The 1,058,388-nt window shown below is 46.5% G+C and overlaps 3 protein-coding genes, 1 long non-coding RNA gene and 27 other non-coding genes across 32 annotated transcripts in view; 15 read left to right on the forward strand and 16 right to left on the reverse strand.

The window, feature by feature from the left end:
- Window positions 1-98,412: 98,412 nt before the first annotated feature.
- TRNAR-CCU (transfer RNA arginine (anticodon CCU)) lies at window positions 98,413-98,485 on the reverse strand. Its single transcript has one exon. It is a non-coding gene; the product is annotated as a tRNA-Arg (tRNA).
- Window positions 98,486-102,693: 4,208 nt separating this feature from the next.
- TRNAF-GAA (transfer RNA phenylalanine (anticodon GAA)) lies at window positions 102,694-102,766 on the forward strand. The gene has a single exon. It is a non-coding gene; the product is annotated as a tRNA-Phe (tRNA).
- A 597-nt stretch (window positions 102,767-103,363) lies between these two features.
- TRNAL-CAG (transfer RNA leucine (anticodon CAG)) lies at window positions 103,364-103,446 on the reverse strand. Its single transcript has one exon. It is a non-coding gene; the product is annotated as a tRNA-Leu (tRNA).
- A 32,742-nt stretch (window positions 103,447-136,188) lies between these two features.
- Window positions 136,189-136,261, reverse strand: TRNAR-CCU (transfer RNA arginine (anticodon CCU)). Its single transcript has one exon. It is a non-coding gene; the product is annotated as a tRNA-Arg (tRNA).
- A 1,529-nt stretch (window positions 136,262-137,790) lies between these two features.
- On the forward strand, window positions 137,791-137,873 carry TRNAL-CAG (transfer RNA leucine (anticodon CAG)). Its single transcript has one exon. It is a non-coding gene; the product is annotated as a tRNA-Leu (tRNA).
- Window positions 137,874-145,853: 7,980 nt separating this feature from the next.
- On the forward strand, window positions 145,854-145,936 carry TRNAL-CAG (transfer RNA leucine (anticodon CAG)). Its single transcript has one exon. It is a non-coding gene; the product is annotated as a tRNA-Leu (tRNA).
- A 595-nt stretch (window positions 145,937-146,531) lies between these two features.
- Window positions 146,532-146,604, reverse strand: TRNAF-GAA (transfer RNA phenylalanine (anticodon GAA)). The gene has a single exon. It is a non-coding gene; the product is annotated as a tRNA-Phe (tRNA).
- A 19,707-nt stretch (window positions 146,605-166,311) lies between these two features.
- On the forward strand, window positions 166,312-234,991 carry LOC134965547 (uncharacterized). Its single transcript, XR_010188428.1, has 3 exons — window positions 166,312-166,455; window positions 177,157-177,219; window positions 234,736-234,991. It is a non-coding gene; the product is annotated as an uncharacterized LOC134965547 (long non-coding RNA).
- TRNAF-GAA (transfer RNA phenylalanine (anticodon GAA)) lies at window positions 178,721-178,793 on the forward strand. Its single transcript has one exon. It is a non-coding gene; the product is annotated as a tRNA-Phe (tRNA).
- Window positions 231,371-231,453, reverse strand: TRNAL-CAA (transfer RNA leucine (anticodon CAA)). Its single transcript has one exon. It is a non-coding gene; the product is annotated as a tRNA-Leu (tRNA).
- Window positions 234,992-235,400: 409 nt separating the features above from the next.
- Window positions 235,401-235,483, reverse strand: TRNAL-CAG (transfer RNA leucine (anticodon CAG)). Its single transcript has one exon. It is a non-coding gene; the product is annotated as a tRNA-Leu (tRNA).
- A 9,910-nt stretch (window positions 235,484-245,393) lies between these two features.
- Window positions 245,394-245,466, forward strand: TRNAF-GAA (transfer RNA phenylalanine (anticodon GAA)). Its single transcript has one exon. It is a non-coding gene; the product is annotated as a tRNA-Phe (tRNA).
- A 599-nt stretch (window positions 245,467-246,065) lies between these two features.
- On the reverse strand, window positions 246,066-246,148 carry TRNAL-UAG (transfer RNA leucine (anticodon UAG)). The gene has a single exon. It is a non-coding gene; the product is annotated as a tRNA-Leu (tRNA).
- Window positions 246,149-256,059: 9,911 nt separating this feature from the next.
- TRNAF-GAA (transfer RNA phenylalanine (anticodon GAA)) lies at window positions 256,060-256,132 on the forward strand. The gene has a single exon. It is a non-coding gene; the product is annotated as a tRNA-Phe (tRNA).
- A 599-nt stretch (window positions 256,133-256,731) lies between these two features.
- Window positions 256,732-256,814, reverse strand: TRNAL-UAG (transfer RNA leucine (anticodon UAG)). The gene has a single exon. It is a non-coding gene; the product is annotated as a tRNA-Leu (tRNA).
- A 9,912-nt stretch (window positions 256,815-266,726) lies between these two features.
- Window positions 266,727-266,799, forward strand: TRNAF-GAA (transfer RNA phenylalanine (anticodon GAA)). Its single transcript has one exon. It is a non-coding gene; the product is annotated as a tRNA-Phe (tRNA).
- Window positions 266,800-267,398: 599 nt separating this feature from the next.
- TRNAL-CAG (transfer RNA leucine (anticodon CAG)) lies at window positions 267,399-267,481 on the reverse strand. The gene has a single exon. It is a non-coding gene; the product is annotated as a tRNA-Leu (tRNA).
- Window positions 267,482-290,301: 22,820 nt separating this feature from the next.
- Window positions 290,302-290,374, forward strand: TRNAF-GAA (transfer RNA phenylalanine (anticodon GAA)). The gene has a single exon. It is a non-coding gene; the product is annotated as a tRNA-Phe (tRNA).
- A 217-nt stretch (window positions 290,375-290,591) lies between these two features.
- TRNAL-CAG (transfer RNA leucine (anticodon CAG)) lies at window positions 290,592-290,674 on the reverse strand. The gene has a single exon. It is a non-coding gene; the product is annotated as a tRNA-Leu (tRNA).
- Window positions 290,675-294,775: 4,101 nt separating this feature from the next.
- TRNAF-GAA (transfer RNA phenylalanine (anticodon GAA)) lies at window positions 294,776-294,848 on the forward strand. Its single transcript has one exon. It is a non-coding gene; the product is annotated as a tRNA-Phe (tRNA).
- Window positions 294,849-295,058: 210 nt separating this feature from the next.
- Window positions 295,059-295,141, reverse strand: TRNAL-CAG (transfer RNA leucine (anticodon CAG)). Its single transcript has one exon. It is a non-coding gene; the product is annotated as a tRNA-Leu (tRNA).
- A 9,666-nt stretch (window positions 295,142-304,807) lies between these two features.
- TRNAF-GAA (transfer RNA phenylalanine (anticodon GAA)) lies at window positions 304,808-304,880 on the forward strand. The gene has a single exon. It is a non-coding gene; the product is annotated as a tRNA-Phe (tRNA).
- Window positions 304,881-308,736: 3,856 nt separating this feature from the next.
- Window positions 308,737-308,809, forward strand: TRNAF-GAA (transfer RNA phenylalanine (anticodon GAA)). The gene has a single exon. It is a non-coding gene; the product is annotated as a tRNA-Phe (tRNA).
- A 940-nt stretch (window positions 308,810-309,749) lies between these two features.
- TRNAL-CAG (transfer RNA leucine (anticodon CAG)) lies at window positions 309,750-309,832 on the reverse strand. Its single transcript has one exon. It is a non-coding gene; the product is annotated as a tRNA-Leu (tRNA).
- Window positions 309,833-313,779: 3,947 nt separating this feature from the next.
- On the forward strand, window positions 313,780-313,852 carry TRNAF-GAA (transfer RNA phenylalanine (anticodon GAA)). The gene has a single exon. It is a non-coding gene; the product is annotated as a tRNA-Phe (tRNA).
- A 213-nt stretch (window positions 313,853-314,065) lies between these two features.
- Window positions 314,066-314,148, reverse strand: TRNAL-CAG (transfer RNA leucine (anticodon CAG)). Its single transcript has one exon. It is a non-coding gene; the product is annotated as a tRNA-Leu (tRNA).
- A 13,232-nt stretch (window positions 314,149-327,380) lies between these two features.
- Window positions 327,381-327,453, forward strand: TRNAF-GAA (transfer RNA phenylalanine (anticodon GAA)). The gene has a single exon. It is a non-coding gene; the product is annotated as a tRNA-Phe (tRNA).
- A 1,704-nt stretch (window positions 327,454-329,157) lies between these two features.
- On the reverse strand, window positions 329,158-329,240 carry TRNAL-CAG (transfer RNA leucine (anticodon CAG)). Its single transcript has one exon. It is a non-coding gene; the product is annotated as a tRNA-Leu (tRNA).
- Window positions 329,241-329,500: 260 nt separating this feature from the next.
- PRXL2B (peroxiredoxin like 2B) lies at window positions 329,501-350,178 on the forward strand. The gene is made up of 7 exons (XM_063941927.1): window positions 329,501-329,669; window positions 335,050-335,254; window positions 338,226-338,277; window positions 339,176-339,239; window positions 347,843-347,918; window positions 349,512-349,630; window positions 349,827-350,178. The coding sequence occupies exons 1-7, from the start codon at window positions 329,607-329,609 to the stop codon at window positions 349,851-349,853; spliced, it is 606 nt and encodes a 201-aa protein (XP_063797997.1). The 5' UTR covers window positions 329,501-329,606; the 3' UTR covers window positions 349,854-350,178.
- Window positions 350,179-438,168: 87,990 nt separating this feature from the next.
- On the reverse strand, window positions 438,169-974,895 carry MMEL1 (membrane metalloendopeptidase like 1). Of its 2 annotated transcripts, none has more exons than XM_063943337.1 (23): window positions 974,707-974,895; window positions 765,015-765,178; window positions 587,380-587,415; window positions 586,465-586,626; window positions 573,305-573,385; window positions 566,535-566,630; window positions 566,031-566,149; window positions 560,689-560,754; window positions 550,032-550,166; window positions 543,310-543,399; window positions 531,198-531,334; window positions 501,888-501,981; window positions 498,494-498,622; window positions 489,845-489,943; window positions 487,305-487,388; window positions 477,811-477,914; window positions 476,904-476,962; window positions 475,621-475,740; window positions 472,399-472,532; window positions 471,410-471,475; window positions 470,650-470,745; window positions 445,781-445,857; window positions 438,169-440,349 (listed from the first exon to the last, which is right to left on the reverse strand). In XM_063943337.1, the coding sequence occupies exons 2-23, from the start codon at window positions 765,166-765,168 to the stop codon at window positions 440,250-440,252; spliced, it is 2,238 nt and encodes a 745-aa protein (XP_063799407.1). In that variant the 5' UTR covers window positions 765,169-765,178; window positions 974,707-974,895; the 3' UTR covers window positions 438,169-440,249. The 2 variants fall into 2 exon arrangements, with proteins under 2 accessions (XP_063799407.1, XP_063799406.1); XM_063943336.1 differs by lacking the exon at window positions 974,707-974,895 and adding an exon at window positions 765,529-766,031 and having other exon boundaries at window positions 438,170-440,349.
- Window positions 974,896-1,007,305: 32,410 nt separating this feature from the next.
- TTC34 (tetratricopeptide repeat domain 34) overlaps window positions 1,007,306-1,058,388 on the reverse strand; it is a 183,494-nt gene continuing 132,411 nt past the window's right edge. The window contains exons 8-10 of the mRNA XM_063941789.1: window positions 1,032,946-1,032,997; window positions 1,026,559-1,026,997; window positions 1,007,306-1,008,575 (exon numbers count right to left, since the gene is read on the reverse strand). Coding sequence (XP_063797859.1) covers window positions 1,008,054-1,008,575; window positions 1,026,559-1,026,997; window positions 1,032,946-1,032,997 — 1,013 coding nt within the window. The 3' untranslated portion in view covers window positions 1,007,306-1,008,053. The remainder of the gene's footprint in view (window positions 1,008,576-1,026,558; window positions 1,026,998-1,032,945; window positions 1,032,998-1,058,388) is intronic.

The following is a 1,058,388-nucleotide window of genomic DNA, read 5'->3' on the forward strand; positions in this document are numbered from 1 at the left end:
CCAGACGGTCACGGAGGGTGCAGGGCGCTGCTGGGGGCGCCCTGGGCAGCAATATATAATACCTTTTATGGCAAAAGAATAAATCACATATAGCCATTAAGGCTATATGTATGTATTTAACCCATGCCAAATGTCTAAAACTCCGGGAGAAAAGCCCGCCGGAATAGGGGGCGGGGCTTATTCTCCTCAGCACACAGCGCCATTTTCCTGCTCAGCTCCGCTGTGAGGAAGGCTCCCAGGACTCTCCCCTGCACTGCACTACAGAAACAGGGTAAAACAGAGAGGGGGGGCATATTTTGGCGATATTTTTATATATTTAAGCGGCTATAAGGAACAACACTTATATAGGGTTGTTCCCATATATATTATAGCGCTTGGGTGTGTGCTGGCAAACTCTCCCTCTGTCTCCCCAAAGGGCTAGTGGGGTCCTGTCTTCGATAAGAGCATTCCCTGTGTGTCTGCTGTGTGTCGGTACGTGTGTGTCGACATGTATGAGGACGATGTTGGCGTGGAGGCAGAGCAATTGCCGATAATGGTGATGTCACCCCCCAGGGAGTCGACACCGGAATGGATGGCTTTGTTTATGGAATTACGTGATAATGTCAGCACATTACAAAAATCAGTTGACGACATGAGACGGCCGGCAAACCAGTTAGTACCTGCCCAGGCGTCTCAGACACCGTCAGGGGCTGTAAAGCGCCCTTTACCTCAGTCGGTCGACACAGACCCAGACACAGACACTGAATCTAGTGTCGACGGTGATGAAACAAACGTATTTTCAAGTAGGGCCACACGTTATATGATCACGGCAATGAAGGAGGCTTTGCATATCTCTGATACTACAAGTACCACAAAAAGGGGTATTATGTGGGGGGTGAAAAACTACCTGTAGTTTTTCCTGAATCAGAGGAATTAAATGATGTATGTGATGAAGCGTGGGTTAACCCAGATAGAAAAATGCTAATTTCAAAAAAGTTATTAGCATTATACCCTTTCCCGCCAGAGGTTAGGGCGCGCTGGGAAACACCCCCTAGGGTGGATAAGGCGCTCACACGCTTATCGAAACAAGTGGCGTTACCGTCTCCTGATACGGCCGCCCTCAAGGATCCAGCTGATAGGAGGCTGGAAACTACCCTGAAAAGTATATACACTCATACTGGTGTTATACTGCGACCAGCCATCGCCTCAGCCTGGATGTGCAGTGCTGGGGTCGTCTGGTTGGATTCCCTGACTGAAAATATTGATACCCTGGATAGGGACAGTATTTTATTGACTATAGAGCAATTAAAGGATGCTTTCCTTTATATGCGAGATGCGCAGAGAGATATTTGCACTCTGGCATCGAGAGTAAATGCGATGTCCATATCTGCAAGAAGGAGTTTATGGACGCGACAGTGGTCAGGTGATGCGGATTCCAAACGACATATGGAAGTATTGCCGTATAAAGGGGAGGAATTATTTGGCGTCGGTCTATCGGATCTGGTGGCTACGGCAACTGCCGGAAAATCCACTTTTTTTCCTCAGACCCCCTCCCAACAGAAAAAGACACCGTCTTTTCAGCCGCAGTCCTTTCGTTCCTATAAGAACAAGCGGACAAAAGGACAGTCATATCTGCCTCGGGGCAGAGGAAGGGGTAAGAGAGGGCAGCAAGCAGCCCCTGCCCAGGAACAGAAGCCCTCCCAGGGTTCTGCAAAGCCCTCAGCATGACGCTGGGGCCTTACAAGCGGACTCAGGAACGGTGGGGGGTCGACTCAAGAATTTCAGCGCACAGTGGGCTTGCTCACAGGTGGACCCCTGGATTCTACAGGTAGTATCTCAGGGTTACAGGTTGGAATTCGAGAAGTCTCCCCCTCGCCGGTTCCTAAAGTCTGCTTTGCCAACGTCTCCCTCGGACAGGGCGACGGTATTGGAAGCCATTCACAAGCTGTTTGCTCAGCAGGTGATAGTCAAGGTACCCCTCCTACAACAGGGAAAGGGTGTCACAACTGAGGGCCTGAGCTGACGGGAGGCAGCCTCAGTTGTAGGGGCTGAGATGTACCGGAACCTGGGAGGTTGTATCAGACCCCTGGACATGTAAGTAACATGAATAATAACTGCCCGAAGACGTGACCACGACAACTTGGATAAAAGTCAATGATGTTTATTATGACAACTCCGCAACACAGCAGCAGTAAAAGAAAACGTAAAAGTCAGCAAATAATAAATACAGTTCCTGGGTACTACAGGATGGCAGGAGCCACAGGGCACTGGTAGTGTGAGATAGTTCTTATGATCTTCTAGATGGAAAGTCCTTACCAGGCCCGACTGTAGCAATGGAGATAACCCAGGATTGTGCCAGCTGGTGTTCCAGGAAAAGCTGGGTTGCTGAAGGTAAAACAGCTGCTGTGGATACTGGCTGGAACCAGACTGTTGTTAGCACGGAGTGGATACTGGCTGGAACCAGTTAAATAATAAATGAACTTGGGAGCGATGAAATATGAACTGAAATGTAGAACTTGAGAGCGGAGAAATAATAATACCGGTGGAGAGTGGTAAAGTGTAGAAAGGACACCGGCCCTTTAAGAGAAGCTGTACTCTGCTGGAAGCTGAGGCTGGAAGCAGGTAATGTTGTAGCTGGAAACAGATGAATCCACAATGGATTGGAGAGTCAGGCTACACCGCAGGTGGAATGCTGGTGCGGGTCTCTATGGTGGAAGTCTTGAGACAGGAGCTGGAACCTGGAAGACAATCACAGGAGAGAGACAAACAGGAACTAGGTTTGACAACCAAAGCACTGACGCCTTCCTTGCTCAGGCACAGTGTATTTATACCTGCAGCAAGGAAGGGATTGGCTAGGCAATTATGCAGATTAACAATACTGACAACAGATTGGAGGAAATGATCAGCTGACAGAATCCAAGATGGCTGCGCCCATGCAGACACTTGGAGGGAAGTTTGGTTTGTAATCCATGTGGTAATGAAAACAGTAATGGCGGCGCCGGCCACTGGAGACAGGAGACGCCAGGCTGACAAGTGCACATCCAACCACGCGGACACAGCGGAGGCCGCGGCTGACGTAATCGCCACTCTGACACTCTGCATGCAGAGGCTCAGGGACGGCGGCGGAGGCCGCGGGAGACGCCACGCCAGATGTAATATGGCGTTACTGTGACAGCGTCTCAGAGAGACAGGAGAGGATACAGGAATGTACACATCAGGATAACAGATGGGATCCGGTCCTGGAGCGCTGAGCCAGCCTTAGGAGGCATCTGATGGGTAAGAAATGGCGTCCAGATACCCGGATCGTGACAGCACCCCCCCCCTTTAGGAGTGGCCCCAGGACACTTCTTTGGCTTTTGAGGAAACTTGGAATGGAATCTCCGGACCAAGGCAGGAGCATGGACATCAGAAGCATTGGTCCACGACCGTTCCTCAGGACCATAACCCTTCCAGTCAATAAGATATTGTAGTTGACCGTAACGGTGACGTGAGTCCAGGATCTTGGCCACTTCATACTCAACGCCTCGTTGAGTTTGGACTTTCGGAGTTGGAGGAAGTGAGGAATGAAACCGATTCAAGATCAGCGGTTTCAACAGGGAAACATGGAATGTCCTGGGTATTTTTAAGAAGGGAGGCAACTGGAGTCTGTAAGCAACAGGATTGATTACTTGTTCAATCTTGAAAGGACCGATATAGCGAGGTGCAAACTTCATACTGGGAACTCTTAACCTCAAATTCTTCGTGGATAACCATACCCGATCACCCACCTTGAGAGCAGGAACTGCTCGACGCTTCTTATCCGCAAACTTCTTGTACCTGAACGATGCCTTGAGCAGAGCTGATCGTACGCTCTTCCAGATATTGGCAAACTGATGCAAGGTGATATCCACTGCGGGAACCGAAGTTGCTGGAAGCGGTTGGAACTCAGGGACTTTAGGGTGGAATCCAAAGTTAGTGAAGAATGGTGTTGAAGCAGATGAAGAATGATACTGGTTGTTATGACAGAACTCGGCCCAGGGAAGTAATTGAACCCAGTCATCTTGAGAGGAGGACACATAGATGCGGAGGAAGGCCTCCAAGTCCTGATTCACCCTCTCGGTTTGACCATTGGTCTGAGGATGGTAAGCCGTGGAAAACTTTAGCTTGACTTGGAGGACTTGACATAAACTTCGCCAGAATTTGGCTGTGAATTGAACTCCTCGATCTGAGATAATTTCTTCAGGAAGACCGTGGAGTCGGAAGATCTCTTGTATGAATACTTGAGCCAACTTGGAAGCTGACGGAAGACCGGTGAGAGGAATGAAGTGTGCCATCTTGGTGAACCGGTCAACTACCACCCAGATGGTATTGAACTTGTTGCACATGGGTAAGTCTGTAATGAAATCCATCGACAAGTGGGTCCATGGTCGACGGGGAACGGATAGTGGAACCAGTTGCCCCGCAGGCGACTGGCGGGATACTTTATGTTGGGCACACTTTGGGCAAGATGCAATAAACTCCAGGACGTCTTTTTTCAGAGTTGGCCACCAATAGGACCTAGAGATAAACTCCAGGGTTTTTTGGATACCTGTATGTCCGGCAAAACGGGAAGCATGGGCCCAATGCATGAGCTTCTTCCTTAGCATCGGCTTCACAAAACTTTTCCCTGATGGGGCGTAGAGTCCATCCCTACCGTGGAGAATGCCAACGGATTTATAATAGGATGCTTGTCTGAAGACTCTGACTCATTTTCTTGCTCCCATGAGCGGGAAAGGGCATCGGCCTTGCGATTCTGAGAGCCCGGACAGAACTGGAGTTTAGAGTCGAACCTGGAAAAGAAAAGTGCCCATCTGGCCTGACGAGGGTTGAGACATTGTGCGCCCTTCAGGTATAAAAGGTTCTTGTGGTCTGTAAGTATGGTGATTAAATGAGAAGCTCCCTCCAACAGATACCTCCACTCTTCTAGAGCGAGCTTGATGGCTAGCAACTCCTGGTCGCCAATGGCATAGTTGCGCTCAGCTGGGAAGAACTTCCGGGAGAAGAAACTGCAAGGATGTAAATGGCCATCTTTAGCCCTCTGAGATAACACCGCTCCTACTCCAACGGAGGAGGCATCCACCTCTAGGATGAAAGGAGAGTCGATGTCAGGCTGTTTCAGGACAGGCGCAGAGATGAACCTCTGTTTTAAAAGATGAAAAGCTTGCATGGCTTCTTCAGACCACTTGGACGGGTTAGCACCCTTCTTGGTGAAAGCAGTAATAGGCGCCACAATGGTGGAAAAGTCTTGTATAAACTTTCGGTAATAATTGGCGAACCCTAAGAACCTCTGGACCCCTTTGAGGGTTAAGGGTACCGGCCAATTCTGAATTGCTTGTAGTTTCTCAGGATCCATCTCTAGTCCGGAACCGGACACAATGTACCCTAGAAACGGAATGGACTTGACTTCAAAGACGCATTTTTCTAATTTGCAATAGAGATGATTGACACGGAGACGGGACAGAACCTCTTTAACCCAAAAACGATGTTCCTCTAAATCGTTGGCAAAAATGAGGATATCGTCTAGATAGACCACGACATGACGGTATAGAATGTCTCTGAAGATCTCATTGACAAAATGCTGGAAGACAGCTGGAGCATTGCTCAATCCGAAGGGCATGACGAGGTACTCATAATGTCCGTCACGGGTGTTAAAGGCGGTCTTCCACTCGTCACCCTCACGGATCCGGATGAGATTGTATGCACCTCGCAAGTCGAGCTTTGTAAAGATGGTAGCTCCGCTAACTCTGTCAAAGAGCTCAGTAATCAGGGGTAAAGGATAACGGTTCTTGATGGTAATGTCGTTCAAACCTCTGTAGTCGATGCACGGCCGCAGACCACCATCTTTCTTTTTTACAAAAAAGAAGCCTGCGCCGGCTGGGGAAGAAGAAGGTCGAATGAACCCCTTTGCTAGGTTCTCTTTAATGTATTCCTCCATAGAATGCGTCTCAGGCAGAGACAACGGATAAGTTCGGCCTCGAGGTGGAACCTTCCCTGGAACGAGATCAATCGGGCAGTCCCATTCTCTATGAGGAGGAAGGATATCAGCAGAAGCTTTACTGAACACATCTGTGAAATCTTGATATGGAGGAGGTGGAACATCAGACGACCTGGGGGAGGAAGAACAGACAGGCAATACTTTAAACAAACATGTCTCTGCACAGGAGGAACCCCATTCCAGGATTTGCGTAGTCGTCCAATCAATTGTAGGATTGTGAAGACGGAGCCATGGAAGGCCCAGGACCACAGGATGTGTGGCTCTTGGAATCACTAAAAGTGAAATAAGTTCGGAATGAAGAACTCCCACTCTCAGACGAACTGGTAGAGTCCTTAGAGCAATAACAGTATCAAAAATTTTACTGCCATCCACGGCAGTTAAGGAAAAGGAGGAAGGAAGTCTCTCGGTGGGTAGGGACCACCGTTTAACATAGGCTTCAGTAATAAAGTTCCCAGCTGCTCCGGAATCAAGGAGAGCAATGACGTTCCGATAACGTTGAGCAACTTGAAGCGAGACTGGGAGATTACAATCATGAGGAGATGGAGAGGAGATCATTACTCCTAGCCGGCCCTCTCCTGGGCGAGCTAGGGTTTGGAGTTTTCCCGGACGTTCGGGACAGGCATTGATGGTGTGAGACGGAGCTGCACAGTAAAGACAAAGAGACTCAGAGAGACGTCTTCGGCGCTCAGCAGGAGTTAAACGGGAACGGCCAATTTGGATGGGCTCATCTTTAGATGGTGACAGTTGACGAGGAGGAGGAGCAGAAGATTTTGGAGCAGATGATCTTCCACGCTCAGTTGCTCTCTCTCTGAAACGTAAATCAACTTTCGTGCAGAGTGAGATGAGCTCATCTAACTTAGAAGGTAAGTCTCTGGTAGCTAACTCATCTTTAATAAGCTCAGATAAGCCATGCCAGAATGCAGCATACAGGGCCTCGTCGTTCCATGCCAGTTCGGATGCCAGTATCTGGAACTGTATCAGATATTGTCCTACAGTACGTGACCCCTGGCGTAAACGGAGAATCTCGGATGAAGCTGAGGTTACCCGGCCTGGCTCGTCGAAGATGCGCCTGAATGTTGACACGAATGCAGTGTAAGAAGATAGCAGGGTGTCGGACCTCTCCCATAACGGTGATGCCCAGTCAAGGGCAGAGCCACTGAGAAGAGAGATGATGTAGGCAATTTTTGTACGGTCACTGGGAAAATTGCCAGGTTGTAGCTCAAACTGAATCTCACACTGGTTGAGAAATCCCCTGCAGAATCTTGGAGATCCGTCAAATTTTGCTGGCGTTGGAAGATGAAGACGTGGAGCAGAAATGGGTAAGGTGGGTGGGGTTATAGTTGGAGTCACTGTGGTTGACGCCCCAGATGCGCCTGATCCACGGAGAGTTGTCTGAATCCCATCCAGCCGAATAGAGAGATCCTGGAGACAGCGGATGATGTGGCCCTGTGCAGCCTCCTGATGTTCTAGTCGGGCTGCCAGTTCTTGCATCGGCCTGGCCGCTTGATCCTGGTCTCCGGCTGGATTCATTAGGTCAGTGCTTACTGTCACAACTGAGGGCCTGAGCTGACGGGAGGCAGCCTCAGTTGTAGGGGCTGAGATGTACCGGAACCTGGGAGGTTGTATCAGACCCCTGGACATGTAAGTAACATGAATAATAACTGCCCGAAGGCGTGACCACGACAACTTGGATAAAAGTCAATGATGTTTATTATGACAACTCCGCAACACAGCAGCAGTAAAAGAAAACGTAAAAGTCAGCAAATAATAAATACAGTTCCTGGGTACTACAGGATGGCAGGAGCCACAGGGCACTGGTAGTGTGAGATAGTTCTTATGATCTTCTAGATGGAAAGTCCTTACCAGGCCCGACTGTAGCAATGGAGATAACCCAGGATTGTGCCAGCTGGTGTTCCAGGAAAAGCTGGGTTGCTGAAGGTAAAACAGCTGCTGTGGATACTGGCTGGAACCAGACTGTTGTTAGCACGGAGTGGATACTGGCTGGAACCAGTTAAATAATAAATGAACTTGGGAGCGATGAAATATGAACTGAAATGTAGAACTTGAGAGCGGAGAAATAATAATACCGGTGGAGAGTGGTAAAGTGTAGAAAGGACACCGGCCCTTTAAGAGAAGCTGTACTCTGCTGGAAGCTGAGGCTGGAAGCAGGTAATGTTGTAGCTGGAAACAGATGAATCCACAATGGATTGGAGAGTCAGGCTACACCGCAGGTGGAATGCTGGTGCGGGTCTCTATGGTGGAAGTCTTGAGACAGGAGCTGGAACCTGGAAGACAATCACAGGAGAGAGACAAACAGGAACTAGGTTTGACAACCAAAGCACTGACGCCTTCCTTGCTCAGGCACAGTGTATTTATACCTGCAGCAAGGAAGGGATTGGCTAGGCAATTATGCAGATTAACAATACTGACAACAGATTGGAGGAAATGATCAGCTGACAGAATCCAAGATGGCTGCGCCCATGCAGACACTTGGAGGGAAGTTTGGTTTGTAATCCATGTGGTAATGAAAACAGTAATGGCGGCGCCGGCCACTGGAGACAGGAGACGCCAGGCTGACAAGTGCACATCCAACCACGCGGACACAGCGGAGGCCGCGGCTGACGTAATCGCCACTCTGACACTCTGCATGCAGAGGCTCAGGGACGGCGGCGGAGGCCGCGGGAGACGCCACGCCAGATGTAATATGGCGTTACTGTGACAGCGTCTCAGAGAGACAGGAGAGGATACAGGAATGTACACATCAGGATAACAGATGGGATCCGGTCCTGGAGCGCTGAGCCAGCCTTAGGAGGCATCTGATGGGTAAGAAATGGCGTCCAGATACCCGGATCGTGACAAAGGGGTATTACTCCACGCTATTTGTGGTACCGAAGCCGGACGGCTCGGTAAGACCTATTCTAAATCTCAAATCTTTGAACCTGTACATACAAAAATTCAAGTTCAAGATGGAGTCACTCAGAGCAGTGATAGCGAATCTGGAAGTAGGGGACTTTATGGTGTCCCTGGACATAAAGGACGCTTACCTGCATGTCCCAATTTGCCCTTCACATCAAGGGTACCTCAGGTTCGTGGTGCAAAACTGTCATTATCAGTTTCAGATGCTGCCGTTTGGATTGTCCACGGCACCTCGGGTCTTTACCAAGGTAATGGCCGAAATGATGATCCTTCTACGAAGAAGAGGCGTATTAATTATCCCTTACTTGGACGATCTCCTGATAAGGGCAAGATCCAGAGAACAGCTGGAAGACGGAGTAGCACTAACCCAACTAGTGCTGCAACAACACGGGTGGATTCTGAATTTTCCAAAATCTCAGTTGACCCCGACGACACGTCTGCTGTTCCTGGGAATGATTCTGGACACGGTTCAGAAAAAGGTGTTTCTTCCGGAGGAGAAAGCCAGGGAGTTATCCGAACTTGTCAGGAACCTCCTAAAACCAGGGACAGTGTCTGTGCATCAATGCACAAGAGTCCTGGGAAAGATGGTGGCTTCTTACGAAGCGATTCCATTCGGCAGATTCCACGCACGAACTTTTCAGTGGGATCTGCTGGACAAATGGTCCGGATCGCATCTGCAGATGCATCAGCGGATAACCTTATCGCCACGGACAAGGGTGTCTCTTCTGTGGTGGTTGCAGAGTGCTCATCTGCTAGAGGGCCGCAGATTCGGCATACAGGACTGGGTCCTGGTGACCACGGATGCCAGTCTGAGAGGCTGGGGAGCGGTCACACAAGGAAGAAACTTCCAGGGAGTATGGTCAAGCCTGGAGATGTCTCTTCACATAAATATACTGGAGCTAAGAGCGATTTACAATGCTCTAAGTCTGGCAAAACTCCTGCTTCAGGGTCAGCCGGTGTTGATCCAGTCGGACAACATCACGGCAGTCGCCCACGTAAACAGACAGGGCGGCACAAGAAGCAGGACAGCAATGGCAGAAGCTGCAAGGATTCTTCGCTGGGCGGAAGATCATGTGATAGCACTGTCAGCAGTATTCATTCCGGGAGTGGACAACTGGGAAGCAGACTTCCTCAGCAGACACGATCTACACCCGGGAGAGTGGGGACTTCATCCAGAAGTCTTCCACATGATTGTGAACCGTTGGGAAAAACCAATGGTGGATATGATGGCGTCCCGCCTCAACAAAAAACTGGACAGGTATTGCGCCAGGTCAAGAGATCCTCAGGCAATAGCTGTGGACGCTCTGGTAACACCGTGGGTGTTCCAGTCAGTGTATGTGTTCCCTCCTCTGCCTCTCATACCAAAAGTACTGAGAATTATACGGCAAAAGGGAGTAAGAACGATACTAGTGGCTCCGGATTGGCCAAGAAGAACTTGGTACCCGGAACTTCAAGAGATGCTCACGGAGGATCCGTGGCCTCTACCTCTAAGATGGGACCTGCTTCAGCAGGGACCGTGTCTATTCCAAGACTTACCGCGGCTGCGTTTGACGGCATGGCGGTTGAACGCCGAATTCTAAAGGAAAAAGGCATTCCGGAAGAGGTCATTCCTACACTGGTAAAGGCCAGGAAGGAGGTGACTGCACAACATTATCACCGCATTTGGAGGAAATATGTTGCGTGGTGTGAGGCCAGGAAGGCCCCCACGGAGGAATTTCAACTGGGTCGATTCCTACATTTCCTGCAAACAGGATTGTCTATGGGCCTCAAATTGGGGTCCATTAAGGTTCAAATTTCGGCCCTGTCGATTTTCTTCCAGAAAGAATTGGCTTCAGTTCCTGAAGTCCAGACTTTTGTAAAAGGAGTACTACATATACAGCCCCCGGTTGTGCCCCCAGTGGCACCGTGGGATCTTAATGTAGTCTTGGATTTTCTAAAATCCCATTGGTTTGAGCCGCTCAAATCGGTGGAGATGAAGTATCTTACATGGAAAGTAACCATGCTACTGGCCCTGGCTTCAGCCAGGAGAGTATCAGAATTGGCGGCTTTATCATATAAGAGCCCATATCTGATTTTCCATACGGACAGGGCAGAACTGCGGACGCGTCCTCATTTTCTGCCTAAGGTGGTGTCAGCGTTTCACCTGAACCAGCCTATTGTGGTGCCTGCGGCTACTAACGAGTTGGAGGATTCCAAGTTGTTGGACGTGGTCCGGGCATTGAAAATATATATTTCAAGAACGGCTGGAGTCAGAAAGTCTGACTCACTGCTTATATTGTATGCACCCAACAAGATGGGTGCTCCTGCTTCTAAGCAGACGATTGCTCGTTGGATTTGTAGCACAATTCAACTTGCACATTCTGTGGCAGGCTTGCCACAACCTAAATCTGTCAAGGCCCATTCCACAAGGAAAGTGGGCTCATCCTGGGCGGCTGCCCGGGGAGTCTCGGCATTACAACTCTGCCGAGCTGCTACTTGGTCAGGGGCAAACACGTTTGCAAAATTCTACAAATTTGATACCCTGGCTGAGGAGGACCTTGAGTTCTCTCATTCGGTGCTGCAGAGTCATCCGCACTCTCCCGCCCGTTTGGGAGCTTTGGTATAATCCTCATGGTCCTGACGAGTCCCCAGCATCCACTTAGGACGTTAGAGAAAATAAGAATTTACTTACCGATAATTCTATTTCTCGTAGTCCGTAGTGGATGCTGGGCGCCCATCCCAAGTGCGGATTGTCTGCAATACTTGTACATAGTTATTGTTACAAAAAAATCGGGTTGTTATTTGTTGTGAGCCGTCTGTTCAGAGGCTCCTACGTTTGTCATACTGTTAACTGGGTTCAGATCACAAGTTATACGGTGTGATTGGTGTGGCTGGTATGAGTCTTACCCGGGGTTCAATATCCTTCCTTATTGTGTACGCTCGTCTGGGCACAGTACCTAACTGAGGCTTGGAGGAGGGTCATAGGGGGAGGAGCCAGTGCACACCATGTGATCCTAAAAGCTTACTTTTTGTGCCCTGTCTCCTGCGGAGCCGCTATTCCCCATGGTCCTGACGGAGTCCCCAGCATCCACTACGGACTACGAGAAATAGAATTATCGGTAAGTAAATTCTTATTATATGTCCATTTCCACTGGAGAAATGAGGGGATCCTTGGGAAGGGGAAGAGAGATCCTCCCATTGGATAATTATTACGTCACCATCTCCCCCGCGAAATTTGAAAGCGGAAGTGGGAGTATGTGTACTTGAACACAGCTGATGGACATTATGAGAATAAATTAGATGGGTATAAATGTTTGATAATGTTGTCTAGCCACAAACGCTTCTGAGGAAGAACCCAGTGGGGTTCGAAATGCATTAAGCGGTGTGGCTTCTTCTTACCTGGTGGACTGAGGTATAGGACTGATCCTGAACTTGTTCCTAGGAGTATCCGGAACTCTGTGGGCCTTTTTGGATTGATGAGTATACAGCCATCTCTAGCACCAGTGTTATTACATGCTTTTAAATTTCTTTTGTTTGTGAGTGCATTTGTTATTAAAAAAATCCTTTTCCTATAAATGGGAGTCTGCACTATTGCTTCGCCTTACTCTGTTTCAGCCTAAAGCCCAGGTGGATATCAGAAGAATTCAATAGAAACATTTTCCTTCAAGTTAAAGACTCATTATATGCCTTCAACCCATTGACACATTGTGAGTGTGGTGTATATATAAAAAACCTTTTGGTGTTTTTGAATTGGATGTCTGCACTATTGTGTTATTATTTTTTACAGTTCAGACAATTCAATATATGGTGATACCCAAGAAGTTATTGTCCTTCCCATAAAGAAACAAAAGGGAAGTAACGCTCTTTTAGTTTATGTAATCATTTAGGACAGAATTTGCGCAATCTGTACACCAATTTATTTGTAAACAGAGACATAAATGGGCACAATTTAGTAATAAGACTCTTGAAAAATACCTTTGAATAAGAATTTGGGGCATAAACAGTACATAAAACATATTTGGTGTTATGAAGTAAAATCTCAAGAATAAGGAATCTACCAGCAGGATCACACAAAGAGGTGAGAACCTCTATATGCAGGTTGCGGTTAGCAAGGATAAGTACACCCCTCGCCTTAGAGCAGGGCCGTTTCTAGCCAATTTGGCTCCCAGTGCGAGATTTAAAAATGTGCCCCCCCCCCCCCATTCACATAAGAAAAAATGCGCCCCTCCCCCCCATAGATATAAAGAGGAAAACTATGCGCGCGCTCCCGGCAAGGGGGCGTGGCTTTAAGATGGGCATGGCCTCATCTGATCTATCACGGCCACCACAGGATAAAAAAAAAAAGTCCTCATTTTACACATTACAGCAGGCACGCGACCCCATTTTACACAGCACGGTAGGCAAGTGTCCCCATTTTACACAGCACGGTAGGCGTGTCCCCATTTTACACATTGCGGCAGGAAAGTGTCCCCATTTTACACATTGCGGCAGGCACGTGCCCCCATTTTACACAGTATGGCAGGCAAGTGTCCCCATTTCTCTGACGTCCTAAGTGGATGCTGGGGACTCCGTCAGGACCATGGGGATTAGCGGCTCCGCAGGAGACAGGGCACAAAACTAAAGCTTTAGGATCAGGTGGTGTGTACTGGCTCCACCCCCTATGACCCTCCTCCAAGCCTCAGTTAGGTTTTTGTGCCCGTCCGAGCAGGGTGCAATCTAGGTGGCTCTCTTAAGGAGCTGCTTAGAAAAAGTTTTTAGGTTTCTTATTTTCAGTGAGTCCTGCTGGCAACAGGCTCACTGCATCGAGGGACTTAGGGGAGAGAAGTTCAACTCACCTGCGTGCAGGATGGATTGGCTTCTTAGGCTACTGGACACCATTAGCTCCAGAGGGAGTCGGAACACAGGTCTCACCCTGGGGTTCGTCCCGGAGCCGCGCCGCCGACCCCCCTTGCAGATGCTGAAGATTGAAGGCCCAGAAACCGGCGGCAGAAGGCTTTTCAGTCTTCATGAAGGTAGCGCACAGCACTGCAGCTGTGCGCCATTGTTGTCACACACTTCACACCAACGGTCACGGAGGGTGCAGGGCGTTGCTGGGGGCGCCCTGGGCAGCAATGTATAATACCTTATTCTGGCTAAAAATACATCACATATAGCCCCTGGAGGCTATATGGATGTATTTAACCCCTGCCAGGTCTCAGAAAAACGGGAGAAGAAGCCCGCCGAAAAGGGGGCGGGGCCTATTCTCCTCAGCACACAGCGCCATTTTCCCTCACAGAAAGGCTGGTGGGAAGGCTCCCAGGCTCTCCCCTGCACTGCACTACAGAAACAGGGTTAAAACAGAGAGGGGGGGCACTTATTTGGCGATATGTATATATATATTAAAATGCTATAAGGGAAAAACACTTATATAAAGATTGTCCCTGTATAATATAGCGTTTTTGGTGTGTGCTGGCAAACTCTCCCTCTGTCTCCCCAAAGGGCTAGTGGGGTCCTGTCCTCTATCAGAGCATTCCCTGTGTGTGTGCTGTGTGTCGGTACTTGTGTGTCGACATGTATGAGGACGATGTTGGTGAGGAGGCGGAGCAATTGCCGGTAATGGTGATGTCACTCTCTAGGGAGTCGACACCGGAATGGATGGCTTATTTAAGGAATTACGTGATAATGTCAACACGCTGCAAGGTCGGTTGACGACATGAGACGGCCGGCAAACCAATTAGTACCTGTCCAGGCGTCTAAAACACCGTCAGGGGCGTTAAAACGTCCTTTTACCTCAGTCGGTCGACACAGACACAGACACGGACACTGACTCCAGTGTCGACGGTGAAGAAACAAACGTATTTTCCTTTAGGGCCACACGTTACTTGTTAAGGGCAATGAAGGAGATGTTACATATTTCTGATACTACAAGTACCACAAAAAAGGGTATTATGTGGAGTGTGAAAAAACTACATGTGGTTTTTCCTGAATCAGATAAATTAAATGAAGTGTGTGATGATGCGTGGGTTTCCCCCGATAGAAAATTATTGGCGGTATACCCTTTCCCGCCAGAAGTTATGGCGCGTTGGGAAACACACCTTAGGGTGGATAAGGCGCTCACACGCTTATAAAAACAAGTGGCGTTACCGTCTCCAGATACGGACGCCCTCAAGGAGCCAACTGATAGGAGGTTGGAAAATATCCAAAAAAGTATATACACACATACTGGTGTTATACTGCGACCAGCGATCGCCTCAGCCTGGATGGGCAGCGCTGGGGTGGCTTGGTCGGATTCCCTGACTGGAAATATTGATACCCTTGACAGGGACAGTATTTTATTGACTATAGAGCATTTAAAAGATGCATTTCTATATATGCGAAACTCTGTCATCAAGAGTAAGTGCGATGTCCATATCTGCCAGACGATGTTTCTGGACACGACAGTGGTCAGGTGATGCAGATTCCAAACGGCACATGGAAGTATTGCCGTATAAAGGGGAGGAGTTATTTGGGGTCGGTCCATCGGACCTGGTGGCCACGGCAACAGCTAGAAAATCCACCTTTTTTACCCCAAGTCACATCTCAGCAGAAAAAGACATAGTCTTTTCAGCCTCAGTCCTTTCGTCCCCATAATATCTGCCCAGGGATAGAGGTAAGGGAAGAAGACTGCAGCAGGCAGCCCATTCCCAGGAACAGAAGCCTTCCACCGCTTCTGCCAAGTCCTCAGCATGACGCTGGGGCCGTACAAACAGGTGCGGTGGGGGGTCGTCTCATGAGTTTCAGCACGCAGTGGGCTCACTCGCAAGTGGACCCCTGGATCCTACAAGTAGTATCCCAGGGGTACAGATTGGAAATTCGAGACGTCTCCCCCTCGCAGGTTCCTGAAGTTTGCTTTACCAACGTCTACCTCCGACAGGGAGGCAGTATTGGAAACAATTCACAAGCTGTATTCCCAGCAGGTGATAATCAAAGTACACCTCCTACAACAAGTAAAGGGGTATTATTCCACACTATATTGTGGTACTGAAGCCAGACGGCTCGGTGAGACCTATTCTAAATGGAGTCACTCAGAGCAGTGATAGCGAACCAGGAAGAAGGGGACTATATGGTGTCCCTGGACATCAAGGATGCTTACCTCCATGTCCAAATTTGCCCTTCTCACAAAGGGTACCTCAGGTTCGTGGTACAAAACTGTCACTATCAGTTTCAGACGCTGCCGTTTGGATTGTCCACGGCACCCCGGGTCTTTACCAAGGTAATGGCCGAAATGATGATTCTTCTTCAAAGAAAAGGCGTCTTAATTATCCCTTACTTGGACGATCTCCTGTTAAGGGCAAGGTTCAGAGAACAGTTGGAGGTCTGAGTAGCACTATCTCAAGTAGTTCTACGACAGCACGGGTGGATTCTAAATATTCCAAAATCGCAGCTGTCTCCGACGACACGTCTGCTGTCCCTAGGGATGATTCTGGACACAGTCCAGAAAAAGGTGTTTCTCCCGGAGGAGAAAGCCAGGGAGTTATCCGAGCTAGTCAGGAACCTCCAAGAAACCAGGAAAAGTGTCAGTGCATCATTGCACAAGGGTCCTGGGAAAAATGGTGGCTTCTTACGAAGCGATTCCATTCGGCAGATTTCACGCAAGAACTTTTCAGTGGGATCTGCTGGACAAATGGTCCGGATCGCATCTTCAGATGCATCAGCGGATAACCCTGTCTCCAAGGACAAGGGTGTCTCTTCTGTGGTGGCTGCAGAGTGCTCATCTACTAAAGTGCCACAGTTATGCATTCAGGACTGGGTCCTGGTCAGGGCCGGTGCAAGGTTTCTCGGCACCCTAGGCAAATCTTAAACCTACCCCCCCCCCCTCAATTCAGGTTGTGTCACACAGTAGTGCCCCTTATTCACAGTAGAGACCACTAACGCTAAACCACACAGTAGAGCCCATTCACATTCTGGCAGAGCCCATTCATGTCTTGGCACACAGTAGGACTGCCCCTTATAACATTATATATCGTACAGTAATGCCCTTATAACATTTTGCCACACAATAGTAATGCCCTTACACATTGGGGTCGATTCTATTCGGCAACTTAAGAATAGCGCCGGGAATTAGCTCCCGACGCTATTCAATTCAGCTCCAGTTAAGTCGGCGATGTCCCGTTCTCGCCGACTTAACAGGTAGTTTTGTCGGGAGAACGGGCATTCTCCGACTTAACTACCCGCGGCGATGCTGATTCCCGACAGAATCAGCCTCGCGCCGGCCGCGAGGCAGCACTTTTGTCGGGTTTCTTCTCTCATCCCCCGGGGATGAGAGAAGAATTCCCGACAATTGCGGGTCACTAGCAGCTGAATTGAATAGCGTCGGGAGCTAATTCCCGGCGCTATTCTGAAGTTGCCGAATAGAATCGACCCCATTATGCCACATCAAAATTGGCTGGCGGTCTGTGAACTCCGATTGGCCCGCGGATGGCTCCAGATTCAAAATTAAGAAGTCACTGTCTATCACATGGCTGAGAGGACGTGTGCCAGCTGTAATCATCTCTACAGAAGTCCGCAATGGACAAACAGCAGTAGATCAGCACACCACCTCTTAGAGAAGTAGAAAAACAGAGCATTCTTTAATTTGCAACGGTGCAATAACTGAAACGGGCTGTAGGGATAGCCATCTGCCAATATGCTGACTGCATCCATGATATTCAGATGAGTATAAATGCTGCTATGTTTTGTTGAAGGCCTGAAGCTATTAACAAATTAAAGAATGCTATTTTTTTTCTACTTTTCTAATGGGTCCTACACACTGCGTGATCCACCACCGAGCTGCCCGACAGTGGATACGGCCGACAGGCGACCCGGCGGCGGGGGGGCAGTGATGGGGGGAGTGAAGTTTCTTCACTCCCCGCGTCACCCGGCTCCATAGCAGTGCAGGCAAATATGGACGAGATCCTCCATATTGGCCTGCATGCACAAGCGACGGGGCACCAGCGATGAACGAGCGCGGGGCCGCGCACCGTTCATCGCTGGTGCCTCCACGCTGAAAGATATGAACGGTATCTCGTTCTTTAATGAACGAGATCGTTCATATCTTTCAGTAATATCGCCCAGTGTGTAGGGTCCATAAGAGGTGGTGTGCTGGTCTACTGCTGTTTGTCCATTGCGGACTTCTGTAGATTACTGGATGTATTTGACTGAGCACCCAGGATTCATTCACCCTAAGTGGGTGCGAACTTGTACTATATATAAATACACCATCATTTCACATATTTTCAAGTCTCCAGAGTGCTGCCTTATTACAAAATGGATATATACATTGGTCGAAGTGGAAATTTTGAAGTGGGGGGTATGCAAACGTCAAGGACGGCGCGCGCGCTCCAGAAAAGGGGGCGTGGTCACCCAAAAAGGGGGTGTGGACACCCAAAATGGGGCATGTCCAGTGTAGTAGAACCCCTTATACTATCTAGTACTGGTGCCCCTTTCACCCTATAGCACACAGTACGAGCTGAAATTCACCTTATAGCACACGGTATGAGCCAAAATTCACATTATAGCACACTGAATGAGCCGAAATTCACATTGTAGCACATTGAATGAGCCGAAATTCACATTGTAGCACACTGAATGAGCCGAAATTCACATTGTAGCACATTGAATGAGCCGAAATTCACATTGTAGCACACTGAATGAGCAGAAATTCACCTTGTAGCACACTGAATGAGCCGTAATTCACATTGTAACACACTGAATGAGCCGAAATTCACATTGTAGCACACTGAATGAGCCGAAATTCACATTCTAGCACACAGAATGAGCCGAAATTCACATTATAGCACACAGAATGAGCCGAAATTCACCTTGTAGCACACTGAATGAGCCGAAATTCACCTTGTAGCACACTGAATGAGCCGAAATTCACCTTGTAGCACACTGAATGAGCCGAAATTCACATTGTAGCACACTGAATGAGCCGAAATTCACATTGTAGCACACTGACTGAGCCGAAATTCACATTATAGCACACTGAATGAGCCCAAATTCACATTATAGCACACTGAATGAGCAGAAATTCACCTTGTAGCACACTGAATGAGCCCAAATTCACATTATAGCACACTGAATGAGCCCTAATTCACATTGTAGCACACTGAATGAGCCGAAATTCACCTTGTAACACACTGAATTAGCCGAAATTCACATTGTAAGACACTGAATGAGCCGAAATTCACATTGTAGCACACTGAATGAGCCGAAATTGTGACAACAGGGACAGCCAGAGTGACGACAGGGAGAGAGAGAGTGACGACAGGGAGAGAGAGTGACGACGCGGAGAGAGTGACGACAGTGACGACGGAGAGAGAGTGACAACAGTGATGACGGAGAGAGAGTGACAACAGTGATGACGGAGAGAGTGACATAGTGGCGACAGTGAGAGAGAGTGGCGACAGGGAAGACAGGGAGAGAGAGTGACGACAGGGAGAGAGAGTGACGACAGTGACGACAGGGAGAGAGAGTGACGACGGGGAGAGAGAGTGACGACGGGGAGAGAGAGTGACGACAGGGACAGAGAGTGACGACAGGGATGACAGGGAGAGAGAGTGACGACAGGGAGAGTGACAACAGTGACGACGGCGAGAGAGTGACGACGGAGAGAGAGAGAGTGACGACAGGGAGAGAGAGTGACGACAGGGGAACATTACCTAATTTGTTGCTGGTAGCTGGCAGCGGTGAGCGGTGGGCTGCTGGCGGCGGCGGGCGACTGGTGGCTGCGGTGAGCGGCTGGCGGTGTCGGGCGGCTGGCGGTGAGTGGCTGTGAGCTAATACAGCGCTCTACACAGCCGCCGGCCGCCGCGCAGGGACGGGGAGCACAATGTGCAGCAGGATGGCCACTTCCCTCGCCTCCTGCTGCACTTTCAGTTCTGCATTTCTGGGTCAGTGGAAGAAGTGGCGGTATACCATACCGCCGTATACCACCCCACTTCGACCACTGGATAGAGAGATATATATATATATATATATATATGTATGTGTCTGCCAGTGTATAAGATAGAAAGCAAGAAAGTGCTATTTTAGGTCAAGAGGTCATGTTGCTTCCGGGAAAATTGTGTCCCAAAAGAGACTCCCCCCACAGTGCAGGGCAGCTTTTAAGGGTTAAAGTAGCTGGCATGTAAGGCTGTAAATCTCTTGGTGCAGCGCCTCATACCTTCCAATGTGATTACTGTTCTTTTCAGCAGTCTCCTATCACCAGTGTGCAGGCTCCCTCCTCCTTCGTATTGTGCTGGCATTCCGGAGGCCCGTCAGCTGTCCTGTGGTGATGAAATACACTCCCTCACGGCAGCCTGCCTGGCTGAGATAATGCCCGTGTAGCTGCACTAGGGTCGCTTATCTTTCTCACACAGTCAGCTACCTCATTGCGCCTCTTTTTTTCTTTGCGTCATGTGCTGTTTGGGGAGGGTTTTTTGGAAGGGACATCCTGCGTGACACTGCAGTGCCACTCCTAGATGGGCCAGGTGTTTGTGTCGGCCACTAGGGTCGCTTAGCTTAGTCATCCAGCGACCTCGGTGCAAATTTTAGGACTAAAAATAATATTGTGAGGTGTGAGGTATTCAGAATAGACTGAAAATGAGTGTAAATTATGGTTTTTGAGGTTAATAATACTTTGGGATCAAAATGACCCCCAAATTCTATGATTTAAGCTGTTTTTTAGTGTTTTTTGAAAAAAACACCCGAATCCAAAACACACCCGAATCCGACAAAAAAAATTCGGTGAGGTTTTGCCAAAACGCGGTCGAACCCAAAACACGGCCGCGGAACCGAACCCAAAACCAAAACACAAAACCCGAAAAATTTCAGGCGCTCATCTCTACTGAGTAGTAGGGAGCATCAGAAAGCACCTGCCAACCGAGGACACCCAGCTTTTGGGCCTCCGGGGAAAGAAGGTGCGTTTCCTGCAAAAACATTAGATCCATATGCATTTTATTTAAATAAAGCAGTATTTTCTTCCGTTTGATGGGAGAGTGAATACCCCCCACGTTCCACGTACCCACTTTAATGGCAGACATAAGATATATGACTGGGGGCAATCACAAATGCAAACATCCTACAATCCAACAGGTAACGGAGGGGAGAGAGAGACACAGGAGGGAGGGAGGGAAGGGGAAGACAAAAAGGCAGTATAGACATAGAAACGAGAAAAAGAAACAAGACCCACCTGGGGGTCCCGCAATAACAATGAGAAAGTAACTTCACGGTAAGTTAGGTGAGGCAATAACCGTATACAGCGAGGAGGACATTGCTCCTAGCCAATACCACTAAATCGAGCAGCATAGGGGAGGGGAGGGCCAAGATAATATCAAACGGGTGGAGGCTGAGCACAAAACAGGTAGCATGGATATATAACTTCACAAGAACAAACATGTATACATGGGAACGCATAACAGAGAATGCACTTATGTTACTTCAGAGGTACATATACATCACCCATAGGACCAGCGTGGATGCGGTGAACAAGTCCAAATAGACCGACAGAGGATCACATAGTCCACAAGGTTAGGGAGAGAAAAAATAAGAATTTACTTACCGATAATTCTATTTCTCATAGTCCGTAGTGGATGCTGGGAACTCCGTAAGGACCATGGGGAATAGCGGCTCCGCAGGAGACTGGGCACAAAAGTAAAGCTTTAGGACTACCTGGTGTGCACTGGCTCCTCCCCCTATGACCCTCCTCCAAGCCTCAGTTAGGATACTGAGCCCGGACGAGCGTACACAATAAGGAAGGATTTATGAATCCCGGGTAAGACTCATACCAGCCACACCAATCACACCGTACAACCTGTGATCCGAATCCAGTTAACAGCATGATAACAGAGGAGCCTCTGGAAAGATGGCTCACAACCACAATAACCCGATTTTTGTAACAATAACTATGTACAAGTATTGCAGACAATCCGCACTTGGGATGGGCGCCCAGCATCCACTACGGACTATGAGAAATAGAATTATCGGTAAGTAAATTCTTATTTTCTCTGACGTCCTAGTGGATGCTGGGAACTCCGTAAGGACCATGGGGATTATACCAAAGCTCCCAAACGGGCGGGAGAGTGCGGATGACTCTGCAGCACCGAATGAGAGAACTCCAGGTCCTCCTCAGCCAGGGTATCAAATTTGTAGAATTTAGCAAACGTGTTTGCCCCTGACCAAGTAGCTGCTCGGCAAAGTTGTAAAGCCGAGACCCCTCGGGCAGCCGCCCAAGATGAGCCCACTTTCCGTGTGGAATGGGCTTTTACAGATTTTGGCTGTGGCAGGCCTGCCACAGAATGTGAAAGCTGAATTGTACTACAAATCCAACGAGCAATAGTCTGCTTAGAAGCAGGAGCACCCAGCTTGTTGGGTGCATACAGGATAAACAGCGAGTCAGATTTTCTGACTCCAGCCGTCCTAGAAACATATATTTTCAGAGCCCTGACTACGTCCAGCAACTTGGAGTCCTCCAAGTCCCTAGTAGCCGCAGATACCACAATAGGCTGGTTCAAGTGAAACGCTGAAACCACCTTAGGGAGAAATTGAGGACGAGTCCTCAATTCTGCCCTGTCCGTATGAAAAATTAGGTAAGGGCTTTTATATGACAAAGCCGCCAATTCTGAGACACGCCTGGCTGAAGCCAGGGCCAACAGCATTACCACTTTCCATGTGAGATATTTTAAGTCCACAGTGGTGAGTGGTACAAACCAATGTGATTTTAGGAACCCCAAAACTACATTGAGATCCCAAGGTGCCACTGGAGGCACAAAAGGAGGCTGTATATGCAGTAGCCCTTTGACAAACGTCTGAACCTCAGGAACTGAAGCCAGTTCTTTCTGGAAGAAAATCGACAGGGCCGAAATTTGAACCTTAATGGACCCTAATTTTAGGCCCATAGACAGTCCTGTTTGCAGGAAATGCAGGAAACGACCCAGTTGAAATTCCTCTGTAGGGGCCTTCCTGGCCTCGCACCACGCAACATATTTACGCCAAATGCGGTGATAATGTTTTGCGGTTACATCCTTCCTGTCTTTGATCAGGATAGGGATGACTTCATCCGGAATGCCTTTTTCCTTCAGGATCCGGCGTTCAACCACCATGCCGTCAAACGCAGCCGCGGTAAGTCTTAGAACAGACAGGGTCCTTGTTGGAGCAGGTCCCTTCTTAGAGGTAGAGGCCACGGATCCTCCGTGAGCATCTTTTGAAGTTCCGGGTACCAAGTCCTTCTTGGCCAATCCGGAGCCACGAATATAGTGCTTACTCCTCTCCATCTTATATTTCTCAGTACCTTGGGTATGAGAGGCAGAGGAGGGAACACATACACTGACTGGTACACCCACGGTGTTACCAGAGCGTCTACAGCTATTGCCTGAGGGTCCCTTGACCTGGCGCAATACCTGTCGAGTGTTTTGTTGAGGCAGGACGCCATCATGTCCACCTTTGGTTTTTCCCAACGGTTTATAATCATGTGGAAGACTTCTGGGTGAAGTCCCACTCTCCCGGGTGGAGGTCGTGTCTGCTGAGGAAGTCTGCTTCCCAGTTGTCCACTCCCGGAATGAATACTGCTGACAGTGCTATCACATGATTTTCCGCCCAGCGAAGAATCCTTGCAGCTTCTGCCATTGACTGCTTCTTGTGCCACCCTGTCTGTTTACGTGGGTGACTGCCGTGATGTTGTCCGACTAGATCAACACCGGCTGACCTTGAAGCAGAGGTCTTGCTAAGCTTAGAGCATTGTAAATGGCCCTTAGCTCCAGGATATTTATGTGAAGTGATGTCTCCAGGCTTGACCATAAGCCCTGGAAATTTCTTCCCTGTGTGACTCCTCCCCAGCCTCACAGGCTGGCCTCCTTGGTCACCAGGACCCAGTCCTGAATGCCGAATCTGCGACCCTCTAGAAGATGAGCACTCTGCAACCACCACAGGAGGGACACCCTTGTCCTTGGTGACCGGGTTATCCGCTGATGCATCTTAAGATGCGACCCGGACCATTTGTCCAGCAGGTCCCACTGGAAAGTTCTTGCGTAGAATCTGCCGAATGGCTTTGCTTCGTAGGAAGCCACCATTTTTCCCAGGACCCTTGTGCATTGATGCACTGAGACTTGGCTCGGTTTTAGGAGGTTCCTGACTAGCTCGGATAACTCCCTGGCTTCCTCCTCCGGGAGAAACACCTGTTTCTGAACTGTGTCCAGAATCATCCCTAGGAACAGAAGACGAGTCGTCGGAACCAGCTGCGATTTTGGAATATTGAGAATCCAACCGTGCTGTCGCAACACTACCTGAGATAGTGCTACACCGACCTCCAACTGTTCCCTGGATCTAACCCTTATCAGGAGATCGTCCAAGTAAGGGATAACGAAAACTCCCTTCCTTCGAAGGAGTATCATCATTTCGGCCATTACCTTGGTAAAGACCCGGGGTGCCGCGGACCATCCAAACGGCAGCGTCTGAAACTGATAGTGACAGTTCTGTACCACAAACCTGAGGTACCCTTGGTGAGAAGGGTAAATTGGGACATGAAGGTAAGCATCCTTGATGTCCAGAGACACCATGTAGTCCCCTTCTCTTGAATTTGAACCTCTGTATGTAAGTGTTCAAAGATTTTTGATTTAAAATCGGTCTCACCGAGCCGTCCGGCTTCGGTACCACAACAGTGTGGAATAATACCCCTTTCCTTGTTGCAGGAGGGGTACCTTGATTATCACCTGCTGGGAATACAGCTTGTGAATGGCATCCAAAACTGCCCCCCTGTCTGCTTGTAAAGCCCCAGCGTCATGCTGAGGGCTTGGCAGAGGCGGGAGAGGGCTTCTGTTCCTGGGAACTGGCAGATTTCTGCAGCCTTTTTCCTCTCCCTCTGTCACGGGGCAGAAATGAGGAACCTTTTGCCCACTTGCCCTTATGGGAACGAAAGGACTGCGCCTGATAATACGGCGTCTTCTTATGTTGAGAGGCGACCTGGGGTAAAAACGTGGATTTCCCAGCTGTTGCCGTGGCCACCAGGTCTGAAAGACTGACCCCAAATAACTCCTCCCCTTTATAAGGCAATACTTCCATATGCCATTTGGAATCCGCATCACCTGACCACTGTCGTGTCCATAACCCTCTTCTGGCAGAAATGGACAGCGCACTTACTCTTGATGCCAGTCGGCAAATATCCCGCTGTGCATCACACATATATAGAAATGCATCTTTTAAATGCTCTATAGGCAATAATATACTGTCCCTATCTAGGGTATCAATATTTTCAGTCAGAGAATCCGACCACGCCAACCCAGCACTGCACATCCAGGCTGAGGCGATTGCTGGTCGCAGTATAACACCAGTATGTGTGTAAATACCTTTTAGGATACCCTCCTGCTTTCTATCAGCAGGATCCTTAAGGGCGGCCATCTCAGGAGAGGGTAGAGCCCTTGTTTTGACAAGCGTGTGAGCGCTTTATCCACTCTAGGGGGTGTTTCCCAACGCACCCTAACCTCTGGCGGGAAAGGATATAATGCCAATAACTTTTTAGAAATTATCAGTTTTTTTTTTTTTTATCGGGGGAAACCCACGCTTCATCACACACCTCATTTAATTTCTCAGATTCAGGAAAACTACAGGTAGTTTTTCCTCACCGAACATAATACCCCTATTGGTGGTACTCGTATTATCAGAAATGTGTAAAACATTTTTCATTGCCTCAATCATGTAACGTGTGGCCCTACTGGAAGTCATATTTGTCTCTTCACCGTCGACACTGGAGTCAGTATCCGTGTCGGCATCTGTATCTGCCATCTGAGGTAACGGGCGCTTTAGAGCCCCTGACGGCCTATGAGACGTCTGGACAGGCACAAGCTGAGTAGCCGGCTGTGTCAATCATTGTCTTTTGTAAAGAGCTGACACTGTCACGTAATTCCTTCCAACAGTTCATCCACTCAGGTGTCGACCCCCTAGGGGGTGACATCCCTATTACAGGCAATTTGCTCCGCCTCCACATCATTTTCCTCCTCATACATGTCGAGACAAACGTACCGACACACAGCACACACACAGGGAATGCTCTGATAGAGGACAGGACCCCACTAGCCCTTTGGGGAGACAGAGGGAGAGTTTGCCAGCACACACCAGAGCGCTATATATATATACAGGGATAACCTTATATAAGTGTTTTTCCCCTTATAGCTGCTGTATTGTTAATACTGCGCCTAATTAGTGCCCCCCTCTCTTTTTTAACCCTTTCTGTAGTGTAGTGACTGCAGGGGAGAGCCAGGGAGCTTCCCTCCAACGGAGCTGTGAGGGAAAATGGCGCCAGTGTGCTGAGGAGATAGGCTCCGCCCCTTTCTCGGCGGCCTTTTCTCCCGTTTTTCAGTGTAATCTGGCAGGGGTTAAAATTCATCCATATAGCCCTGGGGGCTATATGTGATGTATTTTCGCCAGCCAAGGTGTTTTTATTGCTGCTCAGGGCGCCCCCCCCTAGCGCCCTGCACCCTCAGTGACCGAAGTGTAAAGTGTGCTGAGGAGCAATGGCGCACAGCTGCAGTGCTGTGCGCTACCTTGGTGAAGACAGGATGTCTTCTGCCGCCGATTTTCCGGACCTCTTCTTGCTTCTGGCTCTGTAAGGGGGCCGGCGGCGCGGCTCTGGGACCGGACTCCATGGCTGGGCCTGTGTTCGATCCCTCTGGAGCTAATGGTGTCCAGTAGCCTAAGAAGCCCAATCCACTCTGCACGCAGGTGAGTTCGCTTCTTCTCCCCTTAGTCCCTCGATGCAGTGAGCCTGTTGCCAGCAGGTCTCACTGAAAATAAAAAACCTAAAACTAAACTTTTCACTAAGCAGCTCAGGAGAGCCCCTAGTGTGCACCCTTCTCGTTCGGGCACAAAAATCTAACTGAGGCTTGCAGGAGGGTCATAGGGGGAGGAGCCAGTGCACACCAGGTAGTCCTAAAGCTTTACTTTTGTGCCCAGTCTCCTGCGGAGCCGCTATTCCCCATGGTCCTTACGGAGTTCCCAGCATCCACTAGGACGTCAGAGAAATATGCAGCAACAGAGCAACAAGGGGTGAGGAGAGTTCCAGATCAGATTCAGGAGAGCACGGCTATTTCAGCGACGGGTCAGAGGTGGCGGCTTCCGAAAGATAAGCAGCAGCATCCTCCGGGGTATGAAATCCTTAAAGGACGTGCCGTCAAAGATCCTCAGGCGCGCAGGGTAGAGCACTGCGAATTTTCGGCCCTCCTGGACCAATTTAGAGCATATAGGTGAGAATGCCTTACAGAGTCTGGTGAGCTCCGGAGAAAAATCCTGAAAGAGTAACAATTTGGCATCTTCCCAGACAAGATCCCGTACACGACGGGAAGCTGACCAGAGAGCCTCTTTATGGAGAAAGTTGAGACACCGGAACAGCACAGCACGCTGTCGTGATGAAGTGGAGGAGGGGCGGGTGGTGCCCGTTCTATGTGCACGTTCCACCACTAGGTCCGAGCAGACATCATGTATTCCAAGAAGATCAGGAAGAGTATGTCGGAGGAAATTATAAAGAGCCTGTCCCTTAACCGATTCTGGAAGCCTGATAAGCCGAAGGTTATTACGGCACAAACGATTTTCCAGGTCGTCGATCTTTGACCATACCAGGTTTTCAGATTTCTGCAGTTTAGCAGAGATGTCAGAAAGTTCGGCGATTTGTTGGAAATTCTCACCAGCAGTATGTTCCACTTGTAAAACACGTTTAGACAGCTGTTTGTATTGACTTTTGATATCCAAGACAGCCTGCTGTAGTGCAGCAGCATGCAACTGTGTTTGATCCTGGAATAAAGGCTGAACAGTTTCTTTTACTGCCCTGACAATGTCAGCATAAGATAATGGGTGGTATATCTAAGGGCAATGGAGTCCCCGCAGCAGTGGCGCCCCCCAGGGCAGGAGAGCTGGAGGGGACAAGGGCTGCAGGAGCAGCTGGTGCAGCCGCTGGGCGAGCTCCGGCGTCTAAGGAGGCCGCGGCGGCCATTTTAGAAGCCGAGCCGCGGACCTCAGACCTGGCGCAGGAGTTCTTTCCCTGCATCGCGGGGGCCAGGAACCGGTTCATACAGGGTGGCCGGAGCTGCAGGCGGTGAGCGGGTATGAAAGGCCGCTCAATGGACGCCCAGAACGGGCGATATGGGGCTGTTAGTGGCAGCAGGCACCTGGGCTACACAAGCAGCGTGTCACTCCATGCAACGCCGGAACCGGAAGTCCCTAAATTGCAGTGTTAAAATAAAGCAGACAGTATTTACCCTGCACAGAAACAATATAACTCATCCAAATCTAACTCTCTCTGCACATGCTGTATTTGCACCCCCTGCATTGCACATGGTTTTGCCCATTTGAGAACAAATTTGTTGCTGCAAGCAGGTCTGAATTAGGCCCATAATCCACTGATACAAAAAAGAATTGTTGGCAACTCTGAGTAGAGGTGACATCATACCTCCCAACTGTGCTGATTTTCGCGGGACAGTCCCATTTATTGGGGACTGTGCAGCTGTCCCACATAGCAGGCCGCAGTGTCCCGCGGTGGGGGGCCTGTTGGGAGGCTCCTGCACTCGCTGCTCTGCTTAGCACAGCGTCTATTCAGTGGAGACATGATAAGTGGGGGCATGCCAGCAGCTCACAGAGTGCTGGTCATGCCCCCTCAGTGATGAAAACAGGGGCGTGACTCGCGATCGCGGGCCCTCCCGCTAAGCCATGCCCCCTTTCCATAGGCCATGCCCCTTTTTCGAACAGGCATGCGCAGATGTCCCTACTTTCAAAGGACCAAAGTTGGGAGGTTTGGTGACATGAGACATTAAGGAACGGTGAAATAAAACAGATATGGGGCAGAAGTGGATGGAGACGGGAGGTAGGTTGAACAGGTTGGATAATTTTATATGATATGGTTTCTTTTATACTAGACTTGTTCTCATACAGGAGGCACTTGATATCCCGGCTGTCGGGAACCCGGCGCTCTGCATACTGGAGCTGGGACATCGACCGCCGGGATACCGACAACTAGTTTCCCTCTAGGGGTGTCCATGACACCCCTGGAGGGAGAATAAATAGCGTGGGGCTCTTTTGCGCTCGCCCCATTGCTGGGATCACGACCACCGGTATATCGTGGTACACCCTTCTCATACAGTGTACTGTTCGTATCATAGAGGGCCGTACACTATGCGTATGTCCCACTATGCCATCCACTTCAACGGGAGCCGTGTGCACATGCTCCTGCCTCCCACTGAGTGTAATGGGTATCGGCAGCGATACGAATGGAAGTGGGATGCAGCGCTGCGTTCACATTGTGGTCCTGCTACAGCACGCTGCTATACACATCAAGGCTGCAGTGGGACACATCTGTATATAGTGTTAAAAAGTATCTAAAATTGATTTGACATTATCAAAATTCCTAAAGCTTCTGGGGTTCTATGTGTATCCCAGATCCACGGCATTCTATTACATTTTCCATAACCCATACACCTCCCAACTGTCCCGATTTTCGCAGGACAGTCCCGTTTTTTTGGCCGCAGTGTCCCACGGTGGGGGTGGCAGTTAGAAGGCTCTATCACTCGCCGTTCTGCAGTGGTGAATAGATGCTGTGCGCACGTCTATTCACGGGGAGACAGAGGAAGAGGGGGCATGCCAGCAGCTCACAGAGCGCTAGGTATGCCCCCTCAGAGAGAAAAATCGGGGGCATGGCTCGCGATCCTCTCACAAAGCCATGACCCCTTTCCAGAGGACACACCCCCTTCTCCCAAAGGGGTGCAGCTGCGCCGCGCTGAAGTCCCTCTTCCTCCGGCTAGAAAGTTAAGAGGTATGATAACCCCACTTCTAAATTGCAACTTCGACCACTGACTATTACTATAAATAACATTATTACTGTAAATATCACTATTACCATAAATATCACTATTACCATAAATATTAGGACTTACACATATGGGTATTGGAAAACTTTAGTTAAAACAAACCTCATGAGCTGCTTTGTTATAAGCAGAGTCATTATCTGGGCAGTGGTGTATCATGAACTGGAACTCCACTGTATTTTATTTTATTTCTATATGTAACACCCTCTAGGTGATTATGGGCCTCATTCAGCTTGGATCACTATTGAGACAGAAATAGCGATTTTCTCAAGGAGACCCACCGCGATCGGAAAGATGGTGGTGGGTCTCCTGTGACGTCATGCAGCTGCAGCAATCACGCTCCCATCACACCGGCACGACCCCGTTTCCAAGCCACACCCACGCAACGCTCCGTCCCTGCCTAGGAAACAGAGCGTTACACCCCCTGCCACGCGAATTCCTCTGGAAAGGTGCTGCGCATTCGCCCGCGGGGCGAACGCAATAAATCCGATTGGATCGCAATTTGTGACCAAACCTGAATTAGCCCCATTATTCACTAAATTGCAATCGCGTATGTATGTGCAATGCATTCACAGCGCATGCGCAGTTGGGTGATAATCACCCAATTTGCGATTTTAGAAGTGTAGCTGAATAAGGACCTATAACAATATGTGGTTAATATACCGCCTGTTGGGATCCCACCATTCAGGATCTCACCGCCGGAATCCCGACAGGTAGCTAAAAGTCGGCGGTCACAATCCTGACCACAGCCCCGTATTTCCACTGGGATGGTGTGTCCACACTACCACCTGAGTGGGAATATAACCTGCGGCGAGCTGCTGGGATGTCGCTGTCTTGATACTGACAGCCAGCATCCCGACAGCTGGTACATCATATGCAGGCCCGGACTGGCCCATAGGGGTACAGCAGAAACCACCAATGGGCCCCACTGCCTGGGGGCCCACCCTCTCACTTATACATTATGAATATGTTACATTATACTGCACAGGACTATGGTGTATTTTCTACAGTGCATTGCTGTTATTATTCTGGAACATTATCATGCATGCACTAGCAGTATTTAATATATATATATTATTTATCAAGGGGCCCAGACCATGCACTAATGGTTTGCCAAGCCTCTAAGAATGGGCCCCTACCACTGCATTTCCCTGGTGGGCCCTTCATGCCCCAGTCCGACACTGATCATATGTATTCCCCATCACAGGTAAATGAGTAAAGGGGGGTACACACGGAGCGATAATCTAAGCAATCTGACTAGATTGCTTAGATTTTCAGCAAGATCGCTCCGTGTGTAGCCCTAACAGCGATAGCGATGCGCGGGGCTATCGCTGGTGCTAAATTGCCCTGCATGCAGGCCAATCTAGCGGGTCGCTCACTTCACCCGCTGGATGAAGTGAGCGCCCCCCCCCCCCCGTCTCCCCCCGCACGCTTAGCACAGATCGCGCTGTGCTGAGCGGCGGGAGAGATGTGTGCTGAGTGGTTCGCTCAGCACACATCTCTCCTGCATCGGCCCGTCTATATGGGCCTTTACAGCCCTGCAATCCAAATGCAGATAAAGGGCACACACTTTGCTCTGAAAGATCTGTGAATAAATAAAACCAATAACAGAGGCGTCACCAGGTGTGGTGACACCCGGTGCGCGCCCCTGATGTACTGCCGCGATCGCGGCAAAAAGGGGCGTGGCCGTACATCTAGGGGGCGTGGCTTCACGGGGATACTGGTATCGTCACTCTGGGGGCGTGCCCAGCATCTCCGGAGATGCTGGGCTTCCCCCAGAGACGGTCTCAGTGTGCTGTCGGCTCCTCTGCTATGACAGGAGCCGGGTGCTGTAGCGGAATTTCACACTGCAGCACCTGGCTCCTGTCACTACGGAGGAGCTGACATTTGGTGTCACCCCCTCCAGGTGTCACACCCGGGTGCGGGCCGCACCCCCCGCACCCGCCTTGTGACGCCACTGACCAATAACCATCTTACTTCCATCTGCACATATGTAGGTGAAGTTTGTTCTGAAACAGCTAAAGTGCTGCAAGCTTCTCGCATGCTTTGAAATGGGTTGCAGTTAAAATGCCGGCTGTTGGGCTCCCGGTGTTCAGGATACAAACGCCAAAATCCCGACAGCCGACAATGCCAACAGCCGGAATCCCAACGCACCAGCGCTACTCCCAATCATGGGTGTCCACGACACCCACAAAGCCCGCAGCGCGGTGAACCTGCCCGGTTGTTAGCATCCCGTCCGCTGGTAGAACCAGGGCCGGCGCTACCATTAGGCAGCTTTAGGCAGCTGCCTAGAGCGCCAGCCACTGGAGGGCGGCACTGATCCTCTTAACAAAAAACACAGAAGGATGTCTCTTGTCTGAGAGACATCCTTCCATTTAGATAAAGCTGGTAGCAGCCGCAGGCCGCTAGACTTATCAACCCCTCACCCCTTCCCCACAGGCTAGCATATTTATTTTCTTGCCTCGCCCGCTCACACCCGCCATTTAAGCTCCGCCCCCAATCGACATTTGGCTCCGCCCCCTTTTTACAGACCAGAACACACTACAAGGGGGCGGGGCCTGATTGAGTTAGGCACCCGGCCGGCTCCTGTTCCAGTTGCAGTCAGTGACCTACTGTATACGCTGTGCTGCTCCTGCTGCTGATCTCAGTCAGTGGTAAGTTAAGAACGGGGTGTATGTACAGCCTAGATATATATTGTGTTTGACTTGTAATTATTGATGCCAGTGTACTTATGGGGGGTATTTTTTATATATATATATATATATATATATATATATATATATATATATATATATATAAGATGGAGAGAGACGGCGGCACTCAGAGACTTTCACTTCCAAGTTAATCAGAGCAAAAAGTGCATTTATTCGTCAACGTTTCGGGGGACGAACCCCCTTCTTCAGGACACTGCAAACTGAGTTTGCAGTGTCCTGAAGAAGGGGGTTCGTCCCCCGAAACGTTGACGAATAAATGCACTTTTTGCTCTGATTAACTTGGAAGTGAAAGTCTCTGAGTGCCGCCGTCTCTCTCCATCTTGCATATTGGGGCTGCCATACCCTTAGGAGGGCACCGGAGCAAATACCCCTACGGGGACCACGGAGTGCCGGGCTGCTTCCATGGACTATATATATATATATATATATATATATATATATAATTCATACAGTACATACACAAACACTAACACACCCCACATATAGAGGGTCACCTCAGTCTCTGCCTCCCCCCATGTTTGGGGCTCCAGCCAATCTTTGGAAACACCCCTGCATAAATCCTGCGTTTGCCTATGCACATAGGGCCGGCTGGCCAATTACGCTGGGTACGCAGCCGCATATGGTGTCAAGCTTCAAGGGCAGGCTGCACTGACAACTTAAGCCGCAGCTGCCTGCCCGTCAGTGCTTACTGGCTCTCAGTCACCGCTGATGTATCCGGTCTTCTTCCTCGCAGCTCTCACACGAAGCAGCCGCATTTGCGCATGAGGAGCTCCAGGCACAGGGACTCCGGCAGGGTCAGCCACAGTACGCCGACGTCCCTGCACAGGGTCATAGTGGAGAATGAGGAGCAGCGGTGCCACCAGCTGCCATGTGTCTGCTCTAGGACCCAGGGGAAAAACAGACTATGGAGGATGAGGTGAGGGGCCTGGGCACACTGCACCGCGGCACCTACCTCTCACGCTGAGCATGAGAGGCATTACTGGCGCCTCGGGACAACAAGAAGGGCCGCGCAGCTTAACCTCTCATCTGTCAGTCACAGCACCCCCCACACCGCAGTGAGATGGTACTTGATCTGCGCTGCTACCACTGTACACTGCTGCGGTATAGTCGTGTGCAGTCAGGTTTTATATGAATGACACAGTGACACACGTCTCTGTGTAGCTGGGCAGAGGGAAGCAGAGGAGTGGGTAACATTAGCACAATATCCCCCCCCCCCCCTCCCTCCCTTTGTGTACATGGCATGACTAAAGGTGCATACACACTGAGCTCTTTTCCCCCCTGCACAGCGATGTCAGCGGGGGTGAGCGGCTTTCCATAGCAGGACGCTATGGAAAGCCGCTCACCCCGCCGTTCATCTGCTGGTAATACCAGTAGATGAATGGCGGTCGCCAGCGATGAAGCGGGAGCGCGCGTCAGCGTTCACCACTCATCGCTTGTCCATACACACTGGGCGGCTTTGAGCTGAAAGCTGCTCAACACACCAAAAGTGACCTGCTCTCAGCTCAGAATCGCCCAGTGTGTATGGGCCTTAAGGCTCTGATGGGAGAGTTATGCAGAATCAGAGATCTTAGGGGGTGATTCAGACATGATCACTGGGCTGCTATCTTTGCTGTCCTACGTTCAGATAGTCTCCGCCTTCAGGGGGAGTGTATTTTCGCTGTGCAAGTGTGAGATCCCATGTGTACGCCGAGCTGTAAAAATCAACTGTGTGCAGTGTGTGTGCAGCCCAGGACTTACTCATGCAGTGCGATGAGAACAGGCTGATCGGGTCCGGAGCTGACGTCACACACCCTCCCTGAAAACACTTGGACACACCTGCGTTTTTGTGGACACTCCCAATAAACGGTCAGTTACCACCCACAAACGCCTTCCTCCTGTCAATCACCTTGCGTTCGTTTTTTTCGCACCATCCTGTCGCTGACCAATGATGCCCTGGTCGAGCGCATTGCGGTGGATGCGCAGTTATGCCCTGATCGCCCGCTGTGCGAAAACGCACAGCAGCGATCAGGTATGAATCACCCCCTTAGTAACATGGTCACTAATAGGGATGGGACATGAGTTGTGTGCACCTTGTTATTCAGTCAGGGTTGGCCGCCCAGTTATGCCAGGTACTCAGGGGGACATTTACTAAGCAGTGATAATAGTTGAGAAGTGAGCCGGTGGAGAAGTTGCCCATGGCAACCAATCAGCACAGAAGTAACATCTATAATTTGCATGCTATAAAATGAGACAGAGCTGCTGATTGGTTGATGGGGCAACTTCTCCACTGGCTCACTTCTCCTCTCTTATCACTGCTTAGTAAATCTCCCCCTCAGTCACGTGCAGCACAAATCTGCAAGGGTGCCATCTTCCACTTGCTGCACTGACAACGACCACCGGCGCTGTTAGCTTCACCTGTAGCTGCCTGCCCGTTGGTGCCTCCCAGCTCCTGGTCCCCACTGACTGATCTAGTCTTCCTCCCTTCATTGCTTGTGCATCCATCACCCCATCGTGGCTGCCCGCCCGTCTGCGCCTACCAGTACCTTGCCCACACACGGTTTTGTCAAAGTATGTAGAAAGTTTGGTGTGTAATTTTCTTGTTAGCAAATATGTGGATCAAGTGGCAGCTGTGAATAGAGTATATATAGCTACAGACTGAAGCTGGATTCATTTGTTAATGAGGAATAACATGGGCAGGCATTTCTGCTTTTTGTTCCAAACAAATTGACTAAAGGTGTGTACACACGGTAAGATTTTTTCATTCGATTCTGACTATATAGTCAGAATCGGATGAAAAGATAGTGCAGATCGCAAGGTGACAGTCACCTTGCGATCCCGATCCGATGCCGATGCGCGGCCCCGCGCGGTCGGCATCGGCAGAAAAAATAGGCTGTGCAGGCAAGTCAATCCTGACTATCTCTATAGAAGAGATAGTCAGGATTGACACTTAGCCAAAATCGCACATAGCCAGCATCGCAAGCACACTCATTATGTGCTTGCGATACTGGCTAAGTGCCGACCCGGCCCCCTGTCGCACGGTGAGAATCGGATAAGTCCGAATCTCACCGTGTGTATGCACCTTAACATTTACCAAAGGTTCTTACTGAATTATTCGAAGTAGAATTAATAAAAAAATAATTTAGTTGAACTTGGTTTACATGTGCATCATTGTCTATCTACGGGACATTGTAAAATACTGTAGGTCTGGATTTATATACTATACAAATGCAGTTTGTGTTTGGTATGTACAGTATTGAGTATACTCCAGTGCGTTTCATTATTTTCATGTGGAGGCTAATGTCCAGTATGTGGTTTTTTTAATGTGGGGTATAGGTGTATGTTTTTTTTTTATCGTGGAGGCTAGTGTGTGTTTTTTTTCACACATCAAGCAAATGACAGTTACAGACAGCTACGTTCACATGAATGGGTGCACCTATACACGCCGAGAGTGCTCGTTAAGCGCAGATGTAGCCATGATGACCATGGCTACATCTGTATGTAAAAATAAGGATTTATTCCACCGAGGGGTGCTAAAATCTATATCCGCTTACCAAAAAAATTAGGCTAGTGTAGCGCCCTAATGAAAAGATGGCTACGGGGGTATGATATATAGTAACCTGGTGTAAAGTGTAACACTGTAAAATATAATGTGTACATATTGTTTTATTTAGCAATTAATGATAATGTTTTGTAAGGGAGCCCTGAGCGTGGTAAATGGAGGGCACTTGAGATGCCCTTCTAGAAGCCCCTCACGCCGGGAAGGTGTGATCGCGCGGGTAGAGGAAGAGAGAGGCAGTGCGAGCAGAGATGACCGGTGAGGAGAGCGCGGTGCAGGTGACGCAGGACGGGGGTAGAGGTCTGGAGTCCCGGGGTCGCTGAGTGAGCTGTGTCCGCGGTTGTAGAGGGAGCGGCCGGCCTGAAGTGTCGAGTGGCAGCGAAAGCGGAGGAACGGAAGCTGTAGATAAGCTTGGTAGCTAGCTGTGTTGACCTGGGAGCCACAGCCGGGGGAGAAAGAGCCGGACCCGAGTGGTAGTGTCTAGTTTCTCTTCGTGCTAAGGACCTTTCCCATAATCCCCTGGGTCCATGTCACAATCTATTTGGAATAGTAAAGTGTCGCGAGCGAAGCGAGACACCGAGCCCGATGCGTGGCGAGCGAAGCGAGCCCGCGAGGGTCCAATACTGCATAGAAAAACAAACAAACCCCCAAACGGAGAACGAAGCAGACATTTAGGAGCTGTAAGCGCTGAAGTTCTCTCCTGCCCTCTCGTTTTGTCACGTCCAGGTCCTTAGCACGAAGAGAACATAGACACAACCGGCACTGCACAGCAAGTGAGAAGTGAAGTCGAGCCACAGCGGGGGTGAGCTTCTATAGATGAGCAGCAGAGGTGAGGGCGGCTTCATATTCAATAGGACGTCTGCTACATATCAGCTGAGAGCCTGCATGCCCCAGATCGAGGACGAGTAGCAAGTCAGCTGTGAGAGGAGGAGTCGGGGGAGTGCTGAGTAATCACTCTGCATCGCTTTGGAAGCAGTGAGGGGAATATAAAGCAGCCTCAGGTAGCCGCACCATCATTGATAATGGTACTAGCTCCCACTTATCGGTAGCATCGAGAGTAGACACTGGGCCAAATACGCATACCTCTATAAAGTGACATAACCCTGAATCTGCTGTAGTCGAAAATAGGGGTGCATGTTCCACCAAGGAGCTGGAAAGACGGCATAAGAGCACAGATAGTAAAAGGTCCGTGGGACGGCTAGCCGCAGCCTGCGATGTTGGTGTCTAGAGGAAATATACGCTCAGTTAAAGCACCCAGGAGAGAGGCATATTAACTAGAGATGAGCGCCTGAAATTTTTCGGGTTTTGTGTTTTGGTTTTGGGTTCGGTTCCGCGGCCGTGTTTTGGGTTCGACCGCGTTTTGGCAAAACCTCACCGAATTTTTTTTGTCGGATTCGGGTGTGTTTTGGATTCGGGTGTTTTTTTCAAAAAACCCTAAAAAACAGCTTAAATCATAGAATTTGGGGGTCATTTTGATCCCATATTATTATTAACCTCAAAAACCATAATTTCCACTCATTTTCAGTCTATTCTGAATACCTCACACCTCACAATATTATTTTTAGTCCTAAAATTTGCACCGAGGTCGCTGGATGACTAAGCTAAGCGACCCTAGTGGCCGACACAAACACCTGGCCCATCTAGGAGTGGCACTGCAGTGTCACGCAGGATGGCCCTTCCAAAAAACACTCCCCAAACAGCACATGACGCAAAGAAAAAAAGAGGTGCAATGAGGTAGCTGTGTGACTAAGCTCAGCGACCCAAGTGCCCGACACAAACACCTGGCCCATCTAGGAGTGGCACTGCAGTGTCACGCAGGATGTCCCTTCCAAAAAACCCTCCCCAAACAGCACATGACGCAAAGAAAAAAAGAGGCGCAATGAGGTAGCTGTGTGAGTAAGATTAGCGACCCTAGTGGCCGACACAAACACCGGGCCCATCTAGGAGTGGCACTGCAGTGTCACGCAGGATGTCCCTTCCAAAAAACCCTCCCCAAACAGCACATGACGCAAAGAAAAATAAAAGAAAAAAGAGGTGCAAGATGGAATTGTCCTTGGGCCCTCCCACCCACCCTTATGTTGTATAAACAGGACATGCACACTTTAACCAACCCATCATTTCAGTGACAGGGTCTGCCACACGACTGTGACTGATATGACGGGTTGGTTTGGACCCCCACCAAAAAAGAAGCAATTAATCTCTCCTTGCACAAACTGGCTCTACAGAGGCAAGATGTCCACCTCATCATCATCCTCCGATATATCACCGTGTACATCCCCCTCCTCACAGATTATCAATTCGTCCCCACTGGAATCCACCATCTCAGCTCCCTGTGTACTTTGTGGAGGCAATTGCTGCTGGTCAATGTCTCCGCGGAGGAATTGATTATAATTCATTTTAATGAACATCATCTTCTCCACATTTTCTGGATGTAACCTCGTACGCCGATTGCTGACAAGGTGAGCGGCGGCACTAAACACTCTTTCGGAGTACACACTTGTGGGAGGGCAACTTAGGTAGAATAAAGCCAGTTTGTGCAAGGGCCTCCAAATTGCCTCTTTTTCCTGCCAGTATAAGTACGGACTGTGTGACGTGCCTACTTGGATGCGGTCACTCATATAATCCTCCACCATTCTTTCAATGTTGAGAGAATCATATGCAGTGACAGTAGACGACATGTCCGTAATCGTTGTCAGGTCCTTCAGTCCGGACCAGATGTCAGCATCAGCAGTCGCTCCAGACTGCCCTGCATCACCGCCAGCGGGTGGGCTCGGAATTCTGAGCCTTTTCCTCGCACCCCCAGTTGCGGGAGAATGTGAAGGAGGAGATGTTGACAGGTCGCGTTCCGCTTGACTTGACAATTTTGTCACCAGCAGGTCTTTGCACCCCAGCAGACTTGTGTCTGCCGGAAAGAGAGATCCAAGGTAGGTTTTAAATCTAGGATCGAGCACGGTGGCCAAAATGTAGTGCTCTGATTTCAACAGATTGACCACCCGTGAATCCTTGTTAAGCGAATTAAGGGCTGCATCCACAAGTCCCACATGCCTAGCGGAATCGCTCCCTTTTAGCTCCTTCTTCAATGCCTCCAGCTTCTTCTGCAAAAGCCTGATGAGGGGAATGACCTGACTCAGGCTGGCAGTGTCTGAACTGACTTCACGTGTGGCAAGTTCAAAGGGCATCAGAACCTTGCACAACGTTGAAATCATTCTCCACTGCACTTGAGACAGGTGCATTCCACCTCCTATATCGTGCTCAATTGTATAGGCTTGAATGGCCTTTTGCTGCTCCTCCAACCTCTGAAGCATATAGAGGGTTGAATTCCACCTCGTTACTGTCACGATCCGGGTATCTGGACGCCATTTCTTACCCATCAGATGCCTCCTAAGGCTGGCTCAGCGCTCCAGGACCGGATTCCATCTGTTATCCTGATGTGTACATTCCTGTATCCTCTCCTGTCACTCTGGGACGCTGTCACAGTAAACGCCATATTACACCTAGCATGGCGTCTCCCGCGGCCTCCGCCGCCGTCCCTGAACTTCTGCATGCAGAGTGTCTGAGTGGCGATTACGTCAGCCGCGGCCTCCGCTGTGTCCGCATGGTTGGATGTGCATCTGTCAGCCTGGCGCCTCCTGTCTCCGGTGGCCGGCGCCGCCATTACTGTTTTCATTACCACATGGATTACAAACCAAACTTCCCTCCAAGTGTCTGCATGGGCGCAGCCATCTTGGATTCTGTCAGCTGATCATTTCCACCAATCTGTTCTCAGTATTGATAATCTGCATAATTGCCTAGCCAATCCCTTCCTTGCTGCAGGTATAAATACACTGTGCCTGAGCAAGGAAGGCGTCAGTGCTTTGGTTGTCAAACCTAGTTCCTGTTTGTCTCTCTCCTGTGATTGTCTTCCAGGTTCCAGCTCCTGTCTCAAGACTTCCACCATAGAGACCCGCACCAGCATTCCACCTGCGGTGTAGCCTGACTCTCCAATCCATTGTGGATTCATCTGTTTCCAGCTACAACATTACCTGCTTCCAGCTCAGCTTCCAGCAGAGTACAGCTTCCCTTAAAGGGCCGGTGTCCTTTCTACACTTTACCACTCTCCACCGGTATTATTATTTCTCCGCTCTCAAGTTCTACATTTCAGTTCATATTTCATCGCTCCCAAGTTCATTTATTATTTGACTGGTTCCAGCCAGTATCCACTCCGTGCTAACAACAGTCTGGTTCCAGCCAGTATCCACAGCAGCTGTTTTATCTTCAGCAACCCAGCTTTTCCTGGAACACCAGCTGGCACAATCCTGGGTTATCTCCATTGCTACAGTCGGGCCTGGTAAGGACTTTCCATCTAGAAGATCATAAGAACTATCTCACACTACCAGTGCCCTGTGGCTCCTGCCATCCTGTAGTACCCAGGAACTGTATTTATTCTTTGCTGACTTTTACGTTTTCTTTTACTGCTGCTGTGTTGCGGAGTTGTCATAATAAACATCATTGACTTTTATCCAAGTTGTCGTGGTCACGCCTTCGGGCAGTTATTATTCATGTTACTTACATGTCCAGGGGTCTGATACAACCTCCCAGGTTCCGGTACATCTCAGCCCCTACAACTGAGGCTGCCTCCCGTCAGCTCAGGCCCTCAGTTGTGACAGTAAGCACTGACCTAATGAATCCAGCCGGAGACCAGGATCAAGCGGCCAGGCCGATGCAAGAACTGGCAGCCCGACTAGAACATCAGGAGGCTGCACAGGGCCACATCATCCGCTGTCTCCAGGATCTCTCTACTCGGCTGGATGGGATTCAGACAACTCTCCGTGGATCAGGCGCGTCTGGTGCGTCAACCACAGTGACTCCAGCTATAACCCCACCCACCTTACCCATTTCTGCTCCACGTCTTCATCTTCCAACACCAGCAAAATTTGACGGATCTCCAAGATTCTGCAGGGGATTTCTCAACCAGTGTGAGATTCAGTTTGAGCTACAACCTGGCAATTTTCCCAGTGACCGTACAAAAATTGCCTACATTATTTCTCTTCTCAGTGGCTCAGCCCTTGATTGGGCATCACCGTTATGGGAGAGGTCCGACACCCTGCTATCTTCCTACACTGCCTTCGTGTCAACATTCAGGCGCATCTTCGACGAGCCAGGCCGGGTAACCTCAGCTTCATCCGAGATTCTCCGTTTACGCCAGGGGTCACGTACTGTAGGACAATATCTGATACAGTTCCAGATCCTGGCATCCGAACTGGCATGGAACGACGAGGCCCTGTATGCTGCATTCTGGCATGGCTTATCTGAGCGTATTAAAGATGAGTTAGCTACCAGAGACTTACCTTCTAAGTTAGATGAGCTAATCTCACTCTGCACGAAAGTTGATTTACGTTTCAGAGAGAGAGCAACTGGAGCGTGGAAGATCATCTGCTCCAAAATCTTCTGCTCCTCCTCCTCGTCAACTGTCACCATCTAAAGATGAGCCCATGCAACTTGGCCGTTCCCGTTTAACTCCTGCTGAGCGCCGAAGACGTCTCTCCGAGTTTCTCTGTCTCTATTGTGCAGCTCCGTCTCACACCATTAATGCCTGTCCCAAACGTCCGGGAAACTCCAAATCCTAGCTCGCCAAGGAGAGGGCCGGCTAGGAGTAATGATCTCCTCTCCATCTCCTCAAGATTGTAATCTCCCAGTCTCGCTTCAAGTTGCTCAACGTTATCGGAACGTCATTGCCCTCCTTGATTCCGGAGCAGCTGGGAACTTTATTACCGAAGCCTATGTTAAACGGTGGTCCCTACCCACCGAGAGACTTCCTTCGTCCATTTCTTTAACTGCCGTGGATGGCAGCAAAATTTTTGATGCAGTTATTTCTTTAAGGACTCTACCAGTTCGTCTGAGAGTGGGAGTTCTTCATTCCGAACTTATTTCTTTTTTAGTGATTCCAAGAGCCACACATCCTGTGGTCCTGGGCCTTCCATGGCTCCGTCTTCACAATCCTACAATTGATTGGACGACTACGCAAATCCTGGCATGGGGTTCCTCCTGTGCTGAGACATGTTTGTTTAAAGTATTGCCTGTCTGTTCTTCCTCCCCCAGGTCGTCTGATGTTCCACCTCCTCCATATCAAGATTTCACGGATGTGTTCAGTAAAGCTTCTGCTGATATCCTTCCTCCTCATAGAGAATGGGACTGTCCGATTGATCTCGTTCCAGGGAAGGTTCCACCTCGAGGCCGAACTTATCCGTTGTCTCTGCCCCTGATTACTGAGCTCTTTGACAGAGTTAGCGGAGCTACCATCTTTACAAAGCTGGACTTGCGAGGTGCATACAATCTCATCCGGATCCGTGAGGGTGACGAGTGGAAGACCGCCTTTAACACCCGTGACGGACATTATGAGTACCTCGTCATGCCCTTCGGATTGAGCAATGCTCCAGCTGTCTTCCAGCATTTTGTCAATGAGATCTTCAGAGACATTCTGTACCGTCATGTCGTGGTCTATCTAGACGATATCCTCATTTTTGCCAACGATTTAGAGGAACATCGTTTTTGGGTTAAAGAGGTTCTGTCCCGTCTCCGTGTCAATCATCTCTATTGCAAATTAGAGAAATGCGTCTTTGAAGTCAAGTCCATTCCGTTTCTAGGGTACATTGTGTCCGGTTCCGGACTAGAGATGGATCCTGAGAAACTACAAGCAATCCAAAATTGGCCGGTACCCTTAACCCTCAAAGGGGTCCAGAGGTTCTTAGGGTTCGCCAACTATTACCGAAAGTTTATACGAGACTTTTCCACCATTGTGGCGCCTATTACTGCTTTCACTAAGAAGGGTGCTAACCCGTCCAAGTGGTCTGAAGAAGCCATGCAAGCATTTCATCTTTTAAAACAAAGGTTCTTCTCTGCGCCTGTTCTGAAACAGCCTGACATCGACTCTCCTTTCATCTTAGAGGTGGATGCCTCCTCCGTTGGAGTAGGAGCGGTGTTATCTCAGAGGGCTAAAGATGGCCATTTACACCCTTGCAGTTTCTTCTCCCGGAAGTTCTCCCCAGCTGAGCGCAACTATGCCATTGGCGACCAGGAGTTGCTAGCCATCAAGCTCGCTCTAGAAGAGTGGAGGTATCTGTTGGAGGGAGCTTCTCATTTAATCACCATACTTACAGACCACAAGAACCTTTTATACCTGAAGGGCGCACAATGTCTCAACCCTCGTCAGGCCAGATGGGCACTTTTCTTTTCCAGGTTCGACTTTAAACTCCAGTTCTGTCCGGGCTCTCAGAATCGCAAGGCCGATGCCCTTTCCCGCTCATGGGAGCAAGAAAATGAGTCAGAGTCTTCAGACAAGCATCCTATTATAAATCCGTTGGCATTCTCCACGGTGGGGATGGACTCTACGCCCCCATCAGGGAAAAGTTTTGTGAAGCCGATGCTAAGGAAGAAGCTCATGCATTGGGCCCATGCTTCCCGTTTTGCCGGACATACAGGTATCCAAAAAACCCTGGAGTTTATCTCTAGGTCCTATTGGTGGCCAACTCTGAAAAAGGATGTCTTGGAGTTTATTGCATCTTGCCCAAAGTGTGCCCAACATAAAGTATCCCGCCAGTCGCCTGCGGGGCAACTGGTTCCACTATCCGTTCCCCGTCGACCATGGACCCACTTGTCGATGGATTTCATTACAGACTTACCCATGTGCAACAAGTTCAATACCATCTGGGTGGTAGTTGACCGGTTCACCAAGATGGCACACTTCATTCCTCTCACCGGTCTTCCGTCAGCTTCCAAGTTGGCTCAAGTATTCATACAAGAGATCTTCCGACTCCACGGTCTTCCTGAAGAAATTATCTCAGATCGAGGAGTTCAATTCACAGCCAAATTCTGGCGAAGTTTATGTCAAGTCCTCCAAGTCAAGCTAAAGTTTTCCACGGCTTACCATCCTCAGACCAATGGTCAAACCGAGAGGGTGAATCAGGACTTGGAGGCCTTCCTCCGCATCTATGTGTCCTCCTCTCAAGATGACTGGGTTCAATTACTTCCCTGGGCCGAGTTCTGTCATAACAACCAGTATCATTCTTCATCTGCTTCAACACCATTCTTCACTAACTTTGGATTCCACCCTAAAGTCCCTGAGTTCCAACCGCTTCCAGCAACTTCTGTTCCCGCAGTGGATATCACCTTGCATCAGTTTGCCAATATCTGGAAGAGCGTACGATCAGCTCTGCTCAAGGCATCGTTCAGGTACAAGAAGTTTGCGGATAAGAAGCGTCGAGCAGTTCCTGCTCTCAAGGTGGGTGATCGGGTATGGTTATCCACGAAGAATTTGAGGTTAAGAGTTCCCAGTATGAAGTTTGCACCTCGCTATATCGGTCCTTTCAAGATTGAACAAGTCATCAATCCTGTTGCTTACAGACTCCAGTTGCCTCCCTTCTTAAAAATACCCAGGACATTCCATGTTTCCCTGTTGAAACCGCTGATCTTGAATCGGTTTCATTCCTCACTTCCTCCAACTCCGAAAGTCCAAACTCAACGAGGCGTTGAGTATGAAGTGGCCAAGATCCTGGACTCACGTCACCGTTACGGTCAACTACAATATCTTATTGACTGGAAAGGTTATGGTCCTGAGGAACGTTCATGGACCAATGCTTCTGATGTCCATGCTCCTGCCTTGGTCCGGAGATTCCATTCCAAGTTTCCTCAAAAGCCAAAGAAGTGTCCTGGGGCCACTCCTAAAGGGGGGGTGCTATCACGATCCGGGTATCTGGACGCCATTTCTTACCCATCAGATGCCTCCTAAGGCTGGCTCAGCGCTCCAGGACCGGATTCCATCTGTTATCCTGATGTGTACATTCCTGTATCCTCTCCTGTCACTCTGGGACGCTGTCACAGTAAACGCCATATTACACCTAGCATGGCGTCTCCCGCGGCCTCCGCCGCCGTCCCTGAACTTCTGCATGCAGAGTGTCTGAGTGGCGATTACGTCAGCCGCGGCCTCCGCTGTGTCCGCATGGTTGGATGTGCATCTGTCAGCCTGGCGCCTCCTGTCTCCGGTGGCCGGCGCCGCCATTACTGTTTTCATTACCACATGGATTACAAACCAAACTTCCCTCCAAGTGTCTGCATGGGCGCAGCCATCTTGGATTCTGTCAGCTGATCATTTCCACCAATCTGTTCTCAGTATTGATAATCTGCATAATTGCCTAGCCAATCCCTTCCTTGCTGCAGGTATAAATACACTGTGCCTGAGCAAGGAAGGCGTCAGTGCTTTGGTTGTCAAACCTAGTTCCTGTTTGTCTCTCTCCTGTGATTGTCTTCCAGGTTCCAGCTCCTGTCTCAAGACTTCCACCATAGAGACCCGCACCAGCATTCCACCTGCGGTGTAGCCTGACTCTCCAATCCATTGTGGATTCATCTGTTTCCAGCTACAACATTACCTGCTTCCAGCTCAGCTTCCAGCAGAGTACAGCTTCCCTTAAAGGGCCGGTGTCCTTTCTACACTTTACCACTCTCCACCGGTATTATTATTTCTCCGCTCTCAAGTTCTACATTTCAGTTCATATTTCATCGCTCCCAAGTTCATTTATTATTTGACTGGTTCCAGCCAGTATCCACTCCGTGCTAACAACAGTCTGGTTCCAGCCAGTATCCACAGCAGCTGTTTTATCTTCAGCAACCCAGCTTTTCCTGGAACACCAGCTGGCACAATCCTGGGTTATCTCCATTGCTACAGTCGGGCCTGGTAAGGACTTTCCATCTAGAAGATCATAAGAACTATCTCACACTACCAGTGCCCTGTGGCTCCTGCCATCCTGTAGTACCCAGGAACTGTATTTATTCTTTGCTGACTTTTACGTTTTCTTTTACTGCTGCTGTGTTGCGGAGTTGTCATAATAAACATCATTGACTTTTATCCAAGTTGTCGTGGTCACGCCTTCGGGCAGTTATTATTCATGTTACTTACATGTCCAGGGGTCTGATACAACCTCCCAGGTTCCGGTACATCTCAGCCCCTACAACTGAGGCTGCCTCCCGTCAGCTCAGGCCCTCAGTTGTGACAGTTACCACTTCTTGCTTCAGATGATGGCAGGGCAGGTTCAGTAGTTTTTGGTGGTGCTCCAGTCTTCTGTACGTGGTGCCTGTACGCCGAAAGTGTCCCGCAATTCTTCTGGCCACCGACAGCATCTCTTGCACGCCCCTGTCGTTTTTTAAAAAATTCTGCACCACCAAATTCAAGGTATGTGCAAAACATGGGACGTGCTGGAATTTGCCCATATTTAATGCACACACAATATTGCTGGCGTTGTCCGATGCCACAAATCCACAGGAGAGTCCAATTGGGGTAAGCCATTCTGCGATGATCTTCCTCAGTTGCCGTAAGAGGTTTTCAGCTGTGTGCGTATTCTGGAAAGCGGTGATACAAAGCGTAGCCTGCCTAGGAAAGAGTTGGCGTTTGCGAGATGCTGCTACTGGTGCCGCCGCTGCTGTTCTTGCGGCGGGAGTCCATACATCTACCCAGTGGGCTGTCACAGTCATATAGTCCTGACCCTGCCCTGCTCCACTTGTCCACATGTCCGTGGTTAAGTGGACATTGGGTACAACTGCATTTTTTAGGACACTGGTGAGTCTTTTTCTGACGTCCGTGTACATTCTCGGTATCGCCTGCCTACAGAAGTGGAACCTAGATGGTATTTGGTAACGGGGGCACACTGCCTCAATAAATTGTCTAGTTCCCTGTGAACTAACGGCGGATACCGGACGCACGTCTAACACCAACATAGTTGTCAAGGACTCAGTTATCCGCTTTGCAACAGGATGACTGCTGTGATATTTCATCTTCCTCGCAAAGGACTGTTGGACAGTCAATTGCTTACTGGAAGTAGTACAAGTGGGCTTACGACTTCCCCTCTGGGATGACCATCGACTCCCAGCAGCAACAACAGCAGCGCCAGCAGCAGTAGGCGTTACACGCAAGGAAGCATCGGAGGAATCCCAGGCAGGAGAGGACTCGTCAGAATTGCCAGTGACATGGCCTGCAGGACTATTGGCATTCCTGGGGAAGGAGGAAATTGACACTGAGGGAGTTGGTGGGGTGGTTTGCATGAGCTTGGTTACAAGAGGAAGGGATTTACTGGTCAGTGGACTGCTTCCGCTGTCGGCCCAAGTTTTTGAACTTGTCACTGACTTATTATGAATGCGCTGCAGGTGACGTGTAAGGGAGGATGTTCCGAGGTGGTTAACGTCCTTACCCCTACTTATTACAGCTTGACAAAGGGAACACACGGCTTGACACCTGTTGTCCGCATTTCTGGTGAAATACTTCCACACCGAAGAGCTGATTTTTTTGGTATTTTCACCAGGCATGTCAACGGCCCTATTCCTCCCACGGACAACAGGTGTCTCCCCGGGTGCCTGACTTAAACAAACCACCTCACCATCAGAATCCTCCTGGTCAATTTCCTCCCCAGCGCCAGCAACACCCATATCCTCCTCATCCTGGTGTACTTCAACACTGACATCTTCAATCTGACTATCAGGAACTGGACTGCGGGTGCTCCTTCCAGCACTTGCAGGGGGCGTGCAAATGGTGGAAGGCGCATGCTCTTCACGTCCAGTGTTGGGAAGGTCAGGCATCGCAACCGACACAATTGGACTCTCCTTGTGGATTTGGGATTTCGAAGAACGCACAGTTCTTTGCGGTGCTACTGCTTTTGCCAGCTTGAGTCTTTTCATTTTTCTAGCGAGAGGCTGAGTGCCTCCATCCTCATGTGAAGCTGAACCACTAGCCATGAACATAGGCCAGGGCCTCAGCCGTTCCTTGCCACTCCGTGTGGTAAATGGCATATTGGCAAGTTTACGCTTCTCCTCCGACAATTTTATTTTAGGTTTTGGAGTCCTTTTTTTACTGATATTTGGTGTTTTGGATTTGACATGCTCTGTACTATGACATTGGGCATCGGCCTTGGCAGACGACGTTGCTGGCATTTCATCGTCTCGGCCATGACTAGTGGCAGCAGCTTCAGCACGAGGTGGAAGTGGATCTTGATCTTTCCCTAATTTTGGAACCTCAACATTTTTGTTCTCCATATTTTAATAGGCACAACTAAAAGGCACCTCAGGTAAACAATGGAGATGGATGGATACTAGTATACAATTATGGATGGACTGCCGAGTGCCGACACAGAGGTAGCTACAGCCGTGGACTACCGTACTGTACTGTGTCTGCTGCTAATATAGACTGGTTGATAAAGAGATGTAGTAGTAGTATGTATGTATAAAGAAGAAAGAAAAAAAACCCACGGGTAGGTGGTATACAATTATGGACGGACTGCCCAGTGCCGACACAGAGGTAGCTACAGCCGTGGACTACCGTACTGTACTGTGTCTGCTGCTAATATAGACTGGTTGATAAAGAGATGTAGTAGTAGTAGTATGTATGTATAAAGAAGAAAGAAAAAAAAACCACGGGTAGGTGGTATACAATTATGGACGGACTGCCGAGTGCCGACACAGAGGTAGCTACAGCCGTGGACTACCGTACTGTACTGTGTCTGCTGCTAATATAGACTGGTTGATAAAGAGATGTAGTAGTAGTATGTATGTATAAAGAAGAAAGAAAAAAAAACCACGGGTAGGTGGTATACAATTATGGACGGACTGCCGAGTGCCGACACAGAGGTAGCTACAGCCGTGAACTACCGTACTGTGTCTGCTGCGACTGGATGATAAATAATGATATAAAAAATATATATATATATATCACTACTGCAGCCGGACAGGTATATATTATATAATGACGGACCTGCTGGACACTGTCTGTCAGCAGAATGAGTTTTTTATAGAATAAAAAAAAAAACACCACACAAGTGAAGTCACACGACGAGTGTTTAACTTTTTCAGGCAATCACAATATAGTATACTATACTACTAACTATACTGGTGGTCAGTGTGGTCAGGTCACTGGTCAGTCACACTGGCAGTGGCACTCCTGCAGCAAAAGTGTGCACTGTTTAATTTTAATAATAATATGTACTCTTGGCTCCTGCTATAACCTATAACTGGCACTGCAGTGCTCCCCAGTCTCCCCCACAATTATAAGCTGTGTGAGCTGAGCACAGTCAGATATATATACATAGATGATGCAGCACACTGGGCTGAGCAGTGCACACAGATATGGTATGTGACTAAGTCACTGTGTATCGTTTTTTTCAGGCAGAGAACGGATATATTAAATAAAACTGCACTGTCTGGTGGTCACTGTGGTCAGTCACTAGTAAACTCTGCACTCTCTACAGTTCTACAGTACTCCTAAGCTCCAGTAAATCAGGTCAATCTCTCTCTCTCTCTCTTCTAATCTAAATGGAGAGGACGCCAGCCACGTCCTCTCCCTATCAATCTCAATGCACGTGTGAAAATGGCGGCGACGCGCGGCTCCTTATATAGAATCCGAGTCTCGCGAGAATCCGACAGCGTCATGATGACGTTCGGGCGCGCTCGGGTTAACCGAGCAAGGCGGGAAGATCCGAGTCGCTCGGACCCGTGAAAAAAAACATGAAGTTCGTGCGGGTTCGGATTCAGAGAAACCGAACCCGCTCATCTCTAATATTAACAAGTAGACGGAGGAGTATTGCTGAGTTACGGTGTAATTAGGTACCTGAACTGGGGGGGTATATATAGACTAAAAATAGCAAGAGACTAAACTGCACCGTAGCACACGAGACTAAAGACTAATTTCGTAGGGCTTTCTAGAGATAGAGCCCATTCAGGAGATATATTCCAGAGAGCTGCTCCCATTAGCAAGAGCCCAGTTACTACAGACTGCTGCGGGGAGCTCTAGACTGTATACAGGATAAATTGGGCTGACAGTGGTATTCAGAGGGTAAGCTGGCGTCAACCGGTCACAAGCTGTTATCCAAGGAGCGTCCCTGTGCCCCAGCGCTCTGAGATTGACAGTAGACACCTTACAGCTTGTTCACCCCTTATGAGGTGGTACTGTCTGAGCCAAGGGAACTGAACTCCTGCTATAAGGTCAGAGCTCTAGGTATCGCCATACTGGACTGTAACACCCTAAAGTATCAGGATTATCTACTCAGCCAGAGGAACATATATTTGTAAGGGGCCCAACGAGTGCACTCACTGATTAAGGGTATCCGGGTCTAAGACCCCTTGGGAAAGGTGAAAGAGTTTTCTCTGACGTCCTAGTGGATGCTGGGAACTCCGTAAGGACCATGGGGAATAGCGGCTCCGCAGGAGACTGGGCACAAAAAGTAAAAGCTTTAGACTAGCTGGTGTGCACTGGCTCCTCCCCCTATGACCCTCCTCCAAGCCTCAGTTAGATTTTTGTGCCCGAACGAGAAGGGTGCAAGCTAGGTGGCTCTCCTGAGCTGCTTAGAAGTAAAAGTTTAAATAGGTTTTTTATTTTCAGTGAGTCCTGCTGGCAACAGGCTCACTGCATCGTGGGACTAAGGGGAGAAGAAGCGAACTCACCTGCGTGCAGAGTGGATTGGGCTTCTTGGCTACTGGACATTAGCTCCAGAGGGACGATCACAGGTTCAGCCTGGATGGGTCCCGGAGCCGCGCCGCCGGCCCCCTTACAGAGCCAGAAGAGCGAAGAGGTCCGGAGAAAGCGGCGGCAGAAGACGTTCCTGTCTTCAAATAAGGTAGCGCACAGCACTGCAGCTGTGCGCCATTGCTCTCAGCGCACTTCACACTCCGGTCACTGAGGGTGCAGGGCGCTGGGGGGGAGCGCCCCGAGACGCAATAAAAACGATATGTAAACCTTATATGGCTAAAAAAAATGCATCACATATAGCTCCTGGGCTATATGGATGCATTTATCCCCTGCCAGTTTCCTGAAAAAAGCGGGAGAAAAGGCCGCCATGAAGGGGGCGGAGCCTTTATCCTCAGCACACAAGCGCCATTTTCTTTCACAGCTCCGCTGGAAGGACGGCTCCCTGACTCTCCCCTGCAGTCCTGCACTACAGAAACAGGGTAAAACAGAGAGGGGGGCACTATTGGCAGCTAATATATAAATACAGCAGCTATAACAGGGAGTAACACTTATATAAGGTTATCCCTGTATATATATAGCGCTCTGGTGTGTGCTGGCAAACTCTCCCTCTGTCTCCCCAAAGGGCTAGTGGGGTCCTGTCCTCTATCAGAGCATTCCCTGTGTGTGTGCTGGGTGTCGGTACGATTGTGTCGACATGTATGAGGAGGAAAATGATGTGGAAGCAGAGCAATTGCCTGTGTTAGTGATGTCACCCCCTAGGGAGTCGACACCTGACTGGATGGTGGTAATTAAAGAATTACGTGACAATGTCAGCACTTTGCAAAAAACTGTTGACGACATGAGACAGCCGACAAATCAATTAGTGCCTGTTCAGGCGTCTCAGACACCGTCAGGGGCGCTAAAACGCCCGTTACCTCAGATGGTCGACACAGACCCTGACACGGATACTGAATCCAGTGTCGACGGTGACGAGACAAACGTAATGTCCAGTAGGGCCACACGTTACATGATCACGGCAATGAAGGAGGCATTGAACATTTCTGACACTACAAGTACCACAAAAAAGGGTATTATGTGGGGTGTGAAAAAACTACCAGTGGTTTTTCCTGAGTCAGATGAATTAAATGAGGTGTGTGATAAAGCGTGGGTTTCCCCCGATAAAAAACTGCTGATTTCTAATAAATTATTGGCACTATACCCTTTCCCGCCAGAGGTTAGGGCACGTTGGGAAACACCCCCTAGGGTAGATAAGGCGCTCACACGCTTATCAAAACAAGTGGCGTTACCGTCTCCTGATACGGCCGCTCTCAAGGAACCAGCTGATAGAAGGCTGGAAAATATCTTAAAAGGTATATACACACATACCGGTGTTATACTGCGACCAGCGATCGCCTCAGCCTGGATGTGCAGCGCTGGAGTGGCTTGGTCGGATTCCCTGACTGAAAATATTGATACCCTGGATAGGGACAGTATATTATTAACTATAGAGCATTTGAAGGATGCATTACTATATATGCGAGATGCACAGAGGGATATTTGCACCCTGGCATCTAGCGTATGTGCGATGTCCATTTCTGCCAGAAGAACGTTATGGACGCGACAGTGGTCAGGTGATGCGGATTCCAAACGACATATGGAAGTATTGCCGTATAAAGGGGAGGAGTTATTTGGGGTCGGTCTATCGGACCTGGTGGCCACAGCAACGGCTGGAAAATCCACCGTTTTACCCCAGGTCACCTCTCAGCAGAAAAAGACACCGTCTTTTCAAACCCAGTCCTTTCGTCCCTATAAGGGCAAGAGGGAAAAAGGCCGCTCGTTCCTGCCCCGGGGCAGAGGAAGGGGAAAAAGACTGCACCATGCAGCCTCTTCCCAGGAGCAGAAGCCCTCCCCCGCTTCTGCCAAGTCCTCAGCATGACGCTGGGGCTCTGCAAGCAGACTCGGGCACGGTGGGGGGCCGTCTCAAGAATTTCAGCGCGCAGTGGGCTCACTCGCAAGTGGACCCCTGGATCCTGCAGGTAGTATCACAGGGGTACAAATTGGAATTCGAGACGTCTCCCCCTCGCCGGTTCCTGAAGTCTGCTCTACCAACGTCTCCCTCCGACAGGGAGGCAGTATTGGAAGCTATTCACAAGCTGTATTCCCAGCAGGTGATAATCAAGGTACCCCTCCTACAACAGGGAAAGGGGTATTATTCCACGCTGTTTGTGGTACCGAAGCCGGACGGCTCGGTGAGACCAATTTTAAATCTAAAATCTTTGAACACTTACATAAAAAGGTTCAAATTCAAGATGGAGTCACTCAGAGCAGTGATAGCGAACCTGGAAGAAGGGGACTATATGGTATCTCTAGACATCAAGGATGCTTATCTCCATGTCCCAATCTACCCTTCTCACCAAGGGTACCTCAGGTTTGTGATACAAAACTGTCATTATCAGTTTCAGACGCTGCCGTTTGGATTGTCCACGGCACCACGGGTCTTTACCAAGGTAATGGCCGAAATGATGATTCTTCTTCGAAGAAAAGGCGTATTAATTATCCCTTACTTGGACGATCTCCTGATAAGGGCAAGGTCCAGGGAACAGTTAGAGGTCGGAGTAGCACTATCTCAGGTAGTGCTACGTCAGCACGGGTGGATTCTAAATATCCCAAAATCACAGCTGATTCCAACAACACGTCTACTGTTCCTAGGGATGATTCTGGACACAGTCCAGAAAAAGGTCTTTCTCCCGGAGGAGAAGGCCAGGGAGTTATCCGAGCTAGTCAGGAACCTCCTAAAACCAGGACAAGTGTCAGTGCATCAGTGCACGAGAGTCCTGGGAAAAATGGTGGCTTCTTACGAAGCGATTCCATTCGGAAGATTCCATGCAAGAACTTTTCAGTGGGATCTGATGGACAAATGGTCCGGATCGCATCTTCAGATGCATCAGCGGATAACCCTATCTCCAAGGACAAGGGTATCTCTCCTGTGGTGGTTACAGAAGGCTCATCTTCTAGAGGGCCGCAGATTCGGCATTCAGGATTGGATGCTGGTAACCACGGATGCCAGCCTGAGAGGCTGGGGAGCAGTCACACAGGGAAGAAATTTCCAGGGCTTGTGGTCAAGCATGGAAACGTCTCTTCACATAAATATCCTAGAGCTAAGGGCCATTTACAATGCCCTAAGTCAAGCAAGGCCTCTGCTTCAGGGTCAACCGGTATTGATCCAGTCGGACAACATCACGGCGGTCGCCCACGTAAACAGACAGGGCGGCACAAGAAGCAGGAGGGCAATGGCAGAAGCTGCAAGGATTCTCCGCTGGGCGGAAAATCATGTGATAGCACTGTCAGCAGTGTTCATTCCGGGAGTGGACAACTGGGAAGCAGACTTCCTCAGCAGACACGACCTCCACCCGGGGGAGTGGGGACTTCATCCAGAAGTCTTCCAAGTGATTGTAAACCGTTGGGAAAAACCAAAGGTGGACATGATGGCGTCCCGTCTCAACAAGAAACTGGACAGATATTGCGCCAGGTCAAGGGACCCTCAGGCAATAGCGGTGGACGCTCTGGTAACTCCGTGGGTGTTCCAGTCGGTATATGTGTTCCCTCCTCTTCCTCTCATACCAAAAGTACTGAGAATCATAAGAAGGAGAGGAGTAAGAACGATACTCGTGGCTCCAGATTGGCCAAGAAGAACTTGGTACCCGGAGCTGCAAGAGATGCTCACGGAGGACCCGTGGCCTCTACCTCTAAGGAAGGACCTGCTCCAGCAGGGACCTTGTCTGTTCCAAGACTTACCGCGGCTGCGTTTGACGGCATGGCGGTTGAACGCCGGATCCTGAAGGAAAAAGGCATTCCAGATGAAGTCATCCCTACCCTGATCAAGGCCAGGAAGGATGTAACTGCAAAACATTATCATCGCATTTGGCGAAAATATGTTGCGTGGTGTGAGGCCAAGAAGGCCTCTACGGAGGAATTTCAACTGGGTCGTTTCCTACATTTCCTGCAAGCAGGATTGTCTATGGGCCTAAAATTAGGATCCATTAAGGTTCAAATTTCGGCCCTGTCGATCTTCTTCCAGAAAGAACTGGCTTCAGTGCCTGAAGTTCAGACGTTTGTCAAAGGGGTACTGCATATACAGCCTCCTTTTGTGCCTCCAGTGGCACCTTGGGATCTCAATGTAGTTTTAGGGTTCCTAAAATCACATTGGTTTGAACCACTTGCCACAGTGGATTTGAAATATCTCACATGGAAAGTGGTAATGCTGTTGGCCCTGGCTTCAGCCAGGCGCGTATCAGAATAGGCGGCTTTATCCTATAAAAGCCCTTACCTGATATTTCATTCGGATAGGGCAGAATTGAGGACTCGTCCTCAATTTCTCCCTAAGGTGGTTTCAGCGTTTCACATGAATCAACCTATTGTGGTACCTGTGGCTACTAGGGACTTGGAGGACTCCAAGTTGCTGGACGTAGTCAGGGCCCTGAAAATATATGTTTCCAGGACGGCTGGAGTCAGAAAATCTGACTCGCTGTTTATCCTGTATGCACCCAACAAACTGGGTGCTCCTGCTTCTAAGCAGACGATTGCTCGTTGGATTTGTAGTACAATTCAACTTGCACATTCTGTGGCAGGCCTGCCACAGCCAAAATCTGTAAAAGCCCATTCCACAAGGAAGGTGGGCTCATCTTGGGCGGCTGCCCGAGGGGTCTCGGCTTTACAACTTTGCCGAGCAGCTACTTGGTCAGGGGCAAACACGTTTGCTAAATTCTACAAATTTGATACCCTGGCTGAGGAGGACCTGGAGTTCTCTCATTCGGTGCTGCAGAGTCATCCGCACTCTCCCGCCCGTTTGGGAGCTTTGGTATAATCCCCATGGTCCTTACGGAGTTCCCAGCATCCACTAGGACGTCAGAGAAAATAAGAATTTACTTACCGATAATTCTATTTCTCATAGTCCGTAGTGGATGCTGGGCGCCCATCCCAAGTGCGGATTGTCTGCAATACTTGTATATAGTTATTGTTACAAACAAATCGGGTTGTTTATTGTTGGAAGCCATCTTTTCAGAGGCTCCTACGGTTATCATACTGTTAACTGGGTTCAGATCACGAGTTGTACGGTGTGATTGGTGTGGCTGGTATGAGTCTTACCCGGGATTCAAGATCCTTCCTTATTATGTATGCTCGTCCGGGCACAGTATCTTAACTGAGGCTTGGAGGAGGGTCATAGGGGGAGGAGCCAGTGCACACCAGCTAGTCTAAAGCTTTTACTTTTTGTGCCCAGTCTCCTGCGAAGCCGGTATTCCCCATGGTCCTTACTGAGTTCCCAGCATCCACTACGGACTATGAGAAATAGAATTATCGGTAAGTAAATTCTTATTTTTTTTGTAATGCATGCAACCTTTTGTTGTATAGCCAAAGGGAGAGGGAGTAGAAGTATATTTATATTCACATGTGTGTACCATTGTTATTGAAGGTTTATTGTATGGACCCCACTATCTGTTAAAGTTGATATTTACCGTAATACTTGTATTCGGGGAGGTGGGTCAGAGGAGACCTGGAAAGAGGAAGAAGAACAGGTAGAAGTACCCCAGTATAATAGTATATCAGGGTAGAACCCACCTAGTGGGACAGGCTTACCCAAGCAAGTCATTTTACCCTACACTCTTGGTGTAGCTTGGGTGGAGGCACATTCTAGTATTGTAACCGAGTTAGTACAGATTAGGAAGGGTTACACTCGGGCAGTGCCTGCCTGCACATATGATTAAACTGCCAGCCTGGCTCTAAAGGTCCATACACACTAGACGACAATGCTCTATGAGCGATGTTGTCTAGTGTTTCCCCTCCCGGGCTGAGCGGTCGGCGATCGACCATACACACTGAGCTATATGACTGTTCATATTGCTCAGTGACGTCACGCAGCCGCCGGCCGTGCATGCACTGCCGACAGTCCAGATAGAGCATGCATGCACTGCCGACAGCGACGATCGTTGCTGACCTGCAGGGCCGTGCATCGGTCGTCGCTGGTGGCATACACACTTGCAGAGAAAATGAGTGATGTCGCTCAGGAAGGGGGAAAATGAGCGACGTCGCTCAGGAAGGGGGAAAATGAGCGACGTCGCTCATTTTCTCGGAAAGTGTGTATGGGCCTTAAGTGCTGGTCTCAGTGTGGCTACAACATCAGCACTGACAGTCACATGACTGTCATGTGCTGTGATGTCGCCTGCCTGTGCAGCACCTGCTCTTGGATGGCTCCTCCCTGGCTGTAGTCTCTCCATTCCCTCCTGGTCAGCAATTAATTATCCCACCCCTATTGTTCTGGTGCATGTCACCACATTTGGCAACTGCAGCTATGGATCATGGGAGTTTTGTGAGTCTTGTATTAATCCATGTAACTGACTGACATGATTATGCCCAGCTAGCAGAGGGGCCACAAGTATCCAGCAATAGAGGTACTACAAGCACCCAGCACACCCTGTACTCAGTGTACTGTATTGCAATCCCAAAGGTGTTGTCTGTATGGTATGGTGGTCACTGTTACCGTGTGCTGTCTGTGCAATACGGCAGATGATAGGATGCTCTCTGTGCGGTGTGGCACTTACTGGCATGCTGTCTGTGGTGTGGTAGTCATTGGGATAGTGAATGTGCAGCATTGCGGTAACTGCAGTGTTGTCAGTATTGTATGTTCTGTCACTGCATTGTTCCTATAATCATGGGTGTAACTATTGTGGGTGCAAGGAGTGCCATTGTTATGGGGCCTAGGGGCTTAGGGGGGCCTGGACTCAAGTTTATAAAGTTGCATAGCAATTTCCCTAGTTTTGGCTGCTAAGCAATTGGGTCTGATCCATTCCCAGCCTGTGCTGTGTGACATTACATTGTCCGTGAGAGGAGTGTGTAGTGGATGTTATAATGGTAGAGGGCACTGTAATGTGGCATAATGTGATCTACTCATTGTAATGAGCAAAGGGGATTGGTATGGGATCCCGGCAGTGGCGATCCCTGCGGTTAGGAGAGTGACACTGGGATCCTGACAGGCGGAATCCCGGCAGCGAGCGCAGCGTGTACCCATGCAGGCTTGCTGCGCTCGCCACACATCGGCCCCAGTGGCGACCTTTGGTCGCCACACTAATATATTCCCCCCTCGGACCACCGTGGACCACCACACAAGGGAGAATTCCGGGCTTGTGTCAGTATTCCGACTGCCGCCATTTCGCAGAGTGTCGGGATTCCGGCGTCGGTATCCTGACCGCCGGGATCCCGACAGCCGGGATGTTAACCGCATACCGAGCAAAGAACCCTCCCTCGCAACTATAGTACACTTCATATGCTGTGTATCTATTTATATCTCTTGCCTGTGTTGTCCCTCTTCCCTACACTACAGCCTACCTGGGGTCCCTGCAAAAGTCGTGCTTAGCATTTTTTTTTTGTAGGTGGCATTCTCTATTTAGCAATATCGGCTGTTGAACTTCTAAGACGCCACCTCCACATTTTCACCTGAGGGGGAGAGTGCGCAGAAGTTTTGCCTAGGGTGTCGAGAAACCTTGCACCGGCCCTGGGTAGAACGTATGTAATCCTTTTCAATGACACTTAAGGCCCATACACACTAGGAGATTTTCATTTCAAAAGACTTTGACAACATCTCTGAAAGATATATCTTTCACCCAAAGTAGCGCATACACACTGAGCTATTTTCCCAAAGAGCAAGAGATTTTCAGGAGGCAAAAGACTTTGCTGAAAATCTTTCATTGGAAAGGCTATTTACATAATGGGCTGGGCCAGCAATGTACACGTTACCAGCTTATACATATACATTGGTGGCCAGTGGCGCCAGTAACGTATACATTGATGGACTGTGCCAGCAATGTATATATTTGAGCGGGTTCGGTTTCTCTGAATCCGAACCCGCCAGAACTTCATGTTTTTTTTCACGGGTCCGAGCGACTCGGATCTTCCCGCCTTGCTCGGTTAACCCGAGCGCGCCCGAACGTCATCATGACGCTGTCGGATTCTCGCGAGGCTCGGATTCTATCGCGAGACTCGGATTCTATATAAGGAGCCGCGCGTCGCCGCCATTTTCACACGTGCATTGAGATTGATAGGGAGAGGACGTGGCTGGCGTCCTCTCCGTTTAGAATTAGAATAGATTAGAGAGACACTTGATTTACTAATTTTGGGGAGCATTAGGAGTACTCAGTAGTGTACAGTGCAGAGTTTTGCTGATAGTGACCAGTGACCACCACTTTTATTTATAATCCGTTCTCTGCCTGAAAAAAGCGATACACAGCACACAGTGACTCAGTCACATACCATATCTGTGTGCACTGCTCAGGCTCAGGCCAGTGTGCTGCATCATCTATTATCTATCTATATATAATATTATATATATCTGTCTGACTGCTCAGCTCACACAGCTTATAATTGTGGGGGAGACTGGGGAGCACTACTGCAGTGCCAGTTATAGGTTATAGCAGGAGCCAGGAGTACATAATATATTATATAGTGAGTGACCACCAGACACACAGTGCAGTTTATTTAATATATCCGTTCTCTGCCTGAAAAAAGCGATACACACAGTGACTCAGTCAGTCACATACCATATCTGTGTGCACTGCTCAGGCTCAGGCCAGTGTGCTGCATCATCTATATATATTATATATCTGTCTGACTGCTCAGCTCACACAGCTTATAATTGTGGGGGAGACTGGGGAGCACTACTGCAGTGCCAGTTATAGGTTATAGCAGGAGCCAGGAGTACATAATATTATATTAAAATTAAACAGTGCACACTTTTGCTGCAGGAGTGCCACTGCCAGTGTGACTAGTGACCAGTGACCTGACCACCAGTATATAATATTAGTAGTATACTATCTCTTTATCAACCAGTCTATATTAGCAGCAGACACAGTACAGTGCGGTAGTTCACGGCTGTGGCTACCTCTGTGTCGGCACTCGGCAGCCCGTCCATAATTGTATATACCACCTAACCGTGGTTTTTTTTTCTTTCTTTATACATACATACTAGTTACGAGTATACTATCTCTTTATCAACCAGTCTATATATTAGCAGCAGACACAGTACAGTGCGGTAGTTCACGGCTGTGGCTACCTCTGTGTCGGCACTCGGCAGCCCGTCCATAATTGTATATACCACCTAACCGTGGTTTTTTTTTCTTTCTTTATACATACATACTAGTTACGAGTATACTATCTCTTTATCAACCAGTCTATATATTAGCAGCAGACACAGTACAGTGCGGTAGTTCACGGCTGTGGCTACCTCTGTGTCGGCACTCGGCAGCCCGTCCATAATTGTATATACCACCTAACCGTGGTTTTTTTTTCTTTCTTTATACATACATACTAGTTACGAGTATACTATCTCTTTATCAACCAGTCTATATTAGCAGCAGACACAGTACAGTGCGGTAGTTCACGGCTGTGGCTACCTCTGTGTCGGCACTCGGCAGCCCGTCCATAATTGTATATACCACCTAACCGTGGTTTTTTTTTCTTTCTTTATACATACATACTAGTTACGAGTATACTATCTCTTTATCAACCAGTCTATATATTAGCAGCAGACACAGTACAGTGCGGTAGTTCACGGCTGTGGCTACCTCTGTGTCGGCACTCGGCAGCCCGTCCATAATTGTATATACCACCTAACCGTGGTTTTTTTTTCTTTCTTTATACATACATACTAGTTACGAGTATACTATCTCTTTATCAACCAGTCTATATATTAGCAGCAGACACAGTACAGTGCGGTAGTTCACGGCTGTGGCTACCTCTGTGTCGGCACTCGGCAGCCCGTCCATAATTGTATATACCACCTAACCGTGGTTTTTTTTTCTTTCTTTATACATACATACTAGTTACGAGTATACTATCTCTTTATCAACCAGTCTATATATTAGCAGCAGACACAGTACAGTGCGGTAGTTCACGGCTGTGGCTACCTCTGTGTCGGCACTCGGCAGCCCGTCCATAATTGTATATACCACCTAACCGTGGTTTTTTTTTCTTTCTTTATACATACATACTAGTTACGAGTATACTATCTCTTTATCAACCAGTCTATATATTAGCAGCAGACACAGTACAGTGCGGTAGTTCACGGCTGTGGCTACCTCTGTGTCGGCACTCGGCAGCCCGTCCATAATTGTATATACCACCTAACCGTGGTTTTTTTTTCTTTCTTTATACATACATACTAGTTACGAGTATACTATCTCTTTATCAACCAGTCTATATATTAGCAGCAGACACAGTACAGTGCGGTAGTTCACGGCTGTGGCTACCTCTGTGTCGGCACTCGGCAGCCCGTCCATAATTGTATATACCACCTAACCGTGGTTTTTTTTTCTTTCTTTATACATACATACTAGTTACGAGTATACTATCTCTTTATCAACCAGTCTATATTAGCAGCAGACACAGTACAGTGCGGTAGTTCACGGCTGTGGCTACCTCTGTGTCGGCACTCGGCAGCCCGTCCATAATTGTATATACCACCTAACCGTGGTTTTTTTTTCTTTCTTTATACATACATACTAGTTACGAGTATACTATCTCTTTATCAACCAGTCTATATATTAGCAGCAGACACAGTACAGTGCGGTAGTTCACGGCTGTGGCTACCTCTGTGTCGGCACTCGGCAGCCCGTCCATAATTGTATATACCACCTAACCGTGGTTTTTTTTTCTTTCTTTATACATACATACTAGTTACGAGTATACTATCTCTTTATAAACCAGTCTATATATTAGCAGCAGACACAGTACAGTGCGGTAGTTCACGGCTGTGGCTACCTCTGTGTCGGCACTCGGCAGCCCGTCCATAATTGTATACTAGTATCCAATCCATCCATCTCCATTGTTTACCTGAGGTGCCTTTTAGTTGTGCCTATTAAAATATGGAGAACAAAAATGTTGAGGTTCCAAAATTAGGGAAAGATCAAGATCCACTTCCACCTCATGCTGAAGCTGCTGCCACTAGTCATGGCCGAGACGATGAAATGCCAGCAACGTCGTCTGCCAAGGCCGATGCCCAATGGCATAGTACAGAGCATGTCAAAACCAAAACACCAAATATCAGTAAAAAAAGGACTCCAAAACCTAAAATAAAATTGTCGGAGGAGAAGCGTAAACTTGCCAATATGCCATTTACCACACGGAGTGGCAAGGAACGGCTGAGGCCCTGGCCTATGTTCATGGCTAGTGGTTCAGCTTCACATGAGGATGGAAGCACTCAGCCTCTCGCTAGAAAACTGAAAAGACTCAAGCTGGCAAAAGCACCGCAAAGAACTGTGCGTTCTTTGAAATCCCAAATCCACAAGGAGAGTCCAATTGTGTCGGTTGCGATGCCTGACCTTCCCAACACTGGACGTGAAGAGCATGCGCCTTCCACCATTTGCACGCCCCCTGCAAGTGCTGGAAGGAGCACCCGCAGTCCAGTTCCTGATAGTCAGATTGAAGATGTCAGTGTTGAAGTACACCAGGATGAGGAGGATATGGGTGTTGCTGGCGCTGGGGAGGAAATTGACCAGGAGGATTCTGATGGTGAGGTGGTTTGTTTAAGTCAGGCACCCGGGGAGACACCTGTTGTCCGTGGGAGGAATATGGCCGTTGACATGCCAGGTGAAAATACCAAAAAAATCAGCTCTTCGGTGTGGAGGTATTTCACCAGAAATGCGGACAACAGGTGTCAAGCCGTGTGTTCCCTTTGTCAAGCTGTAATAAGTAGGGGTAAGGACGTTAACCACCTCGGAACATCCTCCCTTATACGTCACCTGCAGCGCATTCATAATAAGTCAGTGACAAGTTCAAAAACTTTGGGTGACAGCGGAAGCAGTCCACTGACCAGTAAATCCCTTCCTCTTGTAACCAAGCTCACGCAAACCACCCCACCAACTCCCTCAGTGTCAATTTCCTCCTTCCCCAGGAATGCCAATAGTCCTGCAGGCCATGTCACTGGCAAGTCTGACGAGTCCTCTCCTGCCTGGGATTCCTCCGATGCATCCTTGCGTGTAACGCCTACTGCTGCTGGCGCTGCTGTTGTTGCCGCTGGGAGTCGATGGTCATCCCAGAGGGGAAGTCGTAAGCCCACTTGTACTACTTCCAGTAAGCAATTGACTGTTCAACAGTCCTTTGCGAGGAAGATGAAATATCACAGCAGTCATCCTACTGCAAAGCGGATAACTGAGTCCTTGACAACTATGTTGGTGTTAGACGTGCGTCCGGTATCCGCCGTTAGTTCACAGGGAACTAGACAATTTATTGAGGCAGTGTGCCCCCGTTACCAAATACCATCTAGGTTCCACTTATCTAGGCAGGCGATACCGAGAATGTACACGGACGTCAGAAAAAGACTCACCAGTGTCCTAAAAAATGCAGTTGTACCCAATGTCCACTTAACCACGGACATGTGGACAAGTGGAGCAGGGCAGGGTCAGGACTATATGACTGTGACAGCCCACTGGGTAGATGTATGGACTCCCGCCGCAAGAACAGCAGCGGCGGCACCAGTAGCAGCATCTCGCAAACGCCAACTCTTTCCTAGGCAGGCTACGCTTTGTATCACCGCTTTCCAGAATACGCACACAGCTGAAAACCTCTTACGGCAACTGAGGAAGATCATCGCGGAATGGCTTACCCCAATTGGACTATCCTGTGGATTTGTGGCATCGGACAACGCCAGCAATATTGTGTGTGCATTAAATATGGGCAAATTCCAGCACGTCCCATGTTTTGCACATACCTTGAATTTGGTGGTGCAGAATTTTTTAAAAAACGACAGGGGCGTGCAAGAGATGCTGTCGGTGGCCAGAAAAATTGCGGGACACTTTCGGCGTACAGGCACCACGTACAGAAGACTGGAGCACCACCAAAAACTACTGAACCTGCCCTGCCATCATCTGAAGCAAGAAGTGGTAACGAGGTGGAATTCAACCCTCTATATGCTTCAGAGGTTGGAGGAGCAGCAAAAGGCCATTCAAGCCTATACAATTGAGCACGATATAGGAGGTGGAATGCACCTGTCTCAAGTGCAGTGGAGAATGATTTCAACGTTGTGCAAGGTTCTGATGCCCTTTATCACTGACCTGGTTTGGGAGTGTTGTGGACTCGGGGCTTCTTCCGATGACCGGGAAGAGGAACCGCCACTGGGTCGTAGTAGAGATGGCCGGATGTAGGTCTTCCTCATGCAGAACTAAGACGGCAGGCGGGAGGCCCAGAGGAATTCTTGTAGGTCTCCTGTAAGACAAGACTTGTAGAAATAATGAAGGCTGGGGTACTGAGATATTGGAGACACTGTGGTATTGAAGGCACTGAGGTACTGGGAGTACAGGGAGTGCTGGGAGACCCTTGGAGGCACGGAGGTGTTTGGAGGCACGGAGGTGCTTGGAGGCACGGAGGTGTTTGGAGACACCGAGGTGTTTGGAGGGACGAGGTGCTTGGAGGCACGAGGTGCTTGGAGACACGGAGGTAACTGGAGGCACGGAGGTGCTTTGAGGCGCGGAGGTGCTTGGAGGCACGGGGTGCTTGGAGGCACGAGGTGCTTGGAGGCACGGAGGTGCTTGGAGGCACGGAGGTAACTGGAGGCACGGAGGTAACTGGAGGCACGGAGGTAACTGGAGGCACGGAGGTGCTTGAGGCGCGGAGGTGCTTGGAGGCACGAGGTGCTTGGAGGCACGAGGTGCTTGGAGGCACGGAGGTGCTTGGAGGCACGGAGGTGCTTGGAGGCACGAGGTGCTTGGAGACACGGAGGTAACTGGAGGCACGGAGGTGCTTGTAGGCACAGGATGCTTGGAAGCACAGGTTGCTTGTAGGCACAGGATGCTTGCAGGGACAGGATGCTTGGAAGCACAGGATGCTTGCAGGGACAGGATGCTTGGAAGCACAGGATGCTTGCAGGGACGAGGGAGCTCTGGATCATAGCTTCCACAGGAGAAACGAAGATACTCAGGCATCGGATCTCTGCCTGGTATCTGATTTTAAATTCCCCGCCCTAGCCTGATTGGCGGAGCAGGCAGGTGACGTCAGACCTGCTCCGCCTCCTTGCCCTTGCTTGTGATGGCGGCGCCCTTGCTTCCGGGAAGCCGCCGGAGAGCAGCGCCGACCCGCCGCTGAAGCCGGAGACTGACAGGGGAAGAGAGGCGCCGGGCAGACCAGGCCACCCGCAGGGACAAGCGCGGTCGCCGCTGCCCGAGGTTCGTGACAGTACCCCCTCCTCCAGGAGTGGCCCCTGGACACTTCCCGGGCTTAGTCGGATGTCTGGAGTGGAAGATCCGAATCAGACGAGGAGCCGTTACTTCAGTAGCCCCAATCCAACTTCTCTCCTCAGGTCCATAACCCTTCCAGTCCACCAAGTACTGTAATTTTTTATGAAGATAACGAGAGTCCAGAATAGCTTTGATTTCAAACTCCGCTCCAGCTTCTGCCACTACGGACGTTGGCCTTGGGAGTGCTGAGTGGAATCGATTCAGTATGAGGGGACGGAGTAGAGAAACATGGAAGGCGTTAGGTATGCGAAGATGGGCAGGCAAACCCAGTTTACAGACCACAGGATTTAAGACTTGTAGCACAGGGTAAGGACCGATGAACCTTGGAGCGAATTTCATGGTGGGCACCTTCAACCGGAGATTCCGTGTGGACAGCCATACCCTGTCCCCAACTTTATATTGAGGTGCGGCTTGCCGTTTCTTATCTGCAAAGAACTTGTACCGAACAGAAACCTGCTTAAGATTAGCATGAACCTTTCTCCAAATTTGTCCAAAGTGTCGTAGAGTGGACGCTACAGCAGGAACCTCTATTATCGGAAGGCTTGGAAATTCCGGAACACGGGGATGGAACCCGTAGTTGACGAAAAATGGTGATTCCCCAGTGGAAGAATGAAACAAATGGTTATGGGCAAACTCCGCCCAAGGCAACAACTCCACCCAGTTGTCCTGTGAAGGAGAGAGATACAACCGAAGAAAAGTCTCTAGATCTTGATTGACTCGTTCCGTTTGTCCATTTGTTTGGGGATGATAAGCCGACGAAAACTTAAGTTTAATGTGTAGAGTTGAACAAAGGGCTTTCCAAAACCTGGCGGTGAACTGTACTCCACGGTCAGAAACAATCTCTTGTGGCAACCCATGCAAACGAAAATGTTCTCGGATAAACAATAGAGCCAGTTTCGGTGCTGTCGGAAGACCAGTCAAGGGCACAAAGTGTGCCATCTTCGAAAAACGGTCAACGATAACCCAAACGGTGTTGCAACCCTTGGAACAGGGCAAGTCAGTGATGAAGTCCATGGAAATGTGAGTCCAGGGTCTCACAGGGATAGGCAGAGGACGAAGTAACCCTGCAGGAGGCAGACGAGGAGATTTATGTTGTGTACATTGGGGACATGAATTAACGCAATCTTGTACATCCTTCCTCATGGTGTTCCACCAGTAAGACCTTTGCAGAAACTTGTACATCTTCTGAGCGCCGGGATGACCGGAAAACTTGGAGTTATGGACCCACCGTAGTATTCCTGGGCGGAATCTAGCTGGTACGGACATTCTTCCAGGAGGAGGAGCTGGAGTAGTTAAAGCAGCAGAGACAGAAACTGGATTCAGAATTAAACCCCGCTCCGGAGGTTCATCCTCGTCTGTGGGAACCTGTGAACGGGAAAGCGCATCTGCTTTAATATTGAGAGTCCCGGCACGGTACTTGATAATGAACGAGAATCGGGAAAAGAAAAGTGCCCATCTCGCCTGGCGAGGATTCAAACATTGTGCGGATTTGATGTACAGTAAATTCTTGTGATCCGTGTAGATGGTAAACACATGTTTAGCCCCTTCTAGAAGATATCTCCATTCTTCCAAGGCAGATTTGATTGCCAAGAGTTCCTGGTCTCCAATAGAGTAATTTCGTTCGGCTGGAGAGAATTTACGAGAGTGGAAGCCACACGGATGTAATTTCTTATCAGAGGAATGCTGGGAGAGGACAGCCCCCACCCCGACTGAAGATGCATCAACTTCTAAGAAGAAGGGTTCCTCGAAATTTGGTTGTTGGAGAACTGGAGCCGTCGTGAAAGCTAACTTTAAGCGAGAAAAAGCTACAATGGCTTCCGGAGGCCACAAACTAGGATTAGAACCCTTTCTCGTCAGGGCAGTAATGGGTGCAACAATGGTGGAGAAACCTTTAATGAATTTCCTGTAGTAGTTCGCAAAGCCCAGGAACCTTTGTATTGCTTTCAGGGAAAGAGGCTGAGTCCAATCACGAATGGCCGACAACTTTTCCGGATCCATGCGAAGCTCCGTCCCCGAGATGACATAACCGAGGAACGGAATAGATGTTACTTCAAAGGTACATTTGGAAAGCTTGGCGTAGAGATGATTCTCTTGTAAACGGTGTAGCACCTCTTTGACTTGAGTCCTGTGTTCGACAAGATTCTTGGAAAAAATCAGTATGTCGTCCAGATATACCACAACGCTCTGATACAGCATATCACGAAAGATTTCGTTGACGAATCCCTGGAAAACCGCGGGAGCATTACTAAGACCAAACGGCATCACCAAGTATTCGTAATGCCCATCTCGGGTATTAAAGGCAGTCTTCCATTCATCCCCCTCTCGGATGCGTATAAGATTATAAGCTCCTCTCAAGTCGAGTTTTGAAAAAATGCGGGCACCACGAACCCTATCAAATAACTCTGTGATTAGTGGCAAGGGGTATTTATTCTTAATAGTAATGTCGTTTAGGCCGCGGTAGTCGATGCATGGTCTCAACCCCCCGTCCTTTTTCTTCACGAAAAAGAAGCCTGCACCAGCAGGGGAGGAAGAGGGGCGAATGAATCCCTTGAGCATATTGGACTTAATATACTCCGACATGGCTTGAGTCTCGGGAAGAGACAGAGGATATGTGCGACCACGAGGTGGCGTCTTCCCTGGGACAAGGTCAATAGGGCAGTCCCAAGGCCTGTGAGGTGGTAACAGGTCAGCAGCTTGTTCCGAAAATACGTCCTTGTACCCTTGATATGCCTCCGGAATGTGCTCTTCATCCGTTTTGGAGGTAACACGGAGCGGACAAACAGGAGTAAGACAATTAGTGTGACAAAAGGAACTCCAGGACAGAATTTGTGACGACTTCCAATCGATGTGGGGGTTATGACTTTTCAGCCAAGGCATTCCAAGAACCAGATCATGGGGCATTTCTGGGATTACCAAGAGTTCCAAATCTTCCTGATGTAGAGCCCCGACCCGCAGCTTAACTGGCCCCGTGCGCCACATTATGAGACCTTTGGAAATTCTAGTCCCGTTGATAGCCGTCAGTGAAATTGGCCGCTCGATAGGCCGTAACTTTAAACCCAAACTTTGGGCACAGAAGGAAGAAACGAAGTTCCCTGCAGCTCCGGAATCCAATAGGGCTTCACAAGACCTGGAGACTGAATTGGAGACTAGAGTTACTGGAAGCAAGCAGTCCGAAGTTGGAGAAGCTTTTGTCGTAACTCCCAGCTTGACTCCTCCGGAACAAGCTAGGTCTGCCCGTTTCCCGGACGGACTTTACAAGATTTAAGAAAATGATCTGCGGCTCCACAGTAAAGGCAGAGTTTACCCTCACGACGACGCTGTCGTTCTTCCGGAGACAGTCGGGAGCGGTTAATTTGCATGGGCTCATCTGAGCTAGGTGAGGCCACCGGCCTAGGAGTAGGATTCCGGAACCTGGAACGATCCGAACGGTTACGTTCTCTTCCACGCTCCTGCATCCGAAGATCCACCTTGACGCAAAGGGAAATCAAATCTTCTAATGGATCCGGCAGATCTCTAGTAACCAGCTCGTCTTTCAGCCGGTCGGAAAGACCGTTCCAGAAGGCAGCTCTCAGGGCATCATTATTCCAGCGTAGTTCGGAAGCAATGGTCTGGAAATGAACCACGTACTGGCCCACGGAACGGGCGCCCTGCCGAACACGGAGCAAATCGGAAGAAGCAGTGGTCATTCTGCCGGGCTCGTCGAAAATCCTTCGAAAGGACGAGATGAAGTTGGTGTAGTTGGAAACCATGGGATCAGATCGTTCCCATAATGGAGACACCCAATCCAAAGCAGAACCTTCCAACAGAGAAATAATATATGCTACCTTGGACCGGTCTGTAGGAAAGTTGTGTGCAAGTAGCTCGAAATGTACCTCGCACTGGTTCAAGAAACCACGACAATTTTTGGGATTCCCATTATAGCGGGACGGAGTAGGCAACTGAAGGCGTGGAGTGACACCGGCCGATGGTTGAACATTGCTGGCAACGGCAACTGGTGCGACTGCTGGAACAGGAGCCGGAATTACTGAGGCCAGAGACGCCTGAATCTGATCCAGACGCCCGGACAACTGCTGGAGGTACTGCATCACCTGACCTTGTGCTGCTTCCTGACTTTGCACTCGAGAAGCCAGGTTCTGGATGGCACTAGAGTCCGTGTTCCGATCCCCCGAGTCCATGTGGCCTGAGTATACTATCACTGACCTGGTTTGGGAGTGTTGTGGACTCGGGGCTTCTTCCGATGACCGGGAAGAGGAACCGCCACTGGGTCGTAGTAGAGATGGCCGGATGTAGGTCTTCCTCATGCAGAACTAAGACGGCAGGCGGGAGGCCCAGAGGAATTCTTGTAGGTCTCCTGTAAGACAAGACTTGTAGAAATAATGAAGGCTGGGGTACTGAGATATTGGAGACACTGTGGTATTGAAGGCACTGAGGTACTGGGAGTACAGGGAGTGCTGGGAGACCCTTGGAGGCACGGAGGTGTTTGGAGGCACGGAGGTGCTTGGAGGCACGGAGGTGTTTGGAGACACCGAGGTGTTTGGAGGGACGAGGTGCTTGGAGGCACGAGGTGCTTGGAGACACGGAGGTAACTGGAGGCACGGAGGTGCTTTGAGGCGCGGAGGTGCTTGGAGGCACGGGGTGCTTGGAGGCACGAGGTGCTTGGAGGCACGGAGGTGCTTGGAGGCACGGAGGTAACTGGAGGCACGGAGGTAACTGGAGGCACGGAGGTAACTGGAGGCACGGAGGTGCTTGAGGCGCGGAGGTGCTTGGAGGCACGAGGTGCTTGGAGGCACGAGGTGCTTGGAGGCACGGAGGTGCTTGGAGGCACGGAGGTGCTTGGAGGCACGAGGTGCTTGGAGACACGGAGGTAACTGGAGGCACGGAGGTGCTTGTAGGCACAGGATGCTTGGAAGCACAGGTTGCTTGTAGGCACAGGATGCTTGCAGGGACAGGATGCTTGGAAGCACAGGATGCTTGCAGGGACAGGATGCTTGGAAGCACAGGATGCTTGCAGGGACGAGGGAGCTCTGGATCATAGCTTCCACAGGAGAAACGAAGATACTCAGGCATCGGATCTCTGCCTGGTATCTGATTTTAAATTCCCCGCCCTAGCCTGATTGGCGGAGCAGGCAGGTGACGTCAGACCTGCTCCGCCTCCTTGCCCTTGCTTGTGATGGCGGCGCCCTTGCTTCCGGGAAGCCGCCGGAGAGCAGCGCCGACCCGCCGCTGAAGCCGGAGACTGACAGGGGAAGAGAGGCGCCGGGCAGACCAGGCCACCCGCAGGGACAAGCGCGGTCGCCGCTGCCCGAGGTTCGTGACACCCTTTGAACTTGCCACACGTGAAGTCAGTTCAGACACTGCCAGCCTGAGTCAGGTCATTCCCCTCATCAGGCTTTTGCAGAAGAAGCTGGAGGCATTGAAGAAGGAGCTAAAAGGGAGCGATTCCGCTAGGCATGTGGGACTTGTGGATGCAGCCCTTAATTCGCTTAACAAGGATTCACGGGTGGTCAATCTGTTGAAATCAGAGCACTACATTTTGGCCACCGTGCTCGATCCTAGATTTAAAGCCTACCTTGGATCTCTCTTTCCGGCAGACACAGGTCTGCTGGGGTTGAAAGACCTGCTGGTGACAAAATTGTCAAGTCAAGCGGAACGCGACCTGTCAACATCTCCTCCTTCACATTCTCCCGCAACTGGGGGTGCGAGGAAAAGGCTCAGAATTCCGAGCCCACCCGCTGGCGGTGATGCAGGGCAGTCTGGAGCGACTGCTGATGCTGACATCTGGTCCGGACTGAAGGACCTGACAACGATTACGGACATGTCGTCTACTGTCACTGCATATGATTCTCTCAACATTGATAGAATGGTGGAGGATTATATGAGTGACCGCATCCAAGTAGGCACGTCACACAGTCCGTACTTATACTGGCAGGAAAAAGAGGCAATTTGGAGGCCCTTGCACAAACTGGCTTTATTCTACCTAAGTTGCCCTCCCACAAGTGTGTACTCCGAAAGAGTGTTTAGTGCCGCCGCTCACCTTGTCAGCAATCGGCGTACGAGGTTACATCCAGAAAATGTGGAGAAGATGATGTTCATTAAAATGAATTATAATCAATTCCTCCGCGGAGACATTGACCAGCAGCAATTGCCTCCACAAAGTACACAGGGAGCTGAGATGGTGGATTCCAGTGGGGACGAATTGATAATCTGTGAGGAGGGGGATGTACACGGTGATATATCGGAGGGTGAAGATGAGGTGGACATCTTGCCTCTGTAGAGCCAGTTTGTGCAAGGAGAGATTAATTGCTTCTTTTTTGGGGGGGGTCCAAACCAACCCGTCATATCAGTCACAGTCGTGTGGCAGACCCTGTCACTGAAATGATGGGTTGGTTAAAGTGTGCATGTCCTGTTTTGTTTATACAACATAAGGGTGGGTGGGAGGGCCCAAGGACAATTCCATCTTGCACCTCTTTTTTCTTTTCTTTTTCTTTGCATCATGTGCTGATTGGGGAGGGTTTTTTTGGAAGGGACATCCTGCGTGACACTGCAGTGCCACTCCTAGATGGGCCCGGTGTTTGTGTCGGCCACTAGGGTCGCTAATCTTACTCACACAGTCAGCTACCTCATTGCGCCTCTTTTTTTCTTTGCGTCATGTGCTGTTTGGGGAGGGTTTTTTGGAAGGGACATCCTGCGTGACACTGCAGTGCCACTCCTAGATGGGCCCGGTGTTTGTGTCGGCCACTAGGGTCGCTAATCTTACTCACACAGCTACCTCATTGCGCCTCTTTTTTTCTTTGCGTCATGTGCTGTTTGGGGAGGGTTTTTTGGAAGGGACATCCTGCGTGACACTGCAGTGCCACTCCTAGATGGGCCCGGTGTTTGTGTCGGCCACTAGGGTCGCTAATCTTACTCACACAGCTACCTCATTGCGCCTCTTTTTTTCTTTGCGTCATGTGCTGTTTGGGGAGGGTTTTTTGGAAGGGACATCCTGCGTGACACTGCAGTGCCACTCCTAGATGGGCCCGGTGTTTGTGTCGGCCACTAGGGTCGCTAATCTTACTCACACAGTCAGCTACCTCATTGCGCCTCTTTTTTTCTTTGCGTCATGTGCTGTTTGGGGAGGGTTTTTTGGAAGGGACATCCTGCGTGACACTGCAGTGCCACTCCTAGATGGGCCCGGTGTTTGTGTCGGCCACTAGGGTCGCTAATCTTACTCACACAGCTACCTCATTGCGCCTCTTTTTTTCTTTGCGTCATGTGCTGTTTGGGGAGGGTTTTTTGGAAGGGACATCCTGCGTGACACTGCAGTGCCACTCCTAGATGGGCCCGGTGTTTGTGTCGGCCACTAGGGTCGCTAATCTTACTCACACAGTCAGCTACCTCATTGCGCCTCTTTTTTTCTTTGCGTCATGTGCTGTTTGGGGAGGGTTTTTTGGAAGGGACATCCTGCGTGACACTGCAGTGCCACTCCTAGATGGGCCCGGTGTTTGTGTCGGCCACTAGGGTCGCTAATCTTACTCACACAGCTACCTCATTGCGCCTCTTTTTTTCTTTGCGTCATGTGCTGTTTGGGGAGGGTTTTTTGGAAGGGACATCCTGCGTGACACTGCAGTGCCACTCCTAGATGGGCCCGGTGTTTGTGTCGGCCACTAGGGTCGCTAATCTTACTCACACAGCTACCTCATTGCGCCTCTTTTTTTCTTTGCGTCATGTGCTGTTTGGGGAGGGTTTTTTGGAAGGGACATCCTGCGTGACACTGCAGTGCCACTCCTAGATGGGCCCGGTGTTTGTGTCGGCCACTAGGGTCGCTAATCTTACTCACACAGCTACCTCATTGCGCCTCTTTTTTTCTTTGCGTCATGTGCTGTTTGGGGAGGGTTTTTTGGAAGGGACATCCTGCGTGACACTGCAGTGCCACTCCTAGACGGGCCCGGTGTTTGTGTCAGCCACTAGGGTCGCTAATCTTACTCACACAGCTACCTCATTGCGCCTCTTTTTTTCTTTGCGTCATGTGCTGTTTGGGGAGGGTTTTTTGGAAGGGACATCCTGCGTGACACTGCAGTGCCACTCCTAGATGGGCCCGGTGTTTGTGTCGGCCACTAGGGTCGCTTATCTTACTCACACAGCGACCTCGGTGCAAATTTTAGGACTAAAAATAATATTGTGAGGTGTGAGGTATTCAGAATAGACTGAAAATGAGTGTAAATTATGGTTTTTGAGGTTAATAATACTTTGGGATCAAAATGACCCCCAAATTCTATGATTTAAGCTGTTTTTTAGTGTTTTTTGAAAAAAACACCCGAATCCAAAACACACCCGAATCCGACAAAAAAAATTCGGTGAGGTTTTGCCAAAACGCGTTCGAACCCAAAACACGGCCGCGGAACCGAACCCAAAACCAAAACACAAAACCCGAAAAATTTCAGGCGCTCATCTATTACTGCCTTAAAATAAATAATCATTAGTGGGCAGGGGTATATACATTGCTGGCCTGTGCCAGAAATGTATATAACCCAGGGACACAAACTTGTTGGCAGCGACTCACTTCACAATGTGCCGCTGCCGCTGCAAGATGCTCCTCAAACGTGCGTCTCCGAGTGAGCTGGAGGGAGCAGGGCGAGGCTGCAGCGCAGAAGCCGGAGGGGCTTGGGGAGGGAGCATTTTACGACTCTGCTGTCATAATCTTTAAAAAGGGGGACTCTGCCCGCAATTTATATATTATGTACAGTATATATCAGAGGTTCCCAAACGCGGTCCTCAAGGCACCCCAACGGCCCTTGTTTTAAATGTATCCATGCTTGTCCACAGGTGACTTAATTAGCACCTTAGTCAATTTGATTTAACCATCTGTGCTGAGCCATGGATATACCTAAAACCTGGACTGTTGGGGTGCCTTGAGGGCCGCGTTTGGGAACCTCTGGTATATATTATACATAAACATTGGTGGCCAGTGGTGCTAAAACATACATTTCTGGCCACTTGCAGCAATGTATATATTACTGGCATAGATATTGTAATCATTGGTGGCTAGTGGATACCTGGTCACTGCAGCGCTCCTGCTCCTGAATATCGTGCTGCTCTGCTGCTGCTCAGTGAGTTGGGGCTTGGGGAGGGAGCGGGGCAGGACTCTGGAGTGCCGGGGACAGTTCATCCATCATCGCTCGGCGCCGTACACACTGAGCTATGATGGATGAACAAGCAGCGAGGTGGGCAAAACATTGTGGGCAAAACAGACGATTGCTCTCCTCGCTGGCGATGATGTGGGAGCGCGCATCAGCGCTCATCGCCCGCGCGTACACACCAATCGATTTTGAGCTCAAAGCAGCTCAAAAAAATGCCAAAAGTGAGCTGCTTTGAGCTCCAAATCTTCTAGTGTGTATGGGCCCTTCCATTCCAATTCTTACTCGCATATACAGGTACCTTTAGTGGATAAAATGCAAAATCTTCAGAATCCCATTTTCCTGCCCATCAGATTGACACTTACATATTAGTTCTGTCCCGCATGCAGGGCCGGCAACAGAAATTTTGGGGCCCAGTACACTCATATTTTGGGGGCCCCCTATCCCTACAGGCTAGTCGACCATTGGCTTATTCACCCCCTCCACACACACACCTCTCTCCAGCCTCACTCCTCACGTATCGCCCCAGTCCTCCAGCCTCATCCTCACCTCCTCCACACCATCCTTCCCACCCCCTTGTGTCTCTCAGCCCCCCATTCTACTGCCTCTCTCAGCCTTCCACTGTCTAGCAGACTCACCATTCCCATACCTCTTAGCTTCCCTCTCCATCCATCTATTAAAGCTCCCCATCACCCTGTGTCTCTCAGCCCAGGGGCAATGCAGAATTTGGGGGAACGAGGCTTTCCTTCTATGCACGCATGTGTGGAGTCCACCCTAAGGGAAGAGGACACTGCAACAGGCACTTAGCAGCTCAGCACTCGATAGATCCAGACTGAGGCAGCCAGCATAATCAATCTAAGATCTTTGATCCCAGCAAAGTACTGCTTTGACAGGATCAAAGATCTTTGGTTGATTATGCTGGCTGCCTCCTGTCTGGATCAGCAGCATACCGACTGGTCTCCCGAGTTTCCTGAGGGTCCGTGGCCCCTCAGAATCATGTTGCCCATCACAAGTGTCCCCTTTGACGCTGCCTGTTGCCGAGCCTGCCTACATGCACATAGAGGTATCTTTAGTCTGTATAGAACCCTTCATTGATGAATGGAGGCAGCAGGTTTAGAGATACATGTGTCCACAAAAAGGTATTTTCATCAGTCTTTAAAAAACACTTCAAGATAAGACATAAAACTTTGATGCTACAGCACCCGGTTAACAGAGAACAGACAGAGGTGGATGAAATGCCAGCTGTAGCAAAGTCCCGGCTGCAGACAGGGAAATGTAGATGGTCTAAAACACAGCGTCTCCTTGCGTTGGGGATGGGATCCAGGAGGCAAGAATACCAACTCCGGCCGCCAGAATCCCGACAGTAGGGCGAGAGCTAGAAAGCCCCTTGTGGGCTTGCTGCGCTCGCCACAGGTTCTATTCCCACTCTATGGGTGTCATGGACACTGGCGCCGCTGTCGGCAGTCGGGATTCTGAGGTCGGTATTCTGCCCGCCGGAATCCCGACTGCTGGGATATTGACTACATCCCGCCTCCTATTAGGCACATGTGTCCTTTCATTTGCAAGTTGTGAATGGCTTCAATGCGTTTCTGGAAGCCATCTCCCCTTTGTCAAGAAGTGCCATTCCAGTACAGACCCGGAGATTTATCCCTAGATCGTCCTGGTCATATGACCGGTTACTACCAATAAGACAACTACTATATAAAAAACATGTAGTCACAAATAAAATAATACAAAATCTGTTAAAATTCATTCCATATCCGTTTAATTATCTGTTAAGATAATGATATAATTCCAGGTCTGTTACTTCTTGCAATAAAAGGTCTGCAATGGGAAATAAATTGTGCGTGCCGCTATTTAACCAAAACATCCTGCAAATTAAAATCTTGTTTTTAAAGATTAATTTAAAAATGCTGGCTATGTTAAATAGATCTTATTATATATATATCTTAGTATAATAAAAGAGAAAGCCTCGTTAAAGCCTCTGTTCTGCTTCCCACTCATAAAGTGGTCTCACATAGAGCCGCACCATGTGACTCGTATTAACCAATGAACAGACTTGAAAATCGGCTTCATAAAATGTAGTAGTATTGTAAGCATACCAATTATTATATAAAGTATCACTGGCCTAGTTTTAACCAATAGCAGAGCTTAAAAAAATCAGCTTCACAAAATAATGTAACATTCATACAAATTTAACAATGTTCGGCAGAGTATCACAAATATATAACATCCTATTTATACTTATTTTCCAAAGTGTCACTAATATGAAGCATTCTTAGGACATATTTATTCACATAGACACCCTATAGGGGATGATAATGGAATAACACCCCTATCAGTTTTAAATGCATCTAGCTATTGCATATACTGCATGTCTGAGCCCCTAAGTAGATTTTGCAGGAAAATTGGTGAGGCCAAGTAGTGGGACCTGAAAAGGGGCATTGTCACATGGGAAACATCATCTAGAGCAGAGTGGAACCACTACAGGTCTATTCATGCTAGTGATGGGCAAAGCGAATCATTTTGCCGCGAGCCAAGACACACGAGTCAACTCAGTGGAGTGGCTCGACTCAGTGGGGTCTATTCATGAAGTGGTGAAAAGTGTGGAGAAGTGAGCCAGTGGAGAAGTTGCCCGTGGCAACCAATCAGCATTGAAGTAACATTTATAATTTGCATACTACACAATTGTATGGAGCAGCTGATTGGTTGCCATGGGCAACTTCTCCACAGGCTCACTTCTCCACTTTTTTCACTGCTTCATGAATAGACCCCAGTGTCTTTGCACACAGCTCATTCTGCGAATGCACTGTGGGGGTCATTCCGACCCGATCGCACACTGCACTTCTTCGGAGCAGTGCGATTGGGTTGGAACTGCGCATGCGCTGGCGCCGCAGTGCGCCGGCGCATAGCAGTCATCGTTGCCTAGCGATCGCTAGGCGGGAGGAGGCTGAACGGCGGCGTTTAGCCGCCGTTTAGGGGGAGCAGTCCGGCCAACGCAGGCGTGGCCAGGCTGTTGGGGGGACGTGTCACACAGCCGCTGCGGCCAATGGGAGCAACTGTTATGTACACCAGTGCCTGCAGGAAAGTACTGGTGTCAGAACTGTTATGTACACCAGTGCCTGCAGGAAAGTACTGGTGTCAGAACTGTTATGCACAACAAATGGACTCACAGACAGACTGGGGAATATGACATAACGTACACAGAAGGTGATAGGGTAACAAAATACACACAAAGTGAACAGTGAACCCCAGAGGCTAAGGAACTGGGTATCTCCCTTGTATTAGAAATGCTCAGATGGGAAAAGCAAGATGTTGTGTTTTAATACATAGAGAACCCGAAATGCTGTTGCTAAGGGCAACAGCAAAACCCTAAAGGGTTACCAACGGGTGTGGCAGTAAACTCCTTGGTCAGAGATGGAATGATAGACACAAGGAGAGTCTCCACAATCCTAATTCTCACTTGCAGTGCACAGGTTCAGTTTACTGCCACTAAACTGACCCCTGACACCTAGCACAGTGAGACAGGATTAGACAGGCAAGTCTTAGAATACAGCCGCAAACTTGCTAAGTTCACAGAGTAGTAACAGAACCCCAGCAAGCTAAACGACTGACTCCAGTTTTACTGCTAGGTCTGGATTGGCAGAGTGTAATACCAAATCCCCAGGCCTATTTGCAGTAAGCAACAAACAAATACAAAGCTACACAGTACTGGCTAACTTTCAGGAACTGACTAACCAACAAAGATTCAGCAGCATCTGCTTAACCTGGAAAGAGGCCTTATAAAGCAGGTGCTGTCCACGCCCCACTCAGACCTCACAGACTGTGAGTACAAAAACCAGCACCGGATCCCCTGCCGTGCACAGAGCCTATAACCACTGCACAGCAAAAGACCCGAACCGGAGTATCAGCTGCGCTCAGGTTACTCCGCTAGTACTTGTCTCCCGGTTGCCATGACGACGTGGCAGCACAGGGCAGGAGACCCTAACAGCAACGAGTAACTCCGGGCCAGCCGCAGGAGCTGCGCTGCGCTGGCCGGGAGTTACTCCTCAAATACAAAGGCATCGACTCTGTGCGATGCTTTTGTATTTGTGCGGGGGGGCCGGCACTGACATGCGGGGTGGACTAGCCCTGTGCTGGGCGTCCCCCCGCATGTCGGAGTTAACGATCGTAGCTGTGCTAAACTTAGCACAGCTACGATCAACTCGGAATGACCCCCTGTGTGTAGACTGCAGAGAGTAACTGCCGGGACTCCAGGAATGCGTATGTGCACCATGCAGGTCGTGACTCACTCACAGCAGTAACTAGGTGTGTGCTAGTGGTGCCTGGCACACAGCGCAGAGGCGCAGGACCACTAGCAACATCTGGCCTCTCCGCCGTCACCGGCCGGCGCGTGTTGGAGGTAGACCTCCTTTAGCCTCAGCCTTCTCTGAGAGGACTCCAACAACAGCCTGTCTTTTGTATTCAGAATCACCTGTGGACAAAATATAGTGCCATGCAGCTAGCTGGAGAAATCAAATGATCACACACGGAACCTGGTGTAGTCAGTCTGAGTTCTGCTTTATTGTTCTTACATTCATATATTTATACTTGTTTTAAAAGGTTAAATGGAGTTTACAGTTTAACCTCAGGGTTGTCCTCTTCCTGATAACGGTCTTGTTCTTTTTTTTTTTTGCTCTATCTCTCGGACATGGCTTACCCACAAGTTCCTCTTTCTTGCTCTATCTCTTAGACATGGCTTACCCACAAGTTCCTCTTTTTGCCAACTGAACATTTCATTATTCTATACTTTTTCCTTCTCCCCAGCATATTTAAGCATATCATATATTAATGCTAAAGTAAGCTTATAATCTATTGAATATAACAAAATGGAGTAACATTGGCTTTATTGCAGAATCACACTAATGCTTGCCCATCTACCTTCCTCATTTTTCCCTCCTTTTGATTCTCAAAAAGATATCACACTATACCTTGCTACCCTACTTCGCCGAGCAGGCCAGGCGATGACCTGGTCAAGTACGTCTGTCTCCCTGGGCCTATTGCCAAGGGAGGGTAATAACCATCCCGTACAGACAAAATAGTCACAAGGCATAGGTGCATAAGAGTCCTTTTTACAGTCTATTTTGATTGCTTTCATTTTTGTAGACGGGTGGTCTGTCATTACGTGATTCAAGATCATCATATTCCTCCATTTCTCGAGCGTCACTTTCTGCTGTGGGAGCTGGTTTGGCTTTTTGTTTTTTTCTTTTTCTTTGCAGCTTGTGCTTAAGTTTTTTCGATGAACATGAAATACAACATAAAAGCAGCTTGATCAGTGCATAGCATAATAAGCATATCCCAGCTACTTTGGTTATTAGTACCACAATTCCCATCAGCCATCCCCCTATACCTTTAAACCAGTTTGCTGGGTTTAACCAACCGAAATCCCACTTTCCCCACGTCCATGATGATTCCTCTACCTTTTTTACAAACTGCTGTTTTATATCTTCTATCTCCTGCATTTTCCCTTCTATTACTGTCAGGGGGTTTGTACTATTTGTTAAATCCATGCAACATGTTTCTCCTGACACTGTCTGTAGAGTTGTACAATAGCCCCCAGTCTGAGCTGTAAGGTAGTCAAGAACCATCCTATGTTGCATTACCTCCTTCTGGATCTCTTGCATCTGTTTTCCTACATACAGGAAAGAAGATTCTACCTCAGCTGTGATATTGTCCACTAATTCACAGAGCTGGTTTATCGCCCAATAGTTTCTTCCTGATAGGCCCCCCCAGCTGAAAAGAAGTTTGCTACTAGTAATCCGCCGAATTCTGCATCACTTAGCTGCAGGGTGCCACCTACTTTTAAAATGGTAAGCTTTTCTTTGGTTTCTTTCCTTTTGTATCTAACTAGACCCTTTGCTTTGTGCTTGTGGGGATGTTGGAGTTCATTTCTTAATTCCTGGAGTGTTAATACACGTATACTAGGAAACATTCGTCCAATAGAGCAGCTTCCCACTCCCCCCATGGTAGCCATTTGTAAGCATACTTTCCACAATACCAGTACTAGTTTTCCCCTAACATTTCTGGTATTCCTATCCACTGTTTGCGTAGTTCAGACATAATTCTAGTACAAGTTACATTTTTACATGTTAAGGTTTGATTATTGGGCTGATCCTGTATTACTGGCCATGAGGGTGTGGACCCATTTCTTACCCATGCCCCCAGATGTATGAATTGGAGGGTCCCCTTATGGTTATATACTCTGACAGGGGGTACTGCTTCTCCTTCCTTCAGGTCTATAGTTCTAACATATTTTCCTTCTACTGATCGCTCTCCAAACCGCACATCCACATGTTGGCATTGTAAGTCACCTAACAGCATGTGGGTGGGATAAACCATTCCTCCCTTACCTATGTCCTGATACATCACTCTCCCTCTCCCTTTTTCCTTAATGGTTTGATTAACCGGAGAATCATATCCCACAGTGTACACATGGCGGCTTTCCCTTAATTGTACACAGAAATCAACCTTTCCCCACACCCTGGATATCAAAAATTGGGGAGGTCGTAAGATAAATTGTTCTTTCTTATCCTTTGTTGAATTCCACCCAACCTTTATTAATTCTTCCATGGTGGCTGGGACAAACGTAAAGCCCATCCCCTTCCCCGTTTTCGGGGCATGGGAACAGACCCAACAGTCCTCCTTCCCAGCAACTGTGTTTGCTACCCTTGAGTGTAATTTCAATATTAAATTATCATTCTCTGTTTCAGGGCTTTTACACCACTCCTCACATCTTTCCTTGGGGGGTGCCCACAGTACTCACAGAACTCACAGTACTCACAGATACATTTTAGTACCCAAGGTAACTGAGTACAATCTTCATTACTTTTTACTACCTTTACTGCCCTCCTGCCTCTCTTATGCCTGGCTTCTAACAGCCATGCCCATTCATTACTCTTATGCAGGGAGGGCTTTGTCCAACATCCAGTCATACATGACCATTTCAAACTGTTTTCTGGGCAACACTTCCAACATGTCTGCACCCTTGCAAAGTATTTTCCCCATGTACTATAATCGAATTTACATTGTTTCTGACATTCCATTATTTTTCTCAATGGTTCCTGCCCACACTCACACAAACATTTATCCCTGCCTTCCATTTTTGCACACGGTGGTATTGGCCACACTGCATGCCTTTTTCTGACAAATCGGGGGTATTTATTAATGGTTACATGGTATTCCTCTGAATTTATCTCAGGGGCCGGGGCGGAAGTGGGGCCTTGACTTACAGATGTGTTTACCAAATGTACAGTAAATACAATTGTAACCACCAATATTGCGGATCCCAAAATAACCCCCCACAGGGACCTATCAGGCTTAGGTCCAAGTAAATTCATGGTTATTACTTTCCTGGGGGTTTAATAGTGATCTTGGTCTTTTTGCAATGCGATGCGTGTACCCATGAGTCTCGACCCTCGAGTTTCACCGAGGTGGGGGTCACTAGCAACACTTGGAAAGGACCATCATATCTGGGCTCAAGTGCTCCTCTCACGTGTCTTTTTAGGTAGACCCAATCGCCAATCAAGATGCTGTGTGGTTCAAGATCAGCTCTTTCAGGTCCTGAGGATAAAACTTGAGAATGTGTTTCAGTTAAATGTTCATTCAGCTGTTTTATATATCTTGTCATATTTCCATGTTTATGCTGCAGTTCCTGGGGCAAATAACATCCTGTCTTAGGTTTTGTCCCAAACAATATCTCATAAGGTGAGTACCCTGTCTCCTTGCCTGGTGTAGTTCTAACTGCAAACAATGCTAAAGATAAACATTCTACCCACGCTTTCCCTGTTTCTTGCATGGCTTTCTGTATTTTAAGTTTTAGGGTCTCATTAAGGCGTTCAATTCGGCCACTGGCCTGAGGATTATAAGGAGTGTGAAAGGCTTGTTGTACCCCTACATCTTCCATTATATGCCTCATAACTTCTCCTGTAAAGTGTGAAACCCTATCTGACTCTATTACTTCTGGAACCCCAAATCTGCATACTATTTCTGCTATTATTTTCTTTGCAGTAGAGATGGCATTTGCTTTGGCCACTGGCCACGCCTCAGGCCATCTGCTAATAATGTCAGTACATGTTAGAGCATATTCATATGTTCCATGCTTTGGCATGTGTATATAATCAATTTGAAGTCTCTGAAAAGGGAAATAAGCTTGTGGTGTCTGTCCAAGGCTTGTCCTTGTTCTTCTTCCTGGATTGTTTTCTGCACATATCCAGCATTGGTCTGTAAAGTTCTTTGCTGCCACATAAAATCCTGGTGCTACCCAATGGTCCTGTACCAGCCTAGTCATTTGTTCTTTTCCCTTGTGATCTGATCCATGGGATACATGTAGCATAGGTGGGTATAGTGCTCTTGGTAAGCACCATTTGTCTTCTTTCTTCCATAACCCTAAACAGGTTGCCTTGGCTCCCATCTTTTCCCATGCCTTGTGTTCTATTTTAGCTTGTTCTTGCAGCGTGCTGAGAGTCTTTATGTTTACTTCATCTGCTTCTTCTTGGACATAGATTGCTGGTTCATGCTTGCTCTTCAGGGCTGCTTTCCTTGCTTCTGCATCTGCATATGCATTACCCTTGCTTTCTTCTGTTTCTTCCTTAGTATGTGCTTTGGTCTTTATAACAGCCATCTGTCTAGGCAGCTTCAATGCTCTTGTCAGTCTTTGTATTAGATACCCATTCTTGATAGGCTTACCTGCTGCTGTAAGGAAGTTTCTGTTCTTCCAGATGGACGCATAATCATGCGCCACTCCCCAAGCATAGCGTGAATCTGTGTATATATTGACAGTTTCATCTTCTGCTAGTTCCAATGCTCTGATAACTGCCATTAATTCTGCTTGCTGTGCAGACGTCCCAGGTGTCAGAGGTTCAGCTTCTATAACTTCATGGGGGGAAACAATTGCATACCCCGCCACCCTGTATCCTTGAACATAATAACTAGAACCATCAGTGAAAAATAAAAATTTTGGATTATGTATTGGTTTGTCATCAATCTTCCAATCTGGCTGTATTTCTTCCTCCATGAGGGCTATACAGTCATGTTCTTGTTCCGGGTATGGTTCTGTTCTTTCCTCTGGCTGTACTTCTTCATCTTTCCCTCCTTTTGAACCGTCAGGTTCATCTTTAAGAGGTAGTAAAGTTGCAGGGTTGAGAGTGGTACATCTCTTAATAGTAAGGTTGCTTGCTGATAGAAGGGCTACTTCATATTTTGTCAGCCTTGCTGTGCTGAGATGTCTTGTAGATGCCTGTTGCAGTATTTCTGTGACTGCATGTGGAACTTGTATGGTAAGTGGATGATCTAACACAACATCTGCACATTTGTCCTTTAGGATGGCTGCAGCTGCTACTGACCTTATGCAGGTTGGTGATCCTTGCATCACTCCATCCAGTGCTGCTGAGTAGTAAGCCACAGGACGCTGCTTGTGTCCATGCTCCTGCGTCAGGACTCCTGTAGCATGTCCTCTGTGTTCATGGCAGAACAAGGTAAAGGTCTTTGTATAGTCTGGTAGTCCCAGGGCTGGAGCTGAACATATGGCTTCCTTGATCTGTTTAACAGCCACCCACTGTGCTTCTTGTTCTTCTTGAGAATCTGTAGCAGTCTTCTTGGTGGCATTATATAGTGGTTGCATAAGGGCTGAGGCTCCTGGTATCCAGTCCCTGACATATCACACTAGCCCCAGGAAAGCCCTTTTCTGTGTTAAAGTCTGTGGATTTGGGGCGTCCCGTATGACTTTTATTCTTTCTGTTGTAAGATGGTGCATTCCCTGGGAGATGCAGTGACCTAGGAATATTACCTTCTTTTGGGCAAGCTGTAACTTGGCTTGTGTCACTCTACAGTCTTCATCTGCGAGAAACTTCAACAATGATATTGTTTCTTCTTCACACTGCTGTTTAGTGGCAGTTGCTAGCAGCAGGTCATCTACATATTGCAGTAGTTGAGTGTCTGGATACCTGGGTCCCCATTTCTTCAAAACTGTTGCCATGGCTTCAGTAAATTCAGATGGGCTGGTTGCCCCTCCTTGAGGTAGTCTTGTCCAGCAGTATTGTTGACCATCATGTGAAAAGGCCAATAACAGCTGTGAGTCTTCTGTAATGGGAACTGAGAAAAATGCGTTTGCTAAATCCAGTACCGAGAACCATCGGGCTTCTGGACTTATTGTGTTCAATTAAGTGTGTGGATTAGGTACCATTGGGGTTGGAATGATCAGTCTCTTGTTAATCTCTCTTAAATCATGTACCATCCTGTAGTTTGCTATTCCTTTATCTTCCGGAGTGGCCTTCTTTTTCACAGGGAACAGAGGTGTGCTATAGGGAGACTTGCACTTCTTTATGATACCTAATTCCAGCATATCTTTAATCTGTACCCCTATGGCTGCTGTCTGTTCCTTGTTTAAGGGGTACTGTTTTATAGTTACTGGTACAGTTCCTGGTTTGATTGATAGCTTCACAGGTTGGACCTTCATGGTTCCCACATCTTTTTCCTTTTGCCCATACCTTGTCTGGAACTCCCCATCCTCGCCAGGTTTTAATTTGTTCTGGGGTTTCTTCTTCATCCTCTTTTGCAGTGGTTGCTAGAAATATCTGTATAGCGGCTTGCACTTGATCATAGTCTGTGGGTGATAGTGCTGTCTCGAATATCACCTTGTTTCCTCTGTACAGAATACTTGCTTGTAGTTTCTGCAGCAAATCTGCTCCCAGCAAGTTGACTGGGCAGGTGGGAGATACTAGGAACTCTACTGGGATTTCATGTGGATGTCCTTGTACTTGTATATTGAGGATCCTAGTTTTCCTCAGCTGGATCTTTTCTCCACTTAATCCCTTTGCTGTCACTGGTTTTCCTGTAATGAGGTGTGCTGGTACTTCTTCCTGTCTTATAACTGATTGGCTTGCCCCAGTATCAAGCAGGCAGGAAACATTTTCTCCCATTGGCAGTTTGACTTTAATAAACCCATCTTCCATTCTGTCGGGGGGGTTCATCGGGAGTATCATTGGTACTGGGGTGCCGGGACTTCAGTCTGACTTATCCTTGGGGGCTTGATTGCCCCTTTTCTCTATCCAACTCTTATATGTGCGACAGTCTCTTTTGAAGTGTCCTGGTTTCTTGCACCAGAAGCATTTTCCCGATTCGGGCTTGATCATGGCTCTTCCTTCCCCTTCTAATTTTTTCTTTGAGCCTTCTTCTGTGACCACGTAGACAGTTTTGGGTTTGGCTACCTTTTTCTCCTTTTCTTCCTTTTCCAGACCTTCTAAGGCCTCTACCGTATCCAGAATTTGATCCATAGGCGAAGACCTATATGCAGGAGTACTAGTAATTAATTTCTGTTTTAGACTTGGTCTTAAACCTTCTAATACTTGGTATCTGACCATCCTTTCTCCTGCTTCTGGGTCCAAACCTTCATTTCGGACCATATCCTTAATTTTACAGAGGTAACTTCTAAACGGTTGTTCTCCTTGTGGTCCAATGGCTTTTGGATACCTTTGATTTCTTAAATAACACCATCTCCTTAGGCGTGCCACAAATTGTGGTCCACTGGCTATAGTTTTCCTTTGTGCTTCTAGTACATCTTCTATCTGTTCATGATAATCAGTGGCTTGATGAGGTGCCATATCCTTAATCTGTCTTAGATCACCCTCTGCTAATTTATTTTTACATATTTGTTCCACATCTACCCATGCTGCAGAATGTAAATTGCACATAGTCTCCATATATAACCCAAACCGTCCTGGCTGTTTGTAGGGATCTGGGCTATCTTTTATTATGGCTGTAACTTCCATTACTGAAAAAAGGGTATGCTGTTCTCTTGTAAGAAACTGTGGTCTAAAATTATTCTGTCCTCCTTGAACATATCCCTCCTCATTCACCAATATAGGCTGTCCTCCTCTTGGATTGACATAGGCATAGGTACGTACTGGGTAACAAGCAGGAACATCTAAGTTTTCTGATTCATCTTCTTCCTCAATTTCATGCATCTGTAGAGTTCCATTTTCTGCTTTAGTGTAAAATACATTTCTTGTTCCCAGTCTCCTCTTCCTCAGTTTTCTTTTGTCTTTATGAGACAATGGGGATCCTGACTGCATTTCCCCTTGATCGGGTAGGTTATACGGTTTCAGTCTATTTATCATTAATGGAGTTCTGTGGCCTGTTCCTATCTGGGGTGTACAGTTGGGACAGGTCATCCTCTCTGGTTCCAACAAAGATGCACATTGGGGACATTTAGTTAAATCAGGGTACTGGTTCCATACTATAGGAGGTTGCCCTGGGGTTCCCAGATTTGCGGGGTAAGGGGGTGGATCTGTGACTAGTGTAGGTACTGGGACTGGTATTACAGGTGGAGGAGGGGGCAGATTGGGAATAACTGGCACATTATGGACCTGGTTCATTCCTGTAGTTGCTAAACAGACCGTCATATGCTGGTCATCTTCCCTCTCTTTCTTCTTCCTTTCCTCCTCCTGCTCCCATTTCTCACTTGCTGTTAGCCAAATATAAACCTGATCCCCTTTCTTGCGTTTTTCTATCCATTCCCTATTACATATTCTAAACTTTCTCCATTTGTCAGTGTTAAATTCCCCATCTGGAGGAAATCCTCCCCTTTTAAATACCTTGGCAATATCTTTAACTGCATGTGGTCCAACCTCCTGTTTAACTATTTCCACAGGGGTTAATTCACCCTTGCTATTAGAGGTTCCCATCCTGCCTTCTGCCAACTTATCAACACTGTCCTTCCGATATGAGTTACTTAATTCAAGTACTCTGTGTTGATTATTGGAAAGATGGGTTTCCTGAACACTACAGGTTTACCTCTGTCCTACTGATTACATACACCTGTAATCATTCAGTTTCCTTATGGGTGGACTCACAATCTTCCGTTATCAAGGTATATCTCAAACTGGTGGGTCTGATAGAATAGGGACAAAAGAATCTTTCAGGTTCTGGTTCTTTCAGTATCTGGCGCAAGTCCTTAACAAAACCATGACATCCTGTTGTTAATATACCTTTCATATAACCCACAGTTTTACCATAAACCCCTTCTTGATGTCCCCTACACCTTTTAAAACCTGATATATCTTTTTCAGTGCGTGCAATAAATGTAATATTTACTGACCCATGAGGACCTTGCACAAACCACTTTAAACTAACAGTACAACACCCACAACCATATGAGCTTTCAAAATCAATACATTCTTCAATTTCAGACATATATTTACATTGCTTGTTCTGATACAAAAGAGGCTTTTACTAGGAAGCGCTTGAGTTGAACAGAGAAAACTGACACTTCTGACACAGATGTTAAAACACGTAAAGCAACAATTGGCGAAAAATCGCAATCAATTTGTTACTTACCGCGGTTTAAACGGTTCCAACGTCTAGAGTCAGGTGACTTGTTGCTCCTCTATTCAACTTCTTGGCTTCCCGGGTTTCGGCACCATGAAAATGTTGGAGGTAGACCTCCTTTAGCATCAGCTTTCTCTGAGAGGACTCCAACAACAGCCTGTCTTTTGTATTCAGAATCACCTGTGGACAAAATATAGTGCCATGCAGCTAGCTGGAGAAATCAAATGATCACACACGGAACCTGGTGTAGTCAGTCTGAGTTCTGCTTTATTGTTCTTACATACATATATTTATACTTGTTTTAAAAGGTTAAATGGAGTTTACAGTTTAACCTCAGGGTTGTGTCCTCTTCCTGATAACGGTCTTGTTCTTTTTGTTTCTCTATCTCTCAGACATGGCTTACCCCCAAGTTTCTCTTTCTTGCTCTATCTCTCAGACATGGCTTACCCACAAGTTCCTCTTTTTGCCAACTGAACATTTCATCATTCTATACTTTTTCCTTCTCCCCAGCATATTTAAGCATATCATATATTAATGCTAAAGTAAGCTTATAATCTATTGAATACAACAAAATGGAGTAACATTGGCTTTATTGCAGAATCACACTAATGCTTGCCCATCTACCTTCCTCACGCGCCACTCGGGAATGCACATCTCTACCATGCCGGCTCGTCACAGGTGAGTCTCTCTCTCCTCTCTGTCTCTCTCTCTCCCCCCCGTCTGCCTTAATGTGTAAGAAAGGGGGACTGCCTGCCTTAATGTGTAAAAAAGGGATCTGCCTGTCATACTGTGTAAAAAAGGGGGACTGCCTGTCACACTGTGTAAAAAAGGGGGACTGCCTGTCACACTGTGTAAAAAAAGCGGGACTGCCTGCCTTAATGTGTAAAAAAGGGGGACTGCCTGTCATACTGGGTCAAAAAAGTGGGACTGCCTGTCATACAGTGTAAAAAAAGCGGGGCTGCCTAAAATATTGTGTAAAAAAAGGGGGACTGCCTGTCATACTGTGTAAAAAAGGGGGACTGCCTGTCATACTGTGTAAATAAGGGGGACTGCCTGTCGCAATGTGTAAAAAGGAGGACTGCCTGTCATATTGTGTAAAAAAGGGGGACTGCCTGTCATACTGTGTAAAAAGGGGGACTGCCTGCCATAATGTTTAAAAAAAGGGAACTGCCTGCCATAATGTGTAAAAAAGGGGGACTCTGCCTGCCGTAATGTGTAAAAAGGAGGACTCTGCTGCCTAATGTGTAAAAAGGGGGACTCTGCTGCCGTAATGTGTAAAAAGGGGGACTCTGCCTGCCGTAATGTGTAAAAGGGAGGACTCTGCTGCCGTAATGTGTAAAAAGGGGAACTATGCCTGCCGTAATGTGTAAAAAGGGGGACTCTGCCTGCCGTAATGTGTAAAAAGGAGGATTCTGCTGCCTAATGTGTAAAAAGGGGTACTCTGCCTGCCGTAATGTGTAAAAAAGGGGAACTTTGGTGCCGTAATGTGTAAAAAGGGGGACTCTGCCTGCCGTAATGTGTAAAAGGGAGGACTCTGCTGCCGTAATGTGTAAAAAGGGGACTATGCCTGCCTAATGTGTAAAAAGGGGGACTCTGCCTGCCGTAATGTGTAAAAAGGGTGACTCTGCCTGCTGTAATGTGTAAAAGCGAGGACTCTGCTGCCGTAATGTGTAAAAAGGGGAACTATGCCTGCTGTAATGAGTAAAAAGGGGGACTCTGCCTGCCGTAATGTGTAAAAAGGAGGATTCTGCTGACTAATGTGTAAAAAGGGGTACTCTGCCTGCCGTAATGTGTAAAAAAGGGGAACTCTGGTGCTGTAATGTGTAAAAAGGGGGATTCTGCCCGCCGTAATGTCTAAAAATGGGGACTCTGCCTGCCGTAATGTGTAAAAGGGAGCTATGCCTGCCGTAATGTGTAAAAGGGAGGTTTGTGGCCACGCCTCTTCCCCGTGAAGATATGCTCCTATATTTCTGGCGCGAGCCTACGGCGCGCACTGGCCCTGATTTGTATATGGGGGAGGGGTGATGCTGTTTCTTGCACACAGCGCTAAAATGTCTAGTTTCGGCACTGGACTCACTCACCATCCATGATGCATGTTTGCACTGTCTGACTGCAGCTGAGCACTCAGCACGAGTCCCGGCACGTAATCTAGGACTGGGAGTGGGTCAGCCAGGCCACAATGTGCTGTGCATCTAGGAGGGGTGTGGCTGCGGTGTCAGCTCACCTATGCAGACTCAGGAGGACATAGAGCCAACACACTGAACCCACGAACGGCCCGGAGGATGGAGTGAGAGAGTCGAGAGAGAGGGCTGCACTCAGTGTGTGCTGCTCATTGCTGCAGTCACAGTGTGCAACAAAGAACCTCCCCTTTCAGCCCCTACTGAGTATCATGTCTCAACACATAAACTTTATGTGACTCGAATCATTCGAACACCAAGAAGATTCAAGTCAATGTGTTGAGACACTCACTCAGTAGCCATCTCTAATTCATGCAGTAGTGAAAAGAGTGGAGAAGTGATCCAGTCTCAACCAATCAGCAGCTATGTATAATTTTATAGAATGTGCTTGATAAATGTTACTTCAAAGCTGATTGGTTGTTATGGGCAACTTCTCTACTGGCTCACTTCACTCACTTTCATGAATAGACCTGCTTCATGAATAGACCCCGAGAGGTTTCCCACTTTAGTGAAGAGTCATCTTGGAGCGGAGACGCCAGGAGCTAGCTCCTAATGCTTCTCTGGCAGGGCAGAAGGGCTGGGCCATGGCATCTGCCACAATGCTCATCTAAAGACCAAGTCATAGAGAGGTCTGGAGAGAAACCGGGAGAAAGTGTTTGGTAAGGAGAGAATCTGCAGCCAGAAGTCTGCAGCATAGTTGGCAATTTTCTGGCTGCTCTTTCCGGGAGAGAGCAGCCTGATCGGCACAGAAGGGGAGCAGTGCATGTATATGTCAAATCACTGGGGATGGGGCAAGGGTGGAGCTATGCAAATGAGGCTGCACGGGGCTATGGTAGCCGCGACCTGCAGCTGGATCTTGGGGGGCTGCGGAATACTTGCCTATTCTTCCACCTGATTTTTGGGAGCCTCCCTGCCATTTCGGGAGAGTAGACATATATAGTGGCAGATGCTCAATTAGCTTAGTGATATCATTCAGGTGCTTGAAAGGGAAGGGTATTTCTAAGCAAGAAAAAAACGCATTTTGTTTCCCCCAGCACCCTGAATGATAACAGTAACCAGATTTAAATCCCACACAATATTGGAATTCAGAGATCTCAGTTACATATATTTGTGCAAATGTATGAATAAGCCCCAAAGCTGCGTCAAGGCCTCTCTGTATATTTGGGGTACCTAGCACTATATCTAGGTGCGGGAGGTGGCACCCCAAAAAATCAGCATAATCCAGAAAGCCCAGTTCAGCATACCAGTGAAAAAACTATAGTGTAAATAAATTAGTATTTAGGAAGCCAAAGCTATAAAGGAAGTGATACAAAAATGAGATGTAATTTAAATGGAGAAATAGTGTTAAAGAAATTAGTAAGTGATGTGTTAATAGAATGTAAAGGTATGCCACACTAAAGCCATCCAACTAGGCCAGTCCAGAGGCACCCCACCCCACACCTCCATTACCCCCAATCTGGGTCTATGATTAACCAGCAAGGAGCCACATGATAATGGCTCCTTACTTATATCTAAGCTAACAGCTACCTACCTTGGAGCAACCCTATAATGCTCCATATGGCATGTCAGGGCCTGCACCTCCTCCTAATGTAGGAACCTCTCTGCCTCTCATAACAGACATATATAGTGGCAGATGCTCAATTAGCTTAGTGATATCATTCAGGTGCTTGAAAGAGAGGGGTATTTCTAAGCAAGAAAAAAAGGCATTTTGTTTCCTTCCAGAACCCTGAATGATATCAGTAACTAGATTTAGCAGAGCAGGGAGTGCAGGAACCTCCCAACTGCCCCCTGCCAACCTCCCCCCCCCCCCCCCCCCACCGTGGGACACTGCGGCCTGTGGTTGGGACAGCAGGACAGTCCCGCAAAAATTGGGACAATTGGGGGATATGCTAAAGGCACTTGCATGGGGTGTGGCCTCTATTAAAGCAGTGACAGAGGTGTGTGCAGCTGTGGAACTAGAAGCACCAGCCAGCAAAGGACCAGGTGGGTCTCGGTATGTGTAAAGTGCAAACTAGAGATGAGCGGGTTCGGTTCCTCGGAATCCGAACCCGCCCGAACTTCAGGTTTTTTTACACGGGGCCGAGCGACTCGGATTTTCCCGCCTTGCTCGGTTAACCCGAGCGCGCCCGAACGTCATCATCCCGCTGTCGGATTCTCGCAAGGCTCGGATTCTATCGCGAGACTTGGATTCTATATAAGGAGCCGCGCGTCGCCGCCATTTTCACACGTGCATTGAGATTGATAGGGAGAGGACGTGGCTGGCGTCCTCTCCATTTAGACTAGAGTACTAGAGAGAGACACAAATTTTGGGGAGCATATTATTAGGAGGAGTACTACTTGCTGCTGATAGTGTGACCAGTGACCAGTGACCACCAGTTTAATTAATCCGTTCTCTGCCTGAAAAAAAACGATACACAGTGTGACACAGTCACATACCATATCTGTGCTCAGCCCAGTGTGCTGCATCATATGTAATACTGTATATCATTATCTGACTGTGCTGAGTGCTCACTGCTCACACAGCTTAATTGTGGGGGAGACTGGGGAGCAGTTATAGCAGGAGTACATATTTTAAGTACAGTGCACACTTTTTGCTGCCAGAGTGCCACTGCCAGTGTGACTGACCAGTGACCACTGACCACCAGTATTGTGATTGTCTGCTGACCACCAGTATATTGTGATTGTCTGCCTGAAAAAGTTAAACACTCGTCGTGTGGTGTTTTTATAAACGCATTCTGCAGACAGTGTCCAGCAGGTCCGTCATTACATAATATATACCTGTCCGGCTGCAGTACTAGTGTGATATATATATATTTTAATTTTATCTCATTATCATCCAGTCTATATTAGCAGCAGACACAGTACGGTAGTCCACGGCTGTAGCTACCTCTGTGTCGGCAGTCGCTCGTCCATCCATAATTGTATACCACCTACCCGTGGTTTTTTTTTTTTTCTATCTTCTTGATACTAGTAGCTTACTTTAGGAGTCTGCAGTGCTGAGTCTGACAGACAGTGTCCAGCAGGTCCGTCATTACATAATATATACCTGTCCGGCTGCAGTACTAGTGTGATATATATATATATATTTTAATTTTATCTCATTATCATCCAGTCTATATTAGCAGCAGACACAGTACGGTAGTCCACGGCTGTAGCTACCTCTGTGTCGGCAGTCGCTCGTCCATCCATAATTGTATACCACCTACCCGTGGTTTTTTTTTTTCTATCTTCTTGATACTAGTAGCTTACTTTAGGAGTCTGCAGTGCTGACAGACAGTGTCCAGCAGGTCCGTCATTACATAATATATACCTGTCCGGCTGCAGTACTAGTGTTATATATATATATATTTTAATTTTATCTCATTATCATCCAGTCTATATTAGCAGCAGACACAGTACGGTAGTCCACGGCTGTAGCTACCTCTGTGTCGGCAGTCGCTCGTCATCCATAAGTATACTAGTATCCATCCATCTCCATTGTTTACCTGAGGTGCCTTTTAGTTGTGCCTATTAAAATATGGAGAACAAAAATGTTGAGGTTCCAAAAATAGGGAAAGATCAAGATCGACTTCCACCTCGTGCTGAAGCTGCTGCCACTAGTCATGGCCGAGACGATGAAATGCCAGCAACGTCGTCTGCCAAGGCCGATGCCCAATGTCATAGTACAGAGCATGTAAAATCCAAAACACCAAATATCAGTAAAAAAAGGACTCAAAAATCTAAAATAAAATTGTCGGAGGAGAAGCGTAAACTTGCCAATATGCCATTTACCACACGGAGTGGCAAGGAACGGCTGAGGCCCTGGCCTATGTTCATGGCTAGTGGTTCAGCTTCACATGAGGATGGAAGCACTCAGCCTCTCGCTAGAAAACTGAAAAGACTCAAGCTGGCAAAAGCACCGCAAAGAACTGTGCGTTCTTCGAAATCCCAAATCCACAAGGAGAGTCCAATTGTGTCGGTTGCGATGCCTGACCTTCCCAACACTGGACGTGAAGAGCATGCGCCTTCCACCATTTGCACGCCCCCTGCAAGTGCTGGAAGGAGCACCCGCAGTCCAGTTCCTGATAGTCAGATTGAAGATGTCAGTGTTGAAGTACACCAGGATGAGGAGGATATGGGTGTTGCTGGCGCTGGGGAGGAAATTGACAAGGAGGATTCTGATGGTGAGGTGGTTTGTTTAAGTCAGGCACCCGGGGAGACACCTGTTGTCCGTGGGAGGAATATGGCCATTGACATGCCTGGTGAAAATACCCAAAAAATCAGCTCTTCGGTGTGGAAGTATTTCAACAGAAATGCGGACAACATTTGTCAAGCCGTGTGTTGCCTTTGTCAAGCTGTAATAAGTAGGGGTAAGGACGTTAACCACCTCGGAACATCCTCCCTTATACGTCACCTGCAGCGCATCCATAATAAGTCAGTGACAAGTTCAAAAACTTTGGGCGACAGCGGAAGCAGTCCACTGACCAGTAAGTCCCTTCCTCTTGTAACCAAGCTCACGCAAACCACCCCACCAACTCCCTCTGTGTCAATTTCCTCCTTCCCCAGGAATGCCAATAGTCCTGCAGGCCATGTCACTGGCAATTCTGACGAGTCCTCTCCTGCCTGGGATTCCTCCGATGCATCCTTGCGTGTAACGCCTACTGCTGCTGGCGCTGCTGTTGTTGCTGCTGGGAGTCGATGGTCATCCCAGAGGGGAAGTCGTAAGCCCACTTTTACTACTTCCACCAAGCAATTGACTGTCCAACAGTCCTTTGCGAGGAAGATGAAATATCACAGCAGTCATCCTGTTGCAAGCGGATAACTGAGGCCTTGACAACTATGTTGGTGTTAGACGTGCGTCCGGTATCCGCCGTTAGTTCACAGGGAACTAGACAATTTCTTGAGGTAGTGTGCCCCCGTTACCAAATACCATCTAGGTTCCACTTCTCTAGGCAGGCGATACCGAGAATGTACACGGACGTCAGAAAAAGACTCACCAGTGTCCTAAAAAATGCAGTTGTACCCAATGTCCACTTAACCACGGACATGTGGACAAGTGGAGCAGGGCAGGGTCAGGACTATATGACTGTGACAGCCCACTGGGTAGATGTATGGACTCCCGCCGCAAGAACAGCAGCGGCGGCACCAGTAGCAGCATCTCGCAAACGCCAACTCTTTCCTAGGCAGGCTACGCTTTGTATCACCGGTTTCCAGAATACGCACACAGCTGAAAACCTCTTACGGCAACTGAGGAAGATCATCGCGGAATGGCTTACCCCAATTGGACTCTCCTGTGGATTTGTGGTATCGGACAATGCCAGCAATATTGTGTGTGCATTAAATATGGGCAAATTCCAGCATGTCCCATGTTTTGCACATACCTTGAATTTGGTGGTGCAGAATTATTTAAAAAACGAGAGGGGCGTGCAAGAGATGCTGTCGGTGGCCAGAAGAATTGCGGGACACTTTCGGCGTACAGGCACCACGTACAGAAGACTGGAGCACCACCAAAAACGCCTGAACCTGCCCTGCCATCATCTGAAGCAAGAAGTGGTAACGAGGTGGAATTCAACCCTATATATGCTTCAGAGGTTGGAGGAGCAGCAAAAGGCCATTCAAGCCTATACAATTGAGCACGATATAGGAGGTGGAATGCACCTGTCTCAAGCGCAGTGGAGAATGATTTCAACATTGTGCAAGGTTCTGCTGCCCTTTGAACTTGCCACACGTGAAGTCAGTTCAGACACTGCCAGCCTGAGTCAGGTCATTCCCCTCATCAGGCTTTTGCAGAAGAAGCTGGAGACATTGAAGGAGGAGCTAACACAGAGCGATTCCGCTAGGCATGTGGGACTTGTGGATGGAGCCCTTAATTCGCTTAACAAGGATTCACGGGTGGTCAATCTGTTGAAATCAGAGCACTACATTTTGGCCACCGTGCTCGATCCTAGATTTAAAACCTACCTTGGATCTCTCTTTCCGGCACACACAAGTCTGCTGGGGTTCAAAGACCTGCTGGTGAGAAAATTGTCAAGTCAAGCGGAACGCGACCTGTCAACATCTCCTCCTTCACATTCTCCCGCAACTGGGGGTGCGAGGAAAAGGCTCAGAATTCCGAGCCCACCCGCTGGCGGTGATGCAGGGCAGTCTGGAGCGACTGCTGATGCTGACATCTGGTCCGGACTGAAGGACCTGCCAACGATTACGGACATGTCGTCTACTGGCACTGCATATGATTCTCTCCCCATTGAAAGAATGGTGGAGGATTATATGAGTGACCGCATCCAAGTAGGCACGTCAGACAGTCCGTACTTATACTGGCAGGAAAAAGAGGCAATTTGGAGGCCCTTGCACAAACTGGCTTTATTCTACCTAAGTTGCCCTCCCACAAGTGTGTACTCCGAAAGAGTGTTTAGTGCCGCCGCTCACCTTGTCAGCAATCGGCGTACGAGGTTACTTCCAGAAAATGTGGAGAAGATGATGTTCATTAAAATGAATTATAATCAATTCCTCCGTGGAGACATTGACCAGCAGCAATTGCCTCCACAAAGTACACAGGGAGCTGAGATGGTGGATTCCAGTGGGGACGAATTGATAATCTGTGAGGAGGGGGATGTACACGGTGATATATCGGAGGATGATGATGAGGTGGACATCTTGCCTCTGTAGAGCCAGTTTGTGCAAGGAGAGATTAATTGCTTCTTTTTTGGTGGGGGTCCAAACCAACCCGTCATTTCAGTCACAGTCGTGTGGCAGACCCTGTCACTGAAATGATGGGTTGGTTAAAGTGTGCATGTCCTGTTTATACAACATAAGGGTGGGTGGGAGGGCCCAAGGACAATTCCATCTTGCACCTCTTTTTTCTTTCATTTTTCTTTGCGTCATGTGCTGTTTGGGGAGTATTTTTTTGAAGGTCCATCCTGCGTGACACTGCAGTGCCACTCCTAGATGGGCCAGGTGTTTGTGTCGGCCACTAGGGTCGCTTATCTTACTCACACAGCTACCTCATTGCGCCTCTTTTTTTCTTTGCGTCATGTGCTGTTTCGGGAGTGTTTTTTGGAAGGGCCATCCTGCGTGACACTGCAGTGCCACTCCTAGATGGGCCAGGTGTTTGTGTCGGCCACTAGGGTCGCTTATCTTACTCACACAGCTACCTCATTGCGCCTCTTTTTTTCTTTGCGTCATGTGCTGTTTGGGGAGTGTTTTTTGGAAGGGCCATCCTGCGTGACACTGCAGTGCCACTCCTAGATGGGCCAGGTGTTTGTGTCGGCCACTAGGGTCGCTTAGCTTACTCACACAGCTACCTCATTGCGCCTCTTTTTTTCTTTGCGTCATGTGCTGTTTGGGGAGTGTTTTTTGGAAGGGCCATCCTGCGTGACACTGCAGTGCCACTCCTAGATGGGCCAGGTGTTTGTGTCGGCCACTGGGGTCGCTTAGCTTAGTCATCCAGCGACCTCGGTGCAAATTTTAGGACTAAAAATAATATTGTGAGGTGTGAGGTGTTCAGAATAGACTGAAAATTAGTGGAAATTATGGTTTTTGAGGTTAATAATACTTTGGGATCAAAATGACCCCCAAATTCTATGATTTAAGCTGTTTTTTAGTGTTTTTTGAAAAAAACACCCGAATCCAAAACACACCCGAATCCGACAAAAAAAATTCGGTGAGGTTTTGCCAAAACGCGGTCGAACCCAAAACACGGCCGCGGAACCGAACCCAAAACCAAAACACAAAACCCGAAAAATTTCAAGTGCACATCTCTATGCAAACTGTGCTTTTGTTACTGTTCTCTAAGACTGTGCTGGTGGAGAAGATGGAGTGTAATTTAACCATAAGGTCTGGCACCCAAATTATTCATCAAGATCTGTTAATGCATCACTGTGTATACCTGTACAGATACATCATACATCTAGCCTCAATATGCCACACAGCGGGAGATGACTGGCGTGAGTGAGCTGACAGGTCCCGTGCAACTCCGTTAGCATGGGGTATCTTTTCTTGCCGAAACTAAACCTTATTCGCATCATTTTGTTAATAAGATACATAAGCAGACTCTGATGATTAAAATGATATGTGGCAGGCCTATATTCTGTGTGCGGCTGCGCCTGTATTTATTTATTATATTCTGTGTGCGGCTGCACCTGTATTTATTTATTATATTCTGTGTGTGGCTGCGCCTGTATTTATTTATTATATTCTGTGTGCGGCTGCGCCTGTATTTATTTATTATATTCTGTGTGCGGCTGCGCCTGTATTTATTTATTATATTCTGTGTGCGGCTGCGCCTATATTTATTTATTATTATTTGTTAACAGTGCACACATATTCCACAGCGCTTTACAGAGAATATTTGGCCATTCACATCAGTCCCTGCCCCAGTGGAGCTTACAATCTATATTCCCTATCTACTATACACACAGTCATATTCACACTAGGGTTAATTTTCTTGGAAGCCAATTAACCTACTAGTATATTTTTTGGATTGTGGGAGGAAACCCACACAAGTACGGGGAGAATATACAAACTCCACACAGTTAGGGCCATGGTGGGAATCGAACCCATGATCTCAGTGCTGTGAGGCAGTAATGCAAACCATGATTACACCGTTCATACTGTATTTGCATACATAGGATTTTGCCTGCAGATACAGCTGCACACAGAATATAGGCATGCCGCATATCAGTTTAATCAGCATAAGCTAATTGTGCATCCTATTTGCATCATTTTGCGCATTTTAATGGAAAAAGTTGCACATAAAGACACTCGTGCTACCGAGTCATGCCACGGCATGGTGTGACTAGAAGGGCTGTTTAAAGTGCAGGAAGGCTGAACTTAAGTGGTCACATCTGTATCTATATGTGTGACTGTTAAGAACCCTGCATTGGCAATCCCTTCTCAGGTATTGCCCAGACCCTGGAGAGCTAGCCTGGTGCATTGGGAGGTGTATCTCTGTAAAATACACCTTGCATCACAACGCACAATGAAAGGGGAGTTAAATGTAAACTCTGTAAATTTGCATATAAATAGTACATTATGGATCCATAATTTTTTAACAGAAAGCAAAGTAAAAAGTATTCACCCCAGATGGGACTATTCACCCCAGATGGGACTCGAACCCACAATCCCTGGCTTAGGAGGCCAGTGCCTTATCCATTAGGCCACTGGGGCTACATAATACACACACTGCATGTATGGGTAATGTGCCCATGTTATCAAATTTATTCATCTATGTTTTAAATACTTGTCAAGTAGTTTGTGCAAGACAGGCTGAGAATTTTGGCGATCATAGTGTAAATTTTGAATTAATGTCAAAGGTGTAGGCACCACCTAATGTCTGGCACCCCGATATCACATGCCTGATGCAGCGATCGCCGAGCAGGCTGATTACTGTCCCCTCTGCGCTGCACCCTGTCAGGACTGCATTACTGATTGGACGCATGGGTTAATCAAGGGTGCCACTGACACCGGCTTTCAAATTCCCAGCTCCACCTCCATGTACAGAAACAGTGTGATGTGACGTGATTACGTCAAGCTGCTCGCGTGCCCACCCGCCACATACACACCTCTCTCCTTCTATGCTATGCCAACGCCAGCCACTGATGAGGAGCAGCATGTCCTCTTAGGAAGACAAATTCAATACTGGCAGGCGGTCTGCGGCAGCATTGACACATCACTTGTTTTTCCAGCAGCAGCAGTACTAGTCTGCGACTGTCAGTGAGTGACTGACTTGTAAGTAAGCTGCTGCAGCTTGCAGGGGAAAGAGAGGGGCAGCCAGACCAGGCTGAGGAGGAGCAGTGTAATTGCAGTGAGTGCCATCAGGGGTGTTTGTTTGGTGCTCACCACAACATCTGACAATGCATCTGCTTTATTAGGATTGGTACAAAGGTGGATATTTTATATGCGTTGACCATCAATAGATGGTGCTAGACACGCCCAAAAGTCGGTGCTAGACACACCCCTCCGACGGTGCACCCCCTAATAAAATGTGCTGCGCACGCCAGTGATTAATGTATGTCAGTAAAAGGTTCCAGCCAATTCAGGAATGAGAGCAGATCAGTCTTGAATACTGGACATCACAAGTGGGTAGTTTCTTTAGAGAAAGGTCATTGTCACACTGTTTCTGAATGACAATATCATAAATTAAAACTAGTGTATTTCCCAATCAGTCATGCAGCAGCAGCGGCTCCTTTCCTATCACAGCCAGTCCAAGTGCGGAAGAGCAGTGAGGAGATGACATAAAGTAGATTCATTTAATATATAGGGAATCTCCTAGAATAAAACATAGCCCTGCATCCATCTATAACACTGACACATCTTCAATCTTTGTTTTTCTTAAAAGAAAAGTATACACATGTCAGAAGTGGGTTTAGAACCCACACTTCCAGAGGAGGTTGCAACATGAATGCAGCGCCTTAGACCGCTCGGCCATCCGGACAAGAAGAAAGGTTTTGAACGTAACTCCTTGCAGACAGTGAATAGGGCAAATGTACGAAGCCTTGAAAAGTGGTAAAGTGGAGAGTGATAAAGTGCCAACCAATTAGCTCCTAACTGCCATGTTACAGGGGGATGTCGTTAACATCGAGGCATACGGGATCCCAACAACTTTCAGAATTAAGGATGGCCATTGGTGGATTATCCATTGATAGTCACCATCGATGGTACAATCGGAGGATCGATGGTGGGAAACCATCTGTAAGAGAACCATCAATGTTTTTGACCATCGATGGTCACCATTAGTTTAGTATTGAGCTAGCCGTGGGCCAATCAGGGCCCGGGCGTGGCTTCATGGGTGTCAGGGGGCGGAGCTATGCTCTGTGTCCCTGACACCCTAGAGCAGTGGTTTCCAAACTTTTTTGAATCACGGTGACCTAGAATATCAGAATTTTTTTCACGGCACCCCTAGGCCAAAAATTTCTTATTGAGAAATGTAGAAATAAATATTACATTAAGTAGATCGCGTTTATATGTCATCCTTAGGGTCAGTTGTGTGGTGAGGGACAAGATTTGCTTCTGTTTGGCCACATATTTTATGACTGGCAGCCAACAACACTGGTTTTACCTATTATCTTGACCATGAACAGAGGCGTAACTAAGGTAGGGCGAGTGGGGCATGTGCCCTGGGCGCCTTGGCAGGCCCAGCCGAGGGTGGCGCCGCTGGGGGCCAGGGCATCATGCCCACCCGCCCCCGTCCCGCTGCAACGTGGGGGGAGGAGAGCGCAGCATGTACCGCTGATATAGTCAATGTTGGCCCTGCCTGCATGTTCTATTTTTTCTTGTGATGCCTATCCCGCATCGGCATCACAAGGTGTTTCCTCATGGGGGGGGGGGGGGTTTAGGATTCGGGTTGTTTTGCTCCAGCGCCCTGTCAGGATTTCAGGCTGTCAGGATGCTGGTGTCAGTATTCTGACACCAGCATCCTGACTACAGGGATCCCATACACAACCCGTTACAGGCTGGGTTTGTAAAATGACAGGAGCTGGTTGGTTGGTAGTTTATCACTTTCAACTTTATCACTTTTCAAGACTTAGTACATCTGGCCCACAAACTGTGACATGGCATTTAGGAGCTGATTGGCTGCTACTTTAGTGCTCTCCACTTTATCATTTTTTAAGGCTTGGTACATTTCCCCCTATATCTGAAGGATGTGAAAATGTTTTGAACTGAGCAGTATTATGATCTGCAAAGAATGTGACATGTACATAGGGCTCTGTTTGGTGTTGACTTCTATCCTGAAATACCATAATAATGAATATTCACACTACGTGATCTTATTTTAACAAGGTTATTATAATACAACTAGATGATTCATCGCGACCTACGGGCACTCTTGACCCCGTCGTAAGGGGCTATGCCCCTGTGGGCTGAGGGATGGTGGAGGGGGCAGGAGGTGTTGGGCTTGTTGGAGTTGTGGGTGTGTGTGGCAGGGGGATTGGGGAGGGTGTGTCCGAGGCTGCCATGGGTGGTGGAGTTCCACATGGGGTGTGTGGGTGGATGGTGAAGGGTATAGGGGGCTTTGTAGTGTTCATGGGAGGGGTGGAGAGTAGGGTAGGGGGAGGTTGATGGTTTTGTTGAGGTTTCGTGTGAGCTGCAGGGGTGGTGTATTTGCATAAGCTGTGTGTCAAGTATGGGGCTACAGTGTTTGGTGGATGTTATTGTGAGGTGTTGTGGGTGTTGGGCAGGTGTCTGTTGTGTGGATGTGGGGTAAAAGTGTACATGGTGTGTAGTTTGTATGTGAAAGGGGGTGGGTGTAGTGAGGTGGAGGTGTGTGTGTTGGCGTTGCCCTGTGATTGAGTCATTGACTGTTTGTGGGGAGGGTTGTTGTAGGTGGTGCGTGTGGTGGATGTTTGATTGTAAAATGGCCTTGTGGATGGGGATGTTGGTGCGGGTGACGGGGCTGGTTAAGTGCAGAGGGAGCTGGCGTTGTCGTGAGGGAGGCTGGCGGGTCAGTGTCGGGCGGCTCCTGCAGACAGTGTGTGTAGCGGTAGTGGGGAGGGGGGGAGCGGTGTGTGCGGGTGGGGTGTGGAGGGCGTTTAGCCGTGAGTGTGTGGCCGCGGCGCGGCTGCAATCTTACAGATGGTAGGGGGGGTTATCGGCTGCCTCGGTTGTGGCTGTGTGTCCCGCCGTGCTGGGGAAGGTGGGTGTGTTAGGTGGTGGTGGGTGTTTGCAGGGGAGGGGTGGTGTGAGGCTGTCTGGGTGTCCATGCTTACCTGGCAGTGTGGGGCGTCAGTGCACTGCTGGCTTGTGACAGGGAATGGTGTGTGGAATCTCTGGCTGGCGGTCCCTTCTGCTAGTGGTGTGTGGTGTGCTGACACTGGGACAGGCCAGGAGCTGCTAAGTCTGCCCAGGTCTGTGACTCCACCCAGCGTTAGAAATGCAGGCAGAGTCACAGGGCAAATATATAGGAGATGTTGGACTACTACCATAATAACTTTGGTGTTGAGTATCTTCTAACCGTAATACTTAGCATTCTCACATTGTGATTCTATACATTAACAATTATGTATAAACCTGTTTTTTGCATTTTTGCTGCTTAGCCCCAGGTTTTTTATAACAAGTACTTTTCAGCACTATATTTGTGTGCGTTTTGTATGTACTCTCCTTGTAATTGAATTTTATATTTTTTTATTATTAAAAGTTACATTTTATACAGAGGACCTGTACATTAAGGTGAGTGTCCCAACCAAGAGAGTATTTTTACTTTGTTTTCCATATTGCTCTAGTGTGACTTGTTAGCATTAATATGCAGAGGTAAAGTGTCCTCTCATTACCTCACTTTATTCTCTTGCTGAAATATATTGTGTGAATGATTTATAATCTGTTTACAGGAAGTTGGTTTGTCTCACATCACTCTGATGTGTTTGGTATCATGACTCACAGCCGAAATAGCTCAGTTGGGAGAGCGTTAGACTGAAGATCTAAAGGTCCCTGGTTCGATCCCGGGTTTCGGCAGATCCTTTTAGTGCTTTCAAAGCACACCTCTATTTCACCAATTATTAATTTCACTATCATTGCTCTGAAAAACAAATAATCCACTGAAAATGAAATAAAACATTTACTGACAACTCTTTGATCATCGATGTATCAAAAATGTGTCCATTAGTTAGTGACAGAAAAGCTGAGAATTGTGGTGATCAGAGTGTAAATACTGAATTAATGGATGTCAGCAACAGAAAAGCCAATTCAGGAATGAGAGCAGATAAATCTTGAATTTTGGACTTTACAAGTGGGTATTTAATTAACAGAAATGGACATTGCACCGCAGTGCAGGACAGAGCACTTCTGAGTGTCACTGGCACATTGTTTTTGAATGAAAAGTATCGTAGATTGAAGCTATTGCTGATTCCTTTTCCCAATCAGTCATGCAGCAGCAGATCCTTAACTATCATATCCAGTCCAAGTGAGGGAGAACAGTGAGGCGATGACATAAAGCAGCTTCATTTAATATATATAGAATCTCCTAGAATAAAGCATAGCCATCCATTCATCTATAACATAGACACATCTTCAATCTTTAATTCTTCATTAATGAACTTTAAAAAAAAAACATGTCAGAAGTGGGATTCGAACCCACGCCTCCAGAGGAGACTGCGACCTGAACGCAGCGCCTTAGACCGCTCGGCCATCCTGACAAGATGCACAACAAAAATTTTAACTCCTTGTGGACAGTGATATTTTATCTGAAGATTGTGAAAATGTCTTGAACTGAGCAGTATCATGGTGTGCAAAACTGCTGACCCAAAGACACACGACATTCCTTTTTTCCTTATCCCTTGCATTACTGACTCCAAGCTTTCCTTAGTCATGTGATATCGTCATACGGTTCTGCAGACCCTCTAACACAGTGGTCAGGGAACAGGGGTAAATAACCCAAATGGGGTAAAAATGAAATTCCTGGGGGTAATGGACGGTCACGCTGCCGAGACACAGCCCCGTCCAGCACCAGCCGGCTTGCGATGTGACGTGCTGACGTCACACTGCGCTCCCTCCTGCCCACCCTGCGCTGTGCTCCTGGCCGTGGTGTGACGTGCTGACGTCACACAGCGCTCCCTCATGCCCGCCCTGTGCTTTCCTGTCCTCCCACCTGTGACCCGCCAACCCACACACAGAACTGGAAGTGTTCTGTGGCTGACCGCTGACAGAGTTCCGCAGGATCAGACAGTGGCCCACATAACAGAGGGAAATTCCCACTGACATTACTGAGGTGAGGATGTGACCATCTGTCTCCTAAAAGTCGTGCCCCCCCTTCCCCCCTCATCCATCTTTCTTACATTCATTCTAGTGTTTTGGGGAGAAAGTGTTAATTAACTACCATTCATTGGCAAAAAATAATTGGTGAAAATAATAAAAAATAATTTAAAAAAATTACTACATATATATATATATATATATACACATACACACAGTATCTCAGAAATGCCAAATAAACAGTGATAACCAGTATATATGCACAATAATATATGGTTTCCTTCCTTTCAAATCAAGGGGGAAACGTCGGCAATAGCAATGGACCTCAATGGTTTAACTAAATCTTGAGTGACCTGACCCTAATGCCCAGGCACTTATAGAAGTTCAGGCCTCGTGCATGCCTAACTATGGGATGCGGTCAGGATGCCGCCGGACGGAAACCCGGCGGTCGAAATACCGACGCCGGAATCCCGACCGCCACAATCCCGACATATTCTCCCTCCGTGGGTGTCCACGACACCCATAGAGGGAGAATATAATAGTGTGCCGAGCGTAGCGAGGCACCGTGCCCGCAGCGTGGCGAGCGAAGCGAGCCCGCAAGGGGCTTCGTTCCGCTCACCACCCCTGTCGGGATTGTGTGGTCGGGATTCCGGCGTCGGTATTTCGACCGCCGGGATTCCGACCGGCGGCAATTAGTACTGATCCCCTAACTATAGCCACACGCAGGGGCGGATTGGGATGGAAAACCAGCTCGGGGAAATTCTGGAAGCAGCCTTTATGGAGATGGGGTCTTAAAAGGGGGTGGGTTCTGTCAAGGCGGTGGGGTCTGTTCAGGTGGGACTGGTGGAGTCTTCTTTGCATCTTTTTGTGGCAGTTGGGTCTGCCAATACAAAGCTGTCACCATCGGTTGCACCTTCTTCTAGGTGCAGATCATCCATCTGAGTATGGCCTCCAATGCTAGCGATTCAGCGTCTCTGCACCAAGCCACATTCAGCAACAAGCCCGCAAAATTCCCATACTGCGCTACACCTGCATCTGATTAGCCAACACCCTGTTACACAACAGGAATGAACAACACATTTTCTATGCACGTCTTTGTGTGTGTTAATCTGTACTACACCTCTGTACGAACACCATCAGGATTTATCTGTCGTGCAACTCCGACAGAAAACATCTCTCTACTGCATGCAACATCGCCACTGGTCAGATACAGTCAGGCCCATAATGCTGTATACCATCCCATAGTGGTGCTTGCTATATAAATACTACAACGGGGACATGAATATTTATATACTGTATATGTACAAGAAGTCTGATGTGACGAAACGCGTTGGTTCCCTGCACTGACCCCCTGCCTATTTTTAAGTTAAGTCGAATCTCCTACCTTTTATTGAGATTTTATATGCTTTTATTTGTGCTATAGATATTATACCTCACTTTTATATACTATTAAAACTTGTTTATATTCTTATATATATTTTTTGGCAAATAAATTTTACCTTTTAACAACACAGGTCGCCGGTACCCCCATTCCCCCCTTTTCCGTACCTTTTAGCATTACTGTACCAGCATTGCATTTTTAGGGGTTGGCAGACACCTTTAACAAGGTTATGTGTGTTTTTAACAGCATCTTTTATTGACTTTTATACTTTTATACTTTCTACTGAGATCCCATCCCACAAGTGGCGCTGTATATATTTCTCTGACGTCCTAGTGGATGCTGGGGACTCCGTAAGGACCATGGGGAATAGCGGCTCCGCAGGAGACTGGGCACAGCTAAGAAAGATTTAGGACTACCTGGTGTGCACTGGCTCCTCCCACTATGACCCTCCTCCAGACTTCAGTTAGAATCCTGTGCCCGGCTGAGCTGGATGCACACTAGGGGCTCTCCTGAGCTCCTAGAGAGAAAGTATATTTTAGGTTTTTTATTTTACAGTGAGATCTGCTGGCAACAGACTCACTGCAGCGAGGGACTAAGGGGAGAAGAAGCGAACCTACCTAACTGGTGGTAGCTAGGGCTTCTTAGGCTACTGGACACCATTAGCTCCAGAGGGATCGACCGCATGGAACCGGCCATTGGTGTTCGGTCCCGGAGCCGCGCCGCCGGCCCCCTTACAGAGCCAGAAGCAAGAAGAATCCGGAAAATCGGCGGCAGAAGACATCAGTCTTCACCAAGGTAGCGCACAGCACTGCAGCTGTGCGCCATTGCTCCTCATACACACTTCACACTCCGGTCACTGAGGGTGCAGGGCGCTGGGGGGGGGGGCGCCCTGAGAAGCAATAAATACACCTTGGCTGGCAAATATATCACAATATATAGCCCCAGAGGCTATATATGTGATAAATACCCCTGCCAGAATCCATAAAAAAGCGGGAGAAAAGTCCGCCGAAAAAGGGGCGGAGCTATCTCCCTCAGCACACTGGCGCCATTTCTCCCTCACAGCTCCGCTGGAAGGAAGCTCCCTGGCTCTCCCCTGCAGTCTACACTACAGAAAAGGGTAAAAAAGAGAGGGGGGGCACTAAATTTAGGCGCAATATACATATAGCAGCTATAAGGGGATATAATTTAGTTAATCCCTGATTTATATAGCGCTCTGGTGTGTGCTGGCATACACTCTCTCTGTCTCCCCAAAGGGCTTTGTGGGGTCCTGTCTTCTGTCAGAGCATTCCCTGTGTGTGTGCGGTGTGTCGGTATGGCTGTGTCGACATGTTTGATGAGGAGACTTATGTGGAGGAGGAGCAGGTGCCTATAAATGTGTTGTCACCCCCTGCGGGGCAGACACCGGAGTGGATGGACTTGTGGAAGGAATTACGCGAAAGTGTCGACTCCTTACATAAAAAATTTGACGACATGCCAAATGCGGGGCAGCCGGCTTCTCAGCCCGTGCCTGCCCAGACGTCTCAAAAGTCATCAGGGGCTCTAAAACGCCCGCTACCTCAGAAGGCAGACACAGATGTCGACACGGATACTGATACCAGTGTCGACGACGAAGAGACTAATGTAATGTCCAATAGGGCCACTCGTTATATGATTGAGGCAATGAAAAATGTTTTACACATTTCTGAGGTGACCCCAGGTACCACAAAAAAGGGTATTATGTTTGGGGAGAAAAAACTACCAGTAGTTTTTCCCCCTTCTGAAGAATTGAATGAAGTGTGTGAACTAGCGTGGGCTTCCCCCGATAAAAAATTGGTAATTTCAAAAAAATTACTAATGGCGTACCCTTTCCCGCCAGAGGATAGGTCACGTTGGGAAACACCCCCTAGGGTGGATAAAGCACTTACGCGCTTATCAAAAAAGGTGGCACTGCCATCCCAGGATACGGCCGCCCTAAAGGAACCTGCTGACAGAAAGCAGGAGGCTCTCCAGAAAGCTTTATATACACACACTGGTATTATACTGAGACCAGCTATTGCCTCAGCATGGATGTGCAGTGCTGCAGCTGCATGGTCAGATTCCCTGTCAGAAAACATTGACACCCTAGACAGGGACACTATATTGCTAAACGTAGAGCATATTAAAGACGCTGTCTTTTACATTAGAGATGCACAGAGGGATATTTGCCGGCTGTCCATTTGTGCCAGGAGAGGGTTATGGACCCGGCAGTGGACAGGTGATGCAGATTCTAAAAGGCACATGGAAGTTTTGCCTTATAAGGGTGAGGAGTTGTTCGGGGATGGTCTTTCAGACTTAGTGTCCACAGCAACAGCTGGGAAGTCAGCATTTTTGCCACATGTCCCCTCACAACCAAAGAGAGCACCGTATTATCAGGTGCAGTCCTTTCGCCCCCAAAAGAGCAGACGGGGTAGAGGCGCGTCCTTTCTGCCCAGAGGCAGAGGTAGGGGAAAAAAGCTGCAGCATACAGCCACTTCCCAGGAACAAAAGTCCTCCCCCGCTTCTTCTGCTAAGTCCGCCGCATGACGCTGGGGCACAGCAGGCGGAGCCAGGTACGGTGGGGGGCCGTCTCAAAAACTTCAGCAATCAGTGGGCTCGCTCACAGGTAGATCCCTGGATCCTTCAAGTGGTATCTCAGGGGTACAGGCTGGAATTCGAGACATCCCTCCCCCCGCCGTTTCCTCAAATCTGCCTTACCAACGACTCCTTCAGAAAGGGAGGCTGTGTTAGAGGCAATTCACAAGCTGTATTCCCAGCAGGTGATAGTCAAGGTGCCCCTACTTCAACAAGGACGGGGTTACTATTCCACAATGTTTGTGGTACCGAAACCGGACGGTTCGGTGAGACCCATTTTAAATTTGAAATCCTTGAACACATATTTAAGAAAATTCAAGTTCAAGATGGAATCGCTCAGGGCGGTTATTGCAAGCCTGGAAGAGGGAGATTACATGGTATCTCTGGACATCAAGGATGCTTATTTGTGGTACAGGATTGTCATTACCAATTCCAGATGTTGCCGTTCGGCCTGTCCACGGCACCAAGGGTATTTACCAAGGTAATGGCCGAAATGATGATACTCCTTCGGAAAAAGGGAGTTTTAATTATCCCATACTTGGACGATCTCCTGATAAGGGCGAGGTCCAGAGAGCAGCTGTTGGTCGGCGTAGCATTATCTCAGGAGGTGCTACACCAGCACGGTTGGATTCTGAATATTTCAAAGTCTCAGCTGGTTCCGGCGACACGTCTACTGTTCCTGGGGATGATTCTGGACACAGTCCAGAAAAAAGTGTTTCTCCCAGAGGAGAAAGCCAAGGAGCTGTCATCTCTAGTGAGAGGCCTCCTGAAACCAAAACAGGTATCGGTGCATCATTGCACGCGAGTCCTGGGAAAGATGGTAGCTTCCTACGAAGCGATTCCATTCGGCAGGTTCCATGCCAGAACCTTTCAGTGGGACCTGTTGGACCAATGGTCCGGATCGCATCTTCAAATGCATCGGTTGATAACCCTGTCTCCAAGGACCAGGGTGTCTCTGCTGTGGTGGCTGCAGAGTGCTCAACTCAGAGAGGGCCGCAGATTCGGCATACAGGACTGGGTCCTGGTGACCACGGATGCCAGCCTTCGGGGCTGGGGTGCAGTCACGCGGGGAAGAAACTTCCAAGGACTTTGGTCAAGTCAGGAGACTTCCCTACACATAAATGTTCTGGAACTGAGGGCCATTTACAATGCCCTAAGTCAAGCAAAGCCCCTGCTTCAAAACCAGCCGGTTCTGATCCAGTCAGACAACATCACGGCAGTCGCCCATGTAAATCGACAGGGCGGCACAAGAAGCAGGACGGCGATGGCAGAAGCCACAAGGATTCTCCGATTGGCGGAAAATCACGTGTTAGCACTGTCAGCAGTGTTCATTCCGGGAGTGGACAACTGGGAAGCAGACTTCCTCAGCAGGCACGACCTCCACCCGGGAGAGTGGGGACTTCATCCAGAAGTCTTCCAACTGATTGTAAACCGTTGGGAAAAGCCACAGGTGGACATGATGGCGTCCCGCTTAAACAAAAAGCTAGAAAAATATTGCGCCAGGTCAAGAGACCCTCAGGCAATAGCTGTGGACGCTCTAGTGACACTGTGGGTGTACCGGTCGGTTTATGTGTTCCCTCCTCTTCCTCTCATACCCAAGGTACTGAGGATAATAAAGAAAAGAGGAGTAAGAACTATTCTCATTGTTCCAGATTGGCCAAGAAGGTCTTGGTACCCGGAACTTCAAGAATTAATCTCAGAGGACCCATGGCCTCTGCCGCTCAGACAGGACCTGCTGCTGCAGGGGCCCTGTCTGTTCCAAGACTTACCGCGGCTGCGTTTAACGGCATGGCGGTTGAACACCGGATCCTAAAAGAAAAGGGTATTCCGGAGGAAGTCATTCCTACGCTTATTAAAGCTAGAAAAGATGTAACCGTACAACATTATCACCGCATGTGGCGAAAATATGTTGCGTGGTGTGAGGCCAGGAAGGCCCCAACGGAGGAATTCCAGCTAGGTCGATTTCTGCACTTCCTACAGTCAGGGGCCTAAAACTGGGTTCCATTAAGGTCCAGATTTCAGCTCTGTCGATTTTCTTCCAAAAAGAACTGGCTTCACTGTCTGAAGTTCAGACATTTGTCAAGGGAGTGCTGCATATTCAGCCTCCTTTTGTGCCTCCAGTGGCACCGTGGGACCTCAACGTGGTGTTGGGTTTCCTAAAGTCACATTGGTTTGAGCCACTCAAAACCGTGGATTTAAAATATCTCACGTGGAAAGTGGTCATGCTTTTGGCCTTGGCTTCAGCAAGGCGTGTGTCAGAATTGGCGGCTTTGTCATGTAAAAGCCCCTATTTGATTTTCCATATGGATAGGGGAGAATTGAGGACTCGTCCCCAGTTTCTTCCTAAGGTGGTATCAGCTTTTCACTTGAACCAACCTATCGTGGTGCCTGCGGCTACTAGGGACTTGGAGGACTCCAAGTTACTGGACGTAGTCAGGGCCTTGAAAATTTATGTTTCCAGGACGGCTGGAGTCAGGAAGACTGACTCGCTATTTATCCTGTATGCACCAAACAAGATGGGTGCTCCTGCTTCAAAGCAGACTATTGCTCGCTGGATTTGTAGCACAATTCAGCTTGCGCATTTGTGGCTGGCCTGCCGCAGCCTAAATCTGTAAAAGCCCATTCCACGAGGAAAGTGGGCTCTTCTTGGGCGGCTGCCCGAGGGGTCTCGGCTTTACAACTTTGCCGAGCTGCTACTTGGTCAGGGGCAAAATTCTACAAATTTGATACCCTGGCTGAGGAGGACCTTGAGTTCTCTCATTCGGTGCTGCAGAGTCATCCGCACTCTCCCGCCCGTTTGGGAGCTTTGGTATAATCCCCATGGTCCTTACGGAGTCCCCAGCATCCACTAGGACGTCAGAGAAAATAAGATTTTACTCACCGGTAAATCTATTTCTCGTAGTCCGTAGTGGATGCTGGGCGCCCGTCCCAAGTGCGGACTGTCTGCAATACTTGTATATAGTTATTGTTAACTACAAGGGTTATTGTTGAGCCATCTTTTGAGAGGCTCTGTTGTGTTCATACTGTTAACTGGGTATATTATCACGAGTTATACGGTGTGATTGGTGTGGCTGGTATGAGTCTTACCCGGGATTCAAAATCCTTCCTTATTGTGTCAGCTCTTCCGGGCACAGTCTCCTTACTGAAGTCTGGAGGAGGGTCATAGTGGGAGGAGCCAGTGCACACCAGGTAGTCCTAAATCTTTCTTAGCTGTGCCCAGTCTCCTGCGGAGCCGCTATTCCCCATGGTCCTTACGGAGTCCCCAGCATCCACTACGGACTACGAGAAATAGATTTACCGGTGAGTAAAATCTTATTTTTTCTCTCTCTCTCTCTCTCTCTATATATATATATATTGTGAATGCCAAATTGCTTTCTCACAAATATTTAAAATGCCCGCTCTAATATATATTGTAAACGCCTGCACCTCTTATTACCATATCCCATGAATGTGCGCTATACATCGCAAAACACTGCATCCCATAAGAGAAAACAATACACCCACACATTATCTGAGTTCCAAAGCTCATTGATGTATATATTTGTTATTAAAAGGATATGGATTCAATATATTACAAAGTACAGTATACCTATAGTTACATGGTTACACTCACACAGTAAGCAGTTAAAACATACAGTTACATAAAGTTACATACAGTTACATGCCAGCATACAATACCATTATCCTTAAGTTATATAAATTCGTCTTTCCATATCACTGTCTCTCTCTCTCTCTGTTAAGTAATGCTGGGACTCAATCTTCCTCTGAGACCAAAACAGGAACTGATCTGCCAGCAAGTCCATCATCCTCTGAGACCAAAAAGCCACTGAGCTCCTGTGTGATCAATGTGTTATTTAGTTTCTGGGGGAGGGGTTCACGATGAGTCACCAGTCCCTTTGTATATGGTTATCAGGTTCAGCCTTGAAGACATCCAAAGGGCTGGCCTGAGTTTCCTGTCCACTGTCCTAATAAGAGTGATTTTAGCTTTTATACATTTAATCATAATTATCCGCTGCAATGTCCCACAACTACACAACAAGCATCAAATTAATCTACACATCAATCTGGTCGTTTTAACAGTAAACACGACAGGTCTATCATGTTTCGTTCAAATAATACACATTCATGACATTACTTCATTAGATAATTTTAAATCATCATGATGTCTGGCGCTTGATATTATTATAATTATGTACTGTATGAAATAAGTGTCGAATCCATCTCTGTGGCATGTCCGTGTAAATGCGTGTGTTACCATACATTGCTGTGCTCACTGCGCGCATTTGCAAGTACAGCGACTTATATGTGTGTAGTTTGTATATTCTCTTTATGTAATATTTTTTTGACTTCGACAGTCCACCCTTTGGCAGCAAACAATAACTGCCATCAATTATTAACATAAGAAAAAAATATTTCATACCATAATCGGTGACCTAGACACAAGTATGTATGCTATTCGCAAATCAGACGCTTGACTATATTTGGGGAAGACAGGGAGAAGGACGAGACATCCTCTATATGCACTCGGCGGTCACGGGACCACTGGTTGGGTGTGGGACAACATTCAACCTATAGAGTATGCTGGGACAGTGCTTTGGCCTATAATGTCTGATTTGCGACGAACATTTCACACATACATGTACCTACATCTTTGTACACTGATGTTTGGATTCAACTGAGGTTCTGCTGGGTAGGTGAAGAAGACACAAACAAATCGTGACAGTGACATATAAAATTTTCATGATCTACATATTCCTATCATTTTCTGAACATTGTTTCCATTTCTGGAACGTATGCTAGGTCTGTTTAATCACTGAACAAGGGTTATAAGTAGTGTCTTTCCTAAATAACATAGACCTTCGGAGTTCGGGGAGAGCCACTCATAAACCTTTCTTCCACATATATTAATGAGCTCTTTATCTGCAATGTGTGAATAGCCATTGTCTGATTGTTCCTGATTACCTCTGAACTCCATAACTACTAGAACTTTGATTGTTCTCTGACTTTAACAAACTGATCGGCTAATCCTGGGATCCTATAAGGAGATCACTCCTTCCTACAGAACCAGTTCCAGTCCCACACTCGACTCCTCATAAAAAAACCTCGCAAAAATAGAATATCCTGAAAGAAAATGTTTGTCAGCGGGAAAGAGAGAAAAGAGAAATAGAACAAAACAACTCTTGTTCATAACAAATCAATTACAATGACTGGTCTTTCTGCAGTCCTTTAGTACGCTCAGGTAGTGTTCAACAGTGCCGCCTCTCAGTCTTCACGGAACAGAGTCTCTGGTGATACTTTTGCGATCTCTTTGCCTTGCTCTTTGAACACACAGTTCACTTGGAACACACAGTTCACTTTGCTCTCCACCTTGCTCTTTGAATACACAGTTCACTTGGAACACACAGTTCACTTGGAACACACAGTTCACAAACTCGATGAATGAGAGCAATAAACTACTTTGTCACGAGTTCTCTCCGGGTCAGCGACCTTCTTGCAGTGGGACGAGTGGACCCAAATCTCTCTTTCGGCGACCTTTAGTGCTGTCAACAAAACTTGGTATGGTCTTTCCCACCTGTCTATTAGGCAACCTGAGCGTAAGAACAATCACACAGTCTCTTGGTTCACAATCAAGACAGTTAGCATTTGGCATACCAGCAATCAACAGTTTCAAGTTCTTTTGTCAAGTTCTCAAATGCTGGCTCATCTCAACAAGGTACTGTACTGTCACCTCATTGGTGTATTTCTGATCATTGTGCAGATCAATTATGACATGAGGTTGTCCTCCAAAAACAACCAAAAAACACAAATACCAAAACAAAAACAAAAAGAAATTTCGAAGAGGGTGATTCGTTAAGTGAAGATCTGGGAGTGGTTCCAAAGCTACATAATACTAGTGGCAGTATCTATGATCACAATAGTACAATTTCAAGCTTTGCTCCTACTTCTAGGGGTACCACTATCTACACACAAATTTCTGCGCAATTTTCCTTTGCGGTAAACACAGCAGCATCTGTGGCGGCAGGAAATGCCTCTACCCAGTTTGAGAAAACATCAGTGCACACCAATACATAACAATAATTCCTAAAGGGTGTTAACTGTACGAAGTCGATTTGTATTTCCTGAAAAGATCCGTCTGCAGGAGGGATATGGGATGGCTCTGTTGGTATTGCTTTACCAATATTCTTCCTCAAGCAAGTAAGACAGGTCATTGCTCTCTTACCTGCATGAGAATAGAATCCTGGCGCACACCAGTAGGCTCTCATCAGCCTGCACCTACCCTCTTTACCTAGATGAGTCAGACCGTGTGCCACCTCTGCTAGACTTGGAAGGTATGCTCTGGGGGCTACTGGCTTACCGTGTCCACCTGCCCACAGTCCTGAGGACTCCTGGCCATACCCCTTTGTCCTCCAGACTGCCTTTTCCTGTAGGGAACACAATTTTTTTTGTATCTTAATTTAACTATCGTGTGTTTGCAATGTAGAGTACCATGAGCATAACTCAAAAAAAAAAAAAAAAAATCTCTAGAGGAGAGAAAGAAGAAAATGAAAAAGAAAATGTCAGGTTTGCCATTCACCAACAGGCATATCAGTGTCTATACAAAATTTCCCTTCACCAGTATTCCCATTCTCCACCGTTTGTGCATGACAAGGCACACTGCAGTAATACTGGTGTCATCGTGCTGTTGAGATATACTGGGTTCGGGCAGAACTCTGAAGGACCTAGGCATGTGGAGTTTGAACTGTACTTGGGTCCATGTATTGTACCACCCTGTGTGAACGCAAAAGATGAAGAGGAAACTGTAGAGAAACAGAATAGAGGTTGGTGACAGATGAGTTTGTAGAGGTGAAGAAGATTTTATAAAAATTTGACAACTGGATTGGGCACTACGGGGAAGTGATTCTCTACCAGGGACGTGCAGTCAGGGGAGGCAGTGACTCCCCTGTCATAAATTATTAATATAATAGAAAGAAGATACTTATGACACATATAATGTGTCATAAGTATGTGCTTAGCCTTTATATTATTTTAATCATCTTTTTATGTAAAAAAACTGTTTTACTTGTGAATAGGAGGCACCGCTCTCGGTGCCTCACGATAGCTATGTGAAAGGGCCGGAAGCGGGGGGCGGGGCCAGGCATTGGGCAGTAAAAGCCCATTACAAAAAGCCCTGCAAGCGGCACCTCTAGAGGTGCCGCTGTGACAAGGGGCGTGCTCTGAGATATGAGAACACGCCCCTGTCACTGAATTATTGTTGGGCAGTGGCAGCAGGGGTGGATTGAACTGTCAAAACACCAACCCACCCCCCTTCCTGGGCTGACTGCCGCAAGCAATGCCCCCCCCCCCCCCCCCCCCCCCCCCTTCATCACACCAGTGGCTGCCGATTGTAAACCCCAAACCCCAGCCTACCCCCCCCGACCCTCGATGTTTACCGGAGACGGAGGATTTCAGGGCAGCAGGACAGGCTCTGTCTGTAATGCACAGCTGCAGCACAGCCTCATTATCCTTATGTGGAGGCTGGGCTGGCTGTACGTAGGGGGAGCTGCAGAGTCACTTCCTCACCCGGCCAGTTCCTCTCAGGCAGTTCCCATGGGCCTTTGAGAGTTCAGAGGTCGGGTGAGGAAGTGACTCTGCAGCAGGTTCGTGACTGGCATGCTGGAGGAGGCTGGCTGGCTGATCAGGTAAGTAGTCACTGTCTTCTCTCCCCATGCCTGTCTCTCTATCTCTCTGCTCCTCTCTGTGAGTCCCTTCCCATACCAGTCTCCCTCTCCCCTCCCCATATCACTCTCTTTATGTCTGTCTCTCTCTCTCTGCATGTCTGTCTCTCCCTGTGTCTGTCTCTCCATGTCTCTCTCCCTCCATATGTCAGTCTCTGTCTCTATCTCTCTCCCCTACCAAAAAATACATGATGAAAGAGCACTCCATAGAATAACATATAATGATATAATAATATAAAAGTTGGCATGGTTAATATATTAAAACACTTTAATATGGCAAATATCCCATGTATATTACAGAAATAGTAAAGTGACAACCAGCTTGCAATTAGCATTAAAATCACATGTTTAAAAAGTGCATGAAGTAATATGTAACAGTTTATGCCCCTGTTCCAATAATACAGAATACATGTCAGTATACCTGTTCCTAGTATAGTCCCTGGGGGTGATAGGCAGTCTATTGGGGTGTAGTAGGGTATGCCGGCGGCCAGGCTCCCGGCAACCAGCATACTGGTGCCGGAATCCCGACCGCTGGCATAACGATAGCGTGGTGCACGCAAATGAGCCCCTTGCGGGGTCGCTGCGCTCACCGCGCTGCGGGCATGGTGGCGTGATACGCGCGCCATGCTATCTATTCTCCCTCCAGGGCGGTCGTGGACCCCTAAGTGGGAGAAAAAGTGTCGGTATGCCGGCTGTCAGGATTCTGGCGCCGGTATACTGTGCGCCGGGATCCCGACAGCCGGCAAACCGAAGACCATCCAGTCTATTGATGAGCACAAAATCAGCAGCACTGAATAGTTACCGCAGCTGATGGTAGGTTCACAGTCCTACACCAGGTACAAGTAGTCATTCAGATGCATTGGGTATTGGCGGCCGGGATCCTGGTAGTCAGCATACCGACGTTGTGATCCCGACCACTAGAATGCGACCTTGTTCCTTTGTGACGCTACCGTCAACTGCGGTAACTATTCAATGCTGCTGATTTTGTGCTCATCAAGAGACTGCCTATCACCCCCCAGGGACTATACTAGGAACAGGTATACTGAAATGTATTCTATATTATTGGAACAGGGGGGGGCATAAACTGTTACATATTACTTTATGCACTTTTTAAACATAGGTGATTTTAATGCTAATTGCAAGCTGATTGTCACTTTATTATTTCTGTGATCTACATAGGATATTTGCCATATGAAAGTGTTTTAATATATTAACCATGCCATCTCTTTTATATTATATTATTCTGTTTAGCGCTGTTTCATCATGTATTTTGTTTCAGGACGTAACTAACCTCTACGTATTAACAGCTGCTATGGAAACGCTGCCCTTGTAGCACCTGGAATAGGGGCACAGGTTCTCATACTCGGTCCTCAGGACCCCACACGGTTCATGTTTTCCAGGTCACCTGTAGATTTTTAAAATGTGACAGTTGGTGACACACAGTGCAGCTGCTGGGTGACATGGAAAACGTGAACCGTGTGGGGTCCTGAGGACCCGAGTTTGAGAACCACTGGGTTAACATATCATTTTTCTCAGTCTCTCTCTCCCTCCCTGTGTCTGTCTCTCCCTGTCTCTTTCTCCCCATGTCTGTCTGTCTCTCTCTCCTTGTGTCTGTATCTCTTTCCATGTCTCCTCCTACCTCCCAATGTCTGTGTGTGTGTGTGTGTGTGTGTGTGTGTGTGTGTGTGTGTGTGTGTGTGTGTGTGTGTGTGTGTCTCTCTTTCTGTATCTCTACCTCCCCATGTCTGTCTCTGTTGGTCACTGTGTCTGTCTCTCCATATCTCCTCCCTCCCCATGTCACTCCTCTCTTTTTTTTTCTCTCTCTCTCTCTGTCCGTCTCTCTCTCCGTCTGTCTGTCTTTCTCTCCCTGTGTCTGCCTCCACGTCTCTGTATCTCTCTCCCTGTGTCTTTTGGTCTCTCTCTCCATGTCTGCTCCCTCCCCATGTCTGTGTGTCTCACTCTCTCTCCCCGTATCTCTGCCTCCCCATGTCTGTCTCTTTCTCCATGTCTTATCCCTCCCTGTGTCTGTCTGTCTCCCCATATCTGTCTCTCGTTCCCTGTGTCTGTTTCTTTTCATGTGTGTCTCTATCCCTCCTCATGTCTGTCTCTCTCCCCATGTCCATTTCTCTTTCCATGTTTGTGTCTCTTTGTCCCTGTCCTTTCTCCCACCCAAGTTACTCTTTCATGAACTGTCTCTCAGTATGTATGTCTCTCTCTCTCTCTCAATATGTCTGTGTCTCACTCCCTCTTTCTCCCTCCCCCCCATGTCCCCCTATCTCCCCATGTCTGTCTGTCTCTCCCTCCCCATGACTCCTTGGCTCTGTGTTTATATATCTAACACACACGCACACACACACACACACACACACACACACACACACACACACACACACACACACGTGCGCACAGTGGGTTGGAGGTTTCCATATATGTGCACTCTCTTCTATTTCTATCATATCTGGAACCCCCCCCTAAAAATCCTGCATTTGCCCCTAGTCATGAAGAGAACTGGGACAGACAGCTCCAGTGATGAGGAGGGCACTGCTGCGGGCAGCCAGAAAACGAAGAGCCTTATGTACACCTGGTGCGGAGGTGCGTCCCTGCCCCACCCCCAACCCTATCGTAGGCCATGCCCATGCTCCCCTGGACTACGCAGAGAACACCAGAGGAGCGGAACCCATAACTTCTACTGAGGCTGTCTGTCCGTCCTGTGTGAGCTGCATAGAAGGAGCAACGGTGGCTGGGACCCGGGAGCTGCATAAGAGGAGGTGAGATCCCATACTGCCCACTTTCTCCCACCACTACTCCCATCCTGCCCCCCCTTCTATTACTCCATGCCTGTCCCCCTATTCTGCACTAACATTACTCCAATCCTGCCCCCTGCCCTCCACCACTACTACTCCCAGTCTGCCCGCCTGCTCCTCCTCCCTGTCTCTCTAGTCGCTCCCTATTCCTCCTCTCTCTCTCTGCCATCTCCCTCTATTTCTCTCTCCTATTTCCTCGCTACTCCTCTTTCTCGTATACCCCTATTTCTCTACTCTCTTTGCCATCTCCTCTATTCCTCCTCTACCATCTCCCTCTATTCCTCCTCTCCCATCTCCCTCTATTCCTTCTCTATCTTCCTTCTGCTCCCTATTCCATCTCTCTTCCTTCTCACCCTATTCCTCTATCTCTCTCTGTCATCTCACCCTATTCCTACACTCTTGTCTATCCGTATTCCTCCTGTCTCCATATTTCAACTCTCTCTCCCATCTCCCCATATTCCACCTCTCTGTCTCCCATAAATTTATAAAAATTGACAATGTATTATCCGCCTGCTCATCACAAGTTTGATGAGCAGGAAGGCTGCAGGCACTGGCAGCATCAGACTGAGATGCAGGTTAGCGGCTGGGGTTCAGGCAGTTGATGGCGGCGATTTTGTAGGCCATTGGCAGGGTTGGCACCCATTAGTGGCGGCAGTAGTGGGCATTGACACGGTGGTGGTAGATGACATCAGCAAGACTCCACAGAGATTATGGCTGCAGTGCCTCACCAGCCACTGACCTCACTGCACGCCACTGTTCTCTACTTGGTCTATACCCCTAAAAAAAAAAATTCTGTGTGTCTACTGGGACTATCCCAGCCATCAATCCAGTGTCCTGTCCATCCTAAGTTCATAGGGAACCCGGTATCTGTGAGATAATTTCCTCTACCTGTGATGGACATGCACCTAGAACAGTGAAATGTAACATTAGTCTTCAAGTTTTGTCAAAGGGTAATGTTGCATTTATTTTGTTCTTCCCATTAGCCGAATCTGTGTTTTCTATATGGCTTATGATTCCTTACTATATGTCCCTTGGTCCCATCTATGTGTTTAATTATGTGGCTTGTGTTTTCTGTCTAGGGGATCTATATTAACTATGTGTCCTATTACTCCTACAATCTCTGGCAAAATGCCCTTCCTTCCTACAAGTGTAACATATTATTGACCATTAGGGATCTGAGGTTTGGACTGATGGGTTTTTCCTGTATGTGCCAGTATACTTACCTTCCTCAACCTCTCCACCTGTTGTTCTCTGCGCCTAGCACTATTCTTGTGATGTTCAATAGCACACTATCTAAGATTAGCTACTGTGACCCCTTTCCAATTTTGCAAAGAAGTCTGCACCCTGACACTCAATGCCTTATTGAGCCCGTCCATTTGCACAGAGACAGCCACCTCCCATTTGCCGAATTAGTGTTTACCAGTGATCTTATCCAGATGGAGAGTTTTCTATTACTGCAAAAGACAAAAACAAAAAAAGTTTAACAAGCTTCTAGGTCATGCGAAGTATTTCATTCAATCCTTCTCATCCCGTATTAAGGGTCTGTACATGGTCCAACAAACATTTCCAAGCTCATCTTTACTAGGGGCATTACTAGGAATGAATACTTCTTATATGGTAACTGAAAGAAATACCCGGGGGTTACCTTGTCTCTGTCCGCTTTCCTACTGGCAAATACTAATGTGCGGACAGGGTTTTCTCCATTTCTGACGTTACTTTCTTGATTTATTTTATTTTTATTTTTTGGGGTTTTACTATATATGTACACGAATGATACCATACTTACCTGTTCCACTGGTCTCAGCTACTTCCCCCACAGGCTACTGCTCTTCTTTTACCGGTTGGATACTCCTTTGGGTGCATGAGAAATGGCTGAAAACGATCAGGTCACCTTCTCCTCCTAAATAAAACTTCAACATTCATTAGTACATATATAGGTTAGTCACATTTTTCATATTTTTATTATTTCCTATAGTTTGTATGTTGGCCGTAACTGCTTCAACATCTACATATGGCGGTGTACTTGCATTCTCTTTTTTTTTTTCCTTCCTACTTATTTATTTATTTATTGTTGCTACAAGTTCAAACAGTACTTATATTTCCATTCTTGTCTTATATGACTTTGGTTAAACATACCACCTGCAATACCTTAGGATGAAACTCACCAACCCCTCTTGCTGCCACAGGTTTAAACACTTTGTATGTCTGACCCTTTGTTTTCGGGATTTTATCAGACATATTCTTATCCTTAAGTTCTGCTATACCTCTGGTTCAAAGCTGCTCACCTTAGGGAATGGTACCCTATCTTTGTCAGTCATACATTCCCCTTCAGACAAAAAGTCTTCAGCGTGTGGACCATATTTCCCACACATAATACTTTTTCCTTTTTAAGTCTGACCTTCTCGATCCCAACTCTTCTGCCTGAACCCTGGCTACCATATGTCCCTTAGTTGAGCAACTGGCTCCCATAATTTGTGGGACTTGCTTTCTCGGCTATTCCCACAAATTCCCAAAATACTCAATATAAGGCGACGGTGAAAGTTCTCTGAGCGCTTCCATCCACTCTCGCCCACGTTGGCCCGTACTACCATACACTGTTGATAGCGAAGGCAGTGTACCCAACTTAGGGCTCCTATCAGACCTTACAACACCGTAATTTCTTTCGGTGGAAGTTCTGTTTGGAATATTTTCCTGAGAGAGGCAGCGAAAAATTCCTTTTCGGTATCTTTCAACTGGAATTGTTTGCAGGGTGAAAAACAGAGAAATTAGATAACTATCCTTCACCCTTTCCAGTGAAGCCCACCAGGGAGATTTCCCGATGTTGTCAAAGAAAAACCCCTTTTGTCTATGCAATCACATCTGCGTATGCTCTCCCACAGCGCATATGACACAATGGTATCACGTTGTGCTGTGCAGAACACACGGACATGCGATGCAATAGCACAGCCTATAGGTACTAGTTATCTATATGCCCTTCAATTGCTGTAGACCACTTAGCCTAGACCACTTCAGCACTTAGTTGTATGGGATCACTAAGACCACTTCAGACCACATCAGTCCTAATCACGCAAGGTAGCGAACCCTACGCCGCCGGGCCTCTACTAACCCGGTGTTACCACTTCAGACCACTTCAGTTTCTGGGTTCAGTTCCACTCTGTACGCTTTTACTCACTCAAATACACTTTGGTTTTTCTGTACAGAAAATTATTTTCATTCAGATAGGCAGCTTTACCCCTGAGGCAATGCAGTTTTTTTAAACTAAATTTAGAGTAACCTGCTTGTGAAATCTGAGTTATGTGCTATTGTATTAAATATCTACTATCCCACCTTTGAACTAAACGACACTATTGTGTAATTTGTACTTAGCGCCCAACTCTTACGCACTTTGCGTACACACGCGACCGTGCGTGTCTCTTACGCTGCATGTGCAGTCCTGTACTTTGTCCGAGACACGTGTACAAAACCCTGCGTCCGCAATAAAACAAATCACACAGCTTCTATAAATGTGAGCAATACTAATTATAATCGCTCACTTAACACAACACACAGTTTTTTTTCTGTATAAACCTTTACAACCAGGCCAGACTGCGTTTGTGCTTTACACTTACTTCCTTAAACATTTATTTTAGTTTTAAGTATATAGCAACAAATGTATCCTATTTCACACAGATCTAAAATGACTCTAGCAATAATCAATAATTTAAATGATATGATGCAGATTGGATAGCTATCTTGCAGAACATACACTGATATAAATATACACATAATAATAATAATATTATATATATGTACCATTCACTGGTCTCCTATGAGACTCATTTACGCATTCAGTGCTTCTTATTTACATATCAAAGCTATGTGCTATTGCCCTGCCTGTAAAAGTGGTTTTCCACTGCTAAGAAAAAGCAGTTACAAAGGTTAATTAACATTTCAATGGCTAACCTAAACTAGCAAGCAGATTTATCTAAATCCTGGAGGAAAAAGAAAAAAACTTTGTTTATATCTATGTGTAATTCTTACATCAAGTATTCATCTATTAACTCTCACTAGGCCCAGCTGAAACTATTTATAATTGACTATGACACGGGTTAAATAAATGCATTGGTAACTCAGAAATGGTGTTTGATGTGACCAAGGAAAGCTGATTATTCTGAGCAGACTGAAAATCAGCCATTTAGAAAATGACCTTCCCAAAATGGCCGCTGCTCCTCCCCCTTCCACATCTATGAGGGTTACACAAAATGGTGGACAGGCCATGTGGTTAGTCCAAAATGGAGGACAGACCATGCGGCTTCTTTTGTCACCAAGAAATCACACACCATACAAGCACCAGAAGTTATTTTAGGCCTGAGTAAAAAAAAAAAAAAACTATATTAAGGCTATGCAGCCACTTTTAAACCTACTTAACAGATAAACAATCCAATCTGAATCAAACACAATATGACTTATTTGAACCTTGTTTTGCAACTATAAAAATACATTAGCATCTTAAATATTATGAGAAACGCATTGTCCCTTGAAATTTCATATCATTGGCTTACTGATAACACAACAATACATCAACGTGGATGTTATTTTCATCAGCTTTGCAATGCGTCCATCGGAGCCGGTCAATTACAGCCGCGTTTGTAATGTACAGTGCATCATTAAGACCCTGATATCCCATAAGAGCCCTCATCTGTGAATGCCAAATTGCTTTCTCACAAATATTGAAAATGCCCGCTATAAATATATTGTAAACGCCTGCACCTCTTATTACCATATCCCATGAATGTGTGCTATACATCGCAAAACACTGCATCCCATAAGAGAAAACAATACACACACACATTATCTGAGTTCCAAAGCTCATTGATGTATATATTTGTTATTAAAAGGATATGGATTCAATATATTACAAAGTACAGTATACCTATAGTTACATGGTTACACTCACACAGTAAGCAGATAAAACATACAGTTACATGCCAGCATACAATACCATTATCCTTAAGTTATATAAATTCATCTTTCCATATCACTCTCTCTCTCTGTAAAGTAATGCTGGGACTCCATCTTCCTCTGAGACCAAAACTGGAACTGATCTGCCAGCAAGTCCATCATCCTCTGAGACCAAAAAGCCACTGAGCTCCTGTGTGATCAATGTGTTATCTAGTTTCTGGGGGAGGGGTTCAAGATGATTCACCAGTCCCTTTGTATATGGTAATCAGGTTCAGCCTTGAAGACATCCAAAGGGTTGGCCTGAGTTTCCTGTCCACTGTCCTAATAAGAGTGATTTTAGCTTTTATACATTTAATCATAATTATCCGCTGCAATGTCCCACAACTTCACAACAAGCATCAAATGAATCTACACATCAATCTGGTCGTTTTAACAGTAAACACGACAGGTCTATCTTTTTTCGTTCAAATAATACACATTCATGACATTACTTCATTAGATAATTTTAAATTATCATCATGTCTGGCGCTTGATAATAAGATTTTACTTACCGATAAATCTATTTCTCATAGTCCGTAGTGGATGCTGGGGACTCCGTCAGGACCATGGGGAATAGCGGCTCCGCAGGAGACTGGGCACAAAAGCAAGCTTTTAGGATCACATGGTGTGTACTGGCTTCTCCCCCTATGACCCTCCTCCAAGCCTCAGTTAGGTACTGTGCCCGGACGAGCGTACACAATAAGGAAGGATCTTGAATCCCGGGTAAGACTCATACCAGCCACACCAATCACACCGTACAACTTGTGATTTGAACCCAGTTAACAGTATGATAACAATGAAGTAGCCTCTAAAAAAGATGGCTCACAACAATAATAACCCGATTTTTTGTAACAATAACTATGTACAAGTAATGCAGACAATCCGCACTTGGGATGGGCGCCCAGCATCCACTACGGACTATGAGAAATAGATTTATCGGTAAGTAAAATCTTATTTTCTCTAACGTCCTAGTGGATGCTGGAGACTCCGTCAGGACCATGGGGATTATACCAAAGCTCCCAAACGGGCGGGAGAGTGCGGATGACTCTGCAGCACCGAATGAGAGAACTCCAGGTCCTCCTCAGCCAGGGTATCAAATTTGTAGAATTTAGCAAACGTGTTTGCCCCTGACCAAGTAGCTGCTTGGCAAAGTTGTAAAGCCGAGACCCCTCGGGCAGCCGCCCAAGATGAGCCCACCTTCCTTGTGGAATGGGCATTTACAGATTTTGGCTGTGGCAGGCCTGCCACAGAATGTGCAAGCTGAATTGTACTACAAATCCAACGAGCAATAGTCTGCTTAGAAGCAGGAGCACCCAGCTTTTTGGGTGCCTACAATATAAACAGCAAGTCAGACTTTCTGACTCCAGCCGTCCTGGAATTATATATATATATATTTTCAGGGCCCTGACAACGTCTAGCAACTTGGAGTCCTCCAAGTCCCTAGTAGCCGCAGGCACCACAATAGGTTGTTTCAGGCGAAACGCTGACACCACCTTAGGAAGAAACTGGGGACGGGTCCGCAGTTCTGCCCTGTCCGAATGGAAAATCAAATATGGGCTTTTGTAAGACAAAGCCGCCAATTTTAACAATCGCCTGGCCCAGGCCAGGGCCAACAGCATGGTCACTTTCCATGTGAGATATTTCAAATCCACAGATTTGAATGGTTCAAACCAATATGATTTGAGGAATCCCAACACTACGTTGAGATCCCACGGTGCCACTGGAGGCACACAAGGGCTGTATATGCAATACTCCCTTGACAAACGTCTGGACTTCAGGAAATGAAGCCAATTATTTCTGGAAGAAAATCTATAGGGCCGAAACTTGAACCTTAATGGACCCCAATTTCGAGGCTCATAGACACTCCTGTTTGCAGGAAGTGCAGAAAACGACCTAGTTGAAATTTTTTCGTGGGGCCTTCCTGGCCTCACCCACGCAACATATTTTCACCACATGTGGTGATAACGTTGTGCGGTCACCTCCTTCCTGGCTTTGACCAGGGTAGGTATGACCTCTTCCGGAATGCCTTTTCCCTTAGGATCCGGCGTTCAAACCGCCATGCCGTCAAACGCAGTCGCGGTAAGTCTTGGAACAGACAAGGTCCCTGCTGGAGCAGGTCCTTTCTTAAAGGCCGATGCCACGGTTCCTCTTGGAACAGACATGGTACTTGCTGAAAGCAAATCCCTTCTTAGCTCCCGAGGCCATTAGTCCTCTGTGAGCATCTCTTGAAGTTCCGGTTACCAAGTCCCTCTTGGCCAATCCGGAGCCACGAGTATAGTTCTTACTCCTCTATGTCTTATAATTCTCAATACCTTGGTTATGAGAAGCAGAGGAGGGAACACATACACCGACTGTTACACCCACGGTGTTACCAGGACGTCCACAGCTATCGCCTGAAGGTCTCGTGACCTGGCGCAATACCTGTCCCATTTTTTGTTCGGGCGGGACGCCATCATGTCCACCTTTGGTCTTTCCCAACGGTTCACAATCATGCGGAAAACTTCCCGATGAAGTTCCCACTCTCCCGGGTGGAGGTCGTGCCTGCTGAGGAAGTCTGCTTCCCAGTCGTCCACTCCCGGAGTGAACACTGCTGACAGTGCTATCACATGATTTTCCGCCTAGCGAAAAATCCTTGCAGTTTTGCCACTGCCCTCCTGCTTCTTGTGCCGCCCTTTCTGTTTACGTGGGCGACTGCCGTGATGTTATCCCACTGGATCAATACCAGCTGACCTTGAAGCAGAGGTCTTGCTAAGCTTAGAGCATTATAAATTTGCTCTTAGCTCCAGTATATTTATGTGGAGAGAATTCTCCAGACTTGATCACACTCCTTGTGTGACTGCTCCCCAGCCTCTCAGGCTGGCCTCCGTGGTCACCAGCATCCAATCCTGAATGCCGAATCTGCGGCCCTCTAGAAGATGAGCACTCTGTAATCACCACAGGAGAGACACCCTTGTCCTTGGATATAGGGTTATCCGCTGATGCATCTGAAGATGCGATCCGGACCATTTGTCCAGCAGATCCCACTGAAGAGTTCTTGCGTGAAATCTGCCGAATGGAAGCGCTTCGTAATAAGCCACCATTTTTACCAGGACTCTTGTGCAATGATGCACTGACACTTTTCCTGGTTTTAGGAGGATCCCGATTAGCTCGGATAACTCCCTGGCTTTCTCCTCTGGGAGAAACACCTTTTCCTGGACTGTGTCCAGAATCATCCCTAGGACCAGCAGACGTGTCGTCGGAACAACTGCGGTTTTGGAATATTTAGAATCCACCCGTGCTGTCGTAGAACTACTTGAGATAGTGCTACTCCGACCTCCAACTGTTCTCTGGACCTTGTTCTTATCAGGAGGTCGTCCATTTTCTTTGAAGACGAATCCTCCTTTCGGTCATTACCTTGGTAAGGACCCGGGGTGCCTTGGACAATCCAACGGCATCGTCTTGAAACTGATAGTGACAGTTCTGTACCACGAACCTGAGGTACCCTTGGTGAGAAAAGGCAAATTTTGGGACATGGAGGTAAGCATCCCTGATGTCCCGGGACACCATATAGTCCCCTTGTTCTTTGCTATCACTGCTCTGAGTGACTCCATCTGGATTTGAACCCTTGTAAGTGTTCAAATTTTCCAGATTTAGAATAGGTCTCACCTAGCCTTCAGTACCACCATATAGTGTGGAGTAATACCCCTTTCCTTGTTGTCGGAGGGGTAATTTTATTATCACCTGCTGGGAATACAGCTTGTGAATTGTTTTCAATACTGCCTCCCTGTCGGAGGGAGACATTGGTACAGCAGACTACAGGAACCTGCGAGGGGGGAAACCTCTCGACATTCCAATCTGTACCCCTTGGATACTACTTGTAGGATCCAGGGGTCCTGTACGGTCCCAGCGTCATGCTGAGAACTTGGTAGAAGCGGTGGAGGGCTTCTGTTCCTGGGAATGGGCTGCCTGCTGCAGTCTTCTTCCCTTTCCTCTATCCCTGGGCAGATATGACTCTTATAGGGACGAAAGGACTGAGGCTGAAAAGACGGTGTCTTTTTCTGCAGAGATGTGACTTAGGGTAAAAAACGGTGGATTTTCCAGCAGTTGCCCTGGCCACCAGGTCCCATGGACCGACCCCAAATAACTCCTCCCCTTTATACGGCAATACATCTTTGTGCCGTTTGGAATCTGCATCACCTGACCACTGTCGTGTCCATAAACATCTTCTTGCAGATATGGACATCGCATTTACTCTTGATGCCAGAGTGCAAATATCCCTCTGCGCATCTCGCATATATAGAAATGCATCCTTTAAATGCTCTATAGTCAATAAAATACTGTCCCTGTCAAAGGTATCAATATTTTTAGTCAGGGAATCCGACCAAGCCACCTCAGCTCTGCACATCCAGGCTGAGGCGATCGCTGGTCGCAGTATAACACCAGCATGTGTGTGTATACTTTTTAGGATATTTTTCAGCCTCCTATCAGCTGGCTCCTTAAGTACGGCCCTATCCGTAGATGGTACCGCCACTTGTTCTGATAAGCGTGTGAGCGCCTTATCCACCCTGAGGGGTGTTTCCCACCGCGCCTTAACTTCTGGCGGGAAAGGGTATACCGCCAATAATTTTCTATCGGGGGAAACCCACGCATCATCACACACTTCATTTAATTTATCTGATTCAGGAAAAACTACAGGTAGTTTTTTCACCTCACACATAATACCCTTTTTTGCGGTACTTGGAGTATCAGAAATATGTAACACCTCCTTCATTGCCCTTAACGTGTGGCCCTAAAAGAAAATACGTTTGTTTCTTCACCGTCGACACTGAAATCAGTGTCCGTGTCTGGGTCTGTGTCGACCGACTGAGGTAAATGGGCATTTTACAGCCCCTGACGGTGTTTGAGACGCCTGGACAGATACTAATTTGTTCGCCGGCCCTCTCATGTCGTCAACCGGCTTGCAGCGTGTTGACATTGTCACGTAATTCCATAAATAAGCCATCCATTCCGGTGTCGACTCCCTAGAGAGTGACATCACCATTACAGGCAATTTGCTCCGCCTCCTCACCAATATTTTCCTCATACATGTCGACACACACGTACCGACATACAGCACACACATAGGGAATGCTCTGATAGAGGACAGGACCCACTAGCCCTTTGGGGAGACAGAGGGAGAGTTTGCCAGCACACACCAAAACGCTATAATTATCCAGGGACAACCTTTATATAAGTGTTCCTCCCTTATAGCATTTTAATATATATACATATCGCCAAATCAGTGCCCCCCCTCTCTGTTGTAACCCTGTTTCTGTAGTGCAGTGCAGGGGAGAGCATGGGAGCCTTCCCACCAGCCTTTCTGTGAGGGAAAATGGCGCTGTGTGCTGAGGAGAATAGGCCCCGCCCCCTTTTCGGCGGGCTTCTTCTCCGGAGTTTTAGATATCTGGCAGGGGTTAAATACATCCATATAGCCTCAAGGGCTATATGTGATGTATTTTTCGCCATACAGGTATTATACATTGCTGCCCAGGGCGCCCCCCCCCAGCGCCCTGCACCCTCCGTGACCGCTGTGTGAAGTGTGCTGACAACAATGGCGCACAGCTGCAGTGCTGTGCGCTACCTGATGAAGACTGAGAGTCTTCTGCCGCCTGGTTCCGGACCTCTTCATCTTCAGCATCTGCAAGGGGGGTCGGCGGCGCGGCTCCGGGACGAACCCCAGGGCGAGCCCTGTGTTCCGACTCCCTCTGGAGCTATGTCCAGTAGCCTAAGAATCCAATCCATCCTGCACGCAGGTGAGTTGAAAATCTCTCCCCTAAGTCCCTCGATGCAGTGAGCCTGTTGCCAGCAGGACTCACTGAAAATAAAGAACCTAAAAACTTTTTCTAAGCAACTCTTTAAGAGAGCCACCTAGATTGCACCCTTCTCGGCCGGGCACAAAAACCTAACAGAGGCTTGGAGGAGGGTCATAGGGGGAGGAGCCAGTACACACCATGTGATCCTAAAAGCTTGCTTTTGTGCCCTGTCTCCTGCGGAGCCGCTATTCCCCATGGTCCTGACGGAGTCCCCAGCATCCACTAGGACGTTAGAGAAATTATTATAATTATGTACTGTATGAAATAAGTGTTGAAACCATCTCTGTGGAATGTCCGTGTAAATGCGTGTGTTACCATACATTGCTGTGCTCGCTGCGCGCATTTGCAAGTATAGCGACTTATATGTGTGTAGTTTGTATGTTCTCTTTATGTATTTTTTTTACTTAGAATATATATATTTATATATATATATATACAAAACCGAAAATCCGGCACTCCACGGGGTCACAACAACTCAGCTTTACCAGTGGCCTTCCATGACGGATGTCCTGCACGGACGCGTCCAAATCACAGCTATACACAAGGTGGCACTCCGGTCAAAGAAAAGTCAGTCACACAGGCTTGTATGCAACGTTTCAGCGCTTTTATTAGCTCTTTTGTCAAGCAGTATACATAATAAACACTTAGTACTCACCACCATATATACCCGACACCAACACCATGCCTCACGTCTGTTCCCGACTTCCGGCCACTGCAGCCACCTCCCAGGAAATGACGTCTCGGCCCGATCACCATGGTAACCTTCACCAAATAACATACACCGTTCGTGATAACTGACTAGTCTATACAAACTAAACAGCAGGGCTGTCATCCCACAGTTAACATGTGTCCCAGAGCGAATTACATTCAATAATAATATACAACAAAGGTATGCATGAAAAATACCATAACATCAGAATACTATTTGTTAACATCAAACATCACTATATAATATAATAATACTATATATGTATATACACACACACACACTGCTCAAAAAAATAAAGGGAACACTTGAACAACACAATATCAATCACACTTCTGTGAAATCAAACTGTCCACTTAGGAAACAACACTGATTGACAATCAAATTCACATGCTGTTGTGCAAATGGAATAGACAACAGGTGAAAATTATAGGCAATTAGCAAGACACACCCAATAAAGGAGTTGTTCTGCAGGTGTTGACCACAAACCACTTCTCAGCTCCTATGCTTTCTGGCTGATGTTTTGGTCACTTTTGAAAGCTGCCGGTGCTTTCACTCTAGTGATAGCATGAGACGGAGTCTACAACCCACACAAGTGGCTCAGGTAGTGCAGCTCATCCAGGATGGCACATCAATGCGAGCTGTTGCAAGAAGGTTTGCGGTGTCTGTCAGCGTAGTGTCCAGAGCATGGAGGCGCTACAAGGGGACAGGCCAGTACATCAGGAGACGTGGAGGAGGCCGTAGGAGGACAACAACCCAGCAGCAGGACCGCTACCTCCGCCTTTGTGCTAGGAGGAACAGGAGGAGCACTGACAGAGCCCTGCAAAATGACCTCCAGAAAGCCACAAATGTGCATGTGTCTACTCAAATGATCAGAAACAGACTCCATGAGGGCCCGACGTCCACAGGTGGGGGTTGTGCTTACAGCCCAACACCGTGCAGGACATTTGGCATTTGCCCACCAAGATTGGCAAATTTGCCACTGGCGCCCTGTCCTCTTCACAGATGAAAGCAGGTTCTCACTGAGCACATGTGACATACGTGACAGAGTCTGGAGACACCAAGGAGAACGTTCTGCTTCCTGCAATATCCTCCAGCATGACCGGTTTGGTAGTGGGTCAGTAATCGTGTGGGGTAGCATTTCTTTGGGGGGCCGCACAGCCCTCCATGTGCTCGCCAGAGGTAGCCTGACTGCCATTAGGTACCGACATAAGATCCTCAGACCCCTTGTGAGACCATATGCTGGTGCAATTGTATGCAAGACAATGCTAGACCTCATGTGGCATTGATGCTATGGACTGGGCCGCCTGTTCCCCAGACCTGAATTCAATTGAGCACATCTAGGACATCATGTCTCGCTCCATCCACCAACAGACTGGTGACCACAGACTGTCCAGGAGTTGGCGGATGCTTTAGTCCAGGTCTGGGAGGAGATCCCTCAGGAGACCATCTGCCACCTCATCAGGAGCATGCCCAGGCATTGTAGGGAGGTCATACAGGCACGTGGAGGCCACACACACTACTGAGCCTCATTTTGACTTGTTTTAAGGACATTACATCAAAGTTGGATCAGCCTGTAGTGTGTTTTCCTACTTTAATTTTGAGTGTGACTCCAAATCCAGACCTCCATGGGTTAATAAATTAGATTTCCATTGATAATTTCTGTGTGATTTTGTTGTCAGCACATTCAACTATGTAAAGAACAAAGTATTTAATAAGAATATTTCATTCATTCAGATCTAGGATGTGTTATTTTAATGTTCCCTTTATTTTTTGGAGCAGTGTGTGCGTGTGTATATATATATATATATATATATATATATATATATATATATATATATATATATATATATATATATGGGATGTGGTTACTTTGCCGGTGGTTGGGATCCCGACAGTCATGATACCTATGCCAAAATCCCAATCGCTGACAATGCCGGTTAAAAGGGGCTATTCCATTCCGCTCGTGGGTGTCCACGACACCCATAGAGTAGACATAGAACCTGTGGTGAGCGCAGTGAGCCACTGAGCCCGCAAGGGACTCTTTGCGCTCGGCACGCTGCCGACATACTAGCGCATGAGATGCCGCTGACAGTATACTGATGGCCGGCATGCCAGCCGCTGGTATATCATACCCAACCCATAGATATAGAGAATAAATCGCACACAGTTTCTTATAAATAATTGGGTGCAGGGAATGAGTGAACACACAGGTACTTCCTCAGCTCCAAGAATGGCCAATGAGCAAGCAGATTCTGCATCCAAGTGTATTTCAAGTGATATTGACCTAGGTAGCCTCCTGATGCGTTTTCGCTGCAGGCACTGCAGCGAAATGCGTCAGAAGGCTACCTGGGTCAATATTTATTCAAATTCTACTGCCGAACTGTATCCAGACCAATACTGGACTTTGATATCTGCAGAAAAAGTGAGGTGACTAATCATATCTGGAGCATCACCAACTCTTCACATATAAGGAGGACACTGCGGTTTAATGATGATCCCAAACCTGGCTGGTTTTGAGTAAATCCAAGAGACACTCTAAAGGGACTACACCTCTAGCGGCTTTGGTAAAGTTTTATTGGTGAGACTGCGCCGTCAGTCTGTCTCCATTTGTCCTACCCATCTGCAACCCAGTTTATTTTTAATAGGAATGGATCATACTGATACAGGCAGCTACAGTTTTGACCCTCATTTTTTACTTTGTATTTTTATTTGTTATGAATTTTTACATGTGGTTTTAATGTGGTTTAATTTTATACCCTATTAAATGTGAAGAATTTTATCACTCAATCCTTCTTATGATAATTTACTACTCAATACTACGTTAGCACTGCTATTGTTGTTGTTCCTGCCCCAGTGGAGCTTACAATCTATGGGGCTAATTCTGAGTTGATTGCAGCATAAGTTTGTTAGCAATTGGGCAAAACCATGGCCCTCATTCCGAGTTGTTCGCTCGCAAGCTGCTTTTAGCAGCATTGCACACGCTAAGCCGCCGCCTACTGGGAGTGAATCTTAGCTTCTTATAATTGCGAACGAAAGATTCTCAAAATTGCGATTACACACCTCTTAGCAGTTTCTGAGTAGCTCCAGACTTACTCGGCATCTGCGATTAGTTCAGTGCTTGTCGTTCCTGGTTTGACGTCATAAACACACCCAGCGTTCGCCCAGACACTCCTCCGTTTCTCCAGCCACTCCCGCGTTTTTCCCAGAAACGGTAGCGTTTTTTCACACACTCCCATAAAACGGCCAGTTTCCGCCCAGAAACACCCACTTCCTGTCAATCACATTACGATCACCAGAACGAAGAAAAAGCCGTGAGTAATATTCCTAACTGCATAGCAAATTTACTTGGCGCAGTCGCAGTGTGAACATTGCGCATGCGCACTAAGCGGAAAATCGCTGCGATGCGAAAAAATTTACCGATCGAACAACTCGGAATGACCACCCATGTGCACTGCAGAGGAGGCAGATGTGACATGTGCAGAGAGAGTTAGATTTGGGTGGGGTGTATTCAAACTGAAATCTAAATTGCAGTGTAAAAATAAAGCAGCCAGTATTTACCCTGCACAGAAACGAAATAACCCACCCAAATCTAACTCTCTCTGCAAATGTTATATCTGCCCCCCCTGCAGTGCACATGGTTTTGCCCAATTGCTAACAAACTTGCTGCTGCGATCAACTCAGAATTACCCCCTATATTCCCTATCTAATATACACAGTCACATTCACACTAGGATTTATTTTCTTGGAAGCCAATTAACCTACCAGTATATTTTTTTGGATTGTGGGAAGAAACCCATATGCAAGTGCGGGGAGAATATAGAAACTCTACACAGTTAGGGCCATGGTGGGAATCGAACCCATGATCTCAGTGCGGTGAGGCAGTAATGCTAACCATGATTAAACCGTTCGTACTGTATTTGCATACATAGGATTTTGCCTGCAGATACAGCTGCACACAGAATATAGGCATGCTGCATGTCAGTTTAATCAGCATAAGCTAATTGTGCATCCTATTTGCATCATTTTGCGCATTTTAATTGAAAAAGTTGCACAAATAGACACTTGTGTTACCGAGTCATGCCACGGCATGGTGTGACTAGAAGGGCTGTTTAAAGTGCAGGAAGGCTGAACTTAAGTGGTCACATCTGTATCTATATATGTGACTGTTAAGAAGCCTGCATTGGCAATCCCTTCTCAGGTATTGCCCAGACCAGTGCCGTTTCTTGCGGGGCGCCCGCCGCGGCACTTCCTGAGCACTTTCAAACCCCCCCCCCCCTCTCCTCCTGAGTGTCATTCTGCGAAACCCCGCCCCCCCGAGCTGGGCACTCGGGTGGAGGGAGAAGGGGGAGCCAAGCTGGCCAGCACTGCGCAGACGAGGGAGAGGCGGCTGAAGAGCGGGAAGAACCGCTTCAAATGTAAGTCAGCCCCTCTCCCTCCCCCCCACCACCACCTGCCGTACTATGTAAAATGGGGACAACTGTCTGCCAGAATGTGTAAAGTGGGGACACTTGTCTGCCGAAATGTGTAAAGTGGGGACACTTGTCTGCCGGAATGTGTAAAGTGGGGACACTTGTCTGCCGGAATGTGTAAAATGGGGACACTTGCCTGCCGGAATGTGTAAAATGGGGACACTTGCCTGCCGTAATATGTAAAATGGGGACACTTGCCTGCTGTACTGTGTAAAATGGGGACACTTTCCTGCCGCAATGTGTAAAATGGGGACACTTTCCTGCCGCAATGTGTAAAATGGGGACACTTGTCTGCCGTACTGTGTAAAATGGGGACACTTGTCTGCCGTACTGTGTAAAATGGGGGCACGTGCCTGCCGCAATGTGTAAAATGGAGACACTTGTCTGCCGTACTGTGTAAAATGGGGACACTTGTCTGCCGTACTGTGTAAAATGGGGGCACGTGCCTGCCGCAATGTGTAAAATGGGGACACTTGCCTGCCGTAATATGTAAAATGGGGACACTTGCCTGCTGTACTGTGTAAAATGGGGACACTTTCCTGCCGCAATGTGTAAAATGGGGACACTTTCCTGCCGCAATGTGTAAAATGGGGACACTTGTCTGCCGTACTGTGTAAAATGGGGACACTTGTCTGCCGTACTGTGTAAAATGGGGGCACGTGCCTGCCGCAATGTGTAAAATGGGGACACTTGTCTGCCGTACTGTGTAAAATGGGGACACTTGTCTGCCGTACTGTGTAAAATGGGGGCACGTGCCTGCCGCAATGTGTAAAATGGGGACACTTGTCTGCCGTACTGTGTAAAATGGGGACACTTGTCTGCCGTACTGTGTAAAATGGGGGCACGTGCCTGCCGCAATGTGTAAAATGGAGACACTTGCCTGTTGTACTGTGTAAAATGGGGGCACGTGCCTGCCGCAATGTGTAAAATGGGGACGCTTGCCTGCCGGAATGTGTTAAATGGGGACTCTTGTCTGCCGGAATGTGTAAAATGGGGTCACTTGCCTGCCGGAATGTGTAAAATGGGGACACCTGTCTGCCGGAATGTGTAAAATGGGGACACTTGCCTGTTGTACTGTGTAAAATGGGTACACGTGCCTGCCGCAATGTGTAAAATGGGGACACTCTCCTGCCGCAATGTGTAAAATGGGGGCACGTGCCTGCCGCAATGTGTAAAATGGGGACACTTGCCTACTGTGCTGTGTAAAATGGGGGCACGTGCCTGCCGCAATGTGTAAAATGGGGACACTTGCCTACTGTGCTGTGTAAAATGGGGACACTTGCCTGCCGGAATGTGTAAACTGAGGACATTTTTTTTTATCCTGTGGTGGCCGTGATGATGAGATCAGATGAGGCCACGCCCATCTTAACAAAGCCACGCCCATTTTGACGAGGTCACGGCCCCTTGCCGGGAGCGCGCGCACACTTTTCCTCTTTATATCTATGGGGGGTGCATTTTTTCTTATGTGAATGGGGGGGGGGGGGCGCGCATTTTTAAATCTCGCACTGGGAGCCAAATTGGCTAGAAACGGCCCTGGCCCAGACCCTGGAGAGCTAGCCTGGTGCATTGGGAGGTGTATATCTGTAAAATACACCTTGCATCACAATGCACACTGAAAGGGGAGTTAAATGTAAACTTTGTCAATTTGCATATAAATAGTACATTATGGATCCATCATTTTTTAATAGAAAGCAAATTAAAAAGTATTCACCCCAGATGGGACTTGAACCCACAATCCCTGGCTTAGGAGGCCAGTGCCTTATCCATTAGGCCACTGGGGCTACATAATACACATACTGCATGTATGGGTAATGTGCCCATGTTATCAAATTTATTCATCTATGTTTTAAATACTTGTCAAGTAGTTTGTGCAGGCTGAGAATTCTGGCGATCATAGTGTAGATTTTGAATTAATGTATGTCAGTAAAAGGTTCCAGCCAATTCAGGAATGAGAGCCGATCAGTCTTGAATACCATACCTCCCAACATGACCCTCTCCAGGAGGGACAGAATGCTCTGCTCCTGGACTTCCCTAATAATGTATGATTTCCAGCACCTGTGCTGAAACACCTTTCTTATCCATTTACCTGTTCAACACAGGTGCCGGCAATCATAGAGAAAGAGAAAGTCCAGAAGCAGAGCATTGTGTCCCTCCTGGAGAGGGTCATGTTGGGAGGTATGGAATACTGGACAGCACAAGTGGGTAGTTTCTTTAGAGCAGAGGTTCTCAAACTCGGTCCTCGGGGTCACACACAGTGCATGTTTTGCAGGTAACCCAGCAGGTGCACAGGTGTATTAATTACTCACTGACCCATTTTAAAAGGTCCACAGGTGGAGTTAATTATTTCACTTGCGATTCTGTGAGGAGACCTGCAAAACATGCACTGTGTGTGCCCCCGAGGACCGAGTTTGAGAACCTCTGCTTTAGAGAAAGGTCATTGTCATATCGTTTCTCAATGACAATATCATAAATTAAAACTAGTGTATTTCCCAATCAGTCATGCAGCAGCTCCTTTCCTATCACAGCCAGTCCAAGTGCGGAAGAGCAGTGAGGAGATGACAAAGTAGATTCATTTAATATATAGAGAATCTCCTAGAATAAAACATAGCCCTGCATCCATCTATAACACTGACACATCTTCAATCTTTGTTTTTCTTAAAAACAAAGTATACACATGTCAGAAGTGGGATTAGAACCCACACTCCCAGAGGAGGTTGCGACATGAACACTGCACCTTAGACCGCTCGGCCATCCGGACAAAAAGAAAGATTTTGAATGTGACTCTTTCCAGACAGTGAATAGGGCAGATGTACGAATCCTTGAAAAGTGGTAAAGTGGAGAGTGATAAAGTGCCAACCAATTAGCTCCTAATTGGCAAGTTACAGGGGGATCTCGTTAACATCCCAGCACAACTGTCAGAATTAAGGATGGCCATTGGTGGGTTATTGATTGATAGTCACCATCGGAGGATAACATCGATGGTGGAAAACCATCTGTAAGAGAACCATCAATGTTTTGCCCATCGATGGTCACCATTTGTTTAGTATTGAGCTAGCCGTGGGCCAATCAGGGCCCGGGCGTGGCTTCATGGGTGTCAGTGGGCGGAGCTATGCCTAGAGAAAAAATAAAGAAAAATTTGATAGCTCTTTATCATCGATGGTGAGAAACCATCTGGTTCTCCCCATTGATGGTAAAAGTAGTTACCATCGGTCATAGATTATCGATGATTTTGCTCAGTTCAAGACATTTTCACAATCTTCAGATATAATATCACTGTCCACAGGGAGTTAAAATTTTTGTTGTGCATCTTGTCAGGATGGCCGAGCGGTCTAAGGCGCTGCGTTCAGGTCGCAGTCTCCTCTGGAGGCGTGGGTTCGAATCCCACTTCTGACATGTGTTTTTTATTTTTTTAAGTTCATTAATGAAGAATTAAAGATTGAAGATGTGTCAATGTTATAGATGAATGGATGCAGGGCTATGCTTTATTCTAGGAGATTCTATATATATTAAATGAAGTATGTCATCGCCTCACTGTTCTTCCTCACTTGGACTGGATGTGATAGTTAAGGATCTGCTGCTGCATGACTGATTGGGAAAAGGAATCAGCAATAGCTTCAATCTACGATACTTTTCATTCAAAAACAATATGACAGTGACACTCAGAAGTGCTCTGTCCTGCACTGCGGTGCAACGTCCATTTCTGTTAATTAAATACCCACTTGTAAAGTCCAAAATTAGAGATTTATCTGCTCTCATTCCTGAATTGGGTGTTCAGTAATGGTGTGGGGTGGCATTTCTTTGGGGCCTGCACAGCCCTCCATGTGCTCGCCAGAGGTAGCCTGACTGCCATTAGGTACCGACATAAGATCCTTAGACCCCTTGTGAGACCATATGCGGGTGCGGTTGGCCCTGGGTTCCTCCTAATGCAAGACAATGCTAGACCTCATGTAGCTGGAGTGTGTCAGCAGTTCCTGCAAGACGAAGGCATTGATGCTATGGACTGGCCCGCCCGTTCCCCAGACCTGAATCCAATTGAGCACATCAGGGACATCATGTCTCGCTCCATCCACCAACGCCACATTGCACCACAGACTGTCCAGGAGTTGGCGGATGCTTTAGTCCAGGTCTGGGAGGAGATCCCTCAGGGGACCATCCGCCACCTCATCAGGAGCATGCCCAGGCATTGTAGGGAGGTCATACAGGCACGTGGAGGCCACACACACAACTGAGCCTCATTTTGACATGTTTTAAGGACATTAGATCAAAGTTGGATCAGCCTGTAGTGTGTTTTTCCACTTTAATTTTGAGTGTGACTCCAAATCCAGACCTCCATGGGTTAATAAATTTGATTTTCATTGATAATTTTTGTGATTTTGTTGTCAGCACATTCAACTATGTAAAGAACAAAGTATTTACAGGTTGAGTATCCCACATCCAAATATTCCGAAATACGGAATATTACGAAATACAGACTTTTTTGATGGCTCAATGTACACAAACTTTGTTTAACACACAAAGTTATTAAAAATATTGTATTAAATGACCTTCAGGCTCTGTGTACAAGGTGTATATGGAACATAAATAAATTGTGTGAATGTAGACACACTTTGTTTAATGCACAAAGTTATAAAAAATGTTGGCTAAAATTACCTTCAGGCTGTGTGTATAAGGTGTATATGTAACATAAATGCATTCTGTGCTTAGATTTAGGTCCCATCACCATGATATCTCATTATGGTATGCAATTATTCCAAAATACGGAAAAATCCAATATCCAAAATACCTCTGGTCCCAAGCATTTTGGATAAGGGATACTCAACCTGTAATAATAAGAATTTACTTACCGATAATTCTATTTCTCGTAGTCCGTAGTGGATGCTGGGAACTCCGTAAGGACCATGGGGAATAGCGGCTCCGCAGGAGACTGGGCACAAAAGAAAAGCTTTAGGACTACCTGGTGTGCACTGGCTCCTCCCCCTATGACCCTCCTCCAAGCCTCAGTTAGGATACTGTGCCCGGACGAGCGTACACAATAAGGAAGGATTTTGAATCCCGGGTAAGACTCATACCAGCCACACCAATCACACCATACAACTTGTGATATGAACCCAGTTAACAGCATGATAACAGAGGAGCCTCTGGATAGATGGCTCACAACAACAATAACCCGAATTGTTAACAATAACTATGTACAAGTATTGCAGATAATCCGCACTTGGGATGGGCGCCCAGCATCCACTACGGACTATGAGAAATAGAATTATCGGTAAGTAAATTCTTATTTTCTCTGACGTCCTAGTGGATGCTGGGAACTCCGTAAGGACCATGGGGATTATACCAAAGCTCCCAAACGGGCGGGAGAGTGCGGATGACTCTGCAGATGGAGTCACCGAATGAGAGAACTCAAGGTCCTCCTCAGCCAGAGTGTCAAATTTGTAAAATTTTACAAAGGTATTTGACCCTGACCAAGTAGCAGCTCGGCAAAGTTGTAACGCCGAGACCCCTCGGGCAGCCGCCCAGGATGAGCCCACCTTCCTTGTGGAGTGGGCATTTACAGATTTTGGCTGTGGCAGGCCTGCCACAGAATGCGCAAGCTGAATTGTACTACAGATCCAGCGCGCAATGGTCTGCTTAGAAGCAGGAGCACCCAGCTTGTTGGGTGCGTACAGGATAAACAGCGAGTCAGATTTTCTGACTCCAGCCGTCCTGGAAACATATATTTTCAGGGCCCTGACAACGTCTAGCAACTTGGAGTCCTCCAAGTCCCTAGTAGCCGCAGGCACCACAATAGGCTGGTTCAGGTGAAACGCTGACACCACCTTAGGGAGAAACTGAGGACGAGTCCTCAATTCCGCCCTGTCCGAATGGAAAATCAGATAAGGGCTTTTACAGGATAAAGCCGCCAATTCTGACACGCGCCTGGCCGAAGCCAGGGCCAACAGCATGACCACTTTCCATGTGAGATATTTTAAATCCACAGATTTAAGCGGTTCAAACCAATGTGATTTGAGGAACCCCAAAACTACATTGAGATCCCAAGGTGCCACTGGAGGCACAAAAGGAGGCTGTATATGCAGCACCCCCTTGACAAACGTCTGAACTTCAGGAACTGAAGCCAGTTCTTTCTGGAAGAAAATCGACAGGGCCGAAATCTGAACCTTAATGGATCCCAATTTGAGGCCCATAGACACTCCTGTTTGCAGGAAATGCAGGAATCGACCCAGTTGAAATTCCTCCGTTGGGGCCTTCCTGGCCTCGCACCACGCAACATATTTTCGCCAAATGCGGTGATAATGCTTTGCGGTTACATCCTTCCTGGCTTTGATCAGGGTAGGGATGACTTCCTCCGGAATGCCTTTTTCCTTCAGGATCCGGCGTTCAACCGCCATGCCGTCAAACGCAGCCGCGGTAAGTCTTGGAACAGACAGGGTCCTTGCTGGAGCAGGTCCCTTCTTAGAGGTAGAGGCCACGGGTCCTCTGTGAGCATCTCTTGAAATTCCGGGTACCAAGTCCTTCTTGGCCAATCCGGAGCCACGAGTATAGTTCTTACTCCTCTCCGTCTTATAATTCTCAGTACCTTGGGTATGAGAGGCAGAGGAGGGAACACATACACTGACTGGTACACCCACGGTGTTACCAGAGCGTCCACAGCTAGTGCCTAAGGGTCCCTTGACCTGGCACAATACCTGTCCAGTTTTTTGTTGAGGCGGGACGCCATCATGTCCACCTTTGGTTTTTCCCAACGGTTTACAATCATGTGGAAGACTTCTGGGTGAAGTCCCCACTCTCCCGGGTGGAGGTCGTGCCTGCTGAGGAAGTCTGCTTCCCAGTTGTCCACTCCCGGAATGAACACTGCTGACAGTGCTATCACATGATTTTCCGCCCAGCGAAGAATCCTTGCAGCTTCTGCCATTGCCCTCCTGCTTCTTGTGCCGCCCTGTCTGTTTACGTGGGCGACTGCCGTGATGTTGTCCGACTGGATCAGCACCGGCTGACCCTGAAGCAGAGGTCTTGCTTGGCTCAGAGCATTGTAAATGGCCCTTAACTCCAGGATATTTATGTGAAGTGATGTCTCCAGGCTTGACCACAAGCCCTGGAAATTTCTTCCCTGTGTGACTGCTCCCCAGCCTCGCAGGCTGGCATCTGTGGTCACCAGGACCCAGTCCTGAATGCCGAATCTGCGGCCCTCTAGAAGATGAGCACTCTGCAACCACCACAGGAGAGACACCCTTGTCCTTGGTGACAGGGTTATCCGCCGATGCATCTGAAGATGCGATCCGGACCATTTGTCCAGCAGGTCCCACTGGAATGTTCTTGCGTGGAATCTGCCGAATGGGATTGCTTCGTAAGAAGCCACCATTTTTCCCAGGACCCTTGTGCATTGATGCACTGAGACTTGGCCTGGTTTTAGGAGGTTTCTGACTAGCTCGGATAACTCCCTGGCTTTCTCCTCCGGGAGAAACACCTTTTTCTGGACTGTGTCCAGGATCATCCCTAGGAATAGAAGACGTGTCGTCGGGATCAGCTGCGATTTTGGGATATTGAGAATCCAACCGTGCTGCCGCAACACTACTTGAGATAGTGCTACCCCGACTACCAACTGTTCCCTGGATCTTGCCCTTATCAGGAGATCGTCCAAGTAAGGGATAATTAAAACTCCTTTCCTTCGGAGGAGTATCATCATTTCGGCCATTACTTTGGTAAAGACCCGGGGTGCCGTGGACGATCCAAACGGCAGCGTCTGAAACTGATAGTGGCAGTTCTGTACCACAAACCTGAGGTACCCTTGGTGAGAAGGGTAAATTGGGACTTGGAGGTAAGCATCCTTGATGTCCAGAGACACCATATAATCCCCTTCTTCCAGGTTCGCAATCACCGCTCTGAGTGACTCCATCTTGAATTTGAACCTCTGTATGTAAGTGTTCAAGGATTTCAGATTTAAAATAGGTCTCACCGAGCCGTCCGGCTTCGGTACCACAAACAGCGTGGAATAATACCCCTTTCCCTGTTGCAGGAGGGGTACCTTGATTATCACCTGCTGAGAATACAGCTTGTGAATTGCTTCCAATACCGCCTCCCTGTCGGAGGGAGACGTCGGTAAAGCAGACTTTAGGAAACGGCGAGGGGGAGACGTCTCGAATTCCAATTTGTACCCCTGAGATACCACCTGAAGGATCCAGGGGTCCACTTGTGAGTGAGCCCACTGCGCGTTGAAATTCTTGAGACGGGCCCCCACCGTGCCTGAGTCCGCTTGTAAAGCCCCAGCGTCATGCTGAGGACTTGGCAGAAGCGGGAGAGGGCTTCTGTTCCTGGGAACTGGCTATTTGCTGCAGCCTTTTTCCTCTCCCTCTGCCACGGGGCAGAAATGAGGAGCCTTTTGCCCGCTTGCCCTTATGGGGCCGAAAGGACTGCGCCTGATAATACGGCGTCTTCTTATGTTGAGAGGCTACCTGGGGTAAAAATGTGGATTTCCCAGCAGTTGCCGTGGCCACTAGGTCTGATAGACCTACCCCAAATAACTCCTCCCCTTTATAAGGCAATACTTCCATATGCCTTTTGGAATCCGCATCACCTGACCACTGCCGCGTCCATAACCCTCTTCTGGCAGAAATGGACAGCGCACTTACTCTTGATGCCAGTCGGCAAATATCCCTCTGTGCATCACGCATATATAAAAATGCATCTTTTAAATGCTCTATAGTCAGTAATATACTGTCCCTATCTAGGGTATCAATATTTTCAGTCAGGGAATCCGACCAAGCCACCCCAGCACTGCACATCCAGGCTGAGGCGATAGCTGGTCGCAGTATAACACCTGTGTGAGTGTATATACATTTTAGGATATTCTCCTGCTTTCTGTCAGCAGGTTCCTTTAGGGCGGCCGTATCAGGAGACGGTAGTGCCACCTGTTTAGACAAGCGTGTGAGCGCTTTATCCACCCTAGGGGGTGTTTCCCAACGTGCCCTATCCTCTGGCGGGAAGGGGTATGATGCCAATAACCTTTTAGGAATTATCAGTTTTTTATCGGGGGAAACCCACGCTTCATCACACACTTCATTTAATTCTTCAGATGCAGGAAAAACTACAGGTAGTTTTTTCTCACCAAACATAATACCCTTTTTAGTGGTACTTGTACTATCAGAAATGTGTAAAACATTTTTCATTGCCTCAATCATGTAACGTGTGGCCCTACTGGAAGTCACATTCGTCTCTTCATCGTCGACACTGGAGTCAGTATCCGTGTCGGCGTCTGTATCTGCCATCTGAGGTAACGGGCGTTTTAGAGCCCCTGATGGTCTTTGAGACGCCTGGACAGGCACAAGCTGAGTAGCCGGCTGTCTCATGTCATCAACCGTCTTTTGTAAAGAGCTGACACTGTCACGTAATTCCTTCCATAAGCCCATCCACTCAGGTGTCGACTCCCTAGGGGGTGACATCTCCATTACAGGCAATTGCTCCGCCTCCACATCATTTTCCTCCTCATACATGTCGACACAATCGTACCGACACACAGCACACACACAGGGAATGCTCTGATAGAGGACAGGACCCCACTAGCCCTTTGGGGAGACAGAGGGAGAGTATGCCAGCACACACCAGAGCGCTATATATATATATATATATACTGGGATAACACTATACAGAGTGTTTTTCCCCTTATAGCTGCTGTTTATATTATTACTGCGCCTAATTAGTGCCCCCCCCCCCTCTTGTTTTACCCTTTTCTGTAGTGCAGGACTGCAGGGGAGAGTCAGGGAGACGTCCTTCCAGCGGAGCTGTGAGGGAAAATGGCGCCCGTGTGCTGAGGAGATAGGCTCCGCCCCCTTCTCGGCAGACTTTTCTCCCGCTTTTTTCTGGAATCTGGCAGGGGTTAATATACATCCATATAGCCCTGGGGGTTATATGTGATGTATTTTTGCCAGCCAAGGTGTTTTTATTGCTGCTCAGGGCGCCCCCCCCCAGCGCCCTGCACCGATCAGTGACCGCAGTGTGAGGGGTGCATGAGGAGCAATGGCGCACAGCTGCAGTGCTGTGCAGTGCTGTGCGCTACCTTGTTGAAGACTGATGTCTTCTGCCGCCGATTTTCCGGACCTCTTCTTGCTTCTGGCTCTGTAAGGGGGCCGGCGGCGCGGCTCTGGGACCGGACTCCGAGGCTGGGCCTGTGTTCGGTCCCTCTGGAGCTAATGGTGTCCAGTAGCCTAAGAAGCCCAAGCTGGCTGCAAGCAGGCAGGTTCGCTTCTTCTCCCCTTAGTCCCTCGATGCAGTGAGCCTGTTGCCAGCAGGTCTCACTGAAAATAAAAAACCTAAAACTATCTTTTTTCTAAAGAGCTCAGGAGAGCCCCCTAGATTGCACCCTGCTCGGTCGGGCACAAAAATCTAACTGAGGCTTGGAGGAGGGTCATAGGGGGAGGAGCCAGTGCACACCAGGTAGTCCTAAAGCTTTTCTTTTGTGCCCAGTCTCCTGCGGAGCCGCTATTCCCCATGGTCCTTACGGAGTTCCCAGCATCCACTAGGACGTCAGAGAAAAGAATATTTAATTCATTCAGATCTAGGATGTGTTGTTTAAGTGTTCCCTTTATTTTTTTGAGCAGTGTGTGTGTGTGTGTGTGTATATATATATATATATATATATATATATATATATATATATATATAAATGTTTTATTATTTTTGCCAATTATATTTTCGCAATGAATGGGTTAATTAACACTTTCTCCCCAAAACACCAGAATGAATGTAAGAAAGATGGATGAGGGGGGAAGGGGGAGGGCACGACTTTTAGGAGGCAGATGGTCACATCCCCACCTCAGTAATGTCAGTGGGAATTTCCCACTGTTATGTGGTCCACTGTCTGATCCTACGGAACTCCATTACCGGTCAGCCACAGAACAATTCCAGTTCTGTGTGTGGGTTGGCGTGTCGCAGGCGGGAGGACAGGACAGCACAGGGCGGGCGTGAGGGAGCGCGGTGTGACGTCAGTATGTCACACCATGGCCAGGAGCACAGCGCAGGGGGAGCAGGAGGTAGCGCAGGGTGACATCGCAAGCCATCCGGTGCTGTACGGGGCTGTGTCTCGGCAGTGTGACTATCCATTACCCCCAGGAATTTCATTTTTACCCCATTTGGGTTATTTACCCCTGTTCCCTGAGCACTGTGTTAGAGGGTCTGCAGAACCGTATGACGATATCACATGACTAAGGAAAGCTTGGATTTTCTGAGTCAGTAAAGCGAGGGATAAGGAAAAAAGGAATGTCGTGTGTCTTTGGATCAGCAGTTTTGCACACCATGATACTGCTCAGTTCAAGACATTTTCACAATCTTCAGATAAAATATCACTGTCCACAAGGAGTTAAAATTTTTGTTGTGCATCTTGTCAGGATGGCCGAGCGGTCTAAGGCGCTGCGTTCAGGTCGCAGTCTCCTCTGGAGGCGTGGGTTCGAATCCCACTTCTGACATGTGTTTTTTATTTTTTTAAGTTCATTAATGAAGAATTAAAGATTGAAGATGTGTCTATGTTATAGATGAATGGATGGCTATGCTTTATTCTAGGAGATTCTATATATATTAAATGAAGTATGTCATCGCCTCACTGTTCTCCCTCACTTGGACTGGATGTGATAGTTAAGGATCTGCTGCTGCATGACTGATTGGGAAAAGGAATCAGCAATAGCTTCAATCTACGATACTTTTCATTCAAAAACAATGTGCCAGTGACACTCAGAAGTGCTCTGTCCTGCACTGCGGTGCAACGTCCATTTCTGTTAATTAAATACCCACTTGTAAAGTCCAAAATTCAAGATTTATCTGATCTCATTCCTAAATTGGGTTTTCTGTTGCTGACATCCATTAATTCAGTATTTACACTCTGATCACCACAATTCTCAGCTTTTCTGTCACTAACTAATGGACACATTTTTGATACATCGATGATCAGAGAGTTGTCAGTAAATGTTTTATTTCATTTTCAGTGGATTCTGTGTTTTTCAGAGCTGTGATACTGAATGAATAATTGGTGAAATAGAAGTGAGCTTTGAAAGCACTAAAAGGCTCTGCCGAAACCCGGGATCGAACCAGGGACCTTTAGATCTTCAGTCTAACGCTCTCCCAACTGAGCTATTTCGGCTGTGAGTCATGATACCAAACACATCAGAGTGAAGTGAGAGAAACCAATTCCTGTTAACAGATTATAAATCATTCACACAATATATTTCAGCAAGAGAATAAAGTGAGGTAATGAGAGGACACTTTACCTCTGCATATTAATGCTAACAAGTCACACTAGAGCCATATGGAAAACAAAGGAAAAGTACACTGGGTGGAACACAAGCTTGCCTTAATGTACAGATCCTCTGTATCAGTGACGTGCGGTGAGGTCAATGGCTGGGGAGGCACCAAGTGAAGCCCCATCCTCAGGGCCAGAATATAGGATGGGGGTGAATGGAGTGGGCTCCCAGAGGCCCTCACATATTGGAGCCCGGCCTGCAATCTAAATGGGAAAAAATGCTGTATCGTCTGAGGGGGAATGCAGTTAATTTCCCGAACGATGGGAACCCGGCGGTTGAAATACCGACGCTGGAATCCCGACAGCTGGGGAAATGCTGTCGAAATCCCGACCAAAGGCCTGTATTCTTACTCGGGTGGTGGTCCACGCCACCACCTGAGGGGGAATATAACAGTGTGGCGAGCAAAGCAAAGCTCGCCTCCGGGCCCAAAGCACAGCGAGCCGATGAGGGGATCACCGCGCACGGCTGCACCTGGCTCTGCCCCCGGCGGGAGGATGGGGGACCAGGGGCAAATGCAGGATTTTAAAAGGGCGGTTTCCAGATATATGATTTTACATATATGATTATTATTATTTACATATAGATCAAGTTAACGTTTCAGTTGTATTTAACTTACGGGGTTCTGACCAAAGTTAAATAACTGAAACGTTAACTTGATCTAAGGGCTTAGTTTCTTCATTTTCCGCTGCTGTTCCAGTCCCTATTGAGTGCCGCCTTTCTACCAACATATATATATATGGAGGAGGGGCGCCCAAGATGGCTGCCTCACCTTTTGTATGCTCCTGATCATCTCCATAAAACAGCTTAAATTCACCACAACTGACCTATGAATCATCATAAATATCCAAGGACTTACCTTTAACTTGTACTACTCTACGCGGGCATCTCATCAAAACCAACGGATTGCATTCCTGCGCTGAGATACACACTGGATTGAATCCTGGACTGAATCCTCTGCAAACCTCCACTGAGAAATCCTTCAGTTTAGCAGCTGCTGCACTCTGCATTGGACATTGCCCAGATAAGGTACTGTGGATTACAACCTATCTTTGGCTACATCTAGCCCCTCACTTAGACATCATCCACCTCTGTTCTCTGAGCAACTAATAACTGACTTATTGCATTAATCTACTAATATCAGTATATTCAGGCTCTGAATTGCTGAAGGCTCACTGTTTCAACTCAGGATCCATTTCCCAGGACATGTTATCACTTCCCCCCACACACAAGAAACCTACTTCAAAGGCCTCTCACACTGAGACTTTTCACACCTACACAGTAGGAATTGGCTTCTAACACCTTCCCAAAAGTCTGCCTATGCTAGGATAATTGATTAAATCAGCAGCTATTTTATTTATCACTTGCTTCAAATATACCCAATAGGTTATAGCAATAACTTTGTTCATAAACCCATTAGAATTTTGGATCAAATACCGATTGGGGGAAAACAAAACACAAAAAGGAAGAAAAAAAAACAAAAACAAAAAAACACTGCTTTCTCTCCCTCTCTCATCATCATATGCAGCTCAAACTCATAGTAATCTGTCATTGATGACCAAATGTATACATATTGCTCCAGCTTCATTCTTTCACTCCGCCCACCACGTTCTGCAGTTCCTATCACACCATCACAGGCTTCTATTCTCCAATCCCTTGGCATTTTAAAAAGAAAACACAGGCGCATTCGTGGGAAGCGAGCAGGCAGGAAACTTATTTCCCCCGGTAACCATCTACGTCCTTTGCCCACCTGCTCACCCCCATACACAAAGAACAATCAAATAGAAGTAATACCCAAAAGACGGCCCTATGTTTGGAAGGACAGAACTGTCAACTCTCGCTTTGTGACCCCCATACCCAGAGCTCCTGCACTTAACATAAAGAAAACTGAAGGCCCTCTGGTATGCCCAATCAGGTCAGTCCTTTGTAATGCCAGATCTATAAGAAACAAGACTGCAACAATTGCTGACCTTATTGAATCTGCAGATCTAGCCTGTATTACAGAGACCTGGCTAGACGAAAATGCAGCACCTATATTGGAGGCTGCGGTACCAACAAACTACTCTGTCATCCACAACCCAAGACTGGACCGCAGGGGTGGCGGGGTGGCTATCTGCTTCAAAAAAGAACTTAAACTTAGGGTCCACCCTATTGAAATTACTCGCTCATTTGAGTGCATTGCTGCCCAGAGTTCGACAGGATTAGGTTTCAGAGTACTTCTCATCTACCGGCCACCTGGAGATGGAAAGATATTTCTACAAGAAATTGCAGACACTGTTGCTGGCCTGGTTCTGGAACATCAAAGATGGCTCATCCTCGGGGATTTCAATGCATGGGTGGATGATGAGCTCTCACGCCTTGGCCAAGACCTCCTGTGCACAATGAATGGTCTGGGCTTCACACAGATAATTCCCTCTGCCACACATAAAAGTGGTCACACTCTTGATCTTGTCTTTCAGATTGGATTAGAAGTCACTGACCTAAAAATAAACCCAGTCATCTGGTCAGACCACTACTCCCTCTGGTTCTCAGTTGCAACCCCTCAAATAAGATCTCTGCCCGTGGAGTTGACCAGGTACCGTCCAAGGAGGGGTATGACTCCCCAGGCTCTTGCAGCAAATATGGATCTCTCTGCTATACTGGGTGCCTGTGAAGATCCCTGTTCCCTAGTCCGTAATTATAATAGGGATGTTAAGGCTGCAATTGATATTATCGCCCCTGTGCGTATAAGACCTCGTAAACCACATCGTCAAGCTCCATGGTACGACAACAGTGTTAGTGAGCTCAAGAAAAGGGGGCGTAGACTGGAAAGACGATGGAGGAAGACTAACCTAGTGGATGACAAAATAAAACTAATAAAGCATAACGAAGAATATCAATCGACAATCACTCGCAAGAAATCACAGTTCCTGTCAAATGAGATCACAGCAGCAAACAATAGGCCAGCTCAACTTTTCCGCACAGTGGAGATGCTTTGCAAGCCAGCATGCCTGCAGACTGATGAGACCCTTTCCCAAGCAAGATGCAACGAGTTTGCAAACTTCTTTGCAGATAAAATATCCACCATCCGGGCTGGAATATCCACAGTGCCATCAAAGGAGAGCCAAACTACAAAGCCTGCCAATATAAGCTACCTGCCTTCATGGACCAGCTTTGACCCAGTGGATGTAAAGGACACTGCTGAAATTGCTCGGATTTTGCGTCCCACCACCTGTGGCCTGGACCCAGCCTCAACCAAGCTTCTAATAGGTTGTACGGATATAATCGGTCCTGTCTTTGCAAAAATTGTTCAATGCTCTTTGCAGACAGGCATTTTTCCTGGACCCCTAAAGGAAGCAATTGTTAGACCACTTCTTAAAAAACCTAATTTAGATCCCGACTGCATGTCCAACTACAGACCGGTATCAAACCTTCCTTTCCTAGGAAAGGTTATTGAGAAAGTGGTTGCAAATCAACTGGAAACTCGCCTGACAACCCATGATATTTATGATCCATTTCAATCAGGATTCAGGAGAAGACATAGCACTGAAACAGCCCTGGTGTGTGTGTTAAATGATCTTCTGATGGCAAAAGACAGAGGTGACTGTTCAATATTAATCCTTCTGGATCTCTCGGCAGCATTTGATACCGTGGACCACGGGCTTCTGATTGAGCGACTGATACACTTCTGTGGTCTGGATGGCACAGTCCTAAACTGGTTCAAATCATTTCTCACAGGCAGGTCACAGAGAGTATCATCTGGATTATACTCATCACCACCAGTGCCATTGCCATGTGGTGTCCCACAAGGTTCTATACTATCCCCCATGCTTTTTGCAGTATACATGCTCCCATTGGGCGAAATAATCAGGCGCCATGGCCTGGTCTACCACTGCTATGCAGATGATACACAACTGTACTTGTCCTTTGCTCCAGGCACTGATAACCCAGTAGCAACCCTGAATGGCTGTCTAGCTGAACTACAGGAGTGGATGAGCGCCAGTTGGCTGCGACTGAACCCGGATAAAACAGAGGTCCTTATAATACGACCGCAACATCAAAGGACAAGACTGCAGCATAGCCAACCAACTGGACTTACACTCGGGGATTCAGAATTACAGACCAGTGATCATGTGCGGAATCTTGGCGTTGTCCTGGATGATGGCTTGACACTTAAACATCAGATATCAGCCACAATCAAATCCTCATTCTTTCACCTGAGGAACATAGCCAGAATCAAGCACCTAATTCCCTCAGATGATATGCCAAAAGTCATACATGCATTTGTATCATCTCGATTAGACTACTGTAATGCCCTCTACCTTGGTCTACCAGCAAAAGAATTGCAACGCTTACAGCTGGTGCAAAACACAGCTGCCAGGCTGTTAACCAACCAGCCCCGTTCCAGCCACATAACACCCATCCTCTACTCCCTTCACTGGCTGCCTGTAAGATGGCGAATCCTCTTCAAGATTGGCTTACTGAGTTTCAAAGCATTACATGACCAAGGCCCAAGGTACCTGAAACAGCTTCTGATCCCATACTGCCCCACTCGATTACTGCGATCTGTAGATGAAGGACTTTTAGCAGTACCTAGAATCTACCGTAATTCATCTGGGGGTCGAGCTTTTAGTCATGCGGCTCCGACTCTATGGAACTCACTTCCCAGCACAGTGCGAGAGGCCCCAACTATAGAATCCTTCAAAAGTAGACTCAAGACTTTCCTGTTTACTCAAGCATTTCCATAGTGTCTCTTTTAGTATCTTCATGCTTCTGTATTTTATGAAAAATGTACTTCATTATTTTTCTGTACTATATTATGCTGTGTATCTGTTAAGCGCCTTGAGTCCTATTGGAGAAAGAGCGCTATATAAATAAAATTATTATTATTATTATTATTATTACACATATACACATCCGGCACTCTGTGCAGCAATGGAAATGCCTGGGTGCCCTCCTAAAGATAATGCAGTATCTGTACCTTCCCCACCTGTGGCTCAGGTGTATCTGGCAAAGGACAAGAGGCGGCACTCCAAGGTCTTGAAAAAACTTTTATATGCAAAGCATAGTGCAAAACAGGGCAATAAAGTGCAAAAAATAGAGAGACATGGTGGTCTTACGACGTTTCAAGGCATCAAGCCTTTTCCTCAGGTAAGGATACCCATGTAGCGTGTAGAGTGCAGAAGGAAAGAACCAAACCCATAGAATGAATCACTCACCTTTTTAAGCTGTGCAGGAGCGGGTGTTCCCGGCGTCTGTGTCCGGGACTTCCAGGTACGTCACACGGGCGGCGCATAGCTGACGTGTCCGTTGCCAAGCAACGGTTGCGCACACAGGCGCCGGGGAGACCCGTCAGAGCTGTGAGGGAAATGTAAACAGTGATCGTCAAATGTGTGCAAGACGTCACATCATGGAACAACCTACGTTCCTTAAAGATACCACACAACCCCTTAATAAATTAAACTGCATTAAAACAGTACCGACCAATATGCTGTTATGCACTTTGGATGTCAAAAACCTTTACACGGTGATCCCTCACGACAGTGGCCTAGCAGCTATGGAATTGTTTTTGTTTCGACATCATTTTGATGCCATCCCTATCCCTTTGTTTCTTTCATTGTTGTCCAAAACCCTAAAACAAAATTATTTTATGCACAATGGACAGTACTTCATCCAAACCACTGGGTGTGCGATGGGGTCCTCAGTGGCCCCATCGTTCGCCAATGTATATATGTTTCAGCAAGAAGATGAATTTTTCTTTTCATCCATGGAGACAGCAAACAAAATAGTGCTATACACACGGTATATAGACGACCTGCTAATCCTCTGGTCTGGCACCGAACAGGAATTAATCACCCTCATCGAACATATCAACACAGCTAACTCACCTATCAAATTCACGTATCAGATCAGCTCTACAAGTATCAATTACTTGGACGTCACCATCGAGATCAAGGATAAGTGCATTCACACCAAATTATTCTCAAAACCCACGGATCGCAACACGCTTCTACATCACAGTAGCTGTCATTCCCCTGCACTTATACGCGGTTTACCCAGATCACAAATGCTTCGGGCAGCACGCATTTCCAGTGATCGCACCACTCTAGTTACAACGCTGGATCACATGATCCAAAAATTTGCTCATAGAGGCTATAAGCTACGGGATCTTATGCGTTCTAGAAACGAAGTACTCAATATTCCCAGAGAACAACTGCTTTATAAGGTTCCACAACAACCACTACAATCACGGATTCCATTTGTTACTCGGTTTTCAACTGCCACTAAAGTCCTTCCACGTGCCACCAAAGGTTTATGGCCTATTGTGACGGGTGACAAAGAATTACCCTGTTTCAAAGGCACCTCTTTGATGCCTAGCTACAAGAGGGGACCCAATCTCAGGGACTTTTTAGTGAAAACCAATATATCTCCAACTCTGAATGCCTCTACACAAGTTAAAAAACCAAGGTGCTATCGTTGTGCATCCTGCACCACATGCAAATATTTGGAAACCGGTCACAGTTTCAATAACCCACATACGGGCAAGCAATACAAAATTAAACACGTGGTCACGTGTACGACATCATTCATTGTATATACCATAATCTGCCCATGTGGCTTATTATATGTCGGACAGACCATTAGAAACCTTAGGGATAGGATGGCGTTACATCGATCTGCCATCAAAGCATCACTCGATGGCAAACCTGTGGACCAACCGGTTGCACGCCACTTTAAATTAAAGGGCCATCCACTATCTAGCCTGCGATACAAGATCATCGACCACATTCCGAGCCCTGTGAGAGGGGGCGACCGACATACAGCATTATCCAAATGTGAATCCAAATGGATTTTCTTATTGGATACATTATCACCAAATGGACTAAATTAAAAATTTACTTGGAATGTATTTCTTTAATATGAACCTATATACCAGTCGGTTCCGGCCCATTTGTCCTCCCCCCCCCCCCCCCTTTTTCCCCCTTCCTTTTCCCCCCTCCCCCCCTCCCTTCCCCTGTCCTTCTTTCCCGTCATTGCCTGATCTCCCTTCCTCTCCCTTTTCCCGTTTCCCCCCCTCCCCCTTCCCCTTCCCCTTCCCATCCTTTCACTTCCCTTGTTTCCTTGCGTAGATGTGTAGTAACATAGTAGGGATCCTATCCAATGGCCTATTTATCGCATGTTAGCCCACCTATCTGATTATGCTCATTATGCTATCAATTGTAATTTGTGTATTTTAATCTCTTAGTATCATATGCTGCTATAACCACGATCTAGGGCTTTTTCTTTATTCCTCAGCTAATTACAAGTAACTTTTATCTTCTTATATGGTTTTAATGCTATTCACTTACACTCTTTATTCACCCTGCTTGGATGTCATAAGTTACGTCTTGCACACATTTGATGATCACTGTTTACATTTCCCTCACAGCTCTGACGGGTCTCCCCGGCGCCTGTGTGCGCAACCGTTGCTTGGCAACGGACACGTCAGCTATGCGCCGCCCGTGTGACGTACCCGGAAGTCCCGGACACAGACGCCGGGAACACCCGCTCCTGCACAGCTTAAAAAGGTGAGTGATTCATTCTATGGGTTTGGTTCTTTCCTTCTGCACTCTACACGCTACATGGGTATCCTTACCTGAGGAAAAGGCTTGATGCCTTGAAACGTCGTAAGACCACCATGTCTCTCTATTTTTTGCACTTTATTGCCCTGTTTTGCACTATGCTTTGCATATAAAAGTTTTTTCAAGACCTTGGAGTGCCGCCTCTTGTCCTTTGCCAGATACACCTGAGCCACAGGTGGGGAAGGTACAGATAGATATATATATATATATATATATATATATATATATATATATCTATCTATCAAGATGGCCGCACTCAGCGACTTGCTAAAGTGCAAAAAGGTTATGTTTATTGTAATAAACAGCACATTTTTGCACTTTATCAAGTCTACGAGAGCCGCCATCACGGTTATTTTATTTTACAACAGACGCCTGTCCTCTTCACTGTTATTTTATTTTACAACAGCTGCCTGTCCCTCCTCATTTGCTTCGTACAGGGGGAATAAAAATGAGGAGGAGTGGCGTCTGTTATAAAATAAAATGTTAACTGGTGGTGGCTAACACAACATCCCCCCCCCCTCCCCCCTGTAAAGGAGCATCATTTAATATTGAAAACCGGCACAGGCACCACCAAACCCCCCCACCTCCCTGCACTCACGCAGGTCAAGGAGCACAATATTATTATATTGAATACCGTCACCCGCTCGCCCCCGGGCATTTTCTGCTGCACAGGAGGTCAGGGCTGCGGAGAGTGAACACAGTTGCCGCTACCATCCCCATTTCACCCCTCACGCCGCGGCCGCACCACGCGAGAGCTAACTGAGAGGAGCTGCTCACCTTACATGACAGCAGCAAGCTTCTCGCTTTCAGTGGTGTGTAGTGTAACGGAGGCGGCTGCTGCGGCGTTCATCAGTCAGCAGCGATGCGCATATGGGGGAGATCACCGCGTGGCTGCAGCTACTGTCAGGCTCCCGGCCACCACCAGCAGCGAGGCATCAGGGGAATTAGAAGAGGTAATTATTTACACTTCTGTCTTGTCCCGCCGCTGCGTGTGGGTGATTGGACCAGCGGATCCAGCGCTGGATCCGCTGTCCAATCACATCTGCCTCGCTGACAGGGGCATGGTGTCCCTGTCAGCGAGGCACTTATACTAGTGCCGCTTTCACTGCTGTTTTCAATGGGCTTTTACAGCCCAAGAGTTTATCCCGGCCTCCCGCTCTATCCCCGTTCCCAGTATCGACGGGAGGCACGGCTATCGGTGCCTCCCAAACTGATTAAATATATTAAAATAATTAGAATAATTTAAAGAAGATACTTATGACACAGAATATGTGTCATAAGTATCTTCTGTGTATTATTTTAATTATTAATAGCAGGGGAGGCACTGCCTCCCCTGCCTCCCCTGACTGCACGTCCCTGCTCTGTATAAAATGTAACTTTTAATAATAATAAATATAAAATTCAATTACAAGGAGAGTACATACAAAACGCACACAAATAGTGCTGAAAAGTACTTGTTATAAAAAAGCTGGGGCTAAGCAGCAAAAAATGCAAAAAACAGGTTTATACATAATTGTTAATGTATAGAATCACAATGTGAGAATGCTAAGTATTACGGTTAGAAGATACTCAGCACCAAAGTTATAGTAGTAGTCCAACATTGCATTATAATAACCTTGTTAAAATAAGATCACGTAGTGTGAATATTAAGTTATTATGGTATTTCAGGAAAGAAGTCAACACCAAACAGAGCCCTATGCACATATCACATTCTTTGCAGATCATAATACTGCTCAGTTCAAAACGTTTCACATCCTTCAGATATAGGGGGAAATGTACCAAGCCTTGAAAAGTGATAAAGTGGAGAGCGCTAAAGTAGCAGCCAATCAGCTCCTAAATGCCATGTCACAGTTTGTGGGCCAGATGTACTAAGCCTTGAAAAGTGATAAAGTTGAAAGTGATAAACTACCAACCAACCAGCTCCTGTCATTTTACAAACCCAGCCTGTAACGGGTTGTGTATGGGATCCCTGTAGTCAGGATACTGGTGTCAGAATACTGACACCATTACTGAACACCCAATTCAGGAATGAGAGCACTGACCCACTGCCAAACCGGTCATGCTGGAGGATGTTGCAGGCAGCAGAACGTTCTCCTTGGCGTCGCCAGACTCTGTCACGTCTGTCACATGTGCTCAGTGAGAACCTGCTTTCATCTGTGAAGAGCACAGGGCGCCAGTGGCAAATTTGCCAATCTTGGTGTTCTCTGGCAAATGCCAAACGTCCTGCACGGTGTTGGGCTGTAAGCACAACCCCCACCTGTGGATGTCGGGCCCTCATACCACCCTCATGGAGTCTGTTTCTGATCGTTTGAGTAGACACATGCACATTTGTGGCTTGCTGGAGGTCATTTTGCAGGGCTCTGGCAGTGCTCCTCCTGTTCCTCCTTGCAGAAAGGCGGAGGTAGCGGTCCTGCTGCTGGGTTGTTGCCCTCCTACGGCCTCCTCCACGTCTCCTGATGTACTGGCCTGTCTCCTGGTAGTGCCTCCATGCTCTGGACACTACGCTGACAGACACAGCAACCCTTCTTGCCACAGCTCGCATTGATGTGCCATCCTGGATGAGCTGCACTACCTGAGCCACTTGTGTGGGTTGTAGACTCCGTCTCATGCTACCACTAGAGTGAAAGCACCGCCAGCTTTCAAAAGTGACCAAAACATCAGCCAGAAAGCATAGGAGCTGAGAAGTGGTCTGTGGTCACCACCTGCAGAACAACTCCTTTATTGGGGGTGTCTTGCTAATTGCCCATAATTTCCACCTGTTGTCTATTCCATTTGTACATCAGCATGTGAAATTGATTGTCAATCAGTGTTGCTTCCTAAGTGGACAGTTTGATTTCACAGAAGTGTGATTGACTTGGAGTTACATTGTGTTGTTTAAGTGTTCCTTTTATTTTTTTGAGCAGTGTGTGTATATATATATATATATATATATATATATATACACATATATATACATACACACACACACACACACACACACACACAGTATCTCAGAAATGCCATATAAACAGTGATAACCAGTATATGTGCACAATAATATATGGTTTCCTTCCTTTCAAATCAAGGGGTAACGTCGGCGTATCTAAATATATATTGGGGTAAAAGGTAAAAAAGTTCCCTGACCCCTGCTCTAACATCATCCTTTCCCACCAATAGACAATACTCTGCTCCTGCACACTCACCTTACTATTGTACTTACAACAATAGCATTGGCCCTCAATGGTTTAACTAAATCTTGAGTGACCTGTGCCTAATGCCCAGTCACTTATAGAAGTTCAGGCTTTGTGCATTCCTAACTATAGCCACACGCAGGGGCGGATTGGGATGGAAAATCAGCCCGGGGAAATTCTGGAAGCAGCCTTTATGGAGATGGGGTCTTAAAAGGGGGTGGGGTCTGTCAAGGCGGTGGGGTCTGTTCAGGTGGGACTGGTGGAGTCTTCTTTGCATCTTTTTGCGGCAGTTGGGTCTGCCAATACAAAGCTGTCACCATCGGTTGCACCTTCTTCTAGGTGCAGATCATCCATCCGAGTATGGCCTCCAGTGCTAGCGATTCAGCGTCTCTGCACCAAGCCACTTTCAGCAACAAGCCCGCAAAATTCCCATACTGCGCTACACCTGCATCTGATTAGCCAACACCCTGTTACACAACAGGAATGACCAACACATTTTCTATGCACGTCTTTGTGTGAGTTAATCTGTACTACACCTCTACGAACACCATCAGGATTTATCTGTCGTGGAACTCCGACAGAAAACATCTCTCTTCTGCATGCAACATCACCACTGGTCAGATACAGATTTAGGCCCATAATGCTGTATACCATGCCATAATTGGGTGCAGGGTCATGAGTGAACAGACAGGTACTTCCTCAGCTCCAAGAATGGCCAATGAGCAAGCAGAGACCAGCGCTCCAGATTCTGCATCCAAGTGTATTCACAATATTTACTTGTGGGCAAGCAAAGACATCAAATCAAGTCATTCTCAATGTATACTTATCAGCAAAACAAATTGAGAATCAATATAAAGGCATAGGCTATGGCAGACGCACACAGCCAGATCCCCTCCCAACAGCTGTTTCGGTGTGCTACCACCTTCATCAAGGGGCTGCCATACTATGCCCTTTCAAAACATAGTTTAAATAGCCCCAAAATTAAAAGAAGTGTGCTCACTTGCACCTGAACAACCTCATAAACATGCTGGATTGTTGCGATTCCACTTCCGGGTGGCAGAACCAACAAACCTTTCCCCATGGGGGGACAGAATGTTCATCCTGCCATCCCGGAAGTGACACCATGGGACCACTGAAGAAATAACAACAAAGTACAAAAACATATATTAAAGTGCAAAAAAGCTTCTTTTAAAGTATAAAAAAGCCTGAACTGGCATTGTAGCAGGCACATCATTTGGTGAACAATCTCATAATAAGAATTTACTTACCGATAATTCTATTTCTCGTAGTCCGTAGTGGATGCTGGGGACTCCGTAAGGACCATGGGGAATAGCGGCTCCGCAGGAGTCTGGGCACAAAAGTAAAGCTTTAGGACTACCTGGTGTGCACTGGCTCCTCCCCCTCTGACCCTCCTCCAAGCCTCAGTTAGGATACTGTGCCCGGACGAGCGTACACAATAACGAAGGATTTTGTATCCCGGGTAAGACTCATACCAGCCACACCAATCACACCGTATAACTTGTGATCTAAACCCAGTTAACAGCATGATAACAGAGGAGCCTCTAGAAAAGATGGCTCACTACAGCAATAACCCGATTTTTGGTAACAATAACTATGTACCAGTATTGCAGACAATCCGCACTTGGGATGGGCGCCCAGCATCCACTACGGACTACGAGAAATAGAATTATCGGTAAGTAAATTCTTATTTTCTCTGACGTCCTAGTGGATGCTGGGGACTCCGTAAGGACCATGGGGATTATACCAAAGCTCCCAAACGGGCGGGAGAGTGCGGATGACTCTGCAGCACCAAATGAGAGAACTCCAGGTCCTCCTCAGCCAGGGTATCAAATTTGTAGAATTTTACAAACGTATTTGCTCCTGACCAAGTAGCTGCTCGGCAAAGTTGTAAAGCCGAGACCCCTCAGGCAGCCGCCCAAGATGAGCCCACCTCCCTTGTGGAGTGGGCATTTACAGATTTTTGGCTGTGGCAGGCCTGCCACAGAATGTGCAAGCTGAATTGTACTACAAATCCAACGAGCAATAGTCTGCTTAGAAGCAGGAGCACCCAGCTTGTTGGGTGCATACAGGATAAACAGCGAGTCAGATTTTCTGACTCCAACCGTCCTGGAAACATATATTTTCAGGGCCCTGACAACGTCTAGCAACTTGGAGTCCTCCAAGTCCCTAGTAGCCGCAGGCACCACCATAGGTTGGTTCAGGTGAAACGCTGAAACCACCTTAGGGAGAAACTGAGGACGAGTCCTCAATTCCGCCCTGTCCGAATGGAAAATCAGATAAGGGCTTTTACAGGATAAAGCCGCCAATTCTGACACGCGCCTGGCCCAGGCCAGGGCCAACAGCATGACCACCTTCCATGTGAGATATTTTAACTCCACAGATTTAAGTGGTTCAAACCAATGTGACTTTTGGAACCCAAAAACTACATTGAGATCCCAAGGTGCCACTGGAGGCACAAAAGGAGGCTGTATATACAGTACCCCTTTTACAAACGTCTGAACTTCAGGGACTGAAGCTAGTTCTTTTTGGAAGAAAATTGACAGGGCCGAAATTTGAACTTTAATGGACCCCAATTTCAGGCCCATAGACACTCCTGTTTGCAGGAAATGTAGGAATCGACCCAGTTGAAATTCCTCCGTCGGGCCTTACTGGCCTCGCACCACGCAACATATTTTCGCCAAATGCGGTGATAATGTTTTGCGGTTACATCCTTCCTGGCTTTGACCAGGATAGGGATGACTTCATCCGGAATGCCTTTTTCCTTCAGGATCCGGCGTGCAACCGCCATGCCGTCAAACGCAGCCGCGGTAAGTCTTGGAACAGACAGGGTCCTTGCTGGAGCAGGTCCCTTCTTAGAGGTAGAGGCCACGGATCCTCCGTGAGCATCTCTTGAAGTTCCGGTTACCAAGTCCTTCTTGGCCAATCCGGAGCCACGAATATAGTGCTTAGTCCTCTCCATCTTATAATTCTCAGTACCTTGTGTATGAGAGGCAGAGGATGGAACACATACACTGACCGGTACACCCACGGTGTTACCAGAGCGTCTGCTGAGGAAGTCTGCTTACCAGTTGTCCATTCCCGGAATGAACACTGCTGACAGTGCTATCACATGATTTTCCGCCCAGCGAAGAATCCTTGCAGCTTCTGCCATTGCCCTCCTGCTTCTTGTGCCACCCTGTCTGTTTACGTGGGTGACTGCCGTGATGTTGTCCGACTGGATCAACACCGGCTGACCTTGAAGCAGAGGTCTTGCTAAGCTTAGAGCATTGTAAATGGCCCTTAGCTTCAGGATATTTATGTGAAGTGAAGTCTCCAGGCTTGACCATAAGCCCTGGAAATTCCTTCCCTGTGTGACTGCTCCCCAGCCTCGCAGGCTGGCATCCGTGGTCACCAGGACCCAGTCCTGAATGCCGAATCTGCGGCCCTCTAGAAGATGAGCACTCTGCAACCACCACAGGAGGGACATCCTTGTCCTTGGTGACAGGGTTATCCGCTGATGCATCTGAAGATGCGACCCGGACCATTTGTCCAGCAGGTCCCACTGGAAAGTTCTTGCGTGGAATCTGCCGAATGGGATTGCTTCGTAGGAAGCCACCATTTTTCCCAGAACCCTTGTGCATTGATGCACTGAGACTTGGCTCGGTTTTAGGAGGTTCCTGACTAGCTCGGATAACTCCCTGGCTTTCTCCTCCGGGAGAAACACCTTTTTCTGGACTGTGTCCAGGATCATCCCTAGGAACAGAAGACGAGTCGTCGGAACCAGCTGCGATTTTGGAATATTGAGAATCCAACCGTGCTGCCGCAACACTACCTGAGATAGTGCTACACCGACCTTCAACTGTTCTCTGGATCTTACCCTTATCAGGAGATCGTCCAAGTAAGGGATAACTAAAACTCCCTTCCTTCGAAGGAGTATCATCATTTCGGCCGTTACCTTGGTAAAGACCCGGGGTGCCGTGGACCATCCAAACGGCAGCGTCTGAAACTGATAGTGACAGTTCTGTACCACAAACCTGAGGTACCCTTGGTGAGAAGGGTAAATTGGGACATGAAGGTAAGCATCCTTGATGTCCCGAGACATCATGTAGTCCCCTTCTTCCAGGTTCGCAATCACTGCTCTGAGTGACTCCATCTTGAATTTGAACCTCCGTATGTAAGTGTTCAAAGATTTTAGATTTAGAATCGGTCTCACCGAGCCGTCCGGCTTCGGTACCACAACAGTGTGGAATAATACCCCGTTCCCTGTTGCAGGAGGGGTACCTTGATTATCACCTGCTGGGAATACAGCTTGTGAATGGCTTCCAAAACTGCCTCCCTGTCAGAGGGAGACGTCGGTAAAGCCGACTTTAGGAAAACGGCGAGGGGGAGACGTCTCGAATTCCAATTTGTACCCCTGAGATATCACCTGAAGGATCCAGCGGTCTACTTGCGAGTGAGCCCACTGCGCGCTGAAATTCATTGAGACGGGCCCCCACCGTGCCTGAGTCTGCTTGTAAAGCCCCAGCGTCATGCTGAGGGCTTGGCAGAGGCGGGAGAAGGCTTCTGTTCCTGGGAACTGGCTGATTTCTGCAGCCTTTTTCCTCTCCCTCTGTCACGGGGCAGAAATGAGGAACCTTTTGCCCGCTTGCCCTTCTGGGAACGAAAGGACTGCGCCTGATAATACGGCGTCTTCTTATGTTGAGAGGCGACCTGGGGTACAAACGTGGATTTCCCAGCTGTTGCCGTGGCCACCTCCGCCTCACCTGACCACTGTCGTGTCCATAACCCTCTACTGGCAGAAATGGACAACGCACTTAGACTTGATGCCAGTCGGCAAATATTCCGCTGTGCATCACGCATATCTAGAAATGCATCATTTAAATGCTCTATAGACAATAATATACTGTCCCTATCTAGGGTATCAATATTTTCAGACAGGGAATCCGACCACGCCAACCCAGCACTGCACATCCAGGCTGAGGCGATTGCTGGTCGCAGTATAACACCAGTATGTGTGTAAATACATTTTAGGATACTCTCCTGCTTTCTATCAGCAGGATCCTTAAGGGCGGCCATCTCAGGAGAGGGTAGAGCCCTTGTTCTTACAAGCGTGTGAGCGCTTTATCCACCCTAGGGGGTGTTTCCCAACGCACCCTAACCTCTGGCGGGAAAGGATATAATGCCAATAACATTTTAGAAATTATCAGTTGTTATCGGAGGAAACCCACGCATCATCACACACCTCATTTAATTTCTCAGATTCAGGAAAACTACAGGTAGTTTTTCCTCACCGAACATAATACCCCTTTTTGGTGGTACTCGTATTATCAGAAATGTGTAAAACATTTTTCATTGCCTCAACCATGTAACGTGTGGCCCTACTGGAAGTCACATTTGTCTCTTCACCGTCGACACTGGAGTCAGTATCCGTGTCGGCGTCTATATCTGCCATCTGAGGTAATGGGCGCTTTAGAGCCCCTGACGGCCTATGAGACGTCTGGACAGGCACAAGCTGAGTAGCCGGCTGTCTCATGTCAACCACTGTTCTCGTGCGGGCACAAAAATCTAACTGAGGCTTGGAGGAGGGTCATAGGGGGAGGAGCCAGTGCACACCAGGTAGTCCTAAAGCTTTACTTTTGTGCCCAGACTCCTGCGGAGCCGCTATTCCCCATGGTCCTTACGGAGTCCCCAGCATCCACTAGGACGTCAGAGAAAATAGTATTTACCACAATTATAATCATGTAATACCACCTATGAAGACACAAAATCCAAAGTGTATAGTATAATATGATTCACAGAGACATTGGTGGTCATTCCGAGTTGTTCGCTCGCTAGCTGCTTTTAGCAGCATTGCAAACGCTAGGCCGCCGCCCTCTGGGAGTGTATCTTAGCTTAGCAGAATAGCGAACGAAAGATTAGCAGAACTGCTATTAAATATTTACTTGCAGTTTCTGAGTAGCTCCAGACCTACTCCTAGATTGCGATCAGCGCAGTCCGTTTAGTTCCTGGTTTGATGTCACAAACACGCCCTGCGTTCGGCCAGCCACTCCCCCGTTTCTCCAGCCACTCCTGCATTTTTCCCTGGCACACCGGCGTTTTTTAGCACACTCCCGGAAAACGCTCAGTTACCACCTAGAAACGCCCCTTTCCTGTCAATCATTCACCGATCAGCAGTGCGACTGAAAAGCGCCACACGAACAACAACAAAACTGCTAAGTTTTTAGTTTTTAGTTAAAATAACTAAGCGCATGCGCCCTGCGTACCATGTGCATTTAGCAACAAATCGCAGCATAGCGAAAATCGGCAATGAGCGAACAACTCGGAATGACCACCATTACCTCCTCACTGACAGCAGCACATCCCCACATCACTGCAGCACATCCCCGCCTCACTGACAGCAGCACATCCCCGCCTCACCGACAGCAGCACATCCCCACATCACTGCAGCACATCCCCGCCTCACTGACAGCAGCTCATCCCGCTTCTTAACTTTTCATCCTTTACTGTCTCCACTTCTCTCTTTATTTTTTGCTTCTTCAAGTCCTATATTTTTTCTTTCCACTCTCTCATACTGTATATTCATAGTATATCCCTCTATATTATATCGCACACAGGAAGCCGTCCCTCTATATCACACCGCATGCAGGTCCCCATCCCTCAATATCACACTGTGCACGGGTCCCCATCCCTCAATATCACACTGTGCACGGGTCCCCATCCCTCAATATCACACTGTGCACGGGTCCCCATCCCTCAATATCACACTGTGCACGGGTCCCCATCCCTCAATATCACACTGTGCACGGGTCCCCATCCCTCAATATCACACTGTGCGCGGGTCCCCGTCCTTCAATATCACACTGTGCACGGGTCCCCATCCCTCAATATCACACTGTGCACGGGTCCCCATCCCTCAATATCACACTGTGCGCGGGTCCCCGTCCTTCAATATCAGACTGCACGTGGGTCCCCGTCCATATATATCATATCGCACGCAGGTAGCCGTCCCTCTATATAACAGCGTGTGTGGGTCCCATCCCTCAATATCACACTGTGCACGGGTCCCTGTCCCTCAATATCAGACTGCACGTGGGTCCCCGTCCATATATATCATATCACAAGCAGGTAGCCGTCCCTCTATATCACAGCGTGTGCGGGTCCCCGTCCCTCAATATCACACTGCATGCAGGTCCCCATCCCTCAATATCACACTGTGCATGGGTCCCTGTCCCTCAATATCAGACTGCACGTGGGTCCCTGTCCCTCTATATCATATTGCACGCAGGTCGTCGCCCCTCAATATAACAGCGTGTGCGGGTCCCCGGCCCTCAATATCACACCACACGCAGGACCCCATCCCTCAATATCACACTGTGCACGGGTCCCCGTCCTTCAATATCAGACTGCACATGGGTCCCCGTCCATATATATCATATCACAAGCAGGTAGCCGTCCCTCTATATCACAGCGTGTGCGGGTCCCCGTCCCTCAATATCACACCGCATGCAGGTCCACATCCTTCAATATCACACTGTGCACGGGTCCCCGTCCCTCAATATCAGACTGCACGTGGGTCCCTGTCCCTCTATATCATATTGCACGCAGGTCGTCGCCCCTCAATATAACAGCGTGTGCGGGTCCCCGGCCCTCAATATCACACCACACGCAGGACCCCATCCCTCAATATCACACTGTGCACGGGTCCCCATCCCTCAATATCAGACTGCACGTGGGTCCTCGTCCCTCTATATCATATTGCACGCAGGTCGTCGCCCCTCAATATCACATTGTGTGCAGGTCCCCATCCTGCTATATCATATCGCAAGAAGGTAGCCGTCCCTCTATATCATACTGCACGTACCCACTATATCATATCACAAGCAGGTCCCTGTCCCTCTATATCACACCGTCACAGGTCTCCGTCCCTCTATATCATATTGCACGCAGATCGCCATCCCTATATGCCACACTGTGTGCAGGTCCCCGTCCTCTATATCACACCACACGTGGGTCCCCCATCCCTCTTTATCATAACGCACACAGGTCCCTGTGCCCCCCTTTTCTTTACTATCTTTGCTCTCTGAGGCCTCTCCTTACCCATTAGTTTTTATACTTTATTCTCATTTCTTTCATCTTTCTTTCTTTTCTCTACTGTATCTCACCTTCATTTCTATTCTCTCACACAGAATGAGTATTTCTTTTATCTCTAACATACAGTACCTTGATCACCCTATTACTGTCTAATGTGAGATAAATCTGTGAGATTTTGACTATATAGTCAAAATCTTATGAAAAGTTAGTGCATACCTCATGGTGCTAGGCAGCTTGCGATACAGATTCGATCCCGATGCGCGCTCCCGTGGGGTTGGTATCGTAAGGCTAGACAGACTGTGCAGGTAAGTCAATCTTGATTATCTAGTGTACAATCTAGTACAAAGTACAGTCAAAATTGTCACTTAGTCAAAATCGTACATAGACAAAATCTCAAGCACAGATAGTCAAAATCTGTACAATCTGGGCTCTGGGGGAGTTCAAGGGAAATCGCATAGTCAAAATTGAACATAGCAGGGATCTCACTGTGTGTACACACCCTTACTCTTTTCATCCCCTCATTCCTTGCCCACATTCCTTATTTACTCTCTCTCTCATACCTTCCTTTACTGCATCTCTCTTCTCTCTCTTACTTGGGCTCTTCCTGCCTCTCTCACATCATGGCAGCACCGCAGCAGCAGTGCCGAGTGCTGGCCCCGCCCCCTCTGTGATGTCATGCAGAGGACAGGGCTAGCAGTAGGAGGAAGTGCTGCACACAGCCCAGCCAGCCACAGAGCAGCTGCATCAGGGTGCCGTTTCTAAACTCTGCCTGATCGGAGCTCAGCCAGCCAGTGGAGGGGTGAGTGCCAGCCAATGTGGGGACAGCCAACCAGTAAGTAGACCGGAGTCCCGGCGTCCAATCTGCCCCTGACCACACGCCAGTGGCCTGACGATGTCCATGGCCCTAGTGCCCAACAAACCAGGTTTTATATGGGGTTGCACAGCTGGTATACACTTTATGGTGCCCATACACTTGTGCGATGCCCCGCGACATCGCGGGGCATCGCACCGGCAGTTCAGGTGCGATAAAATCGCACCTTAACTGCCAAAGTGATTACCATGCGATAGATTGCATGGTAATCATGTGATGGGCACGTCACCGCTGAGTGGGAGCGGCCTCTGGCTGCTCCCAGCGGGTGCCCATCGCACATCGCAGTGCGATATATAGAATGTGTTTTTAAAAACACATGCCATCGCACAGCGATTCGATAAATATTAAGTGCAGCACATACTATCTTGAGACGTGAGATTCGACCGGCGTGCCCGCGCATCAAGTCGAAAGGTACCTAAAATGTGTATACAATCCTTTGATTTCTCTCACAGATGCGGTCGAAATCGATGGTTAGCACCGATTATCTCACAAGTGTATGGGCACCAATGCAATTATCTGGCAGATAATCTACCAGATATGGCTGTTTGGAATGAAAATCTGGTAATGGATGAGAGCAAATGACAATCTACCATTTGCTCCCAAACACTAGAAAACTAACAAAACCTGTCATTCATACAAATTGGTTAAACACAAATTTAATGCTCTCATCCATTACCAAATTTTCATTCCAACCAGCTGGATCTGGCAGATTATCTGCCAGACAATCGTATACTGTGTACCTAGGCTAAGGTCTCATCTTCAAGACACTACTCATTTCCTTAATCTTATACAAGAAGTTATTTGGAATGAAAGTTATGCCTTTCTCACACTTGGTGCTAAAAGTACTAGCCTCCATGTTTCTGGAGGAGCTGTAGTTTGTGCGAGTCTGCCTGTTTTTTTGTCAAAGCAGCAATCATTGGCTCACAAAGGTCTACTCACAGCGCTTTATGTTACACAGTGGGGGTAATTCAGATCTGATCATAGATGTGCTAACTTTAGCACCTCTACGATCAATTACTCTGACATGCGGGGGGGACGCCCAGCACAGGGCTAGTCCGCCCCACATGTCAGGCCCTATCCCCCCGCAAGGGTGCAAAAGCATCGTATGGCGGCAATGCTTTTGCACCCGGCGAGTAGCTCCCTGCCTGTGCAGCTCCTGCGTGCTGGCAGGGGGTTACCCGCCATGTCCCGGGTCACATCGGCTGCTTGTTGCGTCACGCAGCCGCCACGGACCAACCCCGCAATGGTCCAGACACACTTGCATTGTCAGGACCGTGCTTCACCAATGGCGTTCTAACGCCGTTGGCACACACCTTCCCACAACCGCAGCCCAGAGATGCTGTTAGCATCTCACTGAGCTCCCGACGTGCGCCCGCTGCATGAGCGCACTCCACAAAGGGATTCAGACTGCGATCGCTGCCGCTGCAGCGATCCAGTCTGAATTACCCCCGAGTCTCCAAGCACTTTGCTGAATACCATCTACAACCAGAAGCGGTGACAGATTTAGAATGCTGCGCAGCCAAGAATTATGCTAGATCTAATATGAACTGTTTATTTCCAGATGAACAAACAGAAATATCTCATGATGTCTCATATAATTAGGCTTACCATACTATGGGGGGTATTCAATGCTTGTCGGAAACTGCCGTCTTGTTGGAAAGACGGCAGTTTCCGACATTTTTTGGTCGGAAAGTGTTCAGACCTATTCAATCCTCCCTCCATTTTTCCGACAAGTCAGGAATTCCGATTTGTCGGAAAACACGTGGATCGGCAGATTAGCCACGGATACACATGTTTTGCCGGATTCCGCGGCCATATCGGATTGTCATTGACGGAAACGGCCAAATCCTGTCGGATTTGCCTACTAATTGAACACTGTATTGTTGGATCCTTTCCGTCGGAAAGGATCCGACAAGCATTGAATACCCCCCATGTCTTTAAACTGGGACATTCATGGATTACGCAGGTTCTGTGTCCGGCTGATGTCAATCCTGAATTTCACCTGTTTTTTTTTTTTTTTTTTATCATCAATAGTTTTTATTGAATTTTTTGCATTGCAAACAGGGATACAGAAGGAAGAGAGAGAGAGAGGGGGGGGGAGTAGGTACATAAACACAGAAGTGAACGTTACAATAGACATGTGCAAATAAGTGCAAACAGTTCAAAGTCGATCACACAGGTACATCGTAAGGAAAAAAAAAAGAAAGGCATTTATAGAGATGGAAGGACGGCAATGGGCTCACTATAAATACAACCCAAATAGGGGTTCATTGTGGTCTTAGAAGGGGGGGGAGGAGGCCCCATCAGCCGATGGGGCTGGGAGGTGGCTGTCCAGGGGGGAGGGGGTGTAACATCAATGCAGCACCTTCACCTTCCGTGGTAAACAGATGCCAAGGCATCCAGCGCACAAAAGGAGATTTAGCAGTGAAGGAGTATGGGATGTGTTCAGTCTCCATCAAAAAGTGCAGCTGTATTTTGTGTATTACCTTCAGCAATGGAGGCAGCGTGGTTTGTTTCCAGTTTTGGGCTAAAGCCGCCCGCGCGGCCAGACAGATGTGGCCCAAGACATAGTGTAGATGTACATCCACGCCTCGTGGGTATGTATTCAGTAAAGCTATAAGGGGGGAGGGGGACAGGTCAAGATTCAAAACTTTATTGATAAGGCCAAATATTTCTGACCAGTACGCCTGGACCGGGGGGCATGACCAAAAAATATGGAAGAGATGGCCTACCTCTCCGCATAGACGCCAACAAAACTTTGAACATGCAGGCCAGATCGTATGTAGCCTTTCCGGTGTAAGGTATAATCTATGGAGTAGCTTAACATGCATTTCGGAGTGATTCAGGCATTTAGACATGGTAAAAGATGACATAAAAATACGGTGCCATTGAGAATCCTGGAGAACACATCCCACATCTGCCTCCCACCTGATTTGGGCTTTAGATTTAGGAGCAGGGAGTAATGAGAGCAATGTTTTATACCAGAAGGAGCTCTCCCCTCTAGAAGTGGCACAGGAGAATCGGCCTATAGCTTGCTGAATACCAGGTGGCGGTGGGGAGGGGGAGAGGTGGAGGCTAGTCCACCAGTGCTGTATTTGGTAATATCGAAGCCTCTCAGAGTCAGGCAGAGAGAAGCGTCCCTGTATATCAGAAAAGGAGGCGAGCACAGATCCATTAAACAAGTCTCCCAGGACCTCCATCCCCCTGGACCTCCAGCCCGCCAGGTTAAGATTAGGGACCAGGGCGGCCACCGTACGTAGCGATATCAGCGAGAAATTATGATATGAAGGGGATATGGCCGCAGTCAATTTGTCCCAAACTTGGAGCGTGGCTCGGGTAGAGGGGAGGAGGTTTAAGCTCCGTGGGCGAAGGGTTCTAGGGATCAAAAAAAGATCTTTCAGGGGAAAACGGGGGCAGGTCGCCTCCTCTAAACACATCCACCCCGGAGGTACGTTTTTGTGGAATTCTTTAATCTGGGCCAGAAGGGAGGCCTCCAGGTACATTGATAGATTGGGCATATCCAGGCCACCAACTCTCCTTGGTAGGGACATCCTCGCGCGGGCAAGTTTAGGCGGTCGTGAAGACCATATATAATTAGTGAGGATCGTGGTGGCTTTATCTAGATACTTCTTGGGGAAGATAAAAGGAATAGTGCGAAACAAGATCATTAATTTGGGGAGCAGCGACATCTTGAAGGCGGCCAAACGGCCCATCCAAGAAACCTCATAGTTGAGCCATGATTTGGTAAACAACTGCAGGGAGGACAGCAGAGGAGGAAGATTGACCTCAAACACAGAAGAGGAAGATGGAGGGATATATATACCCAGATATCGTATCGAGGATGTTTGCCAATTATATGGATACTTAGCGCGTAGTAGGGGCAAAGAGTTAGAGAGATTGATGGGCAAAGCATCTGTCTTGGAGGCATTTAATTTATAATACGATGCTGCAGAATACCTATCTAAAACATTGTGTAAGTGGGGGAGTGTTGTGGTTGGATCTGTTACAAATAAAAGAACATCATCTGCGAACAAACATAGTTTGTGCGACGTGACGCCCAACCTCAGTCCAGGGAATTGCGGGTCCGCACGAAGCCTAGCCGCCAGTGGTTCTATGGCCAGAACGAATATGAGAGGGGAGAGAGGGCAGCCCTGGCGGGTACCGTTATAGATTGGAAAAGAACTAGATAAAAAACCATTACTGAATACCCGGGCGTCGGGGAGCTATATAGAGCTAATATTGACGAGAGGATATGGTCACGTAGGCCAAATTTTAGTAGGACTTCTCGCATATAAGACCAGTTTAAACGATCAAAGGCCTTCTCTGCGTCCAAAGATAGCAGTAGGAGACCTTGCTTGGGGGTTAGAGAATCGACAAGGTTGAATACCCTGCGTGTATTGTCGGACACCTGTCTTCCCGGGATAAAGCCAACCTGGTCCGGATGTATCAGGGAGGGGAGGAGGGTGTTCAATCGAGAGGCGATTAATTTAGCATATATTTTAATATCCCCATTCAGTAACGCAATGGGGCGATAATTTTGGCAAAAGGTCGCATCTTTACCCGGTTTAGGGATCGTGACAATACGTGCCTCTAGCATCTCCTGAGGGAGAGTGCCCTGAGAGGTAATATCGGTGTAGACTGCCACCAAAGAGGGAGCTAGAAGGTCTTGAAATGAAACATAGAAGTCATTAATAAAGCCATCGGGGCCAGGCGCCTTACCCCGGGGGAGGGACTTGATCACCTGAAGGGTTTCTGATAAAGACCATGGGGCATTCAGCAATGCTAGCTGATCATCTGAGATATGTGGAAGGTTTAAATCCGCTAAGAAGGAGTTGATAGAGGAAGGGGTGGGTTGTGGGGTGTCAGGGTCTGATGCGAGATTATAAAGTTGGGAGTAAAATTTGGCAAATTGGTTCGCTATCTCTCTTGGGTTAGATATTTTGGTGCCTGTGGGGGATATAATGAGCTTGATTCTATTCCGCGCCTGTTGAGCCCTAAGCTTCCGGGCTAGCATTTTCCCCGGCCTGTTCCCCGTTAGATAAAACTTCTGGCGTATCCTATTCAAGGAAGCCTGGGTGCGCGCCATTAGTAATGTCTGGAGTTGAGATCTAATATCGACTAACTGCTTCTGTAAAGATTTCGTAGGTCTAGATTGGTTTTTGTCCTCTAATTCCTTCAGTTTGAGCTCCAGATCAACCTGGCGTTGTAGGTTGAGTTTCTTGAGCTGTGCTCCCGCCTGAATCGCTGCTCCCCGTATAACAGCCTTAAGTGCGCACCAGAAGTTCAGGGTGGACGTGTCTGAGGGGGAATTAAATTCCATATAGGACGAAATACTGTCAACTATAATTTTTTTTGAGACTGGGTTGGACAGCAAATGAGGAGAGAGTCTCCACGGGCGGGGGGGAGAGTGTTGGCAAGCCACACTCCATTCAAGAATCAGCGGGGCGTGGTCAGACCAAGTTATAGGGAGAATGTCTAAGGATCTGGCGAACTGGAGAGTCCATTTGTCCGAAAATATAAAATCAATACGGGAGTAAGAGTTGTGGACGGGGGAATAGTAGGTGTACTCCCGCCCTGTGGGGTTTTGTACTCGCCATATGTCATAGAGATCAAATTCAGCCAAGAGGTTACGAAAGGCTAAAGGGCCCTACACACTCGGCGATGCGCCGCCGAGGTGCCCGACGGCCGATACGGCCGACGAGCAACCCGGCGGCGGGGGGGCAGTGACGGGGGGAGTGAAGTTTCTTCACTCCCCCCGTCACCTGGCTGCATTGAAGTGCAGGCAAATATGGACGAGATCGTCCATATTGGCCTGCATGCACAGCCGACGGGAGATCAGCGATGAACGAGCGCGGGGCCGCGCATCGTTCATCGCTGGAGTCTCCACACTGAAAGATATGAACGAGTTCTCGTTCATTTTTGAACGAGATCGTTCATATCTTTCAGAATATCGGCATGTGTGTAGGGCCTATAAGGAGTTGGCATTGGGGGAGGCGGAGGCGGGGGGAGAGGTCCTAGGAGACCTGTCCAATTTAGGGTCAAGGACTAAATTAAAATCTCCCGTGAGCAAAAGAGAGCCCGTACGAATCCTCTGAATAGCCACACATAGCTTTCTGATAAAAGCTACTTGGTTTGAGTTTGGGGCATATGCCGAGACCAGAGTGACCGGCTTGTCGTATAAAAGGCCGCTCAGTATAAGGTACCGGCCATTCTTATCAGCCAACTGAGAGTGCAAAACGAAGGAGACGGAGTCCCTAAATAATATAGCCACACCGTTCCTCTTAAAAGGCCCATTAGCAAAATAACCTAGAGGAAACCTCCGATCTTTAAAAATAGGGGGTGCTACAGATGAAAAATGTGTCTCCTGTAGGGTAACTATATCAGCTTTATTCTTAGTAAAATAACCCAAAGCCAGCCTACGCTTATTAGGGGAATTCAGCCCCTTGACATTCATAGATAATATCTGGACCATCGGGGCAGGTTAAAGTACATTGTTAGAGGTGAAGGACCTTGACATAAACAAAAATAGAATTGTCTCGAGTAGCGAGTACCTACATCATAAAACAGAGGGTGGGGGGGGGGGGGAAGGAAGGGAACATGGGGGCGAGGGGGGAGGGAAAAACCAAAACGACCCAGTGTATCGGGTCGGCATAACTACTGCAAGGAAGGTAAAAAAATGCAGTAGTATATTACCAGGGGGGAACATGTGGCCTAGCGCCACCACCCATGGAGCTATACAGAAAAAGTAAACGTAAGCAGAAACAAATATGCTTACCCACAATATACATGCGAACACATGAAAATAATACAAAAAGATATAGATATAAGTAAAAAATCAAATAAACTCAAATATAACATGAGAGGCTAGTGGACCGCCATCACAACAGGGCGCAGGGCAACTCACGTGACCCCAACAGGGACAATGATCAAGTCCGTTCTGCGATGACGGTGCCAGAGACAGTTCAATTAGAAATCCTAGGCTGGTTGTATCAGCGTCAGGCGGTGACCCATTCCGAGCGGATGGTGGGCTGTTTCTTGGATCCAGGAGGAAGTGTAACAGAGATATCCCTCTCCGCTAGTAATTTGACTCCAGTCTCCAATGAAGTCACCGTGTAAGACTTATTTCCATACAAGATGACGAGCTTCACCGGAAAACCCCATCTGTATGTGATGTCTTGGTCGCGAAGTGCCAAAGTAACGGGGAGAAATGCTCGTCGTTTGGCCAAGGTGAGAGCGGAGAAGTCCGGGAATAATTGTAAACCTCCAAGAACATCTGAGTCGGAGTCGCCTGCTTCTCTGTCCGCTTTCAGGATGCGTTCCTTGACTGTAAATAAATGTACCCTCAGGAGTGTATCTCTCGGAAGCGAGGGGGCAACTGAGCGCGGTTTAGGCAGTCTGTGAATTCTGTCGATAAGTAACTCTCTAGCGTCAGACCTAGGCAGAAGCTTCTGGAACAAGACAGTAGCATAATTTTCCAACTCGGAATTCTGCACGGAGTCGGGGATGCCACGGATCTTAATATTATTCCGCCGGGATCTGTCCTCTATATCTGCAATTTTGAGTTTAAACGCCTCCAGGTCACTTTGCTGCTGGTCGTGGGCCGTTATGAGGTCATTATGGGACGAGACCAATTCCTCTACTTTCCTCTCTAGATGGTCCGTACGGTCGCCGATAGCGTGCAGCTCCGTCTTAACCTCCCGAAGGCCGCTGTGAGGTCTTGAGTCAGCTCCGATTTAAATGCTGAGAGGGCTTGATACAGAGTTTTGACCGTGAGAGGTGCATCAGATTCAGGGTCAAACCCCGGCAGGGAGGCAGGGCTGCTAGGGGAATTTTGCGGAGAAGCGGCGGCCGGAGACTTCCACAGAGAAGAGGCGGCCGATGACGTTTTCTGAGGCGGAAAAGATACTCTAGGGGGCAGAACCCCTTTGACCTTTTTAGAAGGCATTCCAACGGAGTGAGGTTCTGTAGGCAGAATGAGGATAATAATAAAGAAGCTCAGGATCTCGCAGAATAAATGACGTAGATTTAGGTAAGCATAAAAAGACACGGGTGGTGGCTGGCAGGTAATCTGCGCTACATCAGAAGATCGATATCACACATGACCTGGCAGAGGGTCATCTCCATTCTGCGGGGTCCAGATGAGAAGCTCCCAGCCGGGAGAGAGGGGTGAGTGGACCGATACACACCTCGGGTCCAGCAGCGCTGTGCTTTAAATGCTGCAAAACAGAGCTGTGGTGTGCTTCCCACCATATACCTCTCAATGATGGAATCCAGATGGCAGCAGGCAGGAGAGGGGTGAAGGCTCAGTATCTTCCATCCAGGGGAGCAGGGCGTTTAAGCATGACGTCTGGGCAAGACAATTATAGTGGATCTAGCAGCAGGAGTATAAATCAAGATGGCCGCCGCACCTTCCTGGGAGCCTGTGTCCCCACTTTCTCCACCTGCCAGGGGTCCCCCACGGCTAATTGCCCCACCTGGTGACCTCTATGGGGGTCAGAGGAGCTTATTGGGTGGCTGCAGAGGCTCCGGCGGGGTCCGCGACTCTTTCCGGCTCCGCCGTGGAGCTCAAAACGCGGGCGCCGGGAGTACGCGAGTCCCCGGCTTCTGGATGTGCCTAGGCCGCAACCTGCGGGAGCCGTAAAAACAGCTCCGCGGCGGGCACTGCTGAGTACAGGGGGGTTTTAGGTGAAGAGGGGAGCCCTCAGATAAAGGTTGTAGCAGGCCAGGGGGGACAATGAAGGCAAATAGTACTGCTGGATAGGGGAGTGCAGCAGAAGCAGGTCTGCTCTCTTCTCCAGCTAGGCCACGCCCCCAACTTCACCTGGTTTTAATCAGCCACAGGACCTGTGTAATTCATGTATTTCCCAGTTTAAAGGGATAGTATTGTAAACCTACATATAATACTGTCCTTTAACTTTATAGTTATCTGTAATATTTCATTTTAAATATTGCCCACTATATATAAAAAAAAAAATCTTTCTCCATCTCTTTCATATGTTTCCATCATGTTTATTGAATAAGTGACTATTTTCATTTGAATTTATTTTACTATTGCAACCTGGTACTGTTTAATTGTAAAAACATCAATTTATGTGTGATTATACCTGTTTATACAGATTACCAGGGGTGGGGGACCTTTGGCCCTCCAGCTGTTGCTGAACTACACATACCAGCATGCCCTGCTACAGTTTTGCTATTTGGCCATGCTAAAACTATTGCAGGGCATGCTGGGATTTGTAGTTCAACAACAGCTGGAGGGCCACAGGTTCCCCGCCTCTGGATTATACTAATATGTGCATTGCCACTTGTTTAGATACTCCCATGCTTTCTCACTACAGGATTATTAACTAACTGATATCACTATGTGAAACCTTGATTGAATACAGGTGATGTGTGTAAATACCTCAGCAATGTTACTGAATAAATACACATCCTGGTGTAAACTTCAAACTATACTACATCTTGAAAAAGACACCAGACCTGAAAAATTAGGTGGCATCTCCGTGCTTCTGCTACACTCCCAAGCTGGGTTGGGCATGAGATGCTGGCCGCTTTGCACTGTCCGTTCCAGGGCTACACTATTTGTGACTGGGCCACACTGCTGATCTCTGGTGAAATGAGCGGTTATACCAGCCACTGACTGACACATTAGTGGCTTCTCATCTCACAGAGAATCCCACCATCCACAGGGAGGGCATTCTAGTGTGTGACTGTGTCTCACAATTGCAGCAGGCATAGTGGAGCACACAGTCATTTCATCTATTCAGGAACATGTCCATACCTCCCAACATAACCTTCTCCAGGAGGAACAGTAAAGCTCTGCTTCTGGATACTCTCATAATTTATGATTGCTATCACCTGTGCTGAAACACCTTTCTTATCCATTACCCTGTTCAACACAGGTGCCGGCAAACACAAATTAAGAGAAAAGTCCAGGAGCAGAGCAATTTTTTCGTCCTGGAGAAGGTCATGTTGTGAGGTATGCATTCTAATGCTATATCACGCCTAATCTCCTTTCTAAAATGGTCCCTGTTATCATGCATATTGTGCCCATAGTAATCAGATATAACTGCGTAAAAGGTTAGGGTATCCTCGCCGCCCATCCCCCCCCCCCCCGGGCGTAGCGACCTGAAATGACACTACCAAGATCGTCAGTAGAAACAGAAAGGGTGTGGAAGGGGGTGAAAATAATTGAATACCACCCTATATGTTTAAGAACATACTTTTTTCCAACAAGGTAAAATCTGGGTCTCATGCATAGTTATAGGGAGAGAGCGGCTAAGTCGGCTCAGCAGGGGTACACGGCAGAGGTAGGACGTGTTGAAGGTGGTGGGGTGTAGGCAGAGCTTTATAAAGGAGGTGGAATGGGGGACGTGGTGACCGCAATTGTGTCACTGTAGCCACACCACCCACTCTGCAATGATGAGATTATTGGCATTATACAGCAGGGGGCATGGCTATGATGGCACGATTCTGTGAGAATCGCTTAATCGACTGCCTGGACTACCCACTTTACCCACCAAGTGAGTGGCCAGGCAAGGAGATATGCCTGTTCTTTCGGGGCTTCGGGAGGGCCATCCAGTTTTCAGGAGGCTTCGAGCCATTCTGGGAGAGTAGGCAAGTATAGTCTTATGCTGACTACCAACTGTGTTTGTATTTCAGAGATTCTATTGCTGCTATTCAGGAACATTCCATCTATTCAGGAACATACCCTTTTCCAACAAGGTAAAATCTGTGTCTCCTGCTGACCACATCTGTTTTTATTTGAGTATATAAATTTACTATCTGCATTTAAACTACTGTATAATGCAGCTATTAATTCTAGAGGTCTGCAATAATATACCATACGTTGCCTGACTTGTTTGTTGCTTAATGAGAATACAATGTATATTTTAAGGTGGTGTTCACCAGTTACATGGTTTAATAAATTGTTATACATTTTATCAAGTGAGTGAGGAGGTGACACATTTTGTTCTTTCTATATCCATTTGCTGCTGTTATTTCTTGTACGCACTTTTTATATTTGTCAGACTGACTACCTCACTCAGCGGTATAGGATCTGAGAGAATTACACTCATTAGCATCATAGTTTCTGTTTATTCTTTGTCTGGGACAGGGGTGGGGAACCTTTAGCCCTCCAGTTGTTGGTGAACTACACATCCCAGCATGCCCGGCAACAGTTTTAGCATGGCCAAACAGCAAAACTGTAGCAGGGCATGCTGGTATGTGTAGTTCAACAACAGCTGGACGGCCAAAGGTTCCCCACCCTTGGTGTAGGGGGTTATAAATAAGTAGTATTGGCCCCTACCAGTACTGGTGGAATAAGCTGCAGTGGGGAGCTTTGTATAGCACTTTTACTACCCACCATGCATGCCTCTCTGGTCCTCAGCTTCTGCCTTGACTCTCACAATCTGCAGCCATCCTCAAGGCTTTGCTCCCACTTCTGGGTCTTCAATGGCCTTGCTTGCAGTCTACTTCCTAAATCATGATGTCTTCTACTCTCTTCTGTATCAGCCGGTCTTCATTCTGCGCTCCCTCGGCACTAGCTGTCCGAGTGAGTTAATCCTTCATGAGTGAGTAGAGCGATGATGAAGGGAGCCATGATTTAGGCTGACCATATAATCCCTTTAACCTGGGACACTCGTGAATTACACAGGTTCTGTGGCTGCTTAAAACCAAGTTAAATGCAGGCTTGTAGTCAGCCAGCCACAGAACCTGTGTAATTCATGAGTGTCCCAGGTTAAAGGGATAATATAGTCAGCCTACATGATTGGCTTACCGTGACCAACCCTGGTTAGCTGCCAGTCTGCGAGCAGCTTGTGGCTGGTGCCAAATTCAAAACTCCTCCACCGCTGCCTGACTGGCACTGGGATCAGACTGATTCAGAGCTGGCTGCCAATATGTCCTTAGCAGGACACACCATTATATTTATACTATTTTCTTTTTTTTTGCTTTTATTGCTGAAATTTCTATTTCTGGAACATCAAAACAGGCACAGTTTCCATACACGGGTTTTAAGGGATTCAGTGCTTTATCTGTGTCCATAACTTATCTTTAGTATAACTTGATAGCATTACTATGCAGGGGTTAAGTGTCCTCTCATTACCTCACTATATTCTCCTTCCTCATGCTGACATATATTATGTAAATGATTCATAATTGGTTAACAGGAAGCTGGTCTGTCTCATGTCTTTCTGATATGTTCCACCTTGTACTGTACCTCACAGCCGAAATAGCTCAGTTGGGAGAGCGTTAGACTGAAGATCTAAAGGTCCCTGGTTCGATCCCGGGTTTCGGCAGATACTTTTAGTTCTTTCAAAGCACACCTCTATTTCACCAATTATTAATTTCTGTGTCACAGCTCTGAAAAACACATAATCCACTGAAAATGAAATAAAACATTTTCTGACAACTCTTTGTTCATCAACATATCAAAAACGTTTGTCAAGTATTTGGTGACAGAGGCTGAGACTTGTGGTGATCAGAGTGTAAATTCTGAATTAATGGATGTCAGTAACAGAACACCCAATTTAGAAATGAGATCAGATAAGTCTTGAATATTGAACTTTACAAATGGGTAATTTAATTAACAGAAATGGACGTTGCACCGCAGTGCAGGACAGAGCACTTCTGAGTGTCACTGGCACATTGTTTTTGAATGAGACGTATCGTAGAGTAAAGCTATTGCTGATTCATATTACCAATCAGTCATGCAGCAGCAGATCCTTAACTATCACATCCAAGTGAGGGAGAACAGTGAGGAGATGACATGAAGCAGCTTCATTTACTATATATATATATTTCTCTGACGTACTAGTGGATGCTGGGGACTCCGTAAGGACCATGGGGAATAGCGGGCTCCGCAGGAGACTGGGCACTCTAAAGAAAGATTTAGTACTATCTGGTGTGCACTGGCTCCTCCCTCTATGCCCCTCCTCCAGACCTCCGTTAGAATCTGTGCCCGGACAGAGCTGGGTGCTTTTAGTGGGCTCTCCTGAGCTTGCTAATAAGAAAGTATTTTAGTTAGGTTTTTTATTTTCAGAAAGCTTCTGCTGGCAACAGACTCTCTGCTACGAGGGACTGAGGGGAGAGAAGCAAACCTACTAACTGCGGCTAGGTTGCGCTTCTTAGGCTATTGGACACCATTAGCTCCAGAGGGATCGAACACAGGACCTGACCTTGTCGTCCGTTCCCGGAGCCGCGCCGCCGTCCCCCTTGCAGAGCCAGAAGCTGGCAGAAGCGGAGAAGACATCGAAATCGGCGGCAGAAGACTCCTGTCTTCACATGAGGTAGCGCACAGCACTGCAGCTGTGCGCCATTGCGCCAACACTAACCCACACACTCTGGTCACTGTAGGGCGCAGGGGGGGGGGGGGGGCGCCCTGGGCAGCAATTAGATACCTCCTGGCGAATGCTGCATATAAACAGTGGCACACTGTTATATGTATGAGCCCCCGCCATTAATTTTACTAAAAATAACGGGACAGAAGCCCACCGCTGAGGGGGCGGGGCCTTCTTCCTCAGCACTCACTAGCGCCATTTTCCTTCCACAGCTCCGCTGAGAGGAAGCTCCCCAGCCTCTCCCCTGCAGAATCACGGTAGAAGGGTAAAAAAGAGAGGGGGGGCACATAAATTTAGGCGCATAAATCATAATACAGCAGCTACTGGGTAAACACTAAATTACTGTGTAATCCCTGGGTTATATAGCGCTGGGGTGTGTGCTGGCAGACTCTCTCTCTCTGTCTCTCCAAAAGGCCTTGTGGGGGTCCTGTCCTCATTAGGAGCTTCCCCTGTGTGTGTGGTGTGTCGGTACGCGTGTGTCGACATGTTTGACGAAGAGGGCTATGTGGAGGCAGAGCAAGTGCAGTTGACGGACGTGTCGCCGCCGACGGTGCCGACACCTGATTGGTTGGATATGTGGAAGGTGTTAAATGATAATGTAAACTCCTTACATAAAAGGTTGGATAAAGCTGATACCTCGGGCCAGTCAGGGTCTCAACCCATGCCTGATCCTACAGCGCAGAGGCCCTCAGGGTCTCAAAAGCGCCCACTATCCAAAATGGTTGACACTGATGTCGACACGGATTCTGACTCCAGTGTCGACGACGATGATGCAAAATTGCAACCAAAAATGACAAAAGCTATACGTTACATGATTATAGCGATGAAGGATATTTTACACATATCAGAGGTAAACCCTGTCCCTGACGAGGGTTTATATGTATGGGGAGAAAAAGCAAGAGGTGACTTTTCCCCCTTCACATGAGTTAAATGAGTTATGTGAAAGAGCGTGGGATTCCCCAGATAAGAAAGTCCTGATTTCCAAAAGGTTACTTATGGCGTACCCTTTCCCGCCAGAGGACAGGGTGCGCTGGGAATCCTCCCCTAGGGTAGATAAAGCTCTGACACGCTTATCTAAGAAGGTGGCCCTGCCGTCGCAGGATACGGCCACCCTAAAGGATCCTGCAGATAGAAAGCAGGAAAGTATCCTGAAATCTGTTTATACACATTCAGGGACTCTACTGAGGCCGGCAATTGCGTCGGCGTGGATGTGTAGTGCTGTAGCAGCGTGGACAGATAATCTGTCTGAGGAAATGGATACCTTAGACGGGGATACCATTATGCTGACCCTGGGGCATATAAAAGACACTGTCCTATATATGAGGGATGCCCAGAGGGACATTTGCCTACTGGGTTCTAGAATTAATGCAATGTCAATTTCTGCCAGGAGGGTCCTGTGGACTCGGCAGTGGACAGGTGATGCCGACTCCAAAAAAACACATGGAGGTGTTACCTTACAAGGGTGAGGAATTGTTTGGGGACGGTCTCTCGGACCTGGTTTCCACAGCTACTGCTGGGAAGTCAAACTTTTTGCCATATATTCCCTCACAACCGAAGAAAGCACCGTATTACCAAATGCAGTCCTTTCGCGCACAAAGAAGCAAAAAGGTCAGAGGTGCTTCCTTTCTTGCTAGAGGCAGGGGCAGAGGAAAAAAGCTGCACCTTACAGCTAGTTCCCAGGGACAGAAGTCCTCCCCGGCTTGCACTAAATCCACCGCATGACGCTGGGGCTCCACGGGTGGAGCCAGGAGCGGTGGGGGCGCGTCTCCGACATTTCAGCCACCAGTGGGTTCGCTCACAGGTGGATCCCTGGGCTATACAGATTGTGTCTCAGGGATACAAGCTGGAATTCGAGGTGATGCCCCCTCAACGTTACCTAAAATTGGCCCTGCCAGCTTCCCCCATAGAAAGGGAAGTAGTGGTAGCGGCAATTCACAAGCTATTTCTCCAGCAGGTGGTGGTAAAGGTTCCCCTTCCTCAACAGGGGAAGGGATACTATTCCACAATGTTTGTGGTACCGAAACCGGACGGTTCGGTCCGACCTATATTAAATTTAAAGTCCCTGAACATTTATCTGAAAAGATTCAAGTTCAAAATGGAATCGCTCAGAGCGGTCATTGCAAGCCTGGAAGAGGGGGATTTTATGGGGTCTCTGGACATCAAGGATGCTTACTTGCATGTCCCCATTTATCCGCCTCATCAGGAGTACCTCAGATTTGTGGTACAGGACTGTCATTACCAATTCCAGACGTTGCCGTTTGGTCTGTCCACGGCACCGAGAATATTTACCAAGGTAATGGCAGAAATGATGGTGATCCTGAAAAAGCAAGGAGTCACAGTTATCCCATACTTGGACGATCTCCTCATAAAGGCGAGATCGAGGGAGCAGTTGCAGATCAGCGTAGCGCACGCACAGGAAGTGTTGCAACAGCATGGCTGGATTCTGAATATCCCAAAGTCGCAGCTGATTCCTACGACGCGTCTGCCCTTTCTGGGCATGATTCTAGACACAGACCAGAAGAAGGTGTTTCTCCCGACGGAGAAGGCTCAAGAGCTTGTGACTCTAGTCAGAGACCTCTTAAAAACTAAACAGGTGTCGGTGCATCACTGCACGCGAGTCCTGGGAAAGATGGTGGCATCGTACGAAGCCATTCCCTTTGGCAGGTTCCATGCGAGGATCTTTCAATGGGATCTGTTGGACAAATGGTCCGGATCGCATCTTCAGATGCATCGGCTGATCACCCTGTCCCCCAGGGCCAGGGTGTCTCTACTGTGGTGGCTACAGAGTGCTCACCTTCTCGAGGGCCGCAGATTCGGCATACAGGACTGGGTCCTGGTGACCACGAATGCGAGCCTCTGAGGGTGGGGGGCAGTCACTCAGGGAAGAAACTTCCAAGGGTTGTGGTCAAGTCAGGAAACTTGTCTGCACATAAATATCCTGGAACTAAGGGCCATATTCAACGCCCTGAGTCAAGCGGAGCCCCTGCTTCGCAACCAACCGGTGCTGGTTCAGTCAGACAACATCACCGCGGTGGCTCATGTAAACCTATAGGGCGGCACAAGAAGCAGAGTCGCGATGGCGGAAGCCACCAGGATTCTTCGGTGGGCGGAGAATCACGTACAAGCACTGTCAGCAGTGTTCATTCCGGGATTGGACAACTGGGAAGCAGACTTCCTCAGCAGACACGACCTCCACCCGGGAGAGTGGGGACTTCATCAAGAAGTCTTCATTCAGATTACAAATCGATGGGAACTGCCACAGGTAGACATGATGGCGTCCCGTCTCAACAAAAAGCTGCAACGGTATTGCGCCAGGTCAAGAGACCCTCAGGCGATAGCTGTGGACGCCCTGGTAACACCGTGGGTGTTCCAGTCGGTCTATGTGTTCCCTCCTCTTCCTCTCATACCCAAGGTACTGAGAATCGTAAGAAGAAGAGGAGTGAGAACAATACTCATTGTTCCGGATTGGCCAAGAAGACCTTGGTACCCGGAATTGCAAGAAATGCTCACAGAGGACCCATGGCCTCTGCCTTTCAGACAGGACCTGTTGCAACAGGGGCCCTGCCTGTTCCAAGACTTACCGAGGCTGCGTTTGACGGCATGGCGGTTGAACGCCGGATCCTAGCGGAAAAAGGCATTCCGGAGGAAGTTATTCCTACGCTGATAAAGGCTAGGAAGGACGTGACAGCAAAGCATCACCGCATATGGCGAAAATATGTTGCTTGGTGTGAGGCCAGGAAGGCCCCTACAGAGGAATTCCAACTGGGCAGATTTCTGCACTTTCTACAGTCTGGAGTGACTATGGGCTTGAAGTTGGAATCCATAAAGGTCCAGATTTCGGCCCTATCCATTTTCTTTCAAAAGGAACTGGCGTCTCTTCCTGAAGTTCAGACGTTTGTTAACGGAGTGCTGCATATTCAGCCCCCTTTTGTGCCACCAGTGGCACCTTGGGATCTCAACGTGGTGTTGGGTTTCCTAAAATCCCACTGGTTTGAACCACTTAAGACCGTGGAGCTAAAGTATCTCACGTGGAAGGTGGTCATGCTATTGGCATTAGCTTCGGCTAGGCGTGTGTCAGAATTGGCGGCTTTGTCATGTAAAAGCCCCTATCTGGTTTTTCATATGGACAGGGCAGAATTGCGGACTCGTCCCCAATTTCTGCCAAAGGTGGTGTCATCTTTTCATTTGAACCAACCTATTGTAGTGCCTGCGGCTACTCGTGACTTGGAGGATTCCAGGTTACTAGATGTAGTCAGGGCTTTGAAGATTTATGTAGCCCGAACGGCTGGAGTCCGGTAAACTGACTCGCTGTTTATCCTATATGCCCCCAACAAGTTGGGTGCTCCTGCTTCAAAGCAAACCGTTGCCCGCTGGATCTGTAACACAATTCAGCAGGCTCATTCTGCGGCTGGATTGCCGCATCCAAACTCAGTAAAAGCCCATTCCACTAGGAAGGTGGGCTCTTCTTGGGCGGCTGCCCGAGGGGTCTCGGCATTACAGCTTTGCCGAGCTGCTACTTGGTCGGGTTCAAACACATTTGCAAAATTCTACAAGTTTGATACCCTGGCTGAGGAGGACCTTGAGTTTGCCCATTCGGTGCTGCAGAGTCATCCGCACTCTCCCGCCCGTTTGGGAGCTTTGGTATAATCCCCATGGTCCTTACGGAGTCCCCAGCATCCACTAGGACGTCAGAGAAAATAAGATTTTACTTACCGGTAAATCTATTTCTCGTAGTCCGTAGTGGATGCTGGGCGCCCGTCCCAAGTGCGGACTACTTCTGCAATTCGTGTATATAGTTCTTGCTTAATAATGGGTTATGTTATGTTGGCATCCATTGTTGATGCCCTGTTGTTGTTCATACTGTTGACTGGATAAGTGTATCACAAGTTATACGGTGTGATTGGGGTGGCTGGTATGAGTCTTACCCGAGATTCCAAAATCCTTTCCTTATAATGTCTGCTCTTCCGGGCACAGTTTCCTTAACGGAGGTCTGGAGGAGGGGCATAGAGGGAGGAGCCAGTGCACACCAGATAGTACTAAATCTTTCTTTAGAGTGCCCAGTCTCCTGCGGAGCCTGCTATTCCCCATGGTCCTTACAGAGTCCCCAGCATCCACTACGGACTACGAGAAATAGATTTACCGGTAAGTAAAACCTTATTATATCACACACACACACACACACACCTCAAAAAAATAAAGGGAACACTAAAATAACACATCCTAGATCTGAATGAATGAATGAAATATTATTATTAAATACTTTGTTCTTTACATAGATGAATGTGCTGACAACATAATCACACAAGAATTATCAATGGAAATCAAATTTATTAACCCATGGAGGTCTGGATTTGGAGTCACACTCAAAATTAAAAGTGGAAAAACCCACTACAGGCTGATCCAACTTTGATGCAATGTCCTTAAAACAAGTCAAAATGAGGCTCAGTAGTGTGTGTGGCCTCCACTTGCCTGTATGACCTCCCTACAATGCCTGGGCATGCTCCTGATGAGGCGGCGGATGGTCTTCTGAGAGATCTCCTCCCAGACCTGGACTAAAGCATCCGCCAACTCCTGGACAGTCAGTGGTGTAACGTGGCGTTGGTGGATGAAGCGAGACATGATGTCCCAGATGTGCTCAATTGGATTCAGGTCTGGGGTACGGGCGGGCCAGTCCATAGCATCAATGCCTTTGTCTTGCAGGAACATTAGGAGGAACCCAGGGCCAACCGCACCAGCATATGGTCTCACAAGGGGTCTGAGGATCTCATACCTCTGGCAAGCACATGAAGGGCTGTGCGGCCCCCCAAAGAAATGCCACCCTACACCATTACTGACCCACTGCTAAACCGGTCATGCTGGAGGATGTTGCAGGCAGCAGAACGTTCTCCTTGGCATCTCCAGACTCTGTCACGTGCTCAGTGAGAACCTGCTTTCATCTGTGAAGAGCACAGGGCGCCCCGTGGCGAATTTGCCAATCTTGGTGTTCTCTGGCAAATGCCAAACGTCCTGCACGGTGTTGGGCTGTAATCACAACCCCCACCTGTGGACGTCGGGACCTCGTACCACCCTCATGGAGTCTGTTTCTGATCGTTTGAGTAGACACATGCACATTTGTGACTTGCTGGAGGTCATTTTGCAGGGCTCTGGCAGTGCTCCTCCTGTTCCTCCTTGCACAAAGGCGGAGGTAGCGGTCCTGCTGCTGGGTTGTTGCCCTCCTATGGCCTCCTCCACGTCTCCTGATGTACTGGCCTGTCTCCTGGTAGCGCCTCCATGCTCTGGACACTACGCTGACAGACACAGCAAACCTTCTTGACACAGCTCACATTGATGTGCCATCCTGGATGAGCTGCACTACCTGAGCCACTTGTGTGGGTTGTAGACTCCGTCTCATGCTACCACTAGAGTGAAAGCACCGCCAGCTTCCAAAAGTGACCAAAACATCAGCCAGAAAGCATAGGAGCTGAGAAGTGGTCTGTGGTCACCACCTGCAGAACAACTCCTTTATTGGGGGTGTCTTGCTAATTGTCTATAATTTCCACCTGTTGTCTATTCCATTTGCACAACAGCATGTGAAATTGATTGTCAATCAGTGTTGCTTCCTAAGTGGACAGTTTGATTTCACAGAAGCGTGATTGACTTGGAGTTACATTGTGTTGTTTAAGTGTTCCCTTTATTTTTTTGAGCAGTGTGTGTGTGTGTGTGTATGTATGTATGTATGTATGTATGTATGTATGTATGTATGTATGTATATATATATATATTTCTCATACGTCCTAGAGAATGCTGGGGATGCTTCAAGAACCATGGGGTATAGACGGGATCCGCAGGAGACATGGGCACACTATAAGACTTTGAATGGGTGTGAACTGGCTCCTCCCTCTATGCCCCTCCCCCAGACTCCAGTTAGATTCTGTGCCCAGTGAGACTGGATGCACACTGAGGAGCTCTCCTGAGTTTCTCAGAAAAAGACTTTATTTCGTTTTGTTATTTTCAGGGAGACCTGCTGGCTACAGGCTCCCTGCATCGTGGGAGTGAGGGGAGAGAAGCAGACCTACTTCTTAAGAGTTCAAGGGCTCTGCTTCTTAGGCTACTGGACACCATTAGCTCCAGAGGGTTCGATCACTACGGTACGCCTAGCTGCTTGTTCCCAGAGCCGCGCCGTCGCCCCCCCACAAAAGCCGGAAGATAGAAGCCGGGTGAGTATGAGAAGGCAGAAGACTTAAGTGACGGCAAAAGAGGTACCACGCAGCGGCCGCGCTGCGCGCTATGCTCCCACGCTTATCACGGCACTGCAGGGAATATGGGGGGCGCCCTGGGCAGCATGAGACCTCAGATCAGACTGGCATGTATAGTAACAGTGCTCCGGGCACTAGTTCAGGGACCCCCACTAGTATAATCAGTATTTTAAGCTGGACCATGTAGGGAGCGTGACTTAGCCGCACAGCTCTGACCAGCGCCATCTTCTCTCTCCTCATAAGCTGCAGAGACGCTGACCCTGTCCTCCGCACTGCTGTACAAGTAACAGGGTGAAAAATGGGGGGGGCACAGGCAATTTGGTGCTGATTGATTATATTAAAAGCGCTAACAGGGCTGGGCAGTCACCTTACTGGCCTCAGTACCAGGATAGGCGCTGGGTGTGAGCTGGCAGATCTCTCTCTGTGTCTCTCTTGCAGGCTTTATTGTGGGTCTGTCTCCTATAGCCCCAGTGTGCTTGTGGCTGTCGGTACGTGTGTGTCGACATGTCTGAGGCGGAATGCCCTTCCCAGGAGGAGGCTGTAGTGGGGACAGAAAATACTGTGAGAGTGGCTGTGTCGGCACCACGACAGATGATTGGGTGAATATGTTGAGTGTTTTAAATGAAAATGTGTCAAAATTAACTAAGAGATTTGATAAATCTGAGTTTAAGAACCAAACATGGAGAAAATCCATGGAAGATGCTTTGTCACAGACCCAGACCCTTCGGGGTCACAGAAGCGTGCATTTGCCCAGATAGTAGATACAGATACCGACACGGACTCTGATTCCAGTGTCGACTATAGTGATGCCAGATTACATCCAAAACTGGCCACGAGTATTCGGTACATGATTGTGGTGATAAAGACGTACTACATATTACTGAGGACCCTGCTGTCCCTGATACAAGGGTCTGTATGTTTAAAGGAAAGAAACATGAGGTAACGTTTCCTCCATTTCATGAACTGAACGCACTTTTTGAAAAGGCTTGGGAAAATCCTGACAAAAAGATACATGTTCCCAAAAGAATTCCAGTGACATATCCGTTCCCCTCTGGGGACAGGGAAAGGTGGGAGTCAATCCCCACGGCAGACAAAGCTTTATCCAAAAAGGTGGCACTTCCGTCCCCTGACACTGCAGCCCTAAAGGATCCTGCGGATCGTAAGCAGGAAAATACACTAAAATCCATTTATGTCACTACAGGGTCGCTACTCAGGCCTGCCGTTGCTGCGGCATGGGTGAGTAGCGCTATGGAAAAGTGGGCAGATAACTTGTCATCTGAGGTAGATTCCCTAAACAGGGATAGTGTACTTTTGACTCTGGGTCACATCAGGGACGCTGCAGCATATTTAAAAGAAGTTGTAAGGGATATTGGCCTTTTGGGTTCAAGGGCTAATGCCATGGCGGTCTCTGCAAGGAGAGGGTTGTGGTTACATCAATGGAATGCTGATGCTGACTCTAAGAAGGCGATGGAGGCTCTACCGTTTAACGGTAGGGTTTTGTTTGGCGACGGCCTCACTGACCTGGTGTCTACGGCTACCGCGTGTAAGTCTTCCTTTTTACCTTTATGTCCCTGCGCAGCAGAAGAAATCGCCTCACTATCAGATGCAGTCCTTTTGGCCCAATAGATTCAAAAAAGGACGTGGGTCCTCCTTCCTTGCTGCAAGGGGGAGAGATTGGGGAAAAAGGTCACAGGCTGTGGAAAGTTCCCAGGAGTAGAAGTCCTCTCCGGCTTCTACCAAATCCACCGCATAACGCTGGGGCTCGTCTGCGGGAGTCCGCACCAGTGGGGGCATGTCTCAAGCTCTTCAGCCACGTCTGGCTACACTCGGACCTGGATAGTAGACATTGTAACCCAGGGGTACAAGTTAGTTTCAAGACGTGCCCCCTCACCGATTTTTCAAATCGGCCTTGCCAGCTTCTCTTCCAGAAAGAGAGATAGTAAGCGCTGCGATACTAAAGTTTCAAAATCAAGTGATTGTCACGGTACCCCCGTCTCAACAGGGGGAAGGTTTTTATTCGAGCCTGTTTGTGGTCCCGAAGCCAGATGGCTCAGTCAGACCGATTCTAAGCCTAATATCCCTCAATTTCTTTCTGAAAAGATTCAAGTTCAAGATGGAGTCTCTACGAGCAGTGATCTCCAGTCTGGAGGAGGGGGATTTTATGGTGTCGGTCGACATAAAAGATGCCTACTTACATGTCCCCATATATCCTCCACATCAGGCTTACCTGAGATTTGTTGTGCAGGATTGTCATTACCAATTTCAGACGTTGCCGTTTGGTCTGTCCACGGCTCCGAGGATTTTCACCAAAGTAATGGAGGTAATGATGGTTCTCCTGCGCAAGCAGGGTATCACAATTATCCCGTACTTTGACGATCTCCTGATAAAAGAGAGGTCCAAGGACCAATTGTTGAAGAATGTTGTCATTTCACTGACGATTCTGCAACAACACGGTTGGCTCCTAAATTTGCTAAAATCACAGTTTGATCCGACAACATGGCTGTCGTTCCTGGGTATGATTCTGGATACAGAATTGCAGAGTTTTTTTCTTCCAGTGGAAAAAGCTCTGGAAATACAGTACATGGTAAAACAGATTCTGAAACCGGCAAAGGTGTCAGTTCTTCACTGCACTCGGTTGCTGGGGAACATGGTGGCGGCCTACGAGGCCATTCCTTATGGCAGGTTCCATGCCAGGGTGTTTCAGTGGAAACTGCTGGACCAGTGGTCCGGGTCTCACCTGGACATGCACCGGAAAATAATTCTATCTCCCAGGAGCAGAATTTCCCTTCTGTGATGGCTGCACAGTTCTCACCTTCTGGAAGGACGCAGGTTCGGGATTCAGGATTGGATCCTGGTGACCACAGATGCAAGCCTCCGAGGCTGGGGAGCAGTCACACAGGGAAGAAATTTTCAGGGAAAGTGATCAGGCCAGGAAGCATAAACATAAACACATACACATAAACATTCTGGAATTAAGAGCCATCTACCACGGCATACTGAAAGCAGAACATCTTCTTCGGGGTCTGCCAGTCTTGATTCAGTCAGACAACGTGACAGCAGTGGCATACATAAACCGCCAAGGCGGTACAAAGAGCAGAGCGGCGATGGCCGAGGCCACGAAGATTCTTCACTGGGCGGAAAGACATACCAGCGCTCTGTCAGTGGTCTTCATTCCAGGAGTGGACAACTGGGAAGCAGACTTCCTCAGCAGACACAATCTCCATCCAGGAGAGTGGGGTCTTCATCAAGAGGCCTTTGCAGAAGTGACAAGTCGTTGGGGAGTTCCTCAAGTGGACATGATGGCGTCCCACCTCAACAAGAAACTTCAGAAATATTGTTCCAGGTCAAGGGACCCTCAAGCGATAGCGGTGGATGCCCTAGTGACACTGTGGGTGTTTCAGTCGGTCTCTCTGTTCCCTCCACTTCCACTCATTCCAAAGGTGATAAAAATTATAAGAAGAACAAGGGTTCAGGCGATCCTCATTGTTCCGGATTGGCCAAAAAGGGCCTGGTATCCAGATCTTCAGGAGTTGCTCATAGAAGATCCCTGACCTCTTCCTCTTTGGGAGGACCTGTTACAACAGGGGCCGTGCGTGTATCAGGACTAACGGCGGCTGGGTTTGACAGCGTGGCGATTGAACGCCAAATCCTAGCCCGAAAGGGTATTCCCAGTGAAGTCATTCCTACACTTCCTCAGGCTAGAAAAGAAGTAACGGCAAAGCATTACCACCGTATTTGGAAAAAATATGTGTCTTGGTGTGAATCCAAGAAGGCTCTTACGGAAGAATTTCACCTGGGGCGTTTGCCCCATTTCCCACAAGCAGGTGTGGATGCGGGCCTAAAGTTAGGCTCTATTAAAGTACAGATTTTCGGCCTTGTCTATCTTTTTTCAAAAAGAATTGGCCTCCCTTCCAGAAGTTCAGACCTTCGTAAAAGGGGTGCTGCACATCCAACCTCCCTTTGTGCCCCCAGTGTCACCGTGGGACCTTAATGTGGTGTTGCAGTTCTTGCAATCACATTGGTTTGAACCTTTGCGCAAGGTTGAGTTAAAATTCCTTAAAAGTGGTCATGTTGTTGGCCTTGGCATCTGCAAGGCGAGTGTCTGAGTTGGCGGCTTTGTCTCACAAAAGCCCAAATTTGATTTTCCATGCTGATAGAGCGGAGTTGAGAACTCGTCAGCAATTTCTGTCAAAAGTGGTTTAATCATTTCATGTTAACCAGCCAATTGTGGTGCCAGTGGCTACTGACGCCTTGGCGGAGTCAAAATCTCTTGATGTGGTCAGAGCTTTGAAGATCTATGTCGCCAGAACGGCGCTGATTAGGAAAACAGAGGCTCTGTTTGTCCTGTGGGCTCCCAACAAGATTGTGGCTCCTGCTTCTAAGCAGACTATTGCGCGCTGGATTTGTAATACGATTCAGCAGGCTCATTCTACGGCAGGATTGCTGTTACCGAAGTCGGTGAAAGCCCATTCTACCAGAATGGTGGGCTCCTCCTGGGCAGCTGCCCGGGGAGTCTCGGCGTTACAACTTTGCCGAGCTGCTACTTGGTCGGGTTCAAACACCTTTGCAAAGTTTTACAAGTTTGAAAACCTTGGCAAGAGGAGGACCTCTTGTTTGGTCAATTGGTGCTGCAGAGTCATCTGCACTCTCCCGCCTGTACTAGAGCTTTGGTATAAACCCCATGGTTCTTGAAGCTTCCCCAGCATCCTCTAGGATGTATGAGAAAATAGGATTTTAATACCTACCGGTAAATCCTTTTCTCTTAGTCCGTAGAGGATGCTGGGCGCCCGTCCCAGTGCGGGCTGTATCTGCAGTTTGGTTATAGTTACGCTCCTGTTGCGTTAAGTTCAGTCAGTCTGTGACTGTTGTTGGTCATGCCGTAGCATGCGTTGTTGTTGAATGCCATGTTGTACGGCGTGTTTGAGGTGTGAGCTGGTCTGTATCTCACCTTAGTTTAAAATAATTTAAATTAAATCCTTTTCCTCGAAATGTCCATCTCCCTGGGCACAGTTCCTATAACTGGAGTGAGTCTGGGGGAGGGGCATAGAGGGAGGAGCCAGTTCACACCCATTCAAAGTCTTATAGTGTGCCCATGTCTCCTGCGGATCCCGTCCATACCCCATGGTTCTTGAAGCATCCCCTACGGACTAAGAGAAAAGGATTTACCGGTAGGTATTAAAATCCTATATTATATAATATATATATATATATATATATATATATATATATATATATATATATATATATATAATTATAATATAATTTCAAGGATGGCTGGCACTCCGTAAAGCTTGTCCAATATTTGCCCAGGTGCCTTCCTTACCACTCAAAGTGGAAATAAATATATGGAAGATGCTGGCGGCACTCATAGGACTTATACATGCAGTAATAATCAAAGGCTAGCACGCCTATGTAGATCAACGTTTCAGTTTTATTATAAAAACTTTCGTCAGGATACATAACAAAGGGAAAACACATACCTTTATAGAAAGAGACCTCACAGTGTTAACTCGTGGTTCCAGAGCCGCGGTCGGCGGCTGTTGATGTCACATGCAATGCGACGGGTGCCTGGTCTGCACCACCTGACCGCCAGCCGTTGCCTGGAGACTGGTATAAACAAAAGTGTATAAAGAAAAAAAACCAAACATGCAAACGATAATCAAAAGAAAGTATTTGTTAATCAAACTATGACAAAGTTAAATAGCAAAGAATCCAGGACATTCCACATATGAACACTTATATCAATGAATTAATTAGTAAGCTTAGGTATAAAGATACGTGGAAAGCATTAAGAAATGGGATCCTAAAGCGCTATGCAGGCATACGGACTATACTACAAGCAAATAGACAATTTACTTATTCATGTCACATAAGGGAACAATGAAAAAACAGCAATATGAGATCAAATTCAGTCCACATGTATTATATGTAAATGGACGCTGTAAAGGCGTCACAGGTATAGGTAGCGCCATTTCATGTCACAGTCTAGTGCAACCTGTCCGTGAATAAACACCATCAGAACGCTGGGATGAAAGGGTGGCAAAATGATCTGATGGGTGTAAAGGACATCACAAATAACAGTTCCAAGAGTTATATTCATTAAGTCCCGCTGGAGACACCGTGTTAAGTTTGTGTATCCAGCGTGTTTCCAAGCGTAGCAGTTGTTTGGCTCTGTCTCCCCCTCCTGATGCTGATCGGAACATGGTCAATGATCTTGTATTTGAGTGTGGATAAGTTGTGCTGGAAGGTCTTAAAATGTCTAGCGACTGGCTGATCCTGGTTGCCTCCTTCGAGGGCTTGTCTGATGGCCATTCTGTGTGTGGCCATTCTCTCCTTAAACATGCAGGTGGTCTTACCTACATAGAGCAGACCACAAGGGCATCTGATATAGTAGATCACAAATCTAGTACTACAGGTCAAGACATGTTTGATGGAGATGCGTCTGCCAGTATGTGGATGACAAAAGTCCCTTCCAGTTTCCATATAGCTGCAAGTTATGCAGCCAGTGCATTTGTAACAACCCGGCTTGCGGGTAAGGAAATGTGTCGGTCCAGCATTGGAAGCACCAGTTATATCATTTCTTACCAATAAATCTTTAAGATTTTTGTTTCTGGTGAAGCTGGGGAGAATTTTGGTCTTTCTAGCAAATTTCAGGTCAGGATATAGGGCTACAACTGGCCAGAGCTCTTTGGCTGTTTTGTTGATAGTGCGACTGAATGGATGGTATTCCTGCACAAATAGTTGTTTATTGAGAAGTGCGGACTTGGGGACTGTTGGTGCTAGTAGCTGTGTTCTGGGAATGGCTAATGCTTTAGTCTTAGCCTTAAGTAATTCTTCATAATTGTAGCCTCGTTGTAAGAATTGTACAATCAAGGAATCAATGTCAGTGATGGTATTTTCGTATGTGTCAGAAATTCTGCAAACACGGAGAAACTGTGAATAAGGCAGACCTCTGATACACGCCGGAGGATGCTGACTTTGTGCGTGTAGATAGGTGTTTCTGTCTGTTGCCTTTTTGTAAAGGCTGGTATGTAGTACACCGTTAGTTAAGGAGATATTGACATCGAGGTAATGTACCTGTGTGTCACTGATGTCCCATGTGAACTTGATGGTGGGGTCAAGGGTATTGATCCTTTGTAATTGTAACTCTAGCTGTTGCTCGGAGCCAGTCCAGATCAGCAACAGATCGTCTATATATCTGGTAATCCAAAGTAAGTCCCCAGATATACAGCTATTGGAAAGTAATAATTCCTGTTCTACTTTGAACATGTATATATTTGCGAACGACGGAGCTACGCAAGAACCCATTGCGCAGCCCCGTCGCTGGCGGTACCATTTACCATTGAAAAGAAAGTAATTGCGCGTCAAGGTAAGAGTCAGAAGTTCTAAAAAGAAGTCAAGATCTGGTCCCTCATAAGCAGCATTATTGGTCAAAAACATTTTAACAGCATGAATGCCAGCATCATGTGGAATGTTGGTGTATAGAGATATGACATCTAAAAGTACACAGTTTACTATTGTCTGGGACTGGTGTGATCGATATCAGTTTATTGATTAAGGTGGTGGTATCTTTTAGAAACGTGGTGTTTTTGTATCAATGGCTGTAAATAGAAATCCAGGTATTGTGAGATTTTATAGTATATAGAATCTCTTGCCGCAATGATGGGGCGACCTGGAGGGCGTGTGGGATTTTTATGAAGTTTGGGTATGGTGTAGAGCAGCGGTGGCCAACCTGTGGCTCTTGAGCCACATGTGGCTCTTTCTTTCTTCAAATGTGGCTCCTAACACACAAAGTCACGTGACCACAACAGATCCGGTAACCACTGCTCTCCAGAAAAACACGTAGCAGCACTACGGGGACTTAGAACTGAGGGAGCCAAATACTAGAGATGAGACACCCACCTGCTAACAGAGGACACATAAGGGGTTGCTGCAGTGGCATGAATTGGGGGAAGCTGAAGTGACACATGAGGGTGCTGGCTGAAGTGACAGCAGGGTGCTGGCTGAAGTGACAGCAGGGTGCTGGCTGAAGTGACAAGAGGGTGCTGGTTGGAGTGACACATGGGGGAGCTGAAGTGTATTATGTGAATCTGGATCTTTTATATATATATATATTATGTGGATCTGGCTTTTACAATTATTTTATGTGGAAGTGGCTTTTGTTCAATGTATTTTATGTTGTATCTGGCTTTTTCAATGTATTTTATACCAGGGGCATGGCCTAGAAGGCACAAGGCCACACCCCATTTCTCTATCGTCCTAAGTGGATGCTGGGGTTCCTGAAAGGACCATGGGGAATAGCGGCTCCGCAGGAGACAGGGCACAAAAGTAAAGCTTTTACAGGTCAGGTGGTGTGTACTGGCTCCTCCCCCTATGACCCTCCTCCAGACTCCAGTTAGATTTTTGTGCCCGGCCGAGAAGGGTGCAATTCTAGGTGGCTCTCATAAAGAGCTGCTTAGAGAGTTTAGCTTAGGTTTTTTTATTTTACAGTGATTCCTGCTGGCAACAGGATCACTGCAACGAGGGACAGAGGGGAGAAGAAGTGAACTCACCTGCGTGCAGGATGGATTGGCTTCTTGGCTACTGGACATGAAGCTCCAGAGGGACGATCACAGGTACAGCCTGGATGGTCACCGGAGCCACGCCGCCGGCCCCCTCACAGATGCTGAAGCAAGAAGAGGTCCAGAATCGGCGGCTGAAGACTCCTGCAGTCTTCTTAAGGTAGCGCACAGCACTGCAGCTGTGCGCCATTTTCCTCTCAGCACACTTCACACGGCAGTCACTGAGGGTGCAGGGCGCTGGGAGGGGGGCGCCCTGGGAGGCAAATGAAAACCTTTAAAAAGGCTAAAAATACCTCACATATAGCCCCAGAGGCTATATGGAGATATTTACCCCTGCCTAAATGTACTAAATAGCGGGAGACGAGCCCGCCGGAAAAGGGGCGGGGCCTATCTCCTCAGCACACGGCGACATTTTCTGTCACAGATCCGCTGGTCAGGAAGGCTCCCAGGTCTCTCCCCTGCACTGCACTACAGAAACAGGGTATAACAGAGAGGGGGGGCAAAATAAATGGCAATATATCAATATAAAAGCAGCTATAAGGGAGCACTTAATCATAAGGCTATCCCTGTCATATATAGCGCTTTTTGGTGTGTGCTGGCAGACTCTCCCTCTGTCTCCCCAAAGGGCTAGTGGGTCCTGTCTTCGTATAGAGCATTCCCTGTGTGTCTGCTGTGTGTCGGTACGTGTGTGTCGACATGTATGAGGACGTTATTGGTGTGGAGGCGGAGCAATTGCCAAATATGAGGATGTCACCTCCTAGGGGGTCGACACCAGAATGGATGCCTTTATTTGTGGAATTACGGGATAGCGTCAACTCGCTTAAGCAGTCGTTTGCCGACATGAGGCGGCCGGACACTCAATTAGTGCCTGTCCAGGCGCCTCAAACACCGTCAGGGGCTGTAAAACGCCCCTTGCCTCAGTCGGTCGACACAGACCCAGACACAGGCACTGATTCCGGTGGTGAAGGTGACGAATCAACCGTATTTTCCAGTAGGGCCACACGTTATATGATTTTGGCAATAAAGGAGATGTTACATTTAGCTGATACTACAGGTACCACTAAACAGGGTATTATGTGGGGTGTGAAAAAACTACCAGTAGTTTTTACCGAATCAGAAGAATTAAATGACGTGTGTGATGAAGCGTGGGGTGCCCCGATAAAAAACTGCTAATTTCAAAGAAGTTATTGGCTTTATACCCTTTCCCGCCAGAGGTTAGGGAGCGCTGGGAAACACCTCCTAGGGTGGACAAAGCGCTAACACGCTTATCAAAACAAGTGGCGTTACCCTCTCCTGAGACGGCCGCACTTAAAGATCCATCAGATAGGAGGATGGAAAATATCCAAAAAGGTATATACACACATGCAGGTGTTATACTACGACCAGCTATTGCGACTGCCTGGATGTGCAGTGCTGGGGTAGTTTGGTCAGAGTCCCTGATCGAAAATATTGATACCCTGGACGGGGACAATATTTTACTGTCGTTAGAACAAATAAAGGATGCATTTCTTTATATGCGTGATGCACAGAGAGATATCTGCACACTGGCATCACGGGTAAGTGCTATGTCCATTTCGGCCAGAAGAGCTTTATGGACACGACAGTGGACAGGCGATGCGTAGAGGAGTTATTTGGGGTCGGTCTATCGGATTTGGTGGCCACGGCTACGGCCGGGAAATCCACCTTTCTACCTCAAGTCACTCCCCAACAGAAAAAGGCACCGACTTTTCAACCGCAGCCTTTTCGTTCCTTTAAAAATAAGAGAGCAAAGGGCTATTCATATCTGCCACGAGGCAGAGGACGAGGGAAGAGACAGCAACAGGCAGCTCCTTCCCAGGAACAGAAGCCCTCCCCGGCTTCTACAAAAGCCTCAGCATGACGCTGGGGCTTCGCAAGCGGACTTGGGGGCGGTAGGCGGTCGTCTCAAAAATTACAGCGCGCAGTGGGCTCACTCGCAGGTAAATCCCTGGATCCTGCAGATAATATCTCAGGGGTACAGGTTGAAATTAGAGACAGAGCCACCTCGCCGTTTCCTGAAGTCGGCTTTACCAACGTCCCCCTCAGAAAGGGAGACGGTTTTGGAAGCCATTCACAAGCTGTATTCTCAGCAGGTGATAGTCAAGGTACCTCTTCTACAACAAGGGAAGGGGTATTATTCCACTCTTTTTGTGGTACCGAAGCCGGATGGCTCGGTACGGCCTATTCTAAATCTGAAGTCCTTGAACCTGTACATAAAGAAGTTCAAGTTCAAGATGGAGTCACTCAGAGCAGTGATAGCGAACCTGGAAGAAGGGGACTTTATGGTATCCTTGGACATCAAGGATGCGTATCTCCACGTTCCAATTACCCCTCACACCAGGGGTACCTCAGGTTCGTTGTACAAAACTGTCACTATCAGTTTCAGACGCTGCCGTTTGGTTTGTCCACAGCACCTCGGGTCTTTACAAAGGTAATGGCCGAGATAATATTTCTTCTTCGAAGAAAAGGCGTATTAATTATCCCATACTTGGACGATCTCCTAATAAGGACAAGGTCCAGAGAACAGCTAGAGATGGGTTTAGCACTATCTCAAGAGGTGCTAAAGCAGCACGGATGGATTCTGAATATTCCAAAATCCCAATTAATGCCGACAACTCGTCTGATGTTCCTGGGGATGATTCTGGACACAGTTCAGAAAAAGGTTTTTCTTCCCGAAGAAAAAGCCAAGGAGTTATCTGACCTGGTCAGGAACCTCCTAAAACCAGGAAAGGTGTCTGTACATCAATGCACAAGAGTCCTGGGAAAAAATGGTAGCTTCTTACGAAGCAATCCCTTTCGGCAGATTCCATGCAAAGGGATCTGTTGGACAAATGGTCAGGGTCGCATCTTCAGATGCACCTGCGGATAACCCTGTCGCCGAGGACAAGGGTATCCCTTCTGTGGTGGTTGCAGGAGGCTCATCTATTGGAGGGCCGCAGATTCGGCATGCAGGATTGGATCCTGGTGACCACGGATGCCAGCCTGAGAGGCTGGGGAGCAGTCACACAGGGAAGAAATTTCCAGGGAGTGTGGTCGAGCCTGAAAAAGTCTCTTCACATAAGCATTCTGGAACTAAGAGCAATCTACAATGCTCTAAGCCAGGCGGAACCTCTGCTTCAAGGAAGACCGGTGTTGATCCAGTCGGACAACATCACGGCAGTCGCCCATGTAAACAGACAGGGCGGCACAAGAAACAGAATGGCAGAGGCTGCCAGGATCCTTCGCTGGGCGGAGAATCACGTGATAGCACTGTCAGCAGTATTCATCCCGGGCGTGGACAACTGGGAAGCAGACTTCCTCAGCAGACACGACCTTCACCCGGGAGAGTGGGTACTTCATCCAGAAGTTTTCCACATGCTATTAAACCGTTGGGTAAAACCAATGGTGGACATGATGGCGTCTTGCCTCAACAAGACACTGGACAGTTATTGCGCCAGGTCAAGAGATCCGCAGGCAATAGCTGTGGACGCGTTGGTAACACTTTGGGTGTACCAGTCCGTATATGTGTTTCCTCCTCTGCCTCTCATACCAAAGGTATTGAGGATTATACGGCAAAGAGGAGTAAGACTAGTGGCTCCGGATTGGCCAAGAAGGACTTGGTACCCGGAACTTCAAGAGATGGTCACGGACGATCCGTGGCCTCTACTTCTGAGAAGGGACCTGCTTCAGCAGGGTCCTTGTCTTTTTCAAGACTTACCGCGGCTGCGTTTGACGGCATGGCGTTTGAATGCCAGATCCTAAAAGGAAAAGGCATTCCAGAAGAAGTCATTCCTACCTTGATAAAGGCAAGGAAGGAAGTCACCGCGAAGCATTATCGCCGTATTTGGCGAAAATATGTTGCGTGGTGCGAGCAGCGGAGTGCTCCGATGGAGGAATTTCAACTGGGTCGTTTTCCTACATTTCCTGCAATCAGGATTGTCTATGGGTCTCAAATTGGGATCTATTAAGGTTCAAATTTCGGCCCTATCAATATTCTTCCAAAAAGAATTGGCCTCAGTCCCTGAGGTCCAGATTTTTATCAAAGGAGTACTGCATATACAGCCTCCTGTGGTGCCTAAGGTGGCACCGTGGGATCTAAATGTAGTTTTAGATTTCCTCAAATCCAATTGGTTTGAACCACTAAAGAATGTGGATTTGAAATATCTCACATGGAAAGTGACTATGTTACTGGCCCTGGCTTCGGCCGGGAGAGTATCTGAACTGGCGGCTTTGTTTTATAAAAGCCCTTATTTAATTTTCCATTCGACATAGGGCAGAGCTGCGGACGCGTCCGCATTTTCTCCCTAAGGTGGTATCAGCGTTTCACCTGAACCAGCCTATTGTAGTGCCTGCGGCTACAGACGACTTGAAGGACTCCAAGTTGTTGGACGTTGTCAGAGCCTTAAAAATATACATTTAAAGGACGGCTGGAGTCAGAAAATCTGACTCGCTGTTTATACTGTATGCACCCAACAAGTTGGGTGCACCTGCTTCTAAGCAGTCGATTGCTCGTTGGATTTGTAACAAAATTCAACTTGTACATTCTGTGGCAGGCCTGCCACAGCCTAAATCTGTTAAGGCCCATTCCGCAAGGAAGGTGGGCTCATCTTGGGCGGCTGCCCGAGGGGTCTCGGCATTACAACTCTGCCGAGCAGCTACGTGGTCAGGGGAGAACACGTTTGTAAATTTTTACAAATTTGATACCCTGGCAAAGGAGGACCTGGAGTTCTCTCATTCGGTGCTGCAGAGTCATCCGCACTCTCCCGCCCGTTTGGGAGCTTTGGTATAATCCCCATGGTCCTTTCAGGAACCCCAGCATCCACTTAGGACGATAGAGAAAATAAGAATTTACTTACCGATAATTCTATTTCTCGGAGTCCGTAGTGGATGCTGGGCGCCCATCCCAAGTGCGGATTATCTGCAATACTTGTACATAGTTATTGTTAACTAATTCGGGTTATTGTTTAGGAAGCCATCTTTCAGAGGCTCCTCTGTTATCATACTGTTAACTGGGTTTAGATCACAAGTTGTACGGTGTGATTGGTGTGGCTGGTATGAGTCTTACCCGGGATTCAAAATCCTCCCTTATTGTGTACGCTCGTCCGGGCACAGTACCTAACTGGAGTCTGGAGGAGGGTCATAGGGGGAGGAGCCAGTACACACCACCTGACCTGTAAAAGCTTTACTTTTGTGCCCTGTCTCCTGCGGAGCCGCTATTCCCCATGGTCCTTTCAGGAACCCCAGCATCCACTACGGACTCCGAGAAATAGAATTATCGGTAAGTAAATTCTTATTTTTTGCATGTGCGCTTTCGGCTCGAAGTCGGCTCTTTGACGCACCTAACACATTTTTTGGGGCTCTTTGTCTCTGACTGGTTGGCCACCCCTGGTGTAGAGTATGGGTGACACAGGACTTTCTTGAGTCAGGTTGTGACTTACTTGTTCCGAGATGATGCCGTTGGAAACTGCTTGCGTCAAGTTGGTAGTTAGTTCACTTTTATAACTCTGAGTGGGGTCATCAGGCAATTCCTCATATACTTGCACATCCTGTAGTTGAGAATAAATCTCTTGTTTGTAATCCAACAGATTTTGTAGCACAATGCCACCTCCTTTGTCTGCAGTCCGTATAATTAAGTCTTTATCAGCTCTCAGATCATGCAGTGCCTGTCGTTCTGCAGATGTTAAATTGTTGGAAATGGAGCGTGTTTTTAGTGTCTGAGAGACTACTGCTCTATCCAGAGTTTTAGAAAAGCTCTTGATGGACGCATTGTTAGAGATGGGGTCAAATCTGGATTTAGTTTAAATACACACTGGAACAGGGGCACTGTTGGATGGCACTGGGGGGGGAGATTTTTCAAAATATTCTTTGATCCTTAGGGAACGTGCGAATTTGTAAGAATCAATTTTCCATTGAACGTCATTAAATGATGTAGAAGGAACAAAGGAAAGACCTTTGCTCAAAACCGACATTTCGGCTGTACTTAAAGTCCTGTTGGACAAATTGAAGACAGCTGTCACTTGCGACTCTTTGGCGTTTTTGACTTGGTCCCTCTGCCTCTGCCCGCCGCGCCTCGTGTGGATCCTCCGGTGTCCTCTCGTTGTGCTCGTGTACGAACCCCTAAAGTGGATTTACCTGATGCGGTGGATCTATTCCCTTCTACTTCGCTTTGGGAGCTGTATTCCGCACTTGATGAGTCCGTGTCTCTGGAACGGAACCTTCTTTGTGGTGGCCGGAATCGTGTTCTTGAACTGCCACCTGGATTTTGTGCCCACGTGTATACGTTATTTTCTTGGTAATCGCGTTGTACCTTAGTCAATTTATCTCTCTTGTATTTAACAAGATTCCGTTTATACGAATCAACTTGCTCACTCAGTTTGGTAAGCCAATCAGTCTCAGAGTCCTGTGTAAAGGAATCCTTATGCAAGGATTCAAATGAGTTGATTTTGATTTTAATAGAATTCAATTCCCTGGCGGATTCTTCAATAACCAATAAAATCAGGTCGTAGCTGCACTTGTTAAGCACAGCTACCCATCTCCTACAAAATTCAAGATTATGTTTACCTATCGTGGGGATGTTTTTGACCCGGAATCCTCTGGGTATTTGCTTGGTCCGGTGATAGTCCGTTAAAGTTATGCCGTGCAAGAGGTAATCTACCTCTTTTTTCTTTAGGCGCAATAATTCATGGTACAGCTGTTCAGTAGAAATATCCCCTCCTGTGGTTTGGAAATTCTCTTTGAAGTAGATGGAGTTGGCTTCTGCGTCCGAGAAGCTGAGAGTTTCTCCTGGCGGTAAAAATATGTTTCTGAAGCCACTCACTTGTGGATTAATACTTTCTTCTGACATTACACCCGAAGTGCAGAATAAAAAAGTGTCAGATTCTTCAGACAAAAATTGTCAGAGGAACAAAAGTCTTGACTGTGGTAGTATAGAGATGAAGGGTGCCTTGCCGTGTAGCTGGAATCAGAACTGGTCCATACCAATCCGGATACAGGAACAAATGTAAATTTCAAGGATGGCTGGCACTCCGTAAAGCTTGTCCAATATTTGCCCAGGTGCCTTCCTTACCACTCAAAGTGGAAATAAATATATGGAAGATGCTGGCGGCACTCATAGGACTTATACATGCAGTAATAATCAAAGGCTAGCACGCCTATGTAGATCAACGTTTCAGTTTTATTATAAAAACTTTCGTCAGGATACATAACAAAGGGAAAACACATACCTTTATAGAAAGAGACCTCACAGTGTTAACTCGTGGTTCCAGAGCCGCGGTCGGCGGCTGTTGACGTCACATGCAATGCGACGGGTGCCTGGTCTGCACCACCTGACCGCCAGCCGTTGCCTGGAGACTGGTATAAACAAAAGTGTATAAAGAAAAAAACCCAAACATGCAAACGATAATCAAAAGAAAGTATTTGTTAATCAAACTATGACAAAGTTAAATAGCAAAGAATCCAGGACATTCCACATATGAACACTTATATCAATGAATTAATTAGTAAGCTTAGGTATAAAGATACGTGGAAAGCATTAAGAAATGGTATCCTAAAGCGCTATGCAGGCATACGGACTATACTACAAGCAAATAGACAATTTACTTATTCATGTCACATAAGGGAACAATGAAAAAACAGCAATATGAGATCAAATTCAGTCCACATGTATTATATGTAAATGGACGCTGTAAAGGCGTCACAGGTATAGGTAGCGCCATTTCATGTCACAGTCTAGTGCAACCTGTCAGTGAATAAACACCATCAGAACGCTGGGATGAAAGGGTGGCAAAATGATCTGATGGGTGTAAAGGACATCACAAATAACAGTTCCAAGAGTTATATTCATTAAGTCCCGCTGGAGACACCGTGTTAAGTTTGTGTATCCAGCGTGTTTCCAAGCGTAGCAGTTGTTTGGCTCTGTCTCCCCCCCTGATGCTGATCGGAACATGGTCAATGATCTTGTATTTGAGTGTGGATAAGTTGTGCTGGAAGGTCTTAAAATGTCTAGCGACTGGCTGATCCTGGTTGCCTCCTTCGAGGGCTTGTCTGATGGCCATTCTGTGTGTGGCCATTCTCTCCTTAAACATGCAGGTGCTCTTACCTACATAGAGCAGACCACAAGGGCATCTGATATAGTAGATCACAAATCTAGTACTACAGGTCAAGACATGTTTGATGGAGATGCGTCTGCCAGTATGTGTACTACATACCAGCCTTTACAAAAAGGCAACAGACAGAAACACCTATCTACACGCACAAAGTCAGCATCCTCCAGCGTGTATCAGAGGTCTGCCTTATTCACAGTTTCTCCGTGTTTGCAGAATTTCTGACACATACGAAAATACCATCACTGACATTGATTCCTTGATTGTACAATTCTTACAACGAGGCTACAATTATGAAGAATTACTTAAGGCTAAGACTAAAGCATTAGCCATTCCCAGAACACAGCTACTAGCACCAACAGTCCCCAAGTCCGCACTTCTCAATAAACAAGTATTTGTGCAGGAATACCATCCATTCAGTCGCACTATCAACAAAACAGCCAAAGAGCTCTGGCCAGTTGTAGCCCTAGATCCTGACCTGAAATTTGCTAGAAAGACCAAAATTCTCCCCAGCTTCACCAGAAACAAAAATCTTAAAGATTTATTGGTAAGAAATGATATAACTGGTGCTTCCAATGCTGGACCGACACATTTCCTTACCCGCAAGCCGGGTTGTTACAAATGCACTGGCTGCATAACTTGCAGCTATATGGAAACTGGAAGGGACTTTTGTCATCCACATACTGGCAGACGCATCTCCATCAAACATGTCTTGACCTGTAGTACTAGATTTGTGATCTACTATATCAGATGCCCTTGTGGTCTGCTCTATGTAGGTAAGACCACCTGCATGTTTAAGGAGAGAATGGCCACACACAGAATGGCCATCAGACAAGCCCTCGAAGGAGGCAACCAGGATCAGCCAGTCGCTAGACATTTTAAGACCTTCCAGCACAACTTATCCACACTCAAATACAAGATCATTGACCATGTTCCGATCAGCATCAGGGGGGGAGACAGAGCCAAACAACTGCTACGCTTGGAAACACGCTGGATACACAAACTTAACACGGTGTCTCCAGCGGGACTTAATGAATATAACTCTTGGAACTGTTATTTGTGATGTCCTTTACACCCATCAGATCATTTTGCCACCCTTTCATCCCAGCGTTCTGATGGTGTTTATTCACGGACAGGTTGCACTAGACTGTGACATGAAATGGCGCTACCTATACTTGTGACGCCTTTACAGCGTCCATTTACCTATAATACATGTGGACTGAATTTGATCTCATATTGCTGTTTTCTCTAACGTCCTAAGTGGATGCTGGGGACTCCGTACGGACCATGGGGAATAGCGGCTCCGCAGGAGACTGGGCACATCTAAAGAAAGCTTTAGGACTATCTGGTGTGCACTGGCTCCTCCCCCTATGACCCTCCTCCAAGCCTCAGTTAGATCTTTGTGCCCGAACGAGAAGGGTGCACACTAGGGGCTCTCCTGAGCTTCTTAGTGAAAGTTTTAGTTTAGGTTTTTTATTTTCAGTGAGACCTGCTGGCAACAGGCTCACTGCATCGAGGGACTAAGGGGAGAAGAAGCGAACTCACCTGCGTGCAGAGTGGATTGGGCTTCTTAGGCTACTGGACATTAGCTCCAGAGGGACGATCACAGGCCCAGCCTGGATGGGTCCCAGAGCCGCGCCGCCGGCCCCCTTACAGAGCCAGAAGGCAGAAGAGGTCCGGAAAATCGGCGGCAGAAGACGTCCTGTCTTCAACAAGGTAGCGCACAGCACTGCAGCTGTGCGCCATTGCTCTCAGCACACTTCACACTCCGGTCACTGAGGGTGCAGGGCGCTGGGGGGGGGGCGCCCTGAGACGCAATAAAAAACACCTTGGATGGCAAAAAATGCATCACATATAGCTCCTGGGCTATATGGATGCATTTAACCCCTGCCAGAATACATAGAAAAACGGGAGATAAGGCCGCCGATAAGGGGGCGGAGCCTATCTCCTCAGCACACTGGCGCCATTTTCCCTCACAGCTCCGTTGGAGGGAAGCTCCCTGTCTCTCCCCTGCAGTCACTACACTACAGAAAGGGTTAAAAAAAGAGAGGGGGGGCACTAATTAGGCGCAGTGTTAAAGATACAGCTGCTATAAGGGGAAAAACACTTATATAAGGTTATCCCTGTATATATATAGCGCTCTGGTGTGTGCTGGCAAACTCTCCCTCTGTCTCCCCAAAGGGCTAGTGGGGTCCTGTCCTCTATCAGAGCATTCCCTGTGTGTGTGCTGTATGTCGGTACGTTTGTGTCGACATGTATGAGGAGAAAAATGATGTGGAGACGGAGCAGATTGCCTGTAATAGTGATGTCACCCCCTAGGGGGTCGACACCTGAGTGGATGAACTGTTGGAAGGAATTACGTGACAGTGTCAGCTCTGTATAAAAGACAGTGGTTGACGTGAGACAGCCGGCTACTCAGCTTGGGCCTGTCCAGACGTCTCATAGGCCGTCAGGGGCTCTAAAGCGCCCGTTACCTCAGATGGCAGATATAGACGCCGACACGGATACTGACTCCAGTGTCGACGGTGAAGAGACAAATGTGACTTCCAGTAGGGCCACACATGATTGAGGCAATGAAAAAATGTTTTACACATTTCTGATAATAAGAGTACCACCAAAAAGGGGTATTATGTTCGGTGAGGAAAAACTACCTGTAGTTTTCCTGAATCTGAGAAATTAAATGAGGTGTGTGATGATGCGTGGTTTTCCCCCGATAACAACTGATAATTTCTAAAATGTTATTGGCATTATATCCTTAGGTTAGGGTGCGTTGGGAAACACCCCCTAGGGTGGATAAAGCGCTCACACGCTTGTAAGGGCTCTACCCTCTCCTGAGATGGCCGCCCTTAAGGATCCTGCTGATAGAAAGCAGGAGGGTATCCTAAAATGTATTTACACACATACTGGTGTTATACTGCGACCAGCAATCGCCTCAGCCTGGATGTGCAGTGCTGGGTTGGCGTGGTCGGATTCCCTGACTAAAAATATTGATACCCTAGATAGGGACAGTATATTTTTGCCTATAGAGCATTTAAAAGATGCATTTCTATATATGCGTGATGCACAGCGGAATATTTGCCGACTGGCATCAAGTCTAAGTGCGTTGTCCATTTCTACCAGTAGAAGGTTATGGACACGTCAGTGGTCAGGTGATGCGTATTCCAAACGGCATTTGGAAGTATTGCCTTATTAAAGGGAGGAGTTATTTGGGGTCGGTCTTTCAGACCTGGTGGCCACGGCAACAGCTGGGAAATCCACGTTTGTACCCCAGGTCGCCTCTCAACATGAGAAGACGCCGTATTATCAGGCGCAGTCTTTTCGTGGACAAGCGGGCAAAAGGTTCCTCATTTCTGCCCCGTGACAGAGGGAGAGGAAAAAGGCTGCAGAAATCAGCCAGTTCCCAGGAACAGAAACCCTCTCCCGCCTCTGCCAAGCCCTCAGTATGACGCTGGGGCTTTACAAGCAGAATCAGGCACGGTGGGGGGCCCGTCTCAATGAATTTCAGCGCGCAGTGGGCTCACTCGCAAGTAGACCCCTGGATCCTTCAGGTGATATCTCAGGGGTACAAATTAGAATTCGAGACGTCTCCCCCTCGCCGTTTCCTAAAGTCGGCTTTACCGATGTCTCCTTCTGACAGGGAGACAGTTTTGGAAGCCATTCACAAGCTGTATTCCCAGCAGGTGATAATCAAGGTACCCCTCCTACAACAGGGAACGGGGTATTATTCCACACTGTTGTGGTACCGAAGCCGGACGGCTCGGTGAGACCGATTCTAAATCTAAAATCTTTGAACACTTACATACAGAGGTTCAAATTCAAGATTGAGTCACTCAGACCAGTGATTGCGAACCTGGAAGAAGGGGACTACATGATGTCTCGGGACATCAAGGATGCTTACCTTCATGTCAAAATTTACCCTTCTCATCAAGGGTACCTCAGGTTTATGGTACAGAACTGTCACTATCGGTTCAGACGCTGCCGTATGGATGGTCCACGGCACCCCGGGTCTTTACCAAGGTAATGGCCGAAATGATGATATTCCTTCGAAGGAAGGGAATTTTAGTTATCCCTTACTTGGACGATTCCCTGATAAGGGTAAGATCCAGGGAACAGTTGGAGGTCGGTGTAGCACTATCTCAGGTAGTGTTGCGGCAGCACGATTGGATTCTCAATATTCCAAAATCGCAGCTGGTTCCGACGACTTGTCTTCTGTTCCTAGGGATGATCCTGGACACAGTCCAGAAAAAGGTGTTTCTCCCGGAGGAGAAAGCCAGGGAGTTATCCGAGCTAGTCAGGAACCTCCTAAAACCGAGCTAAGTCTCAGTGCATCAATGCACAAGGGTTCTGGGTAAAATGGTGGCTTCCTACGAAGCAATCCCATTCGGCAGATTCCACGCAAGAACTTTCCAGTGGGACCTGCTGGACAAATGGTCCGGGTCGCATCTTCAGATGCATCAGCGGATAACCCTGTCACCAAGGACAAGGGTGTCCCTCCTGTGGTGGTTGCAGAGTGCTCATCTTCTAGAGGGCCGCAGATTCGGCATTCAGGACTGGGTCCTGGTGACCACGGATGCCAGCCTGCGAGGCTGGGGAGCAGTCACACAGGGAAGGAATATCCAGGGCTTATGCTCAAGCCTGGAGACATCACTTCACATAAATATCCTGAAGCTAAGGGCCATTTACAATGCTCTAAGCTTAGCAAGACCTCTGCTTCAAGGTCAGCCGGTGTTGATCCAGTCGGACAACATCACGGCAGTCACCCACGTAAACAGACAGGGTGGCACAAGAAGCAGGAGGGCAATGGCAGAAGCTGCAAGGATTCTTCGCTGGGCGGAAAATCATGTGATAGCACTGTCAGCAGTATTCATTCCGGGAGTGGACAACTGGGAAGCAGACTTCCTCAGCACGACCTCCACCCGGGAGAGTGGGGACTTCACCCAGAAGTCTTCCACATGATTATAAACCGTTGGGAAAAACTCGACAGGTATTGCGCCAGGTCAAGGGACCCTCAGGCAATAGCTGTAGACGCTCTGGTAACACCGTGGGTGTACCAGTCAGTGTATGTGTTCCCTCCTCTGCCTCTCATACCCAAGGTAAGGAGATTGATAAGATGGAGAGGAGTAAGCACTATATTCGTGGCTCCGGATTGGCCAAAAAGGACTTGGTAACCGGAACTTCAAGAGATGCTCACGGAGGATCCGTGGCCTCTACCTCTAAGAAGGGACCTGCTCCAGCAAGGACCCTGTCTGTTCCAAGACTTACCGCGGCTGCGTTTGACGGCATGGCGGTTGAACGCCGGATCCTGAAGGAAAAAAGGCATTCCGGATGAAGTCATCCCTATCCTGATCAAAGCCAGGAAGGATGTAACCGCAAAACATTATCACCGCATTTGGCGAAAATATGTTGCGTGGTGCGAGGCCAGTAAGGCCCGACGGAGGAAATTCAACTGGGTCGATTCCTACATTTCCTGCAAACAGGAGTGTCTATGGGCCTGAAATTGGGGTCCATTAAGGTTCAAATTTTCGGCCCTGTCAATTTTCTTCCAAAAAGAACTAGCTTCAGTCCATGAAGTTCAGACGTTTGTAAAAGGGGTACTGCATATACAGCCTCCTTTTGTGCCTCCAGTGGCACTTTGGGATCTCAATGTAGTTTTTGGGTTCCAAAAGTCACATTGGTTTGAACCACTTAAATCTGTGGAGTTAAAATATCTCACATGGAAAGTGGTCATGCTGTTGGCCCTGGCCTGGGCCAGGCGCGTGTCAGAATTGGCGGCTTTATCCTGTAAAAGCCCTTATCTGATTTTCCATTCGGACAGGGCAGAATTGAGGACTCGTCCTCAGTTTTCTCCCTAAGGTGGTTTCAGCGTTTCACCTGAACCAACCTATTGTGGTGCCTGCGGCTACTAGGGACTTGGAGGACTCCAAGTTGCTAGACGTTGTCAGGGCCCTGAAAATATGTTTCCAGGACGGCTGGAGTCAGGAAAACTGACTCGCTGTTTATCCTGTATGCACCCAACAAGCTGGGTGCTCCTGCTTCTAAGCAGACTATTGCTCGTTGGATTTGTAGTACAATTCAGCTTGCACATTCTGTGGCAGGCCTGCCACAGCCAAAAATCTGTAAATGCCCACTCCACAAGGAAGGTGGGCTCATCTTGGGCGGCTGCCCGAGGGGTCTCGGCTTTACAACTTTGCCGAGCAGCTACTTGGTCAGGAGCAAATACGTTTGTAAAATTCTACAAAATTGATACCCTGGCTGAGGAGGACCTGGAGTTCTCTCATTTGGTGCTGCAGAGTCATCCGCACTCTCCCGCCCGTTTGGGAGCTTTGGTATAATCCCCATGGTCCTTACGGAGTCCCCAGCATCCACTTAGGACGTTAGAGAAAATAAGAATTTACTTACCGATAATTCTATTTCTCGTAGTCCGTAGTGGATGCTGGGCGCCCATCCCAAGTGCGGATTGTCTGCAATACTGGTACATAGTTATTGTTACCAAAAAATCGGGTTATTGCTGTAGTGAGCCATCTTTTCTAGAGGCTCCTCTGTTATCATGCTGTTAACTGGGTTCAGATCACAAGTTGTACGGTGTGATTGGTGTGGCTGGTATGAGTCTTACCCGGGATTCAAGATCCTTCCTTATTGTGTACGCTCGTCCGGGCACAGTATCCTAACTGAGGCTTGGAGGAGGGTCATAGGGGGAGGAGCCAGTGCACACCAGATAGTCCTAAAGCTTTCTTTAGATGTGCCCAGTCTCCTGCGGAGCCGCTATTCCCCATGGTCCTTACGGAGTCCCCAGCATCCACTACGGACTACGAGAAATAGAATTATCGGTAAGTAAATTCTTATTTTTTCATTGTTCCCTTATGTGACATGAATAAGTAAATTGTCTATTTGCTTGTAGTATAGTCCGTATGCCTGCATAGCGCTTTAGGATCCCATTTCTTAATGCTTTCCACGTATCTTTATACCTAAGCTTACTAATTAATTCATTGATATAAGTGTTCATATGTGGAATGTCCTGGATTCTTTGCTATTTAACTTTGTCATAGTTTGATTAACAAATACTTTCTTTTGATTATCGTTTGCATGTTTGGGTTTTTTTCTTTATACACTTTTGTTTATACCAGTCTCCAGGCAACGGCTGGCGGTCAGGTGGTGCAGACCAGGCACCCGTCGCATTGCATGTGACGTCAACAGCCGCCGACCGCGGCTCTGGAACCACGAGTTAACACTGTGAGGTCTCTTTCTATAAAGGTATGTGTTTTCCCTTTGTTATGTATCCTGACGAAAGTTTTTATAATAAAACTGAAACGTTGATCTACATAGGCGTGCTAGCCTTTGATTATTACTGCATGTATAAGTCCTATGAGTGCCGCCAGCATCTTCCATATATTTATTTCCACTTTGAGTGGTAAGGAAGGCACCGTCCTGGGCAAATATTGGACAAGCTTTACGGAGTGCCAGCCATCCTTGAAATTTACATTTGTTCCTGTATCCGGATTGGTATGGACCAGTTCTGATTCCAGCTACACGGCAAGGCACCCTTCATCTCTATACTACCACAGTCAAGACTTTTGTTCCTCTGACAATTTTTGTCTGAAGAATCTGACACTTTTTTATTCTGCACTTCGGGTGTAATGTCAGAAGAAAGTATTAATCCACAAGTGAGTGGCTTCAGAAACATATTTTTACCGCCAGGAGAAACTCTCAGCTTCTCGGACGCAGAAGCCAACTCCATCTACTTCAAAGAGAATTTCCAAACCACAGGAGGGGATATTTCTACTGAACAGCTGTACCATGAATTATTGCGCCTAAAGAAAAAAGAGGTAGATTACCTCTTGCACGGCATAACTTTAACGGACTATCACCGGACCAAGCAAATACCCAGAGGATTCCGGGTCAAAAACATCCCCACGATAGGTAAACATAATCCTGAATTTTGTAGGAGATGGGTAGCTGTGCTTAACAAGTGCAGCTACGACCTGATTTTATTGGTTATTGAAGAATCCGCCAGGGAATTGAATTCTATTAAAATCAAAATCAACTCATTTGAATCCTTGCATAAGGATTCCTTTACACAGGACTCTGAGACTGATTGGCTTACCAAACTGAGTGAGCAAGTTGATTCGTATAAACGGAATCTTGTTAAATACAAGAGAGATAAATTGACTAAGGTACAACGCGATTACCAAGAAAATAACGTATACACGTGGGCACAAAATCCAGGTGGCAGTTCAAGAACACGATTCCGGCCACCACAAAGAAGGTTCCGTTCCAGAGACACGGACTCATCAAGTGCGGAATACAGCTCCCAAAGCGAAGTAGAAGGGAATAGATCCACCGCATCAGGTAAATCCCCTTTAGGGGTTCGTACACGAGCACAACGAGAGGACTTCGGAGGATCCGCACGAGGCGCGGCGGGCAGAGGCAGAGGGACCAAGTCAAAAACGCCAAAGAGTCGCAAGTGACAGCTGTCTTCAATTTGTCCAACAGGACTTTAAGTACAGCCGAAATGTCGGTTTTGAGCAAAGGTCTTTCCTTTGTTCCTTCTACATCATTTAATGACGTTCAATGGAAAATTGATTCTTACAAATTCGCACGTTCCCTAAGGATCAAAGAATATTTTGAAAAATCTCCCCCCCCAGTGCCATCCAACAGTGCCCCTGTTCCAGTGTGTATTAAAACTAAATCCAGATTTGACCCCATCTCTAACAATGCGTCCATCAAGAGCTTTTCTAAAACTCTGGATAGAGCAGTAGTCTCTCAGACACTAAAAACACGCTCCATTTCCAACAATTTAACATCTGCAGAACGACAGGCACTGCATGATCTGAGAGCTGATAAAGACTTAATTATACGGACTGCAGACAAAGGAGGTGGCATTGTGCTACAAAATCTGTTGGATTACAAACAAGAGATTTATTCTCAACTACAGGATGTGCAAGTATATGAGGAATTGCCTGATGACCCCACTCAGAGTTATAAAAGTGAACTAACTACCATCTTGACGCAAGCAGTTTCCAACGGCATCATCTCGGAACAAGTAAGTCACAACCTGACTCAAGAAAGTCCTGTGTCACCCATACTCTACACCATACCCAAACTTCATAAAAATCCCACACGCCCTCCAGGTCGCCCCATCATTGCGGCAAGAGATTCTATATACTATAAAATCTCACAATACCTGGATTTCTATTTACAGCCATTGATACAAAAACACCACATGTTTCTAAAAGATACCACCACCTTAATCAATAAACTGATATCGATCACACCAGTCCCAGACAATAGTAAACTGTGTACTTTTAGATGTCATATCTCTATACACCAACATTCCACATGATGCTGGCATTCATGCTGTTAAAATGTTTTTGACCAATAATGCTGCTTATGAGGGACCAGATCTTGACTTCTTTTTAGAACTTCTGACTCTTACCTTGACACGCAATTACTTTCTTTTCAATGGTAAATGGTACCGCCAGCGACGGGGCTGCGCAATGGGTTCTTGCGTAGCTCCGTCGTTCGCAAATATATACATGTTCAAAGTAGAACAGGAATTATTACTTTCCAATAGCTGTATATCTGGGGACTTACTTTGGATTACCAGATATATAGACGATCTGTTGCTGATCTGGACTGGCTCCGAGCAACAGCTAGAGTTACAATTACAAAGGATCAATACCCTTGACCCCACCATCAAGTTCACATGGGACATCAGTGACACACAGGTACATTACCTCGATGTCAATATCTCCTTAACTAACGGTGTACTACATACCAGCCTTTACAAAAAGGCAACAGACAGAAACACCTATCTACACGCACAAAGTCAGCATCCTCCGGCGTGTATCAGAGGTCTGCCTTATTCACAGTTTCTCCGTGTTTGCAGAATTTCTGACACATACGAAAATACCATCACTGACATTGATTCCTTGATTGTACAATTCTTACAACGTGGCTACAATTATGAAGAACTACTTAAGGCTAAGACTAAAGCATTAGCCATTCCTAGAACACAGCTACTAGCACCAACAGTCCCCAAGTCCGCACTTCTCAATAAACAAGTATTTGTGCAGGAATACCATCCATTCAGTCGCACTATCAACAAAACAGCCAAAGAGCTCTGGCCAGTTGTAGCCCTAGATCCTGACCTGAAATTTGCTAGAAAGACCAAAATTCTCCCCAGCTTCACCAGAAACAAAAATCTTAAAGATTAATTGGTAAGAAATGATATAACTGGTGCTTCCAATGCTGGACCGACACATTTCCTTACCCGCAAGCCGGGTTGTTACAAATGCACTGGCTGCATAACTTGCAGCTATATGGAAACTGGAAGGGACTTTTGTCATTCACATACTGGCAGACGCATCTCCATCAAACATGTCTTGACCCGTAGTACTAGATTTGTGATCTACTATATCAGATGCCCTTGTGGTCTGCTCTATGTAGGTAAGACCACCTGCATGTTTAAGGAGAGAATGGCCACACACAGAATGGCCATCAGACAAGCCCTCGAAGGAGGCAACCAGGATCAGCCAGTCGCTAGACATTTTAAGACCTTCCAGCACAACTTATCCACACTCAAATACAAGATCATTGACCATGTTCCGATCAGCATCAGGGGGGGAGACAGAGCCAAACAACTGTTACGCTTGGAAACACGCTGGATACACAAACTTAACACTGTGTCTCCAGCGGGACTTAATGAATATAACTCTTGGAACTGTTATTTGTGATGTCCTTTACACCCATCAGATCATTTTGCCACCCTTTCATCCCAGCGTTCTGATGGTGTTTATTCACGGACAGGTTGCACTAGACTGTGACATGAAATGGCGCTACCTATACCTGTGACGCCTTTACAGCGTCCATTTACCTATAATACATGTGGACTGAATTTGATCTCATATTGCTGTTTTTTCATTGTTCCCTTATGTGACATGAATAAGTAAATTGTCTATTTGCTTGTAGTATAGTCCATATGCCTGCATAGCGCTTTAGGATCCCATTTCTTAATGCTTTCCACGTATCTTTATACCTAAGCTTACTAATTAATTCATTGATATAAGTGTTCATATGTGGAATGTCCTGGATTCTTTGCTATTTAACTTTGTCATAGTTTGATTAACAAATACTTTCTTTTGATTATCGTTTGCATGTTTGGGTTTTTTTCTTTATACACTTTTGTTTATACCAGTCTTCAGGCAACGGCTGGCGGTCAGGTGGTGCAGACCAGGCACCCGTCGCATTGCATGTGACGTCAACAGCCGCCGACCGCGGCTCTGGAACCATGAGTTAACACTGTGAGGTCTCTTTCTATAAAGGTATGTGTTTTCCCTTTGTTATGTATCCTGACGAAAGTTTTTATAATAAAACTGAAACGTTGATCTACATAGGCGTGCTAGCCTTTGATTATTACTGCATGTATAAGTCCTATGAGTGCCGCCAGCGTCTTCCATATATATATATATATATATATATATATATATAATTTCTCTAACGTCCTAGTGGATGCTGGGAACTCCGTAAGGACCATGGGGAATAGCGGGCTCCGAAGGAGGCTGGGCACTCTAGAAAGATTTAGGACTACCTGGTGTGCACTGGCTCCTCCCACTATGACCCTCCTCCAAGCCTCAGTTAGATTTCGTGCCCGGCCGAGGTTGGATGCACACTAGGGGCTCTCCTGAGCCCTTAGAAAGAAAGTATAATTTTAGGTTTTTTATTTTCAGTGAGACCTGCTGGCAACAGGCTCACTGCAGCGAGGGACTAAGGGGAGAAGAAGCGAACTCGCCTGCTTGCAGCCGGATTGGGCTTCTTAGGCTACTGGACACCATTAGCTCCAGAGGGATCGACCGCAGGCCCAGTCCTTGGTGTTCGGTCCCGGAGCCGCGCCGCCGTCCCCCTTACAGAGCCAGAAGCAAGAAGAGGTCCGGAAAATCGGCGGCAGAAGACATCAGTCTTCACCAAGGTAGCGCACAGCACTGCAGCTGTGCGCCATTGCTCCTCATGCACACTTCACACTTCGGTCACTGAGGGTGCAGGGCGCTTGGGGGGGGGGCGCCCTGAGCTGCAATAAAAACACCTTGGCTGGCAAAAATACCACAATATATAGCCCTAGAGGCTATATATGTGGTAAATTCCCCTGCCAGAATCCAGAAAAAAGCGGGAGAATAGGCTGCGGAAAAGGGGCGGAGCTATCTCCCTCAGACACACTGGTGCCATTTCTCCTTCACAGATCCGCTGGAAGGAAGCTCCCTGGCTCTCCCCTGCAGTCTACACTTCAGAACAGGGTAAAAACAGAGAGGGGGGGCACTAAATTTGGGCGCAATACATATATAATATAAAAAGCAGCTATAGGGGACATAACTTAGTTAGTCCCTGCATTATATAGCGCTCTGGTGTGTGCTGGCATACTCTCACTCTGTCCTCCCAAAGGGCTTTTGTTGGTCCTGTCCTCATTCGGAGCATTCCTTGTGTGTGTGCGGTGTGTCGGTACGGCTGTGTCGACATGTTTGATGAGGATAATGATGTGGAGGCGGAGCAGATGCCTTTAGAAGGGATGTCACCCCCTGCGGGGCAGACACCTGAGTGGATGGGCTTATGGAAAGTAATGAGTGCACGTATAGACTCCTTATATAAGAAAATCGACGACATGCCAAATGTGGGACAGCCGACTTCTCAGCTCGTGCCTGCCCAGGCGTCGCATGGGTCGTCAGGGGCTCTAAAACGCCCGCTACCTCAAGCAGACCCAGATGTCGACACGGATACTGACACCAGTGTCGACGACGATGAGTCAAACCTGATGCCCACTAAGGCCATTCACTGTATGATTGAGGCAATGAAAGAGGTGTTAAACATTTCTGCTATAACTACTGGTACCACTAAAAAGGGTATTATGTTTGGAGAGAAAAAACTACCCGTAGTTTTTCCCCCATCAGATGAATTAAATGAAGTGTGTGAAGAAGCGTGGGCTTTCCCTGATAAAAAATTGGTAATTCCTAAGAAGGTACTGACAATGTCTATAATATTTGTCCTATTAAAAACACGTTAAAGGTTAAAGAACACAGTACGCAATTGGCGCAAAAAGTACCGCAAGGGTACTCCCTTAACTATACCTTAAGGAATGTACTTATACTGTAACCATTTGTGCAGTAACAATGTGTAGATGTAATGCAGTGTAACCTTATTAACTTAAAAGCTGTTTGAGCGTCACCGACGCTCTGAGAATACTTAACACTATAAGAAATACACAGATACCTGGGCTTAGGGTCTAACGCCTTATATATATATTATGGATGGTATGCTTGCAAAAGAATAATACAATACAATTATACACTACCAATATAACGTAGACTAACTAACCAGATAACTACACAGGAAATACAATACAATACAATTTACGTTTAAGGGAAAATGAGGGAGAAAGAGGAGAAGAGAGAGAGAGAGAGAGATATGGCTCACAATAACAATAAGAACAATATGATTGCAGATAAAACTACACATGTGAGAGACAATCGCTGCGCAGTTAGTCAATGCTGAGAATCTTTGTGGAGAAAATACTTGACCTTACCCATACTGGCTGTCCCTATATACACAACCCTACAATACCGCATGGGACAGAAGCTAGACTCCATTTTGGGAAAACTCCCATGATTCCAAAGACTGCACCACATGGTTGAAAGGGGGAGGGGAAAATACCCGGCAGCAGCCATTTTAGATTTGCAGGTCCAAACACATGGCACTCTCTGCTACACCACAATCACATAGCAGAAGACACAAGACTCCATTTTATTCCAAAATGTCCAAGCCTCAAAACAATGCATATGTTCTGATTTTACAATTCCAAACCATCTAAATCACCTTTCACAATTATAATCCAACTTCCTAGAACCATCTTATTCAATTTCACATTCCAAACAACTTCAGTATCTCAATAACCAGAGCATATTCATCACAAGACCAGATCACAATGTAACCACACATATCAGCCTGCCATTGCTACCAGCACATATTCCCAGATCTATCACACAAACAAGTTACAATATCCTATTTAAACCAGCACCATTGACCTTAAAGCAATCTGTCTATATTTCCTTATCTAGCCATGTGAATTCAATACTTAGCCTTTAGTTTGGAGGTCAGTCCTGGGGATGTAGCCGCCATGCTGCTGGGTGCCAGGTAGCTGTGTGAGTAGCTACAGTATATCTGTCCTCAGAGGCCCCAAGCAAACTGAAACTGACTTCTTTTCTAGCCATGCCTGTTTTCCTAGTTCCTGGGGGAGGGGTCTCTCTTGCTTTGTATATGCTAATCCGGTTCAGCCCTGAAATCTTAGTAAAGGGTTGGCTTGATCATTCATTGTTCTAACAAAATGATCTTAGCTTTTATACATATAATCATATCTATCCGCTGCAATGTCCCACAACTTCACAACAAGCCTCAAACTAACCCACACATCAATCTGCTTGCTTCAATACCAAACATGACGGGCGCATCTGGTTCTGTTCAAATAATACACATTCATGACATCAATTCATCAGCCAATTCTAAATCTCCATGATGTCTGGTGCCCGACATTATCATAACCATGTACTGTATGAAACAAGCGCCGAATCCATCTCCGTGCCATGTCTGAGCAAATGCGTGTGTTACCATATATTGCTGTGCTCGCTGCGCATATTTGCAAGTATAGCGACTTAAATGTGTGTAGTTTGTATGTTCTCTCTATGTAATATTTTTGACTTTGACAGTCCATCCTTTGGCAGTCACCAATAACTGCCACTTCCTAAAACATTTTCAAAAAGAGAAAAATATATGTCATATGTAAATACATTTCTATGATTGGGTAAGGGAGGAGAGAAGAAGGTGGGAAAAGGTATGACCTAGTGAGATAGCAGAAGCATGTGTGTATGAATCCATGTTTGGGGGGTCATGTATCATCGTGCCGTACGTGTTTTAAATCAAGCTTCGAGGTATTGCGAAGTATACATTTGAATTCCTTCTTATCCCGTATTAAGGGTCTGTGGATGGGCTGTCAAACTTTACCGAGCTCTTTTCGGCTGTGGTTGCAACAAAATGGGGGAGCACATTTTAGTTGATGATACATGAATGGGGGAGGTATGTGATTGCTGATATCTGTGCCTGTATTCCCTATCGACTATGTGTGTCATTACCTGAGGGTCGTAGAAATGAAGAAAAGACATAATTACGGTGAATGCAGTGGTATTCTATGTCAGGTTAATGAACATTTGTCGGTTGAAGTCTTGTTCGGTGTCTGTTGAATGCAGTCTTCTTTGTGCTTTTGCCAAAAGGCGTGTGGGCAAAAAGCTTTGTCAATGTCCATAGGCTTACAAAAGTGTTGGGCTAGCGTAATTTTAAAATTTCTAGGGAAACTGGGGGTCTATGGCATTGTTCATCAAATATCTGTGTATAAGGTTGTCAAAACTTCTTCTTTAATCCATCAGTTGTCTGTATACCGGATCATCAAATTCCTCGTCAAAAGTTGGTCTTTTTACCTTGGAAAAACCAGAAAAACAGGTGAAAGAAACGGACCGTAGAAATCGCATTTTCATCACATCATTGTTTCTACATTTGGGTCATAAATCAAATCCATTGGAATTACAGTTTCCTCACTCCTCAAACTCATTACCCTGGTACGACGTTTGCACTTCATTAAAGCCTGACCGCATCTAAATATCAAGCCAATTGATGTGACAACACCCAAGATACATAGAAGAAACTTCCCAACATCCATTATGACTCCTTGAGCCCATTCTCCTAAACCAGAGAACCAATTTCGCGGGTTCAACCATGACACCCAACCAGTCAGCTTATTACCTACAGCAGCAAGAGTGAGATTGTGTCTCCTGCGAAATTCCCACTTTAGTTGGAGAATATCGTCCATCTTTTGGTCTATGACCTAGATCGGATCCTCGGTGCTATTTGTAATATATGTGCAACACTTCACGCCGTACTGCGTTGCCAGTGTGACACAATATCCGCCTGTCACTGCTGTGAGATAATTAAGAACCATTCTATGCTGGACCAGTTCTGTTTTATAAGCTTGAAGTTCTCTTCCAGTATACCTAAACGTGTCATCATACATTTCAGTGATATTATCTAACAAATTTGCAAGCGCAGATATGTATCTATAATTCATCACTCCTCGAGCGGTGCGAGTGAAATCTAGCGCAAGTAGAACCTGAATCCCAGTGGATTCATGGATCATATCAGAGGCCAAATGCTCTGTCCTTTCTGTCAGTTGCCTTTTAACTACGTGCTCGTAATGGGTGTGAGTATAAGGAGCTTGGGCACCACGGTGTATATCTTTCATTTTGGCATGTGATACAGTCATTACTTCAGGCAGTACTTTTCCAATATAACACAATCCTTCAGAGTTTGGGGCAAGCCACTTATACGCCTTCCTCCCGCATATGAAATATGCATCATCGGGGAGAACATATGGGACAGAGTATGACATAACCATATTACACATCTTCCATGTGAAATCTCCTAACCCTAATTCTCCCATCTGTTTAGTACACCTATCAGTTTGTACGATCTGTGCACTGTATCCTAGAGATACCTCTCCAACTCTCGTGATCCTATTTCCTAGGGTATACCTATATCGGAAAGATTTTTCCTTACCGGCTATGTGGCGTATAAGCTCTGTATCTGTTGGCATTCTATCTGCTCTATATGAAAAGGTCATGGTTTGGTTACTCCATGACACTTCCCAATTTCCCTGCTTTCGGGGATTGGAAATGTTAAAACATATTAGGGACTTATCCACATGATATTGGTGGAGCTTCAAACTAGGAGGGCTGGAGATATTAAACCTCCTGTCCACCGGTCTCCCACCCTTTAGCTCAAGTACCTCCCCTACCGTTAAAGGAAATGGTACTAGCCCTGATTTGCTATGACCTTGAGGTACTTGAGAGCATACCCAACAATCTGTCTTATTTAACACACTACCCACTAAGGAGTGATAGTCACTCAATGGATGCCGGTCCATGTGGATATTAAAACTGGATTGGCATTTCTTAATGCACCCATCCTCAACTACATTGTCACAGAGCCTACAGATACAGTTTTCTTCAGCTAACAATCCTTCACAATGTTTACAAATAACATGGCTGCTAGATCGTTTCCGGTACTCGCCTTTGCTTGGTGGTTGTGTTGCTATTGGAAATTTACACCTCCGTCTCAGTCATCAGAAACCCATTCTGGATCCTTTCTCGACCTCACTGGTACTCTCACCGAAACAGACTGCTCTGGTCAACATCAGGGTCAACATGAAAACACGGATCACAGTCTCTTGAGGCGATTACATCTTACAGGAGGAGAAAAGGAGAAATTTGTAATGGGGGTACAGGAAAACAGTTTGAGGGGGAGAGAAACTTGTTACGATAATTAGTTCTCTAGTCTTGTTGTTCTTCTTGTTCTGCTGTCATCTCAAAGGTGTTGTCTCTCAGTCTTCCAAACGAACATTCTGCTGATACAATATTCCTTCCCAACCAGCGATCTTTCTGTAAGGAGCAAAAATCTGGCATTACCATTTGTCTAACTACTGTGTGACATACCATCTGTAACGTTATGAGAACATGAGAAAGAAGAAAGAGAGAAAAAAACAACGAGAGAGAGAACTGTTCATATATATATATATATATATATATATATATATATATATATGCATCGCATAAATCAACAATAAACAACAACAGAAAAAAGCATTTTTCAAACATTCTTTTTTTCTTCAGGAAAGAAAAAAAAACATTGTCAGATCTTCCGTTCACCATCAGGCTGTCACATCTACATGTCCAATGGTATCCTTGCATAGTCTCTCCCACCAGCATTTCCATACCTACACTGTATCTGGCCAGGATACATCGATGCTGGCAGGTCATACTGGGGTGTGGTAGACTTCTGCAAGGACCAAATAGCTATGTGATATTTGAGTCCTGCCGATGAACGTCAGAGATGGGGAAAAGAACATTTACAGATAAATTACAACGTCTACCCGGCCGTCCTTGTGCCTGCAAGGAACTGACCTCCCATTTCATTAACTGTAACCTCAGGCTTACTATCAGTCCTAGTGATCCCCTTTCCTGACTATATATTATGGGTGTGGCCCAAAATTCTTCCTATATGATCCCTGATTATAATTTGGTGTGTCATATTCATGTCTAGGGGGTCTGACTTTATGTGGGCTGTTGCAGTTACTGGCATAATGCCCTTCTCTTTTGCAAAGATCACAAACCCTGGGCTTCCTCCAAGTGTCAGTGAAATGGGGTCTTGGTTGATTTGATGACTCCTCTAATGCTTGGATGCTCATCACCATCAATCGCTTTCCCTGTACCTACCTGATTCCTTGGATACCATGATTATGTCGTTGTCTAGGGAGTTGATATACCTTCTGTGAATCTTTGATCATACACTTAGATCTTTCCTAGGATCTGGGAAATCAGACATGATTGATCTCAATTCTGTCCGGGACCAGGGATGGCGCATTGCACTGTCCTTGACGGGAATGGTTCCCTGATCGTCAGTCTTCCCATTGGGGACTGTGATCACCCTGACAGGACTAAATTCAATTACATCACCTTGTGTTGGTCTTACAATATAGGGTACATTTGTTTGCGCGTGATATATAACACCGTACGTACCTGTGGACACGACCTCACCTGACCCTCCGTTAGGGGGTTTGATTATTGCCTTTACCGATTCGGTCGCGTCCACCTGGATGTCTTGTGTGATGGCTGCTGGAAGAGGTGCCGACATCATGCTGAGCTCACTTTCTTGCTTGTATTCCTGAGGGAAGTTTAACATGGGGTGCAACTTGCATAGGTTAATAGTTGTACATTTAACAGTATTACAATTATCATTGTTATGTTTATTACAATTATTCTTATCATCTATAATACAGTTGCTAAGTGCATTTTTATTGTACAACATTGTGCCTTTCTCCGCAACCATAATCCTCTCCATTGCCATGTCTCTCCTCCCAAGATGAGGGTCAGATATGTCAGTTAACTCTCTTTGCATTTCACTTTCCTGTTGCCACAATTTTAAACAATCATAATGTTTGATCCGTCTCTTTACTGATTTAATGAGACCTATCCTTCTCCTTAGGTTCTGTAACACTTCTGGGCTAAAGCTGCCTACTCTTGGGGATTTCTCCCCGTCATGTACAGTCATTCTCTCCCATTCATCACATAAAACTTCTGTGTGTGACCCGTATTTTTCACACATTACGTACTTTGCCGACCCGACTGGTCGGTTCACTGAATCAACCCGAACCGAGGTTGATCGCCCCCTTCCTGAACAACTGGCCCCCATAATTTGCAGGTGTTGCTTGCTCTACCTCTGACCTTTATATCAGGGTCTTCAGCGAACCCGTACAAAAAACCAAAATATTCAAAGATAGGTTGACGGTAAGGTTTACCGAGCACCTTACTCACTCTGCCCACGCCGACCAATACGACCTGTTCACACTGATATAGTGCTGGCGTACTCGACCCAGGGCCCCTATTAACCTTAGTTTACTGGAACATGTGAGTGTGATCCGAAGAGCACTAACCCTTTCCAGTAAAGGTGGGGTTGTCGGATAATTCCTGAGTGACCAAAAAATAAAAATAAAAAATTACACAAATCACGTTAGAATGTACAAATAGCGTTTGTGACCGGGTTCGTACACAAATGGTACTGGTCAGGTTACTAACTAATGCACAGAATTACGTGCGGTACAATCGTTCAGTACATAAGCAACTAATCTTATGTACGGAGCGACCAGTGGAATCGACATTCGGCAGCTGCGAATTCCTTCAGCCTGAGCTTTATTGGCCTATATGGGTGTTGCACCAACCCTTCTTGGTGTTGTGCCTTGTCTCTATAGCGGACTTCTTTGTACCTAGACCTCCTGGTCTGTTATACGACCTCCTGGTCTGACCTCCTGGTCTGCTATACCTCCTGGTCCGCTACACTCTAATGCTCAAATTTTATGTTTAACCAGAGATGCCTCCCTAGCCACCACGTATGTCACTTATACGTATGTACCTTCACGAGAACTCGATGATTTCTTTGGTTCAATCCCCAATATTGTAAAAAAACTTATATGCAAACACTCACTCAACACATGTACACTTTTGTTTCTATTTCTATTTCTGCGCAGAAATTTCCTTTACACCAGATGTGTTGTAAATTTGGAGAAGGATCTGTTCATTTAAATTTTGGACACTAAAATCGACTTGCGCTATTTATCGCGTTGCCACCTCTTCGCCTGCTAAAATAACACTATCGTGTGACTTGAGTTACTTGGGCGTACCCAGACGCTCCGTTGCGTAATTTACGCTGCGTGCGTCGGCCTTTGCGCACGCGAGTCTCACCCTTTGTTAGAGACACGTGTACACCAGTCTTTTAACCATCGTAACACAACTAACACGTTTATCAATGTAGATGATCCTCGATCGTCTACCGAGCACCACACCAATCTCTCCTTGTACCTTTAGGTAGAGCTGCGTGTGTGCTTTTTACAATTATACCCTTAAATATTACTTTTTATCTTTTTAACTACTAATAGCAACAAATCTTTCTTAGCACGTTATCAATGCAAATGGCAAACAGGAAGGTGAGATGTGAAACTTACACAAATGAACATGCAATTCTAAATTTAATCTAATAACATACATTGATGTAAGCACACGCATATAGATTTTACATATAAGTACCAATCACTATTACTTATGATTGACTATGATATAGATTAAATAAAAGCATAAAAAAAAACTCATTAAATGATGATTTCTTTTTGACAGTGGATGGCTGATTATTTCCTGAGTCAACTGAAAATCAGCCGCTTAGGGGAGAGAAAAAAAAAATTTTTTTTGACCTTCCCAAAATGGCCGCTGCTCCTCCCCCTTTCACCTCCATGAGGGTCACACAAAATGGTGGACAGACCATGCTGCTTCTTGTCACAAAGAAAGTCATCATTCAAACTCCTAAAGTTATTCTAGGCCTGAGTTTTAAAAAAAAAAAAACTATATCAAGGCTATGCAGAGCGATTAAAAATAATTTTAAACCTATTTAAACAGACAAACCATCCAATCTGCGTGTGTAGTTGGCACCAAATAGAAATAAAAAAAAAAACCAGATTTTCAAAGACAATAACGTACTGTTCCTACCTTCCAGTTCCCGAATTCCCTCAGCACTCCTTACCAAGTGAAGCAGACAATTAACTGGTCAGCACTGCAGTATCCCCGACCTCCAAACGGTTTAACGAGGGATACTACCTTCCACTCTTTGCTGACCGATAATGTCTGCTGAAGTTACCTAGTGCAGATATGTGAAGACCGGAGGAGCCGCCAATTGACAATGTCTATAATATTTGTCCTATTAAAAACACGTTAAAGGTTAAAGAACACAGTACGCAATTGGCGCAAAAAGTACCGCAAGGGTACTCCCTTAACTATACCTTAAGGAATGTACTTATACTGTAACCATTTGTGCAGTGACAATGTGTAGATGTAATGCAGTGTAACCTTATTAACTTAAAAGCTGTTTGAGCGTCACCGACGCTCTGAGAATACTTAACACTATAAGAAATACACAGATACCTGGGCTTAGGGTCTAACGCCTTATATATATATATATTATGGATGGTATGCTTGCAAAAGAATAATACAATACAATTATACACTACCAATATAACATAGACTAACTAACCAGATAACTACACAGGAAATACAATACAATACAATTTACGTTTAAGGGAAAATGAGGGAGAAAGAGGAGAAGAGAGAGAGAGAGAGAGATATGGCTCACAATAACAATAAGAACAATATGATTGCAGATAAAACTACACATGTGAGAGACAATCGCTGCGCAGTTAGTCAATGCTGAGAATCTTTGTGGAGAAAATACTTGACCTTACCCATACTGGCTGTCCCTATATGCACAACCCTACAATACCGCATGGGACAGAAGCTAGACTCCATTTTGGGAAAACTCCCATGATTCCAAAGACTGCACCACATGGTTGAAAGGGGGAGGGGAAAATACCCGGCAGCAGCCATTTTAGATTTGCAGGTCCAAACACATGGCACTCTCTGCTACACCACAATCACATAGCAGAAGACACAAGACTCCATTTTATTCCAAAATGTCCAAGCCTCAAAACAATGCATATGTTCTGATTTTACAATTCCAAACCATCTAAATCACCTTTCACAATTACAATCCAACTTCCTAGAACCATCTTATTCAATTTCACATTCCAAACAACTTCAGTATCTCAATAACCAGAGCATATTCATCACAAGACCAGATCACAATGTAACCACACATATCAGCCTGCCATTGCTACCAGCACATATTCCCAGATCTATCACACAAACAAGTTACAATATCCTATTTAAACCAGCACCATTGACCTTAAAGCAATCTGTCTATATTTCCTTATCTAGCCATGTGAATTCAATACTTAGCCTTTAGTTTGGAGGTCAGTCCTGGGGATGTAGCCGCCATGCTGCTGGGTGCCAGGTAGCTGTGTGAGTAGCTACAGTATATCTGTCCTCAGAGGCCCCAAGCAAACTGAAACTGACTTCTTTTCTAGCCATGCCTGTTTTCCTAGTTCCTGGGGGAGGGGTCTCTCTTGCTTTGTATATGCTAATCAGGTTCAGCCCTGAAATCTTAGTAAAGGGTTGGCTTGATCATTCATTGTTCTAACAAAATGATCTTAGCTTTTATACATATAATCATATCTATCCTCTACAATGTCCCACAACTTCACAACAAGCCTCAAACTAACCCACACATCAATCTGCTTGCTTCAATACCAAACATGACGGGCGCATCTGGTTCTGTTCAAATAATACACATTCATGACATCAATTCATCAGCCAATTCTAAATCTCCATGATGTCTGGTGCCCGACATTATCATAACCATGTACTGTATGAAACAAGCGCCGAATCCATCTCCGTGCCATGTCTGAGCAAATGCGTGTGTTACCATATATTGCTGTGCTCGCTGCGCATATTTGCAAGTATAGCGACTTAAATGTGTGTAGTTTGTATGTTCTCTCTATGTAATATTTTTGACTTTGACAGTACTAATGGCGTTCCCTTTCCCGCCAGAGGATAGGTCACGTTGGGAAACACCCCCTAGAGTGGATAAAGCGCTCACACGTTTGTCTAAAAAGGTGGCACTACCGTCTCCGGATACGGCCGCCCTCAAGGAACCTGCTGATAGAAAGCAGGAGGCGATCCTGAAGTCTGTATATACACACACAGGCATTATACTTAGGCCAGCTATTGCGTCAGCTTGGATGTGCAGTGCTGCCGCTGCGTGGTCAGATAAACTGTCAGAAAATATTGACACATTAGACAGAGACACGATCCTGTTAACCATAGACCATATAAAAGACTCAGTCTTATATATGAGAGATGCACAAAGGGAAATCTGCCGATTGGCATCTAAAGTAAGTGCATTGTCCATTTCTGCTAGGAGAGGCTTATGGACTCGCCAGTGGACAGGAGATGCAGATTCAAAAAAGCACATGGAAGTGTTACCATATAAGGGTGAGGAATTATTTGGGGATGGTCTCTCGGTCCTAGTTTCCACAGCAACGTCTGGGAAGTCAGCATTTTTACCCCATGTCCCCTCACAGCCTAAGAAGGCGCCGTTTTATCAGGTTCAGTCCTTTCGGACCCAGAAAAACAGGCGTGGAAAAGGCGGGTCCTTTCTGTCCAGAGGCAGAGGTAGGGGAAAAAGACTGCAACAAACAGCAGGTTCCCAGGAGCAAAAGTCCTCCCCCGCTTCTTCTTCCAAGTCCGCCGCATGACGGTGGGGCTCCACAGGCGGAGCCAGGTACGGTGGGGGGCCGCCTCAAGAATTTCAGCGATCAGTGGGCTCGCTCACAGGTGGATCCCTGGATCCTTCAAATAGTATCTCAGGGGTACAAACTGGAATTCGAGGCGTCTCCACCCCACCGGTTCCTAAAATCTGCCTTGCCGATTGCTCCCTCAGACAGGGAGGCTGTGCTAGCGGCAATTCACAAGCTGTATTCCCAGCAGGTGATAATCAAGGTACCCCTACTTCAACAAGGCTGGGGTTACTATTCCACACTATTTGTGGTACCGAAACCGGACGGTTCGGTGAGACCCATTTTAAATTTGAAATCCTTGAACACATACATAAAAAAATTCAAGTTCAAGATGGAATCGCTCAGGGCGGTTATTGCGAGCCTGGACGAGGGGGATTACATGGTATCCCTGGACATCAAGGATGCTTACTTGCATGTCCCCATTTACCATCCTCACCAGGAGTACCTCAGATTTGTGGTACAGGATTGCCATTACCAATTCCAGACGCTGCCGTTTGGACTGTCCACGGCACCGAGGGTATTTACCAAGGTGATGGCGGAAATGATGATACTCCTTCGAAAAAAGGGAGTTTTAATTATCCCGTACTTGGACGATCTCCTAATAAAAGCGAGGTCCAAGGAACAGTTGTTGGTGGGAGTAGCACTATCTCAGGAGGTGCTGCACCAGCACGGCTGGATTCTGAGTATCCCAAAGTCACAGCTGGTTCCAACGACACGACTGCTGTTCCTGGGTATGATTCTGGATACAGTCCAGAAAAAAGTGTTTCTCCCGGAGGAGAAAGCCAGGGAGGTGTCATCTCTAGTCAGAGACCTCCTGAAACCAAAACAGGTATCAGTGCATCGCTGCACGCGGGTCCTGGGAAAGATGGTGGCTTCTTACGAAGCAATTCCCTTTGGCAGGTTCCATGCCAGAATCTTTCAGTGGGACCTGTTGGACCAGTGGTCCGGATCGCATCTTCAGATGCATCGCTTGATAACCCTGTCTCCAAGAACCAGGGTGTCGCTACTGTGGTGGCTGCAGAGTGCCCGTCTTCTAGAGGGCCGCAGGTTCGGCATACAGGACTGGGTCCTGGTGACCACGGATGCCAGCCTTCGAGGCTGGGGGGCAGTCACACAGGGAAGAAACTTCCAAGGACTATGGTCGAGTCAGGAGACTTCCCTTCACATAAATATTCTGGAACTAAGGGCCATCTACAATGCCCTAAGTCAAGCAAAATCCCTGCTCCTACAACAGCCAGTGCTGATTCAGTCAGACAACATCACGGCAGTCGCCCATGTAAATCGACAGGGCGGCACAAGAAGCAGGATGGCGATGGCGGAAGCCACAAGAATTCTCCGATGGGCGGAGAATCATGTACTAGCACTGTCAGCAGTGTTCATTCCGGGAGTGGACAACTGGGAAGCAGACTTCCTCAGCAGACACGACCTCCACCCGGGAGAGTGGGGACTTCATCCAGAAGTCTTCCAGATGCTGGTAAACCGTTTGGGAAAAACCACAGGTGGACATGATGGCGTCCCGCCTCAACAAAAAGTTAAAAAGATATTGCGCCAGGTCAAGGGACCCTCAGGCGATAGCTGTGGACGCTCTAGTGACACCGTGGGTGTACCAGTCGGTTTATGTGTTCCCTCCTCTGCCTCTCATACCAAAGGTATTGAGAATAATAAGAAAGCGAGGAGAAAACACCATTCTCGTGGTTCCGGATTGGCCAAGACGAGCGTGGTACCCGGAACTTCAAGAGATGCTCTCAGAGGACCCGTGGCCTCTACCGCTCAGACAGGACCTGCTACAACAGGGGCCCTGTCTGTTCCAAGACTTACCGCGGCTGCGTTTGACGGCATGGCGGTTGAACACCGGATCCTAAAGGAAAAGGGTATTCCGGAGGAAGTCATTCCTACGCTTATTAAGGCTAGAAAAGATGTTACGGCAAAGCATTATCACCGCATATGGCGGAAATATGTTGCATGGTGCGAGGCCAAAAAGGCCCCAACAGAGGAATTTCAACTAGGTCGATTTCTGCATTTCCTGCAAGCAGGAGTGAATATGGGCCTAAAACTAGGCTCCATTAAAGTACAGATCTCGGCTCTGTCGATTTTCTTTCAAAAAGAACTAGCTTCAGTACCTGAAGTTCAGACATTTATGAAAGGAGTGCTGCATATTCAGCCCCCATTTGTGCCTCCTGTGGCACCTTGGGATCTCAACGTGATGTTGAGTTTCTTAAAATCACATTGGTTTGAGCCACTAAAAACCGTGGATCTGAAATATCTCACGTGGAAAGTGGTCATGTTATTGGCCTTGGCTTCAGCCAGGCGAGTGTCAGAATTGGCGGCTTTATCATGTAAAAGCCCTTATCTGATTTTCCATATGGATAGGGCAGAATTGAGGACTCGTCCCCAGTTTCTCCCTAAGGTGGTGTCAGCGTTTCACCTGAACCAGCCTATTGTGGTGCCTGCGGCTACTAAGGATTTGGAGGACTCCAAGTTGCTAGACGTTGTCAGGGCCCTGAAAATATATGTTTCCAGGACGGCTGGAGTCAGAAAATCTGACTCGCTGTTTATCCTGTATGCACCCAACAAGCTGGGTGCTCCTGCTTCTAAGCAGTCTATTGCTCGCTGGATTTGTAGTACAATTCAGCTTGCACATTCTGTGGCAGGCATGCCACAGCCAAAATCTGTAAATGCCCATTCCACAAGGAAGGTGGGCTCATCTTGGGCGGCTGCCCGAGGCGTCTCGGCTTTACAACTTTGCCGAGCAGCTACTTGGTCAGGGGCAAACACATTTGCAAAATTCTACAAATTTGATACCCTGGCTGAGGAGGACCTGGAGTTCTCTCATTCGGTGCTACAGAGTCATCCGCACTCTCCCGCCCGTTTGGGAGCTTTGGTATAATCCCCATGGTCCTTACGGAGTTCCCAGCATCCACTAGGACGTTAGAGAAAATAAGAATTTACTCACCGGTAATTCTATTTCTCGTAGTCCGTAGTGGATGCTGGGCGCCCATCCCAAGTGCGGATTGTCTGCAATACTTGTAAATAGTTATTGTTAACTAAAGGGTTATTGTTGAGCCATCTGTTGAGAGGCTCAGTTGTTTTTCATACTGTCAAACTGGATATAGTATCACGAGTTGTACGGTGTGATTGGTGTGGCTGGTAAGAGTCTTACCCGGGATTCTAAATCCTTCCTTATTATGTCTGCTCGTCCGGGCACGGTGTCCTAACTGAGGCTTGGAGGAGGGTCATAGTGGGAGGAGCCAGTGCACACCAGGTAGTCCTAAATCTTTCTAGAGTGCCCAGCCTCCTTCGGACCCGCTATTCCCCATGGTCCTTACGGAGTTCCCAGCATCCACTACGGACTACGAGAAATAGAATTACCGGTGAGTAAATTCTTATATTATATATATATATATATATATATATATATATAATACAGAGAGAGAGAGATCAATAAGCAGGTGGCACTCACGGGTCTTTTCCATAATCAATGGTCATGTCATCAACGTTTCGGTTTTATTCCAAAATCGTCATCAGGATCATACACTGATGACGATTTTGGAATAAAACCGAAACGATCTCTATTTGTGGTTTGCTTGCCTGGGGGAGCTCCAGGGACATATTTCTTTGACTGGTAGTGCCGACCAAAAAGTATAGGAGATATATATATCTCCTAGAGTAAAACATAGCCCTGCATCCATCTTTAACACTGAAACTTCTTCAATCTTTACTTTTTCATTACTGAACTTAAAAAAAATCCCCAAAACTAAATCACACATGTCAGAAGTGGGATTCGAACCCACGCCTCCAGAGGAGACTGCGACTTGAACGCAGCGCCTTAGACCGCTCGGCCATCTGGACAAGATACACAACAAAAATTTTTACCTCCTTGTCGACAGTGATATTTTATCTGAAGATTGCGAAAATGTCTTGAACTGAGCAGTATCATGATGTGCAAAACTGCTGATCTGAAGAAACACAGCATTCCTTTTCTCCTTATCCATCGCTTTACTGTCTCAGAAAATCCAAGCCTTCCTTAGTCATGTGATATCGTCATAGGGTTCCATACCCTCCAACATTTTACACATAAAAATTGGTACAAATTCAAAAAAGGGGCATGGCCACTGGTAAAGGGGGCATGACCACACCCCTTTTCCTATACTTTCAATGGAAGTTTGGAGAGCCAAAAATCGGTACAGACCATAAAAAAAAAAAAGTACTGTACATGCCAAAAAGGTACACTTGGCGGGTATGGGGTTCTGCAAACCCTCTAACATCATCCTTTCCCAACAACAGACAATACTCTGCTCTTGCACATGCACCTTACTATTGCGCTTACAATAATAGCAATGGCCCTCAATGGTTTAACTGAAACTTGAGTGACCTGAGCCTAATGCCAAGTCAATTATAGAAGCTCAGGCTTTGTGCATGCCTAACTATAGCCACACGCCAGTGGCCTGACTATGTCCCTGAACCTAGTGCCCAACAAACCTGGTTTTATAAGGGGTTGCACGGCTAAGGTCTCTTCTTCAAGACACGACTCCCTTCCTTAATCTTATACAAGAAGTTATTTGGAAAGAATGTTATGCCTTTCTTACACTTGGTGCTAAATGTAATAAGCCTCCAAGTTTATGGAGGAGCTGGACTTTGTGAGAGTCTGCCTGTTTTGTTAAAGCAGCAAATATTGGCTCACAAAGGTCTACTCACAGCGCTTTATGTTACATAGTGTCTCCAAGCACTTTGCTAAGTACCATCTACAGTCGGAACCGGTGACAGATTCAGAATGCTGTGCAGGCAAGAATTATGCTGGACCTCTTATACCCCTTTTCCACTAGAAGTCTCGGGTCTGACCCGGGATTTGGAACACGGTTCCAAGCCAGGTCAGACCCGAGATGGACCCCTTTTCCCCAATGGCGTTGACCCGGAAATATCCCAGGTTGGTGCTGTTTAGACTGTACCCGGGTGCAATGTCTTCTGCCCGGCGTTTGGAGATGATGTCATCTCCATGCACCGGGAAAACTGGCAGATCTTGACCCTTGGGGCATGGCCTTGGTCCCGTTCGGTCACGTTAGGTGATGCTGCCCACTGTCATGCTGGGGGCAAGCCCAGCACTCTGGAAGCTGCTGGACTGCCCCCAGCCTCTGCACAGTGCTGTGGAACAGCTATGGGGACTATTTTTGTGCCTAGCTTTGCAAACTTGTTTATGGGGTGCTGGGAGCAGGCTCTAATCTAAAACTCCCACAGATTTAAAGAACATATCGTTCTTTATAAACGGTATATCGATGATATTTTAATTATATGGGATGGCAACGTGTACCTCTTTTATTCATTTTTAGAATATTTATCCAGCAATGATATAACCCTTTTTTTTACTTCCAATGTCAACGCCAACTCTATCAAATTCCTTGACTTGATACTAGCAGGAGTGGAAGGTAAAGTAATCACGAAGAACTACATCAAAAAAGTAGACAGAAACAGCTACCTACATTACAAAAGCAATCACCTGAAAAAATGAAGAACATCCCATATTCCCAATTCCACAGAATTAAGAGAAATTGCAGCACAGTAGAAGATTGCGAGGCACAGTTTGAGGTGTATGGGAGTAGATTTGAGGAGAAGAATTATCCAACGGGAATTATTTATGAAGCCATTATGAAAACAAGGGACACTGACAGAGAAAAACTACTGGAATATAAGGACAAAGGGGAGAAGAAGGAACAGGTGGCCTTCATCACCACATACAGTCGCCATGAGTGAGTTATAAGAAACTCAGTTTGAAACCACTGGGACATCTTACTCATGAACCCCATTTTAAAAGAAATACTCCCGCCAAAACCTCCAGATTATCTTTAGGAAATCAAAGAGCCTCAAGGACTTGATGGCACCCAGTATGCTACCAGGAAAGTTAGCTAGTACCCAAATCATGCCAAAATGTACAGGATCACACAAATGCGGACGTTGCAACATCTGCAAGTATCTTCACCCAAATAGGAAAACTTTCAGCGATTCGGATAAAAAAAAAGGAATACAAAATAAAAGAATTTATGAACTGCAATAGCACTTCTGTCCTCTATCTTTTGGAATGCAAATGTGGGAAAAATTGTCAGGAAAACAAAGATGCCATCCAAGATTCGCATTCAGGAGCATATTCGCAACATAAAAAACCAAAGTAGACACTCAAATGCAATATCCAGGCACTTCAACACACATATCTCCAATCCAGCAGATTTGACCTATAAAGCTATTGAATTGGTGAAGCTTGGAGAAAGAGGTGGCGATCTGGCAAATAAACTTTCCAGACGTGAGAGGTTTTGGATCTTCCAGCTCCAAACGATACACCCTTCTGGGTTCAACGACAACTACGAGATAGCTCCATTCCTGTAGAGGTTCTGTCTTCTTGAAGGATATCCTGTACTACAGCCCATTCCCACTTTTAAGTATTCACCCTTAGTCACCCCTTTCCTCTATTTGTTTCACCTATTTATTTCACTTGTTTCTATAAATTAAAAACACATTATTGCACTTTATTTAGTCACTGATAAAGAATAGTATGAATCTTGATGATATACGAGTTATACAAATGTACGACCAACCTCCACTGGAAATGCCCAATCTCATCTGATCTTGGAAGCTAAGTAGTGTGGGGCCCGTCCAGTACTGGGATGGGGGACCACCTGGGAAGATTGGGTTCCATAAACAAACCATAAAGAATAAACCAATACACATGTGATTCTAGAGAACACATAAACACAGATATCTTATTTTCAGTCACTAATTATTATACATGTTTAATAATGTAAATATTCACATTAAAACTCTGTAAGGCAATAATTACTCCAGAACTCTAACTATATTCACATATATGTTATTAATTACATTTAAAAAAAATTAAAATAATCACTACTGTAACATGTCACCAAATAATTTATCATTTATTTATTAAATTATTCAATATTCTGTATTGTTTATATACTATGCAGAACACATCCACTCAGTTTGTCACTTATAGGATATCAAATGTGATCTATGAACACTTAAATATATAAAAGAAATATGCTGAAGAAACCTCCTTAGAAATATGATTAGTTTATTTAATCCCATTTTTCATTATTCTTTTCTGCTCACAAACGAAACCCTATGCAGAGAATACACTGCATTGTCCTCAGTTAATGGTCTCCTTAAAGATGGCTACCGGGACTGAAAGAATACCGCTAACAGAATGGAAGTGAGGTGGACCACATCACTGGAAGCAATGTGCGTTCCACGGCATCACCGTCCTCTGGACATGTGCAGAGAGGAGCCGGAAGTGGTACTGAAGTGCCACATACCCAGTACAAATGAACATACACAGGCAGTGTGGCGGAAATGCCACCTTCAATAAAGAACTGTTAAAATCTTAGTTTTTAAGCAGAGAAAACGTACATTTTTTATGTTTAAGACTTAATTATGCTGTTCTGTGTCAGCTAATATATATAGAATGCCATAATGCCCTAGTATCATCATTAATTACTAAGTGCAGGAAGTGATGTCACAACTGTATACCTAATTGTTAGGGGTATAAGTAAGAGCCATGTCACAGCAAACAGAACCCCTTGATGAAGTTTTAGGACGAAACGCATTGGGTTTCCCTCACTGTGACCTCCAGCACCTTAAAGATGATATACCTCCTTTTTATACTTGTATAAAAAAAAATTTTTTTAAGATAGTCATTTTTTTTATATAACCGAACATAGTGTATTTTATGCTATAACACTGAAACATCTTCAATCTCTACTTTTTCATTAATGAACTTAAAAAAATAAAACAAATGTCAGAAGTGGGATTCGAACCCACGCCTCCAGAGGAGACTGCGACCTGAACGCAGCGCCTTAGACCGCTCGGCCATCCTGACAAGATGCACAACAAAAATTTTAACTCCTTGTGGACAGTGATATTTTATCTGAAGATTGCGAAAATGTCTTGAACTGAGCAGTATCATGATGTGCAAAACTGCTGATCTGAAGAAACACAACATTCCTTTTCTCCTTATCCATCGCTTTACTGTCTCAGAAAATCCAAGCCTTCCTTAGTCATGTGATATCGTCATAGGGTTCCATACCCTCCAACATTTTACACATAAAAATTGGTACAAATTCAAAAAAGGGGCATGGCCACTGGTAAAGGGGGCATGACCACACCCCTTTTCCTATACTTTCAATGGAAGTTTGGAGAGCCAAAAATCGGTACAGACCATAAAAAAAAAAAAGTACTGTACATGCCAAAAAGGTACACTTGGCGGGTATGGGGTTCTGCAAACCCTCTAACATCATCCTTTCCCAACAACAGACAATACTCTGCTCTTGCACATGCACCTTACTATTGCGCTTACAATAATAGCAATGGCCCTCAATGGTTTAACTGAAACTTGAGTGACCTGAGCCTAATGCCAAGTCAATTATAGAAGCTCAGGCTTTGTGCATGCCTAACTATAGCCACACGCCAGTGGCCTGACTATGTCCCTGAACCTAGTGCCCAACAAACCTGGTTTTATAAGGGGTTGCACGGCTAAGGTCTCTTCTTCAAGACACGACTCCCTTCCTTAATCTTATACAAGAAGTTATTTGGAAAGAATGTTATGCCTTTCTTACACTTGGTGCTAAATGTAATAAGCCTCCAAGTTTATGGAGGAGCTGGACTTTGTGAGAGTCTGCCTGTTTTGTTAAAGCAGCAAACATTGGCTCACAAAGGTCTACTCACAGCGCTTTATGTTACATAGTGTCTCCAAGCACTTTGCTAAGTACCATCTACAGTCGGAACCGGTGATAGATTCAGAATGCTGTGCAGGCAAGAATTATGCTGGATCTCTTATACCCCTTTTACACTAGAAGTCTCGGGTCTGACCTGGGATTTGGAACACGGTTCCAAGCCAGGTCAGACCCGAGATGGACCCCTTTTCCCCAATGGCTTTGACCCGGAAATATCCCAGGTTGGCGCTGTTTAGACTGTACCCGGGTGCAATGTCTTCTGCCCGGCGTTTGGAGATGATGTCATCTCCATGCACCGGGAAAACTGGCAGATCTTGACCCTTGGGGCATGGCCTTGGTCCCGTTCGGTCACGTTATGTGATGCTGCCCACCGTCATGCTGGGGGCAAGCCCAGCACTCTGGAAGCTGCTGGACTGCCCCCAGCCTCTGCACAGTGCTGTGGAACAGCTATGGGGACTATTTTTGTGCCTAGCTTTGCAAACTTGTTTATGGGGTGCTGGGAGCAGGCTCTAATCTAAAACTCCCACAGATTAATAGAACATATCGTTCTTTATAAACGGTATAGCGATGATATTTTAATTATATGGGATGGCAACGTGTACCTCTTTTATTCATTTTTAGAATATTTATCCAGCAATGACATAACCCTTTTTCTCTAACGTCCTAAGTGGATGCTGGGGACTCCGTAAGGACCATGGGGAATAGCGGCTCCGCAGGAGACTGGGCACAAAAGTAAAGCTTTAGAACTACCTGGTGTGCACTGGCTCCTCCCCCTATGACCCTCCTCCAAGCCTCAGTTAGATTTCTGTGCCCGAACGAGAAGGGTGCACACTAGGTGGCTCTCCTGAGCTGCTTAGTGAAAAGTTTAATTTTTGCCTATAGAGCATTTAAAAGATGCATTTCTATATATGCGTGATGCACAGCGGAATTTTGCCGACTGGCATCAAGTCTAAGTGCGTTGTCCATTTCTACCAGTAGAGGGTTATGGACACGACAGTGGTCAGGTGATGCGGATTTCAAACGGCATTTGGAAGTATTGCCTTATTAAGGGGAGGAGTTATTTGGGGTCGGTCTTTCAGACCTGGTGGCCACGGCAACAGCTGGGAAATCCAAGTTTGTACCCCAGGTCGCCTCTCAACATGAGAAGACGCCGTATTATCAGGCGCAGTCTTTTCGTGGACAAGCGGGCAAAAGGTTCCTCATTTCTGCCCCGTGACAGAGGGAGAGGAAAAAGGCTGCAGAAATCAGCCAGTTCCCAGGAACAGAAACCCTCTCCCGCCTCTGCCAAGCCCTCAGTATGACGCTGGGGCTTTACAAGCAGAATCAGGCACGGTGGGGGGCCCGTCTCAATGAATTTCAGCGCGCAGTGGGCTCACTCGCAAGTAGACCCCTGGATCCTTCAGGTGATATCTCAGGGGTACAAATTGGAATTCGAGACGTCTCCCCCTCGCCGTTTCCTAAAGTCGGCTTTACCGATGTCTCCTTCTGACAGGGAGACAGTTTTGGAAGCCATTCACAAGCTGTATTCCCAGCAGGTGATAATCAAGGTACCCCTCCTGCAACAGGGAACGGGGTATTATTCCACACTGTTGTGGTACCGAAGCCGGACGGCTCGGTGAGACCGATTCTAAATCTAAAATCTTTGAACACTTACATACAGAGGTTCAAATTCAAGATTGAGTCACTCAGAGCGGTGATTGCGAACCTGGAAGAAGGGGACTACATGATGTCTCGGGACATCAAGGATGCTTACCTTCATGTCCAAATTTACCCTTCTCACCAAGGGTACCTCAGGTTTATGGTACAGAACTGTCACTATCAGTTCAGACGCTGCCGTATGGATGGTCCACGGCACCCCGGGTCTTTACCAAGGTAATGGCCGAAATGATGATATTCCTTCGAAGGAAGGGAATTTTAGTTATCCCTTACTTGGACGATTCCCTGATAAGGGTAAGATCCAGGGAACAGTTGGAGGTCGGTGTAGCACTATCTCAGGTAGTGTTGCGGCAGCACGATTGGATTCTCAATATTCCAAAATCGCAGCTGGTTCCGACGACTCGTATTCGTTTCCTAGGGATGATCCTGGACACAGTCCAGAAAAAGGTGTTTCTCCCGGAGGAGAAAGCCAGGGAGTTATCCGAGCTAGTCAGGAACCTCCTAAAACCGAGCCAAGTCTCAGTGCATCAATGCACAAGGGTTCTGGGTAAAATGGTGGCTTCCTACGAAGCAATCCCATTCGGCAGATTCCACGCAAGAACTTTCCAGTGGGACCTGCTGGACAAATGGTCCGGGTCGCATCTTCAGATGCATCAGCGGATAACCCTGTCACCAAGAACAAGGGTGTCCCTCCTGTGTTGGTTGCAGAGTGATCATCTTCTAGAGGGCCGCAGATTCGGCATTCAGGACTGGGTCCTGGTGACCACGGATGCCAGCCTGCGAGGCTGGGGAGCAGTCACACAGGGAAGGAATTTCCAGGGCTTATGGTCAAGCCTGGAGACATCACTTCACATAAATATCCTGAAGCTAAGGGCCATTTACAATGCTCTAAGCTTAGCAAGACCTCTGCTTCAAGGTCAGCCGGTGTTGATCCAGTCGGACAACATCACGGCAGTCACCCACGTAAACAGACAGGGTGGCACAAGAAGCAGGAGGGCAATGGCAGAAGCTGCAAGGATTCTTCGCTGGGCGGAAAATCATGTGATAGCACTGTCAGCAATTCCGGGAGTGGACAACTGGGAAGCAGACTTCCTCAGCAGACACGACCTCCACCCGGGAGAGTGGGGACTTCACCCAGAAGTCTTCCACATGATTATAAACCGTTGGGAAAAACTCGACAGGTATTGCGCCAGGTCAAGGGACCCTCAGGCAATAGCTGTAGACGCTCTGGTAACACCGTGGGTGTACCAGTCAGTGTATGTGTTCCCTCATCTGCCTCTCATACCCAAGGTACTGAGATTGATAAGATGGAGAGGAGTAAGCACTATATTCGTGGCTCCGGATTGGCCAAGAAGGACTTGGTAACCGGAACTTCAAGAGATGCTCACGGAGGATCCGTGGCCTCTACCTCTAAGAAGGGACCTGCTCCAGCAAGGACCCTGTCTGTTCCAAGACTTACCGCGGCTGCGTTTGACGGCATGGCGGTTGAACGCCGGATCCTGAAGGAAAAAAGGCATTCCGGATGAAGTCATCCCTATCCTGATCAAAGCCAGGAAGGATGTAACCGCAAAACATTATCACCGCATTTGGCGAAAATATGTTGCGTGGTGCGAGGCCAGTAAGGCCCGACGGAGGAAATTCAACTGGGTCGATTCCTACATTTCCTGCAAACAGGAGTGTCTATGGGCCTGAAATTGGGGTCCATTAAGGTTCAAATTTCGGCCCTGTCAATTTTCTTCCAAAAAGAACTAGCTTCAGTCCCTGAAGTTCAGACGTTGTAAAAGGGGTACTGCATATACAGCCTCCTTTTGTGCCTCCAGGGGCACCTTGGGATCTCAATGTAGTTTTTGGGTTCCAAAAGTCACATTGGTTTGAACCACTTAAATCTGTGGAGTTAAAGTATCTCACATGGAAAGTGGTCATGCTGTTGGCCCTGGCCTGGGCCAGGCGCGTGTCAGAATTGGCGGCTTTATCCTGTAAAAGCCCTTATCTGATTTTCCATTCGGACAGGGCGGAATTGAGGACTCGTCCTCAGTTTCTCCCTAAGGGGTTTCAGCGTTTCACCTGAACCAACCTATTGTGGTGCCTGCGGCTACTAGGGACTTGGAGGACTCCAAGTTGCTAGACGTTGTCAGGGCCCTGAAAATATATGTTTCCAGGACGGCTGGAGTCAGAAAATCTGACTCGCTGTTTATCCTGTATGCACCCAACAAGCTGGGTGCTCCTGCTTCTAAGCAGACTATTGCTCGTTGGATTTGTAGTACAATTCAGCTTGCACATTCTGTGGCAGGCCTGCCACAGCCAAAAATCTGTAAATGCCCACTCCACAAGGAAGATGGGCTCATCTTGGGCGGCTGCCCGAGGGGTCTCGGCTTTACAACTTTGCCGAGCAGCTACTTGGTCAGGAGCAAATACGTTTGTAAAATTCTACAAAATTGATACCCTGGCTGAGGAGGACTTGGAGTTCTCTCATTTGGTGCTGCAGAGTCATCCGCACTCTCCCGCCCGTTTGGGAGCTTTGGTATAATCCCCATGGTCCTTACGGAGTCCCCAGCATCCACTTAGGACGTTAGAGAAAATAAGAATTTACTTACCGATAATTCTATTTCTCGTAGTCCGTAGTGGATGCTGGGCGCCCATCCCAAGTGCGGATTGTCTGCAATACTGGTACATAGTTATTGATACCAAAAAATCGGGTTATTGCTGTAGTGAGCCATCTTTTCTAGAGGCTCCTCTGTTATCATGCTGTTAAATGGGTTTAGATCACGAGTTGTACGGTGTGATTGGTGTGGCTGGTATGAGTCTTACCCGGGATTCAAAATCCTTCCTTATTGTGTACGCTCGTCTGGGCACAGTATCCTAACTGAGGCTTGGAGGAGGGTCATAGGGGGAGGAGCCAGTGCACACCAGGTAGTTCTAAAGCTTTACTTTTGTGCCCTGTCTCCTGCGGAGCCGCTATTCCCCATGGTCCTTTCGGAGTCCCCAGCATCCACTACGGACTACGAGAAATAGAATTATCGGTAAGTAAATTCTTATTTTTTTACTTCCAATGTCAACGCCAACTCTATCAAATTCCTTGACTTGATACTAGCAGGAGTGGAAGGTAAAGTAATCACGAAGAACTACATCAAAACAGTAGACAGAAACAGCTACCTACATTACAAAAGCAATCACCTGAAAAAATGAAGAACATCCCATATTCCCAATTCCACAGAACTAAGAGAAATTGCAGCACAGTAGAAGATTGCGAGGCACAGTTTGAGGTGTATGGGAGTAGATTTGAGGAGAAGAATTATCCAACGGGAATTATTTATGAAGCCATTATGAAAACAAGGGACACTGACAGAGAAAAACTACTGGAATATAAGGACAAAGGGGAGAAGAAGGAACAGGTGGCCTTCATCACCACATACAGTCGCCATGAGTGAGTTATAAGAAACTCAGTTTGAAACCACTGGGACATCTTACTCATGAACCCCATTTTAAAAGAAATGCTCCCGCCAAAACCTCCAGATTATCTTTAGGAAATCAAAGAGCCTCAAGGACTTGATGGCACCCAGTATGCTACCAGGAAAGTTAGCTAGTACCCAAATCATGCCAAAATGTACAGGATCACACAAATGCGGACGTTGCAACATCTGCAAGTATCTTCACCCAAATAGGAAAACTTTCAGCGATTCGGATAAAAAAAAAGGAATACAAAATAAAAGAATTTATGAACTGCAATAGCACTTCTGTCCTCTATCTTTTGGAATGCAAGTGTGGGAAAAATTGTCAGGAAAACAAAGATGCCATCCAAGATTCGCATTCAGGAGCATATTCGCAACATAAAAAACCAAAGTAGACACTCAAATGCAATATCCAGGCACTTCAACACACATATCTCCAATCCAGCAGATTTGACCTATAAAGCTATTGAATTGGTGAAGCTTGGAGAAAGAGGTGGCGATCTGGCAAATAAACTTTCCAGACGTGAGAGGTTTTGGATCTTCCAGCTCCAAACGATACACCCTTCTGGGTTCAACGACAACTACGAGATAGCTCCATTCCTGTAGAGGTTCTGTCTTCTTGAAGGATATCCTGTACTACAGCCCATTCCCACTTTTAAGTATTCACCCTTAGTCACCCCTTCCCTCTATTTGTTTCACCTATTTATTTCACTTGTTTCTATAAATTAAAAACACATTATTGCACTTTATTTAGTCACTGATAAAGAATAGTATGAATCTTGATGATATACGAGTTATACAAATGTACGACCAACCTCCACTGGAAATGCCCAATCTCATCTGATCTTGGAAGCTAAGTAGTGTGGGGCCCGTCCAGTACTGGGATGGGGGACCACCTGGGAAGATTGGGTTCCATAAACAAACCATAAAGAATAAACCAATACACATGTGATTCTAGAGAACACATAAACACAGATATCTTATTTTCAGTCACTAATTATTATACATGTTTAATAATGTAAATATTCACATTAAAACTCTGTAAGGCAATAATTACTCCAGAACTCTAACTATATTCACATATATGTTATTAATTACATTTAAAAAAAATTAAAATAATCACTACTGTAACATGTCACCAAATAATTTATCATTTATTTATTAAATTATTCAATATTCTGTATTGTTTATATACTATGCAGAACACATCCACTCAGTTTGTCACTTATAGGATATCAAATGTGATCTATGAACACTTAAATATATAAAAGAAATATGCTGAAGAAACCTCCTTAGAAATATGATTAGTTTATTTAATCCCATTTTTCATTATTCTTTTCTGCTCACAAACGAAACCCTATGCAGAGAATACACTGCATTGTCCTCAGTTAATGGTCTCCTTAAAGATGGCTACCGGGACTGAAAGAATACCGCTAACAGAATGGAAGTGAGGTGGACCACATCACTGGAAGCAATGTGCGTTCCACTGCATCACCGTCCTCTGGACATGTGCAGAGAGGAGCCGGAAGTGGTACTGAAGTGCCACATACCCAGTACAAATGAACATACACAGGCAGTGTGGCGGAAATGCCACCTTCAATAAAGAACTGTTAAAATCTTAGTTTTTAAGCAGAGAAAACGTACATTTTTTATGTTTAAGACTTAATTATGCTGTTCTGTGTCAGCTAATATATATAGAATGCCATAATGCCCTAGTATCATCATTAATTACTAAGTGCAGGAAGTGATGTCACAACTGTATACCTAATTGTTAGGGGTATAAGTAAGAGCCATGTCACAGCAAACAGAACCCCTTGATGAAGTTTTAGGACGAAACGCATTGGGTTTCCCTCACTGTGACCTCCAGCACCTTAAAGATGATATACCTCCTTTTTATACTTGTATAAAAAAAATGTTTTTAAGAAATAGTCATTTTTTTTTATATAACCGAACATAGTGTATTTTATGCTCTGTTCATCTTTCAAGCCTTTTTTATATATAAATTTTTTTATGTCTGTAATAAAATATATTTGTTAAACTTTTAAATTTAATATGCTTATAATTTAACTTATTGACATATTAGCACCAGTGGTCGCTAGGTACCCTCATTCTATCTTCTCAAGTGACTATTTTCATTTGAATTTATTTTACTATTCCAACCTGATACCGTTTTAATTTTAATACAACAATTTATGTGTGATTATCTGTTTATACAGATTATACTAATATGTCCATTGCCACTTGTTTAAATACTCCCATGCTTTCTCCCTATAGGAATATTAACTCACTGATATCACTATGTGAAACCTTGATTGAATACAGGTGATTTGTGTAAATACATCAGCAATGCTACTGAATAAATACACATCCTGGTGTAAACTTCAAACTATACTACATCTTGAAAAAGACACCAGCAGGACATTGAAATGATCTTCTTGTCTTGGCACTACGGCAAGAACAGCGACATTAAAACAAAGCAATCTGAATTTCAAATTTCTACAATTATCCTGACTCATTTGGGGTACTCCCAAAGTTCCAGTAAATTGCCTGTCCTATACTTCACTACCATCCCATGGCACAGCAATCAAATGACCAGCCAGTTACTGAAAAACGAGGTGGCATCTCCGTAGCTTCCGCTACACTTCCAGGCTGGGTTGGTCATGAGATGCTGGCCGTTTTGCAATGTCAGTTCAGGACTACACTATTTGCGGCTGGGCCACACTGCTGATCTCTGGGGACATGAGCGGTTACAGCTGCCACCGACTGACACATTAGTGGCTTCTCTTCTCACAGAGAAGCCCACCATCCACAGGGAGGACATTCTAGTGTGTGACTGTGTCTCACAATTGCAGGAGGCATAGTGGAGCACACAGTCATTTCATCTATTCGGGAACATTCCCATACCTCCCAACATGACCTTCTCCAGGAGGGACAGAAAGCTCTGCTTCTGGATTCCCTCATAATTTATGATTGCCATCAGAGGCGTCACCGGGTGTGGTGACACCCGGTGCGCGCCCCTGATCTCCTGCCGTGATCGCGGCAAAATGGGGCGTGGTCTTGTACTTAGGGGGCGTGGCTTTGTGGGGATCCCGGAATCATCACTCTGGGGGGCGTGCCCAGCATCTCCGGAGATGCTGGGCTTCCCCCAGAGCGAGTCTCCGTCTGCTGTCGGCTCCTCTTCTGTGACAGGAGCCGGGTGCTGTAGGAGACTTTCTCACTGCAGCACCTGGTTCCTGTCAGTGCGGAGGAGCTGACATTTGGTGTCACCCTCCTCCAGGCGTCACACCCGGGTGCGGGCCGCACCCGCCTTGTGATGCCACTGATTGCCATCACCTGTGCTGAAACGCCTTTCTTATCCAATGATTAACCTGTTCAATACAGGTGTCGGCCATCATAAATGAAGAAAAAAGTCCAGAAACAGGGCAATGTGTCCCTCATGGAGAGGGTTATATTGGAAGGTATGCATTCTATCTATTTAAAAACATACTTTTTTTTCCCAACAAGGTAAAATCTGGGTTTCATGCATAGCTACAGACATCCGGGCTGCTCTTTCCGGGAAAGAGCAGCCAGGTCGGCTCAGTCGGGAGGTGGGGCAGAGGTAGGATGCGTCAAAGGTGGTGGGGTGGAGGCAGAGCACTATAAAGGAGGCGGAATGGGGTATTTGGTGACCGTAATTGCGTCATTGTAGCCACACCACCCGCTCTGCAATGAGGCGATTACTGGCAATATACAGCAGAGAGGGTGGCTACGATGGCACAATTCAGTGAGAATCGCTTAATCAACTGGCCAGTCACCAACTTGTTAGCATTAATATGCAGAGGTAAAGTGTCCTCTCATTACCTCATTTTATTCTCTTCCTCTTGCTGACATATTTTGTAAATGATTCATAATCTGTTAACAGAAAGATGGTTTGTGTCACTTCACTCTGATGTGTTCCACATTGTACCTCACAGCCGAAATAGCTCAGTTGGGAGAGCGTTAGACTGAAGATCTAAAGGTCCCTGGTTCGATCCCGGGTTTCGGCAGATCCTTTTAGTGCTTTCAAAGCTCACCTCTATTTCACCAATTATTAATTTCTGTGTCACATCTCTGAAAAACACATAACCCACTGAAAATGAAATAAAACATTTTCTGACAACTCTTTGTTCATCAACGTATCAAAAAATTTGTCAGGTAGTTGGGGACAGAGGCTGAGACTTGTGGTGATCATAGTGTAAATTCTGAATTAATGGATGTCAGTAACAGAACACCCAATTTAGGAATGAGAGCAGATAAGTCTTGAATATTGGACTTTACAAGTGGGTAATTTAATTAACAGAAATGGACATTGCACCGCAGTGCAGGACAGAGCACTTCTGAGTGTCACTGGCACATTGTATTTGAATGATAAGTATCGTAGATTAAAGCTATTGCTGATTCATTTCCCAATCAGTTATGCAGCAGCAGATCCTTAACCATCACATCCAGTCCAAGTGAGGGAGAACAGTGAGGAGATGACATAAAGCAGCTTCATTTAATATATATAGAATCTACTAGAATGAAACATAGCCCTGCATCCATCTATAACACTGAAACATCTTCAATCTCTACTTTTTCATTAATGAACTTAAAAAAATAAAACAAATGTCAGAAGTGGGATTCGAACCCACGCCTCCAGAGGAGACTGCGACCTAAACGCAGCGCCTTAGACCGCTCGGCCATCCTGACAAGATGCACAACAAAAATTTTAACTCCTTGTGGACAGTGATATTTTATCTGAAGATTGCGAAAATGTCTTGAACTGAGCAGTATCATGATGTGCAAAACTGCTGATCTGAAGAAACACAACATTCCTTTTCTCCTTATCCATCGCTTTACTGTCTCAGAAAATCCAAGCCTTCCTTAGTCATGTGATATCGTCATAGGGTTCCATACCCTCCAACATTTTACACATAAAAATTGGTACAAATTCAAAAAAGGGGCATGGCCACTGGTAAAGGGGGCATGACCACACCCCTTTTCCTATACTTTCAATGGAAGTTTGGAGAGCCAAAAATCGGTACAGACCATAAAAAAAAAAAAGTACTGTACATGCCAAAAAGGTACACTTGGCGGGTATGGGGTTCTGCAAACCCTCTAACATCATCCTTTCCCAACAACAGACAATACTCTGCTCTTGCACATGCACCTTACTATTGCGCTTACAATAATAGCAATGGCCCTCAATGGTTTAACTGAAACTTGAGTGACCCGAGCCTAATGCCAAGTCAATTATAGAAGCTCAGGCTTTGTGCATGCCTAACTATAGCCACACGCCAGTGGCCTGACTATGTCCCTGAACCTAGTGCCCAACAAACCTGGTTTTATAAGGGGTTGCACGGCTAAGGTCTCTTCTTCAAGACACGACTCCCTTCCTTAATCTTATACAAGAAGTTATTTGGAAAGAATGTTATGCCTTTCTTACACTTGGTGCTAAATGTAATAAGCCTCCAAGTTTATGGAGGAGCTGGACTTTGTGAGAGTCTGCCTGTTTTGTTAAAGCAGCAAACATTGGCTCACAAAGGTCTACTCACAGCGCTTTATGTTACATAGTGTCTCCAAGCACTTTGCTAAGTACCATCTACAGTCGGAACCGGTGATAGATTCAGAATGCTGTGCAGGCAAGAATTATGCTGGATCTCTTATACCCCTTTTACACTAGAAGTCTCGGGTCTGACCTGGGATTTGGAACACGGTTCCAAGCCAGGTCAGACCCGAGATGGACCCCTTTTCCCCAATGGCTTTGACCCGGAAATATCCCAGGTTGGCGCTGTTTAGACTGTACCCGGGTGCAATGTCTTCTGCCCGGCGTTTGGAGATGATGTCATCTCCATGCACCGGGAAAACTGACAGATCTTGACCCTTGGGGCATGGCCTTGGTCCCGTTCGGTCACGTTATGTGATGCTGCCCACCGTCATGCTGGGGGCAAGCCCAGCACTCTGGAAGCTGCTGGACTGCCCCCAGCCTCTGCACAGTGCTGTGGAACAGCTATGGGGACTATTTTTGTGCCTAGCTTTGCAAACTTGTTTATGGGGTGCTGGGAGCAGGCTCTAATCTAAAACTCCCACAGATTAATAGAACATATCGTTCTTTATAAACGGTATAGCGATGATATTTTAATTATATGGGATGGCAACGTGTACCTCTTTTATTCATTTTTAGAATATTTATCCAGCAATGACATAACCCTTTTTCTCTAACGTCCTAAGTGGATGCTGGGGACTCCGTAAGGACCATGGGGAATAGCGGCTCCGCAGGAGACTGGGCACAAAAGTAAAGCTTTAGAACTACCTGGTGTGCACTGGCTCCTCCCCCTATGACCCTCCTCCAAGCCTCAGTTAGATTTCTGTGCCCGAACGAGAAGGGTGCACACTAGGTGGCTCTCCTGAGCTGCTTAGTGAAAAGTTTAATTTTTGCCTATAGAGCATTTAAAAGATGCATTTCTATATATGCGTGATGCACAGCGGAATATTTGCCGACTGGCATCAAGTCTAAGTGCGTTGTCCATTTCTACCAGTAGAGGGTTATGGACACGACAGTGGTCAGGTGATGCGGATTTCAAACGGCATTTGGAAGTATTGCCTTATTAAGGGGAGGAGTTATTTGGGGTCGGTCTTTCAGACCTGGTGGCCACGGCAACAGCTGGGAAATCCACGTTTGTACCCCAGGTCGCCTCTCAACATGAGAAGACGCCGTATTATCAGGCGCAGTCTTTTCGTGGACAAGCGGGCAAAAGGTTCCTCATTTCTGCCCCGTGACAGAGGGAGAGGAAAAAGGCTGCAGAAATCAGCCAGTTCCCAGGAACAGAAACCCTCTCCCGCCTCTGCCAAGCCCTCAGTATGACGCTGGGGCTTTACAAGCAGAATCAGGCACGGTGGGGGGCCCGTCTCAATGAATTTCAGCGCGCAGTGGGCTCACTCGCAAGTAGACCCCTGGATCCTTCAGGTGATATCTCAGGGGTACAAATTGGAATTCGAGACGTCTCCCCCTCGCCGTTTCCTAAAGTCGGCTTTACCGATGTCTCCTTCTGACAGGGAGACAGTTTTGGAAGCCATTCACAAGCTGTATTCCCAGCAGGTGATAATCAAGGTACCCCTCCTGCAACAGGGAACGGGGTATTATTCCACACTGTTGTGGTACCGAAGCCGGACGGCTCGGTGAGACCGATTCTAAATCTAAAATCTTTGAACACTTACATACAGAGGTTCAAATTCAAGATTGAGTCACTCAGAGCGGTGATTGCGAACCTGGAAGAAGGGGACTACATGATGTCTCGGGACATCAAGGATGCTTACCTTCATGTCCAAATTTACCCTTCTCACCAAGGGTACCTCAGGTTTATGGTACAGAACTGTCACTATCAGTTCAGACGCTGCCGTATGGATGGTCCACGGCACCCCGGGTCTTTACCAAGGTAATGGCCGAAATGATGATATTCCTTCGAAGGAAGGGAATTTTAGTTATCCCTTACTTGGATCTTACCCTTATCAGGGAATCGTCCAGGGAACAGTTGGAGGTCGGTGTAGCACTATCTCAGGTAGTGTTGCGGCAGCACGATTGGATTCTCAATATTCCAAAATCGCAGCTGGTTCCGACGACTCGTCTTCGTTTCCTAGGGATGATCCTGGACACAGTCCAGAAAAAGGTGTTTCTCCCGGAGGAGAAAGCCAGGGAGTTATCCGAGCTAGTCAGGAACCTCCTAAAACCGAGCCAAGTCTCAGTGCATCAATCCACAAGGGTTCTGGGTAAAATGGTGGCTTCCTACGAAGCAATCCCATTCGGCAGATTCCACGCAAGAACTTTCCAGTGGGACCTGCTGGACAAATGGTCCGGGTCGCATCTTCAGATGCATCAGCGGATAACCCTGTCACCAAGAACAAGGGTGTCCCTCCTGTGTTGGTTGCAGAGTGATCATCTACTAGAGGGCCGCAGATTCGGCATTCAGGACTGGGTCCTGGTGACCACGGATGCCAGCCTGCGAGGCTGGGGAGCAGTCACACAGGGAAGGAATTTCCAGGGCTTATGGTCAAGCCTGGAGACATCACTTCACATAAATATCCTGAAGCTAAGGGCCATTTACAATGCTCTAAGCTTAGCAAGACCTCTGCTTCAAGGTCAGCCGGTGTTGATCCAGTCGGACAACATCACGGCAGTCACCCACGTAAACAGACAGGGTGGCACAAGAAGCAGGAGGGCAATGGCAGAAGCTGCAAGGATTCTTCGCTGGGCGGAAAATCATGTGATAGCACTGTCAGCAATTCCGGGAGTGGACAACTGGGAAGCAGACTTCCTCAGCAGACACGACCTCCACCCGGGAGAGTGGGGACTTCACCCAGAAGTCTTCCACATGATTATAAACCGTTGGGAAAAACTCGACAGGTATTGCGCCAGGTCAAGGGACCCTCAGGCAATAGCTGTAGACGCTCTGGTAACACCGTGGGTGTACCAGTCAGTGTATGTGTTCCCTCATCTGCCTCTCATACCCACGGTACTGAGATTGATAAGATGGAGAGGAGTAAGCACTATATTCGTGGCTCCGGATTGGCCAAGAAGGACTTGGTAACCGGAACTTCAAGAGATGCTCACGGAGGATCCGTGGCCTCTACCTCTAAGAAGGGACCTGCTCCAGCAAGGACCCTGTCTGTTCCAAGACTTACCGCGGCTGCGTTTGACGGCATGGCGGTTGAACGCCGGATCCTGAAGGAAAAAAGGCATTCCGGATGAAGTCATCCCTATCCTGATCAAAGCCAGGAAGGATGTAACCGCAAAACATTATCACCGCATTTGGCGAAAATATGTTGCGTGGTGCGAGGCCAGTAAGGCCCGACGGAGGAAATTCAACTGGGTCGATTCCTACATTTCCTGCAAACAGGAGTGTCTATGGGCCTGAAATTGGGGTCCATTAAGGTTCAAATTTCGGCCCTGTCAATTTTCTTCCAAAAAGAACTAGCTTCAGTCCCTGAAGTTCAGACGTTGTAAAAGGGGTACTGCATATACAGCCTCCTTTTGTGCCTCCAGGGGCACCTTGGGATCTCAATGTAGTTTTTGGGTTCCAAAAGTCACATTGGTTTGAACCACTTAAATCTGTGGAGTTAAAGTATCTCACATGGAAAGTGGTCATGCTGTTGGCCCTGGCCTGGGCCAGGCGCGTGTCAGAATTGGCGGCTTTATCCTGTAAAAGCCCTTATCTGATTTTCCATTCGGACAGGGCGGAATTGAGGACTCGTCCTCAGTTTCTCCCTAAGGGGTTTCAGCGTTTCACCTGAACCAACCTATTGTGGTGCCTGCGGCTACTAGGGACTTGGAGGACTCCAAGTTGCTAGACGTTGTCAGGGCCCTGAAAATATATGTTTCCAGGACGGCTGGAGTCAGAAAATCTGACTCGCTGTTTATCCTGTATGCACCCAACAAGCTGGGTGCTCCTGCTTCTAAGCAGACTATTGCTCGTTGGATTTGTAGTACAATTCAGCTTGCACATTCTGTGGCAGGCCTGCCACAGCCAAAAATCTGTAAATGCCCACTCCACAAGGAAGATGGGCTCATCTTGGGCGGCTGCCCGAGGGGTCTCGGCTTTACAACTTTGCCGAGCAGCTACTTGGTCAGGAGCAAATACGTTTGTAAAATTCTACAAAATTGATACCCTGGCTGAGGAGGACTTGGAGTTCTCTCATTTGGTGCTGCAGAGTCATCCGCACTCTCCCGCCCGTTTGGGAGCTTTGGTATAATCCCCATGGTCCTTACGGAGTCCCCAGCATCCACTTAGGACGTTAGAGAAAATAAGAATTTACTTACCGATAATTCAATTTCTCGTAGTCCGTAGTGGATGCTGGGCGCCCATCCCAAGTGCGGATTGTCTGCAATACTGGTACATAGTTATTGTTACCAAAAAATCGGGTTATTGCTGTAGTGAGCCATCTTTTCTAGAGGCTCCTCTGTTATCATGCTGTTAAATGGGTTTAGATCACGAGTTGTACGGTGTGATTGGTGTGGCTGGTATGAGTCTTACCCGGGATTCAAAATCCTTCCTTATTGTGTACGCTCGTCTGGGCACAGTATCCTAACTGAGGCTTGGAGGAGGGTCATAGGGGGAGGAGCCAGTGCACACCAGGTAGTTCTAAAGCTTTACTTTTGTGCCCAGTCTCCTGCGGAGCCGCTATTCCCCATGGTCCTTTCGGAGTCCCCAGCATCCACTACGGACTACGAGAAATAGAATTATCGGTAAGTAAATTCTTATTTTTTTACTTCCAATGTCAACGCCAACTCTATCAAATTCCTTGACTTGATACTAGCAGGAGTGGAAGGTAAAGTAATCACGAAGAACTACATCAAAACAGTAGACAGAAACAGCTACCTACATTACAAAAGCAATCACCTGAAAAAATGAAGAACATCCCATATTCCCAATTCCACAGAATTAAGAGAAATTGCAGCACAGTAGAAGATTGCGAGGCACAGTTTGAGGTGTATGGGAGTAGATTTGAGGAGAAGAATTATCCAACGGGAATTATTTATGAAGCCATTATGAAAACAAGGGACACTGACAGAGAAAAACTACTGGAATATAAGGACAAAGGGGAGAAGAAGGAACAGGTGGCCTTCATCACCACATACAGTCGCCATGAGTGAGTTATAAGAAACTCAGTTTGAAACCACTGGGACATCTTACTCATGAACCCCATTTTAAAAGAAATGCTCCCGCCAAAACCTCCAGATTATCTTTAGGAAATCAAAGAGCCTCAAGGACTTGATGGCACCCAGTATGCTACCAGGAAAGTTAGCTAGTACCCAAATCATGCCAAAATGTACAGGATCACACAAATGCGGACGTTGCAACATCTGCAAGTATCTTCACCCAAATAGGAAAACTTTCAGCGATTCGGATAAAAAAAAAGGAATACAAAATAAAAGAATTTATGAACTGCAATAGCACTTCTGTCCTCTATCTTTTGGAATGCAAGTGTGGGAAAAATTGTCAGGAAAACAAAGATGCCATCCAAGATTCGCATTCAGGAGCATATTCGCAACATAAAAAACCAAAGTAGACACTCAAATGCAATATCCAGGCACTTCAACACACATATCTCCAATCCAGCAGATTTGACCTATAAAGCTATTGAATTGGTGAAGCTTGGAGAAAGAGGTGGCGATCTGGCAAATAAACTTTCCAGACGTGAGAGGTTTTGGATCTTCCAGCTCCAAACGATACACCCTTCTGGGTTCAACGACAACTACGAGATAGCTCCATTCCTGTAGAGGTTCTGTCTTCTTGAAGGATATCCTGTACTACAGCCCATTCCCACTTTTAAGTATTCACCCTTAGTCACCCCTTCCCTCTATTTGTTTCACCTATTTATTTCACTTGTTTCTATAAATTAAAAACACATTATTGCACTTTATTTAGTCACTGATAAAGAATAGTATGAATCTTGATGATATACGAGTTATACAAATGTACGACCAACCTCCACTGGAAATGCCCAATCTCATCTGATCTTGGAAGCTAAGTAGTGTGGGGCCCGTCCAGTACTGGGATGGGGGACCACCTGGGAAGATTGGGTTCCATAAACAAACCATAAAGAATAAACTAATACACATGTGATTCTAGAGAACACATAAACACAGATATCTTATTTTCAGTCACTAATTATTATACATGTTTAATAATGTAAATATTCACATTAAAACTCTGTAAGGCAATAATTACTCCAGAACTCTAACTATATTCACATATATGTTATTAATTACATTTAAAAAAAATTAAAATAATCACTACTGTAACATGTCACCAAATAATTTATCATTTATTTATTAAATTATTCAATATTCTGTATTGTTTATATACTATGCAGAACACATCCACTCAGTTTGTCACTTATAGGATATCAAATGTGATCTATGAACACTTAAATATATAAAAGAAATATGCTGAAGAAACCTCCTTAGAAATATGATTAGTTTATTTAATCCCATTTTTCATTATTCTTTTCTGCTCACAAACGAAACCCTATGCAGAGAATACACTGCATTGTCCTCAGTTAATGGTCTCCTTAAAGATGGCTACCGGGACTGAAAGAATACCGCTAACAGAATGGAAGTGAGGTGGACCACATCACTGGAAGCAATGTGCGTTCCACGGCATCACCGTCCTCTGGACATGTGCAGAGAGGAGCCGGAAGTGGTACTGAAGTGCCACATACCCAGTACAAATGAACATACACAGGCAGTGTGGCGGAAATGCCACCTTCAATAAAGAACTGTTAAAATCTTAGTTTTTAAGCAGAGAAAACGTACATTTTTTATGTTTAAGACTTAATTATGCTGTTCTGTGTCGGCTAATATATATAGAATGCCATAATGCCCTAGTATCATCATTAATTACTAAGTGCAGGAAGTGATGTCACAACTGTATACCTAATTGTTAGGGGTATAAGTAAGAGCCATGTCACAGCAAACAGAACCCCTTGATGAAGTTTTAGGACGAAACGCATTGGGTTTCCCTCACTGTGACCTCCAGCACCTTAAAGATGATATACCTCCTTTTTATACTTGTATAAAAAAAATGTTTTTAAGAAATAGTCATTTTTTTTTATATAACCGAACATAGTGTATTTTATGCTCTGTTCATCTTTCAAGCCTTTTTTATATATAAATTTTTTTATGTCTGTAATAAAATATATTTGTTAAACTTTTAAATTTAATATGCTTATAATTTAACTTATTGACATATTAGCACCAGTGGTCGCTAGGTACCCTCATTCTATCTTCTCAAGTGACTATTTTCATTTGAATTTATTTTACTATTCCAACCTGATACCGTTTTAATTTTAATACAACAATTTATGTGTGATTATCTGTTTATACAGATTATACTAATATGTCCATTGCCACTTGTTTAAATACTCCCATGCTTTCTCCCTATAGGAATATTAACTCACTGATATCACTATGTGAAACCTTGATTGAATACAGGTGATTTGTGTAAATACATCAGCAATGCTACTGAATAAATACACATCCTGGTGTAAACTTCAAACTATACTACATCTTGAAAAAAACACCAGCAGGACATTGAAATGATCTTCTTGTCTTGGCACTACGGCAAGAACAGCGACATTAAAACAAAGCAATCTGAATTTCAAATTTCTACAATTATCCTGACTCATTTGGGGTACTCCCAAAGTTCCAGTAAATTGCCTGTCCTATACTTCACTACCATCCCATGGCACAGCAATCAAATGACCAGCCAGTTACTGAAAAACGAGGTGGCATCTCCGTAGCTTCCGCTACACTTCCAGGCTGGGTTGGTCATGAGATGCTGGCCGTTTTGCAATGTCAGTTCAGGACTACACTATTTGCGGCTGGGCCACACTGCTGATCTCTGGGGACATGAGCGGTTACAGCTGCCACCGACTGACACATTAGTGGCTTCTCTTCTCACAGAGAAGCCCACCATCCACAGGGAGGACATTCTAGTGTGTGACTGTGTCTCACAATTGCAGGAGGCATAGTGGAGCACACAGTCATTTCATCTATTCGGGAACATTCCCATACCTCCCAACATGACCTTCTCCAGGAGGGACAGAAAGCTCTGCTTCTGGATTCCCTCATAATTTATGATTGCCATCAGAGGCGTCACCGGGTGTGGTGACACCCGGTGCGCGCCCCTGATCTCCTGCCGTGATCGCGGCAAAATGGGGCGTGGTCTTGTACTTAGGGGGCGTGGCTTTGTGGGGATCCCGGAATCATCACTCTGGGGGGCGTGCCCAGCATCTCCGGAGATGCTGGGCTTCCCCCAGAGCGAGTCTCCGTCTGCTGTCGGCTCCTCTTCTGTGACAGGAGCCGGGTGCTGTAGGAGACTTTCTCACTGCAGCACCTGGTTCCTGTCAGTGCGGAGGAGCTGACATTTGGTGTCACCCTCCTCCAGGCGTCACACCCGGGTGCGGGCCGCACCCGCCTTGTGATGCCACTGATTGCCATCACCTGTGCTGAAACGCCTTTCTTATCCAATGATTAACCTGTTCAATACAGGTGTCGGCCATCATAAATGAAGAAAAAAGTCCAGAAACAGGGCAATGTGTCCCTCATGGAGAGGGTTATATTGGAAGGTATGCATTCTATCTATTTAAAAACATACTTTTTTTTCCCAACAAGGTAAAATCTGGGTTTCATGCATAGCTACAGACATCCGGGCTGCTCTTTCCGGGAAAGAGCAGCCAGGTCGGCTCAGTCGGGAGGTGGGGCAGAGGTAGGATGCGTCAAAGGTGGTGGGGTGGAGGCAGAGCACTATAAAGGAGGCGGAATGGGGTATTTGGTGACCGTAATTGCGTCATTGTAGCCACACCACCCGCTCTGCAATGAGGCGATTACTGGCAATATACAGCAGAGAGGGTGGCTACGATGGCACAATTCAGTGAGAATCGCTTAATCAACTGGCCAGTCACCAACTTGTTAGCATTAATATGCAGAGGTAAAGTGTCCTCTCATTACCTCATTTTATTCTCTTCCTCTTGCTGACATATTTTGTAAATGATTCATAATCTGTTAACAGAAAGATGGTTTGTGTCACTTCACTCTGATGTGTTCCACATTGTACCTCACAGCCGAAATAGCTCAGTTGGGAGAGCGTTAGACTGAAGATCTAAAGGTCCCTGGTTCGATCCCGGGTTTCGGCAGATCCTTTTAGTGCTTTCAAAGCTCACCTCTATTTCACCAATTATTAATTTCTGTGTCACATCTCTGAAAAACACATAACCCACTGAAAATGAAATAAAACATTTTCTGACAACTCTTTGTTCATCAACGTATCAAAAAATTTGTCAGGTAGTTGGGGACAGAGGCTGAGACTTGTGGTGATCATAGTGTAAATTCTGAATTAATGGATGTCAGTAACAGAACACCCAATTTAGGAATGAGAGCAGATAAGTCTTGAATATTGGACTTTACAAGTGGGTAATTTAATTAACAGAAATGGACATTGCACCGCAGTGCAGGACAGAGCACTTCTGAGTGTCACTGGCACATTGTATTTGAATGATAAGTATCGTAGATTAAAGCTATTGCTGATTCATTTCCCAATCAGTTATGCAGCAGCAGATCCTTAACCATCACATCCAGTCCAAGTGAGGGAGAACAGTGAGGAGATGACATAAAGCAGCTTCATTTAATATATATAGAATCTACTAGAATGAAACATAGCCCTGCATCCATCTATAACACTGAAACATCTTCAATCTCTACTTTTTCATTAATGAACTTAAAAAAATAAAACAAATGTCAGAAGTGGGATTCGAACCCACGCCTCCAGAGGAGACTGCGACCTAAACGCAGCGCCTTAGACCGCTCGGCCATCCTGACAAGATGCACAACAAAAATTTTAACTCCTTGTGGACAGTGATATTTTATCTGAAGATTGCGAAAATGTCTTGAACTGAGCAGTATCATGATGTGCAAAACTGCTGATCTGAAGAAACACAACATTCCTTTTCTCCTTATCCATCGCTTTACTGTCTCAGAAAATCCAAGCCTTCCTTAGTCATGTGATATCGTCATAGGGTTCCATACCCTCCAACATTTTACACATAAAAATTGGTACAAATTCAAAAAAGGGGCATGGCCACTGGTAAAGGGGGCATGACCACACCCCTTTTCCTATACTTTCAATGGAAGTTTGGAGAGCCAAAAATCGGTACAGACCATAAAAAAAAAAAAGTACTGTACATGCCAAAAAGGTACACTTGGCGGGTATGGGGTTCTGCAAACCCTCTAACATCATCCTTTCCCAACAACAGACAATACTCTGCTCTTGCACATGCACCTTACTATTGCGCTTACAATAATAGCAATGGCCCTCAATGGTTTAACTGAAACTTGAGTGACCCGAGCCTAATGCCAAGTCAATTATAGAAGCTCAGGCTTTGTGCATGCCTAACTATAGCCACACGCCAGTGGCCTGACTATGTCCCTGAACCTAGTGCCCAACAAACCTGGTTTTATAAGGGGTTGCACGGCTAAGGTCTCTTCTTCAAGACACGACTCCCTTCCTTAATCTTATACAAGAAGTTATTTGGAAAGAATGTTATGCCTTTCTTACACTTGGTGCTAAATGTAATAAGCCTCCAAGTTTATGGAGGAGCTGGACTTTGTGAGAGTCTGCCTGTTTTGTTAAAGCAGCAAACATTGGCTCACAAAGGTCTACTCACAGCGCTTTATGTTACATAGTGTCTCCAAGCACTTTGCTAAGTACCATCTACAGTCGGAACCGGTGATAGATTCAGAATGCTGTGCAGGCAAGAATTATGCTGGATCTCTTATACCCCTTTTACACTAGAAGTCTCGGGTCTGACCTGGGATTTGGAACACGGTTCCAAGCCAGGTCAGACCCGAGATGGACCCCTTTTCCCCAATGGCTTTGACCCGGAAATATCCCAGGTTGGCGCTGTTTAGACTGTACCCGGGTGCAATGTCTTCTGCCCGGCGTTTGGAGATGATGTCATCTCCATGCACCGGGAAAACTGACAGATCTTGACCCTTGGGGCATGGCCTTGGTCCCGTTCGGTCACGTTATGTGATGCTGCCCACCGTCATGCTGGGGGCAAGCCCAGCACTCTGGAAGCTGCTGGACTGCCCCCAGCCTCTGCACAGTGCTGTGGAACAGCTATGGGGACTATTTTTGTGCCTAGCTTTGCAAACTTGTTTATGGGGTGCTGGGAGCAGGCTCTAATCTAAAACTCCCACAGATTAATAGAACATATCGTTCTTTATAAACGGTATAGCGATGATATTTTAATTATATGGGATGGCAACGTGTACCTCTTTTATTCATTTTTAGAATATTTATCCAGCAATGACATAACCCTTTTTCTCTAACGTCCTAAGTGGATGCTGGGGACTCCGTAAGGACCATGGGGAATAGCGGCTCCGCAGGAGACTGGGCACAAAAGTAAAGCTTTAGAACTACCTGGTGTGCACTGGCTCCTCCCCCTATGACCCTCCTCCAAGCCTCAGTTAGATTTCTGTGCCCGAACGAGAAGGGTGCACACTAGGTGGCTCTCCTGAGCTGCTTAGTGAAAAGTTTAATTTTTGCCTATAGAGCATTTAAAAGATGCATTTCTATATATGCGTGATGCACAGCGGAATATTTGCCGACTGGCATCAAGTCTTAAGTGCGTTGTCCATTTCTACCAGTAGAGGGTTATGGACACGACAGTGGTCAGGTGATGCGGATTTCAAACGGCATTTGGAAGTATTGCCTTATTAAGGGGAGGAGTTATTTGGGGTCGGTCTTTCAGACCTGGTGGCCACGGCAACAGCTGGGAAATCCACGTTTGTACCCCAGGTCGCCTCTCAACATGAGAAGACGCCGTATTATCAGGCGCAGTCTTTTCGTGGACAAGCGGGCAAAAGGTTCCTCATTTCTGCCCCGTGACAGAGGGAGAGGAAAAAGGCTGCAGAAATCAGCCAGTTCCCAGGAACAGAAACCCTCTCCCGCCTCTGCCAAGCCCTCAGTATGACGCTGGGGCTTTACAAGCAGAATCAGGCACGGTGGGGGGCCCGTCTCAATGAATTTCAGCGCGCAGTGGGCTCACTCGCAAGTAGACCCCTGGATCCTTCAGGTGATATCTCAGGGGTACAAATTGGAATTCGAGACGTCTCCCCCTCGCCGTTTCCTAAAGTCGGCTTTACCGATGTCTCCTTCTGACAGGGAGACAGTTTTGGAAGCCATTCACAAGCTGTATTCCCAGCAGGTGATAATCAAGGTACCCCTCCTGCAACAGGGAACGGGGTATTATTCCACACTGTTGTGGTACCGAAGCCGGACGGCTCGGTGAGACCGATTCTAAATCTAAAATCTTTGAACACTTACATACAGAGGTTCAAATTCAAGATTGAGTCACTCAGAGCGGTGATTGCGAACCTGGAAGAAGGGGACTACATGATGTCTCGGGACATCAAGGATGCTTACCTTCATGTCCAAATTTACCCTTCTCACCAAGGGTACCTCAGGTTTATGGTACAGAACTGTCACTATCAGTTCAGACGCTGCCGTATGGATGGTCCACGGCACCCCGGGTCTTTACCAAGGTAATGGCCGAAATGATGATATTCCTTCGAAGGAAGGGAATTTTAGTTATCCCTTACTTGGACGATTCCCTGATAAGGGTAAGATCCAGGGAACAGTTGGAGGTCGGTGTAGCACTATCTCAGGTAGTGTTGCGGCAGCACGATTGGATTCTCAATATTCCAAAATCGCAGCTGGTTCCGACGACTCGTCTTCGTTTCCTAGGGATGATCCTGGACACAGTCCAGAAAAAGGTGTTTCTCCCGGAGGAGAAAGCCAGGGAGTTATCCGAGCTAGTCAGGAACCTCCTAAAACCGAGCCAAGTCTCAGTGCATCAATCCACAAGGGTTCTGGGTAAAATGGTGGCTTCCTACGAAGCAATCCCATTCGGCAGATTCCACGCAAGAACTTTCCAGTGGGACCTGCTGGACAAATGGTCCGGGTCGCATCTTCAGATGCATCAGCGGATAACCCTGTCACCAAGAACAAGGGTGTCCCTCCTGTGTTGGTTGCAGAGTGATCATCTTCTAGAGGGCCGCAGATTCGGCATTCAGGACTGGGTCCTGGTGACCACGGATGCCAGCCTGCGAGGCTGGGGAGCAGTCACACAGGGAAGGAATTTCCAGGGCTTATGGTCAAGCCTGGAGACATCACTTCACATAAATATCCTGAAGCTAAGGGCCATTTACAATGCTCTAAGCTTAGCAAGACCTCTGCTTCAAGGTCAGCCGGTGTTGATCCAGTCGGACAACATCACGGCAGTCACCCACGTAAACAGACAGGGTGGCACAAGAAGCAGGAGGGCAATGGCAGAAGCTGCAAGGATTCTTCGCTGGGCGGAAAATCATGTGATAGCACTGTCAGCAATTCCGGGAGTGGACAACTGGGAAGCAGACTTCCTCAGCAGACACGACCTCCACCCGGGAGAGTGGGGACTTCACCCAGAAGTCTTCCACATGATTATAAACCGTTGGGAAAAACTCGACAGGTATTGCGCCAGGTCAAGGGACCCTCAGGCAATAGCTGTAGACGCTCTGGTAACACCGTGGGTGTACCAGTCAGTGTATGTGTTCCCTCATCTGCCTCTCATACCCACGGTACTGAGATTGATAAGATGGAGAGGAGTAAGCACTATATTCGTGGCTCCGGATTGGCCAAGAAGGACTTGGTAACCGGAACTTCAAGAGATGCTCACGGAGGATCCGTGGCCTCTACCTCTAAGAAGGGACCTGCTCCAGCAAGGACCCTGTCTGTTCCAAGACTTACCGCGGCTGCGTTTGACGGCATGGCGGTTGAACGCCGGATCCTGAAGGAAAAAAGGCATTCCGGATGAAGTCATCCCTATCCTGATCAAAGCCAGGAAGGATGTAACCGCAAAACATTATCACCGCATTTGGCGAAAATATGTTGCGTGGTGCGAGGCCAGTAAGGCCCGACGGAGGAAATTCAACTGGGTCGATTCCTACATTTCCTGCAAACAGGAGTGTCTATGGGCCTGAAATTGGGGTCCATTAAGGTTCAAATTTCGGCCCTGTCAATTTTCTTCCAAAAAGAACTAGCTTCAGTCCCTGAAGTTCAGACGTTGTAAAAGGGGTACTGCATATACAGCCTCCTTTTGTGCCTCCAGGGGCACCTTGGGATCTCAATGTAGTTTTTGGGTTCCAAAAGTCACATTGGTTTGAACCACTTAAATCTGTGGAGTTAAAGTATCTCACATGGAAAGTGGTCATGCTGTTGGCCCTGGCCTGGGCCAGGCGCGTGTCAGAATTGGCGGCTTTATCCTGTAAAAGCCCTTATCTGATTTTCCATTCGGACAGGGCGGAATTGAGGACTCGTCCTCAGTTTCTCCCTAAGGGGTTTCAGCGTTTCACCTGAACCAACCTATTGTGGTGCCTGCGGCTACTAGGGACTTGGAGGACTCCAAGTTGCTAGACGTTGTCAGGGCCCTGAAAATATATGTTTCCAGGACGGCTGGAGTCAGAAAATCTGACTCGCTGTTTATCCTGTATGCACCCAACAAGCTGGGTGCTCCTGCTTCTAAGCAGACTATTGCTCGTTGGATTTGTAGTACAATTCAGCTTGCACATTCTGTGGCAGGCCTGCCACAGCCAAAAATCTGTAAATGCCCACTCCACAAGGAAGATGGGCTCATCTTGGGCGGCTGCCCGAGGGGTCTCGGCTTTACAACTTTGCCGAGCAGCTACTTGGTCAGGAGCAAATACGTTTGTAAAATTCTACAAAATTGATACCCTGGCTGAGGAGGACTTGGAGTTCTCTCATTTGGTGCTGCAGAGTCATCCGCACTCTCCCGCCCGTTTGGGAGCTTTGGTATAATCCCCATGGTCCTTACGGAGTCCCCAGCATCCACTTAGGACGTTAGAGAAAATAAGAATTTACTTACCGATAATTCAATTTCTCGTAGTCCGTAGTGGATGCTGGGCGCCCATCCCAAGTGCGGATTGTCTGCAATACTGGTACATAGTTATTGTTACCAAAAAATCGGGTTATTGCTGTAGTGAGCCATCTTTTCTAGAGGCTCCTCTGTTATCATGCTGTTAAATGGGTTTAGATCACGAGTTGTACGGTGTGATTGGTGTGGCTGGTATGAGTCTTACCCGGGATTCAAAATCCTTCCTTATTGTGTACGCTCGTCTGGGCACAGTATCCTAACTGAGGCTTGGAGGAGGGTCATAGGGGGAGGAGCCAGTGCACACCAGGTAGTTCTAAAGCTTTACTTTTGTGCCCAGTCTCCTGCGGAGCCGCTATTCCCCATGGTCCTTTCGGAGTCCCCAGCATCCACTACGGACTACGAGAAATAGAATTATCGGTAAGTAAATTCTTATTTTTTTACTTCCAATGTCAACGCCAACTCTATCAAATTCCTTGACTTGATACTAGCAGGAGTGGAAGGTAAAGTAATCACGAAGAACTACATCAAAACAGTAGACAGAAACAGCTACCTACATTACAAAAGCAATCACCTGAAAAAATGAAGAACATCCCATATTCCCAATTCCACAGAATTAAGAGAAATTGCAGCACAGTAGAAGATTGCGAGGCACAGTTTGAGGTGTATGGGAGTAGATTTGAGGAGAAGAATTATCCAACGGGAATTATTTATGAAGCCATTATGAAAACAAGGGACACTGACAGAGAAAAACTACTGGAATATAAGGACAAAGGGGAGAAGAAGGAACAGGTGGCCTTCATCACCACATACAGTCGCCATGAGTGAGTTATAAGAAACTCAGTTTGAAACCACTGGGACATCTTACTCATGAACCCCATTTTAAAAGAAATGCTCCCGCCAAAACCTCCAGATTATCTTTAGGAAATCAAAGAGCCTCAAGGACTTGATGGCACCCAGTATGCTACCAGGAAAGTTAGCTAGTACCCAAATCATGCCAAAATGTACAGGATCACACAAATGCGGACGTTGCAACATCTGCAAGTATCTTCACCCAAATAGGAAAACTTTCAGCGATTCGGATAAAAAAAAAGGAATACAAAATAAAAGAATTTATGAACTGCAATAGCACTTCTGTCCTGTATCTTTTGGAATGCAAGTGTGGGAAAAATTGTCAGGAAAACAAAGATGCCATCCAAGATTCGCATTCAGGAGCATATTCGCAACATAAAAAACCAAAGTAGACACTCAAATGCAATATCCAGGCACTTCAACACACATATCTCCAATCCAGCAGATTTGACCTATAAAGCTATTGAATTGGTGAAGCTTGGAGAAAGAGGTGGCGATCTGGCAAATAAACTTTCCAGACGTGAGAGGTTTTGGATCTTCCAGCTCCAAACGATACACCCTTCTGGGTTCAACGACAACTACGAGATAGCTCCATTCCTGTAGAGGTTCTGTCTTCTTGAAGGATATCCTGTACTACAGCCCATTCCCACTTTTAAGTATTCACCCTTAGTCACCCCTTCCCTCTATTTGTTTCACCTATTTATTTCACTTGTTTCTATAAATTAAAAACACATTATTGCACTTTATTTAGTCACTGATAAAGAATAGTATGAATCTTGATGATATACGAGTTATACAAATGTACGACCAACCTCCACTGGAAATGCCCAATCTCATCTGATCTTGGAAGCTAAGTAGTGTGGGGCCCGTCCAGTACTGGGATGGGGAACCACCTGGGAATATTGGGTTCCATAAACAAACCATAAAGAATAAACTAATACACATGTGATTCTAGAGAACACATAAACACAGATATCTTATTTTCAGTCACTAATTATTATACATGTTTAATAATGTAAATATTCACATTAAAACTCTGTAAGGCAATAATTACTCCAGAACTCTAACTATATTCACATATATGTTATTAATTACATTTAAAAAAAATTAAAATAATCACTACTGTAACATGTCACCAAATAATTTATCATTTATTTATTAAATTATTCAATATTCTGTATTGTTTATATACTATGCAGAACACATCCACTCAGTTTGTCACTTATAGGATATCAAATGTGATCTATGAACACTTAAATATATAAAAGAAATATGCTGAAGAAACCTCCTTAGAAATATGATTAGTTTATTTAATCCCATTTTTCATTATTCTTTTCTGCTCACAAACGAAACCCTATGCAGAGAATACACTGCATTGTCCTCAGTTAATGGTCTCCTTAAAGATGGCTACCGGGACTGAAAGAATACCGCTAACAGAATGGAAGTGAGGTGGACCACATCACTGGAAGCAATGTGCGTTCCACGGCATCACCGTCCTCTGGACATGTGCAGAGAGGAGCCGGAAGTGGTACTGAAGTGCCACATACCCAGTACAAATGAACATACACAGGCAGTGTGGCGGAAATGCCACCTTCAATAAAGAACTGTTAAAATCTTAGTTTTTAAGCAGAGAAAACGTACATTTTTTATGTTTAAGACTTAATTATGCTGTTCTGTGTCAGCTAATATATATAGAATGCCATAATGCCCTAGTATCATCATTAATTACTAAGTGCAGGAAGTGATGTCACAACTGTATACCTAATTGTTAGGGGTATAAGTAAGAGCCATGTCACAGCAAACAGAACCCCTTGATGAAGTTTTAGGACGAAACGCATTGGGTTTCCCTCACTGTGACCTCCAGCACCTTAAAGATGATATACCTCCTTTTTATACTTGTATAAAAAAAATGTTTTTAAGAAATAGTCATTTTTTTTTATATAACCGAACATAGTGTATTTTATGCTCTGTTCATCTTTCAAGCCTTTTTTATATATAAATTTTTTTATGTCTGTAATAAAATATATTTGTTAAACTTTTAAATTTAATATGCTTATAATTTAACTTATTGACATATTAGCACCAGTGGTCGCTAGGTACCCTCATTCTATCTTCTCAAGTGACTATTTTCATTTGAATTTATTTTACTATTCCAACCTGATACCGTTTTAATTTTAATACAACAATTTATGTGTGATTATCTGTTTATACAGATTATACTAATATGTCCATTGCCACTTGTTTAAATACTCCCATGCTTTCTCCCTATAGGAATATTAACTCACTGATATCACTATGTGAAACCTTGATTGAATACAGGTGATTTGTGTAAATACATCAGCAATGCTACTGAATAAATACACATCCTGGTGTAAACTTCAAACTATACTACATCTTGAAAAAGACACCAGCAGGACATTGAAATGATCTTCTTGTCTTGGCACTACGGCAAGAACAGCGACATTAAAACAAAGCAATCTGAATTTCAAATTTCTACAATTATCCTGACTCATTTGGGGTACTCCCAAAGTTCCAGTAAATTGCCTGTCCTATACTTCACTACCATCCCATGGCACAGCAATCAAATGACCAGCCAGTTACTGAAAAACAAGGTGGCATCTCCGTAGCTTCCGCTACACTTCCAGGCTGGGTTGGTCATGAGATGCTGGCCGTTTTGCAATGTCTGTTCAGGACTACACTATTTGCGGCTGGGCCACACTGCTGATCTCTGGGGACATGAGCGGTTACAGCTGCCACCGACTGACACATTAGTGGCTTCTCTTCTCACAGAGAAGCCCACCATCCACAGGGAGGGCATTCTAGTGTGTGACTGTGTCTCACAATTGCAGGAGGCATAGTGGAGCACACAGTCATTTCATCTATTCGGGAACATTCCCATACCTCCCAACATGACCTTCTCCAGGAGGGACAGAAAGCTCTGCTTCTGGATTCCCTCATAATTTATGATTGCCATCAGAGGCGTCACCGGGTGTGGTGACACCCGGTGCGCGCCCCTGATCTCCTGCCGTGATCGCGGCAAAATGGGGCGTGGTCTTGTACTTAGCGGGCGTGGCTTTGTGGGGATCCCGGAATCATCACTCTGGGGGGCGTGCCCAGCATCTCCGGAGATGCTGGGCTTCCCCCAGAGCGAGTCTCCGTCTGCTGTCGGCTCCTCTTCTGTGACAGGAGCCGGGTGCTGTAGGAGACTTTCTCACTGCAGCACCTGGTTCCTGTCAGTGCGGAGGAGCTGACATTTGGTGTCACCCTCCTCCAGGCGTCACACCCGGGTGCGGGCCGCACCCGCCTTGTGATGCCACTGATTTCAGCACAGGTGATGGCAACGCCTTTCTTATCCAATGATTAACCTGTTCAATACAGGTGTCGGCCATCATAAATGAAGAAAAAAGTCCAGAAACAGGGCAATGTGTCCCTCATGGAGAGGGTTATATTGGAAGGTATGCATTCTATCTATTTAAAAACATACTTTTTTTTCCCAACAAGGTAAAATCTGGGTTTCATGCATAGCTACAGACATCCGGGCTGCTCTTTCCGGGAAAGAGCAGCCAGGTCGGCTCAGTCGGGAGGTGGGGCAGAGGTAGGATGCGTCAAAGGTGGTGGGGTGGAGGCAGAGCACTATAAAGGAGGCGGAATGGGGTATTTGGTGACCGTAATTGCGTCATTGTAGCCACACCACCCGCTCTGCAATGAGGCGATTACTGGCAATATACAGCAGAGAGGGTGGCTACGATGGCACAATTCAGTGAGAATCGCTTAATCAACTGGCCAGTCACCAACTTGTTAGCATTAATATGCAGAGGTAAAGTGTCCTCTCATTACCTCATTTTATTCTCTTCCTCTTGCTGACATATTTTGTAAATGATTCATAATCTGTTAACAGAAAGATGGTTTGTGTCACTTCACTCTGATGTGTTCCACATTGTACCTCACAGCCGAAATAGCTCAGTTGGGAGAGCGTTAGACTGAAGATCTAAAGGTCCCTGGTTCGATCCCGGGTTTTGGCAGATCCTTTTAGTGCTTTCAAAGCTCACCTCTATTTCACCAATTATTAATTTCTGTGTCACATCTCTGAAAAACACATAACCCACTGAAAATGAAATAAAACATTTTCTGACAACTCTTTGTTCATCATCGTATCAAAAAATTTGTCAGGTAGTTGGGGACAGAGGCTGAGACTTGTGGTGATCATAGTGTAAATTCTGAATTAATGGATGTCAGTAACAGAACACCCAATTTAGGAATGAGAGCAGATAAGTCTTGAATATTGGACTTTACAAGTGGGTAATTTAATTAACAGAAATGGACATTGCACCGCAGTGCAGGACAGAGCACTTCTGAGTGTCACTGGCACATTGTATTTGAATGAGAAGTATCGTAGATTAAAGCTATTGCTGATTCATTTCCCAATCAGTTATGCAGCAGCAGATCCTTAACCATCACATCCAGTCCAAGTGAGGGAGAACAGTGAGGAGATGACATAAAGCAGCTTCATTTAATATATATAGAATCTACTAGAATGAAACATAGCCCTGCATCCATCTATAACACTGAAACATCTTCAATCTCTACTTTTTCATTAATGAACTTAAAAAAATAAAACAAATGTCAGAAGTGGGATTCGAACCCACGCCTCCAGAGGAGACTGCGACCTGAACGCAGCGCCTTAGACCGCTCGGCCATCCTGACAAGATGCACAACAAAAATTTTAACTCCTTGTGGACAGTGATATTTTATCTGAAGATTGCGAAAATGTCTTGAACTGAGCAGTATCATGGTGTGCAAAACTGCTTATCCAAAGACACACGACATTCCTTTTTTCCTTATCCCTCGCTTTACTGACTCAGAAAATCCAAGCTTTCCTTAGTCATGTGATATCTTCATATGGTTCTGCAGACCCTCTAACATCATCCTTTCCCACCAATAGACAATACTCTGCTCCTGTACACTCGCCTTTCTATTGCACTTACAACAATAGCAATGGCCCTCAATGGTTTAACTGAAACTTGAGTCACCTGAGCCTAATGCCCAGTCAATTATAGAAGCTCAGGCTTTGTGCATGCTTAACTATAGCCACACGCCAGTGGACTGATGATATCCATGAACCTAGTGCCCAACAAACCTGGTTTTATAAGGGGTTGCACAGCTAAGGTCTCATCTTCAAGACACAACTCACTTCCTTAATCTTATACAAGAAGTTATTTGGAAAGAAAGTTATGCCTTTCTCACACTTGGTGCTAAATGTAATAAGCCTCCAAGTTTATGGAGGAGCTGGAATTTGTGAGAGTCTGTCTGTTTTGTCAGAGCAGCAATCATTGGCTCACAAAGGTCTACTCACAGCGCTTTGTTACACAGCGTCTCCAAGTACTTTTCTAAATACAAGCTACAATCAGAACCGGTGACCGATTCAGAATGCTGTGCAGGCAAGAATTATGCTGGATCTCTTATACCCCTTTTCCACTAGAAGTCTCTGGTCTGACCCGGGATTTGGAACACGGTTCCAAGCCAGGTCAGACCCGAGATGGACCCCTTTTCCACAACGGCGCTGACCCGGGAATATCCCAGGTCGCCTCCGTTTACACTGTACCCAGGTGCAGTGTCTCCTGCCCGGCATTTGGAGATGACATCATCTCCAAGCACTGGGAAAACTGGCAGATCGGGACCCTTGGGGCATGGCCTTGGTCCCGTTAGGTCACGTCCCCAAAGTGATGCTGCCCACGTCACGCTGGGGGCAAGCTTAGGACTCTGGAATCTGCTGGGCTGCCCCCAGCCTCCTCACAGTGCTGTGGAACAGCTAAGGGGACTATTTTTGCGACCAACTTTGCAAACTTGTTTATGGAGTGCTAGGAGCAGGCTTTTATCTGCAACTCCCACAGATTTAAAGAACATATCGTTCTTTATAAATGGTATATCGATGATATTTTAATAATATGGGATGGCAACTTGGACCTCTTTTATTCATTTTTAGAATATTTATCCAACACCAACTCTATCAAATTCCTTGACTTGATACTAGCAGGAGTGGAAGGTAAAGTAATCACGAAGAACTACATCAAAAAAAGTAGACACAAACAGCTACCTACTTTACAAAAGCAATCACCTGAAAAAATGGAAGAACATCCCATATTCCCAATTCCACAGAATTAAGAGAAATTGCAGCACAGTAGAAGATTGCGAGACACAGTTTGAGGTGTACAGGAGTAGATTTGAGGAGAAGAATTATCCAACGGGAATTATTTATGAAGCCATTATGAAAACAAGGGACACTGACAGAGAAAAACTACTGGAATATAAGGACAAAGGGCAGAAGAAGGAACAGGTAGCCTTCATCACCACTTACAGTCGCCATGAGAAAGTTATAAGAAACTCAGTTTGAAAATCACTGGGACATCTTACTCATGAACCCCATTTTAAAATAAATACTCCTGCCAAAACCTCAGATTATCTTTAGGAAATCAAAGAACCTCATGGACTTGCTGGCACCCAGTATGCTACCAGGAAAGTTAACTTGTACCCAAATCATGCCAAAGTGTACAGGATCACACAAACGCGGACGCTGCATCATCTGCAAGTAACTTCACCCAAACAGGAAAACTTTCAGCGATGCTAATGAGAAAAAGGAATACAAAATAAAAGAATTTATGAACTGCAATACCACTTCTGTCCTCTATCTTTTGGAATGCAAATGTGGAAAAAAATATGTCGGGAAAACAGAGACCATTCAAGATTCGCATTCAGGAGCATATTCGCTACATAAAAAAACAAAGTGGACACTCAAATGCAATATCCAGGCACTTCAACACACAACTCCAATCCAGAAGATTTGACCTATAAAGGTGATCAAATTGGTGAAGCTTGGAGAAAGAGGAGGCGATCTGGTGAATAAACTTTCCAGATGTGAGATGTTTTGGATCTTCCAGCTCCAAACCATGCACCCTCCTGGATTCAACGACAACTACAAGATAGCTCCATTCCTGTAGAGGTGCTGTCTTCTTGAAGAATATCCTGTACTATCCCCCATTCCCAATTTTAAATATTTACCTTTAGTCACCCCTTCTCTCTATTTGTTTCACCTATTTATTTCACTTGTTTCTATAAATAAAATAAAAAAATACATATGTACGGCCAACCCCCCCTGGAAATGCCCAATCTCTTCTGATCTTGGAAGCTAAGCAGTGTTGGGCCCGACTAGTACACATCACAGGAAGAGATGCATGTTCCACGGCCTCACCGTCCTCTGGACATGCGCAGAGAGGAGCCGGAAGTGGGGCAGAAGTGCATGCATGCCCAGTACAAAGGCACAGACACAGGCAGTGTGGCGGAAATGCCACCTTCAATAAAGAACTGTTAAAAAATTATGCTGTCCTGTGTCGGCTAGTATATATAGAATGCCATAATGCTCTAGTATCATAATTTAATTACTAAGTACAGGAAGTGAAGTCGCAACTGTATACCTAATTGTTAGGGGTATAAGCAGAGCCGGCCATAGGCATAGGCAAACTAGGCATTTGCCTAGGGCATTTGATATGCCCAGGGGCATCAGCAGCTTCTGCTGATTAAAATGGTATGCGGCATGCCTATGTTCTACAGCCACAGTCTCACACAGTATATAGGCATGCTGCATATCATTGTAATCAGTAGAAGCTGCTTGTGCATCCTAGCCACATAACAATGCAAATAAGATGCATTTTCATAAAAAAGGTGTGCCCGGCGTTAGCATTGAGGTAAGATTTATGAGGACATATCTGTATCCAGGCAGAGGCAGAGGTCACAGTGTTAGTGGAAGTGTGAGTGCTGTGTGCATGTGAGTGGGTTAGTTGTGCAGTAGTGTTCGGAATATGTGTAAGGAGCATTATGTGTGTCATGTAAAAATGCATTAATAATGTGCAACATATGTGTAAGGGCCACTATGTGCGTCATTATGTGTATAAGGGCATTAATAATGTGCGGCATATGTGTAACAGGGTACTACTGTATGTGTCATTATGTGTATAAGGGCATTAATAATGTGTGGCATATGTGTAACAGGGTACTACTGTATGTGTGTCATTATGTGTATAGGGGCACTAATAATGTGCAGCAAATGTGTAGGGGGCACTATGTGTGTCATGATATGTATAAGGGCATTAATAATGTGTGGCATATGTGTAAGGAACATTATGTGTAAAAGGGCATTAATAAAGGTTGTCATAATGTGTAAGGTGCATTATGTTTATAAGGACATTAATAAGGTGTCTCATATGTGTAAGGGGCATTACTGTGTGGAATTAGGTGTATAAATGCATTACTAATGTGTGGCATTATGTGAATAAGGTGCTCTACTATGTGGCTTTGCGTATAGAAAGGGCACTACTGTGTCGTCTAATGTGAATAAAGAGCAATAGGGTGTGGTGTAATGTGAATAAGGAGCAATTCAGTGTGATTTAATGTGAATAAGTAGCTCTACTGTGAGAAGTAACGTTTATAAGGTTGATACTACTGTGGGATGTAAAATGAATTATGGACACTATCGCATGATCAAATGTGAATGAAGTTGCAGTACTGTGTGGCGTAATTGGAATTGGGGTTACTATTGTGTGGCCATGCCCCTTGCCAGCAAAAACACACCCCTTTTTGGGCTGTGCACCAAATGTGTGACCTGTTCCTATTTAAAATATAGGGGTACAAACCCCAAAATAAGGACTGCTATGGGTAAAGGGTGATGGTGCTGGGAAAGAGGTGTATGGTCAGAGGCGGAACCAGCGGTGGTGCTAGGGGGCGCCAGACAAAATCTTGCCTAGGGCATCATATTGGTTAGGGCCGGCTCTGGGTATAAGTAAGAGCCATGTCACAGCAAACAGAACCCCTTGATAAAGTTTTAGGACGAAACGCATTGGGTTTCCCTCACTGTGACCTCCAGCACCTTAAAGATGAGATATACCTCCTCTTTATACTTGTATAAAAAAAATTTTTTTTAAGAAATAGTAATTTTTTTTTATATAACCGAACATAGTGTATTTTATGTTCTGATCATCTTTCAAGCCTTTTTTATATATATACATTTTTTATGTATTTTGTCTGTAATAAAATATATTTGTTAAACTTTTAAATTTAATATGCTTATAATTTAACTTATTGATATATTAACACCAGTGGTCGCTAAGTACCCTCATTCTATCTTCTCAAGGGATTATTTTCATTTGAATTTATTTCACTATTCCAACCTGGTACCGTTTAATTTTAATACAACAATTTATGTGTGATTATCTGTTCATACAGATTATACTAATATGTGCATTGCCACTTGTTTAGATACTCCCATGCTTTCTCCCTATAGGAATATTATAATATAGGAATATTAACTCACTGATATCACTATGTGAATTCTTGATTGAATACAGGTGATGTGTGTAAATACATCAGCAATGCTACTGAATAAATACACATCCTGGTGTAAACTTCAAACTATACTACATCTTGAAAAAGACACCAGCAGGACATTGAAATGATCTTCTTGTCTTGGCACTACGGCAAGAACAGCGACATTAAATCAAAGCAATCTGAATTTCAAATTTCTACAATTATCCTGACTCATTTGGGGTGCTTCCAAAGTTCCAGTAAATTGCCTGTCCTATACTTCACTACCATCCCATGGCACAGCAATCAAGTAACCAGCCAGCTACTGAAAAACTAGGTGGCATCTCCGTAGCTTCCACTACACTCCCAAGCTGGGTTGGGCATGAGATGCTGGCTGCTTTGCACTGACAGTCCCGGGACTACACTATTTGCGGCTGGGCCACACTGCTGATCTCTGGGGACATGAGCGGTTACAGCTGCCACCGACTGACACATTAGTGGCTTCTCTTCTCACAGAGAATCCCACCATCCACAGGGAGGGCATTCTAGTGTGTGACTGTGTCTCTCTCACAATTGCAGGAGGCCTAGTGGAGCACACAGTCATTTCATCTATTCAGGAACATTCCCATACCTCCCAACATAACCTTCTCCAGGAGGAACAGTAAAGCTCTGCTTCTGGATTCCCTCTTAATTTATCATTGCCATCACCTGTGCTGAAACACCTTTCTTATCCATTAACCTGTTCAATACAGATTACATACGTATTCCCGCCAGGCGGGATGCCGACTGTCAGCACAGCTCGCAATGCTGCGAGATTGGTGGTGAACTGCACTCACCACAGGTTCTATTACCACTCTATGGGTGTCATAGACACCCACGAGTGGAAATAGTCCCTGTGTGCCGGTATTCCGGCTGACGGCATTGCTGGCTGTTGGGATTTCCGGCGTCGGCCTCCTGACCGCCAGAATCCCGACATCTGGCAATTTAAACGGATCCTGTTCAATACATCAATCATAAATTGAGAAAAGTCCAGAAGCAGAGCATTGTGTCCCTCCTGGAGAGGGTCATGTTGGGAGGTATGTATTTATACTTTTAGGTATGCATTCCATCTATTTAAGAACATACTTTTTTCCAAGGTAAAATCTGGGTCTCATGCATAGTTACAGACATCCTGGCTGCTCTCTCATGCTGACTACCAACTGTATTTGTAGTTCAGAGATTCTATTGCTGCTATTCAGGAACATTTCATTTATTCAGGAACATACCTTTTTCCAACAAGGTAAAATATGTGTCTCCTGCTGACCACATCTGTGTTTTTATTTGAGGTATATAAATTTACTATCTGCATTTAAATTACTGTATAATGCAGCTATTAATTCTAGAGGTCTGCAATAATATACCATAAGTTGCCTGACTTGTTTGTTGCTTAATGAGAATACAATGTATATTTCAATTGGTGTGAACTGGCTCCACCCTCTATGCCCCTCCTCCAGACCTCAGTTTTAGTATTGTGCCCAGGCAGACTGGATGCACTCCAGGGGAGCTCTACTGAGTTTCTCTGAAAAGACTTATGTTAGGTTTTTTATTTTCAGGGAGAACTGCTGGCAACGGTCTCCCTGTTTCGTGGGACTGAGGGGGCAGACGTAGGAACCAACTTCCTGAAGAGTTTCATGGCTCTGCTTCTGGCTGACAGGACACCATTAGCTCCTGAAGGGTACTGAACGCTAGCCGTGTCTAGATGCTCACTCCCACAGCACGCCGTCACCCCCTCACAGAGCCAGAAGTCAGAAGACAGGTGAGTGTAAGAAGATAGATCTTCAATCAAGTAAAGTGACGGCTGAGGTACCGTGCGGCTGGCGGGAGCGCAGCGCGCCATTGCTGCCCACACACACAGGCACTGCAGGGGGAGGGGGGGGGGGCACCCTGGGCAGCAAAATACCTAAAAAAAACTGTCAAGAAGGGGGCATAAGATGCCCAGGCACAGCCCTACCCCCGCCAGTATAAATATTATGTAAAATCTCTGATGTAAAAACACGCCATTGCGGGGGCAGAGCTTCTTCCTCAGGCAGCCAGCACACTGCTCAGCGCCATTTTCTCTCTCTCCTCAGGCTGCAGAGACATCGCTGGTCCTCCTCCACTTCTGACTACAAGTATCAGGGTGCAAAACAGGGCGGGGGCACAAGCGAATTTGGTGCTATACAAGTGTGTATACTGTGTAAAACAGCGCTGCATGTCAGTGGGCATTTTGTGTTCATAGGTATTAGATACTGGCGCTGGGGTTGTGAACTGGCTGCTCCTAAATTGTGTCCCTCTGGCAGATTTTACTGTGTGTCTGTCCCCTATAGGCAGGGCCGGCGCTTCCATTAGGCAGCTTTAGGCAGCTGCCTATGGGCGCCAGGACCTGAAGGGCAGCCCGCTGAGGCTGCCTGGGGGAAAATGAAGGTCTTCTTCCAGACACCCGGTGATGGCAGACTGCACTCAGTCTGACGAGTGTGCGCCCGCCCATGTCTTTTCCTATTTGCCAGAGGTGGTCAGCGTGTGTAGGTCAGGTGGTCGTGTCACCCCCTCCCCAAGTACCTGGCGCTCCTCCACTTCCGAGGGCAGGCTGCATGATGACCGCGCTGATGGGTCCCTGCAGCTCTTCGGCCAGCACAGCAGCAGAGGCACCGACAGGAGACCCGTGGATACATGGCGAGTCAGAGTGTGATTATGGCAGCGCCGGCGTTTCTTCCCTGGAGCCTGGCCTGGCTCTGTAGTGCCAGCTTGCTGTGTATGTATGCAGGGCCAGATTATAGGAAAGATGGGGCAGAGCGGTCATCTAGGCGACCCCACAATGTGGCAGCAGGGGGAATGCATTGCCGCGATTCGCGGGTGGAAAGGGGGCGGGGCCTAATTCCGTGACTTGCCCGCTCCCATTGGAGACATCCCCTGATGCCTAGCAAGGCTGGAACAGGTAGTGTGTCTTTCCTCATCCCTCTCTCTCTTCCCCCCCCTCTCCCTCCCTCTATCCATCTCCCTATCGCTCCCCCTCTCTATCTCCCCCCTCTCCCTCTCCGCTCTCTCTCCCACTATCTCTCCCTTCTCTCTCTCCCTCTATCTCTCCCTCCATCTCCATCTATCTCTCCCTTCTCTCTCCCTCTATCACTCCCCTCTCTCACCCTCTATCGATCCCCTCTCTCTCTCCCTCTATCGATCCCCTCTATCGCTCCCCCTCTCCCTTTTCTCTCTCTCTCCCTCTATCGATCCCCCCTCTCTCTCCCTCTATCACTCCCCTCTCTCTCCCTCTCTCACTCCCCTCTATCTCACTCTCTCTCCCTCTATCGCTCCCCTCTCTCTCCCTCTATCGCTCCCCTTTCTCTCTCCCTCTATCGCTCCCCTCTCTCTCCCTCTGTCGCTCCCCTCTCTCTCCCTCTGTCGCTCCCCTCTCTCTCCCTCTATCGCTCCCTTCTCTCTCCCTCTATCGCTCCCTTCTCTCTCCCTCTATCGCTCCCCTCTCTCACCCTCTATCACTCACTCTCTCTCCCTCTGTCGCTCCCCTCTCTCTCCCTCTATCCATCTCCCTATCTCTCCCCACTCTCCCTCTCCTTCTCTGGCTCCCCTCTATCTCCCATCTCTCTCTCCCTCTATCGCTCCCATCTCTCTCCCCCTCCCCCACTCTCTCTCCCCCTCTCTCTCCCTCCCCCACTCTCTCTCCCCCTCCATCTCCCTCTTTCCCCCCCTCCCCCACTCTCTCTCCCCCTCTCTCCCTCCCCCACTCTCTCTCCCCCTCCATCTCCCTCTCTCCATCTCTCTTTCTCTCTCTCCCATCCCGTTCTCTCTCTCCCTGATGCGCGCTCTCTCCCACTCACTACCCCACCCATCTCTTTTGCTCCCCCGTCTCCCTCCTTTCCTGACACCCTCTCTCTCCCACTTGCTCCCCTCCCTCTTTGTCTCTCTCTCCCTCTTTCTCTCGCTGACACCCTCTGTCTCTCACTCTAGCGCACTTGCCCCTCCCTCTCACTGGCTCTCCCCTCTCTCCCTGACACACGCTCTCTCTTGCTCTCCTCTCTCTCTCCCTGACACCCTCTGTCTCTCTCCCACTCACTCCCCCTCCCTTTCCCTCTCTCCCTGACACGGTCTCTCTCCCTCCTTTCTCTCCCCCTCACTCTCTTCCCTCTTATCCCTCTTTCTCCATCACTCTTTCCCCCCTTTCTTTCCTTCTCCCTTCTCTAACACCCTCTCTCTCTCCACTCTTTCTCTCATTCCCTCTTTCCCTCTCTCTCTCGACAGAAAAAAAAAAAAAAAAAAAACAGAAAGAAACTCTTGTTGGGCACTCTTGTCTATGAAAAAATGGATTTAGTTAACACGTAACTTTTATTAGTTCTAATTAGAATAGATATATGGTAGCTTCTGAGATACATTTTCCATGGGGCATAACTCTAGAAAGACATTTCTAGTGTTGGTGAAAAGCAGCGGCTCTCCAGATCCTCACCGGAACTTTGTTCTACCCCTCTCCAGCTCTATTCCTCTTCTCTGCCCACACCTCATCTCATCTCTCTATCTCTCCAATCCAAAGTGCTGTCATTGGATCATGTGTCAGCAGTGTCCCTGCACTGAATTGAATTAAATTTATCAGGGACAATCTGACAAATTTTTTCTAATAGCAGACACTATATATACCCCCGTCTCCTCTCTAGAGTGCCGGCTCAGCGGACATGGTCACTCTGTCATCACTGCGGCCCTTTGCATGTGACAGAGCCGCAGCTGCCATACAGAGCTCATACACCGTGAGACCTTCTTTTCTATCACCCCTGAGTGTACCCATGCAGGGTTTTATTGTAGTAGATACTGTACATCACTGAATCTAAACTAATCAGTAATATTTTCACTGCACAACTTATACATTGTACCCATCTATGCGGCAGACTTATTTTGAACTGTACTTTAATGATTCTGATTTGTTTCTTTCATCACCCTTACACAGCAGTATTGTATCACATTAAGTTTTACATTGACACATTGTTAGCCAGTTCAGCAACACACTATTGTTTGTTACCATACAGAGGGAATCTGTTAACCATTAAAACCCAGGTTGTTGAGATGGACTGCATATGCCACTCATGTATTTTGTGACTGCATGTGTTACTAATTTATTGTGTGTGTGTGTGTGTGTGTGTGTGTGTGTGTGTGTGTGTGTGTGTGTGTGTGTATAAATAGCTTCGGCCTAATATAGTGTCAGTCTGACCTTTAATTGATTAATCTCCTTATATCGAAGCATCCGGCTTTTTATTATGTATATTTCAGGTTCTGGACAATTTTATAACAGTATCAGACTGTCATTATATTTATATAGGACTGCCTATATGTTTTGAATTGAGTCATTGAACTCCAATTTCTTAATATTATTCCGGATATTTTCGCCAACCGTAGAAATTTCTTTCTTGTGTTATGCCCGATGTGAAATTTATCTGAGAGCTATCATATATCTATTCTAATTCTAACTAATAAAAGTTAAGTTTTAACTAATTCCATTTTTTCATAGACAAGAGTGCACAACAAAAGAGTTTCTTTCTGTCTTTTTTCTGTTAATACTATATTTATTCTCTGGGCATACCTCCACCTGCTATATGAAATATACGCTAGTTATTTGATGTCTTTTTGATGTGGACTGTTCTTTGACCCCTCTCTAACTACTTTGACTTAAATTGCTGTGCTCGCTGACTGTTTCCCAAAACCTCCCCTCTCCTTGGTTGACACCCTCTTTCTCCCTGATACCCACCCTCCCTCTCTCTGTTTCTTTCTCTCTCTCTCTCCCTGACACCCTTTCTCTCTCTCTATCTCTGACACCCTCTTTTACTATCTCACTGTTCTTTCTCCCTGATACAGTCTCGCTCACTCATCCCCCCCTCTCTCTCTCCCTTGCTCCCCCCTCTTTTTCTCTCTCCCTGAAACCCTCTTTTTCTCTCTCTCCTCCCCGTTCTGTCTTACAACCAACCCTTACACACCGTGACTCACCCCTCTCACCTTTCCTAGATGGAAAGAGGGTATTGGGAGGGGATGGGAGGGGAGGGAGGGGGGGGGGGGGGGGGGCAGTAGGCAGAAGTTTTTCCTAGCGTGTTGAGAAACCTTGCACCGGCTCTGCCTATAGGTCCCAGTGTGTCTGTGTGGGTGCTGTGCACGAGTGTGACATGTCTGAGGCAGGGAGTTCTTCCCTGGAGGAAGTCATTTTAGGAACGCAGAGTTGTAATGTGGTGGCATTGCCGACACACCAAGAGCCTGCATGGGTGAAAGAAATACGTGATAGTATGCATCATATTAATAGAAGATTAGATAAGGCTGAATCTCATGCAGAATGCTGGAAAAAGTCTGTGGAAGATGTGATTTTTCATGGTTCTGTTCTTCCATCCGCAGGCGACCCCTCTGGGTCACATAAGAGACCATTTGCAAATATTGTAAATACTGATACCGACACGGACACTGATTCCTGTGTCGACGATAGTGACTCTAGGGAAATAGATCATAAATTGGCAAAAAATATACAATATATGATTGTGGCTATAAGGGAGGTTTTGGAAGTTACAGAAGCCACTCCTGTAAGTCAGGGGAAGGCATATTTATATAAAGAAAAGAAATCTAAAGTTACTTACCCTCCTTCCCACAAGCTAAATACTCTCTTTGAAGGAGTGTGGGTGAATCCCGAAAAGAAATTTCGTATTCCCAAGAGGATTCAGATGGCTTATCCTTTCCCTGCAGAGGACAGGAAAAAATGGGAGTCACCCCCGGTGTTAGACAGTGTACTGTCCAGGTTGACAAAAAAGGTAATTCTCCCTGCACCTGGGACGGCTTCACTGAAGGAGCCGGCAGACCGCAAAATGGAGACTACATTAAAATCCATTTATGTTGCCAATGGTACGCTGCTCAGGCCCACAATTGCTTGCACGTGGGTGAGTCGCGCTATTGAAAAATGGTCAGAAAGCTTGTCATCAGAAATTGACGATTGATAAAGATGAGATACTCCTTACGTTAGGGAATATCAAAGACGCTGCCGCATACATGCTAGAAGCAATGAAAGATATTGGACAGTTGAGTTCAACAGCCGCTACCAGTATTGGCTCAGCGGCCGTTGTGGATTCGCCAGTAAAACGCGGATGCAGATTCCAAAAAGAATATGGAAGCTCTCCCATATAAAGGTAAGGCCTTATTTGGCGATGGACTGGATGCGTTAGTCTCGGCGGACACCGCAGGTAAGTCGGCTTTTTTGCCTTCTGCTCCTGCATCGGCAAAAAAGACATATAATTCTCACATGCAGTCCTTTCAGCCCAATAAATACAAAAAGGCCAAAGGTTCTCCCTTCTTTGCAGGTAGGGGAAGGGGAAAGGGAAAGAAGTCCACAGCGGCTTCAGGATCCCAGGAGCAGAAGTCAACCCCTACTTCTGCCAAATCTACAGCATGATGCTGGGGCTCCGTTGTGGGAAGCCGCTCGGGTGGGGGCACGTCTCAAACTGTTCAGTCAGGGTTGGATTCAATCTGGCCTGGATCCCTGGGTTTTAAAAATAGTGTCCCAGGGGTACAAACTGGAGTTTCAAGACGTTCCCCCATGCCGATATTTCAAATCGACCTTGCCAGCTTCTCTTCCAAAGGGAAGCAGTAACAGCGGCAATCCAAAAATTATGTCAGGATCAGGTCATAGTCCTGGTACCTGTCACAACAAGGGGCAGGTGTTTTATTCAAGCCTCTTTGTAGTTCGGTCAGCCCGATCCTAAACCCAAAAAATCTGAATCTCTACTTGAAGCCGTTCAAGTTCAAGATGGAATCACTCAGGGCAGTGATTTCTAGTCTGGAGGAGGGGGATTACATGGTGTCAGTAGACATAAAGGATGCTTACCTGCATGTTCCCATTTATCCTCTTCACCAGGCTTATCTGAGATTCGCGGTTCAGGATTGCCATTACCAGTTCCAGACGTTGCCTTTCGGTCTCTCCACGGCGCAGAGGGTATTCACCAAGGTGATGGCGGAGATGATGGTCCTCCTTCGTCAAAAAGAGTCAATATAATTCCTTATCTGGACGATCTCCTGATAAAAGGTGAGATCCAGGGAGCAGTTGCTACAGAACATCACACTCTCCCTGTCCATACTCCAACAACACGGTTGGATCATAAATTTCCCAAAGTCACAGTTGGAACCGACGAAAAGATTGTCTTTTCTCGGGATGATTCTGGACACAGAAGTTCAGAGAGTATTTCTTTCGGTGGAAAAGGCTCTGGAAATCCAGAAAATGGTAAAACAGATATTGAAACCATCAAGTGTGTCGATCCATCAGTGCATTCGGTTGTTGGGGAAAATGGTGGTGGCCTACGAGGCCATACAGTTTGGCAGGTTCTATGCCAGAGTATTCCAGTGGGACCTGTTGGACAAGTGGTCGGGATCCCACCTTCACATGCACCGGAGGAAAGTCCTGTCATTAAAAGCCAGGATTTCACTCCTGTGGTGGCTACACAGTTCGCACCTACTAGAGGGACGCAGGTTCGGGATTCATGACTGGGCCCTGGTAACCACGGATACAAGTCTCCGAGGCTAGGTAGCCGTCACTCAGGGGGAAAGCTTCCAAGGAAAATGGTCAAGTCAGGAAGCCTGCCTTCACATAAACGTGCTGGAATTGAGAGCCATTTACAACGGCCTTCAACAAGCGGTACATCTTCTTCAAGATCATCCCGTGCAGATCCAGTCAGACAATGTAACAGCGGTCACATACATAAACAGGCATGGCAGAATGAAAAGCAGAGCGGCAATGGCAGAGGTGACGAAGATCCTCCTCTGGGTAGAAAGACATGTAAAGGCTCTGTTGGCAATTTTCATTTCCGGGAGTAGACAACTGGGAAGCAGACTTCCTCAGCAGACACTATCTCCATCCAGGAGAGTGGGGCCTCCACCAAGAAGTCTTTGCAGAGGTGACAAGTCTTTGGGGAGTTCCTCCAGTAGACATGATGGCATCTCGTCTCAACAAGAAGCATCAGAAATATTGTTCCAGGTCGAGGGACCCTCAAGCAATAGCAGTGGATGCGCTGGTGGCCCAGTGGGTATTCCGGTCAGTGTATGTCTTCCCTCCACTTCCGCTGATCCCAAAAGTTCTCAGGATCATAAGGAGAACAAGAGTTTGAGCAATCTTCATTGCCCCAGACTGGCCAAGGAGGGCTTGGTACCTTAATGTGGTGTTGCAGTTCCTTCAATCGGATTGGTTTGAGCCTCTATAAGAGATAGGGTTGAAGTTTCTTACTTGGAAAGTGGTGATGCTTTTGGCATTGGCATCTGCAAGGCGGGTGACTGAATTGGGGGCCTTGTCTCACAAGAGCCCTTACCTGATCTTCCATGAAGATAGGGCAGAGTTGAGAACTCGCCAACATTTTCTTCCAAAGGTGGTTTCATCTTTCCACATAAACCAACCTATTGTGGTGCCAGTGACTACTGACACGTTCACTGAGTCAAAGTCTCTAGATGTGGTTAGGGCTTTGAAGATTTATGCCGCTAGAACAGCTAGGATACGGAAAACAGAGGCTCTGTTTGTCCTGTATGCTCCCAAAAGAGAGTTTATTTTGTTTATTCGAGTTACACATGTTGTGTTATAATAGTTTTCAGCATGTTGCTCTATTGGGTGTCCTGCTCCAAGCAGACTATTGCGTGCTGGATCAGAGGCACGATTCAGCATGCTCATTCTACGGCTGGATTGCCGTTACCTAAATCGGTGAAGGCCCATTCTACTAGGAAGGTGAGCTCATCCTGGGCGGCTGCCCGGGGGATCTCGGCATTACAACTTTTCCGAGCAGCTACTTGGTCAGAGTTGGTCAGACACATTTGCAAAGTTCTACAAGTTTGACACCTTGGCCAATGAGGACCTCAAGTTCGGTCAATCGGTGCTGCAGGGTCATCCGCACTCTCCCGCCCGTACTAGAGCTTTGGTATAAACCCCATGGTCATGAAGTGGACCCCAGCATCCTCTAGGACGTATGAGAAAATAGGATTTTGATACCTACCGGTAAATCCTTTTCTCCTAGTCCGTAGAGGATGCTGGGCGCCCGTCCCAGTGCGTACTTTACCTGCAGTTTTGTTTATTAGAGTTACACATGTTGTGTTATAATAGTTTTCAGCATGTTGCTGTACTTGGTTCATGCCTGTTGGCGTGTGTTGTATTGAATGCCATGTTGTGCAGCATGGTTGAGGTGTGAGCTGGTATGTATCTCACCATTAGTATTAAAGTAAATCCTGTCCTCGAAATGTCTGTCTCCCTGGGCACAGTTCCTATAACTGAGGTCTGGAGGAGGGGCATAGAGGGAGGAGCCAGTTCACACCCATTGAAAAGTCTCAAGAGTGCCCATGGCTCCTGCAGAACCGTCTATACCCCATGGTCATGAAGTGGACCCCAGCATCCTCTACGGACTAGGAGAAAAGGATTTACCGGTAGGTATCAAAATCCTATTTTTAATGTGGTGTTCACCAGTTACATGGTTTAATAAACTGTTATACATTTTATCAAGTGACCGAGGAGCTGACACATTTTGTGCTCTCTATGGGGGTCATTCCGAGTTGTTCGCACGCAAGCTGCTTTTAGCAGCTTTACACACGCTAAGCCGCCGCCTACTGGGAGTGAATCTTAGTTTCTTAAAATTGCGAACGAAAGATTCTCTAAATTGCGACCACACACCTCTTAGCAGTTTGAGTAGCTCCAGACTTACTCGGCATCTGCGATCAGTTCAGTGCTTGTCGTTCCTGGTTTGACGTCACAAACACACCCAGCGTTCGCCCAGACACTCCCCCGTTTCTCCAGACACTCCCGCGTTTGTCCCAGAAACGGTAGCGTTTTTTCGCACACACCCATAAAACGGCCTGTTTCCGCCCAGAAACACCCACTTCCTGTCAATCACATTACGATCACCAGAACGAAGAAAAAACCTCGTAATGCCGTGAGTAAAATTCCTAACTGCATAGCAAATTTACTTGGCGCATGCGCATTAGCGACTAATCGCTCCGTTGCGAGAAAAAAATACCGAGCGAACAACTCGGAATGACCCCCTATATCCATTTGCTGTTATTATTTCTTGTGCACACTTATTTATTTATTTATTTATTAATACTTTATATTTGTGAGACTATCATACACACTAGCGTCATAGTTCCCTGTTTATTTTTTGTCTAGGACAGGGGTGGGGATCCTTTGAGCCTCCAGCTGTTGTTGAACTACAAATCCCAGCATGCCCGGCAACAGTTGTAGCATGGGCAAACAGCAAAATTGTAGCAGGGCATGCTGGTATGTGTAGTTCAACAACAGCTGGAAGGCCAAAGGTTTCCCACCCCTGGTGTAGGGGGGTTATAAATAAGTAGTATTGGCCCAAGGCCACCTACCAGTATTGGCAGAATAAGCTGCAGTGGGGAGCTTTGTATAGCACTTTTGCTACCAACCATGCATGCCTCTCTGGTCCTCAGCTTCTGCCTTGACTCTCACCATCTCCAGCCATCCTTAAGGCTTTGCCCCCACTTCTGGGTCTTCAATGGACATGCTTGCAGTCTACTTCCTAGATCATGATGTCTTCTGTATCGGCCAGTCTTCACTCTGCACTTCCTCTCTCAGCACTAACTGTCCGTGCGAGTCAGACCAGCATGAGTGAGCAGAGCGATGATGCAATGAGCCATGATTGGTTTACTGTGTCCATCCCTGATTAGCTGGCAGTCTGTGAGCAGTTTGTGTCGGGTGCCAATTTCAAAATTCCTCCACCGATTCCTGACCGGTGCCCAGATCAGACTGTCCCAGTGATGGCTGCCGATATGTCCTTAGCAGGACACACCATAATATTTACATACCTCCTAACATGACCCTCTCCAGGAGGGACACAATGCTCTGCTCCTGGAATTCCCTCTTAATGTATGATTGTCATCACCTGTGGTGAAACACCTATCTTATCCATCAACCTGTTCAAAACAGGTGCCGGCAATCATACATTAAGAGAAAAGTCCAGAAGTAGAACATGTTGGGTTTTAAGGTATTCAGTGCTTTATCTGTGTCCATAACCTATCTTTAGTGTAACTTGTTAGCATTAATATGCAGAGGCAAAGTGTCCTCCCATTACTTCACATTATTATCTTCCTCATGCTGACACATATTTTGAAACTGATTCATAATCGGTTAACAAGAAGATGGTCTGTCTCATGTCTTAAGGGAAGAGATGTGTGCTGAGCATACTTGCCTACCTGACCCTCTCCATGAGGGAGAAAACGCTCTGTTCCGGGACTTTCCTGGTAATGTATGATTGCCATCACCTGTGGTGAGCTAGTTAATTGATAAGAAAGGTGTTTCACCACAGGTGATGGCAATCATACATTACCAGGAAAGTCCAGGAACAGAGCATTTTCTCCCTCATGGAGAGGGTCAGGTAGGCAAGTATGGTGCTGAGCGATCTAGCACAGACCGCTCAGCACACATGTCTCCCCTGCTCAGCACACAACGCGATGTGTGCTGGGCAAGGGGGGATGGGGACGGAGGGGCATGTCGGCCAATCTAGCTACGGCATACCTCCCAACATGACCCACTCCAGGAGGGACAGAATGCTTTGCTCCTGGACTTTTCTCTTAATGTATGATTGCCATCACCTGTGCTGAACAGGTTAATAGATAAGAAAGGTGATTTCCCACAGGTGAGGGCAATCATACATTAGGTTGGAATTCCAGAAGCAGAGCATTCTGTCCCTCCTGGAGAGGGTCATATTGGGAGGTATGCTACGGCACTAGCGCTGCATGGGGCCGCGTATCGCTATCGCTGTGGGGCATACACATGGAGAGATCTGTGCTTAAATTCTAAGCAATCTAGTCAGATTGCTTAGAATTTAAGCATGGATCTCTCCATGTGTACCCCCCTTTATTGAAATGTTCCACCAGGCATCTCACAGCTAAAATAGCTCAGTTGAAGATCTGAAGGTCCCTGGTTCAATCCTGGGTTTCGGCAGATAATTTTAGTGCTTTCAAAGCTCACCTCTATTTCACCAATTATTCGTTTCAGTGTCACAATACTGAAAAAAACATAATCCACTGATAACCCAAAAAACAACAATCTGTAGACAACTCTTTATGAATGCATGAAATACTCATCAAGTAGTTGGTCTGAGAATTCTGGTGATTATACTGTATGTACATAATTAATGGATGTCAGTCACAGAACACCCAATTCAGGAATGAGAGCAGAAAAGTAGTGAATAGGGGCAGGACTGACTCCACCATTAGGCAGCTGCCTAGGGATCTGGGATCTGGAGGACACCACAGAGTCTTCCTAGCACAAAATTAAGGATGTCGCTGAAAGAAACATCCTTGTTGTACTTGATGCAAGTGGTGGCAGTGGAACTTATTAATCACTCTTTCATCTGAAGGGCTGGGAAATGGGTATTGGTATTGGTAAAAGGCAATAGGCTGAAGTTTTGCCTAGGGTACTGAGAGACCTTGCACCGACCCTGAATATTGGACATCACAAGTGGGTATTTTCTCTACAGAAATGGACATTGCACCGCAGACAGTGCAGGACAGAGCACTTCTGAGTGTCACTGGCACATTGTTTCTGAATGACAATATCATAGATTAAAGCTATTGCTGATTCCTTTTCCCAATCGGTTATGCAGTAGCAGCTCCTTTCCTGTCACATCCAGTCCAAGTGAGGAAGAGCAGTGAGGAGATGACATTATGCAGCTTCATTTAATATATAGACAATCTCCTAGAGTAAAACATATCCATTCATCTATAACACTGAAACATCTCCAATCCGTACTTTTTTCATACATTTAAAAAAAATAAAAAAAACATTTATGTCAGAAGTGGGTTTCGAACCCACACCTCCAGAGGAGACTGTGACCTGAACGCAGCGCCTTAGACCACTCAACCAAGACCACAAGACCAAGATACAAAGCCCAAAATGTAACTCCTTGTGGACAGTGATATTATATCTGAAGATTGTGAAAATGTCTTGAACTGAGCAGTATCATGATCTGCAAAACTGCTGATCCAAAGAAACACAACATTCCTTTTCTCCTCTCACTTTACTGACTCAGAAAATCCAAGCTTTTCGTAGTCATGTCATGTGATATCTGCCTAGGGTTCTGTTGACCCTCCAACATCATCCCTTCCCACCAAAAGATAATGCTCTGTTCCCGCACACTCACCTTATTTACTATTGCACTTACATATTGTCAATGCTTAATGGCACATGAAGGAATACATACTTAAAGCATACCCATGAGTGAAAAACATAACCACTTGTACAGAAGGCAAATTACATTTGCTATCTTGTAACAATAGCGCATGTCAAGGTCAGTGATATATTGGATGGTAAACTGACATTGGTAATCCTAGTCAACGGGGGAATTCAATTGGACAATATGATTTCACAGCAAAAAATCTTTGCACTTCATTTTGAATTACTGTGGCTATGCACATTCCCGATACCTGCAGTATCAAATTTAAAAAAGTAATCTCAGGGTTTTCAGCTTTGAAACCCTGTGGTATAAGAGTAAAAAAAGATATATATACTTACCGGTCGAGTGGTCTACACATCTCCCAGTGGTCTCACCTCCATCTTTGAACTGGGGAGGGAGCGGATGGGAGGTGAATGTTAGGAAAAGTCAGACTTGCTCTGGGGTGCTTGAAAAAAATCTCAGTGATGTGTATAGAATCACCGCATTACATTTTCTCTCATCTAATGGAATAGGAAAACTCAGAAACTGCTCGAAAATCCGAGCACTGCATTCCCCCCCCCCCCCACTTTTAATTGAATCCCCCCAATATATTTAATGCAGAAGACATGGGCAGGTGTAATGACATGAGTTCCTTTGATAAAGGCCAAATTGCTATGGCCAGATGATTGGATTGCAGGTGAGCTTAGGTGAGTGTACAGTTAATGGAGAACAAAGAAAAAAAGAGGGACTCTGTGTGCTGGCACACTTCTAGAAAAGGGACTATTCTGCAATAATATTTATAATACAACTTACATATTCGTTAAAACTTCTTACGAGCAGGAAACTGGTACTAAGTACCATAAAAAGTATCATGACCTTAACATCTGGCTTAACATTACTTCAGTAATCATAAAATTTGTTGCAAGTAGCGAATTGTTTATAATAACACAGCAGTGTACTTTATGGGGTGTAAGCCTGCTGCCATGCAGGTGTTGTCAGTGGCCTAACTGGTTTGCACCCTATCACCTTCAGGCCATAGGGATGCAGTTCAGGTAGGTGCCAGGGAGGAGAGGCGCTCTCCCTGCTCTGCATCCCTGTGCTGCCGCTGCGCCTGTCCCCCTGATGCTGCTGCTGCCGGCGCTGGTGCCTGTCAAACTGTATGACAGCGGCGCCGGCAGCTTCAAGCCTTCAGTCCTCCCCCACTTGATTGTGTTTGGCAGAAAGGGGGTGGAACTTCATGGCACTGAGGGGGCAGAGCTACATGGACCAGGCTGCTGGAGAGGGATAGCTGCTGCTTGTGAGGTACTATACTGTAAGCCAGAGTGGAGGGAATAGGTATATGTGTATAGTATGTGCAATGTTTAACAAGGGCACGCTATCTGCCGTTATGTGTAAAAAGTGTACGCTGTCTGCCGCTATGTGTTACAAGGGCACGCTGTCTGCCGTTATGTGTAAAAAGGGGACGCTGTCTGCCGTAATGTGTAAAAAGGGGGACGCTGTCTGCCGTAATGTGTAAAAAGGGGGACGCTGTCTGCCGTAATGTGTAAAAAGGGGGACGCTGTCTGCCGTAATGTGTGAAAAGAGGAATCTGTCCGCCGTAAGGTGTAAAGGGTCTCTACCTGGTGTAGTGGTGCTACTGTGCGGCGTAATTTGAATAATGGAGACTAATGTGCACCGTTTTATGAATTGGTATTATTTTGTGGCCACACCCCTTCCCCACGAAGCCACGCCACTATGTATTTTTGCGCACGCCTATGGCGCGCACTGCCCCTGTTTTGCATGCAGGGATGGGGCTCCGATGCCATTTCTTGCACACAGTGCAAAAATGTCTAGTTACGGCACTGTTGCTAGGTATCCATTTCTCTGGCCCTGAGCAGGTCACCCCTGAGCAGGGGGTGTGGTTCGTTTTATCGACAGTGTCTAGGTCGACAATGTTTAGGTCGACCACTATAGGTCGACAGTCACTAGGTCGACATGGATGGAAGGTCGACAGGGTTTCTAGGTCGACATGTGCTAGGTCGACAGGTCTAAAGGTCGACATGAGGATTTTTTTCTTTTGGTGTCGTTTTCTTCGTACAGTGACCGGGATCCCAAATTAGTGCACCGCGTCCCCTCGCATGGCTCGCTTCGCTCGCCATGCTTCGGGCATGGTGCCTTCGCTCCGCTACAGCTTCGCTCGGCACACTTTACCGTTCCAATCGTAGTCCACGTGGATCGTTAAGTATGAAAAAATCAACAACAAAAAAATGTGAAAAACTCATGTCGACCTTTAGACCTGTCGACCTAGCACATGTCGACCTAAAAACCCTGTCGACCTTCCATCCATGTCGACCTAGTGACTGTCGACCTATAGTGGTCGACCTAAACATTGTCGACCTAGACACTGTCGATCTTCAGACCGGATCCCCTGAGCAGGTCCCCCTCACCAGATCCTCTCCAGGGGTGAGGGGGGTGGACTTGGATGGGATGGGGGGGGGGGGGCCCAAAGCATTTTGTCGCACCTGGGCCCACCGCTCGCTAGTTCCGCCACTGCTTCCGACTATGCTTGCATAGAGCAGCCTGTGTTAGGACTCATAATATACACGCTGCATTGTGTACGCGCTGTGTTACTGCATGTGTTGCGTTAGCACTTCCCATACATATGCGGTAACGCTGCGTATGCAGTAACACAGCGCATGCAGTAACACAGAGCATGCAGTAAGACAGCGTGTATTTCCCACCCTAGGCTTATACTTGAGTCAATAAGTTTTCCCAGTTTTTTGTGGTAAAATTAGGTACCTCGGCTTATATTCGGGTCTGCTTATACTCGAGTATATACGGTAATTGGGGTTGGGTATGGGATGCCGCCAGTCAGAATACCGACAGAGGCATCCCGACCACCATAATACTGACAAAATGAATTAACCTTAGCCCTTACCCTTACCCTAAGCCTTCCTCCCCACAGCCTTACCCTAAGCCTTCCCGCCATACTGATATTCAGGATCCCGGTTGTCGGCATTCTGACAGGTGTTAGGATTCCAGTGCTGGTATTCTGAATGCACCAGGATGCCAACTACAACCCTTTAATTATATGTGTATACATACATATATACGCACAGACATACATATATTTCTATGCTCCTTATTGTGCTCCATCCTCCCATCTGTAAGTTCATTACTAACCCGCATACAGAGATATCCTTCAATTTTTTGCTAGATGAATTCAGTGGTGCCCTCCAGTGACCAGCGCAGCTAGGCAGCCACCGAAAGCTGCCCAATGGTAGAGCCAGCCCTGTGTACATCCCAGACCACCAGTAGCCACCGCAGGCTAGAACACATACCAGCAGGTAATCCTGCCATTGGTGTTTATATAATGTGTGCAATGTGTGCGGTGCATATGGACCCCTGGGTCCAGGGGGGGGGCCCACAGTGCACAGACTGCACCCATTTTAATTCTTACCATTCCGGAGTCCAGCGCCGGGCGCAGTGGTCGCGGCAGAAATCACAGCCAAAATGGCCGCATTGCATGCGCAGTAGCCAAATTGGTCTCCGGATCATGGCGGGCACCATATTTCCGGAGGCCTGCGCATGCGCAGTAGACTGCGGCACAATGTTGGAGTTTACAGCCCCATTCAGAGGAGCGGCCCCACCCGGAGGTGCACACGGGCCCCCTCCTCTATAGAAACGCCCCTGAGTCCTGCCAAAATGTGAACAAACAATAATCTGCAAAAGTGTGCTTTTCATTCTTTAGTACATCTGAACGATTTTGCGTTGCCATACATTGGTCTGGTAAAGGCAACATCGTTACCTGTTTGCAGATCCTTTAGAGAAAAGTGATTTTTCTTCCTCTACATTATCTGTTTTCATACATACAGAGACTCATTGTGAGTGTCCTATAGCGCTGGTTATTCTGCTTCCTCACGCTGAAATAAGTTTTGTAAATAAGTCAGAATATCTGAACAGGAAGATGGTCTGTCTCATGTCTCTCTGGTGTTTTCCACAATGTACCTCACAGCCGAAATAGCTCAGTTGGGAGAGCGTTAGACTGAAGATCTAAAGGTCCCTGGTTCGATCCCGGGTTTCGGCAGATCCTTTTAGTGCTTTCAAAGCTCACTTCTATTTCACCAATTATTCATTCACTATCACTGCTCTGAAAAACACATATTCCACGGATTGAGATTAATACAGTATATATGGAATTTCCTAGAATACAACATAGCCATCCATTCATCCATAACACTGACACATCTTCAGTCTTTACTCTTTCATTAATTAACTTTTTCTTTGAAAAAAAATTACACACATGTCAGAAGTGGGATTCGAACCCACGCCTCCAGAGGAGACTGCGACCTGAACGCAGCGCCTTAGACCGCTCGGCCATCCTGACAAGATGCAAAACCTGAAAGTTAACTCCTTGCGGACAGTGATCTTAAATCAAAAATTTGAAAATGTCTTGAACTGAGCAGTGTCATGGGGGTAATTCCAAGTTGATCGCAGCAGGACATTTTTTAGCAATTGGGCAAAACCATGTGCACTGCAGGGGGGGCAGATATAACATGTGCAGAGAGAGTTAGATTTGGATGGGTTATTTTGTTTCTGTGCAGGGTAAATACTGGCTGCTTTATTTTTACACTGCAATTTAGATTGCAGATTGAACACACCACACCCAAATCTAACTCTCTCTGCACATGTTATATCCATACCTCCCAACTTTTCCCTTCTGTAAAGAGGGACACACGTGCGGCGACGCCGCGCGCTCCCGAAAATGGGGCGTGGCTTCGCGGGAGGACCCACAATCGCGAGCCACGCCCCGTTTTCGTCACTGAAGGGGCATGCCCAGCGCTCTGTGAGCCGCTGGCATGCCCCCTCTCCCTCTGTCTCCAATGAATAGACGCTGTGCGCATGCGCACAGCGTCTATTCACCGCTGCTCTGCTAAGCAGGGCAGCGAGAGACAGCGCCTCCCAACTGCCCCCCCCCCCCACCGCGGGACACTGCGGCCCGCGGGTGGGACAGCGGGACAGTCCCCAAAAAACGGGACTGTCCCGCGAAAATCGGGACAGTTGGGAGGTATGTATATCTGCCCCACCTGCAGTGCACATGGTTTTGCCCAATTGCTAACAAAGTTCCTGCTGCGATCAACTCAGAATTACCCCCCCATGATCTGCAAAGCTACTGACCAAAAAAAACCCATTCATTGCCTATCTTATAACAATTAAGCATGTCAAGGTCAGGAATATATTGGCTGGAAAACTGACATTGGGTGCTCCTAGTCAATGTGGTGGGGGGGGGGATTCAACTGGGCATGAGCATTTCACTGCAAAAAAATCCTTGTACCCAATTTTGAATTACCAAAGGTATGTGCACCCCCGATACCCGTGGTATCAAATTTAATAAAATGGTCACTGAGTTTTCAGCTTTGAAACCCTGTGTCACAATAATATAAAAAAATATATATACTGTATATATACTTACCAGTCCAGTGGTCTCCACGGCTCCTGGTGGTCTCCCGTCCATCTATACACTGTGGAGGGGGCTGCTGGGAGGTGAAGGGGCTGCTGGGAGATGTAGTTCTCACTGCTGCAGCCTCCCAAGGGGGTCACACACTTCCTCACACATACTTACACACACTCGCAGACACTCACATAGTCACTCCCGACACTAGAAGAAAACATAAATTAGGATGGTGAGTTATTACTAATTAAGCTACTTGGAAATGCCCAAGTGCTTAATTAGCCCATAAGGGGTGGGGGTGTCACTGCGGTGCCAGTGCAAGTCCCAGTGATTTTCCCTAAAGATAAAAATTATGATTTGCTCTTGGGGTGCGAGAAAAAAGACACAGTGGGGGTTAAAACTTTTCCCTCCAGCGATCCCTGCCAAAGCCACAGCATATCAGTCTAGTGCTTCTGTGCCGTGTCTGGCCCTCAGGCCAGCTCCGTGCATGCACAAGACCTTTTGACCCTGTGGACTTTTTAACTGTTGGACTGTCGACCATATGGTGTCGACCAACTGACTATATTTTAACTGTCTAACTTGTATAATACCACACTCGCACCCTCTAACATGAAATCCCCTCACCAACACCTCCCGGAGGAGAGAAACAGGTGGCCACTAGGTGGTGCTGGTGGGGGGTTGCAATTGCATCATTATACTGTACATATACAGAGAAAAGGGTATAGGTCATTAGGTCAACAGTCATTAGGTGGACCACTATTGGTCGACATGTACTAGGTGGACATGGAAAAAGGTCGATAAGCGTTTTTCAAAAAAAAAATTCATGCTTTGCACTTTTTCATACTTTACGATCCACGTGGACTACCATTGGGAATAGTAACCTGTGCTGAGCACCGTGGTAGCAGATCGAGGCACCTTGTCCGAACACGAGCCATGCTAGTGGACATGGTGCACTAATTGGGGTTCCCCGTCACTTTACGTAGAAAACAACACCAAAAAAAAAGTAAAAAAAACTCATGCCGGCCTTTTTCCATGTTGACCTTGTTCATGTCGACCTAGTGACCATGTCGACCTAATGCATGTCGACTAATAGTGGTCGACCTAATGACCCATACCCGAGAAAAGGGACAGCACTCAAAGACTTTTAAAGTGATAAAGTACATTGTAAACATAGGAACAACATTTTGTGACTTTGTTTACAATATACTTTCACTTTAAGTCCTTGAATGCCGTCTAATCTAGCACGCTAACTGACATGTTAGGAATCATATAGGACACTGAGGCCACTTTCAGTTTTTTGCTGAGTGCCGGGTTACTAGATAGATAGATAGGATAGATAGATAGATAGATAGATAGATAGATAGATAGATAGATAGATAGATAGATAGATAGATAGATAGACACACACTGTATAATACTGTATTTAGATTCTGGTGGAGATATTTAATTGGGGTTGGGTACGGGATGCCGCCAGTCAGAATACCGACAGAGGCATCCCGACCACCATAATACTGACAAACTTAATTAACCTTAGCCCTTACCCTAAGCCTTCCTCTCCACAGCCTTACCCTAAGCCTTCCCGCCATACTGATATTCAGGATCCTGGTTGTCGGCATTCTGACAGGTGTTAGGATTCCAGCGCTGGTATTCTGAATGCACCAGGATGCCAACTACAACCCTTTAATTATATGTGTATACATACATATATACGCACAGACATACATATATTTCTATGCTCCTTATTGTGCTCCATCCTCCCATCTGTAAGTTCATTACTAACCCGTATACAGAGATATCCTTCAATTTTTTGCTAGATGAATTCAGTGGTGCTCTCCAGTGACCAGCGCAGCTAGGCAGCCACCGAAAGCTGCCCAATGGTAGAGCCAGCCCTGTGTACATCCCAGACCACCAGTAGCCACCGCAGGCTAGAACACATACCAGCAGGTAATCCTGCCATTGGCGTTTATATAATGTGTGCAATGTGTGCGGTGCATATGGGCCCCTGGGTCCAGGGGGGGGGGGCACAGTGCACAGACTGCACCCATTTTAATACTTACCATTCCGGAGTCCAGCGCCGGGCGCAGTGGTCGTGGCAGAAATCACAGCCAAAATGGCCGCCTCGCATGCACATGCGCAGTAGCCAAATTGGTCTCCGGATCATGGCGGGCACCATATTTCCGGAGGCCTGCGCATGCGCAGTAGACTGCGCCACAATGCCGGAGTTTACAGTGCCGTTCAGAGGAGGGGCCCCACCCGGAGGTGCACACGGGCCCACTCCTCTATAGAAACGCCCCTGAGTACTGCCAAAATGTGAACAAACAATAATCTGCAAAAGTGTGCTTTTCGTTCTTTAGTACATCTGAACGATTCTGCGTTGCCATACATTGGTCTGGTAAAGGCAACATCGTTACCTGTTTGCAGATCCTTTAGAGAAAAGTGATTTTTCTTCCTCTACATTATCTGTTTTCATACATACAGAGGCTCGTTGTGAGTTTCATATAGAGCTGGTTATACCACATTTGGCCTATACCACCTCTTACATCTCCTCCTCAGTGCTTCATCTGTGTCCCTAACAGTGGCGTCAGACGGCGGGTGCGGGGGGTGCAGCCTGCACCCGGATATCCCCCTCGGAAGGGGTGACACCAAGGTGCCGGCTCTTCTGTAGTGACACGAGCCGAGTGCTGCAGTGAGATAAACTCCTGCAGCACTCGGAGCGAAGAAAAAATATATCCGAGAAACCACGCCCCTTTTGGATCAGGCCACGCCCCCTTTTCGGCCGTCCTCAGCTCCGGCGGGAAGGGGGGGTGATAATACAGAGTGCGTTCTGGGTGTCACCACACCCGGTGACGCCTCTGGTCCCTAACCTATCTTTAGTGTAACTTGTTAGCATTATTATGCAGAGGTAAAGTGTCCTCCCATTACCGCGCTTTATTCTATTCCTCATGCTGAAATATATTTTGCAAATGATTCAGAATATTTGAACAGGAAGATGGTCTGTCTCATGTCTCTCTGGTGTGTTCCACATTGTACCTCACAGCCGAAATAGATCAGTTGGGAGAGCGTTAGACTGAAGATCTAAAGGTCCCTGGTTCGATCCCGGGTTTCGGCAGATCCTTTTAGTGCTTTCAAAGCTCACCTCTATTTCACCAATTATTCATTCACTATCACTGCTCTGAAAAACACATATTCCACGGATTGAGATTAATACAGTATATATGGAATCTCCTAGAATACAACATAGCCATCCATAACACTGACACATCTTCAGTCTTTACTCTTTCATTAATTAACTTTTTCTTTTAAAAAAGAATTACACACATGTCAGAAGTGGGATTCGAACCCACGCCTCCAGAGGAGACTGCGACCTGAACGCAGCGCCTTAGACCGCTCGGCCATCCTGACAAGATGCAAAACTTGAAAGTTAACTCCTTGCAGACAGTGATCTTAAATCAAAAATGTGAAAATGTCTGGAACTGAGCAGTGTCATGATCTGCAAAGCTACTGACCCAAAGAAACAGTCATTGCCTATCTTATAACAATTAAGCATGTCAAGGTCAGGAATATATTGGCTGGAAAACTGACATTGGGTGCTCCTAGTCAATGTGGTGGGGGGGGGGGGGGAATTCAACTCGGCATGAGCATTTCACTGCAAAAAAATCCATGTACCCAATTTTGAATTACCAAAGGTATGTGCACCCCCGATACCCGTGGTATCAAATTTTATAAAATGGTCACTGAGTTTTCAGCTTTGAAACCCCGTGTCACAATAATATAAAAAAATATATATACTGTATATATACTTACCAGTCCAGTGGTCTCCACGGCTCCTGGTTGTCTCCCGTCCATCTATACACTGTGGAGGGGGCTGCTGGGAGGTGAAGGGGCTGCTGGGAGATGTAGTTCTCCCTGCTGCAGTCTCCCAAGGGGGTCACACACTCCCTCACACATACTTACACACACTCGCAGACACTCACATAGTCACTCCCGACACTAGAAGAAAACATAAATTAGGATGGTGAGTTATTACTAATTAAGCTACTTGGAAATGCCCAAGTGCTTAATTAGTCCATAAGGGGTGGGGGTGTCGCTGCGGTGCCAGTGCAAGTCCCAGTGATTTTCCCTAAAGATAAAAATTATGATTTGCTCTTGGGGTGCGAGAAAAAAGACACAGTGGGGGTTAAAACTTCTTCCTCCAGCGATCCCTGCCAAAGCCACAGCATATCAGTCTAGTGCTTCTGTGCCGTGTCTTGCCCTCAGGCCAGCTCCGTGCATGCACAAGACCTTTTGACCCTGTGGACTTTTTAACTGTTGGACTGTCGACCATATGGTGTCGACCAATTGACTATATTTTAACTGTCTAACTTGTATAATACCACACTCGCACCCTCTAACATGAAATCCCCTCACCAACACCTCCCGGAGGAGAGAAACAGGTGGCCACTAGGTGGTGCTGGTGGGTGGGAGGGGGGGTGGCAATTGCATCATTATACTGTACATATACAGAGAAAAGGGTATAGGTCATTAGGTCGACAGTCATTAGGTGGACCACTATTGGTCGACATGTACTAGGTGGACATGGAAAAAGGTCGATAAGCGTTTTTCAAATTTTTTTTTCATGCTTTGCACTTTTTCATACTTTACGATCCACGTGGACTACCATTGGGAATAGTAACCTGTGCTGAGCACCGTGGTAGCAGATCGAGGCACCTTGTCCGAACACGAGCCATGCTAGTGGACATGGTGCACTAATTGGGGTTCCCCGTCACTTTACGTAGAAAACACCAAAAAAAAAAGTAAAAAAAACTCATGCCGGCCTTTTTCCATGTTGACCTTGTTCATGTCGACCTAGTGACCATGTCGACCAATAGTGGTCGACCTAATGACCCATACCCGAGAAAAGGGACAGCACTCAAAGACTTTTAAAGTGATAAAGTACATTGTAAACATAGGAACAACATTTTGTGGCTTTGTTTACAATATACTTTCACTTTAAAAGTCCTTGAATGCCGTCTAATCTAGCACACTAGTGTCAGGTCCGGGTGTTTTTGTGAATCCGTTAACCCGGGACCAACCACAGGTGTAGGTGCTGGGCTATGAAGAAAGCAGGGAGGACGAAGAAAGTTCCGATTCATATATTTATTCAAAATAACAATTCAGTAAAGAGTTAACTGACAAGTTGTTAATCATCATATTATACTGAAGTATTGCAGAAATAATATGCAAGAGAAAACTCAAAAATACATAAAAGAAATGTTCATGGAAACATATGCAAAACAAGCTGATGAATAAATGTTGGATTGTCCAAATATAAACGAGCTTTGATGCTGAACTGCAGAATATGATTAACTGGATAATGCAGACATGAAGAGATAACTGTAAGGATTTGCAATGGAGTTTTGAGAGTTAACTGAGAGACTGAAGAATTATCCTTGTTATGACAACATAGCAAATATAAACAAGCTTTGATGCTGAACTGCAGAATGTTATTAACTGGATAATGCAGACATAAAGAGATAACTGTAAGGATTTGCAATGGAGTTTTGAGAGTTAACTGAGAGACTGAAGAATTATCCTTGTTATGACAACATAGCAAATATAAACAAGCTTTGATGCTGAACTGCAGAATGTTATTAACTGGACAATGCAGACATGAAGAGATAACTGTAAGGATTTGCAATGGAGTTTTGAGAGTTAACTGAGAGACTGAAGAATTATCCTTGTTATGACAACATAGCAAATATAAACAAGCTTTGATGCTGAACTGCAGATTGTGTTTAACTGGTTAATGCAGACATGGAGAATTAACTGTAAGAATTGGCAATGGAGCTTTGAGAGTTAACTGAGAGACTGATGAATTATCCTTGTAATGACAACATAGCAAATAAAAGTACTGAATTGGGTTACTTGCGGGTTCCGGAGATCACTGTGAAACTGTAGTAGAAGACAAGGTGATGAATGGGTTAAATGCAGAGTAGAACAAACGAACAGCTGAGAGAAACAGAATCCTCCAGACTTTGAATGATAGGCAGACTGACAAGGTAACCTCATGCAGGACACTGGGAATCCAACTATTTCCAATAGGAGTGCAATTAACTGACAGCACAGCAGAGAGCCGGTGGATCTTTCAGCAGTGAAGGCTGCAGACGGACCTCTGGGAACGGAGGCGATATCTGGACCACGGGAATCACACAGGAATGCACGGAGAGAGCTCAGAGCTAGAGCACAGCTTTGATACAACAAAGCACTGGCCCAGAGTAACATAATCCCAGCCTACTTAAAGGCAGCACAAGCACGGGATTGGCTTACACCTGCCCACAGGTGTTTTCACAAGTGCTCTGTATTAGCTATTTGGTCTCCAACATGGCCACCTCCTATACAGCAGACACACAGCAGTGCCTTAGGCCATTTGGTCCCCGCACTCACAGTTCCCAGACTCTGCATTACCTGTGCCATTGATCACGCCGTGTCCCCACACGGGCGCACAGCACCGCGAGCAACCGCACTGGCAACGGATGAACCCCAGAACCCGCAGAGGTAAGAGACCGGTTCGTGACAACTAGCTGACATGTTAGGAATCATATAGGACACTGAGGCCACTTTCAGTTTTTTGCTGAGTGCCGGGTTACAAAAAGGATAGATATAGATAGATAGATAGATAGATAGATAGATAGATAGATAGATAGACACTGTATAATACTGTATTTAGATTCTGGTGGAGATATTTAATTGGGGTTGGGTACGGGATGCCGCCAGTCAGAATACCGACAGAGGCATCCCGACCAGTGGCGGATCCAGGGGAGGGGCACACAGGCCCGTGCACCCCCTGTCATTTCTAGCACTTTTTTTTTTCTCCCAAAGGTGAGCAGCAGCAACAACACGCTGCTTTCTCCATCAGTAATATTAGAGCCGAGCCGCGGCACTAAACAGCAGATCTAGAGCTCTCTATTCAGTGTAACAACGGGAGATGACTGAGGGGGAGCTGTTGCGCACATCCTACTGCAGCAACGACCTGCTCCCCTGCTGCTGTACTGCGGAGCATCCTGTCTTCTCTGCCCCTACACTACAGTGGCAGTCTGGAGGAGCCTCTCACAGCCACAGGCGGTGATGTGTGGAGCAGTGACTGTGGTGAGTCATCAGATCTAATGCAAGTCAGTCTAGAGAGAGAGTGTGAAGCTTTTGGTAGGTCTGACTGAAAAACGTGACAGTCTGTAGTTAGTGTGTGTCTTCTGTGTGTGTGTGGGGGGGGTAGGTAGGTAGGTAGGGTAGTGACAGTCTGTAGTTAGAGTGTGTGTCTGGGTGAAGTGACAGTCTGCAGTTAGTGTGTGTCTGAGTGGTGGGGGAGTCAGTTTTCAGTCCAAGTGTTTGTGTGGGGGTAAGAGCAGACCTAGTGAGTGCATGGGAGGGGGTAGTTTGCTGTTTGAGTGATTGTTTGTGTTGGGGGGGGGGGGGGGGGAGAGTGTACCACGTTGGAAATAGGCCTTTACCTATACAACACATTGTAAATGCATGTGGGTGGTCTGCATATATGTGAGTGTATAGTGTTCACTCTAGCCTTTCGCGCTCTGCCCCTTTTCTGAGTGTCAGAATGCGTCCTGCCCATTTGTGCCCGCCCTGCCACCCTGCTGATTACTAAAGGACTGCCGCACCGGGCCGCACTGAAACTCCTGCCGCCGCACTGCCACTCCTCTCGCAGCGCTGTCACTCCTCGCTGGCACTCCTCCCCGCTACGCTGCCGCTGCTCCCGCCGTGCTGCCACGCCTCCCTGCCGCTGCCTCAGGCTTGTCACGTGCTGCCAGTTTAATTCTGAAGTGTCTCAATCAGGTTTATATAGCAACACGTGTTGCCAGTTTAATTCCGAAGTGTCTCAATCAGGTTTATATAGCAACACGTGTTGCCAGTTTAATTCTTAAAGTGTCTCAATAGGGTTTATATAGCAATATGTGCTGCCAGTTTTTTCTGAAGTGTCTCAATAGGGTTTATATAGCAACATGTGCTGCCAGTTTAATTCTGAAGTGTCTCAATAGGATTTATATAGTTTAATAAACTATATAAACCCTATTGAGACACTTCAGAAATAAACTTTCAGCACATGAATGCTATATAAACCATTCTGGGACACCTTCGCTTCAATCTGACGGCACATTTAAATTTAATTTGCTGTCAGATTGAAGCGAGGGTGTCCCAGGATAGTTCATAAGATACAATGTGCTGCCAGTGTAAGACACCTGCATACATATTACAGTATGTACATCATTTTGTAACACTAGAAACAAGAAATATAATGAAAGCGCTGTCCAAAATTTAAAGAGTATTTTTATTAAAAATTAATTTCTAAAATGCTGAATACATCCACATTATTACTGTCTAAAAGGTATCCAATAAATCAATCAATAATCATATGTATTTTGGGGACTCCCTCTTTGTCCCCGTACCACTTCTAGATAATATAACTGTGCACAGTGGATACAATTTTAATAAAATCTTATCATCTCATTAGAACAACCAATATTCTATAGCCTAGACATAAATGTTCCTCTCTGTTACCATCAATATATATATAAAATGACTGAAAATCCTTTCTAATATTCCTAGATTCAATGAACCACAGTCCCAGTTGTAATTAATAGATCTGAGATAGTAGGTAATTTATAGGATCCCTCAACCGGGAATTACTATCATTCTGAACGTTCAATGTCTCTGGATTTTCACTAGTGTGTTATTTAGGATCACCAATAATTGCTAATCAGTGAATGCTTTACCGGGGATATTCAAATTGTTTATCTGATATTCTTTCACGGGCGTCCCCGTGTCTTTAGATATAGATGAGTGATCTAATCCCCTTTTAGTGATAGCATTAATCGGTGTAGTCTTTATCAGGCTGTATTCAAAATATACTGGTTGTATCTCACCATGTAATTGCGGCTGTGTCTCTCGAAGGGCATATAGTTCTATTCCAAGCGCACTGCACCGTCTCTCCGCCGTTGGTGAGTCAGCAATCACCTCGCAATGTCCGGCAGGGTATTTCTTACGGCTGTGCCTCTCGTTGGAACTTTCCTTTGCCGTCCAAAGTATAATGGCCCGCCTTCCACTGTCCAGGTCGCGCTGTCAGCATTCACTGCAGACCTCAGGACGGGTAGCTGTATTCTAGGCCGGGCTCACCGTGTCACATCTACTTGGGTTGGCAGAATTAGAAGCCCTTGCTGGATACTCCAGATTCTCCAGATACTCCAGATTCTTCTGAGGAAACAGCCGGGGTAATCGGGCTGAGAAACGCGTCAAGAGTTGCTCCCGAGCATTGTGGATAAAAGTTTAAAAAGCGGCACAGGAGTATCCAGCAAGGGCTTCTAATTCTGCCAACCCAAGTAGATGTGACACGGTGAGCCCGGCCTAGAATACAGCTACCCGTCCTGAGGTCTGCAGTGAATGCTGACAGCGCGACCTGGACAGTGGAAGGCGGGCCATTATACTTTGGACGGCAAAGGAAAGTTCCAACGAGAGGCACAGCCGTAAGAAATACCCTGCCGGACATTGCGAGGTGATTGCTGACTCACCAACGGCGGAGAGACGGTGCAGTGCGCTTGGAATAGAACTATATGCCCTTCGAGAGACACAGCCGCAATTACATGGTGAGATACAACCAGTATATTTTGAATACAGCCTGATAAAGACTACACCGATTAATGCTATCACTAAAAGGGGATTAGATCACTCATCTATATCTAAAGACACGGGGACGCCCGTGAAAGAATATCAGATAAACAATTTGAATATCCCCGGTAAAGCATTCACTGATTAGCAATTATTGGTGATCCTAAATAACACACTAGTGAAAATCCAGAGACATTGAACGTTCAGAATGATAGTAATTCCCGGTTGAGGGATCCTATAAATTACCTACTATCTCAGATCTATTAATTACAACTGGGACTGTGGTTCATTGAATCTAGGAATATTAGAAAGGATTTTCAGTCATTTTATATATATATTGATGGTAACAGAGAGGAACATTTATGTCTAGGCTATAGAATATTGGTTGTTCTAATGAGATGATAAGATTTTATTAAAATTGTATCCACTGTGCACAGTTATATTATCTAGAAGTGGTACGGGGACAAAGAGGGAGTCCCCAAAATACATATGATTATTGATTGATTTATTGGATACCTTTTAGACAGTAATAATGTGGATGTATTCAGCATTTTAGAAATTAATTTTTAATAAAAATACTCTTTAAATTTTGGACAGCGCTTTCATTATATTTCTTGTTTCTAGTGTTATAAAATTTTGGGATCCAACACCCCATACTTGAGAGCAGCAGTCCATCTTTTGGAGTAACCGATTTTTTAAGGATCAAGGAGTTCGAATAACCGACACACACTAGTCAGTATAGCGCTTTCTCAGATTTTTTCTTATGTACATCATTTTGCCCTTCTAAATTAAAATGTGCCCTCCCGAATCAAAAATGTGCGCTCCCCAAGGTCAGTACCCTGCCCTAAAAAAATCCTATAGTGAACACTAAGTGTGTGTGTGTATATATATATATATATATATATATATATATATGAGATAGATAGATAGATAGATAGATAGATAGATAGATAGATAGATAGATAGATAGATAGATAGATAGATAGATAGATAGATATCCCATCCAGGAACGGCACTTGGAGACAAATAATAGCCAGCTTGAAGTATATTTGGCTATTATTTGTCTCTGAGTGCGGTTCCTGGATGGCATTTACATGTTATATGTTCGAGTACTGGAGCAGATTGAATTATTGGAGAGTGGCAGCAGTTTGAGGATTATATATATATATATATATATATATGTACTGCGTGTGTGTATATATATATATATATATATATATTTTAATATATATAACATTTATACATACAGTACTTATACGGAAACCCCCTTAAAAAAACCTGTGTTTGACCTCGGAAGGTGCTGCAGGGAGGGAGAGTGCTGTGGAGTTGACACTGAAGGCGCCGTGGTTGGGAGAGTATGACTGTACTGATGACATTGAAGGGGCTGTGAGAGTGCTGTGGTGTGGACATTGAAGGGACTGGTGGGGTAGGGGGTATTGTGGTTATTGAAGGGGGGTTATTGAAGGGGGAGTGCTGTGAGCTGGACATTTCTTTTTAACTATGCTGTCTCCATTTTATTTTTACAACTGACTATAATGCACAGGCTATGGAGAGGAGCCAGGCCGCCATTTCTTGGAACAGTCATCCGGAAAGGATTGGTCATCGACTAGGAGACAAAAGACCCACTGCATGGCAAGCAGGTAAGTGGAATGGCCTTGTTTTTTGTGTGTACCTCCCAGTGTGACTATAACGAGAGGTGGGGTTAATCGGGATTGCTTATCTTGCGCGGCCATGCCCCTTCTAGTGAGTCCACCCCCCTTTTCTGTGAGCACGCGCGCTGATACAACTGATACCACAGACATTCTCCTCTTCCCCTGTCATGGTGCCCCCCCTTTCATTTTTTTCTGGATCCGCCCCTGATCCCGACCACCATAATACTGACAAAATGAATTAACCTTAGCCCTTACCCTTACCCTAAGCCTTCCTCTCCACAGCCTAGCCCTAAGCCTTCCCGCCATACTGACATTCAGGATCCTGGTTGTCGGCATTCTGACAGGTGTTAGGATTCCAGCGCTGGTATTCTGAATGCCAGCATCCCATCCGCCAGGATACCAACTACAACCCTTTAATTATATGTGTATACATACATATATACGCACAGACATACATATATTTCTATGCTCCTTATTGTGCTCCATCCTCCCATCTGTAAGTTCATTACTAACCCGCATACAGAGATATCCTTCAATTTTTTGCTAGATGAATTCAGTGGTGCCCTCCAGTGACCAGCGCAGCTAGGCAGCCACCGAAAGCTGCCCAATGGTAGAGCCAGCCCTGTGTACATCCCAGACCACCAGTAGCCACCGCAGGCTAGAACACATACCAGCAGGTAATCCTGCCATTGGCGTTTATATAATGGGTGCAATGTGTGCGGTGCATATGGGCCCCTGGGTCCAGGGGGGGCCCACAGTGCACAGACTGCACCCATTTTAATACTTACCATTCCGGAGTCCAGCGCCGGGCGCAGTGGTCGTGGCAGAAATCACAGCCAAAATGGCCGCCTCGCATGCACATGCGCAGTAGCCAAATTGGTCTCCGGATCATGGCGGGCACCATATTTCCGGAGGCCTGCGCATGCGCAGTAGACTGCGCCACAATGCCGGAGTTTACAGTGCCGTTCAGAGGAGGGGCCCCACCCGGAGGTGCACACGGGCCCACTCCTCTATAGAAACGCCCCTGAGTACTGCCAAAATGTGAACAAACAATAATCTGCAAAAGTGTGCTTTTCGTTCTTTAGTACATCTGAACGATTCTGCGTTGCCATACATTGGTCTGGTAAAGGCAACATCGTTACCTGTTTGCAGATCCTTTAGAGAAAAGTGATTTTTCTTCCTCTACATTATCTGTTTTCATACATACAGAGGCTCGTTGTGAGTTTCATATAGAGCTGGTTATACCACATTTGGCCTATACCACCTCTTACATCTCCTCCTCAGTGCTTCATCTGTGTCCCTAACAGTGGCGTCAGACGGCGGGTGCGGGGGGTGCAGTCTGCACCCGGATATCCCCCTCGGAAGGGGTGACACCAAGGTGCCGGCTCTTCTGTAGTGACACGAGCCGAGTGCTGCAGTGAGATAAACTCCTGCAGCACTCGGAGCGAAGAAAAAATATATCCGAGAAACCACGCCCCCTTTTTGATCAGGCCACGCCCCCTTTTCGGTCGTCCTCAGCTCCGGCGGGAAGGGGGGGGTGATAATACAGAGTGCGTTCTGGGTGTCACCACACCCGGTGACGCCTCTGGTCCCTAACCTATCTTTAGTGTAACTTGTTAGCATTACTATGCAGAGGTAAAGTGTCCTCCCATTACCGCGCTTTATTCTATTCCTCATGCTGAAATATATTTTGCAAATGATTCAGAATATTTGAACAGGAAGATGGTCTGCTCATGTCTCTCTGGTGTGTTCCAAGTTGTACCTCACAGCCGAAATAGCTCAGTTGGGAGAGCGTTAGACTGAATATCTAAAGGTCCCTGGTTCGATCCCGGGTTTTGGCAGATCCTTTCAGTGCTTTCAAAGCTCACTTCTATTTCACCAATTATTCATTCACTATCACTGCTCTGAAAAACACATATTCCACTGATTGAGATTAATATATATGGAATCTCCTAGAATACAACATAGCCATCCATTCATCCATGACACATCTTCAGTCTTTACTCTTTCATTAATTAACTTTTTCTTTTAAAAAAGAATTACACACATGTCAGAAGTGGGATTCGACTGCGACCTGAACGCAGCGCCTTAGACCGCTCGGCCATCCTGACAAGATGCAAAACCTGAAAGTTAACTCCTTACAGACAGTGATCTTAAATCAAAAATGTGAAAATGTCTTGAACTGTGCAGTGTCATGATCTGCAAAGCTACTGACCCAAAGAAACAGTCATTGCCTATCTTATAACAATTAAGCATGTCAAGGTCAGGAATATATTGGCTGGAAAACTGACATTGGGTGCTCCTAGTCAATGTGGTGGGGGGGGGGGATTCAACTGGGCATGAGCATTTCACTGCAAAAAAATCCTTGTACCCAATTTTGAATTACCAAAGGTATGTGCACCCCCGATACCCGTGGTATCAAATTTAATAAAATGGTCACTGAGTTTTCAGCTTTGAAACCCCGTGTCACAATAATATAAAAATATATATATACTGTATATATACTTACCAGTCCAGTGGTCTCCACAGGGGTGGTCTTCTGTATGCCGAATGTCGGGATCCCGGCGCACAGTATACCGGCGTCGGAATCCCGACACCCGGCATACCGACAACTATTCTCCCTCGTGGGGGTCCACGACCCCCTGGAGGGAGAATAAAATAGTGTGTCGCGCGTAGCGCGCCACCGTGCCCGCAAGGGGCTCCTTTGCGCTCGCCACGCTGTCGGTATGCCGGCGGTCGGGCTCACCTAGTGACCATCTCGACCTAATGCATGTCGACCAATAGTGGTCGACTTAATGACTCATACCCGAGAAAAGGGACAGCACTCAAAGACTTTTAAAGTGATAAAGTACATTGTAAACATAGGAACAACATTTTGTGGCTTTGTTTACAATATACTTTCACTTTAAGTCCTTTAATGCCGTCTAATCTAGCAAGCTAGCTGACATGTTGGGTTAAAAAAAAGATAGATAGATAGATAGATAGATAGATAGATAGATAGATAGATAGATAGATAGATAGATAGATAGATAGACACACTGTATAATACTGTATTTAGATTCTGGTAGGGATAAATAATTGGGGTTGGGTACGGGATGCCGCCAGTCAAAATACCGACAGCGGCATCCCGACCACCATAATACTGACATTTTCAATGAAATGAATTAACCTTCCCCTCAGAGGCGTAACTAGAAATTTTTCTCCCCCAAACCAAAACATTCTCTTGGATCCCCCACCCCATAATTGCCACTAGTAAAGTGATGAAACTGCGCCGATAAGGGGGCGTGGCCTCGCTGAAATGGGCGTGGCTTTGCATAAAGGCGCGTGGCATTGCCTAAAAAGACTTCCTTATACCCCAGTTTTGTAACCTGCATACCCAGACGTTGGCCACCACAGGAAAGAAAAATAATCCTGATTCATGCCCCTTACATTATTTATCATTTTTCCTCCTTATGGTAATGCCCAGTATACATTATGCCACATACTGCAATTACCCTTAGACATTATGCCACACACAATAATGCCCATGACACAATATGTCACACACCATAATGCCCCGACACGTTATGACACATTATGCCTGTGACACATTATGACACACATCGCAATGCCCGTTACACATTATGCCACACACTGCAATGCCCCGATACATTATACCACATACCACAATGCCCGTGATATAGTATGCCACACACCGTAATGCCTGTGACACATTATTACACACACCGCAATGTCCGTGACACATTATGACACACACCGCAATGTCTGTGATACATTATGCCACACACCGCAATGCCCATTACACATTAAGTCCTACAGTAAGACTTGTAATTACTTTTAAATTACCTGCACGGTGCCAGGGGTTTTCATGCTCAGGGTGTCATGCTCATTGCCAGGGGTTTCATGCGGTAGGTGTTATGCTTGTTGCCAGAGGTATCATGTGCTGGGTTTCAAGCTTGTTGCCAGGGGGTAATATTTGTTGCCAGTGGTTTAATGCACTGGGTGTCATGCTCGTTGCTAGGGGGTAATGCTTGTTGCCAGGGATTTTATGAGCTGGGTGTTGTGCTTGTAACCAGTGGGTAATGCTTGTTGCTAGGGCTGGTCTCCCAGTGCCACATATGTCCCCAGTGCCAGATATTCCCCCACAGTGCCAGGTACACAGTTACCCCCAGTGCCAAATATGCCCCCCCAGTGCCAAATATGCTCCCCCAGTGCCAAATATGCCCCCCCCCATGCCAAATATGCTTCCCCGATGCCAAATATGCCCCTCCCCAGTGCTATGCCCCGGTGCCAAATATGCACCCCCAGTGCCAACTATGCCCCACCAGTGCCAAATATGCTCCCCCAGTGCCAGGTACACGCCCCCTCCCCCCCCCCCCCGGGCTCTCCCGCTGCTGTGCATTTTGGAAAGGAGGACACAGAGGGCACAGTGCGCGCCTCTCCTGTGTGTCCCTGCTGGGTCACCGGCAGCAGCGGTGTGTCTGTCAAATGAAGTGCCAGTTCATGAGCCAATCAGAGCTCACGAACGGGCATTTCATTTAACAGACACGCCGCTGCCGCCAAAGCCCCAGGAAGGAGGACACACAGGAGAGGCGTGCATTTGCGACCGCAGAGGCTGCGGGGCCCTAGTTACGCCACTGCTTACCCTTACCCTAAGCCTTCCTCTCCACAGCCTAGCCCTAAGCCTTCCCAGCATACTGACATTCAGGATCCCAGTTGTCGGCATTCTGACAGGTGTTAGGATTCCAGCGCTGGTATTCTGAATGCCTGCATCCCATCCGCCAGGATGCCAACTACAACCCTTTAACATATATTTGTATGCTCCTTATTGTGCTCCATCCTCCCATCTGTAAGTTCATTACTAACCCGCATACAGAGATATCCTTCAATTTTTTGCTAGATGAATTCAGTGGTGCCCTCCAGTGACCAGCGCAGCTAGGCAGCCACCGAAAGCTGCCCAATGGTAGAGCCAGCCCTGTGTACATCCCAGACCCCCAGTAGCCACCGCAGGCTAGAACACATACCAGCAGGTAATCCTGCCATTGGCGTTTATATAATGGGTGCAATGTGTGCGGTGCATATGGGCCCCTGGGTCCAGGGGGGGGGCCCACAGTGCACAGACTGCACCCATTTTAATACTTACCATTCCGGAGTCCAGCGCCGGGCGCAGTGGTCGTGGCAGAAATCACAGCCAAAATGGCCGCCTCACATGCGCAGTAGCCAAATTGGTCTCCGGATCATGGCGGGCACCATATTTCCAGAGGCCTGCGCATGCGCAGTAGACTGCGGCACAATGCCGGAGTTTACAGCACCGTTCAGAGGAGGGGCCCCACCCGGAGGTGCACACGGGCCCCCTCCTCTATAGAAACGCCCCTGAGTCCTGCCAAAATGTGAACAAACAATAATCTGCAAAAGTGTGCTTTTCATTCTTTAGTACATCTGAACGATTTTGCGTTGCCATACATTGGTCTGGTAAAGGCAACATCGTTACCTGTTTGCAGATCCTTTAGAGAAAAGTGATTTTTCGTCCTCTACATTATCTGTTTTCATACATACAGAGACTCATTGTGAGTGTCCTATGGCGCTGGTTATTCTGCTTCCTCATGCTGAAATATATTTTGTAAATAATTCAGAATATCTGAACAGGAAGATGGTCTGCCTCATGTCTCTCTGGTGTTTTCCACAATGTACCTCACAGCCGAAATAGCTCAGTTGGGAGAGCGTTAGACTGAAGATCTAAAGGTCCCTGGTTCGATCCCGGGTTTCGGCAGATCCTTTTAGTGCTTTCAAAGCTCACTTCTATTTCACCAATTATTCATTCACTATCACTGCTCTGAAAAACACATATTCCACGGATTGAGATTAATACAGTATATATGGAATCTCCATAGGTGTGCGCAGGGGGGGTGCCTGGTGCGCCCAGGCACCCCCTAATGTCTGGCACCCCGATCTCACATGCCTGATGCAGCGATCGCCGTGCAGGCTGATTACTGTCCCCTCTGCGCTGTACCCTGTCAGGACTGCATTACTGACCGGACGCCTGGGTTAATCAAAGGTGCCACTGCCACCGGCTTTCAAACTCCCGGCTCCACCTCCATGTACAAAAACAGCATGATGTGACGTGATTACGTCATGCTGCTAGCACGCCCACCCGTCACACCCGCCCACCTCTCTCCTTCTATGCTATGCCAACGCCAGCCACTGATGATGATCAGCATGCAGCCAGCATTCCTCTTAGGAAGACAAATTCAATACTGGCAGGCCGTCCGCAGCAGCATTGAAACATCACTCGTTTTTCCAGCAGCAGCAGTACTAGTCCGCGACTGTCAGTGTCAGTGAGTGACTGACTTGTAAGTAAGCTGCTGCAGCTTGCAGAGGAAAGAGGGGGAGCCAGACCAGGCTGAGGAGGAGCAGTGTAATTGCAGTGAGTGCCATCAGGGGTGTTTGTTTGGTGCACACCACAACATCTGACAATGTACCTGCTTTATTAGGATTGGTACAAGGGTAGATATTTCATATTGCATTGACCGTCAATAGATGGTGCTATACACGCCCCTCCAATGGTGCACCCCCTAATAAAATGTGCTGCGCACGCCTATGGGAATCTCCTAGAATACAACATAGCCAGCCATTCATCCATAACACTGACACATCTTCAGTCTTTACTCTTTCATTAATTAACTTTTTCTTTAAAAAAAGAATTACACACATGTCAGAAGTGGGATTCAAACCCACGCCTCCAGAGGAGACTGCGACCTGAACGCAGCGCCTTAGACCGCTCGGCCATCCTGACAAGATGCAAAAGCTGAAAGTTAACTCCTTGCAGACAGTGATCTTAAATCAAAAATGTGAAAATGTCTTGAACTGAGCAGTGTCATGATCTGCAAAGTTACTGACCCAAAGAAACAGTCATTGCCTATCTTATAACAATTAAGCATGTCAAGGTCAGGAATATATTGGCTGGAAAACTGACATTGGGTGCTCCTAGTCAATGTGGTGGTGGGGGGGGGGATTCAACTGGGCATGAGCATTTCACTGCAAAAAAATCCATGTACCCAATTTTGAATTACCAAAGGTATGTGTACCCCCGATACCCGTGGTATCAAATTTAATAAAATGGTCACTGAGTTTTCAGCTTTGAAACCCTGTGTCACAACAATATAAAAAGATATATATACTGTCTATATACTTACCAGTCCAGTGGTCTCCACGGCTCCTGGTGGTCTCCCGTCCATCTATACACTGTGGAGGGGGCTGCTGGGAGGTGAAGGGGCTGCTGGGAGATGTAGTTCTCACTGCTGCAGCCTCCCAAGGGGGTCACACACTCCCTCACACATACTTGCACACACTCGCAGACACTCACATAGTCACTCCCGACACTAGAAGAAAACATAAATTAGGATGGTGAGTTATTACTAATTAAGCTACTTGGAAATGCCCAAGTGCTTAATTAGTCCATAAGGGGTGGGGGTGTCACTGCGGTGCCAGTGCAAGTCCCAGTGATTTTCCCTAAAGATAAAAATTATGATTTGCTCTTGGAGTGCGAGAAAAAAGACACAGTGGGGGTTAAAACTTCTTCCTCCAGCGATCCCTGCCAAAGCCACAGCATATCAGTCTAGTGCTTCTGTGCCGTGTCTTGCCCTCAGGCCAGCTCCGTGCATGCACAAGACCTTTTGACCCTGTGGACTTTTTAACTGTTGGACTGTCGACCATATGGTGTCGACCAAATGACTATGGCCCTCATTCCGAGTTGATCGGTCGCAAGGCGAATTTAGCAGAGTTACACACGCTTAGTCTACGCCTACTGGGAGTGTATCTTAGCATCTTAAAAGTGCGAACGAAGTTTACGCAATATTGCGAACCAAAAAAACTTAGCAGTTTTAGAGTAGCTCCAGACTTACTCTGCCTGTGCGATCAGTTCAGTGCTTGTCGTTCCTGGTTTGACGTCACAAACACTCCCAGCGTTCGCCCAGACACTCCCCCGTTTCTCCGGCCACTCCTGCGTTTTTTCCGGAAACGGTAGCGTTTTCAGCCACACGCCCATAAAACGCCGTGTTTCCGCCCAGTAACACCCATTTCCTGTCAATCACACTACGTTCGCCGGTGCGAACAAAAAGCCGTGAGTAAAAATTCTTTCTTCATAGCAGAATTACTTAGCGCAGTCGCAGTGCGAACATTGCGCATGCGCTCTAAGCTGATTTTCACTGCGATGCGAAAAAAAAGAACGAGCGAGCGACTCGGAATGAGGGCCTATATTTTAACTGTCTAACTTGTATAATACCACACTCGCACCCTCTAACATGAAATCCCCTCACCAACACCTCCCGGAGGAGAGAAACAGGTGGCCACTAGGTGGTGCTGGTGGGGGGTGGCAATTGCATCTTTATACTGTACATATACAGAGAAAAGGGTATAGGTCATTAGGTCGACAGTCATTAGGTGGACCACTATTGGTCGACATGTACTAGGTGGACATGGAAAAGGTCGATAAGCGTTTTTCAAATTTTTTTTTCATGCTTTGCACTTTTTCATACTTTACGATCCACGTGGACTACCATTGGGAATAGTAACCTGTGCTGAGCACCGTGGTAGTAGATCGAGGCACCTTGTCCGAACACGAGCCATGCTAGTGGACATGGTGCACTAATTGGGGTTCCCCGTCACTTTACGTAGAAAACAACACCAAAAAAAAAGTAAAAAAAACTCATGCCGGCCTTTTTCCATGTTGACCTTGTTCATGTCGACCTAGTGACCATGTCGACCAATAGTGGTCGACCTAATGACCCATACCCGAGAAAAGGGACAGCACTCAAAGACTTTTAAAGTGATAAAGTACATTGTAAACATAGGAACAACATTTTGTGGCTTTGTTTACAATATACTTTCACTTTAAAAGTCCTTGAATGCCGTCTAATCTAGCACACTAGCTGACATGTTAGGAATCATATAGGACACTGAGGCCACTTTCAGTTTTTTGCTGAGTGCCGGGTTACAAAAAGGATAGATGATAGATAGATAGATAGATAGATAGATAGATAGATAGATAGATAGATAGATAGATAGATAGATAGATAGATAGACACACACTGTATAATACTGTATTTAGATTCTGGTGGAGATATTTAATTGGGGTTGGGTACGGGATGCCGCCAGTCAGAATACCGACAGAGGCATCCCGACCACCATAATACTGACAAAATGAATTAACCTTAGCCCTTACCCTTACCCTAAGCCTTCCTCCCCACAGCCTAGCCCTAAGCCTTCCCGCCATACTGACATTCAGGATCCTGGTTGTCGGCATTCTGACAGGTGTTAGGATTCCAGCGCTGGTATTCTGAATGCCAGCACCCCATCCGCCAGGATACCAACTACAACCCTTTAATTATATGTGTATACATACATATATACGCACAGACATACATATATTTCTATGCTCCTTATTGTGCTCCATCCTCCCATCTGTAAGTTCATTACTAACCCGCATACAGAGATATCCTTCAATTTTTTGCTAGATGAATTCAGTGGTGCCCTCCAGTGACCAGCGCAGCTAGGCAGCCACCGAAAGCTGCCCAATGGTAGAGCCAGCCCTGTGTACATCCCAGACCACCAGTAGCCACCGCAGGCTAGAACACATACCAGCAGGTAATCCTGCCATTGGCGTTTATATAATGTGTGCAATGTGTGCGGTGCATATGGGCCCCTGGGTCCAGGGGGGGGGGGGGGGGCACAGTGCACAGACTGCACCCATTTTAATACTTACCATTCCGGAGTCCAGCGCCGGGCGCAGTGGTCGTGGCAGAAATCACAGACAATATGGCCGCCTCGCATGCACATGCGCAGTAGCCAAATTGGTCTCCGGATCATGGCGGGCACCATATTTCCGGAGGCCTGCGCATGCGCAGTAGACTGCGCCACTATGCCGGAGTTTACAGTGCCGTTCAGAGGAGGGACCCCACCCGGAGGTGCACACGGGCCCACTCCTCTATAGAAACGCCCCTGAGTACTGCCAAAATGTGAACAAACAATAATCTGCAAAAGTGTGCTTTTCGTTCTTTAGTACATCTGAACGATTCTGCGTTGCCATACATTGGTCTGGTAAAGGCAACATCGTTACCTGTTTGCAGATCCTTTAGAGAAAAGTGATTTTTCTTCCTCTACATTATCTGTTTTCATACATACAGAGGCTCGTTGTGAGTTTCATATAGAGCTGGTTATACCACATTTGGCCTATACCACCTCTTACATCTCCTCCTCAGTGCTTCATCTGTGTCCCTAACAGTGGCGTCAGACGGCGGGTGTAGGGGGTGCAGCCTGCACCCGGATATCCCCCTCGGAAGGGGTGACACCAAGGTGCCGGCTCTTCTGTAGTGACACGAGCCGAGTGCTGCAGTGAGATAAACTCCTGCAGCACTCGGAGCGAAGAAAAAATATATCCGAGAAACCACGCCCCCTTTTGGATCAGGCCACGCCCCCTTTTCGGCCGTCCTCAGCTCCGGCGGGAAGGGGGGGTGATAATACAGAGTGCGTTCTGGGTGTCACCACACCCGGTGACGCCTCTGGTCCCTAACCTATCTTTAGTGTAACTTGTTAGCATTACTATGCAGAGGTAAAGTGTCCTCCCATTACCGCGCTTTATTCTATTCCTCATGCTGAAATATATTTTGCAAATGATTCAGAATATTTGAACAGGAAGATGGTCTGTCTCATGTCTCTCTGGTGTGTTACAAGTTGTACCTCACAGCCGAAATAGCTCAGTTGGGAGAGCGTTAGACTGAAGATCTAAAGGTCCCTGGTTCGATCCCGGGTTTCGGCAGATCCTTTTAGTGCTTTCAAAGCTCACTTCTATTTCACCAATTATTCATTCACTATCACTGCTCTGAAAAACACATATTCCACTGATTGAGATTAATATATATGGAATCTCCTAGAATACAACATAGCCATCCATTCATCCATAACACTGACACATCTTCAGTCTTTACTCTTTCATTAATTAACTTTTTCTTTAAAAAAAGAATTACACACATGTCAGAAGTGGGATTCAAACCCACGCCTCCAGAGGAGACTGCAACCTGAACGCAGCGCCTTAGACCGCTCGGCCATCCTGACAAGATGCAAAACCTGAAAGTTAACTCCTTACAGACAGTGATCTTAAATCAAAAATGTGAAAATGTCTTGAACTGAGCAGTGTCATGATCTGCAAAGCTACTGACCCAAAGAAACAGTCATTGCCTATCTTATAACAATTAAGCATGTCAAGGTCAGGAATATATTGGCTGGAAAACTGACATTGGGTGCTCCTAGTCAATGTGGTGGGGGGGGGGATTCAACTGGGCATGAGCATTTCACTGCAAAAAAATCCATGTACCCAATTTTTAATTACCAAAGGTATGTGCACCCCCGATACCCGTGGTATCAAATTTAATAAAATGGTCACTGAGTTTTCAGCTTTGAAACCCCGTGTCACAATAATATAAAAAATTTATATACTGTATATATACTTACCAGTCCAGTGGTCTCCACAGGGGTGGTCTTCTGTATGCCGAATGTCGGGATCCCGGCGCACAGTATACCGGCGTCGGAATCCCGACACCCGGCATACCGACAACTATTCTCCCTCGTGGGGGTCCACGACCCCCTGGAGGGAGAATAAAATAGTGTGTCGCGCGTAGCGCGCCACCCTGCCCGCAAGGGGCTCCTTTGCGCTCGCCACGCTGTCGGTATGCCGGCGGTCGGGCTCACCTAGTGACCATCTCGACCTAATGCATGTCGACCAATAGTGGTCGACTTAATGACTCATACCCGAGAAAAGGGACAGCACTCAAAGACTTTTAAAGTGATAAAGTACATTGTAAACATAGGAACAACATTTTGTGGCTTTGTTTACAATATACTTTCACTTTAAGTCCTTGAATGCCGTCTAATCTAGCACGCTAGCTGACATGTTGGGTTAAAAAAAAGATAGATAGATAGATAGATAGATAGATAGATAGATAGATAGATAGATAGATAGATAGATAGACACACTGTATAATACTGTATTTAGATTCTGGTAGGGATAAATAATTGGGGTTGGGTACGGGATGCCGCCAGTCAAAATACCGACAGCGGCATCCCGACAACCATAATACTGACATTTTGAATTAAATGAATTAACCTTCCCCTCAGAGGCGTAACTAGAAATTTTTCTCCCCCAAACCAAAACATTCTCTTGGATCCCCCACCCCATAATTGCCACTAGTAAAGTGATGAAACTGCGCCGATAAGGGGGCGTGGCCTTGCTGAATTGGGCGTGGCTTTGCATAAAGGCGCGTGGCATTGCCTAAAAAGACTTCCTTATACCCCAGTTTTGTAACCTGCATACCCAGATGTTGGCCACCACAGGAAAGAAAAATAATCCTGATTCATGCCCCTTACATTATTTATCATTTTTCCTCCTTATGGTAATGCCCAGTATACATTATGCCACATACTGCAATTACCCTTAGACATTATGCCACACACAATAATGCCCATGACACAATATGTCACACACCATAATGCCCCGACACGTTATGACACATTATGCCTGTGACACATTATGACACACATCGCAATGCCGTTACACATTATGCCACACACTGCAATGCCCATTATACATTATGTCACACACTGCAATGCCCCAATACATTATACCACATACCACAATGCCCGTGATATAGTATGCCACACACCGTAATGCCTGTGACACATTATGACACACACCGCAATGTCCGTGACACATTATGACACACACCGCAATGTCTGTGATACATTATGCCACACACCGCAATGCCCATTACACATTAAGTCCTACAGTAAGGCTTGTTATTACTTTTAAATTACCTGCACGGTGCCAGGGGTTTTCATGCTCAGGGTGTCATGCTCATTGCCAGAGGTTTCATGCGGTAGGTGTTATGCTTGTTGCCAGAGGTATCATGTGCTGGGTTTCAAGCTTGTTGCCAGGGGGTAATATTTGTTGCCAGTGGTTTAATGCACTGGGTGTCATGCTCGTTGCTAGGGGGTAATGCTTGTTGCCAGGGATTTTATGAGCTGGGTGTTGTGCTTGTAACCAGTGGGTAATGCTTGTTGCTAGAGCTGGTCTCCCAGTGCCACATATGTCCCCAGTGCCAGATATTCCCCCACAGTGCCAGGTACACAGTTACCCCCAGTGCCAAATATGCCCCCCCAGTGCCAAATATGCTCCCCCAGTGCCAAATATGCCCCCCCATGCCAAATATGCTCCCCCGATGCCAAATATGCCCCTCCCCAGTGCCATCTATGCCCCGGTGCCAACTATGCCCCACCAGTGCCAAATATGCTCCCCCAGTGCCAGGTACACGCCCCCCCCCCCCCGGGCTCTCCCGCTGCTGTGCATTTTGGAAAGGAGGACACAGAGGGCACAGTGCGCGCCTGTCCTGTGTGTCCCTGCTGGGTCACCGGCAGCAGCGGTGTGTCTGTCAAATGAAGTTCCAGTTCATGAGCCAATCAGAGCTCACGAAAGGGCATTTCATTTAACAGACACGCCACTGCCGCCAAAGCCCCAGGAAGGAGGACACACAGGAGAGGCCCGCATTTGCGACCGCAGAGGCTGCGGGGCCCTAGTTACGCCACTGCTTACCCTTACCCTAAGCCTTCCTCTCCACAGCCTAGCCCTAAGCCTTCCCAGCATACTGACATTCAGGATCCCAGTTGTCGGCATTCTGACACGTGTTAGGATTTCAGCGCTGGTATTCTGAATGCCAGCATCCCATCCACCAGGATACCAACTACAACCCTTTAATTATATGTGTATACATAGTACATACATATATATATACGTACAGACATACATATATTTGTATGCTCCTTATTGTGCTCCATCCTCCCATCTGTAAGTTCATTACTAACCCGCATACAGAGATATCCTTCAATTTTTTTGCTAGATGAATTCAGTGGTGCCCTCCAGTGACCAGCGCAGCTAGGCAGCCACCGAAAGCTGCCCAATGGTAGAGCCAGCCCTGTGTACATCCCAGACCACCAGTAGCCACCGAAGGCTAGAACACATACCAGCAGGTAATCCTGCCATTGGCGTTTATATAATGTGTGCAATGTGTGCGGTGCATATGGGCCTCTGGGTCCAGGGGGGGCCCACAGCGCACACACTGAACCCATTTTAATACTTACCATTCCGGAGTCCAGTGCCGGGCGCAGAGGTCGCGGCAGAAATCACAGCCAAAATGGCCGCCTCGCATGCACAGTAGCCAAATTGGTCTCCGGATCATGGCGGGCACCATGTTTCCGGAGGCCTGCCCAGTAGACTGCTGCACAGTGCCGGAGTTTACAGTGTCGTTCAGAGGAGCGGCCCCACCCGGAGGTGCACACGGGCCCACTCCTCTATAGAAACGCCTGTTAAAATGTGAAAAAAACAATAATCTGCAAAAGTGTGCTTTTCATTCTTTAGTACATCTGAATGATTTTGCGTTGCCATACATTGGTCTGGTAAAGGTAAAATTGTTACCTGTTTGCAGATCCTTTAGAGAAAAGTGATTTTTCTTCCTCTACATTATCTGTTTTCATACATACAGAGACCATAGGCTTGCGCAGGGGGGGTGCCTGGTGCGCACAGGCACCCCCTAATGTCTGTAACCCCCTCACACACACCTGCTGCTGCTGCAGTATTGGCGATCGCTGAGTGTGCATTTCTTTCCTCCCGCCCATTGCGCCCGCCACCCCCTCCGCTCAGTCTGGCTGTCATTCATTTTTATGGTGCAGCATCACTGACATAATCCTACTCCCAGTTCCTCTAACCTGTGGGATGTGTCGTGATGATGTCATGCAGTGTGCATGCCCGCTCATACTCCCACCCATGCTCTCTCTCTCTCCTCATCATGTGCCAATGCCACAGAATACAGCGTTCCTCTTGGAGGAGGACAAGTTCAAATTCAATATCAATATACATTTCGAGGGATTCCATAGTAATAAAATGTACAAATTGAACATATATTAAACAGATTTCTCTGACGTCCTAAGTGGATGCTGGGGACTCCGTCAGGACCATGGGGAATAGCGGCTCCGCAGGAGACAGGGCACAAAAGTAAAAGCTTTAGGATCAGGTGGTGTGCACTGGCTCCTCCCCCTATGACCCTCCTCCAAGCCTCAGTTAGGTTTTTGTGCCCGGCCGAGAAGGGTGCAATCTAGGTGGCTCTCCTAAAGAGCTGCTTAGAGTAAAAGTTTTATTAGATTTTTTATTTTCAGTGAGTCCTGCTGGCAACAGGCTCACTGCAACGAGGGACTTAGGGGAGAAGAAGTGAACTCACCTGCATGCAGGATGGATTGGCTTCTTAGGCTACTGGACACTAGCTCCAGAGGGACGATCACAGGTACAGCCTGGATGGGTCACCGGAGCCGCGCCGCCGACCCCCTTGCAGATGCTGAAGAGAGAAGAGGTCCAGAAATCGGCGGCTGAAGACTTCTCAGTCTTCATGAGGTAGCGCACAGCACTGCAGCTGTGCGCCATTGCTCTCAGCACACTTCACACCAACGGTCACTGAGGGTGCAGGGCGCTGGGGGGGGCGCCCTGGGCAGCAATGAAAGTACCTATACTGGCTAAAAATACATCACATATAGCCTCTGGGGCTATATGGATGTATTTAACCCCTGCCAGGTTGTCAGAAAAACGGGAGAAGAAGCCCGCCGAAAAGGGGGCGGGGCCTATTCTCCTCAGCACACAGCGCCATTTTCCCTCACAGAACTGCTGGTGGGAAGGCTCCCAGGCTCTCCCCTGCACTGCACTACAGAAACAGGGTTAAAACAGAGAGGGGGGGGCACTTATTTGGCGATATGATTATATATTAAGATGCTATAAGGGAAAACACTTATATAAAGGTTGTCCCTGTATAATTATAGCGTTTTGGTGTGTGCTGGCAAACTCTCCCTCTGTCTCCCCAAAGGGCTAGTGGGGTCCTGTCCTCTATCAGAGCATTCCCTGTGTGTGTGCTGTGTGTCGGTACGTGTGTGTCGACATGTATGAGGACGATGTTGGTGAGGAGGCGGAGCAATTGCCTGTAATGGTGATGTCACTCTCTAGGGAGTCGACACCGGAATGGATGGCTTATTTAGGGAATTACGTGATAATGTCAACACGCTGCAAGGTCGGTTGACGACATGAGACGGCCGGCAAACAAAATAGTACCTGTCCAGGCGTCTCAAACACCGTCAGGGGCTTTAAAACGCCCATTTACCTCAGTCGGTCGACACAGACACGGACACTGACTCCAGTGTCAACGGTGAAGAAAAAAACTTATTTTCCTTTAGTGCCACACGTTACATGTTAAGGGCAATGAAGGAGGTGTTACATATTTCTGATACTACAAGTACCACAAAAAAGGGTATTATGTGGGGTGTGAAAAAACTACCTGTAGTTTTTCCTGAATCAGATAAATTAAATGAAGTGTGTGATGATGCGTGGGTTTCCCCCGATAGAAAATTATTGGCGGTATACCTTTTCCCGCCAGAAGTTAGGGCGCGTTGGGAAACACCCCTTAGGGTGGATAAGGCGCTCACACGCTTATCACAAGTGGCGTTACCGTCTCCAGATACGGCCGCCCTCAAGGAGCCAGCTGATAGGAGGCTGGAAAATATCCTAAAAAGTATATACACACATACTGGTGTTATGCTGCGACCAGCGATCGCCTCAGCCTGGATGTGCAGCGCTGGGGTGGCTTGGTCGGATTCCCTGACTGAAAATATTGATACCCTTGACAGGGACAGTATTTTATTGACTATAGAGCATTTAAAGGATGCATTTCTATATATGCGAGATGCACAGAGGGATATTTGCACTCTGGCATCAAGAGTAAGTGCGATGTCCATATCTGCCAGAAGATGTTTATGGACACGACAGTGGTCAGGTGATGCAGATTCCAAACGGCACATGGAAGTATTGCCGTATAAAGGGGAGGAGTTATTTGGGGTCGGTTCATCGGACCTGGTGGCCACGGCAACAGCTGGAAAATCCACCTTTTTTACCCCAAGTCACATCTCAGCAGAAAAAGACACCGTCTTTTCAGCCTCAGTCCTTTCGTCCCCATAAGGGCAAGCGGGCAAAAGGCCAGTCATATCTGCCCAGGGATAGAGGAAAGGGAAGAAGACTGCAGCAGGCAGCCCATTCCCAGGAACAGAAGCCCTCCACCGCTTCTACCAAGTCCTCAGCATGACGCTGGGGCCGTACAAGCGGACTCAGGTGCGGTGGGGGGTCGTCTCAAGAGTTTCAGCACGCAGTGGGCTCACTCGCAAGTGGACCCCTGGAGCCTACAAGTAGTATCCCAGGGGTACAGATTGGAAATTCGAGACGTCTCCCCCTCGCAGGTTCCTGAAGTCTGCTTTACCAACGTCTCCCTCCGACAGGGAGGCAGTATTGGAAACAATTCACAAGCTGTATTCCCAGCAGGTGATAATCAAAGTGCCCCTCCTACAACAAGGAAAGGGGTATTATTCCACACTATATTGTGGTACTGAAGCCAGACGGCTCGGTGAGACCTATTCTAAATCTGAAATATTTGAACACTTACATACAAAGGTTCAAATCAAGATGGAGTCACTCAGAGCAGTGATAGCGAACCAGGAAGAAGGGGACTATATGGTGTCCCTGGACATCAGGGATGCTTACCTCCATGTCCCAAATTTGCCCTTCTCACCAAGGGTACCTCAGGTTCGTGGTACAGAACTGTCACTATCAGTTTCAGACGCTGCCGTTTGGATTGTCCACGGCACCCCGGGTCTTTACCAAGGTAATGGCCGAAATGATGATTCTTCTTCAAAGAAAATGGACGATCTCCTGATAAGGGCAAGGTCCAGAGAACAGTTGGAGGTCGGAGTAGCACTATCTCAAGTAGTTCTACGACAGCACGGGTGGATTCTAAATATTCCAAAATCGCAGCTGTTTCCGACGACACGTCTACTGTTCCTAGGGATGATTCTGGACACAGTCCAGAAAAGGGTGTTTCTCCCGGAGAAGAAAGCCAGGGAGTTATCCGAGCTAGTCAGGAACCTCCTAAAACCAGGAAAAGTGTCAGTGCATCATTGCACAAGGGTCCTGGGAAAAATGGTGGCTTCTTACGAAGCGATTCCATTCGGCAGATTTCACGCAAGAACTTTTCAGTGGGATCTGCTGGAAAAATGATCCGGATCGCATCTTCAGATGCATCAGCGGATAACCCTGTCTCCAAGGACAAGGGTGTTTCTTCTGCGGTGGCTGCAGAGTGCTCATCTATTAAAGGGCCGCAGATTCGGCATTCAGGACTGGGTCCTGGTGGCCACGGATGCCAGCCTGAGAGGCTGGGGAGCAGTCACACAGGGAAAAAATTTCCAGGGAGTGTGATATAGTCTGGAGACTTCTCTCCACATAAATATACTGGAGCTAAGGGCAATTTACAATGCTCTAAGCTTAGCAAGACCTCTGCTTCAAGGTCAGCCGGTATTGATCCAGTGGGACAACATCACGGCAGTCGCCCACGTAAACAGACAGGGCGGCACAAGAAGCAGGATGGCAATGACAGAAACTGCAAGGATTCTTCGCTGGGCGGAAAATCATGTGATAACACTGTCAGCAGTGTTCATTCCGGGAGTGGACAACTGGGAAGCAGACTTCCTCAGCAGGCACGACATCCACCCGGGAGAGTGGGGACTTCATCGGGAAGTCTTCCACATGATTGTGAACCGTTGGGAAAGACCAAAGGTGGACATGATGGCGTCCCGCCTGAACAAAAAACTGGACAAGTATTGCGCCAGGTCAAGAGACCCTCAGGCAATAGCTGTGGACGTTCTGGTAACACCGTGGGTGTACCAGTCGGTGTATGTGTTCCCTCCTCTGCTTCTCATACCCAAGGTACTGAGAATTATAAGACGTAGAGGAGTAAGAACTATACTCGTGGCTCCGGATTGGCCAAGAAGGACTTGGTACCCGGAACTTCAAGAAATGCTCACAGAGGACTCATGGCCTCTGCCGCTAAGAAGGGACTTGCTTCAGCAAGTACCAAGTCTGTTCCAAGACTTACCGCGGCTGCGTTTGACGGTATGGCGGTGGAACGCCGGATCCTAAGGGAAAAAGGCATTCCGGAAGAGGTCATTCCTACCCTGGTCAAAGCCAGGAAGGAGGTGACCGCACAACATTATCACCACATGTGGCGAAAATATGTTGCGTGGTGTGAGGCCAGGAAGGCCCCACGAAGAAATTTCAACTCGGTCGATTCCTGCATTTCCTGCAAACAGGAGTGTCTATGGGCCTCAAATTGGGGTCCATTAAGGTTCAAATTTCGGCCCTGTCAAACATTGGTTTAAACCGCTCAAATCTGTGGATTTGAAATATCTCACATGGAAAGTGACCATGCTGTTGGCCCTGGCCTCGGCCAGGCGAGTGTCAGAATTGGCGGCTTTGTCTCACAAAGCCCATATCTGATTGTCCATTCGGACAGGGCAGAGCTGCGGACTCGTCCCCAGTTTCTCCCTAAGGTGGTGTCAGCGTTTCACCTGCACCAGCTTATTGTGGTACCTGCGGCTACTAGGGACTTGGAGGACTCCAAGTTGCTAGATGTTGTCAGGGCCCTGAAAATATAGGTTTCCAGGACGGCTGGAGTCAGGAAAACTGACTTGCTGTTATCCTGTAGGCACCCAAAAAACTGGGTGCTCTTGCTTCTAAGCAGACGATTGCTAGTTGGATGTGTAGTACAATTCAGCTTGCACATTCTGTGGCAGGCCTGCCACAGCCAAAATATGTAAATGCCCATTCCACAAGGAAGGTGGGCTCATCTTGGGCGGCTGCCCGAGGGGTCTCGGCTTTACAACTTTGCCGAGCTGCTACTTGGTCAGGGGCACACCCTGGCTGAGGAGGACCTGGAGTTCTCTCATTCGGTGCTGCAGAGTCATCCGCACTCTCCCGCCCGTTTGGGAGCTTTGGTATAATCCCCATGGTCCTGACGGAGTCCCCAGCATCCACTTAGGACGTCAGAGAAAATAAGAATTTACTTACCGATAATTCTATTTCTCGTAGTCCGTAGTGGATGCTGGGCGCCCATCCCAAGTGCGGATTGTCTGCAATACTTGTACATAGTTATTGTTACAAAAATCGGGTTATTATTGTTGTGAGCCATCTTTTCAGAGGCTCCGCTGTTATCATGCTGTTAACTGGGTTCAGATCACAGGTTGTACAGTGTGATTGGTGTGGCTGGTATGAGTCTTACCCGGGATTCAAAATCCTTCCTTATTGTGTACGCTCGTCCGGGCACAGTATCCTAACTGAGGCTTGGAGGAGGGTCATAGGGGGAGGAGCCAGTGCACACCACCTGATCCTAAAGCTTTTACTTTTGTGCCCTGTCTCCTGCGGAGCCGCTATTCCCCATGGTCCTGACGGAGTCCCCAGCATCCACTACGGACTACGAGAAATAGAATTATCGGTAAGTAAATTCTTATTTTTATATATCTGTCTCTCTCTCTCTATATATATATCTGTGCATCAATTCTCTATATTATTTAGTTTGTATTGAGTGCCAATATGTGGTGGTAGACACCAGTGGCGTGCGGTGAGGTCAGAGGCTGGTGAGGCACTACAGCCATAATGTCCGCCGAATCCTGCCGATGACCACTACCGCCGCCAAGCCAATGCCCGCTACTGCCACTGAGCCGATGCCTGCTGCCACCGCCAATGGCTTACAAACTCGCCCACCATCAACTGACCCAGCCCTCCGCCACTAATTTGCACCTCAGTCCGATGCCGCCAATGCCCGCTGCCTGCCTGCTCATCATACTTGTGATATATTGTACATTTTTATAGAAAAAAAATAAAAATTAGTGTTTGGGAAGGGAGTGGGAGGAGGACATGAATGCAATTTTGTTGTCCAGGGCTTCCATTAACTTAATGGAGAAGGGTCTGAATGGGTTAAAAAAAAATAAAAAAAAAATGCGTGAGGTCCCCCCTCCTAAGTGTAACCAGCCTCGGGCTCTTTGAGCCGGTCCTGGTTGTTTTAAAACTGGGGGAAAATTGGACAGGGGTTCCCCGTATTTAGACAACCAGCACCGGGCTCTTAGACCGGGCCTGGTTCCAATAATACGGGGGACAAAAGATGTAGGGGTCCCCCGTATTTTTAAAACCAGCACCGGGCTCCACTAGCCAGGGACATAATGCCACAGCCGGGGGACACATTTATGTAGGTCCCTGCGGCCGTGGCATTACCCCCCCAACTAGTCACCTCTGGCCGGGGTTCCCTGGAGGAGTGGGGACCCCTTAAATCAAGAGGTCCCCCCCCTCCAGGCACCCAAGGGCCAGGGGTGAAGCCCGAGGCTGTCCCCAGCACCCCTGGGCGGTGGGTGCCGGGCTGATAGCCATATGTGTGTATGAAAAATAATATTGTGTTTTGTTGTGGAACTACAAGGCCCAGCAAGCCTCCCCCGCTTGCTGGTACTTGGAGAACCTCAAGTGCCAGCATTCGGGGAAATAACGGGCCCGCTGGTACCTGTAGTTCTACAACAACAAAAATACCCAAATAAAAACACAACACACACACACCGTGAAAGTAAAAATTTATTAAAACACACTAACACACTCACACATACTTACCTACATCCCACGCCGGTCACGTCCACTTGTCCATGTAGAATCCAATAGGTGGTTCCTGTAAAAATGAGAGAGAGATTACTTACCTACATCCCACGCCGGTCACGTCCACTTGTCCAGCAGAATCCAATAGGGCCGGTACCTGTAAAAATGAAAATTATACTTACAAACAAAGTAATCCACAGGAGGAGAGAGAGAAATTAATGAATATTATGCACTCGCTGACGCTGGAGGACATTAGCACAGACAGGGGAGAGTGCTGCTGCTAACTGGGAGGATGGAGCAGGCTCCCCCAATAGTTGTGAGCCTAGTAGCTGTACCCCTAGTAGCTTTGCCCCCTGTAGCAGTGCCCCCAGTAGCAGTGCCCCGAGTAGTTGTGACCCCTGTAGTTATGCCCCCAGTTGCTGTGCCCCTTGTAGCTGTGCCCCCTGTAGCTTTGCCCCTTATGGCTGTGCCCCCAGTAGTTGTGACCCCTGTAGCAGTGCCCGTTGTAGCTGTGCCCCTTGTAGCTTTGCCCCCAGTCGCTGTGGCCCCTGTAGCTGTGCCCCCAGTAGTTGTGCCCCTTGTAGCTTTGCCCCCAATAGCTGTGCCCCCAGTCGCTGTGCCCCTAGTAGTTGTGACCCCTGTAATTGTGCCCCCAGTTGCTGTGCCCCCCCAGTTGTTGTGCCCCCCCCAGTTGCTGTGCCCCTTGTAGTTGAGCCCCCCAGTTGCTGTGCCCCTTGTAGTTGAGCCTCCCAGTTGCTGTGCCCCTTGTAGTTGCGCCCCCCAGTTGCTGTGCCCCTTGTAGTTGTGCCCCTTGTAGTTGTGCCCCCAGTTGCTGTGCCCCTTGTAGTTGTGCCCCTTATAGTTGTGCCCATTGTAGTTGTGCCCCTTGTTGTTGTGCCCCCCAGTTGCTGTGCCCTTGTTGTTGTGCCCCTTGTTGCTGTGCCCCCCAGTTGCTGTGCCCCTTGTTGTTGTGCCCCCCAGTTGTTGTGCCCCTGTTGCTGTGCCCCTGTTGCTGTGCCCCTTGTTGTTGTGCCCCCCAGTTGCTGTGCCCCTGTTGCTGTGCCCCCCAGTTGCGGTGCCCCTGTTGCTGTGCCCCCCAGTTGCGGTTTTGCTGTGCCCCCCAGTTGCGGTGCCCTTGTTGCTGTGCCCCCCAGTTGTGGTGCCCCTGTTGCTGTGCCCCCCAGTTGCGGTTTTGCTGTGCCCCCCAGTTGTGGTGCCCCTGTTGCTGTGCCCCCCAGTTGCGGTGCCCCTGTTGCTGTGCCCCCCAGTTGCGGTTTTGCTGTGCCCCCCAGTTGCGGTGCCCTTGTTGCTGTGCCCCCCAGTTGTGGTGCCCCTGTTGCTGTGCCCCCCAGTTGCGGTTTTGCTGTGCCCCCCAGTTGTGGTGCCCCTGTTGCTGTGCCCCCCAGTTGCGGTGCCCCTGTTGCTGTGCCCCCCAGTTGCGGTTTTGCTGTGCCCCCCAGTTGCGGTGCCCTTGTTGCTGTGCCCCCCAGTTGTGGTGTCCCTGTTGCTGTGCCCCCCAGTTGCGGTTTTGCTGTGCCCCCCAGTTGTGGTGCCCCTGTTGCTGTGCCCCCCAGTTGCGGTGCCCCTGTTGCTGTGCCCCCCAGTTGCGGTGCCCCTGTTGCTGTTCCCCCCAATTGCGGTGCCCCTGTTGCTGTGCCCCCCAGGTGTGGAGCCCCTGTTGCTGTGCCCCCCAGTTGCGGTTTTGCTGTACCCCCCAGTTGCGGTGCCCCTGTTGCTGTGCCCCCCAGTTGCGGTGCCCCTGTTGCTGTTCCCCCCAATTGCGGTGCCCCTGTTGCTGCCCCCAAACACAAACACATTTAAAAAAAAAAACCCACACACATACATACTTACCGCTCCTTCAGCGCCGTCCTCCGTCTCCGTCCGCCGGCTCGTCTCTGCTGTACTATGGGAGAGACGTCATGACTCATGACGTCTCTCCCATAGTAGCGGCGCTGGCTGCAGCGGGCGCCCACACAGGCCACGGCGCCTGCTGCAGCCGGGAAGGGGGTGATTGGACAGCGGATCCAGCACTGGATCCACTGGGCCAATCACATCTGGGGCACTGACAGGGGCGTGCATTCATCGCACGCCCCTGTCATTGCGGCACCAGTATAGGTGCCGCTTCCCCATTAATTTTCAATGGGCTTTCACAGCCCATTGCTGCGCCCCGGCCCGTGCCCGCCCCCCGCTGCCCGGAGTTTTAATGTTAGCAGCGGGAGGCACAGGGGGGGGGGAATTATTAAAATAATGAAAAAAGATATTTATAACAGACTCTGTTGTAAATATCTTCTTTTTATTATTTTAATCATTATGACAGGGGAGGCACTGCCTCCCCTGCCTGCACGTCCCTGGTAGACATGCCTGATAGGTGATGCTAGACACGCCCATTAGGTGGTGTTAGACATGCCCAATAGGCGGTGCTAAACACGCCCTTCTAATCGTGCACCCCCTAATAAAATGTCCTGCGCACGCCTATGACAGAGACTCATTGTGAGTTTCATACATAGCTGGTTATACCACATTTGGCACTTACCACCTCTTCTGACATCTCCTCAGTGCTTCATCTGTGTCCCTAACCTGTCTTTAGTGTAACTTGTTAGCATTACTATGCAGAGGTAAAGTGTCCTCCCATTACCGCGCTTTATTCTATTCCTCATACTGAAATATATTTTGCAAATGATTCAGAATATTTGAACAGGAAGCTGGTCTGTCTCATGTCTGTCTGGTGTGTTCCAAATTGTACTTCACAGCCGAAATAGCTCAGTTGGGAGAGCGTTAGACTGAAGATCTAAAGGTCCCTGGTTCGATCCTGGGTTTTGGCAGATCCTTTTAGTGCTTTCAAAGCTCACCTCTATTTCACCAATTATTGATTCAGTATCACAGCTCTGAAAAACATATAGTCATAGGGGGTTATTCAGAGATGGACGCAGATCTGCGTCCATCTACTCACATGCTGGGGGCTGCCCAGCACAGGGTAAAGCCACCCCTCATGTGTTACAAGCCTCCCTGCTATGCGGTCGCAATATAATTGTGAATGCATCGATTAGAGGATGACCCCTGGCTGCGATGGCAGGCGGTCCGATGTCATTTTTTCTCCAAAAAAGCTCCTGACACGCCCCTGTTTTACCCGACATGCCCCCGCAATGCCATGTCTACGCCCACCGCTGTCAATCATCTTGTGGTCACATCCTTCAGGGATATGACCGCAATGTGAATGACCGCACAGGCATGATGCAGCTTGCGCAGTTTGCCGCTGTATGGCAGACTGTGATTTGAAAAACACATAAACCATTTAAAACTAAAAAACATCTATTGACAACTCTTTGTTCATCAATGTATCAAAAATGTGTAAAGTCCAGCAGCAGTGGCGAGTGCACCTTCACTTGCTGCAGCTCAGGATAAGCGGAACCAGGCAGGGGCCATCCTGTCCCCTAACAAACCACACCCAATGCCGTCACTGGGGCAAAGCTCCAACCAACATCCTCCATAGAAGCATAGCCAGATGAAGGTGGGGCGCAGGGTTACTATACCTATGGACCCGCGTATAACCACTGCTCTTCCCACAGAGCTCTGCGGAGCACCTGCTGCTGCAGCGTTAACTGGCTCTGCCCCAGGTGTCCTGCTAACACTGCAATGGGTGTGGTATGTTAGCTATAATAGACTTAGGTCGACACTGCCTAGGTCGACCACTATTGGTCTAGAGTAAGTAGGTCGACATGGTTTCTAGGTCAACAGGGACTCTAGGTCGACATGTACTAGGTCGACATGAGAAAAGGTCTACATGAGGTATTTTTTTACTTATTTTGGTGTTGTTTTCTCCATACAGTGACCGGGAACCCCAATTAGTGCACCGTGTCCCCTCTTCATGCTTCGGGTTACTGTTCCCAATTGTAGTCCATGTGGATCGTAAAGTATGAAAAAGTTAAAAAAAAAATTTATTAAAAAAAATAATAATTATCGTCGACCTAGAACATGTCGCCCTAGAGTCCCTGTCAACCTAGAAACCATGTTGACCTACTTACTGTCAACCAATAGTGGTCGACCTAGACAGTGTTGACCTACTTACTGTCGACCTAAAGACCGGATCCCGACGGCATTATCCTATTGTAGCCTACAGACTACTATTTCAAATATTTTTACGGGAAGGGATCCGGAGGAGTTGGTACCTTATGCTCAACGGCCACGCATGTGCAGTGTGCGCCAAAAACTTGAATCAGGGAACAGCGTACTCCTGTGTTGCCAAGAGAAGAATAGTACATTTTTATGAGAATATTCATTTTCACATTGCAAATTTACTTGAAAAAAGTTATCACAGCCACGTTAAGAATGCGGATTGTGAAAGTTACACCCCAAGTGAGCATGCACAGAGAGAAGACATATAGCAGCTACAGATAATAATATAGTAAAACAAAAAAATTATTGCCATGTATTCATCTACAGCACTGAAACAAATTCATCACGTGCTTGTGGGTGTTTAATTGTTTTCATCAACGAACGTTTTCTTTTTTAAATTAAAAGTATAGACATGTCAGAAGTGGGATTCGAACCCACGCCTCCAGAGGAGACTGCGACCTGAACGCAGCGCCTTAGACCGCTCGGCCATCCTGACTTGTTCCTGACAGGGCGGTTATCTTTTCAAGTTGACATGGGTTTAATGTAACCCTGCTATCTGTTATTACAATATACCGCTGCATACAGCAGCAGCACACAGCCCCGTATAACAGCAACTGACAGGAGGAGACACTGTTACATATAACCCAGAGCAGCTCCCGGCACTGTTATGAGTTACATTGTATCAGTTATGCAACGGAGTCCCGCCCCTATGACTATACAAGGAATTAGCCCCACCCATGTGCACGTGCCAATCCACATCCCTGCACTGTGATTAGTTAGTTATCAGAATTGTTAGGACTGGGAGAGGAGTAGGAACGGAAGTGTTTGCACGCTGTGCAGAGTAATTATTGCCGGGGACGTGATGGGGAACGTGGATCTGGCTAAGCTGGGAGCTGTCCTGGTGAAGAATGCCCTGACTGGAGAGGTGAGATGCGGCAGTGCATGAGCACAGCAAGCTGCTGCGTTCTTATATAGGTAGTCATGTGTCCAACTCTTACTAGGTACATATATGTATTTAGTGACAGCTAATCACTGTATTTATTTATGTGTGTGTGTGTGTGTGTGTGTGTGTGTGTGTGTGTGTGTGTGTGTGTGTGTGTGTGTGTTATATACAATTGTTTTCCCTCTCCTTCTGCAACCCCACCATAAACTGCACAATGCAACTGTCTGATTTCATCATGCACTGCAGTGGTTGTATCATGCTACATTGGCCAGTCTGTGGCTGCTACTAGCCCCAGCTACTCGCTGTCCTATTTACTGCTACCAGTTGTTAATGTGATTGTGTTTTGATACTGTTCAGTTATTGTGGTATTTTGGATATTTGTGCTGGTGTTATAACTAATACAGTACAGCAAATTTGTGTGTATAAAAATGTGTTTTGTTATATTGTAATTTTAAAACATTTCAGCTTGAAGCCCATCATTTTAAGGACCCCAAATTCTGCAAGTTCCAGCACTAGCTTATATGCCTAATGCACAATTACAGTGCGGGTCACGCACACTCCTCTCATAGAGCAGTGTTACTCCGCTCATAGAGCAGTGTTACTCCGCTCCACAAGGACCCTAACACTGCATGTTTTCAGGGTATCCTTAAATAATTACTACCACCTGTACCTGTAGATCTGGATAATCTGGAAACTAGGCACTGTTAGGGTCCCATGACCGACCGCCGGCGTAACATACTACACCCCCCATGAGGAAAGGTGGGCCTGTGAGCCACACCCAGCTAGGCCTTATAGAGCCTGGACTGAAAGTGACCATGACAATACTACACCAAGATTTTGTGTGGACGTATTTCTGTTCTGTTTTATATTGCGGATGTAGTGTCCCGTGCAACCCGGGGTAGGTGTCCAGTTGTTTCCATGCACAAACCCTCAACAATAGCTTTAAATGTATTTCCCCTGGTAACCACCTAAGTCCTTTGCCCACCTGCTCACCGCCATATTCAAAGAACGGTCAAATAGAAGTGATACCCAAAAGACGGCCTTGTGCTTCGAAGAACAGAACTGTCAATTCTCGCTTGGTAACCCCCATACCCAGAGCTCCTGCACTTAACATAAAGAAAACTGAAGGCCCTCTGGTATGCCCAATCAGGTCAGTCCTTTGTAATGCCAGATCTATAAGAAACAAGACTGCAACAATTGCTGACCTTATTGAATCTGCAGATCTAGCTTGTATTACAGAGACCTGGCTAGATGAAAATGCAGCACCTATATTGGAGGCTGCAGTACCAACAAACTACTCTGTCATCCACAACCCAAGACTGGACCGCAGGGGTGGCCGGGTGGCTATCTGCTTCAAAAGAGACCTTAAACTTAGGGTCCACCCTATTGAAACTACTCGCTCATTCGAGTGCATTGCTGCCCGGAGTTCGACAGGATTAGGTTTCAGAGTACTTCTCATTTACCGGCCCCCTGGAGATGGAAAGATATTTCTACAAGAAATTGTAGATACTGTTGCTGGCCTGGTTCTGGAACATCAAAGATGGCTCATCCTCGGGGATTTCAATGCATGGGTGGATGATGAGCTCTCACGCCTTGGCCAAGATCTCCTGTGCACAATGAATTGTCTGGGCTTCACACAGGTCATTCCTTCTGCCACACATAAAAGTGGTCACACTCTCGATCTTGTCTTTCAGATTCGATTAGAAGTCACTGACCTAAAAATAAACCCAGTCATCTGGTCAGACCACTACTCCCTTTGGTTCTCAGTTGCAACCCCTCAAATAAAATCTCTGCCCGTGGAGTTGACCAGGTATCGTCCAAGGAGGGGTATGACTCCCCAGGATCTTGCAGCAAATCTGGATCTCTCTGCTATACTGGGTGCCTGTGAAGATCCCTGTTCCCTAGTCCGTTATTATAATAGGGATGTTATGGCTGCAATTGATATTATCGCCCCTGTGCATATAAGACCTCGTAAACCACAACGTCAAGCTCCATGGTTCGACAACAGTGTTAGTGAGCTCAAGAAAAGGGGGCGTAGACTGGAAAGACGATGGAGGAAGACTAACCTAGTGGATGACAAAATAGAACTAATAAAGCAGACGAAGAATATCAATCGACAATCACTCGTAAGAAATCACAGTTCCTGTCAAATGAGATCACAGCAGCAAACAATAGACCAGCTCAACTTTTCCGCACAGTGGAGATGCTTTGCAAGCCAGCATGCCTGCAGACTGATGAAACCCTCTCCCAGGCAAGATGTAACGAGTTTGCAAACTTCTTTGCAGATAAAATATCCACCATCAGGGCTGGAATCTCCACAGTGCCATCAAAGGAGTGCCAAACTACAAAGCCTGCCAATATAAGCTATCTGCCTTCATGGACCAGCTTTGACCCAGTGGATGTAAAGGACACTGCTGAAATTGCTCGGATTTTGCGTCCCACCACCTGTGATCTGGACTCAACCAAGCTTCTAATAGGTTGTATGGATATAATTGGTCTTGTCTTTGCAAAAATTGTTCAATGCTCTTTGCAGACAGGCATTTTTACTGGACCCCTAAAGGAAGCAATTGTTAGACCGCTTCTTAAAAAACCTAATTTAGATCCCGACTGCATGACCAACTACAGACCAGTATCAAACCTTCCTTTCATAGGAAAGGTCATTGAGAAAGTGGTTGCAAATCAACTGGAAACCCGCCTGACAACCCATGATATTTATGATCCATTCCAATCAGGATTCAGGAGAAGACATAGCACTGAAACAGCCCTGGTGTGTGTGTGTTAAATGATCTTCTGATGGTAAGAGACAGAGGTGACTGTTCAATATTAATCCTTCTGGATCTCTCGGCAGCATTTGATACCGTGGACCATGGGCTTCTGATTGAGCGACTGATACATTTCTGTGGTCTGGATGGCACAGTCCTAAGCTGGTTCAAATCATTTCTCACAGGCAGGTCACAGAGAGTATCGTCTGGATTATACTCATCACCACCAGTGCCATTGCCATGTGGTGTCCCACAAGGTTCTATACTATCCCCCATGCTTTTTGCAGTATACATGCTCCCATTGAGCGAAATAATCAGACGCCATGGCCTGGTCTACCACTGCTATGCAGATTATACACAACTGTACTTGTCCTTTGCTCCGGGCACTGATAACCCAATAGCAACCCTAAATGGCTGTCTAGCTGAGCTACAGGAGTGGATGAGCGTCAGCTGGCTGCGACTGAATCCGGATAAAACAGAGGTCCTTATGATACGACCGCAACATCAAAGGACAAGACTGCAGCATAGCCAACCAACTGGACTTACACTCGGGGATTCAGAATTACAGACCAGTGATCGTGTGCGGAATCTTGGCGTTGTCCTGGATGGTGGCTTGACACTTAAACATCAGATATCAGCCACAATCAAATCCTCATTCTTTCACCTGATGAACATAGCCAGAATCAAGCACTTAATTCCCTCAGATGATCTGCCAAAAGTCATACATGCATTTGTATCATCTCGATTAGACTACTGTAATGCCCTCTACCTTGGTCTCCCAGCAAAAGAATTGCAACGCTTACAGCTGGTGCAAAACACAGCTACCAGGTTGTTAACCAACCAGCCCCGTTCTAGCCACATAACACCCATACTCTACTCCCTTCACTGGCTGCCTGTAAGATTGGCTTACTGAGTTTCAAAGCATTACATGACCAGGGCCCAAGGTACCTGAAACAGCTTCTGACCCCATACTGCCCCTCTCGATTACTGCGATCTGTAGATGAAGGACTTTTAGCAGTACCTAGAATCTCCCGTAATTTATCTGGGGGTCGAGCTTTTAGTCATGCGGCTCCGACTCTATGGAACTCACTTCCCCGTACAGTGCGAGAGGCCCCAACTATAGAATCCTTCAAAAGTAGACTCAACACTTTCCTGTTTTCTCAAGCATTTCCATAATGTTCCTTTTAGTATCTTCATGCTTCTGTATTTTATGAAAATGTACTTCATTATTTTCTGTACTATATTATGCTATGTATCTGTTAAGCGCCTTGAGTCCTATTGGAGAAAGAGTGCTATATAAATAAAATTATTTATTATTATTATTATTTATTGTGTGGTCATTATTTGTTGCCATTAGGTAAAAATACCCTTCATTTCTGAAAACTTTCCTTCCCCATAAAACATGCCTGAGACAGATGCCTCATTGTATACGCACTGTTACATGCATTACACATACCAACAACTATGGAGCACAAATAATATGCTGCGTGGTTAAAAATTAGCTGAGGAGCCGCTGTGCAGCTCAAATTGCGGTGGTTGGGGTGGGGCGCAAAATGGCAGGCAAGGGGCATTGGATGAGTGACTGTGGTTCTCGGAAAGCACAGACTCGCTGGTGCGCTGCATATTGTGGAGCAGTGCATAAAGGATTTCAGAGAGAGTGCCGCTAAATTTTAAAGCATACTTGCCAACATTCTGACTGCTGCCGCCTCTTGGAGGGGCATGGCTGGACTGACGTTCTGGCACTTCTGGCTACACAGAGAGCAGGGCTGGCCGGGCAATGCAGTCTTTCTCCTCACCTGCCCTCCCTACAACTCACAGCTGGTATACAGAGGATAGGGGCGTGCTGCAAGGCAAGGCCCCCCTGACTTATGGCTGCACCCCTCTTGTCGGGCGTGCTCGTACCTAAGGCATGCGAGCATAGTGGTGTGCCATGGGCTAATTCACAGCCCCAGTCCGTCCCTGGAGAGGGGGCAGGAAGGTGGCTGATGTAGGGGTGTGGTGCGGAAGTGATCCGCATGGGGAGCATGTTGGTTTTTTTTGCCTGATCATGGCCCCACCCTCGCGATACAATGCTGTATTGACTTGCATTGTAAAGTGGGCGAGGGGTACGGAAATCTCGGAACCTGTTTACATGACCCCCTCTGCCTTTTTCCACTGAGCATTTGAATTTTATGATTCTAATTAATAATGTGCCATAGGGAATATAATGATTGAATGAAGTGAAGGTTTGCCTTAAACCAGAGGTTCCCAAACACTGTCCTCAAGGCGCCCCAATGGTCCAGGTTTTAAGGATATCTATGGCTCAGTGCATATAGATTAATCAAATTAACTGAGGTACTAATTAAATCACCTGTGGCCAAACATGGATATACTTAAAACCTGCACCGTTAGAGTGCCTTGAAGACCGTGTTTGGGAACCTTGATCTTAAACACTACTGGAAACCTATTAAGAGATCTAGAACAGCTACTGATCTGTACGGCATGATGAAAGTTTGTCTACATATTGGCAGATATGTTTTGCCAATGTGACCTTTATCAAACACTAGTGTATAGCAGGATGAAACAATTGTATACCACGTGTTTAATTTTGGTTATTTCAGGCAGTTGAGTTGAAATCCCTGTGGAAAGACAACGCAAGCGTCCTGTTCTTCCTGAGGCGGTTTGGCTGTCAGGTTTGCCGCTGGACAGCAAAAGAAGTATCTAAGCTCAAGGAATCTTTCGATGCCAACCAAATACGTCTTATAGGAATTGGACCAGAAAATGTGGGTTTGCAAGAATTTGTGGATGCAGGTTATTTTGCGGGCGGTGAGTTTACGTACAGCTAATAAACTGATGAATACATAGCAGAACCTCCTAAAGTTTATATAAAAATCATGAACCATGTGTGGTTTCTTGCCATTGTCACACTTTTCATATGTTCTAATAGCCAGTTTTTATTTATGAAAATTATTTCATATAAATACAGGAGCGCTTAGAGGGGAGGGGGTGGTTATAATGTGCCCGAGCCTGTCTAGGGAAGACAAGGCACAGGCATGACACACTCCCATCAGTTGGCGCGCAGCATGTGAAGAGTGCCCCACTAGTCAGAATGGTGCATGACTACACCCCTGCACGCTGGCGTGTGCCTCCTAGTACCGGGGTCTGGTAGATCTCCTGGCAGGAACAGTATGATATCCTGGCCATTAGGAGGCCGACACGGGGATCCCAACAGCCTGGATACCGGCGGCGAGCACAGCGTGTCCCCTCACGGGCTCACTGCGATCACCATGCTTCAGGCCCGGTTATATTCCCCTTTGGATGGTAGCGTGGACCACCACCCAAGTGGGGATTCCAGCTGGCGGTCAGGATTCCGACCCCTGGTATTTCACTGGGTGTTGAGATTCCGGCGTCTGTATCCTGACAGCCAGTAAATTGACTGCCTCCCCTCCTGGCAGCCCTGAACTGATATGCCACATCTTCTCATGTTCTAACTGCGGTTGGGATCAAGCTCATTCCACCTTATAACTCCTGTGGCTTCCTCCTGTCTCCATAACCCTCCCCATACATCATGTCACTGCCCTGTCACATGTAGCCCTGTCCTCACTCTTGCATAACTAATCTCCTGCTGGGAGACCCTGTTCCTTCCACTGTATAACTCTCAGCCTGTGGCTTCCTGCTGTCTCCATTCCACTCCTCACATCATGTCACTGCCCCCGTCGCACTCAGCCCAGTCCACAGTACTAATCTCCTGATATATTCTGTGCTGCAGGCAGACCCTGTTCCTTCCACTCTAAAAATGTCTGTGGCATCCTGCTGCCTCCACTGCCCCCCACCCCAATATGTCATGTTACTGCCCCTGTCATATGTAGCCCTGTCCTCACTCTCACATAACTAGTCTCCTGTTATGCTCTGTGCTGCTGGGAGACCCTGCTCCTTCCACTGTATAATGCTTAGCCTGTGGCTTCCTGCAGCCTGCATTGCCCTCCTCACATCATGACACAGTCAAATGCAGCCCTGTCCTCACTAACACATCACTCATCTCCTGATATACTCTGTGCTGCGGGGGAACCAGGAGCATTATAAGATAGGAGGAGGCCCGTGTGCAGCCTCCTCTGTCCGGGCCCCTCCTCTCTAGCCGTAGGCGCATTAGATTCAGAGCTCCTGCTGTTTCTCTACTGTGCATGCGCAAAACACAGGGAAAATGGCCACAGCGCCATTTTCCCAATAATTATTTGCGTTTGCTGCAGCCGACGGAACTCTGGAGAGGTGAGTACCCATTATGAATATGCCAGTGTGGGGAACCCTTTTTCATCCACTATATAAGCCTCAGCCTGTGGCTTTCTGCTACCTCCATTTCCCTCCTCACATCATGTTACTGTCCGTGACATGTGCTGCCCTGTTCAGCCAATCCGCTCTTAACTGCCATGTTACATGCGGTTTGAAAAATGACAGTAAGGAGCTGCTTGGTTGGTACTTTATCTTTCTCCACTTTATCACTCTCCAAGGCTCATTACGTCTTTCTAATAGTTCACTAATCTCATGATATTCTCTGTGCTGCTGGGGACCCTGCACCTCCCACTGTATAACTCTGTCTGTGACTTCCTGCTGCCTCCATTCCCCTCCTCACATCATGTCACTGCCCCTGTCACATGCAGCGCTGTCCTCACTGACATACTGTATCACTCATCGCCTGATATACTCTGTGCTGCTGGGGGACTCTGCTCCTTCCAGTATATAACTCAGTCTGTGGCTTCCTGCTGCATCAATTCCCTTCCTCACATCATGTCACTGCCCCTGTCACATGCAGCCCTGTCCTCACTGACATACTGTATCACTCATCGCCTGATATACTCTGTGCTGCTGGGGGACTCTGCTCCGAGTATATAACTCTGTCTGTGGCTTCCTGCTGCCTCCATTCCCCTCCACATCATGTCACTGCCCCTGTCACATGCAGCCCTGTCCTCACTATTACACCACTAAACTTGTGATATACTCTGTGCTGCTGGGGACCCTGCTCCTCCCACTGTATAACGCTCAGCCTGTGGCTTCCTGCTGCCTCACATCCTGACATGAATATTTATATTGAATCCTCAAATAATTAGGTTCTTGGAAGATGGTTAGATTTTAATATTCACATGCTTATATTGTAGTAAACGAATACTAGCGCTACTGAAGAAATCACATATTAACTAAATTTACAAATGTTCTGTATAAGAAATGGAAAACAAAGCTATCTTATTGTGTTCCTAAATTAGCCTTATTGCTACTATCTATCTTACCATATTCTTTGTTTTGCTTAGTCATTGTCACACTGAACGTCTTCTGTAAATCTAACAGTGGTGGAGATGTAACCAATCGGCTTCTAGCTCTCATTTTATAAAATGTGCTAGATAAATGATAGCTAGAATTTGGTTGCTGTAGGAATGCCTCCGCTTGTACTCTTTAGAATATTTAATCAATCTTCCCCCATAATGTGCAGCAAATAATTAGTTATCCTGTTGCTCTTTCAACGCTTCTAATAAATCATTCCTGGAATGAATTGCAGTGGTAGATAATCATCTCTGAGGCCCCTTTATTGCATTGTGTATAGCGCTGGGATTTACTGAGGGGAAGAACATTTTCTTATTCCCACTCTGTTAATGAGCAACCAAGTAGTGAGAGGTATTTCCACATATCACACACCCAGCCTCTGTGAATCTCTTGCTATCAGCCCTATTTTATAGCCATTAGGCTGTTACAAGGGTGAGCATTGTGTAACATTTATGTAACATCGCTGGAATTCTGTTCTTGTTTTCAGAACTATATCTGGATGAATCAAAGCAGAGCTACAAGGAGCTTGGATTTAAAAGGTCAGAATCTGCACGTGACATCAGCCGTGGCTTCTGTCATAGCGCTTTGTGCATCCATGTTAATGTAGTATCTCATCACAGTCTGTGGCTCCTACTTGTCTCCATTCCTCTCATCATATGTTAACACTTTTCCCAGTTGGTGGTATAACTGGGTTAACATTGAATATCTCGGCAGGGGCCTCCGTCTATTTTCCCCACTATCAAATCCAGCTCCCATTGATATAGTATTTGTGTGTATTCTGGGGTGGTGGCTATTCAGTCGCACGGAGATGCACCGTTTTGTGTAACTGCTTGTGATCTCGTGCGCTTTATCAATTATATTGGAGGCCATACTCTGATGGAGATTCTACAGCTAGCATGGGGCAGGTGCAAGTCTCGATGGTACACCAGATTGTTGCATCTGCAGATGCTAAAAGTGGGTGTCCCAGTCCTTGCACGGTCAGACGCACGCTTGTACACCAGGGGAAGTGGTGTTACTAGCGTTAGCATAAAGTCGCACGTACGTGACTATGGCCAAAGACACGAACACGGTCGCAGCAGTGTACAGCGCTGAATCAGCTCCTTAGTTTTAAGGTAGGACGTCCTTCACCGTGAGATGTCTGACTCCTAACGGATATATATGGCGGCGTTAGTCTCTATGGACCCATAGACGCTGAGGTTTCACTATCCACCTGAACTGCAGCGTGCATGGGCATCACACATGTAACCATTAGGCTGTTCAGTGTTTATTATCCCCAGAAGTAATAGCCATGTAACTATCCAGCTCTAATACCTGGGTACAGCTATTCCTCCTGGATAAAAAGGGGACACGCATGCAGAAGCACACTGGTAATCCCAAGAGTAGGCCCGTGTGGGTACTCTAACATGGTAATGTTTAATCTCCTCCTTCTCCTTGCAGGTATAATGCTCTTTCCCTAGTTCCTGCTGCACTGGGGAAGAAAGTCCGAGATGTTGTCACCAAGGTGAGTCACATAAATGTCAAAAAGCACTTTATCTCTCTCCAAGATTTGATACTGTTCCCCCAAAGGTCTGATACAGTGTTTGCACACACTGCCGATGACAGACGCAGTAGAGAGATTGTCTGTGCACAGCGTTGCGGTTATGAATCGGATGCAGTCTAGGGAACGTATGGGCCACTCCTGAGCGGTGACAGGGAGTGGCTGCACAGGCGCACTGAGGCGCTGCCTCTTCTGGGCGTGACGCTGAACAGGTTGCGTACACAGATGCTCATACGCTTACATCGGAGGTCATACTCGGATAGAGAATATGCCTTTAGCATAGGATTGGTGTAAATTTCAATGGCAAGACCGATGGTGGCGTCTAAAGACCTGCCAAGAGCTGTTACAGCGCCTAAAGACGCTCAAAGTAGGTATATCAGTCTGTCTGCCAGGTAAGGGCTTTGTAGTGGTTTAGCATAATGTTATGCAGCAAAAGATGCACCCAGGTTTGCTGCTGCCCAGCTCATATTCATAGGAGGCAACATTTAAAAATGACTGACTAGGGGCACAGGTGTCCCAAGTGGGGTGCAGGCCACTCCCGGGTGTCGCCAAAATACCAGCTTGTCCTCGGTGACGGTAACCAGAAGCAGGGCTGTTTCTAGCCAATTTAGCTCCCAGTGCGAGATTTAAAAATGGCCTAGCTGAAAAGGGCGTGGCCTCACTTAAAAAGACTACGTTGCACCCCAGTTTTTCACCCTGCACCAACAGACCTCGGCCACCACAGGGAAAAAACAAATTCCACCATATTAACCCCCACACAGTAATGCCCCCTGCACCATATGCCACACACTGCAATGCTGTGATACATTATGCCCTACTGTAAAGCTTCTTATTACTTTTAAATTACCTGCTCGTTGCCAAGAGTTTCATGCTCTGGGTGTTATGCTCGTTGCCAGGGGTTTCATTCTCTGGGATCCATTCTCGTTGCCAGGGGTTTCATGCTCTGGGACGGGTGTCATGATCGTTGCCAGGGGTAATGCTCGTTCTCAGGGGTGTTATGCCAGGGGTTTGTAATGATAGTTACCAATCCCAAACATGAGCCATATATCGCACACACCCACAGAAACAGCAGCAGGCATATCGACTATTTCACAAACCCATGTAATGCCTCTAATTGTATTTAAATAGCTCCTGCTGGTTCACTTAAATGTTACAAGATGCGGGTAGAGTGAGCCTGTCCGCTTGGGGAGTTTCGCAGAATGACGTAAACATGTCATTCCATGAAACTCCGCCCCTGAGCAGAGTGTTAATGACAGGGAGGAGGGGGAGTATCGGAAAGTGCCACGGCGGGCACCCCATGTGACGGCATGGCGGGCTCGCCGCAAGAAACGGCCAGGTGCTGCAGTTTGATGTTATCCTGCTGCAACCAGAGAAGCTGGCATTGCAGAAACAAGCAGGGCCGGCCCTAGCTTATTTTTTTTGGGCAAGCAAATATAGATTTTGGTGCCCCTTGATGGGATACATTTTCTAAAGGGACAGTGTGTGCCATAATAAGGGGATGTGGTCTCACAAGAAAGGGGCATAGCCACCCCATCGTACCCCAAAGGGTACAGGAAGATAATGGGTGACAGGAAGATAGTAGGTGACCCAGTACCACTTGGCAACATTAAACCTATACTCTCCAGGTGCCGGTATCCAATCCAATCATTTTATCAAGTCCTCACCTCAATGGATCCCTCCCAGCTAATGGATGCTGTGCTGCGGTGGATCCTCCTACTGTGTTCTTACACAGTACAGATGTATTAAAAAATATATAATATGGTCCATATTGTATAATATAACATAGTGCCAATGAGTCGGTATAAACAAACTAATAATGAATAAAACATCAAAGTTTCATGAGATATTGTCTCATCCAGACATACCTCCTATATACATTTTATTTTATTTATTTATTTTTTCTACTTTCTTTGTATAATGTCAGGCAATTTTTTTTTTTTTTTTGTCTATTAATTTGGTGTCATTTATTTTACAACAGTCTCCCATTCAGCTTCTATGACTGAGTTTGATCTGTGTTATTTAAGAAGTATGATATAATTTACATCTCACTTTTTAAAGTGAGATATTATTTTTTTACCTCTGTGCTGTATACAGTAATGAGCCCACTTAAGTCTTCCATTTGGACTTTGTTGGTATTTAGTGTTTTCAAATCGTGCAACAAAAAAGCTTTTAAAGTGTATGATGAGGCCAAAATGATGGCCGGTTTTCTGGGGTGTATCACAGAGACGGGGTCAAGACGCATTACGAATGTTGTTTCTCTGACGTCCTAAGTGGATGCTGGGACTCCGTAAGGACCATGGGGATTAGCGGCTCCGCAGGAGACTGGGCACAACTAAAGAAAGCTTTAGGACTACCTGGTGTGCACTGGCTCCTCCCACTAAGACCCTCCTCCAGACCTCAGTTGGATTCTTGTGCCCGGCTGAGCTGGATGCACACTAGGGGCTCTCCTGAGCTCCTAGAAAGAAAGTATATTTAGGTTTTTTATTTTACAGTGAGATCTGCTGGCAACAGACTCACTGCAGCGAGGGACTAAGGGGAGAAGAAGCGAACCTACCTAACAGGTGGTAGTTTGGGCTTCTTAGGCTACTGGACACCATTAGCTCCAGAGGGATCGACCGCAGGACCCGACCTTGGTGCCGTCCCCCTTACAGAGCCAGAAGCATGAAGAGTCCGGAAAATCGGCGGCAGAAGACTTCGGTCTTCACCAAGGTAGCGCACAGCACTGCAGCTGTGCGCCATTGCTCCTCATGTACACCTCACACTCCGGTCACTGATGGGTGCAGGGCGCTGGGGGGGGCGCCCTGAGGGCAATATATGACACCTTGGCTGGCAAATCTACATCATATATAGTCCTAGAGGCTATATAGATGTAAAATTACCCCTGCCAGTATTCCAGAAAAAGCGGGAGAAAGTCCGCCGAAAAAGGGGCGGGGCTTCTCCCTCAGCACACTGGCGCCATTTTTTCTTCACAGTGCAGCTGGAAGACAGCTCCCCAGGCTCTCCCCTGTAGTTTTCAGGCTCAAAGGGTTAAAAAGAGAGGGGGGGCACTAAATTTAGGCGCAATATATGTATACAAGCAGCTATTGGGGGAAAAATCACTCGGTTATAGTGTTAATCCCTGCATTATATAGCGCTCTGGTGTGTGCTGGCATACTCTCTCTCTCTGTCTCCCCAAAGGACTTTGTGGGGTCCTGTCCTCAGTCAGAGCATTCCCTGTGTGTGTGCGGTGTGTCGGTACGGCTGTGTCGACATGTTGGATGAGGAAGGTTACGTGGAGGCGGAGCAGAGGCCGATAAATGGGATGTCGCCCCCTGTGGGGCCGACACCAGAGTGGATGGATAGGTGGAAGGTATTAACCGACAGTGTCAACTTCTTACATAAAAGGCTTGATGACGTAACAGCTGTGGGACAGCCGGCTTCTCAGCCCGCGCCTGCCCAGGCGTCTCAAAGGCCATCAGGGGCTCAAAAAACGCCCGTTACCTCAGATGGCAGACACAGATGTCGACACGGAGTCTGACTCCAGTGTCGACGAGGTTGAGACATATACACAATCCACTAGGAACATCCGTTACATGATCTCGGCAATGAAAAATGTGTTACGCATTTTCTGACATGAACCCAAGTACCACATAAAAGGGGTTTTATTTTTGGGGAGAAAAAGCAGCCAGTGTTTTGTTCCCCCATCACATGAATGAATGAATGAAGTGTGTAAAGAAGCGTGGGTTCCCCCGATAAGAAACTGGTAATTTCTAAAAAGTTACTGATGGCGTACCCTTTCCCGCCAGAGGATAGGTCACGTTGGGAGATATCCCTTAGGGTGGATAAGGCGCTCACACGTTTGGCAAAAAAGGTGGCACTGCCGTCTTAGGATACGGCCACCTTTAAGGAACCTGCTGATAAAAAGCAGGAGGCGATCCTGAAGTCTGTATATACACACTCCGGTTATATACTGAGACCTGCAATTGCCTCAGCATAAATAGTGCTGCTGCAGCGTGGTCTGATACCCTGTCAGATAATATTAATACTCTAAGACAGGGATAATATGCTAACATAGAGCATATTAAAGACGTCGTCTTATATATAAAGGATGCACAGAGGGATATTTGCCGGCTGGCATCCAGAATTAATGCAATGTCCATTCTGCCAGGAGGGTATTAGAAACCCGGCAGTGGACAGGTGATGCTGCCTGTAAAAGGCACATGGAGATTCTGCCTTATAAGGGTGAGGAATTGTTTGGGGATGGTCTCTGGGACCTCGTATCCACAGCAACAGCTGGGAAGAAATTTTTTTACCTCAGGTTTCCTCACAGCCTAAGAAAGCACCGTATTTTCAGGTACAGTCCTTTCGGCTTCAGAAAAGCAAGCGGGTCAAAGGCGCTTCCTTTCTGCACAGAGACAAGGGAAGAAGGAAAAAGCTGCACCAGCAGCCAGTTCCCAGGATCAAAATTTTTCCCCCGCTTCCTCTGAGTCCACCGCATTACGCTGGGGCTCCACAGGTGGAGACAGGTGCGGTAGGGGCGCGTCTCGGGAACTTCAGGGACCAGTGGGCTTGCCCACAGGTGGATCCCTAGGTTCTGCAAATAGTATCACAGGGATACAGGCTGGAGTTCGAGGCGACTCCCCCTCGCCGTTACCTCACATCAGCCTTGCCTGCTGCCCTCGGAGAAAGGTAGTACTGGCGGCAATTCACAAGCTGTACTTCCAGCAGGTGAAATCAAGGTACCCCTCCTTCAACAAGGCCGGGGTTACTATTCCAAAATGTTGTGGTACCGAAACCAGACGGTTCGGTGAGACCCATTCTAAAATTGAAAGCCTTGAACACTTGTATACGAAGGTTCAAGTTCAAAATGGAATCGCTCAGGGCGATTATTGCAAGCCTGGAGAATTTCATGGTATCACTGGACATCAAGGATGATTACCTGCATGTCCCTATTTACCCTCTTCACCAGGAGTACCTCAATATTGTGGTACAGGATTGTCATTACCAATTCCAGACGTTGCCGTTGGTCTGTCCCCGGCACCGAGGTATTTACCAAGGTAATGGCCGAAATAATTATCCCGTACCTGGACTATCTCCTTATAAAGGCTAGATCCAGGGAGCAGTTGTTCGTCGGAGTAGCACTATCTCGGGAAGTGCTACAACAGCACGGCTGGATTCTGAATATTCCAAAGTCGCAGCTGGTTCCTACGACGCGTCTACTGTTCCTGGGTATAGCTCTGGACACAGAACAGGATAAAAAGGGTTTCTCCCAGAGGAGAAGTTCAAGGAGTTGTTGTCTCTAGACAGTGAACTCCTAATACGTATACAGGTGTCGGTGCATCAATGCACGCGAGCCCAGGGAAAGATGGTAGCTTCTTACGAAGAAATTCCATTCGCCAGGTCCCATGCAAGGATTTTCCAGTGGGATCTGTTGGACAAGTGGTCCGGGTCGCATCTTCAGATGCATCGGCGGATAACCCTGTCTCCAAGGGTCAGGGTGTCGCTGTTGTGGTGGCTGCAGAGTGCTCATCTTCTAGGGGGCTGCAGATTCGGCATACAGGACTGGGTCCTGGTGACCACGGATGCCAGCCTTCGAGGCTGGGGGGCAGTCACACAGGGAAGGAACCTCCAAGGCTATGGAAAAGTCAGGAGACTTCCCTACACATAAATATTCTGGAACTGAGGGCCATTTACAATGCCCTAAGTCAGGCTAGACCCCTGCTTCAACACGGCCGGTGCTGATCCAGTCAGACAACATCACGGCGGTCGCTCATGTAAACGACAGGGCGGCACAAGAAGCAGGATGGCAATGGCAGAAGCCACAAGGATTCTCCGATGGGCGGAAAATCATGTGTTAGCACTGTCAGCAGTGTTCATTCCCGGAGTGGACAACTGAGAAGCAGACTTTCTCAGAAGACACGACCTCCACCCGGGAGAGTGGGGACTTCATCCAGAAGTCTTCCAAATGATTGTACACCGTTGGGAAAGGCCACAGGTGGACATGATGGCGTCCCGCCTCAACTAAAAGTTACAAAGATATTGCGCCAGGTCAAGGACCCTCAGGCGATGGCTGTGGACGCTCTGGTAACACCGTGGGTGTACCAGTCGGTGTATGTGTTCCCTTCTCTGCCTCTCTTACCCAGGGTAATGAGAATAATAAGAAGGAGAGGAGTAAGAACTATACTCATTGTTCCGGGTTGGCCAAGAAGAGCTTGGTAACCAGAACTCCAAGAAATGATCTCAGAGGACCCATGGCCTCTGCCGCTCAGACAGGACCTGCTGCAGCAGGGGGCCTGTCTGTTCCAAGACGTACCGCGGCTGCGTTGACGGCATGGCGGTTGAACGCCGGATCCTGAAGGAAAAGGGAATTCCGGAGGAAGTTATCCCTACGCTATTTAAAGCTAGGAAAGAAGTGAACGCAAACCATTCTCACCGCATATGGCGGAAATATGTTGCGTACTGTGAGGCCAGGAAGGCCCCAAAGGGGAAATTTCAGCTAGGTCGATTTCTGCACTTCCTACAGTCAGAGGTGACTATGGGCCTAAAATTGGGTTCCATTAAGGTCCAGATTTCGGCTCTATCGATTTTCTTCCAAAATTGAACTGGCCTTACTGCCTGAAGTTCAGACTTTTGTTAAGGGAGTGCTGCATAGTCAGCCCCCGTTTGTGCCTCCAGTGGCACCGTGGGATCTCAACGTGGTGGTGTATTTCCTGAAGTCGCATTGGGTTGAGCCACTTAAATCCGTGGAGCTATAATACCTCACGTGGAAAGTGGTCATTCTGTGGTCCTTGGCGTCGGCCAGGCGTGTATCAGAATTGGCGGCTTTGTCATACAAAAGCCCTTATCTGTATTTTATATGGATAAGGCGGAATTGAGGACTCGTTCCCAATTCCTTCCTAAGGGGGTATCCGTTTTTCATGTGAACCAACCTATTGTGGTACCTGCGGCTACTTGGGACTTGGAGGATTCCAAGTTACTGGATGTAGTCAGGGCCTTGAAAAGTACATGTTTCCAGGACAGCTGGAGTCAGGAAAACGGACTCGCTATTTCTCCTGTATGCACCCAACAAGCTGGGTGCTCCTGCTTCTAAGCAGACGATTGCTCGCTGGATCTGTAGCACGATTCAACTTGCACATTCTGCGGCTGGACTGCCGCACCCTAAATCTGTAAAAGCCCATTCCACGAGGAAAGTGGGCTCTTCTTGGGCGGCTGCCTGAGGGGTCTCGGCTTTACAACTTTGCCGAGCTGTTACTTGGTCGGGTTAAAACATTTTTGTAAGAGTCTACAAGTTTGATACCCTGGCTGAGGAGGACCTAGAGTTTGCTCATTCAGTGCTGCAGAGTCATCCGCACTCTCCCGCCCGTTTGGGAGCTTTGGTATAATCCCCATGGTCCTTACGGAGTCCCAGCATCCACTTAGGACGTCAGAGAAAATAAGATTTTACTCACCGGTAAATCTATTTCTCGTAGTCCGTAGTGGATGCTGGGCGCCCATCCCAAGTGCGGATTGTCTGCAATACTTGTTTATAGTTATTTCCTAACTAAAGGGTTATTGTTGAGCCATCTGTTGAGAGGCTTAGTTGTTATTCATACTGTTAACTGGGTATAGTATCACGAGTTATACGGTGTGATTGGTGTGGCTGGTATGAGTCTTACCCGGGATTCAAAATCCTTTGTTATTGTGTCAGCTCTTCAGGGCACAGTATCCTAACTGAGGTCTAGAGGAGGGTCATAGTGGGAGGAGCCAGTGCACACCAGGTAGTCCTAAAGCTTTCTTTAGTTGTGCCCAGTCTCCTGCGGAGCCGCTAATCCCCATGGTCCTTACGGAGTCCCAGCATCCACTACGGACTACGAGAAATAGATTTACCGGTGAGTAAAATCTTATTTTTTGTACTTGAATCCCCATCAACTCTAAACAAACTCTTCTTAACTCTGTGCGGAGGACAGTGCTCTGGCATACTGTGTTATACAGAACTTGTCTACGCAGTGAGGGACATGCAAAGGACGATCACACTTGCCGTAAGCAGAGCACACAGCTGGGATAGATAAAATAAACAGACAGATATCAAGACATTTGTAAGGGAGCACCAGGTGTAATATTGTATTGTAAATATACTTGCCCGGCGGTGTCCTGGAAGCGGCATTGCCGGCAGTGTCCGGAGAGTGGGGGGTGGTTGTAGAATGTGGCGTTCTACGCGGCTGCATACTCTGCGGAGTGGTCAGGCTGGCCATGGACACACGACTCCGGGGGCAGTCCAGCACCCCCCCACCCTCCCCGGAGTGATGTAACCCGGAAGAAGGAAGGGGGGTTGTTGGGCTGGCAGGCTCCCTCACCCACCCCTTCCCCAATGAAAAATGACATAAAATTCCCTAGTGAGAATGTGTGGAGCAATCCATCTACCTTATGTTTCATTAAGGTACAAGGATGCAGCCTATAGGGGAGTTTTTAAGAAAAAAATGTAATTAAATAAATAATCCAATAATTGGTGTAATAGTATGTATTATTATTATTATTATTTATTATTATTATTATTATTATTATTATTATTATTATTATTTTTTTACTTGCAATCTGTTTATATTTTACAGGCAAATGCGGATGGGGTGCAAGGAAATTTCACCGGAGATCTGCTGCAGAGCGGGGGCATGTTGATTGTCAGTAAAGGTAAAATAAATGGTATCTTACCAAGGTTCATTAATTTTATCAAACGAAGCAAGGAAATGCCTTATGTCATGAGCAAGTCTGTAGAACATTACCCAAAGTAGCCACAAGGGGAGCACTGTTAAATCACTTGGTAGTGCTAACATTCCATCTCCAATATTCTAAAAAGTTTGAAGTAACTACATAGTTGAAGTAAAAGTTGGCGGCTTTGGTGAAATCAAATTGAAATGTTTGCAAGTGTCATATTTGGGAACGTTAGTAATTTTCTTTTATACAGGGAGTTGAGAATGTCCCTCCGTGGAATACATGTAATATACCGGCTGTCAAGTATCACCACAGGTTATATTCCTACTCAGGTGGTGGCATGCGCACACACCCCCTGAGTAGGAATACGGTGCTGCGGTCGGGATTCTGACAGCCGGCATTTAGCCAACTTCAGGTTTCACATTGATAAGTGTTTAAGGTCAGAATTCTTAAACCCACATTTTTTAGTTTTACTGGACAAGGCCAAGGGACATCCACATAATTTTCATGGGTGGGGGATGGGGTTCTTGATTTGATTGTTCAACAAAGTACTCCTATATGATGATCTATATATGCATACTCTTCTACTACTGCTACTACATATAGTATAAATAGCCAGTGGCTGGACAGTACAAAATTTGAATGTTCGCCCAACCAAAATGCTTACCTTCCAACTCCTGTCTCGGCTGATGCTGGCTACATCACCCCACTCCATATATAGGCAAACCTTCTGCATGGGTATCGCATGTTCACACTGAACTGCAGGGGCGGCCAGACTATTGGACTTGGTGATCTACAGTAAAGTCTGAACATTTTTTTGCAATCTACATTGTAGGGACAATTTAGAGGGCCCGGTGTATGCAAAAAGAGGGCAGGGTCTTGCAAGGGATATGGGGACTGTCCCTGGAAAATTGGTACAGTTGGGAGGTATGCAGCAGTGGGTGCCAGCCACCCAGCCAGGTCAGACAGCGAATGGGTTCTAACCACCCAGCCAGGACAGAAGGGGAATGGATGCATACTGACCATTCAGTATAAATGCCCTCTAAAACTACATTATGGGCCGAGAACCCCTTACACACCACTACTCCCCCCCCCCCCCCATACTACATAGACACCAACCCCCTAGTACATGGCACAAACGAAGTGTATATCATTTTTCTTTTCTTTTCTTTTTTTTTTTTGGTTTCTTTGCTCGTTTACCCTTTTCACTCATTTTAAAAATAAACAGCTAATTGATTCAGTTTGCTGCCAAAATGTGCCCATGCTGCTCCCTACCGTTGGAACTCTCTCCCTCTCAGACTCTCCACCTGTATACAAAATTGCAAACGGACCCACTTCTTTATCAAAGCCTTCCCTGATCCACACTCCTTGCCCATTGTCTCTCCCGTGTGTGTCATCCTTGTCTGTCTACCACTCTTTAGACTATAAACTCTCATGTGCAGGGCCCTCTTCTGCCCTATCTGTCACTGTAAGACCAATATATGATACAATTTTATTGGCGCAACATTGTTTTTGTTTTGATGAAAAATGCAATGCTAATGTAAATATCTCCCATTTTATTTATTTCTTTAGGGGGAGAAAAAGTAATTCTTCATTTTATACAAGATTCTCCTGGTGACCATGTTCCCCTAGAGACAATAATCACAACTCTTGGAATCACAGCGGATGTGACAGAAGGCCAACGCCCTCAGGTGAGATCCCGCTGCTGGTCCTGGTTTATTGATGGATATTAGACTTTTGTTTTAGCCTGTTTGTGGTGTTTATAAAGGTTACATTCTGGTCCTGCCATGTAAGGCAACATCTTATAAAGCCCCTGTTTCAATGCATCTCTCATGTCTGTATATGATCCATTGTTGATGTAACTTATCGCATTCATATTTCTCTTAGTGTAATGATGACGTGTGTACCAGATGAAGACCAAAGCTGCGATTTGATTCACAATGCCCATGTGACGTCCCTGTGTATTTGTTCATTGCACCGACTGTGGTTTTCCCACTGCTAATATTAAAGGGCCTCCTTCTTCTTCCTCTTTTTTTTTTTTTTTTTTTTTCTTCCCACCTGAACATTAATAACTTGGACTTGGTGTTTAAATTAATCTACATGTCTGCTTCACCAAACTAGGTGCGAAAAGAGCTAAATTGGTGCTTATTCTACAAAGATACTCTAAAATGGCCTGGACAGATTCGCTGGTACCCCTTTGAAAAGCTAATAAAGTATTGGATTATAGAGATTTTTCAAACTAATTGCTTTCTTGAATCAGCATCACACGTCTTAAAACTTTTACACAGTCATTCAGCCTATTTAATTAAAAAAAAAAAAATAGTCGCTCTGCTGTTTGGTATTATCATGTGCACCACACTGAATATGGACCGCCGAAAGCAAAGGGGAGAGTTGTCTGAGGAGATCAGAAATAAAATTTTACACAAACTTGTTAAAGGTAAAAGATTCTGTAGTACAGATGGTAAACCATAAAATGTGTGCCCCTAGTAAAATATAAAGGGAATGCATACCAATGAGAGTGCCAGTGTTTAGCTTCTCTGGTGATTTATATTGTTGTGGTATGCAGCAAGCCTTGTAAACACTGAATGAGTGTGCTATGCTAATGGAGTGAGCTACCAGCCTGTCTGTGAAGGGTGGATGGGGAGCACCAATTGTACTATTAATTACAGTATGTTACTAAACTAGTATGTGCCGGTTTTATCTTTTTGTCCAAATGTATAACACCTGATGGCATAGTGGCCAAAGACTGCAGCCAGCCAATTATTTTCAAGGGAGTATGATATGATGTGAACACAATATTTTATGAGCATTTGGAACCTGATGCGGTGTCAGGAGCAAAACAACAAAAAAGAGTTACTTTGCACCTGGACTAACCCATGTGTAATGCAAGGGGAGCAAATACACTTATTATGTTAGCATGCAGGGTGAATACTGGCTGCTTTTGCATGTAGCCCACAAATACTGGACAGCTTGCACTGTCATTTAGATTTGAGTTTGGACACACCGCTCCCACATCTAAATCTCTGCACATGTTACATCTGCCCCACTTGCAGTGCAACATGGTTTTGCTGCAGTCTAAAGTTGTTCCTTTTTTTTTTCTTCTGTGCACATTAACAGTACTTGATATAACATAGCACAAACGTCTTGTTGAACATATTGACTGTGAGACCTGTTTGTATGTAGCCTAACAAAGGAGTCATCTGTTTACCCTTGTTCCTTTGATTACATTTACACAGTATAAATAACATTGTAGATAGCTATATACCCGTGCTTCGCTACGGGATGAGGATGGAAAATGAGAATGATGATGTTTGTTAATTTACGTTGGTTGGAGATCTAGTATGTAGGCATATCTTGCTTCGCTGACCCACTTTGTGTAGTGGCTAGACCCCTTTTCGGTCCCCCAAGGGACCCTGCTCTTCCCACTATACAACTGTCTGTGGTTTCCTGCTGCCTCCATTCCCCTCCTCGCATCGTGTCAGTGGCCCTGTGACAGTTTATTTTTTGTTGCTTATATAGTGCAGCACATTATGTATCTCCTGATCTACTCTGTGCTGCTGGGGGACCATGCTACTTCCACTATATAACTCTGTGTGTGGATTTGTTCTACCTGCATTCCTCTCTTCACATCATGTCACTGGCCCTGTCACATGCAGCCCTGTCATCATGGACTTATCATGCATGTCCTGATATAGTGTGTGCTGCTGGCCCACCCCTAGGGGTGCTAGTGGTGTGTTACCCCCACAGTGTTTGTTCCCAGAGTATAAGTCATATGTGTAGCAAGTTTGGTGTAAAATTGCTCCAGGCATTCCAGAGTTATGCTGTCTGCTGAAAACTGTGTTCTCCTGCCTCACCCCTCGGGATGCTAGGGCTGTCTTACCCCCACAGTGTTTGTTCCCAGCTTGTAAGTCATATGTGTACCAAGTTTGTTGTAAATTGGTCCAGGCATTCGGGAGTTATGCTGTCTCCTGAAATACTCTGTGCTGCTCTCCCATCCCTAGAGGTGCTAGGGGTGTCTAGATTTCTCTATCGTCCTAGTGGATGCTGGGGTTCCTGAAAGGACCATGGGGAATAGCGGCTCCGCAGGAGACAGGGCACAAAAAGTAAAGCTTTTCCAGATCAGGTGCTGTGCACTGGCTCCTCCCCCTATGACCCTCCTCCAGACTCCAGTTAGATTTTTGTGCCCGGCCGAGAAGGGTGCAATCTAGGTGGCTCTCCTAAAGAGCTGCTTAGAAAAAGTTTAGCTTAGGTTTTTTATTTTACAGTGAGTCCTGCTGGCAACAGGATCACTGCAACGAGGGACTGAGGGGAGAAGAAGTGAACTCACCTGCGTGCAGGATGGATTGGCTTCTTGGCTACTGGACATCAGCTCCAGAGGGACGATCACAGGTACAGCCTGGATGGTCACCGGAGCCGCGCCGCCGGCCCCCTTGCAGATGCTGAAGTCAGAAGAGGTCCAGAATCGGCGGCTGAAGACTCCTGCAGTCTTCTAAAGGTAGCGCACAGCACTGCAGCTGTGCGCCATTTTCCTCTCAGCACACTTCACACGCAGTCACTGAGGGTGCAGGGCGCTGGGGGGGGGCGCCCTGGGAGGCAAATGTAACCTATATAAAGGCTAAAAATACCTCACATATAGCCCCCAGAGGCTATATGGAGATATTTAACCCCTGCCTGGATTCACTAAATAGCGGGAGACGAGCCCGCCGGAAAAGGGGCGGGGCCTATCTCCTCAGCACACGGCGCCATTTCCTCACAGCTCCGCTGGTCAGGACGGCTCCCAGGTCTCTCCCCTGCACTGCACTACAGAAACAGGGTAAAACAGAGAGGGGGGGCAAATTTATGGCGATATTTTGATATATATAAAGCAGCTATAAGGGAGCACTTATTATAAGGCTATCCCTGTTATATATAGCGCTTTTGGTGTGTGCTGGCAAACTCTCCCTCTGTCTCCCCAAAGGGCTAGTGGGTCCTGTCTTCGTTAGGAGCATTCCCTGTGTGTCTGCTGTGTGTCGGTACGTGTGTGTCGACATGTATGAGGACGATATTGGTGTGGAGGCGGAGCAATTGCCAAATATGAGGATGTCACCCCCTAGGGAGTCGACACCAGAATGGATGCCTTTATTTATGGAACTACGGGATAGTGTCAACACGCTAAAGCAGTCGTTTAACGACATGAGACGGCCGGACAATCAATTAGTGCCTGTCCAGGCGACTCAAACACCGTCAGGGGCTGTGAAACGCCCTTTGCCTCAGTCGGTCGACACAGACCCAGACACAGGCACTGACTCCAGTGGTGACGGTGACGAATCAACCGTATTTTCCAGTAGGGCCACACGTTATATGATTTTGGCAATGAAGGAGGCGTTACATTTAGCTGATACTACAGGTACCACTAAACAGGGTATTATGTGGGGTGTGAAAAAACTACCTATAGTTTTTCCTGAATCAGAAGAATTAAATGACGTGTGTAATGAAGCGTGGGTTGCCCCTGATAAAAAGCTGATAATTTCAAAGAAATTATTGGCATTATACCCTTTCCCGCCAGAGGTTAGGGAGCGCTGGGAAACACCTCCTAGGGTGGACAAGGCGCTAACACGCTTATCTAAACAAGTGGCGTTACCCTCTCCTGAGACGGCCGCACTTAAAGATCCATCAGATAGGAGGATGGAAAATATCCAAAAAAGTATATACACACATGCAGGTGTTATACTACGACCAGCTATAGCGACTGCCTGGATGTGCAGTGCTGGGGTAGTTTGGTCAGAGTCCCTGATTGAAAATATTGATACCCTGGACAGGGACAATATTTTACTGTCGTTAGAACAAATAAAGGATGCATTTCTTTATGTGCGTGATGCACAGAGGGATATCTGCACACTGGCATCACGGGTAAGTGCTATGTCCATTTCGGCCAGAAGAGCTTTATGGACGCGACAGTGGACAGGCGATGCGGATTCAAAACGACATATGGAAGTTTTGCCGTATAAAGGGGAGGAGTTATTTGGAGTCGGTCTATCAGATTTGGTGGCCACGGCTACAGCCGGGAAATCCACCTTTCTACCTCAAGTCACTCCCCAACAGAAAAAGGCACCGACTTTTCAACCGCAGCCCTTTCGTTCCTTTAAAAATAAGAGAGCAAAGGGCTATTCATATCTGCCACGAGGCAGAGGTCGAGGGAAGAGACAGCAACAGGCAGCTCCTTCCCAGGAACAGAAGCCTTCCCCGGCTTCTACAAAAGCCTCAGCATGACGCTGGGGCTTCTCAAGCGGACTCGGGGACGGTGGGTGGTCGTCTCAAAAATTACAGCGCGCAGTGGGCTCACTCGCAGGTAGATCCCTGGATCCTGCAGATAATATCTCAGGGGTACAGGTTGGAATTAGAGACAGATCCACCTCGCCGTTTCCTGAAGTCTGCTTTACCAACGTCCCCCTCCGAAAGGGAGACGGTTTTGGAAGCCATTCACAAGCTGTACTCTCAGCAGGTGATAGTCAAGGTACCTCTTCTACAACAAGGGAAGGGGTATTATTCCACTCTTTTTGTGGTACCGAAGCCGGATGGCTCGGTAAGGCCTATTCTAAATCTGAAGTCCTTGAACCTGTACATAAAGAAGTTCAAGTTCAAGATGGAGTCACTCAGAGCAGTGATAGCGAACCTGGAAGAGGGGGACTTTATGGTATCCTTGGACATCAAGGATGCGTATCTCCACGTTCCAATTTACCCCTCACACCAGGGGTACCTCAGGTTCGTTGTACAAAACTGTCACTATCAGTTTCAGACGCTGCCGTTCGGATTGTCCACGGCACCTCGGGTCTTTACAAAGGTAATGGCTGAGATGATGATTCTTCTTCGAAGAAAAGGCATATTAATTATCCCATACTTGGACGATCTCCTAATAAGGGCAAGGTCCAGAGAACAGCTAGAGATGGGATTAGCACTGTCTCAAGAAGTGCTAAAACAGCACGGGTGGATTCTGAATATTCCAAAATCCCAGTTAATGCCGACAACTCGTCTGCTGTTCCTAGGGATGATTCTGGACACGGTTCAGAAAAAGGTTTTTCTCCCGGAGGAAAAAGCCAAGGAGTTATCCGAGCTTGTCAGGAACCTCCTAAAACAAGGAAAGGTGTCTGTACATCAATGCACAAGAGTCCTGGGAAAAATGGTGGCTTCTTACGAAGCAATTCCATTCGGCAGATTCCACGCAAGAATTTTCCAAAGGGATCTGTTGGACAAATGGTCAGGGTCGCATCTTCAGATGCACCTGCGGATAACCCTGTCTCCAAGGACAAGGGTGTCTCTTCTGTGGTGGTTGCAGAGTGCTCATCTATTGGAGGGCCGCAGATTCGGCATACAGGATTGGATCCTGGTGACCACGGACGCCAGCCTGAGAGGCTGGGGAGCAGTCACACAAGGAAGAAACTTCCAGGGAGTATGGACGAGCCTGGAAACGTCTCTTCACATAAACATTCTGGAACTAAGAGCAATATACAATGCTCTAAGCCAGGCAGAACCTCTGCTTCAGGGAAAACCGGTGTTGATCCAGTCGGACAACATCACGGCAGTCGCCCATGTGAACAGACAGGGCGGCACAAGAAGCAGGAGTGCAATGGCAGAAGCTGCAAGGATTCTTCGCTGGGCAGAGAATCATGTGATAGCACTGTCAGCAGTGTTCATCCCGGGAGTGGACAACTGGGAAGCAGACTTCCTCAGCAGACACGATCTTCACCCGGGAGAGTGGGGACTTCATCCAGAAGTCTTCCACATGCTGGTAACCCGTTGGGAAAGACCAATGGTGGACATGATGGCGTCTCGCCTCAACAAAAAACTGGACAGGTATTGCGCCAGGTCAAGAGATCCGCAGGCAATAGCTGTGGACGCGCTGGTAACGCCTTGGGTGTACCAGTCGGTGTATGTGTTTCCTCCTCTGCCTCTCATACCAAAAGTATTGAGAATTATACGGCAAAGAGGCGTAAGGACGATACTAGTGGTTCCGGATTGGCCAAGAAGGACTTGGTACCCGGAACTTCAAGAGATGATCACGGAAGATCCGTGGCCTCTACCTCTAAGGAGGGACTTGCTTCAGCAGGGTCCCTGTCTGTTTCAAGACTTACCGCGGCTGCGTTTGACGGCATGGCGGTTGAACGCCGGATCCTAAAGGAAAAAGGCATGCCGGAAGAAGTCATTCCTACTTTGATTAAAGCAAGGAAGGAAGTAACCGTGCAACATTATCACCGAATTTGGCGAAAATATGTTGCGTGGTGCGAAGATCGGAGTGCTCCGACGGAGGAATTTCAACTGGGTCGATTCCTACATTTCCTGCAATCAGGATTGTCTATGGGTCTCAAATTGGGATCTATTAAGGTTCAAATTTCGGCCCTGTCGATTTTCTTTCAAAAAGAATTGGCTTCAGTCCCTGAAGTCCAGACCTTTGTTAAGGAAGTGCTACATATACAGCCTCCTGTGGTGCCTCCAGTGGCACCGTGGGATCTCAATGTGGTTTTGGACTTTCTAAAATCTCATTGGTTTGAACCACTAAAGAAGGTGGATTTGAAATATCTCACATGGAAAGTGACCATGCTTCTAGCCCTGGCTTCGGCCAGGAGAGTGTCGGAACTGGCAGCTTTATCTTACAAAAGCCCATACCTGATTTTCCATTCGGACAGGGCAGAACTGCGGACTCGTCCGCATTTTCTCCCTAAGGTGGTGTCAGCATTTCATCTGAACCAGCCTATTGTAGTGCCTGCGGCTACAAGTGACTTGGAGGACTCCAAGTTACTGGACGTTGTCAGAGCATTAAAAATATATATTGCAAGGACAGCTGGAGTCAGAAAATCTGACTCGTTGTTTATATTGTATGCACCCAACAAGATGGGTGCTCCTGCGTCTAAGCAGACGATTGCTCGTTGGATCTGTAGCACAATCCAACTTGCACATTCTGTGGCAGGCCTGCCACAGCCTAAATCTGTAAAGGCCCACTCCACAAGGAAGGTGGGCTCATCTTGGGCGGCTGCCCGAGGGGTCTCGGCATTACAACTTTGCCGAGCAGCTACGTGGTCAGGGGAGAACACGTTTGTAAAATTTTACAAATTTGATACTCTGGCTAAGGAGGACCTGGAGTTCTCTCATTCGGTGCTGCAGAGTCATCCGCACTCTCCCGCCCGTTTGGGAGCTTTGGTATAATCCCCATGGTCCTTTCAGGAACCCCAGCATCCACTAGGACGATAGAGAAAATAAGATTTTACTTACCGATAAATCTATTTCTCGGAGTCCGTAGTGGATGCTGGGCGCTCATCCCAAGTGCGGATTATCTGCAATAATTGTACATAGTTATTGTTAACTAATTCGGGTTATTGTTGAAGGAAGCCATCTTTCAGAGGCTCCGCTGTTATCATACTGTTAACTGGGTTTAGATCACAAGTTGTACGGTGTGATTGGTGTGGCTGGTATGAGTCTTACCCGGGATTCAAAATCCTCCCTTATTGTGTACGCTCGTCCGGGCACAGTACCTAACTGGAGTCTGGAGGAGGGTCATAGGGGGAGGAGCCAGTGCACACCACCTGATCTGGAAAAGCTTTACTTTTTGTGCCCTGTCTCCTGCGGAGCCGCTATTCCCCATGGTCCTTTCAGGAACCCCAGCATCCACTACGGACTCCGAGAAATAGATTTATCGGTAAGTAAAATCTTATTTTAAGGCAGATGTGTACCATGTTTGGTGCAAAATACTCCAGGCCTTCCACAGTTATGCTGTCTGCTGACATACTCTGTGCTGCTGTCCCAATCCTAGGGGTGCTAGGGCTGTCTGACCCCCACAGTGTTTGTTCCCAGATTGTAAGGCACATTCGTACCAATTTTTGAGTACATTGCTCCAGCAATGCCAGAGTTATGCTGTCTCCTGATATACTGTGCTGCTGTCTCTCCTAACCCCCACCCCCCCCTCTTAGGGTACTAGGTATTTCAAATTGCTTTAGTTGCATCCGCCGTGTTTTAATATGCTCGTATGTAAAATTTCACGATCTAAGGACAATTGTTTGCTTTTATATAGTAGATTGACTGCATACAGGGTGAGCTGAGCTCTGAAACAAGTGCAAAGTCAGACGCATATGTACAGATTTCGTAATAAGCCGCCAAACTGTGTTTGTCTATGTCTGGGTGGCAAGTGAGCGGCAGAGCACCCAAAAGGGCGCTGGCTCAGCACTTCAGACCCCACAACTATGCACAACAATTCTTACACTTCAGGATGCAACAAATATTTTATTGAAAAGTTATTAATACCCAGGGCCGTTTTAAGAGAGGAGGACGCCTGTGTGCAGCCTTCTGCATCAGGGGCCCCCTCCTTTCTGAACGAGGCAAACAGGTTTTAATACTTACCTTTTCGGAGTTCCCCGGCGGTGCCATCTTTCTCCGCAGCAGCAATAGAGTCTGAGCACAGACTCTATTGCGCATGCGCAAACCCCCTGAACCATGGCTCGACGACCACTTTCCCGTAGATTTTCCTAATGCGTATGCGTGAACTGCCGGAAAAATTGCCGCCGTGCCACGTTTCCGGAGTTTTCAGCAGGTGCAATAGAGTCTGTTCCCCCTGGTGTTCAGACTCTATTTCGCTGCCGAGAAGGGATGGCTCAGACGGGGGACTCCAGAGAGGTAAGTATTAAACAAATGGCTGCAGGGTGGGCTGTCCTGGACTCCGTGCCTGCGTGTCCTGCACCCATTATAAATACGCCAATGCTAACACCCCTTTCAGGCATAAGCAAAACCCTGGGAATTTGCCTGGGACAGCGAGTCAACCTGTGTCCTGCTTATGTCTGAAAGTGTCTTACCCGGGTTGAGTGTTCTGGCTCCATGACCCTGCAACCGACCAGGGATATTCCATGGACTTATAACCTGGGTCACTGCCCCGATTTTTGTGTGGGGACATTGGCGGGGACAGTAGTGTTTGGCGATGACAATCTCAAAGTGTCCACTGCTGGATGGAAGACCCGGGTCCAGTGTGAAGAGTGATGACCTTGGAATAACCTGGGGGGGGGTTATAAATACTGAAACCCGGTGTTCTACCCATGTTATGTGTCAAGCCAGGTTACAGTCAAGATTTATATCTGAAATTGGTTTAAGAATTAAATAACAATATATTGTGTATCTTCAGAGACCTGCTCCAGGTGTAGGCCAAGCATACAGCAGATAGACTTACACACTCTTTTTTTGAACATTCATTTTGATTAGTAAAATCTAACAATCTAATCTATCAGGCCAAACAAATTTTTGAATACAGAAATCTAAAAAGAGAAGTCAAATTGTTCATATTAATACATAAAATACAACAGATTGACAGCCACCGATGCGCTACATTAGTAAATTTCCAGAATGACGTATCAGATGTAAAAATTTGTGATAAACTGGAAAGTGGCGGTTTTCTGAGAATTATTCCCACACCACTATAGGACCCCTATGGGATCCAGTACAAGATCCTGCCGGACGGGATCACGGCGATCCCGACCGGCACAATCCCAACAGGGGGGCGAGCGCAACGCAGACCCTTGCAGGCTCGCTGCGCTTGCCATTCTGCGGGCGCGGTGCCTCAGTACGCTCGGCACACTAATTTATTTTCCCTCTATGGGTGTCGTGAACACACACAGAGGGAGAATATGTCGGGATTGTGGCGGTCGGGATCCCGATGTCGGTATTTCGACCGGCGGGATTCTGACCGCATTCCGACCCCTATAAGTGTAAGAATCCAAGGCACAGCAGCCCCCATAAGAGCCTATGGCGCTGCGATATGGCTGCATGCATGTAGCTCTGGACATTGTGGCTATCGCACACAAACACTGGAAAGTTAACACTATCATTTGATTGTACTGACTATTGTACCCTATGGGTTACTTTAAGTGAAATTTCCCTTATGGACTTGTGTGGTTGGCTGCACATGAGGTCAGAAATTTTGCATATTATTTGCTGCTTATGCAAAAGTCTGACTACTTTTCTCTACTGTTTTTATCCTTCATCTGATCTTGCTGCAGCTCCTACTAGTTCTAAGCTTGCTACTAGGAACTCTAATAACTTCCCCTGGGTCTGGATTCAGTTGGTTTACAGTTTAAAACGGCACTTTTCACCCGTTTTTAGGCCGAATTTATATTTGACCAATGCCCATATAGTTTTTCCGGCACTGGCGAAAACATGTAGTTGTGAATTTGCTGCTGAGACACGTGCTTTGGCGAATTTCACAGGCAGTTTCGCCCGTTTTTGGTGTAATTTTCGCCCATGCCGATTCAACAAAAAAAAGCGAAAGGGCATGGCCGACAATGGATGAAAAAAAACTGGCGAAAATGCCCACAATTGAATACCCTGCATCAAATTAGATCAGTTTTTTTTGACCAGTCGAAAAAAACTTTACTTAATTGAATACCCTCTATAAGCCTGATTCTCGTTTGCATGCATTGCTGAATTTTAAAGCAGTTGAGCAATTTAAATGATTATTTATTTATTTTTTCTACTGAACATGTATGAAAATCCCAAAACTTGTACAGCTGAAACTCACCATATTGGAAATGTGCTGGAAATTCTTGGCAGTGACTGGGAGGTGGCTGTTCAGATACATGGAAATGGTCTGTGTTATAGGATTGTTACTGAAGTGGTTGCGGACACAGACTCTTAATTCCTCATATTGGAGCCAGTACTCAGGCGGAGAATCTGCATCTGTATGGGGATAGGGCAAGTTTCGATGGTGGCATCGAAATATGCACCAAGCAGTATTACAGCATCTAAATATGCTCAAAGCGGGCGTCTTGATCCTTGTAAAGTTATGTGCACAGATGTACACCAAGGAAGCGATTTGTTGCAACTTCTGCACAAAGTTGGGCAGCCAGTAATAGACATGGCCGCTTCTGCGCCAATATCTGAATCCGTCCCATTACCAGTATCCATGGTATACCGGTTTCCTTTTGTAAGCTGACTGTGACCAGTATGTGTGTGCCTCTAATATTTCCTGTGATACTGTTTGGTGTTAAAGAAACATTTCATCATTTATTCAAGTCACAAGTCTGTCTCGCGCCATCACTCAATGTGCCCAACAGAAGTGTTACCTGTTCCTCATTGTTCTAGAAGACATCCAAAACACCTGCAGAATGTTTTATTTTTATGTATTCCATATTCGGGTTATTGCCAGTGTGTGTGTGACACGCATCCATCTTCTAAGTTGCACAATGATTTACAAGTGTCTCGTCAAACATTTAGAGATGTGAAACTGGGCCAGAATAAGCCCCAACAGAAATGCGCACTTTGGGGCACAATTTCATCACCTTCAAAAGTTTGCGATTCGGTACTGTCCTGACAAATTGGAGACCGTTAGGACTTAGGAGGTATACTATAGTTCACTGCACAATTGGCAGCTAAATACAATTCTCATGAATAAGCCCTACATGCTGATTTAGTTTTTTCTTTAACTGAATGGTTAAAAAGACTTGGGGTCACATTGGCCCACCGAGTGATCAATATGATAAGTGATTGCGCCAAACTTGTCTTTGGCTTTACTTTTTATGCTCTAGTAGCATTGTGTGGGGCAGTAGAGGGTGGCATGAAAGGGAACTGGAGACTTTCATTAAAAAATAGGAATGGACAAAGTCAGGCCTGCTTATTATAAGGGCTATTTAATGGAATCAAGAATTATTGGCCAACCTATTTCTAACATTTGGGAGAATTTCCACCCAGCCAGGCACTGGAAAGATTCGGGATGTTTTACACTAACACTCTGCTGTAATTCATCTCCTATATATTAGCCTTGTGCCTCGGTGCCTGGCTTTCTAACGCTGGGCGGAGTCACAGGCACAGATCTGGGTGGCTGGATGCAGGGCAGGAACAGTCCCCTCCCTCTGTCCGTCCACTCCCCTCTCTCCCTCCTACCCGTACACTCCCCTCTCTCCCTCCTCCAGTCCCTGCACCCTGGTGACAGTGCAGCCGGGGACTGTAAGTGGCGCTCTCACTAACCGCTGGCGCACAGTGTGGAGGAGAATTGTGGACGACCGCTGACAGCCGCACCCGCGGCACACACATCATCCAACACCTCCACCCGCCGCACACACATCATCCAACACCTCCACCCGCCGCACACGGGCCGCGCCACCCACAGAATCCACCCCCCCCCACGGCACAAGGCCCGCGGCAACCCGCACCCTCCCACCCGCGGCACACACCCCTCCCCCACCCACGGCACTCCCGCCCCCTCCCCCACCCGTAACACCAACAACCCGCAAAACCCCATGCCCCTCCCCCACCCGCACCACCCCCGTACCTCCCCCACCCCTATACCAACCTCTCCCCCCGCTACACCCCTCCCCCACCCGCGGCACCCCCGCTCCTCCCCCACACCTACCTCTACCTACCCCCCCTGCACCCTCCGCCCCACCCACAGCATCCACCACATTCGCACCCCCCGCCCCTCCCCCACCCGCGGCTCCCACAACACCCACCACATTCGTCCTTCACCCGCGGCACACACCCCTCCCCCACCCGTAACACCCACAACCCGCAAAAAAAACCCAGCCCACCCCCAAAACCCCCGCACCACCCCAACCACCCCCATACCCACCTCTCCCCCCCGCAACCCACCACCCTACCCACGGCATCCACCACATACACCCCCCACCCGTGGCACACGCCCCTCCCCCACCCAAACACCCACGGCACCCACAGCATCCTCCACATCTGCCCCCCTCCCGCGGCACACGTCCCTCCCCCACCCGCGGCACTCCTGCCCCCTCCCCCACCCATAGCACCCACACCCTCAGCACCCCCACCGTGGCACCCACCACATCCGTCCCTCACTCGCGGGTACGCCCCTTCCCCCACCCGTAGCACCTACAACCCGCAAACCCCCCCACCCGCGGCACCCCTGCACCTCCCGCACCCCCATCTCCCCCCCCCTCCTACACCCACGCACCCTCCACCCCACCTGCGGCACCCCCGCACCACCCTTATACCCACTTCTCACCCCTGCACCCTCCAACCCACCCGCCCTCCCCCACCCGTGGCACCCACAGCATCCACCACATCTGTGTCAGACGCCCCTCCCGCTGCGCCCCCACACCTCCCCCACCCCCATACCCACCTCTCCCCCCCGCTACACCCCCGCATGCTCCATCCCACCCAGCCCTCCCACACCCGCGCCACCCACAGCATCCACCACATCCGCGCCCCACCCGCGACACGACAGCATCTACATACCCCATTCGTGCCATCCCACACCTCCCCCACCCACAGCACTTCTGAAACCCATCACCTAAGCTCACCCCCCTGCACCTCCAAACGCACCCCCCTACATCCCCCCTCCCACACACACATCACCTCCAGACCCCCTCCTTCATCCACCGCCCCCCCCGCACCCACCCCTCCCCCACCAACAGCATCTACACTCCCCCTCCACACCTACCCCTCCCCCACCCACAGCACCTCTGCACCCTTTCCGCCATCGGTGCCACTGCACCCACCCCTCCACCACCCGCAACACCTCTGGACCCCCTCCCGCACCCACCACACGTAGCACCTCGGACACCATCCGCAGCCGCTACAAGTGATTCCCTGAATCGCGGTGATCAGCGGCATGGATACGCACCTCCACCTCACTGCACCCACCCCCTTTCCAAACCCCCCCCACACACTGAACTTCTGTGAGTATAGTTGCTACCAATGGACATTGGATTAATAAGAAACACTAATGCTGTGGCCATTATGTGTCTAAGCAACACTGCTACCTGTGGCCATTGTGTATAAGTGGCGCTGCTACCTGTGGCCACTGTGTGTATAAACGCCACTGCTACCTGTGGCCATTGTGTGTATAAGTGACACTGCTACCAGTGGCCATTGTGTGTAGAAGTGACGCTGCTACCGGGGGTCATTGTGTGTATAAGCACCACTGCTACCTGTGGGCACTGTGTGTATAAGCGGCTCTGTTACCTATGGGAATTGTGTGTAGAAGTTACGCTGCTACCGGGGGCCATTGTGTGTATAAGCACCACTGCTACCTGTGGGCACTGTGTGTATAAGCGCCTCTGCTACCTGTGGCCACTGTGTGTGTATAAGCGGCTCTGCTACCTGTGGTCACTGTGTGTATAAGCGGCTCTGCTACCTGTGGGCACTGTGTGTATAAGCAGCTCTGCTACCTGTGGTCACTGTGTGCATAAGCGCCTCTGCTACCTGTGGGCACTGTGTGTGTATAAGCGGCTCTGCTACCTGTGGTCACTGTGTGTATAAGCGCCTCTGCTACCTGTGGCCACTGTGTGTATAAGCCCCTATGCTACCTGTGGCCACTGTGTGTGTATAAGCGGCTCTGCTACCTGTGGTCACTGTGTGTATAAGCGCCTCTGCTACCTGTGGGCACTGTGTGTATAAGCGCCTCTGCTACCTGTGGCCACTGTGTGTATAAGCGGCTCTGCTACCTGTGGCCACTGTGTGTATAAGCACCTCTGCTACCTGTGGCCACTGTGTGTGTGTATAAGCGGCTCTGCTACCTGTGGTCACTGTGTGTATAAGCGGCTACGCTACCTGTGGGCACTGTGCGTATAAGCGCCTCTGCTACCTGTGGGCACTGTGTGTGTATAAGCGGCTCTGCTACCTGTGGTCACTGTGTGTATAAGCGCCTCTGCTACCTGTGGGCACTGTGTGTATAAGTGCCTCTGCTACCTGTGGGCACTGTGTGCATAAGCGCCTCTGCTACCTGTGGGCACTGTGTGTATAAGCGCCTCTGCTACCTGTGGGCACTGTGTGTGTATAAGCGCCTCTGCTACCTGTGGGCACTGTGTGTGTATAAGCGGCTCTGCTACATGTGGGCACTGTGTGTATAAGCGCCTCTGCTACCTGTGGGCACTGTGTGTGTATAAGCGGCTCTGCTACATGTGGGCACTGTGTGTATAAGCGACTCTGCTACCTGTGGGCACTGTGTGTGTATAAGCGGCTCTGCTACCTGTGGGCACTGTGTGTATAAGCGCCTCTGCGACCTGTGGGTATTGTGTGTGTGTGTGTGTGTGTGTGTGTGTGTATAAGCTGGGCTGCTACCTGTGGGCACTGTGTGTGTATAAGCGGCTCTGCTACCTGTGGGCACTGTGTGTGTATAAGCTGGGCTGCTACCTGTGGGCACTGTGTGTATAAGCACCTCTGCTACCTGTGGGTATTGTGTGTGTGTATAAGCTGGGCTGCTACCTCTGCCCACTGTGTGGATACGCGGCTCCATTACCTGTGGCCACTGTGTGTATAAGCGCCTCTGCTACCTGTGGGCACTGTGTGTGTATAAGCGGCTCTGCTACATGTGGGCACTGTGTGTGTATAAGCGGCTCTGCTACATGTGGGCACTGTGTGTATAAGCGACTCTGCTACCTGTGGGCACTGTGTGTGTATAAGCGGCTCTGCTACCTGTGGGCACTGTGTGTATAAGCGCCTCTGCTACCTGTGGGTATTGTGTGTGTGTATAAGCTGGTCTGCTACCTCTGCCCACTGTGTGGATACACGGCTCCATTACCTGTGGCCACTGTGTGTATAAGCGGCTCTGCTACCTGTGGGTATTGTGTGTATAAGCTGCGCTGCTACCTCTGCCCACTGTATGGATACATGGATCCATTACCTGTGGCCACTGTGTGTATAAGCTGCGCTGCTACCTGTGTCCATTGTGTGTATACGCGGCTCCATTACCTGTGGTCACTGTGTGTATAAGCGCCTCTGCTACCTGTGGGCACTGTGTGTGTATAAGCGGCTCTGCTACATGTGGGCACTGTGTGTATAAGCGACTCTGCTACCTGTGGGCACTGTGTGTGTATAAGCGGCTCTGCTACCTGTGGGCACTGTGTGTATAAGCGACTCTGCTACCTGTGGGCACTGTGTGTGTATAAGCGGCTCTGCTACCTGTGGGTATTGTGTGTATAAGCGCCTCTGCTACCTGTGGGTATTGTGTGTGTGTATAAGCTGGGCTGCTACCTCTGCCCACTGTGTGGATACGCGGCTCCATTACCTGTGGCCACTGTGTGTATAAGCGGCTCTGCTACCTGTGGGTATTGTGTGTATAAGCTGCACTGCTACCTCTGCCCACTGTGTGGATACATGGATCCATTACCTGTGGCCACTGTGTGTATAAGCTGCGCTGCTACCTGTGTCCATTGTGTGTATACGCGGCTCCATTACCTGTGGCCACTGTGTGTATAAGCTGCGCTGCATACACTAGCAGTATATACTACACTATGTTATTCATTGTGCCCTGCGGCCACTCTTCACGCCCTCACAAAGGCCTACGCCCCCTTGACAATCGCACGCCCTTCCCCCTTGCAATATTTACCCACTAGCTGAAGCCCGTGCAGGGGTTAACGGGTCGTAGCCTTTTGCAACAGTATTTTGTAACACCTTGCCTCTCTTTATATCCTCTCCCTGCCTCTCCCTATCCTTTACCCATCGCACAGCGTTTCTGTACATTTCCTCCCCCCTACTCCTCTCTATCTTTTCTCAACCGGACCCCATTTCTGTATGCCCTCTATACTGCCCTGCATTTCTGCATCTGTTCTCTACCGGCCTGCGTATGTTCAAAGGCGTGCAGGGGTTAACGGGGCGTAGCCACAAACGACGGTGTGAAGAGCGCCCGTAGGGCCGCGATGAATCGCCTAATATACAATAACAGTGGAAAAACCCTTGTGGCCAGCCACTATGGGTTGTTTTATTGGTACCTGACTGCCAACATTCCTCCAATACATGATGGTGCCTTGTACTGTGCAGAGTGGGAACTGCTGTACCCCCATCACATGATACAGCTTATACTGTACAGAACGAACTACTGTACCCCCATCACATGATACAGCTTATACTGTACAGAATGGGAACTGCTGTACCCCCATCACATGATACAGCTTATACTGTACAGAATGGGAGCTGCTGTACCCCCATCACAGGATACGGCTTAAACTGTACAGAATGGGAACTGCTGTACCCCTGTCACAGGATACGGCTTATACTGTACAGAATGGGAACTGCTGTACCCCCATCACAGGATACGGCTTATACTGTACAGAATGGGAACTGCTGTACCTCCATCACAGGATACGGCTTATACAGTACAGAATGGGAACTGCTGTACCTCCATCACATGATAGTGCTTTGTACTATACTGAATGGGAATTGCTGGTCCTCCATCACATGATAGGGCTGATGGGAACTGCTGTACCCCCATCACAGAATACGGCTTATACTGTACAGAATGGGAACTGCTGTACCCCCATCACAGGATACGGCTTATACAGTACAGAATGGGAACTGCTGTACCTCCATCACATGATAGTGCTTTGTACTATACTGAATGGGAATTGCTGGTCCTCCATCACATGATAGGGCTGATGGGAACTGCTGTACCCCCATCACAGAATACGGCTTATACTGTACAGAATGGGAACTGCTGTACCCCCATCACAGGATACGGCTTATACAGTACAGAATGGGAACTGCTGTACCTCCATCACATGATAGTGCTTTGTACTATACTGAATGGGAATTGCTGGTCCTCCATCACATGATAGGGCTGATGGGAACTGCTGTACCCCCATCACAGAATACGGCTTATACTGTACAGAATGGGAACTGCTGTACCCCCATCACAGGATACGGCTTATACTGTACAGAATGGGAACTGCTGTACCCCCATCACATGATACGGCTTATACTGTACAGAATGGGAACTGCTGTACCCCCATCACAGGATACGGCTTATATTGTACAGAATTGGAACTGCTGTACCCTCATCAAAGGATACCGCTTATGCTGTACAGAATGGGAATTGCTGTATGCCCATCACAGAATACGGCTTATACTGTACAGAATGGGAACTGCTGTACCCCCATCACAGAATACGGCTTATACTGTACAGAATGGGAACTGCTGTACCCCCATCACAGGATACGGCTTATATTGTACAGAATGGGAACTGCTGTACTCCCATCACAGGATACGGCTTATACTGCACAGAATTGGAACTGCTGTACCCTCATCAAAGGATACCGCTTATGCTGTACAGAATGGGAATTGCTGTATGCCCATCACAGAATACGGCTTATACTGTACAGAATGGGAACTGCTGTACCCCCATCACAGGATACGGCTTATACTGTACAGAATGGGAACTGCTGTACCCCCATCACAGTATACGGCTTATACTGTACAGAATGGGAACTGCTGTAGCTCCATCACATAAAAGTGCTTATACTGTACAGAATGGGAATTGCTGTACCCCCATCACATGATACGGCTTATACAGTACAGAATGGGAACTGCTGTACCTCCATCACATGATAGTGCTTTGTACTATACTGAATGGGAATTGCTGGTCCTCCATCACATGATAGGGCTGATGGGAACTGCTGTACCCCCATCACAGAATACGGCTTATACTGTACAGAATGGGAACTGCTGTACCCCCATCACAGGATACGGCTTATACTGTACAGAATGGGAACTGCTGTACCCCCATCACATGATACGGCTTATACTGTACAGAATGGGAACTGCTGTACCCCCATCACAGGATACGGCTTATATTGTACAGAATTGGAACTGCTGTACCCTCATCAAAGGATACCGCTTATGCTGTACAGAATGGGAATTGCTGTATGCCCATCACAAAATACGGCTTATACTGTACAGAATGGGAACTGCTGTACCCCCATCACAGAATACGGCTTATACTGTACAGAATGGGAACTGCTGTACCCCCATCACAGGATACGGCTTATATTGTACAGAATGGGAACTGCTGTACCCCCATCACAGGATACGGCTTATACTGCACAGAATTGGAACTGCTGTACCCTCATCAAAGGATACCGCTTATGTTGTACAGAATGGGAATTGCTGTATGCCCATCACAGAATACGGCTTATACTGTACAGAATGGGAACTGCTGTACCCCCATCACAGAATACGGCTTATACTGTACAGAATGGGAACTGCTGTACCTCCATCACATGATAGTGATTTGTACTGTACTGAATGGGAACTGCTGTACCCCCATCACAGAATACGGCTTATACAGTACAGAATGGGAACTGCTGTACCTCCATCACATGATAGTGCTTTGTACTATACTGAATGGGAATTGCTGGTCCTCCATCACATGATAGGGCTGATGGGAACTGCTGTACCCCCATCACAGGATACGGCTTATACTGTACAGAATGGGAACTGCTGTACCCCCATCACATGATACGGCTTATACTGTACAGAATGGGAACTGCTGTAGCTCCATCACATGAAAGTGCTTATACTGTACAGAATGGGAACTGCTGTACCCCCATCATAGAATACGGCTTATACTGTACAGAATGGGAACTGCTGTACCCCCATCACAGGATACGGCTTATATTGTACAGAATGGGAACTGCTGTACCCCCATCACATGATACGGCTTATACTGTACAGAATAGGAACTGCTGTACCCCCATCACAGGATACGGCTTATATTGTACAGAATTGGAACTGCTGTACCCTCATCAAAGGATACCGCTTATGCTGTACAGAATGGGAATTGCTGTATGCCCATCACAGAATACGGCTTATGCTGTACAGAATGGGAATTGCTGTATGCCCATCACAGAATACGGCTTATACTGTACAGAATGGGAACTGCTGTACCCCCATCACAGGATACGGCTTATACTGTACAGAATGGGAACTGCTGTACCCCCATCACAGGATACGGCTTATACTGTACAGAATGGGAACTGCTGTACCCCCGTCACAGGATACGGCTTATACTGTACAGAATGGGAACTGCTGTACCCCCATCACAGTATACGGCTTATACTGTACAGAATGGGAACTGCTGTACCCCCATCAAAGGATACCGCTTATACTGTACAGAATGGGAACTGCTGTACCCCTGTCACAGAATACGGCTTATACTGTACAGAATCGTAATTGCTGTATCCCCATCACAGAATACGGCTTATACTGTACAGAATGGGAACTGCTGTACCCCCATTACAGGATACTGCTTATACTGTACTGAATGGGTACTGCTGTACCTCCATCACATGATAGTGATTTGTGCTGTACTGAATGGGAACTGCTGTACCCCCATCACAGGATACGGTTTATACTGAACAGAATGTGGACTGTTGTACTTCCATCACAGGATACGGCTTATACTGTACAGAATGGGAACTGCTGTAGCTCCATCACATGAAAGTGCTTATACTGTACAGAATGGGAACTGCTGTACCCCCGGCCCCATCACATGATACGGCTTGTACAGTACAGAATGGGAACTGCTGTACCCCCATCTCATGATAGTGATTTATACTGTACTGAATGGGAATTGCTGGTCCTCAATCACATGATAGGGCTGATGGGAACTGCTGTACCTCCATCACCTATTAGGACTTATACTGTACAGAATGGGAACTGCTGTACCCCCATCTCATGATAGTGATTTATACTGTACTGAATGGGAACTGCTGTACCCCCATCTCATGATAGTGATTTATACTGTACTGAATGGGAACTGCTGTACCCCCATCACAGGATACGGTTTATACTGTACAGAATGTGGACTGTTGGACTTCCATCACATGATACGGCTAATACTGTACTGAATGGGAACTGCTGTACCTCCATCACATGATAGTGATTTGTACTGTACTGAATGGGAACTGCTGTACTACCATCACAGGATACGGTTTATACTGTACAGAATGGGAACTGTTGGACTTCCATCACATGAGACGGCTAATACTGTACAGAATGGGAACTGCTGTAGCTCCATCACATGAAAGTGCTTATACTGTACAGAATGGGAATTGCTGTACCCCCATCACATGATACGGCTTATACAGTACAGAATGGGAACTGCTGTACCTCCATCACATGATAATGCTTTGTACTGTACTGAATGGGATTTGCTGGTCCTCCGTCACATGATAGGGCTGATGGGAACTGCTGTACCTCCATCACATGTTAGGACTTATACTGTACAGAATGGGTACCTTCATCACACACACACCTGAGCCCTGACAACGAGCATTACCCCTTGCAACGAGCACTACACAATCCTGGCAACGAGCATTACACACTCCTGGCAACTTGCATTACACACCCCTGACAACGAGCATTACCCCTGGCAACGAGCATAACACACTCCTGGCAACGATCATGACACCCGTCCCAGAGCATGAAACCTCTGGTGATGAGCATGAAACCCCTGGCAATGAGCAAGGCAACAAGCATGACACCCAGCGCATGAAAGCCAGGTAATTTAAAAGTTATTAGAAGCTTTACTGTAGGGCTTAATGTATCACGGGCATTACGGTGTGTGGCATAATATGGTGCAGGGGGCATTACTCTGTGGGGCTTAATATAGCGGAAAATTTTTTTTTCCCTGTGGTGGCGGAGGTCTGTTGGGTCAAAAACATTGGTGTAAGGTAGTCTTTTCAGGCGAGACCACGGCCATTTTAGCGAGGCCACACCCCCTATCCGGGAGCGCACATGCAAATTCGTAATTCTTATATCTAAGTGGGGGCATTATTAAATCTTGCACTGGGAGCCAAATTGGCTAGAAGCAGCCCTGAATTTGTGGTCCTGACTAAACTTGTGTTTGCTTGATAAAAACTTGCTGTGATTGGGTACAATAAATAATCTGGTTGTTCAATGATTTTTATAACGTGGGTGAAGGTATTGGCTGATCAAGAAATATTGAGTGTATCCTTTTACCTTTCAATTTAGTTGTTGCATTGTGTCAGTTTAGAATTAGACATTTATTTATTACTGATCCACCGTTCCAGACATTCATTGATTTGGATCAGATGACCACAACCAAACTGTGAATTTAAAGCAATACTGCATGTATCCACTAGATGTCACTTGTGTAAAAGACAATGCAATTTTGATTTTGCTGTAGTTTTCGCTGTAACCATTGCAACTGTAATACTGCCTGGTAACACACGGTTGATATTTATCCCTGCTTTTCAGGCACCTTTTTCAATGTGTCATGATTTGTTCCCTTATTATATATTTTTAAATATATTCTCCACTTTGATGTGCATGCTTAATGAATTTCCACAAATATGTGCAGACATACAATTATAAATGGGAAACGTGATCATTACTATGAAAAACAAGAATTTTTAGAAGTATTTGTTTTACAAAAAAAACTATAACACTGTTGTGTTTTTGAGAATTGTAATTTATGTCCCCAGCTTCTATATAACCTTGCATCTAATCTTCACCTATTGTAGTGTAGCCCAATTTTCTAATATAGTGGAGTAAGGTCATTGTTACTATACTGCCCCTCAGTCTATTGTGTATCGTAATATACAGTAGATATACTAGAAACAAGAGGATATTGGAGGCAGAACCCTTAAGTAATGACTGCTAAATCCACCAAGCTTGATAATGTGTAAGAAATAAAGCAGCAATGCATATAGAATAGTCAGAGCGGGCGGTAATAGACAAGTAAGGTCACAATGCTGAGGTCAGGGCAGGCACCATACAATCAGCAATGTAAATAGGCAAACGGTTATAGCAGGAGGTGGCATACAATCATAAATAGAACCAGACTGAAGTCCTGGCAGGTGGCAGAAAAGAATAATCAACCATGAGCAAAGTTAAATCGAGACTGCAGAAATAGTCAAAAGTAAACAGGGTTGGTAAGAAGCAGTAGCATTACCAATCACAGCATTATAAACTACCTGGTCAATGCAATAGGTGAATAGTCCATATATTCGCTGCTTAACAAATTAATGTGTTGCTCCTATCACATCAGGAACTGAGTGGAGACATTGAAGGGTTAAATCTCCTCTGTCATTGTGCATTGTGTAAATATTGTTTCTTTTTCTTTTGCCTTGGATTTAGCTTGCATTGCATAAAATAAATATAGCTCCACCCATAGTTTGTTGGGAACTGTGTGAAATCACCACCCCTAGATGAAGTACTAGGCTGTATCCTACATCCCCCCCATGTAGCCTGTTTTATCCCTCCTATGCAGTAAAGTTAAACCAATAAAGTATTTACTTTTGCCTACCCCTCCCTGGACATTCCAATCCCTCCCTAGACAATGATGCCTTATATACCATTGTTATGAACAATAAACGCAGAGTGATTCTTAACTACATGGTGTCGTGTATTATCTGTAACGTTAAGGATTGCTCTCACTGACGTCAGTGGCCATCACATCGAGGTAATCAAAGAGAGGTAGGGATCCTTTCAGCTGGGAGCTCTATGTCCGGGATTCAGTGATCGTCCCTGAATGGTAAAAAAATAGAGAATTTATTGTCTATCTTTGCCATACAGGATTGCGGTCATACACTGAAGCTGAATCCGTGTCAGTGTTCCGGGAACACGTGACAAGGTAATATTTAAGTCCGGGACTTAATATTACGAAGTTTTATGAAAAAACATAAAACAGGTATCAGGGATACCATAGAATCTTTAATGTCTGGGACTTAAAGATACGTCTGAGAAAGGACCAGGAGTCCAAGCGCAATTCTCCAAAGACGTTAGTATCTGGGATACTTAAAAAAAAAAAAAAAAAAAAATATATAGACCTGGGGTCTATACATAACGTAGACTATACCTCGATCTGATCGTCTATATATATATTCTTGTATGTTGTAGTGAGATAAGTTCTTATATTTGGTTCAGACGGCTGGTAAGTTTTCGTCTGCCAGATATCTTTACTCAAAACTCTTTTCTTGCTTCCTGTTTAAAACGCTGTATTTTTCTGACATCTTGTACGAATGGTAAGCGTACCCGTCAAAAGATTTCATGTTCTCATTATACAGATAATATTGTGATATTGTCAATGACTAATTAACTGGTGTTAGCTAATGCATGCATAGAAAGTTTTTAAATTGCATTTTTTGTTGTGAAATTGCATAGAACGTATTTTTGTTGTGAAATTGCATAGAATGTTTTTTTTGTAAACTGCATTTTTGTTGTGATATTGCATAGACAGTTGTTATAAGTTGTTGTAGAAATTGCGTAGAAAGCTGGTGTAGATTGTATTCTTTACTATGGGAGGGGGTCAGAGTAAGACAGTCATTTATCCTCCACCTTTACCAGGAGAGACATGTAAGGAGTATGTAGCCCGTAACTCCACCACAGATTATTATCTAGTTAACCCTTGGGTGGATAACTTAGCAGGATGGACAGAGAAAGTTGGCAGCCCCAGTCCATTCCCCCGTGACGGTATTAATTATCCCTTTTATATGGACATGGTCAAAGGTCTTTGTCTGGAAGACAAGGAAGCCTGGCCATGGTATGATCATGACCCACAATGGGACATGACATATATGCGTGCTGGAGGAGAGCAATGGCTCACGATAGCACCTCATTGGTATGACAAGAATATCAAGCAGAAACAGCGTAGAATAAAATCTGTAACTTCCAGACTGCATAAAGCTGAGGAATTTAGAAGCAACAAGTTTCTGAAAAATTCTTCTCCCCCGCCTTACACTCCCCTATATCCCTCCTTAAAAGACACAGATCTTTTAGCTGCAGTTGCTTTGTCACGAATTCCGATGCAAAGGGGAGGGGGAGGAGGGGAAGGGGAAGGAGAAGGAGGCTCAGTTGCTTTGTCACGAATGCCGATGCAAAGGGGAGGGGGAGGAGGGGAAGGGGAAGGAGAAGGAGGCTCAGGAGGAATAGCCCCCCCTGACAGTACCCTCCACATAGACGTAACCACCCCCGCCCCTAGTGCCCCTACTCCTAACAGACAAACCGCCTCCCGCCGCAACGCTGACTTAACTATTGCTACTGACAACCCTCTCACCCCCTCCACAACGCGATCCGGCACTGGTTTCCTCGGTGTCGCCACCCACCTGCCCTTCATGACAGTAGGGGATCAGTTGTTAAAGAAACCCATTGAAATAGAGGATTTAGACAGAATTGTTAAGAACTGTCCCAAACCCACTGTTGCACCTGACGGCTGCATAGCTTACTTGAAAAAGGCTTGCACAGGACGCAGCTATACTCAAGAAGATATGAAGCTGATCATAGATGGGGTTATAGACCATTACAACGGGTGGGATTGGAAAAAGATTCCCACCATAAACACTCCTACCATCCTTAACGATGCCGTTCGCTACCCTCTCAATACTGGGGATGGTGTAAAGGCGATGTGGAAGGAAATTGAGACCCATATGAAAGAGATTTTTAAAACCCGAGCTTCTCTTCCTATTGCCGTAGCATGTAAACAAAAGCCCACTGAAACTGTCACTGAGTTTTGGAAGAGGTTTAAAAAGTGTTGGTCTGAAGATGCAGGTCTTACTCTTGTAGATACAGACCATTTACTAATTTCTACCTTTGTAAATAACTTGTTGCCATCTGTTATGGTCCCTGTTAAGCAAGCTGTTTCTTCCTGGACCTCTGATAATATTAAGGAATTTGAAAAGCACTTATATGAAAAGGAAGCTGCAGGATGCTTTGATGTTAAAAAACCCTTGCAGAATGCCCCAACTCATAATTACCAAAATCAGAGAAACCGGGGAGATAGACGCCAGCAGCACTTTACTGGCCCACCCCGCAATCCAGCCCGATATCAAAACCCACAAGCCAGGCCACCCCACCCCCCTGACTCTGCCAGCAGGAAACAAACCTCCTGCTTCAACTGTGGAAGGGACGATCACTGGGCAAGGGATTGCCCTTGTCCCCCACAAAACCACCGACAGCCCCAAGCTCCGGCTCCCTCCCGGGATCATCCCCGACAGTCACACAACAACCCCTTTCAGGATCATGTCCGATTCCGGGTTGACTGGCAGGATCCCTCCCACTGACGGGGCCCGGAGGAGGGTATCCCAGCCTTTGCCCAACTCACCAGACACTGGAAGGACCCACCGCTACTAACCTTGATTATAGGAAAGAGAGCAATCCCTTTCCTGGTGGATAGCGGGGCAACTACTAGTGTTTTGTGTGTCGACCTGTACGATGGTCATTTGGAAAAGACTGCTCCTTCAATGGGAATCAATGGGATACCCACAGATGCTTACCTGACAGATGCCCTTAGTGTCAGAACCACGGGAGGCACGTATATGGGTAAACACAATTTCACTGTAATACCTGAATGTCCAATTAATCTTCTGGGAAGGGATCTTCTTAGCAAACTCGAAATCTCCATTCTCCCTTCACCCACTAGCAGTGGCCTGGAGGTCGAGTCCCCACACCTACCGGTGTGGGAAGCAACAGACATTACACCTGATTTTGACAAAGTAAACCCTGCTCTATGGTCGGAGGGTCCCTATGACACTGGCCTCATTCCTTGCACACCATATAGAGCAACCCTGAAACCTGACACACAACCTGTCTATCAAAAGCAATACCCCTTGTCACAAGAGAAGGTTGAAGGTCTTAGACCAATGATACAACAGTTTCTCCAACAAGGCATTCTCAGACACATAATCTCACCTTACTGCACACCAGTCAACCCTGTTGCTAAGTCAGATGGTAGTGTAAGGTTTGTACAAGACCTCAGGGCAATTAACCAACTCATTGTGCCTATAGCACCCATTGTACCTGACATTAACTCACTCATTTCAGCTATCCCTGCAGATGCTGCAATTTTTTCTGTGATTGATTTAAAAAATGCATTTTTTAGCATTCCAGTGGATGCACAGACACAGTTACTTTTTGCATTTTCTTTTGAGGGCAAGCAACTCACCTGGTGTCGTTTACCCCAGGGCTACATTGACGCACCTGTTGTGTATAGCATTGTACTCCAGGCCACATTGGGGCCCTGGCAACCTCACCATGGTTCAGTCCTGCTACAGTATGCAGATGATCTGCTGCTCTGTAGTCAAACTGAGGAGGCCTGCCGGGAGGATGGTATATCACTGTTAAACTGGCTCTGTGAATGTGGACACAAGGTGTCCAAAACAAAAATGCAATGGTGTAAGAAGCATGTGGATTACTTAGGTTTTGTGCTCACTCAGGGGGAAAGGAAAGTCAGTCCACAGCGCATTCAGTCTGTATTGGGCCTGGTCACCCCAACTACCCAGAGAGAACTGCTGTCTTTTCTGGGTATGGTAAATTACTGCAGACAGTGGATATCTGATTGTTCCTATTATGATAACATCTTGAGACAAGCCACACTGAAAGACAAACCTAACACTGTACAATGGTCACAGGAAATGTTAACTGCATATGAGAGCTTAAAGTGTATGTTAATGAAAAATCCGGCACTTGGCCTCCCCAACTATGTACTACCTTTTCATTTGTTTGCAAGGGACAATTGTAAAACCATGGCGGGGGTGCTCACACAGTTTCATGGAGGAAAGTTGCGCCCAGTGGCATTTTTTTCCAAAGTAATGCCTGTCACTGTGCAAGGTATGCCTGCTTGCCTCAGGGCACTTGCAGCCTGTGCAATGGTAACTGAAATGGCCACCACACTCACCCTAGGCCACACAACAATACTTCACACCACTCATGATGTTCTAACCATTTTAAAAGGGTTACACACACAACACATGTCAGCTCAGCGCCTTAGTGGATATGAGGTTCTCCTTTTGAACAACCCCTCACTCACCATTAAGTATGCCACCAACTCTTCAGGTCCTGCACCCATTCTCAACGCTCTACTGGGGCTCAAAGGTCCTGAAGACCACCCTCCTGAACCCCATGACTGCTCGGCCTCCATTGAGTCAGAAACATCCCCCAGACTGGACATGTCCCCTGTCCCTGTCCCCGACGCGGATGTCATTTTTGTAGATGGTTCCTGTAGCAGACCCAATGACACCACGTACCAAGCGGGTTATGCTATTGTCACTCTCCCTGACATTATTCTGGAAGCGCAGCCTATTCCTTACCAGTCAGCACAGGCTGCAGAGCTCATTGCTCTCACAAGGGCTTGTCACCTTTACCGGAATAAACCAGTCACCATCTACACTGACTCCAAATACGGGTACGGCGTCGTGCATGACCATGGGGTCATTTGGCAACGCCGTGGTTTCCTTGGAGCTGATGGAAAAGGCATATCACATGCCCAACTCATCTCTGACCTTCTGCATGCCATAACCTTACCCTCTGACATTGCAATCCTCCATTGCAGGGCACACACCGGGGGGAAGGATGCAGTCTCCCTTGGAAATGCCCTTGCTGACTCTGCTGCCAAACATGCAGCCTCACAGCCCATCACTCAGGCCCACATGACCATCATGACCCCCCCAGCTCTCGACAACCATTACCTGATCACCCAGTTACAGGCCTCAGCCTCCAATGCCGACCTAGCTGACTGGACTTACCCAGTTTTGCAGAAGAATCCTAAAACAGGATTAATCTGCAAAGAGGGGAAACCTTGTATACCCCAGTCCAGTGCACCCTTGTTTATTGCCCACTACCATGGCATAGGACACCACAGTAAGGCAACAACTACCTTACTCTTACGTAATGATTTCTATGTCACGGATGCCAAGTCATTAGTAGATCAGTATGTCAGTAGATGCATCACTTGCCTGCGAAACAACCCCAACAACCCTGACAAGGCAAAACATCAGCATCTTGAATACCCCACCACACCCTTTACACACCTGCAAATTGACTTCACCCATATCCCAGGTACTGGTAAACAGGAATATGCCCTGGTCATTGTAGACATGTTCTCTCGATGGCCAGAGGTATTCCCCACTAAATCTGAGGATGCAAAGACAGTTGCTAGGATCCTAACTCAGGAAATCATCCCCAGATGGGGGTGCCCATTGCAAATCAATAGTGATAAAGGCTCCGCCTTTACAGCAAAAATTACACAGGCCTTGGTAAAGGCCCTGCAGGTGGAATGGAAGTTCCACATCCCGTATCACCCGCAAAGTTCAGGGGTCGTAGAACGCATGAATAGGACCCTCAAAGACAAGCTTAGGAAGGCCACAGGAGGCACCTTCCACAAATGGAAGCAAGTCCTTCCCATTATCTTGGCAGAAATTAGAATGACACCACAAAAGACTTTGGGTTACTCCCCCTTTGAAATATTAATGGGTAGGCCCTTCCCTACACCTTGGGCTAAGAAACCATTAGTAATACAGGAGGGAGATCTAGAACTTATCAGAGAAGAGTATGTCAGGTCCCTGATAACAAAACTGAATGAAATTGAACATGAGGTTGTTTGTAAAAACCCTTTGAATCCACAGGAACCTACACACCCCTTTAAAGTCGGAGACAGAGTCGTGGTGAAGGTGCTCCCCAGGAACAAGAGCCCAGGAGACTTTACCTACGGTCCAGAGACAGAGGTCGTAGCAGTAACCAGAACAGCAGTCCTGACAGAGGAAAGCCCCACCTGGATCCATGCATCCCGAGTGAAAAAGATTCCTAGACCAGACCTAGAGAGGGAAGCAAGTGATTCCAGCGAGGTACAAACGGGGGCAGACAGCCCTGACCTCCCACCTAGCGAAGACAGAAGAACAGAGGAGGATGAGGAACCTGTCCCCTACCTCTATCCTGGGGACTATGTTGATAATCCTAATGGTCCTCACTTGCCAAGCTACAGCTGAAGTAGACATTACACAAAAATCCGGCACCTACACATTTTGGTATAACTCCTCCAATACTGAGGTTGCCGCCTATAAAATAGATTTCTGTACCATTGCTCCCTGTCTTAACAAACATTATGCCTGGCAGTGTGATCAGTATGGTACACGTAATACCCCCACTGAAGCCTATATTTGTGTTACTAGTAAATATTGGGGAAATAAATGTGCGTATTGGGGATCAGTGGGATGGAATTCTGGCCATAGTTATGGATACCAGCCCAAAGAGGCTCTCTCAAGAAAAGACAAATATGGTGAGTCCCTGCTTACCCGTCTTACCCTTCATAGACAAAACAGATGTGATAGTAAATTCATATTAAGCATAAAACATCCCCAGTCTACTGATGCAGGCACCTATGTCCTAGGTGAATCCTTTTTTTTAAACCCATCCCTTACACCATTCTTGTTACAGGATATGTTTAACAATGAAAAGTATGCCCAGCTCAAGCCCCCTAAACCACGCCCCAACCTCTTGAAACCTCATATAACCACCTTCAAGGATATGATGGCCGTTAACAATCCCACCTTTAAAGACACCCTAGCTATTGAAACTGGTTTCTCTGACATCAATTTCTGGTTAGAATGGATGAAGTATAGTGCTAGCAAACATAATAAAAGTAACTGTTATGTCTGTGGCAAATCTAGGCCCCACCTAGGTACAGTGCCCCTTAATATACCCCTAGAACAGGAAAATTGTTTTTTCAGCCTTTTTAATGACACCAAAACAAATGACAGTCAGTGCGAAATGTGGAAAAGGGAATATCCCATATTGTCAAAAAATCCCAACCCAGGAAGCACCATAACCATATATCCTGGAAACTATACCTGTTATACATCTAACACTACCACAGGTAGAAATTTAAAAACCTTCCCACCAGGGTATTGTGCAAATAAAAGAACAACTGTTTTAGTTAACCAAACTAGATCACTAGGTGACATTTATTATATATGTGGGGATATGAAGCTTAGAACTAAATTAGACACACCATGGTATGGTGAGTGTGCCCTGGCCAAAGTCATAATGCCACTCCTAATGATCACCGATGACCCCAATCCTCCCTCTAATACTCCTGCTAATCGAAAGAAAAGAGCACTCCCAGGAGGTAGCTTTGACCCCCACGTGTACATTGATGCTATAGGGGTCCCAAGAGGTGTTCCAAATGAGTTCAAAGCTAGAGATGAGGTGGCTGCGGGTTTTGAATCATTGTTTCCTATAGTAACTGTAAATAAAAACGTAGCCTGGATTAATTATATATATTATAATCAACAAAGATTTGTTAATGATACCAAAGATGCTCTTAAAGGTATAGCTGAACAGCTAGAAGCCACTTCCCAAATGACCTTCCAAAATAGAATGGCTCTTGACATGATTCTAGCAGAAAAAGGCGGTACATGTGTTTACATTAGTAAGGTGGAAGGCTGTTGTACATATATTCCTGACAACACTGGTCCTAATGGTAAGGTTACTTTAGCCATAAACAAATTAGAAACCTTATCCATAGAACTTAAGAAAAATTCAGGTGTTGATAACCCATGGAGCCAATATTTTGGGTGGATTGAAAATTGGAAACAGGCTCTTGTGCAAATAAGTATATTCATAATAATAACTTTAATCTTTATAGGTCTCATAGTTTATTGTGTGATTCCCTGTGGAAAGAAACTCACATCTAAAGGTATTGACACAGTCTTGATGTATTATGATGTTACCACTAGCCCCATCACCTCCTCTGATAGCAAAGGCCCCGATGATTATGTTCAATATCTAAAAAAATTGGAGAAACAAAAAGGGGGCTCTACAGAAGAATCATGTCGTATAACAATCATGATTCTAAGAGGGGATTGAAGGGTTAAATCTCCTCTGTCATTGTGCATTGTGTAAATATTGTTTCTTTTTCTTTTGCCTTGGATTTAGCTTGCATTGCATAAAATAAATATAGCTCCACCCATAGTTTGTTGGGAACTGTGTGAAATCACCACCCCTAGATGAAGTACTAGGCTGTATCCTACATCCCCCCCATGTAGCCTGTTTTATCCCTCCTATGCAGTAAAGTTAAACCAATAAAGTATTTACTTTTGCCTACCCCTCCCTGGACATTCCAATCCCTCCCTAGACAATGATGCCTTATATACCATTGTTATGAACAATAAACGCAGAGTGATTCTTAACTACATGGTGTCGTGTATTATCTGTAACGTTAAGGATTGCTCTCACTGACGTCAGTGGCCATCACATCGAGGTAATCAAAGAGAGGTAGGGATCCTTTCAGACATCAAGGCAACCAATGCAATAATAATGGCCTTGAGATGCCGTAGTATATTGTGGTTGTAGTCAGGAACTAGACTGTGCATTTGTACTATTCATTACACACGTTACCAGGAGCGGATTGGCCATAGGGCTCACCAGGAAGATTCCTGGTAGGCCGACGTGTCTGTGGGGCCTGTTTTGCTTGCTGTCATGTGGCCCCACGTAACAAGCAGCCCACCGCACTCAGCACACTGCATTGTCCCCATTCATTCTGTTGTTCCATCTCTGCAGTACAGCAACTCCGCCATCCAGTGATGCTGCCATGGCTACAAAGTATGTCATGCCTCTTGTGCTGCCCATGTCGGACCACTTATACAAAATGTTATAGGACCACTTTTAGTTCCCAATCCACCCCTGGACTCAGACACAACTGCAGTAAAAGATGCAAGGAAGGCCACAATTGCTTACAATCAGGCCCCCCATCCACAGACCCCACCCCCTCATCAGACCGCTCCCCCATTAGCCATTCCGGGCTGGTTTTCCAACCCAATCCACCTCTGTATGTTACCTTATACTGCACAGGACTATGGTATATTTTTTCTACAGGGCATTGCTTTTATTAATCTGATTATAATGCAGGGACTAGCAGTATTTACTATATACCTTTATCAAGGGGCCCAGACCATGCACTATTATTGGTTAGCCAAGCCTCCGTGGTAGATGGCCACACCCCCACTGGAGACCGGCCACACCCATAAACATGGGCCCGTACCACAGCATTCCCGCAGGGGGCCCTTCATGCCGCTGTCCGACAAATGGCTGCAGTTATTTTTTATCCTGGAGTCTGGCACTGTTCTTGACAAGAAATACCTCCTAACATTGGAAGGAGAGCAGGAGGGAAGCTTTGGCGCGGCGTGACCTAGAGGAAAGGGGAGTGGCGCGATTGCGAGCCACGCCCCCATTTTCCGTCACTATGGGGGCATCTTCTCACCGCTGCTCTGCTAGGTAGAGCGGCGAGTGCAGGAGCCTCCCAACTGCCCCCCCCCCCCCCACCACCACACACACACGGCGGGGCACTGTGACTCGTGGGTGGTACAGCGGCACAGTCCTAAAAAAACGGGACAGTCCCGCGAAAATCGGGACCGTTGGAAGGTATGGACAAAAAGAGTTTGGGAATGTGGTATATGTATTGTGATCTGTATAATGTCTGACTGAGGAAGGGGCAGTTTAAGAGATGAGGAGACAGTGTGCAGTCTCCTTGTGGGCCCCTCTCCTCTCTCGCGCCGCACTGTAGACTCTAGTACTGTACCAGAGTCTAGTCCACATGTACAGGTCTCCAGTAACATGAAGCCTGCACCATATTTCTGGTGGCTTCTCTAGAACACATAAGCACATCCCCTGGAAAATGTCCACCACACTATTTACGGGTGTATATTGCTTGGTGGGCAGGATGTAGGTGCCGGTATTGTGACCGGCATCCCCTATTTACCAGTGATTTGTGCATCACTGACGCTGGACTCTGAAGATGTGATTATAGTATATGAGTGCAGGGTGTGCAGTGAGGGCCTCCCTGGACCCAGACCGGGGTGTACGATACCCCCCTGCATTCATTATAGATACGCCATTGGGCTGAGGTAAATTTGATAGAGGGAGGAAAGAATGAAGCTGAGAAGCTGTAAGTATTTTCTCCAGCACAGTGGCTAAACAAGCACAGGTATGTACTAATGGACTGTTAGTACTGTATGTACTAATCCTAGGAGAGAGATAAAGTGGATGGCGATAATGTACCAGCCAATCATCTCCTAACTGACATGTTACAGGCTGCATTTGAAAAATGACAGGAGCTGGTTCGTTGTTACTTTTTCTCTATCCACTTTATTTATCGCCATGGCTTAGTTCGTAGACCCCGCGGGTTGGGTATGTTTTATCGGTGACCGGGATCCCGGCTGTCAGCATCCCGACGCTGGGATCCTGGACGCAAAATGCGATACGGGGGTGGGCGAGGGCAACAAAGCCCTTTGCAGGCTCACTGCACTCGCCACGCTGCAGGCTCTGTGGTAAGCTAAGCTCCCTTCAGGTTCTATTTCTACTCTATGGGAGTCGGAGATTAACAATGGGGCGGATGGAGCTGCAGCTCCAAGCCCCCCATTGAAAATAGGCCCACAGAGTTCCCTGCAGTGCAGTGCAGCCAGTGCTGACAGGATAAAAAAACTTTTCTCCTGTCATCACTCAAAAGCAAATGCCTCCCTGTCCCTGCTCCCTCCCAGCCAAGGCTCCTCCTATTCCCTTCAGACCACCAGCAGCAGTGCACAACTGGCCTCTTCCCCTGCTGTGTTGCCACTTGCCAGAAGCTCAAACTCCGGGATTTGCTAAGCCCCGCCCCCGACCGCGATAAGCCCCGCCCCACGGCAGCCTGAACGAAGCTGTGCTTGCTCAGACTGCCAAAAACTCTGCTCCAATGCTATCCAAAGCTTTACCTGGCTGCACCATTCCATTCACATAAAGCCCGGAACCACCGCCCCCCCTTCCTATGGGTAACCCGAAGCTCCGTCCACAGGCCTGTCTAGCCCCGCCCCTTGGAAGTCAGCCATGTGTCTCCTTGCAGAGTGCAGCCTCTCCATACAGAAGCCTTGGAGACCACTGCAGCTGATCTGTAAGTAAAGTCTGCACTGCAGGGCAGACACAGACATATAACAATAAATTATTGTTTTAAGTACTATGGTGTGGCATAATGTGTGTATGGGGGCACTGCAACATCAAGGGGGCAGTGTTGATATGAGGGCCCCCTCTCTTAGGTGGCCCCCAAAGACTTAATCCGGCCCTGCCAGTGACCACTGTATCTCCACAACAGCACACGGCAGTATGCTCGCTGCTGCTGCAGTGACATTACTTACCTCCCAACATAACCCTCTCCAGGATGGACAGAATGCTCTGCTCCTGGACTTCCCTCTTAATGTATAATTGCCATCACCTGTGGTGAAACACCTTTCTTATCCATTAACCTGTTCAAAACAGGTGCCGGCAATCATAAATTAAGAGAAAAGTCCAGAAGCAGAGCATTGTGTCCCTCCTGGAGAGGGTCATGTTGGGAGGTATGACATTACCTGAACCCAGAGAAGGCCACCTGTGCAGTGAGACGGCTCCCTGCAGTGACCACTGACCTAATACAGTGTAGCAGCGGCGCTCCCGCAAACTCCCGATATACCCAGGCTTTACCCCCCCCAGAGGTGACTTCTGGCCCAGTGTCCACTTTACAGTACAGCTTACTGCTCAGGCAGCCACTGTCAGAAGGAGGATATAAGTAACTCCCTCAACCTTGGCACACCCTGTTGGAGCCATCCCCTGCCAGAAGGGTGATGACGGCACTCCTCGACTTTGATCCCAGCCAACCCTGCACTGGAGGCAAGCATTGCATGTTCCCCCTTTTCTTTTATTGATAAGTGCCCCACAGGTTTGTTGCCCAGAGGCCCCAGAAACCTTAAACCGTCCATGAAGGTAGCGCAGTATTGTGGTGTGGGGAGGTAGTCTGGGGGGTGGTATTCATGTGACCTCCTCCACGAGCCCGACGGCTCACTTTCCCGATGGTCGGCATGCCGACCAATAGGGACTATTTCCACTTGTGGGTGTCCACGACACCCATAGAGTGGGAATAGAACCCGTGGCGACCGCAGGTCGCCACCGAGCCCGCAGCGTGGCGAGCGCAGTGAGCCCGCAAGGGGCTTGCTGCACTCGCCCCTCCCCGCCGGGATCCCGGCGTCGGTATGCTACCGGGATCCCGGCGTCGGTAAGCTGACCGGCGGTCAGCCATACTACACCCAGTCTGGGGACCAGTGAAATAGTGTGGAGATGTAGTGTGGTGAGGTAACAGTGATATATGGTGGGGAGGTAGCATAGTGATGTAGTGTGGGGAGGTATAGTGTGGAGATGTAGTATGGTGAGGTAGCATAGTGATATACGGTAGGGAGGTAGCATAGAGATGTAGTGTGGGGAGGTATAGTGTGGAGATGTAGTGTGGTGAGGTAACATAGTGATATATACGGTGGGGAGGTAGCATAGTGATATACGGTAGGGAGTTAGCATAGTGATGTAGTATGGGGAGGTATAGTGTGGAGATGTAGTATGGTGAGGTAGCATAGTGATGTACGGTAGGGAGGTAGCATAGTGATGTAGTGTGGGGAGGTATAGTGTGGTGAGGTAACATAGTGATACACGGTGGGGAGGTAGCATAGTGATGTAGTGTGGGGAGGTATAGTGTGGAGATGTAGTGTGGTGAGGTAGCATAGTGATATATACGGTGGGGAGGTAGCATAGTGATATACGGTAGGGAGGTATAGTGTGGAGATGTAGTGTGGTGAGGTAACATAGTGATATACGGTGAGGAGGTAGCATAGTGATGTAGTGTGGGGAGGTATAGTGTGGAGATGTAGTGTGGTGAGGTAGCATAGTGATATACGGTGGGGAGGTAGCATAGTGATGTAGTGTGGAGAGGTATAGTGTGGAGATGTAGTGTGGGGAGGTAGCATAGTGATGTAGTGTGGGGAGGTATAGTGTGGAGATGTAGTGTGGTGAGGTAACATAGTGAAATACGGTGGGGAGTTAGCATAGTGATGTAGTATGGGGAGGTATAGTGTGGAGATGTAGTGTGGTGAGGTAACATAGTGATATATACGGTGGGGAGGTAGCATAGTGATATACGGTAGGGAGGTATAGTGTGGAGATGTAGTGTGGTGAGGTAACAAAGTGATATACGGTGAGGAGGTAGCATAGTGATGTAGTGTGGGGAGGTATAGTGTGGAGATGTAGTGTGGTGAGGTAGCATAGTGATATACGGTGGGGAGGTAGCATAGTGATGTAGTGTGGGGAGGTATAGTGTGGAGATGTAGTGTGGGGAGGTAGCATAGTGATGTAGTGTGGGGAGGTATAGTGTGGAGATGTAGTGTGGTGAGGTAACATAGTGATATACGGTGGGGAGTTAGCATAGTGATGTAGTATGGGGAGCTATAGTGTGGAGATGTATGGTGAGGTAGCATAGTGATATACGTTGGGGAGGTAGCATAGTGATGTAGTGTGGGGAGGTATAGTGTGGAGATGTAGTGTGGGGAGGTAGCATAGTGATGTAGTGTGGGGATGTAGTGTGGAGATGTAGTGTGGTGAGGTAACAGTGATATACGGTGGGGAGGTAGGATGGTGATGTAGTGTGGGGAGGTATAGTGTGGAGATGTAGTGTGAGTAGGTAGCATAGTGATGTAGTGTGGGGAGGTATAGTGTGGAGATGTAGTGTGGGGAGGTAGCATAGTGATGTAGTGTGGGGAGGTATAGTGTGGAGATGTAGTGTGGTGAGGTAACATAGTGATATACGGTGGGGAAGTAGCATAGTGATGTAGTGTGGGGAGGTATAGTGTGGAGATGTAGTGTGGTGAGGTAACATAGTGATATACGGTGGGGAGGTAGCATAGTGATGTAGTGTGGGGAGGTATAGTGTGGAGATGTAGGGTGGTAAGGTAGCATAGTGATATACAGTGGGGAGGTAGGATAGTGATGTAGTGTGGGGAGGTATAGTGTGGAGATGTAGTGTGGTGAGGTAACAGTGATATATACGGTGGGGAGGTAACATAGTGATGTACGGTGGGGAGGTAGCATAGTGATGTGGTGTGGGGAGGTATAGTGTGGAGATGTAGTATGGTGAGGTAACATAGTGATATATACGGTGGGGAGGTAACATAGTGATATACGGTGGGGAGGTAGGATAGTGATGTAGTGTGGGGAGGTATAGTGTGGAGATGTAGTGTGAGTAGGTAGCATAGTGATATACGGTGGGGAGGTAGGATAGTGATGTAGTGTGGAGATGTAGTGTGGTGAGGTAACATAGTGATATACGGTGGGGAGGTAGGATAGTGATGTAGTGTGGGGAGGTATAGTGTGGAGATGTAGTGTGAGTAGGTAGCATAGTGATATACGGTGAGGAGGTAGCATAGTGATGTAGTGTGGGCAGGTATAGTGTGGAGATGTAGTGTGGTGAGGTAACAGTGATATACGGTGGGAAGGTAGCATAGTGATGTAGTGTGGGCAGGTATAGTGTGGAGATGTAGTGTGGTGAGGTAACATAGTGATATACGGTGGGGAGGTAGCATAGTGATGTAGTGTGGGGAGGTATAGTGTGGAGATGTAGTGTGGGGAGGTAACATAGTGATATACGGTGGGGAGGTAGCATAGTGATGTAGTGTGGGGAGGTATAGTGTGGAGATGTAGTGTGGTAAGGTAGCATAGTGATATACAGTGGGGAGGTAGCATAGTGATGTAGTGTGGGCAGGTATAGTGTGGAGATGTGAGGTAACATAGTGATATACGGTGGGGAGGTAGCATAGTGATGTAGTGTGGGGAGGTATAGTGTGGAGATGTAGTGTGGTGAGGTATCATAGTGATATACAGTGGGGAGGTAGCATAGTGATGTAGTGTGGGGAGGTATAGTGTGGAGATGTAGTGTGGTAAGGTAGCATAGTGATATATAGTGTGGAGATGTAGTGTGGTAAGGTAGCATAGTGATATATAGTGTGGAGATGTAGTGTGGTAAGGTAGCATAGTGATATACGGTGGGGAGGGAGCATAGTGATGTAGTGTGGGGAGGTATAGTGTGGAGATGTAGTGTGGTGAGGTAACATAGTGATATACGGTGGGGAAGTAGCATAGTGATGTAGTGTGGGGAGGTATAGTGTGGAGATGTAGTGTGGTGAGGTAACATAGTGATATATGGTGGGGAGGTAGCATAGTGATGTAGTGTGGGGAGGTATAGTGTGGAGATGTAGTGTGGTAAGGTAGCATAGTGATATACAGTGGGGAGGTAGCATAGTGATGTAGTGTGGGGAGGTATAGTGTGGAGATGTAGTGTGAGTAGGTAGCATAGTGATGTACTGTGGGGAGTAGTTTGGGGAGGTAGAAATAGTGCTGTATTGTGGGGTGGTATTGCAGTGATATAGTATGTCACACTAGCTGCCACGGCACATAGTAGGCCCTTCCTAAATTTCAGCTCCAGGCCCACGTGGACCTTAATCTGGCACTGAAGACACCCATGAGTGGGAATAGTCCCATTTAGTTGGCATGCCGACTGTGGGGTTTGTGCGGCTTCGGGATGTAGGGGGAGGTATTGTGACCGCCGGTCACATAACTACATCCCGACCCCACAGTGTATTATCTTTCTTCCATAGCAGATGAATGCACTAATAAGTTGTGGCTGTCACGGCTTGGGCTAGGGAGGTGACTGGAGAAATTCTTTTAGTGTGTTTGCTTGTGGGTCTGGAGGACAAGAAGCGGGGGGGGGGGGGGGGGGGGACTTAACTGGGACCAGAATAGCTTTAGGAAACCAGGTTGGGGCTGCAATATATTCATGAAACCTGGATGGGATCAGAATAACTTCAGGAAAACAGTCTGGAACCGGAATGGTTGCAGCAAACCGGACTGCTCCTCCCAAACATCCAGCTGCTTCAATGGCTTCTCTCCGACAACACACATCGCTGCTCTCTTCTTTCCGCAAGGCTCTGCTTGCTCGCTCCGTCTCCTTCCAATCAGATACTGCCACCTGACAAATGGGACACGTGACCTGGCTCTGATCCATCACTGTGCCAGCCAAATGAGTCATCAGGTTGCAAACACACACTGTCATTTATATTATAAAGGGGTATACAGAGCTGTTACTGGGGTGCTACATATGCACTGCATGCGTATATGTTGTAGTTTCTGATTTCCCTTCTACCGAAATTGCCCTAAGGTGAGGGCGTCTGAGGCCATCCATGAGTAGGCTAGAAGGGCTGACAGGTATTCATAGAAATGATCTCCTCTAGCATATAGCAGGGTGCTTTGGAGGTTTTTTGCAAATTTAAAATGGCTGGTCTGGGAACAAGATGGTGATGTCACCTGAGGGATTTCTATCTTCGTCCTTAAATGTGCCATTCAACTCTCAATATCACTGCGGTCTCTTGCTGTAGGTTTTTGGGCCTGAGCAGCATTTATAACAAAACTTACAAAAAAGATGCAGGTCATGTTATATCTTAGCTAGTAGTCCTCTAGACTGATTCACTTCATTAGAGGACTATTGTCATGCCTTATGTTGGTGTTACACATCTGCTCAAATAAATCCATCTAGCAAAAGGCCCCGCCCTCGACAAATTCTAGTGATGTACTAAACATGGAGGGGCAGATTTAGTTTTCCTCATGTCAGCAGCACTTGCACCATCACTGTGCACGAAGCTTAATGCTGATATTTGCCTGTTTGCCGAGGTTCACGCATCTATCTGACAGCTCCACATATAGTCCTCACCTAGAATAGTTTCTCTCTTTTCCTGGCAAAAATATTCAATACCTTTAGCCCATTGGGCAGCAGCTGAGGCAGACAGCTCAGAAAGATTGTACAGGGTTTCTCCAAAGTTCCAGATACGTCAGCTGAGTAGCTCCTCTCTCCATCTTACTGACCATCCCTAACGACATCCTCTTCTGCTCTCTCTCTGCCTTGGGTCCCCAGCGCTCCTGATCAGCAGATCTTCATACAGATTCCTCAGTCTGCCGCTGTCTGTTCCCTCATAGCCTGTGACGCTGTCCTGAAGGAGTGTAGCCCTGCAGCAGCTCCAGCCTCTCCTCTCTCTACTACTCCATCTGTCACTCCTCCAAGCAGTGTCGGACTGCTGCATGAAGGGCCCCCCGGGGGGATGCTGTTGTAGGGACCCATTCTTAAGGGTGTGGCCAGGCTCCACTGGGGCATGGCTAGCCACCACAGATGTTTGGCTAACCATTACAGAGTACTTGTTCTGTTCCCTTTGGTAAATATATAATAAACCATATCCTTGTAAAGTATAATGTAACATAAGTATAATGCATAATTCAAGTGCACTAGAATAGAGTCTGAAACCTGATCCCTAGAGGAGGAGGAGGGCCCACAGGCAGTGGGGCCCACCGGTGGTTTCCCCTGTGGGCCAGTCCAACCCTGCCTCCAAGTGATCATAAATACATCAACTTTAATCAGCTCCTTTCCACAATAGCATGTTGCGGGGTAACACAATCAGTTATGATCCCTGGTCTCACTGGTCATTTCAAATGGCCAGCTTGAAGCATTTCAAATGACCAGTTTCGGACCAGTTCCAGTAACATCACCGTTCCAACAGCACCGAGCATTTACAGTAGCCAGTGCAGAAAACTGCTGGAGTTGATAACTAAATACCCAGTGCTGTTGGTGCAGTGTTGTGACTGGAACTGGTACCCAGAATTACAAATGGTGTTATGGAAACCATTTATACACAGTCAAGATGGAGGATCCTTTTGCTAAATGTTAATAGACATTATATCCAGCTAATTAAAGGCTGTACTTAACTTAAAGATATGACCTGTGGGTTTACTTTCCCATACTAGTTTATTCCATTTCAGTTAGTTTAACTTTTTATTATTAACATTGTTTAGCAACTTTTTATGTTGATCAGCTATATGTCCATACATTGAGATAAGCCTGGTCTTTGAATTGGAATGTTGGATGTCATTTAATTGGTCTTTGTCTTTTATTTCCCAAGACATTCTATTTAAATGCATATATATATATATTTTTTTTTTTTTTTTTTTTCCCCAAAAGACATCTCTCTATTATATTTTAACTGACTCCGCATGCAAATTCATGTGTTCCTGATTGTTTGACTATGGTCTCATCTTCAAAGGAATGCTATAAATCTGACATATTTGGCCTGGAAGTTGATGGTCTTCCAGAGTATTGTATCATTTTTCTGTTTACTTTATAATCAAGAACTTAAAAAAAGAATACAAACCACAGATGATAGATGCATAAAATTGTTTGTACAACCAAATAGTTGTTCTGTGTAGTGACATGCTGCTAAATCTAATAGCCTCCGTGTACCGGAGGCGCAGGACTTTTGAGCAAGTCTGCCCATTTTTTAAAGCAGCAATGATTTAGAAGGCAAAAGCATCCTGGTTGCTGCTTTGAAAAAAATGGGCAGACTTACACAAAAGTTCCGCACCTCTGGAACTCGGAGGTTATTACATTTAGCAGATGGTGTTCTTGGACCCCCAGATTTTGGGAACAGGAAGAGAACAGTGTCCCCAAATCCAAATTATCCATTAAGAAATCAAAGTAAGTGTCTGCTACCCAAAGTTGCTTCAGAGGCCAAATAATAAACTACAGGATTGGATGCTGAGTAAATGCATCATAGTACAATATACTATTATTATATTTTACTTTCCCATAGCTCCGTACAAGGATTACACATAGTAACCATGTAATTTGACATTTCATGAATATACAATGTCAATTTACGTATCTAGGAAACAACCTACGGCAGTAAAAAGATAGACTACGTAGGATCAGGACATTGGCTGAGAGTAGGGTAACTCATAATCTTGTAGGGCCAGTGGTGGCATGTCAGAGGGAGGGGAAACAGTTTGGCGCATGATAAATCTGTACACAATGGGCCTAATTCAGATCTGATCGCAGCAGCAAATTTGTTAGTTAATGGGCAAAACCATGTGCACTGCAGGGGGGGCAGATATAACATGTGCAGAGAGAGTTAGATTGGGGTGGGGTGTGTTCAAACTGAAATCTAAATTGCAGTGTAAAAATAAAGCAGCCAGTATTTACCATGCACAGAAACAAAATAACCCACCCAAATCTCACTCTCTCTGCACATGTTATATCTGCCCCACCTGCAGTGCACATGGTTTTGCCCATTAGCTAACAAATTTGCTGCTGCAATCAGATCTGAATTACCCCCAATGTAAGGATGAGCTTACAGTATCCGAGTTATTGAATGGGATTGCACACAAATAACAAAGAGATCAGCAATATGGATAGTGGTTAGAGAGGAACAAGAGGGAAGAGAGCCCCGGCCATGAGAACATATGTACTAAGAGGAGGGGGTAGCAATTATGGGGAACTGAGAAGAAGGGAAGGGTAAGGGTAGAGAGGCAAGAGAAGAAATAGGAGAAGGGCTGCTGGTAAAATTTATTAATGAAACGGTATTTTTATTACACATTTGAAGTGGGCACGCCTAGCACAAATTCTGACTAGGCAAGGGAGTACATTCCAGAGGTGGGACACAAGTAGGTGAAGCTCCGTGATAGGAGGTAACTAATGAAGCCAGTTGCAGATGAGCAGGCTGCCAGAAATGAACTGCCAGCGGCGGCTACTAGCTTGATAGAGGAATCCAGCACTTTGCCTATCAAAGCCCGGTTCGGCAGTCCCGGAGGGAGGAAACACCTCCCAATGGGACTCTGCGTGTAGTGTCTGTGACTGGCAGGTAAGACTTCGGGGGGTGGTGGTGGTGGTGGGGGTGCAGTCCTGCAGCCGATACCATAGGTAAAACAACCATTGGGTAGTGTTTAAGATGGATTGCAGTGGAAAGGCCAGAACTGTGAAGGCCAGAGAGGTAGAGCTTGTAATAATCAGGGAGGGAAGTTATGAGTGCATAGATAAGTCTTAGTGGTATCAGGAGTTAGCTAGAGCCTGATCCTAGAAATGTTGCAGAGGTAGAAAAAGTAGATGTGAGTGAGAGACATTTTGATTTGAGGGATGAAGGAGAGGGAGGAGACGAGCAAGACACCCAAGCTGCAGACTTGAAGGAGAGCATGGAGAGGAGAGCTGTTATTAGCAGAAAGCGAGTTCAGTTTTTGTAGTATTTAGTTTGGAAAAGCACAGGGACATCCGGGACAAGATAACAGAGAAGTAGAAACAGGCACAAGAGAGGATGGTGGGAGATCGGTCAGGTGAGGAGAGGTATACTTTGAGTGCCCTCAGCATGGAGGTGGTATTGCAGCCTGAAGATATTAATGAGGTTTCCAAGAGAAAATGTGTAAAGGGAGAAGAGGATGGGGCCAAAGTGGATCTTTGAAGAACTGGTTAGTGGAAACAGAGGTAGAGACAGAAAAGTGATGTAAGAGGTGGCCTATGAGAGGATACCTTATTTAGAGCAGTGGAATGGAGGTTTGAAGGAGAAGGGTGTGATCAACAGAATCAGAGGCTGCAGTGAGAAGTCATGGGTGACCTTGGTGATCCCAGCTTCTGTGGAGTAGAATGGACTATAGGGGTCATTCCGAGTTGATCGCTCGCTAGCAGTTTTTAGCAACCATGCAAACGCTATGCCGCAGCCCACTGGGGAGTGTATTTTAGCTTAGCAGAAGTGCGAACGCATTTGCAGCCGAGCTCTGCAAAAAATGTTTATGCAGTTTCAGAGTAGCTCTGAACCTACTCAGCGCTTGCGATCACTTCAGCCTATTCATGTCTGTGAGGTTAGTGTATTAGAATGCTTAATATTTGTAGACACTCCCTTACTAATATGTGTAAGCCTGAATCTTCAGTGATGGTCCCTAGGACCATGGGGATGCTGGGTAGTGGGTGGTCCAGTGTGCAGTGTGTCTGGAGTTGGTGATGGAAAAAAACAGCACAGCAGTGAACTCACATGCCTCTGTGTCCTTATGACTGGATTTCCAAACATATGAACAAAACATGGTGTCAGAAGAAGTTTAACTTGGACTGCTAGTGCTCTCAGAGTGTGAAAGAATCCTGCAGCAGTCTGTAAGGCTGTGATACTCAGTGTCTGCAAAGCCTGCCGTGTGCTCCTATCTTCAAACAGTGAGTAACCATGGATAAACTAGCTCCTCCAACCAGCATGCTGATGTCTGGTAACTTGTCTGAAAACTGGAAAAGATTTAAGCAAAGGTTTAATATATATCTTGCTGCATTTAGTAGTATTTTGAGACACAGTGATCTCTCAGGTCTGACTGAGGAAGCCGCCGATGTTTGGAGGCGGAGAAATGCGTCTTTAACTTTACCTCACTGAATCAGCACACCACGGACCTGCTTTAACCAGCTGGGAAAACGCCAAACGATCTCCAGATAAGGCTCCAATAAAAGGTATCTGAGCACCAGGGCCGGGAGGACGAGGCAAAGGAACTAAGGAGAGAGCGTGGTAACGATGTGCTGCTGACATGGCCATGTCTAAAATAGTTGCTGTGGCATTTTATTAACTTTGCGGCTGTGAGAGAATTAATGCATGCATGTTTAATCAGCTGATCTGTCTAATTAATGGACGGTTACCGTGCACTAAATCAGTGAAGTTTTCAAAGGGGACATAAAAATCATTATACAATTTGTCAAGCTCTTGTTTGGAAACAAAGATCACTGTGTCTCAAAATACTACTTGATGAACACTCTGAATAGGAGACTCTATAAGAACGGCACTGTTACATTATTCCAACACAGTATCCGTCTCCAGTATGATTTATTGGAGTAACTTAACATCAGAGGGGAATTGAGAGATATTGTTGCATTGAAGTATCACCAGTGTGAGCTGTTAATATTGAGCTGCATGTTTGAGTGTTTATTGTGAATTCGCACAGTGGAGTTTTAAATGTAATAATTTTTTTATGTTTATACAGCCGTGTTCTAATTATTGTAGAAAAAGTGTATGAAAGTATCTGTAGAGGTAAAAGGAGGATATTCATATAACTATATAAAATTAAGAATTATTAAGATTAATAATAAAAATAATTTTAATAAGAAACCTGCCAGCGCTGTCTACATATTTTAGTTTTTTCAGACACGCCTGCGTTTCTGCAAACACTCCCTGAAAACTGTCAGTTGACACCCAGAAACGCCCCCTTCCTGTCAATCTTCGTGCGGCCGTCAGTGCGACTGAAAACTTCGCTACAACTTGTGCACAAACACAACGGGCTTTGTACTCGTACGACGTGCGTGCGCATTGAGGCCCATACGCAAGCGCATAAATTACGATTTTTAGCCTTATCGTTGCACTGCGAACAACGGCAGCTAGCAATCAACTCAGAATTACCCCCGATGTTCATTTGTTAATGCAAATCCTGAAGGGCCCCATACACTAGTGCGATATTGTCTGTTTTCATGCAATTGAGATGAATTGCTGAGACGGATTGCATGAAAAGTGTCACATTGCATGTCCTATTCGTGCGATTGCGATGCAATGCGCGTTCCCGTGTGTCTCCCATCGCCATCGCAGATCACACGTGCTGCACGTTAGATTTATCTCAGTTGCATGGAAATAGGTTTAATAACATTAGATTGCATGAGATAAATCACATGTAAAAATACACCCAAGTATGAAATCACAATCGCAGGCCTCCCGGGAAGCAAGTCATTGCTGAGATACACGTCCCTAGTGTATGGGGCCCTTTAAGTTTAGTAGGATGATGTCTAAACCTGCAACACAGTGTGATTAAATATAATAGTAAATATAACAGAGAGTGGTAACCTCAGAGGTGGACTCTCTCCACGTCTCCACCTTCGGACCCTAGAGCCACCACACCCCCTATAACTTCACCCCTGCACATGAGTAAATCTGAGTATTGTAAGTATAATTTGTGTCTCATCTTCCTTATTGTGGGAAAATGAAAATTTTAAATAGGGATGCGCGGGTTCTGATTTACTCAAATTTAACGCAAGTTCAGTTTAATTCAGATTTTTCTTGTTGGCGATCCAAAACATATGACATCTGAGAGACAATAAAATGCAGTTTTGAGATCCACATAAATCGGAACCCATACAGCTGTAATCTGAAATATTTCTGGCTGACTATATTGAGTTGGAGTTAAAGTTATTGTTTCAGTGCATGTGTTTGTCACTTAAGGCAGTGTTTCCTAAACTCTGCCCTCAAGGAGAAATAACAGTTCGTTTTTCCAGGTCACCTGTGAATTTTTAAAATGTGACAGTTGGTTATACACCGTGCACATGCTGGGCGACCTAGTAAAATGTGGACAGGTAGTGCTCCTTGAGAACCGAGTTTGGGTACCACTGACATAAGGTACAGTATATACTCACAGATTCTACAGAGGTATTGTAAGTCCTTTACTCGGGATGTAATTACTATCCCGGCGGTCAGAATACTGACACCAAGATCCCGGCCGCCGAGAATGGCAACAGCTGCGCCAGGGCTATTCCCACTCGTGGGTATCCATGACACCCACAGAGTGGGAATAGAAGCTGTGGCGAGCCAACGTGCCCACAGCATGGCGAGCACAGTGAGCACGCAAGGAGCTTTCTAGCGCTCACCCAGCTGCTGGCATTTTGGCGGCTGGGATCCCGGCATCGGTATTCTGGCCACCGGGATTCCATACCCAACCCCTTTACCCAATGGAAGGTGCAACCCTGATTCTCAGAGTAGTGATAGACTGATCACTGTGAGGAATGGATTGCCAGGAAGGAATTTGTGTAAAAAGGCTGGATAAAAGAAAAATTGTGCTCATGGCTTACCAAGCGTTTTAAGTCAGTACTGTGAATGGTAAACTGTGGTCGACCATTGTGATGTCTGTAGAGGGTGCATTTTTCAGAGAACACGTGCTGCGTTATCTTTCCGAAGATGTCACTGGGAAGATGGGCCATGGTGGATTAAGGACCCACTTTCCGGAGAAAGGTAATTATACTCAGAGGTGGTGGTGGGGGGTGTCAGACCTTGGGCTCCCGGCCGGGCCCCTCCAACAAGCCTGGGTCCAGATGATTACTACCCCCTGACCAGGGCCATGTTAAAGGCCGCGCAAGCCGTGAGATCACACGGGGTGCCAGTGGCCACTGTTTGCTTAGTATTTCATGCGGTCTGACTGCATGAAATACTATTAAAATGTCCCTCCCAAAATGGCCACCGCCACAGAGGAGACAGTTTTGAAGGATTCTAGAGCTTGCGGTGGCCATTTTGGGCGGAACATCGCTCCCCCAGGACCAAGGGACGGCTGCAGCCTGCAGGCATCTAGAGGGAGGCAGCGGCAGCAGTGTGAAATCCATGACACCGAGCAGGTAGTGGTACCAGCAAAGTTGCAAGGGGCATTTATTGTGTGGGACATAGTCCAAGGGGTATTACTTTGTGGGGCATATGTTGCATGGGGCATTACTGTGTGGAGCATATGGTACTAGGGGCACTACTGTTAGGGGCATATGGTGCAAAGGGTATTACTGTGAGGGGCATATGGTGCAAGGGTCATAATATAGTGCAAGAAGCATTACAGTGTGGGGCATAATAAAGTGGAAGGGGCATTTACTGTGTAGGGCATATGGTGCAATGGGCATTTACTGTATGGGGCATATGGTGCAAGGGGCATTACTGTGTGAGGCATAATATGGTGCAAGGAGCATACAGTATGTTGGATTTTCTTTTTTCCTGTGTTTGCCAATGTCTGGGGGTGCAGGGTCCAAAACTGGCGTGGCCCATTTTAGTGTGACCATGCCCCTTTTTGGTGAGCGCGCGAAGGCTATTGTAATGCTAGTTATAGCATTTTAAGTGTGTGTGTGCATTATTATAATGACCACATGTTCAAACAGTGTCAGGATACCGGTGCTGGCATTTTGGTGTTGATCTAGTCACTGCATACTTACCGAGAGGGGGCAGCGTGGTAGGAGCATAGGGGGCATAGCCGGCGGGAAGGTAGGCTGTCCAAGAGGTGTGGCATCACAATCGGGTCCCCTTTGGACCGCCCACTTGTACTCTGTCATGAAGGGGAGGTGGCTGCGAGTGGCTGCAGGGAAAGCAGGATACTTGCCCACCTTTCCAGGAGGAGGCCGGGAGCGCCATCCGATTTTTGGAAGCCTCCAGGCCACTCAGAAAGGGTAGGCAAGTATGAGCCACTGTTGACATCATAACTACATACCATTGTATAAGCACTATAAAAAGAAAAGGAGATGCAGAAAACCCTGGAAACGTATACACAAAAAAGCAGCCTCTGGCATTTTTTATCAAGGTCATACTTACATAAGCCGTCTATTCATTTATTGTGCTTGACATTAACTATAAACTTTAAGCTAGCTTATCAACTAAAAATAAAGACACGGACACAACTGCGTTGGATTAAATGGTCATTGAATTTATTAATTGGAATGGCCAGGAAGACGTTACCACTAACCAGCTCTAGTCACGATCTTACAACATGGCGGCGACTAAACGCCCCAACTGTCATGGGTGCGACTGAAATGCCCCATCTATATATATCAGCATAACCTGTGTTGTGAAGGTCTCACCACCCCTTCCTATAGCAGAGTGAGGACGCTCCCCAAGGAAGCGCCCCTCGCCCCCCCCCCCCCCCCCCACGAGGGCAGGACACACTCGCCGTCCTTCAAAAAGGGGTAAGTGCCCCACAACACCACTTATGCTACAAGTGACCGCTGGCCAGTAGCGCCTTCCCGCCCACTAAGTCTGAAAGAAAGATAATAGTAAGCCAAATTGAAGAGAGCCAATAGGGTGGGTGGGTGGGCTTCCAGCCGACAAGAGGAAGCAAATCTGGAAATTTCTACCCTTCATGCACTAAAACACCTCCCCTACACTCACCGATAGGCTGGCCCTAACCAATTACAACTCACGCAAAACTCTGATCTGCCTAGCAACAAATGACATCTTCAACCAATCACAAAAATGTAAGACTCTTATATAGATTTCGTGCCTAGCCAGGCACTCTCCTTATCAAACTTCATTTAGAAAGCCTGGGTCCAATTATATCCTAGGCTATCACCCCATAATCTGCCACTGCACATATTCTATAGTTCTGTGCCAATGTAGTGTTCACACACCAATCATTCCTCTTCTGAATAGACATAACACAAAAGACAAACATAATTAAACCTCTGTAAAAGGTGGTTCTTTAAAAAAATATCTTGCGCTCTCTGATGTTCATCCAGTTTCAGCATAGATCTTCACAAATGATTGATTTCCCACTGACTGCTTTCTGTAATTGATGATAACACATAATGCCATCACAATGTTTGACAGAGTTATAAATAATTATCTAAAGTTTTTCAAGTTCTAAGTATGTTATTAAGCAACATTCCTGCTGATTTTCAAATGTATAAAGTATTAATACTGTATATCTCTGGAGTTTACAAGGGTAGTTTAATAAACAAGGTAACAAGACCTCTCATTGCGTAAATTTATTTAACTTGTACATATGGGATGCGTTTCGGCATCCTGGTGGTTGCTAGAATACCGACACCTCTCAGACCGGTGCCGACCACCGACAGCCAACATCCCAACGGTGACTATTGGGATACAGGTTAGGGCCCGGGGCAGAAGGTTAGGATTAGAAACTGGGGTAGCTAGGGTTAGGCACTAGGGGGTTAGTTACCCGGAGCCACCACACCCGGAGGGTTAGGGTTAGGGTAGAGGAGTGTAAAAATACCCCATCCGCAGTCGAGATCTTCAGTGTTGGGATGCCATTGTTGGTCATGTGACCACCGGCACCATGTTCGTCGGTATTAAATAGCGAACCTGTACAACCATGTATAATCACCTGTATGGCTTTGGTACTTATTGAGCCACCCTCTTAGTTCCTGCAACTTAGGTATTAGTTTGCTGCAAAGAAAAGATTTCAAGTAATACATTTTAATAAGCATAACATTTTCACACATGAAACAGTAGAACCCGTTATTTTAAATTTACCATACTAACACATTTAAGGGTCGATTCAATCTGTGCGAGTAAGTGTGGCTATATACTACACTTACAGTAGCTCCGGCTTTGCAGATTTTTGTACGCAACCTCATAGAGTTTTGTACAAACATATGTGAGTCCTTGTAGAGATCGACGTACGTGCACGTTGGGATGAGATGTGTCAAAGTCAGAAAAATGTCTCTATGCACGTTGCCATATTTGCACCGCACACTGGTCCGTGCTGCGCATGCGTACGCTCTCCCGTGAAGGCGCATACCCGCAATAGCGTGCACTCGCAGGCGCGGTATGCGTATTTACGGTAGAGTTTATGTAGTCGTAGCGTGCGACTCATTCGTTACATATTTTCACAATTAATGTAGTTTATAGATCATGGTCCCTTTGATAGTTTCTGAAAGTTTGGTTAATATAGAAGGTCCCTGAGCTAAGGAATCCCTCTTTGTATCGTACGAAGGGTCTAACAGGAATCATACAGCAGTGTTTGGTACCCATCGGAAGAGTATTTAATTAGCAATATTCCGGTGTTGGTTTGGAGCGTATTAATCGCTCGTGCGAATAGTTATGGACATAAGAAGTTTATGTCCATTTCTACTATTTACTCATACTCAGGTATGCGGCGGGAAACCTAGTTCCCCACCCACCTGAGCTGTTTGAAATCGTCACAGCCCACCTGTATGAATCAACCTATGACCTTTTGTTATGATGCAGGGCCGAATTCCGACGTCCAATGGACAATGGGATTGTAGGGACTGTAGGATTGCATTGTGTGTGGGGCATAAATAGGCAGGCCGACCACATCCAGCTCTCACTCTTCAACGGTTCTCATTGCTGAAAATCGGGTGCTGGATGTCCAGGCGCATGCGATCGTTTACCCTTGTGCGTAAGTTTCTCTCCGTTATCATTGTCTTTCTGTGAGCCAATTTCTCTCATCTCTCTCCGTCTCTCTCTCTCTCTTTCCCTTCTCTCTCTCTCTCGTATCTCCCCTAGACTAGTATTGTATTGTATTAGATAGTATTGTTTAGTTCTGTGGTTAGGAAGTCTCTGTTATATTGTAGTGTATCATTTGTACTGTTATCCCCTTTTTACAAGTATACTAGATATAATACAGTTAATAGGCTTTGGACCCTAAACCAGTATCTGTGTATTTCCTATAGTGTTAAGTGTTCACTTGAGCGTCGGTGACGCTCAAGCAGCTTTGTAGTTAGTCAGGTTACACAAGGTTGCACTTACACCCTGTATTCACATTAAGGTATTCCGTGTATTTCATTGGTATAAGGTTTAGACATAAAGGTATAGCGTTGTGAGCGTCTGCGCCGCTGGTGATCTCCTCGTGGTCTCGAGCGTCCGCTACGCCATAGCGAATCATTACTCTAGTCATAGCCAATAACGTGTCCTGTGATCGCTGGGCCGTGAGCGAACGTGACGCTTGAGCGTCTCGCCTACGGCTGAGCGATCGTTACGCAACTAGCGTACCATTACGGTACTTCTTAAGTAAACAGCGTACAGTGTTCTTAGCTTCATAAAGGGTTGTTTATACGACAAGGGAATTTAGCATTGTCAAGTGGGGACTCGTCCTATCCTTCTCATATCTGCACTAGGTAGATCAGCAGACATTATCCCCCCAGCAAAGGGTGGGAGGTTGTCTCGCAGTGCTGACGGGATAAGCGTCTGCTTCGCTTAGATAAAGAGTGCTGAAGGAATCCGGGAACCGGAAGTAAGAACAAAACGCTTGTGTCTTTTAAAACTGTTTTATTTCTCTTCTGTCTTGCGTATACACGCACGCATACATTTATCTGTATTTCTTTTTCAAATTTCGTATATCACTATTCCTGTTTGCCAAGTTTTATAGTTGATAGAAAGTGCAAAAAGAGATTTGCTGTTATTTCATAGTAGAGGTAATAGTTAAAGTATAGACCAACACACGGCTTGTCTGGGAGATAAGACAGTCAGTGTGGTGTGCGGTAGATGATCAGGGATCATCTACATTGATAAAGGTAGAAATTGTGTTACGGTGGATCTTTGTTTTGCGTACACGTGTCCCTAACAAAAGACTTGCGTACGCAATCCAAACGGCAGACGCACGCAGCGTACATTACGCAACGTAGCGTCTGATTACGCAACGTAGCTCAAGTCACGAAAAGTTGAATTAGCGCAAAGCGATAATTAGCGCAAAGGCGATAAGTAACGCACAGCGGTAAATAACGCAAATCTATTTTTGGAAAAATCTGAAATTTAGTTTAACAGATCCTGCTCCTAATTAGTAACACTGTTGGACTGAAGACAATTTCTGCGCAGAAATAGATATAGAAACAAAAGTGTACATGTGTTGAGTGAGTGTGGTTTTGTATACAAAAGTTTATATAACTTTAAGGTGGAACCAAAAGGAAAGTCGGGTACTCGTCAAGGGACACACGTGTAAGTGACATATACGGTGGCCAGGGAGGCATCCCTGGTTAAATAATATTTGAGCATTAGAGTATAGCGGACCATAAGGTAACAGACCAGGAGGTCATTAACAGAAGGTAACAAGACCAGGAGGTCGTAAGGTACTAAAGAGGTCCGCTATAAAAGTCCAGTGGCACAACGCCTGGGGTGTTGGTGCAGAACCCATATAGGCCATAAGCTCTTGCTGAAGGAATCGCGGCCGGAAACATCGATTCCATTGATCTTTCAGTACATGACAAGTAGTGCTTGTGTACTGAACGATTGGACCACACGTAATTGTGTGCAGTAGTTAGTAATCTGACCTAATACCATTAGAGTAAAGTGGTCACAAACGCTATCTGTACATTCTGACGTGATTTGTGTAATTTTTTATTTTTGGAAGGGAAGTTCGCTGGTCACTCAGGAACTATCTAACAACCCCACCTTTACTGGAAAGAGTAAGTGTCCTGCGGGTAACCCTCATATGTTCCAGTAAACTGAAGGTTCCATAGGGGCCCTGTATCGAGTACGCCAGCACCATATCGGTGTGATCAGGTCGTATTGGTCGAGGTGGGCGAGTGAGTGGGGTACTCGGTAAACCGCCACCGCCGGCCTACTGTGGAGTAATTTGGTTGTCTGTAAAGGCTTGCTGAAAACCTTGATACAGAAATCCAAGGAGGACTAAGCAACACCTGCAGACTATGGGGGCCAGTTGCTCAGGTAGGGGGCGATCAACCCTGGTTCAGGTTGATTCTGTGAACCGACCAGTTGGGTCGGCACGATATGTAATGTGTGAAAAATATGGAAGTCACACCGAATCTTTATGTGATGAATGGGAGAGAATGACTGTACAAGACAGGGACAAATTCCCAAGAATAGGTAGCTTCAGTCCAGACGTGTTACAAAATTTAAGGAGGAGGATATGTCTCGTAAAATCAACAAAGAGACGAATTCAGCATCATGATTACTTACAGTTATGGCACCAGGAAGGTGAGATACAGAGAGGTTTGGCTCTGGCGGCGGGATCTGGGGCAGTCAGGAAGCTGATAGCCACAGCTCCACCTCCACCATACATTGCAGGAGAGAAGTTGATTACGGAGAGAAACGCACTGGGTTGTAAAACACAAACTCTTAGTAACCCTGTAAATGTTAATGATGTTAACCAAATAACTCATGCAAGTATTAACCCGTGCAAGATGTACCCTGTTTTGAACCTTCCTCAGGAGTGTGATCAAGAAGAAGATTCGGCAACAATTTCAGCGCTCTCTCTAGCGGCCACCATATCAGAAACCACAGTGGGAACTGCACCACCCACGAGATTAGTGAAGGCCCCTAGCGGAGGGATAGGTGAGGTCGTGTCAACGGGTAAGTACGGCACCATGCACTACACTGAAACAATTGTACCACAAGTTGTAGAATCTACGCAGAATGAGGCTGTTAGAATTGCTCCTGTAAAGGTGATAGTAGTTCCCAATGGGAAAACAGATGCATCAGGAGCCACACCCGTCAGGAACATTGCCATGTATTGCCCGTTCACTAGAATGGAATTGAGGACCATAGTGTCTGAATTCCCAGACCCCAGAAAAGATTTAGTGGCAAGCCAAAAATACATCAGGGATCTAGGAAACACTTTAGAGCCCAATAATAAGGATTGGCAGATAGTGCTAAGAGCTTGCTTACCTTCCAATGTCGACTCAGTTAAATTCTTGGCTGATTGTGGACTAGATAAAGATGTACCGCTTACAGATGTGTACGACCAGGATAATGTAAAAAGGATAAATTTACAGCTAAAGGAGTATTTCCCAGCCGTTGTTAAATGGAATAAAATATTTTCCATTAAGCAAAAGGAGTCCGAAACGGCAGCAGAATATTTCCACCGGGCACTATCAGAAATGGCAAAATACACTGGTATAGAAGACATTAAGACCAACCCAAACCATCGAGAAGTAGCAGTATCTGTACTGATGGATGGTTTGAAAGAAACATTAAAGGCTAGGGTACAGACCACACAACCATGTTGGCGAGGTCTGTCAGTGTCCACCTTGAGAGAGGCTGCTGTTGATCACGACAAAAACATCACTAGACACAGGGAGTCGCAAAGTGATAAGTTGATGTCCGTAAGTATACAGGCGCTGACCACAAGGCAGCCTGCGTATGTACCACCGAATCCTGTGGGTAAGGCAAGTGTAATAACATGTTTTTCTTGTAACAGACCGGGACACTTTGCACGAGAATGTAGAACAAAGAATGTACAAAGATCTTTTCAACCCCCTAGACAACAACACAACACACGACATTGGGAGCAGGGTCCACAGAGGCGGAGTTTTGAGCCACATACAGGGGAAACAAAAAGATATCCCCCGAACAGAGACTGGCAGGCCTCTGGTAGTTCCCAGCTAACTCCCCCACAAGTAGTTGCTGCCAATGGGATTCAGGGAGGTCAGCATACCCAATAGGGGTGTGGCCACACCTGTAATCTGCAGCCAGTTAAATTGATTGCCAGTCTTGGAAGCGAACCAGAGATTGCAATCAATGTAGCTGGTAAAACTTTAAACTTTCTTGTAGACACAGGGGCGGCCAAGTCAGTGATAAATTCGACAGTGGGCATGAGAACCACTGGTAGGACAATTCCAGCCATGGGAGTAACAGGAGTAGTCCAGCACTACCCTGTTAGCAAACCAGCCGAGATTACAATAGGGCCTTTGCATACCAAGCATTCCTTTTTGCTGGCTGCATCGGCACCAACTAATCTCCTGGGGAGAGACTTACTATGTAAAATGGGTTGCGTCATTTATTGTACTCCTGAAGGTGTATTCTTGGACATTCCTGAGAATCACGCTCAGGAGGTACGAGACATGTTAGACTCCCCATCAAAATTAATGTCACATTCCATTATGACAAATAGGAACCCATCCCAAGTAGAAGAGATGACATCTCAGATACCAGAGTCACTTTGGACAAAAGATGGACAGGACACTGGATTAATGGCAAACGTAGCTCCAGTAGTTGTACAAGTAAAAGATGGTAGGATAGCTCCAAAAATCCCACAGTATCCTCTGAAGCCAGAGGTGGAGTTAGGAGTTTTCCCAGTAATAGAACGCTTGCTGCAACAGGGCATTCTGGTAAGAACGTCCAGCACAGCCAATAGTCCCATCTTCCCTGTTAAAAAGAGTGGGGGGAGGGGTTACAGGCTAGTGCAGGATCTAAGGGGGATTAACAAAATAGTTGAGAGTCAGCTCCCCGTAGTGCCTAATCCAGCTGTCATCCTAATGCAAATTCCTCCCACTGCCAAATTTTTCACTGTTATTGACCTCTGCTCCGCTTTCTTTTCGGTACCTCTGCACCCTGACAGCCAATATTTGTTTGCATTCACATACAGAGGAGTCCAATACACGTGGACTCGGCTACCCCAAGGTTTCATAGATAGTCCAAGTATATTTTCTCAGGCTTTGCATGATTGTTTACAGTCTTTCCAACCAGACAGTGGATCAGTATTGATACAGTATGTGGACGATTTATTACTGTGACAGATTCACTGGAAGCATCTCTGAAGGATACGAAACAGCTCCTGTTTCATCTTTCAGACACAGGTCACAAGGTTTCCAAAGACAAGTTACAATTATGCCAAACTAAGGTAAAATATTTGGGACACTGTCTAACACAAGGACTGAGACACCTGACCGCTGATAGAATCCAAGCCATTAGAGACATGACACTGCCACAAACCCAGCAACAGATCAGGACGTTTTTAGGAATGTGTGGGTATTGCCGTAATTGGATCCCAGGGTTTTCCATATTGGCGTTACCTTTGCAGGAAATGGTCTCTTCAAACAAACCTGATCGGATTTCGCATACAGACGAATCCGAAACAGCATTTGAGAGACTCAAACAGTGCCTAACGCAGGCACCAGCACTAGGTATGCCAGACTATGGGAAACCCTTTGAACTATACGGAACAGAAAGTGCTGGGTGCGCAGCAGGTGTACTAACCCAAAAACACGGTGACGCCAGCAGGCCAGTCGCATACTACAGCGCCCAGCTAGACACGGTAGCGCGATCCCTCCCCACATGCTTGCGTAGCGTTGCGGCGATAGCATTGCTAGTGACGAAAAGCGAAGATGTCGTGCTAGGCCACAACCTCACAATCCATACACCGCATGCGGTATCTGCCTTATTGAATTCTGCCCAAACCAGACACGTCTCATCAGCAAGGTTTACAAGATGGGAATTGGCATTAATGGCCCCAGTAAACATCACCATAAGGAGATGCAGCGCATTAAATCCTGCAACATTTCTCCCAGGTGTGCCTGGTCAGACACAAAGGGTGGAAGGTGAGAGTGATGGGGAAGGAGGATTTAATGCAAAGGGAGATACACATGATTGTATGGAATATTTGACCCAAAATTTTACCGCAAGGCCTGACATCAGTGACAACCCACTGGAAGATGCAGAACTAACGTTCTACACGGACGGTAGTTGTCATAGACAGTCAGACTCGGGAGACTTGTGTACTGGATACGCAGTCGTAGATGACCAAGACACCATAGAAGCGGAACCGCTAGGCCCACCTCACTCAGCCCAGGTTGCTGAACTGGTCGCCCTAACCAGAGCATGTGAATTGGCTAAGGGTGAGTCAGCCAATATCTACACCGATTCTAGATACGCCTTCGGGGTAGTACATGATTTCGGAGCCCTATGGCGGCTCAGAAATTTCATGACGGCGGCTGGTACACCGATAGCGCATGCAGCTCACATAAAAAGGCTTCTAACAGCGATACAGGAACCCGACAGAGTGGCTGTTATCAAATGTAAAGCACATACATATAGCCAAGACCCAGTATCCCTTGGTAACGGCCGAGCAGACGAAGCCGCAAAGCTTGCAGCTGCTACCCCCATACAGACAGACACCACACAACTGATGGTATTTAATACCATCAACACACAGAAGTTGTGTGAGATGCAGAATTTGTGTTCCACACAGGAAAAAGCAGTCTGGAAGGCAAAGGGATATGGCCAGGAGTCCTCAGGGCTCTGGACGGATGGACATGGTAAACCAGTGGCCCCCAGGGCATACCTTCCATGTCTGGCTGAAGCAGCTCACGGGCTGACTCATCTAGGCAAGGAGGGGATGTGCAAATTGGTAAGAGCATACTGGTGCGCCCCAGGATTCTCCTCTCATGCGAGTAAGAGAGCAATGTCATGCCTTACCTGCCTGAGAAAGAATATTGGAAAAGCAATACCTACAGAACCATCCCATATCCCACCTGCCGGCGGCCCTTTCCAGGTAATACAAATTGACTTCATTCAATTACCCCCATGTCGAAATTTGAAATATGTACTTGTTTGTATAGATGTTTTCTCAAATTGGGTCGAAGCTTTCCCAGCAGCTACAAATACCGCTATGTTTACAGCTAAGAAAATTGTGCAGGAATTTGTATGTAGATATGGTATCCCTAGAATCATTGAAAGTGATAGGGGTACCCATTTTACAGGTGATGTCTTTCAAGGAATGTGTAAGTTGATGGGAATTGATAGCAAGCTGCACACTCCGTACCGTCCACAGGCGAGCGCGAAGGTCGAAAGAGTGAACAGCACTATTAAAAATAAATTGAGTAAAGTAATGGCAGAGACAGGATTGACGTGGCCAGAAGCTTTACCCATTGTTTTGTATAGCATCAGAACCACTCCCAGGTCCCCTCTTAATCTGTCTCCTTTTGAAATCTTGTTTGGTCGACAACCGCATGTCATGATTAACCCTCAGGATGATTTGAAATGTAACAATGAAGTAACTGTAAAGTACTTGAGTAACATGAGTAAGCAGTTGAGGAATCAAAATGATAATCTGAAGTTGGTGATTCCTGATTTACCAGATAGTAATTGTCATGACATTGAACCTGGGGATTATGTAATGATACGAAATTTTCTACGCTCAGGTTGTCTTATTGATAGATGGGAAGGACCATACCAGGTCTTATTGACTAGCACCACAGCATTGAAGGTGGCTGAGAGAGAGACTTGGGTCCATTCATCCCACTGCAAAAAGGTTGCTGATCCAGAGAAGTCCCGTGATAAGGAACAGACGGTAGAGGTTGTATCACTGGAGTGTCTGTTCCAGGAGGACTGAGGCGGCACCTGAGCCTTGAAGACCGAAAGCAGTTGTCGACTCCCTTCTCCCTTTTATTGTTTTTCTCCACTTCCCATCCCCTCTTCCTTGAAATTTCTTTTTTCCCTTCTCATTCTTCTCTATTTCCTCCTCAAAGATGGACTTGCCCCAAGAGACTGTGATCCGGATTTTGATGTTAACCATGATGTTGACCAGAGCAGTCTGTTCCGGCGAGAGTACCATAGAGGTCGAGAGAGGTTCTGGAATGGGTTCCGATTATGATGATGGAGGCGTAGTTTTCCAAGATCAACCAAACCAACAAGCAAAGGCGAGTATCAGAAAACGATCCGATAGAAGAAATTGTGATGGACTGTTAGCTGAAGAAAATTGTATCTGTAGGCTCTGTGATAATCTGGTTGAAGATGGATGCATAAAGAAATGCCAATCTAGTTTTAATATCCATATGGACCGGCATCCATTGAGTGACTATCACTCCTTAGTGGGTAACGTGTTAAACCAAACAGATTGTTGGGTATGCTCTCAAGTACCTCAGGGTCACAGCAAATCAGGGCTAGTACCATTTCCTTTAACGTTAGGGGAGGTACTTGAGCTAAATGGTGGGAGACCGGTGGACCGGAGGTTTAATATCTCCAGCCCTCCTAGTTTGAAGCTCCACCAATACCATGTGGATAGGTCCCTCTTATGTTTCAATATCTCCAATCCCAGAAAACCGGGAAATTGGGAAGTGTCATGGAGCAACCTTACCATGACCTTTTCACACAGAGCAGATAGAATGCCTACAGATACAGAGCTGGTACGCCACATAGCCAGTAGAGGAAAATCTTTCCGGTATCGATATACCTTAGGAAATAGGATTACTAGAGTTGGAGAGGTATCACCAGGATACTGTGCACATATCGTACAAACTGATACGTGCATTAAGCAGATGGAAGAATTAGGGTCAGGAGATTTCACCTGGAAGGTTTGTAACATGGTCATGTCCTTCTCCGTCCCATATGTTCTCCCCGATGACGCATATTTCATATGCGGGAGAAAGGCGTACAAGTGGCTTGCCCCAAACTCTGAAGGATTGTGTTATATTGGAAAAGTATTGCCTGAAGTGATGACTGTAACACATGACAAAATGAAGGACATACACCGTGGTGCCCAAGCTCCTTATACTCACACTCATTACGAGCACCGAGTTAAAAGACAACTGTCAGAAAGGTTAGAGCATCCGGCCTCCGATCTTATCCATGAATCCACCGGGATTCAGGTTCTGGTAGCGTTAGATTTCACTCGCACCGCTCGAGGAGTGATGAATTATAGATACATTTCCGCACTCGCCAATTTGTTAGATAATATCACTGAAATGTATGATGACACGTTTAGATACACTGGAAGAGAACTTCAAGCTTATAAAACAGAACTAGTTCAGCATAGGATGGTTCTTAATTATCTTACAGCAGTAACAGGCGGATATTGTGTTACATTGGCAACGCAGTACGGCATAAAGTGTTGCACGTATATCACAAATAGCACCGAGGATCCGGTAGAGGTCATAGACCAAAAGATGGACGACATTCTCCAATTAAAGTGGGAATTTCGCCGAAAACACAATCTCACCCTTGCTGCTGTAGGTAATGAGCTGACTGGTTGGGTGTCATGGTTGAACCCGCGAAATTGGTTCTCCGGTTTAGGAGACTGGGCTCAAGGAGTCATAATGGATGTTGGAAAGTTTCTACTATGTATCTTGGGTGTCGTTATATCGATTGGATTGATATTTAGATGCGGGCAGGCTTTAATGAGGTGCAAACAAAGTACAAGAGTGATGAGCTTGAGGAGTGAGGAAACTGTAATTAACCTGGATTTGATTTATGACCCAATGATAGAAACCAGGATGTGATGAAAATGCGATTATACGGTCCGTTTCTTTCACCTGTTTTTCTGCTTTTCTCCAAGATACAAAGACCCCCTTGGACGAGGAAGTTGACGAGACGCTATACAGACAACAGACAAGCACCAAAGATGAAGTTTTGACCACTTGAGAAATGGACACTTGATGAACTTTGCCATGGATCCCCAGTTTCCCTAGTACTTTTAAACTCACGCTAGCCCAACATTTTTTGTAAATCTGATGGCTCAGACAAAGCTATTTGCTCATGCCCAAGGAGCAATACAGCGCAAAGAAGACGACTCTCAACAGATACCGAACACAACTTCGACGACAGATGTACATTTCCCTGACATAGAATATCATTGCATTTTCCATAAGTGTTCTTTATCTTCATCTCTACAACCCTCAGGTAATGACACACATAGACGATAGGGAATACAGGCACAGATATCAGCAACCACATACCTCCCCCATTCATGTATCATCAACTAAAATGTGCTCCCCATTTTGTTCAAAATCCGAAAAGAGCTCGGTAAAGTTTGACAGCCCATCCACAGACCTGTACCACAGGATAAGAAGGAATTCAAATGTATACTTCGCAATACCTCGAAGCTTGATTTACAACACGTACGGCACGATGATACATGACCCTCCAAACATGGACTCATACACACATGCTTCTACTTTCTCACTAGGTCATACCCTCTTCACACCTACTCCTCTCTTCTTCCTTACCCCACCATGGAAATCAATTAACCCCTGACTTGCATTTTTCTCCTTAAATGTTTTGTGGCAGTTATTATTGACTGCCAAAGGGTGGACTGTCAAAGTCAGAAAAATGTCTCTATGCACGTTGCCATATTTGCACCGCACACTGGTCCGTGCTGCGCATGCGTACGCTCTCCCGTGAAGGCGCATACCCGCAATAGCGTGCACTCGCAGGCGCGGTATGCGTATTTACGGTAGAGTTTATGTAGTCGTAGCGTGCGACTCATTCGTTACATATTTTCACAATTAATGTAGTTTATAGATCATGGTCCCTTTGATAGTTTCTGAAAGTTTGGTTAATATAGAAGGTCCCTGAGCTAAGGAATCCCTCTTTGTATCGTACGAAGGGTCTAACAGGAATCATACAGCAGTGTTTGGTACCCATCGGAAGAGTATTTAATTAGCAATATTCCGGTGTTGGTTTGGAGCGTATTAATCGCTCGTGCGAATAGTTATGGACATAAGAAGTTTATGTCCATTTCTACTATTTACTCATACTCAGGTATGCGGCGGGAAACCTAGTTCCCCACCCACCTGAGCTGTTTGAAATCGTCACAGCCCACCTGTATGAATCAACCTATGACCTTTTGTTATGATGCAGGGCCGAATTCCGACGTCCAATGGACAATGGGATTGTAGGGACTGTAGGATTGCATTGTGTGTGGGGCATAAATAGGCAGGCCGACCACATCCAGCTCTCACTCTTCAACGGTTCTCATTGCTGAAAATCGGGTGCTGGATGTCCAGGCGCATGCGATCGTTTACCCTTGTGCGTAAGTTTCTCTCCGTTATCATTGTCTTTCTGTGAGCCAATTTCTCTCATCTCTCTCCGTCTCTCTCTCTCTCTTTCCCTTCTCTCTCTCTCTCGTATCTCCCCTAGACTAGTATTGTATTGTATTAGATAGTATTGTTTAGTTCTGTGGTTAGGAAGTCTCTGTTATATTGTAGTGTATCATTTGTACTGTTATCCCCTTTTTACAAGTATACTAGATATAATACAGTTAATAGGCTTTGGACCCTAAACCAGTATCTGTGTATTTCCTATAGTGTTAAGTGTTCACTTGAGCGTCGGTGACGCTCAAGCAGCTTTGTAGTTAGTCAGGTTACACAAGGTTGCACTTACACCCTGTATTCACATTAAGGTATTCCGTGTATTTCATTGGTATAAGGTTTAGACATAAAGGTATAGCGTTGTGAGCGTCTGCGCCGCTGGTGATCTCCTCGTGGTCTCGAGCGTCCGCTACGCCATAGCGAATCATTACTCTAGTCATAGCCAATAACGTGTCCTGTGATCGCTGGGCCGTGAGCGAACGTGACGCTTGAGCGTCTCGCCTACGGCTGAGCGATCGTTACGCAACTAGCGTACCATTACGGTACTTCTTAAGTAAACAGCGTACAGTGTTCTTAGCTTCATAAAGGGTTGTTTATACGACAAGGGAATTTAGCATTGTCAGATGAGTTGGGGTGTGCAAATAAAGTGCCATTACCATGGCAACTCGCTCCTGCTTATGCTTTATTGAATCAAAACCGTAGGTTTCATTTATTGATTGCAGAATAGAAATAAAACTATTTCCCCCAGCACACCACAATGGACTAGCAAAAGATATACACATCATACATGATAACACTAATGCAGAGATCTCAGTTAAATGCATAAGCAAACATATCGTAAGCCTTCAGCCTCGGCAAGATTTCTCTGCTCTGGTGATCCTACTCTAAATGATAATAGCACCTTCTTTGGGTCATGCATTTATGCATTTTGAAATTAAGAGCAAATGGATTACCACGTTTGCAAATGTATGTAAGTGAGATCTCTTCTTAATATTATTATTATGTAGGATTTATGTTTCTTTGCTGGTCCATTATGGTCTGCTGGGTGAATGTGTTCATATGCAAATGTTAGCGAACATTATGTCTTTGTGTACATACCTTGGGGGTAATTCCAAGTTGATCGCAGCAGGAAATTTTTTAGCAGTTGGGCAAAACCATGTGCAGTGCAGGGGAGGCAGATATAACATGTGCAGAGAGAGTTAGATTTGGGTGTGGTGTGTTCAATCTGCAATCTAAATTGCAGTGTAAAAGTAAAGCAGCCAGTATTTACCCTGCACAGAAACAAAATAACCCACCCAAATCTAACTCTCTCTGCAAATGTTATATCAGCCCCCCCTGCACTGCACATGGTTTTGCCCAACTGCTAAAAAATTTCCTGCTGCGATCAACTTGGAATTACCCCCCTTATTCTTTTGATATGCAAGAAAAAAAAAACACACAAAAAAAAAAACCAAGTTATACTGTAGTGCCTGTTTTACTGTTACAGTATACTGGCAAATGCCCAGTTACGACTTATGATCTAATAATAAATATGGCCAAATTATTTCCTTGCCCCAGGTGACAAAAATCCTCGTTTATGGGGGAAGGGGGAATGTGAAGAAAAAAAAACAATCATTTTAAAAAGTAGGCTCCTATGGGTATATCTTTGTATATAAATTGATGTATCTGCATCAGCTGTGCCTAGATAGTGCAATCTGCTGTCCACTGAAAGCACAAGGAGACTCCCGGTTACTGACATCGCCAGAGCGCCCACTGAACTGGGAATGCAGGGCACCATTTCCACCCTTTGCATCTAATGCAGAACAAAATCTTGCATAGTCTCTTGGTCCATAACTGGGAGCCCTCATGCAGTGTTGGACTGGGAAATGAAGGGCCCACCAGGGGAATGCAGTTATAGGGGCCCATACTTAGGGGTGTGGCCAGCCTACAAAGGGGGTGTGGCCAGCCTCCACAGAGGCTTGAAATACACAATAGTTTAGTGCAGTGTAATGCTACATATCTACCATGTATAATACAAGTGCATAGTCTGGAACCTGATCCCTAGAGGAAGGAGTGGGCCCTCAGGTAGTGGGGCCTACCAGTGGTTTCCCTGGTACCCCTGTGGGCCAGTCCGACCCTGCCCTCATGTGCCCTAGGCCGAAGTTGGCAAGCAGTGCCTCATCCTCGCTACCCCCGCTAATTTATGCACTTTCCACATGAGCTATGGTGTAAAATCTGGCACATGACATCATAAAGCACTAACGAAGAAATGCTGATTGGCAAATGCATCCGTCTAGGAAAGTTCTCTGGCAGCAATCATGCAATACCGCGTTGTCTTAGATCCACCACCATGGAGTCTTTTATGATGCTGAGAGTAATGATAATCTTAAACAGGCTCCAAGAGCTACAATACCGCCTGAAGGATTGCAATACATGAGAAATAATACAGATCTTTCACAACACATGCAAACACTTCATCACTCCCTTAATAAAACTTTTCATTTATTTCTCTCGATCACAATATTTGAATACAATTTAACAGTTTCATCTAAAAAGATATAGGATGTCCAAGAATTGTGGGTTTCTCCTGAAGAAACGTTTTGTAGACTTGCTAGATGAGGAGCACATGGATCACTCTTCTTGCTCAATTCTGTCACGTTTTACTCTGGCTTCACTCCACAATTCCCTCACCCTGATTTTGCATTTTGCAAATAGAATTTGTTGCTTCAAATGTTCACCCTATTCTAGCAGATACCCTTATAATAAAAAAACTGGTTAGTGTTTAACAGAGCCCTGATCAAATCAATAGGTTTAGCAGTGCTTACTATGATACTAAAGCAAAGATAAAAGTCATCCAGAGCGGCCATCTTTATGTAACCCCTGCTGACCTGCTGTTGGTATAGGCGATAGGGTCATGTGATACGAACACTGCTTGCTTCCTTGGATGTCTTGTATCTTTCTGGTGCCTCCACCTGAGATCCTTTCCTCTATTATTTGTTGCAAAGGAGGTTTACCAGGGGTGGTCATGGGGGAAACCACTATGGTCTAGTATATATACAGTAGGTGTGGTGGAAAGTATACGCTCTCCTCCCAATAAACCAACACACAAGTACACGGAATCAGGGCTGTTATAAGGGGTTTGCACAGAATCGAGGGCCCTAGGGGGTGGCACCGTCACTGTCACATGGCACCTGCATGTGGCTTGCAGAGTTGCCCGGAGGCTACTTCCCAGAGCTGGTGGCTGAGCCTTCTATGCACGTCATCACGGATTTAGAGGGAGAGGCTGGCCTTTTACAGCACTGCATGGATTGGAAAGAATTACCCTATAGAATACCCTATTTGTATAAGCTTCTTACTTCCTAACTCAAAGAGTTAGTACCCCTGCTTATTCCCATGACACAGTTCACTAGGTACTTTGTAAAGTTCTTAAGCATGCTCTACAGATAACTCCAGGCATAGCCACAGTAGGAGTACCAGGCAGCAAGTGATGCCACACGGTGAATACTATTTAATTGTCCCAAATGTTTGGGACCCTCCATCTGAGACACCCAGTCTTTATGGTAATTCGGCGTCAAGGACCTACAGGCATCTATAGCAACTGGAGCGGCATTTGTGTTAGATCCTATGGGCAGGAACTCGTACATCCCAGCTGTCTCAATTACAGGACAACAGTCATTCCAAGTATGAGAATATTTGTTCCAAATTAGGGACAATTGGGAGGAACCACATGTACCAGTGTATAATGGGCCTGATTCAGGGGTGCATTCAGTTCATTCTCAAGTTAGAAAATATGCAAAAGCATAAGCATTCCCATTGTGCACTACAGTGCGACGGACTGAGCAAGCCCTGCAGAGTCGCAATGCTCAGGGGCACTGGTGTATCTGATTTTTCCACCATTGACTCACCATCGGTCATAACAACTCCTCAAGCAGCCCCTGCCTGGTGCACAGCCTTTCTTGTAAGTTTATTAAAATGTGGCCACTGTGGCTGTGGTGCTGTGAACAGTGTCGCAGCTGTATGCTGAAGCACACCCATGACAATCCCATAATATGCCCATGACACCTCCTCTTTTTGCAAAGACTTTAGGTCACCCCATAGTCATAGGTAGTGTCACAGTAGTGCCCCTTATTTACATTATACCATTGTAGTGCCCCTTATTTACATTATGCTACAGTAGTACCCCTTATTCACATAATGCCACAGTAGTGTTTCTTATTCACAGGAGTGCCTCTTATTCACAATATATAACAGTATTGTCCCTTTTTCACATTATGCCACAGTAGTGCCCCTTTTTTAAATTATGCCACAGTAGTACCACTTATTCACATTATGCCACAGTAATGCCTCTTATTCACATTATACAACTGCAGTGCCCCTTGTTTACATAATGCCACAGTAATGCCTCTAATGCACATTATGCCACAGTAGTACCCCTTATTCACATTATGCCACAGTAGTGTTTCTTATTCACATTATGTCACAGTAGTGCCTCTTATTAACATTATACAACAGTAGTGTCCCTTATTCACATTATGCCACAGTAGTTCCTCTTATTCATATTATAGAATGGTAGTGCCCCTTGTTCACATTATGCCACACAGTAATACCTACTTTAGAGAAGATGCATTAGAATGGGAACTAGTGGGTATGATGTGAGCCCACCCCTTTCTGCTGTTTACACTGTACACACTACAGCAGAGACTGACTCCCAGCTTGACACTTCAATACTGTGAGAGGACAGAGTCCATTGGCCAGCAGCAGTAATTATAAACAGGAAAGGGAACAATAACTACTTGTCACTGAAGAGTATGTATAGGGATGCTGGATATGTGTAAGTGGTTAGAACAACAGGTTATTATGAGCTGCTCCTGTATGAAGAGTGACAGACTGTAAAATGAAGGTCCCTGCCTACATGTGAGCCAGGGCAGTCGTCGTCCCACATCCCAGGCTGGTAAGAAAATTGGATTTTAATTACCTACCGGTAAATCCTTTTCTCGTAGTCCGTAGAGGATACTGGGGTTCCATTTAGTACCAAGGGGTATAGACAGGTCCCTGGGGAGCCATGGGCACTTTAAGAGTTTAATAGTGTGGGCTGGCTCCTCCCTCTATGTCCCTCCTACCAAACTCAATCTAGAAACTGTGCCCGAGGAGATGGACATACTTCGAGAGAAGGAAATACACAGATAGTGGTGAAATTCACACCAGCTCACACATAACAAAAGCAAAGCCAAACTAACCAACTTGAAACGATTCAGCAACGGCTGAACAACAGTACTTAACCAAGTAACAATGCAGTACTTAACGAGTAACAATGCAGTACTTAACCAAGTAACAATGCAGGAAAACGAAGCGCTGGGCGGGTGCCCAGCATCCTCTACAGACTACGAGAAAAGGATTTACCAGTAGGTAATTAAAATCCTATTTTCTCTTACGTCCTAGAGGATGCTGGGGTTCCATTTAGTACCATGGGGATGTACCAAAGCTCCTAGTTCAGGAGGGAGAGCGCGGAGGCTCCTGCAGAACAGATTGACCAAACTGAAGGTCCTCAGAGGCCAAAGTATCGAACTTGTAGAACTTAGCAAATGTGTTCGACCCTGACCAAGTAGCTGCTCGGCAGCCGCCCATGAAGAACCCACTTTACGAGTACAGTGGGCCTTAACAGATTTTGGACACGGCAAGCCTGCGTAGAATAAGCATGCTGGATAGTAAAACTGAGCCATCGAGAAATCGTCTGCTTAGAAGCAGGACACCCAACCATGTTGGCAGTGTCGGACTGGGGCATGAGGTGCCACCAGGGGAATGCAGTGGTAGGGGCCTATGTTTAGGGGTGTGGCCAGTCTGCAGAATGGGTGTGACCTGCCACCTTATTGGTTAGAATAACCATTAGAGAGTACAACGTCTGGGCCCCTTCATAAATATATACAGAAAATTCAGCTGCTGCAGGCATGATAATGTACCAGATTAATAACAGCAATGCACTGTAGAAAATACACTACAATCCAGTATAAGGTAACATATGTATAATGTATAATTCAAGTGCACAGTCTAGAACCTGATCCTTACAGCAGGAGGTTTCCCCTGTACCCCTGTGGGCCAGTCCAAGCCTGCCTGTTGGGATCATAAAGGACGAACAAAGCATCCGACTTCCTGTGACGAGAGGTTCTCTTCACATAAATCTTCAAAGCTCTCACAACATCCAAGGACTTTGATGTGATTGAGGAGTCAGTAGATATGAAAAGCCGACACAACCTTTGGAAGAAATTGCTGACGCAGTCTGAGCTCAGCCCTATCCTCATGGAAAATCAAGTAGGGGCTCTTGTAGGACAATGCCCCCAATTCTGACACACGCTTAGCAGATGCCAATGCCAACAGTGTGACAGCCTTCCAAGTAAGAAACTTGACCTCAGCCTCCTGTAGTGGTTCGAACCAATCCGATTGCAGGAACTACAGCACCACGTTAAGATCCCATGGTGCCGTAGGAGGCACAAAAGGTGGTTGGATGTGCAGAACCCCTGTCAAGAAAATCTGAACCTCAGGGAGAGCAGCCAATTGTTTCTGGAAGAAAATGGACAGGGCCGAAATCTGGACTTTTATGGAGTCCAAGCATAGACTCACATCCACACCTGCTTGCAGAAAGAGGAGAAACCGTCCCAGTTGAAACTCCACCGTAGGAAACTTCTAGGATTCACACCAAGACACATACTTTTTCCAAATCCAATGGTAAAGTTTAGACATTACTCCCTTCCTAGCCTATATTAGGGTAGGAATGACCTTTCTCGGAATGCCCTTCTGAAATAAAATCAGGCGTTCAACCTCCATGCCATCAAATGTAGCCGCGGTAAGTCTTGATAAGCGAACGGCCCCTGTTGCAGAAGGTCCTCGCAAAGAGGAAGAGGCCTCGGATCCTCCAGCAGTAATTCCAGAAGATCTGCATACCAAGCCCTTCTTGGGCAGTCTGGAGCAATGAGGATCGCCTGAACTCTTGTTCTTTTTATCAGTTTGAGAATCCTTGGGATGAGCGGAAGTGGAGGGAACACATACACCGACTGGAACACCCACAGAGTTACCAGGGCATCCACCGCCACTGCCTTTGGGTCTCTTGACCTGGAACAGTACCTCCGAAGCTTCTTGTTGAGGCGGGAGGCCATCATGTCTATTTGAGGTACACCCCACGACTTGTTACCTCCTCGAACACCTCCGGATGGAGGCCCCATTCTCCTGGATGGAGATCGGGTCTGCTGAGGAAGTCCGCTTCCCAGTTGTCCACTCCCGGAATGAAGATTGCTGACAGCGCCAGCACGTGCTTTTCTGCAAAGAGGAGGATTCTTGTTACTTCTGACATTGCGGCTCTACTCTTCGTCCCGCCTTGTCGGTTTATATAGGACACCGTTGTTACATTGTCTGACTGAACCTGAATGGCCTGATCTTGTAGAAGATGTGCCGCTTGTAGAAGACCGTTGTATATGGCCCTTAGTTCCAGAATGTTTATCAGAAGGATGGATTCCAGACTTAACCACTTTCCTTGGAAGTTTTCCCCTTGGGTGAATGCTCCCCAATCTCTGAAACTTGCATCTGTGGTTAGAAGGATCCAAGTCTGAATCCTGAACCTTCGGGCCTCGAGAAGGTGAGAAGTTTGCAGCTACCAGAGGAGTAAAATTCTGGCTTTCGGCAACAAGTGTATCCGCTGGTGCATGTGAAGATGAGATCCTGACCATTTGTCCAGTTGGAAGGACCGTGCATGAAATCTTCCGTACTGTAGAGCCTCGTAGGAGGCAAAAATCTTCCCCAGAAGGCGAATACATTGATGAACTGATACCCGGGCAGGCTTCAGGACATCCCTGACCATTGACTGGATCACCAACGCTTTCTCCACCGGGAGAAACACCCTCTGTACTTCGTGTCGAGGATCATCCCCAGGAAGGACAGTCTCCTTGTCGGTTCTAAATGTGACTTTGGAAGGTTCAGGATCCACCCGTGATCCTGGAGTAGTCGAGTTGAGAGAGCAATGCTCTGTAACAGCTTCTCCGTGGAAGATGCCTTTATCAGCAGATCGTCCAGATATGGAACAATGTTCACTCCCTGCTTGCAGAGGAGTAGCATAATCTCTGCCATGACGTTGGTGAACACCCTCGGTGGTGTGGAGAGGCCAAATGGCAGCACCTGGAGCTGATAATGACAGTCTAGCAGCGCAAATCTCATAAGCCTGGTGAGGCGGCCAGGTCGGAACTTGAAGGTACGCATCCTTGATATCCAGGGATACCAGGAATTCCCCTTCCTCCAGACCTGAGATCACCGCTCTCAGAGACTCCATCTTGAATTTGAATTCCCTCAAGTAGGGGTTCAATGACTTTAAGTTTAATATCGGCCTTACTGAACCGTCCGGTTTCGGTAGCACAAACAGGTTTGAGTAATAACCCATGTTTCTTAGGTGAGGTGGAACTGGAACAATGACATTTGTTTGAACCAATTTTTCAATGGCTTCCTGTAGGATAGCACTTTCTGTCAGCGAAGCTGGTAAGCCTGATTTGAAGAATCTGTGAGGTGGGAGTTCTTGAAACTCCAGTCTGTACTCCTGGGCAACAATGTCTTGTACACAGGGGTCTAGGCATGATGATGCCCAGACGTGACTGAAATCCCTTAGTCTTGCTCCCACCTACCCGATCCCCAGGCTGGGAGGTCCACTGTTATGCTGAAGATTTGGAGGAAGCAGAACCTGGCTTCTGCTCCTGGGAACCTGTTGGTGCAGGTTTTCTAGATTTCCCCCGACCACCTCTAAAGAAAGTGGAAGGGGGTTTGGACTTTTTAACTTTTGCGGTCCGAAAGGACTGCATCATAGACGTAGGATAAGATTTCCACGTCGGTGGCGCTCCTGAGGGAAAGAAAGTTGACTTACCCACAGTTGCCGTGGAGATCCACGCATCCAACGCGTCCCCAAACAGAGCCTGACATGTGAAGGGTAGATTCTCCACACTCCTCTTGGATTCTGCATCCGCTGACCATTGGCGCAGCCAGAGTCCTCTGAAGCCCTTGCATTAAGGTGGCCAAGGTCCTTCATGGCCTCCATCATGAAACCTGCAGAATCCTGTATGTGACGTAAAAATAGGATTTTAGTACCTACCGGTAAATCCTTTTCTCTTAGTCCATAGAGGATGCTGGGGTCACTTCAAGAACTATGGGGTATAGACGGAATCCGCAGGAGACATGGGCACTTTAAGACTTTCAAATGGTGTGACCTGGCTCCTCCCTCTATGCCCCTCCTCCAGACTCCAGTTAAAGGAACTGTGCCCACGGAGACGGACATTTCGAGGAAAGGATTTATTGTTAAACCACGGTGAGCATCTTACCAGCTCACACCTCAAGCATGCCGCAGAACGTGGCATTCAACAGAACACAAGCCAACGGCATGAATAATTTGCAGCCATATGCTGACAAAAAAACGTAACACAACCTGTGTGTAACTACAACCAATAACTGCAGATACAGTACGCACTGGGATGGGCGCCCAGCATCCTCTACGGACTAAGAGAAAAGGAATTACCGGTAGGTATTAAAATCCTTTTTTCTCATACGTCCTAGAAGATGCTGGGGTCACTTCAAGAACCATGGGGTTATACCAAAGCTCTAGAATGGGCAGGAGAGTGCGGATGACTCTGCAGTACCGAATGACCAAACGTGAGGTCAACTTCGGCCAAGGTATTAAAACTGTAAAACATAGCCCAATTTTTTTGCTAAATAGCTGCTCAGCAAAGTTGCACTGCCGAGACTCCCCGGTCAACCGCCCCGGACGAGCCCACCTTTCTAGTAGAATGGGCCTTCACCTATTTCGGTAACGGCAATCCTGCCGTGAGATGAGCATGCTGAATTGTACCACAGATCCAGCGCACAACTGTCTGCTTGGAAGCAGGACACCCAATCTTGCTGGGAGCAAACAGGACAAACAGAGGCTGTGTTCCTAAACGGAGCCGTCCTGGCGCCATAAATTTTCAAAAACTCTGACCACATGCAGAGACTTCGATTCAGCGAAGGCGTCCATAGCCACAGGCACCACCATAGGTTGGTATATGTGGAAAGAAGAAACCAACTTCGGTAGAAATTATCTACGAGTTTCCAACTCTGCTCTATCTTCATGGAAGATCAAATAAGGTCTCTAGTGAGGCCAGACCGCTAACTCAGACACTCGTCTTGTGTATGCCAAGGCCAACCTGACGACCACTTTACCAGTGAGGAGTTTCACTCCGCCTTACGTAAAGGTTCGAACCAATGTGATTGAAGGAACTGCAACACCCCTTTAAGATCCCCTGGTGCCACTGGGGCACAAAAGGAGGTTGGATGTGCAACACTCCCTTCACGACAGTCTGAACTTCTGAAAGGGAGTCCAATTGATCCTGAAAGAAAACCGATAAGGCCGATTTTGATTGCTGAAAACTCTACTGTAGGCATCTTCTTGGATTCACACCAAGAAACTTATTTTCCCCAAAACGGTAGTAATGTTTAGACTTTACCCCGTTTCTAATCCGAATAAGTGTGGGAACTACTTCCGGAGGAATACCCTTACAGACTAAGATCCGGCGCTCAACCGCCATGTTGTCAAACGTAGCCGCGGTAAGTCCTAATACACGCATGGCCCCTGCCGCCACAGGTCCTCGCGCAAAGGAAAAGGCCAGGGATCTCCTATGAGTTTTTCCTGAGATCTGGATACCAAGCTCTCCCTGGCCAGTCTGGGACCATGAGGCTCACCTGAATTTCCTTTTTATGAACCCAGAACTTTTGGAACGAGAGAAAACGTAGGGAATACATATACCGACTGAAAACACCCACGGTGTCACCAGTGCCTTCACTGTTCCTGTTTGAGGGTCCCTTGATCTGGAACTCTGAAGCTTCTTGTTGAGACGAGATGCCATCATTTCTACCTGAAGAAATCCCAATGACATGTCTTCGAAGACTACTTGGAAGAGGTCTCCCCTCTCCTGGAAGTAGATCGTCTGCTGAGGAAGTCTGCTTCCCAGTCGTCCACTCCTGGAACGAACATTACTGACAAAACGCTTGTATGTTTTTCCGCCCCGCGGAAATCCTTGTGGCTTCTGCCATTGCTGTTCTGTTTTTCATTGTAGAAAATCGTTGTAAACGGCCCTTAATTCTAGACCGTTAATGTGGTGATCAGTTTCCTAACTTGACCATCTTCCTTGGAAGTTTTCCTCTTGAGTGACTGCACCCCAGCCTCGGAGGCTTGCATCCGTGGTCACTAGTCCTGGATCCCGACCCTGCGCCCTTCTAGGAGGTGAGAACTGCACAGCCACCACAGGAGTGAGATTCTGGTCTTGGAAGACAGGATTATCCTCCGGTGTAAGTGTAGGTGGGAACCGGACCTCTTTTCCAACAGGTCCCTCTGGAACACCCTGGCATGGAACCTGCCAAATTGAGTGGCCTCATATGCCGCAACCATCTTTTCCAGCAACTGAATGTATTGATGAAATGACACTCTTGCTGGTCTCGGAATTTGTTTGACCAGACTCTGGATCTCCAGAGCCTTTTCCACTGGAAGAACAAAACTCCTTGTAGTTCTGTGTCTAGTATTATTCCCAAAACAGACAACCGCGTCGTTGGGACCAACAGTGATTCTGGCAAGTTCAGGAGCTAACCCTGTTGTTGAAGAACTGTCAGGGAGAGTGCAACGTTTTGAACCAACTGGTTCCGTGAACTCGCCGTTATCAGGGGACCGTCCCAGTACGGGATAACTGTCACTCCTTACTAGCGACGGAGAAGCATCATTACCACCATCACCCTGGTGAAAATACTTGGAGCCGTGGACAGACCAACGGCAACGTCTGAAATTGGTAAGAACACCCCCGAATTGCAAACCTCAGGCAAGCCTAATGCGGAGGTTCTTTATGGATTTTTTTTTTTTTTTAGAATGGAGATCACTGCCCTGAGAGATTCCATCTTGGATTTGAATTTCTTTAAGTAGAAAATGAGGGATTTTAGATTTAGGATTGGTCTGACGAGCCATCTGGTTTCGGGACCACGAAGAGGCTTGAATAAAAACCTTTTACCTGTTGTGACAGGGGAAAACCAAGTCAATGACCTGATCCTAATACAACCTTAGTATTGTGTCGCATACTACCTCCCCGTCCGGAGGAGAATCTCTAATTTGAAAAATTGGTGAGGGGAATCGTCTGGAAACTCCAGTATGTACTCTTGGGACACTATTCGTGAAACCCACGGGTCCAAGTCCGTTCCAGGACTGACTGAAGAGTTTTTAGACGTGACCCCACCGGTGTGAACTCCCGCAAGAGAGTCCCAGAGTCATGCGGTGGATGTGGCAGAACAGAGGATGATGTCTGCTCCTGTGATCTTGAAGAGGTTGCGGACCTCTTCCCTTTTCTCCCTCCTCTATCTACAAAGAAAAAGGGAATCTGTATCTATTGGGCCGAGATGACTGCCTCCGACAATGATGCGTCATCATCCGTTGTGAGGGAACATAGGGCAAGAGGGTAGACCTACCAGCGGCAGCTGTCGAGCTCAAATTAACTAGGCCGTCACCAAACCAGGCTTCACCTTCATAGGGCAGAGACTCTATCTCTTCTCGGAGTCAGCATTAGCATTACATTGGTGAATCCACAACGCCCTCCTAACCGAGACCGCCATGGAATTGGCCTGTGAACCCAATAGTCCTATATCCCTTGCAGTCGCACGAAGGTATGCTGCAGTGTTCTTGATATGACCCAACGTAAGGAGGATTTCTATATTGGATGACAAGGCATCCAACCAATTTTTGAATACTACTACTCCCCCATGTAATGGCAGGTCTATCCAACGTACGCGTGGACACATAACTAGAAAATAAGGTATCTTCCTGCATACGATCCGCTGTTTGTGACAGGGCCCGTGCAAAAGAGGGGGTGACTCCCACTTTATTCTGTCCGCGGCGGGAAAAGAATAAACAATCGGAATCCACTTGAGGATTTGAAACCATCTTGTCAGGGCTGACCTAGATTTTTTCACACAGAGCGCTCAGCACCTGAGAAGGAGGAATGTTACCTCAGTTTTCATTATATACTGCTCAAAAAATAAAGGGAATACTTAAACAACACATCCTAGATCTGAATGAATGAAATATTCTTATTTAATACTTTGTTCTTTACATAGTTGAATGTGCTGACAACAAAATCACACAAAAATTGTCAATGGAAATGAAATTTATTAACCCATGGAGGTCTGGATTTGGAGTCACACTCAAAATTAAAGTGGAAAAACACACTACAGGCTGATCCAACTTTGATGTAATGTCCTTAAAACAAGTCAAAATGAGGCTCAGTAGTGTGTGTGGCCTCCACGTGCCTGTATGACCTCCCTACAATGCCTGGGCATGCTCCTGATGAGGTGGCGGATGGTCTCCTGAGGGATCTCCTCCCAGACCTGGACTAAAGCATCTGCCAACTCCTGGACAGTCTGTGGTGCAACGTGGCGTTGGTGGATGGAGCGAGACATGATGTCCCAGATGTGCTCAATTGGATTCAGGTCTGGGGAACGGGCGGGCCAGTCCATAGCATCAATGCCTTCGTCTTGCAGGAACTGCTGACACACTCCAGCCACATGAGGTCTAGCATTGTCTTGCATTAGGAGGAACCCAGGGCCAACCGCACCAGCATATGGTCTCACAAGGGGTCTGAGGATCTCATCTCGGTACCTAATGGCAGTCAGGCTACCTCTGGCGAGCACATGGAGGGCTGTGCGGCCCCCCAAAAAAATGCCACCCCACACCATTACTGACCCACTGCCAAACCGGTCATGCTGGAGGATGTTGCAGGCAGCAGAACGTTCTCCTTGGCATCTCCAGACTCTGTCACGTCTGTCACATGTGCTCAGTGAGAACCTGCTTTCATCTGTGAAGAGCACAGGGCGCCAGTGGCAAATTTGCCAATCTTGGTGTTCTCTGGCAAATGCCTAACATCCTGCAGTGTTGGGCTGTAAGCACAACCCCCACCTGTGGACGTCGGGCCCTCATATCACCCTCATGGAGTCTGTTTCTGATCGTTTGAGTAGACACATGCACATTTGTGGCTTGCTGGAGGTCATTTTGCAGGGCTCTGGCAGTGCTCCTCCTGTTCCTCCTTGCACAAAGGCGGAGGTAGCAGTCCTGCTGCTGGGTTGTTGCCCTCCTACGGCCTCCTCCACGTCTCCTGATGTACTGGCCTGTCTCCTGGTAGCACCTCCATGCTCTGGACACTACGCTGACAGACACAGCAAACCTTCTTGCCACAGCTCGCATTGATGTGCCATCCTGGATGAGCTGCACTACCTGAGCCACTTGTGTGGGTTGTAGACTCCGTCTCATGCTACCACTAGAGTGAAAGCACCGGCAGCTTTCAAAAGTGACCAAAACATCATCCAGAAAGCATAGGAGCTGAGAAGTGGTCTGTGGTCACCACCTGCAGAACAACTCCTTTATTGGGGGTGTCTTGCTAATTGTCTATAATTTCCACCTGTTGTCTATTCCATTTGCACAACAGCATGTGAAATTGATTGTCAATCAGTGTTGCTTCCTAAGTGGACAGTTTGATTTCACAGAAGTGTGATTGACTTGGAGTTACATTGTGTTGTTTAAGTGTTCCCTTTATTTTTTTGAGCAGTGTGTGTGTATATATATATATATATATATATATATATATATATATATATATACCCACATATAGACTCTTTTGTCAGTAACAGCAGGGTCCTCAGTGATGTTAATATGTCCTTAATTTGCACTAATCATATACTGAATGCTTTTGTGGATCTAATCCGGAAACATTATGGTCGACATAGGAAACAGTATCCGTGTCGATATCGTGGAGTAATAACTGGGTAAAATAATCTTTTTTGCGACCCCCAGGGGTCTGAGGGAAATATACAGCCGTTTGTGGGAAGATCACTCAGCCTCAGACATGCCAACACACGTGTACCAAACACCCACCGACACACCGGGCATATAGGGGACAGACCCACAGTAAAGTCTGTCAGGGAGACACAGATGTAGTTTGCCAGCTCACAACCCAGCGCTCAATCTCAGTTCTGAAAACCTTTATATAATGCCTCAGACCTGTAGTGCTTTTATAGCTAACTTATATTGCACCAAATGTACCGGCCCCCCCCCCCTTTTTTTTCACTCTGTTATGTGTGAGGAAGGACCAGCGTCTCTACAACTCTGTGGAGAGAAAATGGCGCTGATGAGAGCTATGAGGGCTAAGCCATGCCCCCTCAATGGCGCGCTTCAGCCCGCTATTTTTTATTATATTTATACTGGCGGGGGTCAGGATTTATTGCCCAGGCACTCATACCACTCTTTTCCAGTCACATATGAGGATTTATATGCTGCCCAGGGTGCCCCCCCCCCCCCAGCGCCCAGCACCCTACAGTGCCGCTGTGTGTGGGAGCATGGCACGCAGCGCGATCACTGTGCGGTACCTCAGAGGCCATCACTGAAGTCTTCTTTTCTTCTTCTACTCACCTGTCTTCTGACTTCTGGCTCTGCAAAGGGGGTGACGGCGGGCTCTGGGAATGAACCCCTAGGCGTACCTAGTGTTCCAAACCCTCAGGAGCTAATGGTGTCCTGTAGCCAAAGAAGCAGAGCCTTTAAACTCACTAGAAGTAGGTCTGACTTCTCTCCCCTAAGTCCCACGAAGCAGGGAGACTGTTGCCAGCAGCCCCCCTGAAAATAAAAAACCTAACAATAAAGTCTTTTCAGAGAAACTCAGTAGAGCTCCTCAGAGTGCATCCAGTCTGCCTGGGCACAGATCTAAACTGGAGTCTGGAGGAGGTCACACCATTTGAAAGTCTTAAAGTGCCCATGTCTCCTGCGGATCCCGTCTATACCCCATGGTTCTTGAAGTGACCCCAGCATCCTCTAGGAGGTATGAGAAAAACAAGTCAATGTCACTCCTATCCATAGTATCTAAATCCTCTAGTAATGTGCCTGACCACTTTACTATGGCTGTAGAAATCCACGCACAAGCAATCGTGGGCCTTAAAGCCACACGTGTAGCTGTGTATAGTGATTTGAGCGTACTCTCAATCTTACGGTCAGCCGGCTCTTTCAAAGCGGTTGAACCAGGGACAGGTAAAAACCACCTTTTTAGACAACCTAGATACAGAAGCATCTACTATAGGCGGGTTTTCCCACTTTTTCCTGTCCTCTTCAGTGAAGGGAAAAGCAATGAGAACCCTTTTTGGGATCTGGAATTTTTTCTCTGAGTTTTCCTAGGATTTTTCAAACAAGACGTTTAACTCCTTGGAAGCAGGGAAGGTAAGGGAGGATTTCTTATTGTCTGTAAAGTAAGCCTCCTCTACCTACTCAGGTACTTTTTCAGTAATGTGTAAAATGTCCCCAATGGCCTCAATAATGAGTTGCACCCCCTTAGCAAGTGGGTGCATCACCCCCCCTGCATATCCCCATCACCGTCCCCTGTATTATAGTCGGTATCCGTGTCTGCTTGCGTTATCTGGGCAAGAGCACGCTTTTTGGGGTATGTAATAGGGGCCTTAGATGAGGTAGTGGGAGCTGAGTACTGCAAAACAGATTGCTGTAAAGCCTGCGTTACATTCTCATTATGTGATATCCGAGATGAAATCTGGGATACCATTACCCTTATAGAATCCACCCATGGGGGTTCGCACTCAGAAGGCTGAGAAAGTACACGGCAGTCCTGAATACATGGAATAAACTCATCAGGAGAAGATACACACTCTGCAGCACAAGAGACAGAGTACCTAGACATTGTAAGTGTGAGATATACAGCCACACACACACACGATGTCAGATACAGTTTTCCCCAGAGTACCTTCAGAGAGTCACAGAGTATAAGGAGCCAGCCACACAGCGTCCCAGTAGGCAGTTAATAAACTAAACTGCCAGTGCTGACTGAGTAACCTTAATAGGATAAACAGTTCCAATAATACACTCCCCCCCCCCCCCCCCCGTCTATAACACCCAGGTACCGCAGAGGATAGCTGGAGTTATGTGGAGGGCAGCGCTCCGTCAACTGTTCTGTTGCTGTGATCTGCAGGGAGAAAATGGCGCTGGTTGGTGCTGGATCCGCTGAGAAGCTCCGCCCCCTGTAATGGCGCGTCTTCCCGCGCTTATTGTATTATACTGGCCTGAGGTAATTTGCAGCTAACAGATGGATAAGTCCCTGGTAGCCTTTTGTGACCAGTGTAGGGTGATTGCGCTGGCTCAGGACGCCCCTCACAGCGCCGTACACAGTGTTCCACTGAGCCCTCTGGAGCACAGCCTGTCAGAGCTGCACTCCCACCCTTGTGCCACCATACCCGCCGGCGACACGCTTTCCGGGCCGTCAGCGTTATACTCACCACTCTTCTTTCTTCTGGCTCTGTTAGGGGGTGGCGGCCGTGCTTCGGGAGTGAGCGGTCCCCACGTGGGCTTACGATCAGCACCCTCAGGAGCTCAGTGTCCTGTCAGCGGAGATAGAGAACCATTAACTTCTAGAGTTTGTTCCTACTCGCCCCCCTAAGTTCCACAAAGCAGGGAGGCTGTTGCCAGCAGACTTCCTGTACCTAACAACTCTTAGAAAAACAATAAAACTAGAAAAACTCCTAAGAACTCCCCTAGCTGTGACCGGCTCCTCCGGGCACATTTTCTAAACTGAGTCTGGTAGGAGAGGTATAGAGGGAGGAGCCAGCCCACACTATTAAACTCTTAAAGTGCCCATGGCTCCCAAGGGACCCGTCTATACCCCATTGTACTAAATGGAACCCCAGCATCCTCTAGGACGCAAGAGAAACACCTGGTGGCTGCCTTCCCAGTATAGGGCCTGGTTGTGGGTCAACATGTGCCAGCCACTCTACATCTTCAGGTAGGATGGCTCCTTTGTTTGCTGGATTTCATGTCAGGGACAGTCACGAGATTATAGTGTCACATCCCGAGCATCAGCAGCAGGGGATTGACTCAGAGAGAAGGAGCCATGGGTGGACCACCTCCTAATCCCTCTTTATTACGGACCATGGCGTGGCAGCCGCCGGTATACTATAAATCTGACTCATTATATTAGTACCTGACTGGACTGCTGATAATCCAGTCATCTGCAGCACACTTTATTGCCATGTGTTGGCTGCATCGCCGCCAGTTCTGCCCCTGAGCTGAAGCAGAAATAAAACTATAGCACAGAGTCATACCAAGCGGCAAACTGTGTCTGGCCGGTGAGTTGTCCGGTGCAATAAAGGACACACCAGCTTTCATTTTCCTGCTCCAGGCTCCCTTTTTTACAGCATACCTGATGTCATGATGTTGCATGTCTAACAAGGAAGAGGAACTATTAAGAGGAGCCAGAGAGGCCTGCCCAGTGTATTAAAATATCCAGGAACAGCCCTACCTTAGCAATTGCAGAGGTTGCACTGGCTAGGGTGCTACACTAGTCCCTGGACTTCATGAAATAGGGCCTAACTGAGCACTCACTGGCCCCTGCACAAATTCAGAAGAGCAAAGTTGGGTCTGGTGCTATGGATAGATTAGCATCACATTTTCCTATGGTGTTGGTGATTGTAGGTTACGTCCCTGGGCACAGATACTACAGAAACCACATTTGTAGTGTTCCTGGCATTGCAGAGGGCTAAACACCAGTTAAGAGTTGACAGTAATGATGTCTTGTCCTATACTTTAAATGGGACCTATTCAGTGTTGAAGCCATTTCTTTTTTTTTTTATATAATAGTTTTTATTAAATTTCAAATAAACATAGACCAAGAGTAATAGCACATTTCACAAGAAAAAAATATCCACAAGAGATAACAGGATTGAGTAAATGACAAAAGTCAACAGTCAACATAATAAAGTAGCATTAGAACAGAGTACTCAATTCGCCAATCGTGTACTACTAAACTTGGCAACAGACAAATGAAATACACAACAGAAATAAAACAGAGAATACAGCAAATAGAGCAAGTAGGAAAAGGGGAAAAAAGAGTATAGAACAGCGACACATAAGGGGGAACAAAAAGACACAAGGTAAACTCTACAATAATTGTGTTCATAGGAGCAGCATAATCTAACATTGGTATAAGTAGGTAAAAGAGGAAGAACCGTTATAATAAGTCAGTATCAGACTGTGGGGAGTGTAATTGCAACAAATCAGTAGAATCATTGATGAGTATTGCATGGCCCTGCCGTTCTTGGAAATCCCGCCATTTCAACCAATTTCTCTGCACCGAGGGAGGCGATATAGAATACACACCTCCTGCTGGTTCAAATAAGAAATGCTTGTGGGTATTATTAATAATAGTTTGGATGGCGGGTATCGATTTCCACATCTGACCTATTGCCGCCTTAGTGTATTTGAGAATATGACCAGCAACATATCTATCACAGTTAGGTAGGGCACATGTTGAATAATGAAATAGGGCAAACAAGGGATTCACCGGCACCTCCACTCCCAGCACATCCGGCATGAAAGAAAACACTTCCGTCCGCAGCGGCCTCAGGAGCGGACACTCCCAAAAAATGTGCAAAATATTGCCCACATGCCCGCAGTTTCTCCAATAGAGTTGGGACATCAAGGGCCAAATGCTATGAAGCCGCTGCGGGGTGAAGTACGCCCTGTGACATCATTTATAAAACATTTCGGAATGTTGGAGACATTTAGAAATTTTTAAACACATTAAAGAGATATTGTCCCATTTCTCCTCACAGAGAACAATTGAAAGATCCCTCTCCCATTTAAGCTGCAAGGGAGTCTTACCCGTTTTAGTCAGTAGAACAATGTACTGATACCATTTAGATATCCCACCGCTATGGCCAGGGGAGGACAGCCTAGAGTTGAAGGCATTTCTAAGTGCAGTTCAAGCTAGGTACTAACCTTCACACATACAAAAGTATTCTCTTATGCTCCAAATGAATAATTTAACCCATAAACAAGGCTATATTGAGCAATGCTTTAGGAAGAAAACTGGGTTTCATTTAATGTGCTGTAAAGTATGTGACGCAACATAGACACTTTTCACCTCTAGGTTGTGGAGCTGCACATGGATGTACAGAACTTAACTCCTAAGTGTCACTTTGTAAAACAAAGGCCTTTTTGGGGCGCACATAACATGCATTGTAACTGAAGCCAAAAGTCATATTTTGAAACCTTTTTTAGAGTTCTCCACTTTTATAGAATACCTTCTATTTATAACCTGGAATATATGTAAATAGTATTTGTATATAGTAGACACTGGGTTTCTCTCGTTTAACAAATTGGCATCATATTTATTCCCCATCTTGAGATACTAAGCCCGAAGAAAATGAGTCTTTGAAGTTCAAAAATATGTAGTCTGCCTTGGGTGCACGCCATTGGCCCAGGTGTCTTATTGATGGTAATATCATCCAACTTTTCTTTCTTTCAGTGACAGCCAAGTATTCGCTACAGGTAAAAGTTCTGCTTTCTGAATTATTTGAAAACTATTTTCTTTCTCTATATAACTGACTGCCTTCACCTTCACACACAATGCTCAGAGTTAGGGGTCTATTTACTACGCCTTGGATGGAGATAAAGTGGATGGAGATAAAGTACCAGCCAATCGGCTCCTAACTGTCATTTTTCAAACCCAGTCTGTGACATGGCAGTTAGGAGCTCATTGGTTGGTAATAGACCCCTAAATCTCTTAAAGGTCCACTGTTTAGTTTTCCTATGAAAAATGTTCCACATTGGGCAATGCCCTTTTCTGACATATCAAAACGTTGCATCCAAATAGAACATAGTGAACCTTGATATATATCCTTCATCAACTATCCATTAAGATTAAAGTATTCCATACTTACCAACTCTTTGTACCTCACCTTTGGTCTGAGAACTAGTGAGGGAGGGGCTTAACCATGACCCTGCTTCCCTCAACCACACAATCTGGATGAATCATAAATTGTTCTTGACAGATTATTGATGCAATGTCTGTACAATTTACACAGTATTCTAAATCTTTATTTGGTAGGCAAAATGTCCTTATTCTGTATTGTTGTGCTTTCTCAACAAATTAGGAATTTTTATACTTGTTTCCTTTCCTCTTCAAAAAGTATGTTTACTACACTTGTAATATAGAAAGATAACTAAGGGGAGGGAGGGTGGGGGGGAAGGTTTGAATCAAGCCTTGAAGAGGTACAATGGAGAAGTTGCCCATAGCAATCAATCCGCTTCTGTCATTTACTGTATGACAGACCCTGATTGGTTGCTTTGGGCCACTTCTCTCCTTTATCTCTCTCCAATTCTTGATACATCCCCCCTTATCTATATTAACTGTATTCTATTAAAGTGATGCTTCACTTACTGTAACAGTAACTAGCCACATCCACAATTACTTTTTAGCATAACAGGAGGCAGAAGTGGCTGAGAAAATAGCATTAGGTGCATTTTGGACCCATCATTGGCCAGGTCCCAAGCACACAAAATGCAAGACAAATGTTAACTGAATGGAATGGGCACATGCAACTGAATAAATAATTATGGTTTGCTGAAGAGGAATAAAGTGTCCTCCCATAGTAAGAGACATGAACTTCCTTCCCTCCTGTGTGGTCCTACATGTCTTGTTACGCAAACCATACCTGCTAAATGTGTGAAAGCCATCGCTGTTTGGAGATGTTGAGCTACTGAGTGAAGCCTTCATTGTGTAAAACAGTTTTAGCTAATTATTGGTCATCTGGACTTGCTGAAAGGATTAAGAGGTCTATGTACTAAACCTTGTACAGAGATAAAGTGGATGGAGATAAAAGTACCAGCCAACCAGCTCCTAGCTGACATTTTCCAAACAAAGTGGGGTTTTTTTTTTTGTGTTTGAAAAATGTCAGCTAGGAGCTGGTTGGCTGGTACCTTTATCTCCATCCACTTTATCTCTGTACAAGGCTTAGTACATAGACCTCTTAATCCTTTCAGCAAGTCAAGATGACATGGCAGTTAGGAGCTGATTTGCATGTCCTTTATCTCTGTCCATGGCTTAGTACATAAACAAGGCAACAAAAAGTTGTCCATGAACAAATACCAGAGATGGTAATCATTGCCAGAGGAAGCGGTAATTTGTACTGAGAAATGCGTTTAAAGCACCATCCTATGGGGGAGATTTGTCAAACCTTGGAGAGAGATCAAGTGGAGAGAGAGATAAAGTACCAACCAATTAGTTCCGAACTGTCATGTTACAGGTGGTGGATCCGGTTGGCGGATCGGCGGTGCCAGAGGATTGGGGAATTGTGAGAACGGGCCGTCTGATGTATGGGAGCTATAAGGCTTACTACATGTCCCTCTATGTAAGAATTACAGTTTATTCATTTTATAATTTGTTTTATCTTTTTATTGTCTATGTGAAATTCAGTGCTGCTAATATTTTATCAATCCAGAAGTGTTTATCGTACAAGATGGGTCATTCATTGGTTTTAGATTTTCTTTTTCAATTTGAGAGGAATAAGTCATTACCTCTATGCTATACTCTTTGTTTTCCACATGCTTGTATGTCTACTCTGGGAGTGAAGGAATGGTCATCCCAGTTATGGCATAATATATATATATATATATATATATCTATATCTTGTATATTTACAATAAAATACCTATTTTCGTATACCATTGGGTGATACTTTCTATAGTTATCTCACTGAGCTGGGTAAAGGAATAGATCACCATCTTAGATTAGATCACCCCCAATAAGAGCCCTTAATGTTACCCGGGTTCTCACACTATGGGGAAAACCACTTATCCTCTATTGTTGGGGCTCCACTGTATACAGGCAAAGCAATACATAAATAAAACACTATAAACACTATTAACATATCATTTTAATCAAAAGTAATCATTGACACACAATAATGACAATATATACCATCAAAACATGACATTATAGTTATCTGGAAAATAACATACATTACATTGTAATAATCTTTAATTTCTACAGAAAGCCTGAGACAATACTTACACACAAGAATATATATATATATATATATATATATATATATCTTTTAAAACAAAAATACATAGCTTTTTTATATATATTTCTCTAAAATAAATCACTTTCAAGCAACCGTCTGATGTGTGAAAATGACATGTCCTGCATTGGTATTTTTCAGTAAAAATATATTTTGATTTCTATAGATTTTTGATTGTTCTCTGTTATTATATGACGTCTACACTTGATTCTACTGATAAATTCATGTAGACACAATGCTTGGGTATATCATCTGCTCCTTTAACCAGTATTTGGGCCTGGAGATGTGCGAATATAAACAGTTCTTCTTTGAAGGTTGTCTATGATGCAGCTTATTGGACAAGCTACAACAGCCATCAAATCAACCTTCTACTGAGGAGTGTTTCCTTTACCGGCCAGGAGATAAAACTCTCACTGATATAATGGAGATAACATTACCCCAAACTGTGGTTGTTGGTCCTGCACCCGGGTCACTTATGATTCTCTTAGCTGGGGCAAGGGGTAATCACTAAATACATTCAACTCAAAATATAACTGGTAAGAACCCAATTGTAAAGCAGCATTTGAATGACTAAGGATCAACCAGATAACCTTCTTATTTACATATATCTAAGGTCAGATTTAGAAGCACAGAATTCTTGAATTAAAAAAACATACTGTACTGTAGTTCATTAACCTGAAAATATGCGACTTGCGTTACAAGATTTTAATGTACTGTAAGGGTGTGTACACACGGTGAAATATTTTTTTCCGATTTTGACTATATAGTCAAAATCGAAAGAAAAGTTAGTGCAGATCGCAAGGTGAAAGTCACCTTGTAATCCCGATTCGATCCCGATGCGCGGTCCCGCCAGGTTGGCATCACAAGAAAAGATAGACTGTGCAGGCAAATCAATCCTTGCTAGATCGGTGTACTATCTAGTTCACCTCACATGTCAATGACATCTCACATAAGCCAAAATCGTAAGCACACATAGTCCATATCTCAAGAAACATTAGTCAAAATCTGTGCTATCTGGGCTCCAGGGAGTTCAAGGGAAATCGCAAGTGAAAATCGGGCATAGCCAGGATCTCACCGTGTGTACACACCCTATGTCTTAGATCAATGAGGAGCACTCAACCTTGCACTGTGTGTAACCATGGTCTTAATCTGATTGGACTGGTGTGGTATTATTAGGCAACTAAAATTCACCAAAATTTGGTTAGTGCCATCCACATTGTACAGTATCTAAGTTATGGTTTCAATAATATGAAAATAGCTTTTAAGAACAAATACATATATAATAAACAAAAATATATAAATGCAATACTATGTTGGGCACTCAATAACCCTAATAGCAACCACTATTATACATTATAAAAAAAAAACAACCCAAACAAACTCCTTTTTTTTTGTATTAAAATATATGAAAGAAAGCCAGTGGACTTTTGAACTAAGTAATACATCCTGAAATCACTGTCCATTATCCGTTACCCTAGTCATGTGCAAATAACCCATGGGCAGTGCAGAAGCAAGAGTCAAAGAGACTGACTTACCAGCTGCTAAATATCGGAAATGCTCTGGAAAGATTATTACTGTAGAACTGGTATCTATGTGAATCGCTGATTATTCTTATTTGTAACCTTTAGTTATAGAGTTACCACTTGCTTTACAGCTGGGAACAAACATAGCATTAAAACAAGACTGGATATTAGTGAGCAGAAAAAGAGGTCAGCTATTGGCTGGGAAGCTCCACCTGTTATAAGTCACCACTAGGAACAAAGCTAAAATATGTAATGAGTTGAATGCCAGTGTAGGCGTGGGGAAGACGGGGGTATTTTTTAGACAAGTTTTGGTCATCGTGCTCTGAGTTACAAATATAAACCCCCCACTGCACCCTCTAGAAAACAGTAAATGTATCAAGCCTTGGAGAGAGATAAAGTAAAAAGTTGCCCAAAGCTGGCAATCAGCTTCTGTCAATTCATATAAATAACAGTTAGAAGTTGATTGGTTAATTTGGGCAACTTCTCAACTTCCTCTCTCTCTCTCCAAAACTTGATACACCTCTCCCTGAGTGCCATGCTTTTCGGATAGTACAACTCATAACTGGACCCTGCTTGAAACAGAAAATGTGAAAGGCTTTGTTGTGCGTATGTGACCATACCGAAGCCTATGTTATAAGCCAATTATATAAATGACTACTTAACCATAAGTTTTGAGACTTCATCTTTCTAGAAATGTTTCAATTAAATTGAATGGTTTATCTAAGTATTTACATTTTTATTAAGCATTATAATTCAACAAAACTAATTACGTGGTATAAATTAAATTTTAGGATACTACAATTTGAATTTCGCTCCTAGCTAAAGGAAGTGATTGACTGACCCATCTGTGCATAAGGTGCGATAAACTTGAAATATAGCCAGTTAAACTTGGACATACAATTGGTGATATGGAAACATTTCCTGCATTCGGGACATAACTGTTCTGTTTATGTAGAAGACCAGGGGCCAAATGTAATAGAGTGAGAGTTTCAAAAAGTGAGAGATTTGGTAAGGTTTTGCAGTTTTTTTTTAAAGTGGCAATCATTTACACAGCAAAATCAACCTGGTTTTGCAGTGTAAATGATTGCCACTTTAAAAAAAACTGAAAAACCTTACCAAATCTCTCATTTTCTGAAACTCTCACTCTATTACATTTGGTCCCATATACTGTATATTCTGATGTTAGATATTAATTGGGAAGCAGAGGCGGAACTCCCGCCAGTGCAACCAGTGCGTTGCACTGGGGCCCGCCACTGTCCAGGGGCCCAAAGCATGTAATGAGTCAAACTGACTCATTACATGCCGCTGTGTGCTGCAGGCAACCGCTGCCCGCAGCATACAGCCGCCGGGAGAGGAGAGGAGCGCAGCTGCCATGGGGGGAAGGAGGTGGAGGGAGGTGGAGGAGGGAGCCGCAGCAGCGCTGTTTTATTGGTTGAGGCGCTGCTGCTGCTGTCCCTCTGCTTCACTATAGGCTGTCTTCCGCCGCTGTGAAGCGCATTCCAGCATTCACAGCGGTGGAGGACAGCCTATGGTGAAGGACAGCAGCAGCAGCAGCAGCGCCTCAACCTATAACACAGCGCTGCTGCGGCTTCCTCCTCCACCTCCCTCCTCCTCATTCTCTCCTGCCCGGGGTCTCTGTAGAAGCTGCACCGAGGAGCCTGAGCCAGCGGAGAGAGTAAGTATAATTCTTTCTTTCTTTCTTTCTTTCTTTCTTTCTTTCCAAAAAGGGGGATTGTCTGCCGTAATGTGTTTTAAGGGGGAATCTGTGTAACAAGGGCACGCTGTCTGTCGTAATGTGTAACAAGGGCACGCTGTCTGCCGCCATGTGTAAAAAGGGGACGCTGTCTGCCGTAACGTGTAAAAAGGGGAATCTGTCCGCCGTAAGGTGTAAAAGGGTCTCTACCTGGTGTAGTGGTGCTACTGTGCGGCGTAATTTGAATAATGGAGACTACTGTGCACCGTTTTATGAATTGGTATTATTTTGTGGCCACACCCCTTCCCCACGAAGCCACACTCTTATGTATTTTTGCGCACGCACTGCCCCTGTTTTGCATGCAGGGGTGGGGCTCCGATGCCGTTTCTTGCACACAGTGCTAAAATGTCTAGTTACGGCACTGTTGCTAGGTATCCATTTCTCTGGCCCTGAGCAGGTCCCCCTCATCAGATCCTCTCCAGGGGTGAGGGGGTGGGATGAGGCCCAAAGCATTTTGTCGCACCTGGGCCCACCGCTCGCTAGTTCCGCCACTGTTGGGAAGTAATGTTACGCTGATAGCAAAATTATTTTGACTGAAAATTAAATGTGAGTATAGTATAGCCTGCTTTGTTATTATAAACACTGGGAGACTGTACTGTATGTCTTGACTCCTGATAAGTGAAAGTTGTCATCAGAGGTCAATTTTGCTGTCTCCATTTTCTCTCTCTCCCAGGGGTAAATTAACTAAAGCTTCTAAAACAGAAAATTGGTGTAACATAGCAACCAATCAGATGCTGTCTATCATTTTCTATAAGGCAATAGAGAAATGACAGACAGCATTTGATTGGTTGCTATAGGCAACATCACCAATTCTCTGTTTTAGAAGCTTTAGTAATTGACCCCCTATTCTCTAAACAAATGCATGATAGAAAATATCAGTATTTCAAGCTTCAGTATGGAAAGTGTGGTGCAGATAGGAATGAGGAGGAGGGTCTTATAGAGCAAGAACCTATAGAAAAGCATATCAAGAACAATGGTAGTGCTTCTGATAGGCTATTTAGCTGCTGTTTGTTTCTGAAGATTTGAATGTATTTGTATTTCATTCAAATCCATTGGGCAAATTTTTATGGCAAAGCTTTAAAATTGGGGTTGGAGTATTCTTTATGTTTTAAAAAGTAACTTAGGGAAATGTAAATCTAATGTTTCATTTATTTATATTAGTAAAAGGGGTCTTTTACATTTCTTTCTGATTAAGAGTTAGGTCAAAGGTGCAGGGCGCACCAACTGCTAGAACTCTCTATTTAATGCATTTCTAGTAAAAGAGAAGGAAGCACCCTCAACACAGGCTACAGGAGGTATGGCAACTAAAAAGTGTAACATCAAAATACTAATTGCTGCACCAATAAGATTTAAACAATACATAGGCCGGGGTGGTCCTAATAATCAGATGGGCAGAAATAATTTTATTTTTTAAATTAATGAGATCTTCCTTTTTGTAGTTTCCCCAAAGTGAGCCTTTTTAGTTTGTTTCTTACTGTCACAGCGACATTTTTAAACATACTGATTTCTATGGACAATGAGAGTGCCACGAGACATGAGGTGGAACCAATATAGACGTACAACATGATATCAAAAGCCAAGTCAGCTTAAAAAAAAATACATCTTTTAAAACTAGTCTTTAAAAACCTGACAGCAGTATTTTGTTTTCTATAATAACAGTCAAGCCTTAAAAACAGTCATTTTCCAAACATCTTATCTTCTAGTAATTGTAACACTTGCTGTGGTGACAGCTGAACCCTAAAACAGTAAGACTGTCACCTCCCTTTTCTCTGCCTTGTTACCATAGACCATGGCTCTGACCTGAACAGAAGGAAAACACCAGGCACATTATTGGCTATAACTGTTCAATATGTATAACCAGCCCAGCAGATATTCTCAGACCGATTTCTGAAGGTCGTTTCATGGCACTTCGTCTACCAGACCCGGCATCTCTCTACTGGATGCATTGTGGTACCCTTCTTGCAGTTAAATTCTTCAGAGAAGGCTTCAAAGTTTTGCAACGATCCCATTACTCTAAAAAGAGAGCGCATTAGGGGCGTTATAAAAGTTTTCATAGTGCAAACATTTCAGTTAAAACACAATTTGGCAACTGATCTGACATGCCATAGCTTCCGTCTTCACATTCTCTCACTCAACTTATCCTACTTGGAAACTTCCCATAGCCGCCCAGTTGTGCCCAAACAGCTCAAACTGGTGATGCGAATGAGATGGGTAGGACTCAGGATCTCCCTTAGGGGGACATGTACTAAGCAGTGATATAAGTAGAGAAATTAGCCAGTGGAAAAGTTTCCCATGGCAACCAATCAGCATTGATGTAACATTTATAATTTGCATACTATAAAAGTATACAGAGCAGCTGATTGGTTGCCATGGACAACTTCTCCACTGGCTCGCTTCTCCACTTTTATCAGTTTAATACATGTCCCCCTTAGTTGCTTGCGCTCAGCTATGGAGTGGTGATACAGTGCACCATGGTCCACTAACTTGCACTGCTGGCTAGAAAGGAGGGGGACTGGACAGAGACTGCATATGCATCCCACTCCTCTATTAATTCACTCCTGGTCATTCTTTTAGCAGGCAGTGGCTCTGAACCTGAACAGTACTGGGTAAAGGGCCCCATACAGTAGAGAGATAATGCCCGATTTCATCCGATTTCGGGCATTCGACCCGATATAGCGGATGAAATCGGGCATTTTGGAGGTATTTCCGATCTGATCCGATGCGCGCTCCCGTGAGCATCGGATTGGATCCTCCAGATTGACCGTGCTGCACTAGCGATCATGTCCGACCCCGCAGGCATGGCTGGGATCGCCCAAGATACATCGTATGCAAAAGGACAGCATACGACGTATCTTGGGCGAACCTGCCGCCTGGGAGGCTGCCGAGGTGATCGCCTGCGACAAGACGGTCGGACATGTCGTATTAGTGTATGGGGCCCTTTAGGGTTAGGTTGTGGGAAGGGCGGGTTATGGTTAGGGGATAGAGCCGGACCGACCATTACGCTGACCACGCAGTTGCATAGTGCCCTGCATGGTGGAGGGCGCCGCTGCTGCCTTCTCCATTAGCGGGTGCCCGGCTCCTTCACAGTGTTTGCATTGTGCCAGCAGGCGCCTGCGGTCAGTATGTATTAAGCTTGGAGAAGTGATAAAGCAGTGATAAGTGCAAGGTGATAACGCACCAGCCAATCAGCTCCAATATGTAAATTTACAGTTAGGAACTGACTGGCTGGTGCATTATCACCTTGCACTTATCACTGCTTTATCACTTCTCCAGGCTTAATACATCTGCCCCTGTGTGTGGTACTGTAGCAGCGCCTACGTGTGTCACCCGGGGAGCCGCCTGTCACACTGTCAGCAGAAGGGAGTGGAAACGCGCTAGAGTCCAAGTTCCCCTCACCCTACCCAGCGCTGCATGAACACACAAGGCCCCCCCACACAGGTCAGTCCGCGTGGACACAATAGCAGCTGCTCTAACAAATAAATGTCCATTGTTATAATGTCTTTGTAGTCTGTTTAAACAGCCACATTGGGAAGCGTCATGGGCAGTGATGTGTGGACATGACAGGTAGCAGGCAGTGGGACATAATGTTAATAAAAAGGGGCTCTGTTTTATAATGAGTTGACATGGGACCATAATAAGGGGTGGCATACTGGGTGGCACTGGGTCGTAGTATGGGAGTTGTGTGTGGTATAGTGTGGGGTGGGCAATATGTCCCATACTAGGAGGCTTTGGGACATAATATTAATATGGGGACAATGTGTGGCATACTGAGGGGCACTGTAATGGAATATTAACGTGGAGGTCCCTGTGTGGAACACAGGGGGTGGGGGTGGAGGAGGTTACTATGTGGCATACTGGGGGCACTGGGGCATAATATTAATATGGAGGGCTCTGTGTGGGATACTATGTGGCATACTGAGAGGAGCGGGGACATTGTGCATAATATTAATATAGGGGTTTAGCTTGGCATACTGGGTTGCAATGTATGGCGTACTGGAGCAGCCTGTTTTTGATACTTGGGCACAGTGTGGTATAATGATTATAGTGTGGGCACGGTGTGGTATAATGATTATACTGTGGGCACAGTGTGGTATAATGATTATACTGGGGGCACAGTGTGGTATAATGATTATACTGGGGGCACAGTGTGGTATAATGATTATAGTGTGGGCACGGTGTGGTATAATGATTATACTGTGGGCACAGTGTGGTATAATGATTATACTGTGGGCACAGTGTGGTATAATGATTATACTGTGGGCACGGTGTGGTATAATGATTATACTGTGGGCACGGTGTGGTATAATGATTAAACTGTGGGCACGGTGTGGTATAATGATTATACTGTGGACACAGTGTGGTATAATGATTATACTGTGGGCACGGTGTGGTATAATGATTATACTGTGGGCACGGTGGGGTATAATGATTATACTGTGGGCACGGTGTGGTATAATGATTAAACTGTGGGCACAGTGTGGTATAATGATTATACTGTGGGCACAGTGTGGTATAATGATTATACTGTGGGCACAGTGTGGTATAATGATTATACTGTGGGCACAGTGTGGTATAATGATTAAACTGTGGGCACAGTGTGGTATAATGATTAAACTGTGGGCACAGTGTGGTATAATGATTATACTGTGGGCACAGTGTGGTATAATTATTATACTGTGGGCACGGTGTGGTATAATGATTATACTGTGGGCACAGTATGGTATAATGATTATACTGTGGGCACAGTGTGGTATAATGATTATACTGTGGGCACGGTGTGGTATAATGATTAAACTGTGGGCACAGTGTGGTATAATGATTATACTGTGGGCACAGTGTGGTATAATGATTATACTGTGGGCACAGTGTGGTATAATGATTATACTGTGGGCACAGTGTTGTATAATGATTATACTGTGGGCACAGTGTTGTATAATGATTATACTGGGGGCACAGTGTGGTATAATGATTATACTGTGGGCACAGTGTTGTACAATGATTATACTGGGGGGACAGTGTGGTATAATGATTATACTGGGGGCACAGTGTGGAATAATGATTATACTGTGGGCACAGTGTTGTATAATGATTATACTGGGGGCACAGTGTGGTACAATGATTATACTGTGGGCACAGTGTTGTATAATGATTATACTGGGGGCACAGTGTTGTATAATGATTATGCTGTGGGCACAGTGTGGTATAATGACTATACTGTGGGCACAGTGTGGTATAATGATTATACTGTGGGCACAGTGTTGTATGATGATTATACTGTGGGCACAGTGTTGTATAATGATTATACTTGGGGCACAGTGTGGTATAATGATTATACTGTGGGCACAGTGTTGTACAATGATTATACTGGGGGCACAGTGTTGTACAATGATTATACTGGGGGCACAGTGTGGTATAATGATTATACTGGGGGCACAGTGTGGTATAATGATTATACTGTGGGCACAGTGTGGTTTGATTATACTGGGGGCACAGTGTGGTATAATGATTATACTGTGGGCACGGTGTGGTATAATGATTATACTGTGGGCACGGTGTGGTATAATGATTATACTGTGGGCACAGTGTTGTATAATGATTATACTGTGGATACACTGTGGTATAATGATTATACTGTGGGCACAGTGTTGTATAATGATTATACTGTGGATACACTGTGGTATAATGATTATACTGTGGGCACAGTGTTGTATAATGATTATACTGGGGGCACAGTGTGGTATAATGATTATACTGTGGGCACAGTGTGGTATAATGATTATACTGTGGGCACAGTGTGGTATAATGATTATACTGTGAGCACAGTGTGGTATAATGATTATACTGTGGGCACGGTGTGGTATAATGATTATACTGTGGGCACAGTGTTGTATAATGATTATACTGTGGATACACTGTGGTATAATGATTATACTTTGGGCACAGTGTTGTATAATGATTATACTGTGGGTACAGTGTGGTATAATAATTATACTGTGGGCACAGTGTGGTATAGTGTTCATACTGGAGGCACAGTGTGACATACATTTCATACTGAGGGCACTGTTTGTATAATGTTCATATTGGGGGAACAGTGCAGCATGATGTTTGTAATGTAGCCTCCAGAGGACACCTTGTCATGTATGCTGCAACCCCATGCACTCTCATCACTAGTGCCAGGGATACATCACACCGGCCCGGGCTTAACGAGCCATCAGTACCAGAGCCGGATTCTCCACAAGGCAAACCAGGCAGCCGCCTAGGCCATGTTGGGTCCTAAGGTCTTAGACACCACAGAGGTGACAGAGAAGATAGCAGACAGTGAGCTCTCCTCTTGGAGGAGGGCTAGTGTGAGTGTGTGGGCAGAGGGGAACTTTCGGATGCAATAGCATCAAAGGGTTGGGACTGGGAGGGAAGCTGTTAGCCGGGAAGAGAAAGCTGTCTGTGTCTGAGGCACAAGCTGACCTGAGCGGTGTATAGGAGGAGGGGTGAGGCACCTGCACCTGTACCCGTTCTGCTCTTGACACGAGGGAGAACGGCTGCGGAAGACCAGCTAGCCAATGCACTACAGACACTGAAGGGGCCACCACAGCTGCTGGATAAGGTGAGCAGAGCAATTAAAGGGAAGCTGCAATGGGGTACTATTGTGTGGCCAAGCCTCTTCCTTGTGAGACCACATCCCTTTTTTGCTGTGCGTGCCATCCCTTTATGATGTTCATCCCATCAAGGGGCACCCAAATCTATATTTAATTACAAAAAAAAAAGAAGGTTGGTAGGGGGGAAGGGCATACATACTTTCCCGACTCCTGTTGGTATTCTCTACTTCCTGATGCCAGTCTAGGTCATATGACTGGCGGCATCCAATACGTCAGGTTATTGTATGTATCCCAGTCAAAGTTTAAATATCCCATAATAAATAAATACATACACAAACCTAATAGAACCAGTAGAGAACTGTACTTTCTAAGCAAACATTCTCCCACCTCATGATAAAGTGCCTGTCTCTTCTTCCTGGCACCTACTGGTAGAAGAAGCAGCTACAACAGGCCATGTGCAGCACTTCCGCTTTGTCCCTTATACTGCATGCTTTGGCGGCAGCTCTAATAATCGTATTATATGTTATTGTGGTCATAATTTGAGCTGATTTCAAATAGGAGGGAGGTTTCCAGGCAACCAGAACCCCCCCCCCCCTCCTCCCCGCATTTGCCTATGCATGTTACTCAAGATTCTGTGTTTATTGCACAGTATTTTGCACTTCAAGGTTTGAAACAAATGAGCCCCTGTAAGCTCCAAAGACAATACCCTTTACACACCCTACATTGCAGTGTTCTGTGGGTTTATCGGATGATTGGATATTGAACCAAACAGCATTAAAATAAAGAAAGAAAAAAACAACACATCAACAGTTTTTAGTAAAAAGTAGATTCTGGAAAGATGCTGTTCTCACCTGTATTTAAATGGACTGTGTACATCCGTCTTTATAGAGTGTCTAGCGTACTCTGGCCGATATGATCCACACCACACCTGTGTACAACATCCATTATTTCATTGTGTATAAAAGCACACCTCTATTACATTCACATCTGATATTGGTTACTCTTTGTTTCATTGAGATTCTTAGAAATACTAAAATAGTATTACCTTTTTTTACATTCTCTTTTTCTATATTATCTAATGTAAAGCTCCAGCAATAAGTATAATAATATTCATGTTTCTGAACTTGTCCTGACTTCTACAAAAGTATTAGAAAGCCAACTGGCGAATTTACCACTGATATATTGTTCTTGTCTCTATACAAAATACCAAACTCTGACCAAGATCTTCTGTACGTCTTGTTTGTGTGGCAGAGACAAGTGGTGAAGAGCAAAAGGGTTGATGCATCAAGCAGTGAAAAGAGTAGAGACATGGAGGGTCATTCCGAGTTGATCCCACGCTGCAACTTTTTGCAGCTCGTGTGATCAACTAGACGCCGCCTATGGGCCAGTGTATTTTTGCATTGCAAGGCTGCGATCGCTTGTGCAGCCCTGCTATGCAAAAAAAGTTTTGTGTAGAACAAGACCAGGGTAAGAGTTACTTACCCTGTGCGATGAATCCAGTGTTGCAGATTCCGGAATTGACGTCTGACATCCGCCCTCCAAACGCCTGGACACATCTGCGTTCGCCGCACCACTCCCAGAAAACGGTCAGTTGACACCCATAAACGCCTTCTTCCTGTCAATCTCCTTGCGATCGGCTGTGCAAATGGGTTCTTCGTTAAATCCATCGCTCAGCAACGATACACTTTGTAGCCGTACGACGCGCCTGAGCATTGCGGTGCATACATATGCGCAGTAGTAACCTGTTCGCTGCGCTGCGAAAAACGTCAGCAGTGGAGAAGTTACCCATAGAAACCAATAAGCTTCTACCTATCATTTTAAAGAATTTACTTGCTAAATGCTCACATTTGATTGGTTACTTCTCCACTGGTCCACTTCTCCACTCTTATCACTGCTTGATACATCAACCCCAATGTCTTTAAACATGATTTTAAATTTTAAATGCAGCCAAAACAATCTGATTTGGTATGATCGGCAACAACAGCCTACACAGATGATCCCTATTGGCTCCCAGAGACTTTTTTGGACATGTTGTATGTATCTAGTCATTAATTTTAAAGTAAACACGATCTTTATATGCATGGGTTACACTACTATTATACTCTCAGTTAGTGGCTACTTTATATAAATATACACTAAGTGATATTTGCATCCTATTAACCAGGTATGTGCGGTGAGGTAAGTGGCTAGGGAGGCAATGGCTAATATTAGAGCCAGATTTACATACATATATATGAACCTGATGGTTCATGTGGGCATCATGATAAAGAAAAATGTGGTGAGTTAGGACTATAAAAATGAATAGAATAATAGATTATATTTATAAGTTATACATACCTTCTTTGTATTATTCTAATAATTTTTATAGTCAAAACCAGTGGCGGCTCTAGAGGTATGGCTGCAGCACATTCCAAAATTCAAATAGGGGAGCCACACCAACTGCCACCCCAAACGCTGCCAAACCTCACCGGCCGGTACTCACTGCCAGTAGGTGTGGCTACTCTTTCTGAATTTTGGACTGCGCTGCAGCCCCAGCTCTGGAGCCACCACTGGTCTAAACTCTGGCGTATATGTAACAGGTGAGTCTCTGCCTCCCCTGCATACCCTGACCGCACGTCGCAGCTATTTGCTCTCAGTAGACTCGGTAGTTTGAGCACTTATTTGTGAAAGACTTATGGGCCCTACACACTGCACGACCCGCCGCTGAGCTGCCCGACCGCCGATACGGCAGACAGCCGACACGGCGGCGGGGGGAAGGTGACAGGGGGAGTGAAGTTTCTTCACTCCCCCCGTCACCCGGCTCCATAGCAGTGCATGCAAATATGGACGAGATCGTCTATATTGGCCTGCATGCACAAGCGACGGGGCACCAACGATGAACAAGCGACGGGCCGCGCATCGTACATCGTTGCTGCCTCCACACTGAAAGATATGAACGGTATATCATTCATTAATGAACCAGATTGTTCATATCTTTCAGTAATATCGCCCAGTGTGTAGGGCCCTTAAATAAACATTATTTTTTTCCGCTCTATCGTATGCTTTATAATTTAGAAGACCATAAAAATGTCTTGTTTGAAATTTTCAGGATTACTCTGTAGTTATATAGTTTATCATTTTGTTAATTTGTTTATTATATGCTCAATAACCTACAGTATAACTAATAATATCATATGTAGCTGTTTAGATATAGATACAATTTATTATTTATTTGATCCACTATACCATTCTGTGGGTTCACTACGGTATGCCGGCGGTCAGGCTCCCGGCGACCAGCATACCGGCGCCGGGAGCCCGACTGCCGGCTTACCGACAGTGTGGCGAGCGCAAAGGAGCCCCTTGCGGGCTCACTGCGCTCGCCACGCTACGGGCACGGTGCAATTTTATTCTCCCTCCAGGGGGGTCGTGGACCCCCACGAGGGAGAATAAGTGTCGGTATGCCGGCTGTCGGGATCCCGGCGCCGGTATACTGTGCACCGGGATCCCGTCAGTCGGCATACTGAAGACCACCCCCATTATTCAATAGCGTGTTTCTCTCTACTGGTTCCACAGCACATGTAACATTCCAATTAGTTACATATTGTTGCCAGGTTTTAGAAACTATTAAGTTCTTCCAGATACAACTGGTGTTATTTAAGTTTGCCCAGATTCCATCATACCTTAATAAACCATGTTACTATTAGATATGTGAACCATATTTATCAAGTTATTGGGAAGCATCCCAATTACCTGCAATAGTTCATTTTGAAAACACAATTTACTACTTATTTTATTTTAACTTATTCCGTGTTGTGTCTCATTTAGATTTATCTTTTTTTCACTCATTTTCTTTAATCACGTGTATATTTTGCTGTGTCATATGTTTAATTTAGCTATGGCAATGTGTGTGTGTCACCTTTCTTCTTCAGGGTTCATAGGGGTTCCACAGGGAACATCGGGGTTGTAGGTGGTGTATGAGAGTCCGGGCACCAAACAGTTAAAGCTTTCAGCGTATCCCAAAATGGTCGGCTCTTCTCCCCTATAACCCAGCCCCCATGCTCAGGCATTCAGTTTTTAGTTGGTGCCTGCATGAAGCAGGTGCACCGTGGCTGCTGAGGTAGCCCCAAAGATTAGTACTTTTTACTTTTTTGAAGTGATTTTTTTCTCTGGGCTGTCAGCACTATATCATATATACCTATGTCTGTTATTTCTATACCCTGTACAGGTGCTTTCAGGGCTATTTCTCAAAGCACATACTTGTCTATGTTCAGTTACATACTACACTCTGACTATATCATATTATTTCAGAGCGTAAGGGCGCCCATATTGTTTTACTAACATGTCTAACAAAAAGGGATGCAAACAAGCAGAATCCACTGTGTTGCTCTAATGCAGGGGTGGCCAGACTTTTGGAGTCGGTGATCTACTTTGAAAGCTGAAAAGCTTTTGTGATCTACTCATGCGGGATAATTTTGCGCGCCGCAGGCGCGCGCCACAAAAAGGGGTGTGGTATAACAAAAAAGGGGCGTGGTATAAAAAGGGGCGTATCCTTGCTGCACTGGGTGTTATGACTATCTCGCACGAAATCACTCATTGGCCCCCCACAGGTAAAAACCTCAAACACATATGCCCCCACAGTGCCAGATACACATATGCCCCCACAGTACCAGATATGCCCCCACCATGCCAGACACACATATGCCCCCACAATGCCAGATATGTCCCCACAGTGCCATGTGCCCACAGTGCCAGATATGCCCCCAGTGCCATGTGCCACATATGCCCCCACAGTGCCACATATGCCTCCACAGTGCCACATACCCCCACAGTGCCACATATGCCCCCACAGTGCCATGTGCCCACAGTGCCAGCTATGACCCCACAGTGCCACATATGCCCCCACAGTGCCACATACCCCCACAGTGCCACATATGCCCCCACAGTGCCAGATATGCCCCTACAGTGCCATGTGCCCAGTGCCAGATATGACCCCACAGTGCCACATATGCCCCCACAGTGCCACATATGCCCACAGTACCACATATGACCCCACAGTGCCATATGTGCCCCAACAGTGCCATGTGCCAACAGTGCCACATATGCCCCTACAGTGCCAGATACACATATGCCCCTAGTGCCAGATATGCCTCCAGTGCTACATATGCTCCCACAGTGCCAGATATGCCCCCACAGTGCCATGTGCCCACAGTGCCACATATGCCCCCACAGTGCCACATATGCCCACAGTACCACATATGACCCCACAGTGCGATATGTGCCCCCACAGTGCCATGTGCCCACAGTGCCACATATGCCCCCACAGTGTTAGATATACCCCCACAGTGCCACATATGCCCACAGTACCACATATGACCCCACAGTGCCATGTGCCCACAGTGCCACATATGCCCCCACAGTGCCACATACCCCCACAGTGCCACATATGCCCCCACAGTGCCAGATATGCCCCTACAGTGCCATGTGTCCACAGTGCCAGATATGACCCCACAGTGCCACATATGCCCCCACAGTGCCACATATGCCCACAGTACCACATATGACCCCACAGTGCCATATGTGCCCCAACAGTGCCATGTGCCAACAGTGCCACATATGCCCCTACAGTGCCAGATACACATATGCCCCCAGTGCCAGATATGCCTCCAGTGCCACATATGCTCCCACAGTGCCAGATATGCCCCCACAGTGCCATGTGCCCACAGTGCCACATATGCCCCCACTGTGCCACATATGCCCCCACAGTGCCATATGTGCCCCAACAGTGCCATGTGCCAACAGTGCCACATATGCCCCTACAGTGCCAGATACACATATGCCCCCAGTGCCAGATATGCCTCCAGTGCCACATATGCTCCCACAGTGCCAGATATGCCCCCACAGTGCCATGTGCCCACAGTGCCACATATGCCCCCACTGTGCCACATATGCCCCCACAGTGCCACATATGCCCCCACAGTGCCATGTGCCCACAGTGCCAGATATACTTACTTTTGCTGGCTGGATCCCCGCTGGCTGTCTCACTGTCTCCCCGCTGGCTGGATCCTGCTCCCGTGCCTGCTCCCGCTTCCTGCCGCTGCTGCTGTCCTGCTGCCACTGGCGCTGACTGGATCAACCCAGATCCAGCAGGCGCACAGGCTCCTCACATCGCGTTCCCAATCGCGCATTGCGTGGGTGCGCGGCTGACGTCATGACGTCACCCGCGCAATGCATCATTGGGAACGCTCCGGGCAGAGGCATCGCGATCTACCGGTAGATCGCGATCGACGTTTTGGCCGCCTCTGCTCTAATGTATAACTTGCCTGGCAGGGATATCTGTGGAGGATGTTATACAGGATGGCCTCTGTGCTAACTGTTATACACCTCCTAGTCAGTTCACACCTCCAGCTCCTACTATTAGGTACTCTGGTGTACCGACTTACACCCACCATGGGCACCCCTATGTCACTACCACCCAATATAGGGGATAATTCAGACCTGATCGTAGCAGCAAATTTGTTAGCAGTTGGGCAAAACCATGTGCACTGCAGATGTGGCAGATATAACATTTGCAGAGAGATTTAGATTTGGGTGGGTTATTTTGTTTCTGTGCAGAGTAAATACTGCCTTCTTTATTTCTACACTGCAATTTAGATTTAAGTTTGGACACACCCCACCCAAATCTAACTCTCTGCACATGTTATTTCTGCTGCAGGGTACACTGGGCTTCACAAGGATAGACATAGGGGTGTAGAGTAGGATCTTGATCGGAGGCACCAACAGGCTGAAAAGCTTTGACTGTTCCCAGAATGCATAGTGCCGCCTCCTCTATAACCCCGCCTCCCTGCACAGGAGCTCAGTTTTGTAGTTGGTGCCGCAGATAGCAGGCACATAACAGAGGGGCTGCACTGGGCAGCCCTAAGAAGAGCTTTTTGAGAAGAAAAGTGAAGACTTCAAGGGCAGCAGCGGTGTGTATATGTCTTTTGACATTCACTGCTGCTGCTCCATCTCTCCTCAGCGGCGCTGTACACTCCCGAGCCCTAGTTGCCGGGTAACTACAGCAGGAGGCTCTGGTTTTCTTCCATGGTCAGGCACACACGACGGTGGCTCTCCGGGATCGCGTGGCCGCGCTTCGGAAGGTGGTGAGTGGGCCCCGCTTGCGGGACCTGTACTTTATCGCGATCCGGCGCGGTCAGTGGGAGGCGGGTCGCGCGCGCTAGCGGTGGACACTGTGGCAGTACAGGCGATCCCACTAGATTACCAGGGCATGGGTGCAGGTCAGGTTTTCCTTTAAAAACCATTTTAATAGTAGCCCACAGTACCCGGTGGTTTTGCCAGCAGGGGGATAAGGCTTAGACCTGGAGCCCCTCCCCCAGCCCCAGGGCACCATTTCCTGCAAATGTTCACCCCCTGGAGCTGCATATCTGTCTCTCCCTCACTCCGTGTCAGTGTCTGGGCGCCATTTCTCTCAGCTACACTGTTCCTGGGACTGCTTGGGCAAATCCTCCTGTGTAAAGCCGCCTGGTTGTCAGCGCTGTGACTTTACATGACACTTAAGTATTCTACCTGCCTATTAGACAGTGTTAGTTAAGAAAGAGTGCATTTAGTCAGGGTTTTCTAGTACAATTACTCTGTGATATACATCCAGTTCTTACTGTGCAGTGTTATATCTATTGACTACATAGCTATATAAGCTGGTCCATTGCAGTATTATTATTAGTAATAACCTCTGCATTGTACAACTGTGACTATATGTGTGTGCATTAGCTTGCTGAGTGGTTTCCATTTCGTGTCTCTCACTCAACTTGCTATCCCTATATTCTATAACCCGAGGGGGCTTGGTGCGTCAGGTTTTATATTTATATAGGATTTTCAAAAGATATACTTTAATACGTATTTTTCTCTGTGATTTAGTCACCATATTTCTCATTTATCTCTGCTTGTGCTGACTACATTGCGCAGGGGTTTGGGTAAGAGGTATTGTGCTGCTGCCAATTGTACTGTGTTACCTGATATTGCAAGTTATATCATGTCTGCTTCTGAGGGTAAAGGTTCTGGGGCTGAACACACTACTGGTGTTGCTGACGCCACAGATCCCTATGAGGAGAATATAGCAGCTGTGGGCCCTGGTTCTGGGGGCTTCTTGCCCCCCAGTGGGACTGTGGCAACGGAGGTACATAATGACCCACCGTGGGCTGCTTTTTCCACGCTTCTGCATACGCTAGTTAATAAACTAATTTATCTGCTCAGTTGAAGAAGTTGAACCAGTCTCTGACTACTAAAAAGTCTGACCCTCGCTCGCCCAAGCCCAAGGGGTCCTCTAAGCGAGCTCTTATCTCCTCACAATCCACTGCTGTCTCTGACACCTCGTTTGATGAAGACGGCACTTACACTGACCCACAGATTCTGACACAGATACTGCTGATGGGGAGGATAGTTCACATGTGGATGTTCCTGATCTTTTGGAGGCTATTAAGTTAATTTTACAGATTACGGATGATCCCGAGCCATCCATCCCACCTAAGAAACCAGATAGGTTCAAGCATCAGGAGGTGGTTAAACAAGTTTTACCTCTGACCACCTAGTGGATATACGTCAGAAACCCTGGGAAATCCCGGGTAAGAAGTTTGTGCCTCAAAAGAAGATGCTGACTCGCTATCCCCTCGCGCCAGAGCTGTCTAAAAATTGGGAAACGCCTCCTCCAGTAGACTCACATGTGGCTAGGATGGTGGTTTCCTCAGCTCTACCTGTCACTACCGTCAGGTCTCTAAAAGAGCCTACGGAGAAACGTGTGGAGGGTTGTCTGAAAGCGATTTACACCCTCACGGGTGCTGCACAAAGACCCACTATTGCAGCAACATGGGCTGCAGAGGCTATTGAAGCATGGGCCTTGGAGTTAGAAGCTGAAATCTCTTCTGACCATGCTAGACAATGCTTGTCATATATTGTCACAGCTTCTCACCATATTAAGGAGGCGGCTTCTGATGCCGGTATCCTAGCAGCCAAGGCCTCTACTACATCAGTCCTGGCTCGCCGGATATTGTGGCTGAGATCCTCGTCTGTGGATCTGGACTCTAGAAAAACCCTGGAGGTACTCCCTTTCAAGGGAGATATTCTGTTTGGGGAGGACTTAAATAAGGTAGTGGCTGACTTGGCTACTGCCAAACCTGCCTGTCTGCCAAGTACAGCTCCTTCTGTGTTGAAGGCTAAAGGTGCGTCCTTTAGGTAAAGCAAAAGGTCAGGCGTACAACAAGCAGGCCCGCACTTCCAAACCTGGTAAGCCAAAGCCCAAAAGAGCCTGGGCGGCCCGTCAGCCAGCTTCCAAGACCGATAAGCCTGCCGCATGGCGGGGTGGGCCTCCCCCTGGAGGATCCCAGGGTGGGGGGCCGGCTTCTAGGGTATACCCAGGAATGGTTGAAGACCACTTCAGATGCCTGGGTACGGGAAGTCGTCACCTGAGGTTACGCCATAGCCTTCAAAAATAGATCCCCTCATCAATTTTGCCGGACAGACGTCCTGTTGGACCAGACAAAGGCAAACACTCTTCATTCGGTGGTACAGACCCTCCTGGATACAGGAGTCGTAGTACAGGTGCCTCTTGAGCAGAGGGGCCGGGGGTACTATTCTCCGCTGTTTCTAGTCCCGAAACCGAATGGGTCCTCCCGGCCAATTCTCAAACTCAAGGCATTGAACAGGTTTGTGAAGGTTTCCAAGTTCCGTATGGAAACCCTTCGCTCTATAGTTCTGGCCTTGGAACCTGGGGACTACATGGTCTCCCTGGACATACAGGATGCTTACCTGCATATTCCTATAGCAGCGTCACATCAGCAATACCTGAGGTTTACGATTGGCAGCCTCCATTACCAGTTTCGGGCGTTACCTTTTGGTTTAACTATGGCTCCAAGAGTCTTCACCAAAGTTATGGCGGTAATGACGGTGGTACTCCGCCGTCAAGGGGTCAGGATACTGCCGTATCTGGACGACTTGTTAATCCTGGCAAATTCCCCAGAACTTCTCCTTCGTCATCTGGATATGACTGTCCGGTCTCTACAAGCCCACGGGTGGCTCATCAGCTGGAAGAAATCCTCCCTGGTCCCTGCTTAGAGCATGGTGCACCTGGGAGCGCTATTGGACACTCACAACCAGAGGTTGTTCTTGTCTCAGGAGAAAGTCCTGAAGCTTCAGGACAGGATTCGTTGCTTCCTTTCTCGTCCGCAAGTGTCGATACATTCGGCGATGCAGGTGCTGGGCCTCATGGTATCAGCATTTGACATGGTGGAGTATGCTCAATTCCATTCTCGCCCCCTCCAGAAGCTGATTCTAGCCAAGTGGGATGGCCTGCCTCACCGGATCAGGTCTCAAATGATCTCATTGACTCCGGAGGTCCGTCTGTCGCTGCTCTGGTGGCTCCAGGACCGACAATTGTGCAGGGGCCGTCCCTTCTGGATATCCAACTGGGTCCTGTTGACGACAGATGCCAGTCTAAGAGGTTGGGGCACGGTGCTGGAGAAACACTCCCTTCAGGGTTGGTGGACCAAGGAGGAATCCCTCCTCTCGATCAACATTCTGAAATTGCAGGCGGTCTTCAATGCGTTGAATCTGGCCCAGCGTTTATTCAGAACCGTCCTGTTCAAGTACAGTCGGACAACGCCACCACAGTGGCTTACATAAATCATCAAGGCGGCACTCAAAGCCGTTTGGCAATGAAGGAAGTCTCACGGATTCTACATTGGGCGGAACGCTATCTACCGGCCATATTGGCAATATTCATTCTGAGGGTCCTGAATTGGGAAGCGGACTTTCTCAGTCGTCAGGACTTACATTCCGGTGAGTGGGGCCTCCATCCAGAAGTGTTTCAACTCCTAGTGGAAAAGTGGGGCCTCGACACAATCACAAGGTTCCGGTCTTCGGAGCAAGGACAAGGGATCCTCAAGCAGCATTCGTGGATGCGCTGGCGGTGCCGTGGAGGTTTCGGCTGACGTACGTGTTCCCTCCGGTGTCACTCCTGCCCAGAGTAATTCAGAAGTTCAAGCAAGAAAAAGGAAATCGGCTTCTCATAGCTCCAGCGTGGCCCAGACGGCACTGGTTCTCAGACCTGCAAGGCCTATCGTCAGAGCGTCCAATTCTACTTCCACAACGCCCAGACCTCCTCGTTCAGGGCCCCTGTGTCTACCAGGACCTGGCCCGGCTGTCTTTGATGGCGTGGCTCTTGAAGCTTCCGTCTTAACGGCTAAAGCGTTTTCTGAGGCGGTCATTCAAACTATGTTGCTGGCCCGGAAACCGGCTTCGGCTCGGATTTACTATAGGGTCTGGCATTCTTACTTTGTTTGGTGCGCATCTAACGATTATGATGCTTCCAAGTTTAGTATAGCCAAGTTGTTGGCTTTTCTTCAGCAGGGTCTGGACTTAGGCCTGCGTCTGGCCTCCCTCAAGGTTCACATTTCTGCCTTGTCGGTGTGGTTTCAGAGAAAAATTGCGACCTTACCTGATGTGCATACCTTTACGCAGGGTGTGTTGCGTATCCAACCTCCCTATGTCCCGCCTGTGGCTCCTTGGGACTTGTCGGTGGTTTTGGAGGCGTTACAAGAGTCTCCATTTGAACCTCTTGGTTCAGCTGACCTTAAGTGGCTTTCCCTTAAGGTGGTGTTTCTGCTGGCTATTGCTTCAGCTAGAAGAGTGTCGGATTTGGGTGCCGTGTCCTGTAGTTCCCCATATCTGATATTTCACCGTGACCGGGCGGTTCTTAGGACTCGCCCCGGATATTTACCTAAGGTGGTTTCTTCGTTCCACCTTAACCAGGAGATTGTGGTTCCGGCACTTGTTTCTCCTGATCTGTCTCCCAAAGAGAAGTCTTTGGATGTGGTATGGGCTCTCCGTATCTATGTGAAGAGAACTGCTTCCATTAGAAAATCTGATCCTCTCTTTGTGCTGTTTGGATTTCACAAACGGGGCTGGCCTGCTCACAAGCAAACTTTGGCCAGATGGATTAGAATGGTGATTGCACATGCTTATGTGAGGGCTGGTCTCTCGGCTCCTGCTCACATTACGGCCCACTCTACTCGGTCTGTTGGACCTTCTTGGGCGGCCCACCGTGGTGCGACCCTTGAACAATTGTGCTACGTGGTCCTCTGTGAACACTTTCATAAGGTTCTATGCCTTCGATATTGGCGCTTCCCAGGATGCTTCCTTTGGACGCAGGGTTCTTGTGCCCGCTACAGTGCGTCCCCTCCCATAAGGAACTGCTTTAGGACATCCCCCATGTCTATCCTTGTGGAGCCCAGTGTACCCCGTAGCAGAAAACGAGTTTTATGGTAAGAACTTACCTTTGTTAAAACACTTTCTGCGAGGTACACTGGGCTCCACAAGGCGCCCACCCTGACGCACTTAGCTTCTTTGGGTTGGTATGGCATTAGCCGCTGACACTTCTCCTGTCGTGAGAGTGTGGTGTATGTGGCTACTAACCATTGTCGTCTCTTTTCCTGCTACTGCATTGGGCTGGTTAACTAAAAACTGAGCTCCTGTGCAGGGAGGCGGGGTTATAGAGGAGGCGTTGCTATGCATTCTGGGAACAGTCAAAGCTTTTCAGCCTGTTGGTGCCTCGGATCAAGATCCTACTCTTCACCCCTATGTCTATCCTTGCGGAGCCCAGTGTACCTCGCAGAAAGAGTTTTAACAAAGGTACAGTAAGTTCTTACCATAAAACTCGTTATCTGCCTCCCCTGCAGTGGACATGGTTTTGCCCAACTGCTAACAAATTTGCTGCTACAATCAGGTCTCAATTACCCCCATAGTACCAATAGTGAATCCACATTGGGTGGATACCCGGTCTACTCAGGTTCAACAGCTAATGCAAACTCTGACTAGACAAAAGACCCTAACAGGGCATAAACATGCTACTGGTACCTCTAGACAGGCTACTTCTTCCTCTCAATCCATGGCCTTATCAGATTCTGATGTGTCATCTGAGGAAGAGGGTGAGTATACAGCTCTCTTTGTCACAGACTCCTGTGCAGCAGAGGAGGAAGCTCCCGTTCTAGTAGATGTGCCTGCCCTAGTTGAGGCTATTAAACAGATTCTTCAACTTTCTGAAGAGGAACCCACACCTGTTGCTAAGAAAACTGATGTGTTTCAAAAAAAAAGATCCCCACATTCTGATTATTTAATGGAAATTAGACAAGAACCCTGGAACACTCCTGGTGAATAGTTCCCTTTGTCTAAGTGTGCATTAGCTCGATATCCTCTCCCAGCAGCAGCAGTGTGTGCCGCCTGTAGTGAATTCTCATGTCACACATCTGGTGGTGACGTCCACATCTCCTCACTAAAGGAACTGACTGAAAATGTAAATTTATTTATTCCCTCATGGGGGCTATGCATAGGCCTATAGTGGCAGCTTTATGAGCAGCAAAAGCTATCGAAGTATGGTGCCAGGAACTTGAAGAGGAACTGCCTTCAGATATGTCTGATGAAAGCAGAATGTACCTGACACATGTTAAGACAGCGACTGGGGAAGCATTATCAGAGGCTGGAGTTCTAGCAGGAAAGGCGTCTGCAATCTCTGTGCTGGCACACTAATATTTGGCTACATTCTTGGAAAGTAGATTTAGATTCCAAGAAAATATTGGAAATTCTACCCTTTACAGGTGATATTCTGTTTGGCGAAGAGCTGAATAAGATTGTAGCATCATTGGCGGCTGCCAAAACAGCCTTTTTGCTCCCAGCTCCTACTCAGCAGGTCAAAAGTTCCACTTTTCATACCTTTTGTCCACAAAGGAAAGTGAAAGGACAGGTGTTCACTAGGAAAACACATGCTACAAAGAACTCTAAGCCCAAGTCCAAGCAATCTTGGGCTGCATGTCAACCTACAGCAAAGCCTGACAAGTCTGCAGCCTGATGGGATGGGCCTCCCCCTGGGGTACCTCAGGATGGGAGGCCAACTCCTGCACTTTGCGCAGGTTTGGACCATTTCAGACACTTGGGTGCAGTAAGTAGTCTCTCACGGGTACACCGCCTCGTTCAAGGGACGCCCCACTCAACAGTATTTCACCACGGGCCTTCCATCAGATCAGGAAAAGGCTCAGATACTACAAAACGTGGTCAACTGGCTTCTACACTCTGGGGTGATAGTACCAGTTCCTCAGTCTCAATGGGGAAAAGGCTACTATTCAACCCTGCCAATTCTCAACATCAAATATTTAAACAGGTTTGTGAAAGTTTTCAAGTTTCGCATGGAAACTCTGCGATCCAAGTTCTGGCCATGGAACCTGGGGACTTTATGGTTTCCCTGGATATACAGGAAGCATATCTGCATATTCCTATTGCACTCTCGCATCAGCGATTCCTGCGGTTTGCTATTTGCAACCAACATTATGAGTTCCAGGCACGGCCAATTGGCCTAGCTACGGCTTCCAGGATATTTACCAAGGTCATGGCTGTCATGGCAGCACACCTTCATCATCAGGGAATCAGAATTCTCCCGTACTTAGATGACCTGCTGATCCTGGCGAACTCACACGAGGTTCTCCTCCGTCGGCTCCAACTTGCAGTAGACTTCCTGCAGTGTCACGGGTGGCTGATAAATTGGAAAAAGTCCTCCCTTACACCACTGCAGCAGATGTTACACGTGGAGCACTTCTGGACTCTCAAAGTCAACAACTTTTCCTATCACCGGACAAGATCTTCAAACTGAAGAACAAAATACGCCAGTTCCTTCACTGTCCTCAAGTGTCCGTTCATTCGGCAATGCAAGTTCTCGGTCTGATGGTGTCCACATTCAACATAGTTTCACTCACACCCCTTCAGCGGCTGATTCTTTCCAAGTGGAATGGTCAGCATCATCGCATTAAGTCACAAATGATAACTCTGACTCTGGAGATTCGACTTTCACTGAATTGGTGGTTCCACGACCAGCAGCTGGACAGGGGACAACCCTTCTGGATCCCCAACTGGGTGCTGCTCACAATGGATGCCAGCCTTTGCGGCTGGGGAGCTGTAACCGAACAACACTCGTTTCAGGGGTGATGGAGTCTGGCAGAGTCTCACTTACCAATCAATGTGTTGAAATTAAGAGCAGTGAACAATGCATTGACTCTAGGCCATACTGTATTTCAGAGCAGACCTGTTCAGATTCAGTCAGACAACGCCACAACAGTGGCATCTATCAATCATCAAGGCGGCACTCGCAGTAAAATGGTGATGCAAGAGGTGACCAAGATTCTCTGGTGGGCAGAACATCATCTTTGGGCCATATCAGCTGTGTTTATTCCAGGCATACTCAACTGGGAAGCAGATTTCCTCAGTCATCAGGATGTTCACACCGGAGAATGGGCTCTTCACCCAGAGTTCTTCCAACTCCTAGCGGACAGATGGGGTCTACCAGACGTGGATCTCATGGCCTCACACCGCAACCACAAAGTTCCGGTATTAGGATCCCGGTCCAGGGATCCTCAGGCAGCATTCGTAGATGCCTTGTCAGTTCAGTGGACCTTTCATCTACCGCCACACTGGGATCTCCGGTCTCCAGAGCCTCTCAGTAAGGCAACCCCTTCAACTTCCACAACTTCCAAGCTTTATGATGCAACTGTCTTTAAACTCTCAAGAATACTTTACTTTTCTTCAACAAGGTTTGGATTTAGGCTTACGACTTGCCTCTCCGACTCAAAGTGCACATTTCTGCATTCTCTGTTTGGTTCCAACGCAGAATTGCCTCACTTGCTGATGTACGTACATTCCTTCAGGGTGTCATCCACATACAACCTCCTTATGTCCCTCCAGTAGCTCCATGGGATCTGTCTGTTGTGCTGGCCACTCTTCAAGAGCCCCCCTTTGAACCTTTGGAGTCAGCCAATCTCAAATGGCTAATGAGGAACGTTCTGTTTTTGCTTGCTATTGCATCGACAAGGAGGGTGTCAGACTTAGGAGCCCTCTCCTGTCACTCTCCTTCCTAATTTTTCTTGGTTAAAAAAAATGCCTGAGCATGGAGGCGGGGTTATAGGGGAGAGGAGCCGAGCATTCTGGGATACGCTGAAAGCTTTAACTGTTTGGTGCCAGGACTCTCATCAACCAACTACAACCCCCGATGTTCCCTGTGGACCATATGAACTTTGAAGAAAGAGAGTTAAAAAAGGCAAGTCTACCATAACTCTCGTCTTTTAATGTACTGTATATTAAATAAATGTTTACCTTTAACAGAAATCCCTGGACCCTTCATATTATCATTGACTGAGCGGTATATTTACTAAGATTTGTATTTTTGTCGATTTCAGCCGAGATCAATCTCGGCTGACATCGGCAGTGTACGAATGCACGGTAATTTACTAAACTACTGTGGGTTTTTTCAATTCGAGTACACTGATGTCAAAGTAATTTGTATTGCCGGCAGTGTTTTACGGGAGAGAATAGTAAAACAATAATGGATATAACACAATGATTAGTGAGATCTTGTGGGTAATTTTATATAACACCGGATTAGTGAGATCTTGTGGGTAATTTTCCCATCATAGGCTAGAATGGAGCACCACGATGCTCCATTCTAGCCGGTGCGCTCCGTCTGATTGACAGGCCAGGAGCGAACAGCCATTCAGGAGAGCGCGATGACGTGGCGCTCCATGATCGGCTGCCGGATCCTCTAGTGATAGGAGTCATGGGGGGTCCCGGCATTCGGGGAAAGGGGTTCCATGTGTAAACATGGAACCCCTTTAGTTCGTTGGACCGTGACTTGTGCTTTATTTTATTTTTTTAACCCGTGGATTACTTCAGGAACGAAGAGGACAGATCATCACTGGATTGTTTGTAAGTATTTTGTTTTATTACAGGTACTCCTATTGGATTCTACATGGAGAAGTGGACGTGAATGGCGGTGTGAGATGTAGGTAAGTATGTATGAGTGTGTAAGTGTGCATGTATGTTTATTAAAGTTTTACTGTCACTGTGTGTGTATTGTTTTTATTTGGGTATTTATTTTATTGTAGAACTACAGGTACCAGCAGGCCCGTTATTTCCCAGCATGCTGGTACTTGTGGTTCTCCAAGTACCAGCAAGTGAGGGAGGCTTGCTGGGACTTGTAGCTCCACAACAAAAGACAATATTCTTTTTTTTACACTCGAAAAGGCTATCTGCCCCTCATCCACCACCCAGGGATGGGGGGGGCACAGCCTCGGGCTTCACTCCTGGCCCTTGGGTGCCTGGAGGGGGGGGGCTTGATTTAAGGGGTCCCCACTCCCCCCAGGGAACCCTGGCCAAGGGTGACTAGTTGGGGGGGTAATGCCACGGCCGCAGGTACCAGTATAAAAGTGTCCCCCGGCTGTGGCATTATCTCTCTGGCTAGTGGAACCCGGTGCTGGTTTTAAAAATACGGGGGACCCCTACGTATTTTGTGCCCCGTATTTTTGGAACCAGGGATGGATCAAGAGCCCGGTGCTGGTTGTCTAAATACTGGGGGAACCTACACAATTTTCCCCCGGTATTTAAACAACCAGGACCGGTTTAAAGAGCCGAGGCAGGTTATGCTTTGGAGAGGGGACCCCGCACAATTTTTTGGGGGGGATTTTTAACTCTTGCAGAACCTTTTCCACAGATAAGCATGCATGGATCTCACTAATCCGTGCATGACTATCTGAACACGCCAGTAAAAAGCAAGTCTATTTGAAAGCTCCATTTTTTTACGAATTCTATGCTTTCCCGGCAGTGTTTGGCTATTGTCGGCAGTGATTGAGAATACAAATTCTTAGTAAATTACAGAGTTCTATTAAATAATCTAGTCAGATTGCTTAGATTTTTAGAACGGATCTCTCCGTGTGTACCCCCGTTAGACACATTGGGACAGATCTATTAAGCCTGGAGAAGTAATAAAGCAGTGATAAGCGCAAGGTGATACCACCAGCCAATCAGCTCCTAACAGTCATTTTTCAAACCCGTAATCATTGGCTGGTGCGTTATCACCTTACATTTATCACTGCTTTATCACTTCTCCAGGCTGAATACATCTGCCCCATTGTGTGTAGAAAAATTAGACACCAATCTGGTCACTCAAGAATCAGACCAGGGCCGGTGCTAGGGTGTTCGGCACCCTCCTGCAAACTATCAATTTTGCGCCTTTCTACAAATACAAATGTGACCAATCTCATCCTCAGAGCTGTAACTAGACATTTTGGTGCCCCCTCCCCCTTAAGATCCATAACATGGACAGTGCGTGCCAAAGGCATGCCGCAAAAATATAGGGTCATAAAAAAATTACATAAAATATAGGGGCGTAAAATAATTATGATGCACAGTAGTATCTATTATTCAAAATTACGCCACACAGTAGTACCACTTATGTACATTATTCCAGGTAGAGCCCCTTATATACATTACGCCAGATAGAGCCCCCTTTTACATATTGCACCAGGTAGAGCCTGTCACACATTATTCCAGGTAGAGCACCCTTTTACACATTGCGCAAGGTATAGTCTCCTTTTACACTGCCAGGTAGAGTCCCTTTTACATATTGTGCCAGGTTGAGCCCCTTTTACAATGCAAGGTATAGCCAGTCACACATTATTACAGATAAAGAACCCTTTTACACACTGAGCCAAGTAGAGTTCCCTTTTACACTTTGTGCCAGGTAAAGCACCCTTTTACACATGCCACATCCTACAGCACACATTACTATGACCACCTCTCCAGCACACATTAATGACAACCCCCTCCCCAGCACACATTAATTACACCCAGAGCCAGTGCTAGAATGTTTGGCGTCCCAATGCAAATGATAAATTTGCGCCCTATCACCCGCAAAAAGGGACAGTGTGCACCGCAAAAAGGGGTGTGGTCACACAGGAAGAGGCGTGATCACAATGGTACCCACAATTCAAATAATGCCACACAGTATTACAATCTTATTCACTTTACCCAAAACATAGTGCCCCTGATTCATATTACGCCACATAATGGTGCCCCTTCTTCACATTACGTCATACAGTTCTATCCCTTATACACAGTGTCCCATATCAGAGGTGTAGCTAGGTGCCATGGTGACCGGAGCAAAGTTATGTTTCAGCGCCCCCTCCTCTGTATTGAATTGGGGGCATGTTACATTTCAAAAGAAAAATATATTTTAAAATCGATAACAGGGTCAGTTCTAGACCTTGAGGAGCTCAGGGCGAAAGTTTCCTTTGGTGCCCGCCATGCTCAAAACAGGGACAGCACCAAAAATATAGGGGCCACAGAATACAGTTGTACCAATTCACATTACACAGCACAGTAGTGTTCGCTAGTCACATTACACCGCATAGTAGTGTGCGTTAGCCACATTACACTGCACGGTAGTGTCCGAGAAAAAAAAAGGCCAGGGGTCAACCTCACATCAGATGCATCGGCAATGTAATTGCGGATGCATCGGGAGGTGGCGCTACACATGCTGAGCAGCCTTGCTTTGTGCTGGGTGACCCTGAGCATGTGCAGAGATGAACGCAGATCCGGCTGCGCATGCAGCGATACGCGTTCATCTCTGAATGACCCCTATGCTAGGTACAGCCTTCATTCCCTCCACAGTGCAGCCCCGGTACCTGCAGGAGGTCCCGGCTCGCTGCTCCTCCTCTCCCTTCTCCTCTGGTTTCTCATAGGCTCCGTTACTCCAGCGGCTCTGTAGGAATTTGTCAGTGACCCCGAGATGGGGAGGGAGCGGGTACTAATTACTTGGGCCTGGTACTGATGGAGGGGCCTGGAGGGGCCCCTGGTCCGCTGCACTCCCACTTTACTGGGCAGCAGCAGCATCAGCTCTCATCTTGGCAGCACAGCACATGCTGCAGTGTGCTGTGCTGCATGGGGGCAGAGAAGCTGCTGCTATTGCTGAGTGTTTCTGTGTAGCGATGTGCCCTGTGTCCCAGGGCACATCAGCACTGCAGGGTGCAGGGGATCCGCGTCCCCTGCAGAGCGCACTGGTGGACAGCGCTGGGGCAGCTTGTCTGTCCCCAGTGCTGGTTGTGCAGCAGCGGCGGTTGTCCAGTGCAGGGACTGTGTATCGGTTCCCTGCACCAGACGAGAAGCGGCGACGGGCAGTGGCGCGGCGGCGTTTCAAACTTGACGCCACTTTGGCCGCCAATGAGAAGCGCCGCTCGCGTCTTTTCAAACCCAGCGCCGTCCGCGAGCCAATCACGGCTCGCGGGGGTACCGGCCAATCAGGAGACGGCGCGGTGAGCCAATCGGTGCTCGCCGTGTCATAGGCCCCACCCCCGGCGTCTGACGGGAGCCGAAGAGAAGAAGCGCGCGGAAGAGCGCAGAAGAGGACGCCGCCAGGAGAAGACGGGAGGCCGCGCCGAAGAGCGGAAGAGGCCAGAAGATTCCAGGCTCCGGAAAGAAGATGTCCAGCGGCGGCAGAGAGAGAGAAGAGCCCATCCAGGCTGAGAAGCGCTGCAGTGGTGGGAAGCAATTGAGCTGTGCAGCTCCCCACTGCAGCCTTCTCCACCACAGGTAGGCCCTTCTAAGGTGCCCCCCCCCCTCTCCTCCCTAGACCACCGGGTGATCGGGCACTAGGCCCGTGGGCACAGTCGGGCCCTCCTGGCCCGTGGGCAAATAGGCGGGCATAAGGCCTGAGGGCATTTAGTGGGCACTAGGCCCGTAAGAATAGTCAGGCCACCGGCCTGTGCCACTAGTAGGCAGGCATTAGGCCCAAGGGGATAAACCAGGCGTTAGGCCTGTGGGAGCATTAGAGGGCATTAGGCCCTAGTGCATTTTGGCGGTTTAGGGTTATAAGGTGGCCCTGGGTATTAGGCCCAGGTCACCTAACAGGCGACAAGTTAGGCGGGCGCTAGGCCCGTGGGATAAAGTCAGGCCCAGTAAATAAGTGGTTCCCCCAAGGTGAATAAAGGTGTCACTGGGCACTAGGCCTAGGCCATCCTGAGGTGTACAGGTAGGCAGGCCCGCTCGGCCTGAGCCCCTGGAAAGACAGTGTACGGGAGGTGGGTGAGCTGTACAGCGCCCACTCCCTGGTGTTCTGATTCAGGTCATTAAAGGGACAGCACCATGGTTGTTACTCGTACCGTGTATAGGGGGTCATTCCGAGTTGTTCGCTCGTTATTTTTTTGTCGCAACGGAGCGAATAGTCGCTAATGCGCATGCGCAATGTCCGCAGTGCGACTGCGCCAAGTAAATTTGCTATGCAGTTAGGAATTTTACTCACGGCATTACTAGGTTTTTTCTTCGTTCTGGTGATCGTAATGTGATTGACAGGAAGTGGGTGTTTCTGGGCGGAAACAGGCCGTTTTATGGGAGTGTGTGAAAAAACGCTACCGTTTCTGGGAAAAACGCGGGAGTGGCTGGAGAAACGGAGGAGTGTCTGGGCGAACGCTGGGTGTGTTTGTGACGTCAAACCAGGAACGACAAGCACTGAACTGATCGCAGATGCCGAGTAAGTCTGGAGCTACTCAGAAACTGCTAAGAAGTGTCTATTCGCAATTCTGCTAATCTTTCGTTCGCAATTTTAATATGCTAAGATTCACTCCCAGTAGGCGGTGGCTTAGCGTGTGCAAAGCTGCTAAAAGCAGCTTGCGAGCGAACAACTCGGAATGACCCCCATTGTGATGTATGTTGTTACCGTGTGGGGCAAAGAGGTTAAGTTTGTGTCTAGTTCTGTTGCACCACACTCACAGAGTTAGTTGAGGGCTCTGCTGTTATAGTTGGTATAGGGGTGTTACATTAGGTTAGAGTTAGGCCCTGCACGGCTGTTTGTTTGTTTGTTTGTTTGTTTGTTTGCCTCCTTACAGGGACCTGTAAGTGGAGAGGAAGATCGCGGTGCAAGACTGACGACGGTGAGTAGCGTCTGTGTACGTTTGTCCCTTTGTCTGTACCCGAGAGCCAGAATAGGAGTTTGCTCATGGACGTGAGAACCCCTTCATCACACTATGCGCGAGAGTGCGAGTGTGTGAAATCTGGGTGGCTGAGGCTTTGTGCCAGTGATGACCTTCCACCCAACCGGTAAAGGTCGCTGCCACCCCTGGGGTATCCCCGTTCCGGTGGAAGAAGGGTTGATACCCCCCCTTAAGTTAATTTATTTTCTCCTCAGTTCGGTCGTCTGTCAGCTCCGAGAGGGAATCGCCGTGTCCGGATCCGACTGAAGATTTCCAGGTCCGTTGAAGGTTCCGGTACCTGAAGGTGAGAGAGTGCAGCGCCTGGTAAGTGGCGAACCTACACCTGCATGGCAGCAGGCACTACACCGCACCGCCACCCTCACAGTGATCACACTCCTCCCTCAAATTGACCCTGGCTGAGGGGCTGAGGGCTGGGGGCTCAGGCACTGCACCCACCCTGCTCGGCACTGTAAAAACTTTTTTTATTATTATTATTTTTCCCCATAAAGGGGCGTGGCCACAGCTTCAGCGATTAGGCCATGCCCCGAAACATCTAGGCAGCTCGGTATGTTGGCGGCAGCGGTGCTGTGTGTGGGCTGAGGCTGGGATGTAGAGCAGGGAGAGCGCCTCTTCAGCTGCGCGCCTCCTTGCACTGCATCCCTTTGCTGAGCGGCTAGCGCCGGCTCTAGATCATACCATACTATATGTCCAGTACTTAACTATGGAAAGTGACCACAGCTGCAGAATATAAATAATTACACCACCAGCCCAGTTCTCCAAGTTCTCCTGGCTTCTCTAGGATATAGCAGTGTCTGTCCTAGTTAGCAAATCACATAAAAAAATCTTCATGAACATACAACAGATGTAAGTGGTTTGGTAGACATAGGGGCAGTTTTATCAACGGGTGATATGTCTGCAAATGATAAATGGTGCTGCAGCCAATCAGCTCCCAACTGTCATGTGTTTGGAAAAATTACAGTTAGGAGCTGATTGGCCGGAGCACCATTTTTCATTCAAGAGTCATTACAGGAATATCACTAACTGATTAATCTGCCCCATATTCCCGGCATCATGTTAGCAAAGCCAATGTAGCAATACCAGTAAGATGTCAGCAGTAGTAATGCCTACAGTAGCGGATCTTGCCACGGGCAAGCAGGACTTTTGCCCAGGGCGCCGCCTTCCGGAGGGCGCCGGCGCCATCCGGAGGGAGCCGGCGCCATCTGGAGGGCGCCGCACCAGGGCAAGATCCGCTGCTGCTGTGCCCCCCGATGCCTGCTGCCGCTGGTCGCTGTGAAGGGAAACTAGAGTTTCCCTTCGTGGAGAGGTCCTTTACTGTGCGGTGCGCGATAACGTCATCGCGCACCGAACAGCAAAGGTCCTCTCCACGAAGGGAACTAGACGCGTCTAGTTCCCTTCGTGGAGAGGACCTTTGCTGTGCGGTGCCCGATGACGTCATCGCGCACCGCCATTAAAGGACCTCTCCACGAAGGGCTTCACAGCGGCCAGCGGCAGCGGGCAGCACATTTCAGTCTGTACAAGGGGCGTAAATGACCACGCCCCCTGCACGAAGCCACACATTGCCGCCCGGGGCACGCAAAGCCGCAGAACCGGCCCTGAATGCCTATTGTCATGAACTCACACGTTTTCATCTGTGATTTGGATGTAATTGTAAGGAGTTAAACAAGGTTCATCACAGAGGAACCCACCACTGGAAATAGCCGCTGTGTACGCACAGGAGCCCAGCACCACACTCGGCATATGGCAACGATGGGCTTCTTTCGGAGCCCCTGTCCCTGCCTTTTGCTAAGTGATACATTCACCCAATGTGATCACATTCTGCACTGTGATCTTGGACGCTAATATCGCGCAAAGATTGCTCTGCAAATGTAATTAATGATAAATGTTCCCCTAACACTTTTCTACACACAATATATGCTAAAACCTTTCTACATGTAAACGCTAGCACACACTACACTCAAATGGTTAACTCATCACATTCTAGCACTGAAAGGGTTAACACATGCCTGCCTAGCATTCAAAGGGTTAACCCAATTTTCCTCTTATTAAATAGCTTATGGATTTGGTATGGTGGTGAGGACGAACCTATTAAATTTTAGATTTATTCTAAAAATATACAATACCTAGGCCATACAAACAAGAAATGACAAACTCAATCACAATTTAAAAAAAATAACGGGCATAAAATGACGGAAAATAGAACATTAATGTAGAGTTATATAATCTGTATGCCAGGAGAACTACATAAATTGGTTAGTTTTCAGTTAGATTGATCCTGTAGAGACTGATCCTAGGAATAGTTATACAAGGTTTATAATATCCTCCCTTTTCTGCCTCAGCCCCCCATCCGTGATGTCACTGGCAGGATACTATTCCCATTCTAATAAAGTTGACTCCTTTTTTGTCCAAAGCACTGCCCAGTAGGGGAGGCATTCATTTTGTCGGCTGTCAGGATACCGACGCCGGAATCCCAACACCCAGGGAAATATCGGCAGTCGGAATCCCAACCACCAGCTGGAATCCCCACTCGGGTAGTGGTCCACGCCACTACCTGATGGGGAATATAACCCTGTGGCGACCTAAGGTCGCCATCGGCCTCAAAGCATGGTGAGCGCAGCAAGCCCGCGAGGGGACACGCTTCACTCGATGATGGTATTCCGGCTGTCAGCATCCCGACTTCGGCCTCCTGACTGCTGGAATCTCGACAGAAGGGATATCATACTGAATCCCTCAGTAGTAGTGCCTAGTAGTATGATAGCAGTAGTGCCTAGTAGTATGACAGCAGAAGTAATGCCTAGTAGCATGACAGCAGTAGCAATGCTCAGTAGTATGACAGCAGTAGTAATGATCAGTAATATGTCAGCAGTAGCAATGTCCAGTAGTATGACAGCAGTAGTAATGCCTAGTAGTATGACAGCAGTAGCAATGCTCAGGAGTATGACAGCAGTAGTAATGCCTAGTAGTATGACAGCAGTAGCAATGCCCAGTAGTATGACAGCAGTAGTAATGCCTAGTAGTATGACAGCAGTAGCAGCAATGCTCAGTAGTATGACAGCAGTAGTAATGCCTAGTAGTATGACAGCAGTAGCAATGCTCAGTAGTATGACAGCAGTAGTAATAATCAATAATAGGTCAGCAGTAGCACTGCCCAGTAGTATGATAGCAATAGAAATGCCTAGTAGTATGACAGCAGTAGCAATGCCCAGTAGTATGACAGCAGTAGTAATGCCTAGTACTATGACAGCAGTAGCAATGCTCAGTAGTATGACAGCAGTAGTAATGATCAGTAATATGTCAGCAGTAACAATGGCCAGTAGTATGACAGCAGTAGTAATACCTAGTAGTATGACAGGAGTAGCAATTCCTAGTAGTATGACAGCAGTAGTAATGCCTAGTACTATGACAGCAGTAGTAATGCCTAGTACTATGACAGCAGTAGCAATGCTCAGTAGTATGACAGCAGTAGTAATGATCAGTAATATGTCAGCAGTAACAATGCCCAGTAGTATGACAGCAGAAGTAATACCTAGTAGTATGACAGGAGTAGCAATGCCCAGTAGTATGACAGCAGTAGTAATGCCTAGTAGTATGACAGCAGTAGCAATGCTCAGTAGTATGACAGCAGTAGTAATGATCAGTAATATGTCAGCAGAAGCAATGCCCAGTAGTATGTCAGCAGTAGTAATGCCTAGTAGGATGATAGCAGTATTAGTGACCAGTAGCATGACCGCAACAGTAATGCCCAGTAAAATGCTTAGTAGTAAGAACACCAATAGTTATATCCAATAATTTATCAACATTCTAGACCGCTTGAATTTGCTTTTCTAATGATTCTCCTACAATTACAAAGGTTCAGAGTGAAGTATAAATCGATGCCAGGTGGTGGGAAACTGGGGAGTTACCTGAGCAAAATTCAGGAAAAACAGTTGCTTGTGAGTCAAATCCAGCCCAGGGAGTTTAGGCTCTTTGCCGTGTCTTTCTACCCATTTTAGGTATGCCTGTAACACAATTCCAATACAGATACACAGTGACACAAGAATGTAATAAAATAATCTGTGAAATGCCACAGTTGGCAGGGCTGCCATTTGTCCTAGAGGCTAGCTAGGTACATGCACAGGGCAGCACAATTTATGGGGCACACACAAGTGGCACTAATTTTATTTTATGCACAATAACATAATAATTACTAATTACATGTAATCAGTGTGCAAGTCACCTCAAAAATCTGTGCCATATATAAAAGCCTTATTCTGTGGCATTCTGCCTTTATATGGTCATGTAACTCAGTGGTGACTTATTTTAATTTACTGGATGGGATGCAGAATATCCAACATTCTTACATAACTCATTATAAATGCCCTATTTGCTTTATATTCACATTAATACAGGACATAGGAGCCATTTCCTAGAGACCCATCTGTTGTCAATACTGAATTAAGAATATTAGAAAAGCTGAAGTTCGAGGGAAGCTAAGTGCTGGGACTGCATTAAGCTGATACTGTAACAAATCCGTAATGAAAGATTGCAGCTTTACCACACTGAAGAGTGCGTCCCTCCTTAAACACCGTAAAGAACATTAATTATTGTGACATTTCAATGTCAGAGCTTTATAATTCTCCACCCTCTACTCATAGCGGGAACAGAAAAAGTGAATGACCCTACCTTGTAAGCCTGCCGGACGCCACCATTATCCGCAATATTTTCTCCTAGTGTGATGACGCCGCTTACCTAAAAATCACAAGTCAAATCTTAATATAATTGATCCTGTCTCTATAAAACATGGTCTCAGTTTAATTTCATGGTTTACAGAGGCCCTAATAATAGTTTAATAGTCAGTGGATTTCTATGTAGACAAATCAGCAATTACAAGTTGACCTATTACCTCAGAAAGTGGTGTGTTTAAAGCATCAAAGAAGGATTTGTCTAATTGAATGAAAATGGAAAAGAGAAAATGGCTACTCTGGTTATCGTTTTCATCATATCGTATTTAAATACCGTTTATCGGGAGACATAAAATAAGGCTAATGGCAAGAGGTTTTTTAAACGGTTACTGAAAGGTGTTAAACATTCATTAGCCATGCCCTCCCATTAGGCCACACCCATTTTGGGCTGTTTCTGTACTGGGTATACATTTTGTATCCTCTTACATTTTTAACAAGCCCCAGGGTTCCGCACCCCACACACCCTGCACCCATATAAATATAATTACCTTTTCCGGAGTCCTGAGTCAGCAGACACTGCAGACAGATATCATCAGGAAGATGGTTTAGCTGCCATTTTCCTGGAGTTTTGTGCTTGTGCAGTAGAGAAGTCTCAGAGAACATAGCATGGGCTCCATTTTGCTGGAGATCTGCATAATTATGCGCAGTAGACTGCCACAAATCCAGAGTCTACTGCACTGCCAGAGAGGAGGTGGCTCACATGAGTGTACACATGGGCTCTCTCCTCTCTTAAACCTCCCCTGCATAGCACCTGCATCATTTGCTGACACCACACTCAACAAAGCAAGGGGAAATACTTGCTCCTTTTCTATGATTTACACAAGAAGGGGTGGTCTGTCTGTCTTGCATGAGGCTGACCAGCTGAAGATGGCATATTTGCTGCTAAAGGGTAATAGTGTAGATTAAAATAAAAAATCAATATACACTTACGTTTTGCCCACCAGCCAAATCCCAGGTGTAGTTGCCATATTGATAGACCATGCACCGAGACTGCTCCTTAAAATGCATTGCTGAGAAGTTACTCCACCAGTCAAACATATTTCCGTCCTTGTCAAAATTCCTTCCTGTTTAATTAATGAATAAATAAATAAATAAGAAAATGTCATAGCTGAATCAAATTTCTGCAATTTAACATAGCAATGACCACACACAGACATGACCACAGAGCAACCTCTCCTGTAGTCACTGTCAGGAGCACTTCTAGGCAGTGGAATGATATAAAGACAAATATAAAAAGCAGTGCCTCCTTTAAGTTTTAAAGGGTATTTCATACCTTTATATTATCTGCAATAAAGCTAGTAACCATCCAAGATCTGTGCCTGTGTTTTTATTTTATTATTGTGCTCTCAGAAATAATACTTGTCTTCCTTACTTAAAAGCAAAGCGTGATGTGTGAGACGCTCAATGGTGGCCATTCCGAGTTGATCGCTCGCTAGCTGTTTTTAGCAGCCGTGCAAACGCTATGCCGCCTCCCACTGGGAGTGTATTTTAGCTTAGCAGAAGTGCGAACGAAGGAACGCACAGCGGCTACAAAGTTTTTTTGTGCAGTTTTAGAGTAGCTCAATACCTACTCAGCGCTTGCGATCACTTCAGACTGTTCAGTTCCTGTTTTGACGTCACAAACACGCCCTGCGTTCGCCCAGCCACGCCTGCGTTTTTCCTGGCACGCCTGCGTTTTTTCGAACACTCCCTGAAAACGGTCAGTTGACACCCAGAAACGCCCACTTCATGTCAATCACTCTGCGGCCAGCAGTGCGACTTAAAAGCTTGGCTAGACCTTGTGTGAAACTACATCGTTCGTTGTAATAGTACATTGCGCCGCATACGCATGCGCAGAAGTGCCATTTTTTTTTTTTGCTTCATCGCTGCACAGTGAATGAATACAGCTAGCGATCAACTTGGAATGACCACCATTGTACGGTTCACTGTGAGATTATGAGGTATAATACAAAACTTTATGTCTTCTGGTTGGATTTAGAATTTGCTGCTCCTCTAAGGGAGATCTCGGAGGAGGAGAGTTCCAGAGTAATGAGTATGGCACTGTGCATTATCACGGCCCTGTGCCCAGCTGGAATACCAGCGATTCATGGCTACACACAGCAGGGGCTGGGCTTCATGTACGTTTCACTGCTTATGTACTTCTCACTGTACAAACACATCATCCTGCCCCCATCCAACTCATTTATCTGGGAAAGCGGGCGGAGTCCAGGACAGTGGTGGACCTACAGTGTAATTAATTAAGCTTAAGCTTCCGGGCCCCTAATCCAGGAGGATCCCGGCTGCACTCGTCTCGCTTGTGCAATTTTAACCAAAAATCAGATTTTCACCTCTTGTTTTTATGTACTTTATGGTTATAGTTCTTCACCAATAACACCATGACAACCAGGCTTCTAGTACAGCTGGTATGTGCATCGCTTAGTACCACTGGAGCTGCTTGGAGTTTAAGGGGTATATTCAATTAGGGTCGAAAGCTGCCGTCTATCGAAAAGACGTCAGTTTTCGACAATTAAGGTCGAATCGTGATTCGACCTATTTAGTCCCAGCTATTTTTATTCGACAAGTCGGGGAATTCGACTTGTCGAATAGTACGTGAATCGGCGGTATGGGATCCGGACTGAAAGTCGACAGTAACTAGGTCAACAATGTCTCGGTCGACCACTATTGGTCGACAGTAACTAGGTCGACAGGGTGTCTAGGTCGACAGGGTCTTTAGGTCGACATGTTCTAGGTCGACAGGTCAAAAGGTCGATATGAGTTTTTCACAATTTTTTTCTTTTCTTGAACCTTTTCATACTTAACGATCCACGTGGACTACGATTGGAACGGTAATCTGTGCCGAGCGAAGCGGTAGCGGAGCGAAGGCACCATGCCCGAAGCATGGCGAGCGAAGCGAGTGCACTAATTGGGGTTCCCGGTCACTCTACGAAGAAAACGACACCAAAATAACATTAAAAACTCATGTCGACCTTTTGACCTGTCGACCTAGAACATGTCGACCTAAAGACCCTGTCGACCTAGTTACCGTCGACCAATAGTGGTCGACCTAGACATTGTCGACCTAGTTACTGTCGACTTTCAATACCACACCCCGGCGGTATAGCTGCCGATTCACGTACTTTTGAGTGAAACTGGGCCAAATTCGACAGGATTTGACCCCGTTTCCGACCATCTCAGTCCGACATAAAAAAATGTCAGACTGAGATGAGGGACCTTAGAGGAGGAGAGGGGGGAGAGCCGTGGACAGACAGGGGAGAGCAGCGCTACAGCACAGCGCTGCTGGAGGATGTGTCACAGCCACGCCGCTCACGGCAGCGTCCACCCGGCTCCAGCAAGTGAGGTCATGCTTGCTGGAGCCGGGTGGACACTGCCGTGAGGTCTGGCGGCTGTGCCACATCCTCCTGCAGCGCTACTGTAACGCTGCTCTCCTCCGTCTGCCCGCGGCTGTCCCCGCTGGTCTCCCCCCTCTCCTCCGCTCACAGGTCTCATCTCAATTCGACTTTTTTTAAAGTCGAATTGAGATGGGATTTAATAAGGGTTGTCGGATCCATTCCGACAAATACATGTCGGAATGGATCCGACCCTAATTGAATATACCCCTATGTCTAGCTCTGTGATTTACGTTCTGTAATTAACGTGAAACGTGCCTCTGTTTAAAACTACAATTCTCAAGTAGGGAATTGTAGTTTAAAAAGGATACACGTTTCACGCTATTTACAGAGCATAAATAATAGAGATAGTCTACAACTCCCAGGATCTCCTGGACCAATGTTACCTTATTGGTGGTTGCAAAGTAGCCCCCATAACAGTTCAAGCTACAGGGTCCCAAAAATGTAGATCTGCCACTGCTCCAGGAGAGAGGGCAACTCTGGACTTGGTAGATGTTAAGCAGGGATATAGCTATTATTGATCACTTTATCCACACTTGGACAAGTTACTCCAGTCATCAGACAAGAAAGTCATGTTCTACAGGTAAGAAGACCATATCAACCATTCAGATTCTACGTGCTATTTTTGTGTACTTTACAAAATGAAAGCACACATCTGATTGGGCTTCTGTGGGCAATGCCACCATTATTTCCAGTCACCTGTAAAACAGCTCATTAACTTGACATTACGACATGGCTAAAAAAATTTGAATAAAGATTTTATTACCATTATCATCAAACCCGTGAGTGATTTCATGCCCGATGACCATGCCAATTCCACCGAAGTTCAGTGCCTGTGGCTGGTGCTTACTGAAAAATGGAGGTTGAAGAATACCAGCAGGAAAAACTGCAAAAATAAACACAGTTGCACTCATTAATGACTGCATTGACTGTCCATGGCTTTTATCATATTCATTAGAATTGTTTGGAATGACTTATCCATGGGCCTTGTGGCAGATAATTTCCTGATCTGATCATTGGGGGTCATTCCGAGTTGATCGTAGCTGTGCTAAGATTAGCACAGCTACGATCGTAAACTCAGATATGCGGGGGGACGCCCAGCACAGGGCTAGTCCGCCCCGCACGTCAGTGCCGCCCCCCCGCGCAAATACAAAAGCATCGCACAGAGGCGATGCCTTTGTATTTGAGGAGTAACTCCCGGCCAGCGCAGCTCCTGCGGCTGGCCGGGAGTTGCCCGTCGCTCCCGCTGGCCACAGCGGCTGCTTGAGACGTCACGCAGGCCGCCCCCTCAATGGTCCGGCCACGCCTGCGTTGGCCGGACCGCTCCTCCTAAACGGCGGCTTAATGCCGCTGTTCAGCCCCCTTCCGCCTAGCGACCGCCTCTGTTTCAGAGGCAATTGCTAGGTAACGAAAACTGCCATGCGCCGGCGCACTGCGGCGCTGGCGCATGCGCAGTTCTGACCCGATCGCTGTGCTGCGACAAACTGCAGCGAGCAATCGGGTCGTAATGACCCCCATTATACCAGTTCCCCTTTCCCTTTTGCTCCCTAATAGGGCGTAAGAGCTACATGTTCACATTACAGCCAGCAGGTGGTGATCTAGAGCCAAATAATTTATTATAGTCATAGGGGTAAATTTACTAAGATGGGTGTTCTAGAAAGGATGTAGCCCATAGCAACCAATTAGATTCCAGGTATTATCTTCTAGAAGGTGCTAGATAAATGAGAAGTAGAATCTGATTGGTTGCTGTGGGCAACATCCCATCTTAAATAGAACTCCCATCTTAGTAAATTTACCCCAAGGATGGTGCGAAAAGAATGGACACAATTACAGGCAAACTCAATGGCATAAATAACAAGTCACTCAAATCTACATTAATTTCTATGTTCTCAGTTCAAAAAGCAATGTCCATATTTTGTCATTGTGAACTTCCTATGCAGGTCCAGCTAACTTAAGTGACATCAGCCTTTTCCAAAACGTGATGATGATAAAACAAATACTTGAGGAAAACAGTCTATAGATACCTTTCTTGGCCCCATCGCTACCTACCGATCTGATTTCGGTTGGGAGAATAGAAAGCATCAGCCACTGCTGCTCCAATTATCCAGCTGCAAGAGAATGACACAGATAAAATTATTAGATGTCAATTCTAAAACCTCAATATGTTAACAGAGAATAGCCTCGGAGATGCCAGGATATCTTTTGCCACCCAGTACGCGGAACAGACATTTCCAAGTGGCATGTCATGTTGTGAATGAGCATGCCCCATTCAGCGGTGTGTGCTCAGTCTAGCATGTGCAGAGGGCCCCAGTATTCACACCATATTGGAGGGATGCGGATGACGGGGCTCTCAGGCAGGTCTGGGACCCACAAAGCTCCTGTTGATCTGTAACAAGGTTGCAGTAAGGTCATGATGTAGCAAATACAGGGAAGCCAGCAGGGTGGCGAGGGCCTGGTAGTGGGGGATTACAAGGTGGCCAGGTGGGGCATTTACATAGGAAATGTAGTTGTCCACTCTCCAAGACTGTCTGGGAGACACTCAAATTTTGTGGAACACTTTCCGGACTTTCAAAAGAGTATACAGCCTCCAGTATCAACCCATTTCACAGTAAGTGGGCAGTCTAGGGACATATTGTCAGAAAGTCATGTTGAATCCCATCATCATGATCTTGTTCCCCAACATTAAGCAGGACCCAATGACTCGATTCACCACGCTGTGTTCCCCGCACTTTTAACCTGCACCTGCCCCCCAGAATGTCTCAAAGGGATTTACAAAAAACATTGGCAAATATGGCTTTAGAGGGACATTAGTGGATGGTGTAACCACTAACCAATCATCAAGCTGTAGGTGTCATTCATCCCCTTTATTGTGATACATAGAGTATACAATATGCTACATTGCATGCTGTATAAACAACACAACCTAGAAAAACAATATTTCACTGCAGATACTTACGCGTCTTGATCTACCGGTTCTCTTAGCTTTTTTAGACTTTTTTGTGCTCCAGCCTTTAAAATTTCCAGTATGTTTTCAAAGTATTTCTGTTCACTAAAGTTCAACTGCAGAGAGAGAAAGAGAAAAAGAAAGAAACAAACAAACAAACAAACAAACAAACAAACAAACAAACAAACAAACAGTGTTTTATGCACTAGACTTATGCAGCCTGATAGTTATTTTCCTTTTTTCGGAGGCCATTATATTTGTAAGCTGACTTTCAATACTATTCAGCCTGTGAAAGCATGGCAATTATGTGGTGACCTTCCCTCTCCTGTATAAGCATTTTATGAAACCACTCAAAGCTGTCACAACTGCTGTTCAAGTTACCGCAAATCAAAGGAACTCAGCCAGATGTCTGTGACCTCTACAAGATGACTTGAACCACAGGAGCCAAAACAAATGACACTCAAAGCTATTTTAGAAGGCTGCGCTGTGAAGAGCTGTCTTTCTTACTTGGGCTGTTATGTCACAATTAAAACAAATTTCATCCGTTGGTTCAAGATATCTTTTAAAGAAAATAAAGATGGGAAGAAGACACTGGCACACCAGCTGTGAACTGGGACTTGCAAATTCATCTCCTAAAATGCTGCTTGTTGGAGTCTCATTGATGTCTAATTATTCATGAGACTGAGGGGACATCAGGACTGTCAGTTTGATTTGAATGTTTTATTTCATTGATTGAAGTTATCCTTTAAGTTTCTCTTAAGTTTCTCTTATGCAATGTGCACCAGAGCCGGATTAAGGGGGGGGTCCCTAGGATACGTACCCCCGGGCCCCCCTTTCCAAAAGGGCCCCCTGCCACACCACAGATCGGATCTCTCTTCCGATCCGATCTGTGGTGCTGTGCTCCCGTCCGCACTGCAGCGGCGGACGTACAAACAGGACAGCTGAGCGACGGCTCAGCTGTCCAATAATGTATGAGTGAAGTAGGCTGCCCCAATGGCTGAGCGGCAGGCTGCTCCATTCATACATGATTGGAGAGCTGAGCCGTCGCTCAGCTGTCTGTGCGGTTGGCGGGGATGGGAGCGCAGTTCGATCGTTGGCTGAGTGACACGTTATTCATCCTATCCGAAGACAGGATGCAGATCCGCTGCCCAATCAGTAGGTCAGCGCCTGAGGTGTGGGGGCGGTGTTTCCTGAAACCTTGGTAACCGCATGGTAACGCGCTGTGGAAGCCGGGATTCCTGCTCTGTGTCGCTGTCTAGGTTCGGACAGGAGGACCCGCACACCACACCCGCCGCCAGCACCATGAAGATTGAGGAAGTTAAGACCACCACGAAGACCCAGCGCATCGCCACCCACGTCAAAGGCCTGGGCTTGGATGAGAGCGGAGTGGCCAAGCAGGCGGCAGCTGGGCTGGTGGGTCAGGAGAACGCCCGGGGGGTGAGGATGCACACTGCGTGCCATTCGCGGGATGGCTGGGCCAGTCGCTCGACTTGTGGGGCTGTGACAGCCGTCCTGGTGCTTGTGGTTCCACAGCAGCTACTTGGAGCGATGGCCGCAGCACCCTGCTAGAGTTCTGGGTCCCCATGAGGGGTATTACCTGGTGACTGGTGGGATACTGTGTTACTATGTACATACAGTGGTACCTGATCTGCTCAGGGTGTCAGTAATTGCTGAGAGGAGAGTATGACACACACACACACACACACACACACACACACACACACACACACACACACACACACATATTATATATACATACATACACATATATATATATATACACACACACACACACACACACACACACACACACACACACACACACACACCCCTCTCTTGAATAGGGGCCCCACTGTCTTAAGTACCCCGGGCCCCCCATGGTCTTAATCCGGCTCTGATGTGCACTGAAAGGTACAAAGGGATTACCATTGACATGTCTTTCTTACAAAATACTCAGGGGTCTATTAACTTAGTCTTGGATGGAGATAAAGTGGAGAGAGATAAAGTAGCAGCCAATCAGCTCCTAACTGCCATATCACAGAATGGGTTTGAAAAATGACAGTTAGGAGCTGGTTGGCTGGTACTTTATCTCTCTCCACTTTATCTCCATCCAAGGCAGTAAGTAGACCCCTTAATCCCTGTATCATAGCCAGAGCATTTGGTTCTAAGGGGCATATTTATAAAAGAATATTTGTGGGGTACCTGCAAAAAGTAAGGATCTCCAGGATTTAAGAAGGAGGAACCTTAGCTGATATGTCTGGTCCCTCTGTAGGTAGGCAAACTCCATAGGTAGGTATACAATGAGACCGGATCTCCACCATCCCCTGGATAAGCAGGGCACACCATCATAACTGTACTACCTTCCCCTTTTATAGCCTTGTCTTCCAAAACTAAATCTGATTTTTGCAGAAAAATACCGGAAAATACAAGGCTGATTCTGAGATGGACCCATCTTTTTTATTACGGACACAACGACTGAGTTCTAGCACACAGTGCACCGTGCAAGTGTGGACTACACTATAATGACAATGTTGAAAAAGCTTTTATTGAGATTTTTACAAATTTATTAAAATTAAAAACTAAGAAATCACATGTACATAAGTCCATACAGCCTTTGCTCAATACTTTGTTGATGCACCTTTGGCAGCAATTGCAGCCTCAAGTCTTTTTGAATATGATGCCACAAGCTTGGCACACCTATCTTTGGGCAGTTTTGCCCATTCCTCTTTGCAGCACCTCTCAAGCTCCATCAGGTTGGATGGGAAGCGTCGGTGCACAGCCATTTCCAGATCTCTCCAGAGATGTTCAATCGGATTCAAGTCTGGGTTCTGGCTGGGCCACTTAAGGACAGTCACAGAGTTATCCTGAAGCGAGTCCTTTTATATCTTGACTGTGTGCTTAGGGTTGTTGTTGAAAGATGAACCGTCGCCCCAGTCTGAGATCAAGAGCGCTCTGGAACAGGCAGGGCCGGCTCCAGGCCTACTAGCACACTGAGCGAGAAAATTTAAAAGCGCCCCCCCCCCCCCCCCCATGCGCGTGGCGAAGGTGCGCTCCTGGAAAAGTGGGTGTGGCCTCTGGAAAAGTGGGCGTGACCTCGTAACTTCACATCATCAAACTATACGCCCACAATTAGCAGCCTTACACATAACAGCCACAGTAGTGTTCCTTACACACAATGTCTCCAGTATAGTGTCACATACACATAATCTCTCCAGTATAGTGACAGATACACACAAGGGCCCTCATTCCGAGTTGTTCGCTCGCTAGCTGCTTTTAGCAGCATTGCAAACGCTAGGCCGCCGCCCTCTGGAAGTGTATCTTAGCTTAGCAGAATAGCGAACGAAAGATTAGCAGAACTGCTACTAAATATTTTCTTGCAGTTTCTGAGTAGCTCCAGACCTACTCCTAGATTGCGATCAGCTCGGTCCGTTTAGTTCCTGGTTTGACGTCACAAACACGCCCTGCGTTCGGCCAGCCACTCCCACGTTTTTCTCTGACACACCTGCGTTTTTTAGCACACTCCCGGAAAACACTCAGTTACCACCCAGAAACGCCCCTTTCCTGTCAATCATTCACCGATCAGCAGTGCGACTGAAAAGCGCCGCACGAACATCAGCAAATCTACTAAGTTTTGTGTAAAATAACTTAGCGCATGCGCTCTGCGTACCATGCACATGCACATTTAGCAACAAATCGCAGCATAGCGAAAATCGGCAACGAGCGAACAACTCGGACCCCCACTGTCTCCAGCATAGTGCCAGATACACATAATGTCTCCAGTATAGTGCCAGATACACATAATGTGCAGTGCCAGACAGACATGATATGCTCCCCAGCAGTGCCAGATAGACATGATATGCCCCCCAGCAGTGCCAGCTACACATGACATGCCCCCAGCAGTGCCAGCTACACATGAAATGCCCCGCAGCAGTGACAGCTACTTGTGACATGCCCCGCAGCAGTCCTAGCTACACGTGACATGCCCCCCAGCAGTGCCAGCTACACGTGACATGCCCCCCAGCAGTGCCAGCTACACATGATAGTGTTCACTTTTTAGGGCAGGTTGCTGATCACAGGGAGGGCACATTTTTAAGTTAGGAGGGCAAAATGATGTACATACTGTAATGCTTGTTGTTCCCATTCCTACACGCTAAAGCATGGACAGTGCGCGGCGAAGGAGCGCAGCAAAAATTTAGGGGAGTTACTTCATGGGGAAGGTGCGTGGCCACATAATAGTGGCAATTCACATTACACCACACAGTAGTGCAGCTAATACACTTTGCGCCAGGCACAGCACGTTAGACACTTTGCGCCAGGCACAGCACGTTAGATACTTTGCGCCAGGCACAGCATGTTAGACACTTTGCGCCAGGCACAGCACGTTAGATACTTTGCGCCAGGCACAGCATGTTAGACACTTTGCGCCAGGCACAGCACGTTATACACTTTGCGCCAGGCACTGCACTGAGACATATTGCGCTAGGTAGAGCACTGAGACACATTGCCTAGCCACAGACGCCTAGCGGGAACACTACATGATATGCCCCCCAGCAGTGCCAGCTACACGTGACATGCCCCCCAGCAGTGCCAGCTACACGTGACATGCCCCCCAGCAGTGCCAGCTACACGTGACATGCCCCCCAGCAGTGCCAGCTACACATGACATGCCCCCCAGCAGTGCCAGCTACACATGACATGCCCCCCAGCAGTGCCAGCTACACGTGACATGCCCCCCAGCAGTGCCAGCTACACGTGACATGCCCCCCCAGCAGTGCCAGCTACACGTGACATGCCCCCCAGCAGTGCCAGCTACATAAATGGCCACACAGTGCCAGATATGTCCCCACAGTTCCAGATACATAAATGACCCCACAGTTCCAGATACATAAATGCCCCCACAGTGCAGATATGCCCCCACAGTGCCAGATACATAAATGCCCCCACAGTGCCAGATACATAAATGCCCCCACAGTGCCAGATACATACATGCTCCCACAGTGCAGATATGCCCCCACAGTGCCCACATACATCTTTGCTATATCCCGCCATGTATGGCACAGTTTTGCATGCCTTAGACTCAGGGATTTAGCCATGCCTTGTGATTTTTCTTAATTTGCTTCTTTAATATGTTACTTTATACATATCCTCCTATTATGGCAAATAAAAATGTAAAAATGTATCTACTTGCTACTCGTGAGAAACAGCTTAGCCGTGTTTTGCATGTTGTGCCAAATTGGTAAAAAAGCAAAGATGTAAGTGGACACATCTGTACATAAGTGCCCCCACAGTGCCAGATACATAAATGCCCCCACAGTGCAGATATGTTCCCACAGTGCCAGATACATACATGCCCCCACAGTGCCAGATACATACATGCCCCAACAGTGCCAGATACATACATGCCCCCACAGTGCAGAAATGCCCCCAAAGTGCCAGATATGACCCCCACAGTGCCCTGCCTAATACCTGCGGTGCTGCTGGGAGGGAGGAGTCTGCTGAGGGCTCAGGCGGAGTGACTGTACATACTCTGTCTCTGTTGTGTGTGCGCTTTGCGCGCCGCCGGCGTCTGATGTCAGACGCCGGCGCCGCACACAACAGGGCAGGCCGGGCGGGTAGCACTGCAGGCTGGCACGGCTCCAGTCACGAATATGGCGGCGCCAGCGCGCGGCGCCCATTAAGGGTGGGGCCCCGCGCGGCCGCTCTATTCGAACATGCCTGGAGCCGGCCCTGGGAGCAGGTTTTCATCCAGGATGTCTCTGTACATTGCTGCATTCATCTTTCCCTCTATCCTGACTAGTCTCCCAGTTCCTGCCACTGAAAAACATCCCCACAGCATGATGTTGCAACCACCATGCTTCACTGTAGGGATGGTATTGGCCTGGTGAGGAGCGATGCCTGGTTTCCTCCAAACATGACGCCTGGTATTCACGCCAAAGAGTTCAATCTTTATCTCATCAGACCAGAGAATTTTGTTTCTTATGGTCTGAGAGTCCTTCAGGTGCATTTTGGCAAACTCCAGGCGGGCTGCCATGTGCTTTTTACTAAGGAGTGGCTTCCGTCTGGCCACTCTACCATACAGGCCTGATTGGTGGATTGCTGCAGAGATGGTTGCCCTTCTGGAAGGTTCTTCTCTCTCCAAAAAGGAATGTGTCACAGACCTGGGTCGAGGGGATTGGGTACTCAGGGAGTCTTCCGATGGTCGGGAAGAGGAACCGTAGCTGGGTTGAAATAGAGATGGCCGGGTGTAGGTCTTCCTCATGCAGCTTTATTTGTAACTAATGTTTGAGAACGATGCCAAAAGAACACTGAATGAAAAGATGAAATGGTGATTTGAGAACGATGCTGAAGAACTCGGAATGAGGAAACGAGTGACGACTTGTGAACGATACTGAAGAGCACTGAATGAAGAAATGAGTGATGACTTGTGAACGATGCTGAAGAACACTGAATGAAAAAATTAGTGATGACTTGGAAACGATGCTGAAGAACACTGAATGAAGAAATGAGTGATGACTTGGAAACGATGCTGAAGAACACTAAATGAAGAAATGAGTGATGACTTGTGAATGATGCTGAAGAACACTGAATGAAGAAATGAGTGATGACTTGTGACCGATGCCGAAGAACACCGAATGAAGAAATGAGTGATGACTTGTGAACGATGCTGAAGAACACTGAATGATGAAATGAGTCATGACTTGTGAACGATGCTGGAGAACTGGTAATGCTGGAAGCACTCAGAGAGCTGTGTACACACTGCAATGCTGGAAGCACTGGAGCTCAGAGAGCTGGATACACACTGTAATGCTGGAAGCACTGGAGCTCAAAGAGCCGGATACACACTGTAATGCTGGAAGCACTGGAGCTCAGAGAGCCGGATACACACTGTAATGCTGGAAGCACTGGAGCTCAGAGAGCCGGATACACACTGTAATGCTGGAAGCACTGGAGCTCAGAGAGCCGGATACACACTGTAATGCTGGAAGCACTGGAGCTCAGAGAGCCGGATACACACTGTAATGCTGGAAGCACTCAGAGAGCTGGATACTCACTGTAATGCTGGAAGCACTGGAGCTCAGAGAGCCGGATACACACTGTAATGCTGGAAGCACTCAGAGAGCTGGATACTCACTGTAATGCTGGAAGCACTGGAGCTCAGAGAGCCGGATACACACTGTAATGCTGGAAGCACTGGAGCTCAGAGAGCCGGATACACACTGTAATGCTGGAAGCACTCAGAGAGCTGGATACACACTGTAATGCTGGAACCACTGGAGCTCAGAGAGCCGGATACACACTGTAATGCTGGAAGCACTGGAGCTCAGAGAGCCGGATACACACTGTAATGCTGGAAGCACTGGAGCTCAGAGAGCCGGATACACACTGTAATGCTGGAAGCACTGGAGCTCAGAGAGCCGGATACACACTGTAATGCTGGAAGCACTCAGAGAGCTGGAAACCCGCTTCCATGAACTGCAGCGTGAGTCTGGGGGTAGCTATGCAGCGACGATACTCAGGCGCTGTGTCTCTGCCCAGCACTTCATTTTGAATCTCCCGCCTTGCTCCTATTGGTTGCTGGGGTCATGTGACGGCCGGGGACTACCATTGGACTATTCCCAGTATGTGGTCACTGGGAACAATCCCGGCACCCCCGTACTGAGGAAGACAGGGATGGGGTATTGTGTGTAGAATTTTGAGGGGAAAAATGAATTTAAAGTGAAGCGCTGTGCATACTTTCCGGATGCACTGTAGGATTTTAATTCTTTGGTAGTGTTAGAAATTTAGATTAGTAACAACCATGAAATACATTTCAATTAGAAATGAGTATGGACCCCTGTGGTTTGGTTTGTATTATTATTATTAATATTAAATTTTATTTATAGGGGGCCACAAGTGTTTCCAGGTGCCGTACACATGACAGACATTAGAACAATACAGGGTAGACAGAACTTAACATTACAGTAACAGAAAAACTAAAACAGAGCACAGGCAGTGTCGGACTGGGGCATGTAGGGCCCACCGGGGGAATGCAGTGGTAGGGGCCCATGTTTAGGGGTGTGGTGAGTCTGCAGAGGGGAGGGGTCTGCCACCTCATTGGTTTCACTAACCATTAGAGATTGCAATGTCTGGGCCCCTTCATAAATATATACAGTAATTCAGATGCTGCATGCATGATAATGTATCAGATTAATAACAGCAATGCACTGTAGAAAATACACCATAGTCCAGAAGGGTGGTCTTCAGGTTGCCGACTGTTGGGATCCCGGCACACAGTATACCGGCGCCGGAATCCCGACAACTGGCATACCGACAGATTTTCTCCCTCGTGGGGGTCCACGACCCCCCTGGAGGGAGAATAAATAGCGTGGTGCGCCACTGTGCCCGCAGCGTGGCGAGCGCAGTGTGGCGAGCACAGAGAGCCCGCAAGGGGCTCATTTGCGCTTGCCACGCTGTCGGTATGCCGGCGGATGGGCTCCCGGCGCCGGTATGCTGGTCGCCGGGAGCCCGGCCGCCGGCATACCATACTACACCCGTCCAGAATAAGGTAACATATGTATAATGCATAATTCAAGTGCACAATCTGGAATCTGATCCTTACAGCAGGAGGTGGGCCCCAAGGCAGTGGGGCCCACCGGTGGTTTCCCCTGTACCCCTGTGGGCCAGTCCAAGCCAGAGCACAGGTAACAATTAGCACCACAGTTCTCAGTACACACTACAGCAGAGATGTAAGGAAGCAAAGGAGTAGTTGGCATACTGCTAGGAGCAGACAGCCACTGGAGGAGATAAACAGTAACGAGTGAGAGGAGATGCAGGTATAGACTTTTGCTACGTACTGTATGAGAGAGCTGTAACTGAAGTGCAAGAGAAGAGGGCTGTGAGAACAGGAGGGAAGAGGGCCCTGCTCCAAGGAGCTCACAATCTAGGGTTGGGGGAGGAAACAGACAGGTGACATGAGGTGCGAACAATGAAAGGCAGCCTGATGGCAGGAAGTAAGCGAGGCATAGATGGCAAAGGCATGAGGGTTGGGTGAGGGGCCCCGAAACTAGGTTATGGGTCAGCAGATCTACAGTGTCTAGTAAGACAGTCAACAGGTCAACACCATATGGTCGACATGCATTAGATCGACATGGTAAAAAGGTCCACACGGTCATTAGGTCGACCTGTGAACGGTCGACAGTGCTTATGTTCGACAGGTACAAAAGGTCAACAGGCACCTTGCTCAAGGCAAGGTGAGCGAAGTGAGCTATGCGAGGGAACGCGGTACACTCACTGGGGGCCCACGTGCTCAGACGGAGAAAACGACACCAAAAACATACAAAAATATTGCATCAACCTATTTCTGTGTCGACCATTTTCCATGGATAGAGATAAAATACCAACCAATCCGCTCCTGCTATTTTGCAAATACAGCCTGTAAACTGTCGTGAGCTGATTGGTTGGTACTTTATCTCTCTCCTCTTTATCTCTCTCCGAGGTTTGCTAAATCTCCCCCTAACTCCACTTACTTGTGAGGATTCCTGGTCCAGTTTATCATTCTGATCTTCCAAAATGTAGTCTGGATATCCAATTTGCTCTTTGATGGATAGAGCCTGTAAAACAACAGATGTGTTTACTTTGATGTTGACTTACTGTAGATATTACAGTATGACGCAGAAATGTAAGTAAATAGGGCGTATATTACCCAGTTGCTGTAGCAACAACAAAGATGCAAAACACGAGATTTGGAGATGCCTCATTACACTCCCCAAAAGTTGTTGAAATATCAACATTCTTCAAGATACTTCATTAGTTAAAGAATGTAAATACTCTGCAAATTGGGCAATATTCCTTTTCTTGTAGTTTTACTAGAATTTCCAAAACAGGACCTGCCGTGGACTGCAGAGTACCGTAAATCGGTGTCAGCCAGCGGACCACACACCAAGATAAGCAAAAGTGTTTATTCATCAGATCCTAATTTATTTAACATCTGCATTCTTAAAGCTTTATAAGCAGAGCCGTGCGTTCTAAATTACTTTGTAAGTTGTCACTATACCAACGAACACCTAATGGGCTTGTCTGTTCCCTTTATCTGTGTGCTCCATGGGGGTAATTCTGAGTTGATCGCAGCAGGAACTATGGGGGTCATTCCGAGTTGTTCGCTCTGTAATTTTCTTCGCATCGCAGCTATTTTCCGCTAACTGCGCATGTGCAATGTTCGCACTGCGACTGTGCCAAGTAAATTTGCTATGCAGTTAGGTATTTTACTCACGGCATTAAGAGGTTTTTTCTTTGTTCTGGTGATCGTAATGTGATTGACAGGAAGTGGGTGTTTCTGGGCGAAAACTGGACGTTTTATGGGAGTGTTTGAAAAAACGCTAACGTTTCTGGGAAAAACGCGGGAGTGGCTGGAGAAACGGGGGAGTGTCTGGGCGAACGCTGGGTGTGTTTGTGACGTCAAACCAGGAACGACAAGCACTGAACCGATCGCACTGGAAGAGTAAGTCTCGAGCTACTCAGAAACTGCACAGAGATGTCTTTTCGCAATATTGCGAATCTTTCGTTCGCAATTTTGATAAGCTAAGATTCACTCCCAGTAGGCGGCGGCTTAGCGTGTGCACTGCTGCTAAAAGCAGCTTGCGAGCGAACAACTCGGAATGAGGGCCCATGTTAGCAATTAGGCAAAACCATGTGCACTGCAGGTGAGGCAGATGTAACATGTGCAGAGAGAGTTAGATTTGGGTGGGTTATTTTGTTTCTGTGCAGGGTAAATACTGGCTGCATTATTTTTACACTGCAAATTAGATTGAAGATTGAACACACCCCACCCAAATCTATCTCTCTCTGCACATGTTATATCTGCCTCCCCTGCAGTGCACATGGTTTTGCCCAACTGCTAACAAAGTTCCTGCTGCGATCAACTCGGAATTACCCCCCATTATACAACAAAATGTGTTATATAAGGGTAAAGCTTATCAATATTAAAGTCAGGTGAGATATTGGGTGGGATGTTTTAAAGTTCGTGTTCGGCAGCTGCGCGGGATGCTGGCTGAATGCCGCCATTTTTTAAAGGGGCAATCGTGTACAAGGCTAAACCATGCCTTGCAAATGATTGCCCCTATAAAAAAAAAACGTCCGAGTTTGTACGGCATCCCGCCCATTGTCTTTAACTAAACATACAGATTTAGCCACGCTCATCATGGCTACATCTAGACGCAAATGCACCTCGTTTGCTGCGACTACATGCATGCCTGGCATGTGGGTGCGTCTTAGTCGCACCAGTGCCCTTAAGAATGTATTGAGTGGCAATTGCCGCAGCCAGCCAAGGCCGGGCGTAGGTGCAACTAGGTGCACCCGGCATGCACGTATTGCACGGTGAAGCCACGGTAAGCGTGACTACATCTGTACCTAAATCATATTCACAGTGGACTATACAGGACTGTGATAGCAAACACAGCTGTAAAGCTATGAGTACCCTCCCCCACTATAATATTGTTAGTAATAAGGACTAATCAAAATGTAAAAAAAAAAACCCTGTAATCTATGGTGAATACTTCTCTTAACAAGTAATAATAATTTATTAGACATATACACTATAGTTACCTTATCTGCATTCCATGATGGATCATTATTCTAAAAGTAAAGCCTGGGAGCGCTCATTTCCCATTCTCATGATAATGGAAGTCGGTTATCTAGAGTTTTTAGATTTTGGTAATACATAGGGTGGGTTTACAGTGCTTACCTACTACGACTAAGTCTATCATGGTACACAAGTGGCGAGATGTTCTGATCGGTTGCTATTGAGGCCCGTACGCCTGTCACTGCCGACTTGTTGAGAGCAATGCACAGTCCCCTCCCCACGAATGCACCCCTCCCCATCTTAGAAACTTCACAAAAATCAATATTATACTTTGTGTATCGCTAAAGTTTTATTTGCAGGTTGGGCCTCTTGTTGCTCATCTCCACACAGCTATTTGAGAGTGTTTCCTGAATCTCAGCGACTCTTACAACAATAATACACTTTACAAAATTACAGAAAAAACATCCATTCTGCGGCTGTTTTACACACTTTTTCTTGTGCCTTTTCCTTTGACGTGCCATCCATCCACTGTAACTCATCCAAAGTCTCAATAAAGGCTTCACGCACTTTATTTATGAGGTCGCTGATCTATAAGAAGTTAAATAAGCAGAACAGTAAAACACTATCATATATATACAGTATGCATGTACAGAAATAATAAAAATATACATCTAGAATAAGAATACACCTACATCTGGTAGACTACACCTAGAATAAATTAAATGTTCGGTGTTCATCAGTCTGCCTGCTATACCTCCTGACTGAGCTGTCCCATACGTGTTATAGGGGCAGTGCTGTAACTTTGGGCCACATTTATAAAGTGACTTTGCAGAGTAATTTCCTTAGATTACATTTCTTTGAGCCAGCAGATGTCCTTGAAGAACCGAAGGCAACTCAAATAGAACTCCCCTAAAGCCTGACTAAGGAAACTAAGCGTAAATCGCATATAATAAAGAATTAACGGGAAGCAGTTAGCTTCCCGGCGGTCAATTTACCGACGCCAGGATCCCGTGGGAGGACGCAATGCCGGAGTCTACATACCAACGCTGCTCGGGATGCACATTACCGACAGCCAGCATCCCGATCGTCCTCACAGCGTGACGTGCTGCCGTCCTGCTGCGCGAAGGGGGTGGGGGAGTTAGATTTAGGCAGAAGAAGGGTGGTTAGGAAGCAGGGATGGGAGGGGTAGGGTTAGGGCCCTGGGAGGGAGGGTTAGGTTTAGGCACTTAGAAGGAGAGGTTAGAGTTAGGCATCAAGCAGGGAGGGTTTGGGTTAGGCAGCAGGGAAGGGGGGTTAGGGTTAGGCAGCAGGGAAGGGGGGTTAGGGTTAGGCAGCAGGGAAGGGAAGGGGGTTAGGATGCAGGGAAGGGCGGTTATGGTTAGGCAGCAGGTAAGGAAAGGGTTAGGGTTAGGCAGCAGGGAAGGGGGGTTAGGGTTAGGCAGCAGGGTAGGGAAGGGGGGTTAGGGTTAGGCAGCAGGGAGGCGGGGTTAGGGTTAGGCAGCAGGGGTCTGGTATTGAAAGTCGACAGTAACTAGGTCGACAATGTCTAGGTCGACCACTATTGGTCGACAGTAACTAGGTCGACAGGGTGTCTAGGTCGACAGGGTCTTTAGGTCGACATGTTCTAGGTCGACAGGTCAAAAGGTCGACATGAGTTTTTAATGTTATTTTGGTGTCGTTTTCTTCGTAGAGTGACCGGGAACCCCAATTAGTGCACCACGTCCCCTCGCATGGCTCGCTTCGCTCGCCATTCTTTGGGCATGTTGCCTTCGCTTCGCTCGGCACAGATTACCGTTCCAATCGTAGTCCACGTGGATCGTTAAGTATAAAAAGGTTCAAAAAAAGAAAAAAATTGTGAAAAACTCATGTCGACCCTTTGACCTGTCGACCTAGAACATGTCGACCTAAAGACCCTGTCGACCTAGACACCCTGTCGACCTAGTTACTGTCGACCAATAGTGGTCGACCTAGACATTGTCGACCTAGTTACTGTCGATTTTCAGTCCGGATCCCAGGCAGCAGGGAAGGAAAGGGGGTTAGGATGCAGGGAAGGGCGGTTAAGGTTAGGCAGCAGGTAAGGAAAGGGTTAGGCTCAGGCAGCAGGGAAGGGGGGTTAGGGTTAGGCAGCAGGGAAGGGGGGTTAGATTTAGGCAGAAGAAGGGTGGTTAGGAAGCAGGGATGGAAGGGGTAGGGTTAGGGCCCGGGGAGGGAGGGTTAGGCACTTAAAAGGAGAGGTTAGAGTTAGGCATCAAGCAGGGAGGGTTAGGGATAGGCAGCAGGGAAGGGGGGTAAGGGTTAGGCAGCAGGGAAGGGAAGAGGGGTTAGGGTTAGGCTGCAGGGAAGGGAAGAGGGGTTAGGGTTAGGCTGCAGGGAAGGGAAGAGGGGTTAGGGTTAGGCTGCAGGGAAGGGAGGGTTAGTGTTAGACACCAAGCAGAGAGGGTTAAGGTTAGGCACCCACAAGGGAGAGTTAGGGTAGGGAAAACGTGAGGGTTAGAGGGATTAATGGGGGTCTGTCGGGATTCTGATGGATGGGATGCCACTGCCGGCATCTTGTCCATTGGCAAATCATACTGAACCCGAATTAACTTCTATTTAATCCAGTTTTCATAGGTCCTGCCTACCATAGGAGACCCGATTGAAATTCTCATCTGCTTCTACTGCCCTCCATTACTGCATTTTGTCCCTGGCGCTTTCACTATATGAGTTCCCAGGACGTGCAGTATTGAATACAAGCACTGGTGCAGATTTGGTAACAAAAAATGGGTGTAACTTAATCAAAAGGAAAGTGCATAGACAAATGGTGTATTTCCACCCATATACAGCATACTGTATGTGTCTGCTTTACTAGTCATTGCGCCTGCTCCACAACAACACCTGTATTTTGGTGAGTCACGTGGACATCTGGAGGAGTTGTCAACCCTCACTTATCCCAACCTCTTCCTAGGGAGATGGGAGGGACAGGGACGCAATGATCATTTATGGGTGTAGTTTGTATGTTCTCCCCACACGTGTGTTTTCTCCGGGTGCCTCGGGTTCATTCCAGAATCCAGAGATAATTGGACTCAGCATGAACGTTAACATTATACCTGGAAAAATTGTACTTCGTAACCTGTGCTATGGGAGTAGAAATGACCTGCACTACATCAGTATATTTCCAAATGCGGCACTGAAACACAGCAGTACATGTTCCAATCTTCACAATGCATTGCAGCTACTACACAGTGAATATAACAAAGAGCCCCTTCATGTTTGAACAGCTTTCATTTAGCACAATATAAGCTCTGGTGGACACTTAGGGGTAAATTTACTAAGATGGGAGTTCTATTTAAGATGTGATGATGCCCATAGCAACCAGAGTCTACTTCTCAGTTATCTAGCACCTTCTAGAAGATAATACCTGGAATCTGATTGGTTGCTATGGGCAACATCCCATCTTAACTAGAACTCACATCTTAGTAAATTTACCCCTTAGGGCCTGATTCATATTTGTAAACTAACATGATGGTTTGGTACAACACAATGTTTTGGGGATTTGTGTATGTGCAGAATGGGTCTTACGATGTTGGTCGCTGCCCCCTGTTACCCGCAGCCTGATTATCATGCTGCAGTGTTTTGGGGGTGATGTGGGGGTGGAGCCTGACACTGTTATTTAAAATGGGGGCGTGTCACCCCTATATTGATGGCATGATTGGCCCAGGGTCTGCGTCATCGGGCACAAATTTCCTGGACCCAGGTGTCCGGATTCTATGGCCAGTATGAGTAAGCTTCAGCTTATGCAGGCTGATCGTTGCCTGAATCCATAGGGAATGATCACGATGACAGCTGTCGTGATTTGATGCTGTGCCTCACAAATGCTAACAGGAGGCATCTATCTCCTACAGATGCCTCATGTTGCATTTAAATTTTAATGGCACGGAATTGCACACTTGCTTTCTTTTGGCTGTGCAATTCCATCCAAACATGATTTTTTTTTATTTTTAAACAAAGTTACAAAATAAAGCTAAAAAGAGGTAGCCATCTTTGCTTGGATTATTACCTCAGTCATAAACCTATAAAACAAAAGCAGGGACTATGTTTTATAATACATGTCTTAATTTAGATCAGCTGGTTCTTAAGAAATAACTCAACTCAAAAATGACTTTACCTAAGTGAAATTATTTAATAACACACTGGGACTTCTGCCTGAAATCTTCTGTTGAAAAGTCAGGAAAACAGTCTTGTTGCAATATACAGTATGACACATAGGTTATTTAAAACAAACTCTCCTTAGCAACCTCTGCAATCCTGGAAACAATTATCGCTACATATTTTGCCAAGGAAGGTTATTTCTACAGTCCAAATGCCAAATGGCAGCCGAAGTGTGTTTCTGCAATTTAAACGTGTGGTTTTAGGCAGTAGTCCTATTTTAGGTGTTAAGTGAGGTACCTTATGTCAGCGGTAGAAACAAATGATAAAAATAAAACACGGGGTAATTCTGAGTTGATCGCAGCAAGATTTTTTTTAGCAGTTGGGCAAAACCATGTACACTGCAGGGGAGGCAGATGTAACATGTGCAGAGAGAGTTAGATTTGGGTGTGGTGTGTTCAATCTGCAATCTAGATTGCAGTGTAAAAATAAAGCAGCCGGTATTTACCCTGTACAGAAACAGAATAACCCACCCAAATCTAACTCTCTCTGCACATGTTATATCTGCCTCCCCTGCAGTGCACATGGTTTTGCCCAACTACTAAAAAAAATCCTGCTGCGATCAACTTGGAATTACCCCCACAGTATATAAAAATGAAAGCAGAGGTACAATTGCTATGGACAGCATACCATATTTTGCCTAAACTTATCTGTACAACAGTTTTCTGAAAACCTTGCACAATCATATTAAAATATTCTTATTAATTGTTGTGATTATTGATATTATCCAATGTCTTGTAAAAACTAGAGATGTGCATCTGGCACTTTTCGGATTTTGTGTTTTGGTTTTGATTCTGGATCCCTGCTTGTGTTTTGGATCTGGATTGGTTTTGCCAAAACCACCCTTTCGGGTTTTGGATCTGGATGATTTAAAAAAAAAAACATAAAACCAGCTAAAATCACAGAATTTGGGGGTAATTTTGATCCTATGGTATTGTTAACCTCAATAACATTCATTTCCACTCATTTCCAGTCTATTCTGAACACCTCACAATATTGTTTTTAGGCCAAAAGGTTGCACCGAGGTCACTGGATGACTAAGCTAAGCGACACAAACACCTGGCCCATCTAGGAAAGGCACTGCAGTATCAGACAGGATGGCAGTTTTAAAAACTAGCCCCCAAACAGCACATCATGCAAAGAAGAAAAAGAGGTTAGAAGATGGAATTGTCCTTGGGCCCTCCCACGGGCCCTCCCACCCACCCTTATGTTGTATAAACAGGACATGCACACTTTAACAAACCAATCATTTCAGCGACAGGGTCTGCCACACAACTGTGGCTGAAATGACTGTTTTGTTTGGACCCCCACTACAAAAGAAGCAATTAATCTCTCCTTGTACAACCTGGCTCTACAGTGGCAAGATGTCACCCTCAGATACCCCCCCCCCCCCTCCCCGACCCCCTTCAGTGTTTACATCCTCATCCTCACAGAGAAATAATATTGAAATAAAACCACATCATTTAGGTGTCAGTGGACTGCTTATGCTATTACCCAAAGTTTCTGAGCTTGACAATGACTTATGATGAATGTGCTGCAGGTGACGTATAAGGGAGGATGTTCCTAGGTGGTTAACGTCCTTACCCCAACTTATTATGGACTGACAAAGGCAACAGATGGCTTGACACCTGTTGTCTGGATTTGTGGAGAAATAATTCCACACCGAAGAGGTGGCTTTTTTGGTATTTTGCCCAGGCATGACAATGGGCTTTTTCATCCCATGGCCAACAACTGTCTCCACTGGTGCCTTATTCATACAGACCACATCACCATCAGAATCCTCACCGTCAACTTCCTCCGCAGCGCCAGCTACACCCATATCTTCCTCATCCTGGTGTACTTCTGCAGTGACATCCTCAATCTCAATATCAGCAACTGGACTGGCGGTGCTACTCCCAACACTTGCAGGGGGCGTGCAAATGGTGGTACGAGCCTCCTCTTCCCTTACAGTGTTGTGAAGGTCAGGCCTAGACGTCGCAACCACAGACAGTGCCAGCACCCCTGTTTTTTCACAACACCCCTGTAATTTTACAGCATACAAGACAGGGCCAGTGTACATTGATTTTCACTGCACCCAAGAATAATTACAGCATTCAAGACAGGACCAGTGTACATTGATTTTCACTGCACCCTGGCATAATTACAGCATACAAGACAGGGCCAGTGTACATTGATTTTCACTGCACCCTAGAATAATTACAGCATACAAGACAGGACCAGTGTACATTGATTTTCACTGCACCCTAGAATTATTACAGCATACAAGACAGGGCCAGTGTACATTGATTTTCACTGCACCCTAGAATTATTACAGCATACAAGACAGGGCCAGTGTACATTGATTTTCACTGCAACCCTGAATTTTTATAGCACAGAGGGCCAGTGTAATGTTATTTGAACAGCAACACCCCTATATTTTACAGCATACAGCAGTGTGCTTTTAATTTTTAACAACTGCACCTCTGAATTTTTACAACATACAGGGCCAGGAGCACCCCTATATTTTAAAGCATACAGGAGCAGTGTGCTTTTAATTTTTAACACCTGCACCCCTGAATTTTTACAACATACAGGACCAGCAGCACCCCTTTATTTTCCAGCATACAGGAGGACAGTTCCCCTGCACCCTGTACAACATAGTGACAGCCAGGACAGCAACACCCATGTACAGCAGCAGCACATGAAACACCAGTGACAGCCAGGACAGCCAAGACAGCACCCATAACACAGCACAGGTACACCACAGTGACTGCAGCAGCACCCCTACAGAGCACACACTAACCCCACCCGATGTCACCACCCACAGAGAGAGACAGAGGTCTGTCTCCCTCATTCTCCAAGTTCGGAGAGAAAAAGGCGGCGACATGCGGCTGTTTATATGGAATCCAAAACCCGCAAGATTCCGACAGCGGGATGATGACGTTTTGCCTTGTACTGGTTTCCGAGTCTGACGGAAGTCCCGAGCCGGACTCGGAGCTTGATGTTCGGGGGGAGTTCGGTTCTCAGGGAACCGAACCCACTCATCTCTAGTAAAAACAGGACCAGGCGGACAATCTTTCACCAGTTTATGCCTTTTGTGGCTAAGGAAAAGCTCCAAGTATGGAATATGAGTTACAGGCAAAGCTACCACACAATGAAAAAGTGAAACTGCTTGCCCTTTCCTATACGTAGAAATACATTTCTTCAAATTAAGTCTGTAACAGGGCTACAGGATGCTGTATATCTGGTCTTCCGCTTGATACATTTCCACAGTGAGTATATGATAACCCTCAACTGAATGGATATCTATGTAAGCAGCTACACCACTGTGCCAAACTAGCACTTGCGCCACTGCTATAAATGCCAAACAAATCCCCTTGCCATTGCCGTAGTGTTGTGCGGTGGGTTGAGGCAAGCGAGGCAGAGCCTTTCCTGTCATACTTATGTACATGCCGGAGTTTTGACTAAATAAAGTATATGAAAAATACAAAGAATATATTAGAAATATCTTCTTTTTATTATTCTAATAATTTTTAGAGTCAAAACTCTGGAGTACAAAGTCTATGGCAGGTGAGGCCTATCTTTTCTGCACATCTCCTGCTTGCGATTAGTGAGCCGTACTGTATCTGAGGATGTAGCATCGGATCACCTACGACACCATCGGCCAGCTGCGTGACCCATGGAATCTCGCAAGCCCGCCATCGCAGATCCAACAAAGAGGTCAGGAAATCAATGGAGACCCTGTACTCATCACTACCCCCAAAATGGAGGCAACATGCCGTTGCCCACTCCCAGCCCCCAAATGGTAGTAGACTGTCAATTACTGAAAAATGACAGTTAGGAGCTGACTGGCTGGTGTGTTATCACCTCCCAATTTATCTCTTCACCAGGCTTAGGGCCTAATTCTGACCTGATCGTAGATGTGCTAGATTTAGCACATCTACGATCAGATTCCCTGACATGCGGGGGGACGCCCAGCACAGGGCTAGTCCACCCCGCATGTCAGGCCCTGCCCTGTAGCACAAGTAGAAAAGCATTGCACGGCGGCGATGCCTTTGTACTTGAAGAGTAGCCCCCTATCAGCACAGCTCCTGCGCGCTGGCAGGGAGCTACCCGTCGCTGTGAGGGTCACAGCGGCTGCGTGTGACGTCACGCAGCTGCCGTGGCCCTCCCCCCGCATGGTCCGGGCACACCTGTGTTGCTCGGACCGCACCCCTAACGCCGCCGGCCTGCCCCCTCCGTCCACCGAACAATCAGGCCGAGGCGATCGCAGAGCTGAGGCAGCCGTCGGCTGTCTGGCATGCGCTGGCGCCGGCACATGCGCAGTTCAGACCTTATTGCTGCTGCGATCAGGTCTGAATTAGCCCCTTAGTAAATCTGGCCCTGTGTACCAGTGCTGCTGTGGATGTGCACTGTATGACAGTATACTGACATTACAGAAGTAAGTATTAATAATATTAATGGGGACAAATAATGAATGTGCTCTGGAAGGAGAATAGGAGAAGGAAACATATATTGAAAAACTGCATATCATAAAGGGATGGGTGTGACTTCACTTTTGGTGTATTTACTCCCCATTACTGAACCGTTAAAAAGGACACTGGTTGCACCCTGAATGTTTTATGTTGCACCCCGAGCTGTAAATGCTATGAGGAAATCAGGATTACCACACAGAAGCGGCTCCAGAGTATGGGCTGCAGCGCAGTCCAAAATTCAAATAGGGTCACCACACCAACTGCCAGTGAGTCCCGGCCGGTGATGTTCAGCAGTGTTTGGGGTGGCAGTTGGTGTGGCTCCCATATCTGAATTTTGTACTGTGCTGCAGCCCCACCCCTGGAACCACCACTTATTACCAGTATATTTTCTGTAGACAAGGAATGTGTCCTGACCCTTCACTTATTTACGATGTGGGATCTATTTGGGTATGGCACGTCATTTATAGATGGGTAGTATGGTAATGTAAATGTTACATACCATCCTCTTGCTCTCACCAGCAAATGCTTCCTTGACATACATAGCTCCAACCGCATTCTCCATGTTGCTGTTTACGTAGCTGACACATTCCCTCCAGCGGGCGTCTTCCAATGTGGTCCCATACAGGGCCTGGAGAGACACAAGCAAGAACTTTATGTCACTAATATCTGCTTTGCATAAGTGTATCCATAGGCGTGCGCAAGGGGGGTGCCTGGTGTGCACAGGCTCCCCCTAATGTCCGGCACCCCCGCACACACGCGCACGCCTGTTGCTGCTGCCGCCAATTCCCTTCTCAGTCTGACACTGAACTTGAAAGGAGGAGAGCGCTGCGCGCGTCTCTCCTGCCCCTCACTGTGTGTCCCCGTCTCCGGCAGTCATTTACAATGTCTCTCGGCTGTCAGCCAATCAGAGCTCGCAGACCGGCTCTTAATTGGCTGCCAGCACGTGAGCTTTGATTGGCTCACAAGCCAGCGGCATATTTCAAATGGCCGCCGGGCACAGCCAGGGACTCAGTGAAGTGAGGCACAGGAGAAACGCACGCTGCGCTCTCCGCCCCTCAGTGGCAGAGACGGAAATCGGCGGCACTGGCAACAGAGGAGGGTGAGCACAAATGGGGGCATATGTATCTGACACCACTGAGGGTATTTATGTATCTGGCACCACTGGGGGCATAATGTATCTGGCACCGCTGGGGTCATATGTATCTGCCCCACTGGGGGCATTTATGTATCTGGCACCACTGGGGGCATTTATGTATCTGGCACCGCTGGGGGCATATGTATCTGGCACCGCTGGGGGCATTTATGTATGTGGCACCGCTGGGGGCATACGTATCTGGCACCGCTGGGGGCATTTGTGTATCTGGCACCGCTGGGGGCATATGTATCTGGCACCGCTGGGGGCATTTATGTATCTGGCACCACTGGGGGCATATGTATCTGGCACCGCTGGGGGCATTTGTGTATCTGGCACCTCTGGGGGCATGTGTGTATCTGGCACCGCTGGGGGCAAGTGTGTATCTGGCACCACTGGGGGCAAGTGTGTATCTGGCACCACTGGGGGCAAGTGTGTATCTGGCACCGCTGGAGTTATTGAGTAAGGTGCACCGCTGGGGGCATATGTTTATATTGCTTTGAGTGCCAATAGGTGGTGCTAGACACGCCCAATAGGTGGTGCTAGACACGCCCAGTAGGTGGTGCTAAATACACCCCTCCGACGGTGCACCCCCTAATAAAATGTTCTGCGCAGGCCTATGAGTGTATCTATAATTGGTGTGGTGCACACTGGCCCCTGGGTCCAGGGGACCCAGACCACGCACCTTGCACCCATGATCAATTATTTACCTCCCCGAAGTCCCACGTCGGCAGAAGAAATCACTTGGAAAATGGCTCTGCGGCCATTTTCCCAGTCATTCGCACATGCGCAGTAGAGTATGTCCCTGGTAACATGGCGGCTACATATGGGTGAAAATAAGCATATAGGACCTTATTCAGCATGGGTCAGAGATGTGTTGCATAATCATACCACCGACCCGTGCTTTACTGCAAACACGCATCAGCTGCAATGCGAGTATGTGGGCTGGCACGCATGATTGACAGAGATGGGCATCGGGTGGACATCAACTCGGTGTTGTGGGGAAAATGGGGGCTGGGCAGTGCCATTTTAAGGGTGGCCACGTGACATCACACGTGGCCGCTGTGAGTGAAAACATGGCCGCCATGAGCCTGTCTTTCGCGGGGGGGGCTTCCACAATTCAGCGATGAGATTGCATTGGGATCGCATCGCTGCTGGGTATTTGCATGCTGGGCGGCCTTACCCAAACTTGCCTACCTGACCCTCTCCATGAGGGAGAAAATGCTCTGTTCCTGGACTTTCCTGGTAATGTATGATTGCCATCACCTGTGGTGAAACACCTTTCTTATCAATTACCTAGCTCACCACAGGTGATGGCAATCATACATTACCAGGAAAGTCCAGGAATAGAGCATTTTCTCCCTCATGGAGAGGGTCAGGTAGGCAAGTATGGCCTTACCCTGTGCTGGGCGGCCCACAGCATGCGATCGCAGCCAGTTGTAGTTTTTCTAAAATAGCTGAACTGCAAATGAAGTTGAATAAGGTCCATAATGCCGTGAACTCAATGTGGAATCAATTCAACTCTGCATCGACCAAATAGACTGTTGACATCTACAGTAATAAAGAATACAGCAACTGTAGATAAAAGGAAAATTCTTCTTTATTTGAAGAAAATTGATGAGGTTCTAAGAGATTCCAAGAAATCCTACTACAGTCTATGAATTTACTTTTCCCATCTTGGTCCAGTGAATGCTCATATTTTATACTTTATGTATAATTACCTACTGTTAAAAATACCGTAACATAGAGTAACATTTAACACTTAAATATTCAATATTACTTCTGAATAAACAAAGAATATATTTCTGATTTAATTATGCTTGTAACCTTCCCTGACAAGACTGAAACTCAAGCAGCACTTAAGGGCCCTACACACTGGCCGATAGAACTAAACGATATGAACGTTCTCGTTCATTAATGAACGAGAACTCCTTCATAACATTCAGTGTGGAGGCAGCAACAATGAACGCTCGTTCATCGTTGGTGGCAGGTCGCTTGTGCATGCAGGCCAATATGGACGATCTCGTCCATGTTTGCATGCACTGCTATGGAGCCGGGTGACGGGGGAGTAAAGAGACTTCCCCCCCCCCCCGTAAACCCCCTCGCTGCCGGGTTGCCCGTCTGCCGTATCGGCGGTCGTACAGCTCGGCGGCGGGTCACCCAGTCTGTAGGGCCCATTACACTAACTCCATTGTTGTGTGAATTCATAGGTTCTCAAACTGGGTCTTCAGGACCCCAAGCACTGCATGTTTTCCAGGTCTCCCCACAGAATCACAAGTGAAATATTTAGCTCCACCTGTGGATCTTTTAAAATGTGCGAGTAATGAGTGCACCTGTGCACCTGCTGGGTGACCTGGAAACGTGGGCTGTTTGGGGTAGTGAAGACCGAATTTGACAACCACTGTATTCAGGGCTGTAGAAAGCAGCGCCAGGCCCGGGTACTATAGGGGGCATGCCCTAATAAAATATATTACAAAAAATAAATTGCGGGTCCACGAAGTGGGCCCATGTGCTCCAAAGGGAGGCGCCATGCAGATTCAGGGCGGGGTATGCGCATCATCCCTCCAACAAACCAGGTTATTAGTACCCGCCCACCAGCCCTCTCGTCGCCAGTGACTGCACTACTGTAAGTGATTCTTTCAGTATTTATCTGTCAATTAACTCTCTTTACCCAAAGAGCTTGTCAAAATACAGATTTATATTGCAGTTACACAGAAAGCTACTCTACAGGGCCACGTTGTAAATGAATACTGTAAATTACCTTTCTGTAGTTGGCCCGTGCATCTTTATAGCGTCTGCTCAGGCTGCTCACTCGGTCGATTACCAGTCGCCAAACTAGATAGTTCTGTAAAGTGCTGGGGGAGATGGAAGAAAGTGTGCAGAGAGTAAGAGATGAAACACAAAGGGGTAAATGTAATATCCTGCGAGATGCAGGCATCGGCGAGATTCTGGCGAGTCAAGACAATGTTTTAAAGTAGCAACGAATCCTGTATAAGGGAAAACCAACCACGGAACCCTATTCGTGCATGTTTTCAAGGTAACCCCAGGAATAAATATTACCACCTATAGATCTATTGTATTAGTCAATTAGCACACCTGTGTGTCAGCTAGATGAACTGGAAAACATGCACTGTTAGGGTCCCACGAGTAACACTAAACTAGACACATAGGGGGGGGGGGGTAAAGAATTAGCTGTGGGGTTTACCCCGGTACTAATTACCAGCAAAAAAAACTGCAGCGTGGGGAAAGCCTATTCAATTAAATTGCCTTTTTCACGCACCTAAAAATTGGGATTCAGGCGCAGAAACCCACCGATTCCGTGTACTGTAAATGGCGGAATCAATGGGGGGTTTTCTCTCGCACGAACCTGATTTTGTCTTTTCTCTGTGGACTTTACTTTGCAGCTCATGGAGCTGTGAGGTTCAGTCCGACTGTGGGAACTTGCACGCAGGGTAATCCCCGCTAACTGGCTTCACCCCGGTGTGGCAATTAACCACATGGTAAACCCTATAGCTAAATTAATCCCCCCCCCTTCCTCCCCCCATAGCATTCTTTGGTAGCAGCAAATGTGCACTACATACTGCTAAAACAGGGGTTCCCAAACACGGTCCTCAAGGCACACTAACAGTCCAGGTTTTAATGATATCCATGCTTGAGCACACATTCTTAGATCAATGTGCACAAACACCTGTGTTTTGATTTTGGTCCTGATTCATCAGGTTTTGATTTTGGTAAGTGTTTGGTTCAGATTCTGTTTTTGGTTCTGTTAAAAATCGATAAAAATCTATAAAAATCGATAATCATTGATAACAATTTTTGCAATCCAAAACCCAAATTTGGATTTAAAATTTGAATTCCCTAGCCGCAAGAAGATCTGAAGTGGGACTTGGTTCTGATTGGATCTCCATGGGAGATCCAGGAACAGGTTTTGGTTCAGTTCAGGTAACAAAAATCGAGTGGATTCGGATTTCTGGAGAACCAAACCGCACATCTCTAGTATGGCTATAATTAAAACCTGGACTATTCGTGTGCCTAGTGACCATAGTTGGGAGGATTCCCTGCCCTAAAACCTTCACTCCTTGTAGGCAATAGATGAGCCTTAATGCTGGCCACACACACTACAATCTGATCGGACCTATGAACAAATTGGGCGGGATGTACTAAGTGGAAAATGCGGTAAACTCCCTGTTTACCGCATTTTCCTGATGTATTAACCCCCGGCCGGCAGGACAGCGCCGCGGCGGGGTACGCCAGAAGCCTATGGGCTTCTCTCCTGCGGCCGCCCCCGTCACCCCGCGCATGCGTAGACTGACTTCTGGGGCCGAATCCCGGAAGTCAGGCTGCCGCTGCGCATCGTGGAGGACAGCTCTTATCGGAAGAGCTGTCCTCTGCAATGCTGATCGCATATGTTAGTACATATGCGATCAGCATCGTGGCGCAGGGAGGCGATGGGCGGCGATGTACATTAGTACATCCCACCCATTATCCTTGTACATGGAGGGTCCATTTGCACAGATTAGATTGCGATAATCCAATATGACTTGTTTGTACACACTAGCCCTGCCATTTAAAGGTTTAAACCTAACCTGATTGCCACATACCTTAAAGGCTTTAATAGCATCCCTATTACCAGCAATAATATATATATATATATATATATATATATATAAAATTAAGTATTCTGTCCCTGTCACTGTGTCAACCCCACCCTGTGTTCTGTCCCAGTCACTGTCACCTCCACCCCCCCACCTTTCTTCTTTCCAAGTTGCTGTGTCAAACCCCCCCCCCCCCCATTCTCTCCCAGCCACTGTGCCCCCCTCCCCTGGAATCCCTGCAGCCAGTTCAATGCTGCTTCACAGTAGACCTGTCACCTGAGTGCAGCAGCTGTAGCTCCATCTGATTCTTTGGGATGCGAGGGTCTTCTACCGCTGGGCTCCTGCTACTACCGCCGGGCTCCTGCTGATGTGCAGGTACCAGTGCCTCACCCTGCCCCCACCATGCTGCTCCTGTAAGTCTCAGGCACTGTGCAGTAGCAATCCCCCGCAGTGCAAACTGCTCCCTTCCTCTCCCATCCCGCCGTGACGCTAATTTCTTCTGGGCCTCCTGCACCACCCACACACTAACATCCACGGCAGCTTCCCTGACGGAGCTCCAGCTCACGGGAGGACAGGCTGTGGTGCGGTTGCGGCGATGGGTCGAGTGGGGACGGACAGTGATGCGGAGATGGGGGGTAATTCCAAGTTGATCGCAGCAGGATTTTTGATAGCAATTGGGCAAAACCATGTGCACTGCAGGTGTGGCAGATATAACATTTGCAGAGAGAGTTAGATTTGGGTGGGTTATTTTATTTCTGTGCAGGGTAAATACTGGCTGCTTTATTTTTACACTGCAAATTAGATTGCATATTGAACTCCCCCCACCCAAATCTATCTCTCTCTGCACATGTTATATCTGCCTCCCCTGCAGTGCATATGGTTTTGCCCAATTGCTAACAAAAATCCTGCTGCGATCAACTTGGAATTACCCCCATGGATCGGTAGGCAGGGGGGGGGTTCTGGGTACTCAGAAACCCCCCCTGCGTGCGCCACACCACTGATATATATATACACTTTTAAATGTTAGTTATGAAGCTATTTCAATGAATACTGTATTTTTGTTTATACATATTAGTTACATTTTTGTTGACATTAAACATGCAGTAAATATAAGAGTGGCAGTTTGTCAAAGCCACCAATCATTGGTGGTTTAAAACATCAACAGGCTAAACAGACTCAATGCTAAACAAACCCGGGTTTAGACGGGCATACAGAAAATTAGTCAACATGCATCCGACTGAGAATCAGCCGCTTTGTCCCGATTATACTATGAATTAAGTGGATTTACCCCAAAATAATGGCAATTACTACAGTATATGGGACATATTCAATTGGGCGCGAGGTTTGGCATGTAAAAAATTGCGTGGATCTTACGTGCAATTTTGGATTACCGCGTAGATGTGTGCTCCCAATACCAGTGGCATCCAATTAAAAAAATGCCCCCCTACATGAAGAAGGAAGCCAGCCAGACAAGGTAAGCGAAGTGTAGTGTGTGCGGGGAGGGGGGTGTAGAGAAGTGATGGTAGTGTAGTGTAATGTTTGTGGAGGTGCAGGGTAGCGGCATAGAGGGTGTAAAGGGGGTAGTATGTAGCTGTCCAATGCCTGGCAGGACCCTGGACATTCTCTCTCTGTGACGCTGATAAAGAGAACCGGAGGAGGCAGCACTGCGGAGGTGAGTAATTAATGACTAATTAACCTAATTGAAAACTTCCAACTGCTTAATTAGTCATTAGAGGGGGTGCCGCAGGGGCTCCAGGGCAATTCCCAACCATTTTTCCTACAAATATGTACTGTACTTTTGGAAAAACTGGTTGTGCTCTGGGGCTACGGAGAAAAAACTCCCCGCCTCTCAGAAATGTAAAAACCTGCACCCAATTGAATAGCAAAAATATCGCACCTGCGGGAAAAAGTATTTTTTCTATTCTCGCACATAGGGGCTAATTCAGACTGGATCATTGCAGCAGCAGCGATCGCAGTCTGAATTTTTTGTAGATTGTGCCGGGAGCATAATAAAAAGAATTAATAGAGGCGCTCATAAATTCCACACTCCATGTATTCACAGATTCAAAGAACAACCAAAGAATCAATTAAATATAAAAAGAGGGTATACAGTTTTTATTTTTCACAATAATTGATAAAAAACCTTCTGGTGTAGATAATTATTAATAGTAGCTATCGTAATTACCACATACATATGTTTATAGATATAAAATTGCATAGGTTATCTATGCTTTAATCAATTATATGTATAACATTCAAATTTCCACTGAACTAAAATAAATTAAAATAAATTAAAGTTCCAGGTAATGTCCCAGTGACTGCACGTTTTGGGTGTGCACTTCAATCAGAATTATTGTATAAATGACGGTGTGGAATTTAAGGTATTACCTCTCCAGAGGGGCTGGTGAACCCGAGCGTCCCCGGGTGAGTCCAAATTTTGCCCTGTAGATAATACAGCTGGAGGGTGCGTGAGATGAATAAACGTCTCCACTTGCTGCAGATTTTGGCTCAGTTACCTGATGTTCCAATGTAAGCCGTGCAGGCAGGAGCATACGGCAAACGGAAAGCCAATCTGGTGTAAGCCGTCCACAAAGATCAAGCAGCACTGTGATATTTCTTTCGGACTGCCTGGACGTGCACCGTCCGCCGACAGTCAGCAGTGTAGAAAGATGGTGAGGCCAATTTTAGCCGCCGTGCAGATCCCACAGTTGGATTATCTTCAAAAAGAGTAGTCACCTCTTTCTGCCGCTGATAGAATACAGGCAGGGGGATCTGCGTGCCAAAGGTACCTGGATAGGTGTTCAGTGGAAAAGACGTGGGGGAGGAGTCCTGACGCGTTTCGTCACGTGACCCGTGACTTTCTCAAAGATGACTCCTACTACAAAGTGCATAGTATTTAAAGGGCTCTTAATTGGGCCCATACATGTGGATTTAATCAATTTAATAATACACAGATGGTTACACACAACTAGTACTTGATTCTCTGGTTGTTAAAAGACACCTGTATCTTAGGTCATCTATACCAAATATAGTATGCTAATATAAAACATAATTTTGTACACATAGAATAAAATAAATACAGATAAGAATAAAAAAGAAAAAAGAAAAAAATTAAATAAAAAGCAATGGCGGAGTTAACTAAAAAATAAATTGTCATAGGCACTTAACAAAGTAAAATTGAGACCAATAAATTTAAATCCAAAACAAAAAAACACAGAGAAATAATACGATATCTGTCCTAGCTATATTAATCAATGCACGATGTGAGTGCTAGGATTTACACATATATTAGAGTCCTGGCTCCTTATATATACACCAAGATTTAGTTATCTCTAATAACATTCCAGATATGAACTATATATAGTAAATTATGGATAAATGAAGAGATAGTTGTTCCTAAATATATCATTAGCAATTATTAACCTATCATATCTCTAAATTATTAGTCCATAACTATTGTAGTCATATCTTGAATTGAAGTACCACAATAATCAGCATTAAAAAGACCATCAGAGGTGATACTTCCTACCGAATCAATACTTTTAAGACCTGCAAAAAATAAAAAATAAAAAAAAGAGATACCAGGGAGACCATGATCAATGAATACACACAGTGTGCATAAGGACACTAAGACTACAATATCAACAGAGCTATATGACCCCTATTATGGTTACATAGGCACAAAGCACAACCAACTTTTGATTGTATTCATATAGCCTGAAATTACTATAACTAAATGGGTGGGACATGTTATTAATCTATCTCGATACACTCATTGAGACCACCTGGAACAAGTGACCTCAATTTGTGTATCCAGAAGTTCTCTCTATGGCAGAGCCTGCCAAATCTGTCTCCCCCTCTACAGGTGGGGCTAATGGTCTCAATGCCTATTACTTTAATGCCTTTAGGATCTCTATTGTGAGAATATAGAAAATGCTTAGAGACCCCATGATTCACAAAACCTTTTATAATGTTTCGTCTGTGTTCTAAAAACCGAACTTTTAGCTTCCGTGTCGTTCTCCCTATATATTTAAGCCCGCAAGGGCAAATTAACATATAAATAGTGTATTCACTATTGCAATTAATAAATGATTTTATTGCAAATTCTTCTTTCTGAGAAGATTCAAAAAAATGTGAATTATTCTGAATATATAGACATGTGGTGCAATTTCTTGCACCACATCTATAACAACCATTGGGTCTACTTATAAGCCAGGGGACTGACGAATTTTCTAACTTCTTATCCGTCGTTCTCTTATCAATAAAGAGACTCGGGGCGAGATGATGTCTCAAATTTTCTGATTTTTTAAATATAACAGACGGAAAAGGACCTATAATTGGTTTGAGAATCTTATCTGTCAATAAAATGGGGAAGTTGTTAGACAAAACCTTTTTGATTTTTCCTGAAGCACTGTTATATTTAGAGAAAAAATGCGGTATATCCTCTTTAAAGGATACATTCTCTGTCTTATAACTAAGAAGCTGTGCCCGATCTAATTTATTGTTTTTTTCTAACGCAGAATTAACTAGATCTGCAGGATAACCTCTATCTTTAAGTGCATTCATAAGTTCAAAAGCTTGTGCATCAAAATCTTCCTGTTTACTGCAATTGCGTCGTAATCGGCGTAGTTGTCCTGATGGAATGTTTCTCATCCAGGGTTTAAAGTGCATACTTTCAAAGTGAAGAAAGTTATAGTTGTCCACTTCTTTTCTGAAAGTCTTGGTCACTATATTCTCTTCCAATATAGAAAGAGTGATATCGAGAAAGGAAATGGACCTTCTATCTGTTGTGCCAGTGAACTGTAAATTAAACTCGTTATTATTTAGAAGTGAAGTGAGATTAGTGCAGAGTGAATAATCCCCATCAAAAATGAAAAATAAATCATCTATGTAACGGCCATAGAAGACGAGGTCCGCACCCAAGTTCCTCCCCCACACATGGGCGTCTTCAAAGGCGCCCATGTATAGGTTGGCGAAACTGGGCGCGAACCTCGTCCCCATGGCCGTCCCCAGTGTCTGTAAATAATAAGTGTTATCAAAGAAAAAATAATTGTGCGATAAAATAAACGATATTGAATCTACAATGAATTTTTGCAATTTTTCCGATAAAAACTCGGATTTCTTCAAATATTGTTCAATAATGGCTACCCCATTGATATGGGGAATGTTTGAATAAAGTGCACTGACATCACAAGTGACAAAAAAATATGTATCTTTCCATTTAATTTCAGAAATTGAATTTAAAAAAGAAGTGGTGTCTTTTATGTGAGAACGTAGTGAAGTAGCTAGTGGTTGCAAAAAAAAATCAACAAAATGTGATAAATTAGCTGTGAGGGACCCAACACCAGAAATAATGGGTCGACCCGGGGGTGTAGTAAGTGATTTATGAATTTTTGGAAGGTGATAATATGTGGGAGTGATGGGATGTGAAGGAATCAAATAATTCATTTCCTCTCTCGTCACAACTCCATCATTAAATGCATCCTGTACCAACATGGTGAGAGAATTCAGATAGACCTTAGTGGGATTCCCCATCAATTTAGTGTAAAAGTTGGTGTCACCCAACTGTCTTTTTGCCTCTAAAAGGTAATCAGCTGTATCCTGAATAACGATACCCCCTCCCTTGTCAGCTGGCTTAATAACAAGGGAGGGGTCTCTCATTAATTTCTGTAAAGACTTTCTTTCTCTTATATGTAAATTCTGTTTGTATTTAACAATTTTTGCCTCCCTGGAACATAAGGCATCAAAATCATCTAAGGTCTTTTTATAGAATATGTCTATCTGGGGGCTCTTAGAGTGCAGTGGAAAGAATTGAGACCTATTTTTGAATTTATTATGTCTCTCACCGGATCTAACTGTACTAAATAACGGCGTCAGAGCTGAAGAGACATTGCTCTCTAATTGTAATGACTCAAGTAATTCAATGGCAGTGTAATCTTGATCGTCTAATATAATAGATGAGCCTGTTATTTGCATTTTGTCTAATTTCTTAGAAGCAAAATATCTTTTTCTCGTTAATGAACGAACGTATCTATTCAAATCAACAAATAAATTAAACAAATCTGGAGGTTTAGTCGGGGCAAATTTAAGACCACGACTCAGAAGTTTATGGTCATCCAGACTTAGCTCTGTTGAGGACAAATTATATATGTTGGATTTTTTCAATATTTCAAGTCTCTCTTTTTTTCTCTGCACTCTAGACCCTCCTCGTTGGCCTCTATGCTTGGGTCTCTTCCTCTTTTGGGGGTATTTATACGTAATGCATTGTACCTGTTCTGATGGTAATATGGGGACAGAGCTTTGTCGTTTTGTCCCTGTTGTTCTAAAAAAACTGAGCTATTTTTATATGTTGTTTGTATTGAATTTACAGCATTGGTGTTGAGACGGAAATTTTGTTTCGGCCTCACCACCATTGCTTCCGCTTGATACACATCCTGTGTATTTTGAGATGATCTTTCTCTTTGATAATTATCAGATTGTCGTCTCTGAAAAGAACGTGAATTAGAGCGATTGGTCTGTTGTTGCCTCCAATTTGATCTGCTTTTAGGTCTTCCTCTATAGTTCTGTTTCTTATTATATGTTCGTACCTGATTACTAGTGTAATCATCATTATCTCGTTCAAACTTACGGTTTTTCCCATCTATAATATCCCTCTCAAATACTTCTAGTTTATGGTTTAATTTTTGATCATTATGCTTATATTGTGGGTGTTCTGAATGGGTTAGTAATAACTTTTTAGTTTCCTCTATTTCTTTGGAAATTAAATTAATTTTGTCACTACGGTAGTTTATGAGTAAACCCATCAGGGAAAAAGAGCACCCATCAAGTAGGGTATCCCATTTTTCCTTTAAACTAGGATCATCTATAAAGGATAAAGTTTTAAATATCCTTAATCCTCTAGGGATTTTTTGGCTTTTGACATATTTTTGTAAAGTCACCATATCCCACCAGTGACGTGTCTCAGTCTTTAACAAATCCTCCAATTTATAAAACAAATCATTAAATTCTTTATCTCTGTCTGTTGGTATTGTGGAAGAAATCATGGTCTCACTGGTATCATTGAGTTCCTCCACATACTGCTGTCTCCTTTTGAGACGTTCAGAAAAACAAGTTAACTCCGCCATTTGTTGATTAATAAACAATATAAAAATTTTTTTATGTATAAATAACCAATTACACAATAATTTAAATTCAATTTACACTGGCTGCTGCAAAAACAACGCAAAAAACCATACAAAACAAGTGAGAGAGAACCTCTTTTGCTGCGCCTGTGTTGAACTATAAACTAATCAATCTCAAATGAGATGAACCTGGAACTGATAGTGTGAATATACGTTCGCCGCTATAAGGAGATATGCGGAACTCCTATCGAATTTAGCCCAATAAAAAGAATTAATAGAGGCGCTCATAAATTCCACACTCCATGTATTCACAGATTCAAAGAACAACCAAAGAATCAATTAAATATAAAAAGAGGGTATACAGTTTTTATTTTTCACAATAATTGATAAAAAACCTTCTGGTGTAGATAATTATTAATAGTAGCTATCGTAATTACCACATACATATGTTTATAGATATAAAATTGCATAGGTTATCTATGCTTTAATCAATTATATGTATAACATTCAAATTTCCACTGAACTAAAATAAATTAAAATAAATTAAAGTTCCAGGTAATGTCCCAGTGACTGCACGTTTTGGGTGTGCACTTCAATCAGAATTATTGTATAAATGACGGTGTGGAATTTAAGGTATTACCTCTCCAGAGGGGCTGGTGAACCCGAGCGTCCCCGGGTGAGTCCAAATTTTGCCCTGTAGATAATACAGCTGGAGGGTGCGTGAGATGAATAAACGTCTCCACTTGCTGCAGATTTTGGCTCAGTTACCTGATGTTCCAATGTAAGCCGTGCAGGCAGGAGCATACGGCAAACGGAAAGCCAATCTGGTGTAAGCCGTCCACAAAGATCAAGCAGCACTGTGATATTTCTTTCGGACTGCCTGGACGTGCACCGTCCGCCGACAGTCAGCAGTGTAGAAAGATGGTGAGGCCAATTTTAGCCGCCGTGCAGATCCCACAGTTGGATTATCTTCAAAAAGAGTAGTCACCTCTTACTGCCGCTGATAGAATACAGGCAGGGGGATCTGCGTGCCAAAGGTACCTGGATAGGTGTTCAGTGGAAAAGACGTGGGGGAGGAGTCCTGACGCGTTTCGTCACGTGACCCGTGACTTTCTCAAAGATGACTCCTACTACAAAGTGCATAGTATTTAAAGGGCTCTTAATTGGGCCCATACATGTGGATTTAATCAATTTAATAATACACAGATGGTTACACACAACTAGTACTTGATTCTCTGGTTGTTAAAAGACACCTGTATCTTAGGTCATCTATACCAAATATAGTATGCTAATATAAAACATAATTTTGTACACATAGAATAAAATAAATACAGATAAGAATAAAAAAGAAAAAAGAAAAAAAGAAAAATTAAATAAAAAGCAATGGCGGAGTTAACTAAAAAATTAAATGTGCCGGGAGCATCTCTGGGCTGCAATCGCCTCTGCCTGATTGACAGGCTGAGGCGGGGCGGAAGGGGGCGTGCCAATGGCATTAGAACGCCGTTGGTGGGGCGCGGTCCGGACAACGCAGGCGTGTCCATACCATTGGGTGGGGGGCAGTCCGCGGCGACTGCGTGACGTCACACAGAGCCGCTGCGACCCGGGACGCGGCAGGTAGTGGCTGGCCAGCGCGCAGGAGCTGCGCTGGCAGGGAGCTACTTGCCAGGTGCAAAATCATCGCTGCCACGTATTTCTTTTGCACCTGGGGGGGAAGGGTAGGGCCTGACATGTGGGGCGGACTAGCCCTGTGCTGGGTGTCCCCCCGCATGTCAGTTTAAATGATCGTAGATGTGCTATGTTTAGCAAATCTTCGATCAGATCTGAATTACCCCCATAATTCAATATGCCCCTATATGTGTTCCATACTGACACAACCAGGTTAGAAAGGCTTTAAGGTTTGGTAGGCAAAACTTTCCTCTCTTTCCAAAAAAAATACACACACAAAGTGAAATCTGTGTATCTCTGTGGGTCCTATCCATTGCAACATCATTAAATATGACCCTGTTTTCTCCCTCCGATCATTCATGTTGCGTTTCCCAGCGCAGTTCTGGTTTATGTCACTGGAGATCTTATCACAATTATTTTCTAGGCTCTGACTGCCCCGCTGTTTCAGATGAACAAGATTAGTGAAAATCTGATTTTCTAACTGGTTTTCATTGTGGAGCACCCAAATGGAGGCAAGCAAGAGAACCCCAAATATAGGTTAACTCGTGAGATAATAATGAAGGGGCCCCTTTGACATAATATATACACTAAATGTTATTAATATCTCAAGTGACATAAAAGTCATAATACAGTGCAGACAGTGGACGGGGACATTGGATTACAAGCACAAACACTTATGAAGAGGAAAAATAAGTTGTTATGGAGAATAATAAAGCTGTGAATTTAATGGGAAGAAAGAACAATAAATAAACTAATTCATTAAATAAAGCGGGGATCATGAGTTCGGACATATAATACGTGTAAAGATTCTTTCATTAGCAGCAGCTAAAAAAAATACAAATGTTAAATAAAGTTTAGAGATTATCAAAACAGTCAGTGTTAGGTATAATTTCTTTTAATTAGTTATAGCAATTAACTCTGTTATACCATTCATTCCTGAGCAGGAATAGAGATTTACGGGTGTTAACTTATAGATTGATAGAAAAAAGGTCGCCAGTCAATAGGTCGACAGGTTCAAAAGCCTAATCCTATGTCTCCCCCTAGTGCCTAACCCTAATCATCTCCTCCGGTAGCCTAACCCTACCCCTAGTGCCTAACCCTAATCATCTCCTCTGGCAGCCTAACCCTCCCCATAGTGCCTAACCCTAATCATCTCCTCCAGCAGCCTAACCCTCCCCCTAGTGCCTAACCCTAATCATCTCCTCCAGCAGCCTAACCCTCCCCCTAGTGCCTAACCCTAATCATCTCCTCCTGCAGCCTAACCCTCCCTCTAGTGCCTAACCCTAATCATCTCCTCCGGCAGCCTATCCCTCCCCCTAGTGCCTAACCCTAATCATCTCCTCCGGCAGCCTCACTCTCCCCCTAGTGTCTAACCCTAATCATCTCCTTTGGCAGCCTAACCATTCTCCTAGTGCCTAACCCTAATCATCTCCTCTGGCAGCCTAACCCTCCCCCGAGTGCCTAACCCTAATCATCTCCTCCAGCAGCCTAACCCTCCATCTAGTGCCTAACCCTAATCAACTCCGCCGACAGCCTAACCCTCCCCCTAGTGCCTAACCCTCCCCCTAGTGACTAACCCTAATCATCTCCTCCTGCAGCCTAACCCTCCCTCTAGTGCTTAACCCTAATCATCTCCTCTGGCAGCCTATCCCTCCCCCTAGTGCCTAACCCTAATCATCTCCTCCGGCAGCCTCACTCACCCCCTAGTGCCTAACCCTAATCATCTCCTCTGGCAGCCTAACCATTCTCCTAGTGCCTAACCCTAATTATCTCCTCTGGCAGCCTAACCCTCCCCGAGTGCCTAACCTTAATCATCTCCTCCAGCAGCCTAACCCTCCCCCTAGTGCCTAACCCTAATCATCTCCTCCGACAGCCTAACCCTCCCCCTAGTGCCTAACCCTAATTATCTCCTCTGGCAGCCTAACCCTCCCCATAGTGCCTAACCCTAATCATCTCCTTCAGCAGCCTAACCCTCCCCCTAGTGCCTAACCCTAATCAACTCCTCCTGCAGCCCAACCCTCCCCCTAGTGCCTAACCCTAATCATCTCCTCTGGCAGCCTAACCTTCCCCCTAGTGCCTAAACCTAAGCATCTCCTCCAGCAGCCTATCCCTCCCCCTAGTGCCTAACCCTAATCATCTCCCCCGGCAGCCTAACCCCCCCCCCCCTCCTAGTGCCTAAACCTAATCATCTCCGACAACTTAACCCTCCCCCTAGTGCCTAACCCTAATCATCTCCGGCAGCCTAACCCTTCCCCTAGTGGCTAACCCTAATCATCTCCGGCAGCCTAACCCTTCTCCTAGTGGCTAACCCTAATCATCTCCTCTGGCAGCCTTCCCCTCCCCCTAGTGCCTAACCCTAATCATCTTTTCCAGGAGCCTAATCCTCCCCGTAGTGCCTAACCCTAATCATCTCCTCCAGCAGCCTATCCCTCCCCCTAGTGCCTAACCCTAATCATCTCCTCCGGCAGCCTCACTCTCCCCCTAGTGCCTAACCCTAATCATCTCCTCTGGCAGCCTAACCCTCCCCCGAGTGCCTAACCCTAATCATCTCCAGCAGCCTAACCCTCCCCCTAGTGCCTAACCCTAATCATCTCCTCCGACAGCCTAACCCTCCCCCTAGTGTCTAACCCTAATTATCTCCTTTGGCACCCTAACCCTCCCCCTAGTGCCTAACCTAATCATCTCCTCCAGCAGCCTAACCCTCCCCCTAGTGCCTAACCCTAATCAACTCTTCCTGCAGCCCAACCCTCCCCCTAGTGCCTAACCCTAATCATCTCCTCTGGCAGCCTAACCTTCCCCCTAGTGCCTAACCCTAAGCATCTCCTCCGGCAGCCTATCCCTCCCCCTAGTGCCTAACCCTAATCATCTCCCCCGGCAGCCTAACCCCCCCCCCCCTCCCCTAGTGCCTAAACCTAATCATCTCCTCCGGCAGCCTAACCTTCCCCCTAGTGTAATCATCTCCGGCAACCTAACCCTCCCCCTAGTGCCTAACCCTAATCATCTCCGGCAGCCTAACCCTTCTCCTAGTGGCTAACCCTAATCATCTCCTCTGGCAGCCTTCCCCTCCCCCTAGTGCCTAACCCTAATCATCTTTTCCAGGAGCCTAACCCTCCCCGTAGTGCCTAACCCTAATCATCTACTCCAGGAGCCTAACCCTCCCCCTAGTGCCTAACCGTAATCATCTCCTCTGGCAGCATAACCCTCCCCTAGTGCCTAACCCTAATCATCTCCTCTGGCAGCCTAACCCTCCCCATAGTGCCTAACCCTAATCATCTCCTCCAGCAGCCTAACCCTAGCCCTAGTGCCTAACCCTAATCATCTACTTCGGCAGCCTAACCCTCCCATAGTGCCTAACCCTAATCATCTCCTCTGGCAGCCTAACCCTTCTCCTAGTGCCTAACCCTAACCATCTCCTCCGGCTACCTAACCCTCCACCTAGTGCCTAACCCTAATCATCTACTCCGGCAGCCTAACCCTCCCCCTAGTGCCTAACCCTAATCATCTACTCCAGGAGCCTAACGCTCCCCCTAGTGTCTAACCCTAATCATCTCCTCTGGCAGCCTAACCCTCCCCTAGTGCCTAACCTTAATTATCTCCTCTGGCATCCTAACCTTCCCCCTAGTGCCTAACCCTAATCATCTCCTCTGGCAGCCTAACCATCCCTTAGTGACTAACCCTAATCATCTCCTTTGGCAGCCTAACCCTTCTCCTAGTGCCTAACCCTAACCATCTCCTCTGGCTACCTAACCCTCCACCTAGTGCCTAACCCTAATCATCTCCGGCAGCCTAACCCTTCTCCTAGTGGCTAACCCTAATCATCTCCTCTGGCAGCCTTACCCTCCCCCTAGTGCCTAACCCTAATCATCTTTTCCAGGAGCCTAACCCTCCCCATAGTGCCTAACCCTAATCATCTACTCCAGGAGCCTAACCCTCTCCCTAGTGCCTAACCGTAATCATCTCCTCTGGCAGCCTAACCCTCCCCTAGTGCCTAACCCTAATCATCTCCTCTGGCAGCCTAACCCTCCCCTAGTGCCTAACCTTAATTATCTCCTCTGGCATCCTAACCTTCCCCCTAGTGCCTAACCCTAATCATCTCCTCTGGCAGCCTAACCATCCCTTAGTGACTAACCCTAATCATCTCCTTTGGCAGCCTAACCCTTCTCCTAGTGCCTAACCCTAACCATCTCCTCCGGCTACCTAACCCTCCACCTAGTGCCTAACCCTAATCATCTCCGGCAGCCTAACCCTTCTCCTAGTGGCTAACCCTAATCATCTCCTCTGGCAGCCTTCCCCTCCCCCTAGTGCCTAACCCTAATCATCTTTTCCAGGAGCCTAACCCTCCCCGTAGTGCCTAACCCCAATAATCTACTCCAGGAGCCTAACCCTCCCCCTAGTGCCTAACCGTAATCATCTCCTCTGTCAGCCTAACCCTCCCCTAGTGCCTAACCCTAATCATCTCCTCTGGCAGCCTAACCCTCCCCATAGTGCCTAACCCTAACCATCTCCTCCAGCAGCCTAACCCTAGCCCTAGTGCCTAACCCTAATCATCTACTTCGGCAGCCTAACCCTCCCATAGTGCCTAACCCTAATCATCTCTGGCAGCCTAACCCTTCTCCTAGTGGCTAACCCTAATCATCTCCTCTGGCAGCCTTCCCCTCCCCCTAGTGCCTAACCCTAATCATCTTCTCCAGGAGCCTAACCCTCCCCGTAGTGCCTAACTCTAATCATCTACTCCAGGAGCCTAACCCTCTCCCTAGTGCCTAACCCCAATCATCTCCTCCAGCAGCCTAACCTTCCCCCTAGTGTAATCATCTCCGGCAACCTAACCCTCCCCCTAGTGCCTAACCCTAATCATCTCCGGCAGCCTAACCCTTCTCCTAGTGGCTAACCCTAATCATCATCTCTGGCAGCCTCCCCATAGTGCCTAACCCTAATCATCTACTCCAGGAGCCTAACCCTCCCCCTAGTGCCATAACCATAATCATCTCCTCTGGCAGCCTAAGCCTCCCCTAGTGCCTAACCCTAATCATCTCCTCTGGCAGCCTAACCCTCCCCTAGTGCCTAACCCTAATCATCTCCTCTGGCAGCCTAACCCTCCCCCTAGTGCCTAACCCTAATCATCTACTTTAGCAGCCTAACCCTCCCCCTAGTGCCCAACCATAATCATCTCCTCTGGCAGCCTAACCCTTCTCCTAGTGCCTAACCCTAATCATCTCCTCCGGCAGCCTAACCCTCCCCCTAGTGCCTAACCATAATCATCTCCTCTGGCAGCCTAACCCTTCTCCTAGTGCCTAACCCTAACCATCTCCTCCGGCTGCCTATCCCTCACCCTAGTGCCTAACCCTAATCATCTACTCCAGGAGCATAACCCTCCCCCTAGTGCCTAACCCTAATAATCTACTCCAGGAGCCTAACCCTCCCCCTAGTGCCTAACCATAATCATCTCCTCTGGCAGCCTAACCCTTCTCCTAGTGCCTAACCCTAACCATCTCCTCCGGCTGCCTATCCCTCACCCTAGTGCCTAACCCTAATCATCTACTCCAGGAGCATAACCCTCCCCCTAGTGCCTAACCCTAATAATCTACTCCAGGAGCCTAACCCTCCCCCTAGTGCCTAACCCTAATCATCTCCTCCGGCAGCCTAACCCTCCCCTAGTGCCTAACATTAATTATCTCCTCTGGCAGCCTAACCTTCCCCCTAGTGTCTAACCCTAATCATCTCCTCTGGCAGCCTAACCATCCCTTAGTGACTAACCCTAATCATCTCCTTTGGCAGCCTAACACTCCCCCTAGTGCTTAACCTTAATCATCTACTCCAGGAGCCTAACCCTCTCCCTAGTGCCTAACCCTAATCATCTACTCCAGGAGCCTAACCCTCTCCCTAGTGCCTAACCCCAATCATCTCCTCCGACAGCCTAACCCTCCCCCTAGTGCCTAACCCTAATTATCTCCTCTGGCATCCTAACCCTCCCCCTAGTGCCTAACCCTAATCATCTCCTCCAGCAGCCTAACCCTCCCCCTAGTGCCTAACCCTAATCATCTCCTCTGGCAGCCTAACCTTCCCCCTAGTGCCTAAACCTAAGCATCTCCTCCAGCAGCCTATCCCCCCCCCCCTAGTGCCTAAACCTAATCATCTCTGACAACCTAACCCTCCCCCTAGTGCCTAACCCTAATCATCTCCGGCAGCCTAACCCTTCTCCTAATGGCTAACCCTAATCATCTCCGGCAGCCTAACCCTTCTCCTAGTGGCTAACCCTAATCATCTCCTCTGGCAGCCTTCCCCTCCCCCTAGTGCCTAACCCTAATCATCTTTTCCAGGAGCCTAATCCTCCCCGTAGTGCCTAACCCTAATCATCTCCTCCAGCAGCCTATCCCTCCCCCTAGTGCCTAACCCTAATCATCTCCTCCGGCAGCCTCACTCTCCCCCTAGTGCCTAACCCTAATCATCTCCTCTGGCAGCCTAACCCTCCCCCGAGTGCCTAAGCCTAATCATCTCCAGCAGCCTAACCCTCCCCCTAGTGCCTAACCCTGATCATCTCCTCCGACAGCCTAACCCTCCCCCTAGTGCCTAACCCTAATTATCTCCTCTGGCACCCTAACCCTCCCCCTAGTGCCTAACCTAATCATCTCCTCCAGCAGCCTAACCCTCCCCCTAGTGCCTAACCCTAATCAACTCCTCCTGCAGCCCAACCCTCCCCCTAGTGCCTAACCCTAATCATCTCCTCTGGCAGCCTAACCTTCCCCCTAGTGCCTAACCCTAAGCATCTCCTCCGGCAGCCTATCCCTCCCCCTAGTGCCTAACCCTAATCATCTCCCCCGGCAGCCTAACCCCCCCCCCCCCTCCCCTAGTGCCTAAACCTAATCATCTCCTCCGGCAGCCTAACCTTCCCCCTAGTGTAATCATCTCCGGCAACCTAACCCTCCCCCTAGTACCTAACCCTAATCATCTCCGGCAGCCTAACCCTTCTCCTAGTGGCTAACCCTAATCATCTCCTCTGGCAGCCTTCCCCTCCCCCTAGTGCCTAACCCTAATCATCTTTTCCAGGAGCCTAACCCTCCCCGTAGTGCCTAACCCTAATCATCTACTCCAGGAGCCTAACCCTCCCCCTAGTGCCTAACCGTAATCATCTCCTCTGGCAGCCTAACCCTCCCCTAGTGCCTAACCCTAATCATCTCCTCTGGCAGCCTAACCCTCCCCATAGTGCCTAACCCTAATCATCTCCTCCAGCAGCCTAACCCTAGCCCTAGTGCCTAACCCTAATCATCTACTTCGGCAGCCTAACCCTCCCATAGTGCCTAACCCTAATCATCTCCTCTGGCAGCCTAACCCTTCTCCTAGTGCCTAACCCTAACCATCTCCTCCGGCTACCTAACCCTCCACCTAGTGCCTAACCCTAATCATCTACTCCGGCAGCCTAACCCTCCCCCTAGTGCCTAACCCTAATCATCTACTCCAGGAGCCTAACGCTCCCCCTAGTGTCTAACCTAGTGTCTAACCCTAATCATCTCCTCTGGCAGCCTAACCCTCCCCTAGTGCCTAACCTTAATTATCTCCTCTGGCATCCTAACCTTCCCCCTAGTGCCTAACCCTAATCATCTCCTCTGGCAGCCTAACCATCCCTTAGTGACTAACCCTAATCATCTCCATTGGCAGCCTAACCCTTCTCCTAGTGCCTAACCCTAACCATCTCCTCTGGCTACCTAACCCTCCACCTAGTGCCTAACCCTAATCATCTCCGGCAGCCTAACCCTTCTCCTAGTGGCTAACCCTAATCATCTCCTCTGGCAGCCTTACCCTCCCCCTAGTGCCTAACCCTAATCATCTTTTCCAGGAGCCTAACCCTCCCCATAGTGCCTAACCCTAATCATCTACTCCAGGAGCCTAACCCTCTCCCTAGTGCCTAACCGTAATCATCTCCTCTGGCAGCCTAACCCTCCCCTAGTGCCTAACCCTAATCATCTCCTCTGGCAGCCTAACCCTCCCCTAGTGCCTAACCTTAATTATCTCCTCTGGCATCCTAACCTTCCCCCTAGTGCCTAACCCTAATCATCTCCTCTGGCAGCCTAACCATCCCTTAGTGACTAACCCTAATCATCTCCTTTGGCAGCCTAACCCTTCTCCTAGTGCCTAACCCTAACCATCTCCTCCGGCTACCTAACCCTCCACCTAGTGCCTAACCCTAATCATCTCCGGCAGCCTAACCCTTCTCCTAGTGGCTAACCCTAATCATCTCCTCTGGCAGCCTTCCCCTCCCCCTAGTGCCTAACCCTAATCATCTTTTCCAGGAGCCTAACCCTCCCCGTAGTGCCTAACCCTAATAATCTACTCCAGGAGCCTAACCCTCCCCCTAGTGCCTAACCGTAATCATCTCCTCCGGCAGCCTCACTCTCCCCCTAGTGCCTAACCCTAATCATCTCCTCTGGCAGCCTAACCCTCCCCCGAGTGCCTAAGCCTAATCATCTCCAGCAGCCTAACCCTCCCCCTAGTGCCTAACCCTGATCATCTCCTCCGACAGCCTAACCCTCCCCCTAGTGCCTAACCCTAATTATCTCCTCTGGCACCCTAACCCTCCCCCTAGTGCCTAACCTAATCATCTCCTCCAGCAGCCTAACCCTCCCCCTAGTGCCTAACCCTAATCAACTCCTCCTGCAGCCCAACCCTCCCCCTAGTGCCTAACCCTAATCATCTCCTCTGGCAGCCTAACCTTCCCCCTAGTGCCTAACCCTAAGCATCTCCTCCGGCAGCCTATCCCTCCCCCTAGTGCCTAACCCTAATCATCTCCCCCGGCAGCCTAACCCCCCCCCCCCCTCCCCTAGTGCCTAAACCTAATCATCTCCTCCGGCAGCCTAACCTTCCCCCTAGTGTAATCATCTCCGGCAACCTAACCCTCCCCCTAGTACCTAACCCTAATCATCTCCGGCAGCCTAACCCTTCTCCTAGTGGCTAACCCTAATCATCTCCTCTGGCAGCCTTCCCCTCCCCCTAGTGCCTAACCCTAATCATCTTTTCCAGGAGCCTAACCCTCCCCGTAGTGCCTAACCCTAATCATCTACTCCAGGAGCCTAACCCTCCCCCTAGTGCCTAACCGTAATCATCTCCTCTGGCAGCCTAACCCTCCCCTAGTGCCTAACCCTAATCATCTCCTCTGGCAGCCTAACCCTCCCCATAGTGCCTAACCCTAATCATCTCCTCCAGCAGCCTAACCCTAGCCCTAGTGCCTAACCCTAATCATCTACTTCGGCAGCCTAACCCTCCCATAGTGCCTAACCCTAATCATCTCCTCTGGCAGCCTAACCCTTCTCCTAGTGCCTAACCCTAACCATCTCCTCCGGCTACCTAACCCTCCACCTAGTGCCTAACCCTAATCATCTACTCCGGCAGCCTAACCCTCCCCCTAGTGCCTAACCCTAATCATCTACTCCAGGAGCCTAACGCTCCCCCTAGTGTCTAACCTAGTGTCTAACCCTAATCATCTCCTCTGGCAGCCTAACCCTCCCCTAGTGCCTAACCTTAATTATCTCCTCTGGCATCCTAACCTTCCCCCTAGTGCCTAACCCTAATCATCTCCTCTGGCAGCCTAACCATCCCTTAGTGACTAACCCTAATCATCTCCATTGGCAGCCTAACCCTTCTCCTAGTGCCTAACCCTAACCATCTCCTCTGGCTACCTAACCCTCCACCTAGTGCCTAACCCTAATCATCTCCGGCAGCCTAACCCTTCTCCTAGTGGCTAACCCTAATCATCTCCTCTGGCAGCCTTACCCTCCCCCTAGTGCCTAACCCTAATCATCTTTTCCAGGAGCCTAACCCTCCCCATAGTGCCTAACCCTAATCATCTACTCCAGGAGCCTAACCCTCTCCCTAGTGCCTAACCGTAATCATCTCCTCTGGCAGCCTAACCCTCCCCTAGTGCCTAACCCTAATCATCTCCTCTGGCAGCCTAACCCTCCCCTAGTGCCTAACCTTAATTATCTCCTCTGGCATCCTAACCTTCCCCCTAGTGCCTAACCCTAATCATCTCCTCTGGCAGCCTAACCATCCCTTAGTGACTAACCCTAATCATCTCCTTTGGCAGCCTAACCCTTCTCCTAGTGCCTAACCCTAACCATCTCCTCCGGCTACCTAACCCTCCACCTAGTGCCTAACCCTAATCATCTCCGGCAGCCTAACCCTTCTCCTAGTGGCTAACCCTAATCATCTCCTCTGGCAGCCTTCCCCTCCCCCTAGTGCCTAACCCTAATCATCTTTTCCAGGAGCCTAACCCTCCCCGTAGTGCCTAACCCTAATAATCTACTCCAGGAGCCTAACCCTCCCCCTAGTGCCTAACCGTAATCATCTCCTCTGGCAGCCTAACCCTCCCCTAGTGCCTAACCCTAATCATCTCCTCTGGCAGCCTAACCCTCCCCATAGTGCCTAACCCTAACCATCTCCTCCAGCAGCCTAACCCTAGCCCTAGTGCCTAACCCTAATCATCTACTTCGGCAGCCTAACCCTCCCATAGTGCCTAACCATAATCATCTCCTCTGGCAGCCTAACCCTTCTCCTAGTGCCTAACCCTAACCATCTCCTCCGGCTACCTAACCCTCCACCTAGTGCCTAACCCTAATCATCTACTCCGGCAGCCTAACCCTCCCCCTAGTGCCTAACCCTAATCATCTACTCCAGGAGCCTAACGCTCCCCCTAGTGTCTAACCCTAATCATCTCCTCTGGCAGCCTAACCCTCCCCTAGTGCCTAACCTTAATTATCTCCTCTGGCATCCTAACCTTCCCCCTAGTGCCTAACCCTAATCATCTCTGGCAGCCTAACCATCCCTTAGTGACTAACCCTAATCATTTCCTTTGGCAGCCTAACCCTTCTCCTAGTGCCTAACCCTAACCATCTCCTCCGGCTACCTAACCCTCCACCTAGTGCCTAACCCTAATCATCTCTGGCAGCCTAACCCTTCTCCTAGTGGCTAACCCTAATCATCTCCTCTGGCAGCCTTCCCCTCCCCCTAGTGCCTAACCCTAATCATCTTCTCCAGGAGCCTAACCCTCCCCGTAGTGCCTAACTCTAATCATCTACTCCAGGAGCCTAACCCTCTCCCTAGTGCCTAACCCCAATCATCTCCTCCAGCAGCCTAACCTTCCCCCTAGTGTAATCATCTCCAGCAACCTAACCCTCCCCCTAGTGCCTAACCCTAATCATCTCCGGCAGCCTAACCCTTCTCCTAGTGACTAACCCTAATCATCATCTCTGGCAGCCTCCCCGTAGTGCCTAACCCTAATCATCTACTCCAGGAGCCTAACCCTCCCCCTAGTGCCTAACCCTAATCATCTCCTCTGGCAGCCTAAGCCTCCCCTAGTGCCTAACCCTAATCATCTCCTCTGGCAGCCTAACCCTCCCCTAGTGCCTGACCCTAATCATCTCCTCTGGCAGCCTAACCCTCCCCCTAGTGCCTAACCCTAATCATCTACTTTAGCAGCCTAACCCTCCCCTTAGTGCCCAACCATAATCATCTCCTCTGGCAGCCTAACCCTTCTCCTAGTGCCTAACCCTAATCATCTCCTCCGGCAGCCTAACCCTCCCCCTAGTGCCTAACCATAATCATCTCCTCTGGCAGCCTAACCCTTCTCCTAGTGCCTAACCCTAACCATCTCCTCCGGCTGCCTATCCCTCACCCTAGTGCCTAACCCTAATCATCTACTCCAGGAGCCTAACCCTCCCCCTAGTGCCTAACCCTAATAATCTACTCCAGGAGCCTAACCCTCCCCCTAGTGCCTAACCCTAATCATCTCCTCCGGCAGCCTAACCCTCCCCTAGTGCCTAACCTTAATTATCTCCTCTGGCAGCCTAACCTTCCCCCTAGTGTCTAACCCTAATCATCTCCTCTGGCAGCCTAACCATCCCTTAGTGACTAACCCTAATCATCTCCTTTGGCAGCCTAACCCTCCCCCTAGTGCTTAACCCTAATCATCTACTCCAGGAGCCTAACCCTCTCCCTAGTGCCTAACCCTAATCATCTACTCCAGGAGCCTAACCCTCTCCCTAGTGCCTAACCCCAATCATCTCCTCCGACAGCCTAACCCTCCTCTAGTGCCTAACCCCAATCATCTCCTCTGCCATGGATATATATTGTGTGACTGAGCTCATTCATTCAGGTAAGACTTGGAATGCAGCTGTACCTGGAGGTATTCAACCTCCTAAGTATATGTGCTTGGCAGTGGTAAGCGCAACTCCTACTTAGGGTATAGGCGAGAGGGAATGGAAAGATATGGACTGACAGTATGGTGTCAGGGGAAAGTGAAAGAAAAGAAGTTGAGGGTTGTGGAAAATTGGGATATGTTGTAAATGTTTGTGTTAGCTTGGTTTTGTTTATGAAAAAATGGAATGGATGAATTGTCTATAAAGTAAATGTTTTATTAAGTAGGAGTTGCGCTTACCACAGCCAAGCACATCTCCTCTGGCAGCCTAACCCTTCCCTAGTGCCTAACCATAATCATCTCCTCTGGCAGCCTAACCCTCCCCTAGTGCCTAACCCTAATCATCTCCTCTGGCAGCCTAACCCTCCCCATAGTGCCTAACCCTAATCATCTCCTCCAGCAGCCTAACCCTAGCCCTAGTGCCTAACCCTAATCATCTACTTCGGCAGCCTAACCCTCCTATAGTGCCTAACCCTAATCATCTCCTCTGGCAGCCTAACCCTTCTCCTAGTGCCTAACCCTAACCATCTCCTCCGGCTACCTAACCCTCCACCTAGTGCCTAACCCTAATCATCTACTCCGGCAGCCTAACCCTCCCCCTAGTGCCTAACCCTAATCATCTACTCCAGGAGCCTAACGCTCCCCCTAGTGTCTAACCCTAATCATCTCCTCTGGCAGCCTAACCCTCCCCTAGTGCCTAACCTTAATTATCTCCTCTGGCATCCTAACCTTCCCCCTAGTGCCTAACCCTAATCATCTCCTCTGGCAGCCTAACCATCCCTTAGTGACTAACCCTAATCATCTCCTTTGGCAGCCTAACCCTTCTCCTAGTGCCTAACCCTAACCATCTCCTCTGGCTACCTAACCCTCCACCTAGTGCCTAACCCTAATCATCTCCGGCAGCCTAACCCTTCTCCTAGTGGCTAACCCTAATCATCTCCTCTGGCAGCCTTACCCTCCCCCTAGTGCCTAACCCTAATCATCTTTTCCAGGAGCCTAACCCTCCCCGTAGTGCCTAACCCTAATCATCTACTCCAGGAGCCTAACCCTCTCCCTAGTGCCTAACCGTAATCATCTCCTCTGGCAGCCTAACCCTCCCCTAGTGCCTAACCCTAGTCATCTCCTCTGGCAGCCTAACCCTCCCCTAGTGCCTAACCTTAATTATCTCCTCTGGCATCCTAACCTTCCCCCTAGTGCCTAACCCTAATCATCTCCTCTGGCAGCCTAACCATCCCTTAGTGACTAACCCTAATCATCTCCTTTGGCAGCCTAACCCTTCTCCTAGTGCCTAACCCTAACCATCTCCTCCAGCTACCTAACCCTCCACCTAGTGCCTAACCCTAATCATCTCCGGCAGCCTAACCCTTCTCCTAGTGGCTAACCCTAATCATCTCCTCTGGCAGCCTTCCCCTCCCCCTAGTGCCTAACCCTAATCATCTTTTCCAGGAGCCTAACCCTCCCCGTAGTGCCTAACCCTAATCATCTACTCCAGGAGCCTAACCCTCCCCCTAGTGCCTAACCGTAATCATCTCCTCTGGCAGCCTAACCCTCCCCTAGTGCCTAACCCTAATCATCTCCTCTGGCAGCCTAACCCTCCCCATAGTGCCTAACCCTAATCATCTCCTCCAGCAGCCTAACCCTAGCCCTAGTGCCTAACCCTAATCATCTACTTCGGCAGCCTAACCCTCCCATAGTGCCTAACCCTAATCATCTCCTCTGGCAGCCTAACCCTTCTCCTAGTGCCTAACCCTAACCATCTCCTCCGGCTACCTAACCCTCCACCTAGTGCCTAACCCTAATCATCTACTCCGGCAGCCTAACCCTCCCCCTAGTGCCTAACCCTAATCATCTACTCCAGGAGCCTAACGCTCCCCCTAGTGTCTAACCTTAATCATCTCCTCTGGCAGCCTAACCCTCCCCTAGTGCCTAACCTTAATTATCTCCTCTGGCATCCTAACCTTCCCCCTAGTGCCTAACCCTAATCATCTCTGGCAGCCTAACCATCCCTTAGTGACTAACCCTAATCATTTCCTTTGGCAGCCTAACCCTTCTCCTAGTGCCTAACCCTAACCATCTCCTCCGGCTACCTAACCCTCCACCTAGTGCCTAACCCTAATCATCTCTGGCAGCCTAACCCTTCTCCTAGTGGCTAACCCTAATCATCTCCTCTGGCAGCCTTCCCCTCCCCCTAGTGCCTAACCCTAATCATCTACTCCAGGAGCCTAACCCTCTCCCTAGTGCCTAACCCCAATCATCTCCTCCAGCAGCCTAACCTTCCCCCTAGTGTAATCATCTCCGGCAACCTAACCCTCCCCCTAGTGCCTAACCCTAATCATCTCCGGCAGCCTAACCCTTCTCCTAGTGGCTAACCCTAATCATCATCTCTGGCAGCCTCCCCGTAGTGCCTAACCCTAATCATCTACTCCAGGAGCCTAACCCTCCCCCTAGTGCCTAACCCTAATCATCTCCTCTGGCAGCCTAAGCCTCCCCTAGTGCCTAACCCTAATCATCTCCTCTGGCAGCCTAACCCTCCCCTAGTGCCTAACCCTAATCATCTCCTCTGGCAGCCTAACCCTCCCCCTAGTGCCTAACCCTAATCATCTACTTTAGCAGCCTAACCCTTCCCCTAGTGCCCAACCATATTCATCTCCTCTGGCAGCCTAACCCTTCTCCTAGTGCCTAACCCTAATCATCTCCTCCGGCAGCCTAACCCTCCCCCTAGTGCCTAACCATAATCATCTCCTCTGGCAGCCTAACCCTTCTCCTAGTGCCTAACCCTAACCATCTCCTCCGGCTGCCTATCCCTCACCCTAGTGCCTAACCCTAATCATCTACTCCAGGAGCCTAACCCTCCCCCTAGTGCCTAACCCTAATAATCTACTCCAGGAGCCTAACCCTCCCCCTAGTGCCTAACCCTAATCATCTCCTCCGGCAGCCTAACCCTCCCCTAGTGCCTAACCTTAATTATCTCCTCTGGCAGCCTAACCTTCCCCCTAGTGTCTAACCCTAATCATCTCCTCTGGCAGCCTAACCATCCCTTAGTGACTAACCCTAATCATCTCCTTTGGCAGCCTAACCCTCCCCCTAGTGCTTAACCCTAATCATCTACTCCAGGAGCCTAACCCTCTCCCTAGTGCCTAACCCTAATCATCTACTCCAGGAGCCTAACCCTCTCCCTAGTGCCTAACCCCAATCATCTCCTCCGACAGCCTAACCCTCCTCTAGTGCCTAACCCCAATCATCTCCTCTGCCATGGATATATATTGTGTGACTGAGCTCATTCATTCAGGTAAGACTTGGAATGCAGCTGTACCTTGAGGTATTTAACCTCCTAAGTATATGTGCTTGGCAGTGGTAAGCGCAACTCCTACTTAGGGTATAGGCGAGAGGGAATGGAAAGATATGGACTGACAGTATGGTGTCAGGTGAAAGTGAAAGAAAAGAAGTTGAGGGTTGTGGAAAATTGGGATATGTTGTAAATGTTTGTGTTAGCTTGGTTTTGTTTATGAAAAAATGGAATGGATGAATTGTCTATAAAGTAAATGTTTTATTAAGTAGGAGTTGCGCTTACCACTGCCAAGCACATCTCCTCTGGCAGCCTAACCCTCCCCTAGTGCTTAACCATAATCATCTCCTCTGGCAGCCTAACTCTCCCCTAGTGCCTAACCCTAATCATCTCCTCCGGCAGCCTATCCCTCACCCTAGTGCCTAACCCTAATCATCTACTCCGGCAGTCTAACCCTCCCTTAGTGCCTAACCCTAATCATCTCCTCCGGCAGCCTATCCCTCACCCTAGTGCCTAACCCTAATCATCTACTCCGGCAGCCTAACCCACTAGTGTCTAACCCTAATCATCTACTCCGGCAGCCTAACCCTCCCCCAAAGTGCCTAACTCTAATCATCTCCTCCGGCAGCCTAACCCACTAGTGCCTAACTCTAATCATCTCCTCTGGCAGCCTAACCCCTCTCCTAGTGCCTAACCCTAATCATCTCCTCCGGCAGCCTATCCCTCACCCTAGTGCCTAACCCTAATCATCTACTCCAGCAGCCTAACCCTCCCCCTAGTGCCTAACCCTAATCATCTACTCCGGCAGCCTAACCCACTAGTGCCTAACTCTAATCATCTCCTCTGGCAGCCTAACCCCTCTCCTAGTGCCTAACCCTAATCATCTCCTCCGGCAGCCTATCCCTCCCCCTAGTGCCTAACCCTAATCATCTATTTCGGCAGCCTAACCCACTAGTGTCTAACCCTAATCATCTACTCCGGCAGCCTAACCCTCCCCCAAAGTGCCTAACCCTAATCATCTCCTCCGGCAGCCTAACCCACTAGTGCCTAACTCTAATCATCTCCTCTGGCAGCCTAACCCCTCTCCTAGTGCCTAACCCTAATCATCTCCTCCGGCAGCCTATCCCTCACCCTAGTGCCTTGGGATAGGCTGAGAAAGTAATGGAAAAAAGAAGAAAAGGGGAAAGTAAACAGACAGGATGGCAGTAAGGGACAGGAGGGGATAATATAGGGACAAGGAGACTGTGACGTTGAGCTTTGGTGTCTGCCCTTATGGAATCTTGCTGTAGGTTCTATAGTCGTTACCAGGGAACAGTTCTTACAATAAATGACTTGTAGGTCAACATAAACAGACTACATAATGTAGATCCCACCCGTCACAATAGTCTGGGCAGCTCCATCTATACACTTGATGTACTGCCAAATATATTAGGTATGGCACTGGATGGCTCCACATCAAATGACCCCACCATAAAGGTAAGTTATATTAAATCCCGGCCACATATTCATTAGTACAACTGTGATAATAAAGAAAGTACGTTGCCCGTAATAAACTCAGTATTAAATAGAGCCCTATATAATATTTTGTACTGCTCACTGTTGTGATCCCACTACTGCTTCCAAGCCACGTTGATTCTATAAACCTTAGTGCAGTATATAATGGAAGTGACCTATGTAGAAATGCTCACATTGGGGGTAATTCTGAGTTGATCGCAGCAGGAACTTTGTTAGCAGTTGGGCAAAACCATGTGCACTGCAGGTGGGGCAGATGTAACATGTGCAGAGAGAGTTAGATTTGGGTGGGGTGTGTTCAATCTGCAATCTAATTTGCAGTGTAAAAATAAAGCAGCCAGTATTTACCCTGCACAGAAACAAAATAACCTACCCAAATCTAACTCTCTCTGCACGTTATATCTGCTCCACCTGCAGTGCACATGGGCCCTCATTCCGAGTTGTTCGCTCGCTAGCTGCTTTTAGCAGCAGTGCACACGCTAGGCCGCCTCCCTCTGGGAGTGTATCTTAGCTTAGCAGAATAGCGAACGAAAAAAGATTAGCAGAATTGCTAATAAATAATTCTTTGCAGTTTCTGAGTAGCTCCAGACCTACTCACAGATTGCGATCAGCTCAGTCCGTTTAGTTCCTGGTTTGATGTCACAAACACGCCCTGCGTTCGGCCAGCCACTCCCTCGTTTCTCCAGACACTCCCGCGTTTTTCCCTGATACGCCTGCGTTTTTTAGCACACTCCCGGAAAACGCTCAGTTACCACCCAGAAACGCCCTTTTCCTGTCAATCATTTACCGATCAGCAGAGCGACTGAAAAGCACTGCAGAATCCACAGCAAATCTGCTAAGTTTTTAGTTAAATAACTAAGTGCATGCACCCTGCGTGCCTTGCGCATGCGCAATTAGCAACAAATCGCAGCGTAGCGAAAATCGTCAACGAGCGAACAACTCGGAATGAGGGCCATGGTTTTGCCCAACTGCTAACAAAGGCCCTCATTCCGAGTTGATCGGTCGCAAGGCGAATTTAGCAGAGTTACACACGCTAAGCCTACGCCTACTGGGAGTGTATCTTAGCTTCTTAAAATTGCGACCGATGTATTCGCAATATTGCGATTACTAACTACTTAGCAGTTTCAGAGTAGCTCCAGACTTACTCTGCCTGTGCGATCAGTTCAGTGCTTGTCGTTCCTGGTTGACGTCACAAACACACCCAGCGTTCGCCCAGGCACTCCCACCGTTTCCCCGGCCACTCCTGCGTTTTTTCCGGAAACGGTAGCGTTTTCAGCCACACGCCCCTGAAACGCCGTGTTTCCGCCCAGTAACACCCATTTCCTGTCAATCACATTACGATCGCCGGAGCGAAGAAAAAGCCGTGAGTAAAATTACTTTCTTCATAGTAAAGTTACTTGGCGCAGTCGCAGTGCGAACTTTGCGCATGCGTACTAAGCGGATTTTCACTGCGATGCGATGAAAAAGAACGAGCGAACAACTCGGAATGAGGGCCAAAGTTCCTGCTGCGATCAACTCAGAATTACCCCCAGTATACACAAATGTACGTTACACAAATAGTCTCACTGTTCACAGTGTAAACAGGGGTGCAGTCAACCTTCAAGTGTCCATTAGAAGAGAATATTTATAATGAGTTCACATGCCTCTAGGAGTGGGGCTCAATATTGTTTCTCAGTATAAATAAATGAATTGTAAACACACTAATTACCTTGCAGAATAATTGGAGATAATCGTTGTAAGCTGATGTAGATAAGGCACTCCATAAACAACCACGTTCTCATCGTCGTGAAGCTGGATACTCACAGAGGACATTACTCCTTGGACAAAGCTGGTCCAGTTAAAACTCTAAAAAAAAAAAAGAAAAAAAAAAAGAATTTAATTTCAAAGTCCTTTTAACCCTGTTTGAATAAAACATTACATTAATTTTACATTTTATTTTAGGAATAAGATAATTTATTTACAGTGAAGCTGGACTCGGTCTGATTCCGTTATGGACGCTGCTGTATCCGCATTAACGCTCATTGGCAGAGTCATGGATGCGATAATACGCGAATGCTAGTTTCAGCCTGCCCCATGTCCGCTAACATGCGCTGGAATGTCTAAGCCCTGAGATGCCCATTTTATGTGCCCCCAGTAGCACTGCCGGTGGTTCTAGACAGTCCACCATCAGCGCATAATCGCAGCCAGCATCGACAATGGTAGATGCAGTGTCTCTGTCTAAAGTGTGGAAGTGGCCCTATCTCTGAGAGTACTGTACACTTGCTGTGACATGCCTGCAACATTCCCATTACCTGCCCAAGAGACAGTCTCTTTATGCGCTCCCTTCAGACCACCTACCAAACACACTTGGAATGCCCATTACTTTGCCACACCATCTCAGATGCCATAATGAGGGGTTTGGCTGCACAGGATGTAATGGCCTGGGGGCCGGTAGCAGCCGTACTTACCCTCAGCTGCAGACCGCGCCCTGCTGCGGCTCATGACTCCAACACTGTGGGAGCTGTTCTGCCACTTGGAGCGTCTGTAAAGTTGGATATACACTGGCTGATATATCGGCCGTTCAGTTGGATATATCGGTAGGTGTGTACCCCTGATAATTGTTCACAGATATATTGCATAGGACATGCAGCACAGCGGATGGATGATATATCTGCGGATATGTCTGCGCATCATGCTGTGTGTATAGGCGGTCTGCCCACTGCCTGTACACTTGCAGAGGCCGCCAGTGACTGACATCACAACTGGGCTGGCACATGTAAACGCCCGTCCAGTTGTGGTGTCAGGCAAAAAGTGTGTATGCACTTACTGATCGTCTGATAGGTCATCAGATTGGCTGGATGGACAATCTGTCAGCCTAGCATGTATCCAGCTATAGACGCTCAGAGCAACAAGCTACTGAGGGGCTGATTCAGACCTGATCGGTGCTGTGCGATCAGGTCTGAACTGTGCATGCTAGACAGACGACAGCTGTCGTAGCCCTGCGATCTCCTCTGCCTGATTGACAGGCAGAGGCAGTGGCTGGGCAGGAGGGGGCAGGCCGGCGGCGTTTGGCCGCCATTTAGAGGGTGCGGTCCAGGCAATGTAGGTGTGCCCGGACCGTTGGGGGGGCAGGCCACGGCAGCTGCGTGATGTCACACGCAGCCGCTGCAACCCGGGCAGCGATGAGTAGCTCCCTACCAGCGCGCAGGAGCTGCGCTGGCTGGGTGCTACTCCTGAAGTACAAAAGCATTGCCGCTGTGCAATGCTTTTGTACTTGTGCGACGGGGCAGGGACTGACATGCAGGGCAGGCTAGCCCTGTGCTGGGCGTTCCCCCACATGTCAGTGTGACAGATCGTAGCTGTGCTAAATTTAGCACATCTACGATCAGGTCTGAATTAGCCCCTGAGTCGGAACAATGGGGGTCATTCTGAGTTGATCGCTAGCTGCTTTTGTTTGCAGCGCAGCGATTAGGTAAAATAGCGGCACTTCTGCGCATGCGTATGGGGCGCACACGCAACGTACTTTCACAAAAGCCGATGTAGTTTCACACAAGGTCTAGCGACGCTTTTCAGTCGCACTGCTGGCTGCAGAGTGATTGACAGGAAGTGGGAGTTTCTGGGAGGTAACTGACCGTTTTCGGGGAGTATGTGTAAAAACGCAGGCGTGCCAGATAAAAACGCAGGAGTGGCTGGGAAAACGTAGGTGTGGCTGGCCGAACGCAGGGTGTGTTTGTGATGTCAAAACAGGGACTAAACAGACTGAAGTGATCGCTAGCTAGGAGTAAGGATCGAGCTACTCTGAAACTGCACAATCGTTCGCACTACTGCTAAGCTAAGATACACTCCCAGAGGGCGGCGGCATAGCGTTTGCACTACTGCTAAAAGCAGCTAGCGAGCAATCAACTCGGAATGAGGGCCAATATGACCTACCCTTGGGGCATTTAGTTAGGATGGCTGCAGGCAGCAGAGTCAGTTTACCACATGCATCATAGGAGTTTTTTGAATTCTTGGGGGATTTATGTAAATAATCACTCAACTGCGCCAACATCAACACTGTGTTCAGTTTGCGTCTACCCCTGACTCAGGCCACCTGTTTCTGTGATCTAAAACCATAAATGTTGCACATTTCTTCTCACTCTCTGAATTTGCTGATTTGTCTTTACTAAACACCTTCTTAAAGCTACAGAACACTGAATATCTCATATTACATCTTCTGTAAAAGCACACCAAGAAGTCACTCTGATTTACTGAGCTAATTACTCTGCATTGGTGAGTTGCCAGATCTGATAGGCTTACCCCTTTGCACATGGTGCAAAAAGGACATATATACAGTATTCGGTAGAGGCAAATCCTCTGCAAGTCTTAAGAGAATACCATTCTTTCAAATAATTTCATGGAGGAACTGTATTCCTGCCTGTTTTCTCGGCACTGTCTAGCGTGGGCAGGGATACGATGACGCGACTATGGTGCCACGCCCCTGGACGGCTCGCTTTACACGTCGGCCACGCCCCCAGACCGCCTTACACTGCCAGACACGCCCCCATTAGCCTACCACGCTGCAGCCTCCTGGAGGATGGTGCAGCAAGATAGGCAACTATGATACAGTCATCAGTGATACAGTCAGCAGCAGTTTGGGAGGGAGAGCAGGAACATGTCTGTACACAATGTCTCATAGTGTATCCACTCACAAATAGTCCTGTCCCCACACTCATTACAGATGCCACACACACACACCTGTCCCCAGTGGCGGATCCAGGGGGGGGGGCACTCGCGCCCGTGCCCCCCCTGTCATTTGTGGCTTCCCCGTCCCCCGTCCCCCGCGGCGTCGGCGCCGCACAGGGAGATGACGGGCGCCCGCTGAGATTGTGTTACCAGCGGGCGCCCGTCTCCCTGCACAGCGGTAGCCGGAGGCAAGAGCTCAGTACTGAGCTCCGGCTTCCGGCGCTGTCACTGCGCCGTGCGCTATGGGAGAGACGTCAGTCATGACGTCTCTCTCATAGTACTGAGGAGAGGACGCCAGCCAGGAGGACTGCAGCGGCGCGGGAACGGGGCTCGGTAAGTATTATGTTTTTTTCTTCCTTAATGCAGCGGGGGCATCTCCTGGGGGAAACTACGGGGGGACATTACTACTGGGGGGGCACCAACAAGGGGCATTACTACTGGGGGGGGGGCATCAACAAGGGGCATTACTACTGAGGGGGGGCATTGCTACTGGGGGCATTATAACTGGGGGCATCACTACTGGGGGGGGGCAGCTACTGGGGGCATTATTACTGGGGGGGGGCAGTTACTGGGGGCATTATTACTGGGGGGCACCTACAGGGGGCATTACTACTTGGGGGCTAAACTACAGGGGCATTACTACTTGGGGGCTAAACTACAGGGGGAGCCAAACTACTGGGGGCATAACTACAGGGGCCAAACTATTGGGGGCATTACTACTTGGGGGCTAAACTACAGGGGGAGCCAAACTACTGGGGGCATAACTACAGGGGCCAAACTATTGGGGGCATTACTACTGGAGGCTAAACTATAAGGGGGGCATAACTACAGGGGCTAAACTGCAATGGGGCAAACTACAGGGGGGCATTACTACTGGTGGCTAAACTATAAGGGGGGTGTCACGATCCGGGTATCTGGACGCCATTTCTTACCCATCAGATGCCTCCTAAGGCTGGCTCAGCGCTCCAGGACCGGATCCCATCTGTTATCCTCATGTTCACATTCCTGCATCCTCTCCTGTCTCTCTGAGACGCTGTCACGGTAACGCCTTATTACATCTGGCATGGCGTCTCCCGCGGCCTCCGCCGCCGTCCCTGAGCTTCTGCATGCAGAGTGTCAGAGTGGCGATTACGCCAGCCGCGGCCTCCGCTGTGTCCGCGTGGTTGGATGTGCACTTGTCAGCCTGGCGTCTCCTGTCTCCAGTGGCCGGCGCCGCCATTACTGTTTTCATTACCACATGGATTACAAACCAAACTTCCCTCCAAGTGTCTGCATGGGCGCAGCCATCTTGGATTCTGTCAGCTGATCATTAACTCCAATCTGTTGTCAGTATTGTTAATCTGCATAATTGCCTAGCCAATCCCTTCCTTGCTGCAGGTATAAATACACTGTGCCTGAGCAAGGAAGGCGTCAGTGCTTTGGTTGTCAAACCTAGTTCCTGTTTGTCTCTCTCCTGTGATTGTCTTCCAGGTTCCAGCTCCTGTCTCAAGACTTCCACCATAGAGACCCGCACCAGCATTCCACCTGCGGTGTAGCCTGACTCTCCAATCCATTGTGGATTCATCTGTTTCCAGCTACAACATTACCTGCTTCCAGCTCAGCTTTCAGCAGAGTACAGCTTCCCTTAAAGGGCCGGTGTCCTTTCTACACTTTACCACTCTCCACCGGTATTATTATTTCTCCGCTCTCAAGTTCTACATTTCAGTTCATATTTCATCGCTCCCAAGTTCATCTATTATTTAACTGGTTCCAGCCAGTATCCACTCCGTGCTAACAACAGTCTGGTTCCAGCCAGTATCCACAGCAGCTGTTTTACCTTCAGCAACCCAGCTTTTCCTGGAACACCAGCTGGCACAATCCTGGGTTATCTCCATTGCTACAGTCGGGCCTGGTAAGGACTTTCCATCTAGAAGATCATAAGAACTATCTCACACTACCAGTGCCCTGTGGCTCCTGCCATCCTGTAGTACCCAGGAACTGTATTTATTATTTGCTGACTTTTACGTTTTCTTTTACTGCTGCTGTGTTGCGGAGTTGTCATAATAAACATCATTGACTTTTATCCAAGTTGTCGTGGTCACGCCTTCGGGCAGTTATTATTCATGTTACTTACATGTCCAGGGGTCTGATACAACCTCCCAGGTTCCGGTACATCTCAGCCCCTACAACTGAGGCTGCCTCCCGTCAGCTCAGGCCCTCAGTTGTGACAGTAAGCACTGACCTAATGAATCCAGCCGGAGACCAGGATCAAGCGGCCAGGCCGATGCAAGAACTGGCAGCCCGACTAGAACATCAGGAGGCTGCACAGGGCCACCTCATCCGCTGTCTCCAGGATCTCTCTACTCGGCTGGATGGGATTCAGACAACTCTCCGTGGATCAGGCGCATCTGGTGCGTCAACCACAGTGACTCCAGCTATAACCCCACCCACCTTACCCATTTCTGCTCCACGTCTTCATCTTCCAACGCCAGCAAAATTTGACGGATCTCCAAGATTCTGCAGGGGATTTCTCAACCAGTGTGAGATTCAGTTTGAGCTACAACCTGGCAATTTTCCCAGTGACCGTACAAAAATTGCCTACATTATCTCTCTTCTCAGTGGCTCCGCCCTTGACTGGGCATCACCGTTATGGGAGAGGTCCGACACCCTGCTATCTTCTTACACTGCATTCGTGTCAACATTCAGGCGCATCTTCGACGAGCCAGGCCGGGTAACCTCAGCTTCATCCGAGATTCTCCGTTTACGCCAGGGGTCACGTACTGTAGGACAATATCTGATACAGTTCCAGATCCTGGCATCCGAACTGGCATGGAACGACGAGGCCCTGTATGCTGCATTCTGGCATGGCTTATCTGAGCTTATTAAAGATGAGTTAGCTACCAGAGACTTACCTTCTAAGTTAGATGAGCTAATCTCACTTTGCACGAAAGTTGATTTACGTTTCAGAGAGAGAGCAACTGAGCGTGGAAGATCATCTGCTCCAAAATCTTCTGCTCCTCCTCCTCGTCAACTGTCACCATCTAAAGATGAGCCCATGCAAATTGGCCGTTCCCGTTTAACTCCTGCTGAGCGCCGAAGACGCCTCTCTGAGTCTCTTTGTCTTTACTGTGCAGCTCCGTCTCACACCATCAATGCCTGTCCCGAACGTCCGGGAAAACTCCAAACCCTAGCTCGCCCAGGAGAGGGCCGGCTAGGAGTAATGATCTCCTCTCCATCTCCTCATGATTGTAATCTCCCAGTCTCGCTTCAAGTTGCTCAACGTTATCGGAACGTCATTGCCCTCCTTGATTCCGGAGCAGCTGGGAACTTTATTACTGAAGCCTATGTTAAACGGTGGTCCCTACCCACCGAGAGACTTCCTTCCTCCTTTTCCTTAACTGCCGTGGATGGCAGTAAAATTTTTGATACTGTTATTGCTCTAAGGACTCTACCAGTTCGTCTGAGAGTGGGAGTTCTTCATTCCGAACTTATTTCACTTTTAGTGATTCCAAGAGCCACACATCCTGTGGTCCTGGGCCTTCCATGGCTCCGTCTTCACAATCCTACAATTGATTGGACGACTACGCAAATCCTGGCATGGGGTTCCTCCTGTGCAGAGACATGTTTGTTCAAAGTATTGCCTGTCTGTTCTTCCTCCCCCAGGTCGTCTGATGTTCCACCTCCTCCATATCAAGATTTCACGGATGTGTTCAGTAAAGCTTCTGCTGATATCCTTCCTCCTCATAGAGAATGGGACTGCCCGATTGATCTCGTTCCAGGGAAGGTTCCACCTCGAGGCCGAACTTATCCGTTGTCTCTGCCTGAGACGCATTCTATGGAGGAATACATTAAAGAGAACCTAGCAAAGGGGTTCATTCGACCTTCTTCTTCCCCAGCCGGCGCAGGCTTCTTTTTTGTAAAAAAGAAAGATGGTGGTCTGCGGCCGTGCATCGACTACAGAGGTTTGAACGACATTACCATCAAGAACCGTTATCCTTTACCCCTGATTACTGAGCTCTTTGACAGAGTTAGCGGAGCTACCATCTTTACAAAGCTGGACTTGCGAGGTGCATACAATCTCATCCGGATCCGTGAGGGTGACGAGTGGAAGACCGCCTTTAACACCCGTGACGGACATTATGAGTACCTCGTCATGCCCTTCGGATTGAGCAATGCTCCAGCTGTCTTCCAGCATTTTGTCAATGAGATCTTCAGAGACATTCTATACCGTCATGTCGTGGTCTATCTAGACGATATCCTCATTTTTGCCAACGATTTAGAGGAACATCGTTTTTGGGTTAAAGAGGTTCTGTCCCGTCTCCGTGTCAATCATCTCTATTGCAAATTAGAAAAATGCGTCTTTGAAGTCAAGTCCATTCCGTTTCTAGGGTACATTGTGTCCGGTTCCGGACTAGAGATGGATCCTGAGAAACTACAAGCAATTCAGAATTGGCCGGTACCCTTAACCCTCAAAGGGGTCCAGAGGTTCTTAGGGTTCGCCAATTATTACCGAAAGTTTATACGAGACTTTTCCACCATTGTGGCGCCTATTACTGCTTTCACCAAGAAGGGTGCTAACCCGTCCAAGTGGTCTGAAGAAGCCATGCAAGCTTTTCATCTTTTAAAACAGAGGTTCATCTCTGCGCCTGTCCTGAAACAGCCTGACATCGACTCTCCTTTCATCCTAGAGGTGGATGCCTCCTCCGTTGGAGTAGGAGCGGTGTTATCTCAGAGGGCTAAAGATGGCCATTTACATCCTTGCAGTTTCTTCTCCCGGAAGTTCTCCCCAGCTGAGCGCAACTATGCCATTGGCGACCAGGAGTTGCTAGCCATCAAGCTCGCTCTAGAAGAGTGGAGGTATCTGTTGGAGGGAGCTTCTCATTTAATCACCATACTTACAGACCACAAGAACCTTTTATACCTGAAGGGCGCACAATGTCTCAACCCTCGTCAGGCCAGATGGGCACTTTTCTTTTCCAGGTTCGACTTTAAACTCCAGTTCTGTCCGGGCTCTCAGAATCGCAAGGCCGATGCCCTTTCCCGCTCATGGGAGCAAGAAAATGAGTCAGAGTCTTCAGACAAGCATCCTATTATAAATCCGTTGGCATTCTCCACGGTAGGGATGGACTCTACGCCCCCATCAGGGAAAAGTTTTGTGAAGCCGATGCTAAGGAAGAAGCTCATGCATTGGGCCCATGCTTCCCGTTTTGCCGGACATACAGGTATCCAAAAAACCCTGGAGTTTATCTCTAGGTCCTATTGGTGGCCAACTCTGAAAAAAGACGTCTTGGAGTTTATTGCATCTTGCCCAAAGTGTGCCCAACATAAAGTATCCCGCCAGTCGCCTGCGGGGCAACTGGTTCCACTATCCGTTCCCCGTCGACCATGGACCCACTTGTCGATGGATTTCATTACAGACTTACCCATGTGCAACAAGTTCAATACCATCTGGGTGGTAGTTGACCGGTTCACCAAGATGGCACACTTCATTCCTCTCACCGGTCTTCCGTCAGCTTCCAAGTTGGCTCAAGTATTCATACAAGAGATCTTCCGACTCCACGGTCTTCCTGAAGAAATTATCTCAGATCGAGGAGTTCAATTCACAGCCAAATTCTGGCGAAGTTTATGTCAAGTCCTCCAAGTCAAGCTAAAGTTTTCCACGGCTTACCATCCTCAGACCAATGGTCAAACCGAGAGGGTGAATCAGGACTTGGAGGCCTTCCTCCGCATCTATGTGTCCTCCTCTCAAGATGACTGGATTCAATTACTTCCCTGGGCCGAGTTCTGTCATAACAACCAGTATCATTCTTCATCTGCTTCAACACCATTCTTCACTAACTTTGGATTCCACCCTAAAGTCCCTGAGTTCCAACCGCTTCCAGCAACTTCTGTTCCCGCAGTGGATATCACCTTGCATCAGTTTGCCAATATCTGGAAGAGCGTACGATCAGCTCTGCTCAAGGCATCGTTCAGGTACAAGAAGTTTGCGGATAAGAAGCGTCGAGCAGTTCCTGCTCTCAAGGTGGGTGAGCGGGTATGGTTATCCACGAAGAATTTGAGGTTAAGAGTTCCCAGTATGAAGTTTGCACCTCGCTATATCGGTCCTTTCAAGATTGAACAAGTCATCAATCCTGTTGCTTACAGACTCCAGTTGCCTCCCTTCTTAAAAATACCCAGGACATTCCATGTTTCCCTGTTGAAACCGCTGATCTTGAATCGGTTTCATTCCTCACTTCCTCCAACTCCGAAAGTCCAAACTCAACGAGGCGTTGAGTATGAAGTGGCCAAGATCCTGGACTCACGTCACCGTTACGGTCATCTACAGTATCTTATTGACTGGAAGGGTTACGGCCCTGAGGAACGTTCATGGACCAATGCTTCTGATGTCCATGCTCCTGCCTTGGTCCGGAGATTCCATTCCAAGTTTCCTCAAAAGCCAAAGAAGTGTCCTGGGGCCACTCCTAAAGGGGGGGGGTGCTGTCACGATCCGGGTATCTGGACGCCATTTCTTACCCATCAGATGCCTCCTAAGGCTGGCTCAGCGCTCCAGGACCGGATCCCATCTGTTATCCTAATGTTCACATTCCTGCATCCTCTCCTGTCTCTCTGAGACGCTGTCACAGTAACGCCTTATTACATCTGGCATGGCGTCTCCCGCGGCCTCCGCCGCCGTCCCTGAGCTTCTGCATGCAGAGTGTCAGAGTGGCGATTACGCCAGCCGCGGCCTCCGCTGTGTCCGCGTGGTTGGATGTGCACTTGTCAGCCTGGCGTCTCCTGTCTCCAGTGGCCGGCGCCTCCATTACTGTTTTCATTACCACATGGATTACAAACCAAACTTCCCTCCAAGTGTCTGCATGGGCGCAGCCATCTTGGATTCTGTCAGCTGATCATTAACTCCAATCTGTTGTCAGTATTGTTAATCTGCATAATTGCCTAGCCAATCCCTTCCTTGCTGCAGGTATAAATACACTGTGCCTGAGCAAGGAAGGCGTCAGTGCTTTGGTTGTCAAACCTAGTTCCTGTTTGTCTCTCTCCTGTGATTGTCTTCCAGGTTCCAGCTCCTGTCTCAAGACTTCCACCATAGAGACCCGCACCAGCATTCCACCTGCGGTGTAGCCTGACTCTCCAATCCATTGTGGATTCATCTGTTTCCAGCTACAACATTACCTGCTTCCAGCTCAGCTTTCAGCAGAGTACAGCTTCCCTTAAAGGGCCGGTGTCCTTTCTACACTTTACCACTCTCCACCGGTATTATTATTTCTCCGCTCTCAAGTTCTACATTTCAGTTCATATTTCATCGCTCCCAAGTTCATCTATTATTTAACTGGTTCCAGCCAGTATCCACTCCGTGCTAACAACAGTCTGGTTCCAGCCAGTATCCACAGCAGCTGTTTTACCTTCAGCAACCCAGCTTTTCCTGGAACACCAGCTGGCACAATCCTGGGTTATCTCCATTGCTACAGTCGGGCCTGGTAAGGACTTTCCATCTAGAAGATCATAAGAACTATCTCACACTACCAGTGCCCTGTGGCTCCTGCCATCCTGTAGTACCCAGGAACTGTATTTATTATTTGCTGACTTTTACGTTTTCTTTTACTGCTGCTGTGTTGCGGAGTTGTCATAATAAACATCATTGACTTTTATCCAAGTTGTCGTGGTCACGCCTTCGGGCAGTTATTATTCATGTTACTTACATGTCCAGGGGTCTGATACAACCTCCCAGGTTCCGGTACATCTCAGCCCCTACAACTGAGGCTGCCTCCCGTCAGCTCAGGCCCTCAGTTGTGACAGGGGGCATAACTACAGGGGCTAAACTACAATGGGGCAAACTATAGGGGGGCATTACTACTGGTGGCTAAACTACTGGGGTCATAACTGCAGGGGCATTACCACTGGGGGCATAATGACTGGGGGCATTACTACAGGCAACATTACTACTGGGGGCAATACGGGCATTGCATAAGGGACACCACTACTATGGGGTCTATATAAGGGGCACTACCAGTACAGTGGACATTGCATAATGAGCGCTACAACTGTGGGCATTGTATAAGAAGCGCCACCTCACATGCACCGAAGCCGCACGCAAATGTACTTGCCCCTTCCATGGTGCCCCCCCTATCATTTTCTTCTGGATCCGCCCCTGCCTGTCCCCACACTCACTACAGATAACACACCTGTCCCCACACTCACTACAGATAACACACCTATCCCCACACTCACTACAGATGACACACACACACACACACACACACACACACACACACACACACACACACACACACACACACACACTCCTGTCTCCACACTCACTGTTAGTTTTATCAATAAAAATGATTGCATTAAAGCAAAGAAGATGCTTTTGAGTTATAAATATCTGCTTTGTGTTATTCCAAGCATTTTTATAGTGATAAATCTGAGTATGATAGGGAGCATGACAGGTGAGGCTCTGCTTCCCCTGACTGCATGTCCCTGACCAATAGGTACTACAAACTACAGCCTGAAGAGAGCGGGGGTCTCCCAACCAAGCCCCAGACCAGAAATTGGGAATGACAGAATATCTACAGCACTTTATGGGTAATGTGACCCAATTTAAGAGGATTTGTGCATGACACACAATGAAAAGCGCAGATCTTTTACTCAGTAATGCAGTTGAGCCATATAGAATAAGAGCTGTCACCCATATTTATACCTGGCCTTATCATTAAGTGTGTCACAGACACATCCCTGTAAGTAGGGTGTGACCTAACCCATTCACAGCTCCGGAGGTTTTCTGTATTTCTATGTTATGTACTGTGATATATTGACTGCAGTTTCCTAATCAAATCTGCGTATGATTGATGTAATGATGACTTCTGGGACAGGAAGGCATTAGATATGCCGGCTGTCAGGATCCTGGCGCTCAGCAAATCGGCGCCGAGATCCCGACAGCCAGCATACCGACAACTATTCTCCTTTTTGGGGGGTCCATGATACCCATGGAGGGAGAATAAATAGCGTTGTGCCCGCAAGGGGTTCTTTTGCGCTTGCCCAGCTGCCGGCATGCCAGCGATCAGGATCCCGGCGCCGGTATGCTGGGCGCTTGGATCCCGACAGCCGGAGAAAGTAGTAGACCTCTTGGTTAGGTGTGATCTATTTACATCTATTGTGAACTTCTGCTGAAACTCATTGAGGGTCATTTTGTTGTACAGCAAGGTGACATCGTTCCGTTCTTCTGAGGAGGCTGTTGCCTGAAAGACAAAAAAAAAAAAAAGACAATGGCGCTCCCATTATATGATGGAGAATATTGCTCAGAAGACTAGGGTTTCCCTGAATGGCTAAGCATATGTACTGACCATAGTGGTTGTACATGCACAGAGAAGCCGGGGCTGTCTAGAACATAATTGACATACTTTCCTCCAGGGTCTCGGTACTTACCATAACTGCCAGCTCAGTAATGAACCACAGTGATATTAACTTGCAACTCCACTGACGGGATCTGGACTATGGGTCAACATGCATTAGGTGGACCCCATATGGTCAACAGACAAAATGACGACACTGACAAAAGGTTCCTCCAACATTTTCTTTTTTTTTTTTCATAATAGAAATGTGTAAGGTGGTGAATAGTGCGACCATATTTCCCAACATATTCTATTGGTAGATACATTTACAGGAATTGTGTCTTTCCAGATACCCATTTTTCATATTTTCGCTATTTCATAAGCCAAATTTATGGTAGATTGATTATTCCTGTATTAACTTCTACAGGTTGTACATAGTTTAGGATTTTAAAATAAATTAATTAAAAGTTACATTTTAAATTAATTAATTTACAAGAGTGCCCCGGAAAAGGCATTTAGGGGGACATTTACTAAGCAGGGATAAGAGTGGAGAAGTTGCCCCATCAACCAATCAGCTGCTCTGTATATATTTATAGTATGCAAATTATAGATGTTACTTCAGTGCTGATTGGTTGCCATGGGCACTCCTCCACTGGCTCACTTCTCCGCTCTTATCACTGCTTAGTAAATGTCTCCCTTAGTCTCTTTTTTTACGTCTCTGTAAAAATTCTCTCTTGTATAGTCTATTTTGAATAATTATCTGGGAGCCCCACCAACCAAGTGCTACAAAGGAATGACATCTAGACACAGCCTATATGTTGGTTTACAATATTATTCATGATACAAATAGGTCCAGTGCGGTTTCAAAACTTTTTTCTGTTTTACTGAGGTCACATGGACAAAATGTTGACATATGAAAGGTCGACAGTAGTGTAGGTAGACAGGTTCAAAATGTCAACAGGTTCATATGGTCGACATGGTAATGATCAACACACACGGTCGACACATTTTTTTTTTCATGTTTTGGGATTTTTTCCATCCTTGACTACCGTGTCACAAATCATAACCTTTAGTAACCTTGTGGGAAGCGAAGCGAGACACCGTGCCGGAAGCGTGGCAAGTGAAGCAAGCCCGTGAGGGGACGCGTCTCAACAAATGGTAGTCCCTAAGAAAAAACTAACCACACTAACTCCAATTTATTTATTTTTTAAAGTGTGTCGACCATTTTTGTGTCAACCATTCTCATGTTGACCTTTTGACCATGTCGACCTTTTGACCCTGTCAACATTTTCCAGGGTCAACCTTTCACATGTCGACATTTTGTCCATGTCGACCCTTTGTCAATGTCGACCTTTTGTCTGTCAACCTAATGACTGTAGACAGAGGGGGAGTACAGCACCCACTAGTGGCATGCAGAATAGAGGACATGCAGGGTAAATCCTTAGATCAGACAAAGAGTACAGCGCCCACTAGTGGCATGCAGAATAGAGGACATGCAGGGTAAATCCTTAGATCAGACAAAGAGTACAGCGCCCACTAGTGGCATGCAGAATAGAGGACATGCAGGGTAAATCCTTAGATCAGACAAAGAGTACAGCGCCCACTAGTGGCATGCAGAATAGAGGACATGCAGGGTAAATCCTTAGATCAGACAAAGAGTACAGCGCCCACTAGTGGCATGCAGAATAGAGGACATGCAGGGTAAATCCTTAGATCAGACAAAGAGTACAGCGCCCACTAGTGGCATGCATAATAGAGGATATGCAGGGTAAATCCTTAGCTGAGACGAGGATTACAGCGCCCACTAGTAGCATGCAGAATAGAGGATATGCAGGGTAAATCCTTAGCTCAGAGGGGGAGTACAGCGCCCACTAGTGACATGCAGAATAGAGGACATGTAGGGTAAATCCTTAGCTCAGAGGGGGAGTACAGCGCCCACTAGTGGCATGCAGAATAGAGGATATGCAGGATAAATCCTTAGCTCAGAGGGGGAGTACAGCGCCCACTAGTGGCATGCAGAATAGAGGATATGCAGGGTAAATCCTTAGCTCAGAGGGGGAGTACAGCGCCCACTAGTGACATGCAGAATAGAGGACATGTAGGGTAAATCCTTAGCTCAGAGGGGGAGTACAGCACCCACTAGTGGCATGCAGAATAGAGGATATGCAGGGTAAATCCTTAGCTCAGAGGGGGAGTACAGCGACCACTAGTGGCATGCAGAATAGAGGATATGCAGGGTAAATCCTTAGATCAGAGGGGGAGTACAGCGCCCACTAGTGGCATGCAGAATAGAGGATATGCAGGGTAAATCCTTAGATCAGAGGGGGAGTACAGCGCCCACTAGTGGCATGCAGAATAGAGGATATGCAGGGTACAGCCTTAGTTTAGAGGGGTAAGGAGAACAATCCCTAGTGGCTTCCACTCAATGCATTTACATTTCTCTAAAAGTAGCCCTGATGATGTGCTGGCATTGCTACTGCATGTGAGTTTATTTTGCTCCCATTAACACAGCAGGGACACAAGCAACATATTCTCCAGAAGCACATATTAAAACAAGGCACTCTAGAGTAGGGTGTCAGCGGGAAGGGTAATCATTCATACATCAGTGATGTCTGTGTGACCCTCTACGGAAGATGTGCAGAGATACGCACTTTTGCAACATCGAGTGGGGATCAACTCATAACATTTACATTTCCAAATAGCTTTAGAAGTACTTTAGGACGTCATTGAGAGTTGAGCTCATATGTATAAAGTTTGTTTCATAACGAGGCACATTATAAATATATGTAATAAAAATTGTTTATGAAATGGAGTTCACACGTCCAACGTGTTTTATTGAAAAGATTACACAATGGCTATAACACAGAATAGAAGCGCTAAGTGTACCGCAAACAGTTACGGTTGTACTAACAAGTATGTATATGAAATAAGAAGTACGAATACATGATAAAGGAATATAAAACAAAAAAAAAACTAAAATCAGAAAGGGGTAGCAAAAGACACATGGGTTGGGTTACAGACACACACATACACAGTATATTGCAATATCTCTTTCAGGAGTAATTGTGTCATAGGGTCTGCTAACCTCACTGTGTAAAGTGTGTTGGGCAATGTCCTAAGGGGGTCATTCCGAGTTGATCGCTAGCAGAAAATGTTCGCTGCGCAGCGATGATGCAAAAAATCAGCACTTCTGCGTATGCGGCGCGGTGCGCACGCGCGACGAACTTTCACAACGGCTGATGTAGTTTCACACAAGGTCTAGCGAAGCTTTTCAGTCGCACTGCTGGCCGCAGAGTGATTGACATGAAGTGGGCGTTTCTGGGTGTCAACTGACCGTTTTCAGGGAGTGTTTGAAAAAACGTAGGCGTGCCAGAAAAAACGCAGGCGTGGCTGGGTGAACGCAGGGCGTGTTTGTGACGTCAGATCCGGAACTGAATGGTCTGAAGTGATCGCATGCGCTGAGTAGGTCTGAAGCTACTCAGAAACTGCACAATATTTTTTTGTAGCCGCTCTGCGATCCTTTCGTTCGCACTTCTGCTAAGCTAAGATACACTCCCAGAGGGCGGCGGCATAGCGTTTGCACGGCTGCTAAAAACTGCTAGTGAGCGAACAACTCAGAAATGACCACCTAAGTCCATACCTACACACAATTCTTTCTGAAAGAGCTACAGTATGACATTATATAGTGTGTGTGTGTGTGTGTGTGTGTGTGTGTGTGTGTGTGTGTGTGTGTGTGTGTGTGTGTGTGTGTACCTACACCAACCCTGCCTCTTCTGCTTTACCTTTCTGATTTTATTTAATTTTCTTTATATTTTCTTTTATATTTATATTTTTTTATATTTATCATATATTCATTTTCATATACATCCATATTAGTGCAACCGTATCTGTTTACATATTGGTAAATAGCCCTTTTATTCAGTTTTATATGTTTATCCAATTATCTTTGACATAAGACGCAGCTTATTTACAAACAGGTGTGTTCTGATTTCTGGGTGTGGTATAATAGATCAACAATGTTATGGTCGACAGTCAATAGGTCGACACCAAATGGTAAACATGCATTAGACATACCTCCCAACTTTCATGCTGCAGCAGGTGGGACAAATTAGGGGCATGGCTAAGTGGTAAGGGGCGTGCGCTATGCCCCCGTTTTCATCATGCTGGGGGCTAGCCCAGTGCGCCGGGAGCTGCTGGATAGCCCCCATCCTCTCTCAGAGCCGGCTCCGTGTATGTGGATGATGGGCGCAAGTGCCCGCCATCCATTCTCAGGAGCTCTGCGGTGGTGTTAAGAGTGTCTCCCCCCCCCCCTTCCCCCTCCACCTCCCACCGCCTGCTGGACACTGTGGCTGCAGGTGGGCCAACAGGACAGTCCGGGAGAAACAGGACTGTCCCACTTTAATGGGGACAGTTGGGAGATTGCCAGGTACAAAAGGAGGACAGGTACAAAAAGTTGATATATAAAAAGGTTGACAGATGTTAAGGTTGACAGGTACAAAGGCTAACAGGATTAGAAGGTCGACATGACAATGGTTGACACAAAAATAGCCTACACTTTTTTTGTTTTGTTTTTCCTAGCCAAATCTTGAATATTTGATCTTCTGTGACTACCATCAGTGCAATAGTGGACCCTCACGGGCTCACTTCACTCACTACTCTGTGGGCAAGGCAGCTATAGGTTCCAATAGATGTCCACGTGTATATAGTAAAGTTGTGTGTCGACCATTGTGTGTCGACCATTGTCGACCATTGTCAACCCTATTGACCTTTTGTACCTGTCAACGTTAACATCTGTCAACTTTTCATATGTCGACCTATTGTACCTGTGGACCTTTTCTACCTGCCACCCTAATGCATGTCGACCATATGGGGTCAGTCTATTGACTGTCGCAGTGCTGTAACTAGGTGTGTGCACTGTGTGCCTTGCACACAACGCACTTGTGATTGGTGCGCATCATGTCCCATGACCCCGATTGGCCTCCCTTGTAGTGTGCAAGTGACAGACTGAGCCGGGTGCGTCCCCCCAGCTGCTCTGTTTCAAAGTGTCCCGGCAGCTCCTCTGAGAGCCCTGGTGGTCTAGTGTTTTACGCGGCAGTAGCCACGGCTGCTATCTGACCATGACTGTCGGCTGCAGCCACGGTCACACACGGGCAGCCACGGGCCGGAGTTACAGCATGGACAGCGCTGTAACTCCTGTAAACTCCAGTTCTGTAACACTGTAAAGTGGAGGCAGTGTGTTACAGCGCTGCTCAGACATCGCTGTAACAGAAAAGAGGACCTGATTCTGGGATGAGCTCGGAGCCGGAGTTTGGGGTGGAGGGAGAGGTAGCTGCTGCTGTTGCTGCTGCTCCAGCACTCTGAACAGCCTGGGTCTGCCTGTGGTACTGCTCATCATGTCATATATGGTAACAGGTAAGTATAATTCTCTCTCTCTCTTTCTCAAAGGGGGACTCTGCTGCATATTGTGTAGAAAAGGGGGCCTCTGCCTGCCTAATGTGTAAAAAAAGGGGACTCTGCTGCCGTAATGTGTAAAAAGTGGACTCTGCAGCCGTAATGTATAAAAAAGGAGACTCTGCCTGCCTAATATGTAAAAAAGAGGACTCTGCCTGTCTAATGTGTAAAAAGGGGGACTCTGCTGCCGTAATGTGTAAAAAGGGGAGCTCTGCTGCCTAATGTGTAAAAAAGGGGACTCTGCCTGCCTAATGTGTAAAAAGGGGGACTCTGCCTGCCTAATGTGTAAAAAAAGGGGACTCTACTGCCTTAATGTGTGAAAAGGGGACTCTGCAGCCGTAATGCATAAAAAAGGAGACTCTGCCTGCCTAATATGTAAAAAAGTGGACTCTGCCTGTCTAATGTGTAAAAAGGGGGACTCTGCTGCCGTAATGTGTAAAAAGGGGGACTCTGCTGCCGTAATGTGTAAAAAGGGGAGCTCTGCTGCCTAATGTGTAAAAAGGGGGACTCTGCCTGCCTAATCTGTAAAAAGGGGGACTCTGCCTGCCTAATGTGTAAAAAGGGGACTCTGTCTGCCTAATTTGTAAAAAGGGGAGCTCTGCTTGCCGTAAAGTGTAAAAAGGGGCACTCTGCTGCCTAATGTGTAAAAAGGGGCCTCTGCCTGCCTAATGTGTAAAAAGGGGGACTCTGCTGCCATCATTTGTAAAAATGGGGACACAGCCTGCTGTACTGTGTAAAAGGGTACTCTACCTGGTGTAATGTGTGACAGGGGCTCGATCTGATGTAATGTGTGTGACGCCACTGTGCAGCGTAATTTGAATAATGGAGACTACTCTATAGCGTAATATGAATTGGAATTATTTTGTGGCCACGCCCCTCCCCAGGAAGCTATGCTCCTATATTTTTGGTGACCCTGTTTTGTTTATGGGGGGGGGGGGACAACACGCAGCGATGATGTTTCTTGCACACAGCGCTAAAATGTCTAGTTATGGCACTGGACTGTTGACCGATACATTGTCGATCTATCATCTGGATACTCTAATTTATGTATCACGCATCCTATATGCATCAATGGTGGGGAAAAGTACCTTTGCGATATCAGTCTCCAATGCCATCACACGAGTCATTTCTTCTTGCACAAAGTTGTCATCTTTAGTCAGATTCTTATCTTCTCGTACCATCCTGGCAATGGTGATCATAAACTGAAGGTAGGCTTCCCTTATCTATGAGGAAATGCAACATTCGTTTATCATATACTCTGATTCAATCTTCTTCCCAGCCCCCACTGAGATACAGTATGTTCTCCTACTGTGTTCCACACAAAGTGCCAGGAGCCTTCTCAGTGGGGTCCTGGCATCCTCAATGCAGCACATAGGGCCTGATTTTGAGCTGGAACCACATGTCTGCCTCTTTTGCTGGTCACACTTCAGCACCTCTATACTATTACTGCTACAAGCTTTCCCTGGTGTACGTCTGTGCGTATGAATGTGCAAGGACTGAGATGCCCACTGTGGCTGTCTTTTGAGTATGGATTAGGGATGGCCATATACAAACTATTGATGTTTAATGGTAGTTTTGCCATCGATGGCTATGTGAAAGTCACTACATCTACCGCTCCTGAATCAGGCCCATTATATGGGCAATGGCCATTGTAACCACCCAATTCCACAATTAAAATACGTGTTGAGTTCAATTTAAATTGGATCAACACCCCTTAATGGGGGGGGGATCTCCCTATGTTACGTGTAGGGTAACATTTAATATCTGTTTTAAACACTGACGGACATCAGGGTATTTAGACTAATGTTCAAAGTGAGTGACGATCAACAAAAAGTGAGTATGGACCAACAAGGTGCCACTGTGGTGGGTCCATCTTGTCAACAGTTCACATGATGTCCTCCTCCCATTGTCTTGTACGAACTGTATGACCTCTGCATAATCAAGTTCGGAGAGTTAACGTTGCATGTTGTGACCACAGGCGGGTAACGGTTCAAGAGGCATCATTAAATATTTCAAATGGTGAACACACTATACATCCAGTGTTTTATATACGTTGAAACTCAGTCCACACAATATATATTTTTCTTTTATCCAGAATCTACCGCTCACAACCTGAAGAGGCTAAGAAGTTCTGGTAACCCACATCGTTATCAATGCCTATTTGCAGCAAACCTCAGGCATTTGCAATTGATACAGTTTTAACAGGCCTGTAGTCTCTGTGCAGGTCTACACCAACTTGTAGTTACGCACACACACAGACTGTACTTGGCTTACACTAGAAAGTACCCTCGCTCCAACTGCAAGGGTGCGCAAGTCTCCGATTTCAGCAAATCTTCAAATGGGTCTGTGCACCCTGTTTCTGATCATACACAGAACCAATTTGCCTATTTTACACTCTGCATACTGGTAAAAATCCATTTTAGCATTACTCTCAGGGGTGATTCTAAGTTGCATGCAAAGTGGCTGTACTTGCTGCAAGCCACATTAGCTAGATCTACTATTTGATTATTCAACTAATTGAACATCCATATGCAAGTGGAAACCCATGCCGCCCACTGATTTTAGGCCAGCAGCAGCAATAGTCGTCATTAGATTCGGCAATTGCACCAACCTCATCCTAGGAGCAGGAGATCAGCCATAAACAGGCTTCCCTTCCCCATCCGCACAAATCACATGGAGCTTTTAATACATGCGCATGACACTCCCACAAGCCAAGGCAGTTACATACACACACATTGCGGCCACCCGGAATTGCCAAATCTAATGGAAAGACAGATCTGCCCGAGACTGAGGGCGGCATGTATCAAGTACTGCATATACTTTGAAATGCATTTCGCTCTCTATCACATGCATACCAGTATTTTGTAAAGCCGTATGCATGATCACCTACCTCCCAGGACAACTCTTCCAATAAGAGCAATCCCGGCAAAGTACCGATTCCCGTGTTTATGGCCCGGGAGTCTAATTAGCTATGTGTGACCTTGGCCAGCATATACATAAGCCATGGGGTAATAGAAAGGAATCCTTGGGATCCCTCTCCAGGGACTCATTGCAAAAAGGAGCCTATAGGCTTCTATAGGTAACACCATCTATAGATGGCATTGCCTATTGGGTAAACTGGAAAATTATGCTTTCCAGAGCTTGATGCATATGGGCACATCATAGCCCCATAGAATTCTATGGCAACAGCTATGAAATCTCTGATACATAGGGGGATTCATAGGATTCATAATGGTAGTTGTGAAGACACCCCCCAATTTGGCATGACTGCACCTATACACTATGGCCATTCCCACTCTTTCTACCTGTGTTTGATATTTCGAACAATAGCCCTACCATTGTACAAAACATCTTTAACATAAAATATGAAGGTAGTCTCCTTTAATACTGATGGAATGTACAGTATGTACCTCTATATCAATAATTTCATTACATAAAGTTACACTTCATCAACGACCAAGAACATTTTTTCTCCATTTATGATACCAAAATGATGACAGGTCAGTTGAAACTAAATACATTGTTTCAATGTGGTATGCTTGGCGTTCGATGCCAGCATTCTAATCTTATCATTGGCCCAGAGCTCCAAAATGTTCTTGCCCAACAGTTTAAAGTATAGTCAGGACTAATTAATGAGCTGTTGAGTTACATGTTCACGGAAAAACCCCGGGCAGCCTTTTGCTGAAAATAAATTAAATTGAAACTTCATGGTTATTTTTCTTAAGGAAAAAAATATATTTAACCAAGACTAAATTAAGTTTAAATTGAGTCTTTTGTTTATCAAAGAGAGCCTTAGGGTGGTTATAGAAAAATAAAAAATAAAACTGGTCTACATTTTCAATTTTTATTCCTAAGGTCAAGGTTTTCAAGGTGCATGGTGAATTAAAAAATATAACTCATTTTGCTCAAGCAGACCAGGTGTTTTTGCTCTCTGAAGTTAAAAAAAAGTTCATATTTTGTAAATAAATTATATAATAGTTTGGAGATGATAATGTTCATTGTTTAAAAGCAGACTTAAATTCGCATCAGTTGTACATTATGTATACGGTATGAAATGGTACACAAATACAGTTATTCTGGAACAATGAACCTTTTCTAAGACTTTCATGTGTGTTTGCACCTGGGACATCTCTCTTTAGGCACCAGCAATAGTTCGCAAGCATATTCACAGCCCTGGTACATCTCTTCCATCACTCAAATGTCTCGATGAAAGTACTCTCCTTGCTCCTCACTGAGATTGCCATAGTTTTCAGGAAAGTAATCTATGTGTGAGCTGAGGAAATGCACATACATATGGACATATATGCACCAAGAGCCTGGAGGCTCCGCAGTAGTTCCTCAACAACATATTCATAATCTGGGCTTTGATGGTTGCCTAGAAAGTTCATGATAATGGACTTGAATGCACGCAAGGCACTCCTCTCATTGTAATCCATACTTTCGTTAAATTTAGTATCTTTCATAAGCCTCCCGATCTGAGGTCGATCAAAATTACCTGCCTTTAGTTTGGCCTCACTGACGCTTGGTAATTTCTGATTGAGGAATGCAAAAGCTCTACTTTCTTTGTTGAGTACCTTGACAAAATATTTTATCAGTCCCAGCTTGATGTCCAGTGGTGGAAGTAGAAATTTCTGCAGAGTTACAAGAGCTTGTTCAGCGCCACAGACTTTTAACACACATTTTGCAACATATGTCAGGTGCAAAGGCTTAGTCCTGGCCACCAATTTTAATGATCTGATATGGTGACTAGACCACAAATATAGCACAATGGATTCAGTATGAAATACCAGTGGTCAGGACGCCAGTGGTCTTATGACTGGCAGCGGCATCCCGACACTGAAGATCCCGACATCGGAAGGGTTAAGTATTTTAAGCCTCCCCCTGCCCTAACCCTCTGGGGGTGACTGTTAGGGCTAACCCTCGGGAGGTGTCGGCAAGGGATAGCCACCCCCCTAGTGTCTAACCCTAAAACCCTTAGTGTCTAACCCTCCCCCCTCCATACCCTAACCCGAACTCCGATACTTACCTTTAGAATGTCGGCTGTCAATGTTCTGACGTGGTGTCGGGATTCTGGCGTCGGTCACCAGTGGTGGCCCGAGCCTAACTTTTTTGGTAGGCGAATATATATTTTGGCACCCCTTAGTTGAATATATAGGTGCGTGGATTCATGGGGAAGGGGCGTGACAACAGAATAGTATCAATTCACATTACACTGCACAGTAGAGCTGCTTATACACGTCACACCACAGTAGATCCGCTTTATCCATGTCACACCCCAGTAGAGCCGCTTATACACATCACACCACAGTAGAGCCGCTTATACACGTTACACCATATAAGAAACGTGTATTAGTAGATCCGCTTATACACGTTACAGCACAGTAGAACCCCTTATACACATTACAGCACAGTAGAGTCGTTTATACATGTTGCACTTGTCAGAGGACCCTGGCGGCCGGCGGCAGCGGCGGCACAGAGAGTGACTGTGACTTACCACCACAGACTTCAGCAGCACCCTCAATGGTCCAGCGCTCTACGCAGATACATAGTTGGCATATGCGTAGGGCCGGGCATGTCAGTCACACGACCGCCTTGGATGCCAACCGCATGCCAACAAAACCTGTTTGAGTGATTCTTACACTTTCTATTCATTTTGTAAAACAATAATGTATCACTCAGAGAGCTCAAGCTAGACTACCTGGCGCAGCAAGCAGCGATATACCAGCACACCTTAACCTCCCCTCTCTTTCCCTGTACAGATTTGCCAGTTATTGCTAATCTCAAGGAGCAAGGAGAATATTGTCAGGATGTGAACATGCTTGCGGTCTATTGCTGGTGCTTCAAGGAGTGATGTTTCAGGTGCAAACACTTACAAAAGTCCTTGAAAAGGTCCTTACTTCCAGAATAACGGTATTTGTGTAATATATACACAATTGTCATCCACCAGCTTTTGACACCTATTGAAGTGCACAAGTACCGTATTCGGTGGTAATCCAACCACCCTTTCTCAGGCAGATTTAATATAACCACATGTAGTACAGTAAACACCGATTGTCCATGATCCCATAATCCGAGTATGTCACATAGAAGAGATTTAAACGGACATAATAGTGCAATATGTTTCACACAAGTTTATTAGTAATAACAAACACATATAAATACATTTATAATAAATAAAACGGCTTATCTGATATAACACTTCCTCCCATCTGCAGTAAGGGTGAAGTTATAGTCCTTCCTCAACACGTTTCTACTGGACTTCCTCAGGGGTATGAGGTGCCATCTCCCTGTCTCCATATTTGTACCCATATCAATTACATAAATGAGGGGGTGTGTACAATCACAGGAAGTGCTATCACTTCCTGTATACTAAATGCAAACATAGATTTTGTATTTCTAAAAAGAATCCATTAACAGCCTCCATAGTAGCTCCATAGTAGGGATGACGTCATCTGGGTCAGCGCGACTTCCGGCGGTCGCGTATGATCGAGATGACGTTTATTAAAAGCATCACGTTCTGCAGCACAATAATAATAAAAAGTGAAAGCTCAACTAGCGACGATTATCTAGGAAAATTGGAGCTACTATGGAGGCTGTTAATGGATTATTTTTAGAAATACAAAATCTATGTTTGCATTTCGTATACAGGAAGTGATATCCCTTCCTGTGATTGTACAAGTAACACACCCCCTCATTTATGTAATTGATATGGGTACAAATATGGAGACAGGGAGATGGCAGCTCATAATCATGAGGAAGTCCAGCAGAGGCTCAACGGATGAAACGCGTTGAGGAAGGACTATAACTTCACCCTTACTGCAGATGGGAGGAAGTGTTACTGTATATCAGATAAGCTGTTTTATTTATTATAAATGCACGGGCATTTATATGTGTTTTTTATTACTGTTAAACTTGTGTGAAACATTTTGCACTATTATGTCCGTTTAAATCTCTTCTATGTGACATACTCGGATTATGCGATCATGGACAATCGGTGTTTGCTGTACTACATGTGGTTATATTAAATCTGCCTGAGAAAGGGTGGTTGGATTACCACCGAATACGGTACTTGTACACTTCAAAAGGTGGTGGATGAAAATTGTGTCCTAAAAATATTGCACTAGGAGGCACTTTTCTCACTTTGATGAACTATTGAGCCTGTTTATGAAACCACCGGAATCTTGGAGAAGAGCAGCCATCCCTTTACCAAGAGGAGCGAGTGCGACAGGACTTTTGCTTTTGGTGGTGATCTGGTTATTTTGGCTAAAAAGAGGGGGAGCGCTTAGTACCACCAATAGCTTATATATATATATATATATATATATATAGTGCTTAAAGTGGTCCTAGAGAGGTGGTGGAACTCACCCCCCTCCCTTCGGCACCCATGTAATAAAGGTATTGTGTGCACTTAGGGGCGCACCCCAAAAAGGGAGCGTGGTCTCAAACAGAAAGGGGCCTGGTCACACAATAGTATCCCCAATTAAAATTATGCCACACAGTAGCACAATCTTATTCACATTCCACCACATAGTAGTGTCCCTTATTCATGTTATGACACATTAGTGCCCCTTATACACAAAGCCCACAGTAGTAGCACCCCTAATACACATAATACCCACAGTAGCAGCACCCCATAATACACATAATGCCCACAGCAGTAGCGCCCCTTATACAATGCCCACAGTAATAGTGCCCCTTATGCAATGTCCACTGTACTGGTAGTGCCCGATGTGGTAGTGCCCCTTATATAGAGCCCATAGTAGTGGTGCCCCTTCAGCAATGCCCCCGGTAGTAGTGCCCCTTATGTCCCCAGGAGTGATGCCCCTTATGAAGTGCCCCCTTTACAATGTCCTCATTAGTAGTGCCCCCAGTAGTAATGCCCTTAATGGTAATGCCCCTGCGTAGTATTGCCCCCAGTAGTAATGACGCCTGTAGTAATGCCCCCAGTCATTTAGCCCATGTATTTTAGCCCCAGTAGTTATACCCCCAGTAGTTTAGCCCCCACTGGTAATGCCCCTGCAGTTATATCCCTAGTAGTTTACCCCCCTTTAGTTTAGTCCCCCAGTGGTAATGCCCCCAGTAGTTTAGCCCCTGTAGTTATGCCCCCAGTAGTTTAGCCTCCCTGTAGTTTAGCCCTCATGTAGTTTGCCCCATGTAGTTTAGCCCCCCTGTAGTTTATCACCCAGTGGTAATGCCCCCTGTAGTTTAGCCTCTGTAGTTATAGCCCCTGCAGTTATGTTCCCAGTAGTTATACCCCCAGTAGTTTAGCCCCCACTGGTAATGCCCCTGCAGTTATATCCCTAGTAGTTTACCCCCCTTTAGTTTAGTCCCCCAGTGGTAATGCCCCCAGTAGTTTAGCCCCTGTAGTTATGCCCCCAGTAGTTTAGCCTCCCTGTAGTTTAGCCCTCATGTAGTTTGCCCCATGTAGTTTAGCCCCCCTGTAGTTTATCACCCAGTGGTAATGCCCCCTGTAGTTTAGCCTCTGTAGTTATAGCCCCTGCAGTTATGTTCCCAGTAGTTTAGCCCCCATATAGTTTTCCCCCATGTAGTTAGCCCCCAATAGTTTAGCCCCCATGCAGTTTAGACCCCTAGTAGTAATGCCCTCAGTAGTTTAGCCCCTGTAGTTTGCCCCCAGTAGTTAGCCCCCATGTAGTTTTCCCCCTTGTAGTTTGCCCCCAGTAGAAGCGCCACTAATACACTCACACATATGAAAAAATAAATAAATACTCACCAAGCCCCGCTCCCACGTCCGACCGCTGTGGTCCTTCCGGCGTCCGCTCCTCTGCACTATGGGAGAGACGTCATGACTTCTCTCCCATAGTGCACACTGACAGAGCTGGGAGCCAGAGCTCAGTAGTGAGCTCCTGCCGCTGGCTTCCGCTGTGGAGAGGGAGCTGGGCGCAAGCTGGTAAAACAATCTCAACGGGCACCCGGCATCTCCCTGTGGCGCCAGGCACACATCAGGTTAAGTGAGCCGGAGGAGGCGGAACTGCATTTCGTCTCCAAGTCGAACTGACGGAATGCAGTTCCGCCCAGCTCTGGCTCACTTTAACCCCTGTATATATATATATATATATATATATATATAGAGAGAGAGAGAGAGAGAGACACTGTAAAACTGGTGCAAATGTAAGTCTGCTTTGAAACAATAAACTTTATCATTCATTTTCAAACTATTATATAATTTGTGGCCACATTGCTTAAATAAATAAAAAACGGAGAGCTCAGTGCTCACCAGAATAAACTCACCTTAATACATACACTGCACCCCAACCTGGGAACGGCTAGTGCAGGTTTGCTCCCCATTCCTAGGAATGGCAATTGCAGTGGATTTCTTGACATTGGACTACAAGCTTAAATGCATTGATCAATCCATGAACTAAAACCCCATTATTTCTGTATAAAGGTGAGCGAGTTTACTATGGTAAACGCTGAGCTCTTGGTTTTTTATTTATTTAAGCAATGTTGTTAGATACCATACACATTGGGTTTTGTCTGATACAAGTGTGAGGTCCCATATTCAAGACCTCTATATGTGAAGGTTTTGCCCATATTATTATACATTGGGCTACCCTGAGATATTGTGGTTTTTGCCGTGTCTATTATTTGGAATCGGGTCCGTAGCGGTGTCCATGAACGTGTTCAGCATCGTTAGAACCGGGATCCGGATTACAAATCTACAATGTATAGGTCGACAGTCAATAGGTCAACACCATATGGTCGACATGCATTAAGTCGATATTGACAAATGGTCATCATATGAAAGGTCGACACTGGAAAAGGGTCGACAGGTACAAAAGGTCAACAGGTTCGAATGGTCGACATGGCAATGGTCAACACACATATGGGCGACATTTTTTGGTTTTGCATTTTCATGTTTTTGAACTTTTACCGTCCTTGACTATCCATGTCACAAATCATAACCTTTAGTAACATTGTGGCGAGTGACGCGGAGTGGAACAAGGCACCGTGCCCTGAAATGTGGCGAGTGAGGAGAGCCCTCGAGGGGTCGTGTTTCTGAAAAAGGTGGTCCCAGATTGAAAAACTATCCACACTAACCCCAAAAATTAAAAAAAGAGCGCGTTGCCTATTTTTGTGTTGACCATTCTCATGTTGACCTTTTGACCCTGTCAACCTTTTGTCCATGTCAACCTTTTCCAGTGTCAACCTTTCATATGTTGACCTTTTGTCAATGTTGACCTCGTGTATGTCAATCATATGGGGTGGACATAATCACTGTATCAATAATAACTGTAGATCTACTATACCACACCCATCAGATCCAAGAAATTTGATCGACTTTGGAATCAGTTCAAAACTTTCAGACATCTGTTTCAGTGTTCCTCACTACATTATATGGAGCAGTGGTTCTCAAACTCTGCCGTGCACCCTGGGGTTCCTCGGGGGACTTGAGACTCAGGGTTGTGACATCTCGGGCCCAGTGGCTGTATTAGAGTTGGGGGGATGATAGTAGTCAAGTCACCTATAAACCAAATGTAACATTCTCAGCAATTATCTGGTTTATATAGATTAGATAGGCTGTGGACACTGCCGTCAGGCACAATTTTAGTGTATTCTTTCTTTCCCATTTATTACTGCTCATCTAAACAGAAATGACTGCTCAGTCTAGAGTTTTTATGGTCACACCAGATCCCATTAGCCGGACATCACTCAGAATTTTATTTTGGGTGCAGGTCTCTTCCCTTACAAGTCATTAGCTTATAATTATTAACTTGGTGTCCGCAGTGCCAAATAGTGATCAGCAACAACATTTATATAAATTCATACTATAATCATAAACACACTGATACAATTAAATAGGGTGCAGAAGTGAGGTAACGTGACTGAAGCGGTAAAGACAGCATTCAGTACTGTGAACAGAAATAAGTTTGGGAATGCGGCATTAACATGAGAATGTAAGTACAACTAGGTATGCTACAACACACACACACTTACCTATTATCTACCTACAGCACAATACTTTCTAGCTTCTACAGCACATCATGACAGTTCCCAGTCATCATTGAATAAGATAAAAAGGACAGCAGCTGATTCAGACAAAATTACATGATATTCATTTTAGCAGCTCTCCTTCAAATCCTTATTTCCTTTCCAAAATCTTTCTGGAAAGCCCAAAGTATGGCTGCCAGGCCCTCATACAGGCTCCCAGATCTCAGCATGTCATGTGAATTTCAGTTTAAGAGCCTATGACAAGGTAACGGAATTCATTTTGGGGAGAGGACAACTTTGGTTTATCCCTTAGAACAAAACAAATATTCAGCGGAGGACTCCTTAGACCTAATTTAAATATTCCCCCCTTCTTAAACCTCACCTTTACCTCTCTGCTCTCAAACCCTTATTGCCAAATGTATCTCCAGGAGTAGTAGACTAGGAACTGTAGTCAGAAAATAGTTGCTTTATTAATATTTTAAATATAAATTAGACTCATTTAGGTGCTTGGTCTTTATATGCTATCAGAGTAGCATGGGGATGCAGGTGTTAGGGGCTCCGATACTTCTGCCAAGAGCCCATGTGTATATGTGTTCTTTTTGCCCTTAAGCGGTACCATTAGGGACCTTATAAAATGTTGCAATTGGGCCACAAATGTCTAGTTACTCCCCTGAGTTAAGACATCAACACTGATGAAATAGTACATTTAAAACATAATATGCAAAATAAGCTTTCTTTTTACATCTATAATTATTTTTTCATTTGTACCTTAATAAAGATGAAAGTTTAACTCACCCGCTGATAGTTTCCACTATTGAAATAGTAATCTCGGGAAGGCATGCCAAGGCTAGGCTGGTCAATCTGAAAAAGCAAAATCACTGTTTAGAGGAACTGGGACATAGAGAAGACAACTGAACATACTGGGGGTCATTCAGTGCGGTCGGATTTGCTATCACTGCAGCAGTGATAGCGCAGTATGTAAATGCAGCAGAAGGCGTCTATTACATGCTGACACCTCCTTCTGCCCTAGTGATCCGAGCCGCATCCTAGGATGCAGCATCGTCTTAAAGAACGCACCATCGGCGGCTAACAACACCCATAGTGCCACGCAAGGCGGCCGTCGCAGGGGCCAGGAAATCTCCATCCTACAACGGAGATCCTTGGCCTTTTCCCCATCCCCACAATGGCATCAGATTGTCAATCAATGACAGTCTGATGCTGGACTGCGTCCTATGCCGCAGGACCCATTCAAGCATGCGCAGAACCGGATCTGCGCAAAGTACCAAAAATCAATACTTTGTGCTGATGGTCTCAGGTGCAGCTGAATGACCCCCACTGACTTAACATCCCCAAACCATTTATTTTTTATCTATTGTAAGTAAAGATGTTCTTTAAAAATGTGAAACTAGGGTTAAAGAACGCACCCATGGCCATACTCGTTTTATGTGGAGGCTGCCTTTTTTTCTATGGGAGTGAGTTGCAGATCTCAAAATAACAGTGCCACCGAGTATGTAGCTTTACACGCATCTAATTTGTTTATCTGAGCTGGCTTCAGACTACAACAATAGGTATATTGTTATGGAAGTTTCCATTTGAATGACTTTCTCAATTCTAAGCAAAAACATAAAGGCATAATAAAAACATCCTTTTACCCCCAGTCCTGTTTTTTAGACTTTATATGTTACTATAACAAGATCTTTTTTTCTGCATATGGCAGTGATTGAAAGTTCCCATGGGCATGTACCGCTGCAGGAAGTTATTACATTAGCTAGAAAGTAGTCTTTCTCTATCATTAGCATGACCCAGACCAGATGAACATATGCGTGGTCTGGTTTGCGGTATGTTACTGTGTATGAGATCAGTTTATTGTTATGAACCCATATTGTTTAAATCTCTCAGTCACTACAACACCCTGTATTAGGAAGTAATGCATTTGATTCTCAAAAAGCATTAAAGAAAAATGAATATTAGCGCTTTTTTATTTGTTTTTGTCCACTACGAAATATTTAAATAGGGTTGTCACCTTATTGCGCTGTATTTGTCACCCTGAAACTTAAATAAAATGCATATCTTTCCTGCTGCCTTCTGTGTATTCCAGAAAATCGATATATAGTCTAGGCAGAGTTGTTGTATTTTGCATTGACCTTGGTTATGACACAAACCACCAGTTCAGTTAAGCTGTGTCATATCCAAAGGCAGCAAAAATAAACAACTGTGCCTAGATAACTTAAAAACCTTTGTGGAAAAAACAGAAGTTAAATCACAGTCAAGGAGTCAATTGAAAAGGGCTATGAAGAAGCAATCCTGTAACTATTAGCTTCATTAGAGAATGAAACAAAAGGGCAGGTGGGGATATATATATATTTACCTGGATTTATGCTTTAAATTTAAATGGATGCCATATGCAGTTAAACTAAGGAATGACCAAACATCCAAAGATACAGGTCACTCAAAGGGTGAAACCCCTTACATAACTGAGAAGGGTTTCCACCTGAAGTTTGAATTTTACAAAATCTACCTCCTTCAATGTATTCTTGGGGTCTGATATAGAAATTCCAGAAATCCAATGCAGCATTTCTAGAGCCATTACATCAGATCTCCCCCTACTATGGTGAGAGCCAAACAATGGCAAAAGGTGAATGGAAGATACTTTGGCTGTGTACCTTTTGACCTTGATAGATTCAGCAGATAGCAAACATTGAGTATAGGGATGGGAATAAGTAAATCCCTATTAAAAGTGGAAAATCTCTTGTGACTTTAGAATTAAGATGTGAAGTTATATTTTTTTGATTGTAGACATTATAATTTAAGTCGCTCTGTGGGAGCTGTATCAAGCCGTTATAATACAATTTTTTATCACTTCTCCAGAGTCTATTAAAATGGTAAATCAGAGATTTTTTGGGTGGTTCCTTTCATTTCTCTTGATAACACTGCATCCATAGTAAGATATGGCGTTGAAGCATGATGTCATTATAACACGCTCTGACATGGAAGGGTGCTGCTATGTTTATGTACGGGACCTCCTGACCTGTTTGCAAACAATGAGACGCTTGCAATGTTTTCCAGGTCTCATAAATGTGCAGTGGTGCCATCCAGGAGCCATTACAGGTATGTATCACATCAGCACTATGCCAATATGATATAGGCAGGCAGAGACCACCATATAGGTGGGTTACCACTACACCTCTCTGGGACCTTTATTTTATACTTGCCTACTTTTGAAAAAGCATTTCAGGGAGATTGTGACAGTAACACCTATCAGCACAGACGTATATACTTCTACATCTGACAGGCGTGTCATGAAAATGACTTACATCCAAATGTAAATGGGCCCCAACATTAGTAAGAGCTACTTGTTGAAGAAAAGACACTAATATTTTGCAGGATTTGTGTGTATTGTGTTTTACATGAGGTTCCATATACTGTAAGTGGCCACGAGAAACCTTATTTAAAATGCATGTAGCCATTGGGACCATTGTGCCTTATAAACAATGCAGGGAAATGGCACAGATGAGCCCATTTAAATGTTTATAGCTCTGATTTCTTTTTATCCCCCAAGAATGTAGCAGCTATATAATGGGGGTGTAATCAGGTAGATTGTTGGTCTCTTCGGGGAGGCAGGGAGATTGCTACTATTTCAGGGAGTCTCCTGCAGAATGAGGGAGGGTAGGCAACTATGCTTTATTTTTAATATATTGATGCGCTAATACATTGTTACAAGCCGCTAGCAGCGCGTCTGTGTTATTACACTCCAGCATCCAGATTTCTGCATGTATCCCTGTGTTCAGCCTCAGCTGCTGTATAATTAGTAGTTTGCCCCTGTGTGTCTGGCTGTCCAGCTGCATTGTGTCTCCTCATCAGTAGGCTTGTTTTTTCTGCTGTTCTGATTGGGAGTGTCTCCCTTCCTGTACACTCCTCAAACACTGGTGATAGTTCCTGCTACATGTGAGAACCAGTCAACCCTGTGTACTCATGAGATTCTGATACCCAGTCAAGATCGTTTTCCTGATTGTATCCAGCTAGCCTTGAGTTCAGGTTTTGTGTTGTAATTCCACACAGGCTCTTGGTTTTACATTTTATTATTGTTACCACCTTGTGCATTGTTGCATTTATAGTTTGCTAAATTGCTTATATCATCCTGTGCATTGTTGCATTTACATATCATTAGCATTCATTATTGTACCACCCTGGGCATTGTTGCATTTCATATTCGTTGAGTGTTTGTTATTATATCACCTTGTGCATTGTTGCACCTGTGTACAATTTGTTTACTATTCCTGACTGTGTATTGGGCAGGGCTTTCAAGGTTGTCTCAAGTGACGTCTCACTGTACTGCATTTACTCTTGCCCAGTCTCCAATAGTCACCTTGTCTATACATCAGACCTGGGGGCATCTGAGTATGGGGTGGACCTAATTCCTGGAAAGGCGGCTGCTATAGGAGAAGCCTAGCATCGCAGGAGGCTAAAAGACTGCTGGGCAAGGCGTAATTACGTGAGCATCACCTGGTGCCACTTGATAACCCAGATAACTGAGTAGTCTTCGTGACATACATCCTGCATCACTGCAATAAGCTTTGATGCAGGATATTTTTTAATACAGAGATAAATGACATCTTCATACATCTCCTCCTCTGTGTGCAAAGGTGGGAGCATTAAAGCCCTGGGCATGCCGGGATTTGTAATTCCACTATAGGTGACACATAATAAGGATTCCTTTAACAGATAATAAAATGAAAGTGTCCATAAGAAAAAAAGCTTCCCCTATAATTACAATCTTACTGTATGTCATACATATAAAAATATCTGTCTTGTGCTGCTTTATTAGTCTCCTATATGCATAGTGAGTCTTCCCTCTTCAGTATTGAATTAGTACAATAATTATTAACATAATTAACCCATCAAATTAACCTTGAGCGGTCAATACACAAACAGACATTCAGAGCAGATTTACAACCCTCCAGTCAATCAGATGTAAACTGCCTCTTTTGGCTGATTTCAAATTGACCTGTTCATTAATCCTGTTAGTGCTCCATGAGTAGCAAATCTTGGCAGCACAGTTGGTTTAGTGGTAAGCATTACTGCCTCACTTCACTGATGCTATGAGTTAATTTCCTGGTCATGGTCAATCTGTGTTTGCATGTTCTCATCTCTGTTTTCAGAGGTTTCATCCAAGTGTTCCACTTTACTCCCATGCTCCAAAAGCATATTGGTAGCTTAAAGAACTGTCACATCTTCAGGCCCACCCCAACCTAAGAAAAATGCAGATCTGCTGGTAGGGGGTGGGGCAAATTGCATCATTTAGCCACACCCCCTCTGTCGGTGCCGTGATTCAGACGATTCTCAGCCCATCTTGGCAGCTTCACTAGAAGGAGGATGGGTTGCGGGAAATATACCTACTTTTCCATGGAAGTGGGGGACTACCCGAAAAATCTGGAGTTGGCAAGTATGGACTGATGTGAATGACTGAAATAGTCTTTGTAAAGCTCTACAGAATATGTACTGTATGCCAGGGGCATTTTAACAGAGGAGTAAATTCCGGGTGGGCCCCATCCACTCCACGGCGCAGTAGGAATTGGCACTGTGCCAGAGTCTACTGCGCATGTGCAGGTCTCTGGAAACACGGCACACTCATTTTACTGCGGTCAATTTGGCTGTGATATTTGTTGCGGCTGCAGTGCCCGACGCGGGACTCCGGAAAGGTACCTATTAAAGCATGGGTACAGTGCATGAGGTATGGGACTGCATACGTTCTAGAAACGCCAATGCTGGAGGCTTTATATAAATAACTCCTAACAAATACATTATCTTAAGGTTTTCTTTTATTTTCATGACAATCTGACTTTATTTTAAACTGAAGAAAGAAAATTCCCTATGTATTTGAGGAGACCAATAAAGAGGTTGAATCTACAGTTAGAAAAATCTTAATTTGCATTTAAATACTAAAATAAATAATAAAAATAAATAAATGAAAAAAGACAAATTTCAGTTAACTTAAAAATGTCTAGTTATCCCTGAACAGTGCTGTCATAAGATGTGTGTAGTTTGTCCACACGCTAAATACAGCCCAACATGTTATTCCTGCAAACCTGACAAAAGTAAATTTAGTACTGAGAGTAAAATAGTATTAATCTTTATACATAAATGATGTGCTTGCTCGACTCCCGGTCATCATTCCACACAAATATATCAACGAGGACCCTTTTGTTGAATCTGTAGTTCAGAAGGGCCAGTTTTTCTTCCAAACTCCAATGGGGCTCTAAGGAAACAAAAGTGAGAGGCCATTTAGAAAGAATCATAAACTGCATAAAACCCAGCTGATAACTTAATCATTGCAAAACCATACATTTGTTTTTCTAAGGCACTTTCATTACTATTAATGCCGAGCACATTATCAGAACCCTCATTGTGTAAACAGAACTGTGCTCAATTGTAGGTGCCTCATTGTATTTGACTACGTTTCAGCAGCTAAATAAGGTAGATGAGTTGTTTTCAATTGAGTCAGGCTCAATGCCATAGTGGAACATTTGTCCGGTATAAGAAGACGTGCCCTGTAATTGGATTGCCTTCATCCACTCCGCTATGATAAATAGTATTTGGACAAGGTTATTGTTGTTTAGTAAGATCAATGTGCTGAGAGTTACCTTTGGTGAGGTTCCAATCGTTATAAGCTACTGGCCACTCTCCAACTAGAGGTAAAAGTTCTAAAAGAGGTAATGCGTCTCTCTGCTCAATCAGACCTAGAGGGAAACATATTAATCAACAACAATGAATTAAAAAAATAGTATAATTTCAAACTGTCACCATAATTGATAAGATATTTCAGGGTTTTTTTTTTTTTATATATAACAAACAAAACAAAACAAATACAATGGTCTAAAGCACAAAAGGTAGGTACTGTAAATACTGACACAAAATCTGTGAATAAACCCTAAAATAAACTATGCATACTGTCTTCAGTATTATGTTAAAATAAAGGGGTCTATTTACTAAGCCTTGGATGGAGATAAAGTTGCTGGAGATAAAGTACCAACCAATCGGCTCCTATTTGTCATTACACAGCCTGTGACATGGCAGTTAGGAGCTGATTGGCTGGTACGTTATCTCTAGCGACTTTAACTCCATCCAAGGCTTAGTAAATAGACCCCAAAGTCCTTTATTGTTAATCATAGGTCAATAAGGAACACACTCCTAGAACGCTCAAGCAGCTGTGTTATAATAGGACTACACAATAGCAGCACATTCAATGAAGCAGTCCTGTCGCTTAAACACAGTGGAGGCAGCCATTCTATGGGAGTCGGACCAACCAATATCCAACAGATTGCAGGTATATGTTCAGGATTCCGGCTGTCTGGATCCTGGCAGTCGAGATACCGTCAGCCGTCAGAACACCAAAGCCAGAATCCTGACCATGTGAGCATCACAATGCCAGGACACTGACAGTCGGGATCTCAAAGGTAAGTTTAGGGTTAGGCTGCTGAAAGGGGGGGGGTTAAGCACTAAGGGGGAGGTTAGGGTTAGGCTGCGGTAAGGGGGGATAGGGTTAGGAGGGTAGGGGGTAGGGGGAGGTAGAAAACTTACCTCACCCCTGACGGGATTGTGACCGTCCGGTTGTCGGTATTGTCACTGACAGCATCCCATACACTGGGACCACATACCGATCCCGCAAATAAGCGAATTAGTTGAAATTTCATGTCATTTGACGTAGTTACTGAGTGGTGAAACGCGCAGTGTTTGGTTAAGGACAGTTTGGACAGGAGTGAAGCCTTTATTGTCCAAAAAAAGGATGTAATTTATCAATGCACACTGTCATAATAAAGCTGGTAATTAATTACATAGGACAAACTAGAGACTAAACTATTGTTCTTGTTGATGTATGACAAGTGACTTTATGGTGTGATGTACAAAATTTTTTTTTTTTTGCTTTTAATCATTCAAATAAATGGTGGTACATTATTTTGATCTCCATTTTTATCTTTTGATTAATGTCTTAAATACCAACCAATAAGTAAATTAAAGACAGTGGTGAAACTGAAAATATTGAATTCTACTAAATAACCCTTCTGGATATTTACAAATGTTAGAGGTTAGCGCAGCATTGAATATTTGATCATTCTCTAAATGCTTGCAAATTCAGCACTATAGCTAATGAGGGTATACGTTTAAGTTGCCGACAGTTGGGATTCTTGCGTTTAGGATTCCAATGCCGGAATCCCGACAGTGGCAATGCCGGCATCCAGAATACCAGGCAAACAGGCTTTCACGACACTAAAAGAGTGGAAATAGAACCTGTGGCAAATGCAGTGAGCCCGCAAGGGGACTATGTGCGCTCGCCCTGCTGCCGGCATGCCTTGTCAGTATACTGCCGGCCGGCATCCCAGCCCCTGGTAAATCATACCGGACCCCTAATGAGAACAATGTCTAAAAAAATTGGTGTCTCTGGTTATCAATTGGTTTGTGCACTGTACCATTATGCAAATGTGTAATACAGTGCACGGATAGTATGGAGCCCAGGCCGCAAAAACCAGGATTGCAGTTTCCGATCTGCCGGCTTTAAAACATGCATCCTGAGGTGTAGTTTGATTGTAGGTAAATAAAACCGCACAAAACTACATTTGTACAGCTGAGGTTTGCAAAGAGCATTTTGATACATCCTGGGCTTATTCTTATTAGTCTAATTCAGATCTTTTTTTTTTTCATAATCATTTATGGTTGTTTTTTTTTTTTTTTTGCCTCTCTAAACATGTTAAGCCAATGATGTGCAACAGCAAGTTCTAGGTTCCTCCAAGAGTTCTGCATTCCCTGCCCATTTCCACTTTTATATAGCTTGTCAAGCCTGTGTAAAATGATTCCTGTCACTGTGTTGAGTGACCCCTTACATAACTGTAGTGAGTGAGTGACCCCTTACATAACTGTAGTGAATGACCCCTTACATAACTGTAGTGAATGACCCCTTACATAACTGTAGTGAGCGAGTGACCCCTTACATAACTGTAGTGAGCGAGTGACCCCTTACATAACTGTAGTGAATGACCCCTTACATAACTGTAGTGAGAGATTGACCCCTTACATAACTGTAGTGAATGACCCCTTACATAACTGTAGTGAGCGAGTGACCCCTTACATAACTGTAGTGAATGACCCCTTACATAACTGTAGTGAGAGATTGACCCCTTACATAACTGTAGTGAATGACCCCTTACATAACTGTAGTGAGCGAGTGACCCCTTTCATAACTGTAGTGAACGAGTGACCCCTTTCATAACTGTAGTGAACGAGTGACCCCTTACATAACTGTAGTGAACGAGTGACCCCTTTCATAACTGTAGTGAACGAGTGACCCCTTACATAACTGTAGTGAATGACCTCTTACATAACTGTATTAGCTCTTCTCTGAATTGGTTTTCTTGAAGTCATTCGTTGGAGGACAATAAATGATTATGTTAGCCAATTTTGTATTGATTGCATCCTTATTTTCTATCAATAATTATATGTCAGTAATGACTGCACCTGTATAGAAAAGAGCACTCACATGGTCTGTGCTGTATGACAGTCTACAATGATGGAACACTGCCTAACAAAACAACACATAGTCAGCTATAATGTAATCAGCCGCAGTTTAGCTGTAAGCAAGTAAAGACAGATGTACTATAGAGAGGCGTGCCATGAATGAGAGATCTGGACTTCAAACAGAAAGGATGACACAGAAAAGACACAAATATGGAAACTGTCTATTTACTCAAAGTAAAACATACATTGAAATTGTACCAGCTGCAAAGTCTCTGATCGCTGTTAGAATTAATCAGTGTAGTATAGTATATGTATGTGTATATATATATGGGATGCGGTTAGTCGGGATACTGGAGGTCATGTGCCTGACGCTGGAATCCCGACACCACTCAGAATCATGGGGTCACTTTTAGGTAAGGCACTAGAGGGGGGTTAGCCATAGACACATCCCCCCCTCCACCCTTTATCTGCCACCCCTGGAGTCTTGGCTGTAGCCACCACCACCCTAATCTTAGCCCTAGCCACCATCCTAAGTGGGTTAGTGTTAAGTTAGGGGACAGGGGAGGGGTAAAATAATTACCCCATCTCCTGTTGGCATTCTCATTGTCGGAATGGTGGGCCGGATTTGCCATAGGGCTCACCAGGTAGATTCCCGGTAGGTCGATGTGTCTGTGGGGCCTGTTTTGTGTGTTGTCATGTGTTCCTGCCCCGGCGCACATGACAGACAGCCCACCGCACTCAGTACACTGCATTGTCCCCATTCATTCTGCTATTCCATCTCTGCAGCACAGCAACTCTGCCATGGCTACACGGTATGTTATACCTCTTGTGCTGCCCATGTTATGCCACTTCTAAAAAATGTGACCGTTCCCAATCCGCCCCTGGTTCTCAGACACGACCGCTCCTGATTGGCTGCTGGTCCGCGGCAGATTTGAAATAGTAGCGCCACAGTCATTGGAGCCGCAATGCAGCCAACCACAGCCTCCTCCTCCTTACACCGCCGCCACCCACTGCCTCCTCCTCCGCTGCACCGCCGCTGCCCTCAGTCCTTCTCTGCACCTCCGCCTCCTCCACACCATGCCGACCACAGCCTCCTCATGTATCGCACCGCAGACAACAGCATTCTCAGCACTGCTGCTGCTACAGATGTAGCCTCGCTCATCTAGGCTTCTCTGCTGCGCCTAGGTACACCAAGGTTTATTAGCATAAGCCTTTCATCTATTGTTCTCAGCTGCAATACGATACAGAGAGAACAATACAGCAGGGGATTAAGTCCGACTGCCCTGGCTCAATCCTATTAAAGGGACAGATGAGGAGGGCTCAATCTGTAAATAGGTAATCTTATCCTGCTGCCTTTCTCTCTCCCTAGTCCCTGCTGTCCTTCTCTCTGTCACTCTCCCTGTCCCTATGTCCCACTCCCTGCTGTCACTTTCCCTGTCCCTCTGTCACTCTCCCTGTCCCTATGTCCCTGTTGTCACTCTCCCTGAATTTTGTCTCATTCCATGTGGCATAATGTGAATTTTGGCTCATTCTATGTGCTATAATGTGAATTTCGGATCATGCCATGTGCTGTAATGTGAATTTCGGCTCATACTGTGTGCTATAATGTGAATTTCGGCTCATACCGTGTGCTATAATGTGAATTTCGGCTCATACTGTGTGCTATAATGTGAATTTCGGCTCATACCATATGCTGTAATGTGAATTATGGCTCATACCATGTGCTATGATGTGAATTTCGGCTCATAATGTGTGCTATAATGTGAATTTAGGCGAATACCATGTACTATAATGTGAATTTTGGCTCATTCTATGTGCTATAATGTGAATTTTGGCTCATACCATGTGCTATAATGTGAATTCCATCTCATTCTGTGTGCTATAATGTGAATTTTGGCTCATACCATGTGCTATAATGTGAATTCCATCTCATTCTGTGTGCTATAATGTGAATTTCAGCTCATACTGTGTGGTATATTGTTAAAGGGGCACCAGTACTAGATAGTATAAGGGGTCCAACTATTGTGGTGCAAAATGTGTATAAGGGGTATATGGTGTGTTAAACTACACTTAAGGACACCCCCCCTTTTGAGTGGCCATGCCCCCTTTTCCGTAGCGGCGCGTGCATAATTGCAACCTTCACTTCTCCATACCCCCACTTCAAAATTTTCACTTCAACCACTGATTATATGTATATATGCATATATAGGGGGTAATTCTGAGTTGATCGCAGCAGGAATTTTGTTAGCAGTTCGGCAAAACCATGTGCACTGCAGAGGAGGCAGATATAACGTGCAGAGAGAGTTAGATTTGGGTGGGTTATTTTGTTTCTGTGCAGGGTAAATACAGGCTGCTTTATTTTTACACTGCAATTTAGATTGCAGATTGAACACACCACACCCACATATCTAACTTTCTCTGCACATGTTATATCTGCCTCCCCTGCAGTGCACATGGTTTTGCCCAATTGCTAACAAAGTTGCTGCTGCGATCAACTCAGAATTAGGCCTAAAATTCCTGCTGCGATCAACTCTGAATTACCCCCACAGGGGGTAATTCCAAGTTGATCGCAGCAGGAATTTTGTTAGCAGTTGGGCAAAACCATGTGCACTGCAGGGGAGGCAGATATAACATGCAGAGAGAGTTAGATTTGGGTGGGTTATTTTATTTCTGTGCAGGGTAAATACTGGTTGCTTTATTTTTACACTGCAGATTAGATTGCAGATTGAACACACCCCACCCAAATCTAACTCTCTCTGCACGTTATATCTGCCCCCCCCCCCCCCCCCCCTGCAGTGCACATGGTTTTGCCCAACTGCTAAAAAAATTCCTGCTGCGATCAACTTGGAATTACCCCCATAGTCCCTACCACAAGTGGTGCTGAAGGCCCAGTGATCCCCTGTTCCTACTTTTACAACTAGTAGATTGCCAGCCAAATTTATCTTCTCTCTCTCTCTCTCTCTCTCTTGCATATAATGACATTGGCAGTAGCGAGATGCTACCAGGGAAGGAAATACAACTGCAAAATCCTAAAGCTAAATACAGTATTAATGGCACTATACTGGAAACTACTGAGGAGGAAAGGGATCTAGGAGTCACTATTTCAGATGACTTAAAGGCAGGTAAGCAATGTAACAAGGCAATGAGGAAGGCTAGTCAGATGCTTGGCTGCATTGGGAGAGGAATCAGCAGCAGAAAGAAAGAAGTAATAATGCCACTGTATAGGTCATTGGTACGGCCTCATCTAGAATACTGTATTCAGTTCTGGAGGCCATATCTTCAAAAGGATATTAATACATTAGAAACTGTACAAAGGAGGGCAACTAAAATGGTGCATGGCCTACATCACAAAACATACCCAGAAAGACTAAGAAATCTCAATATGTATAGTTTGGAGCAGAGAAGAGAAAGGGGGGACATGATAGAAACTTTCAAATATATGAAGGGTTTTAACAAAGTCCAGGAGGGAAACATTCTCCAAATGAAGAGAAGCAATAGGACACGAGGACATGCACTGAGACTGGAGGGGGGGAGGTTCAGGGGAAATTTGCGGAAAAATTATTTCACAGAAAGGGTAGTGGACAAGTGGAATAGCCTCCCATCAGAGGTGGTAGAGGCTAAGACAGTAGAGCAATTTAAACATGCATGGGATAGACATAAGGATATCCTTACAAAGAAATAAGGATCAAATAAGGTTAGTGATAAAAAAAAATAATATATAAAAAAAAAAAAAAAGGGGCAGACTAGATGGGCCAAGTGGTTCTTATCTGCCGACAAATTCTATGTTTCTATGTTTCTATGTAAACTTAGTAATGGCAATTATAAGTTTGCACTTCCTGGTGTGAATCACACATCCATTGAAGAAATTGATCTACTGAGGGCTATTAGATTGCTCTATACTTACTTTCATTCATGCAGGACTTATATAATGTTTTGGCTTTTCTAAAGGCATCACGGTCATCCTGGTCTGGCATTTCCAGTAAACCTTAAAAAAAATAAAAAATAAAAATACAATGGTTACTTTATATTACAATATTTTGCTGTTGTTGAGTTCATTGGCTCCTTCAACTTTTATTACCATTCTGACCCTGACCCTGTCATCCAATCCTCTTCAGTATCTCCAGCAGCCTGTTGGACATCCACTCTTCTATGATCCATCGCTTCCTTAAATTTAAAATCTCTAAAACTGAGGTCATTGTCTTTCCACCTCCCAAAGTCCCTTCTCCTGTACCATTGACAATATCTGCTCTACTCTGTCCTCTGAGACCGCAACTCAGAGTCAACTTCTACTCTGTCTTCTCCTTCACTGTCCACATCCTATCCCTTCACATTCTATCCTTCCACACTCTATCCCACTGCACGCTATCCCTCCACATTCCATTCCTCTACACTCTATACCCCCACATTCTATCCCTCCACATTTTATCCCTCCACATTCTATTGCTCCACACTGTAGCCCTCCACATTCTTTTCCTCCACACTCTAGCCCACCACATTCTATCCTGTCACACTGTAGCCCTCCACATTCTTATTCTCCACACTCTAGCCCGCCACATTCTATTCCACCACATTCTATCCAGTCACACTGTAGCCCTCCAGCCTCCACATTGTATCCCTCCACACTGTAGCCCTCCACATTCTATCCCTCCACACTCTAGCCCCCCACATTCTATCCCTTCACACCTGTAGCCCTCCACATTCTATTCCTCCACATTCTATCCCTCCACACTGTAGCCCTTCACATTCTATCCCTCCACACTCTATCCCCCCACACTGTAGCCCTCCACATTCTATTCCTCCACATTCTATCCCTCCACACTTTTGTGCAAACAATAGATCACAATTAGTGCGCCTGAGCCGCCGAAAAGAAAAGTGGTTAGAAGTATCACCAATACTCCCAATAGACAGAAATACAACAAATAGTTTACCACCTTTTATCTCAGGCGCTCCTCAACTAATACAGTGTTCAATCTCTCAGATTTACAGGAGACATATGCCCTTGGAAAATAGAACATAAAAATACATAGTGTGATATTGTAACAATGGGAGAAGACAGGTAAAACAATCTCTAGAGGTGCCAGACTCGTACCGCATCAGGTGGTCTACTAATATGTAGACAGTTGCGCAGTATTTAGAGCGGGTCACCGTCTTAGATATACCTTGACTCCTTCCAACGTCTCGGGAGTGTCTCCTTCTTATTCCAACCCAAGGTGCATGTGAATAAAAATGGTACTCCAATGGTGCATTACCATAAATAGTTTATTCATAAGATTTAAAACTTTAAAAGGTGGGTTCTTACCAGACTGAATGGTCTACATGAAACAGTAGACAACAGCATTTGTTACACATAAAACAACCAGGCGTCCCCAGGAGTAGTTGTAAACAGCCAGGCAAGAGCTCCACACACGTCCTGCTACCTTCACCAACGCGTTTCGATAACAAATGGTTATCTTTTTCAAGGTGTAGATGGTAGCAGACACCCTGTGGTATTTATCCTCCCACAAATCTAGACAACTAAAAGCCTAATGCCAGACATGGATTGCCTAACTGCTAAAATCCTAAAAACCTAACATGGGCTTAATACATTGAGGGAAATCCATTTCATGCATTCCTGGTGGCCTTCTAAAAGTCAGTTTCCCGCCAGATAAACTGTCCAATGATATCGCGTGACGCTGCATTAACCCGTCACCGGAAGTGACGTGGATCGGCATTTGTTGTCTGGCAGGAAGTGACACGACCTCCTGTGTCAGAGGCATGACGCGACCGTCCCCTCCGCGCGGCACGATAGCCCGTCACCGGAAGTGACATAAATCAACATCCGCCGTCTGGCCGGAACCCGGAAGTCCCACAATGCGGATGATACATTTCTCTGGTCCCGTTTCCATGGCTATTTTGCCGGATGTAGTGTAATAAACGGTCCATATGGTATCATTCTAATGCATGTCCCTTAAGGACAGAGCCATTTTGTTGTAGTCATCCACCCATTTGTAATAATAAAAAAGAAAAACATCAATTAAAAATAATATAAAGGTACAATAAAAATATAAAATGCATCCTGAATAATAATCTAGAGATCGGAATAAGGAGAGATTTTCAGTTTTACAAGAACCTATTTAAAGATAGTTTGCATTTCTATCCTGGCAAGTTTTTGTTGTAGATCTCCTCCTCTAATGTCTGGTTTAACACGTTTCAAGGCATAGAAATTCTTTATCTCCCTAGGGTCACAATTGTGTATTTTCTTAAAATGTGCCGACAGGGCGTGGGTTTCTAGTCCTTTTTTAATATTTCGGAGGTGTTCTCCCAGTCTGATTTTCAAGGCTCTGCTGGTACGGCCTATATAGAATTTCCCACATGTACATTCTACACAGTACACTACATTATTAGAATGGCAAGTTACAAATTATTTAATGGTGCACTTTCTTTCGTTAATGATGACCTCTACTATCTTATTCCCGAAAGTGTTTGTGACATTTTTGCAAGCAATACAAGCTCCACACCTGTAAAAACCCTCCGATGTTATTATTGGTCCAGTAGAGCCAGTTCAAACTGGCTCTACTGGAAGAAATTCTATATAGGCCGTACCAGCAGAGCCTTGAAAATCAGACTGGGAGAACTCCTCCGAAATATTAAAAAAGGACTAGAAACCCACGCCCTGTCGGCACATTTTAAGAAAATACACAATTGTGACCCTAGGGAGATAAAGAATTTCTATGCCTTGAAACGTGTTAAACCAGACATTAGAGGAGGAGATCTACAACAAAAACTTGCCAGGATAGAAATGCAAACTATCTTTAAATATAAAACCTTAGAACAAGGAGGTCTTAATAAAGACTTTGAGACCAAGTGGTTCTTGTAAAACTGAAAATCTCTCCTTATTCCGATCTCTAGATTACTATTCAGGATGCATTTTATATTTTTATTGTACCTTTATATTATTTTTAATTTATGTTTTTCTTTTTTATTATTACAAATGGGCGGATGACTACAACAAAATGGCTCTGTCCTTAAGAGACATGCATTAGAATGATACCATATGGACAGTTTATTATACTACATCCGGCAAAATAGCCATGGAAACGGGACCAGAGAAATGTATTATCCGCATTGTGGGACTTCCGGGTTCCGGCCAGACGGCGGATGTTGATTTATGTCACTTCCGGTGACGGGCTATCGTGCCACGCGGAGGGAACAGTCGCGTCATGCCTCTGACACAGGAGGTCGTGTCACTTCCTGCCAGACAACAAATGCCGATCCACGTCACTTCCGGTGACGGGTTAATGCAGCGTCACGCGATATCATTGGACAGTTTATCTGGCGGGAAACGGACTTTTAGAAGGCCACCAGGAATGCATGAAATGGATTTCCCTCAATGTATTAAGCCCATGTTAGGTTTTTAGGATTTTAGCAGTTAGGCAATCCATGTCTGGCATTAGGCTTTTAGTTGTCTAGATTTGTGGGAGGATAAATACCACAGGGTGTCTGCTACCATCTACACCTTGAAAAAGATAACCATTTGTTATCGAAACGCGTTGGTGAAGGTAGCAGGACGTGTGTGGAGCTCTTGCCTGGCTGTTTACAACTACTCCTGGGGACGCCTGGTTGTTTTATGTGTAACAAATGCTGTTGTCTACTGTTTCATGTAGACCATTCAGTCTGGTAAGAACCCACCTTTTAAAGTTTTAAATCTTATGAATAAACTATTTATGGTAATGCACCATTGGAGTACCATTTTTATTCACATGCACCTTGGGTTGGAATAAGAAGGAGACACTCCCGAGACGTTGGAAGGAGTCAGGATATATCTAAGACGGTGACCCGCTCTAAATACTGCGCAACTGTCTACATATTAGTAGACCACCTGATGTGGTACGAGTCTGGCACCTCTAGAGATTGTTTTACCTGTCTTCTCCCATTGTTACAATATCACTGTCACAACTGAGGGCCTGAGCTGACGGGAGGCAGCCTCAGTTGTAGGGGCTGAGATGTACCGGAACCTGGGAGGTTGTATCAGACCCCTGGACATGTAAGTAACATGAATAATAACTGCCCGAAGGCGTGACCACGACAGCTTGGATAAAAGTCAATGATGTTTATTATGACAACTCCGCAACACAGCAGCAGTAAAAGAAAACGTAAAAGTCAGCAAAGAATAAATACAGTTCCTGGGTACTACAGGATGGCAGGAGCCACAGGGCACTGGTAGTGTGAGATAGTTCTTATGATCTTCTAGATGGAAAGTCCTTACCAGGCTCGACTGTAGCAATGGAGATAACCCAGGATTGTGCCAGCTGGTGTTCCAGGAAAAGCTGGGTTGCTGAAGATAAAACAGCTGCTGTGGATACTGGCTGGAACCAGACTGTTGTTAGCACGGAGTGGATACTGGCTGGAACCAGTTAAATAATAAATGAACTTGGGAGCGATGAAATATGAACTGAAATGTAGAACTTGAGAGCGGAGAAATAATAATACCGGTGGAGAGTGGTAAAGTGTAGAAAGGACACCGGCCCTTTAAGGGAAGCTGTACTCTGCTGGAAGCTGAGCTGGAAGCAGGTAATGTTGTAGCTGGAAACAGATGAATCCACAATGGATTGGAGAGTCAGGCTACACCGCAGGTGGAATGCTGGTGCGGGTCTCTATGGTGGAAGTTTTGAGACAGGAGCTGGAACCTGGAAGACAATCACAGGAGAGAGACAAACAGGAACTAAGTTTGACAACCAAAGCACTGACGCCTTCCTTGCTCAGGCACAGTGTATTTATACCTGCAGCAAGGAAGGGATTGGCTAGGCAATTATGCAGATTATCAATACTGAGAACAGATTGGTGGAAATGATCAGCTGACAGAATCCAAGATGGCTGCGCCCATGCAGACACTTGGAGGGAAGTTTGGTTTGTAATCCATGTGGTAATGAAAACAGTAATGGCGGCGCCGGCCACCGGAGACAGGAGGCGCCAGGCTGACAGATGCACATCCAACCACGCGGACACAGCGGAGGCCGCGGCTGACGTAATCGCCACTCAGACACTCTGCATGCAGAAGTTCAGGGACGGCGGCGGAGGCCGCGGGAGACGCCATGCCAGGTGTAATATGGCGTTTACTGTGACAGCGTCCCAGAGTGACAGGAGAGGATACAGGAATGTACACATCAGGATAACAGATGGGATCCGGTCCTGGAGCGCTGGGCCAGCCTTAGGAGGCATCTGATGGGTAAGAAATGGCGTCCAGATACCCGGATCGTGACAGCACCCCCCCCTTTAGGAGTGGCCCCAGGACACTTCTTTGGCTTTTGAGGAAACTTGGAATGGAATCTCCGGACCAAGGCAGGAGCATGGACATCAGAAGCATTGGTCCATGAACGTTCCTCAGGACCATAACCCTTCCAGTCAATAAGATATTGTAGTTGACCGTAACGGTGACGTGAGTCCAGGATCTTGGCCACTTCATACTCTACGCCTCGTTGAGTTTGGACTTTCGGAGTTGGAGGAAGTGAGGAATGAAACCGATTCAAGATCAGCGGTTTCAACAGGGAAACATGGAATGTCCTGGGTATTTTTAAGAAGGGAGGCAACTGGAGTCTGTAAGCAACAGGATTGATGACTTGTTCAATCTTGAAAGGACCGATATAGCGAGGTGCAAACTTCATACTGGGAACTCTTAACCTCAAATTCTTCGTGGATAACCATACCCGATCACCCACCTTGAGAGCAGGAACTGCTCGACGCTTCTTATCCGCAAACTTCTTGTACCTGAACGATGCCTTGAGCAGAGCTGATCGTACGCTCTTCCAGATATTGGCAAACTGATGCAAGGTGATATCCACTGCGGGAACAGAAGTTGCTGGAAGCGGTTGGAACTCAGGGACTTTAGGGTGGAATCCAAAGTTAGTGAAGAATGGTGTTGAAGCAGATGAAGAATGATACTGGTTGTTATGACAGAACTCGGCCCAGGGAAGTAATTGAACCCAGTCATCTTGAGAGGAGGACACATAGATGCGGAGGAAGGCCTCCAAGTCCTGATTCACCCTCTCGGTTTGACCATTGGTCTGAGGATGGTAAGCCGTGGAAAACTTTAGCTTGACTTGGAGGACTTGACATAAACTTCGCCAGAATTTGGCTGTGAATTGAACTCCTCGATCTGAGATAATTTCTTCAGGAAGACCGTGGAGTCGGAAGATCTCTTGTATGAATGCTTGAGCCAACTTGGAAGCTGACGGAAGACCGGTGAGAGGAATGAAGTGTGCCATCTTGGTGAACCGGTCAACTACCACCCAGATGGTATTGAACTTGTTGCACATGGGTAAGTCTGTAATGAAATCCATCGACAAGTGGGTCCATGGTCGACGGGGAACGGATAGTGGAACCAGTTGCCCCGCAGGCGACTGGCGGGATACTTTATGTTGGGCACACTTTGGGCAAGATGCAATAAACTCCAAGACGTCCTTTTTCAGAGTTGGCCACCAATAGGACCTAGAGATAAACTCCAGGGTTTTTTGGATACCTGTATGTCCGGCAAAACGGGAAGCATGGGCCCAATGCATGAGCTTCTTCCTTAGCATCGGTTTCACAAAACTTTTCCCTGATGGGGGCATAGAGTCCATCCCTACCGTGGAGAATGCCAACGGATTTATAATAGGATGCTTGTCTGAAGACTCTGACTCATTTTCTTGCTCCCATGAGCGGGAAAGGGCATCGGCCTTGCGATTCTGAGAGCCCGGACAGAACTGGAGTTTAAAGTCGAACCTGGAAAAGAAAAGTGCCCATCTGGCCTGACGAGGGTTGAGACATCGTGCGCCCTTCAGGTATAAAAGGTTCTTGTGGTCTGTAAGTATGGTGATTGAATGAGAAGCTCCCTCCAACAGATACCTCCACTCTTCTAGAGCGAGCTTGATGGCTAGCAACTCCTGGTCGCCAATGGCATAGTTGCGCTCAGCTGGGGAGAACTTCCGGGAGAAGAAACTGCAAGGGTGTAAATGGCCATCTTTAGCCCTCTGAAATAACACCGCTCCTACTCCAACGGAGGAGGCATCCACCTCTAAGATGAAAGGAGAGTCGATGTCAGGCTGTTTCAGAACAGGCGCAGAGATGAACCTTTGTTTTAAAAGATGAAATGCTTGCATGGCTTCTTCAGACCACTTGGACGGGTTAGCACCCTTCTTAGTGAAAGCAGTAATAGGCGCCACAATGGTGGAAAAGTCTCGTATAAACTTTCGGTAATAATTGGCGAACCCTAAGAACCTCTGGACCCCTTTGAGGGTTAAGGGTACCGGCCAATTTTGGATTGCTTGTAGTTTCTCAGGATCCATCTCTAGTCTGGAACCGGACACAATGTACCCTAGAAACGGAATGGACTTGACTTCAAAGACGCATTTTTCTAATTTGCAATAGAGATGATTGACACGGAGACGGGACAGAACCTCTTTAACCCAAAAACGATGTTCCTCTAAATCGTTGGCAAAAATGAGGATATCGTCTAGATAGACCACGACATGACGGTATAGAATGTCTCTGAAGATCTCATTGACAAAATGCTGGAAGACAGCTGGAGCATTGCTCAATCCGAAGGGCATGACGAGGTACTCATAATGTCCGTCACGGGTGTTAAAGGCGGTCTTCCACTCGTCACCCTCACGGATCCGGATGAGATTGTATGCACCTCGCAAGTCCAGCTTTGTAAAGATGGTAGCTCCGCTAACTCTGTCAAAGAGCTCAGTAATCAGGGGTAAAGGATAACGGTTCTTGATGGTAATGTCGTTCAAACCTCTGTAGTCGATGCACGGCCGCAGACCACCATCTTTCTTTTTTACAAAAAAGAAGCCTGCGCCGGCTGGAGAAGAAGAAGGTCGAATGAACCCCTTTGCTAGGTTCTCTTTAATATATTCCTCCATAGAATGCGTCTCAGGCAGAGACAACGGATAAGTTCGGCCTCGAGGTGGAACCTTCCCTGGAACGAGATCAATCGGACAGTCCCATTCTCTATGAGGAGGAAGGATATCAGCAGAAGCTTTACTGAACACATCCGTGAAATCTTGATATGGAGGAGGTGGAACATCAGACGACCTGGGGGAGGAAGAACAGACAGGCAATACTTTAAACAAACATGTCTCAGCACAGGAGGAACCCCATGCCAGGATTTGCGTAGTCGTCCAATCAATTGTAGGATTGTGAAGACGGAGCCATGGAAGGCCCAGGACCACAGGATGTGTGGCTCTTGGAATCACTAAAAAAGAAATAAGTTCGGAATGAAGAACTCCCACTCTCAGACGAACTGGTATAGTCCTTAAAGAAATAACTGCATCAAAAATTTTGCTGCCATCCACGGCAGTTAAAGAAATGGACGAAGGAAGTCTCTCGGTGGGTAGGGACCACCGTTTAACATAGGCTTCGGTAATAAAGTTCCCAGCTGCTCCGGAATCAAGGAGGGCAATGACGTTCCGATAACGTTGAGCAACTTGAAGCGAGACTGGGAGATTACAATCTTGAGGAGATGGAGAGGAGATCATTACTCCTAGCCGGCCCTCTCCTTGGCGAGCTAGGATTTGGAGTTTCCCGGACGTTTGGGACAGGCATTAATGGTGTGAGACGGAGCTGCACAATAGAGACAGAGAAACTCGGAGAGACGTCTTCGGCGCTCAGCAGGAGTTAAACGGGAACGGCCAAGTTGCATGGGCTCATCTTTAGATGGTGACAGTTGACGAGGAGGAGGAGCAGAAGATTTTGGAGCAGATGATCTTCCACGCTCAGTTGCTCTCTCTCTGAAACGTAAATCAACTTTCGTGCAGAGTGAGATTAGCTCATCTAACTTAGAAGGTAAGTCTCTGGTAGCTAACTCATCTTTAATACGCTCAGATAAGCCATGCCAGAATGCAGCATACAGGGCCTCATCGTTCCATGCCAGTTCGGATGCCAGGATCTGGAACTGTATCAGATATTGTCCTACAGTACGTGACCCCTGGCGTAAACGGAGAATCTCGGATGAAGCTGAGGTTACCCGGCCTGGCTCGTCGAAGATGCGCCTGAATGTTGACACGAAGGCAGTGTAGGAAGATAGCAGGGTGTCGGACCTCTCCCATAACGGTGATGCCCAATCAAGGGCTGAGCCACTGAGAAGAGAAATAATGTAGGCAATTTTTGTACGGTCACTGGGAAAATTGCCAGGTTGTAGCTCAAACTGAATCTCACACTGGTTGAGAAATCCCCTGCAGAATCTTGGAGATCCGTCAAATTTTGCTGGCGTTGGAAGATGAAGACGTGGAGCAGAAATGGGTAAGGTGGGTGGGGTTATAGCTGGAGTCACTGTGGTTGACGCACCAGACGCGCCTGATCCACGGAGAGTTGTCTGAATCCCATCCAGCCGAGTAGAGAGATCCTGGAGACAGCGGATGATGTGGCCCTGTGCAGCCTCCTGATGTTCTAGTCGGGCTGCCAGTTCTTGCATCGGCCTGGCCGCTTGATCCTGGTCTCCGGCTGGATTCATTAGGTCAGTGCTTACTGTCACAACTGAGGGCCTGAGCTGACGGGAGGCAGCCTCAGTTGTAGGGGCTGAGATGTACCGGAACCTGGGAGGTTGTATCAGACCCCTGGACATGTAAGTAACATGAATAATAACTGCCCGAAGGCGTGACCACGACAGCTTGGATAAAAGTCAATGATGTTTATTATGACAACTCCGCAACACAGCAGCAGTAAAAGAAAACGTAAAAGTCAGCAAAGAATAAATACAGTTCCTGGGTACTACAGGATGGCAGGAGCCACAGGGCACTGGTAGTGTGAGATAGTTCTTATGATCTTCTAGATGGAAAGTCCTTACCAGGCTCGACTGTAGCAATGGAGATAACCCAGGATTGTGCCAGCTGGTGTTCCAGGAAAAGCTGGGTTGCTGAAGATAAAACAGCTGCTGTGGATACTGGCTGGAACCAGACTGTTGTTAGCACGGAGTGGATACTGGCTGGAACCAGTTAAATAATAAATGAACTTGGGAGCGATGAAATATGAACTGAAATGTAGAACTTGAGAGCGGAGAAATAATAATACCGGTGGAGAGTGGTAAAGTGTAGAAAGGACACCGGCCCTTTAAGGGAAGCTGTACTCTGCTGGAAGCTGAGCTGGAAGCAGGTAATGTTGTAGCTGGAAACAGATGAATCCACAATGGATTGGAGAGTCAGGCTACACCGCAGGTGGAATGCTGGTGCGGGTCTCTATGGTGGAAGTTTTGAGACAGGAGCTGGAACCTGGAAGACAATCACAGGAGAGAGACAAACAGGAACTAGGTTTGACAACCAAAGCACTGACGCCTTCCTTGCTCAGGCACAGTGTATTTATACCTGCAGCAAGGAAGGGATTGGCTAGGCAATTATGCAGATTATCAATACTGAGAACAGATTGGTGGAAATGATCAGCTGACAGAATCCAAGATGGCTGCGCCCATGCAGACACTTGGAGGGAAGTTTGGTTTGTAATCCATGTGGTAATGAAAACAGTAATGGCGGCGCCGGCCACCGGAGACAGGAGGCGCCAGGCTGACAGATGCACATCCAACCACGCGGACACAGCGGAGGCCGCGGCTGACGTAATCGCCACTCAGACACTCTGCATGCAGAAGTTCAGGGACGGCGGCGGAGACCGCGGGAGACGCCATGCCAGGTGTAATATGGCGTTTACTGTGACAGCGTCCCAGAGTGACAGGAGAGGATACAGGAATGTACACATCAGGATAACAGATGGGATCCGGTCCTGGAGCGCTGGGCCAGCCTTAGGAGGCATCTGATGGGTAAGAAATGGCGTCCAGATACCCGGATCGTGACAATCACACTATGTATTTTTATGTTCTATTTTCCAAGGGCATATGTCTCCTGTAAATCTGAGAGATTGAACACTGTATTAGTTGAGGAGCGCCTGAGATAAAAGGTGGTAAACTATTTGTTGTATCCCTCCACACTGTAGCCCTCCACATTCTATTAGTCTATATTCTATCCCTCCACACTGTAGCCCTCCACATTCTATTCCTCCACACTCTATCCCTCCACACTCTAGCCCATTCATTCTATTTCTCCACATTCTATCCCTTTCGCTATCCTGCTGCCTCCACCACTGTAATATTTCCAGCATCAGATCCTTGGAAGCCTCTAAAATGCTCTTGTATGTTCTTAACCTTTCTCACCTATAGTATTATATTCAACCCTTCTCGAGCCTACCAAACTTTTCCCCTCTTAAGTTCATCATTAACACAGCCGTCTGCTTCATTTTACCCCTCACCGCTCCACCTTTTCCGGGTGCTCCACTGACTTCCTCTTTTATACAGAACCATATTCCTCTCATTCACCTAAAACCCATTACCCACTCTTCCTCTCCTTAATACGTCTCCAGCCATCATTTACACTCCTACTCTCACCCATCCAGTCCACTCTGCCAATGACTGCTGCCTCTCCATTTCCAAGTATTCCATCCAGCCTCCCAGCCTCCAATTGTGTTCTTAAAACTGATATTTTCATACTACATGACTGTACCTCCCCTCCTCAGCTTCTCCGAGCTCTGCGCCCCTCTCCTTCTTTGTGTCCACTTGTATCCCTATAAAATGTAAACTCTCACAAGCAGGATCTCTCTCCTATTGTCTTCTAACTAATTACTGTATGTCATTTGTGAGCTGTTATTACGTTAATATATAAACGTGTAACCGTCTAATGGGAATGCAGTCGGGATCCCTGCACTTGCTGTCCTCTCTTCTCTTAACCCCTTACGTGGCATGCCCGGAAAATCTCCGGGGCCAGCTGCACTAGGGAGACTGGCTATCCCTGAACATTTCCGGGGAATGCCACTGCTGAGTTTTGCGGAATGACGCGGTTGCGTTGTGATGTCACAATGCAACCCTGTCATTCCACAATACCCCCCCCCTCCCGAGTGGAGTATGAGGGAAGAGGGGGAGATGATTTCAGTGTTGGCAGGCTAGAATTTCCGTTGGCAACAAGTATTCCCCTTGCTAGCGAGCATGGATTCCGGAGCATGAAACTGTGGATCCCGACGTTAAGTACTGGGGTAAGGGTTAAGCATTAGGGGGATGGTTAAGGTTAGGCTGTGGGGGTGGGGGATGTTAGGATTAGGCTGCAGGAGGGGACAATTAGGGTTAGTCTGCAGGAGGGGAAGGTTAGGAGGGGAGGGTTTGGGACAGCAGTAGGGGTAGGGTTAAAATACTACTGGGATCCATCTGGATTTTGACCATCAGGATGTGACTGTTGGCATCCTGACTGCTAGGACTGTGGCTACTGGGATTTTATACCCAACCTGTCTAATGTACTTATGTAATCTGAATATATTATATCCCCCTATGTACACTGTTAGTTACAGAACCAGTGGTGATTTAAGAGGGGAGAGGGCCCACGTGCTGGCTTTGTGCCAGTGTCTACTGCATATGCGCAGGTCTTTGGTAACATGGCGCCCGTGCCATATTCTCAGTAAATTCTCTACTGCGCATTTGCAAATCACTGGGAATGTATCCACAGCATCATTTTCCTGGTGATTTCTGCTGCTCTGCAGCCTAGGCCGAAACAGAGAGGTGAGTATAATTAGAAGAGGGCAGGGTATGCAGTGTGGTTCCTCCTGCACCCAGGAGCCCATGTCTGCTGCACACCCTGCACCCATTATAGATATGCTGATGTACAGAAGCCTTGTATGAAAGAGATATATTAATATATTAAAGGTGTGCTTGGTGTAAGACGCTGGCATTGTGGGGGCAGTTACACCCGGATTAGCTCCTGTGGACCAGCCCTGTCTACACTTTGAGTTAGCCCCTAGTTGGCCATAATTAGGATTCCCATCATTTTGAAATTAAAAATGAGGCCACACGTGTAATATCCACCACATGCTTATTTTTTAGGTCTGAAATATTGCAAACCAATTTTAATATAGAAGTTTGTTACTGATCTCGGCCTTAACATTCCATTATATTGCATGCTGTTGAAAGATATAGACCGGGGCCAAATCATCAGTGCCCCAGAAATGGGACGTTTGTCTCTCAGCTGGGTCTCAGAAAGGAGGGTTACACATCTTCACGTATGAGCAAAATACTTGTCTTACCCTTTAAAATAATCTCCATTTCATCCCGAAGTATATCAAAGATGCTGTAACGGGAACTGGTTTCTGGGATAACGTGTTTGTTTAACCAACCTCCACAGGCATACTGATAGAAATCAGTGCAAGGTTCTATGGCTGGGTCCATATTCTGAATAATTCTTGCAGCTGATGGTACAAAAAAAAAAAAGTCGTAAGAAACAAAACTGTTTTTGGGGGTAAAATCTATCAAACCAATACAATATCCAAATGAGCATAGCTTGTAAACCTTAATGGAGGTTTTCTAGTTGACGTCTATTCAATGACTCATTTACATGCAACTAAATACGACCCTCCCGGTATAAAACCTGAACTGTCCTTTGCATACAACTATGGGGGTCATTCCGAGTTGATCGCTAGCTGCCATTGTTCGCTGCGTAGCGATCAGTGAAAAAAATGGCTAATCTGCGCATGTGTATGCACCGCAATGCGCACGCGCGTCTTACGGATACGAAGTCCTTTGTGGTTTTGCACTGGTTTGAGCGACGATTCCTATTGCACAGCCGAATGCAAGGAGATTGATAGGAAGTGGGAGTTTCTGGGTGTCAACTGACCGCTTTCTGGGAGCGTTTGGAAAAACGCAGTCATGGCCGGGTATTTGCTGGGCGGGTATCTGACGTCATTACCGTGTCACTCGTCGCAGCAATCATCCCACAGGTCTTGTTTTGCACAAAATGTGTTTGCAGGCGCTCTCTGCTGCACAGGCGTTCGCACTCCTGCAAAGCGAAAATACACTCCTCCGTGGGCGGCGACTAAAAACTGCTAGCGAGCGATCAACTCGGAATGAGCCCCTATATACAAAGTCTACGTTGTGTATCAACTCAACTCAGTAACAGGTCATTATAATATAACTGAACAAAATGACAAAACACAATATCATACCTGCGGTAACGCATCCTGTTGTTGTACATACACTCTCTGTATAAAAGAATAATACAAATGGTATTAAATTTAGATTTTGGAAATTTTGTATTCTGACAAGCAACGTAAATAAATACATTCTACAAAATAATGAGCATTACTTTAAAGTATGACATGGAAGTCAGATTTGGCACATGCATGGCACTAACTGTAGAGAATCTATAAGTAAGCATTTTCAAAGTGGTGAAGAAACTGAAAAATTCATAATTTTTTTAATATTTTTTTTCTGCAAATCCTGTAAGAAGCACTTGCTATCACTTTAGTGAACGGATTAAGAGCCTAATACAGCATGGATCGCTAATTAGAGAATTTGCAAATGAAGCAATTATCCAACGACTGCATATGCGTAGCATTCGCATTGCGCACGTGCGCATGGGGTAATAGTAACAAAAAATATGTGCAGATTGTAAACGCAATCTAGACGCTGTTTGAATGACCGGAAGCCAGCGTTTCTGGGCGGAAACCTCCTGTTTTCTGGGTGTGTCAGAAAAAACGCAGGTGTGCCCAGGTGTTTTTGGGGAGGGTCTCTGATGTCAGCGCAGACCCCTTCCAGGCCGTCTCAGTCACAGATTAGTGGCAGCCTCAGACCTACTTACATTTGCTCAGACGGCAAAGACTTTTCGATGTTTCAGAATATGTGTATGCATCTGCGAGTGCATTGCGTTTTGCGTTTCTCTTTCTGTCAGGGCGGCGCCTTTCTAATCGCAGACAACTGCAATTTCTCAGAATAATAACGATCCATGCTGAATTAGGCCCTATGTGCTTTTTGGTAACTGTATTGACACTATTAAAATCTTCCTGGAAAATTGCACTTGAAATAACTGATATCTACTAGGGATCAGCTAGCCAGCGCACAGATTATGTCAGGAGATCCTAGAATCATTTAGCATTCCTCATCTGTGTGGCCTTATGTGTTTGCAGTTCTATCCCAACAGCACAACAGAAGGAACAGACAATGGTCAACCCAGCACTAAATGCCACGTAATGGAAAGGTACAATAAGAGACAGCATTCTGTGCAATGGTAAATGAAAGCCAGAAGACTGTATCACCAGACATGTCCAACTCTACAGAAAGGCACATCATCAAATTTACATTTTTGCTGGGGTGTGCTATTAAAGATCTATAGCGTCTAGATGGACAGTCATTAGGTTGACCCCATATGGTCATTAGGTCGACATGGTCCAAAGGACGACAAGATCCAAATGTCGACGGTAAAAGGTAGACAGTCATTAAGGTTGACAGGTAAAAAAAGGTCAACATAATCAAAAGGTCAACATGACTATGGTGAAGACACACATTGTCGACACGTTTTTTAAGTTTTTTGGGTGTCACTTTGTATGTTTCATTATATGTAACCACTACTAGTGTATACAGTATACCGTCGCCGGCTCACTTTGCTCGCCACGCTTCGGCCAAGATGGCTCGCACCACTACCACTGCGCTCACCACAAGTTACTATTCCCAATCATAGTACACGTGGATAGTAAATCAAGCAACAGTTGAAAAAACATGTAAACAAACCTTGTGTTGACCATTTGTGTGTCAACCATTGTCATGTTGAACTTTTGAACCTGTTGACTGTTTCTTCTGTCAACCTATTGTACCTGTAGACCTTTTGAACCACTCGACCTGAAACATGTTGACCGTATGAGGTCGACCTATTGACTGTCATCCTAGATAATGTCGACTTTAACTGTCGTCCTAGATACTGTCGACCTTTACATTGGAACTCTTCTGCAGAATCTTACCCAAAATATGCGTACAGTCTGTTAAGCAGTGACATATCTATATAGGGTGTAGGGTGTCTGGTGCACACGGGCTCGTGGCTATGTGCGGGCCAACACCGCACATCCTGGTCCTATGTTTAATACTCAACTCTCTGGAGTTCCGCATTGGTGGTTCAGTGGAGAAATCACCGGGAACATGGAGCAGGAATTTACTCACCTGTGCCAGCGAGGAGAAGGTCCACAAAAAAAATTACACACTAGCCCCTCCTCTCTTAGTACGCCCTTGGCGTCTAGTAACATCTATTTTTCATATATTACATTTTACTAGGCAAAAAGAAACATTTTATATTTTTATATATCTACAGCAGCAGACAATGATGTTTACAGGACAGTTTATTACCTTGCGCCAGTCGGGGATTTAGAACTTGGACAGAGACATGACCGAATGCTTTGGGTTACCTACTTTCTAATTACACAAAGCTGTTCTGCCAGCAGGTAACACCAGAACAATGCAGCACTTTCACAGCATATAAAGCATATTTCATTTTATTAAAATTCCTCAGCAATATTCATACAGGATGTTTTTAATTTTTTTTTTAAGTTAACATAGCCAACTTACCCTGTAACTACTTGGTTCCTATCAGATAGTTTATGACCTTGGTAAGTTATTTCAGGAGTATAAAAATGTCAGGCTTTATTCTTGCAAGTTTGTGTTACACATTATCAACATTCTGACAGAAATTCTTATTATCCACTAAAATAAATTGTATCTTGCAAAGAGACAATGGTTTCCCATTAGATGCCTTCAAGAAGGTCACGCATGCAATATAAAACAGGATCACACACAATTACTCTGTGCATCACTACTATGGGAACATGTTTGTAGCTTTTGAAAGGGGTGTAGTATGGTATGCCGGCGGCCGGGTTCCTGGAGACCAGCATACCGGCGCCGGAATCCCGACCCCCGGCATACCGACAGCGTGCTGAGTGCAAATGAGCCCCTTGCGGGGCACGCTATTTATTCTCCCTCCAGGGGGGTCGTGGACCCCCAAGAGAGAGAAAAAGTGTTGGTATGCCGGCTGTCGGTATGCCGGCTGTCGGGATTCCGGCGCCAGTATACTGTGCGCCGGGATCCCGACAGCCGGCAAACTGAAGACCACCCTTTTGAAGGTGCAGGGCAGAATGGAACACTCCACTGTAATGGCATCAGGACCATACCATTACAGGCTCATCATTTCATCACCTTCAGGCTAGAGATCAGCCTTCAGACAGCAATATATGTCACACAAATCAAATCTGTAGCTTGCATTTTGAATGTGTACTAGCGGTGTTATTGATATTTTCTTCCAATGTATCTTTCTATGAAAAAAATAAAAATACCAGTAGTCACCCAGAAGCATATGCATCAATGCTTGTAGAGCGATAAAGTGGAGAGAGACAAAGTATCAACCAGGAAGCTCCTGTAATTTTTCAAACACAGCCTGCAACACGGCCGCTAGGAGGTGATTGGTTGGTACTTTATACAAATGGACCAAAGAAAAATGTAATCAGTTACCTTGAGTGTACACTCAATCCCTTCCTAATAAAAAGTAAATACAACTTTCACTAGATATGTGATATCTTAAAAAGACATCAATACCCTAATTTCACACAGCAAATGCTATCTATATATCTATGGTTACTTTAATATCTGATTCTACAGATATGCCCTTTAAAGTGTACAGACAGCGCACAGCACCACCAAAGTGCATTTCACTCAGTAAGCTTTTTCAAGACTTACCTTGAAAAAGCTTACTGAGTGAAATGTGTATTGGTGGTGCTGTGCGCTGTCTGTACACTATGTAATTTAAATGTCTACTGTATATGTTGTGCGTAAGTGATACAGGTTGAGTCTCCCTTATCCAAAATGCTTGGGACCAGAGGTATTTTGGATATCGGATTTTTCCGTATTTTGGAATAATTGCCTACCATAATGAGATATCATGGCAATGGGACCTAAATTTAAGCACAGAATGCATTTATGTTTTATATACACCTTATACACACAGCCTGAAGATAATTTTAGCCAATATTTTTTATAACTTTGTGCATTAAACAAAGTGTGTCTACATTCACACAATTCATTTATGTTTCATATACACCTTATATACACAGTCTGACGGTCATTTAATACAATATTTTTAATAACTGTGTGTATTAAACAAAGTTTGTGTACATTGAGCCATCAAAAAACAAAAGTTTCACTATCTCACTCTCGCTCAAAAAAGTCCGTATTTCGGAATATTCCGTATTTCGGATATTTGGATATGGGATACTCAACCTGTACCACCATTGATAATATTTATATATTGTGTATCTGCATTCATGGGGGGGGGGGGGGGGGGTAGGTTTAGGCAGTAAAACAACACCTTTGAACTCTCCACAGCCTGGCCATAAGTCACTACTTGCAGCATAAAGGGCAGAATGGGGCTGCAGCACATGCCCATTGGCGGCAGATTTTCCTACCAAGTCTGCCGTGTGTGTGTCTGTGGATCTGAGTGCTCAATCATCCCACCAGAGAGAGAAACTGGTAAGTGGCTTACCCTGATCATTGGGCCTGTATGGGGTATATTTACTAAAGTGAGGGTTTTTAGAAGTGGAGATGTTGCCCATAGCAACCAATCAGATTCTAGCTATTATCTTCTAGGAGCTGCTAGATAAATGTTAAGTACAATCTGATTGGTTGCTATGGTCAACATCTCCACTTCTAAAAACCCACACTTTAGTAAATATACCCCTATACGTCTGAAATACTGTATTACATAAACTGCACTTTGTTTGGGGCAGACGGTAGCTTGTTACATGCTCATTATGCATCCTGCATGGGCTGCAATATTGCTCTAAAATCAAATACAGGTTGAGTATCCCATATCCAAATATTCCGAAATACGGAATATTCCGAAATACGGACTTTTTTGAGTGAGAGTGAGATAGTGAAATCTTTGTTTTCTGTGGCTCAATGTACTCAAACTTTGTTTAATACACAAAGTTATTAAAAATATTGTATTAAATGACCTTCAGGCTGTGTGTATAACGTGTATATGAAACATAAATGAATTGTGTGAATGTACACACACTTTGTTTAATACACAAAGTTATTAAAAATATTGTATTAAATGACCTTCAGGCTGTGTGTATAAGGGCCCTCATTCCGAGTTGATCGGTCGCAAGGCGAATTTAGCAGAGTTACACACGCTAAGCCGCCGCCTACTGGGAGTGAATCTTAGCTTCTTAAAATTGCGACCGATGTATTCGCAATATTGCGATTACTAACTACTTAGCAGTTTCAGAGTAGCTCCAGACTTACTCTGCCTGTGCGATCATTTCAGTGCTTGTCGTTCCTGGTTGACGTCACAAACACACCCAGCGTTCGCCCAGGCACTCCCACCGTTTCTCCGGCCACTCCTGCGTTTTTTCCGGAAACGGTAGCGTTTTCAGCCACACGCCCCTGAAACGCCGTGTTTCCGCCCAGTAACACCCATTTCCTGTCAATCACATTACGATCGCCGGAGCGAAGAAAAAGCCGTGAGTAAAAATACTTTCTTCATAGTAAAGTTACTTGGCGCAGTCGCAGTGCGAACATTGCGCATGCGTACTAAGCGGATTTTCACTGCGATGCGATAAAAAATACCGAGCGAACAACTCGGAATGAGGGCCAAGGTGTATATGAAACATAAATGCATTCTGTGCTTAGACTTAGGTCCCATCACCATGATATCTCATTATGGTATGCAATTATTCCAAAATACGGAGAAATCCGATATCCAAAATACTTCTGGTCCCAAGCATTTTGGATAAGGGATACTCAACCTGTACTTGGAAACCTTCATCCAGAAATCCTGCATTTGCCCTGTCATTGGTGCTAGGACAGCATGTAGTGCCGGAGGGCAGACAATAGGTGAATTGAGGCTTTACTGAGTTGCTTTGCTTGTTGAGACCAGTACTATTCTGAGCAGCTGAAGGCCCCATACACTAGAACGAGATGTCTAGAGGCTGAAGTCGGAGGCGATTTCCCTTGAACTCTCACGGGAGCTTCCCGGGAGTGGTTCCATACGATTCCATACGATTTGGTACATTCTGCATGTAATGTATCGTATGCGATCCCAGCCATGCCTTCAGGAACCAACATATCGCGAGTGCAGCACTAGCGATCTGGAGGATCCGACCCTTACGGGGCCGCGCATCAGATCGGATACACAGCCAAAATGCCCGATTTCACCCAATATATCGGCCCGAATGCCCTGAATTGGGCTGAAATCTTGCATAATTGCTCTAGTATATGGGGCCCTTTAGAGTACAGCAGATTAACAATTAAATAATTAAAGGATTACCCAGTTACGTTACAAATAACCCATACAGTGTCCTCAAGAAATAAATGTGTATTCTGGAATAATTAGTGCTGAATGCACTATATATGTATCCAATAGAAATACACGCCTCACATACAAATGTGCATCTGCAGTGCTGGGGCTGCATGTAGTATCTGAGGGCAGATAACACATGAATTGGGGTCTCACTGACTAGCTCTGCATATTGATACCAATATCATTCTGTCCGGTCTAAGTACAGCATAGTAACAATCTAATTATTGAAGGGTCACCTGGTTACCTTATAAATAAACTATACAGCATCTGTACAGGAGAAAACCCTCAAAAAATAGATGTGTGTTTCAGAATAATCAGTGTTGAATGCAGCTACAGTGCATAAGCTTACCATACTATTACTTTAAACCGGGACACTCATTAATTACACAGGTTCTGTGGCTGGCTGGATTCAAGGCTGCATTTCACCTGCTTTTAAACAGCTAGAGAACCTGTTTAATCCATAAGCGATCCGGTTTAAAGGGATTGTATGGTGAGCCTATATATGTAGTGTGTATATATCTATATATATATATCTATATATATATATAGAGCTCTATATGCAAATCTCCTAGATAAAAGAAATATAACAGCATGATTTTAGTACCAATACCACAAGCTCATATATCATAAATGCTCAATTGTAACTGATATATGTATATCTCCTATATAGCTGACACTATTAGATTCAAGATCCCTCTAGAATCTGAAACAATCTGAGTTCCATGCAGACACCCTTAAGTGTGATGATATTATTATTATTATTTAAGGGTCCATCATTGTCCCACTGTATATGACAACAATCCTTATGTAAGGATTTGGATAAGTTGGGGACAAGTGTATAATTGCCCCATATAAGGAGCACAAGTAACGAGAAGGTATAAAAATCCCCTGACACACGATATACAGTATATGAAAATTGTGCCTTAATAATAAAGTGGAAATCACACTAAGGGCCTAACCAAGGGCGTAGCTACCATAGGTGCAGGCAGTGCAGCTGCTATGGGGCCCAGAGCTGAGAGGGGCCCACCTTCACTGTCACAGTTACGTGTTGTATACATTTTCTTGATTGGGGGTACATAGGGGTTCTTTCAATCTTCTTCCTTGGGGCCTGCAATATATCTAGGTATGCCCCTGGACTTGCTCATTGTAGTGTGGTATAATATGAACTGGAGGGCATTTTTGTAATTTTATAATATATGAACCGGGGCACTGTACGGAGAGCACTATATATCATAATGTGAATTGGGGGTACTGTGTCACATAATGTGTACTGGCAGCTCTGAAATGTGACATAGGGTGAACTTAAGCACTACTGTGATTCATAAAAGAAACTAGGGCACTGCTATGGGGCATAACATTAAATAAGGTTCTACTATGGTTCAGAAAATGAACTAGGGCACTATTATAGGGCATAAAATTAACAACTTCTGCAGTGTCTTTCTAGAAGCATTGGGACGGGGGCCCCTTCAAAATGTTGCTATGGGGCCCACAAACTTCTGGCTACGCCCCTGGGCCTAACCCATTTGCTAACAAATTTGCTGCTGTGATCAGATCTGAATTAGGCCCTATGTAAATTGACTGAATCAGCAATTAGACTATTACAGTACATCTGTTTGAGGGATGAATGGTTATGGTGGGAATACAGTGTTTTATATTGCTTCATGCGGAGAATAGAATAAACTGATACAATTGAGAATAAATAGCTATTTTCTAGTATATTGATTCGGGAAGCTAACTTCCCGACAGACGGAATCCCGGCGGTCCATATACCAACAGCGGGATCCCGAAGTATTACACATTACCGACAGCTGCCATCCCAAACGTCGTAACAGCGGGATGTGCTGGCCAGTGACGTGCGGTGGGGTGAGGCAGGACCTTTCTTGTCATACTAAAGTTTTTGCCAGAGTTTGTACTGTGTAAAGTATATGAAAAATACAAAGAATATGTTAAAAATATCTCCTTTGGATTATTCTAATCATTTTTATAGCCAAAACTCTGGAGTAAAAAGTCTATGGCAGGGGAGGCAGTGCCTCACCTGTCTATCTTTTCTGCACATCTCTGTTCAAAACTCACCAAATTTCCAGGAGTTTATACAGCTGCACCTGTTTATAATGCCCAGATGTACCCTTTAGCTCACCACACGTCCCTGGCGCTGGCGTCCTGCCGCGGGTGGGGGGGAGGGGGAGATTAGGTTTAGGCAGGAGAAGGGGTGTTGGGTTAGAGTGCAGGGTCAGGACGGTTAAGGTTCAGGACCGGGGAGGGAGGGTTAGGGATAGGCACATAGAAGGGGAGGATAGGTTTAGGCAGCAAGTGGGGGGGGGGGGGGGGTAGGTTTAGGCAGCAGTGAAGGGATGGTTAGGGTTAAGCACCAAGAGGGGAGGGTTAGGGTTAGGCACCACCAGAGAGGGTTAGGGTAGGGGGCAGAGGGAGGGTTAGGGGGCTTTCTGGTGGCTTGTCGGACTATGATGTGGACGGTATGCCGCTGTCAGTATACTGTCCATCGGCAAATCATACTGATCCCATTGATTCAGTTAGATGTGAACTTTGATTGAATGTGGCTATATTGATTGAACATGAACAACTGAAGAAGCCCAGAGCTGTGAATATCAGATAAACTGCCGTTACCTTGTAACATTAGAGCAGCGTATTTGTGTAACCATAGAAGAATTGTAACAATTCATAAATTACAAAGAATCTGAGAGCAAATACAACAGCTCAAACACACACACACACACGCACGCACGCACGCACGCACGCGCACACACACACACACACACACACACACACTTTATATTATTTTAATTAGTCATTTTCTAGCACTTGTTTATCTTCTTTATATTTTACTAGGGCGGGATGAGCCGTGCAATCGCATGGAACACTGTCTACCACAGTCAGTATCCCATGCAGTCCACCTAGAACGCCGTTGAAAATGTCCCACCCAAAATGGCCTCCGCCTCAGAGGAGACAGAGGAGGAGGTGGCCATTTTTGGGGGACATTTATTAGAGACTAAAGGAGGCAGACGCCAACAGCACATAAGTACCGAGACCTGTGACCCGCATGGGGGCAGGGGGAGGGGTTTTGCACTTAGAGTCAAATGCTGCATTAGCCCTCTTGGTAATGGATTCCCTTTTTCTATGGTTCATTTGTATATATGCATGAATTAGTGGGTAGCACCAGCAGAATATGGGGGTAATTCAGAGTTAATCGCAGCAGCAAATTTGTTAGCAGTTGGGCAAAACCAGGGGGAGGGGGGTAATTCCAAGTTGATCGCAGCAGGAATTTTGTTAGCAGTTGGCCAAAACCATGGCCCTCATTCCGAGTTGTTCGCTCGGTATTTTTCATCGCATCGCAGTGAAAATCCGCTTAGTACGCATGCGCAATGTTCGCACTGCGACTGCGCCAAGTAACTTTACTATGAAGAAAGTATTTTTACTCACGGCTTTTTCTTCGCTCCGGCGATCGTAATGTGATTGACAGGAAATGGGTGTTACTGGGCGGATACACGGCGTTTCAGGGGCGTGTGGCTGAAAACGCTACCGTTTCCGGAAAAAACGCAGGAGTGGCCGGGGAAACGGTGGGAGTGCCTGGGCGAACGCTGGGTGTGTTTGTGACGTCAACCAGGAACGACAAGCACTGAAATGATCGCACAGGCAGAGTAAGTCTGGAGCTACTCTGAAACTGCTAACTCGTTTGTAATCGCAATATTGCGCGTACGTCGGTCGCAATTTTAAGAAGCTAAGATTCACTCCCAGTAGGCGGCGGCTTAGCGTGTGTAACTCTGCTACATTCGCCTTGCGAGCGAACAACTCGGAATGAGGGCCCATGTGCACTGCAGGGGAGGCAGATATAACATGTGCAGAAAGAGTTAAGGTGGCCATCCACTACTCAGACTTGTCTGAACTGCAGATAGCATCAGATTTCTCTTGAACTGTCCCGGGAATCGGATCAGACCCTGGCTTTAATTTTCATTACATTCACTTCAGATATATCTGATGCAATATATCATGTGCCAGATCGCATCAGATATATCTGATGCACACATGCTACATGTGATTGATCTGATGCTGCTGCTGCCGCTGTTCCCACTCTTGGTGGGTGGGAGTGGTCAGGGAGATGCCAGTCAAGTGGTGCTTCAGATGAATCTGATCAGATACATCTGAAGTAAAAAAAAACCAATCCGATGTGCACCTGTTTTCTTCAGATTCAGATAAATAGTTGGGGCAGCCTCAGGGATCTGTAGTTCAGACATATCTGACACGGGAGTGCGCATCGGATCTGAAGAGCCATCCAATGTGACACTTTTCTTCAGATGTGACGGTCAGATGCATCGAAATCTGAAGAAAACTGCCCAAATCTGACTAGTGGATGGGGGCCTTAAGATTTGGGTGAGTTATTTTGTTTCTGTGCAGGGTAAATACTGGCTGCTTTATTTTTACACTGCAAATTAGATTGCAGATTGAACACACCACACCCAAATCTAACTCTCTCTGCACATGTTAAATCTGCCTCCCCTGCAGTGCACATGGTTTTGCCCAACTGCTAACAATATTCCTGCTGCAATCAACTTGGAATTACCCCCCATGTGCACTGCAGGTGTGGCAGATATAACATTTGCAGAGAGAGTTAGATTTGGGTGGGTTCTTTTGTTTCTGTGCAGGGTAAATACTGGCTGCTTCATGTTTACTAGAGATGAGCGCCTGAAATTTTTCGGGTTTTGTGTTTTGGTTTTGGGTTCGGTTCCGCGGCCGTGTTTTGGGTTCGAACGCGTTTTGGCAAAACCTCACCGAATTTTTTTTGTCGGATTCGGGTGTGTTTTGGATTCGGGTGTTTTTTTCAAAAAACACTAAAAAACAGCTTAAATCATAGAATTTGGGGGTCATTTTGATCCCAAAGTATTATTAACCTCAAAAACCATAATTTACACTCATTTTCAGTCTATTCTGAATACCTCACACCTCACAATATTATTTTTAGTCCTAAAATTTGCACCGAGGTCGCTGTGTGAGTAAGATAAGCGACCCTAGTGGCCGACACAAACACCGGGCCCATCTAGGAGTGGCACTGCAGTGTCACGCAGGATGTCCCTTCCAAAAAACCCTCCCCAAACAGCACATGACGCAAAGAAAAAAAGAGGCGCAATGAGGTAGCTGTGTGAGTAAGATTAGCGACCCTAGTGGCCGACACAAACACCGGGCCCATCTAGGAGTGGCACTGCAGTGTCACGCAGGATGTCCCTTCCAAAAAACCCTCCCCAAACAGCACATGACGCAAAGAAAAAAAGAGGCGCAATGAGGTAGCTGTGTGAGTAAGATTAGCGACCCTAGTGGCCGACACAAACACCGGGCCCATCTAGGAGTGGCACTGCAGTGTCACGCAGGATGTCCCTTCCAAAAAACCCTCCCCAAACAGCACATGACGCAAAGAAAAAAAGAGGCGCAATGAGGTAGCTGTGTGAGTAAGATTAGCGACCCTAGTGGCCGACACAAACACCGGGCCCATCTAGGAGTGGCACTGCAGTGTCACGCAGGATGTCCCTTCCAAAAAACCCTCCCCAAACAGCACATGACGCAAAGAAAAAAAGAGGCGCAATGAGGTAGCTGACTGTGTGAGTAAGATTAGCGACCCTAGTGGCCGACACAAACACCGGGCCCATCTAGGAGTGGCACTGCAGTGTCACGCAGGATGTCCCTTCCAAAAACCCTCCCCAATCAGCACATGATGCAAAGAAAAAGAAAAGAAAAAAGAGGTGCAAGATGGAATTGTCCTTGGGCCCTCCCACCCACCCTTATGTTGTATAAACAAAACAGGACATGCACACTTTAACCAACCCATCATTTCAGTGACAGGGTCTGCCACACGACTGTGACTGATATGACGGGTTGGTTTGGACCCCCCCCAAAAAAGAAGCAATTAATCTCTCCTTGCACAAACTGGCTCTACAGAGGCAAGATGTCCACCTCATCTTCACCCTCCGATATATCACCGTGTACATCCCCCTCCTCACAGATTATCAATTCGTCCCCACTGGAATCCACCATCTCAGCTCCCTGTGTACTTTGTGGAGGCAATTGCTGCTGGTCAATGTCTCCGCGGAGGAATTGATTATAATTCATTTTAATGAACATCATCTTCTCCACATTTTCTGGATGTAACCTCGTACGCCGATTGCTGACAAGGTGAGCGGCGGCACTAAACACTCTTTCGGAGTACACACTTGTGGGAGGGCAACTTAGGTAGAATAAAGCCAGTTTGTGCAAGGGCCTCCAAATTGCCTCTTTTTCCTGCCAGTATAAGTACGGACTGTGTGACGTGCCTACTTGGATGCGGTCACTCATATAATCCTCCACCATTCTATCAATGTTGAGAGAATCATATGCAGTGACAGTAGACGACATGTCCGTAATCGTTGTCAGGTCCTTCAGTCCGGACCAGATGTCAGCATCAGCAGTCGCTCCAGACTGCCCTGCATCACCGCCAGCGGGTGGGCTCGGAATTCTGAGCCTTTTCCTCGCACCCCCAGTTGCGGGAGAATGTGAAGGAGGAGATGTTGACAGGTCGCGTTCCGCTTGACTTGACAATTTTGTCACCAGCAGGTCTTTCAACCCCAGCAGACTTGTGTCTGCCGGAAAGAGAGATCCAAGGTAGGCTTTAAATCTAGGATCGAGCACGGTGGCCAAAATGTAGTGCTCTGATTTCAACAGATTGACCACCCGTGAATCCTTGTTAAGCGAATTAAGGGCTGCATCCACAAGTCCCACATGCCTAGCGGAATCGCTCCCTTTTAGCTCCTTCTTCAATGCCTCCAGCTTCTTCTGCAAAAGCCTGATGAGGGGAATGACCTGACTCAGGCTGGCAGTGTCTGAACTGACTTCACGTGTGGCAAGTTCAAAGGGCATCAGAACCTTGCACAACGTTGAAATCATTCTCCACTGCACTTGAGACAGGTGCATTCCACCTCCTATATCGTGCTCAATTGTATAGGCTTGAATGGCCTTTTGCTGCTCCTCCAACCTCTGAAGCATATAGAGGGTTGAATTCCACCTCGTTACCACTTCTTGCTTCAGATGATGGCAGGGCAGGTTCAGTAGTTTTTGGTGGTGCTCCAGTCTTCTGTACGTGGTGCCTGTACGCCGAAAGTGTCCCGCAATTTTTCTGGCCACCGACAGCATCTCTTGCACGCCCCTGTCGTTTTTTAAAAAATTCTGCACCACCAAATTCAAGGTATGTGCAAAACATGGGACGTGCTGGAATTTGCCCATATTTAATGCACACACAATATTGCTGGCGTTGTCCGATGCCACAAATCCACAGGAGAGTCCAATTGGGGTAAGCCATTCCGCGATGATCTTCCTCAGTTGCCGTAAGAGGTTTTCAGCTGTGTGCGTATTCTGGAAAGCGGTGATACAAAGCGTAGCCTGCCTAGGAAAGAGTTGGCGTTTGCGAGATGCTGCTACTGGTGCCGCCGCTGCTGTTCTTGCGGCGGGAGTCCATACATCTACCCAGTGGGCTGTCACAGTCATATAGTCCTGACCCTGCCCTGCTCCACTTGTCCACATGTCCGTGGTTAAGTGGACATTGGGTACAACTGCATTTTTTAGGACACCGGTGAGTCTTTTTCTGACGTCCGTGTACATTCTCGGTATCGCCTGCCTAGAGAAGTGGAACCTAGATGGTATTTGGTAACGGGGGCACACTGCCTCAATAAATTGTCTAGTTCCCTGTGAACTAACGGCGGATACCGGACGCACGTCTAACACCAACATAGTTGTCAAGGCCTCAGTTATCCGCTTTGCAGTAGGATGACTGCTGTGATATTTCATCTTCCTCGCAAAGGACTGTTGAACAGTCAATTGCTTACTGGAAGTAGTACAAGTGGGCTTACGACTTCCCCTCTGGGATGACCATCGACTCCCAGCGGCAACAACAGCAGCGCCAGCAGCAGTAGGCGTTACACGCAAGGATGCATCGGAGGAATCCCAGGCAGGAGAGGACTCGTCAGAATTGCCAGTGACATGGCCTGCAGGACTATTGGCATTCCTGGGGAAGGAGGAAATTGACACTGAGGGAGTTGGTGGGGTGGTTTGCGTGAGCTTGGTTACAAGAGGAAGGGATTTACTGGTCAGTGGACTGCTTCCGCTGTCACCCAAAGTTTTTGAACTTGTCACTGACTTATTATGAATGCGCTGCAGGTGACGTATAAGGGAGGATGTTCCGAGGTGGTTAACGTCCTTACCCCTACTTATTACAGCTTGACAAAGGGAACACACGGCTTGACACCTGTTGTCCGCATTTCTGGTGAAATACCTCCACACCGAAGAGCTGATTTTTTTGGTATTTTCACCTGGCATGTCAACGGCCATATTCCTCCCACGGACAACAGGTGTCTCCCCGGGTGCCTGACTTAAACAAACCACCTCACCATCAGAATCCTCCTGGTCAATTTCCTCCCCAGCGCCAGCAACACCCATATCCTCCTCATCCTGGTGTACTTCAACACTGACATCTTCAATCTGACTATCAGGAACTGGACTGCGGGTGCTCCTTCCAGCACTTGCAGGGGGCGTGCAAATGGTGGAAGGCGCATGCTCTTCACGTCCAGTGTTGGGAAGGTCAGGCATCGCAACCGACACAATTGGACTCTCCTTGTGGATTTGGGATTTCGAAGAATGCACAGTTCTTTGCTGTGCTGCTTTTGCCAGCTTGAGTCTTTTCATTTTTCTAGCGAGAGGCTGAGTGCTTCCATCCTCATGTGAAGCTGAACCACTAGCCATGAACATAGGCCAGGGCCTCAGCCGTTCCTTGCCACTCCGTGTGGTAAATGGCATATTGGCAAGTTTACGCTTCTCCTCCGACAATTTTATTTTAGGTTTTGGAGTCCTTTTTTTACTGATATTTGGTGTTTTGGATTTGACATGCTCTGTACTATGACATTGGGCATCGGCCTTGGCAGACGACGTTGCTGGCATTTCATCGTCTCGGCCATGACTAGTGGCAGCAGCTTCAGCACGAGGTGGAAGTGGATCTTGATCTTTCCCTAATTTTGGAACCTCAACATTTTTGTTCTCCATATTTTAATAGGCACAACTAAAAGGCACCTCAGGTAAACAATGGAGATGGATGGATTGGATACTAGTATACAATTATGGACGGGCTGCCGAGTGCCGACACAGAGGTAGCCACAGCCGTGAACTACCGCACTGTACTGTGTCTGCTGCTAATATATAGACTGGTTGATAAAGAGATAGTATACTCGTAACTAGTATGTATGTATAAAGAAAGAAAAAAAAAACACGGTTAGGTGGTATATACAATTATGGACGGGCTGCCGAGTGCCGACACAGAGGTAGCCACAGCCGTGAACTACCGCACTGTACTGTGTCTGCTGCTAATATATAGACTGGTTGATAAAGAGATAGTATACTCGTAACTAGTATGTATGTATAAAGAAAGAAAAAAAAAACCACGGTTAGGTGGTATATACAATTATGGACGGGCTGCCGAGTGCCGACACAGAGGTAGCCACAGCCGTGAACTACCGCACTGTACTGTGTCTGCTGCTAATATATAGACTGGTTGATAAAGAGATAGTATACTCGTAACTAGTATGTATGTATAAAGAAAGAAAAAAAAACCACGGTTAGGTGGTATATACAATTATGGACGGGCTGCCGAGTGCCGACACAGAGGTAGCCACAGCCGTGAACTACCGCACTGTACTGTGTCTGCTGCTAATATATAGACTGGTTGATAAAGAGATAGTATACTCGTAACTAGTATGTATGTATAAAGAAAGAAAAAAAAACCACGGTTAGGTGGTATATACAATTATGGACGGGCTGCCGAGTGCCGACACAGAGGTAGCCACAGCCGTGAACTACCGCACTGTACTGTGTCTGCTGCTAATATATAGACTGGTTGATAAAGAGATAGTATACTCGTAACTAGTATGTATGTATAAAGAAAGAAAAAAAAACCACGGTTAGGTGGTATATACAATTATGGACGGGCTGCCGAGTGCCGACACAGAGGTAGCCACAGCCGTGAACTACCGCACTGTACTGTGTCTGCTGCTAATATATAGACTGGTTGATAAAGAGATAGTATACTCGTAACTAGTATGTATGTATAAAGAAAGAAAAAAAAACCACGGTTAGGTGGTATATACAATTATGGACGGGCTGCCGAGTGCCGACACAGAGGTAGCCACAGCCGTGAACTACCGCACTGTACTGTGTCTGCTGCTAATATATAGACTGGTTGATAAAGAGATAGTATACTCGTAACTAGTATGTATGTATAAAGAAAGAAAAAAAAACCACGGTTAGGTGGTATATACAATTATGGACGGGCTGCCGAGTGCCGACACAGAGGTAGCCACAGCCGTGAACTACCGCACTGTACTGTGTCTGCTGCTAATATAGACTGGTTGATAAAGAGATAGTATACTCGTAACTAGTATGTATGTATAAAGAAAGAAAAAAAAACCACGGTTAGGTGGTATATACAATTATGGACGGGCTGCCGAGTGCCGACACAGAGGTAGCCACAGCCGTGAACTACCGCACTGTACTGTGTCTGCTGCTAATATATAGACTGGTTGATAAAGAGATAGTATACTCAAAACTAGTATGTATGTATAAAGAAAGAAAAAAAAACCACGGTTAGGTGGTATATACAATTATGGACGGGCTGCCGAGTGCCGACACAGAGGTAGCCACAGCCGTGAACTACCGCACTGTACTGTGTCTGCTGCTAATATATAGACTAGAGATGAGCGCCTGAAATTTTTCGGGTTTTGTGTTTTGGTTTTGGGTTCGGTTCCGCGGCCGTGTTTTGGGTTCGAACGCGTTTTGGCAAAACCTCACCGAATTATTTTTGTCGGATTCGGGTGTGTTTTGGATTCGGGTGTTTTTTTCCAAAAACACTAAAAAACAGCTTAAATCATAGAATTTGGGGGTCATTTTGATCCCAAAGTATTATTAACCTCAAAAACCATAATTTACACTCATTTTCAGTCTATTCTGAATACCTCACACCTCACAATATTATTTTTAGTCCTAAAATTTGCACCGAGGTCGCTGTGTGAGTAAGATAAGCGACCCTAGTGGCCGACACAAACACCGGGCCCATCTAGGAGTGGCACTGCAGTGTCACGCAGGATGTCCCTTCCAAAAAACCCTCCCCAAACAGCACATGACGCAAAGAAAAAAAGAGGCGCAATGAGGTAGCTGTGTGAGTAAGATTAGCGACCCTAGTGGCCGACACAAACACCGGGCCCATCTAGGAGTGGCACTGCAGTGTCACGCAGGATGGCCCTTCCAAAAAACCCTCCCCAAACAGCACATGACGCAAAGAAAAAAAGAGGCGCAATGAGGTAGCTGACTGTGTGAGTAAGATTAGCGACCCTAGTGGCCGACACAAACACCGGGCCCATCTAGGAGTGGCACTGCAGTATGTATGTATAAAGAAAGAAAAAAAAACCACGGTTAGGTGGTATATACAATTATGGACGGGCTGCCGAGTGCCGACACAGAGGTAGCCACAGCCGTGAACTACCGCACTGTACTGTGTCTGCTGCTAATATATAGACTGGTTGATAAAGAGATAGTATACTCGTAACTAGTATGTATGTATAAAGAAAGAAAAAAAAACCACGGTTAGGTCACTGGTATATACAATTATGGACGGGCTGCCGAGTGCCGACACAGAGGTAGCCACAGCCGTGAACTACCGCACTGTACACTGGTTGATAAAGAGATAGTAGTATACTCGTAACAACTAGTATGACGACGGTATAAAGAATGAAAAAAAAACCACGGTTAGGTGGTATATAATACAATTATGGTTGGACGGACTGCCTGCCGAGTGCCGACACAGAGGTAGCCACAGCCGTGAACTACCGCACTGTACACTGGTTGATAAAGAGATAGTAGTATACTCGTAACAACTAGTATGACGACGGTATAAAGAATGAAAAAAAAACCACGGTTAGGTGGTATATAATACAATTATGGTTGGACGGACTGCCTGCCGAGTGCCGACACAGAGGTAGCCACAGCCGTGAACTACCGCACTGTACACTGGTTGATAAAGAGATAGTAGTATACTCGTAACAACTAGTATGACGACGGTATAAAGAACGAAAAAAAAACCACGGTTAGGTGGTATATATTATAATACAATTATGGATGGACGGACTGCCTGCCGAGTTCCGACACAGAGGTAGCCACAGCCGTGAACTACCGCACTGTACACTGGTTGATAAAGAGATAGTAGTATACTCGTAACAACTAGTATGACTGACTATGACGGTATAAAGAATGAAAAAAAAAACCACGGTTAGGTGGTATATATTATAATAATACAATTATGGATGGACGGACTGCCTGCCGAGTTCCGACACAGAGGTAGCCACAGCCGTGAACTACCGCACTGTACACTGGTTGATAAAGAGATAGTAGTATACTCGTAACAACTAGTATGACTGACTATGACGGTATAAAGAATGAAAAAAAAACCACGGTTAGGTGGTATATATTATAATAATACAATTATGGATGGACGGACTGCCTGCCGAGTTCCGACACAGAGGTAGCCACAGCCGTGAACTACCGCACTGTACACTGGTTGATAAAGAGACAGTAGTATACTCGTAACAACTAGTATGACTATGACGACGGTATAAAGAAAGAAAAAAAAATACCACGGTTAGGTGGTATATAATTATACAATTATGGATGGACGGACTGCCTGCCGAGTGCCGACTGCCGACACAGAGGTAGCCACAGCCGTGAACTACCGCACTGTACTGTGTCTGCTGCTAATATAGACTGGTTGATAAAGAGATAGTATACAACAATATACTACTATACTGGTGGTCAGGCACTGGTCACCACTAGTCACACTGGCAGTGGCACTCCTGCAGCAAAAGTGTGCACTGTTTAATTTTAAATTAATATAATATTATGTACTCCTGGCTCCTGCTATAACAACCTGCAGTGCTCCCCAGTCTCCCCCACAATTATTATAAGCTTTTATACATTGATGTGCAGCACACTGGGCTGAGCTGAGTGCACACAGACTGAGTCACACTGTGTGACTGCTGTGTATCGTTTTTTTCAGGCAGAGAACGGATATAGCAGAGAACGGATATATTAAATAAAAGTTAACTTAACAACAACTGCACTGGTCACTGTGGTAAACTCTGTCTGCACAATCTCTCTCTCTTCTAATCTATTCTAATGGAGAGGACGCCAGCCACGTCCTCTCCCTATCAATCTCAATGCACGTGTGAAAATGGCGGCGACGCGCGGCTCCTTATATAGAATCCGAGTCTCGCGAGAGTCCGACAGCGTCATGATGACGTTCGGGCGCGCTCGGGTTAACCGAGCAAGGCGGGAAGATCCGAGTCGCTCGGACCCGTGAAAAAAAAAGTGAAGTTCGTGCGGGTTCGGATTCAAAGAAACCGAACCCGCTCATCTCTAATATAGACTGGTTGATAAAGAGATAGTATACTCGTAACTAGTATGTATGTATAAAGAAAGAAAAAAAAACCACGGTTAGGTGGTATATACAATTATGGACGGGCTGCCGAGTGCCGACACAGAGGTAGCCACAGCCGTGAACTACCGCACTGTACTGTGTCTGCTGCTAATATAGACTGGTTGATAAAGAGATAGTATACTCGTAACTAGTATGACTATAAAGAAAGAAAAAAAAACCACGGTTAGGTGGTATATACAATTATGGACGGGCTGCCGAGTGCCGACACAGAGGTAGCCACAGCCGTGAACTACCGCACTGTACTGTGTCTGCTGCTAATATAGACTGGTTGATAAAGAGATAGTATACTCGTAACTAGTATGACTATAAAGAAAGAAAAAAAAACCACGGTTAGGTGGTATATACAATTATGGACGGGCTGCCGAGTGCCGACACAGAGGTAGCCACAGCCGTGAACTACCGCACTGTACTGTGTCTGCTGCTAATATAGACTGGTTGATAAAGAGATAGTATACTACTAATATTATATATACTGGTGGTCAGGTCACTGGTCACTAGTCACACTGGCAGTGGCACTCCTGCAGCAAAAGTGTGCACTGTTTAATTTTAATATAATATTATGTACTCCTGGCTCCTGCTATAACCTATAACTGGCACTGCAGTAGTGCTCCCCAGTCTCCCCCACAATTATAAGCTGTGTGAGCTGAGCAGTCAGACAGATATATAATATATATAGTAGAGATGAGCGCCTGAAATTTTTCGGGTTTTGTGTTTTGGTTTTGGGTTCGGTTCCGCGGCCGTGTTTTGGGTTCGAACGCGTTTTGGCAAAACCTCACCGAATTTTTTTTGTCGGATTCGGGTGTGTTTTGGATTCGGGTGTTTTTTTCCAAAAACACTAAAAAACAGCTTAAATCATAGAATTTGGGGGTCATTTTGATCCCAAAGTATTATTAACCTCAAAAACCATAATTTACACTCATTTTCAGTCTATTCTGAATACCTCACACCTCACAATATTATTTTTAGTCCTAAAATTTGCACCGAGGTCGCTGTGTGAGTAAGATAAGCGACCCTAGTGGCCGACACAAACACCGGGCCCATCTAGGAGTGGCACTGCAGTGTCACGCAGGATGTCCCTTCCAAAAAACCCTCCCCAAACAGCACATGACGCAAAGAAAAAAAGAGGCTTTTTACTAATATTTGGTGTTTTGGATTTGACATGCTCTGTACTATGACATTGGGCATCGGCCTTGGCAGACGACGTTGCTGGCATTTCATCGTCTCGGCCATGACTAGTGGCAGCAGCTTCAGCACGAGGTGGAAGTGGATCTTGATCTTTCCCTAATTTTGGAACCTCAACATTTTTGTTCTCCATATTTTAATAGGCACAACTAAAAGGCACCTCAGGTAAACAATGGAGATGGATGGATTGGATACTAGTATACAATTATGGACGGGCTGCCGAGTGCCGACACAGAGGTAGCCACAGCCGTGAACTACCGCACTGTACTGTGTCTGCTGCTAATATATAGACTGGTTGATAAAGAGATAGTATACTCGTAACTAGTATGTATGTATAAAGAAAGAAAAAAAAACCACGGTTAGGTGGTATATACAATTATGGACGGGCTGCCGAGTGCCGACACAGAGGTAGCCACAGCCGTGAACTACCGCACTGTACTGTGTCTGCTGCTAATATATAGACTGGTTGATAAAGAGATAGTATACTCGTAACTAGTATGTATGTATAAAGAAAGAAAAAAAAACCACGGTTAGGTGGTATATACAATTATGGACGGGCTGCCGAGTGCCGACACAGAGGTAGCCACAGCCGCGAACTACCGCACTGTACTGTGTCTGCTGCTAATATATAGACTGGTTGATAAAGAGATAGTATACTCGTAACTAGTATGTATGTATAAAGAAAGAAAAAAAAACCACGGTTAGGTGGTATATACAATTATGGACGGGCTGCCGAGTGCCGACACAGAGGTAGCCACAGCCGTGAACTACCGCACTGTACTGTGTCTGCTGCTAATATATAGACTGGTTGATAAAGAGATAGTATACTCGTAACTAGTATGTATGTATAAAGAAAGAAAAAAAAAACACGGTTAGGTGGTATATACAATTATGGACGGGCTGCCGAGTGCCGACACAGAGGTAGCCACAGCCGTGAACTACCGCACTGTACTGTGTCTGCTGCTAATATAGACTGGTTGATAAAGAGATAGTATACTACTAATATTATATACTGGTGGTCAGGTCACTGGTCACTAGTCACACTGGCAGTGGCACTCCTGCAGCAAAAGTGTGCACTGTTTAATTTTAATATAATATTATGTACTCCTGGCTCCTGCTATAACCTATAACTGGCACTGCAGTAGTGCTCCCCAGTCTCCCCCACAATTATAAGCTGTGTGAGCTGAGCAGTCAGACAGATATATAATATATATAGATGATGCAGCACACTGGCCTGAGCCTGAGCAGTGCACACAGATATGGTATGTGACTGACTGAGTCACTGTGTGTATCGCTTTTTTCAGGCAGAGAACGGATATATTAAATAAACTGCACTGTGTGTCTGGTGGTCACTCACTATATAATATATTATGTACTCCTGGCTCCTGCTATAACCTATAACTGGCACTGCAGTAGTGCTCCCCAGTCTCCCCCACAATTATAAGCTGTGTGAGCTGAGCAGTCAGACAGATATATAATATTATATATAGATAATAGATGATGCAGCACACTGGCCTGAGCCTGAGCAGTGCACACAGATATGGTATGTGACTGAGTCACTGTGTGCTGTGTATCGCTTTTTTCAGGCAGAGAACGGATTATAAATAAAAGTGGTGGTCACTGGTCACTATCAGCAAAACTCTGCACTGTACACTACTGAGTACTCCTAATGCTCCCCAAAATTAGTAAATCAAGTGTCTAAACGGAGAGGACGCCAGCCACGTCCTCTCCCTATCAATCTCAATGCACGTGTGAGAAAATGGCGGCGACGCGCGGCTCCTTATATAGAATCCGAGTCTCGCGATAGAATCCGAGCCTCGCAAGAATCCGACAGCGTCATGATGACGTTCGGGCGCGCTCGGGTTAACCGAGCAAGGCGGGAAGATCCAAGTCGCTCGGACCCGTGAAAAAAAACATGAAGTTCTGGCGGGTTCGGATTCAGAGAAACCGAACCCGCTCATCTCTAATATATAGATGATGCAGCACACTGGCCTGAGCCTGAGCAGTGCACACAGATATGGTATGTGACTGAGTCACTGTGTGCTGTGTATCGCTTTTTTCAGGCAGAGAACGGATTATAAAGTAAACTGCACTGTCCTCACTAGTAAACTCTCTCCACTCAGTCTCTACACTTCTACAGTAACAGTACTCCTCCTAGTCAGCTCCAGTAAATCTCTCTCAGTCTCTTATAATCTAAATGGAGAGGACGCCAGCCACGTCCTCTCCCTATCAATCTCATGCACGTGTGAAAATGGCGGCGACGCGCGGCTCCTTATATAGAATCCGAGTCTCGCGATAGAATCCGAGCCTCGCGAGAATCCGACAGCGTCATGATGACGTTCGGGCGCGCTCGGGTTAACCGAGCAAGGCGGGAAGATCCGAGTCGCTCGGACCCGTGAAAAAAAACATGAAGTTCTGGCGGGTTCGGATTCAGAGAAACCGAACCCGCTCATCTCTAGTTTACACTGCAGTGCCCCTTCCCCCCAGTGGTGCAAGCAGAAAAAATGTCTTACAGATACTGTGTGGCCAAATGCTGCATGGGGCGTGCCAATGAAAATGGGGGCATGATAGACATATGGGAGGAGGGGCAGATACACATATGACCCCAATAGTGCCAGTTACACGTTGCCCCACAGTGCCAGATATACATTGCCCCACAGTGCCAGATATACATTGCCCCACAGTGCCAGATATACATTGCCCCACAGTGCCAGATACACATTGCCTCACTGTGCCAGATACACAAATGCCCCCAGAGTGCCAGATATACATTGCCTCACAGTGCCAGATACACATTGCCCCACAGTGCCAGATACACAAATGCCCCCACTGTGTCAGATATACATTGACCCCTCAGTGCCAGATATGCCCCCAGTGCCAGATACAGAAATGCCCTGAGTGGCAGATACACATGTCCCCCCAGTGCCAGATATGCCGCTCAGTGTCAGATATGCCCCCAGTGCCAGGTATACATGAAGCCCCCCCCCCTGCTGCTCACCGCTACTGCTGCTGTCCTGTGTGTGTCTGTGTGAGGGGAGGAGAGCACAGCCTGCCCCTCTCCTTCCCCTCAGTTTCCGGCGGTGCGGGTGCCTTAGTTCAATTCAGCACGATCTGTGAGCCAATCAAAGCTCGCGGTCCGGCAGCCTTGGCTGCCGGTCCACGAGCTCTGATTGGCTCACGGGCGGCGCTGAATTGAACGAAGACACTGAGAGGCAGGAGAGGCGCAGGCTGCGATCTCTTCCCCTCACATCAGTGGGAGCGGCAGTGAGGGAGGGAGGGACGGAGCGGCGACCCATCGGTGTGGGTACGGCGTACCCACGGCTAAATTCTTAAGGGTATGCCGTACCCAGCCATACCTGCACACTTGCACCGCTGCCCCCCCCCTCCTGCAGTGCACATGGTTTTGCCCAACTGCTAACAAATTTGCTGCAACTGTGAATTAGGCCCTATGTGTCAATACAATAACACCCTGTTTGTGATACATAACAAAAATATATATTTGCATTATTCTTGGTGCATGATCTCTTTCTATTGTCTATATTGGTTGGTACTTTATCTCTCTCCACTTTATCACTCTCCAGGAGTTGATGCATATGCCCCCAAACTGCTAAAGGTCATATGGTAAGGTCACTAAGTAGCTGGAATGGACTAGTCCGATAGAAATGTCAGGAATTAGTGTTAAAATATACCACCGATAACAGAAGGAGGGAATCCCTGTTTCTGGAAAAATAAGGCACAGGTGCTCAGTAGCAGTGCGTGCCATCAGAAGAACGTACTCCATGGGCTGTTTCTTTCATGTGCTGAACTGCATGCAATTTCTAGAAAAAAAGCTGGAATGACTATCAGAAAAAATAAAAGAGGAGAAGAGAAGCCTGTATATGATGGATCTCGCACCTGTCATGGGGCTGGTGCAGTTGCCGCTACTATTGGTGACAGCTGCAGCAGCTTCCTGCTTTCAGGCGCACGGATCCCCGCATTAGCTGAGCAGAATCTCATGTTAGCATAGGGTAGTATGGCTACAACATCTGTTCGCAACTACAGCCACCTTGCGTGCCACTCAGACCCATACAGGGTTGTCTTAGACTTTTGGCACATTTGTGGTGAGCAGAATTATAAGTACTTGCAGATGGCATCAATAGTCTTATGACTAATACTGGGTGGATTTCCAACTTGCTCCATGAGAACTTTATAATATAATCTCTATAGTGCATAGTAATGGGAAAAAGGACATCAGCAATAACCTTTATTTAAACTCCCAGTTACATTATATTGCCTGTATCCGTTTCTTCTTTAAACACTTCATCTTTCACATTACTTGGGCCAAGTTCTAGTCTTCATGTTCCCCTTTTTCACATCCAAAGCACAAACTAATCACACAACACCAGTCCAGAGAAAATAACATTTTGTTTCAGCAGTAACACAAGTTCTTGAGCTGCAGTGAGAGGTCTCTCCCGTCCAACACAAATATTACAGGAGATTTCCATCTCCACCTTGGTGGTCACATCAAGGTTATCGTTACGTCATTACGTTTTATCACTAGCAAAGCTTTACATATTTTAGGGCTCCGCTACAGATCGGAACTTGAAGAATTGGCTAACAACAATATTTGGAACTAATAGAGGGAAGCAACAGCAATAGCACTAACATGGTAATGCAGTAGGTGGCGTCATACCTCTTGCTGCCTTACTGATCTGAGCTGTGTCCTAGGACGGACGCAATATCAGGCCATCTGTGACACTATCGGCCGCCTGCGTTACCTATGAGGTCGCGTAAGCCGGCAGATGCACCTACTACAAAGAGACCAAGAAATCTTCATCCTTGGATGGAGATCCTGCCCCATCCCTCCCCAACAATGGTGGCGATAGGCTTCTGTTTAAAAAATGGAGGTTGTTTCCACCCCCTCCCTGCCCCCAAACAGCATCAGACCATCAGTCAATGACGGTCAATCAATTTACTGCACATGCACAGCACAGTTCCGGCCCATGCGCAAAGTACAGAATCGGGCCCAGATTACAGGGGTGCTTGCAAAGGACCACCGAATAGGTGTCACGGTCGGTTCTGTCAATGCTATGAGCAGAACTAGAGCTCTCACTTCTTTCATTTCGGGGTATTTTTCATTATCAGTAGTCCCTTAAGTATTAGTTTGTACCACCAACTTCTTTATATTTTGATATTCTTTTGAGACATATTGTACTTCCCATGGTTGTAAATAGGGTTGTGCATGTAGTGCCACCGCACACAGCACAAAGCCCTGTGGGCGGCACCGCCACTCACCCACGCCCCCCTGCATCTGGCTAGCGCAGCCAGAATCCCTATTGCAGTGCCAGCAGGAGCGGCTTCTGCTGTAATTGTAGACACTGGTGGGCCAACTCCCTCCACATGATGTCATGTGCTCAGGGGCGTGGCCTCTACAGGGTGCAGTAGAGCCCTCTTATGGCGGCAGTACTGCCCAGTTTATAAAACCCCCCACATGTTTTGCTTTGTAATTGAATTGTTCTTTTTGGCCATAGTGCTCCACTAGATAAGGCTGTGGTGCTCTACTGCATAGGTTCTCAAACTCGGTCCTCAGGACCCCACACAGTGCATGTTTTGTAGGTCTCCTCACAGAATCGCAAGTGACATAATTAGCTTCACCTGTGGACCTTTTAAAATGTGTCAGTGAGTAATTAATACACCTGTGCACCTGCTGGGTTACTTGCAAAACATGCACTGTGTGGGGTCCTGAGGACCGAGTTTGAGAACCTGTTCTCTACTGAATGTACAGTAATCTCTTTTTTCTGTAATCGGACGTTTTCATGAGATCGTTTTAATCCAAACCCACCAAAAATTCTCTTGACGAATAGAAAAAGTAGAGAGTAGTTTTAGCTAATACAGTGTGTACCAAATGGCCTCCCTGTGGATTGTGTTTCAATCAGTGACGTGCGGTGGGATGAGGCAGAAAAAGAATAAAGGGTCGAGGGCTGCGCTTATTGCCTTATTTGATAAGTGAAGCTGCTATGGAGGAATGAAAGGACTCCACACTTATCTCAGTTAATACAGGTAAAACATAGGGGGTGCCTCCCAGCGCTAATTTAATCAAGTGCACTATATATCTTCCACTATAACATCAATCTAAAAATAATTCAAATACAATTCCATATGTAGATAATATATCTTTTTTTATTTTATTGAAATACAGGTTGAGTATCCCTTATCCAAAATGCTTGGGACCAGAGGTATTTTGGATATGGGATTTTTCCGTATTTTGGAATAATTGCATACCATAATGAGATATCATGGTGATGGGACCCAAGTCTAAGCACAGAATGTATTTATGTTACATATACACCTTATACACACAGCCTGAAGGTCATTTTAGCCAATATTTTTTATAACTTTGTGCATTAAACAAAGTGTGTCTACATTCACACAATTCATTTATGTTTCATATACACCTTATACACACAGCCTGAAGGTCATTTAATACAATATTTTTAATAACTTTGTGTATTAAACAAGGTTTGTGTACATTGAGCCATCAAAGAACAAAAGTTTCACTATCTCACTCTCACTCAAAAAAGTCCGTATTTCGGAATATTCCGTATTTCGGATATTTGGATATGGGATACTCAACCTGTAGTAAAAGTGGGTTACAGGAATGGATAATATCCCTTCTCCTGTTCATAGAACATATACAATTAATATCCAATCGTGAGTCCTAATACCGGTATACTACAACAATACACATACATACAACATAAAACATATAATGACCTGTGATACGCCTATTTGGCAAATTACTTACTAAGGTGTAGTTAAAAATCCTTAATTAGGATTAATACCATATCTGGTGGTCAGGTTTATGGTGTGTCAAATTCCTGTATAGGCCCAAGTCAGTATTGTCCTATGGATCCTCTAATACAGTCAATTCAAATTCACATTCAGTGAAAAATATCTGGATTGGTAAGGGCAATGTCTCAAAATTAAGCTTGTATTCACAAAGTCAAAAAATGTCTTTACTCCATAGTTATTGAATGACTTACTTCAATAGTCGAATGCATAAAGGTTCGGGTGTCTGCCGGCAGACAGTTGTTGGTGTCTCTGCTATCAACTAGTTTCGCCTGTCTAAGCAGGCTTCATCAGGACACCAGATGCACTCCAATACACAATATACTAGGGAGAGAAATCAACGTCGTTCGGAATATCAAATAAGAAGATTCCATGATAAAGGAAACTCCCGCGCATTAGAAGGTGGAGAATTTTGGAAAGGATGAATCCAGGATGAAGGATAGATATTCTGATCAAGAAAGAATGTCGTCACAGATAAAAAGGCCACAGAGAGAAAAAGATTATGAATCATGGATGAAAGACAAAGGAGAATATCAGTCGGGACCAGAGAAGAAGAGAAAAGATCCAGTGAATCAACATAACAAGGAAGATTATCCTACCACAGAAACTCTTATCAGGAGTTACAATAGTGGAAGAAAGGACCATCAAGAGATCCTCGACCTATCAGCTAGGACTCTTATGGAACGTCTTAACAACAAAGGGAAAAAGGAACATAGGATGGAAGATACACATCGGATAGTGGAGGAGGAGGAGTTTGATGATGATACAGAAGCCTATTTGGATGCTTTTTTAGAACTGGCACAGAAAAGCAATTTGTCACAAAATCTTGGAGCTATTCCAAAAAAAACACCGGATTCAGAAACAAGAAGGAGCAGGAGACGAAAAAGAAGCTCAGTCTCCACAAACGGGGAAAGCGGGGAGGAGCTAAGAACCGGCCAAAAGAAAAAACAAAGGAAAAACAAAAAGGCCCAACGCAGGGGATATTCAACATAAGTGAATATGAATTGAATGCCTTTGAAATAAAAGTGTTAGAAAAGGGACTTAAATTGCCCCGACGAATCCCCTTAACAAATTTGACACCTTTGTTGACCTCCAAAAATTTATAAGGAAGATCACATTGAGGAAGTTCTTCAAACGAAAGGAACAAGAAAAGACAACTGAAAGAAATATAGATCCAGATTCCTTTGAACATTCAGGTCTTAAAGAAAAATCCACGTTCTATCCCTCCCATTTAAAAGGTCATCTACTTAATACTTTTCAGAAGTTAGTAGAAGAGGATATCAAGAGGATCCCTGAGAGTATGGGACCAACAGGAAAATGGAATCTGAGTAAAAAAGAAAAAGAAGCATTAAAGAATTTGAAAAGGAATGAAAACATCATTATCAAGCAAGCAGACAAAGGGGGTGGGATCGTGATTATGGACAAAGTGAAATATGATGATGAATCAATGAGGTTATTGGGAGATAGGAAGACATACCAACTATTACAAAAAAAAAACCCACAGAAGAGTATAAGAAGGACTTAGAAAGAATCCTGAAAGATGCCTTGGAGAAGGGAATCCTTACCAAGGACGAGTATAAATTCATATACCCGGAACATCCAAAAGTGGCTGTGTTTTACCATCTGCCTAAGATCCATAAGGATGCCAATACCCCACCGGGAAGACCAATAGTGGCTGGGATTCAATCACTTACGTCACATTTATCGTGCTACATTGATACCTTCCTTAAAAGATTAGTAACTACACAACGTAGTTATATCAAAGATACAACACAAATTCTGAATATACTTAATGAGATTACATGGAAAGAAGGTTTCCTGCTGGCTACCTGTGATGTGAAGTCGTTATACACTTCAATTCGACACGAACAGGGGATGGAAAATGTCCGGAAAATCATTACGAACGAATCCTCAATAAAAAAAGATCAAATTGATTTCATTCTGGAAGGGATTAAATTTACGCTAACCCATAATTTTTTCTGGTATGGGGATCAGTATTATAGGCAGACCCAGGGTACAGCTATGGGTACAAACTTTGCACCCTCATATGCTAATCTCTTTCTTGCACAGTGGGAAAATTATTTTATCTGGACCAATAATGAATATAGATCCAGTCTTATCCTATGGGCAAGATATATAGACGATGTGATCATCATCTGGAATGGAACGAAAGAAAACTTTGAACATTTCATTATGATGATTAATAACAACATATTTAATCTTGAATTCACAAGTGAGGTTAGTGATACCAAGATAACCTTCTTGGACTTAACCATTTTTATTGAGGGCAATAAAATTGAAACAAAAACCTACAGGAAGGAAGTAGATTGTATCAGCCATTTGGACTCTCGGAGTAACCATCATCCTAAATGGTTGTATAACATCCCCAAAAGTCAGATGAAAAGGATAAGGAGAAATTGCTCAAGGAACGTGGACTATGAAGTACAAACAGCGGATCTGATGAATCAATTTGAAGAAAAGAACTATAGAAGGAGTGACCTGGAAAACAACAAAAAGGAAGTGGATGAAGTGAACAGGGTCAATCTTCTCCAATATAGAGAAAAAGGGAAAAGCAATGGAGAAGATGTTATGTTTCTGACGAATAATTCCAGTCAGCGGATGCTTCTAGAAAAGATTATATATAAACATTGGCACATCCTTACCACAGATGATGACCTGAAGGACATTTTATCTGAAAAACCAAAGATAATCTATAGGAGAGCCCCTACTATTAAGAGTAATTCTAGTAAGAAGTTACTGTAAGAATGATAGGAAAGGGGGAGCAACATGGTTGAAGGATCTGGAGCCTGGATTCTATAGATGTAATAATTGTACAGTTTGTAGAAAAACGAAGAAACTATCAACAAAACCCATTGTGAAGTATAAATCAAACAGTACAGGAAAAGAGTATAAGATAAGAGACAAAATTACTTGTAACTCCAAAGGAGTAATTTATTTGATAACATGCCCTTGTGGACTGCAGTATGTAGGGAAGACTTATCGTTGCCTACATACCAGGATAAATGAACATTTAAATAACATAAGAACAAATAAAGATAATCATAGTATCCCGGTACACTTCACTAAAACACATAAGAGTGATCCTGCAGCTCTAAGTTTTATAGGAATCAAATTGATACAGAAATCATGGAGAGGAGGAGATTGGGATAGTACGTTATTGAAAGAAGAAGCCAGAACTATCTTTGAGATGGAGACTCTGTTGCCAAGGGGTCTAAATATCGACTGGGAACTTCACCCCTTCTTGAAGGAAGGATAGTAAAACAAGTATGAAAATTAATGATCTTTATTTAATATTAAGGACAAAGAACTATTGAATACAGGTTCTATATAGGAGGGAATTTAGTATTACTATATATTTTTTTGAAATTAAATATAATTATAATAGAGACTAATAGCTTTTATTTGTTTTAAGGTCACTATGTTTTATGTGTGTTATATGTGTGTTTGTGAGAATCATCTATAATGGCCAAAAAAAAAAAAAAAAGACTGAAAATAGAAGTCCTTTGGCGGAAAACATTGTGGAATATATATGATTCTAAATGAGAAAACATCTTTCCGCTTTTAGAAATTTATTTAACAACTGATTTATCTGGATTATAATGTTTGATGATATTTCATATTAAGAAAACCAAGATGCTCGTTTCCATTGGTAACAACATGGAAGTTACTCTGAGTAAGGGCGGAAGGAGGATAATGCCACTAGAGAAATCGTAGCCGCAGCCAGATATGGACGCGGAAATGACGTGACGTGACTCTAAAGCGGAAGTGACGCGACGGTAAAAGGGAAGAAAATATTCAAGTTTCCATGACGACTTATGATCAACGTTACTTTAGAGATCATAGCCACTGTTGAATGTGGTATGCGGAAGTGACGCGACGCAACTCCGGAGCGGAAATGACGCGACGGCTAATACTGAAGTTTCCATGACGATCTGTGAAACCAGCATGATGCCGGGAGGGATGATAATGCGGCCGGACAAGAGGAGGGCGGAAGTGACATACCGCTGAGACGGGAACACTTTCTAGTCACCATGACAACACAATGAGTGGGAGCATAAATATCGGGTTAGAAGGTGTGCTCAGCCATCCTGATGAAGCCTGCTTAGACAGGCGAAACTAGTTGATAGCAGAGACACCAACAACTGTCTGCCGGCAGACACCCGAACCTTTATGCATTCGACTATTGAAGTAAGTCATTCAATAACTATGGAGTAAAGACATTTTTTGACTTTGTGAATACAAGCTTCATTTTGAGACATTGCCCTTACCAATCCAGATATTTTTCACTGAATGTGGATTTGAATTGACTGTATTAGAGGATCCATAGGACAATACTGACTTGGGCCTATACAGGAATTTGACACACCATAAACCTGACCACCAGATATGGTATTAATCCTAATTAAGGATTTTTAACTACACCTTAGTGAGTAATTCGCCAAATAGGCGTATCACAGGTCATTGTATGTTTTATGTTGTATGTATGTATGTATGTGTATTGTTGTAGTATACCGGTATTAGGACTCACGATTGGATATTAATTGTATATGTTCTATGAACAGGAGAAGGGATATTATCCATTCCTGTAATCCACTTTTACTATTTCAATAAAATAAAAAAAGATATATTATCTACATATGGAATTGTATTTGAATTATTTTTAGATTGATGTTATAGTGGAAGATATATAGTGCACTTGATTAAATTAGCGCTGGGAGGCACCCCCTATGTTTTACCTGTATTAACTGAGAGGATGAGGCAGAGCCTTTCCTGTCATACTAACATTTGCACCAGAGTTTTTACTGTATGAAGTATATGTAAAATACAAAGAATTTGTTTGAAATATCTTTTTTGTATTATTCTAATCATTTTTATAGCCAAAACTGTGGAGTAAAAAGTCTAATCTTTTCCGCACATCTCTGATCAAAACTCACCAAATTGCCAGGGGTTTATACTGCTGCACCTGTGTATAATGCCCAGATGTACCCTTTGGCTCATATATTGTGTGTAAATCTGGCTCTGGTGCTAGCCAGTGCCTCCTGAGCCATTTAGCTCACCGCACGTCCCTGCAATGTTTCCTATTTATGGAATGGGTTGCTTGAAACATACAGCACAGGGAAAGTAATTATTCTGGTAACTTTTAATTGATCCTGCAGACTGAAATTTAACAGATCTACAGACTACTGTCCCAATAACATGTCTGATTTTCCACTGCGAAACTTGCCAAACATGGAACAATCTAAAACATCAGTTATACATATTATTGGGCCTCATTCAGAGATGTGCGCCGTTCATACAGCAGCTACGTATTTGGACGCAACTGCTGTACTCAAATATGCTAATGCCGCAGAAGGCATCTTGTGTAAATAGACTCCTCCTGACAGCTTCAGTGGACATCTGCTGCATTAGAAGATGCAGCATTGGATCACCTGTGTGAACACTGGTCTTCTGAGTAACCCTCAGGTAACTGAGGATGGGCGTGTATTGAATATGACAGGGCAAGCCAAAAACCCTATTCAGTTCTGCTCTCTGACAATCAAACAGCTTCACAATTTCATATCCAGTATCCCAAACCTGTATAGTGTGTCTCTATTGTTGCAAGTAATGTCCACATCAAAGGGTTCCCTCACTGAGATTCTCCAACCTTCTGAATAACAATAAACACATTTCCCCAAACCTGCTCTATTGTGGATTAATGTATGTAGTGTAAGTAATGTGACTCTCAGTCACCAACAGCATTGAGTACTCACTTTAAAAAAAAAAATTGTTATTGTCCATAAGACAAACATACATGGTTGCACTGCTTTCTCTTGTCTCAAAAAGTTTTTGAGTGCAGCTTTCCTTCTGAAGGAAAGCCTCCACCCAATCCATAAGAAAAACGTAAAATGATTTGTCCAGAAAAAGTGCCATGGTCAGTGGTGTTGGTTGAATCCTCATCTGAAGAATGGTCTTACTGAAGGCTGCAGAGACCGCCAGAAGTAGTTTACAACCAAAGACACAGACCCTGATACCTCGTTGTAAAATGCCAATGATAGCCCATTCCACAGTCAGAGGGAGATAGATGACCAACAAAGTGTTAGCAAAATGCACAACTTTTAACCAAAACTGTTTGATAGTTGGACAATCCCATATACAATTAAACAGAACCACATTTAAGACACATAGACACATGTCAATAAGGGGAGAGATGATACATTTTTAAAAACATGTCTACATAAATTGTGGCAGATAATAATTTAGAAGTGGAATTAAGGGCAGTAAGGAGGGAGTGTAGAAAGGGGTCTCACCATTTACTCAATCCAATGCTGAGAGTATTATAATCCAGGGGAGATAATGAGGAAAGTATAATGAGACAATATAGCCTTATGGGAGGAAGAGGGAAAGGGAGTACTCATTTTTTGATTGTTCAATAGCCTCTGTTTTAAACGAGTGTACTACGATATCCCGGCTGTCGGGATCCCGGTGCCCAGATTATCGACAACGGGATCCCGACTGCCGGAATGCCGGCAGTGGGGCGAGTGCAAAAGAGCCCCTTGCGGGCACGGTGGCGCGCTACCCGCACCACGCTATTTATTCTCCCTCCAGGGGTGTTGTAGACACCCCAAGAGGGAGAATAGTTGTTGGTATCCCGGCGCCGGTATGCAGAATGCTGGGATCCAGACAGCCGGAATATCAAATGTTTTAAACTATATCTGCACAGGGCCGGACTGGCCATCTGGCCACACAGACAGACAAGCTGGCTAAGCGGTGCAGCTGCTCTGCCTATTGAGACACAAGGGCGTGCTGTGAGGCCATATCTCTTTTTTTTGTGCATGCGCTGTAGGCTCTTACACAGCACTAGTCCATCCATGTATCCATAGGTAACACCTTTACCCCTCTAAAATCCTCGTTCTCCTGCCCAGTGGATGGAGAAACAGAAGTGTGTCTTACATCACCGGCATCACCTATAATATCACTTTTATCACTGTTGTTTCCAATTGTAAAATGGAATTTGTTGCGATATAAGAAACTAAAAAATAATAAATGTTACTGCTGCTTTGGATACTTAGGGGGTAATGCAGAGCTAATTGCTGGGCTACATTTTAGCTTTCCTACGATCAGATAGTCGCCGCCTGCAGGGCGAGTGTATTTTCCTGTGCAAGTGTGCATTCCTATGTGTTAGCAGAGCTGCTAAAAATCAGTTTGTGCAGTCTCTGCGCAGCCCAGGACTTACACTTCTAGTGCGATTGATTCCTGCTGATCGGGGCCGGAGCTGACGTCAGACACCCTCCCTCAAAATGTTTGGACATGACTGCGTTTTTCCAGACACTCTCTGTAAATGGTCAGTTGTCACCCACAAACGGCCTCTTCCTGTCAATCACCTTGCGTACGCCCGTCGGAATGGATCCTTTGCACCTTTGCGTCGCTGACCAGCGATGACCGTTGTAGCTGTCCGATGCGCCTGCGCATTGCGGTGCATACGCATGTGCAGTTTCGACCTGATTGCCTGCTGTACGATCTGAATTACCCCCTAAGCTTTTATACGAACATGAGAGCTATACTGTGAGTTCCTTGTTATAACAAGAGTATTGGGGAGCTAAAAAAGAGAGGTTTCAGGCTTCAAAGATGATGAATGGAGACTCATCTGGTAGAGGATGAGCTAAAACTAATCAATCTTCCTCAAAACTTCTAATAAGATATATTAATGTTATTGGTCCAGCATCTGACAAGATAATACTACTGTACATGCATTGCAGAAAGTTACATCTAATGACTAAATGTGTCACACTGGTGCTGCCTGTAACCCTAAAGGCCAGTATTCACCGGCAGATGTGGTGAGAGATGTGTGCTGAGCGAACCGCTCAGCACACATCTCTCCCCCCGCTCAGCACAGCGCGATGTGTGCTGAGCGTGCGGGGGGAGACGGGGGGGCGCTCATTTCACCCAGCGGGTGAAGTGAGCGACCTGCTAGTTTGGCCTGCATGCAGGCCAATCTAGCACCAGCGATAGCGATGTGCGGGGCTGCGCATCGCTAACGCTGTGAGGGGTACACACGGAGTGATTGCTGCTTAAAATCTAAGCAATCTAGCCAGACTGCTTAGATTTTAAGCAGCGATCGCTCCGTGAGTACCCCCCTTAAGTGTGTCACACTGACGCTGACTGCAACCCTAAGTGTGTCACACTGGTGCTGAGCATCAACCCTTGGTACATCTGCACACTAGTGTTGTATGTTTTATTCACCGCCCGCAGTGCAGCTGCAGCCCAAAGCTCCATATATAGCAGCATTTACCCATGGTGCACAGCACAATGGTGTATTTTTGTCACTACCTACATTGCAGCTCAGAGCTCCATACTGGGCAGCATTAACCCTTTATTGGTGCACAGTGCATGCTGGTGCCTGCAAAAACTTTTGGTGAGTTTGTGAAAAAAAAAAAAAAAGTTTTGTGTTTTTGTACAACTTGTTTGTGCCATGTCGCAGTTTGTTAATACATCTAAGCACTATGAGTCTATATGGATCACGATCAGTCAATAGAAGAGCAGGAGCAGCCACCAAGTACTAGTGCTGTGGCTGCTGCCAGTCATTATGATCATGATATTAGTACGTAGAACTTCCACATATACTAAAGTTGATAATCAAGGGCATAGAGAGTTTAAGAAAGGGTCCCTGAATTCAAAAGAATACTTTACAATGCTAAAGAAAGAAACATCACCTCTAATAAAGGGAAAGTTTACTGTCGAAAAATATAAAATTGGCAACAGTGTAATCCACTATTACAGAAGCCTCTACTTTGTTGCATTGGCAGAAAAGGTCTTCCTCATAGAATATGTCTTTCATTTTTATCAACTTGAGTCTTTAAACGTATCATTGGGTGCTACTTTAAAAGGTTTCAGTAGTTTGCATAAAACAGAGGGTATTCTACAGTGTGCTGGAGTAAGGTACATCCCCCCTCCTCTCCATATGTTCTAGCTGTTTGTGTAGGTTTTGATGGCTTGTTGCTGGTTCTCCATTCACTGAAGCATATAAAGGGTGCAATTCCACCTGGTCACTACCTCTTGCTTCAGGTGGTGGCATAGCAGATGGAACTGTTCTCGCAGCTGCAATCTTCCACATGGGGTTGCTGAATGAATGCCGAAAATATCCCAAAAATTTTGGGGCCACAGACAACATTTCCTGCACACCCCTGTCATTTAAAAAAAAAAAAAGTCTGAACCACTAAGTTTATTGTGTGAGCAAAACATGGGACATGTTCAAGTGCACCAAGTTGTAATGCTCTCACGGGATCAGTACGTAATCCCGCTGGACGGGATCCCGGCGGTCGAAATACCGACGCCGGAATCCCGAACACACAATCCCGACAGGGGTGGCGAGCGGAACGCAGCCCCTTGCGGGCTCGCTTCGCTCGCCACACTGCGGGCACGGTGCCTCGCTACGCTCGGCACACTATTATATTCTCCCTCTATGGGTGTCGTGGACACCCACGGAGGGAGAATATGTTGGGATTGTGGCAGTCGGGATTCCGGCGTCGGTATTTCGACCGCCGGGATCCCGTCCAGCGGGATGTTGACCGCATCCCGCTCTCACAGTGTTACATGCATTATTGGAAATTATAAATCATCAGGAGAATCTTAGCGGAGCCATCTTGCTATGACATCCCTGAGTTTTCCTAACAGATTGACACTGGTATGCCTCTTACTGAAGCCGGTGATACAGAGAATAGCCTGACTGTGAATGAGCTGGCATTGTGTGTTAGATACTGCTGCTGCTGCTGCTGCTGCTGCTGAAGGCGATACACCCACCCAGTGGACTATCACTGTAATTTAATCTTTAGTTTAGCCATTCCTGCTTGTCCACATATCTGTGGTTAAGTGGACAGTGGGTACAGTGGCATTTTGATGCCCAGTAATTAGGTTTTGTTTTAACCTCTAAGTACAGGCATAGAATTGCTGTTCCGGTAAAATGGAATCAAGATGGATTTTGGTAACAGTAACACAGGACCTCAATTAACTATCTAAAACCAGAAGAATTGATGTCCCACTGGCCATACTACCCGCCCCACCCTCTCATAAATTTTCTTAGTCAATCAAACAATTAAATTAACTAACTAACTAACTAACTAACTAACTAACTAACTAACTAACTAATCAATCCTTCTTTCTTTTACAGCAACTGATGAGAGAAAAGGCCATAAAAGAAGAAAAGTATTTTTGATCATTAATATCATCCCCAATGCGCCTACTGATTAAAATGTTTGAAATCAAACAATTGAATTAAATTAATTTATGAATAAATCCTTCCTTCCTTTACCTGCCTTCCACTCCATACTTACTCCACCTCCCTCGGGCCTCTGATCTATTTTGTGTTTAATGAAAACATCCTTGGTTACTTTCTATGGGGTTGTATAGTTTACTAAACGGCCATCCTGTCTACTACTGCAGTGCCACTCTGTCCCAGTTGTTTCCTGTTTGAAGTTGAACTGCAATGTGTTTGTGCTGCCCACTGCTATAGCTTGTCTTTGTCTGCCAGCTAGCTCGGTGCAACCTTTTGTCCTAAACTGGATGAAAACAATATTATGAGGTGTGAGGTGGTCAAAATTGGCTGGAAATTAATTTTATTGAGGTTAGTAATACTGTATGAACAAAAATTGGCCCAAATGACATGATTTTAGCAGTTTTTAGCATTTAAAAAAAATGCAGATCTAAAAACAAAGCCAAAACCAAAACACGTGAGAGTGGTTGTGTCAAATTAGAACCAAAACACAAAATTACAATAGATCCCAAGCCACAACCAAAACACACAGCACACATCCCTAATTCCTTTCAGGATTCAGGAGACGACATACTGTAGCACTGAACTAGCCCTGGTGTGTGAGATTAATGATCTTCTTATGGCGTAAGACACAGGTGATTGTTCAATCTTAATCCTTATGGACCTTTCTGCAGCATTTGATGCCATGGCACAGTCCTTAGTTGCTTCAAATCATTTCTCGGTAGCAGGTCACAGAGAGTTTATTCATAGTCACTAGTACCACTGCCATGCGGTATTCCTTCCATTGCTATCATTTGCAGTATACATGCTACCACTGGGTGAAATAATAACTTGTCATTGCATCTACCACATGATGTAGTTATGTGACCGACGGTCAGGAGACCGCCGGTCACAATACCGACGGCTACATCCCGAACCCTCACAATCCCGACAGTTGGCATGCCGACTAGCAGGGACTATTCCCTCTCATGGGTATCCATGACACCTATAGAGTGGGAATAGAACCTGTGGCAGGCGCACCGAGCCCGCAAGGGGCTTGTTGTGCTCGCCACCCCCCTGTCGGCATTCAGCTGCTGGGATCCCGCAGTCGGTATGCTGACCGCCGGGATCCCCAGCACCAGCAACGCATACCCCACCCTTTACCAATACCATACAAATCTGTACCCATCTTATGCTACAGGTACTGAGAACTTAATATCAATCCTAAATGGATGTCTGAGTTCCAGCAGTGGATGAGTGACTGCCTCCTGATTGTTCTTATGGGTGGAATGGCCTGGAGTAACATGGAGCAGCAATTTGCCTGCTCTCCTGTAGATATCCTGCTAAACAGTATATCCTGCTAACTGGGTAGTTTCTCTACCACTGTACCTGTCCTGGTGTCCTGAGTCTAAAGTGTGCTGTGGTGGGCTCTTTGTAAGGTATCTCGCTGTTCTCCTCTGCCCTGCCCTTGGTGTGGCCAGGTCTTATGCCTTTCTCCTGCTTGGTGTCCCTGTCTCCTCCCCCGACTCTTGCAGCTGTCTTGTGATGTTCCCTTACCTGTAGGCCTCCTCTGGATTGGTATCTATATTCTCAGGCACCATGGGAGTGATTGACACTGCTCGATAGCTCTTCAGCTCCTGCGAATGTGGTGAGCCATGTGTCGGGCGCTGCTATCTTAAATCTGAGCTCCCGCCCAGCTGCTGCCCTGATCTCTCTGCTGCTGTTTAGTTCCTGGGGCTGTGGACCCCTTCTGTGGCTGGCTATTCTGCTCCTGCGGTGCCCTTACTCATACTCTGCCACTGCTGCAATTACTCAGTTATCATTCAGATCCCAGGGACATCTTCAGTTGCTGGTGGTCAATTTGATTGTTGGTGGTGAAGTGCAGCCTGGTTCCTTGACTTTTCCAGACTCCTGCGGTTTCACAGTTTATGCTAGTAAGCTCTGGTGGTGTGCTAGCTGCCCCCATCTTGCCACTATGCTTGTGCTGATGCTTTTTCTGTTTTCATTGCATCACTTGTACTCCAGCTGCACTGCTCTGTTTCTCACGCTTCAGCTCTTGGCCATCTGGTCTCCCCTCCTGGTGGTCTTCATGTTCATTTGCTCCTCTGGCGTCTGCTGCTCCTGCAGTGATCCTCCTCCAGACTCCATTTTATGGAGATGTCTTCCAGTGTTGGCGTCCATTTTCATTGTCCTGCTATTATATATCCTGTACTTAAGGGTACATTTACTAAGATGGGAGTTCTGTTTAAGATGGGATGTTGCCCATAGCAGCGAATTAGATTCCAGTTATTAACCTTAGATTCCACATACTGCATTTGTTCCCGGTGTTTACATATCTGTCCGTGACTATATAACCAAGTATGTATATCTCCCTGCAACAGTTCTACAAGCTATTAATGCTTTTGCCCAGAGACTCCTCAACAAGTTTGGAGACTTGCAGGTGGATATCCTTCCTCCCTGCTCAGCTCCTCGCAAGATATGGAAAGGTGTTGAGATGGTTGTATTTTTGATTTCTGAATCTGCAGTTCTCATGTCTTCTATGAAAGATTAAGTCTTGGATGTATCCTTCCCAATGGCTGTGATTATATCTGAGTTTGATACCTATTCCATACCTGGGTGTTTTGATTCTGCTGTGGTATTTCTGAGGATCCGTTCTCAAATGATATTGGATACGCTGGGGCTTTAGGATTTGTCATTACAGTACTCTTTGTTCTTCACTGCTGGTACTCAGATGGTCTGGGGGTATGGATTATTATATCTACACTAAAAAGGTCTACATTCAATAGATCTACCACTAATGGTAGACATGCGTTAAGTCAACAGGGTCAAAAGATCGACATAGAATAGGTAGATAGTAGAAAGGTCAACAGGGTCAACAGGTTAACAGGGTCAAATGGTCGACACAAAAAAGGTAGACACAATTTTAAAATTTTTTGGGGTGTTTTGTCACATTTCTTCCACAAAGTAACCCCCATTAGTGTAACACATTTCCTCACGCATTGGGTAAGGCTCCTATTCCCAATCATAGTGCACGTGGATGGTAAAGTATGAAAAAGTAAAAAAATAAATAAAAAAAAGTAAAAAATCCATATCCATGTGTGTCGACCATGGTCATGTTGACCTTTTGACCCTGTCCACCTTTTGACACTATCGACCTTTTTAACTGTCTACCTTTTACATGTCGACCTTTTGACCCTGTCAACATAATGCACGTCTACCATTAGTGGTCAACCTATTGACTGTAGACCTTTCTAGTGTAAATCTATAGACTGGATACCCTTATGACAGGTGCTCAACGAGGACAAGGCTACAGCTTAGCCAAACAACAGTCTCCACAAAATGTATCCTACACACTGCTTTATAATGATTCCTGAATGTACATAACATTAATCAAATCTGATTTATATTTAAAGATAGAAATTATTTTTCTCACTTTTTGAGTACTAAAAACCACTTTGATAAGAGAAATTTTTGGTCCCAGAAAAACTAGATTTTACCTCAGCGACAGAGGGGGTCATTCCGAGTTGATCGTACCTGTGCAAAATTTTGCACAGCTCCGCATGTCAGTGCCGGCCCCCGCAGAAGTGCAAAGGCATCGCACAGCGGCGATGCCTTTGCACTTCATGAGTAGCTCCCGGCCAGCGCAGCCTTCAGATGCTGGCCGGGAGCTACTCCTCGCTCCCTGGCCCGCAGCGGCTGCGTATGACGTCACGCAGCCGCTGTGGCCCGCCCCCCGTTCGGTCCGGCCACGCCTGCGTTGGCTGGACCGCGCCTACGAAACGGTGGCCAAACGCAGCCGTTTCTCCCCCTCCCGCCTATTGATCGCCTCTGCCTGTCAATCAGGCAGAGGTGATCGCTATCCTGCTATGGACGAAGGCCGTCCGGCATGCGCAGGTGCACTACGGCGCCGGCGCATGTGCAGCAGGGACCCGTTCGCTCTGCTGCGTTAAAACGCAGCGAGCGAACGGGTCGGAATGACCCCCAGAGTTCCTTCCCCATTATGTCACATCACACAACAAGGGTGTGCAGAATATTGGAGTGCTAGGTGATTAAAACATTTGATCACAAAAGCCACAGTCTGATCAGAGGATGGGACACCCTAAATACTGTATGTATGCATGTGAATTAGGAAATTAATTTAAAGCATCTTTGCACACAGACATAACTAGCACACAGCCAGAATACAGATACAGATGTAGACAGGCATCTCATTGACTGCCAAATAAAAATGTGCTTTGTAATGGAAGCAATGCATGGCCAAATGTTTAAAAATGACTAATAAATTACAGAATTAAAATGACACATGCCTGACAGTGTGAAATTAAACTAAAGAGTTACTAACAAGGTTTTGACAGATGCCTGTTCTAATTAGTTAGGGGATATCATTGTTTCTCTTCAAAATTCTACATTGGTTCATACGGAAAAAGAACCCGAATTAGCATGGGTTTTTGGACAGCAGAAGTAATTTTTTTTCTTCTAGTAATTACTAATTATAGGACTATTTTTATATAGATTTTTTGCACTATATATGTTTAATTAAGTTTTGTACAGAAATATGACCATAACAGAATGTCCAACAGTCAAGATAAACGTGCACAAAAACATAACACAGACCACTGGACAGCACAAAAAGACAGAAGCATATACATTAACAGAATCATAAGTAGGCAACAACACAGGTAACAGTGATAACAGATATTGTGAAAAGCAATACACAAGTCAAAAGACAAGGCAGAGGGGAGTGGAAGAAGAGGGAAGGACAGAAACCAGGGGTGATGAAAGAGTAGGAAACCTACAACCAGCGGTGGCTCCTAACTGACAGTGCCTGCCCAGAGGGTATCCGGATGTTAGGTCGACATGGATTAGTTCGACTGTCAATAGGTCAACCACTATTGGTCGACATTGACATGGTCGACACAGATAACAGGTGGACACATGAAAAGGTTGACATTTAAAAAAAAATGTAAAACTTTTTCATGCTTTACCATCTACGTGTACTAAGATTGGGACTGTGCCGAGCACAGCGCAATGTTCATCTGCAAGGCAAGCTGAGTAAGTCTAAGCTTCCTCACCCGTGCGGTCACAGTGCGGATGCTGAGCCCATGAAAACTGCATCTTGTGACACAGTCCTTGGCCTCGTCACACCTGGAAAACGGGGGCGATAAGCCCCAGTTTTTCCAAACGCCAACCACCCCCACCAATGCCCCTCCCTCCGAACGCCTCTATTCCCCTATAACAGTTGATGCTAGGGAAGACTAGTCAATAGTCTACCTCAGGTTACTAGTTATGTACAGTAAGGTGTCAGTGTACCTGCTGCCCAGGAAGGGACAAACATCATATGTGGAATAAAGTTATGTATCTGTGGGAGTAGTGACTCCTGGTACAGCCTCTCTTTCCAGGGTCCATGCTGATCGGTCGCTCTCCCACTCACATCCCTGGCTCCATTTCTGACAGTCGCGCTTCTCCTAGCCACCCACTTAGGGGTTTATCTGAAATCTGGTGGTTCTCTGCATATATTCAACTCCAAATAGCCCGCCATTGTGCTTACATTGCCAACTACATGCCCTCATAAACCGTAGCTTACATACCGTATGAACACTTTAATATGCGTCCACAAAGCAGACTTGCACGCAATTCTCAATCAGGCTCCATGTGTGCCAGGATTTATCTTTCCTGACATAAGGGAAGAAAATGAAGTATTTGGGAATATTTTTGCTATGTCTTTTCCAGGAAAGAAATTTGTATCATCATTATATTTCCTTTCTTCTCCAAATCACTGTGCTTGTGCAATTATGGGAAAATAGCCGTGCAATTACACTGAGCTGCAACATGAAGGCATTCTTCAGCTAATCTACTCAGGAGCAGAATCCGAAGTGCAGGAACATGTGGTTAAGTCATATAATTGCCTAGAGAACCTCTGCATAAGAGCAGGATTCTATTATCCTATCACTTGAACAAGCCTGTTCTAATGCTCTCATTTTAATGTAATGCCTGTAAGAAAAGCTATTTTTACGACAATTCCTTCTAGAACAGGTTTTAAATGATTCTTTTTGATACTAAAGCACTATTGTCTGCTGCCAGAAAACTTTGCTTTACTGACAGCTTGAGAGAGGTAAAAACTCTAACGTCTTATACTCTGATGTAATCGCTGATCTAGTCTAACAAACCAGTTATCTAAAAGTATTACCTGAGATGTGTATGAAGTCTTGTCAGTGAGAAGGACAGATAACCATGCTATTAAATATTGGTAGAAAAAAATGTTAACTCTGGGCCCAATTTTGAGTTGGACACAGCGACGATGTTGAGCGCAGTAGAGCAGTGTTTTACATCTGCGCATGTGTTTCAGGTCGCAGCGCACATGCAACCCAATGCAGATGTTGCACCAGCTGGAAGTGTTGAAGACATGTCAATGAAAGCGCTTCCGTACAGAGACGCCCAGACGTTCACATAGGAGGGCATGCTGACGGAGAAACTGCACCTGCCACACGGCTAATGCATAGAAGCACTAGACCGTAATGGAGTGTCTATAGACGCTGCGGATGGATGCCTCAGTTCTTGCACACGTGGACGCATGGATGTGCACCAGAGAGTGGCTTTGTAATGGCATTAGCCTAAAGTCGCAGACGCGGCTACAGAAAACAACGCAAGGACAGCTGTGACAGCTTCCAAATCAGAATCAGGCCCTTTGTGTGATATGGAAGTTCGTCAGAAGCTACAATCAGCCACTAGTAAGACAGGAACCTAACATTACTACTCTGTGCCTTTTATAATGCAAATCCTTGGATTTACTACACATAATTCTAGCCCCTTCCCTATCACACCTCTTCACTTGGTCCTGCAAGATTTGGTTAGAGGTTTTCCTATTCATAACCACTTCCTGATCTCCTATTCCATGGATCTTTGAGAAATTAAAAGCAATTCCCTATTACATTTCTGGCTAAACACACTGAGAGGCTTTTGCAAGTCGCTGCTTAGTAAATGCATCCTTCTGTCTGGCTTCCTGCTTACCCCCTTCCTCAAATCCCTGTTATAAATTATAATCAGTAGTGTCCTTCAGAACACAATCTCATGCAGGGCCGGATTAGGGTGGTGGTGGGCGACAGGGATGACCCACACAGGGTTAGTCTGGCCCTGAAATTTCCAAGAACAGGTGCCCAGCAGCATCTGTTCCCAAACGGGGATCTGCATGGCTCTGCGTTCTGCATGCACTGTGCATGCAAACAGTGCAGAGCTGTCTGTGACACTGAGGGGACTCCGGAGCCGCTCTGTTCTATATGGACAGTGCATGCAGAAAAACACAGACCCGGGCGAATAAAATGGGAGGTCAGTACTCGGGGGGCCACAGGGGAGGCGGACTACACTGTGTATCATAAAGTGTGGGCACTGTGACCATATTGGGGTGGGGGGGGCTAGGTAAGAGGCTATTTTGGCCCCCACAAGTAAGTTACCTCAGGGCCCCTACAAGCCTTAATCCGGCCTGTCGAAGTCAAAAATATTATAGCCACATGCATCACGTGCAAACAACACACAGAGTGGCCTCCGTGCGCGTGCATGTTCTGCCGTACGCGCGCATACCCGCACGTTGCGTATATTGTCTCACGAGGTCCTGCGTATTAACGCGTGGTATGAGTAAATACGGTAGCATACGCATTCGCATGGAAAAGCCACAAAGACATATCTCATATTTAATCCACATAGTACATAATTTACACATAGCCTACACGCACCACACCAGCAAGTTACATTTGCTTTAGAGGTATAACAACAGAGGGATTCAAATTTACAGGATATGAGGGGACAGAATTAGGTTAGGAGGTGGTGTTTGGTATCCAGCTGTACAGTATTTCAAGGGCAATATTCCGATGGCAGTTTGCAGAATGTAGCACGCTCCTGCGCATAGATATGCGCAGGAACAGAATATTAATATCACACTGTATTTACTGTACTCTTGATATTAGGCGGGAACCCAGTGGAGGACATCTGCAAGTGCACCTGGACCAGGCATCACCCATCTATTCAAACCCACCTATGACCCCTCATGTACTGTAAATGACCAGTCCTTTGACCTATGGATGAAGAGATTACAGTTTCCTTTGTTTCACACTTTGGACTATTGTATAAAAGCCAAGCCTCCTGGCCGGTCAGTCACATTCTCTGAAGGTCATCTATCCAGATTGACTGAGGACCGGAACCGGGTGGTGCTGGCGAACAAACGTATGTATCATTGATTGTAGCCTTTTCTCTTATGTTATTGTATTTCTGTTGTAACCCCCTTTTAAGTAAATATTTGTTGCTGGGTTGGACCTTAACATTACATATACAATTGGTGTCGCATTCCTTTCCTGTTAGGGGTTATAAAGTGTATTCCGCCGCACGTGTAGCTACTTTGTGCTTACAGCGTGTCGGCATGCTTATGCAACGTGTACGCATTTCATAGGGGTTTTACACACACATGAATCAAAGTGTGAGGTGGTGTATCCGGGGCGCCCTCTTTCTGTGGTCGTATAAGAAGACCAAAGCAATGGTCACCTTATCAGATAGATAATGAACTCAATATAGATATGATGCTATACATTTCGAGGAGTTTCAATAAAATTTATACAAAATTTAATACAATAGACATTCACATACATAAAACAACTACTAAAAGCATACCAATAAGGTAGGCTAGGAGCCGCAGGTGTTAAATAAGGCAGGGTGGTCCAAGCTTCACCCTGCTGTGGCTCCTAAGCTTAATGATGGGTCACTAAGCCCTGGATGAGTGATGGTAATGGCTACTGGATCCATTAGGAATTCGAACCTTTCATTCATTGGGCATCGACCTTGTGGTCAGCTTAAGAGCCAGAGCAGGGTGAAGTCTGGACCACCCTGCTTGTTATAACACCTGCGGCTCCTTAGCTACCTCTCTGGTATGCTTTCCAACATTTTTAGAAGTGCGATTTGAGTTGTTTGAACATTGATTACCATCACTCATCCAGGGGTTAGTGACCCACCATTAAGCTTAGGAGCCAGAGCAGGGTGAAGTCTGGACCACCCTGCCTTATTTAAGACCTGCGGCTCCTAGCCTACCTTATTGGTATGCTTTTAGTAGTTGTTTTATGTATGTGAATGTCTATTGTATTAAATTTGTATAAATTTTATTGAAACTCCTCGAAATTTATATCATCATATCTATATTGAGTTCATTATCTATCTGATAAGGTGGTCTTCTCATACGACCACAGAAAGAGGGCGCCCCGGATACACCACCTCACACTTTGATTCACGTTCTATTTTTTGGGGAAGAGGAAAACCCCAGAGGTGTACCCTAGGCTGCCCATTCCCTTTCCAGCGCCCAATAAGTTTTCCCACACCCTTAAGCAATCAGTTTTACACACACACTCTTAGCGGTCGCAGCGGCCTGAACATTTGTGCATTTAAGGTATTGCTTTTCTTTCCTGAAAGTTAAACAAACTTAACAGTTGGGAGCTCTGTCCGGTTCATCTCACACTCACAGACTTGCAGGCCATAAACAGACTTTGATCTACCAACAAAGGGTGGAGACGCATGTTAAGTAACCTTGCATTGTGTTTGAAACCAGTTTGTGTTGTTAGACCACGTCTGTTCTGTATAGTCTTAGAGGTGCTGGTGTAACACAAGGGACAAACAAGAAAAAAAAGCCGTTTATTAATTGTGTGTAATTTTTTTTGGGCGCGAAAGCATACACAAAGCGTACCGATACTTCGCATACATTCTCACATATTGTTGCCATAAGTTATTACAGTCATTATAGATCTGTGTGAAATTGAATACATTTATTTGCTATATATATATATATATATATATATTGAAATAGTGTGTTAAGGGAGTAATTGTAAAACACGAAACGCAGTTCCGGCCTAAACGTTTAGGTTTACACTCAAAAGAGGATTGCCCGTGGGGGTGACCTCCGGCGAGCGTGCAGAACAATTGTGTGTTGTGTTAGTGAGCAATAGAGTTTTATTGCTCACATTTATCGAGATAGTGTGGTTTATTGAATTGCGAACGCACGTTTGTACACGTGGTACGGTACATGAGGACAGCATACAGAAGCGCACACGTGGCGCAGGGTCGCGCACGTGGCGCAGAGACATGCACGGTCATGTGTTTACGCAAGGTTGCGTAGAGTTGCGAGCGCAAGGTATAACCGCACAATAGCAGTTCAATTTAAGGCGGGATAGAATACATTTATACTATAGCATATAACTATCCGATTTAAAAAGCAGATTATTGTAATACTTTGTTTAAACTGTACTACCTCTGGGATAAACCATCATTCAAAGGGAGTGATATTTTTCTGTACAGAAAAAGACTGTGTATTTGTGTGAGCTGAAAGTAAGAGTGAACGGATTGAACCCCGGAAATTGGGATCCCGTGGAGACACTGGGTTAGCTGAGGCTTGGTGGCATAAGGTCAGCTACCATGCGTTAATAATAGAGAAGTACGCAAGTCGTGAGGAAACTTGCACAGGAGCGTGATAGAGGGCAAGATGCATCATCGCTTGGAAAGTGATAAAATGGAGAGTGAAAAAGTAGCAGCCAATCAGGTCCTAACTACCTTGTCACAGGCTGTGTTTAAAAAATGCCAGTTAGGAGCTGATTGGCTGGTACTTTTTCACTCTCCATTTTATCACTTTCCAAGCGATGATGCATCTGGCCCACAGTATAGATTGTGAATTAAAGTTAAAGGTTTTTGTGTTACGCTCCGGCTGAGGAGCGCAGCTTGTGAATTCGACTCCCGCGATCGCAGGGCATATAGATAACAAGTATTTATAGGCCGTGGGATTGGACCACACGTCCGTGTGTTATACACAGCGCAACGTGATACTATTTGCGTTATTTCGCGCAGGTGTGTCATATGCGCTGTGGAAAGCATACGCAGACGTGATTGTGTAAACAAGGGGTTTTTCGCTGATTTCTTCAGGAAGTCTCCCTGGTGGACATCGATTGGAAAGGGTGATCGATAATCTGTTTCTCACCCTATAAAAATTCCAGTGGAAAGATCACGCAAAAGGAATTTTTCATTGGATCTCTCAGGAAAATATTCCAACAGAACCTCCACCGAAAGAAATTACGGTACTGAAGGGTCTGATAGGAGTCCGAGGTTGGGTACACCGGGTTTTCCACTGGTGGAGTGGGTCGGAGTATAGGCCAGCGTGGGCAGGAGCGAGTGAAAGCGCTAGGTTGACTTTCACCGTCTACTCGTATTGTGCATTTGGGGTTTGTGTTTGAAAAGTCCGCAATGGGATCCAATTGCATAAGCGGGGGGCGTTCGGTAGCTAGGGTTCAGGCTGGAGAGCTGCGGCCCAGGGGGTCAGCAAGGTTGATAATGTGTGGGAAGTATGGTACACACGCGGAGGCTTTTTGTGACGAATGGGTATGTATGACTGCTGATGATAAAGCATAATTTCCTAGGATGGGTAGCTTTGAACCAGAGGTACTACAGAGCATAAGGATTAGGATATGTCTGATCAAATCTAGGAAACAGAGGATCAGACATACTGACTGTTTAAATCTGTGGCAACAAGAGGGAGATGTGCAAAGGGAACTGGCTCGCACAGCAGATTCCAAACCTGACAGGAAGGTGAATGCGAGTGCACCACCACCGCCATATGTCGATGGGGAGAAATTGGCTGCAATCAATGGTACGTCGGTAAAAGATAGCAATATGCATAATCAATGTGTTAACCCTAACCCTTGCAAGTTGTATCCCGTTTTGAATTTTCCCGAAGGTTGTGAGGAAGACGACGACCCTAGCATGATATCAGCACTCTCCCTAGCAGCTACCATACAGGACACTCAGGTGGGCATGGCCCAACCGGTGAGAGCAGTGGCGATGCCTCTCAGTACAGGGGCGAGTGAGGTCGTGTCCACCGGTAAGTACGGCACCATACATTATGCAGAGACAATAGCTCCCTGTATTATAGAGACAAACAGAAATTAAGTGGTTGAGCTAAACCCAGTCAGGGTGTTTGCAGTCCCCAATGGGAAGACTGATAATCAGGGAGTAACTCCCATCAGGAACTAGTGATGAGCGGGTTCGGTTTTACTCGGTTTTACTCGGTTCTCAAAACGGCATCTTATTGGCTCACGGATGTCACGTGTTTTGGATAGCCAATAAGGTTCTGTTTTTAGAACCGAGTAAAACCGAGTAAAACCGAATCCGCTCATCTCTATCAGGAACATTGCAATGCATTGTCCTTTGTCCAGATCAGAACTGAGATCAATTATGTCAGAAGTCCCCGATCCCAGAAAAGATCTAGTCGGATGCCAGAAATTTATTAAAGAATTAGGCAATGCCCATGAGCCCACAAACAAAGATTGGCGGACAGTGCTAAGAGCGAGTCTACCCTCAAATATTGACATCCCAAAATTCATAACTGATTGTAAACTAGACGTAGAATTGCCTCTCACTGATGAGTACAACCAGGAGAATGTAAGGCAAATTAACATACAACTAGGATTGTATTTCCCTACTTTTGTTAAGTGGAACAAAATTTTCTCCATAAGACAGAAGGACAGTGAATTGGCATCCGAGTATTTCCATAGATCACTGCAGGAAATGGCTAGATATACTGGGATAGCAGATATAAAGGAAAATGCCAACCACAGGGAGGTAGCTGTCTCTGTACTAATGGATGGATTGAAGGAGGCACTGAGGACCAGAGTGCAATCCTCTCTGCCAAATTGGAGAGGTATCACGGTAGCTGCACTAAAAGAGTCTGCCTTCGAGCATAATCACAACATCAGTAAACACAGGGAGTCACAAGGGGATAGGTTGATGACGGTAAGTATACAGGCTCTTACAGGGAAGTCCCATCAACCTAAACCCCAGACCCCTGATGGTAAGAAACGGCCAATAACATGTTTCTTATGCAAGAGAGAAGGGCATTTTGCAAGGGATTGTAGAAGTAACGGGACACATAACGTATATAGACCCCCTAGACCTGAATACGAACCACGTTACCAGATGCATAGTTGGGATCAGGGAACATATAGAAGGTTAGGTCATACCTGTAGTATGCAGCTGGTGAAATTGATTGCTGGCCTTGGAAGTGAACCTGAGGTCATGGATGATGTAGCTTGTGTACTACTACCTTTACTTGTAGATACAGGGGCAGCCAGATCAGTGCTAAACTCCATCACAGGTGTAACAACCACGGGTAAAACGATTTCGGCAATGGGAGTAACAGTAACGGTGCAGCAATACCCTTTGAGTAGACCTGCAGAGATTACAATAGGGCCATTGCATACCATACACTATTTCCTGTTGGCTGCATCAGCTCCGACTAATTTGCTTGGCAGAGATTTATTGTGTAAAATTCTGTGTGTCATATACTGTACCCCTGAGGGTGTGTTCTTAGATATCCCTGAGAACCATGCACAGGAGGTACAAGATATACTAGACACCCCTCAAAGGCTAATGTTACACTCCACCGTAATAGACACATGTCCATTGGAGGTAGAGGAAATGATCTCGCGAATACCGGGTTCCCTTTGGACCAAAGATGGACAGGACACTGGATTGATGGCGAATGTAGCCCCAGTAGTAGTACAAATAAAAGGCGGCAGGATAGCTCCAAAAATCCCCCAGTACCTTCTGAAAGCAGAGGTGGAATTAGGAGTATACCCCATCATAGAACGGCGGCTACAGCAGGGCATCCCAGTCAGGACGTCTAGCACAGCCAACAGTCCTATCTTCCCTGTGAAAAAGAGTGGGGGGAGGGGTTACAGGCCAGTGCAAGATCTAAGGGGGATAAACAAGATAGTTGAGAGTCAATTCCCCGTAGTGCCCAATCCAACTGTCATCCTCATGCAGATCCCCTCCACCTCTAAGTTCTTCACTGTCATTGATCTCTGTTCTGCATTCTTTTCTGTCCCTCTCCACCCTGACAGCCAATACCTCTTTGCTTTCACTTACAGGGGAGTACTGTATACTTGGACCCGTCTTCCCCGAGGTTTCATTGACAGCCCAAGTATTTTCTCCCAGGCCTTACATGACTGTTTGCAATCTTTTCAACCTGAGAGTGGGTCTGTGCTAATACAATATGTTGATGACTTGTTGTTGTACTCTGACTTATTCAAGTCGTCCCTGGCAGACACTAAACAGCTTCTGTTTCATCTCTCCCAGACAGGACACAAAGTTTCAAAGGATAAGTTGCAGTTGTGTCGGACTAGGGTTAAATACTTGGGACACTGACGCAAGGATTTAGGCACCTGACCACTGATAGAATACAGGCCATCCGCGACATGACTCTGCCGCAAACTCGGCATCAGATCCGCACTTTTCTCGGAATGTGTGGGTACTGTTGGAATTGGATTCCGGGGTTCTCTATTCTGGCACTACCTTTGCAAGAAATGTTCTTCTCGAACAAACCAGAACAGGTCTCTCATACAGGAGAGTCCGAACTGGCGTTTGAGAGACTAAAACAGTGCTTGTCACAAGCACCAGCATTGGGGATGCCAGATTATGAGAAGCCCTTTGAATTGTATGGTACTGAAAGCGCTGGGTGCGCGGCAGAAGTCTTAACACAGAAACATGGTGATGCCAGCAGACCGGTAGCCTACTACAGTGCACAGTTGGACACTGTAGCACGGTCTCTCCCCACTTGCCTATGACATGTTGCAGCCATAGCTTTGTTGGTAAGTAAAAGCGAGGACTTAGTGTTAGGACACAACTTGACCATCCATACACCACATGCAGTATCAGCCTTGCTAAACTCCGCCCAAACCAGACATGTCTCATCCGCTAGGTTTACAAAGTGGGAACTGTCACTGATGGCCCCTGTAAACATCACCATAAAGAGGTGCAGCACACTAAATCCTGAAACTTACTTGCCGAGTGTGCCTGGTTATGCACAAAGGGTGGAGGATGAGAACGATGGTGAAGGAGGATTTAGTGCAGACACTGATACGCATGATTGTATGGATTATCTGAACCAGACCTTCACTGCGAGACCTGACATCAGTGACAACCCACTGGAAGGAGTAGACTTTACCTTCTACACTGACGGTAGTTGCCACAGACAGACGGAATTGGGAGACCTGTGCACTGGATACGCAGATGTAGATGAAGAAGGTATCATAGAAGCTGAAACCCTTGGTCCACCTCACTCAGCACAAGTCACCTAGCTGGTAGCACTGACCAGAGCATGTGAGTTGGCAAAGGGTAAGTCAGCTAATATATACACGGACTCTAGGTACACTTTTGGAGTGGTGCATGATTTTGGGGCCCTGTGGCGCCTCAGAAATGTCATGATGGCAGCTGGCACACCTGTAGCGCATGCGTCATACACAAAGAGTCTTCTGACAGCCATACAGGAACTGGACAGAGTGGCTGTTATCAAGTGTAAAGCACACACTTACAACCAAGACCCAATTTCACTTGGTAACAGCCGGGCAGATGAAGCTGTAAAAACAGCAGCAAGCACCATCACGCAAACCAACATCACACAACTGATGACATTTAACACGGTAAACATGCAACAGTTAATTGAAATGCAAAATTTGTATTCCCTACAGGAGTGGGCGGTCTGGAAGGCGGAGGGATATGGTCAGGAGTCCTCAGGACTTTGGACAGATGGACACGGTAAGCCAGTGGCCCCCAGGGCATATCTCCCGAGCCTAGCTGAGGCAGCACATGGTCTGACTCATCTGGGTAAGAAAGGTATGTGCAAATTGGTAAGAGCCTACTGGAGTGCACCAGGGTTCTCTTCTCATGCAGGTAAGAAAGCAATGACAAGTCTTACTTCCTTGAGGAAGAATATTGGTAAGACAATACTAACAGAGCCATCCCATATCCCTCCTACAGACGGACCTTTCCAGGTAATATAAATCAACTTCATACAGTTACCACCCTGTAGGAATTTAAAGTATGTGTTAGTATGTACCGATGTCTTTTCAAACTGGGTAGAAGCATTCCCCGCTGCCACAAATACTGCCATGTTCACGGTAAAGAAAATTGTGCTGGAATTTGTGTGTAGATATGGTATCCCTAGAATTATTGAAAGGGATAGGGGTACCCATTTTACAGGTGAAGTCTTTCAGGTCATGTGCAAACTGATGGGTATTAATAGTAAGCTGCATACTTCATACCGGCTACAGGTAAGTGCGAAGGTAGAGAGAATGAACAGCACTATTAAGAACAAGCTGAGAAAAGTGATGGCTGAAACTGGATTGTTGTGGCCAGAAGCATTGCCACTAGTGTTGTACAGCATCAGAACCTCTCCCAGGTCACCACTTAACTTATCACCCTTTGAAGTTCTTTTTGGACGACAACCCCATGTAATGATAGACCACCAGGATGATTTGAAGTGCAATAATGAAATAACTGCAATATTTGGTTAGGATGAGCCAGCAACTGAGAAACCAGCAAAGGAGTCTAAAACTGTCGATTCCTGACCTACCAAACAGTAATTGTCATGACATTGGACCTGGGGATTATGTGATGATTCGAAATTTTCTACGCTCAGGTTGCCTCATTGACAGGTGGGAAGGACCGTAAAGTTTTGTTGACCAGCACGACAGCACTAAAGGTTGCCAAGAGAGAGACTTGGGTCCACTCGTCCCACTGCAAGAAAGTCGCTGACCCGGAGAAAACTCGTGACAAAGAGAAAGGTGAAGAGAACCTCGTATCACTAGAGAGTCTGTCCCGGGAAAGCTGAGAGGCAGGACTGTTGGACAGCACCTGAGCGTGGAGAGCAACAAAATCAAGGACGGTTGTCGTACCATTTTTCTTTTTTTCACCCCCCAACTGCATTTTTCATTTTTCTCTTCCTATTTTTGCTCCTTAAGAAATGGATCCACACCAAGAGACTATGTTCCGGCTTTTTCTTGTGACTCTGTTTTTGATCAGGACAATCTGTTTTTGTGAGGGCCCCCGAGACATCGAGCAGGGACCTGGAATGGGTTCTGATGAAGAGTTTGGATTCGTAGGACTCCAGGATCAGCGTATCACTTTGGTCAAGGCTGGTATCAGTAAGCGATCTGGTAGTCACGGAGCTTGGAGGCAATGTGAAGGGTTATTGTCTGATGAATACTGCATGTGTAAGCATTGTGAAAATATAGTCGAAGACGGGTGCATCCAGAGATGTCAGTCAAACAGTAATATCGACATTGGCGGACATCATTTGAGTGATTACCACTCATCAGTGGGTATGGTCTTACATCAGTGGGTATGGTCTTAAACCAAACAGAATGCTGGGTGTGCTCACAGGTACCTCAAGGACAGAGAAAGTCAGGATTAGTGCCATACCCTTTAACGATAGATGAGGTACTCGAATTATGGGGTGGGAGACCAGTGGACAAGAAATTCAATATATCTAGGCCCCCTAGCTTGAAGCTCCAGCAGTACCATGTAGATAGGTCACTATTGTGCTTTAATAAAACGTGTCCAATTTCCGGAAACCAGGAAATTGGGAAGTGACTTGGAATAACCAGACAATTTTCACATAGAGCTGATAAAATACCTATCAACTCCGAACTTGTACGTAAGATAGCCGCAAGTGGGAAGTATTTTTGATATAGGTACACATGTGGCATCAAAACCATGTGGGTATTGTGCCCACATCATCCAGCCCGATACTTGTACTGAGCAAATGAGAGAACTGGAGACCGGTTTCTTTATCAGAAAAATATGTGATATGGTTTGTTGCATTTTGTCCCTTATGTTCTCCCAGATGATGCCTACTTCATATGTGGAAGGAAAGCATTCAAGTGGCTTAATCCGAGCTCTGAAGGGTTGTGTTATGTTGGGAGAGTACTACCAGAGGTTATGACCATAGCACACGAAAAAATGAAAGACATTCACCACAACACATAGACTCCTTATACTCATACACACTATAAACTAGAGATGAGCGCCTGAAATTTTTCGGGTTTTGTGTTTTGGTTTTGGGTTCGGTTCCGCGGCCGTGTTTTGGGTTCGAACGCGTTTTGGCAAAACCTCACCGAATTATTTTTGTCGGATTCGGGTGTGTTTTGGATTCGGGTGTTTTTTTCCAAAAACACTAAAAAACAGCTTAAATCATAGAATTTGGGGGTCATTTTGATCCCAAAGTATTATTAACCTCAAAAACCATAATTTACACTCATTTTCAGTCTATTCTGAATACCTCACACCTCACAATATTATTTTTAGTCCTAAAATTTGCACCGAGGTCGCTGTGCGAGTAAGATAAGCGACCCTAGTGGCCGACACAAACACCGGGCCCATCTAGGAGTGGCACTGCAGTGTCACGCAGGATGTCCCTTCCAAAAAACCCTCCCCAAACAGCACATGACGCAAAGAAAAAAAGAGGCGCAATGAGGTAGCTGTGTGAGTAAGATTAGCGACCCTAGTGGCCGACACAAACACCGGGCCCATCTAGGAGTGGCACTGCAGTGTCACGCAGGATGGCCCTTCCAAAAAACCCTCCCCAAACAGCACATGACGCAAAGAAAAAAAGAGGCGCAATGAGGTAGCTGTGTGAGTAAGATTAGCGACCCTAGTGGCCTAGCTGCCGAGTGCCGACACAGAGGTAGCCACAGCCGTGAACTACCGCACTGTACTGTGTCTGCTGCTAATATAGACTGGTTGATAAAGAGATAGTATACTCGTAACTAGTATGTATGTATAAAGAAAGAAAAAAAAACCACGGTTAGGTGGTATATACAATTATGGACGGGCTGCCGAGTGCCGACACAGAGGTAGCCACAGCCGTGAACTACCGCACTCTACTGTGTCTGCTGCTAATATAGACTGGTTGATAAAGAGATAGTATACTCGTAACTAGTATGTATGTATAAAGAAAGAAAAAAAACCCACGGTTAGGTGGTATATACAATTATGGACGGGCTGCCGAGTGCCGACACAGAGGTAGCCACAGCCGTGAACTACCGCACTGTACTGTGTCTGCTGCTAATATAGACTGGTTGATAAAGAGATAGTATACTCGTAACTAGTATGTATGTATAAAGAAAGAAAAAAAAACCACGGTTAGGTGGTATATACAATTATGGACGGGCTGCCGAGTGCCGACACAGAGGTAGCCACAGCCGTGAACTACCGCACTGTACTGTGTCTGCTGCTAATATAGACTGGTTGATAAAGAGATAGTATACTCGTAACTAGTATGTATGTATAAAGAAAGAAAAAAAAACCACGGTTAGGTGGTATATACAATTATGGACGGGCTGCCGAGTGCCGACACAGAGGTAGCCACAGCCGTGAACTACCGCACTGTACTGTGTCTGCTGCTAATATATAGACTGGTTGATAAAGAGATAGTATACTCGTAACTAGTATGTATGTATAAAGAAAGAAAAAAAAACCACGGTTAGGTGGTATATACAATTATGGACGGGCTGCCGAGTGCCGACACAGAGGTAGCCACAGCCGTGAACTACCGCACTGTACTGTGTCTGCTGCTAATATAGACTGGTTGATAAAGAGATAGTATACTCGTAACTAGTATGTATGTATAAAGAAAGAAAAAAAACCACGGTTAGGTGGTATATACAATTATGGACGGGCTGCCGAGTGCCGACACAGAGGTAGCCACAGCCGTGAACTACCGCACTGTACTGTGTCTGCTGCTAATATATAGACTGGTTGATAAAGAGATAGTATACTCGTAACTAGTATGTATGTATAAAGAAAGAAAAAAAAACCACGGTTAGGTGGTATATACAATTATGGACGGGCTGCCGAGTGCCGACACAGAGGTAGCCACAGCCGTGAACTACCGCACTGTACTGTGTCTGCTGCTAATATATAGACTGGTTGATAAAGAGATAGTATACTCGTAACTAGTATGTATGTATAAAGAAAGAAAAAAAAACCACGGTTAGGTCACTGGTATATACAATTATGGACGGGCTGCCGAGTGCCGACACAGAGGTAGCCACAGCCGTGAACTACCGCACTGTACTGTGTCTGCTGCTAATATAGACTGGTTGATAAAGAGATAGTATACTACTAATATTATATACTGGTGGTCAGGTCACTGGTCACTAGTCACACTGGCAGTGGCACTCCTGCAGCAAAAGTGTGCACTGTTTAATTTTAATATAATATTATGTACTCCTGGCTCCTGCTATAACCTATAACTGGCACTGCAGTAGTGCTCCCCAGTCTCCCCCACAATTATAAGCTGTGTGAGCTGAGCAGTCAGACAGATATATAATATATATAGATGATGCAGCACACTGGCCTGAGCCTGAGCAGTGCACACAGATATGGTATGTATGTGACTGAGTCACTGTGTGCTGTGTATCGCTTTTTTCAGGCAGAGAACGGATTATAAATAAAAGTGGTGGTCACTGGTCACTATCAGCAAAACTCTGCACTGTACACTACTGAGTACTCCTAATGCTCCCCAAAATTAGTAAATCAAGTGTCTAAACGGAGAGGACGCCAGCCACGTCCTCTCCCTATCAATCTCAATGCACGTGTGAAAATGGCGGCGACGCGCGGCTCCTTATATAGAATCCGAGTCTCGCGATAGAATCCGAGCCTCGCGAGAATCCGACAGCGTCATGATGACGTTCGGGCGCGCTCGGGTTAACCGAGCAAGGCGGGAAGATCCGAGTCGCTCGGACCCGTGAAAAAAAACATGAAGTTCTGGCGGGTTCGGATTCAGAGAAACCGAACCCGCTCATCTCTACTATAAACACATCATCAAGAGACACCTCATAGATAGGACAGAGCACGCAGCCTCTGATTTGATCCATGAATCCACATGGATTCAGTTCCTTCTCGCATTAGATATCACCCGTACTCCCAGAGGAACTATAAATCATAAGTACATCCATGCGCTGGCAAACTTGATAGATAATATTACCGAGATGTATGATGACACCTTCATGTATACGGGTAGGGAGCTACAAGCCTACAAGAAGGAGCTGGTCCAGCACAGGATGGTCCTGAATTATGTCACGGCTGTGAGAGGTGGGTACGGTGTTACTCTGTAAACTCAATATGGTGTGAAGTGCTGATGTGTCCAAACTCTAATCTATAGCAAATTGCAGTGCAACAAAAAAGCTGCAGATAAAGGCCTAACAGGAGGCTTTAAATCGCTCTGTTGCGAGAAAAAAATACAGCGCGAACAACTCAGAATGACCACCAGTGTGTATTATTATTTCATGATTCCAATGATTTTATGTTAATTTTGTGATTCCAATTGTTTCTCATCCTGATTCCAATTCTTCTTCTTCTGTGATTCAAATTGTTTGTCTATTGCATATTGGATGACCTTTTGTGGTGTGAACTGTAGTGAATTGTATATTTCTGTTCTTCCTGTATGCCAAAGTATTCTTTTCTGTGATTTACAACCAAAGCAACATCCCTTAATCAACCAATCCTTACCAATCCAGAGTTCATTGCATATCAATAAACATACTTCCTGTTGTAATTGCTGACTCACTTCTGATTCGTATCAATCTATCCTACATCTCGGAACACGATACTATGAGGGAAACAACATTTCAGGGAAAAGGTCTGTCACATACCCACCCAACACCTGTGGCACCTCTTTCAACCACTTAAACATACCCTGCCAATTAGATAAATAACACATATAGGAGGATATGTAATAGCTCACGACTCGTGGCCATCGGTGAGCTCCCGGCGAGCATGAATATTTGAAAGAGGCAATCATTTAAAGGGCAAACTCCACCTGGTTTTGAATTTTAAATGATTGTTCCTTTAAAACTTCGGACAGTCTCGCTGGGAAGTTGTTGTTGCTTGCAAGTCGCAGACTGTTACATTTACCCAATAGAGTGACATTTACAAATATAAGCAAAACATTATCATTGCAGATGACAAGTTTATTCTCCCCAATGTTACTCTTATTTCTGGAAGGCCAGAGCTGTGATTTTATTAGTTACACTTCTCCCAAAGATCCTTGTGTTTCAGAAGTATGCAGTTCTCAGCAGCTGGACTTATCTCCAGTTATCATGGAGTCCACTTACACCGATATAGCTGCTAGTGCAGGGTATTAATTTAGTTTGTAGCTGGATGAATTAGTTAGTCCCGTTAAGTGGAAAACACTCACTAAGTGCTTTTCATTTGCATAATCTTTATCTAATTAAGCTTTCAGTCTACCATGAAAGAAACTAATTATTTCTTCCTTTGACAGAGACAAATGCAAATAAATGAGGCACACAGACTTAGAAATGTAACTTTTATTACAGCCATATCTGTTGCGGCTCTTTGGGAATAATAATTTAAAGCCTCTCCTTTATGATCAGCCATCTTTCCATATTGCTAGATAAAGTGTATTTTAAAAATGCCGAGCAGGTTCCAGTAAACTGACATGATTTTCCCAGAACATCTGCCTTATATTCCACCCAAGGGCTGGATGCAGATGTGGCTGTGGCAGCGTCTATGGGCAGTTGCCCATCTCCACCTTTATTCAAATGGTACTGCAAAGTTCTTCTCCTGTGTATCTGTGTGCAGCCGAACGTGGAAGGAGTGACACACCCACTCTCAGCCTCGGTGCACACTGTAACAAGATTGGTGCATCCAGGGCATACTTACCGACAATCTGGGTGCCCCATCCGGGAGGGGGCAGCCAGGTTGGAGTAGCGAGGGGGGGGGGGGGCCTGATGCAGCAGGGGGAGGATGGCGAGGATGGCGGATGACATAAATGGGGCGGGATTGGGGGTGTGGCTGCACGATCACGTCATCATGGCCCTGCCCCCACTATGCAATGCCAAGATTATCAGCATTGCTAGGCAGGGGGTGGGGCTGGGATGCCACAAATCGCGTCATCTGACAGTGGCGTGGGGGTTTGACAGGGGATGCAGGGGTTGCGGGTGGCTGGTGCTCGGCCGGGAGACTTGCCAACTCTTCAGGGGGTCCGGGATTGCCACCTGATTTTCGGGAGCCTCCCGACCTTTCCGGGAGAGTAGGCAAGTATGATCCAGGGGCATAGGAAGAGAGGAGGGGGCCCGGGTACAGTCTCTGTCCAAGCCCCCTCCTCAAAACCCTATCGCTGTCCCAAAGTCTAGTGTGCATGTGCAGGTCTCCAGGACATCTTCCCAGTTTTATTCCTACTGCGCACGACGCCAAGACTGCCGCGCCATTTTCATGGTGATTAGTGCAGTGATGCTGCTGCCGACGCGGGACTCCAGAGTGATAAGTTTTGAAAAATGGGTGCAGGATGTACGGTGTGTGTGCTCCCCTGGATCCAGGGGTCCATGTGCACCGTACACCCTGCACCCATTATTGATACACCACTGGGTGCGGCTTCAAACGCCACCATCAGTCGCACCATTGAAACTTGCACCAAACTTGCGCAGTTTCTCCATATGACTATGGCCATCTATGTGTGCGGCTGTGTATGGAGACACTTTTACTGATACACGTGCGACACTCACATTTGTGCGTGCATTTCTAGCAATCTCCCAGACACGGCCGAGAAAGACCCATCACTTTTCCACAGTACTTCTGATACTGTGCATCTCAACTGCAACAGTCCCTTTGTGCGCACACTTGTGTAACTCATGAGCCATACGAGTATTTAGGAATTTTTTTACGGTTGCAAAAGCTGTACTACATGAATAGTTACATTGTGAGCCTGATTCAGGTTAGGACAGATCAGCGGTGTACGCAGCAAAGTACCAATGTTCGGACCTGTACTGCATGCTTTACGGGTTTGCAATTGACAGTCTGATGCCGGTTGGAGGTGGAGACGGCCTTTGTTTTTCAAAACAGAATAGTGTCACCACCATTGTGGGGGAGGGAAGAGGCCAAGCAGGACCGGTGCTAGGGTGTTCGGCGCCCTCCTGCAAACTATAAATTTGCGCCCTCCCATACTTTACAGAGGGACGGCACACAAAGAAGAAGGGTGTGTGGTCTCACAAGGATATCCCCAAATCAAATTACTCCACTTATAGCATAATCGTATTCACATTACACCGCATGCAGTAGCGCCGCTTATATGCATAGTGCCCCCAGTAGTAGCGGAACTGACACGCATAGTGCCCAGAGGAGTATCGCTGCTTACATGCATAGTGCCCCAGTAGGATTGCCACTGACACTCATAGTGCCCCCAGTAATAGCGCAGATACCATGCATAGTGCCCAGAGGAGTATCGCTGCTTACATGCATAGTGCCCCAGTAGGAGTGCCACTGACACTCATAGTGCCCCCAGTAATAGCGCAGATACCATGCATAGTGCCCTGAGGAGTAGCGCTGCTTATATGCATAGTGCCCCAGTAGGAGTGCCACTGACACTCATAGTGCCCCCAGTAGTTGTGCTGCTTATACACAGTGCCCCCAGTAGTTGTGCTGCTTATACACAGTACCCCCAGTAGTTGTGCTGCTTATACACAGTGCCCCCAGTAGTTGTGCTGATTATACACAGTGCCCCCAATAGTTGTGCTGCTTATACACAGTACCCCCAGTAGTTGTGCTGCTTATACACAGCGCCCCAGTAGTTGTGCTGCTTATACACAGTGCCCCCAGTAGTAGTTCTGCTTATACACAGTGCCCCAGTAGTTGTGCTGCTTATACACAGTGCCCCCAGTAGTTGTGCTGATTATATATAGTGCCCCCAGTAGTTGTGCTGCTTATACACAGTGCCCCCAGTAGTAGTTCTGCTTATACACAGTGCCCCAGTAGTTGTGCTGCTTATACACAGTGCCCCCAGTAGTTGTGCTGATTATATATAGTGCCCCCAGTAGTTGTGCTGCTTATACATAGTGCCCCAGTAGTTGTGCTGCTTATACACAGTGCCCCCAGTAGTTGTGCTGCTTACACACAGTGCCCCCAGAAGTTGTGCTGCTTATACACAGTCCCCACAGTAGTTGTGCTGCTTATACACAGTGCCCCAGTAGTTGTGCTGATTATACACAGTCCCCACAGTAGTTGTGCTGCTTATACACAGTACCCCCAGTAGTTGTGCTGCTTATACACAGTCCCCACAGTAGTTGTGCTGCTTATACACAGCGCCCCAGTAGTTGTGCTGCTTATACACAGTGCCCCCAGTAGTTGTGCTGCTTATACATAGCGCCCCAGTAGTTGTGCTGCTTATACACAGTACCCCCAGTAGTTGTGCTGCTTATACACAGTACCCCCAGTAGTTGTGCTGCTTATACATAGCGCCCCAGTAGTTGTGCTGCTTATACACAGTGCCCCAGTAGTTGTGCTGCTTATACACAGTGCCCCCAGTAGTTGTGCTGATTATATACAGTGCCCCCAGTAGTTGTGCTGCTTATACACAGTGCCCCCAGTAGTTGTGCTGATTATATACAGTGCCCCCAGTAGTTGTGCTGCTTACACACATTCCCCCCAGTAGTTGTGCTGATTATACACAGTACCCCCAGTAGTTGTGCTGCTTATACACAGTGCCCCAGTAGTTGTGCTGATTATATACAGTGCCCCCAGTAGTTGTGCTGCTTATACACAGTGCCCCCAGTAGTTGTGCTGCTTATACACAGTGCCCCCAGTAGTTGTGCTGCTTATACACAGTCCCCACAGTAGTTGTGCTGCTTATACACAGTACCCCCAGTAGTTGTGCTGCTTATACACAGTGCCCCAGTAGTTGTGCTGATTATATACAGTGCCCCCAGTAGTTGTTCTGCTTATACACAGTGCCCCCAGTAGTTGTGCTGCTTATACACAGTGCCCCAGTAGTTGTGCTGATTATACACAGTGCCTCCAGTAGTTGTGCTGATTATACACAGTGCCTCCAGTAGTTGTGCTGCTTATACACAGTCCCCACAGTAGTTATGCTGCTTATACATAGTGCCCCCAGTAGTTGTGCTGCTTATACACAGTGCCCCAGTAGTTGTGCTGATTATACACAGTGCCCCAGTAGTTGTGCTGATTATACACAGTGCCCCAGTAGTTGTGCTGATTATACACAGTGCCCCAGTGGTTGTGCTGATTATATACAGTGCCCCCAGTAGTTGTTCTGCTTATACACAGTGCCCCAGTAGTTGTGCTGATTATACACAGTGCCCCAGTAGTTGTGCTGATTATACACAGTGCCCCAGTAGTTGTGCTGATTATATACAGTGCCTCCAGTAGTTGTGCTGCTTATACACAGTGCCCCCAGTAGTTGTGCTGCTTATACACAGTGCCCCCAGTAGTTGTGCTGCTTATACACAGTGCCCCCAGTAGTAGTGCCAGTGGCGGAACTAGCGAGCGGTGGGCCCAGGTGCAACAAAATGCTTTGGGCCCCCCTCATCCCGTCCAAGTCCACCCCCTCACCCCTGGAGAGGATCTGGTGAGGGAGACCTGCTCAGGGCCAGGGAAATGGATACCTAGCAACAGTGCTGTAACTAGACATCTTAGTGCTGTGTGCAAGAAGTGGCATCAGAGCCCCCCCATCTATGTAAAACGGGGGCAGTGCGCAAAAAATATAGGGGCATGGCTTCATGGGGAAGGGGTGTGGCCACAAAATAATACCAATTCATATAACGGTGCACAGTAGTCTCCATTATTCAAATTACGCCGCACACCACTACATCAGGTAGAGCCCCTTTTACACATTACGGCGGACAGATTTCCCTTTTTACACATTACGGCAGACAGCTTCCATTTTTACACAGACAGCGTCCCGTTTTTACACATTACAGCAGACAGCGTCCCCTTTTTTACACATTACGGCAGACAGAGTCTACTTTTTTACACAATACGGCAGACAGCGTTCCCTGTTTACATATTACGGCAGACAGCGTCCCCTTTTTACACATTACGGCAGACAGCGCCCCCCTTTTTACACATTATGGCAGACTGCGTCCCCCTTTTTACACATTACTGCAGACAGAGTCCCCTTTTTTACACATTACGGCAGGCAGCGTCCCCTTTTTACACATTACGGCGGACAGCGTCCCCTGTTTACACATTACAGCAGAGTCCCCTTTTTTACACATTACAGTGGACAGTCCCCCTTTTTACACATTACGGCAGACAGAGTCCCCTTTTTACACATTACAGCAGACAGAGTTACCTTTTTTACACATTACAGCAGACAAAGTCCCCTTTTTACACATTACGGCAGACAGAGTTCCCTTTTTTACACATTACGGCAGACAGTCGCCCTTTTTACAGATTACGGCAGACAGCGACCCCTTTTTTACACATTACGGCAGACAGCGTCCCCTTTTGACACATTACGGCAGAGTCCCCTTTTTTACACATTACAGCAGACAGCGTCCCCTGTTTATACATTGCGACAGACAGCATTGTGACCCCAGTAATTGTGCGGCCAGAAGAACACTGTGACTGCTCTGCTGCTTTGACAGGGAGAGAGGGGACAGACTCTTCAGGCTGCTGGAGCCGCTGCCTGTATCTGTAGTAGTGTGATAAGAGCAGCGGCAGCTGGCAGCAGCAGGGGAACTCAGCACAGAGTAGAGAGAGTGCCTCTGCATCCTGGCGCCTACCTGCACTGCATGCCTTTGCTGGGCGGGCAGCGCCTGGCCTGAGGCCAAGCTATCTGTCAGAGGATGGAGATTTCCTGGCCTCTTGCTTGGACCTGCGGCAGCCAGCTTGCGTGATCTCATGGGTCACACAGCCAGCCAATGCTGTTGCAGTTGATCCAATGCTGCATCCTAGGACACAGCTCGGATCACCCATCTGCATTACTATTTATTAGAGCTATTGCTGCTTCTAAACACAGCTGAAACAGGCACACAACCTATAGATAACTCTTGATGGTCAAGCTGAATATGGATTTGCAAAGAAATATAACAAAGTTGTAAACACTATAGTGACTCAAGATGACTGGCAGTAAGAGGGCTAATCACAGACCAAGCCCACTCCACCCCTCATTAAGTAGTTGGGGTCTTGGCATTTTCCAATGGTTTTGCGACTTTCTTGCATAGTGTGCCTTCTGCAACAAAATTAGAGCATACTTACCGACATCCTGGCTGCTCTCTCCGGGAGAGAGCAGCCTGGCCGGCTCAGCAGGGGGGCGGGGAGGGCTTATGATGCTTGAAGGGGTGGGGAAAAGGAGGCATGGTTACTGCAAACTCATTGTAGCCACGCCCCTGCTCTGTAATGCTGATAATACTGCCATTATACTGCAGGGGGCATGACTATGATGACACGATTCAGCAAAAATCGCACCATCAACTGCCCGGACTGCCCACTTTACTCAATAAGTGGGCGGCTGGGCAGAGGGGGACCTTCATAATCAGGAGACTTGCCTGTTCTTCCGGTGGCCTGGAAGAGCCACGAAATTTTTGGGAGTCTCCTGGCTATGCTGGGAGAGTAGGTAAGTATGAATTAGAGATGTGCAGGTTTGGAGCTGTGGGCTGCAAGACATCGGATGATTAGGGTGTGTGTGGGGCTGTGGGCTGCAGGACACCAGAGGGTTAGGGTGTGAATGTAGCTCTGGGCTGCAGGATACCAGACGATTAGGGTGTGTGTAAAGCTGTGGGTTGCAGCAGGTCTGGTTAACTAAAGAAAAGCTCAAACATGATATTTATTTATATGGCATCATTGACAAAATGGAGAAGGGGAGGCATAGCCACATAATTCAAATAATTAAAGTTAGGAGTCAGGACTGGAGCAGTAGCATTGTCTAATGTCAAAGCCAGTAGAGGGGCACTGTGTCAATCATATTATTTAAACAAAACAAAAAATACACAATATAGGAGCACTCACTGTATTAACTTAAAGGAGCACTGTGCCACCATTACTAGAAGTGAGTGGCAGTGTATAAAAAAAACTAAAAATAAAAAACTTATGAGGTTTAGGCTATGTGTTGTAAAATAATGTTCATTAAGTGCCATCGTGTCACCACTACTAGCAGCACAGTGAGTTGTAGCAGTGTTTAAAAAATAATTATGCACATGGATCAGTCGATAGAAAAGCAGGAGTAGCAACCCAATATTAGTGCTGCAGATGCTGCCAGTCATGTTAGTACTACAACATCTACTAAAAGCGGTCTATGGGACACATAGTTTAAGAAAGGGCACCTGAAATCTAATTATTTCACATTGTTAAAGAAAATATCACCTCTAAAGGGAAAATGCTAAATACTTATCAACATGTCATACAACATACGCAGTGGCAAGGAAACGCTCAGGCCACGGCTTTTGTTTGTGAGTGGTGGTCCTACTAGTGCTACTGCTAGAATGCCTATTGCGGATGCTGGGGTAAAACACAGTCAGATATCTTCTATAACCTAATATGATGATGCAACACATCTCTCTCAACCTAGTATAGGTGTCACCTTTAAAACAAACCAGTAGCCAAAAAACAGAAGAACACTAAGGTCAGGATGTACTCAGGGCCATCTTTTCGTATGGGCTCAATGGGCTCTTGCCCAAGGGCCCCAGGAGCAAAATGGCCCTAGGCTGATAGCTGAGGGTCCCCTCTTTCCAGGGGTACCAGATTTTTGAAAATCGTCCCGGGGGAACCAGAGATATCCGACTTGAAAGCAGTGGTCCCCATCCAAGCCTGTTAATTGCTATTCCCAGCCAGATATCTCGGGTACTGTCTGACTTAGAGTATTTCTGAGGGTATAAGCCAAAAGCTGTGATTCTCCCCTTTTGGCAAACACTGGCAGCTTGTCTCTACTATGCCCTGAGCCAGAGATATCAGCCTTCAAACAGCTGGTCCCTGCTCCAGCTCCACATGCCTAATATACAGTTTTAGATTTTTGTTGGTGAATTGCTCTGGCTCCTGAACTCTGATCCCCAAGTCACCAGAATCTTCAGAAAGGTGGGACTCTCTAGTTTTTTATCCCATTCAAAGCTAAGAAATATTTTTTCAGTAACTTGAGATATCTGCTTTCAAGCAAGCTGCGCTCCCATCGGAAAATGATAAATATTAAGCCCACTCCACTATCCAGTATCCACCCCTCCCCTACCTATTAAACACCCCCTACCACCCTGGAAGTCATGTACCTGGGCTTCTTCATTCAGCCCAATGCCCCCTTCTACAGTTTAGCCCCATCTGTGCAGTAAAGGAGTAATTAGCAGAAACTACTGTTACAGGTCCTACATGCTGAGTGAAAGATAGTACACCCCCTACAGCCCGCAGGATATCAAAGCTGCACTGATAGCACCCCCCATCCCTACCGTTGGAGGATGGGTAGGGGGCCCAGTGCATTGCTGTGCCCAGGGGCCTACACTGCTGTTAAGACGGCCCTGGATGTACTAAACTATAAAAAACACATTTTACTGCATTTTCCCTATGTACAAAGCTCCAGAATTTGATGCATTCCGGAGCTTGGTCATGGTGGGTATCACCATCAATATGCAGCCACCCAGACCCCCAAACACCCACCCACCCCAAGCCCTCCCTCTCTTGGGAGTATACACGATCATTGAGGAGAAACATGGGCACTATTGCTGTTGTTCCACTACACAGCAGATCATTTGTGAGAATTACGTCTCATCTGTTTTCCAGAGCTTCTCTGTTTCAACCCAGGGATGAAACACATCACAACCAGTTTTAGATGCCTCCAGCAGCATGATACCTTTACAAATTGTACATGCTTACAATACTCTGCTAGACAGATATTTTATTTCTTACTTCACTTCTAGTAGTTGAGGAACTTGGTCTCATTGGCCGTTTACAATAAAGTTTTTGGATTTGCACTATATCAGGTGCCTCTTGATTGCTGTGAATAATATTAACATCTGTAACTTCAGCTGGATATCTATCCTACCGTCTAGCACTTTACAAGCCAGGTACCTAGGGGCAGATATACAATACTAAACCATAGAGAGTGATAAAGTGGGGAGAGATAAACTACCATAAACCAGCTTCTGTCATTTTTCAAACACAGCCTGTAACATGGCAGTTAGGACTTTATTGGCTGGCACTTGATTTCTCACCACTATATCACTCTCTAAGGCTTAGTACTATATAGTCACTAATGCCAATCTTTGGACCTCATTATATGAACCACAAGTTCAGTCTTACAACCATAATGAACATCCTCACAAATTCAGACCAGTTCTCTAGTGCTCTAGGCTCGCATGTTCAGGTTTGCATACCTCCCTACCTGTCCCACAATCAGGACATTTTGCCCAATTTAGGTCAGGAGGTGTAGCTAGGTATCCCCCGCAATTTACAGATTGCAGCTGTGGCCCCACCATTATGATTCAGACAAACCACCAGTGTGCCACAGCCACGCCACACCCTCATCTCTATTCTGAACTTCAAAATGTTGGGAGGAATGTTGTTTGTAGTACTGTACTTGTGAGTTGCCCACTTTATATCAGTGATTGACAACAGGTGGCCCTAGGGCCACATGCAGTTCTTCGAGCCTTCACCTGCAGCTACTCAGCTCCCTCCTGCCTTATTGTCAGCTTTATTGCTATAGTTTAAAATTCATGCTCATATGTTAGTACAGATATAGCAGGTGTCTCTTCTTTAATCAAATGTATTGTTTTATCCTACAGAGGTTAAGGGTAATGTCCTTTTAATAGAGATGTGCGATTTGTTTAATTAGAAATCTGAACCTACCCAAAGTTAGCACATCTGAACTGAGCTAAATCCTGGTTTGGATTAAGAGATCCGAACCAAAATGAGACGCAGTTCGGATCTTCCGGAGGTTCGGCTCTTTCCTCGGTTCGGAATTCGGATTTTAAATCAAAATTTCAGGTTGGATTGCAAAAATTAAATGATTTTAGCGGTTTTATCCATTTTCAAGAAATCCAAAACCCATGATTCATATTTTAAATCCAAATTCCGTACCAAAATACTTGAGGGTGGTTTTGCAAAACCCAAACCAAAACATGGCGATGAAATTAGAACCAAAACACAAAACTTCACGCACATCTCTAGTTTTAAAACTTTTTCCCACTTGTAAATTTCCACTTGGTCAGCAGAACTGTTTTGCTTATAGGACACTACACATTTTAGGCCTTGCCAGTAGCATAAGCGCACGCAGGTGTGTGTGGGGGGGATGGGGTTCTGAGTACCAGTGGAAACGCCCCTCTGCCCTCCAACCAATCTGCAGAGCTGAGCGATATATATATATATATATATATATATATATATTTAACGAGGAGCTCAGGCAGGCTGCGCGGGTTCCTTTCCTCTCTAATGCCATTCTCAATGCATCGGCCGCGGCTCTGCCGATCCCCACCTCTTCCCGCATCTCTATCTCCTCCTCCCGCCTCAAGGCCTGAGTCTCCGCCTGTCACGAACCGATCACTCACTGCTGTGGGTTCTGGGGTGCGTCCGTTGCCGACACGGTTGCTCGTGGTGCTGTGCGGCCGTGTGGGGACGCGGCATGATCGGCGGCAGAGGTGATGCAGGTTCTGGGAGCCGAGAGTGCTGGGACTGAATGGCCAGAGGCGCCTCTGTGTTTCTGCAGTATAGGAGGTGGCCATGTTGGAGACCAAATGCAGCATCTGCGAGCACCTGAGGGTAAGTGTTAGCCAATCCTGTGCTTGTGCTGCCCATAAGTAGGCTGGGATTATTTCACTCTTGGCCAGTGCTTTGTTGTAGCTACTCTGTACCTTAGCTCTGTACTCTCCCTGTGGATTTCTGTGTGGTTCCAGTGGTCCTGATATCGCCTCCACTCCCAGAGGTCTGCCTGCAGCCTTCACTGCAAGTGATCCACCAGCTCCCTGCTGTGCTGTCAGTCAATCAATCGCTTTCCGAGTGGCAACAAGTGGATTCCCGGAGGCCTGTGAGAGGTTACCCTGTTCGTTCAGTGACTGCCTGATATAATCACACAGCCTATGGAAGTTTCCACTTAATCCTGGTCCTCGTTTTCTCATCAGACAGTTTAACCCATTCTTCACCATTGTCGTCTGCTGCAGCTCTTCTCAGTGTTTCAAGTATAATCTTCACAACCTGCAAGTACTCCTTTCAGTATTGTATCTACATTTTGCATTATTCAAAGACAGTTCTTCACAGTTCTTCAGTTCAGCCTTTTTAAGCGTCAGTAGCAAGTCGTCACAGTTATTCATCTCTGTCTACAATATCCAGTTAACACTTCTTTACAGTTTGGCACCAATCATTGCTTCATATTGGACACTTCATTAATCTTTAGGCGCGTTTTATCTAGAGATGAGCGGGTTCGGTTTCTCTGAATCCGAACCCGCACGAACTTCATGTTTTTTTTCACGGGTCCGAGCGACTCGGATCTTCCCGCCTTGCTCGGTTAACCCGAGCGCGCCCGAACGTCATCATGACGCTGTCGGATTCTCGCGAGGCTCGGATTCTATCGCGAGACTCGGATTCTATATAAGGAGCCGCGCGTCGCCGCCATTTTCACACGTGCATTGAGATTGATAGGGAGAGGACGTGGCTGGCGTCCTCTCCGTTTAGAATAGATTAGAGAGACACTTGATTTACTAATTTTGGGGAGCATTAGGAGTACTCAGTACAGTGCAGAGTTTTGCTGATAGTGACCACCAGTTTTATTTATAATCCGTTCTCTGCCTGAAAAAAGCGATACACAGCACACAGTGACTCAGTCACATACCATATCTGTGTGCACTGCTCAGGCTCAGGCCAGTGTGCTGCATCATCTATTATCTATATATAATATTATATATATCTGATTATCTGTCTGACTGCTCAGCTCACACAGCTTATAATTGTGGGGGAGACTGGGGAGCACTACTGCAGTGCCAGTTATAGGTTATAGCAGGAGCCAGGAGTACATAATATATTATATAGTGAGTGACCACCAGACACACAGTGCAGTTTATTTAATATATCCGTTCTCTGCCTGAAAAAAGCGATACACACAGTGACTCAGTCAGTCACATACCATATCTGTGTGCACTGCTCAGGCTCAGGCCAGTGTGCTGCATCATCTATATATATTATATATCTGTCTGACTGCTCAGCTCACACAGCTTATAATTGTGGGGGAGACTGGGGAGCACTACTGCAGTGCCAGTTATAGGTTATAGCAGGAGCCAGGAGTACATAATATTATATTAAAACAGTGCACACTTTTGCTGCAGGAGTGCCACTGCCAGTGTGACTAGTGACCAGTGACCTGACCACCAGTATATATAATATTAGTAGTATACTATCTCTTTATCAACCAGTCTATATTAGCAGCAGACACAGTACAGTGCGGTAGTTCACGGCTGTGGCTACCTCTGTGTCGGCACTCGGCAGCCCGTCCATAATTGTATATACCACCTAACCGTGGTTTTTTTTTCTTTCTTTATACATACATACTAGTTACGAGTATACTATCTCTTTATCAACCAGTCTATATATTAGCAGCAGACACAGTACAGTGCGGTAGTTCACGGCTGTGGCTACCTCTGTGTCGGCACTCGGCAGCCCGTCCATAATTGTATATACCACCTAACCGTGGTTTTTTTTTCTTTCTTTATACATACATACTAGTTACGAGTATACTATCTCTTTATCAACCAGTCTATATATTAGCAGCAGACACAGTACAGTGCGGTAGTTCACGGCTGTGGCTACCTCTGTGTCGGCACTCGGCAGCCCGTCCATAATTGTATATACCACCTAACCGTGGTTTTTTTTTCTTTCTTTATACATACATACTAGTTACGAGTATACTATCTCTTTATCAACCAGTCTATATATTAGCAGCAGACACAGTACAGTGCGGTAGTTCACGGCTGTGGCTACCTCTGTGTCGGCACTCGGCAGCCCGTCCATAATTGTATATACCACCTAACCGTGGTTTTTTTTTTTTTCTTTATACATACATACTAGTTACGAGTATACTATCTCTTTATCAACCAGTCTATATATTAGCAGCAGACACAGTACAGTGCGGTAGTTCACGGCTGTGGCTACCTCTGTGTCGGCACTCGGCAGCCCGTCCATAATTGTATATACCACCTAACCGTGGTTTTTTTTTCTTTCTTTATACATACATACTAGTTACGAGTATACTATCTCTTTATCAACCAGTCTATATATTAGCAGCAGACACAGTACAGTGCGGTAGTTCACGGCTGTGGCTACCTCTGTGTCGGCACTCGGCAGCCCGTCCATAATTGTATATACCACCTAACCGTGGTTTTTTTTTCTTTCTTTATACATACATACTAGTTACGAGTATACTATCTCTTTATCAACCAGTCTATATATTAGCAGCAGACACAGTACAGTGCGGTAGTTCACGGCTGTGGCTACCTCTGTGTCGGCACTCGGCAGCCCGTCCATAATTGTATATACCACCTAACCGTGGTTTTTTTTTCTTTCTTTATACATACATACTAGTTACGAGTATACTATCTCTTTATCAACCAGTCTATATATTAGCAGCAGACACAGTACAGTGCGGTAGTTCACGGCTGTGGCTACCTCTGTGTCGGCACTCGGCAGCCCGTCCATAATTGTATATACCACCTAACCGTGGTTTTTTTTTCTTTCTTTATACATACATACTAGTTACGAGTATACTATCTCTTTATCAACCAGTCTATATATTAGCAGCAGACACAGTACAGTGCGGTAGTTCACGGCTGTGGCTACCTCTGTGTCGGCACTCGGCAGCCCGTCCATAATTGTATATACCACCTAACCGTGGTTTTTTTTTCTTTCTTTATACATACATACTAGTTACGAGTATACTATCTCTTTATCAACCAGTCTATATATTAGCAGCAGACACAGTACAGTGCGGTAGTTCACGGCTGTGGCTACCTCTGTGTCGGCACTCGGCAGCCCGTCCATAATTGTATATACCACCTAACCGTGGTTTTTTTTTCTTTCTTTATACATACATACTAGTTACGAGTATACTATCTCTTTATCAACCAGTCTATATATTAGCAGCAGACACAGTACAGTGCGGTAGTTCACGGCTGTGGCTACCTCTGTGTCGGCACTCGGCAGCCCGTCCATAATTGTATATACCACCTAACCGTGGTTTTTTTTTCTTTCTTTATACATACATACTAGTTACGAGTATACTATCTCTTTATCAACCAGTCTATATATTAGCAGCAGACACAGTACAGTGCGGTAGTTCACGGCTGTGGCTACCTCTGTGTCGGCACTCGGCAGCCCGTCCATAATTGTATATACCACCTAACCGTGTTTTTTTTTTCTTTCTTTATACATACATACTAGTTACGAGTATACTATCTCTTTATCAACCAGTCTATATATTAGCAGCAGACACAGTACAGTGCGGTAGTTCACGGCTGTGGCTACCTCTGTGTCGGCACTCGGCAGCCCGTCCATAATTGTATATACCACCTAACCGTGGTTTTTTTTTCTTTCTTTATACATACATACTAGTTACGAGTATACTATCTCTTTATCAACCAGTCTATATATTAGCAGCAGACACAGTACAGTGCGGTAGTTCACGGCTGTGGCTACCTCTGTGTCGGCACTCGGCAGCCCGTCCATAATTGTATATACCACCTAACCGTGTTTTTTTTTTCTTTCTTTATACATACATACTAGTTACGAGTATACTATCTCTTTATCAACCAGTCTATATATTAGCAGCAGACACAGTACAGTGCGGTAGTTCACGGCTGTGGCTACCTCTGTGTCGGCACTCGGCAGCCCGTCCATAATTGTATATACCACCTAACCGTGGTTTTTTTTTCTTTCTTTATACATACATACTAGTTACGAGTATACTATCTCTTTATCAACCAGTCTATATATTAGCAGCAGACACAGTACAGTGCGGTAGTTCACGGCTGTGGCTACCTCTGTGTCGGCACTCGGCAGCCCGTCCATAATTGTATATACCACCTAACCGTGGTTTTTTTTTCTTTCTTTATACATACATACTAGTTACGAGTATACTATCTCTTTATCAACCAGTCTATATATTAGCAGCAGACACAGTACAGTGCGGTAGTTCACGGCTGTGGCTACCTCTGTGTCGGCACTCGGCAGCCCGTCCATAATTGTATACTAGTATCCAATCCATCCATCTCCATTGTTTACCTGAGGTGCCTTTTAGTTGTGCCTATTAAAATATGGAGAACAAAAATGTTGAGGTTCCAAAATTAGGGAAAGATCAAGATCCACTTCCACCTCGTGCTGAAGCTGCTGCCACTAGTCATGGCCGAGACGATGAAATGCCAGCAACGTCGTCTGCCAAGGCCGATGCCCAATGGCATAGTACAGAGCATGTCAAAACCAAAACACCAAATATCAGTAAAAAAAGGACTCCAAAACCTAAAATAAAATTGTCGGAGGAGAAGCGTAAACTTGCCAATATGCCATTTACCACACGGAGTGGCAAGGAACGGCTGAGGCCCTGGCCTATGTTCATGGCTAGTGGTTCAGCTTCACATGAGGATGGAAGCACTCAGCCTCTCGCTAGAAAACTGAAAAGACTCAAGCTGGCAAAAGCACCGCAAAGAACTGTGCGTTCTTTGAAATCCCAAATCCACAAGGAGAGTCCAATTGTGTCGGTTGCGATGCCTGACCTTCCCAACACTGGACGTGAAGAGCATGCGCCTTCCACCATTTGCACGCCCCCTGCAAGTGCTGGAAGGAGCACCCGCAGTCCAGTTCCTGATAGTCAGATTGAAGATGTCAGTGTTGAAGTACACCAGGATGAGGAGGATATGGGTGTTGCTGGCGCTGGGGAGGAAATTGACCAGGAGGATTCTGATGGTGAGGTGGTTTGTTTAAGTCAGGCACCCGGGGAGACACCTGTTGTCCGTGGGAGGAATATGGCCGTTGACATGCCAGGTGAAAATACAAAAAAAATCAGCTCTTCGGTGTGGAGGTATTTCACCAGAAATGCGGACAACAGGTGTCAAGCCGTGTGTTCCCTTTGTCAAGCTGTAATAAGTAGGGGTAAGGACGTTAACCACCTCGGAACATCCTCCCTTATACGTCACCTGCAGCGCATTCATAATAAGTCAGTGACAAGTTCAAAAACTTTGGGTGACAGCGGAAGCAGTCCACTGACCAGTAAATCCCTTCCTCTTGTAACCAAGCTCACGCAAACCACCCCACCAACTCCCTCAGTGTCAATTTCCTCCTTCCCCAGGAATGCCAATAGTCCTGCAGGCCATGTCACTGGCAATTCTGACGAGTCCTCTCCTGCCTGGGATTCCTCCGATGCATCCTTGCGTGTAACGCCTACTGCTGCTGGCGCTGCTGTTGTTGCCGCTGGGAGTCGATGGTCATCCCAGAGGGGAAGTCGTAAGCCCACTTGTACTACTTCCAGTAAGCAATTGACTGTTCAACAGTCCTTTGCGAGGAAGATGAAATATCACAGCAGTCATCCTACTGCAAAGCGGATAACTGAGTCCTTGACAACTATGTTGGTGTTAGACGTGCGCCTGGTATCCGCCGTTAGTTCACAGGGAACTAGACAATTTATTGAGGCAGTGTGCCCCCGTTACCAAATACCATCTAGGTTCCACTTCTCTAGGCAGGCGATACCGAGAATGTACACGGACGTCAGAAAAAGACTCACCAGTGTCCTAAAAAATGCAGTTGTACCCAATGTCCACTTAACCACGGACATGTGGACAAGTGGAGCAGGGCAGGGTCAGGACTATATGACTGTGACAGCCCACTGGGTAGATGTATGGACTCCCGCCGCAAGAACAGCAGCGGCGGCACCAGTAGCAGCATCTCGCAAACGCCAACTCTTTCCTAGGCAGGCTACGCTTTGTATCACCGCTTTCCAGAATACGCACACAGCTGAAAACCTCTTACGGCAACTGAGGAAGATCATCGCGGAATGGCTTACCCCAATTGGACTCTCCTGTGGATTTGTGGCATCGGACAACGCCAGCAATATTGTGTGTGCATTAAATATGGGCAAATTCCAGCACGTCCCATGTTTTGCACATACCTTGAATTTGGTGGTGCAGAATTTTTTAAAAAACGACAGGGGCGTGCAAGAGATGCTGTCGGTGGCCAGAAAAATTGCGGGACACTTTCGGCGTACAGGCACCACGTACAGAAGACTGGAGCACCACCAAAAACTACTGAACCTGCCCTGCCATCATCTGAAGCAAGAAGTGGTAACGAGGTGGAATTCAACCCTCTATATGCTTCAGAGGTTGGAGGAGCAGCAAAAGGCCATTCAAGCCTATACAATTGAGCACGATATAGTAGGTGGAATGCACCTGTCTCAAGTGCAGTGGAGAATGATTTCAACGTTGTGCAAGGTTCTGATGCCCTTTGAACTTGCCACACGTGAAGTCAGTTCAGACACTGCCAGCCTGAGTCAGGTCATTCCCCTCATCAGGCTTTTGCAGAAGAAGCTGGAGGCATTGAAGAAGGAGCTAAAAGGGAGCGATTCCGCTAGGCATGTGGGACTTGTGGATGCAGCCCTTAATTCGCTTAACAAGGATTCACGGGTGGTCAATCTGTTGAAATCAGAGCACTACATTTTGGCCACCGTGCTCGATCCTAGATTTAAAGCCTACCTTGGATCTCTCTTTCCGGCAGACACAGGTCTGCTGGGGTTGAAAGACCTGCTGGTGACAAAATTGTCAAGTCAAGCGGAACGCGACCTGTCAACATCTCCTCCTTCACATTCTCCCGCAACTGGGGGTGCGAGGAAAAGGCTCAGAATTCCGAGCCCACCCGCTGGCGGTGATGCAGGGCAGTCTGGAGCGACTGCTGATGCTGACATCTGGTCCGGACTGAAGGACCTGACAACGATTACGGACATGTCGTCTACTGTCACTGCATATGATTCTCTCAACATTGATAGAATGGTGGAGGATTATATGAGTGACCGCATCCAAGTAGGCACGTCACACAGTCCGTACTTATACTGGCAGGAAAAAGAGGCAATTTGGAGGCCCTTGCACAAACTGGCTTTATTCTACCTAAGTTGCCCTCCCACAAGTGTGTACTCCGAAAGAGTGTTTAGTGCCGCCGCTCACCTTGTCAGCAATCGGCGTACGAGGTTACATCCAGAAAATGTGGAGAAGATGATGTTCATTAAAATGAATTATAATCAATTCCTCCGCGGAGACATTGACCAGCAGCAATTGCCTCCACAAAGTACACAGGGAGCTGAGATGGTGGATTCCAGTGGGGACGAATTGATAATCTGTGAGGAGGGGGATGTACACGGTGATATATCGGAGGGTGAAGATGAGGTGGACATCTTGCCTCTGTAGAGCCAGTTTGTGCAAGGAGAGATTAATTGCTTCTTTTTTGGGGGGGGTCCAAACCAACCCGTCATATCAGTCACAGTCGTGTGGCAGACCCTGTCACTGAAATGATGGGTTGGTTAAAGTGTGCATGTCCTGTTTTGTTTATACAACATAAGGGTGGGTGGGAGGGCCCAAGGACAATTCCATCTTGCACCTCTTTTTTCTTTTCTTTTTCTTTGCATCATGTGCTGATTGGGGAGGGTTTTTTGGAAGGGACATCCTGCGTGACACTGCAGTGCCACTCCTAGATGGGCCCGGTGTTTGTGTCGGCCACTAGGGTCGCTAATCTTACTCACACAGTCAGCTACCTCATTGCGCCTCTTTTTTTCTTTGCGTCATGTGCTGTTTGGGGAGGGTTTTTTGGAAGGGCCATCCTGCGTGACACTGCAGTGCCACTCCTAGATGGGCCCGGTGTTTGTGTCGGCCACTAGGGTCGCTAATCTTACTCACACAGCTACCTCATTGCGCCTCTTTTTTTCTTTGCGTCATGTGCTGTTTGGGGAGGGTTTTTTGGAAGGGACATCCTGCGTGACACTGCAGTGCCACTCCTAGATGGGCCCGGTGTTTGTGTCGGCCACTAGGGTCGCTAATCTTACTCACACAGCTACCTCATTGCGCCTCTTTTTTTCTTTGCGTCATGTGCTGTTTGGGGAGGGTTTTTTGGAAGGGACATCCTGCGTGACACTGCAGTGCCACTCCTAGATGGGCCCGGTGTTTGTGTCGGCCACTAGGGTCGCTAATCTTACTCACACAGCTACCTCATTGCGCCTCTTTTTTTCTTTGCGTCATGTGCTGTTTGGGGAGGGTTTTTTGGAAGGGACATCCTGCGTGACACTGCAGTGCCACTCCTAGATGGGCCCGGTGTTTGTGTCGGCCACTAGGGTCGCTTATCTTACTCACACAGCGACCTCGGTGCAAATTTTAGGACTAAAAATAATATTGTGAGGTGTGAGGTATTCAGAATAGACTGAAAATGAGTGTAAATTATGGTTTTTGAGGTTAATAATACTTTGGGATCAAAATGACCCCCAAATTCTATGATTTAAGCTGTTTTTTAGTGTTTTTTGAAAAAAACACCCGAATCCAAAACACACCCGAATCCGACAAAAAAAATTCGGTGAGGTTTTGCCAAAACGCGTTCGAACCCAAAACACGGCCGCGGAACCGAACCCAAAACCAAAACACAAAACCCGAAAAATTTCAGGCGCTCATCTCTAGTTTTATCTTATTCATATGAACATTTCTTCAATGCATCTTTAATACTGATCCTGCTTATCATAATGCCATTCATTTCAGTACATCAGTTTATATATGGTGACTAATGATTGTCATTTAACTCCTTATTGGAATTGTTGCCTTTAATAAATATATGAAACGGAACTATCTTCGTCCTCCCAGTTTTCACCATACTCCAGCACCTACACCTTCGGTTGGTCCAAGGTTAACGGCTTCACAAAATCAAACAGAGAAGGTAATGACACTGCGCTAAAAATAAAGGCTAGTTAACCTAGAAATGCTGCTGAAGGGGGTGGAGTCACTACCTAACCCCACAAATAGAGATTTAAGCAAAAAAAACACACGGTTTCCCCAGCGCAAATCATAGGGTGATAAAAACTATGAATCAAAATTGTCAAAACATATGTTTTTATTTTGAAAAAGAATCGATGTTTGTTCTAAAACAGCATGAATATGAACTCTTATAAAATATATACTAGTGAAACAACCTATTACCGGTAAACATAGACAAAAAACAAACTACATGTAACATAAAAAGGTGAATTACCACCAATTGTTGCTCAGTTCTTGCAATTGCAGATACAGTCTCTATATAATTTACTGCAAAAAGGATGTGCTTCTCAACGACTTATTCCTTCTCCTAAAGTGATCAATGAGCCAGTAGCAGTGAGTATTCCACGTCTGGTGCTCCTGAAGAGGGAAAGTGGATATTCCACAACTGATGATTTTTGGAGCACTGAAAGTGCTGTGTGCAATTAGTGCAGTCAAAGCTGTGCTGATACCATATTTTGTCTCTATATGCCCAGCCTCAAGAAGTATGCATGTAATCAATGACTGTACAATACCTCGTAATGGCTTCTCCATGGGGCTTTCAATGTGCAGTGTCCAAAATAAGAGCTGTCCCTGAGGTAGATGTGGTACAGAGTCCGCCGGCAGATTCCCGTACACGCTGCTCTTAGCGCTAAGCGGCGTTGTATGGGATCGATGCGTTCTGCGCTCCTCTGTACAGAAGGAATAAGTCGTTGAGAAGCACATCCTTTTTACAGTAAATTATATAGAGACTGTATCTGCAATTGCAAGAACTGAGCAACAATTGGTGGTAATTCACCTTTTTATGTTACATCATGTAGTTTGTTTTTTGTCTATGTTTACCGGTAATAGGTTGTTTCACTAGTATATATTTTTTAAGAGTTCATATTCATGCTGTTTTAGAACAAACATCAATTCTTTTTCAAAATAAAAACATGTTTTGACAATTTTGATTCATAGTTTTTATCCCCCTATGATTTGCGCGGTATCCGTTCACATGGGCGACCATGTTATGGTCGACAGTCATTAGGTCGACCACTATTGGTCGACATTGACATGGTCGACATGGGCACATGGTCGACACATGAAAATGGTCAACACATGAAAAGGTCGACATGAGTTTTTTTTTTCTTTTGGGGAACTCTTCCATACTTTACAATCCACGTGGACTATGATTGGAACGGTAATCTGTGCCGAGCGAAGCGAAGGCACCATGCCCGAAGCATGGCGAGCGAAGCGAGCCATGCGAGGGGACGCGGTGCACTAATTGGGGTTCCCAGTCACTTTACGCAAAAAACGACACCAAAAAAAAAGGTAAAAAAACTCATGTCTACCTATTCATGTGTCGTCCATTTTCATGTGTCGACCATGTGTCCATGTCGACCATGTCAATGTCGACCAATAGTGGTCAACCTAATGACTGTCGACCATAACATGGTCGACCATTCATACCGGAACCGATATGCGCTGGGGAAACCATGTGTTTTTTTGCTTCACAAAATCAGTCAGTCCTAACACTGCCTATCACCCATGCGTGCAGTGTAGCTCAGGTAGCATCGCACTGTTGCACACATTTTAGTCGTATCTCCATTTGCGACTGGAGGAAGTGTTCTTACGTAGGCAATGCTCAGTGAAGGCGTGTTGCTGGAAACATGAGCTGTGCAGAGCGGCGATGAAGCGGAAATACGCCTGTTTTCTGGCGCATTTTGCGCCGAAGATAGGGCTGGTGTAAGTGCGCCCTGATAATGATGACTGGCATCACGCCAAGTGTACGAGTAATACATCTTTTTTGCAAATATGCGCATTTAGGTGGTCATTCCGAGTTGTTCGCTCGTTGCTGTTTTTCGCAACGGAGCGATTAGGTGGAAAATACGCATGCGCATGGTACGCAGCGCGCATGCGTTCAGTAATTTAACACAAAACTTTTGAGATTTGCACAAGCTCGAGCGACGTTTTTTCCTCGCTCGAGTGATCGTAGTGTGATTGACAGGAAGTGGGTGTTTCTGGGCGGAAACTGACCATTTTCAGGGAGTGTGCTAAAAACCGCAGGCGTGCCAGGTAAAAACGCAGGAGTGGCTGGAGAAACGGGGGGGAGTGGCTGGCCGAACGCAGGGCGTGTTTGTGACGTCAAACCAGGAACTAAACGGACTGAGGTGATCGCAATCTAGGAGTAGGTCTGGAGCTACTCGGAAACTGCAAGGAATTATTTAGTAGCAGTTCTGCTAACCTTTCGTTCGCTATTCTGCTAAGCTAAGATACACTCCCAGAAGGCGGCGGCCTAGCGTGTGCAATGCTGCTAAAAGCAGCTAGCGAGCGAACAACTCGGAATGAGAGCCTTAATTCCATGCATGCAATGCGGGCGCAATTATGGAAGCCTTTTGATCAGCCCCATAAAGTATAATTCACACACATAAGATTAAGGGGAAGCAGCCATTTTATCAATATGTTGACAAATTAGTAATTACACATGGATGGGAGAATGATGATGGCATTATGCCGACATGGTTGTAATGTTATTGAAAGCATTTTAACCATATCGCCATTATAAATGTAAGCACATATAGCTTGTCGACTTAATGACTGTCGACCAAAACTTTTGCTTGCAAGGTTCTAAAACTCACGTGACTTCTAATATCAGTAATAACTTAATCTAAAGGATGCTTCCTTATAATACACACGTCTTCCTAATGAACACCGAAATGATGACATCACACTGCTTTATAATTCTGACACAACACATCACTGTTTATGAAGATATTATTTACAGAAGCTTATACGTGCTGTATTGTAACATTTACTGTGTATCAATGGGTTCAGTTTTTCATCAAATTGTTTTACGCTACATTTTAGTCCTCTTGACAGTTTTACTACCAGGAAAAGGGGTTTTAACCCCTGCCTCCCGCAGATTCGCAATAACTATTTTATTTTACTGCGGGTACTGCTGTGCACACTTGTATAACCTGAGAGTCCGTTCCAGTCAGATACTTATAAACAAACCAAAAAAATAAAATGAGTACTTTATAAAATGCTGAATGGCACCCCCTAGTGGTGTAATAGAAGTGCCAATTGAAGAACATGATTCCATTGGGAGGTCATAATAGTACATTAGTGGTAGCAGTATATAAGATCCTGCAGTGAAATGTAATCCCCCACCCCCTTCCCCAATAAATAAATAAATACAGATATTCAGGGATGATGAACCATGTGCTGGAGGGCTGCTGGGTCATTAACCCAGAAGCCCTATAATTGCAAAGGACAGCTATTTTCGGAAGAGCTGTCCATTGTGAATGTAATCGCAATTCTACATACATACAGCCATTATTAACACCGTTATGTATGCTGTAAGTGACTGGATGTATTGCATCTAAAATGCAATGCTTGATCCATCCCACTTAATATAGGCATGAGCCACTCAGAGCAGGTACCTGCGACGGAGTTACATTTTCATCAGCCAATCAGAAGTGGTTTGCTATTCTGCTGTCCGCAGAGTGAATTTATATAATAGATGATATATAAACTGGGACTATGGACTATACACCACAGGCCAGAACTCCCTGCTCCCCAATTTTACATTTACAAAGTAGCCAATGTTTAGGTGGCAATGAAAGAACATTGTGTGCTATTTCTGTAATGTGTGCCTCCAATGATTGCCCACCCTGCCAATAGCAGTCTACGCAGTGCACCCCAGATGGCTGCCTCGGATGGTTCCTCCACGGGCAGGATGTACTTCATGTGGATCTTTCCATACAGGGTATATCAGGGTGTGGTATACAAGGCCAACAGTTATTAGGTTGACAGTGTCTAGGTCAACCCCAAATGATTGACAGTGACAAAAGGTCAACACAGTAATGGTCAACACATTGAAAGGTCGACATGGGTCTTTTAGTTAATTTTGGTGTCACTTTCTCAATATTAGCATGTGGAACCTTAATAAGTGCACTATGGCCCTCATTCCGAGTTGTTCGCTCGCAAGCTGCTTTTAGCAGCATTGCACACGCTAAGCCGCCGCCTACTGGGAGTGAACCTTAGCTTATCAAAATTGCGAACGAAGGATTCGCAATATTGCGAAAAGACTTCTCTGTGCAGTTTCTGAGTAGCTCGAGACTTACTCTTCCAGTGCGATCAGTTCAGTGCTTGTCGTTCCTGGTTTGACGTCACAAACACACCCAGCGTTCGCCCAGACACTCCTCCGTTTCTCCAGCCACTCCCGCGTTTTTCCCAGAAACGGCAGCGTTTTTTCACACACTCCCATAAAACGGACAGTTTCCGCCCAGAAACACCCACTTCCTGTCAATCATACTCCGATCTCCAGAACGAAGAAAAAACCTTGTAATGCCGTGAGTAAAATACCAATCTTCATAGCAAATTTACTTGGCGCAGTGCGAACATTGCGCATGAGCAATTAGCAGAAAATCGCTGCGATGCGAAGAAAATTACCGAGCGAACAACTCATAATGACCACCTATGTCCCCTTGCATGGCGAACAAACTTCCAGCCGTGCCTCACTCTGCTACCACGGCGCTTGGTACAGGTTATCGCTCCCAATAGTCCTCGTGGATTATTAGGATTTCCCAACAGTCAGTATCCCGGTGGTCGAAATACCAACGTCGGAATCCCGACAGTTAAAATACCGACGTCAAGCACAGCATGTGTCCCCTCGCAGGCTTGCTGTGCTCGCCATGATTCAGGCTCTGTTATCTTCCCCCTTGGGTAGTGGAGTGGACCACCACCGAGCAGTGGTAAGGATTTCAACCGTCAGCATTTTGACTGTTGTCGGTATTCCAGAGTCGGTATTTTGACCGCCAGTGTTCTGACTATCGGGAAATTAACTGCATCCTGTCCACGTGGATGGAAGTATGAAAAAGACAAAAAAAAAAAAAAATCCCAAAAACTCATGTTGACATTTTGCTGTGTCGATCATTGTCATGTTGACCTTTTGACTATGTCGGCACTTTGTCGAGGTCGACCTAATGCATGTCGACCATATGCTGTTGACCTATTTCATCTCGACATATCATCTGGAACCCGGTATAATATACTACTACACAAGTGTCAGTTTTCTCATATATGCATTGGGCCCTTGTATGGCTCACCTCCCACAGTGTAATTTTCATAGTGCGCCCAACATGGCTGCCTCATCATGTACGCTTGTGAATTGGTGGAACATACATGGACCTGATGGTTTTGTAGGGACCCTACTCTGAGCGTTATAGGCCCTACACACATGCCGATTTGTTTGAAAGATATGAACGATCTCGTTCATAAATGAATGAGAACTCGTTCATATCTTTCAGTGTGGAGGCTCCAGCGATGAACGATGCGCGGCCCCGCGCTCGTTCATCGCTGGTCTCCCGTCGGCTGTGCATGCAGGCCAATATGGACAATCTCGTCCATATTTGGCTGCACTTCAATGGAGCCGCGTGACGGGGGGAGTGAAGAAACTTCACTCCCCCCGTCACTGCCCCCCCGCCGCCGGGTCGCTCGTCGGCCGTATCCGCCGTCGGGCAGCTCGGCGGCGGATCGGCCAGTGTGTAGGGCCCTTTAGAATGCTGCATTAATCCTATTTTGTGTTATCTCTTCCAGGGGTAGACTATTCCACCCTGGGTAATCCTACGCTATGCGCCTGAAATGGCTGCCTCACCTGGTACCTGTGAGGGTGGAATACACAAACCTTGGAGGTTGTTACCCAAAATACCTACACCAATCCTGCATTATGCTTACTGTGTACTCTAGGTTTCCTTTTTATGTCTGTGTGGCTTGTCTATTGCTGTATTACTTAAATCTTCTGTATTATGGGCACTGTTTTTGATGTCTGTAAAGTGCCTTGAGTCCTGTTGGAGAAAGAGCGCAATATGAATAAAATTATTATTATTATCATAGAGAAATTATATTTATTCTGCTGGATGGTGAATTGTCCTTCTATAAAGTACCTCTTTAGGTTTATTTGGTAAATACTAGAGATGTGCGGCGGACACATTTCGGGTTTTGGTTTTGGATCTGGATTGGTTTTGCCAAAATCACCATTTCGGGTTTTGGTTTTGGATCTGGATGATTTTTAAAAAAAACCCCCAAAACAAAACAAAAAAACAGCTTAAATCACAGAATTTGGGGGTATTTTTGATCCTACGGTATTATTAACCTCAATAACATTAATTTCCACTCATTTCCAGTCTATTCTGAACCCCTCACACCTCACAATATTGTTTTAGGCCAAAAGGTTGCACCAAGGTCGCTGGATGACTAAGCTAAGCGACACAAGTGGGCGGCACAAACTCCTGGCCCATCTAGGAGTAGCACTGCAGTGTCAGACAGGATGGCTGATGCAAAGAAAAAAAATAGGTGCAAGATGGAATTGCACAGTCAATATCAACCCCCCCCCTCTGTGTTCTGTCACTGTGTCACACGGGGCGGGGGGGGGGGGGCGTGTTCTGTCGCAGCCACTGTGTCACCCCCCATGTTCTGTCCCTGCCACTTTGTCACCCCATGTTCTGTCCCAGCCTCTGTGTCACCTATACCCATCAACCCCCCCCCTTGTGTTTTTGTCTGCTGCCCACATTGCTGAGTCCAACCTCCCTTACATTCTCTCCCAGCCACTGTGTGCAGCTTCACCACAGACCTGTCACCTGCAAGAAAGCAGCAGTAGCTCCATCTGTATCTTTGGGGCATTACTGTCTTCTACCGCCGGGCTCCTGCTGATGTGCGGCGGGTACCGGTGCCTCTCCCCTGCTCCGGTTGTCTCAGGCACCATGTGGGAGCGATGCCCTGCAAACTGCTCCCTCCCTGTCCCATCCTCGTGACGCCTCCCGCCTCGACGTCCCACACACATGCGCAACATCTCCCCTGGTGGAGCTCCGGTGCACAGGGGAGGGACGGACTGTGGTGAGGCTGCACGATGGGGAAAACAGTGATGCGGCTGATGCAATTAATGGATGGGGGGGCGGCAGCGATGGAAAGTGGTGCGGCTGTGGCTATGGGGCAGGGGGGGGATGGTCAGTGATAGGGCTGCGGCGATGGATCTGTAGGCAGGGGGGGTTTCTGGGTAATCAGAAACCCCCCCTGCGTGCGCCACTGACTCCTATATTGGTGTGGAACAGAAAGGACTTCAACCAAGCAAATATATCATTATTAATTACCACATTACTGGACAAACTGAAAAACTAGGGACCAAAGCCTCCAAATATGTACCCCCTTCTCCATGTTCAGGGATTAAGATAATCTCGGATTTAATGCCGGGATGCAAATAAACTGATGTATACCACAGGATCAAGATTGGATATTTTCGCCTCCATGGAGTCTAGAGACTTATTTTGTGAAAATCTTGTGGGTTTCTTTTTTTCCATTTTTTTGTTGCATTTTTATTTACATATTTTGTGGCAGATGCCGTATTTTTGTTTTTCACAGCTCCCAGTTACACGCATATGAGCATACCTGTGTGTCCCAGTTACATGCATGTGAGCATACCTGTGTGTCCCAGTTACATGCGTGTGAGCAAACCTGTGTGTCCCAGTAATATGCATGTGAGCATACCTGTGTGTCTTGTTTATTTTATTCCTATTTTATTTTTAAATAAAGCAGCCCCTTAGATGTTTTAGCAGCCCCTCCTGAGCCCCCATAGCAGCCCTGGATGGGGCAAGTTGAGTTCGGTAAAGTACTAAGCACGACTGTGCAGTGAATTTTTTTGTTATTGAGCCCCTGCCCTAGTGGAGCTTACAACTCTACAGTCGAAACTAATTTCATACTATAAGTAGGACTGTGGGAGGAAGCAATGCTAACCTCAGTGCCCACAACATGCCACAGCCTGGCAAGCCAGACATCTTCCTGGCTGTAAGCCACCATGAGACTCCATACTGGGTGTTATTCAGTAACTGTTTGTGCCTCACAGGAGCTCCTGGGCCATCTAGTGCTGCAGTGCAATGGAAAGCTGATGCAATGCAAGATCACTGAAACTCTGTTCTTCTAACACCGCAAGGTCTTGCGATAACCCTACGCAGCCCTTAGGAAAAGAAGATACAACAAATGTGCATCTTCTAAATAAATATATATAAATATGAATTTTTACAGCATGCAAGACAGGGCCAGTGTACATTTATTTTACTGCACCCCAGAATTTTTGCAGCATACAAGACAGGGCCAGTGTACATTTATTTTACAGCACCTCAGAATTTTCGCAGCATACAGGAGAGGACAGTGCCCCTGCCCCCTGTACAACACAGTGACAGCAACACACATGTACAGCTGCAGCACCCCTAACAGCACATGAAACACCAGTGACAGCCAGGACAGCACAGTGACACCACAGTGACAGGAGCAGCACCCCTACAGAGCACACACTGACCCAACCCGACGCCACCGCCCACATGGAGACAGAGGTCTGTCTTCCTCACTCTCCAAGTCCAGAGTGAAAATGGCGGCGACGCGCAGCTATGTATATCGAATACAAAACCTGCGAGAATCCGACAGCGGGAAGATGACGTTTTGCCTCGTTCTGGTTTCCGAGTCTAGTGGGAAGTCTCGATCCGGACTCAGATCCGGGCTCGGAGCATGATGTGCATGATGTTCGGGGGATTCGGTTCTCTGGGAACCGAACCTGCTCATCTGTCACATCCTTAGTAGTAAACAAACAATAAACTTAGTGAAATTGTCACTTTCACTAATTTTATTGTTTATTTGTCTTTTTTCTCTCGCTGGGACGGACTCTTATTGGTGCCTGTCATGTGGCAAGAGCTTCTTATTAAGTGCGCAAGTAAATGTTGCAGATTAACAGCATGGGTCGTTATTCAGATAAATTGCAGTTGTCTGCGAGTAGAAAGGCGCCTCCCTGACAGGAAGAGAAAAGACCCCTTGCAAAATTTCAAATGCATCACAGATCGCTTTCCACTCGCAGATGCATACGCAATTCCCAGAACATCGAAGAATCTTTGCCGTCTGAGCAAATGTGAGTAGGTCTGAGGCTGCCACTAATCTGCGACTGAGACGACCTGGAAGTGGTTTGCGCTGACATCAGACACCTTCCCCAAAAACGCCTGGGCACGCCTGAGTTATTTCTGACACACTCAAAAAACGGCAGGTTTCCACCCAGAAACGCCGGCTTCCTCTCAGTCAAACAGCGGCTACAATGTGACTACGATCTGTACGCAATTTCTGTCACTATTACCCCTACATATTCACAGTCATTCGATAACCGCTTGATTTGCAATTTCTCTGAATAGCAATCCATGCTGAATTAGGCCCCAAGGCAGAAAATATTTGCCACAAATGCAGATTGGGTGAAACATGCCCCCAAATTTGTAATCTACAATACTGTTAATGCAAAGTTTTATTCTCATGATTCACCCAAATTACCAGGATAGAGTGGATAGGCTAACAGATAATATTTTACTTTTTTTTCCATAAGTAATACATCTTGCCTCAGGTGCTAACATTTCTAGTTACACATCTGGCATCTGCTATGAAACGTTTGCATGACTATATATAAAGGTACCTGCAGGCTGCTCAGGAAAGCCTCCAAATATGCACCATCTCCATTCTCTGGGGCTTGGTACAGTATCATGCCCTGGTTCTTGTGTGAAGAATCAAGGTATTAGAGAGTCAGACTATACTTGCCTTTTCCTGATTTTCCAGGTAGTCCCCTGCACTGACTGAACAGTAGGTGTATCTCTGCATTCCACTGCTTCCTAGTAAAGTGGGCAGGGTAGTATGAAAACCACCTGAATTGAGGCGCTGGGTTGAGGGGGTGGGGCTATGATCTGCATTATTTAGCTGTACCCCTTACTCACAGACCCATGAATTGTGGCATTTTTCTCAGGGTGGGGTGGAGCCTAATGACATGACAGCCTGGCCCGTCCCCCTAAAGCAGCCAGTAGCGCCTCCAGGTTTCTCATGAAGAGGAGACAGACATTGTAGGTAAGTATGTTACATATGAAACACAAATTGTTACCCTATAGGGTTGCAAAGCGTGCAATCTGTGGAAAAAAATTATGAGCTGTGCAAAATACTTCTAAGTTTTCTGTCAGCAACTGCAAGTCAGAGGCTGGAACCACCTGTGGTAAGGAAAAAAGACTAAGGGGGCCCACACATCAGGGGAGTATCGTTGCAATTCCCTGTTCCCCCGACGCCTGGGTTGGGGGATTAAGGAAATCCAACATGTTGGAAATCCTCAATTCGACGATTCTAACCAAAAAAATGTTCTGTTCCAGCAAGTCTGGGATTATAACATACAGATTTTTGGCAATTCCCAGATGGATCACAGACCATCGATGTCTGCCAAGTGGCATTTTTGCTTCCTGGTCAACAATTCGGATTGGTGTCATCAGAATATCATATTATAATCTGCAGTAAGTCTGTAGTAAGAGAGTGCACAGTGGCCCTGCCCCTCATTCCGAGTTGATCGCTCGCTAGCTGCTTTTAGCAGCAGTGCAAACGCTAAGCCGCCGCCCTCTGGGAGTGTATTTTAGCTTAGCAGAAGTGCGAATGAAAGGTTAGCAGATTAGTGCTGAGATTTTTTCTAGCAGTTTCTGAGTACCTGCAGACCTACTCATTCCTTGCGATCACTTCAGTCTGTTTAGTTCCTGGTTTGACGTCACAAACACGCCCTGCGTTCGGCCAGCCACTCCCCCGTTTTCCCAGACACGCCTGCGTTTTTACCTGACACGCCTGCGTTTTTTAGCACACTCCCGGAAAACAGCCAGTTACCACCCAGAAACACCCACTTCCTGTTAATCATTCAACGATCAGCAGTGCGACTGAAAAACGTCGCTAGACCTTGTGTGAAACTGCATCATTTTTTGTGAAAGTACGTCACGCGTGCGCATTGCGGCCCATACGCATGCGCAGAAATGCCGTTTTTTTGCCTGATCGCTGCGCTGCGAACAACGGCAGCTAGCGATCAACTCGGAATGACCCCCAGTGTTGTGTTTCATACCCAAATCCCGCTTGTTACAATGTAAATAAAATGTGTAATAAGTCCTGAATAATATATTATTGTCCAGAAAAAAACAGGCGCTGTCGCTCAATCAATATGGCAGCTCCCAATTCTTGATACTTGTAAATACAGGTTGAGTACCCTTATCGAAAATGTTTGGGACCAGAAGTATTTTGGAATAATTGCATACCATAGTGAGATATCATGGCGATGGCACCCAAGCACAGAATACATTTATGTTACATATACACCTTATACACACAGCCTGAAGGTCATTTTAGCCAATATTTTTAATAATTTTGTGCATTAAACAAAGTGTGTCTACATTCACACAATTTTTTTATGTTTCATATACAACTAATACACACAGCCTGAAGGTCATTTAATACAGTATTTTTAATAACTTTGTGTATTAAACAAAGTTTGTGTACATTGAGCCATCAGAAAACAAAGGTTTCACTATCTCATTCTCACTCAAAAAATTCTGTATTTCGGAATATTTGGATATGGGATACTCAACCTGTAATGTGTTAACTGAGCTTAATATTATGGACTTAGGTATATATACAGTATAAACGTCTCACAATTACTCTCAGCCTTTCTTTATGTATCCGCAATAAGTGCTGTGTAAATGGACGCTGCATGATGGGAGGCACTTTATAATATCACTATCTGGACGAAGGTCAGCAGCGTCTAAATGCTGCAACATATCTGAGATGGAGACTACAGTGTATCAGTGTATATCACATTGCCCTTTTATCAACCAGACCAAAGCGTTTCTTAAGGCAATTTTTGTTCTTTCAACAGAAAATACTTTTAATGTTAAGAAAAAGAAATCTGCCTTTACCATATCAAACACTTGAGTCTGTGTATTTGCTTTGATACACAGCTAATCACATCTGGAGAGTCTGCCAACGGCTAATTTATTATTCCCTCCAGAGGATTAGTAGAAAATGATATGCTATTATTATACACCAGGACAGCTGCAGACAGGGCTCATTTGGAGCTTTACAGAACTTCAACGTTCTCGCAAATCTCCGTAAGTTTTTGATCTGCGCATAATAGGAGCCACACTGTACAGATGCAAGTCTGGTTCTGCAACGTCGGTTACAGTACCCTAAAAGGTATAGAATGACTGACATGCTGCTATCATTTGGAAGCAGCGACGAAGAGCGTTCCAGAAAATGGGGGCATGCCGGCCATGTTTTCTGTGCGTGCTCTAGCCAGTGGCACTTTACTGGCCACGGCAGTGTGGTTTTGTGCTTTACCCTGGCCTGGGATTGTTGGAGGGGCCCAGCAGGTGCCGTAATGGGTCAGCTGCTAAGGGGGACAAATGTCCTAATGTATGTCTACCGGCACTCCCTGTACAGCTGCCGGAGCCCCCCTGTGTGGGGGGCGGGCCGCAGCAGCTGCGTGACATCACACGCAGCCGCTGCGACCAGGGGCAGCGACGAGCAACTAACGTCCATCCGCAGGAGCTGCGTTGGCCGGGAGTTACTCCACAAGTACAAAAGCATTGCCGCTGTGCAATGCTTTTGTACTTGTGCGAGGGGGGTGGGGCGGACAGACATGCGGGACGGACTAGTCCTGTGGGAACATGATCGTAGCTGTGCTAAATTTAGCACAGCTACGATCAACTCGGAATGACACCCATCATCCAGTGTGTATGCTTAAAAATCGGTGATGAAAAATCGGCCAACGACAATATCGCTGGTCGGTAACATCGCCCAAATCGCCAAGTGTGTAGGGACCATCACTCTACTAAAGAGCTGTAAACACTGCTATACTCCAGGTAAATCAGATACTGGATGCATTCATTAGTTTTATTTACGCCTTTAATTTTTCAGCATTTCTAACTTATTCCTACATTTCAATACATTTTAAATTGTTTTTATTCACATAACAAGTCCGTATATTCAAAAAACATCTTGTTCCCTTGATGAGGGTAGTTAGGAAAAAAATGGTACAGTAAATGTTCTAAGTAAACTGAATGTTAAAATAATGGGAGAACTCCAAGCAGTCCTTGTGATCACAGCCTGGAAAACAGAGGACATACAGATATGTCGAAGACAAAGAGAATTTGTAGAACACTGAATACAGAAATACACAGTATTAAAAGCAGTCGTAATACAGAACATTTGTAAATCTGGAAAAAGTTTTAACAGTCTATAAAAAGCAAAGTCCAGATAAAAATGTACGGAAACATTTTTCCAGTGAGTATTGTAAAAAAAAAAGAACCAAAAGTTCCTCATTTTAACTGCTCATCTGTTACGCGTTTCACAAAGCCAACGTCCACCTCCACAGGCAATCGCATTCCGACTGTTTTTAAGTACTACTTTATATTCAGTGTACTACGCTCTATGGGGGTCATTCGGAGTTGTTCGCTCGTTGCCGATTTTTGCTATATTGCGATTAGTCGCTTACTGCGCATGCGCAAGGTTCGCAGAGCGCATGCGCTTAGTTATTTTACACAAAAGTTAGGTATTTTACTCACGGCATAACGAGGATTTTTCATCGTTCTGGTGATTGTACTGTGATTGACAGGAAGTGGGTGTTTCTGGGCGGAAACTTGCCGTTTTCTGGGCGTGTGCGAAAAAACGCTGGCGTTTCTGGGAAAAACGCGGGAGTGTCTGAAGAAACGGGGGAGTGTCTGGGCGAACGCTGGGTGTGTTTGTGACGTCAAACCAGGAACGAAACTGACTGAACTGATCGCAATGGCTGAGTAAGTCTGGAGCTACTCAGAAACTGCTAAGAAATTTCTATTCGCAAATCTGCAAATCTTTCGTTCGCAATTCTGCTAAGCTAAGATACACTCCCAGAGGGCGGCGGCTTAGCGTGTGCAATGCTGCTAAAAGCAGCTAGCGAGCAAACAACTCGGAATGAGGGCCTATGTTATTTAACTCACCTTAAATCAAGAAGTGAACCGGACATCATCTTTTACACACTTCAAGCTCCCAGAGTCCAGTGGAGAATTTTTCTATAGGACATAGAGTCAGATGTCTTGGAGAGTGATAAAGTGGAAAGAGATAGAGTGCCAGCCAATCAGCTGGTAACTGCCATGTTTGAAAAATGACAGGTATGATTCCCTCCCTCCACACTCACATATATATTGTATTTCATATTGTAAAAGGAATTGCACAGTGAACACTGGCTTGTATCTGTCACATGACTACCAAGTGCATTTATCACTTATAGCAAAAGCAGTCTTCACTGTGTCCAATAGAAAAATGACCGTGCAGCTGGGGAAGCGGTTAAAATACCGCTTGTCAGAATCCCGGTGGTCACAATATAGACGGAATCCTGACTAGCAGTGAAATCCCACTGCCGGAATACCACAGGCTATTCTCCCTCTCTGGGTGTCCATGACACGCATAGAGGGAGGATATAACCTGTGGCGAGCGCAGCAAGCCACCGTGCCCGTAGCGCGGCAAGTGCAGGGAGCCCACAAGGGGCTTTCTAGTGCTCACCCCACTGCCAGCATACCGGTGGCTGGGAAGCCGCTGTCAGTATACGGTCGGGATCCCGGCCACTGGTAATTCATATTGAACCCTGCAGCTGTGTTAGGAAGAAGAGGCTGCGTACTAGAAAGGATATAATGAATTAATTTCAAGTTAAGTTGTTTCAGCTTTTTTTGGTTGATAGGAAGTATACTAAAACACTGTAGTACAATATTCAAAATATTTACATAGTTTATCACCTCATTTATAAAAAACGCACTGCAAAAAATATAGCTTTTGATAGACGCGTTTGGATGGATTATCTCGCTGAACAACAAGGAGCACGCCTATTCTTTGTTCTTGGGAGACACCTCTGAAATCTGTAGAGATGTATTCTGGCCGGGCTGTAGCGAGGGGTGTGTGACTGCTGCCTCCCGCCCATGGCGCAACGCCAAAGGAGCTGGTCAGATGCTACCCCGAAGGCACCCCACTAAGGCACTACCCTCCTGGGTGTCTTGAGAGACATCTCACTGCAAGAAAATCCACAGGTCATGTCCTCAGGATGCACCCAATCTGAAGTGAGGGCGGTGTGGCCGGTGCTGTTGACCAGAGCACAATGCCCTGTGGGTGGCAGACCCTCTGTCTCAGCCCACCATGCTATCCGCTGCCACTAGCCTAAGAGGTATATATCATGTAGCAGTGAAAAAACATTATCAATGATAACAGGCCTTTTCACTGTTTCACCCCATTCACAGAAAGGGTTACCATGTAGAAATTTCAGATTTCCGCAGTGGTGCCTCAGCTCAGTGTCAGGATCGGTTCCCCATACATTAGTATGGGGAGAACAAATTCACAGATGTACAGAAACCTCAGCTTTCCATTTCGCTTCTCAGAAAAATGTTGCCATGTCAGGATGGCGTAAAGAGGCTGGTGAGGGGAGAAAAGCAGAGAACACTGCTGTGTCCCCACTTCCCCCGCCCTCTTCTCTGTAACTGGCCAATCAGGTGCCTCAGGACTGCTGCACAGGGAGAACTTCTATACTCTTACAGTGGCCAGGCTACAACTTCCATACAGTGGCCTGGATGCCATGCAGCGGGCTGTGAGGTGTGTGCAGTCCTGACTTCTGTATGAGAAATTGAATGTGGGGTGCTTACACATACTGGGGTCTACTTTGCGCTACTGCTATACACATTACAATACTGCCACTCGTACCGTACCGTCTTTTTCTTGGGTGGTATTCATGTGACCGCCGGTCAGCTGACCGACAGTCACATGACCTCCTCCACCAGCCCGACGGGTCACTGTACCGATGCAACAGGGACTATTTCCACTCGTGGGTGTCCACGACACCCCAGGGGCGGGATTTACTATAAGCAATCGCCGCCTCTCGCCGCCAACCGCAGCAATACTAATCGCATATGTACTAACATATGCGATTAGTATCGCAATGCGGTATAGGAGGCCCCCCGCGATGATGTCTGCCGGGGTCTGCGGGGGTTAGCGGGGGTCTCCGTCACCTCCCAGACTCGGGAGGTGACGTGTGCAGGGAGTCCCCGGGCTCCTCCTCCTCCCCCCTGCAGCCGGAAGGAGACAAGGTTGTGATGCGGGGGAGAAGGAGGAGGGGGGCCGCACCAGCAGCTCAGGTATGCCGGGAGGAAGGGGGGGGGGTCGTCGTGAGCAGCGCGGGGCGGCGGCGGGATGCGGCGTGGGGCGGCGGCAAGAATCCCATAGGCTTCTATAGGGTATCGCCATAAAAAGATGGCGATACCCTATGAGGCGAAAATGCGGTGGTCGGGAGTTAGTACATATGAAAATGCAGTAAAAAAGGGGGTTTTACCGCATTTTCCCTTTAGTAAATCCCGCCCATAGAGTGGGAATAGAACCCGTGGCGACCGCAGGTCGCCACCGAGCCCGCAAGGGGCTTGCTGCACTCGCCCCTCCCCGCCGGGATCCCTGAATACTCCTCCACCAAAATGCTATGACTTCACTTTGCAGGGAGTAGGGGGTGGCACGCTGCAGAAAGCCAGGTGCCTGGTGTAGCTGTGCAGCAGCTGTTATCACTCTCAGCAGCTGTGCTGTGTCTTGATGCACATGTCAGTGCATGCGCAGTCAGCAAGGGCGTTGCTACCATAGGTGCAGGGAGTGCGGCTGCTGTGGGGCCCTGGCTGCCTCCGGGGCCCTGCACTCTCCCTGCACCTATTTGTGCTGCTAACTGCTTTTTATCTGCTGTCCTGGCCGCTCCATCTCTCCTCACACTCAGATGCTGGGAGGAAGCGTGGCTGTGCTTGCAGGGACATCCCCGGACCACAGCCCTGCCCCCTCCTTGTTACAGTCAGTGAGAAGAGAGAGACAGAGTAAGGCCGGGAGATCCTGCAGAGCAGCCAGCATGGGGCTTTGAAGGTGAGCGCCCACACGCCGGCTCCACCCGCTCTCTGTCCATCAGGGAAAAGGGGTTGAGGAACTGAGCCCTAAGTAATCTGGGGCCGGGGAGGGGAGGTGTGCTGGGAGCCCTGTGGAAATTGTGCTATGGGACCCCCAAAGGTGTAGCTATGCCCCTGGAAGTCAGGTCCTAGCACCCAAAGATGCCATATATTGAAGTAATACACTGCATCCCAGGATTGCGGAAGGGCCGGCTTTTCGGGTCGATTCACCGAACAGGTCAGTATTTGTGACTTTGGGGTCTATTCATATAGAAAACTAAAATAGAATTGTTTCTTTTCGCTATACATCGCATCAGTTCGATGCGATATACATGCAGCAGCCAGCCCTGTGTAGTGCTGCAGTAGTCCAATATAGCGCTGTCTTCACACAAGAAGGACCTCTGTGCATCACTAGTATGGTAATCCAGCAGGGGGCGTCATGCCTCCTGCTGCATAACTGATCCGAGATGCATCCGGGGACGCAGTGTCGGATCACCTGCAACACTCTGAAAAATCACCTCTTCAGGCAAGTTTATCAGATTACAGAACCGACCACATATTTCCATAAGGTATCCCACCCAATCACATACCCTCAATACAGTCTACACATAACGTCTCATATTTTGTAATTTTTCACTGTCACATCCTCCGGACCCCTGGCCAACATTGCTGTGTGACCACATCATACTGTACAGCCCATTAAGGGGGTCATTCCGAGTTGACCGCTCGCTAACAACTTTTTGCGATCAGGTTAAATCTTTGCAAAACTGTGCATGCGTATGCACCGCAATGCGCAGGCGCGTCGTACGGGTACAAAGAGGATCAGTGCTGGGCGAAGGATTTAATGAAGAATCCATTCGCACAGCTGATCGCAAGGTGATTGACAGAAAGAGGGCGTTTGTGGGTGTCAACTGACAGTTTTCTGGGAGTGTTTGCAAAAACGCAGGCGTGTCCAAGCGTTTGCAGGGCGGGTGTCTGACGTCAATTCCGGGACCAAAAAGACTAAAGTGATCGCAGCGGCTGAGTAAGTCCAGAGCTACTCAGAAACTAGAGATGAGCGGGTTCGGTTCCTCGGAATCCGAACCCGCCCGAACTTCAGCTTTTTTTACACGGATCCGAGCGACTCGGATCTTCCCGCCTTGCTCGGTTAACCCGAGCGCGCCCGAACGTCATCATGACGCTGTCGGATTCTCGCGAGGCTCGGATTCTATCGCGAGACTCGGATTCTATATAAGGAGCCGCGCGTCGCCGCCATTTTCACACGTGCATTGAGATTGATAGGGAGAGGACGTGGCTGGCGTCCTCTCCATTTAGATTATAAGAGAGAGAGATTTACTGGAGCTTAGTTAGGACTAGGAGGAGTACTGTAGAAGTGTAGAGAGTGCAGAGAGTTTACTAGTGAGTGACCACCAGACAGTGCAGTTTATTTAATATATCCGTTCTCTGCCTGAAAAAAGCGATACACACAGTGACTCAGTCACATACCATATCTGTGTGCACTGCTCAGGCTCAGCCCAGTGTGCTGCATCATCTATATATATTATATATCTGTCTGACTGCTCAGCTCACACAGCTTATAATTGTGGGGGAGACTGGGGAGCACTGCAGTGCCAGTTATAGGTTATAGCAGGAGCCAGGAGTACATAATATTATATTAAAATTAAACAGTGCACACTTTTGCTGCAGGAGTGCCACTGCCAGTGTGACTGACCAGTGACCTGACCACACTGACCACCAGTATAGTTAGTAGTATACTTATATTGTGATTGCCTGAAAAAGTTAAACACTCGTCGTGTGACTTCACTTGTGTGTTGTTTTTTTTTTTATTCTATAAAAATAAAACTCATTCTGCTGACAGACAGTGTCCAGCAGGTCCGTCATTATATAATATATAATATATACCTGTCCGGCTGCAGTAGTGATATATATATATTTTTTATATCATTTATCATCCAGTCGCAGCAGACACAGTACGGTAGTTCACGGCTGTGGCTACCTCTGTGTCTGCACTCGGCAGGCAGTCCGTCCATAATTGTATACCACCTAACCGTGGTTTTTTTTTCTTTCTTCTTTATACATACATACTACTACGACATCTCTTTATCAACCAGTCTATATTATTAGCAGCAGACACAGTACAGTACGGTAGTTCACGGCTGTGGCTACCTCTGTGTCTGCACTCGGCAGGCAGTCCGTCCATAATTGTATACCACCTAACCGTGGTTTTTTTTTCTTTCTTCTTTATACATACATAGTTACATAGACATCTCTTTATCAACCAGTCTATATTAGCAGCAGACACAGTACAGTACGGTAGTTCACGGCTGTGGCTACCTCTGTGTCTGCACTCGGCAGGCAGTCCATAATTGTATACTAGTATCCATCTCCATTCTTTACCTGAGGTGCCTTTTAGTTGTGCCTATTAAAATATGGAGAACAAAAATGTTGAGGTTCCAAAATTAGGGAAAGATCAAGATCCACTTCCACCTCGTGCTGAAGCTGCTGCCACTAGTCATGGCCGAGACGATGAAATGCCAGCAACGTCGTCTGCCAAGGCCGATGCCCAATGTCATAGTACAGAGCATGTCAAATCCAAAACACCAAATATCAGTAAAAAAAGGACTCCAAAACCTAAAATAAAATTGTCGGAGGAGAAGCGTAAACTTGCCAATATGCCATTTACCACACGGAGTGGCAAGGAACGGCTGAGGCCCTGGCCTATGTTCATGGCTAGTGGTTCAGCTTCACATGAGGATGGAAGCACTCAGCCTCTCGCTAGAAAACTGAAAAGACTCAAGCTGGCAAAAGCACCGCAAAGAACTGTGCGTTCTTCGAAATCCCAAATCCACAAGGAGAGTCCAATTGTGTCGGTTGCGATGCCTGACCTTCCCAACACTGGACGTGAAGAGCATGCGCCTTCCACCATTTGCACGCCCCCTGCAAGTGCTGGAAGGAGCACCCGCAGTCCAGTTCCTGATAGTCAGATTGAAGATGTCAGTGTTGAAGTACACCAGGATGAGGAGGATATGGGTGTTGCTGGCGCTGGGGAGGAAATTGACCAGGAGGATTCTGATGGTGAGGTGGTTTGTTTAAGTCAGGCACCCGGGGAGACACCTGTTGTCCGTGGGAGGAATATGGCCGTTGACATGCCAGGTGAAAATACCAAAAAAATCAGCTCTTCGGTGTGGAGGTATTTCGCCAGAAATGCGGACAACAGGTGTCAAGCCGTGTGTTCCCTTTGTCAAGCTGTAATAAGTAGGGGTAAGGACGTTAACCACCTCGGAACATCCTCCCTTATACGTCACCTGCAGCGCATTCATAATAAGTCAGTGACAAGTTCAAAAACTTTGGGTGACAGCGGAAGCAGTCCACTGACCAGTAAATCCCTTCCTCTTGTAACCAAGCTCACGCAAACGACCCCACCAACTCCCTCAGTGTCAATTTCCTCCTTCCCCAGGAATGCCAATAGTCCTGCAGGCCATGTCACTGGCAATTCTGACGATTCCTCTCCTGCCTGGGATTCCTCCGATGCATCCTTGCGTGTAACGCCTACTGCTGCTGGCGCTGCTGTTGTTGCTGCTGGGAGTCGATGGTCATCCCAGAGGGGAAGTCGTAAGCCCACTTGTACTACTTCCAGTAAGCAATTGACTGTTCAACAGTCCTTTGCGAGGAAGATGAAATATCACAGCAGTCATCCTGCTGCAAAGCGGATAACTGAGGCCTTGACAACTATGTTGGTGTTAGACGTGCGTCCGGTATCCGCCGTTAGTTCACAGGGAACTAGACAATTTATTGAGGCAGTGTGCCCCCGTTACCAAATACCATCTAGGTTCCACTTCTCTAGGCAGGCGATACCGAGAATGTACACGGACGTCAGAAAAAGACTCACCAGTGTCCTAAAAAATGCAGTTGTACCCAATGTCCACTTAACCACGGACATGTGGACAAGTGGAGCAGGGCAGGGTCAGGACTATATGACTGTGACAGCCCACTGGGTAGATGTATGGACTCCCGCCGCAAGAACAGCAGCGGCGGCACCAGTAGCAGCATCTCGCAAACGCCAACTCTTTCCTAGGCAGGCTACGCTTTGTATCACCGCTTTCCAGAATACGCACACAGCTGAAAACCTCTTACGGCAACTGAGGAAGATCATCGCGGAATGGCTTACCCCAATTGGACTCTCCTGTGGATTTGTGGCATCGGACAACGCCAGCAATATTGTGTGTGCATTAAATATGGGCAAATTCCAGCACGTCCCATGTTTTGCACATACCTTGAATTTGGTGGTGCAGAATTTTTTAAAAAACGACAGGGGCGTGCAAGAGATGCTGTCGGTGGCCAGAAGAATTGCGGGACACTTTCGGCGTACAGGCACCACGTACAGAAGACTGGAGCACCACCAAAAACTACTGAACCTGCCCTGCCATCATCTGAAGCAAGAAGTGGTAACGAGGTGGAATTCAACCCTCTATATGCTTCAGAGGTTGGAGGAGCAGCAAAAGGCCATTCAAGCCTATACAATTGAGCACGATATAGTAGGTGGAATGCACCTGTCTCAAGCGCAGTGGAGAATGATTTCAACGTTGTGCAAGGTTCTGATGCCCTTTGAACTTGCCACACGTGAAGTCAGTTCAGACACTGCCAGCCTGAGTCAGGTCATTCCCCTCATCAGGCTTTTGCAGAAGAAGCTGGAGACATTGAAGGAGGAGCTAACACGGAGCGATTCCGCTAGGCATGTGGGACTTGTGGATGGAGCCCTTAATTCGCTTAACAAGGATTCACGGGTGGTCAATCTGTTGAAATCAGAGCACTACATTTTGGCCACCGTGCTCGATCCTAGATTTAAAGCCAACCTTGGATCTCTCTTTCCGGCAGACACAAGTCTGCTGGGGTTGAAAGACCTGCTGGTGACAAAATTGTCAAGTCAAGCGGAACGCGACCTGTCAACATCTCCTCCTTCACATTCTCCCGCAACTGGGGGTGCGAGGAAAAGGCTCAGAATTCCGAGCCCACCCGCTGGCGGTGATGCAGGGCAGTCTGGAGCGACTGCTGATGCTGACATCTGGTCCGGACTGAAGGACCTGACAACGATTACGGACATGTCGTCTACTGTCACTGCATATGATTCTCTCAACATTGATAGAATGGTGGAGGATTATATGAGTGACCGCATCCAAGTAGGCACGTCACACAGTCCGTACTTATACTGGCAGGAAAAAGAGGCAATTTGGAGGCCCTTGCACAAACTGGCTTTATTCTACCTAAGTTGCCCTCCCACAAGTGTGTACTCCGAAAGAGTGTTTAGTGCCGCCGCTCACCTTGTCAGCAATCGGCGTACGAGGTTACATCCAGAAAATGTGGAGAAGATGATGTTCATTAAAATGAATTATAATCAATTCCTCCGCGGAGACATTGACCAGCAGCAATTGCCTCCACAAAGTACACAGGGAGCTGAGATGGTGGATTCCAGTGGGGACGAATTGATAATCTGTGAGGAGGGGGATGTACACGGTGATATATCGGAGGGTGATGATGAGGTGGACATCTTGCCTCTGTAGAGCCAGTTTGTGCAAGGAGAGATTAATTGCTTCTTTTTTGGGGGGGGTCCAAACCAACCCGTCATATCAGTCACAGTCGTGTGGCAGACCCTGTCACTGAAATGATGGGTTGGTTAAAGTGTGCATGTCCTGTTTTGTTTATACAACATAAGGGTGGGTGGGAGGGCCCAAGGACAATTCCATCTTGCACCTCTTTTTTCTTTTCTTTTTCTTTGCATCATGTGCTGATTGGGGAGGGTTTTTTGGAAGGGACATCCTGCGTGACACTGCAGTGCCACTCCTAGATGGGCCCGGTGTTTGTGTCGGCCACTAGGGTCGCTAATCTTACTCACACAGTCAGCTACCTCATTGCGCCTCTTTTTTTCTTTGCGTCATGTGCTGTTTGGGGAGGGTTTTTTGGAAGGGACATCCTGCGTGACACTGCAGTGCCACTCCTAGATGGGCCCGGTGTTTGTGTCGGCCACTAGGGTCGCTAATCTTACTCACACAGCTACCTCATTGCGCCTCTTTTTTTCTTTGCGTCATGTGCTGTTTGGGGAGGGTTTTTTGGAAGGGACATCCTGCGTGACACTGCAGTGCCACTCCTAGATGGGCCCGGTGTTTGTGTCGGCCACTAGGGTCGCTAATCTTACTCACACAGCTACCTCATTGCGCCTCTTTTTTCTTTGCGTCATGTGCTGTTTGGGGAGGGTTTTTTGGAAGGGACATCCTGCGTGACACTGCAGTGCCACTCCTAGATGGGCCCGGTGTTTGTGTCGGCCACTAGGGTCGCTTATCTTACTCACACAGCGACCTCGGTGCAAATTTTAGGACTAAAAATAATATTGTGAGGTGTGAGGTATTCAGAATAGACTGAAAATGAGTGTAAATTATGGTTTTTGAGGTTAATAATACTTTGGGATCAAAATGACCCCCAAATTCTATGATTTAAGCTGTTTTTTAGTGTTTTTTTTAAAAAAACACCCGAATCCAAAACACACCCGAATCCGACAAAAAAAATTCGGTGAGGTTTTGCCAAAACGCGTTCGAACCCAAAACACGGCCGCGGAACCGAACCCAAAACCAAAACACAAAACCCGAAAAATTTCAGGCGCTCATCTCTATCAGAAACTGCAAAAACTTTTTTGTGCCATCAGCTGCAACAGCGTTCGCACACTTGCAAAGCGAAAATACACTCCCCCGGCGACTATCTGATCGCAGTGCTGCAAAACGTTGCTAGCGAGCGATCAACTCGGAATTACCCCCTAAGAACCTTTGAAATCTGTCAGAACAACTATGCACTAGATAGCACCTATCCTTGGGTATCAATGCCTATTCTCCCTATGGACTGTAAGCTTGCGAGCAGGACCTTCCTTCCTACCTCCATGACTGTCTGTTATTGCCTAGTTTTGTTCTATTACTGTTTTTCCTGTTGTAAAGCGCAATGGAATATGCTGCGCTATATAAGAAGCTGTTAATAATAATAACAACAACATGGGATACTGTAATGTGGCATCATATGAACAGGGGATACTGTAACATACCTCCCAACTGTCCCGATTCCAGCGGGACAGCCCCGCTATTTGGACACTGTCCCACGGGCGGGGAGGCAGTTCAGGGAGCTTTTGATCACCCGCTGTTCTGTTCCGCAAAGCAGCGAGTGATCTCTGAATACATGCTGAGCGCATCCGCACGGCATGTATTCAGTGCTGGGAGGAGTGAAGGGGGCTGCCCGGCTGCTCGGGGAGCGATGGGCATGCCCCCAAAAGGCTGAAAAACTGTCAGTTTGGCGAGACCACGCCTCCTGGCAACCACGGCCATGCCTCCTTTTCTTGACGGCACGCGGCGAAGCTGCGCATTAGTCCCTACTCCCTCAAAGCAAAAGTTGGGAGGTATGCTGTAATGTGGCATCATATGAATAGGGGACACTGTAATGTGGCATCATATGAAAAGGGGACACTGTAATGTGGCATCATATGAATAGGGGACACTGTAATGTGGCATCATATGAAAAGGGGACACTGTAATGTGGCATCATATGAATAGGGGACACTGTAATGTGGCACAATATGAACTTGAAGCACTATTGTATGGCATAAAGTGAACAGGGGCATACCTCCCAACATGACCATCTCCAGGAGGGACAGAAGGCTCTGCTTCGGGACTTTTCTCTTAATTTATGATTGCCATCTCCTGTTTTGAACAGGTTGATGGATAAAAAAAGGTGTTTCCGCACAGGTGTTGGCAATCATACAGTAAGAGGGAAGTCCAGGAGCAGAGCATTCTGTCCCTCCTGGAGAGGGTCATGTTGGGAGTCATGCATGGGGCCCAGTAATTTTGCTTGATATGTGGCCGGCTGACTTCAAGCCTGCATTTCACCTGGTTTTTTAATCAGCAACAGAACCTGTGTAATCCATGAGCATCCTGGTTTAAAGGACTACATAAGCCTAGCTATACCTAATTTACCCACCCAGTTTAAATTAATCTTCATCTACGCTGATTGAGCAAAGTGTAATAGTAAAGTAAGACAATGTTTGGCCCTGTGTCTGCTAGCAGTACATGACAAAGTATGCATTATAAAATCCATTTGGCCGTAGATTGCATAATGTAAGCAGGGTTGTACAGTACACAGCCACTTAATTCATTTATATTAGATGGTTGAGCCGACCTCCCTGACCAGAGACCAGCCTGGGGGTAAAATGTCCCCACTGATAAGGGCCCCATACACTACAGCGACATGTCGGACCCTCATGTCGCATACGATTTCCCTTGAACCGCCCGGCAGCTGTCCGGGTGGCAGGATCACACATACGATACATCGTATGCCATTCTTTTGCATACGATGTACCATATGTGATCCCAGCCATGCCTGCGGGATCCGACATATCACGAGTGCAGCACTAACGACCTAGGGGCTCCGATCCGATGCTCACAGGAACGCGCGTTGGATCGGATCGGATGTAAAACACATCCGATTTGCCACTTTTCATCCGATTTATCGGCCCGAAAGGTCGAGCTCGGATGAAATCGGGCATTATCGTTCTAGCGTATGGGGCCCTTTACCTTTACTGGTAAATGGCCCCTTTATGAAAACCACAAAAGTAACGTATCTAAGGGGGACATGTACTAAGCAGTGATAAAAGTGGAGAGTTGAGCCAGTGGAGAAGTTACCCAAGGCAACCAATCAGCATTGATTAGTGATGAGCGGGTTCGGATCCTCGGAATCCGAACCCCCCGAAATTCACCCTTTTTACACGGGTCCGAGGCAGATTCGAACCTTCCCGCCTTGCTCGGTTAACCCGAGCGCGCCCGAACGTCATCATCCCGCGGTCGGATTCTCGCGAGAGTCGTATTCTATATAAGGAGCCGCGCATCGCCGCCATTTTTCACTCGTGCATTGGAAATGATAGTGAGAGGACGTGGCTGGCGTCCTCTCAGTTTTATTCAGGTGGCTGCAAATATCTGTGCTCACTGCTTTATTGTGGGGACTGGGGACCAGCAGTATTATATAGGAGGAGTACAGTGCAGAGTTTTGCTGACCAGTGACCACCAGTATTATACGTTCTCTGCCTGAAAAACGCTCCATATCTGTGCTCAGTGTACTGCATATATCTGTGCTCACACTGCTTTATTGTGGGGACTGGGGACCAGCAGTATTATATAGGAGGAGTACAGTGCAGAGTTTTGCTGACCAGTGACCACCAGTATTATACGTTCTCTGCCTGAAAAACGCTCCATATCTGTGCTCAGTGTGCTGCATATATCTGTGCTCACACTGCTTTATTGTGGGGACTGGGGACCAGCAGTATTATATAGGAGGAGTACAGTGCAGGGTTTTGCTGACCAGTGACCACCAGTATTATACGTTCTCTGCCTGAAAAACGCTCCATATCTGTGCTCAGTGTGCTGCATATATCTGTGCTCACACTGCTTTATTGTGGGGACTGGGGACCAGCAGTATTATATAGGAGGAGTACAGTGCAGAGTTTTGCTGACCAGTGAACACCAGTATTATACGTTCTCTGCCTGAAAAACGCTCCATATCTGTGCTGCATTGTAGTATATAGTAGGAGTACAGTGCATAATTTTGCTGACCACCAGTATATAATATATAGCAGTACGGTACAGAAGGCCACTGCTCTACCTACCTCTGTGTCGTCAAGTATACTATCCATCCATACCTGTGGTGCATTTCAGTTTTGCACAGTTTGCTGACCACCAGTATATAATATATAGCAGTACGGTACAGAAGGCCACTGCTCTACCTACCTCTGTGTCGTCAAGTATACTATCCATCCATACCTGTGGTGCATTTCAGTTTTGCAGTTTGCTGACCACCAGTATATAGTATATAGCAGTACGATACAGTAGGCCACTGCTCTACCTACCTCTGTGTTGTCAAGCATACTATCCATCCATACCTGTGGTGCATTTCAGTTTTGCACAGTTTGCTGACCACCAGTATATAATATATAGCAGTACGGTACAGTAGGCCACTGCTCTACCTACCTCTGTGTCGTCAAGTATACTATCCATCCATACCTGTGGTGCATTTCAGTTGTGCGCAGTATATATAGTAGTAGGCAATTGCTATTGATACTGGCATATAATTCCACACATTAAAAAATGGAGAACAAAAATGTGGAGGGTAATATAGGGAAATATCAAGATCCACTTCCACCTCGTGCTGAAGCTGCTGCCACTAGTCATGGCCGAGACGATGAAATGCCATCAACGTCGTCTGCCAAGGCCGATGCCCAATGTCATAGTAGAGAGCATGTAAAGTCCAAAAAACAAAAGTTCAGTAAAATGACCCAAAAATCAAAATTAAAAGCGTCTGAGGAGAAGCGTAAACTTGCCAATATGCCATTTACGACACGGAGTGGCAAGGAACGGCTGAGGCCCTGGCCTATGTTCATGGCTAGTGGTTCAAATTCACATGAGGATGGAAGCACTCATCCTCTCGCTAGAAAACTGCAGTGCCACTCCTAGATGGGCCAGGTGTTTGTGTGGGCCACTTGTGTCGCTTAGCTTAGCCATCCAGCGACCTTGGTGCACCTCTTTTTTTCCTTTGCATCATGTGCTGTTTGGGGACTATTTTTTAAATCTGCCATCCTGTCTGACACTGCAGTGCCACTCCTAGATGGGCCAGGTGTTTGTGTCGGCCACTTGTGTCACTTAGCTTAGCCATCCAGCGACCTTGGTGCACCTCTTTTTTTCTTTGCATCATGTGCAGTTTGGGGACAATTTTTTTGAAGTGCCATCCTGTCTGACACTGCAGTGCCACTCCTAGATGGGCCAGGTGTTTGTGTCGGCCACTTGGGTCGCTTAGCAAAGTCATCCAGCGACCTCGGTGCAAATTTTAGGACTAAAAATAATATTGTGAGGTGTGAGGTGTTCAGAATAGACTGGACATGAGTGGAAATTATGGTTATTGAGGTTAATAATACTATGGGATCAAAATGACCCCCAAATTCTATGATTTAAGCTGTTTTTGAGGGTTTTTTGTAAAAAAAACACCCGAATCCAAAACACACCCGAATCCGACAAAAAAATTTCAGGGAGGTTTTGCCACAACGCGTCCGAATCCAAAACACGGCCGCGGAACCGAATCCAAAACCAAAACACAAAACCCGAAAAAATTTCCGGTGCACATCACTAGCATTGATGTAACATTTCTAATTTGCATACTTTAAAAGTATACAGAGCAGCTGATTGGTTGCCATGGGCTACTTCTCCACTGTTATCACTGCTTAGTACATGTCCCCCTCTATAACAAAGGTAAATGTGCAGTTAGGAATGGTAAGCAAACAATAATTAAGTTCCACTAATCCGCTAGTAGCACAAGTTATACAATAAAAAAAAGTCTAATTATTAGGAATAAATTTATTCTTTATAAATAAATAATCTCCATGATATGAAAACCAAAGAGAGAAATCATACATTGCTTTTAGTAAGGCTGATAGAAGTCCAGTCACACTGATGAGGGTTAAACACTGTAGCAGAGCCAGACTTGTGTACAGGATGTAGTTATGTGACCGTGAAGCTAATGGGGCGATCCTCATCCTTCCTGCTTCTTGATGGGGGCCAGGGGGGGTGCCTGCCAGTGAAGGGGGCGCAATCGGCCAGGGGGTGAGACTGACAGTGTGCCTGCCACTGCCAGTACTGATGGAGGTGAGGGTGAGCCCGGCGAGGCCAACAATCAGCGTGTGGGGGGGAGGGGGGAGGGGCATGGGTGCTGTGAGAGGGTGGACTGTGTGGCATATTGTATATTTCGGCTCATAGTGTGTGGCATAATATGCATTTTGACTCATATCATGTGGCGTATTGTGAATTTCAGCAATTACCGTGTGGCGTAATGTGAATTTCAGCTCATACTGTGTGGTATAATGTATATTTCGGCTCATACTGTGTGGCGTAATGTATATTTCAGCTCATACTGTGGTGCATAATACGCATTTCTACTCATACCGTATGGCATAATATGGATTTTGGCTCATACTGTGTGGCGTAATGTATATTTCAGCTCATACTATGGTGCATAATACGCATTTCTACACATACCGTATGGCGTAATATGAATTTTGGCTCATACTGTGTGGCGTAATGTATATTTCAGCTCATACTGTGGTGCATAATACGCATTTCTACACATACCGTATGGCGTAATATGAATTTTGGCTCATACTGTGTGGTGTAATGTGAATTTCGGCTCATACTGTGGTGCATAATACGCATTTTTACTGATACCATGTGGCGTAATATGAATTTCGGCTCATAGCATGTGGTATCATGTTAATTTCGGCTCCTGCTGTGTGGTGATAATGAAATATTATGTTTGCACTGTGTTTTAATGTACCTTTTTAATGTTTGCGATGCCAGTAATGTTTAAAGTTTTAAAAAGTAGAATATAAGGAGGAAAAATTACAAATAATATATGGGGAATAAATCAGAAATGAAAATAGTGTTATGGATTGTTTGAGGAACGGGGACCCCAAATCGGTGTCTTGCTTAGGGCCCCATGAGATCTAAATCCGCCTCTGGCCGGCACAGCTTGCCACTGAGCCTGCAAGGGTACCCTCCCCCCCCCCCCCCCCCCCCCCCTCCGCCAGCATTCCGCATCTGGGATCCCGGTGTTGCGATGCTGAACGCTGGGATCCTGGCCACCAGTAACACATCCCCAACCCTTCTGTATTGTGCTTAAAACCTTATTACAGTATGCTTTTCCCTAGCCAACCAGATTCCAAGTACCAAAATGATGGGAAGTATGGAAATAACATAATACTGATGCCATGAGTTCTACCTGTCCTGGGCACATCATTTCAATACAATTAAGATGAGTTAGCAAACTAATGTGGGTAGCTTTGGTTATCTAGGGCGGGATGTATTGGCGATACCCCATAGAAGCCTATGGTCTTCTCTCCGCAGCGCTGTGTGAGGGATCTGATTGAATCCCTCCCAGCATGCCTCGCGCCCGCCCCCGTCACCCTGCACATGCGCAGACTGACTCCCGGGGCCGAATCCCGGAAGTTAGGCAGCTGCTGGGGATCGTGGAGGATGGCTCTTATCGGAAGAGCTGTCCTCCGCAATGCTAATCGCGTATGTAAGTACATATCGTGGCGTTGGGCGGAGATGTCTACTATTAGTACATCCCACCCCAAGTGTATTGTCTCTTCAGAAATGGAGGTGTGCAGTGCTCCTGAAACCAGGCAAGGAAAATCCCAAGCTCCAGGTAGCCAGCAAATCACTACTGGCACCTAATGCGTGATTGGCACGTTCTGTAGATGCCAATAGACGCACTTCTTCTCTGGCAACGTAAACATTCCAACTGACTCCCAGCTTCGGTATTATTCAGATGTAACATGTGCAGAGAGATTTAGATTTGGGTGGGGTATATTGTTTCTGTGCAGGGTAAATACTGTCTGCTTTATTTTGACACTACAATTTAGATTTCAGTTTGAACACACCCCACCCAAATGTAACTCTCTTTGCACATGTTACATATGCCCCACCTGCAGTGCTACATGGTTTTGCCCAATTGCTAACTTTTTTGGTTTGCTAACCTTCCTGAATTAGGCCCAATGGGGGTCATTCCGAGTTGATCGCTCGCCAACAACTTTTTGCAGCTGTGCAAACGCATAGTCACCGCCCACAGGGGAGTGTACTTTAGCTTTGCAAGTGTGCAATCGCTTTTGCAGTTTCTGAGTAGGTCTGAACTTACTCAGCCGCTGCGATAACTGCAGCCTGTTCTTGCCCGGAATTGACATCAGACACCCGCCCTGCAAACGCTTGGACACGCCTGCGTTTTTCCAAACACTCCCTGAAAACGGTCAGTTGACACTCATAAATGCCCTCTTCCTGTCAATCTCCTTGCGATCGGCAGTGCGAATGGATTCTTCGTTAAATCCATCGCTCAGCAACGATCCGCTTTGTACCTGTACGATGCGCCTGTGCATTGTGGTGCATACGCATGCGCAGTTTAGCCAAGTTTTGACCTGATCGCAGCGCTGCAAAAAGTTGCTAGCGAGCGATCAACTCGGAATGACCCCCAATGTCACTTACAAAGCAACAATAATAATATTAAGGCTGCTCTGCTTTAAAGGAACGTATTTAAAAATAGCTGTCGCTGATTGACTGAATAAATACATTCTGGAGCAAAGGCAGACATTACTCAGATACAAAGTAATCAATCCTACACTCCGTAGTCATTGTTATATTATGACATGTTCTGTAGGCTGAAATACAAAAAGTACATTCTAACATACAATGTCAATTTGCTTGTTAATTTAGGGTGAGATTTATCAAAGCTTGAAGAGAGATAAAGTGGAGAGTGGAGTATAAATTAATCAGTCAGCTCCTGTCATGTTAAAGGCTGTGTTTGAAAAATGACAGCTAGTAGTTGATTGGTTGGTACTTTATCTCTCTCCACTTTATCTCTCTCCAAGCTTTGATAAATCTCGCCCTTAGTGAGTAGCAGAAGACACTGTTTGTCCACCGACAACAAATGTGCCCGTAGTATAATGGGTGACTGTGGTTGCGAGACTTGAGGACCGAGTTTGGGAACCACTGCTGTAGAACGTGGTGCTGCATGCAGGTTCGGAAAGGTGTGCACCCCCAATGCTGGTAGCGGGCACTGGATGCGGTTTCCCTGCATGCTGCTCGGCTGCTAGAATAAAGGGGGCTATTCAGGCTTGCTGGCTCCAGATTGTCGTGTCTGATGCTGTGTCCGACTACCTGCCCCCCTTCTCTGATACTCTTTCCGACGACTGTCTGCCCTCCGATACTCTGTCTGACAGCCTGCCCCCCTCTCTGATACTCTGTCCGAATGCCTGCCCCCCTCTCTGATACTCTTTCCGACGACTGTCTGCCCTCCGATACTCTGTCTGACAGCCTGCCCCCCTCCGATACTCTGTCTGACAGCCTGCCCCCCTCCGATACTCTGTCTGACCGCCTGCCCCCCTCCGATACTCTGTCTGACAGCCTGCCCCCTCCGATACTCTGTCTGACCGCCTGCCCCCCTCTCTGATACTCTGTCCGAATGCCTGCCCCCCATCTCTGATGCTCTGTCCGAATGCCTGCCCCCCATCTCTGATAATCTGTCCGAATGCCTGCCCCCCATCTCTGATACTCTGTCCGAATGCCTGCCCCCCATCTCTGATGCTCTGTCCGAATGCCTGCCCCCCATCTCTGATACTCTGTCCGAATGCCTGCCCCCCCCCTCTCTGGTACTCTGTCCAAATGCCTGCCCCCCATCTCTGATACTCTGTCCGAATGCCTGCCCCCATCTCTGATGCTCTGTCCGAATGCCTGCCCCCCATCTCTGATACTCTGTCCGAATGCCTGCCCCCCATCTCTGATACTCTGTCCGAATGCCTGCCCCCCATCTGATACTCTGTCCGAATGCCTGCCCCCCATCTCTGATACTCTGTCCGAATGCCTGCCCCCCATCTCTGATAATCTGTCCGAATGCCTGCCCCCCTCTCTGATACTCTGTCCGTATGCCTGCCCCCCCCCCCTCTCTGGTACTCTGTCCGAATGCCTGCCCCCCATCTCTGATACTCTGTCCGAATGCCTGCCCCCATCTCTGATGCTCTGTCCGAATGCCTGCCCCCCATCTCTGATACTCTGTCCGAATGCCTGCCCCCCATCTCTGATACTCTGTCCGAATGCCTGCCCCCCTCTCTGATACTCTGTCCGAATGCCTGCCCCCCCCTCTCTGGTACTCTGTCCGAATGCCTGCCCCCCATCTCTGATACTCTGTCCGAATGCCTGCCCCCCATCTCTGATACTCTGTCCGAATGCCTGCCCCCCGTTTCTGATGCTCTGTCCGAATGCCTGCCCCCCATCTCTGATACTCTGGCCGAATGCCTGCCCCCATCTCTGATGCTCTGTCCGAATGCCTGCCCCCCATCTCTGATACTCTGTCCGAATGCCTGCCCCCCATCTCTGATACTCTGTCCGAATGCCTGCCCCCCTCTCTGATACTCTGTCCGAATGCCTGCCCCCCATCTCTGATACTCTGTCCGAATGCCTGCCCCCCATCTCTGATACTCTGTCCGAATGCCTGCCCCCCATCTCTGATACTCTGTCCGAATGCCTGCCCCCCATCTCTGATACTCTGTCCGAATGCCTGCCCCCCATCTCTGATACTCTGTCCGAATGCCTGCCCCCCATCTCTGATACTCTGTCCGAATGCCTGCCCCCCATCTCTGATAATCTGTCCGAATGCCTGCCCCCCATCTCTGATACTCTGTCCGAATGCCTGCCCCCCATCTCTGATACTCTGTCCTAATGCCTGCCCCCCATCTCTGATACTCTGTCCGAATGCCTGCCCCCCATCTCTGATGCTCTGTCCGAATGCCTGCCCCCCATCTCTGATAATCTGTCCGAATGCCTGCCCCCCATCTCTGATACTCTGTCCGAATGCCTGCCCCCCATCTCTGATACTCTGTCCTAATGCCTGCCCCCCATCTCTGATACTCTGTCCGAATGCCTGCCCCCCATCTCTGATGCTCTGTCCGAATGCCTGCCCCCATCTCTGATGCTCTGTCCGAATGCCTGCCCCCCATCTCTGATACTCTGTCCGACTGCCTGCCCCCCATCTCTGATACTCTATCCGAATGCCTGCCCCCCATCTCTGATACTCTGTCCGAATGCCTGCCCCCCATCTCTGATACTCTGTCCTAATGCCTGCCCCCCATCTCTGATACTCTGTCCGAATGCCTGCCACCCATCTCTGATACTCTGTCCGAATGCCTGCCCCCCATCTCTGATACTCTGTCCTAATGCCTGCCCCCCATCTCTGATACTCTGCCAGAATGCCTGCCCCCCATCTCTGATAATCTGTCCGAATGCCTGCCCCCCATCTCTGATACTCTGTCCGAATGCCTGCCCCCCATCTCTGATACTCTGTCCGAATGCCTGCCCCCCATCTCTGATACTCTGTCCGAATGCCTGCCCCCCATCTCTGATACTCTGTCCGAATGCCTGCCCCCCATCTCTGATAATCTGTCCGAATGCCTGCCCCCCATCTCTGATACTCTGTCCGAATGCCTGCCCCCCATCTCTGATACTCTGTCCGAATGCCTGCCCCCCATCTCTGATACTCTGTCCGAATGCCTGCCCCCCATCTCTGATACTCTGTCCGAATGCCTGCCCCCCATCTCTGATACTCTGTCCGAATGCCTGCCCCCCCATCTCTGATGCTCTGTCCGAATGCCTGCCCCCCATCTCTGATGCTCTGTCCGAATGCCTGCCCCCCATCTCTGATACTCTGTCCGAATGCCTGCCCCCCATCTCTGATACTCTGTCCGAATGCCTGCCCCCCATCTCTGATGCTCTGTCTGAATGCCTGCCCCCCATCTCTGATACTCTGTCCGAATGCCTGCCCCCCATCTCTGATACTCTGTCCGAATGCCTGCCCCCCATCTCTGATACTCTGTCCGAATGCCTGCCCCCCATCTCTGATACTCTGTCCGAATGCCTGCCCCCCATATCTGATACTCTGTCCGAATGCCTGCCCCCCATCTCTGATACTCTGTCCGAATGCCTGCGCCCCATCTCTGATGCTCTGTCCGAATGCCTGCCCAGTGGCAAACGCAGGATTTGCATGGGGGGGTTTCCAGAACTGGGCGGAGCCAATCACGGGGGTGGGGACTGAGGTGACCCAGTATATGCTGGGTCCGTAAAACTAGTGTGTGTGTGTGTGTGTGTGTGTGTGTGTGTGTGTGTGTGTGTGTGTGTGTGTGTGTGTGTATATATATATATATATATATATACAGGTTGAGTATCCCATATCCAAATATTCCGAAATACGGACTTTTTTGAGTGAGAGTGACATACTGAAATCTTTGTTTTCTGTGGCTCAATGTACTCAAACTTTGTTTAAAACACACAGTTATTAAAAATATTGTATTAAATGACCTTCAGGCTGTGTGTATAAGGTGTATATGAAACATAAATGCATTATGTGCTTAGACTTGGGTCCCATCACCATGATATCTCATTATGGTATGCAATTATTCCAAAATACGGAAAAATCTGTTATCCAAAATACCTCTGGTCCCAAGCGTTTTGGATAAGGGATACTCAACCTGTATATATATATATATATATATATATATCTACACATATATATGCTTGTGCCATTATGCCACAGTTTACACTGCACCACTGGCTGTTGGAGTGATGCAGGTCGTTGATTAAGTGGATGCATTAAAATAATTTATACTAAAGTCCTGGAGTGCCATGTCCTGTCTTGGACATTTGTTTGTTCTGACTCTTCTACACATATATATATATATATATATATATATATATATACACATATATCTACACACACACACACACACACACACACACACACACACACACACACACACACACATATACATACACACACACATACATATACACGGGTGGTCTTCAGTATGCCGGCGGTCGGGCTCCCGGCGACCAGCATACCGGCGCCAGGAGCCTGACCGCCGGCATACCGACACTTATTCTCCCTCGTGTGGGTCCACGACCCCCCTGGAGGGAGAATAGAATAGTGTGGCGCGCGTAGCGTGGCGAGCGCAGCGAGCCCGCAAGGGGCTCATTTGTGCTCGCCACACTGTTGGTAAGCCGGCGGCCGGCCTCCCGGCGCCGGTATGCTGGTCGCCGGGAGGCCGGCCGCCGGGAGATCGTAGTGAACCCATATACACATATACATAGCATATTAAACATGCATACATATATATATATATATATATATATACATACACACACACACACACATACAGTACACATATATATACACATGTATATATATATATCATATGTGTGTGTGTGTGTTTATATGTATGTATGTATGTATATACATGTGTATATATGTAGGCACATGGATATATATGTACTATAATTAAAATAAATTAAACTTTTATTGCACTTGCAAGTGCCACCAGGAAGACAGCAGGCTGCAGAGGACGCTAGACAGTCATTAATAATACTCATGCAGCTTAAAAAAAAAAAAAAAAAATTTTTTTTTTTTTTTTTAGTGGAGGGGGGTTTCTGGGTACTCGGAAACCCCCCCCTGGGTGCGCCACTGCTGCCCCCCATCTCTGATACTCTGTCCGAATGCCTGCCCCCCATCTCTGATACTCTGTCCGACTGCCTCTCCCCATCTCTGATACTCTGTCCGAATGCCTGCCCCCCATCTCTGATACTCTGTCCGAATGCCTGCCCCCCATCTCTGATGCTCTGTCCGAATGCCTGCCCCCCATCTCTGATACTCTGTCCGAATGCCTGCCCCCCATCTCTGATACTCTGTCCGACTGCCTCTCCCCTATCCCTCTTAGCTGAATCGCTCTGCTCCCATATGTGAAGTGACCCGGCATATGCATTTTCCGGGTCACTGCTGCTGACTGCCTGCTGCACCCACTACCCTCCCACGGCCGGCTGGCTCACTCTGTCAGCGGCACATGCGCAGTGTCGGAACTGGACACAAATGTGGTATAGCAGTGATCCGCTGTTTCGCTGAGGAGGCTGACATTGTGGGACACTGCAAGATGGTAATTTCCGATTCACACGGTAACTTCAAGATATATCACATCGATATGATGCGATCTGTCTTGAAACTTACCGTGTCCCGTTTCTCCAACTTTATGAGTAGACCCCTTAAAGATGGCCTGGTATGTAGAGAAGGAAGCACCGTGTCAACTAAACCCAACATTTATGCTGAAATTAAAAAAATAAAACAATTGTTCAGTATTATCCTGACTTTCCAGCTCTGTTAAAAACTATGGTGGGAGCAGGGTCGTAACAAGGGGGGGGGGGGGGGGGGGGGGCTAAGGGGTCATGCGCCCCGGATGCAGGACTTGAGGGGGTGCCGAGGAGTTACAGAGGAAGAGGATTTTTTTTTTTTTTTACCAGCAGTGCTGTGCTGCTCCAGTGAGACAGCAGACTGCTCCCGGGGCAATGTCTCTGTCTACCCACAGTTGGCTCCGACGCTGTGCAGATGAGCTCCAGTTCCTGGGATCTCTCCTATGCCGGCTACTGTCTTAAACTCTCGTCTTTGCCGTGCAGTGCTGCGACTAGCATGCAGTGAACTGTGCAAGCTATAAAGGCGAGCTGTTGGTGCTGTGTTTTGAAGCAGGCTATGATCCCTGCTGCCTGGCCAGCACCGACCGATAACAAGCTGCCGCCTACACACCATTGAGAAGACACGCTGTAGTGTAGTGATGTAGTTCAGCATGTAGGGGATGTTGTACGAGTGATGTAATGCAGTGGATAACTGGATATGGGAATGTAGTGCAGTGATATAGTGCAATGTATGGGGACACACGGGGGGCATGTAGTGGAACACGCTGCTGGGGGGACATGTGACGCTTAGGGCTTTTGGGGCACATAGGGGAATATTGTCCAATAGTATCTCCTTTTTTTAAAATTTTTTGATATTATGATTATTTTAGTCTGACAGTGTTTGTTTGCATGTTTTTTTTTATTGGGGGGAAGGGGGACGACGACAAATTACCGCCTTGCCCCGGGTGACGAAAATCCTAGTTTCGGCCATGGTGCGAGGTTAGGTTTAGGTACTAGAGTAAAGGTGGGAGGGAGAGTTAGGCACTATGGGGGGAGGGTTAGGCACTAGGGGGGAGGGGTTAGGGTGAGATTGTGGCTAGCAAGGGTTAGGGCTAGGAGGGTAGGGGGTTAGGGAAGGAATACTTACTTAGCAGGTGTGGGATTCTGCACTTCGGGTTGCTGCTGTTGGCATTCTGACTTCCGCCACCACAAGCGCTGGGATCTCGATACCATCACCTACAGAGGGGTTTCTGAATGCTTGCTTTGGAAACAAAAACTGCCACAATAAGCCTTAAACAGACAATATTTATTTTGTAGTTAAATTATCTCACATACAGGGCCGTTGAAACAGCCGCAGGACTTGTGTACTGAAAGGGGCGCGGTCAAATGTGGGAGGCGTAGCCACATACCCTCCAGGCAAAAAATATTGGAAAATACAATGTGCAGCGCAGGGAAATGGAGCAGAGTGCTAAAGGAGGACTAATGACCCCACCAGCAGCTGAGCCGGGCCCCTCCAACAGGCACGGGCCCTGGGTAATTAGTGCCAACTCCCCCACCACCTCCTATAGCAGTGTTTTTCAATCACTGTGCCGTGGCACACTAGTGTGCCCTGAGCAGTCTCCAGGTGTGCCGCCATAGAAGCACAGCCAGGCCCGTCAGTGTTTTGCCGCTACTGAGGCCCTGGAAGGATCAATACTGGAGGATTTAGTGGTGGCAGAGCCAGTTCTAATTTTGGGCCCGGGCAGTGTTGGGCTCTTCTGGCTTTCTCAGATGTGGCTCAGGCATTACCTATGGAGAAGCTGCGACATGACATCCTAGGACACTGCACCATACATCACCATTATATTTGAATGTGCCTTGGCAATATTTCAGTCTTGTTCAGTGTGTCGCGAGTTGTTAAAGGTAGAAAATCTCTATCCTGTATGGATGCTTATTCACAGTCTTATCTAGTGATTATATAGTACTGCCCATTTTCATGCTCCTTACACATTATACAGCGCCATATTCTTCCTATTGGTGACATTTTGTACTAAGTCATTTTTTTTTCGTGGAATCCTTCTTTCCATTTCCTAATTGGTCTCCCTAACAAATTTGGTGACATTCTGATTGCTACAGACAGCTATAAAATGGGAAAGTGGAATTCCTGTATGGTCACCCTGTGTTTATGTGTGTGTATACTCAGAGGCGTCACTTACATGTTTGACACCCGGTGCGGCTCCTGGTCAAAAAGGGTCGTGGCTTCGCGGGTGCCGTCAGAAGGGTCGTGGCTTTGCGATATGGGGGTGTGGTTGCACTGCACATGGGCGTGGCTTCGCTTCCCGACCCCCGTTTCCGTGACTAAGGGGGTGCGGGAGGTGCTGGCTGACCCCGGAGACTGCAGTGTCGGCTTCTTCACAGTGACAGAAGTCGGGCACTGCACGTAATGTTACAGTGCAGTACCCGGCTCCTGTCACTGAGCAGGAGCCGACACTTTGGTGACACCCCTCGGTGGTTGACACCCGGGTGCGGGCCGCACCCCCCGCACCCCGGTTGTGACGCCACTGTGTATACTATATATACGTGATGGATTGAGTTGTTACTAAGACGGTGGTTCTCAAACTGTGTGCTGTGGCTCCCTGGGGTACCTCAGAGCACATGCACATGCAGGGGTGCCTTGGATTGGTGGTTTAGGACCAATTCAAATTATTTATGGTCAATGTAATAGAAAACAACATTGCTGGTGGCTGCCAATCATAAACTATGTGGACAAACAGAAGCAAATCCACATAACTGAACCTAAGGATGGCATACAGTATAAACACAATTTCATTCATTTCAGATTTTTTTTCCAAAATTCTCAATAAGAAATGTTTGTGCTGTGCAAGAAATTCTGATACTCTAAGGCGCCGTGATGCAAATAAGTTTGAGAACCACTGTACTGAAAGCAATACTAGAGTGAATCTGTTTGGAGGCAATAAAGCATCTGAAATGACAAGTCTGGTGAGTGCCTTCTCTTGCAGAATTACATTAAGTGTCTGGAATGGCATTCGTGTGCCACCCCTCTGGGCCTGATTCAAATGCGGTCATAAGGCGCAAATCGGATGATGTTTTCTTACTGCGCATGTGTCTGAGCCGCAGTGCGCATGCATGGCGATTGAAATGTGATAGCAGTCGCAACGAGGAGTTAGTCGCAGAGTGAGTGACAGGAAGACAGCGTTTGGGGGTGGTAACAAGTAGTGGCCAGCCAAGTGCATGCGTATCATGGCTGTTCAGATGGCATTTTCTGGGTGTGCATACATTAGCAGTTGCAATCTTACTTGCTGATTGAGAGAGCTCTTTGCGTCCTGGGAGAGCAGCACAGACTGCGCATCTTCAGAGCCACCCAGACTCTGAGACATTTTCCGATGATGGTACCGATGTATTAGCAATCATATGCTGTTGGACGGACATGATGCGGCAGGGGTCGTGACCCTATGCTCAGGTTAGCTACTGACCATATTAGCATATCCTCGAAATTATGTATGGCAAAATACAGCAGCAGCAGCAGCAGCAAGAACAACGACTTCTGAATCATGCCCCCTGTGGTTTATACGCAGCTTAGTAAGATTATACCTACTTGTAGCTGCCACCACTGAGGTCTTGATCCTCAGCAATGACTGGATTATCGGACATTGCCCCTCAGATCTCCAATCTCTTTATCCATCCCTTGGAGTCGGCTCCCTTTTTGCTACCCTGCTCTCCTACAGACATCAGGCTCTCAAACATTGGATGGTTCCAGGGAGGAGACGGAGCGTTGCGAGGGCAGTGCGACACGAACGGGGGGCGGAGGCAGTCGAACGGGAACGTGATCATGGCGGCTGAATGACGTCACACGCAGCTGCCGTGATCAAGAACGTGCGGCAGGACTCCTGCGGGCACATCTAAGCTGCGCCGGCAGGAGCCGTTCTCTGTTTCTGCTAACAAGCAGATATTGGGATATAATCGCAGTTTATGATTGTTGAAGGTGGGGAAGCGGCGGTCAGCATGCTAGGAAAAGGATAGCAAATTCCGCTAATTAGCAGAATTTGCTATCCTTACTGAATTAGGCCCAATATCCACTCAACTTGTGCTTGGAAGGAAGGTCAGATCAGCATACCTCCCAACTGTCCCGATTTTCGCGGGACAGTCCCGTTTTTTGGGGACTGTCCCGCTGTCCCACCCGCGGGCCGCAGTGTCCCGCGGTGGGGGGGGGGCAGTAGGGAGTCTCTGTCACCCGCTGCCCTGCTTAGCAGAGCAGCGGTGAATAGACGCTGTGCGCATGCGCACAGCGTCTATTCAGTGCAGACAGAGGGAGAGGAGGCATGCCAGCGGCTCACAGAGCGCTGGGCATGCCCCCTCAGTGACGCAAACGGGGGCGTGACTCGCGATCGCGGGTCCTCCCGCGAAACCATGCCCCCTTTTCGTAGGCCACGCCCCCTTTTCGGGAGCGCGCGCGGCTTCGCCGCGCGAGGGTCCCGCTTCCCCGAACAAGAAAGTTGGGAGGTATGGATCAGTGTTATTCACATTTAAAGATATGTCTGATTTTGAAATATTTTATCTTTAAGACATCACTTTTATGATATGGTTGTTTCCGTGTTTACCAGACCGGGTGCAACTTACATAACTATGGTGGTCATTCTGAGTTGATCGCTCGCTAGCAGTTTTTAGCAGCCGTGCAAACGCTATGCCGCCGCCCACTGGGAGTGTATGTTAGTTTAGCAGAAGTGCGAACGAATGGATTGCAGAGCGGCTAAAAAGTTTTTTTGTGCAGTTTCAGAGTAGCTCAAAACCTACTCAGCGCTTGCGATGACTTCAGACTGTTCAGTTCCTGTTTTGACGTCACAAACCCACCCAGCGTTCGCCCAGCCACGCCTGCGTTTTTCCTGGCACGCCTGCATTTTTTCGAACACTACCTGAAAATGGTCAGTTGCCACCCAGAAATGCCCACTTCATGTCAATCACTCTGCGGCCAGCAGTGCGACTGAAAAGCTTCACTAGACCTTGTGTGAAACTACATTGTTCTTTGTAATATTACTTCGCGCGTGCGCATTGCGCCGCATACGCATGCGCAGAAGTGCCGTTTTTTTGCCTCATCGCACAGCGAACGAATGCAGCTAGCGATCAACTCGGAATGACCACCTATCTGCTATGTTTAACGTTGAACATATCTTAAGGAGTAGGAGTGTGAGTCACATATGTACATCAAGCTTTAAATTAGGCCCATAATAATATAGCATTAAAACAAGAAGCGATTATAATGACATATAAACATGACACAGGGTATCCAAAATATAATTTATGCTACTACACTGGTCTTACTTTCAGTTACAATGTTTTGCAGTTTGTGTGTGGCTGGATGTGCTACCACCTGCTGATAAACAGATGCTGGCTCTATTTTCATCACATGAAAGGTCACGTTCTAATGTCTTTTCCTCACTTCACCCGTGTTCCTTAAGCGCTTCAGATGTTTGGGATGAAGCAAACAATAACATGTACAGTCTTAGTCATTAGCAGGTGGAGGAGTTGTGTTCTTGTTCATCACATGACCTCAATCCTGTCTAAAAATTGTAAATTCAAAGTAGTAATATCTGGAATAGACCAGGAGAGATCCCTGTCTGATACAATTCGGTAAGCGCAGCCTTAGCAATCTAAAAGTATATAACTTCCTCACAGTAGAGGCAGCTACAGTATATTGGGGGTTAATTGAATTCATTAGTAACCACTTCCACTGCTGAGGCATGAGGCACCAGTAATATTTCCCTGTGCTGTTTGGGACTGTTTTCCTTGACGGATAGAAGACTCCTGCTTTTTTGCATAGCTGACCACTAAATGGAGACAACTTACAAAGGGGGTAATTCAGACCTGATCGTAGCAGCAAATTTGTTAGCAGTTGGGCAAAACCATGGGCCTAATTCTGAGTTGATCGCAGCAGCAATTTTTTTTTTAGCAATTGGGCATAACCATGTGCACTGCAGGAGGGGCAGATATAACAGTACACATGGTTTTGCCCAATTGCTAACAAACTTGCTGCTGCGATCAACTCAGAATTACCCCCATGGGCACTGCAGCGGGGACAGATATGACATGTGCAGAGAGAGTTAGATTTGGGTGGGGTGTGTTCAAACTGAAATCTAAATTGCAGTGTAAAAATAAAGCAGCCAGTATTTACTCTGCACAGAAAGAAAATAACCCACCCAAATCTAACTCTCTCTGCACATGTTATATCTGCCACACCTGCAGTGCACATGGGGGGTAATTCCAAGTTGATCGCAGCAGGATTTTTTTTAGCAGTTGGGCAAAACCATGTGCACTGCAGGGGAGGCAGATATAACATGTGCAGAGAGAGTTAGATTTGGGTGTCGTGTGTTCAATCTGCAATCTAATTTGCAGTGTAAAAATAAAGCAGCCAGTATTTACCCTGCACAGAAATAAAATAACCCACCCAAATCTTACTCTCTCTGCACATGTTATACCTGCCTCCCCTGCAGTGCACATGGTTTTGCCCAACTGCTAAAAAAAATCCTGCTGCGATCAACTTGGAATTACCCCCATGGTCTTGCCCAACTGCTAACAAACTTTCTGCTACGATCAGGTCTGAATTACCCTCAAAGTCTGTTCACATGGCGTTACCTGTATTGTGTTTTCATTTTGTTGCAATCTATTAATACATTATTAGATTACAGAAGAGGGACAGTTTGAAACATAGTTAGAGTGTAGTCTATAGCATAATCTTATTTTATTTATAGCGTAACCCAGGCTGTCAGAATATATCAATAAGTATACTTAGGGGTAAATTTACTAAGCTCCCTCGTTTCTGCCGTTTCCAACCGAGATCAATCTTGGTTGACATTGGCCGTTTTCCTATCTATTTTTCAGCAAACACACCCGGTAATTTACTAAGCTCCTGTGTTTCTATCATTAGTTTTTTCTGATGTCGATGTCATTCGTAATCCAGAGCAGTGATTTATGGGGAAGTTTTGTAAAACACTTCCAAACATGAAGGCATGAAGCCCGGGCGGATCTGTGAGACTCAATCTGGACTTCAATGTGTTAGGTAATAAAATAGTTAATAATTTAGTAGGAGTCTCCCAGTATTTTAATAACCGGCACGAGGCTCTTGGACCAGTCCTAGTTTAAAAAATATGGGGTAAAAAGGGCGTACAGGTCCCCGATATTTTTGAAACCAGCACTGGGCTTCACTAGTCAAGAAGATAATGCCACAGCCGGGGGACACATTTATACAGGTCCCTGCGGCTGTAGCATTACCAACTCAACTAGTCAGCCCTGGCCAGGGTTCCCGGACCCCCCCAATAAAGCCCCCCCCCTTCTTCAGGCACCCCAGGACTGAAGCTGGGGCTGTCCCTAGCACCCATGGGTGATGGGTGCCGGGCTGATAGCCATTGTGTTAAAATCAGAAAAAAATTCTCATTACAATGGAACTGTAGGTCCTCCCTTACATGCTGGTACTTGAAGTACTTGAAGAACCGCAAGTACCAGCATGTGGGACATTCAAGGGCCCGCTGGTACCTGTAGTTCTACTGTAAAATAAATACTTAACATAGGACACACACACACCTTACACAGTATAACTTTAATAAAGCATTCTTAAACACACACACACACACACACACACACACACACACACACACACATACTTACCTACATCCCATGTAGGCATTCACATCCACTTGTCCACATAGAAATCCATAGGGTACCTGTAAAAAAAAAAAAAAAAATATATATATATATATATATATACTCACCTAATCCAGTGCAGATCGGTCCTCTTCTGTCCATGTAGGCACCCCAGGGGTTTAAAAAAAAAAATTACCGGAAAAAAACCTGATCCAAAACGGACATGTAGAAATGTACTCACATACACTTTTACTCTGCGAATGCCGGCCTCCATGTGACTAATGTCACTAGTGGGGCGCGGCAGCCAAGCAGGAGCCAGTGCCATAGCAACAGCTTCATGATTGGCTTTGGTCTACCCTGGCTTTGTCTATCATAGTTTTCCCATAGGAATGATTGGAGTTGCTCGGCTCCATTCTTTTCTATAGTGGGAATGGCTTAACTGGAAAAAACACAAGTCATTCCCAGTTAACCTTGTGGTTTCCCCCTATAACCACTTTGGAAAGTTGGGAGGTATGCTATTGATTTACTCCAGTGTATCTACATACTCCATATGTGGCAGAGTTAAGTGGTACACTGGGTTGCAGTGCACCCATTTGCTCATCGACACTGCAGTTATTCAGAACAGTGGGGCTCATTCCGACCTGATTGCACGCTAGCTATTTTTTGCAGCGCTGCGATCAAGTCAAAATTCAGCAAAACTGTGCTTGCGTATGCACCGCAATGCGCAGGCGCGTCGTACGGGTACAAAGCGGATCGGTGCTGGGGGTTGGATGTAACGAAGAATCCATTCGCACAGCCGATCGCAAGGAGATTGACAGGAAGAGGGCGTTTGTGGGTGTCAACTGACCGTTTTCAGGGAATGGTTGGAAAAGCGCAGGTGTGTGCAAGCGTTTTCAGGGCGGGTGTCTGACGTCAATTCCGGGACCGGACTGGATGAAGTGATCGCAGCGGCTGAGTAAGTTCAGACCTACTCAGAAACTGCACAAACTGTTTTGTACCACTCGGCTGCACAAGTGTTCGCACTCTTGCAAAGCGAAAATACACTCCCCCATAGGCGGCGACTATCTGATCGCAGCACTGCAAAATATAGCTAACAAGCGATCAACTCAGAATGACCCCCAGTGTTCCTTTCTATAGTGTGGAGTGCAGCAACCGTAACAGACATTGTGACCTGTAATAGTTTAAGCTGGTACACATTGAGCGAAATATCGTCAAATCAATTGAAAGTCCAAAATATCATTGGTGCATCAGAGAGTGTGTACCAGCGATATGTCTGTGAAAGACGTCATTCACAGACATATTGCATTGGCCCTGCGCATCGTGCTGTGTGTACGGGCAGTCCGCCCACCGCCAGTACACTTGTTGCTGAGACCTCCGGTGACTGACATCACAACTGGGTCGGGCACATGTGAATGATCGATAAGTGTGTATGCAATTACCAATCGGCAGATAGGACAGCGGATCAGCTGGACAGTCAATCCATCGGCCCAGTGTGTACCCAGCAGACAGTGCAGATGGGGGCCCATTTGTCATTCAATATTTGTGGCTTAATCCCTGGAAACACCTGTTTTGGGGGGCAGTGTCGGACTGGGACATGTAGGGCCCACCGGGGGAATACAGTGGTAGGGGCCCATGTTTAGGGGTGTGGCCAGTCTCTAGAGGCGGTGTGCCAAGACGCCACATTGGTTTGCCTAACCATTTTGCAAGTGTTGGTCCCCTAGATAAATATATACAGTAAATACTGTAGTGCATGCAAGATAATGTACTAGATTAATAACAGTACAGTCTGAAACCTGATCCCTAGAGGAGGTGGTGGGCCCCCAGGCAGTAGGGCCCACCGGTGGTTTCCGCTGTACCCCTGTGGGCCAGTCCAACCCCGTTGGGGGGTTAACCGCAAATATCACCCTAATGTATTACTGAGGGACCAAAGCACATATCTCTGATACCAGCAGCGTTCCCTTCATTCATGCCAGCAGACGCAACCCCAAAGGTTTATATCAGGGGTGGCCAGACTTTTGGAGTCCGCGATCTACTTTGAAAGCTAAAAAGACTTTGTGATCTACCTAGGAGGAATAATAGCGAGCGCCGTAGGCGCGCGTGCAAAAAGGGGCGTGGTATAACAAAAAGTGGGCGTGTCATAACAAAAAGTGGGTGTGTTATAACAAAAAAAGGGACGTAGCCTTGCTGCACAGAGTAATGACTGCCTCACACGAAATAACACATTGGCCCCCACAGGTAAAAACCTCAAACACATATGCCCCCACAGTGCCATGTGCCCACAGTGCCAGATATGACTCCACAGTGCCAGAAATGACCCCACAGTGCCAGATATGCCCCCACAGTGCCAGATTACAGATATGCTCCCACAGTGCCAGATATGCCCCCACAGTGCCAGATATGCCCCCACAGTGCCAGATTACAGATATGCCCCCACAGTGCCATGTGCCCACAGTGCCAGATATGACCCCACAGTGCCAGATACAGACCCCACAGTGCCATGTGCCCACAGTGCTAGATTTGCCCCCACAGTGCCAGATACAGATATGCCCCCACAGTGCCATGTGCCCACAGTGCCAGATATGCCCCCACAATGCCAGATATGCCCCCACAGTGCCACATATGACCCACATTGCCAGATATGCCCCCACTGAGCCATGTGCCCACAATGCCAGATATGCCCCCATAGTTGAGCTCACCGTTGCTGTGTGGTGAGCACAGCGCAGCGCGCGCTTCTCCTGCCTGCGCCCTGCTTTTCAGTCTGATCTCCGGCGGTGACGGCAGCGTGTATGTCTCAAATCAGGTGCCGGTCCGCGAGCTCTCATTGGCTAACGAACCGGCACCTGATTTGAGCCATACACTCCGCCGTCACTGCCGGAGACCAGACAGAGGGGCAGGGCGGCAGGCAGGAGAGGTGCGGCTTCAGGTGGCTGGGCGGAGGATTGCGATCGACTGGTCGCATGTCCGCGATCGACCAGTCGATCGCGATCGACTATTTGTCCACCCCTGGTTTATATGGTTGATTGGCCCCGAGAGCTACCTTAGTAGACTATGGGCTACAAAATGCACAATTAGAAGGCAGAGGGTTCCTTTGGAACCTTCCCATGGCAACGTCGATTTGCATTCTTCTCCCGCAAATGAATTCCCCCCAAATGCTGTTTCACTTTATATAACAGCAGTGAGATTAAGTCTGCATAATAGGGCAGATGTAATAAGCCCAGGAGAGAGATAAAGTGGTGTGTGATAACTTACCAACCATCAGCTCCTAACTGTCATTTTTCAAACGCAGCCTGTAACATGGCAGTTAGGAGATGATCAGTTGATAGTTTATCTCTCTTCACTTTATTACACTACAGTTCTTAATTATAAAGTCAATTAAAACACATATAATTCAGTCACTAATGGAATGTCCTAATTAGACAATCCTGTAGACTGTGATCTAGACAGGGTTCCGTATGTTTGGCTGGTGGACGGGATGATGGCACAATACCGACGCCAGCATCCCGATCTTTGCAATCCCGACAGGAGCGAGGGAAGCATGTTATCCCCTCTCCCCTACCCCCTAACTCACCCTTCCCGCAATTTAGCCTTAAACTCCCCCCTTAGTGCATAACCCCCCTTCCTATCAGCCTAACCCTAACCCTCCCCCTTAGTGACTAAACCTAACCTCCCCCTGGTGGTGCCTAACCATAACCCCCCCTTCCCGTAGTCTAACCCTAACCTCAGCCAGTCCCAAAAAACAAGGTATAAAAACCATTAACAAAGTATCCAGCTTTAGCTTTGTCCAATCATCAGTCTTCTGCAATGTCTGGACATTATAACGGAATGAGTCTCCCCAAATAATGGTATGCCTAAGGTGCTACTATTTGGAAAAAGCATTGGCGTTTCTATAATGGGTGCAAAGGGTGCGGTGCACACGGGCCCCTGGGTCCAGCCAAAATGGCCGCCGCGCATGCGCGGTAGCCAAATTGGTCTCCGGATCATGGCGGGCGCCATATTTTCGGAGACTCTGTAGAAACGCCCCTGGGAAAAAGGTTAGAGCAAAGTAATTTATTTGCCTTCATTTTTTACTTACTTACATATTACATGTTTGTTGTTGATACTGTAAGTTGTGCCTTTTACAAATATTCTATCCCTTCTGTGTTTGGTATCTTGTATAATTTAATTTGGTCAGTACAGAGGAACTAGATTAGGAAGTTAGGTATCCGGTATGAGATGGCTATTATGCTACAAAGATGATTAACTACAGTACATTGTTTTTTTATAGCTATTTAGCTGTGATACCTTATGTGCTATTCTTTATTGTCCTATGAAACGTGTCCCGTTTTAATTGTTAACCTTGAACCCAGAAAACGCGATAGCAGTACTGATATTATACTGATCTATACGTGGCTGTGGAGTGCTGTGGTTTTTGTGGTTGGGTTTTACAGGAGCCAGGGTCCATAGATGGTGTATCCAGCTGAGGTCCATAGATTGTATATCTCCAACAGTGGTAGGACTGCACATGCACAGGATGTATGCTGCCCACGTGCATCCCTCCATCTGCAAAACCTCTTGCAGTGTCTCCAAGCCACAGCTTGATTGACAAGCTAGGGCATTTGGAAGACAGAGAGGTAGCGTTCCTGGCCAGCGTGGACAAGGCCAGAGCCTGCGTGGCTGCATGCATATTTCCTGGCCAGGCTGAGTAAGCTTCAGCTTACGCAGCCTGGCCAAACCTGCAACCAACAATCGCAATGGTAATACGTGGCACTGCCTTCGGGCGCTGCACTCGGATCGCAAACGCAATGCAGGAGGGGTCTATTTCAATATAGACACCGCCTGCTGCATTTGCATTTTGCTGGACGAAATTGCAAAGCCGCTTGTGGGGGTAATTCCAAGTTGATCGCAGCAGGAAATGTTTTAGCAGTTGGGCAAAACCATGTGCACTGCAGGGGGGGGGGGGGGGGGCAGATATAACATGTGCAGAGAGAGTTAGATTTGGGTGGGTTATTTTGTTTCTGTGCAGGGTAAATACTGGCTGCTTTATTTTTACACTGCAATTTAGATTGCAGATTGAACACACCACACCCAAATCTATCTCTCTCTGCACATGTTATATCTGCCTCCCCTGCAGTGCACATGGGGGGTCATTCCGAGTTATTCGCTCGGTAAAAATCTTCGCATCGCAGCGATTTTCCGCTTAATGCGCATGCGCCAAGTAAATTTGCTATGCAGTTAGGATTTTTACTCACGGCTTTTTCAACGTTCTGGCGATCGTAATGTGATTGACAGGAAATGGGTGTTACTGGGCGGAAACAGGCCGTTTTATGGGCGTGTGGGAAAAAACGCTACCGTTTCCGGAAAAAACGCAGGAGTGGCCGGAGAAACGGGGGAGTGTCTGGGCGAACGCTGGGTGTGTTTGTGACGTCAAACCAGGAACGACAAGCACTGAACTGATCGCAGATGCCGAGTAAGTCTGAAGCTACTCAGAAACTGCTACGAGGTGTGTAATCGCAATATTGCGAATACATTGTTCGCAATTTTAAGATGCTAAGATTCACTCCCAGTAGGCGGCGGCTTAGCATGAGCAAATCTGCTAAAATCCGCTTGCGAGCGAACAACTCGGAATGACCCCCATGGTTTTGCCCAACTGCTAAAAAAAATTCCTGCTGTGATCAACTTGGAATTACCCCCTGTGTGCGGATCTGCAATTCTGTCCATGGGGGAAATGTAATAGGGTGTGAGAATCAGAAAGTAAGACATTTTGGTAAAATTCTCCAGTTTTTTTAAAGTGGGAATCGCGTACATGGTAAAATCAAACTCTCACTTTCTCACACCCTATTACATTTCCCCCCATATCTGAAACAGGCCCTACGGTACATGTATTCTGTCGGTATAGCAAAAGTCTTTACACTTACAGTACACTTTGTTTTGGGGACATTTGCTGTGGAGTGGTAATAGTGTTTCTTTCTTTTGGTTTTTCCAAAGCTACCCTCAGTTTTGTTTTTGTTTTCCGATCTTGACAAAACCACCCTCACGTGTTTTGGTTTTGGTTGTGTTTTAAATTGCTAAAAACAACTAAAATCATGTAATATGGGCCTGTTGTTGACCTCAGTAACATCAATTTCCAGTAATTTCCAATCAATTTTAACCGCTTCACAACTCACAATATTGTTCACCAATCAGGGAGCATTGCAGGGCCGTAACTACGTGTGTGCCAGGTGTGCCTGGCACACAGCGCAGTCGCCCTGAGGGCGCAACAACCCGCATCCCCATTCAAGAGTACGGCATTGTAATGAGTCAGCCTGACTCACTACAAGCCGCCCGTGATGTGTGCTGTGGCTGCTGCAGCCAGAGAAAGGGGATGAGGAGGGGGGAAGTGAACTCTGGAGTCCCAGCAACGCCCCTCACAATTGCCTGCTGCTGAAGTCCCAGAGACAGCAAGGCAGAGACTCCGCCCAGTAACACCTGTTGGTGACGCCCCCACGCCGACCCAACTTGAGAGGAGCACCTGACCTAAACTTATGTGCTGCAGTACTGGGCATTGCAGGTGCTTGCCTGCGTTACCGGATCTCCTCTCCCAGGCAGCCAGGTCAGCTGGAGGTGCCTGCTCTATGGGTCGGAAATGGTTTTAAAAAGGGGCGTGGTCACGGTGATCCGCGATTAGGCCACGCCCCTGACTTGGCCTGGGGCCTGTGCAGATTGTGTGCAGCCCTACCTGCTCGATGTCCTCTCACCTTTTGACAATTCCTGCTGCCATTCACCCTGGAGGTAAAGTGTGCGGTGACTGGAGGGGACAGACAGTATGTGTGTATATAGGGACTGTGGGGGGTGGGGGGGATGTGACAGGCTGTGTGTGTGTGTGTGTATGTATATAGGGGCTAGTGGGGGCAGGCTGTGTGTGTATAAAGACTGGAGGGGGAACAGTGTGTGTGCGTGTGTGTGGGGGGTTGACAGGCTGTGTGTGTAAAAAAGGGGGAACGCTGCGTAATGTGTAAAAAGGGGGACTGGCTGCCGTAATGTGTAAAAAGTGGGACGCTGTCTGTTGTAATGTGTAAAAAGGGGGAAGCTGTCTGCCGTAATGTGTAATAAGGGGACGCTGTCTGCCGTAATGTGTAAAAAGGGGGATGCTGTCTCCCGTAATGTGTAAAACGGGGACGCTGTCTGCCGTAATGTGTAAAAAGGGGATGCTGTCTGCCGTAATGTGTAAAAAGGGGGACTGTCTGCCGTAATGTGTAAAAAGAGGGACGCTGTCTGCCGTAATGTGTAGAAAGGGGACGCTGTCTACCGTAATGTATTATTTTGTGGCCACGCCCCTTCCCCATTAAGCCACACCCCTATATATTTTTCACGCGCCTACGCCGCGCACTGCCCCTATCTTGCATGGGGGGGGCGCTAATGCCGTTTCTTGCACACAGCGCTAAAATGCCTAGTTACGGCACTGGAGCATTGCAACCATTTTGTTTTGGGGGGGCAAAACATAATTTCATTTTGGTGCCCCTAAATCGCTGAATGTTGCCCCCTCAAGGGCAGCTGGACTTACCTGCCACACCACTTACCTGACGACAGATATGGAAAATGGCTGAGATTGTGCATGGAAGTTACAGGGTACATTTTCAGCTGAACCTGGTTGAAAATTTGGGGATGTCAGGGGGTGCCACGAGGGAAGTGGGTGGGAGGACAAAGGGGAGCTGAGGGGGAAGAGGGGAGGACCATATGAATTTGGAGGTGAGAAGGGTGCAGGGCTGCTCCCAGAGGAGGGGCCAGCCCACAGTAACTAGCCACACACTGTAGGGGTTGGAGCTGGGTGCAGGGGGTAGTAGCGAGTTGGAGGCAGGCGGAGAAGGGCTGTGGCGAGGGAGTAGATGGAGCAGCCGAAAAGTGTATTATCTCCATCCTGACTCTGCCCGTATTAACTGTAAATGGTGTCCGCACTGCACCCAACATCCCAGTACTTTGATTGGTGCCTCTCATATAATTGGGGATGGGATGAGCCACCCTCTCCCCCCCCCCCCCCTACCTACCACCCCCGTTCTAGCATGTATGTCACCAATAGTGGACAAAGCTTGGACGGCTAAACAAAGCATCAGAACAGCGGCACAAACACACGCAGTTATTTCTGTTTTAAAATGTGTATTAGTGCAATAACCAATAAAAATGTTTGCCTATGCAAAAGAGTCCCCCATAATGCTGCCCAAAAATATAGCTCATAATGAATAGAAAAGTGGTGCAAGATGAAATTGTTCTTGGGCCCTCCTACACAGGGCCCTCCCACCCACCTTTATGTATGTTGTATATTAAAAAGGACATGTACAGTTTAAGAAACCAAGCACTTCAGCGACAGGGATTGCCACTTTTGTGACTGTAGTGCTTGGTTTGTATGAGCCCCCACAAACCAATTTTTTAGAAGGACTACCTCTGATCATTAATGTGGAGGTTGATGATGAGGTTATTGCTGATGAAGATTGCATGTGCCTGTCCAAACTGCTGGTAGCTGATATTGAACTGCTTGTTATTATTTACAGGATTTTTCCAGATTTTGATAAATAACATGCATGATCTCACTGAAAATGACATTACCTGAAGGAGGATAATGGATAGTTACTGTCCCTACCTTTACTTACTTTGGCTTTACAAATGCTAAAGATGTCTTGACAAATGTCAGGATTTAGGTAAAAATAATTCCACACAAAAGAGGCAACTTTTTTGGTCTTACAACCAGGCATAACAATTGCCTTCTTTTTATCACACACAAGAACTGCTGCCATTGGTGGCTGACTTAATTTGACACAAACAACAATGTCATCATTAACATCCTCATTAATGTGAGATACACAAATATTCCCCTCATCCTGTTGCACTTACACACTAGCATCCTCAATTTCTATGTAACCATCTTTACTTGTACTGCTCATCCGCACATGTTCAGAGGTGAAAAAATGGTAGTACAGAATCAAATTTCAGGCTTACACATAGCTAATGTGGACACCCCTATACTCTCCTCATGAATTGTCTGTTTTAAAGGTGACACCTCTACTAGACTCAGAGCGAGGAAGTGTTTCATCATCATATTCATTATCTTTCACAAGAAGATGCCTGACTGTTTGGCCCCAGCTTCCATAATAGGCATTCTAGAGCATGAAACAGAAATTGCACTAGCAGGAACACCTCGTGCAAACAAAGGCCATGGCCTGAGCTTTTCCTTGCCACTGTGTTTCATTTTCTTGGCATTAAATTCTACCTCATTATTAGAAGTGATATTTTATTTATTATGATTTATTACCAGTTATTTATATAGCACACACATATTCCGCAGCGCTTTACAGAGAATATTTGCACATTCACATCAATCCCTGCCCCAGTGGAGCGTACAATCTATATTCCCTATCACATGTACACACCGACACATTCACGCTATGGTTAAGTTTTGTTGGGAGCCAATAAACCTACCAGTATATTTTTGGATTGTGGGAGGAAACTGGAGCACCCGGAGGAAACCCACGCAAGTACAGGGAGAATATACAAACTCCACACAGTTAGGGCCATGGTGGGAATCGGAGCCATGGTGGGAATGGAACCCATGACCTCAGTGCTGTGAGGCAGTAATACTAACCATTACACCATCCGTACTGCCCAACAATTTAACATTGTGAAATATTGTTTAGATTTTAGATGCTCTTGCTTAAACTTTGTGTCCCCTGGGCCACCTTTATTACTATCTATTATTATTAATTATTATTATTATTATTATTATTTTTAATTATTATTAATTATTTTAATTATTTAATTATTAATTATTAATAATAATTATTATTTATTACTATCTATATATTATTTATATTTATTACTTTATTACTATATTTATTACTATCATTTAGTACTATCATGACTGGCAGCAGCTTCACCACAAGGCTTGAGTTGCTGCTCCTGCTCTTCTATCGACAACACAGTGTCTCACAGTGCAGCAGCCCAGTCCTTCACTGACAGTCACAGCAGTGCTGCATCCCACATCCCTTCACTGACAATCTGACACAGTCACAGCAGTGCTGCATCCCTTCACTGACAGTCTGACACAGTCACAGCAGTTCTGCATCCAACAGCCCTTCACAGACAGTCTGACACAGTCACAGCAGTGCTGCATCCCTTCACTGACAGTCTGACACAGTCACAGCAGTGCTGCATCCCTTCACTGACAGTCTGACACAGTCACAGCAGTGCTGCATCCCTTCACTGACAGTCTGACACAGTCACAGCAGTTCTGCACCCAACAGCCCTTCACTGACAGTCTGACACAGTCACAGCAGTGCTGCATCCCTTCACTGACAGTCTGACACAGTCACAGCAGTGCTGCATCCCTTCACTGACAGTCTGACACAGTCACAGCAGTGCTGCATCCCTTCACTGACAGTCTGACACAGTCACAGCAGTTCTGCACCCAACAGCCCTTCACTGACAGTCTGACACAGTCACAGCAGTGCTGCATCCCTTCACTGACAGTCTGACACAGTCACAGCAGTGCTGCATCCCTTCACTGACAGTCTGACACAGTCACAGCAGTGCTGCATCCCTTCACTGACAGTCTGACACAGTCACAGCAGTTCTGCATCCAACAGCCCTTCACAGACAGTCTGACACAGTCACAGCAGTGCTGCATCCCTTCACTGACAGTCTGACACAGTCACAGCAGTGCTGCATCCCTTCACTGACAGTCTGACACAGTCACAGCAGTGCTGCATCCCTTCACTGACAGTCTGACACAGTCACAGCAGTTCTGCACCCAACAGCCCTTCACTGACAGTCTGACACAGTCACAGCAGTGCTGCATCCCTTCACTGACAGTCTGACACAGTCACAGCAGTGCTGCATCCCTTCACTGACAGTCTGACACAGTCACAGCAGTGCTGCATCCCTTCACTGACAGTCTGACACAGTCACAGCAGTTCTGCACCCAACAGCCCTTCACTGACAGTCTGACACAGTCACAGCAGTGCTGCATCCCTTCACTGACAGTCTGACACAGTCACAGCAGTTCTGCACCCAACAGCCCTTCACTGACAGTCTGACACAGTCACAGCAGTGCTGCACTCACCAGACTGTTATTAAGTGTCGGAAGCTGCCGTCTTGTCGGAAAGACGGCAGCTTCCGACAGATTTAGTTCCGACGTATTCAATGCCGACAGGTTCCGACCTATTCAATGCCGCGCCATTTTTTTCCAACAAGGGGTTTTCATGCTCGCTACCAGGGATGCCGGGGGGCAGGGGCGGATTGGGTTGGAAAACCAGCCCGGGAAATTTCTAGAAGCAGCCCTAATGGGGGTGGCATCTGTAGACGGGGTGGGGTCTGGTGATGGACCTGGCATACATTTTAGGGGACTAAACTATTAATGTAGCAGGGGGTGACCAATAAACATAATGACTTCTTGTTTACCATCATCTTTTTTAAATAAAGACACTGGATAAATAATTTATTGTAATTTAATTTATTAACAAAATATATTACAATAATTTATGTTTCCTGTGTCTTCATTTAAATAAGATGATGGCAAACAAAAATACTTTGTTTATTGGTCATCTCCTGATACATTAATATGCCCCTTGGTATTATAAGGATAATTTCACTTTTTTTGCCCCCACGCCCCCCAAACACTCACCCAGCACTTTCTTTCCACCCGCACACACTCACACGGCCGTTGTCCTACATTCCAAGTGCTCACCCAGAAGCTGCTGCCTCCCCCCGCACAGTAAACTCTCCAGCTGGGCTCCTCACTCGAAGCCCAGCACTCAGCAGCAGCACTGACAAGGCGAGGAGGACATCGCAGAAGCTGGGGTGAGGGAGGCGGAGCTAAGAGGACTGAACTGGAGGACTGCAATGAACTCTGGGGGTCATTCCGAGTTGTTCGCTCGCAAGCTGCTTTTAGCAGCTTTGCACACGCTAAGCCGCCGCCTACTGGGAGTGAATCTTAGCTTATTAAAATTGCGAACGAAAGATTAGCAGAATTGCGAATAGACACTTCTTAGCAGTTTCTGAGTAGCTCCAGACTTACTCGGCATCTGCGATCAGTTCAGTGCTTGTCCTTCCTGGTTTGACGTCACAAACACACCCAGCGTTCGCCCAGACACTCCTCCGTTTCTTCAGCCACTCCCGCGTTTTTCCCAGAAACGCTAGCGTTTTTTCGCACACACCCATAAAACGGCCAGTTTCCGCCCAGAAACACCCACTTCCTGTCAATCACATTACGATCACCAGAACGAAGAAAAAACCTCGTAATGCCGTGAGTAAAATTCCTAACTGCACAGCAAATTTACTTGGCGCAGTCGCACTGCGGACATTGCGCATGCGCATTAGCGACTAATCGCTCCGTTGCGAGAAAAATATAACGAGCGAACAACTCGGAATGACCCCCTCTGTGCGGGCAGTGCACACAGAACATAACCGCGGCTCCTGCTCCCAATCCGCCACTGCAGGGTGGCAGGCAGTGGCGTATCTATAATGGGTGCAGTGTGTGCAGTGCACACGGGTCCCTAGGTCCAAAGGGGGCCCACACCGCACACACTGCATCCATTTCTTCTATATACCTACCTTTCTGGTGTCTCTGGAAAAATGTCTACCGCACCATTTTTTCGGAGACTTGCGCATGCGCTGTAGACTCTGGCACTGTGCCAGAGTCTCTAGTGCTCAGACAGAGTGCTAACAGCGCTGCTGCCAGCTGCGGAATGGGAGGGGAGGGGGCCCACACCCGGGGACTGCACACAGGTCCCCTCCTCTCTAGATATGCTCTTGGTGGCAGGGTGCCGTAGCCGCGGGGGTGGTAGTTACGCCACTGCGGGTGGGTACAGGACCCACCCGCTGGACGTCTTCCTCCCTAGCGTCTGCATCCCCAGCCTCCCTGCCGAAGAGGAAACAGCAGCACGGCATGTGACGAGGGACCGGAGCAGGGACGGGTGAGTAGAGGACCCGCATGTCGAACGTCTGCCTCCCTAGCCTCCCCGATGGACGTCTGCTTCCCCAGCCTCCCCAGGTACTAGTTGTGACAGTTGTCGGGAGCAGCGATGCTCAATTGAATACTGACAGGTATTGGATACACCCCATAGTCACAGCAGTGATGCCGCTCACAGCCTTTCACTGACAGTCACATCAGTGCTGTACCACACATCCCTTCAAAGTCTGTTTGACACAGTTCTTATTACTACAGTAGTACCACAGTAGTGCTGCAGCCCAGAGCCCTTCACTGATACAGTCACGAAATGCCCAAATCATAGAGGGAGAAACTTTTATGGAATCCAAAGCATGCAAGATCCAATGCCGGGAAGATGACGTTTTGCCTCATTTTGGAATTCAAGCCTGGAGGGAAAATTCGAGCACGGGCTCCGAACTACTCGGACATGCCAAACCTGGGTGGGTTCAATATTCAGAAAAATGAACCCACACAGCTCTAGTTTCTACTTACAGTTTATTTCTTCCTGATTTCAGGGAAATCCGATTCTGATCAAGACATAAATTTACTTTGAAATAGGATAAAATGAAAAAAACTTTTTTTCATTTTTGACTTGTACTTTCATTAGTTTTCATATTGTGTACTTTCAGTGTCCTTTTGGCTGGGAAATTTTATATTTTAACAAGGAAATGCGTGAACCAAAAGTGACAACACGGGGAGATATAGCAAAGGTTAGAGAAAGATAAAGTGAAGAGAGATAAAGGGGTCTACTTACTAAGCCTTGGAGATTGATAAAGTGGACAGAAATAAATTACCAACCAATCAGCTCTTAACGGCCATGTTATAGGCTGTGTTTGAAAAACGACAGGAGCTGATTGGTTGTTACTTTCTCTCTCTCTCTTCACTTTATCTCTCTCCAAGCTCTGATAAATCTCCCCCCAGGTGAGGAGGTAGTAATGTTAGTTAGTCAACAGCTTTAGTTTAAGGTACTTTGGAATTAAGGATCTTAATACAGGAGTACCTTGATCAAGAGCGACTAACATTATTCTGTTCCACACTCATAGGTGTGCGCAGCACATTTTATTAGGGGGTGCACATTTAGAAGGGCGTGTCTAGCACTACCTATTGGACGTGGCTAACACCACCTATTGGGCGTGTCTAGCACTGCATATTGGCACTCAATGCAAACTAAATAATATAGAGAATTGACGCACAGATATATCTATCTAAATATATATATATATATATATATATATATAAAATCTGTTTAATATGTTAAATTTGTATATTTTATTACCATAGATTATACCCTAGTCCCTCAAAATATATTTCTCTATCGTCCTAGTGGATGCTGGGGTTCCTGAAAGGACCATGGGGAATAGCGGCTCCGCAGGAGACAGGGCACAAAAAGTAAAGCTTTATGATCAGGTGGTGTGTACTGGCTCCTCCCCCTATGACCCTCCTCCAAGCCTCAGTTAGGTTTTTGTGCCCGTCCGAGAAGGGTGCAATCTAGGTGGCTCTCCTAAAGAGCTGCTTAGAAAAGTTTAGCTTAGGTTTTTTATTTTACAGTGAGTCCTGCTGGCAACAGGATCACTGCAACGAGGGACTTAGGGGAGAAGAAGTGAACTCACCTGCGTGCAGGATGGATTGGCTTCTTTGGCTACTGGACATTAGCTCCAGAGGGACGATCACAGGTACAGCCTGGATGGTCACCGGAGCCTCGCCGCCGGCCCCCTTGCAGATGCTGAAAAGAGAAGAAGGTCCAGAATCGGCGGCAGAAGAGTCCTCAGTCTTCTTAAGGTAGCGCACAGCACTGCAGCTGTGCGCCATTGCTCTCAGCACACTTCACACGGCAGTCACTGAGGGTGCAGGGCGCTGGGGGGGGGGCGCCCTGGGAAGCAATGTAAACCTATTTTTTGGCATAAAATACCTCACATATAGCCTCCGGGGGCTATATGGAGATATTTAACCCCTGCCAGAATCCGTTAAAGAGCGGGAGACGAGCCCGCCGAAAAAGGGGCGGGGCCTATCTCCTCAGCACACAGCGCCATTTTCCTCACACAGCTCCGCTGGTCAGGAAGGCTCCCAGGCTCTCCCCTGCACTGCACTACAGAAACAGGGTAAAACAAGAGAGGGGGGGCAAAATTGTGGCAAAATTATATATATTAAAGCAGCTATATAGGGAGCACTTATTATAAGGCTATCCCTGTCATATATAGCGCTTTTGGTGTGTGCTGGCAAACTCTCCCTCTGTCTCCCCAAAGGGCTAGTGGGGTCCTGTCTTCTTTAAGAGCATTCCCTGTGTGTCTGCTGTGTGTCGGTACGTGTGTGTCGACATGTATGAGGACGATATTGGTGTGGAGGCGGAGCAATTGCCAAATATGGGGATGTCACCCCCTAGGGAGTCGACACCAGAATGGATGGCTTTATTTATGGAATTACGGGATAGTGTCAACACGCTAAAGCAGTCGTTTGACGACATGAGACGGCCGGACAATCAATCAGCACCTGTCCAGGCGCCTCAAACACCGTCAGGGGCTGTAAAACGCCCGTTACCTCAGTCGGTCGACACGGACCCAGACACAGGCACTGATTCCAGTGGCGACGGTGACGAATCAACCGTATTTTCCAGTAGGGCCACACGTTATATGATTTTGGCAATGAAGGAGGCGTTACATATTGCTGATACTACAGGTACCACAAAACAGGGTATTATGTGGGGTGTGAAAAAACTACCTATAGTTTTTCCTGAATCAGATGAATTAAATGAGGTGTGTGATGAAGCGTGGGTTGCCCCCGATAAAAAACTGCTAATTTCAAATAAGTTATTGGCTTTATACCCTTTCCCGCCAGAGGTTAGGGCGCGCTGGGAAACACCTCCTAGGGTGGACAAGGCGCTCACACGCTTATCAAAACAAGTGGCGTTACCCTCTCCTGAGACGGCCGCACTTAAAGATCCAGCAGATAAGAGGATGGAAAATATCCAAAAAAGTATATACACACATACAGGTGTTATACTACGACCAGCTATAGCGACAGCCTGGATGTGCAGTGCTGGGGTAGCTTGGTCAGAGTCCCTGATTGAAAATATTGATACCCTGGATAGGGACAATGTTTTACTGTCTTTAGAGCAAATAAAGGATGCGTTTCTTTATATGCGTGATGCACAGAGGGATATTTGCACACTGGCATCACGGGTAAGTGCTATGTCCATTTCGGCCAGAAGAAGTTTATGGACGCGACAGTGGTCAGGTGATGCGGACTCAAAACGGCATATGGAAGTTTTGCCGTATAAAGGGGAGGAGTTATTTGGTGTTGGTCTATCGGATTTGGTGGCCACGGCTACAGCCGGGAAATCCACCTTTTTACCTCAAGTCACTCCCCAACAGAAAAAGACACCGACTTTTCAGCCGCAGCCCTTTCGTTCCTTTAAAAACAAGAGAGCAAAGGGATATTCATATCTGCCACGAGGCAGAGGAAAGGGGAAGAGACTGCAACAGGCAGCTCCTTCCCAGGAACAGAAGCCCTCCCCCGCTTCTACAAAAGCCTCAGCATGACGCTGGGGCTTCTCAAGCGGACTCGGGGGCGGTGGGGGGTCGTCTCAAGAATTTCAGCGCGCAGTGGGCTCACTCGCAGGTGGATCCCTGGATCCTGCAGATAATATCTCAGGGTTACAGGTTGGAACTAGAGACGTCTCCACCTCGCCGTTTCCTGAAGTCTGCTTTACCAACGTCCCCCTCCGACAGGGTGACGGTCTTGGAAGCCATTCACAAGCTGTACTCTCAGCAGGTGATAGTCAAGGTACCCCTTTTACAACAAAGAAAGGGGTATTATTCCACTCTATTTGTGGTACCGAAGCCGGATGGCTCGGTAAGACCTATTCTAAATCTGAAATCCTTGAACCTGTACATAAAAAAGTTCAAGTTCAAGATGGAGTCACTCAGAGCGGTGATAGCGAACCTGGAAGAAGGGGACTTTATGGTATCCTTGGACATCAAGGATGCGTATCTCCACGTTCCAATTTACCCCTCACACCAGGGGTACCTCAGGTTCGTCGTACAGAACTGTCACTATCAGTTTCAGACGCTGCCGTTTGGATTGTCCACGGCACCTCGGGTCTTTACCAAGGTAATGGCCGAGATGATGATTCTTCTTTGAAGAAAAGGCCTATTAATTATCCCATACTTGGACGATCTCCTAATAAGGGCAAGGTCCAGAGAACAGCTAGAGATGGGACTAGCACTGTCTCAAGAAGTGCTAAAGCAGCACGGGTGGATTCTGAATATTCCAAAATCCCAGTTAATTCCGACAACACGTCTGCTGTTCTTAGGGATGATTCTGGACACGGTTCAGAAAAAGGTTTTTCTCCCGGAGGAAAAAGCCAAGGAGTTATCCGAACTTGTCAGGAACCTCCTAAAACCAGGAAAGGTGTCTGTACATCAATGCACAAGAGTCCTGGGAAAAATGGTGGCTTCTTACGAAGCAATTCCATTCGGCAGATTCCACGCAAGAGTTTTCCAGAGGGATCTGCTGGACAAATGGTCAGGGTCGCATCTTCAGATGCACCAGCGGATAACCCTGTCTCCAAGGACAAGGGTATCTCTTCTGTGGTGGTTGCAGAGTGCTCATCTATTGGAGGGCCGCAGATTCGGCATACAGGATTGGATCCTGGTGACCACGGACGCCAGCCTGAGAGGCTGGGGAGCAGTCACACAAGGAAGAAACTTCCAGGGCGTGTGGTCGAGCCTGGAAACGTCTCTTCACATAAACATTCTGGAACTAAGAGCAATCTACAATGCTCTAAGCCAGGCAGAACCTCTGCTTCAAGGAAAACCGGTGTTGATCCAGTCGGACAACATCACGGCAGTCGCCCATGTAAACAGACAGGGCGGCACAAGAAGCAGGAGTGCAATGGCAGAAGCTGCAAGGATTCTTCGCTGGGCGGAGAATCATGTGATAGCACTGTCAGCAGTGTTCATCCCGGGAGTGGACAACTGGGAAGCAGACTTCCTCAGCAGACACGACCTTCACCCGGGAGAGTGGGGACTTCATCCAGAAGTTTTCCACATGCTTGTAACCCGTTGGGAAAGACCAATGGTGGACATGATGGCGTCTCGCCTCAACAAAAAACTGGACAGGTATTGCGCCAGGTCAAGAGATCCGCAGGCAATAGCTGTGGACGCGCTGGTAACGCCTTGGGTGTACCAGTCGGTGTATGTGTTTCCTCCTCTGCCTCTCATACCAAAAGTATTGAGAATTATACGGCAAAGAGGCGTAAGAACGATACTAGTGGCTCCGGATTGGCCAAGAAGGACTTGGTACCCGGAACTTCAAGAGATGATCACGGAGGATCCGTGGCCTCTACCTCTGAGAAGGGACCTGCTTCAGCAGGGTCCCTGTCTGTTTCAAGACTTACCGCGGCTGCGTTTGACGGCATGGCGGTTGAACGCCGGATCCTAAAGGGAAAAGGCATTCCGGAAGAAGTCATTCCTACCTTGATTAAAGCAAGGAAGGAAGTAACCGCGCAACATTATCACCGCATTTGGCGAAAATATGTTGCGTGGTGCGAGGATCGGAGTGCTCCGACGGAGGAATTTCAACTGGGTCGATTCCTACATTTCCTGCAATCAGGATTGTCTATGGGTCTCAAATTGGGATCTATTAAGGTTCAAATTTCGGCCCTGTCGATTTTCTTCCAGAAGAAATATCTCACATGGAAAGTGACCATGCTACTAGCCCTGGCTTCGGCCAGGAGAGTGTCAGAACTGGCAGCTTTATCTTACAAAAGCCCATATCTGATTTTCCATTCGGACAGGGCAGAACTGCGGACTCGTCCGCATTTTCTCCCTAAGGTGGTGTCAGCATTTCATCTGAACCAGCCTATTGTAGTGCCTGCGGCTACAAGCGACTTGGAGGACTCCAAGTTGTTGGACGTTGTCAGAGCTTTAAAAATATACATTTCAAGGACAGCTGGAGTCAGGAAATCTGACTCACTGTTTATACTATATGCTCCCAACAAGTTGGGCGCTCCTGCGTCTAAGCAGACTATTGCGCGCTGGATTTGTAGTACGATTCAGCTTGCACATTCTGTGGCAGGCCTGCCACAGCCAAAATCGGTAAATGCCCACTCCACAAGGAAGGTGGGTTCTTCTTGGGCGGCTGCCCGAGGGGTCTCGGCATTACAACTCTGCCGAGCGGCTACGTGGTCGGGGGAGAACACGTTTGTAAAATTCTACAAATTTGATACCCTGGCTAAGGAGGACCTGGAGTTCTCTCATTCGGTGCTGCAGAGTCATCCGCACTCTCCCGCCCGTTTGGGAGCTTTGATATAATCCCCATGGTCCTTTCAGGAACCCCAGCATCCACTAGGACGATAGAGAAAATAAGAATTTACTTACCGATAATTCTATTTCTCGGAGTCCGTAGTGGATGCTGGGCGCCCATCCCAAGTGCGGATTATCTGCAATAATTGTACATAGTTATTGTTACCTAAATCGGGTTATTGTTGTAGGGAGCCATCTTTCAGAGGCTCCTCTGTTATCATACTGTTAACTGGGTTTAGATCACAGGTTGTACAGTGTGATTGGTGTGGCTGGTATGAGTCTTACCCGGGATTCATAAATCCTTCCTTATTGTGTACGCTCGTCCGGGCACAGTATCCTAACTGAGGCTTGGAGGAGGGTCAGAGGGGGAGGAGCCAGCACACACCACCTGATCATAAAGCTTTACTTTTTGTGCCCTGTCTCCTGCGGAGCCGCTATTCCCCATGGTCCTTTCAGGAACCCCAGCATCCACTACGGACTCCGAGAAATAGAATTATCGGTAAGTAAATTCTTATTATTACTTACTTAAAGTCATTGCAATTTACTGTCACGCACACAGTGACAATACTCTTTCTGTCTTTCTGCTGAACAACTGATTGTCGTTGTTTGTCAAATTGTCACCATGTGAATTTGATTGAATTTGAACTTTTCCGCTGTGTGCTGTGTCGTTGACGTGGCACACGATGAGAGACAGCATGGGCGGGCGTGCGCGCGGCATGACATCATCACGACACATCACACAGTTTAGCGGAACTGGGAGGAAGATTATGTCAGTGATGCTGCACCCATGCAAATGAATGATTAACCCATCCTGGATGTCCGGCTGGCCAGCCGGCAGCCAGACTGGGCGGCGGGGGTGGCATGAGCAGCGGGCAGGACAGAAATGAGCACACTTGGCGATTACCGATCACTGCAACAGCAGCAGGCGTGTGTGAGGGGGTGACGAACATTAGGGGGTGCCTGTACGCACCAGGCACCCCCCCTGCGCACGCCTATGTCCACACTCTGTAACACTGCTCTCCTGGATCCGCAGACTATCATCACACTCCCTCATCACAACCTACAGACCTCAGCTGGGTCCACTGTCTACGCATTCCGACTCCTGTACAACACTACTACAACAACAAGTGCTGTATTATATGATGGACGACCAGGGCAGTCACCAAAGGGGCCCTCGGGCATGGTGGACCCACACACGGCCACAACTATTGCCCCAATGGTACCTTTTACGGGCACCTAAAGAAGTACCTGGATCCTGACCCAAGACCCTACTTTCCACCAATAACTCTACTCGGGCCCGGCACCTGGTAACATCACTCAGTCAGCAACGGCGACAGAGGAACCTGAGAGGACAGCCTGAAGTATGTTAACTAGTGATGTGCACCGGAAATTTTTCGGGTTTTGTGTTTTGGTTTTGGATTCGGTTCCGCGGCCGTGTTTTGGATTCGGACGCGTTTTGGCAAAACCTCCCTGAAATTTTTTGGGCGGATTCTGGTGTATTTTGGATTCGGGTGTTTTTTTACAAAACCCCCTCAAAAACAGCTTAAATCATAGAATTTGGTGTCATTTTGATCCCATAGTATTATTAACCTCAATAACCATAATTTCCACTCATTTCCAGTCTATTCTGAACACCTCACACCTCACAATATTATTTTTAGTCCTAAAATTTGCACAGAGGTTGCTGGATGACTAAGCTAAGCGACCCAAGTGGCCGACACAAACACCTGGCCCATCTAGGAGTGGCACTGCAGTGTCAGACAGGATGGCAGATTTAAAAAATAGTCCCCAAACAGCACATGATGCAAAGAAAAAAAGAGGTGCAACGAGGTAGCTGTGTGACTAAGCTAAGCGACCCAAGGGGCCGACACAAACACCTGGCCCATCTAGGAGTGGCACTGCAGTGTCAGACAGGATGGCAGATTTAAAAAATAGTCCCCAAACAGCACATGATGCAAAGAAAAAAAGAGGTGCAACGAGGTAGCTGTGTGACTAAGCTAAGCGACCCAAGGGGCCGACACAAACACCTGGCCCATCTAGGAGTGGCACTGCAGTGTCAGACAGGATGGCAGATTTAAAAAATAGTCCCCAAACAGCACATGATGCTAAGAAAAAAAGAGGTGCACCAAGGTCGCTGGATGGCTAATCTAAGCGACCCAAGTGGCCGACACAAACACCTGGCCCATCTAGGAGTGGCACTGCAGTGTCAGACAGGATGGCAGATTTAAAAAAATAGTCCCCAGACAGCACATGATGCAAAGAAAAAAAGAGGTGCACCAAGGTCGCTGGATGGCTAAGCTAAGCGACCCAAGTGGCCAACACAAACACCTGGCCCATCTAGGAGTGGCACTGCAGTGTCAGACAGGATGGCAGATTTAAAAAATAGTCCCCAAACAGCACATGATGCAAAGAAAAAAAGAGGTGCAATGAGGTAGCTGTGTGACTAAGCTAAGCGACCCAAGTCGCCGACACAAACACCTGGCCCATCTAGGAGTGGCACTGCAGTGTCAGACAGGATGGCAGATTTAAAAAATAGTCCCCAAACAGCACATGATGCAAAGAAAAAAAGAGGTGCAATGAGGTAGCTGTGTGACTAAGCTAAGCGACCCAAGTGGCCGACACAAACACCTGGCCCATCTAGGAGTGGCACTGCAGTTTTCTAGCGAGAGGATAAGTGCTTCCATCCTCATGTGAATCTGAACCACTAGCCTTGAACATAGGGGGTAATTCCAAGTTGATCGCAGCAGGAATTTTTTTAGCAGTTGGGCAAAACCATGTGCACTGCAGGGGAGGCAGATATAATTCTGCACTGTCCTCCTACTATATACTGCGCACAACTAAAATGCAGCACAGGTATTAATGCATAGTATACTTGACGACACAGAGGTAGAGCAATGGACTACTGTATCGTACTGCTATATATATACTGGTGGTCACAGCAAAATTCTGCACTGTCCTCCTACTATATACTGCGCACAACTAAAATGCAGCACAGGTATGGATGCATAGTATACTTGACGACACAGACATAGAGCAATGGACTACTGTACCGTACTGCTATATATATACTGGTGGTCACAGCAAAATTCTGCACTGTCCCCTCCTACTATATACTGCGCACAACTAAAATGCAGCACAGGTATGGATGCATAGTATACTTGACGACACAGAGGTAGAGCAGTGGACTACTGTACCATACTGCTATATATATACTGGTGGTCACAGCAAAATTCTGCACTGTCCTACTATATAGTGCGCACAACTAAAATGCAGCACAGGTATGGATGCATAGTATACTTGATGACACAGAGGTAGAGCAATGGACTACTGTACCGTACTGCTATATATATATATACTGGTGGTCACAGCAAAATTCTGCACTGTCCTCCTACTATATACTGCGCACAACTAAAATGCAGCACAGGTATGGATGCATAGTATACTTGATGACACAGAGGTAGAGCAGTGGACTACTGTACCGTACTGATATATATACTGGTGGTCACAGCAAAATTCTGCACTGTCCTCCTACTATATACTGCGCACAACTAAAATGCAGCACAGGTATTAATGCATAGTATACTTGACGACACAGAGGTAGAGCAATGGACTACTGTATCGTACTGCTATATATATACTGGTGGTCACAGCAAAATTCTGCACTGTCCTCCTACTATATACTGCGCACAACTAAAATGCAGCACAGGTATGGATGCATAGTATACTTGACGACACAGACATAGAGCAATGGACTACTGTACCGTACTGCTATATATATACTGGTGGTCACAGCAAAATTCTGCACTGTCCCCTCCTACTATATACTGCGCACAACTAAAATGCAGCACAGGTATGGATGCATAGTATACTTGACGACACAGAGGTAGAGCAATGGACTACTGTACCGTACTGCTATATATATATACTGGTGGTAACAGCAAAATTCTGCACTGTCCTACTATATACTGCGCACAACTAAAATGCAGCACAGGTATGGATGCATAGTATACTTGACGACACAGAGGTAGAGCAATGGACTACTGTACCGTACTGCTATATATATACTGGTGGTCACAGCAAAATTCTGCACTGTCCTCCTACTATATACTGCGCACAACTAAAATGCAGCACAGGTATGGATGCATAGTATACTTGACGACACAGAGGTAGAGCAGTGGACTACTGTACCGTACTGCTATATATATACTGGTGGTCACAGCAAAATTCTGCACTGTCCTCCTACTATATACTACAATGCAGCAGAGATATGGAGCGTTTTTCAGGCAGAGAACGTAGATATTTGCAGCACACTGAGCACAAATATTTGCAGCACACTGAACACAGAAACTGAGAGTACGCAGCCACGTCCTCTCGCTATCATCTCCAAAGCAGTGAGCACGAGTGAAAATGGCGGCAACGTGCGGCTCCTTATATAGAATACGAATCTCGCGAGAATCCGACAGCGGGATGATGACGTTCGGGCGCGCTCGGGTTAACCGAGCAAGGCGGGAAGATTCGAGTTTGCATCGGAACCGTGTAAAATGGGTGAAGTTCGGGGGGGTTCGGATCCCGAGGAACCGAACCCGCTCATCACTAATGTTAACCACATGGGCAAAGGGAGCACAACTTGAAGATTGTGGGAGTTATGTAAGCAAGATACAAGAATTACAGGGGGGTTGAAAGTACAATACAAGACACAGAGACAAGGGGGCCATGGAGTATTATTCACAATATATATGTAATATTTACAAAAAGAAATCTGGAATATATTTTAGAGACAGGTTGCTGATCCAACATTATTGTTGTGGGTATTAAATAGTTCTTATTACTCTTTAGAATAAGTTTGCAATTAAATAGTTAATTAGCCTCATGCTGCGATAAAAATTTCCTTCCACCTATTTAGCAGAATAATAAAGTGAAACGTGAATCTCATATTTCTATTTGTCTTCATTCCTTCAATGTCACAATACAATATGAAATTCACTGGTAATTAGACTAAACACAAAAATTCTATTCTAGTCCTGTGTATTTTCATAGCAATCATATAGCCATGTAATAAAATGGCCAGCAACTTGGTGTAGGACAGGGCAGTGCGCCGCTGCCCAGGGCACTACAATGCAGGGGGCGCTGTACGGCGGCCACCTGTGAATTTTCCTTTTTAACCCAGCTTGCAGTGATTCTAGTGGCTCCCCCCCCCATGCTGCAAGAAGCAGCCACCTTTATATGCTAGATATGATCAGAGGGCCTAATTCAGCATGGATGAGGGCCTAATTCAGTATGGATCGCTAATTAGAGAATTTGCATATTGGGCGATTATCAAAGGACTGTGCATGCGTAGCATTACCCTTTCGCATTGCCCATGCGTGAGGGGTAATAGTGGGAGAAATTGTGTACACATCGTAATCGCAATGTAGCCGCTCTTTGACTGACAGGAAGCCGGCGTTTCTGGGTGGAAACCTAACTATTTCTGGGTGTGTCAGAAAAAACTCTGGCGTGCCCACTGCGTTTTGGGGGAAGGTGTCTGATATCAGCGCAGACCACATCCAACCCATCTCAGTTGCAGATTAGTGGCAGCCTCAGACCTACTCATATTTGCTCAGACGGCAAAGATTCTTTGATATTCCGGAAATTGCATATGCATCTGCAAGTGGATAGCGATCTGTGATGCATTCGCAAACTTGCACTGGACTTTATTCCTTTCTGTTGGGGCGACGCATTTCTACTTGCAGACAACGGCAATTTCTAAAGGTGGGTACACACTAATAGATATATCTGCAGATCAATTGATCTGCAGATATATCTATGGACGGATCGGGCAGTGTGTTGAGCATACACACTGCCCGATCCGTCGGGGACTGACGTCATGAACTGGGCGGGCGTCAGTGGCGTAACTACTGCCCCCGCAGTCCTCGCGGTGGCTTGGGGGCGAGGGGCTGCGGGGGCGCCACTGATTTAGCACAGATTGACATGCGGACGAGCGTCCGCATGTCAATCTGCTCCTACTAACCCTCCCTGCTGTGTTGGAGGGACACGGAGGGCACAGCGCGCGCCTCTCCTGTGTCCCTCCTGCATCATCTCCGGCGGCCGCGGGTCTAATAGAAGAAGTGCCGGTTCGTGAGCCAATCAGAGCTCACGAACGGCACTTCGTTTATTAGACCCGCGGCCGCCGGAGATGATGCAGGAGGGACACAGGAGAGGCGCGCTCTGTGCCCTCCGTGTCCCTCCAACACAAACCAGCGGGGGAGCAGCGGCGGGGGAGGGGGCATATATGGCACTCGGGGGGAATATCTGGCACTGGGGGCATATGTGGCACTGGGGGGGGGGGTGAGGGAATCTGGCACTGGGAGCATATCTGGCACTGGGGGGAATATCTGGCACTGGGGGCATATGTGGCACTGGGGGGGGGGAATCTGGCACTGGGAGCATAGCTGGCACTGGGGGGGAATATCTGGCACTGGGGGCATATGTGGCACTGGGGGGGATATCTGGCACTGGGGGCATATGTGGCACTGAGGGGGAATATCTGGCACTGGGAGCATATGTGGCACTGGGGGGGGGTATATGTGTACCTGGCACATAGGGGAAGGGGGGGGCTATATTGTGCACTGGGGTCATGTGAGTACCTGGCACCGTGGGGTAATATCTGGCACTGGGGACATATGTGGCACTGGGAGCACAGCCCTAGCAACAAGCACTACCCCCTAACAACGAGCATGACACCCAGTGCATGACACACCTGGCAACGAGCATGACACCCAGTGCATGAAACACCTGGCAACGAGCATGACACCCAGTGCATGAAACCCCTGGCAACGAGCATGACACCCTGAGCATGAAAACCCCTGGCAACGAGCAGGTAATTGAAAAGTAATTAGAAGCCTTACTGTAGGACTTAATGTGTAATGGGCATTACGGTGTGTGGCATAATGTATCACGGACATTGCGGTGTGTGTCATAATGTGTCACAGGCATTACGGTGTGTGGCATACTGTATCACGGGCATTTTGGTATGTGGTATAATTTCTCAGGGTCATTGCAGTGTGGCATAATGTATAACGGGCATTGCGGTGTGTAGCATAGGGTATAACGGGCATTGCGGTATGTGTCAGGCATTACGGTGTGTTGTATACTATATCACGGGCATTGTGGTATGTGGTATAATGTATCAGGGGCATTGCAGTGTGTAGCATAATGTATAACGGGCATTGCGATTCCTGTCATAATGTGTCAGGCATTACGGTGTGTTGTATACTATATCACGGGCATTGTGGTATGTGGTATAATGTATCAGGGGCATTGCAGTGTGTAGCATAATGTATAACGGGCATTGCGATTCCTGTCATAATGTGTCGGGGGCATTACGGTGTGTGCATATTGTGTCATGTGCATTATTGTGTGTGGCATAATGTCTAAGGGCCATTGCAGTATGTGGCATAATGTATACTGGGCATTACTATAAGGAGGAAAAATTACAAATAATGTAAGGGGCATGAATCAGGATTATTTTTCTTTCCAGTGGTGGCTAACATCTGGGCGTGCAGGTTGGAAAACTGGGGTATAACGTAGTCTTTTCCTGCAATGCCACGCCCCTTTATGTGAAGCCACGCCCATCCCAACGAAGCCACACACCCTATTTTGCGGCGCGCGCACATTTATCCCTTTAATAGTGCCAATTATGGGGGATGGGGGGGGGGCGCCGAAGAATTTTTTGGCTTGGGGGAGAAAAATTTCTAGTTACGCCACTGGCGGGCGTGTATGCATGCCCGCCTAGTTCACCTGTCAATCACCGCCGGCCGCCGCAGCATGTGTACGGGTGGTCGGCCAACCGACCCGTACCCACACAGCGACGCGCCAATATATCGGTAGATATATTGGCCGTCGGCTGTGCTGCGGGGCCGACGCGATACGTCTGTGAACGACGGAGTTCACAGACGTATCGGCCGTACACGCTGGCCGACGGTCCCGCGATATATCGGCCGTTCAGGAGAACGGCCGATATATCGACCAGTGTGTACGGGCCTTAAGAATAACGATCCATGCTGGATTAGGCCCAGAGATCAGTTTCTGTCTTTTTTCCTACCTGATCCCTAGCTGCCTTCTCGCTCTCTGCGCCTTCCCCTCTGTCCCATCTCCTCTCAGATCAGCTCCCCCTCTGTCACATCTCCTGGCTGCTGCTGCTACCATCTCTTCTCCTTCTCTTTCATTGTGCTCAGCCAGTGCTGGACACAAGTAAAAAATGTAACTGTGCACAGACGGCTCTGATTGCCTTGTCGGACTTTTTTTTTCTCACAATGACAAAGAGAAATGGGAGAACTGCACCTGATCACAACACAAATAAAACTGTACAAAGGACATTGAATCCCTAATACTGATATATGTTGACCTCTTAAAAAGATAAAACCCTCTACACACCAATATGAAATATAAATTCTTTTAAACTTACTGTACCCTCCCATGGGTGTGGATCATTGGGTTGACCCTAACTAGGTCGACCACGATTGGTCGACATGCACTAGGTCGACACAGGAAAAAGGTTGACATGAAAAGGTCGACACAGGCAAAGATTGCCATGAGGTTGACATTTTGTCAATGTCGACCTTTGAACCATGCCAAACTAATGCATGTCGACCAATAGTGGTCAACCTATTCACTGTTGGCCCAAGTGTGGTCGACCTAACATCCGACCTAACAACGTTTTGCTGCTGCTGCGATCAACTAATCTCCGCCTATGGGGGAGTGTATTTTAGCATAGCAGGGCTGCGATCACTTGTGCAGGCCTGCTAGGCTTAAAAAGTTTCTTGCAAAACAAGACCAGCCCTACTTACCCTGTGCGATGGGTCCAGCGATGAAGGTCCCGGTCCTGACGTCAGACATCCGCCCTCCGTTCGCCTGGACACGCCTGCGTTCTTCTTACCATTCCCCGAAAACGGCCTCCAACGGTGAGTATCCGCCCCGGAACGCCTCTCCGCTGTCAATCTTCTTCCGTCCAGCGCTGCGTCTTTTTTTTTCGCTGGGCGCTCCGTTGCCTGGCGACGTCCACCGCTGGGCAACGCCGCGCATGCGCAGTTCTGGCCCTTTCGTACCGCAGTGTAGAACCGCTGCGTGCGAACGGGTCGGAATGACCCCCTTAGTGCTACCTTTATTTCTCTGCATACCAATATAACTCTGCACCTCATAAGTGCAAAATACATATGGATTACGGGTGGCCGGGATCCCAGCTGGCATGATCCCGACAGGGGGAACACGGCCACCAGTATGCGTGGACACCCATAGAGGGAGAAGAGCCTGTGGCGCCAGGATTCTGGCGGTGGTATTTCACCGCCTGTTGAGATTCTGATGTCGGCATTGTGACCGCTGGGACTCCGACAGGCGGTCTAGTGATTGCCTCCCCATAAGTGCATATGCATACTAGGGATGGACATTAGGAGCCTATGGTAAGTTGGTAACAACCATAGATGCCCAAAGCTCAATGGAAATGGTTTTCCCATTCAATGCCGGATTGCTGTAGTAGCAGACCGTCAGCTTCCAATGTTCATCTGATGTCTGCAATAGAAAAACTCAGCTTTGGACGCCCTGAAGCTTTACAAATGCACAAAGTTGTAACCCAGAAATTTACAACAATTGATGGTTACCTTGATGTGGTTACTTGCCGTTGCTAGGCAGGTTCTGCTAGCCATCTCTAATGCGCACTGGGCCTAATCCATGTTTGCACACACTTGTCCACACAACTGCGATTTTTCAGCCTGCGCACTTGCTAACCATCGCAAGTGAAGGTGTCACCCATAGAAGAATATAGATGCCCACTGGATCCATCGCAGAGTCCTCAGCAACTGCGTACACATACTCAGCACCGATGCAATAACGAGGAACATAAGGGGTCATTTAGAGTTGATTGCTTGCTAGCAACTTTTTGCTGTGCTACGATCAGATAGTCGCCGCCCATGGGGGAGTGTATTTTCGCTTTGCAAGTGTGCGAACGCTTTTGCAGCTGACGGTACAAAAAAGTTTTTTGTAGTTTCTGAGTAGCTCTGGACTTACTCAGCCGCTGCAATCACTTCAGTCTTTTTGGGCCCGGAATTGACGTCAGACACCCGCCCTGCAAACACTTGGACACGCCTGCATTTTTCCAAATACTCCCAGAAAACGGTCAGTTGGCACCCATGAACGCCCTCTTTCTGTCAATCACCTTGCAATCGGCTGTGCGGATGGATTTTTCGTTAAATCCATCGCCTAGCACCAATCCTCTTTGTACCCGTACGACACGCCTGTGCATTGCGGTGCATACGCATGCGCAGTTTTGCCAAGTTTTAACCTGATCGTAGTGCTGCAAAAAGTTGCTAGCGAGCGATCAACTCGGAATGACCCCCATAGACTCCCCGAGTGAGTCTACGGTCATGTAGACCTGCCGCGGCAATAGCACGCTGTCGCTGTGTTTCTCTGCATACATAATCGCAGCTGAGGGCAGATACACGCCCCCAAAATAGCCATGAGGCGTCTGCATTTTTGTCGCTTCTCCCCGCTATCTCCTCCAACCGGTCCCTTCTTGTCAATCACTCTGCACTTAAAATCTCACTGTGAGCGGTATCGCAAAGGTACCTTGGCGTGTGCGCAGTGCGATCACGGCACATGCATAGCTTACCGATAATCGCTCAGGTGTGTGAACATCGGCATTGCGTACAAACATGGATTAGGCCCACTGCTACCTTTATGCCATTCATACTTCACTGCCTCATCATGATTCTCCCTCCTCTACTTCCATTCCCCTCATTCACATCCCAAACCTTATTAAGGCCCTCCACATTAGGCTGGCCATGCTTGCTGTGTTTTCACTTCCACCAAGATGGTGGGTAAGGTGTGGTGGCTAGTGTCTATTGCTGCTTAGGGTATATCATGTCTGGTTACAGCTCTGGTGTAGGACGTGATCTGGCAGCAGAAAATAACCAACTTCCTTAAATTTCCTTTCAGTTCTACAATAAATAATTCCTTACCTACAATTTGTCTATTTGAAAGAAAGGGGCGGGTTAGGGGGGTTAGGGGGTGGGACGAAAATGCACAGCAGCGATCAGGTCTGAATCACCCCCCATGTGCAATGCAGGAGGGGCAGATGTAACATGTGCAGAGAGAGTTAGATTTGGGTGGGGTGTGTTCAAACTGAAATCTAAATTGCAGTGTAAAAATAAAGCAGGCAGTATTTACCCTGCACAGAAACAATATAACCCACCCAAATCTAACTCTCTCTGTCAGAGTGGCTGGGCCCGGGACAACTGTACACAGGGCACCCCCTTGATGGCAGCCCTGGGCGTGGCTATGATGACGCGATTCATCAAGAATTGCATCACCGACTGCCCGGACCGCCCACTTTACTCACTAAGTGAGTGGCCAGGCAGGGGGGACATTGAAAATCGGGAGACTTGCATGCTTTCCCGGGAGGCCAGGAGCGCAACCCGATTTTAGGGAGCCTCCCGGCCATTCCTGGAGAATAGGCAAGTATGCCTTTAGATAACTACAAAAGTAAAATAAAATAAATATAAAATTTTTAATAATATGAAAATTAATGAGAGAGAGTGGGTACAATCAGAACAGTCCGACAGTAATTGATATACAGTATTCATATCAGGGTCGCATCTGGATGGGGACGGTGGCACCAAGTGCCCCAGGTACCAGATTTGAGGGGGTGCTGAGATGGTTAGAGAAAAACAGCTGGAAACCGCGTGATGAGTCGGAAGCCATGGCCAGAGCCTCCTAACCCATCTTAAGCTGATGTCTGGCCCAGTGATATTGACCTGGCTCCATGCCTGTGCCGCTGGACTAGTCAGGAGGGTGCAGGCATAGAGGGAGGGACTGGGATCACCCAGCACAATAAAGTTTTTTACTTTTTTTTTTTTTTTGGGGGGGGGGGGGAATAACTGCTTCGCCCTGGATGACAAAACTCCAGGGGGTATATTTATTAAGGTGTGAGTGGAGATGTTGCCCATAGCAACCAATCGGATTCCATTTAACATTTGTTGCTTTTAGAAGATAATGGCTAGAATCTGATTGGTTGCTATGGGCAACAACTCCACTTCTAAAAAACTCAGACCATAGTAAATACACCCCCTAATTTCAGCCCTGTTCAGGTGATACCTATAAGTCTATTTTCTTGATGTAGTGTATACATAGCCCCCAACCAGCTGCGTAACTACAATGGTTGCAGGAGGTGTAGCCTCTATGGGGTCCGGAGGCCAGGTGTTTCTGGCCGGGTCCGATTAGGAGCGGCCTCTGTGTAGGCTCCCTACTCTCTCACTGTGTTGCAGATATAAGTAGACCCTGACACTGTGCCAAAATCAACTGCACATGCACAAATCTCCGGGGAAAATGGACCCACCTCGCTCACCCCATTCTCCCAAATCCGGCTCTATAGATCAACACTAAAAAGGTCTACAGTCAATAGGTCTACCACTAATGGTAGACATGCTTTAGGTTGACAGAGTCAAAGGTCAAAGGGGGGGTGGTCTGGACTGCACACCCTATTACCAAAGATAGCAAAAGGTGCTATCATGCTGAGGCTTCTATGGATCCAGCATAGTGTCAAAAGGTCGACATGTAAAAGGAAGACACATCAAAAGGTGGATAGGGTCAAAAGGTCGACATGACAATGGTCGACACACATAAGTCAGACACAAGTTTTTTCATTTTTTTTTTTCATTTTTTTCAACTTTTTCATACTTTACCATCCACATGGAATAGTAACCTGTGCCGAGTGCAGCGAAGTACCTCGCCTGAAGTTCGCTCGCCATGCGAGGGGACGTAATACACTAATGGGGCTTGTTTGTGGCAGAAAAGTGACAAAACACCCCAAAAAACAAAAAAAAATTGTGTCTACCTTTTTTGTGTTGACCATTTACATTTCGACCTTTTGACACTGTCTACCTTTCCTACTATTTACCTATTCTATGTTGACCTTTTGACCATGTCGGCCTAACGCATGTCTACCATTAGTGGCAGACCTTTCTAGTGCAGATCTAATAATCCACACCCCTCCCAAAATACCCGACTCTTCTTGAAATAGAAGCCCCATCTTGGCTGGCACATGCACATTGCACACATACTCACAATAGCACTTCACCCCTGTCTGCACTTTTGTGTACAGAATGGGATGTCCACGAATCTAGTGCGTCTTTACTAGTTCTTACCCAAATTTTGCTTTCTGTTCCAGCAACACAATGCTCTGCCCTTGCTTCCAGAAGATCCACAATCTTTGCAGACGATGCCGCAAATCTGCGTTTTGCGCAAATTACATCACCAAGCCTCCTGCATTCTAGCGTCATGTTGTAATGTGCAATTTGTTTTGGCAGTTCTCATTTAGGTGGCATTAGGATATGAAAGCAGTGACATATTCAAGGACAGTTTACTGAGCCAAGATGCCAACTACTAAACTCTAGTCAACTGATTAATACTGTATGTTGTAATTTACAAATGGAATCACTGAATCCTGTCCTTCCTTGATTAACTAACCATCATAAAACAAACTGATTCATTCTTACTATGTTTATGGAAATTTCCACATTGATATAATGGAATGCTATGGTTCTCAGGAATAGAATTAAAAGAGAGTATTAAATAACCTTTTAAGAACTTTTGTTGTAATAGACTAGAACATTTTATTACACAATCTTAGTTATTAAATCTGTGGTTTATAACTCTTCTTTTATAGAGAGGGGCATTGAAACACCGGGTATGGGTCATTAGGTCGACCACACTTAGGTCGACCACTATTGGTCGACATGCATTAGGTCAACATGGTCACTAGGTCGACCTTTACTAGGTCGACATGGCAAAATGTTGACATGAGTTTTTAACTTTTTTGGGTGTCGTTTTCTACGTAAAGTAACAGGGAACCCCACTTAGTGCACCGTGTCCCCTCCATGCTCCGCTACCGCTGCGCTCGGCACAGGTTACTATTCCTAATCATAGTCCACGTGGATCGTAAAGTATGAAAAAGTTCAAAAATGAAAAAATATATATGAAAAACTCATGTCGACATTTTCCACGTTGACCTAGTACATGTCCACCTAGTGACCATGTCACCAATAGTGGTCGCCCTAATGACTGTCAACCTAAGTGTTGTTGACCCAATGGGGGTCATTCCGAGTTGATCGCTCGCTGGCTAGTTTTAGCAGCCGTGCAAACGCTATGCCGCCGCCCACTGGGGATTGTATTTTAGCTTAGCAGAAGTGCGAACGCATGTGCAGCCGAGCTCTGCAAAAACAGTTTGTGCAGTTTCTGAGTAGCTCTGAACCTACTCAGCGCTTGCGATCACTTCAGCCTATTCGTGTCCGGATTTGACATCATACACCCGCCCAGCGAACGCCCAGCCACGCCTGTGTTTTTTCAGACACGCCTGCGTTTTTGCAAACACTCCCTGAAAACGGTCAATCTTCTTGCAGCCGTCAGTGCGACTGAAAACTTCGCTAGAACCTGTGCAAAACAACAAATGCCTTTGTGCCCGTACGTCGCGCGTGTGCAATGCGGTGCATACGCATGCGCAGAAATTCCGATTTTTAGCCTGATCGCTGCGCTGCGAACAACGGCAGCTAGCGATCAACTCAGAATGACCCCCGATGACCGTATCCCGAAAACCCCAATCTTCCTGCATTAGTTTGACAGGAGCCTCTAGTCCCTACTTTGTCCTATTTTTAACTCCTAGATGGCTAGATTGGCTCCATACGGGTACATACTGTAGATACTTTCTCACCTACCTTGCCTGTAAATGAACACATACAGTACGATACTCTGTGCTGCTGTTCACATTGTAACTCAATGCTTGGCTGCAGATTGTTCTAGCACCACTCATTTCCTCTAATGCATGTTTAAGTTTTAAAGGTGGACAACTGCTGGTGCTCTGACCTCATTCAAAGTCAATCATCTAAAATGTAATGCAGCCAGAGGTGCAATCACACATGACGTTGGCAGCTGGACGACAATCAGCATGGTCTCAGGCTTATCAAGAAACACTGAAGTGCCTCAATACTTTTCAGTTTATATGGTGACATCTACTTCTGATTTTTACTAAGTTTTGCTAGCTATTAAAATAAATAGATGTACCAGGGACCGTGGCTATGAGAACCAGCTATCCATGAGAGCAGTGTCGGGCTGGGGCATGAAAGACCCACCGGGGGAATGCAGTGGCCCATGTTTAGGAGTGTGGTCAGTCTCCAGATAAAAAAAAAAAAAAAATATATATATATAGTAAATACTGCTAGTGCATGCATGATAATGTACCAGATGAATAACAGCAATGCACTATAGAAAATACACCATAGTCCTGTCTAGTGATGTGCACCGGACATTTTTCGGGTTTTGTGTTTTGGTTTTGGATTCGGTACCGCGGCCGTGTTTTGGATTCGGAAGCGTTTTGGCAAAACCTCCCTGAAATTTTTTTGTCGGATTCGGGTGTGTTTTGGATTCGGGTGTTTTTTTTACAAAAAACCCTCAAAAACAGCTTAAATCATAGAATTTGGGGGTCATTTTGATCCCATAGTATTATTAACCTCAATAACCATAATTTCCACTCATTTCCAGTCTATTCTGAACACCTCACAATATTATTTTTAGTCCTAAAATTTGCACCGAGGTCGCTGGATGGTTAAGCTTAGCGACCCAAGTGGCCGACACAAACACCTGGCCCATCTAGGAGTGGCACTGCAGTGTCAGACAGGATGGCACTTCAAAAAATAGTCCCCAAACAGCACATGATGCAAAGAAAAAAAGAGGTGCACGGCACCAAGGTCGCTGGATGGCTAAGCTAAGCGACCCAAGTGGCCGACACAAACACCTGGCTCATCTAGGAGTGGCACTGCAGTGTCAGGCAGGATGGCACTTCAAAAAAATAGTAACCAAACAGCACATGATGCAAAGAAAAAAAGAGGTGCACCAAGGTCGCTGGTTGGCTAAGCTAAGCGACCCAAGTGGCCGACACAAACACCTGGCCCATCTAGGAGTGGCACTGCAGTCAGGGGTGTATTTATGGGTCCAAGCGCCCCTGGCAAAGTAAGGGACTGGCGCCCACCCCCCCCGGCGGCAGGAGGATCAGAGTGCCAGCGCCAATGCAGCATCATGGCACTGCACGATAGTGTGAGGCCGGAATAGAGGACACTCCTGGAACTGTGCCCGTAACTGCTTCACCCCTCCCCCCCACACAGGGCAGCGGCTGGAGGAGGGAGGGTGCCGGGGCCGCTGGGGCGTTTGTACCTGCCAGTATGCTGACCAGATCCCTATTATAATCACTTACCTTTTCCTACTTCTCCCACTTGATTCCCTGGGGACCTTTCTTCCAAGATGTTGCTGCTGCTGCTGTTGTCACCCCTTAAACTTTTGTTCTCTCCAGGATCCAGGTTTTTAGACACTCCTGTGTCACTATTACAATAGCCCAGTAGTCATCTTACCACTGGTCATGTAAGGGATGAGATAGGAGAGGGGGAGGGGTCAATGGATGCTGTTGTAAAGTCTGCTCTGTTCTACCTCTGTCAGGAAGGAGGGGAGGAGCTTGTTGGACATGTGATCTTCTGCTGCTGTGGCATGGAGAAAGCCTCTACAGCCCAGCAAAGAAGGAGAGGTCCCCTGAGGTACAGAGCTGCTGTGTAACCTACAGCAAGAGCTGCTCCACTCTTTATCATACAATATACTGGATCAGATGCAGCATTGGATAGCCTGTGCTGTATAATCACAAAATACATGCTGCAAGGATTGAGTTTTAGCCATGTGTGCCCTGCCCCCCCCCCCCCCCCCTTCATATCCACAAGTGCACCCACGGGTGGGGGGGCAGAGCACATATAGTTAAGACTCAATCCTTGCACTGCAGCATGTATTTTGTGATTATACAGCACAGGCTGTCCGATGCTGCATCTGATCCAGTATATTGTATTATAAAGAGGGCCCCCAACCTCCGGACATCCCCCCCCCCCGCGGGAGCCCCCCTTTCATATCCACAAGTGCACCCACAGGTGGGGGGGGGCAGAGCACACATAGTTAAAACTCAGTCCTTGCACTGCAGCATGTGTTTTGTGATTATACAGCACAGGCTGTCCGATGCTGCATCTGATCCAGTATACTGTATGATAACGAGTGCCCCCAGACATCCCCCCCGCGTGGGTGTCCCCCCCCACCCTCCACCTTTCGCTGGACTTCTCTCACTGTCCTGTTGGCAGACACTGACAGTGCTCTCTGCTACCCCTTTCTCTCAATCAGCGGTAGCGCTGATGTTTCTGAGAGAACAGCTGAGCTGAGCAGAGAGAAGCACTGATAACATTCAAAACTGATCGCGGGTGGCACCGCCGTGCGGCGCCCCCCCCCCCCCCCCCCCCCCCCGCTGGGCAGCGCCCCTGGCAAGTGCCATCCTCGCCAAACAATAGATACGCCCCTGACTGCAGTGTCAGACAGGATGGCACTTTAAAAAATACTCCCCAAACAGCACATGATGCAAAGAAAAAAAGAGGTGCACCAAGGTCGCTGGATGGCTAAGCTAAGCGACCCAAGTGGCCGACACAAACACCTGGCTCATCTAGGAGTGGCACTGCAGTGTCAGACAGGATGGCACTTCAAAAAATAGTCCCCAAACAGCACATGATGCAAAGAAAAATGAAAGAAAAAAGAGGTGCAAGGACATGCACACTTTAACAAACCCATAATTTCAGCGACAGGGTCTGCCACACGACTGTGACTGAAATGACTGGTTGGTTTGGGCCCCCACCAAAAAAGAAGCAATCAATCTCTCCTTGCACAAACTGGCTCTACAGAGGCAAGATGTCCACCTCCTCCTCATCATCCGATTCCTCACCCCTTTCACTGTGTACATCCCCCTCCTCACAGCTTATTAATTCGTCCCCACTGGAATCCACCATCTCAGGTCCCTGTGTACTTTCTGGAGGCAATTGCTGGTGACTGTCTCCACGGAGGAATTGATTATAATTCATTTTGATGAACATCATCTTCTCCACATTTTCTGGAAGTAACCTCGTACGCCGATTGCTGACAAGGTGAGCGGCTGCACTAAACACTCTTTCGCAGTGACGTGCGGTGAGGTCACTGGTTGGGGAGGCACTGGCAGCTAACAAGCCCTCCCCCCCCCCCCCCTCCCCGGAAAAAAAAAAAAAGTGTGGTCCCCCAACACATCAGTAAAACCAGCACTAGGCAGAACCAGCCAGGGGGAGTAATGCCATAGCAGGGGAGACACTCAGTGTGGTGTCCCCCTGCCATAACATTAATCTGCCCCCCCAGCCAGTCAGCCCAGGGTTGGAATTCCTCGGAAAGTGGGAACCCCAAAAAATAAAAATGGGATCCCCCCTCCTGAGCAATAACCAGCACTGGGCTGATAGCCCAGCGCTATGCCCCGCACCCCTGGTGGCGGTGGGTGCGGGGTTCATTGTGTGTTAATATTGTTCTTTACAGGTGGCCTACAGGTCCCAGCAAGCCTGCCCCAGCATGCTGGCACTTGGGAGAACCACAAGTGCCAGCATACCCGGACATAAAGGGCCTGCTGGCACCCGTAGTCCACCTGTAAAGAATAGTAATATTGTTCTTTACAGGTAGCCTACAGGTCCCAGCAAGCCTGCCCCAGCATGCTGGCACTTGAAGAACCACAAGTGCCAGCATGCCCGGACATAAAGGGCCCGCTGGCACCTGTAGTCCACCTGTAAAGAAAATATTAAAATAAAACACCACACGTCTTGAAAATAAGCTTTATTAAACTGGGTCTTCACCTGGGGGCGGCGGCCTTTAAGCTCTTTTGCGTGGCCGCCGCCTTCCCAAGGCTTCCGGCGTCTTCACCTGGGGGGCGCCACCCCCCCAGGGCTTCCAGCGTCTTCACCTGGTGGGCGGCGGCTGCTAAGCTCTTTTGCATAGCCGCCGCCCAGCCAGGACTTCCGGCGTCTTCTTTCTTCAGGAGCTCTTCACTGCTCCTCCTCCGCCGTCGGACTGACTCTCCTCCGCCTCGCGCTGACTTATATAAGTCAGCCGGAGGGGGCGGGGTGATGACGCGGCGAGCCGTGATTGGCTCGCGGCGGCCATCTTGAATTTCAAAAATGACGCTGAGGCGCCATTTTTGAAACTGGAACCGCTCCGCTGCCAAACTCTGCAGGATAAAGGTAAATTTCCGCCGCCGCAACCCGCCACCCGCACCGCCGCCGCCCGCACCACCGCCGCATCCCGCTGCCCGCACCATCGCCGCATCCAGCCGCCCGCACCTCCTCCGCCAGCGTCGCCCACACAGTGATTGACAGCGGATCCAGTGACGGATCCACTGGCCAATCACTGTGGCCTCACTGACAGGGACGTGCTTTCATAGGTTGAAAGCACGTCCCTGTATGAAAGCGGCACCACTAATGGTGCCGCTTTCCCATATATTTTCAATGGGCTTTTACAGCCCATGGCTAGTCCCCGCCCGTGCCCGCCCCCCGCTCCCCATACTTTCCCCAGTGACAACGGGAGGCACCACGATCGGTGCCTCCCAAACACAAAAAGAAAACAGCAATGCAAAGAATAATATTAAGAAGATACATATGACACAGAATATGTGTCATATGCATCTTCTTTGTATTATCTTAATCATTAATGACAGGGGAGGCACTGCCTCCCCTGCCTCCCCTGACTGTACGTCCCTGCTCTTTCGGAGTACACACTGGAGGGGTGGCAACTTAGGTAGAATAAAGCCAGTTTCTGCAAGGGCCTCCAATTTGCCTCTTTTTCCTGCCAGTATACGTACGGACTGTCTGACGTGCCCACTTGGATGCGGTCACTCATATAATCCTCCACCATTCTTTGAATGGTGAAAGAATCATATGCAGTGACAGTAGACGACATGTCAGTGTTCGTTGGCAGGTCCTTCAGTCCGGACCAGATGTCAGCACTCGTTCCAGACTGCCCTGCATCACCGCCAGCGGATGGGCTCGGAATTCTTAGCCTTTTCCTCGCAGCCCCAGTTGCGGGAGAATGTGAAGGAGGAGCTGTTGACGGGTCACGTTCCGCTTGACTTGACAAGTGTATCACCAGCAGGTCTTTGAACCTCTGCAGACTTGTTTCTGCTGGAAAGAGAGATCCAACGTATGCTTTAAACTTAGGATCGAGCACGGTGGCCAAAATGTAGTGCTCTGATTTCAACAGATTGACCACCCGTGAATCCTGGTTAAGCGAATTAAGGGCTTCATCCACAAGTCCCACATGCCTAGCGGAATCGCTCCGTTTTAGCACCTCCTTCAATCCCTCCAGCTTCTTCTGCAAAAGCCTGATGAGGGGAATGACCTGACTCAGGCTGGCAGTGTCTGAACTCACTTCACGTGTGGCAAGTTCAAAGGGTTGCAGAAACCTTGCACAATGTTGAAATCATTCTCCACTGCGCTTGAGTCAGGTGCATTCCCCCTCCTTTGCCTATATCGTAGGTAGCTGTATAGGCTTGAATGGCCTTTTGCTGCTCCTCCATCCTCTGAAGCATATAGAGGGTTGAATTCCACCTCGTTACCACCTCTTGCTTCAGATGATGGCGGGGCAGGTTCAGGAGTGTTTGCTGGTGCTCCAGTCTTCGGCACGCGGTGGCTGAATGCCGAAAGTGGCCCGCAATTCTTCGGGCCACCGACAGCATCTCTTGCACGCCCCTGTCGTTTTTAAAATAATTCTGCACCACTAAATTCAATGTATGTGCAAAACATGGGACGTGCTGGAATTTGCCCACATGTAATGCACGCACAATATTGGTGGCGTTATCCGATGTCACAAATCCCCAGGAAAGTCCAATTGGGGTAAGCCATTCTGCGATGATGTTCCTCAGTTTCCGTAAGAGGCTGTCAGCTGTGTGCCTCTTATGGAAAGCAGTGATACAAAGCGTAGCCTGCCTAGGAACGAGTTGGCGTTTGCGAGATGCTGATACTGGTGCCACCGCTGCTGTTCTTGCTGCGGGAGGCAATACATCTACCCAGTGGGCTGTCACAGTCATATAGTCCTGAGTCTGCCCTGCTCCACTTGTCCACATGTCCGTGGTTAAGTGGACATTGGGTACAACTGCATTTTTTAATTCCACACCGACGAGGTGATTTTTTTTGTAATTTGACCAGGCATGTCAATGGCCATATTCGTCCCACGGACAACAAGTGTCTTCCCGGATGCCTGACTTAAACAAACCACCTCACCATCAGAATCCTCCTTGTCAATTTCCTCCTAAGCACTAGCAACACCCATATCCTCATCCTGGTGTATTTCAACAGTGACATCTTCAATTTGACTATCAGGAACTGGACTGCGGGTGCTCCTTCCAGCACTTGCAGGGGGCGTGCAAATGGTGGAAGGCGCCACCTCTTCCCGTCCAGTGTTGGGAAGGTCAGGCATCGCAACCGACACAATTGGACTCTCCTTGGGGATTTGTGATTTAGAAGAACGCACAGTTCTTTGCTATGCTTTTGCCAGCTTAAGTCTTTTCATTTTTCTAGTGGGAGGATGAGTGCTTCCATCCTCATGTGAAGCTGACCCACTAGTCATGAGGAACATAGGAGAGGGCCTCAGCCGTTCCTTTCCACTCCGTGTCGTAAATGGCATATTGGCAAGTTTACGCTTCTCAGACGCTTTTAATTTAGATTTTTGGGTCATTTTACTGAACTTTTGTTTTTTGGATTTTACATGGTCTCTGCTATGACATTGGGCATCGGCCTTGGCAGACGACGTTGATGGCATTTCATCGTCTCGGCCATGACTAGTGGCAGCAGCTTCAGCACGAGGTGAAAGTGGATCTTGATCTTTCCCTATTTTACCCTCCATATTTTTGTTCTCCATTTTTTAATGTGTGGAATTATATGCCAGTAATATATCAATAGCAATGGCCTACTGTACCGTACTGCTGTATATTATATACTTGTGGTCAGCAAAATTATGCACTGTCCTCCTACTATATATACTGCGCCCAACAACTAAAATGCACCACAGGTATGGATGGATAGTATACTTAACGACACAGAGGTAGGTAGAGCAGTGGCCTACTGTACCGTACTGCTATATATTATATACTGGTGGTCAGCAAAATTATGCACTGTCCTCCTATATATACTGCGCACAACAACTAAAATGCACCACAGGTATGGATGGATAGTATACTTGACGACACAGAGGTAGGTAGAGCAGTGGCCTACTGTACCGTACTGCTTTATATTATATACTGGTGGTCAGCAAAATTATGCACTGTCCTCATACTATATATACTGCGCACAACAACTAAAATGCACCACAGGTATGGATGGATAGCATACTTGACGACACAGAGGTAGGTAGAGCAGTGGCCTACTGTACCGTACTGCTATATATTATATACTTGTGGTCAGCAAAATTATGCACTGTCCTCCTACTATATATACTGCGCACAACAACTAAAATGCACCACAGGTATGGATGGATAGTATACTTGACGACACAGAGGTAGGTAGAGCAGTGGCCTACTGTACCGTACTGCTATATATTATATACTGGTGGTCAGCAAAATTATGCACTGTCCTCCTCCTATATATACTGCGCACAACAACTAAAATGCACCACAGGTATGGATGGATAGTATACTTGACGACACGGAGGTAGGTAGAGCAGTGGCCTACTGTACCGTACTGCTATATATTATATACTGGTGGTCAGAAAATTTATGCACTGTCCTCCTACTATATATACTGCGCACAACAACTAAAATGCACCACAGGTATGGATGGATAGTATACTTGACGACACAGAGGTAGGTAGAGCAGTGGCCTACTGTACCGTACTGCTATATATTATATACTGGTGGTCAGCAAAATTATGCACTGTCCTCCTACTATATATACTGTGCACAACAACTACAATGCACCACAGGTATGGATGGATAGTATACTTGACGACACAGAGGTAGGTAGAGCAGTGGCCTACTGTACCGTACTGCTATATATTATATACTGGTGGTCAGCAAAATTATGCACTGTCCTCCTACTATATATACTGCACACTACAACTAAAATGCACCACAGGTATGGATGGATAGTATACTTGACGACACAGAGGTAGGTAGAGCAGTGGCCTACTGTACCGTACTGCTATATATTATATACTGGTGGTCAGCAAAATTATGCACTGTCCTCCTCCTATATATACTGCGCACAACAACTAAAATGCACCACCGGTATGGATGGATAGTATACTTGACGACACGGAGGTGTCACGATCCGGGTATCTGGACGCCATTTCTTACCCATCAGATGCCTCCTAAGGCTGGCTCAGCGCTCCAGGACCGGATCCCATCTGTTATCCTGATGTGTACATTCCTGTATCCTCTCCTGTCACTCTGGGACGCTGTCACAGTAAACGCCATATTACACCTGGCATGGCGTCTCCCGCGGCCTCCGCCGCCGTCCCTGAACTTCTGCATGCAGAGTGTCTGAGTGGCGATTACGTCAGCCGCGGCCTCCGCTGTGTTCGCGTGGTTGGATGTGCATCTGTCAGCCTCCTGTCTCCGGTGGTCGGCGCCGCCATTACTGTTTTCATTACCACATGGATTACAAACCAAACTTCCCTCCAAGTGTCTGCATGGGCGCAGCCATCTTGGATTCTGTCAGCTGATCATTTCCACCAATCTGTTCTCAGTATTGATAATCTGCATAATTGCCTAGCCAATCCCTTCCTTGCTGCAGGTATAAATACACTGTGCCTGAGCAAGGAAGGCGTCAGTGCTTTGGTTGTCAAACCTAGTTCCTGTTTGCCTCTCTCCTGTGATTGTCTTCAAGGTTCCAGCTCCTGTCTCAAGACTTCCACCATAGAGACCCGCACCAGCATTCCACCTGCGGTGTAGCCTGACTCTCCAATCCATTGTGGATTCATCTGTTTCCAGCTACAACATTACCTGCTTCCAGCTCGGCTTCCAGCAGAGTACAGCTTCCCTTAAAGGGCCGGTGTCCTTTCTACACCTTACCACTCTCCACCGGTATTATTATTTCTCCGCTCTCAAGTTCTACATTTCAGTTCATATTTCATCGCTCCCAAGTTCATTTATTATTTAACTGGTGCCAGCCAGTATCCACTCCGTGCTAACAACAGTCTGGTTCCAGCCAGTATCCACAGCAGCTGTTTTATCTTCAGCAACCCAGCTTTTCCTGGAACACCAGCTGGCACAATCCTGGGTTATCTCCATTGCTACAGTCGGGCCTGGTAAGGACTTTCCATCTAGAAGATCATAAGAACTATCTCACACTACCAGTGCCCTGTGGCTCCTGCCATCCTGTAGTACCCAGGAACTGTATTTATTCTTTGCTGACTTTTACGTTTTCTTTTACTGCTGCTGTGTTGCGGAGTTGTCATAATAAACATAATTGACTTTTATCCAAGTTGTCGTGGTCACGCCTTCGGGCAGTTATTATTCATGTTACTTACATGTCCAGGGGTCTGATACAACCTCCCAGGTTCCGGTACATCTCAGCCCCTACAACTGAGGCTGCCTCCCGTCAGCTCAGGCCCTCAGTTGTGACAGTAAGCACTGACCTAATGAATCCAGCCGGAGACCAGGATCAAGCGGCCAGGCCGATGCAAGAACTGGCAGCCCGACTAGAACATCAGGAGGCTGCACAGGGCCACATCATCCGCTGTCTCCAGGATCTCTCTACTCGGCTGGATGGGATTCAGACAACTCTCCGTGGATCAAGCGCGTCTGGTGCGTCAACCACAGTGACTCCAGCTATAACCCCACCCACCTTACCCATTTCTGCTCCACGTCTTCATCTTCCAACGCCAGCAAAATTTGACGGATCTCCAAGATTCTGCAGGGGATTTCTCAACCAGTGTGAGATTCAGTTTGAGCTACAACCTGGCAATTTTCCCAGTGACCGTACAAAAATTGCCTACATTATTTCTCTTCTCAGTGGCTCAGCCCTTGATTGGGCATCACCGTTATGGGAGAGGTCCGACACCCTGCTATCTTCCTACACTGCCTTCGTGTCAACATTCAGGCGCATCTTCGACGAGCCAGGCCGGGTAACCTCAGCTTCATCCGAGATTCTCCGTTTACGCCAGGGGTCACGTACTGTAGGACAATATCTGATACAGTTCCAGATCCTGGCATCCGAACTGGCATGGAACGACGAGGCCCTGTATGCTGCATTCTGGCATGGCTTATCTGAGCGTATTAAAGATGAGTTAGCTACCAGAGACTTACCTTCTAAGTTAGATGAGCTAATCTCACTCTGCACGAAAGTTGATTTACGTTTCAGAGAGAGAGCAACTGAGCGTGGAAGATCATCTGCTCCAAAATCTTCTGCTCCTCCTCCTCGTCAACTGTCACCATCTAAAGATGAGCCCATGCAACTTGGCCGTTCCCGTTTAACTCCTGCTGAGCGCCGAAGACGTCTCTCCGAGTCTCTCTGTCTCTATTGTGCAGCTCCGTCTCACACCATTAATGCCTGTCCCAAACGTCCGGGAAACTCCAAATCCTAGCTCGCCAAGGAGAGGGCCGGCTAGGAGTAATGATCTCCTCTCCATCTCCTCAAGATTGTAATCTCCCAGTCTCGCTTCAAGTTGCTCAACGTTATCGGAACGTCATTGCCCTCCTTGATTCCGGAGCGGCTGGGAACTTTATTACCGAAGCCTATGTTAAACGGTGGTCCCTACCCACCGAGAGACTTCCTTCGTCCATTTCTTTAACTGCCGTGGATGGCAGCAAAATTTTTGATGCAGTTATTTCTTTAAGGACTCTACCAGTTCGTCTGAGAGTGGGAGTTCTTCATTCCGAACTTATTTCTTTTTTAGTGATTCCAAGAGCCACACATCCTGTGGTCCTGGGCCTTCCATGGCTCCGTCTTCACAATCCTACAATTGATTGGACGACTACGCAAATCCTGGCATGGGGTTCCTCCTGTGCTGAGACATGTTTGTTTAAAGTATTGCCTGTCTGTTCTTCCTCCCCCAGGTCATCTGATGTTCCACCTCCTCCATATCAAGATTTCACGGATGTGTTCAGTAAAGCTTCTGCTGATATCCTTCCTCCTCATAGAGAATGGGACTGTCCGATTGATCTCGTTCCAGGGAAGGTTCCACCTCGAGGCCGAACTTATCCGTTGTCTCTGCCTGAGACGCATTCTATGGAGGAATATATTAAAGAGAACCTAGCAAAGGGGTTCATTCGACCTTCTTCTTCTCCAGCCGGCGCAGGCTTCTTTTTTGTAAAAAAGAAAGATGGTGGTCTGCGGCCGTGCATCGACTACAGAGGTTTGAACGACATTACCATCAAGAACCGTTATCCTTTACCCCTGATTACTGAGCTCTTTGACAGAGTTAGCGGAGCTACCATCTTTACAAAGCTGGACTTGCGAGGTGCATACAATCTCATCCGGATCCGTGAGGGTGACGAGTGGAAGACCGCCTTTAACACCCGTGACGGACATTATGAGTACCTCGTCATGCCCTTCGGATTGAGCAATGCTCCAGCTGTCTTCCAGCATTTTGTCAATGAGATCTTCAGAGACATTCTATACCGTCATGTCGTGGTCTATCTAGACGATATCCTCATTTTTGCCAACGATTTAGAGGAACATCGTTTTTGGGTAAAGGAGGTTCTGTCCCGTCTCCGTGTCAATCATCTCTATTGCAAATTAGAGAAATGCGTCTTTGAAGTCAAGTCCATTCCGTTTCTAGGGTACATTGTGTCCGGTTCCGGACTAGAGATGGATCCTGAGAAACTACAAGCAATCCAAAATTGGCCGGTACCCTTAACCCTCAAAGGGGTCCAGAGGTTCTTAGGGTTCGCCAACTATTACCGAAAGTTTATACGAGACTTTTCCACCATTGTGGCGCCTATTACTGCTTTCACTAAGAAGGGTGCTAACCCGTCCAAGTGGTCTGAAGAAGCCATGCAAGCATTTCATCTTTTAAAACAAAGGTTCATCTCTGCGCCTGTTCTGAAACAGCCTGACATCGATTCTCCTTTCATCTTAGAGGTGGATGCCTCCTCCGTTGGAGTAGGAGCGGTGTTATCTCAGAGGGCTAAAGATGGCCATTTACACCCTTGCAGTTTCTTCTCCCGGAAGTTCTCCCCAGCTGAGCGCAACTATGCCATTGGCGACCAGGAGTTGCTAGCCATCAAGCTTGCTCTAGAAGAGTGGAGGTATCTGTTGGAGGGAGCTTCTCATTCAATCACCATACTTACAGACCACAAGAACCTTTTATACCTGAAGGGCGCACAATGTCTCAACCCTCGTCAGGCCAGATGGGCACTTTTCTTTTCCAGGTTCGACTTTAAACTCCAGTTCTGTCCGGGCTCTCAGAATCGCAAGGCCGATGCCCTTTCCCGCTCATGGGAGCAAGAAAATGAGTCAGAGTCTTCAGACAAGCATCCTATTATAAATCCGTTGGCATTCTCCACGGTAGGGATGGACTCTACGCCCCCATCAGGGAAAAGTTTTGTGAAGCCGATGCTAAGGAAGAAGCTCATGCATTGGGCCCATGCTTCCCGTTTTGCCGGACATACAGGTATCCAAAAAACCCTGGAGTTTATCTCTAGGTCCTATTGGTGGCCAACTCTGAAAAAGGACGTCTTGAAGTTTATTGCATCTTGCCCAAAGTGTGCCCAACATAAAGTATCCCGCCAGTCGCCTGCGGGGCAACTGGTTCCACTATCCGTTCCCCGTCGACCATGGACCCACTTGTCGATGGATTTCATTACAGACTTACCCATGTGCAACAAGTTCAATACCATCTGGGTGGTAGTTGACCGGTTCACCAAGATGGCACACTTCATTCCTCTCACCGGTCTTCCGTCAGCTTCCAAGTTGGCTCAAGTATTCATACAAGAGATCTTCCGACTCCACGGTCTTCCTGAAGAAATTATCTCAGATCGAGGAGTTCAATTCACAGCCAAATTCTGGCGAAGTTTATGTCAAGTCCTCCAAGTCAAGCTAAAGTTTTCCACGGCTTACCATCCTCAGACCAATGGTCAAACCGAGAGGGTGAATCAGGACTTGGAGGCCTTCCTCCGCATCTATGTGTCCTCCTCTCAGGATGACTGGGTTCAATTACTTCCCTGGGCCGAGTTCTGTCATAACAACCAGTATCATTCTTCATCTGCTTCAACACCATTCTTCACTAACTTTGGATTCCACCCTAAAGTTCCTGAGTTCCAACCGCTTCCAGCAACTTCTGTTCCCGCAGTGGATATCACCTTGCATCAGTTTGCCAATATCTGGAAGAGCGTACGATCAGCTCTGCTCAAGGCATCGTTCAGGTACAAGAAGTTTGCGGATAAGAAGCGTCGAGCAGTTCCTGCTCTCAAGGTGGGTGATCGGGTATGGTTATCCACGAAGAATTTGAGGTTAAGAGTTCCCAGTATGAAGTTTGCACCTCGCTATATCGGTCCTTTCAAGATTGAACAAGTCATCAATCCTGTTGCTTACAGACTCCAGTTGCCTCCCTTCTTAAAAATACCCAGGACATTCCATGTTTCCCTGTTGAAACCGCTGATCTTGAATCGGTTTCATTCCTCACTTCCTCCAACTCCGAAAGTCCAAACTCAACGAGGCGTTGAGTATGAAGTGGCCAAGATCCTGGACTCACGTCACCGTTACGGTCAACTACAATATCTTATTGACTGGAAGGGTTATGGTCCTGAGGAACGTTCATGGACCAATGCTTCTGATGTCCATGCTCCTGCCTTGGTCCGGAGATTCCATTCCAAGTTTCCTCAAAAGCCAAAGAAGTGTCCTGGGGCCACTCCTAAAGGGGGGGGTGCTGTCACGATCCGGGTATCTGGACGCCATTTCTTACCCATCAGATGCCTCCTAAGGCTGGCTCAGCGCTCCAGGACCGGATCCCATCTGTTATCCTGATGTGTACATTCCTGTATCCTCTCCTGTCACTCTGGGACGCTGTCACAGTAAACGCCATATTACACCTGGCATGGCGTCTCCCGCGGCCTCCGCCGCCGTCCCTGAACTTCTGCATGCAGAGTGTCTGAGTGGCGATTACGTCAGCCGCGGCCTCCGCTGTGTCCGCGTGGTTGGATGTGCATCTGTCAGCCTGGCGCCTCCTGTCTCCGGTGGTCGGCGCCGCCATTACTGTTTTCATTACCACATGGATTACAAACCAAACTTCCCTCCAAGTGTCTGCATGGGCGCAGCCATCTTGGATTCTGTCAGCTGATCATTTCCACCAATCTGTTCTCAGTATTGATAATCTGCATAATTGCCTAGCCAATCCCTTCCTTGCTGCAGGTATAAATACACTGTGCCTGAGCAAGGAAGGCGTCAGTGCTTTGGTTGTCAAACCTAGTTCCTGTTTGTCTCTCTCCTGTGATTGTCTTCCAGGTTCCAGCTCCTGTCTCAAGACTTCCACCATAGAGACCCGCACCAGCATTCCACCTGCGGTGTAGCCTGACTCTCCAATCCATTGTGGATTCATCTGTTTCCAGCTACAACATTACCTGCTTCCAGCTCGGCTTCCAGCAGAGTACAGCTTCCCTTAAAGGGCCGGTGTCCTTTCTACACTTTACCACTCTCCACCGGTATTATTATTTCTCCGCTCTCAAGTTCTACATTTCAGTTCATATTTCATCGCTCCCAAGTTCATTTATTATTTAACTGGTTCCAGCCAGTATCCACTCCGTGCTAACAACAGTCTGGTTCCAGCCAGTATCCACAGCAGCTGTTTTATCTTCAGCAACCCTGCTTTTCCTGGAACACCAGCTGGCACAATCCTGGGTTATCTCCATTGCTACAGTCGGGCCTGGTAAGGACTTTCCATCTAGAAGATCATAAGAACTATCTCACACTACCAGTGCCCTGTGGCTCCTGCCATCCTGTAGTACCCAGGAACTGTATTTATTCTTTGCTGACTTTTACGTTTTCTTTTACTGCTGCTGTGTTGCGGAGTTGTCATAATAAACATCATTGACTTTTATCCAAGTTGTCGTGGTCACGCCTTCGGGCAGTTATTATTCATGTTACTTACATGTCCAGGGGTCTGATACAACCTCCCAGGTTCCGGTACATCTCAGCCCCTACAACTGAGGCTGCCTCCTGTCAGCTCAGGCCCTCAGTTGTGACAGGAGGTAGGTAGAGCAGTGGCCTACTGTACCGTACTGCTATATATTATATACTGGTGGTCAGCAAAATTATGCACTGTCCTTCTACTATATATACTGCGCACAACAACTAAAATGCACCACAGGTATGGATGGATAGTATACTTGACGACACAGAGGTAGGTAGAGCAGTGGCCTACTGTACCGTTCTGCTATATATTATATACTGGTGGTCAGCAAAATTATGCACTGTCCTCCTACTATATATACTGCGCACAACAACTAAAATGCACCACAGGTATGGATGGATAGTATACTTGACGACACAGAGGTAGGTAGAGCAGTGGCCTACTGTACCGTACTGCTATATATTATATACTGGTGGTCAGCAAAATTATGCACTGTCCTCCTACTATATATACTGCACGCTACAACTAAAATGCACCACAGGTATGGATGGATAGTATACTTGACGACACAGAGGTAGGTAGAGCAGTGGCCTACTGTACCGTACTGCTATATATTATATACTGGTGGTCAGCAAAATTATGCACTGTCCTCCTACTATATATACTGCACGCTACAACTAAAATGCACCACAGGTATGGATGGATAGTATACTTGACGACACAGAGGTAGGTAGAGCAGTGGCCTACTGTACCGTACTGCTATATATTATATACTGGTGGTCAGCAAAATTATGCACTGTCCTCCTACTATATATACTGCGCACAACAACTAAAATGCACCACAGGTATGGATGGATAGTATACTTGATGACACAGAGGTAGGTAGAGCAGTGGACTACTGTACCGTACTGATATAATACTGGTGGTCACTGGTCAGCAAAATTCTGCACTGTCCTCCTACTATATACTACAATGCCGCACAGATATGGAGCGTTTTTCAGGCAGAGAACGTATAATACTGGTGGTCACTGGTCAGCAAAACTCTGCAATGTCCTCCTACTATATAATACTGGTGGTCCCCAGTCCCCACAATGCAGCACACTGAGCACAGATATGGAGCGTTTTTCAGGCAGAGAACGTAGATATTTTCAGCACACTGAGCACAGATATTTGCAGAACACTGAGCACAGATATTTGCAGCACACTGAACACAATTGAGAGAATGCTGCACATCCTCTCCCTATCATCTCCAATGCACGAGTGAAAATGGCGGCGACACACGGCTCCTTATATAGAATACGAATCTCGCGAGAATACGACAGCGGGATGATGACGTTCGGGCGCGCTCGGGTTAACCAAGCAAGGCGGGAGGATCCGAGTCTGCCTCGGAACCGTGTAAAAAGGGTGAAGTTCGGGGGGGTTCGGATCCCGAGTAACCGAACCCGCTCATCTCTAGTCCTGTCCAGTATAAGGTAACATATGTATAATGTTTAATTCAAGTGCACAGTGTGAACCTGATCCCTAGAGGAACAGGTTAGCCCCCTGGGCAGTGGGGCCCACCGGGGGTTTCACCTGTACCCCTGTGGGCCAGTCCAACCCTGTCTGAGAGCTCTATCCCAGCACACTAAAGCACCCTATTACACTTTACAGTTACTGACACTGTGCATGTGCACTGTGTCAGTTCCCAAAACACTATGGCAAAGGGGATTCAGTATGATATCCTGGCTGTCGGGATCCCGGCGGTCAGGAGACCAATGCCGATATCCCGACCACCAGAATACTGGAGGTGAGCGCAGCGTGTCCCCACGTGGGCTTGCTGCGCTCGCCACGCTTCAGGCTTTATATTCCCACTTCAGGCTTTATATTCCCCCTTCAGACTTTATATTCCCCCTCAGGTGACCGCAGGGATCCCAGCAGCTGGCAACTTGATTGCCTCCCGGCAAAGGATGGATGCTGCTGGAGAGGGAGTGCAAGGCCCCTCTCCACCGATAATGCCTCAATAGGCATAAAGAGGATACCACCATCTGTGGATGGCAGCAGCCTTCGGGGCCAAGCTTTTAAGGCTACGGCCACACATAGCGGCCAAGCTGGTCCCGCTGAATGGCACCCGCTTGGCCAGGAGGGAGGGTTTTGTGTTCACACAGATCCTGTTCTGCGGGATCCCGCATTGAAATGTAGGTGTTCACCTTGAAATCCCGTTGCCCTGCCATCCAGCTCAACCGCAGCATGCTGCGGTTGGATCCGGCGGCAGCGGGACTGCCGCACATGTGTGGGTGCCTGCACAGGCGCCCATGTGCCATAGCCTTAAAGCTATGAATAGGGCTAGACTGCAGCCCCACTGAAAATAGAAGGGACTTAGTTATTTCTGCATTAGGCTGTTGCTTCATTGTCAGGGTACATAAATCATGTGGAAACTGTAGTTTCCACTGTTGGGAGACAAGTAGCAACACTCTGCACTGTCTATGTTAAATTGCCTGGGGTAGGGGGGCACTAGGACCCACCACGGCTCTCACAGCAGGTGTGTCCTGCTCCATGCGCTACTGAAATCCACAAGATCCACATGCATTGCCACTTGCATTCAATGCAAAATTAGCCTTGGTAAAATTCAAATTGCAAAAAATGTGACAAATGACAACTGTGACACTAGGCAAATGTGACTCTACAAATAGTTTGTGAAAGTGTATGTTTGTGAAACAGTTAATGCCTTAACATATTTTTCCTATAGAGGCTTCCACTACTTTCAGTTAATTAATCTTTTCATTATTACGGTGTTAAGGTGTTAGTAAATATGTAACAATTTACTTTTGAAAATGTACGATACATAACAGTTTAACTTTTTGTCTGTTAAATTGTAATCTATGATTAGCTGAATAAGAAAAATAAAGACGCAATTAAAATATGGAACTCTTACACGGAAGACTAATAAAATCATTGAACGGCAAACTGAAAAAAGCACGTTGCTTAATATAATTTGCAGCAATTACAATTTTTCTTTCACGTAAATTTCTGACAATACAGTTTAGAATAAGGGGGGTATTCAATTAAGTGCCATTTTTTCTACTGTAAATCGTAAATAATTAATTTGTGTTTCATGTATAAAACTTTTCCAACAAGGTTATTTCATTTTGAAAGTTAGGATTATGAAAATGAAGAAAATCTGTTCAAAACGCGTTTTTTTAAAACGTCAGTAAATTGTTTATAATAATATATATTTTTAAACAATGAACATTAAAGTGTGTACAAATCCTTAGGGGTTTAAATAATTATTAAATTATATCAATAAAATAATCTGAAAGGTATGGTTGGTCACATTGTGTTGGTTAAAACATAGCACAATTCTGTGCTATATTTACAAACCACAATTTACCCAAAACAGATTTGAAAATAAGAGACTTCTTTTGAAATTTGTCACCCAAATATTTCAATGTTATTTCAGTCTCATTGGAAATAATTTCAAATGAACGGGAACCAACGAAGCAATTGTACCAATGGAATTCTGCCAAATGTTTAGAGAAAACAAACATTCCTACTCATTTTATCTCTGTAAATGTGGCAATACAATTTCAGATCTGTCTACTTGATCACATCAACAGTCAGAGCTGTATCAAAGTTCATCACAGAAGTCAATCATCAAACTTTTTGGGGGGTTTTCAACATAGTTTAATAGAAATCCAAATGGATATTTATCATTCTTAATGATCATGAAATTCCACACATATGGCTATCTCAGACCAAATTGGATCTAAAGCGATCATAACGACTGTCACGTGGGTGACGGAGTCTCAAAAATGTGGTTTTAAAGTAAGAATAATTGTAATTTATTCATTTATTTTACAAAAAATTTAATTGGAAATTGCACAATTTAGATTTATTTAAGATTTGTTTTTTATGTTCCTTTTTTTTTAGTACCTATATATAATCTCTCTCTCTCTCTCTCTCTCTCTCTCTCTCTCTCTCTCTCTCTATATATATATATATATATATATATAAAAGTCCAAAGAGGAGCGGCACTCAGCGGGTCTTCCGTATGCACTAGATAATAAAGGACGGCGGAGTGACGCCTGGCAGAGGTTTTATCCATATATATATATATAGATATATATAGATATATAGATATATATAGATATATATAGTGGTCATTTACCGACTATAAGTATCAATAGTCACGTCTACTGTATAGGCCAAAATGCTACAAAACACAAATACAACAGTAAAAAGCGAGAGGTGTTATAACAAAGCAATATTGTCCAGAAACTAAAAAAAAAAAAATAACACATGCATTTTAGCAATACATTCCAAAATTATTTATGTTAAACCTTTACAGAGAATACGATTTTTTATTGACACGCATAAATTAATTACATATACATTAAGTAAATTAAAGAATTATTATTATTATTTTTTTTACCAATATTAAATAGGTGTCATATCAAGTCATGTATTTGCAGAGATATACAGTAGTTGCAAGGTGGGGCTAAACTACTGCTGTTATTTGAAAGGTCATGCAATCCATAAGTTCGGAGGTCATATTAAAGTTGTGAGACACTTTGGTGAGGTAATGGACCAACAGTAAGGAGTTAACATCTGGCTGTCATGCATGATTGCCCAGTTTAGAGAAGAGACAGCTTGCATTCTATACAAACCTATAAGCCCTGGAATATTCTTTTACACTATGTGAGCATGATCGACTGAAACGTTATTGATTTCTGAATACTGAGCCTCTGAGCGTAGCAGAACTGATTATTAAAACAAAATTAGGACAGGCTGCTGACTTTCAGCAATGAAACCATCTCTTGGCATCTATCCATTAACCTGTTCAGGGATAAGAGATGTTCAGGGCATTATCACAGTCTTCATGAAGCAAAGATAGCATTCTTACCTTTGTTAGTCGTGTAAAGCACCAAGAGGGCGACCAGTCCACAGGTCATCAAAAAAAGCAGCACAGAAAGACCTATTTCCATGATGCTCCATGACTTTTTTACAGATTTGTTTGATTTCTCTACTATGTCCATTTGGCTCTCTGATTTCCCCATTATTGTAACTCTTAAAAATAGAAGGAAAAAATAAATAAATCAGAAGATATATTTAGATTTATGGGTATTGCCAACTTGAAGCCATAGAGGGAGGGAGAGAGAAAGACGGATGAAGAGAGAGAGAGAGAGAGAGAGAGAGAGAGAGAGAGAGGCAAGATGCAATCACATCACAGGGGGAGAGAGAAATACAAGTACACAAATGTGTATAGTGCTACATGCAAAGCTCCAACAACATTCAGTGGCAATTAGACAGGCAGTAAGTTAGTAAATACATTATAGGGCAAGAGAAGTACATTATGAAACACAATGTATAATACAGCGATAAATGAAATAAATTCCAAAAGGAAGAAAAATATTTACATATATTTTTCCATTTGATTGTCCACAATTTTGGGAGCTTCATTTTCCATCTCCACAAAGTATATAAAGTAATATAAGTTAATGAAATCAATGTTTTTTCCTCTCTCTATATCCTTGGATGTCTATTGCAGAGTGCCCAGAGATGAAATACTATAGATAGATGAAATGGTGCTGCTTGCAGATTGTATCCATAAAATGAGACAGATCTTCTTCCTGAGACCTCATTGAAACAGGGGGCTCTATTGATCCTTATAATAACCACGGTACAGTATCTCTGCCTTTTCTGTGCATTTAAAACCACATTGTGATTCCTCTGTCATACAGAATCCTTGCTGACTGCTCCACAGCTCGATTTTCTTCTCTCACAAATCAGACAGCCCTATTATATTACATTAAGGTCTGTTCCTACCGAGTTACTATAGCAAGCTGTCCCTTGTTCACCTCCGCTAACTCCTCATAAAAACTTCTGTGCTCAAATGAGCTGTTTGGAGCTTGGAGGAACTACAGTATATGATCAGGAGTGGGTGGGGAACAAGATTTAAAAAGACAGCAAAAGAGGAGGAATGGGGAAGGGAAAATGTAGAAAGCTGCTACTGATTCCACTGTTGAAACTAATATTTTGTCTTTACACTCAAACCAATGCACTTTTATAGGATGGTAGTAGCGTTACTCGCACACAATCCCTTTTCAAGGTAAATGTATCGCTGTATTTTTGTTGTTGTTTGTTTTTAGGTTAAAAATATACTGGAGGGAAACTGGGGTGTAAAGACACAATAGGGGAAATTCAATTGCAGGTGAAGGTGGTTTAACCGCATCTCGCACCCCTTGCCAGACCACATCCCAAATTCACATAGAACTGCTTGCAACCCTATAAACCCATAAGGCGTGGCTGTTGCCGAGTTGATTAGGCCGGGCAAAGACAACCACCCGCAATTGAATTCCCTCTAGAGCAGTGATCATTGCAAAATATCCCAAATGATTGCAGGTAATCCTCCTGAGCCATGATAATGTGACATAACTGTTCAAGGACAGTAAATTATATCAATTTGGGATCATTTATGCTCTCTTTCTTATTTGGGATAACTTATTTTCTATTATTTATTTAGGAAAGTATTGGATAACCAGTGCTTACTTATTAACAATGATAAAAAAATAATAATGTCACTTTGCTCTGTTGAGGTCAGATGCGCCCCTCGCAGTAAATCATAATTGACTACTCTTCCGTAATGTCTGGGAGACTCCCAAATTAGGAGAAGATTACTTGGACTCCTAAGAGAGCAAGCAACTCTTTAGTCAGGCATTTACTGTACCTGCCACAAGGAGGCACGGGCATGAGGTAAATCACTTCACCAAGCACAGGCCACCTCAATAATTACTGAGAATAAAGGCATACAGGGAGATGTACCAAACTTCCTAGGGGTATATGTATCAAATCTTGGAGAGAGATAAAGTGGAGAGAGATAAAGTACCAACCAACCAGCTCGTAACTATCATTTTTCTGGCTAGGGGGGAGATTTATGCAGTGATTAGAAATGAATGGTTCGGATTTTATGAAATTCAAGCCCGCCCCAACTTCCAGGATACAAAGTGATCCAAGCCACAGCTCGGGTCTCCCTTATTTGCCAGGGATCCCTTTTTAAGGCAAAATCTCGGGATCCCGCTGTCAGATCTTGCGGCTTTGCCTCGGGTGCCAATTTCAAAAGTCCCATTGAAATCAATCAATCATTGGCTGAGAGAGCCATCTGTCACAGCTCTCTGCCAATAAGCGCTTCACCATAGACTTCACCGCATTGAGGACACCACCAGCACCCCTGCACTGTTGACACTGCAAGCTCCCCCACACTGAAGACACCACAACACCCCTACACCACCGACACCCCCACACTAAGGACACCCCTGGCCCCCTCGCACTGAGTACAATGTCGGCACCCCATGTCACAGTATGTGCACTATTGGTATATCTGCACTGTATCATGCACTGTATCCGACCTATACTGTATCCAAACCACACTATATCCAGCCTACACTGTTTCCAACCCACACTGTATCCTGTGCTGTATCTGACCCACACTGTATACAAACTGCCTATATCCAACCCACACTGTATCCTACCCACACAGTATCCAGCCTGCACTGTATCTGACCCGCACTGTACCCTGCACTGTATTCGACCCAAAGGTATGGAGTGCTCTATTAATGGTTGGGGAGATTTGGGGGAACTGCTCCTCAAAAAAGCTGGTTGATCAGGGCTTTACATGGACACAGAGTGTCAGTCATCCATGGTCCAGGGTCCCCAGGAGGGAGATACAGATTGGGCACTGAGAATAGGCATGTGCTGGGGGCATGTGTACTTGTGTAGGGGGCATCCACATCTGCTGTTGCTATTTTGCACATAGTTTATTTATTTTTTCTTAGTCATTTGTTAGCTACTGCTACTACTTTAAAGCAATGATATTCCACGTACGAGTCTTGTTGCATTATTTTGCATTATTATGTTGCATTATTTTCTATTGAAAGTACTTGCGAGTTGGTTTGATAGGTTATTGCTAATACAGTACTAATTTGCAAAACAATTTTAAACAGAAATAACTGCCGTGTGTTTGTGCCGCTGCTCTGCTGCTTAGTTTAGCCAGCCAGGCTGTGGCCTACGTTGGTGAACAAAATTGTGAGCTTTGAAGTGGACAAAAAGTGAGTGGAAATGATTAGAAATTAATGTTATTGAGGTTAATAATACTCTAGGTACAAAAAAAAGGGCAAATTATATGATTTGAGCTTTTTCGTAAATTTTTGGTGAAAATACAAAACACACTGCCGAAATCCAAAACAGAATCCAAAATCAAAACTGGATGACTAATTAATACCAAAACCAGTTAAAATGGTCCAGCACACGTTTCTAGCAGTGACACATGCGCAAACTACCAATAATCATTCAGTTGTGAAAACATTGGAATAGTGTACAACTCTGAATCAGTTGAATTCATTTTCAGATTGTTTGACCCACTCTCAATGCATACAACAGAGGCTAACAATGTGACTTCAGGAGTGTGTTGAGTGATATATAGAGATGAGCGCCTGAAATTTTTCGGGTTTTGTGTTTTGGTTTTGGGTTCGGTTCCGCGGCCGTGTTTTGGGTTCGACCGCGTTTTGGCAAAACCTCACCGAATTTTTTTTGTCGGATTCGGGTGTGTTTTGGATTCGGGTGTTTTTTTCAAAAAACACTAAAAAACAGCTTAAATCATAGAATTTGGGGGTCATTTTGATCCCAAAGTATTATTAACCTCAAAAACCATAATTTACACTCATTTTCAGTCTATTCTGAATACCTCACACCTCACAATATTATTTTTAGTCCTAAAATTTGCACCGAGGTCGCTGTGTGAGTAAGATAAGCGACCCTAGTGGCCGACACAAACACCGGGCCCATCTAGGAGTGGCACTGCAGTGTCACGCAGGATGTCCCTTCCAAAAAACCCTCCCCAAACAGCACATGACGCAAAGAAAAAAAGAGGCGCAATGAGGTAGCTGTGTGAGTAAGATTAGCGACCCTAGTGGCCGACACAAACACCGGGCCCATCTAGGAGTGGCACTGCAGTGTCACGCAGGATGTCCCTTCCAAAAAACCCTCCCCAAACAGCACATGACGCAAAGAAAAAAAGAGGCTTTTTACTGATATTTGGTGTTTTGGATTTGACATGCTCTGTACTATGACATTGGGCATCGGCCTTGGCAGACGACGTTGCTGGCATTTCATCGTCTCGGCCATGACTAGTGGCAGCAGCTTCAGCACGAGGTGGAAGTGGATCTTGATCTTTCCCTAATTTTGGAACCTCAACATTTTTGTTCTCCATATTTTAATAGGCACAACTAAAAGGCACCTCAGGTAAACAATGGAGATGGATGGATTGGATACTAGTATACAATTATGGACGGGCTGCCGAGTGCCGACACAGAGGTAGCCACAGCCGTGAACTACCGCACTGTACTGTGTCTGCTGCTAATATATAGACTGGTTGATAAAGAGATAGTATACTCGTAACTAGTATGTATGTATAAAGAAAGAAAAAAAAACCACGGTTAGGTGGTATATACAATTATGGACGGGCTGCCGAGTGCCGACACAGAGGTAGCCACAGCCGTGAACTACCGCACTGTACTGTGTCTGCTGCTAATATATAGACTGGTTGATAAAGAGATAGTATACTCGTAACTAGTATGTATGTATAAAGAAAGAAAAAAAAACCACGGTTAGGTGGTATATACAATTATGGACGGGCTGCCGAGTGCCGACACAGAGGTAGCCACAGCCGTGAACTACCGCACTGTACACTGGTTGATAAAGAGATAGTAGTATACTCGTAACAATTAGGATGACACTATGACGGTATAAAGAATGAAAAAAAAACCACGGTTAGGTGGTAGGTATATAATAATAAATAATACAATTCTGGTCGGACGGACTGCCTGCCGTGTGCCGACACAGAGGTAGCCACAGCCGTGAACTACCGCACTGTACACTGGTTGATAAAGAGATAGTAGTATACTCGTAACAATTAGGATGACACTATGACGGTATAAAGAATGAAAAAAAAACCACGGTTAGGTGGTAGGTATATAATAATAAATAATACAATTCTGGTCGGACGGACTGCCTGCCGTGTGCCGACACAGAGGTAGCCACAGCCGTGAACTACCGCACTGTACACTGGTTGATAAAGAGATAGTAGTATACTCGTAACAACTAGTATGACACTATGACGACGGTATAAAGAATGCAAAAAAAACCACAGTTAGGTGGTATATATTATAATAATAATACAATTATGGATGGACGGACTGCCTGCCGACTGCCGACACAGAGGTAGCCACAGCCGTGAACTACCGCACTGTACACTGGTTGATAAAGAGATAGTAGTATACTCGTAACAACTAGTATGACACTATGACGGTATAAAGAATGAAAAAAAAACCACGGTTAGGTGGTATATATTATAATAATAATACAATTATGGATGGACGGACTGCCTGCCGACTGCCGACACAGAGGTAGCCACAGCCGTGAACTACCGCACTGTACACTGGTTGATAAAGAGATAGTAGTATACTCGTAACAATTAGGATGACACTATGACGGTATAAAGAATGAAAAAAAAACCACGGTTAGGTGGTAGGTATATAATAATAAATAATACAATTCTGGTCGGACGGACTGCCTGCCGTGTGCCGACACAGAGGTAGCCACAGCCGTGAACTACCGCACTGTACACTGGTTGATAAAGAGATAGTAGTATACTCGTAACAATTAGGATGACACTATGACGGTATAAAGAATGAAAAAAAAACCACGGTTAGGTGGTAGGTATATAATAATAAATAATACAATTCTGGTCGGACGGACTGCCTGCCGTGTGCCGACACAGAGGTAGCCACAGCCGTGAACTACCGCACTGTACACTGGTTGATAAAGAGATAGTAGTATACTCGTAACAATTAGGATGACACTATGATGGTATAAAGAATGAAAAAAAAACCACGGTTAGGTGGTAGGTATATAATAATAAATAATACAATTCTGGTCGGACGGACTGCCTGCCGTGTGCCGACACAGAGGTAGCCACAGCCGTGAACTACCGCACTGTACTGTGTCTGCTGCTAATATAGACTGGTTGATATTTAAAGAGATATTAGTAGTATACAACAATACTATACTGGTGGTCAGGCACTGGTCACCACTCCTGCAGCAAAAGTGTGCACTGTTAATTAATATAATTGTACCCCTGGCTCCTGCTAACAACCTGCAGTGCTCCCCAGTCTCCCCCACAATTAATTATAAGCTTTTAATTTATACATTGATGACTGTGCAGCACACTGGGCTGAGCTGAGTGCACACAGACTGAGTCACACTGTGTGACTGACTGTGCTGTGTATCGTTTTTTTTTTCAGGCAGAGAACGGATATAGCAGAGAGAAGTGAACGGATATATTATATTAAATAAAAGTTAACTAGCAACTGCACTGGTCACTGACTGTGGTAAACTAACTCTGTCTGCGACTCTGCACAATCTCTCTCTATCTAATCTATCTATCTCTATTCTAATGGAGAGGACGCCAGACACGTCCTCTCCCTATCAATCTCAATGCACGAGTGAAAATGGCGGCGACGCGCGGCTCCTTATATAGAATCCGAGTCTCGCGATAGAATCCGAGCCTCGCGAGAATCCGACAGCGTCATGATGACGTTCGGGCGCGCTCGGGTTAACCGAGCAAGGCGGGAAGATCCGAGTCGCTCGGACCCGTGGAAAAAAAAGTGAAGTTCGTGCGGGTTCGGATTCAAAGAAACCGAACCCGCTCATCTCTAGTGATATAGGGCTGTATGTACAGTATAATGCTTTGCAATTGGATTTCAATACATCCGCCTCATTCCTATGCACAGCAGCATTCATAAATGCTGGTATGCATCTATACTTACCCAATGGGTTTCAGAGATGTATGCTAATGCAAACATAGCTGGGATTCAGAGATGTACGTAGCTACTGTGCGAGAAAATATGCAAAAGCAATAGCAGCCAGGATTTGTATTGAGACGTCCACTGGCATCTTTGCAAATCTCAGTGGCTGCATACGTAGATGCCGCATTGTTTGCAGATCAGTTGATTAGCAAAAGTTCTGATTACCCAGAATGGCTACAGGACTGAGATGCTGGCACCGTGTTTTCTGCTTATGGAATCGCAGTCACAGCCTGAAACACTCCAGAAAAAGGTCACAAAATGCTTCTATAGACAACATCTACTATAAATGGCTACTGGGCACAAGTTCAGGAATGTTAGACTTTATGGAGCTTGCTGTATATGGGCACATTGCAGCCCTATAGAATGGTATGGGGCTGTGCCATAGGTCCATGGACATTGGGGGTCATTCCGAGTTGATCGCTCGCTAGCTGTTTTTAGCAGCCGTGCAAACGCTATGCCGCCTCCCACTGGGAGTGTATTTTAGCTTAGCAGAAGTGCGAACGAAAGAATCGCAGAGCGGCTACAAATTTTTGTGTGTGCAGTTTTAGAGTAGCTCAATACCTACTCAGCGCTTGCGATGACTTCAGACTATTCAGTTCCTGTTTTGACGTCACAAACACGCCCTGCGTTCGCCCAGCCACGCCTTCGTTTTTCCTGGCACGCCTGCGTTTTTTCGTACACTCCCTGAAAACGGTCAGTTGATACCCAGAAACGCCCACTTCCTGTCAATCACTCTGCGGCCAGCAGTGCGACTGAAAAGCTTCGCTAGACCCTGTGTGAAACTACTTGGTTCGTTGTAATAGTACGTGCGTGTGCATTGTGCCGCATGCGCAAAAGTGCAGTTTTCCCCCCCTCATCCCTGCACAGCGAACGAATGCAGCTAGCGATCAACTCGGAATGACCATTATTAACCACTTAACTGATTATTTATTTTGCCGAAAACCGCTCCGAAATTGTCAGTTTTTTAATGAGTGAATTAGGTGAAGAACGTGAATTTAACCCTATCCCAAATGATTTTAGTAAAAAAAAAAAAAAAAAGGGAAAAAAAATATTTTTTATTTTTTTAAATTAATTTTCCCCCAAACATCGAAACATCGACCGGGAACATCGCGACCATCACGGCTTTCATTTTAAAAGCCGGGACAGCCTGCAGGTATACAGGGGGTGTCTGGGGGTGGCTTGGGAGGGTTCATTTACACTCCCCAGCGGCTGCCATTGTCAGCAGCCGCTGGAAGGGAGGATCCTGCCGTGCTGACCGATCAGCAGTGATCGGTAGCACTGCAATCAGTAGGGGAGAGTGCAGGGAGGCAGAGGGACCTTCCGGTCCCTCTGACAGCAGCAGCGGAGGGAACTTTATCTTCCCCACCGCTGCTAACACTCTCTATCTGACTGGTCGCATCCCGTGTGACCAGATCAGATAGAGCACATCTGATGCGACCATGCCTGGCAAGTGGTTAATATATATGGGGATGATCCATATGTATTGCGATAAACCTTGGATGCTACACTAGGGTTACACTAGGGTTAATTATTTGTCAGAAGCCATTCAAACTACCAGTATGTTTCTGGCGTAAAACAGAATACCCATGGGCCATGGCTGTGAATTGAACTTCAGTGCGGTTAGGCAGTAATGCTAGCCACTACAACATCCTTGAGTTGTGAAACTCTTGTGGCTGCCCATCTTCCCTCTGCTTGTGGTGCTAGCATTGGAGGAGTGAATGAATACCAGAAGTCAGTGGAAGCATGGAGGGCAGTAGGAGTCCAATGGTAAATGTTCGAGGCTATTAACTTTCTCTGGGATTAATATGTATATTTTTACTGCCTAATTTAGACTTTTCATGCAGCTTCTGTAATGCATCCAACAATCCCTTTGTAGTGGTCTCATACTGTATGTATATTCAGAGCCAGCCTTAGGCATAGGCAAACTAGGCAATTGCCTAGGGCATTTGATATGCCTAGGGGCATCAGCAGCTCCTGCTGATTAAAATGATATGCAGCATGCCTATATTCTGTGTGTAGCATTTCATATGCAGATACAGCCACAGTCTCACACAGTATACTGTATAGGCATGCTGCATATCCTTTTGATCAGCAGAAGCCGCTTGTGCATCCTAGCCACATAGCAATGCAAATAAGATGCATTTTCATTAAAAAAAAAAGTGCCCGACCTTAGCATTGAGACAAGATTTATGAGGACACATCTGTATCCAAGCAGAGGCAGAGGTCACAGTGTTAGTGGCAGTGAGATTGCTGTGTGCATGTGAGTGGGTTGGTTGTGCAGTAGTGTTCAGAATATGTGTAAGGAGCATTATGTGTGTCATGTAAAAATGCATTAATAATGTGCAACATATGTGTAAGGGGCACTATGTGTGTCATTATGTGTATAAGGGCATTAATAATGTGCGGCATATGTGTAAGGGACATTATGTGTAAAAGGGCATTAATAAAGGTTGTCATAATGTGTAAGGCCTATTATGTTTATAAGGACATTAATAATGTGTCTCATGTGTAAGGGGCATTACTGTGTGGCATTATGTGTATAAGGTGCTCTACTATGTGGCGTTGCGTACAGAAAGGGCACTACTGTGTCATCTAATGTGAATAAAGAGCAATAGAGTGTGGTGTAATGTGAATAAGGAGCAGTTCAGTGTGATGTAATGTGAATAAGGGGCTCTACTGTGAGGCATAACGTTTATAAGGTAAAGTGATACTACTGTGGGATGTAATATGAATTATGGACACTATCACATGATCAAATGTGAATAAAGTTGCAGTACTGTGTGACGTAATTGGAATTGGGGTTACTATTGTGTGGCCATGCCCCTTGCCAGCAAAAACACATCCCTTTTTGGGCTGTGCTCCAAATGTGCAAATTGTTCCTATTTAAAATATAGGGGGTACAAACACCAAAATAAGGACTGCTATGGATGAGGGGTGATGGTGCTGGGAAAGAGGTGCAAGGTCAGAGGCGGAACCAGTGGTGGTGCTAGGGGGCACCAGCCAAAATCTTGCCTAGGGCGTCATATTGGTTAGGGCCGGCTCTGTGTGTCTGTGTGTCTGTCTGTGGCTCTGTGTGCTGGCCTATCCTTAGGTTGCTTATGCTGATCTGTACAAACAACAAAACAAACAAATTCAAGTGCTGAGAAGATGAATTAAATGAATGAAGTATATTTAGTAAACAGTAAACCAGCTTGAATGCCTGTGAATGCATCCAAAATTACACCTGCACTTACGTAGACTCTCAGTCTGATAGGCAGAATCATGGATGCTTTTATTGAAACAAATGTTGTTATTAAGCTTTAAATTAGAGATGTGCAGCTGGCACTTTTCGTATTTTGGGTTTTGGTTCTAATTCCACTTTTGTGTTTTGGTTTTGGTTTGGTTTTGCCAAAACCACCTTTTCGTGTTTTGGTTTTGGATCTGGATGATTAAAAAAACAACAACATAAAAACAGCTAAAATCACATAATTTGGGGGTAATTTTGATCATATGGTATTATTAACCTCAATAACATTCATTTCCACTCATTTCCAGTCTATTCTGAACCACTCACACCTCACAATATTGTTTTTAGGCCTAAAAGCTGCACAGAGGTCGCTGTATGACTAAGCTAAGCAATACAAGTGTGCGGCACAAACACCTGGCCCATCTAGGAGTGGCACTGCAGTGGTAGACAGGAGGGCAGCTATAAAAAAAAAGATCACAAACAGCACATAGGCCCTTATTCCGAGTTGTTTGCTCGCTAGCTGCTTTTAGCAGCATTGCACACGCTAGGCCGCCGACTTCTGGGAGTGTATCTTAGCTTAGCAGAATTGCGAACGAAAGATTAGCAGAACTGCTAAGAAATAATTCTTTGCAGTTTCTGAGTAGCTCCAGACCTACTCACAGATTGCGATCAGCTCAGTCCGTTTAGTTCCTGGTTTGACGCCACAAACACGCCCTGCGTTCGGACAGCCACTCCCCCGTTTCTCCAGACACTCCCGCGTTTTTCACTGACACGCCTGCGTTTTTTTAGCACACTCCCGGAAAACGCTCAGTTACTTAATGCATAATGCAAAGAAGAAAAAGAGGTGCACCGAGGTTGCTGGATGACCAAGCTAAGCGACCCAAGTGTGCGGCACAAACACCTGGCCCATCTAGGAGTGGCACTGAAGTGTCAGACAGGATGACACTTTTCGAAAACTAGGCCCCAAAGATGTAGAAGATGAGGTAGCTGAATGACTAAGCCAAGCGAGACCAACAATTGGCACATCTAGGAGTGGCACTGCAGTGGCAGACAGGAGGGCAGATATAAAAAAAAGGCTCCAAACAACACCTCATGCAAAGATGTAGAAGAGGTGCAATGAGGTAGCTGTATGACTAAGCCAAGCAACACAAACAATTCCCACTGGAATTATACAGCAATATCACTGGAATTATACAGCAATATCACTGGAATTATATGGCAGTACCACTGAACATATACGGATGTCCCCAAACAGCACATGATGCAAAGAAGAAAAAGAGGTGCAAGATGGAAATGTCCTTGGGCCTCCCACCCACCCTTATGTTGTATAAACAGGACATGCACACTTTAACAAACCAATAATTTCAGCGACAGGGTCTGCCACACAACTGTGGCTGAAATTACTGGTTTGTTTGGGCCCCCACCAAAAATGAAGCAATCAATCTCTCCTTGCACAAACTGGTTCTACAGAGGTAAGATGTCGACCTCATCCTCTGATTCCTCACCCCTTTCACTGTGTACTTTCTCCTCCTCACAGAGTATTGATTCGTCCCAACTGGAATCCACCATCACAGGTCCCTGTGTACTTTCCAGAGACAATTGCTGGTCAAGGTCTTCCCAGAGGAATTTATAATTCATTTTGATGAACATCATCTTCTCCACATTTTGTCGAAGTAATCTCCTACGCCGATCGCTGGAAAGGTTACCGGCTGCACTAAACACTCTTTCGGAGTACACACTGGAGGGGGGGCAACTTAGGTAAAATAAAGCCAGTTTGTGCAAGGGATGCTGTCACTCATATAATCCTCCACCATTCTTTCAATGGTGACAGAATCATATGCAGTGACAGTAGACATGTCAGTAATCATTGGCAGGTCCTTCAGTCCAAACCAGATGTCAGCTTTTGCTCCTGACTGCCCTGCATCACCGCCAGCGGGTGGGCTAGGAAATCTTATCCTTTTCCTTGCAGCACCAGTGGCGGGAGAAATTGAAAGAGGAGCTGTTGACGGGTCACATTCCGCTTGAGTTGACAATTTACTCACCAGCAGGTCTTTGCACCTCTGCACACTTGTGTCTTCCGGAAAGAGAGATAAAACGTAGGCTTTAAACCTAGGATCGAACACAGTGGCCAAAATGTAGTGCTCTGATTTCAGCAGATTGACCACCCTTGAATCCTGGCAAAGCGAATGAAGGGCTCCATCCACAAGTCCTACATACTTAGCGGAATTGCTCCATCTTAGCTCCTCCTTCAATTTCTCCAGCTGCTTCTGCAAAAGCCTGATGAGGGGAATGACCTGACTCAAGCTGGCAGTGTCTGAACTGACTTCACGTGTGGCAAGTTCAAAGGTTGGAGAACCTTGCACAAGACAGAAATCATTCTCCACTGCGCTTGAGTCAGGTGCATTCCCCCTCCTTTGCCTATATTGTAGGTGGATGTATAGGCTTTAATGGCCTTTTGCTGCTCCTCCATCCTCTGAAGCATATAGAGTGTTGAATTACACCTCGTTACCACCTCTTGCTTCAGTAGATGGCAGGGAAGGTTCAGGAGTGTTTGCTGTTGCTCCAGTCTTCGGCACGCAGTGGCAGAATGTCGAAAGTGGCCCACAATTTTCCGGGCTACCAACAGCACCTCCTGCACACCCCTGTAATTTTTCAAAAAATTCTGCACCACCAAATTAATTATATGTGCAAAACATGGGACGTGCTGGAATTTGCCCAGTTGTAATGCACGCACAATATTGGTGGCGTTGTCCGATATCACAAATCCCCAGGAGAGTCTAAGTGGGGTAAGTCAATGCAGGATGATGTCCCTCAGTTTCCGTAAGAGGTTGTCAGCGATGTGCCTCTTACGGAAAGCGGTGATACACAGCGTAGCCTGCCTAGAAACGAGTTTTTATTTGCGAGATGCTGCTACTGGTGCCGCTGCTGCTGTTGTTGCTGCAGGAGGCAATATATCTACCCAGTGGGCTGTCACAGTCATACAGTCCTTAGTCTGCCCTGCTCCACTTGTCCACATGTCCGTGGTTAAGTGGACACGGGATACAACCGCATTTTTTAGGACACTGGCGACACTTTTTCTGACGTCTTTGTACATTCTCGGCATCGCCTGCCTAGTGAAGTGGAACCTAGATGGGATTTGGTACCGGGGACACAATACTTCCATCAATTGTCTAAATCCCACTGGACTAATGGCGGATACCGGACGCACGTCTAACACTAACATAAGTGTCAAGGCCTCAGTTATCAGGTTTGCAACAAGATGACTGCTGTCATATCTCATCTTCCTCGCAAAGGACTGTTGGACAGTCAATTGCTTAGTTGAAGTAGTACAAATGGTCTTCTGACTTCCCTCTGTGATGACGATCGACTCCCAGCAGCAACAAAAGCAGCAGCGGCAGCAACAGCAGCAGTAGGCGTACCACTCAAGGATCCTCCGGAGGAATCCCGGTTAGGAGAGGACTCGTCAGTCTTGCCAGGGACATGGCCTGCAGGACTACTGACGTTCATGGCTGAGGAGGAAGTTGACGTTGAGGGAGTTGGTGGTTTGGCCTGCAGGAGTTTGGGTACAAGAGGAAGAAGGGATTTAGGTGTCAGTGGACTGCTTACGCTCTTACCTAAAGTTTCACAACTTGACACGAACTTCTGATGAATGCGCTGCAGGTGACGTATAAGGGAGGATGTTCCTAGGTGGTTAACATCCTTACTCCTACTTATTACAGATTGACAGAGGCAACACACGGCTTGACACCTGTTGTCCGGATTTGTGGAGAAATAATTCCACACCGAAGAGGTGGCTTTTTTGGTATTTTGCCCAGGCATCACAATGGGCTTCTTCATCCCACGGACTACATGTGTCTCTCTGCCTAATTTACACAAACCACATCACCATCAGAATCCTCATCGTCAACTTCCTCCTTAGCGCCAGCAACACGCATATCCTCATCCTGGTGTACTTCAACAGTGACTGTGGGTGCTCCTTCCAGCACTTGCAGGGGGCATGCAAATGGTGGCAGGAGCCACATCTTCCCATCCAGTGTTGGGAAGGTCAGCAATTCCAACCGCCGACACACTTGGACTCTCCTTGGGGATTTGTGATACCATCTCAGAACGCACAGTTCTTTTCTGTGCTTTTTCCAGCTTAACTCTTTTAATTTTTCTAGTGGGAGGATGAGGGCTTCCATCGTCATGTGAAGCTGAACCACTAGTCATGAACATAGGCCAGGGCCTTAGCCATTCCTTGCCACTCCGTGTCATAATGGCATATTGAAAAAACAATACAAAGGACTGAAGAAATAGGCGCTCAAAAACCATAAATGTTCTTAGTAGTGTATTCCCTTATATATTCAAAATAATACTGGGATGAATTTTAGTCCTGGTTTTATTGAATTAAAGTGCCCTATGCAAACACTTATATATTCAAAATAATACTAGGATAACTTTTAATCCTGAATTTATTGTATTAAAGTGCCCATGCAAACACTTCATAAACACTCAAATAAATAAATACATTAAAAATACATTACAAATTCATTGACACATCCATATGGGTTCACTACGATATGCCGGCGGTCGGGCTCCCGGCGACCAGCATACCGGCGCCGGGAGCCCGACCGCCGGCTTACCGACAGTGTGGCGAGCGCAAATGAGCCCCTTGCGGGCTCGCTGCGCTTGCCACGCTACGGGCATGGTGGCGCGCTACGCGCGCCACACTATTTTATTCTCCCTCCAGGGGGGGTCGTGGACCCCCACGAGGGAGAATAAGTGTCGGTATGCCGGCTGTCGGTATGTCGGCTGTCGGGATCCCGGCGCCGGTATACTGTGCGCCGGGATCCCGTCAGTCGGCATATTGAAGACCACCCATCCATATAGTTGTCCATAAAGTGCAGGTGCAATTTTAGATGTGAATTGTATCTCACCATATATTGGGGGTGCAATGGGCTAAGTTTATTTTATAAAGCAAAGAATAGGTCCCGGGCTGGGAAACACGGCACCACCGCAGATCGTATGTCCCAAAAGGCAAGTCCTCCCTGCAAAGTTAAAGTCCTGGATCACAGCAAAAAAGGTATCCGTGCGACGCGTTTCGGTCCGTAGACCTTCCTCAGGAATGGATAACTTTATTAAAAGTTATCCTAGTATTATTTTGAATATATAAGTGTTTGCATAGGGCACTTTAATTCAATAAAACCAGGACTAAAAGTCATCCCAGTATTATTTTGAATATATAAGGGAATACACTACTAAGAACATTTATGGTTTTTGAGCGCCTATTTCTTCAGTCCTTTGTATTATTTTTTGGATTTGTAAATAAGAGATTGGTGTTTTCTCTTTTTGGAGTGAAGGAGGCGGCTCTGCACCATTTGATTTGCGCAACCCAAAGTATAAGCAAACTGTCCTAATAATGGCATATTGGTAAGTTTACTTTTCTCTTCAGACCATTTTAATTTCTTTTTTTGGGTCTTTTTACTGAACTTTGGCTTTTTGGATTTTACATGCCCTCTACTATCACATTGGGCATCGGCCTTTGCAGACGACGTTGATGGCATTTCATTGCCTATGTCATGGTTAGTGGCAGCACCTTCAGCACTAGGAGGAAGTGTTTCTTGATCTTTCCCTATTTTATCCTCCAAATTTTTGTTCTCCATTATTTTTCTGGAGTTATATAATACAATATGCGGCACAGGAGCACTGGACATATGGCGGCAGGGGATACCACTGTGACTGGTCACTAGACTGACTGATGGCTGATGCACAGGACACTACCACTGGTCTGATGCAGGACAACACAGCAACACTGTAAGGGAGTTGTTATTAAATCTAAATTGCAGTGTAAAAATAAAGCAGCCAGTATTTACCCTGCACAGAAATGAAATAACCCACCCAAATCTAACTTTCTCTGCAAATGTTATATCTGCTCCCCCTGCAGTGCACTTGGTTTTGCCCAATTGCTAACAAACTTGCTGCTGCGATCAACTTAGAATTACCCCCAATGTTATTAAAACCACAATATAAAAGTGCGGCGGACACTTTTTGTGTTTTGTGTTTTGGATTTGGAGCCGGATCTCAGTTTTGCCAAAACTACCGTTTCGGGTTTTGGATCTGGATTTTAAAACAAAACAAAACATAAAACCAGCTAAAATCACATAATTTGGGGGTATTTTTGATCCTACAGTATTATTAACCTCAATAACATTCATTTCCACTCATTTCCAGTCTACTCTGAACACCTTACACGTCACAATATTGTTTTTAGTCCAAAAGGTTGCACCGACGTAGCTGGATGACTAAGCTAAGTGACACAAGTGGGCGGCACAAACACCTGACCCATCTAGGAAAGGCACTGCAGTGGCAGACAGGATGGCAGTTTTAAAAACTAGGTCCCAAAGAGCACATGATGCAAAGGAAAAAAAGAGGTGCAAGATGGAATTGTCCTTGCACCCTCCCACAAACTCTTCTGTTTAAACAGGACATGCAGTTTAATAAACCCATAATTTCAGCGACAGGTGGTCCCCCTGCAAAAAAGCCAAGCCAAGTTCTCCGAATCATAGCTAGAAACAAACATACCACCTCCCATATTTTATGACTTTTCACATTATGAGAAGAGGCAAGAGGAAGAGAACAGTGTCAAGAAGGTGATCAAAAATTAGAGAGGCACTCATAATCAGGAACAACACACAGGCTTTCACCTCCACTCCTATATTGGTGTGGAACAGAAAGGTCTTCAACCGGTCAAATATATAATTACCACATTACTGGACAAACTGAAAAACTAGGGGCCAAACCCTCCAAATTTGCCTCCCCTTCTCCATTTTCAGGGATTAAGATAATCTCGGATTTAATGCTGGGATGCAAATAAACTGGTGTATGCCACAGGTTCAAGATTGGATATTTTCCCCTCCACGGAGTCTGGAGACTTATTTTGTGAAAATCTTGTGGGTTTTTTTTCCATTTTTTATTGCATTTTTATTTACATATTTTGTGCCAGATGCCTTATTTTCTTTTTTTTCACAGCTCCTAGATACACGCATATGAGCATACCTGTGTGTCCCAGTTACACGCATGTGAGCATACCTGTCTGTCTTGTTTATTTATTCATATTTAATTTTTAAATAAAGCAGCCCCTTACATGTTTTAGCAGCCCTTCGTGAGCCCCCACAGTAGCCCCGGATCGGCCAAGTTGAGTTCGGGTGGGTTCGGTACAGTACTAAGGAATTTTTTGTTATTGAGCCCCTGCCTTAGTGAAGCTTACCACTCTACAGTCGAAACTCATTTCATACTACAAGTAGGACTGTGGGAGGAATCAATGCTAACCTATGTGCCACCAGCATGCCTCAGCCTGGCAAGCCAGATATCTTCCTGGCTGTAAGCCACCATACTGGGCCTTATTCAGTTACTGTTTGTGCCTCACAGGAGCTCCTGGCACATCTAGTGCTGCAGTGCAATGAAAAGCTGATGCAATGCAAGATCACTGAACTGTGTTCTTCTAACACTGCGAGGTCTTGCGAAACCCTACGCAGCGCTTACATTGCACAATTATTAAGGAGAAAACATTTACAAAATAAAGGAAAAGAACCCATTTACAACAAATGCGCATCTTGTAAATAATCCCAAAATGTGGAACATTAATAATAAATCAAAATTAAGGTTGACTAATTGGAGCCATTCATTTGAGTCCCTAACATGAAATAATTGAGAAGAACCTCTCTCTAATGCTGGGCACACAGTGCACACTAGAAGATATATCTACTAGAGATGAGCTGGTTTAGACAGAGCACCCCTGGAATTATATAGCAGACATATAGACATAGGTGTGTTTGAAAAATCTAGTTTTCTCCGGCAGTTTTCAGAGAAATTATGTAGGAGATGTTGTTATGTCACGTTCCGCTGGATTATGATTCTGTCTCTTCTGAGTCTGACTGACTTTGGCCACAAATGTGGTCTCTCCCCACTTTATTAAAAAACACTTTGTCAAAATTACAATTTCCATTTCCACCTTTGCAGCTATATGTTTTCATAACTCCCTGGAATTATACGCAGCGCCTCTGGACTTATACAGCAGATAGGCAGCACCCCTGGACTTATAAAGAATAGGCAGAACCCCTGGAGAATTACACAGGACAGCAGATAGGCAACAGCACCCATGGACTTAAACGGCAGTGGGGCAGCACCCCTGGACTGATAGAGCAGAGGGGCAGAACCCCATATAGGGCAGCACCCTTGGAATGATGTAGCAGACAAAGAAAAGACGTGCAAAATGGAATTATCATTGGTTCTTCCCACCCACCCTTAAACAGGAAATTAACACTTTAACAAACCAATCATTTCAGTGACGGGGTCTGTCACACGACTGTGGCTGAAATTATTGGTTTGTTTGGACCCCCCACAAAAAAAGAAGCAATTAATCTCTCCTTGCACAAACTGGATCTACAGAGGTAAGATGTTGTCCTCATCCTCCAATTCCTCACCCCCTTCAATGTTTACATTCTCATCTTTATCCTCACAGAGAAATAATTTTACACCGACGAGGTGGATTGTTTGGTATTTTGCCCAGGCATGACAATGGGCTTTTTCATCCCATGGCCAACTTCTGTCTCCACTGGTGCCTTATTCAAACAAACCACATCACCAACAGAATCCTCATCGTCAACTTCCTCTTCAGCGCCAGCTACACCAATATCCTCCTCATTCTGTTGTACTTCTACAGTGACATCCTCAATCTCAATATCAGCAACTGGACTGGCGGTGCTCCTCCCAGCACTTGCAGGGGGCTTGCAAATGGTGGCAGGAGCATCCTCTTCCCATACAGTCTTTGGAAGATCAAGCCTAGACATCGCAACTGTGGACACACTTGGACTCTCCTTGGGGATTTGTGATATCTCTGAACGCACAGTTGTTTTTTCCTGTGCTTTAACAAGCTTTATTTTTTTATTTTTTGAGAGGAAGGAGGGGTTCCATCTTCATGAGAAGCTGAACCACAAGTCATGAACATAGCCCAAGGTCTTGGTCTTTCCTTGCCATTTCTAGATGTGAATGGCATATTGTCAATATTACGTTTCTTATCTGTTAATTTTTTTTTGGTTATTAATTTTTGCTTCTGGGATTTTACATGCCCTCTATGACATTGGGCATTGGCCTTAGCAGACGTTGTTGATGGAATTGCATCATCAATGTCATGACTGGTGGCAGCTGCAGCTTCAGCACTAGTACTAGGAACTGGAAGTGGTTCCTGATCTTTCACAATTTCTTCCTCCAAATTTTTGTTCTCCATTTCACAGGACAGCACCCCTTTATTACTACAGCACACAGAACAGTGCCCCTTTATTTTTCACAGCACCCCTGTATTTTTACAGCATACAAGACAGGGCCAGCGTACATTTATTTTTACAGCACCCATGTATTTTTACAGCATTCAGGACAGGCCAGTGTACATTTATTTTAACAACAGCATCCCTGTATTTTTACAGCATACAGGACAGGGACAGTGTACATTTATTTTCAAAATACCCCTATATTTTTTACAGCATACAGGACAGGACCAGTGTACATTTATTTTCACAGCACCCCTGTATTTTTGCAGCATACAAGACATGGTCAGTGTACATTTATTTTCACACACCCCTGTAATTTTACAGCATACAAGACAGGGCCAGTGTACATTTACAACACCCCTGTATTTCTTACAGGACAGAACCAGCACCCCTGTATTATCACAGCACCCCTGTATTTTAGAGTATGCAAGGCAGGGCCAGTGTACATGTATTTTCACAGCACCCCTTTATTTTTATAGCATACAAGATAGGGCCAGTGTACATTTATTTTCACAGCACCCCCGTATTTTTACAGCATACAAGACAGGGCCAGTGTACATTTATTTTCACAGCACCCCTGCATTTTGACAGCATACAGGACAGGGCCAGTGTACATTAATTTTAACAACAGCACAACTGTATTTTTACAGCATGCAGGATAGGGCCAGTGTACATTTATTTTCACAGCGCCCTTGTATTTTTTTCAGCATACAGGACAGGGCTAGTGTACATTTATTTTCACATCACCCCTGTATTTTTACAGCAAAAAGGACAGAACCAGTGTACATTTATTTTTACAGCATACAGGACAGGGCCAGTGAACCTTTACAACACCCCTGTATTTTTTACAGCATACAGGACAGAAGCAGCACTCCTGTATTTTCACAGAACCCCTGTATTTTTACAGCATACAGGATATTCCTCCTGTACAGCACAGTGACAGGACAGCAACACCCATGTACAGCTGCAGCACCCCTAACAGCACATGACACCACAGTCACAGGACAGCACCCCTAAGAGCACAGGACAGCACCCCTAACAGCACACAGAACAGCACCCCTAAAGACCCCGCCCGATGCCACCACCCATAGAGAGACACAGAGGTCTATCTCACTCACTCTCCAAGTCTGGAGTGAAATTTGCTGCAACACGCGGCTCTTTATATGTAATCCAAAACCCACGAGAATCTGACAGCGGGATGATGACGTTTTGCCTTGTTCTGGGATCCGAGTCTGGCGGGAAGTTCCGAGCCGGACTAGGTTCCTGGTTTGATTGTGAAGTTCGGGGGGAGAACCGTACCCGCTCATCTCTAATTTATATATATATATATATATATATATATATACAGTTTCAAGAAAAAGTATGTGAACCCTTTGGAATTTCCTGGATTTGTGCATAAATTGGTCATAAAATGTGTTTTGATCTTCATCTAAGTCACAACAATAGACAAACACAGTCTGCTGAAACTAATACCACGCAAACAATTATATGTTCTCATGTTTTTATTGAACACACCATGTAAACATTCACAGTACAGGGTGGACAAAGTATGTGAACCCCAAGGCTAATGACTTCTCCAAGAGCTAATTTGAGACGGGAGTCAGCCAACCTGGAGTCCAATCAATGAGACAAGATTGGAGGTGTTGGTTAAAGCTGCACTATAAAAACACACACCAGTTTTGAGTTTGCAATTCTCAAGAAGCATTGCCTGATGGGAACCATGCCTCACAGAAAAGAGCTCTACGATTAAGCCCTACGATTAAGAATTGTTGACTTGCATAAAGCTGGAAAGGGTTAAAAAAGTATCTCTAAAAGCCTTGATGTTCATCAGTCCTCGGTAAGACAAATTGTCTATAAATGGAGAAAGTCCAGCACTGTAGCTACTCTCCCTAGGAGAGGGCGTCCTGTAAAGATGATTGCAAGAGCACAGCGCAGAATGCTCAATGAGGTGAAGAAGAATCCTAAAGTGTCAACTAAAGACTTACAGAAATCTCTGGCACATGCTAACATCTCTTTTGACGAATCTACCATACGTAAAACACTGCATAAGAATGGAGTTCATGGGAGGATACCACGGAGGAAGCCACTGCTGTCCAAAAAAAAATTGCTGCACGTTTGAAGTTTGCAAAAGAGAACCTGAATGTTCCACAGCACTACTGGCAAAATATTCTGTGGTCAGATGAAACCAAAGTTGATTTGTTTGGAAGGAACACACAACACTATGTGTGGAGAAAAAAAGGCACAGCACACCAACATCAAAACCTCATCTCAACTGTGAAGTATGGTGGAGGGGGTATCATGGTTTGGGGCTGCTTTGCTGTCTCAGGGCCTGGACAGATTGCTATCATCGACGGAAACATTAATTTCCAAGTTTATCAAGATATTTTGCAGGAGAACTTAAGGCCATCCACCAATTGAAGCTCAACAGAAGAAGGGTGATGCAACAGGACAACAACCCAAAGCACAGAAGTAGATCAACAACAGAATGGCTTCAACAGAAGAAAATACACCTTCTGGAGTGGCCCAGTCAGAGTCCTGACCTCAACCCGATTGAGATGCTGTGGCATGACCTCAAGAGAGTGATTCACACCAGACAACCAAGAATATTGCTGAACTGAAACAGTTTTGTAAAGAGGAATGGTCCATAATTCCCCCTGACCGTTGTGCAGGTCTGAACTATAGCAACTATAGGAAACGTTTGGTTGAGGTTATTGCTGCCAAAGGAGGTAATTAAATCCAAGGGTTCACATGCTTTTCCAGCCCCTCTAGAAACGCTGTTCACTGCCACTGTTCGGTCAGCTGGTCACCCTATTTGTTGCATTTGCCACTTGCAGCAGGCTTGGTGGCTGTGTGAGGCATTCACAATGGGCTGTGATGCAGTTTTGATAATCCGGAGGATAGATGTGTTACAGCGCGGCTGGCACAATGCAGGCTTTACTTATCCACAGGGTAGGCTGGTGTGTGGAGACAGTCTTTGTGTTGAAATAAAGCTGCAGGTACAATCTCTAACCAGTTTCGCTCCTGTAATGGGAGCTTTTTCAAAACTCCCATTATGAAAGGGGATGTGGCCTCACTGTAATGGGCATGGCTTTGCTGCAATGGGTGCGGCCTTGCAGGAAAAAGCTACTTTTCACTGACATAGTGTCCCACCACAGTAATGCCCCTGATCTTATATTATGCCACACACAGTTATGCCCCTGTCACCATATTATGCCCCCACTGTAATGCCCCTGACACCATATTATGCCCCCACATGCCCCTGTCACCATATTATGCCCCCACTGTAATGCCCCTGACACCATATTATGCCCCCACATGCCCCTGTCACCATATTATGACCCCACTGTAATGCCCCTGACACCATATTATGCCTCTGTCATCATATTATGCCCCTACTGTAACACAGTATGCCACAGTACCTGCTCGTTGTCAAGGGAATCCCCCGGGCCCCCGCTGCTGGTCTCTGCAGCCCATGTTCGCACCTGCCCCCAGTTCAGACTATTGAAAATTACGTTCTCAAAATAGCCACCGCCTCATAAAAGACAGTTATTACGGATGCTAGAGGAGGTGGTGGCCATTTTAGGAGGGACATTTTCAATAGTATTCCAGACAGAATACTGTAACATGCAGTTGCCATGGCTGCGGTGCCCTGTACGATCGCACAGCTCGCCTGGCCCTAGAAATGGCACTGTTGCCATGGCCTGGGTCTGCCTCTTCTGAGGCAGATTTCCTGACCTTGGTTACAGAGCTGCGAGGGCCAATGGTCTCGCAGATGATCGAATGTTACATCTCAGGATGCAGCACTCAGATCCGCGATGCTGTCAGGAGGAGTCTTTTTTCCACAGACACTTCCTGAAGCATTAGCATGTATTCACATCAGTGCTGCATCCAAAGATGCATCTCTATATGAGGCCCATACTTCCTACAGCCACAGTGCACCGCATGGTTGGGCCTTTTTTTATTAGAGATGAACTGTATGCAGACCCATGTGTTTTGGTTTTGGTTCTTAATCATAATGTTTTGCACAATTATTCCTCATGTGTTTTTGGTTCTGTTTTGGGTTTGGATCTGTGTTTCTTAATTTCCAGTCAACGTGACTCACCTCACTATGCACCCTCAACAGGGAAAAGGCACCTGAAATCATGAGGGAGGGGCTTACATGCTATCCAAACCCCAGATTCAGTTTTTAAATCAAAATTCCGAACTCGAGGGTAGACCCAACTTGGGACTAGGATCTACTTGGATCCCCAATGTTCGAGTGTGTTTGGTTTTCATCAAAATCAAACCACTCATCTCTAGCGTAGACACTCAAGTGTTTTGGTTTTGAATCTGGATTTCTTTAAAAATGGATAAAATCATGTAATTTTTCCCTATATTTGTTCCCACAGTATTGTTAACCTCAATAACATTAATTTCCATGGTGAAATGGCAATTGCAATGACACGGGAGGGACTTAAATGCAATCCAAAACATGCGAGATACAGTTTTTATATCCAAGATCTGAACTTGGTGGGATAACCCAAGTTGGGATTTGGTTCGATTCGCAACCCCAAAATTTGGGTGTGTTCGGTTTTCATCAAAACCGAACCGCTCTTCTTTACTTTTTTAGGCATCATAATGAAGGTTTAATCAATTGAATGTTTTCTAATTAGAAGTGAAAAAGTCTGTCGCTTACTAGTTATTTTGTAAATATTTTGGTCGATTTTAATAGCGACAGTTTGGAACTCTCCGTTTTTTTTTTGTGTGTGTTTTCCATGAGAAAACAGTAATGTTTCTCTGATGTTCGATTTTTTTGCCAGGAATTTGTTTTTAGGTCAATTTTTCTGATTATTTTGCTTTTAGTAAATCTCTAAATTGCAAAATCAATGGAAAATCGACAAAAACCCACAAAATTGATCAAAATCGATCTTTAGTAAATATGCCCCTTAGTGTCTTGCATTAGTTAAAGATGTATTAAACCTGAAATACTTGATCAACAAGCTTCAAAACTAATCTTGTACCATTCACAAATATAAATGTAAAGCCTTACATGCCAATGTAGAAGAGATTTTCTTTTCCAAACTATTGTATAGTGGGTCTGATTCAGGCCTGGAGGCTGTGGTGTTTTGGTTGCAATTGACTGATGGCTTTAGATCTGCGCATGCCCGACTAACAGTCTGCTGCCATATGTGAGTGGGGAGGGGGAGCTTTTAAGAAAAGGGGGGGGGGTATCGAACCTATTTTTTGAGGTGTGCCAAAACCAGTGGCTGTGTCCAGTGGCGACATAGTTGTGGTGGGGATTCCTTAGGGATGCTCAGATGGACCACCCAATGTTATGGTGATTGATCAGCTGCTTTGTGTTTGGACACAAGCAGCGGATCTGAGAAGCTGTGGGTGTCTGTTTACAAAATAGAACTTCTCTGATTCTGCAACTGATGATGCAGCACCAACACCACTTGCGTCCACCTCTAAATCAGGCCCTGTGTTATAAGTTATTTTACGCTTTTAGTGGACCTTATCTTAATAAGCTGGTAGATAATACAGTATATGAAAAATAAAGTTTCCCTATAATGACAGTCTTGTCTCAAATATCTTCATTTTTACCAACTTCATTAAATGTTTTCATACTTTTGCAAATAACTCCCCCCCCCCACACACACACAAACAAACAAACAATCAATCAATCAATTACGCAACTCCAACCCAAAAGGATCTCTCATGAAATGTTGTGAACTCCACAAACTAGCTCTGATAACAACCAGGACACCATGTGTAAATGAATTAGCTCAGAACAACAAATTATCTTCCCCTGTTAAAACATTTTCATTCCCAGGACAATCCTATCGGGAAATTAAAACCTTCATGCTGTCATCTCCAATGTGCAGTAATTTTTTGAAGTTCTACTGTACCTCTTGCCTGACATGTTGCAGACTGGAATGTCAACAGCAAGAATCTTTTGTATGATATATTTATATATATCAAAATAGCAGTCATTCCAGATGTGAGTACGTTAGACAGCACTACACAACAGGAAGGCAAACTTGCACTACTGAGAGGTGTCAAAGAGAAGACAGTGTAAGGACAGTTCTGGGCAGAAAGGAACCATTCGGAATTAGCAACTAGTCTAGGTAGAGGCAGGAGAAATAGATCAGAAGTTAGACAACTAACCTGGAGAGTGCAATAAGTCTGACCAGACCAAAAGCCACAAATAGTAGTAATCAAGACGTACATCTTATACATATTTATATATCTATCCATATGTTTATTTTATGGTACCACAAAATATATGCAGTACCTTACAATGAATAAGGAGGAACAGCAGCTTCACAATTTTTAACATAATAGGAGATCCTTGTCATAAAGAGCTTACCGTTAAAGCCCGTTCTACAAGTAGGCATTTGCCTAGGGTGCCAGGGTTTGGGAGGTGCCAAAAAAAATGCTTAATGTATGACATGATGTCACGCATTCATTCAGTGTCTTGACTGTCACTGCAAAGCTTCCACACTGAGCACTGGCCACTGACATAGAGGGACAGACACTGGCAACATCTAACCTGTGAAGCTGTCGGCCTCTGCTCCTCTATTTATACAAAGGCCTCGGTGGGGGGCATTGGGCTATTGTGTCACAGCCCAATGCCAATCTACCAAGAATAGAAGATGCTGCCACACTGCTGCTTCACTCTAGTGGCGGGATATATCATGTATCACAATCTGATTGAGATGTAATCTGCCTCTATTCATATGTATTATGTATACTGATGTTTTTTAATGCCAGTAAGCATACTTACCCATAAGGACAGCACTTCCAATAGAGAGTTGTCCAGGTGATGAATTGACTTCCAGGTTTATGACCCATGGGGTCCTAATGCTCAAGAGCAGCCATCGACCGCTTGGGATCCATGACAGTTATCACAGGTTTTACGGCATGTTAAGCTCCGATACATCCTTCCAGAAGTAAGAAGTGGAATGGCTGGTGTTGCAGACCTGCTGGAGCAGTGTAACAATTACAGCACAGGTGTAGCTGCAGGACTGAAGTAGCAGTGTGAGATAATGTACTCGAAAGGCTGCAGCCTTTCACAGGGATACACAAGATGATTTCCAAGAGGGAAACCAGAAGTAGCTAGAGCTCTTAAAGCCAGAAACCGTTGACTGTACAGGAGTGCTAGAAACTTCCAGCAGGATTCCATGGGGACTTGCAGGAACACTGGAACACAATGATGCCAGAAACCAGTAGCTGGCGATCTGTTGGCCAAGTAGGTTAGATGAAGTCCAGGCAAAAATGATGTGTATAGAAGCCAATTAAATAGCTCACCTCAAGAGGGCTAACTCATGATTGGCTGACAGCACTCAGGTGGCCACAGGTTCAGGAACAAAATTAGTCATTTGCAGAGATGCATCAATTCAAAGATGGCAGCACCCATGTACCAGCATGGCGGATACCATGATGATGGGGAAGAGAGTGCAGTAAGTGACCAGACCTGGTAAGCTGGAGCCACAGTCGGAATCCAAGACTCAACTTTCTGCAGCTTTTGAAAATAAGCGCCATTGGTAATGCTTCAACAGAGTGATGTATTGGACAATATTTGCTATATATAGGGAAGGGACTTGGTTGATTAGTAAGGGGCTGTCCAAATGTTCAACTCTAAATTACGTTTTTCAACTAGCAGAAAATGATATCAATATAATAGAGATGAGCGGGTTCAGTTCTCTGAGAACCGAACCCTACCGAACATCATGTCACGAGCCCGGATCCGGGTCCAGCTCGGGTTTTCCCCCCAGACTCAGAAACCAAAATGAGGCAAAACGTCATCATCTCGCTGTCGGATTTTCGCAGGTTTTGGATTCCATATAAGGAGCTGCTCGTTGGCACCATTTTCACTCCAGTTCTGGAGAGTGTAGCGAGAGGACGTGTCTCCTTAGTGTCTGTGCGGGAAAGTGGTGTGGCGCGTGGGGTGGCGACCTGCTCTTATGTGTCATTCCAGTGCTGTCTTTTAATGCATCAGTCCAGTTGTTGTGTCTTGTGCTGCATCAGTCCAGTCACAGTGGTGATGTCCTGTGCTGCCATAAGTCCAGTGCTGCTGCTGTATAAGTCCAGTGCAGTGGTGCTGTGTTGTGCTGCATCAGTCCAGTGGTGGTGTCCTGTGCTGCCATAAGTCCAGTGGTGGTGTACTGTGCTGCCATAAGTCCAGTGCTGCTGCTGTATAAATCCAGTGCAGTGGTGCTGTGTTGTGCTGCATCAGTCCAGTGGTGATGTCCTGTGCTGCCATAAGTCCAGTGCTGTTGCTGTATAAGTCCAGTGCAGTGGTGCTGTGTTGTGCTGCCATAAGTCCAGTGGTGGTGTCCTGTGCTGCCATAAGTCCAGTGGTGGTGTACTGTGCTGCCATAAGTCCAGTGCTGCTGCTGTATAAATCCAGTGCAGTGGTGCTGTGTTGTGCTGCATCAGTCCAGTGATGGTGTCCTGTGCTGCCATAAGTCCAGTGGTGGTGTCCTGTGCTGCCATAAGTCCAGTGGTGGTGTTCTGTGCTGCCATAAGTCCAGTGCTGCTGCTATTTAAGTCCAGGGGTACTGCCGTATAAGTCCAGGGGTACTACCATATAAGTCCAGTGGTACTGCCGTATAAGTCCAGTCCAGTGGTGCAGCTGTATAAGTTCAGGGGTACTGCCGTATAAGTACAGTGGTACTGCCGTATAAGTACAGTGGTACTGCTGTATAAGTCCAGTCCAGTGGTACTGCCATATAAGTCCAGTGGTACTGCCGTATAAGTCCAGTCTAGTGGTGCTGTCTTGTGCTGCATCAGTCCAGTGGTGGTTTCTTGTGCTGCCATAAGTCCAGTGGTGGTGTCCTGTGCTGTATATTATTTACTCCAAATAAAAGGGTTATATACTTATATTATTATCCAAATAATTTTTACAGGGTTTGCCCTGTGTGTGTGGTTTAGGGGTATGCTCACCTGTGCTGCATAATATTATAATAACTCCAAATAAAAGGGTTATTATTATCCAAATATTTTTTAAAGGGTTTGCCCTGTGTGTGTGGTTTAGGGGTACGCTCGCCTGTGCTGCATATTATTATAATAACTCCAAATAAAAATTTTATTATCCAAATAATTTTTACAGGCTTTGCTGTGTGTGGTGTGGGGGTACGCTCGCCTGTGCTGCAAATTATTATAATAGCTCCACATAAAAGGGTTATTATTATCCAAACACTTTTTACAGGCTTTGCCATGTGTGGTGTAGGGGTATGCTCGCCTGTGCTGCATATTATTATAATAACTCCATATAAAAGGGTTATTATTATCCAGAAAAATTTTAAAGGGTTTGCCCTGTGTGTGTGGTTTAGGGGTACGCTCGCCTGTGCTGCATATTATTATAATAACTCCAAATAAAAGAGTTATTATTATCCAAATAATTTTTAAAGGGTTTGCCCTGTGTGTGTGGTTTAGGGGTGCGCTCGCCTGTGCTGCATATTATTATAATAATTCCAAATAAAAGGTTATTATTATCCAAATTATTTTTACAGACTTTGCCGTGTGTGTGTGGCTTAAGGGGTATGCTCTCCTGTGCCACCAATATTGTGCGTGTATTACATCTGGGCAAATTCCGAACGTCCCATGTGTTGCACATACAATTAATTTGGTGGTGCAGAATTTTTTGAGAAATGACAGGGGCGTGCAGGAGATGCTGTCGGTGGGCCAAAAAATTGCTGGCCACTTTCTGCATTCAGCCACTGCATGACACTCCTAGATGGGCCAGGTGTTTGTGCCACACACTTGTGTCGCTTAGCTTAGTCATACAGCTACCGCATTGCACCTCTTTTTCTTCTTTGCATGATGTGCTGTTTGGGGCCTAGTTTTTGAAAAGTGCCATCCTGTCTGACACTGCAGTGCCACTCCTAGATGGGCCAGGTGTTTGTGCCGCACACTTGGGTCGCTTAGCTTAGTCATCCAGCAACCTCACTGCACCTCTTTTTTTCTTTGCATCATGTGCTCTTTGGGGCCTAGTTTTTAAAAGTGCCATCCTGTCTGACACTGCAGTGCCTTTCCTAGATGGGCCAGGTGTTTGTGCCGCCCACTTGTGTCACTTAGCTTAGTCATCCAGTGACCTTGGAGCAACCTTTTGGCCTAAAAACAATATTGTGAGGTATGAGGTGTTCAGAATAGACTGGAAATGAGTGGAAATGATTGTTATTGAGGTTAATAATAGCATAGGATCAAAATTACCCCCAAATTATGTGATTTTAGCTGTTTTTGTACTTTTTTCAAAATCATCCAGATCCAAAACCAAAACCTGAAATGGTGGTTTTGGCAAAACCAATCCAGATCCAAAACACGAGCGGGGATCCAGATCCAAAACCAACACAAAACATGAAAAGTGCCCGCCGCACATCTCTACAATATAATAATGTTTGCAAATCATCTGGTGTTATTCGAGGATGTTTTGAGTGGCACCAGTGAGGACAATCCCTCTCTTATTACACTGCTCCCCTCCTCCACCTACAGGGGATACCTTTGGTGCACTATACTCTCTCTAATCTGAAGAACCCAAGTGTGCCTGCATACTCAAAAAGGCCTCTGGTGAGTGAACCACAGTCCTGTTCACAGTCGCATAACAGTACAACATTCTGAAGCATTTCTTCATTTCCAGACCACGAATGATCAACCTAACCTGAGTAAGCTAGCTTCAAAAAAGGAAGGACAGGGACAAGAGAGTAGGGGGGAACGTGTACAGGCTCTTTGTGGTTCCCCTCCTCTATGCGGTGAAGTAGGCGCTGGCATTGTGCCAGAGTCCATTGCGCTTGCAAAGGTCTCTGGGAACACTGCGACCACATCATGTTCCTGGTGACTTCTCTACTGCGGATGCTCAAAGCTCTGGGAAAATGGTTTATTCCGCATTTCCATATGTACTAAACCCCCATCTCTGTGGCTCCGATGCAAAGGCTAATAGCTGGGGTTACCCTATAGAAGCCAATGGGCTTCTTATCGAATAGCGCTGTGTGAGGGATCCGATCGGATCCGACACAGCATGCACCGTGGCCGCTGCATCCTTCTGCGCATGCACAGATTGACTCCCGGATCATAAACCCAGAAGTACAGGGACGGGAGAGCATCGTGAAGGACAGCTCTTATCGGGAAAGCGGTCTTTTGCCATACTAATCGCATATGTTAGTGCATAAGCAATTAGTATCAATGCGATGTGTGTCAGGATGTACACAGCAAGGTTAGTACATCCCACCCCCAGTGACTGTGACAATACATGCCAGTGAAAAAAGATTCCTTATTTTCATGATTTATGGTGATAAGCAATCTTTGTTTTTGGTGGCAATCTGTATTTAATAATAGATATGACTCTTAGTGTATCTTTTCAAAAACTCATTTTAATTTATTTTGACTAATAATTAGTGTTAGTATTTACTTAGATAATTAATGTAAGCACTGAAGTTCTGAAATTCTCAATCAATCAATGTAATTTTTTATTTTAGAACTATCTGCTTACGCCTGAAAAGGAATCAATTGTTTTGCTACTCTTTGCAAATTAACATCAAGGGGTATATTTAGTGTAGTTTACCTGAGAGACTGACAACATAAAGTTAGTTGAATTACCCACAGGCTGAGAAGAGGGAAGAATTACTCAGCACACGTTCCCAGCATTGTGGAAAACAAGCCAATTGACAACAGTCTCCTAAAGCCTCAGACCTCTGCCTCCAAGCACTACAAAAAAGTGTCTTGCTTAGTGTTCAGTGCTAGGTGATTGCCATTGTTATTTTTACTCACTATTGCAAACTGTGATTCTGTTTTGATTCTTACCTTATTAAATATACCAGAGCTACTGATGTCACATTTATCCATAAAAGCGCAAATACACCTAACCCAGTGGTTCCCAAACTGTGTGCCGTGGCTCCCAGGGGTGCCTCGGGCAGAGCCGGCCCTAACCAATATGATGCCCTAGGCAAGATTTTTTCTTGGTGCCCCCTAGCACCACCGCTGGTTCCACCTCTGACCTTGCACCTCTTTCCCAGCACCATCACCCCTCACCCATAGCAGTCCTTATTTTGGTGTTTGTACCCCCTATACTTTAAATAGGAATAGCTCGCACATTTGGCGCACAGCCCAAAAAGGGGTGTGTTTTTGCTGGCAAGGGGCATGGCCACACAATAGTAACCCCAATTCTAATTACGCCACACAGTACTGCAACTTTATTCACATTTGATCATGCGATAGTGTCCATAATTCATATTAAATCCCACAGTAGTATCACTTTACCTTATAAACATTACTCCTCATAGTAGAGCCCCTTATTCACATTACCTCACACTGAATTGCTCCTTATTCACATTACACCACACCCTATTGCTCTTTATTCACATCAGACAACACAGTAGTGCCCTTTCTATATGCAAAGCCACATAGTAGAGCACCTTATACACATAATGCCACACATTAGTAATGCATTTATACACATAATTCCACACAGTAATGCCCTTTACACATATGAGACACCTTATAAACATAATGCGCATTACACATTATGACAACCTTTAATAATGCCCTTTTTCACATAATGTACCTTACACATATGCCGCACATTATTAATGCCCTTATACACATAATGACATACATAGTGCCACCTACACATTTTCTGCACATTATAAGTGCCCCTTTACACATAATGACACACATATAGTAGTACCCTGTTACACATATGCCGCACATTATTAATGCCCTTATACACATAATGACACACATAGTGCCCCTTACTCATATGTTGCACATTATTAATGCATTTTTACATGACACACATAATGCTCCTTACACATAATCTGAACACTACCTGCACAACCAACCCACTCACATGCACACAGCACTCACATTGCTACTAACACTGTGACCTCTGCCTCTGCTTGGATACAGATGTGTCCTCATAAATCTTGCATCAATGCTAACATCGGGCACCTTTTTTTTATGAAAATGCATCTTATTTGCATTGCTATGTGGCTAGGATGCACAAGCAGCTTCTGTTGATTAAAATGATATGCAGCATGCCTATATACTGTGTGAGACTGTGTCTGTATCTGCATATGAAATGCTACACACAGAATATAGGCATGCCGCATATCATTTTAATCAGCAGAAGCTGCTGATGCCCCTAGGCATATCAAATGCCCTAGGCAATTGCATAGTTTGCCTATGCTTATGGCCGGCTCTGGCCTCGGGACACTTGCAGGGGTGCCTTGGATTGGTGGTCCAGGACCAATTCAAATTATTTATGGTCAATATAATAGGCAAAACCAGTGCTGGTAGCTATCAGTCATAAAATATGGGGACAAACAGAAGCAAATCTTGTCCCTCACCACACAATTGAGCCTAAGGATGACATATAAACACAATCTACTTAATTTAATATATCTTTCTAAATTTCTCAATTAGAAACTTTTGGTCTAGGGGTGCCGTGAAAAAAATTCTGATATTCTAGTGCGCCGTGATTCAAAAAAGTTTGGAAACCACTGACCTAAACTGTTGGTTGCTCACTACCCACTGCCATATTTTCCATGAGCTCCTGTTATTGGTATCTTTTGTTGAACTCTCTGGGCAGTGTTAGACTGGCCCACCAAAAAGCCACAGTAATTCCCAGTGCAACTGCAGCTGTCACCATACTAAAAAAACAACATAACCCATTTAATTTCTTCATGAGGAGTCAGGGCTACAATGACTCTGAGAAGCTCTACTCCTCCTGTACATAGGGCCCGATTCAGGTTGGATCGCAATAAGTGAAGCTACCCCATTTTTTACGATCACGGTGTGGCCGCAATTTCAGCATGGTCAAGGGTGGGGGAGCGGCGGATAGCATGCTGGGTGAGCTTGCCCTGCGATGGCTGGCCCCCAACATGCGATCCAAAGGATTGCGAATTCAGCTACTTAGTATCATTTGCAATCCAAACTGAATAAGGCCCATAGTGCGAAGACTGGAAAGCCAACAAGTATGTTCTCCCATATCTTTTCTGTCTGTCTTCTGACTGTATCTTGGTTTTGTAACATCACTTCTGTCTGTGACATTCTTGTTCTCCTTCCCATGTCTGTATCAACCTATCTGTGCCAGCCTCTGTCCATTTTCTACCTTTGCCAGCCTCTCTGCCTGTCCTAGTCTGTGCCAGCATGTCTGCTCATTTTCTGCTAGCCTCTGTGCCCATTCAGTCTGCACCAGCTTCTCTACCTATCATCAGTTTATGCCAGCCTCTCGGCCCATCACCCATTTGCCTCTCTGTCCATTCACTGCAAGTCCCAGCCTCTCTGCCCTTTCCCTGTCTGTGTTAGTCACTCTGCCTTTCCCATTTGTGCCAGCTTCTCTATCTCCATTCCACACTTTCCTACTTTGTGAAACTTGCGGGAGACTCCTGATTTTCTGGGTAGTCCCGTGTATCCCAGGAAGAGGGAGTATCCTTCCCGCATCTTGGCTAATTCATAGTGAAGTTGTAAGAATGGGGAGAAAAATAACGTCAATCCGACTTCCGTGCAAAGGGGGCAGGGCCTAGTGATGCCACTCTATGTTAATTGCATAATTTAGGCCCGACACCCATTTTAAATACAGTATGCGGAATTTGCTGCACAACACTACGAGGGTCTGGGCCAAATGAAGCGCAAAGTCTGGCCCCGCCCCCATTCCAGACCCACAAGAAGACAATAGAAAAGTAGACAAGTGTGTTCTCTGCCTTTGTAATATATATATACTACCTCTCTGTTATGCACACCAGTGCCTGCAGGAATGTACTGGTGTCTGAACTGTTATGCACACCAGTGCCTGCAGGAATGTACTGGTGTCTGAACTGTTATGCACACCAGTGCCTGCAGGAATGTACTGGTGTCTGAACGGATAGGGATGCAAAACAAATGAACTCACAGACAGACTGGGGAATATGACATTACGTACACAGAAGGTGATAGGGTAACAAAATAAACACAAAGTGAACAGATAAGCCCAGAGGCCAAGAAACTGGGTGTCTCCCTAGTATTAGGAATGCTCAGATGGAAAAAGCAAGATGTTGTGTTTTAATACGTAGAGAACCCGAAATGCTGTTGCTAAGGGCAACAGCAAAACCCTAAAGGGTTACCAACGGGTGTGGCAGTAAACTCCTTGGTCAGAGATGGAATGATAGACACAAGGAGAGTCTCCACAATCCTAATCCTCACTTGCAGTGCACAGGTTCATCTTACTGCCACTAAACTGACACCTGAACACCTTTGCACAGTGAGAAAGGATTTAGGCAGGCAAGTCTGAGAATACAGCCGCAAACTTGCTAAGTTCACAGAGTAGCAAAAGAACCCCAGCAAGTTAAACGACTGACTCCAGTTTTACTGCTAGGTCTGGATTGGCAGAGTGTAGTACCAAACCCCAAGGCCTATTTGCAGTAAGCAACAACAAATACAAAGCTACACAGTACTGGCTAACTTTCAGGAACTGACTAACCAACAAAGATTCAGCAGCATCTGCTTAACCTGAGAAGAGGCCTTATATAGCAGGTGCTGTCCACGCCCCACTCAGACCTCACAGACTGTGAGCACAAAAACCAGCACCGGATCCCCTGCCGTGCACAAAGCCTGTAACCACTGCACAGCAAAAGACCCGAACCGGAGTATCAGCTGCGCTCAGGCCACTCCGCTAGCACTTGTCTCCCGGTTGCCATGACGACGTGGCAGCACAGGGCAGGAGACCCTAACACTCTCTGGCCTTCTACTGTCTGTGTCAGCCTCTCTGCCTTAATTGGTTGCCATGGCACACTTCTCCACTCTTATCAATGTTTCATACAGCTACCCCTAAAGGAAAAACAAACAATAGCAGCGCTAATATGATAGTAACACATGAAGGATTGAGTGATAAAAACTTCACATTTAATATAATGGCAATTTAAGCCACAATTAAGAACATATATACCGAGCTCATATATCAAATGAATTAAAAACTGAGGGTCTCAGAATTAGCTGCCTGTTGTATTAGAGTCCGTTCCTATAAGATAAACTGGATATGCAGATGGGTGGATTAGATGAAAATAGACTGACTGCGCAGTCTGACCAAACAACTTTACCAAAGCCGTTAGAGGTGAAGTCCCTTGGATATCTTTGATGTAATTCAAATGTCCAATTATGGGTTCCTCATTGGGTTACGGTGTCCTCCTCGTGGAGGTGATAAGCTGATGGATTTCAGAAACTTTGATCACCACGATTTTTCTGCTCCAATCAAAGTCCAGTTTTGGTCCGGATATACACAGGCAGTGTAGATGTATCAGATGATGACCCAAAGAAGTTCCTGACGCATTTCGCTGCAGGCACTGCAGCTTTATCAAAGGACGCGAAACACGTCAGTAACTTCTTTGGGTCATCATCTGATACATCTACACTGCCTGTGTATATCCGGACCAAAACTGGACTTTGATTGGAGCAGAAAAATCGTGGTGATCAAAGTTTCTGAAATCCATCAGCTTATCACCTCCACGAGGAGGACACCGTAACCCAATGAGGAACCCATAATTGGACATGTGAATTACATCAAAGATATCCAAGGGACTTCACCTCTAACAGCTTTGGTAAAGTTGTTTGGTCAGACTGCGCAGTCAGTCTATTTTCATCTAATCCACCCATCTGCATATCCAGTTTATCTTATAGGAACGGACTCTAATACAACAGGCAGCTAATTCTGAGACCCTCAGTTTTTAATTCATTTGATATATGAGCTTGGTATATATGTTCTTAATTGTGGCTTAAATTGCCATTATATTAAATGTGAAGTTTTTATCACTCAATCCTTCATGTGTTACTATCATATTAGCGCTGCTATTGTTTGTTTTTCTTTTACTGTTATTGGTTGGGTGTGACTACTAGTGATGAGCACCGGAAATTTTTCGGGTTTTGTGTTTTGGTTTTGGGTTCGGTTCCGCGGCCGTGTTTTGGGTTCGAACGCGTTTTGGCAAAACCTCACTGAATTTTTTTTGTCGGATTCGGGTGTTTTTTTCAAAAAACCCTAAAAAACAGCTTAAATCATAGAATTTGGGGGTCATTTTGATCCCAAAGTATTATTAACCTCAATAACCATAATTTCCACTCATTTTCAGTCTATTCTGAACACCTCACACCTCACAATATTATTTTTAGTCCTAAAATTTGCACCGAGGTCGCTGGATGGCTAAGCTAAGCGACCCAAGTGGCCGACACAAACACCTGGCCCATCTAGGAGTGGCACTGCAGTGTCACGCAGGATGGCCCTTCCAAAAAACACTCCCCAAACAGCACATGACGCAAAGAAAAAAAGAGGCGCAATGAGGTAGCTGTGTGAGTAAGCTAAGCGACCCTAGTGGCCGACACAAACACCTGGCCCATCTAGGAGTGGCACTGCAGTGTCACGCAGGATGGCCCTTCCAAAAAACACTCCCCAAACAGCACATGACGCAAAGAAAAAAAGAGGCGCAATGAGGTAGCTGTGTGAGTAAGCTAAGCGACCCTAGTGGCCGACACAAACACCTGGCCCATCTAGGAGTGGCACTGCAGTGTCACGCAGGATGGCCCTTCCAAAAAACACTCCCCAAACAGCACATGACGCAAAGAAAAAAAGAGGCGCAATGAGGTAGCTGTGTGAGTAAGCTAAGCGACCCTAGTGGCCGACACAAACACCTGGCCCATCTAAGAGTGGCACTGCAGTGTCACGCAGGATGGCCCTTCCAAAAAACACTCCCCAAACAGCACATGACGCAAAGAAAAAAAGAGGCGCAATGAGGTAGCTGTGTGAGTAAGCTAAGCGACCCTAGTGGCCGACACAAACACCTGGCCCATCTAGGAGTGTCACTGCAGTGTCACGCAGGATGGCCCTTCCAAAAAACACTCCCCAAACAGCACATGACGCAAAGAAAAAAAGAGGCGCAATGAGGTAGCTGTGTGAGTAAGCTAAGCGACCCTAGTGGCCGACACAAACACCTGGCCCATCTAGGAGTGGCACTGCAGTGTCACGCAGGATGGCCCTTCCAAAAAACATCCCCCAAACAGCACATGACGCAAAGAAAAATGAAAGAAAAAAGAGGTGCAAGATGGAATTGTCCTTGGGCCTCCCACCCACCCTTATGTTGTATAAACAGGACATGCACACTTTAACCAACCCATCATTTCAGTGACAGGGTCTGCCACACGACTGTGACTGAAATGACGGGTTGGTTTGGACCCCCACCAAAAAAGAAGCAATTAATCTCTCCTTGCACAAACTGGCTCTACAGAGGCAAGATGTCCACCTCATCATCATCCTCCGATATATCACCGTGTACATCCCCCTCCTCACAGATTATCAATTCGTCCCCACTGGAATCCACCATCTCAGCTCCCTGTGTACTTTGTGGAGGCAATTGCTGCTGGTCAATGTCTCCACGGAGGAATTGATTATAATTCATTTTAATGAACATCATCTTCTCCACATTTTCTGGATGTAACCTCGTACGCCGATTGCTGACAAGGTGAGCGGCGGCACTAAACACTCTTTCGGAGTACACACTTGTGGGTGGGCAACTTAGGTAGAATAAAGCCAGTTTGTGCAAGGGCCTCCAAATTGCCTCTTTTTCCTGCCAGTATAAGTACGGACTGTCTGACGTGCCTACTTGGATGCGGTCACTCATATAATCCTCCACCATTCTTTCAATGGGGAGAGAATCATATGCAGTGACAGTAGACGACATGTCCGTAATCGTTGTCAGGTCCTTCAGTCCGGACCAGATGTCAGCATCAGCAGTCGCTCCAGACTGCCCTGCATCACCGCCAGCGGGTGGGCTCGGAATTCTGAGCCTTTTCCTCGCACCCCCAGTTGCGGGAGAATGTGAAGGAGGAGATGTTGACAGGTCGCGTTCCGCTTGACTTGACAATTTTGTCACCAGCAGTTCTTTGAACCCCAGCAGACTTGTGTCTGCCGGAAAGAGAGATCCAAGGTAGGTTTTAAATCTAGGATCGAGCACGATGGGCAAAATGTAGTGCTCTGATTTCAACAGATTGACCACCCGTGAATCCTTGTTAAGCGAATTAAGGGCTCCATCCACAAGTCCCACATGCCTAGCGGAATCGCTCTGTGTTAGCTCCTCCTTCAATGTCTCCAGCTTCTTCTGCAAAAGCCTGATGAGGGGAATGACCTGACTCAGGCTGGCAGTGTCTGAACTGACTTCACGTGTGGCAAGTTCAAAAGGTTGCAGAACCTTGCACAACGTTGAAATCATTCTCCACTGCGCTTGAGACAGGTGCATTCCACCTCCTATATCTCTGCTCAGTTGTATAGGCTTGAATGGCCTTTTGCTGCTCCTCCAACCTCTGAAGCATATAGAGGGTTGAATTCCACCTCGTTACCACTTCTTGCTTCAGATGATGGCAGGGCAGGTTCAGGCGTTTTTGGTGGTGCTCCAGTCTTCTGTACGTGGTGCCTGTACGCCGAAAGTGTCCCGCAATTCTTCTGGCCACCGACAGCATCTCTTGCACGCCCCTCTCGTTTTTTAAATAATTCTGCACCACCAAATTCAAGGTATGTGCAAAACATGGGACGTGCTGGAATTTGCCCAGATTTAATGCACACACAATATTGCTGGCGTTGTCCGATGCCACAAATCCACAGGAGAGTTCAATTGGGGTAAGCCATTCTGCGATGATCTTCCTCAGTTGCCGTAAGAGGTTTTTAGCTGTGTGCGTATTCTGGAAAGCGGTGATACAAAGCGTAGCCTGCCTAGGAAAGAGTTGGCGTTTGCGAGATGCTGCTACTGGAGCCGCCGCTGCTGTTCTTGCGGCGGGAGTCCATACATCTACCCATTGGGCTGTCACAGTCATATAGTCCTGAGCCTGCCCTGCTCCACTTGTCCACATGTCCGTGGTTAAGTGGACATTGGGTACAACTGCATTTTTTAGGACACTGGTGAGTCTTTTTCTGAGGTCTGTGTACATTTTCGGTATCGCCTGCCTAGAGAAATGGAACCTAGATGGTATTTGGTACCGGGGACACAGTACCTCCAACAAGTCTCTAGTTGGCTCTGCAGTAATGATGGATACCGGAACCACGTTTCTCACCGCCCAGGATGCCAAGGCCTCAGTTATCCGCTTTGCAGCAGGATGACTGCTGTGATATTTCATCTTCCTCGCAAAGGACTGTTGGACAGTCAATTGCTTGGTGGAAGTAGTAAAAGTGGTCTTACGAGTACGACTTCCCCTCTGGGATGACCATCGACTCCCAGCAGCAACAACAGCAGCGCCAGCAGCAGTAGGCGTTACACGCAAGGATGCATCGGAGGAATCCCAGGCAGGAGAGGACTCGTCAGAATTGCCAGTGACATGGCCTGCAGGACTATTGGCATTCCTGGGGAAGGAGGAAATTGACACTGAGGGAGTTGGTGGGGTGGTTTGCGTGAGCTTGGTTACTAGAGGAAGGGATTTACTGGTCAGTGGACTGCTTCCGCTGTCGCCCAAAGTTTTTGAACTTGTCACTGACTTATGATGAATGCGCTGCAGGTGACGTATAAGGGAGGATGTTCCGAGGTGGTTAACGTCCTTACCCCTACTTATTACAGCTTGACAAAGGCAACACACGGCTTGACAAATGTTGTCCGCATTTCTGTTGAAATACTTCCACACCGAAGAGCTGATTTTTTTGGTATTTTCACAAAAATACGGACAACAGGTGTCTCCCCGGGTGCCTGACTTAAACAAACCACCTCACCCTCAGAATCCTCCTGGTCAATTTCCTCCCCAGCGCCAGCAACACCCATATCCTCCTCATCCTGGTGTACTTCAACACTGACATCTTCAATCTGACTATCAGGAACTGGACTGCGGGTGCTCCTTCCAGCACTTGCAGGGGGCGTGCAAATGGTGGAAGGCGCATGCTCTTCACGTCCAGTGTTGGGAAGGTCAGGCATCGCAAACGACACAATTGGACTCTCCTTGTGAATTTGTGATTTCGAAGAACGCACAGTTCTTTGCTGTGCTTTTGCCAGCTTGAGTCTTTTCATTTTTCTAGCGAGAGGCTGAGTGCTTCCATCCTCATGTGAAGCTGAACCACTAGCCATGAACATAGGCCAGGGCCTCAGCCGTTCCTTGCCACTCCGTGTGGTAAATGGCATATTTGCAAGTTTACGCTTCTCCTCTGACAATTTTATTTTAGATTTTTGAGTCCTTTTTTTACTGATATTTGGTGGTTTGGATTTTACATGCTCTGTACTATGACATTGGGCATCGGCCTTGGCAGACGACGTTGCTGGCATTTCATCGTCTCGGCCATGACTAGTGGCAGCAGCTTCAGCACGAGGTGGAAGTCGATCTTGATCTTTCCCTATTTTTGGAACCTCAACATTTTTGTTCTCCATATTTTAATAGGCACAACTAAAAGGCACCTCAGGTAAACAATGGAGATGGATGGATACTAGTATACTTATGGATGGACGAGCGACTGCCGACACAGAGGTAGCTACAGCCGTGGACTACCGTACTGCGTCTGCTGCTAATATAGACTGGATGATAATGATATAAAAAATATATATATATCACTACTGCAGCCGGACAGGTATATATTATATAATGACGGACCCGCTGGACACTGTCAGCACTGCAGACTCCTAAAGTAAGCTACTAGTATCAAGAAGATAGAAAAAAAAAAAACACCACAGGTAGGTGGTATACAATTATGGATGGACGAGCGACTGCCGACACAGAGGTAGCTACAGCCGTGGACTACCGTACTGCGTCTGCTGCTAATATAGACTGGATGATAATGAGATATAAAATATATATATATCACTACTGCAGCCGGACAGGTATATATTATATAATGACGGACCTGCTGGACACTGTCAGCTCAGCACTGCAGACTCCTAAAGTAAGCTACTAGTAGTATCAAGAAGATAGAAAAAAAAAAAAACACCACAGGTAGGTGGTATACAATTATGGATGGACGAGCGACTGCCGACACAGAGGTAGCTACAGCCGTGGACTACCGTACTGCGTCTGCTGCTAATATAGACTGGATGATAATGATATAAAAAATATATATATATATCACTACTGCAGCCGGACAGGTATATATTATATAATGACGGACCTGCTGGACACTGTCAGCTCAGCACTGCAGACTCCTAAAGTAAGCTACTAGTATCAAGAAGATAGAAAAAAAAAAAACACCACGGGTAGGTGGTATACAATTATGGATGGACGAGCGACTGCCGACACAGAGGTAGCTACAGCCGTGGACTACCGTACTGCGTCTGCTGCTAATATAGACTGGATGATAATGAGATATAAAATATATATATATATCACTACTGCAGCCGGACAGGTATATATTATATAATGACGGACCTGCTGGACACTGTCAGCTCAGCACTGCAGACTCCTAAAGTAAGCTACTAGTATCAAGAAGATAGAAAAAAAAAACACCACGGGTAGGTGGTATACAATTATGGATGGACGAGCGACTGCCGACACAGAGGTAGCTACAGCCGTGGACTACCGTACTGCGTCTGCTGCTAATATAGACTGGATGATAATGATATAAAAAATATATATATCACTACTGCAGCCGGACAGGTATATAATAAGATTTTACTTACCGATAAATCTATTTCTCATAGTCCGTAGTGGATGCTGGGGACTCCGTCAGGACCATGGGGAATAGCGGCTCCGCAGGAGACAGGGCACAAAAGCAAGCTTTTAGGATCACATGGTGTGTACTGGCTCCTCCCCCTATGACCCTCCTCCAAGCCTCAGTTAGGTACTGTGCCCGGACGAGCGTACACAATAAGGAAGGATCTTGAATCCCGGGTAAGACTCATACCAGCCACACCAATCACACCGTACAACTTGTGATTTGAACCCAGTTAACAGTATGATAACAATGAAGTAGCCTCTAAAAAAGATGGCTCACAACAATAATAACCCGATTTTTTTGTAACAATAACTATGTACAAGTAATGCAGACAATCCGCACTTGGGATGGGCGCCCAGCATCCACTACGGACTATGAGAAATAGATTTATCGGTAAGTAAAATCTTATTTTCTCTAACGTCCTAGTGGATGCTGGGGACTCCGTCAGGACCATGGGGATTATACCAAAGCTCCCAAACGGGCGGGAGAGTGCGGATGACTCTGCAGCACCGAATGAGAGAACTCCAGGTCCTCCTCAGCCAGGGTATCAAATTTGTAGAATTTAGCAAACGTGTTTGCCCCTGACCAAGTTGCAGCTCGGCAAAGTTGTAAAGCCGAGACCCCTCGGGCAGCCGCCCAAGATGAGCCCACCTTCCTTGTGGAATGGGCATTTACAGATTTTGGCTGTGGCAGGCCTGCCACAGAATGTGCAAGCTGAATTGTACTACAAATCCAACGAGCAATAGTCTGCTTAGAAGCAGGAGCACCCAGCTTTTTGGGTGCCTACAATATAAACAGCAAGTCAGACTTTCTGACTCCAGCCGTCCTGGAATTATATATATATATATATTTTCAGGGCCCTGACAACGTCTAGCAACTTGGAGTCCTCCAAGTCCCTAGTAGCCGCAGGCACCACAATAGGTTGTTTCAGGTGAAACGCTGACACCACCTTAGGAAGAAACTGGGGACGAGTCCGCAGTTCTGCCCTGTCCCGAATGGAAAATCAAATATGGGCTTTTGTAAGACAAAGCCGCCAATTTTGACAATCGCCTGGCCGAGGCCAGGGCCAACAGCATGGTCACTTTCCATGTGAGATATTTCAAATCCACAGATTTGAGTGGTTCAAACCAATATGATTTGAGGAATCCCAACACTACGTTGAGATCTCACGGTGCCACTGGAGGCACACAAGGGCTGTATATGCAATACTCCCTTGACAAACGTCTGGACTTCAGGAACTGAAGCCAATTCTTTCTGGAAGAAAATCTATAGGGCCGAAACTTGAACCTTAATGGACCCCAATTTGAGGCTCATAGACACTCCTGTTTGCAGGAAGTGCAGAAATCGACCTAGTTGAAATTTTTTCGTGGGGCCTTCCTGGCCTCACCCACGCAACATATTTTTACCACATGTGGTGATAACGTTGTGCGGTCACCTCCTTCCTGGCTTTGACCAGGGTAGGTATGACCTCTTCCGGAATGCCTTTTCCCTTAGGATCCGGCGTTCAAACCGCCATGCCGTCAAACGCAGTCGCGGTAAGTCTTGGAACAGACAAGGTCCCTGCTGGAGCAGGTCCTTTCTTAAAGGCCGATGCCACGGTTCCTCTTGGAACAGACATGGTACTTGCTGAAAGCAAATCCCTTCTTAGCTCCCGAGGCCATTAGTCCTCTGTGAGCATCTCTTGAAGTTCCGGTTACCAAGTCCCTCTTGGCCAATCCGGAGCCACGAGTATAGTTCTTACTCCTCTATGTCTTATAATTCTCAATACCTTGGTTATGAGAAGCAGAGGAGGGAACACATACACCGACTGTTACACCCACGGTGTTACCAGGACGTCCACAGCTATCGCCTGAAGGTCTCGTGACCTGGCGCAATACCTGTCCCATTTTTCGTTCGGGCGGGACGCCATCATGTCCACCTTTGGTCTTTCCCAACGGTTCACAATCATGCGGAAAACTTCCCGATGAAGTTCCCACTCTCCCGGGTGGAGGTCGTGCCTGCTGAGGAAGTCTGCTTCCCAGTCGTCCACTCCCGGAATGAACACTGCTGACAGTGCTATCACATGATTTTCCGCCTAGCGAAAAATCCTTGCAGTTTTGCCACTGCCCTCCTGCTTCTTGTGCCGCCCTTTCTGTTTACATGGGCGACTGCCGTGATGTTATCCCACTGGATCAATACCGGCTGACCTTGAAGCAGAGGTCTTGCTAAGCTTAGAGCATTATACATTTGCTCTTAGCTCCAGTATATTTATGTGGAGAGAATTAATTTGGTGGTGCAGAATTTTTTGAGAAATGACAGGGGCGTGCAGGAGATGCTGTCGGTGGGCCAAAAAATTGCTGGCCACTTTCTGCATTCAGCCACTGCATGACACTCCTAGATGGGCCAGGTGTTTGTGCCACACACTTGTGTCGCTTAGCTTAGTCATACAGCTACCGCATTGCACCTCTTTTTCTTCTTTGCATGATGTGCTGTTTGGGGCCTAGTTTTTGAAAAGTGCCATCCTGTCTGACACTGCAGTGCCACTCCTAGATGGGCCAGGTGTTTGTGCCGCACACTTGGGTCGCTTAGCTTAGTCATCCAGCAACCTCACTGCACCTCTTTTTTTCTTTGCATCATGTGCTCTTTGGGGCCTAGTTTTTAAAAGTGCCATCCTGTCTGACACTGCAGTGCCTTTCCTAGATGGGCCAGGTGTTTGTGCCGCCCACTTGTGTCACTTAGCTTAGTCATCCAGTGACCTTGGAGCAACCTTTTGGCCTAAAAACAATATTGTGAGGTATGAGGTGTTCAGAATAGACTGGAAATGAGTGGAAATGATTGTTATTGAGGTTAATAATAGCATAGGATCAAAATTACCCCCAAATTATGTGATTTTAGCTGTTTTTGTACTTTTTTCAAAATCATCCAGATCCAAAACCAAAACCTGAAATGGTGGTTTTGGCAAAACCAATCCAGATCCAAAACACGAGCGGGGATCCAGATCCAAAACCAACACAAAACATGAAAAGTGCCCGCCGCACATCTCTACAATATAATAATGTTTGCAAATCATCTGGTGTTATTCGAGGATGTTTTGAGTGGCACCAGTGAGGACAATCCCTCTCTTATTACACTGCTCCCCTCCTCCACCTACAGGGGATACCTTTGGTGCACTATACTCTCTCTAATCTGAAGAACCCAAGTGTGCCTGCATACTCAAAAAGGCCTCTGGTGAGTGAACCACAGTCCTGTTCACAGTCGCATAACAGTACAACATTCTGAAGCATTTCTTCATTTCCAGACCACGAATGATCAACCTAACCTGAGTAAGCTAGCTTCAAAAAAGGAAGGACAGGGACAAGAGAGTAGGGGGGAACGTGTACAGGCTCTTTGTGGTTCCCCTCCTCTATGCGGTGAAGTAGGCGCTGGCATTGTGCCAGAGTCCATTGCGCTTGCAAAGGTCTCTGGGAACACTGCGACCACATCATGTTCCTGGTGACTTCTCTACTGCGGATGCTCAAAGCTCTGGGAAAATGGTTTATTCCGCATTTCCATATGTACTAAACCCCCATCTCTGTGGCTCCGATGCAAAGGCTAATAGCTGGGGTTACCCTATAGAAGCCAATGGGCTTCTTATCGAATAGCGCTGTGTGAGGGATCCGATCGGATCCGACACAGCATGCACCGTGGCCGCTGCATCCTTCTGCGCATGCACAGATTGACTCCCGGATCATAAACCCAGAAGTACAGGGACGGGAGAGCATCGTGAAGGACAGCTCTTATCGGGAAAGCGGTCTTTTGCCATACTAATCGCATATGTTAGTGCATAAGCAATTAGTATCAATGCGATGTGTGTCAGGATGTACACAGCAAGGTTAGTACATCCCACCCCCAGTGACTGTGACAATACATGCCAGTGAAAAAAGATTCCTTATTTTCATGATTTATGGTGATAAGCAATCTTTGTTTTTGGTGGCAATCTGTATTTAATAATAGATATGACTCTTAGTGTATCTTTTCAAAAACTCATTTTAATTTATTTTGACTAATAATTAGTGTTAGTATTTACTTAGATAATTAATGTAAGCACTGAAGTTCTGAAATTCTCAATCAATCAATGTAATTTTTTATTTTAGAACTATCTGCTTACGCCTGAAAAGGAATCAATTGTTTTGCTACTCTTTGCAAATTAACATCAAGGGGTATATTTAGTGTAGTTTACCTGAGAGACTGACAACATAAAGTTAGTTGAATTACCCACAGGCTGAGAAGAGGGAAGAATTACTCAGCACACGTTCCCAGCATTGTGGAAAACAAGCCAATTGACAACAGTCTCCTAAAGCCTCAGACCTCTGCCTCCAAGCACTACAAAAAAGTGTCTTGCTTAGTGTTCAGTGCTAGGTGATTGCCATTGTTATTTTTACTCACTATTGCAAACTGTGATTCTGTTTTGATTCTTACCTTATTAAATATACCAGAGCTACTGATGTCACATTTATCCATAAAAGCGCAAATACACCTAACCCAGTGGTTCCCAAACTGTGTGCCGTGGCTCCCAGGGGTGCCTCGGGCAGAGCCGGCCCTAACCAATATGATGCCCTAGGCAAGATTTTTTCTTGGTGCCCCCTAGCACCACCGCTGGTTCCACCTCTGACCTTGCACCTCTTTCCCAGCACCATCACCCCTCACCCATAGCAGTCCTTATTTTGGTGTTTGTACCCCCTATACTTTAAATAGGAATAGCTCGCACATTTGGCGCACAGCCCAAAAAGGGGTGTGTTTTTGCTGGCAAGGGGCATGGCCACACAATAGTAACCCCAATTCTAATTACGCCACACAGTACTGCAACTTTATTCACATTTGATCATGCGATAGTGTCCATAATTCATATTAAATCCCACAGTAGTATCACTTTACCTTATAAACATTACTCCTCATAGTAGAGCCCCTTATTCACATTACCTCACACTGAATTGCTCCTTATTCACATTACACCACACCCTATTGCTCTTTATTCACATCAGACAACACAGTAGTGCCCTTTCTATATGCAAAGCCACATAGTAGAGCACCTTATACACATAATGCCACACATTAGTAATGCATTTATACACATAATTCCACACAGTAATGCCCTTTACACATATGAGACACCTTATAAACATAATGCGCATTACACATTATGACAACCTTTAATAATGCCCTTTTTCACATAATGTACCTTACACATATGCCGCACATTATTAATGCCCTTATACACATAATGACATACATAGTGCCACCTACACATTTTCTGCACATTATAAGTGCCCCTTTACACATAATGACACACATATAGTAGTACCCTGTTACACATATGCCGCACATTATTAATGCCCTTATACACATAATGACACACATAGTGCCCCTTACTCATATGTTGCACATTATTAATGCATTTTTACATGACACACATAATGCTCCTTACACATAATCTGAACACTACCTGCACAACCAACCCACTCACATGCACACAGCACTCACATTGCTACTAACACTGTGACCTCTGCCTCTGCTTGGATACAGATGTGTCCTCATAAATCTTGCATCAATGCTAACATCGGGCACCTTTTTTTTATGAAAATGCATCTTATTTGCATTGCTATGTGGCTAGGATGCACAAGCAGCTTCTGTTGATTAAAATGATATGCAGCATGCCTATATACTGTGTGAGACTGTGTCTGTATCTGCATATGAAATGCTACACACAGAATATAGGCATGCCGCATATCATTTTAATCAGCAGAAGCTGCTGATGCCCCTAGGCATATCAAATGCCCTAGGCAATTGCATAGTTTGCCTATGCTTATGGCCGGCTCTGGCCTCGGGACACTTGCAGGGGTGCCTTGGATTGGTGGTCCAGGACCAATTCAAATTATTTATGGTCAATATAATAGGCAAAACCAGTGCTGGTAGCTATCAGTCATAAAATATGGGGACAAACAGAAGCAAATCTTGTCCCTCACCACACAATTGAGCCTAAGGATGACATATAAACACAATCTACTTAATTTAATATATCTTTCTAAATTTCTCAATTAGAAACTTTTGGTCTAGGGGTGCCGTGAAAAAAATTCTGATATTCTAGTGCGCCGTGATTCAAAAAAGTTTGGAAACCACTGACCTAAACTGTTGGTTGCTCACTACCCACTGCCATATTTTCCATGAGCTCCTGTTATTGGTATCTTTTGTTGAACTCTCTGGGCAGTGTTAGACTGGCCCACCAAAAAGCCACAGTAATTCCCAGTGCAACTGCAGCTGTCACCATACTAAAAAAACAACATAACCCATTTAATTTCTTCATGAGGAGTCAGGGCTACAATGACTCTGAGAAGCTCTACTCCTCCTGTACATAGGGCCCGATTCAGGTTGGATCGCAATAAGTGAAGCTACCCCATTTTTTACGATCACGGTGTGGCCGCAATTTCAGCGTGGTCAAGGGTGGGGGAGCGGCGGATAGCATGCTGGGTGAGCTTGCCCTGCGATGGCTGGCCCCCAACATGCGATCCAAAGGATTGCGAATTCAGCTACTTAGTATCATTTGCAATCCAAACTGAATAAGGCCCATAGTGCGAAGACTGGAAAGCCAACAAGTATGTTCTCCCATATCTTTTCTGTCTGTCTTCTGACTGTATCTTGGTTTTGTAACATCACTTCTGTCTGTGACATTCTTGTTCTCCTTCCCATGTCTGTATCAACCTATCTGTGCCAGCCTCTGTCCATTTTCTACCTTTGCCAGCCTCTCTGCCTGTCCTAGTCTGTGCCAGCATGTCTGCTCATTTTCTGCTAGCCTCTGTGCCCATTCAGTCTGCACCAGCTTCTCTACCTATCATCAGTTTATGCCAGCCTCTCGGCCCATCACCCATTTGCCTCTCTGTCCATTCACTGCAAGTCCCAGCCTCTCTGCCCTTTCCCTGTCTGTGTTAGTCACTCTGCCTTTCCCATTTGTGCCAGCTTCTCTATCTCCATTCCACACTTTCCTACTTTGTGAAACTTGCGGGAGACTCCTGATTTTCTGGGTAGTCCCGTGTATCCCAGGAAGAGGGAGTATCCTTCCCGCATCTTGGCTAATTCATAGTGAAGTTGTAAGAATGGGGAGAAAAATAACGTCAATCCGACTTCCGTGCAAAGGGGGCAGGGCCTAGTGATGCCACTCTATGTTAATTGCATAATTTAGGCCCGACACCCATTTTAAATACAGTATGCGGAATTTGCTGCACAACACTACGAGGGTCTGGGCCAAATGAAGCGCAAAGTCTGGCCCCGCCCCCATTCCAGACCCACAAGAAGACAATAGAAAAGTAGACAAGTGTGTTCTCTGCCTTTGTAATATATATATACTACCTCTCTGTTATGCACACCAGTGCCTGCAGGAATGTACTGGTGTCTGAACTGTTATGCACACCAGTGCCTGCAGGAATGTACTGGTGTCTGAACTGTTATGCACACCAGTGCCTGCAGGAATGTACTGGTGTCTGAACGGATAGGGATGCAAAACAAATGAACTCACAGACAGACTGGGGAATATGACATTACGTACACAGAAGGTGATAGGGTAACAAAATAAACACAAAGTGAACAGATAAGCCCAGAGGCCAAGAAACTGGGTGTCTCCCTAGTATTAGGAATGCTCAGATGGAAAAAGCAAGATGTTGTGTTTTAATACGTAGAGAACCCGAAATGCTGTTGCTAAGGGCAACAGCAAAACCCTAAAGGGTTACCAACGGGTGTGGCAGTAAACTCCTTGGTCAGAGATGGAATGATAGACACAAGGAGAGTCTCCACAATCCTAATCCTCACTTGCAGTGCACAGGTTCATCTTACTGCCACTAAACTGACACCTGAACACCTTTGCACAGTGAGAAAGGATTTAGGCAGGCAAGTCTGAGAATACAGCCGCAAACTTGCTAAGTTCACAGAGTAGCAAAAGAACCCCAGCAAGTTAAACGACTGACTCCAGTTTTACTGCTAGGTCTGGATTGGCAGAGTGTAGTACCAAACCCCAAGGCCTATTTGCAGTAAGCAACAACAAATACAAAGCTACACAGTACTGGCTAACTTTCAGGAACTGACTAACCAACAAAGATTCAGCAGCATCTGCTTAACCTGAGAAGAGGCCTTATATAGCAGGTGCTGTCCACGCCCCACTCAGACCTCACAGACTGTGAGCACAAAAACCAGCACCGGATCCCCTGCCGTGCACAAAGCCTGTAACCACTGCACAGCAAAAGACCCGAACCGGAGTATCAGCTGCGCTCAGGCCACTCCGCTAGCACTTGTCTCCCGGTTGCCATGACGACGTGGCAGCACAGGGCAGGAGACCCTAACACTCTCTGGCCTTCTACTGTCTGTGTCAGCCTCTCTGCCTTAATTGGTTGCCATGGCACACTTCTCCACTCTTATCAATGTTTCATACAGCTACCCCTAAAGGAAAAACAAACAATAGCAGCGCTAATATGATAGTAACACATGAAGGATTGAGTGATAAAAACTTCACATTTAATATAATGGCAATTTAAGCCACAATTAAGAACATATATACCGAGCTCATATATCAAATGAATTAAAAACTGAGGGTCTCAGAATTAGCTGCCTGTTGTATTAGAGTCCGTTCCTATAAGATAAACTGGATATGCAGATGGGTGGATTAGATGAAAATAGACTGACTGCGCAGTCTGACCAAACAACTTTACCAAAGCCGTTAGAGGTGAAGTCCCTTGGATATCTTTGATGTAATTCAAATGTCCAATTATGGGTTCCTCATTGGGTTACGGTGTCCTCCTCGTGGAGGTGATAAGCTGATGGATTTCAGAAACTTTGATCACCACGATTTTTCTGCTCCAATCAAAGTCCAGTTTTGGTCCGGATATACACAGGCAGTGTAGATGTATCAGATGATGACCCAAAGAAGTTCCTGACGCATTTCGCTGCAGGCACTGCAGCTTTATCAAAGGACGCGAAACACGTCAGTAACTTCTTTGGGTCATCATCTGATACATCTACACTGCCTGTGTATATCCGGACCAAAACTGGACTTTGATTGGAGCAGAAAAATCGTGGTGATCAAAGTTTCTGAAATCCATCAGCTTATCACCTCCACGAGGAGGACACCGTAACCCAATGAGGAACCCATAATTGGACATGTGAATTACATCAAAGATATCCAAGGGACTTCACCTCTAACAGCTTTGGTAAAGTTGTTTGGTCAGACTGCGCAGTCAGTCTATTTTCATCTAATCCACCCATCTGCATATCCAGTTTATCTTATAGGAACGGACTCTAATACAACAGGCAGCTAATTCTGAGACCCTCAGTTTTTAATTCATTTGATATATGAGCTTGGTATATATGTTCTTAATTGTGGCTTAAATTGCCATTATATTAAATGTGAAGTTTTTATCACTCAATCCTTCATGTGTTACTATCATATTAGCGCTGCTATTGTTTGTTTTTCTTTTACTGTTATTGGTTGGGTGTGACTACTAGTGATGAGCACCGGAAATTTTTCGGGTTTTGTGTTTTGGTTTTGGGTTCGGTTCCGCGGCCGTGTTTTGGGTTCGAACGCGTTTTGGCAAAACCTCACTGAATTTTTTTTGTCGGATTCGGGTGTTTTTTTCAAAAAACCCTAAAAAACAGCTTAAATCATAGAATTTGGGGGTCATTTTGATCCCAAAGTATTATTAACCTCAATAACCATAATTTCCACTCATTTTCAGTCTATTCTGAACACCTCACACCTCACAATATTATTTTTAGTCCTAAAATTTGCACCGAGGTCGCTGGATGGCTAAGCTAAGCGACCCAAGTGGCCGACACAAACACCTGGCCCATCTAGGAGTGGCACTGCAGTGTCACGCAGGATGGCCCTTCCAAAAAACACTCCCCAAACAGCACATGACACAAAGAAAAAAAGAGGCGCAATGAGGTAGCTGTGTGAGTAAGCTAAGCGACCCTAGTGGCCGACACAAACACCTGGCCCATCTAGGAGTGGCACTGCAGTGTCACGCAGGATGGCCCTTCCAAAAAACACTCCCCAAACAGCACATGACGCAAAGAAAAAAAGAGGCGCAATGAGGTAGCTGTGTGAGTAAGCTAAGCGACCCTAGTGGCCGACACAAACACCTGGCCCATCTAGGAGTGGCACTGCAGTGTCACGCAGGATGGCCCTTCCAAAAAACACTCCCCAAACAGCACATGACGCAAAGAAAAAAAGAGGCGCAATGAGGTAGCTGTGTGAGTAAGCTAAGCGACCCTAGTGGCCGACACAAACACCTGGCCCATCTAAGAGTGGCACTGCAGTGTCACGCAGGATGGCCCTTCCAAAAAACACTCCCCAAACAGCACATGACGCAAAGAAAAAAAGAGGCGCAATGAGGTAGCTGTGTGAGTAAGCTAAGCGACCCTAGTGGCCGACACAAACACCTGGCCCATCTAGGAGTGTCACTGCAGTGTCACGCAGGATGGCCCTTCCAAAAAACACTCCCCAAACAGCACATGACGCAAAGAAAAAAAGAGGCGCAATGAGGTAGCTGTGTGAGTAAGCTAAGCGACCCTAGTGGCCGACACAAACACCTGGCCCATCTAGGAGTGGCACTGCAGTGTCACGCAGGATGGCCCTTCCAAAAAACATCCCCCAAACAGCACATGACGCAAAGAAAAATGAAAGAAAAAAGAGGTGCAAGATGGAATTGTCCTTGGGCCTCCCACCCACCCTTATGTTGTATAAACAGGACATGCACACTTTAACCAACCCATCATTTCAGTGACAGGGTCTGCCACACGACTGTGACTGAAATGACGGGTTGGTTTGGACCCCCACCAAAAAAGAAGCAATTAATCTCTCCTTGCACAAACTGGCTCTACAGAGGCAAGATGTCCACCTCATCATCATCCTCCGATATATCACCGTGTACATCCCCCTCCTCACAGATTATCAATTCGTCCCCACTGGAATCCACCATCTCAGCTCCCTGTGTACTTTGTGGAGGCAATTGCTGCTGGTCAATGTCTCCACGGAGGAATTGATTATAATTCATTTTAATGAACATCATCTTCTCCACATTTTCTGGATGTAACCTCGTACGCCGATTGCTGACAAGGTGAGCGGCGGCACTAAACACTCTTTCGGAGTACACACTTGTGGGTGGGCAACTTAGGTAGAATAAAGCCAGTTTGTGCAAGGGCCTCCAAATTGCCTCTTTTTCCTGCCAGTATAAGTACGGACTGTCTGACGTGCCTACTTGGATGCGGTCACTCATATAATCCTCCACCATTCTTTCAATGGGGAGAGAATCATATGCAGTGACAGTAGACGACATGTCCGTAATCGTTGTCAGGTCCTTCAGTCCGGACCAGATGTCAGCATCAGCAGTCGCTCCAGACTGCCCTGCATCACCGCCAGCGGGTGGGCTCGGAATTCTGAGCCTTTTCCTCGCACCCCCAGTTGCGGGAGAATGTGAAGGAGGAGATGTTGACAGGTCGCGTTCCGCTTGACTTGACAATTTTGTCACCAGCAGTTCTTTGAACCCCAGCAGACTTGTGTCTGCCGGAAAGAGAGATCCAAGGTAGGTTTTAAATCTAGGATCGAGCACGGTGGGCAAAATGTAGTGCTCTGATTTCAACAGATTGACCACCCGTGAATCCTTGTTAAGCGAATTAAGGGCTCCATCCACAAGTCCCACATGCCTAGCGGAATCGCTCTGTGTTAGCTCCTCCTTCAATGTCTCCAGCTTCTTCTGCAAAAGCCTGATGAGGGGAATGACCTGACTCAGGCTGGCAGTGTCTGAACTGACTTCACGTGTGGCAAGTTCAAAAGGTTGCAGAACCTTGCACAACGTTGAAATCATTCTCCACTGCGCTTGAGACAGGTGCATTCCACCTCCTATATCTCTGCTCAGTTGTATAGGCTTGAATGGCCTTTTGCTGCTCCTCCAACCTCTGAAGCATATAGAGGGTTGAATTCCACCTCGTTACCACTTCTTGCTTCAGATGATGGCAGGGCAGGTTCAGGCGTTTTTGGTGGTGCTCCAGTCTTCTGTACGTGGTGCCTGTACGCCGAAAGTGTCCCGCAATTCTTCTGGCCACCGACAGCATCTCTTGCACGCCCCTCTCGTTTTTTAAATAATTCTGCACCACCAAATTCAAGGTATGTGCAAAACATGGGACGTGCTGGAATTTGCCCAGATTTAATGCACACACAATATTGCTGGCGTTGTCCGATGCCACAAATCCACAGGAGAGTTCAATTGGGGTAAGCCATTCTGCGATGATCTTCCTCAGTTGCCGTAAGAGGTTTTTAGCTGTGTGCGTATTCTGGAAAGCGGTGATACAAAGCGTAGCCTGCCTAGGAAAGAGTTGGCGTTTGCGAGATGCTGCTACTGGAGCCGCCGCTGCTGTTCTTGCGGCGGGAGTCCATACATCTACCCATTGGGCTGTCACAGTCATATAGTCCTGAGCCTGCCCTGCTCCACTTGTCCACATGTCCGTGGTTAAGTGGACATTGGGTACAACTGCATTTTTTAGGACACTGGTGAGTCTTTTTCTGAGGTCTGTGTACATTTTCGGTATCGCCTGCCTAGAGAAATGGAACCTAGATGGTATTTGGTACCGGGGACACAGTACCTCCAACAAGTCTCTAGTTGGCTCTGCAGTAATGATGGATACCGGAACCACGTTTCTCACCGCCCAGGATGCCAAGGCCTCAGTTATCCGCTTTGCAGCAGGATGACTGCTGTGATATTTCATCTTCCTCGCAAAGGACTGTTGGACAGTCAATTGCTTGGTGGAAGTAGTAAAAGTGGTCTTACGAGTACGACTTCCCCTCTGGGATGACCATCGACTCCCAGCAGCAACAACAGCAGCGCCAGCAGCAGTAGGCGTTACACGCAAGGATGCATCGGAGGAATCCCAGGCAGGAGAGGACTCGTCAGAATTGCCAGTGACATGGCCTGCAGGACTATTGGCATTCCTGGGGAAGGAGGAAATTGACACTGAGGGAGTTGGTGGGGTGGTTTGCGTGAGCTTGGTTACTAGAGGAAGGGATTTACTGGTCAGTGGACTGCTTCCGCTGTCGCCCAAAGTTTTTGAACTTGTCACTGACTTATGATGAATGCGCTGCAGGTGACGTATAAGGGAGGATGTTCCGAGGTGGTTAACGTCCTTACCCCTACTTATTACAGCTTGACAAAGGCAACACACGGCTTGACAAATGTTGTCCGCATTTCTGTTGAAATACTTCCACACCGAAGAGCTGATTTTTTTGGTATTTTCACAAAAATACGGACAACAGGTGTCTCCCCGGGTGCCTGACTTAAACAAACCACCTCACCCTCAGAATCCTCCTGGTCAATTTCCTCCCCAGCGCCAGCAACACCCATATCCTCCTCATCCTGGTGTACTTCAACACTGACATCTTCAATCTGACTATCAGGAACTGGACTGCGGGTGCTCCTTCCAGCACTTGCAGGGGGCGTGCAAATGGTGGAAGGCGCATGCTCTTCACGTCCAGTGTTGGGAAGGTCAGGCATCGCAAATGACACAATTGGACTCTCCTTGTGAATTTGTGATTTCGAAGAACGCACAGTTCTTTGCTGTGCTTTTGCCAGCTTGAGTCTTTTCATTTTTCTAGCGAGAGGCTGAGTGCTTCCATCCTCATGTGAAGCTGAACCACTAGCCATGAACATAGGCCAGGGCCTCAGCCATTCCTTGCCACTCCGTGTGGTAAATGGCATATTTGCAAGTTTACGCTTCTCCTCTGACAATTTTATTTTAGATTTTTGAGTCCTTTTTTTACTGATATTTGGTGGTTTGGATTTTACATGCTCTGTACTATGACATTGGGCATCGGCCTTGGCAGACGACGTTGCTGGCATTTCATCGTCTCGGCCATGACTAGTGGCAGCAGCTTCAGCACGAGGTGGAAGTCGATCTTGATCTTTCCCTATTTTTGGAACCTCAACATTTTTGTTCTCCATATTTTAATAGGCACAACTAAAAGGCACCTCAGGTAAACAATGGAGATGGATGGATACTAGTATACTTATGGATGGACGAGCGACTGCCGACACAGAGGTAGCTACAGCCGTGGACTACCGTACTGCGTCTGCTGCTAATATAGACTGGATGATAATGATATAAAAATATATATATATCACTACTGCAGCCGGACAGGTATATATTATATAATGACGGACCCGCTGGACACTGTCAGCACTGCAGACTCCTAAAGTAAGCTACTAGTATCATGAAGATAGAAAAAAAAAAAACACCACAGGTAGGTGGTATACAATTATGGATGGACGAGCGACTGCCGACACAGAGGTAGCTACAGCCGTGGACTACCGTACTGCGTCTGCTGCTAATATAGACTGGATGATAATGAGATATAAAATATATATATATCACTACTGCAGCCGGACAGGTATATATTATATAATGACGGACCTGCTGGACACTGTCAGCTCAGCACTGCAGACTCCTAAAGTAAGCTACTAGTAGTATCAAGAAGATAGAAAAAAAAAAAAACACCACAGGTAGGTGGTATACAATTATGGATGGACGAGCGACTGCCGACACAGAGGTAGCTACAGCCGTGGACTACCGTACTGCGTCTGCTGCTAATATAGACTGGATGATAATGATATAAAAAATATATATATATATCACTACTGCAGCCGGACAGGTATATATTATATAATGACGGACCTGCTGGACACTGTCAGCTCAGCACTGCAGACTCCTAAAGTAAGCTACTAGTATCAAGAAGATAGAAAAAAAAAAAACACCACGGGTAGGTGGTATACAATTATGGATGGACGAGCGACTGCCGACACAGAGGTAGCTACAGCCGTGGACTACCGTACTGCGTCTGCTGCTAATATAGACTGGATGATAATGAGATATAAAATATATATATATATCACTACTGCAGCCGGACAGGTATATATTATATAATGACGGACCTGCTGGACACTGTCAGCTCAGCACTGCAGACTCCTAAAGTAAGCTACTAGTATCAAGAAGATAGAAAAAAAAAACACCACGGGTAGGTGGTATACAATTATGGATGGACGAGCGACTGCCGACACAGAGGTAGCTACAGCCGTGGACTACCGTACTGCGTCTGCTGCTAATATAGACTGGATGATAATGATATAAAAAATATATATATCACTACTGCAGCCGGACAGGTATATAATAAGATTTTACTTACCGATAAATCTATTTCTCATAGTCCGTAGTGGATGCTGGGGACTCCGTCAGGACCATGGGGAATAGCGGCTCCGCAGGAGACAGGGCACAAAAGCAAGCTTTTAGGATCACATGGTGTGTACTGGCTCCTCCCCCTATGACCCTCCTCCAAGCCTCAGTTAGGTACTGTGCCCGGACGAGCGTACACAATAAGGAAGGATCTTGAATCCCGGGTAAGACTCATACCAGCCACACCAATCACACCGTACAACTTGTGATTTGAACCCAGTTAACAGTATGATAACAATGAAGTAGCCTCTAAAAAAGATGGCTCACAACAATAATAACCCGATTTTTTTGTAACAATAACTATGTACAAGTAATGCAGACAATCCGCACTTGGGATGGGCGCCCAGCATCCACTACGGACTATGAGAAATAGATTTATCGGTAAGTAAAATCTTATTTTCTCTAACGTCCTAGTGGATGCTGGGGACTCCGTCAGGACCATGGGGATTATACCAAAGCTCCCAAACGGGCGGGAGAGTGCGGATGACTCTGCAGCACCGAATGAGAGAACTCCAGGTCCTCCTCAGCCAGGGTATCAAATTTGTAGAATTTAGCAAACGTGTTTGCCCCTGACCAAGTTGCAGCTCGGCAAAGTTGTAAAGCCGAGACCCCTCGGGCAGCCGCCCAAGATGAGCCCACCTTCCTTGTGGAATGGGCATTTACAGATTTTGGCTGTGGCAGGCCTGCCACAGAATGTGCAAGCTGAATTGTACTACAAATCCAACGAGCAATAGTCTGCTTAGAAGCAGGAGCACCCAGCTTTTTGGGTGCCTACAATATAAACAGCAAGTCAGACTTTCTGACTCCAGCCGTCCTGGAATTATATATATATATATATTTTCAGGGCCCTGACAACGTCTAGCAACTTGGAGTCCTCCAAGTCCCTAGTAGCCGCAGGCACCACAATAGGTTGTTTCAGGTGAAACGCTGACACCACCTTAGGAAGAAACTGGGGACGAGTCCGCAGTTCTGCCCTGTCCCGAATGGAAAATCAAATATGGGCTTTTGTAAGACAAAGCCGCCAATTTTGACAATCGCCTGGCCGAGGCCAGGGCCAACAGCATGGTCACTTTCCATGTGAGATATTTCAAATCCACAGATTTGAGTGGTTCAAACCAATATGATTTGAGGAATCCCAACACTACGTTGAGATCTCACGGTGCCACTGGAGGCACACAAGGGCTGTATATGCAATACTCCCTTGACAAACGTCTGGACTTCAGGAACTGAAGCCAATTCTTTCTGGAAGAAAATCTATAGGGCCGAAACTTGAACCTTAATGGACCCCAATTTGAGGCTCATAGACACTCCTGTTTGCAGGAAGTGCAGAAATCGACCTAGTTGAAATTTTTTCGTGGGGCCTTCCTGGCCTCACCCACGCAACATATTTTTACCACATGTGGTGATAACGTTGTGCGGTCACCTCCTTCCTGGCTTTGACCAGGGTAGGTATGACCTCTTCCGGAATGCCTTTTCCCTTAGGATCCGGCGTTCAAACCGCCATGCCGTCAAACGCAGTCGCGGTAAGTCTTGGAACAGACAAGGTCCCTGCTGGAGCAGGTCCTTTCTTAAAGGCCGATGCCACGGTTCCTCTTGGAACAGACATGGTACTTGCTGAAAGCAAATCCCTTCTTAGCTCCCGAGGCCATTAGTCCTCTGTGAGCATCTCTTGAAGTTCCGGTTACCAAGTCCCTCTTGGCCAATCCGGAGCCACGAGTATAGTTCTTACTCCTCTATGTCTTATAATTCTCAATACCTTGGTTATGAGAAGCAGAGGAGGGAACACATACACCGACTGTTACACCCACGGTGTTACCAGGACGTCCACAGCTATCGCCTGAAGGTCTCGTGACCTGGCGCAATACCTGTCCCATTTTTCGTTCGGGCGGGACGCCATCATGTCCACCTTTGGTCTTTCCCAACGGTTCACAATCATGCGGAAAACTTCCCGATGAAGTTCCCACTCTCCCGGGTGGAGGTCGTGCCTGCTGAGGAAGTCTGCTTCCCAGTCGTCCACTCCCGGAATGAACACTGCTGACAGTGCTATCACATGATTTTCCGCCTAGCGAAAAATCCTTGCAGTTTTGCCACTGCCCTCCTGCTTCTTGTGCCGCCCTTTCTGTTTACATGGGCGACTGCCGTGATGTTATCCCACTGGATCAATACCGGCTGACCTTGAAGCAGAGGTCTTGCTAAGCTTAGAGCATTATACATTTGCTCTTAGCTCCAGTATATTTATGTGGAGAGAATTCTCCAGACTTGATCACACTCCTTGTGTGACTGCTCCCCAGCCTCTCAGGCTGGCCTCCGTGGTCACGAGCATCCAATCCTGAATGCCGAATCTGCGGCCCTCTAGAAGATGAGCACTCTGTAATCACCACAGGAGAGACACCCTTGTCCTTGTATATAGGGTTATCCGCTGATGCATCTGAAGATGCGATCCGGACCATTTGTCCAGCAGATCCCACTGAAGAGTTCTTGCGTGAAATCTGCCGAATGGAAGCGCTTCGTAATAAGCCACCATTTTTACCAGGACTCTTGTGCAATGATGCACTGACACTTTTCCTGGTTTTAGGAGGATCCCGATTAGCTCGGATAACTCCCTGGCTTTCTCCTCTGGGAGAAACACCTTTTCCTGGACTGTGTCCAGAATCATCCCTAGGACCAGCAGACGTGTCGTCGGAACAACTGCGGTTTTGGAATATTTAGAATCCACCCGTGCTGTCGTAGAACTACTTGAGATAGTGTTACTCCGACCTCCAACTGTTCTCTGGACCTTGTTCTTATCAGGAGGTCGTCCATTTTCTTTGAAGACGAATCCTCCTTTCGGTCATTACCTTGGTAAGGACCCGGGGTGCCTTGGACAATCCAACGGCATCGTCTTGAAACTGATAGTGACAGTTCTGTACCACGAACCTGAGGTACCCTTGGTGAGAAAAGGCAAATTTTGGGACATGGAGGTAAGCATCCCTGATGTCCCGGGACACCATATAGTCCCCTTGTTCTTTGCTATCACTGCTCTGAGTGACTCCATCTGGATTTGAACCCTTGTAAGTGTTCAAATTTTTCAGATTTAGAATAGGTCTCACCTAGCCTTCAGTACCACCATATAGTGTGGAGTAATACCCCTTTCCTTGTTGTCGGAGGGGTAATTTTATTATCACCTGCTGGGAATACAGCTTGTGAATTGTTTTCAATACTGCCTCCCTGTCGGAGGGAGACATTGGTACAGCAGACTACAGGAACCTGCGAGGGGGGAAACCTCTCGACATTCCAATCTGTACCCCTTGGATACTACTTGTAGGATCCAGGGGTCCTGTACGGTCCCAGCGTCATGCTGAGAACTTGGTAGAAGCGGTGGAGGGCTTCTGTTCCTGGGAATGGGCTGCCTGCTGCAGTCTTCTTCCCTTTCCTCTATCCCTGGGCAGATATGACTCTTATAGGGACGAAAGGACTGAGGCTGAAAAGACGGTGTCTTTTTCTGCAGAGATGTGACTTAGGGTAAAAAACGGTGGATTTTCCAGCAGTTGCCCTGGCCACCAGGTCCCATGGACCGACCCCAAATAACTCCTCCCCTTTATACGGCAATACATCTTTGTGCCGTTTGGAATCTGCATCACCTGACCACTGTCGTGTCCATAAACATCTTCTTGCAGATATGGACATCGCATTTACTCTTGATGCCAGAGTGCAAATATCCCTCTGCGCATCTCGCATATATAGAAATGCATCCTTTAAATGCTCTATAGTCAATAAAATACTGTCCCTGTCAAAGGTATCAATATTTTTAGTCAGGGAATCCGACCAAGCCACCTCAGCTCTGCACATCCAGGCTGAGGCGATCGCTGGTCGCAGTATAACACCAGCATGTGTGTGTATACTTTTTAGGATATTTTTCAGCCTCCTATCAGCTGGCTCCTTAAGTACGGCCCTATCCGTAGATGGTACCGCTACTTGTTCTGATAAGCGTGTGAGCGCCTTATCCACCCTGAGGGGTGTTTCCCACCGCGCCTTAACTTCTGGCGGGAAAGGGTATACCGCCAATAATTTTCTATCGGGGGAAACCCACGCATCATCACACACTTCATTTAATTTATCTGATTCAGGAAAAACTACAGGTAGTTTTTTCACCTCACACATAATACCCTTTTTTGTGGTACTTGGAGTATCAGAAATATGTAACACCTCCTTCATTGCCCTTAACGTGTGGCCCTAAAAGAAAATACGTTTGTTTCTTCACCGTCGACACTGAAATTAGTGTCCGTGTCTGGGTCTGTGTCGACCGACTGAGGTAAATGGGCATTTTACAGCCCCTGACGGTGTTTGAGACGCCTGGACAGATACTAATTTGTTCGCCGGCCCTCTCATGTCGTCAACCGGCTTGCAGCGTGTTGACATTGTCACGTAATTTCCATAAATAAGCCATCCATTCCGGTGTCGACTCCCTAGAGAGTGACATCACCATTACAGGCAATTTGCTCCGCCTCCTCACCAATATTTTCCTCATACATGTCGACACACACGTACCGACATACAGCACACACATAGGGAATGCTCTGATAGAGGACAGGACCCACTAGCCCTTTGGGGAGACAGAGGGAGAGTTTGCCAGCACACACCAAAACGCTATAATTATCCAGGGACCACCTTTATATAAGTGTTCCTCCCTTATAGCATTTTAATATATATACATATCGCCAAATCAGTGCCCCCCCTCTCTGTTTTAACCCTGTTTCTGTAGTGCAGTGCAGGGGAGAGCATGGGAGCCTTCCCACCAGCCTTTCTGTGAGGGAAAATGGCGCTGTGTGCTGAGGAGAATAGGCCCCCGCCCCCTTTTCGGCGGGCTTCTTCTCCGGAGTTTTAGATATCTGGCAGGGGTTAAATACATCCATATAGCCTCAAGGGCTATATGTGATGTATTTTTCGCCATACAGGTATTATACATTGCTGCCCAGGGCGCCCCCCTCCAACGCCCTGCACCCTCCGTGACCGCTGTGTGAAGTGTGCTGACAACAATGGCGCACAGCTGCAGTGCTGTGCGCTACCTGATGAAGACTGAGAGTCTTCTGCCGCCTGGTTCCGGACCTCTTCATCTTCAGCGTCTGCAAGGGGGGTCGGCGGCGCGGCTCCGGGACGAACCCCAGGGCGAGCCCTGTGTTCCGACTCCCTCTGGAGCTATGTCCAGTAGCCTAAGAATCCAATCCATCCTGCACGCAGGTGAGTTGAAAATCTCTCCCCTAAGTCCCTCGATGCAGTGAGCCTGTTGCCAGCAGGACTCACTGAAAATAAAGAACCTAAAAACTTTTTCTAAGTAACTCTTTAAGAGAGCCACCTAGATTGCACCCTTCTCGGCCGGGCACAAAAACCTAACTGAGGCTTGGAGGAGGGTCATAGGGGGAGGAGCCAGTACACACCATGTGATCCTAAAAGCTTGCTTTTGTGCCCTGTCTCCTGCGGAGCCGCTATTCCCCATGGTCCTGACGGAGTCCCCAGCATCCACTAGGACGTTAGAGAAATTATATAATGACGGACCTGCTGGACACTGTCAGCTCAGCACTGCAGACTCCTAAAGTAAGCTACTAGTATCAAGAAGATAGAAAAAAAAAAACACCACAAGTAGGTGGTATACAATTATGGATGGACGAGCGACTGCCGACACAGAGGTAGCTACAGCCGTGGACTACCGTACTGCGTCTGCTGCAGTGCTAATATAGACTGGATGATAATGATATAAAAAATATATATATATCACTACTGCAGCCGGACAGGTACATATTATATAATGACGGACCTGCTGGACACTGTCAGCAGAATGCGTTTATAGAATAAAAACACCACACGACGAGTGTTTAACTTTTTCAGGCAGACAATCACAATATACTGGTGGTCAGTGGTCACTGGTCAGTCACACTGGCAGTGGCACTCTGGCAGCAAAAGTGTGCACTGTTAAAATATGTACTCCTGCTATAACTGCTCCCCAGTCTCCCCCACAATTAAGCTGTGTGAGCAGTGAGCACTTAGCACAGTCAGATATACAGTATTACATAGATGATGCAGCACACTGAGGCTGAGCACAGATATGGTATGTGACTGTGTCACACTGTGTATCGTTTTTTTTTCAGGCAGAGAACGGATTAATTAAACTGGTGGTCACTGGTCACACTATCAGCAAGTAGTACTCCTAATATGCTCCCCAAAATTAGTAAATCAAGTGTCTCTACTACTCTCTAGTCTACTCTAAACGGAGAGGACGCCAGCCACGTCCTCTCCCTATCAATCTCAATGCACGTGTGAAAATGGCGGCGACGCGCGGCTCCTTATATAGAATCCGAGTCTCGCGATAGAATCCGAGCCTCGCGAGAATCCGACAGCGGGATGATGACGTTCGGGCGCGCTCGGGTTAAACGAGCAAGGCGAAAAGATCCGAGTCTGCCTCGGACCCGTGTGAAAAGCGTGAAGTTCGGGGGGGTTCGGTTTCCGAGAAACCGAACCCGCTCATCACTAGTGACTACCCCATCAGGTGTAGCAGCAGCATTAGAGGTGCAGCACCGTTAGCGTCCGATCATATACCTGTTGGTAAAATTTGTTCTAGCTACCCCTAAAGGGTCTATTTATTAATAGTGATGTGCACCGGAAATTTTTCGGGTTTTGGTTTTGGATTCGGTTCCGCGGCTGTGTTTTGGATTCGGACGCGTTTTGGCAAAACCTCCCTGAAATTTTTTTGTCGGATTCGGGTGTGTTTTGGATTCGGGTGTTTTTTTTTACAAAAAAACCCTCAAAAACAGCTTAAATCATAGAATTTGGGGGTTCTTATGATCCCATAGTATTATTAACCTCAATAACCAGAATTTCCACTCATTTCCAGTCTATTCTGAACACCTCACACCTCACAATATTATTTTTAGTCCTAAAATTTGCACCGAGGTCGCTGGATGGCTAAGCTAAGCGACCCAAGTGGCCGACACAAACACCTGGCCCATCTAGGAGTGGCACTGCAGTGTCAGACAGGATGGCAGATTTAAAAAATAGTCCCCAAACAGCACATGATGCAAAGAAAAAAAGAGGTGCAATGAGGTAGCTGTGTAGCTAAGCTAAGCGACCCAAGTGGCCGACACAAACACCTGGCCCATCTAGGAGTGGCACTGCAGTGTCAGACAGGATGGCACTTAAAAAAATAGTCCCCAAACAGAACATGATGCAAAGAAAAAAAGAGGTGCAATGAGGTAGCTCTGTGGCTAAGCTAAGCGACCCAAGTGGCCGACACAAACACCTGGCCCATCTAGGCAGTGCCGGTTGGAGCCCTCTCTGTGCCCCGGGCAGGAAATGGGTGTGTGGCTTAATACAGGGGGCATGGTCAGTTACGCCCCCTGTCAGTAGTAGCGCCGCTTAAATGCTGAGCGGTGCGCGACGTCATCGCGCACCGCACAGCAAAAGGTACTCTCCACGAAGGGAAACTAGACGCATAGCATCTAGTTCCCTTCGTGGAGAGGACCTTTGCTGTGCGGTGCGCGATGACGTCATCGCGCACCGCTAAGCAATGGTCCTCTCCACGAAGGGAAACTAGCCGCACAGGCGGGGGACACAGCGGGCAGCGGAGGGCACAGCAGTGGCGGATCTTGCCATGGTGCGGAGCCCTCCGGATGGTCCTGCTTGCCCATGGCAAGATCCGCTACTGCATCTAGGAGTGGCACTGCAGTGTCAGACAGGATGGCACTTAAAAAAATAGTCCCCAAACAGCACATGATGCAAAGAAAGAAAGAGGTGCAATGAGGTAGCTGTGTGACTAAGCTAAGCGACCCAAGTGGCCGACACAAACACCTGGCCCACTTGGGTTCTTCAGATTAGAGAGAGTATAGTGCACCAAAGGTATCCCCTGTAGGTGGAGGAGGGGAGCAGTGTAATCAGAGAGGGATTGTCCTCACTGGTGCCACTCAAAACATCCTCGAATAACACCAGATGATTTGCAAACATTATTATATTGTAGAGATGTGCGGCGGGCACTTTTCATGTTTTGTGTTGGTTTTGGATCTGGATCCCCGCTCTTGTTTTGAATCTGGATTGGTTTTGCCAAAACCACCATTTCAGGTTTTGGTTTTGGATCTGGATGATTTTTGAAAAAAGTACAAAAACAGCTAAAATCACATAATTTGGGGGTAATTTTGATCCTACGGTCTTATTAACCTCAATAACAATCATTTCCACTCATTTCCAGTCTATTCTGAACACCTCATACCTCACAATATTGTTTTTAGGCCAAAAGGTTGCACCAAGGTCACTGGATGACTAAGCTAAGTGACACAAGTGGGCGGCACAAACACCTGGCCCAACTAGGAGTGGCACTGCAGTGTCAGACAGGATGGCACTTAAAAAAATAGTCCCCAAACAGCACATGATGCAAAGAAAAAAGGGGGGGGGGGGAACCAAGGTCGCTGGATGGCTAAGCTAAGCGACCCAAGTGGCCGACACAAACATCTAGGAGTGGCACTGCAGTTTTCTAGCGAGAGGATGAGTGCTTCCATCCTCATGTGACTCTGAACCACTAGCCATGAACATAGGCCAGGGCCTCAGCCGTTTCTTGCCACTCCGTAAATTGCATATTGGCAAGTTTACGCTTCTCATCAGACGCTTTTAATTTTTATTTTTGGGTCATTTTACTGAACTTTTGTAGTATACTTGACGACACAGAGGTAGAGCAGTGGACTACTGTACCGTACTGCTCTATATATACTGGTGGTCACAGCAACATTCTGCACTGTCCCCTCCTACTATATACTGCGCACAACTAAAATGCAGCACAGGTAAGGAGGCATAGTATACTTGACGACACAGAGGTAGGTAAAGCAGTGGACTACTGTACCGTACTACTATATATATACTGTGGTCACAGCAACATTCTGCACTGTCCCCTCCTACTATATACTGCGCACAACTAAAATGCAGCACAGGTATGGATGCATAGTATACTTGACGACACAGAAGTAGGTAGAGCAGTGGACTACTGTACCATACTGCTATATATATACTGGTGGTCACAGCAACATTCTGCACTGTCCCCTCCTACTATATACTGCGCACAACTAAAATGCAGCACAGGTATGGATGCATAGTATACTTGACGACACAGAGGTAGGTAGAGTAGTGGACTACTGTACCGTACTGCTATATATATACTGGTGGTTACAGCAGCATTCTGCACTGTCCCCTCCTACTATATACTGCGCACAACTAAAATGCAGCAAAGGTATGGATGCATAGTATACTTGACGACACAGAGGTAGGTAGAGCAGTGGACTACTGTACCATACTGCTATATAATACTGGTGGTCAGCAACATTCTGCACTGTCCTCCTACTATATACTACAATGCAACACAGATATGGAGCATTTTTCAGGCAGAGAACGTAGATATTTGCAGCACACTGAGCAGATATTTGCAGCACACTGAACACAGAAACTGAGAGAACGCTGCACGTCCTCTCACTATCATCTCCAATGCACGAGTTAAAAATGGCGGTGACGCGCGGCTCCTTATATAGAATATGAATCTCGCGAGAATCCGACAGCGGGATGATGACGTTCGGGCGCGCTCGGGTTAACCGAGCAAGGCGGGAAGATCCGAGGCTGCCTCGGGGCCGTGTAAAATGGGTTAAGTTTCGGGGGGGTTCGGATCCCGAGGAACCGAACCCGCTCATCACTATTTATTAACATTATTTTTACTAAAATAATGTGAAAAAGGGTGTTTTCACACCCTTTTCACATTATTTTAGTATCACCTGAATGTATTAAAGGGCATTTGGACCCAAACCCTTTAATTCACTTTTTTTTAGTAAGCCACATCGCATTCCCCATACTTATAATGGGAAATGCAATCTGACCAGATTTACAAAAAAAAAAAAGTGAAAAAACACAGCAGTGTACCCTGTGATAATCTCGCCAGCTCCTGCTGGCGAAATCACAGGGTACCACTGTGATCTGCACCCTTATGCCCAGCTTTCTCTATCCCCTGGCAGAGAAAGCTGAGTGGGACCTGGCTCCAGTGATCAGCTATGTGTGTCCGATGGACACACAAGCTGATCAATGTGTAAAAGAAAAAAAAGAAAAGTAAAAAAAACAAAAAACATACTCACCTGTTCAGGGAGCCGGTGATCGGTGCTCCGGTGAGTGCTACTGGGCACCGGGTCCCCCATATGCTGCACTGTGACCCCAGTGCAGTAAAGTGACGCTGCAAAGCGGCAGCGCACTTTATAGCACCGGGGGTCACCGCAGCGCACAGAATCCGGCGCCCGGCAGCCCAGCAGAAGCAGCGCGGACCGGCTCCCTGGACAGGTGAGTATACTGATCTGCTGGGGGGGAGTCCGCAGCACGTAGGGGGTAGTTGCGACGGGGTCAACAGGGCGGCGGCGGTAGCGGCGATGTCGGAGGGGGCGGCGCATTCGCAGCAGGACATTGGGATATTTTTTTACGAAAAATACCCTGATGATGCTGTGAAGTGTCATTGCAGGGACAGAGCTTTGCCGCAAGCCCTGTCCCTGCATGCGATAATTTATACATCCCTGCGATGTAATCAATTATCACAGTGAGAGTTTGGGCGATTTTATCACCTATTATCTGCATCCTGGATGCGGACGGTGATAAATAGGCCCCTTAGTTCTTTGAAAGCAGTTGCTGGTGTAGAGTTGGGGCTGCAGCACATTCCATAATTGATATGGGGAACCACACCAAGTGCCAGTGAGTCCCAGAAGTGATGATTGTGCTGCAGCCCATACTTACCTACTTTGCTGCCTCCTCCTCCGGGAGGAGGCAGCGTTGTAGGTGAATGGGGGCGTGGCCGGCAGCAGGACGGGTGGTTCGGGGGCGTGGCCGGCAGCAGGATGGCGTCATCGTGACTCCACCGCCCGCTGTGCTGTGCCGAGAAACGAGGCGCTGCCTAGCGGGGGGCGGAGCTACGATGACGCGATTCAGCGCAAATCGCGTCATCGGACCCCCTCGGCCCGCCTACTTGTTCACTGCTGCGGGCGGCCGACGGGGAAAGCGGGAGGCTTGCCCACCTTTCCGGGGGGCCGGGAGGGTCACACGATTTTAGTATGCTGCAGCCCTACCTCTACAACTGCCACTGTCTGTAAGGATAACCATATGTCTATCTCAAGCATGTTTATATTTCTCTACTGTATTGGGCTATTCACTTGTCCACTAACCTTTCTGTGAAGTAATTATTCCTCAAATTTCCCCCTCTAGTCCTAGAGTATGTCTCTTGTTAAAACACTTTTCTGCCCTTGAAGAATATATCCCTCCTTTACTTTGTTAAAACTTGGGGTGTGCACCGGGCAGAGGACCTCATGGGGCCCTAAGCAAGTCACCAATTTGGGGCCCCCCTTCCTCAAACAATCCTCACTTTCTACTCCCACCCCCCATCATCCGCCACTCACGCCTGATTGGAATCTGAAGTAGGTGGTGGATGTTATACAAAATGTAAAAAATACTGTAATAAAGGGCCTAATTCAGACCTGGTCGCAAGCAGGCGTTTTTTGCACTACTGCGACCAGGTAATCGCCGCCTACAGGGGGAGGGGGTAATCGCTGTGCAGTGGTGCGATCGGATGTGCAGAGAGCTGCACAAACAAAAGTTTGTGCAGTCTCTGCACAACCCAAGACTTACTCACCCGCTGCAACGATCCGGACCGATGCTGAAGTCAGGGACCCTCCTTCCGAACGGCTGGGCACGCCGCCGGTGCGATCGCTTTCTTCGTAAAATTCGTCGCTGTCCGGCGATGCCCATCACCGGCGGCTGACTTGTCTGCGCATTGCGGTGGATGCGCAGTTCAGACCTGATTGTACCGCTGCAAAAAAAGCTAGCGTGCGATCGGGTCCGAATGACCCCCAATGTACACTGGAAGAACTCATGTTTTTTTCTGTGCACATCCCGACTCCTCTCTCTAAGCATCTGACGTGATACACACATGTGTCTTGACTGGTCACACGCACAGTGTTGCAGGACTGGAGACACAGGCATGCGCTGAAGCCGGCACCCAACAGCTGTCTAATAACCGATAGCCTGCTGGGAGTATTCAGCCAGCCCAGCTCTCTGACAATTTCAGTGAAGCTCATCATCTGCCAGAAATGCCCTTTATACAGCCTTGTCGGCGGGCCCCCTGGGACCAGCAGGCCCTCTAAGACCAACAGGGCCCTAAGCAGCTACTTTGGTGGCCTTGTGGTAAATCCTCCTCTGGCTCTGGGCCATTTTTCGTGTTTTGGTTTTGGATCTGGATCTCCTTCGTGTTTAGGATCTGGACTGGTTTTGCCAATACCATCCTTGCAGGTTTTGAATCTGTATGTAAAATTATCAAAACAGGTAAAATAACAGAATTTTTTTTTTTTTTTTTTGTTCCTACAGTATTATTATTAACCTCAATAACATTCATTTCCACTCATTTCCAGTCTATTCTGTACACCTCACACCTCACAATATTGTTTTTAGGCCAAATGGTTGCACCAAAGTTAGTTGGATGACTAAGCTAAGCAACAGAAGTGGGCGGCAATGGCACAAACATGTGGCAAATCTAGGAGTGGCACTGCAGCGGCAAACAGGAAGGCAGTTTTATAAACTTTGGCCAAAAAATGCTCCAAAGAGCACATAATGCAAAGAAAAGCGGTGCAAGATGGACTTGTCCTTGGGCTCTCCCACCCTTATGTTGTATATACAGGACATGCACACTTTAACAAACCAATAATTTCAGCGACAGGGACTGCCACACCTGTGGCTGAAATTATTAGTTTGTTTGGGGCCCCACAAAAAAAGAAGCAATTGATCTCTCCCTGCACAAACTGGCTCTACAGAAGCAACACCCACATCAGTGTGTACATCCTCGTCTTCACAGACTATTAATTTGTCCCCACTGGAATCCACCATCACAGGTCCCTCTGTACTTTGTGGAGGTAATTGCTGGTAAAGGAGTTCCTTTTTGAATTTGTAATTCATTTTGATGAACATCATCTTTTCCACATTTTGGGGAAGTAACCTCTTACACTGATCGCTGACAAGGTTTCAGGCTGCGTTAAAAACTCTTTCTGAATACACGCTGGAAGGTGGGAAACTTAATGAAAACAAAGCCAGTTGTGCAAGGGCCTCCAATTTGCCATTTTTTCCTGCCAGTATTGAAACGGACTGTCTGACATGTCTATTTGGATGCTATCACTGAAATAGTCATCAACCATTCTTTCAATGGTGACAGCATCATATGCAGTGACAGTAGACATGTCAGTAATTGTAGGCAGCTCCTTCAGTCTGGACCAGATGTCAAAACTTATTCCTGACTGATCTGCATCTCCGCCAGCGGGTTTCTTAGGAAAGTTTAGTTTTTTCCTTGCAGCCGCAGTTGCCAGAGAAAATGAAGGAGGAGATGTTGCCGTGTGACATTCCACTTGAGCTGACAATTTTCTCACCAGCAGGTCTTTGCACCTCTGCAGATTTGTGTCTGCTGGAAACAAAGATAAAACATAGGCTTTAAACCTAGGATCGAGTACGGTGGTCAAAATGTAGTGATCTGATTTCAACAGATTGACCACCCTTGAATCCTGGCAAAGCGAATGAAGGGCTTCATCCACAAGTCCAACATACTTAGCAGAATCGCTCCGTTTTAGCTACTCCTCTTTCTGAGCTGCTTTTGCAAAAGCTTGATGAAGGGAATGACCTAACTCAAGCTGGCAGTGTCTGAACTATCTTCACATGTGGCAAGTTCGAAGGGTTTGAGAACCTTGCACAACACGGAAATCATTCTCCACTGCACTTGAGTCAGGTGCATTCCCCCTCCTATCCCTATGTCATAGGCGGATGTGTAGGCTTGAATGGTCTTTTGCTGCTCCTCCATCCTCTGAAGCAAATAGACAGCAACATTCCACCTGCATTTCGATAACAGGTTACACCTTGAAAAAGATAACCACTTGTTATCGAAACGCGTTGGGGAAGGTAGTTTGGAGACACGTGGAGGACTCGCCTGGCTGTTGATGACTACTCCTGGGGGCGCCTGGTTGGAATTTATTAACACGCTTTTGTCTACTTTAATCTGTAGACCACGAAGCTCGGTGAGAGTCCACTTGTCAAAAGAAATTTTATATATGTTGTTTGTAAAATAAAAGCCATATGATATTATACTATCGAGCTTTTATTCATCCACATATTTACTGTGTATGGATCATCTGGAGAAAGGGTGCATATTTATAAGGAAGAGAGAAGGATTGGGATACAAATCATGTCGGTGACCCGCTCCCTATAAGGCGATATTTGTCTACTTTGAGTAGACCACTAATTTGGGTACGAGTCTACATTGAAAACCACTACTGCTAAATATTTATTTGTTTTACAGTGTTAAACTATGTTTGTGTCTTATGTTATTTTTTAAGGTTTTGTTTACCATCATATCAATGGTGTGGGGCAGCCTTGAAAATTCATTGAGAAGCGCCTGTGATTTGGTAACAATTATTTCTTCTTGTATTTTGAAGTGTTGGTGACACTTTATACCACTTATTATTCAGGCTGCTTGTTTGACGCATGATTTGTGATCATTATTTCTCATAGAATGCATGAACACGCCTGTGTTTTTCCAGACACTCCCTGAAAACGGTCAGTTGACACCCACAAACGCCTTCTTCCTGTCAATCTCCTTGCAATCGCACATGTGAATGGATCCGTCGCACAAACCCATCGCTGAGCGGCGATCCAATTTGTATCCGTGCAACGCGCCTGCGCATTGCAGTGCATACAAATGCGCAGTTTGTGCCTGATCGCCCACTGTGCGAAGACGCACAGCAGGGATCAGGTCTGAATTACCCCCCAAAACCCAGGCCAATGCCTTAGCCATTCCTTGCCACTTCGTGTAGTGAATGGCATATTGCCAATTTTCCATTTCTCTTCAGCTAACTTGAATAGTTTTTTTGGACGTTTCGCCGTAAAATATTTCTTCTTTGATTTTACATGCCCTGTACGCCAAGGGGCATCGGCCTTAGCTGATGACGTTGACGGAATTGTACTGTTGTTGTCATGACTAGTGGCAGCAGCTTCAGCACTAGTAGTAGTAAGCGGTTCCTTTCACTTGTTTTACCTCCATTTCTCTCGCACTGAGTGAGGATATATAGCAGTAGTGTATGGCAGTACTAGTAGTCACTGAGTGATGCACCAATAGAAATATATTTTTTGCTCTGGATCACACACAGAGGATATATAGCAGTAGTGTACGGCATTACTAGTAGTCACTGAGTGACGCACCAATAGAAATATATTTTTTGCTCTGGATCACACACAGAGGATTTATTGCAGTAGTGTACGGCAGCTACAGTACTAGTAATCACAAGAGTGACGCACCAATAGAAATATTTTTTTTGCTCTGGATCACACACAGAGGATATATAGCAGTAGTGTACGGCAGTACTAGTAGTGTGATGCACGACTGTACAAACAGTCACACCGCTCCTTATAGACAGAGAATACCTGGTCCTATACACAGCCACAGTATGCTATATGCAGTGCACTATGCGGAGCATTAACACTGCACACCTACACAAGCACCACTAGAATCAAGTTCAACTCAACTCTTCTGCCTCCTGCAAAACAACCCCTCTGCTCTCTCCTGCCCCCTTCCCTAACCTGCCTATCTGATTACAGCACAGAACGAACACATCCTTACTGTGCACTCTCCAAGTCCGGAGTGAAAATGGCGTTGACACGCGGCTCTGATATAGAATCCAAAACCCGCGTGATTCAACAGCGGAATGATGATGTTTTGCCTCATTTTCAGATCCGTGTCAGTCGTGCAAAACCGAGCCTGACTCGGATCTGAGCTCGGATCTCAAAGTTCGGGCGGGTTCGGTTTTCAGAGAACCGAACCCGCTCATCCCTAGTTAAAACTCTAGATATATTTGAAAGTTTCTATCATGTCTCCCCTTTCCCTTCTCAAATATACATATTAAGATCTTTTAGTATTTCTTGGTAAGTTTTTTGGTGTAGACCATGCACTAGTTTAGTTGCCCTTCTTTGTACAGTATCTAATGTATTAATATCCTTCTGGAGATATGGCCTCCAGAACTGAGCATAGCCTCTCTGCTCCTTCTCTGTCTGCACCGTCCTGCCTGCTCTTCCTCTGTCAGAGCTAGCCTTTCTGCCCTTCCCCATCTGTGATTTTACATGTCTGAATGTTTTCACTTCCCTTGTTGAAGTATGTGTGTACAGGTGGCGGTGGTATGGCAGTGTATATGTACACACCAGAGGATGTCCTGAGACAATGAACAGCCCAGTGCGCCGTCGAAGCCATGATCGCCTGAAAAGGAGGACGTGCCTTAAAGAAAGGGGCCGCGGCTTCGCGGTCACCCCGCGATCGTGAGCCACGACTCCAATTTTCGTAGCTGTGGGGGGCATGGCCAGCGCTCTGTGAGTTGCTGGCATGCCCCCAGTCCCTCTGTCTCATGTGAATAAACACTATTCACCGCTGCTCTGCTAAGCAGGGCAGTGAGAGCAGAAGCCTTCCAACTGCCCCCCCCCCCCTCCTCCCAACTGCCCTCCCCCCACCGTGGGACACTGCTGCACGAGGGTGGGACAGCAGGACAGTCCCATAAAAACGAGGCTGTCCCGCCAAAATTGGGACAGTTGGGAGGTATGGTAATGTGACAGTACAGCTGTACTCACATTTAGACACACACAAGTCATGGAGTGGAGCTTAAGTGGAGCAGGACATGCAGCTCACCAGCCGGTGAGGGCAGCAGTGCAGCATCCAGGTTTGGTGGCCATCTTGGTAAGAGAATGATGCTTTCCTGGAGGATCCACAGCATTGCTCTCCATCTTCAACACCCCTGCCTGTGACAGCCTCTTTTCCCTTCTCCTTTCTTTGTCAGCTTCTCTGCCCTTCCCTGACTGCACCAGCCTCTCAACCCTTTCCCTGTCAGTGTCAGCCTATCTGCCCTTGCTTTGTCTCACCTTCGTGTGTCATAACCAGGGGCGGATCCAGGAAAAAGTGACAGGGGGCACCTTGTGCACGCCTTCGGCGTGCAGTCCCATGAAGGTGCGCGTGGCCTAACAACAAGGGCATCACCTAGCAACAAGGGTCATGGCCTCAAAGGGAATGTCATATTCGGAAGACGGAGGAAGAGGGTGACACTTTGGAGAGGCACAGGGTGACAGGAGAGAGGGTGATGGGTTTATAGTGACGCAGGGGAGAGGAAGAGGGTGAGGCAGTGGGTGAAGGAGACATAGTGGGAGATGGAGAGGCAGTGGGTGACAGAGAGAGGGTGACAGTGAGAGGCAGTGTGGGTAACACCGGGGAAAGGGTGACGAGGAAAAAGTGGGTGATGCTAGGGGGAGATGGCAGTGGGTAACAAGGAGAGGGGGATAGGGAGAGGCAGTGGGTACCTAAGGTCTCTGTAGGAGTAGGAGGGAGTAGTGAGACATTTGTAGTGAGGTTTACAGAGACATGAAGGGAAAGTATCGCTGGGGAAACAGACAGAAGAAAACATGGAAGCTTAACACAATAACTGAGAGAAGAGGGAAGGAGGAAGAGAGAGAGGGGGGGGAGAGGGGGAGAAAGAGAGGGAGAGAGAGAGAGAAAGGGGGGGTGGGAGTTAGGGGCTCCTGAAGCCAGCAAACAGCCTAATATATCCTATCAAGTGCATCCTGGCGCTGCACCTGAGTGCCCAGGTAAATTTATATATATATATATATATATATACACACACACACACAAACAGTATGTGTGTATATACAGTACATATACTCACACACACTCACACACAAACAGTGTGTGTGTGTGTGTGTGTGTGTGTGTGTGTGTGTGTGTATGTGTATACAGTATGTATATATATATATATATATATATGTATATGTATATATATATATATATATATATACACAGTTGTGCTCATAAGTTTACATACCCTAGCAGAATATGTGATTTTCTGGCCATTTGTCAGAGAATATGAATGATAACTCACAAACTTTTCTTTCACTCATGGTTAGTGGTTGGGTAAAGCCATTTATTGTCAAACAACTGTGTTTACTCTTTTTAAATCATAATGACAACAGAAACTATGCAAATGACCCTGATCAAAAGTTTACATACCCTGGAGATTTTGGCCTGATAACATGCACACAAGTTGACACAAACGGGTTTGAATGGCTACTAAAGGTAACCATCCTCACCTGTGATCTGTTTGCTTGTAATCAGTGTGTGTGTATAAAAGGTCAGTGAGTTTCTGGACTCCTGAAAGACCCTTGCATCTTTCATCCAGTGCTGCACTGACGTGTCTGGATTCTGAGTCATGGGGAAAGCAAAAGAATTGTCAAAGGATCTGCGGAAAAGGTAATTGAACTGTATAAAACAGGAAAGGGATATAAAAAGATATCCAAGCAATTGAGAATGCCAATCAGCAGTGTTCAAACTCTAATTAAGAAGTGGAAAATGAGGGATTCTGTGGAAACCAAATCCCGGTCAGGTAGACTAACAAAAATTTCAGCCTCAACTGCCAGGAAAATTGTTTGGGATGCAAAGAAAAACCCACAAATAACTTCAGCTGAAATACACGACTCTCTGAAAAAAAGTGGTGTGGTTGTTTCAAGATGCACAATAAGGAGGCATTTGAAGAAAAATGGGCTGCATAGTCAAGTCGCCAGAAGAAAGCCATTACTACGCAAATGCCACAAAGCATCCCGCTTACAATACTCCAAACAGCACAGAGACAAGCCACAAAACTTCTGGAACAAAGTCATTTGGAGTGATGAGACCAAAATTTAACTTTTTGGCCACAACCATAAAAGTTACATTTGGAGAGGAGTCAACAAGGCCTATGATGAAAGGTACACCATTCCTACTGTGAGGTGGATCGCTGATGTTTTGGGGATGTGTGAGCTACAAAGGCACTGGAAACTTGGTCAAAATTGATGGCAAGATGAATGCAGCATGTTATCAGAAAATACTGGAGGAAAATTTGCACTCATCAGTCCGGAAGCTGCGTATGGGACGTACTTGGACGTTCCAACATGACAATGATCCAAAACACAAGGCCAAGTCGACCTGTCATTGGCTACAGCAGAATAAAGTGAAGGTTCTGGAGTGGCCATCTCAGTCTCCTGACCTCAATATCATTGAGCCACTCTGGGGAGATCTCAAACGTGCAATTCATGCAAGACAGCCCAAGAATTTACAGGAACTGGAGGCTTTTTGCCAAGAAGAATGGGCAGCTTTACCATCTGAGAAAATAAAGAGACTCATCCACAGCTACCACAAAAGACTTCAAGCTGTCATTGATGTTAAAGGGGGCAATACATGGTATTAAGAACTGGGGTATGTAAACTTTTGAACAGGGTCATTTGGGTAGTTTCTGTTGTCATTATGACTTAAAAAGAGTAAACACAGTTGTTTGACAATAAATGGCTACACTCAACCACTAACCATGAGTGAAAGAAAAGTTTGTGAGTTATCATTCATATGCTCTGACAAATGGGCAGAAAATCACATATTCTGCTAGGGTATGTAACCTTAAGAGCACAACTGTATATATATTAGTGATGTGCACCGGAAATTTTTCGGGTTTTGGTTTTGGGTTCGGTTCCGCGGCCGTGTTTTGGGTTCGAACGCATTTTGGCAAAACCTCACCGAATTTTTTTTGTCGGATTCGGGTGTTTTTTTCAAAAAACCCTAAAAAACAGCTTAAATCATAGAATTTGGGGGTCATTTTGATCCCATAGTATTATTAACCTCAATAACCATAATTTACACTCATTTCCAGTCTATTCTCAACACCTCACACCTCACAATATTATTTTTAGTCCTAAAATTTGCACCAAGGTCGCTGGATGACTAAGATAAGCGACCCAAGTGGCCGACACAAACACCTGGCCCATCTAGGAGTGGCACTGCAGTGTCACGCAGGATGGCCCTTCAAAAAAATACTCCCCAAACAGCACATGACGCAAAGAAAAAAAGATGCGCAATGAGGTAGCTGTGTGACTAAGATAAGCGACCCAAGTGGCCGACACAAACACCTGGCCCATCTAGGAGTGGCACTGCAGTGTCACGCAGGATGGCCCTTCCAAAAAATACTCCCCAAACAGCACATGACACAAAGAAAAAAAGAGGCGCAATGAGGTAGCTGTGTGACTAAGATAAGCGACCCAAGTGGCCGACACAAACACCTGGCCCATCTAGGAGTGGCACTGCAGTGTCATGCAGGATGGCCCTTCAAAAAAATACTCCCCAAACAGCACATGACGCAAAGAAAAATGAAAGAAAAAAGAGGTGCAAGATGGAATTGTCCTTGGGCCCTCCCACCCACCCTTATGTTGTATAAACAGGACATGCACACTTTAACGAACCCATCATTTCAGCGACAGGGTCTGCCACACGACTGTGACTGAAATGACTGGTTGGTTTGGGCCCCCACCAAAAAAAGAAGCAATCAATCTCTCCTTGCACAAACTGGCTCTACGGAGGCAAGATGTCCACCTCATCATCAGAATCCTCCTTGTCAATTTCCTCCCCAGCGCCAGCAACACCCATATCCTCATCCTGGTGTACTTCAACACTGACATCTTCAATTTGACTATCAGGAACTGGACTGCGGGTGCTCCTTCCAGCACTTGCAGGGGGCGTGCAAATGGTGGAAGGCGCAAGCTCTTCCCGTCCAGTGTTGGGAAGGTCAGGCATCGCAACCGACACAATTGGACTCTCCTTGGGGATTTGTGATTTCGAAGAACGCACAGTTTTTTGCTGTGCTTTTGCCAGCTTAAGTCTTTTCTTTTTTCTAGCGAGAGGATGAGTGCTTCCATCCTCATGTGAAGCTGAACCACTAGCCATGAACATAGGCCAGGGCCTCAGCCGTTCCTTGCCACTCCGTGTCGTAAATGGCATATTGGCAAGTTTACGCTTCTCCTCAGACGATTTTATTTTACATTTTTGGGTCATTTTTTTACTGATCTTTTGTGTTTTGGATTTTACATGCTCTGTACTATGACATTGGGCATCGGCCTTGGCAGACGACGTTGATGGCATTTCATCGTCTCGGCCATGACTAGTGGCAGCAGCTTCAGCATGAGGTGGAAGTGGATCTTGATCTTTCCCTATTTTTTTAACCTCCACATTTTTATTCTCCATATTTTAATGCGCACAACTAAAAGGCACCACAGGTATACAATGTAGATGGATGGATAGTATATTTTATGTATGACGAGTGACTGACGACACAGAGGTAGGTACAGCAGTGGCCTACCGTACTGCTATATACAGTATAATGGACCTGGTGGACACTGTCAGCAGACTGCGTTTATAGTATAAAGAAAAAAAGACACCACAGGTATACAATGTAGATGGATGGATAGTATACTTATGGACGACAAGTGATGACACAGAGGTAGGTACAGCAGTGGCCTACCGTACTGCTATATACAGTATAATGGACCTGGTGGACACTGTCAGCAGACTGCGTTTATAGTATAAAGAAAAAAAGACCACAGGTATACAATGTAGATGGATGGATAGCATACTTATGGACGACGAGTGATGACACAGAGGTAGGTACAGCCGTGGCCTACCGTACTGCTATATACAGTATAATGGACCTGGTGGACACTGTCAGCAGACTGCGTTTATAGTATAAAGAAAAAAAGACACCACAGGTATACAATGTAGATGGATGGATATAGTATACTTATGGACGAGTGACTGACGACACAGAGGTAGGTACAGCAGTGGCCTACCGTACTGCTATATACAGTATAATGGACCTGGTGGACACTGTCAGCAGACTGCGTTTATAGTATAAAAAAAAAGACACCACAGGTATACAATGTAGAGATGAGCGGGTTCGGTTTCTCTGAATCCGAACCCGCCAGAACTTCATGGTTTTTTTCACGGATCCGAGCAGACTCGGATCCTCCCGCCTTGCTCGGTTAACCCGAGCGCGCCCGAACGTCATCATGATGCTGTCGGATTCTCGCGAGACTCGGATTCTATATAAGGAGCCGCGCGTCGCCGCCATTTTCACACGTGCATTGAGATTGATAGGGAGAGGACGTGGCTGGCGTCCTCTCCATTTAGATTAGGGTTGAGAGAGAGAGAGAGAGATTGACCTGAGGCTGTGATACTGTAGAAGAGAGTGCAGAGTTTAGTGACTGACGACCACAGTGACCACCAGACAGTGCAGTTGTTTGTTTTATTTAATATATCCGTTCTCTGCCTGAAAAAAACGATACACACAGTGACTCAGTCACATACCATATCTGTGTGCACTGCTCAGCCCAGTGTGCTGCATCAATGTATATATATATCTGACTGTGCTCAGCTCACACAGCTTATAATTGTGGGGGAGACTGGGGAGCACTGCAGTGCCAGTTATAGGTTATAGCAGGAGCCAGGAGTACATAATATTATATTAAAATTAAACAGTGCACACTTTTGCTGCAGGAGTGCCACTGCCAGTGTGACTAGTGACCAGTGACCTGACCACCAGTATATATAATATTAGTAGTATACTATCTCTTTATCAACCAGTCTATATTAGCAGCAGACACAGTACAGTGCGGTAGTTCACGGCTGTGGCTACCTCTGTGTCGGCACTCGGCAGCCCGTCCATAATTGTATATACCACCTAACCGTGGTTTTTTTTTCTTTCTTTATAGTCATACTAGTTACGAGTATACTATCTCTTTATCAACCAGTCTATATTAGCAGCAGACACAGTACAGTGCGGTAGTTCACGGCTGTGGCTACCTCTGTGTCGGCACTCGGCAGCCCGTCCATAATTGTATATACCACCTAACCGTGGGTTTTTTTTCTTTCTTTATACATACATACTAGTTACGAGTATACTATCTCTTTATCAACCAGTCTATATTAGCAGCAGACACAGTACAGTGCGGTAGTTCACGGCTGTGGCTACCTCTGTGTCGGCACTCGGCAGCCCGTCCATAATTGTATATACCACCTAACCGTGGTTTTTTTTTCTTTCTTTATACATACATACTAGTTACGAGTATACTATCTCTTTATCAACCAGTCTATATATTAGCAGCAGACACAGTACAGTGCGGTAGTTCACGGCTGTGGCTACCTCTGTGTCGGCACTCGGCAGCCCGTCCATAATTGTATATACCACCTAACCGTGTTTTTTTTTTCTTTCTTTATACATACATACTAGTTACGAGTATACTATCTCTTTATCAACCAGTCTATATATTAGCAGCAGACACAGTACAGTGCGGTAGTTCACGGCTGTGGCTACCTCTGTGTCGGCACTCGGCAGCCCATCCATAATTGTATATACCACCTAACCGTGTTTTTTTTTTCTTTCTTTATACATACATACTAGTTACGAGTATACTATCTCTTTATCAACCAGTCTATATTAGCAGCAGACACAGTACAGTGCGGTAGTTCACGGCTGTGGCTACCTCTGTGTCGGCACTCGGCAGCCCGTCCATAATTGTATATACCACCTAACCGTGTTTTTTTTTTCTTTCTTTATACATACATACTAGTTACGAGTATACTATCTCTTTATCAACCAGTCTATATATTAGCAGCAGACACAGTACAGTGCGGTAGTTCGCGGCTGTGGCTACCTCTGTGTCGGCACTCGGCAGCCCGTCCTTAATTGTATATACCACCTAACCGTGGTTTTTTTTCCTTTCTTTATAGTCATACTAGTTACGAGTATACTATCTCTTTATCAACCAGTCTATATTAGCAGCAGACACAGTACAGTGCGGTAGTTCACGGCTGTGGCTACCTCTGTGTCGGCACTCGGCAGCCCGTCCATAATTGTATATACCACCTAACCGTGGTTTTTTTTTCTTTCTTTATACATACATACTAGTTACGAGTATACTATCTCTTTATCAACCAGTCTATATATTAGCAGCAGACACAGTACAGTGCGGTAGTTCACGGCTGTGGCTACCTCTGTGTCGGCACTCGGCAGCCCGTCCATAATTGTATACTAGTATCCAATCCATCTCCATTGTTTACCTGAGGTGCCTTTTAGTTGTGCCTATTAAAATATGGAGAACAAAAATGTTGAGGTTCCAAAATTAGGGAAAGATCAAGATCCACTTCCACCTCGTGCTGAAGCTGCTGCCACTAGTCATGGCCGAGACGATGAAATGCCAGCAACGTCGTCTGCCAAGGCCGATGCCCAATGTCATAGTACAGAGCATGTCAAATCCAAAACACCAAATATCAGTAAAAAAAGGACTCCAAAACCTAAAATAAAATTGTCGGAGGAGAAGCGTAAACTTGCCAATATGCCATTTACCACACGGAGTGGCAAGGAACGGCTGAGGCCCTGGCCTATGTTCATGGCTAGTGGTTCAGCTTCACATGAGGATGGAAGCACTCAGCCTCTCGCTAGAAAAATGAAAAGACTAAAGCTGGCAAAAGCAGTAGCACCGCAAAGAACTGTGCGTTCTTCGAAATCCCAAATCCACAAGGAGAGTCCGACTCCAATTGTGTCGGTTGCGATGCCTGACCTTCCCAACACTGGACGTGAAGAGCATGCGCCTTCCACCATTTGCACGCCCCCTGCAAGTGCTGGAAGGAGCACCCGCAGTCCAGTTCCTGATAGTCAGATTGAAGATGTCAGTGTTGAAGTACACCAGGATGAGGAGGATATGGGTGTTGCTGGCGCTGGGGAGGAAATTGACCAGGAGGATTCTGATGGTGAGGTGGTTTGTTTAAGTCAGGCACCCGGGGAGACACCTGTTGTCCGTGGTAGGAATATGGCCGTTGACATGCCTGGTGAAAATACCAAAAAAATCAGCTCTTCGGTGTGGAAGTATTTCACCAGAAATGCGGACAACAGGTGTCAAGCCGTGTGTTCCCTTTGTCAAGCTGTAATAAGTAGGGGTAAGGACGTTAACCACCTCGGAACATCCTCCCTTATACGTCACCTGCAGCGCATTCATAATAAGTCAGTGACAAGTTCAAAAACTTTGGGTGACAGCGGAAGCAGTCCACTGACCAGTAAATCCCTTCCTCTTGTAACCAAGCTCACGCAAACCACCCCACCAACTCCCTCAGTGTCAATTTCCTCCTTCCCCAGGAATGCCAATAGTCCTGCAGGCAATGTCACTGGCAATTCTGACGAGTCCTCTCCTGCCTGGGATTCCTCCGATGCATCCTTGCGTGTAACGCCTACTGCTGCTGGCGCTGCTGTTGTTGCTGCTGGGAGTCGATGGTCATCCCAGAGGGGAAGTCGTAAGCCCACTTGTACTACTTCCAGTAAGCAATTGACTGTTCAACAGTCCTTTGCGAGGAAGATGAAATATCACAGCAGTCATCCTGCTGCAAAGCGGATAACTGAGGCCTTGACAACTATGTTGGTGTTAGACGTGCGTCCGGTATCCGCCGTTAGTTCACAGGGAACTAGACAATTTATTGAGGCAGTGTGCCCCCGTTACCAAATACCATCTAGGTTCCACTTCTCTAGGCAGGCGATACCAAGAATGTACACGGACGTCAGAAAAAGACTCACCAGTGTCCTAAAAAATGCAGTTGTACCCAATGTCCACTTAACCACGGACATGTGGACAAGTGGAGCAGGGCAGGGTCAGGACTATATGACTGTGACAGCCCACTGGGTAGATGTATGGACTCCCAGTGGCAAACGCAGGATTTGCATGGGGGGGTTTCCAGAACTGGGCGGAGCCAATCACGGGGGTGGGGACTGAGGTGACCCAGTATATGCTGGGTCCGTAAAACTAGTGTGTCTGTGTGTGTGTGTGTGTGTGTGTGTGTGTGTGTGTGTGTGTATATATATATCTACATATATATATATATATCTACACATATATATATATATATACATATATATATATATATATATATATATACATACACACACACATACATATACACGGGTGGTCTTCAGTATGCCGGCGGTCGGGCTCCTGGCGACCAGCATACCGGCGCTGGGAGCCCGACCGCCAGCATACTGACACTTATTCTCCCTCGTGGGGGTCCACGACCCCCCTGGAGGGAGAATAGAATAGCAAGGCGCGCGTGCCCGTAGCGTGGTGAGCGCAGCGAGGCCCGCAAGGGGCTCATTTGCGCTTCGCCACACTGTCGGTAAGCCCGCGGCCGTCCTCCCGGCGCCGGTATGCTAGTCACCGGGAGATCGTAGTGAACCCATATACACCTATACATAGCATATTAAACATGCATATATATATATATATATATATATATATATATATGTACACACATATACAGTACACATATATATATACACATGTATATATATATCATATGTGTGTGTGTGTGTGTGTGTGTGTGTGTGTTTATATGTATGTATGTATATACATGTGTATATATGTATGTATGCACATGGATATATATGTACTATAATTAAAATAAAGTACTTTTATTGCACTTGCAAGTGCCACCAGGAAGACAGCAGGCTGCAGAGGACGCTAGACAGTCATTAATAATACTCATGCAGCTAAAAAAAAAAAAAAAAAAAAAAAAAAAATTTTTTTTTTTTTTTTTTTTTTAGTGGAGGGGGGTTTCTGGGTACTCGGAAACCCCCCCTGGGTGCGCCACTGACTCCCGCCGCAAGAACAGCAGCGGCGGCACCAGTAGCAGCATCTCGCAAACGCCAACTCTTTCCTAGGCAGGCTACGCTTTGTAGCACCGCTTTCCAGAATACGCACACAGCTGAAAACCTCTTACGGCAACTGAGGAAGATCATCGCGGAATGGCTTACCCCAATTGGACTCTCCTGTGGATTTGTGGCATCGGACAACGCCAGCAATATTGTGTGTGCATTAAATATGGGCAAATTCCAGCACGTCCCATGTTTTGCACATACCTTGAATTTGGTGGTGCAGAATTTTTTAAAAAACGACAGGGGCGTGCAAGAGATGCTGTCGGTGGCCAGAAGAATTGCGGGACACTTTCGGCGTACAGGCACCACGTACAGAAGACTGGAGCACCACCAAAAACGCCTGAACCTGCCCTGCCATCATCTGAAGCAAGAAGTGGTAACGAGGTGGAATTCAACCCTCTATATGCTTCAGAGGTTGGAGGAGCAGCAAAAGGCCATTCAAGCCTATACAATTGAGCACGATATAGTAGGTGGAATGCACCTGTCTCAAGCGCAGTGGAGAATGATTTCAACGTTGTGCAAGGTTCTGATGCCCTTTGAACTTGCCACACGTGAAGTCAGTTCAGACACTGCCAGCCTGAGTCAGGTCATTCCCCTCATCAGGCTTTTGCAGAAGAAGCTGGAGACATTGAAGGAGGAGCTAACACGGAGCGATTCCGCTAGGCATGTGGGACTTGTGGATGGAGCCCTTAATTCGCTTAACAAGGATTCACGGGTGGTCAATCTGTTGAAATCAGAGCACTACATTTTGGCCACCGTGCTCGATCCTAGATTTAAAGCCTACCTTGGATCTCTCTTTCCGGCAGACACAAGTCTGCTGGGGTTGAAAGACCTGCTGGTGACAAAATTGTCAAGTCAAGCGGAACGCGACCTGTCAACATCTCCTCCTTCACATTCTCCCGCAACTGGGGGTGCGAGGAAAAGGCTCAGAATTCCGAGCCCACCCGCTGGCGGTGATGCAGGGCAGTCTGGAGCGACTGCTGATGCTGACATCTGGTCCGGACTGAAGGACCTGACAACGATTACGGACATGTCGTCTACTGTCACTGCATATGATTCTCTCAACATTGATAGAATGGTGGAGGATTATATGAGTGACCGCATCCAAGTAGGCACGTCACACAGTCCGTACTTATACTGGCAGGAAAAAGAGGCAATTTGGAGGCCCTTGCACAAACTGGCTTTATTCTACCTAAGTTGCCCTCCCACAAGTGTGTACTCCGAAAGAGTGTTTAGTGCCGCCGCTCACCTTGTCAGCAATCGGCGTACGAGGTTACATCCAGAAAATGTGGAGAAGATGATGTTCATTAAAATGAATTATAATCAATTCCTCCGCGGAGACATTGACCAGCAGCAATTGCCTCCACAAAGTACACAGGGAGCTGAGATGGTGGATTCCAGTGGGGACGAATTGATAATCTGTGAGGAGGGGGATGTACACGGTGATATATCGGAGGGTGATGATGAGGTGGACATCTTGCCTCTGTAGAGCCAGTTTGTGCAAGGAGAGATTAATTGATTCTTTTTTGGGGGGGGTCCAAACCAACCCGTCATATCAGTCACAGTCGTGTGGCAGACCCTGTCACTGAAATGATGGGTTGGTTAAAGTGTGCATGTCCTGTTTTGTTTATACAACATAAGGGTGGGAGGGCCCAAGGACAATTCCATCTTGCACCTCTTTTTTCTTTTCTTTTTCTTTGCGTCATGTGCTGTTTGGGGAGGGTTTTTTGGAAGGGCCATCCTGCGTGACACTGCAGTGCCACTCCTAGATGGGCCCGGTGTTTGTGTCGGCCACTAGGGTCGCTAGTCTTACTCACACAGTCAGCTACCTCATTGCGCCTCTTTTTTTCTTTGCGTCATGTGCTGTTTGGGGAGGGTTTTTTGGAAGGGACATCCTGCGTGACACTGCAGTGCCACTCCTAGATGGGCCCGGTGTTTGTGTCGGCCACTAGGGTCGCTAGTCTTACTCACACAGTCAGCTACCTCATTGCGCCTCTTTTTTTCTTTGCGTCATGTGCTGTTTGGGGAGTATTTTTTTGAAGGGCCATCCTGCGTGACACTGCAGTGCCACTCCTAGATGGGCCAGGTGTTTGTGTCGGCCACTTGGGTCGCTTATCTTAGTCACACAGCGACCTCGGTGCAAATTTTAGGACTAAAAATAATATTGTGAGGTGTGAGGTGTTCAGAATAGACTGAAAATGAGTATAAATTATGGTTATTGAGGTTAATAATACTATGGGATCAAAATGACCGCAAATTCAATGATTTAAGCTGTTTTTTAGTGTTTTTTGAAAAAAACACCCGAATCCAAAACACACCCGAATCCGACAAAAAAAATTCGGTGAGGTTTTGCCAAAACGCGGTCGAACCCAAAACACGGCCGCGGAACCGAACCCAAAACCAAAACACAAAACCCGAAAAATTTCAGGCGCTCATCTCTAATACAATGTAGATGGATGGATAGTATAGTATTATATTACTTATGGAGGACGAGTGCACTGACGACACAGAGGTAGGTACAGCCGTGGCCTACCGTACTGCTATATATATCTATATATAATATACTGTATAATAATAACGGACCTGGTGGACACTGTCAGCAGACTGCTAAACTAGTATGAAGAAAAAAAAAGCCACCACAGGTATACAATGTAGATGGATGGATAGTATAGTATTATATTACTTATGGACGACGAGTGCACTGACGACACAGAGGTAGGTACAGCCCTGGCCTACCGTACTGCTATATATATATATATAATATACTGTATAATAATAACGGACCTGGTGGACACTGTCAGCAGACTGCTAAACTAGTATGAAGAAAAAAAAAGCCACCACAGGTATACAATGTAGATGGATGGATAGTATAGTATTATATTACTTATGGAGGACGAGTGCACTGACGACACAGAGGTAGGTACAGCCGTGGCCTACCGTACTGCTATATATATATATAATATACTGTATAATAATAACGGACCTGGTGGACACTGTCAGCAGACTGCTACACTAGTATGAAGAAAAAAAAAGCCACCACAGGAGTGTTTTTCAGGCAGACAAACATATACTGGACTGGTGGTCACTGTCAGCAAAACTGTGCACTGTACTCCTGCTATAACTGCTCCCCAGTCCCCACAATTAGGCAGTGTGAGCAGTGCACTCAGCACAGATATATCATGCAGCAGTGCAGCACACTGAGCACAGATATGGTGGAGCGTTTTTTTCAGGTAGAGAAACAACGGATTAAACTCACTGGTGGTATTATTTATAATCAAAACCCTGCACTGTACTCCCTAACAGCTGCTCCCCGTCCCCAATCCTCCCCACAATTATAACTAAGTCACTCTTTTCTACTATAACGGAGAGGACGCCAGCCACGTCCTCTCCCTATCAATCTCAATGCACGTGTGAAAATGGCAGCGACGCGCGGCTGCTTATATAGAATCCGAGTCTCGCGAGAATCCGACAGCGGGATGATGACGTTCGGGCGCGCTCGGTTTACCCGAGCCACACGGGAGAATCCGAGCACGGCTCAGACCCGTGTAAAAAGGCTGAAGTTCGGGGGGGTTCGGTTTCCGAGAAACCGAACCCGCTCATCACTAATATATATATATATATATATATATATAGCAATAAACAGGAAGCGGCACTCAGAGATGTGGTAAATTGTGCAAAATAAAGCAATAAAGCTTTAATGTATCCTCACATCATCAACGTTTCGGGGTTGTCCCCCTTCATCAGGATAACAACAAGTGAACACAGAATGAACTTTATACCTTACCCCCACCAATGAAAGATTTCCAGCATTCCCGCCAGCATCCACGGAGTCCTCCGCCACTCCCCCCTGCATTCACGGCTGTTGCCGGAAGAGGAAGTGACGTGGACCGCCGAGCAGGCTGTTGGGAGCGTTACCATGGAGACGCGGCACTGCTCGCATACTGGGACGCCGCCAGCGTTGTCACGGATACCCGTGACGTGTGAGGTGTTTAAACAGGACTATGTGGATACAATAGGTAAATCACAGTAAGCCGCCTAAGCAGCATCCCATCCGCAGGCAGTGTCGATCATCCATAAACATGCGACCACCTTAAAGACAACATGAATAAAAAATGAAAATAAAAATAAAAAACAAAAACAATGGACATCATCAGCATCCCACACACGTTGCTGCTGAATTTGCATATTCATATTAATTCTCAGTGCAGTCTAGAACAGTGACATCATACATATAAACAGTTTGTTATATATGGCTTGTGACATCTAACATGTGCATCAATGAGTGCACGCAGATATAGAGATAAACTAAACATAGGCTATATGTAAATGTAAATATGAATATGTATTTGAATTTAAATTTAATTGGAGCTAATTTATACCACTATAAATACATTAGTCAATGGGCAGATAATATATGGAGCTAGCTGTACCACTTAATCTTATATCAGCTTGGTATAACACACCAACCTGATTTCTCGTACAGTATCATGACATACTCAGAGGAAGCAATTGAGGCCCATGGTCTCATTCAGACCTCTAGGTGCCAGGGTGTCAAGACGGAAGATCCAACGGGCTTCCAACTGTAATAAACTTTTGTGTCTGTCACCACGTCGCAGCGATTGAGGCACATGGTCAATAATTTTATAGCGTATGGTGGCAACACCATGTCCCAATCGGGCAAAATGGCGTGCCACCGGTTGTTCACTATGCCCAGATAAAAGTGCGGCTCTAATGGCCGCCCTATGTTGTGCCATCCTCTCTTTGAATTGGCACACCGTTTTGCCTACATACTGGAGCCCACATGGGCAGAACAGCACATAGATCACAAATTTAGAGGAGCAACTGAGAGGCCATCTGATCTTGAATCTTTTACCAGACTGGGCATGCACAATGGTGTCTCCGGTCTGGAGGTATCCACAAGTAGTACATCCCAGACATCGATAACAACCATTTTTTCTGGTTAGAAAATTTGTTATTTTATTTTGTCCAAACCCAGTGATATCAGTCCGGACAATAATGTCCTTGATGTTCCTACTCCTAGAGTGGCCTGCGAGCAGGCGGGTACCATGCAAGCTATTTAGATCTGAGTCAGATGCCACAAGCGGCCACCATGATTTAACATATTTCTTTTTAACTACACTCTGTGTGCTAAATTCCGTGATCCACGGAATAGAGTTCTGTAGTGACTCCCTCTTCCGCTTTACACTGGTCTCAGACAGGAGAGTTTGACGTGTGTGGCCTACAGCCTTGTCCTTGGCTTTTTCCAACTCACGGATAGGATAACCTTTATCCAAAAATGTTTTTGTCATAAGCTCCAACTGTCTCACAGTATCCACTGGATCACTGGTGGTCCTACATACCCTCAGATACTGAGAATATGGAAGACCCCTGACAGTGGACCGGGGGTGAAAGCTATTGTATCTGAGAAGACTGTTTCTGTCCGTAGGCTTCGTGTACAATGTTGTTTGTATTCGTTGTTGGACGATCAAAATTTTGATGTCTAAATAGTAAATCTCTGTGGAACTGGTGTTATATGTAAGTTTAATCGGACTAGAAGACTCATTGTGGTTATCAACATGTGTAAGCAGCAATTGCAAATCCCCATCCCAGAAAACCAGGAGATCGTCTATGTACCTATAGTACACAAACATGCCCTCCGCTATACTGGCATTCTCAAAGAATAATTCACGTTCCACCTCCCACATATATGAGTTGGCTAGTGACGGAGCCACTGCCGACCCCATGGCACAACCGGTTCTTTGGCGGTAGAACCGTCCGTCAAACAAAAAATAATTGTGTGTAAGGGTAAACATAAGAAGGGTGGAAAAGAATTCTATGTCAGGTCCCTTATACAGTGGATTATTGACCAACAAGTGTCTCACCGCCTCCACACCAGCCCGGTGAGGAATGCAGGTGTAGAGGCTAGAGACATCAAGTGTCACCATAGTGACAGATGCGGGAATAATCTGCAACTCCGCCAGATGTCTAAGCAGCATCGTGGAATCCTTAAGATAGGAAAAAGTGCTCTGAATGCAGGGTTGTATGAACAAGTCTAGGTAAATAGACACCGGCTCACATAGAGACCCCCTGGCAGACACAATGGTCTCTGCGGATCCTCGTGGATTTTTGGTATAGTGTAAAATATTGGTACTTTTGGAAACCCAGTTTTTAATTTACCACACACACCACTTGAGATGACCCCATCATTAACCGCAGTGTTCAAAATCAGATCCAATTCACTCTTATATTGATCCGTTGGATCATGGTCAAGTAAGCAATAAGTTTCAGTATCATTGAGCAACCGTAAACATTCAGTGCGATATTCATCAATACCCAACACAACAATTGAACCCCCCTTATCTGCACCACGTATTATAATGTCCTGCCTTTCTCCTAATGATTTAAGCGCTAAACGTTCATGCTTAGATAGGTTGGGATGAATCCGACTAGGACTAGGACATTGCATAGGGTCCACCATACGGCAGAACGTCTTAATAGAAGGGTTAGTTGTGATGGGTTCAAACTGGGATCTCGGACCAAGTTTATGCAACTCCCGCGGTAATACTTCAGATGCGGAAATGTCCACTTTTTTATCATGATATTCCTTGAGTTTGAGAGTGCATTGTAATTTAAAGTTATATATATATATATATAAGCAAAAAAAAAAAGGCATTTGTTTCCCCCAGCACCCTGAATGATAACCGTAACCAGATATAAATTCCACATGATAATAGAATTCAGAGATCTTCGTTACACATATTTGCGCTAATGTGTGAATAAGCCCCAAAGCCGCATCAAGGCGTCTCTGTATATTTGGGGTCCCTAGCGCTATATCTAGGTGCAGGGTGTGGCACCCCAAAACACCAGCATAAGCCAGAAAGCCCAGCGTAGCATACCAGTGAAAAAACTATAGTGTTAATAAATTAGTATTAGGAAGCCGAAGCTATAGAGAAAGTGATACAAAAATGAAATGCAATTAAAATAGAGAAATAGTGTTAAAAAATTAATAAATGAAAAGTTTTAATAGAATGTAAAGGTATGCCACACTAAAGCCATCCAGCTCAGCCAGTCCAGAGGCACCACACCTCACACCTCCATTACCCCAATCTGGGTCTAATATTAACCAGCAAGGAGCCACGTGATAATGTTTTCTTACTACAATATGTCTAAGCTAAGAGCTACCTACCTTGGAGCAACCCCATAATGCTCCATGTGGCATGTCAGGGCCTGCACATCCTCCTAATGCAGGAACCTCTCTACCTCTCACAACAGACATATAGATTGGTAGATGCTCAATTAGCTTAGTGATATCATTCAAGTGCTCGAAAGGGAGGGGTATTTCTGAGCAAGAAAAAAAGGCAATTGGTTTCCCCAGCACCCTGAATGATAACAGTAACCAGATATAAATCCCACATAATAATAGAATTCAGAGATCTTCGTTACACATATTTGCGCAAATGTGTGGTTAAGCCCCAAAGCCGCATCAAGGCGTCTCAGTATATTTGGGGTCCCTAGCGCTATATCTAGGTGCAGGGTGTGGCACCCCAAACCACCAGCATAAGCCAGAAAGTCCAGCGTAGCATACCAGTGAAAAAACTATAGTGTTAATAAATTAGTATTTAGGAAGCCGAAGCTATAGAGAAAGTGATACAAAAATGAAATGCAATTAAAATATATAGCGCTAGGGACCCCAAATATACAGAGACGCCTTGATGCGGCTTTGGGGCTTAACCACACATTTGCGCAAATATGTTTTTTTGTTTTTTTTTTGCTTAGAAATACCCCTCCCTTTCGAGCACCTGAATGATATCACTAAGCTAATTGAGCATCTACCAATATATATATATATATATATATATATATATATACATTTATATGGCTGCAGCAGAGAAGATAGTAAGAGCTGCCCACTTCCCTCTCCTGAAGCCCACTCACTGACCTTATGCCCATGAGGGCTGCTGCTGCCCCACCAAGTCCAGGTGCTAGCGAGTCGCCTGCATGATTCATGTGCGGGCCGAGCCAAGAGCCAGCGGCTGCCGGTCAGTCGCATGTCGCTTGTGGCTGGACCGTGGAGGAGGGGAGGAGAGAGAAGGGGAAAGCCTCCCCTCTCCTCTCAGTCTTCCGGCTTTACTACAGACGGCTGCAGCGTACTGTAATGAGTCACTCTGACTCATTAGTACTGCTGCCACTGGGCCCTTCATCGCAGCGGGCGCCAGTGAACTGCACCGTCTGCGCCGCCGCTTCTTTTTTCAAGGGATTGCTGTTTTTTTTTTAAGTGCCAGACATGACAGGGGGAGGGAGGGGGGGGCACGGGCCCGCGCCCCCCCCGTCCGCCACTGGTCATAACTCATTAGTCATCCTTTACCTCTCTTATTATATCTGTTCCTCAACCATCTTCTACCATTTTCCTATTGCCCTGCACCCAGGGCCGGAATGGCCACTGACTTTACCGGGGAGAATACCGGTGGGCCGATGGGTGTGCGGGGCCGACTGTCTTACATGGCCCCGCCCCCCCGCGCTTCACCCACTGATACTGTGCTCAGTAATCAGTATGACGCGGCCACCGCCCGCTGTGAGAGCAGGCTCCGCCCCCATCACACCCAGGTGACTCGGCTTACACAGTGTATGGGGGCCACGGCCGTCAGCCGATGGGAGAACAGGCTCGGCCCCCACCACCCCAGCTGACAGGAAGAGGGAAAGTAAAGAGACAGTGCAGCCACGGTGTTCAGCAGGAGAGGTGAGTAGTATAAGTCTACTCTGACCTCGTTCTGCTCTGTGCTCCTGGACCACCACTGTGATGTGCCGCTGGCCTGTCTACAGGGAGGGAAGACTTGAGAAATGGGGCATTGAGTCTGTCCTGATTGCTCCAAGCAGACAGATCTCCATGTACCACTGTCACTGCAGCTTGCAGGACATTTTTTTGTAGACTGACATGCTGCCTGCAGAGCTACAGTACCAGTGGTACATAGAGATCTGTCTGGGTAAATAAATGGAGATCTGATTGGGGGAGAGGGGGGGACACAAGTGAATAATAGGGACAGACAACCAGAGGTGTATCTAGGGCGGGGCGAGCAGGGTGATTGCCCTGGGTGCCATGACAGGTCTGACAGAGAAGGGTGCAGCCGGCCAGGTCAGTGTACCCTGTGCAGCGTCTTTCAAGGGTGTTTACTGAATGAAGAGCTCTACCAGCCTCCCAGTGCTCCGCCTCCGATCTGTAGGAGTAGTCGGGGAGTGTGGAACTGGGTAGCCACAGCCGATGTCATTGCCGGGCCAATAGGAGTATGCAGGGGTGTATCTACCCATTGGCCAGGATGGCACTCGCCAGGGGCGCCAGCCGAGCAGGGGGCGCCGCCCGATGGTACCACCCTCGGCCAGTGGGTGGAATCCCTTAAGCCGTAGTGTCTGGCAATACCTGCTGTGCCAAGCTACCTGTGCATTGCCTGGGATGGAGGGTGGAGGATCGCTCAGCAGACAGGAGTTGGCACCGGTGTCCAGCACCGCAATGCACTACAGGGAAGAAACTGAAAATAAACTACAACGCCCAGCAACCTTTGTTGTCTGAAGCTCCCGGCGGCAAGGGCTGCCGGGAGCTGTAGTTTGTTTTTCAGTTTCTTCACGTAGTTTGGTGTGGTGTCGGAAACTGGCGCCAGCTCCTGCCTGCAGAGCAATCCTCCACCCTCCATCCCAGGCAGTTCAACACAGCAGGTATTTCCAGACACTACGACTATCTGCATGGATGTTGTGGGGTGGGGACTAGGGCTATGTGCTGTGTGGGGAGTCTATGTATGTGCTGAGAGTGGGGGAGACTACTACTATGTGCTAAGGGGAGACTACTACTATGTGCTAAGGGCAGACTACAGCTAAGTGCTGTGAGGGGTATGGGGACTATGGCTATGTGCGTGGGGTGGTGAGGGGCTATGTGCAGAGAGGGGAACTGTGGCTATCTATGTTGGCAGGGAATTGTTATTTGAAGGGAGGGAGGTGGGGACTACTGTATGACTTGGGTTGGGAGAGGTGGAGACTACAGCTATGTGCTGGGGGAACTATGGCTATTGCTTGGGGAGGTGGGGGCTATGGCTATTTATTAGGAGGGGACTATGTCTATGTGCTGGGAGGGGGATGGGGACTATGACTATATAACTGTGGGGGCTTATCTGGCACTGTGGGGGCATGTGTATCTGGCAATGTGGGGGCATATCTGGCAACATGGGGGCATATCTGGCAATGTGGGGGAATATGTGTATCTGGCACTGTGGGGGCATATCTAGCAAAGTGGGGGCATATCTGGCACTGTGGGGGCATGAGTGTATCTGGCACTGTGAGGGCATATTTGTATCTGGCACTGTGGGGGCATATGTCAATCTGGCACTATTGGGGCATATGTGTATCTGGCGCTGCAGTATTGGGGTCATATGTGTATCACGCCCCCATTTTCATTAGCCACGCCTTCGGCATGCGCACACAGTACCACTAACATTTTTTTTCTACTTGCACCACTGGGTAATATGCTGCACTGCACTTCTTTGCACTACTATTTGATTATACTACCTGGCCTTTGGTGGCATTGCGTCCTCAGCCAGGCCAGGCACTACTGATGTCTCCTCAATGTTATAAGAATTGCTGTGTGGGCATAATGTGTAAAGGGGACTGCTACTGTGTGGGCATGATGTGTATAAGGGTTACTACTGTGTAGCGTAATTTGAATTGGGGGAACTATTGTATGGTTGTGCCCCTTTCCCACAAGATCCTGTCCCTTTTTGCACATGCACCTTCCCTATTTCAAATATGGGGGGCGCCAGTGCCTTACTTTGCCAGGGGCGCTCGGACCCCTAGATACACCTCTGGGAGTATGTAAGGGCGGGGATGGGGAAGTAGCCCATGGAGCATCACAGGTGGGTGGGATGTCCAGATCCTGGAGGCTCTGCACCATGTGTGTGTATTTTTTTTTTTTACAGTTCTGCCATATCAGCAGTTTGTGCCGCCACGGGTCCCGGCGGGAGGGAGGGAAGGCAGCAGTCCTGCAGGTGTGACATCTACACAAGTGTGGGTTTTATCGACCTCGGCCGGGGATGTTTGCTGATTTGACGTGCAGAAGCAGCAGCCGCCGTGTCACACCGCATAGCACACTGCCCTTTTCTCTCTTCACTTCTGGCTCCACCTCCTCACACAGCTGCGAATGTAAGCTGCCGCAGGTTCCGACTCCCGCTCTTCCACGGCATCCCCCATGCATGGCTGCACTGACTGGGAGACTTCAGCAGAGCGGAACTGTAATTCCTTAAGGGCCCTACACATTGGCACATAAAATGCACGATATGAACGTTCTCATTCATTAATAAATGAGAACTCATTCATATCGTGCAGTGTGGAGGCACCAACGATTAACGATGCGCGATTAACGATGCGCGGCCCCGTGGTCGTTAATCGTTGGTGTCCTGTCGCTTATGTATGCAGGCCAATATGGACAAGATTGTCCATATTAGCATGCAGTGCTATGGAGCCGGGTGACGGGGGGAGTGAAGAAACTTCACTCCCCCCGTCAACTCCCCCTGCCCCCGGGTCGCCCATCGGGCAGCTCGGCGGTGGATCGGTATGTGTGTAGGGCCCATTACTGCAAGTTGGTAATGTTACATTGTACCTACTGTCTCTCTCTGACCCTGCCCTCTCTCTCTGTCCCTACTGTCTCTGACCCTGCTCTCTCTCTCTCTCTCTGACCCTGCCCTCTCTCTCTGTCCCTACTGTCTCTGACCCTGCTCTCTCTCTCTCTCTCCCTCTGACCCTGCCCTCTCTCTCTGTCCCTACTGTCTCTGACCCTGCTCTCTCTGTCCCTACTGTCTCTCTCTCTGTCCCTGTCTGCCACTCTATATCCCTGCTACCTCTCTGTCCCTGCTGTCTCTCTCTGTCCCCACTGCCTCTCTCTGTCCCCACTGCCTCTTTCAGTCTGTCCCTGTCTCTCTCTCTGTCCCCACGTAGACGTAAGTGGGGGTGGAGCGAGCAGCTCTTCCTCCCAATGTCTTTTAATGAATTAAATCTGCCCCTTGTGATGACATCACCCGCGTGCCAAGCTGTGTCAGGGGAAGAAGAACTTTGGTGGAGCTGCATAGCCACAGAATGGAGGTCACCACACAGTCTGGCGACTGCTGACAGCTACCTATCCCTGGCGAAGGAGAGCGATCCAGTCACAGAAGCCTTAGATTTCAGGTGAGTATATTTTTTTAATCTGGCTTTTTTAATGTATTTTTTCTCTGCTCTTCTTCTTCCACCCATGTCCTCTGCTCTGTTCCTGGTCATCCCATAGCCTGTCATGACACTCCCACTAACCCCACGCACAGCCTGTCACCCCATATCCACTACCCCCACTTACAGCCTGTCACCCCGAACCCACTACACCCCCTTCTTGCTCACAGCCTGTCGCCCCACTCCCATTGACCCCAATCAGAGCCTGTCACCCCACTCCCGCTACCCCCACTCACAGCCTGTAACCCCACACCCGCTACCCCCCTTATCACTCACAGCCTCTCACCCCGTACCCACTGTCACCACTAATAGCTGCCTCTCTCTCTCTGTCCCTACTGCATGTTCCTCCTGCATTTGTCCCTACTGTATGTTACTGCTGCCTCTGTGTCCCTACATCCCTGCTGCTTCTGTCCATATTTCCCTGCGGCCTCTCTCTCTCCCTACGTCCCTGCTGCCTCTCTCTCTGTCCATATGTCCCTGCTGCCTCTCTGTCCATACATCCCTGCTGCCTCTCTCTGTCCATACATCCCTGCTGCCTCTCTTTCTGTCGCTACGTCCCTCTCTTTCTGTCACTACGTCCCTGCTCCCTCTGTCCCTACATCCCTGCTCCCTCTTTCTCTCTGTCCCTGCTGCTGCTCTATATCTACGTTCCTGCTTCCTCCCTATCTCTGTCCCTACGTCGCTGCTGCCTCTCTCGGTCCCTACGTCCCTGTTGCCTCTCTCTCCGTTCCTACGTCCCTGCTGTCTCTCTCTCTCTGTCCCTACGTCCCTGCTGCCTCTCTCTCTGTCCCTACGTCCCTGTTTCCTCTCTTTATCTGTCTTTACGTCACTGGTGCCTCTGTCCCTGCTGCCTCTCTCTGTCCTTACGTCCCTGCTGCCTTTGTTCCTACTGTATGTTACTGCTACCTCTCTCTGTCCCTGACGCTACTCTGTATCCCTGCTGCTATGTCACTGCTGTCACTCTCTTTGTCTGTTTCCCTGCTGTCACCCTTTCTGTCTCTATGCCCCTGCTGTCACTCTCTCCGTCTCTGTGTCCCTGCTGACACTCTGTCTCCCTGCTAGCACTTTTTGTGTCTTGGTACCTGCTGCTACTCTCTCCTGTATCTGGGTCCCTGCTGCCACTCTCTCTGTGTCGTGATCTCTGGTGCCACACTCTCTCTCTCACTCTGGGTCCCTGCTGTCACACCCTGTCTCTGTGTCCCTTCAAACACGGGAGCTGGATGCTGCCAGTGTGGGAGCAGGAGCAGCTTGTTGGTTGGATCCCGCAACGCAGGGTCATCATAATGTCAAGATGCACAGTGATAACGTTTGTCTGATGAAGGGTCCAAATGTGTGGCATGTGTATTTGTGCCCTAATGTGTGGCATAATGTGTGTATGGGATACTACTACCGTGTGGCATGATGTGTATAATGGGTACTACTGATGTGTGGCGTAACGTGTAAATGGGGTACTACTATGTGGTATAACATGTACATTTACATCCCTGGCTTAAATAGTAAAAAAAAAAAAAAAAAAAGCCCCAGGCAACAATAAGTTTTTTTACATTTTTTTTGTATTCCATTGTATGTGATTAGTATCAATGTGGTAGGTGACAGGATGTACCGTGATCCTTTGGTAAATCCTGCCCTGTGTCGGGTTTTTTAGGGGTATGCCATGTATATGCTATGTATTGTTGGTTATTTATAGGCTATGTGTAGTTGATTATGCGTATGCTATGTATGGAGATTTGTCTGAGGGGTATTCTGTACTGAGAGGGGCTATTCTGTAATAGGGGGAGGAAGGTTATTTAATGCTAAGCTGCTTAAACAACATGGACTGTGTGATGCAAAAGTTCACAAACTTTCTTGAATCACAGTGCATTAGAGTATCAGGCTTTTTTTCTTGGCACCCCTTGTCCAAAATTTTCTCATTGATAAATTGACAAATATTAAATTAGGTAAATTGGGCTTACATGATATCCTTAGTTCAGTTATGTGGTGGTGTACAGAGTTGTGCTTCTCATTGTCTGTATGTTTTATCATTGGCAGCCACTATCACTGGTTTTGCCTATCACTGTTTTGGTCCTGGACCACATCCCGTGGCACCCCTGCTTGTGCCCCGTGAGGACCCAGCTGGAGAACCACTGTAACAGAATATACTGTAGCATGACGTAGCTATGATTGCCTTACAATTTATTTAGTGAGTGTGCAGAGGATTAAATGTCACCCCAGTTTTAAATTCTTAATTACTTCTGTCTGCTACAACACAATATTTTCTAAACTTTTTAATGTGTTACATCCAGCTAATATAACATGTTCTGCCTTTTGTTGGTGTAACTTCATGTACATTACATTTTAAAGTATTAATCCCGCCTACTTTGGTATTGGCTCCACCTACAGTTGATTCGGTGCCACCCACATGAGGCCACTTTTAGAAATTTTTCCAGGGCCACTTTTGATTCCCAATCCGCCCCTGCCTGCACCTTTTCCTGCCTTCCTCCTCTTTCATTTCTCACTTCTTCACCTATTATCTTTCTCTTCTCTATCTCATCTTCTTCTGCTGTAGTCCATAGAGTTCTATGCTGCCAATATAAAAAGTGATGTTGTGGATGACTGGAGGCACAGCCGTATCCAGTGTCACATACCTGAATCTGAGGTTCGCAGGTAAGCAGAATCCTCTGATATTAATAGTTCTTTCATGTGCAAAAGAATAGTACACTTTAGATACAGTATGACTTCTATTTATCAACCACCACATGCACTAATGGGGGTGCAACTCAGCCTGTAACACGGCAATTAGGAGCTGATTGGTTGGAACTTTATCTCTCTCCACTTTAACACTCTCCAAGGCTTATTACATCTCCCCATTGTGGAGGACAGGGAATCAGATATGCATACCTCTCAACATTTATGGATTGGTACCCGGGACAACTGCACAGCGAAACCGTGGCCAGAAAAACAGGCATGTCCTATGTGAAAGGGGCATGGCTTCACAGGAGTGCTGTGATCGTAAGCCACACACCCCATTTTCATCACTGAGGGGTCATGCCCAGCACTCTGTCATCTGTGAATAGACGCAGAGCAGTGAGTGACAGGAGTCTCCCAACTGCCTCCCACCCCATTGCGGGACACTGCGGCCTGTGGGTGGGACAGCGGGACAATTCCCCCCAAAAATGGGACTGTCCTGTGAAAATTGGGACAGTTAGGAGGTATGCATATGCTATAGCAGATGACGTAATGGTTTGTTTCTAGTGAAGTTCCGGTGGGCTGAACCCTGTGGCTGGCCATGCACCTCCAACAGCTAATTACTCTGCCTCTGATGCTTGGCCACATCCCTTCAGCTGCTCTGAGTTTCTGGGTTCCTATCAGTACAAGTGGCCAATGGGCAATTCCATACCCTCCAACATTTTACACAGAAAAATCGGTACAAATCCGAAAAGGGGGCGTGGCCGCGAGTAAAGGGGGCGTGGCCACGCCCATTTTCCTATACTTTCAATGGAAGTTTGGAGAGGCAAAAATCGGTACAGTCCATGAAAAAAAGGTACTGTACCTATTAAAAAGGTACAGTTGGAGGGTATGCAATTCATGCGCTGCCCTGGGCAGCAATTCATTCTACCCTGATAATAACATGACAAGAAGCTCTAAGAAAGGATCCTTTTATGTCAAGTCACGAAGAGAAAATCATTTTGCTTTTGGCTAGAGCAAGCTGTCAGGGCTTTTGTGATATGTGAAGAATTGCAGGTGCTATCCTTTATTTGTGTAATCTCGTTACAGCTGCTCATTTTCAAAAAAAGGTAAAAGAACAGATCCCACTGTGTAACAACAACCAGCATTGTGGGCTGCAATTAACTAATTGTACTTGTCATTCTCATTCCTCATCTTGGAATGGTTTTCTGAGTGCTATAAAATATTTCATCATCATAATCGTGGAAATGTTTGTGCTTACATTGTCTTATTGTTTATGCTGCATAGTGCCCCCTAGTGGAATAAAATATGTATATATTTTTATTTTACAAATAGTAATTCTGACCCTTGTCAACTATTTCTGCTTTCTGAAATTTCCTCACTTTGCAGGTGCTGACTTCAGTGACAACTGCCCAATTGCACAGTGGCCCTCATTCCGAGTTGTTCGCTCGTTATTTTTCTTCGCATCGGTGCGATTTTCCGCTAACTGCTCTGGCGCGATGTTCGCACTGCGGCTGCGTCAAGTCTATTTGCTAAGAAGTTTGGTATTTTACTCACGGCATTACGAGGTTTTTTCTTCGTTCTGGTGATCGGAGTGTGATTGACAGGAAGTGGGTGTTTCTGGGCGCAAACTGGCCGTTTTATGGGTGTGTGTGAAAAAACGCTGCCGTTACTGGGAAAAACGCGGGAGTGGCTGGAGAAACGGGGGAGCTTCTGGGTGAACGCTGGGTGTGTTTGTGACGTCAAACCAGGAACGAAACTCACTGAACTGATCGCAGTGGCAGAGTAAGTGTCGAGCTACTCAGAAACTGCTAAGAAATTTCTATTCGCAATTTTGAGAATCTTTCGTTTGCAATTCTGCTAAGCTGAGATACACTCCCAGTAGGCGGCGGCTTAGCGTGTGCAATGCTGCTAAAAGCAGCTTGCGAGCGAACAACTCGGAGTGTAAGGTATTGCTGTGCATTGCTCACATAGGGCCTGATTCACACAGAAGAGTAATTCCAGCAGCATCTATTGGGGATCGCCCACCTACGAATGGCACAAACTCCTTCCCTTGTATACATCCATGCGGCCAAATGTGCATGGACTGAAATGCCCACTTTTAGCTCCCGTGCATGCTGAAATACCGATTGGTGCGTCCTTATGCACCATCATCAGTCGCACCATCAAAAACTGGGAATGCAGCTGCTTGCACTGACATACTTGGGACACTCCTATAATCCGCCCACTGAACGGAGCATGTTTGCATGCATTGCTAGCCACCACCCAGTCCCAAGAACGCCCAGCACTTTACCACCACCTTTCTTAATCCATCTGTCCTGATCGCAACAGCACCTTTGTACATACAGTTTATGTAATGAATGTGCCATTCATAGGGCATTTCACATCTTTTTGCGCACAAGCAATCGCAAATAATCACTTACTGCATCTACATGAACATTGGCATTGCCTGCATTTTGCATTTGGCTCAGAGTCAGGCCCATAGCAGATTATTCATGGTGGGGGAGGTAATGGAATATGTGGAACTAGTGCTGGCCACCCACCAGTTGCGGTGTGATTATCTGCAAGAGTGGCATGAATAACCACTAAAGGGGGGTACACACGGAGCGATAATCTAAGCAATCTGACTAGATTGCTTAGATTTTCAGCAAGATCGCTCCGTGTGTAGCCCTAACAGCGATAGCGATGCGCAGCCCCGCGCATCGCTATCGCTGCTGCTAGATTGGCCTGCCGTGCAGGCCAATCTAGCGGGTCTCTCACTTCACCCGCTGGGTGAAGTGAGCGCCCCCCCGTCTCCCCCCGCACGCTCAGCACAGATTGCGCTGTACCAGACTCTGGGACATTGCTAGGTTCTCCTAGTTACCCTAGTGCCCAGAGTCTGTGGTGACACCCGGTGCGCGCCCCTGATCTCCTGCTGCGATCACGGCAAAAAGGGGTGTGGCCTTGTACTTAGGGGGCGTGGCTTCGCGGGGATCCTGGAATCGTCACTCTGGGGGCGTGCCCAGCATCTCCGGAGATGCTGGGCTTCCCCCAGAGCCAGTCTCCGTCCGCTGTCGGCTCCTCTTCTGTGACAGGAGCCGGGTGCTGTAGGAGACTTTCTCACTGCAGCACCTGGTTCCTGTCAGTGCGGAGGAGCTGACATTTGGTGTCACCCTCCTCCAGGCGCCACACCCGGGTGCGGGCCGCACCCCCCGCACCCGCCTTGTGACGCCACTGCCCAGAGTCTATTGCTCTGCTGGCTAGAGAGGAAGGGGTCACAGACACAGACTGCACATGGGCCTCCTCCTCTCTTGATGGGACCCTGGTGGCTAGTTTTGCCTAACTCTGTGGGAGGACTTTGAGCATCTCTCTCTGCGGACATGCTCGTACGGGTTCAGTATGATCTACTGGCGACCGGGATGCCTGCTGTCAATATACTGACAGCAGCATCCCGGCTGACAGTATGCCGGCAGCGGGGCGAGTGCAAAGAGTCCCCTTGCGGGCTCGGTGGTGAGCGCAGGTTCTATTCCCACTCTATGGGTGTAGTGGACACCCACCATTGGGAATAGTCCTGTTGCGCCGGTATTCCAGCTACCAGCATTGCCAGCTGTCGGGATTCCGACATCTGTATCCTGAATGGCGGGATCCCGTCAGCCAGCAAATTAAACGTATAACGCTCGTACTATCCATTAATAAGGAGATGTGATTCTTCGCAGCTCAGTTTACATTTGTCATCAGTCATCTCCTAATTTAGTTTACAATCATATTGTTTGTAGTGTCCTTCTTTGCCCCCAAAAATTAAGTAAAGGCTCAGGGTCATATCTTTAATAAATACAAGTTATGACTTTTAAACCAAAGCAATCTGTGTCTGTGTGGTTATTTTTTTAGTTATAAGATAGTTATGTAAATTGCATATATTTTTGGTTAATTGCAATAAAGTTATGGATGCCTTATAGTGTAGTATAAAAAGAAAAAGACCTTACCTAGCTTTTCATGCATTGATAACCTGCCTTAGTACATGGTATTCCCTGACCACCAGTTTCAATTTAAAACCCCATTAACGCATTTTCTAATGGGGTTTAAGTTTAAAAAACAGGATCCATGGGGGTAATTCCAAGTTGATCGCAGCAGGATTTTTGATAGCAATTGGGCAAAACCATGTGCACTGCAGGGGAGGCAGATATAACATGTGCAGAGAGAGTTAGATTTGGGTGGGTTATTTTGTTTCTGTGCAGGGTAAATACTGGCTGCTTTATTTTTACACTGCAATTTAGATTGCAGATTGAACACACCACACCCAAATCTAACTCTCTCTGCACGTGTTATATCTGCCTCCCCTGCAGTGCACATGGTTTTGCCCAATTGCTAACAAAAATCCTGCTGCGATCAACTTGGAATTACCCCCCATATTGTATCAAAAATATACTATTCAGATGCTCAGCAAAAAATATTAAAATCAGCAGATTCTGCTTACAGTCCCTGCCATCCGCAGAATCAGCTAAGTGTCATTAGACACAGTTGTGCCGTCAGTCATCCACAGCGCTTCTGGTCACCAGCCAATAGGACTCCATGGATTTCAGCAGAAGAGAATGAGAAAAGGAAGGGGTGAGAGCTGATTAGCGGAAGAAGAAAAGTGATTACAGAGGAAGGGGAGAGGGGCTAGTGCAGTCAGGAAGGGCAGAGATGATGGTGATGGTAGGAGAAGGGCAGAAAGGGCAGAGAGGCTGGTGCAGATAGGAAGGGAAGATAGGCTAGCATTGATAGGAGAAGGGCAGAAAGGCTGCTACAGATGGGAAGGGCAGAGATGCTGGTGATGGTCAGAAAAGAGCAGAAAGGCTGGCACAGACAAGGTAACGCCATGGAGCAGTGGCATAACTATAGCTCCTGTAGCCACTGCGGAGGCTTGGAGGTGCAGGGCTGAGGAGGCGCTGCCGCTGATTCAGTGCAGATTGACATGCGGACTAGCTGCTAAATGCCCCTCCCAAAATAGAGGAGGCAAATGGTAGAGGTCATACTTGACAGAGCCTGGAAGTGTCGGGACCCGTGAGCGCATAGCGCCTGGTATCGCTGGCAATTACGGCAGCCTTACACTCTTGGTAATGAGCATGAAAGCCCCTTGGCAATGAGCATGACACCCAGCGCCTGAAACCCCTAGCAACAAGCATTACCCCATGTCAACAAGCATGACACCCAGTGTATGAAACCCCTGGCAACAAGCATTACCCCCTTGCAACGACTATGACACCCAGCACATGAAACCCCTGGCAATGAGCATTACCTCCTGGCAACGAGCATGACACCCAGTGCTTAAAACCCCTGGCAACAAGCATTACCTCCTGGCAACGACAATGACACCCAGCACATGAAACCCCTGGCAACGAGCATTGAACCAAGAGCATGAAACACCTGGCAACGAGCAGGTAATTAAAAGTGAGTAGAAGCCTTACTGTGGGGCATAATGTGTAATGTGCATTGCGGTGTGTGGCATAATGTATCACGGACATTACGGTGTGTGGTATAATGTATAATGGGGCATTGCAGTGTATGGCATAATGTATAATGGGCATGCAGTGTGTGGCACAATGTGTCAGTGGCATTACAGTGTATGGCATAATGTTTAAGGGCCATTGCGGTGTGTGGCATAATGTGTAAGGGGCATTACAGTGTGTGGTATAATGTGTAATGGGAATTGCAGTGTGTAGTATAGTGTGTCAGGGCCATTGCAGTATGTGGCATAATATGTAAGGGGCATTACTATAAGGAGGAAAATTTACAAATAATGTTAGGGGCATGAATCAGGATTCTTTTTTTCCTGCGGTGGCCAATGTCTGGGCGCGCAGGTTGCGAAACTGGGGTATAAGGTAGCCTTTTCCTGCAATGTCACACCCCTTTTAGCTAAGCCATGCCCCATCGCAAAGCAATGCACTGGGGCCCCTACCCATCCTCCAGCGGGCGGGGGGCACTATCAGCAGCAGCTCTGATGTGCCACGGGCAGCAGGGGGTGTTCTATCTTCTGCTCAGCATGTAGGACCTGGAACAGTAATTTCTGCTAATTATTCCTTTACAGCACAGATGGTGGGAGATGGAGCTGGAGGGAGAACACTAATTGTAGAATGGGGTATTGGGCTGAATGAAGGGGCTCAGGTACATGACTTCCAAGGTGGTAGGGGGTGTTTAATACGCTGGGGAGGGGTGGATAGTGGAATGGGCTTAATATTCATCATTTTCTGGTGGGAGGGCAGCTTGCTTCACTTCAGATATCTTCAGTTCCTGGACATAGTTTTCTTAGCTTTCAATAGATCAAAACCTAGAGTGCCCACCTTTCAGGAGGTACTGGGGACTTGGTGGCCAGAGTTCAGGAGCCAGAGCAATCCACAGACAAAAATATAAAACTGCATACCAGGCATTTGGAGCTGGAGCAGAGGCCAGCTGCTGGAAGGCTGATATCTGTGGTTCTGGGCATAGTAGAGACAAGCTGCCAGTGTCCACTGAAAGGGGAGAGTCCCAGCTTTTGGAGTATTAGAAAAACTCAGAAAAAAGTCAGACAAAACCTGAGATATCTGGCTGGGAAGAGGAATTAACAGACTTGGATGGGGACCACAGTTTCGAAGTCGGATATCTCTGGTTCCCCAACGATGATTTTCAAAAATCTGGTACCCCTGGAAAAAGGGGACCCTAGGTCCTAGTTCCTAGGCCTTTATACTCCTGGGGCCTTTGGGCAACTGCCCATTGAGCCCATACGAATATATGGTCCTGCATGGAGGCTGGTGCAGGTTGGAAGGGCAGATTGGAATAGGAGAAGGGCAGAAAGGCTGGAACAGGCAGAGGAAAGCAAAGAGGCTAGTGCAGATAGGAAAAAGGCAGACAGGCTGGTGCAGATGGGATGGGCAGAGATGCAAGAGCAGATAGAAGGGCAGAGTGCATGGACAGATATACTGGCACAGACACTAGGCAAAGATGTATAGGGCTGCATTCAGCATTGTGAGCAGGCGATTTCACTGAATTCTCCTGCGTTACCTACTGTACATAATGAATATCCCTATTATTCTTATGTGCATTATAAGCACGGAATGTAAGATTTCCATGTCTATAATTGAATGACGACTAGACCATACTTACATACTCTCCTGGAAGGTCCAGGAGACTCCTGATCTTACCGGTAGTCCCGCAAACCCTCGGAAGAGGGGGTGGATCTCTCGCATCCCGCCAACTTCCTAGTGAAATGGGCACGATGGATGGGGAGAAAATATCGGGAATAGCGGGTCTATAGAGAGGGCCCTCCATAACGGACCCACGTTTTGCTGCATTTTGTCGAAGTGGGGACGCCGCCTAATGAAGTTAAGAGCCCGGCCCACCCTCGGAGGGGTCATCTGGATCTCCTCTTTGGGCTTTTCCCAGAGAGGAGAAATTTAAACCGGGTAGTTTGGCCCACGCCTATGAGTACAGGTTTCAGCTCTATTCCCCTCCTATGCCCCTTGCATCTGTAACTGTGCTGAGAGTTATGGTGCTACAGTATTTGTTAATTGTATACTGAGTGGTAGTGTTTTCTAGTATTTCTACTGTCTTGCAGTATCCCTCTGTACGGAGCTGTGGACCACATATTTCGCTCTATAAATAAAGTTTAATAATAATAATTATTTTTTAACTCTGATGTGTTTAAACAAGAAGATGCATGAAAGGTGTAAAACTTCAGTACAATTTGTTCTCAGTATCAGAGAATGTGGAAGATGTAAACTGAGAGTAAGAGCTAACATATTGGTGTTTGTGATTACTGACAGTATGCCATAAACATTTAGCACATAACGAGCCACATGCTGTTGATAATTAAAATTTATTTGCATAATAGCAGGGGCGTAGCCAAAACTTTGTGGGCCCAAAAGCAACATTTTGAAAACGCCCTTGTCCTAGTGTCCACCTCTCTGCAGCGGGTTCACTACGGTATGCCGGCGGTCGGGCTCCCGGCGACCAGCATACTGGCGCCGGGAGCCCGATCGCTGGCTTACCGACAGTGTGGCGAGCACAAATGAGCCCCTTGCGGGCTCGCTGCGCTCGCCGCGCTACGGGCACGGTGGCGCGCTACGCGCGCCACGCTATTTTATTCTCCCTCCAGGGGGGTCGTAGCCCCCACGAGGGAGAATAAGTGTCGGTATGTCGGCTGTCGGGATCCCGGCGCCGGTATACTGTGCGCCGGGATCCCGTCAGTCGGCATACTGAAGTCCACCCCTCTGCAGCAGTTGTTAATTTTATGCCCCATAATAGTGCCCTAATTTATTTTATATGCCCTACTTAACTTCATGTTATGACCCTTGTAGGGCTGCCAGGTACACATTATGCATCCCAGGACCCCCAATATATATTATGACATAGCGTTTCCCCAGTTCATATTATGCCACATTTCAGTGGCCCCAGTTCATACTGTATTATGCCACATTACAGTGCCCCCAGTTCATTTAGGGGATAATTCCAAGTTGATCGCAGCAGGAACTTTGTTAGCAGTTGGGCAAAACCATGTGCACTGCAGGGGAGGCAGATATAACATGTGCAGAGAGAGTTAGATTTGGGTGTGGTGTGTTCAATCTGCAATCTGAATTGCAGTGTAAAAATAAAGCAGCCAGTATTTACCCTGCACAGAAACAAAATAACCCACCCAAATCTAACTCTCTCTGCACATGTTATATCTGCCTCCCCTGCAATGCACATGGTTTTGCCCAACTGCTAACAAAGGGGGTAATTCCAAGTTGATCGCAGCAGGATTTTTTTTAGCAGTTGAGCAAAACCACGTGCACTGCAGGGGAGGCAGATGTAACATGTGCAGAGAGAGTTAGATTTGGGTGTGGTGTGTTCAATCTGCAATCTAATTTGCAGTGTAAAAATAAAGCAGCCAGTATTTACCCTGCACAGAAATAAAATAACCCACCCAAATCTAACTCTTTCTGCACATGTTATATCTGCCCCCCCTGCAGTGCACATGGTTTTGCCCAACTGCTAAAAAAAAACCAAAGTTCCTGCTGCGATCAACTCAGAATTACCCCCATAATGCTACACTATAGTGCCCTCCAGTTCATTTTATACCACTTTACAAGTATGGGGCAATACAGGGCCATGGGTCATAATAGCTAGATAAATCATATGCCCCAAGGCAAAAGTTTGTAAGAGCCCTTATGCATACCTCCCAACTTTCTTTTCTTGTGGAGCGGGACACTCGCGCGGCGAAGCCGCGCGTGCTCCCAAAAAGGGGGCATGGCCTGTGAAAATGGGGCGTGGCTTCACGGGAGGACCCGCGATCGCGAGCCATGCCCCCATTTTCGTCACTGAGGGGGCATGCCCAGCGCTCTGTGAGCCGCTGGCATGCTCCCTCTCCCTCTGACTCCACTGAATAGATGCTGTGCGCATGCGCACAGCGTCTATTCACCGCTGCTCTGCTAAGCAGAGCAGCGATTGACAGAGCCTCCCAACTGACCCCCCCCACCGCGGGACACTGTGGCCCGCGGGTGGGACAGCTCCCAAAAAACGGGACTGTCCCGCGAAAATCGGGACAGTTGGGAGGTATGCTTATGTATCTTCCAATGGTGAAAAATTTACTGTATATAACACATATAACAGTGACAGGAAAGGTGGGCCCTATAGCAGGTGCATTCCCTGCAGCTATGGTAACTAAGCCACTGCACAGTATATAAGATATGTAACTGTTACAGGGAAGTTGGGCCCCTCTCAACTCTGGGCCCTGTAGCAGCTGCACTCCCTACACATATGGTAGCTACGCCCTTGCATAATGGGAATGTTATTATTGTGTGTTAAAAGTTCAGAATAAACTACTAGCAGAAGGATAACACCATTTCTGCGTGTGCTCTCGTTAACCTTATTACAGCTACTGGAACCTTCAGACGCCTATGTCAGTGATGGCTAACCTTGACACTCCAGCTGTTGTTGAACTACACATCCCAGCATGCCCTGCATCAGTTTTAGTAAGGCCAAATAGCAAAACTGTAGCAGGGCATGCTGGGATGTGTAGTTCAACAACAGCTGGAGTGTCAAGGTTAGCCATCACTGGCCTATGTGATGCCTGGAACATCTGCATTTTGTCACACCATTGTTGGACCTTAGCTTGATTTTTTTTTTTCTTTTTTAAAAGGAGTGTGTCGTTGCCAGAGATGGCGGATGTTACCTATTAAGCTCGGGGTGTGTAGTTATAGGATATCAACCTCCAGATAAATGTATTATGCATGAACTGTCTCGTTCTATGCTTTTCAGACATAACATTATATTATCAGGCAAAGATGTGTATTTGAATTGCCCTGGAATATGACACAAAGGGGTTTGTGCGGGGGGGACATGACTGCATGATTGCATCATCATGGTGGCCACGCCCCATGCTATCCAATGCCGAAATTACTGTCATTGTACAGCGGAGGGCCAGGAATGCTACCCAATTTTTGGAAGTCTCACAGCCGTTTCGGGAATGTAGGTAAGTACAGTATAAGTGAAAGTTGCATGAGGGCATATGTAAGAAAACATATCAAAAGACACCTTTAAAGTAGGGGTGTGCATTGGGCAATTTTTTGGGTTCTTGGTTTTGGATCTGTATCTTCTTCATGTTCTGTATTGGTTTTGCCAAAACCGCCTTTGCGGGTGTTGATTTTGGATCAGTATTTTTTAAATCATAGAAACAGCTAAAATAGAATTTGGAGGTGTTTTTTTCCTGCATTATTATTAACCTCAATATCATTCATTTCCACTCATTTCCAGTCAATTTTCACCACCTCACAGCTCACAATATTGTTTTCATCCAGTTTAGGAAAAAAGGTTGCACCTGGGTAGCTGGATGACTAAGCTAAGCGACAGAAGTGGGTGGCACAAACACCTGGCCCATCTAGGAGTGGCACTGCAGTGGCAGACAGGATATCAGTTTTATAAATTATGCCACAAAAAATGCTCCAAAGAGCACATAATGCAAAGAAAAGAGGTGCAAGATGGAATTGTCCTTGGGCCGTCCCACCCACCCTTATGTTGTATATTAAACAGGACATGCAAAGTTTAACAAACCAATAATTTCAGCGACAGGGACTGTCACTTGTGGCTGAAATGATTTGTTTGTTTGGCAATGACAATGGGAAGTGCACAAACCGGCTTTAGTACTTTAAATAGGAACAATGTCGTCATCAGCATCCGATTCCTCACCCCTATCAGTGTGTATATCCTCTTATTCACAGACTATTAATTTGTCCCAACTGGAATCCACCATCACATGTCCCTCTGTACTTTGTGGAGGAAATTGCTGGTAAAGGTCTTCCTCTTGGAATTTGTAATTAATTTTGATAAACATCATCTTTTCTACATTTTGGGGAAGTAACCTTCTACGCCGAGCGCTGACAAAGTTCCCAGCTACGCTAAAAACTATTTCTGTTTACACACTGGAGGTTGGGCAACTTGAGTAAAACAAAGCCAGTTTGTGCGGGATCCGGTCTGAAGATCGACAGTGTCTAGGTCGACAATGTTTAGGTCGACCACTATAGGTCGACAGTCACTAAGTCGACATGGATGGAAGGTCGACAGGGTTTCCAGGTCGACATGTGCTAGGTCGACAGGTCTAAAGGTCGACATGAGTTTTTCACATTTTTTTCTTTTTTTGAATTTTTTCATACTTAACGATCCACGTGGACTACGATTGGAACGGTAAAGTGTGCCGTGCGAAGCGGTAGCGGAGCGAAGGCACCATGCCCGAAGCATGGCGAGCGAAGCGAGCCATGCGAGGGGACGCGGTGCACTAATTTGGGATCCCGGTCACTCTACGAAGAAAACGACACAAAAATATATATCCTCATGTCGACCTTTAGACCTGTCGACCTAGCACATGTCGACCTAGAAACCCTGTCGACCTTCCATCCATGTCGACCTAGTGACTGTCGACCTATAGTGGTCGAGCTAGACACTGTCGATTTGATGAACCACACCCGTTTGTGCAAGGGCCTCCAAATTGCCACTTTTTCCTGCCAGTATTGAAACGGACTGTCTGACATGCCTATTTGGATGCTATACCTGAAATAGTCATCAACCATTTTTTCAATGGTGACAGCATCACACGCAGTGACAGGAGACATGTCAGTAATTGTAGTGAGCTCCTTCAGTCCGGACCAGATGTCAAAACTCAAGACTGATCTGCATCACTGCCAGCGGGTCTCTTTGGAAAATTTAGTTTTTCCGTCGCAGTTGCCGGAAAAAATGAAGGAGGAGATGTAGCCATGTCACATTCCTTTTGAGCTGACAAGTTTCTCACCAACAGCTCTTTGCATCTCTGCAGATTTGTGCCCGTTAGAAAGAAAGATACAATGTATGACTTAAACCTAGGATCATGTACGGTCGCCAAAATATACTGATCTGATTTCAAGAGATTGACGACCCTTGAATCCTGGCAAAGCAAATGAGGGCTTTTATCTACAAGTTCGACATACTTAGCGGAATCGCTCAATTTCAGCTCCTCCTTCACTTTCTCCAGCCGCTTTTGCAAAAGCCTGATGAGGGGAATAATCTGCCTCAAGCTGGGAATGTCCAAACTAACTTTACATGTGGCAACTTCGAAGGGTTTGAGAACCTTGTACAACATGGAAATTATTCTCCACTGCACTTGACTCCCTATGTCATAGGTGGATGTGTAGGGTTGAATGGCCTTTTGCTGCATCCACTGAAGCATATAAAGGGTAGAATTCCACCTCATTACTACCTCTTGCTTCAGATGATGGCAGGGCAAATTCAAGACTGTCTGCTGGCGCTACAATCTTAGACATGCAGTTGCTGAATGTTGAAAATGTCCACTCATTTTTTGGGCCACCAACAGCATCTCCTGCACACCCCTGTCATTTAAAAAAAAAATCTGCACCACCAAATTAATTGTGTGAGCAAAATATGGGATGTATATAATGCTCTCACAATATTGGTGGCATTGTCAGATATCACAAATCCCGAGGAGAGTCCAAGTGGGGTAAGCCATTGTGCAAGGATTCCGTGAGTTTTCCAAGAGGTTCTCAGCGGTGTGTCTCTTACTGAAACCGGTGATACAAAGCGTAGTCTGCCTCTGAATAAGTTGGCATTTGTGAGATGCTGCTAGTGCTGCTGCAGAAGACATTTTATTGATGCTTATTGATGTATATTTTTTATTCATATTTCTGATTGTGATTGCACAATAAATGTGATATTATATAAATACAGGCCTTCCTGATATTAATTCTTAATAATTATTCATTTCTGAGGACCAATGGTTATACAAGAAATCTTATATATATATATATATATATATATATATATATTTATTTGATGTGATATAATTAACAAGCATCCACAAGCACAGTAATCATCTATTTATTGTCGTCTCTGCTTCTGCGGAAGGCATCACATCTACCCAGTGGGCTGTCACAGTCATGTAGTCTTTAGTTTGCTCTGTTCCACTTGTCCACATGTCCGCGGTTAAGTGGACAGTGGGTACAATGACATTTCTGAGGACACTAATAACAATTTCTTTATGGCCTCAGTAATCCGCTTTGCAACTGGGTGACTGCTGTCATACTTTATCTTCCTTGCAAAAGATTGTTGAACAGTCAATTGTTTTGTTAAACTACAAATAGTCTTCCTGGTCCCCTTCTGAGATGAAGATCGACTCCCAGCAGCACCAGCAGCAATAGGCATAGCACTCAAGGATCCACCGGAGGAATTGGATACAAGACTACTTACGATCCTGATTGAGGAGGAAATTGACAATGAGGGTGTTGGTGGTGGGGATTGCAGGTGCTTGGATCCAACAGAGAGAAGGGACCTAGGTGTCGCTGGACTGGTTAAGTTCTTAGCCGAAGTTTCTGGATGTGTCAACAACTTGTGATGTATGCGCTGCAAATGGTGTAACAGGGAGAAGGTTCCTAGGTGGTTACGGTCCCTACCTCTACTTACAACAGCTTTACAAAGGCTACAGATGGCTAGACAGTAATTGAGTGGTGAGAAATAATTCCACACAGAATAGGTGGATTTTTTTGTCTTTTGACCAGGCATGACAAAGGGCTTTTTGATACAATGGGCAACAACTGTCTCCACTGTAGCCTTATTTAAACAAACCACATCCCCATAATCAAAATCCTCATTGTCAACATTCTCATTAGCGCCAGCTACCCCAATATCCTCCTCATCCTGGTGTACTTCTACAGTGACATCCTCAATCTCAATGTCAGCACGTTGACTGGTGCTGCTCCTCCCAACACTTGCAGAGGGCGTGCAAATGGTGGAAGGAGACTTCTCTTCCAATACAGTATTGGAAAGGTCAGGTTTATACATCGCAACCACAGACACACTTGGACTCTCCTTGGGGATTGGTGATATTTCTGAATGCACAGTTGGTTCCTTGTGTCTTAACAAGTTTCATTTTTTTAACTCTTTTATGGGGAGGAGGGCTTACACTATGAGATGCAGAACCACCATTTATAAACACAGGCCAAGGCCTTAGCCTTTCCTAGCCAGGTCACCTGTCGGCCGTCGTGTAGATCGGCAGCAGGTCCCCAAGTGTGTAGGGCCCTTTAGATTTGGGTGGATTATATTGTTTCTGTGCAGGGTAAATACTGGCTGCTTTATGTTTACACTGCAATTTAGATTTCAGTTTGAACACACCTCACCCAAATCTAACTCTCTCTGCACATGTTACAGCTGCCCCACCTGTAGTGCACATGGTTTTGCCCATTAGAGGAGGATTTATCTTTTGCAATCAACCTCGAATTAGGCCCTTAATCCATAAAATGCAGTAAACACTTGGAAAGACATTATTATTATTCAATTGCAAAAATAAGTTGACAAATGGTAAATTGTGGGAATAACAATTTGCGTGTTTCATTCTTGTTTCATGACTGTTATTCATGCTTTGTAAATACAGCTAGGACATATGATTACTTTCCTTAAGAGTTGCAATAATGTTTGGAAACGTTCAGCGAGAACAAAGAACTAATTCATTATTTGACTTTCGCACAAGCACACTCAGAATGTAACTTGTGGTAAAACAGCCACATTATTGTTATACAGACCATTGTCTGGCCTCATTGTTTAGTTGCAAAACTTCTTGTCAGAATTGCACCACATTAAAAAGGCCACAAGGCAATCAGTCGTTAGTATAATGGCTTTGTGTTACTGGAACCATACACCCCCAGCTGTAATGTTTTTAGATAACAAATCTGAAAGATCTGAGATCAGAGATGTGACACTAGTGGAGGCTTGAGTGAAAGCAATCTGAATATATGATTGATACTAGTAAAGGATGCTGGCAGAGCCGGATTAAGAGGGGGGTCCCGGGGATAAGTACCCCGGGCCCCCTTTTTTCAAAGGGCCCCCCGTCGCCACCGCAGATTGGAACAGAGATCCGATCTGCGGTATTGCCCTGCGCTCCCGGGAGCCGGCGCCATACGCAGCGACAGGGCAGCTCAGCGATAGCCGTCCCTGGCGCCTCTAGCTTCCGGCTCCCGGCGGCGGCTCCACTGCCTGTGATAGAAGGACATCTGAGCGACGGCTCAGCTGTCCAATAGTGTGAGGAACAGCAGCCTGCGGCTCAGTCATTGGAAGGAGGAGGGAGGAGTCGGACAGCAGCCCGTGGACTCCGTGGAGGCAGCAGCAAGCCCAGCACCCATTCTCAGCCCGCTCAGGGGTCTCCTTGGCTACCTGTACCTGTGCAAAAGCACATAAAAAACGTAAGGCTGCATTACAGTACGTTCTGGGTTTTTATATATATATATATATATATACAAATATATGTGTGTGTATATATAATATATATATATATATATATACACACACACACACACGCGTGTGTGTATGTATGTATATATATATATACGTATATATATATATATATGAATATATATGTGTGTTGTGTGTGTGTGTGTGTATATATATATGTATTATAGTCATATTTATCATAGGCGTGCGCACGGGGGGGGGGGGTGCCTGGTGCACACAGGCACCCCCTAATGTCCACCACCCCCCTCACACATGACTGTAGCTGACTCAGTTCTATTCCTGACTGTGACTACACTGTACACCCGACAGCCCGCTCTCTACGGCCGCTCGCTACGCCCGCCCACACCCGCTCTCTACACCCGCGTCCATCATCCACCCGACCCTTCCCTCTCTACACTCGCCCTCTATGCTCGGTCAGCAGGCCCGGCAACAGACATGCCGCTGCAGGGGGCGGTAGAGGGTACATTTGTCAGCAGCACCTGCTACCGGAACCCACATGATTTTAATTTTAAATCTTAGGGCCCCCCTGTCTTAAGTAGCCCAGGCCCCCCGAAGCCTTAATCCAGCTCTGGATGCTGGGTCATCTCGGCCTGCTTCCCTGCTCTGTTCCGCCCTGCCCAGTCTCTATCCATTGTCCATTGCTCGGCTGGTCTTCAGTATGCCAACTGACGGGATCCCGGCGCACAGTATACCGGCGCTGGGATCCCGACAGCCGGCATACCGACACTTATTCTCCCTCGTGGGGGTCCACGACCCCCCTGGAGGGAGAATAAAATAGTGTGGCGCGCGTAGCGCGCCACCGTGTCCGTAGCGTGGCGAGCGCAGTGAGCCCGCACGGGGCTCATTTGCGCTAGCCACACTGTCGGTAAGCCGGCGGTCGGGCTCCCGGCGCCGGTATGCTGGTCGCCGGGAGCCCGACCACCGGCATATAGTAGTGAACCCCATTGCTCTGCCCCCATCATTTCCCTCTCTAGTGGAGCACACAAAGGGGGTTTCTGATTACTGAGAAAGAACCCCCTGCCATCATCGCAGCTGCACGTTATTATTTAATTTTTTTTGTGAGAGCTTTGTCACCGTCTCAACTGGCTACCCTCAGAACACTGAACAGGCTGTAATCAGAGTTGCTGCTTAGCCACAGAGATGGCAAAGTCCAGGGGAGCTTCTGCAGATAGCAACTCCTCCCCCAGCAGCCTGAACCCCTCCCTCCCCAGCAGAACAAAACTCACCCTCCTCAGTAGCCTGAAACATTCCCTGCCAAATAAAAGAAACTCTCCCTCCCCAGCAGCCTGAATCTCTCCCTCCCCAGCAGCCTGAAACCCTCCATCCCTGGCACCTCACCTTGAACCCCTCCCCAGCAGTCTGAAACACTCCCTGTCTGGCAGAAAGAAACCCTCCCTTCCCAGCAGGCTGAACCCCTTCCTCCCAGGCAGCCTGATCCCCTCCCTTTCCAGCAGCCTGTACCCTCCCTTCCCAGCAGCCTGTACCCTTCCCTTCCCAGCAGCCTGAACCCTCCCTCCCCAGCAGCCTTAAACCCTCCCTCTATGGCTGAATGAAACTTTCTTTCCATCTCACATCACCGGCTCCACTATTAAGAGGTACATCATGGACATTGCATAGCAGTCTGGTGAATGCAACTTTGAAATTATTTCATTTAAAGGCTATAAAAGTAACTATGGGGGTCATTCCGAGTTGATCGTAGCTGTGCTAAATTTAGCACAGCTACGATCTGGAACAGACATGCGGGGGGACGCCCAGCACAGGGTTAGCCCGCCCCGCATGTCAGTCCCTGCCCCGTCACTGAAGTACAAAAGCATTGCACAGCGGCAATGCTTTTGTACTTCAGGAGTAGCTCCCGACCAGCGCAGCCTTTGCACTCGTCGCTGCCCGGCTCGCAGCAGCTGCGTGTCTGCCCCCCGCACGGTCTGGCCACGACTGCGTTGGCCGGACCACGCCCACAAAACGGTCGCCGTGCCACCTCCTTCATGCCTAGCGACCGCCTCTGCCTGTCAATCAGGCAGAGGCGATCGCTAAGCAATGACAGCTGTCAGCCATGCGCCAGTGCACTGCGGCGCCGGCGCAGTTCTGACCTGATCGCTGCACTGCGATAAACTGCAGCGAGCAATCAGGTCAAAATGACCCCCAATGTACAGATGGGAATTTCACATTAATACCATCATAATTAGGTGTAAAAAATAGTAATACAAATAGACCTATAAATGTAGAAATAATTATACAGCTTATCTGTAGAGGTTGCTTATATATGGTGGACTCTGTATATGGGCAAATATTTGCGTGTATTTCCATGTATGCAATGCGGTTTCATTCTAGTCTTCATCAGGCCCAAAATGTGTTGCAATAACACAGGTAGCCCAGCAGGTCATGCCATTTAGTAAACCACAGAAGTTACTGAATCCAATGAATAGATACATCTTTGGGCAGAGGGGACTCTCTCTTCAAACAATGATGCGCCGAGGGGGGATACTGGGCACACGTATGTGATAGACAGTGACAGTGATAAAAAGCAAATAGACCTGAAATTGGTCTATTGGTATGGCAATAAACAAATTAATTTCAAATATGGATGTATAGATGTGTCCTTATACATCATTACTGCAGTCGCGCCAAACAGATCCTCCCAGCGAGCCAGGTCCCGTGAGATTTCACTAGCTTTGTGCATCTTTTTGCCAAAAATGCATCTTAGTCACAAAGCAATGTGACTAGGACGCACCAGGAGACTGTGCTGATTCGTTTGATATGACACTTGTATATCCGTGTGCGACTGAGGGCCTTATTCAGACCTGGTTGGCTGAAGCCCTATGCCGTGTGCGCGCAGTGAGATGAGAAGGCATCTCACTTGTGCGATCGCCTCTGCCTAATTGACAGGCAGAGGCGGTAGTGTGGCGGTTGGGGGTATGTCGGCGGCATTTGGATGGGCGTTGCGACGGCGTTGGGGGAGGGCGTTCTGGATAATGCAGGCATGTCCAGACCACCTGCGGGGTGGCCCGCGGTGGCTGCGTGATGTCACGCGCAGCTGCTGCAGTCAAAAACATAGCGGGTAGCCGTGCGATGCTTTTGTACCTGTGCGAGGGGGGGAATAGGGCCTCACATGCGGGGTGGACTAGCCCTGTGCTGGGATCCCCTCGCATGTCAGAGAAACTGATCGTAGATGTGCTAAATTTAGCACATCTACGATCAGGTCTGAATTACCCCCTATGTCAGGCACGCGAAGCATAAGCCCTTACAAGTGCTGGCATCGGTGACAAGCTCCGGCTTATCAGGGCTATTTGGATAGACCCAGGCGAACCAATTAGCAGCGTTAAATTACTTTGGCTAATTGGATACCCCCCTAAAACTATTATGATTAATAAAGCATAGACAACACTACTGTCATTCCTGAGAATAGAAGAGAAAGCTGTTAAAACAGTAAAATGATTATTCGAAGCATTGAATGACTTGGCCAACACTCTCCTAAAGGGTCCAGAAACCGAAAGCCCTTTAATATGAATACTAGAGATGAGCGGGTTCGGTTTCTCTGAAACCGAACCCGCACGAACTTCATGTTTTTTTCACGGGTCCGAGCAGACTCGGATCCTCCCGCCTTGCTCGGTTAACCCGAGCGCGCCCGAACGTCATCATGACGCTGTCGGATTCTCGCGAGACTCGGATTCTATATAAGGAGCCGCGCGTCGCCGCCATTTTCACACGTGCATTGAGATTGATAGGGAGAGGACGTGGCTGGCGTCCTCTCCATTAGAAATTAGATTAGAAGAGAGAGAGAGATTGTGCAGAGTCAGACAGAGTTTACCACAGTGACCAGTGCAGTTGTTGTTAGTTAACTTTTATTTATTTTAATATATATCCGTTCTCTGCTATATCCGTTCTCTGCCTGAAAAAAAACGATACACAGCAGCAGCCAGTCACACAGTGTGACTCAGTCTGTGTGCACTCAGCTCAGCCCAGTGTGCTGCACATCAATGTATAAAAGGCAAAGCTTATAATAATTGTGGGGGAGACTGGGGAGCACTGCAGGTTGTTATAGCAGGAGCCCCCAGGAGTACATAATATTATATTAATTTAAAATTAAACAGTGCACACTTTTGCTGCAGGAGTGCCACTGCCAGTGTGACTAGTGGTGACCAGTGCCTGACCACCAGTATAGTAGTATATTGTTGTATGTATTGTATACTATCTCTTTATCAACCAGTCTATATTAGCAGCAGACACAGTACAGTGCGGTAGTTCACGGCTGTGGCTACCTCTGTGTCGGCAGTCGGAACTCGGCAGGCAGTCCGTCCATCCATAATTGTATTACAATATATACCACCTAACCGTGGTATTTTTTTTTCTTTCTTTATACCGTCATAGTGTCATACTAGTTGTTACGAGTATACTACTATCTCTTTATCAACCAGTGTACAGTGCGGTAGTTCACGGCTGTGGCTACCTCTGTGTCGGCAGTCGGCAGGCAGTCCGTCCATCCATAATTGTATTATTATTATAATATATACCACCTAACCGTGGTTTTTTTTCCATTCTTTATACCGTCGTCATAGTGTCATACTAGTTGTTACGAGTATACTACTATCTCTTTATCAACCAGTGTACAGTGCGGTAGTTCACGGCTGTGGCTACCTCTGTGTCGGCACTCGGCAGGCAGTCCGTCCATCCATAATTGTATTATTATTATAATATATACCACCTAACCGTGGTATTTTTTTTTCTTTCTTTATACCGTCATAGTGTCATACTAGTTGTTACGAGTATACTACTATCTCTTTATCAACCAGTGTACAGTGCGGTAGTTCACGGCTGTGGCTACCTCTGTGTCGGCAGTCGGCAGGCAGTCCGTCCATCCATAATTGTATTATTATTATAATATATACCACCTAACCGTGGTTTTTTTTCCATTCTTTATACCGTCGTCATAGTGTCATACTAGTTGTTACGAGTATACTACTATCTCTTTATCAACCAGTGTACAGTGCGGTAGTTCACGGCTGTGGCTACCTCTGTGTCGGCAGTCGGCAGGCAGTCCGTCCATCCATAATTGTATTATTATTATAATATATACCACCTAACCGTGGTATTTTTTTTTCTTTCTTTATACCGTCATAGTGTCATACTAGTTGTTACGAGTATACTACTATCTCTTTATCAACCAGTGTACAGTGCGGTAGTTCACGGCTGTGGCTACCTCTGTGTCGGAACTCGGCAGGCAGTCCGTCCATCCATAATTGTATTATTATTATAATATATACCACCTAACCGTGGTTTTTTTATTGCGCCTCATTGCACCTCTTTTTTTCTTTGCGTCATGTGCTGTTTGGGGAGGGTTTTTTGGAAGGGCCATCCTGCGTGACACTGCAGTGCCACTCCTAGATGGGCCCGGTGTTTGTGTCGGCCACTAGGGTCGCTAATCTTACTCACACAGCTACCTCATTGCGCCTCTTTTTTTCTTTGCGTCATGTGCTGTTTGGGGAGGGTTTTTTGGAAGGGACATCCTGCGTGACACTGCAGTGCCACTCCTAGATGGGCCCGGTGTTTGTGTCGGCCACTAGGGTCGCTTATCTTACTCACACAGCGACCTCGGTGCAAATTTTAGGACTAAAAATAATATTGTGAGGTGTGATGTGTTCAGAATAGGCTGAAAATGAGTGTAAATTATGTTTTTTGAGGTTAATAATACTTTGGGATCAAAATTACCCCCAAATTCTATGATTTAAGCTGTTTTTTAGGGTTTTTTGAAAAAAACACCCGAATCCAAAACACACCCGAATCCGACAAAAAAAATTCGGTGAGGTTTTGCCAAAACGCGTTCGAACCCAAAACACGGCCGCGGAACCGAACCCAAAACCAAAACACAAAACCCGAAAAATTTCAGGCGCTCATCTCTAATGAATACCTGTTAGTGATCCCCCCCCCCCCATATTCTCCACCTTGTTTGCTCAATATTGTGACTGTCAGAGTTGATGTTTTCTTTCATCTTGCCAAATGAACGATCACCTACGTCTCCTGCCTTTCTGCACATTCCATGAGTAACAATTACTGCTGGATGAAACAGTTACGGCTCTGTAATGTCTCTTGCTGAGGAAATTATACCTGCCGCTAATACACAGGGGGTTTCTATGCGCAATTCCAGTTTAGTCACATCATTTCCTCACTTTACTCAATCTTTCTTTTCTTGGTTGTGGATGCTATGTAGGTTAGTCTAAAGGTAAACTAAGGACAGTGATAGCTGAGATTGTAATGCAATTGCCAAAAACACTTCAAGGTTGCCGCATACTCTATCCCAGACTGAGGCCACCTGTGACTATCCAGCAGTGGACAACTACATGTCGCAGCATGTAGTGCCAGATTGGGTTGGTTTCAGAATCCCTGTGGTCAGGATCCCAACAGTCAGAATGCCGACATTCAGGATCCAGATAGATCCTGGTATTTTAACCCTAACCCACCCCCCACCCCCGCAGCCTAACCCTAACCATTCCCTCCCATACCCTTATCCTAACTACCCCCCCTGCATCCCAACCCTAACTGCCGACCAACCCACAGCATACCCCTAACTCCCCCTCCCACACAGCTAAACCCGATCCTCCACCCGCAGCCTACCCCTAACACTCCTCTCCCACAGCCTAACCCTAACCGTTTCCTCCCACGGCCTAACCCTATCTGTCCCCCTCCCTCCACAGCCAAACCTCCACCCACAGCCTACTCCTAACCCCCCTTCCGCAGCCTAACCCTAACCTCCCCTCCTCCCTACAGCCTAACCCTAACCGTTCTCGCCTGCGGCCTGACCCTAACTGCCTCCCTCACAGCCAAAACCAAACCTCCAACGCCGCCTACTCCTAACCCTCCCTTCCTGCAGCCTAACCCTAACCTCTCCTCCTCCTTACAGTCTAATCCTAACCATTCTCTCCTGTGGCCTAACCTTAACTGCCACACCCTGCAGCCAAACCCAAACCTCCACCCGCCATCTACCCCAAACCCTACCCTCCCGCAGCCTAACCCTAACCGCCCTCCTCCCTACAGTCTAATCCTAACCGTTCCCTCCCGTGGCCTAACCCTAACTGCCACCCCCTGCATCCAAACCTCCACCTGCCACCTACCCCTAACCCTACCCTCCTTCAGCCTAACCCTAACCTCCCTCCTCCCAACAGCCTAACCCTAACAGACACACCCCCCCCCCCCCTTTCCCAGCAGCCAAACCCAAATCTCGACTTGTCATCACGGGATCAGTATAATATCCCAGCTGTCGGGATTCTGGCAGTCGGAGACCAACGCTGGGATCCCGACAGCCAGAATACCGGTGACGAGCGCAGCATGTTCCCTTGTAGGCTCGCTGCGCTCACCACGCTTCGACCCAGGTGGCAACCTTCGGTCGCTACCGGGTTATATTTCCCCTCGGGTGGTGACGTGGACCACCACGTGAGTGGGGATTGCGACCGCCGGTATTTCACCGGCAAACTGACTGCCTCCCATCATCACACAGCATCTATTCACAAGAGACAGAAGAGCCAAGGGCATGCCAGCAGCTCACAGAGCACTGGGCATGCTCCTGCAGTAACAAAAACGTGGCTCACGATCCTGTTATTCCTGTGAAGTCATGCCCCTTTTTCCTTCAGCACACACAAAAGTCCCTACTTGATACTCCTCAAAGTTGGCAGGTATGGCTAAGCAGATCTACAGTATGTATTTTGCAGCCACAGCCATATGCAGCCAAGCTTAGCTGCAATGTTTTATACTGACAAACACCTAGTGTGGCACCCCGGAACATTGTGTTTACCCCTTTGAATGCGTAAGGTACAGCATGGGTTAAGGATGGACCAGAGTCAGGTCACGTGTCCTGTGCTGGTGAGGTGGCAAGAGCCAATTAAACAGAGAGACATAGGTGGTCATTCCGAGTTGTTCGCTAGCAGATTTCGGTCGCAGCGCAGCGTTTAGTCAAAAAAGTGGCACTTCTGCGCATGCGTGAGCGCCGCAATGCGCACACGCGACATACTTTCACAACAGCCGAAGTAGTTTCACACAAGGTCTAGCGACGCTTTTCAGTCGCACTGCTCACCGCAGAGTGATTGACATGAAGTGGGCGTTTCTGGGAGGTAACTGACCGTTTTTAGGGAAGTGTGTGGAAAAACGTAGGCGTGTCAGATACAAACGCAGGCGTGGCTGGCCAAATGCAGGGCGTGTTCGTGACGTCAAAACAGGAACTAAATAGTCTGAAGTGATCGCAAGGTAGGAGTAGGTCTAGAGCTGCTCAGAAACGACACAATCTTTTTTTTGCAGCAGCGCTGCGATCCTTTCGGTCGCACTTCTGCTAAGCTAAGATACACTCCCAGTGGGCGGCGGCTTAGCATTTGCACGGCTGCTAAAAGCAGCTAGCGAGTGAACAACCCGGAATGAGGGCCATAGAGCAAGCGGAGTCTTGTGGGAAGAAGGAGGAGTTGGAGAGAAGCCATTGAAGGAGCTAGACGCATTGTGAGGAGCGGAGCAGGAGAAATAGAAATAGAGCAAACCGGGTGTTCATGCAGGGCAGTGGAGATCAGCGCTGCAGAGCTAGAGCAGTGGGTTGCTTCCGTAAGTGCAGAGAACCGTGAGAGCAGGCGTGAGATGTCACAGCTGGATACCGGACACCGCCAGGCCTATGCAGAGGTGCAGAAGCCGAGGCCATCTTGAGAAGTTCAAAATTACTGAGACAGGTCCAGCCAGTGAGCGGAACAACCTGAGATGTTTAGAGTGAGTAAACAGAGACTCTGGGCCTAATTCAGACCTGACTGGTAGCAAGCGATTTTTGCACTGCTGCGATCAGATAGTCGCCGCCTACAGGGGGAGGGTATTTTAGCTGTACAAGTGTGCGATCGCATGTGTAGCAGAGCTGTACAAACAGATTTTGTGCAGTATCTGCGCAGCCCAGGACTTACTCAGCCGCTGCGATCACATCAGCCTGTCCGGGACTGGAATTGACGTCATGAACCCTCCCTGCAAACGCATGAACACACCTATTTTTTCCCAGAATATGGTCAGTTGCCACCCAGAAATGCCATCTTCCTGTCAATCTCCTTGCGATCGCCTGTGCGAACAGATCCGTCGCACAAACCCATCGCTGAGCGTCAATCTGCTATGTACCAGTGCGATGTGCCTGCGCATTGCGGTGCATACGCATGCGCAGTTTGGACCTGATCACCCGCTGTGCGAAAACGCACAGCAGCGATCAGGTCTGAATCACCCCCCATGTTGTGGACTGCATGCGGGCGAGTATTAGACCCAATTGTCCATTTATCACACATTTTGCTCACGACCGCATGGATAGAAGGGGTGTTACCAGGCCCTTAATAGAACATCCCACCAACTAGCCCCTGCTTGAACACAGTTACCATAAGAGAGACATAATTTGTAAGAGGAACTTGAGAAAGACATTGAGTTGCTTTAAGGATTAAAGACTGAGTTATTTGTTTAAGGATTAATTACTACAGAGAAAGCTGCAGATCCTAAGATACTTTCACTGATTACATCCTTTTTGTATACAGAAGCATAGTGACATTTCTGCTAATGAAACCCATGATAAATATTGCTTTTTAAGTGCCATTAACACTCATTGCAACACTGTGGCACTGTAGATTTCCATTCCTTGTGCAACAAGAACAGTTACACCACAGCCCCCATTGCAGATCTAAGAGCTCCAATGTAAATTTGCCAGTGAAGATTAAAACATTCTTATCAGGATAGTTAGAATTGAAACAGTATTTCTTCCTTCTCTTCATTATTGTCTTCTTTTTCTTGGAAAATGCATGTGTAATATCTCTATAAAAGGGTTCGTACCTGAAACTCTGTCGGTCTCGTTATCGGCCGTATCCACTCTTCAACGATGTCTTGGCCAGCGTCTATTCTTCTCCTCACCTGTAAGGCTGGGGCAGAAGGACCAGGAGAACCCCGGAAGGGCAACCCAAACCCAATGTGCTCAAGGACCACGACACATGGAGACGGTGACAACCATTTATTGCACTGACGATATCAGTCACCGCTGTAACTCAATTTTCATTAAACACAGTTGCATAGGTTGAACATTATTACAATATCCTGAGTCTTTCCCTGTCTTATAACAGCATTCACAGTTTTAACACCTCGAAGGTATAACTTTGACCAAATCAAACAATCAAATATTTCACCCGTACTACCAATCATTTGGAGAATAATGTCCTAGTAGGGTAAAGTATGGCCTGGCAGTAACGCGGGTGCCCTCCCTAAACTGTCCACGAGGGGGGCGTTTGCAGCCAATGTCTCTCTAATAGACTGCTTATACTGAAACAGAGGACTTCTAAGGAGGCGTAAGTGGACGCAAGGTTAACAGTTGTAAACAGGCATGCATAACCACTTTCTCCATAATACAGAACAGCAGTAATGTCTCACGGTACCAACCGCATTTGTATCCACAGAAAGGTAAGTCAGTTATCATCCAGTGATATAAACTAGTAAACAGACCAGTTCTGGCTTGCACAGTAAGAACAGGGGTTTGCACAGTCCTGTTACCTTTTGTTGAACTGTGTTGTAACAACCGGGTGCAGTATAAGTGTGAAGGTCATAACATGGACCCGTTAGGAGGCGCTATTACATAGGGCGAGTCTTTGACGGAGCTGTTTAGGGTTAGGGGCGTCCCCCTTTCTGACAGGCGGCAGTTAATGATAACCCTCTACTTTACGTGGAAACATCTATGAAGACCCAGGTACAGTACTTCTGTACTTGGGGTTCCTGTAACCCGGATAGCTGGGATATTGGGGATAAGTGAGAGTACCTGCGGTATATTCGTTGCTCCTGCTGTCTGCAGCCGTGCTCCCAATCACTGCAGCCTCTCCCGTATGACTGTTGTTAGGGGAATCCTCTTCCCACGCGATCTCCCCCCTTCCGGATCTCGAGCCCTTGTGCCGCGGCGTCTTTGATGTTGGGCAGGTGTCAGGAAGCCTCCGTGACCTGAGCCACCTCCCTCTCTTGTCCACGCGGCGGTGTTGTTCCTTCTCTCCGGCCGTGGCAGGCAGCAGCGATTCCAGCGGGTGGGCGCGCTCTCTTCGTTCCCCTCACACCGCGGTCCTCTCTCTCTCCGTCTTCCCGCCTCTGCCCCGATCTCCTCAGCTCACTGTTCTCTCAGTCTCCTCACTGCCTGCTCACTCTCCTCAGCTCACTGTTCTGCAGGCTGCTGCAGGACAACCCTTTTATAACTTTGCATTCCCAGGAACACATTCTATCTGGGATTTCCCGCTCTTAGTCTGCAAATGGGTGAGTCATGCACTTTGCATTTTGCAGACTGATCTGTATTGCTATGAGCTGTGCTGTTAACTCCTTCTGTGCTGCAAGCTGTAGGCTGCTGGCACAGTGCTATGCAACTCCAGCAAACATTTTTTTTTTAAAGTCATGCTGGCACCTGTAGTGCCACAATTGATTTGGGCTGCAGTTTCAGGGTATCACATGCACCCCAGCTAAAATCTTGCGTGTCCTCACGCCTATGGCAGCAGGCCAAAGTCTCTAATATAAATCTCAATTTAAGCATAACAATAAACAGGTGTAAACAAATCGGATATAAGTATACAGTGGAAACGGTTAACAGTTTACTCCCTATACCTTAAAGGCGGGACGCCCTGGGTTCTGCGTCCCGACCTTCTGGTCTCAACCCCAGGGATGTCGCTCTCGTCAGGAGCGGTAATTAGGCTAGGCCGATCCTGGTCTTCAACAGGCCCATTGAACACCGGGTTTGGCGTTATGGGTGGGGCTGAATGCGGTGGTGGTAGTCCACCCATAAACACTAAGAGCTCCATGGGATCATGTAAGGGTATGCCCCCTAGGGTCTCCCGTCCCTCTGCCACAGGTGGATCTGCGCTTCTCATTGGTAACTCTACGGTGCAGAGCTTGAGTTGGTCCCTTGGTACCACGCTGACTGGACCTTCCGGGCCCTTACGGATCTTGTAGGTGTGTCGGTCGCCCTCAGGAACACTGATCACGACGTACGGGCAACTTTCCCACATAGCGTCAAGCTTGCTGGTACGGTGATTCCGTTTCTTCCAGACAAGGTCCCCAGTCTTCAGTGCCTCCGGTCGGATGTGGGCATTGTAGTTTATCTCTTGGCGCTGCTGGGCATGCTCAATTCTTTTTATTACAATTTCTCGGGCAGCTTCTATCCTCCGCTGGTGCTCACGGACCCAGTCGGTCTTTGGGTCGATGGGAGGGACCACAGCAGGGGCCAATTCCAGGTCCTGGGGTAATTTGCCTCGTCGGCCAAACATGAGGTAGTACGGTGTGAAGCCGGTAGAGCAATGTTCAGTGTTGTTGTAAAGATAGGTTAATTCGGGGAGTACGGTCGGCCACTTGGTGCGATCTTCTGCCACCAGGCTCCGGAGCATCCCGATGAGGGTCTGGTTAGCTCTTTCGCACAATCCATTCCCCTGTGGGTGATAGGCTGTGGTCCGAGCTTTCCGACAGCCGTAGTAGGAACACAGTTCGTGAAACAACTGCGACTCAAAGGCAGGGCCTTGGTCGGTCAAGATGCTGTCTGGATACCCATAGGGCCTGGCAAAGTGCTTCAAAAACAGTTCAGCAGTGGTTTTTGCAGTGAGGTCTTTAGCCGGGACGGCTACTAGGAATTTACTGTAATGGTCCGTTATTGTAAGGGCATACAGATATCCATTGGTGCTCGGCTCCAATTTCACGTGGTCCAGGGCAACAATTTGCAGTGGATGTTGACTCTTAATGGGATGCAGAGGATCCTTTTGGGTAATGTCGGCCTGCCTTTTCCTTGTGCATGGAACACAGTCGCGGCACCATCTTTCTACATCCTCTCGCATGCCCACCCAGAAATACCGTGTGCGTAGGATAGCTTCAGTCTTTTGTGTGCCGAAGTGCCCGGACTTGTCATGGTAGGCCGTGAGCAGAAGAGCACCTTGATCTTTGGATACAACCACCTGAGTGACTGGTTGGTGGGTACTTGGATCTATGCTGGTACGCACTAGGATCCCCTCCTCCAAGTGAATGCGGTCCCTATGCCGTAGTAACTTTATCAATTCCGGGTCGGCTTTATCCCGTTGGGCCCGGGTCAATGGGCGCCGCTGGTGCAACAAGGCCACAAGTTCCCTCAGCACTGGATTCTTCCGCTGCTTCTCGCGCCAGTCGACTGTGGGAGCATCCAGTAGGGCATTCTCCACTCGTGGAGGTCCGGTGACGGATAGGGGGTCTGACGTGACCGTTCGTCCCTTTCGAGAGACTTTAAACACCGGGGTTTCCCCGCACAGGTTCAAATCCTGTTCGTGACGCCAAGTGTAATATCTCTATAAAAGGGTTCGTACCTGAAACTCTGTCGGTCTCGTTATAGGCCGTATCCACTCTTCAACGATGTCTTGGCCAGCGTCTATTCTTCTCCTCACCTGTAAGGCTGGGGCAGAAGGACCAGGAGAACCCCAGAAGGGCAACCCAAACCCAATGTGCTCAAGGACCACGACACATGGAGATGGTGACAACCATTTATTGCACTGACGATATCAGTCACCGCTGTAACTCAATTTTCATTAAACACAGTTGCATAGGTTGAACATTATTACAATATCCTGAGTCTTTCCCTGTCTTATAACAGCATTCACAGTTTTAACACCTCGAAGGTATAACTTTGACCAAATCAAACAATCAAATACTTCACCCGTACTACCAATCATTTGGAGAATAATGTCCTAGTAGGGTAAAGTATGTCCTGGCAGTAACGCGGGAGCCCTCCCTAAACTGTCCACGAGGGGGGCGTTTGCAGCCAATGTCTCTCTAATAGACTGCTTATACTGAAACAGAGGACTTCTAAGGAGGCGTCAGTGGACGCAAGGTAAACAGTTGTAAACAGGCATGCAAAACCACTTTCTCCATAATACAGAACAGCAGTAATGTCTCACGGTACCAACCGCATTTGTATCCACAGAAAGGTAAGTCAGTTATCATCCAGTGATATAAACTAGTAAACAGACCAGTTCTGGCTTGCACAGTAAGAACAGGGGTTTGCACAGTCCTGTTACCTTTTGTTGAACTGTGTTGTAACAACCGGGTGCAGTATAAGTGTGAAGGTCATAACATGGACCCGTTAGGAGGCGCTATTACATAGGGCGAGTCTTTGACGGAGCTGTTTAGGGTTAGGGGCGTCCCCCTTTCTGACAGGCGGCAGTTAATGATAACCCTCTACTTTACGTGGAAACATCTATGAAGACCCAGGTACAGTACTTCTGTACTTGGGGTTCCTGTAACCCGGATAGCTGGGATATTGGGGATAAGTGAGAGTACCTGCGGTATATTCGTTGCTCCTGCTGTCTGCAGCCGTGCTCCCAATCACTGCAGCCTCTCCCGTATGACTGTTGTTAGGGGAATCCTCTTCCCACGCGATCTCCCCCCTTCCGGATCTCGAGCCCTTGTGCCGCGGCGTCTTTGATGTTGGGCAGGTGTCAGGAAGCCTCCGTGACCTGAGCCACCTCCCTCTCTTGTCCACGCGGCGGTGTTGTTCCTTCTCTCCGGCCGTGGCAGGCAGCAGCGATTCCAGCGGGTGGGCGCGCTCTCTTCGTTCCCCTCACACCGCGGTCCTCTCTCTCTCCGTCTTCCCGCCTCTGCCCCGATCTCCTCAGCTCACTGTTCTCTCAGTCTCCTCACTGCCTGCTCACTCTCCTCAGCTCACTGTTCTGCAGGCTGCTGCAGGACAACCCTTTTATAACTTTGCATTCCCAGGAACACATTCTATCTGGGATTTCCCGCTCTTAGTCTGCAAATGGGTGAGTCATGCACTTTGCATTTTGCAGACTGATCTGTATTGCTATGAGCTGTGCTGTTTACTCCTTCTGTGCTGCAAGCTGTAGGCTGCTGGCACAGTGCTATGCAACTCCAGCAAACATTTTTTTTTAAAGTCATGCTGGCACCTGTAGTGCCACAGTTGATTTGGGCTGCAGTTTCAGGGTATCACATGCACCCCAGCTAAAATCTTGCGTGTCCTCACGCCTATGGCAGCAGGCCAAAGTCTCTAATATAAATCTCAATTTAAGCATAACAATAAACAGGTGTAAACAAATCGGATATAAGTATACAGTGGAAACGGTTAACAGTTTACTCCCTATACCTTAAAGGCGGGACGCCCTGGGTGCTGCGTCCCGACCTTCTGGTCTCAACCCCAGGGATGTCGCTCTCGTCAGGAGCGGTAATTAGGCTAGGCCGATCCTGGTCTTCAACAGGCCCATTGAACACCGGGTTTGGCGTTATGGGTGGGGCTGAATGCGGTGGTGGTAGTCCACCCATAAACACTAAGAGCTCCATGGGATCATGTAAGGGTATGCCCCCTAGGGTCTCCCGTCCCTCTGCCACAGGTGGATCTGCGCTTCTCATTGGTAACTCTACGGTGCAGAGCTTGAGTTGGTCCCTTGGTACCACGCTGACTGGACCTTCCAGGCCCTTACGGATCTTGTAGGTGTGTCGGTCGCCCTCAGGAACACTGATCACGACGTACGGGCAACTTTCCAACATAGCGTCAAGCTTGCTGGTACGGTGATTCCATTTCTTCCAGACAAGGTCCCCAGTCTTCAGTGCCTCCGGTCAGATGTGGGCATTGTAGTTTATCTCTTGGCGCTGCTGGGCATGCTCAATTCTTTTTATTACAATTTCTCGGGCAGCTTCTATCCTCCGCTGGTGCTCACGGACCCAGTCGGTCTTTGGGTCGATGGGAGGGACCACAGCAGGGCCCAATTCCAGGTCCTGGGGTAATTTGCCTCGTCGGCCGAACATGAGGTAGTACGGTGTGAAGCCGGTAGAGCAATGTTCAGTGTTGTTGTAAAGATAGGTTAATTCGGGGAGTACGGTCGGCCACTTGGTGCGATCTTCTGCCACCAGGCTCCGGAGCATCCCGATGAGGGTCTGGTTAGCTCTTTCGCACAATCCATTCCCCTGTGGGTGATAGGCTGTGGTCCGAGCTTTCCGACAGCCGTAGTAGGAACACAGTTCGTGAAACAACTGCGACTCAAAGGCAGGGCCTTGGTCGGTCAAGATGCTGTCTGGATACCCATAGGGCCTGGCAAAGTGCTTCAAAAACAGTTCAGCAGTGGTTTTTGCAGTGAGGTCTTTAGCCGGGACGGCTACTAGGAATTTACTGTAATGGTCCGTTATTGTAAGGGCATACAGATATCCATTGGTGCTCGGCTCCAATTTCACGTGGTCCAGGGCAACAATTTGCAGTGGATGTTGACTCTTAATGGGATGCAGAGGATCCTTTTGGGTAATGTCGGCCTGCCTTTTCCTTGTGCATGGAACACAGTCGCGGCACCATCTTTCTACATCCTCTCGCATGCCCACCCAGAAATACCGTGTGCGTAGGATAGCTTCAGTCTTTTGTGTGCCGAAGTGCCCGGACTTGTCATGGTAGGCCGTGAGCAGAAGAGCAGCTTGATCTTTGGATACAACCACCTGAGTGACTGGTTGGTGGGTACTTGGATCTATGCTGGTACGCACTAGGATCCCCTCCTCCAAGTGAATGCGGTCCCTATGCCGTAGTAACTTTATCAATTCCGGGTCGGCTTTATCCCGTTGGGCCCGGGTCAATGGGCGCCGCTGGTGCAACAAGGCCACAAGTTCCCTCAGCACTGGATTCTTCTGCTGCTTCTCGCGCCAGTCGACTGTGGGAGCATCCAGTAGGGCATTCTCCACTCGTGGAGGTCCGGTGACGGATAGGGGGTCTGACGTGACCGTTCGTCCCTTTCGAGAGACTTTAAACACCGGGGTTTCCCCGCACAGGTTCAAATCCTGTTCGTGACGCCAAGTGTAATATCTCTATAAAAGGGTTCGTACCTGAAACTCTGTCGGTCTCGTTATCGGCCGTATCCACTCTTCAACGATGTCTTGGCCAGCGTCTATTCTTCTCCTCACCTGTAAGGCTGGGGCAGAAGGACCAGGAGAACCCCGGAAGGGCAACCCAAACCCAATGTGCTCAAGGACCACGACACATGGAGACGGTGACAACCATTTATTGCACTGACGATATCAGTCACCGCTGTAACTCAATTTTCATTAAACATAGTTGCATAGGTTGAACATTATTACAATATCCTGAGTCTTTCCCTGTCTTATAACAGCATTCACAGTTTTAACACCTCGAAGGTATAACTTTGACCAAATCAAACAATCAAATACTTCACCCGTACTACCAATCATTTGGAGAATAATGTCCTAGTAGGGTAAAGTATGTCCTGGCAGTAACGCGGGAGCCCTCCCTAAACTGTCCACGAGGGGGGCATTTGCAGCCAATGTCTCTCTAATAGACTGCTTATACTGAAACAGAGGACTTCTAAGGAGGCGTCAGTGGACGCAAGGTAAACAGTTGTAAACAGGCATGCAAAACCACTTTCTCCATAATACAGAACAGCAGTAATGTCTCACGGTACCAACCGCATTTGTATCCACAGAAAGGTAAGTCAGTTATCATCCAGTGATATAAACTAGTAAACAGACCAGTTCCGGCTTGCACAGTAAGAACAGGGGTTTGCACAGTCCTGTTACCTTTTGTTGAACTGTGTTGTAACAACCGGGTGCAGTATAAGTGTGAAGGTCATAACATGGACCCGTTAGGAGGCGCTATTACATAGGGCGAGTCTTTGACGGAGCTGTTTAGGGTTAGGGGCGTCCCCCTTTCTGACAGGCGGCAGTTAATGATAACCCTCTACTTTACGTGGAAACATCTATGAAGACCCAGGTACAGTACTTCTGTACTTGGGGTTCCTGTAACCCGGATAGCTGGGATATTGGGGATAAGTGAGAGTACCTGCGGTATATTCGTTGCTCCTGCTGTCTGCAGCCGTGCTCCCAATCACTGCAGCCTCTCCCGTATGACTGTTGTTAGGGGAATCCTCTTCCCACGCGATCTCCCCCCTTCCGGAGCTCGAGCCCTTGTGCCGCGGCGTCTTTGATGTTGGGCAAGTGTCAGGAAGCCTCCGTGACCTGAGCCACCTCCCTCTCTTGTCCACGCGGCGGTGTTGTTCCTTCTCTCCGGCCGTGGCAGGCAGCAGCGATTCCAGCGGGTGGGCGCGCTCTCTTCGTTCCCCTCACACCGCGGTCCTCTCTCTCTCCGTCTTCCCGCCTCTGCCCCGATCTCCTCAGCTCACTGTTCTCTCAGTCTCCTCACTGCCTGCTCACTCTCCTCAGCTCACTGTTCTGCAGGCTGCTACAGGACAACCCTTTTATAACTTTGCATTCCCATGAACACATTCTATCTGGGATTTCCCGCTCTTAGTCTGCAAATGGGTGAGTCATGCACTTTGCATTTTGCAGACTGATCTGTATTGCTATGAGCTGTGCTGTTAACTCCTTCTGTGCTGCAAGCTGTAGGCTGCTGGCACAGTGCTATGCAACTCCAGCAAACATTTTTTTTTTAAAGTCATGCTGGCACCTGTAGTGCCACAGTTGATTTGGGCTGCAGTTTCAGGGTATCACATGCACCCCAGCTAAAATCTTGCGTGTCCTCATGCCTATGGCAGCAGGCCAAAGTCTCTAATATAAATCTCAATTTAAGCATAACAATAAACAGGTGTAAACAAATCGGATATAAGTATACAGTGGAAACGGTTAACAGTTTACTCCCTATACCTTAAAGGCGGGACGCCCTGGGTGCTGCGTCCCGACCTTCTGGTCTCAACCCCAGGGATGTCGCTCTCGTCAGGAGCGGTAATTAGGCTAGGCCGATCCTGGTCTTCAACAGGCCCATTGAACACCGGGTTTGGCGTTATGGGTGGGGCTGAATGCGGTGGTGGTAGTCCACCCATAAACACTAAGAGCTCCATGGGATCATGTAAGGGTATGCCCCCTAGGGTCTCCCGTCCCTCTGCCACAGGTGGATCTGCGCTTCTCATTGGTAACTCTACGGTGCAGAGCTTGAGTTGGCCCCTTGGTACCACGCTGACTGGACCTTCCGGGCCCTTACGGATCTTGTAGGTGTGTCGGTCGCCCTCAGGAACACTGATCACGACGTACTGGCAACTTTCCCACATAGCGTCAAGCTTGCTGGTACGGTGATTCCGTTTCTTCCAGACAAGGTCCCCAGTCTTCAGTGCCTCCGGTCGGATGTGGGCATTGTAGTTTATCTCTTGGCGCTGCTGGGCATGCTCAATTCTTTTTATTACAATTTCTCGGGCAGCTTCTATCCTCCGCTGGTGCTCACGGACCCAGTCGGTCTTTGGGTCGATGGGAGGGACCACAGCAGGGGCCAATTCCAGGTCCTGGGGTAATTTGCCTCGTCGGCCGAACATGAGGTAGTACGGTGTGAAGCCGGTAGAGCAATGTTCAGTGTTGTTGTAAAGATAGGTTAATTCGGGGAGTACGGTCGGCCACTTGGTGCGATCTTCTGCCACCAGGCTCCGGAGCATCCCGATGAGGGTCTGGTTAGCTCTTTCGCACAATCCATTCCCCTGTGGGTGATAGGCTGTGGTCCGAGCTTTCCGACAGCCGTAGTAGGAACACAGTTCGTGAAACAACTGCGACTCAAAGGCAGGGCCTTGGTCGGTCAAGATGCTGTCTGGATACCCATAGGGCCTGGCAAAGTGCTTCAAAAACAGTTCAGCAGTGGTTTTTGCAGTGAGGTCTTTAGCCGGGACGGCTACTAGGAATTTACTGTAATGGTCCGTTATTGTAAGGGCATACAGATATCCATTGGTGCTCGGCTCCAATTTCACGTGGTCCAGGGCAACAATTTGCAGTGGATGTTGACTCTTAATGGGATGCAGAGGATCCTTTTGGGTAATGTCGGCCTGCCTTTTCCTTGTGCATGGAACACAGTCGCGGCACCATCTTTCTACATCCTCTCGCATGCCCACCCAGAAATACCGTGTGCGTAGGATAGCTTCAGTCTTTTGTGTGCCGAAGTGCCCGGACTTGTCATGGTAGGCCGTGAGCAGAAGAGCAGCTTGATCTTTGGATACAACCACCTGAGTGACTGGTTGGTGGGTACTTGGATCTATGCTGGTACGCACTAGGATCCCCTCCTCCAAGTGAATGCGGTCCCTATGCCGTAGTAACTTTATCAATTCCGGGTCGGCTTTATCCCGTTGGGCCCGGGTCAATGGGCGCCGCTGGTGCAACAAGGCCACAAGTTCCCTCAGCACTGGATTCTTCCGCTGCTTCTCGCGCCAGTCGACTGTGGGAGCATCCAGTAGGGCATTCTCCACTCGTGGAGGTCCGGTGACGGATAGGGGGTCTGACGTGACCGTTCGTCCCTTTCGAGAGACTTTAAACACCGGGGTTTCCCCGCACAGGTTCAAATCCTGTTCGTGACGCCAAGTGTAATATCTCTATAAAAGGGTTCGTACCTGAAACTCTGTCGGTCTCGTTATCGGCCGTATCCACTCTTCAACGATGTCTTGGCCAGCGTCTATTCTTCTCCTCACCTGTAAGGCTGGGGCAGAAGGACCAGGAGAACCCCGGAAGGGCAACCCAAACCCAATGTGCTCAAGGACCACGACACATGGAGACGGTGACAACCATTTATTGCACTGACGATATCAGTCACCGCTGTAACTCAATTTTCATTAAACACAGTTGCATAGGTTGAACATTATTACAATATCCTGAGTCTTTCCCTGTATTATAACAGCATTCACAGTTTTAACAGCTCGAAGGTATAACTTTGACCAAATCAAACAATCAAATACTTCACCCGTACTACCAATCATTTGGAGAATAATGTCCTAGTAGGGTAAAGTATGTCCTGGCAGTAACGCGGGAGCCCTCCCTAAACTGTCCACGAGGGGGGCGTTTGCAGCCAATGTCTCTCTAATAGACTGCTTATACTGAAACAGAGGACTTCTAAGGAGGCGTCAGTGGACGCAAGGTAAACAGTTGTAAACAGGCATGCAAAACCACTTTCTCCATAATACAGAACAGCAGTAATGTCTCACGGTACCAACCGCATTTGTATCCACAGAAAGGTAAGTCAGTCATCCAGTGATATAAACTAGTAAACAGACCAGTTCTGGCTTGCACAGTAAGAACAGGGGTTTGCACAGTCCTGTTACCTTTTGTTGAACTGTGTTGTAACAACCGGGTGCAGTATAAGTGTGAAGGTCATAACATGGACCCGTTAGGAGGCGCTATTACATAGGGCGAGTCTTTGACGGAGCTGTTTAGGGTTAGGGGCGTCCCCCTTTCTGACAGGCGGCAGTTAATGATAACCCTCTACTTTACGTGGAAACATCTATGAAGACCCAGGTACAGTACTTCTGTACTTGGGGTTCCTGTAACCCGGATAGCTGGGATATTGGGGATAAGTGAGAGTACCTGCGGTATATTCGTTGCTCCTGCTGTCTGCAGCCGTGCTCCCAATCACTGCAGCCTCTCCCGTATGACTGTTGTTAGGGGAATCCTCTTCCCACGCGATCTCCCCCCTTCCGGATCTCGAGCCCTTGTGCCGCGGCGTCTTTGATGTTGGGCAGGTGTCAGGAAGCCTCCGTGACCTGAGCCACCTCCCTCTCTTGTCCACGCAGCGGTGTTGTTCCTTCTCTCCGGCCGTGGCAGGCAGCAGCGATTCCCCTCACACCGCGGTCCTCTCTCTCTCCGTCTTCCCGCCTCTGCCCCGATCTCCTCAGCTCACTGTTCTCTCAGTCTCCTCACTGCCTGCTCACTCTCCTCAGCTCACTGTTCTGCAGGCTGCTGCAGGACAACCCTTTTATAACTTTGCATTCCCAGGAACACATTCTATCTGGGATTTCCCGCTCTTAGTCTGCAAATGGGTGAGTCATGCACTTTGCATTTTGCAGACTGATCTGTATTGCTATGAGCTGTGCTGTTAACTCCTTCTGTGCTGCAAGCTGTAGGCTGCTGGCACAGTGCTATGCAACTCCAGCAAACATTTTTTTTTTAAGTCATGCTGGCACCTGTAGTGCCACAGTTGATTTGGGCTGCAGTTTCAGGGTATCACACATGCATCTGTGATTAGATTGAACCATTGAATTATTCAGTGTACTGTTAGCTGCAGTCAAATGTGGTTTTCTTCTCTTCTTTAATTCACCATTATTAACGTTATTGTCCAATTTTGCTAAAAAACTAATCACCATCTTTAATCAAGAGTTCTTTGTGGCTCAGTAAAAGAAACATCCTGTTGGGATGCTATACATTACTGTGTGTATCAATCTATCCTACCTCTCTGAGCAAGGTACAATGAACAAGGTATGGGGGAAACATCTTAGGGAAAGGGTCTGTTACATAGCCACCAAACATCTGTGATACCTTTTACAACCACTTAGACACAACTGCCAGTCTTCCTATGCAGGAGCAAGTAGCTCAATGTGTTGGTTGTCTGACTGTGGTTGGGAGTTCCCATATATGACACTCTGAGAAATGTCTGTTTTCAACAAACTCTTTCACTCTCTATGGGTGGGATGCATCAAGCATCACATTTTGCATGTGATGCTTCCTGTCACTCTTCACAAGCAAAATGGTGTTTATTAATGTTGTACGCTTGAAGTAAATTAAAAAAACCCCAGCTCTTATGGTAAGAGCTGTCCTTTGCAATGATAGGGTCTATGAACCGCAGTCCTATCTGCATTTGCATAGGCTGAAGCATGTGCTGCAGGGGTTGCAGGGCAGGATCTGATTGGTGAAGGGGAAGAGAGTTCCATAGAATCGGAGCCACAAAGCTGAAAGCTCGATCCACAGATGAATTCAGGGAGATTCTAGGTACTGTTGATAGTCCTTCATCTACAGATCGCAATAATCGAGTGGGACAGTATGGAATCAGAAGCTGTTTCAAGTACCATGAGCCCTGGTCATGTAGGGCTTTGAAAGTGAGTAAGCCAGTCTTGAAAACGATTTGTCATCTTACAGGAAGCTAGTGAAGGGAGTAGACAGTAGACAATGGGTGTCATGTGGCTGGAATGGGGCTGGTTGGTTAATAACCTGGCAGCTGTATTGCATTTTGTACCATCTGCAAGTGGTGCAATTCACTTGCTGGGAGACCCAGGTAGAGGGCATTGCAGTAATCTAGGCATGATGATACAAATGCATGTATGGCTTTAGGCAGATCCTCTGAGGGAATTAAGTGCTTGATTCTGGCTATGTATCTCAGATGTAAGAACGAGGATTTAATTGTGGCTGATACCTGATGTTTAAGTGTCAGACCACTATACAGGACAAATCCAAGATTCCACACATGATTAGTGTTTTTTGGTTCTGAAACCCCCAAGCTTAAGTCCTGTTGTTTGGCAATACTGCAGTCTTGTCCTGTGACCTATCATAAGGACTTCTGTTTCATCAGGGATCAGTCACAGGCAGCAGGCACTCATCCACTATCAGAGTTCATCTAGACAGCAAGAGTTGTTACTGAGTTCTCAGTACCTGAGCGAAGGACAGGCACAGTTATGTATCATCTGCATAGCAGTGGTAGACCAGGCCATGACGTCTGATTATTTCACCCAGTGGTAGTATGTTTACTGAAAAAAGCAAGGGGGATAGTATATAACCCAGTGGCACGCCACAAGTCACAATGAGTATACTCCAGATGAAACTCTCTCTGACATACCGGTGAAAAATGATTTGAACCAGCTAAGGACTGTGCCATCAAGTCCACAGAAATTTTTCAGGTGCTCAGTTAGAATCCCATAGTCCACAGTGTCAAATGCTGCAGAGAGATCCATCCAGAAGGATTAACATTTAACAGTCACCTCTGTCTCTAGCAAACAGAAGATCCAAGTACACATACTGTATTAGGACTGTTTCACTGCTACGTCTTCCTCCTGAATTCTGACTGGAATAGATCATAAATATCATGGGTTGACAGGCAGGTTTCTAGTTGAGTTGCAATCACTTTCTCAATAACCTTTCCTAGAAAGGGAAGGTTTGATACTGGCCTGTAGTTGGTCATGCAGTTGAGGACTAAATTAGATTTTTTTAAGAAGTGGTCTGACAATTGTTTCCTTTAGTGGTTCAGGAAAAATGCCTGTCTGCAAAAAGCATTGAACTATTTTCGCAAACACAGGGTCCATTATTTCCATACACCCTAATAGAAGCTTGGTTGAGGCAGGGTCCAGATCACAGGTGGTGGGATGCAACTTTCATGTAATTTCATTTGGTCAAAGCTGTTCCATGAAGATAGGTGGCTTACATTGATAGATTGGTACTCCTTTGGTGGCACTGTGTGGATTTCAGCCCGGATGGTTGATACTTTAGCTGCAAAGAATTTTGCAATTTCATTGCATCTTGACTGAGAGACGGTTTCCTCAGGCTGCAGTCATGCTGGTTTGCAAAGCATCTCCACTGTACAGAAAAGCTGAGCTGGACTATTGTTTGCTGGCATTTGAAAGGAACTCTTGTTTTCTTGCGAGTGATTCTTGATTGATAATTTCAATATGTTTGATTGGATTTAACTTATCCTTTACTAGGTTTGCCTTCCACCATCATCTTTCAAGTCACCTCCACTATCATGCCCACGTACAGTAGTCATGTTAAACCTGTCAGTACCAGTTCACTATTACTAACAATAACTACATTTTTCCCCCAATAAGTTTCAGTTCACATCACCACATATATAACGGCAATAAGAAATATTAAATCAGGAAACTATATCAAGGGTTTTGCCAGGACACGGGCTCCTAGAAAAGCCCATGTCAGTGAAAGTTAAAAAATAGAGTGATAGCTTAAACTTTATATCCAGGTTTAGATGCCACCACAGGGCCAAGTACGCACAAATCCAGAAAGTGATCCAAAACAAATAGCGAGATGAACTTTGTAAATACAGTAACTAAGGTTCTAGATCAGACAATATGTGACAGCATCCGAGTCTTTTATCTCATCGTTTACTGTTTAAGTTTTTTGCAACAAGACAAATATATTTCTAAGTTTCAGTATACAGCTTTTATAAGAAGAACTAGAGCACATTCAAGCTACCCATGACATCTCTGAGTGGTGTATTATGATTATACCAGAGAGGCCCATTTCTGCTATGAACAACATGGAGTGTGTATTTTTTATAGTTTACGAGCATGCAGTATTTCAGGTACCATACGGCAGGGATCATCAATCCTTTACCTCCTGTACAACATTCATATGGTCATGGGAAATAGGATCATTTGTCATTTAGACAGTTCTCCAGTGGAGGAAATTTTTCTCTAGTCAGTTCCCAGCTTTTGAGGTGAAGAATAACTGTTTAGCGCGACCTTGTGTGTTCCGCCACCGGCTCACACTGGGGGGCACTAAGGGCTCTCAAGCTGCTTATCAGAAACATTTCTATGGTGTTGTAATGCTTTAACTGCTTCTCTTTCGCCAGCCCCTGTGATTTTGCTTAAGGGTCCTACACACTTGGCGATTTGGCCGATTTTGATGACCAACGATTTTTGACCTGTCGACATTTTAAATGTCGGTATTTTGACCTTGTCTGTATTTTAAATGTCAGTATTTTGACCTTATCTGTATTTTGACCGTAGGTCAATTGTTGTCGGTATTTTGACTGTAGGGATTCTGATTGTAGCAATTTCATACTAAACCCGTTTGATACATCTCCTCCTTAGTTCTCTAGTTCTGTGTATCATACATAGAGGGAAGCCCCCTCTATGGCACTGACCCATTTCCAATGGGATTTGCATTTAGATTACTATGCAACCCAGAATGTTCTGAATTGAGCTCCAGTGTAAAAATAAGATCAGGATTGCAATGCCCAGCCTCTGAGAAACATATAACTGAGTAACATAGTAAATGAAAAGACAGAGCAGTTTAGTTTTACAGCGTAGGTGACCGATGAGCTTGGTCGGCATTCACTGAATTAAATAGAAAGATTTTTCACCTTCTGTCTTCTTCAGGCTTGAACTTGCCTACATTGTCTGACGTATTTGCTTCTTTATATATCATAATAACATTGCAAACATGCGATTTACCGGACAATTAACTACGGTACTCAGCTGCGGAAAAAGCAATTTAAGTGGCTACAGTAATTGATAATGGCAGTGGTTCTTTTGGCATGATAGTCAACTTAATCTTGTCTTCAGAATACAGGGACTAGGAGCCTACAAATATATATATTTTCTCATTTTCTATGATTAATTGATAACGATATTGCATGAATGATTTACACAAACTCTTCAAGACAGTCCAGCAGGAGGATGTGGGCCAAATGTACTAAGCCATGGAGATTAATAAAGTGGAAAAAGATAAACTAGCAACCAATCAGCACATAACTGTCATTTTTAAAAAAATCAGATTGTAACATGGCAGTTAGGAGCTGATTGGCTGGTACTTTATCTCTCTCCACTTTATCACTCCCCAAGGCTTAGTACATCTCCCAGTTAGAGCTTTACCAATGCCCTATAATGTGCACTCAACTATGGGGGTCATTCCGAGTTGTTCGCTCGCAAGCTGCTTTTAGCAGCTTTGCACACGCTAAGCCGCCGCCTACTGGGAGTGAATCTTAGCTTATCAAAATTGCGAACGAAAGATTCGCAATATTGCGAAAATACTTCTCTGTGCAGTTTCTGAGTAGCTCGAGACTTACTCTGCCAGTGCGATCAGTTCAGTGCTTGTCGTTCCTGGTTTGACGTCACAAACACACCCAACGTTCGCCCAGACACTCCTCCGTTTCTCCAGCCACTCCCGCGTTTTTCCCAGAAACGGTAGCGTTTTTTCACACATTCCCATAAAACGTCCAGTTTCCGCCCAGAAACACCCACTTCCTGTCAATCACATTACGATCACCAGAACGAAGAAAAAACCTCGTAATGCCGTGAGTAAAATTCCTAACTGCATAGCAAATTTACTTGGCGCAGTCGCACTGCGGACATTGCGCATGCGCATTCGCGACTAATCGCTCCGTTGCGAGAAAAAAATAACGAGCGAACAACTCGGAATGACCCCCTATATTCTTACATTTACCGCCTCTGGAAACTGGAACAAGCGCAGCCCAATCACTATCTTTCTGCATTCAACTTAATGCTGAGATATGCCCAATACTCTTTCAGAAATATTTTGTAGAACTTCCTGTAGAATGAGAATCAGACTGGATTTACATTTGATAGCCTATGTTTTTTTGTTCATTCATTTTCCATTAACCCCCAACTATATCAGTCCTACATGGTTCAGTGGCATATGATCTATAAACTTGAAAATAATACAGCCCCAAATAAATCAACTGATAAAAGTTATAGCATGTTAACAAATATTAATAAAGAATATGATGTTCAAAGAGATCACAGTGCATCTGCTACTACTCTGCCACCCTAACATTGAGCCCATGTACCCTATCCACAAACATGGACCTGTGTAGGATAGGAAACCACACATTTAAGGGGGAAGAGGATCCAATTACCCATGAACAGCTCCCATCATTTATAATAACTTGCCACGAACATCTACTTTCCAAAAATTTGGCTTGTGGGGGCCCAAGCAAACCAAGCACTTCAGCCACAAAAGTGGCAGTCCCTATCGCTGAAGTGATTGGTTTGTTAAACTGTGCATACAACATAAAAGTCTGTGGGAAGGCCCAAGGGCAATTCCATCTTGCACCACTTTTCTTTTAATTGATGGTTGTGGGCATTAGTAATAATCTATTGTGCAGAGACAATAATTTTTATTGGTTTGGTTATTGCTCTAAAATCTACTAATTTGCAACACATTTTTAACCATTATATGGTGCCTCACAGATGTTCATTTTAATAAATCAGTCAAGTGATCATTCTTGTATTTTATGTCCCTTTTCTCTCTCATCGTTTTCTGCAGAACAGGTACAGCTCTTGATCTAGTCCTCACATGTGTTAATTTTAATTAATCAATCGATTGATCATTTTAGCATTCTTCTTTTATGGCCTTTCCTAATTTGCAGCAAAATAGATGTTGATATAGTTCATGTCTTATTTTTTTGTTTATAATTTGTTTGCTCAATATATCATTCTTTTACCTGCCTTCTACTTTATACTCCACCTACTATATTTCCCTTGGGTCTCTGAGCTAGTTGTTGATTAATGAAAACATTCTTGGTTACTTTCTGTGGGGTTGTATAGTTTGGCAAACTGCCATCCTCCTGTCTGCCACTGCTGTGTATCAATGTTTCATAGATGTGCTATAAACTGCAGTGTGATTGTGCTCTATTGCTTAGTTTAGCCAGCTAGCCTTAAGCCTATTTTGGTGAAAACAATATTGTGAGCTGTGAGGTGGTCAAAATTGACTGGAAATGAATGCAGCTAAGGCTAATAATACCATAACAATAAAAACAGGCCCAACTTATGGGGGTAATTCCAAGTTGATCGCAGCAGGACATTTTTTAGCAGTTGGGCAAAACCATGGCCCTCATTCCGAGTTGTTTGCTCGCAAGCTGCTTTTAGCAGCTTTGCACACGCTAAGCCGCCGCCTACTGGGAGTGAATCTTAGCATAGTAAAATTGCGAACGAAAGATTCTCAAAATTGCGATTACACACCTCATAGCAGTTTCTGAGTAGCTTCAAACTTACTCGGCATCTGCGATCAGTTCAGTGCTTGTCGTTCCTGGTTTGATGTCACAATCACACACCCAGCGTTCGCCCAGACACTCCTCCGTTTCTCCAGCCACTCCCGCGTTTTTCCCAGAAACGGTAGCGTTTTTTCGCACACACCCATAAAACGGCCTGTTTCCGCCCAGAAACACCCACTACCTGTCAATCACATTACGATCACCAGAACGAAGAAAAAACCGTGAGTAAAATGCCTAACTGCATAGCAAATTTACTTGGCGCAGTCGCACTGCGGACATTGCGCATGCGCAATCGCGACTAATCGCTCCGTTGCGGGAAAAAAATAACGAGCGAACAACTCGGAATGACCCCCCATGTGCACTGCAGGGGGGGCAGATATAACATTTGCAGAGAGAGTTAGATTTGGGTGGGTTATTTTATTTCTGTGCAGGGTAAATATTGGCTGCTTTATTTTTACACTGCAAATTAGATTGCAGATTGAACACACCACACCCAAATCTAACTCTATCTGCACATGTTATATCTGCCTCCCCTGCAGTGCACATGGTTTTGCCCAATTGCTAACAGAATTCCTGCTGCCATCAACTTGGAATCACCCCCTATGGGATTTTAGTTGTTTTAGCATTTTTTTTTCAAATACAGATCCAAAAACAAAACACGAGGGCGGTTTTGCAAAACTAGAACCGAACCAAAAACTTGAAAATTAATCCAGATCCAAAACGAACACACCGGGTTCCATGTACTTCCCTACTAGTGATCTATAGTCAATGTTGCACAAACACACCCAGTTGCCGCCCCTAAATGCCCAATTTCACAGATAGAAAGATCCGCTCATGGTCCATCTGTCTCTGAATAGGACAGAGATATGCAAAAATAAGTATGCACAAGCCCTTTATGCAAAAACTTGGCATTTGCATCCATGCACGTTGAGCGTTACATCTCAGGAACAGCCCCTTAATGTTAAAGGGATGAGGCGGCACAATATGACAATGTATGAAAATAAACTTTTTTTTCAGATAGAACTTCTCTTTCGTTGGACATCGGTGTTCGACTTAGTATTACTAACAAGGGGATGTAGTTGGCATCCTGGCGCTCAGGATGATGGCGGATGGAAGACCAACACCTGTTAGTATCCTGATGCTGGAATCCTGACAACTGTTATCCCGAACATAAGTATCCAGAGTATGTTAGGGTTAGGCTGCGGGACAGGGTAGGTTAGGGTGGGATACGGTCATTAGGTATGGATTGAGTGGTACACCCTCTTCTTTTTGTTTTGGGACCGTCAAAAATAAGAATTTACTCACCGGTAATTCTATTTCTCGTAGTCCGTAGTGGATGCTGGGAACTCCGTAAGGACCATGGGGAATAGCGGGCTCCGAAGGAGGCTGGGCACTCTAGAAAGATTTATGACTACCTGGTGTGCACTGGCTCCTCCCACTATGACCCTCCTCCAAGCCTCAGTTAGGACACTGTGCCTGGACGAGCAGACATAATAAGGAAGGATTTAGAATCCCGGGTAAGACTCTTACCAGCCACACCAATCACACCGTACAACTCGTGATACTATATCCAGTTTGACAGTATGAAAACAACTGAGCCTCTCAACAGATGGCTCAACAATAACCCTTTAGTTAACAATAACTATTTACAAGTATTGCAGACAATCCGCACTTGGGATGGGCGCCCAGCATCCACTACGGACTACGAGAAATAGAATTACCGGTGAGTAAATTCTTATTTTCTCTAACGTCCTAGTGGATGCTGGGAACTCCGTAAGGACCATGGGGATTATACCAAAGCTCCCAAACGGGCGGGAGAGTGCGGATGACTCTGTAGCACCGAATGAGAGAACTCCAGGTCCTCCTCAGCCAGGGTATCAAATTTGTCGAATTTTGCAAATGTGTTTGCCCCTGACCAAGTAGCTGCTCGGCAAAGTTGTAAAGCCGAGACCCCTCGGGCAGCCGCCCAAGATGAACCCACCTTCCTTGTGGAATGGGCATTTACAGATTTTGGCTGTGGTATGCCTGCCACAGAATGTGCAAGCTGAATTGTACTACAAATCCAGCGAGCAATAGACTGCTTAGAAGCAGGAGCACCCAGCTTGTTGGGTGCATACAGGATAAACAGCGAGTCAGATTTTCTGACTCCAGCCGTCCTGGAAACATATATTTTCAGGGCCCTGACAACGTCTAGCAACTTGGAGTCCTCCAATTCACTAGTAGCCGCCGGCACCACAATAGGCTGGTTCAGGTGAAACGCTGACACCACCTTAGGGAGAAATTGGGGACGAGTCCTCAACTCTGCCCTATCCATATGGAAAATCAGATAAGGGCTTTTACATGATAAAGCCGCCAATTCTGACACTCGCCTGGCTGAAGCCAAGGCTAATAACATGACCACTTTCCACGTGAGATATTTCAGATCCACGGTTTTTAGTGGCTCAAACCAATGTGATTTTAAGAAACTCAACATCACGTTGAGATCCCAAGGTGCCACAGAAGGCACAAACGGGGGCTGAATATGCAGCACTCCTTTTACAAAAGTCTGAACTTCAGGTACTGAAGCTAGTTCTTTTTGAAAGAAAATCGACAGAGCCGAGATCTGTACTTTAATGGAGCCTAGATTTAGGCCCATATCCACTCCTGCTTGCAGGAAATGCAGAAATCGACCTAGTTGAAATTCCTCTGTTGGGGCCTTATTGGCCTCGCACCATGCAACATATTTTCGCCATATGCGGTGATAATGCGTTGCCGTAACATCTTTCCTGGCCTTAATAAGCGTAGGAATGACTTCTTCCGGAATACCCTTTTCCTTTAGGATCCGGTGTTCAACCGCCATGCCGTCAAACGCAGCCGCGGTAAGTCTTGGAACAGACAGGGCCCCTGCTGTATCAGGTCCTGTCTGAGCGGTAGAGGCCACGGGTCCTCTGAGAGCATCTCTTGAAGTTCCGGGTACCACGTTCGTCTTGGCCAATCCGGAACCACGAGAATTGTGTTTACTCCTCGCTTTCTTATTATTCTCAATACCTTTGGAATGAGAGGCAGAGGAGGGAACACATAAACCGACTGGTACACCCACGGTGTCACTAGAGCGTCCACAGCTATTGCCTGAGGGTCCCTTGACCTGGCGCAATATCTTTTTAACTTTTTGTTGAGACGGGACGCCATCATGTCCACCTGTGGTTTTTCCCAACGGTTTACCAGCATCTGGAAGACTTCTGGGTGAAGTCCCCACTCTCCCGGGTGGAGGTCGTGTCTGCTGAGGAAGTCTGCTTCCCAGTTGTCCACTCCCGGAATGAACACTGCTGACAGTGCTAGTACATGATTCTTCGCCCAACGGAGAATTCTTGTGGCTTCTGCCATCGCCATCCTGCTTCTTGTGCCGCCCTGTCGATTTACATGGGCGACTGCCGTGATGTTGTCTGACTGGATCAGCACCGGCTGGTGTAGGAGCAGGGCTTTTGCTCGACTTAGGGCATTGTAGATGGCCCTTAGTTCCAGAATATTTATGTGAAGGGAAGCCTCCTGACTCGACCATAGTCCTTGGAAGTTTCTTCCCTGTATGACTGCCCCCCAGCCTCGAAGGCTGGCATCTGTGGTCACCAGGACCCAGTCCTGTATTCCGAACCTGCGGCCCTCTAGATGATGGGCACTCTGCAGCCACCACAGTAGAGACACCCTGGTTCTTGGAGACAGGGTTATTAAGCGATGCATCTGAAGATGCGATCCGGACCACTGGTCCAACAGGTCCCACTGAAAGATTCTGGCATGGAACCTGCTGAAGGGAATTGCTTCGTAAGAAGCTACCATCTTTCCCAGGACCCGTGTGCAGCGATGCACTGATACCTATTTTGGTTTCAGGAGGTCTCTGACTAGAGATGACAACTCCCTGGCTTTCTCCTCCGGGAGAAACACTTTCTTCTGGACTGTATCCAGAATCATACCCAGGAACAGTAGCCGTGTCGTCGGAACCAGCTGTGACTTTGGGATATTCAGAATCCAGCCGTGCTGGTGCAGCACCTCCTGAGATAGTGCTACTCCCACCAACAACTGTTCCTTGGACCTCGCTTTTATTAGGAGATCGTCCAAGTACGGGATAATTAAAACTCCCTTTCTTCGAAGGAGTATCATCATTTCCGCCATAACCTTGGTAAATACCCTCGGTGCCGTGGACAGTCCAAACGGCAGCGTCTGGAATTGGTAATGGCAATCCTGTACCACAAATCTGAGGTACTCCTGGTGAGGATGGTAAATGGGGACATGCAAGTAAGCATCCTTGATGTCCAGGGATACCATGTAATCCCCCTCGTCCAGGCTTGCAATAACCGCCCTGAGCGATTCCATCTTGAACTTGAATTTCTTTATGTACGTGTTCAAGGATTTCAAATTTAGAATGGGTCTCACCGAACCGTCCGGTTTCGGTACCACAAATAGTGTGGAATAATAACCCCGGCCTTGTTGAAGTAGGGGTACCTTGATTATCACCTGCTGGGAATACAGCTTGTGAATTGCCGCTAGCACCGCCTCCCTGTCTGAGGGAGCAATCGGCAAGGCAGATTTTAGGAACCGGTGGGGTGGGGACGCCTCGAATTCCAGCTTGTACCCCTGAGATACTATTTGCAGGATCCAGGGATCCACCTGTGAGCGAACCCACTGATCGCTGAAATTTTTGAGGCGACCCCCCACCGTACCTGGCTCCGCCTGTGGAGCCCCACCGTCATGCGGCAGACTTGGAAGAAGAAGCGGGGGAGGACTTTTGCTCCAGGGAACCTGCTGTTTGTTGCAGCCTTTTTCCCCTACCTCTGCCTCTGGACAGAAAGGACCCGCCTTTTCCACGCCTGTTTTTCTGGGTCCGAAAGGACTGAACCTGATAAAACGGCGCCTTCTTAGGCTGTGAGGGGACATGGGGTAAAAATGCTGACTTCCCAGACGTTGCTGTGGAAACTAGGTCCGAGAGACCATCCCCAAATAATTCCTCACCCTTATATGGTAACACTTCCATGTGCTTTTTTGAATCTGCATCTCCTGTCCACTGGCGAGTCCATAAGCCTCTCCTAGCAGAAATGGACAATGCACTTACTTTAGATGCCAGTCGGCAGATTTCCCTTTGTGCATCTCTCATATATAAGACTGAGTCTTTTATATGGTCTATGGTTAACAGGATCGTGTCTCTGTCTAATGTGTCAATATTTTCTGACAGTTTATCTGACCACGCAGCGGCAGCACTGCACATCCAAGCTGACGCAATAGCTGGCCTAAGTATAATGCCTGTGTGTGTATATACAGACTTCAGGATCGCCTCCTGCTTTCTATCAGCAGGTTCCTTGAGGGCGGCCGTATCCGGAGACGGTAGTGCCACCTTTTTAGACAAACGTGTGAGCGCTTTATCCACTCTAGGGGGTGTTTCCCAACGTGACCTATCCTCTGGCGGGAAAGGGAACGCCATTAGTACCTTCTTAGGAATTACCAATTTTTTATCAGGGAAAGCCCACGCTTCTTCACACACTTCATTTAATTCATCTGATGGGGGGAAAACTACGGGTAGTTTTTTCTCTCCAAACATAATACCCTTTTTAGTGGTACCTGTAGTTATATCAGAAATGTGTAACACCTCTTTCATTGCCTCAATCATGCAGTGAATGACCTTAGTGGGCATCAGGTTAGACTCATCGTTGTCGACACTGGTGTCAGTATCAGTGTCGACATCTGGGTCTGCTTGAGGTAGCGGGCGTTTTAGAGCCCCTGACGACCCATGCGACGCCTGGGCAGGCACGAGCTGAGAAGTCGGCTGTCCCATATTTGGCATGTCGTCGATTTTCTTATATAAGGAGTCTATACGTGCACTCATTACTTTCCATAAGCCCATCCACTCAGGTGTCTGCCCCGCAGGGGGTGACATCCCTTCTAAAGGCATCTGCTCCGCCTCCACATCATTATCCTCATCAAACATGTCGACACAGCCATACCGACACACCGCACACACACAAGGAATGCTCCGAATGAGGACAGGACCCACAAAAGCCCTTTGGGGGGACAGAGTGAGAGTATGCCAGCACACACCAGAGCGCTATATAATGCAGGGACTAACTGAGTTATGTCCCCTATAGCTGCTTTTTATACTATATATATACTGCGCCTAAATTTAGTGCCCCCCCTCTCTGTTTTTACCCTGTTCTGTAGTGTAGACTGCAGGGGAGAGCCAGGGAGCTTCCTTCCAGCGGATCTGTGAAGGAGAAATGGCGCCAGTGTGCTGCAGGAGATAGCTCCGCCCCTTTTCCGCGGACTATTCTCCCGCTTTTTTCCATATTCTGGCAGGGGTATTTTCCACATATATAGCCTCTGGGACTATATATTGTGGAGTTTTTGCCAGCCAAGGTGTTATTATTGCTTCTCAGGGCGCCCCCCCCCAGCGCCCTGCACCCTCAGTGACCGGAGTATGAAGTGTGTATGAGGAGCAATGGCGCACAGCTGCAATGCTGTGCGCTACCTTGGTGAAGACTGATGTCTTCTACCGCCGTTTTTCCGGACCTCTTCTTGCTTCTGGCTCTGTAAGGGGGACGGCGGCGCGGCTCCGGGACCGAACACCAAGGACTGGGCCTGCGGTCGATCCCTCTGGAGCTAATGGTGTCCAGTAGCCTAAGAAGCCCAATCCGGCTGCAAGCAGGCGAGTTCGCTTCTTCTCCCCTTAGTCCCTCGCTGCAGTGAGCCTGTTGCCAGCAGGTCTCACTGAAAATAAAAAACCTAAACTATACTTTCTTTCTAAGGGCTCAGGAGAGCCCCTAGTGTGCATCCAACCTCGGCCGGGCACGAAATCTAACTGAGGCTTGGAGGAGGGTCATAGTGGGAGGAGCCAGTGCACACCAGGTAGTCATAAATCTTTCTAGAGTGCCCAGCCTCCTTCGGAGCCCGCTATTCCCCATGGTCCTTACGGAGTTCCCAGCATCCACTAGGACGTTAGAGAAATCTATATCTGGTTCCTGTGTTTGAGACGAGTGTGGACATAAAAAGAAACCCAGATGCGAATGTCTCTACTTTCTTTAGCGTGAGTGTGGTACGCATCCCTTCATTGTAACAATAGGGGAAAAGATACCTTTATACACTTGACTCATCTATATTTCTAAGTGAGTTTAGGTATGCTTTTCTTTGCATACCTTTTGTTGAAGGTCACACGGAGAGGGTGATGAAGTAAAAAAAGAAACCTTTATATGCACGAATACTTACCTTGAGTGTGAATTGGGGTACGCACCTTATGTAGATCCCTATTCATTTCTTCCTCTACCATAATGGGACAAGGATAGCTCTACACAATAAAGAATTTTGTACAAAACGATACTACACAGTGTTGTGTTTATCTGTTTTCTATTTCCACATAACAACCGCTGAGAACATTTAATCATACATCTGATCCTCAAATCTAAGACGGGTGTGGATTTGAAAGGGAGAGAAAAAAAGAAACCCAGATAGGAACATCTTTGCTTTATTTCTCGTGAGTGTGGTATGCACCATAATTTGCCGCAATTATAGAGGAAAAAGATACCTTTATGCATTTGACTTATCTATATCTCTAAGTGAGTTTAGGTATGCAGTTCTTTGCATGTTAGCGGGTGAGGGCTCCACAGAAGGGGTGAAGGAATACAAAGAAACCTTTATGTGCACGAAAACTCTCCCTTAGTGTGAGTCTGGGGTACGCACCTCATACAGATTATCCTTTCGGGTGTTCTTTCCGCTCTTGTTGGGACAAGGACTGTTTTTTGAATATAAAAGAGGATTATACAAAATGACATTACACATTGTATGTTTATTTCTGTTTTTATATAACAATATCGGGATCAAATCATCAAAATTGAACCTCCGGACGATTAAGAAATTGAAGAAACTACCTATCTACAACTGATAAGGGACGTATATCTTATTTGTGTTCTGTTATTTATTAGGGCGCTTATACTGGAAGAGTTTGTCTTCTTTCTTTGCAATTTCTGTTTTAGTGGGGTGTGGTGACACCCGGTTAGACAATCATTGCCAGTTAAAGCTGCCTTGCGCACATTTCGAGTTCCCCATTTCTTTGCTGTGACAGTCATTAGGTCGACCACTATTGGTCGACCACTATTGGTCGACGTGTATTAGGTCGATGTGGTCGCTAGGTCGACATGGTCACTAGGTTGACATGGGAAAAGGTTGTCATGCTTTTATTAATTTTTTTTTTAATTTTGAACTTTTTCATACTTTACAATCCACGAAGACTACAATTGGGAATAGTAACCTGTGCTGAGCGAAGCGAGCCATGCAAGGGGACACGGTGCACTAATTGGGGTTCCTTTTCACTTTACAAAGAAAACGATACCCAAAAAAGTAAAAAAACTCATGTCGACTTTTTCCTATGTCAACCTTGTTCATGTCGACCTAATGACCATGTTGACCTAATGTATGTCGACCAATAGTGGTCAACCTAATGACTGTCGACCTAAGTGTGGTCGACCTAATGACCCATACCCGTTAGGGTTAGGCTCCGGGAAAGGAGGGTTAGGGTGGGGAAGGGGAAAAGGTTAGAATGCTTACACTAGAACTGTTGGGATCGTGATCATCGGGATGCCAGGGTTGGTCTTCTGACCGCTAGCATTCTCAACTCCATGATTCTGTACCCAACCCCTAACAAGCAGCATAACCCAGAGGATTCGGTATGAAAATAGGATTTTAATTACCTACCGCTAAATCCTTTTCTCGTAGTCCGTAGAGGATTCTGGGGTACACATTAGTACCATGGGGTATAGACGGGTCCACTAGGAGCCTTGGACACTTTAAGAAATCAATAGTGTGCGCTGGCTCCTCCCTCTATGCCCCTCCTATCAGACTCAGTCTAGAAACTGTGCCCGAGGAGACGGACATATTTTGAGAGAAGGATTTAAAAGAACAGTGAAGAGATTTGAACCAGCTCACACAAACAAGAGGAAAGCCATGCTAACCAAACTTGAACAGGAACAGCAACAGCTGAATAAAACAACAATACTGAACCAAGTAGCAGTGCAGGAAAACACGAAGCACTGGGCGGGCGCCCGGTATCCTCTATGGACTATGAGAAAAGGATTTACCGGTAGGTAATTAAAATCCTATTTTTTGTTACGTCCTAGAGGATACTGGGGTCCACATTAGTACTAGAGATGGGTGGGTTCGGTTCCTCGGGATCCGAACCCCTCGAACTTCACCTATTTTACACGGTTCCGAGGCAGCCTCGGATCCTCCCGACTTGCTCGGTTAACGAGAACGCGCCCGAACGTCATCATCCCGCTGTCGGATTCTCGCGAGATTCGTATTCTATATAAGGAGCCGCGCGTCGCCGCCATTTTCACTCGTGCTTTGGAGATTGAACGGAGAGAACGTGGCTGCGTTCTCTCCCTGAAAAGCTCCGTAATCTGTGCTCAGTGTGCTGAAAATATCTGTGCTCAGTGTGCTGCAAATAATCTGTGCTCAGTGTGCTGAAAATATCTACGTTCTCTGCCCGAAAACGCTCCATATCTGTGCTCAGTGTGCTGCAAATATCTGATCAGTGTGCTGCATTGTGGGGACTGGAGACCACCAGTATATAATAATATATACTTTTCTATAGCTTCTATACTGCTTGTCAGGACACATGGTCACAGTTACACCGCTCTGTACTGATATATACAATAATATATATACTTTTCTATAGCTTCTATACTGCTTGTCAGGACACATGGGTCACAGTTACACCGCTCTGTACTGATATATTCAATAATATATATACTTTTCTTATTTTCTATAGCTTCTATACTGCTTGTCAGGACACATGTGTCACAGTTACACCGCTCTGTACTGATATATACAATAATATATATACTTTTCTATAGCTTCTATACTGCTTGTCAGGACACATGGGTCACAGTTACACCGCTCTGTACTGATATATACAGTAATATATATACTTTTCTATAGCTTCTATACTGCTTGTCAGGACACATGGGTCACAGTTACACCGCTCTGTACTGATATATTCAATAATATATATACTTTTCTTATTTTCTATAGCTTCTATACTGCTTGTCAGGACACATGTGTCACAGTTACACCGCTCTGTACTGATATATACAATAATATATATACTTTTCTATAGCTTCTATACTGCTTGTCAGGACACATGTGTCACAGTTACACTGCTCTGTACTGATATATACAATAATATATATACTTTTCTATAGCTTCTATACTGCTTGTCAGGACACACAGGTCACAGTTACACCGCTCTGTACTGATATATACAATAATATATATACTTTTCTATAGCTTCTATACTGCTTGTCATGACACATATGTCACAGTTACACTGCTCTGTACTGATATATACAATAATATATATACTTTTCTATAGCTTCTATACTGCTTGTCAGGACACATGGGTCACAGTTACACCGCTCTGTACTGATATATACAGTAATATATATACTTTTCTATAGCTTCTATACTGCTTGTCAGGACACATGTGTCACAGTTACACCGCTCTGTACTGATATATACAATAATATATATACTTTTCTATAGCTTCTATACTGCTTGTCAGGACACATGGGTCACAGTTACACCGCTCTGTACTGATATATACAATAATATATATACTTTTCTATAGCTTCTATACTGCTTGTCAGGACACATGGGTCACAGTTACACCGCTCTGTACTGATATATACAATAATATATATACTTTTCTATAGCTTCTATACTGCTTGTCAGGACACATGTGTCACAGTTACACCGCTCTGTACTGATATATACAATAATATATATACTTTTCTATAGCTTCTATACTGCTTGTCAGGACACACGTGTCACAGTTACACTGCTCTGTACTGATATATTCAATAATTTATATACTTTTCTTATTTTCTATAGCTTCCATACTGCTTGTCAGGACACATGTGTCACAGTTACACTGCTCTATACTGATATATACAATAATATATATACTTTTCTATAGCTTCTATACTGCTTGTCAGGACACATGGGTCACAGTTACACCGCTCTGTACTGATGTATACAATAATATATATATACTTTTCCATAGCTTCTAGTATTACAGTGCAGCATTTTGGTGACCAACAGTACACATATATAGTACAGTACAGTAGGCCATTGCTATTGATATATTACTGGCATATAATTCCACACATTAAAAAATGGAGAACAAAAATGTGGAGGGTAAAATAGGGAAAGATCAAGATCCACTTCCACCTCGTGCTGAAGCTGCTGCCACTAGTCATGGCAGAGATGATTCAATGCCATCAACATCGTTTGCCAAGGCCGATGCCCAATGTCATAGTAGAGAGCATGTAAAATCAAAAAAACAAAAGTTCAGTAAAATGACCCAAAAATCCAAATTAAAAGCGTATGCCAATATGCCATTTACGACATGGAGTGGCAGAGAACGGCTGTGGCCCTGGCCTATGTTCATGGCTAGTAGTTCAGCTTCACATGAGGATGGAAGCACTCATCCTCCCGCTAGAAAAATGAAAAGACTTAAGCTGGCAAAAGCATAGCAAAGAACTGTACGTTCTTCTAAATCACAAATCCCCAAGGAGAGTCCTATTGTGTCGGTTGCGATGCCTGACCTTCCCAACACTGGACGGGAAGAGGTGGCGCCTTCCACCATTTGCATGCCCCCTGCAAGTGCTGGAAGGAGCACCCACAGTCCAGTTCCTGATAGTCAAATTGAAGATGTCACTTTTGAAGTACACCAGGATGAGGATATGGGTGTTGCTGGCGCTGAGGAGGAAATTGACAAGGAGGATTCTGATGGTGAGGTGGTTTGTTTAAGTCAGGCACCCGGGGAGACACCTGTTGTCCGTGGGATGAATATGGCCATTGACATGCCTGGTCAAATTACAAAAAAAAAAATCACCTCTTCGGTGTGGAATTATTTTAACAGAAATGCGGACAACAGGTGTCAAGCCGTGTGTTGCCTTTGTCAAGCTGTAATAAGTAGGGGTAAGGACGTTAACCACCTAGGAACATCCTCCCTTATACGTCACCTGGAGCACATTCATCAGAAGTCATTGACAAGTTCAAAAACTTTGGGCGACAGCGGAAGCAGTCCACTGACAACTAAATCCCTTCCTCTTGTAACCAAGCTCCTGCAAACCACACCACCAACTCCCTCAGTGTCAATTTCCTCCTTGGACAGGAAAGCCAATAGTTCTGCAGGCCATGTCACTGGCAAGTCTGACGAGTTCTCTCCTGCCTGGGATTCCTCCGATGCATCCTTGAGTGTAACGCCTACTGCTGCTGGCGCTGCTGTTGTTGCTGCTGGGAGTCGATCATCACTCAGAGGGGAAGTCGGAAGACCACTTGTACTACTTCCAGTAAGCAATTGACTGTCCAACAGTCCTTTGCGAGGAAGATTAAATATCACAGCAGTCATCCTGCTGCAAAGCGGATAACTCAGGTCTTGGCAGCTGCGGGGGTGTTAAACGTGTGTCCGGTATCCACCGGTAATTCACAGGGAATTAGAGAATTGCTTGAGGTACTGTGTCCCCGGTACCAAATACCATCTAGGTTCCATTTCTCTAGGCAGGCGATACCGAGAATGTACACAGACGTCAGAAAAAGAGTCACCAGTGCCTAAAAAATGCAGTTGTACCCAATGTCCACTTAACCACGGGCATGTGGACAAGTGGAGCAGGGCAAACCAAAAAAGACCTCCAAGCGCTAAAGTATCAGAAATTGCTACCTCTGTTCAAATTATTGAGCATACATTTTTTTGGAAAAAATTTTATTTTAAAAATATATATGGACACACTTACACATAATTAATATCTCAGAAAATGTGATTCCTAATACCGGTATACTACATACACACAAAACAACATATAACATATATTGGGGAGTCTTTCCACCTTAGAGGATAATTAGATCCTTTATACATGCAGTTTGATATGTCCCAGGGCCCCTGGCAGGGGTTTCCTATAGTGTCCTTCTTAGGAGTTTTCCCCTACTAACTGGAACTTATGAAAACCATATTTACTTCAAGAACTTTCCTGAATTATGCAATGGAAGTCATTTTTACAAGTTGGGAATCACCACAACTTACTTGTAATCCGTGGATATCAGAGAAGAGCAAAGCATGAGATGTCCGCCGGCAGACGTGGTGTGGTGCTCTAGTATCAACTAGTTTTGCCTGTCTCGCAGGCTTCGTCAGGATAACTGAGTGCACCATCTATCCTGCTTTTAAAGCTCTCTCTGATAACGGTTTCCATGGCGACGGGTGAAACACTTCCGCCTCTCATCTCTCTCTCATCGTGGCTTCCGCCCTTATTCCAGCTTCATGCGTCACCGCTGTTTCCGCCCTTCTATCATGGCGTCCTCCTCTATTGGACGCGTCATTTCCATCCTCGCTGTTGTCTCCCGTTGTCACGGTTACCAGTATTTGAACATCTGTTCTGTCCTGGCTGAGTTCCTTCACCAGTTCCTCCCTCAATAGCCGCATCATTTCCGTCCTCCTCTGTTGGGCGCGTCATTTCCGTCCTCGCTGTTTGTAGATGTTGTTTCTCGTTGTCACGGCTACCAGTACTCAAAACGTCCTTCATTAATTCCGTCCCCATCAGCCACATCATATCCGCCCGCAATCAACACAGTTGCCATAGATACTCAGATGTATTTTAGACTTGTTGGTCTTTTTTAATCAAACTTTCCTTTATTAGTGTTCAGGATCATATCCTCATAAGGTCCCACTCTCACATTGAGTGTTTTAATCACGATTCCATTATTCTTAATTAATATAATCCCCCTGATTTTAGTATTTTTCTCAGTATCCTTATAATCCAGGTTCTCAAAATTAACCCTTGATTAACGTTAAGGGTGGGGCTTATTTCTCCATTTTTGACACACAAAACATACCACATAAAACACAGTGACTAAAAATTAATCATAGTTCCTCTACAACTAACCCTATACTTAAAATTAATTAAAATTAAAAAAGAAGAAAGAAAAATGGGTATTATTACTTCTCTTTCAGAAATGGACGAAGATCCCATTCTACATTAAGCCCTCCCGGTGTTAAAGTTCCCAGATTAATCAATTCTGTGTTTCTAAGTGGAGCAGGGCAGACTCAGGACTATATGACTGTGACAGCCCACTGGGTAGATGTATCGCCTCCCGCAGCAAGAACAGCAGTGGCAGCACCAGTAGCAGCATCTCGCAAATGCCAACTCGTTCCTAAGCAGGCTACGCTTTGTATCACCGCTTTCCATAAGAGGCACACAGCTGACAACCTCTTACGGAAACTGAGGAACATCATCGCAGAATGGCTTACCCCAATTGGACTCTCCTGGGGATTTGTGACATCGGACAACGCCAAAAATATTGTGCGTGCATTACATGTGGGCAAATTCCAGCACGTCCCATGTTTTGCACATACATTGAATTTGGTGGTGCAGAATTTTTAATAAAACGACAGGGGCGTGCAAGAGATGCTGTCAGTGGCCCGAAGAATTGCGGGCCACTTTCGGCATTCAGCCACCGCGTGCCGAAGACTGGAGCACCAGCAAACACTCCTGAACCTGCCCCGCCATCAGATGAAGCAAGAGGTGGTAACGAGATGGAATTCAACCCTCTATATGCTTCAGAGGATGGAGGAGCAGCAAAAGGCCATTCATGCCTATACATCTACCTACGATATAGGCAAAGGAGGGGGAATGCACCTGACTCAAGCGCAGTGGAGAATGATTTCAACGTTGTGCAAGGTTCTGCAACCCTTTGAACTTGCCACATGTGAAGTCAGTTCAGACACTGCCAGCCTGAGCCAGGTCATTCCCCTCATCAGGCTTTTGCAGAAGAAGCTGGAGAGATTGAAGGAGGAGCTGAAACGGAGAGATTCCGCTAGGCATGTGGGACTTGTGGATGGAGCCCTTAATTTGCTTAACCAGGATTCACGGGTGGTCAATCTGTTGAAATCAGAGCACTACATTTTGGCCACCGTGCTCGATCCTAGGTTTAAAGCCTACGTTGTATCTCTCTTTACGGCAGACACAAGTCTGCAGATTTTCAAAGACCTGCTGGTGAGACACTTGTCAAGTCAAGCGGAACGTGACCCGCCAACAGCTCCTCCTTCACATTCTCCCGCAACTGGGTCTGCGAGGAAAAGGCTAAGAATTCTGAGCCCACCCGCTGGCGGTGATGTAGGGCAGTCTGGAGCGAGTGCTGACATCTGGTCCGGACTGAAGGACCTGCCAACGATTACTGACATGTCGTCTACTGTCACTGCATATGATTCTGTCACCATTGAAAGAATGGTGGAGAATTATATGAGTGACCGCATCCAAGTAGGCACGTCAGACAGTCCGTACGTATACTGGCAGGAAAAAGAGGCAATTTGGAGGCCCTTGCATAAAACGGGCTTTATTTTACCTAAGTTGCCCCCCCCCTCCAGTGTGTACTCCGAAAGAGTGTTTAGTGCAGCCGGTCACCTTGTCAGCGATCGGCGTACGAGGTTACTTCCAGAAAATGTGGAGAAGATGATGTTCATCAAAATGAATTATAATCAATTCCTCCGTGGAGACATTCACCAGCAATTGCCTCCAGAAAGTACACAGGGACCTGAGATGGTGGATTCCAATGGGGACGAATTAATAATCTGTGAGGAGGGGGATGTACACAGTGAAAGGGGTGAGGAATCGGATGATGAGGAGGAGGTGGACATCTTGCCTCTCTAGAGCCAGTTTGTGCAAGGAGAGATTGATTGCTTCTTTTTTGGTGGGGGCCAAAACCAACCAGTCATTTCAGCCACAGTCGTGTGGCAGACTCTGTCACTGAAATGATGGGTTTGTTAAAGTGTGCATGTCCTGTTTATACAACATAACGGTGGGTGGGAGGGCCCAAGGACAATTCCATCTTGCACCTCTTTTTTTTTTATTCATCTCTGCATCATGTGATGTTTGGGACTATTTTTTTTAAGTGCCATCCTGTCTAACACTGCAGTGCCACTCCTAGATGGGCCAGGTGTTTGTGCCGGCCACTTGGGTTGCTTAGCTTAGTCATCCAGCGACCTCGGTGCAAATTTTAGGGCTAAAAATAATATTGTGTGGTGTGAGGTGTTCAGAATAGACTGGAAATGAGTGGAAATTATGGTTATTGAGGTTAATAATACTATGGGATCAAAATTACCCCCAAATTCTATGATTTAAGCTGTTTTTGAGGAGTTTTTGAAAAAAAACACCCAAATCCAAAACACACCCGAATCCGCCAAAAAATTTTAAGGGAGGTTTTGCCAAAACGCGTCAGAATCCAAAACACGGCCACGGAACCGAATCCAAAACCAAAACACAACACCCGAAAAATGTCCGGTGCACATCTCTAATTAGTACCATGGGGATGTACCAAAGCTCCCAAACCGGGAGAGTGCTGAGATTCCTGCAGAACAGCTTTACCAAACTGAAGGTTCTCAGAGGCCAAAGTATCGAACTTGTAGAACTTAGCAAACGTGTTCGGACCTGACCAAGTAGCTGCTCGGCGGTAAGTCGTGATAGACGAACGGCTCCTGTTACACAAGATCCTCGCGAAGAGGTAGAGGCCACGGGTCCTCTAGGAGCATCTCCAATAGATCCGCGTACCAGGCCCTTCTTGGCCAGTACGGAGCAATGAGAATAGCTTGAACCTTTTCCCTTTTTAATCTTTTGAGAATTCTTGGGATCAATGGAAGCGGTGGAAACACGTACACCACCTGGTAGTCCCATGTAGTCAACAGAGCATCCACCGCCACTGCTTGTGGGTCTCTCTACCTGGAACAATACCGCTTGAGCTTCTTGTTGAGATGAGAGGCCATCATGTCGATTTGTGGAATTCCCCACCGATGTGTCAAGCACCCGAACACCTGCGGGTGAAGGCCCTACTCCCCTGGGTGGAGGTTGTGTCTGCTGAGAAAGTCTGCTTCCCAGTTGTCCACTCCCAAAATGAAGACTGCCGACAACGCCACAGCATGCCATTCTGCCTAGAGGAGAATCCCTCTGACTTTGCTGCTCTGCTCTTCGTTCCGCCCTGTCGGTTTATGTTTGTTACCGCCGTCACATTGTCCGACTGAACCTGAATTGCGTGATCCTGAAGAAGATGTGATGCCTGTAGAAGGGCGTTGCATATGGCCCTTAGTTCCAGACTATTTTGAAGAATGGTTTCCTGACTTGACTATTTTCTTTGGAACTGTTCCCCTTGGGTGACTGCTCCCAACCTCTGAGGCTTGCATTTGTGGTTAGCAGAATCCAAATTAGAATCCCGAACCTTCGACCCTCGGTCAGGTGAGAGAGAAGTCTGAAGCCACCACAGAAGAGAAATCCTGGCTTTTGGCAACAGACGTATCCTCTGGTGCATGTGAAGATGCAATCCGGACCATTTGTCCAACAAATCCAGCTGGAAGTGCCTTGCGTGAAACCTTCCGTACTGCAGTGCCTCGTAAGAGGCTACCATCTTTCCCAGGAGGTGAATGCATAGATGCACCGATATCCGCGTCGGTCTTAGAACGTCCATCGACTGAATTACCAATGCCTTTTCCAATGGAAGGAATACCTTCTGTGCCTCCGTATCCAGTATCATCCCCAGGAACGGAAGCCTCCGTGTTGGTTCCAGGTGAGATTTTGGCAGGTTCAGAATCCACCCGTGATCCTGGAGTAGTCGTGTTGAGAGGGCAATGTTGTCTAACAACCTCTCCATAGATGGTGCTTTATCAGCAGATCATCCAAGTATGGTATTATGTTCACTCCTTGCTTGCGGAGGAGAAACATCATCTGTGCCATTACCTTGGTGAACACCCTCGGTGCCGTGGAGAGGCCAAATGGCAGGGCCTGGAACTGGTAGTGACAGTCCTGTAATGCAAACCTTAGATAAGCCTGATAAGGCAGCCAAATTGGAATATGAAGGTACGCATCCTTGATATCCAGAGACACCAGGAATTCCCCCTCCTCCAGACCTGATATCACCGCTCTCAGAAACTCCATCTTGAATTTGAACACCCGTAAGTACGGGTTCAGTGACTTAAGGTTTAAAATGAGCCTTACCGAACCGTCCGGTTTCGGTACCACAAACAGGTTGGAATAATAACACTTGTTTTGCAGTTGAAGTGGAACTGGAACAATGACCTGAGTCTGTACCAGTTTTTGAATTGCTGCCTGTAAAGTCATGCTTGCTTCTGGAGAAGCTGGTAAACCTGATTTGAAGAATCTGTGAGATGGGAGTTCCTGAAACTCCAGTCTGTAGCCCTGGGCGATAAGATCTTTGACCCATGGATCCAGGCATGATGTTGCTCATATGTGACTGAAATATCTTAATTGGGCTCCTACCTGCCTGCCTTCCAGGCTGTGTGGTCCACCGTCATGCTGAAGGCTTTAAGGAAGCAGAACCGGAGGTCTATTCCAGTGAAACTGCAGTTGCAGGTTTTCTGGGTTTACCTCTATTGCCTTTGAAGGCTGTAGAAGAACCTTTGGCTTTACTTTTAAATTTTGCTGTCCAAATGGACTGCAGAGTTGGAGCGGAGTAGGTTTTCCTAGCTGGGGGTGCTGCGGAAGGAAGGTATGTAGACTTACCCGCGGTAGCCTTGGATAGCCACGTATCCAGTTCATCTCCAAAAAGGGCTTCATCTGTGAATGGTAGGCTTAAGTTTCCACGCCTTTCATGGAATCCGCATCCACAGTCCACTGGCGTAGCCACAAGCCCCTGCGTGCTGACACTGCCATGGCAGTTGTGTGTGCGTTGAGCAAACCAATTTCCTTTATGGCCTCCGTCATAAAATTAGCAGAGTCCTGTATATGCTGTAGGAGTAAAATTATCTCCTTCCTGGATAAGGAGTCTAACCCGTCAATTAGATTACCTGACCATTTTGCAGTGGCCCTAGTGATCCATGCACAAGCAATAGTGGGTCTCTGGGCCAACTCAGCAGCTGTGTACAGGGATTGGAGAGTGGTCTCAATTTTGCAGTCAGCCGTGTCCTTTAAGTAGCCTGCCCCAGGGACAGGTAAGACTATCTTACGTGACAACCTAGATACCGATGCATCAACAATCGGTGGCTTTTCCCACTTTTTCCTATCATCCTGACGAAAAGGGAAGGATGTGTGTAACCTTTTAGGGATCTGAAACTTCTTGTCTGGATTAACCCAAGTTTCTTCAAACAGAGATTTTAACTCCTTTGAAGCAGGGAAAGTAGCAGAGGATTTCCATTTTACATTAAAATAAGATTCCTCATCCACCTCCGCCACCTTGTCAGGAATGTGCAGGACTTCTCTAATAGCTTCTATCAGGGCCTGTATTCCTTGTGACAGCACTGTATCCCCCTCACATGAGTCCACTTTACCCTCCTCCGCGTCTGATACATTATCATAAGTGTCAGTCTGCAGGATTTGGGCCAGAGTACACTTTTGTGGACAAATGGCAGGGTATGAGACGCTGGTATGGGAACTGAGGCCCTCATTCCGAGTTGTTCGCTCGGTAATTTTCTTCGCATCGCAGCGATTTTCCGCTAATTGCGCATGCGCAATGTTCGCACTGCGACTGTGCCAAGTAAATTTGCTAAGAAGTTTGGTATTTTACTCACGGCATTACGAGGTTTTTTCTTCGTTCTGGTGATCGTTGTGTGATTGACAGGAAGTGGGTGTTTCTGGGCGGAAACTGTCCGTTTTATGGGAGTGTAAGAAAAAACGCTGCCGTTTCTGGGAAAAACGCGGGACTGGCTGGAGAAACGGGGGAGTGTCTGGCCGAACGCTGGGTGTGTTTGTGACGTCAAACCAGGAACGAAACTGACTGAACTGATGGCAGTGGCAGAGTAAGTCCCGAGCTACTCAGAAACTGCAAAGAAATTTCTATTCGCAATTTTGAGAATCTTTCTTTCGCAATTTTGCTAAGCTAAGATTCACTCCCAGTAGGTGGCGGCTTAGCGTGTGCAATGCTGCTAAAAGCAGCTTGCGAGCGAACAACTCGGAATGAGGGCCTGAATCTCTAGTCATCAGGGCCTCCACAGACTGTCTTAAGTATTGCGTCTCTTTCTCATTATGGGATAATTTATTAGAAATATGTGAGATCATCCCTATAAGGGAATCCAACCATGCGGGCCTAGCCTGAGAATGTGTACTATCCTGGGTACACTGTATTGAATCCCCCGGAGAAGACAAACACTCTGCTGTGCAGGAAACACACTCCCTTGACATGGTATTGTGAAGGGACACACACTCACACACAGTAAAGGTGGAAGCACAGTTAACCCACACAGAGCCCGCAGGGAGACAGCCCTTTATGCTAAAGCCAAGCTCAGCTGGGTCGCAAACTAAGCTCCTTTATAGGGCTTAGTATTCTAACACCGCTTTCCCCGCCCCTTACTATGACCCCCTGGTACCCCTGAGGAAACGTGGAGTCTTTGTGGAGGTGTTGCGCTTCCCTGCAAGTGCTGTCAGTGTGAGCTGCAGAGGGAAAATGGCGCTGGTGAGCCGCTGGATCTGCTCATAGTGAAGCCGCGCCCCCGTAATGGCGCACGGTTTTTTATACTGGCTGAGGTGTCCGAGAAGCTTAACAGCGGGTTAGAACCCCTGTAAGCTGTTTGCCAGTGTAGGGTAATGTTAAAAAAACTCAGCATGCCCCTCACAGAGGAAATACACACACACATACAGCATGTTGTACTGAGCCTGGAGACGCAGACTGCATATTAGTGCTGCGCTCCATACCCTAATGCCGCCATTACAGCCGGCGACCCGCTAACCGGGACGCCGGCCACCTACTCACCACTCTTCTTACTTCTGGCTCTGTTAGGGGTGGCGGCGTGCTGCAGGACTGAACGCTCGCCATGGTGGGGCTTGCAAATAGGACCCTCAGGAGCTCAGTGACCTGCCAGCGGGGAACTGGACCATTAACCCAATTGAAGGTTGGGCCATTTCCCCCCCTAGGTCCGCGAAGCAGAAAATAAATGCAGAAAACAGGAGCTTCCCTAAGCGTGACCGGCTCCTCCGGGCTCATTTTCTAAACTGAGTCTGGTAGGAGGGGCATAGAGGGAGGAGCCAGCACACACTATTGATTTCGTAAAGTGCCCAAGGCTCCTAGTGGACCCGTCTATACCCCATGGTACTAATGTGGACCCCAGTATCCTCTAGGACGTAAGAGAAATACAGGTCGTCGTGATGCTGGCAGTTATTACCGACACCGGCATTCTGACATTGAAGATTCCGACATCGAAGGGGGTGGCACTAGAGCTAACCCTCCGGAGATGACAGCGAGGGCTAACCCCCCCCCCCACCAATGCCTAACCCTAACCCCCCTAGTGCCTAACCCTAATCATACCCACACTGGACCCTAACAGTTACCCCGATACTTACCTTTGTAATATTGGCTGTTTGTGTTCCGGTGCTGGTCTCCCAAATGGTGTCGGGGTCACATGACCCCGGCATCCCAGTCCATTGGGATGCTAAATGCATCCCAATCCAGCCCTATGCACTGCAGACACTGTAGCGGAATAAACTGTGATTGGAGAATAGTCTTTTATTAAATATGGCTATTGTATTCTTACACAATGATAAAGACCTTTAAACCCATTGCTTCCTATACAGGTTGAGTATCCCATATCCAAATATTCCGAAATACGGAATATTCCGAAATACGGACTTTTTTGAGTGAGAGTGAGATAGTGAAACCTTTGTTTTCTGATGCCTCAATGTACACAAACTTTGTTTAATACACAAAGTTATTACAAATATTGTATTAAATGACCTTCAGGCTGTGTGTATAAGGTGTATATGAAACATAAATGAATTGTGTGAATGTACACACACTTTGTTTAATGTACAAAGTTATAAAAAATATTGGCTAAAATTACCTTCAGGCTGTGTGTGTATAAGGTGTATATGTAACATAACGTATTCTGTGCTTAGACTTAGGTCCCATCGCCATGATATCTCATTATGGTATGCAATTATTCCAAAATACGGAAAAATCCGATATCCAAAATACCTCTGGTCCCAAGCATTTTGGATAAGGGATACTCAACCTGTATTTGTTACAGAAAAGTACTCACACCAAAATGAGTTTTCATCTGCTCAGCTACTATTACCTCTTAATAATATTATGAATAAATAATATGCACTCTGCATGTATGCTTGTTGCTCACGTTCAATAGAAGTCATTAAAGTTTTCTTATACGGAAAAGGACATTGTTACATTTATTTGAAAAGAAATGTGAGATGTCTTTCTGTTCCATTCTGTATCTGTCATCAGTTTGAATGACTACGGTTACCTGGCTGTTTGCTTTGAAAATGAATAGACATAGTTCAGATGTGTGGAAAATAAAAAGATCTTTGTACCTGAGCACAATGTCATTTTCTGTGCATAAATGATGGGACACTTGCATGCGTATTTAATGTAATAATAAGATTTTAAACCTACCGGTAAATCTTTTTCTCCTAGTCCGTAGAGGATGCTGGGGACTCCGTAAGGACCATGGGGTATAGACGGGCTCCGCAGGAGACATGGGCACTCTAAAGACTTTAGATGGGTGTGCACTGACTCCTCCCTCTATGCCCCTCCTCCAGACCTCAGTTAAAGAACTGTGCCCAGAGGAGACGGACAGTACGAGGAAAGGATTTTTGTTAATCTAAGGGCAAGATACATACCAGCCCACACCATCCACACCGTACAACTTGGAACATACGAACCAGTTAACAGTATGAAACAAAACAGCATCAGCCAGAGACTGATCAAAACTGTAACATAACCCTTATGTAAGCAATAACTATATACAAGTCTCGCAGAATTTAGTCCACACTGGGACGGGCGCCCAGCATTCTCTACGGACTAGGAGAAAAAGATTTACCGGTAGGTTTAAAATCTTATTTTCTCTTACGTCCTAGAGGATGCTGGGGACTCCGTAAGGACCATGGGGATTATACCAAAACTCCAGACTGGGCGGGAGAGTGCGGATGACTCTGCAGCACCGATTGAGCAAACATGAGGTCCTCCTCAGCCAAGGTATCAAACTTGTAGAATTTAGCAAAAGTGTTTGAACCTGACCAAGTAGCCGCTCGGCAAAGTTGCAATGCCGAGACACCTCGGGCAGCCGTCCAAGAAGAGCGCACCTTCCTAGTGGAATGGGCCTTTACCGAATTTGGTACCGGCAATCCAGCCGTAGAATGAGCCTGCTGAATCGTGTTACAATAGTCTGCTTAGAAGCAGGGGCGCCAACCTTGTTGGCTGTATACAGGACAAACAGTGCCTCTGTTTTCCTAATCCGAGCCGTCCTGGCTACATAAACCTTTAAGTCCCTGACTACATCAAGAGACCTGGAATCCTCCAAGTCCCCCGTAGCCACAGGCACCACAATAGGCTGGTTAATATGAAACGATGAAACCACCTTAGGCAGAAATTGAGGACGAGTCCTCAACTCCGCTCTATCCACATGGAAAATCAGATAGGGGCTTTTGTGAGACAAAGCCGCCAATTCAGACACCCGCCTCGCAGATGTCAAGGCTAACAACATGACCACTTTCCAAGTGAGAAATTTCAACTCAACTGTTTGAAGAGGTTCAAACCAGTGTGACTTAAGGAACTGTAACACCACGTTAAGGTCCCATGGTGCCACTGGGGGCACAAAAGGAGGCTGGATGTGCAGCACTCCCTTTACAAAAGTCTGGACTTCTGGGAGAGAAGCCAATTCCTTCTGAAAGAATATTGACAGGGCCGAAATCTGTACCTTAATAGAGCCTAACTTTAGGCCCATATCCACTCCTGTCTGCAGAAAGTGGAGAAAACGGCCCAGGTGAAAATCTTCCGTAGGAGCATTCTTGGCTTCACACCAAGATACATATCTCCTCCAGATACGGTGATAAATGTTTCGCCGTCTCCTCCCTAGCTTTTATCAGAGTAGGGGTGACCTCCCCCAGAATACCTTTCCTAGCTAGGATTTGGCGTTCAACCGCCATGCCGTCAAACGTAACCGCGGTAAGTCTTAGAACACGCAGGGCCCCTGCTGCAACAGGTCCTCCCTGGAAGGAAGAGGCCACGGATCTTCTGTGAGCATTTCCTGAAGATCTGAATACCAGGCCCTCCGAGGCCAATCCGGAACAATGAGTATTGTCTGGACTCTTTTTCATCTTATGATCCTCAGTATTTTTGATATGAGTGGAAAGGAGGGAAGACATAGACCGACGGAAACCGCCATGATGTCACCAGGACGTCTACTGCTACCGCCTGAGGGTACCTTGACCTGGAACAATACCTCCGAAGTTTCTTGTTGAGGCGTGACGCCATCATGTCTATTTGAGGAAGCCCCCAACGACTTGTTATCTCTGCAAAAACTTCCTGATGAAGACCCCACTCTCCTGGATGGAGGTCGTGTCTGCTGAGGAAGTCTGCTTCCCAGTTGTCCACTCCCAGAATGAAGACTGCTGACAGCGCACTTACGTGATTTTCTGCCCAGCGAAGAATCCTGGTGGCTTCCGCCATTGCAACTCTGCTCCTTGTCCCGCCTTGGCGGTTTACATGAGCCACTGCTGTGACGTTGTCTGATTGAATCAGAACAGGTAGGTCGCAAAGAAGAGTCTCCGCTTGTCGTAGGCCGTTGTATATGGCCCTTAATTCCAGCACGTTGATGTGTAGACAAGCCTCCTGGCTCGACCACAGTCCCTGAAAATTTCGTCCTTGTGTGACTGCTTCCCATCCTTGGAGGCTCGCGTCCGTGGTCACCAGAACCCAGTCCTGAATGCCGAACCTGCGACCCTCTAGAAGGTGAGCACTCTGCAGCCACCACAGGAGAGACACCCTGGCCCTGGGGGACAGGCTTATTTTCTGATGTATTTGTAGATGGGACCCCGACCATTTGTCCAGAAGGTCCCACTGAAATGTCCTCGCATGGAACCTGCCGAAGGGTATGCCTCATAGGCCGCCACCATTTTTCCCAGTACTCGAGTTCATTGATGAACTGACACTCTTTTTGGCTTTAACAGGTCTCTGACCATGGGGGTCATTCCGAGTTGTTCGCTCTTTATTTTTTTGTCGCAACGGAGCGAATAGTCGCTAATGCGCATGCGCAATGTCCGCAGTGCGACTGCGCCAAGTAAATTTGCTATGCAGTTAGGAATTTTACTCACGGCATTACGAGGTTTTTTCTTCGTCCTGGTGATCGTAATGTGATTGACAGGAAGTGGGTGTTTCTGGGCGGAAACTGGCCGTTTTATGGGAGTGTGCGAAAAAACGCTACCGTTTCTGGGAAAAACGCGGGAGTGGCTGGAGAAACGGAGGAGTGTCTGGGCGAACGCTGGGTGTGTTTGTGACGTCAAACCAGGAACGACAAGCACTGAACTGATCGCAGATGCCGAGTAAGTCTGGAGCTACTCAGAAACTGCTAAGAAGTGTCTATTCGCAATTCTGCTAATCTTTCGTTCGCAATTTTAATATGCTAAAATTCACTCCCAGTAGGCGGCGGCTTAGCGTGTGCAAAGCTGCTAAAAGCAGCTTGCGAGCGAACAACTCGGAATGACCCCCCATGCTCTGGAGTTCCTGGGCTTTTTCCGTTGGGAGAAAAACCCTCTTCTTTTTCGTGTCCAGAATCATGCCTAAAAGTGATAGCCGAGTCGTTGGAATCAACTGCGATTTTGGCAGATTTAGGATCCAGCCGTGTTGCTGCAGCACTCTCAGGGAGAGTGACACGCTTTTCAGAAACTGATCTCTCGATCTCGCTTTTATCAGGAGATCATCCAAGTATGGGATAATTGTGACTCCTTGCCTGCGTAGGAGCACCATCATTTCCGCCATTACATTGGTGAAAATCCTCGGGGCCATGGACAGCCCAAACGGCAACGTCTGAAACTGGTAATGACAGTCCTGTACAGCGAATCTCAGGTACGCCTGATGAGGAGGATAAATGGGGACATGAAGGTATGCATCCTTTATGTCTAGTGACACGATAAAATTTCCCCCTTCCAGGATGGAGATCACTGCCCGGAGAGATTCCATCTTGAATTTGAACTTTTTTAGATACAGGTTTAGGGATTTTAGATTCAGAATGGGTCTGACCGAGCCATCCGGTTTCGGGACCACAAATAGAGTTGAATAGTACCCCTTCCCCTGTTGCACTAGGGGAACCTTGATAATCACTTGCTGTTGACACAGCTTTTGTATCGCAGCTAAAACTATTTCCCTCTCTGGGGAAGAGGCTGGCAAAGCCAACTTGAAAAATCGGCGAGGAGGCACTTCTTCGAATTCCAGTTTGTAGCCTTGGGATACAATCTCTATCGCCCAAGGATCCAAATCTGACAGAACCCAGATCTGTCTGAATAGTCGAAGACGTGCCCCCACCGGCGCGGACTCCTGCAGTGGAGCCCCAGCCTCATGCGGTGGATTTTGTAGAAGCCGGGGAGGACTTCTGTTCCTGGGAACTAGCCGTAGCAGGCATTCTTTTCCCTCTACCCTTACCTCTGGCGAGGAAGGAAGAGCCCCGGCCCCTTCTGGACTTATGCGACCGAAAGGACTGCATCTGATATTGAGGTGTTTTCTTTTGCTGTGGGGGAACATAAGGCAAAAAAGAAGATTTACCCGCGGTAGCTGTGGAAACCAGGTCCGCGAGGCCCTCCCCAAATAAAACCTCACCCTTGTAAGGCAAAGTTTCCATATGTCTCTTTGAATCGGCATCACCCGTCCATTGGCGGGTTCACAGGGCTCGCCTAGCAGAAATTGCCATGGCATTGGCTCTTGAACCCAACAGCCCAACGTCTCTCGCAGCGTCTCTCATATATAACACTGCGTCTTTTATATGACCCAAGGTCAATAAAATGCTATCCTTATCTAGGGTGTCAATGTCAGATGACAAGTTATCTGTCCATGCTGCTATTGCGCTACATACCCATGCCGACGCTATTGCCGGTCTGAGCAAGGCCCCCGTATGTGTATAAATTGATTTTAAGGTAGTCTCCTGTCTGCGATCAGCAGGATCCTTGAGGGCTGCCGTGTCTGGAGACGGTAGCGCCACCTTTTTGGACAAGCGTGTCAAAGCCTTGTCCACCCTGGGCGAGGATTCCCACCGTAACGTGTCCTGTCTGGGGAAAGGATACGCCATAAGAATTCTCTTGGGAATCTGCAGTTTCTTGTCTGGAGTTTCCCAAGTTTTTTCAAATAAAGCGTTCAGCTCATGAGATGGGGGAAAGGTTACCTCAGGCTTCTTCTCCTTAAACATGCATACCCTTGTGTCAGACACCGAGGGGTCCTCTGTGATATGCAAAACATCTTTTATTGCAATAATCATATAATGAATACTTTTAGCCACCCTTGGGTGTAACCTCGCATCATCGTAGTCGACACTGGAGTCAGAATCCGTGTCGGTGTCAGTGTCTGCTACCTGGGACAGGGGACGTTTATGAGACCCTGAAAGGTCCTGTGACACAGTCAAAGCCATGGATTGACTACCCGCTTTTTCTCTGGACTCTGCTTTGTCCAATCTTTTATGTAATAAAGACACATTTGCATTTAAAACATTCCACATATCCATCCAATCAGGTGTCGACTGTGCCGACGGAGACACCACAATCATCTGCTCTACCTCCTCCTTAGATGAGATTTCCGCTTCAGACATGCCGACACACACGTACCGACACCCCCCCCACACACTGGGATATATATATATATATATGGAGACAATCCCCCAATAAGGCCCTTTGGAGAGGCAACGAGAGAGTATGTCAGCACACACCCAGCGCCACTGGACACTGAGACAAAATCCCAGTCTGTACAGCGCTTTTATATATCAATAATACACTCACTGCGCCAAATAAATGTGCCCCCCCCCCCCCCCTCCTTTTTGCACTCTGTACTTGTGTTCAGCAGGGGAGAGTCCGGGGAGCAGCCTCTCTGCAGCGTGCTGTGGAGAAAATGGCGCTGGTTAGTGCTGGAGGATCAAGCTCCGCCCCCTCAACGTCGGGCTTCGGTCCCGCTCAAATTCTTTATACTGGCGGGGGTTTATTTAATATACTGCTTCCGCAGTATATATATGTCAGGGAGTGTCCCTTGAGGTTTATTATTGCTGCCCAGGACGCCCCCCCTGCGCCCTGCACCCATACAGTGCCGTCAGTGTGTGTGAATGTGGGAGCAATGGCGCGCAGAGTTACCGCTGCGCGGTACCTCAGTGAAGATCTGAAGTCTTCTGCCGCCTGTGAAGTCTTCTTTCTTCTTATACTCACCCGGCTTCTATCTTCCGGCTCTGTGAGGAGGACGGCGGCGCGGCTCCGGGACGAACAGCGAGGATGAGACCTGCGTTCCAACCCTCTGGAGCTAATGGTGTCCAGTAGCCTAAGAAGCAGAGCCTATCAGTTAAGTAGGTCTGCTTCTCTCCCCTCAGTCCCACGATGCAGGGAACCTGTTGCCAGCAGTGCTCCCTGAAAATAAAAGAACCTAACAAAATTATTTCTTTCAGAGAAACTCAGGAGAGCTCCCTGTAATGCACCCAGTCTCCTCTGGGCACAGGATCTAACTGAGGTCTGGAGGAGGGGCATAGAGGGAGGAGCCAGTGCACACCTATCTAAAGTCTTTAGAGTGCCCACGTCTCCTGCGGAGCCCGTCTATACCCCATGGTCCTTACGGGGTCCCCAGCATCCTCTAGGACGTAAGAGAAAAGGAAGATATGCTGTAACCAATGCTTGGCTATGCTCAGTCAATGTCCAGGAGACTCCTTCATTTTAAGTAGTTCTCCCAGACTTGAGACTTGGAGGTTTATGTACTATGGGGGTTATTCAAGTCGCATTGCGAAATTTCCCCTTTACCGACGCCAATACACACGTGCAGGTCCCGTCCTGCGCATGCACGCCAAGCCAATGCGATCGGATTGCATTTGCTGCAAACGCCTCTGTCTGATTGACAGGCAGATGCATTCACGGGGTGGCGTTGCAGCGTTGCGGGGGTGGGTCGATACAAACGGTGTTGGGTCGACGCCGTTTTCAGGGTGACTGTGTGACGTCACACGCAGCTGCTCCAAAGGAAAACAAGGCTGCGAAGGCAGGAGGCCATCCACAGGTGCTGCGACTGCAATTACATTTAGGAATACTGGACGGCCTTGACCTGCGATGAGCAGCCTCCAGCATATGAAAGAAAGGCTTACAGATTCTGCTTTTCTTGAAGAATCTGCAATCCAACCTGAATAGGACCTTATTCAGCATCAGTTGCGGTTTAGTAAAACTGCAACTGCTTGTGATCACATGCTGGGGACCGCCCAGCACAGGAGAGGCCACCCAGCATGCAAATGGCCGTCAGCGATGCAATCATAATGCAATTGCAATAGCATCGCTGTTCCCGCAAAATAACGGATACACCACTGCCTGCGCAACCTGGCTGCAACAGCAGGCACAGGTCGGCCATCTTACCTGTCACCAGGGCCGGTTCTGGCGCTCTGAGCGCCCTGGGCGGCAATAGGGGGCTTGGCTTCGTACAGGGGGCGTGGTCATTTACGCCCCCTGTACAGACTGAAATGATGTGCGGTGCGCGATGACGTCATCGCGCACCGCACAGCAAAGGTCCTCTCCACGAAGGGAAACTAGACGCGTACGCGTCTAGTTTCCCTTCACAGCGGCAGCGGCCAGCAGCAGCAGCGGATCTTGCCCTGGTGCGGCGCCCTCCGGATGGCACCCTGCGCCCTCCGGAAGGCGGCGCCCCGGGCAAAAGTCCTGCTTGCCCGTGGCAAGATCCGCTACTGCCTGTCACACGCAGCCGCCCTGAAAACGGCCCGAACAGGCCTGCGTTCCCGACACCATGCATGACACTTAGAGGCAGATTTAACAACAGGTAATATTCTGGTTATCAAACGTTACTAATCTTAAATCATGTTCCAACCAATCAGCTCACAAGTGTCATGTGTTTGAAAATTGACAGTTAAGAGCTGATTGGTTTTAACACCATTTAAGATTAGTAATGACGAATAATAACCAGAACATTGCTCATTGTTAAATCTGCCCCTTAGCCTGTGCTTTCTGCATAGTATATAGTTATATACAAAAGAATAGCTTTGTTTATATCCAGTACTGCAACATTAAACAACTACTGTATGTCTGATGATACAATGACATTGGTAAACACCACAGAAAGAGGCTAGAAAGACAAAGAAATACCGTTTGAGTATCCCATATCCAAATATTCCGAAATATGGAATATTCAGAAATACAGAATTTTTTGAGTGAGAGTGAGATAGTGAAACCTGTGTTTTCTGATAGCTCAATGTACACAAACTTTGTTTAATACACAAAGTTATAAAAAATATTGTATAAAATGACCTTCAGGCTGTGTGTATAAGGTGTATGTGAAACATAAATGAATTGTGTGAATGTAGACACACTTTGTTTAATGCACAAAGTTATAAAAAATATTGGCTAAAATTAGATTCAGGCTGTGTGTATAAGGTGTATATGAAACATAAATGCATTCGGTGCTTAGACTTGGGTCCCATCACCATGATATCTCATTATGGTATGCAATTATTCCAAAATACGGAAAAATCCGATATCCAAAATACCTCTGGTCCCAAGCATTTTGGATAAGGGATACTCAACCTGTAATAAATTGTATATAAAATGATATGCTTGTTCATCACTGTGCTATACTAATCCAAAGATCACAACATACAAGAAAAACAGAACCACATTAATGTGATCCCATAGTGCACTCTGCCATCAACTGAGGCATTTCAGCAACAAAAACTTTATCAGAAATATACAGGACAAAACTCAACAGTTTATTACGTCATTTAATACAATATGGCTCAGTAAATGAATAGAAGGAACAGCCTGGTCATTGGCTCGACTTTGCATAAGTATATTAAACAAAATAAAATTTGCAAGAGGGCAAACCTTAACTACAAAGCAAAATGGTTAGTCCCTATAATGCTAGATTACATTATCATGTCTTGGCACTTGCCCTGTTTCTACATTTGCTGTATTTCTACACTTGTGTCAGTTACTGTAAGGAATTAACTGTACACATAGCTTACGTTGTGCACACACTTTTAATTATATTTGTGTTATCTTATCTGCTGTATCCTTTTCATAAGTGTTTGTCTCTTGCTGTGGAATACAAGATCCAACATGTTCAGTGCAATTGTGTGGCCTACTCCATTCATTTAATAGAAGGGAAATCAGCATAAGTAGCTACAGTAATTAATATTTACTGAAGGAACGTTCTTTCTCTTGGCACTCATTTTATCTGGGAAAGGGATCCTTAAGGGCTGTTGATTAAAAGCTAAGATGTTTGTTTCAAAATGTATGATTATTGTTAGAACACATTTCCTGGATATTGATTACATGATACAGTTTAGTGTAGTATCAACGTTGAGAAAGACAGAAGACAATGTAAGAGCATACTTGCCGACTTTATGGCTGCTCTCTCCGGGAGTGATGTGACCTACAGAGGGGGTGGGCCAGAGGCGGAAAAGGGTGTGGCAGAGGCGGGACGGGGAATGGCTGACGGATCACATCATGTATTTCCCCCCCCCCACCCCCTGCGCTGTGTAATGCCGCTATTACTGGCATTATACTGCAGGGGGCGTGGCTATGATATCGCGATTCAACAAGAATCACGTCATCGACTGCTCGGACCGCCCACTTTACTCGTTAAGTGGGCAGCCAGACATGGGGTACCCCAGAAATCGGGAGACTTGCCTGCTCTTCCGGGGGGCCAGGAGGGTCATCCGATTTTTGGGAGCCTCCCGGCCATTCCGGGAGAGTAGGCAAGTATGTGTAAGAGCCACATTTAACAATTCAGCATCAATAAGGAGATCAGTGGTTACCTTGGTGAGGGCAGTTTCAGTGGCGTGGAGGGGAATGAAACAATGGTGCAGATGTATTAAGCCTGGAGAAGTGATAAAACAGTGATAAATGCAAGGTGATAACGCACCAGCCAATCAGCTACTAACTGTAAATTTACATATTGGAGCTGATTGATGTTGAAGTGGGGCAAAAAGGAAGTGGAAGGAGAAGAATGTGGTAATTCAAAGACTGACGGGCCTCACTAGGAGCCAGAAGGCACAGGGGAGGAGAAATGTATGATAATATAAAGGGCTATTATTCATGAAGCAGTGAAAAGTGTGGAGAAGTGAGCCAGTGGAGAAGTTTCTCATGGCAACCAATCAGCATTGGAGTAACACTTAATTTTCATACTATACAATTCTACGGAGCAGCTGATTGGTTGCCATGGGCAACGTCTCCACAGGCTCCACTGTTTTCATGAATAGACCCCAGAGTGTATGGGTCAAGTGAGCGAGTACGGATGTACTGTATGGCCCTCAGCTGCAGGTCGCTGTATATGACGTGCAGTGAGGTAAATGGTTCAGGAGGCACTGGCTAGTACCAGAGCCAGATTTACACACAATATATGAGCCCAAGGGTACATGTGGGCATTATACACAGGTTCAGCAGTACATACTGTACTGCTGGGAATTTGGTGAGTTTTGATCAGAGATGTGCGGACAAGACATGCAGGTAACTTTTTACTCCAGAGTTTTCACTATAAAATGATTAGAATAATTCAAAGATGATATTTGTAATATATTCTTTGTATTTTTCATATACTTTATGCAGTCATAACTCACATACGTCAGTATGACAGGAAAGGCTCTGCCTTACCTGCCTCGCCTCACCTCACCTGCGAGTCACCCCCCCCCCCCATTTTTCATCACTAAGGGGGCATGGCCAGCGATTGTAAGCCCTGTCGCCTTAAACTCATTATTATTAGAGATGAGCGGATCAGATTCCCAGTAATACGAACAGCTTCAAACATAGCCCGGCTCGCGAAGTTTCCGCCAGGCTCGGGATCGCGTAAGAGGCCAAACGTCATCATCCTACGTCGGATTCTCACGATACTTCGAGTCTACAGGCGCCATTTCCCTGCATGCTTCCACACTGCGAGGAGCTCTGCTGTTGTGCGCTGTCAGTCTTTGTCCTTTTAAGGGGCATGGCCGCCCGTCGCTGCGCTACGATTGCCTCTGCCTGATTGACAGGCAGAGGCGGTTGATGGGCGGGAGGGGGCGAAACAGCGGCATTTGGCCACCGTTTCGTGGGCGCGGTCCAGCCAACGCAGGCATGGCCGGACCGTGCGGGGAGTGGCCCGCAGCGACTGCGTGACGTCACACTCAGCCACTGTGGGCCGGGGAGCGAAGAGTAGCTCCCGGCCAGCAGGCTAAAGCTGTGCTGGCCGGGAGCTACTCTTGAAGTGCAAAGGCATCGTCGCTGTGCAATGCCTTTGCACTTCTGTGAGGGGTAGGTGGCACTGACATGCGGGGCGGACTAGCCCTGTGCTGGGCGTCCCACCGCATGTCTGAGTTCATGATCGTAGCTGTGCTAAATTTAGCACAGCTACGATCAACTCCGAATGACCCCCCATGGGTGAAAGTGGTCTCACTCCACGTAGTGTGGGAGGTGTCCTCCCCAAAAAATAAAATAAAATAGTTTGTTGTGTGCACTGCACCGTAGTACACCGTAGTTGTATAGTACCATGTGTGAAAGGGGTCTGACTCCACGCAGGGTGGGACAAGCTGGTGCTCAAATCCTTCGAAGTATCCACCTGTGAAGTGAGTTCCAACGCTGCTAGCTTGAGCTAGGTGGTTCCCCTAATTAGGCATTTGGAAAAACAACTGGAGAAATTGAAGGAGGAGTTAAAATAAGGCGAATCCGCAAAATATGCCGGACTTGTAAATCAAGGGTTGCCAATATCTTGAAATCGGATCACTACATTTTGGCAACCGTGCTTGGTCCTAGGTTCAAGTAATATGCTGTTTCTTTCTTTCCAACTGACACAGATTATAAGAGATGCAAACAGCTCCTGGTGAGCAAGTTGGCAGCTTAAGTGAACGTCTCCTCCTTCAGTTTCTTCCATAACAGCGAGGAAAAAAATAATATTCACAAAAGACCTAGGGGGTCATTCCGAGTTAATCGCTAGCTGCATTCGGTCGCTGTGCAGCGATGAGTCAAAAAAATGGCAATTCTGCGCATGCTTATGCGGCGCAATGCGCACGCACAACGTACTTTTACAACGGCCGATGTAGTTTCACCCAGGGTCTAGCGAAGCTTTTCAGTCGCACTGCAGACCGCAGAGTGATTGACATGAAGTGGGCGTTCATGGGTGTCAACTGACCGTTTTCAGGGAGTGTTCGAAAAAAACGCTGATGTGCCAGGAAAAACGCAGGTGTGATTGGGCGAACGCAGGGCGTGTTTGTGGTGTCAAAACAGGAACTGAACAGTCTGAAGTCATCGCAAGCACTGAGTAGGTATTGAGCTACTCTAAAACTGCACCAAAAAATTCTTTGCCACCGCTGTGCGATCCTTTCGTTCGCACTTCTGCTAAGCTAAAATACACTCCCAGTGGGAGGCGGCATAGCGTTTGCACGGCTGCTAAAAACTACTAGCGAGCGAACAACTCGGAATGACCACCCTAGTCTTCATTTAGACCCGATCAGTTGACATCTGGTCGGGTCTAAATGTATTGGCCAGTATTAGTGACACCTCTACCTTAACTCCATCTGATACAGTCACCAGCGCCGTAACTACGTGTGTGCCAAGGGGGCTTGGCACACAGCGCAGTTGCCCTGAGGGCGCAACGGCCAGCGGCATGTAATGAGTCAAATTGACTCATTACATGCCGCCTCTGTGTGCGCCGTGCGCGGCTGGAGGGAGAGGAGACCAGCGCCGGGTTCAAGGAGGAGGAGGGAGGGGGAGCAGGGAGCCGCAGCAGCGCTATTTGATTGGTAGTAAGCGCCGCAGCAGCATCCCCCTCTCCTTCTGTATTGGCTGCCCGGCGCTGCTATGGATGCTGGGATGCGGTTCCTTCATCCCAGCATCCATAGCAGCGCCAGGCAGCCAATACAGAAGGAGAGGGGGATGCTGCAGCGGCGCTTACTACCAATCAAATAGCGCTGCTGCGGCTCCCTGCTCCCCCTCCCTCCTCCTCCTTCTCATCTCACTGCCTGCACCGAGAGGGAGATGCCAGCACGAGGAGCCTTTCAGCGGGGAGAAGGTAAGTATATCCCTCTCTCTCTTTCTTTCTCTCTCTCTCTCTCTCTCTCTCTCTCTCTCAGGGGGACACCGTCTGCCGCAATGTGTAAAAAGGGGTCCTGGCTGCCGCAATGTATAAAAAGGGGGTCTGGCTGCCGCAATGTGTAAAAAGGGGGGGGGGTCCTGGCTGCCGCAATGTGTAAAATGGGGTCCTGGCTGCCGCAATGTGTAAAAAGGGGGCCTGGCTGCCGCAATGTGTACAGAGGGGGCCTGGCTGCCGCAATGTGTAAAAAGGGGTCCTGGCTGCCGCAATGTGTAAAAAGGGGGACTGGCTGCCGTAATGTGTAAAAAGGGGGACTGGCTGCCGCAATGTATAAAAAGGGGGTCTGGCTGCCGCAATGTGTAAAAAAGGCGTCCTGGCTGCCGCAATGTGTAAAATGGGGTCCTGGCTGCCGCAATGTGTAAAAAGGGGGCCTGGCTGCCGCAATGTGTAAAGAGGGGGCCTGGCTGCCGCAATGTGTAAAAAGGGGTCCTGGCTGCCGCAATGTGTAAAAAGGGGTCCTGGCTGCCGCAATGTGTAAAAAGGGGGGGTCCTGGCTGCCGCAATGTGTAAAATGGGGTCCTGGCTGCCGCAATGTGTAAAAAGGGGGCATAGCTGGCGCAATGTGTAAAAAGGGGGACTGGCTGCCGTAATGTGTAAAAAGGGGGACTGGCTGCCGTAATGTGTAAAAAGGGGTCCTGGCTGCCGTAATGTGTAAAAAGGGGTCCTGGCTGCCGCAATGTATAAAAAGGGGGTCTGGCTGCCGCAATGTGTAAAAAGGGGTCCTGGCTGCCGCAATGTGTAAAATGGGGTCCTGGCTGCCGCAATGTGTAAAAAGGGGGCCTGGCTGCCGCAATGTGTAAAGAGGGGGCCTGGCTGCCGCAATGTGTAAAAAGGGGTCCTGGCTGCCGCAATGTGTAAAAAGGGGTCCTGGCTGCCGCAATGTGTAAAAAGGGGGCCTGGCTGCCGCAATGTGTAAAATGGGGTCCTGGCTGCCGTAATGTGTAAAAAGGGGGCCTGGCTGCCGCAATGTGTAAAGAGGGGTCCTGGCTGCCGCAATGTGTAAAAAGGGGGACTGGCTGCCGTAATGTGTAAAAAGGGGGACGCTGTCTGCTGTAATGTATAAAAGGGGCTCTACCTGGTGTAGTGGCGCTACTGTGCAGCGTAATTTGAATAATGTAGACTACTGTGCACCGTAGTATGAATTGCTATTATTTTGTGGCCACGCCCCTTCCCCGTGAAGCCACGCCCCTATAAATTTTTCGTGCACCTACGGCGCGCACTACCCCTCTCTTACTTGGGGGGGGGGGGGGGGCGCCACTGTCGTTTCTTGCACACAGCGCTAAAATGCCTAGTTACGGCACTGACAGTCACCATCCAAAGAATGGTGGAGGACAGGCCCGGCGCATACCGCTCAGCAAAGGGATGCAGTGCAGGTAGGTGCCAGGGGGGAGAGGCGCCTACCTGTCCTGCATCCCTGTGCTGAGTGCTGAGTTCGCTGTCCTGCTGATGCCGGCTGCTGCACCTGTCAAACTCTATGACAGGCAGCGGCGCCGGCATCATGAAGCCTCCTCTCCCTCTCCCCTCCTCCCCTGTCACATGCTCACAGTGCAGCCAGTCACAGTGTGCTGGGCGGATTGAAAAAGGGGCGGAGCTTTACATGAATAAGGGGCGGAGCTACACGGGACCAGGCTGCAGCCTGCATCACAGGAAGACCGAGTTTCCAGACTTTTTCATGTAAGTGGCTGGAAAGAGTGTGTGTGTGTGTGTGTGTGTGTGTGTGTGTGTGTGTACACAGTGGGGGTCATTCCGATCCATTTGCACGCTGCACTTCTTCGCAGCCGTGCGATTGGGTCGGAACTGCGCATGCGAGGCGGCTGCATTGCACAGGTGCGTCGTTGCCCGGCAACAGTCGTCGCCGTGCAGCGACGCCGCGAACGAAGAAAGCTGTCGCAGCGGCGACCGCAAGAAGATTGACAGGAGGAAGGCGTTCCAGGGCGTCAACTGACCATTTTCTGGGAGTGGTTTGGCGAACGCAGGCGTGTCCAGGCGTTTGGAGGGTGGATGTCTGATGTCAATTTCCAGGACCTGCATCGCTGGATCGATCGCACAGGGTAACTATTACCCTGGTCTAGTTCTACACAAAACTTTTTTTGCATAGCAGGGCTGCACAAGCGTTCGTAGCCTTGCTATTACAAAAAGCCCTCCCCCATAGGCAGCGTTGTGTTGATCGCACAGGCAGCAAAAAGTTGCTACGTACGATCAACTCGGAATGATCCCCAGTATGTACATGTGTGTGTATGTATATGTGTATGTGGTGTATGTGTGACTGTGCAGCATAATGTGTGTAAGTGTTACTGCTTCAGGGGGCGTTACATCTTGTATTAGCGTTACTGGTACAGGGGGCGTTACGTGTGCAAGCGTCACTGATACAGGGGGCGTTCGTGTGTAAGCATCACTGGTACAGGGGGCATTACGTGAGCAAGCATCACTGGTACGGGTGGTCTTCAGTATGCTGAATGTCGGGATCCCGGCGCACAGTATACCGGCGCCGGAATCCCGACACCCGGCATACCGACAGCTATTCTCCCTCGTGGGGGTCCACGACCCCCCTGGAGGGAGAATAAAATAGGCTCCTTTGTGCTCGCCACGCTGACGGTATGCCGGCGGTCGGGCTCCCGGCGCCGGTATGCTGGTCGCCGGGAGCCCGAGCGCCAGCATACCGTACTACGCCCACTGGTACAGGGGGCGTTACATGTGTAAGCGGCAATGCTACAGGGTGCGTTTCGTGTGTAAGCGTCACTGCTGCAGGGGGCGTTATGTGTGTAAGCGTCACTGGTATAGGGGTCGTTGCGTGTGTAAGCGTCACTGGTACAGGGGGCGTTACATGTGCAAGCATCACTGGTACTGGGGGCGTTACATGTGCAAGCGTCACTGCTACAGGGTGCGTTACGTGTGTCAGCGTCACTGCTGCAGGGGGCATTCCGTGTGTCAGCGTCACTGCTACGGGGGTGCATTACGTATGTAAGCATCAACACTACAGGGTGCGTTACGTGTGTAAGCATCACTGTTGCAGGGAGCGTTATGTGTGTAAGCGTTACTGGTACAGGGGTCGTTGTGTGTTTAAGTGTCACTGGTACAGGGGGCATTACATGTGTAAGCGTCACTGGTACAGGGGGCATTACATGTGTAAGCGTCACTGGTACAGGGGGAATTACGTGTGTAAGCGTCACTGGTACAGGGGTCGTTGTGTGTGTAAGTGTCACTGGTACAGGGGGAATTACGTGTGCAAGCATCAATGCTACAGGGTTCGTTACATGTGTAAGCATCAATGCTACAGGGTGCGTTACGTGTGTAAGCGTCACTGCGTCTTGTATGAGCAGCACTGGTACAGGGGGCGTTACGTGTGAAAGCATCACTACTGCAGGGGTCGTTACGTGTGTAAGTCCCACTACTACAGGGAGCATTGTGTGTATAAGCATTATGTGCGCTGTCCCTTGGTAAAGTACCTTTGTATAGTTTGCAGGGGGGGCGCCGAACACCCTAGCACCGGCCCTGGTAGAGGATTATTTTCACGACACCGTAAAAGTAGGTGTATCCGGTCTCTAAGTTGACCACACTTAGACTAGGGCGACCACTAGTAAGTAGATCGACATGGTTTCTATGTCGACATGTTCTAGGTTGACATGAAGTTTTTCACATTTTTTTTCACTTTTTGAACTTTTTCATACTTTACTATCCTCGTGGACTACAATTGGGAATGGTACCCTGTTCCGAGCGCAGCAGTAGCGGAGCGAGGCACCGTGCCCAAAGCATGGCGAGTGAAGCAAGCCATGCGAGGGGACACAGTGCACTAATTGGGGATCCCGGTCACTGTATGGAAAAAACTACACCAAAAAAAAAGGTGCAAAAACTCGTGTCGACCTAGTACATGTCGACCTAGAGTCCCGGTTGACCTAGAAACCATGTCGACCTACTTACTGATGACCAATAGTGGTCGACCAAGACACTGTTGACCTAAGTATGGTCGACCTTGCATGCCACACCCAAAAGTAGGCATGTCACAGAGTCCCTTCGTATACTGGAAGGAAAAAAAGTCAATAAGGAGGCCCTTGTACAAACTGGCTTTGTATTGCTTAAGCTGCTCACCCTCCAGTGTGTACTCGGAGAGAGTTTTCAGTATAGCTGGGAACCATATGAGTGAACGGCGTAGGAGGTTACTTCCTCAAAATGTGGAAAAGATGATGTTCGTCAAACTGAACTGGAAAATCCATGAGGATTTACCAGCAATAACATTGAAATACAGAGACATCTGTAATGGTGGATTCCAGCAGGGATGAATTAATATTGTGTGATGATGATGATGAGGATGTCATTTAGTTTGCGTCCACCGTCACAAGAACGAGTGGGCTGACCTGTGAGAGGAGCGCTGTGGGTGGAAGCAGCTGTGCAGGCTGTGGGCGGAAGCGGGAGTGACGTGCACGAGGGTGCACGCATGCACGAGGTAGCCGGGCACCAGGGGAGAGTCGAAAAAAGTGGTTCCACCAGCGGGGGTGACCGTGGGCAGCGGCGGTGAACAGCAGAGCAAGGTGCTGGGAGAGTGGAAGCAGCAGGGGCTGACTGAGGCTGAGGCTGGAGCAGGGTTGCTGGAAAGAGCCAACCCAGGGGAAGCAAGTAGCAGTGAGTAGGTGCTGCTGCAGGTGGTCGTGACTTCCCCCGGACACACAAGTATCATATTTATTATTGTAATGACTGTTTTATTGACTGTTTTCCATTGATACATCTTTTTATACATTGCATTACCACTCACTTTACTGTGTTGAAAATTGTTTCCCTCCACAGCTAGGCTATAGTATCGTATTGTGTAGCATAGACTTTACTGTTTATATTATATTGCATAGTCTGTATCGTTTGTATTGTACTGTATTGTTTTTCTAAAGGTATAGGGAGTTAGAGGGTTTTTTTTTAAACAAAATGGGGGTGGCTGTGATTGAGGATCTCACTCAGTGCATGTCGTGTAAGATGTATGCGCACCTGGAGCAACTGGCCCAGTGTGAATACATCTGCGCGAGGTGTAGGCGAATGGTTGCCCTGGAAGCCCAGGTAACTGACCTAGAGCAAACCGTTACGCGACTGAGGGAGATTCACAATCTCGAGCAGAGCTTAGATAGAATGGTGGAGGAGTTGCAGGGGGAGCCACGGTAGACGAGTACGAGGATAATCAGGTAGCTAGCTGGGTCACGGTTAGACGGAAGTAGAAGCGGGGGAGACAAGACATCTCCGATCTGCCAAACCCCAAAAAATTTGCCCGATTGGATGAAGATTCTGGGGAGGGCAGTTAGGAAATGAGGGCACTGGAGGATACCGTTACCTCTAGCAACCGGAGGAGTGGTCCCTCCAGGACAAAGGGAACAAAAGAAAGCGAGGTACCTAGCCAGATTGTGGTGGTAGGGGATTCTATTATCAGGAGAACAGACAGGGCAATCTGCTACTGGGATCGTGATCGCCATACAGTCTGTTGTCTCCAGGGTGCTCCGGTACGGTACATTGAGGATCGGGTAGAAAGATTGTTGGAAGGGGCCGGGAATGACCCGGCGGTCTTGGTGCACGTTGGCACCAACGACAAAGTTAGTGGTAGGTGGGATGTCCTTAAGAAAGATTATAGGGACCTAGGCCAAAAATTATAGGCAAGGACATCTAAGGTAATATTATCTGAAATATTACCTGTGCCACGCGCTAGTCCAGGGAGGCAGAGATAGATTAGGGAGGTAAATGTGTGGCTCAGGGACTGGTGCAGTAAAGAGGGGTTTGTGTTCGTAGAACACTGGGCAGACTTCTCAGTCAGACGCCATCTTTTTTGTCGCAATGGATTGCACCTGAATGAGGAGGGGGCAGCGGTGCTGGGGGGAAGGATGGTTAGAAGGTTGGAGGAGATTTCAAACTAGGTGCCTGGGGGGAGGGAATAGAAAGAATTAGTGGGACAACTAGAGAGTGAAGAAAAATGGGATGTATAAAGTATAATGAGGGTGGAGAGGGGGGAAGGAGAAAAATAGTCAGCGATGGTAATTTAAGGGAAACTCAGATTCCTAAGGAAACGTTATCCACAACAAAACTTACGGATCAGGGAATTACCAAACTTAAGCGTATGATTACAAATGCAAGAAGTCTAACAAGTAAAATGGGGGAATTAGAAACAATTGCACTTAATGACCAATATGATATAATAGGCATTACAGAGACATGGTGGGACGATTCACATGACTGGGCGGCAAACATGGAGGGGTACACCGTCTTCAGGAGAGATAGGACTAATAAAAAGGGAGGGCGTGTTTGTCTATATGTTAAACCTTTCTTAAAACCTTATTTAAAAGAAGTCATTTATGAGGGGACTGGAGACAACGTCTCATGGTGGGTTGAGATTTCGAGTGGGGGTAAAGATACAAAAAAAGTCTAATAGGGACATGTTATAAACCGTCAGATATTAGTGTGTCTGAGGAATTACTACTCTTGCAGCAAATCAAAAAAGCTGCAGGTATGGGGGACGTCATTATTGTTGGGGACTTTAATTACCCAGAAACAGTAAATACAACTAGGGGTAATAGGTTCTTAAATATGCTCACTACTTGTCCCAGGTAATCGGGGAACCAACTAGGCATAGGGCTATACTGGACCTAGTACTAACTAACAATGAGGAAATAATATCAAATACTAAAGTAGGGGAGACCCTAGGAAATAGCGATCACAATATGGGTGGTAATTCCGAGTTGTTCGCTAGCTGCATTCGTTCGCTATGCAGCGATGAGGCAAAAAAAATGGCACTTCTGCGCATGCGTATGCGGCACAATGCGCACGCGCAATGTACTATTACAACGAACAATGTAGTTTCACACAGGGTCTAGCAAAGCTTTTCAGTCGCACTGCTGGCCGCAGAGTGATTGACATGAAGTGGGCGTTTCTGGGTGTCAACTGACTGTTTTCAGGGAGTGTTCGAAAAAACGCAGGCCTGCCAGTAAAAACGCAGGCATGGCTGGGCGAACGCAGGGCGTGTTTGTGACGTCAAATCAGGAACTGAACAGTCTGAAGTGTTCGCAAGCGCTGAGTAGTTTTTGAGCTACTCTAAAACTGCACAAAAAAACTTTGTAGCCTCTCTGCGATCCTTTAGTTCGCACTTCTGCTAAGCTAAAATACACTCCCATTGGGAGGCGGCATAGCGTTTGCATGGCTGCTAAAAACTGCTAGTGAGCGAACAACTCGGAATGACCACCATGATCACATTCAATATCAGCTTCCAAAAACAACAATATAAGGGTCTAACTAAAACTTTTAACTTTAAGAAAGCTAATTTCATATTGCTGAAACAAGCAACGAGGGACATCAATTGGGAAATTGTAATGCATGGTAAGAATACTGGTGAAATGTGGGATGTTTTTACAACTACGCTCAATAAGTACACTCATTTGTATATTCCCAAAGTCAACAAAAACAGGAGTAGGAAATTCAAACCAATGTGGCTTATTAAGAGGGTCAAGGAACAAATGGATAAAAAAAGGTGTGCTTTCAAAGCATTTAAGTCTGACGGAATGGTGGAATCATTCCAGTTCTACAAGGAATGTAACAAAAAATGCAAAAAAGAAATCAGAGCAGCTAAAATAGAAAACGAAAAACAAATCGCAAAGGAGAGTATAACAAACCCCAAAAAGTTCTTTAAGCACATACACGGTAAAAGGTTAAAAAGGGAGAATATTGTGCCTATAAAAGGCGAGTTGGATGTCTTGATTAATGATGAAAGGGATAAAGCAGATTTATATAATAAATTATTTTCATCAGTATTCACGAATGAGGACAGGTTGACAAGAGTAGAGCATAACATAAGCTACGACAGCGACCGGATGCTAGGTACTTGATTAAATGAGGAAGTAGTCCAGGAGAGACTAAGTAAAATTAAGATAAATAAATCTCCTGGGCCGGATGGACTCCACCCCAGGGTTCTTATGGAACTTAATGTAGAGATATTGAGACCCCTATATTTGATTTTCATAGAGTCAATTAGATCAGGAATGATACCAAAGGGCTGGCGTATAGCAGAGGTAGTCCCAATATTTAAAAAGGGTATTAAAACTCACCCCGGTAACTATAGACCGGTAAGTTTGACATCTATAGTGGGGAAATTACTAGAAGGTGTATTAAGGGACAGCATACTTGAGTACTTGGATACCTCCAAGGTTATTACTAGGAATCAGCATGGTTTTGTGAAGGGCAGATCCTGTCAAACTAACTTAATAAGCTTCTACGAGAAAGTGAGCGATAATATTGATCAGGGTCATGCAGTGGATGTGATCTTTTTGGACTTCGCTAAGGCCTTTGACAAAGTTCCACATAAGAGACAAATTCTCAAATTAAGGGAGCTTGGGGTAGGGGACACTATTTGTACTGAATAATAGGCTGTTCAATAGGGAACAGCGAGTGGGATGTACTCTGAATGGGCTCCAGAGCTCAGTGGAATGCCACAGGGTTCAGTACTCGGACCATAGTTGTTTAGCATATTCATTAATGACCAAGGAGAGGGACTGGAAAGCACAATGTCAATTTCCGCAGATGTTACTAAGCTATGTAGAGTAATTAATTCAGACAAGGATGTTGAGTCTCTACAGAATGACTTATCTAGACTTGAGGTCTGGGCGGATAAATGGAGAATGAGGTTCAATACAGACAAATATAAAGTTATGCACTTTGGGACTAAGAACAATCAGGCAGCATATAAACTAAATGGAGAAAATGTAGGGATAACAGTAGTTAAAAAAGATTTGGGAGTGCTCATCGATAATAAACTTGGTAGCAGTACGCAATGTCAAAATGCAGCAACAAAAGCAAGTAAGGTGCTAGCATGCATTAAATGAGGAAAGGGAGACAAGGGATGACAGTATAATCCTGCTACTGTATAAATCATTGGTGCAGCCACACCTGGAATATTGTGTACAGTTCTGGGCACCTCACTATAAAAAAAGATAGTTGGAACTTGAAAAGGTTCAGAGGCCACCAAACTGGTTAAGGGGTTAGAGGCACTGGATTATGAGGAAAGACTTAAAAGGTTAGATTTGTTTACACTGGAAAAGAGGCGACTGAGAGGAGACATTATTAATATTTTTAAATACATTAAGGGACAATACAAGGATTTATCAAATGATTTGTTTATAAAAAAAAACACTACATAGGACACGAGGACACCCCCTGAGGTTAGAAGAACATAAATTATATACACAATGGAGAAAAGGTTTCTTCACAGTAAGAACAGTAAAGATTTAGAATTCTTTGCCAGAGAAGGTAGTAATGGTGGACTCAATCAATAAGTTTAAAAATGGATTAGATAAATTCCTAGCAGAAAAAAATATCCAAGGATACAGCATTTAATTAAGAATAAAAAATATATATTATACAGGTTGAACTCGATGGACATTTGTCTTTTTTTCAACCTCAACAACTATGTAACTATGTAACCATGTAGACACTGATGATGATAGCAATGGCGATGACATCTTCTAGACACTGTAGAGCTCTTTAAGGCAGTTGGTAACTCGTTTTTTGGGGCCCAAACAAACCAATCATTTCAGCCACAAGTGTGGCAGGCCTTGTCGCTGAAATGATTGGTTTGTTAAACTGTGCATTCCTGTTGGGTGTAGTATGGTCTGCCGGCGGCCGGGCTCCCGGTGACCAGCATACCGGCGCCGGGAGCCTGACCGTCGGCATACCGACAGCGTGGCGAGGGCAAATGAGCCCCTTGCGGGCACGGTGGCGCGCTACGCGCGCAGAGCTATTTATTCTCCCTCCAGGGGGGTCGTGGACCTCGACGAGGTAGAATGTGTGTCGGTATGCCGGGTGTCGGGATTCCGGCGCCGGTATACTGTGCGCAGGGATCCCGACATTCGGCAACCTGAAGACCACCCTTCCTGTTTAATATCCAAAATAAGGGTGGGTTGGAGGGCCCAAGGACAATTCCGTCTTGTACCACCGTTCATTTATCCCACTGCTGTGTGACAGTGTTTCATAGATATGCTACAAACTACCGTCTGCTCTGTCGCCTAGTAGTAAGTAACCAGCCAGCTCGATGCTGACTTTGACCTAAAGTGGATGAAAACAACATTGTGAGCTATAAGGTGGTCAAAATTGTCTGCAAATGTCTGGAAATTTATGTTATTGAGGTTAATAATACTCTAGGGACAAAAAATTAAAAAATTAGGTGATTTTGGCTGGGGGGTTTTTGACAAATTTTTTAAAAAATCCAAATCCAAAGCCCGTCACGGCTGTTTGGCAAATCCAAATCCCACCGACGAATCCAAATCCAAATCATCAGGGAGATGTATGCAATGACACTGAGGGGGTGAGCGGGTACTCTTTACCCGGGCCTGGGGTCAGCTGCTCCCCCTTTCCCGTTGCAGAAAGCGCCGGCACTTGGAGCAGGGAGAGAGATGAGTGACTGCTGCAGCAGCCTCTCTCCCCAGCCCGCGCTGGGGAGAGAGGCAGAAGCAGTCACTCCTCTCACTCCCTGCGTGATGTGCAGGGGGGTAGAGGGTGATTGATTGCACCTTCCCACCCGCTGCCTTCCCACCTGCCTGCTGCCGACAACCATCAGCCCCCAGATCGGCACTCACCCCGTGTGGCACATGAAGTCAACAATAACTAAGGTTTTTTAATATTTCCTGAGGAGGGGTGCTGGCCACCCCTCCCTGCATTGGCACATTGTGAAGGAATCTTCACAATTGCAGTTGTAGAAAAAAATCACTTAACTGCGAGAACATCATCATTGCGTGCAGTTTACACACGGTTTGTGTGCAGTTTACATGGCATACACGTGCAGTTTACATTCGGTTTGCGTTAGGTTTTGAGAACCGAGTAAAACCGAGTAAAACCGAATCCGCTCATCACTAGTTTGCGTGCAGTTTACATGCGGTTTGCATGAGGTATTGCTTGCTGTTTTTTTGCCATTTTCTATTTCTCTTACATCCTAGAGGATACTGGGAATCCATTTAGTACCATGGTGTATAGACTGGTCCATTAGGAGCCTTGGGCACTTTAAGAATTTGATAGTGTGCGCTGGCTCCTCCCTCTATACCCCTCCTACCAGACCCAGTTTAGAACATGTGCCCGGAGGAGCCGGTCACGTCGCATGGAAGCTCCTGAAGAGTTTTCTGCATTTATTTTATATGTTTGTTATTTTCAGGCAGCACTAGATGGCACCAGCCTGCCTGCTTCATGGGACTTGGGGGGGGGGGCAACCTCTTGAAGGGCTAATGGTCCCGTTCCCTGCTGACAGGACACTAGCTCCTGAGGGAACTATTCACACGCCCCACCATGGCATGAGTACATTCCAGCAGCACGCCGCCACCCCTAACAGAGCCAGAAGAAAGAATAGTGGTGAGTACTAAGCCGTCCCGGTTAGCGGGTCGCCCGGTCATTATGCGGCATGAGGGTACAGAGACTCACGGGTTCTATGAGGGCGGAGTCTCGGGACTCAGTACACAGTGCAGACGCACCGCTTCTGAGGGAGCGAACTGAGTCTAAGTACACTACGTGTGTACACAGTATCCAGACTGGCGTTACAGACTTAAAAGGTGACTGACTCAATTTTAAGCATTAAAAATTACCTCAGCCAGTATAAAAAAGCAGGAACACAAACACAAAAGGATATCTCCCAACACTAAATTATATCAAATGAATCCTATGTATTTCTAGCTATATGACCAAGCTGTCAAACATCAATAATTTCAAGATAAAAGTTGAATGAATATATTTCCTTTATTAAAAGTAGAATATTAAAATCTACATATGGTATCTTTTTACTCAATTACTAAAAATACTGAAATTACTATAGTGATTCCTAATACCGGTATACTAAAAATAAATAAAGACAAGACAAAAATCACAAAACATATAAAGTCAGTGATACGCTGTCTTTAGCGATTTACTCACTACAATTCTCCAAACAAACTCAAATTGTTCTCAGGTGAATTAATGATTGCTATAACGCAGTCCTGAAATTCCAGGAGTAGGACAATGTTCCACCAAACTTTCTGGCTTGCTTGAACCAGAAAGGCAGTCTTTATTTTAATTAATTCAGGCCAATACCTCCTGAATCCAGATAGCGTCCCGGTCCCAGGTATACCATCAGAAGAGCCACTTACTTCAATCTCACGAAGCAAATAAACCACGGGTGTCTGCCGGCAGACAATAAATTGGCGTCTCTGTAATCGACTAGTTTCGCCTGTCTCAGCAGGCTTCCTCAGGAAGCAGGAAGACCGCGCTCCATTGAAGAGGTGGGGCTTCACTATGAGCGGACCCAGCAGCCCATCAGCGCCATTTTCCCTCTGCAGTGGACACAGATGCTGACTGACAGGGATGCGCAGCTCCTCCGGAGAGACTCCATATTACCTCAGCGGTACCAGGGGTTCATAGCAGGGGGGAGCACTTACTAGTGTACTATGTCCCCAATCTGGGTACTTAGTCTGCGACCTGGCTAAGCTTGGCATTAGCAGTAAGGGCGCTGTGTGCTGGCTCCAGGCTATCTCTGTGTCTCACTTGAAGGGCTCTTTGTGGGTTAATTGTGCTTTTAACCTGTTCCTGTGTGTGTGTGCTGTCACTGTCACAGTATGTCAGACAAAGAGTGTGTTTCTTGTAAGGCACAGTGTTCTTCTTCTCCAGGGGGTTCACTACAGTGTACTCAATGCAGTGCACCCTCTCAGGCTAGCAGGGCAGAACCAGCTTGGCTGGATTCCATTAGGGGAATGATCTCCAATATTTCCATTAAATTGTCCCGCAATGAGAAAGAGACGCAATACTGAAGGCAATCGATGACTGGGTTTGTGAACAGAGACTCAGAGGGATATGTACTAAGCAGTGATAAAAGTGGAGAAGTGAGCCACTGGAGAAGTTGCCCATGGCAACCAATCAGCATTGACATAACATTTATAATTTGCATACTATAAAAGTGTACAGAACAGCTGATTGGTTGCCAAGGGTAACTTCTCCACTGGCTCACTTCTCCACTTTTATAACTGCTTAGTACATGTCCCCCTCAGTACCCAACCCAGCGTCTCAGTCCCCTGCCATTTGTCCGCTAAAACGTCCTTTGGCTCATATCCTGCAGTCTGACTCTGATGATGATGGGTCAGACACGGAGGAGGGGGAGGTGGATGCAGAGGTGGGGGAGCTACTCTGTCACAGGGAATAGAGGCTCTCATAGAAGCTATTAGAGACGTTCTGCATATCCCTGATAAAGTAACAGAGGAGACTAAGGAATCTTATTTTAATGTAAAAAAGAAATCCTCAGCCACTTTTTCTGTGTCAAAGGAACTAAATACCCTGTTTGAAGAACCGTGGGTTAATCCTGATAGGAAATTTCAAATCCCTAAAAGGTTGATATCATCTTTTCCATTTCCTCCTGAGGATAGAAAAAAATGGGAAAATCCACCGATAGTGGATGCATCAGTATCCAGGCTGTCACGGAAAATTGTATTGCCTGTCCCTGGTGCAGCCTCCCTAAAAAACACGGCTGATCGTAGAATTGAGAATACACTCAAATCCTTGTATACAGCTGCTGGGGTGGCAGAGAGACCCACTATAGCTTGTGGGTGGATTACTAAGGCCATCGCAAAATGGTCAGGTAACCTAACTGAGGGGTTAGGTACCTTGCCTAAGGGGGAGATTATTTTACTCTTGCAACATATATAGATCTCTGCAAATTTTATGGTGGAAGCCATAAAAGAAATAGGCTTGCTTAATGCACTCACCACTGCTATGGCAGTGTCAGCACACAGAGGCTTATGGCTATCCAAGTGGACTGCTGACGTGGACTCCAGGAAAGGCTTGGAAGGCCTTCACAGGAGAGGCCTTATTTGGCGATGAACTAGACAAATGGTTCTCCAAAGCTACTGTGGGTAAGTACACATATCTTGCTTCTGCAGCTCCTCCAGCCAGGAAGGCCTGCTCAGGACCTAAACTACAGACCATTCGGACTGCCAAGTTCAAGGCGAAACTAGAGGTTCTTCTACAGCCACCAGAGGCGCTAGAGGTAAACCACGAAAACCAGCAACTGCAGGCTCTCAGGAACAGAGCTCAGGTTCTGCTTCCTCAAAGCCTTCAGCATGACGGTGGACTGCGATGCCTGGAAGACCGGCAGGTGGGAGCCCGACTAAAATGTTTCAGTCACATCTGGACAACATCATGCCAGGGTCCCGGGGTCATAGATCTTATTTCCCAGGGAAACAGACTGTAGTTTCAGGAGCTCCCACCTCACAGATTCTTCAAATCAGGCTTACCAGTTTCACAGGAAGCAAGTATAACCTTACAGGACGCCATTCAAAAACTGGTACAGACTTAGGTCATTGATCCAGTTCCACCTCACCTGCAAAATAGGGGATATTATTCCAACCTGTTTGTAGTACCGAAACCGGACAGTTCGGTAAGGCCCATTTTGAACCTCAAGTCGTTGAACCCGTACATATGAGTGTTTATATTCAAGATGGAGTCCCTGAGAGTGGTGATCTCAGGTCTGGAGGAGGGGGAATTCCTAGTGTCTCTGGATATCAAGGATGTGTACCTTCACATTCCAATCTGGCTGCCTCATCAGGCTTATCTACGGTTTGCACTGCAGGACTGCCACTACCCGTTCCAGGCCCTGCCATTTTTTCTCTCCATGGCACTGAGAGTGTTTACCAAGGTGACGGCAGAGATGATGTTTCTACTCCGCAAACAGGGAGTGAACATAACTCCATACCTGGACGATCTTCTAATAAAGGCACTGTCCAGGGAGCAGCTGATGGACAGTATTCGCCTCTCAACCACTTTACTCCTGGATCATGGGTGGATTCTGAACTTACCAAAATCTCACCAGGAACCGACGCAGAGACTTTCCTTTCTGGGAATGATACTGGACACGGAATCTCAGAAAGTGTTCCCTCTGTGGAGAAGGCAATGGAAATCCAGTCGATGGTTCTGGCTGTCCTGAAGCCAACCCAGATCTCAGTGCATCTGTGCATTCGCCTTCTGTGAAAAATGGTGGCCTCTTACGAGGAGCTTCAGTACGGAAGGTTTCATGCAAGGCCCTTCCAGCTAGATCTATTGGACAAATGGTCCACTCCGATCACATCTTCACATGCACCAGAGGATCCATCTGTCGCCAAGAGCCAGGATCTCCCTTCTGTGATGGCTAAAGACTTCTCACCTCGTTGAGGGTCGGAGGTTCAGGATTCAGAATTGGATTGTGCTAATCACGTATGCAAGCTTCAGAGGTTGGGGAGCAGTCACCCAGGGGGTGCAGTTTCAAGGAAAATGGTCAAGTCAGGAAGTCGTCCTTCCAAGAAACATCCTGGAACTCAGAGCTATCTACAGTGCCCTTCTGCAGGCCTCATCCCTACTTCGGAATCAGGCCATTCAAGTTCAGTGGGACAATGTAATGGCGGTCATGTACATAAACCAACAGGGCGGAACGAAAAGCAGAGGTGTCAAAAATTCTCCTCTGGGTGGAAAAACACGCCGTGGCATTGTCGACAGTCTTCATTCCGGGAGTAGACAACTGGGAAGCAGACTTCCTCAGCAGACTCGACCTGCACCCAGGGGAGTGGAGGTCACCCGCAGGTGTTAAGGTGATTGACACGTCGGTGGGGATATCCACAAATCGACATGATGGCCTCTCGTCTCAACAAGAAACTCAATGGTATTGTTCCAGGTTGAGAGACCCACAAGCAGTGGCGGTAGATGCTTTGACACCTCTGTGGGTCTATCAGATGGTGTACGTGTTTCCTCCATTTCCTCTGATCTCAAGAATTCTAAATTAAATAAAAATAGAAAAGGTTCAAGCAATACTCATTGCTCCGGACTGGCCAAGAAGGGCCTGGTACGCGGATCTTTTGGAGATGCTCCTCAAAGATTTGTGGCCTCTGCCTCTTCGCAAGTATCTTCTGCAACAGGGCCCGTTCGTCTATCAGGACTTACCCTGGCTACGTTTAATGGCATGGAGGTTGAAGGCTGATCCTAGCCAGGAGAGGGATTCCTGACAAGGTCATCCTGACTATGATTGAAGCCAGGAAAGGGGTCTAAACATTACCACCATATATGGCAGAAGTATGTCTCTTGGCGTGAGACCAGACAATATTCCGTGGTGGAATTTCATCTGTGACGTCTCTGGCTTTTTCTGCAGTCAGATGTGGGCCTACGCCTAGGTTCCATTAAAGTCCAGATTTCTGCTTTGTCTTTTTTCTTTCAGAAATGACTGGTTTCTCTCTCTGAGGTCCAGACGTTCTTGAAAGGTGTTCTGCACATCCAACCTCCCTTTGTGCCTCCCATGGCACCTTGGGATCTCAATTTGGTGCTTCAGTTTCTCCAATCGGACTGGTTTGAACCGTTACAGGAGGTTGACGTAAGGTACCTAACGTGGAAGACCGTCACACTATTGGCCTTGGTCTCAGCAAGACGTGTGTCGGAACTAGGGGTGTTGTCTTACAAAAGTCCCTATTTAATTTTCCATGAGGACAGAGCTGAACTCAGAACTCGTTAGCAATTTCTTCCTAAGGTGGTGTCCGCTTTTCACATCAACCAACCTATTGTGGTTTCGGCTGTGACGGACACCTCTGCTACTTCAAAGTCTTTGGATGTTGTGAGGGCTTTGAAGATGTATGTAAAGAGAACAGCTCGTGACAGAAAATCTGACTCTGTGTTCGTTCTCTATTATCCCAATAAAATTAGGTGTCCTGCTTCAAAGCAGTCTATTGCACGCTGGATCAAGCTCACGATCCAACATGCTTATTCCACGGCAGGATTGCCGATTCCAAAATCTGTACAGGCTCACTCTACTACGTTGGTGGGTTCGTCTTGGGCTGCTGCCCGGGGTGTCTCGGCTTTACAGTACTTGGTCAGGTTCGAACATGTTTGCAAAGTTCTACAAGTTCGATACTTTTGCCTCTGGGGACCTTCAGTTTGGTCAATCAGTTCTGCAGGAACCTCAGCACTCTCCCACCTAGTTTGGGAGCTTCGGTACTTCCCCATGGTACTAAATCGATTCCCAGTATCCTCTAGGACGTAAAAGTAAATAGGATTTTAATTACCTACCAGAATACTTAACCAAGTAACCAAGTTACAATGAAGGAAAAACGAAGCACCGGGCGAGCGCCCAGTATCCTCAATGGACTATGAGAAAAGGATTTACCGGTAGGTAACTAAAATCGTATTTTTTCACAGTAACAAAACAAACTGAATAATATAGCTAAGTCAATTAACAGAGGAAAACAATAAAAAGTAGCCAGATTATTTTTACTACCAAAAATTATTTAAAGGTGTTTAGTCAAAAAACAATAGCAAATCATTGGGCGTAATTCAGATCTGATTGTAGATGTGCTAAATTTAGCACATCTACGATCAGTTACCCTGACATGCGGGGGGGGCGCCCAGCATAGGGCTAGTCTGCTTTCAATCAGGCAGAGGCGATCGCAGCACTAAGATGCTTTTATCCTCTCACTGGGCTTCCTGGGGTGTGCACTCCCAAAGGGCTTCAGACTGCAATCGCTGCCACTACAGTCAGGGCCGAAACTAGGATTTTTGTCACCCGGGGCAAGGTAGTCATTTGACACCCCCCCCCCCCCCCCCCCCCCGCAAAAAAAAAAATTCTTTTACAATAAATAAATAAAAATAATAATAAAAAAAATTAAAATAAATAAATACATGAATAAAAATATTATATATATATATATATATATATCTCTTTCAGAACTTTTTTACCTGAAAAATTGCCTTTTCTAACATGAATTTCATATCCAGGAAAAAGTGTCCCCATTTTACACAGTACGACAGGCAAGTGTCCCCATTCCCCATTTTACACATTGCGGCAGACAGGTGACCCCATTTTACACATTGCGGCAGACAGGTGTCCCCATTTTACACATTGCGGCAGGAAAAAGTGTCCCCATTTTACACATTGCGGCAGACAGGTGACCCCATTTTACACATTGCGGCAGACAGGTGTCCCCATTTTACACATTGCGGCAGGAAAAAGTGTCCCCATTTTACACATTGCGGCAGGCACGTGTCCCCATTTTACACAGTACGCTGGCAAGTGTCCCCATTTTACACATTGCGGCAGGCACAGGTCCCCATTTTACACAGTACGCTGGCAAGTGTCCCCATTTTACACATTGCGGCAGGCACAGGTCCCCATTTTACACAGTACGCTGGCAAGTGTCCCCATTTTACACATTGTGGCAGGAAAAAGTGTCCCCATTTTACACATTGAGGCAGGCACAGGTCCCCATTTTACACAGTACGCTGGCAAGTGTCCCCATTTTACACATTGTGGCAGAAAAAAGTGTCCCCATTTTACACATTGAGGCAGGCACAGGTCCCCATTTTACACATTGCGGCAGGCACAGGTCCCCATTTTACACATTGCGGCAGGACGGTGGTGGAGGGAGAGAGAGAGAGAGGAAGGGAGAGGGGCTGACTTACATTTGAAGCGGTTCTCGCCGCTCTTCAGCCGCCTCTCCCTCCTCGTCCGGTCTGCGCGGCTCCCCCTTCTCCCTCCTCCGGCGGGGTTTCGTGGAATGACGCGTTTGCGCCGTGACGTCACGACGCAATTGCGTCATTCCGCGAAACCCCGCCCCCCGAGCTGGGCACTCGGGAGAAGGGGGTTTCAACGTTATAAAAGTACCGCGGCGGGTGTTAGGGGGTCTCGGCGCCCCCTCCAATCCGGCGCCCAGGTCGCCTGCCCCCCTAGCCCCCCCCTAGTTTCGGCCCTGCTACAGTGATCCAGTCTGAATTAGGACCATTGTCATTAGAGTAGGTACTTCATAGCAAATACATAACAGTTTAGGTTATTTGCACACCATGTGTCTCTTCTCCATCTATGCTACTTGGATGGTTTTATAAGATTGTAAGGTAAAAACAGACACATGACATTTAACTGTGATTGAGGGGTACATTTACTAAGCAGTGATAAAAGTGGAGAAGTGAGCCAGTGGAGAAGTTGCCCATGACAACCAATCAGCATTGACACAACATTTATAATTTGCATACTATAAAAGTATACAGAGCAGCTGATTGGTTGTCATGGGCAACTTCTCCACTGGCTCACTTCTCCACTTTTATGACTGCTTAGTACATTTTCCCCTGAGGCTATTGCTCCCTATAAATTATGAAATATTGAACTGGTCTGAGGATAAAGACATGCTGCATCCCACAATATGGGATGTCTAAGTGATTCAGTATTCACCTCACAAATACATTACCAACAAGACACACCTGTAGCCAATCAGATTATCAGAATGGCAACAGCAGCAGAAGATGAGCTGTCCAAAGCAGTGACCTGTCCACTCACGTCATTATGTTATTAAGGTAGTAATGACGGAGCAGTATGTGACAGGAGCAGTGACATGGTGTAAGGGGGGTAATGAGGTAAGCAGCAGTGCCGTTTTTACGGCAGAGCCAGCCGCGCAATCACATGGCCGCCGGCCCGCGGCCATTGTGTGGAATATTCTATGCGGTCTGGCCGGCCGCAGAGGATACTGTGAAAACATTCCTCCTAAAATGGCCACTGCCTGAGGGAGGACAGTTTTGATAGATACTAGAGGAGATGGCGGACATTTTGAGAGGGACATTTAGGAGGCAGGCAAAGGCACAGTAGTGCCGAAAATGTGGAGGAGGCTGTAGTAGTGGGAGCAGGCTAGCAGCAGCAGCATGAAACAACCCCTGACAACGAGCAGGACCAGGTACAGTGCCAATTTTAAGGGGCATTGTGGCTAAAAGTTATATAGAGGAAGGAGCAGTGTCCCCCAGCAGCACAGAGTATATAAGGAGATGTGTTAGTGAGGGCAGGGCTGCATGTGATAGAGGAAGTGACATGATGTGAGGAGGGGAATGCAGGCAGCAGGAAACCACAGACTGAGTTATGTAGTGGTAGGAGCCAGGTCTTGTAAGTGTATGTAATCAAAATGTTGATATTCACATGTACAACTAAAGCAACAAAAATTCACCTATTTTGTTGATGTTTCTATTTATTCCACTATACATCATTTTTCCATTGGTTCTGTATTTAATATTGGATGTATCATGCATGTCATATTGCATGCTATACATCCCGCCACTTATCACATGTATAGTGCCATTTATTAATGCCGCATGCATGTAAAACTCTGAATATTTATTTAATGCATGGCTCTTCCAATAAGAACTGTATTTTGCAATAAGAGGACTTCAGGGTTTATGACCTGAAAGTTCTTCTGCGCATGCATGGTTTTCATCCAGCGTATATATGCCTTATGTGGGGTCACAGAACCCTCTCAGGAATTTATGTACAGTAGAAAGACACCCAAAGGCATTGCCATCTATAGGCAATGCCATCTATAGATGTCATTGCCTATTGGGTGCAAACTCCAGGAAGTTTTACTTTCCGGATCTTAATACATTCGGGAAATACGGTCAAACCTCTGAAAATCGCCGTGTTTTGGAGGTTTGATTGCATTTTAGTGTTAGAACATCCTGCCACTAGTGGTATATGTTACTTTTATAATGTAATCTGTGCCTCATATAGTATTTAGCCACTTTTAAAATTATTGTAGACAATGTGTTCTGGTAATAAATTAAATACCAGTTCAGAAAGCTACAGTTCCATTTTTTCTACCAAAAATGTCAAGCTCGCTTACTGCATTTTCTTATCATTTAAATTCCTATTAAACTCCAAGTAACTTGACATACAGTATGAGAATATGTAATTGTCTATATAACTGCTTAACTTGGGGCTTGATTCAGATCCTGTTATAGTAGCAGCGTATGCCGCAAACTACCGATGTTCGGTACTTTTCGTCATACCCATACTGCACATGTGCTGTATGGGCTTTCAATGGCTGACACATATGGCATCAGCTGTCATTGATTGACAGTCTATTGGCATTTGGGGACGAGGAGGGGGGCTGATGCTGTATTCTAGGATGCAGCTTGGATCAATAATGCATGCATGAGGCGTGACACCCATGCTGCATTACCATATTATTGCTATCGCTGCTGCTTTTATGTAAACAGCAGCGATAGCTCCTCCGTCCATATCTGAATCAGGCCCCTATTTGGATTTTATGGCCTCTGAAAACTTAGTATCACGCTGGTTTCTCATTTCAGTAACATGGGAGTCCAAATATGACAGAGGCGTCAGCTTTGTGAAGTCACATGTATGTCCCTCTGTATGGGGTGAACATGATCTACAAGGCGGTAACCTGACTACAGTGTACTGTACTTGCAGGGCCGGTTCTAGACCCTGTGGCGCCCAGGGTGAAGCTTTCCTTTGGTGCTCCCCATTGCGAAAAAGGGACAGTGTGCACTGAATTGGCATCCTTCATGGGGAAAAGGCGTGGACACAGAATAGTACCAATTCACATTACACTGCACAGTAATATCTGTCAGTAACATAACACTACACAGTAGTACCCCTTATACATGTTATGCCATGTCAGCGCCCCATACACACATTACACCACAGTAGAGCAGAGCCCCTTATATACATTATGCCAGGTAGAGCCCCTTTTCTATACATTACACCAGGTAGAGCCACTTTTATACAAGTTACGCCTGGTAGAGCCCCTTATACACATTATGTCAGGTAGGGCCCCTAATACACATTGTGCCACGTAGAGCCCCTTATATTCATTACGCCAGGTAGAACCTCTTATACACATTGCCCCAGGAAGCCCATACTCCTGGTAGAGCCATTTAAATACATTACACCAGGTAGAGCCCCTTACACACGTTATGCCAGGTAGAGCCCCTTTTATGCATGTTATGCTAGGTAGAGCCCCTTACACACATTATGCCTGGTAGAGCCCCTTACACACATTGTGCCAGGTAGAGCCTCTTTAATATGTTGCGCCAGGTAGAGACTCTTATACACATTGCACCAGGTAGAGACCCTTATACACATTAGGGTGATTATCCGGAAAGTGAACATAAAGTCCTGTGCATCACACACTTTTTAATTATTTTTTCCTTTAAAACTGGTCTGTTAATTGTTGTTATATGAAAACTTAATTGCTTAGTAGCAATGCCTATCCCTGTAACTTAAAAGTCAAGACCCATTAAAATCTTGGTATTTTGGAGAAGCATGTAATTTGAATTTGTGTAGCTGTTCCATGCATCATGGAGAATTGCCCGTTATGCCAGACAGAGCCCTTTGCACATGGTATGCCAGGTAGAGCCCCTTATACACATTATACCAGGTAGAGCCCCTTTTCTGCATGTAACACCAGGTAGAGACCCTTTTCGGCACATTACGCTAGGTAGATCCCCTACACACACATTATGCCAGGTAAAGCTCCTTATATACATTGTGCCAGGTAGAGCCCCTTATATACATTACTTCATCTAGAGCCCCTTATACACATTACACCAGGTAGAGCCCCTTTTCTACTCATTACGCCAGGTAGAGCCTCTTATAGACGTTAAGCCAGGTAGAGCCCCTTTTATACACAACACACAAGGTAGAGCCCCTTTTATTCAAGTTATGCCAGGTAGAGCCCTTTATACACATTACGACAGGTAGAGCCCCTTATACACATTATGCCTGGTAAAGTCCCTTTTATGCACGTTACACCAGGTAGAGCTCCTTTTATACACGTTGTGCCAGATAGAGCCCCTTTTATACATGTTACACCAGGTAGAGCCCCTTACAATAGGCCCTTGAACATTTCAGTCCCCGGCTCATGTGGCCCTTATCCTGGCCCTGGTTGTAACAGATTATAAATACCAGTACTATACCATAATTGGTCTATATTCTTTAATAGTAAGAACAGCAAAGTCCTTTTTGGGAGTACACAAATACCTGTGTTTCAATGATGGAAAATCAGGTTGTAAAGGTTTTGCTGACAAAAAAGTATCTGGTTTCAAACTATATCATTTTGTACAAAAATTGTCTTAAAAATACTATAAAACAAAATGTTAAATATAATATACTCTAAACATTCTTCATACCCCTAGAACATCCTTTTAAAACACTTTTTGTATATTTTAACCATTAATTAAATTGATTGCCAAAGACAGAACAATTGGTCCAGTATCATCCCGAAACCAAACCTTGAGGTATTGCCTCATATCTCTACTTCATAAATACTTTCTGAGTGAGACACACAAAGACGTTATTCACTTAATAATATATATAATAACACTTAGTTGTTTCATTAACTATCACTGGCAAGGGTCACTGCCAAATTTTCACCTCACGTAACCCTATTCATGTTTGTAGAAGGATAAATTAGAGACCTATTTTTATTTAAGACACTTTAAGGGGGAGAAAAGGTACAATCCCTCTTTTGCTCCAAAATGTCCCAAACTTACAATGGTTCTCAGTGTGATGGTTTCACAATATGGGTATGGGTCATTGGGTCGACAGCATTTAGGTCGACAGTCATTATGTCGACCACTGTTGGTCGACATGCATTAGGTCGACATAGTGAATAGGTCGACATGAAAAAGGTCGACATGAGTTTTTTGACTGTTTTTGGTGTTGTTTTCTTCGCAAAGTGATGGGGAACCCCAATTAGTGCACCGTGTTCACTCGCCATGCTTCGGGCAAGGTGCCTCGCTCCACTACCGCTGCGCTCGGCACAGGTTACCGTTCCCAATTGTAGTCCACATGGATCATGAATTATGAAAAAGTAAAAAAATGGGGAAAAAGTGAAAGACTCATGTCGACCTTTTTCCATGTCAACATAGTACATGTCGACTTATTGACCATGTCGACCTATTGACCATGTCAACCAATAGTGGTCGACCTAATGACCATATCCCCACAATATACTGTACAATCGGATCAAATGAAGTAATGTCCGATGGTGATCACATGAAAAGTGGAAATCATAATAATGTAATACTGCAAATAAAATCAATTGCACCAATTGGTGAAGGAAAGGAAGATAGTGCAAATAATCCCAATAAAATTCCAGGTCCCTCCTTCCTCTAAATCAAATTCTTACATGTATGCTTACTTCTAGCAAATGGATGTGATGCACATAAAGGTTTCTCAGTGCTCTCTACCTGGTGCAATGTGTCTCAGTGCTCTCTACCTGGTGCAGTGTGTCTCAGTGCTCTCTACCTGGTGCAATGTGTCTCAGTGCTCTCTACCTGGTGCAGTGTGTCTCAGTGCTCTCTACCTGGTGCAGTGTGTCTCAGTGCTCTCTACCTGGTGCAATGTGTCTCAGTGCTCTCTACCTGGTGCAGTGTGTCTCAGTGCTCTCTTCCTGGTGCAATGTGCCTCGGCGGGAGAGGCTAACCCAGCCCTCCTGTCACACCAGATCATGAGCAGACCTATAGTCTGCTCGCAGAGGAGGGGAGCTGCTGTCAGTCACTGTGTCAGGGCAAGGCTGAGACAGCAGCGGCTGACAGCTACGAACGGGCGGGGCGGGCCGCAGGGGACTCTCATGTGCTTACCGGGTCCGGCGGCGCACGGCTGGGTCCGGCGGCGTGGCGGGGTCCGGCAGGCAGCAAACGGCGGGGCGGCAGGGCACACAAAAACGGGCAGGGCGGGATTCAGCTGTCTAAAAAAGGGGCAGGGCGCAGTGCCCTGTGAAAGACACCTAGCGTGAACACTAGATATATATAAAAAAAAAACACAAACGCCTCATTCACTTAACACACACACACACACACGCCTCTTTCACTTAAACACACGCTGCTTTCACTTAAAAACACTCATGCCTCTTTCACACAAACACACGCCTCCTTCACTTAAAAACACACACTCCGCTTTCACACACACACACACACACACACACACACACACACACACACACACACATGCCTCCTTCACTTAAAAACACACACACGCCACTTTCATACACACACACACACACACACACACACACACACACACACACACACACATGCCTCCTTCACTTAAAAACACACAAACACACACGCCGCTTTCACTTAAACACCCACACATGCCTTTCACTTACACACAGTAGCGGATCTTGCCACGGGCAAGCAGGACTTTTGCCCGGGGCGCCGCCTTCCGGAGGGCGCTGGCGCCATCCGGAGGGCGCCGCACCGTGGCAAGATCCGCCACTGCTGCCCGCTGTGTCCCCCGTCCGCCTCCGCAGCCCGCTGCCGTCCCCGTCCGCCTCCTGTGAAGGGAACTAGACGCTATGCGTCTAGTTTCCCTTCGTGGAGAGTAACTTTGCTGAGCGGTGCGCGATGACGTCATCGCGCACCGCACAGCAAAGGTCCTCTCCACGAAGGGAACTAGACGCATAGCGTCTAGTTTCCCTTCGTGGAGAGGACCTTTTGCTGTGCGGTGCGCGATGACGTCATCGCGCACCGCTCAGCATTCAAGCGGCGCTAGCAATGTACAGGGGGCGTAACTGACCACGCCCCCTGTATTAGGACACACCCCTTTTCCTGCCCGGGGCGCAGAGCGCCCTTGAACCGGCCCTGCTTACACACACACACACACACACGCCTTTCACTTACACACACACACACACACACATGCCTTTCACTTACACACACACACACACACATACACACACACACACACACACACACATATCACACACACACACACATTCAGAATGGACACCCCTCCATATATTTATAAGGTAGCGTGTACCCAGACCAGGTGTGTGCTCTGTACATAGTCCTGTAGAAATGCTCAAATGCCTCCTTTAATCCTTGCCTCTCACACACATACCTCTCACTTACACACACACACACACACCTCTCACACACATGCCTCTCACTTACACACACACATGCCTCTCACTTACATACACATGCCTCTCACTTACAAACACACATGCCTCTCACACACACACACACACAAACACACACACACATATCACTCACTTACACACACACACGCCACTCACACACACATATCACTCACTTACACACACACACACACACACACACACACACACACACACACACACACACACATGCCTCTTTTAATTGAACGCACAAATTTCCTTAAAAACACACACACACACACACACACACACACACACACACACACACACACACACACACCTCACTTAAAAACAAGCACACACAAAACACAGTGCTTCCAACATTTATTAAAGCCCCCCCAGCACCCCCAACTACACCTCTCCCCCACCCCTCTCACAGTGCCTACCTTTGGCTATCATCAGGCTGACGGAGGAGCAGAGAGCTTCCCTCAGCTAGCTTGCTTAAATGGAAGGGCCCGGGAGGAGCTGCGCTCTGGAGCTCACCCTAGCTGCAGCCAGTGCCAGCTCTCTGTAAATACAGGAGGCAGCTTCCGTGTCACTGACACAGCTCCTCCATCTGCAATAGCAGAGAGCGATTCTCAGGCAGCGGGAGACAGTGGAGGAGATGTGCCCCCTTGTGGTCAGGAGCCCGGCGGCAGCCGACTCCACTGCCTCCCACAGTTCCGCCACTGTCCTAAAGTCAGTACTTTGTAGAGCCACCTTTTGCGGCAATTACAGCTGCAAGTTGCTTCAGATAAGTCTCTATGAGCTTGCCACATCTTACCCTGGGATTTTTGCCCATTCCTCAAGGCAAAACTGCTCCAGCTCCTTCATGTTGGATGGTTTCCGCTTGTGAGCAGCAATCTTCAAGTCTGATCACAGATTCTCAATTGGATTGAGATCTGGGGTTTGACTATGCCATTCCAACACATTTAGCAGTATGCTTTGGGTCATTGTCCTGCTGGAAGGTGAACCTCCGTACCAGTCTCAAATCACAGGCAGACTGAAACAGGTTTTGCTCAAGAATATAGCTGTATTTAGCACCATCCATCTTTCCCTCGACTCAAAACAGTTGCCACCACCATGTTTCACTGTGGGGCTGGTGTTCTTGGGGTGATGGGATGTGTTGGGTTTGTGCCAGACATAGCGTTTTCCTTGGTGGACGAAAAGTTACATTTTAATCTCATCTGACCAGAGCACCTTCCTCCATACACTTCAGGAGTCGTCCACATGCCTTTTGGCAAACTCAAAACGTGCCTTCTTATTTTTAACACTAAGTAATGGCTTTTTTCTGGCCTCTCTTCCATAAAGACCAGCTATATGGAGTGTATGGCTTATTGTGGTCACATGCGCAGATACACCAGTCTCTGCTGTGGAACTCTGCAGCTCCTTCAGGGTTACCTTTGGTCTCTGTGCTGCCTCTCTGATTAATACCCTCCTTGCCCGGTCTGTGAGTTTTGGTGGCCAGCCCTCTCTTGGCAGGTTTGTTGTGGTACCATGTTCTTTCTATTTGAAGATAATGGATTTGATGGTGCCCTGGGGGATCATCAAAGATTTGGATATTTTTTTATAACCGAACCCTGACTTGTATTTCTCAACAACTTTGTCCCTGACTTCTTTGGAGAGCTCCTTAGTCTTCATGGTGTGATGCCTCTTGCTTAGTGGTGTTGCAGCCTCTGGGGCCTTTCAGAAAAGCTGTGTTTATACTGACAGATCATGTGACACTTATGGCCCGTACACACTGGTCGATATATCGGCCGTTCTCTTGAACGGCCGATATACCGCGGGACCGTCGGCCAGTGTGTATGGCCGATACGTCTGTGAACTCCGTCGTTCACAGACGTATCGAGTCGGCCGTGCAGCACAGCCGACGGCCAATATATCTACCGATATATTGGCGTGTCGCTGTGTGTGTACGGGGCTGTCAGCCGACCACCTGTGCACATGCTGCGGCGGCCGGCGGTGATTGACAGCTGCACTGGGCGGGCGTGTGTACATGCCCGCCCAGTTCATGACGTCAGTCCCCGACGGATCGGGCAGTGTGTATGCACAGCACACTGCCCGATCCGTCCTTAGATATATCTGCAGAACAATTGATCTGCAGATATATCTATTAGTGTGTACCCACCATTAGATTGCACACAGATGGACTTAATTTCACTAATTATGTGACTTCAGAAGCCAGTTGGTTGCCCCAGAACTTTTGAGGGGCTTCATAGAAAAGGGGGTAAATACATATGCACATGCCAATTTTCATGTATATAAATTTTTCTCATTTCGCTTCACCAACTTAGACTATTTTGTGCAAATCCATCACATAAAATTCAGATTAAAAAAAATTAAATTACAGGTTGTAATAACAAAATAGGTAAAAAGCCAAGGGGGGTGAATACTTTAGCAAGGCACTGTATATGGCCCAGAGTCGGTGCTGTTATCATGTAGTGTTAGGGACCACCAGTACCAGAGAAGCCTTGCCGAGGCCTGGTCGCATAACCAGTGGCGAATTTCCTATTAGGCACGTGAGGTACATGCCTTAGGGAGGCACTTTATTTGTGGGTGGCACTTGGATTTTCTTCTATTTTCAATTAAATTGGCTATCATCAAATGGCTTACAACAATGAATAAAAAGACTAAAATTAGGCAAGCAGGGGGCGACCGATACTTTTGTGCCTAGGGGCACCCTTACCTATAAATCCGCCCCTGGGCTTAACTATATTTATGCAAATATATGCGACTAAGATCTCTGAATTTCTATTACCATGTTGTGTTCAAGTCTTATTGCTGATATTATTTGGTGTACTGGAGGATACCTTTTTTTGGTTTCTACTTTATCTTTCTGCAAGCTTTGATACATCTCCCCCATAATTCTGCAAACAGCTATGTTTTAATTTTAGGTGGCATTATTCTTTCATTTCAACATAAATGAAGTCTTCGAGGATTGTGATTCAGTCCTTTTCTACTGCAATGTTTCATGTTATAGAGAGTAATGATGTAACCTCCCGGCATTCTAACGGGTTCAGATACTGTAATTCCAGGTTAGCAGTGATCTGTAATACAGCACTATGGATTTGCTAGAATCCGACAATTATTCTTTCAAAATCCCAACCTGCCCAAAATGACTTACTCACATTCAGTCAACTAGCTGATTTGCAGGTATTTATCTTGGCTCACACTGTATTTCCTTTATTAGATGACACAAAAATACATTCCATCAATAGCAGGTTTATGAACACCTTATACTGTAGTGTACTAGAGGGGCTGACAATGTAGCTCTTTTTGTCGGGAATTTAATTGTTTTTGGGCACATCTAAGTAATGGGCTGCCTACTAGCAATATTCAATTGTTCTGTGAGTACCGCGTGGGCCCATTACTAGTTATCACCCTTGCCAAAACGCATCAAGTTTAAACGCGGAAAGCAGCAAAACCCATGCTAAGCATTGAGTGGACTGTAGAAACGTCAGTTTGGCCGAAGAAGAATACAAGGATACAACTATATATTTCTGAATACATCATTGGTAATTACAGTAAACCATCTGTGTAGTGGGATGTCCCTTTGCCAATCTGTGATGGACGTGGCAGGTAAAACAATGAGAGAAGAAACCTAGTGATAGGCTACTGTTTGGGTCCACGGAATACATGGCATTCCTGGAAAATATCTGGGTAAATAAATGCTCAGTATTGAAATCTTTTATGGCTGGGCAACCAGTTTTTGAGGACCTACGTGAAGATGGTGATTTTCCTTATTCTGGTGAAGAACTGAATTCATCAATATGTGTATTTAGCAGGCTATAGTCAGACTCTAAGATGCTTGTTATGAAAGCCACTTCAAAAATCTATTTACTAGTGTCACTTGATGACCGCAAACATTTGGAACGAGCAGCAGGTTTAGTCACTGCCAAAATTCATCTCTTGGCCACCAAGCTCATGACCAGGAGCATGCCTGACAGGAAAAGTTACACTGGGCGAGATTTGCCAAACTCAGAGAGCGATAAAGTGGAGATAGATAAAGTACCAACCATTCAGCTCGTAACTGCAATTTTTGAAACACAGCCTGAAAAATGACAATTAGCTGCTGACTGGTTAGTACTTTTATCTCTCTCCACTCTAGCTCTCTCCAAGGTTTGATACATCTCCCCCACAGTCTCCAGCTACCCAATTCTGAATGAAAAGTTGGTACTGGGTATCTTTCAGACTCAGAAGATCCATGACCAAGTCCTTTTAGACTTTGGTTGGTTCCACTGGTCTGCATAATAAATGCACATATTGTATCACCCATGCAGAATTTTATTTTTGTTTTTGCAAAGCACGACCTGTAATTTATTCATTAGCAATCTGCAGGTTGTTCATTTTCTTAGTCTCTCTCTCTCTCTAGAGATCTACAGAACATTAACCTGCTGTAATAACCCATGAAGAATAATAGGAATAATGTACCTTATAGAGGGATCTATTAAAAGCTATTAAGGATTTTGTTGAACATATTAGAGCTGAAGTGATATTTCACAGGTTACCAGGGGCATAATTACTGTAGCAATCAGTATGCCCCATAGTAAAAATGTTATGGGAGGAACTTACGGTCTCAAGGTGACAGGTGTGCTTTACTAGTAGGATGCGATTTTCATAATCACTTATGTTATTACGTAACTCATCACAGAATGCAGTGGAAATGAGTCACAACTGACATCACACACTTAGAGAAAGGAGTGCTGACATCACTACTCTCCACCAAATAGAAGGATATCATTTCTAGAATATTTTATAAATATTCATGTCAGTACCTTATTATATACAGTATATATCTGCAGCAGTTCCGTACAGATTTGAAAAATTAAATGAATAGTACAGGTTGAGTATCCCTTATCCCGAATTCAAAATCCCACATTTTTGGGTCCCCTACTGAGATAATGACAGTAGGGGACCCAAAAATGTGGGTTTTGAATTCGGGATAAGGGCTATTCAACCTGTAGTAATATTGTTGAGAGGATCTTATACTTGGGATATGGTGAGATCAGTCAAAACTTGGAGAGAGATCAAGTGGAGAAAGATAAAGTACCAACCAATTAGTTCTTAACTGTCATTCAATCAGAGCCTATAAAATGACAGTTATAAGCTGATTGATTGGTACTTTATCTCTTCTGCATTTTTGTAATTAAGGAATCTGATCATTTATGGTGCTTCAGTTACCGATTGTGGTATCTTGAAGAATAATGAACAATGAGCAGACACATAAAACAGCATTCTGTTAATTTTTCTACTGATGATGATAATAATAATAATAATAATAATAATAATAATAATAATATAAAAGTCTGAAACATAGTAATAAGTACATCATTTAACTCTGAAGCGTAACTCAAATATGCATTAGAGATTAGCAGAAATAATATTAATAATTACAGTGCAATAAAACACGGCTAAGTCTAACATCATATAAATGTTTGCCACTCACTAATAATCAACATGCCATCTGCCACTGAGGAAGAACCATGCATGAATATGTCATTAAATTGGCCACTAAACCAATGTTTAATAAATAGATGTTAAACCACCATACACTATCACTTTCTTGCTGGTTGCAAACTCACCACCTAAATACAAAGTTCAAAATCATGAAGACGTAAAAAGACCACAGAACAGAAGTGGCAAAATGATGTGCAATGTTATGCAGAAACGCAGCTGCTCCAAATGGGGTGTCTAGGTAAAGGCGAATATTTCTATGTATATAACCCATCCCCTGCGAATGAACCAGTTTAGTAAGACCACTGAATCACATCACAATGTCTTTTCCGTAACCTCAGGTTATCTCACCTGTCTGTTATGACGAATCTGTCTCCAGCCACAGGCAGGTAGTGAATGAATGTCAAGAATCCACCTGTGATGTTTACATTTTCTTGTGAAATCAAAAGCTAATTGGCCACGACAGCCTATTATTCCCAGCTTTTCCCAGCAAGATGATTTTTCACTAAGTGCTGAGATTAAAGAGCTCTTCTCTCTGTTTTGTTTTATTTTTTGCCTGTTCTGGGGATCTTGCAATCTCATCGCACTCAGGTGCCTGAGATTACCCAATGAATTCCCTCTACTGGTAATATATTACCAAGGTTATTGTTACATTAACTCTTTCTCACCCAGTACAGCCCTGAGCAGGCTCTGAGCCGTGGGCTTACAGATGTTCACTGCCTTAGCAATTACATTTCATTTTAGCACACTTCTTAATTATAGGTCTTGCTACAGTCTAGAGCCCTGCACGTTTCCCAACTATAGATTATAATTAAATGTTAATGTGCTTGGGATTTTAACAGAAACTCTAGAAAACTGACGCTAGGTTGGATCTATTGAAAGGTTAAGGGGAGTTTATACAGTATTTCATGCTGGCAGAGTGTAAGTCAATATAAATGACAGCTTTATTTTTAGATAACTTATTACATATGTGCATATTATATTGCGAAGGCAGATTTATACAACAGAAGACAGGACCAGGGTCAATAATGAAGAGAGGATATGCTGAATCCTCATCATCAGGGATGAATAAAATGCCTACTTAAAATACATTGTTAAATAGATTGATTTTAAAACAATAAAAAAAAAACCCATTAAATGTAATCAGGGCTATTATAAGTGGGGGGCAGAAGCATTTGGGGCAATGTATACGCTCAGTTGACCTCTCTCTGAGGATGGCGCCCAAATGCGAGCACATAGTGAAAGGCGTTTGGTTGGACGCAATGGAAAATGAATCGTCTAGTATGGGGCCCCAGCTGACCTACTTAGGAAGATGCCGCCTGACATTTCTAGGATTATGTAAATATTATACAAATTAGGGAAGAAATTTGAGTAATATTGTGTGCATCAAATATTTCAGTTCTAATCTTTCACATTTCTACTCAGTTTAAATAAATATCCAAGGGTTCACAGGCAGCTTCCCACTGGGAGCATGATGTAACGCCAACTTCAGAACATGTGTAACAAAATAGCCTGTTTGCGCTTATCCGCGGTCCCAGTACCATCTGCAGGCTCTGGGAGCAAGGAGGGATCACCACCGTGTGTTTTTATATTTGTAAAAGTCATCATACAGATATATGACAAACATGGAGGTCACACCTGAACAAAGGGGGGCATGAGGGATAGGTGTGGTGGCAAATATTGTCTATACGTCGCATTATTGCCACTTTAGCAAATGAACAATCATTATAGCAACATTTCTGGATTTAAAGTTTACTTAAGATGGGTCAAAATAATTAAGGATAAACTGGGCAGAGGTGGTTCTAGGGCGTGTTTAAATACAGTGGGTGCCATTTCTGGTGGACTTTAGCTAGGTCTTGATGGAGCATAGCTGTGGTTTTTCCATCTATGGTAAAGGCAGGGCATGGTTAATTAGATCTAGAATAAAAAGGTAATTTTTGGTTGTTTCCAGTTCAAGGCGTTGGCCATTTTAGCTACTGAATGAATATGATAAACCAGTGCCCTTCTACATTACTCATACTGGGAATAGTTATGCTCAGTTTAAAAAATTCCATTGATAGTTTGGCAACAGTGTTTGTATGGTTTGTGAAAAAAATGTGGACTTCTTAGTTCTTTCCAGAACATACCGATAAGAGGACAACCCCACCAAGCATGGCTGTTTCTATATGACTGTGTTTTCCTCTGGCATATAAGAGTGGAGGTAGGATATATCGTAAAGTGTCTCCAAACATTACCAGTACAATAGCTTCTAGGTGTTTTTCTTGATGGTTATGCATATTGAGGTTTTACTCATTGGTTCCCAAATTCTCACCCATTCTTCTGTTTTGTCTAGGGATTGTATTCAGGTTTAATTTTGTGTTTATGTAACACCTCTAGTGGTGTTGTGGTGTGTCATTGTGGATGGTACCTGTCCCCTTCAGGACATCCCACACCACAGCAGAGAGACAGAAGACTCCCCTAGTTCCCAATACAATGACAACTGCTGAGGTGACGACTGGTTTATTTATCTGTCACTCTGCCTTAAATAAAAGCACAGTAACATAACATAGATGATATAAAGAATGTCTTTGTCAGTGTGCTGCAAACAGTATTTAGGCAGTGAGCTGTGGCTCCAGTATGAATGTGCACAATTTCTCAGAGTTTCACAAATAATCTGTAGTTTCCCAAAGTCACTAAGTTAAGGGACTTGTATCAATTAGAGAAGTGCTGTTCGGTTCTCCAGAAATCCGAATCCTCACAAACTTTGTGGATCTGAACTGAACCAAACCCCAGTCTGGATCTCCCGAGGAGATCTGATCCAAACCGAGTCCCGATTTCGGATCTTCCCACTGTTTGAAATTTGGATTTTAAAATATGAATTTTTGGGTTTTGGAATGCAAAAATGTCATGGTTTTAACTTTTGTCAATGATTATCGATTTTTTTAAATTGATTTTTAACTGAACAAAAAAACGATCCCGAACCAAATCACTTCAGGGTGATTTTACCAAAACCAAACCCCCCAAAAACACGATGATGAATTAGAACCAAAACCAAAACACAGGGGTCCGCACACATTTTTACTATCAATATACGTGGTTAGTTGTATCCCTTGTTATTGACTTAGACAGGCAGTGGCGTCACTATGGGGTGCAGGCCGCTCTTGGGTGTGCTCAGCCGCTTGGCATACAGACAGACTATGCCCCTGCAAGCTGTGACCATGCCCCCTTGTTGTGCAAGGCCACTGGAATACTTTGGGCTGTTTTAGTGCCCCAGTCCGTCCCTGGTGGAGCCGCACAGGGCACATTTGGGGCTTGCTACAGGTCTGTGTGTAGGTATCAGCATTTTCTCCAATAGGTGTCATGAAACAGGTGGACCTGGTATTAGGGTGTCCCATTGAGTAAGAGTATTTAAGTAGTTGATAAGTGCTAGGGATTTCTGATTTCAAATGATGTTTTCCGTACCAATTTTTAAAAAATTTGGCCCATTTGATTTGGTCTAACCAGCGTTTGGTGTTTGGCTGGGAGGACTGGGGACGGATTGGCCATAGGGATCACATGGAAGATTCTCCGTGGGCAGATGTGCATGTGGGACCTGTTTTGTTTGTTGACATGTGAGGGTGATGCTGCCACCATGGTTACATGGTATACCACTGGTGCTGCCCATGTGAGTCCCTGGTGAGGATAGAATATTTCATAACTAATTTGCCCTGTGTGGTGATATCTCAGGATCTTTGGCAGAGCAAGGCCTCCAATGAACACAGATTGGGTGAGGATGTGTTGATTAGTCTGTGAGCATTTATTCTGCTTGGATTGGAATACTAGGCACCTTGGATTGGAGCATCATTATTTATTATTATTGCAAAAGGAAGGGTGTGACAAAAATACATATTTAGAATAATAGATTATAATTGATTGCTGGAATTCTGCCTATCCAAACATTTGTATATCAGTCTCATGTCAGTTTTTTTTATTAGATGTGCGAAGTTAATTTTACATAACTTGCCAAAAGAAGTGGTAACTTCAATATATACGTAACTCTTCCTTAGACCATTTGAAGTTGAAATTAAGGCATACAGTAGTAGATCTTCTACAAGTTTCTGCAGCCTTTAGGTGTGTACACACGGTGAGATCCTTGCTGTGCCCGATTTTGACTATGTGATTTCCCTTGAACTCCCCCAGAGCTCAGATAGATTTTGACTATCTGTGCTTGAGATTTTGTCTATGTACGATTTTGACTAAGTGCCAGTTTTGACTATACTTTGTACTAGATAGTATACTAGATAGTCAAGATTGACTTGCCTGCACAGTCTATCTAGCCTTAAGATACCGACCCCACGGGAGCGCGCATCTGGATCGAATCGGTATCGCAAGCTGCCTAACACCTTGAGATATGCACTAACTGTCCTTAAGATTTAGACTATGTAGTCAAAATCTTACAGATTTATCTCACCGTGTGTACACACCTTTATGGGGATATGTACTAAGCAGTGAAAAGAGTGGAGAAGTGAGCAAGTGGAGTAGTTGCCCATGGCAACCAATCAGCATTGAAGTAACATTTATTATTTGCACAATATAAAATGTTACAGAGCAGCTGATTGGTTGCCATGGGCAACTTCTCCACTGGCTCATTTCTCCACTCTTTTCACTGCTTAGTACATCTCCCCCTAAGAGGTATATTTACGAAGGTGCAGTTTATAGAAGTGTAGATGTTACCCATAACAACCAATCAGATTCTACTTATAATTTATCTAGCACCCTCTAGAACAGGCATGTCCAAACTGCGGCCCTCCAGCTGTTGTGAAACTACATATCCCAGCATGCCCTGACACAGTTTTGCTGTCAGAGAATGCTAAAGCCGTGTCAGGGCATGCTGGGATGTGTAGTTTCACAACAGCTGGAGGGCCGCAGTTTGGACATGCCTGCTCTAGAAGATAATAGCTGGAATCTGATTGGTTGCTATCGGCAACATCTAACCTTCTATAAATCCACACCTTAGTAAATATACCCCTAAGTGTGAAAGCTTTTCATTTGTCAGTCATTTTTCCTTACTTTGGCAGAGTTTACCAGGATTTGGACCTGAACTTAGGACAATTGGGCACTCGCTGAGGCTGGAGGCGAAAAAATTCCGTACGCAACTGAGGAATAGGTTCATCACTGTTAGGGCAATAAGAATTTGGAATTCCTTACCAGGGAAGGTGGTAATGGCGGACTCTGTAAATGCATTTAAAAAAATAATAGAATTAATTTCTGATTGAAAAGGATATCCAAGGTTATAACATTTAAAATATTGACGTTGATAATCTGGGTGTAACATGATTTATAGTTGTTAATTAGTCATAAAACATTACTTCAGCAGATACATTATAATCAACTCAACTTAATACAGAATACAGGTTGAACACGATGGGCATTTTGCCTTCATTCAACCTCAATTACTATGTTACTATATAACTTGAAAAGTGATGTTGAATTGTTTGTATGTATGTACAGTAGAGATGAGCGGGTTCGGTTCCCTGGGAACCGAACCCTACCGGACGTCACTACCCGAGCCCGGATCCGAGCCCGGCTCTGGTTTTCCCGCCTCACTTGGAGACCAGAACGAGCCAAAACGTCATCATCCCGCTGTCGGATTCTCGCGGGGTTTGGATCCCATATAAAGAGCCGAGCGTCGCCGCCATTTTCACTCCGGCATTGGAGAGTGTAGAGAGGGAGGACGTGTCTCCGTCCTCAGTGTACTGCATCAGTTCGGTGGTAGTGTCTTGTGCTGCATCAGTCTAGTCACAGTGGTGGTGTCCTCTGCTGCCATATGTCCAGTGCTGCTGTATAAGTCCAGTGCAGTAGTGCTGTGTTGTGCTGCATCAGTTCAGTGGTGGTGTATTGTGCTGCCTCAGTCCAGTCACAGTGGTTGTGTCCTCTGCTGCCATATGTCCATTGCTGCTGAATAAGTCCAGTCCAGTGGTGCTCTGTTTTCCTGCATCAGTACAGTGATAGTGTCTTGTGCTGCATCAGTCCAGTCACAGTGGTGGTGTCCTCTGCTGCCATATGTCCAGTGCTGCTGTATAAGTCCAGTCCATTGCAGTGGTGCTGTGTTGTCCTGCATCAGTACAGTGGTAGTGTCTTGTGCTGCATCAGTCCAGTCACAGTGGTGGTGTCCTCTGCTGCCATATGTCCAGTGCTGCTGTATAAGTCCAGTCCATTGCAGTGGTGCTGTGTTATCCTGCATCAGTCCAGTGGTGGTGTCCCTCTGCCGCTGTATATGTCCAGTGGTACTGGGGTATATGTCCAGTGATACTGTCGTATATGTCCAGCGGTACTGCCGTATAAATCCAGTGATACTGCCGTATAATTCCAGTGGTACTGGTGTATAATTCCAGCAGTACTGGCATATAAATCCAGTCCAGTGATACTGCCGTATATGTCCAGTAATACTGCCGTATATGTCCAGCGGTACTGCCGTATAAATCGAGTGATACTGCCGTATAATTCCAGTGGTACTGGCGTATAATTCCAGCAGTACTGGCATATAAATCCAGTCCAGTGATACTGCCATATATGTCCAGTGGTACTGCCGTATAATTCCAGTGTTACTGCCGTATAATTCCAGTGATCCTGCCGTATAATTCCAGTGGTACTGGCGTATAAATCCAGTGATACTGCCATATAATTCCAGTGGTACTGGAGTATAATTCCAGCGGTACTGGCGTATAAATCCAGTCCAGTGATACTGCTGTATATGTTCAGTGATACTGCCGTATATGTTCAGCGGTACTGGTGTATAAATCCAGTGATACTGCCGTAAAATTCCAGTGGTACTGGCATATAATTCTAACGGTACTGGCATATAAATCCAGTCCAGTGATACTGCCGTATACTTCCAGTGATCCTGCCGTATAATTCCAGTGGTAATGGCGTATAAATCCAGTGATACTTCCGTATAATTCCAGCGGAACTGGCGTATAAATCCAGTCCAGTGATACTGCCGTATATGTCCAGTGGTACTGCCGTATAATTCCAGTGGTACTGCCGTATATGTCCAGTCGTACTGCCGTATAATTCCAGTGGTACTGCCGTATAATTCCAGGCGTATAATTCCAGCGGTACTGGTCTATATATCCAGTCCAGTGATACTGCCGTATATGTCCAGTGATACTGCTGTATATGTCCAGCGGTACTGCCGTATAAATCCAGTGATACTGCCATATAAATCCAGTGGTACTGGCCTATAATTCCAGAGGTACTGCCGTATAATTCCAGTGATACTGCCGTATAATTTCAGTGGTACTGCCGTATAAATCCAGTCCAGTGGTGCTTCCATATAAGTTCAGTGGAGCTGTCCTGTGCTATATATTATTTACTCCAAATGAAGGGGTTATTAATATTTAATCCAAATAATTTTCACAGAGCTTGCACTGTGTGGTGTAGAGGTACGCTCTCCTGTACCGCATATTGGTGGTCATTCCGAGTTGTACGCTCATTGACGTTTTTCGCAACGCAGCGATTAGGTGGAAAATGTGCATGCGCATTGTACGCACCGCGCATGCGCTAAATTATTTAACACAAAACTTAGTAGATTTGCTGGTGTTCGTGCGGCGCTTTTAAGTCGCTCTGCTGATCGGTGAGTGATTGACAGGAAAGGGGCATTTCTGGGAGGTAACTGAGCGTTTTCCGGGAGTGTGCTAAAAAACGCAGGCGTGCCAGGTAAAAATGCAGGAGTGGCTGGAGAAACGGGGGAGTGGCTGGCCGAACGCAGGGCGTGTTTGTGACGTCAAACCAGGAACTAAACGGACTGAGGAGATCGCAATCTAGGAGTAGGTCTGGATCTACTCAGAAACTGCAAGGAATTATTTAGTAGCAGTTCTGCTAATCTTTCGTTCGCTATTCTGCGGCGGCCTAGCGTTTGCAATGCTGCTCAAAACAGCTAGCGAGCGAACAACTCGGAATCACCACCATTGTTATATAACTCCAGAAAAATAATGGAGAACAAAAATTTGGAGGATAAAATAGGGAAAGATCAAAAACCACTTCCTCCTAGTGCTGAAGCTGCTGCCACTATTCATGACACAGACGATGAAATGCCATCAACGTCGTCTGCCAAGGCCGATGCCCATTGTGATAGTAGAGGGCATGTCAAATCCAAAAAGCCAAAGTTCAGTAAAAAGACCCAAAAAAAGAAATTAAAATGGTCTGAGGAGAAATGTAAACTTACCAAAATGCCATTTACGACACGGAGTGACAAGGAATGGCTAAGGCCCTGGCCTATGTTCATGACTAGTGGTTCAGCTTCACATGACGATGGAAGCCCTCATCCTCCCGCTAGAAAAATTAAAAGAGTTAAGCTGGAAAGAGCACAGGAAAGAACTGTGCGTTCTGAGATGGTATCACAAATCCCCAAGGAGAGTCCAAGTGTGTCGGCGGTTGCGATGCCTGACTTTCCCACTACTGGACGGGAAGAGGTGGCTCTTTCCACCATTTGCACGCCCTCTGCAAGTGCTGGAGGGAGCACTCACAGTCCAGTTTCTGATATTCAAATTGAAGATGTCACTGTTGAAGTACACCAGGATGAGGATATGGGTGTTGCTGGCGCTGAGGAGAAAGTTGACGAGGAGGATTCTAAAGGTGATGTGGTTTGTTTAAATCAGGCACCAGGGGAGACACCTGTTGTCCATGGGATGAAGAAGCCCATTGTGATGCCTGGGCAAAATACCAAAAAAGCCACCTCTTCGGTGTGGAATTATTTCTCCACAAATCCGGACAACAGGTGTCAAGCCGTGTGTTGCCTCTGTCAATCTGTAATAAGTAGGGGCAAGGACGTTAACCACCTAGGAACATCCTCCCTTATACGTCACCTGCAGCGCATTCATCAGAAGTCAGTGTCAAGTTGTGAAACTTTAGGTAAGAGCGTAAGCAGTCCACTGACACCTAAATCCCTTCTTCCTCTTGTACCCAAGCTCCTGCAAGCCACACCAACAACTCCCTCAATGTCAACTTCCTCCTCAGTCAGAAACGTCAGTAGTCCTGCAGGCCATGTCACTGGCAAGACTGACGAGTCCTCTCCTAACCGGGATTTCTCCGGAGGATCCTTGAGTGGTACGCTTGCTGCTACTGTTGCTGCCGCTGGGAGTCGATCATCATCCCAGAGGGGAAGTCGGAAGACCAGTTATACTACTTCAACTAAGCAACTGACTGTCCAACAGTCCTTTGTGAGGAAGATTAAATATGACAGCAGTCATCCTGTTGCAAAGCGGATAACTGAGGCCTTGACAGCTATGTTGGTGTTAGACGTGCGTCTGGTATCTGCCATTAGTTCAGTGAGACTTAGACAATTGTTTGAGATAGTGTGTCCCCGGTACCAAATCCCATCTAGGTTCCACTTCACTAGGCAGGCGATACCGAGAATGTACAGAGACGTCAGAAAAAGTGTCCTCAGTGTCCTAAAAAAATGCAGTTGTACCCACTATCCACTTAACCACAGACATGTGGACAAGTGGAACAAGGCAGACTAAGGACTATATGACTGTGACAGCCCACTGGGTAGATGTATTGCCTCCCGCAGCAACAACAACAGCAGCGGCACCAGTAGCAGCATCTCGCAAACGCCAACTCATTCCTAGGTAGGCAACACTATATATCACCGCTTTCCGTAAGAGTCACACCGCTGACAACCTCTTACAGAAACTGAGGGACATCATCGCACAATGGCTTACCCAAATTAGACTCTCCTGGGGATTTGTGATATCGGACAACACCACCAATATTGTACGTGCATTACATCTGGGCAAATTCCAGCACGTCCCATGTTTTGCACATACAATTAATTTGGTGGTGCAGAATTTTTAGAAAAATGACAGGGGCGTGCAGGAGATGCTGTCAATGGCCCGAAAAATTACGGGCCACTTTCGACATTCAACCACCGTGTGCCGAAGACTGGAGCGCCAGCAAACACTCCTGAACCTGCCTGCCATCAACTGAAGCAGAAGGTGGTAACGAGGTGGAATTCAACACTCTATATGCTTCAGAGGATGGAGGAGCAGCAAATGGCCACTCAAGCCTATACATCCACCTACAATATAGGCAAAGGAGGGGGAATGCACCTGACTCAAGCACAGTGGAGAATGATTTCCGTCTTGTGAAAGGTTCTCCAACCCTTCGAACTTATCACAGAAGTCAGTTCAGACAATGCCAGTTCAGACACTACCAGGTCATTCCCCTCATCAGGCTTTTGCAGAAGCAGCTAGAGAAAATGAAGGAGGAGCTAAGATGGAACAATTCCGTTAAGTATGTGGGACTTGTGGATGGAGCACTTTATTCGCTTTGCCAGGATTCAACGGTGGTCAATCTGTTGAAATCAGAGCACTACATTTTGGCCACTGTGCTCGATCCTAGGTTTAAAGCCTACGTTGTATCTCTCTTTCTGGCAGACACAAGTCTGCAGAGGTTCAAAGACCTGCAGAGAAAATTGTCCACTCAAGCGGAACAGGACCAGTCAACAGCTCCTCCTTCATTTTCTCCCGCAACTGGGGCTGCGAGGAAAAGAATTCGATTTCCTAGCCCACCCACTGGCACTGATGCAGGGCAGTGAGGAGTGACTGCTGACATCTGGTCCGGACTGAAGGACCTGCCAACGATTACTGACATATCTACTGTCACTGCATATGATTCTGTCACCATTGAAAGAATGGTGGAGGATTATATGAGTGACAGCATCCAAATAGGCATGTCAGACAGTCCGTATGTATACTGGCAGGAAAAAGAGGCAATTTGGATGCCCTTGTACAAACTGGCTTTATTTTACCTAAGTTGTCCCCCCTCCAGTGTGTACTCCGAAAGAGTGTTTAGTGCAGCCGGTAACCTTTTCAGCGATCGGCGTAGGAGGTTACTTCCACAAAATGTGGAGAAGATGATGTTCATCAAAATGAATTATAAATTCCTCCGGAAGACCTTTACCAGCAATTGCCTCCAAAAAGTACACAGGGACCTGTGATGGTGGATTCCAGTGGGGACGAATTAATACTCTGTGAGGAGGAGGATGTACACACTGAAATGGATGAGGAATCGGAGGAGGAGGATGAGGTCAACATCTTGCCTCTGTAGAGCCAGTTTGTGCAAGGAGAGATTAATTGCTTCTTTTTTGGTGGGGGCCCAAACAAAGCAGTCATTTCAGCCACAGTCGTGTGGCAGACCCTGTCGCTGAAATTATTGGTTTGTTAAAGTGTGCATGTCCTGTTTATACAACATAAGGGTGGGTGGGAGGGTCCAAGGACAATTCCATCTTGCACCTCTTTTTCTTCTTTGCATCATGTGCTGTTTGGGGACTAGTTTTTTAAAGTGTCGTCCTGTCTGACACTGCCATACAACTCCAGGGGTACTGCCATATAAGTCCAGGGGTATTTCAGATAATTCTTCTGATGAGGATGGGGAATATACTGATCCGTCAGACACTGATACAGTTGCTTCTGATGAGGAATCTACAACCCAGGTTGATGTTCCTGACCTAGTGGAGGCTATTAAGCTGATTCTCCAAATAGATGATGAGATCAAGCCCACTACTGCGTCTAAAAAACCTGATAAGTTAAAACATCAGAAGGTTACTAAAGTAGTCCTATCACATTCTGACCATTTAATTGACAAACATAAGGAATCCTGCTCATCTCCAGGAAATACATTTTCCCTGTCTAAAAAGATGCTAGCTCGTTATCCTATCCCTGCGGAGTTGAGTAACAAGAGGGAAACTTGACCGCTGGTGGACTCTCATGTCGCCCGTCTTGTGGTGTCATCTACTCTGCCTGTCACCACTGTCACCTCACTGAAGGAACCGACGGATAAGCGTGTGGAGGGTTGTCTGAAGTCTATTTACTCCCTTACAGGTGCTGTACATAGACCCACTATGGCAGCCTCCTGGGCTGCGAAAGGAATTGAAGCATGGCTTCAGGCAATTGAGGATGAGCTGCCTCAGGATTTTTCTGACACTGCCAGACAATATCTGTCTTATATTACCACAGCCTCCCACTATATTCAGGAGGCGGCCTCTGAGGCAGGTGTTATGGCGGCCAAGGCGTCTACTATGTCTAATTCTGTGGTTAAGGTCCTGGAAGGTGGACCTGGAATCCAAGAAGACCTTGGAGGTGCTCCCTTTAAGGGAGACATCCTTTTTGGAGAGGATCTGAACAAGCTTGTGACTGACTTGGTCACTGCTAAGACTGTGTTTCTCCCAAGTACTAATCCTTCTGCTCCAGCTAAGGCTAAGAGTACCACTTTTCTTTCCTTTCAACCTCCAGGGAAAGCAAAAGGTCAGGCGTACCTCAGACAGGTTCGTGCTTCCAAAACCACTAAGCCCAAACCTAAACAATCCTGGGCCGCCCGTCAGCCTGCTTCCAAACAAGACAAGCCTACTGCATGACAGGGAGGGGGACCCCAGGGTGGGAGGCCGACTTCTGCAGTTCACCCAGGCCTGGTTAAAGACCACTTCGGACGCCTGGGTGCGGGAAGTTGTCTCTCACGGGTACTCAATCTCTTTCAAGAAACGTCCCCCTCACCAGTTCTGCTCGACGGTTATCCCTTTGGATCCATTGAAAGCGCAAGCTCTACACTTGGTTGTGCAATCCCTCCTGGGCACAGGCGTGGTAGTGCCGATACCTCTGTCTCAGAGAGGCAGGGGATACTATTCGACCCTGTTTCTAGTTCCGAAGCCAAATGGCTCCTCCCGGCCTATACTCAACCTCAAATAATTGAACAAATTTGTGAGAGTGTCCAAATTCCGTATGGAAACTCTGCGCTCTGGAAACTCTGGCCATGGAACCCAAAGACTATATGGTATCCTTGGACATACAGGATGCTTACCTGCATATACCTATTGCCATATCGCATCAGCAATATCTGCGGTTTTCTATTGGCTACCTACATGATCAATTCCAGGCTCTGCCATTTGGACTGGCCACGGCCTCTCGGATCTTCACCAAGGTCATGGCCGTGATGACGGCTCTTCTCCACCGCCAGGGAATCAGGATCCTGCCGTATCTGGATGACTTGCTGATCCTGGCCAACTTCCAAGATATTCTCCCCAGTTATCTGGAACTGACGGTCGAATTCCTACAAGCCCACAGGTGGCTCATCAACTGGAAAAAGTCCTCGCTGGTCCCTGGTCGGAGCATGGTGCTGTCTCCAGAGAAAGTCCTGAAACTTCAGGACAGGATCTGATACTTCCATTCTTGCCCAAGAGTGTCGATACACTCAGCGATGCAAGTACTAGGCCTAATGGTGTCGGCATTTGACAAGGTAGAGTATGCTTAATTTAATTCCCGCCCTCTGCAGAGGTTAATCCTTTCCAAGTGGGACGGCCTGCCTCATCGGATCAGGTCTCAAATGATCTCCATGACTCCGGAGGTTCGTCTGTCACTGAGCTGGTGGCTACAGGATCAACAGTTGAGCAAGGGCCGTCCCTTCTGGATCTCCAACTGGGTCCTTCTGACAACGGACGCCAGTCTGCGGGGTTGGGGTGCGTGTTGGAGCAACACTCTCTCCAGGGTCGGTGGACCAGGGAGGAATCTCTCCTTCCGATAAACATTCTGGAATTGCGGGCAGTGTTCAATGCATTGACGCTTGCCCTGCCTCTGGTACAGAACAGGCCTGTTCAAGTATAATCAGACAACGCCACCACGGTGGCGTACATGAATCATCAAGGCGGCACTCGAAGCCGCATGGCAATGCTGGAAGTATCAAAAATCCTCGGTTGGGCAGAGCGCCATCTGCCAGCAATATTGGCAGTGTTCATTCCTGGAGTCCTCAACTGGGAAGCGGATTTCCTCAGTCGTCAGGACATTCACGCCGGAGAGTGGAGTCTTCATCCGGAAGTCTTTGATCTCCTAGTGGACAAGTGGGACCTACCAGATGTAGACCTGATGGCGTCTCGACACAATCACAAGGTTTAAGTCTTCGGATCAAGGACAAGGAATCCTCAAGCAGTGTTCGTGGATGCACTGGCAATTCCATGGAACTTTCGGCTCCCATATGTGTTCTCTCCAGTGTCACTCCTGCCCAGGGTACTACGGAAGTTTAAGCAAGAAAGAGGAATGCTACTTCTAGTCGCTCCAGCGTGGCCCAGATGGCATTGGTTCTCAAACCTGCAGGGTTTATCGATAGAGCGTCCTTTTCTGCTTCCTCAACGTCCAGACCTCCTCGTTCAGGGCCCTTTTGTCTATCCAGAACTGGCCAGACTGGCTTTGACAGCGTGGCTCTTGAAGCTTCACTCCTGAGGGTAAGGTATTCTCCGAGGCGGTTATTCAAACTATGTTGAAGGCCCGCAAACTGGCTTCTGCACGGATTTATTACAGGGTCTGGAACTCTTACTTCACCTGGTGTGCTGCTAAGAATTATGATGCCAATTCTTTCACAACTTCCAGGCTTTTGGCTTTTCTGCAACAAGGCCTAGATTTAGGCCTGCGTCTGGCCTCCCTCATGGTTCATATATGTGCCTTGTCGGTGTGGTTTCAGAGAAAAATTGTGTCTATACCTGACGTTCATACTTTCACTCAGGGTGTTCTACGGATTCAGCCTCCCTATGTCTCTCCTGTGGCTCCATGGGATCTGTCTGTTGTCTTAAATGCCCTACAAGAGCCTCCATTTGAACCTCTTGAGTCTGTGGACCTTAAATGCCTTACACTTAAGGTTGTGTTCCTGCTGGCTATTGCCTCTGCTAGGAGGGTGTCGGACTTAGGCGCTTTGTCCTGTTGTCCTGGTTATCTACCTAAAGTGGTATCTTCTTTCCATCTTAACCAAGAGATTGTGGCTCCGGCTTTTATCTCTTCTGGTTTGTCCTCCGAAGAACGGTCTTTGGATGTGGTACGTGCTCTCCGTATCTATGTGGAGAGGACTGCCTCCATCAGGAGATCAGATACCCTGTTTGTACTTTTTGGTTTTCACAAACATGGCTGGCCTACGAATAAGCAAACCTTGGCCAGATGGATTAGAATGGTGATTGCACATGCCCATGCGCAGGCTGCACTCCCAGCTCCTGCTGCTATCAAGGCCCATTCTACTCGGTCTGTTGGACCTTCTTGGGCGGCTCACTGTGGTGCGTCCACTGAACAATTGTGCAAGGTGGCTGCGTGGTCCTCAGTGAACACGTTCATTAGGTTCTATGCCTTTGATACTTCTGCCACCCAATATGCTTCTTTTGGACGCCGGGTTCTTGTGCCTGCTATGGTGCGTCCCCTCCCATGAGGAACTGCTTTAGGACATCTCCAATGTATTCCCTGTGGAATCCCAGTGTACCCTGCTGCAGAAACGGAGATTTATGGTAGACTTACCATAGTTAAGTCTCTTTCTGCTAGGTATTGTACACCGGATTCCACAGATGGCCACCCTGATGCACTTAGCTTTTTTTGGTTTGTATTGCATTATCCGCTGGTCCATCCTCCTGTCGTGAGAATGTGGTTCTATGTGACTAACATCTACCGTCTCTTTTACCTGCTACTGCACTGTACTGGTTAACGAAACTGAGCTCCAGTGCCTGGAGGCGGGGTTATATAGGAGGCAGTGCAGTGCATCCTGGGAACATTCAAAGCTTTAGCCTGTTGGTGCCTTGGATCAAGATCCAACTCTATTATTATTTATTACCAGTTATTTATATAGCGCACACATATTCCGCAGCGCTTTTACATAGAATATTTGGCCATTCACATCAGTCCCTGCCACAGTGAAGCTTACAATCTATATACCCTATCACATGTACACACAGGCATTCACACTAGGGTAAACTTCTGTTGGAAGCCAATTAACCTACCAGTATATTTTTGGACTGTGGGAGGAAACCGGCGTACCCGGAGGAAACCCACGCAAGTACGGGGAGAATATACAAACTCTGCACAGTTAGGGCCATGGTGGGAATCGTATCCATGACCCTGTGAGGCTGTAATGCTAACCATTACACCATCCGTACTGCCCATTACACCATCCGCACTGCCCAACTCTATACCCCCGATGTATTCCCTGTGGAATCCAGTTTACCTCACAGAAAGAGATTTAACTATAGTAAGTCTACCATAAATCTCCTTTTCAGCTCATACTGTGTGGCATAATCTGAGTTTTGTCTCATACTGTGTGGCATAAAGTGAATTTCGACTCATACCGTGTGTCATAATGTGAATTTCAGCTCATACTGTGTGTCATAATGTGAATTTCAGCTCATACTGTGTGGCGTAATGTCAATTTTGGCTCATTTCAGCTCATACTGTGTGGGGTCATGTGAATTTCGGTTCATACTGTGTGACGTAATGTGAATTTTGACTCATACCATGTGGCGTAATGTGAATTTTGACTCTTTGTGACATAATGTGAATGAGGGGCACTACTGTCAGTAGCTATTGTGCATGTGGACATTTGTGACAAATGCTGGTGTCCTACAGAGGTGGGGTCTGTTGGCATAGAAAGAGGCAAATGTGGCTCTGATGGCACATGTGTAAATGATAAGCTTACTTGTGTTATCTTAAAATGGAAATGTTCATCCCGGAATACATACCTCTTATCGGCGGATCCTGACAGCGGGACACCGGCCACCAGTATGCCGGCAGCGGGGCGAGCGCTAGAAAGCCCCTTGCGAGCTTGCCGCGCTCGCCACAGGATCTATTTTTCCTCTGTGGGTGTCGTCGACACCCACAGAGGGAGAAAAGCCTGTGTTGCGCCGGTATTCCTACAGGCGGTCTCGTGATCGCCTCCCACTTGGCTCAATAAATCTCCCGTACTTTTCAGAGTGGCCCACTCAAAATTAGTGTGTAGTGCTAGGGGGTGGTGCAAGGGGTGTGGTGGGGGGGGGGGGGGGGGGGTAATGCATATGCACCTAGGCCCATCACTCTCTAATTCCGCCATTGGGTCAGGGATAGATTGGGGTAGTATAAGCAGTGGCAGCTAGCACTCAGGGTTATGCCATAGCGGTACGTCAGTGCTGCCTGGTGGTCGCACCATTATGTTTTTTATTTATTTTTTCTCTGGGGTGTATTATCTACTTTATTATTAGGGAGAAATTAGATTAAGCCATGTGATTTAATTAGAAAATGTAAAATAGTTCTAGACATGTCCCTTGGTGGTGCTAGACATGCCTAAAAGGCGGTGGTAGACATGCACCGCACGCCTATATATATATATATATATATATATATTTGTCATTACAGCTATGACCATGCCCGTACCAAAATCTTCATGCCAAGGCAGTAGAAGTATACTGTATACTGCAATCTCTTATTTTAATTGTAATTAGAAGGACATAAAAAAAAAAAACTAAGTGCAATTCAATTTAGTGCTCTGGCTGAGAAGTGTTCCCAGAGCACTCTTGCAGCCAGTAATTTTGCTAATTATCCGATGAACCCTGCAGAGGTGCGAAGGCAAATGAGCAACGTCTTGCAACGGTAATAGTCATGGTGATGACCGGCGGCGCATTGCACTGTATTGAATTCCCCCGTAAGACTCTTTTCTAATGTTACAGTAATTATATTTTATTTTAGGTTCTGTGTAGTTGAGATAAATAATATGCCTTGGAAATAAATAAAATATTAATGCAATTGGAAAGCTAATTTAACCCTATTTCTCTTCACAGACAGATTTTTTTAATGTTATGAGGCCCATTTATCAAACAATATTTGTGGCTATTTCCCAGAAAACACCCGCACTGTAAAGGGCATTTGCAAACACGAGGGGTAATTCAGAGTTGATCATAGATGTGCTAAATTAAGCACATCTACGATCAGTTTCACAGGCTAGTCCGCCCCGCATGTCTGGCCCTACATGGCGGCGATGCACGTCTGCGATGCTTTTGTACCTGGCGAGTAGTTCCCTGCCTGCGCAGCTCCTGTGCTCTGGCAGGGAGCTACCTGCCGCATCCCGGGTCGCAGCGGCTGTGTGACTTCAATGGTACGGACACGCCTCTGTTGTCCGGACTGCACCCCACCATCGGCTTTCTAACGCCATTGGCACGCCCCCTCCCGCCCTGCTGATAGCATTTCACTGGGCTCCCGGGGTGCGCACGCACAGTACGGCCGCTGCGCGTGCACACTCCACAAAGTAATTCAGACTGCGATCGCTGCTGCAATGCAGTCTGAATTACCCCCATGGTGTGATGACATGGGGTAATTAGCTCTGTAGAGGAGTGAATTTGTGTAGTGTCTAGGTGCTCAAACAGGATCCAACACAGCTTTTTAGGTAAATGAACAGAATGGTGCTTTACCTTCATCATAAATGGAACAAAACAAGTGAACAGAAAATAACAATGCCTGGCCCCCATGTAGGGCACTAACTAACTTCTTCTCCACTGACTAACCTTGGGCAGTTAATCTGCAAACATACAGTCTTTTAAATGAAAAGTCTCAGTCCTGTCTGACAGGGTATAGCATACTTGCCTACTCTCCCAGAAGCTGCTGGAGGCTTCCAATTTATGGGGTAGCCCTAGTATCCCTGGAAGTGCAGGCAGATCTCCCGCATCCTACCCACACCCTAGTGAAGCGGGCAGGATGATGGAGATATCTCTCCGGTATTCAAGGGTCCGTTTAGTGTGGGAGGGGCTATAATTATGCTAATTGCGCCATTTTAGCCCTTCCCGTGGACCCTTGAATTGCACCGTTTTCCCTATGTGGGTGGGACATTATGGTGTCCCAGCCTGACCCTGCCCCCCGAAGTTCCCTGCAGCATCTCCCCTCCGGGCATCTACCGGAGATAAATTAAAAGTAGGTAAGTATGTTGTATAGTCAACCCGGCCTGGCTTCTCACATGTACAGTCTCAATCCTGCTTCCTGCAGGGTAACCTAGGCTTCGGCCTGGTCTTTGCTTCCACAGTTTTACAAGGACAGTGTCAGAGAATTAGGGATCTACCTGCATCCTCCAGGTCTGACCCTGGCCACCCGGCCTGTTCCATTCTAACTGTACCACTTCCACCTGCGTCTCACCAAGGTGGCACACACAATCCCACTTGGATTGGATACACAGGCAGCAGCCTCACTTGACTGACTGCACAGTCCCACCTGGACTGTCTCCTCTCTGCAGCCATTAGGTATGGTACACCTCTTTTTTCTCCCAGGTGTGGGTGGATCCCCCTAGCCACACTCTGAACACGTGTCAGTGATGCAGTTTACCTTCATACTGCCACAATGGTAAAATAAAATTAAAATTAAAAAGTAAAAATGCATATGTGGCTAAGAAATCCGTATTATAAGCAGGTGGTCAGGTACAGGTGTAAATAACAAATAATGCTTAGGATGCTTTCCAGAGCCACTGAACTGTAACGGACCACTTCTGATTTGCTGTTTACTAAAGCAGCACTGTTGCTGATTGGTGCTCTCTTCATCACTTGGGCATAGAATGTGCTTGGGGCTGACCTCCCTCCCATCCAGGAATTATACCAGTCAAGGGTCAGGAAGCGAGCGGAGAAAATCGTGGCAGATATGCAGCACCCAGGTCACAAACTGTTTGAACCGCTTCCATCAGGCAGACGCTACAGGTCCATTCCCGCGAAGTCGACCAGATCCATTAAAAGCTTCTTCCCACTAGCTGCCCACCAGCTGAATAATATATAAAAAGTCTAACCTGTATAATATGTCTAATATGTCGAGTCTATCGCACAGTTGCAATGTGCAGTATGAACTCATATGTGTAATGTTTGTAATGTATGCTACGTTTTTCCCCCTTCTTATGCTATGTATTCCCCCTGTTCAAGTTGCTGCTTGGCGATGCATTGTACCGCAAAACATTCCTGTATGTGAGTACACCTGGCCAATAAAGCTAATTCTGATTCTAATTTATGAGAGTATTCCAGCAATTACTTCTGCCGCCTAATAGCAAATCTATTTCCTACAGAAAAAAAATAAGAATTTACTTACCGATAATTCTATTTCTCGTAGTCCGTAGTGGATGCTGGGGACTCCGTAAGGACCATGGGGAATAGCGGCTCCGCAGGAGACTGGGCACATCTAAAGAAAGCTTTAGGATCACCTGGTGTGCACTGGCTCCTCCCCCTATGACCCTCCTCCAAGCCTCAGTTAGGATACTGTGCCCGGACGAGCGTACACAATAAGGAAGGATTTTGAATCCCGGGTAAGACTCATACCAGCCACACCAATCACACTGTACAACTTGTGATCTGAACCCAGTTAACAGCATGATAATAGAGGAGCCTCTAGAAAAGATGGCTCACTACAACAATAACCCGAATTTTTTGGTAACAATAATTATGTACCAGTATTGCAGACAATCCGCACTTGGGATGGGCGCCCAGCATCCACTACGGACTACGAGAAATAGAATTATCGGTAAGTAAATTCTTATTTTCTCTGACGTCCTAGTGGATGCTGGGGACTCCGTAAGGACCATGGGGATTATACCAAAGCTCCCAAACGGGCGGGAGAGTGCGGATGACTCTGCAGCACCGAATGAGAGAACTCCAGGTCCTCTTTAGCCAGGGTATCAAATTTGTAGAATTTTTACAAACGTATTTGCTCCTGACCAAGTAACTGCTCGGCAAAGTTGTAAAGCCGAGACCCCTCGGGCAGCTGCCCAAGATGAGCCCACCTTCCTTGTGGAGTGGGCATTTTAAGATTTTTGGCTGTGGCAGGCCTGCCACAGAATGTGCAAGCTGAATTGTACTACAAATCCAACGAGCAATCGTCTGCTTAGAAGCAGGAGCACCCAGTTTGTTGGGTGCATACAGGATAAACAGCGAGTCAGATTTTCTGACTCCAGCCGTCCTGGAAACATGTATTTTCAGGGTCCTGACCACGTCAAGCAACTTGGAATCCTCCAAGTCCTTAGTAGCCGCAGGCACCACAATAGGTTGGTTCATGTGAAATGCAGAAACCACCTTAGGTAGAAAATTTGAGGACGTGTCCTCAATTCTGCCCTTTCAGAATGAAATATTAAGTAAGGGCTTTTATATGATAAAGCCGCCAATTCTGACACACGCCTGGCTGAAACCAGGGCTAACTCGTCACTTCCATGTGAGATATTTTAAGTATACAGTGGTGAGTGGTTCAAACCAATGTGACTTTAGGAAACTCAACACAACATTGAGATCCCCAAGGTGCCACTGGAGGCACAAAAGGAGACTGTATATGCAGCACCCCTTTTACAAATGTCTGAACTTCAGGCACTGAAGCCAGTTCTTTTTGGAAGAAAATCGACAGGGCCTAAATTTGAACCTTAATGGACCCTAATTTTAGGCCCATAGACAGTCCTGTTTGCAGGAAATGGAGGAAACGACCCAGTTGAAATTCCTCTGTAGGGGCCTTCTTGGCCTCACCCCACGCAACATATTTCCGCCAAATGCGGTGATAATGTTTTGCGGTTACGTCTTTCCTGGCCTTGACCAGGGTAGGGATCTTCAGGATCCGGCATTCAACCGCCATGCCGTCAAACGCAGCCGCGGTAAGTCTTAGAACAGACAAGGCCCTTGCTGGAGCAGGTCCTTTCTTAGAGGTAGAGGCCACGGTTCGTCCGAGAGCATCTCTTGAAGTTCCGGATACCAAGTCCTTCTTGGCCAATCCGGAACCACGAGTATAGTTCTTACTCCTCTCCTTCTTATGATTCTCAGTACTTTTGGTATGAGGGGCAGAGGAGGGAACACATACACTGACTGGTACACCCACGGTGTTACCAGAGCGTCCACCGTTATTGCCTGAGGGTGCCTTGACCTGGCGCAATATCTGTCTAGTTTTTTGTTTAGACGGGACGCCATTATGTCCACCTTTTGTTTTTCCCAACGGTTTACAATCAGGTGGAAGACTTCTGGGTGAAGTCCCCACTCTCCCGGGTGAAGGTCGTGTCTGCTGAGGAAGTCTGCTTCCCAGTTGTCCACTCCCGGAATGAACACTGCTGACAGTGCTATCACATGATTTTCCACCCAGCTAAAATCCTTGCAGCTTCTGCCATTGCCCTCCTGCTTCTCGTGCCGCCCTGTCTGTTTACGTGGGCGACTGACGTGATGTTGTCCGATTGGATCAATACCGCCTGACCCTGAAGCAGGGGTTTCGCTTGACTTAGGGCATTGTAAATGGCCCTTAGTTCCAGAATGTTTATATGAAGAGATGTCTCCAGGCTTGACCATAAGCCCTGGAAATTCCTTCCCTGTGTGACTGCTCCCCAGCCTCGCAGACTGGCATCCGTGGCCACCAGGACCCAGTCCCGAATGCCGAATCTGCGGCCCTCTAGAAGATGAGCACTCTGCAACCACCACAGGAGGGATACCCTTGTCCCTGGTGACAGGGTTATCCGCTGAAGCATCTGAAGATGCGACCCGGACCATTTGTCCAGAAGGTTCCACTGTGCGTGGAATCTGCCGAATGGGATTGCTTCGTAGGAAGCCACCATTTTTACCCAGAACCCTTGTGCATTGATGCACTGAGACTTGGTTCGGTTTTAGGAGGTTCCTGACTAGCTCGGATAACTCCCTGGCTTTCTCCTCCGGGAGAAGCACCTTCTTTCTGGACTATGTCCAGAATCATCCCTAGGAACAGAAGACAAGTCGTCGGAATCGGCTGCGATTTCTGAATATTGAAAATCCAATCGTGCTGCCGCAACACTACCTGATATAGTGCTACACCGATCTCCAACTGTTCCCTGGATCTTACCCTTATCAGGGAATCGTCCAAGTAAAGGATAACTAAAATTCCCTTCCTTCGAAGGAATATCATCATTTCGGTCATTACTTCAGTAAAGACCCGGGGTGCCGTGGACCATCCCTACGGCAGCGTCCGAACTGATACAGTTCTGTACCATAACCTGAAATACCCTTGGTGAGAAGGGTAAATTTTGACATGAAGGTAAGCATCCTTGATGTCCCGAGACATCATGTAGTCCCCTTCTTCCAGGTTTGCAATCACTGCTCTGAGTGACTCAATTTTGAATTTGAACCTCTGTATGCAAGTGTTCAAAGATTTTAGATTTTAAAATCGGTCTCACCGAGCCGTCTGGCTTCGGTACCACAATAGTGTGGAATAATACCCCGTTCCCTGTTGCAGGAGGGGTACCTTGATTATCACCTGCTGGGAATACAGCTTGTGAATGGCTTCCAAAACTGCCTCCCTGTCAGCGGGAGACGTCGGTAAAACAGACTTTTGGAAACGGCGAGGGGAATACGTCTCGAATTCCAATTTGTACCCCTGAAATATTATCTGAAGGATCCAGGGGTCTACTTGCGAGTGAGTCCACTGCGCACTGAAATTCATTGAGAACGGGACCCCACCGTGCCTGAACTTGTAAAGCCCTAGCGCATGGGTCTTCAACCTGCGACCCTCCAGCTGCTGTGGAACTACACATCCCAGCATGCCCTGCCTCAGTTTTAGCATACCTTAATAGCAAAACTGTGGCAGGGCATGCTGGGATGTGTAGTTTCACAGCAGCTGGAGGGCCACAGGATGAAGACCCATGCCCTAGCGTCATACTGAGGGCTTGGCAGAGGCGGAAAAGGGTTTCTGTTCCTTGGAACTGGCTGATCTCTGCAGCCATTTTCCTCTCCCTCTGTCACGAGCAGAAAAGAGGAACCCTTTTGTCCGCTTGCCAACCAGGACTGCGCCTGATAATACGGCGTCTTATTTTGAGAGGCGACCTGGGGTACATCCCCTCTTTTAAGGCAATACTTCCAAATGCCGTTTGGAATCCGCATCACCTGACCACTTTACTGGAATAATTGGACAACGCACTTATACTTGATGCCAGTCGGCAAATATTCCGCTGTGCATCATGCATATATAGAAATGCATCTTTTAATTGCTCTATAGGCAATAATATACTGTCCTTATCTAGGATATCATATTTCCAGTCAGGGAATCCGACCACGCCAACCCAGCACTGCACATCCAGGCTGAGGCGATTGCTGGTCGCAGTATAACACCAGTATGTGTGTAAATACATTTTAGGATACGCTCCTGCTTTCTATCAGCAGGATCCTTAAGGGCGGCCATCTCAGGAGAGGGTAGAGCCCTTGTTTTTACAAGCGTGTGAGCGCTTTATCCACCCTAGGGGGTGTTTCCCAACGCACCCTAACCTCTGGCGGGAAAAGGTATACTGCCAATAACTTTTTAGAAATTATCAATTGTTATCGGGGGGAAACCCACGCATCATCACACACCTCATTTTATTTCTCAGATTCAGGAAAACTACAGGAAGTTTTTCCTCACCAAACATAATACCCCTTTTTTTGGTGGTATTCATATTATCAGAAAAGTGTAAACTTTTTCCATTGCCTCAATCATGCAATGTGTGGCCCTATTGGAAATCACGGTTGTCTCTTCACCGTCGACACAGGAGTCAGTACCCTTGTCGGCGTCTGTATCTGAGGTAACGGGCGCTTTAGGGCCCCTGTATGAGACGTCTGGACATGCACAAGCTGAGTAGCCGGCTGTCTCATGTCAACCACTGTCTTTTATACAAAGCTGACACTGTCACGCAATTTCAACAGTACATCCACTCAGGTGTCGACCCCCCAGGGGGTGACAACACTATTTCAGACACTCTACTCCGTCTCCTCATCATTTTTCTCCTCATACATGTCGACACCAACGTACCGACACACAGCACACACACAGGGAATGCTCTGATAGAGGACAGGACCCCACTAGCCCTTTGGGGAGACAGAGGGAGAGTTTGCCAGCACACACCAGAGCGCTATATATATACAGGGATAACCTTATATAAGTGTTTTTCCCTTTATAGCTGCTGTATTGTTATATACTGCGCCTAATTTGTGCCCCCCTCTCTTTTTTAACCCCTTTCTGTAGTGTAGTGACTGCAGGGGAGAGCCAGGGAGCTTCCCTCCAACTGAGCTGTGAGGGAAAATGGCGCCAGTGTGCTGAGGAGATAGGCTCCGCCCCTTTCTCGGCGTCCTTATCATCCTTTTTCTGTATGTTTTGGCAGGGGTTAAATGCATCCATATAGCCCAGGAGTTATATGTGATGCATTTATTTTAGCCATATAAGGTTTTTTATCGATTTATTGCGTCTCAGGGCGCTGCCCCCCCCAGCGCCCTGCACCCTCAGTGACCGGAGTGTGAAGTGTGCTGAGAGCAATGGCGCACAGCTGCGGTGCTGTGCGCTACCTTATCTGAAGACAGGATCGTCTTCTGCCGCCGATTTTTCCGGACCTCTTCGCTCTTCTGGCTCTGTAAGGGGGACGGCGGCGCGGCTCCGGTGACCCATCCAGGCTGAACCTGTGATCGTCCCTCTGGAGCTAATGTCCAGTAGCCTAAGAAGCCCAATCCACTCTGCACGCAGGTGAGTTCGCTTCTTCTCCCCTTAGTCCCTCGATGCAGTGAGCCTGTTGCCAGCAGGTCTCACTGAAAATATAAACCTAAACTAAAACTTTCACAAAGAGCTCAGGAGAGCCCCTAGTGTGCACCCTTCTCGTCGGGCACAGAAATCTAACTGAGGCTTGGAGGAGGGTCATAGGGGGAGGAGCCAGTGCACACCAGGTGATCCTAAAGCTTTCTTTAGATGTGCCCAGTCTCCTGCGGAGCCGCTATTCCCCATGGTCCTTACGGAGTCCCCAGCATCCACTAGGACGTCAGAGAAAATGTGTTTACATGTGACAGTGGCGCACGTGGGGGGAGGGGGGGGGGGTTTCTCAGCCCCCTTCCACGATGGGCGGATATGAGTCTGTGATGTTTGGCTGGTGTTAACCAAACACATATGCTGCCGTACTTTGAATTCTGTAATGCATCCTGAGCTCTGCATCTGGGCGGATATACACTATTTTTGTGTGCAACTTTTTCAGTTGTAAATTAGCCTAATTTTGCAGCACAAAGTGTTTCAGCATGTGTTTTTCCCATATTCATACTCTGCTTTTTAAGATGTGTCGCAGGGACAGCATGATTCCATATGAGGTTAATGTGGAACGGCAGGATTTTGCAGGATTGGAGAAGCAGCAATAGGACTGTTGGATCCAGTACGGGTTTTAGTTGAGTCTGTTGTAAGCCACAGCTGGGCTAATCACTACAACTTGTCTGCTACCTTTGAAAATGTGTTTGTTCAGTAGGTCATGTCTCCTGATGCCAGTGAGTGGCCAGGTGGTAGGTTGGGGGTCTGGGGTTACGTTAGGAGCCATTTGGAATCTGTACTACTTGTGCTTATTAGCACTTGGGCTCTCATTCCGAGTTGTTTGCTCGCTAGCTGCTTTTAGCAGGATTGCACACGCTAGGCCGCCGCCCTCTGGGAGTGTAGCTTAGGTTAGCAGAATAGCGAACGAAAGAAGAGCAGAACTGCTAATAAATATTTTCAAGCAGTTTCTGAGTAGCTCCAGACCTACTCCTAGATTGCAATCAGCTCGGTGCGTTTGGTTCCTGGTTTGACGTCACAAACACGCCCTGCGTTCGGCCAGCCACTCCCCCATTTCTCCAGACACTCCCGCGTTTTTTCCTGACACGCCTGCGTTTTTTAGCACACTCCCGGAAAAAGCTCAGTTACCACCCAGAAACGCCCCTTTCCTGTCAATCACTCACCGATCAGCAGTGTGACTGAAAAGCGCCGCAGGATCCACAGCAAATCTACTAAGTTTTTAGTTAAATAACTAAGCGCATGCGCCCTGCGTCCCTTGCGCATGCGCATTTTGCAACAAATCGCAACATAGCGAAAATTGGCAATGAGCGAACAACTCGGAATGACCGCCTTGGAACGTTGTGCTGCTGTTCATAGACTGCCTGTAAACCTGACCTGCAAAACCTGCATGTACTGTGTAATCTGCCTGAGGTGGAAATAAAGTGAGTTGGACTGTACTCCGTCTATGTGGTTCTGTCACAGCTAATAATGCATGTATTGGAAAATGATTTAGGGATAAAATCAAGAGAAGATAAGCACCTATTAGCGAGTGAAACAGTGCGCATGAGTTAGCCCATTCCTTTGCCTCAGGTAATCCATAAAATAGATGGTAAACCTTAATGGCTGTGAAGAGAGGCAGATTCTGGTGCCTGGCAATGCTTTTATTATGTTTAATGCCTTAATAACATTTAGTGTCCTAATAATTTTGCTGTCATGATCCAGCTGCAGAAAGAGAAGACATAAAAGGCAGGCTTCGTGACTCATTATCCCCAAAGTGTCAAACTTGTGCATATTTTGCAGGGACGAAACTGCTGATCCAAAATGTAATTGAGTAATAGATTCAGAACTGCAGCATATTGAATCGGGACTGTGCGAATGCAATGTGATTACAGAACTAGTATCTAATGAGACAGACTGTTATGCCATTTGCAATTTATTAAGAGTGACCTTGTGTATACAAGGACAGTGTCTCTACAGAACCTTGAAATTGCCTAATGCTAATCATTCACTTCAAGCTTCCCTTGTGGGTTATTCTAAGTATCACTAGTTTAAATCAGCTAAATGCAGTCACACTTGTGCATCCAGATATGCTGTGCTTTATTACCAATGCAGAAATATTTCCTGCTTATTCCCACCTGGACAGCCTAGATAGGCAATAGGAAGAGACACACAGAAATTATGTATTCCAGATGTCTTTACGGTGTTTGCAGCCTTGTTTTCTAAAAAGATTAAGCTACAGATGACAAATAGGAACCTGGGAATTATTGCCAAGGACAAAGATAAAAAACTTCCATCGTTGATCTGGGAATTGCATATTCAGTTACATTTCTATTAATAATGTTATCTATGTTTTACACTTTCAGATTTTGGGGGATTTTTTCACTCCACAGTGAACAAGTCTCCATGAAATGTTTATTGACAGTGAAAGATATTAACGACAATCATATGGAACTAGCTGATGTGTCCGGTTTCAACCAGGCAAAGGTTTGCTGGACAGAACATTTGACCCCTTTTCACCCCCCTTAGGAGTTGAAAACTCCCTGCTTAGTGGGTGGCTACAAATAACTGTCACATTTTCCAGACCACCCAGCAGGTGCATAGGGAAAGTTCACCAACTGTCACATTTTCCAGAGCACAATGTTGATGCATTGTAAATGGCAGTCCAACGTTTTGCCACATAACTCCAAGATGAAGCAACCAATTCTAATTCTGCAAATCTCTGGACCAAGAGCTTTAATTTGGTATATGATGTGCCCTGGTAAGGCAACTGTATTATAGATATGTCACTCATAAAAGTCATCCTTCTGCAATTAATATATAAATGGGTAAAGTTAACATGCAAATAAAAACTGTATAGTTTTAAATTCAAAATGCCAAAAAATCGTAGGTTGAGTATCTATAGTATTTTGGAGGGATGAAATTAAGGCACATCTCCCCTAATGCATTCTCAAATTTCTATCAAATTAGTAAATGTCCCACTTTTTGAAAGTCTAATGGCAAAATCAGATTGTTAGGGTGAGCAGTCAAAGTGAACTGTCAGTTGTCAAGTCAACTGCCAACTTCAGTTACCGACAGCTGGGCAAGCGCAAATGAGCCCCTTGCGGGCACGGTGGGGCGCTACGCGCACCACGCTATCTAGTCTCCCTCCAGGGTGGTTGTGTACCCCCATGAGGGAGAAAAGCTGTCGGTATGCCGGCGGTTGGGATTTCGGCGCCGGTACGCTGGTCGTCGGGAGCCCGGCCGCCAGCAAACTGAAGACCACCCGTATTTATTCCTGCAACTTCCTTCTAATATTGTACTGCAATTGGGAGTGAATTGACTGGGGAGTTTGGAATTTATCACATTTTGGAAATGTATGCAATCTAAAATGAATTGGCAAAATGTATTAGAGGGAGTCTGCTGATTACTTAGCAAGTAAAATTCCTTGAATTTACATTTTAAAATGTGATTTTTGAGCAACAAACGTTACAATAACAATTTCAAGACACTGACTTTCTAAATTGTTTTTTTTTCCTACTCCTAAGTTCTTTAACCCATGTTTTTCATGTGAAAATAGAACAATTAGTTTCAAATTGCAAAAACATACGTAAAGCAAACCTAGGAGAGCCACTCATCTCTGATTGCAATTTACTGCAATTTTCTAGATTGATCAGAAAATTATGTAAATATTCAGTTAATATCCACACTCAGGACTTCAGATGTACCCAAATGCCATAATAACGCTCCATTAGAAACACATATTGCTGAAATTATTTACCACTAATCCCTGATTATAATGTATCACACCACAGTAATTTCCCTTTCTACAGTCTCCAAAACACCCAAATATTATCTAAATTTTAGCTACACATACGTTCACAGTTTCTTGTGTGGGAATAAATGGGTGTGGTATAGAAGATCTACAGTGACTGTCTAGGTAGGCAGACATGAGGTTGACCCCATATGGTTGACATGAATTAGGACGACAGGGTGAAAAAGGTCGACAGGGACAAAAGGTCAACAGGTAAAAGGTAGACAGTGGGTAAGGTCGACAGGTACAAAAGATTGACGGGTCAAAAGGTTGACATGGCAATGGGTGACACACAGAGGCGTCGGAATGGGCGGAAAAGGGGGCAGCATGCCCCCCCCCCCAATCATGACAGAGGCGCGGGCACTGGGGAGGTTGAGCGCTTACCCTCGGATCGCCCTGGAGACTCCAGTTAAAAAGTCTGCCACCGCAGCGTGCTGCCCCATGTCCTGTCCTAGCCGACTCTTCACACAGATGTATTACTGGGAAGAAGCGGAAACATTCCAGCAAGCTCAGCATGGCCACGCTTTCTCCCAGTAATGCATCGGTGTGCAAAGACGGCTAGGACAGGACATGGGGCAGCACGCTGCGGCGGCAAACTTTTGAAAGTAGGACTGTAGTCTCTGTGGTGATCCGGTGGTAAGTGCTTCCCAAATGGTGGGGGTGGGGTAATCGTTGGGGAAGTGCCAATCGTTGGGGGATCGCAAAAATTTATATTTTTTCCATGCCCTCCCCCCCGCAACCACAAAACAGTCTGGCGCCCCTGCTGACACACATATGGGCGACACAAGTTTTTTACAGTTTTTACCATTTGTGTGTTGACCATTGTCATGTCTACCTTTTGTACCTATAAACTTTTTGTACCTGTCGACCTTAATGCATGCTGACCATATGGTGTCGACCTATCATCCGGATATGGAATAAAACAGTTTAGGAAAAATATTTGTCTTCCCCATCTTAAATTGCTTAATTTGCTTCAAGTTAGATACATTGTTATATGTTTGTTCTTCTGACAGATTTTTTAAAATGTATTTTCAATATCATCTAGTTGACTTTTGAAGAAATATATACAGTATATTTTGTGATAAGATCACTGGAATAGGGGTGAAAGCCAGCTATATTTGCCCCAGGTTTCATACCTATGTGTTTTAAAACCTCAGGATTATTGTATCGGTTCTGCTGAGAGCTTTTGGCAAGTTAGGTCCTGGGGATGGATTTTGGTAAGTTAGGTCCTGGGGTTGGATACATTAGGGTCCTGTGGTTGGATGTGAGAAGAGAGGGCGGGTTCTCCATCCATTTAGTTGTTGGGCTTTTAACCTCACAGAAGGCTAATTAGGGCTTTCAGTTGTATGGGTGTGTTAAAAAGGCCATCAGCCTGATCACTGCTCTCTCACACTGCTTGGGGAAAAGGAGAGACTATGGAGAAACCTGCTTTTGAAATCCAGTGAACTGTGCCTGGTAAAAACTTCTTGTATTATTTTTTTAGTGAGTTAGGAATTATCCTGTATATAGTTAGTGCTGGACGGAAAGCTATTTATTTTGATGTTTATTTCTATTTTTTTGCACAGTAATGCTGGTTGAGGACAGTTGCACCAAACCATCAGACTTGTGTGATCTCTCAGCTGCTGCATCCTGTCATCTACCCCAGGAGATGGTACCTGGTAGATGACAGTATCTATATATTGGTACAAAAAAAGCTTTCAGTATATTCCATGATAATGCCTGTTATAAAATGTCAGGTCGAAATACCTCAATTGTCTTTTTTTTTTCCTTCATCTCTTACGATAACATACTTTCCAATAGTCAAAAACCACCAGGGAAAAATAGGATGTAGCCAACAGATTGAAATCCATGTTGTTACAATGTCAACAGACAACATTGTCAGAATGTTGACATTAGGGTTAGGCTGCGGGTGGGAGGGTTAAGGTTAGGATGGGGGGTGGGTGGGACTATACGGTTAGGTACTAGAGTAGGGGTGGGCAACATGCGGCCCGCGGGCCGGATGCGGCCCGCGAACCAATTCTGCCTGTCCCGCTGTCCCATACCACTGTGCAATGACAAGCGGCCCGGCTGAGCCGCTTGTCATTGCGCTACGAAGCTCCGAGATGCGGCGCCGCTGAGGAAATACCCGGTCTGCTGACCGGGATTTCCTCTGTGACATCAGGCGCTGGGCGGCATAGGGGGCGGAGCCACGGCAGGAGCGTGCAGAGGGCAGCGGGTAGCAGCAGCGGCTCTGCGCAGCGGATCTGGCAGAAGGCGGTGGATAATCTGGGCAGCAGATCTGCCACTGTGAAAAAAATGCATCAAAGGTAAAGCTGCTATATGGGTCTGGGGGGAGGGGAGAGGAGGAGGACGGAGGAGAGGAGGGGGGTAGAGACTGCTGTATAGGTTCAGGGGAAGGGGGGTAGAGACTGCTGTATAGGTTCAGGGGAGGGGGTGAAGGGGGGTAGTGACTGCTATATGGGTTCAGGGGTGGGGGAAGGGGGGTAGAGACTGCTATATGGGTTTAAGGGAGAGGGGAGGTTTGAGACTGCTATGTGGGTTCAGGGAAGCGGGTGGGGGGAGCTAGTAACCAGCTGTGAATATGATTGATAACAGCATTACACAGGATGCTGTTTGTTTGTTTTCAGCAGTTTTTTATTTTTATTTTTTTATTACTGGATGTGTTTTTTAGACATTTGTATTTTGCCTGTAAAAAACTACGTATGCGGTGTAATGTATATTGTGGTGTGTGTGTTTTTATAGTTATATATATATATATATATATATATATATATATATATATAAATACTATGTTTTTATAGTTTTATATATATATATATATATATATATAAAACTATAAAAACATATACATATATATAAAACTATGGGCCTAATTCAGACCTGATCGCTAGGGTGTGATTTTTGCACTGCTACGATCAGGTAGTCGCCGCCTACAGGGGGAGGGGGTAATCGCAGTGCAGGGGAGCGATCGCATGTGCAGGAGAGCTGCAGAAACAGAAGTTTGTGCAGTCTCTGCACAGCCCAGGACTTACTCTTCCAGTGCGATGATCGGGGCCGGAGCTGACGTCGGAAACCCTCCCTCCAAACGCCTGGTCCTTCCTGCATTTTTCCGTGCACTCCTCTAAACCGGTCAGTTGCCACCCACAAACGTCCTCTTCCTGTCAATCATCTTGCGATCACCTGTGCGATCGCTTTGTTCGCACCATCCCATCACTGCCTGACGCTTCCCAGCGCGGCGGACCGATGTGCCTGCGCACTGCAAAGCATGCGCAGTTCAGACCCGATCACCTGCTGTGCGAAAATACACAGCAGCGACCGGGTCTGAATTGGGCCCTATAACGGGTCTCATTTTGCAGTAACTGCTGACTAAGGGGCTGATTCAGACTTGATCACTGTGCTGCACATTTTGCTGTCCTGCGTTCGGGTAGTCGCCGCCCCCAGGAGCAGTGTAAATTCACCCGTGCAAGTGTACGATCGTATGTGTACGCAGAGCTGCAAAAATCTACTTTGTGCAGTCTCTGCGCAGCCCAGGACTTACTACTACAAATATTTGTCATTCATATTAGTCCCCGCCCTTGTGTGTGGCCCTCGAATATTCACTGGAAGTGTTAAGCGGCCCCCCAGCTGAAATAATTGCCCACCCCTGTACTAAAGGGAGGTTTAGGGGTAGGAATTAGGGTTAGGACAGAAATACTTACTGGAACACCGGTGGATTGGAGATCTGACCTGGAAGTAAGTATTGTCTACATAAATGTTGATACTATGATTGTCGACATATCGTATCATGGGTAGCAATCTTACCGCCCTCCACAGATCTTTACTGAAAGATAGAATGTGAAGGCTGCAAAGTCAGATTACGTTTTACACAATATGTGATAGAGGTCCCATACATGTTGCATAGAGGTCCCAAACATGTTGTACTTTATTTGCCCAAAAAAGGTATTGATGGGTTTCATAAAGTATATTAGATATAAGTCAGGTAAAATACACCCTGCGTGTTTGTAGCTGACATACGTTTTACATATCTGATACATTTCCTAACAAATTAAATAAAACACTCAACATTTAATAATTACCATAGCTCCTTAAATACAATGGAGTGGGTATTTGACATTTGACAAGTAATAACATTTCAATGAAGTGAAGAACTGTTGCAGAATCAACGCATCACACCCAGCAGTCTAGCTTTCCAGTGCTAGTCATGAGCTGCTTTCTAACATAGCCTAATATATTGGAGTGTGGCCAGAGCACTGTGGGTGTGGTCATTAGACTATTATTATTATTATTATTATCCTTTATTTATATGACGCCACAAGGGTTCCGCAGCGCCCAATTACAGAGTACATGAATAATCAAAACAGGAAAACAGCAACTTACAGTTGATGACAGTATAGGACAAGTACAGGGTAAATAAACATAGTTACATCAGCAGATGACACTGGAATAAGTATCAGGTGGCAGAAGACTGCTGGAGTTGATGCAGTTGAAGATTATTAAAGTAAGAAAGGATAAGCACATGAGGGAAGAGGGCCCTGCTCGTGAGAGCTGACTAGGGGCATATCCTGGGCAATGATGGTGCGTGGCAGCCTGGCATGATACTCGTCACTTGATAAAGGCATATGAGGTGTAACTGGTTCTGTATTATCTTTACATTAATGAACAATACACCCAGAGGCTTCCCTTTTTATCTTGGATTTTAGTCTCTTCAGCTCTTGGTTGTTCTCATTAATAAGCAGTCCGCATTCAGTCAGTTTCCATGACTCTTCCAACAATTTCTGCTCAAAACATTTATGTGCGAAGTGACTGAATATTTCTGAGAGTCTGAGTTTTCCCGGGGCATTGCTAATGGCTGCCAAGGCCAATGTGCTATCCAGGCTCACAGCCTTCATATATTGCCTACAAGCGGCTTCTTCATCTGGTGCCGACAGCAGTAGCTGGCCTTTACAGCAAAAGTCTTCTACTTGTGTCTTGAGGTCATTAGCGCTGTGCCTTTGGATTGCTTTATCCATATCTGTAATGGCACTTTGGTAATCTCCAAGGCAGGAGAGGCACATGGCACGCTGGCGGAGGTATTTGGGGTTATTGTGACTGGCTATAACAGCCAGGGAAAAATAATCCAGAGCCTTTTCATGTTTGTTTTCTTGAGTAAACGAGCTCCCCTCTTGTCCTGCGGTCTGCAACAAACAAGAAGAATGTTAACTGGAACGCTCATTAAAACATCAAATAAATAAGCAGTTGTTTAGGCCAGGCTCCTGCAACACGTGGCTCACCAGCTGTTGCAGATCCAGAAGGACCAGCTGGCCATCTTTGTAGCTTCACAACAGCAGACACTACTTTGTAAGTGCTGGAACCTATAGGTACCACAACAGCAGAGGTTGGCAGTGCAAGCTGACACCTCTTTAGCAGTTGGAGAACCATAGGCTGTCTACCTAGTCATATATGCCAAAATTCCAGCCTAGGAATAGGACAACATAGACTATACACTCGATCTAGCAAAACCATGACAATTATGGATGAGACCACACTTGCTTACAGACTATGCTCCTATCTTTGCCCCCACACACTAAGATGGAGTACCATACTGAATTATGGAATCCTAGGGGATCTCTGTGCTGTCGGATTTCCATGGTTCTTCATCATGTCCTCACACTGAAAGGCTGAATATATAAGAAGACTGCAAACCTTATGTCTGCCTTGCCCCATCATCAGGCCAATAGCAGCGTCATGATGAGATCAGGTGACGGAGCAGGCACAGAGCTGTGTTTGGAGGCTATTCAGCCATCAGATCTCCCATTCTGAGCAACTGATAGAACCATAGACAGTACAGATGGGGGAATACCAAAGGTGGAGTCCATATAAATCCGGTATTGCCAAGCAACGTGCGAGTCTAACTTCTCTCACTGTCCACTGGTGGAAGTAGCCTTTCACTTATATGCCTTTTTATCCTCTCCCCATGCACACTGGCAGAAGCCATCTATCCCTCTTTTTATACCACTAGACATTTTACTTAATGTGTGCCCTTCTTGGTGTTTGCATAATAAAGCCCATGACATTAGGAAATGCCTACAGGAGAGGGATTTGAGCAGGAAAAACAGAGCACGTAAAGCAGAGATATCGCAATATAATAATGTACACAATCAAAGAAAATACATGTCATAATTATCTTATTATAAACCTGCTAAATAAGCATTTGTGTATTCCTGAAAGTAAAAGTAACTGTAGTCTAAAATACATACCTCTCAATATTTACATTTTAGAAATCAGGACACTATGAGAGGATGACCGCACCACATCTGGAGGTGTGACATCATCATGTGGGGTATTACTACAGTACTGTACTGTATATTCCCCAAGTGCATACCTAGCACGTAATAAGTGCCAGGCCCCCTCTTAGTGATGCCAGGTGATGAAGTTGCAGGCTCTGACACTTGGGACAACAGTCCATGCTGCCAGGAAGATCCGGCAGCACTCCGGACAGTTGAGAGATTGTAAATATAGAACCATATTTAAACTTACTGTAACTAAAATGTCCATCATACTATTTTACATTCCCCTGTAGTATGCTGCAATGCTAGGAGGTAGTGACTTCTCTGAACAGACAGAAAGTGACTGATTGCTTGGCAGATTTGATTTGCAAAAAAATGCACTTTAGCGACTGATCGATTCTTACCTGGGTACAGGAGCAGTGATATAACTGCTTCTTAAATAATAGTCTCATCTATTTTGATCCCATTAGGACAGGGGACGGAGCTACAGTTGTCTATCATGAAGAGTCGCGTCACATGGATCTCTAGTAATAATGGGTGCAAATGATGCAAATGTTTTTGTGCCGGTGCAAGTCTGGCCTGCTCTGAGTCGGACAGAACTGGGCTGGATCTGTCTATCTGTGACATAGGACATTTTAAGGCGTGAACTGGGCGATGACAATGCAAGTGAGCCAAGTGAGCGTGTATCATAAGCTCAGTGCGATTCTGAGTTGTTTGTACGGGGAAGGGGAGCTTCTGCTTCTGACGGATCTCTTGCACATATTATGGGGCTGGTTCAAGTGCATAAAGCTATGGCGGTTGTAGCGGCACAGGCTCTCCGCTTGCAGATGCACACACCCCCACATTTGCCCTGAGGATTCTCAGATTAGCATAAGGCAGTAAATTAGGCTACTGTGGCTGCCGGCAACTACAGCCACTTTGTCTGCGACTTGGAATCAGCCCATTGAGGTAACACCTAGCAATGTATTTATCTCCATGGCTCATATCTACTTTACCTTAGTAATCTTTTACTCTTTATTTACATGTGTGAAGTACTCCATGATTGGTAGAACCCTGGGAAGCCAAAGTGCAGGTGGTAACTAATCTACATCATCCAAATTGGTGTGTGTGTGTGTGTGTGTGTGTGTGTGTGTGTGTGTGTGTGTGTGTGTGTGTGTGTGTGAGGGGGGTTCTGTGGGACAAATTTATGTTTGTACGCAATGCCGATGTTTTAACAACAGAGCAATTATCAGCAGACTGCGCACGCGCCAAGGTACCTTTGCAATCGCACTAACATTTTATACGCAGAGTGATTGACAGGAAAGGATGGCGGCAAAAACGCAGGCATGTCATGGCTGTTTGCAGGGCGTGTATCTGCCTTCAGCTGTGATCATGTCCGTAGAGCAGGATGTGTGCGGAGTGTGCTCCGCACATAGCACTGCAGGGTACGGTGCACGGTTGGCAGGACTTGTCAATTACCAATTGACTTCACTTGTGGCTGCCCCCCTTTTTGAAGCCCAGCATCTCCTGACCGCCCCTGTCTCCTACGCTCACCCCTTTTGTTGCTAATACCTATACAGCATTCATGGACTTGACTTGATAGCTCCTTGTTTTTCAATTGCACTGTCCTTTATTACATTTCGATGTGCCTGGAATTCAAACCCGTTGCCTATGACATTGCAGTCAGATACTCTATTTATTGAGCTATCTACCCTTGCATAGAAAGGTAGAGAATTCCAAGCTGGAGACTTTTAATTGTTTGAAACTTAACTTGTACTTTGTAAAGGGATGATTAGTGTTCAGCTGGGCAGATCTATGTAGTGTGTGGCTGCAAGGAATTGAATGTGTGGCTGCATAGTACATAGATCTGCTCGATTATGGTGCTGGTTATTCTTTTTTTCCATGGTACAGGGAGCTTCATATAGTTAAAAATCTTATAGTTTTTATGCGGGATCAAGTGGCTCGTGGGTGGGGTGTTTGGCTGGGATGCAGCAGGTTGTGGGTTTGAGTCCTGGGTGTGGCAGTATATTGAAATGTGTTATTTAATGAGGGGTATTGTGGATGAATGGTAGAGAGTCCTCGGGCTGAGTGCATAAATGTGGTATAAAGATGATTTGTGTCCAAATTCATCTCCTTGCAGTGATCTATAAATCTTTAAAATATATGTGTGGAGAGAAGCATCATAGCATGGGCTTTCTCTGGGCTCAATTTCGTCACGCCCCCTCCCTGCGAGGCATATGGGGGAATGGGGGGGGGGGGGGGGGGCTCCAATTCTCTTTCTGGCACAGAGCACCAAAAAGTCTAGTTACGACTCTGACGTAGAAAAACTAGAGATGAGCGGGTTCGGTTTCTTTGAATCCGAACCCGCACGAACTTCACTTTTTTTTTCACGGGTCCGAGCGACTCGGATCTTCCCGCCTTGCTCGGTTAACCCGAGCGCGCCCGAACGTCATCATGACGCTGTCGGATTCTCGCGAGACTCGGATTCTATATAAGGAGCCGCGCGTCGCCGCCATTTTCACACGTGCATTGAGATTGATAGGGAGAGGACGTGGCTGGCGTCCTCTCCATTTAGATTAGATTTAGAAGAGAGAGAGAGAGAGAGAGAGAGAGATTGCTGTGATACTGTAGATTAGAAGAGAGTGCAGAGTGCAGACAGAGTTTAGTGACTGACGACCACAGTGACCAGTGACCACCAGAGACAGTGCAGTTGTTTGTTTTATTTAATATATCCGTTCTCTGCCTGAAAAAAACGATACACAGTCACACAGTGACTCAGTCTGTGTGCACTGCTCAGCCCAGTGTGCTGCACATCAATGTATTGTATATAAAGCTTATAATTGTGGGGGAGACTGGGGAGCACTGCAGGTTGTTATAGCAGGAGCCAGGAGTACATGATAAATAATATTATATTAAAATTAAACAGTGCACACTTTTGCTGCAGGAGTGCCACTGCCAGTGTGACTAGTGGTGACCAGTGCCTGACCACCAGTATATTAGTAGTATTGTATACTATCTCTTTATCAACCAGTCTATATTAGCAGCAGACACAGTACAGTGCGGTAGTTCACGGCTGTGGCTACCTCTGTGTCGGCACTCGGCAGGCAGTCCGTCCATCCATAATTGTATTATATACCACCTAACCGTGTTTTTTTTTTTCTTTCTTTATACCGTCGTCATAGTCATACTAGTTGTTACGAGTATACTACTATCTCTTTATCAACCAGTGTACAGTGCGGTAGTTCACGGCTGTGGCTACCTCTGTGTCGGAACTCGGCAGGCAGTCCGTCCATCCATAATTGTATTATAATATATACCACCTAACCGTGGTTTTTTTTTCGTTCTTTATACCGTCGTCATACTAGTTGTTACGAGTATACTACTATCTCTTTATCAACCAGTGTACAGTGCGGTAGTTCACGGCTGTGGCTACCTCTGTGTCGGAACTCGGCAGGCAGTCCGTCCATCCATAATTGTATTATAATATATACCACCTAACCGTGGTTTTTTTTTTCGTTCTTTATACCGTCGTCATACTAGTTGTTACGAGTATACTACTATCTCTTTATCAACCAGTGTACAGTGCGGTAGTTCACGGCTGTGGCTACCTCTGTGTCGGCACTCGGCAGGCAGTCCGTCCAACCATAATTGTATTATATACCACCTAACCGTGGTTTTTTTTTCATTCTTTATACCGTCGTCATACTAGTTGTTACGAGTATACTACTATCTCTTTATCAACCAGTGTACAGTGCGGTAGTTCACGGCTGTGGCTACCTCTGTGTCGGCACTCGGCAGCCCGTCCATAATTGTATATACCAGTGACCTAACCGTGGTTTTTTTTTCTTTCTTTATACATACATACTAGTTACGAGTATACTATCTCTTTATCAACCAGTCTATATATTAGCAGCAGACACAGTACAGTGCGGTAGTTCACGGCTGTGGCTACCTCTGTGTCGGCACTCGGCAGCCCGTCCATAATTGTATATACCACCTAACCGTGGTTTTTTTTTCTTTCTTTATACATACATACTAGTTACGAGTATACTATCTCTTTATCAACCAGTCTATATATTAGCAGCAGACACAGTACAGTGCGGTAGTTCACGGCTGTGGCTACCTCTGTGTCGGCACTCGGCAGCCCGTCCATAATTGTATATACCAGTGACCTAACCGTGGTTTTTTTTTCTTTCTTTATACATACATACTAGTTACGAGTATACTATCTCTTTATCAACCAGTCTATATATTAGCAGCAGACACAGTACAGTGCGGTAGTTCACGGCTGTGGCTACCTCTGTGTCGGCACTCGGCAGCCCGTCCATAATTGTATATACCAGTGACCTAACCGTGGTTTTTTTTTCTTTCTTTATACATACATACTAGTTACGAGTATACTATCTCTTTATCAACCAGTCTATATATTAGCAGCAGACACAGTACAGTGCGGTAGTTCACGGCTGTGGCTACCTCTGTGTCGGCACTCGGCAGCCCGTCCATAATTGTATATACCACCTAACCGTGGTTTTTTTTTCTTTCTTTATACATACATACTAGTTACGAGTATACTATCTCTTTATCAACCAGTCTATATATTAGCAGCAGACACAGTACAGTGCGGTAGTTCACGGCTGTGGCTACCTCTGTGTCGGCACTCGGCAGCCCGTCCATAATTGTCCATAATGGGCCCGGTGTTTGTGTCGGCCACTAGGGTCGCTAATCTTACTCACACAGCTACCTCATTGCGCCTCTTTTTTTCTTTGCGTCATGTGCTGTTTGGGGAGGGTTTTTTGGAAGGGACATCCTGCGTGACACTGCAGTGCCACTCCTAGATGGGCCCGGTGTTTGTGTCGGCCACTAGGGTCGCTTATCTTACTCACACAGCGACCTCGGTGCAAATTTTAGGACTAAAAATAATATTGTGAGGTGTGAGGTATTCAGAATAGACTGAAAATGAGTGTAAATTATGGTTTTTGAGGTTAATAATACTTTGGGATCAAAATGACCCCCAAATTCTATGATTTAAGCTGTTTTTTAGTGTTTTTGGAAAAAAACACCCGAATCCAAAACACACCCGAATCCGACAAAAATAATTCGGTGAGGTTTTGCCAAAACGCGTTCGAACCCAAAACACGGCCGCGGAACCGAACCCAAAACCAAAACACAAAACCCGAAAAATTTCAGGCGCTCATCTCTAAGAAAAACATGGCGCCAGCATCGCTATTGACGCGGCCAGTCTGTGTAGCCATAGGTTAACCATAGGAGTCAATGTTCCTCGTTATTGCGGCGGTGCTGCGCTTAAGTACACAACTGCAGAGGATGGCACAAGTGGACATCTATTTTCTTTCCTGGGCGTCAGCTTCACTTGTGATGCTTAGCAGTTCCGTGACATAGAAAACGCAGCTGCGCAGGCATTTGTGCACAAACATGGCCATGTATCAGCATCTGCTGCTAAAAAGAGTTTGGAGTAGAGCTACTGTGTGTTGGTTTTGCTTTAAATTCCCTGTACTGTAACACAGAACCCAGCAACAATTGTCAGCATCTAAACACATGATCCTGTCTCAGCGGATCTCGGAGCAGTATCATCTCAATTTTACTGAAATTCATACCAGGAGTTTTGCATTTTAAAATACCCCCATTAATTTATACAGTCCCGAGAATAAGAAATGAATTCAACAAGCAGAGGATTTTTATTGTGCATCTGGCCTGTACTGAAAAACAGGAACATATCCTGCGACAAATCTTACAAAGATTTGGATAAAAAGGACAGCTGACTACCATGCTGTAGGGGATTGGTATGAAATACCTCCAATCAAAATGCCGACATTCAAAATCCCGACACCAATTGACCGATGGTCAAAATCCCGACAAGGTCAAATCCCGACATGGACAAAATACCGACAAGGTCAAAATATCGACATGTAAAATGGCAACAGGTCAAAATACCGACATGCTTTTTTGTGTATGTCGACATAAGTTAACATGGACACCATATGAAGTGTACCGCTCGGCACACTATTATATTCCCCCTCCAGGTCCACTGGGATGGTAAAGTATGAACAAGTCGGTTTCAATGAAAAAAAATCATGAAAAACTCATGTCGGTATTTTTATCTGTCGGCATTTTACATGTCGGTATTTTGACCTTGTCAGAATTTTAAATGTCGGTATTTTGTCCATGTCGGGATTTTGACCTTGTCAGGATTTTGACCATTGGTCAATTGGTGTCGGGATTTTGAACCTCGGGATTTTGATTGGAGGTAAACTGACTGCATCCCTGCTATAGTATTTACCTCATAGTATAGTAGTACAGCTGGCTACCATGCTATAGTATTAACCTCATACTACAGTATAGTAGTACAGCTGGCTACCATGCTATAGTATTTACCTCATAGTATTTACCTCACGCCAGAGACCTGCATCTGATGAATAACCGGGATGGGAATAGAATCCCAGCGGTCGGGATCCCGGAGGTCAGAACACCAACACCAGGATCCCGGCCGACAGAATGCCGGCAGCAGGGCGAGCGATAGAAAGCCCCTTTCGGGCTCGGTGGCTTGCTGCAATCACCACAAGTTCTGTTCCCACACTATGGGTGTCGTGGACACCCACGAGTGGGAATAGCCTTGGCACAGCTGTCAGCATTCTCGGCAGTTGGGATACCGGCGTCGGTATTCTGACTGCCGGGATAGTAACTACATCCCGAATAACCAGCTATGGCAGGCTGTTGTAGTCATAAAGATGGACGTTTCGTCTTAGCGAGTCTTTGAATCTAAGATGTAAAAAATTTTATGTCCCACTTTTTATTGTCATGTGGAATGGATCAGAGTTAAGAGGACAATGGATGGGGCGTGTTGTTTGCCCGGGCTTTAATGAAGCACATGTAGAAGACAGTTGCTTTTCCATCCATTTACCAACTGCCAACAACTTTACTGCTTACATACTGACTGTTACATAACCTATAAATGGATGGCAGGTGCCCCAATATGCTGCAAGCATTCCATTTCACCGTCAACAGCTCTTCACGCACTAAGTGTTTTGTCAGAAGAGCTGTGTGAGTGCACAGGTGCGCAGTAAAAGCTTTTCCCCAGCTAGATGGGATTATTTTCTGTTTATCTAGGCTTGGCAAGTAACCATTAATAGTCCATTTTGAATATTGCAGTAGCAGCTGATTCATTTGTTTAATAATGACTTCACATTATTGTACATTATAAAATAAAGGTTTTTGAGCACTAAGCTGGCAGAATTATGATGGGAACTGCTCAGTGCCTCAGTAAGAGGTTATAGAGGTGGCTGCTACAGTAACAATTATTTTAAAATTCATATTATTTAATAGTAGTTGTGCTAGTAAACCAGTCAGAAAAACTAAAGTACAGTGGAAGCACCTGCCCAAGTTATTGAGGGCACACGCGAACAGCAGCAATCATTTTGGGAGTTGATGTAGAGTTGAATGCAGGTCAGTTTTGCAGATATATCTTGGATGTCCATTGGAGTGTGCACAGGGGGGTGGGTGCCTTGTGTGTACAGGCACACCCTAATGTTAGGCACTCCCGGCGCTACCCTACACATGCCGGGACCGCTTAGAGTGAGGCATGGCAACAGCTAGGATCAGGGGTGGCTCCAGAGGAGGGGCTGCAGCTCAGTTCAAAATTCAAATAGGGGAGTCACACCAACTGTCAGTGAGTCAGTTTGAAATGGCAGTTGGTGACAGTTGGTGTGGCTCCCTATTTGCAGCCCCTCCTCTGGAGCTGCCACTGGCTAAGATGCAGCGGCAGCTAGTGCCCAGAGTTATGCCAGGGCAGACAGTCAGTTCTGGACGGCAGTTGCACCGTTATGCTTCATTCATATCATGCATGCCATGCAATACATGATGCATCTGAAGAGAACGGCCTGCACATCTACTCACAGCGAGTGATGCCAGAAAGCTGAGACTGTCAAGGGAAGTGCACAGGCAGGCAGTGGGTGGATGATGAAGGGAGGAGTGTGGCAGATGCTCCTCCCCTTAACAATCTCATCACAGTGCAGCACTTCACTGTCCCTCTTCCAACTCCAAAATCTGCAATCCACAAAGTACAAGAAGTGTGGGGTGTTTTTATAAACTCAGAGGCAGGGGCGGATTGGGAACAAAAAGCGGCCCTGGAAGAATTTGTACTAGTGGCCCCACTTGGACAGCACCAGAGGTGTAAGGTCTAGCCATGGCAGCAGCACCCTCCCACCAAGACTTTCCAGATAGTGGGGATGTCTAGCATCAAGGGGGAAGTTAAAAGGAAATGAAATTAAATGTTATGAGCACATTATATGATACACCTTTAGAATTTAGGAAACTATATAAATCTTTAGAAAGATATATTTTCTTACTTATTACACCAACCGTATCCCAATCACTATTCACTCAATCTTATAGGTCAGCCAAGCAGTTAAACACAGCATACACTAGATCATCTGCAATCACAGGCAAAGTCAGTTTCATATATGCAAATTGTTTGGCATCTTATTCATTATGTCTATAAATAGGACTACATGTCCTCAAACAAAACAGGCCCCGCGGGTGCGTCGGCCAACCGGGAATCTTCCCTGTAGACCCTATGGCCAATCCGCCTCTGCTCAGAGGCGACTCCAATTGCCTCTGGCAGTTCCACCCCTGCCTGGTAACATAAAGGCCTATACTGTATCTAGGTTATTCCACCTGAGACAGAAAATTATTTTCCAGGTGGACCATCATGTCAAAAGATTACTTAACTGATGTCCTGACAATATGGTGGTTCCCCTGACATTATGTTGCCCACTCCTAGTAAATGAAGTGTGAAATAGAATTCAGCGTGGGACAAGCAGAGCCTGGCATGGGACAGCAGGAATCCAGCGATGGACACTTACTGTACCTGTCCAGAAGGATTCAAATCCAGCCAATCAGCACACTCCAATTTGAAATTGACACCGCTGGCAAGCTATTCATGGCTGCTTATTTAGGTGCTGCTACTGGGAAGAGCCCAGTGGAGGGAGAACTTCAGGCCTGTAAGAAGAAAAACCGTTGGAGATGGAAACCAGGACTGGTAGGTGGTGGGGTCAAGCCAGAAGATGGCAAGATCAAACCAGAAGACTTCAAAGCAGCGACAGTGCATTGAGAATGGGTCTGTTGTTGAAAGGCAAGCTAAGAACCCAAAGAGTGGAGTGGGCCTGCACTGATGGAATACATCAACAGAAGCCTCTTCCAATGGACTGGGTAGGTGAAGGTTACTGAAGCATTTGCATCTGTGATAACAATTTACCCATCCCAGCCAAGGACAACCCCCAATGGTTTCTTCCCATTCTATGAAAAAAGGGACCACACTAATTTTCTTTTGTTCTCCTTCCAGTATCAACGATCATGTGTATACTGGGAGGGACACCTGGCTGGTTCAGGGATAGATGCAAACGGTGGTGAGTACCTTCACGGGTCCTCTACTACTTACAGAAGCCTTGCTCATCTAGCTTACCCCTAATATTTTGTCCAGGTACTGTAGCATGTTTACCACAAACAACAACAACAACAACCTGGCTGCGGGAAAACAAATCATGTGAACATTGGACCACATGTAAGTAATCTTTTGGTACTAGATGTTTCTTGTATATTGTTCCCAAAACTGATACCTTAAATTTGGTCACAATTATCCTTTATGGCACTGATAGACAACCTGGTTCACGTCAGGTATATATACAGGGTGGTCCTCTAACCTTCAGAAAGGTCACGTTACTAAGGTTTCTATAACATCTATTTTAACGGAGACACATGAATTACATAGGTTATATGGTTGATTAAAGCCAGGGGAAATGCAGACTTGAAGTTAGCCAGTCACAGAAACCCTACATATTACTCTTAAGGGTTGATGTATCAAGCAGTGAAAAATGTGGAAAAATGGACCAATGGAGAAGTTACCCATAGCAACCAATCAATTTTGAGGTCGCATTTATCAAGTACACCCTATAAAGTGATAGGTAATACCTGCTTGGTTGCTTTGGGCAACTTTTCCAATGGTCCATGTCTAAACTCTGTTCACTGCTGATTCAGTACATCAACCCCCTAAGCTCAGCCATAAATTACAACAATACATGTAATCAATCTTTTACAACATGTCAGCTGGCGTGTGAGATAAGTGTTACAAGCTGTAGCAAATCTGACAATAAAGCAGGAAGGAGCTGGGGGCCGTGGGTGAAGGTTTGGAGAGCTGCATATTGCCACTCTGGTCATTGTAACAGAGCATGTGCAGGAATGCATTACAAAGTGGTAAAGTTCAGTAACATAATTTTGACGGGCAGACAGTGTGGTTTTATAGATCAATCCATCACCTCCAGGGTCATGCATATTAATGTAAAACCCTGAGAAATAAACAGCTGTGCACTCGTTATGCAATAAATAGCGCTGCACTGTACAACGCCAAGCAGCAGATCTTTGAACCTAGGATACAATGTAAAATGTTTTCTCACGTGTTCTGCAATGGATTTCTCAGAAATACATTTTCTTGACTTCAACATGCTGCCCGGCTGTCAGATATTAAGTGGGGTCAAGCTAACAAGCAGAGGAGTTCACCGTGCAGCAGCCTGCAAAATATTAGCGCGTCATGTGACCAGATCGCATCTTGCTTTCAGAGACAGATTAAACACTTGGAAGCTAGAATATAAAAACTAATGAGCACAAACAACAAGACTTTTATCATCTATGTCACTTACTGTTACAGCATTACAGCTTGTGTTGAGTCCTGAAAAGTCTTTTTCTCATTAGTGTTTCCTTCTTATGCACCTGAGTATGTGTATCCCTAATAGAGGCTCCACTTTAAAAGTGAAACACATGGGGAGTGAGAAGGGAACTGGTTGTTCATATGTAACACTCGGCTGTTTGGGACAGTTTCTCGGGAATGTGATAAAGGGTGTTATTAAGGTCTTGTTAGCAGTGGTGCATGTACGCAGGTACGCTCAGGTACGGAGTACCCTTAAGAATTTGGCAGCAGGGGTACGCAGTACCACCCACTGCACCTATGACTGCTATTACTGCAATTATAATGCACTGCCGAGCAGGGACGGATCTAGACTTTTCTTTAGGGGGGGGCGGTTTACTGTTTAATCTTGACTCCTCCCTCTACAGTCCCAACTCCTCCCATCTGCAATACTAACTCCTCCTCTCTCAATTCTGACTGAACTTTTTGAGTGAGACTGAGATAGAGCTTTGTGATTGTTCTATGTACATGTGACTGTGTTATGGGGTAATTGTATTTATTAGCCCTAGTACCCACACACCAGCAAGTGAGGGGCAAATTCTCTGTAACCCTTGCTCTCCTGGCTCCTCTGTGCTGCTGTAGTATAAGTTGCAGCACATCGTTCTGCCTCAGGCTCTCCCCGGAGAGCTCTCTTCTGCTCAAAAGTGGGCGTGGCTATGACTGTGTTAGGGGGGGGCGGTCGCCCCCTTCGCCCCCCCCCCTAGATCCGGCCCTGCTGCCGAGCAACAAGACCATGGTGTTCGGCAGCATGACTGTGCCTCCCACTTTGTTAGGACTACAAGGAGCGCGACGGTGATGTCACGAGATCACATCGTGCTTCCTCTCCTGGCGACCGCGGCTGGCACGAAGGGAGGAATCTGGGGACTGGGCTTGGTGCCTTTTCCCGCAGTGTCCAGCTGTTTCCCTGCACTCGACTCGAGTGACGCATCAATGTTGAAAAGGGGACGTGGCCTATGGAAAAGGGGGGGGGGGGGGTTCGTGGGAGTGCTGCGCTCGTGAGCCACGCCCCCGTTTTCATCACTGAGGGAGCATGCCCAGCGCTCTGTGAGTACTGGCTATGCCCCCTGTCCCTTTGTCTCCAGTGAATAGACGCTGTGCCCATGTGTACAGCGTCTATTCTCCGCTGCTTTGCTAAGCAAAGCAGCAGTGACTTACAGGAGCCTCCCAACTGCCCCACCACCGCGGGACACTGCGGCCCGCAGGAGGGACAACGGGACAGTCCCAAAAAAACTGGACTGTCCCGCGAAACTCGGGACAGTTGGGAGGTATGCGCATCGGCACTGGGCAGCTTTTGTTCTTCACAGGCTGGGCTGCTGGGCATGTCTCTGGCTTCACTGTGAGGGGTAATTACTTTTTTATATAATGTGGACACTACTATATATATGTCTATTATTATGGGGGCATTACTATATATTTCTATTGTAATGTGGACACTACTATATATATTTCTATTATGGAGGCATTACTATGTATTTATTTTGTCATGTGGGACCCTACTATATATGTCTAATATTTTAAGACACTACTATATATTTCTATTTTACCGGGGGCGCTACTACAGTATATAGTCCTGTTATAATGGAGGCATTACTATGTATTTTTATTAAATTGGGGGCATTACAATATATTTCTATTATACTGGTCATGCCCCCTCATGATACGTGACCACGTTCATTTAGATTTGGGTGTGTTATATTGTTTCTGTACATGGTAAATACTGGCTATCTTTAGATAGAGAATTGGAAGGCTGCACTACGAGCGGCCATCCTGATTCTCTACATGGCCGGACTTGTCCAACAGGCCATCGTCCCGTCTGGCACTTTCCAGAAATGCCAGATGGCCAGTCCTGCCCTGGATAGATACATAGGTAAATATATCAGTTGTAAAGCGCAGCAGAATACGCTGCACTATATAAGAAACTGTTATTAATATTAATAATAATCATCATCATCATCATCATACTGTAGATATAAAACATAGATAGATAGATAGATAGATAGATAGATAGATAGATAGATAGATAGATAGATAGAAAGGTAGAAACATATGGCCATCACAGACAACCTGCATCAATATACAGTATAGGTGCCACTGATGCAGCAACGGTGCCGCCCCTCAGCCTTGCGCCATGGGTGGTGGCACAGCCCGCACACCTTAGTTACAACCCTGCACACACTAGGGGGGTCATTATGACCTGATCGCGCGCTGCTGTTCTTCGCAGCGCAGCGATCAGGTCAGAAGTGCGCATGCGCCGGCACATGGCTGACAGCTGACGGCTGTCGTTGCCTAGTGATCGCTTCTGCCTGATTGGCAGGCAGAGGCGGTCGCTGAGCAGGTGGGGGTGTAACGGCGGCATTTGGGCAATGTTTTGTGGGCGCAGTCCAGCCAGCGCAGGCATGGCCGGACCGCGCGGGACGTCACAAACTGCCGCTGCGACCCGGGCAGTGACGAGTAGCTCACGGCCAGCATGAAAAAGCTGCGCCGGCCAGGAGCTACTCCTGATGTGCAAACGCATTTCTGCTGTGCAATGCTTTTGCCCTTCTGCGGGGGGGGGGGGCTGACATGCAGGGCGGACTAGCTCTGTGCTGGGTGTCCCCCCGCATGTCAGTGTGCCTGATCGTAGCCCTGCAACATTTTGCAGGGCTACAATCAGATCTGAATTAGGCCCATGGTCCGATTTTAGGACAGAAGCAAATTAGCCTATCAGTCTGTATTTGGATTGTGGGAAGTAACCACAGCACCTGTGGGAAACCCATGTGAACATTGGAGGTTGGCGGGGCACATATGAACTCCACATAAATGTAACTAAAGATATACTGGCAGACAGAGGGTCACTGATAACCTTGGACACTTGCTTTGTAAAAATGCACTGTGCTGACTGGCAAAAGACAGGTGCAGTAAATTCACAATACCACTGTGTTTGAAATGATGGCAGTCTCACCTTAATCCCGACACTGTAGAGGGAGGAATTATTAATACTAATGATAATTGTTATCTCCAGAAATCATAAAGGTATTACTATGTTGTAAAATAACTTAGTAAATAAATACTATTAACCACTTGCGTTACCTGCCTTGGTCACGTCACATGCGACCCTCTATCCCCCAGGGTCCGCAGCCCCCAGCGGTCCACAGCCACCGTTATGCGCTGCCCCTTCTGTGTGCCAGGACCGGCGTCCACTCCTGGAATTGTGCCCCAGAATGCTGTTCCGCCGGCATTTTGCAGAGCATGCTCAATGAAGCACAGTGCAGGGAGGGGGCCGTTCGTTCCTGTCCCTGCACAATTTGACAGAGACCAGCTGCAGCAGAGGGGAGTGATCATTAATCTCCCGTGCACATGCACTGCTGTGCTCTGCATGGGGAGGGGGGGAGCATATGCCCTTGGGAGGTATCCCCCAGGGGGGAAACTTTAACCATACCTCCCAACTTTCAGTTTTTGAAAAGAGGGACCCCTCTGTGTGGCGAAGCTGCGCCTGTCTGAAAAGGGGGCATGGCTTATGTGAAATGGGCGTGGCTTCACGTGAATGCCGTGACCGCCTGCCACGCCTCCCGGTTACATTACTGAGGGGGCATGCCCAGCGTTCTATAAGCTGCTGGCATGCCCCCAGTCCCTCTGTGTCCTGTGAATAGATGCTGTGTGCATGCGTCTATAATGATTGACAGGGTTCTCCCAACTGCCCCCCCCACCGCAGGACACTGCGACCCACGGGTGGGACAGCATGACAGTGCCACAAAAACGGGACTGTCCCACGAATATCGGAACAGATGGGAGGTATGCTTTAACCAGTGGGGATGGAGGAAAGGAAAGATATAGTTATATATTTAAATTGAGGTAGCAGTTGATTTACTGACCGACAGCCATTGACCGACAGTCAAAATACCGACATGGTCAAAATACTGGCATTCATTATACCAACATGTTCAAAATGCTGACATGCGTATTTAAGGAATTTTTGCCCCAAAACAGACTTGCTCACCCTTTACCATCCCAGTGCACCTGGAGGGGGAATATAACAGTGTGCCGAGCGCAGCATGGCGAGCGTAGATCGCCATGTGAGGGAACGCGGTACACTTACATGGTGTCCATGTCAACCTATGTTGACATTGACAACAAAAAAAGAGAAAAACTCAGGTCGGTATTTTGACATGTCAGCATTTCAAATGTCGGTATTCTGACTCTGCAATTTGAACATGTCGGCATAATGAATGACAGTATTTTGACAGTGTCAGTATTTTGACAGTCGGTCAATGGCTGTCGGGATTATGACCGTCGGTATTGTGTCCGTCGGTAAATCCTACTGAAACCTTTAAATTGTGCTGGGAGAGGGGGTTTGTTTGAAACAAAAATAAGCTACTATTATTAGAATTTGCGACCTCTTGTGGTCTATTGCAAATGGGGGTGGGAAGTTATTTTATAATGGGGGCCTATGTACACGTGAGGGGGGCAAAACACCCCCTTAAATACTGTATATATTTTTTTTAATAAAATATTTTAATATTTTATTAAAAACACTTTTTAAACTGTATTACGTAATAAAAAAACATTTTCTGAGCGGTTTTGTTGGGGGGGGGAACGTTGGTTAAGTAGTTAATAGAAAGAGCTGTGTTACTGCAGAACTTTAATCACTTATTAATGAAATGCTACGGAGAACTGTGTCTGCACACTGTCCTTAACTGAGCTGAACTCACTAAACCAAGTACAGTACACTGGTTATTTTAGATAATTTTCACTCATAAAAGTGACATGTTACATGTTTGCAGTTATTGAAAACGTTTGTCCAAAACAGTCTAAAAGTAGTTTGTATTCCCCTAAACATATGACCCCACAGCGTTTTGTGTTGACAGATTGTGTTTATGATTTGCCAGCGCATGGGATGCCAGTGGTCAGAATACTGACACCGGTAACCCGGTAGTTGAAATTCTGACAGTGGGTAGGTAAGAGTGTTGCCCCCTAGTCCCCTACCCCCTAACCATCCCTGCCCCGCAACCTAACCCTAACTCTCCCCCCTTAGTGCCTAAACCTAACCTCCCTCGGTGGTGCCTAACCCTAACTCATCCCTTCCCTCAGCCTAACCCTAACCTGCCCTACCCGCAACCTAACCCTCCCCCCCCTCCCCCACCTCCCCGGGTGGAACCTGAACCTGTACCCCCGGCATTATGCCTAATCTGCTATACTTACGTTCATGGTGCCGACTGTCGGGATTCCAGCATCAGTCTCCTGACCCTGACGGGATTCTGGTGTCTGCATTACGACTGCCAGGATCCCGTCAGTCAGCAACTTGACCGCATCCCGTCTGTTTTATCACAAATATATTATGTAAGATCATTAATCTAGGAAGTCTATGGGATTCTATGGGAATCAATCTCCTCAGATAGGAGTAGACTAAAAGCCTCCTCGCACTGCACATCCCACCAGGTTCCAAAAGGCTCTTTGGGTTTGAAGTATGCTCTCTCTTGATTCTGCTGAGAACCGGGTCATTTCCCATTTGGCGGATAGCCTCGAGTTAGCTCTGTTAACGGACAGGCAATTTTAGAGTACTGAGGCATGAATTTTCGATAATAGCCACAAAACCCTAAAAATGATCTCAAATCCATGAGGTTGTCCGGCCTGGGCCAATTCTTCACTGTCTTCACTTTATTCGGGTCAGTGGCGACCCCATGTCGACTTACTATATGACCGAGATATCTCACGGAGGATTGACAGAACTTGCGCTTTCCGATAGATGGTTTTAGTCCTCAGGCTTGTAGGTGATCCAACGCTTTAAACAGGCACTCGTTATGTTCGTTAAGTGTCTTCCCGAACACAATGATGTCGTCAAAATAAACCAACACCTTGCGGTAGCACATATCCCCGACGGCCTTCTCCATGGTCCTTTGGAACGTGGCTGGGGCTCCGATTATACCTTGGGGCATCTTCAGGAATTCATTAAACCCAATAGGACATATGAAAGCAGTTTTGGACTGGCCTGCTACGCTCACTGGGATCTGATAGTATCTGCATCGTAGGTCCAGCACCAAAAACCACTGACTACCCTGCAAACAGTCTAAGGCTTCATCCACTTTGGGTACAGTGTATTGGTCAGGAACCGTTCTACTATTCAAGGTGTGGTAGTCATGCTACGACTATGGGGGAGGCATACTGAATTTCCGAGTCCGCTATTACATTATTCTCCAGCAAACCCTGTAGATGGTTCCTAACATCCTCAAAGTCGTCGGGCACCAGCCTCCTCAATCTCTCCCTGAAAGGGGTATCATCTGTCAATCTAATATGGTGTTCCACACCTACAGCTGAACCTAGGTCCCATTCGCTCTTGGAGAAAACGGCTTCTCTTTGTAATTGTTCCATTAGAAGTCGTCTACATTCATAATCTATATCACTTCCTGCGAAACAGGAGTCTAGGTTGAGCGTCGGGGAAGGCTGCTCCTCCTTAATAGACACCTCTGCCTCAGAGACCACGGCTGAACCTTTCACCTTCTGCCACCTACAGTTTCCTTCCATTGACCCACTTCCCATAGTATCTTTACTTCCTAGTTCCTGTTTCTCGCACCACCGGATGAGATTCTTGTACATCTTGGTATTGGTGCCCACGATACCGATTACACTGAGAAATATGAACGATCTTGTTCATTAATGAACGAGATATCGTTCATATCGCTCAGTGTGTATGCACCAATGATGATCGATTCGTGGTCCCATGCTCGTTCATCATTGGTGCCGGATCGTTTATGCCTGCAAGCCGATATGGACAATACCATGCAGGGCTATGGGGCCAGGTGACAAAGGGAGTGAAGAAACTTCACTCCCCCATCACCCCCGCCGTCGGTTCGTCCGTTGTCTGTATCGGCCGTCGGGCACCTCGGTGGCCAATCGGCCAATGTGTAGGGCCCTTAAAGCTATTAATGGGACAGTCTCATTATGTGAACTCAGTCCCGGTTCGATGTATCTGTGTAACTATGTACCCTAAGGGGGTCATTCCGAGTTGTTCGCTCGTTGCCGATTTTCGCAACGGAGCAATTAAGGCGAAAATGCGCATGCGCATGGTACGCAGTGCGCATGCGCTAAGTATTTTTGCTCAAAACTTAGTAGATTTACTCACGTCCGAACGAAGAATTTCCATCGTTGAAGTGATCGGAGTGTGATTGACAGGAAGTGGGTGTTTCTGGGCGGAAACTGGCCGTTTTCTGGGAGTGTGTGGAAAAATGCAGGCGTGCCAGGATAAAACGCGGGAGTGTGTGGAGAAATGGGGGAGTGGCTGGCCGAACGCAGGGCATGTTTGTGACGTCAAACCAGGAGCGAAACGGGCTGAGCTGATCGCAGTGTAGGAGTAAGTCTCGAGCTACTCAGAAACTGCTAAGAATTTTCTATTCGCAATTCTGCTAATCTTTCGTTCGCTATTCTGCTAAGCTAAGATACACTCCCAGAGGGCGGCGGCCTAGCGTGTGCAATGCTGCTAAAATCTGCTAGCGAGCGAACAACTCGGAATGACCCCCTAAGGACGGATACCGTTGTTCGCTCAATCCCCACTGAGGGGTTGTATGGGGATGTCAGAGATGGAGGCTTTTGAACATTGAAAAGAGAGGTTAACTAACTCTCCTGTGTTGGCATATGCGGACCTGGAACTCCCCTAAGAAGTCCACATTGACGCCTCGTTAGATGGGCTGGGAGGAGTTTTATATCAACTTCAAGACCAACAACTAAGACCTATTACTTATGTTAGTAGGGGATTATCCAGCAGTGAAAAGAAGTATCCTGTCCATAAACTGGAGTTCTTGGCACTCAAGTGGGCAGTAACAGAAAAAATTCATGACTATCTCTTTGGCGCAGAGTTCTTTGTACAAACCAATAATAACCCCTTAACTTACATCCAGACTACCGTTAAGCTCGAAGCTACTGGTCATCGGTGGTTAGCTGCGTTAAATAATTATAATTTTACCATAAAGTACCGACCTGGGTCCATTAACCAGGATGCCGATGCTTTGTCCCGGATGCCGCATCAAGAAGTTGATGAGTATCTGAATGAATGGGTTGAAGATCCCACAGCAGCTGTAAAAGGGCTATGTCACCAGATCAGTATCACTCTAGATGTAATGGTGGCAGCCATCCAATTGACTGAAGCCTTGGATCACGCCATATTCCCTATATGTCACCGCCTGAATCGATCAACTGTGGATGGATTGGAGGTCATATCATTGGGCCTGCACTGCTGGCTTGGGAGCAGTGGGCTGAGTTGGACATATCACCTATCGTACAGATTTTAGAGAGTCATCCTATTGCTAAAGTTGAAGAGAATCTGTCTGTTAAGTCGCGAGTATTGCTTCGCCAATTGAAAAGATTGAGTTTACATAATGGCATAGTAGACAGGAGCAGCCGATGTCCCGATGGCAGTGACAGGTCGCAGATAGTGTTTCCGGCCAAATATAAACAGCTAGTATTGTCGGAATTGCATGATCGACAAGGCCATTTGGGGTATGACAAGACCAAAGGTTTACTCTCTGAACGCTTCTTCTGGCCTTTTATGAACCACGATATTGAACAGTTCTGTAGGACCTGTGGGAGCTGTATACTGTGGAAAACATTACCCGCCAGAGCCTTTAGTGAACATCCAAACTTCTGGACCCCTGGATTTGATATGTATCAACTTTTTATCCTTGGAAGAGCCGGGAGGCAAGGACGGAAACATACTAGTGGTCCCTGACCATTTTACCCTGTATGCGCAAGCCTACGTGACACCCAATCAAAAAGCTGTAACCGTTGCTAAGACCCTGTGGGAAAAGTTCTTTCAGCATTATGGGCTGTCCGCAAGGATACACTCAGATCAAGGGCGGGATTTTGAAAGCCAGCCCCTGCTGAGGGGGAGGTGGTGGTTCCTTCAGTGCTGCACACTCGCATGGAACCCGGCTGCCGAGGTGGTGTTTGAGCTGCATAACCGGAGGTAGGAGTGGGTAGGACCGGAGACAGTGCCATTACCCAACAGACAGGCCCGGCATCCATTTAGCTGCTGGGGGAGTGACAGTCCAGCTGAGGCAGCCATTCAGCCCAGAGCTGGGGGAGGGATGATTATTTTCAGATAGACAGCTGCTTCTGAAGGTCGGGGGAGTAAGACAGTAGAGTGAAGCAAGTCACAGTCTGCAGCCCTGTCGCTCAGTTTCAGGCACTAATACTCCAGAAGCTCTGTTAGTGTAATTAACCTGTTAAGCTGTTGTAAGACCAACTGAGAAGACTGAAACCTGTATGCATACTGTCAACCTTGAATGATAGCTTCAGGATATCGCAGCTATAGCCTCATTGGAACGCCTTACCGCCTGTATGGTTTCAGGATACAGCCAGAGATGACTGGCTCAGGAGATATTGTTATATTTCCCTGGTTGAGGATCTAGTGATGATAGGCATTGGCCTTGGATCTCCGACAGAATTCTATCAATCGTAGCTAGCCCCTCCTTAGTACGAGCCTTCAGTAACCCTCATACATGCCTACCTTTTAAGTCTCTTCTCCGGGAGAAGCCTGGAGAGGAGACGCAGCAGGCAAATTCAGGGGGCGGGGCCAAACTGTGATATCATTAGGCCCCACCCCCAAGACGAGGAAATTATAGCTATTCGCTGGTCCATGAGTAGGGGGCGGGGCTAAATGTCACGATTAGCCCAGCCCCTTCAGACGGCTTTCTGATAGTGTATTATTTTATCCTTATCCTGCCCGCTTCACTAGGAAGCGGGCAGGATTGTGCGGGTTGTGGGAGAGTCACCTTCCCTTTCCTGGGCTGCGGGGGACTGCCCAAAAAATCAGGTAGTCCCCCGGCAGTTCAAGGCTAAGCAATGCACGCTAATAGATGAAAAATGACATTTTGGGGGGGGGGGGGCATATGCACTGTGGCATTTGTGTATATTTCACTGTGGGGCATTTGTGTATCTTGTAGTGTGGGGCATTTGTGTATCTGGCACTGCGCAGAAAATGTGTATCTGGCACTGTGGGACATTTGTGTATCTGGCACTGTAGGAGCATATCTGGCACTGCTGGGGGCATATGTGTATCTGGCACTGTGGGGGCATATCTGGCACTGCTGGGGGCATATGTGTATCTGGCACTATAGGAGCATATCTGGCACTGCTGGGGGCATATGTGTATCTGGCACTGTGGGGGCATATGTGTATCTGGCACTATTGGGGTCATATGTGTATCTAGCCCCCCTTATGTGTATCATGCCCCCATTTTCACTGGCCACGCCCCATGTGGCATGTGGCCACACCGTACCACTAAGACATTACTTGCACCACTGTGAAAGCTCCACTTACTTTAAGTAAAGGGATTGGTTCCACCTAACATTCACGTGTAGAATATTTATTGGTCTGCGTCAAACAGTCCTCATTTATATCGCTCATCATATTGGTGAGTAATAGATCTCTTCCACCATTCGCACAAGTGTCAGAGACACAATTCCCAAAACTAAGAGGTATATTTACGAAAGTGTGGGGTTTTAAAAGTAGAGATGTTGCCCATAGCAACTAATCAGGTTTTAACTATCTTGTAGAAGCTGCTAGATAAATTATAAGTAAAATCTGATTGGTTGCTATGGGCAACATTTCCACTTCTAAAAACCTGCACTTTAGTAAATATATCCCTAAGATTTAGGCTAAACACAAGTTCAATCATCAAAATGGCCGACTCCACTGTTTTTTAGTGTCACGTTAGTTAACAAAACACTGATATTGTAAAACTAAATGGTCCACATTCATAGGAATCATAGGAATTCAGTTTGTTTATGTCTATTTTACAGCATGTGTTAATATAATTATTTTATTTTGGTATATATTGCATAACGAAGGAAAAATGAATACAACTCAAGTCAATGCAGCTGTATCAAGCAACCGGAATCAAGGGAGGTAAACAACATCTTTTATTGAACTCCGGTGAGTAGTGACAAAGTTATGAGCTTCCCAGTAGGCTCCGGGTGTACCATGATTCATACACAGCTGAACAGGTCTATTGTGGTAGCACAGTTCAATGCTAGGACATAGCTCCAAGTCTTCAAACAGATACGTAACATAATATCCCTATGTAGAATAGTGCTCATTTCTATATCCTGTTTCCTTCCCAATTATATCAGACGTCATGAGGGAAGATAACATTGCACTAGAAATTTTGCGAGAGCTAATCACAATTCCGCAGTGAGCCCCTTATTCAGAACCTATAAAATATTGCATACTGTGCTATAAGTTGCTGCATGATCAGTAAAGCAATTTGCGCTGATGGGGTGTATTTATCATTGGTGGTTAGTGAGCGGTGTAGCGCTGTAGGTCACAGCAATGAAGACTGTTTTACCGCTACTATGGCATTTACCATGCTTGCCAAGCCCCTGCAGGAAACCACTCTCCTCTGCAGTAATTATTTGCCTTTCACTGGCAGCCTAACACTGCAGTAAACAGGAGGAAGCAAATATCCCTTGTTTAAGCTCTGCGCATGCACAGCTAGCATTGGCTCATACTGCTACTCGTGACCAGGCAAGGTATCTAGTGAAACCTCTCCAGCTGCACTCCACCCCATGTAAAAGGTAAGTAACGCTGTCCTGAGATGGCGTTACTTTGCTAGATGAATTGAACTATTTTGTCATCCCCATAGGGATGGCGCTGAATGCCGGTAACTAGTGTAATGTCACATATCTCCTGTTGTTAACCCTTTTATTTCATAGGACAAAGTGCAGGACCTTTTAAACTACACTGACATAAAACCTAGAAGTCTATCCATAGTGCCATGGATCTTCAACCTATGGCCCTCCAGCTGCTGCAGAACTACGCATCCCATCATGCCCTGCCACAGTTTTGCTATTAAGGCATGGTAAAACTAAGGCAGAGCATGCTGGGATGTGTAGTTCCGCAGCAGCTAGACGGCCACAGGTTGAAAACCCATGCATTATGCCATAGATGTCATAGCCAGATTAAAGTGGGGGCACAGGGCATACTGTACCCCAGGCCCCTTCTGTCAAGACCCCCCTCCATCACTAGTTCTCCCTCTTGTGCAGCAGCAGAACCAGGCAGCCAAATTGTGAGCAGGACAGTATGCAGTGCAGACAGAGGCACAGGAGTATCAGGTTTCATGAGCTAACAATGGAGCTTACCGACCAAAGGATAGATAGGAGGGGGAAGAGAGCTGTAAGTGACCCAGGTATCCCAACGTTCTCTTCGTCCCACCTGGGTATCTGGGTCCTGCGTAACCTGTTATCTAATGAGAGCATTCGGTTCCAGAGAGACACAGAGAGTCCTCATGAGTCCTGTCCCAGTATCTAAGTAGTACAGAGGCTGCTGCAATTGAATTTACTGGAAGATACATTATACATATTATTTTTCTATGTGCATGTTAAGGTTGTTTAAGTTGTCTTTGTTCCACTACAAGAAAACTTTATAAAATAGTTGTCTTTCAATTAGTTAGAGCTATAAAGAGTACCCACGCATTATTAAACTACAGGTACTAGTTTAAATCTAACCATTGACTTAAATTTAATATAAACAATCCATACCTCCAAACATGACCCATTTCAGGAGGCATAAAATACTCTCTACCTGGACTTTCCTCTTAATTTATGATTGCTATCATCTCTGTTGAAATACCTTTCTAATCAATTAAATAGGTCAACATAAGTGATGCCATATTAAGAGGACAGTCCAGGTAGAGAGCATTTTGTCCCTCCTGGAATGGGTCATGTTAGTAGGAACGCACAATCTAACATCCCCCTTTCCTCGGGTCCCCCTAGCTTACGTGCCCTGGGCCCCCCAAGGCTTAATCCGGCCCTGATAGATGCACCTCATCAACTGACAAATGCATGCAAGTGGAGAAGTCTGTATGCATTGTCAATATACAGACCAGAGGTTCTCAAACGCTGTCCTCAAGGCACCCCAATGGTCCAGGTTTTAGGTATATCTATGGCTCAGCACAGATGGTTAAATCATCCCGAAAAGAGAGCGTGGCTTCTAACGGGAGGGACGTGGCCTTGGCTGAGTGGGCGTGGCAGTGCATCACGGACCCGTTATTTGCCATTTTCTGGGCGTGCCCAGCGGTCCCCGAGCAGATGGGCACCCCCCTGCTCCCCTCCCAGTATTGAATAGATGCCGTGCGCATGGTATCTATTCAGAGATCACTCGCTGCTTTGCAGAGAACAGCTGCAGCAGGTGAACAAAGCCTCCCCGCCCCCGGGACAATGTTGCCCGCGGGTGTGACAGCGGGACAGTGTCCGAATAGCAGTGCTATCCCACTGTAATGGGGACAGTTGGGAGGTATGCATACGTTAAAACAGTACCCTCCACATGAGTTTTGTTTTATAATGGGCAAAAGAGGGGTGATCTGTGGGTTGATTGCAAGGCCACATGCAGTAGAAATAAGGGATGTTGTGGCCAATAATGTCCAGAATTGGACTGTGTGATGTTGGGAGGTATGGTAAGATCTAAAAATGGAAAAATGCAAATTAGGGTTTCATTTGCTTGAGAAAGTATAAAAAAAACATAAAAAAGAAAAACAGTCATGTGAGAAATAAAATGAAAGACCAGCGACAGTACGTGTAATATATATATATATATATATATATATATATATATATATATATACACACATACATATATTATATTATCAGTATATATATATATATATATATATACAGTATATCCAAACGGCGGCACTCTGGGTGTAAATAAATTACTTTAGACCATAGCTTCTTTAGGCAACGTTTTAGCACTATTTATTGTGCTTTTTTCAATATATATATATTGGACTCCAGACTATACAGATGAGACTAACTGCTGCTGGTCTCTAGAACAATTTGGATTACCATTAAGAATAGAAATTCTGTGGGAATCCGTCGAAGATATAGAGGTCAATTTAAGTTACTAGATTCCTGAAAGTAAGAAATTATGTTAAACACTACCGATCAGTCCAAATAAGAGAACTTTATATATGCTTCCAGTATAAATAATTGATGTGGTGTTGTCATCTGAGAATGAGAAATATTCCTGACACTACTCTGAACTCTCATTAGTTTAACAGCTAACACCCCTGAAGAAGTTGCTACAGACGAAACACGTTGGATAAAATATTTTATTGTATTAATATTGTATTAACCTTGTATTAACAAGAAGCGAAGGGGTTTATACAAAGAGAAAAAAAAAACCTTGACAAATCAGTATTTTTTTTATATGTACGACAGAATGTTTGTGTGAACAAAGTCTATTGGAAAATGTTTTATACATTCTATAAATAAAAGAAAGTTTTTATGATCTTTGGGTGTGAAATATAAGGTGTTAATAAAGTATCCTCAGTTCATATCCATACTGGTAGAAGCTACTGAATTAGAGCGCTCCTTAAAAAACAACTATTTATATTAAATCCTGTAGTCCCGTATTGCAAGGGACTTTTTTTGGGATGCTGCCTAAGACGAGTTATTCATTCAATAACTAAATCTTTCAAATCTTTGGAATTAAAATATAGATCAAATATTAACGTGTAAGGAACCTTTTCATTATAAATATATATATATATATATATATATATATATATATATATTGAAAGAAGAGATTTCCCCAGGCAGCTGATGTCTTACTTTGGTATGTACAAGTTTTGTATAATAAAATAATCTTAAAAAAGAGAGATTGTTTATTTTTTAAAAACGCAATACATAAAACTGTTTACAATTTGCCCAGAATAACAATAAACAATGTTTGTACAGACGATAGTTGTGTTGGTAATTCAAACAACATCAAAATGATCTTCTTTGTAGAGATGTCAGAAAACAATGTGCTAACCCAACGCGTTTCGTCCTACAGACTTCATCAGGGGTGTATTAATCAAAGAATCACAATATGGACATACATCTTATCGTGTCTTCAAAAAGGCAATTTAACAATGCTTAAAATAGTATCGGACCAAATTTCACCATATGGGGTATCAATTTAAATTGAATTGGAAGTAACCCTTTTCACTGATTATCCACTTGGTATAACCTTTTTGAAATTTAGAGTCATTCTGAATCAATTTAATTCAATTAAGCCCATAAGATGGCAAATCACTGGATATCTTCCAGATGTCAATTTAGACAAAGTGGACCACTGTAATAGTACCAATTAGATTACATCAAGCCCATAAAGTGACTGATCACTGAGTGTCCTCCCAGTGTTTATTTGAACAGGGCAAATCACCGCAATAGTGCCGATTCAATTAAATAAAGCCAATTGAAGCAGCTAATCACTGGATATCGTCCAGGTATCAATTTTAACAAGGCAAACCACTGCAATAGTGCCTCTCCACATAATGTAACACTCCTAGCTGCTGTGATTGGTGAGAGATTATTGATACCTACCCAAGGTTAATGCAGCAGGATGCTAGGTTTTTAATCACATTTGTTTTTATTATTTGCAGCATTAGGTTTTTTTTATCACTCATGAATTGTTTTATTCACTGTATAATTATTTGTTTGTGTGTAATATATTTTGGCACGTTGCACTTTATTATTATAATGCTGCTAGCAAGAATTGCACATAGGCATATTGATATGGAAGTTTATTGCTCTTCCTCTGATGTTCGTATATGATTTGTTGACATGTTACCATGGTGACTATTTCCACAGCCACGGCGCGCGTGCTGGACGGACCGGCGGTGTGTCATTTCCTGTGGGACCTGGAGACACGGCCGGAAACCGGGCAGCGGTGTCTGAGCTGGCGGGAGAAAATCACTGTATTATAAGGTATTTAAACACTGTTATGTACACTTTGTGTTATCCTGACGACGGGGCGCAGACCTCGAAACGTTGATGTTCACAATAAAGTCACTGCACTTTATTTGGTAAAACCAAGTCTCCGAGTGCCGCCCTTCTGTTGTTCTATTATTCTGGGTTATTACCTAGAGGGAGGGCACCGGTAGCAAGCTATATCTACAAGGACGTCTGAGTGCCGGGTCGTTTTGCATTGTGTATATATATATATATATATATATATATATATATATATACACTGTTCAAAAAAATAAAGGGAACACTAAAATAACACATCCTAGATCTGAATGAATGAAATATTATTATTAAATACTTTGTTCTTTACATAGTTGAATGTGCTGACAACAAAATCACACAAAAATTATCAATGGATATCAAATTTATTAACCCATGGAGGTCTGGATTTGGAGTCACACTCAAACTTAAAGTGGAAAAACACACTACAGGCTGATCCAACTTTGATGTAATGTCCTTAAAACAAGTCAAAATGAGGCTCAGTAGTGTGTGTGGCCTCCACGTGCCTGTGAGACCTCCCTACAACGCCTGGGCATCCTCCTGATGAGGTGGTGGATGGTCTCCTGAGGGATCTCCTCCCAGACCTGGACTAAAGCATCCGCCAACTCCTGGACAGTCAGTGGTGCAACTGGGCTGTTGGTGGATTGAGCGAGACATGATGTCCCAGATGTGCTCAATTGGATTCAGGTCTGGGGAACGGGCGGGCCAGTCCATAGCATCAATGCCTTCGTCTTGCAGGAACTGCTGACACACTCCAGCCACATGAGGTCTAGCATTATCTTGCATTAGGAGGAACCCAGGGCCAACCGCACCAGCATATGGTCTCACAAGGGGTCTGAGGATCTCATCTCGGTACCTAATGGCAGTCAGGCTACCTCTGGCGAGCATATGGAGGGCTATGCGGCCCCCCAAAGAAATGCCACCCCACACCATTACTGACCCACTGCCAAACCTGTCATGCTGGAGGATGTTGCAGGCAGCAGAACGTTCTCCTTGGCATCTCCAGACTCTGTCACATGTGCTCAGTGAGAACCTGCTTTCATCTGTGAAGAGCACAGGGCGCTAGTGGCGAATTTGCCAATCTTGGTGTTCTCTGGCAAATGCCAAACGTCCTGCACGGTGTTGGGCTGTAAGCACAACCCCCACCTGTGGACGTCGGGCCCTCATACCACCCTCATGGAGTCTGTTTCTAATCGTTTGAGTAGACACATGCACATTTGTGGCTTGCTGGAGGTCATTTTGCAGGGCTCTGGCAGTGCTCCTCCTGTTCCTCCTTGCACAAAGGCGGAGGTAGCGGTCCTCCTGCTGGGTCTCCTGATGTACTGGCCTGTCTCCTGGTAGCGCCTCCATGCTCTGGACACTACGCTGACAGACACAGCAAACCTTCTTGCCACAGCTCGCATTGATGTGCCATCCTGGATGAGCTGCACTACCTGAGCCACTTGTGTGGGTTGTAGATTCCATCTCATGCTACCACTAGAGTGAAAGCACCGCCAGCTTTCAAAAGTGACCAAAACATCAGCGTGAAAGCATAGGAGCTGAGAAGTGGTCTGTGGTCACCACCTGCAGAACAACTCCTTTATTGGGGGTGTCTTGCTAATTGCCTATAATTTCCACCTGTTGTCTATTCCATTTGCACAACAGCATGTGAAATTGATTGTCAATCAGTGTTGCTTCCTAAGTGGACAGTTTGATTTCACAGAAGTGTGATTGACTTGGAGTTACATTGTGTTGTTTAAGTGTTTCCTTTATTTTTTTGAGCAGTGTATATGTATATATATATATATATATATATATATATATATCGCAAAAAAAGAAATCGTAAAAAAAGAAAAAATACTGCGCCACAGATGGAAATAATGTCCTTTTTAAAAACCCAAATATGGCTAAGCTGTATTAGACACTCCCTGTCTGCGGGCGTCAGCTAATCCCTCAAATAAAATCAGGGTGGTGAGCCCCTGAATTGATTTGTGTTTATAAAAGGAAGGGATGGGGGTAGCGACCAATTGTGTCTATAAATAATTACAAGATATTTAAAAATATATAAAATATAAACATTTATTTAACAAAACTTTTTCTAAAAATGGGATAAAAAGCATATACACATTCATATAAAAGCAAGAAAGTGCAATAAAGTATTAAAGTGCTTATCTGAGTCAGAGGTCAATTGAATGCCCAACGCGTTTCGTCATAGAGACTGATGAAGTTGGGCATTCAATTGACCTCTGACTCAGATAAGCACTTTAATACTTTATTGCACTTTAGTGCCGCCTGAATTTGCTCTTTATATATATATATATATATATATATATATATATATAAAAACAATTTTCCAATAGGACAATCAGCGGCACTCGGAGACTGTAGATATCAGGTTTAAAGTGCAAGTGCTTTTATTCCATAACGGCAAAGAAAGTAGTGGTCCAACGTTTCGGGGCGCAAACGGCCCTTTGTCAAGGTGAACAGACTCTGTTTGTTCACCTTGACAAAGGGGCGTTTGCGCCCCAAAACGTTGGACCACTACTTTCTTTGCCGTTATGGAATAAAAGCACTTGCACTTTAAACCTGATATCTACAGTCTCCGAGTGCCGCTGATTGTCCTATTGGAAAATTGTTTGCATACTTTCTCCAGATGGCACCGGAGCACCATTAAAAGTGGAGGGTGAGTGCCGATCCGAGCATTTTCTATATATATATATATATATATATATATATAGTCCAGCAGTTTTGACCGGCACTCCACAAAACAGTAACAGATAGTACCTGGGTGCCCCCTCCGAACCTCTAGGGCACAATATACAGCAGCACAATTTGACAGGCACTCCTCGGCTTTGTAAATAATTTCCTCAGCTGTGCAGTTGTAGCTGTATACTGTATATATATATATATATATATATATATAACGACTTATTACAATAACTACAAACTTTTCCCACATCCGCTGGGGTCACACAATGTTTCAGCAGCAGCAGCCGAGGGCTGTAATTCCACACGCATAGTGTAGTTATTACATTATACAGAGAGGACGGCTCTGTGACACACCACGGAGAATGTGAGGTTTCGCTCTGTGGTCTCATTTCTATTTCAGGAATGTTTACTTCATCTGCTTTCTGCTATTTGTGGCATATTTTTTTATTGCATATCAATCTTCTGTTGACCTAATTTTAAGTTACAGAGGTCTCTGGTGTGTGTGAAAATAAAATGCAGCATCTTCACTTTCTAGTGATGGTGGAGCTGAAAATGCCCCAGACCTTTACGTGTTCTCGTCACAATTTACAGTTTATTCTTTTTAAATGTCAGCAGAAAACACAATATGCAAACACAGAGCGTGGTCCAAAAGATACCAGAGATGGAATTTATAGAGATAGGCCAAACCACTACCCCCCCTTTCCCTCAAACCACCTCCCCCCAGCAGTAGAGGGTACTGGTGGCGTCATCTTTCCAGTGTTATCTTCAGAAAGATGCTGCAGCGCTCTGAGGGGCTGATTCAGGTTGGATCGCAAATCACGATTTTTTACAATCGCCCCACGGGCGCATGGGCAGGGCCTGTCTTGCGCATGCGCCCACATTTACTGGGGGTGACCCGCAGTAATTACAGAGGCCTCTGCCTGTTATCTGTATCTGTTAGCATAGCGCTGTCATGTGGGTTTCACTAAGATACAATACCATTAGTATTATTAGTAACATGTATTGAAATAGCGCCAGCACAATCTGTAGTGCTTTACAAATGATGACAAACACAGAAATAAAACATGTTTGTAATACATGTTTGTACGCACATGTTTATGTAGCTGCGATTTTCCAGGCTAGGGACTTGCTTATTATCGCAAGTGAAGCTGCTGCCCGGAACAGAACATAGATGCCCACCGGAGCCATTGCAAAGTCCTCTGTCACTGCGTATACATACTCAGCACCAAGGCAATAATGAGGAACATCGGCTCCCCAAGCGAGTCTATGGGCACTCAGACTGGCCGCGGCAGTAGCAACGCTGACGCCATGTTTCTCTATGTATATGACCACAGCTAAAGGCAGATACACACCCTGAAAATGGGCATGATATGCCTGCTATTTTGCCATAACTCCCCGTTAGCTCAATCACCAAACAGTCCCTTCCTGTCAATTACTATGCGATAAAATTCCCACTGCGGCAGCCAGGGGCGTTTTAAGAGAGGAGTGGACCCGTGTGCAAACTCCACGTGGACCCCCTCCTCTCCACAGCGTCGTAGGCTCTGGCATCGAGCCGGAGTCTACTATGCATGCGCAGGTCTCCGGAAACATGGCCCCCACCATGGTCCGGAAACAAATTTTGAACTGCGTATGCGCGGCGGCCATATTTGGTTGGATTTTTGCCACAAATGCAGTGGCTGTAGCGCTAGTCGTGGTACTCCAGAAAGGTAAGTATAAGCAACATGATGGGTGCAGTGTGTGCGGTGTGGAGCCCCCCTGGGCCCAGGGGACCCATGATAGAAACGCCAATGGCGGCAGCATTGCAGAGATATAATGACGGGTTGTACCCGGGAGCTGTACACGAGTGCTTCCCGGGTGCAACCCGTCAAGTGCTCCCTTTCCAGACAGCGGTCCGACCCAGCATGTTACTGAGTTGGTGATGTCAGCGCCGACATGTGCAGAGGCAGCGATTCGAGATTAAACACTCTCCAAGTGCCGCCTCTATGTAGTGAACGGGTCATTGGTTGTATCGACCACGCTAATCTGTTTACACTGCACCGTGACCTGCATCCTTCCCGGGACCAACCCTGCAGGCTAGCCAGGTTTGATTCCGGGGGGAAATTGACCTGGGTTAACCCTTTCACACTGAGCCACTCCCAAGTTATCATGGCAATAACCCCGGTTTTTAGTGGCAGTATAAAAGGGGCATAATAGGGCAAAAAACTATGGCCCTCATTCCGAGTTGTTCGCTCGCTAGCTGCTTTTAGCAGCAGTGCACACGCTAAGCCGCCGCCTACTGGGAGTGAACTTTAGCTTTGTAGAATTGCGAACGAAAGATTAGCAGAATTGCGAATAGAAATTCCTTTGCAGTTTCTGAGTAGCTCGAGACTTACTCCTACACTGCGATCAGTTCAGTCAGTTTCGTTCCTGGTTTGACGTCACAAACACACCCAGCGTTCGCCCAGACACTCCCCCGTTTCTTCAGCCACTCCCGCGTTTTTCCCAGAAACGGCTGCGTTTTTTCACACACACCCATAAAGCGTCCAGTTTCCGCCCAGAAACACCCCCTTCCTGCCAATCACACTCCGATCACCAGAACGAAGAAATTTCTTTGTTAAGCAGTGAGTAAAATACCAAACTTTTCAGCAAATTTACTTGGCGCAGGCGCACTGCGAACGTTGCGCATGCGCAGTTTGCGACTAATCGCACCGATGCGAAGAAAAATAACGAGCGAACAACTCGGAATGAGAGCCTATGATCCAACATCCATTTCCCATTGAACAATATTGTATGTTAGGTCCAATGACATACTCCGTAAATATGTTTGTAAGTCTATATTTTTTAGCTGTGGAGGAAATGTCTCCTGCTATAAGGAGTAGAGATGTGCGGTTCAGTTCTTCAGAAATCAGAATCCACCTAAAATTTATGGATCCGAACCAAGCCAAAACTAGTTCTTGATCCTCCATAGAAATCTGATCCAGGTCCCTGTTAGAAAATTCTGGCGGTTCGGTATTCGGATTTGAAATCCAAATTTTGGGTTTTGGATTGCAAAAAGGACATGTTTTTAGCCTTTAAATCTATTTTTCTATCAATTTTGATCAATGATTATTGATTTATTTATCGATTTTTAAACCAAAATCCGGATCTGAACCAAAACGCTTGATGGTGCCAAAACCAAAACACGATGATAAATTAGAACCAAAACATGTTGGTCAGCGCACATCTCTAATAATGAAGTACGGGGTGAGGTAGCACCTCAAAGTGGGAGACTGTGACAATGAATTTGAATTCCAACATCCTAAATCCAGCTCCACTATAAAATGTCAGGAATATCGGTTTTAGACAGTAGTGGGTGGTGCAACAGTGACATATAGCCCCACCCCCACAGTAAAATGACGCAAACTGCGGTTTAAAGAAAGGGGTGTACATTAACAGATCTACACTGTCTAGATAGACAGTTAATAGGCCAACCCTATATGGTAGACATGATGTAGGTTGACAGGGATCAAAGGTTGACAGGGAGAAAACGTCAACAGGGTTAAAAGGGCGACGTGTGAATGGTCGAGACAAAGTTTTTGAGCTTTTTTTGGCCACATATTGTCCATGAAATGGATTCTATGACCACCATTAGTAGAAACGTAGACTCGCTTTGCATGCCACGCTTTGGGCAAGGTGGCTTACTCTGCAACCGCTACGCTCACCACAGGTTACTGTTCCCATTCGTAGTCCATGTGGATGGTAAATTTATTATTTATTTATTACCAGTTATTTATATAGCGCACACATATTCTGCAGCGCTTTACAGAGAGAATAATTGTCCTTTCACATCAGTCCCTGCCCCAGTGGAGCTTACACTCTATGTTCCCTACCACATGTAGACACATTCATGCTAGGGTTAATTTTGTTGGGAGCCAATTGACCTGCCAGTATATTTTTGGTCTGTGGGAGGAAACCGGAGCACCCGGAGGAAACCCACGCAAGTACGGGGAGAATATACAAACTCCACACAGTTAGGGCCATGGTGGGAATTGAACCCATGACCTCAGTGCTGTGAGGCAGTAATGATAACCATTACACCATCCGTAAATGAAGCAAAAGTTGAAAAAAAAATTACCCCCCCCCAAAGAAAACAAACTTGTGTTGATAATTTGTGTGTTGATCATTGTCATGTAGACCTTTTGAGCCTGTTGACTGTTTGTACTGTACCTGTCGACCATAGACACAGTTGACCTTTTACCTGTCGACCTACTGAATTTGGATCATATGGTGTCGACCTACTGACTGTCTACCTAGACGCTGTCGACCTACTGTATACATTGGAACCCTAAAGAGGCACGTATGTGTTAAACAGGCTTCAAAGTGAAGGGGCATTGAGTTGCTTTGACTACATTTCTCTTGTGCAAAAAAAAAAGAAACTTTGCAGAGCTATAGTATTACGGTATCCGGACTCCAGGTCGACAGCACAAAGGTCGACACACCTTAGGTCGACACCAATTTGTCGACACACCTTAGGTCGACATGGACAAAAGGTCGACATGGCCAAAAGGTCGACAGGAACAAGGTCAACATGGAAAAAGGTCGACATGAGTTTTTCACAATTTTTTTCTTTTTTGAACCTTTTCATACTTAACGATCCACGTGGACTACGATTGGAATGGTAAAGTGTGCCGAGCGAAGCGGTAGCGGAGCGAAGGCACCATGCCCAAAGCATGGCGAGCGAAGCGAGCCATGCGAGGGGACGCGGTGCACTAATTGGGGTTCCCGGTCACTCTACGAAGAAAACGACACCAAAAAAACATAAAAAACTCATGTCAACCTTTTTCCATGTTGACCTTGTTCCTGTCGACCTTTTGTCCATGTCGACCTTTTGTCCATGTCGACCTAAGGTGTGTCGACCAATTGGCGTCGACCTAAGGTGTGTCAACCTTTGTGCTGTCGACCCTCAGTCCCAGACCCAGTATTACACAGATATGTGTACACACATATATTTATTATTACAATAATATCATGCTCGTGACATTTCAGATATGCTTTGCATGCAAGGATACTTTACAAAAATACTTTTGCAGGGGAATAAGACAGGGTTGTCCACTCTCACCATTACTTTTTAACCTAGCCCTGGACCCCATGTTACGAGTGTTGCAGGACTGGCAGAGCTTTACGGGAATTACAGTAGGGATGGAGACTGTGAAAATATCGTCCTTTGCGGACGATGTTCTTTTATTTATTTCAAACCCACGGAGGGTTCTTAGGCCGCTGATGGAACGTGTTAGAGAATTTGGCCTGATTTCAGGCTTTGAAGTGAATCTTGAAAAATCGACTGAACTTTATTTAAAACCTGGTTATGTACGCCCTGCATGATTTCGGGAGATCCCCATTATTTGGGCATCCAAATCAATTACCTATTTGGGGGTGCAGCTTTCAAAAAATTAAATAACTTATATAGTTTAAATTTGAAAAGTATTTTACATAGTATTAGGGAAGATACTGACAGATGGCGACATCTTAGTCTTTCTTACTTAGGCCAAGCAAATTTGGTAAAGATGATACTGTTTCCCAGGATTCTTGACCCACTTCAATTATTACCAATTCTGGTAACCAAACGAGACACTATAGAACTCGAACGTATGATGCGTACATTTATTTAGGAATGGTAAGAGGACCAGGATTGGTCTTGTGAAATTACAACAACACATATCCAATGGGGGTAGTAACCTGCCTAATATCACTTATTATAGTCACGCAGGTCATATGCGTTTACTGAGAGACTGGCTTCATGATACAAATATTTAATCTAATACTATCCTGGAAACGGCTGTCCTGGATAATGTAAATTTGACCTCATTCTTACACATGCATGACGGAGAGGTGCCACTTTCAATACAATCTAATCCATTACTAATGTCAACCCGAAAAGTGTGGCATTCTACGTCATAACAGTGTTTTGTACCCGCATATATCATTATTTCTATCCTTAATACATAATCCAAATTTTCATGAGGGGACTGCTAGCCACCATTTCCTTTTATGGAAATGACAAGGTATTACTTCCATACGACAATTTGTGAATTGTACTACTAAGAAACTAGAACGATTCCCAATACTTAAACCTTTTCCTTTGGCATACCTACAAGCCCAACATTATGTGGCCGGTCTCCTTAGGGGGCTTTTCCTGGCTGACAATGATAACCCACTGGATAAACTACTAGTCACTCAGAACACTTCCTTTAAGGCTATTTCGACACACTATTTATTTTTACGTACTCCCTTACAATATGATGGCCAACTGACAGGGTTAGCACTATGGCAGTGGTTTCCAAACTTTTTTGAATCACGGCGCCCTAGAATATCAGAATTTTTTTCACAGCACCCCTAGGCCAAAAATTTCTTATTGAGAAATTTAGAAAGAAATATTACATTAAGTAGATCACGTTTATGTTATGCACACCAGTGCCTGCAGGAAAGTACTGGTGTCAGAACTGTTATGCACTCCAGTGCCTGCAGGAATGTACTGGTGTTTGAACTGTTATGCAAAACAAATGGACTCACAGACAGACTGGGGAATATGACATAACGTACACAGAAGGTGATAGGGTAACAAAATACACACAAAGTGAACAGAGAAGCCCAGAGGCTAAGGAACTGGGTATCTCCCTTGTATTAGAAATGCTCAGATGGGAAAAGCAAGATGTTGTGTTTTAATACGTAGAGAACCCGAAATGCTGTTGCTAAGGGCAACAGCAAAACCCTAAAGGGTTACCAACGGGTGTGGCAGTAAACTCCTTGGTCAGAGATGGAATGATAGACACAAGGAGAGTCTCCACAATCCTAATTCTCACTTGCAGTGCACAGGTTCAGCTTACTGCCACTAAACTGACCCCTGACACCTAGCACAGTGAGACAGGATTAGACAGGCAAGTCTTAGAATACAGCCGCAAACTTGCTAAGTTCCCAGAGTAGTAACAGAACCCCAGCAAGCTAAACGACTGACTCCAGTCTTACTGCTAGGTCTGGATTGGCAGAGTGTAATACCAAATCCCCAGGCCTATTTGCAGTAAGCAACAAACAAATACAAAGCTACACAGTACTGGTTAACTTTCAGGAACTGACTAACCAACAAAGATTCAGCAGCATCTGCTTAACCTGAAAAGAGGCCTTATAAAGCAGGTGCTGTCCACGCCCCACTCAGACCTCACAGACTGTGAGCACAAAAACCAGCACCGGATCCCCTGCCGTGCACAGAGCCTATAACCACTGCACAGCAAAAGACCCGAACCGGAGTATCAGCTGCGCTCAGGTTACTCCGCTAGCACTTGTCTCCCGGTTGCCATGACGACGTGGCAGCACAGGGCAGGAGACCCTAACAGTACCCCCCCTCTGACGAGGGGTCAAAGAACCCCTACCACCGGGTTTATCGGGGAACTGCGAGAAGAAAGAGCGTATCAGTCTGGGGGCATGAAGATCACAACTGCGCACCCACGACCGCTCCTCCGGGCCATACCCCTTCCAGTGCACCAAAAATGACAGCCGACCCCGAACCACCTTGGAGTCAAGAATCCTTTCAACAACAAACTCCCTCTGGCCACGTATCAGAAGAGGGGAAGGTCTTCCACTAGAAGAAGGATTACTAATCGCCCGTTTTAAAAGGGAACAATGAAATGTTTTATTGATACCCAAAGAACGGGGCAGATCTAACTGAAATGCCACCGGATTGATAACCCTGGTGATCTTATAAGGGCCGATGAACCGGGGGCCTAACTTATGAGATGGCTGTCTCAACTTCAAATTCTTGGTAGATAACCAGACAAAGTCTCCTAATTTGAAGCTGCAGGGTCTTTTCCGCTTATCAAAAACCCTTTTGGTCACTAATGACACAGACACAAGGGCTTTCTTCACTTTCCGCCAAATACCTCTAAGGACCGAAACCACAGAGGAACCACCAGGCGTGGAGTCCAGGGGGTCAAAAGAATTGGCCTTAGGATGATGCCCATACACACAAAGGAAGGGAGAGATCCCTGTAGCAGAGTGAGCCGCGTTGTTATAGGCAAACTCCGCCATGGACAGATGAGCAACCCAGTCAGTCTGACACTTGGAGACATAACACCTGAGGAACTGCTCCAAGGACTGGTTCACCCTTTCAGTCTGCCCATTAGACTGCGGATGGTAGCCTGACGACAAGCTGACAGAAATCTGGAGATCGGAACAAAATGCCCTCCAGAATTTGGCCACAAACTGGGATCCGCGGTCAGAGACCACATCAAGTGGTAACCCGTGGAGACGCACAACATGCAGCATAAATAATTCAGACAGGCGTCTGGCCGATGGCAGCCCAACCAGTGGAACGAAGTGCGCCATCTTCGAAAACCTGTCAACGACAACCCAGATGGCTGTCATCCCCGAGGATTTGGGCAAGTCCACCACAAAATCCATTGAAATGTGGGTCCATGGCTTAGATGGGATAGAGAGTGGATGTAATGGGCCAACAGGAACCCCTCTAGGAGTCTTATTTCGGGCACAGATGTCACATGCCCGAACCCACTGATCCACATCCTTAGCCACCGAGGGCCACCACACCGCCCTAGATAGCAACTCCCGAGTTCTGGCAATACCCGGGTGACCTGCCGACTTCTTGGCATGGAATTCCAGGAACACTCGCTGTCTTAACCTAGGAGGCACAAACAAAAGACCTACCGGAAGGTCTGGAGGAGCCTGCTCCTGTGCTCTAAGGACTAATGATAAGAGGTCCTGGGTAATGCCCACTTTAATACATGATGGGGAAACAATGGGCAACGGCTCCTCGGTGGTCTCCTGGATTGGAGCAAAACTCCGCGAGAGCGCATCAGCCTTGATGTTTTTTGACCCAGGGCGATATGTTATCAAAAAATTAAAGCGAGCAAAAAACAAAGCCCATCGTGCCTGCCTGGCATTGAGACGCTTCGCTGACTCTAAATATGCCAGATTCTTATGGTCAGTGAGAATTGAGACCACAAACTTAGCCCCCTCAAGCCAGTGTCTCCACTCCTCGAGTGCATCCTTAATAGCCAACAATTCCCGGTTACCCACGTCATAATTCATCTCGGCAGGCGAAAATTTACGGGAAAAGTAAGCACAGGGATGAAGGCGATTATCAGACACTCCCATCTGAGAAAGCACTGCCCCAATACCCATCTCAGAGGCATCCACCTCCACCACAAAAGGACGCTCTGGATCTGGGTGTCGCAGCACCTTGGCCGAAACAAATGCCCTTTTGAGACGGGCAAAAGCCGCTTTAGCCTCACAAGACCAGTGAGCAACATCCGCCCCTTTCTTAGTGAGTGCCACCAAGGGCGCCACTATAGACGAAAATCCAGCGATAAATCGTCTATAAAAATTCGCAAAGCCCAGGAAACGCTGAAGCGCCTTCAAACTAGTGGGCTGCACCCAATCCAGGACTGCCTGTACCTTGGAACCCTCCATTTGGAAACCTTCTGGGGAGATAATATATCCTAGAAATGCGATTTGCTGAACTTCAAATTCGCACTTCTCCAGCTTCGCCCCAAGCCGGTGGTCTCTGAGTTTCTGGAGGACTAAGCGTACATGCTTCCGATGTTCCTCCAGGGAATGGGAGAAGATTAGGATGTCATCTAAGTATACAACTAAGAATCTATCCAAATATTCCCTGAGCACATCATTCATGAAATCCTGGAAGACTGCCGGGGCATTACAGAGCCCAAAAGGCATCACCAAATATTCATAATGCCCTGAGTGGGTATTAAAGGCAGTCTTCCATTCATCCCCCTCTCTTATTCGGATTAGATTGTACGCACCGCGTAGGTCAATCTTAGAAAAAATGGTGGCAGTACGAAGCTGGTCAAACAAGACCGAAATGAGAGGCAGTGGGTATGAGTTTTTAATCGTGATACGGTTCAATTCCCTGAAGTCGATGCAGGGTCGCAACGAACCGTCCTTTTTACCCACGAAGAAGAACCCCGACCCAACTGGAGACTATGAAGGTCTGATAAATCCCTTAGCCAAGTTCTCCTGAATGTACTCTGCCATAGCCTGAGTCTCAGGACGTGACAGGGAGTACAACCTGCTCTTGGGAAGCTTAGCATTTGGCAACAAATCAATGGCACAGTCATAGGGGCGATGGGGAGCTAGTACCTCTGCAACTTTTTTGGAGAACACGTCCGCAAAATCTGCATAACACCCTGGCAATCCTGGCAAACTTAGCTGCGAGAGCCTGACTGGAAGGCTCAAGCAACTCCTGAAACAATCAGTACCCCAACTAAGAATCTCCCCAGAGACCCAGTCAAATTGAGGATTGTGGGCCCTTAACCAGGGTAACCCCAACACCAATGGGGCAAAAGTACAGACAGTCACATAAAAGGACAATTTTTCAGAGTGTGTGGCTCCAATAAACAAAGAAATCTGGCTAGTGCAAGAGGTAATTTTACCTTGGGATAATGGTTCCCCGTTTAACCCACAAATCTCAATTTCCGATGCCAAGGGTACTAAGGGAACAGAGTGTTTCAGGGCGAATTGGCGGTCCATAAAAACCCCGTCGGCCCCACTGTCCACAAAGGCCTCAGTCTTGACAGTTTGACCGAGGATCTTCAAGGTCACCGGAATGATAAAAGTCTTCTTGGGAAATTCTGACTTCTGGCCTGACAGGATATTTCCCATCACCCTCAGGCCCTGAAGTTTTCCGGCTTTTCTGGGCATGATACTACCACATGACCTTTATTCCCACAGTACAAACACAACCCCTGCTGTCTCCTCCGCGTCTTCTCACGCGAGGAGAGGCGGGTAGCCCCAATCTGCATAGGCTCCTCGGAAAATTCCTCAGAGTCTGAGGTTCCCTTGGGAAAGAAGGAAATCCCAGTCTCCCTTTCAAGCCTACGCTCTCTCAGCCGTCTATCCACCCGGATGGATAACTGCATGAGCTGATCCAAGCTATCAGGCAAGGGATATTGTACCAGTTGGTCCTTTATCGGGTTAGAAAGACCTCTTTGGTACTGGTGTCTCAGGGCTGGGTCATTCCACTGGGTATCATGGGCCAACCTCCGAAACTCCGTACAGTAAACCTCAACTGGCCTTCGCCCTTGCTTAAGGATCGAAATCTGAGCCTCGGCTGAGGCCTTCTTGTCAGGGTCATCATACAACATGCCCAGTGCCGTAAAAAAAGCATCAACACTTTTAAGCGACGGACAGTCAGGCTGCAACCCATATGCCCAGACCTGTGGGTCTCCTTGTAGCAAGGAAATCACTATGCCCACTCGCTGAATCTCCGACCCAGAAGACTGAGGCCTAAGCCGGAAGTATAGCTTGCAGCTCTCCTTGAAACAAAAGAACTGCGAGCGATCTCCAGAAAAACGATCCGGGAGATTTACTTTCGGCTCCTTAACCCCTGCAGGTGCTGCTGCTGCGGGAGCTCCGCCAGCAGCCTGGGAGGTGTGCATTTTAATGGACAAATCATTAAATTGTCGAGTCAGGACCTGCACCTGATCGACCACCTGTTGCAACGTATTTTGAGGGGTATGCTCCATATTCCCACAAAATTTCAACAGGAGTATTAGGCTGCTGAATATGTTATGCACACCAGTGCCTGCAGGAAAGTACTGGTGTCAGAACTGTTATGCACTCCAATGCCTGCAGGAATGTACTGGTGTTTGAACTGTTATGCAAAACAAATGGACTCACAGACAGACTGGGGAATATGACATAACGTACACAGAAGGTGATAGGGTAACAAAATACACACAAAGTGAACAGAGAAGCCCAGAGGCTAAGGAACTGGGTATCTCCCTTGTATTAGAAATGCTCAGATGGGAAAAGCAAGATGTTGTGTTTTAATACGTAGAGAACCCGAAATGCTGTTGCTAAGGGCAACAGCAAAACCCTAAAGGGTTACCAACGGGTGTGGCAGTAAACTCCTTGGTCAGAGATGGAATGATAGACACAAGGAGAGTCTCCACAATCCTAATTCTCACTTGCAGTGCACAGGTTCAGCTTACTGCCACTAAACTGACCCCTGACACCTAGCACAGTGAGACAGGATTAGACAGGCAAGTCTTAGAATACAGCCGCAAACTTACTAAGTTCACAGAGTAGTAACAGAACCCCAGCAAGCTAAACGACTGACTCCAGTCTTACTGCTAGGTCTGGATTGGCAGAGTGTAATACCAAATCCCCAGGCCTATTTGCAGTAAGCAACAAACAAATACAAAGCTACACAGTACTGGTTAACTTTCAGGAACTGACTAACCAACAAAGATTCAGCAGCATCTGCTTAACCTGAAAAGAGGCCTTATAAAGCAGGTGCTGTCCACGCCCCACTCAGACCTCACAGACTGTGAGCACAAAAACCAGCACCGGATCCCCTGCCGTGCACAGAGCCTATAACCACTGCACAGCAAAAGACCCGAACCGGAGTATCAGCTGCGCTCAGGTTACTCCGCTAGCACTTGTCTCCCGGTTGCCATGACGACGTGGCAGCACAGGGCAGGAGACCCTAACAGTTTATATGTCATCCTTAGGGTCAGTTGTGTGGTGAGGGACAAGATTTGCTGCTGTTTGGCCACATATTTTATGACTGGCAGCCACCAGCACTGGTTTTGCCTATTATATTGGCCATAAATAATTTGAATTGGTCCTGGACCACCACCCCAGGGCACCCCTGCAAGTGTCCCGAGGCACCCCAGGGAGCCACGGCACACAGTTTGGGAACCTCTGCACTATGGAAAGACCAATTTCTATCCCTTAGTATTAAAAAACTCATACAGATCGCAGCATCTTATGTTGAATTATTTTTAAATACAGAACATACCTTTCACCTCAACGTAGATCCCTTATGGGACTGATTGATGATCACTCATGTCTTAGATGTGGATCTCCAAGCGCAGATCTAATGCACTGCCTGTTGAGCTGTCTGATTATAAAGAGATTTTGGCTTCAGGTTTGGGGCTTTGTGAATCCCCATCTGGTGAATAGTAAACCCTTCACTGCTGAATATTTGGCATCTTGCCAGAGGGCTCCTGAGTATCATGAGGGGTCAGAAAGTTACTGATAGTTGTTTCGGGCGTAGCTAAAAAATGCATCCTCCAAATATGGTTACAACCAACGGCCCCCCCTTTCTCACTGTTTGTTTTAACTAAATAATTTTTTTTTTCCGAATTCCGAATGGAATGGCTGGAAGCTTCGTTACAAAAAGAAAAATTTACCCAAAAATTCTTTGAAACGTGGGAGAGCTATATAGACTCCTTACTGTATCCCAGTCCATTAAAGAACAGATCTGGAAGTGTTTAAAAAATACGTTATGGTACGAGACGCGTGTCTATGAGCAAGATCCCCCCATTTCTTTGCCTAATGTATAACCTTGGGACGATTGTTTGTGGGTTTTGTTTTTTTCTCTCCTTCTTTAGGGATTATACTGGAGGGTGCGGACATTGGCCCGAGTTCTCGTCACATCACATTATGTAATTATATTTTGATTCACATGCTTTTTGGTGTGTCCTACTGCAATTGTACAATGTCAATGCATGTATTGTGTAACAAAATATTACTTATACATTATTTGCAATTTATGTACGAATGGATATGCTTTATTCTGTAAACGTATACAGTTAGAAATTGTCGTGCTTCAATAAAAGTAAATTGCAAATACAAAAATACTTTTGCCATCTGTGTAGGACATATAATTGCTGCCTAATGGCATGATCATTTAGTGACTGCACTCTAATTTAAAACATTACGTTTGTGACATGCAATACAAAAGTAAGATTTATTTATTCTGGTGCCATGCTAACTTGTTCCCGACAATCTCACTATAAAAGAAAATTACAAGCCGGCTGAAGTGAAGGCCAAGCCTGCTCCAGTAACATGTTAATGGGAAGTTGTGGTGATAAAGAACACGGAGGGCCTTTGATATGACAGAAGTGTCATAAACCTCCAGGCTTGTGCACTTCACTGACGATTAGGACACAATGGGGTTAATTGTGAGGGTTAGGGTTGTTTGTATTTAGCCAATTGGGTTTTGTCTTTTCTGGGTTGTGGGTGGGCTTTGTAGTTCTGGGTGCTTGGGGGAGGCGGTCTCTCTCTGGTTTGACCGTTGCCCACCCTCCTGCCCTAGGTTTTGTGTTTGGTTATGTCTGCTTTACGGTTGGAGACTGTGTGGTCAGGTTCAGAACGACTTTTGTTTTAAGTTATTTTGTGTGTTTGTGCCCTTGGATGTGGCCCATGCCCTTGAGAAGGATTAGGTGTAGGGACCAGGATGGGTCAAGGACACCACTGGACCAGGTGGGTGCTTTTCCTTCTCAACTGGATGGGTTAGCACCTCAAGTTGTTAGTGATGGTGGCAGATGGCCTCATCTTCTTGGTGAAGTTTCCCTGTAAGGGTTGGGCAGTTGGCCTTTCTCCTTACGAGTTGTTTGGCAAGGATGTTGGGCAGGTGGTCTCATCCTTGTCAATTTGCAGGCTGTTGGCCTGTTTGTTACCAAACGGAGAACTATTCACGCACCTATTTACATGCAATTTATCGATAACCGAAACACAGTGTTCTGTTTGTGCGTAAATTACGAGTTTAGGGGGTAATTCAGACTGGATCACTGCAGCGGCAGCGATCGCAGTCTGAATTACTATGCGCACTGCGATATAGATATAGTGCAATACTATCACTGGTGCGATTGCCTCTGCCTGATTGACAGGTAGAGGTGGTCGCGGGGCGGGAGGGGGCGTGCCAACGGCGTTAGAACGCCGTTGGTGGGACGCGGTCCGGACAACTGAGGCGTGTCCAGACCATTGAGGGGGCGGGCCGCGGCGGCTGTGTGACATCACATGCAGCTGCTGTGACCCAGGACACAGCCAGTAGCTCCCTGTCAGCGCGCAGGAGCTGCGCTGGCATGGAGCTACATCTCAGGTACAAAAGCATTGCCGCTGTGCAATGCTTTTGTACCTGTGGGGGGGTAGGGCCTGACGTGCGGGGCGGACTCGCCCTGGGCTGGGCGCCCCCCCCCCCCCACATGTCAGAGAAACTGATCATAGCACATCTATGATCAACTCTGAATTACCCCCTTAGTAAAAGCCTTTGAGAAAGAAAAACTACAGAGATAAATAATAGGGGTAGCTTCAACAACAGTACAATTTTTGGCTCCACAATGATGCTTTGAATAAATCTATATTTGAACTGAAATACTGTATATATACTATACACAATTTAGTCCTTTAATCAAGGGAACAGAGGACTGGGGGGAATTATGTGCAGCATTAATAGTTTGTCATGGATTCAATTAACAGTCACCCAAAATAGCGAGCTTATGCACGACTTACAAACTCCTCTCTTCCAAAATCCTAGAGCTTTAGAATCTGTGTTGTCATCTGTTGCCAGATGCCCTCACAGTTATTTTCTAGCTCATTATCAATAGTGATCCAATGGGCTGTAAATATTTGAGAGTGGAAGAATGAATTTGTGTAGTCATGGAACACAGAGAATTGGCAGGAAATGTCATTTTGTTTCTGTGTTGTACAATATACTGTAACTCCCTTTTTCCTTTAGCCAAACTTCCCTTTACTGATTCAGATTCCTTTTTTTATTACATATTTATCAATATATGCCAAAAGATTAAAGAAGCAGGGAGCGCCAATAGTGCATTAAAAGAGTACAATGATTTTTATTTTAAAAAATCCAGATCGGTCACAAGTAAAAAACCCGTACCATAAAAGGCGGTCAAACCACCGCTTGTATAACCAGCATAAGAATTTTACCCCGCTGTGCAAAGCAGTATTCTCAGTTTCAAATCCACAACGTCAGACCACGCCCATACGCGTTTCGTCATTCGACTTCGTCAGTAGGCTTGGTCTTTATCAGTGATCGCAATCACTTTGACGGCCGGTACTGGTTATCTCTCCCTGCGCTCCCTTCAGCCAACGTCAGACCACGCGTATGGGCGTGGTCTGACGTTGTGGATTTGAAACTGAGAATACTGCTTTGCACAGCGGGGTAAAATTCTTATGCTGGTTATACAAGCGGTGGTTTGACCGCCTTTTATGGTACGGGTTTTTTACTTGTGACCGATCTGGATTTTTTAAAATAAAAATCATTGTACTCTTTTAATGCACTATTGGCGCTCCCTGCTTCTTTAATCTTTTGGCAGGACTACCACCCGTTCGGGATCGGGTAACATTGGGGAAGCGACAGCTGGAAATTCCAGAAGTGCACACTGACAAAACTTCTTTTCCAAACGATATTGGCTGTCAGCGAGTTTGAGGAACACTGCTTCTTTTAGTTCTACGGGACTTTTTATATATATATATATATATATATATATATATATATATATATATATATATATGAAAGAAAAGTTTATTACCTTTGTTGTTTGCGCTCATACTATCCGTTTTTACATTATTTATCAATATATATTCAGTTTTTTCTAGTGATGAGCGGGTTCGGTTCCTCGGAATCCGAACCCCCCCGAACTTCACCCTTTTTACACGGGTCCGAGGCAGACTCGGATCCTCCCGCCTTGCTCGGTTAACCCGAGCGCGCCCGAACGTCATCATCCCGCTGTCGGATTCTCGCAAGATTCGGATTCTATATAAGGAACCGCGCGTCGCCGCCATTTTTCACTCATGCATTGGAAATGATAGTGAGAGGACGTGGCTGGCATCCTCTCACTTTGTTTCAGGGGGCTGCAGTGCAAATATCTTTATTCTGGGGACCAGCAGTATTATAGGAGGAGTACAGTGCAGAGTTTTGCTGACCAGTGACCACCAGTATTATATGTTGTCTGCCTGAAAAACGCTCCATATCTGTGCTCAGTGTGCTGCATATATCTGTACTCACACTGCTTTATTGTGGGGACTGGGGACCAGCAGTATTATATAGGAGGAGTACAGTGCAGAGTTTTGCTGACCAGTGACCACCAGTATTATACGTTGTCTGCCTGAAAAACGCTCCATATCTGTGCTCAGTGTACTGCATATATCTGTGCTCACACTGCTTTATTGTGGGGACTGGGGACCAGCAGTATTATATAGGAGGAGTACAGTGCAGAGTTTTGCTGACCAGTGACCACCAGTATATGTTGTCTGCCTGAAAAACGCTCCATATCTGTGCTCAGTGTGCTGCATATATCTGTGCTCACACTGCTTTATTGTGGGGACTGGGGACCAGCAGTATTATATAGGAGGAGTACAGTGCAGAGTTTTGCTGACCAGTGACCACCAGTATACGTTGTCTGCCTGAAAAACGCTCCATATCTGTGCTCAGTGTGCTGCATATATCTGTGCTCACACTGCTTTATTGTGGGGACTGGGGACCAGCAGTATTATATAGGAGGAGTACAGTGCAGAGTTTTGCTGACCAGTGACCACCAGTATTATACGTTCTCTGCCTGAAAAACGCTCCATATCTGTGCTGCATTGTAGTATATAGTAGGAGTACAGTGCATAATTTTGCTGACCACCAGTATATAATATATAGGAGTACGGTACAGAAGGCCACTGCTCTACCTACCTCTGTGTCGTCAAGTATACTATCCATCTATACCTGTGGTGCATTTCAGTTTTGCACAGTTTGCTGACCACCAGTATATAATATATAGCAGTACGGTACAGTAGGCCACTGCTCTACCTACCTCTGTGTCGTCAAGTATACTATCCATCCATACCTGTGGTGCATTTCAGTTTTGCACAGTTTGCTGACCACCAGTATATAATATATAGCAGTACGGTACAGTAGGCCACTGCTCTACCTACCTCTGTGTCGTCAAGTATACTATCCATCCATACCTGTGGTGCATTTCAGTTTTGCACAGTTTGCTGACCACCAGTATATAATATATAGCAGTACAGTACAGTAGGCCACTGCTCTACCTACCTCTGTGTCGGCAAGTATACTATCCATCCATACCTGTGGTGCATTTCAGTTGTGCGCAGTATATATAGTAGTAGGCCATTGCTATTGATACTGGCATATAATTCCACACATTAAAAAATGGAGAACAAAAATGTGGAAGGTAAAATAGGGAAAGATCAAGATCCACTTCCACCTCGTGCTGAAGCTGCTGCCACTAGTCATGGCCGAGACGATGAAATGCCATCAACGTCGTCTGCCAAGGCCGATGCCCAATGTCATAGTCGAGAGCATATAAAATCCAAAACACAAAAGTTCAGTAAAATGACCCAAAAATCAAAATGAAAAGCGTCTGAGGAGAAGCGTAAACTTGCCAATATGCCATTTACGACACTGAGTGGCAAGGAACGGCTGAGGCCCTGGCCTATGTTCATGGCCTATGTTATTTTTTTGAAGTGCCATCCTGTCTGACACTGCAGTGCCACTCCTAGATGGGCCAGGTGTTTGTGTCGGCCACTTGGGTCGCTTAGCTTAGTCACACAGCTACCTCATTGCGCCTCTTTTTTTCTTTGCATCATGTGCTGTTTGGGGACTATTTTTTTGAAGTGCCATCCTGTCTGACACTGCAGTGCCACTCCTAGATGGGCCAGGTGTTTGTGTCGGCCACTTGGGTCGCTTAGCTTAGTCTTCCAGCGACCTCGGTGCAAGTTTTAGGACTAAAAATAATATTGTGAGGTGTGAGGTGTTCAGAATAGACTGAAAATGAGTGAAAATTATGGTTATGGAGGTTAATAATACTATGGGATCAAAATGACCCCCAAATATGATTTAAGCTGTTTTTGAGGGTTTTTTGTAAAAAAACACCCGAATCCAAAACACACCCGAATCCGACAAAAAATTTTCAGGGAGGTTTTGCCAAAACGCGTCCGAATCCAAAACACGGCCGCGGAACCGAATCCAAAACCAAAACACAAAACCCGAAAAATGTCCGGTGCATATCACTAATTTTTTCCATGTATAATTAAACATGAAATGTCTTCTGTAGAGTTGCTTATAGTGGCCATAATTAACTACAAATTTATAGATTATTTCTTTAAGGTTTCCAATAAATAAAATTTTGAACAAAGTATCCATCACCAATGAGTGTATCCTTGTTTTAGTAGGCAAAAAGAACTGTATATGTTATTTAGAAAGCACAGTTTGGGGGGCAGATTCAATTAGCTGTGGCTGTAGGTCTGAGTTTAACCCAGATTCTGGGATAAGTGCCCAGATTCTATGGGTTACCTTGTGTAGTAAGCCCCAGAGAGAGATAGTGATTGGATAGTTCCTGGCAGAGCTGCAGCACCACAGGGGTCATTCCGAGTTGATCGCTAGCTGAAAATGTTCGCTGCGCAGCGATGATGCAAAAAACCCGGTACTTCTGCGCATGCGTATGCAGCGCAATGCGCACACGCAACGTATTTTCACAACGACCGATGTAGTTTCACACAAGTTCTAGCGAAGCTTTTCAGTCGCACTGCTGGCCGCAGAGTGATTGACATGAAGTGGGCGTTTCTGGGTGTCAACTGACTGTTTTCAGGGAGTGTTCGAAAAACCGCAGGCTTCCCAGAAAAACGCAGGCGTGGCTTCGCGAACGCAGGGCGTGTTTGTGACGTCAAATCAGGAACTGAACAGTCTGAAGTGATCGCAAGCGCTGAGTAGGTCTGAAGCTACTCTGAAACTGCACAAAATTAT

The sequence above is a fragment of the Pseudophryne corroboree genome, chromosome 10, assembly GCF_028390025.1.
Source record: "Pseudophryne corroboree isolate aPseCor3 chromosome 10, aPseCor3.hap2, whole genome shotgun sequence".
Lineage (NCBI taxonomy): Eukaryota > Metazoa > Chordata > Amphibia > Anura > Myobatrachidae > Pseudophryne > Pseudophryne corroboree.

Coding starts and splice junctions, on each gene's coding strand:
- PRXL2B (XM_063941927.1), top strand. CDS start 329,607: ATGGGGAACGTGGATCTGGCTAAGCTGGGAGCTGTCCTGGTGAAGAAT. Junction 335,255..338,225: donor TGCAGGTTATTTTGCGGGCG/GTGAGTTTACGT, acceptor TCTTGTTTTCAG/AACTATATCTGGATGAATCA. Junction 338,278..339,175: donor AAGGAGCTTGGATTTAAAAG/GTCAGAATCTGC, acceptor TTCTCCTTGCAG/GTATAATGCTCTTTCCCTAG.
- MMEL1 (XM_063943336.1), bottom strand. CDS start 765,578: ATGGAAAATGAAGCTCCCAAAATTGTGGACAATCAAATGGAAAAATAT. Junction 566,631..573,304: donor TAAGTCCTGCATGAATGAAA/GTAAGTATAGAG, acceptor GTTTCCCTCTAG/GTCTGATTGAGCAGAGAGAC. Junction 489,944..498,493: donor CTGGTGAGAGCAAGAGGATG/GTATGTAACATT, acceptor AACTTCTTATAG/ATCAGCGACCTCATAAATAA.